The 975,338-nt window shown below is 46.2% G+C and overlaps 25 protein-coding genes and 3 long non-coding RNA genes across 60 annotated transcripts; 13 read left to right on the top strand and 15 right to left on the bottom strand.

Moving 5' to 3' along the window:
• The first annotated feature begins 6,220 nt into the window (after window positions 1-6,220).
• LOC135903732 (uncharacterized) lies at window positions 6,221-27,460 on the top strand. Of its 2 annotated transcripts, none has more exons than XM_070524719.1 (11): window positions 6,221-6,274; window positions 8,193-8,310; window positions 11,160-11,380; window positions 14,810-14,959; window positions 15,554-15,655; window positions 16,778-16,843; window positions 18,210-18,377; window positions 20,467-20,573; window positions 23,976-24,002; window positions 24,987-25,064; window positions 27,172-27,460. In XM_070524719.1, the coding sequence occupies exons 2-11, from the start codon at window positions 8,206-8,208 to the stop codon at window positions 27,303-27,305; spliced, it is 1,158 nt and encodes a 385-aa protein (XP_070380820.1). In that variant the 5' UTR covers window positions 6,221-6,274; window positions 8,193-8,205; the 3' UTR covers window positions 27,306-27,460. The 2 variants fall into 2 exon arrangements, with proteins under 2 accessions (XP_070380820.1, XP_070380819.1); XM_070524718.1 differs by lacking the exon at window positions 6,221-6,274 and adding an exon at window positions 7,072-7,106.
• A 5,628-nt stretch (window positions 27,461-33,088) lies between these two features.
• LOC135903747 (nucleoredoxin-like protein 2) lies at window positions 33,089-35,894 on the bottom strand. Of its 2 annotated transcripts, none has more exons than XM_065434133.1 (3): window positions 35,773-35,894; window positions 35,163-35,459; window positions 33,089-33,507 (listed from the first exon to the last, which is right to left on the bottom strand). In XM_065434133.1, the coding sequence occupies exons 2-3, from the start codon at window positions 35,447-35,449 to the stop codon at window positions 33,363-33,365; spliced, it is 432 nt and encodes a 143-aa protein (XP_065290205.1). In that variant the 5' UTR covers window positions 35,450-35,459; window positions 35,773-35,894; the 3' UTR covers window positions 33,089-33,362. The 2 variants fall into 2 exon arrangements, with proteins under 2 accessions (XP_065290205.1, XP_065290206.1); XM_065434134.1 differs by having other exon boundaries at window positions 35,196-35,459.
• A 1,202-nt stretch (window positions 35,895-37,096) lies between these two features.
• Window positions 37,097-46,227, top strand: LOC135903729 (uncharacterized). Its single transcript, XM_065434117.2, has 8 exons — window positions 37,097-37,322; window positions 38,622-38,768; window positions 39,154-39,186; window positions 39,951-40,085; window positions 40,654-40,760; window positions 42,102-42,128; window positions 44,277-44,384; window positions 45,746-46,227. The coding sequence occupies exons 1-8, from the start codon at window positions 37,153-37,155 to the stop codon at window positions 46,174-46,176; spliced, it is 1,158 nt and encodes a 385-aa protein (XP_065290189.1). The 5' UTR covers window positions 37,097-37,152; the 3' UTR covers window positions 46,177-46,227.
• A 1,327-nt stretch (window positions 46,228-47,554) lies between these two features.
• Window positions 47,555-54,465, bottom strand: LOC135903730 (nucleoredoxin-like protein 2). Its single transcript, XM_065434118.1, has 4 exons — window positions 54,325-54,465; window positions 54,152-54,232; window positions 50,519-50,622; window positions 47,555-48,056 (listed from the first exon to the last, which is right to left on the bottom strand). Exons 2-4 carry the CDS (start codon window positions 54,212-54,214, stop codon window positions 47,915-47,917), a joined length of 309 nt encoding a protein of 102 aa, XP_065290190.1. The 5' UTR covers window positions 54,215-54,232; window positions 54,325-54,465; the 3' UTR covers window positions 47,555-47,914.
• Window positions 54,466-57,106: 2,641 nt separating this feature from the next.
• LOC135903754 (inactive pancreatic lipase-related protein 1-like) lies at window positions 57,107-77,290 on the top strand. The gene is made up of 10 exons (XM_070524739.1): window positions 57,107-57,227; window positions 59,067-59,347; window positions 60,490-60,636; window positions 62,740-62,848; window positions 64,679-64,798; window positions 66,618-66,749; window positions 69,778-70,035; window positions 72,421-72,535; window positions 74,792-74,965; window positions 77,200-77,290. Exons 1-10 carry the CDS (start codon window positions 57,170-57,172, stop codon window positions 77,288-77,290), a joined length of 1,485 nt encoding a protein of 494 aa, XP_070380840.1. The 5' UTR covers window positions 57,107-57,169.
• Window positions 77,291-86,553: 9,263 nt separating this feature from the next.
• Window positions 86,554-119,391, top strand: LOC139049410 (pancreatic lipase-related protein 2-like). Of its 2 annotated transcripts, XM_070524709.1 has the most exons (11): window positions 86,554-86,591; window positions 87,123-87,240; window positions 93,837-94,114; window positions 101,938-102,084; window positions 104,015-104,123; window positions 105,402-105,521; window positions 107,661-107,792; window positions 111,608-111,868; window positions 113,639-113,759; window positions 116,321-116,500; window positions 119,126-119,391. In XM_070524709.1, exons 2-11 carry the CDS (start codon window positions 87,138-87,140, stop codon window positions 119,211-119,213), a joined length of 1,539 nt encoding a protein of 512 aa, XP_070380810.1. In that variant the 5' UTR covers window positions 86,554-86,591; window positions 87,123-87,137; the 3' UTR covers window positions 119,214-119,391. The 2 variants fall into 2 exon arrangements, with proteins under 2 accessions (XP_070380810.1, XP_070380811.1); XM_070524710.1 differs by lacking the exon at window positions 86,554-86,591 and having other exon boundaries at window positions 86,978-87,240; window positions 93,930-94,114.
• LOC139049412 (myb/SANT-like DNA-binding domain-containing protein 1) lies at window positions 96,066-98,256 on the top strand. Its single transcript, XM_070524712.1, has 3 exons — window positions 96,066-96,688; window positions 97,414-97,576; window positions 97,936-98,256. Exons 1-3 carry the CDS (start codon window positions 96,444-96,446, stop codon window positions 98,239-98,241), a joined length of 714 nt encoding a protein of 237 aa, XP_070380813.1. The 5' UTR covers window positions 96,066-96,443; the 3' UTR covers window positions 98,242-98,256.
• Window positions 97,591-100,246, bottom strand: LOC139049411 (uncharacterized). The gene is made up of 2 exons (XM_070524711.1): window positions 99,283-100,246; window positions 97,591-98,864 (listed from the first exon to the last, which is right to left on the bottom strand). The coding sequence occupies exons 1-2, from the start codon at window positions 99,957-99,959 to the stop codon at window positions 98,285-98,287; spliced, it is 1,257 nt and encodes a 418-aa protein (XP_070380812.1). The 5' UTR covers window positions 99,960-100,246; the 3' UTR covers window positions 97,591-98,284.
• Window positions 119,392-122,061: 2,670 nt separating the features above from the next.
• Window positions 122,062-138,150, bottom strand: LOC139046660 (pancreatic triacylglycerol lipase-like). Its single transcript, XM_065434131.1, has 10 exons — window positions 137,847-138,150; window positions 133,599-133,876; window positions 132,178-132,324; window positions 131,437-131,545; window positions 129,776-129,892; window positions 128,815-128,946; window positions 127,272-127,526; window positions 125,413-125,533; window positions 123,929-124,105; window positions 122,062-122,200 (listed from the first exon to the last, which is right to left on the bottom strand). Exons 1-10 carry the CDS (start codon window positions 137,944-137,946, stop codon window positions 122,113-122,115), a joined length of 1,524 nt encoding a protein of 507 aa, XP_065290203.1. The 5' UTR covers window positions 137,947-138,150; the 3' UTR covers window positions 122,062-122,112.
• Window positions 138,151-140,697: 2,547 nt separating this feature from the next.
• On the bottom strand, window positions 140,698-158,599 carry LOC135903746 (pancreatic triacylglycerol lipase-like). The gene is made up of 10 exons (XM_065434130.2): window positions 158,395-158,599; window positions 155,239-155,528; window positions 152,790-152,936; window positions 151,607-151,715; window positions 150,332-150,448; window positions 148,744-148,875; window positions 146,512-146,763; window positions 143,600-143,717; window positions 142,462-142,638; window positions 140,698-140,822 (listed from the first exon to the last, which is right to left on the bottom strand). Exons 1-10 carry the CDS (start codon window positions 158,507-158,509, stop codon window positions 140,729-140,731), a joined length of 1,551 nt encoding a protein of 516 aa, XP_065290202.2. The 5' UTR covers window positions 158,510-158,599; the 3' UTR covers window positions 140,698-140,728.
• Window positions 158,600-165,952: 7,353 nt separating this feature from the next.
• On the top strand, window positions 165,953-354,468 carry LOC135903724 (uncharacterized). Of its 4 annotated transcripts, XM_065434112.2 has the most exons (27): window positions 165,953-166,159; window positions 166,770-166,961; window positions 168,198-168,288; window positions 170,705-170,770; window positions 198,682-198,726; window positions 315,026-315,091; window positions 324,252-324,323; window positions 330,241-330,273; window positions 330,393-330,446; window positions 331,675-331,743; window positions 332,781-332,813; window positions 336,818-336,871; window positions 338,077-338,148; window positions 338,545-338,577; window positions 342,370-342,423; window positions 342,498-342,566; window positions 343,264-343,296; window positions 344,160-344,216; window positions 344,742-344,810; window positions 345,674-345,706; window positions 347,622-347,675; window positions 349,094-349,174; window positions 349,270-349,302; window positions 350,122-350,175; window positions 351,541-351,606; window positions 351,711-351,743; window positions 354,273-354,468. In XM_065434112.2, the coding sequence occupies exons 4-27, from the start codon at window positions 170,717-170,719 to the stop codon at window positions 354,288-354,290; spliced, it is 1,239 nt and encodes a 412-aa protein (XP_065290184.2). In that variant the 5' UTR covers window positions 165,953-166,159; window positions 166,770-166,961; window positions 168,198-168,288; window positions 170,705-170,716; the 3' UTR covers window positions 354,291-354,468. The 4 variants fall into 4 exon arrangements, with proteins under 4 accessions (XP_065290184.2, XP_065290183.2, XP_070380946.1 ...); XM_065434111.2 differs by lacking the exons at window positions 165,953-166,159; window positions 166,770-166,961; window positions 168,198-168,288; window positions 170,705-170,770; window positions 198,682-198,726 and adding exons at window positions 261,342-261,431; window positions 261,776-261,872; window positions 265,125-265,990; XM_070524845.1 differs by lacking the exons at window positions 165,953-166,159; window positions 166,770-166,961; window positions 168,198-168,288; ... (2 more) ...; window positions 315,026-315,091; window positions 324,252-324,323 and adding an exon at window positions 328,838-329,073.
• On the bottom strand, window positions 184,653-187,483 carry LOC139049697 (uncharacterized). The gene is made up of 3 exons (XR_011508505.1): window positions 187,266-187,483; window positions 186,374-186,482; window positions 184,653-186,191 (listed from the first exon to the last, which is right to left on the bottom strand). It is a non-coding gene; the product is annotated as an uncharacterized lncRNA (long non-coding RNA).
• LOC135903726 (uncharacterized) lies at window positions 192,653-219,540 on the bottom strand. The gene is made up of 6 exons (XM_065434114.2): window positions 219,285-219,540; window positions 210,225-210,539; window positions 200,190-200,277; window positions 197,492-197,642; window positions 195,085-195,164; window positions 192,653-192,862 (listed from the first exon to the last, which is right to left on the bottom strand). The coding sequence occupies exons 2-6, from the start codon at window positions 210,482-210,484 to the stop codon at window positions 192,746-192,748; spliced, it is 696 nt and encodes a 231-aa protein (XP_065290186.1). The 5' UTR covers window positions 210,485-210,539; window positions 219,285-219,540; the 3' UTR covers window positions 192,653-192,745.
• On the bottom strand, window positions 266,807-275,900 carry LOC135903721 (flavin-containing monooxygenase 5-like). Its single transcript, XM_065434106.2, has 2 exons — window positions 274,515-275,900; window positions 266,807-268,248 (listed from the first exon to the last, which is right to left on the bottom strand). The coding sequence occupies exons 1-2, from the start codon at window positions 275,115-275,117 to the stop codon at window positions 267,166-267,168; spliced, it is 1,686 nt and encodes a 561-aa protein (XP_065290178.2). The 5' UTR covers window positions 275,118-275,900; the 3' UTR covers window positions 266,807-267,165.
• Window positions 279,186-283,125, bottom strand: LOC135903745 (flavin-containing monooxygenase 5-like). The gene is made up of 2 exons (XM_065434129.2): window positions 282,515-283,125; window positions 279,186-281,913 (listed from the first exon to the last, which is right to left on the bottom strand). The coding sequence occupies exons 1-2, from the start codon at window positions 283,112-283,114 to the stop codon at window positions 281,038-281,040; spliced, it is 1,476 nt and encodes a 491-aa protein (XP_065290201.2). The 5' UTR covers window positions 283,115-283,125; the 3' UTR covers window positions 279,186-281,037.
• On the bottom strand, window positions 288,304-306,958 carry LOC135903722 (uncharacterized). Its single transcript, XM_070525576.1, has 6 exons — window positions 306,350-306,958; window positions 304,771-305,775; window positions 294,232-294,247; window positions 293,236-293,560; window positions 291,199-291,496; window positions 288,304-289,738 (listed from the first exon to the last, which is right to left on the bottom strand). Exons 1-6 carry the CDS (start codon window positions 306,956-306,958, stop codon window positions 288,770-288,772), a joined length of 3,222 nt encoding a protein of 1,073 aa, XP_070381677.1. The 3' UTR covers window positions 288,304-288,769.
• A 139-nt stretch (window positions 354,469-354,607) lies between the features above and the next one.
• LOC135903723 (transmembrane protease serine 9-like) lies at window positions 354,608-375,063 on the bottom strand. Its single transcript, XM_065434110.1, has 9 exons — window positions 374,973-375,063; window positions 374,067-374,257; window positions 368,129-368,459; window positions 364,392-364,502; window positions 363,246-363,477; window positions 360,443-360,566; window positions 358,509-358,671; window positions 356,521-356,666; window positions 354,608-355,484 (listed from the first exon to the last, which is right to left on the bottom strand). Exons 1-9 carry the CDS (start codon window positions 375,010-375,012, stop codon window positions 355,311-355,313), a joined length of 1,512 nt encoding a protein of 503 aa, XP_065290182.1. The 5' UTR covers window positions 375,013-375,063; the 3' UTR covers window positions 354,608-355,310.
• On the bottom strand, window positions 374,701-378,698 carry LOC135903727 (protein pygopus-like). The gene has a single exon (XM_065434116.1). It carries the CDS (start codon window positions 378,558-378,560, stop codon window positions 377,895-377,897), a length of 666 nt encoding a protein of 221 aa, XP_065290188.1. The 5' UTR covers window positions 378,561-378,698; the 3' UTR covers window positions 374,701-377,894.
• Window positions 378,699-379,248: 550 nt separating this feature from the next.
• On the top strand, window positions 379,249-412,329 carry wls (Wnt ligand secretion mediator). Its single transcript, XM_065434105.1, has 13 exons — window positions 379,249-379,454; window positions 381,337-381,648; window positions 383,251-383,381; window positions 386,574-386,729; window positions 396,273-396,409; window positions 396,500-396,540; window positions 397,430-397,557; window positions 403,592-403,689; window positions 403,751-403,814; window positions 405,508-405,651; window positions 405,730-405,813; window positions 406,716-406,866; window positions 409,633-412,329. Exons 1-13 carry the CDS (start codon window positions 379,271-379,273, stop codon window positions 409,752-409,754), a joined length of 1,752 nt encoding a protein of 583 aa, XP_065290177.1. The 5' UTR covers window positions 379,249-379,270; the 3' UTR covers window positions 409,755-412,329.
• Window positions 412,330-416,526: 4,197 nt separating this feature from the next.
• LOC135903719 (uncharacterized) lies at window positions 416,527-475,050 on the top strand. The gene is made up of 4 exons (XR_010564909.2): window positions 416,527-416,825; window positions 420,004-420,122; window positions 460,528-460,591; window positions 474,210-475,050. It is a non-coding gene; the product is annotated as an uncharacterized lncRNA (long non-coding RNA).
• A 916-nt stretch (window positions 475,051-475,966) lies between these two features.
• LOC135903718 (uncharacterized) lies at window positions 475,967-766,392 on the bottom strand. 19 transcript variants are annotated; one of them, XM_070525027.1, is made up of 11 exons: window positions 766,305-766,392; window positions 750,831-750,954; window positions 708,322-708,411; window positions 545,584-545,669; window positions 544,719-544,824; window positions 520,776-520,859; window positions 517,826-517,934; window positions 483,677-483,776; window positions 480,023-480,081; window positions 477,571-477,649; window positions 475,970-476,313 (listed from the first exon to the last, which is right to left on the bottom strand). In XM_070525027.1, exons 7-11 carry the CDS (start codon window positions 517,868-517,870, stop codon window positions 476,006-476,008), a joined length of 591 nt encoding a protein of 196 aa, XP_070381128.1. In that variant the 5' UTR covers window positions 517,871-517,934; window positions 520,776-520,859; window positions 544,719-544,824; window positions 545,584-545,669; window positions 708,322-708,411; window positions 750,831-750,954; window positions 766,305-766,392; the 3' UTR covers window positions 475,970-476,005. The 19 variants fall into 19 exon arrangements, 12 of the variants coding, with proteins under 12 accessions (XP_070381133.1, XP_070381134.1, XP_070381136.1 ...); XM_070525028.1 differs by lacking the exon at window positions 766,305-766,392 and adding an exon at window positions 764,313-764,520; XR_011508351.1 differs by lacking the exons at window positions 708,322-708,411; window positions 750,831-750,954; window positions 766,305-766,392 and adding exons at window positions 511,674-511,865; window positions 513,204-513,390; window positions 549,637-549,850 and having other exon boundaries at window positions 476,058-476,313; window positions 483,677-483,781.
• LOC139049506 (uncharacterized) lies at window positions 477,553-477,992 on the top strand. Its single transcript, XR_011508357.1, has 2 exons — window positions 477,553-477,692; window positions 477,798-477,992. It is a non-coding gene; the product is annotated as an uncharacterized lncRNA (long non-coding RNA).
• Window positions 561,180-565,872, top strand: LOC135903744 (nucleoredoxin-like protein 2). Its single transcript, XM_070525399.1, has 4 exons — window positions 561,180-561,310; window positions 562,780-563,017; window positions 563,588-563,691; window positions 565,665-565,872. The coding sequence occupies exons 1-4, from the start codon at window positions 561,213-561,215 to the stop codon at window positions 565,807-565,809; spliced, it is 585 nt and encodes a 194-aa protein (XP_070381500.1). The 5' UTR covers window positions 561,180-561,212; the 3' UTR covers window positions 565,810-565,872.
• An 18,715-nt stretch (window positions 766,393-785,107) lies between the features above and the next one.
• LOC135903717 (very long chain fatty acid elongase AAEL008004-like) lies at window positions 785,108-881,512 on the top strand. 2 transcript variants are annotated; one of them, XM_065434092.1, is made up of 8 exons: window positions 785,108-785,649; window positions 859,900-860,071; window positions 870,968-871,158; window positions 873,635-873,715; window positions 876,849-876,905; window positions 877,572-877,677; window positions 878,634-878,770; window positions 879,234-881,512. In XM_065434092.1, the coding sequence occupies exons 2-8, from the start codon at window positions 860,014-860,016 to the stop codon at window positions 879,651-879,653; spliced, it is 1,050 nt and encodes a 349-aa protein (XP_065290164.1). In that variant the 5' UTR covers window positions 785,108-785,649; window positions 859,900-860,013; the 3' UTR covers window positions 879,654-881,512. The 2 variants fall into 2 exon arrangements, with proteins under 2 accessions (XP_065290164.1, XP_065290163.1); XM_065434091.2 differs by lacking the exon at window positions 785,108-785,649 and adding an exon at window positions 823,204-823,316.
• A 13,214-nt stretch (window positions 881,513-894,726) lies between these two features.
• On the bottom strand, window positions 894,727-898,043 carry ND-B18 (NADH dehydrogenase (ubiquinone) B18 subunit). Its single transcript, XM_065434090.1, has 3 exons — window positions 897,836-898,043; window positions 897,178-897,346; window positions 894,727-894,930 (listed from the first exon to the last, which is right to left on the bottom strand). Exons 1-3 carry the CDS (start codon window positions 897,966-897,968, stop codon window positions 894,834-894,836), a joined length of 399 nt encoding a protein of 132 aa, XP_065290162.1. The 5' UTR covers window positions 897,969-898,043; the 3' UTR covers window positions 894,727-894,833.
• On the top strand, window positions 898,000-922,605 carry niki (nimA-like kinase). Of its 4 annotated transcripts, none has more exons than XM_065434086.1 (16): window positions 898,000-898,127; window positions 899,447-899,652; window positions 900,792-900,847; window positions 902,051-902,227; window positions 904,304-904,353; window positions 904,962-905,043; window positions 909,889-910,100; window positions 910,805-910,869; window positions 910,973-911,130; window positions 912,840-912,948; window positions 913,548-913,624; window positions 913,748-913,868; window positions 915,950-916,100; window positions 917,305-917,435; window positions 919,671-919,811; window positions 922,256-922,605. In XM_065434086.1, exons 2-16 carry the CDS (start codon window positions 899,517-899,519, stop codon window positions 922,417-922,419), a joined length of 1,830 nt encoding a protein of 609 aa, XP_065290158.1. In that variant the 5' UTR covers window positions 898,000-898,127; window positions 899,447-899,516; the 3' UTR covers window positions 922,420-922,605. The 4 variants fall into 4 exon arrangements, with proteins under 4 accessions (XP_065290158.1, XP_065290157.1, XP_065290156.1 ...); XM_065434085.1 differs by lacking the exon at window positions 898,000-898,127 and adding an exon at window positions 898,240-898,535 and having other exon boundaries at window positions 910,973-911,055; XM_065434084.1 differs by lacking the exon at window positions 898,000-898,127 and adding an exon at window positions 898,240-898,535.
• Window positions 922,606-922,901: 296 nt separating this feature from the next.
• Window positions 922,902-925,468, bottom strand: AlkB (alpha-ketoglutarate-dependent dioxygenase AlkB). Its single transcript, XM_065434089.1, has one exon. The coding sequence runs from the start codon at window positions 925,317-925,319 to the stop codon at window positions 924,417-924,419; it is 903 nt and encodes a 300-aa protein (XP_065290161.1). The 5' UTR covers window positions 925,320-925,468; the 3' UTR covers window positions 922,902-924,416.
• A 439-nt stretch (window positions 925,469-925,907) lies between these two features.
• On the top strand, window positions 925,908-960,092 carry LOC135903713 (uncharacterized). 5 transcript variants are annotated; one of them, XM_065434083.1, is made up of 15 exons: window positions 925,908-926,011; window positions 930,207-930,416; window positions 931,373-931,492; window positions 931,763-931,960; window positions 932,800-932,984; window positions 937,869-937,996; window positions 938,702-938,841; window positions 941,196-941,388; window positions 943,550-943,622; window positions 943,833-945,304; window positions 948,565-948,911; window positions 950,854-951,035; window positions 951,413-951,460; window positions 951,579-951,695; window positions 954,168-960,092. In XM_065434083.1, the coding sequence occupies exons 2-15, from the start codon at window positions 930,240-930,242 to the stop codon at window positions 954,244-954,246; spliced, it is 3,459 nt and encodes a 1,152-aa protein (XP_065290155.1). In that variant the 5' UTR covers window positions 925,908-926,011; window positions 930,207-930,239; the 3' UTR covers window positions 954,247-960,092. The 5 variants fall into 5 exon arrangements, with proteins under 5 accessions (XP_065290155.1, XP_065290151.1, XP_065290152.1 ...); XM_065434079.1 differs by having other exon boundaries at window positions 943,830-945,304; XM_065434080.1 differs by having other exon boundaries at window positions 925,934-926,011; window positions 930,210-930,416; window positions 943,830-945,304.
• The last annotated feature ends 15,246 nt before the right edge of the window (window positions 960,093-975,338 follow it).

The raw sequence follows: 975,338 nt of genomic DNA, 5'->3' as shown, positions 1-975,338 counted from the left end.
AAAAGAATTCGACCGCACTCAGAGTCTCTGACTGCTTATTATTTCCGCTTGTGAATTAAAGAAGTTTCAGTTAAAGCTACATCTGTGGCGTCCCGCTGGTCAGTTTCGTTTCGTTGAACGTTTTCACTGAACTTCTTTTGCGATTCTGTCAGCTGCCTCTTGCCAGTCAGTTCACGGCAGCGCTAACAGGAATGTTCGCTCGAACCACGGTTTAGAGCATGGTGATACAATAGCTCACGAGCGCAGCCACGCGTCTTTTATCTTTATCATATTTCGTGGGCTTTCTTCAGATTCAAGAATAAAGCACCACACAAGAGGTACGCTGCCACAAAAATATATATATATCCGTTGTTCCTGAACGCCCTCTACAACGTAAAGAAACGCACTTGGCCCTAAAGTGAATAAAATTTTTCATGATTCTCCTTCGTTATTTTCCGATTAAGTGGAATATAAAAATACTCCGAGGAGCGCCACCTGAGGGCAGGAAGCGGGACTGCAATAACTAGTTCGTCGGCGGTTCTGTGTCTATGCTGTACCATAGTCTTTCATCCAGGCCCTCCAGGTTTCGGTCGCGAAGAATGCGTTTCAAGACGATGCTGGCAAGGGGCGAATGTACTATAATCGGTCTCCGGTGCACCATTCTCGGATCTTGGATCGCACCCCTTCCTCTTTCCCGTTGGTGGAAGGGTGCACACTAAGACTTGCTGCAGTACGAATCGTAGTGCACTACTGTATTGTCTAGGCTAAGTGCCATCACTGAGTCGCCGTTTCAGACATTGTGCTCAATCTACTTAACGACCATAAAAGTGGAGGTGCCTCTCGCCAGGCGACGACGTCCGAGATGTGCAGGTTTGCTCAAAGCGTCCGTGCCAGCTTTCGTTAATGGTCGGTGGCCATCGTGTCTAATGCGTTGCGCTTATTTCCACTCGCATCCAACCGCACATCAGCGTCCAGGAAGAACCGTGAAACAGAGGCACTGTACTCTTTGATGACTATCCAAGAATGTAGTTCGTTAGTCGGTGTCTAAGGTCAAGTCCAGATGTGCACAACTGCTTTCTTTCCCAGCCACGTATGTGTTCTTGACACGTATGTACTTGGACTGCATTGTAGAAGCGGCCAGAAGGTCTTGCGTCTTGCCCTCTGTCGTATAGCGTTCTCTTAGTCAGAAGCACAACTGCTTCATGTTGCTTCATCTTTGCTTTTCCGCTTTTGTGTTGTCCAATCTTCCTTCGAAGCTTCCTATATCTTCGAAGGGGTGCCCTGCAGGCAGTGGTTGCAGTGCGCCACCTTGCTTTAGTTCTTCTAGTCGGTGTCTTGATTGCGTCGTGAATCTCGCTTTTTCTTCCAATTGTCTTGTCTTATTGTTTGTGGGGTCAGGCCCCACAGCGCTGAGGTGTTCGGGTGACAGTTCCACCTCTTGAATACGGCGCATTTCACTGGCTCACTCGACTTGACAATAGGGGTGTGTGAATAGTGATGTTTGAGACCGAATCGAATACGAATCGAATAGTGCCAGAAGCGAATCGAATATTGAATACTTTTGAATGCGTATATGCTTTCGAATGCATTTTAAATACGTATATTGAGTAGCCATTATCACAATTAATATAGAACGATGTTCACATCCCAGCATTTTTAAAGTCAGCAAGCTTCTGTTATTACGTATAAGTACGTTATGAAACATTAATTAAAAGCAGAAATGGAGCATTAAAAGCAAGCAAGTAGTTTCTTAACATGCACAGAACTATTCAGAGTGTGCGAATGATCGCTGTACAGCCTGTAAGGTATAACTTCCTAACTGACGTAGCCTGCTTCGATACGCAAGTTGTCAAACTTTGTCTATACACTGCCCTTGTGGTCATAATTTAAAGCATTTCTGCTCCAATTTTACGTTTACTTGAGCAAAGTTAACGTTGTGAAATATTCGCAAAATATTCCCACTTTATGAAGTGACTATTCGATTCGAAGAAGATACTTTATTTATTGGTTATTCGAAATTTTCGTATATTCGCACACCCCTACTTTTGCACAAGCGACCGTTCCTACGACAGTGAGTGAGCGATCTGAGTCCTCTTGGTTGTGTCTGTTGCTGCAGCTGCCTCTTCAATGTCTTCGAAACAAGTCTGCCACTGATATTGCTAAAGCGAGCCGTTAGGTCCCTTTCTTTCTGCCAGTTTCCCGTCAAGGTTCTCGTAGACAATCCTGTTTTGATCTTACTTGTGTGACCGCTGTCATAGATAACTATTGAGAAGGGGGCTGCTTCGGTGCTGCCTTCGTCACGGGGAGCTGCTCCGTCACCAGAGCATGTGCTCTGGCGACGAAGTCGACGCAGCAGCTCTCTAACTTCGTAATCAATTCTTTCGGGGGCTTGTACGTCCTAGCCACGAGTCGAATTAAAGGGAGGTTATGGCTCACCTGCTTCTGAAATTCGAATGCTTCATGGAAATTGGAGTGCCGCCTTTTCCTCGCACATTGACCGCTCTCGATGAAAATCAAATTTCGGAAAATGCTGAACCCCAATAGCTCTTTCAGCTGCACGTGTTATGGCACGAGAGCTTCGCAGTGTCCAAAACTTCAGATGCTGTGCCTGATGGTGGCGTGTTCGTACGCCGCTAAATGTTCCCTTCCACATCGCATACACTTTCATTTTCCACTTCAACACTCCTAATGCGAACGTATTAAAACACGACTCACCGATGAAGCCGTCGAACGTCAAACCATCCTCCTGCATGGCTGTTGCTTAACGTTATATATATATATATATATATATATATATATATATATATATATATATATATATATATATATATATATATATATATATATATATATATATATATATATATATATATATATATATATATATATATATATAATATATATATATATATATATATATATATATATATATATATATATATATATACTGGTCGAGTGGTCGAGACGATCGGTACCTATACGAAAACTTATGGTGTTTTTAACGAGATTTATCTTCTCAAAGTCTCAAGTAGCATTCTCCTGCATTACTAGAGGTATACATACGATAAAAGGGATTATCGTCCGAGTAACTGCTGACTTGTAAAAGTGAAAAGCAAAAAGAAAAAGGAGCTCCATATACGGAGATACGTGTCGCTTCCTTGTTGTCCACTGTATCTTGTTGGTCCGTTCTGTGCGATTTGGATGAGAGAAGCTGCTAGACGGATTTGTCTCACTGTGATAAGCACTTCCATGACTCTAGAAGGTGCTCGCAGCCGATTGCGTTCAAAGCAAGTTCGACGAAGTTATATTTGCAAGCCGTGGCGCGTTTGGCGAAGCACAAATGACGTCGTTATGGTGGCATTTTTTTTTTTACTGCAGTACAGAATTTGAAAAAAATACATATATATCTGTAGTAGATAGCGCACAACGAGGCGGGCTTTACTTTCACACCAAATAGAGATGCATTTTTGACTGAACTACAAGAAAAGCACTTATTAAAATCTTGCCTAATAAAAAAAAATCTGACTGATTTGTGGGTAACGAATAAATCGGACAATCCTTCGCCACTGCCATTTTTTCTTGCCATCTCGTCTCGCAAACGTTGCCACGTGTTGTTACCGTTCTTGCTCGTCTTTATCTTCTCGAAATTCGTTGTACCGAGAGCTCTCCGCTCCCGTCGCAACGTATGTCCACGTTCCGAGATCATGCTGGCCTTGCTATCTGCGCTCTCAACTGCGAAACACGTGCTTCCCGCCGCCGGCATCTCGAGGAAGTGAGCTTTGCACCGCGCTTTCAGAGCGATCGAATCTGTATACTGGAGGCGGAGGCGTGGACCGTGTCGAGGAGTCACTCGTGCGCGTATACACAGAGCGGAGTCGGGCCAGTACAGCCGTAGCCGCCGCGTACAGGAACATGCGTCAGATATACAATACTTACTACTGTATAGCATGCAAAAACGTTTACAATGTCATTATGCTATTATGTTCTTGTTTACCATTTATTGTTATTGCTCTACATATTGTATTTTCTAATGTATTAATGTTCTATGTTCTGTGCGTACTCATTTCATTATGCTGATGTTTATTTCTTTCCCGGTTCCATACTAATATGTTACTGTATTTCCCCTCTTACACTATGCCTTCTCGAAGGCCTGTAAGGTACATGTAAATAAATAAATAAATAAATATAGTACTAAGCTCGGCTATAGCGAAGAGTTTGCAAGAACCCGCACCACGTACACGCCACACGTACATGTGATCAACTGTCGTGAGAAGCAATTGCGCACATCGTCTCGCGACAGTAGACCGCACGAAGGGTGGAAGAACTCCCTCGTGCACGCTTCACTGCCTTCGATATGCAAGTTGCCCGGATTTGCATAGGTCTGCGAATTTTATTTGAATGCTTCGTCTTTGCGATGTATGCGCATTTTCAGGTTGGCACGTATACTATAGCCTGACTGTCTTCGTGTACGTGTTCGTGTTAGCATTTCTCATCAACATTTATGCATCTATTTCTTTTTCCCTCAGCTCTCCTCATCCTCAGTTTGAAATAAAAAAAATTATGTTGAGGGTGATGGTCTTCTACCACAGCTTCTCAACGCAGCTTCGAAACACATATCCTAAAAGGCAGTCAAAACTATGGATGAGTAAGCGTGCATCTCAGGAAAAAAAAAAAAAACTATCTTTCATCTTCTACTTTAACCAGCACAACGTCCTTCGCCTTCAGTACAATCGCTCCCCACAGAAAAAGGGCGCTGCTGGCCACCTAGGGGGCAGAAGAAGACTGGAGGACCTTAGGACTGTTTGAGTTGGAAGACGTAGATCGCGAGGACGCTGGTCTGAAGACAACTCCAGTAGCTCGATTAGGTAGTTCATTGATCGGGTACGTTTCAAGAAGTACGCCGACAGGTACCGTAATACTCAATTTTTTCAACAACTCTTAGTGCTTTAGTATTCATAACGATTGCTCGTTTATTAGGGATTTGGTTTAGAGAGAAGTTTGGCTGAGAAGCCAGGAGGAGTAGACGAGACCCACAATTAGAGCAGCTAGCCGGAAGCATAGCATGTAATTTCAGTAGATGCGCCGTGGTGATGCTTCTGGTGGCCATTGGTCTTGATATGTGAACGAACGAGCAAGTCGGCGGAATTTTTCGGCGCATATCGCATATTGTCGCTTGGGAAGCAGTCGTGTACTTTGAGGCGTCCGGGCGTCTGTGGCGGTCTGTGGGCGTCTGTAGGCGTCCGTAGGGAGGAGTAGTGTCCATGGTGCACGAAGATTTGAGTCCGTAAAGGAGAAAGAAAGGCAAGACTGCAGTACTGGTTTGCATGGTAGTATTGTAAGCGTACGTGACAAAAGGCGAGAAACCAGCTTAAACTGGATTGGTGGGATAAGACATAACGCCGAGTGGGCGAATAGAATGTTCTGTCATCCCATTTGTTTTGTTTTGAGGAGATGTGCAGGGGTGTATGCGGCGAACGACGTTGCACTGGCGCGGCGATACTGTTATAACGTCGGAGAGGAACACACGAACACGGTGACTCAGCAATGTCTCGGCGTGCTTCATAGCGCAGTAAGATGTTGTGAAGGATGAAAATGGCAACATCTTTTGCTGCATGGAAGTGATGAAGTTTCAGCATACCCGGAGGTGGTATTTCGAATACTGGCACTACATTTGCAATCTAAAAGAAATATTTATTAAAACATACGAATCGTCAAACCAACTCGTCTGTCTGTTTCTGATAGCCAGCTAATAATTGGCGAATACCTGACTGTTTATGTGTGCCATATTTACTTAAACAACAGAACGATCCCGGCATGAGAGCAAGTAAAAAAAAAACATAGTTGTCGGAGAAGCCACGCAAACTGTTTTCAGCACCATTAACCTCTACCGCTGCACTGCTCAACTCCGCGTGATCCCCACCAATTCTCCCCATTTGAGGTTCCAGACTCGCGAAAAAAAATTAAAAAGTGTGAAAAAAAGCGATAAAGAAGAACTAATACACGTCTCATTATCTTTTTCTTTCTTATGCGTGTTCTATGAGAATGAATGTTCCCGAAATCACTCATACTCTACCAGCTTTAAATTATTTAGCACGATTACAATTTTTTGTATTCATCTCCTTAACGCATGGATAAAATCTGCCCGATTGTTGACCAATCCTCCTGAGTGAGTAGGTACCAATGACTTTAACGTTATCATCACCAAGAAGAACGCATGCGCCATTCTCCACGAGGAAGGAAGACGGCGCCTGGGCGCTTCAGTATTCGGTATCGAAGCCTACTAGAAACCAAAGCTGTAAGTGGTTATCTGGATGTTTTACTCGGGCGTTTTACTCACGCATTCCTGCAGGTATGACTCGTGTGCACCACGGAACGTGAAGTGCTATTACACTGTATTCAAGTACCAACCGCGTACCATGCAGTCCACTGATAAAGGGAACCCTAATATGCGAGTGTCACTTTGCTGGCACTTGAGCGACCCTAGCTACCTCAACGCACTGCACATATGTGTCGAAAGGTGCCATCGCCACCAACGATAAGTTACATGCTGCAAAGCCGGGTGACCATACATCTGCCGGAAAGAAAATTTCGTACGCGCTCTTCGCTCACATGTTCCCTTTAACAGCAGAATTCATGTATACGTGCTAGAAATATGAAGAAATACATTCGTGAAGCTTGCGCACGCTGCCATTTCCGCCTTTGTTTGCGCGTCGCTGCCCTGTAAGGCCGTCTGTCACTCACCGCACACCAGCGGCACTACACAAGGGGCGTGTATGACGTCACCACAGCCGCCATAATGTTCTGCAGCTAGCACGGCTACAGTCTGCGCTTTACCCAGACTCGTTTCTGTCGATAAGCGCTGCGGAAGCAGTGAGCAAGACAGCAGTAATATGGGGTCCGTGACATCGAGTGAATACTCCCTTGCGGCAGCAGTCATCGTTGGTTTGTTCAGTAAGGACAGGCCTGCGGTGTCGCCATGTTTGGCAGTGTTAGGACTAATGGTTAGGCAAGCCCTCGGCGGATGCTCTGTGGTAGCAAGATGTTACGAACGGGCCAGATCCTCTATTACCAGGGAACCCCACATCATCAGCGTTCAGTGACCCGACGATGTCCTTCATAGACCCAGGGTATGTTCCGGACAGCCCGGCATAGCCACATCGCCTAGTTCATTTGTGCAGTTTGCGCAAGGGTTTCAATGACATTGTCTTGGAAGGGTGCAGCAGACAAGAGCCCCGGAAGGACGAGTATAATTTAGAATGGATACTAAGAGCTGACGAGCTACGAACAGATCCACAGACAGTCATAGGCATGGGCTCCTGGATGATCAATTCGCTATTCAACTACTTCAATTTCACACTCAGGCTTCCTCTGCGCTTTTATTTTCAATGCACATATGTGCCAGAGGACAAGTTGAAAGTTAAAAAACACACCTACACCGCCTAAGTGAACAGGTACATTTTTTTATATTCTTTTGCACGTCGACTATACTGTGCCAGGCGTTTTCAAGCTAGCTGACGTTAGACTGAGTGCAAGGGAGATACTAAAGACTTACTACATTAGTGTGCATTGTTTTGTGGCCTAATATCTTTTACGGCATATTGTAAAAAAAGTTTACACGTTTCAGTACTCGCGACATTAAACCCAATAACTGTTTTTACAAGCTGTGCGCATGGGCCTCGACGTAATGCTATAATCGCGCAGAAGCAGCACACTTCCTGTAGTCATAACCGAGGTTATATTATTATGATGAGTATACTGAATGTATAGCTGCGCTCCTAATCTTATTTAATAAAGCGGAACCTAATTGAGCGGAAAATCTTCGCAAATATGTCGCGCTTAGTTGGCGGAACCTGTGTGAGAAGAGATTAAGACGTTCCACCTATTACTCAACGAAGCGTATGTGGAACGATATCAGAAGTCATATACCAGTAACAGTGTCAAGGAGCTCGAAAGAAGCGAGGCAGAAGATGGCCGCGAAGACCCTCGACCAATTTAGTCAAATTGGTCTAATTTAGACCGATTGAGTATCAATTTAGGAAACTGCTCTAAATTGATACTCAGCGGCTTATTTTGATATGCTTAGTGTTTGCTCTAGTCAACGCTGGGCGCTGTGCTCAACATGGTAAAGTGGAAGAAGAACTTCAAGTCAAGGCTCATTTGAGAATATGGAGGTAACAGTCTTTTTTTTTCTTTTGGCATTTTTTCTTCGGCAGCCTCTCCATCGAGATGACGTCAAGAGCGCCGCAGCCACCGACAACCCATCCTGGACAACCGGTGCATCAAGTGGATTTCAAGCCACCTGTGCAGTCCCCGACCTTGCCCGAGTTTCCAGTTAGTACACTGATGTTATTGTTCGGTTTATCCACAGAGCTTCCTAAAAAATATCTAGCGTTTCTAAAAAAAATATCTAAATCTAGTGTTTGCGGCACCTGCAAGTGTGGAGGTTCACGCATGACATCTTTTTGTGTAATTATCGACGGCGGCGAAAAATCGAGTGTAGCAGTCATATAATTGATGTTGCAATAAAACGCAACCAATCGTCTCCACGCGCTGACTTGCACGCGGGAAACTCTTAACAGGTTCTACTCCGCGGCTGAGGCATGCACCCAAAGCCTAATGGTTAGAGCACCGTGCCGCTGCGCTAGGAGTCCTCGGTTCAAATTCCTCCCGTTGGAAATTCGGTTTGATTATTTTGATCTTTTATATCTGTCTAAATATAGATCTGTCTCCTTTGATTCCTTTCTACTCTTTCATATATATACATATATAATCAACGAGCGAAAGGATTATTAACCATAAGAAGCCAACAAACAATGGCACTACGGACAGCATAGGAGAAATCGCTTGTAGCTAACTGACGAACTGAAGAAACGATCAATTAATGAAAGTGGATGAAAAAAAAAAAACAACTGGCCGCAGATGGGATACGAACACCCGCCTTCGCATTACGCGGCGTGCGATGCTCCTGCCAATTGAGCTGCCGCGGCGCGCTTTGCTCATACACGTTCTCGGGTATTTAAGTTTGTGCACTAGAACCCTCGGAGTGTGAGCCAGCGCCGCCACTCACGGGCCTTGGCGGCGCATGTGGAACGAGGTCCTTCCTGCAGCAGGCGTCACGTCTACGTGAACTTTTTGGGTGAATGCAACTGCTATAATTTTATATGTACCGCGAACACTGGTTCCGAGGGCGCATAGCAAGCAGCCACATATCAGCCCGCATATTTACCGCGACTAGCATTCCTTGCCTACTTCAGGCATTTTGAACCTATCTAGCCTCTTACGCTGGTCCAGTGGCACACGTTTTCTGCAAGATTGGGTCCCGAGGTGTGTGGTCGTAGTCATGATGCATTCGTGGCCATTCCATTGTACTCATTACAGCTTCGTCGGGTGTCTTTCATCGTGCCCGTCGTCGTCACATCCTTCTCGCCGACGCTTTGAGCCAACTTGTCCAATAGGCTGGGCCTCAGTTACGTGCTTGCGATTCCATCCTGGTAGTTGGATCGTAGTGAATCCAGATACGGTCATAAGGATCTCCTGACGCTGTTGTCGTCACACCCTTTGTCGTGATGCCTTCCTGGTAGTTCCTTCCACGGCCCTCCATCATCGTCACTTAGGATTCGTCGTCGAATTCTCGTCGTGTGTTGTTTTATTCGGCGCCGTCTTTGTAATTATGCTTAACCAACTAGCCCACCAGCACGTGCTCAGTGACGTCATACAGTTGTCCCACCGTTTCGTGGTCGTTCCATTGCCCGTCATTCCAACTTCGTCATTCGATTCTCATCGTACCTTCGTCGTCACGTGATCTTGGCCACACAGTCGTCGTCGTGTATTCGTCGTCATACCGTCGTCGTGCCGCATTCGAGGTCGTTGTGACTTTATTATTCGCATCTCGCCACCCCGTCGTCATCGCACAATCGTAGTAATACCATTGTCGAAATGCCGTCGCCATTAGCCTTCGTGATAAAGTCGCCCGCACGCCATCATTGCCAGTACAGTCGTCGCCATTCCGTCGTCATCATGCTATCTTCGTGATACCGTTTCCGTCGTTCCTTCTTAGTAATTACATCGGCGTCACGGCGCCGTCGTTATATAGTCGTCGTCGTCATGGCCGGCATTGGCTATCCTCATGATCACGCCGACGTTAGCTATAGGGATTGCCAAAGCAACGTGGGCCGAAACTTGAGAATAGCTTATGCGCATGGTACCCCAAGCAACAAAAGTCTCACAAAGACTACTACAGATTCTAAATAACGGGGTCTACACGAATTCGTCGCGTCGCTACATTGCTTGAACGCTAATCGCATTAGCGCCGACAGACATCGTGAGATGCTTTCTGCCCGAATTTGAGACTGCACAATCTCCGGTATCGGCCCACAAAAGAGGCAAGAAGCTTACCCAATACGCGAAAGTGGTAGTAACTAGTTAAGGAAGACATTAGTCGTTCAAAACTCAAACCACTGGTGGTTTTTTATGCGGCGCTCTAGAGTCATTAATTCTGACCTAGTTGTGCAGCGCTCGCGTCGTGTCTTCAGGATGAATACCAAGGAAGCTTCGCGAGCCTTTTTGCCAGTGCTTGTTTTATGCTCGCGAAACATTTCACCCGGGCGCTTGTGTATGTGGAGCTGCAGCTCCTCTGTGCATACTTTCCCCGAGTCGCCTCAATAAATCCGCAGAAACCTGCATCAACTAGGCGTTGATACAGGTTCAGCAGGATGCAGGTTGATGCAGCAACACAGCTGCTTAGCAGGAACGATCATGTGTGTGCGCGTAATGTCCATGCCAGCAGCGGAAGCCCGAAGGCTACCCTGGCTCCATTCGTGCCAATTGAGAAGCGCTTGACGACGGGTCCACTAGGCCTCGTCGTCTTTGAGGCCGAACGCACTGGGTATGTTTGGAGGCCTTCTAGCGTATCCCAGGCTTGGCTGCGAATGCGCCTTCGATACCAGGACAGCGCGACAACGGCCTAAAGAACGAGCCACCGCTGCCCGTGTATTCGCTATCGCATTGATTTCAATCTTGTGTGATTCTTCACCGCGATAACTATATAAAGCGAATGAAAGTAATACAGTCTCAGACTTGCACGTTCACAGCAGTCTTGCTTTGAACAAAGACAGTGTTTTCTTTCACACTGACGCGTTGTATGCCGTATACGCCCCTTCATAACGCCGCACTGTGCGCAGGTCACGCGGTCTAGACGCGTGAAGGTGGCTCCCGTCGCGCCGTCCGCGACGGGAACTGCCACACTGCGAGTGCCGCAGGCGCCGTTTCCACGCCTGCCGTCGCTGAGGCCGGTTGCACCGTCAACGCCCATGAACCCGTTCCCTGCTAGAATGGCTCAAGAACGCATGGCTGCACTCGGCAAGGCGCAAGGTGCCGTCACAGCTGCGCAGGTGGAAGGAAGGCAAGTTCTTTTTTTTTTTTGACAGTTGTTTGACCGACAGCCATTTACGTTCGCCAGCTACATGGGCTACGAATACGAGGGGCGTAGTACAGCAAAGGGCTCTGGATTGCTTTTTAAACACCTGCGGTTCTTCAACATGCAACTTAAGCTGAAAATTATGACAGTTTCGCCACAAGGGCAAATCAATGAATGCGATAGCAACATGTTCGCAACATTTCGCAACATGTGAAATTTGACTGCAGCTCTATACGTGTTTTCATTTCGCGATATATTGACTGGCGCGGACAACCTGTCTGAGGCTGCACGTTACAAACGCAGCTTGTGTGGCGTGACAGCAGCTGCCCCAGATGGATTTCGCAGACGACGCACGCTGATGTGGCATCATCTCATAGCCTTTGTCACCGCAGAGATAGAGAGTGTGTGTGTGTGTGTGGTTGTGAACAGGAAGAGGCGCCGCAAATCCCGTCTTGTGCAACCCCACGTTTTCCTTCTCACGCGTTTGCCACACTCTCATCCTCCGCTTTTCTTCTGACGAAGCATCAGAAGAAAAGCGTAGCGCCGGGCACGGCGAGCTTTGCGGTGACGATGGCTACCAAATGGCGCCAGAGTAGTGCACGTCGCCTACATGGAAACGAAGAGCTGCATGAGCGGAGGTCTGTCGGCGGCGGCTGCTGTGAATCGCGCCCACGCGTCACGATTAACGAGGCAGTACCACCACATGCCGCTCCGTTGGCAACGTGCCGCGCGAGGCAGATTGTACGCGCCAGCCAGTATATCGTGAAATAAAAACACGCCTACAACTGCGCTCGCCTTTCGCTCAGGCAATATTGTAATCGCCGGTGACTTTTTTTTTCTTAGCGAAGCTGTATACCTCTACCGTCCAAGGAAATTTTCGTGTCATAAGCAGAAAACTCTCCATACGTGGGCCGATTCCAGAGATAATGCAATATCGGCCCCGCCCGCGACGGAGGGGAAGCAGGCGTTAAGCACTCCCCATACGTGGACCAAACCTGTCAATAGAGCAACGTCGGGCCGACCCGCGACGGAGGGGAAGCAGGCGTTAAGCACTCCCCATACGTGGTCCGACCCCGAAGTTAGTACAATGCCGGGCCGACCCGCGGTGGACGTGCAGTGCCCCATTAAGTGGCCCACATAAACAACTTCGCTGGTCATCCCTCTTTACAAAGTGGAAGGGCACTGAGATTTTTTTTTTATTTTGAAAACAATCAGCTCCCCTTTCACTTTAGTCTTAGTGCTTTGCCACATAACTGAGTTGCCAGAGGTGGTGCACCCTCTTCAGGCGACAAGCATGGGGCGATGTTTAAATCTTAGGAATAGAAATTAAATTCGCTTCTACGGCCTTCGGCGCCAAAATCACTATCTCATTGTAAGGCACGCCCGTAGTGAGAGACTGCGACTAATGTTCATCACGTGTAGTTCTTTAACGTGCACTGCATGCACTGCACACGAGCGCTTGACTTCCGCCCCCAATGAAATGCTGCCGCCGCTGCCGGGCTCGAACCAGCGACCTCCTACTCGGCAACGCAACCCAACGCCATAGCCACTAAGCTACCACGGGGGTAAATTGAAAGGGCAGAACCAAATTCATGCTATGAAACACGCCGTTATGCCGGCGATACGTTTATCAGCCTCGCTTCCGAAGGCAGTCACCTGCATCCCGGCAATAGACTGAATAAATGCTGATATTTACGAATGTGGTCAGCGGGAGCGAGTTGTCATTTTTTCAGGCAAAGGACAAACTGAGTTTCAAGGAACTAGGCTGTTCACAAACGCGTCTTAGTGTTTCAACCGTATAGCCAATAGCCTTTCAGTTTTCAATGTGGATGGTGTATCTGCAGTTTTCACATGTTGAAGTTGAATTCATCCTTGCCAAGTGATCAAGCACTATGAAAGAAAAACCAGGTTGCTTCCAAGAAGCTGAAATGGCTAGACACACATGGCACGCACAAAGGGGTCAATGAGATTAAATTATATTAAACGGGAAAAGGTATCTCTTACACGTCAACGTGACACCTACGAAAGCACGCATCACAAACAATCGTCCCTTAATAACAAATTTGGTGCTCTCACTCGTATTATTCACGCCTGCACATCGTACGGGTGCGGAAATATCTAAGTGGAGCACGGAAGCTGTGGCCAAAATACATCGTAGTGCCCTCTAGCAGTCACGGAATGGGGGGAACGGAGTAGAAGGGGGTAGGTTGCGATAAATTAACTCGCCCGTGCACAGGCAGACGCTCATAGCGACTTCAATTGGTTCACACCTCTCGATCTGTTTATTTGCCGGTGATTTGGAGCGCTGCTCGTAGGTTCTGCAGGAACACTCGCTAGCGTGATGACGCTGATAGCACAGCTGTTTCTGCGATTCGCACGCACTATACACGCCCCTGTCAGACAGGCGAATGTAGCTATGCTATCAGCGCCATCTGATTGCTTGGCGTTGAGCCCACTTACTCCGTGGTTGAGCCGCAGAACCACGAGTGCCACTCTCATGCGCGGGCAAAGACACAGATCGAGAGATATGAATTGGCTGTCAAGAGCCAGCCTGCACGCATGGGTTACAAATTACTTGCAGCACGATTACACGAATTAATTTTGCAAGTTTTCTAATGCATGAATAAATGTCATGCTCCCTTCTTTTGATATCGTCGTGTAGAGAAAAGATGCCGCCATTACTCGATCATGCATGTATCGTGCCACTCATGATGCAATCAGAGCTAAATTTAGCCCCCCGCTTGGCTTCCAGAGAGGCAAAGCTTGGCAGTAAGTTTGTTAATCTAAGCGGGAGTGATCGTGTTTGAGAGAGCTCACTTTACCGTAGCCGATATATTCCATCAAACTCAAACCTGTGCTCATCAGGAGTTATAAGGCTTACAAACGTAAATTTCTTTGCAGAAATTTATACTTGCTCAGCTATGGCGCCCCTCTTTCGATATATTGGGTCCAAAAACGGCGTGGACAGGCTTGGGCAGCAAGAGAGGCTTATGCCAATTCGCGCTCACTTCGATCCCTTGACTACGGCCGGTCCACTACGAATAGCAAGCGAGCACGATTGCAAGATTAGACCGCAGGACCGCCAGCAGGTGGCAGACTGGTTAAGTCTGTAAGCTTTGCAATACTTAAATAAACGTCACTCGTGCATTTGGTTACGTCATTTCTGTACCCCAGTGTCCACACACCGTCAGAAGCAGGTACAAAATGTTTCAAGTACGCCACTGTCGCTGTGTCCCCCGATACACAGCCTATCGGACTCTTTTTTTTTTGTCCTCAGCAGTGCGTTGAGACCCATGAAATAATCAGGAATCCAGGTTGACACTATATACTGCTACTCCCATGTCCTGGTTATCCCCGACCAGAACGAAATTTCTGCCGTTCCATCGACTTTAGCCGTTATCATTGCTGTTGCAGGAGGAACTTGGTCGCCATAAACCCACCGCTGCCGAAGGAGACCGGAAGCCGCCCTGCCGGACGCGGCGTGAAGACCGCTAGTCGCGAAGACTATGCAGCGACCGGCGAAGCCGACCTCGCAGGCATCGGTGCTCGGCGACTCCAACCAAAGTACGCACCTTCGTCTGAACTGTACAGAGCGCACCTCGAGACAAAACGACTGTCTTTCACCGGGAAATTTATCCGCGCTGGTCGTCTTGGTTACTGCAATCACTGTCGTGATTTTAGCTACCAAGTGGAGGCACTAGCCTCGTGACCAACTTCATTTTCCAATTCGAAGAAATCGGATACGACGAAATGCTCTCGTTATACAGGCGCTCAACCGATTTGAATAAGAAACGAAGCTCAATTCTCTCGACTGCAGGAAGCGAAGTTTTAATTTAGCGCGTAAATTTTTTAAGCAAATGTTGGGGACAATTTGCAACTTAAAAAAAAAACAAAAAACAAAAGAAAGGAAGCAGAAAGTTAAGAAACCCGTAATTCAGTGCCAAAAAAAAAACGCATTCAGTTTAATCTGATTCAGTTCTTCTCTTTAGTCTGACTATAAGTGCAAGCTGAAAGCAGCGCGTAAGATGTTAATGTGTTATCCGTACGAGGTTAGTACGCTCACTTGGGGTGGGGGAGGGGGACTTCGCGGGTCTTCGATACTTCATGTAAAGTTGTACTTCGCGCTTTGATTTGCCTATCGCTGCTTGAGCGTTGCAGGGCTCAACGCCCAGAAGAACCAGAGACGCTCTGGGAGCGCTGGTGGCCATTCGCATTCGCCATGTCTCCACCCGAGCGCGACGAGTTCGCCACCAAAGAGATGTAAGCGGTTACCACGCTGTTTGCTTACAAATAAACCTATTCTCTACCGAGTGTGTGAAGTAACTTGAACCGAGGATACTTAAAAAAATGACTGTGGCTTAGCTAAGGTTAAGCCCAGGATGCGAAGCATACTAGCCTTTATTTTAGTTGTTGAACCACTGTTTAGCCTGGTGAACTGCTGTTGCTTGGCTATATTTGGTTCGGCTAGACGAAGAAACAACTCATGCAGGCGAGCTCACGAGCTGAGACCCGGCTATGTAGCTACGCGGCCGCAAGCGAGCGCACGAGTTGAGCCTCCGCTTTTGCAGCTGTTATGACGTCATATGGTAGCTACGCGGCCGCGCGCGGCGCAGCAAGGAAGACCGTGGTTGTGCGGCTAGTATGCTTCGCATAAAAATGTTAAACCGCAGCAGGATGAAGCCAGCGACATGTTCAGTAAAGCATTGACGGGGGCTAGGTGGTGTACGTTCTTGATTACGTTTGGCTGAGTTTTAGACGCTTGATCCATCCGCGTCCTTGTTTGCTTCATCATATTTTGCCAGTGTAGAACTCAACGCAACGCAATCATCGACGACATATTGTTTGCCACCATGTGGTGCTTCTCGGAGTATTTTTTATTATATCCCGCGTAATTAGTTATATAACTGAGATGAATTATGAAAAGAAACAATGTTCACGTCCGGGCGCAGTGCATTTGGTCACGTTGTAGACGGAGCTTATTTATTTATTTATTTATTAGTTCAGAAACAACCGATATATTTTCTTGCGGCAACGTACCCGGGGTACTTTTGAAATATGAAATACAAAAAAAAAGATCATTGCGCTAATGCACTATTGTTTTGCAGTGCTCCCAGCCTTATCTCGTATTCCTCTCTTTTTTCTCTTGCTCTTCTCTGTATCAATGGTCCCTCGGTTGACTAACAATCTCTGTAAACAGTTGTCGAAAAAATAGGTGTCTCTGGAGTCAACATTTTGACCAAAGAAAGTTGGTCTTTACATTCACTGCGTTTTTCTTTCTTGAGTCCACAAAAATCACCGTTAAGAAGACACTCGCGTCCTGTAGCGTATAGTCTCTGCTGTGTTTATCATGAGCCAACTCATTTTGTCTTATCTCGCTCACAGCAACAAACGTCGGAGGGAGCGACTAAGAAAACTTCGAAAGTACGACGAAGGACGCGACTTTGAACAGTAAGTGCGGTTCAACGCTGTACATGCTTGCCTCGCACTCGTACGCAATTCAAGGATATCGGGCACCGTACAGCCACGGTCGAAAGATTGTGCAACAAAGGTGCGGTGTAAAAGCTGAACGTGTTCGATGGCAAAACACACGTTCTGGTTTGAATATTTGAAACAATGCGACATGCACGGGGCAGTGGAAGTACAAATCATCATGAGCTCTAACTTACCACAGATATAGTTTGGCTCATGTACGTGTGTGCGAGTGTTGAATGTTTTGAATACACAACGAACAAGTCTATTTCGCATCAAAGTATCAATCTCTGCGATCATTTGGCATATGACCAAGTATTGTAAGGATCAGTGGATTAGTATGTTTGAACGGCATTTTGAAATCGGATACGCATATTCGCTAAACACGGGCTTCTAAGATCGAATCGAATACCAATAAATTTTGACAAAGAAAAAAATGACACATCGGCACGAAAGGTGGAACAACATATTGTTTCCTTGAATGCAGGAGCCAATGCAAGGAATTAGTTTAAAGCGAGTAGCTTGCGAGTGTACAAAAGCGCAAGCTCAGCGGATTTTGCTTGACTTACACTGAGTGTCAACTACCCAGTGAGGCGCGAGCTTTGAGCTTTTCCAGTGACAGTTGGACTACAATAATTGCAACCGCCCTGTGTCTTTGGCTGCAAGCAAACATTCGTAGAAATTAATACTATATAAGCCACATCAACACATAGTTCAGCATGCATCTATGGGGAAAGTGACAAATAATTTACGTAACTGCTTCCGATATAAATGTGAAAACAACACAACTTTGTAAAGAACGAAAGACAAGGTATGAACAACTTTGGTGGCAGAGAAGTATTTGGGTATTCGTGGTACTGAATTTGGTTCAAAATTATTCTGCAGAAAAGACGTCCAACGCCGACGCTGGACGCCGACGACGGATTTCTTTAACGCTATCACGTTCATAAATGCATTTTCCAGTTTGTTATGTACAGTCAACAGCAAAAGATTGCGGTGTGCGGTTTCCTCTTCAAATGTGAATTCCTGCGCTGTTAAGGCAGGACACTTCGTATTTAATGAATCACTGTGTAGGTGGCGATGGCTACTACATGGTGGAACATTTCATTCGTGGCTGTGTGACCTCACTTCGCGAGAACTCAGCTTCTTGGCAGATCCTGCGTCCCGTAAACTTTTGCGGTTGACTGTACAAGCGGTCTCAGGAGGACGGACGTGCTTAAATGTGCGCTTGGCGCGCGTTGGACCGACACGGCCGGCTTCTGGCCCCGCGTTCCGAAGAAGCAAAGCGCGGCGATGTCTTCGAGCGTCGCCCAACGACAAACGCCATGCGTCATCTCCCACGCAGGTTCACCGACTCGAACTTGAACGATTCGAGCCAAGGCAGCATGGACGAACAAATCGCGGCTCCCGAAACTCCAGCCGGCCACTATTCCAAGGCGCACCCGTACTACAAGAAGCTCCGGCTGCCCAGCGGACGCCGGGTGGACATCACCAGGCGGAACTACTTCCTCAGGTGCTCACACGCATAGAAATAGTTTACCACAGAGTTTCTCAGTATAACACCTAGAGAGAAATCTGGCGCCACCCTCCATGGGAGTTTCTTAAGGGGTGCTGTGCCGTCATGACAATGACAGCATATGTGTCTGCGAGGCTTGCGATGGCTGGTATTGTAAGAGGCTTCGTCTAAAACGCGGATATGGCTACACAAATAACGGGTTCTTAGAGAAAAATCTGCATAAAATGTTTCCATTCACGCATATTACATCTTCCAGTGAAGTGTGCACTCACCTAAATACATAACCAAGCAAAGAAAACCAAGAACAGATGACAAACTGTTCCAAAGTGAGCACGAATCTTGCCGTCTGTCCTCCAAATTTAGCAGCCCGCTGACACGTTTTGCGTTTCATATAATTGTACATGCAATAACAAGTTCTCGTGGTTAAACAAAACATGTTTTTGTGTAATAATAAAGCTAAAATAGCTTTTTTACGTGCAGTTCTAGTATAATATGAATCATCGTGATAGACGGAACGGTGTTTGCCTGGCTCTCCGAGAACGATGCCAATCCGAAGTCACAGTATACCGGCATTCCCGTGCATAGCACAGCGCAGCAGTGGTATGCACGGTATTTCCCTCTAGGTAATATAGTGAGAAACTCTATGTAGTTTACGCACAAGTCGGGAGTTTCGCAGCTGCTTTTCATGGTGCGGTGGTGAAAGCCGGCATGCGGTGGCGTGCTCGGCGTCAAAGCTATACGCAACCTGGGTTGGTGTCGCAAGTTTTCGCCTTCAAACGCAGTTATCGTGATTATGACATAAAAGTAACCTGTGCACATCTCAAAAAAGTTTTTTTTTCACTGCTTTCTTTAGGCAGCAATTCCTAATTTTCGCTTCTCACGTCGCCATTTTATCGGCTTCGCGGCTAGGAGTTTGTATGTTTGCGCTACAGTAAAGAACAACCGGCAATATCCGCTCTGCGTAAAAGAACTGAAGCGGCCGGATGACCAATGCGTCAATGAGAACGCGCAGGAGGCCGTGGTGACGAATCACCGTAAGATCCGTCAACAAACACACGCACAGTACTTCCGAAGAGTGTGGTAAGCCAACGGTGCAGCTTCGCTGTCTATTTGATGTATCAGTCACTCAGAGATGCTCACATCTTTGGCTTAGAGAGGAAGCTGTAGCTCAGAGCCAACTACAATTCCCCTATTCAAATGCACCTAAAATGCACAAATTGTTTTCTGTGACCGCCATTGAAACAATTTGAATAATGTTTGTCGCATTTGAGAAAGGACGCTAAATTCTAGTAATTCTAGAAAGCAGAACTTTTATTCAGAGCTTTGAATATTTTTACAAAAATTTCGAAAAATTCAAGTAAGAAATAGAAGCCCGAAAGCTTACAAATTCATAAATCTGCGGGAAAAAAAGGAGATTGAGCACTGTAAACAACATCTTAAGAGCATCTCAAGCACACAAATGGGATATAATAATTTATAGTTTAAGTGTTAGAACGTTTACGGGGGCTTTGCAAACGTTTTTGAATATCGACGACATCCGTTCGGGCTTAGTTCATGTTTTTATTGGCCAAGATGGACTACCTTGTTTCAGTCTAAATGAGCCGCAGACAGGACTTGGCAAGTTTGGAGAACGTTTACTGAAGCAAGAACGGCCCACGCACAAATAAAAAGATATCAGAATCCGTGACGTCATGTTGGTGTAGCTATACTGGGGTTTCGGCACGAAATGGAAAAATAAAAGAACGCCGATCCTCGTTTTAGAAGATAAAGTTTCAAAAAATAGTTAGCCGGTGTAAACTGAATTAACTTTTAATGTAACTTTCACTGATCGGTTTTTGACCACTTGGCGTTCTTTAACGTGCACCTAAATCTAAGTGCAGGTGCGGATACCAGTGCAGTCTTCTGGTGTCCGTGCTCTCACGCCTGCCTGTCATAAACGCGAATCCCTAGCAAGTTGCTCAACCTTAAGTCGTTCTATATGCAGTAGTGGAAATTCCACCCCCCCCCCCCCCCCTTTTGGAGACGTAGCAATACGTCGTTTGTTTGAACGCAAAACTTTATCGTTTTGCTTGCCTTTGTGCCGCAGGAAGTGGCGAGACAAGAAGATCAAGACCTCGTACGAAACGCTCTTCTTGCTCGGTGCGCTCGTTGTCTTGATCTGCCTGGTTATATACGCCTACAAGGAGAACATGCGTGAGTGCCCCGTTGTGCTGCTACGCAGTGCTTTGTTTTCAACTAAATGTCGCCATAGGAGCTTAAGAATAACGGAGCTTTAGGCCTTTTCGTGAGCGATGCTCACAGTATGTTCGCGTACCTTGTTCAGGCTAGTCATGAGTATTCTGTTTTTTTCGTTGTGTAAAGCAATTATTTAAGTTTATCTTATTATTTCCGCACTGCGGGCTCAAGGTCCAATCGGGGTGGGCAATACAAATTAAAATAAGAACAGCGATCCACAACAAAACTTACAACAGCAATGTAGGCACAATAATGGTATCTCGGGGTCTAATGATCTGCTTCAGTAAAACTACTCCATTCACTTATTGTCCTCAGCAAAAAAAAGAAAAAAAGAAAAAGAAAGAAAGCCTGAACAGGTCAGTGCGTGAAAGATATAGAATTAATGAGTTTTGTGGCTGTTGTCGGAAAAGAACGTAATAGTTAAATGTTATGAATAAGGTGAAGGAAGTACAGCTAGTTTGTTACATTAAAGAAAGGAGATGAAGTCTAGCCTGAATTTTTGCCTTCGTAGTTGCAATCGCTGTGTGTAATGAGCTTGCATTGGCTCGGACTGCGGGCCTCACACGGTGATTTGTTAAGTTCGCACCTTACAGCCTTCCTTTGGATTGGTTCAAGGCTATGAACGTTACATTCAGTATACGGACCTCAAACAATGCAGGCGTATTCTAGTTTTGACCTAACACGTGAGGTGCAGCAGATAAGTTTAACGTTAGTGAAAGCGGTTTTAAGTTTCTGTTTGGGGACACAGTGCTCGAGTAAGGCAGATGGACACATTTTGCTTATAGGAAGTTTAGAAGTTAGCAGTCAATGTCACCGAGATATTTGTAGTAACTTACTCGTTGTAATGATGAAGATCTTGATGGGCATGCATATGAAAGTGGTATGAGTACCTTGAAGGTAGATGCATTTGCTAATGTTTAGTGCTATTGCCCATTGTTTACACTATTCATCTATCATCCCCAAAATTGTGTTGATCTCAGGGGGATGGTCAGCGCAAGCGATTTCTTAAAACACTACACAATTGCCAGCAAGTAATCTAATTCCTACTCAAGCAAAGGGCCTAGCATACTGCCCTGTGGTTAGCATACCTGATATGACCGGAAGACAGATATCTGCGCGTATTGTTTTCGATTACTTAGGTAAGCTGAAATCCAACAGAATATTCCGGAATACCTATGATTCTAAACTTCAAGGTTACTTGACGAACTCTGTCAAAGCCGTTACTGAAATTTAAGAAATAAGTTATCATGCCTTGTACATCGAGTGTTAATGAAAGAAAATGAAAAGTGCGACAAGTTGGGTCATGGTGGAGTATGATTTCCTAAATCCATGCTGAAAATTAGCACGGCGTCTTCTCCCAAAATTTTATTCCTACCAGTAGCCGTGATATGCTCAATAATTTTCCAGCATCACGAATTTAGTAAAATTGAACGGTAATTCCCTAATATAAGCCGGTCTCCCTCAGAAGACAACAAAGCACACAAAAATATAAACCACAAATTTTGCGAGGCACAGGGCATATTACCATAAAAGTCTGAGGCCGCAGTTATCGCCGACCCGCGGTACCTCTCTCACGTGGCATTTACAAAAATATTTGGGAGCTTCCGATTTTTGTCAGAAAAAAGGACCCCACAATATTTAGGTTGACTTTGACGCTGTTCTCGTTCCTTTATCGACATTCTTCATAAATTTCAAATTGAAGCTCCATCGATAAACCAAGATAATTAAATATAAACAAACTAAAATGACTTGTTTATGCCTATACAATGAACAAAAAAAGTACTCGCAGCTAGCCCCAACTACCACCACCAAAATACAGAGGGCGCCACTCGTGAGAGAAAAGACTGAGATGTAGACAAAATTGCTAGAATGAGAAGCATGCACAGCATAGCAGATTAACTCAAGCAGGGTATGTGACTATTTGCCACCTCCCCGTTTCGAATGGGATGCCAATAAATTATCATCATCGTCACCTCAGGTTTTCATTTCTTTGTTGACATTTAACTGAGAAAACCGGTATATGTGCGAGTACTCGTACAATTTTGCCTGAGCATATGTGTTGTCATTTAGTGCGTATTTAAAAACAATAACTCTGTAGTTCCTATCTAAATACACGGGAAATGAGACCTAGTTTTGCACGTCCTCCACTGCACCAAGGTTGACGAGGTTTGTTGCACTTAAAGAAATGAAAATCTACCGACTATGTAAACAAAATTTTGATTCAGGTCATCTGTGCAAAAAAGTAATTTTGAAAGAATCATGTTTGCAGCTCTCTTATTCAGTAGTAAGAAACGATATCACAATTCTGTAAATCGCACCTATTCAAAACCAAAAGCGAACAAAATCGGTATGTAATATGTACGACTGATTTGAGAATAGTACTTTTGCAATATCATCGTAAGCTATGTAACAATTTCACGTAAACTGTAAATTCACACATGCATTTGTTCGCTTAAGATGGTCTAACAGATAACAGTTCACAAATGTGCGACATCTGTCTCTTTTTTTTTTCTGGTGTAGAGCTGTAAATTTGTAAACCTCGTGGTTGAATTTCCTTTTAAATGTCTTCTGGTTTTATTATCAGACGGGTGACAATAACGAAGAAGAATCTGAATGCAGTTCATACCGGATTAACCGTCTCGCCCTAATTAAGGACCTCGGAATCCTTAAACCGTGAACAGAAACTTTGGGAGGTTATAACGAAGGGGATATGCATTTGTATGCCTTCAAAACCATGTTTATTCGGAGCTAAAAGGGACGACAAAGAAGCACACACAGACAGCGGCGCCTTACAACTGTATATTTACGAAAATCGCGCAAAACGTGAATGCCAAAGGGATATGGGCATGTGCAACAGGAAACACAAAACATTAAAGGCAGTTGAACACTGAAATGATAAGGCTCCAAATCCGTCACGCTAGGTAAAAGAAAAGAACACGTGACATTAGTACACGGATAATTGAGCCGCCACTATGGACCATGCAGCAGACAAGCAAACCAGTCACGTGACCAACATCTCCACGCACGAGTGCACGGATCTGTTTATAAGAAATGAATATTTCTAGCCACTTAGACACCAAAAGAAAAGTTTTGTGTTTCGTGTTTCCTGTTGCCCACGCGCATTTTATTTTGGTATTGACGTTCTGCGCAATAACGGTTGAGATGCGAGCAGGCGTTGTCGGTTGCGCTTCCTTGCTGCCCCTGTTTTCCTTTCCTGTTATTTTGTATTCGTGTGCTGAAAATTTTTCCTAAAGATGTATCACAACCAACCAACTCATTTTCATTTCCTTGCTTGTATGTGTATCACAACTATATTTTCTGTAAACTGTTTCTTGCATTCCTGATGTTTCCCGACTGCAGCATGGCTTTACAACATACTCAGCGGACGTGAGTACATACTTACTTCTGATCACAGTTGTAACGACAACTTTATGGGGGACATAAAAAATGAGAAGCTGCAGAACTTGTACGCATAACCAGCTGATAAATGTGTGCCGTCATTTGTAAGAATTGTCACTTTCAGCCATCAAACAACAAAAACTGTTAGGCGCTGCAACCGTTGTTCTTTTTATATATAATATACATGGGTTATGCAGAGGCTATATGATGTACCAAAATTGTACTTTCCAGATTTTAAAATGGCTGTAGTAGAAAACATTCACAAGTGATCCTGTCGCTAAGTGCTTGTTTTTGCTGGCTCATTCTTATTTCTGCTTTATCCTGCCATGGTTCTTAGTTCCTGAAAGCGTCGTGCTGCGAATAGACATTAGAGATAAGACAAGATGGCTTCACACAGTAGTAAGAAAAGGAAATGCAAATAAGTGAAGCTCATGCAACTAAGCGTTAAAATATGGTCCCTTACTTTACTGGAAAAAAAAAGGTAAAACTAGCTAAATTGTCGTGCAATCAGCCACTATAATGGGCACCGGATTTGTGTTCTGGTAAAGCAAAAATGAAACGTTTAATTTTTCAACCCTGAAAATTGACTCGCCGTGATCAAAAACATTCGGCACAAGCGAAGCCTTTGTTGTCAGGCCTCACAATTTTGAGGTTTGCGAATGCGAGTAACAGCATGTTTTGCAGTAAAACGTATGTTGAAAACATTTTCACACGATATTGAGCTAATTTCGTGCCTTCTGTATGCTACTTTTTGTACTTAAATTTAATTCTATGTCCTTCGTTTAGCGCTGTCTTAACCTACGTAGACGCCAGTAACGCATAGTGTTCAAGACTTCACACGAATAAATTTGTAACATTAGCGGTTTATTTATTTATTTACTTATTTTTAAAATTTATTTATTTATTTGGAACTAACTGTACAGCCAGCAATCTTGAGTGAGGCTTTGCTTGTGTTTGTATGCGTTCTTGCAGTGCGTGATGTGGCTCGAGGCACGAAGGATAAAAAGCGGGTGACCAACCCCATGCAACTGGACTTTCAGTGGAGGGCTGGTAAGTGGCTTGAAAAAAAAAAACGAAGAACCAATTGTAGACGCTATGAAGTAGTCAAGGTCGACGTATGCATGACGGTTCAAATGATTCAAAAATTAAATGTCGACTATATCTCTCTATTCTGAATTTTGCTGTCTTTTTCATAGTCAATATTCATTAATTTCGTAACTTATTCTTACCATATTTCACGAGCGATTACGTCTACCTTCTCCTCAGCGTCAACGCTGGTTGACCTTTTCTTGACAAGGGTGCCAGTATGGCCCTTCCCGGAGATAGTGCAGTCAGTGACAGAATGTGGTTAATTTGCGAATGTTTTTGCACTAATTACGCCTGTGCCCCCAATTTCACCTACTAATCGACTAGTTCTCGCTTCTTGTATTGTTTCGACCTGCATTTTGATACCTTTGTAACTCGGTACGACACTCTGTAGGCCCTAGAAGGTCGTTTTTTTTTCTTCTGGAAGTGGTTACAAGATACCCTGGTTTCAGATACGACAAACCCACGTCAAGTCAACAAATCAGTCGTCTTCATCGATACACGAAACGCACAGAATTGACCATCATGCCGTCGCTGAACCGAGTTGGAGAAATTTTACTGTGGGCAATGAAATTTGGTCTGTGAAATTTGTTGTCTCCACGTACTTATGTGGTGCTGGGTTCTCCAATGATCACAAACGTTCAAGGACCTATACCGAGGCCCTTTCGTAACACTACGGTAGTTGTTGCCGGCTCTTTCATGATAGGTTTAGATGTCACGTCGTCCGAAGATGGCTAGTGTAAATCGATGAGAGCTGGGCATATGTGAAGTGCTTCTTCTCATATTTATTGCACATTTAAACATAGCCTGTAACCGATATAACAATTCTATTCCTTCACCTCTATGAAAAAAATTAAATAATGCGAGAAATAATTACGCATAATAGAAACATTTAGCACTGTTTCTCTCATTATTACCACTAACTCATTTTAGGGCACTCGACTGTTCCTATTATTACTCTCGCAATGCAAGAGCGTTTCTCATGCTGTCATCCCTGTTATACTTTTCGTTGACGCTTTTTGGATCCTGATTCCCTACGAGCTGGTTCAGCTTTATCTCGTTGGAACGTTCCATTTTATTGTGGCTCCCATTGTTCGGGTCGTCTTCCTTCTTTTGGGTGTTTTTTCATGCACAGATTCCTGTCCTAATGGTACCACCCCTTTGCCTCGTTCCCGTGTTGAAAATGAGGCCATTCGAAGCCAACAGACAATGAAACCGTTAGTCTGTTGGCCTCTTGAGGTTAAGAGGAAGCTTTAGATTGGGCCATCACCAATTTCTCTATTCAATTACATGTAAAATACGAAGAGGCTTTTATGAGACAAACACTCGACCAATTTCATTGGCAGGCATTCTAGCAATTACAGGCAAAAACATTTTTATTTATGGTCTCAATTTTTTTACAGAAACCCATGAATTGGTAGGTTTCAAAATTTCGAATCACGAAACCCGTAACTCGGCAGTTATTTAAACTGCACCTGCTACCGCATCCCAAGCGGACAAGTTTGTTATATGAATTTGCAGCTTAGGTTAATTCTCATTAAATAAACGTTATTAAAACTGTCAGACGGCAAGATTTGAACACAGGCCGCTAGCGTAGAAGCCCGATATTGGAACCATTACGCCACAGAACCACGGAGGAGCAGAACACCTGCAATTACCAGCGATTATGTCTGCTTGCAGAGTCTTATTACCTTCCAAGTTAAAAAAAAGTAATATGTGCTTTGATATTTAGACCAATTCAGGCCCAGATAAAGCGTAATAAATGAAGCCACGGGAACGTCTGAAGCACGAATATCAGACGAATCCATGTACTACCCGTCATTCCCATGGTGGCTGAACAACCGCAGCGTCAGAGTTCTCTCTAGCAATTGCAGGGAACACTATGGTGCAGTGGAACTTAGGAATAAAACAAGATGGCGTACGTGACACCACGCGAGTACTTCCTATAGAGGCTAGAGCCAGAATTACCTCCGATGACTTTTAAAGGAAACTGTGTCCTCAACGACCCACCATCGTGACTCAGCCTTCGAGTCTCAAGGATGCTGGTAACCTGTTGCGATTGCTTCTGCAGGCACGACGGCGGAGCAGTACGACGATGACACTACGGATGATTTCGACGCCGAGACGACCAGCCCGTCCGAATATGGAATCGGGACGCAAGGGGTCGTGTTCGCCAAAGACGACATGAGGAGAAGGCTAGTGTGACGCACCCTCTCGGCGAATGGACCATGCGGTCAAACTGAAATTTATTTATTTATTTATTTATTTATTTATTTGTACCTCAAATACCCCATTTGGGGTTTTACATGAGGGGTGGGCATATTTACATAATATTTTCAATAAATGCCTTGAACGATGAATGACTGGAGTGGTGCACCGCTTCAGCAGGTAGATGATTCCAGTCTTTCGCTGTTTGAATGAAGAAAGAGTTAAGATGAGCGGAGGTGCGAGCTGTAGGGGGATAAACAGCCTTTGAATGGCCATGACGGGATGAAGTGCGATGCGCAGGCGTGATGTCGGTCTGATGAAGTAGTGAGTGATAAAATTTGTAAAAGAGGCACAGTCTTGCTGTTTTGCGGCGCTGCTCGAGGGTTGGAAGTTTCAGAGATGATTTAAGTTTAGTAACGCTAGTGTGGTAAGAGTAGTCAGAATGAATGAACCTTGCTGCACGATTTTGTATGGATTCTAGTGCTGTTGCCAGGTTAGATTGGTGTGGGTCCCACACTGAGCATGCGTATTCTAATTTGGGTCGAACGATTGTTAAGTATGCGAGTAGTTTTACTGAGTGCGGAACAAGACGTAGATTACGGCGCAGGTAGTTTAGTACACGATTGGCATCATTGCTAATGTTGCAAATGTGTGAGGACCAACTGAGGTTATTGGACAAGTTAACGCCTAGGTATTTATATGAAGTTACAGCACATATTTCCGAACCGGCGATAGTGTAATTAGCTGACATAAATGATTGGCGACGATGGAAAGTAAGTAGTGACGTTTTTTTGACGTTGAGGGACATTAGCCAATTATTACACCATGTTTCAATGACGTTAAGGTCGGACTGGAGGGCGCGAGAATCAGCGTCGTTAGTAATAGGACGATAGATTACACAGTCATCAGCAAATAAACGAATTTTGGAAGAACAACCTATAGGTAAGTCGTTAATGTATATTAAGAAGAGTAGTGGTCCCAGGACTGTGCCTTGTGGCACGCCAGAGATAACGGGTGATAAGGTAGACGAGCATTGGTTAGCGTAAACGAACTGTTGACGGTTAGTGAGAAAGTTGCGTATCCATTGGAGAACATGAGGGTTAAGATTAAGACATGATAGTTTTAGAAAGAGCCGTTCATGAGGAACCTTGTCAAAAGCTTTTTGGAAATCTAGGAAGAGGGCGTCTATGGGTATGTTTTGATCAATATGCGAGCTGATGTCATTGACGAATAGGACTAGCTGAGTCTCGCAGGACATGCCTTTCTGAAAACCGTGTTGATTTGGATTAAAAAAATTAGCGGATGTTAGGAAGTTTACAATATGAGAATAAATTATATGCTCCATTAGTTTAGAACAAACACTGATGAGGGAAATTGGACGGTAATTGTGGCACGATGATGATGATCCTTTTTTTGGTACTGGAATTATCTTACCTATTTTCCAGTCTTGCGGCACCACTCCAGATGATAATGATTGCTGAAAGATATGACACAAAAATACACTAGAGATGTGCGCGGTGTTCTTAAGCATTTTGGAATTGATGCCGTCGATGCCGGCTGAGGATGTTAATTTGAGGGATTCGATTAGCTTCGTTATACCATGTGCTTCGATTGTTATGTCAGGCATCGTTGGGTTGTTGAGGTAAGGACAGTCTGGGAGGTCAGTGTTAGGTTCAGAAGTGAACACGGAAGAGAAGACAGAGTTTAGTACTTCAGATACTTTATGGTCTGGAACACGGTTATTATCGTTATCACATAATAGTAATGGTTTACGGTTATTTGGGTTAATGTATTTCCAGAATTGTTTGGGATTGTTTTGCAGCAAGTTAGGGAGTGTAGTTGAGTAGAAGGTTCGTTTAGCTGTTGCGGCCAAGGAATCAAACTCTTTTTCAGTGACGTAATATTTTTCCCAGGCCGGAGCGGTATTGGAACGCTTGGCTTTACGAAACAATCTTTTCTTTTTATTATTTAGTCGTTTTAATGTGTTGTTGAACCATGGGGACGAAGGTCGCTCTGTTAAAATGATGGTTGGTATGTAAGTCGTAGTGAGTTCGATCATTTTATTTTTAAAAAGCGTCCAGTTGGCGTCTACTGTGCGCTTCGGGAAATCTATAATGAACCAGTTGTAAAACTCGGTTAGTGCGTTGTTGATGCTGATGTAATCACCTTTATCGTAGTGTTATTTTCTTTTTTGATTTTTTGCAATGAGGTAGCTGCCAGGATAATTCTGCATGTAGTACCGAGTGATCACTTAGTTCTGGTAGATGTGTTATAGAAGAAACACTGTCGGGATGGGATGTTAAGATAAGGTCGAGTATGTTAGAGCACTGTTCGTTTTTCCGCGTTGGGGTAGATACTAGCTGTGTCAAACCAAAGGTGAGGCATGTGTTAAGAAAATTACATTCAAGGTTATTTTTAGACAGTGTTATGGCTGGTTCGGACCATGTTATATCAGGAAAGTTAAAGTCACCTAAGAGGAGTAGTTGCGCATGATTAAATGACTTAGTAACAGTTTGCAGTGCCTCGTGGAAGTGAATAGTGAAGGAAGCATCTGCATCGGGGGGTCGATAGCAAACACCGATAATAGTTTGTAGGTATGAAGAACTGCACAATACGAATAAGATTTCTAGAGGTGAAGTGATATTGATGATGGAGCAACAAAGGCTACGATGGGCAGCTATCAGAACACCTCCTCCGCGTTTGCCTACACGATCTCGCCTAAAAATGTCAAAATCAGGAAGAAAAGAATTAAGCTCTGTGTTATCGACGGTAGAATTCAGCCACGTTTCTGTTAGTACAAGAAGCTTACAATCAGAGGAATCGATAAGGCTACAGAGTGCTTCGCGTTTGGGCAACAAGCTTCTAATGTTAGTATAAACGAATGATACAGGGATGCTATATGGTTTTGCGATAGCGCGTGATGGTAGCTATGAAGTTGAGGTAACTCTATTTGTAGTGTTATCATACTTGTAAGTTCTGTTATCCACGATTAGTTTATCGTACCGGAGTTTGAAAGATTTCTGTTGCGACTTGCCGAACTCGATTAGTTGTTTACGTGCATGCCGGGTGTTAGCTGAGTAGTCTTCCGATATGCTGTAGCTGGACCCTCTAAGTTGTTTAGCATTTGAAAGAATGTGTTGTTTTTAAATTAGCCCAATTTAAACGAGCTGCAGCCTATGCCCGCGCAATTTGGCCTGCAGCGACTTATTTGTTAGTTCGCTTATTAGAAACGGGGCTGCCGTTGAACAATTGTGTACTTGGAGCAGTATACATAAAAAAATATTTTTGTTCATCTTTCGTGACAATGGAATTTTCTGGTGGTTGATCTTGTTTTCATGCTATTTGAGATTATCGTCTATTCTTGAAATCAATATAGTCCCATAAAAGCTTCGTAAACTTCCTACGTGTACTGATGTAGTACAATCTGAAACCCTTTTTGATCGTAAAATTTCGCTGTAATAAAATAGTGAAATGGGAGACTACGCCTCCATGTGTGTTCTTTATCTTTGTTCTTGAAGCTGATTCAGTGCTACAGCAACTTATCTGCTGCTCTTATGTATAAGAAAGCGCACATTTTGTATCGGGGACTCTGGGTAGCGCACTTATGGTAGCGCACATTGCTGACTAAAATATTTTCCTCTGCAATCTCGGTATAGCTGCGTAATAATGGTAGCAGTCCCATCCATTACGACAGCGTAAACCTGCATTGCTAACAAGTACAACGTGCTTAACTTTAATAATAAATTGGTCGGCTTGTCTATGAATTGGCTATGACGTCATCCGAAGCTGTTGCCGGAATAGCGGGTTGGTGTTACGGCCTGGCTGCACTTGTTTTTTTTTTTTGGATACGTTGTTATGGGTACACCGGGCATCATTAACAGTCTCTATTAGTGAGTGTGATTATTTTTGCGATTATCTCCTTATTACATGGCGCAAAGAACAGTCGTCGAACATTTTATTCGCAGCGTACGTCTTTTATCCTAAACCAATAAAAGTACAAAACAATACTTTGGCACGCAATCGCGAAGTGATGTACTTTCGCTGGTACCGGCGCCACTGACCTTTACGGATCCAATACGCCGACTGATTCCAACGGCTCACCGTCGATCTCGTCCATTCTCATTCCGTGCAGTGTCGTTGGCGGCGCTCGTGAGGCAAGCATTCTCAGACGCCTGGTAAGATGTCAGGGCACTGTTTCTTCTGCCCGGCGGAAGTTGCTTCGCGGGCTGCTTCGAGCCACGTCACACCCGCATATATTTACAACACCGTCCGAGCAGTTCAAGCACAACGCTAAACAATGTTATGGCTGCCAATGTTGCACCCTTACCCGCCGCGGTTGCTCAGTGGCTATGGTGTTAGGCTGCTGAGCACGAGGTCGCGGGATCTAATACCGGCCACGGCGGCCGCATTTCGATAGGGGCGAAATGCGAAAACACCTGTGTACTTAGATTTAGGTGCACGTTAAAGAACCCCAGGTGGTCGAAATTACCGGAGTCCTCCACTACGGCGTGCCTCATAATCAGAAAGTGGTTTTGGCACGTAAAACCCCATAATCTAATGTTGCACCCTTCGGACGAAACTTCCAGCTTTTCTTCTACTTATTTTGATAACGTCAATTTATGTCTTTCTCATCTCGTGCACCTGAGAAGGCATTTCTGAGACGCATTCAGCGAAACGTTAAACCTTGTCATCGCTGTCAATGATTGGCCCTCAGGCGAAACCTACTTGTCTTTCTACTACGCCTGAATCTGTGCCTGCAGAAGTGTATGTGCGTCGTTAGTGGGGATCCAGTCACGTGATAGAGATACGAGGGCGAATCGGAAAGTATTTGCCCCCATTTTTTCAGCTAAATTGCGGCTGGAAATACGCAGTCGCCAGATCCATTCCCAGCGGTGGACCTTTTTTGTACCGGCCCGGCATTATCTGCCCATTATCTCCGCGGCATGGCGCTGTTGTCAGTTGTTGAAGATGGCGGTTGTGCTTCGCACGTCCACGGCGCACGAACGACGACGTGTGATTAGATTTCAATGGAGCAAGGGACGAACGCCCATCAGAATCCATAGGATGAGGTGTGAGGTGTGTATCATACTTGGCTACCACGGAAGCAGAGGAGCTGATAGCAGCGCATCCTTCTTTCCCTAACCACTTCTGCGCATGCGGCACACTCTCACACGAAGATATTAAAGATATGATCAACACACAACACACGGGTCCCGAAACGTCTCTGTGTGTTATTTTTTCACCTTGACTTGGTCAGTGGCCACAATTTCTTCATCAGAATTGAAGCTGTTTACTTATATCTGCTCTGTGCAATTACAACAGTAATCCGAGTCTCGTGCTCAGTCCAAAAATTCACGTAACATCAAGACGCAACCTGCAATTTTGGCTGCACTACTCGGTGCAGCCGCCTATGTATGAATCGCGTATGAGCTGCTCATGTACTGCGTGAATCGCGATGATTCGTTTACGTGCCGCCATTCAAACATTACATAAGTATGAAAGTTGACACGTTTGGTTACCGTAGTAACAACCGATGTCGCTCACAGAGGTTGAGTTCTTCATGGTTGGCTCAAAACACGCTGCGCCAGTTACGAACTTTGGCATGCACAACACCAGGCACTGAGCAGAAAAACAGTCGCGGTTACATAGTCTCCCCATATTTGATTTCTATAACTATAGCAAAGAACAGATTATCCTGCACAAAGGTAGCAGGAGTTATTTGCCGTCGTGTGGTCACCAAAAGCGCCTTTCATCAGTTATGTCTGTCATAATCTTGTAAATCAAGTTCGTAAATAACGACGGCTCTTTAATGCAGTCCCCTAACACTCTGGTAAGCACGTTATCGACACAGAAGTCGTCTCGAAGTAGTTTACGCAACACCCGCACTTCTGCATTGTGCACACAAGCGTGACTCTACGAATGATCCCGGAGGCAAAAGCACCCGGAAAAAAGAAATGATCTGTCTCTCTTATTCGATACACGTTCGTAGAGTATCTTGAAAGCTAGCCACAACACCTTTCGGCGTAACTGAGCCGGATTTTCTTGCCTTGGCTATTACGAGAAGGCTAGCCAATCGAGAAATGCCTGGTGTCCCTTGGTTGTGACGTCAACACGTGCATCAGGATTGACCACGCTGCCATCTTTCTTGACGACGACCAGAGCTGGAATGCCGGTGACGTCGTACTTGACCAACAGCTCCCTTAATTTACGAAGACAAACGAAAAAAAAAAACTGTGGATGAAGCTTCGATTGGGATCACCCTACTTCAACTGAAGGTGAACTAAAAGGACAAACGTAATTTAGGTTTTCGAAACTATACTAATTATCATTTCTAGGCTTAAAAAAATCAAGAAAGACATGCACCAGCCAATTTGCAACTAAGCAACTCGGTAATTAAAACAGATATAGTACTTCAGTGGCGTGCTTCTCAAGGTTTTAAGTGGACGAAATCAAGATCGAGTAACATAGTTGTCAGGTTCTTTGAACGTACGTAATGTCTTCTTTTCGTCAATATTTTATGTATAAGGGTATATACATAAAATTCATGTGTGTGTAAATGACAGCCGACAAACTGACAATTTTCGTAAATGGTCCCCTCTACTAGCGAATGACTATGCGGCCACAGTTCTTTTTTTTCTTTGCGTACTTCTGTCATTATCATTGAGTGCCATAATAAAATGAAATGGTTTTTGACGTATGGTGTAGCGCAACCCCGCTGCAAAACGGAATAAATGAAGAAAGAATTCACTTTCTGATCTGTCAGCCACCAAGCATTCCCACGACCGTCGATAACTTTTAATCTTGTTCCCAGTAGCTTAAAAAGCATGCGAAACACATTTTGGAAATTGTTCCACTCACTAAACAGAACTTAAGCGGAAGGAATGCCCTTGAGCGCCCGCCCTTTCTTCATTCGTGCTTCTTGTTACTGCATCTCTATGTCACTCTTAATATCATTGTACAAAAGTTTCACTAAGTGGAACGAAGAATGGAAATGTGTTCCATAAGCGGAACAATTTTCAAATGTTTTTCACTTGTATGACGCATTTCACCTAATTGTGATTATTTCCTATTAGCGTGTTCCTCTACGTGAAACACACTTGCAAAAATGTTCAACTTGCTTAGGGGAACTGACGTGGAATAATACTAATAGTGATGTATGCAAGGGATATGCGGTAGGCCTGATCCTTCCAGCGGTATCAAGAGTGGGGAACATATCTGCTTTGACTATATTTGAACCTTCTGTCATGAGTTCATTTCGTTGGGAGTATGCAAACCGATCGTCCGCCAACGTTATGACGAATTCGCAGAGTATATGGTAATAAAAGGCATGCGTGCAAATACACAAGTGAAACTAACAGGACAACACAACCGCGGACTATCCACTGAAAGGTTGCATAGTGACGAAAAAAAATCAGGAAGGTCCTATTTCAAGGCAACTGATTCTTGGCCCAGTTGGTATTTGATGAACCAAATATTTGCAACAAGGAGGACACGCGTAAATGAAGGACACATTGACGACGACGCGACCGACCGCGCAGTCGTCGTCGTGTCTTCCTTATCCACCGTGTCCTCGTTGCGGCAAACAAATTTTCGAGCAAGGCTGTGCGTGTGTTGGTTAGAACGACAGATAGCTGAGCTAGTGGGTAAGGATTCATTATGCAAAATAGAAGTGAGGCGTGCAGACAGGACACAAGAGTAGAGAAGTGGACAACACTTCTCTACTCCACTTCTCTACTCTTGTGTCCTGTCTGCACGCCTCACTTCTATTTTTGCGTGTGTTGGTGTTTGCAAGCCGGCCTCTAAGTGCCGCGATTCCTTGCCAACTTGCACAGCGTAAGAGCATACCATACTCACTGACGGAGGGGATCCCCGTACTCGACGGCGTACCAGTTGGCGTGGCTCTGACGCATGTGGCGCAGCATGGCGAAGATGGAGCTGTCCGACGAGACGAACACGACCTCGACCTTGTGGTTCTTGGTATGCCTGTAAGCATCGGCCAGGACCGGCGTGAACATGCGGCACGCGGGACACCAGCCGGCCGAGAAGTACAGCGCCAGCACCCGGACCTCGCTGAGCACGTCGTCGGCCGCGAGCAGGCTGCCGTCCTTGCGAAGCAGCGTCTTGCCACGGAAAAGCTCCATCGAAATTGTCCTGCGGGCGGTGCGATTAATTTCATCCGATGGATGTTCTGTACGCGCTTGGCACCAGTATTCTTGCACAACACGCACGCAAGCTGGTTACGCTCTCGAACACACGTTTTAACGAAGACATGTTTTTGAAGCCATAGTGCGAGGTATCACAAGTAATTTGGGACTCCCTGTTCACTGTAACTGATAGCTCATGACGACACCCTTCAAAGAATTGTCGCCGGCACCGCTCACGTTACAAAATAATGGAAGCAGACTAAAAATCCGCGATGCAACCCAGAGACCCAAATGTGCGTTCAACTCGATAAACTTCTTACCTAATGCAAGGTCCCGGAAAAGTCGGACAAAGGCAAAGCTTGCTTGCTCCTCTACTTCTTCGCCCTCACAAACATCGCCCGCGCATGTGAGACTATTCGCCGCACAGCGTAGAATACCTGACCCCGCTGGCACAAGCAACAATGAATGAATAAATATTGTGGCAGAAACTACCGAAGATGTTTGTCAAAGTCAGCGATGCCTTTCTTTTGTAACGCACCGCATATTCACTTCATGTCCCTGCCTCACTAAACCTTACGGGCACATCAGCACACATACTAAGCTGCAATCTCGCTGCTAACAGCACTGCCGAATGATACCACAACACAGAATATAATCTTGTCATCACAGCTACCCCAGTTGAAACTGCGTGGAAACACCATTATATCGAGTATCCTGGCTTCCACTTCGTTGCAAGGGCTACCCATAAAGCAGCCGAGATCGACGCGGCTTAGTGTCTTTTGCAGATGGGGCTTTATCGCTTTAATATGTCCACTAAAAAAAAGAAAACACGGGTTCCGATTATGTACACGGTGTATTTACACTGAGATGAAAAGCTCTTAACAAAATGGTGGACAGCTCGCGTGCAGAATGACAGCATCCTCTTCGCTATTTTCCCACCGACCGCTCTGTCCTTTAGCCTTCAGTAGACACGTAGCAATATTTAAGGCTTCATGCCCCATCTATCACCTTGGCACATTCATTCCGGAGGATTGATCAAGAATGGACACATACCATTACTATATGCGCCGTGTCGAACTTGCCTGTTCGGGCGCACACTCAGTGACAAATACCCAGACTGTCTATAGGCCAGCAGAGCAAGCAGCAAGTTGTATATACGGCATATACCCAGTGGGTCTTGTCTGCTCGGCAATACAGCTGCCAGCATATATACAGCGGTCCAAGCTAGTAGACAGCTTCAACTTGGGTCATTGGGTATGTCGCTATTTATTGTGCAAGATGTCCCGAGCAGAGCATATAAGTGGCTGAAGTAGCTAAGCAAAGCTACCGTTTCAAAACTTTTCTTTACAGAAGGGATGGCTCCATGTCCTTGATGTCTCGGGGTTCTTGGGTGGGGTTATGGAAGCGGTGGGACTATAGGTGCTGAGGTCCGGTTTGTGCAGCGATCCATATTGATAACAAACGGCGTTTCTGTGTTTCGAGACGCAGATGAAGCGGTAGGATAGGTAGAAGATACAAATAATCGCAGCAGAATTCCTGGGCAAATCATATTTAAATTCTTTAAAAAAAAAACGACATCGAGTGTTCTGGCATCTGCGTGTCATGGAATATATTTCTCGTGATCACAAGGCTGTTGGCAAAGAGATGAAGAAGAAGAGGATGCCCACCAGCCCTGACGGCTTTGAGCCAAGGTTCTTATAATGATACCCGCTCGTAGCCGTCAGCCTCAGCCGGACGCCACCAAGTGGACCGCGGAAGTGCCATATGCCAGCAGTCCTGACTGCCCAGCTGCCATATGGCAACAACGTCCGGCATACCCTCTTGTAACGCAGCCGCGTCCACTGGTACCTACGCCGAGGACACCCGCACGGTGAGCTTCACCCCGCGCTTAATTCGTTCCACATCGGTTCCTGCTGTAGCGAGAATCCGAGCCTTTCATGTTGGGTTCATTATCGAGCCAAGCTTGGCTGCCCCACAGTACCCAGGAGTTCCAGAAGAACTGTAGCACAGTGGCGTCTGGTCTCGCATTAAGATAGCCCAAGCTTGTTCCTGTATGCATCGCACGTCGTACAGTAACGCGTTACCACCGGGACAGCGCAACGCACTGGGAAGACGCTAAAGCACCGCGTTTGCGTTTGGCCGGATCTGGAACCTTATTGTTACACACAACACTTTTCCAAAGTAAGGAGAACATATTTAGATGGATGTCCCAGTTAATAGGTTGAACCTGTGTGCAACTAGAATATCCGTATCCGTGGCATATCACTTCGACATACTGTCAAGGTTGAGGCCAAGCTGAGTGTCAGGCCTTGCGTTGAACAGTACTTCTTTAAAGCTCTCCTCTCGAGGGTGAGCATTAGGGTTTTATACGCACGTTCAAAACTTAACTGTAAACCACTTTTTGTTCAGTTCCGCATAAAAAAACAAGGCTGATTAAATTATTCTGTTTGACGCACGGTAAAAATGAGCTGAAAGAAATAAAAAGCAAAACCTTAGGATAGATTTAAGAGCAGTAGACATATAGAGCGTTGCGGTTTGTATGTTTCTGGCTTTTTATGGGAGTAACGCCAACATGGGTCATTAAATATGCGCCGACTGATGTCTTGAACAGACAACATAGGGCACAGGGTATGTGACATTTGGTATGCGCACAAATAGACAACTTGCTGCTGGCTACTGTGCAGCACAGTAGACAGCTTGGTTCACTTGGTATGGGCCACCGTGTATGTGTCAGTGTGAAAGTTTCCTGAAAAGACAAATTTGACAGTGTGTATCTGATAGTGGCATGTGGCTATTCGCCAATCTCCCAGAATGGATTTCTCATGATGACACAGATTTTCTGCCATGCGTGTTCCCATGGAGAACTTTCTCAGGGATCCGGAAGCCCGTCAACGGTGCCGTTCGGGGGCGGAACGTCGTCGTTACGTTGCCACGAAGGATACATACCTCGAAGGGCATGTGCGGCGAAGAGCGGTACAACAGAGCAAGCTATCGCTCACAAAGATGATCAATTCGACATTGTTTCTCCCTGAATATTTCGCCCTTGCCATCAATGGACAGAACTGACTTACACAAGACGCGTACACCGATGTGTACGCCATGACAAAAGTGGTTATTTAGTTTTACAAGCACTGAAAATTATCTCGCGCCTCTGCTTTTCGCGGTGCAGGTACCCGCTACGCCTTGCTCCACCTGCTCGTTGCAACCCAGTCGCCATCGCTCCCCTCGTGTCACCTGATAAACCGGGAACACTGCTGGATCCATCTGTTGCGTACCCTTGCGGCAGCTATGACGCCTACCTAGAGGCGAAGATGAGGTGTGTACGCGTCATTTTAGGCGTGACACTCACTCACGCTTATGATTGGTTGCCTAACAATAAGCTTTCTGTTAATGCAAAATATTAGGGTAACTTACGTTTACGCAAGAACTCGTCGCCGTGACTCATGTAGCCACATTATAATAATTACTGTGGCCTCAAAGGTGTCTGCCTGTGGTTTCTGTGGTTTTGCTTGTGTTAACCTGGCAAAGTACACGTATCCTATGACGCTTTTGAGGGGTATAAGTACGGCTGTGAAAACCGTAAATAACTACGTTGTTTGACGTAAGCGCTGTGTGCCGTCTAGTTTGCGGTCTATTTCCGTGTCGCGTCTACGCTATAAACAAATTAGAAGACTAACATGGAATTTGTTCTTACTTTGCAGGCGACAACACAAGAAGAAGGGAGACGATTATGAGTACGTGTTAGCTTTGGTTTGCCTTCACTCTACTCACTCGCCTTCTCTCCCCAAGTCACAAGTAGTAACTTCCACGCAAATAACAGTTGACGGACGAACATTTTGAAAAGCAATTAGTGTAAATGCTGCAGACTACTCAGTGAAAGAGTCAGGCGAACTCGTTTTATTTACTGCCTTTGTGTCATGGTAATAAACGTTGTGAGGAAAGTAACGTAAAAGTAATAAATGCAGTTTAGTAATTGTTCAATTACTTTCGCGTGACAGCATGATCAATTACAATTTTGAATGAAGTAATGGCAACTAGTTTGATTTTTCTGCAACGTGTGCAAGAACATATATACATATACCTTTGGTACAGATGATTTTCTTTCGATAGTTTAAAATTTTCTATATTAGTGTCTCAAGTTAGTTTTTTCCTAATTGTGATATAGCAATCAGCATTTATATACTGTCACTGCCACTCCTATTCTTTTATAGATATCCTATCTGGAGATTCCAACTCAGTCGCTCACTACTATATCTCCCCCTGTTTGTTACGTTTTGCAACTCTCTAAAAAATCATAGAATGTCGCTCGATTCAATTTGCGTTGTCTATGAAAGTTAGACTAAACGTTTACTATGTACATACGCACCGGTTGTATTCGAAACATCGAAGTAAATCAGGCGTAAACGGTATGTGGGATTCTTTTCCTCGCGATCGCGTTAAATTTGCGCTGATCGTGAGAGGCGGCGCGTGCTGACTGCGACCGTGGGTGCCCACGCAGGTTCACGGACACCTCGTCCCTCGCCAGCCTAGAGGAACGAGAGCGCAAACAGCGACCGCGCAGCTACTTCTACAAGGGTCTCAAGCTGCCCAGCGGTCGCCTGGTGGACATCCGATACCGGAACAAGTACATCCGGTACTTAGCGAACTTGTTCCTTGGGGCAGTTGGTTCGTCGGTGAAGGTCCAACAAGCGCGTACCTAAAGACGGGCAGACCCACGGCGGTTGCATAATGGCTACGGCATTGCGCTTCTGAGCTTGAGGTCATGGGCTCGATTCCTGCCGCGGCGGCAGCACCTCGATGGAAAGGGCGGGGGGGGGGGGTGCGAAATCCAATAAAAGTCTCGCGCATTTAGATTTAGGTACATGTTAAAGAACTGCAGGCGGTCAAAATTAACCTGCAGTCCACTTGCAGCGTTACTTATAATCAGATCGTTGGTTTTGTCACGTAAGACGCCATAATTTCCCACATAGGGAGCAAGAATTGGTTTCAATCCAACATTGTGAGTCTTGTAGGCATGCATATATGCATATATCCTCCAGCAGACGCGCCAAGAAGTTAAGGCACGCAATAACACACAACAAAGAGTGTGGTTCTTTGTCTCGCCTTTCAGCCCAGTTTGTTGTGCGGTGCGTACAACGGGTCGATTGTGTCGATTACCGACTGGACCAAAGTACGCGAATCACGAAGTCTTTCCTTCTCAGCAAATGGGCGAGGAAGGAGGCCAGCGGTGACGCGTGCCTCATCTGCTGCATTCTAGTCTTGATGGTCCTGTTGCTGGCAATGCTGTACGCCTACGCATCAAACCAGAGTAAGTTGGTATAAGAAGCCCTATCGCATCACTTCGTCAACATCTGCTCGTCATTTGCGCCGAGCAGCATGCTTCTTGTTTTTTTTTTTTTTGTGCGACAACAGCGATCGCCTTTATCGCACGTGACTGCGATTAGTATTTAAACACATCTCGCAGAAATAGTCGTGTTCTGCAGGTTCAGGCGCTGCATTCCCCAAACCTCCAAACAATCTCGCATCGTTATCACTTTGAATCTCCTTAAGTTTCTGCCTGTCATCACTAACTCTGTCTGTCGATTTTGCGAGTGCAAACGTATTATATTTGCTGAAGAACGTTGCACTCATATTTCCCACGATTTGAACATGATGCCATTTTTTGCTGACACCAACGCGCTGAAATCGTTTTTTTTTTTCACGTGCAATCAAGTACCGAAATTCAGCGTGCTGTACTGTTAGTTTCCTGTCAATAAATTAGCTTTTGTTGCCATCAGAAGGTACTTGTCGAACATATAATTTGCTTTATGTGAATTAGGTTCTCATTTATATATTTGTGTTCGTTCGTCTATGTTAGCTGCTTCACTTATTTGATCGTGTTTGCCTTGTTTATGCTAATTCAAGGTTTTATTTTCCTCACTCCTGCTATAGCCCAATAACAGGGTTGCAGGATAAATAAATAAATAAATAAATAAAAAAATAAATAAGTAAATCGATCTAGTTCATGTCAAATTCTTTTTTTCATTTATTTCATTTATGTCCTCTTTCAGGTAGCAGATGTATTACTTAACGAGTGGAGTTAAAGACGTGTAAAACGATCAGATAACTACAGGAAAGTTAGAAAAAGGAATGTAACATGAATATACAGTTGCTACAGTTATGACTTGATGAGAGTGGCTTGTTGGGCTAGTTGGTACATGGTTATGCTAGGAGAATGCCAGCAAACTTGAGAGTAGGAAAAATCAAGAGGCAGACAAAGACAAAGAGACAGGAAGGTGACCAGCCACCTTCCTGTCTCTTTGTTTTTGTCTGCCTCTTGATTTTTCCTACTCTCAAGTTTGCTGGCATTCTCCTATCATAACAGTTATGACTGTTTCAACAGTTAGAACGAATATAAAAATATACAATAAAGGTACAAATACATTGAAACTTCAAAACACATTGAGCAATGATTGTGTATAGTCGATAACTTCCTGCAACAAGACCTATGAGCCTCGAGAATAAATTCCCGCAAGTAAATAGCTCGCCGGTAAATATTCCTGCAATCACAAATAATGAAACATGCCTTGTAGTAATTAGCCTTGTATTAAACGAAATTGAGCTCTTTGCAGCAGCGTAATAATTTCTTTCCACAATTCTTTTTTTGCAGAATGGTTCTTCAGCGCAATAGGCATTTGTAAGTATAACATCACTTGTGCTCGAACACGGAATTACTCCTTTTATTTAATAACCGTGCGAGTATTATAAATTCTATACGCCGATCGAACGAATACGCTTGCTGAAATCGAAATACTGAACTTAAGAATTTCCTTCGAATATACGAGTGGGGCCGAACGTACGAGATTACCATATTTACTGCAGACTGGTCACGTAGAGGGTAGGATGCATTTGCTGCTTCAAATTCCGGTCGTATAAGACAACCAGGAATTGCGAATATTTAAAATTTGTGAATATTCAAATACTGCTTCGGCGAAGGGGCGTCCATCGAAGCAGATGGCATTGCCAGACTTGGCTAGCGATGTGCGTGTAACGCCTGCCATCTTTCTTCTCGACAAGAAAAATTGTGTACACTGTCTTCTCTTTCTTTTTTTCACTGTGTCGGCTATAACTATGCGCCCGTTGACAAATAATGATCAGATGGAAGTCAGCATGGTGTTGGTTACTTCTATGTCCGTCTCTCGTTGTACGCGCTGTTATTAAGTGATCATGAGTAACAAGTTATCCCAAATTCCGCCCTAGCAACAATGCCCCAGGCCGATGTGCCTCGTCTTGTTCTGCAGTGTCCATTCTTATCTCTGACGTAGTGGGCAGTATAGATTATTGCGGTGAAGACACGCAGACCTACACAGACCGACGCCGCAAACGGTTCTTAGAATGTCTCATTAAGCGATTGCTGCAGAATGCCGGTGAGATACGATAAGAAGACTCTTCCTTCTCAGCGACAAGGTTGCGGAATGTGTGTTTTATTGTCACAGTGGTTCTCCTTGCTGCTCATGATGCTCTCTCTGCACTCTGTCGTCATACTCTGCACTGAATTTGTTGAGATTTATTGAATTAAAGAAAAGTTCAAATCCACCGACTGTAGAAGTAGAGTGGTTTGTTACAGTAAAAAAAAATTGTTCAGATCTACCGACTGTAGAAGTAGATTGTTTATGTGCGCCATCAGTATTATTATGTTGGAAACCACTGAATACGTGAATACTGGGGCATCAAGTTTACAACTCTGTGAACCGGAAACAAAATATGACAGGATTCCGTCAACTTCAGCTACGGTGAGCCATGTAAAGCGAACATCGATATATTTCACGTTGCTGTCAACTATGCCACTGATTCGTGAGATATTACTTTTTAGAAACCATCGTGAAAGCCCAAACAATTTCATGCAAGCTCTAAACTTGCATACTTATCCGCTTAACATCCTCTAATAGGTGCAGTGTACAGAACTGCGATATATATTTATTTCTCGCGCAGGGTTACGGATTCGTAAACTTCTTGCTTCGAATTTTTTAGGTACTTTACGATTTGTGGCAAATACTATAAAAGCTACGAGACCTACATTAATATTTTGGGATTGTATAAAAAAAAACTCTCACGCTGTAATTGTTCGTACGAGGGAATTGCAGCAAATCCGGATGACGGATTAGGGATCAGGATGACGGATTAGGGATGACGCCAAGCCACAGGAAAGAAGCACTTGCGAACTAGGAGCTTTGTGCATTCGCCTTCGGGTTCCTACAGTCGGTGAAATTCTGCAGTCTCTCTTGCATGCAGCCAATTTCATTCTTTGATTGACCAGTTGTACAACGACGCTAATTCTGAGTTTGACATGCCTTTGGATGGGGGAAATAGCATCTGGCTTCCTCTTAACGCGGGAACGATATTTATCCTAGAGGCTAGTAACATTTTGATTGAATCGCGTGCAAATATACGGCAGTGAACAAGTGCTAGCCGTCTTATTAACACACGCATATGTCGTATCAATAGGAATGTTGCCGGAAAAGTGCCAATATATATATATATATATATATATATATATATATATATATATATATATATATATATATATATATATATATATAGCAGTTTAGCATTATTGCAGGTTTTCTGGCGACATTCAGAAAGCTTTTCGATGATAAGTGACCTTTACCATTGGCTGGGCGCCTTCACTAATGAATGAGACGTCCACCATTGCGATTGGCTGAAATAGGCTCTTACGAACAATTATAGTGCAACAGCTTCTTGTTTTAAGGGGAAGAACAACGTTACGAAGGGAAAGGACGACGCTGTGCTCCACTCGCTTCCTTTTCTCCATGGTTGCCCGCAGTTAAGCCGAAGACGACGTCGTTGATGCCACTTCACCGTAGGTTCGCCGAAAGCACCATTCCCTTCACGGACACTGCCGAGGCCGCTGGTGAATCTCTCACCGTCGAAGGTTGGCCAAGCATATTCATTTGATTCGAATCCAGTCCGCGTGGCTGCAGCACAAACAAACTTAACGGGATTCTGTAATTTTGTTGTTTAGATACTCTCTACGCATCCCAATTTTATAAAGGTGTACGTTTTCAATTTGTTAAGCTAACTGGCGCTCTTCGCTCTAAATAATGGCGGCATTCAGGCCATTTGTGGCGTGACTGTGTGAAGCTGTGCGATGTGCTTGTGTGAGTTAAAAAGTCGCACTTTCGCCCTAAAGCCGAAGCATCGATTGCGATAGCAAATTAGTACACAGCTATACGAAGTAAAGATAGCAGTTTTATCGGCTGTATAAACTTGGAAACATTCGCTTATTAATTGAATGCACAAGCATGGTGTCAGCGCGCACGGGCCAACATGAACACATCACACTCGATGAGCGTGGACACTCGCTGTCGAAACGCCGGTATAAGCAAGTGCAGCAGCAGCAGCGAGCGAAGTGACCTCCGTGCGGTCTATCGCTTCAACGCAAGAGCGCCAACAACGCAGCGCGCACAGAGGTATCGGCCGTCTGCAGATCACTTCCAGGATACGGCGCGAGTGACCGGGGGTGGCCGTGCAAAGTACGCACTTGTTGGCGGAGTCGAAGCTGCTCCCCGCCCTCCCTTCCGCACTGCCTCCCCGATTGTCAGTTTCCCTTGCGATGTAAGTTTACCTACCCCATTGTCAGCCCCGATTGTCAGTTTCCCTTGAGCCCGGTCTCCAAACGCGCAGTTGCTGCCGCAGCAGTAAGTCTAGTAAGTTTCAGTTCTACTTCTGCCAACTTTAGGCCGGACAAAAAATGTGCAATCGTGTCTGGACAATACATTTACGTAATGCGAATGGAACCGGTTACCTTTAAGTTGTGAAAAATGCGCGAATATTGCGAAGGCTACCATGTTTAAAGTGCACGGCATAACCCAAAGGGCGCATTCGTATTGGGCTACAACTTCGCCAACACTGTCAGCAACTGCACAAGAAAACGTTGTCGGTGACCCTGTCACAATGGACTACCAACAAATGTTGGCCGACGTGTTCTCAAATAAAGCCCAAGACTTGCTGGCCAAGTAAGTGCTTGGCAAACGCACCCCCATATATATTGGACAACACGCACCGAAGCAGTTGCTTGTCCCACACAAAGTAGTGTGCCTTGATTGTTTTATCATATACCTTTATCTATTGATTTTTCTTCATAATTTAGTCTTCATTGTACTGCACGAACTACGCAGCACAACAGCGAGAAGTCTTAATTTATCGCAACGCAGTTTCCTGCGATTTAAAAAAAGAGCAGAGACTTCTTTACACTTGATGTGTTTTGAAAAAAGGTCATACTTATCCGTGCAGGCTCTACAGAGACTGTGTCGACTACCTCAACTGAAATGAGCGTCGACTCTAGTTACCATACCTCGATGAACGATGTCGCCGCTGAAGACTTTCTGCTGAGGTCACGTACAGCGAGAACAGAAGAATCCGGGAGCTTTAAAAAAGCATCGACACCACAGAGAACAAGTCGCACTCGGGCTAATAAGATCCACAGAGAGCATGCCAAAGGTGTTTCAACCCTAAAGGAAGTTCTCGCTACCGCAGCGTCTCACCATGGCAACAGCAAAGAGACATCGACACTGACAGCGTACCGCAGTCTACGCACCTCAAGTCCGGCCGCTTCGTCCGCAAGCAAAACCAGAACGAGTGTGACCAGCATGCTCGCCGGAAACTCTTCGGACCCTTCAAACAACACGACCATCGAGCCCAGGCAGCCGCACTTCGCCTATTGAACAACTTATTTTTGTTGTGATGTCAATTGATAAACTTCCGACACCTCTGAACGAAGACTGACCGGTTTTTCTATGGGACCTCCAGGAATAGAGCGCGCAAACGCACACGCGAAAGTGTGGTCGTCGCTACATTGCTCGTGCTTGGTTATTCTTTCTTCAAGCCTTCCCATAGGCTTTGAACGTCGCTAAGGCGAAGACGGTCACAGCAGCCTTACCTAACGTAACGCGCGGACGTAATGCATAAATAGGAACAGGCATCGAGCTGTACCGTTTCATCCATTTAACGCGGTTGTCGTCAGTGCTCCAGCTCGCAGCAAGCCCGTCAAAGCGCAGGTGTTAGTTGCATCAGTACTTCGTGAACACTTCCGCGATTCGATTGTTGTTTGCATGTTCTTTGCTGGCATATGACGGAGCTAATCATGCCCAATGACATAAGCGAGTGATTTCAGTGCTCAAATACCTATAGTGTAATGGCTTACGGCGACCCGTTACCCAGTGTGAGCTGGCCCGTTTGATTGAAGAAAAAAAAAGAATAACTAGATCTACGTATGTAAGTTGTCAGAACGTATTCCTTCCTTAAAACAAAATTTTTAAACACTCTTTTCACAAGTGCGAAATACAAGGTGAAGCGTTTTCTTGCGTACAATGTTGCTAGGTAGGGTTCACTAGACCTATTTAACCAGTAAAAGAATGAGAGACCGCTATGCGACAAGAACACACAAACTGTAGGCTGGGGTGCCAGAGCAAAAGTCAGCCAAAGATTAACTTAGTATTGAATATTTCCACGCAAACATGCATGGGTTACGTATTGCAACTGGTAAAAAAAAAAGTAGCAGCTATACGGAGTAAGGATGGTAGTTTTATCGGCCGTATAAACTTGTTGCTTACTAACCAAAATAAGCTAGTTGTCACACACGCACAAGCAAACGTGAACACATCTTGCTCGATGACCACGCACACTCGCTGTCCAAACGCTGGAGAGAGACAGCGCGGCAGAAGCAGCAAGCGAATTGACCTTCCTGCTGCCTCTCGCTTCAGCACGAACTCAGCGGCGACAACAGAGCGCACACGAAGCTTAGTGCCTTCGGTGCACCTAGACACTGTACTCATCGCAGATGAGTACAGCGCGAAGTCATCGCATATGAGTCTAGGGCGAACACTTGTGCATTATGACAATTTTGAAGCACCATGTTTACACACGGCGTTTCAAAATATCTCTGGGTAAAAAAAAAAAGTACTCGCCGAACACAAGTGCGTGCATGCGCGCATGGGGTTTCGCTGTACTTTCTGGAGAGATGTCCGTGAGCTCGTTTGCAAGCAAACGGAGCAGGCTGACTGGAGTAGCCAAGAGATTCTTCGTTTACAACATTGCAGCAAGAAGGGGTCAAGGGCTTCTATATCGAAATAATGTAACAAAGTAACAACCTACACTGATGAGGTTCAAAACAAGCGTAGTGATCATCGGTCGCTGTATTGTCTCCGCTTCCCGATGATGGCGCCACTTAGCACTCTACTTCAGACGCACTTAAAGCTCCTGTGCCCTGGAGGAGAAGGACGTTAGCGCAGAAGTCCACAGGCGAGAATAGGCGACGTGTGAGATTAATTTTTCAGTAGCAAGCAGTTCAGCTTTTTTCGCGTGCTCGAGGCCTTGTTTCCTACGGCTCTTGCCCCATAACCCAGCGCAGAGTCTTCAGATAGCGAGCGGCAAGGCGGGTCTCTGCGCACGGTAGATGGCGTCTCAGGGGCTGAGCCAATCGCGGAACGCCTGCACCCCCCGCTCCTGCACCAGCTTCTTGCCGTTGGGGCAGGCCACGGTTCCGTCAGGCTTCATCACCAGCAGCGTGGGGACGCCGGCTACCTTGAAGCGCTCTTCGAGTACGCTACATAACCGTGGACAGAGAAAAGAAAGAGGGATACGTGATCTTTCGGACCGGCTTAACACGTACACTTAGGGAATCTTTCAAATTGAAATAAACTGAGCGAAATAACGGCACGCAAGATGGAACAGAAAGATCAGTGGCGATTCAGCGGTAAATGCGAGAAAAATGCGTTAGCATTGCGTCGCGCCTCTTTCAGGTCCCGGATCCATCCATGATTTAAATCGCGCTCAGCTCATTCCAAAGTGTTGTACCGGAGCTCACTCGACGACACACGTCGTGCACCTTCGAGAAGTAGATGACCGTCAGTGGCACTATGTATATATATATATATATATATATATATATATATATATATATATATATATATATATATATATATATATATATATATATATATATATATATATACCAGAAAAAAAGCAGTTCTGGGTCCGGGTAAATATTCACAGTGAAGTAGACGCGCGTATGAAGCGGTTTATTGACGTTTCGGCCGGGGTCCGGCCTTCATCAGAATATATATATATATATATATATATATATATATATATATATATATATATATATATATATATATGCACGACTACCACGTGACCAGCTTTCCACACTAACACATACACTTGTAGAGCGAAGCCGTTTATGGCTAGGCTTCCGTGCATTTCTCGTGTGCGTGTGCAAAAACCGTGGGCCGATCCCAAAGATAGTACAGAAAGGGTGCAAGCGCAATGACACACACCCCTGTGCACTACAGGTAGCGGGTTTCGAGACCTGCAAGGCGCCCTTGAACTACCCTCGTCACACCGGGGACCTAAAGAGGTCCCAGGCACGACGGCAAGAACAGAGATTTTTATTCGAATGTTTAAAAATATTAAGGGTAAGGAGAAACCAAACGAAATAAGTGAAGTGCAAATGTAAACAGAAAATGACACAACTGTCAGATCATAGATCAAGTTATGGTGTCCATATGGCTAATGATGTACCACGTGGTGGTGGTGTGTCTCACGGGATAAGGAGATAACTTCGCTCCCGACCAGCTTTTTGAAAGGCTTAAGGCACGAGCATGAGCAAAGTCTGCGCATGATGGGCGCCATTCTTCGGGTAGCAGGAGCCCACGGCACCAAGAATGATGACGTCGACGGTCACCCGTTGATGCCGTTGTGCGAGGTGTTCACGCACGGGCTCATGCTTCAACATCTTTGCGTCGCGGGCTTCGGAGAGGGCGTCTAACCGGTTGTCAAATGGGCCGTAAACGTCGGTGACGACCGCCTCCTCACCGGGTGCCAAAACGAGGTCTGGGCGCAAGGTGGCGTTGCCGATGCGCCAGTTATCGTAGGCGATGGCTAAACGATCCCAGCACGCGGTGCGCAGTTTAAACGTGATCTCGAGTTGGTAACCGCGCCTTAGCACAAAAGGTCGACCCCCGTCGGCCATGTCGACATTCGCATCGCCGTCTCTTTGTCGGCGTTCCAAGCGCTTTGCGGATCTAGTTTCTTTTTGCTCTTCCGTGGGAGCGGTCCCGCCGAAATGTCACGCGTGTCTGGTTTCCTCCGGCTCCTCGGGGCCGGAGTTGTCCACGCGAGTGACAATAAACGTGTGTGCACACATTTGGTCACAATGAACACCGGTCACGACAATAAAGCACCTTTGTTCAAAATTCTGTGTCACCTCTGTGTCGTGCGCTAAGCAGCTTCGCTGGTCACCCACCTTTACAGAGTGGAGTGGCTGACGATTTTTTACCATTTTGACACTCCTAATGCTAACGCTTTGAAGGCAAACAGGTTAGCGCATGTCATGTCTTCCTTTCTCGTGTTGCGTTTCGTTTTTACGGCGAAGCTGTTAATGGGATTTCCTCAATAGCTTTCGGGTGCTGCGTGCGACGGTGTGACCTTGGTATGACGGTGTAGCCGATATCGAATTGAATATGATCAGCAGAGCCGCTCAGATCCCTACCATACAATTTTTCTCTCTACATTTTTGTGAATAACCTCCCACTTGAACGTACGTCGCGTGCATATATATTTCAGTGCCAGTGAACGTGACCCTCGTGAGTGTTAGTGTGTGTTGTACACAGCACAGGAAAAATAAGTGTACACCAACAAGTATTTCTTGGAAGCAGATTATCTTTTTCTTTACCTGGTGGTCCAAAATTTTCTTTTAATGTTACCGCATATCAACAAACTACAACATAACGGTATTACCAAGTTTACAAGTGAATGTAACTTGCATCCAAAAACAAATGTTGCATGACTGTGAGCACTATTGTGAAGCCCTGTGATATTATATGATTCACCTGTGCGCATAACCGTCTCTGAAGGCATGGTGCTCGTTGAAAGTTGCATTTGGGGCAAACGTAAAAAAAACCTATTTCGTGAATTCAACGATGCGAGCTACAATTAGCGTGATAAGCCTAACCGATGCACGTTCAGCGAAACTCCACTTGATGCCTTCCTCGGGGTTGCACTCACCTCTGAAGCGGATCGTCGAAAGGCAGACCGTACCAGTCACCGTGGGATGAGCGCATGTAGTTGAGCATGTCCTGCTTGGTCCGGTCGGAAGAAATGAACACCACCTAGTCCGAGAGACGAACAGTAAAGAAAAAGGGAAAAAAAAGCAGTAAAAAAAGGAGAAAAGGAGAAAAATTGCGATGAATCCCATTTCATGATGTCTGTCAAGGTTAATCCGATTAGCATTCGCACAGTGTAGCCGTACAGCTCGCCACGTTTTCAGCCGTGTAGTGCAGCCGGACTACGCGCTCGGGTTTCCTTCTGGGCACGGTGCGCCATTTAGCGGTGAGAGCGCGAAGTCCGAGGGATGTCCCCCTCCTTTCGCATCGCCTCAGAGATGCAAGACGCCCAGGTGTTGTGCAGAGCCAAAGAATTAATCATTCACTGCCCGCAGGCATTCGTGGAGTAGTCAATATGTACTTCGATTTTAGACTAAAAGATTCTTAGCGCAGAAAGCAAACAAAAAAAAAATCGCGAACAAGTAAAGTCGGCACGTGTTAATTCTGAACTGAGTTTGTTTATACGCATAAACCATATATATGCAAATTGCTAAAACAATTTACGCACAACCAATCTTGGTTGCTATTCAAGAATGCGTTTAGCATAGGTGGTTAATGGTGGCAATATGTTGCACGATGCTTTATGGGTGGCGCTCCCCTTACCATCGGGTCTTACCCGTAGTGACCTGGTACTTCAAGTGCCGCTTCCTCAAGGGCCAGTTCAGAAACCCGTGTAGCGTCTGTGACCAGAGACATAGCCTCTCAAACAACAGAGTCTGCTGCGTCTTCAAGCGGATGCAGCGTCTCAACGAGAGCGTCTCAAACGCTAGCTGTCACGAGGGAAGAATGCGAGAACGTTCTCCCTGCACCCAGGTACCAACATAGGGTGGTATCTTGCCATAGCGCTTTTTACCGCAGTGTTACGCTGTACTACCTTTGCTATATTGTCCCATAAAAACGGTTAGATAGTCACAAAAGTGATCGCGGTTAATTCCCATGCTAAACGCATTAATATCGCATTCATGGGATACCAAATCACCCAAACGAATAAAAACAGAAGTGAAATTTCGTATAATGTGCAGCGGGTAATTAATCCAGCATAGCGAAACGCAGACATGTTTGGAATTCCGACAGACAACGGCGCACCTGGATTGCGGTGGTGGTTGGGGACAACTGCTAATACCACACTTGTAGCGCGCATTTGCCCCCTTTTCTCGTAGCCTTCTCTTGGCTGACTGCGAATGCATGACACGAAAAAAAAAAAGCGCGCTCTTCACAGCGCATCACTGTAAAACATGACATCCCATGTCGCGTTTTTTCCTATCTAAATTTTTTGCTCGAGACACTGAACTAAGATTCTCTTGTTGCTGGGGAAGCGGTTTTCCGATTACTCTTTCGCTCTTCTCGTTGAAGAAGTATTTGACGGCAACTCACAAAGATGGGCAGATCGATTGCCACGGTAATATGAACGATAACATGTAGATTTATGCATGCCCATTTCGGCATCCTTACTGCTTTAAAATACCACTGCAGGATGCTTTCATTTAAAACAAAAAAAATGTTGTGTTTAATATTTCGAACTGGCTTATGAGGGTCACCATAGTGGATAGCTCTAAAACGACTTGTACGGTTTGGGGTTCATTTGAAACGCCCGCAGCAACTCGATACATTTCCTTCCGTTACACCTCACCGCTATCACGGGGTGCACTGTGGTAATCACCAATGTAACTGTTGTGCCCGGGGCGCAGAAAGGCGCAATGATTAGAATGGCAGGTGAGAACCACATCAAGCAGCAGAGAGTAACAAATATATGTCTTTTCTTGTATAGTAGAGGGCATTGAGGTACTGTTAAAATGCAGATATGATTGTCAGAAAACCCGGACTTATAGAAAATTTTCCCACTATGAACTATCGATGCATACACGGAAAAATATTAAACACGCTTATGCGTAAGGATGTTTGCCATATGCCACAAACCAAACACCCTTGAAAGTGTAAAGAGCGCAAAAAGCACATTGAAGGTTGCTTTTAAGAATGGATAATAATAAATGACTGATGGGTGATCGGCGGTGGAAAGGTAGCAAAACCACAGAATAAGAAGTCCATTACTTTTCTAATTACAACAATATACCCTAAGATCTGATGACTTGTTAATTCAAACTATATATGGAACGCAAGGGTCGAGCATCGAAGTAGTAGAAACGTAAAAAAAAAGAAAAAGAAAGCAAGCTCGGCTCTGACTGCTTGATTGTTTTCGTAATGACATACTAAATTACCATAGAGGGACGAGAATCAGATATCCCCCGCCCCACAATACACTCACTCAACAACACGCAGTTTACTGGCGAAAGCTGCAGACAGGAGCTTTCCCAAATTTACATATACTATGCAAAATGTTCCCAAGTCAATACAGGGACACATGCCCGTGGTGTGGTGCAATACCCACACTTTATCACATCAAATGGGAGTGCAATACAAATAAGGAATTCCACAAAATAGAAAATCCGAGTGCGGAGCAGTGGGAGAGCGTGCTCTCCAGCGGCGACCCTAGCCTCCAACGGAAGCTGGTGGATCATGCCCGACGAGCAGCGGCGCTCAGTGGTGCCCTGGAATAGGGGCGCCAACCATGCAGGCCGGAGATCTTCATCAACCAATAGAAGATCAAGACATCCGGCACGACCGCTGAATTACTCTTTCTAGAGTAATAAAGTTTACTTCCTCCTCCTTCATAGTGTTTTGTGTCTTGAAGCAACCGCTGGACTATTGCGAACGTCGTTATGCGAGTCTCTGGACTAATTTTTACCACCTGGCGTTGTATAACGTGCCCTTGATCTAAGCAGACAAGCACTGTTGCACTCCGCCCCCGTCAGAATGCATCCGCAGCAGCCTGCACTCGAACCCTTGACCTCGTGCACGGCAGCGGAACGCGATAAGCCAACGCGCGGCGAGTTCACTTGAAGGCGGACGCTCGTAAAATGCCAGCCTTCCATTCAACCGGTGAAGCAGGATTCGCGTGGAGCGATGTCGCACTGGTTTCGTTTGCAGCGAATTCAAAGTGTAAATTTCGAATAGCAAAATCTGGAATCTAACATCCACAGAACAGCAGCTATCGAACAGCAGAGACTGTTCGATACCTGCTCGAAATTACCGACACCTCAATAGGCTAACATTCTCCTCTTTCGGGCGATCCTATCGAAAGCGTTTTTATTTTGTTTATTTTTTTATTCATTTGTGTTTGTGTGTTTGTGTTTGTGTGTGAGAGAGATAGATACAGAAAGAGACGGGGAGAGAGAGAGAGAGAGAGAGAGAGAGAGAGATAGATAGATAGATAGATAGATAGATAGATAGATAGATAGATAGATAGATAGATAGATAGATAGATAGATAGATAGATAGATAGATAGATAGATAGATAGATAGATAGATAGATAGATAGATAGATAGATAGATAGATAGATAGATAGATGACGGGTCCTGGGGTCCTGAACACAGCACGTTTAGCCAGCGCCGCTTCACTGCCTGTTGGCTTCACGCGATTCACTAAATACCATAAGCCTATAGGCTTATCGTATTCGTATCGCACGCGTGCGCTTACCTCGATGGCCAGGTTATCCTCCTTCGCGTCCTTGTAGACGTTGGCCAGGACGGGCGTGAACATGCGGCACGGCGGACACCACTGCGCAGCGAAGTAGAGGCAGATCAGCTGCTTGTCGCGCAGCGCCGGCTCGGCCGGGAACGACTTGCCGTCCTTCTTGACCAAAGACTTGCCCTTGAATAGGTCGACCATGGCGCCGCGTGTGTTGGGCCGATTCCGCTTGGGCACTGCTCGACCAGTGGCTACGGCCAGGAACCGCCAAGCGGTTGCAGGGAGCGCCTCCAGCAGTCGTGAAGCGCCGCGATGAATTTGGATATTCGGAACGCCAGGCGAACGCGCCCTTGCCAGTGTTGCCCACGGAGTGTGTGGCTCGTACCCACTGCAATCGGCTATTGGGAATGGCCAAGAAATGGGGAGAATATTCCATCTAATAATCAGAAATAAATTCATTTTGAGGACTGCTATATACAGTAAACGCTGTTGAAAGGCGTGATTGCAATGTTAAAGTTAGAGGAATAAATAGCTATTAGAATGAATAGTCGTAAGTTGGCAAGTACAAAAATGAAAAAAAGAAGAATAATCTGGAATGAGGTACAAATCCAACAGGGCTTACGGTTTCACTCAACAAAAAATTACATCACCCGAACACGTATGCGTTTCGTAGACACTTTGAAAATTAATATCTCGAAACAGCTGCAGTCGTGAGAATTCGTTCTAAGTGGATACGCCTTGCGATCGCACTAGTTAAAATTCGTAGGTTAATATGCGTGCCATAGCATACCTAATTTTAAACGTTAATTAGCATAATTATGTTAATTATTCAGTTAAGCATTTTCATTCCTGGTAGGAATAATGGCCACCTCATCAAGTAATTTAGTTCAAGGGTTAGAACGGTGCTTTCTCCCACAGGCCATTATTATTTTTTTTTTAATTTGGCGCAGTAGAAAAAAAAGCACCATATATATGAAATTTACTCCTGTTGCAGGCTCCGATATGAGAAAATATTTAATAACTTTGACAAGGGCCCCATAATCACGGCACCTTTAATGACAATCACGATTATCATTGTTCTTGTTTTAGCACGTTGTAGAATAAGATGCCCGTGACGGGAATGCTGTTCCGTCTTTCTTAACTTTTAACCCGTAACCACTTCCCCCGGTGCAGGGTAGCAAACCGGGTGCGCGTCTGGTTAACCTCCCGGCCTTTCATTACCTCCCTTTCTCTCTCAATAGGCCAAGTGCAGCAAAGGCCTTGTAAATGCTAAACTAAAAAAAAATGTTATGTAAAACACCGCGCTATCGAGTTATGCAAATGAGGCTTGCACAGACGCCTTAGGCTTCATGATGTACACGCCACGCTCAAGAAACCAATGAAGTGCGGAAATGAATAGCATTTGAATCGAGTCGTTATGTTACACTGACTCCAAATTCGATGCTTTGTCTTCAGTGTGCAACACATTTTGTTCACATAATCCTTAGGCTAGAGCATAATTAAGCGTAGGGATAATCTTAAGGATTAGATGTCTGCTTCTCATGTGCGTTTTGGACTGGGAGCGTACTCGGAACCAGACCTTCCAGGCGCTACAAGTACACTGATAAGTTGGTTAAGTAGATAAACAGGTAAACTGATTCGAATTTCAGTTTTATTGACACAGCAGCACGAAAATTAAAGCTTCTGGTGTGATAGTTTCCTTAATACCGCTATATTCCCCAGTGCAAATGTTCCAGACTTTGGGCCAATTACGCCAGCGTCTGATGTGGCGAAAATTAGAAGTACTGTACGCAATTTTCTCGTCTTCCATCATTACATGCATCTGTTCGCCAACAGCGCCAAACGGCTCTGGTAATACCTGCAGCATTATTACGTGCAGAAAAGGTCCACACTATAAGTTGCAGAAAACACGAGTAGCAGTGCGCGAACAACTAAGTGCAAAATTAGAATAATGTAAACCACTATGCAGCCCTTGAAGACCTTTAGCACGTATCGGACGTGCTAGATTATCTTGTCATTCGCTCCTGTATTTGCTGCTGTAGCCAAGACAAGTCCCCAATCTTTGGCGCCAGTGACATGTTTAATGTGTACAGTACCTTTAACTCGTAGATGACACCCAAATGGTTATATATGCGTTATAACTGCAACATAGATTCGAAGATGTTGCAATAAAGCAGACGACATATGATGCATTTGGCCCCAAAGATCCATGAATAAAACGTAACCTGCAGATACGTGCGACGCTGGGATATGTGGTTCAACAGAGCTTGCGACGGCAAACGCTGTTTACTGTCATAAGTCCTAATCCATAGGCCTCCATTGCTTATCTTAGCTGTGATCAATTGTCCAATAATACAATGGGCGTCCCCTGTGAGAGCAACTGTGCAATAGACAGTGCAATGTTCAACTTTCCCGTATAAAGGCCATCCACATGCAGCTACTTGAACGTTCTGTATTCCACTCCTTTTCTACTTATCGCAAGTGATACGATCAGTATGACAAGCGGATCACGCCACTACACGCTGGTCAATGCAAGCATAAAGGTGCATTATCTCCTGCCTATCAGACATCAACGTCAATTGTCATATACCATGGTTTCCATCGTTCGATGCTCAGGTGACTCCCCCTTGAGCGGTAGTCACGTGTGAACGCGACAAATAATGCAGCAAACAGACTAATGTCTGTGGTTAGACCAGCGCCATGAATGCACGAATTGATAAGTCGAAACTTTCGCAGCCAATGGAGGTAAGAGGATGGCCCAGGAGGATGGCCTCGAACTTTCCTGTAACGGCGCCGCAATCGCAATTATCGGCCCTCGCGTGGCAAAGAGAGCACCGAGATAACGCTATCTTCGCCTATGCACCTCTCACACGGCTTATCGTCATAGAACAAAGGCAAAATCAGTGCACTTTATCATCTGTATAGATACGTTTTAATGCTTATAATTGCGAGGTAGCCTGGTCTCACGAATCCGCCTGCAATTAGCAAGACGTTCTGGAATTGGCAGCACAGCACCAGCACCGCAGTATGTGGTCGACTGCAACCGTCTTATTTTTTTGCTGCGTTCCGATTCTCATCGGCAAAGGTATGTTTGCAAGCAAAATGAATGTGAGCCTGCCCCTTTTGACATGAGTAAGAAGGTAGTCATATTTGAGGTGTAGTGCTTGGAAACTATGAACCAGAGGGTTTAGCGGGTGCTAGGTGGGGCATCGCTTCTTAGAGCTCCACGCTAAAATTGCTAGAGACATGCAAGCGCAACAACACGGACGACCGTAGGAGGGTATAAACTTGAAGTGCCCGACAGTTGTCGAACAAGAGCTGTCGTACGAGGCAGCGTTTTGAGGAATTTAAAGTACCCTTGTGCAAACGTTGGCTTCAGTGACATTCCTTATTCAAAGACTGTTGAGTACTAAAGGTAAATCTGGCGTTCTTGCGTTTGACAAGTATATTTGAACTGGGATAGCGAAGTTGGCACCGAGCCGAGGAAACTTGCTGCTGAGAAGCAGCAAGCTTGTTTTAATTCTCCTTCTTCGATTGTCCTTCGTGTTCGGTGCTTGTGACTCGTGTGCTCTTCTGTTCGACCGCTTTGAGAGATTTTGTCTCCCTGTGCACCAGTCACTTATAACGTTCGTGAGATTTTCGGAGCGCTAAAATGCGTATTGCCTTCTATCATTTTCGAAATGAACTCAGAGGCGATTAAGTAAAATATTAATTCGTGATGTAAAGACGGATACATGCGGAGCAGTGTGGAAGTGGTTTAAACGTATATTTTTCATCGTCCTTCGTGAAAATCGGCCCTCATTTTACCTAGACCCTTCTGTCGTCACATATTCAGATTCAGGGGCCGAATTCACGCGGCCTTTTTTTGCTAAATGCACTCTGCCATTGGGCGGCCACCTTCAATAAGATCATGTCCAACAACAGGTCTGAAAAAATTTTTTTCTCACGAACAATTCTAGCGTAAGACTTTTTTTTTTGTGGATACAGGCCCAGATTCTTCATTTTTGCATGTCTTTTTCTTTTCGAGGAGAAACAAAACGCTTGGACAGGAACAAAAAAGCTGCAACATTAACACATCAACGAAAAGAACCATGGAGGACATTTCGAATGGCGCGAGTTTAGGTGAAAATTTCCGATACAGCATCAAGACGCCCCCCTAGCTGCCGCATGATGGTACCACCACCTTCCTCCATGTTTAGGCAAATATAAACTGTTTTTGCAATATTGTGAAAACGTGAGGAACATGAGGTGAGGGTAATATTTTTACCACGTACATCGAGATGCTACCTTCAACTGTAACCGTCACATTTAAAGAAACAACGAGTTTATCACGTTCGTAACACACCATCATCATCAGCAGCAGCAGCCTGTTTTTATGTCCACTGCCCAGAACGAAGCCCTCTCCAAGCGATCCCCAATTACAATTGTCTTACGCTAGCTGATTCCGACGTGCACCCGCAAATTTCCTAACTTCATCACCCCGCTTAATTTTCTGCCGACCTCAACTTCACTTCCCTTGGCACCCATTCTGTAAATGTAATGGTCCACCGGTTATCTGCCCTACGCATTACATGGCCTGTCCAGCTCTATTTATTTCCCTTAATGTCAACTAGAATATCGTATGTCCCCGTTTGCTCTCTGATCCACGCCGCTCTCCTCCGGTCTCTTAACGTTACATCTAACATTTTTCGTTCCAACGCTATTTGCGTGGTCCTCAACTTGTTCTCGGGCTTCTTTGTTAAGCTCCAAGTTTCTGCCGCATATGTTACGAGCGGTATACAATACATAGTAGCACCGGTTCGTAACCCACACCAGTCGACAATAAGAACCGACACCTGAAAAGCGATTACGTCCCTGGACCGTCTTCGGGTCTCGGGAAGGAAATCTTTTTCGAACGTCCTGCGACGCCCATTTGTCACCGCAGCGCGCGCCGAAAGGCATTGCTATGGCGAGCTCGGTTGCATGGAGATGGGCGGCGCTTTCTACGATCCCGCGCACCGTCCCTTGAACCTGGTTCCGGCGGACCGGCACGTGGTGAACACCAGGTTCCTCCTGCACAACCGACGCATCGAGCCGGGCCACATGGTACTCCTGTGGAACTCCTCCGTGGAAACGATTAGCGCCGCGCCTTTCATGAGCTCCCGGGAGACTAAGTTCCTCGTGCACGGCTACCTGGACAGGCTGTCCGTCGCCGCCTGGTTGTCAGTTAGTGATTTCTCTTTTCCCTCTTTCCCTGTTGTGTTGTGGGCACTAAGCCGATACGCTCCTAATCCCGTTCCACATTCATTACTCAGTGAGTGAAACATGTTTACAAAATAAGTTGCACTTACTATTTGAAACTCATGGGAAACAAGATTAAGTGTGCGCATAAGCCAATAATAGAATAGTGGGCAGCTGACAGACAAATCAGGGCATAGAAGCGCAAATAACGACAGACCCGCCTTTGTCCGAGTCCGTGTTTGTCCAAGCTTCAACATCATGAACAAGCCAATCCTGCCTGCTACTCCAAACAAATGCGAAATGCGAAAACATCTGTGTACTTTGAATTAGGTGGACGTTAAAGAACCCCAGGTGGTCCAAATTTCCGGAGTCCCCCACTACGGCGTGCCTCATAATCAGAAAGTGGTTTTGGCACGTAAAACCCCGTAATCTTTTTTCTCTCCTAAGAGGCGTGCATTTCCGCCGTAAGATCACGTGTTTCTAGACTGACGTCGGCCAAGCGAGTAAAAGCTTCGGCCAGTTGGCAATGCACATCGAACGAGCGATGGCCTGACCATGTCGATGCTCCATTCTCGCAGACCAGTGCACATCAATACAATGACAGTGATACAATGATAAGTGCGCGGGCCATCAGTTGCATGCTAGCTCTAAAGAATGGGGACGGATGAAATCAATGATTGGACGACCGCTCGTCTGGTCGGGAAGCAGATTCATATTAGAAAGGCAGTTAACAGAACGCTGACAAAAATGGTGTTGTCAAGGTGTTTTTGGCCGGCGTTCTGTTAGCTGTCTGCCTAATTAATATGAAGGGCACGGAGAGGGGGAACGCTTCATTGTGCGCGTGTACGACCGGATTAATGCGAATTTTATATTACAACGTTTTTTTTTTCCTATTCACAAGTCGTAAGTGATTATACCAGCGCTAGTACGCGTCTGTTATCACGACGATCGGCTCGTTGTGATCGGTACGTGATAAGAAAGGAATGACAATGAGAGGAAGGAATTGATCCGCAATGCCGGTTTAGTACGTGTCGTCTGTAGTGCTTACACTAACGCAATGATTTCGATCTTTCTCTCGCGCGTGATTGGAAACTTAGCGGTCCCTCACACACCATGTTGGATTGCAGGATATGAAGGACGCCTACCTGAAGCAGGCAGACGTCAACGTGATCATCGTCGACTGGGCCAAGGCCAACGCTGGCATCTACGAACGCGCGTGCGCCAACGCCAGGATCGTCGGGGCCGAGCTCGCGCTCTTCATCCGCAAGCTGAGGGTGGGTGTCAGTTCTGAACGGAAATGTAATTTTGTATCGAGAGTGAGAGAGAAACTTCATTCATTGAGCATTTGGATTCACGAAGCAGTTTTCACGCCACATCCATTTGGAAGCTGTAGCCAATCATCATCATCATCATCATCATCATCATCATCATCATCAACAACAACAACAACAACAACAACAACAACAACAACAACAACAACCTGGTTACGCCCACTAGGGCAAAGGCCTCTCCCATACTTCTCCAACTACCCCGGTTATGTACTAATTGTGGCCATGCCGTCCCTGAAAACTTCTCAATCTCATCCGCCCACCGAACTTTCTTCCACCCCCTGCTTCGCTTCCCTTCTCTTGGAATCCAGTCAGTAACCCTTAATGACCATCGGTTATCTTCCCTCCTCAATACATGTCCTGCCCATGCCCATTTCTTTTTCTTGATTTCAACTAAGGTGTCATTAACTCGCGTTTGCTCCCTCACCGAATCTGCTCTTTTCTTATCCCTTAACGTTACACCCATCATTCTTCTTTCCATTCTTCTTACACCCATCATTCTTCTTTCCATCATTCTTCTTCCTCAATTTAAGTAGAACCCTTTTCGTAAGCCCCAAGTTTCTGTCCCGTAGGTGAGTACTGGTAAGACACAGCTATTATACACTTTTCTCTTGAGGGATAATAGCAACCAGGGATAATGGCAATGTTCATGATCTGAGAATGCCTACCAAATGCACCCCACTCCATTCTTATTCTTCTGATTATTTCAGTCTCATGATCCGAATCCACGGTCACTACCTGCCCCAACTAGATGTATTCCCTTACCACTTCAAGTGCCTCGCTATCTATAGTGTAAACTGCTGTCCTCTTCCGAGACTGTTAAACATTACTTTAGTTTTCTGCAGATTAATTTTCAGACCCACACTTCTGCTTTGTCTCTCCAAGTCAGTGAGCATGCATTGCAATTAGTCCCCTGAGTTACTAAGCAAGGCAATATCATCAGCGAATCGCAAGTTACTAAGGTATTCTCCATTAATTCTTATCTCCACTTTTTACCAATCCACGTCTCTGAATACCTCCTGTAAACATGCTGTGAATAGCATTGGTGAGATCGTATTTCCCTTTTGGTCACGCATGTTTTACAGACAGGTTGGCAAATTAAAAAAGTATTTCGTCCGCTATAGTATACTATAGGCACATGTTCTTGATGTGTTCAGATATAAGAAACGCGCCCCATGAGTCGAGCTCACGTATGCAGCTTTCTTATTTTACTTAGCAGAAAACTGCATTTGTCAAACATTCCAACTCTATAGCGAAACTGGTGCCAGATAGATGGTCCAATGTATTTACAGGCTATTGTAACCGGTGCTGTTGCAGAAGGCTAAACCGGTTGTTTTCTATCAAACTCTGTTTATAAACATAGAAAGGGCCTTATTTGTAGGAGCGCCCACGGCGCACTTGCGCCGTCGGCGTCGGCGTTGTCGTGATGCCATGCTATCGACAGCGCATGCGCGGTCCGTGTGTGGAGGATTTGGCAGGCTTCGAGAGACGTGCACTGCGTTTGATTACTACAATAGCGACGACTCCAAAGTGCACACACCTTCACGCTCCACTCAATCGGCTCGATTGTAGCCAGGGCGGACGTAATGTTCTTTCAGAGCTGCTGCCATGAGGGTCGTGCGCACAAACAATGGCGTTCCTACTGGGCAGCTGAGCGACACTTGTCTGAGCAGTAGGGACAGTAAAATGCAAGCTAAACTTAAATAATCCTTTCATTGGATGCTGAAAAACCGCCGTCGGTTTTCCTTCCGTCTCGTCTCGGCCACTGTCGAGGTGCGATGCCTCCAACGCTGCTGGCACCCTCCTAACCACGTCAGCGTTTGCAGACACCTTCAGCGCAAGGACTAACCTTGCTATAGCTCTTCAATGCGTCGTATTCGAGAAAACGAAGCATTGGAAATAAGGAAAAGGAAGCAAATTAAACAAAGGTTGAATCGAATCAAATTGAAACGGAGAACATTTTACATATACACTTTCCAGTAGCCCAGTATGTGGTCCTGCCCGCAGGCCGTTGCTTGATATGCAGCGATCTGATGCACTGATTTACAGGAGGCGTTCGGCGCCGACCCGAGGTCGATGCACATAATCGGCCACAGCTTGGGCGCCCACGTTGCCGGTTACGCGGGCGCCAACACCACCAACCTCGGGAGAATCACGGGTGAGTGACGAAGACGGCAAGTTCGACAATGATTGCCAAAGAAGATTCAAAATTATCGCAAATATTGCAAGTAACTGCAATTAAGGTAAATAATTGCAATATCACGCTTTCAAAAAAGAAAAATCACGCTCGTTCCTTTACATGCGAGTGAAAATTACATTCGGTGGCCTAGTTGGGGAATGCGATAAGACAAAGTCTAAAATGTAATTACATTCTGGGATCTTAAGCATCAAAACCGCAATTCTATTATGAGGTACGGCCGTAGTGGGGCAGTCCGGATTGGCTTTGACCACCTCGGGTTCATACGTGCACCTAAGTGCAGGAGTGCTTTCGCATTTCGCGCCCATCGTAATGCTGCGGATACTGCCGCTATTGAACTAGCGAATTCGAGCTCACCGGCGAAACGCCGTAGCCACTAAGCTGCCGTGGCGGAACGTAACGTTCTCTAAACGGCGCAGTGCGCGCGTGAATCGGGTGGTCATGCTCTCCCGTACTTTCTCCTATATGCTATTGCGCAGGTTCAAAGCCGGCTCGGATTGCTTCTCTTCAATTATCTTAATTACACTCTACGTTGTCGTAGGCATTACGACATGATGGCGATCATTAATAACCCCGATGATTGCGTAATCTTCAGGGAAATAATATGTGACACTGATATATCTTCTCTTCAATCCGACCTTAACGCTATTTCTACTTGGTGCCAATCATGGTCAATGGAATTAAATATCAAAAAATGTAAATTTATGCGCGTGTCCAGAACTTCTAACCAGCTTCCTTCTTACTGCGTTAATAATCACCCCTTAGACCCTGTTTCCTCCTACAAATATCTTGGTGTCCATATTACTAGAAACCTCTCGTGGTCCATGCACGCTTCTTACGTAATTAAAAATGCTAACCGCATGCTGGGATACCTAAAACGCAATTTTACTAAGGCACCGTCTTCCCTAAAATTAATGTTATACAAGTCACTAGTCCGCTCAAAACTAGAGTACGCCGGAGCAGTTTGGGATCCCTTTCAGAAACACCTAATTCACTCTTTAGAAATGGTACAAAATAACTCTGCTCGTTTCGTTTTTTCTAATTATAACCGAACTGCCAGCATTTCTGTAATGAAATTAAACCTTGATTTGCCATCTTTAGCCTCTCGCCGTAAAGGCCTTAGACTTTCACTTTTTCATAAGATATTTCATCATCCTTCACTTCGCGACGAACTAATCTCCCCTCCTCAATACATTTCATCAAGGTTAGATCACAATAACAAAGTTGGAATTACATTATGCCAAACCAATGTCATGTCTCATTCATTCCTTCCGCGAACATCTGCCGAGTGGAATCGCCTACCAGCCTGCACCGCTACTATTGTTGACCATCAGCACTTCACGGCAGTATTAGATAGCATTGTATAAACAGGAGCATTTCATTCGTGTTTTTGTACTACCAATTGTATTACTGTTCTTGTTTTGTATTACCGGAACACTGTATTACTGCACTGCCTGTACCGTATTTACTTTTATTGACCAGCACTCCAGGAACACTCAAATAACATTGTATAACCGAGAACCATGTATTTCTGTACTATTAACTATTTTGCTGCACTGTACTTTTTTTTTGTATTTGATGTAACCACTCCCCTCTTTAATGCCTCTGGCCCTGAGGGTACACGAAATAAATAAATAAATAAATTGCCGGGATGCTACCATACACTACCACAGCGATGACGACTCCCGATAATGAAGCTCCACAGTTGCTGTACTGCATGCCGCTGCATCTGCAAAACGACAAATCTTTAACTGTTGCACACAGTTCCACATTCTCGCTTCCTGTACGCAGCCCTGGATCCTGCTGAACCGAACTTCCAGAAGATGCCTCCCGAAGTACGCCTGGACCCCACAGACGCCGAGTTCGTGGACGCAATCCACACAGATTCTCATCCGTATCTCACCAAGTTGTGTAAGCATTTGCGTTTTTTTACAGCTCTGAATAGAACGGGATAAAAATATCGCGGTGCTCATACGTTGAGAACAGAATGGCCAAGCCAGGAATAGCCTGCAGGATGTAGACGCATGTGTGGTCGGAGGGGGTCGATAACCTGTGGTTGCCGATTGTTGCGATATTTTTACGCTGCGCCTGGCTTGAGTGGCGTGCCTCTATGCGACGCTCGATATTAGCTACAGCCGAATCGGTCCACATCGGTTGCGTAGGTGTGACATGATAAGGGTTCCTGTGGCGCGTGTACTGCTCAATATTTTTTACGAAGGAGTACTTAATGGATAGGCTTCCCACCACTAATTACTCACAGGAAAAAAAAAATCTGTAACGGAAGTTACGTTGAAGTCCTGTTGAAGGAGTACAGTTACAGAAAATTATGCAGCGATAACAGTGCTGTATATGGATCATGTTTCAGAACCACAAATAAAATAATATCGCTTATTCGCCATGCTGTTGGGTTTCGGTTGACCATAGGTGACGTTGGAGGCATGTAAAAAAATACGTGGTTTTACGTGCCAAAACAACGATCTGATTATGAGGCATGCCGTAGTGGGGGATTCCGGAAATTTGGAACACGTCGGGTTCTTTAACGTGCACCTAAATCTAAGTACAAAGGTGTTTTGGCATTGCATCCCCATCAAAATGCGGCCGCCGTGGCCGGGATTCGATCCCACGACCTCGTGCTTAGCAGCTGTATGCTTGTATACACCAACAAGTAGACAGCAGTAGTAGATTGTAACGCCACTTTAATTCACAAATAACCCCGAGATAAGAGAAGCACATCGATAGAAAAATATCGTATTATAGAAGCTCACACAATGCGGTCGCATTACAATTACTCCTGTGAATCATGAGGGTAAGTGAAGTATATTATTATTATTATTATTATTATTATTATTATTATTATTATTATTATTATTATTATTATTATTATTATTGCTTTGCTCCCTAGCTTTCTACATTCCGTCTTTATACACGCCATCATGGACTTTGCAAATTACTAAAAAGCTCAGCTCTCTGGCGTTCCCGATTCGCAGACGTAACGCATACAATGAAATTCTCTCCTTTGACAAGCACGAGACCGATTTGAATGAAATACATACCATCTTAAAGGTATTAACTGCTTTGGGTAGATTTGCGCAGTCTCCGGATCTTTTCAAACCATTAACTAAAATTGTAAAGTCAAAATAAATTTTTCGCTAAACAGTAATCGTTACGACTGTAACTTCACAACAAAATTGCAGTTTCATACATTGGTTTAAGCTCAATCACCATTATGTACATGGAGTTTTTTGTTGTTGTTGTCATTTGTTTTGTTTTTAAACTTGCGTAACTGAGCTAGCACCTTCACGTAAACTGTAAGATAGCATGAGAGGCAGTTTAAAAAATGCCATATTTATTCTTTTCAGGACTTACGAAGATTTATGTTTCGAGTTTCGATTAGCCCAATTATGAAATTTCTATTCTTTTTTTGCTTGCAACGGAGGTCAATAATTAATCACCAGCAAAAGTCAAATGTCTACTTGTGCAGTCATTATAATCAAGCTAGATCTTCTTTTCTTTTAGTGCCAAACTTTTCATTCAATTAGATTCGCAGTTGTCGCGGTATGAGAGAATCTCAGTGTTTTCACCCGTATTTGAATACCACCTATTAGAGAAACGGAAAGAAATTAAGGGGTGTGCATAACTGGATCGTTTGCTTTCTTAAGTGGCTGCAACTTTACATCCAGACTGTTTTCAGCTGCACCACCTTGCTGTCATCACCTTGACTCCCATGCAGGGCGCAGCGAAGGCATGGGAATGTGGGACCCCGTCGGCCACGTCGATTTCTACCCTAACGGCGGCGAGTACATGCCAGGCTGCGAGAGCGTGAACCGAGTCTGGAAGATATTCACTCACGGCCTCATCAAAGGTGTACCCATCAGCGAGAGCAGTTTGTGGGTAATTCGGCGGTGGCTCCGAAAAAAAAGAAAGAAACAAGCTATGGTGTTTGTCGTATGCGAACTAGAAAATATCGGAGACATTAACATTTGAATGAATGAATGTTTGATTTTTAATGGCGCAAGGGCCAAGTATGGCCAAAGAGCGCCATGTCCATGGTAATGGGTTCGCAATATACTTAATGAGTTCTATGGAGTTGGGGCGATGTGGCTGTAAAGGGGCTATAAAAACTAGTCGCTCTAAAGTACGTAAAATCTGTATAATAAGAATATGGCGATGGCGTATGACGTGTGCTATGAACATTAAGATGCATTTAAAAAGAATGATACGATGCGTAAAAATATATTAGGTTATAAGATCGGCTAGAGCACTACTGCCTCCTTAGAGCCCTTGAAACGCAAGGGTCTGGAGGCATGTGCTATGCAACACAATTATCGCAGCGGCATCCTCTGGAACGAGGGTGCTCTACGAATGTAATGGGCTTTTAACATGTAGGGCAACGTCATTTACGAAATTGAGGACTGCCTTGATTTTTAACATTTGAACATTTGAATTGTGGTGGAATCTTGATATTAATCTTCATAACGCTGCGCGGGAAACAGCTGAGCGCGAAAGAGTATCTCGTATACTGTTAACCTGTAGTAATTCGAAGTTATTCTAAAGAGTAAGAAAAATTCAGCAGATTCAACAAACACGTTGGAACCTATGATAACCGAAACTTTCATAAAGTGGTTAATTAATTTCTTTGTAGCTAAATGCGATGCGACCTTTATTTTCATTACATGCAACGTGTAACCCCCACGCATTGTATATGTCTGTGCACTGCGCTGGTCACAACTTAAATGTTATGCCATGTTTTTGGTTTTTTTTAATGCACTACACCTCTCATAAGCTGTGCCGAAATGCAAACATCAGTTCAAGCGGGTGCTTACTCTCAGAGGTCCGAAACTTAGCTTTCGCTATGTGCACCAGTGCACTTACGTTATAAGTAGACTTCTTGTCTCTTTTAAGGGTAAGTAAGTAAGGGTAAGCTAGAGCTGATCAGATACATGTGAAATGCAGAAATACTCTCATACAGAAGCTATATGCTTAGCTGATTTAAACTCAATTGCTTGCACTCGAAAGAAGAAGACAATTTAAATACTTCTACAGCAGCTTTTGCTAGAGACCCTCATTTTATAAAGAAATAAAGAAATCGAAAATTTTTTTTTTAATGAAAAGAAGTAAGTGCTAGGGGTTGAATTCCGCGATGGATAGTGACATCGCATTCAGCAATGAAGTGCAGGTTAGAGTAGAATTGTGAAGGATAAGACAATATGGTTGATCCCTCTCTCATGGGAATCTGTAGAACACGAAAGTTAAACGCGTCTTCAAGCTTCTCCAATCCATATTCGTTGTGGTTGATAAGAGCAAGTTCTCTTGATCGATTTTTTTTTTATAAAAGTGTACCGACACTTCTATACCACGTTTTTGTTACAGAAAGGATATGGTCGATTGTAGAATATATTTTTTTCGAAACCTACAGGAAACACAAGCAATACAGACATTCGTCTGTAATTGGAAACATCTTTTTGGCTTCCTTTCTTATATAAAGCCTCCACACGAGCTACTTGCATTTTGGAAGGGAAAATGCCCGTTGAATTATATAGTGTAAATATTTTTGTCAGCAGCTGAGAAATTTTATCGATTACATACTTGGCTCGGCTTACTTGCAGCTCCACAGCACCGCAGCTACAGCTGTTTTCCAGCCCCCCCCCCCCCCCCCCCCCCCAAAACCGCACAAACTTCAGATTCTACTGTTGCTAAAAAATGGTGTTTACATTATCTGGATCTGATATTGTGTAGCATGCGCCTGGCCCAGCGTCAAAGTCTCTGTACCCAACGTAGTCGTTAAAGACGCCCACCATAAGATCACCATTGGCTAATCCCCCACCAGTGAGAGTGAGTGAGTGAGTGAGCGAGCGAGCGAGTGAGTGAGTGAGTGAGTGAGAGTGAGTGAGTGAGAGTGAGTGAGTGAGTGAGTGAGTGAGTGAGTGAGTGAGTGAGTGAGTGAGCGAGTGGGTGAGTGAAAGAACTTTATTAGAGGTCCGGCGTGGACACGAACTCATCGCGCACCCGGCCAGTCCCACGTCGGGACCGGCAGGTCTAGCCCACCGGCCCGGTCGAAAAAAATTGCTTTCCTAGTGTGGGGCTGTACGCAGAAGCGAGTCCAACTCCTCCTTGCTGAATTTGGAGTATCCCGACCCGCACTCCCAGGGCATGTGTGCTAGAGTGGAGGTCGGCCCGCAGGACGGGCAGGCGTCGTCACGATATACGTTGGGTTAAACTTCGTGTAGAACGGCCAGACACTGATATGTTCCGGTCTGTACAAGTCTAAGAGAAACGGCTTGCGCCCTATTCAACTTGGGGTGAGGGGATGGAAATACTCTTCTAGACATCCCCCCCCCCCAGTAATATTTCTGTAACCGATTCCTCTTTCTCTCTCCCTCTCACAAGCGAATTCAGCTTGTTCTGTAATACACCTGTTTCTGTAGAGGAGGAAGAAAATAGATGAACGTAATACATTTCATTTGGCTTGTTAAGTTCTTTACCTAAAGCATTTCGAAACCGCTTAAACGCAATTGTGTCTACTTCGCTACGCCGTACGCATAAACTTCAGAAGTATTCGAACTTTTTTGTTAATTTCGCGTGATGGCTCGCGCGCCATTCATGGCTTTCGACAGCCTTTCATCTTTTTCCAGACGTTCGGAAATAAAATTTACTTTTTGTGCACTGCCGAGGAAGAACATACACACTCACACACACACACGCACACACACGCACACGCACATCATAAGGTCGATAACTATCACTATAAGTCGATAGCTCATTTTGGGTAACATTTTCCGACAAAAGAAAGGTGTATACCTGTATTCGAATGAGTACGTTGATCGCGTTAAGAATACAGCCTCTATTTTTCTTAATGCCGACGCGTCCCCCCCTTGCGTCGTCCGCACCAGGTGTCCGCGACGTCCTCAGCTGCAACCACCAGCGCGCCATCAAGTACATGCTGGAGTCGATCTCGAACCAGGACTGCCTGCCGCTCGCCTATGAGTGCCCTTCCATCGAGGCGTACGAATCGGGACAATGCTCCGATTGCGGCGCGGATGGCTCAAAGTGCGCAGCCATGGGTGAGCGCGCTGTGGAGTGGAAACGCTTCAAGAAGAACGAGCCGACGCGAATGTTCACCGTCACCAACGCTCACAGCAAGTTCTGCGGTAAGTGAACTCCCCTTGGTGGGCAGCTTGGCGAGTTAGGAATGATTTTGTGAAAGAGAGTGTGCGAATATTCGAAACTTAAAATACGACTCGATGAGTACTCATTCGATTCGGGAATCCATTATTTGAAATCGCGCAACATTAGTTTCTGTTCGAGTATAAGAGATGACAATGCTATGTTTAATATCCCTGATAACAAGTTCCAGGGGAGAGATGACGATGCAAGATAGGGCTGTTCCGAGCGACGAATCGTTCCTTTTTATTGTGCTGTTTATTCTTCTTGGATGCACCGACAAATGTCGTGTACGTGTGAACTTTTCATGCTCTTCGTTTCATAGTCTGGTGCGCACCATTTAGTTAAGTCATTCATCCCGTTTTCTTATCGTCACACACACACACACACACACACACACACACACACACACACACACACACACACACACACACACACACACACACACACACACACACACACACACACACATATATATATATATATATATATATATATATATATATATATATATATATATATATACACATACATACATATATACGCAGTCAAAATGAGGCCGCCGTGAAGGCGCATTACCTGTATAGTCTTTTTGTCTCTGCGCCTGAAATCATATCATTATGTGAAAATAAAAGAAGAGAGTTGAATTAATGCGGCTGTAGGAGCTCGACGGTGGTGTCACAGAGTAACCGTTTCCTGAGCGAGCACAGGGGGCAGACAACTAGCACTTAATAGTCATCAGACATTCAATAAGAATGTCTCGCTTTTAGGCCAGCCTATATACGAGTCTGTTGTCGCCCCTTTGGCGACTCAGTTTACTACTTAACCAGTCTCACCATATTTGCATCGTTCTTAAACTAGCTGGGGTGGTCTATTATTTTTTTCCTTCAACGAACACAACACTGTGCGGGAATCTGGTGACATGCTGTTCCCGCGTTTCCTTACTGTCGTTGTCATGGCGCGCCAGGTAACAGAAATATGTTGTTTCGCATTTACAGGCTTCTCGATTGTTTAGATGTCCAGTTGCGAACTGCATTGCACACATTTACCAAATTATGTACATAATCCTAATTTTGTTTTATCGAGAACTCCGCACAAGCGTTATATATATTGCTTTGTTTAAAAATGAAGACACCATTCGCTCTATACAATATCTGTCGGTAATTTTTCTCAAATATTGGATTGGATTCGAAGGTATCAGTATTCGAGATCCCTACTTAAAATGAATCTTACAAGTGTCAACACGCAAACTTAGGAACGTTCCCGTGAATGTAAAATACAAGCTGCTATGTGAAAATTTCCCCGGTGTATAGTTCGTGACACATATTCGGCGAGCGTAATTATATGTCCAAATATCACTGAAAGTGGCGATATCAAGAGAAAAGTTAAAGCAGTACGACTACGTAACGTCCAAAAACGGCGCGTGACCTCGAGTGACCTCGTCGAACATGCACAAACACCAATCCGCAAGATGGAACTGGGAGAGTGCTTGTGGCAAAACAAAAGAGGCTCACATCACACCCTACTCAGAAGTGTGCGCATATTCAGGCCTTGACGTCTCGGAACTGCTTTAACAAAGCACTTCTATATTTGGAAATAAGCGTTTGTCCTCTCCAACATGTTCGTGCGGTCACGACTACGAGGATGTACCACCTATACTCCTCGAATATCCGAAAAACACTGCCCAAAGACGGCCGCCGAGAACAAGAACTCCGTTCACGTGATTCACGTCGGAACTTTGTTTACTTGATTCAGAACCAACTTTTTTTTCACTTGCCAAAGTGTTAGACCCACGCCCACCAAAAGTACTACACCACAAATCATTCAAAGCACTGCAACGCTTCATTGAAGAGGCTGGCATCTCTGTCGAACATCGACTTTACCGCTTCTTGTGTAATGTTGTCGCATTCGTGCGTATTTGTTTCAGCAAGAACTTTGTTTCAACAACAACGCTTCGAGAGAACCTTTTACGCCAATTGTAGATAGATATTCTTCCGTTGTATTAGAATATTGCCTAATGCAAGAATTTATACGTTTATTTTTATTTTTACATCCCATTTTAACCAAGCAAAAAGGGGTATCCGTCGTTAGAAAACGGCGATAACTCCTGTATTTTTCACCCCAATAGAACAAAACTTGAAAAGTCTGGACACATTATTCAAGCACGCTCCCGTTCATCCTCAACTATTGAGTTCCTGCCTATGTTTGCGCGCTGTCCAGTCATCTTGTTTTTTTTTCTATATATACTTTGTCGTCTTGTATTACCCTTGACTGAGAGGGGATTAATGCTTGTAAGAAATAACGAGCTGATCTCGTTTAAACATTTATTTGCGTAAAATACTTACTTTCTGACCAGTCTCATTGCGTTTCAGCGTTCCAGTATGCAGTTACGCTAACTACTGGCAAAAAAGTACAATATGCCAACGGCAGGGGCGTCGTTTTCCTGCGAGAAGAAGGCCAAGACGCGAGCATTCACGTCAACAAAGAGTAAGAGTCATCATTTGCCACTATAAGCGGTGTTGCCAACTTTTTCTTGAGCGTGTTTTTAAATTGAGGCCAAGGAGCGTTAAATTTTCGCTAAATTCTGCTGGAATGCCACTAAAATTATCCCTAATACTTTTGAGTGAGTTTTAAACAATATAGGTTGTTTGGAGCACCCTAGTACTGGCTAACAAGGCGTAAAGCAGCTACCGCAACTTTTCACGTGCGGTGTCCGCACAGGTAAATAATAAACAAGTAAATTGACCACAACTTTTACGTTTTTAGAGCACGAAAAGGGACGGGAGACAGAAGTACGACGCAGACAGAGCGCTGAATTCCAATAATTGTTAAAAAAAAAAACACTTGTTGGAAGTTAGAGCTGTGTCCGTGTCGTACTTCTGTCTCTCATCCTTTTTCGTGCGCTAAAAACGTAACAGTTATGGAATACCAACATGCCCAAACCTACGCTCTTTAAATTGACCAGCAAGGTGTACACGACTTTTACTTTACCAATAGGATTATAAATCAGCGGACAATGACAGCTTGCGTTCCCTGTTGACCTTCAAACAGGAAGGTCAAAATTCCCGCCTGGTTTCATAAGAACACGGCAACCTTGTGCTGAATTGACAAAGCTTTTCGTTCGTAAGCTATATTTGCTAATGGCTGGCCGCCTTCACTATTATAATGTGCAGGATCAGGATTGGCTGGAATTTTCTCTTACGAAAAATTTTAGCATAAGAGCTTTTTGTGAATAGGGGCCCTGATTTTTCTAGCTCGAGTACACACTTGGTCCTGGTTATGTCTAAAATATTTCTGGTGTTCGGCGCTCGCGAAAGGAGAACGAAATTCTGCGACACGCGCAGAGTGCATGATGTTCTACAGCGAAGTTGCATATGGCTAGTCGATTTGTCCGCCCATCCGTCTGTCGCCTGTACGCCGAAAACTCCTCCGGTGCTACCCCATGCGCATGCGCAAAAAGAAAACAGAGAAAGAGAGGCGCGCGATTGGCTGCGCCAGTAATGACGTCGTTGCTCTCCGTCACAGCCGAGCGCGCGTGCAACAGTTTCTCTCCGGCTCTGAAATGGGTAGGCCTCGCGTCAAACGTACTCCCGAGGAGCAGGCAGCTTTCGATCAGCAACGCCGCGAGCAGAACCCGGGACGAGCTGCAGCCCAGGCACAAGAACAGGCTCGTGCAGCCGAGCGCAAGCAGTAACTGCGTACCGAGGATCCGGTAGCCTACCAAGCCCTCGTTGGTGATGAACCGTCGGGATTAACCCACTGATAAACACCGGGGCCGCACGTTAAAGCGTCTCTGGTTAACCATGGGCACGGAGTGCTTGTGCAGGCATTTTCAAAACAGCGAATACAGTCGCGTGCCGCACCGCACAGCCAATTTCGGTCGCCCACTTGTAGCTTTAGAACTATAAAGTGCGTACTAATAATTCAGTTCTGAGGCAACTATCTAAACTTACGGGTCGCTACAATGTTGCCGAGGTGTTCTGCCGTGTCTTTAAGAAATGCCGATGAACAGACAAGAAACGTGCTAAATCTAGCAACAAGATTGCTAAAATGGTAGCACTGATTACAAGCGAATCGAGGGCGAAGTAATTGAGTACGGAGGTATTGTCACTAGTTGAGAGGGTGCTTTATTGAAGCGCCCTGTAAGCAGTTTGCGGTCACTCAAAAGGCAGTGCACTATTGTTCGAAGCCAGATCAGAATGTCTCATAAGCTGTGCTGCAGAAAACAACTTATATATATATATATATATATATATATATATATATATATATATATATATATATATATATATATATATATATATATATATATATATATATATATATATATATATATATATATATATACACGTGATCAGCGTACGAAACTAGCACATAAACTATAAGCCCTTATGGATAGTATGTCGCAGTGTCTATGCAGAGGTGAGTAAGGACGTAGTAGCGCTGCCCGAGGCCTTAGACCTTAAGGATAATACGGGGAAGGTTAATGAATCTGAAAGGAAAGAGAGAGTGAATAGCAATGATAATAGAATACAATGAGTGAAATTACGTTAGGGAACAGCGAAATACGGGTGGATCGCTGGTGGAGCAAGAGCAGGGATTTTTAAAAAATATATCAATATTTGGGCAATAAATGTCTGTCGGGCGCTATGGACATATCTATGTAGTTATTTGTACAAATTATATAAAATATGTTAGGCTTCCGACGCGGAAGTCGACAATAAAACTGCCTTCCATATGCAGGCCAATCGATTTCCATCCACATCGAAACTACACATTCTTGGTTTCGTCGTCAACCCCAATAACCGAACACAGTAGGCTGTTCATGGAATACAGGACGACCCAATTACTGTTCAGCTACAACATTCCCATGATTCAAGTCTCCATTCGACCGATGACGTCACCATTTACGGAAAGGTAAGAGTAAAAAAAGTTAAATTATGGGGTTTTACGTGCCAAAACCACTTTCTGATTATGAGGCACGCCGTAGTGGAAGACTCCGGAAATTTCGACCACCTGGGGTTCTTTAACGTGCACCTAAATCTAAGTGCACGGGTGTTTTCGCATTTCGCCTCCATCGAAATGCGGCCGCCGTGCCCGGGATTCAATCCCGCGACCTCGTGCTCAGCAGCACAACACCATAGCCACTTAGAAAGGTAAGAGTAGCTATGTGTTATGGCAATGTCTTATCGAGATTATTTGAGGGTTTGTTAACAGAAACGTCTAATTGTATTCAAACGTAAACGAGCTCATGGACTTACGTAAACATTTCTCGCACGAGAAGTGCGTAATTGCGTGAAAATACGGTGAAATACATGACGTCACTAAAACGCCGTGACTTCCGCTCTTTGGGCGCAAGTTCACTTCCCGTAAAAGGAATGTTTAGTCGACAACAGGTCTACACTGCGTGGGCGTTGCCTTTTTATTTTACATTTACCGCTACAACCATTCATAAAAGATGATGACCTTACCTTTGGTTCCGGCTGCTATAGAGAAAGAGAGAGAGAATCTTCAACACAAAACCGTAGATGTTAGACTATAGCTGAAAGCTTGTCCTGCTACTGTATGTGTTAACAGACAAATATGATACACGCAGTTATCACACACGATTGCGCATACGGCATATAAATCCACAGACACTGCTCATATAGTCTCCTGCTTTGCGAAGAACCGTGTGAAGCTTTTTGAAAGAAGATAACCAGAACAGGGGGCAATGCAATGTTCAGCTCTTGCAGTGATACGTACGTGTCCCGAAAAGTAACAGCGCTTAACAAGGACATAGGCAAAGAAGGACACGACACTTTCCCTATGTCCTTGACTGCTTAGCGCTGTTACTTTTCGAAACATGAATTATCACCAACTCGCACAAGTTTCCCTTCTTGCAACGATAACACTGGGAATAATCTGCATAGTAGTCTGCTTTTGTCGTTTAAGATAACACGGGAAATTACGAAGTGCCTATAAGCGAAGTCTGGGCTCACTTCATCAATGCATGTTACGCCGACGCTTGTGTGGCGAAGGACGTTATCTCCGTACGTTGCATCCCGAGAGAACTTCCAGTGTGGTCGCAAGCCACGTATTGCTCCGCCCCGCCCCCTTTTTCTTTAATCAGTGACTTTCAGTAAGTTTTCTGCGAATCTTGTACAACAACGCGCAACCATGCAAGTATTTCTGAACTCGATGCTGCCACCAGTTCTGAACGAGCGTATTCAATAAGTCGCTCGATATCCAGCATCATTTGTATGTCGTACAGGATTGGTTGAGCACTGTCGCAGTACCTGTAAGGCACATGGTACCAGGAACAAGGTGTAGAAACTTTTGACAGACACCTATACGTACGATTCTGTGCGTATAATAATGAACCTTGATAAGTATTTTGCGACTAAAACGCAGGTGTGCGGAACCTATCAGCAAATTTTAAACTCAAAGTACTTATAGCAGTGTGGTACAACGCACTCATAAGTAATTCCCCGTCTGCAGGAAACTTCGATGTCACTCAATAAACTGATGGAGGGTTGCCAATATAATGTTCAGGCAGAAATATGCCTGGAAATTATTTGGAAAAGAATCTGTAAACACTTTTTTTCTTGCATAATCAAGGTATGATTAGAATTAATGAATGGTTTAAGGCCCGCAGTCTAAAAAAAGCCTGGAACAAGCATATCGAAGCGAGTGCATTGGATGGATAAGCTGTGGAACTGTTTTCCCAATCCCAAAGCCAAACTCTTCCAATTTGCAATTCCTTAAACACGAACTTTCATATCTCTATCTCTCTGCCTCGCTTTTCTATCTTAAAAAAAAGCTATTTAATAAACACAAGGGGTTTTCAACATCGTGAAGTTCATAAACTCCACGATCTCGTTTAGGAACTCAACGCAAAAAAAAAAGGAAGAAGCTGGTCACCGGCTGGCGCCAACATGACGGTATGCACTATGATGTCATCAACATTTCACGACAACGAGAATTATTGAATGAAGCTACCTGTTCGAGCAGTAACGCTTTGCATTTGCTTTGCAGCATCGAAATTATCCCACACCTTAGCACTCGCAACTTACATAGTATCCACTTTCTAGTTTTCATTATTGTTCTTGTGTTTGATTCGTCTATGTGAAGCACTCCTATTCTTGACATGCAGTTTTTGCCTCTTTCAGCGAAGCTCTAGAGAAAACATTCCGCAAGTGCTCGGCGTGGAACCCTGCAGGAATCGCAACACACATCCCTGTGGCATTAAATGATTGCTAGAGTCACTTTGCTGTCCATTATTCTGCAGAAGACATACTAAGTGCGCACGCACGTAAAGCGTAGAGCTTCTCGAGCATAACTCATACCCTGAAACTAAGACAATGGCTATAACCAGTCCGTGAATGTTAAACATAACAAAATGCACATCAAGTATATCCCTAAATGCTACGACGGAACGACATCTAGCATCGCTTATTCACACTCTACGCGCTGCCTTCACAAAGCATTTGAAGACAAGGTCTTCTCATCTGACGTCATACGGGTTTGGCGTATCTGGGATCCGGCTATTACTCTTAACAAAAGGGGCCAGTTCGTTACTTTCGAATGCCATAGCGAGTCGCAAAAGGTATCATAATATCGGCTTCAATTAGACAAAAAGCGAGCATTAGTCGCAGAGTAGGTAAAATTAACGGTATGGGCGTAATTAGCGCTAATATAGACAAAAATATAGCTACATTGCACCACAGACGGCACTGCTTTGGTGATCGGCCCAGCTGACTTCTTATAAAAAAAATTTAAATAAAATAAAGGCGTGTCAACCAAAATCAAGGTGACAGAAGACTGCGTCGACGTAAATGCGCGTAAAAAAAACGGAGCAATGAGAAATCTTGACACGAAAAAGAAATAGAGGGTCCGGGAAAGAAAACGTAACGTCTGACGTGGAAGAAATAAATTAATGCAAATAATGCAAAATATATCATGCAATTACGCAACATTGCATCATTTTAGTGCCCCCAATTTCAGTATATTATACGTACATATACCGCGTACTCCGACCTTGTCTTCTTTCGCGTCGACTTTGGTTGAGATACCTTTTTTGTTCGTACTTAATGAATTTTCTTAGTGGCCGCCCGTATTTACTAATATATCTCACATCACTATGAGCTGGCAGAGCTCTCATATGAACGGACCGTAAGAATTGTTTCATGAATGTGAGCCCTGTGTTCGCATTCACAAAACAAGCTACTACTCTAAAACTCTTCAAAAGAGTAGATGACAGTCTCTCGCGACGTCGGAAAAAAGCGAACACGACCGTCTAATGACAAACAGCACCTACGAACGAAAAGCTTTTTGAATGCGGCCCCGTGGTCCAGGGCCCGTATTCACAAAATAAAAGAAAAGATGTTGTGCTATAATTCTCCGTAAGAGTCATTCCAGTCAATTCAGCTGCTGGACACATTTTTAGCGAATGCAGCCTGCCAACGGCCGACATCACCTATGAACGAAGAGCTTTGTCAATTCGGCACGATAGGCCGAATAGACCAGAAAAGTCCCAGTAACCGCTGAACTCGAACATGTTTTCTGTGGACAAACAGCGATGACAAAAACTCATCCAGATCAATAAAACTGTTCTGTTAGCTTCTTTTTTCTGAGAGTCGAGTAGTTCTAGGGGAAAGATCTATGCAACGATATGTATTTTGTTCATGAAGACTTTTCATGTCTACGTTGCACAATTACCTTTTATGAGTAAGAAAATTATGGTAGTTTGCTTCGCAAACTGCCATCGCAGTAAACGTGAAAGAAGAACCTTCTGCTTATGAGCCTTCCTACAGCGCACTTGGTTTATAACACAGCTATTTTTTCGGCACCCGCTTTCTTTCTTTGTTTTGTTTTACTGTATGCTTCCGAAGTGTGCTTCCAATAAATGCGGAACATTCGTAAGGCTCCCCAGGCTCCGAAATCACTGCAGTTAACAGAGCAAAACAAGCGCGATGACGATCACATAGATCATACAATCGGTCATATCGCCCCTTTTCATTCGTTTTGTACCTTGTCAAAACCATAGCGGAAGTTAACTATAAATAACACGATATGCGCACCTCAGTCAGGACTCTGGATCACACCAATCCTGTGATGGCACTCACATGACGTTCCTACCATAGATAAGGGCTTGGGTGTCAGATTATTATTGTAAAACACACTGCACAGTCAGTTTTAAAAGTTATATAGCCGGCTGGAACAATGGTCACACATTCAGCAAATACTAAAGGCCGCACTGTGGTCAGCATTTGCACCGCTTCAAAAGCACATAGGCATCAACTTCCTTTTGAAGTACTACTGTATAAGAGCAGGCTGACACGGACGCTGCAGCAACCCTGCAGAGTTTCATTAACTATCTGGCAAAAACTGTGGGGGGCCCAAATTTTCAGGAACAGACGGTACGTCATCGTACGAACTTCTGACGTAAGTGAAACATCTTGTTCTTAAGCTTCTTACTGCTTCGGATGATTAGTTGATCCTACGTGATATGATGGGCACCAATTAAGGGTGCGTAGGACAGGAATAGGTACGTAGTAGAAGGAGAACTGACAGGAAATGACCTAAACTTAAAGAAATAGTGAAAAGAATTAATGGGATAATAGTGCACAATTCAATTATCAACATAAAATAAGTAATTTTCGAACTTCGTCCTTATGAATATAAAATATATTAACGAAGCGATGCGATTTTGTTGTTATTTACTTATGACGCCAGGAGTTATTAGAAAATTGGCACGATAGTTTCCTTGTATCACATATAAAATTAAATAGTCCATCATACACGTTCGGACGGCAAGAGCCTAAGACCGACGGCTCTTTATTGTGCTTACCCTTTCATTACTTCTCCCTCTTATTTACTAGATATGAAATACTTGAAGTTTCGCCACCAGTGAAAGGTACATACATTCTAAAGTCTTATCTAAGAAAAGCCCTTAAAAAGAACCCTGACCATACTGCAGAATACCATCAGACAAATCTATAATGAAAAGAATAAAAAATTAACGAAGCGATTTCGTGGGAAACAGACAAAAATGGTGAGAAATACAAAAAGATTATATAAAAGTATTTTCCTCTTTCTCCCACCGCTGTTAGTTTTCCTTACAATCAATACGCATATTTTCAACCTCGCTGCTCCTAATTGCCTGCCTCGACAGCTGTAATAAAAACATATTTGTGCCACCTCGACGATAACCATACATGTATTCCCTGGAGCATGTGCGCACGGTGGTGAATAATATGTGTAGCGTTCCTAGTTAAAGGACACAGTAGACTTAAAGCGTTGCTGTGGAACTGGCGTCCATCTCGTCTACATTTATTTTTCACTTCTCTCTTCTCTTCTTCTGTCCCCCCCGGTTCCCGCGCTTCTTCATCTTCTATTCGAAGGCTCATACCGCTTCACCCTTCCAGGTTTCTTTTGCTAACCCCTCCTGGGGTAATACTTGAAAACGTTTCCAATCGAAGCACATTCAACTGAGCCCCGTTCACCAATGTACCACACAGTCTTCAATATTCCTTTCTGAGTGGCTGTCTTTGTCACAGAGTAAGGACCATAAAATTTGGCACTGGATTCTCTTACTCCTTTCCTAACTAGGATGAGGTCGGTGACTTGAATGTCTGGGATAGCTGAGCAATGTCTCTTGTCAAAATTTTTTTTCATTCGTTTACGGTACCTCTCCTCCTGTGATTTTTGTTTCCTTTCCTCGACGATCTCGAGATTGTCTAACAGCCCCAGTTCAAGGTCCGCTTGAAGAATAGGGGTCTCTCCTGAAGAAGCGAACTGCGGGCTGCATCCCAAACCACTGGTGTAGGAGCGATTGTGATGTCTTACAGCTGCTTCTAAAGAGCATTTCCATCCACCAGGGAAACTATCGTACATCCTGATGTATTGCTTCACATCTCGTATAGCACGCTCTGCAAGCCCATTCGCCGCGGGATGGTATGGTGCACAGAATTTGATTGATATATTGTGGTCTCGAGCCCATCTTGCTAATTTTTCACTCTTGAACGCTGGTCCGTTGTCACATACGATTTTTCTGGTTGTCCTAAACATATCCCGTTTGAGGAGGGCGATGACACTATTCGCATCTTCTTGTCCTGCCCGTGCCGCGACCATCCTGGTGCACTCATCTATGGCCAGAAGAAAAGCTTGCGTTTTTCGGACTCCTTCTCGTTTCTTATTTAGCTCGGCAAAATCCAGGTGTATAACTTCAAAAGGCACGTTCGAGTGGCAAGGTATTATCATGGCGTCTGTAGGCTGCTTGTATTTCACTTTGTTGACTTGACAAATGTGGCATGAACGAACGTATTGATTGACGTCTTCTTTCATGTGAGGCCACGTAAATCTCTTGACTAGCTTGTTGTATGTGCGCCAAAATCCGTCGTGTCCTCCAGATTCTGGGCTATCGTGGTACAAATAAAGCACCTTGGGAACCAGCGTTGGCGGGACTTGATAGCGACCTGCCATAAAAATTAATTCTTCAGTGCCTTCCCACAATTTTACTTCATTGATTTCTTCCGATTGTTCTTTATTGGCCTGTATCATCAGTCGAGACAATGCATCTGCATCAGTCAAAAGGGGTCCAGGTCTGTGGGAGATGGTGAAATCAAACTGCTGCAAGTAGTTAACCCATCTGGCGATACGTCCCTTAGGTTGGGTCATATTCAAGAGATGAGTGAGTGCCTGGTGATCCGTGAACAAAGTAAACTTCGCACCTTCTAGGTACGTACGGAAGTACTGAATTGCTTTAAGGACAGCAAGAGCTTCCTTTTCAGTAGTGGTGTAGTTGACTTCAGGTGGCTTGAGGGTGTAGCTGTAGTAGCCTACTACATGTCGCTTTTCTCGGCCGGATGCTTCTGGACATTTCTGGTACAAGACTGCACCTGTTCCATAATGTGAGGCGTCGGTATTCAGTTCAAAGGGTAAAGTGAAATCTGGTATGCGTAGAATAGGGTCAGCAGAGATTCTGTGCACCAGATCACGGTAGACTCTCTCACATTCCTCATCCCACTCAAATGGAACTTCTTTCTGCGTTAGGCGCGTGAGGCATCTTGTTTTTATAGCAAAGTCTTTTATGAAAGGTCTGAAATGTCCTGCTAATCCCAAAAATACACGCAATGAGTGGACGTCATACGGTTTAACCAGTTGGGATATTCTCTCGACGGACTCTTGTTTCGTGCTTTTGGTAGTCCCATCAAATACTCTTCCAAGAAACACAACTTTTCTTTGAAAGAATGCACTTTTCTTAAAATTAACCTTGAGTTGTGCCAAGCTCAAGGCATTTAATACCTGAGAAAGGTGTTCCTGATGTTCAGCCTCTGTTTTGGAGAAGACGATAATATCGTCTATGTACACGTTACAAAAGACACCCAGAAAAGGCTTCAGGACTTCGTTCATAATCTTCTGGAACCATGCTGGCGAGTTTTTCCAGCCGAAAGGAAGCCGGTTATACTCGTACAGATCAAAGGGCGTGATAAAAGCAGTGTACATTTTTGTTTCTTCGGTTAGCGGGATCTGCCAGAAACCTTTGCACAAGTCAATGCGTGAAAAAATCCGGCAACCACCTGTCTCATCTATAATCGTGTCTATCTTCGGCATGGGAAATGGTATAAGGTCTGTTTGGCGATTGAGAACCCTGTAATCTGTGCACAGTCGGAAAGTTCCATCTTCCTTCGGCGCAATAGTTATGGGAGAAGCGAAGGGTGACACCGAAGGCCGGATTATATCGGCGTCTAGCATCTCCTGCAATTCTTTCTTCAACCATATCTTACGTTCTCGTGACATGTTATAAGGTGATTTTCGGATGACGGTCTTGTCAGTTAGTTCGAAAGGCACCTTGTGCGACTTCATCTCTTGTGGATAGCTTCCTACGCATACCAGTTCAGGGTAGGTCGTTGCAATATCTTCCGCGCACTTGACAATTCGCAGGTTATCTTTTCTATCTTGCTGTGTCTCTTCCCTTGATAGTCCTTCCACTAAAACTGCATCGTCCCAATATACGTTGATTTTTAGTTTCTTTATGTCTGGTCTGGATAGCAGAAAGTCGTACGTCACCCCCGTTATCACCAGTACGTCACTCTCTATTTCATGACCTTGGAACTCGATGTTTACTGAGGCCCACTGATTATGCATTGTCACTTTTCCATCGTACCCTTGCACCCGTAGTACTCTTCCACTATGCAGGTGACTTGAATCTACCAGCTTGGCATTTATTATAGACACAGAAGCACCGCTGTCAACCAAAGCCATCATATGTCTATTTCCCACTTTGACAGGAATGTGAAGTAAGCTAGAGCAAGTTAAATAAACAGTCTCAGTTGTGGTCATCGGGTCGGACTGATCACCCTTGTTTATTAGTTTTTTGTTGTCGGAGACTCTTGAGCGTCTGAAAGTATGGGGACAGGGTCGTTGTCGACGTTATTCACTCGACCTCTGGGAGCACGCCAACCCAAGCTCTCTGTACTGCCTGCAAGGCGGCTCGGTTCTCGCGGATTACGGCTTGACCAATCCGCGCCGGTCCGTCTGAAGCGACTGCTTGAGCCAGCGGTTATATTTTCGTCTGAAGTAGATGGTATGTCGTGAAGGCACTCCAAGAGCCCGTCTATAGTTTTAGGTGATCGTGCTTGCGCTATCTTCAGGACTTCCGCGGGCAATCCGTGCATTATTAGAGCTACTATGGCAGAAGGAGGAAGCATAGGCTCGGCCAGCTTTAAAAGGCGGCGTTTTTCAAAGAAATACTCCACGGGGGAGCCCTGCGTGAATTTGAAATTGAGCGCGGCGTCCCATCTTTGCACTGGGTTGCTTCGGAATGTCTTCAAGAATTTTTCCTTCCACTGGTGCCAAGAGTTGCCAACATCTTCAATAATGTGCAGATCGTACCACTTACGTGCAACACCTCTTAAATAACTACGCATGTTGGTAATTTTGTCCTCATTAGAGTGCCATTTGTTCTTCCCAGCGGCATATTCATAGAATTCAAGCCAACTTTCTGGGCTTGAAGACTTGCCGTCGAAAGTATCGGGTTCGACAAATTTAGTCGCCGGCTTCTCAGCGTTTAGAGAGCTTATAAGTGACGTCACCAGTTGGTTTTGTTGCGCCATCTGTTCTTGTTGTAGCTGAAGAGCTTTCAAAACGAGGCTCACCTCTTCTGTCGAAGACCGTGATGCAGTGTCCTTTCGACGCATGGGTTCAAGAACTAATTCGTCGAAGATCGCCAGACGCAAGTTCACTTTCACCGCACCCTTCCGACGTAGTTCAGCAATGTCTATGGAAGCCTTCTCTAAAACCAGGTTCACGAGGTCTGCCGAGTTGAGTTCGCGAGGTAGTTCCACCGCTGGTTCGTCTTGAGCTTGGTATCTCGAAAAGATGATCTTCTCTGCGGAGGTCTCCTCGAGGAAAAATGTCACCCACATGTTGGAGTCAGTTGTCGGCTGCGCCAAAATATTGTAGCGTTCCTAGTTAAAGGACACAGTAGACTTAAAGCGTTGCTGTGGAACTGGCGTCCATCTCGTCTACATTTATTTTTCACTTCTCTCTTCTCTTCTTCTGTCCCCCCCCCCCCCCCCCCGGTTCCCGCGCTTCTTCATCTTCTATTCGAAGGCTCATACCGCTTCAATATGCATGACCATCAGCAGCGTCACGCAACTGCTGGAGTCGCCATGTCCATATCCGTTGGAAGGAACGTAACCATTTTTGTCACGACGGCTCTGCATGAAGCGGCAACTTACTTTTGAATTTGTTCTGACTAGCGATGACAAGGAAAAAAAAAGGAACCTCGAATATAGTGCTGAATGCAAATTAATCTTCTTCTAACCGCAATGTAATAAGTCACTTATGTACGGAGGGTACCGCCAGGCATTTATATTTTTGGAGCTGCACTACTAGGTTTACCCGCCGGGGTAGCTTATCGGCTATGGTGCTGAGCTGCTCAGCTCGAGGTCGTAGGTTTGCTCCCAGATGCGGCGCTCACATTTCGGTACCGTGTTTCCATAAAAATATACAAGTTCGGGAGCCTTTTAAGTATTCAAATTTAGCCATTTTCAGGAGTAGTGTTTACATGTGTCCGCGGTCTCAAATGCCCTTTGCTTCTGTCAAGCAGTGTGCAGAATAATTATGTACATTAAAGGTATAACACATAAGCTCAACGTCGAACGTGGCTTTAAAGAAACTAGAAATTACCCAACACCAACCTTTTATGCTGCATACATTGCTTTACCCGGCCCCGCGTGGAACAACTCACTTTTGCGTAGACCCGATCCACACGACCAACCTGCCCTCGAAATATCTTTGAAATCATGATATATATGATGAGCGCATATGTGAGCGCAGTATGGTAGAATCACTCAATGGCTCAGGTTAGTCATTCAAATTCGCAAGGATAAGGGTGACCACCTCAGTAAACATCTTGTCGTTAGCCGAGAGCTAGCTTGCTTGACCGCATTCTTCCTTTATCGAGCCTGATAAGAGGATTTCAGGCCTCGCCTTACCTGGGCGAATACACGAGGAACGCGAAAATGCTCCCGTTTGACAATCCCTGAACAAACTAAAGACAACAATTGTTGGAACAATTCTTGCATTTCAGAGGACAATACTAGTTTCAACACCTGTAGGAGCATTCTTTATCATAGAAGAGCCCCATTTGCAGAAGTTGTTGAATAATTCCTTAATAACACTTCTTATATGTAACGGTAAAAAACAGAGCATTATTTTTTGTAAACCGTGGATTATTTCGATCAATTCTTCTGTTTAGAAGCATATAACACGTCTATGTGAGTCATTGACAGAATTGCCGTATCTGTTCTTTTCTTCAGTTGGAAGAGTTATTAACCTAGCTCATAAAATTTTTTTCTAGATACTGACCATTCGCGCATATTTTGCAAAACATCCAAGCGCATGAGTTTAAAAAGTTACCCCCCCCCCCTTCCAACTATCCCACGAATGTAACTTCGATTCAATGCAACACATTTTATTCAGATTAGTACGGCGGTTCCCGTGTAATTGAACAAGAAAACTAGTTCACCCCGAGCTATATCTGGCGCTTAATTTCACGTGTTCGTATAAGTTTCCTGACTGCTCACTTAGTGAAACTTCTTTCGCACTCGAACCATTTACATTTCTTGGGTTCATTACGCTGTCTGTGACTTCCTTTCACGTTTATACGCGCATGTTATCCTCCAAACTCATTTGTTCTACAAGCGAGGAATCAGGAAAGTATGAGGTCAATGCCGCAAAAATCAGGTGTTAGTGGAGAAAGTGAAATGATGAAACGCGGATTACTGTGCATGAGCGAATAAACGCGTGCAGAGTACCTGCTTGGCATAACTGTACGGCGAAGTAACAAAGCGGCTCCTATCTTATCAGCACGGTTCGCAGGATTTGAGGCCGCCACGTGCCCTTCTGTAGATAACGCGACGATAACTTGCGTCAGGTGAGAACAGTGCCCGTTAGACATCGTAAGGTCCCATTGTTTACACCATTACAGCAAACGCAGGGAGGACCAACTGATCCATGGTCTTGCGGTGTTGCTCTCAAGTTGTCGCCCGAGGTAACGATACCGTGCGTACAGGCACGTACCCGCTGAAAGGGCAATGACCTTTTTCTTCCAGAAGGCGTCTCTATATTCCGAGTCCGTGCTGAACGGGTTCATTATCAATGCGTGTCTAACGGTTCGCCGCTGCGAAGGGCAAGCAAGATCGGTCAGGAGTATCGCGAGTACATATGCAGAGTGCTGACACGTTAGCTGTTTTTCTCCGCTTCTTGTATCTCGCTGTTGTCTCGAGTGCTGCGTAGATTTCACGCGGACGCGTATCGCGTCGAGCATGAGAACATTACACGGCTCAAATGCATAGATATCGGCGTTGTTGTTGCTGCCGTGGAGCGATGTTTAAAGCGCGCTCGCCAAAATATTTCTCGCCTCAGTATATACACGAACTTTGACGAAGAGAGGTGTTGCTAGTTTCTGCCGGAACAGTTCAGTGAACTCCTCGGAAGGCTGTGCAACGGAGCTGGCGCGCAAAAAAATATTCATAGCTGTTGGTTACAGACTAACAACTCACGCTCGTAGTTCTTTTCGCAGTTTTGGAAACGCGTCATGCATCGGCTTCGAGGAGCCGCTCTGTGCGCACTGCTAGCGTTTGCTGCCACCCTACATCGCACGGTTGAAGAAAGCTCGTCTGAGCAACCTCAGGTCAAAGGTGAGTTTCAGACGCTCCCTGTACATCAGGGTCAATTTGCCAACTCCTTTATGCAGGAGTAACTTCTTACCTAATGTTCCACTGTATTCGACAGTCCTTGTACGCTGGCAGTCCATGTACTCTGCTTCCTTCCTCATAAGCGGGAACGTACAGTTGGCCACAAAAGTTTACGGGACATGGCATCTGCGAAAGATCAGTGGCCTAATTCGCAAAGCTTCTTTGTTCGTTGTATGTCTGTCTGTCTTTGTTCGTAAGTGCTCTTAGTCATTGGTTGCCCACCTTCACAAATAACGTGTCCTGCATTGCGATTGGCTGGAATACGCACTTACGAGCATTTCCTGCATGAGGGCTTTCTGTGCATACGGACCCCGAATTCCAGCGAAGCCTTGGTGGCACATAGCGTAAAATTCAAAAGCTTTACAGTGTATAGTGACTTTCGCGACTTATACGCAGTGATGTAATAAACTAGGAGGCCTTGAAGAGACACTAAAGATAAAAATAATTTGAGCTGTATGAATAAATAATTACGCTATTATGATAAAAATAAAGCCACTCTTACATTGAGAGGCGCTTGGTAAGCCAGAAAAAAATTCAACAATGAAAGACTGATGGCGAAACCGCCTTGAACTTTGCACACCACCTCTCCGTGACGTCACAGATTTGACGGAGTTTTCGTATCTTAAACAGCAAGAGGCAGACGGCGTAGACACGCGAAACACCACGAGAAAACGCACAGAAGTTTAGTAAAGGCATTATGCAAATGATGGTGTATATTTGTTGCACTTAACATATCTCATTGGCGTAATTACGTAGGTGACACAGCCGGGCACAGGGACAACAGTAGGGTAAGTACGGATGGCTATATGTAAATAAGTCGGTTATAGTTATGTGCATGCGTGTTGTGCTGTATGTGAGCTATTTGGAAACACAACAGCAACAGCAAGAGCCAAGGTCAGCAAAATCCGGAGGTGTTAAAAAAGAACTCTTAGAAAACCGCTAGTGCAATATGTTATCACCGCTATGTCACGTAAATAAAAAAATGAGATTTCCTGCAGCAGTGTTTCGAGCCTGTGGTCTTCCGTAATTCCAAAACTCATGTTGCTTCAGAAAGCTGCGTGTAAATCCATGAAGTCCCTTAAGTACGCCCAGCTGATTGAAGTACGCCCAGTTGTTGGAATGTCGACGCACTTGGTGTTGAAATCAGCGTTGATGTTTAGATGAGCTTTTTATACATTGTTACAGTTTTTTTTCTGTACCTTTATATTCATATGTATATATCTAGTGTTGTCAACAAGTACATATATTTCTGTTCATAGTAAACTACCAGTTTTCCTTTTCACTGAACAGTTGATTTGCTAGTTTTGTTTTTGATGTAGATAGGAGAGATAGGTGTTCTGTAAGTGCGTATGTAAATATTTTTGCGCCGAATGCAATTGCGACATTGCCTGTGCGCCGCAGGGCAAAGGCTGTGTTTATCCGACCATGAATTAGAGATAACAAAAACAGGAAAGCTCGGAACAATGGAGCTACAAATATGGAAACAGCATGTTTCCTTAACTGCTGGTAGTGCTTTTAGGAAGGCTAGTTGGCTGCTAGATTCTGGATGTATGTTATCACCACAAAATAAAATGAGACAAATAAAAAAACCTGATGTATGTGGTTTCTAGCTTTCATTGATTGCGAGAAAGCGTTTGATTCTGTCGAAACCTCAGCAGTCATGGTGGCATTACGGAATCAGGGTGTAGACGAGCCGTATGTAAAAATACTGAAAGATATCTATAGCAGCTCCACAGCCACCGTAGTCCTCCTTAAAGAAAGCAAAAAAAATCCCAATAAAGAAAGGCGTCAGGCAGGGACATACGATCTCTCCAATGCTATTCACAACGTGTTTACAGAAGGTATTCAGAGACCTGGATTGGGAAGAGTTGGGAACAAAAGTTAATGGAGAATACCTTAGTAACTTGCGATTCGCTGATGACATTGCCTTGCTTAGTAACTCAGGGGACCAATTGCAATATGTATGATCACTGACCTGGAGAGGCAAAACAGAAGAGTGGGTCTAAAAATTAATCTGCAGAAGACTAAATTAATGTTTAACAGTCTCGGAAGAGAACAGCAATTTACGATAGGTAGCGAGGCACTCGAAGTGGTAAGGGCATACATCTAATTAGGACAGGTAGTGACTGCGTATCCGGATCATGAGACTGAAATAATCAGAAGAATAAGAATGGGCCGGGGAGCGTTTGGCAGGCATTCTCAGATCATGAACAGCAGGTCGCCATTATCCCTCAAGAGAAAAGTGTATAATAGCTGTGTCTTACCAGTACTCACCCACGGGGTAGAAACCTGGAGACTTACGAAAAGGGTTCTACTTAAATTGAGGACGACGCAACGAGCTATGGAAAGAAGAATGATGGGTGTAACGTTAAGGGATAAGAAAAGAGCAGATTGGGTGAGGGAACAAACGCGAGATAATGACATCTTAGTTCAAATCAAGAAAAAGAAATGGGCATGGGCAGGACATGTAATGAGGAGGGAAGATAACCGATGGTCATTAAGGGTTACGGACTGTATTCCAAGGGAAGGGAAGCGTAGCAGGGGGCGGCAGAAAGTCAGGTGGGCGGATGAGATAAAGAAGTTTGCAGGGACGACATGGCCACAATTAGTACATGACCGGGGTTGTTGGAGAAGTATGGGAGATGCCTTTGCCCTGCAGTGGGCGTAACCAGGCTGATGAAAAAAAAATGTGGTTTCTGTTTCAGCCGTTGTGGTGCTTGGGTCTCCTAATTGTATCGCGTTTTATATTGCGCTGGTAAGGCGAACTTTTTTTTTTACTTTCAGCATTATGAATGAAATGTAAGGACAAGCACTCTACCAGAGGCTTAAAGCTCTCGCATAAAACGTTCGACTAAAGGTTCGGCATCACGCTTGTGCTGATGCGCGTTCACAGATGTTGGATGGTCCTCGCAAATTCTGTATTCGCTTCCAATGTAAATTCATTCGAAAAAAAAAATATATGCCTGTAACAAGAGGGCACAGATAACCGCGATAATGACTACGCTAATCAAAATGTCTGCTTAAACGATTGTGACAGTGATATGAATTCTGCGAATGAGAAGCTTCGAAAAATCGGCATTCGACATTCTGCGCAAAAATTTCAACAGATCCTCCTCTAGTCGCCACACACCATCGAAGCGCAATATCTTAAATGTGAATGAATCTTCTGTGGGCAACTTATGTTATGGAGACAAATTCACATAGCTTTTCGTTTTCAATTGCTATTTGCCATTTTCCGGCTACCTTACAATAGTATGTCGAGCATCACTATTGGCTAGTACTTTCTCTTACGAACCTTTCTAGCGTCGTAAGAACGTTTTGTTAATACGAGCTCCGATTTTACAGAGCCGCGTGGTTTCAGTGGAGCCGTGCCAGTGCTTGGCAATCGAAGGCGATGAAAGTATTTTGCTGAAGCCTCCAATGTGAAGAGAAAGAACTGAGTTTTCATAGAAAGTTTCTTACGCGGAATTAGGCCATGATTGTCGAAACGTGCTTATGTAAAACTGGCTAACGCAGACCAGGACATGCTAGTGCTAAGCTGAAACCGCACGCAGCGGCGGTCACAAATTCATGTAGTCGCCGTCTCATTTTTGTCCGTTTCGTTTCTCCTGAGAGTGTATTTGCAGTTTTCTCGTAAGGGTACCTCGTAATGTGTTTGGTGGAGCTTATTTCTAAGGCCACTGACCTATGTTTTACAGCTTGTGCTGTTATAACAACTCTCTAGGCGCCACTTGGGCCCAACACTACCGCCGTAAAGCTTGGTGCAGGAACTGTCTCATAACTATCGTAATTAAGTCACGCCAACAATTTTTTAACGTGTAGTATTGAAGAAAAGGAGGCAGTTTGTCTATTATAGATATTCAAACAAACATTGAAACTTTGCCATTCTATAATCAAGTGCTCAGGGAATTGGAACGAAAGAAAAGCCTTGGTTGTTCGAAGCTCATTATTCGCCTGCCGTTGCCATTCCTTTTAACAAGCTATACTGCACGAGACACTACAACTACAACTACGCTTAATGTGATATAGCTAACTCTGACACCACCACTACCATCATCATTATCCTGTCGCTGTCACTGCTGCACAAATTGGACGAAACAATTGCAGCTTTTATTTCCAACATAGAGGCTTTGCAAAACGTTACGCGAGATTTAGGGGAAGATTGCAGTAGGGCGTGTAAGATAACGACACGTCCGGTTAGAGACTGTCACGACGTTGTCCTCTTTCGACCCCATCTCGGCGCACCGTCGGTAGCACTTCACGCATACCTGTCTGAAAGTGGCACGGGGCATGATAGTCACACTATATAGATAAAAGGAATAGCACAACACACGAGCAATTGTTGGTCCGTTGTAATCGGATACGAAGACTAGAGCGTTTTCCCCGACATGGCCACAGCAGCATGACCTTGTAAGATAACGTAAATGTTGCCTGTTCCGAATGCAAGTTACATTGTCATTGGCGGAGGTATTGTAGGAACATATCTTGACATATGATAAGCGTTGTAGATTAGGAGAGCCTACTATATTAGGTAGAGCCGATATACAGAGGCAGGCGTACTCGAAGTAACCCAACAGACGTGGTGGTGTACTTCATCTTTCTTCGTCAGGGTCCAAGCTTGGATAGATAATTTATTTGACTGAAGGCAGAGAGGTCGGCCTGAGCTAACGCGCTCTAGCTTGCTATTCCGCGTTCCTCTTCCTGGCCATCCTGTTGTGTGCTCGTGCCCACTAGCCGATACTCATATTTTATGTATAGCCGTACTTGGTGCACCACGCTGCGTACGAAAAGCACAAAGTCCAAAAGTACAAGGTACAAGTACAAAGTACCCAAAAGTGCAAAGTCAGAAGCTTGCAAGCAGCTTCCTTTTATCAAGGCCATATTTTCACTCAGTGAAACTTGCGTCTACAAATACGCCAACGTAATGTCCCCGATTCATTCAAAGAGCTCCACTTGCCAAACGTTGGGTTCGCTATTTATTTTGTCAAAAAAAAAAACTCGCATGACTGTGTAATAGGAATGTTCATGCGCTAGGGGCTGTGGTGCGAGCCAGTCATTCTCGCTCCCGATATCGAACTCCCCGGACTGCTTGGGGGGTTGGAAGGTCCTGCTTTCTCCATATTTAATTGTAAAGGATATTTATACGGTTTAAGTTTAAACGACTACGCTTCACTCCAATGATCGAGTGCTCGCCAGCTTTCCAAGCATACACAGGCGCAACCGGGAACACAGCAGCTCACCGAGAGAGGCAGCACCGCCAAAGCTGCCCACGCCATGATATTATGACACCACATCTTTTACACGGCATGGCAATACTAGGATTCCCCGGACGCCATCGGGCGGTCTCGCCGCCCGTGATACGCGGAGCTCAACACCGTCTGCTGGTGTTACGGGGAGCGAGCTTTACGACACTTCATCGAACACTCCTCTCTCATCGGTGGACGCGGACGCGGCGTCACGTGCACTTTTACCAGGGGAAGAACCCTCTGGCTTAAACCCCTTAAATTTCGTAAAGTAGTGCCACGCTTTGAAGAATGCCGCCTCATCCTGGCGCGCTCTAACCGAGGCCGACGCCGTGTCGCTATTGGCCTAATAGCATCACGTGGGCACTCACGCCGTGCGTCAGCGCCATTTTTGCTCGAGAAGCGTATACGGAGTAGTGAGGAGCGCATGTTGGCGCTGTTGCTACGCTCGAGCAGTGTAGGCGGCGCCACGGTCGAGGAGGGGCGTGAAAGAGAGGAGAAACGAGGAGGAGTGAAGGCGGAGGAGGAGAGTGCCGCTATTTTAAGAAGTTTAAGGGGCTTTACCTCTGGCGCCTCTCTCGCACTCTTTCACCTAGCTCGCGGCGCATTGCGCCAACGGCGTGAAACTGAGCAACGCGGTAGGAAAAGCTAACGCTTTAAAAAAAAACGCAAAAATAAATTAAAGGCATGTAGGTTAAACATATGCAGGTCCTGTTGGCTACCCTGCACTGGAAGATAGGGATAAAAGGAAGAAAAAAGAGAAAGAAACGGAAGGAAATATTGTTAGGGTATCAAGCTCACTTGCAACAACGGGCCCGCAGTTTTCTATTGGTGCTTTTTTCGATGCTATTCTTTTTCGCGCTTCGTCATCAGTGTTCGGAGCGGTGCACTACCCCTACCCGCGTTATCAATGGGATAAGCCGACCATGAAGAGCGGATGATAAGAGTGGCATAGAGTCGAGCGGAAGACATCGCTGCAGAATTGCGGCCCAGAAAGTCACACATGCGCTCTTTGCCACCTGTACTGGACCGTCCAATAGTCTCGTAGGACTCTTGCCGAAAGCGCAGAGGCACGTAACGTCACAAAGCTGGCCAATGTTTTTTTCTTTTGCAGTTAACATTATTACAAGGGAAGCTCTGTTACGGATGGCAGATAACTACGTGGTGGGATGAAACCAGCCGGCATAGAAAGAGGTCGGAAATCGCTGGCGAAGGCCTTCGTCCTGCAGTGGCCATACACAGACTGATGATGATTACGATGATGACGATCCTTATTTATCATTTTTGCCCCCGCAGACAAGTCTTGGCGATGTTACGACGATCTGGGCTGCATCAGCGTCGGTGGCGTGTTCTACCACCCGCTGTACCGGCCCATGAACTTCTTTCCAGAGGAACGCAAGGTAATAAACACGGAGTTTCTGGTGTTCACCCGCCAGAACCCGACGCAGGAAGATTTCCTCACGTGGAACTCCACCGTGGAAGAGATCAGCCGGAGCCACTTCAACGCCAGCCTGCCGACCAAGATAATCACGCATGGTTGGCTTGATACCATTTTCTTCGGATCGTGGCTCAAGGTATGCGGTCGTTTTGACTTCACGGCCACCAGACGAGTGGCAGTCGCTTTGATTGGTACAAGAATAACCTTGTGCAATATTGGCTGCTTTCGCGGTTTCATTAGGTACACTCTAAAGAACAGTATTATAGACTGGTGTAGACTAACAAAGCATCTTTATGTTCCCGTTATGAGTGTACTTCAAGAAACATTAGTTATACATGTATTTTATCACAGGAATCAAGAGTCGCTAAAACGGTCTGGTCAACGGCCAAGCGTAGCGTGCACCAGCAAAAGTCTTCTTTCACTCCTTTTGCTGGCGCCCATATTTATCACTACAGAATGAATGAATGAATGAATGAATGAATGAATGAATGAATGAATGAATGAATGAATGAATGAATGAATGAATGAATGAATGAATGAATTATCTCTTTTCTCCCCGGTCAACAACGGAATAGATCCCAGACGAAAAGCTACAGTAAGGTAGCTTAAGAACGTCTTGGGCCTATAAAACTAGTAAGAAACATCCCACAGCAGGAGCACGCTGGTTCTGGCTATGCATTCGGTGCCGAAATAACCACATTTCAATCATCAAAAAACTCAAGATATGAGGCGAAACATTGGGGGATGAAAGGTGTCAGACAAAAGAACGCACGAGAGTAAAATAGCAAATTGGATACTATTATGTGTTCTTTTTCTTTCATTCAATTTTATTACTGTCAGGCCCATTACTGAGGCTATTACGGAAGTGAAAAAAAAACGTACTTAAATTGTAGGAATGAGCATGTTGTCCGAGACCAAATAAAAAGAAAAAGTAAAAAGACCTAGATACACAGATTATCAGCTTGACAACTGGGACACATTCAGATCTGAGGCGATACTAATGCGCATGGCTACCAAACACAACTAACCAGCTTGGCATTGTTCATAAATTGATACAAGACAAAAAACTACGGCACATTGTCACTGAACATAACGCCACTAGCACCAACCGAAAATTCGCTCAGTGTTGTGGCCTGCACAACGGGATCAGGCAGCCTGTTCCATTCCGCTACTGCATCAGGGAATAATTTTTAACAATTTATACAAAATTCTTAGAGTATTACTTGATGCTTTTCATAAAATATAGCTTAAGGTAACCTGCAGGCAAAGCATAAACATCACGGGAGGCATCAATTGAGGGAATAGGTGATATAAATTGTAGGCTAGTTTCGTAGACACAGCGCGCTACGCCGACGGACAGGCCTCCGCTGTAGTTAGCGTATACCATGAAAGGCAAATAACGAACGTAATCTCGATTCGGACGACGTCCTCTGAGATCGCAGAGCAGGCTGCAATAGCGATGGCCTTATTGGACGACAAGAGGACATCAATCTACAGTGACTCCATATCAGCTGTTAGGGCATTTGCCAAAGGAACCATATCCGAGCTGGCCCTATAGGGATACTAGGAAGCAAGGAGATCAAGCCACACACATTGATCTGGTTTCCAGCCCACATAGGACAGATCGAGGGTGCCCCGCCCAACCTCAACGAGTCGGCACACGGAGCTGCGCGAGGGATCATCAACCGCGTAGCTATCGGGCAGCGTGACGCTGGGGGTACTGACAATCGGGACTCTCCTTCCTCGTACACCGAAATTACCAAGCACTTTTACTTGGCTCGGAGGATCTACCCCCTCCAACTTTGCAAACTCAATAGACCTCAGGCTTTGACACTAAGGCGTCTACAGACGGGGGCATACCCAAACCCCCTACTTCTTCACAAGATGTACCCCGAAATTGCATTGTACACAAATGCATGTGCACTATGCAATGACTTAGCGAATTTACCTCACATGCTCTGGCGATGTCCCGCAACACTTTTTCACATTGGGATGCGGTCCTACACAGTCCCAACCTCGAAGAGCAGTGTCCAACGGGCCAGCGACGCGGCGGAGAGGCGTGAGAGCGGACCCTAAAGGACCCTAATACCCCTGTCACACGAGCACTTTAAAGGCATTTGAAGAAAAAGACATCTCACACAAAGGAGTTGCATCCGCAGACACACGCCAAAGTTTAATCTCTTTTTCAGAAGCGGTCTTTTCCGAAACCGGAGATCACCGATCTCTTTTACGGCTGGAAAGGCGTAGCCTCCAACGCAGTGGGCACCAGTAATTATCATGCAATAAAGAAACGAAGCAAAAGTGCATTTTTATTTCAAGTGTACACATCACAAAAAAGGGTTTTGTCTTTCGTTGAACCTTAAGTAGGCGCAGTTTTGCACTTTTTGCACGGCACTCTCGTAAGCAGTTCGAAAATATCACGTGACGCTAACAGACGATGCAAATTCGCGCCATTTTCTGCGACCATGGCTACGGCGAGCGGTACCGACGAACAGCCTCCGGCACGCCAAAGAAAACCGCGGGTACAGTGGTCGGAGAGAGACACCTGGGCGTTAATCAAGTTATGGGAAGACAACCTGCCCTCGCTGCGTGCGCAGAAGCACAACGGAGGCGTTTACGATGGCATTGCACAAGCATTGACGAGCATGGGTGTACCTCGCACAAAGGCGCAAGTGCACAGCAAGATAGAGAACCTGGGACAGACCTACAGGTAAGACAAAGCACAGCAGTAAGCTGTGAGCGCTAAATTTACCTTGAAGCGGCTTCAGGCTGTGGTCGCAAGCTGCAAGCTCTCGTTTGTGGTGTCGCGACCTCAGCATCGAACGTTGTTTCCGTAGTAGGCAGCGACGGAACCCTAATCTAGCGGACGGAGCCGTAGTAACGAAGGTTTTAAGGCAGAGACCCTTCATTTCAGCTAGCGTCGAATTTTGCAGGGCTGAACTGCGCCCTGCACACACGAAAGTCGACGACGCGCTAAAGGCTGTTTCTGCAATTCCTTTACAGTGCGAGTCGGTCTGAGTAAACGCAAATTCGCCTTCACATGCGGCGAAGAATGACAACCCGCGCAGGTCGTCAATAGCATGATTTCGTTCGTCACAAGATAACGGGAACCTTAACTTATGGACAGGCGCATTTCACATTATATTGTACGCCTTCTCACGGCAACATATAATACGAAGCAGGAAGTCGTCTGCATGTTTTCATTTCTGCAGATGTGACTACGGTTTGCATTTTTCTCGGACCATGCGCAAGCGTTGTTCTCAGACAAGAAAACATGAGAAACTTTAAATTTTTTCGAGTAAAAAGGGTTACCTTCGCTTCTCAGGCTTTCTGTACCATCAAGTCGCGTTTGTATCTATCGGCAAACGTTTTGCTCTGTGTATATCTTTACATTTTGAGTATATAAAATTTTAGTTCTTTCGTTTTCTTATCCAGGAGCTGCCTGAAACACATGACAACAGGGTCATCACCGCCGAGCTGGCCATTCTTCTCCGAAGTCCATAGGTTTCTAGGATCCCTGCCTGTTCACGATACATCTTTAATGGAAGAGGCTGGGTGCAGCGAGAGCACAACAAGCAGCACTGCCTCCGTCGAAGAAGTAAGAAATGCATAGTGGAGACTATATATGCTTTATTACAGTCAACTAAATTTCAAGACATAATGTAGCATCAGCTGTGCTGCCAAGCCCATAATCTGCACAACCCTGCAGTGTAGCGGACTGCTCTTGTTAATACTGTGGTTCATTTCTGCTTGTGCTCACGCGCTGTTCATTTTGCAAGCTTGGCAGTGCGCTGTTTGGAGAATAAAAAAAATGCAGACTCTAAAATAAAAAAACGTGAATACATACACGCAAGGAGAGGCAGCTCTCTTGCAAGTAAAAACCCTGAACTAATTGTTTACCGCTTCACACATCAACTAATGTGGTCAATGTATTTCGGATCCCTTCTTCAAACGCAGCTGATCTTCGACATGCTTGATTCCGGCTCTGCTTCTTGTGAAGACGTCGCCGAAGATTGTTCACCTTCCGAGTCGCCAGTACAACAGGTTGAATCCAGGAACCTCGCAAGTGGCAGTTCCGAATGTGCCCGCAGGAAGAGAAGGCAACCGGCTGGCGACTTTCAAGAAAGGATGCTTGAGGAGCAGCGACGGCAGAGAGAGCAGTTTGCTGATGCGCACAAAATGGAAATGGATCTCCGTAAAGAGGGGCTCAAGTTGCAAGAGAAACTTGTAGATGCAATGTTGAAGTTTTTTAGTAAAAACTGACATGGTGTTCCACAATTGTTGCTGATTCTTGGGACTCTTGCGTTCAGTTCCTTCGCTTGTAATATTCCACAAGTGCTGTCCTGATGGCGGATGCATTTCCAATTTCAGCTTCTGTTCTGCGTGATGGCTGTGGAAATGTAGCATTGGACTGCTGCACCTCACTTAACCACTGTGGGTGGACACTGTCGTTGAAGTGCTCGCAAATGTTATTGAGCACGCAGCATGCTCGTATAGCCAAACGGGCATTGCCAACAGAACACTCCATTCTTTTCGCAATGAAACGGAACCGGGCCTTTAGCCTTCCGAATGCGTTTTCAACTATCCTCCTTGCTCCAGATAAATGACAGTTGAAATTCCTTTCAGCTTCACTGATGACAGTTCGGTGTCCAAATGGCTTCATGAGGTTTGGGGTTAGTGGAAATGCTTGATCGCATAATATTATCGGTGGGACTGCTGTGGTACCCACTGCGGCAACAGGTGCTTTGAAAAGGGGACTGTTGACAATCTTCGACAGCCGTGAAACACCAAACACATGTGCGTCGTGGCAGCGTCCTGGGGCACCGACATTGCAGTATCTGAATCGATACTTGTGGTCGACCAATGCTAGTAGGATAATACTGTGCCTGCAAGAAAAAACAAAGTGCAAAGTGAATAAAGGTTAGTGCAGCATGGCACTGCTGAGTTCACTGCCTTTAGTTACTGTGATGCGATTTTACAGTTTGCTTTTATTAATAGCTGTGAGTGCAGCTCGGATTACATTATTTCACATAATGCCACAACCGGTCGCTGTTAGCGTACTCTACATCGTATAGGAGTTGCAGTCCTGCGGAGAACTCTTTTCGTCGTCGCATTAAAATTGTCGCTGCTAAACACTGCAAGACTGCGAACCAAATTACGCGTTTTCTTAAGAGCTGCTGGTAAAATTGAATAACATTTTACTTAGCAATAAAATATGGGTCAGTCAGTTACTTTTTTTTACTACTATAAAAATGGGCCCAAACAGAACACTTACATGAAATAAGTTAAATCGTGGCCACTTACCAACCCTTGTAGTTGTAGTAGTCGGTGGCGTACTTCTTTGGAGGCGAAATAGGGAAATGGCAGCCATCAAGGGCACCGACAGCTTGAGGGAAATCGCACACGGCTTCGAACTCTTGGATGTGCCTAGGCATTTCCTCTTCAGTAATCATTCTGATCCAGTCACTTTCGAGCACAGAGACAACAGCTGCGCAAAACTCTCTGTAAATGACGTTGACGGATGAGCGCCCAACGCCGAAGAGGTTTGCCACAGTTCTATCTTCGGCAGAAGAGCACAATTTGTAGAGGCCAATGGCGACACGCTTTTCCGCAGTGATCGGGTCACGCATGTTGGTAACTTGTTTTTCGAGCACATGGCGCAGACTTTCCACGAGAAACCGGAACGTTGAGGGGTTCACTCGAAACGACTGCTTGAAGTTGTGGCCACCGAGGTGAGGCACAGTCTCCTCGAACCACTTTTCGTGGCGGATGAAAGCCCACGTCGATCGGTTGCAGACTCTCGTGGGAAGCGCCAAGGCATAAAATGTACACCCGTTGAGTAGCAACTGCCGCTTAATACGGTCTTTGACTGCCTTTGCGGCGTCTGCTTCGCTCTCTGCAGCAAGAATCCTTGCCAAAATGCATGCTATTTCGACTTTTTCCTTCGTGTCCGTGCAGTCCCCCATATTCTCGACCTCCATGTTGACTCCGATGTAAACAGTGGCCCAAGGTTGCTAGACGAACATGTAAAATTTGCTACTTCTGCGAAGACTCTTGAAGCTACCTTATTAAATCTTCTTTAATTTAACCTTTTCGAATAAACTGTATCTAAATTCACTAAAACAAGCATATTATAGTACGTTTCTAATTTCTATATTGAAATACGTTGGTTTATTCTAACTGGTTTTGTTTCAGAATCTAGCGCCATGCTTTCCATAGCGTGTTCGGAAGGAAACGATAAAAGGAGATCGCCCGCGCCGTGTGTCTGCAGCGCAACTCCTTTTAATTAGAGGTCTTTCAACTCGGTAAAGGACCGCTTAGGTAAAAGAGTTTTTGCGTGCTTGTGTGACAGAGGTATTATAAAGTTTTTCATCCATCCGTCTGCTTGCCGTGGTTTGTTCTTACTCGGGGAACTCGTTGACGTAGAATATTCGTTCAGCTAGTTGGAAAGGCTGGAATGTTGCAATAGAAAATGAGGGTAAAACTTTCTTTTCTTGAGTGTGGTGCTCTAACTGCAGCGCCGACGCGTAAGCGTGATGTTACAAATTTCAATCCATTTTCTCGTGCTCGCCCCGTTTTGACGCAGGAAAAGTTCGCGAAGCTCTCACGACCGAGTCTTTAGTTCCATTGGAATTCGGTGGATCGGATTGGACAAACGTTCATAAAGGTCCTGCAGGACGCACGTCAGCGCGCAGTGGGCGTCTCCCACGCAGGGACCGATAGGGAGCATACCTGGCGGCCGCTGTGCGAGCCTGCTGGACGGCCCATCGCTGGTCTTGTAGGAGCTGGCTTCGTAGTGTCTTCTCCCACTTGTCGGAGGTAGAGTAGAGCGGAGCGTCTCTGCACTCCCAGACCACGTGTGCGAGTGTCGCCGTGAACCCGCACGAGGGGCACGCATCGTCGGGGTAGACGTCCGGGTAGATGATGTGTAACGTGGCGGGGTTCGGATAGGTATGTGTTTGTAACAAGCGTAACGTTAGCGCCTGCGGCCTGTTTAGTTTGGGGTGCGAGGGCGGAAAGAGATGTCGTCCCATGTAAAAGTGTTTAGTGATTTCGTTGTACGTTACTGAGGCGTCCCTGTTTGCCTCCAACTCATCGAGACGTGGCTGCCCGGGGGTGACGACGCGGTCGGTAAGCGCGCGCGCAGCGTCGTGGGATGTCTAGTTGAGGTTGGGTGGCATTATTGTTAACCAATCGAGTACACCCAAATAGGCATTGTAAAATGCAAGACGCCACAGTGAGCCGGTGCGGGAAAATCAAGGCGGCGTCGCCACGCATCTTTCATTCTTGCGCCTTCTGGCATTACCCTCTCACGCAAGCGTGGTCGTTTGAATACTGGAAAAACGTACTTTACTAATACAGCTCCAATTAATGCTCCTCTTTAGTGACATGTTTAACATTTGATTTATTTATTTATTTATTTATTTATTTATTTATTTATTTATTTATTTATTTATTTATTTATTTATTTATTTATTTATTTATTTTTCGTGCAAGTTTAGCGAGATTTGTCAGATACGGGAGGCCTCTCGGCATCTATTCAAAACTAGGGGTCAATGTAGGTTCCAGTTGATTATGTCTAGAATTCTGGCTAGAGTAAATCAATTAGTTCTCTTCGAGGGGCAGATATATTCTTGAAGCACTGGAATGCCGGTACTGAACATAGTTATCGAGCCTCCCCCTCCCCCCTCCCCAACGGGACTTGTACGAAGCAATTAGCTCTCTAGTTTCATATGTATTCGCAGGAGTTCTCCACGACCGAGCTAGGAACTTTCGCTGTTACCGTATTATCGCACTCGCACGTCCTGGCGCTTAGCTTCCAATTTATCATTAGTTGCTTCGTAAACAGTGGCCCTTATTCGTTATGTCAATTGTTTCCTTTATGCAACGTCAGCAGTGGGATAAAACTGTATGTGGTTATGGCAATTTCTCATTCATTGTTTCGTTTTTTCGCTAAAGGACATGAAAACAGCCTTCCTACTGGTCGGAGACTACAACATCATCATCGTCGATTGGCGAGGGGGCAACGGCCTTCCGTACACGCAGGCTACAGCCAACACGAGACTGGTGGGAGCCGAAATCGCCGTGTTCATCAAGAAACTTCAGGTCATGGGCGGAACGCATCCGTGTCTTCTGGAAAAGTTATTCAGATTGAATAAGTTTTTTTGCCGTTAGTAGCTCGGGTGCTCCTAACTGAATATCACGAGAAAAAAAAAGTAAATCGTATTTCTCGACAACCACTGCAGCAATTTCGATTATTTTGTCGCATTTAAATAAACAGTAGCTTTTAAAGGTATTTAAAGTACCATTTAAAAGACTGTAAGAAGTAGATTTGCGATTTAGGCTGTGAATGTTTTTACGAAAATTGCGCTAATTGCAAATTAAGAAAAGCACTCAAGGATCAAGTTTATAACTCAATAACTCAGTAACAATAAATGATATCACAATTCTGTAAACTGCACCCTATGATAAATTTAAAGGGGACAAAATGGATATACTGCACACCACTTTGAAGTATACCACAATTTTACGTAGCACTTTTGCGAAACACTCTTAAACATTCTAATACCATCGCGTAAGCTGTAAATTCGTTTGTAAGATTTCTCAGCTTTAGTTGCTTTAACAGATGCAGTTTACGTAACGGCGATATCTAATGTTGGTGTTCCGTAACATATTATTTAACATCCCGCTTCTATTCTTCTAATATTTCATAATTCGGCAATTTTAGTTAGTCATTCAATCTTTAAAGCGATATTCTGCTTCGTAGAATCAGTAGAGTCTAACGCTCTCTCTCAAATTCAACAAATGTTATTTAAATTGGTCACACGGTTGCTTCATAAAAGTTTTTTTTTCGTTTTACGTGTACTTGAATAGAGAAATTGGAGTTGTCCTCTAGCTAAATTTTCGTTTTACCAGCATTAATTCATCTAAAGCAACACATTTACCTAGCACAACCACCACCGTCATCATCATTTCTTCCTTTAATTCTTGTTGCATAACAGAGAAATAAAGTAGCCGAGGTACTGCCCCAATCTCTCCCCAGCAATTCTTGTGCAGAGAGTGCAGAGAACAGAATTACAGGGACATCTTTTCAACACGTCATTTCTATCGGGTGAACTTTAAGAGGCGGTGACCCTCTTCAGCCGTAGTGGATGGACTTTGCGAGCGTAATGAATGCGTCAAATCAAAGCCGGATTTCGCGCTGTCTCTGAGATAAAATCCAGGATGTGTACTCTACGATGATAAAGATCTCTCCATGACGAAAAGCTGTGAAGGCTAACTTCGATATCTCGCGTTCCGCTGATTAGGATAAGTTAAAATCAATAATTGTCATCCACCCGAATGTAGCACGAAGTTACGAAGCAAATCCCTGTGGGTTACTCAGAAAGAAAGCTTCGCAGTTGAGGGAAAAAATCGTCATGCTCCGGGAATCCGTGTTGGTTGCATTTGTGGCTTCCTACTACATTCGGGTGGATGACAATTTTTTTTTCCATGAGCTTTTCTTCACATTGCGGGATTCTGCCGAAATGATTTGCTGGATTAGTTAGTTATGTAGGGTTTCTCATTATAAGTGTTAGCTTAAACTAAATAATTATTTATGCGCTAAATTCAGGACATGATAACTTTATCAGCAGGATACAAGTAAACGCTTTCACTTACGGAAGTTTTCTTTGCAATCTACGTAGGCCTTTCCTAACGATGCATCTGCGAAGATACTTTGCATCCGTGCCAAAATGTATTCATGCATTCTTATTTTTGTTCATTCTATTTAGATTATGGAAATCAGGGCCCGATAAATTGTTATTTGTTCACTCGGGTGCCTGGCCACATCCCAGCGCTATTAATAATTAGCAATTACAGCACCAGAAAGTATTTTTTTTTTGTTCTTGGAACAAAACGATACCGCGTAAGTTCATCGTTTCACTATCTAGGTGCCTTCGGATAGCCCAGCACAATGTATACTTTGCAACTACAGCAGCAAAACGTTTTTTTTTTCTTTTCATCTTAAGCAAGGCTCTATGGTTCTATTCCACAGGCCCTCTTCGGCGCAAAACCCGAATCGTTCCACATTCTCGGCCACAGCCTGGGCGCCCACGTTGCCGGCTATGCCGGTGAACGAATACCTAGTCTCGGACGAATCACAGGCAAGAAAACATTTCTCTTGATTTTACCATGATCCTCCTTGAGAAGTCGTGAGCTCCAAGGCGACCAAAGCAACGTGAAAACAACGGCAAGCCACTAAATTTCAGACCTGACCGGAATCCGTAAGCCCGATTGCAGTACGCGAAGTCCATCAGGGTGACCTAGCAACGGTGAGTAGACAACATACTGAAAACAAACCCAGATGGGACTTCAAATGTGCACTGCCAGGACATCGACCTCTCCCGGCCCTTTAAAATTACTCCTTTACTTTGTCGTACGACTTCCTTCGATGCCAGCGAATTTCCTAATCTTATCAAGTCAACTTATCCTCTAGTGCCACAGACTGCATTTCAAGTCTTTTGGGACATATTCCGTTATTCTAGTGACCATAGTTCACTTGCACTGCATACTACGCGGTCTGCGCAACTCCACCTCCCCGTCCGCACCTCAACTGTTATTATTAACAGCGAGGCCTTGCACTGACGCGACGGGAACGTTGACTCAGCTAATGAGGACTTTGTATCAGGCTCCGTGCTGTTCTAATGCTTTTATCAACAACACACCCCGCCACCCTCCCTCTCTTCTTGTTTCTTTTTTTGTGTGTGTGTGTGTGTGGGCGATGTTCAGTAGGATTTGTTTCCGTGTTTCTGTTTTGTTTATTCTTTCTTTCTCGTTATTTTAAAACTTTCCAAATTCTCTTTTTTCGTTTAATGATACCATACTTATACTCAGATTCTATTTCACTTCATTTTCATTGCATATAGCGTAAGAGTTAAAAAACAATATGTAATTATTGACCAATTCTCCAAAGTAGATATGCTCTAGCAAGTACGCACTCTACTCGGCTACTGTACCCGTGTTTGTTTTCTTACTCGCGCTACCGTCTTCCTGACGAACAGATATCGAACACGCAGCCCGATTGCTGGAGAGATAGTGGTGGTCTAGTTGGTTGTCTACCCGCCGCGGTTGCTTAGTGGCTATGGTGTTAGGCTGCTGAGCACGAGGTCGCGGGATCGAATCCCGGCAACGGCGGCTGCATTTCGATGGGGGCGAAATGCGAAAACACCCGTGTACTTAGATTTAGGTGCACGTTAAAGAAGCCCAGGTGGTCGAAATTTCCGGAGTCCCTCCACTACGGCGTGCCTCATAAGCAGAAAGTGGTTCTGGCACGTAAAACCCCATAATTTAATTTAATTTTAGTTGGTTGTCTGTTTACGACAGTATTAGCTCGCTTCTGACTTGCCTACGCTGCAGCCGTGTTTCACCGTGTTTGACTGCAGGTCTGGACCCAGCCGAGCCGTACTTCCAGAAGATGCCCAAGGAAGTCCGCCTTGATCCTACAGACGCCGAGTTCGTAGATGTCGTCCATACCGACGGCGCCTCGTTTGTCCTGGACATACGTAAGCTGGGCGATAAGCAAGAGATGAAATAGCTTTGTCACGGCACGAGACAAAATTTATACATTTCAAATTTATGCATACTCAAAATGCCTCGAGTGGCCAGACGCGTGGCAATTTTTCATGTATTCGCTCGCTTCTTTGATCCTTGAAAAAAAAAAAACTTTTATGAAGCTTGTATGGAGCAAAAGAAAGCTGTATCGGAAGTTTCTCGCCTTTGTCTACGATTTCCACACTGACACTTTTCCTCTGGCTATATTTGAGAAGGTGACTAATTAATTAAGACTAATCATGCAATTAGGTGGAATGAAAAAAATAATATGAGTACATCCAAGCGACAGCAAACAATGCCCTGGTTTTGTCCAGCTACGTGGCATTTGCGTATATTTCGTATTTGACTCAGGTTGCATGGCGCATCGGGAAATATATCCGTACTCATCGAAATTTTCTAACCAATAACAGAATATTAGAAAATAAAGCTGTCGCTCTCGGTATTTCACTCAGTGGGGAGCCTGGGAAGTGAGTCAACTCACGACATTTATTTCCCTTAAGCCACATCACAGCCGTCAGAGTCCAGTAAAGCTGCAATACAGTCTCGAGACTGTATTGCACTATACTGTATACTGTACTGTATACAGTATAGTATACTGTATTACTGTATACTGTACTGTATACGGTATCTTATACTGTGTTACTGTATACTGTGTACAGTATAGTATACTGTATTACTATATACTGTATAGCAACGATGTACAGTGTACTGTACTGTATACTGTACAGTATTGTATACAGTACAGTATACTGTATATTGTATTGCACTATATTGCACTATACTGTTGTATAGTGCACGGATCCGTGCACTATACAACAGTACGGCGCAGCGTTATCAAGCTCCCGCGCTCGTTCGGATACAAAGCTATTCAAGAGAGTATCCTGTCATCAGGGGTCGCGCAGAACAGACACGCCGCGCTACAACCTCAAACCCGACGCATATTCAGTGTAGGTCTCCAAGCCTTGCGGAATCCTGCTTCGCCGTGGTGAAAAGGAAATGTAACGCTTCAGCTCTCATGCCCCTCACAACTCCCTTACGTGAGATATCGTATCTATCGCATTCCTTCACTGATTAACGGGAACGCTGCGGCGGCAGCCCGTCGTTTCCAATTTTAGCTGAAAACTGCTTCCCTCGAAGTTGGTATCCATAGTGTGGCAACTGTAATCGCATCCGTTATAGCATGACCGCTGTCGTCGACAGGACGGGGACAATGTAGCGTATCGAAAACTGGCAAAAAAAGGTACTTACTCTGGCAGTTCAGCAGTATCGACATGAACTGCACGTGTAGAAGAGGCCCGTGTGTGTTGGAGCGATATCCCTGTGAGATTACAGGCTCCTGCACCGTGCAGCACCAAGTTGCTGCGCGGGAAAGGGTGAACAACACAAAGGGGGGATTCTAAAATTCTGCAGTTTTACATGTCGTAGTTACGATTTGATTACAAGGCACCACGTAGTAAGGGGGGGGGGGTGTCTCCCGATTAATTTCAATAACCCGGAATTCGTCAAGGTGAACCTAAATCTACGTAAAGGGCCGATTTCCTTTCATGTAGTCCACACGAAATGTGGACGCGGCGGCCTGGATTGAAACCGCGACCTCCAGTTCAGAAGCACAGCGACATATTCGCTAAGCAGCTTTAGCGAGTGGAGGGCGCTTTCAGTCTTCAGTAAGCCCATGCAGTTACAGTGATTATAGTGTCCACAAGTCGACTATTTGCAACGTGTATTTACATTATATGTGGAAAATGTTCTTTGTGCTGATATTCGTGACTTACAATTGCTTTTTTTTTTTTTGCTAATACAGGCCCTTGCCTTTTTTGCAGTTTATGAATTAATTTGTCAGCCTTGGATGCGCGCACAGTTGGTGTTTTCTCTTGTTTCTATAATTCTTTGGATTTGCTCACTTTAAACCTTTCTCCTCCTTAAGTGCATCTGATTTAGCTTGTCTGGTTGAGTCCTATTCTCTGCCTTCATCTCCCTTCTCTCTCTCTCTCTCTCTCTTTCTTTCTTTTTTTCTTTCTTTCTTTCTTTCTCACTCACTTTTTCTTATCAACTGCGCCATTACATGACACACCGTTTCTTCATGTCACTAGTGAAAGGAGAAGGGCTCGGAATGTACGATCCCGCGGGTCACGTGGACTTCTACCCCAACGGAGGCATCAAGATGCCCGGATGCGAGTTCAGTACGAGAGTGTTCAAGTTCGTCACAGAAGGTCTCGTCAACGGTGAGCCTTGCCTCCAAATATAACCTGATAATTCCTTCTCTGGAGTCGTTTGGGGCAGCGAAGCTAGCGAATTCATGCGTAGCCCGAGATTCTATGAAATATTTAGGGAATATTGTAAGTAATAGGGCCCTCCACAAAACGCACAACGATATATAGGCCGAACAGGGCACTGAAATTACGCTCCGCTGTTGTTCGTTACACGAAAACTAAGATGGTTGCCGAAAGTTCTGCTTTACTAAGTCCGTATAAAGAACCTGTATAGGCAGCGGTTTGTCCTCGAACTACGTACAGTCTCATTCACTATGAGCTGCAACACGGTACTCATGGTTCAAGGGGCTCCAAAACTGCACGGCGGCGTGCAGTTTTGGAAAGAAAGCCTCAGTTTCGCTCGAAAGGCGAAGTACCGATTGCGATAGCAAATTTGTAGTCAGGTATGCGATCTAAGGATAGTAGTTGTACCGGCCATACAAACTTGCAAACATAGGCGTGCTAACTAAATTAACAGGCATGCAAATGCAAAATAAACAGTTGTTAAAAAAAACATCAGAAGTTACGGAAAAGGAAAAGAAAGAAATTGACTTGCTGTGCCAGCCCTTCGAAAGTGGATGTGCAGCGAAGCTGTTGCGAAGCCACCACTACAACTGTTGAGGGGGGTACGCAATGCTTTATTGATGGTTTGGATGCTTGTTCTGAGCTTGTTCATTATTGAAACGTATACGCTGTTCTGTATGCATGCTGTAAGCGAAATTCCAATGAATGTATGCACTGTTCGCTTCACTTTGCTGAGTCCTTGTAGCCTCTGCATTACGAGAGGGATGAGCCATTGTGTTTTTGCTTGCTTAAGTGGGTCTGAGCCATTGCTGATGACGATAATTTTTGTTCACTGACTAACACGAGAAATGCCGACCACCGAGAGGCTAACAGCATCGCTGTGAAAGCTAATGAAAGCTAGACAGAATAAATGCATGGTCTGTTAAAAGGAAAACATCACTGGTTGTAACGAAAAAGATCAAACTGCTACATGACTAGACTGCAAGAAAGACTAATTGGCAGGCCAGAAGCAAAAATAGCCGCTTGTCATGTATTAGACGATAAGAAGGGGAACCGAGGGACCCGGCTTTGTAGTAAGGGCACCGTCTTTGTAAGAGCGCTCGCAAATATTTGTTAGTCAGAACCACGGAGTTTATCTTACTCCGTGGTCAGAACCATATGAAACCAACAGATAATGAAAAAAAGGAAAGCATAGGGGAAATTATTTGTAGTTTTCAACTGAAGTATGAAAATGAGAAGATAAAGGGAAATAGAGGGGGAAAACTTGCTGACGGTGAGAGCCAAATCAATAACCTCCGTATTAGGCGCGTTGGACTACTAATTGTGATACAGCCACGGCAGTACCCACGTCTATGCATTCTTGGGTATTTGTGCATGTGCACAAGATCTAGTCTAACCCGCCATGGTTGGTTAGCGGCTATGGCGTTGCGCTGCTAAGCACGAGGTCGCGCGATCGAATACCTGCCACGGCGGCCGCATTTCGATGGGGGCGAAATGCGAAAACCCCCGTGTACGTAGATTCAAGTGGACGTTAAAGAACCACAGGTGTCCCACATTTATGGTGTCCCCTACTACGACGTGCCTCATAATCAGAAAGTGGTTTTGGCACGTAAAACCCAATAATTTAATTTACTACGGCGGGCCTCACAATCAGGTCGTGGTTTTGAAACGTAAAACCGCATAATTTTTAAGATCTAGTCCAAAAGAGTGTTAACCATCGCGACATTTCCGACCCAAAACCGACAACAAAGCTCGCATTACCGATTTTGTTTCTGCATTGCGTAAAAATCTCGGTCGCTGTTTTACTTCTGATAATTGTAATTTGCCATACTTTGTTCAGCATGGTGGAGAACAGTAACTTGTTTTTAACAGCCGGTTGTTGCGAAATATTTGGTTAGTTCTGATATTCGAAAATACTGAATAGTTCATTTTCGTATGCGTATACAATATTCCACACCAACGATTCGTATACGAAACTTCGAATATTCGCCCACCCTATAGTAAGTACATTAGCAAACCTAAAGCGATCTATACCCTGCCGGTAAATTCGCTGTTTTCCTTCAGCTGCACGGATACTAGACCAAAATTAAACGTATGGGTAAATTATTTACTTCACGTTAGCTTATATTGGAGTTTTATTGGAGTGTTCTTAAAATCCACTTCAAAAAGGTAGCGAGAACTTTATTGACTTTTCTGTCTCACTTCAGTGATACGCTTAAGAAAATATTGGCAACACTAAACTGTAATGGTTCATAACTTGCGATGGAAAACGAGACCTGTCGATAACAAACATAACTATCACTGATGCATTTTTAAGCCTTTTTTATTGCAATGGCAGTCGCGTAATCCGCAAGAGAGAGCCAATCTTTATAGTACGTGCCACATGGGGTCACTACACACACACACACACACACACACACACACACACACACACACACACACACACACACACACACACACACGCACACGCACGCACGCACGCACGCACACGCACACGCACGCACGCACGCACGCACACGCACAACACACACACACAAACACACACACACACACACACACACACATATATATATATATATATATATATATATATATATATATATATATATATATATATATATATATATATATATATATATATATATATATATATATATATATATATATATATATATGTCCATTTGGTGCGCCACTGCTGAAAGGCATGCATACAAAGAGCTTAGAAGTATGGTTGTTTAGGCTAGTTGGTTAGATACAGCAATGGGGGTACAGAACAGTCAGTGTCTTCCAGCGCTATCACCCACATTGATGCAAACAGCGACACAGGAAGCAACGACACGAACAACATAAACACCGTTGCTTCTCCGTGTCCGTGCTATAGCACACCTGTGTTTCAGTAACAGGATCCCCACCAACTTGTTCGTCCTGCCATTCTAACACCCGTTTTCTTGAACGATCATCGACCAGGAACTATTCCTCCGCGCCACTGTGCTGTAGAACTATTTGTTGGGCAAGTTGGTTCTGCATAGCTAAACAAGCAAATTAGCGCGAGATGGAAGGATTAATTAGTCAGCAGTCGAGGTAAGTAAGAGATGATTAGAGCACTCGTGGTAGAAAAGCAGGGGAGATAATGATAGGACCGGGCTCATTGCAAGTGTAAGTAACAGTACAGCATATTTAGTGATATACGTCTTGAATGCTAAAGTTAATATCGAAATCAGATAGGCAAAAGGCTAGGTAGAGATATGTGTAATAAAACCTGAATATGGTTAAAAGGGTAAACAAAAACCCGGGGCACTTCGCCGACCAAATAAAGATTTAAAAGAAAAGAAGACGTTTCGGCTCCCACACGGGAGCCTTTATTTGGTCGGCGAAGTGCCCCGGGTTTTTGTTTACCCTTTTAACCATGTTTCATCCCGACCAGACGGGCTTCCGTCAAACACTGAACTTCATAAAGCCTGAATAAATCAAGCAGGACTGTTTCGAAGGGGGATTCGAGTTGGAGGGCTGAGTGGAAGGACGTTCTAGAGTATGCTGGGGTATGGGACTATAGAATTACGGAAACGACAGAGCGTATTCAATAAGTGGCAACGGGCTTACGATAAGCGGCACTTTACGGTGTCATCATCATCATCATCATCATCATCATCATCATCATCAGCCTGGTTACGCCCACTGCAGGGCAAAGGCCTCTCCCATACTTCTCCAACTGCCCCGGTCATGTAAACGGTGTCACGTTTACAAAAAAAAATCGCTCTGCGCAGGTGCTCGCGCCATCGGCATTTGCCACCACCAGAGGGCGATCGACTACGTCATCGAGTCCATCACCGACGCGCACTGCCCGTCGCTGGCGTTCGCCTGCTCCTCGTACGAGATGTTCGAGAAGGGCCGCTGCTCGGACTGCGGCCGCGACGGCTCTAAGTGCGCGCGCATGGGCATGCACTCAGACGGCTGGAAGCGCTTCAAGAACGACAGCCGCTCGGTGCGCATGTTCACCGCGACGAACAGGGAGCCCCCGTTCTGCCGTGAGCACACGTGGAAGAGAGCGGGCTTAACTAGGCCTAACTCTTACCCTAGGCCTAGCGACCTCGTCATCCGCATTCAACGACTGTATACAGGCGCTGCATCCTATATATACTAAGCTTGAATACTATGTTCCTTAAAGCCTAACCAATAAGCTAGGCTTCTAGCTTTTAGAGCCACAAAACAGCTACCGCTAGACGAGGCTTCGTGGCACAAAAAGAGTAATAAAAAAGCACAGGCAGTGACGCCATTTTTGTGTTACAGATAGGCTTAACTCCTAATTCTTTCAACGGGCACTAAGCAAAATATCGGGCGCGGATGTATCGATAATGTGTGTTTCTGGAACAGCAGTCACGTCACTCTTATCGCCACTTTTATCGTGAGTAGCGACGCTATGGTGACGTTCGCCGCCAGTGGATGCCAATGGTTCAGTGTGACGTCACGTATTTCGTCAGCATCTAACCGTCAAAATACATGACGTACCTGGTAACAAAAATTACACTGCATTGTAAAGAAATCTCAACGGAGCATATTCTCAGAACTTTCTGTCCGCAAGAACCACCCAAATGCGAGAAAAACAGGGTGAAAATTCATGACGTCACGCTGACGTACCGGCGCTGCTATTTGCGCACGAAATTCAAGGCAGAAAATGTCGACCTCGGCTAATCTCGCTTTCCCGCCGGAGAAATCCAATGAGAGTTCTGAAAAAAAAAATTCGGTAGCCTGGGCTGATTTGTTGCTTTTAGAGACTACTTGTCTGAAAAGAAGGGCATAAATTCCCACGTAATACTTTCATCCATTTTTGTTTTATAGGTCGCAAAAGAGCATCAGAACTTCCATAGCACGAATGTTGCATAATCTCTCTCGCCTTCGTGTCTTTTATTTAGGCACGTTTTCACAGATGCTTTCATAAATAATACTTGTTTTGTACTTATTTGTTTACCACGCCACTAAGATGTTGTATACGATCGTAGTATATATAGATAAATAAATAAATAACTAAATAACACTGGATCTCACGCGCGATGCATGCACAGTATACAGACAGTTTAAAGCGCATCTACAATTAACAAAACGCGAGCATCTCAGTCATCCGCATTTCTTTTGCCATCAATCATTAAATCAATTATGGGGAACTCTGGTACCTTCTTATAAAACCATGAAAAGCTTGGTGATAACCTTCCCGTGCTTTTATCATAGTATACTGATGTTCGGTTGTTGCCTGTGCATATCATGACCCTTCGTGTTTCTTATTTTTTTTTCAGCTTTCTATGAAACAATCGATATAATCCTTATATCCATATTTCAAGAGACATCATGTGGACTCCTTCACTCATGTGACCCTCCTATATTTACTAGACTGTGCTTTTTGGTGCTCGTGCCCGTACACGACACAATCTTCTTGCACTTGTGTTTGTGGATGTATCTTATTTTTTGAAGTGTCCGTCGTTCTTTTTATTTTTATATTTTTCTTGCGTTACGAAAGTGGCACCGAACGTAAAGGCTTGACGTTCCAAAGCTCAGCAGGAGACTATAAGGGATGCCGCAGTGGAGGGTTCTAGATTAATTTGCCCACCTGCGGTTCTTTAACGTGCTTAAACCTAAGTAAATCAACGTTTTGGCATTCCGTTCCCATCGCAAACGAAGTCGTCGCTCTCAGGATTCCAACCCGTGACCTCGTACCCGGCAGCGCAACGACATAGCCACTTATACATACGGTGAAGTTTGACAACTGTTCAGAATAGTAACCACGGTTCTCCTACTTTACGCAGTATTCCACTTCCTGGTGAACGTCGAGATGTTCAACAATCCGGGCGCTTCCGCTGCAAGCGGTGACTTGATTCTCAATCTCGAAGGAACGAGGAACAGTTGCGATATGAAAGTCAACAGAGGGTACGTTATACTAATTCCCACATCGCACCTAGTGCTCATAGCACTTCTACACTGCTGGACGGCTTGAACATGCCAAACCTACTGTCCAATCTACTGCCCAAACAGAGAACAGCCACACTGCGACGGAGTACCGACACATGTTTTCGAAGCCCGCAGAAAGACGACCGCACATTTCCTGCACGTAAATGGATCATATTTATGAAGTACGAAATTGGGGACAACATTATAGAATATTTTAAATTTATACTAATGTTAGCGCGAACGGATCGCACGAATGCATTATGACGTCAGGATGCGTGCAGTTCCCGGGTATACGAACTGAAAATGGGTCGGGTAAAAAGGCATTGAACTTAGGCAGCTCTGGTCCTTCCCACTAGTTCATTTTTTGGGGGGGAGGGGGGGTGCAGGGGGGGAGAAGAAGACAAATCAGAAACATCATGTCTGTACTCTTCTAACGCATTACTTGTACGTCAGTGAAAGTACCAGCTGCTTAGCACCTGGGCCAGTGCGCATAGAAGTAATTTCCGACGAGTTTCCTGCTGGTGTTCCAGCTTCCAAGACGAGAGTATAAGTCGGGATGAAATGGTCAAGCGCCCTCACTCAAAGAGTCAATTTTTGTTCAAACGATGCGATCATCCTCACAATCATCAGCCTATTTTTTATGTCCGCTGCAGGACGAATTCGTCTCCCAGCGATCTCCAATCACCCCTGCCTTTCACGAGCAGATTCCAACTTGCGCCTGCAAATTTCCTAATTTCGTCACCCGACCTCATTTTCTGCCGTCTTCGAATGCGCTTCCCTTTCCTAGGCACCCATTTTCTAACTCTAATGGTCCACAAATAAGCTCGAGAACAAGTTAAAGACCGCGCAAAAGACGAAAGAATGAAAAATGTTAGGCAATTATATATATATATATATATATATACAAAAAAATAAAAATAAATAAAACGCAAGAAACCCACAAGAACGTGGTTGCGCTTCACATAAATTAGACTCATGGAACACTACATGTACTGGAATTGAATAAAAAACAAAACAAGTCCACTTGTCGAAACCTTGGCTCCCGCTTTTACCTTGTTCTCGTTTTGCTCATCGTCTTTCATGTACTGGTGAGATATAAATAATATTCTTCGGATCTCCGAGTAATAGATGGCTGGCTACAACGCCTTCCTTCTATCTATCTATCTATCTATCTATCTATCTATCTATCTATCTATCTATCTATCTATCTATCTATCTATCTATCTATCTATCTATCTATCTATCTATCTATCTATCTATCTATCTATCTATCTATCTATCTATCTATCTATCTATCTATCTATCTATCTATCTATCTATCTATCTATCTATCTATCTATCTATCTATCTATCTATCTATCTATCTATCTATCCTATCTATCTATCTATCTATCTATCTATCTATCTATCTATCTATCTATCTATCTATCTATCTATCTATCTATCTATCTATCTATCTATCTATCTATCTATCTATCTATCTATCTATCTCTTTCCAGCGTCAACCAACTACTACATGTTTTTTTCTCTCTCTCTCTGCGCGAAAAAGAATTTTAGTGAATCACCAGAATGCGTAGAAGGTCATATGCTTGTGAAGCGTACTCGCCTTTCTGATAACATGTTGCCTTTTTTTTTTTACCTACGCTCGTATTTCGAATAAGATAGTTAATTGGGGTTGTCAGCATTTGTGCTGGTTTTCTTGTCTCACATTTTCTGCAGCACTGCCACATGTTTTATGAGCGCATCACCAATTCGTCCTGTTTTCCCCCTTTAATGAGGCTCAACTCTTTCAAGTGTTTCTTAAATATCCCACGCTTACAAACAACTGCGCTTGAATATTGCAAGCATGAAGCCTAGTCACGTCGATGTATTCACAAGATTTTAGAAATGGTTTTAGGCGCAAAAATAAAGCGCAGGCAACAGAATAAAAGACACGGACAGGCGTACAAACAGTGTGACAGGGCGGGCAGTGCGCCTGTCCGTGTCTTTTATTCTGTTGTCCATGTCTTATTTTTGCGCCAGGACCATTTCTAAAAGCCATGTGTCAACTAGCCCCGCAGCAGACGTTAATAAATTCACAGGATCCGTCCGGAAACTCCTTACTCTGCATACATCGAATTCTGCAAACAAACGCACGTCATAAAGTCGTTTTCGAGAAATGGGGCCCCTATTATAGCTTGCGTTGCATCAGTCAGACGCTTTGGAAGGGCCTAAAGTGGGAGGAACATACGTGCGCGTGCGCTCTGTGACTCCGATAACAATACAAGTGTTCACAGAGACGTTCACTACACTGTTTCTCACTTGTGTTTTTTGTTATTAGAAAATTACGTTTTTTTTTCTGTTTCTCAAGAGATTATACCATCGACATCTTCGAGTTATTCAGCTCAATAATTAGTATTAGCTATCTGACTAAGGCAATCTGAAAGATAACTGTAGAGATTAAAAAAGAAACTATAACGATAGCACAGCTGATCACACATGTCGAACGGACGAGCTGATAGTTTACTGCTAACCCCTCAGCTGAATTTTCTTTTTTTCAGCACTGTCACGCTGTACCCGAAGGGTAAGTACAGCTTCGTGGCTAAGACGCCGGTACACGTCGGAGACATCAAGAAAGCATTCATCACGTACAAGAGCAACAGTCTACTCAGCATTTTCTCAGCCAAGATGCACCTGTGGAAAGTCAAAATCATGTCCATGAACAAGCCAACGAGCAGGCAGTGAGTATTGCGAACTCGTCGGTATATCACCTACTCGTCCAGCATGTATAGCGGTCGTGGCTGGGCTACAGCACCGACAGACAGATGCACGGTATGCACGCTGTTCGCACCATGGTTCAATCACTATACCATGCAAACCAGCGTGTTGTTGAAAAGCTGGCACTGCATTTGATCATTTTTATTGCCATTTGCATTCTTAGTTTATTTCAAATTTATGTAATTAAAAGAAACTTCTTTGAAATTTCTCCGCGGCTGGGCGTAATTAAAAGCACGTCATTGAGGTTCCGCAAGTACAGCAGCCTGAACATTTAGCGTTGCGCCACGAATGAGCAGCGAGGGAATGACTGTGTGTTAGCACGCGCCGACCCGTCACCGCTGCAATCTCGGAGGCCACGCTAAAGGAGGGAGGAGTTGACGAGCGTGCTGCTAGATGGCGCGGTCGGTCAAGAGGGAAGCGCGAGAGAAGAGCCGGAATGCAGTGCGTGGCTCATACGTGACGCGTTTCGGCAATGATGACAATACGGTGTGTCACTCACTACACGGCAATCATCGTGAGATGGGCTCTATCGGGAATGTTTCAAGAAACACTTCTCATTGTACTCACTTTTCGCTGTTTTCTCACATGTGCCCTTATTGCTGGGATCTACTACTTGGCATGGCACGGAGTAAGAAGAATAAAAACGACTTATTGTGTCGTAAAATACAGGCACTGGAGTCATATCTTGTGAGGACGCGTTTCACCCGCTTAATTAATGTATCATCGCCCGTCTCGATCAATGATAGAAGGAATCGAAAATGAAATGGAACTTTGCGAAATACGGATGGCCCGAATTTAGTGCACATGGCGTCTCGTGCGGTAGTTCTGTCGGTTCCAACGTGGTCCTGGCAAAGACGCCAACAGCTTCCCGACGACGTCTCCACGACATTGAACCAGGTTTCCCATGACAAAGAATATGATACAGCGACGTCATCCTAGCCGCGATGGTTGAGGACCAGCGCTGCGAGATAAGACGTCACGCATAAGACATGTCTATTGACTCTTTTCATCCGAGTCCATCATAGCATCCGTCTCGCAGAGTGGCCACTCCCGGCCACAGCGGGGACGTGGTTTCGAGCGAGCAAATCACAAGGAACAAACAGAATAAAATAAAAAAAATTCCTGTGATAATCGGTCCCTAGGCCTAACTTCGCACGGAATGTCGCATCGATAAGGGAGCGTGGTATAAATGGTTTCTCATTGTTACATCCACGCCGGTTCCTTTGCGCATATATTTTATCGCGAAGGTAAATTTCGAGACACGTTGTTGAATACCATCACTGCATTTCGTAGACTTGTCTCATCTAGCGTAGAAGCAGAAGTACACGTTTTTTGATAAGATGCCGCGCGAAAGATATGTTACATTGTATCTTCGGAAATAACCGTCGCACCGTCATGCTTATTAAAGCTCTCGGTGCGGTCGTATTCGGGGTGAGCATTTCGGCTATCTGCAGAAAGACACCGTCACCGTTCTTTTTACGTGTAAAATTACTCTTTCAGTCCGCCTATAGGAGCAGGCCATGTCCATTCATGATTTATTCTCAAAGAAACAGACGAGTAAATAATTCTGGGATTTTCGGTGCTAATTAAGACCACTATCAGATTATGAGGCACACCGTAGTAGTGGACTCCGAAATAATTTTGACCACGTGGGGTTCTTTATTTGGCACCTAGTGGAACCTAGTGGACGGTAGACGGGCGCTTTTGCATTTCACACTCATCAAAATGCGGTCGCCGCGGCGGCGGCGATTTGATTCCGCACCCTCGTGCTTAGCACCTCAACGCCAAAGTCACATAAGCAACGACGGTGGAGAAACAGACGAGTAGTTCAAAGCACGGCGCTAAGCAAACCCATCACCAAATCCACCTTACGTGCTAAATTACTACAAAATCACAGATGACTCTGTACCATTATGAATCTGACAAGCAATATAGCTAACAGAATTCAACAGCTGAAGGGTAGAGATTGGAAGGCAGTACGGTACGTACAAGTCAGTTCCGAGTCTTGCTTGCAGTACCTTTCTTAATAATTGAATTCCGTCACTTACCAAATGGACCAGATTCCCTTCCTTTCGACAGCAGCACTGGTGCGGTGTTCAATGAAAATGAAATGTCACATAAAGCGCGCACTGGCTTCCGACTCAGGCGCATGCGCTATCCGTTGACTGCGAGCGATCCCGTGTGGCCCAGAGAGTTTCTCACTACAGTTTCTCACTATTTGGTGTGGCGTGTAATACTTGTTCAAACGCTGCCGACCATCGGTGCGAAGAAACTGGAGCCACATAGTGTAGAGCAGAATTTGCATTGGTGCAAGTAGGTAGCAGCATATATTGCCGGGTACTGCGGGAGCGCGCGTAAAGAACAAAAGAACAGCCATAGGATCAACCGCGATAGTGCTCAGCTTGTTCTTATCGCTATGCTTGAGGCCAGTGGCCGCTCTCCGTGACTTTGTCGTTATCTGCCCCGTCATCAAACCTGCAGCCCCGCGCGGGAAGCGCAGACGGCTGCGATCGAGATTAAGCGCGCTTGCTCTAAACGGGTGTGCGAAAGTAAGATCATCGTAATCTTCTTCTTTTTTTTTCTCACAGGCAAAGAACAGAACGAACGATGGTTTTCTGCTCCACAGCTCTGGGCGGACTGACTTCCGGGAGGCTAACAGCCCTGTCGCCGTGCTGAGATTCCAATAATTTATTGAAACGCAATTCTCTATGCATTTTCTCCTGCTGCCCATCGCTGTTCGTCTTATGAGAGCGGTTCACCCAGTTCAACCATCACTGCAGCACTCGTCACATTAACATGGACCTCCTGTTCGACGACAGTCAATAAATGCGGCAGTATCGTCCGTTTGTTTATGCTTACTGTAGCATTCTTTCGACACCACCTCGCTTTTTGAAGCAGAACCACAAAGCTGACTCCATGTGCGACAAACGCTGGGCGCACAATTGTGCTCGCCGAGATAGTGCATCGAAAATGAAAGCACTGATAAAAGTAATTGTATTTATTAACATGCTCAAGGTGTTCTAGAAGAAACTATTTGGAAAGTAGATGGCTGGATGTTTGCGCTAGTTGTGTGTTGTCACGTAGCGAGTTCACTTCTTTCATTGTTTTTCACGATATTTTACATAAGGCATATTTTTTCGAGTGGTTGGAAAGGCTTCCTACAAGTGTGCTAGGCACAACACAGTTAACGGTCATTCTCTTATCCGACGTTCCTGCATAGAGAGTTCTCGGACGGAGTCGCACGTTCTTTAAACTTGAAGAAATCGCCGACCAGTTTCCAATTCTTAATCCATGCCGATGCTGTACGATTTACGCGATCGTGAAGATGTAAGGAATGTGGTGAAACTAAGTTTTCTGCGGGCAACAATGATTCGCCACTAAAGGTGCTGTACTGCGACGACATCTTCAAATGGAACGAGCAAGGAGAACACAGGACACGCGGTGTCCTTGGAACATGTGCACTGGCTCGTTCCTCTAGTAAGTGGTGCCGGGTTGCAGGATGGATCGTTACCAACTTTTCCAACTCGCAGTCCTAAATATATTAATGTTTCATCATCTTCAGCTCCCTATACGTCGAACGCAAAATGAAGGCTATTCTTTGTGATTTGAAGTTATGCGTATTGCTTCAGCTGAATCTTCTTTATTAAAGGTGAAAAAGTTGAGAACATTAGCCACAGGTAGGGCCGACTATCCTAAAATCATAGGTAGAAAAAGAAAGCTCGTGAAAGTGCAGAAGCCTTTAAATACCTACAAGAAATAGAAAAACATTAATAGAGCAAGTCCATAGATCACAGTGAAAGAAGGACAGGTTATGGTAACAAGAAAAGCACGACAGTATAAGAAATTTGAGATATCAGATACCTAGCGTTAACAAAGAATTTATCAATTCACTGTCTACGTGAAAATCTCGCGGTGCTGCCAACCTCTGTTTGTTGAGGCACGGCCAGGGTCCAAGTATTTTTTGTACAGATAAAGGGTGCCTATTTGAGGCCTTCAGATGACTGCGGAACATCTCTCTCTCTCATTTTCAATCACAAAAGACTCCGCAACCTCTGCTAATCCTCTGCGATTTTAGATTAGATTTAGCTTCCCATGACGTCCAATGTTTTAATCTCCAAGAACCTCGCTTATCTCTGCTACGTTTTTAGATTCTTTTACTTGATGTTGTTCAAGAAGGCGGAGTGTAGGCCTCCTGGAGAAGTTTTCGCATTACTCCAGCAGACGCTATTTCTGATTGAGTTACTGAGATAAAAGCATATGTCTAAGCGCCCATTTCAGTTCACTTCGTTCTACGTTGTCTTCGGCAGCCTAACATGAAGGCGTGTCTAACCGAGCTACTGCTTAGAACTGCAACTGTTCTAAGCAAAAAGACAGAAAAGCAACGATATCCAAGTTTTGTATTTGCCTCATAGAATATTGAGAGCGGGAGCTCCTGGGTGCTTATGAGTTGCCTATGAGTTGCTACTGAGTTGCTACTGGGCGTCCTCTGGTGCATGTGAAGCGGGCGTCGGGCAGAATTTGATATGCACTGTGGAAACACTTGTCCCAAACACGTCAGATGAACCTGTAGCATTTACGCTGCACCTGCGTCGCACACATCATTAAGTTTATGCACTCTTGGTTGGTGGCGCGTTTGCCTTCAATGTGTTAGACGGAGAGGGAAAGGGATATTGCCACAGTGATCGCCACAGTGTTTTGGTAGCATGCCAGTTTTAGAGAGAGGCTGAATTCTCAGCGCATAGCTTGTGCCAACTGAATGTCCGCTCTGTAGTTTCGCACTGCCCGTACAGGTTGCGCATTAACGAACGCTCCGCGTTTTTAAACAGTGGAATAATCGCGACACTGACATTCCAATTCGCGGAAGCATAGAATGCAAACCATGCAATGCATAGCTTATGGTCCCATTGTTGTGACAAGTGCCGCTTCTTGCTTGCCAGTGGCCCTGTCTGAAAGCATCGGCTGTCGGTCCGTCAACGTGATGTCACGTCCTTGAACAAACCCCATCCCTCCTCCCTTACACATCTCCCCCCTTTAGCCATATCTAAGAGGCCTTTGTGTAGAGGTGTCCTAAAACGTTTTCAGAGGCTAGGAACACATTAATAAAAAAATACTGAAAACAAATTACGTTCATGATCAGGGCAACCAGGCTGAAACACAAATGTGCGCAGCGTGAATGTGCACACGAGCACATAGTGAAATATTAGTTTGCACAATGCGTGCTTGAAGTGCGAAGAAACTCCGTGTGCTCAGTGCTGTGGTAACCGCCTTATGAAAATTTATGCGGAAACTTACGTGTGCAGCGGCCGTATTTTGTAAGAGTTCTTATTTTTTTTCAATTCTTTATGCCCAATTTCATTGGCTAGCCCTAAGCCTTGCTCAGTTATATTACAGGATCAGCCACTCAGCCGGGCGAATGATGAAAAATGAACTTGAGTGGGCAAAATCGTCATCCACCTGACAGCAGCACGATGCTACAACGGAACAACTACAAAGCTACAACATTGCTTTCAAGATGTCACTTTTATTCCTGTATTGCCGTCACTCTGTTTGTCTTTTTTTGAGTCTTGCGAAAGCGTTAGCACGGAATCAAATGAGCACCTTCTCCAGGCGGAATGCCAGCTTTGTCGTGGTAGCAGAAGGCCAACGTCTTATTCTTCTTTTCACTGCAAGGGGACAACAACAAAGCTTAGGAACCAGCACAATGTAGGACAATTAACCTTGAAATTGTACTCAAATGTCACTCGAAACCAAGAACCTCACATGAACGAATGTTTCATCTACTGCTATAGGCTCACCTCTCCAGCTTTCATTAAACTCTTATCTATATATCTATCTTTATATATATATATATATATATATATATATATATATATATATATATATATATATATATATATATATATATATATGTAATGAACAAGCAGATTGCACGACTAATATGATGATGATGCTCCCGTTACAGTAAAGCAACGCAAATGGTTGGACTGCTCAGAATTGTTGCTTGGACTACATGCTTATCTGGAATAAAGGGTCGTCAATTTGCTGTTCAGCTTCTTTTCGAAGAAAGCCTGGCTGGTACCGCTGCAGTGCTGCTTTTCATTATTTTTTTGGAGCGGGCTTTCTGGTCATTTAAGATCATATAACATGAACGTTGGGATGCAGAAACTGTTATAGTTTTAGAAAAGACAGCCCCATGCACAATTTAGCGCAAGAATCTATCCTATCTCCCTTTCTGACCACTCATAATCTTGAAAACGGCTAATCGAGTTATGCCCATGTAAATGCGTGGCACATGCTCTTCCTACAATTATATTTTTTTTTTATTCCAAAAACGCTATGACATACATCTGCAAGAACTGTGTCTGCAGAGAGTTGGAAGATTCAATTATATTGTTTTAAAATAACTACAGCCTGTACAGTACATCTGTAGAGGACGTACAGGAAAAATTGATTTGCTATATTAAGGCACAGTACTCCGTATGATGTCTTATAGACGGTCTTGCATAGAAAAATATTTTCAACAGTAAAACAAAGGATGTGTTCCGATTCTGGCGAGCGTTTCAGACAGTCTACGCTCAACGCTAAGAAGACAGCTTCGAGCCCAATTCCTGGAATGCATCTAGAAGAAGTATCAACAAATTCCAGACGTCTGCAAGAAAAAGAAAGATAAGCATATATTATAGCCGTACTTGTACACTTTGTGTGTTCGAAATTTATGAAAACACAACTTATCTTACATAAGCGAACAGTAAAGCGTGACTACAGTTTCCTGCGCCTAGGCTACCTTCCTGTCAAGTTTTGAAGCATTCTGCCCTGCCACCATCTTGTATAGACGGCCAAATAAAATTAAACTATGGGGTTTTACGTGCCAAAACCATGATATGATTATCAGGCACGCCGTGGCAGGGAATTCCGTACTAATGTTGATCACCTGGGGTTCTTTAGCGCACACCTAAACTCTAAGTACACAGGTGCTTTTGCATTTCGCCCCTATTGAAAAGCAGCCGCCGTGGCCGGGATTTCATCCCGCAACCTAGTGCTTAGCAGCGCGGCACCAAAGTCACTAAGCTACCAGGGCGGGTGACAGCAAAGTAGCCTGCATAGTTTTTTTACTTCAATGCTGTCTTCGCGAACATGCTTCTTTTTGATTTCTTTCTTTTTTACTGGCTGCGTCAGAGTTGGAACAGGGCCGCTTTAGCTGTCTGTTTAGCCGTCTACGAAGAGCATTGTAACACGGCGAAAAGTGCTCCATACGATGTCTTATATGCAGTTATACATAAGGAAGAAAAATTTTCTACGTTGAGACAAAGTACTCCGCACGACATCTTATAGACAGCGATTTTCACACGGACAGGTAAGCAAACAGAAGGCCGACGTATCCAGCGCCTTACTCCCTCAGCACGCGGTCGTTCATGGACAACACTCGGACTCTCCACAGCTGCAGGTTGGTCCGGAAGAACAGGTACCGGTTGCTCTCGTACGAGAAAGAGGCCCGAATGATTTTGCCCACATTCTTGTCGGTCGTCACGAGAAACGGGTGCTGCGCCCTCGGGTACAGCGTCAGCGGCCTGCGCGTGGAAAAATAGTCCTTCGTCGTAGAACCCGACACGCAGCTGTGAAGTTTGAACGGGAATACCAAACGGTAAATCTCGGGGCCAACATTTTCACCCCGAACCCCGGACTTGCTTCATCAGTGATTTGTGTTCAATAGCGATCACAAATCACAGTGATCATAGTAAATAGTGATCAATATCAGTGACCAAGTTTACAACTTTAAATTCAAGAGGGGGCTGACAGATGAAGTAAGCACACTTTCGTATAGAAGTGATATAAACAGGACTAAGGTGCCTCAGAAAAGCTGGTCTGCGTTTCGACTGGTGGACCTATTTTTGTCAAAGGCTGCTTTAACTCGCCATGAATGACAAGGCCGAATTTGGCGAAGATATGTCTACCTATCGAAACATAGGCCAGCCTTTCTGGGACACTTTATTCCTGTGTATGTAAGCTTACAATTCTATTACCCAGGAATAAAAGCAAACTCAATAACCTGTCCCTACTTTTAGAAACAAAAAAAGGATAAAAGTCACGTAATATATGCCATTCTCAAATATACCACTCATTCATGAGTGAAGCCTTCGCAAAACCCTTGTAGACATAGTTGTAAATGCAGGTAAGCTGAGAACCCATGTATCAAATTTGTCCACTTTGAATGCTCTGACAGTTGTACTTAATTAAAATAAATAAATGAATCAAAAGAATTATGATGAAACTAATAAAAATAACAACACTGCAACAGAATTTTTATCCATTAATGCAAGAGTCTTTCGCATGCTACACGGATCGTAGGTCCAAACACACACCTCTGTTTAAGTCCATTCCTTTATTTTTTGCTGCAATGCTTAGAGTAACGAAGAAGTTCGCGTGTTCTTTAGCCCTCTTCCTCCACAACAGCTCATGTATAACGAAACAGATACAGCTTTAAAAACTGCAACATGGGCTTTTGGTGCCGACTTGCAGATTCGTAAATTTAGAACTTCCCTTTCTTTCGAACTTACTGTTTTCGACATTTTTAGCAAAAAGTAAAATGTCTTAAGTCGCAATTTTCCGTCGTACTGTTGCAATAATTTAACGTTCTCTCTCAAATGCTGCAAAGTTCATTCAAATTCGCAGACCGGTTGCCTTCTGAGAACATTTCCGCAATTTCCGTGCATTTGAATAAGTAAATAAAAAGTCGGCCCTGTGCTACAGATTCCTCTTTATAAGCTTTGTTTAACCTAATGCCCCTGCTGCCTCTTCCCTAAGGTGACGCTGTTTTATAGGCGTGTCAACTTGGGCAATGAGGCTCTGGTAAGACTACGAGCACTGGTACACATACTTTTTGTTGATCTGAATGTCGGCGCTCCTGGATTCGCCGTGTAGGGTGAGAGTGAAATAACCTGTCGCTGAGACGGTCTGATCATCCTTGTACAGCTCAATTATCAGAGAATACTGGAAAGCTGAAAAAAATCAAAATAAATCAACAATTATTCAGTTTATTCACTCAATAATTGGCCACATGGTAGTCGTAGCAAAATAAGCATGGTTGAACTATATAAAGGCTATAGCAGCGAGGTTAAGACCGCAGAAGCTTTATGTTTTATACAGCCGACGAAGAAAGAAAGAAAGCCTAAAGCAACTTCGATTTTTCTTCTGACAAACAATGCAGGTATCATAATGCATCACAACCAAGCATCATAATGAAGAATTCGCACCTTAAAATGGGAAGTCTTCCCACACGTAAGGTCAGCTGCTCCAAAATCATAGGCATAAAAAGCAAACACAACAACAACAACAACACAAACAAATGGTAATGAATTTACAATATGCTGTCAAAAGTGTCAGAACACTGACAAAATGGCAACACATTCGGTGGTAACCTAAGAATTCAGCACAAGCCCCATACACAAAACCCCACTGCAATTTGCTCTCTTCACCACCGTGCTCCAAAACATAGTTTCAGAGAGACGCCGATATTCGAAGAAGTTCGTCCTTCCAGCGTGACGTTACCGGCTGGCGGGTCTAAGTGAAACCTCATTATAACGAACTTGAAGGGGGAGCCGGAATCAATTCGTTTTATCGAATATTACATGTACTGAAATGCCAATCCCTATGGGGACTGCATGAATATTTTTATTTACTTCTTTATATTCATTACATCGTTACACTGTATTGTGTTTTGCTATATAACGAAGTTTGGATGCATGCAAATTCTTTTCTACTTGTACAGCAGCTTTTTCGCCATGGCATTTCTATATAGACTGTTATCGATCGCAGTTGGGCACGACGTGCCTTGTTGAAAACCGCGTAGGATCTGGACAAAAATCTGGACGAGACATCGCGCTCAGGCTCATTTAAATACGCTACTAATTGTTCATTCTTGATTATGGAGTAATAGAAGTGGAACAACGTCAGGAGAGACACTTTTTTCTGCTCAGTCGTTTTTTTTCTTTTTCTTTTTCAGACTGTTTGACGGTTTTTAGACCATAACACGTTAACGACACCAATCGTTAAACTCACCACTCGTCCACTGTTCGATAAATCTAGCAAGGTATACAGAGAACTGCTAAGAACAACATTGTAGAGTGAACAGACACACGCACAACAAAGAAGACTCCGACAAGAAAAAGTGCTTCATTATTTGTCGTTTTTTGCCTTTATCGATGTATCATGATTATCCAAGGGTTATGTAAATACACTGTGTGGGTGACATTATCGCTGTATGCTTCTGAAATTAAGCATTTGCTAGCGAGCGCTTGTCCTTGTTGTCTTTCTTCCTGCATGTGTCCGTTTTCTCATGCGCCAATCTCGGAGTGAAATGGTCAAGACAATAACAATAATAATCTTAATGGGCTTTACAAAACTCGTGGTTCATAATGATGCAGAGGCGTCAAGCACATGTGCCGCTGCAGCGAACGTTTAGACTAGGGGACATGTCTACCTGTTGGGAAATTGCCGGCATGGATGCACAAGACATTATTTCCAAAAGTTGTATCAGTTCGTCCGTTTTAGTTCTTGCACAGCAATAATAATGGTCTATGCGGACACAGTGTCGAGCAACACAGCCCTGAATATAACCATATCATCATCATCACTCAGATCGGGTCACATTAAAACAGGAAGACAGGGGCAGCCATGGCGTGCCTGTCAGTTTTTTGCACTGCATACCATTCGCAAAAGGCTGAAATTCAGACTCACCACAGTACGGGTACACGCTCATGGTCTGCAGGTACATGCGCACCGACGTGTTGCTCCGGGGTTTCCATTGGTCCGCGTAGAACCCCATGCGCGCGCAGCGGGAGCCGTCATGGCCACAGTCCGAGCACTGACCTCGCTTGTACATGTGGTACGAGGGGCAGACGAAGGCCATCCACTTGCAACTCCGGTCGCTCACCGTCTCCAGGTAGTAGGTCACGGCACGCTCGTGGTTGCACACGACCGCCGAGCGCATGGCTACGGGCAGCAGACGGGACAGTGCTTCGTAGGGATGCTGAAGACTGGCATTACATCAGGGCACATTCGCGGAGTAAATTTCCGAAACTATTTCGTGAATCCCTCTGCGAATTAGGGTCGATTGCTCGCTCTTCCTGTTTGCTTTCTATGCTTTGCACAACTCTAAATTTACGTGTTCGCGCTCGTTATAGCAACTGAATTATTTTCCACGATAGCGTGAAAATTCCTCCAATGCCCGTGGAAAGCCCCCATTCTCAACTCTTGTGGATTGCCTTCCTACCAAAAGATATTTTCGAAGTGCGATCTATGCGCATCAGTAGTAGCCTATCAAGGTTCATTGCAGGACAAAAATCTGTACCAGTGATTTCGCGTTAGCGGGCAGAAGAGGCAGTAATGGCGGCCTGTTAAAGTGGCAAACTTCAGCGACGAGGGAAGGGGAACAAATTTAAAAGTATCAGATGATAAGGTGATGTTGTGAGATGAATAATCTGGCCGGCACAGGGTGGTATCCGCTGAAGATTTCGATTACGAAACTATACAAAGGCACGAGACCCTCGCTTATTGCATAGCGAGGGTCTCGACTTCGGCAGCCCTAGTGCCATAGGGCGTGGTCTCCGAGAATAGAACGATGCGACCTCGAAGTTCATGCACGGGACAGCACAGGATATAGGCTAATTGTAGCCTACATAGGCTAATTTCCTGCTCTTAGGTTCACATACTTCATGACGGCTGCATGGGGTTGAAAGAATGTTGCAGGTCCGCTGCCAACGCCTGTGAGGGGGCGCTGGCTGACACTTTCACAGCTAGACCCAGTGCACGTACACTAATGCACAACAGAGCGGACGGCAGGTCAGGCACCACGGTTGCCCAATAAAGAAGCAATACACTCGCAGAGAGACACAGGTTTCACTCCCAACTGTTGTGCTTTCATCCATTTTCATTTCAATTTTCTTTATTACTTCTACATTTCAAAGAACGAGAACCGTCAATTTTCCTATATGCTTCCGCTGGTTTCATTGTCTGCTGGCTTCATGCAGAGTTATAAATGATTGTTTAAGTAAACATCTATGCTGCAGGGCAAGCTTCACGAGAACAAACAAAAACAAAAACAGAAAACAATAAGGAGGAGTTAGATTTTTGAGCTACAGCCAGAGATCGTGGTGACGCTGGAAGTCTTCCTCACTGGCGAAATGCATGCGTCGGAGCCGCATTCAAGTTTGCGCGATTAGCTGCGAAGTGGCTGATCCACAGAGTCAACTTGGTGGCATGGAAGGCTCATCTCCCTCACCTTGCATGAGGCCCTTGCTGAAGGTGGACGATATGCTCGTTCCGAAGGAACATCCAGGCATTTTACTTCCGCCGTTTGGGTAGAAATCCAGGTGTCCCGTAGGTTCGTACATCCCGAGGCCTTCCCCCTTTACTGAGCATGGGTCACAAAGTCAATGTTATGGCAAGTTGCGTGGGTCTCACGGTTAACGAACTTGAATCATATATTGGAGGTTATATGAGAAGCGAAACAGAGCTGTTGGGCAATATTCAACCTCGCAAAAGAATACGAATAAAAGGCGGCTTTGAGTAAGCCTAGAATGACCACAGCAGCGAGTCGTGAAAATATGAGTACCTGTCAGTAGTATTATAGGCTTAGTTTTGCAGGCTTAAACTAAAAGCACATGTAAGAAGGTAGGTATCACTTCGCAGCTGCCCTTCTATGCCATGACGCTTTGGGGAGTATCTCGCATATTCGCCGTATTTGTGTACATGTCTTCTTTCATTTACTGTGTAAGCGTATTAGTTTTACAAACGGTCAACTACGTATGGAGCAACAAGCAAATTCAGACCAACTGTTGCCTGGGAGCATTGGTCCGCGATGTACCTTATGGCATCACTTTCCCCGTGAAAAACGCGATGAAACATGTGAACTAAAGGAAATTTTACTCTCACGATTCACAGCATGAGAACCCTACTTTTTCGCTTTGACGCAAGTATCCTAATGATTGAGCATTGACAGCAGTGACGCACATCCCTCAAGATAAGTCTTGCTCCCCCCCCCCTCTCTCTTTCTGGGTAAGTCATAGTATGTTAAACACAGCCTCCGAGATCGTGAAACGCGCCCGTGGCGAGCGCAATCTCTGAGGCTGTGGTCAAGCAGCTGTCACGAAGCTTAGTTCTGGTAAGAGAGAATTTGGCGCGCGCCTATATGGTTACAAATGAGTTCTGGCTCGCATTTCTGCGACGAAAGCGCAACTTGCCCAGATCGAGAACTGTCCCTCCGTCGGTGTGGAGAATGTCCACGAAGCTCGCGTCAGTCGGGTCCAGGCGGACGAAAGCAGGCATGTGCTGGAAGTACGGGTCGGCTGGATCCAAACCTGAAAGTATTCCAATACGTATGGTTGTTTACGTCAACAACCTACCTTGCATTTCATGTTTTTTTTTTATTACATAGATGTTGCTGAATAAGAAGCTGCACATTTATCAAGGCATTTCCTTACTAGGAATACAAACTCAGCAAGTTGGTAACGATGCGTACAGTAACAGCCCTACTTGGAACAGGCGCTGTGCTTTGCTTTATGTGCACCGTAAACTACAATTCTCGAAAATAGAAACAGAAGGAAGCTCTTCACGTATAATCGCGCGCAGAACACAGCATACAAAAACACTTAAACGTTTATAAAGGTATCTTACGAGACTGCAAACTCGGAATGAAGCTATAGACAAAAGATAAAACACGACTGGTATGTGTGTTCCGTCACCCCTTAATCACTGTTCCACTCTGCTGATGACAGGTTCGGCTTCATGTAAGAATAATACTTAATGCCGTGAAGCTACATTTGCAAGCAATAGTTTAATTGGGACCTAGATTTCTTAGTATCGAATTTCTACCTCAGGTTGGACTGAGATTTCGAAATGTACAACCCAATTTACGTGTATACACTAGAAAGTGCGGAGTAGTAGTTAGCCATAGTTACACATGGTGAAAACAGCCAATGTGTGACTAGCATTCCAAGAACGACAAGAATGTCTGGGCAAAGATGTGTTACCTATAAAATAAAATTATGGGATTTAACATCCCAAGGCCACACTCAAACTATAAAAAAACATAATTGTCTGGAGCTCCACATTAATTTATTCCACCTGCGATTCTTTTACCATCATTTAAATTGAAGCACACATGTTCTCATTGCTTCCGCTACCATTACGATGCGGCCACCGGGACCGGCAATCGAACCCTCGACCTGAAGTTCAGCAGCGGAATGCCTTAGTCAGTGAGCTAGCATGGCGAGAGCCCGATATGCTTTGATTCTTTCCAATTTCAGCGTGATGAAATGATCGCGCAAGTTTGTATATAATATGTCTATTTTCACGAACGCGTAGACGGTATGTAGAGGTTGGTACAATGTCTCAAGCGTTATGCACAGACAATAGGCAAGACATTAAAAAAAATTTAATTAAATTATGGGGTATTACGTGCCGAAAGCACTTTCTGATTATGAGGCACGCCGTAGTGGAGGACTCCGGAAATTTTGACCACCTGGGGTTCTTTAACGTGCACCTAAATCTAAGCACTCGGGTGTTTTCGCATTTCGCCCCCATCGAAATGCGGCCGCCGTGGCCGGGATTCGATCCCGCGACCTCGTGCTCAGCAGCCCAACACTATAGCCACTGAGCAACCACGGCGGGTGTAGGCAAGACATGATCGTCGGGCACTGCTACAGCATGTAAAGCACACTTCGCTAATGGTCTCCCTTCAATCATTTCCCTCCAATGCACTCTGCTGTGAACAGCACAGCCACTGAGCAGCCGTGGGTGGTCGGTCCACCTCCTCTGCAAATGTAGGCCAGTTTCTCGGTGGCCCATCAACCTGGTGGATGCTTTACAACAAACTAAGCGCTCGTTTAAAAAAGGCACTAACCGGTTATTCGTCCAAGCCCGGGTATTCTCTCTCCCGCGTAGCCGGCGACGTGGGCTCCCAGGCTATGACCCATGATGTGGAAAGTTGACACGTTGGCTTTGAACACTTTCTGTGGGCAGATAACAAAGTCAAAAGTGGTCATTGCGAAATGAGTGCTAGAGGAAATAGAACTAAAGGAGTCCCTGCATGTTTTTTCTTTTGTAATAGGAATATTTGAATCCCACATGTCATTAAAAAATTGTGTAACACATTCTTGCATAAGTATCGTGTTTTTGCAATTGTAAATATTACTTCTGTGACTTCAGCAATTCAACATACGTTGTGACCAGTTTAACTTAACGTCGTCTTAACAATGCTCTCGTTGAGTGGATTGGTAGATGTTTAGAGGGTCATACCAACAAAAAATGAGAAGGACGAAGTAGCGCACGGGACCCATTCTCACTTACAACTAATGTTTAATGAGCCTCGAATGTCAAAACGAAACATTCACCCAGGCTGTCAGACATGCTCACCGCAAAGGTAAGCACCTACCAAATGCCTTCAAAGAAGCTTATCTATCCTATCCAACTCAGTTCTCCTAAGCGAAACATGAATAAACGCTAGAATTACCGTGATCTGCTGTTTTACAGTTAAGCCTTTATTACATTTACGAACTTATCTCAAAAGTCTTTCTCATTCATTGACTGCCTTACTGAGATTACCTTTATTGGAAAGTACACGACAGGCTTACTTAACACTCACCTGAAGCTTCTCAATCATAACGGCTATCTCAGCTCCTACAAGCCGTGTATTGGCTGTGGCTTGCGCATAAGGCAGTCCATTTCCGCCTCGCCAGTCAACGGTGATGACGTTGTAGTCGCCAGCCAATAACAAAGCATTCTTCATTTTCTGGGAAGAAAAAGGTAGCTAAACTTGGGAAACTTGTTTTTCCAAGCGGAACTGAAGCTTAGTTTCAAGCTATGCCCCTTGCAATGTAATCATTTTTACGGAATGTTCTAGAATCCGGAGGTAATGCATTCAATAATGTTCAGCTCTCTGGTCGGCGCGAGTGACTGTTAGCAGGTGACGACAGGTGGAGTAGAGGAATGCGACGTTGTTGGTATATTTTAGGGTTTGAGGCTTTGATAGCATCACGGTGCCTTCTGCAATGATTTCCCACTGCACCAATAATACAGGCACGCTTAGGTGACTGAAGACTTTTGAGAAATTTTTTGTCGACAAAACGGATTAACGACACCTGTTTGCGTCGTCTGCACCATATATTGTTGCTTCTTTACTAGTTTTTGAAGGATGACTAAAACGAAGCAAACAATAAAGCATGTCTCCCGACAGCTTGAAGTTGAAAATAAACGAAGACAGCATTAGCTTTCCAAATTATATCAAAATCCTGCAAGCTTACATGGCTTACTTCCACTATCGCACGTTCACATTTCTAGTCGCCATGAACATTCACCGTCTTCATTGTATATCTAGTTTCTTTCTACAAACCATATCTGCCCTTAGCTGTCAAAAAGTGCATCATATTACCCGTCTAACACCTTTAAAAGCACGTTTGACTTTGTAAAAGCATGGTCCAGGTCTAGTTTTGTGCTACAAACCATCTAGACCCTTATCTAACGAAGCGTTCATGAGCTTACCCGACTAACACTTTTAAGAGCTTGTTTGATTTTGTAAAAGCATAGTTCCTGCTTTCTGCAAGATCTTCATGCTCCCCTTTCGTCAACAAGATTGTATTGCTCCTAAACGTGTTTCTTTGGCTGTAATATGCAATAGTTTTCATTTGTGTCAATCCACAATTCTGTTATACTGCTCTAATGGCATTTAGAACACACGTAAAAGGTGCGGAAAAAAGATGAAAGCCGGAGTAAAGGCACGTTAAAACACACGTGGGCGCCAACTGCCAGCTTTCTAATATTTTCTTCAAGACAACAATTATATACACTGCATACAGTTTACAGTTTTACAGTATTATACTGATGCAACGCTCCCCCCCCCCTCCTCTTTCTACACAAATGCGCCTGCAAGAGCGCGCATTGGATGAGAGAGGTTCAAATAAATTATGATGACGATGATTAGAATGGTGATGTTGCTGATTCTACTGAGAGAGAGAGCAAACAAAAGTCTTCGGAAAGTTATAGTACAATGCCAAGGCTTCATCTCACCGTCATCCATTGCCCGAAGTACACCGCGTCCAGCCAGCCGTGCGTGATGACCTTCGTGGGATTGCTGGCGTTAAAAGGCAGCTTCAAGTAGTCACTGATGGGCGATGACCACATGAGCAGATGCTCCTTGATCGGGTTCTTGCGCGAGAAGAAGGCGAACATGGTGTTGATGAGAGCTCGCTTGTCGGGAAAGAAGTTGACGGGTCGGTACAGTGCGTGGAAGAATCCTTCCGACTCGAAGCATCCCAACTCCTTGTAGCACTTCTTCACTTGCACACCTGCACAAAGCACACGTAAAGTCTTTGTCCCCGGTCGCCTGCTGAGTTTGTCATGCCACGAACTCCAAACTAGTTCGAATGGCAAGCGTCGATTCAATACTGCGTCTTGCCCATGAATGGCACAGCACACAATGCCAATGGTACCCAACATTGGATCACACTGGCAATATAGGAAATCCTAGTAGGTCCGCAAGCAACGACAGTCTCCGGCCGGACGTGCGGCGATTTGCAGCCATGTTCTCTGAAAGAAGCAGCTAACTTCACTAGCTGAAATTAGGGTGGGCGGGAATTGCCGCCCAAATTATACTAAAATCTCTTAAGAAAAACGAAAAGCTGTCAGCAACCCGACAGTAGCTTCGAGCTCGTATGGGTTTCGAGGAAAGCTTCGAAACGGAAGAAAAATTTATCCTGGTCTGGGAATCTAACCCCAAACCGACGCCTTTCTAGCGGTGGTCGATCTGTCATTTGAGCTAACCAGGAGGTCAGCAGATCTTAGAGTGAGGCCAAATTAGTCGACAACTAGAAGCGAAAGGACACAGAATATGGCAAATCAGTTCTGCGGGAACCAGCAAGGTGGAGAAAGTTTCATGGAAGGAAGAAAAAATTTTACGAAAGGTGTGACTCTCGGGTGGGTGAAAATTTTTTTATTCTTGCGAATTTCCGGTGAACTGAACTGTAATACTGAACTGTAGATTATATAAACCAACCATTGCGAAACCTCTTGTCTGCTGAAGTGCTTAACCACAGGCGATCATGTGTTTCCAACGTGACCCAACAATTAGTGGCATTGGCATACGAGGAGGTACATCTAGTTTACTTTGGGACATAGTGGCAACAGAGGGACACAGTTTCGCAATGAGTGAAGCTGAAAATTCCTCAATGGTCCACTCATGTCCCTCATATTTTAGTCTTTCTTATTTGACTTTTTCTTGTCGCAAGAGTCACATCCCTTCATGATCGGAAAAGCAATCTATACTGTGATTTCAACGCTTTTGTTACAGGACGTAGCGGCCACGCGGCGTCCGTCCTTGAAAGGATGTCACTACCCATAATTCCAGACCCGATGTCGAGGCTTTCAAAGAATGATGCCGATTAATGACCGAGCAATGAAATTTGTGCAAATTCTACGTCAACAACCACAAAAACAAGAAGAGACTTAACAATGGCATGGAGACTTAGACTAGAGCGGTAATCTCATGTACACCAAATTAATAAATACACTGAATAAATGTATTGTTACAGACTCTTGATTAGTGGTATCACAGGTAAAAATTGGGCCTAATAATGGCCAGATCTAAAGCAGTGATTTTGCTTGCCACTTTCCCCACTCCTTTGCGATTAATAATGCCTAACAGAGTGTTATCTAAGCGTAAGTTAATGCATAAGCAATAAGCAGGCTTGTACGTAACTAATTTCGTATAATTCATAATCATCATCAGCCTGGTTACGCTCACTGCAGGGCAAAGGCCTCTCCCATACTTCTCAAACTACCCCGGTTTCATATAATTAGTTACTTGTAATTAATTATATTCACATTCAAAGACAAATCATGAAAATTTTTAAAGCTGGTCTAGTAAACCAAGTAGACCATATTTTAAAAATTTCAAGATTTGTCTTTTTTATGCTTCACCCATGCTCCTTACGCGCATGCGCGGTCGCCTTTTTTTGTGCGTGCTTACATTTGTTTCCTTTCAATATTTTTTTTTCACTTGTGAGCAAGCATCTTGTCCTGTTGTCTTCTCTTCGTTTTTCGTCCTTCAAGTGCTAAAACAGTAGTCAAGATGCAGGTAAGCTAAACCAACTAGCCCAGCTGTCCATTCTGCTACATGTTTGGCAGTTCTGTAATTTTTCGATTACTTTCTTGCTCAGTAATGCTCATCACTTGCATCTAACCAGTTAAATTTCTGACGATAAACTATATGAAATGCAGCTTCAAGCGCTTGAACTTGGCAGGAACAACAGCAGAACTCCAGGTGTCAGGTCATGAAGCAGCCTCGCAGATGCGCATGTTTAGACAGGCCAACACGGCCCCTCATTGTTTCTTCCCTCATCTTAACGCTTCACCAAATGTTTCTCGAATAACTGAACCGTCACTGCTATGACTCGATAATGACGACCCCTTCAGGCGTCGATGCCAGGCATTCACCTAAAATTTCCAGCATTTCACTGGCCCTGTCGGCAGCACCTTCTCTGAGCCGTAGCAACATAAAAGCGCAGCGCCTCATAGAGAATCCATGCACGAGCATCGTGGCATTGTTAATCTTGAGTGCAAGATATTAGCGCGTTCCAATACCGCCCTTCTTTCTAGCGCGCACATCGAGCCAGTTTTCAACGTCGCTGCTGACGTCTTGACAACAAAACGAGGGTAAATGACCAACTAAATGTTTGAAAAGTAATTGTTAGGGAAGATAACGTGTGAAGCGATGCAGAGGCCGAAGTGAAATAGCCAGGCTAGTTCCTGTTTGGAATATTTGTGCAGTGTTAATAAACGTTGGGAGGGAAGTGACCTATGAGTGATTGATTACTTTTTATTATTCTTCAATTGCTTTGTTGGTATAGTAATTTGTCACTGTAATCAACTACATTTTTGAAAGAAGAAATATATAATTGTAATTGGTTACTTTCTTTTCTGTAACGTGTATAAGTCTGACGATAGTGCGCAAGTTAGTCTTAGCTAAATGTAAGCGTGTGTGTTACCTGTGCCCAATTCGTGCGCACACGCAGTATTTTGGCTATGCTTCTTCCTGTAAAATTGGTAGCATCAGTGAACGTGAGCCCCATGGGGCTAGCGTGAGTCCCATGGAATTTCGTCGCAAGCACTTATGCAGAGAAATGGGAAAAGAATGGCGAGAATTGCGAGATTACCCCCCCCCCCCTGCTTCCCCACGATAAGGAGAAATTACGCTATTTCACTCCTATATTCAAGATTATGCGATACCATTCAACCTGTATCCATGGCACTTGATTTTAACCTCAAAGCATATGACCTTATACGAGGTTTGATCCAGAAATAAGGTTCCCAAAGAGCTCCAGGCACACGGGAAGGTCCAAGGCCAAATCCGGCAACACTCTTGCGCGCGACTGTTCCCCCACTCTCGATTCTCCCCGGCCGCGCTTCGCTGCGCCGCTCATTTTTGACTCAGCAGCCGTCCGATATGGAGGTTCCCATTGTTGATCCCGCCAAGTGCGAGATCGGTTCCGTAATTAGCTTTTTGCTCGCCAAAGGGACTCCACCCGTGGATATTCATCGTCAGTTGACAGAGGTGTACGGCGACAAGTGTATGTTCGTTCAACACGTCTGAAAGTGGTGCAGGGAGTTTAGTGCCGGTCGGAAGGAAGCCCACAACGAAGAACTGAGTGTAAGACCATCAGTTTCAGATGCGACCGTCAGTTTCAAATGCGGTTATCTAGATAGTCTAACGCAAAGTGCTTCAAAACAGGAGGATCACCGTCCGTAAACTTGTTGCTCGGGTTCCTGGGAGTTCTTACGGTACAGTGGAAAAAGCTTTGACTGAAAAATTGGGGTATCACAGGCGTTGTGCTCGATGGGAACCGCGGCTATTGACATCAGACCGCAAGGAGAAACGCCTTGACTGTGCTCGCCAGTTTCTTCAAAAAAGTCAAGAAGATAAGGAAGGATTGTTGGACTCCATTGTTACGGGAGACAAAACGTGGGTGTTTCATTTCACTCCCGAAATGAAACAAAAATCCAAGCAGTGGCATCACCCAGAGTCACCAGTCGCAAAGAAGTCTAAACAAACTCCTTCTGCGGGCAAAGTCATGGCCAGTGTTTTTTGGTATCGTAAGGGGATACTGCTGATCGATTTCATGGAACGTGGGACAACAATCAACTCAAAAATTGACGGGAACCTTATTTCTGGATCAACCCTCATATAACCACGTCAGTAACACACAATTTATTCGCTGATATGAAATTATGACATTTTCTTTCCCATGCCGGTATACTCACGTTCTTCTTCGCTGTCGTATGTATTGCTTGAAGTTGAGATGCACACACCAAAAACGAACGCGCTCAGCACAAAAACTAGAGTTTTTCGAATATTTCCCATTATTATGCGCGCTGGCTTAAGAGGCCAAGATTCAATGGGCTCCAGTCAATAAAAAAATATATATAACAGTCTTTTAGCTCTATGAATTCATGGTAGAAACTATGTTGATAAGGTGATTAAAATTTCCGTGATGGCCCTCGACAAATATTTGATGCGTCGTTCCCTGGCTTTTTTGCCAGGTACGCGGTGCCAGCAGTAACGTGTGAGATCATTATCTTCTGTGATTGATCAGCTTCTTTTTGGCGGGGTATATGCAAATGACAGGGCGAGAGAGAAAGTTGTCAACCCTCTTAACACCTGTCTCGTCAACGTGAAGCATCTGAGCCTTGGAACTGTTCCAACTACATCAAACGCCACATCATTGTTTAGAGTTTTGGAAGAAGTGAAATTGACAATAACTTTAAACACGCTCTAACACCTGTGCGCAGCGTAGGCGGCAGCATCTTCAGCGGAGACAATTGGATATCGTATATATTGTCCTTGTGCCAGATATTTTCTTTATCTTGTATGTAAACAGCTGCCTAGCTCCATTTACAGTCAAAAAAGCACAGAGGAAGAGCACCGGCTAATAGAACAGTCATTATAATACCAGAAAGGCTGCCGCCTCTGCTGCAGATGCTCACGCAGCTGTTTTCATGCGTCACTGTAATTGATTATGAGCAACGAAGTTTCATCGTTTGTGGACACGAAAGATTCGGCTTACTCAGAGAGCTATGTGTCTGCGCAATAACTAATTGAGATGTTTACATTTCTCCATAATAATTTATTCCAAACCGATCAGACATTCTTCAAAAGCTGTGGGAGCAAATGTGAGGCTCAAGAAAAGCCCGGAAATTTCACTAGGACTGTAACGAATGAAAAGATAGTTCGCGTATCAAATTGAAGAGCGACTGACAGCTTATATCACTGGCAACCAAACACCAGCTGACGCCTGCAAAAATGAATGCGATGGTTTTGGCACATCAAAATCTTCACGCACCTTGAGCGCATGGGACGCTATATATAGTGTGTTGTCATCCACATTACCGAAGGTAGAGCGATGGCGAATAATCATACCCGAGAAAGCCGTTCAGCTGGAACACGAGCGAGATTTAGCTGTCAAGTGGGAGGACGTCCATGTTTGCCAGGAAATCGCCTGACTGGTGATATCACAGCCTAATTTACCCCTCAACACGGTATATGCTATAGAAAAAGACTGAGAGGTCAAAACTGAATAGATTAATGCAGTAGGATAAAAATAAAATTATAAAACGCGCCCCCTATGCCGTTTGACATACCTTTCGTAAGATGGTAAAAAGGAAGTATCACGCTAAATAAAAAATGAGGTGACCTCATTTGAAAAGTAACGCAATCGGCCACTAACCTAATTCATCCTGACAACAATTCATTAAAACGAGTCCGAATTGATGATGAGAATAAAGTTGAGTTACATTTAAACGATAGCCAAATGAATTCGGGGTAAACCCACAAGGTGGGGGCCGGTGCGAACGTTGAGGCAGAAATGGTTGCTTTTTGGATTGTTGCAAACGCCTGCTGATGTCTCATGCTTCGCTAACTGCAGCTTATTGCAGCGTTGTCACCAAGTGCCTGTCTCAGCCAAGTCTCAGTGCCCATCGCGCTCTTTTCCAAATGGTCGACACAGCACGACACTCTCAATGCAGTTTCCACGTACCTAAATAGAACTGCTTTACATACATAGGAACATTACTTTTTAAGTACACATAACCGTAAATCTGTGGATCCAGTAAAATATTCGCTTATGTGGCACAGCGCTCCGCATACCTCTACAAGTTATCCGGAGCGTAGCTTTACGCACCTCTACCAGGAATTATGTTTAGGTATGCGCAACGTGGTCCTACATACTTAAACATAGTTCCAGCTATATGTGCCGGTTCCGGGTAACAGGTAGAGGTATGCGGAACACTGTTCCAGATAAGTGGATACTTCACTAAAACACGTACAAATTTACCGTTGTGTGCACTTAAAAAGTAAAATTTATATATGCCGAATGCAGGTCAATTTACGTAACTGAAAAATATAACTAAAGGCCACGAACGCAAAATTTCCGTTTGTGTTTAAAGCTTGAATGGAATTCTGGGATTTCAGCTTCCGGAACGTCGACTTCATTGTGAGGTATGCCGTAGAAGGAGACTCTGTGTTATATTTAGACTCCCTGGGGATGTTAACGTGCACCTAAATCTAAGTACACGAGCGTTTTGACATTTCGCTCCTATCAGAGTGTGGTAGCTGCAGCCTGCAGCGCGATTCCATAGCCACCGAGCTACAGCAGTGTGTAGTACTCTCACAGATACAGGCGCCTCAACCAATAAGGAGGACAAATACATCCGGAGGTCCATCCTTCCGTGTATTTTTGTTGTCCTCCGGCGTTTTGTTTCCCGCGCAAACATCTGCGTTTGCAGTACTCGTGTCCTTGGTCCTACTGCACGGAACTACTCAAATAAAGTAGACGGTATACGTGTTTTATCTCGTAGAGATACCTATGCCCATGACCACCTCCTCCCCACGTCTTCCCTGTTTTGTTTTTTTTCTGTCTCGGCAATGTTTTATTGTACCTTGGTTACCTCCACCATTGACCAGTTAAGGTGACACGAGCAGTGTAGGCGTAGTGCCACATGCGAGACTAGAGCCGTACTAGCGCACTATTGATACAGACGCCGCCGGCTACTGTTGGAAAAATTTCACTACATAACCGGCTATTGACAGTCGAACAAGTGAGCAGTGGTGTTTTGCAGCCACAATAACTTGATCTTTATTCCTTTAATTAAAGTTTGCAAGGAGTCAGCTTCACTTCTTCGCCAGAAGGTATCCCCGTTTTATTGTAGTAGCAAAACGTTTTCATCTTGCTCCTCCTTTCACTGGGAAAAAGAAAGTAACAGTCTGTTTGATCTTCTGAATGTCACCACTGCAAAAAGTTTCCAGGTTGCCCGGGCCCAGTCAAGCTGTCAAAATACAGTTTTTTGCCCGGGTACCCTTACCAGAAATGTCTATTTTTCTCGGGAAAATAAAAAAATGAAATGAAATTAAATTAAATTAAACAACAAACCCTGGCCATTAGGGTGAAACGTCCCAAAGCACGGTCTCACTTTTTTTTTACAAGTGTTTGGATTTCTCTATCTTCGTGCTCAAGAGAGACATCCGTCATGAACTTACAATGCAATTCCTGGTTCTAGCGAATTCAACGGTGTGTCAGAGACTATGGCAAACTTTTGGTTTCTCAAGACTGCAACTTGTTAACGTGAGTTCTACAAGTGCACTGTTCAAAGTTTCATGCCCGCACGAGAAAACTGAAGGAGCAGGCCAAATTTACGGACATTTAATCGCACGGAGATGAGTTCCTTTTGATGTAAAAAGAATGTTAGCGCAAGCCTTATACTCGGTGTACATCATACAAATGTTTGCGAAGAGCGTTATTGGGTAGTATGTGCATGTCTGCGAGTGTACGAGCTGCTGTGTGTTTACGTGATGACTGTGTGCTATAACTATTACAGAGAACCTGCAGTAGCATGTCAAGCAAGGAGACATCTACGGCTTTTTATTATAGCTTGCATCGCTCTCTCTCTCTCTCTCGTTCTTTTACCATAAGAGTACCATATTTGTTCGAATACAGTCGATCTTTTCTTTTTTTCGGAAATGTTACCGAAAATGAGATATCGACCTATATTCATAAAGAAAGAATATCAACCAATATTTGTGAACAAGGCTATCGAAATTACCAAGCCAACTAAGTTTCTCCGTCGCGTACTCTCCATAAAGCCCGTCTGAATATTAAAAGAATAAAGATCAAAAATTTAAAGCGCAGACGGGCTTTAAAAGATGTTGCGCATCCGAAGAGGACGACTTCTTTGGCGGTCGGGGCATTCACTCGTTTGGGGCGGTTGGGGCGCTTGGGCATTCAATGCAGTTCGGGGCATTCACTAGCAAAATGTGGCAGTCGATCTCTCGTTCCCTAAGTACACACATAAAATTTGCGAAACTTCCCTCATGTAGAGGGTATCCCCATCTTAGTATTGTACCCTATAAATCATAAACTGATGCGTTTGAATACAGTTTTTTCCCCTTTAACCAGTGAATATTGAAACACGGTGTCTGGTGCCATTTGCTCTCTTCCGCTGGATGATTTTTTTGTTTAAACTTGAATGTTGCTCATCTATTTGGTTGTTTATGTTTGTCCCTCTCTTGCTGCCTATATTTGCACTTTTTGGATGCTAGTCATATGTAGACCTACATTCATGATCAACCTTTTCTCGAGTAAATACGGTACATATTTTTATTGTGGTGCCGCTATTCGCCCGCACCGAATTCTTTTCTATCGAGCGACGGTGCTCACACCTACACGGATGGCACACAACACGCGTACACTCATGCTTCGGATGTTCGGAGCGTGAACCCCGCTATCGTGAGTCGCAACCTCGTATATGGAACCGCGATGCGATACCAGAACCAGCCAATTGAGGGTTTGTTAATTAGCGGCGCTCCAAACACGCGTATACTCACTGCGTTCTCACGGGTTCGTTCATCGGCAACACCTCGACATGCCTGAGCAGCATGTTGCTGCGAAAGAAAAAGAAACGGCTGCTAGTGTAGCGGAAGGAGGCCGCTTGCAGATCGCCGATGTAGGTATCGGTCTTCACGACGAACTCGTTCTTCACGGCACCGAAGAGTCGCAGCGGCCTGTGCGCACATAAGGCAAGATGGTCTGCGATCAGGTGCAGCGTCGTGGGAAACAGTGCGACATACACAAGGCGAAGGAGAGAAGAAGTACTTGCCGACAGAAAGCTCAGTAACCACACACAACCCCAAAAGAAGAAGCACGTACAAATACTGAAAGTTAGCGTGCAAGGGGAATAATTCATTTTTCAAGCCTGTGCGATACTGGAAAAACAAGAACCGGAAGAAAGAAACGAAAACTGCGGTTATTGCTCTGCCTGTCAGCAAGTATGCTATGTCAGATCGCCCAGCCTTAAAAGTTACAGATAGCATACAGAGTGCAATTGGCTATGGAACGGCGGTTAGTCATGCAAAATCGGCGCAAACAGTGCACTCAACCTTGTGCCATTCAACGAGGCAACCATAAATCGCTCTTTCAGCTTAACTGCAGGATACTGCATGTTAAAATTCCGCACGGAGGTGTGGAAAACGCGAGAATAAAAGTGCATCCTCAGGTGAGTGCATGAAATTAGATTTTCTTTCTTTTTTTCAATCCTAGAGGACTGCAAATAGCGTGCACAGAAGTGTCGCGCATACTGCTGAGATTTCTGTGAGGTTGGTAGACTCAGGGTGCCACATTTTCGTGACACGGAAAGAGAAACGCTGCCTTGGCAAATATAGGTCAAGTATGCCAGGCTCACTCCACCTGTGTCAACACAACCACCAATACGGCCACCACCACCACCACCTGGAGGTCTGGTCCATTTGTTACCAGTTGTTGGCACTGCACTTGTCTGTTTTATAAAGCATGGGCAAGAAGCATGCATCGTGTGCAGCAATGCCGGCAGACTTCGTACGAACTTAGCGAGAAGGGCAAAATTTTTTTTAGATACGTTAATGTGAGAAGGCCTCAAGTTATTAATGTAACAGCCGATTATTCATGCAAAAGCAAACATGATTTGAAAATAATATTGTCTATACGTACTCCTTATTAATCTTGATCACGGCTCTTCCCCTGGTACCATCCAAGATGAGGACGAAGTACCCAGTGGCAAAGATTTGCTCTGTTCTCCACAACACGATGTTCACGAAGAAGGGGAATGCTGCACCAAATCAAATTATAGGGCTGCGTCACTCGACACAAAGCTAAAAAAAACTCCTGACACTATCCATCTCACCATGACTGTTGACGTTAATACTATTAGCGTTCAAGCAACGTATTGTCACGCACACGTGCAAGAAACGTACCCCGTACTGTCCCTGCTAAAACACGTCATGTATGAGCCCGCGTCTTGCAGCGTGTGGATGGATGTTATGAGCGCCCCTTTGGAACGGGGCAGTGGGTTGCGCCACCAAGCTCTTGTTATTATACTGCCTAATGTCCTACCTAGGTTGAAAAACAACAAAAAAACTCAGTGAACTACCACAACCAATTTTTCTGATCCCCTATTGCGAACTGTGCTTTTGTACGTCTCCGTTTTTTGTCGTTTCCATACTTTTCTTCCACCAATCCTCCAATCGCCCCTTACTAATCTCTATTGCGGACATCTCTACTCTTGTGTCCTGTCTTCACGCCTCACTTCTTTTTTGCATAATGAATCCTTACCAACTAGCTCAGCTTTCTGTCGTTCTAAGCTTCATTTCTAGTACTCTGAGGTGTATCAATCAGAGGTTAATGGAACATAAAAGGTCGTTAACTGGTGGATCGCCTTCTAATCTTTCGCTACATTGCCGATATTGTAACTGCACGCCAGAGTTAGATGAATGCGCGATATTGTACAGGCATAAGAATGAAGATACGCGTCTTATGGTAGAGGCATGGCATATCTATAATGGTGGAAGTGCGTGCGTGAGTCAGCCTTCGATTACTTTACATAAGGAAGAGATTAAGTGCCTTAACAGTTATCTCTCACGTAGACCAGCACGTGTACCCGATCGACACGTGGTGTTACCATTCCTGAGCATGCGCAGATGAGTTTTGTGTCTTCTTTCATTTTTCGCCTCAGTGCTCCCTTCAGTTGATAGTCGGCGTTCGTGTCGTCCACTTCTCTACTCTTGTGTCCTGTCTGCACGCCTCACTTTTTTTTTGCATAAAGATCCCATGGGTGCTGCCATGTTTGACCATGTGGTGACGCGTCCATTGCTTGCCTCAACTGCCTCCGTTGCCTCCTTGCTTACCATGGATGCGTATGACGGCGGTCCGGCTTAGCAAACCTTTGTTTCGGGGGACGTCGTAGGCGGTGGCTGGACGAATGAGGCGAAACTTTGACCTCAACTTCGGAGAGCATGCAATAGAGCTTTCGGAGCTGATTAAGCTGTCCAAACGGCGCGAGAAGCGTATATCGTGATTGTTCTAAAAGCGAGGCTAAATACGTATTCCAAGCTATCCAAACTTTCCGCTCATGAATTGAATCAGGATCAGTGTGTTTTGCTCATCATTCTGTATTTGACAAATATTTTTGAAGCAGCGCTTGTCACGTTTCTTACTCAATGAAGTCCATCGGAGCAGTCACTATCGGATTATCTTCTGCCCAATCGCTCATGTTCCGTTCCGATATATTTCTTACTTCTGCGCACAAGGCATGAAACGTAGCTATATTGTACATTGTAATACCTTGTAGCAAAGATGTATTATCTGCAGTAACTCACTTACTCTTGTGGACCGTCACGAAACATTTAGCTTCGACCATACATTGTGCGCATATAGTGCGCATACATTCAAGTGTGCGCCCATTCACTTATTCTTGACATGTTGGCGATGAAGCCGGCCTTGGTTTCCGTGCCAGTTGGGGTAGATGTGTAGACACTCTGCGCGAAAGTTACTATGACAGGAAGCGGCGCGACTTCCTTTGTTATTGTTTAACAAGCGGTACTCACTCTTGCCGACGTTCCGGGGCTGAAGCCGTTTCTCTGAAGGTTAGCGATACAACACTGGCAGATGACAAAATTTCTGCAACCTCGACGAAAACCGTACATTTCAAAGTGCCGGTAACACGTACGGACAGTTGGAGCAGCGGTCCGCGAACTTGGCCACACAGGTTCATTCCATTCCTTGCAGCCGACTACTGCACGCGTCTTCAACCCCGTGATCAATACAGCATAATTGGAGCGGAGAGCATGAGCGAAAACTCAGTTTCGTTTCCTACAGCTGATCGCACACAAGCAAGGCAGAAGCGGTAATGATTTCGTATTCGTGCGCTGTCGCTGAGGCCACGCATGGTGCAACGCCGAAAGCGCCATCTCGTTTCTCAAGAACAAAGTGCTCCGTGAAAAGTGTTAATATCTGTACATATATGCACATGTCAAGGTCACCATCAAGGTCGCATAAATGGCTAGACAAGAACGTACAAAATGCAAGAAAAGGGGGGGGGGGGTAGCCTAGGAATGCTGTCGCTTTAAAACCAAACAAGGCACAAAAAATACAGATGTTCACAAGAAGTGACCAATAGTGGTCGAGCGAGGGATATATCAGGCTGGTGAAGACAAGGGTACAAGTGCACTTGTCAAGAGGTCCTTTTTCCCGGAAGACAAGCAAGGGCAACAAGTTGACTCGACACGAAGCAAACTGCCCGTTGTAAGGGAAACAACTGCAGTTGCTGGCTTGGCGAGACAAAGTTCTCTTATCAGAACAATGGCTCCAGCCTGAGACCTCTCTTGTTCGACTACTGCTAATCACTTCAACAGGCGTTCGAACTCTCCAACAAGATACCTAAAGACAGCGTAAACGCACACACAGAAAAAAAAACCCTAAGAAATGCTTTTGGCACAGAGGAAATTCGCTAGCGCTCTTGCGTTCAACTAAAGTCACGTACATATCCGAGATTTCGGTCGACAATTCAGTGTAGGGCTAGCACGTCGTCTGCTGGAGAGCAAACACGCCAACTCACGGCCGCTTACCGCAGAAGGGCGCCTCGGCCATGGTGTGCAGGTACATCTGGACCGAAGTGTTGTCCACGGGCCTCCAGGAGTCCGCGTGCATGCCCATGCGCGCGCACAGGCGCCCGTTGTTGCCGCAGTCTGAGCAGCGACCACTGCGGAACGTCTCGAACGAGATGCACGCGAAGGCCAGCGAGGTGCACTCGCGCTCTGTGATGCTGTCCAGGAAGTAATCGATGGCGCGCTCGTGGTTGCACACCACCGACCGGGCAGCTGTGCATGTGCACGTCGTCGCCGGTGCGTCACCAGAGTCAAGAGGTTAGACAGGTTTGTCCTGACTAGGGTAGTCATGCGTGTGGTTTGTTACAGAGAGAGAGAAAGGCAAAGGAAAGACAGGGAGGTTAACCAGAGATTATCTCCGGTTGGCCACCCTGTACTGGGGGAGGGGCAAGGGGATGCGATAGGTGAGAGAGAGAAGGATTTCTTTAAAAAAGGAAGGAAAAAAAACCTAACCACATACGCGCACGTACACACGAATTGTTTCTGTGGGCACTGTCACGCAGACCGCAAAGACGTTCCTAGTTTTACACAGTGTAGTCCTCTCAGCAACCCTAGACAAGCTGGACAAGCACCCAATGACAGAAAACAAGATCCCTGGAAGCTGGCCTACGCGAACATCAGCGCGATCTGCTATGAAGGCGCTGCTGCGGTACTTAAAAGACACAGGACATTCTGACAGATTGTAACTGTACACTGCGTGACGTAGGATTGTACGGTGGTTTGCTACAACGTAGAACAGTGGTGTGTAGGCTACCAGTGATCCGAGTATTGCAACACGAACGATCAATAACGCCCTTCGTTCCTAGCAAAGTCCGAAGTATCTCAGTAGCAGCACGAGAGTAATCGATTGATCGATCGAACGATCAACTTGTTGTTTGCACAGGTTCGACGTTCCAAGGCAGCGCATTTACAAAGGACGCCGTAATGGAGGGCTCCTGATTAATTGTTCCATCTGGGGCTTTATCTTTTTGATGTCCGCGCAAAGCGAATTACGCGAGCTTTCTTTTTGTCTTTTCTTTTTACATTACACGTACATTAAAATGTAGCCGCGGGGGCTGTGAATACGACCTTGTATTTAGCAGAAGGTTGCCACTGAGATAACACGTCGAGTGAAGGCTGATTGGGACACTGTCATTCGCTTCTACTTCTCCACTGTGTGCTGTGACGTTACATTATCGTAGTTCGACCATTATGTTCAAAGTGTAAGAGGAAAACATACGTAAGGAGGTGCCTCGTTTCAAAGAGTAGCGAACAATATTTCTTAATGTATACCTGCAAGTTCTCATATAGTACTTTCGTATTAGAACGATGAGCAAAACGTGAACAAGGTGAATGCAGGAGCCAACGTTTCGACAAATGGACTTGTCTTCTTCAAGGCCTTGAAGAAGGCAAGTCCACTTGTCGAAACGTTGGCTCCTGCATTCACCTTGTTCACGTTTTGCTCATCGTCTTGAATTGCCATCTCCCGCATTCCCCGTCTTTTCTCTGCATTTCGTATTAGAAAGAATACTTCTCGGAGAGAGTACGCCTTTGAGAATACTGGAGGAGATGACTGGCATATAGCACCATGATAGCATGAAACATGGTTCTCCTAACCACGTTCGCACAGAAGTTGCTAATATAGTGCACGCAACTAATGCCATGTCGGAGTCTGCAAGTGATGTTACGTTCTAGCCGTTATTTTAAAGGTAAGTGCATTGTCAGAACATTGTTGTTTCAGTTTCGGAGAAGCCAGGTGTGGCCCGATGAGCCTTTCCTGGGGCACGCAGCAAAATAGAAGAAAAAAATACGAGGCAGTACTGAACAGTGTACATTCACTTTAACGGCGACAATATGAAGAAAATGAGCACCTTTCTCCTTCTCCTCACTGATTCACTGCGCGCGCTAGCCTGCTACTCCGCTGTATAGCTCGGTGTATTCTTTTTGTACTTCCCAACATAGCCAGAGGAGAAATATTTGGACACTGACCTATTCAGAATGCAAAGTAATGACTCGGTCAGTGATCCAATTCTTCGGCTCAACATGATTTTACCTGAACAGACAGTCAGACTCGTAAATACATCATTTCCTAAGAAGCTCTTAAAAGGGTAATGAGCTAAAAGTCCTGCCATCAACCACCCACGTGGATCCCCCTTTGCTAACCCTCGGTCCATGCACACATGAGGATGAAAAGTACAGACTTGGCACGCTGACCTTCAATGGCACCCTTGGTCAGCGTAATCAATATCCGAGAGTTCGTCGAGCAGCCGGGCATCTTAATGCCGCCGTTGGGGTAAAAGTCAAGGTGCCCGGCCGGCTGGTACATGCCCAGCCCTTCGGCTTTGTCTGAAGGAGAGACATTGCGACACATGATTGGAACCATGCTGCGGGGACAAACCGTCGCAGTCTTCAGCGATCCCTTGGCTGACGCAATGCCTAGAATCGTAGGCTTGGAGATAGGCCCCGTTCCACGACTAAAATAGAAACTGCGCTTTAATAACACTCATAGGCAATTCCCGCCTTGTTGTTTGAGAAACATATCTCTGCACCAGCACATTTCAGTATAGTGAGAACAAATGAGCGGAGAAAAAAAGGGGGTTTACTATCCAGTTTGCTACCCTACATGTGGGAAGGTGGCTGGTATTGATAAAAGAGATAGGAGTGGAGTCAATCACGTGCCTCTTACACAAGGCACAGTGTGTCTAGAGCAGGGAACTCGACGAATACGTATGTTTAAGGAGTGAAGAAAAATAAGGGACGAGAACGGCAAAACAAGAATAAAAAAAACACATGCCAAACGCTGAAACAATTTCATATACGAGTGTAAGAAACTTAAAAGCTGTAAGGTTATACGGTTTGTCAGCAACATAAAGTTAGCATTGCTACTAAGGCTAGGGCTTGTAAAGTGCGTGACAACTTCAGCTGACGGATGAAGCTGCTTTCCAATCCCAGAGATAAAACGCAAGATATTATTACACAAAATAATATCTAAAGGTTAGAGGTAAGCTAGAGGACGATGTAGGATTGGAGAAGAAGGATTCTAAAATAGATCTGTTCGGGCATGAAAGAAATTTAGGTCACATGAATTTCCGATTACGACAAGCTGACACCTGTCAGCAGCAGGATACAAAGGGGCAGTCTCTAAGTATCTATTTATCCATCTATCCAGAAGGCGACACATCAAGTCGTGGAAAGTTATTCAAATACGAGCATAAGGTTGTTTGAACTGGTGACGGCAGCGTAACTAAAATACTAGCCAAACGGTATTAGACAAGGCAATGTGTAATCAAAGCCTTTATTCTGCATGTTTCACCTTATCCCCACAATCCAACACATTTTCCAGCACACATAACCATCATTAAAAGTGAAGTTCGTAAAGAATAATAAACACATTACACTAGCGACAAAGCATGAAGTGTGCCTTAGCCGGCTGAGATTCTGATTTGACCCGTATGAGAACTCGTAATACCCATGCGGGCCCCCAGGCTTCCACATCAGCATCTGAGATGTGAATTTGATGCGCTAGCCCTATGGGCGTGCCCTGGCACTATACATCAAGCCCGTTTACACGACCTTTGTACAAAGGGCCTTGGTTCTGTCCACCATACTGATGTCCTCCAGCCTTGGTTTAATAGGCTGGAGCTCGCCCTTGTTCACTAAACGTGTCGCGTAAAACAAACTTTGTCATGTGTATGTCTAATTGTTTTTGCTATTTCGGAACTATTAAGCTTTCTGACTTGATCTGATATTTTCGTTTGATTAGACACAGTTAGATAAAGGTGTGCAGTTTTTTTCATCTCACATATGTCGAACACCGATGCGCCGTCTGTGTGTAGAACGTCGACCAGCCGAGCGTCAGTCGGGTCCAGGCGTACTTCCTTCGGCATGTGCTGGAAGTAGGGATCGGATGGATCCAGACCTGAAATTGTCAGATTTCGTGTCCTTAAGGCACTCTGAATGGTGTTCCATCATCGAAGATCTTACGCATGCTATAGGACAATAAGATATGACACGTTCCCGCTGTTGTACATGCTGTCATTTAGTGAAAGCGGGGAGACACTGTTCCCCGCGACTGCGTGTGGTTAGTGATCTGGCAGCGCGTGCTAATCTTCTCCTTGAGATGGAACACGTCTGAGAGACCATTAAACGTGTGGCTCCTCATCTGGCCATCTCGCTCTTCCTTCCTGGCCACAACACCCACGACATAAGGACAGTTGACATCCGATCACAGGACTATGAAAACAATCTGCATTTGGTGGAGGAGCAACGCTCAGTGCGCCGTCAGGCCAGTGTACAGAAGTATAGCTTCAAGATGCTTAAGGCAATGACAAATTTGTTGAGCATGTAGGCTATCAATGAGAGCTTGCGTAACTAAGTCGAAAGAAAGAAGTCATTACACACAAAGGTGTTCATTGGGTATGTCACTGCGCAAACTATACAATGGTTAAGAGGTTTCGCAGAAACCGAATGGCTGAACTTTTCAGAACATTCGAATAGAGCACCATTTACTGCACCAGATAATTTAGTCATGCAAGTGGCATCATCACTAAGAGACAGTCATGACAAACACTAAACATGTGTACACTTATAAAGTATCCTTTAAAAGCTCTATTTCCATTAGTTTTGTGACAATACATTGATTATTAGAACAGAAAATGAATGTCCAAACTTCATTTATTTAATTTCGCTAGGTGATTTATCAATAAAACTGAAATTCTTTATTCTTTAGTATCCCTTTAAGCCCCCAGCAGGACTAAGCTTATCCCTAAGGTATCCGGCGACAACCTCCCTGGTCTGGACGTATTCATAACTTCCCTATGTGCCCAAACTTTTGACTGATCTAATCGTTCCATCCAACTGGCTGTCGTCGTCACTGCACTGCCTTGGGACATCTGCTGCCACTGCTTCACCTTCCAATCAAGTTTCATGGCTGACCACCAAGCTTCGAAGATTAGTGCTGCCACGATGCAGCAGTGACTTTCTGTTTTCAACGATGTCACCATATGCCACCGTGAGCGTGTCTGCCAAATTTCAAGACAACGGTTGAGAAAAAAATTAACACGACGACAAAGCTTGCCTGTGATCCGTCCCAGCCCCGGAAGCCTCTCGCCAGCGTATCCGGCCACGTGGGAGCCGAGGCTGTGACCCAGGATGTGGAATGTTTCCCGCTTCGCCCCAAATGCTTTCTGTGACGTGGTTAACGAAGGACAGGCGGGAGAAAGAGAGAGTGAAGAACGTAAGTGGCCACTGAATTGCATCCACTAGTGGTATCGTTTTAAAATTGTGGTTTTTTGGTCGTGTTGGTTCGATGTCATGAAACATCTCAGCAACATAACACATGGACGGGCAGAAAAGAACGACAGAGGAGCGCACTACAGCTCGCCCTGTCGTCTCTTTTTGTTTTTTAATCTGTGTTTTTATGATTTAATTTGTCATCACAACTCGAAGAACAGACATGGGCAGTCCACCGAGCCCACGATGTGACCGAGAGGCTAAGCCTTTCAGTCCCGACGTGGAAGCGGCCCGCTTCGGCTTAGGAATCTAGCGTCACTTGAAGGACCTGAATAACGTTTTTCATACCATACCGTATACCGTATTAACCTGAATTTTATGCCCTCGGCACCTTTTCAGTAGACCTGGTGCCTTCACACAAGGTGAACGGGCATAGAGTCAAACTGTCTCCATATTTATTGATAGTAGGTTTGATTCAGCTTAATATTGGCCGGACGAAATAATTACGATCCTGTTATGAATCATCAGTCGGCTTTTATTGCATATCGCGCTCTGGTTCATGCATGGTCTCCGAAACCATACTCCTGATTCCATAGGAAGGCGCAATTAGGCCTTTGGTGACTGCACTTCTTATAACGGTATCCGTGAAATCGGTTCGTGTTGCATTTTCATTTGTATTTGCATAAACATACAAATCAATGCAATCTGAGGGTCATACTGATACATATTCTGTGGATCTTAACTACGTTGTGGGTAAAGACGAATGCTAGCATTGTACGGAAAGGTAGAAAGACAAGTTGAACGAGAAGGACCACTCACTTGCTGCTGGGATTTACTGGAAGATCATTTCACTGCGAACACGATTGCGCACATGCTGACAAAATAAGAATAAAGGCTGGAAAAAGCGGGAAAATAAAAGCTAAAGGTGGGGCCAGTAGCCTTTCCGTACTGCAGTAGCACTGCCCTTTGCCCAATATGTCATGCCAAATAACCCCAGGAATTCACTATTCTGCGAAATATATATTCACCTCCAACTTGTTGACCAGCAGAGCAATCTCGGCGCCGACCACCCTCGTGTTGGCTGTCGCCTGAGTGTAGGGCAGGGCGTTGCCGCCTAGCCAGTCAACTATGATGACGTTGAAGTCTCCCACCATGAGAAAGGCCGTCGTCATTTTCTGGAAATTACACTTACTCAGTACAGGCAAAAACGAGGTGCCGTTTGTGGGCACCACACAGTAAGTCGAGTTACACCTGCGTGTGGGCCTCTACGCACGAGATTTTAATGACGTACCCCTCTTATTTCAGTCAAAACGTTCACAAATAAGCAAGCACACACCCTCGAATTCCTACCAAAAAAAAAAGGTGCTGAAACTTAAAGGGATCACACAACGACCCTTCCGAGGTTTGATGTAAATTGCATTTTCTTAAGTATAATACAACCCACGGGAATTTTTCAGCGGTCCCAACGGGCCCCCCCTATACATTAATAAAACAGAAGACTTCAGTGAATCCTTCAGCGCCAAAATAATTTACCGCAACAGCAGCATCCTCTCACAACAGAGACTGTCATTTTGTATGCTTGCTATCAGCTATCTTGTTGCTCAAATAGCTGTAATCACCCATTACAGGGGAGCGGCCAAGAAGCCCATGCATGGTTGTGGTTACGATGGTCGGTGGGATGTGGTTGAATAGCTCTGCATGAATTTAAATACACTGTTTAATTGGAAAACTGTACATTTTGTGATATTAGAGAAAAGAAATGTTGTTAATCATTCTGGAACTTTCTTGCGATGAACAAAAGCTTGTATTAAACATTGAAAAATTAACTTCTGGGCTTTTACATGCAAGAACCATGGTCTGATTATGAAACACACCTTATCGGGGGACTACAGTTTAATTTTGATCATCTGGGGTAATTTAAATGTGCGCTAAGTGCACGCTACGCAAGCGTTTTTGCATTCTGCCCCTACAGGAATGCGACCAACGCGAGTGGGAAAAGCCTTGCGTCTGTACCTTATATAATATTTGTATACATTGTGTTGCAGATTACGATATGGCATTACAAATACATACTCGAACTTCAGCACGCTCAGACTCCCCTGATTTAAGCAGACTCATTTAACAGAGTTCCTATGTACAGGTTTATGAAACAATTCACAGATTTGTGTCCATAGCCCTATGATACTTTATTTTTTTGACGTGGTGCATTTCTTTTGTTATCTGAAATTACCTCATCCCGACAATGCAGTTCACACCACGTTTACTTTGTATGCTTCATGATTGTGATGCCGTGGAAGCATTGGACCTTGTTTTCCGCCAACCGCCTAATTCCTAGCACGTCCCTGATTCTGTGCACGTGCTATGTGTGAGACTGATCATCAACATGGTCATGTACACCTTGTCTGTGCAGTCAACCATGACGAGAAAGAATTTCTCCATCTTCCCAAGACCAACTACTACACGATGCACACAATGGCATCCTTGTCCGCTTCCTTTTGTACTTCCTTTTGCGACCTCTGAAACCATGCGCACTCATCACCGCCCTCTTGATGTATTAATACACCTGATGTATTACAACTCAGGTGTTTTACTCTTGTAATGAGGCCGTTGAATGGTGGGCTGAATTTATAAGCACATTAGTGTGCTTTAGAGAGATCCATGAGTCGACATATTTTATGCAGGTAATATGTAGTGATTTATTGTTTGGCTAAGCAGAAAAGCCACACGCTCACTGGCAACCCCCCTGGGAGTCTAATTTTCGTTCTATATAATGTCGGTTTGTTAAAAGCTTGGATTCTACGAAGTGTGGGAGGTGTCGATGAAGTTTCTTGAATTCAGTGGCACATACACAAAATAGTGTCGGTGGCGGCCATAATTTTTTCTACATTTCTTCGCTTACGGCGATGATGAAACTAACGACGAGGAGGAGGCCTGACGTTTACGTTGTCGATGACGACAAAGGTGGTCGTCAGCGATACGGAATGGACGGACAAAACAAATCCAGTTTTGAGCTTTAACTGTTGTCAAAGTAAAACTTTTTAACGGCTATTTGAAGGGCGCAAATTGACACTTGTACATAGAAAAGGATAGACAAGTCAAGCATCACCGCTCACTGGTACATCTGGTAATGGCAATCGTCTCGTCTGTCCTCCTCTGTGGTTGTGAGTCGATTTGCACCCTTCTTCTCATAGCTATGTGTCGCCAGCTATTAGCCCAACAATATATTACCCAACGACTCTCATGTACCAGTCTTAGGGTGCACTTTAAATAAAGCCTGGTGGCCAAAAATAATCCTCAGTCGCCCACTTCAGAATGTTAAACTCTTTAATTCAATTTATTTCAATTTTGTCAGACTTTAGAAACAGAGGAACATTAGGAATACATTGGCTATAGGAAACGCGTATTTTTTTCCAGAAAATGTTTCCCATTCGAAAATAATTTTTGAAACGTAAGGCACGTTTGCGCACACACCCTTACCTTCAACCAAGCGCCGAAGAACACCGTGTCCACCCAGCCGTGTATCAGGACCTTGGTCGGCCTGCTGGCCTTGAAAGTAGTTGAACTAGCGACCTCTGCCGGCGTCGAGGACCACTTTAGGAGCTCGCCGCGCATGGAGTTCTCCCGCGAGTAGAGGATGAACCGTGTATCGATGTGTTCCCTCTCCTCCGGATAGAAGTTGATGGGCCGGTAGATCTCGTGGAAGAACGGCCCGGCCATCTTGAAGCATCCGAGCTCCTTGAAGCACTTCTGCTCGGGCTGTCCAGTTCCTGAGAGCATAGAGTTTCTCACTACATTACCTAGAGGGAAATCTGGCGCTGCTGCGCTGTGGTATGCATGGGAATGCCGGTATATTGTGACTTCGGATTGGCATCGTTCTCGGAGGGCTAGGCAAGCACCATTCCGTCTGTCACAATGATCCATTTTCTACTAAAACAGCACGTAAAAAGCTGTTTTAGCTTTCTTATTACACAAAAACATGTTTTGTTTAACTATGAAAACTTGTTATTGAATGTACAGTTATATGATACGTAAAAAGTATCAGCGGGCCGGTAAAGTTGTAGGACAGACGACAAAATTCGTGCTCGCTTTGAAAGAGTTTTTCGTCTGTTCTTGCTTTTCTTTACTTAGTCATGCATTGTAGGTGATTAAAGATGTAATATGCACGAATGGAAACATTTTATAAAGATTTTACTTTAAGAACGCGTTATTTGTGCAGCCATATCCACGTTTTAGATGAAGCCTCTTACAACACCAGCCAACACGAACCTCGCAGATACATCTACCGTAATTCCCATGACGGCACAGCGCCCCTTAAGAAACTCCCATAGACGGTGGCTCCAGATTTCCCTCTAGGTGTTATAGTGAGAAACTCTATGCCTGAGAGTTGACAGCATATAATGTTTCTAGAAATGGACACCCCATATTCTGGAACATTCTTCCAACCAACGATCCACCTCGACTCGAGGAAATCGGTAACGGCGCCGGCTTTCGACAAAAGCAGTCACTGCATTTCAATGGACTCGCCACAGCAATTCTAAAGAAGCGCAGCGACATCTTCAGCCGAAGGACAGCACTGTGTACAACCCGGTGGTGTGAAAGGAAGAGCTTAGAGTAGCGGATCGTTTGATAATATGTGTTTTAGAGCAAGCTAAGTGTTACCAAATTAGTAAAAACGCTTATACAATGACCCTTCCCCCCACATAAAGGAGACCCTGTTACAGCAAGAAATGCCTCGGTAAGGTTTTTCTTTTTTTGGTACCTGCTGCGGGGCCTTTGGAGGCATTACAGCAAGCGGGATATAAGCAACGAAAACAAATTGACATTCAATTCAAATACACAGAGCGTGGTAAAAATCATGACTTGACATAATGTATACAGTTTCTGGCAGAAAAACATTCCACTACCTTGTTTTCCGAGGAAGAAATGAATAGCGATAAGGGTCACACTTAAATAGAATTTGTCAATTTTTAAGCGATAGTTCCTTCTCTAAAATACTCAAATGAAATAGGCGACAAATAAAGAGGGGCGACAACGATGCCTTGATGTTCCCGCATCAGTATGCCATGTACGTCATAGATTTTGACGACGCCCCCTAGAGCCTGTAGTGAATGTTATATCGGCATAGACTGACTACACTGCCTTTTAAAGGAGCCGCAGACTTAACACCATGCACCGATAGACCACCGTCTACGCAAGTTTTGAACACTAGACGGTACAGTTTGCCCCTGAAATCAATGTTATGTAAGTCTGAGAAGCGGTACGCATTTGTTACGACGCAAGCATTAGCCAAGAATGCATGCGCTTTTACAAAAAATTTGAGCCCTTGGGAACTTGACCAAACAATAACCGTCAGCTATCTTGCTTTCGTTTCATTTGCTTTCTTTACCGCTGCGCTAAGGCTACTTGCAAATCACGTCGAATGGCGTTCCTACGTTTCAGCGTGGCATAGTGCACCTGACAGGAAAGCATCGGGCAAGCAGTGCTAAGATATATAGATGGCGTTTATTTTTAGCGCACAGACAAATCCCAAGAAGAGCAATTTCTGTTTGCTCGCGTTTTCCTTTTTTTTAACCGCGTAGGCAACTGATGAACGGCAGAGCCCACGGTCGCCGCTTCTACAAAATGGTTATGGCTAAAATATGCGATTCAGAGCGGAAATTTCGTGGGCTACGTGGTTAAAGATGCTTAAGAAATATCCGGAAAGAAGTTTCCTTATCGCTGGGTATTTAATTATCCACTATTTTCTGCACTGTTTCAAAAATTAGGAGGACGCTTCAGCTTTGCCTTTAAGAGTGGAATGCGATTACATTCAAAGATCCCTGGTTGCTTCTCACACTTCCCGGCAACTGCAGCTTATGTAACCGTAATTTTTACCGGGGAAAACTGGTGACGACTGCTATGCGCGAAGGCGAGCTTTCTGGTAGAAACGCGGCCTCTTCCGTGGGGCGCAATACAGCAGAGGCGAGCGCCATCTAAAGGTGCTGCAAGGAACCGGGCATGCCGTTCCGTGGCTTCCGAGATTTGCGCGCGCGGGCGCGCACAAATCTCGGATGCTGTGGCTAGTCTATGAATGATAAAAACGCTGTAAAAGGGGTCTGTGTTACAGTTTCCGTATAACAGAATTATGTTTTCTTGTATATTCAAATTAGAATCCGACGCTATCATGTCTGTAGGTTGTGTGTAAGTCGTGCTTTATGGTTTTTTTTTACGTATATTACTTTAAAAAATTCAATTATTTTGGTAACTTTTTTGCGCTACATGGAGGGTTTGCGTGGTTGGTTTTGCATGACTCGGAATTTCTGCCCTAACGACAGTCGATGCGGGATGCCGACTCCAGATTTTGTGTGACAGGGGGCGCTTAACGCTACCGCGTCAATACTTGAAATGTTAGCAAGACCACGAAGATTGGTTCGACGTGCGAATAGCTACGCCTGTGTAATTTCGACGGCAAAGTTAATTAATATTCAAGCAAATAAATAAACAAGCCTGTTGCCGTGTTACCTCGTGCCGTAAGCACTCTTTCTTAAACACCAGTTATCTCTATAGATGTTCCTTCTTTCCCTTCGATTCCCTAACATTATCCAAAATGTGATTATTATAAATGCACTCTATAGCAAAACGAAAAAAACTTACTCGACTTGTTACTGATGGCAGACGCTGCAACAGTCCAAAACAGCGTCTTTATCAATGTGGCAAGGCTATTCCTCATGACGTGGAAAGGTAAATCATTACCCGGATAACAGGTCATAATACGCGAGACGCTTTGTAACACGATATGCCACTCATGTAAAACTTATGGTGGTCATTGTAACGACTAATCAACTATAGCATTCGCACAACTTTATCTTTTCTCTCGAAATACTAGAATATGCGTTGAGGCAGAAAGCGAAGACAAAACAACAAAAATAGAAGAAAGCTATCCACCTGTACGTAAGGCACATGGATGGCAACCTATATTTGGCAGCATCGATTGTCAGACAGCTTTCCATCATTTACAGAAGTCTTTACCAAATCAATGAAAATGCAATAAAGCTAACTGACAGCTCGCTAGCCAGGTTGCTTTGAGTACAAACAGGTGCCGTTAAAAAAAAATTCGTTTATAACTTCTACAGCCGCCCTTCCTTGTTTGTTGCTGGCATGCTTATATATTCCGTCTTTTTTTTCAGATTAAATATTTTTCCATTGTTTAAGACCCGTTGCTTTGGTGTGGCATCTCTCAACAATTACACGCAAGAAAAACTTCGCTGCTCAGCTTGTACCTGTCATATTCTTGATGTCTACTTTCCACTTGCACGGTACCAGCATCAACGAAAAAATAATGATGAAGTAGACTTGGAGGTTTTCAGGATGTCAAGCAGAACATGCTGATGCCTGTCTATAACAACTCGTATAAGTCAGCTGTTAATGCTTATCGTGTATTCACGAGCGAGCGGCCAATCACGCGGTCAGTTGCAGGCTTCTTCCATGCTCGGAAAACCCCGTTTATGTAGCATGTATCGAACAACAGAAAGCTCTATCGCGAGCTTTTCATGTTGCTCTACAATTTTCTCATTCACACTATTCATCTAACTATAATGTTATCTAATGATCTAATTGGGTGGAATGAAAAAAATTATATCAGTATCTCCAAGCGACGCAATACAACGTTACCTTGATTCTGTCCAGCCACGTGGCATTTGCATAATTTTAATGTTTCTTTCAAGTTACGTGGGACACCCTGTATACTGTTCGAACTACTCGATTCGAAGTTATTCAACCTGAATTACTATTAGATTCGATGCTGAAGTTCACTGTTTACCTAGCCCTAATGTAAGAGCATGTATTGAAAAAGTTGCAGAGCATGTTGAGAAACACCCACTATGAAGTCGTGTGGATGGCACCTGGGGCTAGTATGGATTTGGCCTACAGTGTGACCAATTTTGCCGTTGGCAAGGCGTCCAAAGAATAAGTAAATTGTAATGTAGTTGGTGGTGTTTCCGGATATATCTAAGGACATATAATTATTTTCATGCATTTGTGGGAGGCGGCGCGAAGAGGCAGCCGCCATAGCCACCGATTTATTTAGGCCGGCCAGCCATGGTGCCGCGGAATCTAGGGATACCGCAACCTCTCAGGTTGAGCTCACTAGTGTGTTCTCTTCACGCGCTACTTGCACGTCAGTCATCATCTTCGGCATCGGCTCTGGAGGCGATATTCTTGCCGCTACAGGGCCACCCTCCAAGTGCAGAGCACGACTGAAAGATGTGCAAAAGGAGGTGCGTTGTCTTGTGCTTTGCAACTCGGCAACTAGAGTTAAGGCCGGTTTTTGCCGCGAGCCGAGAGTTCAAGCCGTTGATGGGAACAACGCTGAAGACGGTGTCGTTGAACGGCGTGTTATGGTGACAAGGGTGTTGGTGTTGTCGTTGGTTGTGACAGTGGCATTTGTTCGTATAGTGCTGGGTTCCGCAACCCGGAAGAGATGTACCAGGCAGCGCCGGCAGGGTTCCGTGAACGAGGCGCAGCCACTACGATGCCGTAGCGTGAAATCACGACCTGCCGCAGGTTCTCGTAGATGACTGGGCCTGTAGCAGTGCAGGAGCTCCGAAAGAGGACCTTCTGTCAGCTCGCGACTCGCGTGGAGCTAGCGCAAGTGTTGGTCGTAAGTTAGCGCAGTTAAGTAAGTTAGCGTAAGTTAAGTCTCAAGCTGAAGGAACGAGATGGCGACGCTGCTCCTGCAAAGCTTCGGTAGGCCACACAACCGCAGAAGTTGCGAGCACAGAGCATCGGAAGGCTCGCCTGCTGCTGCATGCGACGAAATCTGGAATGCCCATGGCATTCCAGATTCCAGAATCAATACTGGTCAACTGGTGAACTCTAGAATGTGCCGCAATCGTCTACGAGCGTGCCTACAAACTGACACAACGGGTCCTTCTTTCTAGAAAAAACGAGAGCATGCACGATACACACGTGATCTAATATCGCTGTATCGTGATCTGATAGTACACTTACCGGTGCAACCCACGTCATTATTTCTACTCGGCACGAGCCGTGCCCTTTCTCTTTACTTTTTCCTCTTTGCTCTTGGCGTGCCTTTATAAGCAAGCGCAATAAAGTACGCAGGCAGTTTTTCGCCCTTCACCATGTCAGCCTGGTCAATGCTTCGCACACGTCCACAACGCACGGAACGTTACATGGTGTCAGAAGTGGCCGCCCAGTGCAACACTTTCCAGCGGGAGCAGGACCTCGGGCGCACCCAGGAATAGACATGTATGTGCTGAAGCCACCGGGACCACTACTCATGACAGGTGATATGGGCAAGAATTGGCAACGATTTAAGCAGATGCTGGAGCTCTACTTCACGGTAACAAAGCCGCATGACAAACCCCTGAGCAAGGCAGCAAAGACAGCAGTACTACCGAGCTTGGCAGGGGAGGACGCACTAGAAGTTTTCAACAACTTCTCCTTCAGCGAAAGTGAAAGCAAAGAAGACTACGAGACCGTCGTAGTCAAGTTTGACGCATACTGGGCTGCTCAAACAAAGTGTACGAGCGGCATCTGTTCCGGAAGCGGATGCAGACAGCTGGGGAGAGTTTTGAACAGTTCTCACGAGACGTGAGGATGCAAGCCCAATCGTGCAATTTGGGTGAGCTAACAGACTCCATGATTCGCGACCAAATTGTGATCGGCATTAGCAATGACAGCCTCCGGTCCAAACTCCTGCAAGTCAACGACCTCACGCTGGCTAAAGCCGAAAAAATATGCAAGGCATCAGAGGCAGCTGTTTTGCAATGCGAAGCACGGACGGATAAAGTAAACCAAGTAGATCCAGTCAATGTCGCTCGGAGCTCAACCAAGCATCCAAAAACATTCACATGCTCACGTTGTGGCAGAGAACACAGGCCACGCAACTGCCCAGCTTACGGCAAAACTTGCAGAATCTGTAACGCAAGGAATCACTCTGCTGTTTGCTGCAGAAGAGTGGCGCGTGTAGATGAGCTCCAGGATGACTGTGATGGCAACGACTTTGAAATTTTGGATGTGTGTACTAGTAATATACGGCATGAACGTGATTGGATGGTGATAGCGAGCCTTGGCGGCGACGAACTCAAATTCAAAGTCGACACGGGATCTCAAACTAACGTCATACCGTATTCAGCCTACAGGAAGCTGCGGCCAATGCCACCTGTTAAATGCAGCAACACCACTTTGCGGTCATACGATGGGGTCATCATCAAACACCTAAGTGTCATCACCCAAGAAGCAGTCATGGGTGACAGACGCCAGCGTCTCCAAGAAAGGAAGGCAGGCACTGCTCGGGCTCAAGGCAAGCGAATTGCTCAGGCTAGTTACCAGGACAGTCGACGCAGTGGCAGCAAGCAACTCCGAACAAGTAGTGCAGGAATTCGGCGAGCTATTCAAAGGTACCGGCTGCGTACAGCGACACTACAAGATGGTCCTGTCTGCGGATGCTGTCCCAGTGGTTCAAGCTGCCCGACGAGTTCCCTTGGCCCTAAAGGAACCACTTCGCAACGATCTGAAGCAAATGGAGCAAGCGGGCATCGTGAAAAAGGTCAACGAACCGACTGAATGGGTAATCCCATTGGTAATAGTCAAGAAAAAAGATGGTAAGTCGAGGGTTTGCACGGATCCCAGGATAATCAACGCTAGCATAAAACGGGAGCATTACGAAATGCCAAGGCGTGAGGACATAGAAGCGGAACTGGCCGGTGCAAAGGTGTTCAGTCGACATGACGCGAAGGCTGGTTTTCATCATTCCTCTCGATGGAGAAATGTCAAGAATCTGCACTTTCGCAACTCCTTTCGGAAGGTATAGGTTCTTGCGGATGCCCTTTGGAATTGCGTCAGAAGTATTTCAAAAGACTCTGAGCGAAATATTCGATTCCTCACCGGCCGTTCATGTGTATGTAGATGGCATTTTGATTTGGGGAATATTGCAGGAACATGACCACCGGTTGAGATCAGTACTCGAAGCTACTAGGCAAACTGGTCTTAAGCTAAACGCAGAGAAGTGCAAGGTTGGTGTTCACGAAATCGAATTTCTGGGTGATATTATCTCGAAAGACGGCATAAAGCCCAACCAACGGCTAATCGAATGCATGAAACAGATGTCCATTCCGGCCAACAAACAGGGAGTGCAGCGTCTTCTGGGTGTAGCCAATTATTTTTCCAAGTACCTTCCCTCCTTGTCTCAAAGGACGCCTTCTTTGCGCAGCCTAATCAAGCATGATGCAGTATTTGTATGGACACCAACCTACACGCATGAATGGCACAGTATCTGCGACAGCCTTGGCCAGCAGCCACTGCTAGCTGTCTTTGACCCACAGAAACGAAAGTGACGTCAGATGCACCAATGAATGGTTTGGGTTCAGCTCTCATGCAGCGTCACGGAAGTGAATGGCGTCCTGGGGCGTACGCATCAAGAGTGCTGACTGACGCGGAACAGCGTTATTCAGATAGAAAAGGAAGCATTAGCAGTGACTATCGGCTGCTAATGCTTCCCGGCTGCTAATGCTTTATCGGCTGCAGTGCTATCGGACACCAGCGACTGATATAAAGGAACTATAGTGTAGTTACGATCTGTGAAGCAAGGCAAGCTAGCACTCAGTGGAGCGTTCAGCTGTCCCAAACAGTGCTGCACCATACGTTGCCATGTACACTCACTGGTTTTATTCAGCCAGCGAAGCATGTGCCAGTGCAAGGCAACCCAGAGCTAAAACATAAGTCCAATCTATAGCCTCATCGATTTAAAATAGGATTCATGACATGTACGGCGCTCCCCACCATAAAAGCTGCATGTGAAAACAAATTGTGCAAGCTTTTTAACATTGACGTAATAGTTCTGCGCAAACCCGCAAGGTGGATCCAGCGAAGTAATTATTAAAGAGAAAATCGCACATCCACCCGTTCGTAGCAATTGCTACAAAGGAAACTCGTATGGGTTCCAACTAAAGAAAAAGCCTCGTAGTTGAAGAAAAACTTGTGCTGGTCCGGGACTTGAACCCGGGACTACCGCCTTTCCGGGGCAGCCGCTCTACCATCTGAGCTAACCAGGCGGCTAGCAGATGGCTGGGGGAAGTCGAATTTGTCAACAACTCGAAGCAAAGGCAAGAGTTTGACGTAATAGTTCTGCGGAAACCTGCAAGATGGAGAGAAGTAATTATTAAAGAGAAAATCAGACATCCACTTGTTCATAGCAATTCCTACAAAGAAAACCAGGACTCGATGGGAACCAAAGGTCAGTGGGTTGCCTCGCATTGGGCGCCCACGGGAAGACTACAAATGAAGCTATGCAGGGTGATATGGGCTGGACTAGTTTTAAAGTGAGGGAAGCTCGCAGCAAAATTGAGTATGAAGAACGCCTGAGGAATATGGAAGAAAGTAAATGGGCTGGGAGAGTGTTGAGGTATCTGTACAGGAAGAACATTGATTCACAGTGGCGGAAAAGAACTAGGACGCTTACTAGCAAGTGTGCAGCCTGTATGGTGGGCAACACAGCAACAAAGAAGGTCAAGCGGAAAGTCAGAGAGGCTGAAATAATCTCCTGGGTGGCGGCAATGAAAAAGAAACCTGCAATGAGTAACTATACTTAGGAGGAAAAAGGAAATCAGGAAAAAAACCATCTTCGATAACTCAAAGGGAAGCTCATTACTTTTTGAAGCGAGATTGGGATGCCTTAGAACACGCACCTATAAGGCGAGATATAGGAAGGAACAAGATCAAAGCATGTGCTTGCTGCGGTAAAGCTAGGGAGAGTATGGAGCATGTTTTATTAGAATGTGAAGACGTCTACCCAACGGGCGATTTAGGCACCACTGGCGTCCTTGAAGCCCTTGGGTTCAGCGGGAGCAGTGGAAAAGTAAACATGTCATTAGTAAGAGGCGATGGGAGGATTGGTGGACGAAAAGTAGGGAAACGACAAAAACATAGAGAAATACAAAAGGACAGTTAGCAATAGGGGATCAGAAAATTTGGGTGTGGGGGTATATAGTGTTTATTTTCTTATTTTTTATTGTTTAACTTAGGTAGGACATTAAGCAGTACAATAGCAAGAGCTTGGTGGCGCAACCCGCCGCCACCGTTCCAAGGGGGACGCTCATAACATCCATCCATCCGTGTTCTTGACCCGAAAGAGCGTTCAGTTCGTGAAGAAACCACCGAGTGTGATGGTTAGGACCGCGCCGCTTAGTAGGAAAAAAACGTATTCATAAACACTTCATTCCTTCGCCAAAAGGTAGAGCTACAATCATCGAACCCGTGTTCTTGGCCCGAAATAGCGTTGATTCTTGAAGATACCACTAAGTGTGACGATTAGGACCGCGCCGTTTTGTTAGGACAAAAAGTATTGATAAACACTTTATTTCGTCGCCAAAAGGTAGCGCCACAATCATCAAACCCGTGTTCTTGACCCGAAAGAGCGTTCAGTTCTTGAAAAAACTTCTAGGTGTGACGATTAGGACCGCGTCGTTTTGTAGAAAAAAAGTGTTGATAAACACTTTATTTTTGCGCCAAAAGATGGCGCCACAATCATCAAACCCGTGTTCTTGGCCCAAAATAGCGTTCAGTTCTTGAAGAAACAACTAAATGTGACGATTAGGACCGCGTCGTTTTGTAGAAAAAAAGTGTTGATAAACACTTTATTTCTACGCCAAAAGGTAGCGCCACAATTATTAAACCCATGTTCTTGGCCCGAAACAGCGTTGATTCTTGAAGATACCACTAAGCCACTAAGTGTGTTGATTATGACCGCGCCGTTTTGTTAGAAGGAAAAGTATTGATAAACACTTTATTTCGTCGCCAAAAGGTAGCGCTAATATGATCGAATCCGCGTTCTTGACATGAAAGAGTGTTGAGTTCTTTAGGAAGGCACTGTGTGATGGTTAGGAAAGCGCCGTTATTCTTCGAAAATGTATCGATAAACACTTTATTTCTGCATCAAGAGGTAGCGCTATAATCATCAAACCCGTGTTCTTGAAGCGAGAGTGTTCAGTTCTTGAAAAAAACGTATAGGTGTGTGGATCTGTATTTCCAACCTACATAACAATAAAGCTAAGTGATGCAATTATGTTTATAAAAAAAATATGTTTTTGGCATTTTCTTTTTTGGTGACTTTATCTTCATTTGGTCGCTTCGTTTGTTGTGCCCCACTCCCTTAACGGGCGGCGCTTTCGCTCTCATCGCTTCGGCCGCCATCCGCTTCGTCTGCTCCTGACGGTTTCCGTGGACGTGCGCGTTTTTTCGTTTGCTTTGTAGTTGAAAACTTTCTTTCTGTGCCTGCGAACGTTCCAGCCATGTCGGAAAAATTGAGGAAACGGCACAAGACGTGATGCGCGGGTGTATGGCATGGCCACTCGATGATCAACAGCAGGGCGAAATTTTTCCGTTTGCCAGCGGATGAAAGGTAAGCACACTTTTTGTGCAGTCGATCGCTATGAAGAAACACGCGCGAAGCTTATCAGAACAGCTATAGGACGAAACAAAATACCTTCCGCGGTTGTTTTCAAGTGACTATCTTTTTTTCTTTTGGTGCGGCGCATTTTTCTGTGGTGCTGTAAGAAACTGAAACTACTTGTTGACCGTTGCACATATGGGCCCATTGATGCTAGCTGACACACAGACGGAAATTTCGCTTCGGTATGTTCGGAGTTGCTCTGCATTTTTTACACGAGTAGAATACTTACAATTTATATTTGCCGATGGTATTTGAATGCTTGTTGCACAAAGTGGTTACGGCATCCCGGTGACCAATTTTTTGTGACATTACCACATTTAAATGGTCATGAACGCGGCAGAAGCTAACACACAAACACACATTATGAGCAGGCAGTTTGCATTTTGAATTACAAGAAGCTCGGGTTAGCTATGTGACGACATAAATTCGCTTTAGTTTTCAACCTGCGCCTAGAGGGACAGAATTTTTTCGTCGCTTGAATCATATTACTCTCAACTTTGGTTTCACATTTATAGGTGTTCTTTAATCATGAACAAGTGGTATTCTGCCTGTTTTTCAGATGTGACATATGGCGAAATTACGCCAAATGGGGAGTCCTGGCGATGCTGAGATGTACATACCACGGCTACCGCCTCTGCTCGATCGGGCCACTTCACAGAAAACCAGGGTCCTCGCCGACCCTGCCATACGAGGCTGTTGTGGTAGGCTATGCCGACTGTTGCAGTGGGAGAGCGGTCCCTGATCGATGAAGGTAAGGAAAACAAGTTATTAATGGTTGCAAATCTGACCTTCTGTAGTTCGCTATTTTCGTGCAGAAACCACTTGACAGGGCACCGCGCAATCCATGAGCACGGCGAGCTAGCTCTGTCTTTTCCAGGCCGTCTGCTACGGCGACGCGTACCAATGGGTGACTTTACGCAGCGAAATTTGCTCCACATGCTGCAAGAAACCGCGTGTTTATCGGTTTCTCTTTATCGTTTGCTCGTCTGAGGTGCGCGATGTGAAGGCTAAGCTAAATAGCCGAACAGTTTTTGCTGACAATGAGCGAATTCACGTTCGTAAAAAGTCGCGACGCGCTTGACGCTACAGCATTCAATACGACGAAGACGGTTCTTGCCGCGCGCTGTCGTGTTCTCCTTAAGCTTGGTTTGCCGCTTTATAGCAGAAATTCTTCCGGAGCAAAAAATTGCAATACTTACTTGTCCAGCAGCCTCAAACTATTGGAAGTTAGTTTTCCTCGTACGGGTATATTGCAGAAAAGTAAAGCCAAAATAAATAAAACGCTCAATTAATTAGCTAATCCCTAACAAGATGAATCAAAAATTATCATCTATCAAGAAAACTAGCTCTAAAATACTGATGCCTAGTATTCCCAGCCAGCAATTGAGAAACCATGGCAATGCTGAACATGTTACATGACTATATAGCAGCACTAAAACTTGCAACTTATTAAACTTTGGAGGCATATATCTGCTTGAAAGCCTGCAACCAAATTTAATAAAAACTGACCTGCATGGATTAAAAGTGCTATTTTACGAAAGCAGTTGTTTCTTTATCACATGCACTCGAAATTTGGTAATAAACGGGCTTTTCATATCGCGCATACTGAAAATATTTTGCGCCGAAAAACAACACACACAAGAAAGATAACGACACCACGGGCACTTTCTTTATTTCGTCTTTCTTGTTTGTGTTGTTTTTTGGCTCAAAATCTTTTCAGTGTGCAAGATCACCAACTAGCCCAGCAGTTAACTCTTCTAAAGTATTTTTCATATCATGTTTCCATAAATTGAAGCCATGTCATACCACATGCATTTGTGGCTGCTGGAATTTGCTTTACAGTGGACCATGACACTCAAGCATAAGCAGGACGCTGCGCTTTCCCTATGTGCCTGTCTCTAGTGTTCGTTTACACAGTGTACAACTAGGCGAAAATTTGCCAACTAGACTGTAACAATATGTTCTGGTGATGTTTCTGTCTTTACAGGTTCTACACCGCCGCAGCGAGACCAAAAGCGAAAAATATACTCACCAGAGACTGCAGGCGTCATCTACCAACTGAGAAAGGATACACAAAGGTATCAAAAGTCAGCAAAGTTAAAGAGCTGCTGAAAGATTACGATGAGAGGAGCACTATAGAAGTTTATTTATCATGTGAGCCCAGAGTCTACCAATTCTTGCAGTGGCAGGTGACACTCCATTATCGCAGAAGGAAGAGAAGGACATGGAGAAATGTTTTCAGGAGCATATTGGTGTGATTTTGCGATAATCTTGCGGTGTGTCCACTGTACTGATCAATAAGATAAATAACAGTCCACTAAAAGAAATCTTTTGCTGTAATGAGTGCCACATAGACTTGCTGCAGCAGTTCCGCTATGTGACAGCTTATACTGTGCATAGATGACTTCAATCCGGATCTTAGAAAATAGCGTGAGAAAGTTCACAGCGAAAGAAAAGCTCCAGCAGCTTGAAAGCTACGAAACAGTTTCTTACTGATGTTATATTCTCTTTGTAATTTTAATAGTTCTGAAGGCGGTCTCCTGATTAGCCTAGCTTTACAAATATTTTGGCGTATTTCAAAATTTACATAATGTCGTGCCGTGCATTCATTGTGCACATTGCTCCCACACGTGCGCCCGCCTCTTTAAAGATCATTACATAACTACCATACATGGATCTTGGAATGCTGGAATATTCTTGACCTTGCTTCAGTAAAGTAGTGCCAGTACTAATGTTGCTCGACACTCTTCACTTCAGTGGTTTCATTAATATGGCAAAAGTGGGAGGGGGCGGGTTGAAGCAAAGAAAGCATGCTGTGCCAGAAACGAGTGTTCTAGAAAAGATGAACTACCTTGACCTCCTTATTCTGTTGACACCGAAATTCGCATGATGGATGACCCCTAGCCAATGATGAAACTCGTAACGCAGCTCTAAGTTCTGTTATTGCTTCAAACAAGTCTCAAGAAACTGTGCCTATAGGCTCTATTAAAGAAAGCGCATAATGTACATTAAGTGTATTAGAGGAAGGTCTTGAAAACCATTCTATAAAGATAATTGTTCTGAGCAGGTCACTCTGATGCATTGAATGCAGAAGATTTGCATTGCTTTTAAAAGGTATTTCTCAATGTCCCAAAGCTATGCGTTCAATAATACCGTTGTGCATCACTCTGTCCTTGCCCAACCTCTACTGCCAATCAACCGCCGATTGACACATGCTTCTCCTGCATTTACTTTTTCTTAACAAAAAATCTTGGTGCTATTTGTTGTTATTGTCTTGGAACTGTTCCACTTATGCTAGATGATGATAGAACAAACGAAGTGCATTAGAAACTTTGAGAAACACGTGCAATATGCTTGCAAGGAATTTCATATTGATACCTAGTTTGCAATGTTACTGATTTAGTGAAGCTCTGGTGGTCTTACATGTTGTATTGTGAAACAAAACCACATATGAAAAAAAAATACTATAGACACTTTCAGTATAATTTGCTGAATATTTATTGGTGCATTAGCCCAATGAGAGCTATGCAGGAAATTGACTAGGTATAGCATACATTTTGGACTAGCAAATATACCAGTTGTATGGAACAAAAAAAAAGGAAGCTTTTTTACTGGTATGTGAAAAATGTGAATCTGCTCCTCCTGATAATCTTCTTATTCATGCATAACTGTTGCAACAAGAATTGCTTTGGTAGAGTTGTGTTGTGCACAGCAAACAAACATGGCCTCTGTAGCAATCTTCTGTTTATGAGAAATTGTAGGAAGCTGTCTTGTGTATGTATGACCGTAGTACAGAATGTGCGCATTTGTACTGACTAAAGAGATACTCAGCTCATAAAATTGTGCTGTAAATTGAATCCCTTGCTGTGCGATAGGTTGCTAACAAAAACAGTTAATAAACCAGTTTTCTGCATACCAGTATGTTTTGCCGAAACAAAATAGCTGCGTGGCAAGGCATGCTGGCTGGTGCATCTTGAACAGAAAAGGATAAATATTCACACGGATGCGTTGCACATGTGTTGTGAGTAAAAAAAATAAACATGGAAGGTGAAGGTTGTTGAAAACATGATCTGAATGTGGGAAACAATCTGAAAAAATAAATGCCAGCTGTGATGGTTTCCGTTGGCGCCCGCAAAGGAAGTCGTGTGCTCATTGAGTGCACAGCCTACAAGCGGGATGGCATTTTGCACTCTCGCATCAACAAAATCATTGCCCTTGAAGCACGCTCAATTTTTCTTTGTTTTTTACTGTTGGAGTTTGGCCTACCAATCACCAATGGTGAAATTGGCACTCGTTACACCATTTCTGTTTACCCTGGAGGGGGGATACCAACTGACATAGCTGCACTTTTGCTCCTTAAATATCTGACTTTGCCTGGGTACATGGTGGAGAACTTCCTTTGATCATTGTGTGTGTGTGTTTGTCCCTAGGCTAGTCGGTATGTATGTTTGTGTTGATGGCACTGTCCACCAATTTTCCTCTTGTTGCTTCTAGGATGTTGCTGGCATGGGGAAATGGCGTGGACGATTGTCGTCAGTTGGTCCATGGCCTACGGCGGAGGTGAGTATGATATGTTCCTCTGTCACACTGGTATCTTCCATTCTCGTCAATTTTTACAAGCATCAGACATTTGGAGAGCACTCAGGTACGCTTTATTAGCAGTTATTTAACCTTAAAACTGGTACTGACTTGCACCATGGCATCTGTTTTCAAGGTTTCTAGTGTCCTTGTCCCACCAACTAGCCCATCAATTCATGCTCAGCCAATTATTCAAAGGATTTAGCGAGTTCTGTAGGTGTTGGTCAGCGTCATATTATGCGAGAGAAATTCTTCAGACAGATCCCACATGTGGGCACACATTTTGCAGTGGTGTCATAGTATATCTGTAGGAGGTGGATAATTTGTTACCACAGGCAGCATACGCTAACACGATGTACCATATACAGCACAATCACCTATGGTATATCATACCCGCTCGCATCTAATGTGTGCGCCAGTACATTCACAGATTATGGCCCTTTTGAAGGTGGGTACTCAGGTGTCTGTGTTGCTGCAGCTTCTACATTGCTTATGCATGGTTGCCACTTTCACTAAGAAAGGTGGTGTTTGTCGTCATCATTGACTGTCTCCTGGAATATGAAGCCCAGTCATCTACTGAAAGTCATCAACTGAATTTATTTGCGTTTGTTTGCTGCACATTTCTTATACGAAACGGTGCCGTTGGATGCCTGGCTTTGTCATAAAGGCAAGATTTCCCATCATTGTTACATTTGCCAGCACTTCACAAGCCAGTACTAAAGTGTGTGTATTGGTGGGGGTTAGTTAGTACTTGTATATACCCTGCTTTGCTGCTACCAACTGCATATATACAATTTATTGCTCTGACGGAACCCTTACATGAACATAGGCTTGCTATAAATATCCGCAGCATGGACATGTGGTGTGCTTCACGCTTTCATACAGACTACAAACTACACATGCTACAGCAATGTCTTCCTTCAGTCCTAAATAAATGCAAACACAGTAGTACATGTCAGAACCTCAATTGCGAGCACTTTTGTGAAAATGCTGTAATGGTTGTTTGATGTATGTAGTTTATATTTGTGTATGTTTCTTATGCTTAAGTTTCACATAGTAGTTTCTTAATTTCATTCTTTATTGATGCTTACTTTATTAGCAGCACAGTTACATTACTATATCGGCTTTTGTTTGCATTTGCTTCTTGCTTGGTTGCTGTGCCTGCCTTGTAACGGCTACCTGGGCCTTTATCAAGCTGTCTATACAGCTTTTATCTCAGGTAGCCATCCAGTGCTGTCTGGTGAATATAATGAATGAATGAATGAATGAATGTGTATGCTATGGTGAGTGTGCTCATTGCCATATATTTATTTATTTATTTATTTCGGATACTTTCCTGGCCCGAAGGCATTATAGAAAGGAGTGGTAAGTGAAAAAAAAAAGTACATAATTATACAATGATAGGTATTACAAAATGGCAGAAAATACAGCAGTCTTGAAATTTCCAACGTCAGAAATGGCAGCGATGGAGGGAGGAAGGTCGTTCCAGTCGGCGCTGGTTTTAGGAATAAAAGGACCATGACACATCTTTGTTCTAAGATATGGAATACCAACTTTAAACATGTGATCGAAACGGGATGAAATGTATGAAGGGCGAGTAATAAGATGATCCCTTAATAGTGGGTTGTAGTGATACAGCCTGTGGAAAAGACAGTCTAAAACATTTACGGCGCAATGAAAGCTCTGGTAATGTAAGTATGTTTTCATGGAAATAATGCTGGCGTAACTGGAATAGTTAGATAAGATGAAACGTGCTGCGCGATTCTGGATGGATTCTAGTGTGTTTATCAGTGTGATTTGATGGGGATCTCATACGGCGGATGCATATTCTAGCTTTGGTCGCCCTAATGTTTTGTAGAGGGTAAGCTTCATCGGTATAGATGCAGCAGAGAAATTTCGAAGCAAGTATCCAAGAACCCGGTTAGCGTTATTAGTGACGTGTTTGATGTGCGTATTTATTTATTTATTTTATTTATTTATTTACAAAATACTGCAGACCAGATCGGTCCAAGCAGGAGAGGGTACATACATTTGTTAGTAAGCACTATGCCTTAGGATCAGCAACAATGGGGATTTACACAAAAAATATAATAACAAAACTAAACAGGGTTACAAAGCAAATACAATTTGTGAGAGTGCGTGCCCCAAACACAGGTACATAGACAAAAAAGCACACTATGCACAGTTAATAAGTAATCATCATTTCTAGCCATACACATAGATACTTATATACAGGCTCTCAAGAAGTTGAAGAAAGGAGAGGTGAGTCAAGAGGCAGGGAATTCCAGTCGGATATTGTTTTAGGGAAAAATGAATGTTTGAAGAAATTCGTGCGGGCAAATATTGGCTTGATGTTATGGCTATGTTTGTGTCGTGAGGGTCTGGTTGTGTCCCTTTCGAAGTAATCCTGTGGCTGAATGCCTAGTTTTTGAAAATACAAAGAGTGAAAAAAGCGCAGCCGGGCAGCCTTTCTTCTTTCAGCCAATGGCTCAAGGGCTGCCTGATTTAACATGGCGGACGGAGAGTCCCTTCGCTTATAGCGGTTATATATAAACCTTACTGCTAATCTCTGGATTTTTTCTAGTTTATCTATGTTGATTGTGGAGTGTGGGTCCCATACTATGCTGGCGTATTCAAGAGTAGGTCTAACAATTGATTTGTAAGCTTGAAGTCTAAGTGCGCTTGAAGAATTGCCTAATTTATATTTTAAGAAACCTAGCTTTTTCCTTGCAGCGGAGCAGATGTTGGAGATATGGGATGACCATTTAAGATCAGATGTTAAAGTCACGCCCAGGTATCTGTATTCTTCCACTTGACTAATTATGTTGTCCCCAATGCCATACGTAAATTTCATTTTGTTGATCTTATTCGTAGCACATAAATAAATGGTTTTATCGTAATTAATTGTCATATCCCACTTGTTACACCAGTCTGCAAGGAGCTGTAAGTTCGAATTTAGGACAAGTTGATCGGATACAGAATGAATGCTTTTGAAGATAATGCAGTCATCGGCGAATAACCTGGCCGAAGTGCTTAGTTCCAGAATACCTAACAGGTCGTTAATATATATATTAAATAAAACAGGCCCCAAGACTGAGCCCTGAGGAACACCAGAGTGAACATCTAAAAAGCGGGAGCAGTTGCCATCAATTTCCACATATTGTTTTCTATTTTGTAAATATGACATAACCCAAGCGATGATACAGGAAGGGATACCCATTTCTTTCATTTTGGTTATTAATTTGGAGTGAGGAACCCTATCAAACGCCTTGGAGAAATCCATAAAAATTATATCTACCTGACCACCACTGTCGAGAGTTTTTGTTAGATTATGTACGGTATCAATTAGTTGTGTAGTTGTGTAGTAGCCATGTTGCCTGTTGCTAATTATTTTATTCGCGTCTAAAAAGCTGTTAAGGTATTTGAGTATAATATGCTCTATTAGTTTGCAAGGAATAGAGGTGAGAGATATAGGGCGGTAATTATTGATTTCCGATGGATTTCCTTTCTTTAATACGGGTACAACACGAGCAACACGCCAGTCATGGGGTACGGCGCCTGACTCTACAGATTTTTGAAAGATTACGACAAGAAATCTGGCCAGAATTTCTGCATACCTTTTTAAGAATGCTGCGGGAATGTTATCAGGACCGGCTGATTTTTTTGGATCCAATCGCAATAGAAGTTCGGTAACACCTTCCAAAGAGATGGTAATGGTGCTTGCGCCATCACTAACTGACGTGTTATCAATCCTTGCATCAGGTCTGGAAAATACGCTTTGGAAATGGAGGGTGAAGCTGTCTGCCATTTCCTTTTTGTCCGTGACAACTTCCCCATTGACCGTTACTTGGTCTAACTTTTTATTGTCCTTATTCGAGAGGTACTGCCAGAATTTTCGAGGATTTTCCGTTGCAAAACGACCAAGTGTCTCCGAAAAATACCTGTCTCTTGCTTTTTGCAGTCCGTGCTTGAGGGAGGCGTTTAATTCTGTAATTAGTGACGCATTTTTATTCTTTTTCTTCCTGCAACGCTTGATCTTCCGTTTTAATTGTGTTAGTTCTCGGGTTAACCAAGGGTTTGTTCTCCCTAGTTTCTTTACTTTTTCCGGTACAAAGTTTCTTATGCAGTAATCGCAGAGGTATTTAAACCTCGCCCACAACGCATTTACGTCGTCCTCACAAAACGATAAGAGGGCATCTTGCAGAAAATGCATAATGCGTGGGTTGTCTGCTGCGTCAAAATGCTTTACAGTTTGTAATTTTGGCGTGGACGTTCCCAGTTGGCGAGGGAACATGCAGTTAAAGTAGACCAGTTTGTGATCAGAAATGCCCTCGTAATCTTCAGTAATGCAATTTTTTATGCCTGCGGAACATAAAATGAGGTCTAGAATTGAGGAAGCTGAACTAGTTACGCGTGTAGGAGAGTGTACAGTCTGGACTAGATTATACGCTAACAATATATCAAGTAATACTTCTGAACTATGCGCATCGGGGGGACTAAACTTCATGGAGCCCCAATCAATGTGGGGAAGATTAAAGTCACCTGCAATTATAATATTCTGATGTAAGTACTTTTCTAGGTAATCATATAATTCCAGTAGATATACTGGTACCGCCCCAGGAGGCCTATAGATACCAACAATAGTTATTTGGTTACCTGAGAACATCAGCCTACAGGAAACGCTTTCATGAAAGGTGGAAACATCGGGCAAAAGGACAGAAGACAATCCAGCCTTAACGAGAATGGCAATTCCGCCGCCCCTCGTGGTGCGGTCCTTTCTGTAGCATGTGTATGAAGGTGGTTCGGCGCAGCTATCAGGAATGTCGGCATGAAGCCAAGTTTCAGATATAATCGCCACGTGTGGATCATAGGAGAGTAATAACTGTTCGAGCCGGTCTTGCTTGTTGCACAAACTTTGCGCATTCAAACATATTAGTCGAAGTGATTTTTCCACAACGCGTGCGGTGGTATCTGTTCGTCAATCTTGGGACGTGTGGGCTGCTTTGCGCAGCAATACCCTGCAGTTGTTCTGCTCGTCCCACGCATAAATGTTACCATTTACATGCAGTTTGTTGTAGACGAGCTTTATTTTATCACCGGGGCGTTTTTCGCTCTTATAGGATTGCCAAAGCAGTTTCCTTATTTTTGCAGTTGCCTGTGAGTAGTCTTCAGATATTGACACTCCGGAATCTTTCAGTTTGTGGCCATTTGTAAGTACGGCTATTTTTTCGTTGTAATTGTAGAGCCGAAGAATAACAGGCCTTGGTTGATTATAGCGTTTTTTGCCAATTCTGTGTATACGTTCCAGAGAATCAATATTCACTCCTAGCTTGTCCCTGCAAATGTCTTGAAGAAGCTTTCTTTCAAGATCGGACCGGGTTTCACTAGCATCTTCCTTTATTCCGAAGACTACTAAGTTATTCCTACGGCTGCGGTCCTCAAAATCTATCAGTTGTTCTCCCTGTGCAGCCACAACATTCTGTAAGTGCTGTACTGTTTCCTCGAGCTTAAGTATCTTTTCTTCGTTTGCCTTGGATATCGCGAGAACTTCGTCTAGTTTGGACAGCTTTTCGTTAATTTCAGTAAGAGTAGCGTCGCGCTCTGAATCGGCAAGTTTCAGACTCTTTAATTCTACCAAGAATGCAGCGCCAAATAAAACAACAGATGAAGGAAGGAGGCACGAGACACATAGGCGCACTAACAACTGAGTGTTTTATTTCTTGACATGGGAATATATAGCTGCTGTCAAGGATCAAAACAACAAGAAGAAACAGGGCCGTCATCTGCATCGCGCAAGGAAGCCACAATACAGAATAACTTCCAAGTGTCGCTCCCAAGATGCGCCCACGGCCGTGTTTCTTCTTGTTGTTTTGATCCTTGACAGCAGCTATATATTCCCATCTCAAGAAATAAAGCACTCAGTTGTTAGTGCGCCTACGTGTCTCATGTCTCCTTCATTCGTCTGTTGTTTTATTTGGCGCCTTCTTTGTAATCATGCATAACCAACTTGCCCACCAGCATGTGCTCAGTAATTTATGGGGTTTTACGTGCCACAACTACTTTCTGATTATGAGACATGCCGTAGTGGAGGACTCTAAAAATTTGGCCACCTGGGGTTCTTTAACGTGCACCTAAATCTAAGTACACGGGTGTCTTCACATTTCATCTCCATCGAAATGCAGCAGCCATGGTCGGGATTCGATCCCGCGACCTCGGGCTCTGCAGCCCAACACCATAGCCACTGAGCAACCACGGCAGGTTTATACTTGTATTACTCTAGGTATCGGTTGGGATTGAGCCTACAATCAACTGTCTTTCACGTGTGAAGTTTCTAGGCAATACATTGCTGTCCTCATGCCTTGACAATGTATGACCTCAGCAACATGATATGTTTTATTTTCTGTGGAACAAGAAAGATCTGATCACTTTTGCGGGTTGTCGTTTCTTACAGGCTAATGATGCACAAAGTACAAGTGCCACTGTACGTTTAAGATTACTGGTAGACATAAGCTTTATTTATCTCTTAGAAACTACAATTGGAGCACATTCTTATCAAAAATGCCTGCAAATTCCATCTATGATTCATATGTTCAAGTTTACTCTGGATTAATGAATTCTGGTAAAAGATAAGTGCCATTGAGGCAACGGAAGCAACAGTGCCCTTGGATTAGGTTGCACACGTTATTAGATATAGTAGAAAGCAAATTTGCTAGAGCATGTAATTATACTTTGCAAAATGCATTTTACATAAGCTCTGAGCAGCTGCTTTGCTTGGTGCCGTAAAACGACACCATCAAGTTCACACGTTTAAGGAATCGCATTCTAATTCATATAACATTGCTTTTGGTTAATGAACTCACTGGTCGTAATTGTGTTACATTATCTGACCTAATAAGTAATAATTTTTGATCAAGGTTTATAACAGTAGTAGACCAAATTGACACATTTTTCACCTCTGCTTCAGAGAGCATGGGTGCTCCCAACCGAACCACTGTTTTATTGTAGTCAACGCTTGGTTAGACTTTTCTACCACAGCACATGCTCAGAGGATCATCTTTCCAGTATTCTGTTGCTATAAAACTCGACTTATCATCATCATGCAGTATTTTGTTCAGCTTCAATGACCGGAGATCTCCAGGTCCAGATGTTATCTCTGCTGACATATTGCACAGTAGCTTTGAGTACCTGAAGACTGTACTGCTGACTATTGTTAATACTATTATGAATGCACAACTTGTACCAGATTGCTTGAAAATGGCAAGTGTGCTTCCTGTATAAAGACATGGAGGAAGAAGGGTTGTGCAGCACTATACCAATATTTATCTACGTTCAATCATTGCAGTAATTACTGAAAAGCACCTTTCATTGGTGACAATTGTGGTTTCGGGTATCAGAGTCAGATCTTTTAAATGAATACGGCTTTGTCAGAAGTCGAGGCAACACGGCTTCCTTTAGAGGACTTATCAGGCTTATCGAATTGTGCCATGGACTACGATGAAACTGTTCCTGCCCTTTTGGTAGCCACTTGAAACGAATTTTGAAAAGGTGGTAAATTGAAAAGGTAGCCACTTGAAAGGAAAAGAATTTGATTCATTTCACGAATTTGTATCATCTTAGAAGCTACATAATTACAGATTCCGAACATAGTTCCAGTGTATGTTAAGATGTTGCATAACTAACCTGACACAGGTAGTTTCTTTTGTTTCAATAAACAGTAAAACAATTGGTTTAGAATGAGGAGTTCACCAAGCCTCAATTTGAATGTCACTTATATTTAACCTATATGTGAGTCACCTTAGTAATCTCTTAAGCTTCGTGTATTGGGTTGAAGTCAATAATATACACTTGGCTTTTGGCTCCTGTTGCAGTCCTGTAAGACAATAATGAAGAACATAGCATCCTGGTGTGTTATACCATAACCTGAATGGCATCGCTGTCATTAGATCAATGTGCTCAAATGCTGTGAAAGGCTACTTTTGCTCTTCTGCTGTATTCTATAAATGGCACACGAAGTGATCTGTTTCGAGTGATGCGTGAAGTTGACTGTTACAAATGAGTCGTTTATTATTTTAATGGCAGCTCTTATGAGCAATGCTAGCGAGGTTACAAGACAAGCCACGCAGTTGTTTATTTTTTTTATTTGTACCAGATACCCCTAAAGGCTGTGGGTATTACATGGGGGGGTACAGGCAATTGATAAAAGATACAATACCACAAATTCACTAAAAAATTTTTTTAGCTCACGTCATGCAACATTAAAATGTAAGTACCAAATACTTGTAATTCTGACAAGCACAAAGAAAACGAAAAGAAGCAACATGAACAAGGCAGTAGTCAAAAATTATACCAATATACGTCTTCCAAACAGCATAAAATGAAATGAAACAAGATCTACATTATAAGAAATGCAAAGTAAGAAGAAACAGTTCAAACATTAGATAATATATGCATCATGTTAAGCAGTGGTTGAGGCAGACAACAGATTGCAAAACTTATCGAGATCAGTGGCAGTAACAACACGTGGAGGCAGAGCATTCCAGTCAGTTATGGTGCGTGGTATGAAAGAATGTACATAGTTATATGTGCGACATGACAAGAGCTGAACCTTAAACAGGTGGTTGCATTGGTCAAAGATGGAAGAAGGCAAAAGAAAAAAGTCATTATGAAGTGTTGAGTGATGATGCAGCTTATGAAAAAGTGATAAACATGCAACTTTTTGGCTGGTATGCTGGTATGATGTGAGTAATTAGAGTAAATAAAACAAACTGTGTGCTTCTGCAATATTTCAATGTTATTTATTAAATGTGCTTGATGAGGGTCCCAAATAGCTGAAGCATATTCAATTTTAGGTCTAATTAGTGTGCAGAAGGCCCGTAATTAGAGATGAGGAGGAGAATGCTTCAAGTTATGCTTTAGGAGACCTAAGCAGATGCAAGAATATGGTTAATATGATGGGTCCATGTTAGGTCTGAATGAAAGAGAAGACCGAGGTACTTGTATGTAGTTACCTATTCGACTGTAGCATTATTTAGGGTACATATAAGCAGTTTCAGTTCGAGACTAACAGTTAATAAAAGACAGAAATTTTGATTTCAATAGGTTCAGTTGCATGAGCTAGGCAGAGCACCATGCTGCTACTGAATCGAGGTGACATTGTAGGGTTAAGTGATCATCGTTAGAACGAATTTGGCAGAAAATTACAATCATCAGCGAAAATTCTGATTTGGTAAGAAATGTAGTTAGGTAAATCGTTAATAAATATTAGAAAAAGCTAAAGGCCAAGCACGCTCCCTTGGGAGACGCCGGAGTGTACTTGGAAAAAGGATGAATTATGGTTATTAACAGTGGTGAACTGATACCTGGAAGAAACAAAATCTTTAACCCATGCAATGAACGGGTGCTTCAAACAAACTCATATACAGACTGGAATGAGCTTGTATACAAAGACATCTGCTCTGTATCAAACAAAGAAACATGCACACCAACATTATTAGCTGTGTAGTTCTGTTATGGCATTTTCGTTATCACGCTAGCGATATTAGAACGTGTATATGTCGCGCATGCTCTTGTTTTTTTTTCTAGAAAGACTGACCCGTTGTGTCAGCCTAAAATGCTAGAATTCACCAGTGGTCCAGTATTGATTCTGAAAAGTGCAATGACACATGCATACTGAGTGTTTGAATTGTGAAATTTCCGAGTGCAAATGAATGTGAACAACTGAGATAAACGACCACTGAATATAAAATATTTTATTGCTAAACACAGTGAAACTTGGTGAAACAGTGAAAAAGGTGCTCCCTCACAACAGCTCTCGCCATCTGAACCATTGCATCATTATGTATCTTATCGTCCCACATAACCTGCGTCCATCGGTGCTGATCGCCAGCATACGCCGGCCGTAGCATCGAACCTCTACTCGGTCCGTGAGTCTGCACCTCATCTCAGAGGCAGCTGTGTGACGACTCTTACCGGGGTATTTATTCACTGGGCCAAGCGTTTGTGCTTCTGGCTATTCTACAGCACACCACTCTCCTTTCTTGAACTTTCCCGCAAGCTGTGTGCTTTTCGTTCGAGTGCACCTCACTCATCACCGATTTTGAGGCTCTCCACCATCTCCACTAGGTGCAAATTTCACTCTCGCAACCATGGTGACGCCTGAAGCACAACCTTTGTAATGCCTTCACCGACCATCGCAACCTTTATGCTATCGCCATTCGAGATTTCACCGTATGCAGCAGCAGGCAAGCCTTCCGATGCTGTGTGCTTGCAACTTCCACCGTTGTGTGGTCTCTCGAAAAAGGAAAGAAGAATGGATGGAAGGATGGAGGCTGAACCTATTGATTTGGTTGGCAGCACATGCCACATAGCCTTGACTGGTACTGTATTTTGTAGTTAGTAGAAAGTGAAATTTTCACTCTTGCCTTGATTTTAGCCACCAGTCAGATAACCTCCATTTCATTATTTCTACCCACTTAATGTTTTTTCCTCCACTGTACCTAAACCCAAATGCTTTAGAAAAGTCCACCACATTGCTTTGAACTGCAGGGTTCAGCCCTTCACAGAAAAGTATCAGCTGTTCAGCTGTTTCCTCTTCCTCTCTACACGCACCACATAGCATGTCTATCCCTACGTACTTGACTTGGTACGTCTTATCTTAGTCCACAATAGTCCTGTTCTGGCTTCAAACAAAGCGCTTTCCCTAGAATTACCATATATATTTTCTTTGGCGATGTCCTGCTTGGAAGTTCTGTATGTTCCCAGCGCTGATTTCGTTTTCATCCCTGTTTTCCACAGACCCCTCTGTTTTTTTAAACCTTTTTCTTAACCATGTTTCAAGGCTTGCTTTCATCCTGTTGTCCATACATTTGCGTGACAATTTTCTGGTTCGCTTCCTCCAATTTTTGTCAACATGCTCATGTACAAGTAACTGAAAACATTCCTTGCCTACTGCTTTCCCACCATTTCTCTCAATTGCTCCTCAATATATTTCTTTCTGCTAGCTTTCCTGCCCTCTATTGATGTCCATTCCATGTCACTCTGCACCCCCTGATTTGGTTTATTTCCGTGTGCTCCCAAAGCAAGCCTACCTGGCCCTTGCTGCTTAATTTCCAACCTTGCTCGAACCTCATGCACAGGAACGCATTGCTGAAAGTCAGACTAGGAACCATCACCCTTTCCAAATCCCTCTCACCACCTCGTACCTATTGTAATTATGCAGTGCCCTATTTTTCATTACAGCTGCATACCTGCCACCTTTAGTCTTTCATGTTCCAATAGGTACTCAGCCCCATTGTTTATCCACACACCAAGATATTTGTACTTATCCGTTGCCCCCGGCGTCACCTCCTGTATCCTATGCTTGCCGCCCTGGTTATGATTTAAAATTATGACTACCAATTTTTCATTACTAAACTTTAAACCTAACCTATACTGCACATGTCCATCAATCCCTACAGATCTTCTTTGTTGTCTGCCATAAATACAATGTCGTACGTGTACATTAGTCCTGATAATGACTGTTCAATCCTCCTTGCTTGAAAAAAGAAAGGTTGAAACCAAGTCCACTCCTCTCTAATTTTATCTCTAATCCTTGTAGGTACAACACGAACAACAAAGGTGACAGAGGGCACCCTTGCCTAAGCTCCCACTGTATCTCTATAGGCTAAGATACCTTTTTTCCCATTTTATAAGCACCTTGTCACTTTTATAGATATCTTTCAAAGGGATTAGTTACTCTGTCTTCCACATCTAGTGTGCTCAGTATGTCCCACAAGGCCTCTCAATATCCTTGACTGTCATAGGCTCCCTTGATATCCACAAATGCTAGCCATAGGGGCCTGTACTCCTTTTCTGCTATTTTTATGCACTGCATCAATGAGAACAGGTTGTTCTCTAACCTCCTTTGTTTCTGCAACCCATTTGGTAGTTCCCCCAGCACCTGCTCACCCTCCTCCCAAGCCTGCAGTCTGTCCTTTACAATCTGCACCACTAGCCTGTAATCCACTGGCGCCACTGTTATAAGACAGTAGTTGTTCAGTTTCATTTCATTTATTCAACTTTAAGGGCCCGAAGACATTACATAAGGGGGGGGGGGCTTGCATCAGAGCTACACAGCTTCATAAGAAAGTAACATAAGAAATTGCACATTGATGGTAATAGGCATGAAAAAGAGAAAATTACAAAAAGAAGAACAACGAACATATAAACAGTAGCAACGAGGCAATAAATAAATATCAATAAGACAAGTGTGGTATTTAGGTGGTTACGTTGGCATTATCAAAATCATTTAGTTTTTTGCAAAATGTTTTGCGGTCGCTGCAGGAAACAATATTATCCGTTGGTGCGTTACAAAGTGTTAGGCATAGGGGAAGAATGAGCTGCCCATCGCCGTCGTCGGTCACTTTATCGCCGTCAAGGGGTGAGTATGAGATAAAACGGGATGATGTTCTGAACGGGCATTTTAAGAGGAAGTGTCCTGACTGGGTGAAGTAAAAAAAAGTGTGAAGACGGCAAAGACAAGAAGTTACACGCCGTGAAGCAAGCAATGGAAGAGACAGTTTGTTTTAAGGTGGTTACACTGATATGGGGGGGGGGGGGGGGGGTCTTGAATACTGTGACATAATGAAGTGAGTAGTGCAGTTTTCTACGGCTTCTAAGTCATCGGTGAGATAAGCTTCCGAGGGATGCCAGATGGATGATGCGTACTCAAGTTTGGGTAGCACATACGTTAAATATGCTAATTTTATTTCGGCTTTGTTCCCCTTTCTCTTGTATATCATGTTCATCCTGCTTAGTCTCCACCAATCAGGAACTTTACTGTCCGTTATCATTTTGCTCACTAGCTCAATTAATGTTTGCTTAAATTTTGGGCCCAATGTCTTTATTAACATAATTGGGATGCTAACAGGTCCTGTCGACATGCTACTAGGAACCCTCTTCTCTGCCGTTTCCCACACACTTTGTTCAAGGGGAGCCACTGCTCTATCCACGTGTTATAGTATACATGTAATATTTCATTGTTCGTACGAAGTGTTGCAGGAGGAGTGCCACCATCTGGTTTCTTCAGCTCGAGAAACTTCTACGTCCACAACTTGAGTGACCAACAATTGTGCTGCGTCCACGCAAGCTGCGAGCTGCCAGACCGTCCTTTTTGGAGCTCACACTTCTACAGGCTTGGGTATTACGAGAACCTGCAGCAGGTATTGATTTCGTACTACGGCATCACTGTGGCTGCGCCTTGTTCACAACCTATGCTGCTGATGCTGCCTGGTGCATCTCTCCCAGGTTGCAAAACCCGACATACCAATGACACTAGCAACATCACTGCCACCAAGCACGCTGTTCGACGACACTGTATTCAGCATTGTTCCCCTCTACGGCCTGAACTCTCTGCACGCGCCAACAATTGGCCAATACACCTTAACTTTGCTTGCCGAGTTGCAACTAGAGAAGGGAAACTACCTTGCGCAGTGGCTTGAAAATAAGCAGCGGCAGCACATGGAACTTACCTAGGTGGACGCCAGATGGCGCTGCTAAAACAGGAAGCGGAAGTGTTTTTTTTAAGCGAAATATTCAATATGGTCGCGTCTCGCCGGTCGTGTACCCTTGTATCCGCTCGCATGCGCCGTGCTCGCCCTGCCGGCTATGTGGCATGCCTCGACTGCAGCATAGCCGGTGCGTTCTAATTGCCAGGAGACCAAAGAGCCTCTACTGACGCCCATACAAACAGTCACAAGTGAGTAAACAGAATGTGTGACTTTATTGGCAGAAGACGAGCAGTGTACCTTCTCGTGCAATATCAGAAATGAAATTTGCATATCAGGATACGCTGGCATCATTGACGCCGGTCTCTACTGACGCCCACTGAGCCTCTACTGACGCCCATACAAACAGCCACAAGTGAGTAAACAGAATGTGCGACTTTACTGGCAGAAGACAAGCAGTGTACATTCTCGTGCAATAGCAGAAATGAAATTTGCATATCGGGATACGCTGGCATCATTGACGCGAGCTCGTAAACGGCTCACCGTCGTCGTCGCACATGGCGGTCTGGTAACGAGTGACAACCAGCGGCACAAGCAGATTGGGCAGAGCGTCCCACCTTTGCAGCGGCAGTCACCGTTAAAGGTGAGCAACTTGCATTGCGATGCTATCGGGTGACGCAGGCATCTGCTGCTGCAGCCAACACAGCGACACGGACTACCCAGCATTTTAGCATTGACTCCTTCCCAATCTGCACGTTTCTTTTCTTTGGGGGGCTGCTAATGTGTGGCTCACACTTGGTGTCGCACATTGTCTCAATATGGACAAGTCGCTTTCATCAGCCACTTTTGCGGGATGTGCTATCAACTTCATACATGTCGGACCATGTAAGCACGTATGCTGGTCTCAGTCTTGAGTAAATCATGGCCGAAGTAGGCCACAAGCACAATCTGCCCATCGTTGCAGCAGAAAAGAACGAATGGGGAGCACCAGTCATGGTGTGTGTATAGTGGGAGTCTATGTTGCTGTGCGGACTGCAGGAGCAAATGCTTACCTCGAGAAACTGCTTACCAATGCAAATGACCAAGCCCCCACGTCCGAGAAACATAACACGGTTACCACAACCAAGTGCAGCAACAAAACCAGATTCTGCAATCAATCACTTCAATGTAGCTCGCGCAAAGACCCAGGCTATGGAGGAAGAAGAGCAATCATCAACGAGACTAGGAATATGGAAAATGAGAAAGCTTGCATTCAAGAGAGAAGCCACTCTGCTCTGCAAGCATTGAAGGCTTTAAAATCAAGAAAAGTAATATAGTACATAGCACACGGTGTGTAGGTTAATGCAAGGCCCATCCCGATGCTGCATCAGCTATTTCAGGAGAGGAATTGTGCATGACAACATACTCTAGAAGATACTGCTACAGATATGTTAGGCTACTAGACAATGACTGGTATTAAGCATCAGTGAAGAATCGGTTGACTATGTTTGGATGAGGATGAATGATCTCTAAGGAGAATGGGCAATGAAAAAGCTTGCATTTATGGATGAAAAGTGACACTTGGCACAAATGGAGTCTGCATGGCCAGGAAGCTGATTAAGGGCAAACTGATGGAACTCTTTTGGCCAGCGTCGTCTGTGCTTGGTCAGAAGTTGCAGGTGCATCTGAAGACGAAGAATTTCTAGAAAGTTCTTTTTGAGTTACCTGGATGACTCAGCCAAATGTCCGTGCTGGTGGAATGGTGGCTGAAGCTCTTTTCCGTCTTGGCACAGTCCTCTGCAGACTTGATATCTCATCCAAATTCTTCTGCATGCGCTTCTTTGTTCGTGGTGTAAAAGCCTTGCAAATTCAGCTCCAGCCCCTTCCTGTTGGTGTAGATAGGAGCTCCTGTGATGACCAAGATGTGCTTGGCATAGACTCTGTTGGGGCAGAACGATGACACGAGATACAGCACAGATTAGCCAAACTCATGTGTGTTTTCTTTTATGTTCAAACCAATTATACTGAACCATAAATATGAAAAACATTCATATCTGTTGCAAATAGCCAGCCAATACAGCATATATCAAGCACATTTATTTCTGAAACCTGTGTTGTTTACCTTGTAATAGCAGGCAACGTCCACACAGCCTTGTTTTAGCAGGCAGCAGATTCCATTTAGTGCGTAGAGCGTGTTGCTTTATAGTGGTGCCGTCCTCATTACTGCATGTCTGGAACAGAAATTTTGACTGAATCAGAAATGGAAAAAGCACGATTTTGCAATATGAAATGCAAAAAGGTGTGACATATATACTGTAATGGTTTGCGACTACAGAATACATGCAAATGTATACTGTTTGTTCTAGGGTGCTTAAGCAGCATGTTAAATAAATATTGCTATTGTCCATAACATTGATGTCTGCCTAACTACAATGCATGTCAACAGCTTAAGTGTCATTAAGATCACAAATGAGAACATTTGTGCGTTCATTATACACTAGAAGAGATCACAATGCTGGTTCCATAAATTAGAACTAATTAATGCATTATTTTCTGCACGAACGTGATGCACCGCTTCACCACTGCAAAAATAAATGCCCTACGGTAAACCAAACTGAACAGCAAGAACATTTGGAACCAACAAGTACGAAATATGGGTGAATTATCATGCTTGCAACTGCTTAATACATTAAATTCTGTACTTTCACTTCATTTTACCAAATGATTATTCGGTTTTGTGGACGAAATAAGTTGCCGGCGGACTCCCAAAAAAGTTTTATATGTAAATTGATAACGCTACTCAGTCACCTATGAGCACGGCTACAATAAGATGAAAAATGAGACGCGCGTTCCGATATCGCTCTTTCTTTCCTGATCGTGTGTGTGTATAACGGCAACTGAGATCCTGACTGCCCATATGTAATGCAGCATCTAGCTCCTTAACTTGTCCCCGCCTGTAAGTCAATGAGACGGATATTATATAACGATTCAAGCAGCGGTGTTAAACGACTCACCGTTATTCCCGTTGTCAGCCGCAGCAAAATCCAGCTCCCGTTGCGATGCAGACGTGTTCCTAATGGCTCACGACCGAAACCCAACTTTCGGGCTTACATGTCCGTTTGCAAACACGTCACTTCACCCCAAGTTAAATAACGCGAGACATCGAAGCGCAATAAACTAGTTTTAGAAACAAAGACGCAACCAGTCTGAGTGTACGAACGAATGAATCCGTGCCACCGTGCACTCGAAAATACCGGTAAAAATTTTAAATCCAGGCCAGAGGTCACGTGAAAGATCGATGATGCTGAACGCTATTTGCGTTTAAGAACAAAGAAACAATAAACTTGCTAATAAATAGTGCAATATCTAATTGGCAATGATAATTTTGCCCGCTTTTTTATGTAATAAAAATGCTTCCGTAATTATAAGAGAAAGATTGTATAATAAAATTGCGCTTTTTACGGCGCCTCTAGCGGGAAATGTTGGAACTAACGTAAGCATCCCAAAGTGATTTTACTATGCTGGTTTTGTTAGCAGCAGCGTGCCCTCTGTGGCCATTTGTTGAACTTGAGAGAGTGTACGGGGCCTGCAGCACAAGACAATGCACCCCCTTTGCCCATCCTCTTCTATGGCACATCTTTCAATCGTGCTTCGCTCCAGGATGGGGGACCTGTAACGGCGCGACTATTGCATCCAGAGCCGATAAAGAAGACGACTGACATGCATGTAGCGCATGAAGAGAACACGCTAGCATGCTCAACCTGAGCGGCCACGGTACCACGGATCCCGCAGCACCAAGGCTGGCCGGCCTGAATAAATTGTGGCTACGACGGCTGCCTCTTCATACAAGTACACAAATTGTGACTTTAGATATCCGGGAACTGCCCCAACTACATTCCATTAATACGCTGGTATTCCGAGAGTAATTTGATAGGATGAAACGAGCCGCACTATTCTGGACGGATTCAATTGTTGAAAGTTTAGTCTTCTTTTGGGGGTCCTAGATAGAGCTTGAGCATTCTAATTTAGTACAAACAAACTTTCTATATACATATAGTTTTACTGATGGTGATCGGGAAAAATTACGCCGTAAGTAATTACCCAGCATATGCGGTTGGCGTTGTTTAGCAACATTGTCGACAATAAACTTCTCAAATACAATTAGATGAAAAGTATCAACGAGACAATCGTACAGCAACATGAAAAACTCCGGATACAGCTTTCTATTGCTCAATACGTGCTACGTCATAAATATTTTTCCGAGCGTGAAAGGAGCCCGCGAATACGCGCAAAGTGCTTCGAGTGGCCAGTTGCGCGGCAATTTTGCGTATAAATTCACTATCTTCTTTCCCGCTTGAAAAAAAAAAAAAGCTTATGTAGCACGTATTGATCAACAGAAAGCAGTATCGGTAGGTTTCCACGTTGCTCTAGAATTTTCTCGTTGATATACTTTTCATTTAATAATATTTGAGCTGATTAAGACTACTGTAATTAGGCGGAATGCAAAAAAAGTCTGAGAATCTCCAAGCGAAGGCAAACATCCTTACCTTGGTTGTGTCCAACTACATGGCATTTACATATGTTTAAATTTTGGTGCATGTTAGTTGGGATACCTTGTATATACAAGCGGTGCTTTCAGAAAATAAAAATAAATTGTTGGAACTTCAGCGCTCTGTTCTGCTTCTGTACCCTTTGTCAGTGTTCTTTCTCTCGCAGTCATGCTAGACTGATGAACTGCAACGTCCTTACGTAGATACTGTAAATAAACCCATATTCCTCGTTCTCGATGAGAAGCAGTCCTTCCCTTCAACAACGTCCTCAGCGTGGATAAGTTGGACGACGGCATTAGCCAGCTACCATCTATTTCATGCCCGACTCCAACCTTTACAACGGACAAGGCCAGTCAGATCGTCTGTGCGATACCTGCAGTGCAACCACTGCGCCAGCCGGAGATTGCCAGTGCTTGGCACGGTTCCTGCTGTGCGTCGCCTGACTTCTCGGTTACGCTTGACGTTACCAGTTGAATTATTAAATACACCCCTTTACAAAAGGAACGTCCTTGCTGCAGGTGTTCGTTGCAAATACGCGATGTCATATGCAGTATGAGCAATGCACCAACTCAAGCTGTCTTTTATTTTTCTTTCTCAGTGCCACATACGAAAATACGATATTCACTCACTCTACCAAACGCACTTCGTAACAAAGCAGTTATATATATATATATATATATATATATATATATATATATATATATATATATATATATATATATATATATATATATGTATAAACGCTCAGCACACGTAGAAAGAAATAACTGCTTTTGCACCGCATCTAACTGTGCCTGACATAACTTATGCAGTCACAATATATATATATATATATATATATATATATATATATATATATATATATATATATATATATATATATATATATGTGTGTGTGTGTGTGTGTGTGTGTGTGTGTGTGTGTGTAACGCAAATTGTACGTCCGACTGCTGAGAGTTCGCAGAAGTCTGCAGGGATGGTACTTTTCTTATTTGATTGCCTTGGTTAACGGCAATATTACCGTATAATTATCAGAATTTTTAATTATTCGGTGAACCTCATTCATGAAAAAAAAAAAAGAAAATCCAGGTCGTAACCCTGTGTGTTACGCAACCAGGCAAACACTGCTTTTAAAAGGAAGCTTTAGCTCTGGAAAAGCTCCGATTTCCGTATTCGAAACGTTGGACCGCTTTGAGCAAGACTTTTCGCATTTGCGAAAGAAAGGTGAATGCAAACAACTCTAGCAGTCAGAATTTTCATTTATGACCTCGTACGCGTTAGGAAAATTGCAAAAAATCGGCAAGTCTTTGCAAAATTGAAGCATGAACCTTACAAATCAGTAACTCTTCACCGAAAAAAATGATAATGCAGTTCTCCAAACTGCACTTCTTAGGGCAACTAAAAGGAACAAATTTGATATATGAATTTATAGCTTACGTGTAACTGCTAGAATACTTACGACGATGTTGCAAAAGTCCTGCTCGCAAATTAGTGGTATTCTTGAGAACGGTGTATGATGCCTAAGTTTTGTCTGCTTAAGAGGTATTATTAGGCGAATTCAATAAACTTTCATATCTTCATTTGTGTCTGAGTTAACAGATGAAAATTTTAGTGACAAGAAATAAGGGGGGGGGGGGGTGACCTGCGGGATTTGGCTTCGTGTTGGTCGCTGTCATACGAAGTGACATACTATTCGTACTTGGTGTTCAGTTACTTTCTTTTCTTTATTTGTCTTGCGATTTTCAACATTTGTAAAAAAAATATTGGTGACCTTAATAAAAGAGATCTGTTTTCGGCGGCCACTATAGTCTTCTCTTCCTTTTATACGTAACAAAAAACCTCATCAAATTTAATGCAGTGGATGCTGAGAAAAACGATTTCTCCGTTGCCATGTATTTAGATAGGAGCTCCCGAGCTAAACATTCCTCATAAATTTACCTTGGCCAAAATGTATCTTTACATTTTCTTCTCCCCGCGTCCAAAGTTATGTCAGGCACCACACGAACTACATACTCGCATATAACTGTTGTATATTAGTGAGCAGTAACAACAATATTTCCCAAGAGCGGGAGATGCATGGCTGTGTATCCGTAGTACCGTTCACAAAGCGATAATGACTTTCCCCATCAAGTGGGACGCGCGTGTCCAGCAAAATTATATCCTTTTGCGCTGACAGACACATTTCGTGAGTATCATCTGTACAAGTTTGCTTTCTACTGTAAGCACACACATTCACGAGCACCAAGTACTACCAAGCAAACAGATAAGCACACTCTCTTACCTATCGCACAAAGTACACATGTCGCTCAAGTACAACAGCTGCTTAGTATTGTAAACGCACTGGAAACTCCCTCCCGACTTCTTTCCCGTTCTTCCGTATTGTTACATAGGCAATAACTAGTGCAGTATCCTTAGTGGCCGTTCAACGAAAGCCAGGTTTTTCTGCCTCAATCTGGCACTGTCATGTGCATGGAACTATCGCAGTTGCCAGACTTTCGCGTGCTCGTTTCCGCGTGCTTATAATGTAGCCAACTGATCTTTATGTTTTTGTCTGGAGCCTGTTCTTTGCAAACACTTTTGCAAACATGTTTTAGTTTGGAACCTGTTGTTTGCAAGGCATTCCGAGCAACAGAATGCTGTACACGCATACTGGTGTCAGTGGCAGCTTTTACAGGTCGCTGAGAAGTGTGATAGAACGCCTGTGTATTATGCTGAACCGTTTAGCGCAGACTGGCATGAGGTAACGACATAGCGAATACAGGAGGTATGCATTGACGTCATCGATGTCGCAATAATATTGTAAAGCCAGCCAGGCAAAAAGAAAAGGTGAGCATCGTCTAGATCCGCTTATCTCCAACAGCACAAGGTAAGCTGTGAGTAGGACTTGAAAATGGCGTACCTATATAGACTTCGCTTGAATATTCCCTATAGCCTCAGAAGTGGGGGCATTCAAACGACGAAGCTCGCTCTTCCTCCTTCCTTCACCCCGCCCCTACCTTGAATTTCTTTCTTTAGGCTCACTTACTCAGCCTAAAGGGTCGTCGTTATTAGTTACTGCTGCGAATTAGCGAGAACATGGCCTCTGTGTAGCCACAAAATAGGCTAAAGAAAACAACGGGAAAAAAGAAAATATAGAGGAAACCACAAAAGAAGTCTTAAGAAGCAAAATTAAAGGGAAAAGTAGCGTGCAGCGACCTGCAAGAGGCTTGCATGTAATCCTCGCTCAATATACGCAGGGCTAGAGGGGCGGTCCGGTGTCGTAACAGGTATAAAAAAAAAAAATTGGCCAAGATGCACCGTATTATGTTGAGGTTCATAGCAGGCACTCCTGTGTTCAAACCATAACAGGACATAATGTCCAAAAGGACAGCATAGCTACTTGCTTAAAACTGGTGCGAACACATTTATTTCGGTTAAATACGATTTCATTTCGGGATAGCGGACTTCTAGCAGCCAAACTCTCCCTACTTTCGCAGTTAATGAACAACAACATCCGCGTATATTCTGCCTTTCTAGAGTTCAAATGACGTCTGCGTCACCGCTGACGACACCATAAAGTCTGAAATGAGTGCATTCTCATCCGCGAGAGCGACCCTTTTTGATGAGTGACATCCCTATTTCACCTTGCGTAAATCCAAGTTCATATCATTATCTTTTCGAGCAATCTAACGCTGTTTTTAATACACCCATGAACAGCAGCGATAAAACTTAACACTGTGCATAATTTTCCGCGGTATCACTGAAACATCTGTTCCTCGCGCAATGCGGCAAATATATATATATATATATATATATATATATATATATATATATATATATATATATATATATATATATATATATATATATATATATATATATATATGTAAAAGAAATAAAGAAAGGCGAAGCGCGGCTACAAAATGTCCATTCTTTCTTTTCTTCGTCTTGCTTGGCTCAGCCCATCACGTGTCCAGCTGGGCTATTTCGTCCCTAATGTTGCTCTTCGCACGCTCCTCGTATTTCTTCCGGAAGGGCTCCGTCGAGAAGATGTTGGGGATCTGCAGGAAGGACCGCAGAACCTGCGAAAGACATGACGCGAAGGCACTTATCGCGCGCACGTGCAATCATTATTAGGTTGGTGTGCATAAGAGTAGGAAGTTTCGAGACGAATCGAATGGGAATGGAGTAGCGCCAGAAACGAATCGAATCGGATATTGAGCACTTTCCGTATAGTTGTCGAACGGTGAGGAGCCGTTCTTTTCCCCTAATGGAAAACGATGTCCCCTTTCCGGTACATTCACGACGTTAGCAAGTTTCTTTCATTACACTGCATGTTATGATGCATTGTTTATCAATGTCACGAATAGAGCGTTGACAGCAAACAATCAGTTTATTCGCATATTCAGGACTCATTGCCGAGTGCGAATTGGCGGTATAGCCGGAAGAGTCTCGCTTTACGATCGGTCTAACATGTTTCACTACGTAAGTTCTCGTGTTTTATGTCCACGATATCCGCAGGGATGAAATTCACTGCACTTTTGTTCCACTTCTACGCTTGATCGCGATCGCGAAATCGAAATATTGGAAAATTATTCGAAAAATGTTCGGCATTCACGAATACGGACCACTCGATTCGGTCTTTGAATCGATTATGACAATACTCGATTAGTTATTCGATAGTTTCGAATATTCGGGCACCCATAGCGTTTAGTAATGTGGCTGCGTAGTTGGCACACTGAAGTGAAGCGTAGCTATACATCGTCTAAGCGGAGGGTTCGATTTATCTGCAGCTTCTTGTCCGTGGTTTTGTTGTTTCACCTCCCGGAGAGAACTGACAAAAGCAAGTAGCGCACACGAGTGCATGCACCGTCAATGGACTGGATGGTGATGATGATGATGATGATGATGATGATGATCTCTATCGACGTCCCCTTTCAAACGAGGCGGCGACAAATAGTCACCAAGCCTGCTGGAGCTAATCAGGTATCATAGAAGAATCCACTTTATTTCCAACACACAAGTCGGGGGTTCTTCAGGCAAAATATTGTCACAAGCGGTGTGACATTATCTAGGAGACCTACATACACCAAGAAGTAGTGAATGTCACAAAAATTCAAACTTCAGTCAAGAGTCTTTTTTAACCAAGTGCGTCGGGCTTCCGAAATCATTCGTTATACACGCCACTTCGTTGTAAAGGTAGTGCACCGCACCACTGAAAATAGAAGCGGGACATAATTATTCCTTCGTTGTACAGGTCATTTCGTTCTATAGGCGCTCGTTGCAGAGGCGTTCGACTGCATTACAAATAGATACACGCATTACGAGAAATAAGTGAAGTTCACACGAAAAAGGGTAACCCATACATGTGCACCTTTCAACTCATAAGAACGAAAGAAAAACAAGTGAAACATTCGTTGATGAAAACTAAGACACACTAATACATTGGATACTTAAACAGGCACATCAGAACTAACAAGTTTGGTAACAGTCAACAAAGGTAACAGAAATGCTCATTGTCCCATCAGGAAATTTCCTACTTCGGTATTAACCTGCCGTGGTTGCTCAGTGGCTATGGTGTTGGGCCGCTGAGCATGAGGTCGCGGGATCGAATCCCGGCCACGGCGGCCGCATTTCGATGGGGGCGAAATGCGAAAACACCCGTGTACTTACTTAGATTTAGGTGCATGTTAAAAGACACCAGGTGGTCGAAATTTCCAGAGTCCTCCATAACGGCGTGCCTCATAATCAGAAAGTGGTTTTGGCACGTAAAACACCCTAATTTAATTTTAATTTAATTACTTCAATAATAAACATGCTGAGTGGGGCATCGAAATCAATGCGAGTTTAAAATTAAAGACATTGGACACAACAGTGTGTTCTGTGTTAGCGCTATTTACTGCCGAATATATGCAAACTTTAACTCACTTTTAGCCCCATTATTACAGCGTAAAATTTGGTTTACAAGAAACGCAGCTTTGGGGTGTCTTACGGTGCTATTTGTGAGTTTTGAAACCTCGATAACCGTGTACCTGGTAAATGTCGATTGCTAACCATTAATTATCAATGACTAATTGCTCAGATTGCAAAAGAAAATATTGACTAAGGTTCCGAAATGATAGCAATGGAAATGTTGGTAACGCTCACAGTGATCCGTTCATTCTGCTACAAGGGCGCCATTTTGCTACAGGATCGTTATGGAGCATAGGCCAGATATTCTGACGTCCTTCGATATCGGCTCATTTTGTCCTGGTTCGCAACGTGAACGTGCTGAGCGAAGTTGCGTACATTGCCTCTGACTTACCTTTGACCGAAGGCTCTTGTAGACGGCATCGGGAACAAAACTGTACTCCAGCCGCACCTTTTCCGTGTAGTCTTTGTATTCTGCAAGAAGCGAAAGAGAGATAGGAAAGAAATCTGGAAGTTCACTACAGAATCACAAGAAAATACTTGCAGAGCCTTACATGACCCTAGTGTATACTGAAGCATTTTGAAATGGTTGCGTAAAAAACTGACAATGACCACATAAAAGATACTAAAATTGAAAAAACTCCCCCCTCATGCCATTTCCACAAGTTTTCACGTCTTTTAATGTTATCACCTTCGCCTTTACTTGGGTTGATTGTTGTGTTTCATTTGAAATGTTCGTAGTATTTTGTGCCCCTTTTTCGTCACTCGTGTTGACTTTGTTTTAACCACGCTTTGTAGGTAGTATCGCGCTTTTTCATTCCTTCATTTATCCCCTACACTTCGGTTATTTTCAATAGACATGTACTGTCTTTGTTTCTTTTATCAGCTCATTTTTAATTTTTTCTTTTTTTTGCGTAGCATAGACTGGTTCACGTTTTTTTCCCTGATGTTTTTTCAGTGCAAGCAGTGTTACAGGTACTCTGCAGAATTCTTTCTTATAGTACGTGCACGATGGTACCTGTACCTATAGTACCTTATAGTACCTGCACGAGCGACGATGTGGTCACGTGCCTGGGTTCTTGCTTAATTGTCTGTGCTTTGATGACCATAATTTAACAGTTAACTGTTAAATTAGTGTAGACTGCCAAGTGGCAGTCTACGCTCGTGGTATATTCGTGTGTTCCTTCAGCTTATCCGCGTTTTTTTCGCAGTTTTAACCTTCCTTCAAGTACGAACCAACCAGCCAGCAAGCAAGCCCTACTAAAGTAATTTACGAAAGTGAATCGCTTATCCCATTCTTGCTCTTAATCTGTCTGGTTAATGACAAAGACCGTGGATACGCTGTGCTATCGCCATCGAACATCCGCAACACGGACAACGCGACATAAATTTCTCATCGTAATAATTTCTTATCGAGCAGAAGAATGTCCTTACATCGCATAATGCGCGTTGATGCAGCTAGGTGTACATACTTTCAGAATCCTAAGCGCCAACAGAAGCTATAAAATAGCCTAGGTTAGTTCACCCAGCTCGATAGCATCAACGTACTTGCTCACAATTCAAGCTACATATTTATATATTCGGGGCTTGACTATTTATGGGAATGCGATAGCCCGTTAGCGAGCGAATAGGAAGAGTGAGTGCGTAGGTGAGTGGCTTGAGTGTAAGATCTTAAGAGGAAGCTTTAGCTCGGGCCCAACTCCGACGCGGCCTATTCAAATACATGTAAAACGCAAAAACGTTTTTATGAGATAACCCCTGCACCGATATTGATGAAATTTGTTGCATTTGAAAGAGAAAGTTAAATTCTAGTGACTGTTGGAAGCGAAATTTCGATTTAGGACTTGAATTTTCTTAAATCGATTTTCAAATGTTTGACCGTTTGAAAAAAATAGAAGCACAAAGTTTACAAATTCATAGCTCTGCATCAAGAACTGATATCACGGTTCTGTAAACGGCATCCATTAGATCATTCAAAGCGGACAAATTCAATATGTCATTTTACATCTTACGTGAATTTGTTACGTTGGTTACAATGGTTTTGCAAAAGTTGTATTTCCCTATGATTAAATTTTTTCATATTCATGTGTAACATATCAATTTTGTCCGCTTTAGATGTACTATTAGATGCAATTCACAGAATTGTATTATCATTTTTAGTCGTTGAGTTACAGAGTTGTAAACTTGATAGTTTCGTTTTCTGAAAATTTTCGATTTTTGCCAATTTTTAATAAAAAATTGACGACTTTACTCAAAAATTCGAAACCAACAGTCACTAGATTTTAAGTTTGTTTTTTAAATGCAACAAACCTCGTCAAATTTGGTGCAGTGGTTGGCGAGAAAAACGAATTCTCCTTTTACATGTATTTAGATAGAAGCACTCGAGCTAAAGCTTCCTCTTAAAAGTACGAGGAAGCGAGTGTGGATGCCGTCAGCATAAATTAAAACGTACGTGAACAGGAAAGTAATTACATCGAAGTATTAATTACATGAAACGTAATTATGCGGAAGTAACGCTTCATTACATGGAAGTGCGTCGTGCAATGGCTCTGCAGCCGGTTCCTAAACCCTGAGTATACTACAAAGTGTACGTTTTTGGAGCCTGAACTAAGCAACTGTTACAAGTTCAGGCGAAGCTGGAAACGGAAAAACGCGTTGTCATAGTTTCGAAATTGTTCACATTTCAATTCACGCTGATGTAGTGCGAGTGAGTGAGTGAGTGAGTGAGTGAGTGAGTGAGTGAGCGAGCGAGCGAGCGAGCACACGTGATGTAGTGTGCGAGGCACGCGAAGTTGACTCACCGGTGGGGCTGCTCCCCAGTACGCACATATCAAAGTCGAGAAAGAAGTGCTTGTCCTCTCGACCGTACATGCCTTCTTGCTTGTGTTCCTCCGTGCTGTGAAGCTTTGTCAGCTGGATCAACTCCGTCACCGACAGGTACAGCTCGGAGTCCTGCGGGTGCGTGCGCGGAGGCAGCGACATAAGACGCGTGCTCATCCTTTGTTCGCTGCGTCATTGAATATAGAGAAAAGGACATAGCATAGAAAAGGGCGAATTTAGTTACATTTTAAAGCAGGCAAATACGTAGATCCATGGCCTCCGAGATCGCGCAAAAGGTGCGAGCTATCTCTGAGACCACGATAGACCCACGGAGTTTCCTATACTAATGTTAGCAGCGACAACTCTGGCGCAGCGGTCAGTCACCTACGATGAGATTGATGATAGTGTACGGATTTGTCTGGTCTTCGTAGTTGTGAATATACGGACGTCCTTGCGGCTGTGTCTACTACGCGATGTCTACCTTTACTGCCCTAAATTCAGAAGCAATATATCGTTCTTTTTAAATCGCAGAAGGCAATCAAATATATGTTTACTCTCCGCACCCGAATAATCTTGCATATCAAATATTGCAAATCACAGCTCCCGGGGTACCATTTTGTACATAATCAAATTTCGCAATAGCTGCATACTGAGCCAATCAGCTGGCAAGATGGCGAATTCGACAATAATGCGGAATTTGTCAATATCAAGAGTAGTACTCTTGGGGACACGAATGCCAGAGTTCCCTTCACTAATATTTATGGCGATATCAATTATGTGGACACTCCAGGCGAATTTCCGTCGTCGTCATCACCGTGGGGCTCCGCATATATTTGGGTACGTGTACGCTATGTGCTTATCCATGCTGTATATGCGGGTTATTAATGCGATGGCAAATATGTGGACACGCCAAGCGCATTTTGCCCGTCGTCGTCGGCATCGCCGGTGGGCAAAATGTGTATATGTTGTTATATGTTGTTATATGTTGTCCGCATATGTTGTTATATGCATGCTATATGCTTATCCCTGTCGTATATGCGGGTTATGTTGCCACACTATTAAATCACTAAAGTCCTATAGTCCTTGGCTGAGACATTCCTCAGAATTTTGAGAATGGCAGCCCACAAACTTTCACAGCGCATGTCTTTTATTTATATCCTTCTTTTTTCAGATTATGGAGTATCAGAAGTGCAAAACAATATCGGTGCCCAAACTGGTAAGTAAGGTTATTTTTATTTTTCCTGGACTCTTTACAGGAAGCGTAGTGGCACCTCTGCTATGTCATTACAGGCCCTACACGGCGTGTTAAAGCTTTTAAGCGTGCCAGAAATTTTGGCGCACCCGCCTATGTCACGTTCTTGTTAGTCTGTCCCACGTACAGTTATATACATGGTATATACACCATCCGAGAAGTTAAACCCAAGGCTAAACCTTGCTGTCAACGTTAGTGCTTCACCGTTCGGGCGTAACTGCCAATTTTTGTACGAAACTCTATGAATAGACCTACCGGTTGAGCATCAGCGCAGCATGCCGAACTTGCACATAGTAGGGTGGTGGTTCTTGATCAGGATTTTATGTATGCTTCATCGAAACTAGCGATTGCGCCGTCCTCTATGGGTGCCGTCACGCTCCACAGCCTGTTCGAAGGCGCCGTGTGATGGAAACGCAAATCTTGACAAGGCACCGCGTCAAGTGCCAGTGCTTGGCTACATTAATGTATCGCTGTAGTACACGGCGACGCGCATGCGTAATTGTGAAACTCTCGTATCACCGGCTAATGCCGGCAAATGAGCACCGTATAACGCCAGATGCATGCATGGTCTCTATCAAACACTTCCTATATGACGGTCGAACTCCACTTCATTGAATGCCGCTACTATGCAAAATATGATCGGTATGACGAAAGGGACAGCATGGCCTGTGTTTACACTTGTATTGTGAACGTCACTACAACGGAGGATTTTACGGCGAATTTACCTGTTTAGCGAAATAATCCACGCGTCCCGTCGTTTTGCATTGGCAACATATGCAAGTCTAGTCAATTAACACTCACGAGGCCTCGGCTCCCTTGACTCCAGCAGGAACTTTGAATAAAGGTTCTCTGTTTCCCTTTCTCGCGTGCCGATATACTAAACCTATTCATTGCGTCACAGCCGGGATTTGCAGCGCCCTCTCGCCTTGTTCTATAAACGTTCGGCGTCCCCCTCGACAATTTTAAATAAGCGGTGGTCAATAGCTCCTTGAATATGTGAGTGCAGAAAACAAAACCCGATTCTTTGAAGCAGTCATCTTAGTATGGTAAGAATAAAGTTTGATACGTATAGTATGTTTCAGAAAATTGTTTTGCCTTGCTTAGTGTTCCAAGGGACGCGACTTTTATAACGCAGTGACTTGCATAACGAAGGACATTCCGGGTCGCGCTTCGTTGTAAAGGCGTTCGACCGTATATATCCTTTTCGCTGCGCGTTCATTAGTTAAGCCACAACAGGCGGATGTGACGAATGCGGTGGCGCGCTGATATCGTGGTCTTTCCATCCACGTCGTGTAATTTTCGAGCGCATCGACGTCGCTTCAGCGAGGCGTCGCGCCAAACGTGACGTCACGCAGGTGTGAAAGCGTCGCGGAAGGTTATTGGCCAAGAGCGCAGTTCCAGGGGACTGCGAAACTGAAGTCACGCACCGTGGGTATTCGGGCTTCCTCGGCGAACCGCCGGAAGGCGTCGATGCACCGCTCCTCGTTATCCTGGGACTTGGGGTCGTACTCGAGGCTGCAGAGTGGGAGAGATACGTGTGCATTCGTATGCAGTCAGTGACGCCTCGACTAAAGAAACATCGCCGCTCAAGCAGGTGTTGTAGTGAGGTTCTAAAGAAAACAAGTAAATCCCGGGGCAGATCGGAAATAGAGGCGTTGGACGTCGTATCGAGAACAAATGAGTACATAAAAAGAGTTCAATGGTTTCCTCGCACCTAAATAAGCCGCACGTCGGGCTATAGGCCATTCCAAAAAACTCAATGCCCTTCCACTCTGTGAAGAAGGATGACCAGCGAAGCTATGTATGTGGGCCCCTTAATGGCGAACTGCACCTCCGCCGCGGATCGGCCCGGCATTGCACTATCTTCGGGATCGGCCCACGTATGGGGAGTTTTTTTTTTTTTTGCTTACCACGCCAACGACACGAAAATTTCCTTGGATGGTAGGTGTATACAGCTTCGCTGTAATAAGATAGGAGTAAGCGTTTGTAAACGTCACTACCAGCCATAAGCGGTAGGTTGCTTTGCAGCGGTAAAGACTGTGAACCGGCTGAGCTCGAGATCATTTTCTGAGTCAGGGAACCTCGGACCGTGGCAACATGCGTCGCTGGCATGGGATTCTGTTCCTGGCATAGTACAGTTCTTTTCTTTTATACAATGTGATTAAAGAGGTGTTGGTGCCTTTAGGCGGTTATAATAACTCGTTTTCTCATAGAACAAGTATATACTAAGTATGACATAACAAGCCGGCACTTATCAAAAGAAAGGTAACAACGAAAAAGCCAGTCAGGTCACCTGAGTTCACTGTAACAGTTAACCATACAAATCCCGCCAAAAAAAAAAACACATTTGTGCATAATGTCATCTCTCATAAATGTAGAAGAGACAAGTCACAACACATTAGAACGAAAAGCCAAACGCATCCGCCTGAGCAGGGGCGTAGCCAGGGGGGGGGGGGGGGGGGGGGGGCTTATGGGGCTTCAGCCCCCCCCCGAAATTTTTTCGTGATGTCCATGCACCGTTGACCAAAGCGACCCCCGGCGCCGGAAATCACTCTGGATTTTGTCTAGAATGTCTTTTTGACGCTCGAAAAGACATTTAACCGCGAAGATTGCAAACTCGGGCTGAATTTCGTGGCAACGCCCATACACCGGGAGTCACATATCGGCAAGCAGTCCCATCCGAGCACAAAGTTTCAAGGGCGCTTTGATGGTGAGTGGGCTCGCCGCGGCATCTCACTGAGGCCACGGAATCTATGGAGCGCATGGATATCAATTGCAAAACTTTATGCGTATAAATCTCATAAGCTCTTGATGTGAAAGGTGCACTGACATTTCCAAAGTTGTGCTTTAGATTTTCAATTGCGGAACTTTGTGGGTTTAATGTTGTTATAAACATTTGACGCCAAAGGTCTATTGATTTTTCTAAAGTCTTACATCGTAACATACAACGAGACAAGCCAAATCAACACACTAGCAGACAAGTTGACAAAGCAGGCAGCGAGGTCCAATGAGACGAAGCATTGGGGTGGTTCATTTGTGCCGTCATGTCACATAAAAAATATCAAATTTTTTTTTAACCTACGCCAGAACATCCATGTCAAGACACTAAAGCCAGCCAAAGTAACTACGTTCTTATTAATTTTTTCTACTTTGACTTTTATTCGCGAGGACACATTGAGCCTCTTCAATTTTTTTTTGTTCTCGCTACCCTACCCGCGGGCTGCCAGAGCCAGCCAGAGCGCATACGTTTTTCTCGTATGGCCCCGACCACCGTGCGGTGCACTTCGGTGGCGTTCGGTTTGCTCTGGCCGAGTGGATTTTCACCGGACAGAGTTTTGGACGCTTTCTGGCTAGCAGACGAGAAAAAAAAAACAATGGTCGCTCGCCGCCATCACTGTGGGGACTCGAAGGATTGCACCGCATTCCTTGAGAGGAACCTTTCCGGAAAGTCTTGTTTCGCCGCTCTAGGATACTGAGCAGTATGCGTGCAGTATGGTTCTCAGTGGGCCAAGCGTCTCATGTTTTCTTCTGTATTAATTCCGTAGCCCCATTAGGTGCCCGAAGTAGGCATTAGATTCTGGCCAACATACTTTCCTATGCTTTTTTTTTTTTCATTTCGGTGCCTCCGCCTCACAGGAAGAAAATACATTGTTGCGGCGCAGCGAATTGTCGCATGGTGAAAGTTCGATTTTGATACTTCTATTGCGGAAAGTAATGGGCGGCGGGACGCTTCAGTTGCCGGATACGTTTATTATATTATTGCGAAAGCAATTATATGGACACTTTAGGCGCATTCCTGCCATCGCCCTCATGTTTCGTATAAAGTCCAAGGGTGATAACATCGTGACCACGCGCTGCATGCTGTATGTGCGAGTGAAAGCGTAGGAGGGGAGGTTGAATAGGTGAGCCGACGATGGTGGCTCAGTCTTGTGTGTGCAAAGGAGAAAAGCGGGGAGCAAGCGCGTCGCCTTCCGTCGCGCGCAATACATCGAGTGGAGTGGATGGAATGGAGCCGGAATCTAGGATTCTGTGAACCTATGATTGTGCAGCATGTTTATTTGCCTTGTTTGACGCATTATATACAGTTACTTCTTCTTACATAAGTAGACTCATTGGAGACTTATACGTACACTTAAATATCTTGTTGCGAGGTTTTGTGTATACATGCAGTGAACTTTGTTTCCAGTGACACTTTTTTGTCCTTTATCAAGCAGTATTTTCGCATTTGCATATCCCATTGTATCTTTGCATTTCTAATGTACGAGGGCGAGTCAAATGGAAGTGAGCCTACCCTAACCACGCAATAATGGTTCGGTTCGTTATCTGCGAGGCATGCGCGTAGGAGAATGGCATGTCTCATTTACAAAAGTGACACGCAGGTGTGAAGATAAATGTTCTTTAATGCTCTCATACACTGGGTTGAATATGGTTGCGTCACATAAGGGACACTTCAAAAGTTGAACAGCTCGGTGTCGCGAAGTTTTTGACAGCTGAAGGTGTTTCCAAAACAGAAATTAATCACCATATGACTGCCGTGTACGTTGAACACTGCATTTCATTGACCACTGTGAAGCGTTGGAGCAAACGGCTCAAAGGACGTTGCAAAGACATTCCAAGATCGGGCCAAAACCATCGTGCAATCACCCCCCCCCCCCCCCCCCCACAATTTTAAAGGTTCATGAGCTGCTGAAACAATAACAGAGGAAAAGCATCGATGAACTGGCAGACCGTCTGAACATCAGTCACGGTTCGGTTCACGCCATAATTCATGAGCTTCTCGGTTATCGGCTCTTTGGTGCGCAATGGATCCCCAAGATTTTTATCCATCGCGAGAAGACGGAGAAGTTTCGCGCTGCCTTGACTCATCAGATCGGGTATCACAATGAGCATGACGACTTCTTGTTTGCAACTGTGATCGGGGACGAACCTTGGTGCCACTACTACGAGCCTGAAACACGACGGCAAAGCTTACAGTGGAAACATTCGAATTTACCACGCCCAAAGAACGTAAAGACCATCATTTCCGCTGGAAAGGTGTTGTTGACTTTTTTTTTTCGATCGACAGGGTCCATTACTGATATAACTTGTTAAATCTTGAGAGGCTATCAATTGTTTCCGATATTGTGAAACGCCAGAACGGCAGCGTGTCGCAATCAAGAACGAACAACGTGGAAAATTGACGAATGGGGTCTACTTGTTCCACGACAATGCATGTCCCCACGTCGCTTATGTGGTTAATATAAAACGGGCAAAGTTCAAGTGGGAAACGCTGGAACATCCACCATACAGCTCAGACCTGTCACCTTGCGACTTCTACATTTTGGGGCAACCGAAAAAACAGCACAAGGGAACCAGATACAGACTTTTTGAAGCAGCAACCCAAGGAGTTTTATGAGACGGGAATCACGCAACTCGTTAGTCAATAGAACAAATGTCTAAATTCTCATGAAGACTACTTTTAAATAAAGTACCCCGTTGTTGGCTCATTCATTTGACTTGCCCTCATATATCTTGCAGAACTCCTGCTTTTTATACGTCCTCTCTGTCGCGACTATAACTTCGGTGCAATTACTCACGATACACGACAAGGGACAGCTACTCCTGCGTAACACATTGGAACAAACGACAGCGTCATTGAGATTTTTAACTGGCCATTGCATATGTACAAGAATGTAAGCACGGTTCTTGAATGACAAAGTTTCATTAACATATTTGTCCTCAACTTGTTCAGTTCATTGCCTTTTAATTTTTCATATCAGTGGCATGCACTGCTTTCCTGGTTTCGAACTGATATAGTTCTAAAGTTCGTGTGATATTTTCTTTACTTAATAAATAGACAAAAAACATGGAAGCATTGACGTCAGTTATGTTGGGCACAATTTTTGGCACATACGAGTATAATATTTTATGAAAAAATACATATTTTACTTGTATTTACAGTGCGTAGCTTTCAAGAATTCGTTTGCAGCATCTTTGGCAATGACAATGCAGTTATTATTCATGTATTTGATCCCTCGATAAATTGTTTAAGAGGAAGCTTTAGCTCGGGCCCAATCCGGCGCGGCCTATTCAAATACTTGTAAAACGCAGAAACGCTTTTCCGAGATAATCCTGCTAATCGCTTTTATTGAAATCGGTTGCATTTGAGAGAGAAAGTTAAATCCTAGTGTCTGTTGGAAACAGAACTTCGATTTAGGGCCTGAATTTTGTTTAAAATATTTTGGAAAATTCGAAAGTTTGAAAAAATAGAAGCACGACGTTTACAAACTAATAGCTATGCATGAAGAACAGATATTGTGGTTCTGTAAACGGCATTTATTATAACAGTCAAAGCGGACAAGTTTGGTGTGTCAATTTGTATCTTAAGTGAATTGGTTACGTTGTGTACAAGGGTTCTGCAAAAGCCGTATTTCCACAAAACTAAATTTTTTTGAGATTTATGTGTAGCATATCTATTTTGTCCGCTGTAGATGTACGCTGTAGATTAGATGCAATTCACAGAATTGTGATGTCATTTTTCATTGTTGAGTCACGGAGCTTTAAACTTGATAGTTTCGTTTTCTGAAAATTTTCAGTTTTGGCCAATTTTTAATAAATAATTGACCACCTAAATGAAAAATTCGAAGCCAGTAGTCACTAGAATTAAACTTTTTCTTTTAAATGCAATAAGCCTCCTCAAATTCGGTCAAGTGGTTGCAGGGAAAAACGAATTCCCCTTCTACATGTACTTAAGTAGGAGCACCCGAGCTGCAACGTGCAGCTACATGTGTGTACATATATACATACATATATATATATATATATATATATATATATATATATATATATATATATATATATATATATACCGTATGAACGCGTGTAAGGGCCGCACCCGTGTATGGGCCGCACCCCCAACTTCCCGAAGCAAATATTTAAAAAAAAATATCCGTGTAAGGGCCGCACCCCGTACTTTCCACGACCCACGTGTGATTAGCCTTCAAAATGCGCGCGCACGGAAGCTTCCAGATGCCGCCCACGGATGGCGCCGATGTCGCTGGTCATCATCATCATCATATTTTCTTTCTGCCGCGAGCTTCCGCAATCCATATCGTCATCGGTATCATCAGCCCTGGCCACCATGCTGGCCACCCCGGCTTTGTTTTGCGACTGTCGAAGGCACGCGAGTTGTAGCAGCGTTGTTGGCGTGGGCGCACGCTGTTGTTGCGGCTCTCGTGTGTGCTCTGCTTTATTTTTCACGAATTGCCATCGAGCGTTGCCATTCTAGCACGATGGGCAAACATATCAATAGCTACACGGCAGGCTTTAAATTGAAGGTAGTGGAGTTTGCCCTCGACCATGGCAAGCGTGCGGCGGGTAGAAAATTTGACGTGGACGAGAAGTGCGTCCGAAGGTGGTGCAACCAGAAGGATGCGTTGAAGACCACCAGCTCCAAAAGGCGTGCTTTTCGAGGCAAGCCATGCAAATATCCTGAGCTCGAAGAAGAGCTGTTCCGCTACGCAATGGAAGTGCGGAACAATGGATATGCTCTGACGACGGACATGCTGCGCGTGAAGACGCAAGCTTTGGCGCGTGCGAGAAGCATACCCCGCGAGGAGTTCAAAGGTAGCGTCGGCTGGTTGCGGAGATTTTTAAAGAGGAAGGGCCTATCCTTTCGGCGAAGGACCACGCTGTGCCAGAGGCTGCCCCCCGACTACACCGACAAGGTGCTGAACTTTCAAAGGTACGTGATCGGGATGCGCCATGAGCACAACTACATGTTGTCGGAAATAGCAAACGCCGAACAGACCCCCGTGTGGTTCGACTGTCCTGAGAACTGCACAGTTGAGCTTAAAGGAAAGAAGAGCGTTTCTGTGCGGACAACTGGCGCGGAGCGCCAACGGTGCACAGTTATGCTGTGCGTCACTGCAGACGAGCGGAAGCTGCCCCCGTATGTGATTTTGAAAAGGAAGAGGATTCCGAATGAGGCTTTCCCCAAGGGAATTGTAGTTCGAGCCCAAGAAAAGGGCTGGATGGATGATGAGCTCGTCCTCGATTGGATCAAGAGCGTTTGGCAGAATCGCCCAGGCGCGATGTTGGCCAAACGATCGCTGCTCGTCTTGGATAGCTTCCGCGGTCATTTGACGGATAGAGTAAAAAAACAACTGGGCAGTATCCGCACAGACATGGCCGTTATTCCGGGCGGCCTCACCGGCGTGCTGCAACCACTGGACGTGAGCATTAACCGGCCTTTTAAGGTTGAGTTCCGGAGGCAATACTCGGAATGGATTGCAAACGGCGATCACGATGAGACTCCGACCGGGCGGCTCAAGAGGGCACCGCTCGCGACTGTGCTGGGCTGGATTTTGACCGCGTGGAATTCGGTGTCTACGGACATTGTATCCCGCAGCTTCAAAGTGACCGGGATTTCCAACGATTTGGACGGAACTGAAGACGACGACTTGTGGGGTGATGAGCCAGAAGAATGCAGCACCAGCTCGGAGTCTGAGGACTCCGCGAGTGATGATGACTGATTGTAAATAGTGATGATTGATGAGGATTATTGTAAATAAACGCGCATTCACTTATTGGTCTGTTTTTACTTGAAAAAAAAATTTTTTTTCGTATGTCGCGTGTATGGGCCGCACCCCGAAAATAGGCCCTCGAATTTGTAAAAAAAAGTGCGGCCCTTACACGCGTTTATACGGTACATATATATATATATATATATATATATATATATATATATATATATATATATATATATATATATATATATATATATACATATATATATATATATATATATATATATATATATATATATATATATATATATATATATATATATATATATATATATATATATATATATATATATATATATATATATATATGTGTTGGGTCAGTGGCGTAGCCCCCCCCGAACAAAATTTCTGGCTACGCCACTGCGCCTGAGTGACAATTTATAGGCGCCCTGCGCATCCTCCGGCATGTCGGCAGGTTCACTCGCTCCCTCTTTTCTTCTTTCTGTTCCCCGCTTTATATTCCCGCTTTTCCTTCCTTCACTGTGAGGTAGCAAATCTATCTATCTATCTATCTATCTATCTATCTATCTATCTATCTATCTATCTATCTATCTATCTATCTATCTATCTATCTATCTATCTATCTATCTATCTATCTATCTATCTATCTGTCTGTCTGTCTGTCTGTCTGTCTGTCTGTCTATCTATCTATCTATCTATCTATCTATCTATCTATCTATCTATCTATCTATCTATCTATCTATCTATCTATCTATCTATCTATCTATCTATCTATCTATCTATCTATCACACGAACGAACACGCACGAATTATTCAGTCGATTGCAAGATAAGATCGCGCTCAAAAAGCTTTAGTCAAGCGACAATAAGTTGACGAGACGAGTGACCGAGGAGCGTCACTTGTATGGGATTCTTTACCTTTTTTACTCGAAAACATGCTTGACGTATGTCTTGGGCAGGAGAGCCAATGCTTAGACTAAGGTGACGTGTCGAAACGTCGAACCCAGCTTGAGAGATTCCTTGTTAGACCACCACTATTGATCCATTCGAATTTCCATCTTCCTGTGAACGTACCTCTGTGTTGTTTGGATTTCGACATTTCACTGTGCGGCAATCTGCTGTCATGCACGCGGGAATTTTCAAACGAGTTTACAACTTAGAAAAGGGCAACTGCATGGCATCCCATATTGCGCGCGCAGGTCTCACAATCTCGGAGGACGTAGCAAGTGGCTCCTCTTAAAATAAGTATCGAGAGATGGCGCTACCATCTCGTGCGATGTTTCACGCTGGTATAGCGTTTTAATTATTTTTTTCGTTCTTCGTTTGCTCCATCTCCGTGACCCTCCTCCTCTATGAACTTCGGCCAGACAAAATATATATCAAATTACGCCTGGCTAGGGTGGCCTAGAATAATACTCTAGCCAGGCCGTTCGGCTCTTCGACTCTCCCGTCTATATATATATATATATATATATATATATATATATATATATATATATATATATATATATATATATATATATATATATATACGCTCTATATTTCTATCGCCGTGTAGCCAAATTGTACCAAATGCCGCTGTCCGTTTTCGGTTGTGACCTCTAGCTGAGTTCGTAGTGGTTAAAGATGACCTCAATCCGCTGATCCGTAGAACCGCCGCGAAAATGGGTTTAATAACTTCACACCAGAACGTTGCGGCTGCAATGAAATGCCTGAAGAAAAATTTCACTAATCACACCGTGGAAGAATATCCAGAAGTACTGGAATATCCAGAAGTACTGGAAAAAGTACAGAAGTACTGGAACATGTCTGCGATGTGACGCGACCTCATGTCGACAGAAAAGGGCTAAGAAAAAGCAAATATGAAATACGGATTTTAACACGAACTCAAAATAAGCACGACGTGGCCTTCTTTAAGTACAAAAGAAAGCCTGACCAGCTTTCTCGCGCGCAGACGAATTTTACGTTTTCCGGCGAGCTTCCAAGCTGCCTTGGCTGTTAGGGCGCCATCTTGTCTCAACAACAAAAAATCCTGCATTGTTCTTGACTTCAACTTTGTCTTCACGAAGCTGTTTTCTTTGTCGGCTCCGTCACAGTTGGAAAAAAAGACTTAAAGGGACGGACACTAAAGAGAAAAATGATTTCTTCGGCATCAGTAAACTACCTTTCTACGACACCAAAAACACCACTCTTACCACGATAAGACGCTTGGTAAACCAGAAAAAGCGCAAGAACGAAAGACGGGTGGCGACGCCTCCTTGAAGCTCCCACACCTGGTCGCTGTGACCTCATGGATCTTGATAGCATCTTCTAGGGCCTACTTAACTATATAGCGATACAGGTTGACTACATTGTGTTCTAAAGGAACCAAATATTACATATCGCAAGTTTTGGGAAACCTTACTGAGCCAATGCGGCCCAAATGCGAAAACATACTTTGGAATCCCTGACGTCACACTGACGTCGTCGGGGTTTCGGCGCGAAATTCAAATACTGATACTTGAACCTTCATTTCCTGATCTAATAATCAAACTATTGTTTTGAAATGACTGCCTGCAGGGTTCTCAAACAATGCTTTATTAGTCTCAACTGATTTGTTGTTTCGCTTTAGTGTCCCTTCAAGATGGCCGCTGTCCGCTTTGCTTACTACAATACTGGCCTTCTACAGCGAGTATTGGAACGCAGCGATGGGATGCTATTTTTCACATCGTCATAATTCCGTCACGTTGTCGAATCGCACCACGTTCGCGTTTTGGACCAATCAGAGAAAAGCCGTGGCAGGCCTGTGCGCCAGTCAGTATAGACAAGACGGTGAAATCGGCTGTTTCGGAATTCTAAAGTTGTACCCGACTATCGAAAGCACCCATAGTCTGGTGGTGATTATGATGCTGCTGCTGATGCTGCGTATGATGATGATGATGACGATTGCACTCACTACTGGAAGAAGAGCGCCAGTGCGACGGCCCTCGGGTTGCTCAGGTGATCGGCGTACTCTGCCACCAGCTCGGCCATCTGGTTCAGGTGGTCGAGGTCGTGGTGGTGCCGCGAGGGGTCTCCGTACCGCTGCCGAATCAGGCGCCACCAGGAGTCCCGCGTGCCCTGGCTGCAGCTGCCTGCCTCTGCCTCGTCGCCGGTCGTCACTCTCACCCACAGCTCGTGCGCGCGACACTTGTCGTCGTTTTCGGCGGCCGCCATCACGGTTGGCTCATCGAGACGTCGCGCACTGTCGCGACACCCTCGCTCGAAGAACCTGCAAATAAAGTATTGCTTGAATTAGTTACTCAAACAATCAACCGGCTGTTTTCTTTTCTTTTCCTCTCGCATTGCGCTTGAAACTCTAGAAACCTCACTCACTTTCCTCCGACACACTGGCATTAGAGATAAGTGTAACCAGCTTTGGATGTACCTGATTGTTCGTGTTGTGAGTGTGGTGCGTTCGGTGTCGTGTCATGTTATACGTCATTGCGTTCATCTGGAACAGCAGGCTATGCCGAGGTTATCTCTCTAGGTTTCATTAACGAGCGCCTCTCTCTCTCTCTCTCTCAAAATCTGCTACGAAGTACTAAAGGATTAGCAGTGACAAAAATAAAGACGCACGAGATTAACAAGCTATATAGTGATAAAAATAACAAATGCTCCACCGAGGAGGGAACTTTTGCAGCAACAGTGACGGTGGAATTACACGAACCAATTTTTTTTTCTCTCTCTCTCTCATTGAACATGACCTCCGCGTCCAGAATTCGGTGCCACAAACTCGCTTCTCGGCGGCAGAAGACGATAAACGCAGCGCCAGCGCAGCTGGAACGCCGGTGGTTGTGGCTTGGGTGATCTTGCTTTACGTACTAATCGATCATTCGTTCATCTGGCCGTTGTTTTCACTCACTTGCATCTCCTGAGGAAATTTTAACTTTTGCGTTTGCGAAGCATCACAACTCAACCTCGTGGGCGCGTAATTAAGGTGATGTCTCAGTGTTTACAAACATATGCGTCCTGGACGGCTTCTGGTTTTACCACTCTCATAGCCTGCTAAATTTAGCCAGCAAAATAAAGACAAGAGCGAGTTGCAGGCGTGCGGTAACACAGAAACCAGCAAATTTTCAACGCTTTCCTCCTGTACATACTTTATCTAATCTTATAAGTCAAGTTTGCCGTTATTTATATGAAAATTATAAGCACATAATAGTCGTGAGGCATTAGGAGCGTATGTTTTGTCTGAAAACGTAGAAAGAAACTTTTTGTAGATCCGAACAACTTACAAGCACGCTTTTTCTTCCGATACAGTAGGCTGATAAGACACGTGACCCGAAGCTTTTTGGGGCCGCGCGCACGCTGCTATCAACTGCGCGTACGAAACTGTCGCGGGACCGCGGTGACTGACGTCACGGATTTACCGGTTGACGGCCGATGTCTGCGTGACGCGGGCACCTTTGGCACGCAGTTAATCCCGTGATCAGACCGTAGAAACGTCGGGATCTGAAGTGCAAATAGTTTTTTTCTGAAATCATGTCTCTATATTCAGAATGTACAAATCAACATAACACTCTACCTAAAAGAACCACTATACCTCGAAACGCAAGTGCAGAGCAAAAGTAAGCTGTTTACCTGAAATATCTGCATGGAGTGTTGACTACCAAATAATTGGCGTGGTCTGGTTGCGTCGCAGAGACGCAGAACGTCATGTGTGGATAAGCTGAAGTATTGAAAAAGTTACTTAATCATACCTTAACTCTCAAGGAATGCGGGAGCGACACCGCACTGGAAGGCTCCAGATTGGTCTGAGGAGGAGGAAAAACTTTATTTGCTCTAATTGGGTAGAAATTAGCGGTGGCAGATGTGGTCGGCCATCTTCACGGTCTTCTTCCCCATCTGCTGGTCTGAACCTTCTCAGATTATTTTAGGATGTGCATAAATCTTCGATAAAGCAGCGTCTTTGCCTAACGACGTGGTACCGGTGCGTTCACGCTGGCTGATAGTCGAACCTGGCTACCTCATTCTCCTCAGAACAACGCCATAACCACCGTGCCATCTGCAGTGTCTGAGTAGGTATTAGTTACTGTTGTGCCATTACCACAAGCCCGGATTCCGAATCTGCAAGATGCAGAATCTATCCTGCGAGCGCCCTAATTCTCCCTTCCCGAGTCAAGATGCTGAGCCGTCAGGCAGCGGTGTCCTGCGGGAGAAGCATCGGCAGGCGACGTGTTTAGACGTGTCAGCGTGTGCCAGACAGCCCGGCGCCGCACCTCCTTTTGCATGGAGGTCTCCGCGCGCGCGAACTTTGAACCGGGTGGCCAGCGCGGTCGCTGGTTGGACCCCTCGGACGACCGTCGTGTGCTGACTTTGTATTGGGCCGTTTGAGTGACAATGGTTCTCGGGGATTATAAAGCGGCGAGGAGGCCGCTTCGAAAACAGGATCCGCCGACCCACCGGGAGACAGTGTCGCTCCCGACTGGGGTGAGATGTGTCACGCGTTTTCGCCGGACGTCGCCGTGCGAGAACAGTCGCGTTTGTTGTGAGCACTCGGCCCCAGTGCCGACCCGTTCATGTCCTGTATGATAACCTGTATATAATGTATAAAGTCCCTTTTGTTATTCTCATCGACGCCAGGCTCGGAGTCTTCGCTACCAACGCTCTGTCACGAAACGGGTGACGAGCGCTACGGGACCACAAAGCCGTAATCGTGGAACAGCGGTGCAAGTTCGTAACACTGGATGGCAGCTACGGGATTGACCGGCATCAGCTACCTCGGCGCGGTGAGTGCCTGAAGTTTACCTCAAACACCAGACTTTCTCTGACACAGGTTATAGTAGCTTAGGGAAGGATTTGGTGTTGCATTGTGATAACCTTGTGTGTTTCAAGCCTAGTAAGAGTGTTTTGAAAACCAGGGGATGCTGAGGGGGTAAACAGGGCAGTGTGTGATATACTTGCATATGTCTTACTAGTAGTGTTATAGTAGCGTACGGCAGGTATATTCAAAAAGGGTAAACAGCAGGAGGACAGTGTGAACGATGGAGAAGTACAAGGTGAAGGAACTTCTCGAAATTTGTGAGGAGTTGGGCATTGAGTTGGGCTCAACCAAAAGAAAGAATGCGATCCTTGAGGTCATGAGGACTGGGGACGTAACGGCTGAGGAAGCCGCAGAGGCCTGGGCGGATATAAATGAACGTCGGGAAAGGGAGGAAAGGAAAGAAAAGGAACGTCGCGAGGAGGAAAAGAGGGAGAAGGAACGTTGCGTGGAGGAAAGGAGAGAGATTCGTGAGCACGAGCTTAAAATGAAAGAGTTGGAGACCCGAAATAGCTCGCCAGCGCCTAGTCTCACTTCTAACGGTCCAAGAATACGCGATCAACTTCCACCCTTTGTCGCCGGAGAGGATATGGCCAAATACCTCGTGAAATTTGAGCACGTGTGCGAACGGAATAGCATTGAGCGATCCCTTTGGGCACAGAATCTGTTAGCGTTGCTTCCTGGGGAGGCATCAGACGTAATAACTTGCTTATCGAAAGAGGCGTTTGAGAGCTACAGTGATGTGAAGGAAGCGCTACTGCGGAAGTACAAATTGTCGCCCGAAGCTTTCCGGCAGAGGTTCCGGTATGCAAAAAAGGGCAAGGAGTCGAATGTTGACTTCGCGTTTCGTCTAAAAGCCGACCTGTTGGAATGGCTGAAGGGCGAAGAGGTATACGACGACCGCGACAAAATCGTCGAATGCATCGCGTTGGAGCAGTTCTACCGTTGCATTGATGAGGATGTCAGGCTCTGGCTGCAAGATAGGCTAAAGGAGGTTAAGCTAAACAAGGCAGCAGAGTTAGCGGAAGAGTATTACACCCGCCGCAGCTTGCACAGCAAGGCAGTGCGCGTAGAAAAAGCTGATAGAAGAGATGGGTTTTCCGGGAAGCCCGACGAACGGAAGCAAATCACGCGTCGCGAGTTTCGGGACGACGAATCCCTTACCAAAGAAACTGTAAGGGAAGGACAGAATGCATCTCAGAATGATGACGATGGTCTGAAACAGCGAAACGAAATGACGCGTTCTTTTGAAAAACGGAAACCGTTAACCTGCTACAATTGCAAAAAGCAAGGGCACATTGCTGCAAGCTGCCCAGAGAGAATTGCTTTTGCAACGATACAGGAAACTCACAAAAACATACGTCTATTGGAGCCCTATGTGCAGAAAATTAAGGTAAACGGCAAGAAGTGCCGAGCACTGCGGGACTCTGCAGCAACTATGGACGTTGTTCACCCGTCTTTCGTCTCCTCGAGTGATTTTACGGGAGAGCGCGTTAGGATACGGCAAGTGGCCGAGAAGGAGAGTGTCTGTTTACCGATCGCAACGGTTATCATTGAAGGAGAGTTTGGGAAACTTAACACCGAAGCCGCTGTGTCAGCCGCCCTCCCGGAGCAATTTTCCTACCTCTTCTCAAATAGCTCGGAGCAGCTGCTGAGGGATCAGGGCAAATCATTCTTTGCCGACGTGGCGTACATGGCCCCCACGCGATCCAAAGCGCGCCCGCTGTCGAGGGAACTTGACTTAGCGTCGGTGAGCGAAAGGCGGTGCGGCACACGGACTGATCCAGGTAACTTGAGTGGCGAGCAGTCACGGGAGAGGCAGAGCTCGGAGGCTGGCCTAGACGAGCGGGTCCTGGAAGTGAGTGGGAGTGACGCGTGCAGTGCTAGCCGCGATACAGACGCGACGCCGCAATTAGGCGACGCGGGCTCCACACTCGCTCCGGTTTCCGCCAGCTGGCAGGAGCAGGCTGCAGTTGAAAGGGAGACTCGGATTCGCGAGCAACAGGAAGATTGTTCACTAGCCGATCTGAGGAAATGCGTCAAACGGGGAGTGGAAAAAAAGAGGGTTTCATTTGGCAAGGAATCTGGCTTATTGTACCGCCGCTACACGGATAAGCAGGGTCGCAAATATAAGCAGCTTCGAATTCCGCGAAAATATCGCCGAGAAAAATGAATGACCTCATTTGCTTCCTCAGTAGTATGTTTTCGGTCCAAAGCGATTTCAAGGGGACCATTCCATTTGTAATTATTATTGCTGATTAATAATTGTTTCTATTTTGTTGAGTTGTTAATTTGAAAACTGGTTGTTTCAGCCTTGTGTACTAGATCGTACACCTGCCTCTTGTTGCAGCGGGAGAAAAAGGGGGATAGCAATTTAGTTAGGTTGATTTGGATTATGGCCTTGTCTGGTGTTTGACGGGAGACAGAGGGCACTTGTTCGTGTTGGGTGTTGCCTTTTGCCGGTCGGTTTTGCAAGCTGCAGAACGACCAACCGGGACCAGTGGCGAGAAGCAAGGTCTTAGGAACGACCCGAGCGGAGCTGGTCGAGGTACCTTGGCGACAACGTGGTGAGCAGAGCTCCTGTCCTGGCGAGTCGGACCTGGGCACGTGAAGTTACCTGGCGTCCCGACACTGGACGTGAACTTGGACGAGCCTGACGAACGTGCGCGCCTGGCATCCGAGCCACGTGGAGGCAGCTCGTCTTCCCGGCGCCTTATCTGAGGGCGGGGATGCTGTTGTGCCATTACCACAAGCCCGGATTCCGAATCTGCAAGATGCAGAATTTATCCTGCGAGCGCCCAAATTCTCCCTTGAAAAGGCAAGATGCTGAGCCGTCAGGCAGCGGTGTCCTGCGGGAGAAGCCTCGGCGAGCAGCGTGTTCGGACGTGTCAGCGTGTGCCAGACAGCCCGGCGCCGCACCTCCCTTTGCCTGGAGGTCACCGCGCGCGCGAACTTTGAACCGGGTGGCCAGCGCGGTCGCTGGTTGGACCCCTCGGACGACCGTCGTGTGCTGACTTTGTATTGGGCCGTTTGAGTGACAATGGTTCCTCGGGGATTATAAAAGCAGCGACGCGCTGCCTGAAAAACAGGATCCGCCGACCCACCGGGAGACAGTGTCGCTCCCGACTGGGGTGAGAGGTGTCGCGCGTTTTCGCCGGACGTCGCCGTGCGAGAACAGTCGCGTTTGTTGTGAGCACTCGGCCCCAGTGCCGACCCGTTCATGTCCTGTATGATAACCTGTATATAATGTATAAAGTCCCTTTTGTTATTCTCATCGACGCCAGGCTCGGAGTCTTCGCTACCAACGCTCTGTCACGAAACGGGTGACGAGCGCTACGGGACCACAAAGCCGTAATCGGGGTGCAGCGGTGCAAAGTCCGTAACATTACTCACAAACGCACTTAGGTAAACCTAAGCGCGTTTGTGAGATATATGTGCGGATCATGATATGCGGCGAATCGAAAACGTTAGGTGGGTTCATCGCGACAATCGGTAGAGATGCTTTTTAGTAATTATGATGTGCAAGTGTCACTTGGTAGAGTCTCGTTGCCGTAAGTCAAGTCAAGTTTATTTCCAACAACACCGAGTCGGAAGCACTCACTGAGCCGTATACTATGCTTAGGTGTCTCTCAACATCGGTTAGGTTGTTTTTGTGATTCTTCCAGCTGCGCTAAGCATAATTTAGATCGCTGATAGTGTATTGAAGGCCTTGTTGGCATCGTAGCAGACTATAGTCCTACTACACAACAGAAGATAAAAACCGTGACAGGAGAGATAAGATGAACTACCGCTGCAAACGCACGTGAAGACAAGATAAGAAGACGCAGCTTGTGTGTTCTTCCACGGGCATCTTCCACAGACTGTGTATGTGGCGGAGACCCTTGTCGCTGAAAGTTTCACCAGCTCTAGATGCTTTAGGGTAAAAAATGTCATAGCAAACGTTCTCTTTATTTTTATTTTCATTCGTAGCTAGAGTCTGTACCAATATTGCGCACCAGTATTCCTTCATTTTACCTTGTTTTTGCGTCCGAGCAAGAAGCGCACGTTCCTAATTACCAGCAACCTCAACTTAATGACATAAAAATGGTGACTTCGTAAATTAAAAAAGAAAAGATTACAATAATGCCCGGAACGACAGCGTTCCTTCGTCAGTGACCTCATACTAACGGGCACACTTCACGTCATTGCTTTTTGCTGCCTCCAATAAAAACTAATTACGGCAGCCAAACATTAAAATTCACCGGAGCTACAATGTAAGATATCGCTATAATAGTAATGCAAAGCTTCCTCTCTGCATTTATCCTTCATCTCTCTCTCTCTCGTTCCGACTCGTCCACTCATTCCTGAAAAATTAAACTAATCCATTCCATAATAACCAGCAGTTTGCTTCTTTTTTTTCTTCCTTAACACGACCTATAACTGTCTTGTTGTATTACATATTCAGGCATGTACATAGTCTTATTTTGTGAAAACTTGTTAAAAATTCTTGTTTCAGATATTTCCAATCGAAATTGCTTTCAAGGTGTTAGAATCATTCGGGTACCTTTAACAATTTCGTTGGGTCCCGGAAAGTGTCTAAAGTGTACATGTATATATACTGTTCAAGAAAGTTTCTAATAAACTTCGAACTTCGATCTAGGATTAAGTTGACGAACGTCAAACCTACTGCGCTTTGATGCGTGTCAGTCGGATTCCAGCCATAACTCTCCGATAGCGGCTCTGCTTAAGTTCATTGAAGCGTTCTGAAGGTTTCGCTTCAAGTAACTACGGTGTATATATATATGTTATTATTATTTTTTTTGCGACGCATTCGGTTTATTTACATTCTTTCGTCCTTATGTTACAAAATATTTACCTTTTAATTTTTTCCATTTATTTTTGTTTCGTGCGCTTTTCATTAACTTCCAGAGGCCAATCCCCCTCGCCTGTGTCAGCCATTATTTGAGTCAACAAAAACAACAGCATCGACAACAACAAATGTGCTGCGCGTCTGGCTGCATTTTAACCCTACACACGGGAAACCTAGAATTCATGTGCGCAATTTTCAGAGCAGCGAGAAAAGAGCAAGCTGCAGCGCTTTGTTCCTCGCATGAAGTGTTCTTTTCTCTGCTCTGTATACCATGACTGTTGTTTCGTACAGTCAACGCAAACCGTCTTACTTCTATAACCTTCCGAACTGTCGATAACGGCCCAAGCTGCAGCAGAGTAGCGATCCATATGTCTCGGCCTTTGTCGCCGCCTCCACTCAACTAAAAATGCGCCAAACGTGGCACGCGCACGAAAGACCTAACAAGCGGCCGCTTGATGCACAAGGCACAGTGCCCAAATACTTCGCAATCGTTATTCGATATTTGTGGCTCCGCAATGATTTCTCTCCTGCGCCCCGTACAACACCGCCTAGGGGATGTACAAAAAAAATTCCTACTTGAAGTACTATAGTGCAGCACAAACTAGGACACGGGAACGCGTAAACACCGTGTCTGCGCGTGTGTGGACGCTGCGACTGCGCGTCCGTGGGTTCTCCTAACGCCCTCGTCTCGTTTGCGTTACACCAGCATCCAACGAACCCGCATCGCAACCTCCTACTTGTCACGATATAGCCAAGGTCGCTCACCTACCAACCGCGCGGGATCCTGTACCCCTCTGTGCGCCTTCTCGTAAAGGATCGTGGAGCCCATCTTTGCGTCGTTTCATACGTAGTTCGAAATAGTCAACGCACGCACCAGAAAGAGGGACAACGCCGCGCATAGCAACGTGTTCCGTCTGTCCTCAGCATGCTGCACGGATAGTACGACAGAAAGCTCAGCTAGTTGGTAAGGATTCATTATGCAAAATAGAAGTGAGGCGTGCTATTTGCATAACGGATAGTACCTCGCGACTCGACCGCGCTGTTTTTGTGCGCGCGTCACCTTATCTACGCGGACTTTTCTCGGCGTCTCTTCAGGCCACAGGCTACAGAGGGGGCGCAGAAATCACGCGCCCCGCCCCCCTCCTATAGGCCTCTCGATCGCCCCCTTCGCGGGAAAACAAAATGCGCAAAATACCCGCATGCACGCAGGCGGTTGGCTTCAACAGGGCGGAAAAGCCTGACAGGTTATTGCCGTAATCCCAGCTGCGTTATAGCCACGCGCGTGCGAAGATTGCTTTGGTTGTATTTTTTTGTCCCTCCCATTTTTTCTGCGCGTGTCTATCGGTGCGGAGAAGGCGGCTTACCAGTTTCTCCAAAGGGCGTCCCCCGATAACGGTGCTGCTGGACTCCCCGCTCAGATGGCTGGCATGCTGGCTTGCGCCGCCGTGTCGCCGCAGTTGTCGTCACCGCACGCTCGATGATTGCTCGCTGGCTGACTCCGACGGTGTAATGGGCACCCCCTAGTTGCCCAACCCGGCGACCACTGGTCGGGACTTCGATCGGGAATCGAGGCGCCCGGAGGGAGGGGAGACGACTTCTCGGGCGGCCGGGGTGGTTGCCAGACGAGTTAGCGCGCATTCGGCGGCGCACGGACGTGGCTGTCGCGCGGGGGTTTTGAACATGGGTATGAACGTTTAACGTTGGACGGGGACTCTGCCGCTGCAGAGAGATAGCGGCTTGCGAGTCCCTCGGCTGCTCCGTTCTTCGTGTTCTACGGCAACAAGTAAAAAAAAAGATAAAGTATAATAATAAACAGATGGCTGTTTCGTACGAAGGGCGAAGCATTGCCAGAGATAGAAAAGTATTCGAGCATTACACGAAGTAAGGATCGCACGCAGGTTGATTGGCAGTTGCGTCACACGTGATTAGGAGCGCCGGCAACGGGGAGCGCGCGTTCTTGTCCCGCAACGAGCGTTCCGTGCTGCCGCTCCCTTCGCGATTATTCAAAAGACTAGCGCAAAATAGCAGGGACAAAGACAGAGAAGACGACAGGACGAGCGCTGATCCTGTCGTCGTCCTGTCCTCTTCTCTGTCTTTGACCCTGCTATTTTGCGCTGGTCTTTTGAATAATGATGACACACCAACTAGCCCAGCTTTCTGCCTTGATCGCTCCCTTCGCCGTTTCAAGGTAGAGCCGCGCCTCTGAAATTCAACGCCTCACGTGATCTCCAACACTGTGCGCCCGAGGAGACAGGCATAGAGGAAGGAGTTCCTTTCCTTCCTTCGTGGCTTCACAGCGTCATCCCCTCGGCTCGGCCTCGCATTCTCGCCCGTGCACCCGCCGTGAATGTCGGACACATGTTCCTCAAGATGAGCGGTGAATTTGCCTACGCGGAATCTCAGCACGTGTTACCGAAAACTGATTCTTCCGCTCGCTATATGTGTGATACAGCGCGCTCCTGTTGGTGCGTTAAATTTCAGCGTTGGTAGCAGCGCAAGACGTATTCGCTAGCGTTGATAACTGCTGTTTCTACAAACGAATAATGAGTTCACGCCGGGATGTTGAAAAAAGAATATCCGTGTTTCCGATTGTTGCATGTTAGGATGTTCTCGGCTGCCATACACTTGGCACACCGACGAGCGCTTGCTGCCGGTTTGCGCTTCTCTAATAGGAGCTTGCATAACGAAGAATAAACAGCCTAACAGACGCTAGCATATAGAAAAGTCGGCGATCATGAAGGCTATACTCAGTTTCATACATCAGCTGCAACGCTGTGGAAGCTACGTAAGTGGTGCGCTCTCAAAATTTTATAACTCCGCGCGTTCTGTCTATGCTTCGCTAGGCGCCAACGGTGATTGCTCGCGCGAGCATGCACGTGAGGCTGCCGCAACGGGATGCAAATAAAAAATTGCGAAACGCAAATTGATGTAGAACAACGTGTTAGCAGCCAAATGAGCGCACGCTTTGTCTGCTTGTAAGGGTAAATTCTTATTTTCATTCAGAACTGACCTTATATAAAGAACATCTTCACAAAAAGCGGTCAAAAGACACCGAACTATTTCTAAGCGCGAACGCGGCCACTGCAAGAAGTATCTCTAGCCTCCACAGCGTTGCGCCTGATGTATGAAACGGAGTATTGCTACAGGTTTGGGCGGTAGCGTTCCAAGGGCCTCATTTCGTAATATTTCTTTTCATTTATCATTTTTCGTACGCTTCATCATTAGCCTGCACGTAGCGGCATCCCCGCTATTCCTGTAATGTGTCCTCGCATATGGGACAGAAATGGGGGAAAAAATGCTTATAAAAGGCAGCCCCACGTAATATGCCGGCGATGACTGCTAGATTACAAAAGAAAAAAAAAACGCTTGTTTGCTGAGCTTGGGCTCTACATCAAAAAATTTCAAGTTGCCAAAACTAATCCGTAGCACTCAGTTGTGTTGTCTCTCATAGCCACTATTTTCTATATGACTTTCACTGAGCGCGTTTTCTTAAAAAATTATCGAAGTGCTTCAACTACTGTAAGCACAGTGCTTGTCTGAGTTCATCCAATCTTAATATACACCGCTTTTGATTGCCCCATCTCTTCCGCATTCTCGAGAGGATCCTGGCCCTCTTGCCCTCACGAAGACTTCTAGCTATACATTTCCAGAAGTTGTCGCTCACCAAGACTGCCTTTCATCAAGTCCTGAACCAGCAGCGAGACCTTCATCGCCCTCGTGGGATTTCCAAGAGCCCCAGGTGCGCCTTACTAGGCCTAGGATAGCAAAGAAGACCGGAGTCAAAGACCATTTTCAGAGGTGAAAATTGTTTCAGCATGCTTAGTTGGCGTAAAAGGCCGGCAGATCCCAAGCCCTGTGAAAATCAAGATTATGCGAAGCAGTGTGCGGGGAGCCTACAAAGCTAACGAAACGACCATGAGGGCACTAAGACGTAGGCGGATGTTTCATGACCTACATGACACGCATGTCATGACATTCATGCCATGACCTATCATATATGGTCGCCATGCACTCTTGTAATACTATGCCAGTTTTGCTACATATCAAGTTAACACAACGACCATGAGAGCACCAAGACGTACGCGGCTAGATAGATACTGTCAAAATGGAAAATGTTGGCCAAGAAATGCTTCGCATTAAAAAAAAAATGGGAAGAACCATTCATATGGTGGCGGATTAGCCAGCGAAGTTGTCGATCGTAAACTGAGAAACTATGGCCAAACTCGGCGTCCAGAAACATTCTCTTGAATTTGGAATTCTCCCTTGTGCAAATCGAAGGAGGTGGCTATTCACGTGTCCTTACTTTCTTCTCCTCTATTCGGTGTTCGCGCTGCCTTCTCTTTTGTTCACTTTACGGACGTCAGCCAGCCCAGAAAGCCCTCCCCCCCTACGAAACCACGCATACGGTTCATTCATACAGGCCCGTCATGTAAACAGCTTCATTGTAAGAGCAGCGAGAGCGTTACTGAAGATCAAGTCAACCCTGCCACCTCTTTTAATCTCGGTATGCACCTTTACTATTGCGATCAGCTAGTGTTATATCTGTTCTTCTCTACTCGTCTCTTTATTACTTTTCCCAGCGCAGGGTTGTAAACCGGATGTACGTCTGGTTAAGCTCCTGCGTTTCCTTACCATAGTACGTGTTCGAGCTTTCAGCGAAAGTGGGAATTACTATTGCGTGCTTCACCTCACACCTACTCATTTTGCAGTGAAGCTAGCTTTCAAGGCGCCACACACGTGCAGACATTTTGTCAAGGCGATATGCGCACAGAACAGAATAATATGCGAATAATGAATACCTTCTTCCGCAAGCGGGTTAGCCGAAAGTGGACGTGGAGGAGCCCGAATGACGAGACTAGATATGAAATAGACTTTATACTCTGCGCTAACCTTGGCATCATACAAGATGTGGACGTGCTCGGCAAGGTGCGCTGCAGTGACCATTAGGATGGTAAGAACTCGAATTAGCCTAGACTTGAGGAAGGAACGGAAGAAATTGGTACATAAGAAGCGGATCAATGAGTTAGCGGTAAGAGGGAAAATGGAGGAATTCCGGATCAAGCTACAGACAGGTACTCGGCTTTAACTCAGGAAGATGACCTTAGTGTTGAAACAATGAACGACAATCTTATGGGCATCATTAAGGAGTGTGCAATAGAAGTCGGTGGTAACTCCGTTAGACAGGACACAGGTAACCTATCGCAGCAGATGAAAGATCTGATCAATAAACGCCGATGTATGAAAGCTTCTAACCTGGCAGAACTTTCGAAGTTAATCAACAAGCGTAAGACAGGTGACATAAGGAAGTATAATATGGGTAGAATTGAACATGCTCTCAGGAACGGAGGAAGCCTAAAAGCAGTGAAGAAAAAGCTAGGAATTGGCAAGAATCAGATGTATGCGTTAAGAGACAAAGCCGGCAATATCATTACTAATATGGATGAGATAGTTCAAGTGGCTGAGGAGCTCTATAGAGATTTATACAGTACCAGTCGCACCCACGACGATAATGGAAGAGAGAAAAGTCTATAGGAATTTGACATCCCACAAGTAAAGCCGGAAGAAGTAAAGAAAGCCTTGGGAGCTACGCAAATGGGAAGGCAGCTGGGGAGGATCACGTAACAGCAGATTTGTTGAAGGATGGTGGGCAGATTGTTCTAGAAAAACTGGCCACCCTGTATACGCAATGCCTCATGACCTCGAGCGTACCGGAATCTTGGAAGAACGCTAACATAATCCTAATCCATAAGAAAGGGGACGCCAAGGAGTTGAAAAATTATAGACCGATCAGCTTACTATCCGTTGCCTACAAAGTATTTACTAAGGTAATCGCAAATAGAATCAGGAACACCATAGACTTCTGTCAACCAAAGGACTAGGCAGGATTCCGTAAAGGCTACTCAACAATAGACCATATTCACACTTCTTTGATGCAGCTATGCTTTCGCTGCTTTTATCGACTCTTATAAATATTTAAGTTTAACAAAAGCGGGACGCTAGAGTCGGCTTGCAGGTTTTATAATGTTGTGCCGTGCAAGTTTTGCTTGCTATGCGTATATCCGATAACGCTAAGGTTGGCTAAGGTCGAGGAATAAATGCCTGTGCCAGGGCGAAGCTGAGTACGTTTGGCCTTGCAATACTTCTCAACGATTGTTCGCTGCACAATATATTTAGTTGTTGATGTATCACTGAAGAAAGAAAGACAGCTTACCTCTAGAGTATTTTCAGGATGTTGGAGGTAGACAATTTATGATAATGACGCTGAAATCCTTTCTTTACCGTCCATGCCACCGTGACCGCGATAGGAAATAGGGCAGCCTATCTCGGATAAATATTAGTAACTAACAACGGTATGACGTCAACAGATAATAAAGCCAACATTGTCTTTTTGCTTCATGTGACTGTTGAATCAAACTACTGTGACATTCAGGTGCACAAGGGTGCCGCCATTGGAAAACCTGCGACCATATTCCAGGGCTAAACTTTATCTGTAGGAATAGCGTGAAAAATCCTTACTCTACATAACTAAAGCTTCTTGGTAACGTCGAGCTAGCTCAGTACCTGACTATACCACCGTTGTTAGGGCCAAGCTTAAGAGCTACCTGCCTGTAATTATGACCAATAAGTTTGACGAACTGTGCAGATTGACGGGAATTTGGTGGGAAGGCTATGCGGTAAATAAAAAAAAAGAATTATGAGATACTGGCTGTCTGCGACGACCGCCATGCTTCGAAACGTTAACAGGGCATACGTACACTTTGCCTCCTCATCGTAATCGATTTGTTCGCATGGACAAATGTGCGTCGCCTCGCATCCGCTTTCTTTTGCTTGTGACGTCAATAACTGTTTTCGTTTTTCTTCCGCCTCTATATGTATAGCATCATTACTCGAACCGGAAGTCCGCGCAGGTCCACGTAACTCTTCAGTCAACCATCGGAATTGCAAATGGATTCTCGAAGACCATTTTAGAGTTGCTGTTTTCATCCTGCCTAATTGATTTGTTTTGTTGTCGCAAGCTTCAAGGCAAAACGCGTTCCGTGACCGAAATACCATTCTCAATAGGCCTCTTTGTCCGGCGATGACCGCCCGGTTGTCAGTGTCGGATTCTGGCTTCGGTGAACCCTATAATACCAAAGATAGTAGGACGGGGTCATGACGGAAGCTGCCTTGTGGGATTAGCTGACATTGGGCAACCTCGACATGAACAAATGCACGTATCAAATTCACTTTCTCGTTCTTTCTTTTTCTTTCTTAGTTCTCTGTTTTTGTTTGCCCTTTAGTTATTTCTATTGCTCTCGTTGTAGGCAAGAATATGAGAGGGTACCATGCTTTCTTCGGCCCATGAAAATGTATAGCCTGTTTATTGTTCTCCCTCACACACACACACACACACACACACACACACACACACACACACACACACACACACACACACACACACACACACACACACACACACGCACACGCACACGCACACACGCACGCACGCACACAGACACACACACACACACGCACACACGCACGCGCACACACACACATATTATATACTGTAGGTACCAGCCGTGTATATATATATATATATATATATATATATATATATATATATATATATATATATATATATATATATATATATATATATATATATATATGTACACACTAGGGCGAGAGATGCGGCCCCGGGCAGAGCCTACGAAAGCAAGATTTACAAAGCGCTCTTGCACAATTGCAGCTACCTGCCAAGAGTAGATTGGTTAATTCCTTCCCGCGCGAATGAACGGCGCATCGCTGTCTGCCATGACCGAAATACCGTTCGTAATGGGCGCGTCTTTTGTCGGGCGCTAGCCGACGGGTCACGTGCGCCAAAGGGAATCTTGTAGCTAGGTCGAGTCCTAATAGCAAAGATAATAGGCTAGCAAGAAAAGTCACGACGCGAGGGGCTTCGCATGATTGGCTATATAGGCTCGGTTGCGAGCGAGCGGGAAGCGAATGAGAGAAACTGAACGAATGGAAACAGTAAGTAGCCAATCGCGGTGGTGGGAGGGGGGGGGGATAATCGAAAGCCGCGAAATCGATTTCGGCTGAGGCAACTGTTCATCCGGAAACGGAAACCCCGCTCCAGAGCGACTCTTTTGAACTCGAGACCCGTCCATGAACCAATGACGATTCTGAGTCGGGGGTCGTGAAGCCGAAACGTCAAGGAGGCGCCTCACTCGGTGTTCCGTGCCTCGCTGCTCGTATTGGTCATCAGCCACTTTCAGACGAGAGTGGTTGTTAAGCTTTTCCGGTGTGCAGTTTGGCGAATCGATTTCCATTCTTCGCCGCTAACCGCTGTATTCGCTATAAGACAATTTGAAACAGAGGTAATTTGCGGAACTATATAGCCTGCAGCCCGCCAATTTTCAGTAGTCACGTCAGGAAATGCGCTTCGGTCAGTTTGCCTTGCTGTGGTTGGCCCTAACTCAATGCTAACCTAACAAGTTTGTACCATTGCGTTTGCCGTGTCACTCACGAAATGATCGAGCAGGCGTGGGGATAATGACAAGAGAGATGCAAGATTGTCGGGATTTCAGCTTCCTTGGGATTTATCAAATTGACAAGAACTTCCCCGACTTCCGCTTATGCTATTATCCCGCAAGAAAAGTACAAGCCCTTGCAGTTTGTTTTGACTTCCATGAACGTCCTATGTGTATGCACATACTCCATTTGTAATGATGTTTGCTTTACGATTGCGGCAATGGATGCTTTCGGGAACTGTGTTTTGTTCTATAAACTTATAACACATATATTGCGGGGTACACGGTTGTGTTAACAAATTTACCGGGGTGGGACAACGATTTTGCAAAGCTCGATCACTGATTTGAATAAGTCATAAACTGAGATACCTTTATGCAGGCTTTGCGTGGTTTGACTGCTCCTTCAGTCATACATTCATTCATACCGCAATCCGTGTTTGGTGTGAGCAGGAACGGGTTAAAACATTTGGCGGACAAGAGCAGTGTAAAATTACATACAGTATGACAGGCTTATGTATACGTGCATACAGCCTCCATCGCGGCTGTGTCCAAGCGCTGTGGTCTTCTGTTCTAAAGAAAATAAAGTACTAAAGAACTCGTAAAGAAAGAGAACGTTCGAGGCATGGTACAAGAATGATGCGGCTTTCCTTAGTTCTTGAGCTTTAGCACTAACCCGCAAACTATAAATCTGCCCTCGAATAGGTGGTAACCAAATCCACGCCACAGCGGTGGCGCTCGCTCTGGATTTTTGTAAAAACTCCAATTTTAAATGCTACACTTTTGCTGTTTGCATGCGGCGGAAGAAATTGCGGGAGCCGGAAACACCGTCACAGACGTCTGGTTATGGACGCCACATATACGAGCGTTTTTCTTCAAAAGCACAACGCCCCAGGAGGCTGGTGCGGACAAAAATACTAGTTAGAACACGGTGGCTGTGGCCGAACTATATCCCAATGCTCTCTAACAACCGTAAGGCTGCACGGCTGCTGGAAGGCATTGGGATTAAACTTTCATAATCGCCGGCCTTGCGGGCAAGCGTAATCCAATTGCCTGCTTCCCGTTGAGGCTGCTGGAGGGCATTGGGATGGAGTTCAGCCACGACTCCCCCTGTTCCGACTGTTTCTTCTTTCACCTGCACTTTTCTTACCCTTAGAATGAGCGAACTTTTATTTTTACGTTGTTTCACGTGAAAATTCGACGTTAACCTTTTCTCGCTTTCAACTTGTTTCTATTTTGATTTCGTGTTTTTTTTTTCTTCCGCTCTCTCACTCCCAGGGCCTCTCGATTCGCCATCCCTCTCCGCACGCAGAGCAACATGTCGGCGATTATAGACACGCTGGGAGAAGCGTCTGCTTTTCATTAAAAAAAAGCTTTTCTCTCTGTCTTTCTGAACTTCCGTTGTCATAGTCAGGTGTAATTTTGGTTTTGTTGCTCCATACTCACTTTTTTTTGTCATGTGCTGACCATAACACTAACGCGGAATTCCCTCCAAAGTGTCTTTATTCGTTTAGCTTTCGCAAGTATTAAAAATGGAAAAGAAATATTAAATAAATAAATAAAATAAAGTGAACATATAGAAGAAAGTAGACCTTTCTGAGTGACCAGTAGATCAGTGAGAGACTAGTTTCCGTGCGGCTGTCCCTTTATAAGTCTGTTTGCACCAGCTTTCTGCAATAGGAATGTGTGTGATGCGCTGTTTAATTTATAAATGACACGAAAAACTGCCTTGCTAATTTTCTTTTCTTTTTCTCATGATGATATAACTAAGGTAATTGCTTTCTTCTTTAATATATTTACCAAAATTGATGCCGTAGCTTCAAAAATTTAAAGTGCTTTATTATGAATGTTTATAAATTCACTATTATTATCCCTTTAACATCATCTCTCCAATAAAAATTTAGTTCATAATACCACCCGCCGCAATGGGTTGCGCCATACGCTACACCAGTCAGCTCATTATACACTAGGCATTTGAACATCATTATGGGTGCATAAAAGGCGCTTGGTTTCTGCCATGGCGAACACTCTCACAGAGGGCAATATCGAATCACTAGAGGACAAGTGAAGTTTTCTTTCTTTAAAGTTGCCGGTTTTTGTGGCAAGTAAATGTCGATAGCTGCGACAGACTACACAATAACTGCTTCGAATAAACTTTAATGGTAATTTGAACGCTCAACTCGCTCTTACTTACTCCTTTCTGCATGCTTATACACTCTTACAAAAGTTTACACTTTTTGGGGCTTATGTTGTTCCACAACAATAATCGTCACCTGCCTTGCTTGCGTTTTCTTTCTTGAAAATTCGCGCTCGCTACTTTTCTGTCGCTAATACTGTGTCACGCTGATAAAGCGCAAGCGGTTCGTGACTTGGAAGTAACGGGATCGCAGCGTTAAAGAAAATCTGGGCAAGACAGATGACGATTATCGTTGTGGGACAAGATACGACCCAAAGGGTGTTTGCTTATCCAAGAGTATAGCCGTCAAACTTTCGTGTCAAATATTTATATGTGTGGCAGGTAGTCAGTGCACTTTTCCAGTGGTGACCTATCTCATCATCTCAGGTGTAACTGGAACTTACCGTAGTGGATGAATCTTCTATGATGAATATTCGGTGGGGACGGTGTTTTAGTAGTGTATGTTCACTCAGAAGACGATCATCTATAGTTTCCTAAATCCGTTGGTCATAGATTGCCTTTGTGCTTCAAACTGAGGACAGTGGGCAGTGGCTGCGAGGAGAACATTCATCATCCATGCAGCAATTTACCCGATGGTCTATTAGGCCACAATCGCATGTATTATTCTATGTGCCGACGCCGACTATGTCTTTCAGACGATCGCCGTGTCTGTACACATGTGCGCGAGAGTGCACGCGGGCGTGTACCCCGAGCAGTTGTGCAGGGGCGGCGTTTTGGACACCTTGTAACGCGGCCGATGTGGCTTGGGCTAGGGCCTTCGGTACTACCTTGCACTTGCATTGCACTGACACGTGAAACTAACACAGGTTTCGGCGCCATTGATGCGTTCAAACAAAGCTTCGCTGTAAAGAGATTCTGAGATTATGCGTTTGACCTGCCGCAATTTATTATTTCTTTCTTCTTCTCCCTCCCCCTCTAGTGTAGGGCAACCGACCCGTCGCAACCTAGTTGACTATCCTGCCTTTACATCTCTCTCTCTCTCTCTCTCTCTCTCTCTCTCTAGTTTCTTAGAGTGAAAATTTTTAAAAGTATACTGGCGCCTAAAGAACACGATCCGCAGTACGGAACTCCGGTCTAACGCCACTATATAGCAGGACGGAGAAGGACTGCAGCACAGCGGCGACCCGTTTGACCGCTGCCATCAGCTTTCCTCCGGAGGCTAAGCTTCCTTGTCGTCGTGGATTACGCGGCTTTGAAGAGTGTGACACGTATGGGCATTTCCTAGGCGTTTATTTGGGAGCCCCATTCGCGGGACGCTCCTGCGATTCCTCGCAACGACGACGCCTCAACGACAGCTCGACTTCGGACGCGTCACTCTCGTCAGACGCTCGGGGCCCTTCCGGGGGGGCCCTCCGCTATAGTGGTTTTCGAGAACGGGCGAGAAGCAACGCCGGTGGTACCGTAGAGGGAGTGTTTCTTTTCTTTTGTCCGCGTTAACTAAACTCAAACATGTAGGGCGCATGTGTCACGCGATTTTCTTTCTTTCGTTCTTTTTGTATCTTTTTTATCTGGGTGCCCAACGTATTATGCAGCAGCGTTATCCCGCGGTTGTTGGCTGTTAAATGTGCAAAACAAGTTGCGTACGTCTCAGGAACTCAACTCATCATCGGTGCAGCGTTCATATATATATAGAAGTGGTAAAGGGAATGCCGACAGGTTAACAAGGCTGAGCTTAGTTGACTACAGAGCACTGGGCAGATAGAAAATGGTCTAGAAGGTTAGGGGAAGGAGATCAGTAATGTCGCATGCACACACGCAGAAGCGTTCATTATTCAGTTCGTTAGAGGTGGTCATATAGGCTCGTGCGTTTCGAGAAACACAGAACCGCTTTTGTGGCTGTGCTCATATATAGCAGACGCACGGGGCCACGGTCCCAGGATCTTCTGTTCAGTAAAATACGTGTGATCTGATTTTCCAGCAGTTGTCTCCAGCCTCGGTATGTTAGCAAACAACACTCATGGTATGGTCTGTTCGTGCTTGTTTCCTGCGGGCGCTGCGAAGAGCACAATATGAACACCTTAGAACCTGCGCATTTTTTGGAGAGATGGGGTCATCGCTTTGATTAAGCATAGCTTGTTAATTTCTGTCACTTTCTTTATAGGGTCATCGCTTTATAGTTCTAGTGTATGGCAACGATAAAATCATATTATATTTATGTATTACCTATATATTAATTATACTTAAAGAGCACCATGCAATCTTGCGCTTGAGGAAGGTGACGTGCTTGGATTATAGACGCCATGGCCGGCTTCTGCATTGATGAGCGGCGCTTAAAGGGTGGTGCATACATACGATGACCCAAGTTGGCTCGAAACAGGTCAATTCAAGAGTGACACACACCCAGTGACATATACCCAATGACATATAGACAGTGAGTGAAGTTGGTCTGACGGTTAGATTCGAACCCAGTGCCCTCAGCACGGCAGGGTGATGTTCTAACCATTACGGCGTAAACTTGGGTGAGTCGGTGCATGATCTACCGTTAGACCATGGTCTGCCCAGTGACCCAAGTAGGTGTGAAAGAAGTCAGCGGAGGACAAACGGACAGACAGACACACCACGAACTGGGTGAAGTTCCGAAGGAATGCTAATCACATTAAAAGAACATTGCTTATCTGTCCAGAATGAAGCTTAAACCTAACTTGTCTGAGGAGGTTGTGGAACAGGCATCTGGCCTCGCAAAACGGCAGCAACAAGAGCAACGGCTACAAATTTCTTCGGCTACAACAGTGATCTAACGTACGCCTAGCCAGCTGCGAAATGCCAATGGGAGAGGCCTTCAGCCTGCGACGTCACTTTGCTGTAGTTACAGTGATTCCGCGACCGCATTTTTCCAACACACGCCGCACCTTCGCTGACAGCCAACTCCTTCCGTTGCGAGACAGCTGCGAGGCATGTAGTTGAAGCAAGGGAAAGAAACGGAAACCAAATCGACAAAAATGCCTTGCTTCAAGCAGCCGCATAGAACCAGTCGTCTCGAAGGCGCAGCTCGCATTGTACGTGATCGTCAAAACAAAAAAAAAAAGCGGCCCTAATCGGCACTGTAGCAAACTTCTGTAGATAGGAAAATCAGGACGGATTTTTGTTTTTATTATTTAAAAAAGATAGTTTTTTTCTGTTTTTTTTTCTTTTACAAAAATTACTAAAGGGAACCCTGGCGCTATTGTGTGTGGGTGCTTGAAGCATGGTGGTTCAGCCGCTACGGTAATGATGGTTGCTGCATGCGTTTGCCTAAAGCTTGTCCTTCTGGCTTCAGAAAGCGTTGTGACTTTTCAGGCCCATCGTTCTCGACGAAATATTGCGCTATAAGTACGATTTGCAATCATTGTGCATGTGTGAGGGATCTTGTTGCCTTCTGAATTTAGAGAGATAATGTTGCTTAGAAGTTTAGCTCAGTAAAGGCAGTTAAATTATAAGAAACAAATCCACACGAACGTACTATGGAGGCACCAAGCTTGGGAAACTGATAAATCCAAGTACTAACAGTCCTTCTCGCGGTTTAACTGAACAATCTCAGCAGTGGAGTTCCCTCTGATAATTTTAGTGGGAAACTCTACAGTCACAATGATTTAAGTATAGCAGAAAAAAATAATTAGTTCTCATGCCAAAAGCAACAATCTGATTATGAAGCACGTCTTGCGGGGTGCACCGGATTAATTTTGACCGCCTACGTTTCTTTATGTATATACAAAGCACAGATAAACCTAAGCACACGACGAGCGCTTACTCTAAGCGCATGTGCAAGAGCAGCAGTACTAGAAATACAAGACGAGAGAAATTGGACGCAACGTCCTTTGATTGCTCGTAACGCTCTTCGCCCTAAACGCCCGCTTTCTGTCAATGCTCGGACGGCACCCGACCGGGCGATAGAAGACTTCTGCCGAACGCGCTATAAAGCCAGCCCGCCCGAAGCCGGGACACGGTATCATTAAGTTTCTTTCGGAAAGCGGCTGCACGTACACGACCTGCCTCTTGGCACATGAGTTTGATTTGACGAGGGGCCGGCTTGCAGTAAAAAACTACGGAAAGCACGATGCATTGGGGCGGAAGGGGTTGTGGGGGGGAGGGGGAAGGGCAGAGCAGGAGGGAGAACGGCGAGGGTAACGCGGCGACCTGAGCAGACGGGGCCAGGGCGAAAACAAACCGAAACAAAGGAACAGGAAACTAAGGGAAATAGGCGGGAAAACACGTGCAGCAAATCCAATCACAAAGCGTTCTCTCCGATTCGATCCCCTTCCAACGCTGTTTTTTGTTTTGTTGTTGTTTTGTTTTTTGCCGGCACGTAAACGATTGTCCAGGACGACCCCTTTCATTTCCGCGTGCGCGTTTTATTACAGCGGCTCGCCTCCTCCGAGTAAGCCCTTCGGCGCACGCCCCGAGGTTGGAGCGTAACTTGCACGACGCTCGGTGTGTCCGGAGATCGAAGTATGTGGCGGGGCGGAGACGCCGATCGGTGAAACGGGCCGCTTAGGCAGTGCGGTGGAACAGAGTTAGCGGTGGATGTTCCCGTTTTTCTTTTTCTTTTTTTTTCTCTTTTCTGTGGGGTATGCGATTGGAAGATTAGGCTGTCAAAAATTCGTCCTCTTGTAAAGCGAGCATGTAAACCTCGCAGTGCGACGTTGTCGTTTGCTGTCTCCACTGCCGATTGTTTCGGGAGGTTCCACAAGCAATACAGGGGGGCTATGTAGCATGCTGTAGTGGAGGTCCTTTAACGTACACATAACGAGCGATTTTTTTTTATTTCGCCCTGATCGGCATAATTTTTAAGACGTTAAAACCCATTATCAAGTTTTGTTTCGTCAATCATCTTCCGCTTTTTTGACCAGAGAGGACGCTGACGGTCAACCGGCGGTATATATATATCGGCGGAAATGATTTCCAACAGGACGAGGTACATGTCTATGCTGCAGAAAAAGAAATCGGAGACGACTCTGCATTTGTGATGGAAGGCCAACATATTCACCCAGCCAGAGCCGTTGACGACTTTTCTGAAGCGCTAACTGATCAGCGGTCGAGACAAGCAAGGTAAGTTAAGAATACTGTCGAGCGTCTTACAAAGAACGCCACTACAGCGAAACAACATGTACAACGAAAGATTTCTTGCATCCTTGCCAAATTCCTATCTTTCATATGTACTGTGAACCCCTGTATATCGAAGACCACCCGGCGAAGACATACCCACAGTGCGTTCTCACTACCCCCCCCCCCCCCCTTTTCTGGCTACGCCCCTACTCATGGTAGCCGAACGCACTGCAGATCCGGAGTTTCATCTAGTAATTTGGTAGGAAACTTTATGGCGCTACCATATTTTGAAGAAGGGTGCCATTACACATCAACGTTACTGGCATCATCATCATCATCAGTTTCACATGCTGGCCACTAGAGAGTAGGCAGCAGGTTTCGAGGGGAGGGGGAGGTTTTAAGAAAGAAGGAAAGGAAGCGCGCGGCGCTTGCTCTTGCAAATTGGACAGCCCGGCGGGCGGCCATTGTGTCGCTCTTTTTAACGACGACCGCAGTAGTCGACGGCGGCGCCCTTCTATTGTGTCTGGTCGCGTACGCCACTGCGGCCTGAGACAAGAGAAGAAGATGAGCGACGAAGGCAAGAAAGTGAAGAGCGAGAGAGAGAGAAACAGAGCGAATGTAGTCTGGTTCCTGCTTGTTCGTCTGCCCGCCTGTGTGTGTGTTCTTTTTACTTCTTTTTGCTCCGTTCTCGAAATTGTAGGTCGCCCATCCCCGGTCCGCTCGCTTCTCTGCCTTGGCCATCCGTATCGTCTCTTCCGGACACGGCACGCAGTATGCACTACGCGTGGTTCCGCAGTGGTCTGTCTGGCCGTTCTTCCGACTCACAGTTGTCGTCGAGGGGCGAGGGGGGCTACGTAAAAACAAAACGGCTGGACGCCGCCGGAGAGAACGAACAAAACTCAAAGGAAAGAAGGAAGGAAATACAGAAAGAACCAGGGGAATTTAAACACGAATGAATGAAAGAACAAAAGAAAGTCAGCTGGAAATAAAAGAAAGAAAAGAACCGAGAAGGAAAACAAGATACGGAGACAGAAGGAAAGGGCGTCGAAGAAAGTCGACCACCCCTCGCACGAACGGGGTTTCCGAGAAGGGTAGGTACGGGATGTCGGTGTGCGGCTGGTCGTTACGGTTGCGACGAGCATCTCTTTTGCATGAAGCGCGACGTTTTGGCGCAGCTCTCACGCCGGCGCGGCCTATGTGCGACGCATATCGCTACCGTAACGAGCCCAGAGTGCGTCCTGTCCTACTCTCCTGCTTGAGAAGGGCGAACGCCTGTCCCGGTTCGGGCAGCAGTGGGGGCAGGGTGCGAGCTGGTTCCTTGTCGCCTGCACGGTTCAAGAGGTGTGCGCGAAACGGCAGTTTTGAGGGTGGGCTTCGTGTTCACAACGGTCGCGCTGCTGCGGAGCGTAAAGGACGAGAGAATTGTTGCACGTAGGCGTTGAAGGTAGCCCTGGACAAGATTTAGGCGCACTTGGCCCGCATTGGCATTTTTTCACATGTCATCGTGTTAAATCTACGGCCATAGAAACTAGTCTGTTTCTTTTTTTTCTTCTTTTTTTGTGAAAGAAAAGCAGCACTTAAACGATCCTTCGTAAATTGATTGACGACATTGTGTCTTTTCTTAACGAAGGAAGCTGCACAAGAAACACGGAATTTCAATGCACCACGAGGCAGCTAGCAAGCCGGCTTAGTCGGTGAATAAGCTTCAGGACACAGATGAGCTCATCTATCTATCTATCTATCTATCTATCTATCTATCTATCTATCTATCTATCTATCTATCTATCTATCTATCTATCTATCTATCTATCTATCTATCTATCTATCTATCTATCTATCTATCTATCTATCTATCTATCTATCTATCTATCTATCTATCTATCTATCTATCTATCTATCTATCTATCTATCTATCTATCTATCTATCTATCTATCTATCTATCTATCTATCTATCTATCTATCTATCTATCTATCTATCTATCTATCTATCTATCTATCTATCTATCTATCTATCTATCTATCTATCTATCTATCTATCTATCTATCTATCTATCTATCTATCTATCTATCTATCTATCTATCTATCTATCTATCTATCTATCTATCTATCTATCTATCTATCTATCTATCTATCTATCTATCTATCTATCTATCTATCTATCTATCTATCTATCTATCTATCTATCTATCTATCTATCTATCTATCTATCTATCTATCTATCTATCTATCTATCTATCTATCTATCTATCTATCTATCTATCTATCTATCTATCTATCTATCTAATCTATCTTTTTTAAATCACGTTTAGTGCATGCGATAATGCGCCAAAAAGTTCACGCGCAGCATGAGGGAGGTGACCAAGACGACTCAGCTCTTCTTCATTATTGTGGCCATCTGTGCTTCCGCATCGGAGACCTTGTCGTTAGCCACATCCTATCAGATCCGCGGTCATTATCCGCAGCATTTGCGAAGGCCTACACTCCGTCATTGTCGAATAGCTGACAACAATGCGTGCGCTGTCTTCGGCTGCGTCGGTACCACGGATCAGCTGTATAGTGTGACTGTCAGTTTGATTCACACAGGCGATTGCCGTCCATCGCGTCAGCGTGATTGAACAACCGAGTTTTGTCTGCAGAGAAGGAGACAGCGACCTCACCATTCGTCGGGGCAGTATGCTATGAAGGCGCGTTTAATTACGACATACCTGCCTGTAGGATTAGCCTTTACCTCACGATGTTTCCACCGGAGCTGATGGAAAGAGCCGGTGGAAACATCGTGCATGAAACTTTCTCTTTATCTCTCCCGTCTTTCTATGTCCCCCATCTTGCCTCCTTTGTTTAGGGTAGCCAATCGCACTTCTTTTCCGGTTAGCTTTCTTTCCTTCTCTTCATATTCTATATCCCATGCATCACGTGGGAAATATGCCGATATCGTTGTTGTAAATGCTCATTTTCATGTTTAGGGTAATGCAGCATTTCAGTTTAAAAGAAAAAAAAAACATCGGGCAGGCTGTATCGAGGACACAGCCACCTTGGGGTACGTAAAACGCCTTGTGCAAACCACGCCAGTACGTTTCGATGGGGATAAGTGCAAACACGTCTAGGTACCGTGCATTTGGTGCGCGTTAAGTAATCTCAGGTGGCAAAAATAATTCCGTAGTTCCTTGACCTGCACCTTACAATCAGATCGTCGTTTTTGGTACGTAAAACCCCAGAATATTCCTTTCTTTTTTTTTTGCAAGTGCTATTCTTTTCTTTGTCATACGCTTTGTGCACTTCCTTTATTTCAGTTGGTTGCTTTTCTGCTGACTAGTATGACGTTGCTTATGTTGTACAAATGATTGTTTAGTAATTACTAAATGCATAATTTTTTGTTTAGTACTGCTAACTGCTTGTACAGTATCTAAAGTCATTTTTTTCATTAGACCAATCACTGGTCGTTTAGGCTATCGGTTCGAATATATCCGTATAAGCTTGTCATTATCATGCAATAAACATTTCTTTGGTTGAGCAACAAAAATATTCTCCTTATCTACGGAAAACATGGTGACATGTCTGAAGCTTGGCATCGCTTAAGAAGAAAACGAAAAAATAAAGAGAAAACCAGGGAGATTGTGTTTAGAGATCCCTGCCGCAATCTGCACTTGACGAAGGAACGGAGAAAACGAAACCATGTTGTCTGCTCCTAGCAACAAACTTTATCTCGTTCTTTATTATTTCTTTTGACAGACTGCTCCTGCCGCGTAGCATGGTCAACCAGCGTCAACGTTCAGCTATACGGCTTAACGCCGTGAGGAGACGGAAACGCTCGGCTAGTCGCGAAGCGGGTCACTGTTTATTACCTTTTGTCCTGCGCATTCTTCTTTTTTTTCGTGGCGAGCACCTTGTCTCTAACGTGTCCACCTCTCCGTGTTTTGTACTTGTTCTTGAGTTTCTTGTGCTTCAGTCCGTCCGTGCTTTACTGTTTGGAGCGCGGGCTTTCCGGTGAGCAAGCCTAGCCGCCGTCGCACACGTTGTCCCTTTCGCTTCGCCCGGACGTGTTGTCTCGGCTTGACCTGTGGACGGTCTTCTTTTGTCGGTCAGGCAGCGACCACCGGGAGTCCGAAGGAACTGCTGCCTCCCATTTTGCCGGCCTCAACTGCTGCAGGTGGTTGTTCGTACCGCGTGGCGCCCCGTCGTTGGCCTCTTATATTTCAAAGCCATCGCTTCGGGAGACAAAGACGCTCCGGTTGGACCCGTGTGCCTTCTGACAATCGGGGCAGGGGACACACAGAAAGCGTCCAGATGTTTGAAGAACAATACAAAGCAAAACCACACAAACAATCTTTAGGATAGGAAGAGGAGAAAGGATGGCTGTTCGCCTGGATTTAAAGGGGCAGGAGAGCCCGAATCTCACTCGGTATAAGCATGTCCCGTTTCGTGGGGCCATGGGGTATGCTAGCTCAAAACGGAACGTTGCAATCCAAGTCATACTAATCCAATCCAATGCGGCCATAGCGACTGCCAAGTCGCGTCAAAACTTGTGGTGGGTATATGGTGTGTGAACAAACGAATGTGTGTAAGATGCAGGAAGGGATGTCCCCTCCCGAAGGGAATGGGGGTACATATTGTGTGGGTATCTTTGTGAGGGTGTAATATTCTTGACAGACGTCAAATAGCTCCATATTGTGGGGTTCCGCCATGTTTTCTTGCTTCGGCCAGTCAAAGAGCACTTGAGCCAAACAGAGCAGGCAAGTCGTCGAATTTTGCACGAGGAGAAACATGACAGCATTGTCGAAAACCAAGTCACCTTGAACCGTTTGAGGACCCACTGTGCTGTCGATCACAATTGTTTAGCCTTTACCGAAGTAGCAAGCGAAGTGCTTGTTTTATATTGCGATCAACTATTTCCTCTACACCTGCTGTTTCAAACTATGTGACTTGTACCACCCCCTGGCCGCTAATTTTGGAAGACGAGGAGGTCGGCTTCCTCTGTTCCCCTTCTTAATTCGTTTTTGTCCCGTTTCGTTCTGTTTGTGTCCTCTGTGAGTAAATAGTAATGGAAGGTGTAATAATGACAGAAGCAAGGGTTGAAGTGGAGACTTAAACGCCTGAAGTCTTTTACCTGAGCAGCCGTGAACATGTTCTTGGCCACACCAAGAGAAAGTCAAGCTTCCGTGTGTTGGCTTGCCTGCGTAGGCTATAGAAGCACTCCTCAACCCGTTACATTCTTGGCAGTAGCGTTTGAAGCGCAGTGAACAGCGAAACGACGTAAGTGAGCATGCGTGCACGCAGGTTTGGTCCATGTTTATGCATGCGAATTTTCTGTGAACAGGACTTCTAGTATCCGAGTGTCCGCGTGTGTCGTCATGTCTCTTGTGTCGTTCATTGCCGCTGCGGGGATGTCACGCAGGCAGCTAAGCCTACTCATTGGGGAGCAAACATTGCAAGCTGTCATGTCAGGCGTTGGTGAAGTGACGTCGTTTCACGCCCTTCGGCAGCTGAGTTAGCACAGCCGTTTTGATGCATGAATGCCGGACGCACGCCAATGTCGACTCTTTTCAGAGCCTTCTGCTATACAGCACATGCGTAGTAAGAGGTTTCGTGTGGGTGATCGCGAACACGCAATCAGTATGTGGCGTGCCAATATGCGTGCTACCTCGACCGCAAGCACAATACCTTGCTGCTTCAATCGCAGCTGTTCTAGCAGACGACGTTGACAAGAAACAATGCGTTAACTGATGGTTCCTAGCACCCAATTTACCTAATAGCTCAATACGGTTACCTAACACGTTATACCTGACAGCTGTTTACGGACACCGGTTTGCCGTGCCCTGATGACACGCAGCTTAAAGCAAGAGTCCGAAGCTTGTCTTTTATTTTTATAGTTCATGCCCAACTTGCTTTTGTTTTCTAACTTAGCAACGAGGAAGTCTGTTTACATATGTCCTAGGACAAAGTAGGTGACTCAGTATCTATGAAACTGCTTTAACAATGCAGGTGCTAATTGGCGCAAGACACTGAAATTCGCATTAGGCGAGTGTAGCAATATAATAAGCACTATAAACAGTTGCTAATCAATAACTACAGCTATTGATAAACACCTTGTACGACTGATACTCCCACCAGTGGGTTTGTAAATCTGTAGAAACCGTGTTACTCATTGTTGAGCTTCGAATGTGACACTCATGACGGGGTCTTATTTGTACGTGCCCGGGAACATTTGTTTTGTACGTGAACATTAGAACTGATGCAACTGTGTTTTTTTAATGCGTTAGCATTCTTAGGGTACTTAACGCAAATTCCGGGGGCTATGTACTATCTATGTATATTTGTATCTATTTTTCCGCCTACCTGGATCACTGGGCAGTCAGATGTGGAATGGGTAGCGCATCGGAGTTGCTGTGCTGAAGGAACAGGGTTCGAAACCAACCATCCGACCAACTTGGATCGTTGAGTATGTGTCAATGTGCACATACGTGCCGCTCTTCAACGAACCTCTTGAACACCGACATGGGTCACCTCAGATTCGGGACTCGTTAGTTATACCTCTATTCAGAGAGACTCATTGAGACCGACATGGAGCACTGGTTATGTGCTGCCAGTAGTTACATACCACTCTTCAACGAACGTCTTTGACGCTGACTTGGGTCCCTGTAGGTAATCGACAATGGGAATGTTTCTCCCATGTTGAGCGGAATCTAGCCCACGTCACAATGGTTTCTCAAGGACAGCAACGCAACGCCTTAGCAGGGTGCGCCACAAATGCAATTTGTGTGCCGCTTTTCAATGAACGCCTTTCACGACAACACTTTAACGAGCTGTGCCATGAATGCACTACGTATGTGTCACTCTTCGATGACCCTATCGCCAACTTTAGTCACTGAGTATGAGCCGCTGAGTGTGCGGCAAGCGAGGCAATAATCCTCATCGTTCCCAAGCCCCGGCGTGCCACGCTTCTCGTCTCGGAGGCCATGCAACCGCGGAATTCTGGGCATCGCCACTAGAGCGCGCAGCGTGTCCAGAATGAAGCGCAAGGGAGGAGCCCGGCTGCCGCATGACACGTTTCCCAGCGTTCGCACGCACCGGCGCGCCATGCATCTCGAAGGACACGTGCATGCTTCGCGGCGATGACGCTAGATGGCGCCGAGTATCGTTAGGTTCTTAGGAAAGCACGAAGGAGAAATCGGCACACGCCTCCTGCATAGCTTGTTTTGACTGTGGCAATACGTTGTGTCGCTATATTGATTCAGTGCTAAACAAATCACAATCGACAGCCATCGTGAGTCGTCTATCTTCTTCCTCTATCATTTTCATCGATTTGAGCACAATTCTCACGTCCGAGATGATAAGTAGCCGGCTTCACCTACATGCACGAAGTTAAGAATTCCATGTGGTCAAAATTAATTCGAAGTTGCGTCTCTGATCATAGCCCCATGAAGCGCTGTTTTGGGCCTTCAAACCACATGGACCCATCGGGCTAAAGGCGGCAACATCTCATTATGTGCAGCTAAAAATAATTAAGTCCTTGGCTTCATGTAAGAAACGACCACGTGATGCCCGAAATTGAAGTATGAAGACCTCCACAACTTCCAGAAGTTGCCTGCATTTGTAGTTATTTGAATACAGCGCGACAGTCGAAAGAAGAACGGCCAGTAAATAATGGACGAGGCAAGCGCTGTACTTGGTCCAGATAACCCATCAGGACCGAGGAAGCGGCCACGAATGTGCTTCGAGCGAGCTGTGCCGCTTTCGGAAAAGCCCTACTTATTGTTAACCTCTTCAATAAAAAAAGAGGCAGCTTCTTACAGGACGTTAGCTATACATAACAGTCAGCAAGAGGCGGACGCTTCCTTCGTCCCGCCACACGCAGCAATGAACTTTATCTTCGTTATCGGATTAAAAAGCTTCGGCCGCTGTGCCAGAGACAGGCTATACAACGAAGCCCGACGCATCCATCGTCGGTGCCACCGCTATGCCAAGGCGTCAAGGGGTCAGTCGCGGTCCGCCGCATCTCCTTGCCCCTTCATCATTTCCCTTCGCTTATTCCGCACCGCGCTTACCCTATATCCATGGCCAAACGTGTTTCTTGTGTACAGTATAGTGAACAAAAAGATACGATATTTTTTCATGTGTTGTTTTAAAAGTGATAGAATCCTAATATCATTAATATGTAAGCAAACTCCGAGGTGACTATAAAGGAACGTGTTTGCGTGCCACAGAGACACCCGACGCATCCATCGTCTCGGTTCCACCGCTGTACGCGAAGGCGTGAATGGGTCAGTACAGAGACGGCCGGTGCTGCAGGGTTAATGAGAATCGCCGCCTTTCGCCGGGCTATTGCCACCGCATCTGCTTGCCTCTTCATCATTTCCCTTCACCCTTATCCGCGCCGCGATTACCCAATATCGGCGACCAGAAAGCCTTTCCGCTGCCGACGTATGCGTCAAGCGGTCGAACACGCCGGGACCTTTAAGGGAGCCGAGCGGAACGATGCAGCATACGGTGTCGAGGCCTGGGCTGGCAGACAAAAAAGCTTGTTCTTTCCTCGTTGCAGACGGCGATCGGCCGGGGCTTCGTGTTCCTCTTGTCCCGGCATCTCTTCTTTCTGTCTTCTTTCTTCTCTTGGAGATGTTTCGTTGCGCACGATTTTATGCGTGCACGATCGTTCGCGTCTAAACTGCCGCCCTATGCGTGCTGTGCCGGTATACGATTACCGAGGACGATGTGCTAAGGATGAAAGCGCAGCGGCTCGGGCACGGCGGATCTTCGAGGCAGTGAGAAAATGGCCGCGGGAAAGAGACGTGCAGAATTCGCATCTGCGATAAGGCTGACGAAGACCCTGTGAAATAGGCGGCTCAGTGTGATTGGCATTGAGCTGAGCCACTTATTAACGGAAGCATTCACACGACTGCTTCATCTGCAGGCGACTTTATTATAGAAGAGAAACGACGCCGTCGTGTTAAGCGGATTGTGAGGATGCGGTGCCATTGTAAGTCATATCGCGAGGTGATTGTGGCGGGGATGATTGGTCTATAGGTCGTATTTCATTATTTTTTTTGTTTGCAAGGGCGTATAACGCGAAGAAATAAGCGAGACAAACGAACACGAGGGATTGTGTGTGACCGAGAGACAAGAGATTGTGGCCTCCCCGTCGAAAGTAGGCAGTGTGCGCTAGAACCTCATTACATCAAACTAAAGGAAAGCAAACGCACATACACGTTGAAAAATTGCAATAATAACTAGTGTTTTGTAGGTTTTACTCAAAGCAGAGTAGCTCCAAACATTAATCTCAACGCTAAGTATGGACAGCTGGGCTAGTTGGTTGTAATTGATATTATGAAACATCGTTCCAGCGCACAATTTAACACGGACGAGAAGAGAAGGACAACACGTTCGTGTTGTCCTTCTCTTCTCGTCCGTGTTCAATTGTGCGCTGGAATGACGTTTCATTAATCTCAACCCACAGCATACGGCTAGGAAATGTGGCAAATCACTTACCAGACCCTGTTCGCCTAATAGTATTCATGATTACTTTCAGAAAAAAAAAAAGAAGGAATGGAAACCCAACGCAAGCGCGATCCCGGATCTACACATACTTATAGCCCGAACTCAGACGTTGTAGGTTACTAATCTCAATATGCGTAGTCAGGAGCTAATAGTTTCATTATTATTTTATTATTATTTCAGTTACTCTCAGTGCGCAAGGGCATTAAAGTGGGTACAGTGTTGGTACAAAAAATAATAAAGAACAAACAAATACAAGGATAAATTAGGAGTGCAGCTTGATTAGGAGCACACTTCCAGCCTCCCTGCTAATACACTGTTAGCTAATACACCATAAAAATGTTCATTGCTACTGGTCGTTACAATATCAGCGGTAAGATTGTTCCACTCTTCCGACATGCGAGGCAGGAATGACTGAATAGATGACTTAGTAATAAATGCGTCAATACCTACCTTACATTAACACGATCAACGCGTGATGAAATGTGGTTCGGCGGAGGAATGAGATTCGAGGAGTAGCCTTATTCATTTTCATTGTGCTTTATTTAGGTTCTCGAGAGAAGGCCGAGGTGGCTTGGCGACGCAATCACGATAGAGGACAGTTTTACGTTGACATCCATTATTGTGCATTGGTAAACCTGGATTGTGGCATACGTAAGGTCAGCTTCGTGTAGCACTGTGCCGACTTATCCAATCGCGTTTTTCTGTGCATGGACCTAGACGTCTGCGCAGGTGTGCGCGTGGACATTCTGTTTTGGGAATTTGCGTTGAGTGCCACGGGAAGACTTCTCGTGCTCATATTAAGCTTTTATTACTGTTATTCAACATTTCGTGTGAAGTGACTGTAAGTGTTGGTCAACGCTGTGTAAGGTTACGTTTTCCTTTCATTTGAATGATAAATATGTAGATGTTACAATCGGGCAAAAGACAATGTATTCAATGCCGTTGCAAGAGAAAACGAGGTAGATCTGAGCATAGGGGACAAGACAGTAGGAAGGAAGATTGGTTACCTTATTCGGATGTTGCGGGAAATGTTGGCAACTATTTGGTGGCTAGTTCTCCCGCTAACTCTGAATTTCACAATGGTTAGAGGATGATAACATGATGTGACATTAGTACAGCCCCACAATAAGCAAGAAAATATTTTAAAAAATGAAGTGTGACAAACTTGTTTTGCAATAGAGTCAACAGGAAAAGTGCAATCCGGTTAACTCGATTACGCGCATTCAAGACTGACTCCTGTCTATACGGCAATGCAGTTTCAGCTAATGGTGGTGCATAGCAATCACGCACTGTTCAGGGAATACAGAATGCTCGAGAAAGTTGTGCTGACAACGGATATCAGCGCAGATATCTGTATTCATTTACCGCGCGTCGGGACCGCGTAATCGGCACTGCAATACTAATCTACAGATTAGGCCCCTTCGTGGCGCGTATTCAGGCGCAAGGGTTTCTGTCGTCTCTGGTCTCTGATAGCGACCGAATCTGGCATTCTGGAACGCGCTTCCCGGATCTGTAACAGTGCCTACTGTGCGTGCACGCGGTCACGCACATCTACAGCAGTGCCTTTTGATGACCCGGGCGGAATAGGAAGTAATACCCGAGAGTCCCATTTGCACTGGTTCGTTTCTTTCGTTGCCGCCCCGGTGTGTGTACAATGCAACGCGACACGAGGCCGCTTCTGATAGCCTACGGAAATTGAAACCATCGGGATCAAATCGTGCTTACGACAAGCACGCGACACATGTACGTGTTGGGGGTTATTTGGGCGAGTGGGCTTCCGCGGGGCCAAGCGACCCGCAGTAAACTGATTCCGCGCCACCGCCGCCGATCTGACCGCGTTGCTTCGATCCACGAGCGACGACAACAGGTGGCCTCCCCTGCGAGGCGTCCGCGTGAACCGGCGCCCTCTTTCCCACGGGTTTTGCACCTCGAAGGAAGGCACGCTATATGGCCCCTCGCTGGCGCTCGATTCTTTTATCGCGGCTCTTTCCCGGCATACTACCGCATTGGCGCGATCTTAACGCTTTCTCATTACTGTTCGCAGAGGCATAACTGCCAGTCTCTGTATAGCCGTGGTGCGCGGAAAGTAGATCATTCCACTTGTTGCCATTCGGGTTCGTGGGAAATTTTGGGAAGCAACAGGTAAAGTAGTCGGGACATTTTGTTATAGTACAGTTATCAAGCGAACAAGCACGTACTGGTGTGTGTGTCTGTGTGTGTGTGTGCGCGCGCGCGCGCGCGTGTGTGTGTGTGTGTGTGTGTGTGTGCGTGCGTGCGTGCGTGTGTGTTTGTGAAACGTTAATGATCGTGTACTTTTCTTCTCTTATGAGTGCTCGAATGACATTAGCTTTTGCGGTGTTGCCGACGGCAAAAAAAAAAAAAGACGGCTAATATTGACAAGAGCAACCCGACAAGCTTTTTCGTAATGTCTTAGCCGAGGACCGATGGATCACTGCACTGTACGATTCAAGTAGCTTTCAGTTCATCACGGGCGGAAGCCCTTTTCTTTCTTTCATTTTCTTTTGTTTAATCTTCGGGTACGTAACACGATGAAATTCGTGTGGCATACGCGTTTCCGCCGTTTAGAAATACAATCACCTTACTACAAAATGTGTCTTACTTATCTAAAGCAAAAAAAAAATGCTTTTGGAAGTTAAGGTCCGTTCAGACTTCAGTGCGATTTCCCCTCCTTTTCTGGAAGATTGACAATGAAAGGAAGCATGTGAGACATGCATATGCAGCAGGGCACTTACATTCGCGCGAACGCGGTACCCCTTCCGCGCTCATCCAAAGCCAATCGGCGTGCTACACAAAAGGTGCTCCAGAGAACACCTTCGGCCGCCCCCGTCGGAAAGAAGAGTTACGTGTGCCCGTGTATACACACACGCATACACAACCGCGCACTGCAGCCCTTCAAGAGATTATCTCAGACGGGGCTCACGGCGGTCTCGGCAGTGCGTGCTTGCTTCCTTCCTTCCTGGTTGAGACCTTCGGCAGCTGCGCGGTGAAATCCGGTTGCGTCTAAATTAAGGCGGCCCCCCTCTCCGGTCGCATCGTGCTCTCGCCGAGGAAGCAGCGTCGTGGGTCCGTGACTGACGTCGTTGTGCGCGGCCATTGGGCACGCCGCGTAAGATGTCGCCGGCCGGCGCAATGTAGACGCAGGCAGAGGATATCGCAGCGTATAGATGTACAACATCTTCCGAGCTCGTTGATACTCGGAGCGCGCTACTGGAAGGGAAGTGCGAGGGTTTGCGGTGAAACTTCAGGTGCGCGCTCCAACCAGTGCTCTATCTGCATCTCCTCTCTCTCTCTCTCTTTTCGTTCCTATACATCCCTTTAGCCAATGCAGCGTAGCAAACCAGACCTGCTGTTTTGGAATTTGCACTCTTTCGTTCCTTTGCAGCCCCTATTCTCTCATTGCTGTGCAGAGTGGCAAACCGAAAACTCGCATAGAGTTATAACCTCCCTGCCTTCCCCCTTCTCTACACACACAAGCCACAAAGCTTAACTGTCGAAACAGCAGAAAAAGACGCCATTCAATATGCCGCCGCTATAACACGGCGGAAGTCATTCTTTGATATCATTGCATCCTGCGAAGGTAGCTCAGAATTTCGCAACGAACCTCTTAAATCATCCTACGCGGAAACACCTTCGCCGCAGCATCACTAATTCTTGCTACTTCTCCTCTTTTTTTTCCTTGGTGTATTTAACGCACTATTTTGAGTTACCTGTGCATTTCTAAAGCATAATTACACTAATAATTTTCTTGCCAGAGTTACAACCATATTTCAGCACCTTCTAGTGCCGTATTTTTTTTTTCGTTGTACATTGCTTCGCTCGTAATAGCTGTGTCGTCAGCTGCCCCGTCACAAATCCACAACCCCTGCACGGGCCCTGAAGACAGGTCGTGACCGAGGTTGAGATTAGGTGCGGGTGCGCTAAACGCAGGTGCGACAGCGCCTACGCTCAAGCCGTACGCCGCACCACATGGCTGACGCACGCGTGCGTTCATGCGAGAAATTGTGCATGTGGCACGGATGTGCACAAATTTTGGTATACGCTACTCGTGCGGCCCCAGTGTACACCGAAATTAGTGCACCTGTGTGCGGCACCTGAAGTTCTTTCCCACAACCGCACTATGTGCGGTTTGAGCGTAAGCCGGCGCTTGAGAGAATGGTCTTGTCCATACTCTTTTCCTCTCGCACAAGTGCTTATGGAGTGCTATTCTGGACAAGCCAAATTCCGCCGCATTGTCGAATCCGCCACCTTGTCGGCTCTGATTGGTCCAGAGGGCTGCTGCGGCCTCCCTGATTAGCTCTAAATGCCACCACTGCAGAATTCGACAATAAGGTGGAATTTGGCTATGCACAGAAAGGGAACCCTTAATATCATTCCCGTTTAGATCGAGAACACTTAATGTCGACCTTCGTCACCAACTATTGACGATGCTCGCGCAGGGTCTGTTCACTTGACTTGCGATTGTGAACGTCCGGCAAGCATGCGATAACAACTGGCAGGGGCCGCTATCTCCGTGGTTCATTCAGCCATTCCCGCAGTCCCCGGCAAGATGGCTACCACCTCCCATAACGAAACGCCGAAACATGAGAAGCGCGCAATGCGTGCACAACGAAGCGCTTCCTCTCCGCGACGTAATAAAAAACTGCGCGCAAAGTCCGCCCGTCAACGTGTCCTGCGCCGGAAAGATTTCGGCCGTCACTCCGCACCGAGCATAGGGGCAGCAGCAGCAGCATCGGCGTGCAGTTTGCGACAGCCGTCCAACCCGCCCCGCAAGCGCGTCGCTTGACTTCTTCCTCCCGTTCGATCTTCGTTTCCTCCGCACGTGTTGAAAACTACGCTCCCCTGGACGGGACGTCCCGTTTGCGGATAGCAATAGGGGCTTGTTGGTACGGCATATCTTATTTTGTTAAATAGCGCAAGCTTGACAAGGACAACAGAAGGCACATCAACAGAAGGCACAAGCGCTGTGTGTGTCAGATGTGCCTTCTGTTGTCCGTGTCAAGCTTGCGCTATAACAAAATAAGATGTCCCGTTTGCGCCCCGGCGACCGCCTCTGTCTCTGCCTCGGCGTGTCCGCGGGGGTCAGCGCAGTAGTGGCGTCGTCGCGTCACAAGGCGGCGGGAGGGGTAAGTGGGGCCCCAGTCCGGGCGCATCGGCGACGCGCGGTCCGCTTTGTTCGGCCCCCTTTTGTTTTGCTTCCAGCGACGCGCCCACTTCGCGGGGGAACGAGCTTCCGCGCTCGCATGCTCTGCTGGTGAGGCGCACGGAACACGCGGATCGCTGGAGCGGAACGTTCGGGAGACGCTGTAAAGCGAGTGTACGATGCGGCTGCGCGTGGAATATTTTTCTCGTGCAATACAAAGAAGCAATAAAGCAATACGCTCACGGCTCTGGACTAGTTTGTATCGCTGGTCGTAATTTGTGTGACTAGACTTTAGGGGGATGCTGGGTGTTCGGCAGCCGCGGTCTCGCATCCAGGGCCTGGTGTAAGTTAAAAAGCGTCAGAAACGATAGTTGCATTGTTGATAGGCTTCGTAGCGGGTAGCTACGTTGCGATATCAACAAATACTTTCGTCTTTTGCTCTTGCTTTTTGTATATTATATACTTGTTGTGTCGTTTGCTTGCTGCGTTTAGCTGTACATTCTTGCCATCATTTTAGAAAGTGTTCCGATGCTCGGAGCGCTTTGTGCTTGATATTCAGGTGTGCCGGCTCTGAAAGGCTCTCGTGTCGTTTCTCTTGGCTTAGGTATAAAGATACGTATTTAGAAGTGCCGCAGACAAAGATGTGGAAATTTTAATCAATCAATCAAAAAATAAAAACAATAACGACCCCAGTAGCCAGGTGCAATGAGCCGTGAGAAAAACGAAGGCAAACAATGTTCAACAATAGCAACGTCCGCGACAGGTGAATGTATGTAATGTATTCTCTGCAAATATGCAGTGTAATCTGCAACAGTAATGTGTTTTAGTTTAAGGCAAGGATGTAGCGAGCAGAATCACACCAGAAAATTATTGGGGCTCGCCATTCACGGACCGCTCAAATCGGAAAATGTGAATTCACACCTGTGCGGTTTTAATATCATCTCACTAACGTCTGCGTTTGTTTCTTGTAAACGGCACCGGCTTCGCCTTCAAATCATCCAGCACACTGAATCAGATGAGTTCGGATGAAAATCGCGTAGTCAAAGAAAAAAGAATAACCGCTGAGGCATTTTATCTCCACATAAAGTATGACAGCATACTTTAGCCAGAAAACGCGAAGAAAAACACTGTATTCGAACACATTTCTAGCGTTTAACAGTAATTATTCGTGCTTCACGTCGTGAACCCATGTCGCCTTAGCGGAGGGTCCCGAATAATTTTGACTATTCACGTTTTCCTAAGCGTCCACCCTCGGTATACGACGATTCTCGTATAGCGATTTTGTTATATGTACTAACCAAGTGAAAATCAGTGGCCATCGACAGCAAACGGCGACACCTATACTCTCTATATATTTTTTTCAGCGCAGAGATGGCTACTGATCGGGCTGCCAGCGTTATGGAGCGAAGCAACATAAACGCTTGAGTGCAGTGGGGTCGTGCGGGGGGCCCAGGAGCCTGCGTGCTCCAAACTCCTCAGTCTCACAATAAAGGTTTTATGATGATGATGAGAGAAAAAGACATTCCTCTCTAGAAATGAGGTCGATACGCCGCAGTAAATCGAACCTGCGACCACGTGCTCAGTAGTGCATAATGCCGTATCCGTGACTTAGCTACCTCCGCGATTTCTGTCATCATCATTTCACTCGGCACTTGAAATATTCGCAATACATGTGCACGTCCTCAAAGACACGCTCGACTTCCTTCGGGCACCTAAAAACCGCGCTTCGAAAGGATCGCTCTCCGTAGCTGCCTGTTCCACCACGAGAGGCCCTCGAAATTACCTGCATCCAAAGCGTGCGTCGCCGCTCACTTTGCTGGCATGTACATTTTCCCACAGGGTAGCGTATCTATATACACGTGTACAGCTGAGATCCTCAACACGTGGACAGCCGGCCGCGGTCACGTGAGACGGAGCGCGCGAACTCTTTTGTTCTTTCCTCCTCTCCCTCTAAACGCTCCACGAACAGGCTGCGTTGCGAAATTTGGCCGCATCATTTGGTGCGCGTGTATCTCGATGCCACGGTTCCTGAGCGTCCGAGACGCTCGGTTATTATGGCATGCGCGGCGTGGATTCGGGCTCCCCCCCCCCCCCCTTAAAAGGAGAAGGCGTGCGTGAGAAACAACTTTTTTTTCGTTTTCTTTCTTTTCTTTTTTTTCGGGCAAAAATGTTTCATTACGGCGCGGACCGGTCAACGGTGTCCGTCCGTCCGGGCATCTGGGGCGGCTGCATAGCCTTGGCCGACCTCGTATCATGCACGTCCATCAAGCTTCAACGCGGGGAACGCGGGCGGCCTCCAACCCGCCGAAAAAGAACAGGGGCGCGCGGGCGTTAAAGAGCAAGGGGACGGGCACTCGTTTGACACGAACAAAAAATGCGCGTGTGCTGTAATATGACGCTGGAGCATACAGAGAGAGAGAGAGAAAGAGAGAGAGAGAGAGAGAGCAGGAGAGAACGCCAAGGTACAACAAGCTATAGGAGTCACACGTCAATGGAGACCAGCGCGATGCGGTTCTGCAGTTGTTCTACACTCTCCGACGTCGCAGAGGGGACTGCTATAGGGGCCCAATCTGTCGCCCCCAAACTAGGCCACATCTAAAGCGTGTATCTGGTTTAAGTGCAAGGCGTGCAAGGCCTAGCTATCCTTGGCTGCTCAGTCGAAGAAATTGGTAGGTGACGGGCGTAAAATGCAGGTCTTAGTTATCGAATTTCATCAAACATGATCGATTGATTGAGATTTAAAGACCCGAAGCGGTTCACTCCTATCAAAAAAACCAATATGCACCGTATACCTGTTTATAATAATGCCATATAATCGTATGGTAGTTCCGTATATGTAGGGGGGTCACATGTATACTAGTTTTTACGTGAGGCACTCGTGTATGTTTCTGAGAGATGATCGGATGTGGGGCTGAAGATTCTTATTTTATTTGTAGAGAAGCTATGAGAGAGGAGTACGCCGGTATAGTTTTGAGCACCTGGGTTTTGTTAACGTGCCTCGTAATGCTTGATAAACGGGTGTCTCATGGATACTGTGCCCGTCGGAGAGCGGTTGCCGCGGAAGAAAAACTGATCCCGCTCACTTGCTCCGAGCAGGGCTGAACACCATAACCGTTCAGGCATTTTAATAGGGTTGGCGCGTCCTCAAACTTCAGTTCATCGTAAATGTGGCATAATAGTATAGCATAGGCATAATAGTATAGTATAGGCGTAATAGTACAGGCATAGTAGCCAAGCGTATGGACCCTCGGAGAGTCTGTGAACGGATTTGCAAGCATATATCAGCCCGGGTCGACGTCCGATAGGCTGCAGGAGTTCCTGGAACAGATTGAGACAAGGATGAATTCTGTGAACGTGTCATATCTAACTGTTTTCTATTGCCGACTGCTTTGAGAAATTTTCGACTAAGCTGACGTAACTGATCAAAGCGTTGGTCCCGGATGGTTTGTGATGCATGTGTGTACGATGGTAGAAATGCACTATGCCTTGTCTGTTTATTTCTGTTTGCCTTTGCACGCTGCACCTTCAGGCTTCATATAGAAGATATCTTCAATGTGCAGTGCAGAAAAAAAGTACAGATGTCGGGTCGTAACTCTTCCCAGTAAGTCATGGCAAAGGACAACGATAAAGTGAAAATTTTCTTTAGCCACGTAATGTGTGGAAACAGTACCTATCGCATTAGGCTTAAGACATCGACCGCGCCTTTTCTAATTTCGAACGCTTTGGTGGCGGACATTATTCGACTCTAAACTCATTCAGCCTAGTCCTGTGAGGACAAAACGTATGAAAAAAAGAAAAACGTTGAACTAACAACACGTAACCAGAGTGCGCGTGGTTTACCACTGGACGCTGATTCTGGCGAACTCGAAAAAAAAAAAAGGAAGAAGAAGAAGACCACGGAGTGCAGGCGTGCTTCGTGTCGGCTCCTCTATTTTCCTATGTTTTTGGCGGATTATCGAGCTTCTCTTGGTAATTCTTCTTACCAGCGATCGGCGGACTCTTCAGGACTCCCCCGACACCAAGTTTCGCCAGGTGGGCCCATCTTCTGGCCGATAAGCAGCGCCTTTTGTCCCGCCACGCAGGCGGGGCGAGCTAAGCCTATCTCCACGTAGGCTACTATTGCCCGGCCGCCGCGGCGGCGGGGCGTGCCAAGCCTACCGTGCCGCCGGACCTCATTGGAGCTCCCAGACTCCGACGGCAAGGTGCCAGGCCTTTCCTGACGTTCAATGGAAGTTGTACAGGTCGAAGGAACAGATATTAGGCCGGAAGATTTCGGCAAGGGAGCGGGGTGGTGCGATGTCAAGAGGAAGAAACAGGCCGACGGTGCGACCGAGTCGGCGCATAACCAGCATGTGCACATGCAGCCACGGACGGTAGCCACATCGACTACGGGAGTCACCACAGCGCAGTACAAAAGGAAGTACGCCCGTCAAGTGCAGCAGGTTGCCATGGCAAGCCGCATGCCACAGTTACCGCCGGACGATTACAAAATCGTCGTACGCCCTCGAGGCGGCTTCAACGTGCGCGATTACGGCACGGATCGCATCTACTGCTGCCTACGTAACGCGGCGGGTGTTGGCAGAGAAGCGGCCGGCGAAGATAGCATCTGCCTCAACGTTAAACAGAACGTGGTGGTGCTCAGCACGCCGTCTGAAGACAGAGCCAAACGCTACGGAGCCATTAGCAAGCTGTGCATCGGAGACCGAGAGTTCGAGGCGAATAGCTATCAAGCCGCCCCGGAGAACACTTCCAAGGGCCTGATTAGGAACATTTCCAAGAGCGAGAGCCCGGCAGACATCATCGCTAATCTAGTGACGCAGCGCAACCCCGGAGTGCTGCACGCGAAACGCATGAGCAACACCGACAACATAATCGTTTTGTTCGACGGATTCCACGTACCGAGATACGTATATTACGGACCTATGCTCGTCAGATGCTCCCTCTACAGGAAGCAGATTGACGTGTGCTACGAGTGCGGCAGGCTGGGACACCGCGCCGACGTGTGCCCCAATCCCAACGACAAGATTTGCCGTGGATGCGGACGCAACAATCCGTCACCTGACCATCAATGCGAGCCGCGGTGTCGACTGTGCGGCAAGGGACACTTCACGGGAGACCGCAGGTGCAAGGCGAGGTACAAGACCCCATACGTAGTCAAGCGTCGCCAACTAGAGCGAAAAAGACTAGAAGAGGAAGAAGCAGCCACAGCGTACGGCAGCGGTTACAACAGCAGCAGCGACTGTAATGGCAACGACAGCTACTACCTCAATTTTCCAAAGATAGACTGCCATTCAGTCACCGACAACCGAAGAGGACGCTCGACTAGCCGCGGCGGGAAGGGCCGTGCGGGAACATCCCGATCTCGATCCCGCTCTCGCAACCGAGCACAGAGGCCGGGAAGTACGTCGATGACGCGCGGTGGCGGCGGTCTGGGCACCGCAGCTGTGGGCCACATCAACCAACAAAGTCAGCAGCAGCAGCCATGGCAGCAGCAAGTTCACAAGAGCACTGCGCAACAGGTGAGCTGGGCGGCTGTCGCCGCTTCTCCCGGCGGCGGAGGCGCTTCGGCGGGCCGCTCTGGCGGGCCCGCTGTTGGCGGCGGCGGTGGGAACGAGCTCGAGCGAGCGATAGAGCGAGTCCTAAAACAACGTCTAGAGCCATTAGAATTGATAATTGCAGAGCTTAAACGCGAAAATGCGCTCCTTAGAGAGGAGAATATCAAATTGAAAGGCGAGGCTCCACAACCGCAGCAACCATCGCAACGTCAAACGACGATGCCGCCGACCTCAGCGCCTCGATCACCGACTCCATCACGGCCTGAGCCGGCCGGGATGGACACGGACAACGAGGGCAGCTCGAGGGAGACGGCGGATGAACGCGATGATCGACCAGTTACCGCGAAAAGGATCGCACTAGATCCCGCAAGACCCGACAGCAAACAGGGATGCGGCCGTTATGAGAAACTACAGAAACGTGTGGACAATATTGAGAAGAGCCTCGAGGAACGTTTTACAACACAGACGGCTCTTATGAACGAAATGTTCAATACCGCGCTAGCTAAGCTCTCTGACCAAATAACACAAATGTTCGCTGCGCACTTGGTGCGCATAGACGACATAGAAACGAGGCTGTCGCCAGCTGCAGGCAGACCAATCAGAACAATGAGCAAGCCATACGCTAGACAGCAACAACACAATCAGCAGCAGCAAAACACGCTCACAGACGTAGAGACGCAACCGCAGCTGCAACCGCAGCAGCAACCAAGTCGCCTCGATAGTGACGGGTTAAATTAAATACAGGCATCACCATGGCTACACACGCAACGAAGCACACTAACACTGGGAAACAACAATACACAATCTGGCAGTGGAACTGCCGGGGCTACAGGAGGAAGCGGGGGAATCTCCAGCAATTCATACGCAGCCGCGAGACAAAACCAGACGTGATCCTTTTACAGGAGACAAACCATCCGGTTAAACTAGCTGGCTACAAAGCCATAGACGCGACCGCGACGGAGAGCAGGCAAAGAAGGAAACGGGCTACACCCCGCGTGGCGGGCGGCGCTGGGCCGGGGGCGATGATGCCGCGCCGGCCGTCTCCCCCGCCACGCCCGTTGCCGGTCGCCGCCGTGCTCGTTCGGCGTAATGTCACTGTGGCGCAGCGAGAACTTGCCTGCGTAAATATCCCTCACGTGTTCGTAGAATTAATCCCTAAGAGCGGCCGAGGACTATTCGTCCTTAACGTGTATAGTAAACCCACACTGCAGCACAGATTCGGGGACCTACTGCGGGCCGCGCGCGCGGCTTCCGGCGGCGAGCCTCTACTTGTTACGGGCGACTTTAACGCGCCCCACGGAGCCTGGGGCTACACCCGAGAAACACCCAAGGGCAAACACCTTTGGGAAGACTCGCAAGACCAAAGGCTTGCACTGATCGCGAATCCCGCCGATCCTACACGCAGAGGGAACAGCGTGAGTGCCGATACGTTACCAGACCTTGCGTTTGTTTCAAATGTAACAACAGCGCACTGGCAAAACACGCAGGAAGATTTGGGGAGCGACCATGCGCTGATTGAGATAACGATAGGCACGGGCCCGAGCGGTCGTGGTACTTACCCTGAGGGCAAAGGTCGTAAGCTCAAGCTCGTGAAGTGGGACACGTTCCGCAAGAAACGAAAAGAAGCGGGGCGAGGCGATAAGCCGATTACGGACATAGACGAGTGGACCGAGATGCTCAGAAGGGACGTAGGTGCAGCAACGAGCGAGGTTCCGCCCGAGGCGAACCTCGAAATAATTGACAGCAGGCTCCTACACATGTGGGAAGCAAAGCGAGCCCTCCTAAAGAGATGGAAATGCCAAAGACATAATAAGGCGTTGCGCAAACGCATAGCGCAGTTAGACAGAGACATCGAAGAACACGCACTTCAGGTATGCAGGGCACAATGGGAAGAGACGTGCAACGGCCTCGAGAGGCAGATGACCGGGGCGAGCGCTTGGCGCCTTTTTAGACACCTATTAGATCCGGAGGAGACTCGGGCCGCTCAAGGCCACAAGACTCGTAGACTCCTAAGAGATTATAAAGGCGATAACTTCCTTGACGCCATACGTGACCGTTACTTTAAGAAAGCCGAAAGCATCCAGTACGCTGAGTACGACGGCGTCACAAACAAGAAACTGGACGCGGAATTTAGCGAATCGGAAATTCGGTTAGTCCTGGTTGAACTCAACACTCGATCGGCGCCCGGCCCGGACCGGGTTACCAACAAGACTCTCCGAAACCTAGACGACGAGTCAATCTCCCGACTCGCGGCCTACGTCAATGAGTGCTGGCGAGAGGGTTCCCTTCCCGAAGCGTGGAAACGGGCCCGCGTTATCATGATTCCTAAACCTGGCAAGCAAGTTACGCTCGATAATCTAAGACCGATTTCGCTTACGTCTTGCGTCGGCAAAGTCATGGAACACGCAGTTCTCACCCGCGTGACCGACTTTCTCGAAGATCATGACGCGTTCCCGCACACCATGCTAGGATTCCGCCGCAACCTCTCCGCACAGGACGTATTGCTTCAACTTAAACACCAGATCGTAGACGACACTACCAGCTCCACTAAGGCAATTCTAGGCTTAGATATTAAAAAGGCCTTTGACAGTGTTAAGCACGAAGCGATCTTAAAAACAATTAGAACATTAGGACTAGGCCAAAGAATGTATAATTACGTTAGAGACTTCCTCACGGGCAGGCGCGCATGCGTCGTCGTCGGTGACGAGGAATCACCGGAATTTCAGACGGGTCCGTGCGGCACGCCGCAAGGATCCGTCATATCACCATTACTCTTTAATTTAGTTCTACTTGGTCTACCCGAGAAATTAACAGAAATAGAAGGATTACATCACAGTCTCTACGCGGATGACATCACCCTCTGGGTTCCCGGAGGGGGATGTGACGGTCACGTTGAGCGAACGCTACAGGCAGGAGTAGATGCGGTTCAGAATTACTTGCGTGGAACGGGCCTCGAGTGCTCGGCTACCAAGTCCGAACTCTTACTCTACAAACCCACAAGGAGAGGTCGTAAAACCCTGCGCGAACAGGAACGGGAATATTCCAAAATACGCATTACATTGGCAGATGGTACTCCCGTACCGCACGTAGAGAAAATTAGAATCCTAGGGTTACACCTGCAGGCAAACGGCCATAACGGAGAGACGGTGCGAATACTTCGTCGTTCGGTAGATGACACCATCCGACTCTTGCGTCGCATCACGAACAGACGCAATGGTATGCGTGAAGAGTGCGCGATCCGTCTCGTGCAGGCGTACGCGATAAGCCGCATAACGTATGTTGCCCCCTACCTGAGGTGGATCGGGTCCGAAAAAAACAAAGTCGAATGCATGATCCGAAAGGCTTTCAAGAGGGCGGTCGGCGTTCCACTCAACGCGAGCACCGACAAGTTTCTAGAGCTCGGAGTTCACAACTCTCTCAACGAGTTAATCGAGGCGCACGACATTGCGCAATACGAACGATTATCCAGGTCAAAGGCAGGTCGATGCATCCTCGAGTCGCTCAGCATCGCGTACCACACTCAGCATGGAGAAAAGATGGCGGTTCCCGCCTCTGTTCGCGACCGCCTGATCATCCCGCCGCTTCCCAAGAACATGCACCCGACGCACCACGCCGGGAGACGCAACAAACGAGCAAGCGACCTTGAGAAGAAGTTTGGTAACAGCAACGAGGCGGTGTACGTAGACGCGGCGCGATATGGAGGAGGGAGAAGCGCGCACGCGATAGCGGTTGTAGACCGCTCGGGTAGGTGCCTCGCGAGCGCCACGGTGACCACGGGACACACGGAAGCGGCCGAAGAAGCCGCGATAGCCCTAGCGCTCGTCGCGGTGCCGAACGCTGCGATCGTGATCAGCGACTCGCAGGCGGCAATCCGCGGCTTCGCGCGCGGTCGTGTCTCGCGGGAAGCGGCCCGCATACTCCAAATTTCTGACGACGGCGACTCGTCATCGCCCTCGCAACCCCAAAATTCTACGGTCTTCCTCCTCTGGACCCCGGCACACACCGATGTTCCGCTAGTGGGAAACGAGGCGGCCCACGCCACGGCTCGAGGTCTCACACGCCGAGCCGCTGCTGATTATGTGGCCGCCTCCGCCCCCGAGAGCGGGGCATCGGATCTGCCGGATCGGGACACTACAACAGAAACACAGCAACAAGAAACACACTGGGCGTGGGGCGATCGCCTAACCACGTTCAGAGACCTCGCCCAACACTACAGACTCGAAAGACGCAGATTCCCGCCACCACACGATAAACTGAACAGGAACGAGGCCGTGACGTTACGCTTGCTCCAGACACACACCTACCCTAGCCCCGCTATCTTACACCACTGCTATCCGCGTTTGTACCCAACAGACGCGTGTAAAACATGCGGACGCAGAGCAACGCTGCGACACATGCTCTGGGAGTGTACCGGCAACAACGGTAATCAAAGCAGCTCCGTTGGCGACGCGTCCATAATCGCGGCTGTTGCCAGAGTAGAAGGCTCGAGCTCCGTTCTTCCCGACGCCGCCCCGGATGCGGGAGCCGCCGGGGACCTTCTCCGTAGGCGTCGCCGCCGCTGGGAGGCGGCTATCAGAAGTTCAGAGCTGGCAGACCAGCTCTGGGCCGTCCGGCAAGCCGAAGGTGCCGCTCGAGTCCAAGAACTTCGAGCCGTCACCTGAGGCCACCACATCAAGAACTGCCGGACTATTCTATACTAAAGTTTCTTCTTCTTCTTCTTCTCTGTCCTGACTTCTCGGGTGGTCTCGGCAGCCAGCCCACGAGCGCGCCAAATCGTTCTTGCACGCATGAAGACGAGGAAGGCATGCACGGTTATTCTTCGTTGGCCGGAATCCTGTAAAACATCGGTGGATTGTTACGTTGCCACAAACAAAAGCGAATCACGTAATAAGGGACAACCAGTAGTAGCAGGACATGTCCACGATTCTCCAACAACATTTGCGGGGGTTTAGCTTGGATTATTCATTCTCAGTTCCCGAAAAAAAAAAAGACACTTAAAGGCTTCTGGCCACTCACCTAGTCAAAAGTTAATACACGTTTAGGTATTGTGAAGGGTTGATGTTTGGCATTGACGTCTTGTTATGGGGAATAAGCAACGCGTGTAGGTTTCGAAACGTCAATTAGCTTTTGTCTTGGTCGGTGACCCCAAAAACCCTTGTATTTTTTTCTAACAAGCGCTACCTCACCAAACGAGTTTTCATCGAACTTTGTTTTGTTCGTCCGACCTGCGGGAAACTCCAATTTCAGTGACACTATGCGGAACAGCTGTAAACATTTCGGAGCAGCTGCAGTCTTTAACGTCTTCAAGGTTTTCCGCAGCCACGCACTTAGTCTCAGCAAGACTGCAAATCAACGAAGCGTACAACCTCAGTTTAGTGCCACTCTTTCGACATTGAATAGGCCCTGTAGAGATGACGAGTCATTAGTCGGAACTCCAACATTGGACAGGGGCCTGTTATTTATCCGCTTCTTTCCAATCGTGTCAGATCCGTGTTTACACGCCTGTGATACGCCTTTGATAAATATAAGGTGTGTGGAAAATTATAGCGGCAGTCCTTCATAAGTAAAACTCACAAAAAAGGATATTGGTACCTCTGTCCACGAATGTGCCCTGGTCTGCGCCTCCAATAATGCTGAAGAAAAGAAAGGCGTTCACACCCATGTTTACTCTTAGTCCAAAACGTCGGTGTACACGTTGTTCGCGAGCACCCCCGTGTCCACATTGTTACCATTAGTGTAAAGGAAAGTGGGGCGAAGTTTGTCATGGTCTTCAGTTGCAAGCGCCCCCTTGTTGATTGCATATTTTAAGTCGTGCAGCGTAGCCTCGTGTATTTTTTCAGTGCCAGCCCAGTGACATCCAAACCGGGGATCACTGCGAGGGCGCATGTTTCCCAGTAGGTAATCACAGTTTATGGGGTACGGTTAGGGTCACGTCAACTATCCTTCATAGTACGTCATGCGGAAGCCAAGGAGCGAATACGGAGTGGCAACAGCGCTCAGCGAAAGTTCTCAATGCTCTAGCAAGAGAAGGAATAAAACGACTGGGAGTGTAGTGTGGCTGTGGTGTACCACTGGCTCCGATGCATGGCGGAGTGACTGGGCAAGAAAAAGAAATGCAGGACAAAAAATACGTTTAGAAATACCTATCTACATTCTCCTCTCCATCAGCGCCTTTCTTTCTGCAGGTCTTCGTCTTACATTCCGCGTCTTTTGTCCTAATGTCCCTTACTGTGTTGTGTGTATCAGATCTGCACTCCACCTTTATTGTTCGCAGGTTAAACAAACGCAGGTCTTAAGTGGGGTAAAATAAGGCAGCAGAGCAATAAATGGGGCTAATTGGTTAACGGTAACTTTGAGAACACGCCGATTTGAAATCACAACAGGCGTAATCGAGACAGATAGGTTTGTCCTGAAAACCTGTGTGCCTGTTTTTATTATTAGCGTTGAGCTTTCAAGTCATCGCGTCACCAGAATTAACGGAGGCAGACAGAGGACAGGTACTATCCTGTGTTGCCTTCTTTTGTCCCGTCTAAGGTGTGCGCTTGTTAACTCTGCAAGTATGACTCAAGTAACCCAGCACCGGGTTAAATTGCAGTACTTTTACGGTGCATCGTTAACGTCGACAATGTTTCAAACGTTCTAGCTTGCAATAGTGCACTCCGGAGTGATTGGATCAAACTTCCGCGTGAGTCACGCCAGCCCATCATCGGCTTCAGCGAAAGCGGATGCCAAGGCAATTCGCTTCTCAACGCGCCTGTCATTGATGTATTGACCTGAGACCGGACGGAAATATAGCGATGACAGATTCAGCAAGCTGGACAAACAAAAGCACGTTCACTTTAAACGATGCCTTTTGCAGAGGCTTCTTGGACGGAAGCAGTGGCTGCTGTCCAAGGATAGAATGCAGGTCAAGCGAAAGGTCGGTCAACGCCGGTAGGTAGGCCTGCGGGAATCGCGGCTTATTCGGAAGAAGGAAGCGCCTCACCGGCCGTAATAACCAAACTGAAACGTTCCGCTTCAGTCATCCGTCCAAACAAAAAAACACCCGAACCCTTCGTCCAATAAACATAAACGTCGGAGTAGGAAGATTGTTGGGAAGCAGCCTAGGTGGTCGCCGAGGCCGAATTGTTGGGCAGAAAAAAAAAGAAGAAAGGTATTGCCCTTTATTTCGACCGCTTCTTGCTCGAGACACCGGATGACAAGAGAGAAAGAAAAAGTGAAGAGAAGACAAACCATTAGTCTCTGTGTGCACTCTAGCGGTCCTTGGCACGCAGCGCAGAGCAAAAATGGCGACCGCATAGGCGCGCGTGGTCTGCAACAACAAACGTTCACGTCGTCTGCAGCAACCGGCCCCGGCTCATTCGGAAGAGGACGGTGTAATTGGACGAGCAAACCGCGATGCGTCGACGCGCGTTCATGCGCCCCGCGGCGGCCGGCGAATGATGTCAAAACAAAGAAGCAAAATGAAGAAAAAGAAAAGAAGAAGAAACGCAACCGGGGTGGCGGGAAGAATCGGCGGGAGGGTTGGTCATGCCGCCTTTCGAAGCGGAAGTCGGGGAAAGCCTGTGGCAGGTACGCATTGCTTCGGCACGATCGCGTTCTCCCCCCTAACAGCCCGGCCGCGCCGGCTTCCATCAGTCGAGAGAAACTGAAAGGCGAACGATAGGAGAGGCGAAAGCATCGCACTCTTTAAGAGGACAGCGTGTAATCAGGCACCCAAATGAGCGCGCGTCGGTGGGAAAGCAAACGCCGGGCTTCGAAAGGAGGTGTATCCAGCGGGGTACAGTTGGGCTGATGTCTGGGACCTCGTTTGATATAATAACTCCCCTTCAATTCTCGCAACTACATAACCATATAACTGTACAAAACGTTCTTGAGATCGACTGCACAATTTATACGCAGTGGTTTTCTTTCAGGCGGAAATAGGCGTACACGTTTGAAGAGAGCCCAACCAGCTATGTCGTAGTCATTTATTTACGTTCCGCTGACACCGGAGACGGCGTTGACATACAGGTGGGTAATTAATGTTCGTCTTGATTATACAGGATTGGACTTATCAGCGCTTGTGGTAGGGAGTGATTGAGACTAAATCCGGATTGATTGCGCATCTGACTCAGACGAGACAGAACAGTAATGACGCTTGTCGTAGATGCGGGGTTGGTGTGCCGGGCGCCATTACACAATCGCCGTCTGAGTGCCCATGTTTGCTGTACAAAATGTGGGGTGCACTGAGCACCTTCTAATTATGCCAGCGGACAGTTGAGTTGGCTACTGGCATTGCGAGTACAATGGAAAGGCGCATGCAGGGCAGGACACGCGAAAGGTTATGCGTACAGTTGAAACTCGGTTTAACGAAGTGATGACCGCGCTCGAATTTCGTTAAACCAGGAAGTTTGCAAATTCCAGAAAGGAAGCTTTCGGTCCTTCGAAATCCAGAATTGTAACTTAGCGTTGTTGCATACTCCAGGGTAGCGTATCGTACTGCTGCCGAGAAGTACCGGCGCCTGCCTATCGAAGCTCGACCGACGTTACTTATTGGGTAGCGTGGCGTTGTCGGCGGGCTGCAGGCATCCGGTAGACCATGGCGACCGAGCAAGGGCGAGACGATTTGCTTGTGCGAAACTTGCACGGTTTATTCAAAGGTAGTTGAAAGAAAATAAGAAAAGCATGAAGTATCTTAAAGTACATTTCGGAGCCCCTAAATAGGCTCTCTACAAGAGTGGGCGGGATCTTGCTTCCGTCGATGTCACGTGACAGGCACAGAGAGAGGGCCCCTCCTCCTGCATTACCGAGCAAGGAAAGGAGAAGTCAACCCTCATTTCGACGAATCCTGGTAGAAGGCCCTTTGTGCGCAAGGTGCCTGACGTTGACCCTCGCAGGAGAAGTCAACCCTCTTTTCGACGAATCCTGGTAGAAGATCGGGCGAAATTCCTGTCGCGACGTGGTGTCAGACGCCAACGCTAACAGCGTCACGCAAAAGCTACCCCGGCATCGTATTTGCCGCCACTCCAGCATCTGTTGCACAAACCATAAAATAACAAAAGCAACCACCGCCGCTCCTGCCGAGGTGGTGTTGAGTCCGGAGTTCCGCGCATGGGCGCGGCGCGCAGCCTCGTCAAAATAAAGCTAGGGCCGGGACTAGGGCGCCTAGATGCTTTAACGCGTTAGCTTTAGTGTGCACGCTCGAAGAAACGCCAGTCTGTGTCAAAATTAGAAAGAAATCACTGCTTTTTTTACTCATTTATTTCAGGAAAAACTTCGTTAAATCGAGTTCGGCCGAGTTGGTTTCGTTAATTCGAGTTGATGACAACACTGAACCCTATGGGTTCAATGTTGGGCCCATCAGCCACCGTGAGACGTCGCTGGCTGGCTCCTGAGCGCCCCGGCAGCCGCCGTTCCCGCGCTCTACACAAGGGTGTCGCCGACTGTATGTGGCTATAAGTTCAACTGACTCGTACAGCTTGCACAGACGAATGTCAAGCGATGTGGACACACGGCACAACTTACGTAAGCGTGTCGAACTAAGTGACGTCCCAGAACGATGAAGAATGATTACTTCAGTCGAAGAGAACTCATTGCAGTGATAAGAATGCTTCTGTTACAAATTTTTGCCACCCTCAGTTTATCTTGCAAAAGCAAGGAAGACTGACAAATTGATAGAAAGGGATGGATGGACGGACGAACAGCTGGGTGGGTGGGTGGGGCGGTCAGTCGTACACGAAAAAGCAAGGACGCACGAATAACATGTGTCGGCTCAGTGTCTATTGCGTTCTGCAACAAGCACGTGATTTCTGGTTCGATTACCGGAGGTCGCATTTGGGTGAGGGCTAAATTCGAAAGCGCTCGCATGCGCATACATTTAGGTCCTCGTTAAAGAACTCCACTGGGTCAAAATGAATCCGAACGCTAAGTCAAAGGAGCATGCGCTTCAAGTGAAACAGTATAGATTAGCTGCATGCTTCTCGAAAATACAGAAGACCTCTCAGCAGTTCGCGGCGCTGATGCGTTGGTCGGTGGTGTCTTTATCCGGCCACACCTAAAGTAATTTGGGCAATGACAGTGTACATGACAATGGTGTATACATGAGCAGTGTACCTTTGCTCTACAGAGACGATACAGTGTATCGCGAATACACGCGCGACAAGAGTTCTCGAAACCAATTTCGCGTCAACGACGGAAGCTGCCCTCACACGGCATCGCGACAGAGATTCGTCGCGCGAAGCTTACGCAACACTTTCGTGCCTGTCACCATCCGCTGTCCGCAGGTGACGCGACATCGCGAGATTCTTTGCTGTACTCGTTTGTATCACCTTCCGAGACCGTCAGTCAAGTCAGACGTGGTTAGGACATACTGCATGCTTGTTGCCAGCGTTTTCAATCCATAATGGATAAATCGATCTAAACTTTCGTGTAGTTAATTGGTGAAGTTTTTCGTTTGCTTCTACAGGATTCTTGCAGCATTCTGTTCGCATATTGTTTCTTAAATATCCCGTTATGTTTTCTTTCATTTATCGTAACGTCTTTCCCATGTAATTGACTAATGAACATTTAGTGTAACTAAAGACGAAAAAAAGCATAAAAACGACACTCATCTTTGTGATTGGTTGCAAATGGCACATTTAGAAAAGAGAGAGAGAAAATAATGCAGAGAAAGGCAGGGAGGTTAACCAGAGGTAGTTCCGGTTGGCTACCCTGCGCAGGGGGAAGGGTTAAGAGGGAGAAAAAGAGAAACAGAGTAGAGTGGGGAGATAGAAAGGGAGAGAAGCACAAACAAAGCGCGTACACTACAGAGCGGTAGGAGGCGGCATTGGCACATTTAAGCTTCCCATGTAACTAGCACGCTGTACTCGAGTGAGGCTTGTTGATAGTTTACAACAATACGAGCGTCAGAATGGTGTCGCCTTTTAGCTACTGTTATTTTTATTAGCAAGAAGAAAAAGAAAGCAAGAACATCAGCCCGAGGAGTTCGTGTCCTATACGACTGGCTCCCAACCTGCCGTTCCTGTTATCATCGTCAAAAGGAAACCACCAATCATAGCAGTTTCGTCGCTAGATCACAAAGACATGGGCGTATACAGCTTTGTTCTTTAGGCGGGACCTTCTTCGCGTAGGGCGAAGAAAAAAAATGGTTTGAACCGGCGTAAATACAATAGAAATTGAATATCGAACTTCGATTCGCGCTCTTTCCAAATACGCGACCCTGAACAATAATCTCTGCCAAGACAATTCAACCCCTCGACAAAAGGCGTCTTTCTTTTTCTATAGGGGAGGATCATCGACTTAGAAGAAATGGCCTCCACCCGAAACCTTACATTGTCACCCGCATCAAAGAGGCCCTCGCGACCACACCAAGTTCGCCTGGAAAGAAAGAGTAACGGGACGCTGCTAGGAGGGTTATTCTTTCCAGCGAAAACCGAGACAACGAAGAAGCGACCATCGCAGACAACCCTCCCTTTCGGACGCTACCCCCCCTTCTTTAAAAGAAGTCCCGTTGGACCAGTTTCCATCACCCGAGTTTGAGAGGCAACGCGAAAGCAGCAAGAAAGGTTCGAGAAGCCCGTACCTCTTCTCTCCTGGCAGCGGCAACACCTTCGCTCTTCTTCCTCGGCGAAAGGGAAAAAGGTGAGAGCGCGGGTGGACGGGGGGTGAGGGAGGTCGGAAAAACGAAGATGAAGATGACCGACCGCCACGACGTCCTTCCCCTCCGTGGTCCCGGCCGGCCAGAGAGTGACCGCTACCCGGTGTTTGCGCACGGTCGGTCAGTCTGCTCAGCTGGGATCCGCGTGCTCGCGTGTGTGTCCGTCCGACGACGACGCCGGCTGTGACGACGACGTCGACGTCGACTCGACGACCGTTATATAAAGAACGTCGTGAAAGGCGTTCGGCGCGCGCGTGCGACTCGCTCACATTTCCGCCTGTCGATTGGAGAAGCGAGACGCGTTCTTTCATCTTCCCGTACGTGTCGCCCTGTTGTACGGCGTGGCCGAGTGATGAGGAGGCGCTTGGATTCTGCGCCGTCGGCGACGATGGTGGCATCTTCGACCGGACTCCTTGTGCTGGCGTCTCCGTGGGTGATCTGCGCCGCTTTCGTCCTTCTGTCGGCGCTGCCTGCGGAAGCTCAGCAGGGAAGAGTGAGTGCTGTTTTGGTGAAGCGTTCCTGCTGGAATGCCACTGTTGCTTGCCGACTTGAGATTTGTATTCCAGCGCGTCTTTATTTCCTTCGTTCTCGAATTCACGCACCGCTGTGCGGTACGATGTGTACTTGTGTTGAAGAGACAATACGGAAAGAAACACGAAATACCGCGTAGCTAAATTATAATTTATAAAGTTCTGGTTATAAATGTTCAAGTTAGCCAGTGACATTTGCTCCGAGCAACAATAGCGTGGCAGCCACTGAACAAGCAGCCTAGTCCGCATCACCCTGATTTTTAGACATGTTAACGTGTCCAAAGTGAAACTACTTTGGTGTACGTTGGGTATTTCCTGCTGTCTTGTTTTTTTTTCGTGTTCTTTTTCGTTTTCTTTCTCTGGGCAACTATTCTTGTTGTGTACATGACGTTTCGGCAAAGCAAGAAAAGAAAATATGTCGTAATAGCAATGCTTCTCCTAACAAAGCGGCTTCATATGGGCAGAAGGAATATATTGTCATAAAAGATAACGTTATCCCCCACTACGTGAGCTCGTGTGAGGAGCCTGCGACAACGACTCACTGCAGTTCATGAAAACGCACAGACCCTGCTAGAGTCTGTTCCTTGGCGAAATTAACTAGGTACTTTCTTTCACAGCCACAAACAACGTCACTGTTGGTTATGTCTTGCGTCAACTTGTCATTTAAAGTTGCGAAAGATGGCAAAATAACGCCATTTCCTTGACAAGTGCGAGATAATCATAACTATATATAGTCTTTGAAACTGGCGACTCGCCTGCTGAAGAAAAGAAAGAAACAATTTGTAATTGAGGCCATATGAATCAGTGACTCTATTTATTTTTCGGGTCTCGGAAGACAGTATACAAATAATGGACATTGTTTCATTGAAGCTGTCAGCCATACGAGTGTTATAGCGAAGTGTTACCGTAAGCACACGCGTGCGAGAAGGGGCCCGAATAGATATAGACGAAAGCTGTACAGCACAGTTTCTATAGTCTATACACTCTTGCAGTTACATACGTTGCAGTGGGTATCCTTAGTTCATCGAAGGCAATCCGTAAGCACTTCCTATGCCCGATAGGTGGACACAAACTTGCAGCTGAAGTATACAAACACCGACGAGGGGCGCCTTGTTCTGTGAAAAAAGAAACGCTTACACTACGTAGGTGCCACCCGATTCGCTATGTAGAGCAGGGGGGTAGCAGCGAATAGGGGCAAATGCTTCGCTGCCATTTCACATGCGAGGGAAGCGTTTTGCTGCGCGCTTCTCAGCGAACCGCTAATCAGGTAGACTGAGACTCCAACGGCAACGAGTAATGTGGACAGCTTCCCCACGGTAATGCAGTTCTTCGCCGAGGACGGGCGGCCGTTCTCGCCGTTTCTGCGCCTCAGCGGAGCTCGCATCCTGTCCTGGAATCCCAGGATTGCGTCGCGAGCTCCTTTCCAGGAGTGCGGTCCTTCCAGCCTGTACTGGTAGTTGAGGACAGGAGACGTCACGAGGGCGTAGTACACCTTCGGGTCCGTGAGGAGCAGCTTGAAGTAGTTGGGCTTAACGCCGATGATTTTTGCGAGTTCTTCGACGTAGGCAATCTTGTCTATCATCAAGGAGTGTCTGGACGTTGGGACGTAGAATGATTTCATCTTCTGTTGCGTGGCTGCCACGTCGGCTTCCATGGCCTCCCTGGAAGGCAGCTTGACTTTACCTGAGAAAACTCGTGCCATGTAGCGAGCCTGCATCTCGAACGCCTGCAGGAGGTTGGCGTTGCCGTCGACGAAACCCAGGAACGCGACGTTGGGGTTCGCCGGTGGAATCATCATCTTGTAAAGCAGAAGTCGTTCTCCGTCTCTTGAGAGGGCGTCGGTCTGGAAGGGCAAACCGGTCGTAAAGCCCGTGGCGAAAACGACGGCATCCACGTCTTCTTCGACGTAGTTCATGACGAGCCCGTTTTCCGTGAATCTTTGCGGCGGTCCACGAATTTTCACCGTGCCGTCCAGGATTTTGCCGTCGATGTACTGGTTGATGACCAGGGCCTGGCTCAGCGTGTCGTGACTGGGTTGGACGCCGAGGGCCTTGTGGTCCCACGCGTCGTTGACCACTCTTGCTACGAAGCGGCCATACCAGGATAGGGGAAGCCAGCTGAACAGCCAGAGTCGAGTTTGGTTGTACAGGTACGCGTCTATGGGGATGGACTTGTAGTGGCATGGCAGGACCCAGTTGATTCGTCTCGTGCTCACGAACACCTGCGTTTGAGCGCACAAGAAAATGTCAGTACAGTTACTTGCCTAGTCCGATGGATTCGTGTGGGAATTCGATACGTGGCAAGCAAGTCGGAATCAGCTAGCGCAGGACAGAGCTAATTGTATAGATTGCTGGGAGGCCTTGGACCTGCACTGGACATAAAAATAGGTCGGTGATGATGATGATTGTGATGAAGTACACCCCTTTAACATATGGCGCGAGGGATTGTGTAAAAATGGCGTACTGCTGTAATTGAGCGTAAGCTTTACCGAAAGTTACTGCTACTGAGGAAATCGAAATAGACAAACTTTGTACGATGAAACGTTCGTACACTCCTCGCCCCAGCAACTTTTCGACATGCCTGTGTTAATTTGACCAAAATGAAATGTGGAAGGTCATGAACTTGTTGTTCCTGGGATTCACTGCGCTGGTACATTTACAGACAGTTCTGCGAGCGGTATCTCTGATATCAGAATCTGTCCTGCCCCAAAGCACCTTACCGCTAACACCGACACATTAACGCACAGCATTTAATTCAGAGAAACCCTTGATAGCAGGCGCACTTGCCACTTTTCGTAATGCAGTTTTTACCCTTCATTATCAAAGAGGGACCGATCTGCACTTTAACAAGTATTTTTCCTTGTTGATGACAGGTCATTTGAAATTGCGTGTCATTGTTTCTGCTGTGATGCATGAGAAAGTTAAAAGTAAAAAACCCGTCTCACACTCCGGAGACCCTGGTTCGATTCTCACCAAACCCATATTGCAAGTTGTTTTTTATGCGAAGCATATTACGAGGGCTCAACCCAGCTCCTCAGGCGCGGCGGTGACCATGAAATCACGTGACACCGTGACGTCACGACAGAGGAGAAGTGGCTTTGGCTCAACTCTTGCAAGACGGGCTGGGTGGGAATAGAACCAGGGTCTCCGGAGTGTGGGACGGAGACGCTACCACTGAGCCACGAGTACAACGCTTCAAAGCGGTACAAAAGCGCCTCTAGTGAATGCGGTGTTGCCTTAGAAACGCGCTGTTTCTAAGGCGTGCGTCTCTTGCTCAGGCGCACATTTCGTTGCCGCGCCGAACGCTGCTTTGCTCGACGCTCACCGCGTCCAATGCGGGGCGCGTAGTCGCTGCCCTGTAGCCCATTGTCTTACACCCCTTGGCGGGTCGACGGGAACGCTGTCGCGTTCCACTCTTGAAGGCGAAGAAGTCATGCATGAGTTGTTTCTTCGTCTAGCCGAACCAAATATAGCCAAGCAACAGCAGTTCACCAGGCTAAACAGTGGTTCAACAACTAAAATAAAGGCTAGTATGCTTCGCATCCTGGGCTTAACCTTACCTAAGCCACAGCCATTTTTATTCATGAAGTGCCTCCCGGTATTTATCGCTCACGGCCAACGCCACTGACGCCGACGCCGACGACACCGGCTTTTCTGCGACACGAGTTTCTTAACGCTGTCGCGTTAAAATAAATTCTGAGGCTTTGCGTGCCTAACACGCGAGATTGAGGCACACCGTACTGGAGAGACTCCAAAATAATTCTGACCATCTTGGGTTCTTTACCGTGCACCTAACACTAAGCACTAAGCAATCGTACGCGAGCGTTTTTTTTTTTTTTTCATTTTGCCCCCCACAGAAATGCGACCGCCGCGCGTCCGGAATCGCACCCGCGACGTCGGCAGCCCAGCGCCATAGCCACTGAGCTCCGTGCCGGGTGCGACGCATACTACAGTGCGAAAAAAAAAAGGCTCGCGCAAAAGAAAACAGAATGCAAGTTCTGGGATCACGCTTCATTCCGACGAATGCCTGTGAACGTGAATGCGGCAGCAGTGTCTGTGCGAACAAAGACGAGTGTGGGGGAGGGGGGGGGGCAAGGTAAAAGCGTGGCTGCCTCTTCGCGGGAGGTGCGATTTCGTAACGGGCTCCATCGCCATCGTTGTTGCTGTGCTTGTGCAGCAAGCCCATTTGTGCGTGCTCCGACACGTGCTTCACTGGCGTTTCCGCGAACGGGCTACCGCAGCTGCACAATGCAAAGCACGCGCCGCAAACGTGCGTGACGGTGTCCAGACTGTCGCTGATGTGCGGGCGCACGAAGAAGCAAAAGGCGCTGTCATCCTTAATTATGTGCGAACGGCTACTTTTTATATTAACTCTCCAAAGCACAAACGCCATTAGACGTGAGAGACAACTAGAACGACTTGGTCACCTTTATTTCTGGGCGGGGAAAGCAGATGTTTATGGAGACTGAAATTATAATTTCTAAGACTGAGTAAATTATAATTACTATAGTAGTTATATAGTTTAATGTCTTGGTTTAGCATCTTGCAAGAGCGCTGCTATAGATTTTGTGTTAAGTTTCCCGCCATTAGATTAGCATTTGAGCTGTCAAACTCGGCGTGTAAAAAATGATGCCATGGTTTTTTGTGGGGCTAAAATACAACCGCTCATTCCTACGTTTCCCACAATCGTCTCGTCAGAACCTTTAACAGACCACAGGCTATTGCTAGCGCGCACTAGCACTTGTGAAAAAAGAAACAAGATTTAAATTGTGCCAGAAGCTGTTTCTCAGCCATCTACCAATTTTTGTCTCACCGATGAGATGCGATCTGAAATATTCTGTCCGTTTTCCAGTCGCACCTTTCTTTTCTCGCATCCTTAGAACCGTACATTCCGTAATAGATGACTCATTTCCTTTTACCTTTCATTACTTGTGAAGCTAAAAACTTTTCATGGCAAAGTCTTCCGTAGCGAAGACCTCCTTGCCTTTTCCCGCCATCTTTTATGTTTCTCACGGCTCGTCTCTCATTAATCAATTCCCATGAGTCTCATGAGCTGACTGCTCCGAAACCGCTTTGGTATGGCCTAGTAGTTTATTTTCTTCTGGAAACGCTTGTGAAGGTCACTCAATAGCTCGCACTGCAACTTGACTTGTAAGGGTGATGTTGGAATCTGGCTACCGGGCACAGGACATTTGCCGTTCCTCAGCTTTCTTTCTTTTTTTTTTTCAGGCTCTCTTGCTGTTATCGTACAAATTGCGGGAGAAACCTTACGCCAACAGACGCGGTATACTTTTGCCGTCATCGTCGCTACGTATAAATATTTGCGTTATTTGAATGAACTTCTCAGGCAAAGTTTAATCCTGTGAATCGCCTAACATTGAAATACGTGCTAGGCTGAGTTGGATACCTCCAAATTTTCATTTAAGCACCGGAAACTTATCGCAAAGCTGACAGTAGCAGAATCCTTGAGTGTTGTGACAGTTGGTGTATCATGTTGTGTCGTTGAGCAGATTAAGGGCGGAAGGAAACGTTGTGGACGGAACTATTCATTACACTTACAACTAAAGTGTAATGAATAGTTTCGAAGGAAACGGGGGCGGCGCGCATGCGGAGACACAAGGTAAATACAAGGCTCATACAGATTTTCACATAAGAGTTCCCGAAAAAAAAACTAACGCCCACTAAAATAGCCTATTTATTTATCCGTCAGCGCTACTGACGGGACACTAACGCAAATGGCTAATCGTGCGCTTATCTGACCAACTTCGGTGATTTCCCTCACCAGTCTGTCGTTGGACTTGCCGACAATCGTTGCATTGTAGTATAGACTAGTAGCATTTTTGACGCGCTGGCGCGATTTGCTATATTAACTAAATTACGAGGGCGAATCAGCAAGTCTATGCCCCTATTTTTTTAGCCAAATTATGACTGTAAATGCGAAGTCAACATATCCATTCCCAGCGGTGGATATTTCTTGTACCGGCCCGGCCTTATTTTTATTTATTTATTTATTTAAAATACCTTACAGGCCCCATGGGGACATTGTGTAAGGGGGGTTACAGAGTAAGCAGCCTTCTAAGGTGGTAAACAAGAGATACACCTCAATACAGGGCTCACCAACATTTGAAACATGAAACAAACAACTGAAGCAATGAAAGGCCACAAAGGCACACTTAAGGAAATAACTTGAGTAAAACTTAACGTAAGACATTAATACTAGAAAGTAAAGTACACAAAAAATGAACATATTAGGGAGTACAATTCTTGAAGTGATATTCAGGGAAAAAGACGCAAAAAAGCAATAATATATACAGGGCATACAAGTGAACACACGACACAGCATAACAGAGCAATTCACAAGAGCGAGATAGCAATGCATCAAAAAAAAATTATCACAAGAAGTTCGAAGCAGATTGCCAAGTGTTAGAAACAAGATAAAGTGATTTGTAAGTGCTATTATGAAAAATGCTCGTGTAGAAGATGACGAAATTTTTCTTGATCTGACTGGGAAGCAATGTGATCAGGCAGATTGTTCCACAAGCGAATGGCCGTAGGGAGTGCGGAAAAGTTAAAAGCATGTGTCGTACCGTACATGCGCGCAAAACTTAAGTGGTTATTTAATCGACGAGACGTGCTCAAGGTGGTCTGGATATGTAGTGTGGACTGTGTGGCATTATAAACATATTTGTGAAACAAGGATAACAGAGCGATATTACGGCGAATAACTAAAGACTGTATGGAATGATCGAGTTCCATTTGCGTTACGCTGGAGTGATGGCTATAGTTACGTGAAATGAAACGGGCAGCTCGGTTCTGGACTGATTCAAGCATGTCGATTAAGTATGTAGGATGTGGGGACCAAATGGATGATGCATACTCGAGCTGTGGACGAACAAATGTCTGATAGGCCAATTTGCGGATGTTTGAAGGTGAATTACCCAGATTACGACGTAGGTAACCTAAAGTCCTTGAAGCCTTTGCGCAAACGGCTGCAATATGGTCTGTCCAGGAGAGGTTTTCGGTTAGGTGAACACCCAAATATTTGTACGATACTGTATGTAACAATTCTTTATTATTGACGTTGTATAAAAAATGTGAGTTGTCACGCTTACGACTAAAAGAAATTACCTTACATTTTGATACATTTAAAGCCATTAACCAGGTGTTACACCAATTATGAATTAGGCTAAGGTCATTTTGAAGGGCCAGGTGATCATCAGTACTGTTAATTGATCTGTAAATAATGCAGTCATCAGCGAAAATACGTAAGCGAGAAGAAACATTAAGTGGCAAGTCATTTAAGTAAATTAGGAAGAGTAAAGGGCCCAAAACGCTGCCCTGAGGCACACCAGAAGTAACGTAAGTAGGAGACGAGGCAATATTATTAACTACTGTGAATTGTTGACGATTCGAAAGAAAATTACGAAGCCATGTTAAAGTGAAGGAGTCAATTCGAAGTGCAGTTAATTTAGCAATAAGGCGACAATGAGCTACACGATCAAATGCTTTGGAAAAGTCAAGGAAAATGCAATCGGTCTGCTGGTTATTGTTCATGTTAAGGTGCAGGTCAGTCGTGAGTTCGAGTAACTGTGTCTCACATGATAATCCTTTCCTGAAACCATGTTGATGGCGAAAAAAGAAATTATTGGACTCTAGGTGATTATAAATATGAGAAGCAATTATATGTTCGAGCATCTTGCAGCAAATGCAGGTCAATGAAATTGGGCGGTAATTTTCCGGGGAGTGTTTATTCCCAGCTTTAAATATGGGTATGATTTTGGCCATTTTCCAGTCATTGGGCAGCTGTCCCGATGACAAAGACTGCTTGAATATATGGTACAGGATGTTACTGGATATAGAAATGGTACTTTTTAATATCTTGGAACTAATATTCTGCCGGTAGCTCCGCGGCAAGGCGCTGCTGTCAGTTGTTGAAGATGGCGGTTGTGCTTCACACGTCCACGGCGTACGAGCAACGAAGTGTGATTCGTTTTCTATCGAGGAAGGGACAAACGCCCATCGAAATTCACAGTGAAATGCAGCCGTGCACTTATGGAGAAAGGTGTTCCGCGTTTTCGGTCCGCTGAAGAAGTTCCTGGTAGGGCACGCGTGCGGATTCACGTGCGACGATGAAGCGAAGACAGCAGCCCAACGGTGGTTCCAGAGTCAGCCGAACAAATTCTACCACAGGGGCATCTCAAACTTATCGCTGCAATGGGACGAATATTAGAACCGGTGTGGGGACTATACAGAAAAAAGTGTAAGGTACGTAGAATAGTAGGTATATTTGTAATTACCTCTTTGTACCTAATTTTGGCTAATAAAAAATGGGGGCAAAGACTTTCTGGTTCGCCCTCGTGTAAATTAATTTTTTTTTCTGTAGAAACTTACTCTCCATGGCCAGAAATCAAAATAATGAGCAGCCCTAATTTGCCTTGATGTGGAACAGTTCTTGGGGCATCACAGGGTAAATAATACGGATTCTTACCTGTCTCGCTACGCTGCTCAGGTTCACAGCGACGTCCAGAGCAGAGTTCGCGAATCCCACGACGACCACGGTCTTATCCCTAAACGAGTCGTCGGCGTACTTGTACTCGCGCGAGTGCATCACACGTCCTCGGAAGAGCTCTCGGCCAGGAATGTCCGGGACCGAGGGCGATCCGTGATGACCGGTGCAGACCAGGACGCCGTCGAAGACGTCCTCCCACTCCCGACCGGTCTTCGAGTCGCGAATCCTCAGCGTGCCGTCCCTGTCGAGCCTGAGCACGTCGTGGTTGAATCGAATCTTCGGGGTCACTCCGAAGTGGTCTGCGTAGCTGCGGATGTACCTGAGGGTCTGCCAGTGGGGCATGAACACTGGCGCGTCCTTGTCCGGCGGGAAGTCGCTGTAGCACGACATCTCCTTGCTCGTGTTGGCCACGGTGAAGCGCATCACGGTACCGGTGCCGGACTCGGGCGTCTCGTCCCGGTACCACCACAGCCCGCCGCAGTCGGAGGCCTTCTCGAAGCACACCACGTCCAGCCCTTCTTCGAGGCATGCCTTGACGGCCGTGATCCCGCAGCAGCCGGCGCCTACCACGGCGACCCTCATCTCGCGCGCGCTACGCAGTCGTTTGACCAACGCGGACTAGAAGCGGTGCGAGACATTCTTCGCGAGGCAGAGCGGGTTGTTGCGTCACTGCCTGAGGATGTGCACGATTAGATAACTTTCGGAAGCCTATACTGCGCTCATTCTTTCCTTACGACTTGTTTATCATCTGCAGGACTGTGTACACTCGAGTTACGGGCGATTACGGGTGAAGCCTGCTGCCTGTTGCAAGATCGTCTGTCACATGCTAGGAACTGGAAATAAACGCACAATCGAGAAGTGTTGAGTGGGCACTAATGTGCTCTGCCAGCCCATAAATGGAGATCGAGGCTACGCGGCTTGCGATAAGGCGGCGTTGGACGCCTGACTTCAGGGTGTCGCCGTCCCTACACGACACTCGAAAGCAGAGTCAGACCGAAAGGGCGTACTTGGTGACAGTGGAGGATAAGGTCCCGAAAGCATCGCACTTGATGCAGTATTAAAGAGGTGTCGATACTGCCTTATCGCGCACAATTTCTAAGGGGAAGCTTTCTTTGCCTCCTCTTTCGACTTTTCCACTGCTGCTGCTGTCTGGCATGCCGCGTCTGTGGTTGGTTGAGAGCGTGTGTAATGTACACGGCAGGGTCGCGGGAGAGGAGTCAATGCGACCTGTCTAACGAGAGCTTTCTGGACGTTGCCACAATGTCCACTGGAACTCCCTGGCCGTCAACACACTACCCTCTGGGCGGCTGTAATTAGGCGTGAGCGCCCCGCAAAAGCACTGCAGAAGCTGCAGAGCTTACCTTTTTGCTCACGCGCAACAGTCCTGAGAAATAATAGACAGAATGGTAGACCAGGTAGAGAGAGGAGACAGAGAATGGATAAAGTCAACGTCGTCACCCAACGGGTGATAACAACGTTGCCACTCTTGGTTCCTTGTATAAATGGGAGAATCGCGTGATAGGGGAAGGACGCTGTCAGAAGGCATGGCTCGTTCGGGGTGTCATATATAAAACGCTATTACTAGACAGGGCTAAAGTGGGGCACGAACTGCAACAATTTTAATTATATGTATGCTATGCGGAACGTCTCTGCCATTTATGACGCATAAACATCCGAACACTGTCCGTCCGAACAACTGACGAAGGACGTGCAGACGAAGAGCTGCATTAAAGCGCCGCTGTGTCAAAACGACACTGCGCAAGCAGCCGTACAGAAATCCAACATTTCAGCCACGATGCGATGGGCTGTGTGATGTAGTGACAGTGCTATCCTCCTCGCAGACTACGAACAATGGACACAATTACGCCTCGAGCAAACGGTTCTCACTGTGCTTTGTGTTTACCACTAGACAAACACAAGTGATGTGCGCAAACCATCACCTCATGACTGTCGTGTGCCGTCAACATCACCGTCAAATAATGTCCAGTCAACGCAAACAGCAGAGAAAACTTCGCCTGCATCGATTCCCATAGTGCGTGGGATCCGCATTTTTTAAATTTTTAATTTAGCAAATTTTATGGACATCGAGTCTTTCATGTACACAATCCCTCAGTCTTCCCCAAACGATTGGCCGAATAAAGTCGAAGTTACGCGTTTTTACGTTTTCATGTTATTAACCAAGTGAAAAGGGGTTGCCATCACCAGCAAACGGCGATGACTCTGCTATCTGTATTCACCTCAGTAAAAAAAAAAAAACACCCATTATTTGCGACATCTACTAAACTTACTGTTCTCCACCTGTGTAGAGTGCAAAGTAAAACTAACGAATCTTTCATTACAAACCAACGGCGTGTCGTATATGCCATGTATGCTTTCTGATATATGGTTGCGGTTTATGCACTATTAACAAATTCATTTAGCATGCAACTTAGCAAACAGTATTGTACTTCTTAAAGTCGAGTGAAAGCAGTCACTTGTTCTTGTTTTCGCAAAAACCGGGACGGAGGTGCCTTGAAACGACTCAGGTATTATGGCAGCTAAATACGGTTTGGTTATTGAAATAGCGTCGGCCAAGCAAGGCAGTCCAGAAGGAAAAGCCTTAACATATTGTCAATCAGCGCGGCGCTTCCATACCCAGCAGTGACGCCACACAGTGCCGTGTGCAGTTCATCAGTTTGCTCCGCGCTTTGCTCTTCACGCTTACGCTGCAACAGTTCATCATAATCATCATCATCATCATCATCATCATCATCATCATCATCATAATTTTGTGTCCACTGTAGGGCGAAGGCGTCCCCCGTCGACCTCCAATTACCCCTGTCTTTGCGCTAGCTGATTCCAACTTGCACCTTGAAATTTCCTAATTTCATCACCCCACCTAGCTTTCTGCCGTCCTCGCCTGCCCTTCCCTTCCTTTGGCGCCCACTCTGTAACTCTAATGGTCTACGAGTTATCTACCCCACGAATTAAATGACCTGCCCAGCTCCATATTTTTCTCTTAAAGTCATCTAGTTATCTGCAACAGTCAACTGCAACAGTTATCTCCATGTAACTCCAATTTGGCTTTACCTAATGATGCAACGAGGGAAAGAGAAAAGAAACTGTCGATGCACGTTCAATTTGCCACCCTACGCAGAGGAAAGGGGGTTAAAGGTAAAAAAAAAAGACTAAGAGTGTCGTTTCATCCGTAGGTGCACATCGGAACAGTCGCTTACTGAGGTCCCTCGACTGCTAGAAGTGCAGTAATGCACGCATCACACCCTGGGCTTGTGAGATACGTGACCACTGTGCAAACACTTTTGTGACCGTAAATTATGGTGAGCCCAGGTGACCTAAGGTGGTGCAGGTTGTCACAGTGGGAACAAATGCAGAGTTGTTCGGTAGACTCCTCGCACTTGCAACAGTCGCACGAAGTTGTCTCAATCATCCCAAATTTTACGAAGAACAAGAGAGCCCATGACGAATCGTAAAAGAAAGAAACCCTTAGGACTGAACACAGAAAAATTATATGTTATAAGTTTGAGAGGTACCTCTAAGGAATACTTTTCTCCGTGAAAAATGTCCGTAAATGAAGTCTCGGATTAGGAAATAAAACTAAATAAAGGCCACAGAAGCAACAGCAGCACATCAAGTTAGTTACCCGTTAGTTAGTTAGTTACATCAGCAAGTTACCCTATCCTCCCCGTTATATTTGCACACATCACATTGCAATCCCTGTTCGTGTGCCCCTGTGCAATACGCTTGTTCAATTAAATACCTTGGGGTCTTTTTTGACAGTGATTTATCCTGGAACTCTCATTTCGCATATATTTGTCAAAAACTTCGCGCAGTGTCTTGTGTTTTGTATAACATAAAATTTTACATGCCATTGTCTGTCCGAAAGCTTGTAGTACATGCCTTATGCTACAGTGTAATCCGGTATGGGATATCTACATATGGTCATGGCGCTCAACATTTGGTAAGCCGGGTCAACTCCGTCCTTCGTGGCATTCTGAAGCATGTCGCTTATGATGTCTCCCCCAAATCTGATGTGTTCAAAACTTTGTCTTTACCTGATTTCAATTCTTTGCTGCTTGAAACTGTTATCTTAAAACATTTTTGGTTAAGTCAGTATAAAATTCCTTATGTGCCTGTCCGTTCCCTGAGACCAAAGAATCCTTACATTACACCCCGCTGTAAGACGAGATATGGTCGAAGACTTCGTAACTATTATGTCCCAGCAATGTTTAATCTACTTCCTCAAAGCATACAAGATGTCAAAACAAAATATGGTCTTAGAAAGGCTCTTAGACACATGAATGCGTGATTGGAAGCCTGTCATGTGAGTGTGTGTGTGTTTTTTTTTTCACTGTTGTTTAATAACTAGTTACTGATGGCTCTGTCGCTGTCTGCCAGGCACTGCCGTTCAAGCCCACTGTGGCTTTGGCAGGCCCGATTCTTGCACTGTATGTTTCTGAAGTCATCAATAAAGTATTATTATTATTAACCATCAGGGTCTACGAGAGTTTTCCAAATCTTGCAATGGCTTCGCATATACTGTACTCCAAGAACAAAGACATAAGAGGGAAAAGGTGTGATGAGCCGTCAGGCCCTCAGTTTCACTAAAGAGGCTAAGCATGAGGAAAACAGACAATGACGCCACAAAGAACGTAGGAGTAAATGATTGTTTTATTGTAATATTAAAAAATATATTAGGTAAAATGGAAATGAAAGCGCACGAAAATAGAACTTGCCGCAGTTAGGAACTCAAACCCCACGCATTACACACAATGGGTGCGCTGCTTTACCAATTACGCTATCCAGGCGGACATCATCCAGTCAAATTTTTTTGCTATTTGTCTATGTGCACAAGATTAGACTTGGAAGTGTTAGCCAACGCCGCTTCCGGTCACGTCAGTGGATGGGGAACACCTTTTTAACAGCAGGCAACTGGCCAGTAAACTCTCGTATGTACTACTTCGTGGCGGCAAGGCTGCTAGATTGGACGCCCTCGCTGGGCACTTATTTGTTAGTTAAACATACTGTTCGTTAAACATCACGGGAATGTAGGAGCAGTCAAGCTGCCGTGATGCAGCTTTTACCCTGCCATCCCTAACGCTTATGTAAATCAGTGTACTTACGTGTGTAAATAAACTTCGAAACTTCAGTTCTGTATCGGGAGAACAGAGAATCATGCCAAAGGAAGCACAACGCATGCTGATTGTTTTAGGACGGAGTCTTGTTCTAATTCAAAGTTCATTTCTCTTGTTGATGTTGTTCGTTTTGTCTTGTTTATTGCTTTCCTTCTAGCTCCAACATTGAAATAGGGGGCTCTATTCGAAAGGCCAAACTTTTCATTTTGGTCGAAATTAATTAACAATGAGGACAACCAAAGACAATGCAATGGAGGATAGTTGAAGACTACCCTGTATTGTGCGCCTTTGATGGAGACGGATGCGGTGGAGGTGTTTGCATTATTTATTTAGGCAGCGCTCTCGGATTGGGTCCACCGGTTCAACCGAGAAGTGATCGTTCGCAAAATGGCAAATTATTCACAGATGGATGCCAGTCTGACGACTTAGTGGCGCGTACCAAATGTATCCGTTAAATACATATAATCCACAGTTCCATTAACAGGCTAATGTGCTTGAGATATACCTATGAGCCGGCATCGTTACTTCAGTTCATATGTAAGAGTGCATTTTTGTCGTTGTTATTGTTACGTAGAACGGAGGTGCGCTTAGCTGCACTACATTGTCAATCGGCATACAGTGTTTATACGTGTAAGCCCGTTCGCTGGTACTTTCATTCGCCGCACGCATACGCTTTGTATATGTATCCACAAATATGTCCCCGAACACGCTGACAGAGACACCAGGCAGCAGCCACTCCGAACTCGGGAGCGTAGGCAAAGAAAGTTTCGCTTTAGAAAAAGCGATAGCGGCTACCGAACACACGAAGATAGCGCTCGCATGTGTCGCCCTTCTCGTCTCTCTGTGTATCGTATTGCTTGTTCTGCTAGACACAGGTATAACAATAAAAAATTTTTGAAAGAACGGTCTGACTGCGCGGATGAAGCAATGCAGACAAAAGGAAAGAAGATTAGCGTGAGAACGACAAATGTGCTTCGAGTGTTATTGCACAAGTAAAGAAGCGCATTACGCCATATCGGCTGCAAGCTTTTCGCACTCTAAGGCCATCCGCAGTAATCGAACGGGATCGCTCACAGGGCATGGTGGTGGTCGCTTGGCCGAATCTCATCTAGCTGTAAAAACAGCGTCGGTGCCCATGTCCTACTTATTGTCTGCCTTGTTTTTCTAACTCTCAATTAAAGTCAGCGTACAGTCGCATTGATAGCCGGCCGCCATGAGAACATATCATGCGAAGCTCCCGTTTTGCGCGCACATTTAACACGCCAACCAACAGGAGAGTCATTACCGTTTGTGCCGTTCGCACCGCCTCTTTTCCTTGTATATGCGTCTTTGTGTGCCCTGGTTTATTATTGTAATAGCAATTATTTCTTCTAGTCACCGTTTTTCCAACGTAATAATGGGGCTCTCATTCTTTCCTCGAATCCCATGATCGCATTCCTAGCTCCGCTCCAAGAATGAGGGCCCTCTAGCCTGTACTGGTAGGCGAGGACAGGAGAGGTCACTAGCGTATAGTATAGCTTTGGATCCGTGAAGAGGAGTTTCAGGTAGTTGGGCTTAACACCGATAACCTTCGCAAGGTCCTCGACGTAGGCGACTTTGTCGATCATCAGCGAGTGTCTCGGCGTAGGGACGAAGCAGGACTTGATCTTATCTTGCGTAGTGGTGACCTCAGCTTCCATAGCCTCTCTGGAAGGCAGGTTCACTTGGCCCGAAAACACTTGTGCCATGTACCTAGCCTGCATCTCGAACGCCGGCGTGATGCTGCCATTGGCATCCACAAAGCCTAGAAACGCTACGTTGGGGTTCGCTGGAGGAATCATCATCTTGTAGAGCAAGAGTCGCTCTCCGTCTCTGGGCAGGGTGTCTGTGGGAAACGGCAGAGCAGGTGTGAAGCCGGTGGCGAAGACCACCGCGTCGACGTCTTCCTCGAAGTCGTTCATGACGAGCCCTCTCTCGGTGAAACGTTGCGGTGGGCCGCGAATCTTGACGGTCCCGTCAAGAAGCTTCCCGTCAATGTACTGGTTGACGACCAGACCTTGAGTCATGATGTCGTGGTCGGCTTCGAGACCAAGCTTTTTTGGGTCCCAGGCATTCTTTATCATTCCGAGAAGGAAACGACCGAAGCTCGCCAGAGACATCCAGCTAAAGAGCCAAAGTCTCAACTGGTTCAGTACGTACACGTCTGTGGGCACGGACTTGTGGTGACTCGGTATGACCCAGTTGATTCTCCTTGTGCTCAGGAAGACCTGCGTGGATCGACAGGAAATGTAGCGCTTAATACCCCGAGACTAGGAAAGTGCGCGTGGCTTTTGTACATTAGTAAACTTGCTGCAAGTATATAGCCATCGCTTCGGATCTTAATAAATTATTTTCAGAGAGACTGAATGATGCAGATAACAGGAAAGCAAGGTAGGTTAAGTGGGATTGCTACCGGCATGCTCTCGAGCACATTAGGATAGCGAACTATTCGGAGATTTATGACGACATTCAGAAAGAAAGGGTTATCAACGAATCTTTGTCTGAGCCGTCGGCACTACGGCACGTTGTCAAATGGCGCTTTGTGGAAAAGACAAAAGAAGAGTGAATAATAATCTAATGTACTCGATCGGCGCTGGCAGCTGCCAGCAACCAAGTAGTGGTCAAGCTACTCGATATATGTGGACGTGGAATCGAGCACAGCAAAAAGAAGCACAATTATATGAACATTTTTCAGAGGACAGAGACATGCGAGACAGGCTCAAAGTGGCGATGTCGTATCAAGAATGGGCACAAGGATTACAAGAAAGACCGTAAGCAAGGAAAACCCGCAATTGTTCCGTCAGCCGTTTGATACTATCAGTTTCTTACCTGCCGTGTCACACTACTGAGGTTCACGGCTATGTCCAGAGCCGAGTTGCCAAACCCCACAACGACTGCGGTTTTGTCTCTAAATGAATCATCGGCGTACTTGAAGTCGCGCGAGTGCATCACACGTCCTCGAAAGAGCTCGCGTCCTGCAATGTCCGGAACGGAGGGCGATCCGTGATGGCCCGTGCAGACCAGGACGCCGTCGAAGACGTCCTCCCACTCTCGACCGGTCTTCGAGTCTCGGATCTCGAGGGTCCCTCTGTCGAGCCTGAGTACTTCGTGGCTAAAGCGAATCTTCGGGATCACATCGAAGTGCTCCGCGTAGCTTCGGATGTACTTGAGGGTCTGCCAGTGTGTCAGGAACGGCGGCGCGTCCTTTTCCGGCGGGAAGTCGCTGTATGAGGACATCTCCTTGCTACTGTTGGCGACCGTGAATCGCATCACGGTGCCGGCTCCGGCCTCGGGCGTCTCTTCTCGGTACCACCACAGCCCGCCGCAGTCGGAGGCCTTCTCGAAGCAGACCACGTCCAGCCCTTCCTCGAGGCACGCTTTGACGGCAGTAATGCCGCAGCAGCCGGCGCCTATCACCGCTACTCTCATGGCCTGCAAGGCGCTGCATGAACCTTGAATGCGGGGAATGGACGAACACCGTGTATATATGTATATGTTTGTGCGAAAAACAAATGATAGGACCAAGAGTCAACGGCCTCTCCCATCGGCAGCTGGGGACGTGGTCCGCTTTATAAATAAGACACGTGTAATATAGCAGGTGTGCGCGGTAAACAGCGGACATACGGATGAGTTCTCAGGAGAGCAGCACCGGCATTGATAGTGGATGGAGAATCGTGCTAATACTGCATTTTCCCCACTCGCTTGACTTCAAAGACATATCTGTTTGAGCGATCCATTTCGCAATAGCGAGAAATAGCGCGTGCTTATCTATGGCTTGCCCGATAAAGGATTATCCTGGACAGATGCCTCCTCTTTCGAACGTCCGCTTTTTAAGTGCAAACAGCAATGAAAAAAGAACTTAGTTGGATCCCTTTGTTTGAACGGCGAAGCAGAATACGCCGTAAGTTGTTTTAGTGAATAAGTTAGGCCGTACCTTTCTAGGACCGCTTAATCTTTATTTCCGCCAACCATTGTCGCTTGTTTCCGCCAACCATTGTCGCTAGGTATTCTCTACTTGCGGGTGCGGTGTACCGCAACAATATTGATGTGTTTTGCGGCGATTTGCCCCCTGCAATAGTGACTTAATGTCACTGCGAGTCGTACATGAATAAGTATAAAATAATACAACTGTGAATGCATGTCTCTTTTCTGTTAGCTGCCCACAGGCCAGTGTGTGGTGACATTCCTCGGCACATGTGCCGAGTCATGCACATGGTCCCGTACTGCCAGCTTTCGGGTCATAGTTCAGCAAACGATACGGTATTGTGAGAGCAAGGAATGCGCCGTAGCGGGAAAAATTGTAGTGATGAGGAGGGACGCTATAGTAGGCCATCCTCTCCAGCGCTTTCTAGTGGGTCAATCATTCCCTTTTCCCCCATCCCCAGTGTAGGGTAGCAAACCGGATGCTCTTCTGGTTGACTTCCCTGCCTTTCCTATCCTTGTCTCTCTCTCTCTCTCTCTCTCTCTCTCTCTCTCTCTCTCTCTCTCTCCAGTGCTTTTGCTCAGGGAATGCCACTCGTGCTGGGAGTCCGTGCCTTGCTCTAACAGTCGGTCCCAGACGCCGGTGACTAGTAAACTAAATGGGAAAGTCCTCAACGCAGTCCCTGGAACGTAATCCCTGGACGCAGCAGTCCCTGGAACTTTCTTAGCAGCTCGTATATAAATACACGAGAACGGAGAAATTGTTTTTCACGGCAATCACTGCGTCGATCTTGATGAAGTTTGTTACGCTTAAAAGGAGAAGTTCACATATAGTGACTGTATAAGCAGAATGTTATTTAGGCTGTAATTTATTTTTATAGAAACATTCTTGGAAATTGCAGAATCGAAATAAACTCGATTAACGTGTTTCCAACTCTGTAACTCGGTAATAAATAATCGTATCACAATTTTGCGAACTTCACTTCTCAATATAGATAATGTGGAAAAAAATCAGGTAGTATATAGCACCTTGAAATATAGCACGAATTTTTTAGTTGGACATTTGCCAAGACCTCGTAAACATCGTAAAAGTGTACATAAGCTATATATTTATGTACAAACTCGTCCGCTGTAGGCGCTCTAACATATTCAGCTTATAAAACTGCAGTATCTATGTTTGGTGTAGACTTACGGATTTGTATACCTCTTGCTTCGAATTCGTGTTTACACGTACGAATTTTCGAGAATTTTTGTGCAAGAGAAATGTTGGTGTTCAGCTAAAATTCTGCTTTCTTGAGTCACTAGAATTTCACTTTCTCCCCTAACTGCGGCAATCTTTTTAATAATTTGTCCCGTGGCTGTCTCATAAAATCATTATTTGGGTTTTACATATGGAGCTCCTTACAGAGTCAGAGTTCGCCCGGAGCCAACGCTTCCTATTAAGGCGCAGCTTCAGCACAAAAGCTGATATTCAACTGCATCTGTAAATAGGAAAGGCTATGGTTTTCCTCGGCAGTCAGTGAAACGAGTTAAATTATACTCGCTCTACTGGGAATCTCTCACACTGAAATATAGCACGGTAACTGCAGTAATACAGTAATATACAGTATAATACAGTAGTACAGTAAGAGAGAGTCAACCTTTGTTATTGAGAATTGCTTTTGATTATATAGGGCTCGCAACATACTAAAAGAACTCTCAATGCGACCGCGCTTGCCGTGAGCAAGTTTCTGCTTAGATACTTGCGCTTTGCATTTCTTGTCCGCCGTAAAGAGGTGAGAAGCAGGATGTACACCCGTGAGAAAACGCATACGGACCAGGGATTGCGCGATAAAACCCATTTCCCCCTCTGTCTGTGAATACAACTTGAAAGTAAAGACTGAAGTCCAAACTTGGTATTACGAATTTTATAGTGCACTCATCAGTTTCCGTTTGTGCGCGTTAATTACGAAGAAATTATGTTTCTTGTTTTTTTTACCTACCCTGTGGTCCGTATACTTTTGCTCACGGGTGTACGCGTGATTCATGTCCAGGTATTATTGTCCCGATTTAAGGCAAATGTTCGTAATGCAAAAGTGATTAAAAGTTCTTAAACTTATTCAGTGTGGTCTTTGCCTGTATGAGAACAAACTGAAGTAAATCTTTACCAATGAAAAATTAACTAGACTTACTTACCAAGCGTCTTACAGTAAGGATCATGTTTTTTGGCGTTGCAGAAGGGTAAGTTACTAAGCACATGAAATATTTTTCTCTTCAGTGTAATTTAAAACTAGATAAATACTGCAGCTTCAAAGATTACCATGCACGTATTGTAGAACTAGAGAAAGGTGTCGCCACTATAAAACATATGTAGACGATGAGTTCAGTATTATTTTATGATGCGTACCTAGCAAAGTAACATGAATATATACGCGAGGAATAAATAGGGGAATGCAAATAAACATTTTCTTGTTCTGCTTTACGCCGCAAATGGGGTAGCACGAACAATACGTATAGATAGATAGATTTATTTCTCTCTAAACAAAGTACAGAAATGAGAGAAGACGGAAGGGAAAAAGCTGCCAAATGCAGCTTGAGGACCCATTATGCCCCACAGAGCAGCAGTGGGGTGAAAAGCAAAGGCAATGCGACAGTTCGCAAAGTATATACAACAGAGTTCAAAATCACAATACCCGTAATCTATTGCTTAATCGAAATTTTACACGTAATCTAATACGTTATTGTGATTTTACACAATTAACGCAATCACACAATTTCTCGCCAATTCCCATTATACAATTCTAACGCCAACATAGAACAAAAATATAGATAAATAGAATTCATTCAAGCACCTTCCAATGCATTGTCAAACAGTTACACAGGTGAGCTATTCGGTCGACGGCTCGAAAAGATTTATCAATTCCATGAAAGTTTGTGTAGAAAGCAACCTAACAAAAAAACGATTATCTTCGAGAACATTTAGGTACCTTTGCACATTGTAGGACAAAGATTGTGTGCGGTATTTGGTGCGACTTAATGGTAGGGTCCATGATAGAGTGACGTACATCCATATGTAGGTTCATGGCGTACTAGCTGAAGCATGTATATATACTGTGGCGAGAAAAGCATGCGTTACCTTGAAGAAGACAAGTCCACTTGTCGCAACGTTGGCTCCTTCATTCACCTTGTTCACGTTTTATATATACTGTGGCGAGGAAAGCATACGTCGCCTTGAAGAAGACAAGTACACTTGTCGAAACGTTGGCTCCTGCATTCACCTTGTTCACGTTTTGCTCATCGTAGCTGAAGCGTTGTTAGCATAAGGTTATTGTTCGTTGCTATAGCAGTTTTCTACGTGCAAAGTAGTTTGAACACATACAAGGTAGTTATTCTTAAAGTATCGAACTGCCTGAAATATTGTCTGGTGCGAGCATTCCACGGAACATTAGCTATCAGTCTTATTGCACGCTTTTGTGCAATAAGAAAGCGCTGTATATTGTGCTGTGTCGTCGTACCCCAAACTGTGTGGCAATAAGTAATCACTGGCGCTATATATGAATTATAAATGAGGAGTTTAACCTGTGTGGGAAGGGTTAACCTATGTTTACTTAACACGCTATTTAACCTGTTCATTTTAGCACGAATATTTTGAATGTGTAGGTCCCAACTGAGCATCTCAGAGAATACAATACCAAGAGATTTTATACTGGGTACAATATCAATCTTGTCATTACCTAATAATAGTTCGATATCACCACTTCCTACTTTATTTTTTGTCCTATATACCACAGCCTTTGTCTTGTTCGTATTAACTTTAAGACAATTTTTATTACGCCAGTGACGCAAATTTTCCAAAAATTGGTTGCCACGGAGGGATAACTCAGCTTGTGTGTTTCCTGTGGCGAGGATTGTAATATCATCAGCGTAAGCTACGAGATGAACCGGAAAGGGGGTATGAAAAATGGCATTTATGTACACTAAAAACAACAAAGGCCCTAAAATGCTTCCCTGAGGTACACCAGACAAGACTGGCTCAACATCTGATGAGGTTTCATTTAAACACGCCATTTGTTTACGGTACTTTAGGTAAGACTGTATTAAAGCAAGACTGATGGCCCTGATGCCATAGTGACAGACTTTCTGAAATAATAGAAAGTGGTCAATTAGATCAAATGCTTTGGATGCGTCTATATCTAAACCGAGAACAAGAAGCTTTTCTTCAAAGGCGGCAATTATAATTTCTCTTTGTTTAGTCAATGCCATCTCAGTGGATCTCTGTTTTCTAAATCCGAACTGGTAGTCAGAAAGAACAGAATACTTACTTAGAAAGTTAGCCAACCTGTAATTAATATTTTTTTCTAGTGCTTTAGACGGTACTGGAATCGTTGAGCATGCGCGACAAACACAAGTAGAGAAATAGGTGCGCCAACAAGACAAGTACACAACTCGGCACAGGGAACTTTACAATGAAGCAGAGAATGGTGATACGAACAAAGACAAAGCGCGGACCACGTGGCTCGTATGTTCGACGTATTTCACGCTGCATCTGAGCGTATTCGTCAACCTGGATAATGCAGTAATCAAGGAGGAGGAGGAGGAAAGAAAAAAGTAGAAGGCAGGGAAGTTAGTCAGAATGACGTTCTGTAATCAAAGCTGCAGTCAGTTACATGTGCCTGCTGCTTCAACTGATGCCCACATCAACGACCACAATTCAGACATATCGTGTTTTCCTTCTTCTTTCTTTTTTACAGTGAAGCTGTTAAGGGCTACTTTCCCCACTATCGTGTCCGCGTGTAGAAAAAAAAAATCCTTGAAGATAGGGCAATGCCGGGCCGACCCGCGGCGGAGGTGACGCATTTGTTAAGCACTCCCCATATATACGTGGGCCGATCCCGAAGATAGTACAATACCGGGCCGACCCGCGGCGGAAGCGAAGCAGGCGTAAACAGTCCGCATACGTGAGCCGGTCCCGAAGATTGTGAAATGCCGGGCCGACCGGCGGCGGAGGTGCAGTTTGCCATTAAGGGGCCCGCATACACAGCTTCGCTGGTCATCTTTCACAGAGTGGAAGGGCACTGAGTTTTTTTTTCCGTATACGTCGCGAAGCAGGCATGTTTTTGTCTTTGTACGAATACACACACTTCTCAAAAGGGCACGTTGCCGTTTTTCACTGTCTGCTGCACTTCAAAACGCTCCGAGGTACCACGCTCCCAGGTATGTCGCTGCTGCCACAAACGCGACCATCCCGGCGGTGAAGTGGTGCTTATAGAACGGCCTCTTCCGGTCCGCTTCAGGACGAGTCAGCGGTGCGCGCATGCGGTCCTTGTATCCCAATATGGCATCGCGAGCTCCACCCCAAGAGTGAGGTCCCCGTAGCCTGTACTTATAATTCAGCAGTGGCGATGTAATCAGCGTCCAGTATAACTTGGGGTCCGTGATCAAGAGTTTAAAAAAGCTAGGCCTCACGCCGATGATGCCAGCTAGGTCGTCGACGTAGCGCACCCGGTCTATCATCAGAGCATGCCTGGTCGTGGGGATGAAGGCGGAGGATATCTTGTTTTGCGTCGCTTCTACGTCAGCCTTCATCGCTTCCCTGGACGGGAGGCGCAGTTTGCCGGACAGCACCAGGGCCATGTAGCGGCCTTGCATCTCGAAGGCCTGCAGCATGTTGGAGCTGGCGTCGATGAAGCCCAAGAACGCCACGTTAGGGTTATCCGGAGGAACGATCATCTTGTACAGGAGGAACCTCTCTCCGTTCCGCGGCAACGCGTCCGTCGGGAAAGGCAAGTCTGCCTTGAAGCCCGTGGCGAAGACGACGGTGTCCACTTCCTCTTCGACGCCGTCCATGACCACGCCTGTTTCGGTGAATCGTTCGGGCGCGCCTCGGGGTTTGACGGTGCCGTCCAGCAACTTGCCCTGGATGTAGTTGTTGACGACGAGACCCTGAGTGAGGATGTCGTGGCTTGGTTCGAGGCCGAACATTTTGTGGTCCCAGGTTTCGTTGGCGACGGCGGTGAGAAAGCGCGAGTAGTAGGAGCGGGGCAGCCAGCTGTACAGCCACAGTCTCAGCTGTTTGAAGGCGTACTCGTCTAATGGAGTTCCTCGGTAGTGGTTCGGGAGTATCCAGTTCACCCTCCTGGTGCTCAGAAAGACCTGCAGACAGAGAGCAACGATGTATTGAGTACTCAGTACCTAACGAAAAACGTGTTTGTGTTCTGCCAACTGTTAAGCTATGGTTCTGGTTCTTATATCAGCTCGGAGCACCAGCGCTTCCTGAATATGCAAATATGTTCATTATATAAAGAACTTTTTTTTTCAAATCGTGTAATCAGTGGACTGTTCCTCACCAAATTCAATTCATAAATGTATTGTTATGGTAACATGGAACGTTAAAATTGAATTCTGTGGTTTTGCGTACCAAAACTAAAGTATGATTTGAGGCATGCCGTAGGGGGGTGGGGGTGGGGGGCTCCGGATACATTTGGACCTCCTCGGGTTTTTAACGTGCACCTAATGCACGTTAAAGAACGATCACAAGGTCACAAGATCATAAAGGGGGAGCGCTTATTTTTCGCTCGGATATAACTGATTGTACCATATCAACAGCAACAACAACTACAGCAATGACCACAACAGCGACGACGACGAAGCAGCTGACCAGCAATTCTCGTGGCTCTGAACTCATTCACTGCGGCAACAGTTGCTTTCCCAACCAAACTTATACTTGAATTTGGGCAGAGCTCGCGGAATTCAGTGCTATCTCCCCGAACTATGTACAACGACGAAAAAGATGACGACATTGAATGCAGAGAACGACGCCTGCGGTGTGATGATGACTACAATGGCGTAACGTGGACACAATGATGATGACGACGACGATGACGAATCGATGACCCTTTCTATAGAGTAGTGGATTGGACAGGGCAAACCATTGTATCGAGCTCTCCAGCGCCGTCGCAGTAAAACGTTGCATGTGGTATCTGTATCTTATGCAAAGTAAACGAACCCGCCGATGTGGCTTAGCGGCTGGGCTGTTGCGCTGCTAAGCACGAGGTCGAGGGATCAAATCCCGGCCGACGCGGCCGCGTTCCGATGGGGGGCGAAATGCAAAAAGCGTGTCCCGTGCATTAGGAACACGTTAAAGATTCCACGCTGATCAAAACGGATCCGGAGTCCCCCATTTCGACGTGCCTCATAATCAAATCGTGGGTTTGGCGCGTAAAGCCCCGGAATTCAATTCGAAGTAAACAATGCATTGGCACAAAGAGGCCACGAAATTCTGTTAGGTTACGAGGGTGCATATACTGTAGATCGCTTCTTCTGGACTCGTTGACATGTTTAAATTTGCGTTCTTTTTTGTAGGCTTGTATGTTTGTGTTTGTAATGTGCGTGCGTGCGATATAAGGAACAGGGTAGCTCCAATTTCTCCACCGTGTCTTAAGTAAACAGGCTCTAATGTAGCCTACCCTCCCACTTATCTACAGTTATAAAAATCAAGCCACAATAACAGCACAAGGCACAAAGGTGCGCGCCACAGCGCAAAGGAATGTACGGATGCATAGAGTAAGCCCTGTCCCGAGCTCTCAGCTGACGTGGCCGCAGTAAAAACTAACCTGCCGCGCAACGGAGGCCAGGTTGACCGCCACATCGATCGCGGAGTTGGCGCAGCCCACGACGACCGCGTTCTTGTCCCGGACCCTCTCGTCGACGTCCTTGTAGTCGCGGGAGTGCATCACCCGTCCGCGGAACAGCTCCCGACCCGGGACGTCAGGCATCAGCGGAGTCCCGTGGTGTCCGCAGCACACCAGCACGGCGTCGAAGGTCCCTTCCCACTCGCGGTCCGCCGCTGTGTCGCGGATCCTGACTGTGCCGTCCTTGTCGAGTCTGAGCACCTCGTGGTTGAACCGTATCCTGAGAGTATAACGATCGCAGCGCTGGGTTTGAAACCACGAAACACCTATATAATATATATATATATATATATATATATATATATATATATATATATATATATATATATATATATATATATATATATATATATATATATATATATATATATATATATATATTCCCAATTCCACCCGAAAGTCGAAGCACCCATTGCGGTAGCAAATTAGTAGATAGCTGTACGAAGTAAGGATAGTAGTTTTATCGGCCGTACAAACTTGTAATCTTTCACTTGCTAACTAAATTAACAATGATAGAATATGTAAGCGTGACTCAACAAGGGCGTAGAAACAGACACACAGAGACTACTACTACTACTACTACTACTGCTGCTGCTGCTGCTGCTGCTGCAACTACTACTATTATTGATGATGATGATGATGATGATGATGATAAACGGGCTGCAGCAGTCCTACGCGATGGAGTCGTGAAGCATGACTGTGTGTGTGCGAGAGCACGAGGAGGTGTGAAAGGGAGCTGTTCTGACGCCGCAACACCGTAAGAAAAATTTATCTATTCCGTATGCGATCACACCTCCGAAGGATTAGAAACAGGCCCCTATCAGGCTGCCAGCACTAGCAGTCTATGTGAAGGTTGATACAATGAAACACGTCAAGGTGTCAAACCGAACAAATAACGTATCAAGAACAATGGGCCTTTTGAACAAGTGAGAACTTTGCTTCCAAAATGGTTTAAGTGCCAGTTGTATTTACGTCATGATTTTCTTTAGATTAAGCCATTGTATTTTAGTTCCGGGCACCAAAGGCAAGCAGCTTCTTCTCCAGAAGAAGGCCATCAGGTTTATAGAAAGTGTAGGTTACTGTGGTCACACATAACCTTATTTTCTTAGCAACAAAATTTTGACTGTCTATCATGCATTCCATGAACGTCTTGCAACATGAATATTTAAAATCACAAAAGACGACAATGCAGCATTTCTGGAAATGTACAGACGTTCAGAGTGTGGTTATAAATTGAGGCACGCAGGTTACATACAGACAAAAACTAGAACTATGCCATGAAGGCAATACATTATTAAGCTGTAGAACATTTGAACCTACAACCAGAGATAGTTGAAAAAGCCTACAGTTTGTGCTGTTACCTGCCGTACAGCCTGGAGAGATGAAGCCCAGTCAGGCGGCATCAAGTCGCCTTGAACTTCATTCCTTGGCAGAAGTGTTTGAGCTGATTTCAGTGGACATATATTGTCTGCTACTTTGTATCTTTTAAAATCTGTCAAACTAAACTATCCTATCCTATCTAAACTATGGGCATGTGTTCGCATGCGTTTTAGCAACTGCATTCAGCAGTGAAGCATTTCAACACGCGTGTGTGCGTGCGTTTCAAGCTTATTCCAACGTTAAGGTGTATACGCAACGTGCATGTAAGGTGTTTGCAACCACCTTGATCTTGCAATTTGTGACCGTCCCAAACTGAGTTCACATAGATGCATGCATTCAGCTGCATTTGCAGAATGAACACAGATATAATTCTTCTAACGTAGTACAGTAATAATACCCTACCTGTTTACACTCTCTTTAAGTTATAAGTTGAGGCAGCGCGATTGATATTAGCGTTTCGGTTATTTACCACAATATTTCTTCCAGAGTTAATAGGGTATATCGACGATAGTGTCTCCTCTGAACTCGTTTGATGCTTGCCATCAAAGGTGCAACACCAACTAATCTGTGAAGCCCTACCTCGGCGTGACGCCGAAGTGGTCCGCGTAGCTTCTGATGTAACGGAGCGTCTGCCAGTGCGTCATGAACAGCGGCACCTCCCTGTCCGGCGGGAAGTCGCTGTAGCAGGACATCTCCTTGCTGGTGTTGGCCACGGTGAATCGCATCACGGTACCGGTGCCGGTCTCGGGCGTCTCCTCTCGGTACCACCACAGCCCGCCACAGTTTGACGCCTTCTCGAAGCACACCACGTCCAGTCCTTCTTCGAGGCATGCCTTGACGGCCGTAATGCCGCAGCAGCCGGCGCCGATCACCGCAACCCGCATTTTGGGGAAAGTCTGCGACTCTGTGGAAGAAAGCAAACCGAAATATTTCTATCTGCCTCTCTGTTTGTAGGCGGATGAATAAGTTAGACAGCTCGTAGGTAGTTGTGCTTTGAAGCCAGTACAACAGCACCATAACCAAGACAAGATAAGCGCTCGTACTGTGTATTTTCTTTCTTTTTTTGTTAGCTGCGACACTATGGATATATTATTTACTGAAGAGCCCGACGATATCAAAATCGCAATCCTCCCTCCCCCCCCCCCCACACTCACATGCACACGCGCACGCGCACACGCACAAAAAAAGAAGAAGCGCTGCACGAGATAACAATATAAGGAACTTCACACAAAGGTGCAAATGTATGCAAATGCGTAATGCAGAGTTGGCGCGTGACCTGTGACAATTAACAAGTAGCCAACATTCATGTTCAAATAGTTCCGTTCAAATCAAAGTGCCTTGGTGTGCACATGTGATCGCGCTTCAGACGATAAATTCTTCCTTGTTTTCTTCTTTTTTTAATAGACCAAGAAACTCACGACTCTGTGGCCTAGTTATAGCGATCAGATAGGGAAATCTGGAATTGAAGGAAATGTCAACAACTGTCCGTGATAAGATCCGTCTGTTGTTAAAGAAGGCGCAGACTTCAGAAATAGTTTTTTTTTTTCATTTGTACGTAGTGCGAGTCATTCTCACCCAAGTAAGAGATGTCCTGGTAAGAAAAACAAGGCACACGGATATGATAAAATGACTGTAGCGACGCGACTATCGCCTCCAAAGGAGGCGAAGGAGATGGGCTCACGTGCAGGTAGCGCGACAATAGAAGGTGCTAGCGCGCTGGACTTGAGCGACCGCGGAGTCGGATGCCCCTGAGATCACGCTGCACCATGGCTGGCAGGCCTAAATAAAGCGTGGCCACGGCGGGTACCTCTTCGCGCCGCCTTCCACAAATTGGTGACCCGGACGACCGAATCCAGCCATCCCGCGTGACAACCAAATAAAGATCGTCGAGACAAGATGGCAAGAGACAAGAGGACCAGTGATAAGAGATTACAGAGATGGTGATGGTATATACACGAGCGTTCATGTTTGCACTTCGGCCTCGTCTGAACGGGGCCGCCGTTGTCGGCAATAAAACCCGCAAACTCGTCTCCAGCAACACAACATCGTAGCCTCTTCACAACGCGATGGATCGTAGACGTGCCACTGTGGGTTAAAAAATGCCTAATGTATATAACAGCGCGTTAAAACAAGGGACCAAGAACTATATATATTCATCTTTTCATCTCACCGGTAATTCGCTGACACCGCACCACCACTTGCATGGCGCTTTCTGGCCATATCTGGCCCTTGCGCCACTAAACACCAGATATCATCATCACGCATTTGAAACCTCGAATTGAGTTCCGAAGTTTCGCGTGCCAAAAGCACGATTTGATTTTGACGCACGCCTAAGTGAGGGACTCTGGATTAATTTAAACCACCAGTTTGCTACAGACAAGAACATACCCAAGTCCAGATTTTATTAACAGGATCTATCCGGAGAGGGAAACTCAAACCAACTGTAGTAGGTGAAATGGCATCATTACTCTTGACCACATGCTTTGGCAGTGCCCCGCGGTCTTCACAGACTGTGACAAGGAACAAGAATGGTGGCGGCAAATGCTACACAGTGAATCACTCTCTGACCAATTACGGGCAGTCCAGAAGGCCCGCGATGTGGCTGAAGAGCTCGGCCTGACAGTCCCAACGTGGGAGCGGCCCGCCTCAACGTAGGGTTGACCTTCAGGACCCAATAAAATTCTCCATACCATACCATACCATACCATACCATACCATACCATACCATACCATACCATACCAGGGGATCTTTAACGTGGCCCCGAATGCGCAGGACACACTTGAAACCTTCTACGCCTAACTTATGTTGCAGCTATAGTGGGTGTCTTGCGGTCTAATTTTGCAACCGTGCTCATTCCCTAATTGTAATGGGCCCACTGTGGTCAGAGGTGGTTGGCGTCAATTGGCATATATCACTCTGTCTTGTCGCCCAAGCCTCTGCAGGCCATTTCAGGGTCCTGGGTGTCGAACGTGGAGGCGCCGTAACCAAGCAAGCGGGAAATTTCTGCATACATTTGCATACTTGTAGGCCTCATTGATCAGCACTGGTTTGATGGAGGGCGCCTACCATGGCTGAGGAGGAACGAGCTCTCTCAAACGCGATCACTTCCGCTCGGATCGACAACCGTACTGCCGAGCTATGCCTCTCTGAACGGCGCGCAAGAACAAGATTAACCTTCTTGTTTTTTTTCTTTTTTACCGCTCTCTTTCATTCTCTCTCTAAACTTTTTTCTCCCCACTCCCCTTACCCTGTGCAGTGCTGTTGAGGTGCCCTCCCTTGAGAGACAGTTACGGCACTGCACTTTTCTCTTCCTTTCATCTTCAAAATCACTACTACTACTACGGCGAGCAAGAGGCTAAATGTGGCTCGGACCGTGGCATGCGTGGTGCGACCACAACAGCGTCGTCTGAGCGCGCGACACATGCATGGTCGAGTAAGGGCTTCTTTCCACTACGCAGCAATACAAAAGTGAGTTGTGTGAGTAGTATGATTGCGAAAATATCAACAATTATGCTATATAACACGTTTTCGCTATACATGCAGTATAAAGCAAGCGACCCTCTCGAAGAAACTTTGCAGTCGTTTCGCGGAAGAAAGAAATGTTCCAGGCACGTACCCAGAATATTTTTTCGGGGGGGGGGGGGGGGCCACCACCTCCTCCATCATCATCATCATCATCATCATCATCATCATGCTTTATGTCCACTGCAGGACGAAGGCCTCTCCCTGCGATCTCCATTTACCCCTGTCCTGCGCCAACCGATTCCAACTTGCGCCCGCGAATTTCCTAATTTCATCACTCCACTTAGTATTTTGTCGTCCTCGATTGCGTTTTCCTTCTCTTGGTAGCTATTCTGTAACCCTAATTGTCCAACGGTTATCTAACCGGCGCATTACATGACCTGCCCAGCTACATTTTTTCCTCTTGATGTCAATTAGAATATCGTCTATACCCGTTCGCTCTCTGATCCAAACCGCTCTCTTTCTCTCTCTTAACGTTATAGCTAGCAATCCTCGTTCGATCGCTCTTTGCGCGGTCCTTAACTTATTCTCAAGTCTCTGCCCCATATGTCAGCACTGGCAAATTGCACTGATTGCACACCTTAGTTTTCAATAATAATGGTAAGCTTCCAGTCAGGAGCTGGCAATGTCTGCCGTATGCGATCCAACCTATTTTTATTCTTCTGTGAATTTCCTTCTCATGATCAGGGTTCCCTGTGATTAATTGACCTAGGTAAACCTACTCCTTCGCAGTCTCTAGTGGCCGACTGGCGATCCTGATCTCTTGTTCCTTTGCCCGGCTATTTATCATTATCTTCATCTTCTGCATATTCAACCCCACTCTTACACTCTCTCTGTTAAGGTCTCCAATCATTTGTTGTAACTTGTCTGCATTGTTGTACAATGGAACAATGTCATCGGCAAACCGAAGGCTGCTGAGATATTTGTCGTCGATCTTTACTCCTAAGCCTTCCCAGTTTAATAGTTTGAATTCTTCTAAGCACGCAGTGAATAGCTTTGGAGAAATTATGTCTCCCTGTCTGACCCCTCTCCCTATAGGTATCTCCCTGCCTTTCTTGTGTAGAATTAAGGTAGCTGTAGAACCTCTGTAGATATTCTTACGCGAAGGACAAGTCAGTAAGACGAGAAACTATTTACAGATTATATTTACAACAACGGTTGCAGCGCTGACCGGTTAGATTCACAGTGCGAGCCCAGTTCGTTCTTCCTCCTCTTTTCTGGAGTGATGGCACCCACGCACCTCGTTCAAACAAACAAATACCACACACACGTAGCAACATTTTTCAAGCTTTTTAAGTAAGCGTTCTGTAGTCCTTGATTACGTAGTGCCTCTATGACTGCTGGTATCTCTACTGAATAAAATGCATTTTCGCAATCTATATAAGCCACATAGAGAGGCTTATTGTACTCTGCAGATTTCGCGATAACCTGATTGATGACATGGATGTGATCCATTGTAAGGTATCTCTTCCTGAGCCAGCCTGTTCCCTTGGTTGACAAAATCCAGTGTTGCCCTTAATCTATAGGATATTATTTTGGTAAATATCTTATATAATACTGGGAACAAGCTAATGGTCCTATAATTTTGCAATTCTTTAACATCTCCTTTTTTGTGGATTAGTATAATGTCTGCATTCTTCCAGTTTTCTGGGACCCTTGCAGTCGAAAGACACTTCGTATAAAGAGCCGCCAGTTTTCTGAGCATTATGTCTCCTCCATCTTTGATTAAATCGACTGTTATTCCATCTTCTCCCCCCGCTCTTCATCGTTTCATGTCTTGCAGGGCCCTTCTGACATCGCTAGTTATAGGAGAGTTTCTGTATCCTGTTCATTACTGTTTCTAAGTGAGGTATCGTGACTCCTCTGGGTACTGTATACAGGACAGCTTAGAATTTTTCCGCTGTTTTTACTATATCTTCGAGATTGCTTATGATATTATCCTTCTTATCTTTTAGTGCATGCATCATGGTTTGTCCTATGTCAGGTTTCCTTTTTACTGATTTCAGGCTGCGTTCATTTTTATACGGCTTCTTCAGTCTTTCTCATGTTATTGTTTCGAATATCAGTTATTTTCGCCTTGTGGTTCAGTTTTGACAGTTCTGCGAATTGCGTAGCGCTGTGCGGCCGCCATTCCCATACAACCGCGTAGAGCGCAGGACTCTGCGATTCTAGACGTACTGCGCTCACCGCGAAAGGTTAGAAAAACACCCACATGAGCACAGCAGAGAAGTGGCTACGTGAGGCGGTTCGACCGATAACTGTAGAAGCGTCATTCAAACAAGTAATTATTCTACACTTCCGGCGCGGCGTTTTCTCTACTTCCTTTTTAAACAAAAAGACGTTGATCCATAAATATTCTCATAAACAAAGGTTACCTTTTCTTTTTATTCGCTGTTGCTTGCAGTTTGGTTCTTGCCTTGGCTCTCTCCCTTAGTAGATCGCTTAATTTCTCAACTCCTTGCGATTTTTGTTTCCAATTGCCAACTTTGCACGAAAACTGCTATACAATTACGGAAAAACAGACGAGATAACGGGCGACCGTCATCTTGCATATGGGTTTAAGGGTTATTGCAGGGTTTCATGATGGACGCTCTTATTTCCATCTTATCTAACCCACATCACGTGTATATGGTTCCGGGCATCTGTCAGCGTCGCGGCGAGCCGTAACTCAAGGAAATAATGAAGCAAAGGGAAAAGTTAAACGCAATTGGCGTTTCCTCCGGCCGCAACTCGTTCCATGAGAGTACAGACCAGCTGAGTAACAGCCGCATCCCTCTCCTGGTCCCAGGATCAGCCTAAACAAAGAAGGTTGAACTAACAAAAGCAATAGCTATGCGCGTCACGATTGAATAGATGGTGACAACTGAACGCATCTCGAGTTAATCGTGCGGGTGCGGAATCTATGAGAAAACTGTCCTTCACATTACAAGAGATGCCGATAACTACCGCCATCTAAAAGGAGTGAAAAAGGCAGCATAATGCTGACCGATGAACAGCTGCCAAGTCTCAACATCGATCTGGCGGCGCTTTAGGAATATGTGAGGAGTGGTGGCGTGGGTGGGGAGTGGGGGGGGGGGGGGAGTATGCCATTTGATTTCGGGGGGGGCCCGGGCCCCCCCGGGCCCCCCCCTGGGTACGTGCCTGAAATGTTCTATTCTATCCAGTACTCACGGTCGAACCTCGTTACGTAGTTTTCACTTCGCTTGAACAAACGTGCCGACCGGGCGGTCCTTTGGTGTAGTTCGCCTGAACCTAGGCTATCCGACTTGAGGAATGTCGGTGCATGTGTTGCTATATGCCGAGGCTGACGGTCTGCAAATCTCGCCGCTTGGAAGGAAAGGACGTCGACCTTCCTGCTTGTGTTTCCGCCCAGGCAACTGTTCGCGCTTGCGTTTCTCCCGCCATTCGGCTGCGTACACGGATGTTAATGGGGGCAATACACTCCGGCGACGTTACGTTGGCGAAAGCACTATCCTCTACAGTCCGGCGGCAGCTGGCGCCTGCGCGACCGGCGGCATTCAGCGCGTTCGGACGTCGTCCGGCGCCGAATGCAACCGACTGCATTTCGTGCCGACCGCGCCGAGCAAGTTAGTGTTCCTGTTTCAGGAACACTAGAGCAAGTTGGAGTTACTGTATGTGCTACCGCAGGTAGCACATACAGTAACTCTAACTTGCTCTAGTATAGCTGTATGTGCTACCGCAGGTAGCTGTATGTGCTAGGTAGCTGTATGTGCTAGGTAGCTGTATGTGCTAGGTAGCTGCATGTGCTACCGCAGGTAGCACATACAGCTACCTACGGTAGCATATACAGTGACTCTAGAGCAAGTTAGCGCCTAGCGCCCTCTCTTGTCGAGGTAGAGACTCGCTACTCAGCATGCTGAGCCAGAACGAGGTGGCCTCTTCGCAAGAAAGCGTGCCCGACCTGTGCGGCTCCGAAATCGAAAAGTTTCTGGACGCCGTCCAGCAAACACATTGTATCTGCGGCACCAAAACAATGGACTACTAATATGCGGAGCGGAAAAACAACGCGTGGGAGCAGATGCGCATGTACTCCGGCCTCTCAACAGGAGCGTCAATGTCACGCACGTGTGCGTATACGTCTCCGGACATGCTATGCACTCAGCGCCTGTTTGTTTGTCTTGTTTTCCCTGTTTCAGTCGAAGAGTGCCTGAAACTATGGAAGCAGCTGAGGGACCGCTATACTCGTGAACTGAAAGCTATTGAAGCGACGAAAAAGGAGTCTGGGGGCTGGGGCAGGGCAGGATTCAGCAGAGAGGAGAGGAAATAGTGCTGACACCGCGCAAGGGTTGTGGCCAACGCATTTCCTCCTCTCCCTTCTTCTTTCGGATGTTTCATTAATTATACGGGCATCAGGTTAATCAAATTAGATGGTTTAACGTCCCGAAACCACACTGTGGGTTACGAGGGACACCTTAGTGAAGATCTCCGGACTACGACCACCTGCAGCGTTTCTTTAACGTGCACATAAACCTAGGTACGCGAGCGTTCTCGTAGTTCGCCTCCACCGAAATTCGGCCGCCCCTTGTGGAAATCGAGCCACCGACCTCGTGCTCCGCAGCATAGAACACCGTAGCTACGAGGACCAAATTGTTGTACTATATTTTGGCATTTCCGCTGCAGGAAACGAGGTGAATGCGCGTATTTTGTGCTTTTGTCGCTTCGCTGTTTACGGCCCGAATATCTGAAAGCGAAATACATATAGTGTCCTCTTTTTCTGAATTTCCGTTTGTAGTAACGCCCGAAAATCCTTTCGCACCTTACGCTGTCTCAGGGTGAAATCCGGCGTATCTCAGTACGTGCCTTTGGTTAAGAATGCGAATCAGCTTATATGTCATCAATAGTGGCAGGACGAGGAATGTCGCTGAAGCCTATTACGTTTCGTCAATGGGACTTGTCTTTCTCCTTTATCGAAACGTTGGCTCCTGCAGCGACATCCTTTGTTCTATACCACTGTATACGCCACTTCTAGCCTCCACCTTCCCGTGAACTTCCCTCTTGTGTTGGACATTTAAGACCGCTTGTAAAACGATCTGTTGCAGAGGCAAGCAGTAATTGTGCACCTGAATGAATACGGCCTCGTGGTTTTTTTTTTCTCTTCTGCAGTGTTCAAGCTGTAATACTTATCTGTGTAGAACTTAGTTTGCAAAACATAGGTGGCGTGATAAACTGGTATCGCATTTGCAGAAAACCACACCTGAAACCGGGGTTAACCCTGTTGCTCGCTCAGGCACGCACATCGAATGAGAAGCTCGTAATCTCCACACTCCGCGCATTCACGACAGCCCGCTATTCTATTGGATGAGAAAACCTTGAGAGGAGATCGCTTTCCGCCACAGCGCATCACATCACAACGCCGCGGGCTTCAGCAACGAACATTCCGCGTCAGCGTTGCTTTTTTGGAACGTTGAGCAGAGTGGCAAAACACAAGCGTTATGTGCTTTGTTCATGCTTGTGTCCGTCTGCATAGCGTCGCGTGCGTGTTTCTTTAAGCCGTCAAACTTATTTGCACGTCTTTTCGAAGTGCTCGAGGAAACGTTTTATGCTTCTCGCGGCTTCGCCAGGCGATAGCGAAGGCATGCAGGTCGTCTGAAGAATCTGGGCGCAATGAAAGCAAGTAATAAGCGACGCCGACTAGAAAAGAGATTGCGAGAAAGACGTTTCGGCACCTCCCACGGCAGCATTGTTCTCGGGAGCCTTTATTTGTTGGGAACAAGGCTCACGTACTCGGTAGCCGAAACGTCATCACTTCAATTTCTTCAGTGGTCGGCATGCTTTATCGCGTATTTTCCTGATATTTCCCGACCAGAGTGGCTTCAATCAAAAGCTCGACTTCACTTGGTTGTAATGTTATAGAATTCGGCGCGCCACCTAAAGTTCTCACCCTTCTTTCTTTTCTTTAAGGTGTCTCCGGGAAAAATATTTCCCAAGTTTATTCCGGGCGTTTTCCTCAGTGATAAAGTGGCCGCAAGGGCACTTGCGTTAAATTAAAAAAGGGCCATTCGTAATTACGGTGGTTTTGACGTAAACAAATGTTTCGTGATGATTCTCCCCCTTCTACCCCTCGCCCCCCCCCCCCCCCCCTCCCCACAGAAATATATATTGACTTCCCCCGTAAGCATTCTAGAATTTTAGGAAAGCTCATGAATAACTGCACTTGTCCTTAAAATTATGTTACTGTGTTTAAATTTATTAATTAGAAATACGCTAGTTTTTATTCATAAATTATATCGCTGTGTGTCCTAATGCAAGAAAGAAGCGATTCATCGTTTGTTCCGTTTCATAACGTTGCTGCGTCACACCAGCCAAGCGTCGTTTCAAGTCATCGCTCTGTGAAAATCCGCAAGTTCGTCGCGTCAGCCACCGTTTTGTGGTCATACTGTTAATCAAGAGCAATCTCCACATGCAGTGCAATAAAATTTGCAACGAGCCTAGTACAAAGGTTCAAACACTGTGAAACGGCAAAGAGTGGTCGCATAATCGGGAAACAAGATATCTCACTCTGAACGTGGTGACGCCAATGTAGCGCAAATTAACCGAACACAAAGAACAGAAGACCAGGTGCCTCCGGCGTTCTGTTCTTTGTGTCTGTTTAACGTGTGCTAAAATGGCTTCAGTAAGTATCAAGCGACTTGCCCAAGAAAGAAATCGTGCGGGAAATATCCACAATTATCGTGAACGTGAGCGAGTAGCCGAACGCTTGAAGAAAAGAATTCGCTTTGTCAAAGAAATCGTGCGCGTTACGACACGTGGTTTGCTTCAGTGAGGACATTTAAGTTGTGTTTGTTGTTTCGTCGCGTGTTTCCGTGTATGCATCAACCAGCACATGTGTAACGGTTGGATCTGTGGACACCACGTGTGTCTCAAACATCCATGACCGTCGGCGTCAGTTAAGGAGGTAGTGGCGTTTGGCAGAGAACGCGTCCCACTAACTCTGCAGCGGAGATGATGTCCTAAAGGTGAAACCGGCCGACATAGCTTCCGCCAACCGTCTCAGCTTGGCCTTGGCCTTTGTACCCGCCGCAGATCACTTACGCCATACGACGCGTAGGCCAAGCCGCGCGGACAGAGCTACTATAGGACGCATCGGCACGCTAGGATATAAGACGCGTGCTCACTTAGCGCGCGCTTAATTGCGTTACCTCCAACTTTGGACGAGCGGGAAGACTGCGCGCATGAAGTCAACATTTTTCTCGAATCACCCTCGCACGCTTTCGCCTTGCAACCCCAGCACATGCACGGCGTACCTTGGACTTCACATGGAACATCACGGCGACGGCGGAAATTCGCCTGGAGTGTCCGTATATATAGTAGCTACCGCAATGAAAGTTATCTTGAGTTACCAATCTTGAGTTACCACTGTGGACGCTTTCGTTGTCTCAATCCGTGTACACGCCTGAATTATCCTATGCAGTTTTACTTTATCAATTGTAGTAGCCGATGGGACGATAACCTGGGTTACTATATGAGGGAATGCAAATATTGTGGGAAAGTGTTAGTAACTATAAGAGCGATTACATTTTCTGTACATGGTTGTACGCAATCTGACGCGATGCTACTCTGCCATTCGTTGTGGCTACTGTTGCCACCACTCGTGAATGTTTTTGTGTCTCTTCAAGGTAAACTCACGGAACTCATGCCGTGGCACTGCCGAATTTTATTAGGCAGCATTCAATAGCGTCCCTGTACAGAGTCAGCGTTGCAAATCGGTTACCTCCATTCCAACACTCTGGAAGCATATGAAAGTCAACGACTTTGTAAAACAACAACCGTCCTTACGAAAGTACGAAAGGAAAAATGTAGAACTGCACACGTCGTTCCCATCGCAACAGATTGTCGTCAGCAGACGTTTCTGTCTGACCGTAGTTCACACAACTACCTTCCTTGTCAATGGTTGCCAAGCCTTTTGTGTGGCGCGTGACTGAAATGGACAGAATGCCTTGTTCTGGAGCTTCTATTTTGCTTCCGTTGATGTCATCTTTGTCGCATAACTTCATCACCGGCGCACATCACAACCTATCCAAACCTATGAAACAAAGGACCACGTTGACGCTTTCTTAATTGCATCCAAACGATGTTATTTATTTTTGTTTTCTTCATTTTCCCTTTTTTTTCACAACTTTAGCTTACGCGCGAACTCAAAAAGAAAAATTGATTGTGACGTCCATCGCCGTTGAGAGTACTGACTGCCTCCGCCATTCGGCCCAACAGCAGCTTAGGGAGGGTATTCTGTAAGAGTCCACCTAGTGGACTGTCCATTTCGGCCGCTGATGATTGGCTAGGGCCTCTCGTCTTCTCCTCTCTCGTACAGCTGCATCCAATCAGCAGCGGCCGAAATGGACAGTCCACTGGGTGGACTCTTACAGAATACCCCCGCCCCCTGGTAATCCGCGAAGTGGCCCAGATACCTTTTACACATACAGTAGCTGTAACGCAGGTAGCCACACCATTACAAGGCCGTTAACATCTCGCGATGGAGCAAATTAAATAACCTAAGGATTATCAATTGCATAAGTGCAATGCTTCCAGCCTAACTGCAAATGTGTTCAGTTCATTGATTGATTCTAAAGCACCAGTGCGCCTGCGCACCAGATGACTGCGCTAAACAGCGGGAACTCTGAAGTGAGCATGACGGCCAGACAGAGCACCACTATGAGGAGCACAACCGTGACGAGGGTGATCTGTAGGCGCTTGCGATCAGAGCGAACCAGTATTGCGGGTGGCTTGAGCGGCGCCTTCATCCGGGTCTCGTACCCCAATATGGCGTCTCTCGCTCCTGGCCAGGCATGCGGGCCTTCGAGGCGGTACTTGTAGTTAAGCGTGGGAGCCCGGACCGCGGCGAAGAACAGCCACGGGTCAGTGTAGAGCATGCGACGGAAGTTAGGCCTAACGCCTATCGTGGTCGCGAGGTCCCCTATGTAGGTGACCGGGTCGACCATCATCGCGTGACGAGGCGAAGGCACGAAGAATCTCTGGTCGTTCTTCATTTTCATCACGAGTTCGGCGAGCATGGTGTTCGACGTAGGCAGCGTCAGCTTGTCGGTGAAGACCTGGACGGCGTAGCGGGCCTGCATCTCGGAAATCATCAACACGCACGCGTTGACGTCAACGAACCCGATGAATGCGACGCGAGGGTATTCGGGGGGGAAATATTCGGTGATAGAGCAAGGGAAAGTTCTTGTCTCTAGTAAGCACGCTCGAGGCGAAAGGTACTTCGTTCTTGTACCCGTGGCGAAGATCACTAGGTCCGCAGGCTCCTCGGCGTTGTCCATGATGACGCCATGCTCCGTGAAGGCTTCGATCTCTCCGCGGAACTTGACTTGTCCGCTCAGCACCTTCTCCGGCAAAGTGCTGTTGATGACCACGTACTGAGCCAGTAATTGGTGCTGCGGCTCGAGGCCCAGGGCCTTATGGTTGAAGGCACTGTTCGCGATTGACTGCATGAACCACGAGCTCAGTCTCGTCGGTAGGTACTCGTACATGAACATGTGCAGCTGGTTCGAGAAGACGACGTCGATGGGAACGCCACCGTGGTGACGTGGCACGACCCAGTTGGCTCTTCGTATGCTGAGAAAGACCTGCCAAGAATAAATAGCATTATTTGTCAGAGAAAAGAATTGGCGAAACGATTATATAGGGTAGTGATGGTCAAGTGGCAACATTTAGCTTTTGTTCGCCGGTGCCTAGCACTGCGCTATAGTATGACTAAGCGTCAGCCCCTTCCCGCTCAGCCAAATAGTGCTCGTAAATAATTTCGCAGCTGTGGTGAATAAAAATTTTGTCGCGGAAAATTTTGTAACTCAAGTGACTGGCAACCTAAATGAACATTCATTAACTTGATAAAGCTTATTCGCACGGACACTGCTGTTCTGACATCGATAAATGCAGTATTATAATAATAATTTTAATTGAGTATTATTATTTCTCTTTGTTGAAGTAAGAAAGCGTGGAATTATATAGATCTCTGCATGGCAGTCATGTCTGCCGATGTTCTCATTATTTGGTTCAGTTCAAAACGACACTCACCCTCAAACACGAATTCTGTGACAGCTTGCTGAAAAACCCTGGCTACATGGCTACGACTCTTACATAGATACATGACCTCCATGCTGCCTAAAGTTATCCCTACAGATAAATTCAAAGGTTCCTTACCACTTCAGCGACGTCGGCCACGTCAACGGCGATGTCAACTGCCGAGTTGCCGAACCCGACAATCACCACCCTCTTTCCGCGAATGCTTTCGTCGGTGTACTTGTATTCTCTCGAGTGCATTACCCGGCCCTTGAACTTGCTCCTTCCCGCAATCACAGGCACCGACGGTATCGCGTGGTGTCCTGTGCAGATCATCACCCTGTCGAAGCTCTCTTCGAACTCCTCGCCTGTCTCCAAATTGCGCACCCTCAACGTCAGGTCTTCGCTCAGGTCGACGACCTTGTGCCTGAAACGGATTCGAGGCGTCACCCTGAAGTGGTCCGCATAGTCCCGGATGTACTGGAGCATTCTCTTGTGCCCCAGGAAGATCGGCCAGTCCTTGTTCGGCGGAAAGTCGCTGTAGACGCACATCTCCTTGCTGGTATTGCAGACCGTGAACCGCATCACTGTGCCGGCGTCGAAGACATCCTCGTGTTCTTCGTCGCGGTACCACCACAGACCTCCGGAGTTCGAGGCCGCTTCGAAGCACACGACGTCGAGGTTCTCTTCGAGGCACGCCTTGACGGCGGTGATGCCCGCGCATCCGGCCCCGATGACTGCGACCCTCATCGCAGAACCCTGGCAAGCCAACGCGCCTGACGACAGGCCTAGGAAGCTAGTCTTAAGGACATCGAACTTTGGCGTCCCTTATATAGAGACAACGGCTTACTCCACGCAAGTGGCAAGCTTAACGAAGTCGCTCGCAAAGGTGCTTTTCTATTTTTTCGTGACACTAGATTTCAGTGTATCAATTATAACACCGGTTGTTTAAAGGTATCCTACAGCCGCAGAAGGACGATAGCAAGTGTAACGTGCTCCTTCCCAAGAAACCTGGTGGCGGGCCTAAGACCTTTCAAGGCATGGGATTGCCAACTCAATGAGCCACAGGTGTTGTTGTCAAGGCGTCGCAAACACGTCTTTTTCGACGGCCTGCTCACAGACGATAGGAGATGCAGCGCACTCGTCCACAAGAAGCTTGTCGACAGGCCCTTCAGATCTGGGATTCGGCAAGTAGAATACTGAACTGCCAAAAGATGAAAACTTCGCTGTGCGAATATCTTCAACGGAGAGCACCAGGACCTAACGTGAACGATTCCACGAGAAACCGGTGCAGAAGCTATTCCTTGGGAGTTTTTACCTAATTGCTGCCGCTTCTGTACGTACTCTTGCCGAGGGACACACTTTGGACGTCTCGCTTGTCGTCTACGTGAGATGGAACAGCAGGGGCGCACAGGAAACCCGCAGCAGTGTACGGGGAAAGGTGGTCTCGCAGACACTGCAGTTATAATCCCCGCGTTCTATCGCAAAGCTTGAACGAGCGGGCGCTGTCGCCGACAAGAAAAAAGAAGGGCGTATCCGTTCTTCTTTTCCTTGTTTACCTGTTCTCTCCTGGAGTGAGCCAAATTTATTTTTTTTCCTTGCGTCCCCTCGGTGTCGAAGCTGCAGGTTTCACATGGAGGAAGCTCGTTGCCATTCGTCTCATGTTTCTTTCACGCGCAGAGCAGGTCCGAGGCGCCATGACAGAGTAGTTTTGCGGGAATGTATTCGGCGAACGGGCAGAATCTGCATCCACTCGAGCGTTGATGCCACTGGAACCGATTCGCAACGCTAGCGGCCTCGTGTTCTTGTCGACCTTCAGGTGGATCCCTACAATTTCGTTTTTGTTCGCTTGCTTTCCGTCGTCCCCATCGTTCGCTGTCCAGGAAGCGATCAACCGGCAATAACGTCACAGCCTGTTGAACACCAACGGTTGCTACCCTTTGAGAGGAATACGTTTGGGGGAGGGGGGGGGGGGGGCAAGTGTGCCGGTTCTCTTGATTGATGCACCCTCTGCTGGGGAACTCATTTAATGAGTCGCACTTTTCTCCAAAGTTCGAAAAATGCGAAAATGCGAGAAGCTTCCATAACTACATGAAAGAAGTTTCCGTAACTTTCCTTGTGTTTCTTTCCCGAGAAATATAACAATGATCAATCTTCCAGAAGCACTTATACGTAGTGACTTAGTTCAAGAAACGTCCTGGTCGTTCCGTACAAAGTCGCTACTCCTTTTCCGGTACGATTGGATATGCTGGTGACGTCACTAACATGTAGGTCGCTGATTTGGTTTTCGGCCCTCCTGCCTTTGTCATGTATGCAAAGCACTACATAAAACTTGGCTTTCATTTATTCGCATATTTCATCTCATTTTCCAGGATGCGCACGAATACTTTTACGTCGAGCGGCATATGCGCAGAACTCCGTCCAGAAAACCTCGTGCTGCCGTAGCGCTGAATGGTCTTTTCTTAGGCACGTTTTAAGAATGGCTGTCCTGATTCCGTTTCATATATAAAGGTCGCGCGTTCGTGTTTTTTTTTTACTTGCTCTCTTTGTATGGTAGAATACGCGGGCTACAGGGACAGCGACGAACGGATAAAGAAAGGAGGGGAGAGGGGCGTGCATGATTGTCCCTCATAGAATGCCGCGTAAGATCGTCGGCAGAAACACTTGCCAGACACTTTAGTAGCAACCAAATAACTCCTACCTCAAGATCCCTTTCCCTTGTGCGAAGCTCGCACGTACGACGCCCTTGCATAGCATTCACGACACTTTCGCCCCCCCCCCCCCTTTTCAAGGAAGGAAACAACGTCAAACTCCAAGCAGCATATGCGAATAGTTTCGTACGCAAATCTGGTGTTCTTTCTCTGCTGAACGTCGGCTGTCTTTCTGAGAATAATGTCTACGAGAACCACACCCTGGCTGCGGCACCGATATGAGAGATCGATTTGCTATGCAACAAGCCGGCGAAAGCAAGCGACGGGCTAGCTCATCCGTAGCAGCCTTGACTCATTCAACGCCAAGTGTGGCATCGAGTCTCGCGTTCCCGTTACAAGTACCGCGAGTAAGCTAGCTGCCGGGGTAATCGCCAGCCACGCTTTGTATGTGGCGCCTTCGTCGTGACGACCCTTTTGTGACTTGGCTATGACTCCGCACGGCTCACGAAAGACTCGTTTCTTCCCTCTCCCCCTATCTGTCTCTATACGTCCTTATATACGTGCAGCACAGTAGTTGAGCGTAGGCAAAACAGAAAAAGTGTGATTGGGGGGAGGGGGTATTTTGAATGCACAAAGTAATCGACTTGAGGCGTCTATTCAAAGGCTCATGGACGCATACAGTGCCTCGTGCTTCTCGGGATTTAAGTGACGTTTCGAAAAGGCAAGCCAGCTCGGATAAACTGCCACAAGGCTGCATCCACTTACGCTACGATGTCTCCCAGTGTAACAAAAGCATTTCCTTGAAATTTGGTATTAGTCCGTGACCCGGTCGCACTCTTGTGTTGTGTGCGGTTTGTGTCCACGACCCTCAAGTTTACGACTCGAGTGATTAAAGTGTGCAGTGTTCCTATCTCTCTTTCTTTGTGCTGACTACACGGAGCCACAGGTTCTTTCAAGCTGTGACAGCACTGCAGTGAACTTGACTGACCGAGCGTATACAACGTTAAGCTGCCGGCATGTGCTAAACCTCCCCGCGGAGCTTCAATGTGAGACGTCAGGCTCAAGCGGGCGGAGAATAATTAGCATCCACCGGAACGACGCAGGAGCCGCCGCCGTGCGACCCGGTAGGGTAAAAGTTGTTCGACTGCGTTCCAACGCCTCGATGTGGGTCGTCGCGGGCATAACCTTGCGTCCTCTGCTGTGAGACAGGGAGCTAATTGCCGATAATTGTAAATTATGCGTATGCGGGTGCAACCCGAGACGGGGCTAACCCATCCGCTGGCGGCCGTGTTTCAACGCTTCGGGGTTGCGCGTTGTCATTGTCTGATCTTTAATTGCCACCGCGCGGTGAATGCTTTCGCTTTGTTTGCTAGGTAGCCTTTGCAACACTGGTATTTCGTCGTCGTTAATGTACGGTCAGCCGTTCATCGAGGCCCGATCACTTTGTGTCGCTTGCATTGGTGGTGGGATACTGTCGCAGGACCTACTCCCACACGGTGGCCTGTTTGTATTGTCCGTAGCGTGAGACGCGTATTGATAAGAGTGCATAGACAGGAGCAGCCAGGTGTACTTTCACCGATTAAGAACTCTATCCGTTCGTCAAATAATTACGCCCCATTGGAGTAGATGTGGGACGCGTTCTCATCTCCACAGGTTCAACAAACAGGTCTGAATGGCCTTACTGTAAGCCTGCGACAGCTGCACACAGTGCGACCGTCATGCTTCTTGTGCCTTCTGCTGCATCGGAGTCGCCACGACCCGATCCGTTAATCATGTGCCACCAAGACCTCGTCTACTGTCGCACTCCCATGCCAGACCGCCGAAGCAAATCGCACGCACCGTCAGCCTTTGCCCTTTCGACCTGTGCCGCACTGGCGCACTCCTGGATTGCAAAATTCTGTACACACGTGTATATAGTGCGCACAGTTTTCTAACAACATCCTATTTTGTACGTAGTTTCTAGCCAAGTTGAGCCAAGTTGCCTGGCAACTTCATTTACAGTTTTGTCTAGTGTATATTATATAGGCTTGAAACAGGTTGCCCTCCCTCATAAGTGCAACAAGTCGCTGCGTCATCGAGGCCATTCATTTCCTATGATGTATTCAGTGGCCAGGTAGATTGTGGAATGGGGTCTTGTGGCAAGTTCCCAGAGAACGGTGAATAATGTTTCCGAGATTCGGACGTAGTACATGATCCCTTCTCTACGATCACGGACTGGCGAAATTTAATTTCGGCGTCCTATAGTAAACGTCGAATTTATTATGCAGGCGCTCGATGGTCCGATCGACAGCTCCATGAGAGCTCTGGACACTCAGCACGCGTTGTCGCGTTTGTAAAGGGACGATTTATCTAGTCGGTAAACAAGCGGCCGAATCCACGCCCCAGTAACGACTTTCTCTGGATAACAGAGCCAGAACTCGAAGAATATGCTTTTGCTGATCGCATACAGCGAAATCGATTCAGAGGACGGAAACGACGTCATAGACGCCATGTTTTAGGCGCCACCGCCTGTTGAGGGTGCTGCCTGGGCATGCTTAGCCTTAAAATGGAGCTTAAAAGTGGGTTGGTTCAAACAAGACATAAAATAATTTTCTATCTGACTGATAACGCGTAGCGGCGAGTTGACGGGATGCTCTAAGTTTACGTTGGTTTCGCGCATAAGCTTTGCCCGATAACTACGCCAAAGTGTTGTGTGTTAGGTTTGTTTGTAATCTTATTTACAATGCAAAAATTACTTGCACTGTGGTCAACAATTCATGTGCGGAGAAAGGCGAGCATACCCTTTAACAAACGTTTTTATTTCTTTTTTTTAAATGTAGACGCAGGAGTAGCTAAACGCTTGCGATATGTAGTCCTGTACAATCATGCGTTAAATGACGCCCTTATGCTTTGTATTGTGGACGGGGCTAGAAGTGAGCTGTACTGTACGTTTGGACCGTGCGTGAATTTAGTATACGTAGAGGACTCTTTGCACCAGTAGGTGAGGACTAGGAACTCTGAATGCCATTTAGTTTGCGGCTCTGACCGAAGTCCAGGAAACTCTCCATTACAGTGATGTTATGCTTATTAGTTTCGTTATAGCACTGTTAAGCTATTGTTTTATTTTATTATTATTTATTTATTTTCTTCCTATATATGCCATAGAGAAACGGAGCTGTCGAGGTGCCCTATACCAGAATGTTTCCTCAGGAGCTCATGAATTAAATATTGCTTTTATGCCGATTCCGTCTCACAACCGTACGCGGTCGCAAAGACATTGGTCATCGCTTGGCATAGATTTCACTTTCAGAAGATTCCCAGTCGTATTGGTACGACTGGAAATGAGGCAGCCAACCGGCTGGCGACTGGTGCTCAATCCTCGAATGTGATGACTCATCTGCAACACTTCCAATCAAGCCAGAAGCGTTATACGTAAGCCTTGGTTGGACGCTATCTGAAGATATGGGCTTCAAGGAGCAAAATTTGCTGTATAGAGTCGACCATACTCTACGGTTTGCTGTGAACATAAATATTGACCGTACATTAGATACCATTCTGCACCGTTTACCACTGGACGTGGCCTGCACACCTCGCTTTTTAACGCCAAACAAACAAAAAAGCAAGCAAACAAACAAACAAACAAACAAACAAACAAACAAAAAGAACCCTTAGCTACGCCTGCTGCGACACTCCAGACGCCTGTGTGAGGAACTTGTTGTTATTCTGCCCGCGGCATGACGAACAGTGAATTCATTTTCGAGATAAGTTGATCCACTTGCACAGTGGTGAATTCTCCATTACAAAAGTATTGGCCCATGGTCATGCCCTGCTAAAGAGAGGGGTGCCTTGACAACCCTACGGTATTTTGTGGCAGACAGCAGTATGATTAATGCTATGTTAATTGCAGATTTTTTATTAACTCTACATGAATGGAATGTTTAATGGATGGACTACTTTTATTTCTCGCTTGGGCGGTCACGCGAACACGTGGCCCGGGTTACTTGAAAACGACATTCGTGTGTTATGCTTACAGCAGTGTTTTTATTGCACAGTGCACAGTTTTTTCTCTTGTTTGCAGTTATTTCTTTTAGACTACGTATATTTGTGCGTTTGTGAATATGTGTGCGTATATCTCGACTGTGTATTGGAGTAGCCTGCTCTAACGTCGCCTATATGCTTTCCCATCGGTGTGCTGTTCTTAAACAACGACAGCAAAAACGTATATAACGGAACGTGATAATGCTGCGCTCTCACTATACTCAACAACCGGTACCCCATCTTGTATGCCAACGTCTCTCGGCGTTTACTCGTGTCAATAAACGAAACGAAAAAATTGCGAACCGCGCACAACCGCGAAACAACACTTTGAGTGCATGGTGCATGACCTATAGCGTCAATTCGCGCGGCCGTCCCATTTCCAAAGGTCTTTGCAATGTGTCAGTCAGAGGCGAGAGAGCCCGCGCGCAGTTCCGAGCCGGCACGTCAATTACAGTCGCACACACGTTTGACGTCAATTACAATCGAAGCGCGCGCAAGCGCGACCTGGCGGGCTCCTGTGACGCATTACGGCGGCGATAATTTGCGAGTGCCTGGCTCCACTGACAGCACTAAGCGGGAACCGCCGATTGACGGTGGGCAATAACAACGAGGCTTGCGGTTTTCGAAAGTAGTGCAGCCGCGGCCGGCGGCGTTTGCCGCCGTGTAGGATGTTGGCGAATGGCCTGGATGACTGACGGGCAAAACGCAGCGCTCACTGTCAGTAGGCCAACCTCTCCGAGGAGTCCTAAAGGCTTATGAGGCGCCACTGGTCTAAATTGATCGGCGTTCTTTCTTACTTCTTTATTTTACGTTCTCCCCCGCTCCCCCTCCTTTTTTCTTTCTCAATTGATCGTCCTCTGCTTTCTTCCTGAAGTAAATTTCAGAAGGCATCCTGTTGGTTGTACCTTGTGGTGCGACGGGTATCACCAATAGGTATGAAATTTCGCTAAGTGCTAGATTGCGCATATTATGAACGCATTCCTAACAGGTAAAATCAAACACCGACATTTGAAGTCCACGTGACTAAAGAAGAAGATATCAAACCAGATAGCAGAAAATATAAGATATAAGCGATCAAAGCAGATGTGGATCGCCATATGACCGCTAACGTTTTTGTCTCCCTGACTGTTGAAAGTGTGCATTGTTGAGATCAAAGTTACGAAACAAAATGACGTTTATTACTGACGGTACCGATGCTCGATGAACAAAGAAATGCCGTGTTGGAGAGATTAGCATGATTGCAGCCGGATAAGTGGTGCTAGTCATGTGAGTTGGTCAACAAGGTCTAGTTTTTCTGTTTGTTCTTTCCCCTGCTACAACGGGGCATTTTCATGCAGATGGATATTGGAATGAGCAATCACATATCTTGATTACCAGGCAGGTGCATCTAACGAAAAAGAGATATCTGGTACCCCATACGCCAGTTGACATTTTACTATCAATGAACATTTTCAGAAGTTTCGTTCGTGATTGTGCACCCCCTAATTGATTGATGACTTGTTTTGTTGATTTCGAGAAGGCCACAGCACATCACAATAATTGCTGCACCAATCGCTTAAGCTACAGGAGAAAATGTTCTGCGAGTGTTAGTGCTGGGCCGAATGTGATGCAAATCTCATTGACTTAGCGTTGCTACATCTCGTGTCGTAAGGAATAAGTTGCATGAGCACCGCGTACGGTTCTTATTTTAAAGATGTGTTAATTGTAGATTATATTTTTTTGATAATCTTGCTCTTCCAACCCACTTCGTTATCGCTTCACCATCTCTGAATATGCGATTGCAGAACGTCGGGAGATGTTGCGGCCAGCATTTCCATTGTAATTAAGACCAAGAAGTCAATGAACAGCAAACCGATAACACCTTCCCACTGTATCTGTCTCATGTATACAAATATATAGCCTTCATTTTGACCTTGATTTGCGAAGCATCGTTTGCCTTTTAACTACGTAATCATTATCGTAGAAGAAGCGTTTAAATAAACTAAGGGCACCCTTTTCTGTTTTTTTCTATCTCCTTTTTTTCGTTCTGTTATTGTTGTTGTTTTGCGGGAAAGGCAACACCTTGCAGAAGGTCAAGCTCTAGTTTGCGCGCTTCCGCAGCTAGTAGATGTTGACTGCTTTTGTTCAAGCCTCTTCTCCGCACTCGCAGGTTCCTATTGGACCCAAGGGCCGCGTCATCAAGGACTGCGAGTGGAGGTATAGGCACGCAAACGTGGTAAGTACGCCACCTGTTTCCCTCTTTCCGCTACAGCGATCAACACGAATCATTGCATTTGTGCACGGACGATTCAGATGTGTCACTTCACATGTATCGCTTCCACTCGCGGTAAAGGCCCGATCTTGTGTGTAGTTTCGTTTTCTTGAGGAGAGGAGGAGACAAAGGAGAGGAAAGACAGGGAGGTTAGCCAGTGTAAGTACCGGCTGGCTACCCTGTGCTGGGGAAAGGGGTAAAGGGAATAAAAGGAGAAAGAAGAAGAGGGGAAAAAAGAAAAAAAAATTCGTTTTCTTGAGGTGGAGCTGTTTGTTCCCTTTGTGCCTTTAACTGTGGCCTCGGTTCTCAGCAGCAGATTTTATGGGCGCTTAGCTGACTTAGAGTTATTTTGATGTGCACTATATCCCGCTTATGTCGTAAGCTTTCCGAGGTACCGTTTGTAATGTGTTGTTGTTGCTGTTTGTTGTTTACGAACTGCAACAGTGAAGTCTGGCTACTTAAGAGCCCGCTATCCCAGAATCGTAGCTCAACAACACAAAAAGCACTGGAGGCGAGTACAATATAAATATATTGAAAAAATGAAATTGGTCATCGCTTATAAAGTAAACACACTACATGCACTCTACAAACATAGCAAGAACTTGGCATAAAGCTGCAAGTTTATGCAAATCATTGTTAATGGAGAGTCGCCGCATGAAATCTGTCACAATCGCGAGTGTACTCTCTGTTCATGTCGAAATAGTTCGAAGCAAAGTGCATAAAAAGTCACGAGGAAAGCGTATCATGATAACAAACTAATGAAAAAAAGAACAACGCACCAAAGCACGCAGATTGTCAGTGACACGACGAAGTCATCATGGCGTTACCATGAGGCAAAAATTACGTCACCCAAGTAGCACTATTCACAAGAAACTACAATGAGGTCACTGCGCGTATAGAGTCGTCAACAGTTTGAGAAGTAGCTAGGAACCGCGCGACGTTTGATGCAACGGAAAATATCATTATCGACGTGTACAGGAGTAAACAAAAACGACAATGCGGATTTGAAAAAAAAAGACACTGGTATAGTCTATAGCGAACCCAGGTGATATTCTAGTGAAATTAAAAGAAAAATGTGGAGAGGCGGAGTTGGGCAGGTCGTATAATGCGCAACGGAGATAACCGGTTGTCTACTAAAATGGCACAGTGGTGTATTTATAGTGCTGCGTTAACCACGGCACAGGATGAAACCGCAGGTTCGAATCCCTGCCTTATCGGCCGCATTCTAGTGGCATCTGTACACCGAACCTTCGGTGCATGCTGTTCCTCAATACGTGCTGCGTAAAAGTGTTTTTCAGAGCGTGAAAGAAGCCCGCGAATACACGCAAGGTGCTTCGACCGGCCAATTTTGCGCGCATTTGCGGACTGCTTTCACGCTCGAAAAAACACTTTTATGTAGCACGTATTGAGCAACAGGAATCTGTATTGGGAGATCATCATCATCATCATCATCATCATCATCATCATCATCATCATCATCATCATCATCATCATCATCATCATCATTCGTGTCGCTTTACAATTGTCTCATTGACACTTTTCATCTAATCATAACACTTGAGAAGTTGGATTAACTGATTATTACTACTCATCTAACTAGGCGGAATGAGACAAATAATCTGAATACCTCCAAGCGACGGAAAACAACATTACCTTGGTTCTGTCCAACTACGTGGCGGTCGCATATTTTTAAACTCTGGCTAAAGTTAGCTGGGACACCCCGTATATATAGCCGACGGGACCCCGGAACTTTCTCCGCTCATGTCTGGCCCAAATTTTCTTAGCTCTGAGCCGTATATCTTCACTCCGAGACAAAGCAGTAACTAAAGGCATTAACAGATATCCGTATAAAGGCGTCACGTTGTGTATATATTGCAGAAATGCGCAACGCTGGGCCAGTTGGTTAAGCAACCAAGAACTAAGATTAAGAACGAAGGAGGTTAAAACAGCGGAAAAAACGTCGACGTACGTGAGAAGACACACACACCATAGGCGCTGCTGACTGGCAATTCAAGGTTTATTGTGGTGGAACAATATAAGCAACACGGGGGGCGGGAAAACAACCGACACGTGATCACCAAGCCGTGGTCGCGCGATAAGCACGTATCACTTTACTATGCGACCAAGGCTTGCTGATCACGTGTCGGTTGCTCCCCCCCCCCTTCCTTCCTTATATTGTTCCACCCCAATAAACATTCACTTGCCAGTCAATGCCTGTGGTATGTGTTTCTGCTTCTGTGCGTCGTCGTTTTTTGCACTGTTTTAACCTCTTTTTTTATTACCATATTTTTTTATCATGGATATATATATATATATATATATATATATATATATATATATATATATATATATATACTTCAACTCAACAGCACAAACAACCAGATAGTGTCCCGTTTCAGTTTCCCTACAACGTGCCAGGCCACCCTTCGCTATTGTATTCTTTCCCGCTGCGTTCCGTTTTCTGTGCCGACGTTTCGGCCCCCCTATAGATCTGTTCTCGGCGGCACTGAGGCGGGTCGCTAAATGGGCCGCGCGCCACAGCGCCATTAGCGAAACCCACAAACACGCACGCGCACACTCGCTCACGGTCTGCCAACAATGGCGGCGCCATTTTGCCCAGACCTACCGCTATGCCAGCGCAATTAAGGCCCTGCCGCGGTTGTTGTCGCCGCGAGATGCATGATTGCCCTGCCGCGAGCTCTTCCTAAATCGCAACAGACTGCACCACATTGCTGCGCAGGGTATGGCTAGCCTAAGGGGCGCCGAAACTTCGGCGTTAGAATGCAGAAAAACCTCGTGTTCGATGCCGGCCTGCACGGCAGGAAGTTGAACGCAACCGAGGAGTGTATCACCTTGATATTTGCGACTGTGCAGCCATCGTTTCCATCCCCCCTTCCCTTCTGTCAGAAATGCTCAACAGGGAACCGTTCTTTAAGTTGCCCAAAGGGCTAGTGAAACTTTGTCCCGTGCGTTGTTAAATGCAGTAACTTCGGTGACGAAAGCAATACTAAAGGAGTCGTAAATGAAGTAAGTGTCAGTGGGAGGAGAGTGATAAAAATGTTTTCATGTTTTTTTTTTAATTTCCGCGATTACTACGTTAAAAACAACATGCGCAGAAATGGACTCGTTTTGCAAAGTGTAAGCATTGCTTGCTTATAATTACAAGATAACTAGGTCGTACCAGTTATTGTGTAGTTCACTGTGCGAACGGAAGTGGCTGCTTCCAGCTCAAGCATTACTCACGAAAGTTAGCAAGAACCGTAAAACGTATTTCACAAATGTAGGTTCGTGATCTCCGTAAACTGTTATAAGCGGATATATATTGTTGATGTCATGGAAAAGGAATATTCCAACAGCACCTTTTAGGTGGAGCATGTGCCGTCCCAAATTGTTTCTCACATTGCGGTGGCGAAGATTGCTGAGCACGAGGTCGAAGGTTCGATTCCGATCGCAGCTGGCGCATTCTGATGGAGGCGGAATGCAAAACGCTCGTGCATCGCACTTTCGGTGTACTTATCACTCGTATCACTTAAAATTAAAGAAGGGAGTTTCCCACGGCGAGTCTTGTAGCCCATACGTTATTCGGTACGCTAAAGGCAATCAATCAAATAATCACTCGATCAGCTTTTCTCGTTTTCTTCTTTTGCGTAAGGCACGAAGTTTGACGAGCCAACATGGTGATCGTCAGAGTTTCCTACAAAAAAACACTATGGGCAGCTATGACAGTAGTGTCTGCGGGTGCTGCGAGTGAGGGCAGTTCAGCAAGCATGAATGATTGGCAGCGCGTAGTTCGCCTAAACATCGTCCTTCTGGCTTCGTACGGCTTTGCGACTTTGCAAATTGATCGTCTTCAGCCAGATATTGTGTAATGGCCGCAATCATTTTCAATTGATAAGCACGTGCAGCCAGGCGGCCTTGTTGCCTTGCTGTGCTTCTACCGAGTGCGTGGACATGTAAAAGTGTAATGCGTAATAAATAAGATCAGAAGAACGTTTGAAGCCACAAGCACAGAGATTATACAAATCAACTAGCTACCCATCATTCATATGGTGTCCGTACGACCATCGTTTCCTTTAGTAATTTTCGTAGGAACCTCTGTGCCTAAAGGCCCTGGAAGTGCTGATCCGACCACCAAAACGCAGGAGTCTCTGGCTATGTGGCAATGCTTGCGGGGAAAAAAAAAATCTAGACCAGAACTTAGCACCGCTAACTCTCTAGGCATATACGCGATAGCAAACTTAAGATGTCGTGATTGTGACGCCTCGACAGCTGTGCGCGCGCGTGTGTGTCACCGTCGACCTCGCACATTCTCACTTATCGTAGTGACATTTCTATACCTCGTATCTCTTACAAGCTTGCGACTTTGTACACACTCCGACGTGCTCACGTACGCTGCACACACCTCGAGAGTTTTTCGGTTAGATAACTCAGAAGTGAGTGAAGTATATTATATATATATAAAATGCTATAAGGAAATCCGTGAAGATGACGGTATCGAACCAGCGTCTTCCAGCACAGCAGCGCTATGCTAACTATTGGGACACTATCGTAAATGTTGCATTTCTCTCGTGCAGTACTCGCCTTTTGAGACGCACGGCGCCTGGATCTCCTGCCAGTTTCTCACATTTTCCCCTCCTGACAGCTAGCGCTTTGTGAGATGGTGCGTTATGGAGCACACTGTGGGCCCGCCCATATCTTTGTCAGAGAAACGTGATACATCAAAACTGGGTGAGGTCCACATGATAACGCATTAAGAAAAAAAGTGCAGTGGATTAGAAAAGTTGAAAGCGTGTGCGCGGGCCTCAGCCGACCCCGAAAAAAAAAAGAAAAAAAAAGAAGAGAAGCTCCAGTGGCCGAACTTAGCGCACTCGTTTTTAAAAGTCAAAGCAGGGCGAGGGCGCTCGCCGCGACGTAACGCGTCTCGTGCTATACGAACCCAGAAGCCACCGGGAAGCGAGCTGCCCGCGCCTTTGTTCTTCTCCACACCTTAAAGGAGACAAACGTAACCCAAGAAAGAAAGGCGAGGGATGAAAGAACCGTTTAGAAGCGTTCTCGGAGGGGTTATGTCCTAAATGGAAGAAACGAAAACTAAACGAAACGAAAGGAGGCAGGAAGGAAACATTAGAAAGCGCAAGCCTCGGCACTGCTATAGCGTCGTTCGGGTAAACACGCCCGTTCTTTTCGACACCTTCAGGCCTCGGCTATATGCGTAGCAACGGTGTCCCTTCTTGCGAGAAGGCGAGCGACTGTCCAACGCCTCTATATATAGAGCAATTCACCCGGTGGAGCGATGCGCCCGAGAAAAGACAGTGGGAGGGCGTCGACGTGGAGATGGACACCGGAGTATAGTCGCGGAGGGGGGGAGTGGGGCAAATGTGAAGCGACGAGCGTGGCTCTTTGAGCCGCCGCCGCCGCCGCCGGCTTGAATGCGTAAGCGCGAGAGATGGTCAACAACGCCTCGCCGCTGCTGCCCAGCCGCCTGCATCGACGCTTTTTTCTTCGCCCTGCTTTGTGTCGCCACACTATATTTAGTGGGACAGAGCGCGACCGCGCATGCACTGCTCCGCTTAATACTGTGCAGTGCTGTTGGAGGTTCGGAGCTGACGTCAGCCGTGCGAGAGAGGAAGCGTTCGAATGCTTCATTTCGGCGCGTAGGCTTCAGAACTAGATCTAATCGAATCAGTTGCGAAAAGGCGCTCTTATGTCGGCTCTTCTTGTGGTGAATAAACGTTCTCGAGGAAAGCGCACTTTACTATCGGCCCTGTAACGTACTGTGACTACGTTTTGGAATGGAACGATGAATTTATTACCCTCCGCTTTGAAACCGGGGTAGGAGTTATATATCGCCAAGGCTCGTTATTTTAAACCTTTACGCTGCCTTTACTGTAGGCCTCACGAGTTAGGTACGTTTTATTATCTATCAGTCATTGCCCAAACTTATATTGCCGTCGTACCACGTTATCATCGATTCCTACGTTTCTTTGTGTTAATAGCAAATTTGAGACGTATGCTTGTACTGTGTCGAGACACTTTGTACTTTTGTTACCCCCCTTACTCAATGCCCTGTCAGGGGCCTGTAAGGTATCTTAAACAAAAAATAATAAAATCAATCAGTCAACAGGTTCATTTTATGAACTTATCTAGTGCGTCGCTGCAGTGTAATTATAAATATCACATTACTTTTCGAGGAGGCACAAATTAATCGCTTGCCGTGTGTTCGAGTGACCTGCACTGACGACTGCTCGCAGCGCAAAGCAGCTAACATTCGGCACAAACGCTGTCGAAAATCGCCACTTCGAAGTGCAAGTGTCTGCATGCGCACGTCTCTCGACGCTTGAGAAATGTTGCACGGAATTAGGGGGAGACAGTGTAGGCAGTTTTCAACACACTACCGCCGAACCGTAGACCTGTCTTTCTTTCCCACCGAGCTCGCCACCTCTCATTTTCAAATTCGCCACGCCCCTCCCATGTACACTATACCTAACGCCGCGAGTATGCCTGACAATCTAACGTCCTTATGACGGCGAGTATCACCAGCATTCAGTGTAATATGCAGAATCGGGGGCGAACACACGGCACCAGATCCGGGTTATTGTCGTCACATACTGCGGCTCCTCAATTCCGTGCACTGTAACGATAGTTACGGTCCGTATCAACCAGTCAGTAGTCAGAATCCAGGCACGTCTCAGAGATATGACGATGGCTTGTCCGTCGTTCGCCTGTAATCCTTGCGCGATTCTTGCATTCAGTCGGCACGATTCGCGAGGGTATTGGTGACGTACGACGCGCAACCATTTATTCTAGTTTTCATTCCTGGCCGGCTGGACTCACGCGGTAGCCTTTCCTGCAGTGGACCGAGTTGATGAAACGGGATACATCGGGCTCCTGGCTGACTTTTGTTTTCGCGGTATCTTTGTTTCTTTTTCCCAGCAGAACTTGTTCCGTAAGCTCGTCAGTTCTGTCGTGTGCATGCAGCCGACGCGTGGCTCTCGAGAGCCGACAGGCGGAAAAGACAAATGCGACAGGCAACAACGGCTGTGGACGGGTCGTCGCTGCACGTCCAAGCTGAGCGTGCACCGATCTGCCACCGACCCCCGCAAAGCCTGTCGGCCTGTGCACTGTTTAGTCGATCTACGTGTCTCGTTCTAGATTCTTTCTTTCACCCATTGATTGTTTTCTTTCTGTCTTTCATTGTCTCATTCATTATTTCCTTCTTTGTATATTGATTTATTTCATTCATTCAATATTTCTCTCATTCGTTCTCTCTCATTAGGTCATTGATTCTTTCTTCCTTTCTTTCTACCTTTCTTTCTATCCCTCTTTCTTTCTTTCTTTCTTTCTTTCTTTCTTTCTTTCTTTCTTTCTTTCTTTCTTTCTTTCTTTCTATCCCTCTTTCTTGCTTTCTTTCTATCCCTCTTGCTTTCTTTGTTTCTTACTTTCTTTCCTTCTTTCTTTCTTTCTTGAAATGCGTTGCTGCGACGGTTGTCTTTACGGAACCGGTCGCAGAGGAGCAATCCTTCTGAGACCAGAACGGCGACGAGCGCTTGCAAAGAGTTTCGAAAGAGCAGAGCCTTATTTTCCTCTATGCAAAACCGAGTCTGGTTCTTACGCGAACACAGTACAGTAACGTATTAGCTTCCCCGGCACGATTAAAAGGACTACTGCGCCCTGCTGGGCGATACTGTGTCTTGCCGATCGTTCTCCTGAACATTTCGACGCGAGGCGGAAGCGGTGTGTCCGCGAGGCGCATGCCAGCCAAGATTATCTCCGCCTCGCAACCACACTAATTTTAGTTTTGCTTGTCAGCGTACCACGCTGCACCGTCTGCGCTTACCGTTAAAAGTTACGCGCGTTAACCTTGTGTGGTAGCGAAGGGGTTCGCAGTTGTTCCTGACCAAGCTAGCACCCTGTTGTCATTCACATATACCAAATGCGAAAAGTAAATATTGACATGTATGCTTTCGTAGCTTTTCGCGCGGCATTATGGCACGGTATGGTTATGGTATATGGTTATGGTATACCGTACTACCGTACATGGTATATGGTTATGGTATGGTTATGGCTTATGGTTATGGTAGACCGTACTACCGTGTGGGTTTCAATAACTCAAGATGATTGCGTCAGCTATTCGTCAGTTGCACTGCCCGCTAAAGGGACGACCTTTTGGAAGGCACGGGTTTATAGCGTTGCTGTCTACAACTTATGTGTTTTATTTTTTTGCGCATGCATGCATGACTTGAATTAGGTTTGTTCTTAATTATTTATCAGTGTGGTTTTATTCAAGTCTTTCAATTGCGAGTAGCGTCGTTGTCCGTCCTCTTCTAAACACCAATATGAATCTGTGCCAACTATAGCCCAAATATAAGTTCCTCGCTAGCTTGCAACTGAAGTGATCGTTTAGACCTAATTCGTAACTATTCCCAATTTGCGAACGAAAGATGCGGTTGGTATAGTCACAGGCAATCAGCCTCCTTCTCGCAAGGCCTATAGTGGCATATACTATTTTGTGTACTACTTAGACCTTTGATAATTCATATGAGAGTCATAGTGAACGAGCGCCTTAACTAAACGTGAGTGTTTGCTTCCCAATGCTGCCCCTACGGGCTTCTATATAGGGCACCGGCGTAGTGGACGACTGGCCGCGTTCATTTTAACCCCGTCAGGATCTCTATCCTAATTTTCAGTCTTAATACACGGAAAATTATCGAATTCCGTCTATGTCAAAATGCAGCTGTCCTGGCCACGGATCGAACCTGCGACCTTGGGCTCAGCAACGGAACGCCGAGGCCGTAGAGCCAGCGGCAAGTCTACGGACGCTTTAGTTGGAATTACTTGTCATGCGTCCCTTCGAGCGATACGAACATCTCTCAAATGATGATGATGATGAAGCCTCAGTTAATGGCACAAACCCACTGTGGGGTATAGGCCACGAATCGGGTGGTAATATGATTCAATACATAAAATAAAATAAATTGGTTAATAAATAAATAACACACGAAACAAAAAGGAAAATAAATAAACCTTGCGTTGTTAGGAATGTTAAAAAGAAAAAAAAAGCAATAAATGCTGCGGCTGTCAGACACTTTATCTACTTCTCTCTTTTTTTCTTTTTCTTCCTCTGCAGACCGATGACGTCCTGTCTTGCAAGAAATGCGTCAAGGACTACGAACTCCGTTTTCCCCCTAGAAGACTGGACGTAAGTCACTCTTTTCTTATATTCCTACGCTGCCTGTATATACGCTATGTATACACGGCGTCCTTGCTGGATTGCGCGTGCGCAGAATAAAAAGAAAGCGTAATAAAAAGAAAGCGAAAGAAAGGTTATTTTTGTGTTAGCGTGCCTTTTATACTTCTACAATGTCGAGAAATGTCCCACACATTGTGGAATGCGTGATAATTAACCTGCCGACAGCAGTGGCCTCTCCCGAAAGAGTAGGCAGGCGTTGTGCCCCTCTCGGTGGCAGTTGTCAGCTTGCTCACTCCCTGTTTCCTTTGTGTGCGCTTGTATGTTTCCATATAATAATAATAATAATAATAATAATAATAATAATAATAATAATAATAATAATAATAATAATAATAATAATAATAATAATAATAATGATGATGATGATCGGCCTGCCATTAATTGTCTTTTTTTGCGCAGACTGTCTTTCCTATCAATTGCAGTTGATATGCAATAAAGACTGGTTATTAGTCAGCGCTGTGTCTAGTCTGCACGCAATGTCCCGTCTTGCGGCGTTTGATTTCCTTTAAAAAAAAAAAAACATGCATCAGTCAGCCTATTTCAGCATACCCATCCAATAAACAGAGCTATATCAGTGTGTAGTTCGCTCACGGAGACGATATCATAATCGCGAACGACTGGGTGTATTCCTGTTGAATGTGTATTCGGGGACGCAAAGTTAAGCACTCGCCACCAGAACTAGCAAAGCTTTTCCGGTCGTAAGTGTTCTTTACCATTGGCAAGGCGGCTTCGCTAATGAAACGTCCAGCATCAGGATTGGCTGAAATGTTCTCTTACGAACATTTATATCGCAAGACGTTTTTTTGACTATGGGCCCTGAAGAATACATGAACGGTGGCTCATGGACAATGCGTTTCGTAAGCCGCTGTTGCAGTATCTGCTCGAAAACGGGCCTCCATGTTTACACGTAATTTCATCCCCAGGTTAGGCCTCGTGACAAGCCAGGAGAATGAAAAATAAAAACAGATATAATTTTTTGTTGATGAGCAAAGTTTCCGGCGCGTGTCGAAGCCACGTGACTCAACGTAGGCGCTCAGTTCATTGTAACTTCCTATACGCGTTGCTGCAGTGGAGGAGCGAACAGCGAAAGACTGGAATCACCTACCTGCTGAAGCGGTGCACCACTCCAGTCATTCATCGTTCAAGGCATTCATTGAAAATTTGACCTAAATATGCCCAACCCTAATGTAGAAGCCTAAATCGGGTATTTGAGGTATGAATGAATAAATTTAAGAAAATACGGGCCCAGTTTCGTATGCGCGCCGCATGAGTCACGCGTATAAGACGCTCGTAGTGAAACCGCCATCCGTATATACGCCGAGAATAAGGTTGGTCAGGGATTTTGTCCCCTTGTGACATTTTTTGCCAAGTTAAACGAGCTCTGCCGATGCTCATGTTTGCGTCACACTTAGTGACTGACTGAAAATACGGGCTGGGGTACAAGTCGTTCGACAATATGAAATATTAATGTTCTCCGACGTTACTAAAGGTGCGTTATCTTTCTGCCTTATATAACGACGCCTTTCACGTCCCTGCTCGGACGTTTCCCGTAATTGGCTGCGACTACTGCAGTGAAATATGCGTCATATACGAAAGCGTTTCCCGACACACAACGTCAAGGGCACATTGCGCAAATAAAAACGGACCGAAAATAAAAAAAGGGAAAGGAAAACGGGAGCAACACGGAGGTGAACTTGCCGTCTCCAAATTCTTGATTGCGTTGACAATTGAAAGGCAGCAGCTGATCAACCCACTGTGTAAAAATTCAATCGGTAACGCGAGCGGTAAACGAAAAATCGTTGCCGATGGCGATTTGGGAAAGCACAATAATACATACCAAATGCATCTTTGCTATAGGTAAACACGTTCAGGTTCGCGAACCACACCAGATAAGGCGAACAGCGAAGGAGGCGGCATAGACAATCACATGATGCAAGTGATGCACAAGTCTGAGCTGTCCTTCGTCTTCTATAGAGCCGTTTGCAAGGCACAACAACCTAACTGGCCTAACAATGCGATTTGACGTTCCGGTCGATGTGGCGATTCTCAATAGCTACGTGCATGCGACAGCGTGTAAGCTTTAACGTTGCATTGTGTGGTAATGTGAACGTGGTTAGTATAGTCTGCGATGGTGATTGCAATAAAATGACTCATGCATAGCTATTTATAGGCTGAGCGTGCGCTGGAGCGCCTTATCAATAAACAAACTCTCCCTGCGAAAGGTTTTTATGAATTATTCAAAACGCGATGACGCACGCCCTGTGTTATTCACGTCTTGTGTCGCTATATTGCGTTCGCGTTAAAGCATGCATGTGCGATGGGACAATGGACCAAATCCATGCTACGCACTGATGCCCCAGTGATTTATAGACAACTTGGATTGTAGCTAAAAATTATGGGGTTTAATGTGCCAAAACCACTTTCTGATTATGAGGCACGCCGTAGTGGAGGACTCCGGAAATTTGGACTACCCGGGGTTCTTTAACGTGCACCTAAATCTAAGTACACGGGTGTTTTCGCATTTCGCCCCCATCGAAATGCGGCCGCCGCGGCCGGGATTCGATCCCGCGACCTCGTGCTCAGCAGCCCAACACCATAGCCACTGAGCAACCGCGGTGGGTTTGGATTGTAGTTATGGCGCCACTTGGTTGTTTTTTAACGCACTTCTTCAGAATGCCACCACAACGAAAGAATATCTGAAGTAGGCAACTGTCACGTTATCGTGAGCTTGGTAACTAATCCAAACCCACACGGATTCGAGACTATACGCCCGTGTGTTCGTACGACAGGAACACCTGTCATGACGCCGTTTCGATACACACTCGTACGTACACAGACAAGTGGCATCATTAGTATTTTTTTTCCCTATATGGCAACAAAATATTACATTTGCTAAACTGAAGCACCTGAACCCTTTTCGGTACGCAGAATCCTAACGTATGTAGCTTTATTTGCCCACGGAAGGTCAACATACGCCGTCACGTACGATCCGTGACTAAATTAATTTTTCTTGTTTTTTATTTATCTCTCTTTTGCCAACCTCTTTGTTTAAGCAATTATGTTCATCGCAGATGTCGTCAATATTACATGAATTTATAATGAACCTTGTAATGAACTGCAGCTTATGTAAGCGTAACGTTTACCGGAAAACGCTGGCTGCGAACGCTATGCACCAAGGCGAGGTTTCTGGTAGAAACGCGGCCTCTTGTGTGGGCCGATCTCCTGTTATTGTTTCGCACTTTTCATATTTTAGTCTGAGAACTAACATAAAGGGCATGCGCTGTGAGTGTTTTTTTCTTTTTTTTTCATCACATTTGTTTGTGGGCTGCCGTTCTCAAAAGCCCAAGGAATAACTTTGTAAAGAATGAAAGACAAGGTATGAGCAACTTTGATGGTAGAGAAGTGGTTGGGTATGCGTGGTCCGGAATAACCATGACGTCGTTAAGCCATTCTTCTGGGAAGGAAAAGGCTGTGGCTTAGCTAAGGTTAAGCCCAGGATGCGAAGCATACTAGCCTTTATTTTAACGCGACAGCGTTAAGGAGCTCGTGTCGCAAAAAAGCCGGTGTCGTCGGCGTCGGCTCAGGCGTGCGGCGCTTGCTCAGGCGCACATTTCATTGTCGCGCCGAACGCTGCGTTGCTCGACGCTCACCGCGTCCGATGCGGGGCGCGTAGTCGCTGCGCCGTAGCAAAGCCACCTAGAAACAGTCTCTGTAGCACGCCTCAACCTTCGCTTCTCATTCCAACGAGCAGCTCTGTCTCCAGGAGGCATCTCACCTCGTGAGTGTCTAGCAGAGGCAAGCGCAGCTGCTTATATACCGCCGCGACGCCGCGAGCGACGGCGCGAGTTGGAGCCCCGTTTCTCCTCTGTCGTGACGTCACGGTGCCACGTGGTATTGAAGGCGACACCGCCGCGCCTGAGGAGCTGGTTTGAGCTCTAGTAATATGCTTCGCATAAAAATAAAGCACTTTTTGCCGAGGCGACGTCTGACGCCGGATTTTCGGCGACACGGGCTCTTTAACGCTTTCGCGTTAATACATACTTTAGGCAGAACGTTTAGAAAGTGGATAGAAGCGTGCCTGTATCAACGCTGTAGCTGACGCCCGACGCGTCCGGCCAAGCTTTGTCCACGGCCATCCGCGTACCACGAAGCGCGCGCGCTCCTGCAAGTTCTAGCGCGCCGGTGCCTAGTTGGGCCAGACGCTGGAACCACGTGTCTCAAGATGAGCCAATGAGCGTTGAATTCGATGCCGCGAAATCGAAGCGTGCCCCAACGAAAACCGCTTCCTCCGCCCGGCTAACTTCCTCCAGCACTGACTGCTGTTGGCAAGCGGAGTTTCAGGCCTGGACACTTCTTTTTTTTTTTTCTTCAGGAAACACTGACACTTTTCTAAACTATAGACCCGCAAGTGAGGAACGAGTGCACTTACCAGTTCGTCAAACGAGACCGCGTCTGTCGAACCGACAGCCACGACTGCCTCTTTCCTGCTTGGCCAGTCGTTGCTCACGCTTTGGGCAAGGCCACGTATAGTACAGGTTCTGACGGAAAACCACTTCGACAAGCGCACCGTACGGGACAATCATGTCGCAACATCTACTGCCACGCCTCCGGCTTTCATTATCGCCAGACGCCGTACCTTAACCGCTCATCTGCATTCCTGTAAGACGCATGAGTGCGAGCGAACAAACAAAGCAAGAAGGTAAGCCCAGAAATTGCTACACATAAATGCAGTCAGTCAACAAGGACCGTCAATGCTTGCTGGCTGCTTCTGCTGGCGCGGCGCCAATGAGGAGCGAGACTTGAAAATTCAGATAGAGACTAGCAAAGAGTGCTTGCTGTTCGAAGCGATTTGCATTTCACCAATTTGTATCCCCTTCCTCAGTTCGATCTTATGCTTTAGTGCTAATGCATACTGGAATCTCCGCTTTCATTTTTTTCAAATCTAAAACTGGTGCAGATGATTCTTTTTATTAGCGTACGCGTAACGATCTGCTCTAACGGCTCAGTGAGGTCGGAGTAATCGTTGAAGGACTTGACAAATTAATCAACGAGAGAGAGTGAGGAGCAATTAGTATTTAATTAATGCTGGAGATGTTTGCCTGGCTGACCGATGACGGGCTACTGCAGTTGTTGGGTGAAAGATGTGATGTACACGGCACATCATACAAACGCACAAGGGGCAAAAACGATTTAAATTATCGGCTTTTACGAGCCAAAACCACTTTCTGATTATGATGCACGCCGTAGTCGAGAGACTCCGGAAATTTGGAGCACCTGGGGTTCTTTAACGCGCGCCTCAATCTAAGTACACGGGTGTTTTCGCATTTCGCCCCATCGAAATGCGGCCGCCATGGCCGGGATTTGATCCCGCGACCTCGTGCTTAGCAGCCCAACAACGTAGCCCCTAAGCAACCACGACGAGTACGCACAAGGGGCACATTCTTATTATTATTTGATATGAAGGCGTACATGCGCACGCACAGAGGGAAATGGAGAAGGAACAAGCTGGCAACTGCCACCAGGAGGAGCACAATGCCTGCCTATACCCTTTAGGAAGAAGGGGATAGAAAGGGAAGTTGAAGATAAGAAGAAGGGAAGCGAAGAAGAAACAGCGAGAGGACATGCTACAAAGACGAAAGTAAAGCGTGTCATATAGTGAACAAGTAGAAAAAGAACATACTGGCAAGAACAACAACAAAAAAAAAAGACGGCACATACCTATAGGCACGCACAAACAGAAACCGAATGCATATGTTGATTGTGGCTATAAGCATCGCCCAACAGTCGGTACTGCCTAACTTTCTTGTACGCTTTCTTTATGGCACCGCTTCTTTTTTTTTCTTCATTCTGAATCCTTTCGTTGCAGGTCGTCAAGATGCGCCAGACGTGTGTGAAACCCGTGAGTACGCGCACCACGTTTAGTTATTTGAAAGGAACACGGAATTCGCGCTTAAGCCCGTGGATGTCACGTGAGCGTTTTTTCTTTCCCATTTGCTCTCACTCGTTTTCCACGTCTAGTACACGCCGAAGGAAGCAGCCATCATCCTGTGCAACGCATTCCACAGACCTACGGTAAGTTTGTAAGCAGAGCGTGCTGATGCACGTTTCAATACCTAAGCGCGTACCGAGACAGAAGCGATGAGGTGAGTATTTTTGTCGCCATTGCTCAAGTGTGCAACCCTCATCGAAAAAAAAATCGTTCGAAAGAAGATGAGCGATTACTGCGAAACTCGAGAAGAAAGTTGCGACAGGGTGCAGCGGAGCAAGGCGCCGTCTCGTTTGACGACATCGAATGCTTGCTTGTTATTCTGTTTCCACGTCCTATGGAAAGTCCTGTGTTGCTGAACACTGCGTGTACTACAAGCAAAGAGGGAACCAAGTGCAATATAGCCACACATGCCGAAATAATGTCGGAGAGCACGGAACCTAGACAGGTCCATCGTAGAAGGCTGCTGCGTAACAAGACTTGGAGTATTAGTGGAGAGAAGCTACAGTGACAGGCAATCGCTGTTCGTTAACGTACTGGTCAAAGCGGGAAGTCCATTGCGTAGTACAACATTGAAAGTATAAGCGTTAATGCTTTGAATTTTCCAATGTGCGAATATAACGGAATGGAATTAAGGGAGAGGGGTGAGGGCCAAGTAGCCCGTCACGCACACTCGTGATTAAGTTGTATATTCAGGGCGATATCGAAATAACTGCTGTTTGTGTCCATCGCCTACAATGACCTCGCTAAGCAAATACGTGCCCTCTACATGTCTTGCAGAAAATGCGATGGCAACGAAATGTTTGACCACTAGTACGGTTAAGCAGAACATGACTTCCTTGTTGTTGTAGTTGGAATACTAATTTAATAAACAGTGTGATCATAGAAAAATACTAAGCCATAGAGTGGATGGCTACCTCAAACACTAAAAAAAAAAAGAAAAATACCAGTGACTTAGGAACGTCAAAGAGAGAAAGGCAGAAAGCAAAAAATATCCGATTATTAAAACATTGATAAATAATTCAAGCGTAGCATGATAAACATTTCTTGTTAATGCTGCACGTGTGTTCCGGCTCATCGATGAAAGCGCCGTTATTAATTTTTTGCATCGAAGCTTGCGCTTGACTATGGTTTTGATGGTGTTATTTGCGCGTTAAGTAGCAAAGCTTGTTCTTTTCTTCTTTTTTTTTTCTGGCCACACTTAACTTCTAAAAATGTTTCACTGGGAAGTCTTTCTAAAGATTTAGAATGCGTAGCACAAATTACGTGTCTTATTGGTTGCATATTTCTGGGTATTTTTTTCCTTCATTGTAGGAAAAACGGACAGAGTGTATTCGTTGCGTCGAAGATTACGACCTTCCTGAAAACGCGACGAAAATTCAGGTACGTGATAAATGCTCTGCAGAATTTGCTTTTCGTTGCGAGCACGTAATCCCGTTCTTAAAAGCCTCCGAAGAAACGAAATTCCCGTACATGCGGGGCGACTTGTGCCAGATGCCCCACTCCCTTCCCTCCCCTCAGCCTACGCCTCTGCTGCATCAAGTGTGCTTGTTCCTTTCAGGCCAGAAGGCATTCGACTGTTGCTTCACTTGCTGCATAAGAAAGAACAACCTGACCTGAACTGAAAAAGATAAAGAAAAGAATCTGTCAGGGTCATATTTTCTTTATGCGAGCAAGATGTAGCCCGTAGGCACAGCGTCCCGGCGTGATCTCGTAAAGCCGGGTTTCGACGAACGCTAAGAATAGAAATGCTGAATCAGGATGAACTCATATGCCGGGTTGGCGCAAATGATATCCCCGATTTCCTTGTCGCATTAAGCCAGACCAATAAAATGAAATAGCTATTATTTTGCACGATTGGTCAGACGAAAGTGAACCAAGGGTCTGGACTGTCAGAGCCGTGGCCCTAGCTATACAACGCGCTACAACAATAAGTGAACCAAGGGTCTGGAACCCCTAGGTTCCACTTATTGTTCTAGCGCGTTGCATAGCTAGGGCCACGACTCTGACAGTCCTTATCTCATGTGGTCGCATGCAAGAGTTTATTGTTCAATTGCCTGGCAGCTCCTAACTGCTCGTAGTACGCGACACCCGCACTTTGTAGGATGTCACCGCCATGGCCAGTAGTGGCGCTGGCTGACACTCCCAGGGGCTGGGATAGAAATACACGTACAAAAAGCAAAATGCGTCTTTTTTTTCTTCCTCTTTACCCCATTGAACAACTTATAGCTTATGTAGAAGCCAGCGACAAATACAACCGTATCCACCAACCGTATCCAAATGAATGAGTGAATTAATTAATTAATAAGTGAATAATCTAATCTATACAAGCAACAATTAATTTAGGAACGTGTCTTAGACGTTTCTTTTTTCTTATTATTCACGTCAACGTCATTTTCGTCTTTCTTTGTTTTTTTCAGCAACGGGAACTCGATTGGAAGTGCACGCCACACGTGAGTCCATGTCCTTTCCAAATTATTTGCAAGCAAGTGAAATAATTTCGTACGCGCAAGAGCTCGCACAATTCCGAAAAAGTATTCAAGAACTCGTGTCTGTCTTCTTTTTTCTTTCTTTCTCTCTTCCTTTAGTATAATTATTTTATCTTTACTTATTGCCCAGCTTATTCTGGCGTATCCGCCCAATTAGGTCAAAGCCCACACTGGAATCACTGGAAGTGAAAGAATTCCTCCTTCGTACTCGTTCACATCGCGAAATTTGTTGCCCAAAAATCGACCAGCGCTTTTGTCAACGTCTGTGTTCGGCTTTGGCTAATACGAGCGCGGCCATGTTCTTTTCTTTTTTTTTACGTGTGCGCACTTTTATGTAATGTATACCCGCATATCTGGCCACAACATGGCATTCAGTGACAATCGAATGTCGGGTTCCCGAATTGGCTCGCAACAAAAAGTGTTTGCATCGTATTCTAAACGCGACGAATGTTCACACACGCCTCTTGAGATAATCGAAATAACAGGTCTAGGATCTCGGGACAGACACATCCACAGCGCCAATTGTTGCTGTCCACTCACCGCATGTATAGCTTCGACCAAATTTCTTGCATCTCCAGAATTTGCAAAAGCGTACCGCATCCAAACAGGTTAAGAAGTTTTCAATTATTCAGCGAGTTCTGGCAAGTTTACAGAATGTAGATTCACTTCGTCAACTCCCCACAATAACTTCAGATACGAGAACGTGAACTATTTCATGTCCAGCATACACGTAATGTGCCCGTACGACCGCTTGAAACATGTGCCAGACGCAAAAAATTGTCAAAAGCAACAACGACAGAAATGAACCCACAACACGACCGCATACTATCGCCGAGAGCAGAGACCTAGACGCCTACCTTTCACAACACTTTGCGCATGGTATTCACGTTTGAAGCAAAGGTACTAATCAGACGTGTTCGGGAACGTGTGTAACACCTTTAAACGTCGCTATCTTTATCAGGGAAGCTTTTGATGCGCTATCTTGGCGTGTGCATCGATCTGTCCGCGCATCGCCTGAAGGGAATAGACGCTGCAGCGAAATAACGAGCACACGAGACCCGTTGGAAACGCATTGTCTTCGGGGGCATCGACAAGGGATTTTCCGAAGGTTGCTTGGCTTCTGCGCTCTTGGCCGCACGTTTTCACGGCCGATCCGTTTACGACCGATATTTTACGATCGTATTTCCTTTAAAACACCGACCGGTTCGAAACCGATGGGCTTCTCGAGCGCTCACGTGAACTTGCACCGATTGCTTAAAAGACATTGCGCGACATAAAAAAAACGACACGGACGTGAGAGAAGACGACACACCAAGCGCAAACTTTCAACTAAGTTTATTGTGCCACTGCGTCATCTTATACACGGCAGGCTACGGAGATCGCGCATGCGCTTACAAGGAAATGAAGTGCGAAGTCATGTAACATGGTTACGTGTCATGTCACAGTAAACTTAGTTGAAAGTTTGCGCTTGGTGTGTCGTCTTCTCTCACGTCCGTGTCGTTTTTATGTCGCGCAATATCTTTTAAGCAATGGATTACCAACTCGCCCGGAATGCTGCTCTCATTGCACCGATCTTTTCTGTTTTATTTGGACCGTACTGTCGATGTGGCTGCCCCATTTCATTGCAAAAAAAAAAAAAAATATGAGTTGAAAATTTGTTTGGATATCGCACATCCCCACTAAGTCGAAACACTATTCGCGCATCAAGAAACATTTCAACAGCTCCTTCACTTTCATTTCTGTTACAAGCCGTGGTACGGTAGTGTGGTGGCTTTGGTGTCGCGCTGCCAAGTCCGAGGTAGCGGGATCGAATCCCGGCCGCGGCGGCCGCATTACGATGAACTGCAAAAGCGTCTGCGTACAATGAGTGCATTGGGTGCACGGTGAAGAACCCCAGGTCGTCGAAATTAACGCGGAGACCTCCACTACGGCGTATATCGTAATTATACCCGGGCTTTCGCACGTAAAATCCCACAATTCAATGTGTATTTTTTAAAATTTATTCTTATGCAGAATATATTTGCACAATCAACAATGAGGCATTGAGTAGGGGAATAATAATTAGTAATTGGTTTGCTGTACTATACGCAACCAAATGCTTACTCCAGCATATCAAAAATCTTAGTGAAGTTTCCCGCTTTTAAATCGGGATTTTGAGGTGTCAAACTGAGCGTGAATCAAAACTGTTACGTTAGGCTTTCTGGGGATATCAAGGGATGTAATTTATTCTGCGCCATGTGCATGCAAAGCTTTTGTTGTTGTTTTCTTTGTTTTCGTGTTTGTATTCTTTAATTTTCTGTTTTTTCTTATGTGGTGGCTGCGAAGGTGCTCCGACGATAAGCGCTGTGATAGGAAGTTCGCGCGTTGTGAATATATCGCACTCTGACTGTGCTTATAGTGTAGCAGGCTGTGACGGATTTATGGGACGCTTTATTCCTTTATTTTTTTCTATGTTTTATACTTTATGTATTTCTTTTCTTTTAGGTTTATTTTAGGGGGATCAAAATTATTGAACAAAATTTATTCACTCTCTAATGGTAACGGCTACCCCTATTCACGTAGTATAATTATGATAATAACAAAAACATTGCAGTATACAAAGAAAAGTCACAGGATCGTAAAATGAAGAGCGGATATAACTAAATAGAATACGTAGGCTACGCATGCAGTCCCTGATGAACTGCAAAAAACAGGGACAAAAGGAGAGGGCATGTTGCCCAGAACACTACGCTAAGTTATGACGTGTACTGAATTCTGAGCACGCGTATACGAGTATGCAGTGTTGTGAGAGATAAGCAGAGGCATAGATGAGTAAAATGCACTTATAGTACAGTGTACCAATGGATACGCTACAATCAGAAGCGGGCTTCGTCGCATAAAACACACAAAGATCACAAAGATGTGAATAACACGCATATTAGACAAGTCCTGTTATGCACATCTTTGTGTGTCTTTGGAGCCTGTCTTTCCTTTATCTGACCATCTAATAAACAGCAAAAACAGGCCGGTTTCGATGGCGTCGAATAAAATGTTTGCAATGAGTTGTACAGGATCTATACGTGAGGTCGGTAGTTTGAGTCCGCCACCCAACGTATTACTCCATCGCCGTTTTGCTATACCCAGTTCAACGACTTAACCCCGACGATGAGGAAGGTCGCTGTTTACTTCGTCCCAAAAATTTCAAATTTCCAAGGTCCCGTATCGATCTCTTTGTCGCTAAATACCGAGCAGTAATTAACGAGACGAAGGTCACGTAGCGTGGTGTGGTTATGGAACAAGCGAGCCGAATTCGAGAGTTTACGCTACGTCACCGCTAATGCGTCCGGTGCGCTGGCGCTGATGTCTCGTTCACAGATTATATAAATTCACTTTGTGCGGCAGACAAAACCTTCGCTTTCGCATGCAGTAATGATGAGCTTATATATATTCGGACGCTTTGCTTCGTGTTTTCCGCGCTATAGGCCGCCTACGATAACGCACACAGCGCACTCTTTTTTTTTTTTGCGATAAAGGCTTGCCGTTAAGGCATAATTCTTGGAGCGTATATGTGTATCATATGTGTGCTGTGAGGCCTGTGTTGTGTATGAAATGAACACAGCGCACTCAACACCGTGCACGTTTGGCAGGTAACTGTACAACATGCTTAAAAAGCAGTATTAATAAACGTGATTTCTTTGGCATAGTACTATTGAGGAAGTCCTGAACGAACTTGTTGGGGAACAATACAAGCGAGTAGCTGGTTGCTTTTCATTTGACTCACTGCGATCGTTGACATAAATTCGCGTTGATATGAAGTATAATTAAAATTCTTACTTAGCTTGTAGGTTAGCCAACCAGGTGCAACCTGGTTAGCCTACCTGTCTATCCTTCTCTCTCTCTCTCTCTCTCTTATTTAGCGAACAAGAAATGAAACCCGAAAAATGCAAATGCCAACGTATCTAACGCATCTGATATTGTCTCTGTTTCAGCAATCACCGGCCACACTGCTGCTTCAGGAGTGCCGCTTCCGACTTGCAAAAAACGTACGCTCCTTTTAACGTGCGACCACTTCGCATAGCTACCAACTGCAGCGCTTCCCATAGGCTACGCATTCGGGCACAGTCTGCCGCGTGAGCCCTGGTAGCTGCAAAGTTAAAATAAGTTTGCCTGAGACCTGAGTAAGACACCTGAGTACTAGAGATGTGGGCAAACTTACAGTTTAAAAGATTTGAGTGAGAGACGTGATGCTGGTATATCGGCCTGGAACAGACTATATATGGTTAGTTGATTTTGAGAACTCGCTGACATTAAAAGCACCACACCAACAACAGGCGCACAGGTTTACAGGGCAAAGCACGACTAAGAGCGGTTTATTTTTCCATTCGTTTTCATATTCATCGCGGTAAAAGGTTAGCGTGGTAAGAAAGTGATTAGACACCACCCTCCCTTACACCACACCATTCTTTTGCGCACCGGAGGTCAAATCATTTTTCATAGTTGATAAACAGATGCACCTAGTGCACCTAGTGAAGCCATGACCACCGATTTAGAAATCACTCTTGTCGTAGTCCACTCACTTTAAGTCAGCGTGTTTTCAATATCAACACGAACCAATTACCCCCTTTTATTGGCCTGTTATCTACGGTCAGTACGCTAAAGAGGAATGCAATCCCTGTTTTAATATCATCAGAGCAAGTCACGGCCTTACCGGCTGTCCAAAAGATGCTCTGTTAATACTATGACATCTAGATTAGGCTCAGTGATCACGATATCGCTGCTGTGGATACGCACCAAAGGCGACAGACGAATCCACAGATAAAGATAACGCTTAAGTGGAACTTGAAAACACAAGCATCGCATAGCTACCGCGTAGTCTTCCACTTAATGGAGGCGCTGAATGTTTGGAAATTGAATATACGTGTTTCTGCTTTCAGAGAGAATACTATATCCTGCGTGACACACACAAACGCAAAAAAACATGTGAGAATCAAACCTCATTACTAATTTAAATGCCCATTGACATGGCGCCTGCTGAGCCGATTAGCTTTGCGTAAGATGCTGCAATTTTGCATTCGCCTCATATAACACACCAGTTCTGCAAACATTAAATTATACCGTTTTCTTTTTTGTCGTGTATTTTAGAACATGTCATATTACGATATCTCTGCTCCCGAAAAAAAAAAAGAGTAAAGTGTATCTCGTCGCGACGTTGTATCGAAATTTGTTCTCGCGAGCCTTTGCTTCGCAGCGCGAGAACCTGACCGAGTGCGAGAGATGCGTCAACGAGACCAACATCGCGGAGAATGCCACCTTCGCTGAGGTGAGCACTGGCGAAGGCGCCAGCACATGTGTGTGTGTGTATATATATATATGTGTGTGTGTGTGTGTGTGTGTGTGTGTGTGTGTGTGTGTGTGTGTGTGTGTGTGTGTGTGTGTGTGTGTGTGTGTGTGTGTGTGTGTGTGTGTGTGTGTGTGTGTGTGTGTGTGTGTGTGTGTGTGTGTGTGTGTGTGTGTGTGTGTGTGTGTGTGTGTGTGTGTGTGTGTGTGTGTGTGTGTGTGTGTGTGTGTGTGTGTGTGTGTGTGTGTGTGTGTGTGTGTGTGTGTGTGTGTGTGTGTGTGTGTGTGTGTGTGTGTGTGTGTGTGTGTGTGTGTGTGTGTTCGTTCCTCTCCTCGGATGTGGCTGCAAATTTCAGTTTCATTGTTTTTTCCATTTCAGTACAAAAAAGTGGAAGCTGACTGCATGCCCAGAGTGAGTATATATCTTCTGATCATCTCACTGCTTTTCCTCAGGAAAAGCTTTCGCTCGGCGTCAACTCTGATTTCTCTGTTCATACAGACGTAAAACGCAGATATGTTTTGTATGTATACCCCGCGACTGAGTTGAAAGAAATGTGTTGGATTTGGGAGAGAAAGTTAAATTCTAGTGATTGTAGGAAACCAAACTTTGATTTAGGACTGAATTTATTTACGAATGTTTCCGAAGTTTGGTACACTAAAAGTAATTGAAGCGTGAAGTTTATAAGGTCTTAACAGTGCAGCGCTAGAGTATCTAAAGCGGATAAATTTGATAATTAAATTTACAGCTTACTTAAATTGTTAGTGCTTACTAAGATTTTGCAAAATTCCTGCTCACGAATAGGAGGCATATTTAAGAGATGCGTACAATGCGTTCATGTAGTCCACTTTAGGTGTATTACTAAGTGCGTTTAATGAATTGTGATAGCCCTTTCCATTGTTGTTTTATAGAGTTGTAAGCTGTATTGTCCTTTCTTTTTCTTAGTTTTGGGATTTTCTACAAGTTTTATTAACACATGTCGATAGCCTAAATAAAACGTCTACTTGCTACAGTCTAATTACAGATTACAATTTTTTTCTTTTAATTTAACAAAACCTCATCAAATCTGGTGGAGTCGTGCCGAAAAACAATTTCTCTGTTTCCGCGTATTTTAGATAGCAGCCCCCCAGCCTAATCTTTGCTCTTAAAAAAAAAGCGAGAGGCTTGCGCGTTTATTGAGGCAACCAGGGTGAAAAGTCAGCTCAATGGCCGCCTATTCTGTCCGCACCGTACGAACGCAAGTACACACAAGCTATCCGCGTCTTGAGCCACGTGACGTACTAGTCACGTGGTTTGAGTTTATTGGCTCATGCAATGCGATCGCATTGCTCGCGAGCCAAGACTAAAGAAGAAACTAATTTTCCGACTGAAATCTTGGTCTCGTAGGGTGCAACAGCAGCGGTAACTACAGACAGACATACAATGGTGAAACATTCGCATACGTATCTTCAATGTAAGTATACTATAGAAACATAACTGAAGCATAACTTCGAGGCAGCCTAGTTGGAACAGATCAATTTTTAAACAAAATGATTTTTTTTGCGCTATACTAACAGGGACAAAGAAAAGGAGCAACACAAGGACGAGCGCTTCTATAGAAAGCCACACGTAGAAACTCTTCATAACACGAAGGAATTGTTGAGATTAAGAAAAAATGACTAACCAAACGAACTGATATCTAACGCAATACAAAGCAAATTCAAGGCGGAATATTTTATTTAACATTAATGGTAAACTGTAATTTACAAAGGCGTAGACTGGTATGCCCGTACGTCTTGTGAGCGGTTCATTTTTGGTTCACGCGGTTCACGTGGCGTTGAAACCTGGCTGACTTCACCGTACGTTTCACCACTTCTTGACTAAGGTGTTCGACCTACTCGACCTGCCGTCGAGTCTGTTCCGACTCCTGGCGACACCATATATAGATGTGTTTGATTTCCAGTGAGTCCAGTCAAGCACATATTCTTTAGGCTCACTGAGGCACTTGCCCGTGGCCTGAAGAATTACACGAATATTTTGATTTAGCGGCCTCGTTCTCTTTCTTATAATCGTCTTCATTTCCACGTAATTAGTAGCAGGCATGATATATATGAGTGAAAAAATATCCTGCTAGATAACATATTTATTAGTAACTTTTTTACCTAGCCTCATTTAATATTCAGTGATTGGTTCGTTTAGCCATGCATGAAACTGTCAAAATTACATAGCAGCGAAATTCCAAGGCATCATTTTTTTTTAATTATGCCACATCAAATTAAACCTGCGCGTGACCAGCAGAAAAACAGTGTTATTGAAAAGCTGTATCTTGGTTAACGGGCTATAGCATTTCTGTTATATCCGGGGAGGCGCAACCTCGAGATTGCCTGGGCTGCTCTGGTTGGAAAGAAAAGAAACGATGCCAACGCTTCCTGGTTTTCCTTCTTCGTCTCTATCTCTGGAAAATTCTTTGCTGTTTAAAGCAAGCAAAGGACACGACACGTAAGTAGCAGAAAGCGTTGGCAGAATTTTTTTTTTTTCTCAGCCAGAGCAGCCCATGCAATCTCGAGCTCGCGCCTCGCCGCAGACTGGTGACGTCACCGCATCGCCGAGCATTCCTCTTCACCGCAATCTATATGTTAGGTCGGCTCATGCACAATGTTTCTGCTAGTATCCCATCCCGCAGGATCTTTTACTTTCTCTCCGTCAGCCAGCTTAGTGGTAAGGATCCTCCGCACTCCGTTGTTATCAGCCCGCCTCTTCAATAGTACGAACTAGTATCCCATCCCGCAGGGTCTTTTACTTTCTCTCCATCAGCCAGCTTAGTGGTAAGGATCCTCCGCACTCCGTTGTTATCAGCCCGCCTCTTCAATAGTACGAACTAGTATCCCATCCCGCAGGGTCTTTTACTTTCTCTCCATCAGCCAGCTTAGTGGTAAGGATCCTCCGCACTCCGTTGTTATCAGCCCGCCTCTTCAATAGTACGAACTAGTATCCCATCCCGCAGGGTCTTTTACTTTCTCTCCATCAGCCAGCTTAGTGGTAAGGATCCTTCGCACTCCGTTGTTATCAGCCCGCCTCTTCAATAGTACGAACGCGAGAGATTAGCATTAAAAAAATTATTACGCGAGCGGAGACCGCGGCTCACATGAGTGTCGTTTCTCTGTCGAAGCTCTCGAAGGAGAGCGGTTAGTGATACGTGACGAGATAAAGCCTCTGACGCACGAGGTCTCCGTGCCGAGGCTTCAAGGTTGTCTGCGCCCGGAGAACGGACACTGTACGGCAGGAGAGAGAACGTTACAGCCAAGGGGCATGATAGAAATCGCCTTAAAACGCGAGCGAATAATTCCCCTTTCTCGAGACGCTCGTCGCAAATAATTTCACCCAACAATTAAGTAAAATGAAGTGTAAAAGAAGATAATTGCCGAATAAATGTATTTCCACTTCGACAGAGGGTGAAATGCGTTCTCGGACGAAAAAAAAAAATATGAGGACATTCGACGCACGAGACCGAACACTCAGTGGTTACAATAACTGCTAAAGAAAGACAATGCGTTGAGTTTTTCATTGAGCAACCCTAAAGGGCACCATAAACGCATTCGTAATTGTGAGAAGAAATGTATGCAACATGAAGAACAAATCAGTTGGACCCCCCCCCCCCCCGAAAAAGAAAGAAAGGAGCTTTCTGGGTAATCATTAACAATGCACCGCTTGAATACTCTGCAGTCTAATTAAAGTCATTTGCGATAAAATATTCACTCAAAGCAGCCGGTGTATATGTAACCATCAAGTCTGCTTCTCGCACATCACTCGCTTTCGAGTAACGGCTCATTCACTTGTGGATTTTTTCAAAATATGTCTTTAATGTAAACAGTCACCTACAGGAGCCAGAAACCTAAATATCGCAATGGTTGGAGTGATATACGCATATGGTCTTAAAGAAATTATTTCTTACTCAACAAAACAACATATCGATAGTGGACTGTGTAACTCGTGAACTAACTTTGAACTAAACCATGAATGACTGTACCGAACTAAGATAATGACGTAATGACGGGACGAGCGACCACGTCCGTGCCAGAAGTCGGTCGCTCCTTTCCCGTCCCGGGCCGTTTCCGCTTGCGATACCTTTATGTTAAGTTTCGCACCAACTATCCGAATAACACGTTATATAGTATAAGCTTCAAGTTCGTGGCTGCGTTGTAAGCGCCTGCACCTCTTTCCTTGCAGACCTACCCGAAGGACCGCATCAGGCGACTCTGCAAGTGGAGATTCATCGAAGAAGTAAATAGAAACACGGCGAGTGCTTTGTTGCGCAATGTCACGATCTTTCGCTTTCTGTTTTCGCATCGACGCAGGAGGAAGTCCACCGGTGCGAAGAGTGCGTGGACAACTACACACTGCCGGCCGTGTACGAGTACGAAGATGTAAGCATTGCAGCTTAACAACGCTTATAGGTTCGTGATTAAAAATTCGTAGCGCACTAATAAGGCGTCACAGCGGAGTGGGCACAGCATTGCAACGAAGAATGACGTGCACTTGTCCCGTCCTGCTCACTGCGGCAGTGCCTTCGATAGCGCATCACGAATGTGTCTAGTAAGCGTTGCATAATGGCCGCTTTCGGAGGTTCTAAACAGAGCTTGCTAAAATAAGATTCAAACTCGCCTCCGTGCTCGGAATTCAGTGAATTTGATAAATGGCCCATGAGGCTGCGGATGAGATCAGTTTAAACAAACGAAGGACATACATTCTAAGCGAAGTTTGCAGGCGACTGCAATACGAATGTGAGCAGTAAGAAATTGATGTCAGGGAAGGGAAGGAAAAAATGAATTTAGACGATTGATTGATTGATTGATTGATTGATTGATTGATTGATTGATTGATTGATTGATTGATTGATATTCGATTTATCTTTTCTGTGTTGCTGTAAATGGGTTGCTTAGAGGTAGTAAATAAATCGGCTACCTATTTTTCTCATTTCTAGCGCACATGTAATCGTGAGCTCGGAAAGCATATCGTGTTGCTTCAGTACTTCGCTGTAGGCCTAACGCAAACACTTAGTGCCCTTTATATAAAACTCCTTCACTCTAAATGACTGCTTTCTGTTTTCTTTATTTCACTCAGGTGTGGAACATGAGGAAGAAGTGCATGCCTCGGGTAAGAGCTATTGGTGACGCGTCTCGTTACGTTTTTGGCGAGCACAACTTACTCTGAAGAAACGTACGAACTTTATGTAGCTTATCCTGTCTGCCCACTATAATAATAATCTATCCAGTGGGCATTTACTTTCTTTAGCAATGCCCTGCACCTGCTTTCAGGCTAGGAACAACACGCGTATATCAGCGTGATATGTGTGTAGCGTTCCTGTGAGGAAAGTAGCGAAAGCAATGCCTTTAACAAGGAAACTGGGCAAAAGATTGACGACCATTACTCTTGAATGTCAAGAGAAGACCCAACGTGTGTAAAGTGTTTTTGATTGCATTTCTGTGACGACGTTTAAATTTGTGCGAATGATATCGCATACGCAATGTCATCTTTAACCAGTGCGAATAGGTGCACAAAACATAAGAGAGAATAGCTATGCAAGACCTATTATTCGCAGATAATTGATATGATCGAAAATTATGCGCTGAAAGCGCTGGTGCGTTTCTACGGCTCGCTATCTGGTATGACTATTTGTGTTGCACTAAATGATGAAGGTTTTATTGTTTCCATGCGTACTATGACCTTCTCTCCTGATCTTTCTGTTCCCGTTCCCCAATGCAGGACAGCCAACCAGGCTTAGTCTGGTTTACACCTCTGTCGTTTCTCTCTCTCTCTCCTTACGCGCAACAGACATTGCTTTTGATAATCTGAATATCCCAAGTTTGTTCCTTTGCCTAATTTGCCTAATACGCTGGTGGCCAGCCATCGAGACCAACCGTAGCAGAGGAAACGACTAAGTTGAACGAAGCTTGCACTGCAGTCACATCGATATATCTAGCGCTTTTAAGGTGCCCTCCTCTCGATTTTTATTTCAGCCCTCAAGAAAAGAGCTGCTTCGAAAGACATGCGATTGGTACTATAAGTACCAGGATGTAAGTCTTTCTTACTGTTCTTATTAGGACCAGCCGTTGCAGAATTGTAGTTACGAAAAACAACAAATAGAAAAACCGATGACGAAAATTAAAAGTACTGTCAATAATCTATAAGATAATTGCAAAACTAACACATAAAGTTCGCTGATTATAGAGACAAAAAAGAGGCTAAAAAGGTTACAGTTACAATACCAACACAAGCATGAACACGTCCTGGGAATATAAAGGAAAATAAAAAATTGCGTCTAAATTGTCGTTCACAAAAAATTTATGAAGTCACTTTCTACGATCAAATCTCGTAGGGCCTTGAGAGGTAGTCTTAGTTGGGGCACGACAAAGACGCAAACACATTTTGCACCGAGCACGTTTTGCATTTTAGCTGTGTACAAAAGTGTTCAGACGGCTGGTTTCAGCGTTTTCTTCGGAAGGCGAGGAATGGAGGTGGGGCGAATCTGTTTTGTGATAGTGACAATGTCTTGTACATCATGTTGACTTCCGTGTTTGCATTCCTTTTTTTGTTTTTAGATTGAGAAGGCCCAATGTGAAGCTTGTGTTGAGAAGTCTAACCTACACGAAGATGCATCCTACGCATACGTAAGTATGCATAAAACTGCATTCGGTTAATACGGAAGTTATGGGTACACATTTTGGATCGCACGAACGTTACCTCTCGCAAAGGCGAATACGCCACATCGTCTCCAAGCGTAGGGACCTAGTGTACTTATTAAAGGTTCGCTGTCATGGCGTGAAGGTATGAAAAGATAAGGAAGCTTGTACCTTTAATCTGTGAACGTTTCCCATCAGAGCTTATCTTAAAAAGAGTAATAAACCTGCTGGCGTTTCTTTTTTCTCTCTTCTGATGTTTGTTTTTGATTTGGACAAGTTTTGGCATTTTTGAACATAACTACCTCGTGCATTAACGTGCTGGAACGACTTTTGAGGTAAGGTCGTTGAGATGCACGGTTCTTATTCTTTCACAGAGAAATTACTCAGTGTCCTCTTTATTGGTATACCACTTCCCAATGCAGCGTATATTTTGTTTGTTTTGTATACTGGCTGTAGCAGGTTCTCTTCTTTCTTGGCATCGTATACTTAATTTCTTATTTCTGGCTCCTTGTTTATTGAGACGATATTTCTACACAATCCCCTGCTGGAAATTCCCACACTCACCATTATGTGTTCCGTGTCTTTCGATATTCCTGCATAGCGCCCTTTACCCAATGTTATACAGAGGGAATCTGACAAGTGGGCGAATGAAAGAAAGCAACAAATTTAAGTTTTATGTGCTTCCTTTTAGCATAAAACACGTTTGGGCACTAACATTGCAAAATTATGTCTCGTAAACACAGCTTCGGCCTTCCTCTCTCTGCGCGTGCTAGCGATTCACCGGCAACTCTGTAATTATTGTTATCAATGTCCTTATCCTGTCTTATCTCATGTTTGGCATTGACTTACAGGAGGCACAAGTCCGCAGCATCTGCATGCCAAGGGTGAGTTTTCCGTTGCATTTTATCGTGCCTGTAATCAACGCTCGTCTCTAGTCATTAAACGCGTACGAGAGGGAAAAAAAGAAAAAAAAAGAGGTATAAGCATGGAGCACATCTTGCCGTCTTGCCTCGATTCTTACATGGGCGAGATGGGAGCACGGTATCTCTGATCAACACTTCCGGGTGTCGCCGCCGGCACTTATCGCAGCGTTCGACGTCGATTGCAACGCCGATTACGCTATTATCCTCATAACTTGACCGAGGAGAGCTCTTGGAAGCCTCTCAAAGCTCCCTAGGCACTAACTAATGCCTACCTTCTGCGGCACATCTGCTCGTTCTCTCACAGTCATTTGGAAGAGTCGTGTGCATCTAGGTTTCACGCCGATTATCGAGCCTGGTAGGTAGCGGGTTGCATCCAGGGTTCCGTGTTGCGGAGGCGATTACCTCTGGAATAAAGAAAGAAAGGTGTGATGAGGTTTCATCGCGTGCGGCGAGCCGCGAAGGAACGATGTCCTCGCGTCGATGAACGGCAGCAGAGCATCTCGAAACGTAGGTCACCGCCGCAGAAAAGTGGTAGTTCTTGTTCTTTTTGACGTATGTGCATGTATAGAGAACAGTTCGTCGCTCGAATTTGTGCACGCCAAATTAGATCAAAGCAAATAAGCGCGCTAGCAAAAAAAAAATAATAATAAGAGCATTTTGAAAGTAGTTTGTGTTTTGTTAGTTTGTTAGGTAATTTGTAACGTCTGAGCACAAAGATCTACGTCGTTTACGAAAGCTGCCGTTCAGGTTTTAGGCCGCCTACGCAAGGGAAACGGGCGTCATGGCTGAAGGGCCAGCTAACACTCCTGTCCCCTGAAACCGTGATGACGATAAGCTTTAACATGAACTCGGCGTGCGTGGGACGAATCAAAAGTCAAGCTGTCAAGTCCGACACGACCGCGTTTCCATGCATCTTGCCAAGCAGGTTGAAGGCGTGTCGACAGAACTCACCTCGACGATTGCTCGGCCCGACCCGCTAGCATTTGCTTTACCCCGGCGACCAGATTTCGATCGACAATCCGACTCGACCCGCCTTTATCGTGTTCATGCGAGCGTAGCTGTAATCAAGACCAGATGAGAATAATCAGAATGAAAGTTTTGATGAAAACCATCGACGATGATTGTCGATGTAAGCGAATAGCCCAAACGAACGAATGAGCGAACAAGAGAGAGAACGAGACAGCGGGAAAGAAAGCCAACGAGCGACAAAGAGAGTAGACGAGCGTTTTCCTTCCCGAGTGTGACCACCAACTACGAAAACGGCCGAGAGAGCCAAAATGAGCAAATACGTTTGGACAGCAGCCTAGTCTTTAAAAATAGCGGGAATGGGGTGAGCGCGTAAAGCACATGTCGCGCCGAAGTGTCATTTTGCATGTTTTGCACTCTGCAGCTAAGTTTACATGAAGCCGACTTGTCGAATTCATGTGAACGCTAGCGGGTCGGGTCGAGTAAGTGTCGAGGCGATTTCGGTCAATCCGCCTGCAAGGACCGAGTTGAATTTCCTACCCGTTTCATGAAGTACAAGTTGACGCGGTTGGGTATATGTGGGTCAGCTCGACTTCCAACTCGACCCGCTCACGTCGAGTTCGTATATACGCAGCTAATGACAGGAAATTTCAGAAAGACGTGCACAGATCTCTTCGGAATTCCGCAGTGCGACAGTGTAGCTCACGTGCATTGCGCGCGTGAGGCTGACTGGCAGTCTATTTTCCGCACAGACAGTGTTCCGCAGGCCTCATCTGCTGTTGCTGTCAAGTACCTGAGCATTAGATGACTGCGACCTAATGAACGCACGCGTGGAGGCTTTGCTCTGATTACCTATAGCGGTGTCGTTACGATCACTTCGATACTTATCTTTATGTGTTATCGATTGCAGAAACCTCCGAGAGAAAGAGTGAAGGATGCTTGCCCGCGGAGATTCAAACAACCGGTAAGATTCGATTCGGTGTATGAAGAGCATGTGCTTTCATGATAGGAGTACAACCATGATAGGAGGAAAGAGGAGAATTCATTACAGAAAAGGCAAAGATATCGACCTGAGCTAGTACGTATATGCTCTGGCATGCTACTCTGCTCAGAGGAAAGAGGAAAGGGGGCAAAAGAAAGTTGGAATTTCGCTTGCAAGGCGAAGCATTGATTGCGGTAGTAAATTAGTGCATAACTGTACAAAGTAAGGATGGTAGTTTTATCGGCCGTGTAAACTTGGTAACATTCTCTTACTAACTGAATTAACAACCATGGTGTCAGCGCGCGCGACCAAACATGAACACATCCCACTCGATTATCGCGGACACTCGCCGTCAAAACGCTGGTGTGAGCAAGCGCGGCAGCAGCAGCGAGCGAAGTGACCTTCGTGCGGTCTATCGCTTCAACGCAGGAGCGGTGAGAACAACAGCACGCACAATGGTATGGGTCGTCTGCAGATCACTTTCGGGATACGGCGCGCGCGACCGTGCAAAGTACACGCTTGTTCGCGAGGTCGAGGCCGCCTTCCCTCCCTCCCCCGCTGCGTCCCCGCTTGCCTCCACATATGGCGCGTGAGATTGAGCCACGATCGTCAGTTCCCCTTGCGCGCGGTCGCGAAACGCGCAGTTGCTGCCGTAGCACAACGCCGCTCCCCCCCCCCTCTCTTTCCTCTTTCCTTCCCTCCCATCCATTGCCCCAAGGCCTTTCGCGTGACGGAAAACAACGCCGCCCCCACCTTCCTCTCTCCCTCCCTCCCTCCCTCCCTTCCATCGCCCCACCGCCTTTCGCGCGACGGAAAACGACGCGTTTGCTCTCGGCTTTCTTCGTTCGCGCGCGCCGGTTTGAGCCGCGATCCTCGGTTTCCCTCGCGCGATTTCACTCGCACGTATAGCATACGACACGCGGTGGCCGTGTTATCGCCCTTGGACTTTATACGGGACGTCACGGCGACGGCGACGGCAAAAATGCGCTTGGATGTCCATATAAAACTGCTATCGCAATAAGTGATCACAGACAAATTCTATTTGAACTGAAATGGCCACGCTTTCTGTGCAGAAGGCATTGCCTAAGCGCACCTTCAAATGCTCATGAGTCATGAATGCAAGCAAAGGCGAGAGCCCAGCCATTATGAACAGCGAGTCCCTCTTGAGCGGAGAAGGGAATGGCGGTAAAGTCAGGAAAGTGAAATGCATTTTTGCTTGTATACTAATTGTCGTACGGTGCACGAGGGCACTCCTACCGTACCCGCGCAGTGATGCTCGCCCCATTCAGAGTATTATCTGCGCCTCGGTAATGAAACACTCGTAGCCGTTCTTGAATTAGGCAGAAGAAGATTACAGGAATCTTATTTTTCCTTCAATTTGACTGTTTTTCTTTCTTCAGGAGGATATCGAACGATGCAGAAAGTGTGCCGAGGAGTACATGAACGATGACAACGCGGCCAACGAGGTGCATTCGCTAAACGTAAGAAGCTTCGTCAGAGCGTCGCACGAAGTAAAATAATGTTGTATGCGCTTGAGTATAATGGTATTGTTCTTCTCATGTCTTGTTGATTTCAGGTACCACAGCTGTATCGTAAATGCCTGTCCGGGGTAAGGATGTTTTATTCTCGGAGGAAACCGTACGCGCTTGTTCTTGAAAGAAAAACGCGTGTTCCCCAACGTCAAATAATTTCTGGCAGGTTGCATAAACTTGCAATGCAATATACTTCATTTGCAATGAGCCACTTGTATGTGTCACGTTTTCGCTAATCTGCGAGTTGTGTGTGAATATTAATTACAACGTAAACATTGGCATTTTGATGAGTTGTGCAAGATTGTTTTAACACTTTCTAGTATTTTTATTTCTAACTTGTGTAAGTAAGTTAGACGCCTTGGTAGTACTGTGATATGTTTCTTTGGTGATATCCTACATTGTATGTTTGATACCTTGGATGTTACCGCCTTTGTCAAACAATTTGACTGTTCAGCCATACTGCATGGAACTTCATCATTTAAACCTTAAAGTTATAAACGAATGGTCAGTCTACTGCAAGGCCTGTTATGTACGGTATACAAAAAGCAGTGCGGCCGGATTATCATCATGAGCCTTATGTGTGTCCTCTTTTCAAAATGAAGGCCCGTTATCTCCAATTACTCCTGTCCTGCTCAACATTTTTTTTCTTAATCACAACTAGAATATCAGCTACCCCCGTTTACTGTCCAATGCACACCGCTGCCTTCCTGCCTGAAATAATGAACTTGAATTGTAGCACTTTCTATCCGAAAACACCTGCAAGCTACGCAAGAAAACCTTTAAATTATTAGTTAGTAGGCGTTAAGGTATTAAATTTAGAAAACTTGTTGGTGTGCTAATGATTTACCAATCTGCGCACGACCACCTAAACTGTATGTTACTGCTCTTGTTTCCAGAACAACCTGAAGTACCGCCTTCTTGAAGAGTGCCAACAGAAGATACAGGAACCGGTGAGCATGTCACAGCTTTATAACGCATCCTTAGCAAACCTATACGTCATGTATATGAAGACATTGTACAGTAGTTGCGTACATGCCTTGTGAATATTACTTTATTTTGTGTAAACGAAAGACGCCAAATTTTCTTTTAATTTTACATGACTAAAAAAAGCCAAAATTGTATGTATTTTTGCGAAGAGACAGAAAAGATAAGAGGCAACAAAATGTCAAGAATGGGACGAATTGGTACTCCCAGTTGTCACTTCGTACATTGCAATCTCGGCCCATTGATGCCTCTCGAAATGGCCCACGTATACCAAACCCACAGTATCCAATAACCTCTTGTCGTTACGAAACAATTGCCGAAAAAGAACACTTAAAATAAGCCTTGGGATAAAATCCGATACAAGAATGCCGATATTTCTCAATGATCAAAATTGAAAATGCCAAATCGTGTTGCGGTTGCTTGCTCCGTCTCGTGATAGTCCTATCTGTCATGTACCGGTGTCAAAATAAACACGCCTTTGGTGATCACTTTGTCGATCCTCCTTTCGGTGTAGAGTTTCTATGGCCATAGAGAAACCCATCATTGCAGTGATCTGCTCTAAAAGCCTTAGTAACCTTCCTTACTATAGGTTGTATTGTACTGATGTATAACAGATAAATCAACATGTCCTTGTTCTTCTTTACATGACAGTGATGTATCAACGTATTAAAACTTAGCGTGCCCTTCTGTATGCGTGTGTGCTTTCTACAGTTCGATTTAATTGATCGATTGGCTTGTGTTTAATTGCATAATCTGCGGAGTGTGCCAATTTATGTCTTTTTATTTATTGGCTATTTAGTCACATTTTTGAGATGTGCTTTCTTGCCGAATCCTTTTTCACATCCCCTCACGTTGTCGTTCTTCGATCACAGAGCAATTTTTAAGGCGAAAGCCTTAGATGGCGTAGGGGTCGAAAATTTGACTGTCCGGCGTCATGGCACCAAAGCTAGGGGTGGAACCCTCGATCTTTGGTGTTAATTAAGGCGAAGTTAATTAAGCCATAATTGATTAAGGTATAGTTAATTAAGGCATTTGAACCCACGGCCTTTGCTAATAGAAAACAAGTAATAGGAAGCGACAATGCATTCGCCTAATGTCTCTTGAGCTCGCAGGCATCCGCCTTCTTACTCTTCAGCGCATGCTATAGCGACGGTCATATTTTTTTTGTTTACTTACGGTGAAGCCAGCGACACAATGTTTGCCAACACATCCAACTTCTCCAGGTCACTCAATAACTTACTCACTCACGCAGGCTCAGAATTTTGTAGTCTAGCTTGCTCCGGGACGAAAACCAACTGAGATATGCTATGTTCTATGTTTGCATCCTTCAGGAAGTGGCGAAGAAGTGCAAGGATTGCATCGTGAACACATACCGTTGGAGGATACCCGAGCATGTGGTAAGATGCAGTGACCATGTCTACCTGCGTTTTCTTGCCATGCGTCCACGTATTTGTGTAGACACCTGTTAAAACAAATGCTTGCCGTCAATCTCTCTCCATAGGCACGAGAGGCGAGAAAACGTTGTCTTCTTGAGGTAAGTTCCAACAACGCCCATCACATTTTGCTCATATTTCTTACTTCCTTTTTTTTTTAAAGTCATATTACTTTTTGCACAGAGTTGCAGCTTCGACGAGTCTTCTATCTATTACAGTACTATATATTCAATTTACTCGAATATATATATCGGCCTCGGCTAAAATTACAGGCCAGAAGATTCTTTCCCGGAATGCAATGTGATACAGAAAGCGTAACAGCGAACCTAACCTAACAATTCTCCACTGTAAGAGATAATTTTTCTTGCGTCACGATGACTCATTGTGGTTGTCTGACCATAGATTGTGGTCGTCGGATGCCATGTCTCTTATGGCGAGACTTCATCCTCGAATTGAAGCCGATCCGATAGTTCCGTATTCAGTATTTTCAAGTGACATATCGGCTCGAATTCGAGGTAAACAAAACGCATGCCCTTTTTGTTAGTAGGCTTACCTCGGCTTACCACTGTCGTGGTTCTGTCACATTTGCTTAGGCCAGCCTTGCGTCTGCTTCGATCTAACTACATATGCAGTTCCTTCTTTCCGATTCGCTCTTGTCTCTCCTTAGCTCACCCGCACTAGCCCTTCGCCTTTTTTTTTCCTTTCCGATGTAACTTTCGTCTCTTCCCGACACGTGTCGTGAGCACCTCAGTTTTCCGTTTGAACTTTAGGTTAGATGTCCACGACTTTGATCGTCTTTAGAATGTGGCCTTTGTGACCCTTATCGTTTCTCGTCAGCATACGGCCCATCCATGTAAACATATGACCTCTTCGGCTGTTGCGTCACTTTATACATAAGAATGACGTCTTGAGGGAAACAGACGCCAGTGAAAAAGGCAACCTAAAGTCAAATGTACTTTAGAGCTTGCACCGTTATTATGCACATTTGAAGCTGACAATAGCCAACGAACACTCTGCTTGCATGCATGCGCGGTACCTGTTGGAACAAGTGAAAGAATATACCACAAAAAAAGGTCTTATGAAGCAAATATGTACGTTCACTCCAAAGAAAGAACTACGTTGTCAATGATCTGACGGGACAAATAGTTACCCTTACTGCTGTATCATCCTTTAAGACAGAATTGCTGGTGTATCTGGATCGAGTCGGCATTCAGCAACCCTAATCACGTCAATGTGCATGAAATCGATATTTATATGGTGTGCCTCTCGATTGTGAGATGACATCTGTAGTGCTCTCCTGCTTTGAATTGTAAATGCTCCATTTCTATTGTACTTATGATATTTTTTAAATTTTCCTTTGTGTTTGTAACCTTGTAGTACCTTATGAGTGTATAATAACCCCTCCCCCTTATGTAATGCCCTCTGGGTCTTTTGGGTATTGAAATATTTTTTTTTTATTAGAGGAGCGGCCAGTTCTTTAGAATCTCGAAGCATTCAACTACTCGCATTTCATCCGTAGAAGTGTGCGGAGTTGAACGAGAAAAAAAAGCAGATAAACCAGGGGCCACGCCCACTCGCTTATATCCTTTCGGAGAGCAGAAAACATATGCACGCCTGTTTGTTAGGGTAGTGTGTCTCAAGATGTGGGCCGCTAAAACGCAGGGTCCGCGGGATAGTTGCGCGGGGTACGTGAAGATTATACCCTTCGCGACGAAGCAATGACCGACGTCATGTATATCGAAAGAACGATCGCAGCGTTTATGACAACTTGTCTGTGTAAGGTCGCACAGACACTGGTATGTAGGGCGCTTACGCTTGCTGCCATACTCTGCTTGTTCGAGACATGCTGCATCTGAGCATTCTGTGCGAAATGCACTGGTTGGCGTTGTCCGCGCTTCCTGTTCGCTGAGGGAAGCAGCCAATGCAGTACGCTGCAGGGCTTTGGTGGTGCACCCTTTCGCCTCGCAGTCTCAAGATTATTTCCTCGACCATTTGGCATTCACTCTTAAGTCCAAGCCACGACTTTACTTGGTGAAGTCCGCCACAAGATAAAGCCCTGACGTGATCGTGCCCACGATGCTCATTACAGTTCCTTCGGCGTGTTCACGTCAACTCATTCGTCAAGTTCGCGTCAAGTAGCCAAGTCGTGGCTTCAAGTTAAGGCGCATTTCTGAATTCGGGGGTAAGATCGCCTATAGCGTCTTACCGTTGCGGCGGAAACAATGTTTCCACGCCGCAACCACAATTAACGTTACTTGCATCGTATTAGGTGGCCGAGCCAGCTGAAAAAGTGGGCTTTTTCGGGCCGATTCGTTCTCGACCGTAACGACAAGAAAACAGCACCGGATGGGGGATGGAACAAACAACAGCACTGTATAAAACCACGGCACGTAAACCTCGCCTCAAATGAAAGAAAAACTATATAGCTTGCGTACGTGTTGCTGAACAGAGGTCAGCCATCAGATTTTTCGAGGCAAGAAAAAGTACACCAAAGGTATGACAAGCAGCAAGTAGCACCACTCTTTATTACCACCGACATTTACGTGACATCTTAGGAAGTTTCAGAAGAAGATGTGCTCAATAATTTCTTACGTTACTGTCTTTTTGATGTTCTCTCCGCTATTTTTCAGGGTTTCCAGGAAAATTAGGACCAGTATTCTTCATCATATCGACAAATAGGATGAAAAACTCACGCAGTTGACGGACCGTCAGGGGCCTAGTTATGCCATATTGTTTCTATATGACTGTTCAATAAAAATGTGTTAATAGCCAAAGAGTGCAATTCCCCCAATAAACATATTCCGTGCAGCTTGTTCATACTCGATACCTACAGGGAGTTGTCGCTTACTTTCGAGTGTAGATGTAACAGTTTTTACCACACCGTAATAACGGATTCGTGAGGCGTGTGAAAACTCGCTAAGAAAGCGCTGCCTCCGAGATCGCACCAGCGCATTTGCGATCTCGGAATCCACGAGAGAGTTTAGGTGATGCGCAGCCTTCATAAAAAAAATATTGCGCTCGTAGCGAGACCTTGTGACGTTGCTTTTATCCAGAACTTAGGAAATATCCTGTTGTGTTGCATGACTTTTATGTGCATCGAAAGTACCTGTAATATCTCTTTTTCAACACTTCTGTGCCTGCGGATTAACGCACGGACCACCCACATTGTAATAAATCTTATTTGCGCCTTGGTTGGAAGCACTCTCGCTATGTCGGGCATGCGACGCTAAGGCTTCTCACATGTTCTCCTTGATGCTAACAGAAAATTTTTTTTCAAGATTTTACCACAGTAACATTACCGTTATGCCCAAAGGTGCCACATATTCGTGCACAAGGCAGTAGTGGTTACTTGTAGCGATATGCTAAAACGTTTCACTACTTCCTTGCCTCTGTGTTGAATATGTTTGTTGACTGCGCAGTGCTAAAACTGACAGAATCTGTGCTTAAATTTAGAAAATTGGGAAATGATGACTTGTGGTGTCAGTATATTGCAAATCACTCTGTGCACCCTGTCTTTTCTTTTTCTTTTTTTCTTTTTTGCACTGCTTAAGTTTTTTTCTTCTATCAAGTGAATCATTTAGGTGGTACTCGTGCTGTTAAAAACGGGTACTATCCGTTGTTTGGTACCGATTCCTGCTCCCCTCACGCCGTTCAAGATTCCGCTGACGTCAGGAGCGCGTGACGTTTCCCGACATGACGTCACGTATCCAGGTGTAGTGTGGCGTCACTTTGGTGTAGATGCCTGGGTGTCGTGGCTCCCCGCATCGGAGTCCACCCGAGATGACACCGGCCAATTGCCATCTGCCTCCTTCCTTGACCACCAAAGGACCACCGCTGTCACCCTGTACAACACGACGGCAGCAGAAAGAAATAAAAAAAGAAGATTGATTTGATATAATATTTTTCTTAATTTCGGCATCGTCAGTGTTCAGGCACTTCGGAGACAAAACACAAGCACAAAATTGAATGTGATTATGATAACAAAAATAGTGCATTGCGCCTATATAAATTCCGTAAAGAAACATAGAAATGTTCAAGTATATCTACATATTTGCTGCCACAAGCAAGAAGAATAGTGCAGTGGGGGAGCAAAAGTTAATAGACACCACGGCACCAAAAAAGTTTAATTCATTTTGGTACATCCGTGCAACGTGGCATTGTTTCAATGCACTGCATTGGTTGAAAAGCGCACATAGGCTGCACCTATTTATGTTATAGTATGTTATACTACATGACTAGGCTGCGAAGAAAATATGAATTGCGCCGCCTATCTGGTCTGCCGATTTCATTTTACCCGCCTGTACATAACTTATTGAAATGTAGATGTATTGCTCGGTAAAAAGAGCATCTCTTGTTTTTTTTTTTTTCTGGGGGCTACGTACGACTGTTCAGCTGTTACTGCTGCTATTAACGTCAGAACAAAAAGCCGAGTGGTTCTACACCTTCACAACGTTTCTCTTTCGCTTTTCATTGCTGCATTGCCCTTGGTCGATTTGATGTGTTGCAATTGCTCTATTATTATGTACTGGTAGTGGCTTACGTTGAGTTCTTTCTACGCTAAACCCTAAACGGAGCTTTACCTCAAGAAAAAGAAGAACAACTTGTTGACCTTCGTTTCTGGCTACGGAGAGTGCACTTGGACAAAAAGAAAACAGTTAAATGTAATACGAGTAAAAACTCCGTTTGAATAGTAATGAATTCATGAGTATTTTGTTTGTCGAACTACAACAAACTGAAAACTCGCTCCAGCGTGTCAAAAACTCTACTATAGGCTATGTACTAATTTTCCACTGCCTAAATCAGTATTTCATGGTATCGAACGGGCGTAGAAAAATATATACGTTGGCCATTACAGGGTTGAAAGAACAGAGTGCTTACGTGGCACGAGTCGTGTCGGCCGTCCTCGTAGCCGGCGCAGTACATCAGCTGGTTGATGACGCACGTGCCGTTGTAGTAGGTGGCGCACTCGTCCACCGGAAGCACCAGCACGGCGGCCTGCTTCAGCACGGGGCTCATCTCGGCCTCTTGCGAGGGTTTCGGGCGGCGACAGCAAGAAAACCACTGAGTGCTTTGCGGCAGTATCGAGGGGAGCGCTTACTCTTGCCGGCACGCTCGCGAACAGAGTGCTTTGAAAAACTTGAGTGCTCGAGCCGATGAGCAGGCGGGCAATGACCTCACTTTTCTATATCTCTTTCGCTTTTGACCAAATGAACACTTGCACGCTCGCGCATATATGCCTTTTGTGTACAAAATAGGCGAGCTCAAAAAAATACACGCGAAAACATGCGCTCGCGTGTGTAGAGCTCTCGTTCAGTTGGACGGCCTACGGAACAGCAGGAATAAAGCGAGATATGGTTAGGTAGTGCTTTTTATTGACGAGCTCACGAATTTAGTCATGTTTCTCAATGCTCGCGCTCGTACAATGGTTATAATGGTATGACATGGATTGAATGCAGCGAACACGTTTTGAGCGTGAAATAGCTCTCGTGAGATAGCACGCACGCACACACACACACACACACACACACACGCGCGCGCGCATGCGCACGCACGCACGCACACACGCACGCAAAACAAGATTCGAAAACGGTAATTACCTAGGCTAAAGATGTCTTCATGCCTTCTCAACGCTCAGGATTGTTTGCGGCGTTGCAATTGCGATATATGACACTGAAGAAACGAGGTTATTTGCGCTTAGTTTTCAATCTATATGTTCCACGCAAGGCTAACTTCACTGTTAAAAGGTCGATGATCCATTAGAGCTGAAAACATGGCACGTTTCGGGCAAGAACAAACGGGTAAGGAACATTACCGTTGACTGCTGCATTCTCCTGCGGCAACAGCATTTGAGGTATACAAACTTATTTCTTTACAAGTACTTCGCGCTTTTGTCGAACCAGGGCTCAAGAAGCATTACAAAAGGGCGCTGCAGTTGCCTTGACGTTAGGGCGCACTACTTGCACAAAATAAACATTGCGCTCCCCTCCCCCATTTTTTTAAAATTTAATGTCTACCCCCTCGATGCTCCATGAGTTGACGAGATTTGTTCGACTTCAGGAAGTATGAGAGAAAGTGGAAGGGGGTAATGCCGGCTTCTGTACCGAAGTGGTCACTACATGCTTCTTTAACGTTATTATTTTAGTATTTAATCCCTGAACTATTCGCCATGAAGCACTTTTCTACATCTTGATGGCACCGTAGTGCATAAGTCTTTCTCCGGTGTTTTCACCATTTAAAGGATCGCTGATGAGTCAGTTAAGCGCATTCGGTTGATCTGCGCTGCCTCGACTCCTCCTCCTCTTCCAAGGTCAAAGAGAGTCTAGCGCAGAACCGCTCTAACGGCACATTCGACAGGTCGCTTTCCAGCGCTCCACGAGTGCTCTCTCAGTGTATAGTTCTCACTCGGCTGACTGAAATCGAGCGCTCGGAACGCATTCGTATGGCTCGCTGAGAGCGGTTGAAGGCTCTCTGACCTTCGAGCTGAGGGCGCGACCGAGATCCTACCGAATCTCAGTCACCTGGCTGCTCCGATTTTTCTTGGGAGCAGCATATAACGTTCGGTTGGGGCTTGCTTTCTCTGGCTCCAATCTCGACATGCATGCTACAGTATCGCTGCAAATCGGGTTGGAGCGCAGTAGTGACCAGTCTAATGTACCACAAGAAAAGTAATGCAAAAGGATAGAAAAGTTGGGCGAGTTGGTACGGTAACATGATCTCGGATTATAGCGCGAAGTGACTGTAGCGCAAAGTGTCTGCTTCTATAGTCTCTGTCCGTGTCACTTCGCGCTACAATCCAAGGTCATGGTACCGTAAGAACGCGGATATAAGGTTTGGTCAAAAAAGTCATGTGCGGCAGAGCCTCTTACCGCGGGTCGCGCCCCAGCCTGTGACGTAACACGTCGTGTTGTCGGCGAGCTCGGGCAGCTCCTGCAAACAGATCGGCTGCACCTGTCCATTGAGCGTAACGGGCGCGTTCAGCTTGAGCAGCGCGATGTCGTGATCCTTTCGGTTTTCCACCAGCACAGGTTTCTAGAAGAATGTGGGAAAGACGACGAACTTTTAGCGTCTTATCAGTCACAAGAAAACCGTATACTTGCTTCGAAGAGTGCTTGTCTTTCTTCACTGTAATCAGTTTTCACCTGCTCCATGACACACCCTGACCATGTATGCCAGAGAAATGCTTCGCTCGAGATTATCACAAAAGTACGGCAAGATCAACTCATTAAAGTCACTGTCAGCAAGTCAACTCAAGATGTCTTTTACGCAACATTAAAACAATGGAAACTCGCAGAAGAGTGCTCGATTAACATTTCTTTATGATAGCTTATCAGAAAAAAAAAAACTCAAGCTTCCAGAGTGCATTAAGCCTCTTCCAGTCAAAAGCACTCGTAACGTTCATGGGCCTTCACTTGCTCCATTTTTTTTGCCAAAATTAAAAGTTTTAAATACAGTTTTTCCCTCGAATAGTGCAAGAATGGAATTTGCTACTGTCATCTACTTTTTCTTCGCGTGATTTTACTGGTGCACCGAGAACGTCTATTTACTTGCTAAAGTTGTATGTTCTTGCTCTTTTCAGTGTATGAGAATGCATTATTTCACATCTTGCTTGGCCAAACATTCACCTGCAGTATTTTGAAATAAATAAATAAATAATACTTCACACGCGAGTGACAAATGAAAGGGAACAATCATGCATGTACACATGACGAAAATATCAAGATGCGCCACAACGACTTACAAGGTAAAATATATCGCCGGCAATGCCCACGGTACAAGTGCTCTTTAATATACACGTTCAAACAAATTATATTTGTCGAATGAGAACTTATAAGCGGCCACGTTAAGTATGTACATGCACAACCTGGCCAGGTTTGCCAGGCTAACCCCACCTTTAGCAACATCATCACCACTGCCACCACCAACCAACACATGCGAATTTCTCCGTTTTACCGAATGCGATTGAGAAGTACAATCTGAAAAGGCGTTCGCGCGCAAAAGGGAACACAACGAATTGAATAGATCACACAAGTGCTCGTGTTGTCCACTTGCTTTGTCCGTGTACTGTGTTGCTTTTGAACGTTAATCAACGCCAACGCCATATAACCATTCTCATCGGCTGCAATATGTCTTGCCAACAAAGCCAAACTTCTTCGCTCGGGCAGGATACCGAAGTATCAAGCTCACCTTACAACCTACTTTTTGGTAAGACGTGATACAGCACTCCGTGAGTTGGTAAACAAGTGGTACCTTGATGAAAGGATGGGTGTAAGGAAGCTTCATTAACAAAATTTCCCCCATCGCCGACATCACGAGTTTCGCAATGAATTTATCTACTCGTCACCATCATGACCTTAAGATCACCTCCTTTCTATCCTCACACTAATATATTCAAATAGAGCTTTCATATATTTTTTCCTTGCTCCCTTGTTAGTTCGACCTCGTTAACCAATTTAACTCGTTCATTGCCACTGCCTAAGTTTATTGAAAAATATAACTATTTTTAACGTTTTGACTCTTCTTGTCTGCGTTCATGATTTGTTTTGTTTGCGTTGGACTTTCATAAGATCTGTATTGTTTAATTCTCTTTTTTTTTTTTGGGGGGGGGGAATGTACCTAATGCGTTTTCGTTCGTGTATCACATCTTCCTCTATTTCAACTTTTTCAATGTTTGTTCCCCTGGCAACTCCTACTACAGCACATTAGGGCTCCTTTATGTTACAATAAAACATTGCTTATTTAATCTATTTATTAATTAAACTCGTCAGAAGAGGGCAAAACCGACATGAACCTGCGTACTCACAACGGCCATCTGATAACCAGGATGAATGAAGATGGACTCTACATAGCGCAGCTGCTGCGTAGCTTCGTCCTCGAAGAGGTAGTACTTTCCCACGTACACTATCCAGTCCGACGGCTCTCCCCACCTGGAATCGCGCAAAACGATTTGCGCGTTAGCTGACGCAAAATGAAAAGAATTCCTCGCGGCTCAAACAACGCGATTTGGGGCGAAGACTCGCGCCTCTCTTTTATTCGGTTTACGCCCTCTTTCTTTATGTCGCGCTGTTATATTTTGAATCGTGCAGAACCAACTAGCCAGGCCTTCTAGCTTTCAAATTTACAGTTCTTCGTAACATTTTGCTTCGCTGCCGCGCGATATCGGTGCTGCTTGAACGACGTGTTTCTGCAGCTCGTTTTATACTCGGAGCTCATCGCGCTGCAAGCTTAGGCGTTTCGAGAGGCGAGCTGCCACCCGTGAATACCAACCCCTCTCCCTTTTGTTACTATATATCAGAAGACACAGCGCAAATACAAAAAAAAATGAGTTCTGCTACACGGACCCAATTTTCCGACCATCATCGTCATCAGCAGTAGCCTATTTTAAAGTACACTGCAGAACGAAGGCCTCTTCCTGTGATCTCCAATTACCCCTGTCTTGCGCTAGCTGATTCCAACTTGCGCCTGCAAATTTCCTCATTTAATCGCCCCACCTAGTTTTCTGCCGTCATCTACTGCGCTTTCCTTCTTTATTTAGCACCCTTTCTGTACCTGTAATGGTCCAGCAGTTATCTACCCCACGCATTACATGGCCTGCCCAGCTCCATTTATTCCTCTTAACGTTAGCTGGAATATCGGCTTACCCGCCGTGGTGGCTTACCGGCTATGGTGTTACGCTCCTAAACACGAGCTTGCGGGATCGAATCCCGGCCGCGGCGGCCGCATTTTGGTGGGGGCGAAATGTAAGAACGCCCATGTGCCGTGCATTGGGGACACGGTAAAGATTCGCAGGTGGTCAAAATTAATTCGTAGTCCCCGTACTTCATAATCAAATCGTAGTTTCGGCACGTAAAACCCCAGAATTCAATTCAGAATATCGGCTATCGCCGTTTGGCCTCTGGTACACACCGCTCTCTTCCTTTCTCTTGACGTTACGCCTAACAGTTTTCGTTCCGTCGCTCTTTGCGCGGTCTTTAATTTCGTCTCGAGCTTCTTTGTTGACCCCCACGTTTCTGCACCATATCTTACCACCACTAGAATGTAATGATTGTATACTTTTCTTCTCAACTACAGTGGGAAGCTTTCAGTTAGGATTTGGTAATACCTGCCGTATCCACTCTAACACATCTTTATTCTTATTCAAATTTCCTCTTCATGGTCAGGGTCAACTGTGAGTAATTGACTTAGATAAACGTACTCCTGTATAGACTCCACAGGCTGACTGGCGATCCTGAATTATTGTTCCCTTGCCAGGCTATTGAACATTATCTTAGTCTTCTGTATATTATTATTCAACCCCACTCTTACACTTTCTCGCTTAATGCCCTCAATCCTTTGTTGTAATTAATCCCCAGTGTTGCTGAACAGGACAATATCTTCTGCAAACCGAAGGTTGCTCACTCCTAAGCCTTCTCAGCCTAATAGCTCGAACACGTCTTCTAAGCATGCAGTGAATAGTATTACAGAGATTGTGTCACCTTGCCTGGCCTTTTTCTTGATAGGTAACTTTCTACTTCTCTTGCGGAGAACCAAGATAGCTGTGGAATCTTTGTAGATATTTTCAAACATATTCACGTGCGTCCTGCAGGACCTTTATTAAAGGTTTTCCAATCCAATTCACCAACGCCTCCTGTGCTCCTTAATTACGCAATGCCTCTATGACTGCTGGTATCTATACTGGATGAATTGCCTATATATGAAAGCCAAATAGAGAAGTTTATTGTACTCCGCAGATTTCTCGATTACCTGATTGATGACATGGATGTGATCCAGTGTAGAATATCCCTTCCTGAAGCCAGCCGGTTCTCTTGGTCGATTGAAGTCAAGTGTTTCCCTGATTACATCGGAAATTATTTTGATGAATCGTTGAATCAGGTTGAACCACGGCCTCCCGATCGATCTGGGAGGCCGTGCTTCATCTCAAGCTGAATATTCCGCGAGGCGGATCGTTCAACGGGAAAACGCATCGCCACTTTGAGATGAAGGGTGCGAGCTTCCAACCAGGAATAAGTCTTTGGTGCAATGCTTAACTGGCATTCCCTCGCACATTGCACAGTACTGTCTGAGGTTCGTAGCTTTCCCAAAGATAATTTGACGCACTGATCAGATTATGAATGTTATTTGTGGAGAAAGAATACGTACACTTTTCACGGAGGTCTGACTTAACTGGCTTCCATGACCTTCGTCAACTTTATCTGCACACCTAAAGCCGGCTGAAATTTCGCACCTCGCTCGAAAGTGACATCGTTCGGACTTCTGCATAGGCATTCTGTATGCTTCTTTTTTTTTGGAAGGGGGGGGGGGACAGTGATATTTTACCCTGTACTGCGCGTGCGTAAACGCTACCAGATTTTATTTAGGCTCACACTTCCCTGATAAAATACCAGTTGCACGTGTAGCCATCGTGTGTGTCCCCTTCTTCTCTTATGCTCCTTCTCTGTGCGCTACAGTTCAAAATGGTCAACCTATACCAACTCGCCCAGTTTTGCTGTTTTGCTGAAGTGAATCTATCTCCAGGAGAAGCGTTTATCCTGCTGTGAAGGTTGTAAAATGTCACGATATTTATGACGTCAACAGTTTTGCCACAAGAAAGAGGAACTCGCACCCACGTGCGGAAACAGTGGGCCGCCGATACGAGCCACTGCCTGTCGACGAGAGTGGCGCCGCATTTGTGTCCGTGCACAGGGTCCTCGGCCAGCTTGAGCGATGCCTGCCACGGCCAGCTCTCGGGTTTCGCCTTGCTCCCGCCAACGATGTACGCGTCCTCGTCGCCGTGGAAGCGGAATGGGTCTGCCAGCGGTTGGCCACAGGTCTCCGACCCGTTGCCACTAACCTCAGGACCTGACGAGAGCGGACGGGCGCATAATTATCGAACAAAAGCGATGTCGACCACTGGACTGTAGCCACGAAGCTACAAAAGCTTTATATATATGAGCTACGATATCGAATACTCACTTTGTTATGCGCAATGCCGAGTGCTGTTACGCGCAACGTTAGGATGCTGTTGATAAGGAATTTTCGTACCCTTGTGTTTATCATTTATTCTTGTATTGTTTCATATATACCCACTCCTGCCCAAGGCCTGACACTCAAGCCGGCAGTATGTACTAAATAATAAAAATAAATAAATAAAATAAACAAATAAATAAACGGATACAGATTTTCTCAGAAAGAGAAACCCGTGTGTGTTTTTCTTGAACAGCGAAGCTCTCTTTTTGAGATACCCGTATGAGTTCCCTTCCTATAACTTAGTGCTACAGCCGAGTGAACGACAAATCTTTCGCTTTCGTGAACCTTACTCCAGCTTGCGGGCTTCCACATAATTGATCTGCCATACTTGGCTCATAATTAGCGCCAATTATAGCTTCTTGCCGGCAGACACGATGTAGGGCGTTGGGCTTTTCACTTCTGATAAAATTTCTTGGTTGCAATGCCATATTAGAGTCTACTTTGATCTCTACCTTACTAGATGGCGTGACGCAAGTTTTGAACTGCAGATGTTGGCGTCGATATTAGTTCTGAAATAAATAGCTTTGCTTACTTGTTTACCGAGCTCGAGCTGCATTAAACTTCGACCAAATGCATTCTACGTAACTCATCAAAATGAGTGGAAGTGGTTAGTGAAAGAAAAAGAATGTAACCCACCTGCCTGAAGCACAACGTTACAAACAGCGTGTGTCGCTCTACATTAGTACATCGCTGTGCCAAAGCTACCTAATAGCAGTATTATTGTCACAAGAACGTCGGCCACTTACCGCAGTTCTCTTCGTCTGTACCGTCACCACAGTCGTCGTTCCGGTCGCACCTTTTGCGCTCGGCCACGCATTGGCCATTACGGCAGCGTAGTTCTTCCTCCTTGCAATGTTCTACAGTGTATCCGGAAGAGAAACAGAGGTTTACAGCCCAATGGATAATTTGCAAAGATATTCTACGCAAGCGCGAGAAAGGTAGTTTGCAACCGAAATACTGTCGTCTATAGCGACTGGTAGAACAAAGTATTGCTCCCGTTCAACAGCTTCTAGAATTTGGCGGTAGTAAAGGCTGTTGAATTTCCTCTCGGTGGCTAGGTGCTGGTTGTCGGGAAACCACGAGTAGATTTATTTTCTTTTATGAATTCTTCGAAAGCCTTTGGGCTCGCGATTCTTCCTAGGGAGGAACTCAGATGAATAAAAGTAGTCCGGACGTTGGTTTTTTGTTATAGAACAGCTGTGCATGGCAGCCAACTATAATTTGCCTATAGGAAAGTATACTCTGTCGACCCTCTTCTCGTGAATGTAAAAAAGATGGTGCCTTATTCACTTATTATTTGACGCATAACAAGTAAGGAGCAGAAATAAAGGACGCTTTAAAACAAGTTAAATCGCTAAAAGAGACTTGCTCCAGTGCACGTAACAACACCGAGATTGGGGCGCTATAACGTAAAACTATTCCAAACTTTTCTATTCCAATTCTGCTATCAGCCCTCCGCGATTGGTCGAAAGCATTTTTCGACCACCCCCCACTTCACCTGTCTGTCACGCGACGTCACGAAAACCGCAATACCTCCCCATCTGATATGATGCGTGCACACTGATTATGCATGATTTGACAGAAAAAAGAAAAACAGTTATTTCTGATTCGACCCCTTTTCGCCATTAGCCCTCGGCTATTGGTAAAATGTTTTCGGGCTGCACCCACTTCACCTGCCTGTCACGCGACGTCACAAAACCGCACGAACTCACCGCGTCAAAGTGACGTGTACGTGATAAAGATGCATTAATATGCCGAACAAAACTGAATTTTTTTCGGAATAGCCGCAGGCTGCCCCGTTCCGAAAGGAATAAAAGATAGCTGCCGCCGATCGCTGAGACGCTGGCTACTCGCACCTGCTGGAGAGCATGGGTGTATTTGCGTATAATAAAGCTTCTTGCGTGACCGTGTAACGTTTTTAAGCACTTTCGACACGTTTACTACCTCATTCTGCCAACTCTTCTTTGCTGAGGGTCAATTTTAGCGTCATTCTTAAGCTTCCGTTGCATGCCGCCGCGATTTTCCACCAGCCACCACAAGCTAAGTAAGGGAAAGCCGACCAATCGCAGACGCCGGCACCACCCCCTTCATCCGGTTATCGGTTTTCAGTGCACTAGCTCTGCCCTAGTGAATCCCTCGCCACTTGAGCGTTCTCCTCGCCTCTTGTCAGCCAATTAGATACAACAAGCCGCTCAGTGTAGGCAATGTTATTCGTTTTTCAAGCAAACAAAAGGGACCTCCTATGAACGAGGAGAGCGTTTGATTGGTCTGTTCAGACAACCCTATGGGTGACCGCCCGGTGCTTGCGTCAAATTTGACGTCAGGAAATTGGAATAGAAACATATTGGAATAGTTTTACGTTATAGGGCCCGGGGTTTGTTTTCCAACCAGATCTTCTAGTGAGTGGTTTGGCCACTGCACGGAAGAGGGCGCGCACTATTTTGCAAGTTGCCTATTGCCAAACAACAATTCCGGCATAACTCATCCACGATGACTGTCCAAGCATGCGAACAGCCGGAACACGTCACGCATGATGCGTGCCGGGATCCTCTTTCCCGCTTCCCGCCGGAAACGCTACGTCTTCTGGCGGCGCCGCCATGAAGCCCGCGCATACTCAGTGGCACACAGACAGTGACCCGAATTCGGCGTCAGAGAGGTTCATTGAAGAGCGGCGCATATACCACGTGACACATACCCAAAAGCGGCACATATCTAGACGAACGGACAACGTTTTTGATTGTACCACCTTTGGTATCAGCCCACATTTTTGGTGGTACAGTTAGAAAGCCCAAAGAGAACTGGTCTAACAACGCCAAGAACGCTATTTTCATTAGAAGATCTGCGGATCTCACGCGTTGTGGGATCCGCACGGAGCGCGAAGGATATGTCCGTTGGAAATCGGCAAGGAAAGATTGCGGCGTTCTTTTCTTGGTGTCAGGTTAAAGGGAAGCTGAAGAGTCTGTCGAATTCAATAAGACGCTCATATACGGATGCGGGAACCTTATAAACCATGTCGGTAAAATTTGGGTTTTTGTTTTTCAATTAGGAGCGACGTAATCGTCGGTTGAAATTGCGCTGTAGCTCCGCCCCCCTTTGAGTGAGCGAGCGGAGCGGAAACCGGAAACCGTGGTGTTGTGACGTCAACTCTGCTTCGTTCCTTCGCAGCGTCCGCGACCGTGCCTGACCGCGCTTGTTTCTGCGTGCGTGCCATCGTGTATCTGCTTCGATCGACCCTGCATTCCTTTGTTGGTGCGTCTGCGTGTATGTAGAGTGGTAGTCAACGTGCGTGGTAGTCAACGTGAGTGGTAATCAACGTGAGTGGTAGTCAACGTGAGTGGTAGTCAACAGATGAAGGTCGCTACACGTACCGCATGAACCGGGAAGCTTTTCGCGCGTTTAAACCGTCTTTGTAGATTGCCGACAGCTTTGGACAGCGCACAAATGCCGACGATCGCATCCCCGCTTACGTTCCACGAGGAGGCATGCAGGAACACAACACTACAGTTGTTTGACCGGAAACTAGCTCACTAGATCACCGAAAGATCGCCGAGATCACTAGATCGCTTTGGAAAAAACACACTCACTAAAGAGCATTTCCAACACGAGGAGATCACAAGGCTTTGCTTTCGTTCGCGTCTAAAGCACTGCTCGCACCAGCATCGTTTGCTTCTTCGAGAGGCCGGCTCTTCGCAATCGGCTCGTACATGTAGGGAGTAACGCCGAACTCCTCAGAAAGACGCAGTCTCTCTAAATTTTCCATTACCGTCTCAGAAAACAGCACCAAACTACCTGGCACCGCGCTTCATGTGTAGCGGCAGCGGTCGGCAGCGGCAGAGTTGACGTCACGACGCAGAGTTGACGTCACAGGCGGAAACGAGACGCACGAGCTGGGCGTGTCCGCTGCTGCACTTTTCGTCAAAATAAAATATATTTGCGCTTTCTTTCGCTCAATTTGGATACGATATTCGAATTCGGAGGGTTGAAAACCATTATGTACAGATGTTCACTCATTTTTTCTGGAAAACCTTTCAGCTTCCCTTTAAATAGCGCACGCTATGAACTAAGCATAACATTGCTTCTGTTTGAGTCTTTGACTTTCAAGAAAGGCTGAAGAGTTAGCTCCAAGGCTATAGCTGTGCGAGTGGCCAGACGCCGGCTGCGGCAGTCATCCTGCTTTTGGCGAGCGCAGTCGCTCGAAAGCTCTTCTGTTCACGGGACCGCCCCCACTAGTGATTTATGCATCGCTGTCCGACGTAGGCAAACAATCGGTAGATATGTTTGTGTGACGAGCCCAACTGCCTTCGTTTCTCAGCACGTTCCATTCGTCGTGTGTATTTCGGCTAGCCAGTGCACGTTTCATCTTTGCAATTTCTGCGGTGTCGTCGTTTCCCTCGCTGCCAAGAGCACCGCCACGACAATGTGTATCACTCGCTCATTCCCTTCTTCGTTCGCCGTTCACTCACCCGCTGAAACCTTCACTCACCTGTGACGGGAGCGTCGGTGAGGTAGTATCGCGCGACGAACCCTAGTCCCGCTGTGCCCTGCCTTCCGGAGGTGAACACGAGCGTGGCTGGAGTGTTGGCCGGAAGCGCGTAGTCGCGCGGCAGCCAGGGCCCGCACCAGCGAGCCAGAAGCGTAGCGGACCCGTGGTCTTCGAGGGCCGAGCCCAGCGCGACCGGGTTCTGCTGCTTCTCGGCCAACTGCTGCTGCTGCTCAGGCTGAGGTCGCCACTCGCCGGCGTACAGGGCCACCCGGTCACGGACGCAGTCCAGGGAGTCTTGCAGCGAGAACTCCTCGAACGCCAAATTGATTACCTGAGGCGGCAGAAGGTCAATATCAGGGCGCTAGCTCTATACTCTCGTTTTAACGCGATAGCGTTAAGGAGCTCGTGTCGCAGAAAAGCCGGTGTCGTCGGCGTCGGGTGTCGGCGTCGGCGGCGTTGACCGTGAGCGATAAATCACGGCAGGCGCTTCATAAATAAAAAGCAACTTCCAAGATTGGCCCGGTGGGAATCGAACCCAGGTCTCCGGAGTGTGAGACGGAGACGCTACCACTCAGCCACGAGTTCGATGCTTCCAAGCGGTGCAAACGCGCCTCTAGTGAATGCGGTGTTGCCTTCGAAACGAGCCGTGGAAAGTTATACTGCGGTGTATATCGGTAATTATGAACATGTAACGTACAGAAGTCACAATTACACGAGTTGCGAAGTGCGTTTCCGCTGCATTTCTTCTGCGCTTTCCGCACACGCAGAGCCATCTTGCGGCAAACACAGAAGACCCCCTCCTCTCAATGTACGGCGCTGCCCCGACAGGAGGCGCACCGCGCGCGCATTGGGACCGCTGCCAGGCGCGTCGCAGGACTCCCTCTCCCCTGACGACGCTTCGCCGTGCATCCGGTTTAGATTACTATCTATCTCTCTGCCCGTGCCGATCACGACGTTTGGCTGGCGTAGATCGTTTTTGAATTTGATATACACGTGCAATAACAGCATCTCTAGTCCCGGGGCCGGCAACTATATTTCCTGGAGAGGGGGGGGGGGGGGGGGCACGAGAAACTAAGACTATTTTGAAGGACCGGACCGAACTAAATTCTGTGCTACTTTTATTGTTTTGGCTCCTCCTCCCGGTAGAAATATGTTGCGGTGAGATTATGGAAATATGAATCGGTACATTGAAAACGCCAACGGAGCCATTTCAACAACAAGGAAAACGGTTATTTAAGATTACTACCTTAACAGAGAGAGCGGAAGAGTGGAGTTGAAGATTAATATGCAGAAGACAAAGATAATGATGAATAGTCTGGCAAAGGAACAAGAGTTCAGGATCGCCAGTCAGCCTCTAGAGTCTGTGAAGGGGTAAGTTTGCCTAGGTCTATTAATCACAGGGAGCCCTGATCATGAGAAGGAAATTCGCAGGAGAATAAAAATGGGTTGAATCGCATAGGGCAGACATTGTCAGCACCTGACTGGAAGCTTACCATTATCATTAAAAAGGAAGGTGTACAATGAGTGCATTTTACCAGTGCTGCCATATGGGGCAGAGACTTGGAGACTGGCAAAGAAGCTTGAGAACAAATTAAGCACCGCGCAAAGAGCCATGGAACGAAGATTGCTAAGCATAACGTTAAGAGAGAGAAAGAGAGCGGTTTGGATCAGAGAGAAAACGGGTATAGACGATAGTGTAATTGACATCAAGAGAAAAAAAATGGAGCTGGGCAGGTCATGCTATGCGCCGGTTAGATAACCGTTGGACCATTAGGGTTAAAGAATGAGTACCACGAGAAAGGAAACGCAGTCGAGGACACAGAAAACTAGGTGGAGCGATGAAATTTGGAAATTCGCGGGCGCTAGTTGGCATCGATTGGCGCAGCGCAGGGGTAATTGGAGATCGCAGGGAGACGCCTTCGTATTGCAGTGGACATAAAACAGGCTGATGATGATGATGGTGATGATGATGATGATGATGAAAGAAAAAATGATGAAAAGTGTGAACTACAAAGAAATCAAATGATACAAAAGCGATATGCCCGCAGCTGTGGTCCCTTGCACAGCAAAAACCACAGCAAGGTTATGTATGTATGTATGTATGTATGTATGTATGTATGTATGTATGTATGTATGTATGTATGTATGTATGTATGTATGTATGTATGTATGTATGTATGTATGTAAGTAAATGTCGAAGGCGATTCAAGCTTTAGTTGACATCGATCAAATGCAATATATTCCTGAGAGAGTTGGGATTGAGAATGGAGCCCGGAATACATGGAGCGTTTTTGAGGCGATTTTCGCCTCACGGCGCCGATTTGACGCCCGGCGTCGCGAAAAACGCCCGCCGCCGCCGATCAGGACCGGCTAGATTTTGACGCGGCGCGCACGCGTCTGACGCTACCGGAAGTACCTGTCGGAGTCACTTCCGCCTGTTTTCGGCGGGAGCGGCCAGCCGTCTCACCGTTCCTCGCCGTCCCTTGAACACTTCGCGCGCGTGCGCTGGACAGCACTATGGCTACGTCAGCGAAAGCATCACGCGTGGAGTTTAACGACAAACTACAGACATATTAGTGGGGTATTTATTGAATAATTTATTAATTATAACACAAGCAAACAACATCTAAGCATTGTTCGTTCATTTAGTGGTAGCCAAAACATTTTTGCCTTGTCTGGCCACACTGCGGCGGCGTTCGCTGCTCGTACACCTCATGTAGCCTGGCCGGCGTCCCGCCAGCGCGTTTATTTTTTGGCGCGCGATAATCGCAGGAGAAAAACGCCCCATGTAGCCCCCGCTTTTAACGCGTCATCCCTCGCTTGAGGCGAGTAGGAAGGGCGTAGGACTCCTTAAAATTCTTAACTGCGCTGTTTTCGAAATCGGCCCACATTTTCAGTCTGCAATGTCTCCTGGATCGGCCCGGTACAGAAACTAGAAATGCACATACCCAGTACGAAAATGTGGGAATAACTCGCCAAAAAACCACTGTCTTCAAATTTTTTTTCTCCATGTCCACTTTGCTCTGGCACTGCTCGTCTCTGTTGAAGCGTGATGCGGCATCACGGCAATAAGGGACGTATTGCCGTGAAGCTGCATTCGGTGGACCTTTTCTCGTTTTACTCCATGGTACATCTTCACTGCAATGCGTTACGCATTGCCGTGAAGTTGTACCAGCAGAATTCCCCTATCATTCCCAATTCGCACTGCTAGCACTGCTAGGAATGAGTGTGATCATTGCAGAAGTTTACTTTTTTCGCAGCTTGCCCAGAAAAGCGCATTAATCGCGAGCAGATGTGCAAAAAAGGTGGGCTGTTGTGCCCACCGATAATTCGCAGAAAGGTATGATAAATCGTAATCGACGGGTGATGTCTAACGCCGCATCATGCAATCTTCCTACACCCTTTCGCCGCACTCCGCTTCGAAACATACGATAACCTTACATTTATCGGGGCCCACCTTTGTCAGGTACTTGAAAAACTTCCGCCTATTTTCGATGAGTAGCACTCGCCTTTTTACTGGTTTGACATTCGCACTAGCGATGGATCTGCCTCCATTGTCTTCAATGCGACGCACTGAATGCTTTTTTTTTTAGAGAGATAGAGAGACAGAGAAAGCGCCACATTTGCTATTTCTTTATTGTATGAGGCTGCGATAGTGCAGAAAAGGTCACGCGAATTCGTTGCAACGTTTCTGCGCAATAATGCGTCTACGGTCTACACGTATGGCGACCAGGGCACAACCGAGGAGGACGTTGTGGACATACGAGCTAGCAACGGTTGGTGCATGCAAACGCCGGCAAACTGAACGAGTTACCGCGTACGCCGCGGTTAAACCACACCAGTTTGTTTTGCACCAGCGCGTACATTAACTTTCACCGCGTTAATTGGCCCTCCGCGTAAAAGATTCAGGCAATTGCTCCGCACGCTCAGAAAATTTTCAGTGGCGAGTTAGCGGTAAGTGCGAGAGAAATGCGCTCGCATTCAGTGGCAACTCTTTAAGAATTTCCGGATCCAAGAATTAGACTTCGTTCACCACATTGCAAAGTTTTTTTTTTTTTTTTTTCAGGAGTTCCTTCGACACATGCCCTGCATCTTCTAGGACCGAAGTGGAACTGACTGTAGTCGGGAGAAGACCACCATCTGTTGCATCGTATTCATTCATTCATTCATTCATTCATTCATTCATTCATTCATTCATTCAATCAATCAATCAACTTTATTTCCCTTGATATAAGTTGCGTGACAAGGGAAATATTTACCTTGCCATGCAACTGGCCGCTCGCGGCGCTTTGTGCGTATTCAGAGGGTTCTTTCACGCTCTGAAAAACACTTTTATATGGCGTGCACATATTGCGGAATAGAAACCTATGTCGGGAGTTCTTTTCAGGTTGGCATCTAATTAATTACTTGAGAAGTTGATTCATTAACACGAATTATGTAATTAGCCGGAATTCAAAAGATAATTCGAGTATCCCCAAGCGACGGCAAACATTACATTGGTTCTGTCCGGCTAGGTGGCATTTGCATATATTTAAGTCTTTGTGCATGATAGTTGGGACAGCCTGCATATCGCAATTCCACAGGCGATACCTAACACCATATTAACGCTTCCTGCACCTTGTCTAAGCACTCCACTTCGAAACATCCGATAGCCTCATATTCTATATACAATATACTCACGTTTTCTATATACAATAGACTCCCTTTAAGATGAACTCGAAGGGACCATGAAAATTTGTTCGTATTATAAGAAGTTCGTCTTAACAGAAGTGCCCTCCAAAAAATAATTGGCAGCATGACCAGGTGTATCCAAATATCTTATTTCAACGCGGTAAATGAAGTAGACTTATAACGGGAGAGAATGACATAAAAAGCATTTATACAAACTGTCTTCAAGTGGTACTCTTGCTTGGTTTCATCCAGTCTGTGCAATGCTCGTGCAAACGCGCAATGCTCCTAGGGACGGCAAGAGAACGCAACCGATGGTTGGCGAGGCGGCAGAGAGAAAGGATGGCGTCTGTGACCGGTGGCGCAGTCGCGATGGAGCCTGAAGGACCCCTATGATGATGCGAAGCTTCATACGAACCATCTTTTTTCGTTTGTTTATTTATTTTTTTGCTATATTTTCACCGGATCCAAAGAACTTGTTCATATATGGACAAGAAGTGGAATTGAGGGGCCCGATATTTTTTATATATATATATACATATATATATAGTGTATTTCACATAACTTGAGCCAAGAATTTAAACATGAAAAGCGCGTCTAAAGTGAATTGAATCGAAGGCACACTATATGCAATAGCCTATAGTAACTCAGACAATTTTTTTATTTTCCCCATAACGCATTAATTAATTCGGTTTAATTACCCAACCTTTCAATTACTGGCTGAGCACCCAAAGTATGATACGAGATTTGTAGAGCACTTTCAGGAACCACCAATCGAGTTGTTTCCTTTACGATACGTCTCACGTGGTCCTTTTTCTTGGGTTGCAAAAAAAGCCAGCAAAATATGAAAAAAGAAACACGACGGAACGTTTACGCAGTGGTATTGTGCTGCTCTCAAGGGTGCGTTCGGTGAACAAGGTCGGCTGCATTGTGACTGGTGACCGGGAAGGGCCAGGACGTTCTTTATCTCATCGGCAGCGCTCAGCCAGCAAAATGCATTTTCGCCGTCTTCCATGGTTAAATTGAAATAACAGGAATCAAATCAATGGAATTCTACAGATGTATAACTGAATTTCTGCTGAATTCACTCCCATGCCATTATGCACATGTGTGCATCAAGTCATACGATGCTACAACGTTGTTTTTCTCACCACAAGGTGGTCGAAAATAATCACAAATTAATTAATTAAACTACTGCAGTGTGCCTCATAATAATACGAGCTTGGCACGCAAAACCCCAGAATTTAATTTTCTTTTTCTCGCCACTTACCTTGCCTGGCAGTGTGCGCAATGTCCACATACAGAATACGCCGGCAGGATACTTCGCAATTCCATCAAAGTTTGGGCTCAGGATGTACGTAGGGTCATTGTCAATGATATCAGGCCCGAGGGCACCCTTGCATGCTCTATCAGCATCAGAAATTGCAGGAAGGTTCAAACTGCGAGAAAACACTGGGCCAGCTAAAAAAGAAGCAGGTGGGACATATTACGCAAGTTTTTCTTTCATTTTCATGAATGCATGAAAAAAACAACTAAATTGTGATACTGTCTGCATACAAACCAAGGCTAACTATCTATACAGATGCCAATTTCGACAAACAATTAGCATGGTGTATGAGGATCACACAGTTCCACAGCATTGAAATTAGGACTGGTCTGTCTGCCAGCAATAGATGACTACCATCATTTCTGGAGTTCAGTGCTCGTTTCAACAGAGCTATATAATTAACTGTTAATGATTAATCATGTAAGACTAACAAGACCCTCATAAAGCTTGAGAAGCATGGTTGTACAACGTGTACAAACTACACCAGCCAGCCTCAGTTGCTTCGTAAGGCTATAAGTACATAAAATATTGACAGCAGCATTGTCACTGCTGCAGCCAACAAAGAACTCACACAAGATGACGCTGTTCATTTTAATATATATTCACAAGCCCAACATGCTGACTGTACATGGGAGTCCGAGATCATGCTTGAAACATACATGTCCATACAAATCATAACAGAAACAACTACTGCCATGCGACATGAAAATGTACATCATCAACGCAATCATGCAAGTTACGCTTTCAATCTCTTTACACTTAGTGCACTAGCCTCTTTGCACATAACAGCCTTCGTTTCTGCATCATTCTTAATAATTTTCATCGAAGGAAGAATCAAATATCACCTACCAGAACAAAGAACTGCGACGGCTAATGCGAGGAGTTTCATCGCTGAAACTAGGCAGCTTCAATGCACCTCTTGTAAAAGAGAGCATGCCGCTGCCACACTTATCTTATCATGGTCGAAATTCATTGTCTGACAGAGGTAATGGAACGCGGAGTTGAGTGATAACTGAGATAAGAAACAATGCTTGTAAATAATCGGGCCAATTAGACTGCTATGCAACATCCACTGCAATGAACGTCATCAAGAGCAGTTAGAGGCCTTCGTCAGGGGGTTAAGAAAACATTTGTGGAACAGATTTTGCATGACAAGGTTGGTTAGCTGAAATGGGCTATGTCGTCCTACATGCTTACTTCTCGAGCTCGCACTGTTTCCATCACAATATTTACATAATTTCATTACTGTGCTATCTTACAGGATTAAAAAATGTAATTATTGTTGAAGTTATGAAGCAAAATGAAAAAAATGTGTAGATGTTATAAATATATACCCATGACACAAGAGATGACATGATTGCTAATAAATGGCACACATGTTCTGCTACAGCGCTCAGCTTATACATGGCAAAGATATCTGACACAAGAGTGCAGCGAAAATAACAGTATAAAAACAACAAGCACGTGCAAATGATCCATGAGAAATGCGAATTGCAGGTCAGAGACTTGCAACACAGGAACTCGGGCAGCAACAACTGTTTCACTAATGGTCGCCCCAGTTTCATCATGTTCATCGAGGTATAGTTGAACCTTGTTTTAAGTAATTACATCCAACACAAAAAATACATTTTCATAAGCATACATATTCGCCCCGTGCCGATATCAGGATAAACATTGTAGATTTAATGTGTTACATCCAATAATTAATTGTATATGTGTTCGTTACACTGGGATTCAACTGTGTTTGGCACTCCTCGGCATATGTGTTCCAAAATTTTTCCCAAATCAGCAACTCCCCCCACCACCCCTGCTGTTTTCAGTAAAGAAATACTTCTCAGAATGCTTAACTGCATGTGATTATTGTAATAGGCAGTGTACTAGATGGCACATGACCATTTTCAGCACTCGTGAATGATAACTGTTGTGCTTTGTGCTAATAAGCGTATATCAACAGGCACTTCATCAGAGTACCAGCCATGACACCAATGGTGAAAATGTATTGCAGCATTCTTCTTGTCATCAGACAACTATGCAATCATAGCCACGATGTGAAAGCCATGGCTGCCTACATTGTAGTAAGAACATTTTCAAGCTTGCTTAACAAGCAGTGGCCATACACAATTTTGCATGCAAACATGAATGCATGACTTTAATTGACAAGTGCTGTTGAGTTATCACTGTTGTCTACTATGTTTTGTTTTTCATAATCACTGCTGATAGCAGCTTCTTGACATCATGTCTTGGTAGTAGCAACTGAGGTTTCAGTTACCCATGTAAGTTACCCATACCCATTACATTGGCTATGATGACATACGTAAATGGTCTTGCGTTGTGCAAATTTTACTGTTTTAATGTCAAGAAAAAGTGAAATTTTCTCAGGCAAGCCTTTTTTAAAATTTCATGCAAAGAAATGTACCTGAAAGTTGCTGCAGCCAATGTACTGTGCTGTGAGCTTTATTTATGTGAATCATGATATGCAAATTAAAATTTATGCGGTAGGTACAATAGCACCCCCAATACGCTGTGCACCCTTAGCTCTTGTACTTTCCTTGAAATGTGTCAAAATGAAATCAGTTATAAAGATATTAAAGACACCAAAAATTGATTCTGCCACTAGATAAGATTATGGGAGAAAAAAAATATCTTGTACAAGTCCCTAGCCATAACATTCACTCCGGGCGGAGGATTCTTTTTTTGGCCACTGTTTATCACTTATGGTAGGAAAACATGTATAAATACCATGCCATCATGAACCACTGCACACAGATTTTAGTCAAACACATTATGTTCTTTATCAGCAAAAAAAAAAAAGACCATTACCACAAAAGGTACCTTAAGAGGAAGCTTTAGCTTGGGTGCTCCTATGTAAATACATGTAAAAGGAGAATTCATCTTTCTCGTCAACCACTGCACCAAATTTGACAAGGTTTGTTGCATTTAAAAGAAAAGCTTAAAATTTAGTGACTGTTGGTTTTGAATGTTTATTTAGGTCGTCAATTTTAAAAATCCAAAATTCACAGGAAACGAAACTATCAAGTTTACAACCCCGTAACTTAGCAATGAAAAGAGATACCACAATACTGTGAGTTGCATGTAATGGTACATCTGAAGCAGGCAAAATTGATATGTTACACATGAATCTCGAAAAAATGAGTAGTATGTAAATACAGCTTTTGCAGAACCCTTATTCACAGCGTAACAAATTCCTGTAAGACATATGATGACATATCAAATTTGTCTACTTTCAATGATCTCATGGATGCCGTCTACAAAACTGCGCTATCTGTTCTTGATCAACAGCTATTAATTTGTACACTTCGTGCTTCTATATATATCAAACTTTCGAATTTCTGAAACTCCTTTTAACAAAATTCAGGCCCTAAATCGAAAATCCACTTCCAACAGTCACTAGAATTTAACTTTCTCTCTCAAATGCAACAAATTTAATCAAGATCGGTTCAGGGGTTATCTCGAAAAAACGTTTTTGCGTTTTACAAGTATTTGAGCAGGCCGCGTCGGAGTTGGGCCCGAGCTAAAGCTTCCTCTTAAGTGAGCCTGCGGCTTTCAGTGTTGGTGTTATCGGGCATGACGAGTGCTGCACCTATTTAAAAGCAAAATACATTTGTAGTTGCAGACATGCAGCACATGACAGCTATGACTCTCTCTTAAGTCTCTGGCTTTGCTAGAGAGAGGACTTCACGATTTTAAGAATTAGTGTTCTTCATCGCACGAGTAACCAGCGTTCATCTCGCACAACACAAACGCACCACCTCACGGCTTGAACTTGACGAGTGGTATGCTCTTGGTCGAGAGGCAGCGGTCGCACACCCACTCAGCGTAGATCTCCTGCGTCAGCAGGTAGAACGCAGCGTCCGAGAGGCCCGTGCAGATGCGGTGGAACCAAAAGTTGCACCCGCTCTCGCACAGGATCCCCTGTTCGTTTTCGTGCACCTCCTTGTGGCAGACGCCGCAGGGATATATGGGCGGCGCGTTCGGGTTCTGCGGGTTGAACACCATCGGCTGATCGGGAGGGTAGATCTTACCCGAGGACATGGGCATCGGCTTCGGGTGCATCGCCGCCGACGGTGGCATTACGGGCCCACCCGAAGGCGGCATCTGGGGTTGCGAGACGTTCGGAGGCTGGTGCAGCATGGCGTGCTGCGGCGGTGGCCGCCGGTGCAGGTGGCTTTGTTGCTGCGACGTGACGGAGTCGTCGAAGGGGTTCGAGGCGACGATCGTCTCCCCGTAGCCCGTCATCGGGGGCGGTGGCACCAAGTCCGGAATCGAAGGGCTTGCCTGAGCCGCCGGTGTGCGACGCTTCTTGGTGGACGGGCTCTCGGGCTGCAGCTTCATGTCGCCCGGTCCACCTCCAACGCCGCCCGAGCCGTCGAGGTCGGCGTCCTTGAATTTGTTCGCTCCCTTGCGCTCCCGAGGCATTCTGAGGCTCTTTGCTTTGCAGATCTCGTCCGCCGGGTTCAACGCATCGTAGCAAGATGTGAAAAGCGTCTAACGATCGAAGGGGCAAACAACACCGGTTGACACTGCTAGACACGTGATCAAGTACCACGTGATGCTAAACAAGGAAGACGTTTGGACTTGGCTTGGAACAGTACGAGCTGTTCAGTAGTCTCATATATGGCATAAAGAAAGAAATGTCTTTCTCTATACCATGGTGTCGCATAAACAACAAGCACGTTTTTAATATACAACAATAATACTGCTTATATTACGATAAAGTTGTAAATATAAAATAATAGGTGGTGTCCAAAAACCGAAACCCGACGTCTATGACGTGTTATCAACTTTCAAAATCGCGTCCGTCGTATTCAACCAGCGAAAGCATAGCCTTAAAGATCCGTATTTTAAATTCAAAGCGCGCCACGTTGTTGGACGTGGATCTAGACTTCACGTGTAGGTGGTATCCAAATCCACACCAAGTATTGACGTTTTATAAATAAACCACATAATTAATATGTAAAACGCCGATGCATTGAAAACAAAGTGTGGCTGATGTAAATGCACCAATGTGGCCAATAAGAATGTTTGTAATCTTAGAGGCTATACATTAATCTCTTTAGTTTAAGTATTGCTCACTGTATGACGACACTTGTCTTAATGATGGGTGTGTGTGCGCTATTGGCCCATGCATGCCCATCTCTGTGGTGCTTGGAGCGCGCGGCCTTGTCTACGGTGTCCGCGCTCGCTTAGTCCGTCAGTACGTCAAAATGGCTGGGAGCATTCTCGAAAACCTAAGCGGTCGCAAGCTCGCCTGCATAGTGGCGATTGTGCTTATACTTCAGGTGGTCTGCTTCCTGATCGGCGGCCTGATAGGTGAGGACTTTCTTTTGATGCTTGCTCGCACTTGGCGTTGACTTCTCACCGACGTCGGACGTGATGGAATGGACAATTTAATATTTTTTCTATTTCTCCGGCAAGCTTTTGCGGTGTCCTGCTCGCAATGAAGTTCCAAGCGTCCTGTCTGGTAGGACCATGAATGAAAAGTTCGGAGGCATCATTTTATAATTTGAAGAAATCACTTTTCGCTCGTAGAGTGCTGAAAACAAAAATTCTCCAAAATGAACTGCTATTTTTTGAGTATTCAAGCACGAAACTAGCAGTATTATGAGAGCTTACGTTAGCTGTGTGAAAATAGCACAACTCGTCTTGCTTGAGCAGACGTAGTTGCGCGGTAGGGTCGTGCCAGCGAAAAGCCAAGCTCACTGGCGCAGAATGACAGCCCGAGCTTTGGCGAGAAGTGCTGATGCCCAGGGTTTGTATTGCGGTGCTGTGAATTTCTTTATGCTCGCTTCGAGCTTCGAAATGGGCGCAAGTAGGGTCAACTTCTGTGCCCCGGGGACAATTCTCGTCAAATTCGAGCTGCGAACTGTGTCCCATGACATTCGCGTGTAAAGCATGCACACATGCGCGGGAGCTAGTAGCATGGAGGAAAGGGAGACGCTTCCCCTCCAAAGTAAAACCTCCTCCTTTTCGCTTCTCTGTCTGTTGACCCCTCTCCACTCCAGCCGTCGTCAATGACGCCTCAAAGAGAGCCGCCGAGTGTAATACCTGTACCCAGCCCTTCGCTCCATACCTTCGCCGTGTGTGGTTTGAGAGAAGACGATCACCGCGTGTGGCCTCGGCAGTTGACGCCTCTTTCTGGCGCCTCGGTTATTTATTTAATTTTTTATTCGTTCCCATCGGACGTCGTTCTTCCGGCGCGTTTCAGTTGTCGCTGAAATGACTTCACAGGTTTTCGCATTGGGAGCAGGGTGGCGGGAAGGATTGTCTGCTTTTCAATGTCAGCAGAAATGAATTCGCCTATGTACCGGCCTTGGACTCTGGTATATAGAAAATGTCATGTATGCACTACAGAATTATATGGAATTTGTACCGGTAGACAACCACAGTTCAACTGGAACGAACTGTCTTAATATTCATTGCTGTTAAAAAATAATGGCTGCAAAATAACTGCACCGAAATGACCTTCGCTGCCATAAGCCAGCCTGTTAGTGTACAGCTACTGCATACTAAAAATGGTAAACACTGCCATAAAAGTGTGGCTGCCGGACTCGCAGCTTGATTAGTTTTTTTATGAGCCTTTTGAGAGGAACTGTGATGACGGTGTGGCTGTTCTGATCGCCACGCCGAGCACGTTGGGCATGCTGGAATGGTGGCCTGAAGAGACACAGATGGGGGACTGAGGCTGAGAGAGGGTTTATTTAGAGTGCGGCGCTTTAAATAGGCTCAGCGTCACTGTCACAATGCCCCCTGAAGACGAATAAGTTTCAGTCTCAAAACCGAAACCCCGATGTACCACCATCCCCCTCTTTTTAGAAAATAATTCTGGGAAGAAGCAATGTTATACACTGGTTAAGGGTGTATGTGATAAAATAGTAATTCTCTTTTTTTTTCACTGGAAAGTAGGGGAAGAAACATCATTTTATATCTATTAATGGTATACGTTACTTTGGCATTGCAATTCCCTACTCTCAGTCTTGATGTAACAGATGTAACCTCGATGTAACAGAACTATCACATGATTTCTTCAGGGATGTCGGTCATGTTGGAAGCTCTGTGTTGTGTCATAACGAGGTGGCCGTAGAAGTGTAAAAGCCAGCGTACACTTTCTTTTTATTGATTGTGTCTGTGTGCTTATTTCTTCAAAATACGCTTCAACCTAATTTGTTTCACTGTTCTGCAACATTCCCGGCAGCTCCAGCCCCGTCCAATGCTGACCAGATTCTTGCAACCATATGCAAGAAGGATACCTTGCTTCCCATGGGCACCTTTGATGACACCTGGCACATACCACGTGGGCATGGCGGCCAGCCCACAAACTGCAATGTCATCCATGAGCTCTCAGATACATCCAGAATGGATCCAAATCTGACAGCTAACCACATCGTCTTTGCATTCCAAGCTCCAGGACCACGATCAGATGAGGACCTCGACTATTCACGGTGGATGCAAAACCTTATAGGCATCCTTCAGCTGGACATTATCCACAGTGACTCCCATCCAATGAGTAAGCTCACTTTTTCCCAACTCTTCTCAAACTAATGCAAATTAACTAAGATATTGTGGATATTATTTTACTAAGTAGTCCTGGCAGCAAAAGCATATAGGCTACAGCAGCGAATGCCAAACTGCAGACAGGCCTTGAAAAAGACAAGTCCACTTGTCAAAACATTGGCTCCCGCTTTGACCTTGTTCTTGTTTTTCTCATCGTCTTGAATTTCCATCTCTCGCCTTCCCTGTGTTTTCCCAAGGCAGGTTGCAGTCACACATTCCATCAGGCTAAGGGTGCAGAATTAATATTAGTGGCTTCTTTCACTAAATATGTCTCAAATTCATGTTCAACAAAGGTTTTCTTTTCCTGAACATGCTAAGCCTGATCTATTGCAAGTGGTATCGTATGTAATCTGTACAGTGAAGTGACCCAATATGTATTGAGAGATTTTGGTAGTCCCAAGCATTTCATTATAAAGGCGTTTGGCTGGCAATGTCTGCTGTCTTGAGCAACTTTGAAATTTTTTGTGTAGTGTTCATTGGTTAAGGTCACCTATCCAGATGTTTAATTATTCAACAAAATGGTATATATTATTTGAAATGTTACAGAGCACATCAAGACATACCTGATGCAGTTGTCTTATGTGGTTCTTTTTCTTGAGCTTGTGAAAAGTATTTTAAATCCCTGAGGAAGACTGATAATCATGACCATATAAAGCCAACAGGCAGTTAAGCCTAGGAAAGCATAGGTGTTATTATCTGCTATGGTTGAAATGTAGGATGTTGGTTATGCTGGTGTATTTATTTACCCATTAAATACTAGCATAACATTTCTTGTCCAAGTTGTTTGGAGCCCCCAATATAACAACAAATTCATTAGAACTAATGACAGATTCCACTGCTTGAATATTTCTTTACTGCACAGTTCAGAACACATTAAATTGGTCTGGTGCAAATGACATGTTTCCTCTGCACATTCATCTGTTCATTGTTGAGTCTCCAACAAAATGTGCAGAATAGAAAAAACTACATGCTCTTGGTTCATCAAAGAACTATATAACTGCTCCCAGTGACAGGTGAGGTTCATCTTCAGACAAGTTGCACAGCTCTTGAATTGATTCAGTGCAGAATCTATATCACATTTACATACTTTTTCTTGACCAGCCTAACCACATTCAAAAGCATTTGACTGTTATTTAAGCCAAGTGTGTTTGCAAATTATCAGCCCTACGAAACGCGCAACAGGGAACATGACAAGGGAACGATTTCCTCAAGTCTGAAGAGTTATTATAAAGCATTGTTAACATGCATGATGGTTTTTCAGGTTTTGTGTTGAATATACCTTGTCCTGACATATTCCTGTAGCAGGCATCACTCCTGCGATATCTGAATGCTGAGACAGCAGTGTGTTTAAATAAATCTACAGAGTTTGTCTTGTATAACTAGCAATTTATAAAGTTAGCACTAACATTTTTAAAACCATTTTGCTCATGTAAATGACACTGGTGGCACATTTACACTCCTAGTGAGCAAGTAGGTTGCAAACTTGTGCTATCCTGGTCCTTATACTTCACTTGTTGTACCCTTTCTTATTTCCATATTCAAAAAAAAAAAAAAGCTGCGAACCCGCTGCTTAGCCTTGAGGTGAAGCTTGGCTACAGGAATAAACACGACCCTCCAGACAAGTGGACGCTTGCGGCAAAGTCTGTTGAGGAACGTTATTTGCAGTGCAATGTAAATAACACCCAGGTATGTTTGCTTGTGCATGTATGCGTGCGGTGTGTTTTTGTGTGCGTGTGAACACGTCTTCTTATTTTGTTTTCTTTGTGTTTTGGTGTGTGATTTTTGTCCAGGAGGAGATTATAGAGCGAAAGTGTAATTTTGCCTACATCCGTTTTTAGGCTTAAAGGGTCCCTGAAACACTTTTCTAATAGAATTGCCTCACTATAAAGGATGTCATCTCAGGAATCTCCGGCTGCAAAAATTTTTCTAATCCTTCAAGTACCCTTCAAATTTATGGTCCACATCTAAGTGTTCAGCTGGGGGTTTCGCTGTCTGGAGAAATTGCCTTCGAAGAAACCGAAATTCTGGCTACCGAGACCAACCAACAAAAGTGACTGTTGTTGGAGTCATGGTACATACAAAACCTGGGTCTCTACCGACTGGGAAAACAGGGGATTCTCGGGGAATTTGTGCTTCTATCAGGGAAAATTAGCTGTAATTTTATTGAAAGGGAACGAAAGTCACGGTAATGCTGGCTCGAGTAACAGGAATCATAAGGAATCGTCTTTGACGCTGTGTGGTCTGCTGGAGTTGCCAGTGTTGTGGTGCCAGATATGCACCGCCGCCATTTTTATTACGTCGCCGCCTTGAACCTGCGTTCTCGCACGCAGATCCACTGGCAGCCCTAGCCACCATCGTGGCAACGCTAGGCCTAGCTGCTTCTACATTCGCTATTAAGTTTCTTTCCGTTCTGTGTAGTGTTTCTCATTGAAAGAATTTGCCGCTGTCAGCAATGGCACCCACTCCGCCTTTGTGATCCTCGCAAATGGCTTCGAAGCTTGGAGAGCGTGGTGCATTGCATATAGTATTGGTTCTCGAAAGTCAGTTTTGCCTCAATACAACAGTATTACGTGGTGAAGCATACGCGAAAGTGTTGCGGCGAAGCATAATAAGCGTGGGAGGGGGCAATTGTCACAGGACACGGTATATATGCATTCCTTAACTATACACGCGTGCACCCACCATCTCCTGTCACAATACGAGCACCGATATGCCTAATAAGTGTACTGGCAGGCCTTCAGAGCTTTTCCGGATATGCCTGTTGCGATTTTGGACCTAAAGGGCAGCAAAGGACATGCATTCATTTTTTAGAACTGCCCAATTTTCAGACGTTGACTGTGCAGCTGACCAAAAGCATCCTTCAGATGGTCCGTGCTGCAAAAACGGGGTGGAAGGAGGACGAGGACTGAAAGGACCTATGCATTGCGTAATGATCGGATAGGATGCGTGCCGCCGCTTCTTTGAAGGAACTTGAGCTCTAATAACAAAGCGTTGGCTGACGCCGAGATGCAGATGCCCCTCATCGAAACCAAAATAAGCTCTTCAAAGCAACGAAACGGAGCACTGAGGCGTTGTGCATTGGCTGAGAGTATGTCAGGATAGTTGAGGTTGGCTTACCAGCTGTTGAGAAATAATCTCACTTGTGACAAAGTTCGGGCCTCACACCATGCAATGAGTTTGCTATCTGTTAATAGAAATAGCTCATATTCGAAAATGTTTGCTTCTGTATTCATCTCCTGTTTATTCATATTTGAGAATGTTTGACTCTCTTTGCAATGGATTTTACCATATTTTTTTAATATATTATATTTGCTGTGCATTTTACTTACCCATCTCTTCTGTTTCCTTTCTGATTAAAGTAAACACTACTCCTTGCTATTCAAACTGGATTAAGTTGCTTTTTTATTTTTTAACATGCTTACTAGAGAGGGATAGCATCGAGCGATATGGTGTCAGCCCGTCTTGACATAAAATTAAGTTCTGTACTGTCACTCAGGAAATTTTGCAAAAGGCACTCAGGGAAAACCTGGAAAACTCGGGGAATTTGGAAATGTCAACTTAATAGACGCCCTGAAAACACCAGAAACAGCTTAAATTAGTATTCCAAAGGAAACCTGCCGTCAGTTTATATTCAGAGTTTAAGCGCAGCTAAGAAGAAAGGGCCATCCTGCCACCCTTATGTAGCCAAGAAGAATCCAAGTCCCCCCTCCTTTCTCCCCCCCATAACAGCAACACAAAAGCAATGTCAGAGCATTCCCCACACAGTGACCCCTCTCCCCCCCCTTAACATTTGGAAGACATTGACCATAAAATTTCTTCAAAGGAACCGAACTTCTTGCAACTGAGACCAATCAACTAAGACAACAGTGTCAACTGTTCCAAAGGAGACCTGCCGTCAGGTTATTTTGACAGCGTAAGCACAGTCCACACCCAGCCTACCACCTTTAAGTAGCCAAGAAGAATGAAACAATCCCTCTTCCCCCCCAATCTCCTCCACCTCCTCCATCACCTTGACCATGAAAGCTTAAAAGTTGCGCCTCAACATCCCTGTTGTCACTCTCCCTGAAGAAAGAACCAACTTGACTCCGAGACATAGGCAAAATAAACTTATTTTTTGGTTGTACCCACTTGAAAGTCATAATCCAACCAGACGGGCAATTCTGTCAAAATGTTTAGCTTCTGGAAATATTTGGTGTTGAATTGTAATGAGAGAGAAAGAGAGAAAGAAAAGTTTATTCCAGGCGGCCCCTAGCCTGGGGCTAATTCTATTGAGGTGGTGTTTCTAAATGTTGACAACCATGTGTACACAACGTACCAGTGAATTTGGAAGGAAGCACAGCCATGTTGGTAGCTCGGTTGCCATACTAGTTCTTTGCGGGCAATCAATGTTTTCAGGTCGGTGTAACGACTACTGCTCACGTGGTTGTTCTTCTTTCTTTTTTTTCTTTTTTCTTTAGGGCCTTTTAAAAACTGAGTATCTCTTCTACATTTCCTCGTTGCCCTAGTCGAGGAGTTAGGACCAAAAACTTCGCTGAAATGATGGCTATCAATGGAGAGTGTGTTCTTGTGTGATGCCTGCTTGTTGCATTCATAATTGCTGTGTGCTTCCCTATCTGCACTTTGAACATAACCATGATTTAACTTGGCAATCTACAGACACAACAGTGCCTTGTCTATCTCGGCTATGCTGAAATGGTGGCCTAACATTTTTCTAAAGTGGGAAATTAGAATTCCATGACAATTAAAGCACTAGTTTTCTGATAATTTTGAAACATTAGGAGAGTGTTGAGCTCATAGTGTCATAGAGGTTGGCTGACTTCACTTCACGAACCTCAAGATTTCCTCGATTCTTTTCACACTCTGTGGTTCTCTTCTTAGGTTCCTGATGGCCATGCATACAACTGTGATGTCCTGAGCCTCTTTGAACTAGGCAGCCTCCACCATGACTATTATCTCTTGAATTTGCGGCTGCCGATAGATGAAAACAATCCCGGCAACAAAGAGCTCAAGGAAGTCAGGGACGTTTGGCTTGTGGTGAGTAGCTGTTGTCCTCTTTTGCTAATTTTTCTAAGTTTATGGGGTGCATGGCCTGCTACACATGGGCAATAAGAAGGAAAACCTTTAAACTGTGTTGGTTAGAACTAATATTCAAGCACATTTACCACAAAGCACTTGAGACCTGCAATTTCCTGCGATATACAGGTCACAGTGTACAACATGCACTGGAGCTGGATAAACACTTTTAGCAAAAGAGAAAATTTATTCCTGTGACTGCTAAATGTCTGAGAATTGCAGATGTTTAGTGCATGCAAGATAGATATTGTCGCATAGTAGGGGTGGTGAAAAAAACAGCAGAAAAGCTGTCTATAGCTTAACCAACTTTTTTATTAGGCGAATCTGTGCCCATAAGAGCAAGTCACACCCAAAACACGATGATATTGGCTAACATAGTCGGCGATCAGCGAAACTCTAATCTGCTAGTCAAGCGCGTCAGCTTTTATACACAAGTCTTCGAAATTTTCAGAGTAAACACTGGTGTCTGTGTGCCTTCCAGAAAGTATACTATGCAGTTCGCGTCACACATACAGTCACATTACACAAGCTTTGGTGATGACAGACAACACATAGAACCATTTATAACATCCCACTAAGTTCCAATCATGGAGGCGCATCTTGTGCCTGAGCGATAACTTGTTAGTGATAAGCTGTTAGTGGGTTAAATGTAGTCCTCAAGAAAAGGATGAATAGTAAGTGCACATGTCAACGCCCCCTTCTTAAAAAGTGTCATCCCGATGCTACAGACACAAGCGCAAGAAACTAGAGCACATGCAGTGAAGAGAAATAACAAAGAATCAAAGTCCCAGGGTAAGCATTGGTAGAAGGGCTTAAGGTACACAACGTGGACCACATCAGGCCGTGAGCGGTGCCGCTGTGATTGTGATATGCCGTCTGGCATGGCCTCGTAGTCCAGTGTGTCAATACGTTGGATGGTTTTGTAGGATGCAAAATAGCATTGCAAAAACTTCCTGCTAAGTCCTCATCGGCGTATTGGAGTCCAAACCCAAGCACAGTCCTTGGGCTGGTACTCAATGTAGCATCGTCGAATATTGTAGTGTCGGCTGTCGGTCCTCTACTGATTCTTGGTCTTCAGGCAAGCGAGGTGTCGAGCTTCTTCGACGCACTAGAGATTGGCGGTGATGTCGAGATTCTCTTCGTTGGTGACGTGCGGCAGCATGGTGCTGAGAGCCGTCATCAGGTTTCTGCCCTAAACCAGCTTTAACGGCGCAATCTGCTTGTTTCTTGCACCGCGATGTTGTAAGTGAAGGTTACATACGGCAGGTTGTCATCCTACGTCTTGTGTTCAACATAGGATGTGTATTGCTAACATGTCAGTGAGTGTCTTGTTCAGATGTTTCATTAGGCCAAATGTCTACGGGTGGTAGGCAGTGGTTCTCCGGTAACTTGTCAGGCTATACTGCAGTATGGTTTGAGCAAGCTCAGCTGTGAAAGCCATTCCTCTATCAGTAATGAGGACTTTTGGCGCATCATGTCGGGGTAGGATGTTCTCGACGAAAAATTTTGCTTCTTCGCTACACTACCTTTGGTCATTTCGGCATAGTCAGTAAGGTAGTCGGTGGCCACAACGATCCACTTGTTTGCAGATGTTGACGTCAGAAAGAGTCCGAACAAATCTATCCTGATCTGCTGAATAGGTCTTCAAGGAGGGTTAAATAGCTGTAGTAAATCTGCTGGCCTTGTCAGTAGTATCTTGCGCCACTGGCAGTCATGGCATGTCTTGACGCAGCGGCAACATCAGCAGTCAGGCACGGCTAATAGTACTGCTCTTGTATTCTTGCGAATGAGTGTATGGGAAAACCCAAGGTGCCTGGCTGTCTAATCGTTGTGCAGGGGGTGCAAGACATCTGGCCGGAGTGCTGCTCTTACAACAAGACGGCAGTTTCTGCTGACTGGGGAGAAGTTCTTGTTTATGAGGACCTCTTTGTACAAGCAAAACAAAGATAGTTCATGCCAAAATACCCTAGGGACAACGTCGGTCTTGCCTTCTAAGTACTCCACAAGGCTTTGTAACTCTGAGTCTACTTGTTGCTGTTCGGCGAAGCCGTCTACATCGTCTTGTGGTGGTGGGTCAGTAGGGGCCTGCGACAGGCACTCCACGTCGGAATGCTTTCTCCCACGTTTAAACTCCACAGTGATGTCGAATTCCTAGAGTCTGAGACTCCATGGGGCTAGGCGACCTGAAGGATCCTTTAAATTTGTTAGCCAACACATGGTCTGGTAGTCACTTACCACTTTGAAGTGTCTGCCATATATGTAAGGCCAAAATTTTGCCATAGCCCAAGTGATCGCAAGGCACTCTTTCTCAGTTGTAGAATAATTCGCTTCCACTTTCGACAATGACCGGCTAGCTTAAGCAATTACGCTTTCAACTACATCCTTCCGATGAACTAGCACAGCACCGAGGCCTACATTACTTGCGTTGGTGCGGATTTCTGTCTTGGCGTCTTCATTGAAGTGTGAAAGCACTGGTGGTGACAGCAGCCGTTGTTTCAGCACCTCAAATGTGTCGTCCTGCCGTGTTTCCCATTTAAAGTTGACATCGGCCTTTGTGAGATGAGTTAAGGGTTCCACAATTCTTGAAAAGTCTTTTACAAAGCAATTGTAATAGGCACACAGGGCAAGAAATCTGTGCACTGCCTTCTTGTCGACAAGCCGTGTGAACTTAGCGATGGCAGCTATCTTCTGTGGGTCAGGAAGGATTTTAGACTTACCATGTGATGCTCTACCAATTGAGCTACCACGGTGCCATTTTCCCATCCACTTTCTGGGTTATTTATGTGTTACTACTAGAGCTAACCCTCGGAATTTTAGTCAGCGCTACCACTCGGATATGGAACATCCTTTCTGCCGCAGGCGTCACGAGTGTATGATCTATTGGGTGAAGGTAACTGGTCAATAAATCCACACATGCTACCTGAAGGTATCAGTGCTGCCAGATTCAAGACCCTCATTATGTAATGAACGAGAAGAATGGGGATTAACTGAGGGGCCTGATTTTTAGTAATCATGTCCTAAGAAGCCAACGAACAGACACCAAGGACAACACAGGGAAAATTACTTGTACTTAATAATTGAATTAAACAAATTATAAATTAATCTAAATGAAAGTGGAGGGTCACACGCGCAATGTGAAGATGTGGGATCGTTCCCCACCTGCGCAAGTTGTTTCTTCATCCACTTTCATTTCCATTAATTTATCATTTCTTTAATTCACTTAGGAAGCACAAATAATTTATCCTGTGTTGTCCTTGGTGTCTTTCTTGGTTGGCTTCTTATGGTCTAGCTATCGACGCTTTTTACAGTGAAGCTGTTAGCCTCTAGTTGGCCAAGATTTTTCGTGTGCATCAGCAAAAAAAAAAAAAAAAAAGAGGACTACATATCTTCTTTGGAATCACGCATATAACATACAGCACAGTATTCATTTCAATAAAGAAAAGCACTACATGCGTCCAAACCGCATAATGGATGATAAGGTGCCTGTGAACAATGTGAGCCACTTTCCTTTTCCTTGCGTGTGTTTCCCGGTAAAGATTACGGTTGCATAAGCTGCTGCGGTGGGAAAGGGGCAGCAGCAACATACAAATCAGTGAGTGATGTCACCAAACCTAATATATAAAAGGCAGACCTGCCCAGCAACTCAATAAGTTCATTATGCAAAAAAGAAATGAGGCGTGCAGACAGGACACAAGAGTAGAGAAGTGGACAACATGAACACTATGACGTCAAATATGACGTCATTGGTTTCGCCTCACTTCTTTTTTGCATAATGAATCCTTATGAACTAGCTCAGCTTTCTGTCGTTCTAAGCTTCAGTAAGTTCATTGCAAGACCACTATATGTAGACCATGCAAAGTTAAGACTCCCAAAGAGCAACATCAATACGATGAGCGTCGAAGAATGCAAAATTGTAATGCTTAACAATAGTGTTGTGCTTAGACTAGGCAGAACAATAATACATTTCATATCCCCATCGACGACATTTGAGTGGTTTTCTAACAGCTTCGCTGACCATCCACTTTCGCAGGGTCCGGATGGAGAGTCAATAGTTTTTGGAGCTACTCATCGATAGCCCTACATTAGACTGCTACTGATGCTAAAAGATCGGAGGCTTTCGTGAGAAACCGTGTTCTCGAAATACAACGCTTGACTTTGGGGTTTTCTTGGAGGCACTTCACAGACAATGACAATCCACCAGGTTTGCTCATGTATGGAGCAGCGGCCCTATCATTGACGTGCAAGTCTCTCTGGTGGACCAGTCCTTCATTGTTGTCACAGCCTCATTTGCAATGGCGTGTGAGGATTTGTTCTGCTCCTTCACCCGAGGCCCTTTCTAGCGTGATCCGTGAAGAGATATCCGCTTGCTCCGCCATAGTAGTGGCACCCCCTGTGCCTCTGCACAAGCCACCGCTTGAAGTTAACATGCTCTGGACGCCTCCTCCGATTACTCTGAGTAACGGCTTAAATTACGAGGTTTCGTCTGAGTGCTTCGTAGAACATGCCATCTTCTAACGGACCACTGACAGCGTTTGAGTTGCATCATCTGGAGATTTATTGGTTGAGGCTTGTCCAACACTGCATTTGCAAGTGAAGTCATGACCTTGGAGGAAGGACAACAAATTCCCAACACGTCTGGTGTGCTGCTGTTACAAGTGTTTCTCAACAGTGACAGACTATTTCGTGTAGGAGGCTGACTGCAGCAGCTTTAATGACCAAGAGGAATTGAAGCATCCAATCTTGCTTCCTGCAGATTGCTGATTCACTGACCTCTTTGTTGATGCAATGCATGTACGACTCCTACATGGAGGAGTTCAGCCCACCCTCATAGACTTTGCTTAGACTCGGTAAGGACTCTGGCAGAGTGTTCAAGCAGATTCTACGGTTATTATGCTATGCTTTGCAATTGGTGTTTGCCGAATCTTTGATGACGTCGAAAAGCAGTCTTTGTATTATCGGAGAAAACTTTTGAGCTGTTGCTTACTCATGGGAAGGCTTGGATCTGTTTCGAAGACTGGGTTCGTAACTATGTTCGTCGAGGCAGTTACAGCAGAATAGGAGAGGACAAACGCATGCGGGTTTCCACATTTTCCTTGAGGTGCGCGATCGTCGTGCCCATGTTGACGTGCTTGAACTCCTGGCTGAAGTTCGTCAGCATCACTTTTGCTTTTCCTTCATGCAGTCAAGCTATCCCTCTTGTGACGCAAATTTCGCAATCGAGCAGTCGAAGTTGATCGCCCTCTGTGCACCTTCCATGTCTGCGGGTGTTTTGGTGCTGATTGAAATGGCAATGTTGGAGCGAGGTAGGGTGCTCACTTGATCTTCGAGCACACTTAAGGCGTGGTGACTACGAGAGCTCTCTGGCGGTATCGCTTGATCTTCGGACAGCGTTATCTACTTCAGGTCGATGATCGTGTCGTGTTGGTTCAGGAAGTCCATGCGAGAGTGACGTTTCGTGAACACTGTTGGAGGATAACGAAGGTGACAGGGTAGACCTGGCCATGAACAATAATGCTTGCCATGCAGATTCCAGTCGGCTTTATTAGGTGTCCTGCAGCTGTCCTGGATTTGAGGACCTTTCCATGTAGTCTTAACTTTCTCCACCTGGGCAGTGATGGTTCCACTCATGATGGAGTAGTCGGCTCCTGTATCCACTAAGGTAGTGACTGCATGGTCATCAAGAAGCACGTCGAGGTTGGTGGTTCCTTGTCTTGCGTTGCAGTTAGGTCTTGGAGTGGGATCATGGCTGCATCTTTTGACCTGTGGCTGGAACATTGTTTCGGCAGGTTTTCTTTTGTTGGCATATTCTTTGCCTCTAGGTTTCGTTGGGATGACGACATCTCGTTGATATGTCGTCGAGATAGTCTTTTCGCCATCTTAGTCATCAGCAGAGGATCTACGTCAGTTGGGCGAACAGCAACCGCACTTCCATCGGTTGCTGCCTTTAGTTTTCTGGGTATGGGCTGACGAACCGGCCCCAGGCTGGGCCAGTGTATGGTTGGCGCTGCGGCGACAGGTGGCAGACTGGTGATGGCGAATGGGACAGTCGTTCAGGGCTCCACTGAGTGGTGTTAAGATAAATGGCGATATCGCGTAGGCATTCACGTTGCTGCGGGCATGGAATGTTGATGGCAAACCCTCATCCCATTTCGAGGAATGGGCACCGGCAGTAGATGCGGCCTGCTTCTCCGCCTCTCCGTGCCAAACGTTGGTCTTCCTTGGAATACTCCGCTGGGCGATGGTCGGGCATGCTGGCAGCAGCGGTGGTATACAATGGAATTGCAACACTATGGAGCCCTGGCACGGGTGCGGAGGGGGACCATGACTGGTACCGACGGCGGCATATGTCATCGCTTCTGGCTCGGGTTGTGGTGATTGTACTTGAGGAACTCTAAGTGATCGCTGTAGTTCCTCCTTGGCCATGTCAGTGACCAAGGCCACCTGAGGTTGCGACCTAGGCAAGATCTTGCACAGTTCTTTACGCTCAATGGCCCTTATGGTCTCTTGGAGGTTGGCAAAGCACAGTGCTTGGATGGTGCACTACAGCGGGAGCACTTGGCGGTTATATTACCTAATGCGTATTTCCAAAGTTTTCTCAATCGCCGTTGCCTCTGTCAAGAACTTGGCTATGATCTTCGGTGGGTTGCTAATCAGTTTGACAAAAATTTCTTGCTTGACGCCCCGCTTCAGGAATCTTACTTTTTTCTCTTCTTACATTTTTGGGTAGGCGTGTTGGTAAATATGGGTCATTTCTTCCGTGAGAATGCGATGGTCTCATTGGGGAGCTGCACTCGAGTTTCTTGTTGAGCTTGGGCTCACTCTTTGTGCACAGCACTTGTGAATGTGTGGAGGAAGTCAATGCAGAACAGGTTCCACGTTAAGGTGGTTCCTCAATTCTCAAACCATGTCCTGGCGGTGTCTTCCAATGAGAAAACGACATGGCGCAGCTTGTCGTCGCTGTTCCAGTTGTTAAATGTAGCAACCCTTGCGTAAGTCTCCAGCCAGCTTTCTGGGTCCTCAAATGTTGATCCGCGGCACGTCGGTGGCTTCCTGGGCTGCTACAGCCCAATCGGTGTTGGTGTCACAGGGGCTGCCATTCTACCTGCTGTCGTGGCTGTGCGCTTCCTTGTCTTTTCAGGTAGAAGTCTCTGGTAGTACTCCGCTAACAGTCCTTGCTGCTTATGGCTAGCTCTCTGGTCCTTGGCGACATTGACATTGTCCTCGGGTGTCGAGCTTGGATCACGGCTTTGCGGGGGTGTTTGGTATATGAATCCTCTGCCACTTCCACCAGATGTCACATAGTGGTGATGGTGAAAAAAACACAGCAGCAAAACTGTCAATAGCTTGACTAACTTTTTATTGGGCGAACCTGTGTCCACAAAAGCAACTTACACTCAAATCACAATGTTAGCGTTGAACACAGTCGGCAATTGGCAAAAATATAATCTGCCGATCAAGTGCGTCGGCTTTTATACTTTAGTCATTGAAGTTTCCAGAGTATAATTGCTGGTGCCTACGTGTCTTCAAGAAAATACTACACAATTTGCGTCGCACAAACAATCAGATTACAAAAGCTTCAGTGACAACAGTCAACGCATAGAACCATCAATAACATTCCTTTAAGTTCCAATCACACAGGCGCGTCTTGTGCTGAGCGATAACTAAGTTGTTAGCGGGTGAAATGCAGTCTTCGAGAAAATGATGAATAGCTACACCTGGCAGTATGGTTCTTCAGCAAAGTTTATTGTAAGGTGTAAAAAAAATTTTTTCCCACTTATTGCTCGTAGCATTTTTTCTTTTATACTTCCATCCAGATTATTTGTCATGAGAAATGTTGTTGGTACATTCTGTTCAATTGGTCCTCGTGAAATACCATTTATCAGAAGTATAGTGTATGATGTTGCCTTTCAGAGTTGTTGCTTTTCACTTTGTCAAAGCTTCAGAGAAAAGCTGCTGTCTTTACTCAGTGCTGCAGTCTGGTGACTATGGTGTTGTGCTGCTGAGCACGAAGTCGGAGCTCTGGTACCAGCCCGTCACCACGTTTAGGTGGCATGATGCTTCAACTGCAGTGAGCTAAAGCGCTAGGCACCACCATGATCACTACCACGTACAAAATCGTGATCAAACACACTTAATCCAACGTGGCTTTGGTGTGTTCGACTGCATTGTTGGCACTTCCATAATACTGCCTGTCCAATAAGCTTGGTGGCATGGAAAATGACGCTGTTATTGCAGACATTGGCAAAGACGTCAACAGTGATGAGTAAATTCTGCATACACTCGTCCTTTCACTTTATTTTATGACGCCAGTTAACAGTAACAATGAATAAAGCGCCCTGCGGATATCCGCCTTTATGCATCGTTTTCTGTTTGTGGCATCACTCGGTGTTATGATCGCATTATATATTTTTCTTTTTCTGAGAATCTGAAAGTCCCCCATCACATTATATTTGTGGTCGCTTTATTTACGTGTAGTAGAACCTCGTTCATACGTTTGGAAAAAAAAACGCGAAAAAGAACGTATTAACTGGGAAAACATACGTTTCGAGGTAACTAAAAAAATTGACACTCCACAATTGACATCTACATAATGCGAAGCGTTGCGCAGGTGCCGGCGCGCATGCAGCTGGTGGGGCTCCGGCAGCCTGAGACGCGTTTTGTTGTTTTTCTATTGCGTGGTGCTTTAAGGGGGCGATGGAAAACTGAAATGAAATCGAGCTGGTGAGTGACGCTGCATGCTGCTGTAGCAAAACGCGATGCCCACATCGTGCCGCCTACAGCTGGGAATGGCAGCCTGTTTCGGTCATCGCCTATTAACAGCGTGCACTACACTTCCGGTGGCACCACGTGTTGTGAAACAGATAGACGAAGATAGTTATCGCAAATAGGACTGACGGGAATAGCTGCGAATGCCGCATGTGGTGACCCTGAACAGATTTGCTGTTACCGAAATGAGAAATGGAATGTGCGCCGGTGTTCTCGTGCGAGACGGGTGGGTGAGTGTTGCAATGAAGCTGCTGCGGCAGGCAGCTATAAACTGTTCTTGAAGGCGCGCCTTGTGCATTTTCTTGTCTACGTGGGATCTAGCGGCAGGAAAACGTGTTATACGATCGCATTTGGGTGTCATACTGAATGTTGGTGCCGGAAAATTGTGTTTTCCGGGAACGTATAAACCAGTAAAAATGAGTTTAACTCTATTGGGTCATTTTTTATGTTCTCGATTGCAAATGTTGGCACCGGGACAACGTATCTAATGGGAACATATCAATGAGGTTTTACTTAAATAGTAAATACGGTACTTTATCTGATGAAAGTGACGCTTTATTGAAAAACAGTCACTAAAGGTTTCTACTCCTCACTCGAGAATAAATGGCAAGGAAGACCCTGAAAGAAAATGTGCACTGGACAGCAGTTACTGCTGCTGTTTTAAAGCCATAATGTTGCAAGAACTTTTGAGAGTTTGAGCTCTTTCAACTCTACATTAACTCTGTTGGTGTTGTGCAGCTTATCCACCAAAATGGCGGCTTCACAAAGGTGTGGGTCTCCCTCAAGACATTCTTCTTTCCTGTTGTGCTGGCCACACTGATCTGGTTTTGGCGACGCATCAGAATGCTGGCACGTCCGCCACACCTCATAGAAGGGCAAGTTTCAAGCTTCTGAACCTTAGCACGATTCTTGCAGAGTGAGCATCTGTGGTAGGCGTTACATTTTTTGTCCCTTCTTTCTTTCAGCTTGCTGCTTTCCCTGGGGATCGCTCTGACTCTACTCAACTGTGAGTGCTTGCAACTTGTTGCAGTGTTGTAACAGTGATGGGGCACTTGATGCAGAATTGAACATTTTACTCTGGCTTTTGATTGAGACGCAAGACAATTAAATACTTGCCATGAAATATTTTCCTAATTCCAGCAAGCAGCCATAAGGTTCAACGTATTTTGTATTCCTCAAAAGTGAAATATCACTAGACAGGCTGGTAAAATTCCCTATGCATTCGTGAGAGGATTTGTGAATGTCATTATATCCCATCGAGACTGACATACGAGATGTTGCAGACGTAGAGATGCATAAGATTGTTGCAAACATTGTTGCTTAAATTAGATTCTCAAATGATAAGACTTCCTTAGGCTGGCACTATTCTGAAGCTTGTTTAGCTTATCTAGAGGCCTTTACATGCTCCAAACAAAATTTTTACAATTATGTGGTTGTCAGTCTGTCTGTAGGGTATCATGGCAAAGCACTTGTTTACGCAGCGAACCACCTTGCCTGTTTGTTGCATTAGAACAGAAAAAAAACCACACTCATACAAGAGCTTGCCCTTGCCACCTGCAGTCGTTTGGGTTAAGCACTAGATGGGTGTTTGATTGTCTGTTGGGTGGAAGATCTAAGTGAAGATTACACTGCAGAGTTAATAGCTTCCAGTCAAAAAGGTTTGTTGCCAACACTGTATAAAAGCTAATTTACCTCACTATGGGGACTCGTGTGCTTAGAGAGGCTACTTAAAGCTGCCTCATTCAGAGACCAGCTGTATGTATCAGATGGTGCTTGACTTTTTTTACAAAGTACATATTCGATAAACACAACTGAATATGGTCTTGGGCCATATTGCTGCTTCTATCAAGACAGACTGTTGAAAATTTTTGTACATATGTTTTTTCCGGTTCCAGTGCCCCTTGAGTTCCTTACTCTTTGGTTCAACCTGCCGTTCATGTTACTCTTGAGTGACATCAGACAGGGAATCTTCTACGCGACACTGCTAAGCTTCTGGCTCATTTTTTGCGGAGAGCACCTTATGGTGAGCAGGCTGTTCTTTTACTTCTGTACAAATTTATATACGTGCTATAGTTTGTTTTTAAAGCAGTACGTTAGGCATTATGCATGCTGTGGCAGCCAAAGTCACTAACATTACCCCCCCCCCCCCCCCCCCGTTAGTATATTACAACTTTGCAACATTGCAGTCAAAGCTATGGAGTTGCGATGCATGTCTAAGAGCGCTACTGGATGTAATTTCAAGAGGGATGGTTGTCTTTCTGGTGCTAAAACTATTTTTCTTTCCTTATCTGTAAAAGTTGATGAAAATAAATCTACTGATTCTCGTGTTAGTGTTTGTTCCAAACTTATAGAGAGTGTCTGCATGCAGAAGTGAACGTGCAGGGAACATGGAGACAGCCATTCCTCGTGCCTCAAGATGAAATCGCTGTCATTTGCTTACTGTCAATTAGGCTCAGCACCATTGAATTGAACAGGCTTTTGACTTCTCTAAACTTGCCTTGACTGCAACAGTTTTATTGTTAAAGCCCTCTCTTCTCCGAGATAGTAGTATGAGCATTTTGACAATGGGAAGGCCTGGTGCAGATGCTTCGCTGTGTAAACATCTCAAAAGTAGTGGGATGGGACATTAAAATCTGCAAGATACGTAATAACTTGCTTTCCGCTGTTTAGTGCTTTACTTTGCTCCTAACAATAGGAAAAAGGCCAAAATCATGAGTTTCTTACAAACATTTTTACTCATTTTGGCACTATAGCCACTGCAGTGGCTACCATGGATTTAAGGTTTCTTAAAGGGGTCCTGAACCACCCCTGGTCTTGGTGAAGAAACAGTCTGCAGATATCATACGTAGCTGGTAAACGTCTCAATCAAATTTTGCACTCATGCTTAGCACATATAGCTCGCAAGCGGAGCTTGAAGTCACATTTTTCTCAAACGCTCTTTTTTTCAACAGAAGCCTGCTCCTCAATGTTTTCTGGATGCTTTCTTTTCATAATATAGTGGATTTCCATGCACTTCCCACGACTGAAGACCACAAAAGAATTCCGCAGCTTGATTGGATTGTGCTCGTACTTTTGCCATTTCGTCTGCAACTTCGCTACCATAATAGTGCCTTTGACACAGCTTCTTGCAGATAACCGCGACTTCTCTGCCTGGTCGCCAGTTTGCGATGCCGCATTCACAATGCTGCATCACCTTCTATGTCACCCGAGATGTCTATGTCACACGGATACCAGTAGCATCGGCATTGGCACCGTTCTTGTGCAACGAAAGGCTGGCTTCGATGGAAACGTCATTGCCTTCGCCAGCTATGTACTCACGAAAGTGGGAACCAACTACTCTGTTACGGAAAAAGAATGCTTGGCTATCATTTGGGCCATCACTATATTCCATCCTTACCTCTACACCTGCCCATTCGACGTCTTAACTGACCACCATGCTCTGCTGACTGTCATCCCTGAAAGATTGTTCAGGTCGCCTCGCTCAATGGGTGCTCTGCCTCCTAGCATACAATATTCGAGTCCTGTCCCCGCTCTGGCCATAAATATTCGGACGTGGATGTCCTGTCTCGCTTCCCTGTGTCAGGCCAGCCCAACTATCCAAATGTACCAATATGCAAGTCCTCCCTTACTACCACGAACATGTTTTCGGAGCAGCAGAAGGATGGATTGTTTCTATGCTGGCTTTTCTGTCACATCCATCAGTCTCTTCTCCTGGCCGTACATTGGGTCGCCAAACATACCACTTCTCTTTTTGTGGTAGGCTCCTATACCGCCACAACTATACCTCACCGACAGCCACAAATGGTTACTCGTGGTCCCTCAACGTCTATGTTCGGACATGGATGCAGCATTTCACGGTGACTTGCAATGTGCACATGCAGGAGTGCTAAAAACCTACGCATGCCCGCGACTCCGTTATTACTAGCGCAGGATGCACTGATTCATCAGGATGTCTGCTCCGGCCTCGCTTGCCAATGCTGTGAGAATACCACTCGTCCCTCAGCAGCTCCACTGCAACCATTGCCTTACCTAGGACGAGCGAGCCTTTGACCGCGCCGGAGTTGATCTTTACGGGCCCCTTATGAGTACTTCAGATGGCAACCGTTGGGTGATAGTGGCGATAGACCATCTTACACGCTACGCGGAAACGTTGCCTCTGCCCAATGCCTCTGCCCAGTGCCTCTGCCCAATGCATCTGCGTGTGATGTTGCCTGGTTCCTCTGCATAACATCATACTTCACCATGGAGCCGCCATAAAACTGCTGAGCAACAGAGGCTGTGTCTTTCCCTCTGACGTTATAGAAGCCCTACTCAAGGAATGCCAGATAATTCACCGTATCACTACTGCATACCACCTACAAACTAATAGGATGACTGAGCGCTTTAACAGCACTCTTGGCAACATGCTAGCCATGTACATCGCATCTAACCAGATGAATTGGGAACGTGTCCTACCCTTCGTGATGTATGCTTATAATACCGCCTCACAGGCCACTAAAGGGTTTTCCCCATTCTTTCTTCTTTATGGATGCAAGCCTTCCTGCACAATGGATACCATCCTTCGATATCGTCCTGACACAACGGGGTCTACTACCCTGTCCGAAGCTGCTGCACACACGGAAGACTGCCGAAAGCTCGCCCACACATTTACTTCAGAAGGCCAGCAGCGACAGAAGCAGTGTCGGGATATCCCTTCCTCTCCTGCACCATATGCCCTTGACTCACTAGTCTGGCTTTGGGTTCCTGCTGCCAGTCTGGGACTTTCACCGAAACTTGTTTCCAGTGCCTCCTGTGAACTATATGATAGAATCCTTTGAGCCAGCTTCAGATAAGCACTGCCGAAGCTGTGAAATCGTGCACATTCAGAGGCTAAAGCCTTACTTCGGCCCACCTGTGCTATCCTGCCCATAGGTCACCGGAACAGCTCTTCTTCCCTGGGGAGATAATTGCACTGGAGAAGAACGAGCAGTAGGCACTGCTTCGAGGAAGATGATGACGAGTTTGGTCAAAGCTGTGTGCCTGAATTGCCTGAGCTGTGTGACTTTTTGCTGTAAGCTGTGCGACTCTCTGAGAGCTTTATTTATTACTCCAGAACAGCGCTCGACACTTTGAATGCTTTATTGCATGTCTAAGGCTTGTCTCAAGTCTTAATTGTGTTTCTTCTCCAGTCGAGCTTCCCGCTCTTCATCTGTCTCTGTCGCTAATTTGGTACGCTTTTTCTTCAGTGCTTCTTCCCAGCAAGCTATGTTTGCAGGGTGGTCAGACTCGGCCTGGCGTCTGCGGTGAAGAGTTCATGCACTTGCACCGGCGCGTGGTTCATCCATTGCGAGACTGAGCGACCAAGTGTGGACGAAGCAGCTGTTAAGCCTTCGTATAGTCATGTGGTACACAGTGGCGAGGCTCGTGCGAGCGCAGCTGCGATGCCTCTCCGCAGTGGATCATGTAACGTGACTTCACACTTTCACATTTGCGCACCAGCAGCTGAAGGTCAAATGCACGCCGAGATCGACCTTGGGAGTTGTACTTCAAGAAGTAGAGCTTTCGCTCTAAAAGTGGTTCAGGGCCTCTTTAACACAAACCACAGATATTAAGAGTCGATGATAACCGTTGCAGGAACGTAAAAAAAAACTTGGGAGGCACAAGCCAATGCCCTGTTTCAAAAAGGGATACAGTCGCCGACCGTTTATTCGGACCTCACGGGGACTGCGGAAATGTCCGGATAAACAGGTGTCCGAAAAAGCACATTAAGAAAAAAAAAGAAATCCTTCATTTCCGCGCACTTATTCGGGCTCGGCAGTAGGCTTGAAGAAGTCGTGAATGCGCCGTGGCATGCTGTTCCGTTTAGGCACAATCAGATAAGCCTGAATCTCGGAGAAGGTCATACGGTCACTATAGGCGGCTGAAAGCACAGTCACTGCTTGTACACGCTCCGCATGCGACGGCAGCATAGCACATGGTGCGTCATCTTCCGACTCGAAGTCATCGTCCAGCGGCGCAGCAGAAACCTGATGAATGATCTCGCCATCGTCAAGTTCTGCGCATGCCAGTACAGCAGTATCAGCACCTGTGAAACTGTCAAATGAGATGGTGTCCGGAATCGCAATGCAACCACTGCGCAGGTCTTGGCAGAACATTTTCGGCATTAGTAAGGAGCACATCGAAAGGCAACAAATCCTAGGCCTCCCAGCACCCGCTTGCTGGCATTCCCCCACGCAGTCTGCGCGGGCACTGTCGGCGCCATTAGACAATTGACGCACTGTTTCCGTATGCCGCGTTGCATCACCGCAACCTCGACACAGCACACAATGCAAACACCACCACACCGTCGTGCCGACACCAGTTGCACAAACGAAAAAGGTGGCCTACTCGCAGTGTCGTGCACGAAGAAAGAAACAATTCAGCTGCTGGATTGTGTTGACATGGCTTACTAAGCTGAGACCGAAACTGCTGTAGCTACGAACGAGGCAGAAACGATGATGAGCGGGGATTTGCAGTAGCGCCACTTCGTGGGGCAGCAAGGAGGCTCCATTCAAAACAAAAATGGTGTTCAGCAAATCAAACCATGCACCGGTCAGAGTCAGTGCATGGTGCTATCAATCGAGTTGGCTCAAGGAGTGTCAGAAAAATCAGACGAGAGGTTGCAAGGTGTCCAAACTTTTGGCACTTGTTATACATTATGGTCTATGGGGTGCCACGAAGCAGACCGAATAATCGAGCATGTCCGAATTTTTGGAGTCCGAAAAATCATTCGGCGACTATACGCATAAAACTTATCTGATCATGGCATGAAGCTTGCCTGTAGTACTTGGCAATCTGATGTAACAGCAGAAGCTCTGTCCTGTTCGCTTTGCCTTCGGTGCCATACGAAGTCATCACTGGGTGTAGCTTGCCTACAGATGACATGTGACTCGGTACTGCGATGTAATACTGAGTCTCCGAAACCATCGTACACTACTTGAAGAAATTTTTGATGCATTAGATAACGCTGATATATCATAAGCATTAGACGTGATCCGATTCAGAGCACCATAGAAACCAGCTGAATCTACCATTTCCCAGAGGTGTCACCTGTCTAAGCATTCAGTAAAACCTACTCTACTATTACTAGTGTCGTAGTTTTCGCTAGATAAAGCTCCTAATATCACTTGATTCACACAATTTTTATTCCTTTGCTTCAACAAGAGTGAGAGGGAGGAAGAACTGCTTAAATTTGCCAATGGAGAGATGAAGCATACGGTCTTCGTTTCAGATTTGCTGTCTCTGCATGCCATTCCAGAACTTTCTTTATTAGAAATGCTGAGACATTGTCCACTACGCTGTGTTTTATTTTTAATTAATTTTACTGCAGTAGTGTATACAGTGACTTGAAGACATTGCGTTAAATCAATCTCCTGTCTTTCTTTTATGCAAATGTATGTTGTCTGCATGTTTGTGTCTGATCCATGACCTGCTTTGCTTATGTGTACATCTTTTTCAATGCCTTCCATGTTTGCTTTTCATGCTCATCTTGAAGGAGGGCCGCAGGGTAGGTTATGCATTTGACTGGTAGGTTATATCTCTATGCACGCATATGCAAGGCTACAGGGTTGTGTGGCCACAAAGGCTTGAGAGATTAATTGTAGCATTCTTGCAGCATATTCTACTAATCATTTCAGAGTGCTTCAGCCATGCTTAAAAGGCTGTGTAATATAACTAGGCTTAACTGCAAGCATGAGTCAGCTCAAATGATGATAATGAAGCCAGGCCATCCTAAGGCTGTTTTCTGCACTTACTGTACTGCACAACCTTAGTGGCACTGCCAGAGTACAGCTTAATACTTGAATATGCCATTAAAATTGAAGAAAGGCATGTCGCTGAAAAATTAAAACTGCTTGCCTTATCGTAAGGAGGCTCATTGTTCAGAAGTACAGAAAGTTAGGCTAGTGTGTATGGGTTCATTTCTTGCGCAATGACACCACAAAAAGACGTGTGCGGTGTGTGTGTCTTTTCTGTAGCATCATTGCGCGAGAAATGACCACTCATTCTTTACTGTACTAACTGCAACCTTTGTATTGCAGGATGACGTGGAGCGCAACAGGTTGCGGTCATATTGGAAGCACCTTAGTGCCGTGATAACAGGCTGCGTCTGCCTCTTTATCTTTGATCTGTGTGAAAGGTAGGCAAACACTATATAAACCTTTTAGTGGCTGAGAAGGGCTAACATTTTTCTGTTCCAGGGGGATTCAGATGAAGAATCCTTTCTACAGCATCTGGGCAACTCATGTTGGCAGCAATCTTGCAGTATCCTTTGGGAATGTTTGATTATATGAGGATATTTCAGTGCCCAATCTTGCTGCTTATTTAACACACAGCAGTGTGCAGCGATCTCCTTTGTGTGTTTGTAGTTCACAAGATGATAAACTGAGTACAATAAAATATTGTTAATTTGACCCTCATTAATTCGAAAAATCTGATCATTTGGGCTCGTCTTGAGGTCACGGCAGGCATATGCAATATTTAATGCAATGAAACTCTTGTTAATTCGGACGTATTTAGCTGCACATCGGTTAATTTGGACAACTCGGAGCTCGGCAAGCACGGAGCGCCATAAATGTGCGATGCAAAAGAGCAAAAACAGCATTAATCCCACCTATACAAAGCGGCGGAGTTTGCAACGCCATAGTCATCATTGAAAATTGTACGTAAATGACAGCAACGTGTTGCCCCGCTCCCGACTTCAACTGAGGCTGTAGCTGCTTTGGCCCTTCTACACTGCTACTGCGGCACAATAGAGGGCACCGGCCTATCACTTGTGGATCGTTTAGTCTATGTTGCGGACTCGGTGTTTAAGCATGCGGCTGCCAATATGAAGCAGGCTACACTGCTGCAGTACTTTCAGCCAAATAGATAAATACTTTGTGTGAAGCTTCAAGTGAGTATTTACTGCACCACGATTGATTCGCAGAAGTTTTTGACGTTTATATTTATGTGACTTTGTATATCGAATTCTGGCTATATAGAACTATTGCGCAATCACCGCACTGTTTGATATGTCGAGTTTCTACTGTAATTAGCTTTGCTCCGAGTCAATCATATAAAAGCTATTAAATTTTTAATTATAAATTTGGGAGCTGAGTTGCAAAGCATGTATTGTAGCAGGTATGTTTCTGAATATATGAAGAGTACAACTTGTCATTTTAATGTGTTTATCTATAAATCTTAGACAAAGTTATAAAATTCGAAAGTTGCAGCATTGCAGGTGTGAATATATCTTTATGATTTTAATACTTCAAAATGTTGTCATGTCCTATAACACTATATTATAGTGGTTATGCACTCTGACTCTACCGTTCAAGCAAATAGCAGATAGACAGTGCCGTTTCTAAAAGTTGGGACTTGCAATAAGTCGTTTTTCAGAAAAATGAAAAAAACTTTGCGTCCAATAATATACATTGCAAGCTACTAGATTGGGTAGCTTTCTTCTGGAGTAATATTGAACAATTGTTTTTGACAGGAAAGCAAGCCAGAAAGAGGCTCTTTTGAACGAGATTGAAGTGGCGTATCTTCGATTTATGGGTGCTGTATAAATATAGCATGTTTTTTTCCTCAATGACACGTCCTTTTGAGCTAGATGTTTCTCAGTAAACTAGCCATGATATGTAGATATAACAGAAGTGATATTTTTTTTCACCAGGGCCCGTCTTGGGATCGTATTACAAGATTTGACTGTACTGTATATGAAAGTGTGTTGCCTTCTTATTTCTTTTCTTTCTTCATTTTTTCTAAATTTTTGTTCCCCAAGACCCATTTCTCGTTATTGTATTACAACATTTGACTGTACTTTATTCTGTTTTGTAATTGCGTGTTCAGCTTGATTCCACGAAGTTGTGTTCCCCCCCCCCCCCCTTTTTTTTAACTGTGGTGTCAATGTAGTATCCTCGAAATTCTTGCCTGTGAAACTGGAATGAAACCTTGACTCCTGGTATCCTCACAGCTGGCATTCATCATAGCCGGTGGGGTTTCAGCTGGAGTTTACTTCCTCTTCCTTTCCTACCTGCTTTATCGTGTGCTTCGTAACATTAGCTTCAAGAGGAGTGCACTCCCAAGTATGAGTCAGGCACGCCGGATGTACTATGAGGTTGGTTTTCTCATGAGGTGACACAAGTTGCAGGATTGTGGTTCCCATCTGTGATTGTGTTTGGAACTTTTCTTGCAGGGCATTATATACAGGTTCAAGTTCCTGCTCCTTGCCACTCAGATCTGTGCCGCCCTCACCGTTATTGCCTACATTATTGGACAGGTCTGTGCATATATTGTTAAAGCCACTCTTTATCGCTCAGTAAAAATTCGCTCATTCTTGAGGACAATTATACAGTAAGAACTTTTAATGAATTCACATCTGACGCGAAACTACCTTTATTATATGTAATATTCCTTATAAGCAGATATTTATTACACTGTCTGAAATGGTCTATATCTGTCTTCACTGTAGTGAGCTTCAGCTGCACACCCTTATAAAATTAGCAAGTTCGCAGACACTTAGCTGTGTGGCATGCTTTCATTGTTAAAATACACTGCAGACTACTTTGATGACAAACTTTAAGGGATCATTTGTCTTTCTTTAACAACCAAGCGTTAACTAGGACCAACCATGTTCATCATTCGCCTACAAATTTTCTATAGTTTAAGCGATGGTTAGACGCACTGGTGCCACCAGCTTAACTGGACGTGGCCAACGTGCTCTGACGCGCTGGGTGTCTAATGACACTTGCTCACCCAGACAATCTGACAGCAATGAGAAGATACCGAACTGAGGGAGCGGGAGGCTGAAGCAGTGCGGCACCATTACCTCTGGGTTACTTATTAACTGGGATGAAGGTCAGGTGCATGCAAAACAAGCTTCGCTTACCCCCATTTTCTGGTAGGGGAAGGGTTGGTCTTCTTTTTTTCTTTCTCTCCTAGAACACTTAATAATTCACTTTACCTTAAACGTATATGCTCCCGAAGTTAGTTCTTCCTCTAATGTTATCTAGGACATTGCCAGCTGGCATTTCTTCTTCGACTGGTACTGCACTGAATTATGATTGAGCAAGGACAGTTACATTATTTTACGCATCTGCAAGATGACAGCAGTGTACATTGCAAGACTTGTCACTGTGTTTAGGAGGTAACTGCTTCATGTTCTCCCTCCAACTGTCCCAGGTGAGCGAGGGTCGCTGGAAGTGGGATGATGACATCGACCTGGAATTTACGTCGGCTTTTTTCACGGGGGTCTATGGCATGTGGAACCTTTACGTCTTCATGCTGCTTGTCCTGTACGCACCATCTCACAAGTATTACCCCACACCCGCTGGTGAGTAAACCTCCTTCATTTGTCCTGTCCCCCCAATTTCTCTAAAGAATCTATTTCGTGATAAGCTACTCCCACTTTTCTTAAAAGTTATGCATTCGTTCGTTTTCTTGCACCTAAGATCCTTGGTATGTTGCCCATTTTTAAAAACTAGAATCTTTAACTTGCACAACACCTGTTAGAGCAAGGGAACATAATCATGGCCCTGCCCCCAGTTGTCGGCACACCCAACATTGGGCTGTGGGTTTGAAGATGGAACAGTTTATGAAAAAAGCCATGGCAAACACACATTGGCAGCAAACATGCAATAGCAGGTTGAGCTTTATCATGTCGCTGTCCCTTAGAAGTGCTACAAATTCTAGTTTGTACATTTAAAGCTCTATATAATAAACATGAACATAATAGTTTGTTTAGGCCAGCCAGCCATGGTTCAAAGGGATCTCGGGAGTGGCCGACCTCCTAGTGCAAAGTACGATTGAAACATGCACAAAAGGCAAGCGTTGTCTTGTGCGTTGCAACTCGGCAAGCAGAGTTAAGGCATATTAGCCGGTTTTTGGCGCATGCCACGAGTTCAGGCCATTGAAGGGAACATTGCTAAAAACAACGACGTCGAAAGGCGTCCAACGGTGGCAGTGGCGTTGGTAGTGGCAGTGGCAGTTGTTGGTAGCGTTGGGTTCCGCAATCCGAGAGAGATGTACCAGGCAGCACTGGCAGTGTCGGTTGTGAGCAAGGCGCAGCCCCTGTGAGGCCATAGTGCGAAGCCACAACCTTTCGCAGGTTGTCGTAGATGCACGGGTCTGGTAGAAGTTGGAGCTTTGAAAGAAAACTGTCTGGCAGCTCGGGACATGCGTGGAGATAGCATGAGTGCTGGTTACTCAAGTTGTTGGTGTAAAAGTGATTCTTGAGCTGAATAAACCAAATGGCAGAGCTGCTCCTGCAAAACTTTGGTAGGCCATGCATTCGTGGAAGGTGCGAGCACAGAACATCGTTAGGTTAGCCTGCTGCTTGTGGTGAAATCTCAAGTGCTGATAGCATCAGGGTTAGGGCGGTCGCTGAAGCCGTAGCAAAGGTTGTGCTTGTGGCCTACGAGAGTGAAACTTGCGCTTAGTGGAGCTGATGGGAGAGCCTCTGAATGGGTGATGAGTGAGGCGCCCCCGAATGGAAAACGAACTTTCAGGAACGTCTATGGAAGGAAAGTGACAGGCCATAGAGTAGCCAAAAGCGCTTGTGTTTGGCCCAGTGAATTCCTTGGAAAGAGTGGTCACGCAGCTGCCTGTGAGCTGGGACCAAGTAGAGGTTTGAGCCTGGGGTCAGCGCATGCTGACGACCGGTACTGGTGGACGCAGGTGATATAGGATGGCAAGACGCAGAATGACGCGATGGTTCAGATGGCGAGAGCTGTTGCGACAGAGGGCATGCTACAGGAGAGTGAGCGCTCGAGGTGATGTAGCGAGCAAGGACGGCTGCTCGCAAGTTCTCGTAGAAGTCAGGGCCAGGGATGTTGACCGGAGCCTGGGACCTTGTTGAGAAGGAAGTGGCTGTCCAACTGGATGAACCAGATGTTCATCATGTCAACGTAGAATTCTCGGGCGCCGTACAACCGTGGAACATCTGCCGGACCGCTTGAGGCCACGACACTCGTGTTGGTAGAGTCGGTGTGCTGATGCTGGCATGGCTGGGCTGACTTGTCCACGGTCGCCATTTTATGGCAGGTGGCATAAAGAGATAGGCGCTGTAGTCACGGTTTATTTAGGCCGGCAAGTCATGGTGCAGGGGGCTCTCAGGAGCAGCCTACAGCACAGCCATTCAGGTTTAGTACGATAGCATGCTCGATTTTACGCTACATGCCCGTAAGCCGTCTTCTTCACCGGTTCTGGAGTAAATAGTCAAGCCACTGTAAAGTAAATCCTAAATAATTATCACTGATATTGGCATGCAATGAACTATGAAGGTGAATCTTCAAGTCTTTGCCCCTATTTTTTAATTTTTCTTAGCCAAATTATGGCTGTAAATGCAAAGTCAACATATCCATTCCCAGCAGTGGACCTTTCTTGAACCAGTTTGGCCTTATCTGCTGGTAGCTCCGTGGCATGACGCTGCTGTCAGTTGAAGGTGGCGGTTGAGCTTCGCACATCCACGACATACGAGCAACAAAGTATGATTCATTTTCTGTGGAGCAAGGAAAGAGTGCCCATCAAAATCCATAGGGAAATGCAGCCCATGTATGGGGAAAGATGTCTCACATTGAGAAATGTGAGGTGGTGGTGTTGACAGTTCGCAAAAGGCCGTGAAGACTTGCATGAGAATGAGTGGTCGGGGAAGCCACTCGCGTCGCTGACTGACAACAGGAGCATCTCAGATTTAGTGCTGCGATCGGATAAATGGTCTGAACCGGTGTGGAGACTATGTGGAAAAAAATAGTGTGAGGTATGCAGAATAGTATGTATACTTATAATTACCTGTATGTACCTTATTTTGTGTAATAAAAAATAGAGGCAAGGAGTTTCTGATTCACCCACGTATATGCTTATAATAGATATTGGATCTAACGAAGGTATTTTTGATTTCGAATGCGACTTCATTAAAACAAGACTCAACTGTATGACTGGCATGTTCTCGCATTATATGCAAGTTTTCTGTAGCAGAGCTTTTGCTTAAACCTGTAATTTTGTCTTTAATCTTTCTTTGTGCACACGGTGAAGTTCCTTCATGGATTCTTTTAGAAGTGTCTAGAAAGAGTGCATGCCTTACTTTGCTACTTCGATCCAGATCACTCCACAAGCCAGGAAGAAATCGAATTCAGCCGGCTTACCACGACAGAGCCTGTGCCCACGGAGCCTACAGAGTCATCATCACTGACAGAGTTCGCTAAAAAGGCAGCCTTGGATTAGTTTATCTCGGTTATGCAACTAATCAGTCCTCCAGTTTTTTTTTTTTATCTTTCGCTTTTTAGGACAATCAAGGTTTATTGGCCCAACACTTGCAAGACCAGCCATATGAACAGGTATTTTCTCCCAGTATTGCTGTAAAGCAGTACTTCCCAAACTTTGCTGCCTGGAAGCTTGCTCAAATTGACAATACCAAAAAACAGTAATGCAGCATGTGTTTGTGTCAGCATGGCTGCAGACAATCTGCTCGGATAAAAATCTACAAACGGCAACAACTTCCAGCAGCAAAATTTTTGCTGATGACATGTGTGAGTTCAGTAGTCAGAGCACAGTTTCTCAACTCAAAATTAAAGTCCAGGTGCTACCATTCTCACTTACGACTCTGCGTTCGAGTACAGCCTCTGCTCGTCCTCATTGGAGCCAATGCACTAAAGTCAAAAGGGAACACGTACTTTGCAGTGTTTACAGTTTCTGCTTGTAGAAACGTACTCTTTCCAGAGTTTTGAAAAACTGCCATTAGCTTGTTATTGTAATTGTTGGCAGTCCATGAAGCTCTTTAGTTGCGTTGGTGACCGCTTGGCTAAATATGACATGGCTCCCCTTAGTCACAAGTTTGGGAAGCACTGAGGCAGGACCAGTGTGAATAATCATTCAATACTCTGCTGACAGCCTTGCAGGCATTTTGCTCGTAACTGATTGCAGTAGTTATGTTAGGTCTGTTCATGTTCTTTTTGGAGTCTCTGGGTTGTTTCACATTTTTGTTCAGCTAGCTTCTATACAGCTAGACTTTGTAGAGACTTTTCACTATGTAGTTCAGTCCATACTTGCCTATGCTTCATGGTTTACTTTGTACTTCTTTTGAATGTTCGAGACGATTTCATTTTTTTTTCTTCTATACGACATTGTCTTGATTTGTCACAGCTGTTTCAAGGCTCCCTTTGTGTGTCGCATTGTGTGTGAAAGTCCCTTTTTTTTTTAAGTTTGGTGAACTGTGTTATTGTCATTGCCATGTTTTTGTTATTCAAAATGGGCATTTACTTGTATGTATTGTCCCCTGGTGCACTACAAAGTCTCAATGGCTTTAATAGCTCTGTTTTGTAGATGCGTAATTATGATGGTTCAGGAGACTCCCCATTTCCTTTGTTGGTATGTTCACTTCACACATCTAACTGTGGCAGCTGTTTATATATGTATACTCTATTTTGCAGTGGTATCTACAAAGCAGTGTGGTCTATGTGGATTGGTTTGCTTTTACTTCCACTGCTAATAGCACATAGCACTTTTTCATGACTGCACCTGCAATAAATAAGTTAGTTGGTCTATTGCTACTTAAATTATATTTTTGCACAAACTGGGTTCTTTATTATTTTTTCCCTGTGTGCTTTTGTCATGTCAATGAAAGTTTTGGGGCCAGTGAAGTGTTGTGTCAGGGTATGGTTCTGGCAGTAAAAGCGAGTTCCCGGCTTTTGGAAGAACAGCTTTAAATGGTGTGCGCAAGTGACAACTTTTTTGTCAGCAACCTTTATGAAAACTGTGATTTTTGTTTTCTTCTAGCTTGCTAAAAATTGCTAAAATAGGTTGTGCATCAGTGGTTAGTGTGTCATCTTTACTGCACATATTTGCTTGTCTAGCCGTGTGCCAAAGGTATTGTGTGTACTTGCAAGAGCAAAGTTCAGCTCTTACATTCCTTAACTGGATGCATTTGTGAGGAAAGTGCTTAAGTGACATGAACAAAGATAACATTTGAATGAGTCAAGTTCTGGTGACTGCTGGGAGCAAATTTTTTCATGTTTGAAACTTTTTTTCATAAATTAGTAACTCTAGCTCTGCAAGAAAGTGAGCATTGCACTTCTGTAAATAGAATCTAGAAGAGCCTTTTAAGCAGGCAAAGTTATATTAACTTATTCCTTGTGCAAAAAGGAGTAGTTCCACACTACTTTTGTCCCTTATTCTCTAAGTAGTCGTGTGCATGTACGAATTTTATTTGCCTTATATACTCTAGTAGATGAAGCTTCCTGAACTGTAAATGTAATTTTCTTAGTTCTGGGTCCACAAGTGCGAGTATGGTTACATTTATAAAAATCTACAGGTTTTTTTTTTTTGTTAGCTTTTGTATGATGACCTAAACTGAGTCTTCTCAGAACAGCTGCTAGAATAGTAATCTTTCCAATGCAAAAACACATCCATATACTTTTAGCTATTTCATAAGTGCATTTCCACGTCTTGCATGTATTTCAATGGATATGGCAAGAGCTAAAACTTTCTCTTAGAAGTGTTTCATAGCATTAGAATGTCTGCACGTCGTCTTGTGGCATGAGCTGTGCTATTATTGGAGTGCAATGGCATGTGTTTAAAACTTAGTTATGTGGTGCGCATTTTTCTACGTGCAACTGCACTCTATTTCTTTCACACTTTTTGTTACCTTACATAACAAAGCAGTGTGAACTTGGTGTGTTATGTAACTGGCACTTTTCTAGGCATTTAAGTTTTGATATATTGCTTCACATTGCAGAACCTGGAATGGAACTGTCTTTGCTAATGTGAGCCAGTTTTGCAAAATAAACGGTTTCCTGTCGAACAGTGCTTTTACATATCTCTATATTCAAGTGTTGGTCATGTGAATATTGTGAATTTATGTTAAAGAGAGGGTGTACTTTGTTCCCAGTTCCAATAAAAATGGGCTGCACTGGGATTGTGAGACAGAAATGAACCTTGCTGATACGATTGTATTCTTGAAAAGCACACAATTGCTGTTCTGATATTACTAACCTAAAGTGCCAAAATTTAGTCTTCCAAGGTCAATAAAGTGTAGAACGGACTGTAACGATCGAAGTATAGGAAAGGCTTAAAATGAGGCAGGAAGAGGGCAGTGTAAATTAGTGATCAAATGCTGCTGGAGGATATTCAAGGCAAGATTCAAGAAGTGTAGATTGGCAGACAGAACAGTTGGTGGGCCATTAAGATAACTGGATTGGCGCTAAGGAAAACAGGCATTGTAGAGATTAGATAGATTAGTTAAGTAAGGAAATTGCACAGGTGGTATGGCAATTGAGCAGTTAATGCAGTTCATGCAGGACAGGCTAAATTGAAATTCTTAGCAGAGAGTTTTGCCTGCACTGAACCCATATGGACCTGAGGACAGTAGGGTACGTACTGCTGATGAGGGTATCTGTGGAACTTGGAAAAGCTGTCTTGGAGTAGACGTGTCCATACGATTGATTTGAATGAAATTTGTTACAATCAGAAAGGAAGCCCAGTGATGGATGGGAGCATATATGCACCTAATCTATGAACAGTACATACCTTTATCCCATCACAACCGAGTCAACTTCCAACATGGTTGCGGCAGGTGCGCTTGCTTACATTAGTTCTTTAGTTATGTAACAAATCCATCCATATCCCTTTGCGCTTGTTCTCTTGTGGACACCCATGTATGTAACATTGTGGAGTAGGTACTGCATTGTTTCATTCCTGCTGTATCCTGTGCGAGAGCATCTACAGGCTGGTCGTTGTTGACAACACTGGCGCACAAGGTGGAAGTAGCATACACTGTAGTGCCAGGCTGTGACATGCACACAAGCTGCTGAGGTAACTGCGAAGGTTGGCACCAAACCAAGCTGTTACACTAAGCATGTTAATGGCAGCAAGGAAGGCCTGCTGTAATTGCAATGAAGTATCTAATTGCCCACAATAAAATGACGATTCATGCGGCAGCAGACCCAAACAGTGCTGGCAGCATGCTACTATGGTTACGAATGGCGCTAGCTAACAAACACTCTGGGGCTAAATTAGTCAAACACCTTCATAATGAAGTGTTTCAGACCTCAAAAATCCTTTGTTATACAGGTCATTTCGTTGTAAAGATTGCACACCGTAACGCTAACAATAGAGCAGGCTGAACACGTTCAACAATGGAATTTTCTTTAAATGGGAATTCAAGATAGACGTGTGAAATAAATTGCTATTTTTGGCACATATTCCATCTGGCCGAATGTGCCTCTACAGCCGATCTTGTCACACCGATACTCATGGCATGCTCCACAGCCAAACGCAGGAGTGACGCCAGGTAAAGATGCAGCTCATTTAATTCAGCAATCGCGTTCCTTGCCATAAAAATTATTACTTCGTTCACGGGCTCATCACTGTTGTCATCATTGACGTTTGCGTCCGTTCCGCCCTAGAAGGCTTTGAAGACGCCTTCGGACCTCTGGTTATGATAACGACTTTACGTCGCCACCAATGACAACCAATCCGTCAGCCGCCGCACTCACTGCTGTGCTACAAGAAGCTGCGTAAGAGTTAAGTGATTCCTGAGGCAGTAATATAAAGCATAACTGTAACACTAGCTGGCAGCGGCATGTTTGTGAATTGCGTCGTTAATGCAGAGTGGAGCTGAGTAGCGTCTGCGGAGGGCATGCAGAGTGGCACCACTATGTGGCGTTTGTTATACAGCAACAAATCAGCCCTCAGTACGCGTAAATTTCTTCATTGTACAGACGAATTTGTTGCACTGGTCTTTGTAGAGGCATTTGCAGTACGAATGAAAGATGGAAATTAGGCTGGGATAATAATCAACCCTTCGTAATAAAGGTGACTTCGTTGTAAAAACACTTGTTGCAGAGGCATCAATTCATCTGTACACATACATAAAAACCCAAAAATGTGGACAAGGGATCGAAAGCGCCACCAGCGCTTGTCTTCATCGTTCTTTCGGTCTTTCTATGTCCTTCTATGTACGCGCTGTAAGTGATGTTTACTGTAGCTTATTTGGTAAAGCACTGCACGCATACTTCTGGGATATATGGGTTCAGTGGACACCTTTGGCTTTTTGTCCACTTTTATTTCCCTAACTTGTTATTTCTGCATTTCAGTTAAATATAACAAATAACTTCACCTATAGCGTGTTCTCTGGCTTCATTGCTACTTCGTATATATCGGTTTAAACTCATTTTGTTTTTCTCCTAATTGTAGCGTCCCTCTGAAGGGGTGTATGGTGCTGCAGTGTTCCACCCAGCTTCTTCAATGAACACAATACACATATGTCTTACACCTGCTGACTTTAAGCTCCTACTATGCTTCGTTACGATAAACTTTCCGTTGAAACTGGCAATACGTGTGTCAAGCAAGACAGAAGGCAGGAAGTGGCCAACATTGGTAAAGCAACATATGTCGCTCAAGGTGATGTTTCGACAAGGGGATCTACGCAAGATGTTCGAAGCCTACTCGATAGGGTGTGAAAAGGACACGTGTGGGAGAATGCCGTCAGTGGTTCTGTTACAGAAAAAAATTGCCTACTTGAGCAGTTAATGTGGTGGTAGAGTAGTTTCTCCCTTCCTAGCCACGTCCCTCTTTTTCTGCCCCGCTCGTACTGACCTCCAGTCTTCGCACCTTTTAGGCACGTTAGCATTGTGGGAAAGCCTACACTGGAGTGCATTTATCTTTCTTTTTCTCTTCTTTAGTTTTAGTGTGCTGTTTGAGAATATCCGACATTTGTTGGTGCCAGTTTTGGCCAGGCTTTGCTTTATATATGTGCTGTCCCAGAAATCGAGCTTCTATGCGAAGATGAACGGTTGATCATTAAGCTGCGGTAGCAAACATTAAAGCATGCGAAAGAAGTTCCACGCCCAAGTATTAAACACTCGAATACGTGGTGCAATAAAGGCAACAAATGCAGGCAGTCATGCTCCTGGCACCGCTAAATATCGCTCAATATCTTCGCTGGAAGAAAATTCTTATGGAGATGTCCAAGTACAACCACTGGCACAACCTTGTCCAATATAAAAGGGAACACGTCATCTGTGTTTGAGCCACGGTTCCTGCAAACGTGCAAGTTAGCTAGAAGCTTGCTCACTGCTATTTATGTTGCCTTCCTGTTGAATTGAACCCTGCTCGTGGAACTTTTCCTCATTACAAGCACACACATGGAAAATTACCTGTTTCTAATACATATCCGGTGCGGCCTTTTACATTGGACGATGTTTACTATTGTTATTATTTTACTACCTCATCTTTGACCTACAAACCATGAAATGCGGCTTTATCCGTCATCTGCATATCTTTATGGTGCAAGTATATTAGTTATTTGGCTTACAAGCTATGCCGTTGGTGGTTAAATGTGTGTAGTAGGTTTGTTAAGGGATATCGTTCGTACAAGGCAAAGCTTTTGACATTAGTCTTCTTTTTTTTTTATGTAAACCGTATTGCATGCTACGTATACGTAATCGCTTCAGTGCACGGTAACATTTGCGATGAAGTATGCTGGAAGCTTCTGCTTCTACCATAGCGATCGTCCGAAAAAAAAAGAACTAGCACTAAGCTTTGAGGAGGAGTATGATAAATGGGTATAGTTCTCTTTTCTACTGTTTTTCTCTGCTGTTTTGCCATACTAGTGGTCAGAGCCTCCTGTATTTTGCTCTGCTCAGATGTGGCTTTCACTGCAACTACTTTAATACTGATGCGGAAATGTTAAGCAGTCAGAGACTTGGAGCGCTGTCTAATCCTTTATTCGTTGGCTGCGAGGTCAAGAGTGGCGTCGTGGTCACCTTCTTGCATATATATATTGTTATATATCCGGCATATTGGTCAATCATGCGGTCACAGTGCATCACCAGGGGTGTCGCTTTTCAGTTACAAAAATGCGTCAATTCAGTGGCCACCGGTGGCGCAAAAAAAAAAAAAAACAGCTAGCAGCCACGCAACGCGTTCCAATCGCTTAGCGCTGTACGCCTTGACTGAAGAGGATAGCCGAGGGCCACGAAAGAAGACGGCATCTATTCAGCGTACGATTTGCAGCGTCGGACATCGGTGCCTCACAATTTTCTTGATAGGAGCTACGAAGCGCTGACTGCAAACGCGTCGACGAACTGCACGCTGCATCGCACCGTAGATGATGACGATAGCAGGAAAGACCGCAATGAAACAAAGAAACAGATGGCGACGATAACCCGTAGGCGCGGTAACTGTGCTCGGCGGTTCGGTCCGGTCGCCTAGGTAACGGCCGCGCATGCTCAACGCCGCGCGATAGCGGCAGAACGTCGTCGGGGCCCGGCCGCTAACGACGTGGATGCAAGTGCGGTAAGTGGCTCTGATATTACTTTTTGTGCTAATAAGTGGAAAATTGGGTTCGCAAGCACAGTCCCGCCATTTCGGCCACCTACGGCGCATTATAATTTCGCTTAAACAAGCTGTTGTCGAACTCGGTTAACTGTTGTTGAGCTTGGTAAAACTTCGCGGGACCGTATCCCGGTCACGGCGGCCGCATTTCGATGGGGGGAGGGGGGGGGGGGGGCGAAATGCTGGAGTACCCGTTTACTTTGATGTAGGTGCACGTAAAAAAGAGAGAGAGAGAATGGTGGTCCAAGTTATTCCGGAGTCCCTCCACTACGGCGTCCCTTATATTCAAATAGTGCTTTTGGCACGTAAAACGCCGTAACTTTAATTAAATTTTTTAAATCTTAATTACCGATATTTCAAAAAGTCTTGCTAAAACTAATAATTGCCTTGCCGTAAAAGATATACAGATTCTTTTCAACCTTTTGGCATTGCCTCATTAGCGCGCCATACAATAGCAGACGCGTGTGTTCTGCGGAAGTCGCAGGATTTTAAAGCCACGCTAATTGCCTTGGTACTTCAAAAGTTTGTACCTAAGTCATGTTAACTAACGAAATTTAGGAAACTACCTTGACTGGCGCTGGCTTAATGTGTCTTCCTTCGAGAGCATTCGGTATTTGCTCCTCAAAGCCAATGCTTGCTGTAAAGCTAAGCCGCTTTGGATGTGGCTTCGTTCGAAATAATTGTGTACGTTGTGTGCCCCTTTTATGGCGATTTTAACATGTGGCCTCAATTCCACACCTGTGATGTCAACCCCGACAGCGAGAAGTGTTCGCTGAATTTTGACGCGGTGTCACCGCGCCACCATGACGCGACGTTTATTACGCGATTACTTCAACGTTTACTTCCCGTCTAGTGTGCAGCTAAGAGCGCACAAAGCGAAACGCGGTTAGCCTTACACTTGTAGCAACGGACGTTTCGGAATGTTCCTATCGGAGCCGCACCATATATATACTTAATATATATGCTGGCCGCCATGTTTATCTGCGGCGAGTTTGATGGAACCAGGCACCAAAACGGTGCTTGGTCGTTTACATTGTTCCGTTGTCGTAAGTATTAATTATTCCAAATATGCTTGCGTCTGTCGCAGCTCTGTGAATTTCCACGCGCATTGCTTGTCGCGCTCTTTGCCGTCGCCCGCTTCTACCGAAGTGCGTACCCTCTTATCAGATTATCGCTGTAACGCCAGACGCACTTGCTGCCGCCTTCGGAATTTCGTGAACGTCATCGTCAATTCGATGCCGCGATACCATCATGTTCAGTACGAGCTGCGGCGCGCTAGCCCTGTGCACAGCGCCCGCCGGGTCGAGGTTGGTGGTCATGCTAGCGTGCGACTAGCGTGACGGTGCTGATAAAGAAAAGTGGAGAGGGTTTCGCCTTTCCAGCGATGCGCGTACCCCGTGCCTTACGCTGGCTCGCCGATCAACTATCGCTCAAAAGGGAAAGAGAGAAAAAAAGAAAGGAAAAAGAAGTGCCATGAATGTGCCGATTGCACGAACGCACTGTGGGAATCGATGTAAGCGAAAGTTTCTGTGCTGTCTGCTTTGACTGGCGATAATTGGCGGGGATGTCGACGGCGACTGTTTAATTTCTTCGACGTTAAGTGCAACACGAGAGTGGCGAGTTGATGTCAAACGTTACGTTGCGTGCACTATTGGTGTTTGTCTTGCGTAGTACACGGAACGCGCAGGGGAAGGTAATTGCTTGAGGCGTTGTTGTGTGTGCGCCATACTTCATAACCTCTGAGAGGGTTGAGCGTTTTCATTGCCCCACCCGACGCATCGCGTCGTGGCAGAAGCGTTTAACTTGAATAGGAAGCTGTACGTGCCAAAACCACAATCGGATTATGAGGTGCGCCGTTCTGGCGGACTCCGGGCAAATTTTGACACTGTGGTGTTTAACGTGTCCCTAGATAAGTACACGAGCGCCTTATTTTTTTATTTTTTTGCCCCCATCAAGATGCGGCTGCCGCGGTAGGGATTAAGCTCGCGACCTCGTGCAATGCCATCGAAAGTGTGGTTCGACGTGTGACCGCTTCCAGGCCCTACGATGCGCTTTAATGCGGCTCTGCGTCTGTACGCCCTGCTTAAGTTGTCCGTTTGGCATATTTGCATGTTTATTTTTCCGAAATAGCAGAAACATACCGTACCGTACGTTGAACATAAATTTATCCCGTTTGCCCGCAACCGCGTCGCGTATATAGTAGTGTTTCCTCGCTTTCTCATGTCACCTTTTCCCATTGTGCACATTTGCACAATACCGTGTGCACATTCGATGTTGTGCAAAGGTCCAAACGAGTTTTTTGTGTCGCATTTCTTCTCTGCGGTGCTCCTGTCATCTAAACACACTCTGAACCCCCCCCCCCCCTTCGCCGCGTGTCAAGACAGTAGCAGTAGTGGGAAAGCCGAAGAGGCAAAGAAAGCTTCCATTTAAAAAAGACAAAACAAAAAAAACACTGAGGTCTAAGTACGTTAACAAGCCTGACTTCTCCACAACGTGGCTGCATGCATAAGATTTCAGGCAGCAATATGAAGTATTATAACACTCTCCGTAAAACTTAATTGTTGCATGAATTGTCGTACTTTACGGTGTAGCTAGACTGCGCTTTAATCTCCGGTAATGGCGCATTCGACTGGTCATTACAAGATGTGTTACGAATGTCGTGCAAGATACCTTTCAAGTTGAATTACGAGAATAAGCTGCTAAATCTGATACATGAATAATTTTGCTTCATCGCCGACATTTTTTTCCTGTTTAAACTTCAAAGCGCGACATTTATTGTAGCGCTGCCATAGTACGTTGAAGCGAGTAGTCGAACATATAAACACAAGTGTGCGCTGATGCGTTAAGATTTGATAACTTTATATGTCTTCCTACGAAACGTCGAGCTTCAACCGATACAAGCTGTCAAAGCTGTAGCAGATTTTTTTTTTTTTCTGATCGACTGCAGGACTCGACTCCCTCTTGTACTTCTCATACTATGTGCGTGATGTGGCCTGTCTTCCTCTTCTCTCTCTCTCTCTCTTTTTTGCTCTTCATGCGCGTAAGCCTGGTTGGTGTCCCTTTAAGGAAACAACTGCCAGCCGGCTTTTCTTTGTGTCAATATATGTGTGGTGCCTATATATACTTGTACAATTAACAGGGCTCCCATGCTTGTGTGTGCCGTGCGACACCAGCGCCACTCCTCCTCCTGGCGGAGAGCCGCGTCACCGTCTATCAGCACGCTTGCACAAAACCGCCGACAGCCGCCCGCATAATCAAGTAAGTTGGAATGGCAATGTTTGTCGTTTTCCCGAATGCTTGCTATTATTTGCGGCAGCGTTGTTGCTTCGCGTTCTAGCTGCGGTCATGACAGTTTGCTCATGACGACGAGAAGATCGCTGCAACGTCCACGTGTCCTGAGTGACGTATTGAGTGCCGGCTGCTTTACGCGCCCTATGCACATTGTGCTTTCTCGTATTCGTCTGACTGCGCGCTCTGGCTCTTTGGACTTTTGCGTCTTAACCAGAAACATTCCTGTAGCAGCAAATCGAAGCAGTTGGGCGCCTTAGCGCAAGCAAGGCGGATCCACTTGGGACGAATTTTCAAGACGACACCAGTCTCGAGCTATTAATTCCCGAACTTTGCGGAGGAATGCGTTGGCCTTCCAGTCACTTTCTTAACAAAACGTCGTTTTATGCGTCGAAGCCCAAGATTAGCTAGAACGCCAATGCGGGAATGCGCCAAAGCTCGGGAATTAATATCTCGAAACGGGAGGTATTCTGTAAGAGTCCACTATAGTAAACATGTCCATTTCGTCTGCTGCTGAAGTGCTGATCCGCAGCCCAGCCAATCAGAACTTCAACAGCAGATGAAATGGACATGTCCACTAGGTGGACTCTTACAGAGTACCTCCTCAGTTTATGAACTGTGATACGGCTGTCACCATATTTGTTACGGGGACGGGGTTTCGGCTACCTTCAACAACGTCTGCCTAGAGCTTGACCCTGGTTGACCATCGGAGAGGGTCCGGTAGGGAAGGCGAGATGATGTAAAAAATAAGGGAAGTTAAATACATGGTTACGGGTGAGCGGTGCGCTCCAAGACGAAAAAATATATACACATACGTTCATCGCGCGTGCTCCTGCGCGCAAGGCCAGAGAAGATCTGCATGTGGCGTCTCGCTGGCCTCATACCTTACACCATCTGGGCAACGTCATTCTCTCTCGCCCCCCTGGTGGAGGGCCTTGTCAGTACACTGGTCAGCCCACGCAGAGGAATTTGGAGAGAAACCACTCACTGGGGTAGAGGGGGTGAGCACAGGTCACGTCGGGTCAACTCACACAGAGGAATTCGGAGAGAAACCGCTCGCTGGCGTAGGGGTGATGAATGGAGGACAGAGAAGAGTTGGAATTGCACTGGTGCATAATACCGTCGCACCCACCCGATGGACAAGTCATTTATGTTGACAAGCGTGACGCTTGGGCACGTCGTGTCTCGGGCGCTTGGCATCCGTTCCATTCAGCGCCGCACACAGTGAACCGTAACAGACTGCCCCGCCGCCGAAGTAGATCCCGATGGGATGAGGATGACGCAGCTCGGTGCTTGTATTCGTCGTCGGTTGTCGCATATCTCTCTGGAGCACGAAAGACTGCGAGCGTTTTCCCGAACGCTTCCTGTCCACGCAACAATTTGTCCATAAAGAACGCAGATATGAAGGCGGCATATGTGCTAGCCCGCTCTGTGAGCGGAAGCTGTTAGTAGCCTCGAACTAGATCCAGGTTAGAAATGAACCGGACGCTACTAACTTTCTCGATGCGCTCTTTCAGGTTTAGTATACGATTAATCTGAGCTTTAGTGATCGCGTTTAGTCTACGGTAATCTACGCAAAAATGCGGAACCTTGCTCGGTACCTCAGCTAAGATCAAAGGCGAGGTGTAATCGCTCTAAATTTAAAATAATACGCTCGATCACATCTTAAGTCGACATTTTCTCCATCTCCGCATCCATAATCTCACGCTGGCGCGGTGACAGTCGATAAGCCTTTGAACGTATACCCGTACAGGCTCCGAAGAAGTGAGCTCGATGTTGCGTGTAAAAACCGATGTCCTTCCTGGCCTATCTACAAGTAAGTCCTGAAACTCGTACAGGATTTCCTGCAACTCCGTCATTTGTTCAGGCTCCAGCTGCGCTTTAGAGGCTATAGTTCCCCAATTAGTTGTTCCTTAGCCTCTCCGTTAGCGACTGAAACGAGCCCCGGAAGCTCTACCGGAATTTCTTCGGGAACTTTTACCGTCATGCATATAACTGCTTCCCGTTTCATGTAAAGCTTGAGCATATTACAGTGATAAACCTGCCGTATCTTCCGCTTTCTAGGCACGCTTATAACGCAGTTCGTGTCAGACAATTTATGAGTCACGTACGTTTGCGGGACCTTTTTCCGCTGCACCTCGAGGTTGTTTTTCTGCGATTGCTGCAGCATCATTACTTTAATTATTGCCGACTTCAAATCGACGGTTCCTGCACCGTCTGGTCGTAATACACCTTGGACGTATGCTGGCCGGGCTTTAGCCATGGCCTCTTCTGAGAACTTCTGCGCCCTTCTTAAGCGTAGCTTAACTACGTACTCGACCGCAACTGGGTCTTAATTCCCATAATTCGCAGGTCCCATAATTCGCAGATCCCATAATTCGCAGAGCATGCGCGCGCAGCGGCTCTGCTGGCGAAAAACCGGTTGCTTCTTGCGGCGCAGTCCTCAGCGCAAACATGGTGGCAGGCAAGCGCCGCTACCAGTCAGTCTTCCTTTTGAAGTATAACGCCCTTAACGCGCAGTCCTTGTGTTTCACATGGTACTTGTCGAAAAGGACGGGGCGGTTACGCACCAATTCGATGTCGATGTCGATGTATTTCCGATGTCGCGACGCATTCGTTGACTGGGATATGACGAGCGCGTCGGGCTTGGCCGCCGTCTTTCGTATTGCCGAGTCGCGCTCCGATTGGTTCGCGGAGAGGGAATCCGGCGGCAGCGGCCGCAAAAAGCGGACCTCACCGCCGCCGAACTGGGTTCCGCGCCGCTATAGACGCCGAATGTCTCAGTGTGAACGCGCCATTTAATAGAGTGTAGCTGCTCTACGGAATGTAGGACTGCGCATGGTACACTGAGCTATGAATGAGCCTTATACCCACATCATTCTAGGAAGGTCGTGGTTAGGGCACTCGCAAACACGGTGCCTTGGTCGGAGTGTACTTCGGCGGGAAAACCAACTCACTCATATACCGAGAGGAGCGCGTTAACGATTTCCACCGAACTATAAGTTCTTTAAGTGGGATCGCTTCGGGGAATTTAGTAACGGGAAAATCGCTGTCAAATTATGACGGCATCCCGAGGCTGTTACTGGAAGTGGGCCTACTGGGCCGACTACGAGCCGGCGAAAGGGCTCAGTGATGATCGGCACTAGTTTCATCAGTGCTTTTGCATTTTCACCCGGTTTCCCCACGCACTGACATGTGTCGCAAGTCCTTCCAAATTGCTCTGCGTTGCGGAAACGACTTGACCCCTGCATTAGTCGATCGTTAGATTTCTTGGCACATAAGTGACCAGCCCAAAAGTTAGCTTCTGTACGACAAGCGCAATAGATCCTGTCGATAAGCCTGAGGCTCGACCAGTTGGTCAAATGTGGTAGCCCTGCGATATACATAATTCCTGTACAGCAGGCCGCCTCTCTCATAGAAATTCACGTTTTTCCATGCCACACCTTCGTTTAGGTTGCCTTAGACGTTTTGCAGGTCGGGGTCCTTGTTTTGCTTGGACTGCAAGGCTGAACTGCCTATCACTAACAACCGCTATAGGCCTTCTGACAAAGGCGCTACAAACAAATCTGGCGACTGCTCTTCCAATAACTCGGCTGCTGCCACTACTGGGACCTCTGACTGCACGGATCCAAACTCCTGCGATTCCAACGCGGGGACATTCTCAATTTCCGCTTTCTGAGGTTACGAACAGCCATCCATCTAAGTTAGTGCCGTTCTCGCGACTGCTTTTGTAGTTAACTCGCGAGCTTTCGCTATCATAGTGCCATCACGCTAGTCTCCCCTAACATTACCCCTTTCTCGCGCATAGTCTGATCTGACCTATTTGAGAACAGGTTAGGGTATTTCGGAGGAAGCGGAGACGATATGGCAACTTCCGTCTGAAGTGTGTCGAAAGGACCTTTAATAGATGCCTTTACGATTGGAAGAGATGCTCTGTGAGCTTTTACAGATTGCTTAATCCAGGCGCATTCACCCGTGAGCATCTCAGGTTCCACATAAGAGCTGTGAACCATGTCCATAGTAGCCGCCGAGTCACCCAGTATGTGACATGCTTTTCCATTTACCTGAAGGGCGTGCATGTGTGGTTCGAGCAGTTTCGTGTTCTCGTCATTGCGACCGACCGATAAAAACACTTCCTTTGCCTTGCTACATTGTGCAGCAATGTGCCCTGGTTTGTGACAGTTGTAGCAAAGAAAGGGTTTCCTCGCTTCCAACTTCTTATGCTGCTCTGCCTTAACTTCCGGGGCCCCAGACCTTCCGACCATGAAGTATTACATTTTGAGGTATACCCTCAATCGTAGGCTTGTGCTTTCCATTTTTCGGCCTGGTCTTCGGCCTGCCAAGCTTGCGATTGGGATAGCCTTTTCAACCGTCGCTGACTTGGCGAGCCGGACGCGTTACAAGTTTCTCTGCTGGTTCAACGCCTCAGGCTGTCGTGCTAACTTCTGGCCTATCTTGAACCCAGTACCTCATGTTCTCAGGTGGCCGGTTATAACACTATTAATCTGCAAAGCACTGAACAACCTTTGCGTGATGACCATAGGCATTTTGTTCCTTGAGCCATTCCTCCATGTATGACATAAGCTTATACGCAAACTCTGTATAGGACTCATTCTTAGCCTTTTCCATTTTGCGGAACTTCCGTCGGAATGCCTCCGATGACAGACTATACTTCCTCAGCAAACTGTACTTTACCTTACCATAATCCTCAGCTTCCTCTCTGGTTAAGCGAGCTATTGCGTCTGTTGCCTCGCCCGGTAACAGTGTGAGCAGATGCTATGGCCACGATTCGTGGGAGAAGCCTTGCTTCTCGTACGTCCGCTCGAAGGTCACCAAGAACAAACCAACGTCCTCTGCGAGCTTAAAGGGTTGCATTAGCTCTTAGTCATCTATAACGATACGCGCTCTCCTGCACCGTTTCCTTCGCTCTTCTGCCCTGCCGCTAAAGTGCGTTCCATTTCAAGCTCGAGTCGCTTCAAGTGCGTGTTCCCTTTCCTCACGCTCTCGCTCTTTCTGTTCATTACGTTCCCGTTCTTCGCGCTCTTCTGCCTGACTTTTTGCAGTCTCCCTCTCTCTAATGATCTCCAGGCATTCCGTAAGCTCATCATCCTCAGCCTCTCGAGTAAGAATATCCTCAATGAGGTCTGATTTTTCGGAGTGCGTCAGTGACATCCATGTACAACTCCTTCGCCAGCTCCAACAACTCCAGTTTACGCAATGACTTCAAGTTCGCGGCTATTTTCAGTGCTGCCCTCTCTACTGTACACAACTATCTTGCCGGAACCTAACTAGGCCACAACAATAGCTCGAATTACCCATTCTGTTTTAACCCTTCAACAAAACCTAGCAAAACTCAGCAGAGGAGGTCCCACACTCACCACCTTGCATCCAAGAATCTGGCGTAGACCATCGCAAACGCTGCATTTAGTTGCGACTTAGTAGACGACGCTCGTAGATCCGAATCCTTTCCCTGCTTACCACTTGTCTGCAACGGCTGTCACCTGTTGTTACGGGGACGGGGTTTCGGCGACCTTCAACAGCGCCTGCTTGGAGCTCGAACCAGGTTGACTATCGGACAGGGTCAATTCTGATGGTCAAGTCTAGATGATGTAAAAGCAAATAACATAAGTTTAATACATTGTTACGGTTGAGACATGACAAAAAGTACAGAAACGTTCGGTGTCCGTGCTTCTGCTTGCAAGGGCAGAGATCTGCACGTGGCCCCTCGCTGACCTTCTTATACCCTACACCATCCTTGCAACTTCATTCTCTCGTGCTCTCAGGTAGAGGGCCTTGTCAGCACACTGGTCAGCCCACACAGGAATACGGAGAGAAACCACTCACTGGCATAGAGGTGGTGAACGGAGTACAGAGAGTAGGATTCGCACTAATGCATAATCCCGTCGCACCCACCCGACAGACAAGGCTTTTCATGTTGACGAACGTGACGATTAGGCACACCGTGTCTCAGGCGCTTGGCATCAGTTCCATTCATCGCCGCACGCAGTGAACCGTAACAACTAGAATTGTGCTATCTGCCGCAGACAACGTTTAAAAATTTTTTAGTGTTCGCTGAAACACGCGGTATATTGCTCCACTATGGGTACGGCTTGCTGTTGAATTGACACCACGTACTTACTCGTCTCTTCATTAAAGATCATAATTTCCGATTTCTCTGTGCTAAACTTGAGGCCTAGATTTGTCGCTGCGTTGCCACAGACATTCACAAGTGTCTGTGAATCTCTTTTATTTTCCGCTAGTAGCACTATGTCGTCCGCATACATCATTCCAGGGAGGTTCCATTTCACCATTTGTCCATTACGCACGTCGGATAAATCATACCCTATTTCGCTGTTTTCCAGTGGACTTTCAATGCCCTTAACATAAAGGGCAAACAGCAATGAAGACAGAGGACATCCTTGCTTCATTCCTTGGTGAATTCGCACCACTTCATTACCTTTTCGACCTTCCCATACAACTTCTACACGGTTATCTCTATATATCTCCCTCAGAAGCTCCACGAAATGGTCCTCTTCGCTATCATGCTTAAGGATATCCCACAACAGTTACTTGTCTTTGTTGTCATAGGCTCCTTTAATATCCAGACATGCTATCGACAACGGTTTATTCTGAACTACTGAAATCTGTATGCACTGTGCACCGAGTTTGTACAAGTATATTATCCTCTAAGCTTTTGCCTGGCCTGAACCCATTCTGGAGTTCCCTCAGCACATCATTATTATCCATTTCGACAGTTCCAATTTTATGGCTTGCATTGCCTTTCAATATCACCGACGTTACTGTAACTGGCCTGTGCAAACTGTTATCGTTATCACCTTTGCCGTTGAATATGAGGTTCTTGCTTTCACGCCGTCTAACCGGAATTTTCTTCCTTCTAATCACCTGCTCTATGGCATTCGTCAGCATTACCTTGCTCTTTGGACTGTGGTTATTGTTTAGCTGTATTGGGATTTCATCGGGTCCTGCTGCCATGTTATTAGGGACATTTTCTTCTGCCTTTTTTTAAAGATAAAAGCTTTCTGTGCTATATTTTGATATCTCAGGCTTTTGTGTTGCTGCTGGATGTGTGTGAGTCTGAACTACGTGTTCTTTCGTGCCTAACTTATCCCTAATAGTGTGGCTAAATTGAGAGCGCGAACTACTAGGCAAAGGCACAAGAAAAGACAGGACACGGCGGTACTCGCAGTTTTATTCGAAAGGTTAGACATTAAAAAGCCGACATGTCCTACTTCATCAAACGTCATAAAAAGAGCAAAAAAAAATAGAACCAGCACACACACAACAAACACACGTAAAAAAGAAACAACGGACCGATGACATATCTTTGTGTTTTTTTTCTTTTTTTGTCTTGCTTTTTATGACGTTTAATGACGTTACAATGAATTTACAAACGTGACTATGTAAATAGTAAGACCTGGTGAAAAACTAATGCTCGGCGGCGCTCACAGCACAAAACACCTACAACAAACAAAACCAAAAGACAAAAACGAAAAACCTTACACCGCCAAAACTAATCCTTTTTTTTTTGTAAGGCATATTCCAGAAAATTGACTGCTTCTGTAAGAAATGAGACAGATGGCGTGCTGATACATTTGTTGCCATTTTTTTGTATGTGGAACGCTTCAAAAATCTTCCTTTCAGTCTGATCCCTTGAATAGAACGGGGATGTTGTGTTATTAAAAATTGGTTTGCAAGGGTTGTTTCTTCCGCCTTTCTTTTTTTCCTATGCATCTGTCACAGTGCAGGGCTAAAGTGTGTCCTGCCTTATTATTTGCATGCCACTGGTCTTCTCGTGCCCTTTCATTGAAACGCCTGCCCAATTGAGCAATATAAATGCTGTCACATGTCAAGGGAATCGAATACACTGCCCCGCAAACACAATCTGTGAATTATGCGAGCACAAGTTAGAAACTAGTTTCAATCAACAAGTTAGGCGCTTCCTCTCGGCTGGTTACCCTCAGAGTTTAATCACTGGCGCCTGAGAAAGTCTTTTGCAAAAACTTAAAGGTAGAAAGCACCAGAAGGAGGGTATTAAGAAAGAAAAACTGCAGGTCATGCCCTATATTCCTCGAGTTTCACACATCAAAAAAGTAGCAAGCCGCTACGGGGTCGAGGTCGTTTTTTCGGCTCCATGCAAGCTCAGTAGAGTGTGCCCCATGGTGACAGGCAAGAAAAAGAGTAGGCCACAGTGTCCAACCACGCACGAAAGGCACTACACAGACTGTGTTTGTGGAGTAGTGTATTCGGTTCCCTTGACATGTGACAACATTTATATTGGGCAAACGGGCAGGTGTTTCAATGAAAGGGCACGGAGACACCAGTGGCATGTAAAGAACAAGGCAGGAGGCACTTTGGCCCTGCACTGTGACAGATGCAGAGGAAAACAAGAGGGCGGAAGAAACAACCCTTGCAAACAAATTTATAATTACATAACGTTCCTGTTCTATTCGTGGGATCAGACTGAAAGGGAGATTGTCAAAGCGTTCCACATAAAAAAAATGGCGACAGATGTATCAGCACACAATGACCTTACTGAGTATACTACCTCACACAACATGGGGTGTGACAGGAAGTGTATAGTAAATGTTTACAAGAGCCTCATTCTATCACGGTTAGGCTATGGTGCCATAGTATACAACTCTATGGCCCCGAGCGCACTGAAGATGCTGGATCCCGTCCACCACCTGGGTATCCATCTGGCTACAGGCGCATTCAGAACTAAGCGTCATTGAAAGCTTATATGTAGAAACGAAAAAGTGGTCACTCCATCTGCAGAGATCATACATCAGCTTTACATATTTCCTTAAAGTGCACTCTAATCTTGAACATCCGTGTTTTCAAACTAATAACGATTAGACATGCACTGCACTTTTCCATAATGGACCCTCTATGAGACAGCCTTTTCACTTCGTGTGAGGGAGCCTAGCGGTGAAATGGATGTCCCACTCTTCGAACACCGCTTAATGCCTAGAGCAAAGAAGCTACCGCCTTGGGATTGGCAGGTGATAGAAGGTGATGTATCTTTTGTCAGAGTTACAAAATACGCACCAGAGCTCGAAATTCGAATGCACTTCGATGAACTCCAATCGAAGTATTGCTGTTCGGAATTCTACACCGATGCATCAAAATCGCATGTTGGCGTGTCTTACGTGGCTGTCGGTTTCTCTTTCTCTGAAGCAGGTGTACTGAAGCCCCATACAACCATCTTTACTGCAGAAGCCTATGCAGTACTGTCTGCAGTTAAACACACAAATAAATTAAATCTAGAGAAAGCGATAACATTCACAGACACGTTAAGTGTTGTAAAAGCACTAATGTCCTTCAGAAAACACAAAAATAATGTTTTCATTGAGCTTTACTGTTTCTTGTGCAGTATTTAATCGTCTCGTAGGCATGTGACAATATGCTGGGTCCCTGGTCATAGATGCATCGAAGGTGCTGGCGGACCAAATGGCCACATCAATTCCACCCCAAGCTGATAATTTCACCAATGCTATTCCTGCCACAGACCTCAAGCCTTTTTTGCGGACGAAACTGCGAAGCCACTGGCAACGCATGTGGGACAATGAAACAAATAATAAGCTTCACTTGATTAAGCCAAAGTTAGGTTTCTGGCCCTCCTTACAAAAACAAGACGGACTAATGTCCTATTCTGTCGACTCAGAATAGGACACACATATGGTACTCGCAATTTTCTGCTTACTGGCAACGAACCTCCTACCTGTGGTAGATCTGGTGCGAGGCTCACCGTCCTCCACGTCCTTGTGGAGTGTCGGGAAACCGAAAGAGAAAGAAGGAAACATTTTCCTCTAGCATACCGGTATTGTCTCCCTCTACATCCCGGTATGTTTCTTGGTAAAGAACCCCTTTTTACTGTCCTAGGTTTCTTTAAAGACGTGGTCTTGCATGTTAATAGCCCAATAATATCGTAGCTTATCCTCTCTCCAGAGGATGCTGCTCTGATAGTACTTGCACAGCACACGCCTAAAGGTCTTTGCGCTTCAAGGGCTCTGCAGTAGTGCTTTTTCGAAATTTTATCCTATGACCAATTTTAGCACATTGAAATTCTTTCACAATGAATCTTTCGCGTCCTTGGCACGCTTCATCGTCATTGTCATAGTTTTATTACATGTAACTCTTACGGACTTTAGAGTGACCGTCTTTTAGGCCCCTTTACAGCCCTGTCACAGCCATTGCTCGTAATTTATCGCTTCACTTTGATCTCATTATCATTGGCGTTGCGCTCTTTGGCCCTTGCGCCATAAAACATTGTATTCATCAAATGTATCAGCCATCTTCGTGTTTGCTTCCAGAAGAAGTCATTTTTCTGTAATATGTCTTATAAAATATGATTCGTTTTGGCGGTCTAAGGTGTTTTTTTGTCTTTTGGTTTTGTTTGTTGTAGGTGTTTTGTGCTGTGAGTGCCGCTGAGCGCTAGTTTTTCACCAGGTGTCACTCTTTCCATAGTCACGTTTGTAAATTCAACAGTAGCCGTCACACCCCCCACCTTACCATGGTTGTTCTCATTCAGCCATATTTTGAGCCTTCATCCCTTCATGACCTCATTTCCACATTTGTTGATCGGTTGGTATTCCCCGTTTGTCGTTATGTTTTTCTCTTTGCCTTTTTTTTGCTTTCTTCAAACAATTTTATGCACGAATCCTTCGTCTTTACACTGGTTATTTGTCAAGTGCCATATCCATTTCCTTCACATACTCGCGGTCTCTTCCTGTTTTTCTTCCAGTTTTTTTTCTTTATTTTATGTGTTTTTATTGTATCTCTCCCTCTTATATGATGCTGTAAAAATGGCTCATGGTTATTTCGGTGATCGCTTGTCGCAATCTTGGATACACTGTTACCCAGCAGATAATCTTTTACGTTTTTATGTTTACCGGCACATGTGAAAGTGACAATGCGGATACGTGCACAGGTTTCCGAATGAAATATATGTATGTTGCTTGCTTTCCAAAAATAAACAGTTGGCAGTCTGCTCTCGTGATGTGGTGTGTGTTTCCTTTCTGTATCCTCGTTTTTTCGCGCAGTTATAAGAAACGTCTAAAGCTGTGAACCAACTAGCCAGCAAGAACGTCCTACTTCCATACTGCGGCTCGACCATTTTTCACTTTTGATCCTAATAACATGTGGGATGTACCGCAATGCGTCGTCTCGTTCGTAGATCCTTATCCGTCTTCATCACGTGTAACCGTTTTCAAAAATTTAATTGGAGCTCCGAATGCTCTTATATGGTTCCAGAATCTCTTTGGAGTGTCTTTGTCTCTATTGCAGATGTTATGCACCCAACGTTCATTTGCGCATTTAATTTTATCTTTCTCGAGCTCGCTAGCCGCCCTTTTTTCTCGGTATTTGTTCCGTTTCAAAAACCACCTCTTCGCGTGATCCCAACTTTCTGTCTTTTCGATGGTCCCTGACGCCTGCTTACGCTCTTGTATAGTTTTATTTCCTTGTTCCACCACTTACGTAGGTTTTTCTTTCCAACCCAACAATCTTTTTTGCTGTGTCTGCCTTGCTTCCTGCTGCATAACGTCCAACAGTTCCGTAAATTCCCAGACTGCTGTAGGCAAAATCTCCATTTTCTTCTCTGTTTTCTTTTCGATCTCTATTATTTGCTCTTCATTCCTTTTTAGAAATTCTATTGCTATTGGTTCGTGTTTTCATTACTATATATCTCATAATTCAATGTTAAGCATCTGTGATCGCTACCCAGACTATTTGTTCCAGAGAGAGAGAAAGGCAAAGGAAAGAAATAGGTTAGCCATAGATTATCTCCGGTTGGCTACCCTCTACCGGGGGAGGGGCAAATGGATGCGATAATTGTCAGAGAGATAAAGATGAAATATAAAAAAGAACGAAGAACAAGAAACCAAACACAGGCACATACATACAATACAGAAGTGTTTCTGTGCACACTGTCCCGCAGTCTCCGAAGGCATTCCTAGGAATACAGGGTGTTTCAGCGAATACATTAAAAATTTTTTAAAGGTTGCCTGTGGCAGACATCACAATTCTAGTTTGAGCCGGTCTAGTCGAAGCGGCGGACAATACTTGCTCAAAAAATTGAGATGCAAAGTAGACTAATTGATAAAAATTCACTAATGACGTTTTCAACTAATTACATTATGGCCAACATTGCAATATACAAAGTCTAGCTGCGGAGTTCGCAAGGCGGACCCAGTTGGAACGAATTTTCAAGATGACACCAGTTTTGAGATACAAATTCCAGAACTTTGCGGAGAAATGCGTTGGCATTCCAATTAATTTGTTAACAAAACGTCGTTTCATGCACTGATGCACACAAGCAACTGGACCAGCTCAGGAAATAGAATTGTGATATCTGCCACAAGCAAATTTTAAAGGTTTTTGAAAGTGTTCGCTGAAACACCCTGTACAGTGTCACACAGGGTCAACGTCCCATCCTACGTCACACAGTGTGCAGTCACAATTTGTAACGAAGTTCTGTGTCATTTAAATAGCGCAGCAGTGCCTTCATTGGGGCTCGCGCTGATGTTCGCGTAGGCCAGTTTCCAAGGATGTCGTTTTCCGGTGTTGGTCACTTGTCTATTTGGTCTAGTGTGGCTGAGAGGGCTGCTCTCTGCGGGGATGAAATGAGGGCACTCACAAATAGTGCGCTACTGTTTCGTTGCACCCGCAGAAATCGCAAAGTTTGCTATTGGCCGTTCCGATAAGAATGGAGTACGCAATCGAATATGCCACTCCAAGCCATAGACGGATTAGAAGGGTGCAGTCACGTCGACTCAGGGTGTCTGCCAACCGGGAAAACCTAGAATTATCCGTTATTATGCATAGCCTGGAAATACTCAGGAAGAACTCGGGGAATTTGTGCTTATGACGTAACAGTTCTGCGGAAACCCGCAAGGTGGAGAGAAGTAATTAATAAAGGGAAACTCAGGCATTATCCCCGTTCGTAGCAATTGCTACAAAGGAAACCCATACGGTTTCCTCGAAAGAAAAGCCTCGAAGTTGAAGAAAAATTCGTCCTGGTCCTGGATCCGAACCTGGGACCATCGCCTTTTCGGGGCAGCCGCTCTACCATCTCAGCTAACCAGACGGCTAGCAGATGGCAGGGCGAAGTCGAATTCGTCGACAACTCGAAGTAAAGGCAAGAGTTTTGACGTGATAGTTCTGCGGAAACCCGCAAGGTGGAGAGAAGTAATTAATTACTATTTCTGTATTACCAATTGCTTCTCTCCACCTTGCGGGTGCGTAAAGCTTGTTCCCGAAAGTCAGCTCCGCCTCACTACAGTAATGTTAGGCGGTGAAGCACACGCGGAGTATTGCTGTGAAGGTTAACAAGCATGGGAAGTGCCAATTGTCACGGAACAATTATACACGCGTGTACCTGCCGTCCCCTGTCATCTTCAGAGCTTTTTCAGACGTGCCTGTGGCTATCTGAGCCCTTCAGGGCAGTAAAAGACATGCATTCATTTTCTTTTTGACTGACCGGTTTTTGGTACCTTGACCGTAGAACTGACCAAGAGGATGCTTCGAATATTCCAAGGGGAGAAGGCGCGGCGGAAGGAGGACGAGAACAGAAAGGACCGACGTGTTGAGGAATTAATGGGAAAGGAAATGTGCCGCCGCTTCTTTGAAGGAGCTTGAGCTCAAAAAACAACTTGTTGGCTGATGCCGAGGTGCAGGCGTCCCTCATCGAAACCAAAATAAACTCTTTAAAGCAATAAAACGCAACACTGAGGCATTGTGCGCAGGCTGAGAGTATGTCAGGACATTAGAGGTTGACTTACCAACCGTTGAGAGAGAATCTCACTTGTGATAAAGTCGAGGCCTCATACCAATGATCTTGCTATCAGTTGACAGAAATAGCTCCCGTTCGAAAATATTTGCTTCCGTATGCATCTCCTTTTTATTTGCATTTGAAAATGTTCGACACGATTTGCAATGGTTTTTACATTTTTTAAAAAGATATTTTATTCGCTGTTCATTTTACTAGCCCTGCCCTTCTGTTTTCTTCTTTAATGAAATAAACACGATTCCTTACTATTCAAACTGGATTAAGTCGTTTTTTTTATTTTTAACGTGCTTACTAGAGAGTGACGGCACCAGGCGACACGGTGTCAACCCGTCTTGACGTAAAACAAGGTTTTGTGTCACTCGGGGAATTTTGCAAAGGTACTCAGGGAAAACCTGGAAAACTCAGGGAATGTAAATACCTACTTGTTAGACACACTGAAAAGGTTCTTTGCGTATACCTCACTATAGAACATACAGTGCCTTCATTGCGCGTTTGTTTACCCAGTAATCCGTAATTGTTGAAGATACGTTGTTGCTTTGCGTAAAGTCGCATTTCACCGTCTCCACGTTGAAGGCCAGCTACAGTGGCGTAGCCAGAAATTTCGTTAATGGGGGGCGCTCACGTTGCAGTTCGGTCTCCTAAGGAGGAAGCTTTAGCTCAGGTGCTCCTATCTAAATGCATGTAGAACGAGAATTAGTTTTTCTTGGCAACCACTGCACCAAATTTGACGAGATTTGTTGCATTTAAAAGAATAACTTAAATTCTAGTGACTGTTCGTGTCGAAACTTAGCAAAGTGGAATACTATGGTAAATATGTGTGGGTTAAATAAAGCCTTTGCGAAGAATTCCCTAAACAAGTGCTAGAAAGTGTCACGCGGCCGTTTTAAACTACGCCCCCCCCCCCCACTGTGTGTTAATACATACCTTAGATTCTGTAGAAATTGAGGTCGTCCTAATTACATTGTGTTGCGAAGTGTTTACATTTCTGGCTTAATTAGGAACATTACAAATAAGTATCGTAGTCTTTTTTTTCCTGGCGTTATATTACTTTTCTTTCGGTGTCCTCGATGAACTAAACGAGCCACCTTGTTCACGTTTGGTGAATGCAAGGATCAGGTAATGGGGGATGTGCAGGCAAAATTCAAGATGAATGGGATATCTGCTGCTTTTGTAATTAGCAAGTGCTCCCGAAAGTTAACAGTGAGCCTTACGAGCGACGAACGCATTATCTAGTTTCCCTGGCAAAATTACAAATGCCACCAAAATCAAATTTAGCGAAAATTGGGGCAACACTACGGCGAATCTCTGTTCGATGTTAAATGCGTGTGAACTGCAGCCTTTACAAAAAAAAGGAACTGGTCAAGTGTTTAAAAGTTTCACACAGCCATTTTCAGCAATATTTACGAATACCCGGAGGTATGTTGCACCAAGTTTATATTTTACGTAAATGAAAGCCATGTTAAGTTCTTTCTTTGGCGAAACTTCAGCGTTCCTGGCTTAAGTGTGGTTTTTACTTTTGTTTCTTGACTATATGGAGTTTCTTCTCTCTATACCGCTTTTTATAAAGGCTTTAAAAGCCGCCTTGCATGAAATAAAGCTTCAGTTCGTAGTTGGCGTTCCATCATGTGTCTTTCTATTTATGTGCCTACTAATTGAATAAGGCCCTTTATTGCAACTAATTTCTTAGCCCTAATTTTTTCTCTTTTATTTATGCGTCATACGTTGTTCGCAGCAGGTTTCGTTAATGTCCTCGGGGAAATAACAAAAGGTAATCGTTTGTGTTAGTTTGATATTGGGAGTAGATAATGCGTGATGAGAAAGCGAACTTTTAAGTTTGTGGCCTAGCACGGCCTTTGTAGTAAATGACGCGTGAAAGCGATACAGAGCGTTGTATCTCTGTTTTACAAACATATCAGAATTTGTCATTTCTCTGAGACAACTTCGAACGCAAATGAGATCAAATACAGGTGTATAGTGAAAATGGGGGAGGACCATGCACACATCGTCCTGAAGAAGTGAAGTGTGCGTGGATGAATGGGTAACTGCCTTCGTTAAAATTCCTTAACGAGCGCTAGACAGTACTATATGCGACCAATGTTCCGAACGGACCAAGCCATTATTAAGTTACATAGAGGCATCAATTGAAGGTACGCGCTTTAATTACAGCAAACATATATTCTGTCGCGTAAATCCGCTGCATCTTTTTTTTTTCTAAATTGAAGCGACTTGCGGGGACTCAGCACGCTTAAACGATGATTTTTGTATCCTGGGGGTGAGAAACTATAATGTTTCCCTAAAAGTTCACTTTATTACAGCGACACTGCTAAGGCGACAGACGAAAAAAAAATAAGAACGAAAAAACATGCTGTATGCCAGTTTTCATGGTTTCATGAAAAAAATGAATGACTCAAGAAGTCCATAATTGTATGAAATGTGGTTATTCTTAAATGTATTAGGAAGGCAACTTTTGAAATGGCTGCGTTGGTGAGTGGTTAAATAAATATGAGTAAAACCTCGTTTCCGGCTTCTTTAGAAGTGTTATATGAGCCGCCTAAAAACTTTCCCTCCTCTGTAGGAAGACCATAAATGGCAGAGATATCATATTTAGAGTGAGTGCGAAGCCCTTCTATGGGATCCGCATTCTATGGGTGACGAGTACCGAAAGTTTGAAGCGCTTGGGTAATACTTTGCTTTAAAAATTACTGAATACTCGTCTCTTTGGTGAAGTATGCAAGACAGGGTGTTTGCATTTCATTGAAGTACGAAGCACGTCGTGCGACTAACGATAAACATGCCGACTAATTTGCAGCCTAATTTGAGCTTTCGTAGAAAGTTGACCTATACAAGCGTTCGAATGTGTCCTATACTACCGTTATACACATACTTTCCCAAAGTCCTAAAACAACTGCACGAGATAACAACTTCAAATTCGCTGAAAACAGTGGGAGTACACATGTGAAGTGTAATGGGTGTCGAAACTTTCGAGTTTCTAGTTTAAATAGACACGTTTCAAAGAATCGCTGAACCCTTGGTTCTTCCTGATTTTGATGTGTCATGCCAGGTCTGCGGTTTGTTTCTCCGGTGTCCCTGCTGAACTAGACGGAGCACGTTGTTTATCTTTCATGAAAATAACGGAAATGTTATGTCTATTACGTAGACAAAGTTTAAAACGTGTGGGTTAACTGCGGTATTTGCAATAATATATCTGTGGAAGTGCTCTCGAGGGTTCTTAGTATTAAGTGTTTTACGGGAGCAACAAAATTGATCCCGCTGCCATAGCATAAGTACGTGTGCCACTAAGATGAAACTTAAGGGTAGTTGCCTTTTCCAAGCTCTTCAAGTTTATTCATCAAAGATGTCAGTTTTAGGAAGAATTGTATACAAGATTAGTACTACACAGGGAGCCCCAAAGTAAGAAACTGTCAGGGGGACTCCCATACATGAACAAAATGAAAAAAAAGGAGCTATAGATGAAGCATTGGTTACAGCGACTTTACAGACAAGTTGAAAAATAAGGAACAGTGCGAAAAACAAGAAAATATAAGCTGTTTATGAAGACAAAATATTACATAGAAAACTTCTGTAATAAACAAGCAATGCAAGTTTACAATACAATATGGATAGGAGTAATGTAACATGTAGTGTTATAGCTACGTCAACTATTACAATCACAAAAGTCAGTTGCTAGGATGACGAGAGTTACTGCATAATATATTCCTTAACTTGGTTCTTGAATATATGCTCTGTGGGGGATGATTTAATGGTATGTGGAATAGAATTTCACAGTTTGATTTTCGCATATGTGGTAGTACGCTTACCATAGTTTGTGCGCACTTTAGGTAAAAGACGATGATCGAGTTCAGAGAGCCTAGTAATCTTAGTATTTACAAAAGTTTCAATGACGAAGCCATCTATATGTGCAATATTACGAAATAACTTATGTGTCACGATTGTTAACTTAAACTGGATAGAAAATGACTGATAGTCATGAGACGAAGCGTTTGATTCTACAGGCGTTGAAGTTGTCTGAGGCGTGCGAGGTATGTGTTACCCCAGGCTGAAACGCAGTAAGATAAATGGTTGCGAATGTGTGCATGATAAAGGGAATGGATAATGTGCGACTGAAAATCTGCGCGGGTTTTGATTATGGCGCGTATTCCAAAAGAAAGCTTACAGACAAGCGACTGCGCATGAAGATTGAATTTCAGGTGCCTTTCTAAAACTGCGCCAAGAAACATTGTGCTACCAGATATTGGTATTAAGTTGTGAAGATACACAGATATAGATTTCAAAATTAGTGTCGGGAAGGAATGAAAAACTATAAAAACTGTTTTTAGCGGATTGATGCACAGCATGTCCTTTCGACACCACGAAGTTACGTTATGCAGATCAACATTAACGTTTCGCTGTCGCTCGTCCACATTATTAGCGCAAGTAAAAATAGTCGTGTCGTCTGCATATAGTATACATCCGGTAGTGGTCAGAACATTAGGTAGGTAGTTAATAAATAGTAGAAACAGCAGCGGGCCAAGGATCGAGCCCTGAGGAACGCCTTGATATACGTTCTTAGCAGATGAGAGTTCGCCGTCAATCTGAACAACGTGAGTACGACTGGTTCATCATCATCATCATCAGCCTGGTTACGCCCACTGCAGGGCAAAGGCCTCTCCCATATTTCTCCAACAACCCCGGTCATGTACTAATTGTGGCCATGCCGTCCCTGCAAACTTCTTAATCTCATCCGCCCACCTAACTTTCTGTCGTCCCCTGCTACGCTTCCCTTCCCTTGGAATCCAGTCCGTAACCCTTAATGACCATCGGTTATCTTCCCTCCTCATTACATGTCCTGCCCATGCCCATTTCTTTTTCTTGATTTCAACTAAGATGTCATTAACTCGCGTTTGTTCCCTCACCCAATCTGCTCTTTTCTTATCCCTTAACGTTACACCTATCATTCTTCTTTCCATAGCTCGTTGCGTCGTCCTCAATTTGAGTAGAACCCTTTTCGTAAGCCTCCAGGTTTCTGCCCCGTAGGTGAGTACTGGTAAGACACAGCTATTATACACTTTTCTCTTGAGGGATAATGGCAACCTGCTGTTCATGATCTGAGAATGCCTGCCAAACGCACCCCAGCCCATTCTTATTCTTCTGATTATTTCTGTCTCATGATCCGGATCCGTAGTCACTACCTGCCCTAAGTAGATGTATTCCCTTGCGACTTCCAGTGCCTCGCTGCCTATTGTAAACTGCTGTTCTCTTCCGAGACTGTTAAACATTACTTTAGTTTTCTGCAGATTAATTTTTAGACCCACTCTTCTGCTTTGCCTCTCCAGGTCAGTGAGCATGCATTGCAGTTGGTCCCCTGAGTTACTAAGCAAGGCAATATCATCAGCGAATCGCAAGTTACTAAGGTATTCGCCATTAACTTTTATCCCCATTTCTTCCCAATCCAGGTCTCTGAATACCTCCTGTAAACACGCTGTGAATAGCATTGGAGAGATCGTATCTCCCTGCCTGACGCCTTTCTTTATTGGGATTTTGTTGCTTTCTTTATGGAGGACTATGGCGGCTGTGGAGCCGCTATAGATATTTTTCTGTATTTTTACATATGGCTCGTCTACACCCTGATTCTGTAATGCCTCCATGACTGCTGAGGTTTCGACAGAATCAAATGCTTTCTCGTAATCAATGAAAGCTATATATAATGGTTGGTTATATTCCGCACATTTCTCTATCACCTGATTGATAGTGTGAATATGATCTATTGTTGAGTAGCCTTTACGGAATCCTGCCTGGTCCTTTGCTTGACAGAAGTCCAAGGTGTTCCTGATTCTATTTGCGATTACCTTAGTAAATAGTTTGTAGGCAACGGACAGTAAGCTGATTGGTCTATAATTTTTCAAGTCTTTGGCGTCCCCTTTCTTATGAATTAGGATTATGTCAGCATTTTTCCAAGATTCCGGTACGCTCGACGTTATGAGGCATTGCGTATACAGGGTGGCCAGTTTCTCTAGAACAATCTGCCCACCATCCTTCAACAAATCTGCTGTTACCTGATCCTCCCCAGCTGCCTTCCCCCTTTGCATATCTACCAAGGCTTTCTTTACTTCTTCCGGCGTTACCTGTGGGATTTCGAATTACTCTAGACTATTTTCTCTTCCATTATCGTCGTGGGTGGCACTGGTACTGTACAAATCTCTATAGAACTCCTCAGCCACTTGTACTATCTCATCCATATTAGTAATGATATTGCCGGCTTTGTCTCTTAACGCATACATCTGATTCTTGCCAATTCCTAGTTTCTTCTTCACTGCTTTTAGGCTTCCTCCGTTCCTGAGAGCATGTTCAATTCTATCCATATTATACTTCCTTATGTCAGCTGTCTTACGCTTGTTGATTAACTTCGAAAGTTCTGCCAGTTCTATTCTAGCTGTAGGGTTAGAGGCTTTCATACATTGGCGTTTCTTGATCAGATCTTTCGTCTCCTGCGATAGTTTACTGGTATCCTGCCTAACGGAGTTACCACCGACTTCCATTGCACACTCCTTAATGATGTCCACAAGATTGTCGTTCATTGCTTCAACACTAAGGTCCTCTTCCTGAGTTAAAGCCGAATACCTGTTCTGTAGCTTGATCTGGAATTGCTCTATTTTCACCCTAACCGCTAACTCATTGATCGGCTTCTTATGTACCAGTTTCTTCCTTTCCCTTCTCAGGTCTAGGCTAATTCGAGTTCTTACCATCCTGTGGTCACTGCAGCGCACCTTGCCGAGCACGTCCACATCTTTTATGATGCCAGGGTTAGCGCAGAGTATGAAGTCTATTTCATTTCTAGTCTCGCCGTTCGGGCCCCTCCACGTCCACTTTCGGCTATCCCGTTTGCGGAAGAAGGTATTCATTATCCTCATATTATTCTGTTCCGCAAACTCTACCAATAACTTCCCCCTGATATTCCTAGTGCCTATGCCATATTCCCCCACTGCTTTGTCTCCAGCCTGCTTTTTGCCTACCTTGGCATTAAAGTCACCCATTAGTATAGTGTATTTAGTTTTCACTGTACCCATCGCCGATTCCACGTCTTCATAGAAGCTTTCGACTTCCTGGTGATCATGACTGGATGTAGGGGCGCAGACCTGTACAATCTTCATTTTGTACCTCTTATTAAGTTTCACAACAAGACCTGCCACCCTCTCGTTAATGCTATAGAATTCCTGTATGTTACCAGCTATATTCTTATTTATCAGGAATCCGACGTCCAGTTCCCTTCTCTCTGCTAAGCCCCGGTAGCACAGGACGTGCCCGCTTTTTAGCACTGTATATGCTTCTTTTGGCCTCCTAACTTCGCTGAGCCCTATTATATCCCATTTACTGCCCTCTAATTCCTCCAATAGCACTGCTAGACTCGTCTCACTAGATAACGTTCTAGCGTTAAACGTTGCCAGGTTCATATTCCAATGGCGGCCTGTCCGGAGCCAGTGATTCTTAGCACCCTCTGCAGCGTCGCAGGTCTGACCGCCGCCGTGGTCAGTTGCTTCGCAGCTGCTGGGGACTGAGGGCCGGGGTTTGGATGTGTTGTTCATATAGGAGGTTGTGGCCAAGTACTGCACCAGGGTGGCCAATCCTGCTCTGGTGAGGGAGTGCGTTACCGGTTCTGGTCACCGGGATCAGGCCACACTCCAGGCCTGTTTATGCAATTTTATCAACACGCGGATTTTTTTTTTAATCCGGTGGAAAATTGCCGGCACCGGGATTCGAACCACGGACCTCTTGCACGCGAGGCGGGTGTTCTACCTCTACGCCACCGCTGCAATCACGACTGGTTAGGTAGCCAGAAATAAACTGAAGTGGTGGGCCACTTATGCTGTAAGATTCAAGTTTATGTATTAGAATAGTGTGATTAATGGTGTCAAAAGCTTTTGTTAAATCTATAAATACACTTCCAACCTGCAAGCCTTGGTCGATTGCCTTCTTGACTTTATCGTTGAAGGTTAGAAGCGCAAGCTCGATTGAGCAACCCTGCCGAAAACCATACGGTTTAGTAGGTGATAGTAGAACTAGTCGTGTAGTGGTACATGAACTAGTCGTTCAATTATTTTCCTGAAAAATGAAAGAATACAAATAGGCCTGTAGTTATTCAGAAGTTCACGATTGCCTTTTTTGTAAGCAGGTGTTATTTTACCAACTTTCAGAGAACTGGGAAATATGCCTGCAATAAACATTTTGTTAACAATACCTGCTATGATAGGAGACAGTTCATAAGAAACTAACTTGATACGAGATAGGTCAACAGAGTCTAGGCCAGGTCCAGTAGACCTAAGCGAAGATATGGCATGAAGAACTTCCTTTGCACTCGTAGGTCGCAAGTAGAAAGAATAAAGATGACGAGGCAATGTCGGTAATGGGGGATCTGATTACTCACTGAAGGCATTCGCGATATCGGCTGGATGGCAGTGTGTTTGTGTCTCAGTTTTTTATTTTTGTTAAATGCTCCCGACATTTATTATATAAGAATTCGTTGATGACCTGCCAGCTGCGCCACGTATTATTGCCATTATTCAATATCTTGTTCTGAAAGTAATCTCGTTTGACACATTTAAGTGCGGCTGCAAGTGTGTTAGAATATTTCTTGAAACGAGATTTAAGTTCACAGTTAAATGGCTGACAAATTACCCTTTCGTGGAGCCGATTTTTCTTCAACATACATCGAAGTAGTGACCTCGTGAACCAAGGTTTTCGAGGGGAACTAAAAAAAAAAGGAGTTATGATTGATGTAGTAGTGCATTCATGAATGCAGCGAGTGACTTCAGCCAAAAACAACTGATAAGCCTCTTCAGGGCAAGATTCACATAGTGCGGTGGTCCAGTCATTTAACTGTATCATAGAGATAAATTTTTGAGAGTCAACATATACTTTCTCTTTCTTTTCTGTCGATTTATAATTTTCTGCACCTAAAGTCAGGAATATAGAGTAGTGGTCGGTTATGTTGTGCTCGATGACTCCTGCTGTATAATCTATAGTAAAGTTGGTTAATATGTGATCAATTAACGTATTAGATCCTGCCATGTCACATCTAGTTGGAGAAGTAATTAAAGAAGCAAGGTCGTAGCTGAGAGAACACCTGAGATAAGCAGAACATGATTGAATATTAGCATCGATAATGTTTACGTTGATGTCTCCGCAGATAATGACATTATTGTTTTCATTCGTAAGAGTGTGCTACAACTTTTCAAACTGTAGACAAAACTCAGGAGTATGACGATGATGGTGAACGATAAATGCACGCTAACACTGTGTTCCGGCCGTCAATTGAAAAAGCACTTCGATCAAATTCTAACCATGTAGGCTCGCAGAGCAAATTAGGAAAGGTAAGATCATTGCGGCGTTTGTATGGCAATGACGATTTAATAAATATTGCACATCCGCAGCCACGTGGCGTAGCACGATGGCAGTCGCAAATGCAAGCCTGCAGAAGGCAGCAACACAGACATTTTTCGGTCTTCACGCGCAAGACGCCAAAAAAACTTGTGCTTTTGTTGTTTATACGCGAAAAGCAATGACAGGTTATCCAGTATGCATCAATGGCCAGCCTATGCCCTACGAGAGCAATAATCGATTTTTAGGTGTAAGTATTAACCAGGACCTCTACTGGAGCCCTCATGTTGCCCTCTGCTTCTCTTTCATCGCCTGCAAAACATGAGATCGTCAGTGGGCTCCATACTACAGCTGTATCTAGCACTTTTTATCGAATTTCCACGCATTATCTCTTCCTCGTGCTTTCTAAATCTTGAAAGTCCAATCTGTGACGACTGCAGAGCGTGTCAGCACGCGGACTACGTGTTTGCCTCAGCCATACGCGGAGTGCATCAACAGCCCGTAGCGCCCTCCCTTGGGCGGTGCCTAGACCCCGGTTAGCGCGTGCCTGCATGAGAAGAAAATAAAGGCAGCGCCTGGCCGTGGCACCAGAAACCACGGTTACGGTTCGCAGTTTCCAGTGAGTGCTTTTATTTCGCCTCACCTGGCGTGCACCAAGGGTCTCGCGCGGGGCGTAGACTCCCGCTTAAATCCAAATGAAACCCTGGACAAGCTCTCCGCAGCAGGCGTCATTGCTATTTACCGTTGCAGTCGGCTGGTTAATAACGAGAGGATTCCGACGGAATCAGTAATTGAAACGTTTGTGGGCACATCATGTCCGTCAGTGATAAAGGTGTGGTCTCTTGTGTTCCGTGTAGAACCACTCGCGTCGCGTCCAATCCTATGTCAGAGTTGTTGGAGATTCGGGCACAGCGCAGGAGGATGCAAGTCGAGCTTGCGTTGCCGCACCTGTGGAGATGGTCATCCTTCAAATGAATGCTCTGCACAATCTCAGAAGTGCTGCCTATGTGGGGGAACACACCCAGCAGACTATTTTAACGGTTCAGCTCGCGCTCAGGAAATACAAATTCCTGAAATAATCGACCGCCGTCAATGCTCCCGAATAGAGGCAATTGCAGTCATTAAAGACAGGGCCTTCGGGTACTCTGGTGTTACAGCGCACAACACTCCAAGCATGGCTCTCAATGTCTCGGAAGCTATTAACTATGCTGGGGAAAAAGCAACGGCTAAAACTGTGTATAAATTGATATCCAGCCTATCAGATTGCTTAGCGCAAATAATTTCCAGTCATATGATACAAATAATGCAGGCCACTAAGACACCGATGCAGTCCTCAGTATTTAACGCCACGCCTCGAATGCCTAGCAATGAGGTAGATACACGCCTTCCACAGTTGTAGGTCAGTCGACAGACACTATTCCGCTAATCGAACCAGGCGAGGGTGAGCCCTCTTCTTCAGGCACCGTTAGTGTCACAGATATGCAACTTCACATTCGAGCTCCCAACCGCATATGGTATCCCCAATTTCTACAGTTATGAAAACAAAATCGAAAGAATAGTCAACCATCTCCTATGATTAAAGAAAGCATTCTATAGGCGGCAGTTGCCGCTGCTGTGCGATCAGCACCATTGGACAGTTGAATGTACTGCAGTGGAACTGCCGCTCTTATATATTCTCAGCTTTAATAGGTTTACTTGCCTGTCTAATTAACTTCACCCGGATGTCATACTTCTTCAAGAAACTTGGCTTTCACCACAGAAAAATTTTCATTTGAAATAAGAAATACGGAAACGATCAGAAAGCTTGAAATGAGCGTATAAGCCAAACATGACGACTCCTCAGAAGAATCGCCAAGGCAGTCATGAGGGAGGCTTACCTATTAAGGATAGTACAGTCCTCCGCGATCAGCAAGATCACATACTCAACACCCTACCTTAAACTAACAAGGGCCAAGAAAAACAATATAGAAATCATCATTAAGAAAAGGGTTAAAACAACCCTAAACCTTCCACCATGCACAACTACGCAGAGGATACTAAACTTGGGCATTTCAGATACCCTAGAAGAGTTGATCGAAGCCACACTAGTCTCCCAGCAACAGAGACTAGACAAGCAAAACCGGTCTGAAGATTCTAGAGAAACTAGGACACAAAACCCACAACAAAGTAAGAAACACGGGAGTAATTCCGTCACAAATCAGAGACAGGAATACGCATACCACCATACCCGAAGAACGTGCATCCCAGTCACCTCCAGGATAGGAGGAAAGACAGGGTTAAAACAATACAAAAATCGCTAGATAAAAAGCAAGGGGTGTTCTACACGGATGAAGCAGAATATGAAAGTAGGCCAGGTTTCGTCTCAGTGACGACAGAGGCTAACGGTAAAAATTCGGAGCTGCAATGCCACACAAAACAGAGTGGAGGTTCTAGAGGAGGTGGCCATAGCACTGCTTTGACTCAAAAAGGGGGTCAAAATCAGTGTCAGATTCCAAAACAGCCATCATGAATTATACTGCAGGGAGCACATCCAATAAGGCGCTCAACATGCTGAAAAAAGGACCAATTCTAGAAGAATTATTAAACCTTATATAGACTCCTGCCCACGAATCCTTGCCCGGCAACGAGAAAGCGCACGCATTGGCCCGAGAGCTTATTTACCGGTACACCAATGCAGCCTCTCGAGCCATGGGAAGCCTCAACAAAAAGAAGGGATAAACACTTATAGCGAAATTCTCACATGTTATAGAATGGGAAGGAAAACACTGCCAGATGCGCATAAGAAACTAAATAAGCAAGAAGAGGTAACATGGAGGCAACTCCAAGCGGGGGTGATCTGCAACCCCTACATTCTGAAGAGAGGGCACGGTAACACTGATAACATGAATTGCAAACACTGCGAGGCAAAGGCGGACATGAACCACATTAATATGGACATGTCCTATAGATACAATAAACCAGATAGGGATAGACAATCCTGGGAGACTTTAATAACCATAAACTTACAGCGCAAACACCTCAGACGAACCACAAAAGGAAGATACGACACACACTGGCGCTGTCTAACAATTTCCTTTTGTGGTTCGTCTGAGGTGTCTGCGCTGTAAGTTTAAGCTCAGAATTATGTACCAACTAGGCCCAAATGAATTTTTGCTACTTTAATAACCAGCTCGATGGAAGATGATCAAAGAGAAGTCATCGGCATCGCCCTCGACACCGCTAAGCTCCAAGGAGCATCAGCCAGCTGAAAAGGGAGGAGCAAGCCGAAGAGATAGGAAGACTCTTGACTCCTCGCACTCTAAAAAAAAAAGGGTGAAAAAGGGTAGGGAGGTTAGTCCTTTTGTGGACTAACTGATTTGCCACAACCACTAGTCCTTTTTGGGGACTAGATGACATGAACTGTTACTCCTTCAAGTACTAACAGTTGCCATTTTCCGATGCTCCTCAAGGGAGTAACGGTACTTATTCCCGATGCTCCGCAAAGGTGGATATAATGAAATTAGGCATTTATACCCTAATAAAAAATTACTCAGCTGTAAAAGAAAACATGCCCGAAAGTAGGATTCGAACTCAAGTCCTCTCGCTCATAAGTCAGGTACTCTAACCACTTCACCACGACGGTTTTTTTTCTTTATTGCATGGAATTATCGGTAGTGTCAAACCAATGCAGTTACATTACATATAAACATACATGAGAAATAAATTCACACATAATATGCAGTCCAATGACAGCTCAAAATTCTGGCAAACAAACACAAGCGTCCAGACGCGAAATCCATTCAGGTACGGGATCATATGTAGCCATTACACTACGGGCTCGAGCAGTCTCTTCTCGGAAGATAGACCTTGTCGAGCGAGGTGGCTCGGCATGTCTGTCGATCATTTGATTTCTCCATAATGAATAAAGTCTTAATAACATAAACAAATCGTATGGTGTATTACTGGCTGTCTTTTTGAAAGGAAGGAACCGAATACCATAATATGTGAAAGTCTTTTTTGAGAGTTCTTTGTAAAATGTCCCAAAAATGAAATGCATCACGACAAAGTGTAAAGCAATGTTCTATTGTCTCGGGTTGATTGCAATGTCTACAATTTGTATTCCAGGGTACATAGTCATTTTTCCTGAAGCCACGTTTTGACTGGCATTGTGGAGGTGTGCAGCTTAAAGAAAAACGTTTTCGCTGCTGGCGCCATGCACATTCTACGTCTCAATTTCTTGTGCAAGTATTGTCCGCCTCTTCGAGTTGACGAGCTCATGCACAAGAGTTGTAATATCTGCCACAGGCAACATTTGAAGATTTTTGAAAGTGTTCGCTGAAACACCTTGCATATTATAGAACATTAGGCCCATTGCGCTTACGTCAAACGTAGTAAAATTGAGAGGCTTCTTCACCTTCGTATCATGAAACTTATGGATGATGATTCCATTCTTCGTCCCTGTAAGATTGGTTTCAGGTCCGGCTGCTCCATCTGGCATGCCCACGTCGACTTAGAAAGCCGAATACAACTAGCTCGACGTCATAAGCAATACGCTGCCTTAGTGACGCTCGATATCGTTGAAGCATACGACACTGTGGAGCACATTGTATTGATCAATCGGTTATTATCCTGTCGTGTTCCTGGGTATATAGTAGCGTGGATTCAGTCATTCTTAGGTGAAAGAGAATTCTATTGCTACGAAAGCGGCTTTTCTTCTTCTAAGTACAAACAAACGAGAGGCGTACCGCAAGACTCAGTACTTTCCCCGGTGCTTTCTAATATTCTCATAAGCACACTGCCTTGTCATCAACAAGTAACTACTTATGTTTATGCAGACGATATTGCGTTTTTCGCATCTGCAAACGACATCCACACGCTATACCAACGACTTCAAACTTACCTTCGTGCTCTGGAGAGGTGGTTAGATGTTAATCACTTTTTACTAAATGCCAGCAAATGTGCTATTCTCGTTTTTTCGATACATGACACAGTGCACATCTCATTGTCTTAGCACCTTCAAGACATACCACAGGTAGAGTCTGTTAAATACCTTGGAGTGACTTATAACACCTCTCTCAACTAGCGCCCACAAATAGATCATGTGACTGGAAAAGGTACCCGTGCAATTGGCATATTGCTTAGGCTGAGCAATCGTCTAATACGGTTGAGAAGGTATGCACTCCTAATGATATATCGTGTGTACGTTCCTTCTGTATTAGAATTTGGTTGCGTGCTCGTCTCTGAAGCTCCAGCTTATAAGTATTGTCGTCTAATCCTCTTAGAAAGAGAAGCATTACGTTTGTGTTTCGGTCTTCTTAAATTTGTTGCAAATTCTGTTCTTTATCTAGAATCCCGTGTTCCTTCTCTTTCGTGCAGGTTCCGGCTTTTGACAGTCCATGCAGACGTTCTTGAGAATTTATGAATCACCGCTGCCGACCATTCCAAAACAATATTTATTTCACAGCCTGCGCTGTTTTTCGGTGTCATCTCGGGCCGATTACATACTGCGCAAATTACATTCGTTCAAAAATTACTTTAATTTTTGGACGTGCGCATGTGAGATGTATTTCCGATTCCTGAAAGGGCTGCCACCACGGATATATAATTCGATAACATTTTTCCTAATAATGCAAAACTACTTCCACATCGTATTCTAGATGGTATATTACAAGATCATCTGAAAAACCTTCAGACAAATATCATAACTGAGACAGATGCTTCACAATGTGAACAAAAGTCAGGTGTAGGAATATTTTCCCCAATTCTGGGACATTTTCTCTTCGGCTGCCAGATTTCATACCGATCTTCCTAGCCGAGTTACTGGCAGTGGTGCTGGTATTACGCAAATTAGGACCATCAATTGCGCCAGGCGTGATAATCACTGATACATTACTGATTCATTATCACTATGTTCATCCCTTACTGCTTCTCGTGATTCTCGCGTAATGAGAACGTTTCATTCATTGGTACCCTTGTACTTGAGAAGCGTGCGTCTGATTTGGGTGCCTGGCCGTAAAGGACTAATTATAAATCAAATTGCAGATTGTCTAGCCTAGGCATTGATAAGTAGGCCGATTCTCTCTTATTGACCTTTGACTGCTCAGGTCACTGCTGCTGGATTTCGCGGGAGTGTCATTATGCCGGCAGTATCAGGCACCGCAATTACCCACTGTGTGGATTACGGACCGACAACTATACGCTTGGCTCAGCGATTTTTACCAAACGCGAAAAATTGAAGTGTCCATCACGAGGCTGCGCTGCCATTTACTTACGTTGACCTTCTATGTACGCAGGTCTTGTCTGGTCCCTTCACCATAATGCTCATTCTGCGGCGAGGCGGAGACAATATACCATTTTTTGTTGTCTTGCAGGTGTTTTTCTGTTATAAGAAAACGATTACTGGAAATTCCGCTTCGCAATATTGGCCTATATTCTAAGCTCCAACGTTCAAGTTGGTAATTCCCTTGTTTTTAGACACTTAATTTAACCACCCCATTCATGCGCCATCCCCCACTGTGGTTATGCGCCACAGCCACTCCGGAGAACAACAGTTATACCGGTGTCGATTCGAGTCAGCAGTCTCCTTCGCGCCTGAGGCATAAGCCTCGGACGAACACTATGACTGATCCGCCCGAATCCTCCACTGAACAGGACTCACGTCTGCAGGAAGTCTCGTCGGTGCAGCTTCGCCTCCCATCCTTCTGGTCCCAGAACACGCAAGTGTGGTTTCATCAGATCGAGGCGCAACACTGCCTCTACCGTAGCACCGCGGAAACGACGCGCTACTACCACGTCGCCTCAATCCTTCCTCCTGATGTTGCCAGCGATCTCTCGGACGTTCTCTCCGCCAGCACGGGTGCTACACCATATCAGCCTATACCCCTGTCGCATGCGTCGCACTGAACTATGAATTCCTTTGTGTAGTCTGGCCCGCGAAGCACAGGACGAGAAACCAATAGCGTTTTCAAACCTTAGAAAGCGTTATCTTCGTGCTTATCTCAGTGCACGTTACTCGGTGCTTGTTTTCGGATGGCGTCCCTTAAAGGACTTGCTATTTGCGAGTAATTCGGAATGCATCGTTGATAGTACCCGACAAGTCCCAAAAATGAGCGAATGTCTGTTTTCGTGGGCGGATGTGAAAAATCTCCAATCGTAGCTATTTTCAGCTCGGCCGGCCGTCTCGTGCCCTGACCGACAACATGGCCCAGATAAGTAACCTGCGATCTGCAAACCTACACTTTCCCGCTTTTATCCTTAACCCGGCTTCACTCACGTTGGAACACCTTTTTTTAGGTGCGATACGCGCTGTTCCAAGCTGTCCGAAAAAATTGCTACATCATCAAGATATGGCAAGGCGAACACCTCCAAGTGTTTTAGGACAACATCCATTAACTTAGAGGAGCTATAAACTGCGCGTTCTTCAGCTCGAAGCTGAGGGCGAGAGGGCGAGAAGTGCCTACAGGTGAGATAAATGCGGCATAGCGAGTGGCACTTTCTGAAAGTTAAACTTGTCATTATCCCCGCACGAGATCTATAGTTGAAAGGTATTTAGCAGCGCTAGCTCTTTCATTTCGTTTCTCAATGTTGGGTATCGGGTACAGCTGATCCCTAGTGATTGCATTTAACTTCCTGTAGTCAACACACGGACGAGGACCCTTATTAGAGGTTTCTACAATTTTTAGCGGTGATGTGTAGTCACTTTCAGCGAGCTCAATATCTCTCAACTCCAGCATGTGCTCTATCTCTGCCTCCATAATTTCTCTATGTTGTGCAGACACCCTGAAAGGCTTTGGTCTTACGGGTGCGGTTGATGTCAGCTCTATTTCATGCGTTATTAGTTCGGTTCTAGCTGGTTGATCGCTGAATCTATCGAGAAATTCTCCTAACATCCCTTTTAGCTCATCTAGCTGCTCGGGTCTAAGAGCGTGCGAACTTACCGAATGTTTTACCACTTCTTCTAGGCTGATTTCAGAGTTGGAGGTCGCCTTATACTAATTAAACTCGGTACTAGTGTCATCCTGCTCCTTGATGCTAAAGCTAACGACTCCTCTCCACTCTACGTACGGCTTCATCAAATTGCAGTGGTATACCCTCACCTCCTTCCTGCGACCGGGCATTATAAGAGCAGAGTTAGTATCTGAAAGTTTGTGCAACACTTTAACGGGTCCGTCCCAGTGAACTTAAAGCTTGTTCTTTCTTGAAGGTTTGAGGATCATTACCTGGTCTCCTGTGTTAAACGTACGAAGCCTCGCATTCTTGTCGTAATAGAACTTGGCGTTCTTTTGAGCTACTCCCATGCTTTCTCCTACTAGTTCCTGGGTTGCACTTAGCCGTTCCAGCAAATTTAGCACGTATTCTACCACTGTTGGACTCTCTCCTCTTTCCTCCCACGTCTCTCTTAACATTCTCAGTGGAGAACGGAGTGTCCTCCCAAACATTAGTCCTGCTGGCGAGAACCCTGTAGCCTCATGACGAACTGTTCGCAAAGCAAACAAAGTGGCCCGAAGACAATTCTACCAGTCCTCCTTGTGCTCGTAACAGAGCGCCCGCAAAACTCGCTTAAGCACTGGATGTCGCTGAAAGGCTTGGCCTGACAGTGCCGACGTGGGTGCGGGCCGCCTTGGCTTGAGAAGTCGAGCCTCCGGACCTCATTACAATAAAAGTTTTCACACACACACTGAATGCCACCTCTTTACACTATTTGACTGAGGGTGATAGGCGGAACTGAACGACTAACTGATCTAAAATCCTGCCCTTTCGGTCCATGTAGTGCCAATACAACAATCCTCCTCTCTCATGTATCGTCACGTTGCGCCTAGCAATGCCTTCTTTATCTGTGTGATGTAATTTAGCTAAGCTGTCATCACATTTTTGCTCGGCTGCCAGTGACTCTTTGTCCACACGTAAGAGCTGATCAAAGTTCTTTGAGGCCGGTGATAGTAACGACCCTGTCTCGCTTGCGATTGCGTCAGCTGGCGCTTCTTGCAGGCGTGAACTTTGACACCCTAGTGATGCGCTCTCCTTGAGCTGGTCAGCTGGCAGTGTTTCCGCAACCGTTTTCTCGTCTCTCGAGCCTAGCTCGGATTCTGTTACTGAAGTTACCTCTTTTACAGGACACAGGACGTCGTCTACAGCAGCTGAGTTGACCGGAATTCGAGAAGCAGTTCGCTGCATACTGCAACAGAGTCTCGAGAAGTGGACAGTGTTCTGTGATTCAAAACCAGCACTGCAACTCATCAGCAATTATATGAATGAGAGAACCGCATATAATCCTGTGGTTTATGACATCATGTCTCTGCTTGCTGAGGCGTCTCATTCCGGCCACACCATCGTGCTGCAGTGGATTCCTGGCCATTGTGGAATAGCTGGAAACGAACAGGCTGACGCGGAAGCAAGAAAGGCGCACACTGACGGAACCATTATAAAAATTCATTTTTCCCGGTATGACATCAACACCTTGCTCCATACCACCATTAAAACTTCTACGGCGCGACATTGGGACAACCCCGAACATCGATAAGAGCGCCTATATAGACTTGACGCTGGATTACAATTCCGGCTTCCACTTCGGTAGCGGAGAAGCCAGGAAACAGTCATTCATCGATTACGGCTGGGTGTGGCATACACCCACCGATACCTTCACAAGATTGGACAAGCACGGGACCCTGAATGTAGCGTCTGTCACACTCACGAGACAATAGCCCACGTACTTTGCGTGTGCCCTCAATATGCGGCCGAACGAAGAAAACTCACATCTACTGTTGACAGCTTGGACTCCCGCCCCTTTTCAGAAGAAAAGCTTTTGGGCGCGTGGAGGAGTGTTGACTGTGCCCAACGTGCCATAAAATCACTTGTGAACTTTTTAAGTGAGACTGGTTTAGACGATCGCCTCTAGAAGCTGTGAGACGTGTAGTCAGTGCGAAATGTGTTTGCGCAAAAACTTTTTGTGGCAAGATTACTTTTTGTATGGACAAGATTAATCTTAGTGTATTGCGTCTCCAGTGCGCATCCGCATATTGGACAACGTGTACATAGTATCTCATTGTACCATATCATAATCATCCGCCACCTGCCTTTCCCTGTATTTCCCACATCCCCATTCCCCAGTGAGGAGTAGCAGGCTAGAGACACGCTCTCCAGGCCGACCTCTCCTCCTTTCTCTACATTAAAATCTACTCCTCCTCCTTACTTCTTTTGCTACTTCCGCTGTAGCAGCTTTTGCATTTTCAGCCGAAAGCGACGCGATTTTACGAGCTTGGCCTCGCGTCAACGCCTGTACTGCGCCCTCTCCCAGTTTAAGCCCTTTGTCACGCAGTAACTGATCCGACCGAATCGAAAAAAATGTAAGGGTACTGCAGCGACAAAAATTTGGAAACTGCCGCCCCGGTCACTAGCTGCCCGAACAGTCCACTGTTTGACTTTGGCCATGGGCAAACACACGCTGTGTTCTTCTACAACCTGTTTGATCCATGCTACTTCTCCGGTGAAGTAATCTACCGTCACGTAAGACGGATGGACAATGTCGATAGTGGTGGCACTGTCTCGCAGCACCCGGCATGGTTTGCCATCAACTTGCAGGTCGTGAAGATATATGGGCTTAAAAGTTCCATATTCTCGTCTTTTTCATCCACGTAGGAGAAAACTACGCTAGGCTTCCCGAAGTTTACAGCGATGCCTCCTAGTTTGTGGCACATATAGCAGCGGGTTGGTCTAAAAGATTCGATTTTTTTTTCTGTTCTTTTTGTACGGTTTCTTCGTTTGACTTCTCCTCGTTCTTTTCTTAGAACTTTTCCTCCACGTCTACAGGCTCCGGTATTCTAGTCTGCGAACTCTTTTTGAACGGAAATGGTTTCCGCAGTCCACTTCGACCGTCCCAATTTCCGTCCTCGGCGTTCAGCTTTCTACACGTTGCGTACTGTGCGGCTAGTTTAGCCGCCATTTCCAAAGTGTTTACGGTTCCCCTGTCTTGAACCCACAGCTTCACAGATGGTGGGATGCTTTTGTAAAAGTGCTCTAGACACATACATTCAATAATAATTCCTCTACTCTCATACGCTTCCGCGCTTTTCAACCACTCGACTAGGCTGGCCTTTAAGCTATATGCAGACTCCGGGTATCCCTCGCTATCCTTCTTGCCTGTGCTTCTAATAGAAACTTTTGCCGAAAAGGTTCGCCTGAAAGGCAGTACTTTTTCAAAAGACTAGCCTTAACCTTCGCATAATCATATGCATGTTGCGCACTGAGTCTGGCGATTACTTCCGCAGCCTCACACGGCAGCATAGACAACAACAGCTGTGGCCATGTACTCGGACTGAAAGTCACCTTCTCGCAAGTCCTTTCAAAATTTCCGCGGAACAAGCCTATGTCGTTCCCGACCTCAAAAGGTTTTAACAGCCTGTCCATGCGGTATGATTCTGCCTCACGTGTTCGTCCCAGAGCCCCTTCATTTCCTTAAGACAACTCCAGACGCTTGCTTTCAAGCTCAAGTTGCATTTTTCTTGATTCATGATCTTTCTCGCTTTCCTCTCTGTCCCGTTCTTCTCTCTCTGTGTCCCGTTTCTTTCTTTTCCTAAAAAGTTCTAACCCAAATTCATTGTCCTCTTTACTGGCCTGTTTGGAAATCAGCTGCAATAATTCCGATTTTAGCATTTCCTTGCGTACCTCCAGGCCAGGTTCCTCACCAACAATCAACAATTCGTCTCTCAGCAGTGGTCTTAACTCCATGATTGCTGCTTTACTGCCGTGGTCCTGCTGGCTAAACATACCTAGGTAAACACAACTAGCTAACAATCAACAATCCAGCTTCCCTGCTGTTCTAAACTGAACAACCACAAGATGAAGCCTAGTGAGTCAAAGCAAGAACCAAGCACTCATCGCAGCCACAGCACCACGTCGCAAAGCCCATCTCACCGCTGTAGCCAGTTGTAAGAGTTGGGGTCGAGCATGAAATAGATGGTAGCTGGCCCATGCCGTCGTCCAACTCATCCACGCTGAGGACGTTGTTGAAGGGTAGGACTTGTACTCATCGAGAACGACGAATATGGGATTTATTTACTGTATCTACATGAGAACGTTACAGTTCATCAGTCTGGCCTGACTGAAACAGAATGCAGACTGAAGAGCCGACAATGTCTGCTTATAAACACTGTCCTCCCTAGATCCCTAGGTGAGGGAAAACGGCGTTCAACCTTCTACCGATTCGGAGCGTCCATAGTCATCGTAGCCGACCCGCCTTTGAGGGGGAGGGTTTACAGACTCACTTCCACACAAGTTTCACTGACCACACCGAAATGAGAGGGTTTTCCGAGACACGGGTCTTGGCCTGAGCAGGCGCCTCTTGATGCCAGAGTTGAACCCGCAGACTGTGGCCGCCGCGTCTGTCCATTGACTGACGACTTCAAAGGCCCGTGAGACGGCGCCGCAGAACATCTTTTTCCAGGAGTTCCCCCGCTGTAAACATTGCCGAGATTGTAACTGTACGCCAGAGTTAGATGAATGCGCGATATTCTACAGGCATAAGAATGAAGATACGCGTCTTACGGGAGGCATGGCATATGTATAATAGTGGAAGTGCGTGCGTGAATCAGCCTTCGATTACTTTACATAAGGAAGAGATTAAGTGCCTTAACAGTTAGCTCTCACGTAGACCGGCACGTGTACCCGATTGACACGTGGTGTTACCATTCCTGAGCATGCGCAGATGAGTTTTCTGACTTTTCTTTTTTCACCTCAGTGCTTCCTTCAGTTGATAGTCGGCGTTCGTGTTGTCCGCTTCTCTACTTTTGTGTCCTGTCTGCATGCCTCACTTCTATTTTGCATAAGGAAACTTTTACACTGTCAGATGCCGAACTTTTAAATCTCCTACGTCGGGGACACTGTGAAGAAAAGCGTGCTTTCAAGCCCTTTCTCGATCTCATTAAGTGAATCCGCCGCTTCTTTGGGGGATATAATAGCAGAATGGGACCATACGGACTGTTGAACAGATTTTTTGTTTCGTAAAAACCTAAAAAGTGCCTATCTTCTTTCTGGTTTCGACAAAGTTGAACGTAGCGCATTTTTTTTTTGTTCGAGTTTAGCTATCGCCACAGTTCTTTTGAACACAGCTGCATAGAAATTATAGTCCATCCAATTTTCCGGTGATTGATTATGTTGGAGACCTTTCCACGCTGCTTTTCTTCATCTATAATCCCGTGTGCAAGCTTCACTCCACCAGGATGAGATTGACGGCGAGGTGCCAGACATAACCGCAAACTCAGCGGGCTGAATAGCAGAATTTAAAAGCGATACCACTGAGTCAGCTCTCCATTGCTCATCAGAAGTGGTCAGCGCTGATAAACCTGTATCTATAGCAGATTTATAAGTTTTATAATTAATGAGCCGTCTTTGCCATACATAGGAGCCTGACGTGAAAGCAATATTTCAAAAGTAATGGGTAAGTGATCTCCCTGCAATCTCCCTGCGGTAAGTGATCTCCCAGGGAGATACGATCTCTCCAATGCTATTCACAGCGTGTTTACTGGAGGTATTCAGAGAACTGGATTGGGAGGAATTGAGGATAAGAGTTAATGGAGAATACCCTACTAACTTGTGATTCGCTGATGATATTGCCTTGCTTAGTAACTCAGGGGACCAATTGCAATGCATGCTCACTGACATGGAGAGGCAAAGCAGAAGGGTGGGTCTAAAAATTAATATGCAGAAAACTAAAGTAATGTTTAACAGTCTCGGGAAGAGAAAAGCAGTTTACGATAGGTAGCGAGGCACTGGAAGTGGTAAGGGAATACATGTACTTAGGGCAGGTAGTGACTGCGGATCCGGATCATGAGACTGAAATAATCAGAAGAATAAGAATGGGCTGGGGTGCGTTTGGCAGGCATTCTCAGATCATGAACAGCAGGTTTGCCATTATCCCTCAAGAGAAAAGTGTATAATAGCTGTGTCTTACCAGTACTCACCTACGGGGCAGAAACCTGGAAGCTTACGAAAAGGGTTCTACTTAAATTGAGGACGACGCAACAAGCTATGGCAAGAAGAATGATGGGTGTAACGTTAAGGGATAAGAAAAGAGCAGATTGGGTGAGGGAACAAACGCGAGTTAAAGACATCTTAGTTGAAATCAAGAAAAAGAAATGGGCATGGGCAGGACATGTAATGAGGAGGGAAGATAACCGATGGTCATTAAGGATTACGGACTGGATCCCAAGGGAAGGGAAGTGTAGCAGGGGGCGGCAGAAAGTTAGGTGGGCGGATGAGATTAAGAAGTTTGCAGGGACAACGTGGCCACAATCAGTATATGACCGGGGTAGTTGGAGAAGTATGGGAGAGGCCTTTTCCCTGCAGTGGGCGTAACCAGGCTGATGATGATAATGAAGTGATCGCTACTTGTTCCTTTGTCAAAGGTGTCCCAAGATGAAATAGACATATCAGCAGAAGAGAAAGTCAGGTCTAATCAAGAAGAGAACCGCCCGCGTAGAAAAGTAATTCGACCTGAATTATGACATTGAAAATTGTTGTCATGCATCCAATTCCACAACCACTTTCTACAAGTATCCTTTTTAAGTCCCCAAGAAGAATGATGCGAATTAGAGTGCCAGGGGCATTGCATTAGAACAGTTTGAACAGCGAGTCCAGGTGATCCGTGCACTTGACTCCGTTCGGGCAATACGCATTAGCCACTGTAAACGCAGCACAACCAGGCAGCAAGAAATCTAATCCTAAAATTTCCCAGTCTGGACACACATGTTCATGAGTGAGTCACCTTATGGTACATTTTTGATGAGTGTAATGCTAGCAGGCCGCCGCCTCTACCTGGACGATCTAAACGAAATGTTCGAAAATTATTAATAGTAAATCTTTGATCAGAAGAAAGCCATGATTCTTGAAGTAAAGTAACATCTGGAATGAGTTTGTGTACTAGATAAAGAAGGTCAACGTAACCGGAGTATATAGAGCGGCAATTCGATTGAACTTTTGATGAAGCTATGGCGATCCCAAAATGGATGACTCCACAGCAGAACGCAACGCATACTGCTCGTGGTGATCACTCTTCTTTCCTTTTTTTTTCCGGCATAGATTTGTGAGAATCAGTGGGTGAAAGTGGGGAACACATACGTCTATTGCTGATGGTCCCAAGCCTCATGTGCTCAAATGAATGACTAGGTCCTGCAGATACTGATAGTGGAGAACACATGGAGCTATCAGGCTCAATTTCTGCCTGACTATCACAGTTTGTTTCGTTTGAATGTTGCGCAGTAATACTAGCTGAACGGGTGGGGGCTGCAGCAGCAAAGTGCGATTGGAGGAGGCAGTTGAATTTGGCAGTCATGATCTCAGTTAGGCCTTTGGCAAAAGTGGTAAAAGGTCGCTCCATAACTAATGGGATTGCCTTGTTAGTAGCTGCGGCTACTGCGGCCGAAACTGTGGCTTCTAGTGATGTGGACTGGCGGGATGCAGCGGCTGCGTAACCGACTTCACGCTCTTTAATCGCTGCTATCGCTTCCGCGCGTCAACTATGATGTTTCTCCGCGATCTCAAGCACCTGCATTTCAAGGGCTCGCGCCGTGCAGGTAGCATCCGTAGCACCATGAGAGCCATCGCATAAGCGACACCTCGGAGCATCTGCATCGCAGGCTGAGGTGGAGTGAGAGCCGTCACAATTACAGCATTTCACTGAAGATCTGCAGGCATAAGCACTGCGCCCAAATATCCAACAGTTTCGGCATTGCAGCGCTTTAGGAGTCAAGGCCTCCAAGTACGGCCAAACCTTCACTTCAGACGGGCGCCTTAAACCCGCGAACGAGACGATAACGCTCTCAGTTGGAACTCGGTTATCACCTACTGAACTAATGCATATGTAAGCCGAAACAACACCAGCGGGAGAGAGCATAATCAGGAAGGCCTCAGGAGTGATATCGGTGGGGACCCCCCGAACAATGCCCTTCACGCATGCGAGATGTGGAGGCACGAAAGCATGAACCGCAGTGCTAGCGAATCTCGCGCAGTTAAGCAAATCATGGAGGCACTGGACATAAGCTGACTAACACAGAATGCCATTCTTGCCGAAACGCCTAACCTCCGAGATGTCAATGAAGTGTTCGGTTACACCGCACCGCTCCTCCTGGAAAATTTCGGATGCGGTCAACCGAATGAATCCAACATCTGCGGAAACGATCGCCACGGGCAAGGTGTTGATTGCAAAGAAAACTCTCCGGGGGCACCGACTCAGTGGGACGACTAGCCGACCAGGGCGAGCCCTGGCCGGGACTGGAGACCGGCATTTACGGTCCCTGGAAAAAAAACGCACCTATATAAGAAACCAAGCACTACAAGCAGGTAAAGTGTGGCCAATCCCATTTCGGGATACGAGACAAGAGGATCACTTGGAAGCCTGGCCGTGGATTTGGAACCGTCCGAGCCCTGTTGAATACGTCCGTCTACAGACTTCTGTGAACAAAACTACTCAACCTTCGTTTTCTCACTATTTTCCTGCGTTCCACGGGACGCGTAATAGTTATACTAATGTCCTAGTTGAGCTAAAAGGTGCACATGATGTATTTTTGGTTTTAAAAAATGAGGAGATTGTGGGTGATGTGTCGACAAATGTTACAGTGCTCACTAGAAATTCGGTGGTCGTTCCTTTTCGTATACTTTTCGGAAGCTTCCGAAAAGACGCGCACTAGTGCGCGTCTTGGTGCAAACAGATCCTGCAAGAAAACTAGGGGGGCTCATTGAGCGTGCTTGTATAATTCTACATCGTTGAACTGCGGATGTATTCGGGTGTCAAAACTACGTCTAGTGCGTGCATAACTTCATGCAATAATCACACAAACAGAAGAAATGGAAACTTTTCTCGTGAAGCACGTAAAAGTACAGCGACCTGCCATTATAAGACTGTTAAAAAGACGCATGCACCTGCTGCTGTTTCTTTTTTTTCTTTTCAAATGTCGAACATGATTCTATTTTCTTGGCATCGCATGTAGCAGTACTCTTTGTTGCTCGTGTGAAGAAAATGCAATCGTGTACACCTCCGCAACAACTCGCTTCCCCGATGAGAGTTGTTCAAATCCAGACGCCCGGGGTGAGATAATGTACCCGAAAGGCTGCCGAGTGCACAGCCGAAATGTCTTACTTGCACCCGGAGCGGGTGCAAAAGTGGTGCTGCATGCTGCTCCCGACATCTCGGGAACTGTCCTTTAAGCTCCTCCACCTCTGCAGGTGTGCATGGCGCGGGGTCTTCGAGCTGTGTTCGTGGCAGTCCCGGCTCCGCCAGCCCATCCAGGTATGTGTGACGTTGTTCGTCCCGCTGCACGAGCGGCTTGCACGCTCCGCAAAGAGTTTAGTGATAGTGAAAATGAATGCCGCCACTCATGGACTCACGGGGATCGCTTACAGTGCACGGTAGTTCCTTTGTGGTAGAACTGGCCGGGATACTGTGGCGAAGCAATTCGCTGGTTGACTGGGCAGCTAGCGGTCTATTGCAGAAAATGGAGAGAATTCGTGCAGAACGTATTTGTGAAGATCGATCACTGCCTTTGGGATCGGCTAACGAAAAAGCTGAGATAGGTTAGACAACGGAGAAAGAAAACATGTTGGGCAATGCTATTCGCTTTAAATAAGAGTTACTAAGCAGACGAGTACAAATATCGGTGTTATGCAAATTGCTGTACACTACTATCTCCAGAGCGCCGCACCGCCAGCTCGACTTGGAGGGGGCTTGGGTCCCGCCTTGCAGCTTACACTGTATCGTTGGCGTTGCAGTGGTAAACGATCAGAAGCCATTTGTGAAACATTGCTTTTCGAGAACTGCACGAAAGCTCCCGAAGAACGAATGTCTACTGTACGACTAGCTTTGCAAGATCGACAAATTGTTGCCAAGAAAACATCACTGGTTGTAGCGTCAAATACGAAACCACTGCACGACTAGACTACTATAAACAATAAATAACAGAATTTAATAATAATAATAATAATAATAATAATAATAATAATGGCTTCTCATGTAGGCTTCCACCGCAAAACCTAAAACAACGCTTGAATAACTATTTAACTTTTGATAACGAATCGCTACTGAATGTTCACAACCTTCGCGAAATGCGAAGGTTGTGGGTTCGGTTCCCACCTGCGGCAAGTTCTTTTTTCATCCACTTTCATTTCCGTTAATTCATAGTTTCTTTATTTCACTTAGTAAGCACAAGTAATTTCCCCTATGGTCTCCTTGGTGTCAGTGTTTGTTGGCTTCTTATGATACTGAATGTTTGGCAATTTATTGTTATTCAAAAATGTACCGATTATTTCATGTAAAATATTCGACCACCACTAATAAATTCTCTCCTTAAAAAGGAAATGTGCAGGCAGGTGTGCTGCTTATCGTTTCACAGGCCGCTTGCGCGGTGCATTTCCCTTCGCGCTAGCGTAGTGAATGTCGCGCACTTAGTCATGAAGGTGGCCCACTTTGCGGTACTTCAATACCGCTGTCGTGAATGCATAATGCGCATTGTGCAAGTCGTCCGGATCGGCAGAACGGGTTACATAAGCGATGGCGGTCTACGAAAAGAAAAAAAATATTCTGCAAGTCACTGCAGCAGTATTTGCAGGAACTGGCCAGCATGCTTATATTTAATAATATACGAATAATTTCATACTGAAGTTATGCCGCGTGATAACCCGAGGGAATTGAAAAAAAAAAGCAAAGCAAGCGACAGCTGTGTGGTCCATGGCTGCGAAGGGCGAGCGATTTGGGAATGCTTTCCTCTCCAACTGTTTCTGGATAATTCAGTCGGGATGAATGTGCACCCTTTGTATGCCAGTCTCGTTTTTTCTAAATATGAGCAAAAAAAAAAAATCTGTTTGGTCCCAGATGTCCCGGGCACTTCATAAAGAAATTTCTATATAACCCGACAAGTACAAGATACGCCGCCGGAAATAAAATTGGCGAACAGTGGCAACTGTCATTTAACGAACACCACCAGCATACAGGCGGATATGTTATATAACTAACACCCGGAGTGATCCACGGAGCTGTACTGAACGTTTAATTTCAACCGGTGCAAGAGTGCGCAGAGCCGACTACGGGTGTGGGCCCCGGCACCACCACACGTCCTCCTAGCCAGCTGAAGCACGTGAGGGCATCAGTGTTGCTCTCGTTTCATAGGTGGCTTTTGTGGTACGAGCACCGTCAGTCAAACAGTGCCGCGATAGGTAAAATGAACCCCTGCACAGCGACTCATGAACGTACCCAGTAGTTGTATCTGACGGCTTCTTTGTTGTGATTTGTAGTCGGCAAATGAATGCATTTTCGCTAGCGACATGCAGCTCTTTCATGGTGAACGAATAACAGCGCGAAAAGCCAAGGCGTGTGTTTGTCGCCGCCTTGTCTTTTCGCGCTGTTTTTTCGTCCACGGTGAAGGAATTGCATGGCGCTAGCGCAAAAGCCGGGGTCGTCCCGATAAATGGAGGATGCATGAAAAAGAACGTTAAGGGCACCCTGCCCGACTTGGGTACCCCCGGGGATGCGAGAGGAGACTTTGTGCGAAAAAGCACAAAGAATCCCCTATCCCCCGCCCCGTCCGGGTGGCGGACCACGCCGAAACCCTTCTGCAGCTCGTCGCTGTCTGACGCCAGGAATCGAACGTAGGCCGTTGCGAGTGCGAGCTCGACACTCTATCCACTCGGCTAACGGAGCGGCACGATTACCGCTTTACGAAAGGCGACCAGGTGGGTGACGCGAACGCCGCTATCGCCCAGATCGCGCGGGTGAGGAGGTCGGCGAGGGGGTCAGCGCCGGCGCGCTACGTGCGTTCGTTCATCGTCGATGGGGACACGGCCGCGTTATCTGCGTTAAACGACGGACGTACTCGCAGCAAGAACCGGGGCGGCTTGCGCATGTGCGTCCGGCCGTTCCGTTTCCGCTGCGCTTTGTCGGCTATACGCATGTACGATAAAGCACGTCCGCTTTTGGTGTCATCTGTGGGCAAACAGAATAACCAGTCGTGGCCGGTGGGCAAGCGCTGCTAGATTTGGCTCCCTCTTCGCTCGCGCAACGGGCGATGCCTGCAGCGCGCAGTCTGCAGCCAACAAATCGAGCTTGATGCGCGAGCACGGTCGTGATTTGCTTTGTCAATAGAATAACGCCAAAAGGGGACGTGGTTTCTTTAGCTGTTGGTTGATGGCGCTGTAGGCAACCGCCGCAGAGCGCAGGCCACGCGCTCGTATGTTCCCTTTCGCAAAGGACATATGGCGGTTGAGCAAGAGTTCGTCAATGAAGACAGACACTTCGTCCCGCACAGGAGAGGTTTTTAAACACAGGCAGGACACATTTCTTCGTGCCCTATAGATGCACAGCAGTTGTGCGTCTGAGATGCGAGATGGAAAGAAATATTCAGCCTGCACACCATGGCGTTATGGGCACATGTGTTGTGCTACACGTCCCTGGAAGTTTCCTGCTACTGTTCCGCCGATTGCGTGTTTGATAGTTCAATGAATGTCGTAGTTGCGCGGTGGGCTGCAATATGATCGAACTGGCCGGCAACGGTATCGTGCGAATATCAGCCCGCGATGGTGTCTTCATCATCGTAATGCAATGCGTTACGTAATCGAAGGCAACCTGTGAAAATGCGTCGAACTGACGGCTTGGCTCCACAGCCTGCTTATGTGAAGAAGACGACGCACCGAGTAACGACGTGGCTTAACACGACGCAACTCAGCTGTCTGTATGTCATGTAGGTGGATGGCAAGAGACTTACGCTATGCATTGTACAGTACTTGGACGATACGGCACTCTGATATGAAAGCATCGTAAATGCCCCCCTATGCTTTCAACCGACCATCAGTTGACGCTATGATCCATGGTATATCAAGGATGGATAATTGTACCCTAATGTGCGGTCACAGTGGTCAAGCATGGACTAGTTAGAACTGCAGGATGAACAGAGGAGTTACCTTCTGAGAGAGTCGTTGCACTCGTATGCCTGCAGGACTGCCTGTCCCCACGTGTGCTTTAGCGGTATATTGCCCCCGAGAATGCAAGAACCTGTGGCAGTTGTTACGGATACGGAAACTTGTAGGTTAGAAAATAGTTTGCACGCAACGGACAGTAAGGTAATCGGTCTTTAATTTGTCAAGTCCTTGGTGTCCCCTTTCTTATGGATTAAGATTATGTTAGCGTTTTTCCAAGATTCCAGTACGCTCGAAGTCATGAGGCATTGCGTATACAGGGTGGCCAGTTTTTCTAGGACAATCTGCCCACCATCCTTCAACAAATCTGCTGTTACCTGATCCTCCTGTCTTTGCATAGCTTCCAAGGCTTTCTTTACTTCTTCCGGCGTTACTTGTGGGATTTCAAATTCCTCTAGACTATTCTCTCTTCCATTATCGTCGTGGGTGCCACTGGTGCTGTATAAATCTCTATAGAACTCCTCAGCAACTTGAACAATCTCATCCATATTAGTAATCGTATTGCCGGCTTTGTCTTTTAACGCATACATCTGATTCTTGCCTACTCCTAGTTTCTTCTTCACTGCTTTTAGGCTTCCTCCGTTTCTAAGACACGTTCAATTCTATTCACATTATACTTCCTTATGTCAGCTGTCGTATGCTTGTTCATTAACTTGGAAAGTTCTCGTCTCTCCCCTAAGCCCCGGTAGCACAAGACGTGCCCTCTCTTTAGCACTGTATATGCTTCTTTTGGCCTCCTAGCTTCACTGAGCCCTATTATATCCCATTTACTGCCCTCTAGTTCCTCTAGTAGCACTGCTAGACTCGCCTCACTAGATAACGTTCTAGCGTTAAACGTTGCCAAGCTCGTATTCCAATGGCGGCCTGTCCGGAGCCAGGGATTCTTAGCGCCCTCTGGTGCGTCGCAGGTCTGACCGCCGCCGTGGTCAGATGTTTCGCAGCTGCTGGGGACTGAGGTCCGGGGTTTGATTGTGTTCATATAGGAGGTTGTGGCCAAGTACTGCACCAGTGTGGCCAAACCTGCTCTGGTGAGGGAGCGCGCGTTACCGGTTCTGGTCACACTCCAGGCCTGTTTGTGCAATTTTATCAACACGCGGATTCTTTTTTTTTTAATCCGGTGGAAAATTGCGCGGCACCGGGATTCGAACCACAAACCTCTTGCACGCGGGGCGGGTATTCTACCTCTACGCCACCGCTGCACCCCCTTCTCCTCCGCAAGTCTAGGCTAATTCGAGATCTTACCATCCTATGGTCACTGCATCGCTCCTTGCCGAGCACGTCCACATTTTATATTATTAGGTTATATTAACATTAGGTTCTTACTGAATAGGTGGCAATTATTTAATATTCGAAAATTTACCGAATATTCAGCGTGATATATTCGGCCACTCCTAATAAAATTATAGTTTAAAAGGAAATGTGCATGGGAGTGTACTGCTTATTGTGTCGAGGGCGGCGAGCGCGGTGCGTTTCCCTTCACGCTATAGCGTATAGTGAATGCCGAGCAGTTAACCATGAAGGTCGCTAACTGTGCGGTACTCGAATTTCGCTGGCGTGAAGCCGCGGGGCGCATCGTGAAAGTCGTCCCAATCGGCACGTAAGAGATGGCGATCTAAGGAAAGAACAAAAAAATTATGTAAGGCGCTACAGCAGTATTTGCATGAAAATGGCCAGCATAGTTATATTTAATAATATAAGGATAATTTCACACAGAAGTTATGCCACGTGATAGATGACCCAAGCGAATTGGGGGGAAAAAAAAGGCAAAGCCGGCGACAGCCGTGTGGTCCATGACTACGAAGGGCGAGTGATTTAGGAATGCTTTCCTCTCCAACTGTTTCATGTTTCAAGATCATTCGACGGGGATGAATGCCCACCCTTTGTTTGCCACTCCGGTCTTTTCTGAATATGAGCCAAAATAAGTGTTACCTGCGTTATAACCTCTTTCCCGAGCACTACATAAAGAAATTTGAAAATAACTGTACAAATACAAGCTACTGTCAAAAAAAAAAGAGAGAGAGAGAATATGGCGAACAGTGGCGATTGCCATTTCAAGAACACTACCAGCATACAGGTGGATACATAACTAACACGCGGGGTGACCCTCGGCGCTGTACAAAACGTTGAAATTCAACCGGTGCTCTTGAATGTTCTTCACGTGTTTATTTTTTGGTACGTGCACCGTGAGTGAAAGTGCGTCGCGGTAAGTAAAAAAATGAACTGCGATTGATAGCACAGCCACTAGATGAACATTGCCAGCACTTCTATCTGAAGGGTTATTTGTTGTGAACGAATGCCTACCTTTGCGCTAGCGACATGCAACTCTTTCATGGTGAACGAATGACAGCGCGAAAAGACTAGGCGTGTGTTTGTCGCCGCCTTGTCTTTTCGCGCTGTTTTTTTCGTCCACCGTGAAGGAGTTGCATGGCGCTAGCGCAAAAGCCGGGGTCGTCCCGATAAATGGAGGATGCATGAAAAAAAGAATTAAGGGCACCCTGCCCGACTTGGGTACCCCCGGGGATGCGAGAGGAGACTTTGTGCGAAAAAGCACAAAGAATCCCCTATCCCCCGCCCCGTCCGAGTGGCGGACCACGCCGAAACCCTTCTGCAGCTCGTCGCTGTCTTACGCCAGGGATCGAACGTGGGCCCTTGCGAGTGCGAGCTCGACACTCTATCCACTCGGCTAACGGAGCGGCACGATTATCGCCTTACGAAAGGCGACCAGATGGGTGACGCGAACGCCGCTATCGCCCAGATCGCGCGGGTGAGGAGGTGGGCGAGGGGGCCAGCGCCGGCGCGCTACGTGCGTTCGTTCATCGTCGATGGGAACACGGCCGCGTTATCTGCGTTAAACGGCGGACGGTTAAACTCGCAGCAAGAAAGGGGGCAGTTTCCGCATCTGCGAGCCGCCTTTGCGTTACCGCTGCGCTCTATCGGCTATACATGCACACTGACTGTCGTCCCTTGTTAAAGGGAATATACGCGAGCGCGTGGCCTGCGCTCTGTGGCGGTAGTGTTCCTGCATATGCTCCCGCAGGGAGCAGAGTTGCGCATAGGTCCGCCGTCGTGATCCAGCTCTGCAGCGAAGCCACTCCTCGTGCGCGCAGGAGCCAAATGCCGCGCAGTGTTCCGCCTTTTTCTCTAGTGGTCGCGAGCTGCAAGCGCCAATTGTTCGCAGGCGCTTAGCAAAGGGCACTTCTTAATACAGGCTACGCTCGAACGAGTCATTCGTGCAGTCGGAGGGGGTGGGCTTCCAACCAACCGAAACTTTGTATGTACCTATGTAAACACGCATATACAAACACACACATGAACGTACAAATAGGGGGTAGGACCGCCTTCGATTCCCCAAAATAAAATATTCCCGTGGCTCTAACAGCTCCAAAGTTCGCTCGCAAACGCGCAGTACGTTGCCAGAAAACGCGGTGCAATGATTTTCAGCATGCATATGAAGTTGTCTTATCACTGTCAGAAAGCAAGAAATGTTTTAAAGAGTGTTTAAAACTTCACACACGTAAGGTGGACACTTAGCGCATTTTGGCTGCCGAAACCAGCCGATTAGTGACCGTCGCAAAGAGAGCTATCGTGCCTGCAATTATGTCAGTGACCGTTAACAGACCGTCATTTATCACTAACCATCGTTCACAACAGCTGCATGTTTTCGATACATGCGGTGCAGACACAGATTTAAGCGCATTTCAAATTTCACATGCGCACATTTTAAGCAAAGCTTACTTTTACGATTCATTCATACCGCAGACTAATCAGCTATATGGTAGCAGCAAATCTGCAAGTAGAAAAAGATTGAAGATACAAGAGCTTCTAGATCAAATTTATTTCATACAAGGGAATGCATGAACGGCTGCTGGCAACAGGCCAAGTGTGCTGGTTCTTGGAACCTTGGGGGCAGAATTCAAAGAAACTGGAAAGGCAACAAGCTATTAAGAGTAACAACAGGTTATTTTTTATTGCACTAATCACATCAAGATGGCAAACATGCAGAGTAATTATTCACACAGTGCAGACTGGAATCTGACAATACATTTTTCTTGATCTCTTACCACTCGGAGAAAAGCCAGTAGTTGAAGACACTGTATCAAATCAATGAAATCACTGAAGCAGGTTTTGGCCAAAAAGCCAGGTTACAAAGCGTTGTGACCTATCGCATCAGAGGCAAGGAAATTTTACGTCATTGAACAGTGCATTCACTCCACTCCCGCCCACAGGAAACAGCATTCACCAAAGCACAACGTAGATTTCTAGCGTGTTTAAATGAACGACAAGTTTTTGTTCCACTGGCTGATACATGATGCTCACAAGCTAGCACACATACAATTGCGGCTTAGCTTCTATGGCAGCAATTAGTTAAAATAAATAAGCCTGTGCACTTGAAGAGAATAAATTGACTAGAATCAATTTTACTGTTCTCAAAACTTCACACAGAGAAGGAATATATTACAATTATCACAGCTCGAGAGCTAAATATGCAAATGCCAACTCAGCACCCGTTTTATCCTTGTTCCCTTGTGTGCTTTTTGCAAAGATGTCCTAGCTCTTCAGAAATTGCGGTTGACGAGAGAGGTACATATTATTCATTTCAATTTTAAACTCTGAAGGGTGCATTCAAAGTCAAGAAGCCCAGACTTGTTAACAACAACACTCTCACTATAGTATCAGTGTGTCTCCAGCTAGTTTGCTTGGCTGAAGCATTTACTCCTATGGCTGACTTCCGTGCGGTTTGTGCAGTGTGGTGCGCTGCACCCCGTCATACTGGAATACAAGTGCCAGTACGATGTGTTTCGTATCACTTCACCAAGGTCCTTGACTTCACATCGTCGAATACCGTACCTGAAACCCGCAGCTGCTCCTCTCAACGCACGATCGACGGTCCGCTGATTGCAATGGCGATGGCAATGACGGAAACGACGAGTTCGCATGAGTCGGCGATGCGCCCGTAAAGTTGGCTTCGCAGCGGCGCGGATCATTTGACATCATTTTTCGCGCTTGGCCAATAGCGGCGCGAGCGGCGCCGGAAAAGGTATGCGCAACTCTGCTCCCTGCGGGAGCATATACAGGAACACTATGTGGCGGCTGCTTACAGCGCCATCAACCAACAGCTTGAGAAAGCGCGTCCGCTTTCGGCGTCATCTATTGGCAAATGAAATAACGAGTTATTTATTAAATACGCCGGCGGACAAGCGCTGAGAAATACTGAAAGATATCTTTAGCGGCTCCACCAGCCACCGTAGTCCTCCATAAAGAAAGCATCAAAATCCCAGTAAAAAAAAATCGTCAGGCAGTGAGATACGATCTCTGCAATGCTATTCACAACGCGTTTACAGGAGGTATTCAGAGACCTGTATTGGGAAGAATACCTCAGTAACTTGCGATTCGCTGATGATATTGCCTTGCTTAGTAACTCAGGGGACCAATTGCAATGCATGCAATGCATGCTGAAGGGAGAGGCAAAGCAGAAGGGTGGGTCTAAAAATTTATGTGCAGAAAACTAAAGTAATGTTTAACAGTCTAAAAAAAAAAGATGAGCAGTTTACGATAGTTAACGAGGCACTGGAAGTAGTAAGGGAATACATCTGCTTAAGGCAGGTAGTCAGCGCGGATCCGGATCAGGAGACTGGAACAATCAGAAGAATAAGGATGGGCTGGGGTGCCTTTGGCAGGCATTCTCAGATCATGAACAGCAGGTAGCCATTATCCCTCAAGAGAAAAGTGTATCACGGCTGTGTCTTACCAGTACTCACGTACGGGGCAGAAACCTGGAGGCTTACGAAAGCGGTTCTACTCAAGAGGAAGCTTTAGCTCGGGCCCAACTCCGACGCGGCCTATTCAAATACATGTAAAACGCAAAAACGTTTTTATGAGATAACCCCTGGACCAATTTTGATGAAATTTGTTGCATTTGGAAGAGAAAGGTAAATTCTAGAGACTGTTGGAAGCGGAATTTCGATTTAGGGCTTCAATTTTCTTAAAACGATTTTCAAATATTTGACCGTTTGAAAAAAACAGAAGCACGAAGTTTACAAATTCATAGCTCTGCATCTAGAACTGATATCGCGGTTCTGTAAACGGCATCCATTAGATCATTCAAAGCGGACAAATTCAATATGTCATTTTACATCTTACGTGAATTTGTTACGTTGGTTACAACGGTTTTGGAAAAGTTGTATATCCCTATCATTAAATTGTTTTTATATTCATGTGTAACATATCAATTTTGTCCGCTTTAGATGTACTGTTAGATGCAATTCACAGAATTGTATTGTCATTTTTAGTGGTTAAGTTACAGCGTTGTAAACTTGATAGTTTCGTTTTTTGAAAGTTTTCGATTTTTGCCAAATTTTAATAAAACATTGACAACCTAACTCAAAAATTCGAAACCAACAGTCTCTATATTTTAGGTTTGTCTTTTATATGCAACAAACCTCGTCAAATTTTGTGCAGTGGTTGCCGAGAAAAACGAATTCTCCTTTTACATGTATTTAGATAGGAGCACTCGAGCTAAAGCTTCCTCTTAAATTGAGGACGACGCAACGAGCTGTGGAAAGAAGAATGATGGGTGTGACGTTAAGGGATAAGAAAAGAGCAGATTGGGTGAGGGAACAAACGCGAGTTAAAGACATCTTAGTTTAAATCAAGAAAGAGAAATGGGCAGGACATGTAATGAGGAGAGAAGATTATGAGGGAAGCGTAGCAGGTGGCGGCAGTAAGTTAGATGGGCGGATGAGATAAAGAAGTTTGCAGGGTCAACATGGCCACAATTAGTACATGACCGGGGTAGTTGGAGAAATATGGGAGAGGCCTTTGCCCTGCAGTGGTCGTAACCAGGCTGATGATGATGATGGACAAGCGCTACTAGATTACGCTCTCTCCGCTCGCGCAACGGGAGATGCCTGCAGCGCGTCGTCGGCCGCAAATAAATCGAGTGTGGTGCGCGAGCACTGTCGTCATTTGGTTTGCCAATAGATGACGCCAAAAGCGGACGTGGTTTCTTTATCTGTTGGTTGATGGCGCTGTAGGCAGCTGCCACAGAGCGCAGGCGACGCGTTCGTATGTTCCCTTACATAAAGCACGACAGTGTACGAATGGCGATTGGGCATGAGTTCGTCAATGAAGAAAGACACTGCAGCCAGCACAGGAGAGGTTTTTAAACTGCGACAGGACACATTTCTTCGTGCCCCTATAGATGCACAGGAGCTGTGCGTCTGAGATGCGAAATAGAAAGAAGTAGTCAGCCTGCACCATGGCGTTGTGTTCACATGTCTTGTGCTACACGTCACTGGAAGTTCGCTGCTACTGTTTCGCTCAAATGCCTGTTCGACACGTAGATGAATGTCGTAGTTACGCCATGGGCTGCAAGATTGCCCAGTTTGCCATATTGCAGCCCATGCGAATGTCGGCCCGCGATGGTGCCTTCATCACCGTAATGCAATGCGTTACGTAATCGAGCGCAACGGGTGAAAATGCGTCCAACTGACGGCTCCAGAGCGTGCTTATGCGAAGAAGACGCACCGAGTCACGACGTGGCTTAACACGTTGCAACTCAGCTGTCTGTATGCAGGAGGTGGATAGCAAGATACTTACGCCATGAATTGTACAGTACTTCTATGATACTGCACTCTGATATGAAAGCATTGTAAAAGCCCTCGTGTGCTTTCAACCGGCAATGAGTTGCGGCTATTCATCATCATCATCAGCCTGGTTACGCCCACGGCAGGGCAAAGGCCTCTCCCATACTTCTCCAACAACATCTCCAATCCCAACTTCTCCAACAACTATTAGCCGCAATATATTAGGGATGGGTAATTGTATCCTAATGTGCGGTCACAGCGGTCAAGCATGGGTTATGGGAACTGCAGAATTCAAACCATCAGAGTGCTGCGGGGTGAACGGGTGAATCACGATCTCGGGAAGTCGTTGCACTCGTGCACCTGCGGGACTGCCTGTCCCCACCTGTGCTTTAGCGGTATGAGGGTGCAACGACCTGTGGTGCTTCTTACGGATACTGAAACTTGTAGCTCGAATGGGATGCCAGTGGATCGGCGCACAGAAAAATGTTGAGATACCTTAGAGAACGGGAAAGAAAACAAGTCGGACAATGCTGGTCGCATGAAATAAAATACTTAGAAGGCACTGCTGCCTCGAGATCCTCACACCACCAGCTGGACTTCGAGACGCGAAGGGTCGCGCGTTGCAGCTGACATTGTACAGTTTGCATCACAGTGGCAGACGATCGGAAGCCGTTTGTGAAACACCACTTTTCGTTTTTAGAACATGAGAAAGAGTAGAAGTGGGCGAATAACAAAAATCTGCGAATTCGAATAGTCAAACGCAGGTGTATTTATTCGTGTGTTATTGGGTACCACGGCGAGTCTGTCTAGGGCAAAAAAGAAAAAAAAAAACGGCTAAGTAATTTAGGCACCGGTGATCAATTTTAAACAAAAAAATCGCAGATTCCTCATGTAGAAGAATGCGCAATACCTCAGAAGAACGAAGCACTGGTTGTATACATATATAGCGTCAAATATAGAAGTGCTGCATGACTGGGCGGCCAGAAACACTAAATTAACAGAATACAAGCAAAACAATAGCGGCTTGTTGTCTAGGCTTCTACCGCAAAACCTAAAAGACAGCTTGAATAACAATTTTCCTTCACTTTTGATAACGTGCGATGCTTTAACATAAGGTTGTTTGAAAATAGTTCGTAATTCTATAATATGCGAAAATTGGAAACCAAAATAACTGTTAGCTCCGTTATAAAGTATTGCCCGGGCACTTCCATCTAGAAATGTTTAAATAAAGCGACAAATACAAGATGCCGCAAAAAAAAAAAAAAGAATTGAACAGTTGCAACTGCCATTCAAAGAACACTACCAGCATAAAGGCGGATATTTAACTACCACGCGGAGTGACCCACGGCGCTGTCCAAAATGTTTGATTTTAAACGGTGCAGGAGTGCAGCCGTGTTTTGCACGCGTAGCTTTATTGGTACGTGCACCCCCAGGTGCACGCGCTAGGTAAAATGTACAGCGATTCACGATTATGGCCGGTCGTTGTATCTTAAGGCTTCTTTGTTCTTGTTTATACGATTACCATTGCGCTAGCGACATGCAACTCTTTCATGGTGGACGAATAACAGCGCGAAAAGACAAGGCGTGTGTTTGTCGCCGGCTTGTCTTTTCGCGCTGTTTTTTCGTCCACCGTGAAGGAGTTGCATGGCGCTAGCGCAAAAGCCGGGGTCGTTTCGATAAATGGAGGATGCATGAAAAAAAGGAATTAAGGGCACCCTGCCCGACTTGGGTACCCCCGGGGATGCGAGAGGAGACTTTGTGCGAAAAAGCACAAAGAATCCCCTATCCCCCGCCCCGTCCGAGTGGCGGACCACGCCGTAACCCTTCTGCAGCTCGTCGCTGTCTTACGCCGGGAATCGAACGTGGGCCCTTGCGAGTGCGAGCTCGACACTCTATCCACTCGGCTAACGGAGCGGCACGATTATCGCTTTACGAAAGGCGACCAGGTGGGTGCCGCGAACGCCGGTATCGCCCAGCTGAGGAGGCCAGCGCCGGCGCGCGACAGGTGTTCGTTCATGGAAGGTGGAAGCGTTATCTGCGTTAAACGGTGGACGCTCGTTTTGCGCCTATCGGCTATACATGGACGAATGGCGGTCGAGCAAGACTTCATGAAAGAGAAACTGGAACCAGCACTGGAGAAGACAGCAGCAGTGCGTCGAAGATCGTTGTGTTCTATTGCAGCGTAACGTGCGATAGAAGTAGTTAGCTCGCACCATTGCGTTACGTGGTCTTGTGCTACTGTGCCGCCGAATATATGTTGATGGCGCAATTGTCAATATCGTAATGCATCGCATTTGTTATCCAACGGAACTTGTGGAAATGCGCTTGTTGGCTATATTGTACGATGTAACTGCGCAGAATTCCTGCCGGATTTCCTGCCTTCGCTCCAGACAGCCGGCTTGAAGCAGAGGGCGTGGTGACGGAACCAGAGTCCACGACGGCCCCGCAATGTGGCACCGAGCGCCGGCTGCGTATGCTAGGGGATGTAGTGTCTCTGTAACTGCCACTGTGGCTAATTGGTGTAGTGACAGTGTCTCTTTAGTCTCTCTTCAATAGTGTCTTTTTAACTGCCACTGTAGTGACAGTGGCTCTTCAATAGTGTCTTTTTAACTGCCACTGTAGTGACGGTGTCTCTCTTCAATAGTGTCTTTTTAACTGCCACTGTAGTGACGGTGTCTCTTCAATAGTGTCTTTTTAACTGCCACTGTAGTGACGGTGTCTCTTCAATAGTGTCTTTTTAACTGCCACTGTAGTGATAGTGGCTCTGTAGTCTCTCTTCAATTGCGTCTTTTTAACTGCCACTGTAGTGATAGTGGCTGTTTAGTCTCTCTTCAATAGTGGCTTTTTAACTGCCACTGTAGTGATAGTGGCTCTTTAGTCTCTCTTCAATTGCCACTGTAGTGACGGTGTCTCTTGAATAGTGGCTTTTTAACTGCCACTGTAGTGACGGTGTCTCTTGAATAGTGGCTTTTTAACTGCCACTAGTGACGGTGTCCCTTCAATAGTGTCTTTTTAACTGCCACTGTAGTGACGGTGTCTCCTCAATAGTGTCTTTTTAACTGCCACTGTAGTGATAGTGGCTCTTTAGTCTCTTCAATAGTGTCTTTTTTGATTGCCACTGTAGTGACGGTGTCGCTTTAGTCTCTTCAATAAACTGCCACTGTAGTGACGGTGTCCCTTCAATAGTGTCTTTTTAACTGCCACTGTAGTGACGGTGTCTCTTTCGTCTCTCTTCAATTGCCACTGTAGTGACGGTGTCTCTCTTCAATTGCCACTGTAGTGACGGTGTCGCTTTAGTCTCTTCAATAGTGTCTTTTTAACTGCCACTGTAGTGACGGTGTCTCCTCAATAGTGTATTTTTAACTGCCACTGTAGTGATAGTGGCTCTTTAGCTCTCTTCAATTGCCACTGTAATGACGGTGGCTCTTTAGTCTCTTCAATAGTGTCTTTTTAACTGCCACTGTAGTTACGGTGTCTCTTCAATAGTGTCTTTTTGATTGCCACTGTAGTGACGGTGTCGCTTTAGTCTCTTCAATAGTGTCTTTTTAACTGCCACTGTAGTGACGGTGTCTCTTCAATAGTGTCTTTTTAACTGCCACTGTAGTGACTGTCTCTTCAATAGTGTCTTTTTAACTGCCACTGTAGTGACTGTCTCTTCAATAGTGTCTTTTTAACTGCCACTGTAGTGACTGTCTCTTCAATAGTGTCTTTTTAACTGCCACTGTAGTGACGGTGTCTCTTTGGTCTCTCTTCAATTGCCACTGTAGTGACAGTGGTCTTCGATAGTCTCTCAACTGCCACTGTCCCTTTAGTCTAACTGCCACTGTGGCTAATTAGTGAAGTGACTGTCTTTTTTTCGTCTCTCTCTCTCTCTCTCTGCCACTGTAGTGACAGTGGCTCTTCTTCAATGGTGTCTCTTTAGTCTCTCTTTAACTGCCACTGTGGCTAATTAGTGTCTTTTTAACTGCCACTGTAGTGACAGTCGAACTGCCACTGTGGCTAGTTACTGTCTCTTTAATGGTGACTTTTTAACTGCCACTAGTGACGGTCTCTCTTCAGTCTCTCTATAATGGTGCCTTAACAGCCACTGTAGTGACAGTCTCTGTTTAGCCGCCACTGTGGCTAATTAAAGCGGTGTAGTGACAGTCGCTAATTCACTGTTGCGGTGTAGTGACGGACAGTAGGAAATTGACGCTAAGGCGGTGCAACAACTGGAAGTGCTCATTGCGTGCGCCAAGGCTTTTATGCTTGTTTGCGCCGCATAGAAGGCTTTGTTTCATTGCTTTATTATCGTCCGGGAGAATTCTGGCGGTTATGGGCATCGTAGACCAAATCATGCGCAACTCTTGGAAGTACTCCCTGGGACAGAACCTGTTTTCACGAATGTGTCCAATATGTGCGGAGCAGCCCTCGTGGTGGATGAAGTTTTCATCTTGCCATCTCCGGCATACTGTAATCTCCTCTGGAAAGACACGCATGAGCAAAGAATCGAAGTCATTCGATGCAGGGTATATAATCTGTTCGCACTACGAAACGGCATTGTGTGTTAAGCAATGCGTGCGATTTTGGTTTGCCGGGTATGAAGGCTTCAGCGTTCTAGGTTCAGCGTGAGAGGACCTGTGTGTAATTTTGCCCCCCCCCCCCCCCTTCATGGTACACATCTGCCTCTGTAATGTAAGTTCACACCCTTTGAGTCCTATGTTGCCGCATAACAATAAACGTGATCTGTCCTATCCGCATTTCCTTTCGTTAACGCTGCGAGCCCGGTACTTCCCAGTAACGAACTACATGCGTGTTATCAGGAAAGTAGCTGGCTGTGTCGGAACTTTGGACCTCAGTGTCATTCAGGAGCCAGGATGCAAACAGCTATACTCCATTGGCCAGCGTCGATTCATCTACATCTGAAGTGAAGCAATGAAGGGGGCTAGTTGGTGAACGTTCATGGTTATGTTGCGCTCAGTTTTACACAGACGATATTAAGGAAGGACAGGACGTGGACGGACGTAGTGCTACGTCCGTCCACGTCCTGTCCTTCCTTAATATCGTCTGTGTAAAACTGAGCGCAATATAACCATGAACATCTGAAGTGGTCGTGCGTATTTGTTGTCATGGGGGTTAATGACATGTGTAGCTACGGAAAACATAGCGAAGGTTTCGTGTGGTGTATATGTGACCCGTAATTGGCTACGTATAAGGCGTTAGGATGTTGAGTTGCACAGCAAGCCGGACATGACAGTGTTCCATCGAAATGCACATAACTGCAATGGCTGCTAGTTTCATGCAATCGTTGACCTATATCTTAATTAATGTAACCACGACTGCTTTCATTAATTCTTCGCTGTTCCTTACACAATCAAAAAGAACCATACTACTCAGGGCGCTTCTAAACGTTATCCGTCATATCTCGCAAAGGCTGAGTGGTTGCATCACAACGCGAAAAATTAGCGCTGTGCATTTGGAACTGCATCCACGTCATTTTCCTTTCATTACAGGCCGTCGCAGAAGATGTACACCACCCGACAGGCCTGCAATGCGATTGCACCACTGCGGAATACATTCGCGCGCTACCACTTGATGTTTGCAAATCGGGGCACGATGCGTCCCGGACACTGAACTAGCGCAGATTTTTCCATGTGCGGCATTTCATTTTTCTTAGCGCTCTTGCACGAAGGCATCGCGCAAGCCGCCCGTGAACTGTGACGAACAAGGCTACACACACCTGGATTGGCCGGTAGGAGAACGTCTGCTGGCGCCGGGACTGACGGGACGCCGGCTTGAGGATCCAAAGCCACGCACACCTGCGCAAGTTGCCAGCCTTAGCCTTTCTGCGCAAATACTTAGGTGCACTTATTGAGCTGCAAATTTCACACAGCGCTGACATCGACTGTTTATTCCACGGAGACTAAGAAAAAAAAATGCCGAGCCCGTGTCCATGTGTCTTTGCAGACGTGATACTCGTACGTGGGAGGTGCTGACAAGATCAAGCAACAGCGCACCCAAGCAAGCCCTGTCCTGCCCCCGAGGAGCACCAATGTTCACGCAGGACTTACAACAGTTCGCCGTGACTTTATATAGAGCGGCCATAACTGGTGGAATTATTCGGAAGGCACTCATGTACATTTAATAAAGGAATGAAACAAAGCTTTCCATGCGGTATTCAATTTCTGCCACGTTGAATGAATAGCACATAGTACGGCATCTCGATGTCGAAAAGGCGCGTAGGGTTTGCATATCTCTTTATAAGAGTTTATTTACCTCCACAGTGTCATCCGCGGTAACGTCTAGAAAACCTCGACCGGCTTCAGTAAGCCACCTCATGTGTCATACTCTTTCCGCCGTACCTGCGATTGCTACACCTAAACGTACCTCTGAGAATTGAATGCCCCTGTAAAACCGCACTTCGCTATCCCTGGCAGCACTGCCCAAGGGTGCATGTATCGTGTCGCAGTTCGCATTGGAATTCGAGCTAGAGGTAAGAACTACCACAGGGCCTTGCATCCTCGAAGTGACAAGCAGCATTGCAAGCATGTAAGTGCAACGACCCTCTACGAATGTTATTATTGTTACTATCGCGCTTTGATAGCTCCAACTCTGCAGTTCCAACACCGCTTGCTTATGGTTACGCCACCTGTCGGCCTACATTAAAGTATTATTTGGGAAGAAAAAAGAAACCGACTGTCGATATTCATCCGTGATGCATACCATGGCTCATAACCACAACTGGCAGTAAGTTCCACGTATTTGGAATGCTTTCATGTGAGAGGGCCATATCATCCAAGTACTGTACACACTTATGTATACGGGTGCCAGTGTATTCGTTTTAAGAGGGCGTCCACGTCGCTTATGGTCCCCCGGTTCTGCTCTCGGTGCTGGCTCCGTCACCACGCCCTTACCCGGTGCGTCGTCTCAGTTGGACGGATTTTCATTGATTGCATCCGATCCTGAACGCCATGCACGACGATGATAAAGACGCGATGTCGATGTGGGTCGCTTGCGTCCATAGTGAGCAGACTCCATTTGCCCGCTACGCCCCTACAAATCGCAATAGCGCGGCGTAACTACGATGCTGCGTACCTAACATGCACTCGGCGAAAAATTGGCAGGAAACTTCCACTGCTGGGTAGCAGGTGTCCACATCACGCCATGGTGCAGGATATTTCTTTCCCTGCCACATTATGTGCTTACAGAAAAAAAAAAAGCATCTTGTACGCACTACAGCTGTGCATATACTGGGCCCGAAACGATGAGCAAAACGAGAACAAGGTGGATGCGGGAGTGCTCCAGCTTGTACCTTCTCGTTTTGCCCATCGTCTGGATTTTTCAGCTCCTGTCTTCCCGTGTTTTTTATAGGGCCCGAAGAAATTTAACCTGTTCCTCTTCCTTCATTGACGAACTCTTGCTTAACCGCCATTCGTACACGTGTAGCCGATAAAGCACAGCGGAAACGAAAAGGCGGCTCGCACATGCGCGAACTGTCCCGTTCCTTGCTGCGAGTGTAACGCAGATAACGCGGGCGTGCTCCCACCTTCCATGACCGAACACCAGTCGCGCCCCCTCGCCCACCTCCTCACCCGCGCAATCTGGGCGATGGCGGCGTTCACGTCACCCATATATGGTCGCCTTTCGTAAAGCCATAACCGTGCCGCTCCGTTACCCGAGTGGATAGTGTGTCGAGCTCGCAAGGGCCCACGTGCTATTCCTGGTGTCAGACAGCGACGAGCTGCAGAGCAGAAGGGTTTCGGCGTGGTCCGCCACTCGGACGGGGCGGGGGATAGGGGATTCTTTGTGCTTTTTCGCACAAAGTCTCCTCTCGTGTCCCCGGGGGTACCCAAGTCGGGCAGGGTGCCCTTAATATTCTTTTTCATGCATCCTCCATTTATCGGGACGACCCCGGCTTTTGCGCTAGCGCCATGCAACTCCTTCACAGTGGACGAAAAAACAGCGCGAAAGGACAAGAAGGCGACATGCACACTCCTTGTCTTTTCGCGCTGTTATTCGTTCACCATGAAAGAGTTGCATGTCGCTAGCGCAAAGGTATTCGTTCAGTATCAATCGGAAGAAATAAGCCTTCAGATAGAACTACTGGCTCAAGAATCGCTGTGCGGTAGTTTTTTTTTTTTTTTAACCTAGCGCAACGCACTACATAACGTGAAGAACACGGCTGCACTCGCCTGCTTCAGTTGTCCAGGAGGACGTCTGGTGGCGCCGGGACTCGCACGGTAGTCGGCTCCTGCGCAGGTTGAGATCATTTTGTACAGCTCCCTGGGTCACTGCGGGTGTTAGTTAAATGCCCGCTTAAGTGCTAGTAGTGTTTGTGAAGTGGCAGTTCACCAAACTAATCTTCTCTTTGGCGGGGTATGCCGTCCACCTCTGGTTATTTAGAAATTTCTGTGTGGAGTGCGTGGCCAATATGTTATATAACGCAGCAAACAAATTTATTTTGGCTCACATTCAGAAAAGGGGGAGAGTGCCGTACAAAGGGTTTTGCTTGGGTGGTCATAAGCTCAGTATGAAATTATGCTTAAATTATTAGACACAATCGTGCTGGCCAGTTTCCTGCAGATACTGCTGCAGCGACTTATAGAATGTTTAGTTTTTTTTTTCTATATCGCTGTCTCTTGCATACCGATCGGGACGACTTGTACGATGCGCCGCGCGCGTGCACGCTAGCGACGTTGAAGTAGCACCGCAAAGGCAGCCACGTTCGTGGCCAACTGTGCGGTATTCAATTCGCTAGCGCGAAGGAAAACGCGACGGGCAAGCCGCCCGCGATAACTGACTCGGAGGGCTCCACGCACCTTGGATGGATGGATGTTATGAACGTCCCCTTTATAACGGGGCGGTGGGTTGCGCCACCAAGCTCTTGCTATCTTGCCTAATGTCCTACCTAGGTTAAACAATGAAAAAAAGAAAAAGAAACACTGTGAACTACCACTCTCAAATTTTCTGATATCCTATTGCGAACTGTGCTTTTGTACGTCTCCGTCTTTTGTCGTTTCCCTACTTTTCTTCCACCAATCCTTCGATCGCCATCGCCCATTGCGGACATGTTTGCTTTACCACTGCTCCTGCTGAACCGAAGGGCTTCAAGGAGGCCAGTGGTGCCTAAATCGACCGCTGGGTAGACGTCTTTACATTCTAATAAAACATGCTCCGTCGTTTCCATAGCTTTACCGCAGCAAGCACATGCTTCTTCTTCCTTCTTATACCTCGCTTTATAGGTGCGTGTTCTAAGGCATCCCGATCTCGCTTCGAAAAGTAATGAGCTTCCCTTTGAGTTATCATAAATTGTTTTTCCTGATTTCGTTTTTTCCTCTTAAGTAGTTACTCATGGCAGGTTTCTTTTCCATTGCCGCCACCCATGAGATTATTTCAGCATCTCTGACTTTCCGCTTGACGATCTTTGTTGCTGTGTTGCCCACCCTACAGGCCGCATAATTGCTGGTAAGCTTCCTAGTTCTTTTCCTCCACTGTGAATCAATGTTTTTCCTGTACAGATACCTGAACGCTCTCCCAGCCCATTTACTTTCTTCCATATTCCTCAGCCGTTCTTCATAATCAATTTTACTGCGAGCTTCCCTCACTTCAAAACTAGTTCAGCCCACGTCACCCTGCACAGGTTCATTTGTAGTCTTCCCGTGCGCGCCCAATACGAGGCGACCCACTGACCTTTGGTTCCCGTCGAGTCTTGATCGTACCCCTGATTTAAAGCAAACAACCGCATTTCCAAAAAGTAAGTCATGGAACCATTACACCTTTCCACGTACCTCGGAGGACCTCGTACCTATTGTATCCCCATAGCGGTATGTGCTTCATTATGGGTGCATTTCTCTTCCCCTTCACTGTTATTTTCTCCTGTGTTTCCATATATCTATTGCCTTCGTTTATTCATGTACCGATATATTTATTTTCTGTTACCCGAGGTATTTCCTGGCCCAGTATCTCCACTGTCTGTTCACTGTTTTCATTGAATACGATAACCCCTGGTTTTCTAACACTAAATTTCAAATCTAAATTGTTGCCTTCCTGCCCAAAGATATTAGCCAGACGTTGCAAATCACTTTGCTTGTTAGCTAGCAACACAATGTCGTCCGCATAAAATAAACCTGAGAGCTGTTGCTCTATTTCTGTACCCGCCTGTTTGTATGAGAGATTAAGCCCGATATTACTTCCTTCTAGCGACTTCTCCATCCTCACCATGTACATCATAAACAGAAGCGGGGATAAAGGGCACCCGTGCCTCAGTCACTTGTTGATATGAACTTTCTCCTCGCTCCTCATCCCTTCCCATTCAACACAAACGGTATTTTATTCGTAAATCTCTCTCAACATAACATTAACATTATTTTTAAGCATCAGCACGGTTTTCGCAAGGGCTACTCATGCGACACCCAACTTGCCGGATTTATTAACGACATACACGCACTAATAGACGCCGGGTTCCAAGTTCACGCAATATTTTTAGATTTTTCTGAGGCATTTGACCGTGTTCTACACCATAGGTCGTTACTTAAACTTTCACAGCTTAACATTCACCCTACTATAATTGCATGGATCACCGATTTACTCTCATCTAGAATTCAGTTTACATCAGTTAACAATTCCAACTCACATTATGCTGATGTTACGTCTGGAGTTCCACAAGGCAGCGTACTTGGACCTTTACTTTTTCTAATTTACATTGATGATTTACCCAGTTGCGTGTCATCCAAAATCAGACTATTTGCAGACGATTGTGTAGTTTATCGATGTATTACAAGTAACACTGATGGCCACTTACTACAAACTGACCTGGACGCAATAAGTGCATGGTTAATTGGTTAATGCCATCAAATATTTCCAAAACTAAACATGTCTTTCACCAACAGGCCACGAATTCCAACCATCGACTACTCCCTTGATAACAACGCTGTGGAACTCGCAATTACTTACAAGTACCTTGGCAATAATCTTCAGTCTAACTTATCATGGAATAATCATATTAATCTCACCATTGCCTCTTCAAACCGTACTCTCGGACTTATGAAACATAACTTAAAAGAAGCCCCAATTCATGTTAAAAAACTAGCATACACTACATTAATCCATCCTAAACTAGAATACGGGTCTGCCATCTGGGATCCCGAACAAACTGATATCAGTAACATCGAATCCTTGCAGAACCGTGCTGCGCGATTTCTATCTTCAGGTTATTCACGTTACACCAGCGTCACCTCGTTCACAAATAAAGCCGAGTTGGACAACTTGGCACTTCGCCGTAAAATTTCTCGCCTAGCACTTTTCCATAAGCTTTATCACCATCCATCACTTAACGATGATTTCTTTCAGTCACCACCAGTTATTTTTCCACACCGTGACCATCCATACAAAGTAAAACGCATTAACTGCCAGTCATCCCATTATGCATATTCGTTCTTACCACGCACAATAACTGAATGGAGCGCCTTACCATCAGTGATTGCCACGGAACCAGACTTGACTAAGTTTCAACATTTAATTCGTTCACGACTTGTCGACTAATTTTATTATTTTTTGGGACTTTTACAGTGTTTTCGATGTTTGTTGGTGTTTTTCATTGCAGTGGCCCTATGTTCTCCTAATATGTATTTATGTTTTCTCTGTAATAATTGTGACCTAATTATCTTGTGTATTACCTATGTTTCACTGTTACATTATCTTGTTTTTAGTATGCACAAACTATGATCAGTGCCTGTGATCGCCCCCCCCCCCATGTTCTACATTCGTAATGAGGGCCTTTGGGGGTTTTTTGAATAATAATAATAATAATAATAATAATAATAATAATAATAATAAAAAGCTGTAACCTTGTTGTCTTGTTGAACTGGCGAGGAGGATACCTGGTGGCGCCGACACGGAACACAGCTCCAGTTCCCGCGATGCCACAAGCAGCACACCTTCCTGCACCTGTCCTTTTAAATAAGCGAATAACTTTATTAACGGTGCGTGAGTATTCTACAATAAATATGCGGTAAGTTTTCAAATAATAATAAATAACCAAATGCATAGTATCAACCTACTGCTAAACGACCGCGCATAATCGAAAGAAAATGGGTATTCAACCCTTGCTTCATGTTTTTGCAGCGGAAGCCTGCCTGGCACGCTGTTTTTTGCTTGTATCCTCTCATTTAGTGGTTTTGGCACACTAGTCATGTTACAGTTTTACATTTGACGCTACAATTAGTGATGTTTTCTTTACAACAGGCCCTTTCGACAGCATTTTTCAGCAACAATTCATTTGACGTTCTTGCAAAGCTGGTCGTACAGTAGACGTTGTGTCTGTGGGAGCTTATGTAAAGCTCTTTAAATGAAGAATGGGCGATATTGTGTTTTAAATTGATCATTTGTACTTCGTGTAGTTTTTCTTTTTTTTTTGGCGCTAGTCAGTGCGCCGTCTTAAGAGAAAGCTTTACCTCAGACCCAACTCCGACGCGGCCTATTCAAATACATGTGAAACGCAAAAAAACGTTTTTCTGAGATAACCCCTGGACAGATTTTAATGAAATGTGTTGCATTTGAGAGAGAAAGGTAAGTTCTAGTGACTGTTGGAAGCGGAATTTCGATTTAAGGCCTGAATTTTGTTTAAAAAGTTTTTCAAATATTCGACCGTCTGAAAAAAATAGAAGCGCGAAGTTTACAAATTCATAGCTCTGCATCAAAACACATATCGCGGTTATGTAAACACAGTCTATGAGATAATTCAAAGCGAACAAATTCAATATGTCATTTTACATCTTACGTGACTTTGGTACGTTGGGTACAAGGGTTCTGCAAAAGCTGTGTTTCCTTACTACAAATTTTTTTTTATATCCATGTGTAACACATAAATTTTGTCCGCTTTAAATGTACTATCAGTTGCAATTCCCAAAATTGTATAATCATTTTTCGTTGTTGAGTTATAGAGTTGTAAGCTTGATAGTTTCGTTTCTAGAAAATTTTCGATCTTTGCCAATTTTTAATAAAGAATTGACGACCTAACTCGAAAATTCGAAACCGACAGTCAATAGATTTTAACTTCCTTTAATTGCAACAAACTTCGTCAAATTTGGTGCAGTGGTTGCCGAGAAAAACGAATTCTCCTTTTACATGTATTTAGATAGGAGCACTCGAGCTACAGCTTCCTCTTAACAAGTAATGGAGCAACACATACGTCTGCATTTGACTATTCGTATTCAGAAATTCTGATATTCGATCGCCTCTAATTTCTCATACTCTTGTAAGAAAAAGTGATGCTTCACAAATGGCCCCGGTCGTTTGCCACTCACTGCAATGCAAACGACACAGTTTAAACTGCAACGCACGACCCTCACTCTCTCCAAGTCGAGCTGGTAGTCCGACGCTCTCGAGATAACAGTGTAAAGCAACTGACATATACCCATACCCGTGCTTGTAGTCATCTGTTCTGTAACTTTTATTTAGTGCGGATAGGGAACGTCCGACTAGTTTTCGTTCCCGCTATCTAACCTATCTCAACGGTTTCGTGGACCGATCCCAAAGGCAGTAATCGATCTCAAGATCCTTCACACTTTCGCTGAAGCAAGAATCGAACCCGTGTCACACGGGCTACTCGTGCACGGCGTGTCCAGAGGGAAGCGAGACAGGAGCTTGGCTACAATACTTGGATAATCGTCACAAATAAGTTCGGAACGAATTTTCTTTTTCTGCAATAGCCCGCTAGCTGCCCAGAGAGCCAGCGATTTGGTTCGCAAAGGTAGGCGACGGATAGCACGAGAGTATCCCACTCAGTTCGACCCGGTGTTACGATCGGCCAGCAGGTGTTTACGACCTTTTAGCCTCTCCTGCGCTACTCTGACGAATCGCTTTGTGAAGCCAACAATGCGTCAACCTCGGACAAAATTGCGGCGCCCGGAAGGCGAGACACATTTGACGGATCGAGTGTTCACTGTCACCGTCACGGACCAATAGGAAGAAGGTACTCCTGGAAAAGGGTGTTCTACGCCGTCCCGTCACGGATCCCGGTGACCACACCGGTCGTTTGACAGACGCTTCAGGTAGCTGCGGGATCATCCCGGGAACCAATACGCGCCAGCTTGAGTCAAGCGTGGCAATCCCCGTCTACTAACCCACCTCCTTTTTGAAGTCCAGTGAACAAAGGTGCGGGAGTGTGAACCCTCGTCCCGAAAGGCGGGTGCTTCGACTACTTTGAAAGCTCCGACTGGACGAAAGTATGACGGCTGATTTCATTGGCTTAGGGAACCAGGGAGGACGGAAGGGCTTTAAGCGGACTTTTTCTGCTCCTCAGTGTGCTTCAATTCAGTCATGCAAGACTGAATTGAAGAATCGATGCTTCTATGTCTGAATTTGAGGTTATGTTTCCAGGACATTCAAGGATAGATTCTAAGAACGAGACTGAGCACACGAATAACGCCTTGTTGCAAGCGCTGCTTCAGCAGCAGACCACGCTGTATGAGCAACAGCGACTGATTCTCGAAGCAGTTAGCGACTCACTAAGAGCACAAAAACCACATCAAGAGGAGTTCAAGCCCGATAGTTTCGATGGGGTGTCCAATGCCGCTAACTTGTGGCTCAGATTTTATGAATACGCATGTGCGCAAAACCACTGGACGCCATTGGACGACAAAGTGTGTAACATGCGCCATTTTTTATCTGGCAACGCCAGGAAATGGTGGGACATGCGAATCGCAAGTCAATGCCGTGATTCATGGCACAAGTGGAAAGATAGTTGTCTTTTTACTTTTGAGCGAAATCCGGTTGACAGATGGGACGACGCAATAGCCTTCAGATACAGAGAAGGGGCAGTCATGGATTATTTTTTCGAGAAGAGGAGTTTACTCTATATTGCCGACCTTAATCTACCGGACTCTGCAATCCTTCCCCTGATAATTCAAGGCATGACTAACGAATCGCACAGAGAGGTTTCTGTACACCGTCCAAACTCCACGGATGACTTACTTGCTTGCCTTAAGTATGTGTCCAGCGATTTCCTGATTGATGGTCCCCTCAAAAGGCATTGTATTCTACCACTAAGCATTGACGCACATGGCGAAACGGTAGAATATTTTAATACCAAGTCCGAGCAATGTGAAACGATGGAAAATGTATACCTTCTAAAGTCAAATCTCTTATTTGTTAAAATGATGGTAAATGGAAAAAGTATGGACTCCCTGGTTGATACTGGAGCATCCGTAAGCCTGGTAAATCAAGCTTACGTCCAACCGCGCAAGGTGTATGAAGGAAGAATAGTTAATGTTCAAAGCTATGATGGAAAAACTAGAAGGTTGCAACACTGAGCAGAAGTAGAAGTTGAATTTGGTGGACATCACCTGAAAGTGGATGCCCTTGTCATGCAGGGTGTTGACTTCCTGTTTATATTATCTAGACCTGATATGAAGCGATTGAAGATGAATATTTCTTGGAGAGACGAAGTGACTATTGACGGATCATTTAAGCCTAATTTGTATGGAATTGAAAATTCACATCGAAGAGTTAGAAATGCTGATAAGATACTGACAAATTTTCCCGAACTTATTTGTGTTGAGACGTACCCGCCAGCAGCAGATGTCTTCGAGGTACCGTTCAAGCTTCGTGACGTCACAGTAGTGCGTAAAAAGCCGTACGGTCTCTCCCACGAGAAAAAGACCTGGCTAAAATAAAGGCCGAACTGCAGCAAATGCTAAATGCCGGTATTATAAGGACATCAACATCCACTTTCGCGTCACCAATAGTACCGAAAGACGATGGCTCATTTCGCCTGTGCACAGATTACCGGCAGATAAATGGCCAGACTGATTTGTTTCCTTTTCCCATGCCCCGAATAGACGAGATCATCAATGAAACTGGTGGACCAAATTTTTTCTCTCGGATCGACCTCTGTAAAGGATACTGGCAGGTGCCACTACAAGAAGATTACAAGCAGTACACTGCTTTTGTAACACCTTTCAATGTGTACGAGTACAACCGCTTACCATTCGGTTGGAATAATTCTGGAGCTTGGTTTCAGAAAATGATTAATGGCATTCTTGATGAGTTCCTGGGAAAGTTTTGTAACGTATACACTAACGACATCATCATATACTCACGTACAAGAGATGAACATGAAAAACACCTTTCGTGCGTGTTATAAGCCCTGAGCAAGTTAAAGATTAACAAGAACAAGAGTGAATTTTTTCAGACGAATGTTGTCTTTCTAGGAAGAGTTTTTGATGGCAAAACTAAAACAACAAAAGAGGAGTCTATACAAAGGACGAAGAAGCTCGTCAAGCCATATGACCTACACTCACTCCTTGTTTTCCTCGGACTCGCCGCTCATTTTCGTGCGTTCATTAAGGACTACGCTGCAACGACACGATGCGCCTCACGAAGCTGACGCAAAAGGATGTGCCATTTATGTGGAGTGAAGAGTGCAAGAAAGCGTACGAGTACCTTGTTGAAGCTACATCGTCGGATCCTGTGCTTGTGCTACCTGACTTAACAAGCCTTTCGAGCTGTGCACGGACGCTTCCCAGTATGGTACAGGGGCCGTTCTATATCAACGAGACACAAAGGAACAGCAAGGACGCCAACTCAACGTAATTGGCTATTATTCTTCTACGTTCTCAAAAGCTCAAGAACATTATACGACCACAGAAAAAGAGGCTCTGGCTGTTGTGATGGCACTCCGGTATTTCAGAAGCTACATAGAGGGTCGTCATTTCCGGCTTTTCACTGACAACCGAGCGTTAACCTACTTCTTGGGATTAACCCAGCCTAAGGGCAGGGTGGCGCGTTGGATCAGTGAAATACAACAGTTCACTTTCGATGTAAGCCATCGACCTGGTGATAAGCTTCCTGACGCAGATGCTCTCTCCAGGCTTCACATCACAGAAGTGAGAACATCTGACCATGAACACGTTTACAGCTTGTGGGAAGGCACCGAAGACCTGACTTGCAATAATGGCAAATTTTGCGTGCCAGGAACATTGGTGAAAAAGGTTTTGAAGCTGTACCATGACAACCCAGAGTCAAGAGGGCATGATGGATTCTGGAAAACTTATTGCAAGATAAACAGTCGATTCATCTGGAAAAATATGAAGAAAGATGTCAAGAACTACGTGCAAACCTGTCACCAGTGCCAAATTAACAAGGCCAAGTATCGTCCAAGAGGGAATCAAATGGTCATCGCTAATCATTCCCAAGTACCATTTGAAGTAATTCATCTAGATTTTGCCGAAATAAAAAAGCGAGGAGAGGGAGTCAGTGAGACTCAAGCATTCCTTGTCGCAATAGATGACTGCACACGCATGGCAGCTGCAAAGCCAGAAAAGGAAGACGCAAATTCTGTTTTGACGTTACTGGAGCGGAATATGTTCAAGAACACCAAGGTAGTGGTCTCCGACAACGGGCCAGCTTTCCGCAGTAAGAAGCTTCAAGAATGGGTCTGTGACAAAGGAATTGCCCTGAGATTCGCCGCACCCTACCATCCAGAAGGAAACGCCCTAGCTGAGAGGCTCATTGGGGACTTGAAAACATTCATCGCAATTTACCATGATTTCCGTGGAGGATGGAAGTGTGCCTTGGCAGCAGCAGTCAGGCACCACAACCATTCCCATACCATGGGATTAGGATGTACGCCTACCTTTACTGCATCAGGCGAAACAACATGGCTACCGGCAGACTACGACCTTGGAATCATCGGGAAAGTAGATCTGCAGGAAAGTCGCAAGACAGAGGAGGAGCTTGCACGCTACAGATCAACCATGAAGAGACACTCCGATCTGCGACATAGCTCGAAGATGCCTGTAATAGAGCCTGGCGATAGTTTAAGTCCGGAGGAGTTTAGATGGACCGAAGTCAAGATTTTCTGGGCCCTACACAGTGATGAAGACCATCAAGCAACAAGGAATTTTGAAATCGCTGCACTATTTGGGACCGGAAGGAAAAACTGAAATAGCAACAGTGGGAAATGTCATACCCTATCATCCCAGGAGGGATGAAAACCGAGGTCCGGGAGGATGTGATGTTGCGGCGAAGAAGAAGACGGAAGAGAAGAACAGGGGAGGAGGAGGAAGAAGTGATCAAGATGGATACCTGTAAATAAATGAGTGTATTTTAACTCATACTTTATAATACACGTGTTTAAGAAGCCGCTAGTGGGGCTGCTTTTAGATGATGGAGAGGCAGGATCGGACCAATCAATAGTTGGAAAACTAAAATCGCCAAACAGAAGGACAGCACTGTTAGGATATGTTTTTGTTAACGTATTTAGGCTTCATGAAGTGAAGGCGTGAAAGAACTCTCTGTACTAGGAGACCGATAGCAAATACAGATCAGAATGTGCGGGTGTGTAGCAACGCATCGAATCCAAATCATTTCCAGTTGTGAAGAGAGGTTTACAAGTGAACAATGCAGGTTACGCTTAGTGGCGATTAATACACCCCCACCACGTGAGTTATCGGGTCTATCTTTCCGAAAAATGTCAAAATGCGATAAGTAAGGCAGAATTTCGGTATCATCGATTGATGTGTTAAGCCATGTTTCTGTTGGTAGTAAGACATCACAAGAAGATGAGCCTATTAGACTGCACAGTGAATCACGCTTGGAAACAACACTTCGAATGTTAGCGAGCAGGAATGATAAAGGCTGACAGTTCTGTGGATGCGGTGTACAATTTGGTCTCAATGATGGCTACAGGCGTTCTTCAATGACCTGGTTAGTAGTGTGGCCAAGAGTTCACCAGTTTTGAGATAAATTTACCTAGAAAATACCGTTTGCGTTGAATGGGAAGGAATGAGGAGCGAGGAGAAAGTTCATATCAACAAGGGACTGAGGCAGGGGTGCCCTTTATCCCCGCTTCTGTTTATGATGTACACGGATGGAGAAGTCGCTAGAAGGAAGTAATATCGGGCTTAGTCTCTCATACAAACAGGCGGGTACAGAAATAGAGCAGCAGCTCCCGTGTTTATTTTATGCGGACAACATTGTGTTGCTAGCTAACAAGCAAAGTAATTTGCAACGTCTGGCTAATATCTGTGGACAGGAAGGCAACAATTTAGGTTTGAAATTTAGTGTTAGAAAATCAGGTGTTATGGCATTCAATGAAAACAGCTAACAGACTCTGGAGATACAGGGCCAAGAAATAGCTCGGGTAACAGAATAGAAATACCTTGGTATGTGGATAAACGAAGGCAATGGATATATGGAAACACAGAAAAAAAACAACAGTGAAGGGGCAAAGAAATGCAGCCATAATGAAGCAAAGAGCGCTATGGGGATACAATAGGTACGAGGTCCTTCGAGGCATGTGGAAAGGTGTAATGTTTCGAGGACTTACTTTTGGAAATGCGGTTGTTTGCTTTAAATCAGGGGAACCAAAGGTCAGTGGGTCGCATCGCATTGGGCGCTCACGGGAAGACTACAAATGAAGCTGTGCAGGGTGATATGGGCTGGACTAGTTTTGAAGTGAGGGAAGCTCGCAGTAAAATTGAGTATGAAGAACGGCTGAGGAATATGGAAGAAAGTAAATGGGCTGGGAGCGTGTTCAGGTATCTGTACAGGAAAAACATTGATTCACAGTGGAGGAAAAGAACTAGGAAGCTTACCAGCAAGTATGCGGCCTGTAGGGTGGGCAACACAACAACAAAGAAGGTCAAGCGGAAAGTCAGAGAGGCTGAAATAATCTCACGGGTGGCGGCAATGGAAAAGAAACCTGCCATGAGTAAGTACTTAAGAGGAAAAAACGAAATCAGGAAAGAAACTATTTATGACAACTGAAAGGGAAGCTCATTACTTTTCGAAGCGAGATCGGGATGCCTTAGTACACGCACCTATAAAGCGAGATATAAGAAGGAAGAAGAAGCATGTGCTTGCTGAGGTAAAGGTAGGGAGAGTATGGAGCAGGTTTTGTTAGAATGTGAAGACGTCTACCCAGCGGTTGATGTACGAGCCACTGCTCTCCTTGAAGCCCTTGGGTTCAACGAGAGCAGTGGAAAAGTAAACATGGCCGCAATAGGTATTAGTAAGAGGCAATTGGAGGATTGGTGGAAGTAGGGAGACGTACAAAAGCACAGTTCGCAATAGGGGATCAGAAAATTTGGTTGTGGTAGTTCATAGTGCTTTTTTTTTCTTTTTTATTGTTTAATCTAGGTAGGTCATTAGGCAGTATAATAGCAAGAGCTTGGTGGCGCAACCCACCGCCCCGTTTCACAGGGCCATCCATCCATCCATACACCCATCGAAGACCGAGCGGCAGCTCTGTGGAATTTCGACAAAGAACGGTCATGAAATTCTGAGTAACAAATCGAGTGCTAGGAACAGTATTGCGCAGATCCCACGCACTGTGTAATTCGACGTTATGCGAAACATTCTGCAGGCTATGCACCATTGTTTGAGGTTTGGCTAAGAATAAGAAGAAAAAACAGCGCTAGACACTATTCGGTATATTAATGCTAAGAATGTCAGCGGAATCGAACTTTTTCTTTAGTACTTGTCGAACAAAGATAATCATATCACGATAATTACTTATTTACATGTCGTGCTTTTTAATGCATTCTCTCCTTCAATCAAATTATTACCGGTTAGCTAATCATATCGCGGTAATTATTTATAAGTCGTGCTTTTTAATGCATTCTCTCCAAATGATTATAACCGTTTACGGTATTTTTGTGATCTTATGATTTACTTTATATTTAGGCAACCTAGTTCTCTCTCATTCCCTCAACTTTTCCACCCATTCACTGACCCATCCAACCAAGTGTTAGGTAGCGTAAAGAGCATTGATCAAAGAATAGCGAGGTCTAGGATTGCTCTTAACTTGAATAGAGAAAGAACAAAAGTAGTCTAGTAGAAGCAGGACAACCAAGATGCAGCAAGGGTAAAAGCAGACGACTTGAGACTGGTGCTCGCCAAGAAAAATATGCAGCTTCAGAAGAGCAAGATGAATCTAACATTGAAGAAATGACCGAAGCCTAACCAGGCTTATTTCAGAAGCAGCCATTAAAGTGGCAGGTGAGGCACCACGGACACCAGAAGGTAAGCTCTGCCAAGTAACAAAGCATAAAATAAAGAAACGACAAAACATGGAAGTGTCGTACTCAACACATTAGATAGAATCCGCTGACAGTCAAATCTCATAAACAAGAAGAAAGTAAGCCATATTCGATAAGATAACGTCCAAAAAATTGAGGAAGCAGTAAAAAATTGCCGCAGCGTGAGATCTGTAAGAATACTTGGCATAGCACAGGACAAGATGCGAGCAAGGAAATAAACCAGGGTAGTGCCATCCGCAATTTTGGTGATATACTCGTATTAAAAGCACCAGATGAATTCTACACGGACCTGTACAGTAGCTAGAGTAGCCACAGAAGCTTCATTGTAAGCAGTGATCCACCGGATACAGTGGCTCCTTCCATAATTAGCGATGACGTTATATGGGCCTTGTAAGGCATGTCCCGGGAAAATACGGCAAGGGACGATGGAATAAGAGTCGATTTAATCTAAGATGAAGGCGATATTACGCTTGGAAACCCTGCGGGTATCTATACTGCCAATAATAATGATAATAATAATAATAATAATAATAATAATAATAATGTCAACAATAATGGTTGCTTGCTGGGCTGGTTGGTTCGGTATAACTTGCGTAACAGAGCGAAACATGAGGAAGGGACGACGATAGAAACCGAGTGATAAGTAACAACAGTAACAACTGTTTGTTACTGTTGATGCTATACGTATGTATAACTACCAAACGCCAGCAAGAAAGGAAAAGAACAATCAGCATGAGTGGCACAAGGTGATACCACCATGCTTCCTAATCAGCAACCATCTAAAAATCTTAGCTCTTTTTTGCTCAATGTAAGTGAGGGCAAGCTTACACACCCCTCTTCTGCACGAGCAATCTTGACCGCCTCGATAATCTCTCTGACGCATTAAACATTAAACTAACCCGCAAGAAGGGACGTTACAGGTTTGAAGAATTCTATGGCAATTAGCTTACATAAAATATCCACCAAGATAATTTCCAATGGAATCATGGCACCACGTGACTTCAATCAACTAACAGGCTGACTTTAGGAGAAAATATTCTACAATGCATCATGTCTATGTCAATAACTGGGAAATCTGGTATACAATGAGCCCCTCGGTATGGCATTCATTGATTACGAAAACTCATTTGATTCAGTAGACACACCAGCAGTAATGGAAGCATCCTGTAACCAAGTAGTTTAGGCGGCACACATATCTTGAGAAATACCGTACAAAAATTCCACAGCTACCTTGTCTCACCACGATCATCATCACCATCAGCCTGATTATGTACACTGCAGGGCGAAGACATGTCCCTTTGATCTCCAATTAACCCTATCCTGTTCCGACCGATTTTAACTAGCGCCTGTGAATTTAATTTTATCCACCCACCTAGCTGCCATCCTCGACTGCACTTCCCTTCTCTTGGCGCCCATTCTCTAACCCTAATGTTCCACCGATTATCTAACCTACGCATTACATGACCTGCCCAGCTACACTTTTTGTCTGTCACAATAAGAATAAGACTCTTCCCGTTTGCTGTCTGATACACACGAGTCTTCCCGTCTCTTAACGTTACGCCTAACATTCCTTGCAACACTGAAGTTTTGCCCTTATTCTATTGGACATTATCTTGAATATTTTATATAATACTGGAAGTAAGCAAATATCTCTACAACTCAGTTCTTTAACGTCTCCCTTTTTGTGGATTAGTATAACGTTTTCAGATTTTGATCAAGTAAAAAAAAAGGTAGTTTTCGTCCATTTATTTCTTCTACATTGGCGCTTATATTCGTTTTCTGGATTTTCGTTTGTACTCATCTAGATCACGAGCATGCATTGGCAACGGTGAAATGTCGTCGGTACCGTTTGCCTAGCCGAGTTCACGGCCGCCTGCACATGAGAAAGAGAGAGAGAGAGAGAGAACAACTTTATTGTTTGCTCGGGATGGAGTCAAGGGAAGGGGAACAGGTGGGAGGTCCTCTTCTGTCTTCTTCCGCCTTTAGGCAGCAACCAGGAGCCCTTGGACCCTGGCTGCGTCTTCAGCCATCTGGACGAATCGGACTTGCACTTCCGGATCGGAGCTATGCAGCGCTGTCTCCCACTGCTACAAAGACGTGATTTCCAAAGAGCGATATTTCTAGCGTACGTGACTACGTTTGCGGGGGCACGACCAAACCATGTGCTGAAGGTCTGCCCTGCCCTTGCAGATTTTGCATTCGGCTATATACAGCCCTGGGTAACAGCGGCTGTAGGCTACAAGGTTAGGGAAGGTGTTGGTCTGGAGCAAACGCCATGCCACCGATTGCCACTTAGTCATGTGCTGCATGATACTTGGCCCTCACGTTTATGATTAAGGATGTCCTGATAGGACACCAGCCTGTCCCGCCCTGACCAGCGAAACCAGAGAGCGTCAGCAGTGCAACGGTCGGCGTCGACTCGGTTGGTTAGACCTCGAGCCGCGTCGTGCGCGTTCTCGTTCCCCCGAGAGGCCGGAGTCGGCCGGCGCCCAGACGAATTCGACCCCCCGGACTCAGTTGCCACGAAAACCGGCCAGGAGGATGTTGGGTGCTTCGGACGACACACGTCACCTTGCGAAATTTAGGAAGGCCGACTTGAGTCGCTCACAAAGAATTTGTATTTGGAGGATGCCGTCATTGTCAGGGCAACGGCCGCTCCCTCCCCAACTCCCCAATAGTGTCGGATGCGATTGAATCACGCTGTTGATTTGCTATTGCTATGGCCATGGCGTCGCGATCGTCATTATCAGCGGAGTCCGCATAGACCACTTCTTCAGACCTCTCGAATCTTTTCTGCATTGTCTGTGCTCTTATCCGTCTCCGTTCCGCGTTATATACCAGTGCGTGTTCTTGAAGTGGTGGAACGTAGATGCTTGTCCTGATCTCAGCTGGGATGTCCGATTTGGCCCCGGATTGGGATTCGCGATTGGTATTCGTGCTGCCCTGTCCGGCTCTTGGATAGCCTTTCCAGTTGAGCGGTGCTGTGAGCTTCGATGAGCTCGTCTAGGTTTATTGTGCAGCCCAAGTGCTTCGAACCGTTCATTCGAGGCTGTGACGGGTATGCCTAGTGCCTGTTTGAAGGCGTTCCTGATCATGACGTCTATTTTGTTCTGTTCGTCCCTCCTGTGATTCAGGAACGGGGCGACGTAGACCAGGCGGCTCAGGACGAATGCCTCAACTAGTCCAATAAGGTGGCCGACTTGCATCCCGTGGTGCCGGTTGGCGATCCGCGAGATGAGACGGGTCGTCTGATATACGCTTTTATTGAGTGCCCTTATGGTTTCGGTGTTGTACCCGTTAGCCTGGATTCGCAGGCTAAGGACCCTGATGCTGGGTACTATGAGAATGAGCTGCCTCCCAGTGGTGTAAAGTTGGATTGGTGGTGTTATTGTTGGTGACTTGCATCCCCTTCGGGCTGTTTGATAGAGCAGGAGCTCTGATTTTTGCGGAGAGGAACCCAAGCCTTTCAGCTTGACGTACGCCTCCACCGCGTCTATGTCTCTCTGCAGGAGTTCTTGTATGTGTCCGTCGCTGCCCCCCGCCACCCCGAGGGTAACCTCGTCCGCATAGAGACAATGATGGAGGCCCTCTATGTTTCCTAATATTTCAAGGGGACCAAGCATGGCGACGTTGAAGAGGAAGGGCGAAAGGACCGAGCCTTGCGGCGTGCCCCTGCTCCCCAACTCTAATTCGGCTGACTCAATCCCCCCGATCGTTAGGACGGCCGTCCGGTTCGTCAAAAATGCTTTAACGTAGTATTGCCCTGGTGTCCAGAGAAGAACAGCCGTATCCGTCGATAATGTGATGTTTGAGCCTCAGCATCACGTCCCGAGTCGATAACTTGGATCTCAATCCAATCATGGTACGAGGAAAAAAGCCCCCTCTCATCTATGTGCCTGTTGAGTGTTCAGCACTACTTGCTCCATTAGCTTTCACAGGCACGAGGTAAGTGAGATGGGCCGCAAGTTCTCCAAATGTAATTTTTTCGCGGTTTCGGGATCATTACAATCTTGCAGGTCTTCCATTGTCTGTGGATGGCGCCTACCCTCCAACATTGATTCATGTATTCGTTGAGTGCCTCAACAGAGCCCTCGTCTAGGTTTTTCAGTATTTTATTACTAATACCGTCCAGTCCCTGGGAAGATATGGTACGGAGATGCTGTATGGCTCCCCTCACTTCCGCCGTTGTTAGCGGGAGGTCGAGCGTTTCGTTTGCAGCTTTCGCGTAGGGTTTAAGTTCCTCTAGCCGAGTTCACGGCTACCTGCACGCGAGAGATTCCGAACTACAAGGCCGGAACCGTTTGGAAATTGTTCTGTATTGAGTTACCATCTATAGCGGATAAATCAAACAAGTTTTTAGGCACGTAGGGCCCTCTGGGCTGTACTTGTCGGCGATAAGGTAGCCTCGCTGCCTACAGAATTATCTCACTGAGCTGTGTCGAATGCTCGGTTGCAATAGTCGGAAGCTCGAATCCTTCTATAAGACGTTCTTTTAATTTGACAATGGTGAGCTTGAAATTCACCTTCTCCAGTGCACAACATCTGCAGGCTTGGAGTGACGCCTGACACCGGCAAAAGATGCCGAGAGCGAGTGGGGCTATACTAATCCAGGTACAACCAAATTAGGAAGGCCCACTAAGCTTCAACAAAGACACTCCCTCAAAAGAACAGGCATTCACCGCCCTGTGCAGTTTTCAGGCTTGGAGTGACGCCTGACACCGGCAAAAGATGCCGAGAGCGAGTGGGGCTATACTAATCCAGGTACAACCAAATTAGGAAGGCCCACTAAGCTTCAACAAAGACACTCCCTCAAAAGAACAGGCATTCGCCGCCCTGTGCAGTATTCGGCCACTACATCCCGAATGATTCCTCCAATTAACCCATGGCCCTCAGTCCCCTGCAGATGCGGAGCACCTGACCAAGGCTGCGGTGAGACCTGTAACGCAGCAAAGGGTGCCTAGAAACTATGGGTCTGGACAGGCGCCAATGGCAACTGACCCTGTCAAACTTTAATTGCCGAACTCTCGAGTGAGGCTAGCTTAGCAGGACTCTTTGAGGAACTATCAGACATTGTTTGGGGTATCATCGGCATTAGTGAGTGTCACGATCCACCCGGATTCGTGAACAAGGGAGGGGTCGAGGCACCCTCCGTTAGACGGACGCTCCGCGGGGTGGTGGTGCTGAACGATGACTGACTGCCGAGCAGCCTTGCTCGTCAGTGTTTATTGCGGTGCGGTGACCAATGTTGCCTGCCGAGCATGGCAGGCCACCAGCCTAGCGACGAACGAACATTATGCCTGAGGGGGCGTCACATGCTTGCTACACGCCCTTACCCCTAGTTTGTTTGTTAAATAAAAAGCAAACGTCCATGTACAAAATACGAGGCTCTGCCTCCACCCTAGCTGGGTCGACTGTGCCTGCTATCCAGGCGAGTAACGGTCTGGTGGCCTCCGCCATCGCGTACTCCGCCTGGGCACCGGTGTTGATGGGTTGGGTGTGGAAACGCTGGGTGCTGCCTGAGCCAGCCTCGCTCCATCCGGAGGGTCCGTAGTGGTCGGCCTTGTGAGTGGTGCCGGGCTCGATACTGGTCCAACGGGTGCCGCACCGCTGGCTATGGTTGCCGCATCCGAGGTGGGTGGTGCTCCGCTGGAAGAGACTGGTGCTGCCGCTAGTCCTCCTGCGGGCTGGAACTCAGAAGTGGCAGTCGAGGGTGCTGGCCAGGCCCCGAGGCGAGGCCTGACATGGTCGGCGTGTCTGTGCCACATGGCCCCATCTGGGATGCAGAGGAGCAGCGATGAGGCGCTGGCAGGAGAAACCTGTCCAGAAGACCAGGGTGGGCCAGGATGTAAGTTCCTGGTGAAAACTGGAGCTCCCGACTCTGGCAAAGGCCCGGGACGGCACCCTTGGTCAGCAGCCAGCTTCTTTTTCAGCTGCTTCAAGAGCACTGCGGATCGGAGGTCCGGATTCAAGACGTCCAAGAATGTCTTGACCATCCGACCCAGCAGGAGCTCACAGGGGGCACGGCCAGTGACATCGTGAGGCGTGGTCCGGTACTTAAACAGTATCCGGAAAATCTGCGTCCGGAAATCCCCAGTCTGGCTCTTCTTGAGCTTGTCTTTGATGGTTTGCACCACCTGCTCGGCTGCACCATTTGAAGCAGGGTGGTACGGCGGAACAATTATCCGGCGGATACCGTTCTTCGTCAGCCAGGCCAGGTACTCTGTGCTGGCGAAGGTAGGACCATTGTCGGACACGATGACATCCGGCAACCCCTGGGCGGCGAAGACCTGTCTTAGCGCTGCAATGGTCGCACCTGCTGATAGAGTGGTGACAGGTAGAACCTCCACCCACTTTGAAAAGGTGTCCACTACCACCAGGAAGTAATGGCCCTTGAACGGTCCCCCAAAATCCACATGTAGGTGGGACCAGGGTCTCTGTGGGAAAGGCCAGGGGGTGCTTTCCACATGACGCGAAGCTCGCTGATGCTCCTCGCAGATTTGGCAGCTCTGCACCACATGCAGGCTGGCTTCCGGGTACTCTGGCAGACGAATGCCCAGTGCATGAATCCAGTTTCGGCCGAGCAGTGTCGGCGACAACCCCTTCGTTAAGTAAAGGGGAAAGGTTGCCTCCCTGTCGCCAAAACGAACGCTGACCTGTGCCTGACCCTGAACCTGGGAGAGTTGCCCGGAGGAGCTGCGCAGCATCACGCCCGAAGCCTCGACGGACACGCCGGGGAAAGCCGGATAGACGGACGCTCCGCAGCGTGGTGGTGCTGAACGATGACTGACCGCCGAGCAACATTGCTCGTCGGTGTTTATTGCGGTGCGGTGACCAATGTTGCCTGCCGAACTTGGCAGGCCACCAAGCCTAGCGGCGAACGAACATTATGTCTGAGGGGGCGTCACATGCTTGCTACAGTGAGATTAGAAGAACTGGAGAGGCTTATACATTGCTGAATAACGGACATGTCCTCTGCTATAGAGGTCTCCCGGATAAGAAGCAATACTAGGTAAGGTTCGTAATCGATAAGCACATAGCGGGCAACATTGACGAATCCTACAGCATTAATGAGAGGATAGCTGTAGTCGTAATCAAACTGAATAAGAGGTATAGATTAAACGTAGTATAAGCCTACGCTGCAACATCCAATCCAGTCACGATGATGAAGTAGATTTATGAAGATTTTGAATTAGCGATGAGAAAAGTGCAAACTCGGTATACTGTAGTAATGGCGACTTCAATGCAAAAGTGAGGAAAAAGGCTGGTGAACAAGCAATTGGCAACTACGGCGTCGATTCTAGGAACGCTAGAGGAGGGATGCTAGTAGAAGTCGCAGAAAGGAATAAGCTTCGAATAATGAACACCTTTTTCAGGAAGCATAGCAACAAAGTGCACGTGGAAAAGCACTAATGGTGAAACTAGAAATTAAAATGATTTCATACTTTCTGCTGATCCCAGCGTAGTGCAGGATGTAGAAGTGATAGGGTAAAGTGCAGTGATCATAGGTTAGCGAGGGCTAGGATTCACCTCAATTTGAATAGAGAAAGAGTAAAATTGGTCAACAAGAAATAGGTCAACCTACAGGCAGTAAGGGTGAAAGCAGACAAATTCAGGTTTGTACTTGCAAACAACGATGCAGGCTTAGAACAGAGATGAAAATGACATAGCGGTAATGAATGATACCGTGACTGGGCTGACTTCAGAGGCAGCAAATGAAGTGGGAGGCAAGGAAAGGCGGCAACCAGTAGGCAAGTTCTCCCAAGTAACTAAGGACCCATAAAATAAACGACGATGAAAGTGTCCAACTCAAGCGTCAGCAAGGCGAAAATAAGTGACGTTAGAAACTATAACATGAGTAAGACTTAAGAAGCCGTAAAAAATGGACACAACCTGAAATCAGTGAAGAGAAAGCTTTTAATAGGACAAATCAAGATGTATGCACTGAAAGATAAGCAGGGTAATATCAGCAATCTCGAAGTTATAGTAAATGCAGCGGAAGAATTCTATAGTGACGTGTACAGTACCCAGAGGACTCAGCGGAACTCCATTCGCAACAATAATGAACATGATCCAGAAACTCATATAACTAGAGATGAGGTCAGAAGGGCGTTGCAAGACTTGAAATGAGGAACAGCGGCAGGGGAAGATGAAATAACAGTCGATTTAACCAAAGATGGAGGACTTACAATGGTTGGAAAACGGGCGGCTCTTTATGCGAAGTGTCTATCGACTGCAAGGGTCCCAGAAAACTGGAAGAATGAAAACATTATACTACTCCACATAAAGGGAGACGTTAAAGAATTGAATTATAGGCCCGTTAGTTTACTCCCATTATTATAAAAATATTTACCAAAATTATCTCCAATCGAATTTGTTCGGATAAACTTGGCGTACAAACAACCGGCACACAATTTGAACGTGTACACAGGTTGGGTGAGTTCGCCGAGGACAAACGCAGACCAATAATAGCAAAGCTAGGCTTCTTTAAACATAAACAAGTCATCCTAGCAACTGCGCACAAACTTGACGGATCTGCATTCTCGATTCCAGAAGACCTTTCGCCCTCGACGCGGCTTGCTAAGAGGAAGTTGGTTGAATTTGCCAAAACGCAAAACAAAGCATTCAAGCTGTCAATAGACAACCTACGTATTGACAATAATAATCAGTTGCGTAATCATACAAGGTCATTTCATCTCAAAGATAGCTAGAAAACGGTACTTGTAGAGACGTGCCGCAAATAACCCAATCGATTTCATCAGTACAGTCGATATCCTTATCTTTCACTAAGATTAAAAGCCTACTCCCAAAGCGCGATCTGGTGTCTTCTTTCATCGAAGACAGTCATTCAGACATTATCGTTTTGACAGAGACTTGGCTACGACCCGAAATAACCAACAACGAAATTTTTCATGATTGCCCTGTGTGCAACGTATATAGGCATGACCGCACCGAAAAAAGAGGAGGTGGCGTCTTAGTAGCTGTTAATCGAAATATTTCACCGCATATCATAGACACTAACTCAGCCCTTGAAATTATCTGGGTTGTATGCTCATCCTTATCTGTCAAATTATTAATTGGTTCTTGCTATCGTCCTCCTGATTATGACCAATCGTTTGTGGAAGAATTACGTTACAGTATTGACAATGCAACAAAACAGTATTCTGCTGACAATATCTACATATTCGGCGACTAACTTTCCGAACATTGATTGGCCGCCGCTATCATCCCCTTGTCACAAGTCGGCTGAATTCATTAACTTAACCTTAGATTTAAACTCATTTCAACTTGTCAGAGAGCCCACTCGAGGAACTAATTTATAAACCTGATTTTCACTAACGCTCCTGAAACAGTCGGTCCAATTTCTTTTCTAGATGGTTTTAGTGACCATAAAGTGCTTCAGTCACAAATCAACGTGCCTTTAAAATTTACGGGAGGCACGGGGAAACAGATTCGCGATTATAATAAGGCTAACTATGCTAAAATGATTACTGACCTGGATGCGTTCTTTAATGAAACCTTCTTGCCGTCCTTCCAAAATCGTAACATTGATAACTGAGTACTATTTAAAAACACCATTTCAGCTTTGATTGGCAAGTACGTTCCTCTAGTCAAAATAACGAATGATAAATCTAAGCCTTGGTTTAATAAATATATTCGTACTCTACGTAACAGAAAAAAAAACACTTATACAAACGTGCTAAGGAATCGCGCGATTCTAATTTATGGGCTGAATATAAAAAGTGTTCAATATAAAAATAATATAAAATGCGCAGTTCAAGAAGAACTGCGCTTAAGTAACATCGGCTAAATACAAGTACTACTCCCGCGACCTACCTTCATTACTAGCGTCTGATCCTAGAAAGTTTTGGCGAACCATTGCTCCAGACAGCACTATCCATCACATATCGCTATAAAAAGATGACCAAATCGAGCTGTCAGATCAAGAGAGCGCATATCAATCCAATAGGTTCTTTTCATTTGTGTTTACTGTTGATCATTAAAAAATGCCCATTATTTCTGATCATGAAATTCGATACATGGAGCCCATTGCCATCACAATTCAAGGAATCTCATGCCTCATTACTAACCTTAAATTATGTTCTTCTGCTGGTCCCGACAACATATGTTCTAAGATCTTGAAGAATACATTGTCTATCTCTAGCAAAATATTATATCACATTTTTTCACAATCTTTATCAACAGGCCATCTCCCACTTGACTGGAAAGTTGGAAAACTAATTGCAGTGTTTAAAAGTGGTAACAGAAATATGGCGGAGAACTACCGCCCTATCTCGCTCACTTGCATATGTTGCAAAATGCTTGAGCAATTATTGCGCCGAACCACCTCGAGTTTAATAACTTTTTTTTAATAATCAGCATGGGTTCCGAAAATCTTTTTCGTGTGATACGCAGTTACTGGAATTCACCACTGACTTGCATTTAACATGGATAAAAACCTTTAAGCTGATCGCATCTTTCTTTACTCAGAAGCATTTCATCGCGTTGCTTCTTTTTTTTTTATTGCGATGAAGGCTTGCCCTTAAGGCATAATTCTTGGAGCGTATATGTGTATTATATGTGTGCTGCGAGGCCTGTGTTGTGTATAAATTGAAGCAGTGTTTTGTGAAATCTGTTGTCATGTATCCAGTGGTCATAGCTGGTTCTCACACTGTAGCGGAGGCCGGCTTGCAGTAGGAGACGCGAGCGTTCAGATTGTAAACCCGTACATGTCCATATTAGGTGGTATGCATCTGATTCCACCACAGGAACGGAGCAGTATGGACACGTAGAACCCAGTGGTAAATGCGACCAGTTCCACCTTGAGACAACAGCTGGTGTAAGGGCCACCCCGGCCCGAAGCCTCCTAAGCACAGCTTCCTCCGCCCTAGTAAGGCGCGTTGCTCACTGCCGCCTCATAGCTAAGCTATCTGCTCTTAGACTAGACTCTCTAACGCTATCTTGGTTTCTTAACTTTATCTTTTCGCAAGGAGTTTACAGTCGTCAATAATGTTGCTTCATTTTCCGATGTCACATCCGGTGTAACGCAGGGCAGGGTGCTAGGCCCTTTGCTTTTTCAAAAATTTATATTAATGACCTTCCTTCTAATATTCCCTCTTGCATGCGACTATTCGCTGACGACTGCATCGTGTACCGCACAATTGAAAGTCATGATGACCATTTGATCCTCCGAAAGGACCTTAACCTCGTTTATGCCTGGTGTGATAACTGGTTCATGACGTTGAACTTGAATAAGTGCAAAACGATTTCCTTTACTCGTAAACAGTCACTTTCTTTAACTTCACGTATTCTATAGGCAACGTTTCACTGCCCCTTGCGGTGTCATATAAGTGCTTAGGCTTGCATCTTACATCAGACCTTTCATGGAAATTGCATATCACCAACATATGTGCTAAAGCGTCACAAACGCTGGATTACTTACGTCAAAATTTGCGTCATTGCTCAGCTCATACACGCAAATCGGCATATTTAACCTTCGTCCGCCCACAGCTTGAATTTCCTTCACCCATCTGGTCGCCTCATCAAAAGTATTTAATCTCAATGCTGGAAGCCGTACAAAATAGGGCCGCTCGATCCATTTCATGTAACTATAACCGCCATTCCAGTATAACAAAAATTAAGCTAGGCATTTCACTCCAGACGTTAAGTATTCGTCGTTCTGTTGCTCTTTTATGCTTAATGCACAAATATATTCGCAGCGTAAAATCCCCACTGTCACTTGCAAAACCATTACGTACATCCAGGCGCCTTCATAATCACCTCAGCATCAAATGCATATTTGGCAAAACTAAAGCTTTCAATTCCTCGGCTTTGCCACAAGCCATCGCACTTTGGAACGATCTTCCAGATGCCATTGTTTCAATCACCAACCGCGAACATTTCCGTGAGCGCTTATATACACACATTTCACAAACTGAGACTGTATAATGATGCATTTTTTTGTTCCGCTTACTGTTACTTTTCTTTGTTCTTGTTCATGCTCATCCCGTATACGGGATGAGCATCGTATACGGGATGTATAATCCTCCATCACTCAATGCTCCGACCGGAGCATGTGATGTACCTTTAAATAAAAATAAAATAAGGGCAACAGTGGACTTCAGTCAACCAAGGGAACAGGCTGGCTTCAGGAAGGGATACTCAACAATGGATCACATCTATGTCATTAATCAGGTTATCGAGAAATCCGCAGAGTACAATAAGCCTCTCTATATGGCTTTCATAGATTACAAAAAGGCATTTATTCAGTAGAGATACAAGCAGTCAGAGGCATTACGTAATCAAGGAGTACAGACAGCTTACGTAAATACGTTGGAAAATATCTACAGAGGTTCCACAGCTACCTTAATTCTACACAAGAAAAGCAAGGAGATACCTACAAAAAAAAAAGGGTCAGACAGGAACACAATCTCTCCAATGCTATTAACTGCGTGCTTGGAAGTATTCAACCTATTAAACTGGCAAGACTTAGGAGTAAGGATCGACGGCGAATATACCAGCAACCTTCAGTTTGCTATGCCATTGTTCTGTTCAGCAACAATGCAGACGAATTACAACAAATGACTGAGGACCTTAAGAGAGAGAGTGTGAGAGTGGGGTTGAACATTGATATGCAGAAGACGGAGGTAATGATGAATAGCCGGGAAAGGGAACAAAAGTTCAAGATCGCAAGCCTGCCTGCAGAGTCTGTGAAGGAGCACGTTTATCTAGGTCAATTAATCACAGGGAACCCTTATCATGAGAAGGAAATTCATAGAATAAAAATAGGTTGGATCGCATACGGCAGACAGTGTCAGCTCCTTACTGAAAGCTTACTGTTATCACTGAAAAGGAAGGTATACAATCAGTGCATTTTACTGGTGCTGACATATGGGGCAGAGACTTGGTGAATGACAAAGGAGCTTGAGAAAAAGTTAAGGACCGCACACAGAGCGATGGAACAAAGAGTGCTAGGCATAACTTTAAGAGACAGAAAGAAAGCGGTTTGGATCAGAGAGAAAACGTGTATAGACGATATTGTTATTCACATTAAAAGAAAACAATGACACTGGGCACACCATTAGGGTTACAGAATCGGTACCAAGAGAAGGAAAACGCAGTCGAGGACGGCAGAAGACAAGGTGGAGCGATGAAATTAGGAAATTCGCGGGCGCTAGTTAGAATAGGTTGGCGCAGGACAGGGGTAATTGGAGATCGCAGGAAGAGGCCGTGTTGTGGACATAAAGCAGGCTGCTGCTGACGATGATAATGTTGGCATTCTTCCAGTTATCAGGTTCCTTTGAAGTCGTGAGAGATTTCGTATAAAGGGCCGCCAGCTTCACTAGCATGATTTCGCCTCCATCTTTGATTAAATCGATTGTTATTCGAATCATCTTCTGCTACCGCTTTTCCCCGTTTCATGTCTTGCAAGGATCTCCTAACTTCATCGCTATTTATAGAAGGAGCCTCATCATCATCATCATCAGCCTGGTTAAGCCCACTGCAGGGCAAAGGCCTCTCCCATATTTCTCCAACAACCCCGGTCATGTACTAATTGTGGCCATGCCGTCTTTGCGAACTTCTTAAACTCATCCGCCCACCTAACTTTCTGCCGTCCCCTGCTACGCTTCCCTTCCCTTGTAATCCAGTCCGTAACCCTTAATGACCATCGGTTATCTTCCCTCCTCATTACATGTCCTGCCCATGCCCATTTCTTTTTCTTGATTTCAACTAAGATGTCATTAACTCGCGTTTGTTCCCTCACCCAATCTGCTTTCTTATCCCTTAACGTTACACCTATCATTCTTCTTTCCATAGCTCGTTGCGTCGTCCTCAATTTGAGTAGAACCCTTTTCGTAAGCCTCCAGGTTTCTGCCCCGTAGGTGAGTACTGGTAAGACACAGCTGTTATACACTTTTCTCTTGAGAGATAATGGCAACCTGCTGTTCATGATCTGAGAATGCCTGCCAAACGCACCCCAGCCCACTCTTATTCTTCTGATTATTTCCGTCTCATGATCCGGATCCGCAGTCACTACCTGCCCTAAGTAGATGTATTCCCTTACGACTTCCAGTGCCTCGCTGCCTATTGTATATTGTTGTTCTCTTCCGAGACTGTTAAACATTACTTTAGTTTTCTGTAGATTAATTTTTAGACCCACTCTTCTGCTTTGCCTCTCCAGGTCAGTGAGCATGCATTGCAATTGGTCCCCAGAGTTACTAAGCAAGGCAATATCATCAGCGAATCGCAAGTTACTAAGGTATTCTCCATTAACTTTTATCCCCATTTCTTCCCAATCCAGGTCTCTGAATACCTCCTGTAAGCACGCGGTGAATAGCATTGGCGAGATCGTATCTCCCTGCCTGACGCCTTTCTTTATTGGGATTTTGTTGCTTTCTTTATGGAGGACTACGGTGGCTGTGGAGCCGCTATAGATAGCTTTCAGTGTTTTTACATACGGCTCGTCTACACCCCGATTCCGTAATGCCTCCATGACTGCTGAGGTTTCGACAGAATCAAATGCTTTCTCGTAATAAATGAAAGCTATATATAAGGGTTGGTTATATTCCGCACATTTCTCTATCACTTGATTGATAGTGTGAATATGATCTATTGTTGAGTAGCCTTTACGAAATCCTGCCTGGTCCTTTGCTTGACAGAAGTCTAAGGTGTTCCCGATTCTATTTGCGATTACCTTAGTAAATAGTTTGTAAATAGATGCAGAGGTGGCGTAGAGGTAGAACACCCGCCTCGCGTGCAAGAGGTCCGTGGTTCGAATCCCGGTGCCGGCAATTTTCCACCGGATGAAAAAAATATCCGCGTGTTGATAAAATTGCATAAACAGGGCTGCAGTGTGGCCTGATCCCGGTGACCAGAACCGGCAACGCACTCCCTCACCAGAGCAGGATTGGCCACCCTGGTGCAGTACTTGGCCACAACCTCCTATGTGAACAACACAATCAGAAGGAGCCGCTATTACTTTCTTTGCTACTTTGAATGGAGGTATCCTATCTCCTCTGGGTACTGTAAAGGTCAGTATAGTATCCTTCGGCTGCTTTTACTATACCTTCGAGATTGCTGATATTACCTTGCTTATCTTTCAGTGCATACATCTTGATTTGTCCTATTCCAAGTTTCCTTCTCACTGATTTCAAGCTGCGTCCATTTTTTATGGCTTCTTCAGTCTTTCTCACGTTATAGTTTTGAATCTCACTTATTTTCACCTTGTTGGTAAGTTTTGACAGTTCCACGAATTCTGTCGTATCACTTGAATTAGCAAGGAATGAAAGTGTCCGTTTCTTTATTAGGTCCTCTCTTACTTGGAAGATCTTGCCTACCGGTTGCCTTGGCGCCTTGCCTCCCACTTCAATTGCTGCCTCTGAAGCCAGCCTAGTTACGGCTTCATTCATTATCTGTATGTCATCTTCATTTCTCTTTTCTAAGGCTGCAAATTTATTTACAAGTACCAGCCTAAAAATTTGTCTGCTTTTACCGTTCCTGTCTTTAGGCTGACCTGTTTCTTGCTGACCAACTTTACTCTGTCTCACTTCAAATTGACGTGAATCCTAGTCCTCACTAACCTATGATCAATGCACTTTACCCTACCTATTACCTCTGCATCCTGCACTATGCTGAGGTCGGCAGAAAGTATGAAATCAATTTCATTTCTTGTTTCATTCACCATTAGAAATTTTTCAGGTCCACTTTCTGTTGCTACGCTTCATAAAAAAAGTTCATTATTCGAAGCTTATTCCTTTCTGCGTATTCTACCAGCATCTCTCCTCTAGCGTTCCTAGAATCGACGCCGTAGTTGCCAATTGCTTGTTCACCAGCCTGCTTTTTCCCCACTTTTGCATTGAAGTCGCCCATTACTACAGTATACTGAGTTTGCACTTTTGTCATCGCTAATTCAACATCTTCATAAAACTGGTCTATTTTATTATCATCATGACGATGTTGGAGCGTAGGCTTGTACTACCCTTAATCTATACCACTTAAGTTTGATTACGACTACTGCTACCCGTTCATTAATGCTGTAGAATCCGTCAATGTTGCCCGCTATCCTTATGGATTAGCAATAGTACCCCGTATTGCTTCTTATCATGGGAGACCTTTATAGCAGAGGACACGGCCGTTAGTCAGCACTGTATAAGCCTCACCAGTTCTAATTTCACTAAGGCCAATGATATCCCAAACAATGTCCGATAGTTCCTTAAAGCCGTCAAGCAAGGAAACCCATCTCTGCAGTGCTATTCAGTGCTTGCTCAAAAGAAGTATTTAAGTTATTAGAGGAAGCCTTATGAGTGGGGATAAATGGGGAACATCTTAGCAACCTCCGCTTTGCAGATCACATCATCCTGTTCAGCAACATTAGAGATGAATTGCAACAAACTACTGACCTCGTTAACCAAGAAAATATAAGAGTAGGGTTGAATAATATGTAGCTGACAAAGGTAATATTAAATAGCCTGGAAAGACAACAAAAATTCATGATCGCAAGTCAAAGCCTAGAGGCTGTGTAGGAGTACGTTTATCTAGAGCAATTACTCAAAAGGGCCCATGATCATGAGAGGGAAATTTACGGAATAAGAATGGGCCAGATTGCGTACGGCAGCAATTGCCAAATCCTGACGGGGAGCTTATCAATGTCGTTGGAAATACAAGTGTGTCATTATTGAATTCCATTTATAATTACAGTAATGGCGTATAAAATAGGAGCTAGGCCCGTTTTTTTCTTATATCGGTGAAACAAACTTAGTCTATCAAGCTTTTTTTTTGAACGCTAACGGCATAATTTTGGAAGGAGATCTTAACGCTTTGTTTCACTGGTGCTTGCAATGCAAAATAGCTTTTAATCCCTCAAAAACGCAGTACAATGTGCCTCATCCCAACGGCATGCGTCATTCGTTCATACTACAGCAACAACGATATAACTTTGCTTTCGGCAATGTCTTGTTTTCGTGAGTATGAAGGCGTTCACCTAACACGCGATCTTGCATGAAATACGCATGTCACTTCGATCATCGCCAGCACGAATCGCATGCTGGAGTACATAAAACGAAAACTGAAAAGGCGACATCGATATTGGACACTTATACCAAATTTCTATGGATGTTATTAGATGTGTTCAAAACGCGCATCACATTTTATTCTTCATGACTATAAGCATCCATCCCGCGTAACACTAATGAAAAATAAGTTGTCGATCACATACCTTTCATGACACAGAAAGCGTTACACGAGCATAGTGACAGACATGTTCATGATTCCGCCAACAACCATTTCTTCACGCATAAATCGCCCAAGCAAGCGCGAAGTGCACCCCCCCCCCCCTGCCGCACTTCAGCATTATAATTCGTGCCATCCCGCAATATCATCCGAGTAGAATCGGCTACCATTCATTTTGGTAATTAACGATCTACAAGATTTTGAGAAAAGTTTTTTTTATTCTTTACCATTGAATAATGGTACTTGTCGAGTGTACTTGATGGCTGGATTGCGTAGTTCGTGTTCCACAAACGTTGTTTCGCACTACTGTACTATTTGTTGGTTGTATTTCTTTTTGCATTTGCGCGCCAATTGAATCAATCTTCTTCAAACCGCCCAATAGTGTTTTTGCGTGTGCTGTTTATCATGTACAAATAATATGTTCGTGGCAATAATTGTTTGAATAATAGGATATATTAAAAAATGCAAAGTCATCTGGCAACATTGGTCTCATCCGCCATCTTCCCTGATATGCTGTGGCAAACCGCCTGCAAGTTGAGCGGCCTCTACTGCGACTCGGCTACCCTCACCGTGCGACTATATTCAGGACTCCATAATGTGTAACACCTGCCTTGAAATTTCACGACAACTAGCGTGCATATATGCACGTCTGCTATGTGCGTATCTCATCTCCGCTTCTTCAATTTATACTTTTGCAAATGGGAAGGTCTAGAGCCTCAGAGGTTACATGCAGCAGCTTATTGTTCCGGGATTCTGAAGGGGAATCGGCAGCACCACAAGAACCAACGCTTTTCGCGTCACATTCTGTCCTGTAACTGTGCCTGATTTTTCATCAGCGTCTCGCATTTCTTGCTTAGGTTTTCAGCGCAGCTTTCCTATATCTTGTAATTCTCTTTGTACGCCAGCGCTATTACACGGTCTTGCCTCTACCTGTCTCTTATTTAGTTTAATTTACACTGACCTACAATTGCAGGTGATTTATTATCATTTATTTCCCATCGGTCTGCAGAGCCTTCGGAGCCTAATAGATTTCGTTCACACAGGCCAGTAACGCTGTTTGTTCTTTCACCATTCTTCTTTTCAGAACGTGACTTAAGATTTTGTAGCATTATTGTATGCGCACTTGTATCGCTATGACCGTATACGCAAGAACAGATATACTGACTTCTTCTAAATGCGCTTTCTACTCGCCATGCTATCGTTAAAGATTTAAATTTGTCTTTATGCGACCCCTTAGCCCACGCTTTTATGCTATCTAGCATTTTAAACATAAGCCTGTCTTTACACCAGTCGTGTTAGTGCACTCTTCTAGCCAGCCATCAATCCAGACGTGAAAATGCCTGTATATTGCCTCCGGTTACAGCATATTTGTTATCTGGCTAACGTTGCAACGGCAAAACATTAAACCAAAGTACATTTTGTGGACGGCACTAATCAACGTACACTGCATGTTTGTTGCTAAATGGGAGCGCTCTTCGTAGTAAAGCATTCGCGCACAAATTTTGCTTAAAGTGAGGGTTTGCAGTGTTTGCAGTGATATGTTTCAAGCCACGTTTTCGGGCATTATACTTACTGGTTTCGTCCACAGTAAATCTGAAGTCGGTGTCGTCTGTGGTGACGTCACTCAAAACATGTTGATTCGACTCCTAGCGAACGGATGGCACCATCTGCCCCGGCTGCGATGAACTGCGTGTTTTCGCCATATCCATGTCGATCACCGTACGTGGGCTTGCTCTTGTACTCTGGTGTCCTCCTTTGCAATGCGCTGCATCCCCCAAAAAGGTACGAAATGTGACCCATGGTATACGAAGCAGGAAGACGAAGTAGTGATTCTTCTAAGGTTACACCTGTCACAGCAGAGAAACATCATTGTCATCATTTTCTGAATATAGAGTGATCACGTAAGCACGCAGCTGGTGCTGAGGCATTAATGTCAGCGATCAAGGTGGCCCGCATGAAGGGGAAGATGGTATTTTTTGGTTATCGAATTATTCTGAAATTCACCATTTCAGTTTCTCCGTCAGGGTGTCCTAAAAACTCACAATACACCCAAAGTAGTATAATACATGGGCCCTTTTTAGTATCGTTACATGTTGCCGGCCTAGTTGGTTCATACTTAATACTTAATCAGGCGCAGAAGATTGTGAAGACCCCCTACTCCCCCCCCCCATTACAGGAATTAACGGTCTTGATAATAGACAGCCAGCTTAATTATTATAGTCAATGTGCCAGCGCGTGCAAACATATCAGCGCACCACAATCGGATCACGCAGGTAAAACTGTCAAAATGGATGCTTATTCTAGCAAACAGTAACGACAACCAGAAATAACCAAAACATCTGTCACTGGAGCTTTAGTGCAAGTAATACGGACGCGTGCTGCAAGGCATGCTAACAATACTGTCGTGTACGTCAGCTGGCCAAGTAGTGCCCTTGTCTGCTCACTGCATCTCTTGCTATTCAGCATCTGTCCTACCTCTGCGTCGACATTGCAATGGCGGTCGTCAAACAACAACGTCTTTGCAGCAACGAATTTCGTTCTCTTCTGGTAAATATTCTTGCGGAAGAGGAAGAAGTGTAGCTGCCGAGGCAAATCAGGCACTAGAATGCCGGCGTTTCTCCTCCACGAGGAAAATGACATTAGAAATTACAGTGCGACAGCTTGGTCTACCATTGAACACTCCGGTTCTGCTGTCTTTCGGAGCGTCTGTGCTTGGGCACTCACACAGGAATGTTTGCTTCGCCTTAGAAAAATTTCTTATTGAATCAAACCGATTTCATTGATGACCATATTATTTTATTCATTCCTCCTCTATTGCCTCATTGATATATTCAAGATACTTATTTTTTTTTTCTCCTCTACGTAGCATGACAATCTACTGAACCATTTCGATTTTCCCTCGCCTAAATTCATTTAACAAAATTTTAGATTTTTACCTCCTTTTCTGAACGCATAAGCAAAGTCTGCCCGACTCTTGGCCAATCCCCGCGAGTGGGTAAGCGCCAAACTCATCCAGGACATCATCATCATCATCATCACTAGAGCGGCTATCGAGGAAACTTTCTACGGCGTCGAAGACAACATCAGCAGCGATCACTGATACCGATGAGCGGCGCGACAGCACCAAGCGCTGTCGTTCAACCGCCGCCGTGGCGGAGGGGCAAGGCAGCAACGGCGATGTGCAAGCGTGGCAAGGGCCGCCATTACCGCAGCATGGCTTCGGAACCGACGAGCCCGTGAGGCAGCCTGGAGCCGCCAGGGTCTCTCACATGTGACCACCAACACCGGTCCTGGAAGCGGCGAGGAAAGCAGGGAACATGGCGGACGAAGCAAGCCGTGCGAAAAAGGTCAGAGTGGAAGATCACATTGACCACATGATGAGAAAACATCGACCTACTCCCTTAGCGTAGAAGAGGGCATTGAATGTGATGAGGAGGCAGATCCTTTCACTCTTGTGACGTTAGAGGGAGGATCGAGGGAATTCCTGCGGTATTCCGACCGATTGAAGAAGTGAAAACATTTTGGAAAGTGAACCCAAATATTGTAGCCTCAAAAATCGTTGCGCTAGCAAAGGAGAAAGTAGGTTCTTTCCCAGTGAACAAAGAGAGAAGTTTCTAAGTCACTGAGTTCACTCGCCTCAGCCAAGTGTTTGTTGTCATGTGTACAAGTGGCTGGCGTATACTAGTGAAGCTATTTATTCCGGAGTCATACATACGATATGTTGGCAAAATCAGAAACGTACCTCTAGAAGATACACAGTTAACAGAATATTTAAGATAGGCAGGAATGACATCAGCCACACGTCAGACCCGTTACATACGTCAAGAAGATGGCACCGTGGAATCGCACCCCATTAGAAGTGTAATTTTCCAATTTCGCTATGACCGACCAATCCCTGAGCGAGTGTACCTTGGCTTCACTAGCCATCCAGTCGAGCAATATCTGGGGCCAACCAGACGCTGCTAGAACTGCTAGAGATTTGGTAACTTAGCGAAAAACTGCCGAGGAACAAGGCGCTGCCAAATATGTGCAGAAGACCATCATCACAAAGACTGCAAGTTTATAAGACAACCTAAGTGCGCGAATTGCGACAGGCCCCACACTGCATCATTTTCTGGATGCCTGCAGAACAAAGCGGCCTCTCTTCAATACCAACACGACATTATCCATGGCCGCACACAACAGTGTGGTTACCAGTGCTAGCATATGGGGCAAAGTCTATAACATACTCTACTAACTAATACTCCTACTACTATCTACTAACTACTAACAACTACTAACATATAGGCAGGCGCCCTATCCCGTTCTCTTCTCTTGTGTGTGTCCGTTTATTTGGCGTCTTCATATTTTATAGAGTCTTGGAGAGTGACACAGAGGCTTGAGAAGTTACGGACCGCGCAAAGAGCGATGGAACGAAGAATGCTAGGCATAACGTTAAGAGACAGAGAGCGGTTCGGATTAGAGAGCAAACGGCCGTAGCCGATATTCTAATTGACATTAAGAGAGAAAAATGGAGCTGGGCAGGTCACGTGATGCGCCGGTTAGATAACCGTCGGACCATTAGGGTTACAGAATGGATACCAAGAGAAGGGAAACGCAGTCGAGGACGGCAGAAGACTAGGTGGAGCGATGAAACTAAGAATTTCGCGGGCGCTGGTTTGAATCGGTTGGCGCAGGACAAAGGGTAATTGGAGATCGCGGGAAAAGGCCTTCGTCTTGCAGTGGACATAAAATAGAGTGATGATGATGATGAAAGAATAAGCTCAAAACAAGCATACGAACCATCACTAAAGTATTGGATACCCCCCTCAGCAAATGTAGTGGTGGTTCTGCAACAGCTTCGTTGGATACCCAGGCTGATATGGACCAATATTACTTGATAAAGGTCGGATCAAGTTCGATAAAACTAATAACGACCAACGAGGGTTGATAAGGGTTTATACTTTTCGGATCATGTTTCATAACATTGATAATTACAATGGGCTGCGTGAAGATGAGCAAGTGGCACAATGCTTACGCATACTTATACAACGCCCAGGGTAGTTTCTGCGTGAATTTTTGTTTCTTCTTAATGTCAACTATAATATCGGCTATCCTTGTTTGCTCACTAATCCACGGCGCTCTCTTCCCGTCTCTTAACGCTACATCTAACATTTTTAGTTCCATCGCTCTTTGCGCGGTAATTAAGTTGTTCTTGAGCTTCTTTGTTAACCTCCAAGTTCCTGTCCCATATGTTAGCACAGGTAGAATGCAATGGTTGTACACTTCTCCTTTCAGTGTGAGTGGTAAGCTCGATGGCAATATTTGGTAACGCATTCTGTATGTGCCCCAACCCATTTTTATTCTTCTATGAATTTCCTTCTCATGATCAGACTCCCCTGCGATTAATTGACCTAGGTAAACGTACTCCTTAGGACTACAGGCTGACTGGCGGTCCTTAATTCTTGTTCACTTATCAGACTATTCAACATTACCTTTGTCGTCTGCACATTAATCTTACACCCCACTCTCACAGTCTCTGTTAAGGTCCTTAATCACTTGTTGTAATTCACCTGAACTGTTGCTCAAGAAGACAATGTCATCTACAAACCTAAAGTTTCTGAGATGGTCGCCGTTGATCCTCACGCCTAAGCCTTTCCAGTTTAATAGCTTGAATACTTCTAAGCATGCAGTGAATATTATTGGAGAGATTATGTCTCCTTGTTTCATCCCTTTCTTGATAGCTAACCTCTTGATAGGCATTTACTTATGTATATTCTAATTAGTTGAATCGGTTACATGAATAGCCTCAAATAAATATTTATTGATGAACTGTGAAGACAATGACATAGAGGCAGCTGCATTAGATCAGAAACGCAGCGGTGCAGTTGTTGGCATCTGATCACGGTCACAGTCCACAAGATAAAACCGTAGAAAGATTCACAAACGAAAGTTTAAAAACTACTGAAAGCAGCGATAACCGGGCACTTATATCGACGGTGATGACTGCTGTCTTACATTTACTAATACTGTAGTTCCTGCACTTACACTTCCCCAAACAGGAATAAAATTCTTGCCGGGGATAAAGAATAAAAATGCTTACCTTTATGGGTTTACAAAGGGTGTTCGGTTGTACCACAGCTAAAACGTTCACGTTTAAGGAGCAAGACCAAATCGTTGGTGTGGACCAACGAAGGTATCCTGTTTTCCTACTTTTTCTGGCAAGAATGATTACAGCTGCGCCAAAGAACACGAACCGCTCATCGAGAAAACATTCGAAGCTTTCGCTGTCCAATTGTCCTGGCGGATATTTTGTTGGTGCCAAGGCTGTCATAATTATTGTACAGTATCAACCAGCTTTTTCTCGTCGCACGCCTAGATGAAGCTCGTTATCCTGTGCTATGCATAGATCATTTCTATTGGTAGAAAGGCAGAGAGGTCGGCCTGAGTATGGCGCCACCAGCCTTCTGCTCTACGCTGGGGAAGGGGTTTAGGGGAATAATAAAGATGATATCATGCGAAGAGGAAGGAGGGTGGTGTCATAGGGAACACGACGCTGATGACAGCTGCAGAGAATACTTTTCTGTGCAACGTGCTGTGGTAAAATTTTTTGAGTGTCACCCATTGGACAAACACTGAAATTTTTAGAGTACGCTATACTGGGGCCGGTCAAGCTGCTACGAGCAGCTTTATTTTCCACTTTCCCTCTGCAATACTGTGCTTTTGTGGAAACAAACCATACATACATGCATACAAATTGGCACACTGTAATGGTAAACAAGCAGAAACACCATAGAATATAATTAATAAAGTCCCTGCCATCTTGCCCGAGTTTCATGTCCTCTAAGAATGAAAGAACCAAACATTCTTGTGAAGGAAGGAATTAAAGCAATACTTATCTGACAAAGATGGCGAGCACGATCGGCAATCGTCAAATGCCTTGGGCGCTTCAAGCCAGTTCGGGAGTCGTTCATGCGCTACCGCAGACGAACCGAATGCACTCAGAGCGACCTTCGACACCTCAACAAGGTGACTACCTCTGGAGCGCTCCGGAAAGACAACCCGAATGTGCATTAAGAGCGGATCCAGGGGGGATGTGCATGCTGGGCCTATAAACGTTTTAGTGCCACCTTTTATCGTACATGGTATGAATCTAGTGCCCATATTGAATTTTGACGGCCTAAAAATGTATTTTCACTTCTTTTGTGCAACGCTAACTTCGTAATAATGCCATAACCCGCTCGGGTGCTTGGCTGAAGAAAGGCTGCTAGTACAAGAAATACTTTGCCAGCGTAAATGTTCTTAATAGCACTGCAGCAAACTAAAGCATCGCTGTGAGAAGGGCTAAAAATGCTCTACGCGACGATAAACTTGAAGGCGACATCATCGAGAACTTTGGTAAGGACATATTTTTACAAAGATCAGTAGCGAAAGGTGTTCTCTTTTTTTCGGCATTTCTACCTGGCGCACAAGTTCGCGGGATCAAATCCCGGTAACGGAGCCCGCATTTCAATTAGGACGAAATGCAAAAACACCCCTGTATTTAATTTAACTGCATGTTAAAGAAGCCCAGGTGGTCAAAATTAATCCTGACTTGCCTACTAGATCATTGTTTTGGTACGTGAAACCACATAATATATTGCATGTCTAAGCGCAATTAAATTGCTTTTATTGCATTATATTGCACGAGCTTGCGAACACAATTTTCAGCTTATTAGTAGGAAATATAATGTCCCTGCCACTTACCGCACTCGAAGCCACGTCGTCCGCGCAGCCAGGACCCGACAGCATTCTGCCACTTTCACACGGCACTGCTCATGACCAGCCGTTTCCAAGGCGACCGAGCAGAGTTAACCTGCATATAGCCATACACCGTCATTTTTCTACCAGAGCGGTCGTCGTTTCTAAAGTCGTTATCACCTGTCGTAAACGCCGCACTTTGTACAATTCATCGACGCTTTCACGCTATCAGCAATATTCGTAGTTCGCAAGAAGACGTACTTCAAACTTGCAATGTTACACTGAATATCTGCTGGCTTCAATTGCCGCGCTCTGCTTCGGTCAATGTAAGCGCTATCGTGTCGACCACTTACTCTCGCCATTTCTGTCTGACCTTGGCGAGAAAAAAGAAACCAACATTTCACTTCGGGTAAATTGAATCCTCGGCGTACTCAACATGACACCATATCATTTGAGTGCTTAGTATTGGCACAGGTACCATAGTATAGCTGCACACGACCGCAGTAACATAACACTTGTACCATGTTTGAATGGATTTTGAACGTCGCATTGCGTCAGAATTTTTTTATGGCTGTGCTTTACTTGCCTCTCCCCCCATTTAGCCAGTGCGGTCCGCTTGTCTTGCACGATTATCGGACATAATGCAAATCGATGCGTACGTGCCTTTCAAAACCAGTTTTGCCACTAGGGGCACCTTATACGACGCGTTAAAGAGAAAAAAAAACGAAATCAGGAAAGAAACAATTGATAACTCAAAGGGAAGCTCATTACTTTTCCAAGCGAGATCACGGTGCCTTAGAACACTCACCTATAAAGCGAGATATGAGAAGGAACAAGAAGCATGTGCTTGCTGCGGTAAGGATAGGGAAACGATGGAGCATGTTTTACTAGAATGTGAAGATATCTGCCCAGCGGTCGATTTAGGCACCAATGGAATCGTTGAATTACTAGGGTTCAGCTAGAACAGGGGGAAAGTAAACATGGCCGCAATAGAGATTAGTAAGAGGCGATGGGAAGATTGGTGGCAATAGGGAAACGACAAATATAGCAATATGTTGTCAAGACTGGCAGATGACGCTAAATGCAGAAAAAACTGTCTGCATGCAGTCACGAGAAAGAAAGCCCATACCATGCCAAATTCCCATACCAAATTGAGCGAAGAGAACTACAAATGGTAGAACAATACAAGCATTTAGGTATAATTATTTCTTCCGATCTAATGCAGCCATTTGGGATCCGACTCAGTCGTCATTAGTTTCTTCTCTTGAAAGTATTCAAAACCGCAGTGCACGCTTTATATTATCTAATTATTCTCGCTATGCAAGTATTTCTTCAATGAAACGAACTCTTAACTTACCTGATCTTTCGTCACGCCGCAAATATTCCCGTCTCTCCCTTTTTCACAAAGTTTTTCACTTGAACCCCCTTTTAAAAGAGACCCTTCTTACCCCTCCGTCATATATTTCTGCCCGCACTGACCACAGCCTTAAAATCGGGGTGCCATTGTGCCGTACTAACCGGTACAGTGACTCATTCATCCCCAGGACAAGCACGGACTGGAATCGCCTTCCCGCCTCAATCGCACTCATCACCGACCCTACTAACTTCAAAACCGCCGTTCAGAATGCCTTTTGTTAATATCTTTTGTAAATTTTTTGTTAATACTTGTTTGTATTTTTTATTTTTTACTGCATTACTTCTTGTTTTGACTCCACTCCTTTCTGTAACGCCTTCGGGCCTTGAAAGTACGCGAAATAAATAAATAAATAAATAAACACGTGTCATACGTGGCAACAAAATCACTCTCAGCGCTTTTTCCCCTCGACCGGTCCCTCAAATACGCTTCACCCAACACCAAACTACTCGCGTACACGTCACTCATTCGCTCCGTTATAGAATACGGCGCCACAGGCTGGTTTCCATACACTAAATGTGCCATAGCTAAGTTAGAGAACGTACTAAGAAAAGCAGTCAGATTCATTTATAATAAATACCGTCGTCATGATTCCCCAACTGAACTTCTACGCTTAGCCGGACTCCCAACAATTAGTGATCTTGCTAGATATCTCCGACTAAAATTCCTGTTTATTCTCCAGAGCAATGCCCTAAATATAGACAAAAAGAAGTTTTTAGTACACTCTAACGCTAGAATTTCAAGAACTAAACGCAATAAACAATTATCTGAGTATAGGTTTAACAATGACACCTTCAGATATTCATACTTCCTACAAGCTATCAGAGAATGGAATACGTTACCACAAGAGGTTGTCCATCGTACAACCCTCAATTCTTTTTTTGTCTAAGCTGTCTAACCTTATCTTTGTTGCTACATGATGAAATGTGGTTTTTACATTATGTTCTATTGCCACCATGAATTTGCATTGTCTATATCGCAGTACGTGTGTATGAATAAACTTGTTTTTAAACCAAAGCCAAGGCCTCTTGTAAACGATTAGCGTTAAAGCTTGTGTGAATGATTTTCCCTTTTATGAATGATTTTCCCTTTTATGAATGTACCCTTTCTTGCCAAAGCCTTCGTTAAGGCTAGCAGTATGTACCAAATAAAATAAATAAATAAAACGGAGACGTACAAAAATAAAGTTCATGATAGAGGGTTAGAAAATTTGGCTATCGGAATTCATCTTGCGTTTCTTTTTCTTGTTTAACCTAGGTAGGACATTAGGCAGTATTATAGCAAGAGCTTGGTGGCGCAACCTACCGCCCCATTCCAACGGAGTCGCTCATACCACCCACCCACCCATCTATCCTTTGCGCCCGGATCTTCGCCCTATAGCGACAACGTGCTACTGCCCAGTGCACCATGACCTGTACTGTACTGCCCAGTGCACCATGACCTGTACTGTGCAGGCATTACAATGTCACTGACATTAAGTTATTTCGCCAAGGGTAAATGCACCGTTCAAACCACCCGTGAAACGTGAACGAGGCTGCCCACCTCCCGATGGCCTGTCTAGAAGGACGTATGGTGGCGCTGGAAACTGACACGGAATGCAGCTCGGGGATCTCACAGCAGGCACACCTGCAAAAATTGGAGTTATTACAGTGCAGCCCACGTGATGCTCGAAGCAGCATACACCATCGAGCTCCCGCTTTTCACGCGCGTGGGGGCCAACATCCGGCGCGGTTGACGGTGGGTGTAAGTACCTCGGCCTCCGGAGGGACGAAGACAATGCGAATCCGTCTCTTGGACACGGTGTCTCCTCTCGCTTTATCCCAGTCTTCTGGGTTTCAGATACCTACCGATGACTTCTTTACTTGTAAAGCGGCAATTCTACCGTTAGCGCGCTCATGGGCAATCTGCACGATGCGATTTACCCGCGCGCAAATTTTCCATCTGCTAAAACCATTGCGCACAGTCCATTTGCTACGCAGCAATCGGCTGCGCAATGCAAATTCTTTTGGCAGCAGTGGCAGAGTTTCATCTAGATTAGAATCCGTCGTGCAAGCTACCACAGTGTGCGTTTTCAAAACTTGCGTTGCGTCATAGCATTTCATCGACCATTTACAAGTTAGCTAATTAGATTCTGGTGTCTTACGTGCCAAAACGACGATTCGGTTATGAGGCACGGCGTAGTGGAATATTCGGAATTAATTTCGAACACCAGCTGATGTTTAACGTTCCCCGCATGCAAGGGCCACAGGCGTTTTTGCATCCTGCCACCATCTAAATGCGCCAACCGCGGCCGGGATTTGATCCTGCGACGTCGTTCTTGGCAGCGCGACACCATAGCCGCTAAACCACCGCGCCTGTAAGTTAACACAAGGCGCCGATTTTGAAATTTGCAACGAAACACCCATTACGGCACGAGCAGTGTTGTCCACTCTTAAAGGGAACGCTGCAATGTTTTGTTTTCGATTTGCTTGCGCTCAAGCTACAAGTGCCGGCTGAAGTCATGTCAGCGCAATTACAATTATATGACGAGCAATCACAAGTTTACCGGCTCGTCTGCCCGGCATCACGCCCGGCGTACACACCTATCTGCGTACGGCGCACGGCCTCGGTTTTTATTTGTAAATAATCTAGCATGTTGTTGAATTTAAGGTTCGCGTTCATTGTTTGCCGGGTTTGTTTGAAAATGTGGAATATGAAACAAGGCACCTGAACACATCTCTCGAGTGATAACGCAACCCCCATATCGAAAAAAAAAAAGTCAGAGGGAATTTAAGTACAAAAGGTAATGCACCAGCAAGGTAATCCAAGATGTGCGCTAACAGGTTTGACGAGTCGCTCTGTATATCGCTGCTATTTCGTATCTTTTCTTGCGCCTACAGACTTTCAAGTCAATCATAACAGGCACATCTACTTTTAACAACTATTTCAATCCTTTGCACTGCAGAGCGCATCACGTATTCATGAAATATATTTAAACATAATAATACTCATAATACTCATAATACCTCTCGTAGGAAGTGAACGGCTAAAGCCTACTCTTCCTCCTCTTATTACGAGCCTTCGTTAGACATATTGGTCATATAATATTCATCAGTAGTCATTATGAGCGTTTTCAGTCGTTTTCAAGCATTTTTAGTAATTTCTAATCAAGTATGGTCATTACAAGCCGTCGTTAGACATATTGGTCATTTCGTAGTCATCAGTAGTGATTACAAGTTATTAGTAGTCATTTTGTCATTACTGCTAATTACTAGACATTTCTAATCAATTGTGCTAAATACAAGACGTCGTAAGACATAATGGGCATTTCGGAGTCATTAGTATTCATTACTAGTCATTAATAGTCATTAATCATTACTTGTCATTATTAACCTCTACCAATCACTATTATAACGTTATCATTCACTAACTGTCACTATCAATCATTTTTCTTTAATCTGTCTACATGCGGCTTGATCGGCTGGCGAGATCTGCCGACTAACATTAATAACACCTGTTATACTTCCTCTAGAATGGCAGGAGAACTTTGTAAACGAGCAAAAAGCTAGGCTGTAGGAATTTTAATTTCACCACAACCAACCTAAAATCGCTAGCAGTTCGACGAAAACCGAAGCATGCGGAGGCGCCGAAGCAGTTGACTACTTGAGCAGATCCAACGTTGCACGTCAGTACGTGGCATGGAATGCGTACCCTGCTCTCTCCTTCAACCATCTCAGGATCAATTTTTCTCGCGAGATACGTCCTCAGGGACACATATTAGCACAAAATTAAACTCTGGAATGAATCTTTCTTAAGAGAAATGAAAAATTAAAATCTGGAGAATCGCGTGCCAAAACGAAGATCTGATTATGTAGCACACAGTAGTGGGCGACTCCGGATAATTTTGACCGCATGGCGTTTTTTTTTTTTTAACGGGCATTCAATGCACGGTACCAGGGCGTTCTCCCATTTCGTCCCCATTGAAATGCGGCCGCCGCGGCCGGAATTCCACACCGCGCCCTCGGGCTCAGAAGGGCAATGGCAAAGCCACTATACGCCACCACGACGGGCCGCGTAAGGTTCTTTAACGTAGTCCTTAATCTAAGAGAAGAAACGGCAACAATTTATTTATAAAATCTCAAAACACTTAAACTTATTTCTCCCCTCGAAATAGCCAGGACCCGTTTTCCCAACAGCTCTTAAGCGTGCGGTATAGCTTATGCCGCATCCCCGCGCAGCACGCACTCCCTCTCTCGAGTCAAATTTTGTGCACGACGTTCGCCCACGAATGTCTGCTGACGGGCGCAGGGTATGCCAATAACTGTGCGTTCCGCGGACCGCCTATCATTCCGTCGGGATAACACAGTCGACCGATTATTTAACTGAAAGCGCGCTATAGCATCGACCGGCCGGCCCGTCAGTCTTCCAACCGCGCGAAGCGACGAGACCGGCAACAGTAGCGCATGGGCACTAAATACACTGGAAGCGCAAGTTCCGTGTGCTAGCCTCCTTTCCATACCAGCATGACACAGCCCCTGGCACGACTAACTCGGTGCAAGCCGCCCGGCTTATCGGAGATCACGGCTCTCCCCGAAATCTCGGTGCGCATACGCTGCTCTTGATCTCGTCGCTTCGCGCGGTTCGACGGCGCCGACCGGCCGGCGAGTCGCCGCACGTGCGGTACTGTTAATTAACCGGTCGACTGTACATTCTAAGGCAAGCCTGAGGCTGCTATCGAATTGGCGACAACGTTCACAAAGTTCGAATGCAGCAAAAGCACGCCGTGCCTGAGCGAATGATCTGATAAAGAGCGATATTTCTGTAGAAGCGATAACAGGTAAACGGAGAAACAATGTACGGTGCGTGGTCATTATGATAGCTGTGAGAAATGCGAATTTGCGCGAATTATTAGAAAACAAAACAGTATAATCGAATGAACAACATATTCCTGTTTTATTTCATTAAGCTCGCCGCAGATAAACACTCCGGCCAGCATATTATATCAAGCGCTTCTGGTAAGGGTATTTCGAAACGTCCGTTGCTCCAAGATCAGACTAACCGTGCTTTCAATTGTTAGCTTAGACATGATTTCACGTGGGAATAAAGTTGAAGGAATCGCCGAATAAACAACGTGTCATGATGCCACCGCGACCTGAAGGCATGTCATCACGACTAGCGAACCAAAACTGAGCGTACAAGTCCAGCTCTCGCGGCATATCAGGGCGGTGGCATTCAAGCCTCATGTCAGACCACCGTAAGTGCAGCTGTAATCACAATTATTTCTAACAATGAAGCCACACCTACAGCGGCCACAACTGAATGCTTTGGAAGGAAGACGCATTAAGCTAGCGCCACTGAAAGCATTCGAGCCATAAATGCCCAGCACCGTGCGCATAAGAGGTAGAAATGCTCGTTAGGCGTGTGCGCGGCTTAAACATGGCCTAACATATGGCAGCGCTGTGTTATAACTATACTATTTCCAGGAGCCCCAACACAAGTCGTAAATATAACGACCTCGCTAAATTGCAATTGTAGGTGTCAGGAGAAACCACTGTAGGCACTAATAAAAACGTACTCAACTACATATTAGTTTCCAAAAATTCGTTGGTCTACAGGTTCACATGCAAACCTTGAATGCCGGAAGGCAAGTCTCGCATTAAAATATTCCGACTTCGGAACAACACAAGCGTGCTATTATTTCGCGCTAACGGGAGAATGGCATCTGCTAGAAACGACAACGTATGTGTTCTGGCCGGGCTTTCATTAGTTTCGACAAAAATTAAACGGGAGCGTTTTTTGAGGTTTTCCAAACGAAATTAGATTGTGGCGTTCTTTTCCAGCAACGTACTAGTTACTCTTCTTATCACTGAACTAGAGTAACCACGCTCGCAACACAATTTTCAGCTTACTAGCGCGAAAAAATAATATCCGTGCCGCTTACCGCACTCCCAGACGCGTCGACCGCAGCCAGGTCCCGACAGCGTTCTGCCGCGGTAACGTCTACGCCAGCCTGGCGCATGCGGGACCGTTTCCTAGGCAACCGAGGAGAGTTAACCCGAGCAGCGCAGGTCTCATCACGCTTCGTTGTTCTTCCGTCGGGGCCTTCCTTTCGGCTATCGTTATCATCTATCGCACACGCTGCATCGTGCAAGTCATCGACGCGTTCGCACTATCAGCTCTGCCTAGGTTCGCATGAAAATTTCCAGACGTCGATGGCGGACGCAATTCAAACCAAAGAAGACGGCTGCATTGGAACTCGTGTATACTGGCCTATGGCTGCTGCTCGGGTGAAGCCGGCGGCTGCCATATTGGAGGGGGGGGGGGGGGGGGCAAGAAGCGGCCTGCCGAGAGCTTCGCGGCGCTGTTCGCCGACTTTTCCAGCGGTTTTGAATTGCTTAACGGGTTTTCAAGTTCTAATGCAACACTTCGGGCGCTGAAGTGAGCCATATTGGATGTCTCCGGATCGCAGACACTGGGGAATTCTTTTCCATTTTATCGGCATGAATATGCAGCTACCGCCAAGCATAAGAACATTCGCGCACTTATTAGCCTTTATTCGCCTTCTTTAATGCAGCGTAATAATTGATCAATCATGAAAGGTGTCAGAACAAAAGCAATTAACTGAAAACATAGCATGAGAAAGACCAGTGCATGCAACAGGCGTAAGTATTCGTTATCTTCATAATCATCCGGCGTTGCCGGTGCTTTAGCATCCTCACAGCATTGAGAGTCTCGGAACTTTGGTGGCGGTCGCTTTCTTTGAGGCATAACTATAAAATTTTCCTTTAATTTAGAGCAAGGCAGTGCTAATCTCCTACTTTATTTAAACTAGAAGAACAACACTAACATGTCAACTGCTTGTACGTCAACTTACCTAAAAACACCCGAGCACGCTAGCACATTTTGGGATCCGCACGGCACTGCCCACGACATGATACGACGACCCGAAACACATAAGATGAGGCGACTGGCTTGCTTTTGTCCCCCGAAAGATGGCGACGTGGCGGCTTCACCTGACGGGCGCTCCATCCACTCCTGCAGTTTTTCTTTAACCTCCTTGATTCAAACTTGCAAGTTTACACTGAATAGCTGCGGCTTCATTCACTGCACTTTCCTGTCGCCTAAAGTGTACGGTGCTCAGCAACATTTTAATGCGACAGTTGCACCATGAATTGCAGAGGCATCTGCACATATAAATGCATGATATGATTAAATGTTCGCATATGCGGGGGTTCTGTATGCATATATCCGAGGCGTTCTGCGTGAAGCTATAACGAAAACTAGGAAACACTGTGTGTAATTCACTTGAGCAGACAAAGAAAGGAAACGATTTAAGTAGCAATTTTCTTGTGTTTCTATAAAAACCATTGTTCTCAGTTAATTAAATATTATAAAATAGTATAACAAACCCGCTCTCGACTGGTACGTACTACTGCGATTGCATTACGTCACGACTCTCCATCCGATTATGTCAGTTGGAGATCAGCTTCTGATAGCTTGACTATTGTAAACGATGATTTTGTCTTTCATTATTTTGTGTCCAAGTTATAACATGTGCGTGAAATGCACGGCGATTCCGCTTACTTTTTACCTATTATATTGAATTACCCGCCGTGGTTGCTCAGTAGCTATGGTGTTGGGCTTCTGAACACGAAGTCGCGGGATTGAATCCCGGCCACGGCGGCCGCATTTCGATGGGGGCGAAATGCGAAAACACCCGTGTACTTAGATATAGGTGCACGTTAATGAACCCCAGGTGGTCCAAATTTTCGGAGTCCACTATGGCGTGCCTCATAATCAGAAAGTGGTTTTGGCACGTAAAACGCAAAAATTGAATTATGAGGTTTTCCGTGTCAAAACAATATCTGCTTATGAGGTACGCTATAGTGGAGGGCTTGGGATTATTTCTGACCACCACTGGATCTCTAACGTGCGCCCACGGGTGATTTTGTGTTTCGCCCCCTTAGAAATGCGGCCGCCGTGGCCGGGATTCGATCCCGCGGCCTCTTGCTTAACAGCGCACTATCATAGCCGCGAAGCCACCTCAGCGGACTATTATTACATTAACATTGTGCTTACTGCAAAATCTGCTTACTATAATAAAAGAATTCGGAAGGCGATTCATCGTCCACTTGAAGCCTATGGAATACATTGTCTTCCTTGGCGAGTTGACGTTGACAATCGGGTACATGAATCGTACGCTTTATTGTGAAAGCCGCGTTGGGAGAGAAAACGTTTGATCGACGTCAACGAGAGGTTGTATCACCTTTCAACTTCTTGTCACCATTTATCGTCATTGTAATCATCATATTCATCAGATTCCCAGTGACCCCTGTAAGACGCATCCAGAGGCACAGCCCCAGCAACTACAATGGCCCATGCGAAATGTTGTCACATACCTATTAAAACCAAGGGGACATACCCTGTGGCGAATACCCAGTGCCACTTGTTTACATTGCACGATCTCATGGATTGACTCACGCAAGAGACTAGAAACAAAATAAAAAGAGATATACCCGATAGGGAAAAGTGGTGGTAACTAGTCAAGAAAGACATTGCATTTATTGTTTCCGTAGCATTACAGGTCATGAGAACGTACGGCTGGCTAATGGCAGAATACACTGCATGACAATAGACCTACCACCCATGCATTGTTCAGCAGTATCGTGAACGTGCTCTAAGAAATTAAACAGATAGTGGATGCATTGTACGGGAAAAAAATTTGGTATGGCATGATTAGAGACAACAGCACACACAACAAAATCATTTTTTACGTACATCGTAAACGGCATGGTGATTTAAGCCCGTATTCTATGCAGATGTCATCATGATCATCAGCAGCCTGTTTTATGTCCACTGCAGGACGAAGGCCTTTCTCCGCGATCGCAAATTACCCCTGTCTTACACTAGCCGATTCCAACTTGCGCTTGCAAATTTCGTAATTTCATCAACCCACCTAGTTCACTGCCGCACTTGCCTGCGCGTCCCTCCCAATGGCACCTATTCTGTAGTTCTAATCATCCACCAGTTATCTACCCTACGCATTACATGGCCTTCCCAGCTCCTTCTTTAAATCCGTAATGATTTCTATGTCACCAACGAGACTCCTGCCCGTCCGTCACGTAAGACGAATGCAATGGGTCATACCTATGTAACGCAGAGGCTACAAGCTCAAAGTGAAGCGTACACTGCATACATTCATGGCTAGACCTGAAGGGGGCATTTGACAACGTGGCACACGAGGCGATTCTTCGGATTAGTAAAGGCAAGGCGCAGAAGACCAGGACTCAAGAAGAACACAAACGACAGGACCGGCAAAAGTATGCTTGAGTCGGCTTGAGTATGCAAAATACTCAAGTCCGAGTGGCGCTGGTCCTGTCGTTGGTGTTGCTCTTGAGTCCTGGTCTTCTGTGCCTTGCCTTTACTAATTCAAGCATGAACCAACTGGCCCAAGCAAGAGTTTTACTTGATCCTTCGGAATCAGCAACAGAGGATGCGGGGAGAGAACACACAATTACGTTGTTGATTTTCTTCACCTCACAACCATCACCAGTATCGGGGATATAGCCTCTCTCAGCATCACACTCGGAAGCAAAGGCACTCCCCAAGGCGCGCTTAGCCCCGCGATTCCCTTCAGCATGGCGCTCCTAGGTTTCCCGGGGCGGCTGGGGGGCATACCGAACCTACGCTATGCACTATACGCAGATGATGTGACCCTATGGACGGGTACAGACTCGCTCGGCGGCTTGCAAAACACCCTGCAACTTGCAGCGAACACGGTAAACCAATGTGCAAAGGAGAGCGGACTTGTCTGCTTACCTCAGAAGAGAGCTTCTTCTGGTCCGGCACCGTCGCACCCAGAAGGATGAAAATAGCATACAGATCGTCCTCGACGGACAGGTTATAAAGCCCTGCAAAACCTTCAGAAACCTTGGACTCCTCATGCAAACTGATGCAAAATGCGACCAGGTGCTCCAACGCCTCACCAGGATTACGCAGCAGGTTTACACATAATTCGTACGGTAACATACATCGAGGAATGATGGAGAACGACACCATCCGCCTCGTTAGAGCCTCCATCCTTTCTAATGTCAACTATGGAGCGCCGTAAGTGGTACTGATGAAACTCGACAAAGACAATCTAAACACACGCATTCGAAAAGTCACAAAGCAAGCCCTTGGACTCCCTATGAGCACGTCCATAGGCAACCTTCCGCGTATGGGTCTCCATAGTACGGTTGAAGACTTCTCCAGTCAGAAAATGCGCCTGGCTATGACCAGAACAGGACATAAGGTTCCTTGACAAATCTAGTTGAACTACCTTACAGATGCGAAACCACCCAGACTGCTCCCTGAGTACTGGCGACGTCACGTCATGATCCATCCCCTACCGAAAAATATATACCCTGCCCACCGCGAAGGGCGGTGCCAAGCAAGATCCAAAGCCCTGGGCAGGACTTACGGGTCTCTCCAGGAGGTGGTCTACACAGATACAGCCGCATACCGTGGCAAAAGAGCCAAAGCAGTCATGGTGACGACAAAGACGAATCTCCTCGTCAGCGCCACCATGCCAGATGCAACAACACAGGAAGCAGAGGAACTAGCCGTAGCATCAGCCCTAACACAAGCTACGACAACAGTCACAACTGATTCCGGGGAAGTGTGCAGGAGCTTTACATCGGGCTGGGTGGCACCAAAGACTCAACGCATACTAACAGCGAAGCTTCCAGAAATAAATGTTTAACTATTGTGGACCCCAGCTCATGCCTGCTTGGAGGGCAACCAACTCTCCCACTCCAAGGCCTTAGAACTTATTGACCAGGCCTTGAAGGACACAGAACAGCTCACTAGACTGACCACCATACCAAGAAATCACTCAACATTACAGACTCCACCGTCGAACACTCACCACCCCCATATCCGCAGCCCACGATGACGTAAGAGACAACAATCAGTTATTGCAAATCAACACGTTCTCCCACCCAAGGAGGCTTCATCTAATGTTCCCTACTTAATATGACGAAGTTAAATAGAACGAACAGCTAAGAACACTCCGGCAGATTGTCATAGATTGCAAGACAAGATACAGACTTGCCTCCTATACCCCCTACCACCAATCCCCCCACCCCCAAGGGCAATGGGAGACGCCGCTGTCCGGCTCCCGCCTGTCGGACCAGATCATGCTGGGTAAGAAGGAGGTCGCAGCCAAGACAGTGCATGGATTCTGGTGAAGAGGGAACCACTCCTGAATTCGAGCCATCCTTATGCTCATTAAAGATGTTTTCTCTCGCTCTGTTCATTGAATTCATCCATACAACAGACATAACAGCATACGTTTCAATAAAAAAAAACGAGCTCAAAACAAACGTACGAACCATCAATGAAGCATTGGTTAAACCCTTTAGCAAACATAGTGGCGGTTTTGCAACTTCGCTGCACACCCAGGTTGATAAGGACCGGTAAGATTTTATAAGGATCGGATCATGTTCGATAACACTGATACCGGCCGATGAGGGTTGATAAGAGTTTATGCTTTTCGGATCAAGTTTCATAGCATTGATAATGTGACCGGGCTCCATGGGTATGAGCAAGTGGTACAATGCTTAGGCATACTTAGACAACCCCGAGAGGAGCTTAAGGCGTTAATTCTTTGCTCTTAATGTCAACAAGAATATCGGCTATCTCCATTTGCTCTCTGTTCCACGCCACTCTCTTCCCGTCTCTTCACGTTACGCCTAACATCCTGACATCACTCTTTGCGCGGTCCTTAAATTCTTCTCGAGCTTCTTTGTTAACCTGCAAGTTTCTGCCCCATATGTTAGCGCCGGTAGAATGCAATGCTAGTACACCTAACCTTCCAACGATAGTCGTAAGCTCTCAGTCAGGATTTTGTAATGCCTCCTCTATGCACTTCAACCCATAGGCGGAACGTTCATTTTTCCGGAGGGGGCTGGGGCCCGACCAGCTTCCCGAACCATATATATATATATATATATATATATATATATATATATATATATATATATATATATATATATATATATATATATATATATATATATATGGGAGACGCCGCTGTCCGGCTCCCGCCTGTCGGACCAGATCATGCTGGGTAAGAAGGAGGTCGCAGCCAAGACAGTGCATGGATTCTGGTGAAGAGGGAACCACTCCTGAATTCGAGCCATCCTTATGCTCATTAAAGATGTTTTCTCTCGCTCTGTTCATTGAATTCATCCATACAACAGACATAACAGCATACGTTTCAATAAAAAAAAAAAGAGCTCAAAACAAACGTACGAACCATCAATGAAGCATTGGTCCCCAACGATAGTCGTAAGCTCTCAGTCAGGATTTTGTAATGCCTCCTCTATGCACTTCAACCCATAGGCGGAACGTTCATTTTTCCGGAGGGGGCTGGGGCCCGACCAGCTTCCCGAACCATATATATATATACAGTGAAAGCTCGCTAATTCGAACTTCAATAATTCAAATTTATGGATAATTCGAACTGCACTATTTGGTCCGGCCAAGCTCCACAGAAGTATATGTATAAAAAAGTTCGTTAATTCGAACGCGAGAAGGTTCCCTCACGGATAATCCGAACTACGCTCGCCTGACACACGGCCAGAGAAGCGCGCCTACTGCCTACACACAAGGCTGTATTGCCTCCGAAACGGAGAGAACGGCGAGAGAAGGCAAAATCGGAAAAAAAAATCTAACCGACGCGGGGTCAGCCAGAAGGCAGCGGCGGCTGCCGCCTCTCCGTTCTACGTAACCTCCGAGACTTCTTGCTTGTTGCGAATCTCGGAGGCTTTGCAAATCTTGTACAGCTGCTAATGTTGTGTGGAGATGGCACGGCAAGCTCCAAAACACAGCGAATCAAGTACGTCGCAGCTGCGCTTGTAATCAAGAACCAACGAATGAGGGCCTTCGCCACCTCCACATGTTCAGCGTCTTTGTCTCGGCAGTCTTCATCGGTTGTGCACCTCTGTTTTCAGCTTAGGAGGTATCGGCCGTCGCGATTCATTGTGATGGTGTTAAGCCTCGGCTAACGTTCGTTTCGGTGGACATCGGTGGTGTGGCACAGTCGGACCCAGAGTTTCGACTTGAAGAGGGCGTGTGCCCGCGGCACACGCCATCACTTTCTGACCCGCCAAATTTCTGACATGCCCTACTGCTTCCAAATCGCAGTGTACTGTTGTCCTCCTTCACTTTCGTTAGTTCGAACTTTCGTTAATTCGAACTGAAGCGGCTTCCCCTTGCGGTTCGAATTAACGAGCTTTTACTGTATATATATATATACAGTGAAAGCTCGTTAATTCGAACTTCAATAATTCGAATTTATGGATAATTCGAACTGTACGATTTGCTCGGCCAAGCTCCACAGAAGTCTATGCATAAAAAAGTCCGTTAATTCGAACGCCAGAAGGTTCCCTCACGGATAATTCGAACTACACTCGCCTGGCACACGGCCAGAGAAACGCGCCTACTGCCTACACACAAGGCTGTATTGCCTCCGAAACGGAGAGAACGGCGAGAGAAGGCAAAATCGGAAAAAAATCTAACCGACGCGGGGTCAGCCAGTAACCTCCGAGACTTCTTGGCCGTTGCGAATCTCGGAGGCTTTGCAAATCTTGTACAGCTGCTAATGTTGTGCGGAGATGGCACTGCAAGGTCCAAAACAAAGCGAATCAAGTACGTCGCAGCTGCGCTTGCAATCAAGAACCAACGAATCAGGGCTTTCGCCACCTTCACATGTTCAGCGTCTTTGTCTAGGCAGTCTTCATCGGTTGTGCACCTCTGTTTTCAGTGTAGGAGGTATCGGCCGTCGCGATTCATTGCGATGGTGTTAAGCCTCGGCTAACGTTCGTTTCGGTGGACATCGGTGGTGTGGCACAGTCGGACCCAGAGCTTCGACTTGAAGATGGCGTGTGCCGCGGGCACACGCCATCATTTTCTGACACGCCAAATTTCTGGCATGCCCTACTGCTTCCAAATCGCAGTGTACTGTTGCCCTCCTTCACTTTCGTTAGTTCGAACTTTCGTTAATTCGAACTGAAGCGGCTTCCCCTTGAGGTTCGAATTAACGAGCTTTTACTGTATATGCATGTGCGTGCGTGTGTGCGTGCGTGTTTTGCACTTAAGGAAAGTTCGTGTGACCTTGAAGAATTGTTCACTGAAGGGATGACCTTATGTGAGAATTTACAAGACCTTCATAGTAGGCGATAGTTCAATTTCATAGCCCGATTCCTCTCCCACCAAGAATCTGGCGTCTCTCAGTGGTGTAATTTTCTTTCGTGTAATTGTCGTATACTTCGCAAACGCTAACACTGCTTCGCCTTTCCGGCGAAACTGCAGCCTCTCTCTCTTTTTTTTCTCTTTTTCTTTGAGTCCGAGTATAAGCGTTCGTGCCCATGACTGCTGTTGATTCTGATTTCAAGTGAATCCGGCTTGGCCTTGCTTCGGTTACTGAGTGAATTTTACAGGGCGCCCCAACCATCATGCACCAAGACTTTTTAAAAAAAAAAGCAGTTGCGTTACCCGAAGAAAACTTAGTGCATATTGTTTCCAGTATAGTGGAGTTGCTGCCAGTAATTCTTTCGTTACTGAGATTTAATTCGACAATTGCAATTAATTATCTCATTCAAGAAGCACTGTCCTAATTATGAAAGTGTCAATGAGGCATTTGTAGGCATCCCCAAAGGACATGATTGCTGTGTTTTCAGTGACGTATTAATTGCGTATAATTTTTTTCCGACTGGGAAACAAACCTCACGAAAAATAAAGAAATACCGGTTGACTATACGCTCCGACCTGCATCATGAGCAGCGCCCTCAAATAAGCTGATTTAAAGCAACTGCATTACCTGTCGCAAGCCCGAAGAGAGAGTGCATCCCCTTGATAATAGCACGGACGGAGCACCAACAGCAGTCTTCGCGGCTTTGCAGCTATTCCTTCCTCCCTGCGTCACACTTATTACCCGTCTCTCAAGGCAGGCCGAGTGATCAGACAGACTACAAAAGCGCCTTGATAACGGGGCCGAAGCGTCGCTCTGACCACGCACGAAACGCGAAAAGCAATGCAATAGGTATAGCATGTTTAAAAATCCCGTCTTTGCTCGCACCGCATCGACAGAGTATGCGCGCAGCTATATTTCGCGCCAGAAATTTGCTTCGGACCAAAGCCAAGTTAAGTTAAAGTGACTGTTTTAGTTTTCATGAGAATGCATACGTGCTGCAAAAACAGGTTCATGGCGTGAAATAGAAGCCAAATAAACAGAGCGGGAAGCAACCAACGTGTCCAGATAAGGCAAAACCGATGCGTTCAAGAAAGTAACCACTTCTATATGAACCGAATCGGCAACCTGCACGAAAAACCCGCCGTGGTTGCTCAGTGGCTATGGTGTTGGGCTGCTGAGCACGAGGTGGCGGGATCGAATCCCGGCCACGGCGGCCGCATTTCGATGGGGGCGAAATGCGAAAACACCCGTGTGCTTAGATTTAGGTGCACGTTAAAGAACCCCAGGCGGTCAAAATTTCCGGAGTCCTCCACTACGGCGTGCCTCATAATCAGAAAGTGGTTTTGGCACGTAAAACCCCAAATATTAATTATTAACCTACACGAAAAAAAAAACCACATTTCGGTGAGCCCTTATTTATGAATTCGTAAGCGCCATTGAACACCAGCTGCTGCCTAAATGACGTCTGCGCGCCGACCCGATGCTGCATCCCGGGCACAAGAACAAGCTTGTGGAGCCCAGCGTAAGTAGCCAACTGCGTACCGAGGATCCGGCAGCCGTCCAAGCCGTCGTTTAATGAACCGTCGGGATTAACCCAGTGATAAACACCGGGGCCGCACGTCTCAGCTTCGCTGGTTAACCATCTGTACGGAGTGCTTGGGCGGTCTCTTTCTTTTTGTTGTTATTTCCTTCATTTCACACTGGCCAACTCAGAAGGAGCCTGTTCGAGGGCGCTGTTTTATGATGCAGGTGGGAGCACAGTGATGTGGTATTCGTGAGAGAGTGTACAAGCGTGATTGAACGAGAACGCAGAAAGATACAGAGGGAAGTGCTGTCTGTGTATTCGCCATATATTACAGGGTTTATTTATCAATCGGAAATAATTAGTACGCAATTAGTACGTCGCTGAAGATGCCGCGGTCAGATGCCCCGTGGCTGTGGGTACAAAAGCTCATTGACACTTTGACAATCATGATAGTACGTCTCGAGTTGGATAATTAATTACAATTACCTAATTAAATATCGAGGCACTAGGTTTACTTCGAGTAACGCATTACCTTTTTTATCTTTGCGTATGATAGTTAATTGGGACACCCTGTATATATTTATGATATCTACATGCAAATGACGATGTTTTCATCCCTAATAAATGTTGTAAATTATTAGAAGTGTCTTTTAATGAGTAGTTAGCATGGTTAATTGGAAAGAGAAGCGATATTTAGAGACATATCATTCACGTGCACTTCATACGCCGTTGATAAATGACTGCCGAAGGAGTCACTAAAGTCTACAGATTTTTTTCTTCGGGGCCAGAAAGACACGCATAGCGTTTTGAAGCGAGAATAGACATCAATATATTCATTCTTTAGGCATAAGCTATCCATACCTTTCGAAATAATTGTTAATTGGCTACTTCCTTTTCCTTAAATATATATAATGAATTTTGTCCTGTGTATATATCTAAATATATTATGCAAGTGCATGGCGTTTACAGTGAAAATTTAAAACAATGTTGAAGTGAGAAAATACGGATGATACGGATACGCTGGTACTTCTAATGCGCTTGCCCTATTATTGTCAGGATATGGAGAAACAAAGCAAAGTATGGATTAAAATCCGTGCACGCCTGCGCCTAAAATGATGCAGTAAGCTGTTAGCCACAATAAAATTTGAAGTGAAAAGGTCGAGGCAAGTGAAAAGAAACCTCAAATGGCGTGGGTGACAAAACTCTGGCAATGACACGTTAGATGGGAGGGCAGGCTTGGGCATCGCCGGGGGAGGGGGGGGGGACGTGGCTCCGCCTTTCACTCCCGGAAAATTTCGGAGGGGGCTCGGGCCCCGGAGCTCGAGTATCAGCCCGCGCTTGGCGTCGTATGCGTTCTTCGCGGAGCACTAAACTGTTCTGCCGAGCAGCTCGGCCTCCTTAGACCCCAGCGCAGCGTGCTGCGTCATGGCGCACCGCCTCCTCGGTTTCGTAACTCGTCTCTCTCTCTCTCTCTCTCTCTCTCTCTCTCTCTCTAAATCACGAGGATGCACGAGACTAGGGCTCCGACCATGGCTCGTGCATTGCAGCTCAAAGTGAACGAGACAGTACACGCAATCCTAGATAAGCCTCTCGCCATTGAACTCACGCACACGTAAGTAATGGTAAATTCGGATGGTCGATCGGGTGCGAGGCACTCTAGATCCGAGTCACAGAAAGCGCACGCCACACGAACGACGAGTCAATTTCGAGAGCCTCGCGAGAACATGAAACGAAGGCCGAGAAGATGTGTCGATGATATGCCCGACTGAAGGCCGCCTCATTACGCAGCATTACAGCATCCCGGCGAGCGAGAGCGCAAGCCGGACAGAAAATGGTAGACAACGAAAGCGACTGCCGTAGTGACCGTCGCTTGTGAGACAGTGCTACGCCAAAGCAAAAATAAATAAGTAAAGAACTAAATTATGGGGTTTTACGTGCCAAAACCACTTTCTGATTATGAGGCACGCCGTAGTGGACTCCGGAAATTTCGACCACCTGGGGTTCCTTAACGTGCACCTAAATCTAAGTACACACGTGTTTTCGCATTTCTCCCACATCGAATGCGGCCGCCGTGGGCGTGATTCGATCCCGCGACCTCCGTGCTCAGCAGCCCAACACCATAGCCACTAAGACACCCCGTACGCCAGAGCAGTAAGTTTTCAGTACAATGATAGGATGCTGGAACTACTCGTCTGTCGACTGAAATGAATCACTGAATGTGCCACTAACAGACTCAAACGTTACCGCGACGACGGTCGAGCCAACACCGTCGAAACCGCACTGACAGAAGCTGCATACCCCTTGGGCGACCGACTGTACAGTGTCGATCACACTTGTCTAGAGTGGCCCGAAGGCTGCTCCGCACTGCGCCTGCGACGCCTAGCGACAAGCCCTGGGTTCGAGATGTGTTGGCCGATAGCGCCACGCACGTGGACGCCGCGGCATTCGCGGGCAGCCAAGATACAGGCCGCAGCATTCTAGCCGTGTCACGCTCGCAGCTCAGCTGGCAGTGCTCGTCCAGTGATAAAAAGCCGGTGCTCGCGACCCGCAAATCACGCAGGCCTGTATCTTGGCCACCCGCGAATGCCGCAGCGTCCACGCGCCTGGCGCTATCGGCCAACACATCTCGAACGGACGACGAAGTTACTCAGTGCTAGAACGCACCTGTGCCAGCTAGCCAGTTTTTCGTCAAATTTTCATCAGTCTCTGGAGCGCTTTCCGCGTCCTGGCTTGAGGTGATGGACGCGGAACGTTCCGCAGGCTCGTGCAGCCAGAAGTCTGCAACTGCAAGCTCTTCTATGAGTCAAGGCACCTGGTCAACCACCAGTGAACGCCCCAGAGAGACTCTTACTCCTGTGGCCATGGATGCAGAGCCTATTGCCGGCCCGTCTGGCCAGATCACTACATTGACAAGCTCCTCAAGGAAACGAGGCACCTGGTCCAGCACCAGTGAAGACACAGAGGTCTACTCAATCACAGGTGACGACTCATCCGATGACAGCTTCGTGTCGGTGAGGAGCCGAAGGGCTAAAAGGAGGCTTATCAAGGCGTCGTCACCAGCGAGTACGTCAACCATGCAGGCAGGCAGTGAACGCTGGCCGCACACCATCCTCTTCATGCCAGTGGATTCTTCCGTCAACCTTCGAGTACTGAACAGGCAAGCTCTCTCTGTTTTTCTTGAGGGAAAGGCGCCAAACGAAATCAAGGAAGTCCGGCTGAACACACGAAAGAATGTTCTAGCTGTCGACACAACCCGTGGAACCACGCTGGAGACGCTACGACAGATCACAGAATTGGGGAACATAAAAGTACGACCGATCATACCTATGGATGGGGCCTGCACTGCAGGCGTGATCTACGACGTTGACTTGGCTATTTCGAACTCGGACCTGCCAATTCTAATCAAACCGGCATACGAAGGAGTGGTCATCACGCACGTATGCCGACTCGGCAACAGCCGTTGTGTGAAGATTGTGTTCAAGGGGGATTCCATCCCTTCACACGTGAAGGTCGGTCACTTCCGACATGTCGTACGACGGTTTGTCCCAAAGCCGCTTCAATGCCACAAGTGCTTCAAGATCGGGCATGTTAAGGGCGCCGGCGCAAACTCCCCAATGTGCCCCCGGTGCGCGGAGTCACACACTGTAGATGTCTGCCGTGCAACAAACTTTAGTTGTGGCAACTGTAAAGGCACCCATGAAGCAACGTCTAAAGAATGCCCAAGACTCAAAAAAGAGTTCGAAGTTCTGAAGCAAATGGTCAGGGATAACTCAACCCATAGAGAAGCCTCAGAAAAGATCCGGCGTCGACGTCGTCATCGACGAAAACGCTCAAGACAGGGTGGAGTTCGGGCGCCGCTTGTGCCAACGCCATCATCCTCAAATAGAATGCCCGAGAGCACAAGGAGACCTCAGACGGGAAACGCTGCCCCCGTGGAAGAGTGGCCGACGCTTGCAAGCTCTCAGTCTTCTAAGGAGCCTCCACGCTTGACGTTCCCATCGAAGCCCGCTTCTGTTGGTGAGGCTTCAACAGTCGACTGCCAAATGATCCCGGTGCTGCGATCTATTGTGAATGTCATCAGGGCCATGCTTACAAGCATTGACACTCCATCTGCTCGAAGTGGGCTACAAGTGCTCGACGCGCTGAGCCCCGTCCTAGCAAGCCTTGAGTGAAGCCATGACTGACAATCACCAGTCATTTCGTAAGGGGGTCAGAGAAGCGTCGATCCTTCAGTGGAACGCGAGAGGTCTAAGATCTCGCATCGCCGATTTTCGTCAATTTGTTCTCACTAACCGATTTCCAATCATTGTCATCTGTGAACCAAGATTATCCCATCCAATAAGACTATCCGGCTATGAGACAACATTCTCATCAAGCGACATCAAAAGCAGCAAGGTCGTCGTGTTTATTTGCCGTGAACTTACTTACGTCGTCCAACCGGTGCAACCTCATGACGACAATCAGTATGTGTGCATGACTGTTAAAAATAAGAATGTCACCTTTGCACTCTTGGGGGTGTATCTGTCTCCATCAAGCCGATTTGACACCAAAAGGCTAGAAGACATCTTAAAAACACAACCTGGTCCATGGATTATCACCGGGGACTTCAATGCACACCATACCATTTGGGGAAGCTCTAAGGTTAACGCGACGGGAAGACGACTAGCTTCCTTAGCTTCCAACAACGGTCTCTACCTGCTGAATGACGCGAGTCCAACATTTCTGCGGGGAATAACGTACAGCAGCTGCCTCGATTTGACTTTCGTCTCCCACCGCCTCGCCACACATGTTAAGTGGTTTTTGGACATTGAAACGCACGGAAGTGACCACATCCCCACTTACCTCAAGATCACGGGAATGTCTAACACGTATACGTCCACCACGATACGAAGAATAGATTGGACTGTCTTTAAATCCCACATTGAGGACGCTTGTCACAAAGGCCTCTCTTGTGGACTTCAACAAGCTATCAAGGAAACGGCACAGACAGCCACGCGCACACTCACGTGTTCTTCAAGGTATTCTGAATTCGACCTGGAATTGGAGCGGCTTCGTGTGATTCGCCGTCGTGCCGAAAGAAGATATCGACGCACTAAGTCAATTCAGGATCTAAGAACAGCCAGGCGAATGCAAAAGAAGATACAACGCCGCATGGACAAACTAGAGGCTCAGCGGTGGTCGAAATTTTGTGCGTCGCTAGATCCCCGCAAACCGCTATCTCAAATATGGAGAACTGTGCGTGGTCTACGTTCTGTTCCGGAACAGCGTTTCCCGTTTAAGGCCCTAGCACTATTCCAGCGCCGACAAGACATTGATGTGGCGGAAGACTTCTGTGCTATGGTTGCGGGCCAGCCAACTCGTACAGGTTCGCTTACATTGAACCGTATTCCAGATTCACGAGATTCACGCATGGATCTGCTTTTCACGACGCAAGAGCTTGACGCGGCGCTCGCCCTATGTAATCGGTCGTCGTCGCCTGGTCCGGATGGCATATCTTACCGCATGCTATGTCACCTTGGTGAACGGGCACGAAGAACACTCCTTAATATCTATAACGAGTCGTGGCAGGAGGGCAACGTTCCCCAAGATTGGAAGATCAGCCGCCTGGTGCCGCTTCTTAAGCCTGGCAAGTCTCCCTTAGAGATTACTTCATACCGACCAATTGCGCTGGCAAGTTGCGTTGGGAAGGTAATGGAGCGAATGATCCTCGCCAGACTTGAGTGGTACCTTGAACACTACGAAATCTACCCGGACGCCATGGCTGGTTTTCGACATCACCGATGTTCTATCGACAACGTTATCGATCTGGTAACCTATGTTCAACACCAAAAGACGTGTAAGAGGTTATCTGTCGCAATGTTCTTAGACATAAAGGGAGCCTACGACAACGTTCTTCATGACGCCATACTTGAAGCATTGGAATCGGTGGGCCTAGGCGGTCCATTATATCGTTGGACTCGCAGTTATTTACATAGGCGGTCTCTCTTTCTTAACACTGAAGCTGGCCCAACCTCGCAATACTATACGCAGCATGGAGTTCCACAAGGCGGTGTCTTGAGTCCCACACTTTTCAACCTTGTACTCATTGGTCTCGTGGAACGACTTCCGAGCACAGTTAAAATATCAATGTATGCCGATGACATCTGCGTCTGGGCATCTGGTGTGACACGGCCGCAAGTACGCGCCAGGCTTCAAAAAGCTGCCACGTCAACATAGGCATACTTAAATGAACAAGGCCTCAAGATCTCGCCAGAAAAATGCGCATTGGTCGCGTTTAGCCGAAAGCCAATGAGATCATACGATGTCTCTATCGACGGTCAAAGCATACCTTATGTCAGGACGCACCGATTCTTAGGCGTAATAATTGATCGTGACCTCTGCTGGAGTCCTCATGTGGCCTACCTAAAGAAGCGCCTGACAGATATCTCTAATGCGTTTAAGTTTCTTGGAGGAAATGTCTGGGGTACTTCAGTAAATGCAATGATGCAGCTGTACAGGACGCTCTTTCTTGGGTACTTGCGATACAGCTTGCCTGTGCTGACCAACACCTGCAGAAGTAATATCCGCACACTCGAAAGCGTCCAGGCCCAGGCACTTAGAGTGTGTCTTGGATTGCCGCGGTGTTCGTCAACGGCTGAAACAATTGCCATTGCACACGATTTCCCAGCCAAGACCCATATAGTCATGGAAGCGCTCAGAGCACACGTAAGACACCTTGCTCGAGCCCCTGCCCATCATCTAGCCTCACTGCCAGAGGATCGACCACGTGCTTCCTTTTGCGAAACAGTCCTGCCTTATCGTGCATACCTTCCATCAGGTTATACAGCTCCAGCGAAAGTTCCGTTTCCACCATGGTGCTTGGCTCGAGCAAATGTTCGACTAATGGTACCAGGAATACGAACAAAGGCCCAACTCTCGTCTCCAGCACTCAAGCAGCTTTCGCTGCTCTTGCTGTATGAGACTTACAACGAGCATCATCATCTTTATACTGACGCTTCAACCACAGTGAACGGGTCTGCAGGATCGGCGATCTTTCCTGCAAAACCTTCCACAATTAAGATTCGACTATCTCACCAGACTACATCGACTGCCGCGGAGCTTGCTGCTATTCGTTGTGCACTTCGTGTAATTTCTGAAGAACTACCCAGGAAATGGAGCGTGTTCACTGACTCCAAGGCTGCTCTTCATTGTTTGGTTTCTGCCCTACGCCGAGGACCCCACGAACAACTAGTTATGGAAATCAGACTGCTGCTTCACCACCTCGTCGAGCAAGGACACGACATCACGTTGCAGTGGATTCCAAGCCACTGTGGCATAATGGGCAATGAACTTGCCGACGCAGCAGCACGATCTGCACACAAGGAGGGCTTACAAGACTCCATTCCATTCTCAAGAACAGACGCTGCAACGAAAATTCGTGTGCTTGCAAATGAAGCCATCAAAACTTTATGGAACACACCCAGCTTAAAGCATACACGTCTACACCGACTGGACCCATCCCTTCGACTTCGACCTCCGCCTGGACTCTCTCGACTCGAAACAGCAGTACTTTGCCGACTGTGGCTTGGTGTCGCCTATACAAGATCCTTCGCCTTCCGAGTCGGTATGGATGACAGCGCGGCTTGCAGACACTGCGGCGGCGAAGAGACTATCGAACACGTGCTTTGCCACTGTCCTCTATACAGCGCGCACCGGCTGTCACTAGCGACCGCGTTGGCGCGCCTTGACGACAGGCCACTTTCAGAACAGTCAGTTTTGGAATGCCGACGTGAACTGTCGTCGCAGCAAAAGTCGGTCAAGGCTCTGTTGACTTTTCTACGTGACAGTGGCCTATTAGAAAGACTATAATGACCCCATTTCGTCCCTTCTCATATTTTTTTTTCTCATGCTTTCATTTTTGTCACGCTCTTTCCGTCTTTATTTCCCCTTTCCCTTCCCCTAGTGCAGGGTAGCAAACCGGACGTTTTAAGTCTGGTTAACCTCCCTGCCTTCCTTTCATTTGCATCTCTCTCTCTCCCACATCTCGAACCCGGTGCTTGTCGCTAGGCGTCGCAGGCGCAGTGCGAAGCAGCCTTCGGGGCACTCTAGACAAGTGTGATCGACACTGTACTCAGCGTGACCTTATTCGACCACCCGAACGAAGTTTCGGAGCGATCCGAAACGACTACCCGAATGTGCCTTTAGCTTAAACGGATAAAGCGGTTATGTGCTGGGTTAAGAAACATTTTATTGGCACCCTTATCGTGCATATTATGAGGCTAGTGGCCATACTGAATTTACAGGACTAAAAACGTATTTCGGTTTGTTTTGTGCCACTAATTTCGTCTATAACGCTATAACCCGCTCGGGTACTTCGTTGAAGAAAAGCTGTTAGTACAACAAATACTTTGCCAGTGTAAATGTGTCAGTGTAAATATGCCAGTGTAAAACAGCATAGCAGCAGACTAGAGCATCGCTGTGAGAAGAGCTCAATCTGCTCTACGCCACGATGCACTTGAAGGTGACATCGAGAAACTTTGGTCAGGAAATTTTTTAGAGCGCAGCTCTTTGGCGTCCGTTCCTGGGTTTCGCGTCGTCGTCGGCGTTGTCGTCGTCGGCGTCGGCCTCGTAACCAGCTCGCCGACGAATCTGCTGCTCCGCCGCCGCGCATGCGCGCTGTCGGCTCTCCGGGCGAGGGAGGATGATGGAAGGGAGGAGGAGAGACTGTCGAGGAGGGCTGGCTACACAAATGGCTCTTTGGCGACCGTTCCTGAGTTTCGCGTCGTCGTCGGCGTTATCGTCGGCCTCGTAACCAGCTCCGCCCCCCTTTCATCCCCCCAGCGCTAGCAGCGACCGACTGATACCGCTTTCGTGAGTCCGCTACCGCACTCACGAAAGACGTCGTGCGCTTCCTGCAACTCGCATTAACCGTCCATCGATCCACACCGATGTTAGTAGTGGGGGACTTTAATGTTGACATAAAGACAAACAGCAATTTCCTAAGACTTATGCGGGAGAACATCCCGTTACTCTCACTCGTAACGCGTCCCACGGCTGTGACAACCTTGCGAGGCACTTGTATAGATCTCGTCTTTGAGAATCAAGCATTGGTGTACCAAGTCGAACATATATCAGTCTATTTCTCCGACCACAAAGCTTCCTTCATGACTGTCAAGAACTGTTAGTGGAGTCTTTGTTAAAGGAATACGTGTGAAAAATAAAAAAAAAATTATGTGATAGCGCATACATGTGTTGTTCTATTTCTTTGCCTCAATCTATCGAAAAGGTGAAACAGCTTATTTGCTGCGCTCAAATTTCGCATTAGGAAGTAACGTAATCGTCGGTAATTTTTTTACCAAGATCAGTAGCGAAAAGGTTTTTTTTTTTCAGCATTTATACTCACCGTGGCTGCTTAGTGCCTTTGGTGATACGCTGCTAAGCACGAGCTCGCGGGATCAAATCACGGCCACGGCGGCGGCTTTTCGATGAGGGCGAAATGCAAAGACACCCGTGTACTTATATTTATGTGCACGTTAAAGAACTCCAGGTGGTCAAACTTAATCCGGAGTACCCCACTACGGAGCGCCTCATAATCAAATCATGGTTTTGGCAAGTAAAACATTAATTTCCCTTAGAAATGCCAGAAAATTAAGTTCTTTCAATATATTTGACAATCTAATAGTGAGGACCTAGATACCATGCCTCTGCTCGCGAACAAAATTTTCAGCTTATTAGTACCAAAAATAATATCCGCGCCACTTACCGAACTTCCAGCCACATCGACCGCAGCCAAGCCCCGACAGCATTCTGCCACTCTCACCCGGCATGGCGCAAGAATTGCCGTTTATAGGCGACCGACCACAGTTAACCTGCATAGCATAAGCCACGTCATCATTTCACTTTCAGCGCGGTCGCCGTTTGCGATATCGTTACCGCCTATCGTAAATACCGCACTGCGTATAATTCATCGACGCTTTCACACTATCAGCAATGCTCGTAGTTAGCAAGGCGTTCTTGAAATCTTACATTGAATATCTGCTGGCTTCAATCGCCGCGCCCTACTTCGCTCAATGTGCGCGCTATTGTGTCGGCCACTTATTGTCGCCATTTGTGTCTCGCCTGGGCGAGGAAGAAGACGCCAACATTTATCTTCGCGTAACTTGAATCCTCGGCGTACTCACGATGACACCATATCATTTCAGAGTGCTTAGTATTGGTACAGGTACTATAATACTGCTGCACGCGACCACAGTTCTGAATGCACTTGCACCATGTTTGACTTGATCTTGAACGTCCAATGGCATCAGAATATTTTTTTTTTATTGCTAAGCTTTCTTTGCCTCTCCCCCATTTAACCAGTGTTGTCTGCTCGCCTTGCACAATTGTCGGACATAGTGCAAACCGACGCGGCCGCACCTGTCATGCCCAGTTTCGCCACTAGGGGCGCCCCATATATGGCGCGTTCGTGCCCGAATCTTTGCCCCATAGCGACGATGTGCTACTGCTCAGTACACCATGACTCACCTGTACTGTGCAGGCATTACAATGTCACTGGCGTGAAGTTATTTCACCGAGGGTAAATGCAACGCTCAAACCGCCCGCGAAATGTGAAGAACGAGGCTGCCCACCTCCCCATGGCCTGGTTATAGGATGACGTAGGGTGGCGCCGGAAACAGACACGGAATGCAGCTCGGGGATCCCACAGCAGGCACACCTGCAGAAATTTGAGATATTACGGTGCAGTTCCCGTGATGCTCGAAGCAGCACACAACATCGAGCTCCGTCTTTTCACGCGTGTGGGCACCAACATACCGCGTGGGTCGCTTCGGGTAAACGTACCTCGGCCTCCGGAGAGACGAGGACAATGAGAATATATGTCTCTTGGACACACTGCCTCACCTCGCTTTACCCCAGGCTTCTGAGTTTCAGATAGCTATTGACCTCTTGTGTTTTGCTTGTGCAACGGCGATTCTACTATTAGCGCGCTCACGGGCGACCTGCACGATGCGGTTCACCCGCGCGCAAATTTTTCCACAGCTAATACTATTCCGCGCAGTCCATTTGCTACGCAGAGATTGGCTACGCAATTAAAGTTTTTTTGGCAGTAGTGGGAGAGTTTGCTCTAGATTAGAATCCGTCGTGCAAGCCAGCACAGTATGCGTTTTCAAAACTTGCACTGCGACATATATCGTCTCGTCAACCTTTGACAAGTTCGCTAATTGCACTAGATTGCATTAATCAATGCGATCAGTTGCATTAGAGAATCGTTCAAAACCTCGATTCGGCTATGAGGCACGGCGCAGTGGGGTATTCCGGATTAATTTCGAACACCGGGTCATCTTTAACGTTCCCCGAATGCAAGGGCCACAGGCGTTTTTTGCATTCCGTGCCGGCCACCGCGGCCGGGATTTGATCCCATGATAATCCCACCATAGTCACTAAGCCACTGCGGCGGGTAAGTTACGTAAACAAAGAGCGACAGAGTTCAAATTTAGAGCGAAACACACATTACGGCACGAAAAATGCGGTTTACTATTCAAAGAAACACCCCAATGTGCGTTTTTTTTTTGCGCTTAAGCGGCAAGTGGCGGTTAGACAGTTACGGCACTGCACTTCTCTCTTCCCTTCATCCAAAAAAATCACTACACACACGGCAAGTGGCGGCTGAAGTCATGTCCGAGCACTCCTGCAAAGACGGGAGAATACACGCTGAGCGCAAGGAAAACCGCGCACGGTTTATTGCACTTATCTGCTCGGCATTACCGCCTGCATATTCTCCGATCTACGTACGGCGCACCAGCTTCAGTTCTTATTTGCAAACAATCTCACATGTTGAATTTAAATTTCGCGATAATTGTTTTCCGGCTGTGTTTGAAAAGGGGGGAAATGAAACAAGGCACCTGAACACGTCGATTGAGTGGGAACGTAACCCATCTATTAAGAAAAAGTCACATGTAATTTAAGTACAAAGAGTAACCCACTATGCAGCAAGGTAATTTAAGACGTACGCTAACATGTTTGACGAGATGCTCTCTGTATCGCTGCTATTTCGCATCCTTTCTTGCAGCTGGAGAAATTCAACTCAGTGATAGCAGGCACGTCTACTTGCAATACCTATTGCAATCCTTTGCATTGCAGAGCGCATAACCTATTCGTGAAATATATTTCAACCTGTTCATTAAAAATTCATCCAAAAGAAAAATCGGCTGGCGAGAGCTCCAGACTTGCATTATCAACACGTGCTGTTATACTTCCTCTACAACGTTTTACGTAACGCCCCTAAACAAGCGAAAAGTTAGGGCGTAGCAATTTTAATTTGTCTCCAAAAACAACCATACCAACCGAAAATCCATAAGAGTACGACAAGAACCGAAGCACTCGGGGGCGCGGAAACAGTTCACTACTTAAGCAGATCCTACGTTGCACGTCAGTACGTGACATGAAATGCATATACTGCCTCTTTCAAACCTTTTCAGGATCGTTTTCTCGCGCAAGATACGCTCCCAAGGGCAGATATTCGTGCAAATTTAAACTCGAGTGAATTGTTTTTAGGAGAAATGGAAAATTAAAATCTGGGGTATTGCGTGCCAAAACGAAGATCTGATTATGTGACACGCCGTAGTGGCCGACTCCGGAACCATATTTACAACACGGGGTTCTTTAACGCCCATCCAATGCACGGTACCCGGGCGATGTCACATTTTCCCCCACTGAAATGCGGCCGCTGCGGCCGGAATTCGATCCCACGCCTTCGGGCTTAGAAGGGCAACGCCGGACCCATAACACCACCACGACGGGCCGCATAGCGTTCTTTAACGTACACCTTACTCTAAGAGCATAATTAGCAAAAATTTCTTTATAAAATCGCAAAACATTTTTCTGTGCTGTATGCATACTGCATTACGTGTTACATTTAGGCACAAAAATTCACTAAACTTACTTCTGCCTTCAAAATAGCCACGATCTGTTTTTTTCCAAGAGCTCTTAAACTCGTGGTACTTTATTCAGCGTCGTCGCGCAGCACCCACTCCCGAGGAGTCTTTCTTGCGTCAAATTCTGTGCCCGACGTTCGTCGACGAATGTGTGCCGACGGGCGCTGCTACGCGGCGCAGGGATGCGCATTACGCGGACCGCTTTTCATTTCGCCGTGACAGAAACAATTGACCGATTCTTTAACAGAAAGCGCGCTATAGCATCGACTGGCCGGCCGGTCAGCGTCTTCAAACCGCGCGAAGCTACGGGACCCGCAACAGTATAGCGCATGCGCACCGAATAGACTCAACGGGGAGGGTAATTCCGTCTGCTATAGGTTCCGTCTGCTAGGCTCTTTCCATGCCAGCATGACAGGCGCCGCCACGAATCACTCTGTGCAAGCTCCCCGGCTTAACGGAGATAAGGGCGCGGTTAGAAAGGCCTGCAGGCCAGTCGCCGCTCGCGCTGTACTGTTAATTAATCGGTCAACTGCAGATGCAATATTATAAGACAACCCTGCGTTGCTATCGAATTGGCGACAATGTTCGCAGAGTTCGAATGTGCCCGAAGCACGCCGTGCCTGAGCGAATTATCTAAGAGCGACGTTTCTGTAGAAGCGATAACCGGTCAAGCGCAAACGATGGTGAAAGTATGCACTGCGCGCATAGCGATTCTAATAGGTGCGAGAATTAATGCTTAGCCTAACAGAACAACATAATCGAGTGAACAACATATTCATGCTTTGTTTCATTAGGTCGCCGCAGATACACTCCTGTCAGTGTAACATATCAAGCGCCTCTGATAAGAACATCCCGAAATGACTGTTGCTTCAAGATCAAAGCTAACGGCGTTTTCAATTGAGAGCTTAGACATGACGCCACGTGGGAATTAAGTTGAAGGAATCACGGAATAATCAACGTGTCATGGTGGCACCGCGACCTGAAAGCATGTCATCACGACCAGAGAGCCAGAATTGAGCACAACAGTCGAGCTCTCGCGGCTTATCACGGCGGTGGCATTCAAGCATGACAAATCGCCATAAGTACAGCCGCCATCAGAATTGTAACAATGAACGTCCAAAAGTGAATGCTTTTAAGAAGGACGCATTAAGCTAGCACCATTAAAAGCATTGAATCCAGAAATGTCCAGCACCGCCCGCAGAAGAAGCAGAACAGCGCTAAAAGCGCGTCTTCGCGTTAAATATGGCAAAACATATCAGAGCGCTGTATTCGAATTATGCTATTTCAACTAGCCCCAATGCAAGCCGTAAATATGACGACAGCGCTAAAGTGTAATTGCAGTTGTCAGCATAAACCACTGTAGGCACTAACAAAACAGACTCAATTATTTATATCAGTTTCCAAAAATTCGCTGGTTTATACCCGTTTACATGCAAACTTTGTATGCCGGAAGGCCAAGTGTCGCATTAAAATCTTCCGACTTCCGGACAACACACGCGTGCTATTATTTCGCGCTAACGGGAGAATGACATCTGCTGGAAACGACAACGTATGTGTTATGGCCGGGCTATCATTAGTTTAAGCAAGATTAAACGAAAGCGTTTTTTTTAGGTTTTGCAAACGAAATTAGATTGTGGCGTTCTTTTCAAGCAACGTACAATTACTCTTCTTATCACCAAACTAGAGTAACCGCGCTCGTAACACAATTTTCAGCTTACTAGCGCGAAGAATAAGATCCGTGCCGCTTACCGCATTCCCAGACACGTCGACCGCAGCCAGGCCCCGACAGCGTTCTGCCGCGGTAACGTCTATGCCTGCCTGGCGCATGCGAGACCGTTTCCTAGGCAACCGAGGAGAGTTAACCCGAGCAGCGCAGGTCTCGTCAGGCTTCGTTGTTCTTCCGTCGGGGCCTTCCTTTCGGCTATCGTTATCATCTATCACACACGCTGCATCGTGCAAGTCATCGACGCGCTCGCACTATCAGCTCTGCCTAGGTTCGCATGAAAATTTCCAGACGTCGATGTCGGACGCTATTGAAGCTAGAAACCTTGCAATGAGTAGCTGCCGGCTTCATTCGCTGCACTCTCTTGTCCCCTAAATATACGCTGCTCGGCGACTTTTTAATGCGACACTTGCATCATAGATTACGCAGGCATCTGCACATATAGAGGCATACGAGACGATTAAATGTTCGCATATGCGGACGTTCTACATGCATATATCCGAGGCATTCTGCGTAAAGCTATTACGAAAACTTGGAAAAACTGTCTAAATTACCTTATCAAACAAAGAAAAAAACGATTTAAGTTGTAGTTTTCTTTTGTTTTTATGAAAAACACTTTGTTCTCACGTACTTAAATATTATAAAATAGCATAATAAACCCGCTCTTGACTGGTACTGCTTGTGCTATTGCATTGCGTCGCAAGTCTTGATACGATTAGCTGATTTGGAAATCACTTTGTGATAGGTTGATCGTATTGCACACGATCATTGTGTCCTTCATTATTTTGTCCTTCATTATTTTGCCAGAGTTAACTCGGGCAGCGCAGGTCTCCTCACGCTTCGTTGTTCTTCCGTCGGGGCCTTCCTTTCGGCTATCGTTATCATCTATCGCGCACGCTGCAGCTTGCAAGTCATCGACGCGTTCGCACTATCAGCTCTGCCTAGGTTCGCATGAAAATTTCCAGACGTCGATGTCGGACGCTGTTCAAGCTAGCAACCTTGCAATGAGTAGCTGCCCGGCTTCATTCGCTGCACTCTCTTGTCCCCTAAAATATACGCTGCTCGGCGACTTTTTAATGCGACACTGGCATCATAGATTACGCAAGCATCTGCACATACAAAAGCATACGAGACGATTAAATGCTCGCATATGCGGACGTTCTACATGCACATATCCGAGGCATTCTGCGTCAAGCTATTACGGAAGCTTGGAAAAACTGTCTAAATTACCTTAGCAAACAAATAAAAAAACGATTTAAGTTGTAGTTTTCTTGTGTTTTTATGAAAAACACTTCGTTCTCACGTACTTAAATATTATAAAATAGTATATAAACCCGCTCTTGACTGGTACAGCTTGTGCTATTGCATTACGTCACAACTCTTGATACGATTAGCTGATTTGGAGATCACTTTGTGATGGCTTGATCGTATTGCACACGATCATTGTGTCCTTCACTATTTTGTGTCCAAATTGCAATATGCGTGTTTGAAATTTCCGGTGCTTCAGCTTGTTGAATATCTATTGAAATACTAAATTGAGTTATGGAGGTTTTAAGTGCCAAAACACGACTTGATTATGTGGCACGCCATAGTGGGGGACTCCGGATAAATTCTGACCACCACGCGATCTTATAAAGTGCCCCGAATTCACGGGACGGGTGCTTTTGCATTTCGCCCCTACAGAAACGCGGCCGCCTCGTCCAGGTTTCGATCCCGCGACCTAATGCTTAGCAGTGCAACATTATAGCCGCCAGGCCACCGCGGTGGGTTATTATAACATTAACATCTTACTTACTGTAAAAGCTGTTTATTAATAAAAAAAAGTTGGAAGGCGATTCAACGTCTATAGTCGAAGTGGATGGAAAACATTGTCTTCCTTGGCGAGCTGACGGTGAAAATTGGGTGCATGAATCGTATGATTTATTGTCATAGCCGCGCTGGGAGCGAAATCTTTTGATCAACATCAACTAGATGTTGAGTCACCTTTCAACTTCTTGTCACCATTTATAATCGACGTCATTATAGTCACCATCATGTTCATCAGATTCCCAGTGATCCCAGTAACACATACCCAGTGACACAGCCCGAGTAACTACAGCAGCCCATACGGAATGTCGCCACATACCCAGTAACACCAGGTACTTTGCCAGGCGCGCCCTTCGTACTTTCTCCGGCGGGCTATTCTCTTCACCTCCAGGCGCCTTCCTCGTTCGCTTGCGTTCGCTTGCTTCGTGGCCTCAGACAGAGACCACCGATTTGAAGAGCTGGGTAGGTATACGCTTGCACGTAAAAATGAAACAGCAGTGTTCAGCGACTTCGCCGGCCGTGAATTCGTTTACTGAGACAGCAGCGACTTCTCGGGATCCCTTCAATGTCCCCCCCCCCCTCCCCCCCCCGGAATTTGTACAAAAGTCCTCCAATCCTATACTTCGACAATGGCGAGCTACTGGCCTTGAAATGACTTTCGCATGCACGAAACTTCTCTATGAGTAAGGACTTATGTTGATTTATTCATTTATTTATTTACCTATGTACTCCCAAGGCCACTGTGGCGTTATAGAAAGGAGCTGTGCAGTAATTAGCGTTGGAGGGTTGCATGTGTAAGCCTTGACCAGATTGATCTAGGTTTCTGTTGATGCGGTAATGATTCCATTCCAACGATGTCTTCGTTACGAATGAACGAAAGTACAAGCTGTTGAGGCAGCTTGATACTAATGGGTTCTAAGACAACGCAACAGGAATGGCGTGCTTCAGATCATGGTAGGCGAAAAAATTAAATTTTATGAAAAGGACAAAGACGGTCAATTGTTCTGCGAGAACGATCAGGGAGGTATTATTCCTTCAATTGGCCATTTGATGATTTCGCACCAATTAAACGTTTAATTATCTGAACCAGTGAGAATGAGTGCTTATATTTTATACACCCAAGGTGTGTCACCTCTTCAGTCTCGGTAGCCATTGTCGTTTGCTGCTTCTCCGGGCTGGTTCGCCAGCTTGAGCTGGTGCTCCGAAACCGGGACCGCGAGCATGGCACATCACGATTCCTGACGGTCACCTTCTGCGCTTATGTCTTCTGTGCTTCTTTCTGCGTCTTCATTTCATTGATTGTTGGATTCTGCAAGCTTAGGACACCCCATCACCAAGTGGCGAAAGTTGTCCGGTGCCCCGCAGGAGCGGCAAGGGTATGGGAATCTGGTTGGGCGCACTCTATTCAATATAGTGTTCCGTACATAGGAATCTGTTTGGAGACGCCGCAGAGCGCCTCTCTCTTTTCTGGTTAGCCTGGGGTGCGGTAAGAAAGTATGCTCTTCTTTCCAAATCATAATAACGCAGGATATGCGCATACTTCTTGGAAGATTAGGGGGATGCTCCATTGGACATACACTGAAAGTACAGAAGAATAGTTACAGCGATATCAATGTTTAGCATTGCGCTAGAACTCCTTGGCCGGTGTTCGAACTGTACGCGGTTTGCAACATGTTGGCATGACGGAGCACGCGAGGCCAGTGCAGTTAGGCATTGGCAGAAGGAACATCGCCCTGGCAGCTACCGCGGAATCCCACAACGCCGGCGTAAGGTAAAACAAGACCATGCGTTGTCGTGATCAGGCTCGAGTGTCGCCATGTGGTGTTCCAGGTGTCGAATCTCGATGGTGCATTGCATGAGACGGTCGGGAAACCGGCGGCGTTGGTGAGTAGCCAGTGAAATGTTAGCGCGCATGCGCCGTCGATAGCAGGACGGAACGACGTCGCCGATAGCGCCGCCAACGGCGATCGCGCCTCGAGCCTAATAGTGAGGTCCGTTCGGCCGCTGGGCTCTATGGGAGTGTCCTCGTTTAATGTAACTTGTTTCTCGGTGCTTCCAAGCCCTTTATACGAGCATGCATTACTTGCATCCTCAAGTGATTCACTTGAGTGGTTACCAATACAATTAGCGATGTTTGTTGATCCCTTTAAAAACGAAATAGAAAGACAATTAAAGGCATGAAGATTAACGACATGGTCGTACGGTTGGCTACTCTGTATGGGGAAAAAGGGATGAGGATGGATTAAAAGAAAAAAAGAAGAAGGGAAAAGGATAGAGAGAGCTCACGCACACAGTGGTGGACGCAGGGTGTCTTTTCAAGTCAGCTGATTTTAGAAAAGTCATTAGAGCACCTTTAAAAACAAGCACGAGTGACAGTGCGACGGCTGACCCTCCGTACATTATCCTAGCTCTGTCAACGATTTCCCGGCGTTCCTCGGCCGTGGTCTCCTGTATACAGGGCCTCGGCCGCGGCGGGCACAGCGGCTTTGCCGCCTTCGTGAAGTGGTTGCCGACATGCGCCTAGGCGAGCTGCAAGCATACGTATATGCCAATTAAGGTAACGCTGCACTTCAGTGCTTTTCTTAAATGTCTCATTAATTAAACTTGGGGATTTCGTTGCATTCACACATTCATTCGTTCATTCGGCGCACCGCTGAAGGCCTTTTTCACATTTGCGCAATGCGTGGGAGGTGGGGCAGTGACGAACAAACATTACGCAGACAGGTGTGCAGGTGTTACAATTTTGTCACGCTTTAGATTATTGATACGATATTAAAAATGAGTAGTAGAACAATGCAGCCATGCGGAACTGGCAATTCATGCAGGAATGGTGATTGGCTATCCACAACCTTCCCACAAATCAGGCGCTGTTGTGCAGCAGGTGCTTTTGTTCCAGTTTCAAGTTCTCGCCCACGCTGTACGTATTTTCTTTCCATCCATTGGCAGATAACTAGCGATATTTTCTGGCTTGCACTTATCTTTCTCGTCCTACCCTTATAGCTTCCTCGCGTGTTATCTGCGTCCAGTCTAGGCGTGGCGTCTTTCGATTACGAAGCGAACTTACCTTACATTTTGCCCTGCTACTCTCTCATAGCTGAATAATTAGCAGGGAATATAATCATCACTTATTAACAGGGGCGTAGCCAGGGGGGGGGGGCTTATGGGGCTTCAGCCCCCCCCCCCGAAATTTTTTCGTGCTGTCCATGCACCGCTGACAAAAGCGACCCCCGGCGCCGGAAATCACTCTGGATTTTGTCTAGAATGTCTTTTTGACGCTCGAAATGACATTTAACCGCGAAGATTGCGAACTCGGGCTGGATTTCGTGGCAACGCCTATACACCGGCAGTCACATAACGCCAAGCAGTCCCATCCGAGCACAAAGTTTCAAGGGCGCTTTGATGGTGAGCGGGCTCGCCGCGGCATCTCACTGAGGCCAAGGAATCTATGGAGCGCATGGATATCAATTGCGAAACTTTATGGGTATAAATCTCATAAGCTCTTGATGTGAAACGTGCATTGACATTTCCAAAGTTGTGCTTTAAATTTTCAATTGCGGAACTTTGTTGGTTTAATGTTGTTATAAACATTTGACGCCAAAGGTCCATTGACTTTTCTAAAGTCTTACATCGGAACATACAACGGGACAAGCCAAATCAACACACTAGCAGACGAGTTGACAAAGCACGCAGCGAGGTCCAATGAGACGATGTGTTGGGGTGGTTCATTTGTGCCGTCATGTCACACAAAAAAATATCAACATTTTTTTTTAACCTACGCCAGAACATCCATGTCAAGACACCAAAGCCAGCCAAAGTAACTACGTTCTTATTTATTTTTTCTACTTTGACTTTTATTCGCCGAGAACACATTGAGCCTCTTCAATTTTTTTTTTGTTCTCGCTACCCTACCCGCGGGCTGCCAGAGCGAGCCAGAGCGCATATGTTTTTCTCGTACGGCCCCGACCACAACGCGGTGCACTTCGGCGGGCGTTCGGTTAACTCTAGCCGAGCGGATTTTCACCTGACAGAGTTTTGGAAGCTTTCTGGCTAGCAGACGAGAAAAAAAAAAAACAATGGTCGCTCGCCGCCATCACTGTGGGGACTCGAAGGATTGCACCGCGTTCCTTGAGCGGAACCTTTCCGGAAAGTCTTGTTTCGCCGCTGTAGGATACTGAGCAATATGCGTATGGTTCTCAGTGGGCCAATCGTCTCATGTTTTCTTCGGTATTAATTCTGTAGCCCCATTAGGTGCCCGATGTAGGCATTCGATTCTGGCCAACATACTTTCCTATGCGTTTTTTTTTCCCATTTCGATGCCTCCGCCTCACAGAAAAAAAATGCATTGTTGCGGCGCAGCGAATCGTCCCATGGTGAAAGTTCGATTTTGATACTTCTTTTGCGGAACGTAATGGGCGACGGGACGCTTTAGTTGCCGGATACGTTTATTATATTATTGCGAAAGCAATTATATGGACACTCCAGGCGCATTCCTGCCGTCGCCGTCGCCCTCATGTTTCGTATAAAGTCCAAGGGTGATAAAATCGTGACCACGCGCTGCATGCTGTATGTGCGAATGAAAGCGTAGAGGGGGAGGTGGAATGGGTGAGCCGGTGGAATGGGTGCGCAAAAGAGCAAAGCGGGGAGCAAGCGCGCCGCCTTCCGTCGCACGCAATACATCGGGGGGGGGGGGGGGGGGAGTGAATGGAATGGGGGCGGAATCTAGGATTCTGTGAATCTATGATTGTGCAACATGTTTATTTGCCTTGTTTGACGCATTACATACAGTTACTTTTTCTTACATACATAGACTCATTGGAGACTTATACGTGTACTTTAATATCTTGTTGCGATGTTTTGTGTATATATGCAGTGAACGATGTTTCCAGTGACACTTTTTTGTCCTTTATCAAGCCGTATTTTCACATTTGTATATCCCATTGTATCTTTGCATTTCTAATGTACGAGGGCGAGTCAAATGAAATTGCGCCTACCCTAACCACGCAATAATGGTTCGGTTCATTATCTGCGAGGCATGCGCGTAGGAGAACGGCATGTCTCATTTACAAAAGTGACACGCAGGTGTGAAGATAAATGTTCTTTAATGCTCTCATACACTGGGTTGAATATGGTTGCGTCACATAATGGACACTTCAAAAGTTGAACAGCTCGGTGTCGCGAAGTTTTTGACAGCTAAAGGTGTTTCCGAAACAGAAATTAATCGCCGTATGGCTGCCGTTTACGTTGAACACGGCATTTCATTGACCACTGTGAAGCGTTGGAGCAAACGGTTTAAAGGACGTTGTAAAGACGTTCCAAGACCGGGCCAAAACCATCGTGCAATCACCCCCCACACAATTTCAAAGGTTCATGAGCTGATGAAACAAGAACGGAGGATAAGCATCGGTGAACTGGCAGACCGTCTGAACATCAGTCACGGTTCGGTTCACGCCTTAATTAATGAGCTTCTCGGTTATCGGCTCTTTGGTGCGCAATGGATCCCCAAGATTTTGATCCATAGCGAGAAGACGGAGTAGTTTCGCGCTGCCTTCACTCATCTGATCGGGTATCACAATGAGGATGACGACTCCATGTTTGCAATTGTGATCGGGGACGAACCTTGGTGCCACTACTACGAGCCTGAAACACGACGGCAAAGCTTACAGTGGAAACATTCGAATTTACCACGCCCAAAGAACGCAAAGGCCATCATTCCCGCTGGAAAGGTGTTGTTGACTTTTCTTTCGGTCGTCAGGGTCCATTACTGATAGAATTTGCTAAATCTTGAGAGGCTATCAATTGTTTCCGATATTGTGAAACGCCAGAACGGCAGTGTGTCGCAATCAAGAACGAACAACGTGGAAAATTGACGAATGGGGTCATCTTGTTCCACGACAATGCCTGTCCCCACGTCCCTTATGTGGTTAATACAAAACTGGCAAAGATCAAGCGGGAAACGCTGCAGCATCCGCCATACAGCTCAGACCTGTCACCTTGCGACTTCTACATTTTGGGGCAACCGAAAAAACAGCTCAAGGGAACCAGATACAGACGTTTTGAAGCAGCAACCCAAGGAGCTTTATAAGACGGGAATCACGCGACTCGTTAGTCAATGGGACAAATGTCTAAATTCTCATGAAGACTACTTTTAAAAGAAGTACCCCGTTGTTGGCTCACATTTATTTGACTTGCCCTCGTATATCTTGCAGAATTCCTGATTTTATACGTGCCCTCTGCTGCAACTGATTTCGGTGCAATTACTGATGATACACGACCGGTGACAGCTGCTTCTGCGTAATACATTAAAACAAATTACAGCGTCATTGAGATTTTTCACTGGCCATTGCATATATACAAGAATGTAAGCACGGTTCTTGCATGACAAAGTTTCATTAACATATTTGTCCTCAACTTGTTCAATTCATTGCCTTTTAATTTTTCATATCAGTGGCATGCACTGCTTTCCTGGTTTCGAACTGATATAGTTCTAAAGTTCGTGTGATATTTTCTTTACTTAAATAGACAAAAATATGGAAGCATTGATATCAGTTATTTTGGGCAATATTTTTGGCACATACGAGTATATTCTTTTATGAAAAAATACATATTTTATTGTTTTGACTGTGCGTAGCGTTCAAGAATTCGTTTGCAGCATCTTTGGCAATGACAATGCAGTTATTCATGGATTTGATCCCTTGACAAATTGTTTAAGAGGAAGCTTTAGCTCGGGCCCATTCCGACGCAGCCTATTCAAATAGTTGAAAAACGCAGAAACCCTTTTCTTAGATAATCCTGCTAATCGCTTTTATTGAAATTCGTTGCATTTGAGAGAGAAAGTTAAATCCTAGTTCTGTTGTAAACACAACTTCGATTTAGGGCCTGAATGTTGTTTAAAATATTTTGAAAAATTCGAAAGCTTGAAAATATAGAAGCACGACGTTTACAAACTAATAGCTATGCATGAATAACAGACATTGTGGTTCTGTAAACGGCATCTATTATAACAGTCAAAGCGGGCAAGTTTGCTATGTCAATTTGTATCTTACGTGAATTGGTTACGTTGTGTACAAGGGTTCTGCACAAGCCGTATTTCCACAATACTAAATTTTTTTGAGATTAATGTGTAACATATCCATTTTGTCCGTTGTAGATGTACTATTAGATGCAATTCACAGAATTGGGATATCATTTTTCATTGTTGAGTCACGGAGTTTTAAACTTGATAGCTTCGTTTTCTGAAAATTTTCGATTTGGCCACTTTTTAATAAATAATTGACCACCTAAATAAAAAATTTGAAAGCAGTAGTCACTAGAATTAAACTTTTTCTTTTAAATGCAACAACAAAATTTCTGGATACGCCTCTGGCCCCATGTATATATATATATATATATATATATATATATATATATATATATATATATATATATATATATATATATATATATATATATATATATATATATGGCCTCTGGCCTCTGGCCCCATGTATATATATATATATATATATATATATATATATATATATATATATATATATATATATATATATATGGGGCCAGTGGCGTAGCCCCCCCCGAACAAACCAGGTGGCTAGCAGATGGCAGGGCAAAGTCGAATTTGTCGACAACACGAAGCAAAGGCAAGAGTTTGACGCAGTAGTTCTGCGGAAACCCGCAAGGTCCTTGCGGGTTTCCGCATCTGTTAGCCGCCTGGTTAGCTCATATGGGAGAGCGGCTGCCCCGGAAAGGCGGTGGTCCCGGGTTCGAGTCCCGGACCAGGACGAATTTTTCTTCAACTCTGAGGCTTTTCTTTCGAAAAACTCGTTTGGGTTTCCTTTGTAGCAATTGCTACGAACGGGTGGATGTCTGATTTTCCCTTGATTAATTACTTCTCTCCACCTTACGGGTTTCCGCAGAACTACTACGTCAATCATCACTTATCTTCACTACGGTGGGTATTCGGTCATGCGCACGCTTTCCGTCACCACGTGTTTCGGTGCGCGGAACAACAACGTAATAGCGCACAAGGTTTTATCACTCGCGGTGACACAACCTCCTACATGGACAAGGATGTGCGCCAGCATAGCGAGGCAGTTAATTATTATGGTGACGATGATGATGACGTTCGACATCCATGGCTGTTGCCCACTAAGGGGGATAGGCCAAGAATCGGGTGGCAGGAGCTAATGTAAGGAAGGATGAGGAGAAGCGAAAGTAATTAAACACCAAAGGAAAGAACGAAAGAAATAGAACACGGTATGCGAGTGAACAGTCATACTAACAAAGAAAATTATGAAAGATTTAGTAATCAAGAGGAAAATATAGACCCCGTTAATAAAGCATTTGGAAAAACAAGCTCGGCGAAATTAATAAAAAAAACATAGAAGCAATATAGAGCTACAAAAAGAAGATAGCAAGGTGATCGCTTTATTTCACATTTAAAAAAATCGAACCCTACGTAACAAACATCCATGCGACTGCACAGCCTAGCGTCGATGTTCCAAATGGTAGTATTATCAGAATAATCATATTCCAATCTTTCAAAGTGGAGCTTCTAGTAACGTCTTTCCTGTGTTTGAATATCGTCGGCATCAGAAGTGCTCCATTGGAGTGATTCAATATTACTACAAGTATGGCGTAGAGGGGACATCGTTAGACCAGTTCTGTTTAAATAAAAAACAATCATTTGCACGATAGGATATATCCCAACTTGTGTATGAACCTTCCAACTGCCGAGACGGACACCCTCTGGTTGTTCAGCAAAAAATTAAAAACATTTAATTATGGGGTTCTGAGGTAGGTGCCAAAACCACTTTCTGATTATGAGGCACGCCGTAGTGGGGGACTCTGGAAATTCCAACCACCTGGGGTTCTTTAACGTGCACCTAAATCAAAGTACATGGGTGTTCTTGCATTTCGCCCTCATCGAAATGCGGTCGCCGTGGCCGAAATTCGATCCCGCGACCTCGTGCTCAGCAGCCTAGCACCATAGCCATTGAGCAACCACCACGGGTTTCAGCAAAAATGAAGGTGTTGAATATCTGGAGATGTAACCAGCACCAGTTAAAAGTATTGCCCGGCGAAAACGCGGGTCACACCCACTATAGAGGATTGCCTTAGGAACAGGTGGTTTATTCGGCGTTATAATTAGAAATAATATTTCAGGACTGCGACACATAGTGTGGATAACGTTGAAAGGCTAGATTACCTGTTCAAATGACAGTAATGATGGCAGAAACAACGAATAATAACTAAATAAAAGCACAAGAAACAGAGAGAAAAGAGATTCAAGTTTAACAGGGCATTCCGTTAGTCTCGATAAGAACCTCCTGGACGGCGGAGCAACCATGCCTTGTGGCTGAATGCCAGAGTCGAGGCCCCAGACGAAAGAATAAACGGGTTCCGTTAAATCCAGGCCAATGCTTCGAAGAAGTAGTTCCAACATTTTTTTTCTTGCAGCAGTGAGATTAGAAAGAAAGAAAGAAAGAAAGAAAGAAAGATAGATAGATAGATAGATAGATAGATAGATAGATAGATAGATAGATAGATAGATAGATAGATAGATAGATAGATAGATAGATAGATAGATAGATAGGAAAGGCAGGGAAGTCAACCAGACGAGCGTCCGGTTTGCTACCCTACACTGGGGGTGAGGGAAAGGGGGAACAGAAAGAAGGAAAGAGTAATGAAGTGATGACTTTGTGCAGTGAAGCACCGTCACACCAAAGTGGAGTTCCAACAGTGAAGCGATGACAAAGTGGTGGTTGTTGTTGCCACCTCGGCACCGCGGCAAGGTGCAATGAGAAGAAGAGGAAGTAGAAGAAGATGGAAGGAGCGCTGGGCGTGCACTGAGCTCAGCTGCGCTTGGAGATTTCACCACGTCGATTTCTTGAGCAGGTCAGTCACGTAAATCTGCTGGTAGCGAAGCGAAAAGAAAGAAAGAAAGAAAAAAAAGCGCGTTTAAGTTGCCGTAGATGTCGCCCAAGTTGTGACGATCAGGAAGCTTTAAGCCTCAACGTGCTTCGTGCGTGTGCCTGCCAACGATGGCAATCTCAAGTAACATTCAGAGCTTATGGGTAGACTCGATTTTTGTACCTCTGATTAAAGGCTACCTGACGTGCACATTGGCATCAGCGGGCATGGCGTTATGCTGTTGGCGGCGAGATCTTGAATTCGGTTCCCGCTTCCGGCGTCTCTATTCAGATTCGGAATGACGACGGAAGAAACGAAAAACATCAACTCCCGAGTATTCGACAAAAAATTTGGGCATGCCCAGAACCTCACGTGGCTTAGGCAAACCTAGAGCATTTCGTTACGCCTCCACCCACGTAGCCCTTGGTTAGCTTTGAGACGTGCAATTCTCTTGTACTGAGACGTACAATGTCTCCAAGAAAAAAAAAAGGAAAGAAAAGCGCCAGCAACATGACAAATAAAAAGACAGCGACAAAAGGCGCTGTCTGTCGTTTGTCCTGTACTTGGTGCGCTGTTTGTCGGAATATTGCTTAACCAACTATAGTCCGGCTTCGCACTTACGTACAATCACCTATCTCTCCCCGTCTTTCGCGCTAAACGCTTGCGGCGCTCGGTTTCTGAGGTTGTCCTCGAAAGTTAACCGGAACAACTCGGCTTTGCTTTCTTCAGCGTTGCATTACGTGCCCGTGCAGGCGAGCAAGTGTGCAGCTGCGGCCAGATACGTCAGTCCCACAAAGCCTAAACGCCATTCCACATTGAGAAAAGTTACAGCACCCTTTATTTATGGTCGTGTAGAGTAAAATCGTGCAAACAAATTTTCGCACCAGTAGAAATAGTACAGCAATTCATTAATAATTATTTTCCTGGCCTGCCCACAAAACGAATGCGGCTGCAGCGTATCAAGAATGTTATTATGGGCTTTTCGTTAAGTTCCTCGCGCAGAAACGTGAGTAAAGAGTCTCCCTCAGCATAGCAAGAACGTCCAGATTGGGCTTTGCAGTCAAAAAAAGAAAGATTCATCAGAATGGGACTATGTTGGGCCGTAAGTCATCTGAATGCCACCCTACCGCCTTTTATTCCATGTCTGCCCCGCAGAACGAGCGGCTTCGACTCAGGTACTGCCTGTGCACATCTCTATACGCCCCCCTCTCTCTGCATTCTCTACCTTCCCCTTCTCAATTAACACGGCAAGCTGGGCGAGATTGTGATTGAACATGTTCCTATGCGCGCTCCTATCGTGTACTTCCTCTCGTCTTTCGTCCGGGTTGCGCTGCCCACCCATCGGAACATGTTCCCCTTCTCCCTTCCCCCAGCGTAAGGTAGCCAACGAGATTCTTGACTGGTTAGCATCCCTGCCTTCCTTATCTCTCTCTCTCTCTCTCTCTGCCCCGCAGCCGACTCCCTCCCTCCCTCTCTAGCTCTTTCCGCTGTGCCTGCGTGCCGATGGAGCTGTTCCGGGGGAAGTCGCTGCTCAAGAGGGACGGTACGACCATCTCGGCCGACGGGGTGCTGCGCAACAAGCGGCTCGTGTGCATCTACTTCGCGGCACAGTGGTGCCCGCCGTGCCGCACCTTCACGCCGCTGCTGGCCGACGCCTACCGGAGGGCCAAGGACGACGGACTGGCCATCGAAGTACGCGCGTCGCTTATCGCGAACACCTCGGGGGATCTTCTATTTAAATGCGGCCAGCAAGCATACGGAGCTAAAAGACCTATCGGCTATCGTCAAAGCCGTCGATGTTTGATTCTTTTGATTGCGTTTACTACAACGACATGCAGTGGAAAATTATCTTGTAGCAATTACTCAGGTAGTTATGCAAATTAGACTAATTTGCTTTCTAACCAAACGAGCCTTGCGATTGATTTCAATGCAAGGTGAAGCGTACCATCCGAAGAACTTGTAACGGCTTCCAGAATTGCGAAGACTCGACGCTGCTAATTTCTACAGCGCGTTGATTCGCGGCCGATATTACACAGAAAAGCAAAGCTGAACAGCCTATATTAAGAGCGCATCTTCCACGCCCTTAGTCTGCCACTCTTGCGCCTCGCTGGTTGACGCGATCTCGCTCGCTTCATGCTTGCCCGACGGTCAGACGCAACCAGTGACGTCACTCAGGGTCGCCTACTACTTCGGCTGTCTAGTTGGTTCAGTTCAAGACACGGCAGCGAAGAAAAAGCCGAAGGTCTCCCTTCCTATACGCAGGTAGTCTTCGTGTCATCGGATAAAAGCTCTGAAGACATGCTCGCCTATGTGCGGAGCGACCACGAAGACTGGCCTATGCTTCCCTACGGCGACGGGCTGCAGTCGTGAGTGGTGCAGGGGAGTTGTTATGCGGGGAGCGCTTTCCGACACGCTTCCGGTCGAACGCTTCGATTCGCACGTGCGGCTTTCTGAGACATCGCAAATTTACGGCGAATGTGGTTGACGACGTTAATCTGTGTAACATGTAGGTTAAAGGGGCACTAAAGAGAAAAGCAAGTTCAGCTGTATTAGTAAATTACGCTTATACAACAAACGAATAAGCGAACAAACAAACAAGCAAACGCTCTTACCGTGACAGGAGACATCGTAAGCACACACAAAAAAAAAGGGGGGGGGGGGGGGGGGGAGAACGAAACAATGTTGGCGACGCCGCATTGAAATTCCGGCACCAGATGGCCCCACCGCTAGATTTTTACAGCCTATGATTGGGCCGGGTTAAGACTTTAAGGACGATAAATACCTGAAGGAAATGTCTTTTATCTAAATGTGCGATATACACGGAGAATGAGCACGTTCAACGAAAGGAAGATTTATAGTTCTGCGGAAACTTGTGCAGCAGTAGGATGAAACAGCAGACGGAACACTGGAAGCAAGCTTCATCCCAGTCCGCCTTTGACTTCGTTCGCACGTTGTATACGAGCAGTTTTGGTCAGATGTGAAACCCAAGTGTACAATACATCTGCTCTAAACTGAAAATGGGACACCACTGTAGCCCGGGGATATTGCTCGGGATATAGTTCTGTCTCCTCTGAGCGTGCTTTCAAAAGAACGCGGTTCGCGCGCTAAACTGATTCTTGGTCATGTGCTCCTGCTCTAATCCAACAAATAAGGCTCGCTGTCTGTCATTCACCACTGACCAAACATTTAGCCAGAAACACCGTACACATGCAATACCGAAATTCAACGAGAATTTTTTTTTCTTATTTGTGGCCTGTAGGCAACACTCATAAATAAAATGGTCAAGCTCTTATCGATAAAGACGGACTGCATTGTATTTTACAGAAGAATAGAACTGCACTCAGCAAATTTAAGAAGTATTGATAACGGAGCCGATACATCCCTGTGGCCGTCACCGGCGTCACCCTGACGTTGATCACAGGTCACAATAATTTATGCGCGACTTGTAGTCACCGAGGAAACGCCTAAGAGGGATCATGTGCGCACGATCTGCAAGCTCAGCACTAAAATTAGGCACTTTTTATTCCCTCATTTTGATTTGTATCCAAACCTGCCCTGTTACGCTGCAATGGGAACTGCAGGCTTTGCAAAGCACGCAGCTTGTATCCGAGCTACCTGTATACCTGGCAAGTAGCTGTCACAGCAATCAGCGATTTGTTTCCCGACAGCGCACTACTGCTGCAGCATGAAACATTGTAGGAGCGCAGCTCCAGCAAATCTTCGACCATGATTATCATTTAATTTTTCTGCTAGGCGCTATCAGCTATCGACATTTCTATAACGTGTCTCGCATCTGCACCTAACGATAATGGCTTTGGACACGCCTTGGATTGCTTAGAGTCTCCTAAAGATATTGTTATAGAAAAGTAATGTTGTAGTTACAACCACATGAAGAAAACAGACATTGATAAGCAGAGGAAGCATATAGGAAATTATACTGTTACGTTTAATTGACACGTAGAAGTACTAAGAAAGAGGGAAATGAAATTGGATGAAAAGACCACTTGCTACAGGGGGGAGCCGAAACTCCAATCTCCGCATCACAAATGCGGTACACTACCAATTAAGCCGCCCCGGCCGCCGCCCTCCCATCCGCACATATTTTCGGTATTCCTGTATGCGTTCACAATAAGCATTGGGGAGTGTCAGCCAATGCCGCTCACGGCAACAAATGGCGTCGCGTAGCACACGTGATCTCAGTAGCAGGCAACTGCCCGAATAAACTCTCGTATGCTACCCCTCGTGACACCAGCTGGGGCTGCCAAAGTCGAGGCAGCGTTGGTTGAAGTACAACTACCCGAATACCCACGCAAACCTGTACGCTTGTGTTTTCTGGCAGCGTTCTCAAGGCCCGGTACAAGGTCTCCGGCATACCGACGTTGGTCGTGGTCAGTGCGGACGGATCACTGGTGTGCGCCAACGGCAGGCCCGACGTCCAGATCAAGGGCTGCCAGGCGTTCAAGGACTGGATGAGTTGCATATGAACGTGCGAGGATGGAAGGCGAACGCTAGCGTCACGTCAAATAAATGTCGTGGCTTCTGTTTTCTTTTTTTTAAATAGAATTCGAGCGCATCAGCCAGGGAAACGAATGACGCATACTGTGTGGCGATGTTCTCGTTCTTTTTTTCTTTGTTCGTTCCACTACTATACTACCACCACTATAGTATGCAAATGCTGAGGGGTATATGCAATGCTTTATTTATTTAGAGTAATGATAGTAATGGTAATTTTGACAGCACGCCACCGCTGGTCGTATTTCAGTTTTTACTTTTTTTCCCCTTTGCCGCACCTCGTATTCACGCTGCACCTCGGGAGTCCCAACTATGAGTCCCAACAACCACTGTCAAAATTACTGCAGTTCAGTTAAGCGTGGATGCCATTTTTTTACATTGTCAAGTTCCTCCATATTTTCGAACATGCCACCTTGTCAGTTCCAAGTGACTCGCACTACTGTGGCGTCTCGCATCTGCTCAAAACGCCAACATGGAGGAATTTAGCTCAACGGCACAGAATTTGACAATGTCGAAAAAAGGCCTAATGGTTTGGATTGAGAATTGTTACCGGGTTTTCTGGTGGCACATAGAAATTAAAAGGGATCGCAATGTTCCTTTGCACGTTTACGTCACCGTCACTACAACCTTTTGGTTGTAGATTGTTGGTACAGTGCTGGCTGCGATTGTATTGTCGACAATTTATCCTCAACTAGGCCAGGCGACTGCACCCAGTCACGTGGTCGAGGTTGGCAGTTCACCTATTTTGATGTGCGCTGCGTAGCGTATGACCTTCCTTTTGCACCGAATTTATTAGGTCAGACCAGTCTGCGAGGTGATAGCAAAAAGTTTCGGGACTGGCTCTGTTCTGAAGGAAGTAATTTGTTTATGTACATTCAAACAATTTCACCTTTGAAATAGTTCCCTTTCGCAGCAATACAGTGCTTCCAGCACTCCTACCATGTTTCAAATATGTCCTCGAGGTCTTCCTTCCGGAAGGAGTCGAGCACCCTTCTGCGATTCGAGCTCGATTTGAGCAATGGGATTTGGGAAGACGGCGAATCGCATTGCAGATGTAGAATAAAGGAAGTATCGTAAGACTACCGAGACCGGAATATGGACGCTTACTATTCCCGTGCAGCTGAAAACTCTGTAAAACCCGACCGACAGATGGAACGCTCACGAAAGCCCGCTGTTGTGTCCACAAAACATTTAGTGACCACCACAGTAGGGCGATATTGTCGGTAGAACTGCACGCACGTGATTTCAAAAAAACCCGCGCACACTAGATCCACCGCGTATTTGTTCAAGAAGCAGACAACAGATGGCAGCACACACGGCGCTGTTGCCTATTGATTCACGCCAACTCTCGTTATGGCTATAAACACCGAAACTTAAGGCAAAATTATTACTTTTTCCTTATGTCGCTGTCGTACATATTTAATATATAAACACGAGCTATACGCCCAGAAGCATTTTATTGGCTTCCTTATTGTGCCTATAAATATATTTCCTTATTGGTGCCAAAATATTGCATTTTCAAGGACTGAAAATACTCCTTTCCGTGTTTTGCAATAGACTCGTCATGTTTAAGATGCTATCCGCCAGCTAGCTGGGGAACTTGGCAGAAGGCCCAGACGATTGTTAAACGACCACTTTTCCGGTGTAAAGGCAGTTACTAACAGCTTTGCAGCAAACCAGGGTATCGCTGTGAGAAGGGCTCGAAATCCTCTACGCGACGATGTACACTAACTGTGCGCTCAATTAAGGTTTCTAGTCAGCATCGCCGAGTCTTTTGAATGCTCCGTCGTAAATCTGACCTGGAATGTGGTGCTCATGCTGTACGTTCAGAAAATGCTCGCGGCTATCGGCAACGAACCTCTTACGGGCTTTAAAGAACTTTCAAAGGTTCTGACCGGCGAACTGCGGTCCACTGAACTTCCCGAAGCTCGTGTGCCGCTAATTTCTGTGCATGTTGAGCGTGTTCCCCTTCTGCATAGAAACTAATGTACTAAGTGAAAAAAGGCACTAGAAACCCGTACACTGTGGCATGGTGCTTCTTTGTGACTCCTTTCAAAACTTTTCCCGTGATGTCTAGCCACACGATTTGAAATAAATCTTATAACCTACACAAAATTTCGCACTACGTTTTATCGAGCAAATAAAATGAATTTCACGGAACCGGGATTCAGTAGGGTCTGTCTTTTTTTTAGAAAATCGTAAATGATCCTCAGATGCAGAGCATAAATTCTTATTCAGCCTATACATGCCTAAAGAACAGCTTATGTTGTATCTAGGTGGTTTAAATGGTAGCTTTAGTGCCTGTTATAGGCGCCTAAAACAGAACTATATAGTGTCTAACAATCCGGTCTCTCGTTACGACAAAACCGCTTTGTTATAAGTGTGTCGCGGCGCCGGAAGCAGTGCACGCAAACAATATTATTGGATATGGCGTACCAGTGCGCTTCGCGTATGATTGACACAGGAATCAATCTCGAAGGATGTGTATTAGCAGCGACACTAGCGTAGACTCAATCACCAAGGAATTAGTGTTATATAGCGCTAGCAGATAAAGCTTTTGTTTGAGCGTCACAGCCCTTTCTGGTTTCTGCGCCGCGAGTCTTACGTAATGCAACTAAGTTCTTGAGTTCGATACAGCGGGCACAAGCTAACTTGCTCGTTCGACAGCACTGGCACTGTCACAATAAAGCAGACGTCTGCAGCAAATCAGTAAGTTGTTGGCGTCCGTGGCGACTTCCGATTTTTAGGAATGCTCAAATGAAGCACTACATTTTATGTAAATAGCCCAACGCCGTAAAATCAGAAGCTCAATCGAGCTCAGGCAGTCACATTAGGAATGATTCAAACTAAATCTTATCCCACACCTTTTGTGCTTAACAAAATTGACCGGGATTTTCCCGCGGAATGTAAAAGTTGTGGACAAACTCCGTGTCTATTTGATCATATGTTCTGGCTGTGCCCCAACCAAAGGGCTTCGGATCTCAACAGTGAGGAGGACTGGAGTCGGCGCATATCCAGCGAAGTCTTCCAAGATCAACTCCTGGCCGTCCGGAGAGCTCACGACATCGGGAAAGCCTTTGGCCTACCGGTGCCTACGTGGGCGGAGCCACCGACTTAGCCTGGGGGCTTGTGCCCTCGGACCTTAGTTTCTCTGGACTAAAATAAAGTTCGTGCCATGCCATGCCATGCCGTAAATTACACATTCGTCCTGTCAGGATCCTATCATGATCCGTCGATGAATCGCGGACGAGTTCACGATTTCAGTCACTAGCGAGCTGGGCTAACAGGCATTTCTTGATACTTTTCGACGTACAGCAAAGGCAAAGCAAGAAATATAGGATTTATGTGGAGCACACACACGGCAACTCGAACAGTCTTCAACGGAACCGCATGTGAGCACCCTGTTCTCTGATAAAACACGTCGTCGTCATCATTGATTGCTGACAGCGACACATGCATGTAAATCAGCTAGACTGTAACTGAGCAAAACGGAGGGTCACAGAAAGATGGAGGCTTCAAGTCATTAACAGTGCATAGAAGAACGAATGTCGCTGCAGCCAAAGTTTCGACAAGGGGACTCGCCCTGACGAAGGCAAGTCCACTCGATACGTTGGCTCCGGCAAGATTTCCCTGTTCGACGGTTGTTTATCACTAGATATTGGAACTGTATAAATATTGGAATATAACACGCTCTTTAGTGCTGGTCTTCACATCATAATGTCTAGATTTCTGTGCATTCTATTTTTTTTTTTCGAACTAAACTTACCTGCGAGATGTGACACATCGAACGATTCTGTCGCTGCTGTCCTCGGAAAGCCTCCGTAGGACGCTTCTTGTGTTATGTATGAAGGGTGGAATTAAATGGTATTGGTCATGTCTCCGCGCATGATTCGTCATTTCGACTGTTCCTTCGTTAACATGCAACCAGCAGTGGCGAGGCGGCTCCTGCATGCAGTCGCGATCTTACGATGATAATGTTTTTTCCGTGTGTACTTCTCTCCTGAATACTGCATTCAAGTGTCCTTGCAATCTGCATGTGAGCCCACTTTCCGGGTGAATGTCCGCTATAGCAATAAGTCCTGCCGCTTCTTTTAGTAGTATGCAGTGTGTTAGTACTTGTGTGCGGCTTCTTTTGTCGGGAAGTGCAGTAGACGGAAACACCGCCAGTTAAACATACTCGCACATCTAACCTGCGACAGTGTGAAGGGGTCAGTGACGGCAGAAAATATGACAATCGCTGAGGTCAGGCACCTAATACAATTTGTATGTGGCGATTTACTGGCACTTCGCATGCCGCTTTGACTCTCTTTTCGTCTACAGCAGTACAGTAAATACCGTTGTGTAGGTGATAACTCAAGTGGTTCTGATCTATTGGCTCGTGCTATGTATGGTCGGCTAACTCGACCCATCGCGGTCAGTTTCGTTTGTTCGTTGTCGTCGCGCGGAAGGTGCTCTCGCACCGTGATAAAGAATGTTTCCTAACAGTAACGGACAGCCAGTTTCTTTTTGTTTTCTGTCTGTTTCACACAATCTGTGAAATATATATATATTTTTTTTTCAATAAAGCTTTTTCCCTTCGTGTCTACATCTCTAGACTTCCTCTTGTCAATTATCGTCATCGCATCACTGGAGTCGTCATCACCGGACACAACTTTGTTTACTTTCGTCGTCGTCTTGAGCAGCACTCGCGTCATGAGACGTTTCTACCTGAATCAGAACGATATATTTCCTCGCTAAATTCTATATCTTGTTATTTCCTTTTCCTTTGATCGTATCGGAATTTCATTAGTGCTTACTTTAAAACTTGACTAATTATCTTTCTAACTCATCCCAATTGTGGCGAATCCCCAATCACCTTCGCGCCACAGTCTGCCAGAAAGTCTAATTGGTGCCTTTGAGGCGCCGCTACGCTGTGAAATATGGTACGAGCCACTCATAAAGGCAAGCCAACTCCAACCAACCGTGATCAACCTGCGCCACCCCGTGGACGGGGAAAACGTGAAACGGGAATCGACGGAAACTAGGGCCGCGTGCCGCCGCGCCTAGCAGTGCAAGACGACCACGAGTTGTGGAGGAAGTTCATTACAATTCGGCCAGCGATTCCAAGGCTGCCACCACACGCCCGTGCCACTCTTATTGAGAATCGGAAACGAGGAACATCGCACCGCGCGAGCATGCCAAATGTATACGCTGGCAGGCCGGCTGTGTTTTTTTTTTCCCGGTCCCATGCACTCCGCAGGAGGCATTCTCTCACACATAACAGAATACCGTACGCCCCTGGCGAACTTATATTTTGCTTACCGACGACTATTCGTAGAACTGCAGCCATACCCTCAGCGCATGGTGGCACAACCTTAGTGAGCCTTCAGTGGTTTCTTTTGCCTTTTGTTGAGCAGGGCATTGCACTGTTTATACCGGACACGCTTCTATCACACAGCATCGGTCGAAAGAATGCAGGCTTTCGCTTTGAGGACGATATGCAAGGACAGTATAGGTGAGGACAGAATATGTAAGTGCTAGAGCCCTTACTCATATTGCCCACGTTAGCATCCCGAGTAGTTAATGGCTAATGTTTTCAAAAGCACGAAGAGGTGCTTCGTGGAAGTTGTTCACCAGTTCTAGGAAGCCGTAACATTTAAAGTGTAGTTGTTTGAGCTACAAGCAGAGTTCTGAAAAAGAAACCTGCACATTTATGAATACACGACGGACGACACCTCGTGCGAAAAGAGAAAGCCATCGTTTCTTTGCATCAGTTCATCCTAGTTGCCGGTGTTTCCTAGCAGGTCGCTTCAAATAGGCGTTGGACGAAATATGCATTGAACAAGACCCGAGCGCCGGACAATGCAGAGGTGTGATAAACGGTTATGGAATAAATAATATGCATTGCATTCTATACGTGGCTGTCAATATTTCGGCGAATGTCGGCGGGATGTCCGTGTCTTTGATAGCACGCAAAAAAATAAGGTTGATGAGAAGGGGTGGGGTGGGGGTAGTGGGGGAGGGGCTGCAAAATAGTTTGGTCTCTTCATGAAAATCTTCGCGCACGCCGGTGAGCATGACCTCAGCAGCTGAACGTACGTCAAAGCAATGTCATCGGATGTCGCCCCTCCATTCCTCCGGGGTCCACCTGCGCCTTGACTCTTGGGAAATAGACCTTACATGGTTGCAAGACCTCTCAAGGCATTGGTTCTACTGGTGACTCCCTCGTCACGATCGGCGCTGGCGACCCCCCCCCCCCACCCCCGTCACCCTCACGTTTGCCAATAACCATGCCTGTCTCGGTATCACGTATTGACGTATTTCCTCGCGGAGACTGCCCCAATGGAATGCTGCTCAGGTTCCGTGACACGATAAGAAACCGGTGCATAAAGCACAACGTTGCCGGTGATCATCCAGAATGAAGAATTGTTTTTTTTACTCTACTTTCACGGAGCAGAACCATAGTGGGTGTTTAACCGAACACTTTCAAAAATTTGTAAAGATTGCCTGTGCCGGATATAACAATTCTAGTCTATGAGCTGGTCTACTCGACGAGGCACACGTTACTTGCACAAAAAGTTGAAATGCATAATTGACTAATTAACAACTTCATTAATTATGTTCGGGCTAATTACACTATGGCACATATTGTAATTTAGAAATTCTAGCCGGGGAGCTCGCGAGGCGGATCCACTTAAAACGAATTCTCGGGATGATATCAGTTTCGAGATATTAATTCCTGAACTTCACGGAGACATGCACTGGCGTTCCAGTTACTTCGTGCTTCAATGCATAAAACGACGTTTTGTTAAGAAAGTAAGTGGAACGACAGCGCATTCTTTACAGCAAGATTTACGGCGAATGTCTCGTAAATGGTGTCATCCACACAATTATGTTCAAGTGGATATGTGCCTTGCAGTGTCACGCACTAGCATTTGTAAACTGCAATATGTGACATAATGTAATTTGTTAAGAAACTTAATTAGGAAATTCTTGTTAAATTGTCAATTATGCACTTCAATTTCTTGTGCCAGTAATGTTCGCCTCTTCGTGTAGACCAGCTCATGGACTGGTATTGTGCTGTCTGACACAGGCAATGTTTTTGTGAATGCCTGAGAATGTTCGCTAAAACACCCTGTATTACTAGAACTGGTACAGCGCAACATACCAGATAAAGGAACAGAGCGCTGTATGTTGTTTCATGTTGTATGTTGCGCTGTACCAGTTCTAGAATGCAATACCAACTCGCCCAAATCCTCAACCCTGTATTACACTATTGTTCTGAAAATTATATTTTTTCTGTCACGTCAGGCTTTACCTGTTTCTGCTACCGTCCGCTTCACCTATTTTTGGCACCATAAACAATCGTGACATCCCGTGTTCACGATTTTTGTTTTAGTACGGTGAAGCGCAATGGACGGGACTACGTGAGGCAAGACAGGCGAGACAAGTGCTACTCACAAACGTGAATGTTTACTTAAAATTTTAGCTCCAGCACGACAATTCGCGCATGCACCCAGGACAGCCCGAAGCCAGCAACACAAGAATGTGTGACGCCGAATGTGTGACAGAGGTTCAGCAGCAAGGCATCGGAGGAGCGAGCTGAGGCATATCCATCGACATCGAGCAACTATCTTACTATGCCCCACACGACAAGCTGCTTCAAGCTGTGAGCAAACTCGCTGACCATTCCGGCACCTTTGTCTTTCAGAACCAATGCGACGTGTCCAAAGAACCATTCCTCGAGCTGCCAAGACGTTATCTTGGCACTACGTCAATTTCCTTCGAAAACAACTTGTACAGCGTGTCGCGAGCAAAAGTTTGGAGACCACGGCATCAGCAAAATAATAATAATAATAATAATATTATACATTCAGGCGCAGCTCCGCGGCCTGGAATAAATTTAACACATAATATTGGTCAAACACGCACACGCAGACGTGCGGCCTTGCTTTCAGCCGGAATTCCCAGTCTGCGAAAAAAAAAAAGAAAAGGAATCGCGGCCCCTTTGGTCCAGAAGCTTTTGCTCGCCACTGTACATTCAGAAGCAGAGTTTCTGCATAGGCTCTTGGGTAGCTCCTGTCCTCTGAAAGTTTCCTCGCAAGCTTTGACTGTCAACAGAAACGTCAGCTCAACGCAACCGAACTAGGCGCAGTAGAGGTATTTAGATACGTAGACGATTTTTTGGTCACTTTAAATTCAGCCGCACAGACGCGTTCAACCTTGGCGACCATGTCGGTCGTAGAAGTTCTTAACAAGTGTTATTCTCCGCTGAAGTTCACGTTTGAGCTCCATCAGGCCCATCCCATTCAGTTCTTAGGGCATAATTTTTAATCAAAGTGACCACCTATGCTGGACTTACATGCCAAAATCCAAGAAAGCCCCATTCTACCCTTCGATTCCTCACATTCGAAACTGATTAAAAGATGAAACATTAAAAGAGGAATCGGAAAATCATGCTACAGGTCGGCTCCTCTAAAGCCCTGCCCACACAGGATATAACGGAAAGCTTCGGTAACCTAGTATCAAGGTTGCAGCAGGCTCGTTTCCCATGTACACTCCTTCAAGTTGCCGCAGAAACGCTGCTTAATCAGCTGCGCAAGGAACCCGCAGCGGACGTTGCAGGTATACCCCGGAGAAGAAGCGTGTGACGAGGTTGTGCCATATGTACACAAGGTTTCGCAAAACTTAAGGAAAGTCGCAGAGAAGAATAGTGTTTATCTGGTGTTTTCTGCGCCGTGCAAGTTGGCACAACTGTGCAAACGCATCACGGGAAGTCAAGTAAAAAAAAAAGAAGAAGAAAACTATACGACGAAAGACGAGTATGTCTCATGCGCTACTTCTGTCGTGAACAGAACTTAAGGTGCGGTCGTGTTTGCTTGGGACAGCCTGACCAGTGCCTTAGCGACAGGCTGCGACAGCACTTCAGGTGTTTGAAATCAGGAGAAGGGTGGAATCTTGCTTTACACTGTAAAAGTTGCAGTTGCTGTACGCGGTTGAAGAATGCGGAAGCTGTAGACCGTGAAGAAAAAGATTAGGAGGTGAGGTTTTGGGAGCGTTGTTAATCGAAAATTCTGGATTTGATATGTGCGGTAGCGTGGCTTCGGTAACAATTTTAAACAAAGAAGCGCGATCCACGGGCAGCCACAGCTAAGCTCGTTTATTCACTTCTGTTTCGTATTTTTTTTATGCCTCTTTTGCCAGTTGTGCGCAGTTGACAGTGTGCACAGGATTTCCATTTATCACGTTTATCCACGGGTTGTTTGCAATTTTCGCCGTATCGCCTTGTTATTGCGCCTGGCCCTTTTTTGTTGTTGTTGTTGCTGGTTTAAGGGTGTCATGGACGCATGCGCCCATTGTCCTGCAGCAGCGGAATTTTCCTATAAACGTTCACGGTTTTCAGTAGCGCTTGTCGTGTCTGTCTCGCCTTACTTTGCCCAGTCTATTGCGCTTCACCGTACTCAAAATATGCATCACCAACTGGCCCAAAATTCCAGTCTTTCGCGTTCACGAGGCCGCTACAACTTTCCCAGTTCGAGTACATCATCTTCAATGACGCGGCCGCGAAGCTGCAAAAACTGTATTGCAATTGTACACTATAGCGAGCTCCAACAGCGGTTTAGATGTCACGTTATTGCAAGTCGCATACCTTCACGCCTCAGTTTGCCAGAAACACTAACTCATGTGTATAAGACAGCGCTGTCAGCGTTCTGTGAAATATCGTAGATGGAGCACTACCACGCGCTGCGAATTTCTGTGACTTGCGTTAGGCTGTTACTTCAAGGGAAATAGGTCTTTAAGGCCTTAACGCTACTTCGCAACCTTAGAAACCTGATAGTTTGGCCAAAGCTGTGCAAACCGCTGTGTTGAAAGCGCACGCTGACATATCAGGAAGGGAAGAGCAGCAGCAGTGTATAGCGCTGCTGTCTGTCCACATCGTTTGCGGCGTGCGTACATTGATTAACTGCGCACCGAGTTACGTTCTGTCTATGGGCCCCCGTCATGCTCAAGGATGCCGGGCCACTAAGCAAGTTTTCTTCACTGCTGCGCTCGGTGGGAATCGCTTAACGATGTTGCGCAACATGCAGGGGCGGGAACGTTTTTGCAAGACTTACTTGCGCATGCGTAAATAAGTCGCGCATGCGGCGAACGACAAGTGGCATAACGGGCGAAAAAGAAAAAAAAAATGCGCACTCCACAAAAGGGACATAACGTGGAGAAAACGTACGTACAAGGGGCATATATAAAAAGCGAATTGCAATTTCGGGGTCCTAATTCCGGATATAAAAACAAATTGTAGTGTAGGTTTTAGGCTAGGAAAGGAGGAACTGAAATTCACTAAGTGAGCATCTCAGCGACTCGAAAGCCAACGTTACAGAGGCAAATGAGCGGCAGTCGAACCCGCGATTTCCCGATCAGCCGCAGCAGAACCCCACAGCCACCGCGATGAATCAGTAACGTATGCAGTCGGCGAGCAAAAGTCTGAAGACCGTAGATCGAGCGGAAAGGTTTGTCTTCTCTGCAGTCCAGACACACTGGCTGAAATAAAGCGGCACACATTGTTACAGTAAGACACGCCTGTTCGACCGAAGCAATACATTCAGACTATTCCACATTGAACGGCTGTGATAGAAGAAATTTTGCTTTTTTTTTTTTTTGCTCGTGCCGTGGTCTCCACACTATAGCTCCAGACTGTACACCACGAGGGCATCGTTCCAGGGGAGGTATTCTGTAAGAGTCCACCTAGCGGACTGTCCATTTCAGCCGCTGCTGATTGGATGAAGCCGTACGAGTGAGGAGGAGACGAGCGGCCCCAGCCAATCAGGAGCGGCCGAAATGGACAGTCCACTAGGTGGACTCTTACAGAATACCTCCCCAGCCGTTCAGCTTTTCTGGCTACGAGTCGATATCTTTCGCGGAGCGAGCCTCATTAGAAAACAAGCGAAGGGGAAACTACTTGTGAAAACTCACGCCGACGTCTGCGATCAGCTGTTTGCCTGACCCCAAAGGGTAACGGCAGCGAACCGCGTATTAATTGAGACGATCCGATCCGGAAAGTTTGGTTGCAACGCCGTGCACCTCCCGATCGGGGCCTCGATTATGCGGCGAGAGCGAAGCCGCATCACACGCAGCGCGAACTCTGGCGCGGAGACGACAACACGTGTGGAAGCGCTTCCTTCCCTCCTGCGTAGCAGAACTCGTGTGTAAAGCACGGGGACAAAACATGTGCGCGCGCGGTACACGACTCCAGCAACGAGTCACGGAATGTGTCTGAAGGGAAAAAAAAGTAGCATCGTGCGCAGAGAATTTGCACACTAAAATAGAACTTAGCTCAACTGAGAGAGCACACTGAGTCGTATTTTTTTAGAAACTAAGAAACGATCTATCGTTGTGAAATTTAATTAATCCAATTTGAGACAAGAAAACAACATTCTGGCTTCATGGAAAAAAGAAATTAAAGGATACCAGCGACGCCATTCGAAAGACGCATTTCAGCTGTCGCCTGTATGATTATATCTAGAAGCTGTGAGACGTGTAGTCAGTGCGAAATGTGTTTTGCGCAAAAACTTTTTGCGGCAAGATTACTTTTTGTATGGACAAGATTACTCTTAGTGTATTGCGTCTCCAGTGCGCATCCGCATATTGGACAACGTGTATATAGTATCTCATTGTACCATAACATAATCACCCGCCACCTTCCTTTCCCTGTATTTCCCACTTCCCCTTTCCCCAGTGAGGAGTAGCAGGCTAGAGACACGCTGTCCAGGCCGACCTCTCCTCCTTTCTCTTCATTAAAATCTACTCCTCCTCCTCCTTGCAGTTCGTTCGAACTCAGAAATGTGCCTTAAAATTGTGTCGATAAGCTTCACATCGACGATAGGCGTTTTTTTTTTTTCTATGACATCGCGTCTTCCAAAGTTAAGGATCGGATGAGCACCACCGTTGAGGCATGCGCATGCGAGGACGGAAATTTTTCTCGATACAGCTCTCTCCGCTACGTGATGCCTAAATGATACTAACTTATCAAGTTCCGCTCCCAAAAGGCCGCCATCGTTTTTGAACTTTAATGAGGCGTTCACTAACATATGAAAGCGCAGTCCTAAAGCCCATTCAACTGCACAGCTATACCAGTGACCAGGAAACTGATGTCTTACTGACGGAAACGTGGTTGAACCTCCGATGTAAATCATAATGAAGTTGCTTCGTCTGTCGCAAACTTTACGTATGTCGTATCGACAGGCACGACTGAAGGTGTGTGCGTGTGCGTGCGTGCGTGCGTGCGTGCGTGCGTGTGTGTCTGTGTGTGTGTGTGTGTGTTTGTGTGTGTGTGTGTGTGTGTGTGTGTGTGTGTGTGTGTGTGTGTGTGTGTGTGTGTGTGTGTGTGTGTGTGTGTGTGTGTGTGTGTGTGTGTGTGTGTGTGTGTGTGTGTGTGTGCATGTGTGTGTGGGGGGGATGCAGGGGGATTAATTAAAATTAAATTATGGGGCTTTACGTGCCAAAACCACTTTCTGATTATGAGGCACTGCAGGGGGAGTATGCAGGGGGAGTTACTGCTGTTAGGAAGACATTATCATCACGATATGCCACGACGATAACCATGAAAGTATAAGGGCGTGTATTCACAAAAATCGGCTAAAAAACGCTTTTGTGACAGACCTCTTCATATGCGTCCAACTTTCAGTAATGTGCTGTCCCATATCGAAGCGTAGCAAACATAAAAACACAAGCTCCCCAAGGCACCACTTTTTCTGTTCGCAAATTCTAATTATACCCCCCAGACCAACTGCAGTATATGTTTTCAGTATTAGCAGGGACCTTTTTTACTGAGGATAAATAATTTTTTTTTGAAGTAGCAGAAGATTTCAGCTTTCAGCGGGTGATATCGGGTCCCGCCAGCGGCGATAACATACTCGACTTACTTCGTCACCCGGACGACATTTCAGTCATTACCGCGATAGCTTGCTTCAGCGACCAATGCATCCTACACGTTGTGCTTGCCTGCCACTGAGTAAGAAATCACCGACCCAAAAACTAACCACGAACTACCGGTGAGGTAACTACGAGGCTAAAAAAAAGGAGAATTTGAGGTTTCTTGCCGGAATTTTGACCCCACCTTCTTTCATGCTCAGTCATCGCAAAATGGGACCTATTCAAAAATACGATGTTAAAGATAAGTAGACATACCAACTACAGTCGCGAAATCAGATTATTGCAACCCTTGGTCCAGTAAACGTGTACAAATTGTTCCCAAATGTAAAAACAAATACGCCTATAGAGGAAAGCCAAACCAAGCAATGACACTGCAACGTGGGATAGGTGTCAGGTGAGCGTAAATCTGCATCTCCTTGAAGTGGGTGAAGTCAAAGGAATATTTTGTGGCCACGCGGATCAAGACATGCACCGCCTATTGCTGGAATGTCCACGATATGATACTGTCTGACACGCACATTAATAGCGATGACCGCGGGACCGTAAGCATTAGAAAGATACTAGGCCCATGGCTAGCAGACACACTAAAAGGCAAGTGCTACTGGCCCTTCAGAAACTTACGGAAGGGAGTAATATTGTTGAAAATTATTGGTTCCAGTTTGCACTACTTTCTGGGCCCATAGCTACTGGAATTTCTGCGACCTGATTTAGTGTTTTCTGTATTTAGTATGAGAGCTGATTAGAGTATCTATATACGACAGATACACAGGGTGCCCCAATTATTATGCACCAAGATCTTAAAATACGCAAATGCCACGCATCTGTACAAAACCAAGGCAACGTTGTTTGCCGCCGCTTGGAGATACTCAGATTATTATTTTTTTCATACAAGCTGATTAGATTATTAGTCCTAATTAATCAACTTCTCAAATATTACAACTAGATAAAAAGTGTCAATGATAAAATTGTAGACCGACTCAAAAAACTCCCGATACAGCTTTGTGTTGCTAGATATGTGCTACATAAAAGTGTTTTCCCAAGCGTCAAAGAAGCCCGCGAATACACGCAATATTGTCGCGCGACTGGGCGTTCGAGGCACTTTGCGTGTATTTGCGGGCTTCTTTCATATATATGCATATATTACCTGTGAACATGGCTCCCGTGTGGGAGTCAGAACGCCTTCTTTCCTTTTAAATTTCGTTTTGGTCGGCGTAGTGTGCCCGGTTTAGTCTAGCTTTTCACTATATATACATATATAGTTAAAAAAACGAGCGTTTCTTCAACTACCTATGCACCGGAGCTTCGGAACTTTTCCTTATATAAAGTGTCAAGAGCAGAATATGACATTTGTTGTGGTGTGCCTTTATCGTATGTGACTTGACTTTCCATTCTAATGCGTCTTACGTGACCTTCATTTGTGAGTTCTCTTCTAGATTCACGTGAGATGATTTTGTGTTCAAATTTGTTTTTCGTGTGATTCGTGCGGTGATCTTTTTCAGTGCATTTAGGTCTCGTAACTGACCTTCTCGTTTATTGATACCTTTCTTCTGTTCACTGTGGGCTTGTTATTTCACAAAGACGGCTGCATCGCATCAAAGTCAGCCTTGCACACTAGTCTTTGTGCTGTGAGAAAATTAGCGACTGCACGTGCCGATCGTGCGATACGTGAGCGTAACTTACTCCGTTAGCTACAATAATTTCAATTTTCTATCCGCTTTGTGCTTCAAGCCGGTCAGAAATAAAGCATTTTGCGTCGTTCTAAACAAACGAGGTGGTCCCATCGAAACGGAAGCGCAACGCTTTATCGACTTTCTGTCGCAGTGTGTTGGTGAGTCAGCAACCTTTCTTTGCGATAACGCTAAACATGAAGTCACCTGAAGATAAGACAGCCGTGCAAAAAAAGAAAATAAATCTCAAACACTCATATCATATGCACACTTAATGCGCGTATAATTTCATGACTATCGCTTAGCAGTTACGCAACTAGACTTTTCAGTGCCTTAGCCCTCTTTTTATTATATGGTTCGGATCCCACTACGAAGAAATCATTTTGCCTCACAAGTGAATTGTGACACTTTATTGCTTTGGTTAAAAGTATAAGCGAGAATGTAATTAAATAGAGATCATGTGTGACGTACGTGGTAGTCGTTAGACGCAGGAAGGACATAAAATTGATTTACCGGCGCTATTTATTATGACGTTCTTATCTTGAAGGAACGTAGCGGCCATTGTATGCTTCAGTAAAGTAAGGAACATAGTAAATTTGTCCTTGAAATCATTTGAATTTTTTTTTCATCACTCTCATGCGTGCGTAAACATGCCAAGATAGCTTTGGGCTTAAATGTGACGTTTTTTTAAATGTTGCTGCGATAAAAAATAACGGCTTGTGAAGCAACTTTGCGACCACGCTAACGCGCTGTCACTCACACTGACATAGCTTATTTACTCTACAGTGCTATTTTCTCTTCCTTATTTTTCGCGCTGTTACCTAAGTTATTTGCTGAACTTATCTGCTGGCCTCGGCGCGGCCTAGATCAAGGCCATCAATTTGCAGGATATTAAATGAGGTTGTCACACGCACACAACTTATTTTAAACGATTTCGACGTCACCGAAAAAAAAAAAGAAGTGTGTACAAGCGGTGACCTAGAGTGTGCAATGACAGTTAACACATTAACGTTTTTTTCTTTATTTCAGACCAGTGCAAGATTAGCAGGAAATGCCGCATTCTGAGCTGTTCAACTCCAATGCCAACCAAGCAGGCAGAACGAAAGCGGCACACACACAAAAAAAAAACCACTAACGAGGTACCAAAACAGCCTTTGCGGCTGAGTGCCAGTCCCCCGCTGAATGACAATTTTCGATTCTGTCGCGCAAATGATAACATTTTTATGCCCGTCTAGTGAAAAAGAAAAGAAGAAAAAATGAACCTGCGGCAATACGTTATCGGTCAACTGCAATCAGCGAGTTTCATCAGGAAAAAATCAGTTGAAATCGCCAGCACCGAAGCGTCGCCAGGTGCGGTGCTGTCATCTACAGCTACATCTCGCGGCGAATGAAGGGTGGGCCACTGACGAGGCAGTCTTGCTAACTTGTTGACGAAGTACAGACCTTACCGTCCATTACCCTTCCAGCTGCCGTCGGTACAACAGCAGCTTTCAGACAACAGCTCGAAGTCAAGGGCGGACGATGCAGACGTACGCATGGGCTTCCCGACTGACCCTCAAGAAAGAGGGTCCACAGCTTGAGAACGCGATCGCTCATGCATGCTGCAGAGCGAAGCGCGGTAATGACGGGAGAATCCAGTAGCTCCGCGATGCGCATGTCCTTCGAGATGTCTCTCTCTCTCTCTCTCTCTCTCTCTCTCTCTCTTGGTCTGGCGGTATGGTTGCTATTTTCGCCGTTACGGTAGTGTCGGTCATTCGGTCCGTGATGGATGCAAGGTCGAATATGGCTACGTGGTCGCCATGTGTTATCAACGAAATAGAATTCCAATTGTAACAGCGCGACTTGGATGACTATGTATAAGTTAAACAGCAGACAAGGGCAACTGTTTACTTTCAGCTGGGAACATTTTTTACGAATGAAAAATATACGCAGTTTGCCGAACGACAACAAAAAAACGAAAGAATAAGCAAGAAGTGAAGCGTAGACCAAATACCAAAGAAATAATAATAATATTTGGGGTTTTACGTGCCAAAACCACTTTCTGATTATGAGGCACGCCGTAGTGGAGGACTCCGGAAATTTTGACCACCTGGGGTTCTTTAACGTGCACCTAAATCTAAGCACACGGGTGTTTTCGCATTTCGCCCCCATCGAAATGCGGCCGCCGTGGCCGGGATTCGATCCCGCGACCTCGTGCTCAGCAGCCCAACACCATAGCCACTGAGCAACCACGGCGGGTACCAAAGAAAGTAATTATCCAGATCGAAAGCACATGTCGGAATCCATGTAAAGCGAAGTTTTCCTGAAGTGGTTAATGAAATACTATAAATTTGCGCGTTCCGTGACTGCGTCTTTGGCGTAAAGGAAACTGGCACGCGCATGCGTCTACAGCGTACCCATGCTAATTAAGCAACGTTACAAATCTTATATAGGGTCATGTTCGTTCTTAATTAAAATGTACCGGCCGCTTCTCGGCCAGCCCCCCGTTGTGGGCATCTGCTACAGTATGGAAATCATAATAATCATCAACATGTTGCAATCCTCACTAAGAGCTAGTATAGGCGTTGTCACGCACTGATCTCTGCTGTAGGCGCGATATGTATCTCCCGCTTCCATGCCAATCACCCATTGTTGGCACGTCCCATAACACCGCCTGCTTCTTGGCCAACCCCTATAGCTATCGTTACGGGTATGTGTCATTGTATGAAAACAATCATCGCCATGAAAACGCGGCGATCATCTCAGGGTTACAGTTCGCGTTGGCACAATATGGACTTCCCGGTTCTTGTTCAATCCCCCGTTGTGGGTATGGGAATCGTCAACACCCGGAGACCACAGCAAAAAGCTGCTTGATGTTGACACGACAGAAATTCACCTGCGGTTGTGGCCTAATTTCTTACGTAATGATAATAAAAAACCTGAAACCGTTGATTACGTGTTCTTACATTGTTGGTCAGCCGTTTTTCATTGCGATGTGCTTGAGCAAACCACTAAAACATAACTGCCACTGAACGAGTACGGTATACGATTCTTACCAGTTCATAAGACAGACGGCGTTCGTAACGATCTTATAATGCTCTCGGGCCCTCCACTGTTTGTGGAAGACCCGCATGCAAGTTCATCATGCAGATATCAACGGCTTATTTGTACGTGACAATTTCAGTGAGGGTGCTGTTCGTGTTAGAGAGGTGTTCAGGAATCAACTCGATCCGCCAGAGTGGATTATCCTGCTTGATGAATTGCTAGTGCTCAGGAAGATTACGTGTCAGCCACAGAAAGGCTGATGCATTATAACGGTAAGTAATTGTTGGTTCAATAAAAAAAAACGTACAATAAAGAACGAAAAGGCGGTTGTGACCATGCTGTCACATTTCAAATCACGTAGAATCAACCAGCCGAACCTTTGACGTTATCAACAGAAAGAACGCGCTTAGTATCGTGAACGGCACTGCCGACAGGACAAGGCGGAACACAAGAGCTTTCCTAGAAAACAAAAAAAAAGTAGCTGAAATTTCTATCTTCACGACGAAAGTTATGTGAGCGTTTATGCTTCTGTGATCCGACGAAAATGGTACGCGCAAACTGGAGAAGGTCGAAAAGCCCATCGCTAGGGCAGCTTTCAACATGGCTAGAAGAAGATGAAGTTTACTCTTTCTTTCAAAATAGAAAGAAAGAAAGAAAGAGAGAGAAAAAGAAAGAAAGAAAGAAAGAAGGAAAGAAAGAAAGAAAGAAAGAAAGAAAGAAAGAAAGAAAGAAAGAAAGAAAGAAAGAAAGAAAGAAAGAAAGAAAGAAAGAAAGAAAGAAAGAAAGAAAGAAAGAAAGAAAGAAAGAAAGAATTGCGAATGAACTGCAGAAGCTAGTGTTTTATGTCGCTTGGTAACTGTCTTGCTCATTAGACCAGCGGCATGTTTTTGGAATTTACTCTACTGCGCTTGCTATAGTCGACTCCGGCGGCAAGACACGAGAATGGCACTACCTTCAGCATACTTGCCCCCCTATTCAATGACGTCCCTCCAACTCGACTCAAGACGGATGGGATGGACGGATGCTATGAGCGGCCTCTTTGAAACGAGGCGATGGTTGCGCCACCAAGTTCTTATTTCGCCTAATGCCTCGCCTATCTTCCTTTTTTTTTAACAGACAAAATTTCTCAGCATCAAACCTTTCGAACTATTATTGAGAACTTTGTTTTTTTTAACGCCTCCGTTGTTTGTGGTCTGTGCACTTTTCTGCCGCCAAACCTCCAATAATCTTTCATCGGTCTCTATTGCGGAGATGCTTACTTTCCCCCTGCTATGCTTGAACCCAAGGGCTTGAAGGAGGCCAGCGGAGCCTAAGCTGACAGCCGAAAAGACATCTTCACATTCTATTAAAGCATCTCCAATCGTTTCCGTACTTTACTGCACAAGCACATGCGTCTTCTTGCTTGGTGTAGCTCGCTTTATAACTACGCGTTATAAGCCGCCATGGTCTCGCTTCAAGTAGTAAAGGGCTTGCCTCTGAGTTAACATAAATAGTTTTTTTCCTGACGTCGTTTTTCCTCTTAAGTAGTTACTCACAGCAGGCTTCTTTTCCATTGCCACCACCCGCGAGATTGTCTCAGCCTCTCTACCTTTTTACTTTGTGCTTGACGTTCTTTGTTGCCAACTATACCGGTCGCGTACTTGTTAGTAAGCTTCCTACTTCTTTTCCTCCACAATCTGACGCAACTACAGTTGAAGTTACGTAAGCCTGCAGTGACTGAAGTCGTAGCTAGAGATTGGCTAGCACACGCGACCGGGCTTCAACACAGCGCCTTCCGGAACGAAACGTGCCTGGAAAAATACATTCTCGAATGGCCAAATTGGAGGCCTTTTTTTTTTCATCTGCGGCTAATATACATGCTGTAAAAGGCAAGCGATGTAAAAGCTTTTACGCGTTCGTACATTGTTATCACTCACATCCTGTCAGCAACTGCAAAGTAAATTCATTCAAATGGGCGGTTCGAACTACAACGCATTCAAAGGGGCTGCTAGCTACACGTCTATGCTGCCTATCACCGTGCTGACTCAGGCGACAGCAATCCCCGCGTCCATGAACCGGGCGCAAATTATGGTCTCGCCCTGGCCCAACACTTGTTTTCCTGCGAGCTGAAATGCAATGGCACGTGGCCATTAGCGAACTTGATTAAGGATTTTTCGAAGATGGCAACATTGGAGAAAGGGACTCTGAGTCGTTTTGCCGTACAGCATTAGCAGTTTTTTTTTTACAGTACAGAAAGCCAACAAGGACACCGGTCTTTCCAACAAGTACAACATCATCAAACCTTTAGGATAAACACGCGGCTACTACGGCGCCCTTGGCGGTACAGCTGCCACGTGCCTATTAGCGAACTTGACTATAAGGCTTTTTCGAACATGAATCTGAGTCTGCAGCCGTACAGCATTAGCAGTTTCTTTTTTACAGTGCAGAAAGTCAACAAGGACACCGGTCTTGCAAGAGGTATCAAATCATAAAACCTTTAGGGTTAAACACGTGGCTACTACGGCGCCCTTGGCGGTACAGCTGCAGTGGTCGAAGCTCGACATCCGTACATTTGCCGGTGTACGACGGAGAATTAAAAAAAAAAAATAACTACGCCATCGCGTGCCTCCGAACGTTTGACAACTTCGGCAAACCGCGTGCGTACGTGCTCTATCCATCTCAATCTAAATGTTCTCGAGAATAGCAACAAAACTGTTTTCTGAAGTATTTCGCTAACTTGTTCTTGCTTTTTTTGCTCCGAAACTTCATCTGCTAGAACTCCCTGTCCTGTCCAACGATGCTGGTTGAAAATATATGTCGTTAGGATGGGCATGGCAGTGCGCAGAAGGCTCGGACGAAGAAGGGACACGTGAACAATACACTTACATGATGAACCAACCAGCCAGAACCGACGTTTTATTGCAAGATATACACGTATAGTTTATTTGTTTGGCTAAACACCCTGCTTTCATCGACGGGGTTCGTCGCAACTTTCCGAACTTCGACGTCGCTAAAATGTCGCCAATGGTTCATTCAAGTCGCCAAAAAGGACGCCGGCCGCTAAACAGACAAGAAAGTCGCTAAATTTAACGACAAAATCGCTAAAATGGCGACACTGCTACAGATTGCTGAATTATAGAAAGTGAAGCTGTCTGTGTGTTTTCAAAGATGGTTGGTTTAGATGGCCCCCCGAAAAAAACGGGATGATGCAAGAGGCGGAAGGCTAAACTTGTTTGCTCACCGGCGACAGCCCTCCTCTTCAACGCAAGTATGCAAGGCGCGTCCCGAACACCGCGAAGTACTTATAAGTACTTATAGAGCTTATAGAAGTGCTTATATAGTGCTTATACAGTGCTTATAGTGCTTATAAGTACTTGTGCTTATAATAGTGTTTATAAGTACTTATAGTGCTTATAATAGTGCTTATATAGAGCTCATAAGTACTTACAGTGCTTATATAGTGCTTATAGTGCTTATAAGTATTTATAGTGCTTATAATAGTACTTATATAGTGCTTATAAGTACTTGTAGTGCTGTCGGCCGAGCGTCATCTGCTACAACATGTAGCGGCGAGTCCCGAAGGACATTCCTAGCTGCCTAAGCAGGTAATATGGGGTAAGAAAAAAAGCACGCTTACGTGGCCGCTGTTTTGAAAGACAACTTGGTCTCAGCTGTTGTTTTGTTGGATTTTTCCATGTGCTGACGACGGTGCCAGCTTTGAAAAATTGGGGTGGGGTGGGGTGGGGGAATGGCTTATTCTGACCCGACCCTCTTCGGACGACTATACGAAGCATCTTTCAGCTCAAGAATTACAAGAACACTAAACTGAAGCCTTTCAAATTACAAGAACACGAGACTGAAGCCTTTCAAAATACCACGGTAATAAAAGAAACCGCACTCACCGACTTCGGTTCGATTTCATGGTTAAAAAAAAAAGGAACAATGAAGAAACTTTAATAAGCTAGCCACATCGGCCTCCTTAATTAGCGCGGCCTATAAAACCAGACATCTTTAAACGTGGCTTGGTCAAAACAGCGCGCTCAAATTACACTGAGCAACTCCTATCTCATTAATTGTCACATTTTTTTTAATCACCTGCACAAAGATAGTATTAATGTCGGAAAAAATTGGAGGGCGCTTAAGCTTCGCCTTCAAGAGTGGAACGCGACAGCGTTCCCGTCGACCCGTCAATGGGCTACGGCACAGCGACTACGCGCCCCGCATCGGACGCGGTGAGCGTCAAGCAACGCAGCGTTCGGCCAAAGCCACCTAGAAAAAAATGTAAGGCCTCCGCACGCCGGTGTGACGTCACGCTAGTCGGATGGGCCGGACAGTCGACGCCGTCGGCGTCTCCGCGCCTAGGTTCGTTGCGCTTGCAGTGTCTCTTTGCGCGTCGCGGATACTATGGCATGAGAAAATTAGTGCTGTCCTTAAAGTGACAGCAACCTATAAATTCAGATGCTTCGTTTCCAAAGCAAGACACGTATAGCTGACGCAAAAAATAAGGGGAAGCCGCTGGTTCATCGCAGTCAACCCCACCATAGAAAGCAGCATTCTTTCATACCTCCCTTAGATTACTTGATAGGCAACATTTTTGTTTTTTGCGTGTATCGCAACACGACCTGCCTTATTGTGCTTGTGATGTTTGGGCGGGACTAAGACAAGCAAACTGCATGCTGCTTAGTCACTCAACTTTAGACGGAACGAAAGAAAGAGGAAAACTGCATATTGAAGACACAGAATATACTTTATTCACAAATGATAAGAACTGCATTCAGAAACAAGCATTTTATATCTTCCATATACAATTATCATTCTCACTCTTGCATTGCGTAAAACAGTCCTCGCTAGACATACGAATATCGACGAATACGAATATCGACGTTAATTTTATTGTGAAAAGTTTCTCATTATAGGGTCACGTACAACTAATTCTCAAATAGAATAAGCTTCCGTCTTTGTTGTACCATTTCTTGTGGTTATTTTATTTCCACCCGCCTTGTTTGCAGGCCTTATTGGTCTTCATAAAATACTGAGATAATGGTGGAACGTAAGTAAAAAACGAGAGGCCTACTCTCAGTCCTAAAGGAAAACATGCAATTAATGGATTGCGGTAGCATGGATAGTTCGAATCATAAACAGGTAGCACAGTGCACTCAAATAACATTTGAATTGGCCAAAATGCAGGGTCTAAATTTTGATAATGTAGGCAAATAAGTCCTAGCTACGCCACAGGTTTCTTTTTGCGAGGGTTCTGTCAGCACAAACATACGCAGATGTTCAACAAAACAGAGCTTCATGAATAAAAAATAATGAGAAACATCTCAGGCCTTCAAGGTCTGCAATTTTCGGTCGTTCTTGGCGTTGCGTAATTTGTCGTTTTCTGTGCGGCACAAGTTGTTCAACAGTGTATTCGCTGCAGCACTTACAACATGCCCCATTACCTCCTGTGCAGGATGACCGAAATCACACACATCGACATCCTCAAAGTCATGAAGGATAGCGAACACAAGGCCGACAAGAGTATGTTTCTGCCTAGGAAGGCTGAAAAATCGTACGGCATATTCTAGTGTCCTGAGCTTGTCCAATATAATTTCAGTAAAGAGTACAGCATTAACTACAACTGCTCGTGGAAACTTCAGGCCACCCGTTGTCATCTTCGTGATTAATGCATTCTCAGGGTCATCTAGATCGACGTCTTGCATCACAAGGCTTTCACTGCAAGATGCGCATGTCAGCTTTTTTGGAGCTGCATGGGCACAATAGCCAGCAACATAGGTTAGTGCCGGTAGCCTTGAAGTTTTTTTCTCAATGTCGGAGTCGGTCACAGTGACTTGAAACTGGCCGTTTCCTGAATGTACACTTGTCTCCAACGTGTTCGCGCTCGGTGGTAGTAGAATGTCCAAATCTGGCAGGTCCAGAACCTTCTGCAAACGCAATTTGTTTTCAGATTCATATATCTGCCTTATAGACACGTGGTAATTGGCACCAGACAATTGCCGGTACTTTCCAAAGCGATCCTCTAAGCTATCAGTTTGAAATTTGCCCAAAAGAACATACACGAAATGAAGCTCTTTGAGACAGTATATGGCAAGTTCGTGCAAGGCATGGGTAGTGTGGCTGAAAGCTATGTGCGGTTCACGTGTCAAGCGGCCATTGTCATGTTCGAGGCTTCTCCAGTGATCAAGCTATTGAACTATTCTCTCTAAGAATTCTAGTTGAGGACATGACGATGAAACTATTGGACCTTGCAATTGATCTCGCAACCGCTGTCCTTTTCTTGGCGTCTTGACGTTAACAATGTTCCACCAAGTCAAAATTGTGTCGACATATTGAGAGGTTTCCTTTGCATGCTGGAACGTTGCAACACTGAGAGCAGCAACAGTAGATGAGTTAAAAATATTTAAGGCAAGTTTAACGTTCTGCCGTTCCATGTTTGAGGGGTTCAGTGCCTTCAAAGTGAGCGTTGGTGCTAGCTTCAAGAGCTCATGCTTTTCAGCTTCGTGCAGCTGGCATAATACCTTGAAAGATGCTGTAAGTATCTTTGGTTCAGCCTCATCACTCTTCGGTTCAGGAAAGTACATGCATTTGCCAATGTTTCTTTGATTCAGCCAGTTAGTTCTTATACACTTTAGTATGTGAACTGGGTCCACCACAAAAAACAGGGGTCGTGATGGGTCAGCAGGATGCTGGTAAACAATGCTGACACTTGCCGGCTTAGCGAAGTAGGACATGGCTTTTCTGTTTATGGAGTTATTGTCCGAGATCACTGCGATTATTCTAAAACCAGATGCCTCTAGATCGAGAACAATCTTTCGAAGGAAGTCGTGCAGCGCCTTAGCATCGATTTGTTCCACAGGAAGGATGTGTACAACATCCTTGTTTGAAGAAAGGCTCTGTATCATAAATACGTGGGCTGTTTTTGCTGCAGTCGATGAATTTACCGCAGCACCAGTAACCAACCCAGCCTTGTTATAAAAAAATGATTGAAGGTGAATCTCATCAATCATTAACGTTACAGTCTTTTCATGCTCTTTATATGTGCTTACAATACGCTTTGCATAGGAACGAAAGCTACATTCTTGCTGCTTCGTTTCAGGGCGGACCTCGTACGATGAACACAGTCTTCTGATCGTATCAGGATGCGGCATCTTAAGCTTCATCGAACTTCTCAGGAATCTATATGCATGATGTGAAATTGTGAACAAAAGGCTAGCACAAACCAATAAATCGGGGGGACATCGGCCAGCATCATTCAAAACAAGATCAACTTGACTCTTCAAGAATTTAAGCACTTCCAAATGCCATTCTTGCCACTCGCATGCGAAATGTTTTCCACTTACTTCCTCTAGCAATGTCGAAACCAATGTCAGTAGATGACGGGCCTTTTCAGAACGCTCAGTGCTGATATCCTTACGTGTCTGTTCGATCATGTGTAACACACTCTTCAAATCTCTCAAATCGCACAGCTTTTCAGGAACTAAAACATCACCACACTTCCTCACACCCGTTTCACCAAAAAATACTTCGACGCGCAGGTCTGTGGACACGATCACCGAAGTACGGACTGCAGGAGCAGATTGAAGTGACAAGTCCAAAAAGAAAACCTTGGAGCCCTTGTTCAAAACTGTCCAGAAGTCCGAACACCGAAAGCTTGGCAAGGACTTGAGCAAGTCCGCAAAGCTACCAACCACCTTTTTGGCGTCCTCTTGTGCTTGGGTTTGCTGAGAAAGCATTATTGCTTTTTGCAAATATGTGGCTTCCAAGCGCGCTCTTTTGGCAGCCGGCGCTTCTCGAACGCACACTTGCGGACGCGATAAATAGGCAGGGCAATTGGGAAACAAGCTCGGAACTGCATTTTCTTCAGACGGATGTTTTTCATGGCAACTTCGACCACTTTTCCTGTCTTGACATCCGTGTAAGATGTCGTCTTCACGTAATCCGATGGCAAGAAATGCTTTTCACGGAGCTGAAATAAAAAAAAACAGGATGTTACACGTATGAAGCTCGACGAAAATGTTGAATATACAAGCGCGTCGACAGGTGCAGAGACCCATCTATTGTGCACGCGTGCACGAATGCATTGCGCACTATGCTGACGAAACCCATTCGTATGGAAACCCAGAATAACAATAGAGAGAAGAAATACTTACCATTGTGTACTTCGTTGGCGAGAAGTCCTTCCGAGGAACTGCTCTCGTCCATGCTTCCAGAGTGGCTCGGTCAGATGGGAACTTGTGCACTCGGACACTTTGTCCTCCGTCATAATTGGACTTGCAGTTTGGTGCGCAACAACAGCCAGGCATCGCTGCGCTTCCGTGTACGACGAACCACGCACAATCGAAGAAAAGCAATCGCGTTTACGGTGCAGCATGCCCCACCAAAATCACCAAGCAAATGCTCCACGCGTTGCCGCTCTAGCGTTGCAGCCACGGAGAAAATTTCTTTTCAGAACGCGCGCCGCGTTCTAGAAACGCAGCGCTCCCCCATCCACCGCTACCATCCGACTCTCGTGACGTATTGACAGGGGAGAGGAGGTGATGCGGAGGCCTTACATTTTTTTCTAGGTGGCTTTGGTTCGGCGCGGCAACGAAATGTGCGCCTGAGCAAGCGACGCACGAAACAGCTCGTTTCTAAGGCGACACCGCATTCACTAGAGACGCTTTTGTACCGCTTTGAAGCATCGAACTCGTGACTGAGCAATAAAGAAAAAAAAACTCGTGGCTGAGTGGTAGTGTCTCCGTCTCACACTCCGGAGACCCTGGTTCGATTCCCACCCCGTCCATCTTGCAAGTTGTTTTTTATTCATGAAATGCATGCTGGGATTTCTCGCTCACGGCCAACGCCGCCGACGCCGACGTCGACGACACCGGCTTTTCTGCGACACGAGCTCCTTAACGCTATCGCGTTAATACACCTGTCCCTTATAGTTTCGATTGTTGCGTGCATTTGTACGATTGCTGTGTAGCCTGTACAGAGGTGCTATAACGTAAAGCTATTCCAAATTTTTTTTATTTCAGTTCTGCAATAAACCCTCCACGATTGGTAAAAAAATATTCGAGTCACCACCCACTCGAACTGTATGTCACGCGACGTCACGAAAACTGTGATATGCGCCCACTGATCATGCATGATTAGACCGTACGAAAGAAAAGTAGTAATTTCTGATCCGGCACCTTTTTTACCAATAGTGCGAAAGGTGCCGTTTGATCGATTGCTATTGGTCAAACGTTTTCGGGCTACGCCCACTTTACCTGTCTGTCACGCGACGTCACAAAACCACGACAACTCACCACGTCAAAGTGACGTGTACTCGTTAAAGACGCATTAATATGACGAACAAATCTGAAACATTTTCTGAATAGCCGGAGTCTACCCCGTTCCAAAACGAATAGAAGATGGCTGCCGCTTATCGCTGTGGCACTGGCTACTCGGAGCTGCCGGGGAGCATGGATTTATTTGCGTTTAACACAAGATTTTGCGTGGCAGTATAACGTTATCGAGACCTCTCGATACGTATACGACATCGCTCTGCCAACTCGACTTTGCTGAGGATCCGTTTTTTACGGCATTTTTAACCTTCCGTTGCTTGCCGCCGCGATTTTCGACCAGGCAGCGCAAGCTAAGTGAGGGGAACGGACCAATCCCCAACGCCGGCACCACCCTCCTCATCCGGCTATCTACTTTCACTGCGCTGGCTCGGCCCCGTCGAAACCATCTCCATTCGAACGTAGTCCCTGCCTCTTCTCAGCCAATTTGATAAGAAAAACGGCTCAATGTAGGCAATATAATATTCGCTTTGAAAGCAAAAGAAGGTGACATCCTACAAACCAGAGGAGAGTTTGATTGGGCTTTTCAAACAACGCTGCGGCTTAACACCCGATGCCCGGGTCAGTGGTTATGTAAATTTGACGACAGGGGATTGGAATAAAAACAGATTGGAATAGTTTTACGTTATAGTGCCCCAGGGTGATCATTTTTAAGTTCTACGGCATTTCTAAAAATCGCCTGTGGCAGATATACCATAACTCTTGTCCTTGGGATGGAATATGCGAACAAGCGGACATCACTAGCACGAGAATTCAAAACAAATATTCAACCAAATAAGGATGAACTAATTAGCCTTCTAATTAATTACTTGCAAGAAGTGTCCCCTTGAAACGTATTTCCAGGATGAAACTAGTTTTGAGATATTATTTCCAGAAGTATGGAACGAAAAACATGGGCGTTCTAGTTATCTTTGTGCTTCAATGCACAAAAGAGCGTTTTTGTTAACGCAGTCAAACAGTGCACTTGTACGGCAAGTTTGACGGCGCATACCTCTAAACTGGCGTCATTCTGGAAATTAATTCTAAGTGGAGACGCCGAGCAAACCCACCGGCTACAATTTCGTAAATTGAAATATCTGCGTAAAATAATTAATTAAAAAGATAATTAGATGTTTTTTAATTCGTTGTATATGCGTTTCGATTTTTCGCGAATATTAATGTCCGCCTCTTGGAATAATCCAGCTCAGGGAGTGGAATTATGTTATCTGCAACAAACTATTTTTTAACAATTCCATAAAAATTAAGGATGATCACCCAGTATAGCAAGTCGCGAGCGACGTCTTACACCGGACACACACTTCTCTAGTTTTGACATATAGTTCGATATAGCTGCACATTATGAATGTATGTACGTGTTGTATGTTTATTTTGTACAAAGTTGGATGTGTCTAATGTACAGATTTTACTTTTCGTTTTGACAAAGGGATCTTGTGGTTATGATATTAATGTTGTGACATTATGTCGTTAGCTCGTCGTAGCTTTCACCGTCGACACCGTGATACTCGTGATGAAAAGTAAATTAAATAAAACAAATCAAACACGAGCAAACTGAAATTCAAGTTATAATGAACTTCAGGAGGCTATACGTTTTCTTCAGCCAGTTTGCCACTCTGAAATGCTTGTGAAAGGAAGCGTGCAAGAAAGTAGCTTTAAAAAATAATTTCCCTAAAATATACAAAATAAAATCCACAAACCTAAAGTTCGGATCTTCAGAAAAAAAAACTGAAGGCTAAGCTAGGAGCAGCGAAGGTAAGAAAACAAAAAGAGCGCACACAAGTGAAATCACAACTACGTTTTCTGACATCGCAACGTCGACTGAGTGCAGAAGGAAGCAATCATGTAAACTCGTGGAAGGTGAAACGAAGTTTACTTATCTCGTGTATCAATTCAATGAAAGCAAGACGAAAGATGGTGCACTGACGACCTTGAGAGGACCTGGACAGTAGAGAACAGCGCACAATGTCCCTGATGCAAGATGACTGAAGGCGTAAACCCTCCCACCGGAACTGAAGCAAGAAAACAAGTAGCGCAGCAGGTCCGACACCCAGCCAGGACTGGTCCAGTGACTTGCCCCCTCCATCCCAAAGCACATATACTAAACCACGTGATCAGTGAGACTCTGAAGATCCGCACGTTAACACTGCCCTGGATAACGTCGGCATTCTTCGGACAAGCGCGTCGACGGCTGCTTATAGCGTGACACGTGGCTTCAGCACGGAAGCCACGTGAATGCGCAACTCAAGCTCCGGCGAAATATTCCAAGCTGATTTACCGGTGCAAGGCTTTTGCGCCTCACACTGCCTGTTCCTCCAGTGTTGGCACTTGGGTAAGCGGCGTCTTTTATTCCGTTGGACCCATTCCAAATGTCCTGCAGAGCAGCATCCTTTATTGCGTCATTGTATACGGCAGCATACCATCCTCCCCGAAACTGGTTCTGTTTCGTGTGCACTGAGGCTATCATGATTTGAACCACAAGAATACTGAGCCGCACTATTTAAATTCGTACAAACGGTGTGCCGTCATTTCGTGTTCATGACTATATCACTACTCGTGTCCTTTCTTTATCACTCGCCCCTCCATGCCGTGAACGATCAAACGTCACTCTTGTAGTCGAGATTTGTGCCACATATTCCATGTCGTTAACTGTCTTCATTTCTTCCCTTGCTTTCTTGTTCTTTTTTTTCTTTTTTATCTGGAATAGTCCATCATTTTACCGCTTTTTGCAACAGTTCCACGATGTTGCTATTAAGGCTGTTCCGTATTAGGATCCAAAAGATTCAATCTCGATGCAAACAAGACCGAAACAGGGCCCGCATTCAAGGAAGCGTACGTACGCCAGAACTATCTCTAAGAGAAAACCAGGCCAGCCAATCATGATGGCGGACATGTCATTAGCGAAGGCAGCCGGCCAATGGGAGACAGCACTTGTGAACGAAATGCTTCTCGAATTCGGCGCCACAGTTTTAGGCTTGCCTGTTTTTTCAACAGTTTTATGCAGCAAGCTGGCACAATTCTTGCGGTTCGCAAACTACATGAAACTGCGCACCAATGACAACGAAATGTGGATGAACTGGCGCGACAAGAAATATCAATAACGTTACTGATAAACGCAGTGTAACTTGCTTTTCATTTAGAGTCGTGCAAGTACAGTACCTCTACATTGCTGTTAGCGCAGAGGCCGAACCAATCCACAGACGTCACGCTTACTCCCGAACGAAAAGCAGTCAGGTATTGAGAAAGCCAGCGTTCCCCGCGTGAGCCAAAAATAAGAGGAAAAAAGAAACAAGGAAGTTAATTTGTCCTCAGTTACCGGACATTCACATGCCCACTTCTTGTACTCTGTCACGCTGCTTGGCCGAGTTCAAACCGTTCGTACGTTACTTATCACTCATCAAAAGCCCAAATAGCCTCCATATGAACCTGAAGCTACTTCATTTAGTAGAAACACTTCTGCGCAGCTTCCACGAACCGTTGCTGTCAAAAGCGAATGGTATTATAGAACCGGGAACGTATGATAACCCCCTTCCTCCCCTGCCCTCCAGTACAGCTTAACCCCTACATTACGCGCGTAAACGCGCCTGACCTGCTGGTAGTATAACACCGTATAGTACGGTCGTTCCAGCCGCGTACGGCGACTATAGCCAGCTTAACTCACGGCGTCTTTTACAGCACGTGGGGCTACCCAGGTCGCGTTCGTTTACCTTTGTAACCCACTTTGGTTGCCAAGAGAAGGGAAGCGCAATCGAGGACGGCAGAAGACTAGGTGGGGGGCGATGAAATAAGGAAATTCGCGGGCGCTAGTTGGAATCGGTTGGCGCAGGACAGGGGTATTTGGAGATCGCAGGGAGAGGCCTTCGCCCTGCAGTGGACGTAAAATAAGCTGATGATGAGGATGATGGCGATGATTGCAAACTGCCGACCCATGAACCACGAAGTCTCGCCTGCGTCTGGGACGCACCAATCACTACATTCAGTTCAGGTCTTTCCTCCAACGCCCTTTCTAGTCTTTGTCGCTCGAAGATAAACTTGGGGATAAGAAAAAAAAAACTTTGGCACGATCTTCAACGCTTTCGATGGGCCCCGCGTCCACTGACATACGCGGAATCAGCTTACGGGGTCGACAGCGCGCTGGCACAAAACACCGGCGCGGCACACCGGCACATTTTGAATTTTGTTTAGCTGCTTCGTTGTAAGTATAGAACGCTGTGGGAAGAAACAAAACTGGTTTCCGGACGCGGAGGGGCTCCTATCATTTACGTTTATGGTTTCAAAAACGAGCAGCGCGCCCTTTTCGTTGACGTCAGCCGGTGCGTATTTTTACAATTATAGGGTCACCACTCGGCGACCTCGAGCATCTCAGTGGACTTGAGCCTTCGCCGTCGTCCTACGCCCCGGTCAATACACCCCGGTCTAATCGTGCCTTTCATCGATGCGCGCTTATGTTGAGCCCGCCCCGGTGTGTGGCTGAGCTAAAAATTGCGTATCGTTTATCAACCCCTCCCGCAAACATGTTTTGTGGCTGCGTTTGGCGCTAGATATATATAACCACCGAAAGGCTCGAAACGGTGAAAACTATGGCGGTGCCCAGGCTGGACTTGACAGGCTGGACAGCGTGGGGCGCCGGATGTGAACTACAGAGACTTAATTTTTTTTCATCAAGAAAAAATAGGCCTAATTTAAAGATTAAATGACAAAAAGGGCGCAAGGCCCTTGCACTCTGGCACTATGTTTTTCCTATGAATAAACCACCAGTTGATATTCAGCGTGTGTTGTTCTGTCTTCCTTTGGGCGTGTATTTAGTGCTCATCTTTTTTTTTTCATAATGCTGCTCAATAATCTAGCCCAACTTCCCCTGTATAATGGCTTGGCAGTGTTTTCTACGGAAATATTATTAATAGCACGTGTGTTATATTTAGTCCAATTAAATTAAAGCACAACGATGAGAAGAGAACAAACAGTGAATGCCCTTCAATTATTTTAATTCTTGTCGTTTTACAGGTTTGCGTTTCATTTTGCCTCAAGCGGCTTCACAGTGTGCAGCAAATCTTGTGAGCCTGTACGTTCTGAAAAAACGCGGTAGGTGGAGTGTTGTATGTATGTATGTATGTATGTATGTATGTATGTATGTATGTATGTATGTATGTATGTATGTATGTATGTATGTATGTATGTATGTATGTATGTATGTATGTATGTATGTATGTATGTATGTATGTATGTATGTATGTATGTATGTATGTATGTATGTATGTATGTATGTTGACGTCATGTGTAGTCGTCCAGAAAAAAAAAACGCGTTATCGTGTCGGCATCTCTGATTCATAAAGCAACGCTTAGGGCATGGTGTTTCTAACGAAGGCCGAACACTCCAAGAAATACATTCATCTGCACCGATTAAGGTTCATAAATTTGAGCCGACGTGTCTACGGCACCAACTGTTTTATACTGACTGCCATAAGATGCGAGACGGTTCACCTGCCAAGTGAGTGTTTCAAAAGGACGGTACGTTAATTGGGCACGTTGGTATTCCGTACTGAAACTATTGACAGCGGCACACGGCACGAACTACGCAAGAAAGATACACGGACAAGCGCTGTGACAAGGGCTACAAAAAGAGCAGGCCTGCTCTTTTTGTAGCCCTTGTCACAGCGCTTGTCCGTGTATCCTTCTTGCGGCCCTTAAACATTACCCTAAATAACCCGGGTTATTTAGGGTAATGTTTAAGGGCCGAAAGGAGCCCAAAGAACTAGTAATACGCTTCGAAAGCACGGTACGTTGGACACGTTGGTATTCCATACTGAAACTAGTGGCAGCGCCCCACGACACGAACTACACAAGTGAGTGTTTGTTCAGTGCATAAAAACACGCAAATAGAAATGCATTGTTTTATGCTAGATGTCCGTTTCAGTGTTATTTAACGAGTCTATAAATCTGACACGGGAGTAGCAAATGGTGTGAGACTAATTTTGGATGTTCAACCCTTGCATATAAGTACTTCTAACTGCAATTCAAATGTTTTTCTCCAGGCCAAAAAAAAATGTACGCGTTATCCAGAGAGATTTCTGTCATGCTAATCCGCATGATTAGGGTGAAAAATGATGGCTGTTTCAGTTTTTTAACGAGTATAAAAATTTTACACCGGGGTAGCAAATCTTGTGAGACTACTTTTGAATGTTCTAACCTCGCATACAAGTACTGCTAACTGCAATTCAAATTATTTTCACCAGACCAAAATAAATATGCGAATGGTAGCCAAGCGAGCTGCCTGTCATGCTAATCCGCATGATTAAGGGGGAAAATGAAATGAAATAAAATAAAATAATAGAACTTCAGCGTATTACTTTCTGACTTAACAATCACGTATAAGATCGCTACATTTTCAACGATGTGGAAGCCAAAAGGTGCAAATAATGCGGCCCTCTTGCATTAGTCTGATTACCGCTATTATCCACGTTGTCATTCTCGAACGTCGCAATTAAGAGTTACAAAACTAGTAAAAAAAAGCAGGATTCTTTCACTCAAGTTGAAAAAAAATTAATCTTACGCTACAGCTGCTCCGAGAAAGCGATGATAGTTAATTATGCAGTCCATTAGCATAACCAATACGCAGATTCAGCCTTGTTAGGCAACGGAATCGGTTAGTGCTCAGATTGTGCAATTGACAGTTGCTTTTAAGGCGCTTGCTGTCCGTTGTCCTTCTTTCAAATATCCTTATAGCTTACCGATGATATTCGTCTCAATAGTTGATGAGCCGTTTACCTAACTTGTTCAGAGATAACAAATTAGCATGACGCAAGGAATAACTGCCTCATCATTTAGTATCACGGTCACTAAGGGTTAACAACAGTTAAATGCTTTTTAATAGATATATTCGCTCTGAGGCCTGTCCGGAGGCTACGTTTAAAAGAGTGTCTTTGTCTTGTTGCTTATTCACTGCCTCTCCAATTTCGTTCGTTGCAATTTTCTCTATATCCTCTTCATTTGGCCTATCTTGTTACGTCTTGACTCCACGATCAGTCCCCATCGGTTTCTTGCCCATATATACATGCGAAGCTGAATTAAACGCCCAAGTCTTCCATCGTGACCATTTGCTGTAATGTCCACGACCTAAGAACATTCCTCGGATGCGGTCGTTGCTTACATTAATCGACACAGTGATCTCACCATCTTTAGTTCAGCTACTCGCACCTTTTGTTTACTAGACTTTACAGTGGAATCACTTAGGTTCCTCGTAGCCATTGCGGGTTGTACCACTATATTGTAAAGCTGTTCTTTTTACAGTGAAGCTGTATATGGCTAGCCGTTTCGTCCGTCCGTTTGTCGGTCGCCTGTACGCCGCAAATTCCTCGTGCGCAACCCCACGCACGTGCACGAAAGAGAGAGAGAGAAAGAGACGCACGCGATTAGCCAACAGTACACAGATAGCACAATACCTGTTTACTCCGATCCATGACGTCACGCTACGTGGCCCGAAATTTCCATTGACAAGGCTCGCGTGATGAAAGCGGTGAATCAGTGTCGCATACTCGGGAGCGTCCCCATTAGATTCTATGGCAGTCGGTCTAGCTCAGTGGCGTAGCAACAGGGGGGGCCGGGGGGCCGTGGGCCCCGGGTGCAAGGAGCCAGTAGGGGGGGGGGGGAGGGGGGTGTCATATACGTCTGAAGACACCCGGAACTTGTTGATATCCTCGCCTTCCTCGTCTACAACCGGGGTAGGGGGGGGGGGTGTGCAGAAGACCTATGGGCCCCGGGTGCCAGACGACCTAGCTACGCCACTGGTCCAGCTAACGTGAGGTCATAAATCAGAGTGAAAAGGCCCCGTGCTACCTAGGTGGTGTTGGATTAACTACACCAGTAGTGACGTCGTTGCTCTCCGTCGCAGCCGAGCGCGCGCGCAGAAGTTTCTCTCCGGCTCCCACATGAGTAGGCTACGCGTCATACGTACTCCTTAGGAGCAGGCAGCTTTCCATCAGAAACGCCGCGAGCAGAACCGGGAACGAGCTCGTCAACGCCGCGCCGATGCTGCAGCCCGGGCACAAGAACAGGTTCGTGCAGCCGAGCGCAAGCAGCAACCACGTAACGAGGATCCGGAAGCCTACCAAGCCGTCGTTTAATAAACCATCGGAATTAACCCGATTGTACACACCGGGGCCGCACGTTTCGGCTTCGCTAGTTAACCATCTGTACGGAGCGCTTGGGCGGTGATTTTTTTTTTAAAGCAAAGCTTTCTTTGCATCTTTTCCCGACTGTCCGGGTGCTGCTGCTGTTGTGGTCTTGCTGGCGCGTGCTGTTGGGTTTCTTGTAATACCAAGAGATGGCGCTCGCCTCCCACTCATGCTCGCGCGTGCTGCTGGGTTTCTTGTAATTCTTGTAACAGCACCAGATATGGCGTTCGCCTACGTCCGTGGCCTACGTGCACCTCGGCCGGCGTCGCCGCGGCAGCGTTTCACAGCTGGCGTCTCAGCAGAGTGCTGGCTGCGTATGCACAAGGAGCACGTAAACACGCGCCACCAAATGGCTCCAAAGCGTGTGTTCAGTGTCGAGTACACCTAGACCCAAAGAAGCGTCGCGCGGGACAGGAGCGCCTTCGCTGGTGGTGCAGACCACCAATGTATGCATACAATGTATACATACTGTTGCGGCTTAGGATGGCGTTAGGGCAAGGAATCCACCAAGCCCATCGATTGCTGCGTCAGGTTGTAAGAATGAATGAAAAGGGGTTTATTGGCTGAGTTACAGCCCTCCAGCTACGAAAGCCCACTCCATGCGGGAGCAAGTTCAACGGCCGAGTTCACATCAGGACCCTCTGTCCCACTGTTCGAAAAGCCTCCGCTTTTAATGCCGTCGTCTTCCCTAGGTGAGTCGACTAGGGAATCTGAAGACTGTCCAGCAGCAAATCACAATCGTCGAATCCGTTGCGATACCTCGCCCACGCTCTCAACACTCCGCTGTAACCTGACCTCCGAAGCCAGATGGTATGGAATATGCGGCATGATAGCAACCTGCGAATCCAAGGTCGCCGTCGTTGTTTGGTAGCATTGGATGGGGCCTTCCTTTCACCCTTAGTTCAGGCTGTCAGGTAATTGAGGGATTGGTGGCCTTTTGTGGCCCCGTTCAGAGTCGGTGTCCACGTTGCACTGATGCCTCGATAGGCGCTGATCGATGGGCGGGAGTTTGTCTCGTGGCAAATGTCAAATTAACGCCTTTGCGGTGTTGGAACGTAACAATACAAGTCTAATAATTACTTGAATTGCGTACCGCCCCATAATTCAGTTAAAATTTAACACTTCTGCCACGATGCGACGTGACATGTGAGGCAATGATAATGCTCAATCCTCTCGGAGATTATGAACAACGTCGCACAACGAACGTCTCCAGCAAACACGCCTCCGTGCAAATGGCCTCACCGGCGCTGTTCTTGTTGTCTATGCGCCCCTAACACAGACTTTCAGAACGCTGTATGCATTCTAAGGTTGAATCGCGAGCGTGATTTACGCTCTTCGTGATCCACCTTTGTCTCTATCCTTTCGCCACGTGGAGGAAGGAAATAAACAGAAGGAATTATTGGGTCAAGCAGTCAGCCTTGGCAAACGAATTCTCCTAGAAGCCATTATGTTCTCTTTTTTCCCCTTGCAATGTCGACCCAGCATGTGACCTCTGACACTCAGCGTACTCGCCGAGAGTGTTTGGTTCCATTCCGGTAGTTCTTAATCGATGCGCACCTAACTCGGCTGCCCTGTCGTAGCTCTGCCTGCAGATCGTGAACGCTAAAGCATGCCGCGCGCTCTGACGTGACGATCACGTGCTGCAGTGATACGTGTGGCCACATTTGGCTTCAGTCGTATTGCACAATTCTCCCTCCTAGTTCTTTCATGCCTCCATGTTTTATCCCTTTCCAGGGTAGCCAGCTCCCAGTTATGGTAGGCTACTGGGGTAGCCAACAAGAACTACGTCTGCTTAAACTTCTTGCCCTTGTTATACGTTCTTTATCTCTCTAAGATTATTCGTCGCTGTGTTAACCGTGACCTGTCAATGCGTTAAACAGGAAATGGCCTTGTACCGTCTTTCTGTGGAGCCTTATACATTCGAAGCATTCCTCTCCAACGACGCAGCAGCGAACGTGTGTCCTTGCCTCTCTGTAGATTTCCTTGATCAGCTGGGCATACTAATACATGTCGAACTTCCTCTACGGAGCCTCGATAATTACCCCCGTGACACTGCGCGACAACTTTCCCCCTGGTCAATGACGACATATAAACTGAAATTCTCGTTGTCCTTTTGACGTTACTCACAGTATAAGAAGGTACTCCCTTCGCCGCTTATCTTTTTCCACGACAATAAAAAGAAATGAGAAAATAATGATGCCACACAAGCGCCGAGAGGGGTATTTTCCATAGAAAACACTCTCCGACCACCGACCACACACACGAGCAGAGCAAACTATTGTTCCAATTCAGCGTATTACAGTCACCCAACCTCCACACACGTACGCCGCTATACTCCGCGACACTTTAGCGGTTGGTAAGTGCTCGGCAGCAATACATTCTCGATCGGTGGGAAGGACAGGCGTGGGGAAACTACGACACACGGCCTCCGAGATTGCGGTCGCGAAGAAGCGCCGGTGCGATCACGGAGGCCACGTACGACGACATAAGATTTTTATAATGATTTTCGGAAAGCCTTCGTGCCAGCGCATGCTCCCTGGGGAAAGGGAGATCCGCGCTTAAGGAGACAAATGCAGCGTGTAGATCTGCTGCCTTGCAGGGTAGCCGACTTGCAGAATTTAGCAAATGGTCCATTGTCATCAATCTTGCGTGCACAAAATTTTCTCAACGTGCAAGGTTCCGCGGGCTTTGCAAGCAGCTGGTGTCCAAACCCACGCCCCAGCAACGTCTCTCTCGGGGCAACAGAAGCAGACCTCGAACGTTATGCTTTTGCTGGGTGCACGTGTGGGACGTGATTGTGGGAGCCGGAAGCACGTCATGGGCGCCATGTTCTAGACAGAACTACTATTATCATATGCATCGCCCACTCGCTGCTGTCAGGCTCGGGAATCGCACCAACACCCAACCTTGCGCTCGGCAAGAGAATGCTTTGGTCGACGAATCAGGATGGCGTGCATAACGAAACGTGCTTTGATCCATAGGCTCATCATACCTTTTACCGATCGAATGATTTACTCTATTTGAAAAGTTAGGGTATGGTAGGGAAATAGCGTCAAATTGCCACAGATGTCCTTAAGTGCAAAGCCGAGAAAAGAAAAGGCAGACGTACACTTGCGAACAAAAGTTTGGGGAGCACGGCAGCAACCTAACCGCAGCGCCTTAACGCAGAATTGCGTCAGCACATTGAACACGTCGAACGTCGCGCATCTAAACCATACCAACTGATCTGAATAGCCTTGCGCAGGTTGTGAGTATACACCTTCCAGCAATATGAGACAGAGCGAAAGAAATGGGTTATATAAAGCTTTAATGGCTAAACACACATTCCAAGCCCAAAAGTGCCCAATGCCGCTAAACGTCGGAGGGTGAGCTACCTGCTCTGTACGTTCACATGTAACATTCGAATTCACACAGCACGAGTAATAGTTGCATGAAACCAAATTCGGTGTTTCCACTCACATTACTCACGACTGCACATGCCTGACATATAGGCACCGCGTACTGGCCAGATGGTGTTGCGGCTGTTTCAGCGATTTAAAGTGGACGGAAGCATCAACCGGTCAGCAATCGATATAAGCATGAGTTGTTTAGAGTATTGGTGAAAAAAGAAGCAAGGAAGAGACTGATAAAACCGGATCCGTTAGAGACAAGGGCAGCGGTACAAGGTAGATACATAAGTTTTGAAGAAGAGAAAAACGATCAAAGAGATGTACACAAATATGGTCCATTGAAAAAGCATGTATAGCACACCCGAATAACTCAAGCATGCCAGCTGGCTATTTGTCACCGCCATCTTTCAAAGGAGATGCCAATATATCACCATTAACATCATCATCGTCGTCGTCCTACAAGATCTGCCGACGCGAGCCGCCTGGACCACGACGGAAATGAGACGACATTCGGAACGGCAACACACGCGCGTCCGTTTGTGAGTGAGCGATTTATTTCGATAAATTTGCATATGACGGCAACTATTGTGTCGCCGGCATCTCCGCGTAAAGCAAATCGTCCAATGATCGAAGGACTGTGTCAAGAAGTGATACGAAAGTTCCAGCAATAAATTACACTTAGTAAACATGCTTATACAGTCGGTATAGAAAAAAAGAAAGAGTACTGCGACGAAGCGACACATTCTTCACTTTCTGCAATTAAACACGAGTGAATCAATCAATTCAACCGAATATTACAAAGTGCCATGGCTTGCCTAAACTTGATAAGCGAAAGCTTGGCCGATCTGTGCCAGCGTTGCAAAGCATAATGTATGGACCTTAGCCATCATATCGTGCAGTCACGGACGGCATGCACGCTTCCACTATACATTCGCAAAACGTGAGAACTTTTGTTCCTAGTGAAGAGCATTTATTTGTTGCGACGCTTTTTCAACATCGTCTTTCTTTAGGCCCCTGGTGACTGCGAAAATGCCGGTGGTGATGTGTGTGACGCGGCCCCTTGAATTACCGCATCCTCTACATTTCTCAGAGCGCAAGGGTTGCTAGACGGCATGGTGGATGCTTCTCCTGCATGCTTCCGCCGTTCGCTAGGCTATGTGGTCTGGCGTTGCTGCCAGTGCGGAGAGCTTGAGAGCCCGGTGCATGCAATCGATTTGAGCCAAGAGGGACTCAACACAGGGCCGCCTTGCTGCTGGCTCTTGTCGAACTGAATGTAAGCGATATCCCGGCCATCGACTTTCAAAAAGCGTTTCGCAATGGAGGCGTCAACGGGCGCAACGAGAAGTTGACAACGGCCAAGCCTATAGGCCGATATAAGTAACGGGCCTTATACTTGAAGTCCGCGATTAGTGCGACGGGTATTGACACGGCGAAGGCCTTTTAATGCTGCAGGCGTTCGGGGATGTACGACCTCGCCCTTCGGCGGCGGAAAAAGGTCGACGAATCGTTTGCAATGCTCACGTAACTCGCGTGATCCCCTTAACTCATGCGACTGGAGGGACACCTTACTTAATCGCGTCCTGTTCGTACACATTTTGAGGCTCCGAAAGGCTGGGATGAGCTATACGGGGCGCCGCGCGTGACAAATTTTTTAAAGGCACCTCTTTTGGTGCTCGCTATAAGACTCGCCGCAACGCGCGGTGACATCTGAAATCGTGACTTGACTGTCGGGAGCCGGCGAGCGCGACGCATCTGTGAAAATGCGGCCGTCGACACAACTCCGAGGCTGGTTGCGCGGTCGAGGTCGTCGAAGTGTCCCGTGAGTTATGCGGTAAACCTGGACTGCAAGGAGTTGAACGGACTGCGTATCACACAGCATAAAGAACATACACAGGTCGCACATTACACAGACGTAACGAATTCACCGCGAAAGAAAAACGCCGCCAAGAGAGGTGCGGAAGAAAATTGTGCGCTGTGATGAGGTTAGAAAGTTTGGCGAGTTTTTCGCTAGGGCTTCTGTTGAACTGGACAGTGCTCATCACTCCTTTCTTCAAACCCTCTTTTTTTTTCCTGTCATTATCCTGTCAATTCCCACTGCAGGGTAGAAGGCCAGAGCAAGCTGTTTCGCGTTTACACCACTATACCTTTACTGCAATTAAATTATCGATCCCGCTCTCACACCGGTATACGTGTTTAGGTTGTACTTTCACCACGAAACACTTGAGCGCTGGAGAAGACTGTAAACGAATATCTTAGCATTTATAACCTCACTGCGCGTCAGACAATGATTTCTAACCAGCGCACTGGCCCTGCTTTGTTTGTTCTTGCCGCGTTTTGTTTGGTCGATGAACCGATTATAAGCCAGCAGTGTATGTTGTCAAACCATCATCACCGTTTCTAATGCCGGGCATGCTTTCTTATTTTCTGCATTCGACTGTCCGTGTGTAACCGATAGTTCCAGGCGTGTCGCAAGCATCGCCTGCAGACGGACAGGGATCTACGTACGCTATACTGAAGTGCTCGTTATCTTGCTCGATATACACTGATCCGAATTCAAATGTCCACACTGAACACTTTTTCTCCTGACCTCGCTTTTTTTTCTTTCTCGTGCAGGTTGGCCATGCTGCGTATGAGAATATTGTTACGGTGAAGTGAAGGAAGACGTTGAGTTGGACTAGAGAAAGACGAAGTCTGGCGGTTGCCTGAACGCCATATCCATCATTTGTAAATATAAGTTATTTTACACTCGTGGGCCTGCTTTCTTCCCGCAACATTTTGGTGGAGGTGCCGGGGTACCACCACGGAACTTCGCAGCGGACGTCATCTACCTGCTGCCACAATGGCAAATCAACCGACACAAGCGACAACGCCTCGGCAGCCCGTGCCCACGGTCATCCTCACTCACCCACGGGACCCGGGAACATTTTGTGGCACGGACAACGTCGACGTCGAGGACTGGCTTACGATGTACGAGCGAGTGTGCGACAACAACAGGTGGGATCCTACAATGATGCTTGCAAACGTAATATTTTATCTGAAGGGAACTGCGAAGCAATGGTATGACACACATGAAGCTGACCTAACGAGCTGGGATGTTTGCAAAGAAAAAATGCGAGACCTGTTCGGCAGACCTGTCGGTCGTCAGCTGGCAGCTAAAAAAGAACTTGCGTGCCGCGCTCAGACGTCCACAGAATCCTATGTCGTGTACATACAGGATGTGCTGGCCCTCTGTCGCAAGGCTGATGACAACATGACCGAGGCAGACAAGATTGGCCATATATTGAAAGGTATTGTAGACGATGCCTTCAATCTCTTGATGTGTAAGGATTGTGCCACTGTGGATGCAATTATTAAGGAGTGCCGGCGCTTCGAACAAGCGAAGGGCCGCCGCGTCACTCAAACTTTCGACCGGTTGCCCAATACCGCCGCGACATCTTCTTGCGAAGACCCGCCGCGGTTCGTTCAGCCCGCAGGACCGGAAGAAATAACGCGCATCGTTCGCCGTGAGCTTGAGGCCATGGCCCCGGCTCCCGTTCGTTCAGACTGTCGGGAAAGCGTACCCGCTATCTCCCTTATACAAGCCGTCGTTCGGGAGGAAATAGCAAGTTTGGGCATTCCATCTCTCTGCTCAGTCCGCCATACCAACACCTACCAAATTTCTCCGACCGCTCGCTCCCGGACGCAAAGCTTTCCACCACTCCGTCGCAACCCAGCTGAATGGCGCACAACGGATGATAAACCCATCTGTTTTAATTGTTCCGGTATTGGACACATCGCCCGTCATTGCCGCAACCACTGGTCGTCGCCTCCTCGGTGGTCGGCTCCGAGTCACTACAGCCAAGTACCCGACAATCGCACTTTCTCGCCCAATACGCCGACTAGGAACATCAACGCCGACAGTGCTCCACCAAGATCCAGCCGATCCCCGTCTCCGCAAGGTCGTAGGTCCCGTTCGCCTCTCGTTCACCGCTCTTCGTCCCCTTCTGCAACCGGTCGCTTCGCTTCGGGAAACTAGGCGGTGCAGCTCCCGGAGGTGAAGCTGCAACTCCGACCCGGCCCACAAATCCTCTATTGACCCTGCCTACATGTGGAAACCTGCTGGACATTGAAGTCGATGGCGTTCCTGTTAGATCTCTCGTTGATACAGGAGCGCAGCTTTCAGTTATGAGCGCTGCTCTCCGCCGCCGGCTCAAAAAGGTTCTGACCCCCGCCGTACCGTGCACCGTGCGAGTCGCCGATGGGAGTACGTCACCTGTCCTTGGAATGTGCACAGCACGTGTGACCATTGGGGGCCATTATACCGTTGTTCTATTTATCGTCCTTGAACACTGCCCACACGACCTAATTCTCGGCCTCGACTTCCTTTCGAAACACTCTGCCCAAATTGACTGCTCCGCAGGTGTTGTACAGTTGGACCTGCCGCTTCCTGCCGACGCAACCACTTGTGCTCCACACCGCTTATGTGCTGCTGAATTTGCAAGGCTGTCTCCACAGGCTGCTACAAATGTCCTGCTGACGCCCTGTCCTCCCGTACCTGATGGCGAGTACGTCCTGTCGCCGCTTACTGACGTGGTTTTGTCGCGTAATATTGCCCTACCGAGCACCTTAATTCGGATCCGCGAAAACTGCGCTCGCGTGCCCATCCTCAATTTTGGGTTCTCGTCACATGTTTTGCCACACGGTATCGCCATAGCGCATATCACTCCTTTGGAAGAATTTCAGATTTCTTTTTTGACCTCTGAATCCTTCCTCAGTACGAACGGACCTTTGTCATCCACTCCTTCGTACTCGACGCCTGCGGACGATGTTTCTAAGATGATCGCCCCCGACCTTCCTTCCGAGCAAACAACAGCTCTTCGTCATCTCCTGTCATCTTATCGGGACATCTTTGATTTGAACGACCGTCCACTTGGCCAGAGATCTGTTGTCACGCATCGCATCAACACCGGTGACGCCAGCCCCATTCATAGGCGGCCATATCGTGTCTCGGCAACAGAAAGGGCCATCATACAGAAAGAAGTAGACAGGATGATGGACAAGGACATCATTGAACCCTCCAGTAGCCCGTGGGCATCACCGGTTGTCTTAGTAAAGAAAAAAGATAACTCGTGGCGCTTCTGCGTTGACTACCGTCACCTCAACCGGATAACAAAGAAGGATGTTTATCCCTTGCCTCGCATTGATGACGCTCTTGACTGCCTTCACGGATCCCAATACTTTTCATCAATTGACCTCCGCTCCGGCTATTGGCAGATTAGCGTCGATGAGATGGACCGCCTTTGTCACACCGGACGGTCTGTACCAATTTAAAGTCATGCCCTTTGGATTATGCAATGCGCCAGCTACATTCGAGCGCATGATGGACTCTCTCTTGCGCGGCTTGAAGTGGTCTACATGCCTGTGTTACCTCGACGATGTGATTGTGTTTTCGCCGAACTTTGAGAGCCACCTGCGGCGCCTCACAACCATACTCTCCGTGTTTCGCAGGGCTGGCCTTCAGCTAAACTCCTCCAAGTGCCATTTCGGTCGCCGTGAAATTAACATGCTTGGTCATCTCGTCAACGCCGCCGGAATCCAACCTGATCCACAGAAAGTTCACGCCGTGCGAAATTTTCCTGTACCTTGTTCAACGAACGATGTCCGTAGTTTTCTGGGCTTATGCTCTTATTTTCGGCGATTTGTGAAAAATTTTGCGGACATCGCTCACCCTCTCACTGACCTTCTTAAGAAAGACGCCTCTTTCTCTTGGGGACCGCTACAGGAGAAAGCCTTCTCTACCCTGATTGAGCGGCTTACCACTTCCCCGATTCTCTCCCACTTTGAACCTTCTGCGCCCACTGAAGTACGAACTGACGCGAGTGGTCATGGCATCGGCGCTGTCCTCGCTCAGCGTCAACAGGGCCAAGACCGTGTCATCGCTTACGCTAGCCGCCGCCTTTCCACGCCCGAGCGAAATTACTCCATTACTGAGAGAGAATGTCTCGCGCTCGTATGGGCGGTCGCGAAATTTCGCCCGTACCTTTTCGGTCGGAGCTTCTGCGTTGTCACCGACCATCACGCCCTCTGCTGGCTCTCCTCTTTGAAGGACCCAACTGGACGACTTGCACGTTGGGCATTGCGCCTACAAGAATATACATTTTCTATTATATATAAGTCAGGACGCCTGCATAAAGACGCTGACTGCCTGTCCCGCAATCCCGTGGATCAACCGGACGATACCGATGCAGACTCGGACATCAGTATTCTGTCCCTCTCCGGCTTCCTCCACATTGGCGACGAGCAGCGCAAGGATCCTGTTCTTCGAACACTTATGGACCGCCTAAGCTCCTCGCCCAATGACCCGTCCCTTCGGATGTTCACCTTGCGCGATGGAACTTTATACCGTCGTAGCGTTCGTCCTGACGGCCCGGAGCTCCTCCTAGTCGTCCCCAAGCACCTTCGACTCACCGTGCTCCAGCAACTTCATGACGCTCCTACTGCTGGACATCTGGGCGTCACTCGTACTTACGACCACCTGCGGCGCCGCTTCTTCTGGCCTGGCATTTATCGCTCTGTGCGCCGTTATGTCGCTTCTTGCGACCTGTGTCAGCGCCGGAAGACGCCTGCTATGCCTCCCGCTGGTTTGCTTCAACCCATTGATATACCTACAGAGCCCTTCTTCCGTGTGGGCCTCGACCTCCTTGGTCCGTTTCCAATTTCCATCAAAGGAAACAAATGGATTGCTGTAGCAACCGATTATGCCACTAGATATGCCATCGCACGAGCCCTGCCAACCAGCTGCGCTACAGATGTCGCCGACTTCTTACTAAAAGACGTCATCCTGCACCACGGCGCCCCTCGCCAGTTGCTGACGGATCGCGGCCGCTACTTTCTATCGAAGGTCGTTGATGATCTGCTCCGCTCCTGTTCTACAGAACATCGGATTGCTACCGCGTACCACCCTCAAACGAACGGCCTCACCGAGCGACTCAACCGCACACTCACTGAAATGCTCGCCATGTACGTCTCCAACGATCACCGCGACTGGGACGTCGCTTTACCATACGTCACTTTCGCATACAACTCGTCCCGTCACGACACTGCCGGATTTTCACCATTTTTCCTTTTGTACGGCCGCGACCCCACCTTGCCTTTTGACACGTTGCTACCTTCCGCAGTACAGTCACCCAGCACTGCTTACGCTCGCGAGGCTATTGACTTAGCCGCCCAGGCCCGAGATGTCGCCCGTCATCGCCTCACAGTCTCGCAAGCTTCTCAAAAGCGACGCTACGACCTTCGGCACCGAGACCACCATTTTTCACCTGGTTCCCTTGTCCTTCTCTGGACGCCTTCACGTCGTGTCGGCTTGTCGGAAAAATTACTGTCCCGTTTTTCTGGTCCGTACCAGATCTTACGCCAACTGTCCGACGTGACCTACGAGATCGCCCCACTCGGTCAGCCTTCCGTGCCTCCCAACTTAACCAGTGATGTTGTTCACGTCACCAGGCTCAAGCCCTATGTCCCCCCAATAAGTGAGGCTGTTTAACTTGCACCGGGACGGAGCTCCCCCACCGGGAGGGTGATGTTACGGTGAAGTGAAGGAAGACGTTGAGTTGGACTAGAGAAAGACGAAGTCTGGCGGTTGCCTGAACGCCATATCCATCATTTGTAAATATAAGTTATTTTACACTCGTGGGCCTGCTTTCTTCCCGCAACAATATCTAAACGAATGTGCGAAGGGCCTCCTCATGCAAGAATTGTAGCAATGGCATATAAAAGCAGCGATCCATAAGCCCTGAGCCCCTATGCACAACGTCCTATGGTCCTAAACTTGAAGACCTCGTCATCTGTCCAAAGCGTTCTGCTCCGTAACCTACAACGGACCTTCACCACTTCCTACAACTCTTCCCATGAAGAGGGACCACACGATATAGAACGTTCTCAAAGATGAGCTTGTATTTTCGCAACGTCTGCTATCGCACAGACGCTTTCAGACGCGATGGCATCTTCTCACCGAATCGCGCTTTGTTTGTGGGACAGCCACAGTATACACTTGGTTTCAAAGATTCAGCAGCCGGTTTCAGTTGCAAGCCCATTCGTGATGCGGCGTCCAACCCTCTGTCCTTACACTTCGAGGAGACATCAAACAAAAGTCAACTCAAAGAAATGTCTAATGTCGTGTGTCGTTAACTTCGGCGAGAAATGCCTGCCAGTAGTGAAATGAAAGAGGTGTCGCCCAAGGTCGGACCATGCCACGTTACAGAAAGAAATAACTGAAGAAAGGGGCAACGAATGAAAGGGGCGTACAGCCAGCACGACGTCATGCTGAATAAGGTAAATGTGTCCGGTGGCACAACGCTATCCTGTGCCCACGCCCCCAGCGGGGTACTTCAAACGTCGGACGAACTGTGCCTTCTGTAGGCGCCGGACCCGCGGCAACAACTCAGCGTCCCGGAACCACGTGTCACTTGAATGGCAACAACTGAACCTCTCTTGAAACACCGCGTACCGTCATCGCCAAATGCGCTTCGTTCTTCTTTCCTTGTTTTTTTTAATTTTTTCTTTAGGGAGGGGGGGGGGGGGATATGGAATGCACATTAGCGTTAGGAAGCACCAGAAAAGTTTCACAGGCAGTATATTCCTCACAGGGAGGAAATTTCTGTGCTGTCACAGTTAGTTGTAGGAAAACGATCAGTGGGATAAATAGGAGCGGTTGTTCACATTGCCTAATGAACCATCGCATAAACGTTTCCTATGTGACGATCTCAGCGGTGTTTATCTACAGTGTGCGCACGTTGAAAACAAAGCGTTTCGTAAAGGATGACGTAAGCTGTGCGAACTCGAAGCAACATTTCGTAACATTTAACGTCGGCGCTTCACGTCGTGTGCGCACCCTCAAAAAACATTTCGTAACGGGTAGCCTCGGCCCTGCATGCAATGAGCACCCACTCCGACAAACACTTCTCGAAATACAGGCTCGGCTCCCCACAGTAGAGGGTGTGACAGCTGGATGATGAGTCGGCCGCACAAAAGCAACGCAAGCTTCCCACGACAAGCTGCATTGAAGGAAAACAAGTTGCTTAGCTTATATTTTAAAGCGAAGCTTTCTTTGCTGCAGACCCTCGCGCATTTTCCTGACTGCGCCTGCTGCGTGCCGTAACGCTAACATTTGAAAAAAAAAAAGATGAATTACGTGCCCGACGGTGGCATCGAACCCCAGTCCCCAGCACAGCAACCCGGTGGTCTAATCATTCATTTCTTTTTTTCTTTTTGTTACATGGTATTTATTACACCAAGAATAATATATATGGTATAAATGCACAAGCCGTAGCCAACACATCACATAACCAATGGATCATGATGTGGGCTCCAAGCAGCACAGAAAATTGAGAAGTCCTGCACTTGAAAGAGTGCCAAAGACAGGCAACTGATCAAGAGGTGGTACGATAGGAGCGCGGCTGAAACTCGGTTAGGTGATACATATGTCCTTCAAGTGTCCAGTCGTTTGACCATAATGAAATTTCGACGAAACGATGGGCTCAGCACATCGGTCCAACCTGCGTGCCTTCCATAGGCTATTTACTCCGATTAGAAATAACGCATCAAATTGAACGTATACTTCATGGGGGTTCTGTCCTTCAATTCTCGGATGGTGTGCTGATTCAAAATAGGATCTTCTTAAGAGTCCTTTGAAACACATCGCAAAATAATTTTGCATCCTAATTAACAACTTATGAAGCAATGTGCTATAGTTTCAGGTACAACACAAAGCGGGCAATTCACAGTAGATACCAAAATGCCTTTCTTAGGCAGCTAAGATTTCACAGGCAGCAGCAGCATTTCATTGCGAAATTTAAACAAAAATGTTTTTGTACATGATGATAAAGACATCTTGTGAACTCGCTGAAGTACGCCATGCCCTGGCAGACCAGGTAATTTAGAACGGTAAAGGGGACGTGGGAAATTCAGGGATATTAAACCATTATACAGTTGTTTTCTCGACTGGCTGCTCGAGGCACTTTGCATGTATACGCGGGTTTCATTACGCTCGGAAAAACATTTTTATGCAGCCCGTATTAAGCAAAACAAAGCTGCGTCGGGAGTTTTTTATGTTGCTCCACAATTTTCTCATTGACGCTTTTAATCTCATTACAATAATTGAGAAGTTCCCTAATTAATTAAGACTAATTATATAACTAGGTGGAATGCAAAAAATAATCTGAGTATCTCCAATCGACGGTAAACAATATCACCCTGGTTCTGTCCAGATACGTAGCATTTGCATATTTTTAAAGCTCGGCTGAAGTTAATTGAAACACCCTGTATTGTTTACTAATAACGGGCGCTTGGGCTCGACTGAACACTTACTGTCATTGCTGACCTACGCACAAGTGTTTGTTAATCGTTCTGACGTCCACGGCAAGAAATTTAAAATGTTCGAAGTTCCGTGGACCTGTGAATAGTTGCAGAGTCTATCAGGTGAAAAGGGCTAACTCGAGGTCTTTTCGTAATTTTGCGACAAAATGTACGAGAGCATTCCCGCTCGTGTAATGGTAATAATAAAACAATAACATTGCTGTTATACAGTCAAAGACAGCCAAACCTTGTTGCATGAATTCTTAGGGATTGACTAACTTAGTAGCGATATGAACAGTCAAGTTCATAACAGTTCACAACAGAAATCGCATAGCGCATCGAAACATAAATTCATCTCACATAAATACCAAAAAGACAGCTCACAAAACAAGTCACATGAAACACGTTTGAATGTAAAGTCAGTTCAAATAAATAAAGGAAATAACCCAACAGACTCACATAAGACACTCTCATTGATGCACTAAATACAAATTTAAAAAGGAACACACAAAGTCAGGTCACGGAAATTCACGTAGATTCGGGTACAGAAAGGAATACACACTGCACTGAATATTTCCCAACAATATTGCTCCTTTGCAAAACATCATGAATAAAATTAATCCGGACTGCGGGGTTTCAGTCTATTGTAGTAAGTGTGGGGGTTTGCTCGATTTAGAACACATGCTGTAGCGCTGTAGCGCTGCTTGGCGTTGGCCGGTGATGGTTCTCGAGGTGAACAGTGGGGGCAGCGGATGCTGCACAGTGAAGTGCTGGCGGACCAACTCAGGGCTGTCCAGAGGGACCGTGTGACGGCAGAGGGGCTCGGCCTCTCTGTACCGACGTGAGAGCGGCCCACATCAGTCCCAGACTGATCCCTCAGGACCTAAATAAAGTTCTTCATACCATACCATACTAGTGTTCGCCTTCGTAACAGGACTGTTCGAAATAAGCCTCGGTTCTTTCTACTCCTTAAGGGCTGTATTCGCGCGCCAGCATCGCCTCTTTACTGAGTAAATAAAAAAAACACTAACAAACAGACAAGTGTTACATAGTTTCTATGTTTAAAAGCATCCGGACCTCAAAAACACAGGTCGCCTTGACGCTACTGTATCCGCTGTATACTACGCGACCTCGTCTCTCAGGAATCTTCTTCCCATAAGCAAACGTTTTGGCAGAATCACGGGGTCCGGTTGGGGGTATATTTGACGTCGTTCAAGCGGCCCTAATCGATGCCCGTTACGGCAGCTATCCCGAGGAAAGAGCCGAGCTAAAAATGCCCATGGTAACCGCCCCCATGTTCCTACGGCAGCGTGGTGACACGCACGCGTATTCCTGGCCGACTGCGGCTTGTCGCACGAAAAGGCGGCAAGCAATCGATTGAACGCAAAGCGGCTTAAAAAGCTTGGGCTCCAGGTCGCCAACACGTTAGAATCTGCTGTGCGCGAAACTGTGCTCCCTCTCTCTCTCCCCTCATCCCCATACCCCCTTCCAACAGTACAGGGTAGCAAACCGGCCGAGCGTCTGGTTAACCTCCTTGCCTTTCCTCTCTCTCTCTCTCTCTCTCTCTCTCTCTCTCTGAGAAGCGATGCTTTAAAGGAGCAGCGAATTAAATGTATGAATTATGGGGGTTTAACGTGCCAAAACCACGATTTCATTATGAGGCACGCCGTATAGTGGGGGAGGGGGGGGGACTCGGGATTAATTTTTGAACACCAGGGGATCTTTAACGTGCCCCCAGTGCACAGGACACGAGCATGTTGAGTGGTAATGCTTACTATACTTTGTTGCATAACTTGTCCAATTTCGTTCCTCCTGCTTAATCTACGGACTGTAGTATGCACTAATTCAATAAATTAAAATTTTGCATGTCGTCCCCATCGAAATTTGATCTTGCGACCACGTGTTTGGAGCGCAACACCATTTGTCGCTACGCCACCACTTCGGGTTAATTAAATCTAAGACAACCAACGGCGACGCAACACAATTGAGTTAACATATCGTCGTACGCTACGTTTAATACCTTATGTTTACGTTCGTGCACCGCAAAAGTTAGAACATTAATGAATTTTTTTAAATATATTTATGCACTACATCGTTCACAAAACATGCAGAAATGAAAACAAATCGCACTGATGTATAGTGCGAGACGTAGTATATGCAGCTATCTTGCGAAGACGCAGGCGATGTACGACGCTCGTCGAGCTAAGCGTGGTGACGACAGGTGACAGCAAAAAGTGCGACATATATCTGGCAACATTAAACGGTGCCTTTGTGTGACAGTGCACGGCACATTTCCTCTTTGGAGCATTGGCCAAGAATGAACGCATACCCGGTGGCACACACGCGATGCAAGGAAGTGGTCGAATTGTTGAGTTGTTGAGCACTTTTGCTGTCCAACTTCCGCGAGCTCAGCCGCCAACTGCATCCAGTCTTATCTTATTGTGTGTCCTCTATGTCTCGTCAATCTTCCCTCTTCCTTCGCCACACAAATTATCGACGTTAGGAGTCTGTCGCGCGCTGTAGACAGTTGCGGTGTGGTCAGCAGGCTTTCGGCTTTCCACTCTCCTTTCAACCAACCTCTCTCTCTCTGTATCGCCCGATGTCCATTTGTAAATCTTTGGAGGCCAATGCTCCGAAAGAACATCCACGTTGAAGACCTTACTCGCGGTATTAATGTGCCTGCGGTCTACGGGGCTTCACGACAGACTCTAAGAGTTCCGCCCCCTACCGCTCTGTAGTGTACGCGCTTCGTTCGCGCTTGTCTCCCTTTTTTTCCACTCTTTCTCTTTTTATCCCCCTTAACCCTTCCCTCTGTGCAGGGTAGCCAACCGGAACTACCTCTGGTTAACCTCCCTGCCTTTCTCTGCATCATTTTCTCTCTCTGTTGAACAATCTATATACGCCTTATTTTCACGTACTTATAATGCTGGACATCTATAGCATCACTCCGGCTTGTCTTCGTACGTCAGGCGTTACGTCGGGTAATCTTAACTGAAGAAAAAAAAAGCAGTACACGATTTAACGATAAGTGCGAGAGATATGCATTAGCACTACGGCGCACCTCCTTGAAGACCCAGATGTACGATTTAAACCGCGTTAACCATAGTGGAAAGGGTCGTTGAGGAGCTCACTCGACACACGTGCCCACGTTTGTGTATGTGCACGAGATGTTTGATCTTACTGTTAACATAATTTTAAAATCAGCCGTGCACAATTCTACTTCTTGAGCTCCATTATTGTCAGAAGGAGACATATTTGCACAAAAAAAACGAAGGCGAATATTTGACTATAACTAACTTTTAAATGAATTATTTTGTACCGCATATTGCAATTCACAATCTGTAGTCGATCACTTTTAAAGCCATATCCAGTTGGAACGAATACCGAGGATGACACCACTTTCAAGATTTGCGTTCTCAAATTTTGCAACAAGTGCATTGGTGTTCCAGTAACTTGTGAGCTTTAATGCATTTAGGTGAGACAACAGTTCGTTTTTGCTATAAGTCTGACTGCGGTTATTTCAAAACTGGTGCTAGTTTCAAAATTCGTTCCAAGTGGATGCGCCTTATGAAATCACTGGCTTGAATTCGTGCATTGCAGTACGAGCGCTTAAGTAATTCGCTGAAATTTAATTAGCGAAATATTCTTATTTAGTGAAGTGTGTGTGTGTGTGTGTGTGTGTGTGTGTGTGTGTGTGTGTGTGTGTGTGTGTGTGTGTGTGTGTGTGTGTGTGTGTGTGTGTGTGTGTGTTTGTGTGTGTGTGTGTGTGTGTGACACTGTGTTACCTTCCACAAGTTGCCGCTCTTCTGTCTTCCCCCTTCTCTATTGCCCTTCCCACCCCCGCCGCCCTATTCGAATTTCCCTCTTTCCCGCTACAACGGCTGCACGTGCACTGGTGCTGCGCCACGACCGTTTTTCTCCACTCTCCGCCCCACTTCTCCTCCGACCTATGTCTCCCTCCTCCTCTTTATTCCTCTTTTCTTTCGATCATTTCCTTCTTTTTTTCACTGGTCTCCTTGCCCTACATACATCAGACTCCGCCTTCCTTCTGCCATGCATCGTTGCCGATAAGGCCGCTATAAAGCTGTCAAAGCGCGGAGAAAAGGTCAATTACTGTCCTTTCGGTTTGATGCATCTGAGAACGACCGGGCACCCGGTCTGCTCTCTTCTTAACTAGCGCCTAACTGCCATTTTCTTATAAACCCTGATGAAGATCGGTCCACCAGTCGAAACTGTTGAAACTAAATATACTTGTTCTGTTTACTTTGCAGCATCGCTCAAGTTCTTTACGTTTGAAAGGTAGCCTGAAGAATTTCTCTTTGCCTATTATATATATATACACCGCGCGATCCCCTTCGCACACATCTACTTCTTTATTAAAAAGCGTGTCTCTTGGTGCATTTCGAATTCAGCCTCCTCACCCTCCCCTTCATGCTATAGCCCGATGTTCTCCTCATTAGGCCAGAAACGCATGCACAGCACGAGAGGTCGATAACCTCAAGCGTCCTCCGCTCGGCCGAGTAAGCTGGGATAAAAGCAGATTTAATGAGCCTCGTAGCTTTCGAGGGCGATTGATGACGCCAGCTGAGAGCCACTCCAGAGTCGCATCCTGTAAGAGAGTCCCCCGTCGAATACACTGACCACCCGCCGTGGTTGCTTAGTAGATATGGTGTTAGTCTGCTAAGCACGAGGTGGCGGAATCGAATCCCGGCCACGGCGGCAGCATTTCGATGGGGGCGAAATGCGAAAACACCCGTATACTTAGATTTAGCTGCACGTTAAAGAACCCCAGGTGGTCCCAATTTACGGAGTCCCCTACTACGGCGTGCCTGATAATCAGATCGGTCTCGTGAAAATTTGTATAAAAAACTAAGAAACAGCTTTCAACACTAGACTACTTACCCGTTACAAAAAAACTTCCAACTCACTTTCTACACAGCTGACAAGCGCGAAGAGGTACTATAACGACAAAAAAATTATAGTATGGCGTAATAATACCAGGAAAAAGTGGGGAAATAGTTAACACCATTTTAAACAGTAAGTCTCACAGTTCTCAGAACGTTATTTCGAGAATCAATCACAATGCCATTGTGTAGATTACTCCCCTTGATATTGCAAATGCCTTTTGTGATGCTTTCTTCAATAACACTTCTGATTCCACCTCCTGCTGTATATTATAGCAAGTCTTTTAACCATTTACCTCCTTCATTTTTATTTTTTCCAACAGCTGATGAAGTAACTTTAATAATTAGGACACTTAGAGCCACTAGTGCTGGCCTCGATAATATTAACGCTTACTACATTAAAATTATTGCACAACATATCGCTAACGTTCTCTCAGCTATAACTAACCTGATTTTGAAAACCGGTGTTTTCCCACGTGAAGTCAAACGCGGTCGAGACATTCCTGTTTGCAAGAAAAAGGTGATTGCACGCTCACACAGAGTTAGACCCATTTGCGTTCCTCCATTCTTAATAAAGTTATTGAAAAACTTATCGAAAGCGTCTCATAAAATATTTAGATAAATTTAATATTTTTCCCCATATCAGTCTGGCTTTCGTTCTGGCTTTTCAACTAATCTAGCACTTATATATATTACTGATTATCTCGAAAAGGCGATTGATTAAGGTAAATTTGCAGCTTCGATATTCGTTGACCTATCCAAGGCGTTCGACGTAATTATTAACACAATTCCTTGTGCTAAACTTCAAGCCATTGGAATAACTGATCCGCCTCTACTTCTAATCCGCTGTCACAAGATAGAAAACAAGTCGCTAACATTTCTGGGTACTACTCCGAAGAAGCTACTTCTAACACTGGTGTACCACAGGGGTCCATATTAAGTCCCCTATTTTTCCTCATTTATATTAATGATCTGCCTAGTTGCCTCTCCTCATCGAAGTGAATTTTTGTACGCTGACGACACTACTATATTTCTTTCTAACAATTGTGTAACAACGCTAACAAGTAAGCTAAACGAAGATCTCGTGAAAATTGCCGCATGGTGTGAAACTAATAAGCTGCAGATGAACCATAATAAGACCAAGTTTGTCGTCGTCGCCTCGCATCAGCGACCACCTGAACTCCTTCAGTCTATTTCCATCAACAATCACCTAATCACTGCAGTTGATCATTGCACATATGTTGGTGCGGAATTCGATCGCCGTCTTAAATTTCACCTTCACATAGCTAATGTAAAAAAGAAAATGACACACAGAGTACGCGTTTTAATCAAAGCCACGACCATACTCCTCATTTTCTACTCTCACGTCACCGTATTATGCTTTTGTTCATCTCATATTAACTGTAATATTAAATCACGGGGAAACACTTATAACAGTCACTTCATTGCAGGTCATTCAGAATCGAACTATTCACCTAGTAACATTTTCACTTCGTAGCATTAGCGAAAATCAGCGGTTCCGTGCACGTAATATTTTGAATGTGACTGATCTTGTTAAATGTAACCTGGCCATATTTATTTTTAGAGCATTAAACAATGATATTGCAGTAATCATCATACCAAGGACATCCCTTACAAATATAAACAACACCAGAATTGCAGGGAATATGGGCTTCATTTTACCCTTCATTCGCACCGATAATGTGTTCTTTGGAACACATTACCATGTTCTTTAAGATTGGTCAAAGCTAACAGATTTCATACAGAACTTAAGCACTTTCTTTTAGCTTCCTTCGACTTTCCTATTTGAGTGTAGTATGCGTTCTATTTTTTTTTAATTTGAACCTTTTTTCTATATCTGTCTCCAGCATTTTTTTTTCTTAAGCTCCCGTTGTAGTTTCAACTTTTGTTGACTAATCCGAAGCCTTGTTATTCTTTAATGCATTCATCTGCTGCTTTTCTGTTCATTTATGCCTTGTCTCCTATAAACTGTTATAATAAATTTTACATGTTGCCATTGTAGTTTGTATTATTAATTCTACTCATCATGCACAGGAGGTCCCATTACAGTTACGGGATCTCCTTCTGTATGTACTTATCATGTAATTATCGCCATTTTTGTCATAAATAAACTGATTCTGATTCTGATACCTCAGTAGAAATAGACTATACTATCTGGGTGTACTTTTTAATAGCGGATGACGTTCTTTATTTGACAAGATTAGCTACGCCTAATTTACTTGTAAACGCTGTGAGCACTAAGTTTTCAACGTGCCGCAGCGCCTTTTTCCTTGGTATAAAACTGCGACCGGCATATAAAGCATCTAATTGCAACCGTAGGATACTGCAGTTGCCGTGGTCCCATCTTGGATGTGCTAAATAAAGATAGTAGGGGAAAGAACTTACTTTAAATTCTGGGGTTTCACACTTCAAAACTAGGTTATGATAATGAGGAACGCCGTAGTGGGGAGGGGGGGGGGGGGTATTCTGTAATAACTCTGACCACTTGTTTTTTTTTTTGGGGGGGGGGGGTGCATTTACTGCATGGTACACAAATATTTTGCATTTCGCCCACATCGGAACGCAGCCAGTGCGGCCGGGGTCGATAGCAAGGGCATCTTTTGTACGAGTGTTAGGCTCCTTTGTCTTGTAAATGATTACCTCATTTTGTAATCCCCGTTTCTTCCTCTGTAGTGTTTGCGTGGTGTTTATTGTCCACCAGTTATGATGATGATATTCGGTGTTTTGTGGGACAAGGGCCAATGAAGGCCGAAGGGCGCCAAGAAATGATATGGTGAAGTCGATGGTGTAGTCAGCGACAAATGGCAGATTTAACATGGCTGTATTCTGGCCTAAAATATTCACAGCACAGTGCGTAAAATACACTATACATGTATTTAAATATGATAATGACATTTTAGGCGTGGTGTGAACATGTGATGTACGTTGCGAAATGATTGCAAGACACAAATGTTAATATTTTCGGCTATCACTAATGCCTCGCTCGGGCCCTCTAGCAGTTACGCCTAACGCGTAAAGGTAAGATACTAGCCAAATATTTTACATGTGACACCGGTGTTCAAACTCCCTGACAAACAAATGCCTTCGTATAAGTACACACTAGCAAATCTCACGAATGAGTATACGGGAAAGAGCACAAACAACGTGAAGTTGGACTCGACGATGGGAAACTTCTGGGCTGGTGCATTACGTGTGACACTGACATTCAATCTTCCTGACAAACAATCGTCTTCGACTGAGTTTGGACAAGAAAATGTCACCAGTGAGTACGTGAAAGAGCACGGACGAAGTGAACTTGAACTTGAAGTGATGTAAAGCTTTTGGGGTAAGGCATAAAGCCAACGCAGAGAAATCCAGCTCTATACCCACAACTTTATACAGTGCAGCTGGCCACTCGCTCAGGTGTTCGGTAGCTCAGTGAAAAGGAGCAAGGAAAAGTCGAGACTATACTAGTCAGATTCCTAGGAGGTCATACCCTGCTGCTTTTCATGGCTTCTCGAATGAGACGTGCAAAGACTGAAGCGAAGGTGGTCATATTAGGTCATGAATAAACGCATGAGAGCATGGCCGGCAGATAGCGCCAACCCGATGCACTATCAATAGCTTCGATTGCGACGCGATAGCATGACGCGACGGGGCAAACTCAAGGACGGCCGTTTCTCCGTGCGCCCCTGTCAATTTACTGCAGATCTCTCAAGCAACATCCCGTATGCAGTGCGAGTATAGCGGCTCTATTGAGATTCACCGCTGCGAGTAACAGCTGGTGACATAAAGGTTGAGGTGCGCAGAAGTATTTCTGTACGGTTCATTGCACTTCTCGGCGCACACTAAGAAGGTTCTAGAGGGTTGGGTACATACCATTATTCCCACAGTGTGATTCCAGGAGTCGCTTCTGTCGCTTTAAGAAACACAAGCTCTTACTAGGCATTTTCTGGTGTTTTGTGTGTGCCACCCAAAGTGACCGCTTGAAGTTTAAATAAAGAGATATGATCACGAACTTTGTAGAAACACTAAGGCGCAACGCAATGTTGCGCTGAAAAACTTATTGCCAGTGATTCGGATCCTACTAGGCAATAGTATGGACGAGCGGTTAAAGTGTGCTTAAAGAGACACTCAAGCGAAACAATAGATCAGTTAGGCAAATAAAGCATTGTGTGAGAACGCTGAAGGCAGTCATTTCAAAATAATAGTTTGATTGTTATATGAGAAAATGAAGGTCGAATTATCAGCATTAGAATTTCGCGCCAAAAACCCGATGCCGGTACGTCATTGTGACGTCAGGGATTCCAAAGTTGGCTGAGTAAAGGTTCCCAAAACTGGCCATGTTTAATATTTGGTTCCTTTAGAACACAATGTAGTCAGTCTGTACCCTGCATAAGTAAGTAGGCCCTTGAAGTTGCCATCAAAATCCATGACGTCACAGCGACCAGGTGCGGGAACTTCAGGGAGGCGTCGCCACCCATCTTTCGTTCTTGCACTTTTTTGGATCACCAAGCGCCTTATTGTGGTGAGAATGGTGTTTTTAGTGTCGTAGAAATGTAATTTAATGATACAGAAGAAATCCTGTTTCTCTTTAGGGCGGACACCTGCAAGGCTGGCACTCTTTTCAGCGTCTGTTCTTAGCTTGCAAAAAATCCCCGCCCAGGCACTCCGTACAGATAGTTAACCAGCGAAGCTGAAACGTGCGGCCCCGGTATTTATCACTGAGTTAACCCCGACGGTTTATTAAACGACGGCTTAATTGGTAGGCTGCCGGATCCTTGGTACGCAGTTGCTGCTTGCGCTCAGCTGCACTAGCCTGTTCTTATGCCCGGCTGCAGCTTCGGGACGGCGTATACGAAGCTCGTTCCCAGTTCTTCTCGCGGCATTGCTGATCAAAAGCTGCCTGCTCCTCAGGAGTACGTATGCCACGTGGCTTACTGCTTTCGGAACCGGAGAGAAAATGCTGCGCGCGCGCTCGGCTGCGATGGAGCGAAACGACCTCATTACTGGCGACAGACGGATGGACGGACGGAAGGATCAGCTAGCCAATACAGCTTCGCTGTAAAAATTAGTGGACTGGCCTGAAGGATGAAACACAGCCCGCGATAGCAATACTTAACATTGCATTGCTAATATGCGGACGGCGTTCGTACTATACGTGGTGCGACATGCCGGCGCGACGCTGCACGCAAGGCAACTCCTGCTGCATGTGCAGGAGAAACAGCGGCCTGGCGTTTAGCAGGCATCTCACAACGCTGGCGTGCAGAGAAGGGTCGTTACTGGCGTCGCAGGTGGTGCACCTGGATGGTGCGCGAGACCGTTCCTCAGCTCCCTGTGAAATATTAGTGAACGTTAGCTTGACGTTTACCGTTCACAGCAGCGCATACACAGATCGTGTCAGTGGGAACGCTAGTGCGCATATATAGACCGCATGCGCACAACGATCACACCAGCACACGAAGGCAGAACGCTGCCTTTGCTCTGACGCCGAGGCAATTGACCGTAGCGTTGACCATACCCTATGACGTCGACGGCGCGCGCACTCTGCTCCATCGCTTTTGCAGCCAAGCGCACTCCACGTTTTTGGAGACCCTCTAACATAGAAATGCTTGCTAGCTCAACCCACCTAGAGTAGATAGGGCGCTAACACAGTGTCGGTGTACAGGCATTTATTAAACGAAGTTTGTAAGGCCTCGCTAAGATTTCGTGATGTCACTGTAAATGCCTCTAAGTTGCAGCTATCTGGTTGCCGGATTCGCCTCGCGTTTCTACAAGTGCCAAATTTCGAACCGTGATTAGCTAGTGAAGTTTTACGGAGGATCCAGATGAAATACACAGCAGGAATCGTGAAGCCGCTCGGAAGAAAGTTCTCAAGCTTACTCGCGCACGTTCGACCTCGTGCCAAAAGAATGCATCCTTCGTCTTCATAAACAGCCAGAAACTTCAAACAGATTGTTCAGCATTAAAGTTCGTTGTCCTGGTACCTAATTTCATTCTTTTATCGGAGGAACGTTTCTGGATAGAACTAGGCTGACCTGGCCATTCAAGCCATCCGCGAGACTGCGGGAAATTTCAGCCCCATTGCTTTTATGCGAAGCATATTACGAGAGCTCAACCCAGCTCCTCAGGCGCGGCGGTGTCGCCTTCAATACCACGTGATACCGTGACGTCACGACAGAGGAGAAACGGGGCTCCAACTCGCGCCGTCGCTCGCGGCGGTATTTAAGCAGCTGCGCTTGCCTCTGCTAGACACTCACGAGGTGAGATGCCTCCTGGAGACAGAGCTGCTCGTTGGAATGAGAAGCGAAGGTTGCGGCGTGCTACAGAGACTGATTTTCTAGGTGGCCTTGGCTCAACTCTTGCAAGAAGGGCTGGGTGGGAATCGAACCATGGTCTCCGGAGTGTGAGACGGAGACGCTACCACTGAGCCACGAGTACGATGCTTCAAAGCGGTACAAAAGCGCCTCTAATGAATGCGGTGTTGCCTTAGAAACGAGCTGTTTCTAAGGCTCAGGCGTGCGTCGCTTGCTCAGGCGCACATTTCGTTGCCGCGCCGAACGCTGCGTTGCTCGACGCTCACCGCATCCAATGCGGGGCGCGTAGTCGCTGCGCCGTAGCCCATTGTCTTACACTCCTTGGCGGGTCGACGGGAACGCTGTCGCGTTCCACTCTTGAAGGCGAAGCAGAGTAACGCATGAGTTGTTTCTTCGTCTAGCAGAACCAAATATAGCCAAGCAACAGCAGTTCACCAGGCTAAACAGTGGTTCAACAACTAAAATAAAGGCTAGTATGCTTCGCATCCTGGTCTTAACCTTAGCTAAGCCACAGCCATTTTTTGCTTCCACAGTGACAATGCACGTTTTACTGAGCAATTAGCAGCTATTGAGCGTTATGTGGGGTCGACTCATTGGAAGAGGACCGCTTACTAATGCTATCTCTTTATTTCAAGCCCGACAATTAGACTGCTATGGCATATATGGTGAGCGTTCCCATTCTGCAACTTGGAAAACATAATTCCATATAAAGCCCTTGTTATTTCGCAGCGAGATGTTGCATTTAAACAAGACGCAGGCACCGCGCTAGCGTTGACGAGAATAAATCTCGAATAAGCGTCACTGTAGTCAGTTGCAGCAACATCATCTGTTTGCCAAATCATTCCTGCTGACAAACACAAACAGTCCGTAGAGCAGGAGGAGGAAAGAAAACATTGCGCGACGCGAATAACAACCTTCCTTTTATGCGTGTCGAGAACTGTGGTAAAATATATTCAGAGCGCACTGCTATGCGGTGTATTAACGCCCCACGTATCCTGTAGCAGAGTGACGGCATTCTATTATGTCTGAGATGCGCCGCAAGTAAAAGTACGCGAGCCCCTGTTTATACGGCCGTTGCTTATCCCTAACCTATGACGCACTCAGCGTCTCTACATGACGCTGTTTTTTTTTTTTCTCGCACATACAAATGGACCGAGTAACAGCTGTTTTCCGTCCCTCAACCTGTATATAGGCCCCAAGCAAGTAACGTTATTAGCGTAGACCACTCAATTCATCCGCACGCTATCTGTATATTGCTCGAACACGATAACTAAGAGAGTAAGCTGGCCTTCCGTAATTCTGACTCCACTTCAATCCCAGTTAAGAGGACACCAACACCATACGACGTCCAGCGCGTTTCTGAGGCAAATTACTGGCCTCAGTCCCGCAAACTTTATCGCCGCCTTCGTTTATTTTTATCTGGAGCTTTGAGCATACCACATAACATCCAAGAAAGCAATGCAAACCTTTTCATATAATTGGACTTGGCGTCGCTTTTACTTAACACTATCGCCATCTTACTGGCCATGCGGACAGCCCAGACTCTGACAACTTCACCGGAGGCTATCGACCATGGTCCTTCGTGCGCGACCGCTGTACTTGTGACAGAGACGATCAATCGCTAACCTACTCGCAGGCCTCAGTAACCGACACCTCTCTAAATATATCCCGCATGGTCCATAGTAAAAGTATGGTTTACGGCCAAAATATTCAGTGTGTCAGGCCATGAAAGCCATTGTGGCCTTTTTTTAGAGAAGCAAACTGCATATGCAACAGCAATAAGTGTTTCCAGTACATTTTTTTTTATTCATGCGCATCTACTTTTCTCTTCTTATCATCTTCACTTTCTCCTCCCTTTGTTCCTCTTCCCATTAACCCAACACTGGGTAGCAGGCTACAACAGATTAACACCGGTCTAACAAGGAATATCGCTAGAACCAACGTTTCCACTATATAGAAGGCTTATATTCATCAGAGCAGCCGTCGTTGTCCTCACCAAGGCAAGTCATGTAGTAGAAAGGTTGACTCCAGCGGTATTCCTTGTTCGGCTGCTGTTAAATCACTTGAAGCTTTCATCTTTGCAAAGACTCTTCTCTGGTTTGTTGGCTAGAACACATTAGTCCACGCCAACCTCTATACTGTCCTCATATAATAAGTATATCCATCTCTCCCTCTCAAGCAAAAAAAACAAAAAAACAAAGTGCCTATGACGGTCAAAAGCGTACGAGCACTAAAGAATGTTTACGCCATCTGGGGGTATATTGTCCCCAAACAATGATTGTTATTTCATCTGTCTTACTCGCGTTTCCCTTCTTGAAAACTCTACGCTCGCTGCATTCCTGTCAAGAATGTCAAGTCACGCTGACAACACGCATGCTGTTCGTGACCTGGAAGTACCGGGTGCGCAACGTCAAAGGAAGAAAAAGGGACGCAGTATAGATGGCGATCATCGTCTGTGGACAAGATAAGCCCCCAAAGGGTGCAAACTTTCCTTAGACTGAACAAGGGAGGGGTGGAGCTCGAGCTGGAGCTAAAGTCTCGACAAAAAAGGAACTTGTCCTCGTCAAGTCATGCTTTCGCCCTGATGAAGACAAATCTCCTTGTCCAAGCACTGGCTTCTGGCACTGGGCTCTCTCGTTCCCTTACTCTTGGATCACTTAACTCTCCATCCTCCTGCACACAACTCGTCTCGTTTAAAACACTACATCGCCTCAGAAGTTTTGGGTGCGATCACGTGATGGTGAACCAGATTGGCAAGGCTGCTTAAACGCAATGACAACAGCCAATTAACTACGTCGTGCCACGACTTCAAACGACCACTTCTGAAATCTCTGGAGTAGCTGTTTCTCACAAATGTCCTCCGAGCCCTTCCTCCCACCAATCAAGCACTTTCTTTTTGTCACCTTCCGGGTGTGAAACCTTCCTCAATTATGCTCTGAAACTTCTTTTCACAAGCTCGTCTCCTCCTGGTTACGATTATATCGCCATTCCCTAGATGGTTATGCTCTCTTCTCATAACGCGCCAGAAACATCTCAACTTTCCTTCTTGGACGCGACGTGAGCGTCCTTGAGCGCTCCTCGGATGGAGGCAGCGGTTCCGAGGCAGATCTTCCCTTTTCCGTCTTCGTTCAAAATAAAACAATCTTGAAAGTCTGCGCTCGTGTGCCTTAGCCTCCTCTTCGTCTTCGTGTTCTGCGCAAAAAGCTGCAGTCGTTCCCCACACATCCATCTCAATGTGCTGATGTGAAACGCAGCGGTCCTCTGAAGGTTGTATTTCACCGAAAGTAGCTAGGTGGCGCGCTTACCCTAGTAATAGGATAGGAATAGTAATATTAATAGGAACAGAACTAGGAAGCTTACCAGCAAGTATGCGGCCTGTAGGGTGGGCAATACAGCAACAAGGAACGTCAAGCGGAAAGTCAGAGAGGCTGAAATGATCTCACGTATGGCGGCAATGGAAAAGAAACCTGCCATGAGTAACTACTTAAGAGGAAAAAATGAAATCAGGAAAGAAACAGTTTATAACTCAAAGGGAAGCTCATTACTTTTCGAAGCGAGATCGGGATGCCTTAGAACACGCACCTATAAAGCGAGATGCAAAAAGGAAGAAGAAGCATGTGCTTGCCGCGGTAAAGCTAGCCAAAAGATGGAGCATGTTTTATTAGCATGTGAAGACATCTGCCCAGCGGCAGATTTAGGAACCACTGGCCTCCTTAAGGCCCTGGGTTCAGCGAGAGCAGGGGAAAAGTAAACAGGTCCGCAATAGAGATTGGTAAGAGGCGATCGGAAAATTGGTGGATGAAAAGGAGAAAAACGACAAAAAACGGAGACGCACAAAAGCAAAGTTCGCAATAATAATATATGGGGTTTTACGTGCCAAAACCACTTTCTGATTATGAGGCACGCCGTAGTGGGGGACTCCGGAAATTTTGACTACCTGGGGTTCTTTAACGTGCACCTAAATCTAAGTACACGGGTGTTTTCGCATTTCACCCCCATCGAAATGCGGCCGCCGTGGCCGGGATTCGATCCCGCGACCTCGTGCTCAGCAGCCCAACACCATAGCCACTGAGCAACCACGGCGGGTAAAGTTCGCAATAGGGGTCAGATAATTTGGTTGTGGGAGTTCATAGTGTTTTTTTTTTCTTTCTTAACTTAGGTAGGACATTAGGCACTATAATAGCAAGAGCTTGGTGGCGCAACCCACCACCCCTTTCCAAAGTGCACGCTCATAACATCCATCCATGTTAAGCGGAAAACAACTCGTTACAACACAACAACATAACAAGTTGTTAAGCGGACAACTGACGCAAGGTGTGCAGACGCAAAACCGCACGTGCTCGAACTGGGCAAAGTAAACGTTCAGAGCAGGCCACTCGAATTTTGGGGGTAAGCCAAGTCAATTTTGGAGGTGGGGGGGGGGGGGGGGGGTCGGCTTTTAACATAGGTCAACTCATTTTTCGAATTGGGCAAAAACTCAATTTTCAAATTGAGCAAAGTCAATTTTGGGAGTGAGTTACCGAAATTTTGAGGGTAGACCAAGTCAATTTTGGGAGTGGGCCAGGTCGGTTCTGAACAAGGGTCAACTCAATTTTCAAGTTGGGCAAAGTCAATTTTGAGGGTGAGTTACCAAAATTTTGAGGGTGGGTGAAGTCAATTTTGGAAGTGGAGGTCGGTTTTCATCGTGGGTCAACTCAATTTTCAAGTTGGACAAAGTCCTCCTAATTTTAGGGCAGGGCCAAGTCAATTTTAAGAGTGGGCCAGGTTGGTTTTGAAGATGGGCCAACTCAATTTTCGTATTGGGCAATGTTAATTTGTTGGTGTGTGGGCCACGGCGTCCGTCGGACGTCGGATTTTGCAGTGCGAGCCAAGCAGGTCCAGTGCCGGGAACGTGACGACATCGCTTGGTCACGTGGGTTTTGATACCATCTTCATGGAGCACATAGTGCTTTCGCATTGAAACGATCGCAGACATAGAGTTAGGCACGCGTAAAAAAAATCCCAAGTTGCCAAAACGAAGTGCCCCGCTGTCATGTGTCTCATAATGAGATTGTGCGTTTGGCCCGTGAAGCCCCATAATTAAAGTTTATCGCTTCTGCTACGAAGCGATGCGCCAGGGAGCAATGACAGCGCTAACCTTATTGCTGGTTATGAACAATGGCGCACAACAACGCCTCAAGCAAAACACGTCTAGTTGCGTGTTCTGTGAACTACGCAGAAAAACAAAAGTGGCGTACGTAAGGTAACATTTAACATCAACTTATCGCTCCCGTATTGCACCAAATACCGAAGAACTTAAACATTCGCCGCAAACACCGCTGCCAATAATCATGAATCAACGCAAACAGTACAAAAAAACATCGCTTGCATTGACTGCCCGAGTGCGTGGTATCCGCATATTTTTATTTTCCTTTGTTGCGTCGGTTTCTTGGCTGCATCTTCTAATATTAGGCTTCTAGGTAGCTATTTCTAACGTTTTTTCAGTAAAGAAGACGCTTTAGCTCGGGACCTACACCGATTCCCTCATTCAAATGCACGTGAAAGGCGGAGCTGCTCTTCTTAGACAACTGCTGAACCGACCTAAATGAAATTTGTTGCATTTATGAAAGTTGACATTCTACCAACACGAAGCACAATTTTGGCGATGGCCTCATACTTTTAAATAAGTAATCGAAATAGGTAAGGCTTATCAAAATTGTGCGGAAACCACCAACGATGACCGTCAATGTAAGCGAATACCTCGAACGAACAAACTTTTTTTTTCCCAGTTCGACGAACGAACATCGACCAATCACTAAAACGGGCGCGAGAACAAAAGAAATCTATTCTATTAAAAAAAAAGAACTCGAAGCTGGAACTTCATATATCCATAGCGCTGCATAAAACCAGGTATTGCAGTTCCCTAAGGTGCATACTTTAGAACAAAGAGGACTAATTCGACAGGTTAATTTGTAGCTTAGCGAGAGAGATTCTATAACAAGACGACCCCGGAAACATTGTTACAACGTTTACGAGGATATTTGAAAAGTCCTAACTCACAAATTAGAAATATACTTCAAAGCAATCTATAACGCATTAAGTTTGTGCGCTATATACGCCTATAGCTCATTACGTGCGGTTTAGAGAACTGTGATATCGTTCTTTACTAGAACGATATCACAGATACTAGGGCTAGAGTTGTAAACTCAACGCATCACTTTTTTTTCTTCTAATTTTCAACGATTTTCGTAAATATAATTGATGGGCACAATCGAACATCTGTTTCCTAGAGTCAGTGCACTTAAACACTTCTGTTTCCGTTAAGTGCAACAAGCGCCTTCGAATATGGTGCAACAGACATTGACCAACATGATTTATACGTCACCGTGTGTTATACGTCACCGTATGCGTCACTGAACAATATTGGATATTCTGAACAAACAGCGCCGACAACAGGACTACGGGCATACAACAACACGGGCACCGTGCTGTCGTCTCACCGCATGCCCCGTTATCCGCGCAGGTTGTTCAGAATGACGATGTTCAAACCAATTAGTCCACATCAGCGCTCTTGTTCATAATGTGATCTGCTGCCTGGTTGATCTTTAATGTCCCAAAGCATAGAACATGGTAGAAGACACGCCGTAATGTAAAGCTTCGGATTAGTTTTGAACATACTGGATTTCTTAAAACGTTCATTCAATATTGTCACTACACGAGCTCTTTTTTTTTGCATTTTGTTCCTACTGGGATGAGGCCACAGCAGCTGGGAATTGAACCCGTAACCTCGTGTTGAGCAGCAAAACACCTTAGTCATTGAGTCTTCGCGGCGGGAAACAAAGCCAGATAAACAGTAACTTCATAAGGTCTGGCGCGAGCTTGTTTGTACAATACCTTCATGGTGTTCTTATTTTCGCGTTCGTTCGTGTTTTTTTCTACCGCCGTTTCACCATGAACAGAAAGTGTTTTATAAAATAGATCACAAGGAATGCTGCCGACGCGTGTGTAGGATAGGGGACCCGGCTATGCGCATGCGCACGTGACCGAGATATCAACACCCGTGTCGTATTCGGACACGCGCTAAAAAAACGTTGAATCCGCGTACTGGTGCCCCCTGAATGAAATGCGCACGGTTGACAGAAACAGTAATCTTCCGGATCTGGCGGCTCAGACCGTATAAAATACCCCCCCCCCCCCCCCTCTCTCTTCTACCTACAAAACAAGATACAACAAGTTCTTGTATTTCGCGCTGCGTACGTTATTTTTACCATGAATTACCAACTAGCTGAAGCAACCACCCTCGTTCACAACGGAGAACTCTGGACAAAACGCGCATTCGAATGAACGCGGTGTTTTGCTTACGTGTGCGCGCCCTTCAAGGCGTCTGAACGTCATTGTTTACAGATGGCGTGGCAGACGACGAAAACATGTTTAGCATATGCGCGCCTTTCGCGCTGCTAGAGAATCGCCGCGAATGTGGTGGCGAGAATAAAAGAGCGGCTCACGAAAAGAAACGAAGAAAGAAAGAAGAAAAAGAACGAACACTCCTGTCTAACGTTAAGCTTTCATTGCCAATGTTGTCGACGCACCGTAAGTGCAGTAAAAGACTCGCTTAAGTGGCATAAAGAAGAGTCAAAAGCGAAGGTCGATCTCGCCCGCGGGCTGAAAGAAGATAACAAATAAGAATTAGGCTAAAGAAGCCGTTATTATGTCGCCGTCAGTAACTGCCATGGCCGAGCCGGTTTTCCTGCAGCGACAGTTTGCATTACGAACGTTATGCTACGCAATTGGGAAATACGCCGCCCCCTTGATTTCTTCATTCAAAATAAAAACGAAACGAACAGAGCGCTCCGCACTGGATTTCCTAATGTGTATGCCGCGAACAGCATCGCGAACGTTGTGAGCCTCCCGAGAGCGGCAAAGTGCATAGTTAAACCACGCTCTGGCTTCAGCATAGAAAGGACAGTGTGTGCCTCGGATATACCAGACGTTTTATCGTAGAGTTGACAGCATTATTTTGTAAGAATCGCATGCGGCGTAGCACAATTGCTGGATTACCGGGAAAGGGCGTGGATTACTTGTCAGATTCAAAACTTCGTTTCAATTGGATGTGCCTTGAGAACCCACGCGCTTCCTTTCGTGAATTTGAATATGTGGCTTAAAGTAATTAGACCAAATGTTTAGTAATGATAATTTGTTAATTTATCAATCTTGCATTTTGCTTTCTTGGGCATGCAATGTCCACCTATTCGTGTGATAGAGCTTAGTGAGATTTGTGTTGTACGCCACGGGTAATTATTAAAAATTGTTATTTACTTATTTATTTATTTACCTCTAAAATAAACGGCTGGTACATTCAAATCAATTTCAAAGTAAAGGGCTATCCGGTATGACATGTCTTGAATCCATAGGCTTCACTTCTCAAACGATATACGAAAAATACTGACATGTACACACGGAACATATACACAGACATCCCCTACATACTGGCAAATGCTTATTACAGAGCTTGAGATACGGCAAATCTGAAATTAACAGATGCCGTCAACCTAACGCAGAAGTGGCGTTCAGCGCATGAGCAGGTTCACAAACACTGTTTCTATCTTCGCCGCTTCTTAAACTGTGCTGTCCGCTGATTTGTACGCCCATGCATTGCAACAGCAATTTCGTTTCTTTTTTATTTTTTTTCTGCCTTTTCCTCTCTGTCATCTTTCTAACCCCTATCCCCCATCCCCAGTGTAGGGTAGCAAACCGGAGACTCATATCTGGTTAACCTCCCTGCCTTTCCTCTTCATTCTCTCTCTCTCTCTCTCTCTCAAGAGATAGCGGTGCGTCCACTCTTTGAACAAGCGTCCGTCGAAGCAAGTAAACTTGAGTGAGATTGTCCGTTCTTGACAAGTCCCTCCTAATACCTGACCAGACGGTGACCCGTCAGACTCCCGATTACATTCAACAAGTTCGCCGCAACGTTTGCAGCGATTAAAAAAAAGTACTGGAGGGTCCGTTGTTCGAAACCCTATAGGCTTTAAATGTAGCACTGTGTAACAATTGCGAACGTCCGAGCAGCCCCCGACGAAAAGTTCTCGCCGTTGCTTCAGTCGTCGGCATCCGCGCTAAAGAGGGACAGAGAAAAGGAGACATGAGTGACAGCAGTGGGCTCGAATTTCATCGGCGTACGCAGCAGCGACTATAAATAGAATGCTTTTCACGGGCCCGCGCTTGATATAGCGTTGGTGTAAAATGTTTGCGCATTGGATATATTATGACCGACATTGCTCGATCAGCAGATGAAATCCATGATATCGGCTACGTCAGCGAAGCCAGCTGCCTGAGGAGTGTTATGCTTTCAGTGCACGAGTGTCGGAAATATCTCATCCCATCGGTGTCCACCTCCCCGTCCAAGTGGAAGGCGGAAGATTCTAAACACATCGGCGACATTATCGGCTGTTGTTATCAGCTCAGGTCGGGTGCAGTGCAAGGATTTCAGATATCACCTCGCTATTCACTTTCTTAGTTTTCTTTTCTTCTATGTGATGACTGGATATCAAAGAAGGGAGAGATACGGGCCCCAATGAGTTGGAAAACATTGTCATATCCGTGCCTCGATCAGCAGACTTCACAAACTCCACGGAATAGTTTGCTAACAATTCTTAGGTCCAGGGCACTTGTGAAGCCTGATCTCACAATAGATGGGAAAAACAACCTCAGCGTCGAGGGAACTCAAGAAAATATTTTCAGCGCCTTCTTTGGAAAGAAAGATCGGTGCATTGATTTCAATCTCTGATGTCAGACCAGACGCACAACGAGGCTCGTTTTCGGTGTTTTGAACTTCGAATACAACAAAATTGTTTAAGCGTCTTTTCTTTTCTCTTGGGGCTGGTGATATTTGAGCATAAATGGGCAGAGAAGTCCAGAGTTCTTTTTCCGTGTCAACGCACTGTACATTGCATAGGCGTTTGTCGTCTTCTATAGTATCGGTGCACCTAGTAGTCGCGGGCCTACATTCACAGCCTGTATGTATATAGGAGTAGAAAATTCAATCGATCGATCGGCTGATTGAATAATAAATTATTTGTCGGTTTAATGCACACAGCATTATTTGCCTACTTCAGCCGTTTTCAGCCGATCTGTCTATCGCCCAATTCATTCATTCATTCATTCATTCATTCATTCATTCATTCATTCATTCATTCATTCATTCATTCATTCACAAAACTTTATGAGAGTCTTTAACCGAGGCGGGCCGCGTCCCCGTCGGCTATCTACCACTTTCAAATGTTTCGTTTGTTATCACGTTGAATTGTTCTTGCAAGATGTACCCCACCCCTTATGCAACAACCCTGATAAAGGGGCCTTTAAAGAAATAACCTGACCTGACCTGACTGACCTGGCACCGTCAGGGCGAGCCTTATGGCGCCATCGTATACCCTCTGGACAGCCCGTAGTTGATCTTGATATGAAGAGCTTGATATCATCCTGTGCCAGTAAAGCCATTTTTCTTCGGGGTCCAGCCAGTGGCCAAAGTTCTGTACTTGCTTTAGCCACTAGATGTGTGCTCCTAGTCGTGATGCCATCATTCCAGCTTCCTGATCTTACTCTCGGCATGCCGTCGTATTCGCGCCTTCGACCCCGACACAGTGGTCCAAGTTTTCTAATAGCTTGGACCACTAGGTATGTGTGTGTGGACGTGAAGCCATCGTGGCTGCTGCATCGCCGTCGCTCCAGCTTTTCCAGCCGACTCTGGTCACGCCGTGGTCATCCCGGCATCGCTTCACACAGTGGGCGTCGTGCCGTCGTCGTCTCGCTGCCGTGTTATCATTATCAGCACTTCAGTGACGTCATCACACACTTTCGTCATGCTGTTGTCATAGCGCCTTCGTCGTTCGATCGAAGTCGATCTTTCCTCGACGTTATTTGTAATCATATGTGTGGTCATTCAAACGGCAATGTGCTGCCCTTGTCACGCCGTCATCCTCGTCGTACAGTCGCTATATCATGCATCCGTTGTCTGAAACGCTGTCGCCGTGCCGTAGGAGCCGCGGCATCGTAGTCATACAGGTTTCAGGATAAACTCATGGTTACGACATATTCATCACACACACGTTGTCATCCAATTCTCCTTGCGCCGTTGTTACGGTACTGTCGTCTTACAGTCGCCGTCATGCACGCGTTGTCATACCGTTGTCGTGACGACGGTATGTGGTTGTGGTTGTTGTGGTTACTACAAGGTTGTTGTGGTTGTGGTTGTTACAGTTGTGGTTCTTACATTGTCACCATTGTAACTTCTACGTCCGACTCCTGCCGTGCTGTTGCCGACACGTCACTGTCGGCCGTGATACAGGTTTTGTGATACAGCCATCGTCCCGCCATTGTCATGACACACTCTTTTTTTTTTATTGAGATGAATATTAGGAGAGGTTGGCGCCTTTATGGTGGCACCGGCTACTCCTTGTCACTTGGCAAAGGAAACAAGTTTGCGTAAAAAGGGAGAATAGCGACACGAAAGATGGCACTCAGTAGAACACTGGATGAATAAAAATTATAGTCCAACAGTACATGAGTCGCAAAGTTCTGTGCATAAGTCCAGTACACGTACGTATATATAAAGTCAGATATTTAGAACAGTCATAACACTCAACACATGTAATGCACTGCAAGTACAGAACAGAAATATACATATTGCATAAAAGTTGCGATCGCCTCATAAACCAATTATGAATCACGAACAACGTTTATGTTACTCATTTAGCGCATTCGGATCATCTGATGCCTAATATTTTCCCAAAATGTTGGTCTCCTCTAAAAACTTTTTCAGAGCAAGAAGCGCTCTTTTTTGAAGGCCCGCAGTTGGCCATGGGCCAAGTATTTTTTTTTAGAGTGAAAGGTCTTCTGTCTAATATCAACAAATTTGCTTGCAGTGCCCTTCTTTGTGGATTGTATTTAGTGCACTCGAGGAGAAGATGATGCACATCTTCGTCTGTATGGCCACAAGAACACTGAGGACTAGAGACACGTTTTACCCTGTACAGGAAGTGTTTAGTGAATGCAGTACCAAGACGCAGGCGGTGTACCAATGTTTCAAAATTTCTGTTGTCTCTTAGATTTCCCGGCATTGTTAAGTTTATACATGGGTCTATAAAGTATAACTCAGAGTTTTTAGTTTGCTGATCAAACCAGGTAGTTTTGCTGAGGCGACAAGAAATCTGTCTCAGGAGCAGACGGACTTCACTACGCAATAGAGGAAGATTGGTTGTCTCCACGTTATTGTGCGCCCGATTCGCAGCTGCGTCCGCTGCAGTATTTCCAGGAATATTGCAGTGCCCAGGTATCCACTGGAATGCAATTACGTGGTTCAATGCGCTTGCTTTTGTAAGTTCTTTGAGTGTCTCATACAATAGCAAAGTGTTCAAAGTGTTTTTCTTATTGCTCTGTAGTAATGTGAGAGCGGCTTGCGAATCGCTAAAGATTACCCATTTTTGCGAATGTTCTTTTGATGCTATGAACCGCAAAGCACACAGGATTGCAAACAGTTCTGCCACGGTGGAAGATGTCTCTCGGGATAATTTAAATGTTTGCTCTAGCGCTAAATGTGGAATGACGAATGCTGAAGTCGAGTAATTTTTATGACACAAACCATCTGTATAAACGTGTATGTACTGGGGATATAAGGAGTAAATTTGGAAGACTGCCAGTTGTTGGGCGGCTACTATGAACATGTCTCTCTTACATATAATCCCGTCAACCGATAATTCTATTTTAGGACATGTTAACATCCAGGGAGGGTAACAAACATCCACTTTGCATATTTCAAATCTTGGTAATAATGCTTTATGTTCTCGAACAACATCGTGAATTTTGCTTTTGTTTCTTTCGGTAAGCGCGAGGTTTAATGGATGATTCTCGTGTTGGGTTAAGATGCGATAAATATGTCGGCATGTTTCGACCGTTCGTATGACTGGAAATGGCGGGTGACGAGCTTCAGCAATTACTAAAGAACTCGAGGTAGCCTGCGGAACCCCAAGACACACTCGCAGCCCTCTTGCCAGTAAACGTTGAAGACGTTCCTCAGAAGATTGCGATAAACCATGGAGAATAGGAGCCGAGTAAGCAATTTTTTGTTTTATGAGTGCGTTATGAACTTGTAGTAGCGAAGAGACTGATCCCCCCCACGTTGTACCTGCGAGTCGCCGAAGTACGTTTATTACTGCATTGGTCTGCTTTTCAATTGCGCGGATGTGTGAAGCCCATGTTAGCTGGCGGTCAAGAATAATTCCAAGAAATTTATGCTCTTTCACAAACATCAAGGTTTGTCCATTAAGCGTAAGTTGGAAATTATTCAGCTGTCGTCTAGTAAAGGGAAGTACGGCTGTCTTTGCGTATGAAAGACTCATGCCTCTTTCTTTTAAAAAGGTGTCGATACTATCAAGTCCCTCTTGCAGCGTTGTTTGAATGTCTTGTATATGAGATCCAGAGGCCCATATGCAGATGTCATCTGCGTACAGCGAATACTGTAGACCAGACGGGAGCTTTAGTGGCAAGGCTGCCATGACGCAGTTGAATAAAAACGGACTGAGAACACTGACCTGCGGAACGCCCTGTGTGATGCTGTGATAATTACTCGCGCCTTCAATTGTTTCCATAAATATTTTTCTGTCTTTCAAGAAATTTGATACCCATCGTAGTGCTCGACCGTGTAGGCCAAGCTCTAACATACCAGCAAGGATGTGTATGTGACTTACAGTGTCGAATGCTCTTTGAATGTCTAAAAATACTGCTACTGTCACATTTCCGCAACTTCGTTCATGTTCGACGCATGTGGCAATATCTAATACTGAATCCATTGTACACCGATTTTGTCGAAAACCGGTCATGTAATTGGAAAACATATTTGTGTGTTCACACCACCACTGCAGTCGACAGTCTATCATCTTCTCCATTAGTTTGGAAAAACAGCTTGTGAGGCTGACGGGTCGGTAGGAGTCAAGACTAAGAGGAGTCTTTCCTGGTTTTAGTACTGGAATTATCCGGGCTAATTTCCATGAATCTGGCAGAGTCTCTCTTATCCAGATGTCATTAAATATCTCCAAAAGAGCCATTCTTCCTACAGGACCTAGGTTCTTTAACATCGTATACGTGACACCATCTGGGCCTGCGGTTGTCTTTGTACGGCATGACGAAAGAGCACATGTCAATTCATTTAGACTAAACTCACAGTCAAGTTGAGGATGTTGTGACGTAAAGCACGCACGAACTTTCTGTTCTGCTAGTGTTATCGAACTTGTAAATTGTAGGCAAGTGAACGGAATTCCTGGTCTGGATATAAGTTGGCAGAATTCGTCAGCAACAGATGTTTCCGGAGTGCTTCGAGCTACGGCAAGGGCTCGGAAGGGATGGCTCTGGGTAACTGGACCAGTAAAAGATCGGACAACTGACCATATTCTGGGAACTGGAGTAAAGGGAGACAACGACGCGCAGTATTCTCGCCACCTACTCGTACCTAATTTTTGTAAGCGTCTGCGTGAAGTTGACCGAACTTTCTGTGCCATCTTGTAGTCATCCAGCTTTCCACTGCGGCGGTAAGCCCGTTCTGCTCGTCTTCTAATTGCTCTTAGATATTCATATTCCCCGTCGACTGCAGCGTATTCATTTGGAACAATGACTTGCTTTGTGCAGATCTCGTAAGACTCACACAAGATATTTGCAAAACTTTGAAAGCTCGTATTTTCGCCCAATGAGTTACTCAAGTGGTGACGAAAACTTTGCCAATTAGTATATTTTGAGTAGCGCCGGGTCCCCTCAATCCGTATGAGGCGATGTTTTACCAGGATTGGAAAATGATCACTACCGTGAGTTTCTATGTCCGTTGACCATTCAACGCCATCAAGAAGGTCTTGTGGGCAGAGCGTGACATCTATACAGCTTGAGTAACGAAACCCCCGCAAGAACGTTGGAGAGTTGTCATTTAACACGATAAGATTACTTTTTTCTGCGGCAGACTCTATTATGCTTCCACGGGAATCGTTATATTCACTGCCCCAGATTACGTTATGTGCGTTGAAGTCCCCACAAACCAGCACATGTGAGTTTGCGATACCAAACACATTCACCAAGCTGTCTACTGATATTTTGCAAGAACATTGTAGATAAAGACTGATCACTGTGACGCTTGTATTTCTGAAAGATATCTTGCATGCTATGAACTCCGGTATATTTAAATCGCTCGACTGTATTAAATAGGACGGCAGGTCCTTTCTCACACATAACATCGCTCTGCTATTTCCAGCGATGCGCGATGATTTATATATAACATAGTTTGAAAGACGAAAGTCATCTCTTACGCCTGCCTCCTGTATACATAAAACAGGAAAGTTATGTTGAGCTAGTAGTTTGCGAAAATCAGCTGACTTGTTTCGAAGGCTATTAGCATTCCACTGAAATACGAAAACATTGTTGTAACGATTATTCATTGTAAGCCTGCCGTGGGGCTGTTGGTGGTTGTGGAAGCACCAACGATTCCATAGAAAGCAGTGCTTTTACCTCTGGTAGGTTGTTTGCTTGTGGAATGGCACTTAGAATTGCACGCAGAGCTGTGAATAGCATGGGCAGGATCATCTGGGCTACGGGTAAAGACGCGTAATCACCAAACGACGCTGAAGCTCCATGCGCGCTCGAAGCAGGTCGCTGAAGAATTGACTGAGATGGTCGCTGGGATGACTGGTGTGGTTGAGGCGAATGCTGAGGTAGTCGCTCACATGTTAACTGAGGTTGCTGTGTCGATGGCTGAGGGCGTTGCTGAGAAGGTCGGCGAATTTCACTCGAAGCCTGGGCAAGGTGAGTAGCATTCTCTGAAGGTGGATCGTGTCGCTCGCTGTCAGAACGTTGTCGACCTGAGTGCTTTAGGGTTGCAGAATAGCTCATATGGACCCCTTGCTCCTTTTCCATGTTAGGAGTTGGAGGCGCACATCTTACAGCATCAAGGTTGGGTGGGGGCGCATTACGAGGAGGCAGCCTTCCATATTTTAACTCATGTCTGCGTAACCTTGAGGCAGCTCTGCTCTGAGGGCACCCGGAGTAGGAAGCTGTATGGTTTCCGCCACAGTTGGCACACTTTGACTGACACACAGACTTGCACTCTGAATGGTTGTGGTCTTCTGAGCATATATTGCAGCGACGCTGACTGCGGCAGTTCTTCGATAGATGTCCAAATCTCTGGCAGTTGTAGCATCTTAGAGCAGGGCCATGATATTCTTCTACGGGGTGGCTCGTGAAACCTAAATGCACTCGTTGCGGCATTGGTTTGTCTTCTCTGAAATGGAGGATGACGGTTCTCAGAGGGCGTGATTCTACCGCTCCGTCTTCTTGGCGATTGTAGCGCGCCTGACGACAGGCAGATGTCACTCCAAAATCCTTCAGGAAGTCAACCAGTTGTTCTTCCGTATACTCAATTGGCACATGGCGTATCTTGCCAACATTCTTGGTATAAGACGCCGGAATGAATGGCTTGACTTCCAAACCAGCAACTTCGCTCATCGACAGTAGATGTCTTGCAGACGAGACTGAAGTGACGTTGACAGAGAAACTTCCATCTATATTCACGCGGAAAGACTGCACTTTTTCTTTTGCCGCAGAGACAATTTCCGACGCAGCGCGGTTTGGATTCACTTGCCAGAAGTTGCGTCCTTCCTGTGATGGTCGAAAAACAACTGGAATTCCCTCAGGCCGCTTCTTTTTATACGTTACCAAGGAGAACGGCGTTTCATCGCAGTCTATATCTTCATCGTCACTTAGATCATAGGTAGATGTTTTGTCGTCGTCAACCCGTGGTTTCTTGGCTTCACTTTCGCTGGCCTCAGCCATATTCACTGAAGGTGCGCTGGTAGGTAGGGCGGCGTTGAAAACTAGCGTCGCCGGCTTGATGACATTGGGCGCTTGTTGTGGCACTTCCGAATGCGGCGTCGATTCTGCTGCACTCATGCGCCTAGGAACGCGCTGTCGGACATATGGCTCGTGCCGGTGTTCTTTGCTGCCTACCGCCGTGGTAGGCGTAGATGCGCTGCGGAGCGCAGCCAAACCACGCGATATTGTGCGTGATCTTTAGCACACAGGAATCCCACGGGATGTCTGTTCTCCCTGGACAACAGTGAAGTCTCAACACAGCACTGATTCTTCGAAGAAAACAGAAAATATCTCACCGAAGAAGCAGCGGCCACTTCATCTGATTGTCCTCTTGACGTCTTTGTCACGTTGTCGTCGTTATACCGTGTTCATAAATTAAGAATCGATATCTCATTGTCGTCGTGCCGTGGTTGTCACGAAGTTGTCATCATCTCGTTGTCCTCACGTCTTCTTTGTGACGTTGTCATAGTTATATAACATCGTCAGAATTTAAGAATCGACATGTGACTGTCGTCGTCATACGCCAGTGTCGTACCATCCATATCACTTCTTGCTTCGTCCCTCCATTGCCACTGCGTCGGCTTCATACAGTCGGCGCCATGCTTCCAGGCGCATGGACGACCTCGACAAGCGAGAGCCATGGCAAAGTAGAACATATGAGTGCGTGTCATATAATTGATGTAACGAAAGACTCGGAATTACCACGACGTGTATTAAATAAACGTGGGTTCAGGAATATGGTTTGTCATTACATCGCTTGATTGCTATTCCTGTTACCATCTAGTCATCGCGAAACGAGTTCTGACGTAATTCTTTATTTCGGCGATATTATAAGCGTAGTCAACTTTCACCTTTGCCCATTCTGCAGGAACAGTTAACTGCCACATGATGATAAACAGGACGTCAGAGCAAGAAAGCTACTTTATAAAGAAAAGTAACTAGAAACCATCACGCTGTAATCTTTTTCTATACGTCATCGGACAATGATACGAAAATAAGCCTATCTACAAAAGAAAAAGAAGAAACAACAACATTGTAAGAGTTAATTAGGACCCTTTCTACCTTGTAAAGACCAATCGGTTCAGTCAGCATCATCACCATCAGCCTGGTTACGCCCAATGCAGGGCAAAGGCCTCTCCCATACTTCTCCGACTACCTCGGTCATGTACTAATTGTGGCCATGTTGTCCCTGCAAACTTCTTAATCTCATCCGCCCACCTAACTTTCTGTCGTCCCCTGCTACGCTTCCCTTCCCTTGGAATCCAGTCTGTAACCCTTAATGACCATCGGTTATCTTCCCTCCTCATTACGTGTCCTACCTATGCCCATTTCTTTTTCTTGATTTCAACTAAGATGTCATTAACTCGCGTTTGTTCCCTCACCCAATCTGCTCTTTTTTATCCCTTAACGTTACACCTATCATTCTTCTTTCCATAGCTCGTTGCGTCGTCCTCAATTTAAGTAGAACCCTTTTCGTAAGCCTTCATGTTTCTGCCCCGTACGTGAGTACTGGCAAGACACAGCTGCTATACACTTTTCTCTTTAGGGATAATGGCAACCTGCTGTTCATGATCTGAGAATGTCTGCCAAACGCACCCCAACCCATTCTTATTCTACTGATTATTTCACTCTCATGATCCGGATTAGCAGTTACTACCTGCCCTAAGTAGATGTATTCCCTTACCACTTCCAGTGCCTCGCTAGCTATCGTAAACTGCTTTTCTCTTCCGATACTGTTAAACATTACTTCAGTTTTCTGCAGATTATTTTTAAACCCACTCTTCTGCTTTGCCTCTCCAGGTCAGTGAGCATGCATTGCCATTGGTCCCCTGAATTACTAAGCAAGGCAGTATCGTCAGCGAATCGCAAGTTACTAAGGTATTCTCCATTAACTTCTATACCCAATTCTTCCCAATACAGGTCTCGGTTCAGTAATAAGCATGATATATGGCCTCTAACTGCAAGTATTACAATCAGGCAGGTGTATTTATTTATTTATTTATTTATTTATTTATTTATTTATTTATTTATTTATTTATTTATTTATTTAAGACTCGCACCAGTCCGAGGACAAAGTGGTGGGCGTAACAAAAACAATTCATAAGGAAAATTGAAAGATTACACAAAAAGTGGAAGTAGTCAAGATGCGGTTCATCGTTAGAGTGCCTCATAGTGAGTTTTGTAAAAAGACTGTGCAACGCAAGGAATAACTAGACTAGTACATTTGTATGCAGTGTGATATTGCCCAGTTGAAAATGACAACAGAGGTTGTGTTCAGTACTACAGAAATTTCTGTTGTACAACAGGATTTTTCTGTAGTAACTACAGATTCCTGATGGAGCGACAGACTTTTCTGATGTACAACAGACATTTGTTGTTGCTACTACAGAAGTACAGTCTGTCGTATGTCTGTTGTTACAACAGAAAGCTGAAGCTCTACAACAGATTTTTGTAGTACTACAGAAATTTCTGTTGTACAACAGGATTTTTCTGTAGTAACTACAGATTCCTGATGGAGCGACAGACTTTTCTGATGTACAACAGACATTTGTTGTTGCTACTACAGAAGTACAGTCTGTCGTATGTCTGTTGTTACAACAGAAAGCTGAAGCTCTACAACAGATTTTTGTAGTACTACAGAAAAAATTGTCATCACTACAGGCACCCTGTTGTCCCAACAGAAATGTTCCTGAAGTAACCCGAAAAACTTCTGTAGTGCTACAGAGAGCTGTTGAAATACTACAGAAACCTATTGTGGCAACAGGCCCCCAATTGTCACAAGAGAAGTGTTCCTGAAGTAATGCGACCAACTTCTGTTGTACTACAGAAAAATGTTGTTGTACGACAGAAGCCTATCATTGCAACAGGCTCCCAGTTGTCATAACAGAAGTGTTCCTTAAGTAATGGACAAACTTCTGTTGTACTACAGAGAACTGTTCCACAACGGAAACTTATCGCCGCAACATGTACCCAATTATGATAACAGAAGTGCACTGAAATTGTGTGATGCGACAAGCTTCTGTAGTGCCCGGTTGAAAAAGACAAAAGGAATTCCTGTCGCAACTACAGAAATTCTGTTGTACGACAGAAGTTGTTGACATTTCTTAATTGGGAGACATTTCTGACATTACGACAGAAATTCTGATTTCGCAACAGAAGCATTTTGTCGCGACAACACGAGTTCTGAAGTCGGAACAACAGCATTATATCCTGACAGCGACTCCGACGTTACGACACCAATTCTGACGTCGCAGCAGAAACATTCGGTCGCGACGGCCAAGAGTTCCGAAGTCGCAACAGAAGCGCTTTCCGTCGCGGTCCTTTAAAATTTTATGTTTTCGCATCGGTGGTGTATACTGTACTTTTCTCTTGCGCGGTATTCAATCGCGCTTCTCTGAAGCCGGCAATGCTGATGGCACCGACACCGGTAATAAAGTAGACGTGGCGAATAGTTATAATTGTGCCGTGACGACGCGGCACCAGCAACGCCCTACCGGCCTCCTCAAAATCGGCCGCTGATCAAAATCATACCATCTGCGGGAATGGCTGCGTATCCATTTTTTTTTGGTAAGATGTGGCACACAGGCCTGTGGACTTACATGTGCTGTTACACTGACACATTAGTTAATTTCCCGGGAATATTTCACAAGCTTATGCGAAGCGGAAAAGAAGATTTGGGTTGTTCCACAAAGTTGCGTGAAAAGCTGTCTCGCTCGGGTCTCATTAATCTGGTACAGTGCTGCCGTGAGAAGCCAGTATGCTGTCAGAAAGAACTCTCATCCACGAATGTTCATGTAGCTATTTTGCATTGAACACACGAATTATATGCGCGCTCAAAAGTGTAAAGAACGAGAGACAACTGTCGAAACTAGCAGTAATAACCCTAAAAGTCAATGTTGTCTATTTCTGAATTGCTTATTTAATAAGGATATCGTACATCAAAATCGATGTTCTAGCACTGCAAGATGTACCTGTCGATGGTACGTACACTCTTGCTCTTCTAGAGATGCGGCACTTGACGGGGTGGAGTGATAGCGGATCTTGGCTCTCAAAATGCAAATGTAAACATCAGCGCATCGGCACGTCGTACTGTTCATATGGCCAAAACGTACACTCGAAAAGCATGTCAGGGGTGGTGCAGTGGTAAGATGCCGGGCTCGGAATCGTGAGGTCGCATGTTCGAATCCTAGGCGAAGACGTTTTTTTTTAAAAAATGTTTTCTTTTATGTTTTTCTTTTTTGTACTAACAAATCTACATAACCTTACGGACGTCTCTGTCAATTTTTAATTAAATATTGATCAAGAACTACACAACTTTCTACTACAGGACGTCACACTACAGACAACAGAACTACAGGCAACAGAACTACAGACAACAGAACTACAGGCAACAGAACTACAGGCAACACAACTACAGGCAACAGAACTACAGGCAACAGAACTACAGAAACAACGTCCCAAAATACGACAGACTCTTAAAATTTCCTGTTGTGTTTTTCAACTGGGTGACGGCCATCATAAATAATTTTATCCGGTGATGCTACGTAAGGCGCATGTTTTTCAAAGTCACGGTTGTTGTTGTCATAAAATGCTTTATCTGGAAACACGTTCCACTCGTCGATGATCCGAGTCCCCGATGTAGGGCATATCAGATCGCAATCTTTCTTTCAGTTCGCGCGATCAAACGGATAAATGCTACGAAGCACGGCTACGAAGCACGTGATTCGTTTTAAATTTTTTTTTTCGTGGACCCTACAAAACACTCCGTTCCGCTTGATGCTTGGACAGACATCAAGAAGAAAGGGTCCTGGGCTTTGCATAACTGTTGGTCGCGTATTTGTGTTGGCGTAGTGAGAAGGTGAGCAAGGTTAAGCAGCCTCAAAGCCGCCAACAGACGCTTGAGTTCGATGCATAATAAATAGCGTTTCGGCTCAAATGCGCAGCGCGCAGGAGAAAGATCGTTGAGGGCACGCGTTTGATCTCGGCGCCGTTGCACATTTGCTTGCGCAAAGCGATGTCTTTTATGTCGCCTCACGACAGTTCAGACCAACAACAATGTTTTCCCCCTCTGGGTTGCAAGCAGTGGCTTAGCCATGAGGTGGCACATCAGGCACGTGACCTCCCTCCCCCCTCCCATCTCCAACCCCCGAAATTTGTGTTAACTTGCGGACAACTTTCGGTGGCTATGTGTAGAAAGCTACGGAGGCAAAGTAAGCACAAAGAAGAGCGCTTTTGAAAAGTGTTTTCATCCGCGTTTTCATCCACGTTAGTTTAAGCTGGGGAAGAGAAAACATAAACACCTTATGAGAGAGAGACAAATAAGACAAAACATGCCACTGAGTGTGAAAGTTTACTCATTTTGCGGCTTTTCCCTTCCGCGTCTGGGCAAACAAGAAAGCGTCGCACGCCGAAGCTGCGTCGATTCAGCGTCTGTTCCGAGCAACAAAAAACACTGTCAAATGTTGCCGGACTGCTTGGAGCGGTAACACGTGTGCAGCAGCTACGCCTCCGTAGTTTCCCCTTCGCGCCACAGAAAGCTGTCCGCGAGTATAGTAAGGGTTCTGCCTAGTACTCCCTAGGCGCTCCTCATTCGCCCCCTCTCCGGTGAAGTGCATGCTCCGCCCCGTTTCCCCGAAAAAAAAAAATCTCTTTACGCCACGTTTCAAACCAGGGGTAAAATTCATAAAGCTTTTCATTCGCGTTAATGGCCATTGGCTAGCTGCCTTCGCTAACGATCTGTCCAACGTCGGGATCGGCTGCAGCTTTAGATTACGAGCAATTTTAGCGTAAGAACGTTTTGTGAATGCGGGTCCATATTGCCATCAAGCGGAAAGCAAAGTTAGAGAGAGAGAGAGAGAGAGAGAGAGAGAGGAGATAAAGGCAGGGAGGTTAGCCGGAAGACGAATATCCAGTCTGCTACCTTGCACTGGGGAAAGGGTAAGGGGAGACAAAGATTTTTTTTAAAAGTACACACGCATGAAAAGAGTGGCAGAGAGGGAAAAGAAAAGCACAGAAGCAAAATTAACTATGCAAATGTCGTATTCGGCTTCCACTATGCATGCACACACAAATGAGCGGGCGAGCAGCTTTCGTGATGATTGCCTCGATAAGAGTGAGCTGACGCCGTCCCGATAAATTCATCACGGAATCATTTTGAGCCTTGGAGGAGGAGCAGTTATCTGACGAGAGCCTTCTGTTTGTGCCAAAGGGCGCATGCAATGTTGCTGGTTTGAGAGAGAAGGGGATGGACGTTAGTGACACCGGAGACCCGGAAACTATTTTGTTTACGCGACCGCTGGGGTGGCAAGGCCAAAGGAAAGTGGACGATTTGCAAATTACGCTCGATCGAGATTTTATGGTCGAGCGTGGCTTCCTTTTAATGATGTGGGAAGAAATGCCGCGTGGCATTTTGTTCCGGGAAATTTCTGCGCATGCATGCTTGGCAGCATGAACGGCACTCGATCTTCCTTCAGTCGATCCTTCCTGTTAACCTTTCTGTTTCCTTGTACCAGGCTTAACTATGGTTCGGAATGATCAGATGCATCATGTGCGATGTGTCGTAGTCGGCGGGCGGGTGAGCGGACGGACGAACCGATTGACCGACCGACCGTGGCATATTTTTTTTTTCTTTTCCTTCGTCTCTTTGAGAATACCGGCTAAATGTCCATTACGTCTTTTATAGCGTACAGTACTCACTGCGCTCTCGTCGTCATACGGGGCAACTGCAAAGAGAGAAAGTCAAAAGAAGTCAAGGTCTTCGAAGCTCTATGGTGCTGATTCAACTGGCGGTCAGTCACCTTGCGGAGACGCTAGTCGTGACTACGTATACGCGAGTTACAGTGGAAAGACGCGCTTGCATCGGACGCAGTCATGATCAATTATTTAGCTCGGCGCTTGCCCACCTCCCCCTCCCCCCCCCCCCTTTTTTTTTCGCAAGATGCATTCGCTCTAATTGATTCCCTAGAGGCACTGACGCAAGTAGTCGTTCCTGGCACGCACTTTAGCAAACTGGCGCCGATGCATTGAGTGCCATTGATACGCGACCCTGAACTGAAGCGAAACAACAATCAACAAACACGTCAAAAGAACTCGCGGTACCCAAGAACGGGTGCGAGAATCTTGTCCGGCATCACGTGATCCCCGCGGGCGACAGCGCTCTCACCCCGGCAATTTATTCTCGGGGCCTAAAGACGCACGCCGGGGGAATCACCACAGAATGAATACGGGGTGTAACACGGCACAACGCCGAACAGCCAGCGAACACAGAGAGTGGCATAACAATCAACCTTTCGAGACGAGTTTAAGCCGCCGCAGAGAATTCAACGACGGCACCCCGCGTGCACACGGACACGCCGATTGCTTTAAACGACCGGATGTGGACGTGCGATTGCGATCTGCAGCCTGCGGGTTGGAACCGGAATAAATCGATGATGACGCACGGCCAGGTATATATATGTACGGGGCGTCCCTGCTGTCCTGGTTCCTTTTTTGGCAAAACGTATAGAGAATCGAAAAGTACTGACGCAACGCCTAGATGTTGTGCTTACTTATGCGTTGCGTAATTTATCGAGCCTGGAGTCCCGGATAGCGTGCGCTGCGTACAACATTCGTAGAGGGTAGAAAAGGAGAGCAGAGGGAAAGCAGAGGTTCTACGAGACAACCAACAACACTTTGGATCATGTCTGTTCCTGTCCTAGTTCTTTTCTTGGGCCGCGTTCTTGTATAGCGACATCTGTTAACTCCTTCACGCAACAGGCAATATTGTCCATCGAAAATCCAATTTCACCACATTTCCTGCATCATCGGTGTCATGAAAAGCGTAAAGCTGCAGAACGGATGCAATTTTTTTTTCTCCAGTTTTTAGTTTATTTTGTCAGGCTTCTATAATGCGGACTCCATGACAGAACTCTCGTCAGGATCGCGAGATATGACGAGATCAACTATTTCATGTCTAGCATGCTTGGAAAGGAACTATCCAGCCAGTTGAAAGATACTCATGAACATAAAACAATGAAATAAATGAACCCGCTATATGACGACGTACTCATACCGAAAGCAAACGTCCAGCCGCGTACTTTCCATTTCGTTTCACGAGAACACTTTACATGAATTATTCGAACTTTCAGCACGAATCCAATCAGAAGTACTTCCATATGCATGGGAGACATTTTAAATATCAGTGCTTTTTCAGTGCCTACCAAACGTGCCCATTCTTATTCTTGGCAGGCATTCTCAGATCATGAACAGCAGGTTACCATTAGCCTTCAAGAGAAGAGTGTATAACAGCTGTGTCTTACCAGTACTTACGTACGGGGTAGAAACCTGGAGGCTTACGAAAAGGGTTCTTAGATTGAGGACGACGCAACGAGCTATGGAAAGAAGAACGATAGGGGTAACGTTAAGGAATAAGAAAAGAGAAGATTGGGTGAGAGAACAAACGCGAGATAATGACATCTTCATTGAAATCAAGAAAAAGAAATGGGCATGGGCAGGACATGTAATGAGGAGGGAAGATAACCGATGGTCATTAAGGGTTAAGGACTGGATTCCAAGGGAAAGGAAGCATAGCAGGGGACGGCAGAAAGTTAGGTGGGCGGATGAGATTAAGAAGTTTTCAGGGACAACATGGCCACAATTAGCACATGACCGGGGTAGTTGGAGAAGTATGGGAGAGGCCTTTGCCCTGCGGTGGGCGTAACCAGGCTGATGATGACGATGATGATGATGATTTTTTTCATTAGTGTTTTGGTTTTGACGCACAATCTTGGCTTGGTCAATTGTGCCCTCATCACCTAAAGGATTAAGGACACTTTGTCCAGCATTTGTGGAATTTCTTCCTCGTGTCAGGATGACGTTCGTCATCATCATGCCTTCTTGGAAGAATAGGAGAAATAATTTGGCATGGACGTTACAAGTGGAGACTACTAGCAAGAGTAAAAAACAGATCATGAATCAATCAACATAAAGCGTAGGCGCCCGTACACTTTCCCCTGTGCAGCTTAAGTGTTTGCACTGCTGCTTTCCGGCAATCCATTTATAAAAGCACGACAAAAGCGTTGCGATCGGCTTACCTCATCCCAAAAGTGGCTGGCGGGGAAAGGAAGTCATTCGAGTCAAACATCTTTCTTTCTTGTTGTTGTTGACGCCGTTGTACAGCCGAGTATCCCACAGAAGCGGTGCTACGTGTATGCGTACTATCTCATATCGATCTTATTTGCGGTTGTAACAAATAATGTGCTAGCGCGAAGCATTTCCAGGTGCTGTATACAGGCGATCCGATGCCGCGGAAGAGATTGCGCGCAGTGCAACCAGATGGCCGGCGATAATCCGTAGGAGAAACACCGTCCACCGCGGCAAATTATACGGCAGGGAGTTATTTACGCGACCGTTCGAGTACGTCAGAAGGGACGGTCACTTGGACAATATGACGGCTCCCGCATCGAGAACGTGCTATTGACCGGCAGCTGATCGCAAATCAAACCGTACAAAAGGGACTAGAATGCCAGCATCGCAACCATTACTGTGAGTGTGTGGGCCCACGACGTCATCGAAGCCCATTTTGACCCGATCGGCGTCGTATGCTTTTCACAGATCTGCCAGCTGCGTTTGCCGATCGCTTATCTTCAACACTGAGTGAGTCTTAAGGTGCGCTCTGCCACGATACAGCGCGAACAGTGAAATTAAAAGGGGCCTCTACGAACCGCGTCGAGCTGCTTTCTTAAATATAAAGAAATGTAATTATGTGGTTTTACGTGCCAAAACCACGATCTGATTATCAGGCACGCCGCGATGGGAGACACCGGAATAATTCTGATCAACTGGGCTCATTTAAGGGGTACCCAAAGCACGGCACAGCAGCGTTTCTGCATTCCGCGTCCATCGCAACGCGGCCACCGCGGCCGGCTTCGGACCCGCAACCTCTAGGTCAGCAGTGCAATGCCATGGCCAACGAACTACCTATGCGAGTGCAGACTTTCGCATTAGGGGTTCTTCCCCATGAGAAATAAAGACTGTTTCAATGAACAGCAGCATGCGCTAGGCGTCACGACGCGTGTCTAATGTATGTCTGAACCTACATGGCGGGGTGGGCTAAAGCCTTGGGGGTAAGTCCACAGAAATTGTCACCTTTGTGAAAACACGGAAAAACGCAGCAAGAACTAAGATATCGGCACAAATATTGCAGTAAAACAAGAAAGTATTCCGTATAAGTAAGACAATATCTTCACCAGAAAATGAAAATTTGAAGTGATCAGCAGAGGGCGAATAAGGGTAGCATACGTCTAGAGCTAGATGACTTGCCCTTCACAGGGCACTAACAAGGAGAAGGTCCCTTTGCTTGACAAACTTGTGGCAGCCGCTTTTCCTTTCTTTTTGTTTCTTCTTTTTTTTTCAAGTGACTTAATTATCTGAGTGAGCTAACAATGGAAGCCTTAGCGAGAAACCTACGTTTTGACAAAGGGATTTGTCGTCGTCAGGGCACTGACGAAGACACATCCCCTTCTAGAAACGTTTGGTCCAAGCCAAGGCTTCCCTGCCTAGCCTGCTCAGGTAAGTAAACTTACCTGGAAAGAAACTCAACAGCTACCGCAAGTTTCTCAAGCATGGACATAATACCCGTGCAGGCGTTGTTTCACCAAATCATTGTCGATTCGGGCCATCGCCTGGTTTATTCCTTTTGTTGGCAGTGAACGCTTTTCAAACGTCCATTAGTATGTTGCTACAAGAGCACTGCCACAGCGTCCACCCAGGAGTTGTTCTGGCTCAAACATCCAAGACTTCAGAACGAAATAGAACGGTCGTCATGGTCGTCCATGCTTTTGTTGTTGTTGTTGTTGTTGTTGTTGTTGTTGTTGTTGTTGTTGTTGTTGTTGTTGTTGTTGTTGTTGTTGTTGTTGTTGTTGTTGTTGTTGTTGTTGAAGTAAGTGCAAACCAACTACCTCAGCAAGCAATAACGCATATTATTCTTGACCACCTTGCGTATAACGTGCTTCAGAACCTTTGACCACCCTAGACACTTCGCCCGGAACCCTACCCACCACCTAGCAAGTCTCCCAGTAGATAGGCCCCACACGACATTCAGTGCGACTGTCTTCGCGCACCGTGACTCTTTCAGGTCAGGTTACACACCTGCGGCAAGGCCTTCTATTCCTCCATGGTGTATGCGCCGTACTCAAGTGAACCTTACAGTCCCAGGACTTCAGAAAAAGTCGGACTTGCCATCATCAGCGCTCAAGCAACTAACTTTATTTCTCTTGTACGAGAAATACAGCGACTGCACACACGTCTACACTGATGGATCAACTACATCAACCAGTTCCGGCGGCGCTGTAGTTATACCAGCAATGAGAATAACCAAGCGGTTCAACACTTCCCATGTCACTACGTCTACAGGTGCAGAGCTCGCGGCTCTCCGCGACGCGCTTGAAGTGATAAATACTGAAAGTCCTAGAAAATGGGCAGTCTTCTGCGATTCCAGGCCGGCCTTGCAATGTGTGCATTCATTTCTCCGACATGGAACTCACGATCAGCTCACGTGCGAAATCGCGGAACTTGTCCATCACTTAGGAGAAAAAGGCCATGATATCTCTTTTCAGTGGATACCAGGTCATTGCGGTATCATTGGTAATGAAGACGCCGATAAAGCAGCTCGGACGTCAAACCAAGAAGACCGCTGCGTCCCCATTCCGCTCTCAAGGACCGACGCCGCGAGACAACTTGACATTCTGGCACGCACGATCTCCTTAGCAGAGTGGAATAATGTACATACAAGACGCACAAGACTGCACCGACTAAACCCATCACTTCAACTCAGACCTCCAGCCGGTGTGCACCGGCGTGAAGCGTCTCTTCTGTGTCGGTTATGGCTTGGAGTGGCCTTCACGAATGCCTACTCAGCACTAATTGGAATGGCTGATAGTCCTGCATGTGATGTTTGCGCATGCGAGGAGAACATTGACCACATATTGTGCCATTGTCCTCAATTTCAAGCCCAAAGACAGTATTTGTCCGACACATTGAGGAAACTAGACGATCGTCCTCTGAGTGAACAGACAATATTAGAGCACCGTCCCGACCGATCATCGGCTCAGAAGGCAGTGAAGGCACTTTTGTGTTTTCTCAGAACTTCTGGTTTGCTCGAGCGACTTTAACTGAAGTGCTGTCCGTACGCGTACCTACACCTTCTCTCTCCCTTCTTTCTCTTCCCCTTCTCCCTTCCCCCAGTGTAGGGTAGCCAACCAGACTATTGACTGGTTAACATCCCTGCCTTCCTGTATTCTTCTCTCTCTCTCTTGACCACCCTATCGCAAAGCGGCCTTCCCTTCTTTTGGTAGTCGAGCCCACGACTTCGCGGCCCGCTCAGCTGATAGAACGTCACAGGCGCCACACGGTCGGCCGCAGTGGATGCCAGAATTACCAATCATAGCTTTATAAGGCGGATCTTTGAAGCGAGCATCTCTACGGCAGCTCTGCATGTAATTTCCGACGTTGTCAAGTGGGTTACGCCACCGCTATTAAGAAAAAGAAAAGTTCAGATATGGAGAGAATAAAATAAAGGTGCTGTTTAGAGGAATCTGTGTGGGAAATCCTCGGACCATTATGCCCGTTGCGACACCGCCTTTCACGCCAGCCCGCTGGGCTTTGATAACAGCAAGAAGAGAAAAAAAACGGCACAAGGTCGTCGATATTACGGAACGCCCGGTGCATTCACGGGTGCCGCCGATTGCGTTGATCATGCCACCCTGTGTGCATTGCGCCCTCCCGAACGGGATTTCCCCCGTCTGTATAATCCTAAGCAATTTCTGCAGGATAAACATTTGGTACCACCGCTTGGCGCCACGCTGTGAGCCAAGTAACGTTACTAACTGCGTGTAAGAGCTCGTGTCCACATTGTGTACAATTGATTTTGAGTTCTTATTAAAAAGAAGCAAGGTAGAGGGTCAGTACTATACAGAGCTACATCCTCATCAAAGTTCACATTATCTCATTTACAATATCCAAGTACAATGTGTCTTCAGTGTTGAAAAGCGCTAAGCACGCGTTCGAGCCCGACTGTGTCGATTCCCTCCATAACGAACCTGCGATCTGCTTTGTAGTGACAGCTCGCATTTCTTTTTTCGGTTACACAATAAAGGAACATCCGGCGGCTTCATCATGTGGTGCACAAGCGGTGCATATTTAAGCGGTAAACCCACGGGACGGGAGACGATGCAGGACATTCGGAATCCTGCGTCCTTTTCCTTCGAAAACGCGATTGTGCGTCTCATTTCTGCAGAGTGTTGTGCGCATACTGCAGGCAGATTTGTATTCTGCGAGTGCGTTGCCTGCAGTGCCCGCGACACGTGTTGCCATTGTGCGAGACCCACTTTGTGGAATGCGAATGGCTCTTGTAAAAACCACTGTACTACGTGCATTTCTCTTGTGATGCGGAGACCTCGCATGATTTCAGCACGCGCGCGCAGTGAGAACTTTCTTTGTGCAAATTGTAGTGGTGGCCACCCAGCTAGTTATAATAGCAAGCGTCCTACGCGGGCAGCGGCAATGGAGCGAAAGAAAGCATCTGCCTTGGGACCAAAGTGCAAAGGACGAGAAGAATAAGACGGAAAGTCGCAGAGAGTCAGACTACATCATGGGAAGCTGAAAGAGAGATACTGAATGCCCAAGCCTGAAGCCTACATCAGGGATCCAGGACAGAGTGGTGACATCGCACAGCGGACCGTCTAAAGCAGCCAAATCATTGAACAGAGGCCATGTGTACGAGAAGACTGCCGAACAAGCGGAACAACGAAGTTATGTGTCTGAACTGCAGCGACTCCGTTCGCGTTGCTGTGAAATAACAACACCACAGGGGGACTGTCAACAGGTACTACGTGCTCCCTTCAAGGCCCTGCGATCACACATAGAGAAGACGCCGGCGAGTTCAATGAAGGACATGCCAGAAGTAGCCCTGGCTCTTGAATCGCTGATTCTAAGCTCCGCTTCCTCTTAAAACCCCTAGTAACGCAGACGCGGTCAGGACACAATGTTCACTACCTCATCCAAATGTGCCGCTTGTTATGCAATGGAACTGTGCGGGTCTTGCGTGTCATTTACCTTCACTGACGCTTTTCGCATGTAACATGGATGCGCCAATATTGGCCCTGTCCGAGGCTGGCCTTCCAAGTTCCAGATTAACTGCTGGTTATGTCGTACATGGAAACCAAAGTATTCCGACATTTCCGAACGGAAGCGCCACGCTAGATGTCAGACGTGGAACACCACATTTCGCCCTAGCAACTCATAACCTTTGCAGCAGTGCTTTGAAGGTCACTGCTGTGCAACTGCCGTTGGGGAAACCGAAGCCTAAGCGTGGCGTCCGCATAGCGAGCTCTCGTCAGAAGGTCTCGATGGAAGAAATCATAAGAGAACTGCGCAGCCGCTGCCCTGCTCCGATGATTATATGCGGGGACCTTAACGCGCACCATACTCTCTGTCGTGACAAGGTGATTGATGCTCGCGGGAAACCAATTGCCAGTGCTTTAGATACTGAAATACTCCGTGTAGCGAATGACAGCCAACGTTTTTCCGACCACCGGCCTCTTGCAGTGTCATTTACTGGACATAACACTCCGCCGCCATTCTTGCATCATCAACGACGACTAAAGATAGCATGGGCAGCGATCATTTTCCTGTCCTGTCTTCGTCAACATTGCTGGATTCCAAACCATCAGCCGAAGATCCTGTTCTGTGACGCATTGGGGATACGTACAGGGACGGTCTAAATGTATCTTCTGGAGATATGCTCCGTAGCAGGAGATAGCTACCGTTCAGCTGAAGCTACCCGACCACTTTCCGGCTCCGGACAAAGCTAAAGAAGCTATGCGCTGTCCGTAGAAGAGCGGAAGGAAGGCTGATGAGGATGAAGGGCGACCCACCAATGATGAAATATATAACAGAATTACCGCAGTGATTCGTCGTTACACAGGGAAACTAAGAAGAAATTAATGGGCAGCATTTTGTGCAAGTCTCTCGGTCTTCACGGTAGTGCCAAGGATATAGTGGGTCGTTATAATAACTACTGGAAAGGTCCGACCAATCAAGCCATTTGAAGCCCTAGCGCTGAAGTTAGGCAAGTCTCTCGCTTGTCCTGCCAATGCCTTTGCTCAAGTATACTTTTCCGGCAGGTTCGTCTTGGCGACACCTTGAGCAATGAAATTGGTATATTTCGCGGTGTACCCCAGTGGAATGTTTTATCTCCCTTATTATGTAACATCACCGTGGCGAGTCCCCCAAGAATACTAAACCAGCGAGTACACGTGAAGATATATGTATATGCCGAAAAAATCTGCATATGGGTATCAGGCTGTATATATACACTTAGTCGCCTCGCACGAATACCCCAGAGAGCAGTAAATGCCATTCAGAGCCACTTGACAACGCTTGGCTTATGACTATCAGCAGGGGAATCATCATTCGTACTATTTCTAGGGATTGCAAGAAAGTTTACACACTTGAAGTTGAATTTGATCGGGTACCAGATTCAACAAGTCACCAACTTCCAATTTCTTCGCATTACCAGCACGTTGTGGCGTCATCGCCACAAACGCTTCATGCGCTCAAGCGAGTCGCTGGCATACGCTGGGGCGACCACCCGACGTCGATGCCACGGCTACATACAGCGTTGGTTACAAGTAGCATTCTATAATAGCTACCTCTGATTCCGCCCTCAGATGGCCAATACGAGCGCTTAGAAGCCATACAAAGAAAAGTCTTCGGCTGTGCTTGGGAGTCCCTCACCCGGCATCGAACAAGAAAGTGCTCTACGAAGCAAAGTCACGCCCTCTGCGACCTTACGCTTTCCACACTCTCATGACACAGCTACTATGTTTGAGTGAGCCTTCGTCCGGCAAAGCCCTCATAAGACCTGTAACAGGCCGCGCTCACATTTTATGGAGCGCTGAACACGTTTCGAGTCTTAGGATCGCGCTGCTCGCGACAGAGAGAAAAGGTAGAAAATAGTGCGTCTAGTTGTGTTCTTTGATTGCTGCGCGTGTTGCTCAGGTGTTGTTGGTTAGACGTCCACTGACTGAGTATGTGCATACCACGTATTGAGTTCTCTGAACGCCATGCTGCAGCTAGCGTTGAAATGTTCTGGCATCTCGTGTTCGGTTTCACGGGACGGTCCATTGCATCGTGTTGTTGGCGGTGTTTCTGAACCTTGATGTTCCTGGAAATTACTGCTACGCCAGCATAGGTGGGGTGTAATCCGTCCCGAAGAAGGGCAGCGTCGGGACCCTCGTGTATTTCTGCCTGATCAATGCCATCTACGTTTTCATGAGAACGTCCAATGTTTTGGAGAAAGAGCATTATTTTTACGTGTCCCTTGTACGCGCGAGCTGGCGGTGTATATGATTGGTGAATAAGTGGCCTGTGCATGTTTGCGATGCTAGGAAGTGCTGTTGTCAGGGTGAAGTTCGTGTTTGTTCTGTTAGTCTGTACGTCGTCTATCAGTGTCTTCATGGCCTCTATTGTACCATCAGCCGTCTTCCTCTTTTTACCCCCCTTAACCCTTCCCCCCGTGCAGGGTAGCCAACAGGACCTACCTCTGGTTAACCTCCCTGCCTTCCTCTGTATTCTCTCTCTCTCTTATCAAATAGTTAGTTCCTTTAACGAAACTTGTTGCTGAGCTAGTTGCTTCACGACCTAAAAACAAATGTTACGGCACTAAGCAGACGAGGACCAAGTGAGACACAAACGACACATACAGGAGCCAACTTCCAACTGTTTATTCACGAGAAATCATGCAGTCTTATGAAATTCCGTGATTTCTGGCGAATAAGCAGTTGCAAGTTGGCATCCGTATATGTCGTTCGTGTCTTACCTCGTCCTAGTCTGCTTAGCACCGTAACCTTTGTTTTTAAGTCATTAGTTCCGCAGTGAATAATAAAAATGCGCGATACCCCGCGGAGCAGCGCCAATGAGATCTTGAACGTATTGGACGTCAGAGCCCTGACAAGATCGAGTCGCGTTGCCGAAACACTGGCTTCAGCGAAATTTTTTTGTTCCAGCACTGCTAATCACTTCAAGCATCCATCTTCCTGTGGACTTCTGTCAGAGTTGCAAGCATGATACTTTTGTTATGTTACAATTTCCAATAAAAGTAATTCAAAATCTGTGGCGCAATCTTTATATTTACTCGCTACAGTATACTAGACTTAAACATTTCCCTTTGAATGCAAAGAGCGCCATTAAAATAATCGTTGCGGAGAAAAGCTATTCATTCGTTCCCATGTATTTCGATGAGAATTTCCAAGCAAAGTTTTCTCTGTAGTGGACCATTCTTCGAAGTTATGTTAGGTGGCACACTTTCTTTGCTGATGACTACGGCGATAGTAGTTCCCAACTAAATGCCACCTGCAAACCGCGACGATTTCAAACCATCTGTCACGTTTCGGCCTAAATTTGCAAAGTCGAGTTCAGCATTAATTTATGCCTTCACCGCCCCTGCCACAGCCTCCGAAGCGTTACATAAAGTTTTCTTTAAATTTACACTTTTGTTTCTTAAAATGTATGATGCTGTCTGTTGCATGCTGCCAATGATTGCCCTAAAGCATACCGTTCGAGGCCGTTGTTGGCACATATCGGCACGGCAATGCCCAGCGTCAAAACAGCATCCGAGGTCATTACAGGCTTAGAAAGTCCCATCTCACAAAATATGTGGGTATCCCGCTATTGCAGAAGCGCAATTTAGGAATACAGCTATAGACATTCTTTCAGTGTTCCAGTAATGTTTGCCTGAGTGAGTGAACGTGTAAGAAAGTGAGAAAAAGAAAACTTAATGAACTAGCAAGTGCACGAGTAACTTTGGCCTTCGACGACTTTCATCGAGATGCATTAGTTGTCGCAACAGCCCTCAGGATATTCCCACTTAGGCCAAATGCTTCGCGCATGAGAAAATACCCCAAGGCAGTGAAATAATTCCCCTGCTAGTGGTCCACGTGTCGCTAATTGTAACGCCACCCTCACCAGATAATTGCCGTCATTTTATCTTAGCGCAGCTGATTCGCTACATGCGATTGTGACTCTAAACTTGCAAGCTGCGTTCCGATAATTTGTGCGCACTTAAAACAACATCATCGGAGGTTATCAGGCGGTACATCAGAGCCTTCGCAACAACTCAATTAGCGCTCCAGCTCCACTTGCCGAAACAAGCGCTCGTATACGCCCCACTAAATAAGGACTTACGGGCATCACGCCGTCTTTGTTCTTTGTTTTCCCAACGAACAGGTACTCTTTATGTGACAATGACACTGCCGGAATGGTGGACGTAAAAACGTAGCAAAGTGGACGAGCTGTGAGCACAATTTAGGGGGCACCGCATGATGTCTTGCTCTTGTAAATCTTCGCAAACATCAAGCGCAATCACTGTAATGCTTTCAACCTTTACTGGCGCAGTGAGTTAGTAGTACCACTTTTATGTCGTTCTGTTCTTGTAAGTTTTCCATGCAGTCGCGGTGCGGATGTGCTGGTAATTTCTGCGCTGACTGTAGATTCACGTATCGCCGATATAACGAGCTTTCTGGCGATGAATAGAGCACGGCTGCGCTATGCATGACATAACACATGTTTTATTCCTTCCATGCCTTTTCTTTCCATCTTTACTTTCTTTTTCCTCCTTTTCTTTAAGTTCGTATAATTCCAGCCCCTTCGGGGGCATATTTCGGCACGCTCACATCACTAAAGAAAGAACAACATTAGTACCGCTTGTAGCGTACGCGACGCTGTGCGAAGCTAAAAACTCCTTAGGTCTTCACAGTCGCTCCGCCAGTCCTTGCGCGTTTAGGACGACAAAAAGAGAGAGAGAGAGAGAGAGAGAGAGAGAGAGAGAGAAAGACACAGTTTCGCCAGAAAGGCGAAGCATCGATTGCGATAGTAAATTAGCAGACAGTCTTACGAAGCAAGGATAGCACTTTTATCGGCCATATCAACTTGTAGAGATTCGCTTGCTAACTACATTAACAAGCATGGCGTCCGCGCGCTCAGCAAACATGAGCACATCACACAGGATGACCGCGGATAGTCGCTGTCGAAACGCTGGCGCGAGCAAGCACGGCAGCAGTAGTGAGCGAAGTAACCTTCGTGCTGTCTATCGCTTCAACGCAAGCTGAGCGCCGAGAACACACAGCACGCAGAAAGGTACGAGCCGCTGAGTCGCTACTCTGCCCCCAACGCAGATCGCTCTCAATTACGGCCGCGCGACAGCGCGCAGCCGCCATATAGGCAGTTGCAGCCGGAGTAGAAGCTCCCCCCGCCCCTCCCTCCTCTTCACCCAGGGCCTCGCAAAGTTGGGTGCCTCGCGTGCGACGGAAGACGGCGCGCGCTTCCTCCCCGCTCTCCTCCCTTTCACGCGGGCGAGTTTAAGCCGCGATCGCCGTTTTCACTAGCACATACAGCGTAGGGCGCGCGGTGACGCTGCTATCGTCCTTGGACTTTATACGGAACATCACGGCAACGACGACGCCGACGGCAGAAATGCGCCTAGAGTGCCCATATAATTGATATCGCAATAAAAAGCAGATACCAGAGAAAAGACGGCGTGCGAGAACAGATGGAAAGACTATGAACGCGAAAGCGAGATGCTGACGCGAAACGCGTCGAAAGCGGCAGCCTGAAGTTCATGAACCGTCCGCAAATACTCACAGCATCCCATTCATGTAAAACCTTAGGGTCGCTCTCTAGCCAAAGACTTCGGTCCGGGTGTGGAGCGTGTGAGAGGTTCCGTGTTGCCTCATCAACAAATACTCATCGCCATGCGAATACTTGTCAAGCATTTATGAAACCTACACGTTAATATTACGTTGTCTCCTCTTCACGGCAAATGACAGAGTGCGACGAAGTATGTGTGCATATATGTGCGTTTGCGTGTGCGTGTGCGTGCGCCTTTACGTGTGTATGCGTATATGCGAGTATGCGTGCGAGTGTGTATATGTGCATATGTGCGTTTGTTTGCGTTTGCGCATATACAAGCGTTTGAGTGTGTGTAATGTGCGTTTGTTTGTGTGTGTGCGTGTGGAATACGTCGGACGACCCCTCCTTCAGCATCATTCACATTACGCCGTTGATTCCGCAAAATTTGCTTCGTCGCTGTGAAACAGGTCATGGAAGTGATCTCGATGCCCTGCATTCGGTAATTCTTAATTATGAAAAACGACGTAAAAGAAAAACACGCGCCGCCTTTGTATACTATCCGGCCTTGCACGCGGTAGGCCCCTCGTCTTGCGCAATGACATAGATAAAAAAGGAACCCGCCGACGCCTGCCTACCCGAATACCTGCCGCAAGAAGTGCGCCTTCGGCAATTTCCTGCCACGTGAGAGATAAGCGGAAGAAAGTGCCCTGCGACGTAGGACGAACTAAACTTCCACACCATTCGTACTCACTCACGAGTGCAACGACTCATGCATTCCCTCCACGCTCATTTCACAGGCGTGAGACGCAGCGTTAGTGAGAGTGCGAGGGGGCGCGAGTGTGAATGGAATTAAATGTTGGTTAACGTGGGTACGAACGAGACTCAGTGACGGTATGTTTGAGCGTATGCGTGCACCTGATTGGCTGTATGTATATGAGTGCCGTTGAATGGGCGTGGAGGCAGCGTCAGCGGGTGCCGGTAAGTGGGAATGAAAGGCGACTACGAACGTGAGTGGGGGTTGGTGAGTTGATAGCCGGCGAAAATATAGGTGAGTTGATATGAGTGAGCATCCTCTTATTCTGCCGACCTATGCGCAGTTCTTTTCGGTGCTGGTGAGCGTGAGCACTATGAGAGGGAGTCCTGGCAACTCTTCGTGTGAGGTGTAACGACTTGTAAACAGATGAAGCTCCATCTCCTCCAGTTCTAGATACACCCACGGTAGACTGACTTTTATTGTGTACAGGCACAGTGAACGTGCCCAAAGGAACTCGTTCCCGGGCTAGTTGGTACAGACGTTTACATAGCTGTCTAGAGCGCTCTAACAGTGTGCTTCTGAGCAAGCAATGTAGCAAGCAGCCAGCCTAGTATGTTAGTCCCAAAGATTTCAATATTAGGCCTCAGCGGTACATATTTTTGCACTATGACTTGTCTGCCTCCGCGCTTCTAAGCCACTAAGCGAGAAGATCGTCCACAATTTTGTTGCAGTCGGCCTTTAACATTTTTGTCCAGTCTTCCTCTGTCTTTCACACGCTATCTACAGCCCAATTGAAAATCAAATACTAGAAGCATCAGACTTGCCGAGCCCGACTATACAGTCGTGTCCTTCCCATGAAATTTCTGGCAGGGAAAACGTGTGGAAGACTAGGCCGGGTTACGACCTGTGCTTGCGCTACAGTGAGCCGTGGTTTTGCCACACGAGGCCCGCTAGAGACCCAGGAGTGCTGACTTTCAGCGCAAAGTGGCGGACAGCGGCGGACAATCTTTTCGCTAAGGTACTAGAGCCAGAGTGCGAGACCAATTAGCCTAACAGTCAGTCCATCCAAGATACAGGAGTCACCTGAACATGGGGAAAATCACTTTCCGCAGACTGTCTTTCTGTAAACTTTCCACGACATCGATAAAGGGAGCAGTACTCGGAATTCCCCGGTGATCGCCAACTAAGCGACTCACCGGACCGAACGATGTTTCGCTTGGGTGATCTGAAGAGAGCCGGCGTATTCAGCGTTGCATGGCCGATTGCCGTTTATATAGAACGGCAAGCAAAATTATTGTCTGCTCGGGCTTTTTCCAAGACTTGCGAGTCACAGAATTTGTTCAAATTTAAACGAACACGACATTTTTTATCCGCCTGGGTCATTGCGCATATTAAAGCGGAAGTCAAATTATGGGCAAGCACAGGGGCCAGTTTCATGCAGTTGTTGCAGCGGGTGAAACGCATTGTCCTTGAGACATTCCTCAAGAACTATGGGGTTTTACGTGCCAAAACCACGATATGATTATGAGACACGCAAGAGCCATCGCTCAAAGTCCATCAAGTTGATCAGTTGTTAACTTCACGACTCTGAGCGCATTTTCGAAGAAGGTCTTTGTTCACTGTTTACGAAGTGACACATTGCTTTCTCGGCGCCAGAGATGGTTCGTTATTAGCCGAGAAGGAGGAGAAATATTTACCGAACATCTTATTCTCAGTGATGACGTCAATGTAACGTCGCATGTTTCCTTTCTTTTTTGTGTTTTCTTGCGTGTTTCGCTCTTCCGTCGCGCACGAAAGAACGGCAGGTGTAGCCACTTTCCCTGTGCACTCGAGTGCAGTGCAATCCTTGGTTACCAGGAAATATTAACGAACAGCTTCGGGACGATGCCACGAACCGTAACCTAACCGCTGGTGCGGAAATTTTAAGAAGTCGTCGCATCCGCATTTCAATTTCGCGGCGTGTTCTTTCATCCAGTGTAGTCTGCAAAAAAATTGTCGATATTGCATGCCATTATTATATCAGAAATAATCCATCCATCCATCCATCCATCCATCCATTCATTCATTCATTCATTCATTCATCCATCCATCCATCTATCCGTCCGTCCGTCCGTCCGTCCATCCATCCATCCATCCATCCATCCATCCATCCATTCATTCATTCATTCATTCATTCATTCATTCATTCATTCATTCATTCATTCATTCATTCATTCATTCATTCATCCATCCATTCATCCATCCGTCCGTCCATCCGTCCATCCGTCCGTCCGTCCATCCATCCATCCATCCATCCATCCATCCATCCATCCATCCATCCATCCATCCATCCATCCATCCATCCAGTCAACGAAATCAACATTAAATAACAACAATACTTCCCGAAATTCACCTTTTCGAGTTCATATGGAGTCATACAGCCCTCGCTCACAAGGCCAGCAGCGTTGAGAATTACTGTTCTTTTTATTTTGTGTATGTAGCAAATGTTCTTGCTCTCTGATGCACTGACAATGTACTACTAGTTGCTAACTTTGGTACGTGATTAGCGCTGCCTGAGCAAAGGAAGCTTCGAAACAACATTTCGACAACGGGAACTGTCTACGTCAGGGCGACGAGGAATGCGAAGGCAAGGTCCCTATAGAAAAAAGTTAGCTCTTGGTTGAGGCGTGCTTCATTCCAGCCCTCCCTCCCTCTCTCTCTCTCTCTCTCTCTCTCTCTATCTATCTCTCTCTCTCTCTCTTTCTCTCTCTTAGCCGGGCGAATATTCCGTTTCATACATAGCAGGCAAAGCTGCGGAAGCATACGCGAGTTTGCGGTCATTGAAGTATCACTCCGCGCGCATCGCACTGCAGTTGCTTTTGATGTGAGACGTTTCCTAGGGAATAACTAGAAGTTTATTTATTTACCACATAAGTACACTGATGTACATAAGGAGCGAGTGTGGCAGGATAAAAGCTGCATAACGGCAGCTTCGCTGGCCCCACCTCCCCGTGAACCACAGGCAGCAACATGACATCATATTCATTATACATACTTGGCTAGGGCAACCTAAATAAACGTACATAGAGCAAGAGCAGGAATGTCACAAAATTGAAACGGTAAAGAAATATTTCTTAAGTGACACACAAAAAGTCAACATTCACAACATTATTTGAAGTAGTGTATTTTTAGACACATGACTTATGCTTTCATCAGTTAGTTTGTATTTGTTAAGTGTTGAGGGAAGACAGTACGAGAGTGTCTGAAATCCGTAATTAGTGCGTGGGTGCGGAGCTGCCTAGTGTTCAGTGTATTGATTGAGGCGAAAAGCTGGATTATGTTGCAAGTTTGCGATGTTTCAGATATGAGTAGTACCCTTAATCATCTCACATTTAGAAGAACATATAAGTTTATATTCCTGAAGATCTACTCGTAAAAGTTTAAATTTCAGGAATACATATCGCGCATGTGCACTGTAAGGCAGGTCTGAAATAGCACGTAAAGCATTCTTCTGGAGTGACTAAGTTACCTAACGATCTCTTAGTACTATTCGACCAAACAAGGTGAGAAGGAGGTGAAAAGCAAATAGGGCGTTATAAATCGTAAGTTTCTATAAACCAAAAGTTGTTTTTTTCTGCACCATATATCGCAACCACTACTTGTGCACGTAAGGTGACGTCACATTACGCGTTATTTGCGCACCTTCTGTTTCCGGTAAGCAACGCACTACGTTTTGATCGCGAGCGCAAGCGGTGCGCTGCGGCCGTTGCCCGTAGCAACGTGTCACTCCGCACGTTCGGTGGCCAATATAGCGTCAGACCTGCGACGCCTTCCACGTAATCAAATACGCCATATCTTGCGACATAGCAATCTTAAACTTACTGTTACATCGAATTACGTGACGCATACCTATACGTAGCTTTCGCGTGCGACGAACTATACGGGCAGTGCGAGAAGCCTCTCTAGCGTTCGTAGCGTTGCCTGCTAAGTATGAAACGGAGTATGTAGTAAGATTTGATGTGGCACGTCCTCAACCGCGTGGCCAAAAGTGCATGTCGGACTACCGGCGCGACCAATATTGCGCAGAAAGTGTTGTGTGAAGACGGCAGCGAGAGCCGCTTCAATTATGGTTCATTCGAGTGGTCGTTCTCGAGCGCTCTAGGGCGATCTCGCAGTGTCTGTTATGTTCCGCCGATAGAAATCGAGCACTCGGAACACAATCGTCAGGTTCTTTCAGAACGCCGCACTCTATCACTCAGGGGCGCTGCCGTATACCTTCAACCTGCAGGTGCGCGACCTAGATCCGACAGATACTCGATCACGTGACTACTCCGACTGCTCTGGGAGCTGCAGCTACACGTTCGACTGGGGCAAGCATTTTTCTGGCTCCCGCCCAACAACAGGGCTCCGCATTCTTTGCAAACCGAGTTGGAGAACGGTAGGAACCAGTCGACTGTAGCATCGGCGTTCTCCATTTGTTCATGCGACTTCACTGACGTCTGCGAAGTAGGTGACTGCAGAGACCTGACCGCCTAGTCACTAAGCAAACCACTCACTTGCCTTGGTTCCTCGAAGCCGAGAGTAGTTATTTATGCGGCAGCGTTCATTGCCGATTAACGCTTGTTGCTTTCACGGCGGTCGCTCTCAGCATGCAAATGCGTCACGCACGTCCTCGGCCAGCGAGAGCCAGGGTCTCGCCAGTAGGCCATGCATGCCTTCGTGCGGCTCGAGAAGTCGAAGTGAAAGCGCGGCGAATCACTGCAGCTGCTTCTATTACGGGCTTCATCGCAAAGCGTTTTCGCAGCATGGGGCAGTCTTCCGCGGCCGTGTGCAGTGTCTGCATTTCCATCAGGCTTTAAATCAAGAAAGCTCGAGCTCATAGTTCAACGGGGCGTCGAAATACACCGCACCGTTCTTCGCGGTCACCTTGCCCCAAGGCCATTATACGGCTGGAAACGGCCCCTCAGAGGCCGAGCAGTACAGCCCTGGTAACGCAAAGAGCCCACACGCTGTTTTACTACATTATACGGGTTAAGGGCGAGACCCGAGCGCGTGTAGCATTTCCTATCCGTCGTATAGGAGTGCTCGCACCTGCCAGACATCCAACGCGCTTCCAACGGCATTGCAAAAGATTCCAACGGTCCAAGCAGCCACCTTAAGGACATATGGCGTTTGCCATGGTTTTACGTTCCAATGCGTTTTGTGCGACCTGTTTTCTTACATGGAGTGAATTTACATTTCAGCTCGCCGCGGTTGCTCAGTGGCTATGGTGTTAGGCTGCTGAGCACTAGGTCACGGGATCGAATGCCGGCCACGGCGGCCGCATTTCGATAGGGGCGATATGTGAAAACACCCGCGTACTTAGATTTAGGTGCACGTTAAAGAACCCCAGGTGGTCGAAATTTCCGTAGTCCTCCACTACGGCCTGCCTCATAATCGGAAAGTGGTTTTGGCACGTAAAACCCAATATTTTTTTAACTTTACATTTCAGTGCCTTTTATTTGACCATCATTGCGAGCTGTCTTTCGCGCATTTGCACGGGCTGACTTTGCGTATATACGCCGCTGTGCTCTACGATCTCAGCTAGGAACTTCGACAAGATCACTCGCACGGCATCCCTGCGAGTGCCCAGCATTCAAACGACTAGAGACTCTGCTGTGCGCCCCACAATCTGACGCAGCTGAGGGCTACGAATGCATTGCTGAAAATTCTTACGGACAACAAACCTGCTCAAGCGAATTTAGCACTGACAAACATGCTAAATCTTCACCTACGCTGTCAACAGCAGTTAATGTGTGCACGTGCTCTGTTTCTCTCTCTCTCTTACCATTTCTTCTTATTTTTCTACGTTTCCCTCCCCCAGCCCTCAGTGTAGGGTAGCAAACCGGGTTATTTTTTTCTCGTTGTCCTCCCTGCCTGTCTTTCGTCTATCTCTGGTTTTAGCGGCCCTTAGCGCACTTATGTCACATTTTCTTATTTGTTACCTTTCTTTTGTTGAGTGCCGGCGTGTTTGATTTTTTAGCATGTAACCGTTATATGTGAAAAGAAATGACCGGTGCCATTTAAAGCGCGTCAACATCTCGTACATATCAAGTAATAAAACAATATTGTAGATTGTCACAATGCACCTTGGTATTCAGAACGGTTGCAAGGCTCCGCTGAGACGTCCCATTCTAAGAGATTTTTCAAAAAAGGTTTAGCGTTGCGCACGAACTTCTCGGACAGTGTTCTAAATACAGGCGGGTGTGCCAAAATTTTTGCCCACGTTAATAGCTTTAACACGCCACGTATTGTCTTTGATGACACCGCACAGGCGCCTCTATACGCTGCCCGTAATGAGCAGCGTCAGTAAAATTAAAGCCACTTTCAGGTTTGAGCACCGATATTGTTTTGCACTTTTTAATATTTAATGGACTCAGAAGATTATTTAAAAGCAAAAGCAGGCGCCGTGAAAGTTGCGTTTTATTACATTTGTTTGCGGGCGCGCGGCCATTCCCGAAATTCTGAAGAATAAGTTAGTCAAGAAGGAAAGACATGGTACGAGCAACTTTAACGATTGAATAGTGTGGCAATACAACCCGCATATGCGGCACGGATAAGCAAATAGCGTGCACGTACCTGAATATATGCGGAGCCCCACGGTGATGACGACGGCAAAATATTTGCTTGGAATGTCCACGCAATTGCTATCGCAAAAAAAAAGAAAGAACGAAAATCGAGTAGTTGGCAGCGCGAACGGTGCAATATTCGCCTTTTCTTTCTTTCTTCCTTTTTTTTTTTCACGAAACGGCAGCGGCCAGAGTTCGCTCGCTTTTCCGCCGGTGACGCCAGTGGAACGTGGAGGGGTGCCTCCTGACTCTCAAAATACGATAAACGCTCGTAGTTCGACGCGCTGTCTGATATCAGGGCCACCGAGTGTAACAGGATGTAAACAGAATTTAAATTAATATTCGTCAAGGGTTGGGTAGGTGGGGGGGGGGCAACGCACCGTGCCAATAACATTGCGTCACGATGTTACTCAAACCCCGAGCCGTTTACTCAGACCATGCACGGCCCGTCAAGCCACCAGCTGCCACGTTCCCGTGGTTGCGCACGCACACGCTGCACGTGGCATAACACGTGCATAACGTGGCATGTGCCGCACGCTGGCATAACAGACGTTCAGGTCGGGGTAACCGCCGCCTCGAACCAGATTGAGCCAGAACTGAACGCGTTGAAGGCGTTGAACGCATTGTTGCGCTTCTTGGAGGACAAGTGGACTGAGTGGAAGACTGTGAGAAGTGTAGCGCGCTGCATCGCACTCACGTAGGATTTTCTACTCCTTTCGCGACTCCTTCTGTCATCTTTAGTTCTATTTAACCCCCCCCCCCCCCCTTCCGCCTTTACTCCAGCACAGAGAGTAGCCAGCCGGTCTATGCACTGGCCAACCTCCGTGCCCGGGCCTCTCTTCCTATCTCGTATATTATCTTGTGTGCCTTCCTAGGAATCGCGCGCCGAACTTTCCACGTGCTCATATTCTTACACATTCTTCGAACAAAGTATATCGTGGGAGCCAACGTTTCGACAAGGGGACTCGTCCTCGCCGTCTTGAAGAAGACAAACCCAAACAAACTCCGTTGCCGGAACGTTGGCTCTCGCGGCATACCTTGTTCGACCACTGTTAAACACGTCGTGTCTACATCATCCTGCCAACTTCTGTCTTGTTTACACTGTTTTTGTTGTTTGTTTGTTCGTTGTGTTTAAGTGCAATTTGTGCTTTCGTGTTTTTTTCGTGTTTTTTTTTTCTTGTGCACCTAGCAACGAGGGGCAGTCGTCATGCCACCCAAACGTGTTAACTTCTCATGTACGTTCAGGTTGTTAAATAAAACAAGATCTCTTCATCAAACCCTGCTAACGTGCTTCCACAGACTACCAGCCGTTAGGCACACTGGATCCTATTCTTTCTGTAAATTTATGCGTCGGCAGAGCAAGTTTACGTGAAATAGCAGTCGTAACGATTGTGAAACCTTCCAGCTCTTAGCGCGTCCACTGACACACAATGCCGGAACGCTATCATCCTCGCGACGTCCTGACAACAGTAAAAAAACTGGAGGACGCTTAAGCTTCGCCTTCAAGAGTGGAACGCGACAGCGTTCCCGTCGACCCGACAAGGGATGTAAGACAATGGGCTACGGCGCAGCGACTACGCGCCCCGCATCGGACGCGGTGAGCGTCGAGCAACGCAGCGTTCGGCGCGGCAACGAAATGTGCGCCTGAGCAAGCGACGCACTCCTGAGCCTTAGAAACAGCTCGTTTCTAAGGCAACACCGCATTCACTAGAGGCGCGTTTGTACCGCTTTGAAGCATCGTCATATGTAAGAAACCTGAAACTATTGACCACATCTTCTTGGATTGCCATGACTCAGTTTTTTTGTGGGATGTTCTCAAACGGACTCTGAAGAAAGACCTGCCGTTAAGTCCTTTCGGCATTCGGTTCTTACCGTGTGCAGACACCGGGGGAGTGCCGGCTGACTTGATGATGCTTTTGTGTATGAGCAGCGTGTGGAAAACGCGTTTGGATGTCAGGAATGCCCGCGTAGATGAAAGGTCTGCGAGGGAACACCTAAATGAAAGTCTTACACACACGCGTGATGCCCTCAAGCACATGATTGAACCCCCAGAGTGGTTTCAGGAGCTTGACACTCTGGTGTCTGTGATATCCTCTTTGAGTGCCTTTTAAATATGTAGTCTCTCGAAGTGATGTAATATTATTTTGCTGCACCAAGTGACCTACTTTGTACGCGTTTGATTGGTGTTGAAATCAAGGTAATAAAGAAAAAAAAACTCGTGGCTCAGTGGTAGCGCCTCCGTCTCACACTCCGGAGACCCTGGTTCGATTCCCACCCAGCCCATCTTGCAAGTTGTTTTTTTATTCATAAAGTGCCTGCTGGGATTTATCGCTCACGGCCAACGCCGCCGACGCCGACGACACCGGCTTTTCTGCGACACGAGCTCCTTAACGCTGTCGCGTTAATATGAATGTAAAATGTCACAAAAAACGATTGTGCAGAAACCATCGACGATAACTGACAATGCAAGTGAATAGAACGAACGAGCGAGCGAGTGAACGAACGAACGAACGTTTTCCTTGCCCGAGTCCGAGCACCGACAGTTGACCCCCGACCAACCACGAAAACAGGCGAAAGAGGCAAGCAAACCTATTCGCTGCAAAAGTAAACGGAAAATGTAAAGTAAATGATACAGAGTCGATTCACTTAAGCCCTCCATTAAGGTCGTCAGGCTAGTTAACGTGTCTTGGTGGAACGAGTAAATTGCCTTCGGCGGCCCTGTGCATACGCTTCTTTTACTTTATATTTTTTTTTATTTCTTCTTTAGGACAAACAGGTGCGCATTCATGACCGATCTTTTTTCACGAGTTGGCTTATTGAGTTGCAAGTTCGACCGAGCACTGAGGGTCAGCCTCAAGGACTTCAAAGGAAAAATGGCTGTGGCTTAGGTAAGGTTAAGCCCAGGATGCGAAGCATACTAGCCTTTATTTTAGTTGTTGAACCACTGTTTAGCCTGGTGAACTGCTGTTGCTTGGCTATATTTGGTTCGGCTAGACGAAGAAACAACTCATGCATTACTTCTTCGCCTTCAAGAGTGGAACGCGACAGCGTTCCCGTCGACCCGCCAAGGGGTGTAAGACAATGGGCTACAGGGCAGCGACTACGCGCCCCGCATTGGACGCGGTGAGCGTCGAGCAAAGCAGCGTTCGGCGCGGCAACGAAATGTGCGCCTGAGCAAGAGACGCACGCCTTAGAAACAGCGCGTTTCTAAGGCAACACCGCATTCACTAGAGGCGCTTTTGTACCGCTTTGAAGCGTTGTACTCGTGGCTCAGTGGTAGCGTCTCCGTCCCACACTCCGGAGACCCTGGTTCGATTCCCACCCAGCCCGTCTTGCAAGAGTTGAGCCAAAGCCACTTCTCCTCTGTCGTGACGTCACGGTGTCACGTGATTTCATGGTCACCGCCGCGCCTGAGGAGCTGGGTTGAGCCCTCGTAATATGCTTCGCATAAAAAAAATGCCCATGGGGCGTTCCAACGAAACGCCCGTATGCGACGCTCTCCTATGCACCGGCAGTAAGCACCGTCGAAAAACCACAGTAAACGGCTACCGAGTCGAGATGCGCGCAAACACACACTGCAAACACGCGCGGCCTTAATTACTCGCGTCTTCGCGGCTCCAGCGTCGCGAAGACGGGTGTCAGCGACGCTTTGTCCCGGGCAGAACCGCTGCAACGCGCCGGCAATGTGTCCTCGTACGCGCGTGCATCGAATTCATCACTAAGCATACGCAACGGATGCCTGCGCGTTCCGCTCGTACGCACGTTCGGTTTGTGCACTCAGCCAGCGTGCGGCTGCCTACTTGCGCAAGCGCGACCGCCGGAAAGAGATGGCTCGGGCACATTGACTCTGGCGTGAATACGCAGAGCAACGCAAAACACGATGCGTCGACCATAACAACATTCAGGAGGAATCGGCAGATGAGAAGAAAAAAAAAAGGAAACGGTGGCTCTTCTCCGAGTGCGGCTGTCACGCGAGTGTGTGGCGCCACGCGCATGTGCTCAGTTTCATACAACGCTGCGGGAGCCAAGCAAGTAGTTCGGTCGGTCGTCAAAGTGTATCACTCCGCGCCGTTCGTCGTATGGTTGGTCTCGTGGTTGGAGCTGCCGCCCCCGGGGTGCCAATGAAAAACCCGAAAAGAAAGGCAACAAAATGCAAAATGATATAACACAGCGCATTAAAAGCCATGTGACAGAGTTTCCTCACTTTTAAAGATTGAAACGTTTTCTCTTCTGTTACTGAGCCAACATAAAGAACACGTTCACAATTGCTAACAAAAGAAACACAAAACCGTTTCTTAATTGTTGCCAATCCAGATACTTTAAGAAGCCTTGCTAGCCTCCACAGTGTTGCACGCTGTGGGTGAATCGCACTATAGTTTCATCAGCGCAGCGTCGTGGGCAGATGGAGAGAGTAGCTAGAACGTGAGTTAACTGAAGCAGCAAACACTCCAATTCAGTAGTCAAATGTGTCAGAACTGCTTCCGTAACAGACTGTGTATATAATGGAACTGGCTGTCTTAAACAGTCATGCTCGCGCGCCATTTTCGACGGAGCGTCATGCTCTGATTTCCTTACGCAATGAGGTGCGCATAAAGATAAGCATATCATTTGAAACAAACAGTTTATAGTCACCGCCGTGTGTCGTGATTATTGTGTCAGTCTTTATCCTCATAGCGCTACTGAGTAGCCAACTACCCATATTGACGCAGTTAATAAACAACAACAATACTCATGAAAGGGAGATGTTGTCATCCGCCCGACCGTATAGCACGAAGCTATAAAGGAAACCCACACAGGTTTCTCAGAAAGAAAGCTGGGCAGTTTAACAAAAAGTCGCCCTGGTCCGCTATTCAAACCCAGGACCAAAGCCTCACCATCTCTTGGTCGTTCTACCATCTGAACTTGCCAAGAGGCTGTAGGATCGCAGAGCAAAGGCGAATTAATCGACAACTCGTAGCACCCGGCCACTGAGTATGGCAAATGGGGGACGTATTCTGCGACACTCACTTCGGCAATCATATCAGCTTCGCGTGACGCAGTGCTCCACGAGCCAGTCAGCTCATCCGATTTTGCCCAGCCAGCCAATCAGCGCGCGCCTGACGGCCGAGGCGATATAAAAGAGAGCTTTAGTATAGCGTAAGGCAGCAAACGCAAAGAGTTAGCGTTAGCGTTAGCGTTGCGTGCACCACACTGCGCATGCGCCATACGTAAACGCTGCTGGAGCTCTTACGTACGTACGCTATTTTCAGGATTTAGCGTTGAACGCTAACGCACGCAAGGGGAGCCTTACGTACGGCAAGATGGCGGCGCTAGTCGAAGTCAGTGCAGCCCGCTTCGGATCTACGAGTCGTCTGCCTGCACTGCTAGGCTCTATCCTTCCCCACTAATGCTCGTGTTCGCCTTAGATTTGTGTGATGATGCTTCGGCAGCGGCGCACAGGTGACAAATGGGCGTTGTTTGCGATATACGTCCTCGATTAGCCGAGCAGTAGGCTTAACTAGCGGGTTTGCTCATAGAGTTAGTAGAACAACTCTATGGCTTTGCTAAATGTGTTTGGTGTATCCGCCTCGAGATGGCGCCCAAGTGCATTTCGCTCGTTCGCTTGTTGTACAGCCGCATGTCAAGCCGATGCATGTCACGTTTTCCGCGGCAAAACACAGTAGTGTGGTCAGTGCTGTGGTCACAATGCGTGTGCGTTTTACCAACGACGACGACATGAACCTCGTGAAGGAGGTTTTCGCCTTGAACCCATTCGGACGGACGTCAAGGTGGGCGTCCGTTGCAAAAAATTGGAAAAAAGTGGGAAATCCGCTTTCTCGAAGCGAAATTGCCGGGCAAAACGTCCCCTCCGTAATAGCTTCGATGATGAGTGGATCTTGAGGACACGTAGAACCTGCGCGGTCGCTCTCGTTCCCGAAGCATGAGGGCGTCTATGTCATCCCAACTTAAAAAGGACACGTAATATGGGTCCCACAGAACATTCGATCGCGGCTTGCCAAGAATAATGGCTGTGTTTCGCGACTCTCGACAAAACAACGCTCAAACCAAACACCTACATGCGTAATTAACGCAGCGACTGTGGTTTTCGATAAGTTTGACTTAGGGACAGACTTTCGGATTCGGCATTGGATAAGCTCGACATTTCGTGTGGATTTGGCTTTCCAGTACTTTGTGTCGTTACATCTAGATGGCGCTGTATTTGCTTGCGTTAACGTTAACGCTTTTTTCCGTTCCGCTATTCTAAAACACTACCTTGTGCCGCGCAGTGCAGTCTTTCTTTGCGTTAGCGTTGCGTCGCACGCTAACGCTAACGCAAGGATTTTACGCTATACTAAAACTCTCTAATATCGCCGAAAGTGATCGCCGCAGAATACGTCCCCAGCTTTGCGGAAGCCTGCAAGGAGGAGGAAAGTAAGTTTTTCTTTAACTGCAACGCTTTCTTGCTGAAGAATTCCGTGCGGAGTTTCCTATGTAGCTTCGTGCTACACTCAGGTGGACGACAGCTTTCCTCTTTCACGAACTTTCCCCCACCTTGCTGGATTCCGCAGAACCGACTTGCCACAGTCATCTAGGAGGCTATGGCACAACAATGCACATTTTTTATCAGCACCGAAGAATATTCGAGTAGGTAGTCTCGCGCTTTACACAAACCCCGGATCACCGACTTCTACACCTCCCGCGGTGGCTCTCAGTGGCTGTGGCGATGTGTTGGCGAGTACGAGAGGTCGGGGGTTGAATTCCCGGCGGCAGCGACGGTGACCGCATTCAGATGGAAGCAGAATACGAAAGCACTCGTGTAACGTGTTTTGGGGGCGCATTAAAAGAAGCCCAAGTGCTCAGAATTAAGCCGCAGTCCTCCACCATACGGCGTCCCTCACAGCCCATTGTGCATTGAGCGCTTCGCGGACGTTGAAGCCCACAATTTAGTTCACTGACTCCGAAGTCAGTAATGAGAAGAGCCAAGTACAAGAAAGCGAGAGCGGCATACAAAAAGCAGTTGAGGAAGCGTCCGTGCGGTCTGCTCATAAATTTTCATGCTCGTAAGTCGAGGCCAAACACAATTACCACCCTGCAACACACGCGTTCAGCCTGTGCGAGCGGATAACCGCAGGAGTCATGTTCGAACCATAGTCAGACTCATAAAAATCATGTTGACGCCTCTTCGTGGCGTAAACATGTCTCAGCTGGCATATCATTCATTTCTTATGCGAAAGGAAGCCGATTTACATGCTTTAGAAGGCACGTACCAAAGGGCGGGTTACCTCAAATCAGCTACGAAAAAAAAAATCGCAATAAGAACACGTACAACGCCCCGCTCCCTTCAGCCTGTTATTGTAGCACGTTACTCAACTCTACAGCTACCAGCTAGTACGAGTCTCGAGAAGATATGACGCGAGAAAGTGGATGGCAGCGCCGCTAATCGACAAAAGCGGCCACTGCGCTTCAATCACATTTCACGGCAAATCCAGAGCAAACATTTTGTAAGACCAGACAACACCGTCGTAGCCACTCGAGCCCACCGGAGCAAAGGTGTGCTTCTCAAGCGACTTGCCGTCGTTGGAATCGCCGAAGAGCGTCGTTGAAGCGCAGTGTCTACCTCAACCGAGGGAGAGACTGCGTCTCAGAATCGGATCGGTCGCCCGATTCAAAGGCAATAGCCGCGTCGACCTCGAGTCGAAAGAGAGCCTAAACTGTAGGCACGTTTTACAGCGAAGCTATTTATATAGCTAGGCGAAACTAGAGTCCGTCTGCCCTGCGCCTGTGTACAGAAAACTATCATCATCAGCAATCACTCGAACGTCGCCGTCGTCTTCCACAGCTAGCTCGTTGGTGTCCCTCGGCGCAACCGCGCGAACGCCCTCGTGCCACTGCTCCCGGGTTCGTCGTCTTCGTCTCCTTCACAGCTGGCTCCGTAGTCGCTCGTCATTCCAGCGTAGAACTTCACCAGGCCACCCGCCTTGGGTAAAGAAAGAACTCCTTCTAACTGATTCGCATTATTAAATGTCTGTTCTCCTTCTCTCTTCTGTCGTCGAAATGGGGAGGCCGCGTTTACAGGGGTATGCGCCATATATAGTCGAAGAATCGCAAGCGGCAATGGCGGGCGGATGCTGCTATAACCTCACCGCCGAGCAAACTCGAGAGACATCGAAGCAAGCGACAACGGCGGACTGCGGGCATACCGTCACTGACGTCGTTCTCTCCGTCCCAGTCGAACGTGTGTAGAAAAGACGTAACGAAAAGATAGGCGGACACTTAACCTGCGCCTTTCCAGCTTACCATTATCATTAAAAAGCAAGGTGTACAATCAGTGCATTATATCGTACTAACATATGGGGCAGAAACTTGGAGACTGACAAAGAAGCCCGAAAACAAGGACCGCGCAATGAGCGATGGAACGACGGATGTTAGGCGTAACGCTAAGAGACAGGAAAAGAGCGGTTGGGATCAGACAGCAAACGGGGATACCCGATACTCTAATGGAGATTATTAGAAAAAATGGAGCAGCGCAGGTCATGTAATGCGTGTATTAGATAACCGGCGGAACGTTATGGTTACAAAATGGATGTAAAGAGAAAGGAAGCGCAGTCGAGGACGGCAGAAGACTAGGTGGGGTGATGAAATTAAGGAATTCGTAGGCGCTAGTTGTAATCGGTTGGCGCAGGATAGGGGCAAACGGAGATCGCAGGGAAAGGCCTCATACAGCAGTGGACATAAAATAGGATCATCATCAACATCACCACCACCACCACCACCATCATCATAATTGTGATCATGATGATGATGATGTAGGCGATGATGATGAAACGCCGGGGCCGCACGTTTCAGCTACGCTGGTTAACCATCTGTACGGAGTGCATGGGCGGTGATTTCCTTTTTAATACGGCGTTTACTACACTGCCACCAGAATGAGCTGTAAGTAGCACGGTGACACCGACAAACACGACAATGGCCCGAGGACGGCGTTACAATGGTAAACACATACACGTCATACCCGGCCAATTCGTCGGGCTTAGCGCCGGAAGGTTGGTTACTAAGACCGTTGGAAACCTGAAAATACGCAGGAAGCTTGTCGTATTTTCTCGGCACAACAAGAGAACGAAAATCAAATATAGTTTCGACGCAAGTGTGTTTCGCTCTTGAGGACAAACAGCGCGGCGACTGCATGAGGTTGTGCCATCGTGCCAGAAGCTTGGCTACTAGCCGAACCACTCACATACTGTCTCTGGTGGCCAACGCTTGTATAGCCAACCTCCAGTCAGGCCAGCCATCCAGTCCGCAACCTTACACCGGTTACGAGACGCAACACAAACCGCGTAGAACCGACGGGATCAGAAGAGCTTCGGCCAAAACTATACTGACAATGATGCGGGTAGACAACCTCACTTGAAGTCAGCTCCTGAGCACCGACTCGAACACTGATTACGGACAATCGATTGTTTATAGAATGGTTCTCCATGCCACACCACCGACGAGGCCCGGTGTGCTAGTCAATCTCTCTTCTGCGTAAGCGCGAGCACACCGGCGACAAGGTCCCGGCGAAAGTTTTCTCAGGCCCCCCCAAGGCGTATAAAACTGCTCGAGAAACGTATTTCGAGGCGATCGAACGCAGTCAATTGAGACAGGCGAGCAGGAAACAACGCCACATGTACTGCAGCGACGTGAAAGCAGCATAGCAAATGGCCATGCAGTGTATCTTTTCGCGCACTGCGCCGTTCTTTGGCGCAGGAAAAAAAAAATTAACGAATGAAAAGAGAACGAGCCGGCCATGACCGACTGCGCGGATCTCGAGACGAGCACGAAGTGGGTCGTGCGCATTGGTCCACATTCGCGCGTAAATTAGCGGCTGGAAGCAGCACGCGATTGGGAAGGAATAATAAGAAGAAGAAAATGAGAATTTTATCGACAGTCCGCGCAGATGCCGGCAGCATGTCAGTGCGAGGAAGTGGTGCCGTAACAGATTTGTGTCGAGGTTGGCGCTGAGAAAGTGAGGAACTAGATTTCACGTATGATACAGCATTTGTTTTTCAAGGTTAATTTTAACACTCGATAGGCTCTCTAAAACAGACGCCCTTTTAGCTGCTTTGTCTTATTATAAACCTCCTTTTGGCTACATGAAGTTTATGTTTATATGTAAACACTAACGTAGTCAAAATGTCTCTTCCTTTACGTCGATTCGTGGTTCACAAGCTTCCGTGATGTCAGAGCAAGAAAGTGGTGCCGTAATACACTATGTGTGTCTACGTTGACGCTGAGAAATTGAGAGGCGAGATTTCAGACCTGATAGCCTGTATTATATATTTTTATTGTGCTGGCGAACATTTACAACGTTAGTTATAACAGTCGCTAAACTTTCTGAAGAAGTCTTGTAGACTGCTTTGTCTTTTATATAAACTTGCCTACGGATATGTAAGGTTTGTTGCTATACGTAAACGTAGTCGAAATGTCTCTTTCAATAAGTATATTTGGGGTCCATAAGGCTACGAGTAAATTGTTTGCGAAAAGTTTATCGCCACTTGTCAACAAGGACTGTAACTTCAGAATAGTTGCTAGCCGGGCTTGTTGGTACGAACACATTCTTCAGCACACAGCGCGAATAACGGGACAAAATGACTGTGAGCCCATAAACCCACAAGGAGCACATAGGCTATCTTTTCACTTCAAAGGAAAGCATCCACAGACTTCCTCTGGACGATTTCAGCGTGTTTTAAATGCGCAAGCATTTCTATGCCTACCCAACAAGAGAACCCGTCCGTCCGTCCGTCCGTCCGTCCCTCCGTCCGTCCGTCCGTCCGTCCGTCCAGGCGTCTCTCGGTGCGTCCGTCCGTCTGTCACGTAAGACGAATCGCTATTAAGAATGTAATGCATAAAACGGAATAAATTCGAAATGAAGAACGTTGGCGGTGGTCAATTAGCAGTCAATGAGTTCATAAAGATGATAAGGAATGATAAGCGGTTATGGGTCTTCACGGTTGATAATGGTTCGACGCGGTTGGATGGATGGATTCTGGGGTTTTACGAGCCAAGACCACGATCTGATCACGAAACACGCCGTGGTAGGCGACTCCGGATTTATTTTGACAACCAGGGGATGTGCCCCCAATGCACGGGACACGAACGCTTTTGCATTTCGCTGCCATCGAAATGTGGCCGTCGCAGCCGGGATTCGCGCCCACGACCTTGTGCTTAGCGGCACAAAACAAGCACCAACGCGGATGGATAACGTGCTAAAGAGCAATACGGGCTTATAATGATCGCAGTAATTCAGATGAGGTGATAACCGACAAGGGTTGATAAGGGTAGGATCAGGTCCGATGAGCTTGATAAGGACAGGTGTTCATAAGGGTCGGATAATGCCAGATAATGCTGATAAGGATTGGATCGACTGCAATAACGGTGATACCGCCCGATAAGTGTTGATAGCACTCGGATAGTGTCCGATAAGGTTGATAACCGATAAACGTTGATAAGGGTCTGATCTATTCCGACAAGGTTGACAACAACCGATAAGGGTTAACACTGGTCTGATCAAGTTTCATAACATTGATAATGACACCGGGCTGCGTGGAAATGAGCAAGTGGGACAATGCTTACGCATACTTGAACAACTCCCAGAGGAGTTCGTGCGTGATTATTTTTTCATAGAAGTCTCGCAAGAAGGCATGAACATATCGATATATGGCGACAGAACCACTAAGGAATGTAAAAAAGCAAGAAGCGCGCGCTTTGACTTTTAGCACCTCCTAAATCTAATCTAATCTTACCTGAGATGGAAGCACGAGACAATCAGCTTCGACAATCAGGCATTCGATTGTGGCCAACATGCTTTCCTTTGCGTTTCTTAAATTTCGGTGCCCCCGCCTCACAAAAGAAGGAAGGAGATTTTTGCGGCCAATTGTAACATGGTGCAAGTTCGATTTTGTTACTTCTTCTTTTGCAGAAAGTAACTGGCCACGGGACTCTTCACTTGCCGGATTCTCTTATTATTGCGATAACAAATATATGGACACTCCAGGAGCATTCCTGTCGTCGCCATCGCCATCATGTCCCGTATAAAGTTCAAGTGCGATAACATCAACACCATGCGCCGCGTGCTGTATGTGCGAATGAAAACCTAAGGGGGGATGGGGGGGTGGGGGGGGGTGAGCTGGCGATGATGGCTCAGTTTTGTGTGCGCAAGGGAGAAAAGCGAGGAGGAAGCTGGCCGCCTTCCGTCGCGCACTATGCATCGGGGAGAGGGGGCGTGCGGGCCTTAAAATTCTGTGATTGTGAATCTGTGATTGCGCAACATGTTTATTTACCTTGTTTGATGTATTATATACAGTGACTTTTGCTTAGATACGCAGATTTATTGGAGACTTATACGTATACTGAAATATCTTTTTGCGATGTTTTGTGCATACCATACATGCAGGAAACTTTCTTTCCAGTGACACTTTTTCGCCCTTTATCAAGCTGTACCTTCGCATTTCTAATGTATATTTGGCAGAGCTCCTGCTTTTGATATGTGCTCTCCGTTGCGATTGAGTTTCGTTGCAATTATTCACAATACACGACCGGTACCAGCTGTTCCTGCGCAATACATTGGAACGAAGAAAGCGTCATTGAGATATTTTTCTGCCCGTTGCATATGTACAAAAATGTAAACAAGGACTCTTTAATGACAAAGTTTCATTAAAATTATTGGTCCCCAACTTGTCCATTTCATGGCATTTACGTTTTTCATATCAGCGGCTTGCAGTGCTTTGCTGGTTTCGAACTGATATAGCTCTAAAGTTCGTGTGACATTTTCTTTACTTATGAAATAGACAAAAAAATGTGGAAGCATTCATACCGTCTTTTTCTGGCAAAGTTTTTGGGGCACAAGAATACATTATTTTATGAGAAAACACATATTTTACTTGTCTTGACAGTGCATAGCGTTCAAGAATTAGTTTGCAGCATCTTTAGCAATGTCAGTGCTGTTATTATTCATGTATTTAATCCCTCGACAAATTCTACAAGTAGGAGGCCGAGCTGCAAAGTGACCCCCCCGCCCGAACGAAATTTCTGGCTGTGCCACTGTATAGTACCTGTGTCTTAGTAAACCTATGTCTTAGTGCCTGTGTCTTAGTGGCGTGTCAATTTTTAGCGCTGCAATAATGGCATAAATGTCGACGACCTCTTGGGTAATTTGACGCCGTCCACTGCAATACCTGCACTCTTAGCGTGCAAAATTTGCTACTTCATCTCGTCGCAAAAAGAGAGAGAGAGAGAGAAGAGAAGAGAGGCGTAGGAGGAACCGTCGGACCCGTGTAGGTAAAAGATAACATTCAGTGTTTCAAAGCTTCGTGCTCAGCCTAAGAGGAAAATCAAGAGTCAAGGCTATTGGGCAAGGCAATCCCAACACGTGCGGCACTATAGCGGTGGTTGGCGCAAGTGCCTGCGGACACGAATATGTTTACGCTGACACTTATCATCGAGGATGACCAGCGGCAGACTCCGAAACGCTTACGAACAAAAACTAAAAGAAGAAGAGGCTTAACTGATGACACTGTATGGTGAAAACCCTACCGAGGTAGGCTTCCCACGCGTATGTTTCTAAGCTTGGCAGAAAGTGCCAGGGCCCAAAGCCCCTATCCCCGGCCCTAGGCGCACTGAAATGCGAAGACGCCGTTTTGTTTTTCGGTTTATGTGTGTTTACTTTCTTAGGTCTTACTTCTTTCGTCCTTTCTTTCCCGTTCTTGCTTAATTCGCATCTCTCATTATATCTTCGTTCTAACGGCTTTCATTGGCGCACCAATGTTCCCGAGGTTACACTGGTGCGCGTTCAGTGCATAACCTACTTGCTTCGCGTGGATGACGGTGTTGTGACGCAACTTCGTGCCTCGCAGGCACGTGTAGCCTTGGTAGAGAGAGAGAGAGAGGAAAGAAAGTTTGCAGATGTTACGAGGTCGATCCCGTCGACAAGGTCGTTAGTTGCCACGCTGTCTGTCTCAAACCGCGAAAACCGGCCCACCATCTGTTTAATCGTCAGGCAACACGAACCAACTAGTGAAGGACGCAGTGCTTGCTAGGTAGCCTCGATAGCAGCACTTCACTCCGTACGGAGGCGCTCCTATCGAGGCACCCCGCTTAAGTAAAGCGCCTCTTATACGCGGAATGATGACAGTTGTGGCGTATATAAAGATGCAGTGGAACTAACGTCTCTCTCTCTCTCTTTCTTTCTCTCTCTCTCTCTCTCTCTCTCTCTCTCTCTCTCTCTCTCTCTCTCTCTTTTCTCTTCCTTTTTTTTCCAGCGAAGCTGTTTAGGACTAGTTCTCCCAAGATCGTGTCCGTGTGTAGACACAAAACTCCCCATACGTGGGCCGATCCCGAAGACAGTGCATGCCGGGCCGAGCCGCGGCGGAGGTGCAGTTCGCCATTAAGGGGCCCACATACACAGCTTCACTGGTCATCCTTCTTCACAGAGTGAAAGGCCGCTGTTTTTTTTTTCACAGTCTTCACGACCGATTGCCACATCGTGCATTTTTCCTAAAGTGTGCTTCGTTCCTTCTTGACGACTCAGTCGTACGTATTACGAAAGTAAGTGCATAAATAAATTAAATTGTGACACTAGTGTCCCGAAACAGCACGTTGAGCTAGGAGAGAAGTCTTAGTTATGGACTCCGGATTAATTTTGACAACCTGGTGTTCTTTAACGTGCGCTTAAAGTTAAAAGCACACGCGCATTTCTGCATTTTGACCCCATTAAAATGTGGCTGCTGCCGCCAGTTATCGAAGCCGGGACCTCGTACTGAGCAGCACGAAAGCACATCCAACGAGCTGCTGTGTGTGTGTGTGTGTGTGTGTGTGTGTGTGTGTGTGTGTGTGTGTGTGTGTGTGTGTGTGTGTGTGTGTGTGTGTGTGTGTGTGTGTTTGAGTGTGAGTGTGTGAGTGTGTGAGTGTGAGTGTGAGTGTGTGAGTGTGAGTGTGTGTGTGTGTGTGTGTGTGTGTGAGTGTGAGTGTGTGTGTGTGTGTGTGTGTGTGTGTGTGTGTGTGTGTGTGTGTGTGTGTGTGTGTGTGTGTGTGTGTGTGTGTGTGTGTGTGTGTGTGTGCGCACGTGCACACGAGTTGGCGTCCCCCACCTCGTGCGCCGCAGGTGGAGCTATTCACTGCTTGACTCTTCCCGAAAGTGTAGCGGGAGCCTGGCACGGTTTCAGGTAACGCAGGTCCCGAGCAAAGCTGTTTTTCAGCACTGAAACGTCGCCCCCTTCCGCCTATTGTGACGGCGCTTGCAAGCCAGCAAGGCAATACCGCAGAGAGAAGTAAGCCCTCGGACAATTGGAGCCCAAGGAGCGACCCTCTGCGCCGGGTGTGACACAATCGCACGGGCTCCTACCATTGGCCGAAAATGACGACACCTGAGCGGGCTCGTCGATTGGCCGAAATGGCGTCACCTGAGCGGGCTCGCCGACTGGCCGAACGTGACGCGACTTCGAGACACCGAAGTGTTTAAAAGCCAGAGACCGGGAGCAGCAAGAGAGCATTCCTTCACTCATCTCTTTCGAGCTTCTTGCCACGGGCCGCAGCGTCCGAGTTGCTGCTGGTCCGTAATGAATTTGTGACTGTTAATTTCTTTGTACTCACTGTAAATAATGTAAATAAACCTCCAGTTTTCATCTCAACGTCCTCCTCAACCTCGGCCAACTCCCGCACCCAACGCCAAGGTCCAATATCTGGGGGACAGCAATTGGGATTGTGCTCCAGATCCAACAGTGTGTGTGAATAAAACCAACATTTGGACATGGCACAAGTTTCGTCTGGCTTTCTTGCCCCGTCGTATGGACTGCCAGTTTTTCTGGGTGTATACACACAAAATTATATGTTCTAGATGATGTTCTCGCTGGCATTTTTCAAGAAAGCTTTCGCAAGTTATCTCAGATGCAAGAAGTTTGCTTTACCCTCGTCCTCTGTCCTCAAATTGTACGGTTCAGACTCGGACTCGGACCTAAAGAAGAACTTACCAATGTCTATAGGCGTGGAACATCTTACTGTCAATAGAGTGACAATGGATGTTCACGCTTAAGGAAGTACCGGAAACCGTGCCGTGACATAGCGGTGGCGTCGAGCCTGTGGCGTTGTTCCAAAACGGGAGGGTTGCACAAATCGGAAAGTCCTGTCCACGTCTGTGAACACGGACAACGATAAACAGCTACCAAACGGCTCGTGCAGTCCAATTTCAATGCGCATCAAGAAGAGTGCAAGCGTGTCGAAATTTGCCCTTATGTACAGTCACTCAAAAAAAAAAAGGTTTACGGACAAAGAGATCTGACGCAAAGCTGAATATCTCCTCAGTCTCAAAACACAGCCTGGTATTCCCATTTTTAGCCTTTTGTGGCATACGCGAACAACATTGTGATGCACAATTTTACTGGCTGCTTTTAAAGGCTGCTCGTATATTTTGAATTTACTGAGATGCCGTGGTCCGTAAGCTTTTTTGGTAGAGTGTACACATGCACCTGCTGGGTGGAATTTCTTCCAAGTTGTTGCCTTGACAATGCGAAATCCGGCGAAACCTACGTGTACGATTTATTAACGCGCGGAACTTCTAGAAGCGGCCACTCCTTCGATTCAGTTCGTATAATACGCATTTATATGTCCGCAGATTCTACGCGAAGAATAACTCCGGACCTCTTTGTGTTCGATGAACCAAGCGCATCTCAAAGGCGACCATCAGTGACGCGCGACACGCCCAACAATATAAGCACGTCTCTACGCGCACTTTTTTTTGTCAAAAGAAAAGTGTAGTGAGTGCACCAAGGCCAGCTCTTGAAACAGCTCAGCCATGCGTTACGCACAATCGTGCGCTTCAACTTGTTGCTACTCGACTGCGCAGAAAGGCCAAACGCGTTGAGTTTCCCTCCTGCAGCGGAGGATGCGAGCTATGAAAAAAACGTAACTGCCAGTTAACTTTCTTAGCGTTAACAAGAGACTCAAGAAAGCCTGAGCCATGCCACAGACGTTTAACCCAATTCCAATTCGCGCCACCATTCCGCAGAAATAAACAGCAAGGCGTATCCCCCAGACAGCGTTCGCGCCTGACGTCATGAGTGACGTCACAAAGCTCGCGGCGAAGGTTACGGATACAACCCAAAGCTGTTTGCATAGAAAAACAGCCGCGCGCGACGAATGACGACGAGCACGCCATCTGTCTGATGCACGCCTTTACACACGCCGTGCGTGCTGGGAATGCGCTCAAGCAAATCTCTGCGGTAGAAGAGCCGGCGTACGCTCTCTGAAGTGTTGATCTAAGACCGCCGGCTTTCACACGCTTTTTTTATCCCCATCTTTGTTCGCGCGCACGTTTCTACCACGGCGGCGTCGCCCCGGTCACGTGACAAGGACGCAAACGGTCGCGGCAAGGCTTTTCTTGTATCCTGCGCGCGAGCAGCTTTGTGAGGACTGGGGAAAGTACAGATCGTTCTCACGCCATGTTGCGTGAATGCGTCGTTCTTGATACAGCTCATCTGCATGCGGACATCGTGGCCTGAACGGTGGCAGCGACAAGTTTTAGTACACGCGCACCACACCTGCACAGTGATCGGCGATTCAAACGCGATAGCCAGAGAGCATGGCTGCCGGCGCCTGTTGCGCGAACGGTGGACGTTGGGTACACCGAACTAATGCATCGCGGTATACGATGAAAGCGACAGCCTTATTTGATGCATTGTGACTGAATTTCGTCCACCACACCTCCGTAGAAATGCTCGTGTACGGCCAACCCAATACAACCCCGAAGCACCAATCGTTACGAAATATTTGCGTCAGCCACCGGCACCGTTCTCACGCATTTAAAGTCTACTAGTCTTGAACGAACTATGCTAAGCGTGCGACAGCCTCACGTATGAGGCCGCCGCGGGCGTGGCTCAACACAGCGATCACTGCGGTTGGTAAACCAGCGTTGGTAAACCAAAATATAAGCTTAGTGTTTCGGCATCAATTGCCTTTTTTTTCCTGTAAAGCAGTGACATCAAAAAGGGATCGCATCAACTGAATGAGGTGGTTTGTGAGGACACAATTTCCGTAATGCGCCGGGCGAGTGCGTCGTAAAGGACGGGACGAACAATACCGAACAAAATTTAGAAGTCGGTTTACATTTGATTTCGGCTTGTATAAAGTCTGAATCACTTAATATTGTCTATATAGTAGCCAATCTGCCGATTTGCTCACCATACCTCGCGGGGAAAAAAAACCCACTCTGGCTTGCTCTGTAACGAGACCAGCATGGTAACGCCGCATGCTCGGGTCATACGCTATAAAACAAGAACAAAAAAGGAAAATCTACGACCCAGCATCTACCACTGCTCGGACGCTCGCCCAGTGCGCAGACGGACCCGGCCACTCGACAAGTGGGGTTTACACTGTACGGTATGCTGTTATTGCTAACCAAAAGTACTTTATTCACGTGCGGAAACCGCATCTAACAAACGAAGTGGGCGCGCAGTGTATCTACAGATAATTTTAATGCTTCTCATTCTAAACTGCAGAACCTATTCCGCAGCAGAACGGTACAGACGGTGCTACAATCATCTGGTATCCAGTCTGGCTATATTGCACGATAACCTTAGTAAGCTCAGTTGTAAAGGCCGTTCCTCTGTCGGTTCCTCTGTCGGTGATGAGGACTTGTAGCGCACCGCGTCGCAGCAGGATGTTCTCTGCGAAGAATTTCGCTGCTTCTGCCGCACTACCTCTGGGAAGGGCTTTCGTTTCGGCGTAGCTGGTAAGGTAGTCGGTGGCCACGACGAGCCCCACGTTTCCTGATGCTGACGTCGGAAAGGGCCCCAACAAGTTCATCCCGATGTGCGTGACACGGTCGGTGAGGAGGCTCGATCGGCTGTGGCAATCCCGCTGGCCCTGTCGGTGGCGTCTTGCGTAGCTGGCATTCTAGGCACGTCCTGACGTAATGGGCGACGTCGGGGTTCAGCTAGACGTGGCCAGCAATACTCCTCCTCAATCTTCGAGAGCGTACGGGAGAACCCGAGGTGGCCTGCAGCTGGGCCACCATGAAGGCCGTGCAGAGCCTCTGGCATCAGTGCTGAAGGCAAAGCGAGGAGGCACTGGGCACGCACTGGCGAGGTTTTTCTTTACTAGGACGTCGCTCCTGAATGGAAACGAAGACAATCCTCGCTTACGTGCCCTTGGGACAAAGTCGGTATTCCCTTCCAAAACTCAACAAGGCTTTTTAGTACCGTGTCTGCTTGCCGCTGTTCGGCGAAGTCGTCGGCACCTACTGTCCCTAGGAAAGAGTCGTCGCCCTGGTCGTCTTGCGGAGGCGGGTCCATAGGAGCGCTGAAGAGGCTCAGCAAGTATGTGCCGAGATTACGACCCGTAAGCTTTAATTGTTGCAGGATACCGAAGGTCGCAAGGCCAGTCCGGTCATGAGCGGTAGCTCTTTCCTTGCAGATTCCGGTCGGCGTTACGAGGTGTAAGGCGAGTCTGAGGCAAATAAATTGACACCCTGCACCAGCCGATATCTCTCTCAAATGCGCCCAAGGCGAGAACCGCTATGTAAATCGACGACTGCTACAGGCGGTGTCCTGGCTACGGTACAGTCACCTCGAACCCCTCGCCGCCAACGTAGGTGTGTCGTTAAGTGTGCGCGTGTGGGTTGCTCAGGAACAGCAGATTGTGCAGTACCTATCACCATCGTCTTCACCTTCCCTCAAGCTCTCTCCCCAGAGTGGAGTAGCAGGCTAGAGCCAAATCACTCAGGCCGACCGCTCCACCTTTCTCCCATTAATGTTCCGTTCTATGTGCCACAGATCACGCCTTGAGCTGCGACGTAGTTCTTGAACCATGTACTACGTCGAATACGTCGTGGCTGAACCATGCGACGTATCTGAGAAAACACGTTGTGCAATATTGGCCTGTTTTGTCTGTGAAATCTTTAAAAAAATTAAATTATGGGGTTTTACGGGCCAAAACCACTTTCTGATTATGAGGCACGCCGTAGTGGAGGACTCCGGAAATTTCGACCACCTGGGGTTCTTTAACGTGCACCTAAAGCTAAGTACACGGGTGTTTTCGCATTTCGCCCCCATCGAAATGCGGCCGCCGTGGCCGGGATTCGATCCCGCGACCTCGTGCTCAGCAGCCCAACACCATAGCCACTGAGCAACCACGGCGGGTGTGAAATCCTTTAAGTCAGTGCATACATCTGAAGTAGTATACACTAGACGAGCTGCCAGCAAAACCCCTCGGAAGAGAGAGAGAGCTAGCCTCCCTATCTCTCTGTTCCCCTCGCAGTGCGATATTTATACACCACTGCATAGCGTAAAACGCGAATAATATTACTGGCATCGTGGGGAGAACATTGCTGTTTTTGCCCTGATGCCGAAAGACCACGGCCTCTGAAGCGGTCCATGCTCGAAGCGTCTCCGACCACCAACTGCCGGTGACTGTAGTTTCGTCTGCATGGAAGCGACCGGGCCGGATCTCTTAGGTTGTCGGGCCGACACATCCCGGTCCATCAGCGTTTACCTTAGCCCATTTCTGGTAGGTCTGCAGACTGTCCCTACACAGCGTCTCGTCAAGAGTGGAGACACAGAGAGTCAATGTTACTTGATAGGGTGCAGTTGCAGTAACACAAATCTCGCATATACATTTGCAAGCTTTTTGTTGAGTCACCGTCATTGAGCATAGCTATAGCAATGACGGTGGCTCAACGTTTCGTACTTTGCGTTTGACTCCGCACATTTACAAGGGTTTCAGAATCGTTTGAAATGTACAATGCGACTCGAGTACAACTGCGACCAAAAATGACACCAAGGCGAGACAGCTCCTGTGGAAGGCTGTCGTCATGCTAGAAGACCCAATGGCGAAGAACCTGTAGGACACCTTCCGTGCCAGTGTTCGTCCATCCAAAATCAAAGGCCTGCCCTGCGCGTCGCATTAAACCCGCTAGACAGAACTTTCTCGTTGGATCTCCGAACTATCATCTCGCATACACAGCTGCAGAAACAAAAGCGCTGCTACAATTTCTCAAGCGGCCTAAGCGACCGTCTGGGATAAACGCTGAGTATTTCTACTACGACGGGAACACTAACCTTAATCTTTCTCTCCTTATCATATTATTTTAATTACCTTTTCCCTTTCCCCATTGCAGGGTAGCCAACCAGGCTCAGTTCTAGTCACACGTATCCTTCTCTCCCTCTCTCCCAAGATGGCGCGCTGGCATCGAGTTGCCATAATCTGGCCGAAATAGCAGTGCCAGCCTGCGTCGAATCAAAACGAAGCAGCGTGCGAGAAAGCATTTTCTTTTTTCTTTTATGGCTACCAACCATCCCTTGATCCGAGCCTACCACCACGTTTACACGTAACTCGCCAATCAGGTCGGAGTGGGACACCCTATACTTAGAGCAAGTTGGTTGCTCCAGCACGGCAGGTTGTTGTTTACGACGTTCGAAAAAGCCAACTCTATTCATTCTCATAATCATAAATTGCTTGCCTGCCTTCTACGTCGTTGCGAAAGCGGACACAGGACGCGCAGTCCGCCGTTTTCGATAACATGAACACGTGTTCGATGCTGTGAAAGTGCCTGCGATAAACACGGCGCAACGAAATGTTTCTCAACATTCGAGCGCGGCATGAATATCATTACTATAGGTTAGCGCTGTAAGTTGCAGCTCTCAAGTAGGCGGTTGGAATTTGCCTTAATGGGCCTAGTACACGTCAGAACGTGGCAACATGTATTCGCAGGTCTATCGGGGAGGAAGTGTTTTGTTTACGCGTGTGGCGAACAGGGAAGGTGCTGCTACGTGGAAGCCACTTGTCGCGCGTCACTGTCAACTAAACGGCGACGTGCCGGACGACAGCCTGCAATTAATCGACCAGGGGGAAAATAAATGCAGCTTAGAAACGACCCTGCTGCTCCCTTCGCGCCGTCTGAACACGCGTCGGCGATTCTGTCCCGTTAATTTTGACGTCCGCACAAGGTTCTTCGATTATGACATCGTCCAAGGATGAAGTGCCCTGAGGCCGTATGACGGAGCAACAGCAACAGTCAGCGGCTGCTGAAGACGCCATCTGCGCAGGCGGTCAAGCAGCAACCACATGGGACGTATCTGACGCGTATTATAGGCGCGGGCGTGCGCACCGCTCCTGAGCGTCTATATATTACGACACGCGCTCAGCACACCGTGTAATCCCGGCCAAAGCGTACGACGCATTGAAACATGGCGAACAATGCAGGCGAAGGAAAAATTGAAGCAAATGGGACGTGTTGGATTTAAGCGCACGACGGTACAAAGTAGGGTCAGATGTGCCACGTTCGTAGAACTCTTGATGTGGGTTCAGTTGAATATCGCTACTCTACGTTGCAATTGTTTAGTTAAATATGCCGGAAACAAACTTTTCGCCGGCTTCTGCACGATGTAAAGGTTGCCAAGTGAATAAAGGATGATAGCGTGCGGTGAAATAAAAGTGTTCCGGCAGTAAGGCACTTTTTCCCCAATTATACTTCGAGAACGTAAGAAGCGTAACGGATTGAGTTAGTTCGTGACTTTCCACGGTGTTTAGTTACCAAGCGAATGCCGGACAAAAGGCAAAGAATGCGACGAGGACGACGCCTGTCCTCATCGTGTTCTTTATCTCTTCTTCAGGACTTGCTTGGTTACGGAAGTTCCCACACTAAAATAAAATCATGCGACTTCAGCGATTCACGGCTTTCCACATATTTACTGCGACAGCGGCGCACTTTCAAGCCGGACATTCCGAAGAACAACTTCCTTCCAACGCACACAACGCCGTCTTCGTCCACTGCAGTATTAACTAAGTTACCTCCGAAATACATGAACTGAACCCATCATTCTCAGACTGTGCGTGACACACAGATTCCTCATCAAAGGTGTTGCGTGGTAGTCCAGTGGGTGGCACGTGGTTAGAACAGTTAGTTAGAACTGTAGTTAAAGAACCTGGGAAATGGGAAACAGTACAGCAAATATGAAGAGCAAAAGATCAACACTAAAAAACTGTCAAACTTCCAATTGAACTGAAGACAACAGAGTAGAGTGACCTTCTTTTTTTTTAAAGATAAACGCAAATCACAAATACATTTAGAAACCGGTGTTAACAAGCTGTTCTGTTCCTATTTACAACAATGTTCAGCAAGTGCTTGAAGTTTCCTTGGAGCAAATGTGCTTTATATGCCTATGAAATAAAGCTTGAAGAATGGAAAAGATATTCAAGACCAATGTCTTAGTTTTCAGGTCTAATGGAAAATTGAAGGGAATGGCGTTTAAGGTCAGACCAAATGAATATGTTTATCCTGTTGCCATCCTAGAAGAAACAAGCAGAATTTCGTTGAAGCAAATAATTCGCTAAGGGAGGAGCGAGAAGACATACGAGATCCTTGAGAGTTGCACCTTCACTCTGACTTATCTCGCCTACGTGGGGAATAGCAGCCCTTCCAGCTTTCCTCGAGAGAATACACGATGTGAAGGGTGATAATTAGTCTCTCGATGCTGACACGTCAGAAACCCTGACGGCACGCGGTAAGGAGAAAAAACAGAGCCGAATGTAGCGCCTAAGGTCGTCGGTCTTTTCCTCGATGCGAGTGAAATATTCCCAGCGCGCCGCCAACCTGCGTCAGCTCTTGTCGCTATCAGTGGCATGCGTTCCCCGCCACTGTATGCCTTTCAATGTACATGTACAACCAGCCATTTTCGAGCAAAAGTTTCCCCACCACCGCACAAATTACTGAGCAACGCAGAAAAGTTGAGGGTTAACTGAATTCTAGGCACCGCGCCTTTTATCCTGTCACCCATCCATATACGCCTCCGTCCGTCCGTCCATCCGTCCATCCGTCCGTCCATCCATCCATCCATAGATCTCACCATCCGTCCTCCCATCTATAACTACATCAACCAATCAGTTCATTCATTCATTCATTCATTCATTCATTCATTCATTCATTCATTCATTCATTCATTCATTCATTCATTCATTCATTCATTCATTGCGTCTCATGTGTTTCTGCTGGCTTTTTATCCGTTTTCCAATGTACCGACTAGCCCGGCCAGTTCACCGCTTTCTAATTCATTCGGTCGTTCGTTCATTCGGAAAGCTGTGTAGGCGTAAGACGTACAGTCGCGGACAGAATATTATGGACCATGAAATCTAAGAAAAAGCGGAATATCTCCGCAACCTCACAACGCAATCTGGTATTTGCATTTTGGACCTCGACTAGAATATGCAAACAACGTTGTCGTGGGCAGTTTTACTGGTTACTGCTACAGGCTGCTCGGGAATTGAACGTTTTCGGAGATCCCGTGGTCCATTTTATTCTGTCTGCGACTGTACAGTGAATTGAGCCAACGCACGCCACAATAAAGGGAGCGCTGTAATGAAATGGTGCGTGGTCGCGACAACAAACTTCGATTTGTCGAGATGCACGAAGGAAAGTGATTCCAGCCATGGTTAGTCTTCAGTCCAGGTTCAAGATTGGATTGGATTTAAGATTTAATTCTAGACTGAAGCTGTGGACTGAAGATCAGTACGGCGCTCTTGAACCTCAACTGCGAATTCGTGATGGCGTGTGGTGTTTAATGGCGCAAGGCACGGACATGACCAAAGAGCGCCATGACACGTAATGATGTTTTCAATTAATTCTGAATGAATTGGAAAATTGAGTGCTAGTGGCAGGTGACACATGGCTTTAAAAAGGCCTAAATTTCGTCGCTGTAAATGGCGTAAAATATATAGCTTTTAAAATAACGACAATGATTAGTGCGAGCGTAGAGAAATAAAATTTCACTAAGAAGGGATGACGCAATAAAATATATCGGTGTTGTAGCAACAATTCTCTAAGAAGGCCATTAAGGGTAAGGGCTGATACTTTCATTTCTTGATCAGTGAGTAGCGATCCATCAAGAAAAAAAAATTTGCAAGCATGCCGCGAAGTTAGCGAGTCTGGCGTACGACAATGGAAGTTCCAAGTTATTTAGTCTTGACGTTAGAAGTTTTAGAGCACTGCCGGTATTAAACAGAGATTGTACGTTTACATTCTGGCCGGTAGCTGATTGATATATTGATTTTTTTTATTCATTCATATATCGCAATAAAATTGCACGGGAAATATCGGCAAGAGATCTACCACCGATCGCTCTACGGCGATTAAACTTGTGTGAATGAATGAATGAATGAATGAATGAATGAATGAATGAATGAATGAATGAATGAATGAATGAATGAATGAAATGACGGCGCGAGGAGGCAATCAACCCTTACAGCAATAAACAAGTACGCTAACGCACGCCCCCACATCACCCATAAGCTTCTTTCAACATTTGGCTTTTTAGTGACATCCACATATTTCCAGGTATACATCATTTAAATAAAGAACGACGACGTATGTATTTCTTTATTTAAGAGAGAGAGAGAGCCGGGAACCATTCATTATTTTCCTAGAACAGACGTTAAAACCGCCCGTGACGCATTCTCCAGTGACATTTTTTTCTGCCACCTCGAGCTCTCCGCAGACATTCTCACAGGCTCCATCAAAATGAGGAGATGTCCGCCTGTGTCGTTATGCGCGTTCGTTTACCGCTTCGGCCACCCATCCCTCACTGTCTGGCTCACAGACGCAGGACGCATCGGCGACCATTACGGTCCAACGATCCTCCCAACGAGCTGTTCGGGATCCCTCTTCGCTTTATTTTGCCGCCGTGTTTCTGTCCCCCCCCCCCTCCCCCAATGTGGTGTTACCCGCTACCGGGGCACTTACCGTGTACCGACCGCGTGCCCAGCAATCGCCAACAGGAAACGTTTGTAGCGGGTCCCCCTATCACGAGTGTTCGACCGTAATTCTTTCCGTGATTCGCGCGAGGTTTCCGCACGATGCCACACAACCTTTCCTCGTCACTTTGACAAGGCCGACCAGCAATACCCTCGCTGTAGCGACATGCGGCAGCGGGGGGAAAAAAAAAAGGACGATTCCCATTAGCGGGTGACCGCTAAACGCGCACCCCGGCTTAATGGGCGACGCATTGACACGTAGTGGGGAAAAAAAAGAAGAAAAACAATAAGTTCGACTGTACGGCACTTGGCACTTATCCTCTTGGCGCGAACGGGCGCGAACTTCAAACGCGGAAGGATGCGCCGGAAAGCCGTATAAATAGCCGGCGGAGGATCACCTACGATAAGGCCGCACGCCCGCACGCCTTCTTCCTAATACCGTGCACTGCGGTGGAGGCTGCAGCGGGGCGCCAGGTAACCAGGGATGAAGTTTCACGAGAACTGTTCGCACTTGACAGTGGTTTCACTACATTCCAATTGTTCGTTTGTTTTCAATATTAGCGTTGTTGTTCTCGTGGGTGTTCATCATTATTGATATACGCGTGAAAACAATGAGCTATCTTAAGAACCGCTAAGGTATTAGGAGCGCCCATCGTTAAAGGATGTACGTGTTAACGAACGCGGCACTCGAGATTCGGATGTGGCTTAAGAAATCAGTAAACACCGGCTTCAAAAAGCAGAGAACTTTTGTAGTGGAAGGCACTTTACATGGTAGGTGATCAACAAGTTTGCTCCCCACTCTATGTTCACGAGGCCCTGGTTCGACACCCGCCGTCGCAGGTCTTCCTCGAGTAACAACAGGTACAAGCGTCCCGTATCATAGCGCTGGGCTTTCTACGTCGACGAGCTGCTCGAAGGAGTGAGTTGGTTCCACTTCCAAGGCAGAACTAGTTTTGAAACACTGTGAGCACAGCCCCTTGAACAGTGCATATAGTGAGTTCAGCCAACGCCGCCTAGATAGCACAATGCATGTGCGCCCTGCTTGATGACGTCATGCCACTATGCTCGAAATTTCCATTGACAAGGCTGGCGTACGTGACGAAGGCCGTGAGGTCACAATCACCGCGGCGTACTCGGAAGCATCTCCACTTGATTCTATGGCAGTCGGGACAGGTATCGTGACGTCATAGACCGAAGTGCACAGGCTCTGTGCTACGTAGGTCGGTGGCGTTGGCTCTACCCAGTCAGCAAAGCCCTGTGAGCTCAACGATTTGAGTAGAACACTTTCAGCATACCCCTGTGAGCACAATCGATTGATGAGAACGTGTTAAGCACAGTCCAGTGAATACAACCTGGTAAACTAGGCCAACCCAGAGCAAAAAACACAGCGAGAACAAGCTTGTGAGAACAACTCCTTGGGCACAACGCTTTCACCACAGCCCAGTCAACACAACCCGGCGAGAAAAACCCTTTGAGCACAACTCCTTGATCACAACGCTTTCAACACAACCAAATGAATAAAACTCGGTGAACACAGCCCGGCGAGCACCACCCGGTGAGCACAACCCGGTGAACACAACACAGTGAACAAAAACCTGTGAGTACGACCCGGCGAGTACAACCCGGCAAGTACGTACAACCCTGTGAGAACAACTCCCTGGGAAGAACGCATTCACCACAACCCCGTTCAGGACACCCAATGAGGACAACCCTCTGAGCACACACTGAGGACAACTCTGTGAGAACACTTTCCTGAACAGAACGCTTTCAACACAACCCAGTGAGCACAACACGATGATAACAACCCGGTGATGACAACCCAGTCAGCATAAGCCTATGAGCACTGTGAGCAAGTCCTCTTTGACGGGAACGCCATCCCCCCGAGCCAGCGAAAACAGTCCAGAAAGTATCCCTGTGAGCCCTACATTGCGACCGCCATGTGACTACGCCGTCCATCGTCACCGACATTGCAATTTATGGACGTAAACATAGCTCATCAATGATTATTGCTGGACACACAGGCACAATCCCATCGATGTGTAGTTCCGTTCAATCGCCAACTGGCAGGTTCAAGCTCTAGCCGGCTTCAGCAGCACTGCACTGTTTTACGCGCACATAATGTGCCTCCTACTTAGCGCGACGACCTACGATACGGGGAAAGATTTCTCGTTTAACCGCGCGCATTCGTGCGGCTGGTTCCAGGCAGGCGTCGCGCAACCTTTAAAAATGACCCCTACGCGTGAACGTGGAGGGCGTTAGTCCGCGGGTTCTTTCTGGTTGGTTTTCCTGCAATGTCGAAGTTGTCAGAGACACGACACCACGTAGGTCAGAAACCAGAAGATGACAGGTGAAGCCGATACATTTTTTTTTTAACGCGTGGAGACGGATCTTTCAGCGCTGCACAACACAAGCTGAGGTAGTTATTGTCTCAACAGCGTCGACTACCTCTTGAACACGATGAAACGACACCAAAGACGAACACTAATAAAACAAATTCTGACGACCAGATTTGTCTGCGGACCCGCCGTGGTTGCTCAGTGGCTATAGTGTTGGGCTGCTGAGCACGAGGTCGCGGGATCGAATCCCGGCCACGGCGGCCGCATTTCGATGGGGGCGAAATGCGAAAACACCCGTGTGCTTAGATTTAGGTGCACGTTAAAGAACCCCAGGTGGTCAAAATTTCCGGAGTCCTCCACTACGGCGTGCCTCATAATCAGAAAGTGGTTCTGGCACGTAAAACCCCAAATATTATTATTTGTCTGCGTACACGTAGGCACGACCAGCTTTTTCCGCAGAAATGCCGCGCAATGTGTGTCTTTTTTTTTTCTCGTGCTTTGTCTAAGGCTCCTACAATACCTGAACATCGAAACACAGGCCTTGGTACAAGCGTCTGAAGCGTTACTGCGTTTTTTTAAATGTTTTGATAGCAATTGTATGAACACGCCGTCGCCGTGATGTTCCATATAAAGCCGAAGCACGATAAGATCTTATCGCGTCCCGCGCGCCATGTGCTGTGGGTGAGAGAGAAAGACGTGTGAGTGTGAGCCGCGAAGGACGCTGAAGATGCGTGCAGTCTTCTTGCGCGCCCGATGTTGAAGGTCACGTGATCAAGAGCGCGCTAGAGGAGAAAAGGCCGCGTCGCCTCCTCTAGTCCGGTAATGGCTGCGAATGGCTGTCTGCGCGACCGAGCGCACGTTTAATGGTCGACTGGATCGAGTTATCGCCTTTGACAACGTGACATTTTCCTTGTGCGTTCAGGGAAACTACTTTCTCACTCCTTTCCATTCAACCCATCATCTTCCATAAATGTAGAGTAGTCAATCCCACGAATTTCAGTTTAATCTACCTGTAGTACTCTTAATCCAGTTTCACAGAAATCCCGCTAAGTGAAACTTTTTTAAAAGATATGTTCTAAATTCAGATTGAATCATTATTGCGCAGTGCTAAAGGCTAATACAGGTGTCTGGAGGTTGAGACTATGATTAACAGGCTAAGAAGCGTAGTTCCGGACCGCCAGTGATGGATGAATACGGTGGAGCCTTCGTAGCACTTCAGAACTAATTTCGTTTCACTAAACTCACTTCCACAAAATTCATTCGGATAATTCCTATTCAAAGACTGATGGACGATATATATATATATATATATATATATATATATATATATATATATATATATATATATATATATATATATATATATATATATATATATAATGAAGAACAGGAGTACGACGTACGTTGAATTGGCACAGTATATTTCACTGACATTTCGGCTGGTGGGCCAGCCTTTATCAAAGTCACTTCGGCACTTTGACAAAGGCTGGTCCACCAGCCGAAACGTCAGTGAAATATACTGTGCTTATTCAACATACGTCGCACTCTTTTTCTTCATTTTACTATCGGTTCCAGCGTGATTTTCTCAGCCACAACCAATATATATATATATATATATATATATATATATATATATACGCACACAAAAGAACGCGGAAGTGTGACAGTCGTTTAACTATGTCACTTGACACGGAGTATCCGCAGTTCAAGGCGAATGACTGACTTACTCCAAGACCACACAATTTGCGTCCACGGGAGCGCAATAATTCACATTCGACGAGGCGTTGAGTGTTCCCGAAAGCAAAGGCGGTCCTTCGCCACACCAGGGGCACAAGGAAAGCGTGTACGCAGCGAACGGAAACGGAAGGAAAGCTGCGGAAGCACTTCCTCTGCGTCCCCGGGCTCTGTCTACCTTTCCGCCCCGTAACAGGTCGGGGTATCGCTTTTTGTTTTTGTTTTCGCTCTTCAGCGACCCAAAACACACATACACACACATGGCGAAAGGAGAGAGCGTACAATAGACACAAGAGAAAGGCAGCAGGTGTTGCGGCTCTGTAGAAGTCCTCCACGGTTCTCGCTTTTGCGAACCCGTTTTCTGAAAGAGACACGTGAGAAACGGGCACAGACCGCCGCATTCCGACCTGGTTTCTCTGTTTAAGGTTGCAAAAGCGACTGCTTCGGGGGACGGTATATATACATGATGGATGAGAGAATTTAGGGCCAGGAGAGGGAAGGGCGGGGGGGGGGGGGGGGATGTCTTCGCTTCAGTCCTCAAAAAATGCCTAGGTTACACGTGTGCGGGGATTCCTCATTTGCCATGCGAATCGATTAGGCATTTCTCTACAAATGTGCGGATTAAATGCGAATTCAATAGTTTTTGCTATTGAAGTCATATCTTTGCCAGAAACATTGCTGTGCTTTATTAAGGCCCACACACGGAAACCAGGGGCGTAGCCAGGGGGGGGGGCTTATGGGGCTTCAGCCCCCCCCCCGAAATTTTTTCGTGCTGTCCATGCACCGCCGACCAAAGCGACCCCCGGCGCCGGAAATCACTCTGGATTTTATCTATAATGTCTTTTTGACGCTCGAAAAGACATTTAACCGCGAAGATTGCAAACTCGGGCTGGATTTCGTGGCAACGCCCATACACCGGGAGTCACATAACGCCAAGCAGTCCCATCCAAGCACAAAGTTTCAAGGGCGCTTTGATGGTGAGCGGGCTCGCCGCGGCATCGCACTGAGGCCACCGAATCTATGGAGCGCATGGATATCAATTGCGAAACTTTATGGGTATATATCTCATAAGCTCTTGATGTGAAAGGTGCATTGACGTTTCCAAAGTTGTGCTTTAGATTTTCAATTGCGGAACTTTGTGGGTTTAATGTTGTTATAAACATTTGACGCCAAAGGTCTATTGACTTTTCTAAAGTCTTACATCGGAACATACAACGAGACAAGCCAAATCAACACACTAGCAGACGAGTTGACAAAGCAGGCAGCGAGGTCCAATGAGACGAAGCGTTGGGGTGGTTCATTTGTGCCGTCATGTCACATTAAAAATGTCAACATTTTTTTAAACCTACGCCAGAACATCCATGCCAAGACACTAAAGCCAGCCAAAGTAACTACGTTCTTATTTATTTTTTTACTTTGACTTTTATTCGCGAGGACACATTGAGCCTCTTCAATTTTTATTTTCGCTACCCTACCCGCGGGCTGCCAGAGCCAGCCAGAGCGCATACGTTTTTCTCGTATGGCCCCGACCACCGTGCGGTGCACTTCGGTGCGCGTTCGGTTTGCTCTGGCCGAGTGGATTTTCACCGGACAGAGTTTTGGACGCTTTCTGGCTAGCAGACGAGAAAAAAAAATGGTCGCTCGCCGCCATCACTGTGGGGACTCGAAGGATTGCACCGCACTCCTTGAGCGGAACCTTTCCGGAAAGTCTTGTTTCGCCGCTGTAGGATATTGAGCAGTATGCGTATGGTTCTCAGTGGACCAAGCGTCTCATGTTTTCTTCGGTATTCCTTCCGTAGCCCCACTAGGTTCCCTAAGTAGGCATTAGATTCTGTCCAACATACTTTCCTATGCGTTTTTTTTTTCATTTCGGTGCCTCCGCCTCACAGAAAAAAAAAAAATACATTGTTGCGGCGCAGCGAATTGTCGCATGGTGAAAGTTCGATTTTGATACTTCTTCTGCGGAAAGTAATGGGCGACGGGACGCTTCAATTGCCGGATACGTTTATTATTTTATTGCGAAAGCAATTATATGGACACTCCAGGCGCATTCCTGCCATCGCCCTCACGTTTCGTACAAAGTCCAAGGGTGATAACATCGTGACCGCGCGCTGCATGCTGTATGTGCGAGTGAAAGCGTAGGAGGGGAGGTGGAATGGGTGAGCCGACGATGGTGGCTCAGTCTTGTGTGCGCAAAGGAGAAAAGCGGGGAGCAAGCGCGCTGCCTTCCGTCGCGCGCAATACATCGGGGGGAATCGATGGAATGGGGGCGGAATCTAGGATTCTGTGAATCTATGATTGTGCAACATGTTTATTTGCCTTGTTGGACGCATTATATACAGTTACTTCTTCTTACATACATAGACTCATTGGAGACTTATAACGTATACTTAAATATCTTGTTGCGAGGTTTTGTGTATACATGCAGTGAACTTTGTTTCCAGGGACACTTTGTTGTCCTTTATCAAGCCGTATTTTCGCATTTGTATATCCCATGGTATCTTTGCATTTCTAATGTACGAGGGCGAGTCAAATGAAAGTGAGCCTACCCTAACCGCGCAATAATGGTTCGGTTCATTATCTGCGAGGCATGTGCGTAGGAGAACGGCATGTCTCATTTACAAAAGTGACACGCAGGTGTGAAGATAAATGTTCTTTAATGCTCTCATACACTGGGTTGAATATGGTTGCGTCACATAATGGGCACTTCAAAAGTTGAACAGCTCGGTGTCGCGAAGTTTTTGACAGCTGAAGGTGTTTCGAAAACAGAAATTAGTCACCATATGACTGCCGTGTACGTTGAACACTGCATTTCATTGACCACTGTGAAGCGTTGGAGCAAACGGTTCAAAAGACGTTGCAAAAACATTCCAAGACCGGGCCAAAAGCATCGTGCATACACCCCCACACAATTTCAAAGGTTCATGAGCTGCTGAAACAAGAACGGAGGATAAGCATCGATGAACTACTGGCAGACCGTCTGAACATCAGTCACGGTTCGGTTCACGCCATAATTCATGAGCTTCTCGGTTATCGGCTCTTTGGTGCGCGATGGATCCCCAAGATTTTTATCCATCGCGAGAAGACGGAGAAGTTTCGCGCTGCCTTGACTCATCTGATCGGGTATCACAATGAGCATGACGACTTATTGTTTGCAACTGTGATCGGGGACGAACCTTGGTGCCACTACTACGAGCCTGAAACACGACGGCAAAGCTTACAGTGGAAACATTCGAATTTACCACGCCCAAAGAACGTAAAGGCCGTCATGGAAAGGTGTTGTTGACTTTTTTTTTTCGATCGACAGGGTCCATTACTGATAGAATTTGCTAAATCTTGAGAGGCTATCAATTGTTTCCGATATTGTGAAACGCCAGAACGGCAGCGTGTCGCAACCAAGAACGAACAACATGGAAAATTGACGAATAGGGTCATCTTGTTCCACGACAATGCCTGTCCCCACGTCGCTTATGTGGTTAATATAAAACTGGGAAAGTTTAAGTGGGAAACGCTGCAACATCCGCAATAGAGCTCAGACCTGTCACCTTGCGACTTCTACATTTTGGGGCAACCGAAAAAACAGCTCAAGAAAACCAGATACAGACTTTTTGAAGCAGCAACCCAAGGAGTTTTATAAGACGGGAATCGCGCAACTCGTTAGTCAATAAGACAAATGTCTAAATTCTCATGAAGACTACTTTTAAATAAAGTAGCCCGTCGTTGGCTCATTCACTTGACTTGCCCTCATATATCTTGCAGAACTCCTGCTTTTTATACGTGCTCTCTGTCGCGACTATAACTTCGGTGCAATTACTCACGATACACGACAAGGGACAGCTACTCCTGCGTAATACATTGGAACAAACAACAGCGTCATTGAGATTTTTCACTGGCCATTGCATATATACAAGAATGTCAGCACGGTTCTTGAATGACAAAGTTTCATTAACATATTTGTCCTCAACTTGTTCAGTTCATTGCCTTTTAATTTTTCATATCAGCGGTATGCACTGCTTTCCTGGTTTCGAACTGATATAGTTCTAAAGTTCGTGTGATATTTTCTTTACTTAATAAATACACAAACAACATGGAAGCATTGACGTCAGTTATGTTGGGCACAATTTTTGGCACATACGAGTATAATATTTTATGAAAAAATACATATTTTACTTGTATTTACAGAGCGTAGCTTTCAAGAATTCGTTTGCAGCATCTTTGGCAATGACAATGCAGTTATTATGCAGTTATTATTCATATAGTTGATCCCTCGATAAATTGTTTAAGAGGAAGCTTTAGCTCGGGCCCGATCCGACGCGGCCTATTCAAATACTTGTAAACCGCAGACACGCTTTTCTGAGATAATCCTGCTAATCGCTTTTATTGAAATTGGTTGCAGGTAAATCCTAGTGTCTGTTGGAAACAGAACTTTGATTTAGGGCCTGAATTTTGTTTAAAATATTTTGGAAAATTCGAAAGTTTGAAAAAATAGAAGCACGACGTTTACAAGCTAACAGCTATGCATGAAGAACAGATATTGTGGTTCTGTAAACGGCATTTATTATAACAGTAAAAGCGGACAAGTTTGCTGTGTCAATTTGTATCTTACGTGAATTGGTTGCGTTGGGTAGAAGGGTTCTGCAAAAGCCGTATTTCCGCAATACTAAATTTTTTGAGATTTATGTGTACCATATCTATTTTTTCCGCTGTAGATGTACTATTAGATGCAATTCACAGAATTGTGATATCATTTTTAATTGTTGAGTCACGGTGTTTTAAACTTGATAGTTTCGTTTTCTGAAAATTTTCAATTTTGGCCAATTTTTAATAAATAATTGACCACCTAAATGAAAAATTCGAAGCCAGTAGTCACTAGAAATAAATTATTCCTTTTAAATGCAAAAAACCTCCTCAAATTTGGTGAAGTGGTTGCAGGGAAAAACGAATTCCGCTTCTACATGTACTTAAATAGGAGCACCCGAGCTAAAGCTTCCTCTTAAGGAGGAGGCTATATATATATATATATATATATATATATATCTTGGGCCAGTGGCGTAGCCCCCCCCGAACAAAATTTCTGGCTACGCCACTGACGGAAACGTAGGACACTGATGATTGTCGACAAATAGTATCGAGGCTTTACTGACAGCTTGCCATGATTTTTAAAAGCCATGGCAAGGCAACTGGGAGGACAGCAAGCGCAGGAAGGAAGGACCTACCATTTGCTTTGTGCAGCATGAAAAATGACTGCTGAACTGTCTGGCGCGAGCTTAACGTCCGAAATCGACACTTTGATTTTGATAGACACTGCTAAGTACGCTTCTGGCTTAGTACGGTCCACATGGAGGAGGCTTCTTCTTGTTCTTAGATTACGCTCTTCTTGCAGTTGATTAACATTGGTCGAACAAGAAATGTAGCTGGAGCCAACGTTTCGACAAAAGGACTAGTCTTCGTCAGGGCATGAGCCGTTTCCCTAACGAAATGTTGGCTCAAGCGGCATTTCTAGCCCGACCACTCTTAATCACTTCAAGCCCCCATCTTCCTGTGAACATCTGCCTCTTTTTTTTTTAAATCCTTCTTAAAAGGCAAATTTTAAGTTCCACTCCCACCGAAATTCGGCACTTGAGATCAAACCACGGACTCCAGCCTTCAATGCTCAAGTCGTTTGATTTGCCACGACTAGGTGTTAAGACAAAGACGTTTTACAGTTTTATTTATTTGTTTTATTGCTTCGTTACACCGCCTTCTGTCCGCCGTGAACGCCGAATGTTTTTACCAGGAATAGAAATGACATGCGCACGCCAGGCCTACACTCCAGAAGCCTGACGAATGGGTAGGGATAATGCCCCAAACCACACATTGCTTGTTTATGTCAATGTCACTTTCTTGGCATCCCCATGAATTAGCATGAACATACTTTCTCACGAAACTATCGTAGTTGAAGCCCTGCCAATTGTGGGTTTAGGTGCAAGCGGAACGTCGGCTCTGACCACCTCCCAAGACACTCGGAATTTTTTTTTTCTCTCTCTCTCTGTCATCTTTCTAACCCCTATCCCCCATCCCCAGTGTAGGGTAGCAAACCGGAGACTCATATCTGGTTAACCTCCCTGCCTTTCCTCTTCATTCTCTCTCTCTCTCTGAAAGCTCGTCGACGTTGTAGATTGATGCAACCATGTGATGACTGGTATCGCATTATCCATATAAACTATTTTTCGGTAAAGGAAGTTTGGATGAGCGCGGGGGGGAGGGGGGAGGGGGGAGGGGGGAGGGGGGGAGGGGGGGCCTGTAATCTATTTGCTTATCCTATGTATGACCGCCCTAAAGATGGCAACAGATTTTTCCAGAAAAGTGTCCTACGTGTTACGGGGTGCCGGCGTTTATGCAAATATCAACACACCAGGAAGAACCAATAAATGTAAAACGGCTAGACTCTCGGTAACCTCGAAGTGCATATAACCAACATGAGTACTAAATGCATTCTGCATGCTCAGCGGCGAGAGTAACGCAACTCCCGCGTTGTAATCTCGCTGATAACGAGATTGCCTTAAACGTGATTCGCGTTTTGATGTCCTTTAATGTAGTGAGACGGAAAAGCGTCATCCAACCAACTGTAGATCGCGAAGCTACAAAGGAAACCCCTGCGGGTTTCTCAGAAAAACAAAAACTGCAGAAAGGAATCGGCTTGGTCCGGGGATCGAACCCCGGACCAAAGCCTTTCCGTGGCGTCTGATTCGCGATGGAGATCATCTAGAGACTTGGTGGGAAAAAGGCAGAGATGGCGATGGGGTCGTCAGAGGCGTGCGTAACTTTACAAGATACAATTGGGAGATGCAGAATGTCGGATTTAGTTATGTACATGCATACGATTTGCGATTAATAAATACGATGAATGAATCACATGGCAAGCGGTGTAGTTCGCACTACTGCATGGTTGACTGCAACCCGGTCCGTGAAGCCCGAAGTGTGTCAGTCATCGTTCGCGAAGCCATCCGGTTGTGCATACGTGCAGTTAAGAGGACAGCGGCTTTCGGACACTGCCGACCGTTCAAAGCAACGTGGACGCTGAAGTCAACCGCATCCCACGGGGTGTCTTCGCCCAAAATACGCGATGCCTCTGTACACGCGTTATCGAAAGTGCGTAACCATGGGAGGCGATCATCTTGAAAGACATTAAGAAGCATCCCTGCATACACGTACCGCTCTTCCTTTGCAAATAACTAACGAAATCAAGAATTCACCGCATTTGTCGATCACAGATTGCATTTAGTTAACGCAGTCTGTATAACTATTTGTCGTCACCCCGACTGAGAGAGGATGTCATTGGCGATCATAATCGCCACACTGCTTGGATATCGGACGACTGTTGTTTCCATACACGCGTATGAGCCCCAAGCTCGGCATCAAAATGTTCAAGGTTCCCTTTTACTCTCTCGCGCACAACTCCGCACGCCCCCTGCCGGCGATAATGGATTCGAGTAATGGAATAGGTCAGCGCCTTTACGGCACGTGCACGTGCCCCCGTCGGAGGAAAGTCAGTTTCCTGCACCCAAATTATCTCACCCACTCGTCCCATACACCCCGTTGCGCTTCACTCATTATCTTTGCTTCGCTGGTCACGGACACTGCCAAAATTAGTGATTCAAGGCTCGCGCTGAAGCAGAGCCGCTCGTTACTCTAACTTTCCTCAAGAACTCCAGCGGCAATCAAACTCTCCAAACAACCCCTTATTTTTTTTACGCGGCATCCACTAAATCGCCTGTTGGCACCTGAAACGCGTGCATTCCCTTTCACTTCCCGTTCGGGCGGGCCAGAATAAAGCCAGCATCGTGGAAACAGCAACTACGACGGCACAAATCGCTCACAACAAGGTCAAAGCATGTTAAAGCGGACGTTCTCACCTGCTTTGTTTTCCTTTACGTCCGGACTGCGAGAACAGGCAAAGCCAGCGCCGTAGGAAGGGCGGCTATACAAAAATCAAACCGCTCGTTTGTTAACAAGCTCATTGCTAAGTATCAATTCACTGGTGTCATCTTCTTTTCTTGTCCCGAAGATCAGCCAGTGCAAGTCCATGTAACATGCCATTCTTAGCGCAAACCCGTAACAGTTAAACCTCAGTATACCGAAGCTGATGGAACCCGAGAATTCTTTCGTTCAATCGAGAACTTCCGTTAAATCGCAGATAACGCTTAACACACTCATGCGAATAACATTATATTCATTCAAGACCAAAAGAAAAAAACATTTCTGTCTGAGTGCGCACTCATCACACATGACGCTGTCAGCGAGCCCGTTGAGCGTTTGAGTCTCTTCACGGGAGCGGCAAGGTGGTAATAAACCTACTCAACAGGTCAATGAGATTCTGTCGTATTGCGTGCCCTTATATACGCTATACATCCAGTTATATTCGTTTAGTTGCTTCCAGGTTTTCAGCGCATTAAGATATATGGGAATGCGTGTCGGGTAATTGAGAGCATTTCGTTGAATCGAGAGTTCCGTGAAATCGGGTTTCGTTAAATCGAGGATTGACTGCAAGCCTTCTTATACTCCTACCTCTGAAGCTACACGCGCGCTGAGGCGGCTTAGGGACTATAACGTTCGTCCTCTGGTTTCGAGGTCGTGAACTCGGCTCGCGTGTTTCTTTGGCCGTGGACGCCACATTTGTTTAGTTCGTAAGCTAACCTTTACGACAATTTATACTGCCCGCAAACACACGAGCCTTGCTTCGTGTAAAAGACGGATACTTGGCTTTTGCTGTTAATAACTGACCTTTGCCTGCCGAGGTGGCTCAGTCGCTGTAGCGTGGCGTTGATGAGCTCGATGTCACTCGTCCGATTCCCGGCCGCAATCACCACTTTCCTACGAGGACAAGATGCAAAAAAAAAAGAAAACGCTCATGTACTTAGGTTAGGTTAGGGAACACGTTAGGGAATTCCAGGTGGTCAAAATTAACCCAGAACTTTCCACAATATACGGCTTCCCCCATAACCCCCTGGGCAGTTAGGGTGCGTCTAAATGCACAATTAAAAAAATCTATATACATGCGCGGCATTTTGAAATCTAAGTGAAGAGAAGCTTTCGCGAAGCGGTTAATCAAATGATATGAAACAGCTACGTCTGCAAAGCGTTTTGCAGCATAGCGATAGCGTGCCTTGCCGACAAATCGACGCGAAATTAAGCCCCCATCACGTGACCCGCGTAATCCACGCGGGTCACGTGATTACACTGTCTGCGGGATTACACTGTTACACGTGATTAATCACGTGTAATCGTGTAATAATGTGTAATAATAATAACGTGTAAATATTAACGTGTAAAAACGTGTAATAAACACGTGTAATCACGTTACACGTGATTACACTGATTACACTGTCTATCCGCGGGCCGCGGATTACACTGTCTGCGGGATCGACCCACTTTTCAACACGCGCAGCCCAGTTTAACAACGCACAATCTCCATAGTTGGCTACCCCCAGCCTAGGGTAGCAAACCGGTCACTCGCCATGGTTGACCTCCCTGCCTCTCTCTCTCTCTCTCTCTCTCTCTCTCTCTCTCTCTCTCTCTCTCTCTCTCTCCATGATCGGACCATCCTACTCGGCAAGAAGCCGACCGAGCTGATGCGCACCAAACTACGAGAAAGAAGGCGCAGAAAGCTTCGCTTTTAGACAGGAACCACGCGCTTGAAGGCGCACCTTTCTTGCACTGAAAATATCTGGCTACCGTTCTGTTGTTTCACTCCAACACATTCATTCGGTTCATTCGGAAGGATTATCCAAGGAAGGCCACACACCCAGTGGAACACGCCCGATGGCTAAATGGTAGAAAATCAAATAAAAAATAAATGCGCTGCTGAGTATGAAGCGCAATTCGGCCAAGAGGTCGGTGCGCTCTAGAGATACATTCAGGGCCTATACAAGCCCATTTGCTGGTACTTGCCTTCGGAACAAATACCTAAACTTCGCCTATAAATTCATAAATGCATCCGCCAAGAAGCTGACGACCCACGCCAAACCTCGAAGAAGGGCCAAACAAAGCGTCACTTTAAAATTTCATCTCAATTCAAATCATTTCACTTCAGTTTTGTTTTCCAGAAAAAACAGACATTTCTGGTAGGTATACCTTGGCAAAAAGTTGTCTTTTGACAGCTTGACTGGGCCCGGGCAACCTAAAGTTAGCATGTATTGTACCTAAAGTAGCATGCATTGAATTGGCATGTAGTGGCCCTCGTTAGGAGGTGGGGAGGCTTAAGATGAAAAGTATAAGCAGTGCGGCAACAACAACAACTATATACCACCCGCAAGGGCAACACTGGGTTCCAGTAGCAGTAGCAATAAACTTTATTGAGAGCGAAAGAATTCGAGTCTTGTTCCAGCGGAACGGAACCCTTATAGCCCAGGGAACATGTGGCCTTGGCTGTGGAGCGGGTCCGATTCCCCAACTCTCACTATTCGTTGTGGCTATGGAGCTGAGCAGAGCGGCTTCCCAGTGAAACAGGGCGGGGTTGGGGGAAGGGACGAAGCGACAGGATGATGATTGCAGCCCCACGTAGTGCGACATAGGTTAGCGTATTAGCCGCAAAAGAGGCATTCGGTTCTTTTCTTCTTTTTTTTTTTTTTCACTGTGTGGTGTAGTCCCTGGTGTAGTTTAATGCTTGAATGTTTGCACGTGTTTGTCTTCAGGCTACGGTGAAAACATTCAAATGCCGATTCTCTTTAGGCACCGCGTCGCGGTGGCCACTGCGTATCAATCTTAAATAATTTGCTTCAAGGGCGAAACTTCCTCCTTCAGGTACGCGGAACAAGAACTATGTGCACTCTTTCTAGCCTTTCGATCGCGTCAGGTTGTGACGTACGTTCGCCCACATTAAAGCAGATGTTATTGGGCTCTCTATAAGTTATGTGCGCGGGCATCGTGAAAGCTTACTTGTTTTGACACGATAATATATTTCCTTGTCCTTGGCTTTGTACGGAAGGAAAAACTCGTGAGGCACGAGGCGCCCTCGCGCCGTCCGTGTTTGGGAACACGTCCTCCATGCCACAGATCGACGCCGAAGGTGGGACGTACACGTTAGCCGGCCGCATCCGAAGGCCGGGGCGACCGAAGGAAGCAAGGAAGGAAAAAGTGGAGAAGGAAAGGCTGGGAGGTTAAGCAGTTTAGCTCAACCGGTTTGCTACCCTACACATGGGAGCGGGACGGGACGATGAAAGATGGGGAGGAGAGAGAGAGAGAGCACACAGCACAGCACACACATCGTCAGTTACAGTCTGTCACTCTTGCGTGGTACGCGTGACATCACTGTTACAGCCGCTTGTCCAAGCCCGCCTCTTTCAAGAGAAGCGCTATCCTGCGAAGCCATCGTATGCGTGCAATGTGGCGGAGCACTTCGAGGCACCCTGTACTCCAGGGCCTCCACCCTCTCTACCTCCAAATTAAAGACCAAAAACGACAAGAAAGAAAGAGCAGTTAGTCTCCTCCGTGGTTTCCTTGGCTTCGTTCTCCGTTGGCTTCGTGTATAGCCGCAAACTTTAATTTGCATATAAACACGACAACTCGGCTCGCAAACACGCGCCATATCCTCTGCGGCGCGGTCGACACAGCACGGTGACGCACGTGGCCAGTGCCGCGGCCGATCGCTTCCTCGTCGATGATCCTCGCACGCGCCGCGCGCGTGTCGACCACGCAGCCGCCGGCCCACTGGGCGGCCTGCCAATCGGAAGTGGCGGCGACGCTACTTGTCGCCGGAGACGCACGCCCCGTGATCTCGACACCGCCGCCGGCACATCACCGCCTGCGCTGCGCTATCAATCTATAAGCCGGTGATAACAACACTCCCATTCAGTTGCTAGCGATTCTAAACCCCCCCCCTTAAGACAACGACCCAGGGGGTTATTGTACTTGGAATGGCCATCGACGTCTGCGACCTCTGGAGACTCTTGAAATACGGCAGTGTTGCCGGATTGTGCCCGCTCTGTTAGAAACCTTCCTTTCTCTTATCCTGAGATATATAGTTCGACGACATCTCGTCTGATTGGGAAAAGGCATGTTCGAACGAATGAAATAGTGAAAACGGTCACCAAAACCAAAAACAAAATATTGTTTGCTGTGAACAAGGTTTTGCTACGGAAACAGAAATGCCTTAGAAGTATTTAACCTACCCTTTGTGGTCGGCGTTTTCGCTATTTCATTCGTTGTCATATTTTGGGCCTGCAGTGAATAAAGCATTTTTTTTTCGTGAAAGGATGTCTGGTGGTTTAATTCGGGAATAAGTCGATGGTGAGGGAATAGAAAAAAATAGTGATGCTACGATACCGGCTGCATGCTGTTACGTTTCGCCTACGACGCGCGGTATAGCCGGCGCGGATGCAACGGACGCCGGGGCTTCGTTCAAAGCGGCGGACATTTTGGCCCGTTCGGATCTGCCGCAAAGCCTCCCCGCCAAGCGCGTCCAGGCGTGTTTCAGTGCCACGTGTCTTCGTGTGTGCGTGTGTGTGTGTGTGCCCACGCTTGTCAAAGCGCGGCAGCCGGGGAGAGGAGCTCCCCAAGTGTGAAGCGAGGAGGTCTGACCGGCGCCGGCCCGGCTGATGCGTCACTACACTCGTCTCAACATGTCTCTCAGCTCGTCCGTGCCCCGCCGTCACGTGGTCTCATCCCGTGACCTTCCTTCTTGCCCGCGACGCCAAGAGTATAAAAGCAGCTGCCCCCGGACGCCAGGAGAGAGGCTCCGATTTCTTCTGTTGAATAACGTACTCTACCGTCTCTCCACTTCGGTCGACCTGACCGGCCGCTCTTTTGCGATGCTAGAATAAACAAATTGTTCTGTTAGCAGTCGACTCATGCTTTGCCAGGACCTTCGGATGCTTCCAGTTGTGCCCCAGGCCGCCAGGCCAACGCTACCCTTGGGGCTTGCGACCCATTTGCAACAACTCGTGCCAGCGGTGCGACTGCAATAACGGGTGTCAGCGCTGAGGTTCCAATAATGCGCATCCTTAGCTCCTTCTTCCTTATTCCGCATCCTCATTCACGGACTCATTAAGTGTTGTAAAAGCACTAATGTCCTTAAAAAACACAAATATAATGTTTTTATTTAGCTTTACTCTTTCTTGTGCAATATTTATTCGTCTCGTAGATATGTGACAATATGATGGGTCCCTGGTCATAGATGCATCGAAGGTAATGTGCTGGCCGACCAAACGGCCACATCAATTACACCTCAAGCTGGTAATTCCACCACTGCTATTCCTGCCACAGACCTCAAGCCTTTTTTGCGAACGAAACTGCGAAGTTACTGGCAACGCATGTGGGACAATGAAACAAATAATAAGCTACATTTGATTAAGCCGAGGATAGGTTTCTGGCCCTCCGTTACAAAAACAAGACGGACCGATGCCCTATTCTGTCGACTCAGAATAGGACATACATATGGTACTCACAATTTTCTGCTTAGAGGCCACGAACCTGTAGAAGATGCTGTGAAAGGCTCACCGTCCTCCACATCCTCGTGGAGTGTCGGGAAGCCGAAAGAGAGAGAAGGATACATTTTCCTCTAGCATACTGGTATTGGTCTCCCTCTCCATCCCGGTATGTTTATTGGTAAAGAAACTCCTTTTTACCACCAAAGCTGTCCTAGGTTTCTTGAAATATGTGGTCTAGCATGTTAATAGCCCAAAGGTTTCGTAGCGCATCCCCTCTCCAGAGGATGCTGCTGTGATAATAGTCGTTGTATAGCACGCGCCTTCAGGTCCTTGCACTTTAAGGGCTCTGTTATGGTAGTAGTGCTCTTAGGAATTTTTAGCCTGTGACACAATTTTAGTACATTGCAATTCTTTCACAATGTATCTTTCGCGTCCTTGGCAGGCTTCATAATCATTATCATAGTTTATTACATGTATCTGTTACGCACTTTACAGCGACCGTCTTTTAGACCCCTTTACAGCCCTGTCCCATCCCTTGTTCCTAATTCATAGCTTCACAATGAACACATTCACATTGGCCTGGCGCTCTTTGGTCATACTTGGCCCTTGCGACACAAAACATCATCGTCATGCTTAGCTCTATCATAACATGGTATTTTTTTAACCTAACCTGGCCTTATAATCCATGCCATAAAATCAACGTAGAAAGGGCACTGATCCCATTAGAACTGAGAATGACGTAGACGCAACGTAGCGTCCATGTTATTCCCGGAGCTCCTCTAGTCGTTACACTTACATAGCCTAATTTAATCTAATCTTGGAATTCATGGTAGACAACCATCGTAGAAAGGGAACTAACCAAAAGAACAGAGAATGACGTAGGCACAATACTATGCTAATCTCGGGTGTTCTTGTGGTTAGTGTTCCTTCTACGCTGACGGCCTGCTATGGACTCTGTTCGAGACTCCATGCCTCCCGAGCGCAACGTGAAAGCGACCACGTGACCCTTGTGACCTTTGCCTACAGAGGAACGACGCAGTAATCTCAGGAGTTGACAATCGGGGCCTCCAGCACAGACTCACACTGCTCTTTGCAGACAGGACAGTCACAGGAGAGGTGGCGGCAGCTAGGTGTAATGCCCTTTATCATACCTTTGTCTTGACCTTATCTTATCGCAGTTTGATCTTGGCGTTCTGCGCTGGAGGCACCACAGACTCCTTAGTTTCGGCTGCGCGCGCACCTGTTTGCGATTGGTCACCTGTTCATTAAGCTGTGTTTCTAAAATTAGATCTTGCCTCGCCCACAGCACGAGGCGGAAAAAGCTGGAAAGCTACACGACGCGTTTCGCCGCCTTTCGAACACTTTGCGCGTTCACCTTTACTGCCGCCGACAAGACTCAAGTGCGCAATAACTGCGAGGACGCTTCAATAACTTCCTTCAGCAACTATCCGTGTAACAAGCACATTGAAGGCCGCGATAAACAGCGAGCCGGAAGAGTGACCAGCTTTACACGTGCGCAGCGAGTACAGCACAGAGCAGCCTGCCAATTAAGCGACGATGTTAAGAAGTGAAGCGGTTTGGACGAGTCGGTACATACTGACTTCATATACGCAGCAGACTTCTCTTTTCATTCCCTCCTCCCGAAAGAGTCGGCAGGCGTTGTGCCCCTCTCGATGGCAATTGTCGGCTTGCTCTCTCCCTGTTTCCTTTGTGTGCTTGTATGTTTCCAGATCTAATAATAATAATAATAATAATAATAATAATAATAATAATAATAATAATAATAATAATAATAATAATAATAATAATAATAATAATGAACGAAAGATACAGACAGGGACACGTAGCGCTACGAGTGTCTCTTTTTCTCTCACTCTCTCTTCCTTGATTATCGCGCGCTATATACTTTGGGACGGAAGTTTAGTCTTCTGAACAACAAGGTTAGAATTCATGCGTGAATGCGTTTGATGGCGTGCTTGCGCGTTATTCGTCTTGAACGAGCACCGAAGCGAGTTTGAAAGCGTTGGAAGAGGAATCCGGAAAACACGGGGCGTTTGACGAGCAGGATAAAATTTGAGAAGTAGAAAGCTGCAGAACCGTACAATAGGGTCGCTTCGTAATTGGCAATATATTTCGCGTCAGACTCCATGAACGTGCGGATGTTCCCAGAGATATTGCATGAAGTATATCTCGCTTGGCTGATGTCGCAAACGGTGAAGAACGACCACATGTTCAAAAAATCGTCGTCCGCGCTCTATAAGAAATTCAGAGCGCTCAAATAAAATTAAATAAAATGTCAAACGTGACGAAATGAGAAAAAATCGTTGAAGGTCTCGTACCCATTTATGACGTCGTCAGACAAGACAAGACAAGACAAGACAAGACAAGACAAGACAAGACAAGACAAGACAAGACAAGACAGACAGACAGACAGACAGACAGACAGACAGACAGACAGACAGACAGACAGACAGACAGACAGACAGACAGACAGACAGACAGACAGACAGACAGACAGACAGACAGACAGACAGACAGACAGACAGACAGACAGACAGACAGACAGACAGACAGACAGACAGACAGACAGACAGACAGACAGACAGACAGACAGACAGACAGACAGACAGACAGACAGACAGACAGACAGACAGACAGACAGACAGACAGACAGACAGACAGACAGACAGACAGACAGACAGACAGACAGACAGACAGACAGACAGACAGACAGACAGACAGACAGACAGACAGACAGACAGACAGACAGACAGACAGACAGACAGACAGACAGACAGACAGACAGACAGACAGACAGACAGACAGACAGACAGACAGACAGACAGACAGACAGACAGACAGACAGACAGACAGGACAAGATAAGACAAGGCAAGACAGGACAGGACAGGATAGAACAGGACAGGACAGGCAGACCTGAAGTAGTCAAAGAATGCTACCCACATTAAAAATAGCAGTATTTGATTTCTGAACCAAACTAGATTGCCGCCGAAGCTGCGGCCGCTGAGTGTCATAGGAACAGTGAAAGTAGTCACAAACAGGTGGGCAAGTGTATGGCACTGAAATGTGCATAACCCGTTGAAGCAGAATATACTTCGTGAGCATGCACCACAAGGCAGGAAAATGTTTAGCGATAGATGGAAGCTATGAGAGTCTCCTTTTAAATGGGGCGGTCGGTTGCGCCACCAAGCTATATTTCTTATTTTGCCTATGTATTACCTGTCTTTTAAGAGACTAGAATTCCTAGCATCAAACTTTCTGAAGCATTATTGGGAACTTTGTTTTTGTACGTCTCTCTTATTTGTAGTCTCCCTGCTTACCTCTCACCAAACTTCCAGACGCATATTACTAATCTCTGTTTGCGGACATGTTTAATTTCCCCCTGCTAGCCCTGAATCTAAGGGCTTCAATGAGACCAGCGAAGCCCGAATAGACAGTTCGGTAGATATATTAACATTCTAAGGGGATGGTCCTGCGTTTCCCTAGCTTTACCGCAGCAAACACATGCTCCTACTTCATTGGTGTGCCTCGCTTTATAACTACGCGTTCTAAGGAATTCTGATCGCGCTTCAATCTCGCTTCGCCGAGAGACGGCACACAGTGCGATGACCGACCACAGCATCTAAACCCTAAGCCTTCAGACACAGCCAGCTCTCGCGCGACAGCACGTATGTTTAAAAAAAGCGTTCGGCCACGAACATAATCTTTCGAGTACAAAAACAGGCGAAAGAAACAAAGAAGGCTATTCGATTTATAACGGCAGAAAGAGCCGAAGAAACGGATTTGGTTATTTAAAACGAACAATGCGCTTGAAGATCATGCTTGTTACAGTAAGGATATTTAGGTGGCATTTGTTGTTTCGTTGCGTAATTCCGTATAGAGTGCAGATCGGCACACCTGTATAGAAGCAGTACAGATGTCTGTACGTGTACTCTGTCTCGTTATATAAGCGCTGTCCCTTGTCGAGCCATGTCGCACGATGACGTAGTTTTTGTGAGACGAACGTCTGCCGGAGACCCCGAGAGAAACCGCTTCTGTGAAAAAAAATTCCTCACGATGAATGTCCGAGTTAATCCAATTAGCATTGAAGCAATACGCAGCGACACGCCGTGTTGCCACCGCCGAAATGCGCCACATATCAGGCGTGCACGCAGCGTGAATCCTCTCTCGTGCTCCCGTCTGGACACGCTGCGCCATCTAGGGGCGCCACCGCAAAGTCCGCGCGTGGCACGAGCCCGGCCATTGCCGTGAGAAGTCGCTGGCTGGTTCCGGAGCCGCCCGGCGGACGCCGTTCGCGCGCTCTACACAAGAGTGACGCCGACTGTACATTGAAGAGCGGCCCATAACCAGCGTCAAGTACCTGCGGTGGTCCCAGGTTGGTCCGACGGTCGGTTTCGAACCCAGTTTCCTCAGCAACCCGATGCTATCGCTCCCCATTAGACAGTGGAAAGCCCAGTGACAAAAATTTGCCGGAAAGCGGTTAGGGACGTAGCTATGACGTAGCATCATAGAAATTCTAATGGCATTTTAAAAAAAGAAAGAAAGAAACGGCAAGCTGCCAGCAGCTTGCGGCACGCAGTGTGCGTGCCTGAGGGCCATTTCCTTTCGAGAAGCAGGGAATACCGCTTCCTCGGCGAGCGCGCCAAAGAAGCTGCAGACCGCCGAACCGTTTAGCAGCACTCTCAACGTAATCGGGTGAATGTCAATTTCTGTCCGCGGAATTATTAGGCCCGTGCCGACTTATTAAAGCCCGCGGGACGAATAAAAACACAGAGAAATAAAAAAGTAGAATAATAAACCTGCGAGTGGATGCTGCAATTACAGGCATGTCAGGCATGTCTGTGCGTCATTGCGAAGCAGACGGTATCTGTTTAAAATTTATGGCATCGAAATGGGGGTCTCCAGGTCTGTGATTTCCACACATTATGCAACGGCTGCAATACTGGAACGCGCGGAGAACGATAGCGCGCACTGAAACGACTAGCTACTATTCAACCTAGGTGTTCTGAAATCGTGTCACGAATGCTTCGACAGAAAAGTCATTTCAATAGCCCGGGAAATCCGTGCTCCACGCGACTGGTATAGGGCTTGCGTTGAACGACGTACCGACAGCGGGCTTAGACAGCTACGTCGTTGGGCTGCCCCACGAAGTTACTGCCGCTTAGCCTTTTTATGGAATATCTTGAGCAGCAGGCCTTAGCTTACGAGTCGCTTGTAGCATTCGAGGCTTAATACATGGCCTACGAGATCACAATGCCTCGGCGCGGCGCTGCGATCTCGCAGGCCACAGTTAGACCGGCCATACTTTCTCGGTGGAAGCACTTTAACATTGAGATAACCCTGCATACTCACATCCCTGAGAGAGAGAGAGAGAGAGTAGAATTCAAAAAGGCCGGGATGTTAACCAGTCAATAGTCTGGTTGGCTGCCCTACACTGGGGGATGGGAGAAGGAGAAGAGAAAGAAGGGAGAGACAAGGTGTAGATACGTGTACGGATAGCACTTCAGTTAAAGTCCCCTCATGTGAATTATGTGAAAAAACGCCTGACAGGAATTTGCCATATGTTTAAGTTCCTTGCAGGAAAGAACTGGGGAGTACCAATACACTCTATGCTGCAACTGTACAGGGTCCTCTTTATTGGATTCCTACGGTACAGCCTACCGGTCATGTCCAACACCTGCAGAACAAACCTGAATATAATTCAAAGCATCCAAGCCCAAGCCCTCAAGATATGTCTCGGTCTACCGCGGAGTGCGTCAACGATTGAGGTTATTGCAGTCGCTCAAGATTTCACTATTAAAACGCACATTATCATTGAAACAATGCGTGTGCACATACGACACTTCGCGTGGACCCCTACCCACCACCTAGCAAGTATTCCAGTAGATAGGCCCCACACGAAATTCAGTGCGACTGTCTTCGCGCACCGTGCCTCTTTCAAGTCAGGTTACACACCTGCGGCAAGGCCTTCCATTTTTCCATGGTGTATGCACCGTACTCAAGTGAACCTTACAATCCCAGGATTTCAGAAAAAGTCGGATTTGCCATCATCAGCGCCCAAGCAACTAACTTTACTTCTCTTGTACGAGAAATGCAGTGACTGCACACACGTCTGCACTGATGGATCAACTACATCAAGCAGTTCCAGCGGCGCCCTAGTTATACCAGCAATGAGAATCACCAAGCGGTTCAAGACTTGCCATGTCACTACGTCTACAGCTGCAGAGCTCGCGGCTTTCCGCGACGCGCTTCAAGTGATAAATGCTGAAAGTCCTAGAAAATGGGCAGTCTTTTGCGATTCAAGGCCGGCCTTGCAATGTGTGCAGTCGTTTCTCCGACATGGAACTCACAATCCGCTCACGTGCGAAATCGCGGAACTTGTGCATCACTTAATAGAAAAAGGCCATGATATCTCTTTTCAGTGGATACCAGGTCATTGCGGTATCATTGGAAATGATGACGCCAGTAAGGCAGCTCGGACGTCAAACCAAGACCGCTGCGTCCCCATTCCTCTCCCAAGGAACGGCGCCGCGAGGCAACTTGGCATTCTAGCACGCACGATCCACTTGGCAGAGTGCAACACCGCACATACAAGGCGCACAAGGCTCACATCCCTGAAGTGCGCGAAAAGAAATATGGGTGCCTGCACGACTTGCACTATGGGTGCGCCTACCTGCACACTGTGGATGTACCTGCACAGCTCGCAATATGAGTGCACCTGCAAACTTACCACACATAGGTCGGCATGCTCATGAGCGATGAGTTTGAGGGGGACGACGTGATTAAAAGCAGGAGCGAGAGCAAGGTAACGTGAGCACAAACGAAAGTCAGTGAGGGTGGTCTTGAGCGGACGTCAGGAAGCTTCCCTCACCATCGCCGCAACGAACTCGCGGCCCTTCAACGAGCTGAGCCTCGCTCACTGCACACTATGCGCTCACATTCCACGCGCTGAGGGACTGCGGCGAACACCGTCTATTTCGCACTTAGTTAAAGCGCGCCTCTAAAAGGCGCAAGCGACGTGCTGTCAGCTTGGCCGAAAAAAATGGAGGCGATGGCAATTGGACGCACCGCCACGCTACGGTATGTAAACGGTATGCTACGCTCAGAGCGACGAGCGAGAACTGTCGGGGAAGCGAGAGAAATTGAAATGAAAATACAGGCTTCTTTCGTGCTTTCTTTTTCTTCATTGATCGTTTGCCTTATTACTTTTTTTCTAACAAAACGACAATTCGAGTCCCTTGGTTTTTCTCTGTCCTTATCGTCGTGCGACATTGTACGTCACGGTGTGTGTACGACACTGCCTGACATTCTATAGTGGCAGACCGTGCTTGACAGCGTTTTAACTTGTCTCAGATAGTTCCTCCTTGCCACTTTCTTTTTTGCCTCTAATAGAATGAGCACATTACCCACTTAAAGCTGGGAACTGTGCGTACACGCCGAAATGAATTCAGCTGATGTTGTATTCTATTCTGGTTCGCAGCCATATATCCCCTCGGCATCCTACGCCGAACTCTCTTGCCAAGTTAACCAGCAAAAACAAGGAAATCACATTGCCGCAAGGTCCAACTGACTTCGCGATGAACGCGTACGTGCGGCTTTAGAGGAAAGTTCAACGTTCAATAAAAAACTGAAAAAAATACATACAAAATGCGTAAAATATCCGCAAGACCCAGAGATAGCATGTTCCCAAGGCGAGCCATTATACGTAGAACGAGCCCGGTTGATTATCAAGCCGGACATAAATAAGTAAAGCGTGAAATATGATCGGGTACTCCTGCAAATATTTATTTTTTTTCTTCACGAAAGATTCGTTATTTCAATGGAGGGCAAGAGGCGATAACAAAAACTTTAGACTAGTTCGTCGTGTAAAACAGAATTGCTTAGAAAGGTGTTTCTTTTTCACTAGAAGCAGTCATGATTAGAGCAAATTGCCTTATCAGATGAGGTCTATGTGACGTCAAGCAATGTTTTCCTTCAGAAACATACGTACAAAATTTGCTCACTGCATCATATCTGCTGTGTGAACTTTATCTCTGTGCTTGTTTCTTTACTGTTTTCTGTGCATACACCTACGTGCAATCATTTATAGTATACTTTAAGGTATTCTCTTTATTCTGCAAATGATAATCGCTTCTTCGTTCCTTTGTATTGTACTACTATGCCTCGCATTTCTCGTTTAATCATCTGTTGCGCAGTTTGCTATACGCGCCTCGTAATACAGCGACCTGGGCCTCTAAAAGGCTGCACAGCTATCGGCTAGCGTGAAGCCACCCAGAAGAACCCGGCAGAGAAAGCGAACCGGGTTCGGACATATTGCTAAACTTTCCCGTGAGACCAAGCTACGACTGACGTCAATCCCCTTTTTGTATGCCATACCTGCCGCAGAGGTGGAACGGGATTCTTCGATCGTTCCGTCTCTGCATGCATGCCAGTGCGGTATGCGTAAGTTCTGTACGTGGCAGTGGAACACGATAGCCCACGCAGAGGTGCCACTGAACCGCTGCGACTCCAAGCAGCCGCCGAGCCCTCGAACGAGCACCCACTTTACAATGCAGTCGAGTCTGGGAAGCTACAGTTAAACGACGAGGTATAAACCGCTGCGTTAACTACACCTCTTTCGCAAGCGCGCGTATCAAGTACAAGTACTTAACAATTCATTGCGCTTTACGTCGCAACCTCTTATCTGTAGGCAAGAAGCGCTCTTGTAGCCAAAGTTTCACGGCGCTAAGTTTCTGAGGAAAGCAAGAGACAGGACCGAGCGAGAAATCGCAGAACTTTTTTTTTCTTTTAAATTAAAAGATCGGCGGACAACTGCGTCAGCAAGCAATCCATATTTTTGAATGACGCTGAGATCGAGTTTCTTGAAGGTTTTGTTTAGGTCTTAAGTGTTTCACCTCCTTTTAATGGCATGACATGACATGGCATGGCATGGCAAGAACTTTATTTTGGTCCAGAGAAACTAGGGCCCGATGGCAAAAGCCCCCAGGCTAAGTCGGTGGCTCCGCCCACGTAGGCACCGGTAGGCCAAAGGCTTTACCGACGTCGTGAGGTCTCCGGACGGCCAGGAGTTGATTTTGGAGGACTTCGCTGGATATATGCGGCGACTCCAGTCCTCCTCACTGTTCAGATCCGAAGCCCTTTGGTTTGGGCATAGCCAGAACATATGATCAAATAGACACGGAGTGTGGCCACAACTTTTACATTCCGCGGGAACATCCTGGTCAATTTTGTTAAGCACGAAAGGTGTGGTATAAGATTGAGTTTGAATCATTGTTAATGTGACTGCCTGAGCTCGGTTCAGCTTCTGATGGGGGGGGGGGGGGGGGGGGACCCCTGCCGTCCCTATAGTGTGATGTGATATCGTGAGGAGAAGGAAAAGAGATAAGTAGAAGGCAGGGAGGTTAACCACAATAACGTCCGGTTGGCTACCCTACACCGGGGAAATGGGAAAGGGAGAAAACAAAGATAACAGGGAGAGAGAGGAGGGAAGGAAAGAAGGAAATTACGGTGAGTTCATTGACGTGTGTGGTCTTACAGAAATTGCATTATTAGTACTAAGTGGGCCTTTGTAGGAGCCGCAGTCATCCTGGAGCAGTTCCTGATCTGATGCGCGGCATGTGAGATCTCGCTCAGCAGAGTGAGCATGCTCGTTAGGGTTGCAGCCATTGGGGCTGACCATGTGGCCCTGATGAGCCGGAAACTCGACTAGATGTGAGCTATCCAGTTGCTCGTAATTATGAGTATTAAGATTGTGTATAAGTAACTTGTGTGCTCCCATTGATACGAAGCCGGCTGAGTAGTTCCTTATAGCTGAACGGGAATCGGAGAAAATCGTGGAGCTTCTCCTCATTGCAATTGCAAGTGCTATGCTTGCTTCTTTGGCGACATGAATTGAGGTCGTTCTTAGTGACGACGCGCTTATTAATTTACCGTTCTCATCGACCACAGCAATAGTGTAGCGGTTGCCTGATCCATAACTAGTTGAATCGACATAAAGAGCTGAGCGTTGTTGTTGGTGCAGTTTGCCCAGAATGCATTTGGTCCTGGCGTCCCTTCTGCCCTTGTTGTGGACAGGATGGATATTTCTAGGTATGGGGTCAACAAGTAATAGTGTGTCCACCTGCTTGGGTAGTTTGAACTTAGAGACGTCTCCTCCTCGAGGCAGTATTCCGACTTCATCTAGAATTTCGCACCCTGGCTTAGTGTTGGAGAGTCTTGCAATTTGTGACATCAAATGCGCCTCAATGAGCTCATCTATAGTGTTATGAAGTCCTAACTTGTTGAGGAGTTTGCTACTCGTTCCGTGCGGGAGTCCCAGAGCCCTTTTGAGTCCGGAGCGTATAAGTGTGCTTAGCTTAGCCTTCTCTCATTTCCCCCCGTTCAGGTATGATGCAATGTACGTAACATGACTGATGAAGAACGCCTGATATGCTCTGATAAGATTGTCCTCCTTGAGGCCTGCATTTCGATTTTGACACCCTGCCCAGGAGCCTTAATGTACTGTTGGCCGGCCCTGTGAGACGGTTTAGGGCCGTGGCATTAGAGCTCCTTGCGTCAATGAGAAGACCAAGAATTTTAATTGTGTCTACTCTGGGTATGACCCGTCCGGTGTTGTTTATGATTTTAATCGGCGGAGTTTCTAAAGGCGCAAGGTTCCTAACACCTTGTCTCTGCTGTCTAAAAAGCAGCAGCTCAGATTTACTTGGTGATAGCCTGAGTCCGGTGCCCTTAAGGAAAGATGCTATGTTGTTTACAGCTGCCTGTAGTGTCTGCTCTAGTGCTGCGAGTGACCCCCTGGGGACCTACACTGTGATATCGTCAGCGTATATGACGTGCTCCAAGCTCGGCATTTTGGACAATTCCTTCACAGAAGCATGCTTAACCCTAGTGTGTGGACACCTTGTTCTGTGCGCGTGTTCCTTGTTTTCATTGTATTTTTTTCTGCATGGTGACTTCGCCGTAGCCCTAAGCATTGAGATGCGTGGTGATACTAAATGTATCGATAAACATATCTTGTTCTTACTGTTTCTGTGGACTTGGCGATGCGTTACTGAACGTTTGCGGCTATCTTGTTCTTGGCTGGTCATGTGTGACCATATATGTGTTAACTGCGGCGTTACATGGCAAGCCTTTTGCGCATAAATAGGCCGCTTTCGGCGCAAATAAAACCAGTTGTTATAAGTCAGTGCTTGTGATGTCGTTTGTGTTTCTTTTTCTCCGTCCCAGCCGCGCTGTGCCTTTTGAATAGCCATGAACTAACTTGCCCAAATCACAGTTATACTCAGATTATATTTTTTTTGCATTCCGCCCAATTACGTAATTATTCTTAATTAATCAATCAATTTCGCAATTTAGTATATTAAAAGTGTCAATGAGAAAATTGTACAGCAACACGAAAGAACTCCCTATACAGCTTTTTGTTGCTCAGTGCGTGCTACATAAAAGTGTTTTCTCTGAGTGTGAAAGAAACTCGCGAATACACGCGGCCAGACGCGCGGCAATTTTAGAAGTTAGATCGCAGCGGTATTCCGGCAGTAGAGCGTCCGCCTCGTATGCGCGAGGCACTGAGTTCAAACGCCGGTGCCACCTGAAACCCACGGGCTTTCTTCTAGTTGGTAGAGATGTTCCCTGGCCTGGTGCTTGGCTCTCGTTAGGGCTCACAACTCGAATAGGGGGACCGATGGATGTTTGACGAGTTGTCTCTGGGCGATTGGTTGTCCAACCACAGACGTTGAAGAGCATCCGCCGCGGCAGCGGGAGGCAAGTGGTGCCGCCGGGCGCCTGCTGGAAAAATAGGTACAATGCGCTCCCGGACCTTGTGCTCAGCCATTGTGGGACCCTAGCGCTTGAAAAGGTGTGTTTGTCTTCCACCGCGAAGGCGCTCCCACCTCAATACGTGCATTCGGGGCGCCTCATGGCAAATGACCGCCAGGGGAGCGCGCCCTTCCATATTTTTGCGCTCACGAGGGTCTCGACGGGAATTTGGGGCGCAGGTTCCTTTCTCGGCGGCGGTGGGAATCGGACCCACAACCTACCGCAGCCGAGGCGGGCGCTCTAAAAAATCTATGTATGTATGTATGTATGTATGTATGTATGTATGTATGTATGTATGTATGTATGTATGTATGTATGTATGTATGTATGTATGTATGTATGTATGTATGTATGTATGTATGTATGTATGTATGTATGTATGTATGTATGTGTCTTCTAAGCTCGCCTATCCACTCTCTACCAGTACCTCGTGACCAGCTTCATACACACACGTTTGTTCACTTCGATACTCCTAATGATAACGTGCTAATAATAATAATAAAGCACGCCAAGTGGTTCGATGTGCGGAGTATTACACATTCAGAAGCTTCACTGGAGACAGAGTTCCGACAATACCTGCGGCCATTTGCATATTGGCCAGCCTCTGTGTAGAGGGCTACGGTCGGCGACAACGTATGAATTACAAACAAGCTCCTCCCACAAACACGCAGTGCACGTGCCCTTCGCCCCAGAAAGAGAGCCGAGCGAGGTGGAGTCCGCTCACAGCCTAATGACTTTGTTCCGCTAAAGTAAATGCTAATCTAGTTGCAAAATAAAAGCTCGTTGTTTCAAGGCTGCATTACAACCTCTGGCTGAGCACTGATATCAGGATCACCCACAATATTTGCCCTGGACGTTCAGGTTTCATCCAGAAACGTGCGACACAAAGAGAGATCTGTATTGAAAAAAAAAACGAGTTTTATACACGCGAAACCGCATGACCTAGGGTAAACAGGCGCACTTCTAATCGCCCGGTGCATCTACGCAAATTGCGGACAGCGTGCACATAACTTTTTATTCGTAGGTTGTCACCGACTGCAGAACGGTACTGCTGAGAGCTCTTCAGCGCCGTCTACAGCAAAAGTGCAGCTGTTTCCGTTGCTTCTGAGCATGTGGCACCAAGCGGGTGGGCCGTGCTAGTCATGTGTCCAAGCATCGTTCCTGCACCTAATATGGGGTTTTACATGCCCAAACCACTTTCTGAATATGAGGCACGCCGTAGTGGAGAACTCCGGAAATTTCGACTACGTGCACCTAAAGCTAAGTACCAAGACCACGTTCTTTAACGTGCACCTAAATCTAAGTCAACCGTTGTTTCCGCATTTCGGCCCCATCGGAATGCGGCCGCCGTGGCCGGGATCCGATCCCCCGACCTCGTGCTCAGCAGCCCAACACCATAGCCACAGAGCAACCACGACGGGTGCACTTCGTGTCTCGTTTCTTTTGCTAACCTCTACCGACAGCGCAGCTGCTTAGTGACGTCATATTGTCTTGGGTCAGCTTATGTGGTGCCTAGTTCGGACCGCACATCCTGCACCATTTCCGAGCCCTTAACTGCCATGAACGCCTCATCAGCCCCGGTTTACTGCAGCGTTTGACTAAACGTTGTGCGCTACATAGTTCTTACCCATACAAAAACCTTTATAGAAAGTCTATAGACAGTCTATAGAGAGTCTATAGATGTAGATCTATAGACGGCCTATAGACTTTCTATAAAAAATTTGTAAGGGTAGTTCACTCCAGTGACTCACGACGCGTGCGCGTGGTGAGTTCTCAGCTCGAGTTCTCAGCTCTCAAAGTTCTCAGCTCGAGAACTTTGTGCAGGAGCAAAAGCCACAATTGCGTTTCGCAAATACCAGGGGGAAAAAATTAAATTCTGTCATTTTACGTGCCAAAACCACCATCTGATTATGAGGCACACCGTAGTGGGGTACTACGAATTAATTTAGACCCCGTGGGGTCCCTCGAAGTGCGCCCAATGCACGGGCGTTATAGCATTTCGACCCCCCCGCCCCCAGCGAAACGCGGAGGCCGCGTGTGGGATTCGATCCCGTGACCTCGGACTCAGCAGCGAAAAGCCATCTTCAACACGCCACCCCGGCGTTTCGCAAATAACTGGAAAAAAGGATCATCCTAAACTACTCACCAATCAGAAAGAAGCAAGTGACGTCGTCAGATATATGTAAGAGAGACTGCAGAGGACCCTTCCTCTCTGCTGCGAATGACGTCACCATGCACAGAAGATCCAGACTGCTGCGGAACGAGAAGAAACGGCTCTAAATCATGGACACAGCAGCAATATGTAAATGAGGGGACCTGAACTTTGTGGACAGCATGTGTTGCGTTTCGATGCACCGTTCTCTAAAACTATAAAGGAGATTGAGAGAGAGAGATGAAGAGGAAAGGGAGGGAGGTTTTACATGGAGGTCACATTAGTCTGCGGTTTAGTTTAGTTTACACGGACAGATATCAGGAACGTTTGTTGCATAATTTTACATCGAAGCCTTCCTCGCGAATCTTCCCAGACTTTCCTGACCGTGTCTGCTGGGTCCTGGTGCTGTTTCGCCGAATAGGCCGGACTTTAAAAAAGAAGAAGAAAAAGAAAACTGAATTACGTGCTCGATGGTAGGATCGAACATCGCTCCCCCGGCACAGCCTGCCCGGTGCTCTAACCAACACGCCACAATATGTTTCCTTATTTATTCGCATTAGGCCACGGTCACACGTGCACATGTCCAACGTGCCCAACGCGAGCTACAGCTCTTTCACATGAACTGTGCGTGCGCCGCATTGCTGAGCACAGATGCTCGAGAGCGCATGCGCGCGTCCCGGTTAATTACGCCAGATGCAGACACGAAATGCGCAACAATTTTATAGCATTTCATGAAGTGCTTCGGAAAAGCTTCGCCTCACGTTGATTCCAAGATGCGCGTTGGATATGCATCGTTTATTTTTCGTTGCTTCGCTCACAGTTTCTTTTTTTCCTTTGCCTGAACATTCTTTAATTCACCTATGGTAGAGAGCAAAGTTTCATTCTGAATGACTCGCCGTTCGAAGGCTGTTTATACCGAGACTCGAGCGCGGCGGCGCTAAACCTTTCAATCGCTTTCAATGCCTTCGGGCGAAACTGCCACTTATGGACGCAGAAAGTTGGGCTAGTTGGTGTCGATGCAATTACCTAGAACACACAGCACCCATAACCGAGGAGCAACCATGCAAAAAGGATGGCGAAGAGGCTGCTTTGTTCACAGTAAATGAATTTAGCGTCGATTTTTTTTTCATTATTATCTTTTCTTTCCTTCTAAATTTCACGTACACATCTCGTTATCGTCCGCCCCCCTCCCACCGTCTCCAAAACGTTTTCCTCGTTTCTTCCTCGCCCTCTCACGCGCACACCCATCTAACGCATGTCACCTTCACCGGCCACATAATAAATCTAGCATAAGCGTTCGCTTTGCGTGCGCCATTCACGCCCGCCCTGTAGAAAAAGCTGCCTCCTCTTCGGCCACCTTGACCGCACGCGCAGCGCACACCTCTGAGAAAGAAAGAAAGAAATCGCACCGACTGGAACCGCCAGCCACGCGATGGCGTCACGGTTGCACGGTGGCGTCCAGTATGCGTGCGCGAGTACGGCATGTCCTGTACACGGTTTTAACGCGAAAGCATTAAGAGGAAGCTTTAAACGTTAACAAAGATAGGAGAGAGAGAGCAAGGACAGGAAAGGCAGGGAGGTCAACCAGAAGAGTATCCGGTTTGCTACCCTACACTGGGGGTGGGGGAAAGGGGAATAGAAAAAGGAGAAAGGGAGAGAGTGAGCACTGAGTGCGTGTGGGCGGGACACTATGCACAGGGACACTATAAACGGTCGCTTAAACCGGTGTACCTCAAGTAGTGCAGTAATGCACGATTTGCGTTTCGTGCCAGTGACGGGTGTGGCCACGGTGCGAGTATCTTTGACTCGGTGAAAGGTCGTAAGTCTAGTCGGTGCAAAGTTTCCTGCAGAGAGAGGCGTTGTACATCGTAGCGGGGGCAGGTACGCAATAGGTGCTCGAAACGAAACAAAGATAGGAGAACCCATTAAGCTCGGGTGTTCCTATCTAAATGCAATGCAAAAGGAGACTGCGTCTTTCTCGGCAACCCCTGCACCAAATTTGACGAGGTTTGTTGCACTTAAAAGAAAAACTTAAAATCTAGTGACTGTTGGTTTCTAATTTATGATTTAGATCGTCAATATTTTATTAAAGATTGGCGAAAATTTTTTTAAGAAAACGAAACTATCAAGTTTACAACTCTGTAACTCAGCAATGAAGAATGATATCACAATTCCGTAAATTGCATCTAATAGTACCTCTAAAGCGTATCAAATTGACCTGTTACACATAAATCGTAAAAAATTTACTAATATGGAAATACGGCTTTTGCAGAACCCTTATACACAACGTACCAAACTCACGTAAGATATTAATTGACATATCAAATTTGTCCGCTTTGAACGATCTAATGGTTGCCGTTTACAGAACTGCGATATCTGTTCTTGATGCAGAGCTATTAATTTGTAAACTTCGTGCTTCTGTATTTTCGAACGTCCAAATTTTTGAAATTTATTTTCACAATATTCAGGCCCTGAATCGAAATTCCGCTTCCAATAGTCACTACAATTTAACTTTCTCTCTCAAATGCAACAAATTTCATTAAAATCGGTCCAGGGTTACCTGAGCAAAGCGTTTTTGCGTTTTACATGTTTTTGAATAGGCCGCGTTGGAGTTGGGCCCGAGCTCAAGCTTTCTCTTAAAGAGCCCCGTATCACAGAAAAAAATCCGGTGTCGGCGTCCGCGGAGTTGTCCATGAGCGGCAATTCCCGTATATATGTACTTAGGTATGTGTATATGCCACGCCTCGCTATACGACATGCGTTATATGTGGGTTATACTGACACACCATTCTATCGCTAAAGTTGCTCGTAGACCTTGTCTTACATTCTGGAGAAAGTTTTTTTTCTTCCGAATTTTGAGAATATAATATTTGGGGTTTTACGTGCCAAAACCACTTTCTGATTATGAGGCACGCCGTAGTGGAGGACTCCGGAAATTTTGACCACCTGGGGTTCTTTAACGTGCACCTAAATCTAAGCACACGGGTGTTTTCGCATTTCGCCCCCATCGAAATGCGGCCGCCGTGGCCGGGATTCGATCCCGCGACCTCGTGCTCACCAGCCCAAGGAATTTTTGAGAATGACAGCTGACAAATTATACATGTCACGAAACGAAACACCTACAGCGCATGCCTCTTGTGTTAAATCATCTCAGACTTAAATATTAAAAGAGCGAAACAGTAACAGACACCTGAAAATGATGCAATTTTCTTGGCGGGGATTTGCACAACTTCCGGGATCGGCCAACGCAACAGGCCGGGTTTCTACCAGAAAACTCACCTTCGTGCGTATAGCGTTCACCGCCAGCGTTTCCCGGTAAAAAATTACGGTTGCATAACATTACGGTTGCGTAAACATTACGGTTGCGTAAAGATTTCGGTTACATAAGCTGCAGTTGGCGGGAAGCGTGTGAAGCAGTCGGGGATCTTTGAATGCTGTCGCGTTCCACTCTTAAAGGCGAAGCTTAAGCGTCCTCTAAGTTTTCTTTAAAGCGAAAGCTTTACTGGCCGCGACCTTGCGATTTCGCCGTGGCGGTGCTCCGAGGAGGCACATAATGTCACAACGCGCGCCTCGCCGCGGATATTTCTCTCTCTCTCTATCTCGCTCCCTAGTCACTACTACTGCGCCACTAGTAGCACCGATCCACAGGTGTTCCGCCGCTGCGCAGCGCATAGAGTTTCCTACAAAATTACTAGAGGGAACTCCGGCGCTAGTGTCTACGTGAGCTACAATGGGAGCGGTTGTCCCAGCATGGGAATTATGGGAAGTACATGGATTTGCCTAAACTTCGTCTTTTTGACTTCAAACGGCTTTCTGACTTTGTAAACTCGTCATTTTCAACAGTTTATTGCGTAATAAATAATTAAATAAACATCATTAAAATTGCCCGACGGCAGGATTCGAACACAGGGACTCTAGTACAGAAGCCTGATATTGAAACCATTAAGCCACGAATGCATGTATCGACAAGCGAATGAAACGCACTTATGAACTTATCGCGGGCATGCCAGTGCTTTGAGACGCTTGGCGCGTTTCGATTTGGGCACATAGACAAGCTTAATCGTTGCAATTAATAGCAATTGTACGCGTTCCCTGCGTCTTCTGCACTTCGAAGAATACAGATTGCGCTGAAATATACGACAATAAGATTTATATAGCGTAATATACAAAGCCACAAGAACGTTTGAATCCATAAGCACGAAGATCAGACAAATCCATGTACTTCCCATCATTCCCATGGTAGGACAACGACTGCAGCGCCAGAGTTCCCTCTAGTAATTTTGTAGGAAACTCTATGGCGCAGCGCCGCGCCTCTCCGGCACCGCCGTTTGGTATGCCGTCACGCCGCGTTCCTCGTCGTTGCGCTCGTCTCCGCTCGCTTCGCCAGCTGTGTCGCATGCCTGATAACATGTCGGAGGATTGGAAAGGAGAGCTCGCGTGCGCCGCAACCACAGTTGAGGTGGCAGTATGGACGGCGACCAGGCACGTACCCAGGGGGGGGGGCCCGGGGGGGCCCGGGCCCCCCCCCCCCCCCGAAATCAAGTGGCATACCCCCCCCCCCCCTCCCCACCCACGCCACCACTCCTCACACATTCCTAAAGCGCCGCCAGATTAATGTTGAGACTTGGCAGCTGTTCATCGGTCAGCCTTATGCTGCCTTTTTCACTCCTTTTAGATGGCGGTAGTTATCGGCATTTCTTGTAATATGAAGGACAGTTTTCTCATAGATTCCGCACCCGTGCGATTAACTCGAGATGCGCTCAGTTGTCACCATCTATTCAACCGTCACGCGCATAGCTGTTGCTTTTGTTAGTTCAACCTTCTCTGTTTAGGCTGATTCTGGGACCAGGAGAGGGATGCGGCTGTTACTCAGCTGGTCTGTACTCTCATGGAACGAGTTGCGGCCGGAGAAAACACCAATGGCGTTTAACTTTTTCCTTTGCTTCATTATTTCCTTGAGTTACGGCTCGCCGCGACGCTCACAGATGCCCGGAACCATATACACGTGATATGGGTTAGATAAGGTGGGAAATAAAATGATGTGAAAGAGCGTCCATCATGAAACCCTGCAATAACCCTTAAACCCATAAGCAAGATGACTGTCGCCAGTTACCTCGTCTGTTTTTCCTTAATTGTATAGCACTTTTCGTGCAAAATTGGAAACCGGAAACAAAACTCGCAAGGAGTTGAGAAATTAAGCGATCTACTAAGGGAGAGAGCCAACACAACAACCAAACTGCAAGCAAAAGCGAATAATAAAAATGTTAACCGTTGTTTATGAGAATATTTATGGATCAACATCTTTTTATTTAAGAAGGAAGCAGAGAAAACGCCGCCGGAAGTGGAGAATAATTACTTGCTTTGAATGACGCTTCTACAGTTATCGGTCGAACCACCTCACGTTGCCACTTCTCTGCTGTGCTTATGTGGGTGTTTTTCTAACCTTTCTCTGTGAGCGCAGTACGTCTAAAATCGCAGAGTCCTGCGCTCTACGTGGTTGTATGGGACTGGCGGCCGCACAGCGTTACGCAATTCGCGGAACTGTCAAAACTGATCCACAAGGCGAAAATAACTGATATTCGAAACTATAACATGGGAAAGACTGAAGAAGCCGTAAAAAAAATGAACGCAGCCTGAAATCAGTAAAAAAGAAACCTGGCATACAACAAACCATGATGTATGCACTAAAAGATAAGAGGGATAATATCATAAGCAATCTCGAAGATACAGTAAAAGCAGTGGAAAAATTCTAAGCTGACCTGTATACAGTACCCAGAGGAGTCACGATACCTCACTTAGATACAGTAATGAACAGGATACAGAAACTCTCCTATAACTAGCGATGAGGTCAGAAGGGCGCTGCAAGACATGAAACGATGAAGAGCGGGAGGAGAAGGTGGAATAACAGTCCATTTAATCAAAGATGGAGGAGAAATAATGCTTAGAAAACTGGCGGCTCTTTATACGAAGCGTATATCGACTGCAAGGGTCCCAGAAAACTGGAAGAATGCAGACATTATACTAATCCACAAAAAAAGGAGACGTTAAAGCATTGAAAAATTATAGGACCATTAGCTTGCTCCCAGTATTATATAAGATATTTACCAAAATAATCTCCAATAGAATAAGGGCAACACTGGATTTTGTCAACCAAGGGAAATGGCTGACTTCAGGAAGAGATACCTTACAATGGATCACATCCATGTCATCGATCAGGTTATCGCGAAATCTGCAGAGTACAATAAGCCTCTCTATGTGGCTTATATAGATTACGAAAATGCATTTGATTCAGTAGAGATACTAGCAGTCTAGAGGCACTACGTAATCAAGGAGTACAGAACGCTTACGTAAAAAGCTTGAAAAATATTTCTACATGCGTGTGGTATTTGTTTGTTTGAACGAGGTGCGTGGGCGCCATCACTCCAGAAAAGAGGAGGAAGAATGAACTGGGCTCGCGCTGTGAATCTAACCGGTCAGCTCTGCAACCGTTGTTGTAAATATAATCTGTAAATAGTTTCTCGTCTTACTGGCTCGTCCTTCGCGTAAGAATATGTAAAGAGGTTCTACAGCTACCTTAATTCTACACAAGAAAAGCAGGGAGATACCTATAGGGAAATGGGTCTGACAGGGAGACACAATTTCTCCAAAGCTATTCACTGCGTGCTTAGAAGAAGTCAAGCTATTAAACTGGGAAGGCTTAGGAGTAAAGATCGACGGCAAATATCTCAGCAACCTTCGGTTTGCCGATGACATTGTTCTATTCAACAACAATGCAGACAAGTTACAACAAATGATTGGAGACCTTAACAGAGAGAGTGTAAGAGTGGGGTTGAATATTATTATGCAGAAGATGACGATAATGATAAATAGCCGGGCAAAGGAACAAGAGATCAGGATCGCCAGTCGGCCACTAGAGACTGTGAAGGAGTGCGTGTACCTAGGTCAATTAATAATAGGGAACTTTGATCATGAGAAGGAAATTCACAGAAGAATAAAAATAGGTTGGATCGCATACGGCAGACATTACCAGCTCCTGACTGGAAGCTTACCATTATTATTGAAAAGTAAGGTGTGCAATCAGTGCATTTTGCCAGTGCTGACATATGGGGCAGAGACTTGAGAATGAGTTAAGGACCGCGCCAAGAACGATCGAACGAAGATTGCTAGGCATAACGTTAAGAGAGAGAAAGAGAGCGGTTTGGATCAGAGAGCGAACGGGTATAGACGATATTCTAATTGACATCGAGAGGACAAACTGTGGCTGGGCAGGTCATGCAATGCGCCGATTAGATAACCGTTGAACCATTAGGGTTACAGAATGGGTACCAAGAGAAGGAAAACGCAATCGAGGACGACAAAACACTCAGTGGAGCGATGAAATTAGGAAATTCGCGGGCGCGAGTTGGAATCGGTTGGCGCAGGCCAGGGGTAAACGGAGATCGCAGGGAGAGGCCTTCGTCCTGCAGTGGACATAAAACAGGATGATGATGATGATGATGATGATGATGATGATGATGATGATGATGATGATGATGATGATGATGATGATGATGATGATGATGATGATGATGGAGGTGGTGGGCCCCCCCCCCGAAAAAAAATCCTGGGTACGTGCCTGACGGCGACAATTCTGACAAGCAGGAGGAGGCCTGGAATCAACATCGGAACGAGATGAAGAGGAAACGAATTGCCCACGAAACAGACGAACAGCGCGCCGAACGACTGCCTAAACGCCGCAACATAGCTAGACAACCGGACTAACCTGGACTTGCAATCAAGATTAACCAAGGCTAACCATGCCATGCCTTAGATTTCGCTACGTATATCCTCGCATAGCCGAGCAAAGCCACGGCCAAGCTTTTTTTTTTTTTTTCTGAGAGCTTTTCTAGGCGATTCCTCCCGTACTTGGCTGACCATGACGGCGGCTACCGCTGCTTCGGCTGCCTTGCTTAAAGGGGACAGGACTAACTATCCTGCTGCCGAATAGCTTACACGCAGAAAAGTAGCAATGAAAGAAACGCTCGCCCGAAGGGGTCGGGGGGGGGGGGGGGGGAGGGGTGTCATATACGTCTGAAAGACACCCGGAAATTGTCGATATCCTCGCCTTCCACGACTACGCCTGGGGGGGGGGGGTGCAGAGGGGGGAGAAGGCCTATAGGCCCCGGGTGACAGACGACCTAGCTACGCCACTGGCTGCGAATCTGCGAAGGAGATGCGTTTACGAGAGCCCCACCGAGGCGGCCTTGAGGTGGGTCGACGACCTTGTAACGAAGGGCGACAATTCGAATTGGTTAGCTCTTGGCTGCGCCTCTTCCGTCACCCACGCGATTAGCACGCTGGCTCCGTCGATTTGACGACGGGACACGTACGGAGCTCACCAACTCGCGGTGGAATGATCCGGCGAGAAGGGCGGCACAGGCGTGAAGGGAGCTTTCCGCGGACCGCCCAAGGTTGCGCCGCGGTGAGAATAGACCACCTCTGCGCTGACGTTCGGAAACCCGTGCGATTCAGCACGCGGCTGGCGGCAGGTTGCGCAGCGTGACAGGAGACGGGCGCTGGTGCTGTGCTACCTCCAGCGCTGCGCGGTCCCGTGGCAACACTGACGACAGTGGCAACAGTGAACCTGGCACTGCGTGGAAGTCCACTTATCGAACCGAATTGCCAAAGCTTTTTTTTTTTTTCGTCCCTAAGCGTACTTTAGCGCCAGGCCGCATTCCCTAATCATACGTCCGGCATAGGGATTGGCTGGCATTCGCTCTTGCGAACAATTCTATCGTAAGAGCTTTCTTCGTGAATAGGAGCTGTGACGTTTAGAAATGTGCACGGTTGGCTACGAGGGACGCCGTAGTGGTGGATCTCCGGATTAGTTTCGATCGCCTCAGATTATCTTTCACCTGCGCGCGAAGCACGGTAGACGAGTGTTTCCGCCCTTATCGGAATGCGGTGGCCTGGAACCGAACCCGCAACCTCGTGCTTAGATAGGAGGTCGGTTTTCAGTGTTATTCATGGGAAACTCTAAACAACATACACTCACGGGAACGAAGCCTACCGGACAATCTCGCACCCTCTGTCCGCTTCCTTTCTGTCAGACCGTGTAGCTTCGCGCTTCCCATGTTGCAGTATACAGTATTGCCTTCATTATGGCCATTGGAGAGAGACAAAATGAAAGAAGGAAGAGTAAGGAGGTTAATCACGAGAAATGTGTTTTGATTTGCACATAACCTACACTAGGAGTGGGGCAGGAGAGGTTATAATGATGAGGAAGAACGACAGAGTACACACACACACACACACACACACACACACACACACACACACACACACACACACACACACACACACACACACACAGTCTGCAATGTGAACATTTTGAGAGATTGTCACACAGTCTGTTTTTAGAAAACGTAGTAGCAACTGCTCTTCGATGCTGTTGCCAGAGGACAGCGCCCCAGGATGTTATGATACTCCTCAGGCAGTCGATCGAAATACCTTACTGTGAATTAGTGTCCAAAGGATTGTGCGTATTCTGTGTTCGCGGGAATATGTTTACAATTGCGTTTGCGCAGTGATTTGGTTTACCTGAAGCTCACACGGCCAAGATCGATGCGTGGTGATACAGTGAACATACAGTTTCGCGGTTAGCGTCTTATGTGCGCACAACGCACCGTTTGCGCAGGGACGCGCATTAGAGAACTAGCTTTAACACCGCAGAAGAAAAACAAACAAACATTGGGATCTTTCTTTCACATTTCTTCACTTCGAATACCTGCTGCAGCTTTCGTGCTTGTGACATCAGATAATTAATAGCTCGAGAACTCAGTTTGCCGTGCGCTGCTTTGGGAATATTATCCTGATTTTTATTTCTGTATATAAATATAAATGTGTTATAAACCGAACATAAATGTGTTACGTCAAGAAAGAAATATGGCTTAGAAAAGCGTCAAACGCATCGGATGCAAAAGGAAAGTCGGCTTCTGTCTCACTGCTGAATCGCCCATCGAGAGTAGCGAGATACTAAATAGGGTTCCTCCGTGATTTAGGCTGTACACGCCTCGGCACTCAGTACAACGTGGGTTCGAAGTATACTCGAGTTTTATACAGAGTGAATCCCAATGAGATTGCACTTTCCGGCTTGGTCACTCGCCTCGCGTGCTCTGTGCTTTCTGGGTAGACCGTCACTATACGTGAACACAAACGAACGGAGCCCTTACATTGAGCCTATGAGATAGAGCCGGCGTCTCCGCGTCTTCAATGAGTGTTACACAATGTCCTCCGAGACTCGGAAGGGTCTGCGCGCCGCCCCCGATCTCGGAGGTTATTGTGAACAACACGCGGTCGCTGTAGGGCCTGCGACGCACTTTCAGGAGGAACGTAACTACTTTCTCGTCTTCCCGAGTGGCGGAGGCCGTTTGAAAGAAGCAGGAAAGGTTAAAGCGATATCGGCGGCCGGGGTTCACTATACGCCGTCGCCGATTTGTATGCGGCACGCTCTCCATAAGCTCGAGTTCGTTTTCCTCCAGAAACCGCAGCTGCGTGCCACGATGTTGTTAACGCAAAGACGAAATAAATATAACAAAAGAGAGAAATAAAAAAAGAGTGGGTTTCGTCTGCCTTATTTCGCGCCGTCTCCGCGTCCTTCTTTTAGACTCCCTCATGCTTCGGCCGTCGAGAGTCTCCAAGAATCGGAGAGATATTCTAAAGAGGAACAAAAAAAAAGAAGAGGACTGCGCGGAAAGCCAAGCGATCTCGAGGAGGAATATGCTACTCAGGCGACGATAGCTTTGCTGCGGCTTACGTGCGGTCAGCGCGGTGTGCCTCGTAATGACGTCTTTGGAAGTAGCGGAAAGAGCCGGGAGAAAAGGGGGGGAGGGGGAGGGGGGATGGAAGTGCGGGAAGTCTGGGTCCATTCCAGTCCTGGAGCGCTGCTGCTGCTGCTTTCCGTTGTGAGGTGCGTGCCACCGGAGGAAGTTATGGCTTTCGCGGTATCCGGTTATACTACACCCGATTAATGGGTCTTTCGCACGAACTCCCGCTAGTTAGTGGGCAGGGTGCAACCTTTCTATATATATATTGCGCGTGTGTGACGGACACCCATCGCAACGGAAAGATGGTGTTGCCCCCGCTGTCCTTTACGACAGTCTTGACACGCACGCAGAGACGAGACGCGACCTACAGCGATCGAGGCGCATTTCACTCTTGTTAGCGTAGACAGACTATAGATTGTCCATAGACCTTCACCGGATTACTTTCCTTTCTTACGGACCTTCGACAACATCCCATTCCGTCATGTCGTACACATTTATTACGCGACTTGCTTCTTTCTTTTTTTTGCCGTTTCTGTCTAGTGACACACACACACACACTTCTCTAGGCAAGTCATAGTATTGAGACCCAATACAGTTTTCGAAAAGTGGGGGCATACTCCGACCACTCATTGGCCACCGGAGGTAATTTTAGCCACTGCATGAAAATTATACGAAGACGTGAATTAACATCTATAGCTTAAAGGACATTCTGAGCAAGTCATCATCATCATTACTTGGCTACCGTTAGCTAAAGACTGAGTGTTTTGGGCGCGACCTGGCGACATTGTCTAACAAAACGTTACCAGCACCGCTGCGTATCAAATGCGGCTCCGTTTACCTGCAGTGTGCTTCGGCAAGGAGCTCGACACGAGCTCTTTGCCAAAGGAATCATGTGAGACGTGGCATGTTCCGTCACTAACTAATGGCGAAAGTATTGATTTCCCTTTCTCGTGATGCCTGCAGCCAATGTTTAATTTGTGCTTGTGCTTCGAGCCAGTAATTGAATTTTATCTGTAGAAAAAATTTGCCAGAGACTGCTTACGTTTGGGAATGCGAAAGCAATATGCCGTTTGGAGACCTCGGAAAGCCATGAACGCGCTCATTTTATACACTCATGACGTGGCGCCACCTCCTCCCCATTGGCTGCACCGTAGCGTGCCCAATGACGCATGCACTAGGCCATACCTTTAGTCAGCCAGAACCGTAGAGCCGCCGTGGTGTCTTAGAATTGGACTGTTTACATTTCTAGGAGAGACGTTACAACTTCGCCTAATGAGTTACCTTCAAGAAATAGTTATGTCATCATCTGTCAGAGATCCACCAACGGGCTCCTTGGGGCTTCTTGAAGGAGGTTGTTGAAGCCTTCCACTTTCGAAAGGCTGGCTTTACTATGGGTGACTTTCCCCTGCCTCCCGTAAATACACTTCTGCTGCACTCATAGACACATTGTTCCCTGTTCCCCGTTATCTTGCGCCTTATTTGGAATGTTACTGCCTAGACGCACTAAGCGTGCCCAGGGAATGACCATTCCTCCCGGAATCAAAACTTTTTGTGTCAAAACCTGGTTGAAGAAAAGGGGGTTGTTTCGTGCCGTGGTCGACAAACTGCCGTATGTGCCCACATGCTGAAACAATTGTGACCGCTGTTTTGTAGATTGTAAGGATGCTGTGTTCTTCTGGAACATTCTCCAGAGAACATTTATGAGAGATTTAGGTATCACACCATGCGCAATTCGGTTCCTAGTTACATTTTAAAGGTCCCATGTCACCCACCATATAACATGTTCACGCTACTTGGTCTACATATAGCTTTTGGCGCAGTAGAATGTGTGACGGGTACGCTGAACCAAAGCACTCTGTCGGTTTTTCTTTAAATCTTTTTTTTTTCTTTCCAGGAATATGCTGCCTACGTTAGTAGTGTGTACGCTGCACAGGGAACAGTGCCGGAGTGGATGCCTTTATTGGACGCTTGCCCGTGCTTGCCAGACCCCTGAATGTGCTTTCAGTCACTTAACATTCTGTAGCGCTTTGTTTGTCCCGTGTTGCGGAAAATTCTGCTCTCGAGTAATAATTCAAAAAGAAAAGAGCCACCATGGCATCGGGGAAGCCCGGGTTCGCTTGCCACCCATAACGAAATTTATCATTTTTTATGTTTCAAAGCCATTAATTTTACCTTGTTTGCAAGAACCTCCCGGAGAAACCTGACGTCAATCCAAACATTTTTCTTTAGGTGTTTATAGTCTTTGCGCCGTCGGTCACTTTTGGTACCATCGTTCGCACCGACGGGTTTTCGCGTAATGGGGCATATAATGCGTCTGCATTGAAAATAGTGCACAGATACGCAACACATCTTGAGATGTATATGAAGCTACAAGCTCTCCTGAAGCGGTTAACTGAACGGTGCAAAGCTGTTCATCTTTTGCAACGCGTTTTGCAGCATAGGGATTACGTGTCCGACCGAATTTTTATCTCACGAATTACTAACGCTTCGTTCTTCGCTATGAAAAAAATATTGCGATGAAAAAAATATTACCGCTTTGTCTCCAATCCACAACAGATCACCCAAGACGGTCGTCCCTGAAACACTCGTATATATTGAGCATGTTATTGAAGTGAGCAGGAAAAAAAAAGAGATCATTTTGTGCATTTGCCTTACGGCAAGCCCACCGAATTAAAAAAAAAAACTCTAAACACAGGCCGAGTAAAGTCCTGTAACTTCACTCTTTAGCGATCGCGCAGTTTTACTTAAACTTCCCCGCAGAACATGTCAGTTTGGATACGCACGCTTAACCATATACACTGTGTCTAACTCGAGCGCACGTCAAAACAGGACCGACAACCTTTCCGTCCGAAGGGAACGGCAGCGTACCATTTCCTGCGGCAACGAATGTGTCGTGCCGCCGCGTTGTGCGATGCATCGACTGCAAGGGTGATTAGATTGAAACACAAAGGCCCCGACCCGACCGCCGTTCAAAGCCAGCGCGACGCGTCCTGGATACACGCTTGACTTGGGACCCGCCCACCCGCTCCCAACACCCCTTTCCTTTTCGTTCAATAAACTGTTACTCTGTTTTGAGACGCGCATTTCGCCTCGACGAGACAATTTACCCGCCGTGGTTACTCAGTGGCTATGGTGTTGGGCTGCTGAGCACGAGGTCGCGGGATCGAATCCCGGCCACGGCGGCCGCATTTCGATGGGGACGAAATGCGAAAACACCCGTGTGCTTAGATTTAGGTGCACGTTAAAGAACCCCAGGTGGTCGAAATTTCCGGTGTCCTCCACTACGGCGTGCCTCATAATCAGAGTGTGCATGTTTTGGCACGTAAAACCCCAAATATTATTATTATCGACGAGACAAGGTGTGGAGAAGTGGCGTCTAATACACTTCAGTCGTGTTAGTGCTGCTGAACATTACCTTTGTCAAAATCGTGCACCGATACTCAATTGAACCTCAACGAAAACTCTGTTGAAAAAAATGTAAAATCAACGGAATTTTCACGTCTTAAAACACAGGCTTACAAGATGATCAGTGTATTAAATGATCAGTCTATCGCTGCCGCGTATTCCTTTGCCGCATTCATGCGAGTCGTTCAATAGCGCGTCAAAAGAGAGTCTATTGAGGGTGAGATAAAGACAGCAGATACAGAAAAGAATCTCTGCAAATCAAATAAGACAGAGGTTCATAGGGGAAAAGAAGACTTGAAGGGATCAGTGCACTCCTGTTAAGTGTCCGCTTGCCAAAATCCTGCATCATATTGAAGTGCATCTCAACAAGAACAGGGCGGAGAGAGAGAGAGAGAGAAAGGCAAAGGAAAGACAGGGAGGTTAACCAGAGATTATCTCCGGTTGGCTACCCTGTACTGGGGGAGGGGAAAGGGGATGCGATAGGTGAGAGGGAGAAGGATTAAAAAAAAGAAACTACACACACACACACGCACGCACACACAAACTGTTTCTGTGGGCACTGTCACGCAGCCCTCAAAGGCGTTCCTACTGCGATGCTGTGCACCGTACAATCCTCAGTCACACAGTGAAGTCACAATCTGTCAGAAAGTCCAGTGTCTTTTAAATACCGCAGCAGCGCCTTCATAGCCGATCGCGCTGATGTTCGCGTAGGCCAGTGTCCAAGGATCTTGTTTTCTGACAGTGGGCGCTTGTCCAGTTTGTCTAGGGTGGCTGAGAGGACTGCTCTTTGCGGATTGAAACGAGAGCACTCACAAAGAAGGTGCGCGATTGTTTCATTGCACCCGCAGAAGTCACAAAGTGGGTTGTTGGACATTCCGATAAGAAAGGAGTACGCATTTGAAAAGGCTACTCCAAGCCATAGACGAACTAGAAGGGTACAGTCGCGTCGTGGAAGCTCGGGCGGAATACGGAGTTGTAAAGTAGGGTCCAGGGTATGAAGTCGGGCACTTGTGAAATCGGATGAATTCCACTGAGCTAATGTCAGGTCGTTTGCCAGTACGGCAAGTTTTTTCGCTGCGTCGGCTCTCGAAAGAGGAATGGCAACGCACCTGACGCCGTCATGGGCAGATCGGGCAGCTGCGTCTGCTCGATCATTGCCGTGTATGCCACAGTGACTAGGCAACAGGGCGGAGGGCAACAAAAAGCCCTATTAGACAATGTAGACAATCAAAACAATACAGACGTCCACAGTTTAGATGCAGACCAGGAGGGATCGACAGTGGTCAAACAAGGAACGTCTCGGGAGCCTACGTTTCGACAATGACACCGCAAGAACCTGCCAGACAAAATCCCCCTTGTCTCCCCTTTCTATTCCTTGAGTACCTGAACACGCCGTTTTACAGCGAAGCTGTTAAGGAGAGTTCGTCAGCGGCTTTCCTGCGACGGTGAAGGCCAGCGCGCGACGACGTGCGCGGTCAATATCAAAGGTGCATGCGACGCAACGTGCGTTGGAGCCCCCAGGTTGCTGTGAAAGTTAATGACAAACTCTATAAAATTAAACGTTATCTTGCGCATATATAACTCAACTGTACAACTTGTACATGCTGTTTTCTTAACCAGTAATTCGTTATTTCTTTGTTTCTGACGCCGTGATTACACAGCCTCCGCGCTGGAGGTCAGCTGGGAGTTCGTACGGCTGCAGCGGTGAAGGCTGTTCGCGTTAAGGCCCCTGGGGACCTTGGAGTGCGTTGTCCCTCAACGACGCCTGCGTGGGTGCACCCGAAGCAGCCGCATGATCGGGGCGTCGGTGATGAATCGTCATAAGAATTACCACCAAAACAGACTTTCGGTATATTTCCAAATAGTGCGAGACGTCGCATTATACAGATTTCGCTGCCTCTCATGCTTCAGTTGCTCAGATTGGCATACGTGTGCAAATGATGTCTTTTTTTTTTCCTTCTATGATTTCGACTTCCACAACCCGCTTATTCTCCTCCCCGCGGTTGGCGGTGGGGAAGACTGCGCTGCATAAGCGCCGTCGAGGAAAGCAGTTGTTGTCCTAAGAGAAGACAAGTCACAACATTAACCACGAAGGCTTCTTTTTTTTGTTACACCATACCTTGCAACGGAAAGCAGCAGCAGTCCAGGAATGGAATGGAGCCAGTCTGCGGCCCTTATCTCAATGTTTCCATCCACCCTCCCGACCAACCAATGTCGATGAAAATTTCCGCAGTGACTTTTGTAATGCGAGGCTGTCTGTCCCAATAAAGTCCATGAGCGCGTCACAATGTGCGTTAAGAATGACCACTATCCATGTCCGATCTCTGCACAGCGGAGCCAAGGCCACAAGAAGCGTGACAAGGTTGCAGCATCGGTGCGCAGCCGCAACCGCAACCGAACATGTTGCCCTCGTAACGAAAGTATTTATGCCGCCTCTCCGCCTTTATAAGGGGCTCATTAAGAGAGAGACAGCGACGGTGAAAAACGTTCTGAGTAGGCAGCGTTCCAATCGACTTGGAGTTTCAGATTCTTTACGACGAATATCGGTGTTACGTAACAGCTAGGAAGCGGTATTTTATAATAATCAGAATGGGATTTATTATTGTTTATATGCGGTTATTAAAGATAGTTACATATAGAAGGTGGTTCCTAGAATCAGATACAGGAGAAGGAAAGAAAAGGAGAAATCAGAGATGTTAACCAGAAGTACGTCTACTTGGCTGCCCTGCACGGGAAAGGCAGAATAGGCAATACACAAAATACACGTACCGCCTCTGTAAATAGCTTTCAGAATCTCTTCCTTCCGCCAGCGTTAGGCCGGTGGGAGATATTGAGTCTTTCTCTGAAGCGATCGCATTGTAGAACAGTAGCTACGCGCACGACCACTGCAAGAATACGCAGTTCAAACGCTAGCAGAACCACCGGGCCTGAGCAACACCATCAAGTTGACCTGATTGACCGGGTGGGTAGTGCCGTACTTCATCGGGTGTGAGTTCGCAGTGCTCCTTCTCTCCCCCATTCTCCCTCTTTGCTGTTCCCTTTCCCTCGAGTAGGGTAGCAAACAAGACCCCTACCTGACTGACCTCCTCCTACCCTCTTTCTATTTGCCTTGCGTCTTCCTTTTTCTACAATCTGCGTATCTCATTAGACAGTTTTACAGCTTGTCCGCAAACGTATTGCACTTTGTGGAGTACCTGGTTTACCGGTGCAGAGAGAGAGAGAGAGAGAGAAAGGCAAAGGAAAGACAGGGAGGTTAACCAGAGATTATCTCCGGTTGGCTACCCTGCTCTGGGGGAAGGGAAAGGGGATGCAATAGGTGAGAAAGAAAGAAGGATAAAAAAAAGGAAAAAGAAAAAAAACCTAAGCACACACACGCACGTACACACGAACTATTTCTGTGGGCACTGTCACGCAACCCGCAAAGGCATTCCTAGTCTTACGCAGTGTCACCGTACAGTCCTGCGCCACACAGTGTACTGTCACAATTTGTCATAAAGTCCCGTGTCTTTCAAGTATCGCAGCAGCGCCTTCATAGCGGATCGCGCTGATGTTCGCGTAGGCCAGGTTCCAAGGATCTTGTCTTCTGTCATTGGGCGCTTGTCCAGTTTGTCTAAGGTGGCTGAGAGGACAGTTCTTTGTAGGTTAAAACGAGAGCACTGACAAAGAAGATGCTCGATCGTTTCGTTGCACCCGCAGAAGTCACACAGTGGGCTGTTGGCCATTCCGATAAGGAAAGAGTAGGTATTTGAAAATGCTACTCCAAGCCATAGACGGATAAGAAGGGTGCAGTCACGTCGTGGAAGCTCAGACGGAATATGGAGCTGTAAATTAGGGTCCAGAGTATGGAGGCGTGCACTTGTGAAATCGGATGAATTCCACTGGGCTAATGTCAGGTCACGCGCAAGTGTGGCAAGTTTTTTCGCTGCGTCGGCTCTCGAAAGAGGAATGGCAACGCAGTTGACGCCGTCATGGGCAGATCGGGCAGCTGCGTCTGCTCGATCATTGCCATGTATGCCACAGTGACTAGGCAACCACTGATATATTATATCGTGTCCTTCGTCAACTAGTCGATGGTGGACTTCTCTGATCTCTGCGGCGAGCTGCTCATGTGATCCATGGCGCAGTGCTGAGAGTACACTCTGTAGGGCTGCCTTGGAATCACAGAAGATTGACCATGCCTGGGATTGTTCCTCCTTAATAAAATGAAGAGCCGCACGCAGGGCTACGAGTTCAGCAGCTGTCGTTGATGATACATGTGACGTCTTTAGCTGTATCTTGACGGATCTTCTTGGTATCAGCACAGCGGCAGCTGCGCTTGCAGATGTAACTGAACCGTCGATGTAAACGCGTACGCGGCCACTGTGCACCTCATGTAAATGTTCTAACGTGGCCTGCTTAAGGGCAGACGAGGACATGTTGGCTTTCTTCATGATTCCTGGGATGGTGAGGCGTATGTTAGGTCTGTGGAGGCACCATAAAGGTAAGGATGGTCTTGCTGCAGGCATGTAGTTCGATGGCAATGAGGGGCGATTGGCATCAATTAAACGACTGAAAGTTGTGTGTGGCCTTTCTGTGGGTAGAGCGGCAAGATGGTGAGAAGGTAATCGGGAAACGTGCCGAATATGCGCCCTGAGAGCGTCGGTCGCCAAGTACGTTGATATTGGGTGATCTCGAGCTATGACGATCGTTGCCGCTGTAGACGCACACCTCGGAAGACCGAGACACGTCCTTAGGGCCTGAGCTTGTAGTCCCTGGAGTACACGCAGGTTTGTTTTGCAGGTGTTGCCAATCACAGGGAGGCTGTATCTTGCGAAGCCGAGGAACAAGGCGTTATACAGCTGCAGCATTGACCGCACCGAAGTGCCCCATGACTTTCCGCCGAGAAATTTGAGGAGATGTATTATTGTCAATAATCTCTTCTTCAGGTATGAAACATGCGGGCTCCATGATAGGTCTCGGTCAATAATTACCCCTAAAAAGCGGTGTTTTCGTGCATTTGCTACTGCTTGCCCATTGACCTTTACACTGTAACGCTTCATTTCCTTCCGAGTGAACGTAACAAGGCAGCATTTCTCTGAAGACAGCTCTAAGTTCTGTTTTCGCAAGTACAGAGATGTTATCGTAGCTGCCTTTGGCAGCCGTGCTCGTACCTGCAGCCGTGTTACGGCAGACGCCCAAATGCAGATATCGTCGGCATATATTGATACCTGAACTGTGTTGGGCAAGGATCGGACTAGGCCAACGAGCACTAGGTTGAAAAGCGTCGGGCTTAACACTCCGCCTTGTGGTACTCCACGGCACGTTTGGTGTTGAGTCGTGGCGCCATCCTCGGTCATCACGAAGAAATGCCTGTCGGTCAAATAACTGCACAGCCACTGAAAAGTGCGGCCACCGATTCCGGCTTCAGTAAGAGCATTTATAATGGCATAATGTGCTATATTATCATAGGCGCCTTTTATGTCTAGGAATAATGCAGCAGTGAGTCGTTTCCGGCGTTTTTGATGCTGAACGAATGTAACCAAATCGATGGCATTATCTATGGATGAGCGCCCACGCCGGAAGCCAGCCATAGCATCTGGGTACACGTTGTAACTTTCCAGGTACCATTCCAGGCGAGTCAAAATCATTCGTTCCATTATTTTCCCTATGCAGCTGGCCAGAGCGATGGGGCGGTACGATGACAAGTTTAACGGTGATTTGCCAGGTTTGAGAAGTGGAACCAAGCGGCTGCATTTCCAGTCACGTGGAACCAAACCGTTGCGCCAAGACTCGTTGTAATGGTTTAGTAGCATGAGTCGTGCTGTCTGCCCAAGATTGGCGAGCGCCGCATAGGTAACCCCGTCCGGGCCAGGTGACGAAGAGCGCCTGCAAGTCGCCAGTGCCGCTTCAAGCTCCTCCAGCGAAAAAATTACATCCATGTGGGAATCCCGTGGCACAGGAGTAGCACATGGTGTAATTGCGCGTTGGAACTGCAAGCTGGAAAGTCTTGAGCAAAATTCTTCAGCAATGTCAATTTCGCTGCGACCTTGGTGCAAAGCGAGGGCTTTGAAAGGGACACGCAGTTGTGGTGATACGCGAAGCCCACGCACGGTTCTCCATATTTGAGATAATCGCTGACGTGGATCCAAGGACTCACAGAAACGTTTCCATCTTTGAGATTGTAGTACATCGATGCGACGTTGAATCTTCTTTTGCATCCGCCTTGCCTCTCGGAGATCATGGATGGATTTAGTTCTCCTGTATCTTCGTTCAGCCCGCCGGCGAATTGCTCGTAGTCGCTGCAGTTCTGCTTCAAATTCTGCATATTTCGGGAAAGGCTGGAAACTACGCGTAGCCTCTTGCATGGCTTTTTGAATTTCGTGTTCCGGACTTGAAGGGTTCCCTTGCTGACATACTCCCTCCATGTGCGACCGAAACGCCGACCAGTCAATTCGCCGGAGCGTCATGGAGGAGTATTTCGGTAGTCCCTTGATCTTCAGGTACGTCGGAATATGGTCGCTTCCATGTGTTTCAATGTCTGTAAACCATTGCACGTTTCTTTCAAGAAGCCGAGAAACCAGGGTCAAGTCTAGGCAGCTGCTGTAGGTAGGCCCGCGTACATATGTCGGACTACCATCGTTGAGGCAGTAAAGGTCGTGCTGTGTGGCAAAGGATGCTATTCGCCTTCCCCTGGAGTCCATCTTCAGGCTCCCCCAAAGCGGATGGTGAGCATTAAAATCTCCTGTGAGAATCGTAGGGCCGGGTGTCGCTGATAGCACGTCGTGTAGTCGTTTAGAGTCGAAGCCACTTGAAGGAGCAATGTACACAGCAACGAGTGTGAACGTAAGCTTATTCGATTTCACGATTAAACAAACGTATTGGTTGTCGTCGTGAGGCGGAACTGGGTGCAACACGTAAGTCAGATCACTTCTAATATATACAATTACCTTGCTTATATCACCACAGGTAGAGGACATGAAGGCCTCATAGCCAGAAATACGTATAACATTCTGCACGTTCGGTTCACAAATTACAAGGATGGGAAAACGGTTTTCGAAGACAAAATGTCTAAAATCTGAAATTCTTGATTTGAGACCACGGGCATTCCACTGCAGTAAAGATGCTTTCTTGACTTCCTTGTGGAAGGGCAGCGAGGGGCGGGCCATGGTGCTATGCGATGCTTTCAAGTACTGGAGTCAGCGCGTCCAATACTTGCAGTGCGCTACGAGCAGCTGGAATGTCCATGTTCGTCAGTAGCAGACGCATGACATTCGTGAGCAAATTGAGCATGGCAATCACTTGTGAGTCCTTGTCTTGCATTTGGTCAACTGTAGTGACATTTGACTGTAAATGGCGAGTCATTTGCTGTGGCTCTGGCGCGTGGCATGTTCTCGGCAGTGCCGGCCACGCATCACTTGATGAAGCACGGCCACTTCTTTCGTTGACATTCGTGCTCTTACTCGAGACAGATGGAACAGCAGGTGGCGTCACCGGACGAGACATTTCCCTTGAACCGGAAGAGGGTTTCATGGACTTTCGTTTCCGGGAGCGATGTCGCCTTATCGCTTCAGAAGCATCTCTGTGTGACGATCCGTCTCTGGCCATTTTTCTCAAGATTTTCTGCTCTTTCTTTAGGCGTGGACAGTCTTTTGAGGACGCAGCGTGCGATCCTTGACAATTTGGGCACTTGAGCTCTGTTGCACGGCAAGTGTCGGTGTCGTGGTGTTCGGAACATCGTGGGCATATCGTTGTATTTCGGCAGACAGCACTCACATGTCCAATTCTTTGACACCTTCTGCACTGAAGTGGTTTTGGTACGAAAGGTCGTACCACATGACGAAAGTGGCCGACCTTTACATGTGATGGTAGGCAGTCACCTTTAAAGACGAGCCTTACACAGGTCGACTTGCCAAGGCGCCGAGCTTGTAGTAAGGCAACACCATCTGTCGCAGGTTTGATTAAAATTGGCAGGTCGCTGTCGTTAATGGATGTGTCAATGTCATAAACAACACCGGCCGTTGTTTCGATGTCTTGCGGAATGAGGTAGTGGACATTAATGTTGCCCAGGAGCTTTACTACCATCAAAGCATTGATTGCGCTTCGGTTGTGGACGTCAATAGCCAGGATGTTCTTTCGAGTATTAATTCTGATCTCTTTGATTTCTCCTGGGACAAGAGCCTCCAGAGAAACGGAAATCGCTTGTCGATTAAGGCGGTTGAGGTTGTCGGCAGGTGCGTCCGGCACAAAAAGAATTGTGTGCGCCGATGGCCTACGCTGTGGAATGACGGTAGACTTACTTGACGAAGACCGTCCGCTGATGATTCTTCTCTTGGCCTTCCGGTGTACCACTCTTTCGAAGCCTTCGTCATCTGAGGCGTCATCGCTTGAGTAGGAGTACAGCGCAGTGTCCTCGCTGTCAGCTTGACTCGGTGGGCAATTTCTCTTCCTCGGGCCGGTACCTGACGAAGCAGTCACGTCGCGTCGGCATTCTGCCGACTCCACTTCCATTGCCGTGGCAATGAGAGCGGCGTCTCCCAGTAAAACACGGGAAAAAGCCGAAAACACTGCAGCGCGAAGGAATAGTGGTCTCTACGAGAATCACTTCGTCTTCCTCCCCCCGGTGCAGTAAAATTGCAGTAACCAACCACATTCCACTTAGTGGAAAGCCGCGGGGCCTAGGCAAACGTTAACATGAAGCTACGTTTTTTTTTTTCATTTTCTCTCGACAACAACTCCGATGTAAAATGCAGACGCGCCTAACGCGCTGCAGTCGGGCAAGATGTCGCAAACGGGGCGTTGTTGCTGCAGTTCCCGTCACCGGTAACACGCGGTATTCCGTGCAGATTAATATACTCTCCTTCCCTCCCGACTCTCTCTCTCTCTCTCTCTTTGTTTCATTTTGAGTGATCCCTCCATCTACTGCTCGTCTACTGCAATGCGTAGCCAGCCGGTTTTGCACCGCCTTCACTCGCGTGCTTCCAATTGCAATTGAAATCAGTTAAGATAATTTAAATCCGCGAGCCCCATTGGCTGGCTCCTTTCGGCGAGCTCGAGCAAAGCCGACTAGGCGCACGGATTTCAATGGTCTTCGGTTTCAGAGGGTTATGGAAACCGACCTCGTGAAAGTGGTATTGCGCTGGCTTAACTCCTCGTATTCCTCACTCTTCTTTCCCCTTCGTCCTGAGTGAAAGAGCACAATCCGATGCGAGATATTGGACATGTAGATAGGAGACAGCACAAATAAAAAGGGGCGGCATGAATCAGGGGCACGGAGTGGATCGATATTTAGTAATGACAGACAGACAGGCAGACAGCATCGCCATTACGTGCCTGCCCGTGAACGCAGAGACCCACACCAGGCGACCCACGCGACAGTCTCAGGGATCCTCCCACAACCGTCAGAGAGTAAACGACCGACCAAAGGCGCCAAACCACTTGGAGGACTAGAAGAAAAACTTCGCTTCAGTAGTAAGGATACTGAGGTATTATTTGTCGTTTCATTGCGCAATTCCGTAGCACTCGGAGACGACAACCGCGGCACAACTGTGTAAGAGCAGTGGAGAGCCTATTCGTTATGTATACACGCGTGTGCTGTCCTACGTGGAGCTGTTCGGAGGGACACGCTCAAAGAAAGGTTGCGAGAACTCGCCAGGACGACTTCGTTTTAAAAAAAAAGAAAGAAAGAAGCTCACTTTTGCGTTGTAGAAGGCATCTCCTCCGCAACAGCACATTGCCGTTCCCGCACGAAGCGATGCTTCAAGTTCTTGCAAGGGACGCGCCTGCACCTCGCGGCATTCCTGGTCATAAAGGCTGCACCTGCAGTAACGAATGAAAATTTTGTAAAAATTTTCGCGCGGCGTTTTGACATAAATAGGATCAGAAATGCGCTGCGACGGCCTGCCTATAAATACTCCCAAAGTTGTTTGTATCGCCACTGCGATTCTAATCGCTACAGAGGTGCTCGCGACCTTAAAGTCGGACTGCCCGCATGGCGAAGCACGTGAGAAGCATTTCAACGACGAGGTCAGTCGCCCCACTCACGCAGAGTGCTTATTAATCGGCCGGCGAAAAAGCAAGCTAAACGACCCGTTCATCAGCAGCACACGTGCGATTAAAGCGAAGTTTTTCTATTGCCTACCTAGCGCCCACACATCTCTAGTCTTCAGCACATTTGGACATGTTGTGCGGTCTATTGGGACACCTTCTCGGAAAGCCCCTCGTGCGCGTTTGTACACAGCATATCGAGAAGATCCAACGCACCAGAACACAATTTACACATGAACTGGCACTCTTTGGGCTTAGATGCCCTTGCGCCAATAAAATGCAATCATCATCATCATCATCATCATCATCATCCAGAACATGATTACCGCGGCTAATCGTGTACGGCCTCCGTCCATGCTTCTACAGCATGCAAAGGCAGCGCGCTAAGAGCGCAATATGCGCTGAAGAATCGGTCATTTCCTGCACTTCGGTTCATTCCAATTCTGCGAACAAAGCGGGAGAATGAAGTGATATTCGCTCGGCGATGACACGTCGAGGAGGAAGAGTTTTCTCTCATCGAGCTGCACACTTAAGGGCACTCGTTTGTATCACGACTAACACGCTGGCTTACTTCTAAAGGCCAACTGCAACGAAATTCGGACCGCGTATAAGCCGACAGTGTTTATCCAAATATACGTGGACCTTCTCGTTTTTTTTTTCGATGTTACCCTGATTGAGCTATCGAGTTACATTCCTTCTCATCGCGGGCGCGACGCCCCCAGCCGCAGAGTCGACGTCAATCGCAGAAGCACGTCTACTTACATGGCAGTGTTGTGACGTCACTCACCGCGACACGTGCTTCGAGAATTACTCAAGGCAACATCGGTTATTTGTGTAATCCGTTGCTTAAATAGACGAACTTAAGTTTAGATAAATGATAAAACGCACAAACCGAATGTCTCCGTGTTCTTGTTCTAATGCGCGCGGTAGCAAGAGGGAGATGAACTTCCGTTTCGCCTGCTTGTTCCCACGTCGTGCAGTCGTGCCCGAAGACAACGAAACTAAATCATTTTGTACCGTGTTCCGGCCCCGCCATGATGCTCTTTCATCACCTTGCGTCTGGCTCGGTGCGCGTGACTGTGGCGCTGACTTTACCGCTAATCAGGTGTTCTCGTGCAGAGCGCGCAGAATCGTCCTCTGCATGCGCTAGACGAGACAAACGCAACAACTCGAGCGCGAGATCGTCACCGGAAGCGCGCCACTCAGCACAAGGTAGTCTGGATAGTCTGTAGACTATCCAGACTACCGTCAAGAAATGCCGCGCGTCCGACGCACTCGACGCCACCGCGGACGACGTTGTTTGGGGTGCCGAGGACCCCAGCGACCACCGCAAGAACATCGTCCGCGCGAAGCGTTAGCACTAGAATTGTCAAACTGGAAAAGGGTGTGTGTGTGTGTGTGAATATATATATATATATATATATATATATATATATATATATATATATATATATATTGTAAGCACTATTAACGTACTTCGTCGTTTTCATTTGTACATAGCCATCATCATCTTCCCTCTTCTTCGACTTCTTCGCGCGTGAGCTGCGGGCGCTGCCTTTTTGGAATAAACAGCGCTGGGCAACTTGATCGGTCTCGGTATTATAAAGTGGTGGAGGTACGTCAAGATCCCGACGTCCTCTCGCGTTCCCGTCCTCCCTGGAGCTCCGTTCCGGTCGCCGCCTGCACCCAGCTACCCCTACAACAATGGACACTTCCAACCCCGGCCCTTCCGGCGCCTCTAACCCTACCACAGAGACGACCCCGCCTGCGGCGCCCTCTTGGACTGTGACGAGCCCTCAGCGCGATCCCCCTGTCTTCGCAGGACTCCGCGGTGATGACGTAGACGATTGGATCGACCACTACGACCGCGTGAGTTCTTGCAACAAGTGGAATGACACCCAGAAATTGAGGCACGTCGCCTTCTACTTGACCGGTGTTGCAAAGACGTGGTATTTCAACCATGAATCCGACATCGCGGATTGGTCCACGTTTACCTCGAAGCTGCGGCAAATCTTCGCTTCCTCGTCTGGCCGTGCAGAAGTCGCCAAACAGAAGCTGGGAACGCGGCGCCAACTTGCCCAAGAGTCTTACACCTCATACATAGAGGATGTCTTGGCTCTGTGCCGCCGTGCGAATCCTAGCATGACGGAAGCCGAACGCGTTCGCCACATCTTAAAAGGCATTGGGCCTGTCGCATTCAACGCCTTAATCGTGCAAAATCCGGCTTCTGTCCAAGACATCACTTCAACGTGTCAACGCCTCGACGAGCTGCAGTCTATTCGTCTTCCACATGACAGCAGCGATCCTCAGGTTCCCCATTCTCCAGATCTACCTGCTCTTATCCGCACCATCATCCGCGAAGAGCTTCACCTACAAGACCTCAGCCGTCCACCTGCTGCCTGCGCCCCATCCCCCACCTTCGACTTGCGCGAGGTCGTAAAGCAGGAGTTGACAGCGATGACCACACCCACGACGCATCTTGCTCCGGTAGCGCGCTCCACACCTACCTACGCGGATGTTGTTTCGCTACCCACCCCTACCGTGCCTTCCGTGCCTTCCGTGCCTACTGGCGTTTCCTATGACCATTTGGCTTCGATGGGACCCAGAGCACTTGCTGCGCCATCGTACCCTCAGTGGCGTCCACCTCGTCCGGTTTGTTTTTACTGCGGTATACGCGGCCATATATCCCGCTTCTGCCGCCGGCGCCAGCAGGATGAAAGGCGAGGCTATGCTGAGCATGAAAGAGACCGCACTCGCCGATCAGCCGACTACTATCCCGGACCGTACTCGTCCCCGCCACAGCGTTCTCCGTCTCCACCAGCTGCTCCCAATCTGCCTCATAGTTCCCGTTCGGCCAGACGTCGTTCTCCATCCCCTTACCGGCGCTCTACATCACCGCTTCGCCCCACTTCCCATTTTGTCGACCAGCACTCGGAAAACTAACTGTTGCAGTTTTTGGAGGGGAAACTGCTTCTTATCGGTCTTCAAAAATTCCTCCTGTTCGCCCGGCCAACATGCTTTCTGTGACTGTCGAAGGTGTTCCCGCGTCAGCTCTCATCGATACCGGTGCCGCCGTTTCTGTTCTGCGGAGTGATCTGTGTTCGCGGCTCCGTAAAGTAAAAACGCCTTATCTTGGACCTATTTTGCGTGGTGCTAATAATGCATTCATTCACCCTGACGGACAGTGTACTGCTCGTGTTCTCATCGACGGCATACGCCACCACATCGAGTTTCTCATCCTTCCAACGTGTATCCATGAAATTATACTGGGTTGGGACTTCCTACATTCTGCTTCAGCCGTCATTTCATGTAGAGAGGAAGTTGTCCACATCACGGATACAGAGCTTGAACCTGTTGCGGACTCTTCACTTTCATGCGTGAACTTGACCATCGCTGCCGACTACGTCCTGCGTCCTGGTCACGAAGACGTTGTAGCCGTAACTTCCAGTCAAATCGCCGACGGAGACGCCCTAGTCGCCCCTTCTTCCCGCTGTACTTCTCGCGGAATTCTCATTGCCACCTGTCTCGTCCGGTTTTCACGCGGCTGCGCCCTTCTGTCTGCTTGCAACACGACCCCAGATCCTGTGATGTTGCCCAAAGGGATGACTGTGGCAACCCTCGCCGACACTCAACCTATCTCTCTAGTCACGCTTTGCCCTTCTTCATCGCCAGCCCCAACCTCAGGTTTGGATGATTCTTTCCCTCCTCCAGCTGTTCTTGGTTCTGACCTAACAGCCGCGCAGTCTGAAGCCCTAATGGTGGTCTTGGCAAAACACAAAGCCTGTTTCGACAGCTGTTCCCCTGTGTTGAGCCAAACTCCTGCGGCTACACACCACATCGAAACCGATGGTTCCGCTATTATACGACGACGCCCCTATCGTGTATCGCCGTCGGAACGAAAGGTCATTGAACAACAGGTTGCTGACATGCTTGCGCGGAAGATAATACGACCTTCATCTAGCCCATGGGCGTCTCCCGTGGTCCTGGTAAAGAAAAAAGATGGCTCAGTTCGCTTTTGCGTGGATTATCGAGCGCTCAATAAGATTACACGCAAGGACGTATATCCAATCCCTCGAATTGACGACGCTTTGGACACACTACAAGGGGCGGAGTATTTCTCCAGCCTTGATCTTCGGTCAGGATATTGGCAAATTCCGATGAACGAGACTGACAAAGAAAAGACCGCATTCGCTACACCGGATGGCCTTTATGAATTTAACGTGATGCCTTTTGGCCTTTGTAATGCTCCTGCCACATTTGAACGCATGATAGACAACGTACTTCGTGGTCTAAAATGGAAGACATGCCTCTGTTATCTGGACGATATTGTCATCTTTTCGTCTGACTTCAGCCAACATCTTCATCGATTAGACGAAGTTCTCAAGTGCCTTGCGAATGCTGGTCTCCAAATCAATACAAAAAAATGCAAATTTGCAAGCAAAACAATAAAAGTATTGGGTCACGTCGTCTCAAAAGCTGGCATCCAGCCTGACCCCGAAAAGATTAGTGCCGTTCTTCAGTTTCCTCGCCCCCAGCAACAGAAAGATCTACGTAGTTTCCTCGGCTTGGCGTCATATTTTCGTAGATTTATACGCAACTTCGCAGCAATAGCAGCTCCTCTACACAAGCTACTGGTTACCGGTGCCTCTTTCACGTGGACTAGCGACTGCGAGTCGGCTTTTCAAGCTCTCAAGCGGCATCTTACTTCCGGACCAGTGCTTCGCCACTTCGATAATCGTGCCCCCACCATACTCCATACTGACGCAAGCGCACAAGGTATTGGCGCAGTACTTCTGCAACGTAATACAGAATCTAAAGAGCAAGTCATAGCATATGCCAGCCGAACACTTTCTCCAGCTGAGCGGAACTACACCATTACAGAGCAAGAGTGCCTGGCTATCGTTTGGTCGATTCAGAAATTTCGCCCATACCTTTACGGCCGCCACTTCACCATCGTCACTGACCATCATGCTCTGTGTTGGCTGTCATCAATGAAAAACATGTCAGGACGCTTAGGACGCTGGATACTGCGCTTGCAGGAATATGACTTCACTATAACATACAAGTCTGGAAAACGCCATCATGATGCAGACGCATTGTCTCGCTGCCCACTCTCACTCTCTCCCGGTAACGCGCCGTCGTCTTCCCAACCACGTCGTTCCGATGATACGCTTGCCTCCCACCAACTCTCGATAACGCCCCTGGACCAAGTTACGCTTTCATCACGCTCTGATTTCGTCTCGCTTCAGCGGGCCGACTCCTACTGTCGAGCTCTCATGGATCGCCTTAGTGGGTTCACCGAACCACCCAACAGCCGCTTGCGACGCCAACTTCGACAATTCCGCCTTCAAGGTGGCGTGCTACACCACTACGTTTACCACCCAACAGGTCACCGGTGGGTCCCAGTTCTACCTCGCTGCCTTCGCTTGCGGGTATTAGAGGCACTTCACGACGATGTATCGGCTGGCCACTTAGGCTTCCACAAGACTTACGACCGCATAAAGACCCGCTGCTTCTGGCCTGGCCTATCAACAACGGTGGCCAAATACATTGCCTCTTGTGCGTCATGCCAGCACCGCAAACGCTCGACATCCCCTCCTGCCGGTTTACTACAACCTCTCCCTTGCCCGGACGCACCTTTTGAATTTGTTGGCATTGATTTATATGGTCCCTTGCCGTTGACACCCTCCGGTCACCGTTGGATTGTCACTTCGGTCGACCATTTAACAAGATATGCCGAGACTGCCCCTCTGCGATCCGGCACCGCTTCTGAGGTCGCCGACTTTTTCTTGCGCGCCATCGTCTTGCGCCACGGGGCTCCTCGCGTTCTTCTCAGTGACCGTGGCAAGGCGTTCATTTCACAAGTTCTCGAGGAAGTTCTTCGAGCCACTAATACCGTCCACAAATCTACTTCTACTTATCATCCGCAAACAAATGGCCTTACTGAGCGCTTCCACCGTACGCTGTCTGACATGATTGCCATGTACATCCGTCCTGACCACACTGACTGGGATAAAATTCTTCCTTTTGTGACATTCGCATATAATACTGCTATTCAACGGACTACCGGCTACAGCCCTTTCTTCCTTGTGTATGGACGATCTCCTTCCACCATATTCGACAGAGAACTATTTTTCGCACCTTCTTCGCCTAACGCGTCGCTTCCAGAAGATTTTGCTGCCCGAGTTGCACATTGCCGTCAAATCGCCCAGCAAAGCACAGAAGCTACCCAAGCTGAGCGCAAGCGTTACTGCGACAACAAACGCCGTGACCTACGTTTTCACCCAGGAGACCAAGTCCTGCTTTGGACTCCAGTCCGCACCCCAGGCCTCTGTGAGAAGTTCCTTCCACGCTACATTGGTCCATACACCGTTGTGCAGCAAACATCTGCAGTGAACTATCTCGTCCGCCCAGTACACTCCGTCACTGACCGGCGCCGCCGGAATGCCGAAATCGTTCACGTGTCGCGGATGAAGCCCTTCACTCCCCGTTTAGATAATCTCTAATCTGCGGCCAGGCTGGCCGCTTCCATGACGGGGGGAAGTTAGTGTAAGCACTATTAACGTACTTCGTCGTTTTCATTTGTACATAGCCATCATCATCTTCCCTCTTCTTCGACTTCTTCGCGCGTGAGCTGCGGGCGCTGCCTTTTTGGAATAAACAGCGCTGGGCAACTTGATCGGTCTCGGTATTATAATATATATATATATATATAGCGGGAAAAGAACGCCGCCTCACCGCTCGCCGGAAGAGACCGTAGTAGATATTTCGCTCAATAAAGTCACTCAAACAAGCAAGAGACTCATAGCCTAGAACGCATGTCTCCTCGGCCTGGCTTACCAGCTAAGGCAGTACCTGCGGACGCTGAAATATCTCAGAGGTTTATGGCACAATGCTGGGCTAGTTGGATTTCAAATACCTGATGCATTTCCAGCGCTTCGGAGGAAACGAAAAAAAAGGAAGACAGCAAACAGAGAACAGGACAGCGAGGTCCTCGCTGTCCTGTTCTCTTCTGCTCTGTCATTATTCTTTTTTTTTCTGTTTCTTCCGAAGTTTTGGAAGTGCATCAGTAATCTCGGAATCGGAATGCTGAGACTTACGTCAAAGAGACAATCGCCCGATGCACGATGCACGAGTCGTCTACTTAGGAGATTTTTAGAGGCTGCTGCAGACCAGACCTGCAGCTTTGCCAAAATTTCTTCAGTGGTAGCATATACCTACGTGGTAGTACATACTTAAGCAAAGTGAAATTTCGTTGCAGTTGTCCTTTAAGGCTATGAAAGAAATCTCAGTTTCGCCCGAAAGGCGAAGCATCGATTGCGATCGCAAATTAGTATACAGCTATACGAAGTAAGGATGCTAGCTTTATCAGCCGTACAAGCATGTAAACATTCGCTTACTAAATTAACAAGCATGGTGTCACGCGCACACAGGTAGGCATGAACACACCTCACTCGATGGCCGCGGTAACTCGCTTTCAAAACGCTGGGGTGAGGAAGTGCGGCAGCAGCAGCGAGCGAATTGACCTTCGTGTTGCCTTTCGCTTCAACGCGAACTAAAAGCGTCGAAAGCACAGTGCGTACCAAGCTACCAGTACTCGGCGAACTTTGTCCACATCGCAGATCGCTTTCAAGATAAGGCGACCGCGCGGCCTCGCCGTATATGCAGCAACCGCCGGAATTGCGCGCGCCCTCCCCCCGGCGGGGCTTCCTACCCGCTTTCTTCTCCTGTCAAGGCAGAAAGCTGGGCTAGTTGGTGTGTCATCATTATTCAAAAGACTAGCGCAAAACACTACACTATACACTATACACTATACACTATACACGTCATACACTATCAAATTAATTACACATAAATTGCTCTCGCACTAAATTTTTTTAATAATGCACTATATATGTATTTCTTAATCTGCGCGGTAAATGTGATTGCACAAACAAAAACTGAAGCACAAATGTCTTTTACACATAGTCATTGTATAATGTACACATTATCTTGTTTATTTGTCTTTTGTACATCGTACTTGCTTGTTTTCCAGTTATATTTGTTTTTTTGTTTTTTTTTTTGTACATCGTATCATCGTGGAACCCGAACGCACTTAGGAGCAAGAGCCCCTGTCAGGCCGAATGGCCTTTAGCTCTTGTTTCCTCTTTCTGTATTGAAGAAAGGAAATAAACTTCAAACTTCAAACTTCAAAATAGCAGGGACAAAGACAGAGAAGACGACAGGACGAGCGCTTCTTCTCCTGCGTGCGCGGGACCGATGCGCGATCCTCGGGTGGCCAATCCCCCATCGTGGGTAGGAGCCACACGTGCCACAGGCTACAACAACAACAACAACAACAACGACCTCGAACAAGCGTTCGAGGTCACTCGCGCGTACAGCATGCGGCGCGCGGCGACGATGTTATCGTGCTCGGACTTCCCTGGGGACGTCACAGCGACGCCGACGGTATAGAAATGCGTCTGGAGTGTCCATATAATCGCTATCGCAATAAAAGTTGATCTGGGACAAAAGAAGCCATAGTCTTAAAATATATAGTACTAATTATGACCACCTACAGCTCGCCTCAAAGTATCTGACAGGACAGTTTGACAGCGACATAGCTATGCAATGAAAGAGTTCGGCTAGTTGGTATTTTGACAGGGGGACCAACCTGCACAACCGGCACAACCGAAAGGAAGCCGAACACGTACGCAACTGTGTTCGTCTTCGTTTCCGTTGTGCCGTCCCGTTGCGCGCTATATACATATATCAAGGTGCTCCTCATAGCTATGCAAGTTTACGTAATGCTGTTTTCCTGTCATCTGTCGCAGCTTTCGTCGCGTTCGCTTGTCACAAGAGGTCGTCAAGATACAATACCTCATTTGTCCTCATCAACGATTCGTTCTTGCCCCTTAAGAGTGAGGGTATTTATCCGCGGGACAAGCCAACGCAACTGGAAAATCCTATATGCCCTGCACCATAATCATGTTTCTTCCTATGTGATTTACATAAAAACAGCAACCTCTGTACAGTTGTTGAGGTGTTAAAACGTTTAGTGCAATATCGTTTCGTCAGACCACGCAAAAAACAGAACCAGCAAAGCCCGGAGCTCAGTGGAAGCGAGAACAGATCGAGTTGGTGTGTCACGTCACTGGACATGACATTATAACATTGAACAATTAGCATTAAAGCAATGTAGTGACGCACCATATATTACCACTGCAGGCACACGAAGTGGCAATCTCATTGCCAATTGGCGACGGGGCCAAAGCATCGCCACAAATAAACGCTTCCTTCCTCTTATTCGCTGCGGACCACAGTGTCAAATGAATTGATACATCGACACAGTAAATCTTGTAATCGCTGCACCCCAGTTGAATCTCCGCAGTATATATCAATATAGTATCCTGGATGCAATTTCTTTGCGCTGGTTAACCGTCAAGCGGCCGTGGTCAACGCGGAGGTGTCGGTTAAGAATGGGGTGCAACCGCTTTAATGTGTTTGGACACATACCCGTTGTGTAACCTTGGCACTGCCATTCTAGGGGGTTGGACCAACACCACCTAGATAGCACAAGGCCTGTGCACTCCTATCCATGACGTCATGCTACCTGGCCCGACTGCCATAGAATCTAATGGGGATGCTCCCGAGTAAGCAACAGTGACTTTGACGTCGCCGCTTTCGTCACGCCAGCCTTGGCAATAGAAATTTCGGGCCAAGTAGCATGACGTCATGGAGCGTAGTGAACAGGCCTCGTGCTATCTAGGTGGTGTTGGTTGGACACGAGCTCGCGCTATCGCGCTCAACATCAGCTGCAACACGCAAGCCGTAGCTACAGCAACGCTCTCCAGAAAAAAACAAGAAGAAAGGGTGTCGCCATTTGAACAATGCGCATACCCCCACCCCCTCTCACCCTGCTTTCCGTCGCTTGCTTTCTTCGCGGAGTGATAACACACTGGCCCACCGAGCAGCTATCGCTCCATCACGGATAAAGAAACATGGAAAAAAGAAAACAAGAACAGTTACGAAGCTAGGGCAACGTGCGCCATGACGAAGCACGCTGCTAAGCGCTTACGGGCTGCTCCGCGGACCACTCTACTATCGCTCCGCGAAGGAAGCAGGCAGCCCAAAGCACGGGGGCAGGGGCATTTCTGGAATTTCTGAAAAAACGCTCGCGTACCGTGCATTGGGTGCATGTTAAGTAATTCCAGGTGGTCAAAATTATTCCGGGGGTCCGAGAAAGTGTGCCTGCACTGCCTATTGGTAGTGCAGGCACACAGCAGGGATCGGTTATATCGCCTATGCTCTTTAACCTGGCCCTGAGTGGTCTTCCTAGCAAATTGCAAAGAACCGAAGGACTTAACCACACAATCTATGCAGACGACATCACGCTATGGATAAACGATGGCAGTGATGGATCGATTGAACAGAGATTACAAGGAGATGTTGAAGCAGTCGAGAAATATCTATAAGGCACCGGTCTAACATGCTCGGTTGAAAATTCTGAACTGTTACTGTAGTACATACCAACGCCAAAGGGGAGACCTCCCAAGAACTACAACACACAAACCTATAAAGACATACAACTCGTGACCCAAGATAAACAACCCATACCAAAAGTCGAGAGGATAAGGGTGTTGGGAATGATCATAGAAGCCAAGGGCACCAACGGAGAAACTATTCGCAAAATCGATGCCAAAATTTCTAAGACGATGCGATTGATCAAGAGAATCACCAACAGGCACGAGGGAATGAAAGAAGCAAGCATCATGAGAATCATCCAGGCGTTCGTCATAAGTCAGATCACGTATGTGGCGGCATACCACAGATGGTGCGCCGCAGAAAAGAAGAAGCTAGACGGCCTGATTAGGAACATATAAAAACAGGCGATTGGACTCATGCTAAGCACGAACACGGCAAAACTCCTAGAGCTGGGACTGCACAACACGCTAGAGGAGCTAATAGAAGCGCAACGTATAACGCAATACGAACCCCTCTCCAAGACGACGGCGAGCAGACACATCCTAGATAAATTAGGGATCCGCTACCACATACAACACGGAGACAAACGGGACATACCCAACGAAATAAGGGCCAAACTCACGGTACCCCCCTTGCCCAAGAATATGCATCCTGTACACCGCGAGGACAGGAGAAAAAGCAGGGCAAAGAACACGGCGAAGGACTACGGAAGGAACAAGGACGCGGTCTTTGTAGACGCTGCAGGTTGCAAACACAAACGCAGCTTTGTCGCAGCAGTACTTAAATACAACAAAAAATGCTGCACAAGCTTGACTATAAACACGACACCCATCGAAACGGCGGAGGAAGCGGCTGCAGCTTAAGCCATAGCACAAACCAACGCATACTATATAATCACCGATTCCCAGACGGCAGTACGCAACTTCGCGAGCGGCCGGATCTCAGCTGAGGCGCTAAACATACTCAGAAAAGGCAAAACAACAAGGGAAGACAGATGCGTCCAAATCCTCTGGATACCAGCCCACACCACCGACTCAATGGGAGAGGACAACCCTAACGCGGCGGCACACAACGTAGCTCGAGGACTGACTTTCCAAGCTGCGACGAACGTAGACCCCTCGACAGGGCCCTCAGAAGTATGGTTCAACGACATCACCAACCATTACAGGATACAAAGGTACACTTATCCACCACCCCATCCACAACTCACTAGACTGCAAGCTGTCCGGTGGCGACAACTACAAACCAAATCATACAAGAGCCCGATACGCTACGATACGCTATTTATCCAGACATATACACAACAGACAGATGCAAAGTGTGTGACACCAGAGCCACGCTAGAACACATGCTATGGGAATACCAGGTGCTAATACAGGACAATGCGAGCCAAGCCTCCATTGACAGCCTCCGCGCGCGATGGCAGGCCGCGCTGCTCAGCTCGAACCTGGAAGACCAACTCTGGGCAGTCCAGCGGGCCAAGGAAGCCGCCTAGAGGCAAGAACCCTTGGCCGTAACCTCGGTGGGTGCCCCAGCCCACTAACTCGCCGGACGCGAATCGTTCGGATTCTAAATAAAGTTTTCTCACTCACTTACTCACTCACTCACTCACTCACTCACTCACTCACTCACTCACTCACTCACTCACTCACTCACTCACTCACTCACTCACTCACTCACTCACTCACTCACTCACTCACTCACTCACTCACCCAGCCACCCACTACGGCGCGCACCTCTTAATCAGTACGTTGTTTTGACACGTAAAAGCCCAGAATTTAATTAGAGCAACACACGACTTGTCCATTTCCTGTTAGCCTTAGCTGTTAGCCTCTAGTTGGTCGAAATTTTTCGCGGCACGGCCTCATGGACAGAAATACCTTCAGCAATTTTTTTAAAAAATTAACTAAAACATTCAGCGGTTAAAGCAAAAAGTGCATGCATTCTTTGGTATCACGCGTACAATATACAGCACAGCATTCGTTTCAATAAAGAACAAGCACAACACAAGCATGCAAACCACATCATCGATAAGGCGCTCCTGAGAACAATGCGAAGCACGTAACGCTCGTTGCATACGTTTTCCGGTGGAAATTAATCTTTTGCGACGTAGGAAGTGACGTCACTAGCCTTTCATATATAAAATAACCAGCCTATAGCAACTGACTTCACTGTTGTAGCACTGCTATGAGTAGGCAACGCATAGCTAGGAATACCGAGAAGCAGCGTGAATCCGGGGAGCGGCAGAGGGAAATGAAACGGCAATACGACTATAGCGGCGGCGTGCTGCGAAACTTTTCGTTAGAACCATTACTCTAAAGCCATAAAGCATTACGCAACCCCCTCAGTAGCTATAGTAGTGGTTTTCAACAGTTTCGTTGGGCATCCACTTAAGCAGGGCCGGGATAGCGAGTGAATTCTATCTATCTATCTATCTATCTATCTATCTATCTATCTATCTATCTATCTATCTATCTATCTATCTATCTATCTATCTATCTATCTATCTATCTATCTATCTATCTATCTATCTATCTATCTATCTATCTCCTTTTTTCTTTTTTGCTAAGTTTTCCCCTTTCAACCATTAATACTGATAGCAAGTTGCCGAGCCTTCCTGTGCTGCTGAAGTTCGGAGCGTAACGCCAACTCGGACGTGAACTCACCCGAGTCGAGCGCGAGGTAGAGCCCGGAGGCAAGGTCGCGCCGAGTCCCCCGGAATGCTTTCTTTCGGTCGCAGGCGAGGCCGCCGTGGGCCTCCGCAGCGTGGCCTTGAACGCGTTTAAGCAACAACGCCTAAACACGCACCGCTGACACACTTTCGCTTTCTGCACCTTCCGCTACCGACCGATCCCGCGACGACGAGAACCGAGCCCGTAGCGACGAGCGATAGGCGACCGAAAGGTTGCACACCGGCAGGACGTGGTGTCAGGCACGTTTGGTACACCGCGAGCTTCCGGATCAACGCGCAGACGAAACGGGACAGAATTTTACAAATAAAAGGCAATAAGATCGCTGGAAGCTCGGCCAGTTGCGGCTCAAGAGCTAGAGGGGACCTTAATCGAGAGTCAACTAGATGAAAAAGCACGGGGTGATATTTTCTTCGTTTGCCTTTTTGAAGCGACCGGTGGCAGGAAATGACTGGCAAAAGAAAGCAATACTCTCTTATCTGCCCGTTTACGTGCGGACAACAATACATGAAATTCTGTGGTCTTGCGTTCCGAAACCACGACATGATTAGACAGTTTCAGTCGGGCGTCCGCGCCGCAGCCCGCGGAGGCGACAGTGCGCTTGCGCAGTAGGCAGGAGCACGCACGCACGGTCTCTTTCGTGCGACCGCCGCTTTTCAAAAGCTGCGTCATATAGAAAGAAATTTGGCTGCGTTGAGTCCGCTGCAGGGTGTGAGGGACGTCCTCGCGTGTCCACGAGAGCGCCTGTTTAGATGTGGCTCTTGCCGAAGATACGAGACTAACGGCTTGTGGTTTGACTTCTTGGGGGGCCGATATTGGCTACACAGTTTCAGGAGGGGGCATATATGGCGGCGCTGATTAGCACACATACCGGCTCCTGCACGTGCAAGTCAGCAAAACGTGCGCGCGCGCTTCGCAACGTAAGCACAAACTCGCGCGCTGCGTACGTGGGTGGTTGCGGACGTCCAGCTAAAACTCTCTATTGTGAGGCACGCCGTAGTGGGGGCCTGCTACTCTGCGTAGGGAAAAGGGAAAGGGAGAGAGTGTGCCTGACGATGGTATATCGTAGAGTGAACTATAGGTACACGTGCGAGAAGAAAGGGAGTTAACCGAGGGGCCCGATTTTTATTAATCATAACATAAGAAGCCAACAAGCAAAGACACCAAGGACAACGCAGGGAAAATTGTACTTGCTAACTGAAATAAATTATAAATTAATGGAATTGAAAGTGGATGAAAAAAATGACTTGCCGCAGGTGGGGAACGATCCCACGTCTTCGCATTGCGCGTGAGATGCTCTTAGCAACTGAGCTACCGCGGCGCCGTCTTCCTGTCTGCTTTCTGGGGCATTTATGTGTTACTACTAGAACTAACCCTGGGAGTGTTAGCCAGCGCCACCACTCACAAACCGTGGCGGCGGACGTAGAACATCTTTTCTGCCGCAGGCGTCACGAGTACGTGATCTTTTTGGGTGAACGCAACTGGTCAATAAACCCACACGCGCTACTTGAAGGCATCAATGTTGTCGGATTCGAGACCCTCGCTATCTAATAAACGAGAAGAAAGGGGCTTAACCGAGGGGCCCGAGTTTTATTAATCATATCAACATGATATCATATCTATAGGATGCGAAAGTAAGCGGCTGCAGCCACATGAAGGCGCAGAAACCCCTTAAATATCGTGCAAAAAGAAAAAAAAAGAAACTGACCAGTCTGCCCCACGCGTTGCCGTGAATGCGGGCTTCAATGCCAAGGGTTCGTGTTCAGAAAATCGTTCTGATGTAACTACCGTCCCTGCCGACGTAATCAACTCGTTAAACGCCGTTCTCTGTCACCAGCGGCGGATGCCCAGGCAGTGGCCAATGAGAAAACGTTCTCGCGAAAGAGGAGTTTTGTGCATACGGGTCCACGTTTTTTTTTTCTTTTTGTTAACTTTCTAAGAAGTGATTGCATTATATTTAAGACTTACCGAGCGGGCTCATTTCGTTGCACTTGCGTGGTATGCACAAAACCGACGTGTGGCCTAAGAGAATTTCCCGGTTTCTGTTGTTTTTCACCTGTAACATAAAGAAAAACGACACGTGGAGAAGGCTGTTGCTCGCAATCCTGTACGACGACCAAAAAATAATAATAATAATAAACCTAAAAGAAAACAGTATAATATAGCCTAAAGTACCTTTTACTGCAGGGCATCCCTTCCCGTTAATGAAAGACCAACGGTATCTTTAAACATTGCCAAAGGTTCAACTCAACCAAAACAGAGGTAACAGCGAAATTTTTCTAATTATAAATGCGAACTTGACGAACCTGAAAACCCCATTTCGATTTGTCGACTCCCGAAGCTAAGCGTATCATAGAGTGAAAAACAAAAATTTAAATAAACTTAGTACTGTGGCTTTCGAATGACGCCCACTGAGTAGAGTTCAATGCCATACGGGGCAGCTACTGACTAATTTTTTTTTTTAGTAGTGCAAAGGAAGGGTTTTAACCAGTGCCAGATCTGCGAAATCCCGCATATGAAATGTTATGGCACGCGTCCAAATCCAAATGAGTCCTGCGTAAATGTAGGAGGAGGAATACGTTTCATAAGCATTCTTTCAACATAAGGTCTTCTTAGGGACGAAGTATCCGGTTTCAACAGTTTTCACAGAGTTCCAGTGCATTCTTTAAACTCGGGGTCTGTTTGGAATTTCGATTAAACAATACTTGCGAAGATGCTAGAGGCGTAGTGCCGCTTTCAGTGAATTAATCAGTTCCCGTAGAATTACTATCCATTGTCAGCGATACTAGTGATATGCAACGCTGTTTACAATAAAGGTACACCGAATAAGCAGCCCCAGGTCAATGACCTAAGCGGCTTCGCTGCAATGAGACATAACACGTGACATAGCAGCGCCAGGTTGCACAGCAAAACGCGTAACACAGGAACTCCAAACGAGTGCTTAGAGAAGCAATACTCAAGGTTGCTCTTCACTTGAACAGCACTTTGCACTGTCGTCACATTGTGCACCGGCAGGCAGGCGTGATCTTACAAGTGACCGTATAATATCACAATCAACCCCGAGGTTAAAGGCGGCCGTGACGTCATAAGGAACCGTGACGTTACAGGGATGTTTCGATACGTATAGAGCTTAGTGCAGCAAAAGAATGTATCATATAACCTAATCTTTAACCACAGTGGGATAACGATAAATACGTGTGGACAATTCCCTTATTCCTTACCACGCTTCATTTAAACAACACGCGTGTAACAGGACACTCTGACGCGCGCGTATCTTTCTGAAATCAAGAATTGTAGGGGAACGCACATATCAGGCATCTTTCCCGTCGCAGAGCTCTGACCCGGTCAGGAAGGTTCGGTTAAGTTAGGTTACAGAGCATTTCAGTGACAGCAGACGAACTCCCAGTGGGTGACGTAGACACCACGGTGCGCCAACTTCGAAGCCAAGGTGCTCCCCAAGTACGTTTACCAGCACGTCCACACATAGATTCACTGCAGGTCAGGTTAGGTTGGGTACCCACCTTGCGTTGATATTTCAAGAAAACTATATCTACTTCATTTGAGTTTGAAAGGGAAATGTTAGAATTCCAGAAAGAACTTTTTTTTTAAAGCTACAAGACGTACTCTCTGAATTAAGCAAGCCATACAAGTTTCCTTTATAGCCGCGGAAGCTATCTTAAGACGAATACTTTTAATCCCGTTAAGCTGCATCATTGATGCGTTTCGCCTTTTGGACTTCTTCAGTGCTTCGGTAGAGTTGCAGCTGGAACAGAACATGGAACACGAGACAGGCTGTGCACGTTCTCAAAAGCCGCCCCACCAAACGAGCACGATAAGTTATCATGGGCAGATGTCATTATGCGCGCGCCACGATGCATATCTGAGCTGGGAAAGCAGCAACACCCGGCCACCAACGGTCTGATTGAACGTTGTTGTTGTTGTTGTTGTTGTTGTTGTTGTTGTTGTTGTTGTTGTTGTTGTTGTTGTTGTTGTTGTTGTTGTTGTTGTTGTTGTTGTTGTTGTTGTTGTTGTTGTTGTTGTTGTTGTTCGAATGCCGCTAAAGACGAGACGGAAAAAACCTGCGTTAGTGCGGCACCATCGAGGCCCGACGCTGGCTCTCGGCTAATCGTGTTGAAATCTTAGGGGAATTTCCCTAGACGCAGATGTTCGAAGAGCGCGACCAGAAGCACAGTTCCCCCAGCGGGTTTATCTACAAAAAACACGGCGATTATATAAAAGTCGCTGCGCTCCACATCCAAATTCATGAGCTTTTTTTTTTTTTTGCTGAAAATGGTAGTATTTGCATCGCTTAACACGGTCCGCAACGTCCGATTTGAAATACGCAGGTTGTAGGTTCACGCTGCACGCTGAAATCTCTCTATGGAATTCACTATACACACAGAGAAAGAAAGTAGGACACATTACTCACTCGCTTTTCAGTCGAGTGACTTCTCAAATAAAGGAGACAGTTCTTCATTACAGAGTTGAAGATTTTTTTATTTATTTATTTATTTATTTATTTATTTTAGACAGGTTGTAAGGTAATATACTGTGCGCTGGAATCTCTCTACGGAATTCACTGCAAAGGCACAAAAGAAAAACAGGAGCGCTCGAAATTTGCTTTGCCTTGTCCGTCCGTTCTTTTACGCTGACGACGGCCTTTCTGGTCATCGACTACACTGAACGACGGTTTTTGTCGTCGTTAGGTCCCATCGTCATTGCCAGCTTCGCCATAACTACAGCGCGAAAAAGAACAAAAAACAGCATCCATAACCGCCTCTACCGAGATTTGAAATCATGTCAGCGAAACTATCAGTGGCGTAGCTAGTCGTCTGGCACCCAGGGCCCTTAGGCCTTCTGTCACCCCCTCCCCCCCGCGCCAGGGTGTGGTCAGGAAAATTTCCGAGGAGGTGTGGGGGGTGATGTTTCAACACCAGCCCAGCCGCTTTAGATACCGCACATGTACCCCCCCCCCTCCCCCCCGCGGGCCCCGTTCCCGCCTTTCGCTTTCGTTCTCAGAGATCGCGAATGTAGAAGGTATACAGGCTGTTTTATTTTCTGCACCAAATAACAGGCTGCTGCACTTATAACTTGTGATAGGCGCATTTGCACATCTGCTGTCAGACTGTAAAGCTTGCCAGCCAATACAGATGCGGAATCCTGGAAAATATGGCGCAGAAGTAGCAAACATATTTTAATAAAGTTTTAATTAGCGATGTTAGAGGCAATACAGCATTCACAGAATTGAAGCCCGACAGTCATATGTTGCCCAACAACAACAACTTCACAATAAATCGCCGTGGGTATAACGGCGTGCAGTATGTTGGCTGTGGGCAGCCCTGAACCCAAACGAAAATTAAATAGCCCATCAGTGACGCTGACATCCCCACCCTATTAGAAAACGCCACCTGCTTCCTCACTGTGCGGGTCCCAGTGCTATGGCAATTACCAGTTCTCTTCATTTCGATCCATAAAGCCTGTCTTTATTTGCTGCTTCTGGCAAACGTGATTATCCGAGCTTCGGTCGAGCCACAAGGTTGGGAACGGAACAGAGCACGCTTCGCGTCGATTCCTGGCGTCGTCATGCGAGAGAGAGAGAGAGAGAGAGAGAGAGAGAGAGACGCCATCAAACCAGTGCCAGCGGAAGCATGCGCAACTGTTGGCCCGCACTCCCAATGGAGGGAATGGAGAGATGACGTCACTGGTGCACTACTTCATATTTCTTTCGGTATACTGCCATACCGGGCCCCTCGCAGTGCCGCAGTACTGCAGGCTCTAGCGCCCAAGACGAACTTTGTTTGGAGAAGAAGTTTTTGTTCAATTAATAGTATGACTTTGAGTCCTTAATTCCTGAATTGCAATGTCTCCTCTATAATTGCTAATTAAGTAATTATTTAAGACAGCCTTGTTAATTATCTGCCACATTTTGCACGACACCGAGTTCGTATCGGTCACAAAGACACATCACCTGATAGAATATCGGGGAAATATTCTCACAAAATCCACCTTTCTGTAAAATTTCGTGCAGCTAAAACAAGACACTGTATTTGTGACATGAAGTCAAACAACAACAACAAAATGATAAAGAGGCGGTTAGCTAGCACTAGGAGACATCGTCCTTATTAAACACCGCGAAAGTGATACGAAAATAACACAAACGATGCAAAACTGATAAATGGAACACTGTATGCACACTGACGATGCACAAACCATGATGGGCGCACTGCACATGAAACTTTGTGCTAAGGCGAGTATATCTTAGCGACCACCTTGCGAATTAATATTTTTTATCCCGCACATTCGCGCAATTATTAAGTAGGATGTTGATAAAGCTGCAGCCGACCATTGAGCGCTGCTACACATCTGATACATCGGGTACGCGAGCTCGAACTGCTGGTTACCGGAGCATTCTTTACCATTCACGTCCAGTCAAGCCGGCGGAAAGAGGGGGGGTTTTCAGACGTATAACATATAATAGACAAATAAATAAGTATGACACTCCCCTCCCTAACTGGTATCTGGCAACCGTGGCACACGGCTGCTGCAGGCGGAAGTCCGTAAATTCGAGGAAGTTTCAGGCGAGAAATAATTATCAGTCACATGACCTGTTGCAATTAGGTTTCCAGGTGCACTGATGTGAACAGTCAAATCCACAGGTGAGACTATTCAAATGAACTGCTGGAAAGCTACGTTTCAGCTATGTCCACAAGTCAGTGGGCACAGCAGATGTTCTGCGATCGCATTCGTCAGGTATACTATAATTTATGTTTTCGTTGCTTTCATATTACGTTTTTTTTCTTTTCTTGCAGGATCTTTAAGAGAGGTAACCACGTTTGCACTACCTTTCGCACATTTCATTTCTTCACATCTTATAATAATATTTGGGGTTTTACGTGCCAAAACCACTTTCTGATTATGAGGCACGCCGTAGTGGAGGACTCCGGAAATTTTGACCACCTGGGGTTCTTTAACGTGCACCTAAATCTAAGCACACGGGTGTTTTCGCATTTCGCCCCCATCGAAATGCGGCCGCCGTGGCCGGGATTCGATCCCGCGACCTCGTGCTCAGCAGCCCAACACCATAGCCACTGAGCAACCACGGCGGGTATTCTTCACATCTTCGCGGAAGCAACAAAGTTAAAGCTCTCAGCGAGGACGGAAATGTTCTGCGGGGCATTTCTTGTTTTGTTATTTATTTATTTATTTATTTATTTATTTATTTATTTATTTATTTATTTATTTATTTATTTATTATGCGACTGGCTCTTACGTCCTTGTGTGTTACCCTGTATTGTCATTACCGATCCACCCTTTTGTTGCCTCCTGACGACGTCCTCTTTGAAGACGCTTTACCGTAAGTTAAAACAAAACAAAAAGCAAAAAAGCCGTTGAAGCTTTTTCTTTTTTCACAACAAAATATCTACAAAAATCAATATATGTAAGGTAAACGCCGGATATGTGCGTGTTGACAAAATAAAGAAAAGATTGCCGGGGGCACAAGGCCCCTCATCCTGTTTTTCAATCTACTTCGGGCCATGAGGCTACAGTTTTTGAATGCAACTTCTGCAGAACGTTTTCCAGCGCCTTATCCATATGAAATAGGAAAGAAAATCAATTTTAAAAAGTAAGAATCCAACGTCAACTGCACACTTTTCGAACACGTGAGGGAACTACGCCTTAGTTCCAGAGCATTCGAAACCTTCAGACGCTTGACGTCATTCCGGTCCAACCGATAGTTGTACCTTATAAACTCCGGGAAAGTCCCGACCTCTGTTGTTGTTATTCCAGAGCATAAGTGGCTCTACGCATGATCTCTTAAACAGGCCGATTTTGTAACACGTCTTACAAAATCCAGGACACGACGACACAAGGACAAATATAACTCCCAGTTTCATTGTCAAGGCGGTGCGATTTAGATATACCTGTGAGGCGTCATTATATGTTCAGGTTTTATGTAGGGTTGTCATTTCTTTTTTCTTACGCAGAACAGCGGTGCGTATACTCACCAATTTATATAGGCCCGTTCGCTGGTACTTTGAATCGGCGCAAATATAAACTTTGTATCATCATTATCGTCATCATGATCACCATAAGCCTATTACTTGGGTCCTCTGTAGCAAGAAGGCCTCTGGCTCCCAGCGATCTCCAATTAACCTCGTCTTGCACTAGCTGATGCCAAGTTATTGCGCCGGCAATTTTCCTAATTTCATCACCCCACCTAATTTTCTGCAGTCCTAGAGTCTGCTTCCCTTCCCTTGACACCCATTCTGTAACTCGAATGGCCCCCCGGTTATCTGTCCTACTCATTATATGGCCAACCCAGCTCTATTTCTTTCTCTTAATTTCAACTGGAATATCAGCTATCCCCGTTTGCTCTCTGCATGATCCACACCGCTCTCTTCCTGTCTCTTAACGTTACGCCTAACATTTTTCTTTCCCACGCGCTCCTTAATTTGTTCTCTAGCTTCTTTGTTAACCGTGAAGTTTATGCTCCATATATTATCATTAGTAGAATGCAATGACTGTACACTTTTCTGTTCACCGACAGTGTTAAGCTTCTAGTCAGGATTCGGTGATGCCTGCCCTATCCATATATATATATATATATATATATATATATATATATATATATATATATATATATATATATATATATATATATATATATATCCATATGTATATATATCCTTCGCCAGGTGAGTGAGTGAGTGAGTGAAGAAACATTTATTTTAGGTCCGGCGAGGACGCGAACTCGTCGCGCACCCGGCTAGTCCCACGTACCCGGCTAGTCCCTGATTGGTGCTTTTTCCGACGGGGGTGATGTCACAGTCAGTAATGTGGAAAGAAGACGACGCTGATGGTGGCCATAGAGACGACGAAGAAGTGTTTAACAGTATCGATGCTCTACGCTCGTTGGCTCAGCCATTAAAAGCCACTTGTAAATAGACGAACGCTTCTTCCTTCCCGTAACATCATCATAAAAAGCCGACAATGACACCAAGTAAAACATAGGGGAACTTACTTGTACTTACTAAGTTAATTAAAGAATTCAAAAATTAATGGAAATTGAAGTGGATGAAAAACAACTTGCCGCAGGTGGGGAACGATCCCACGTCTTCGCATTACGCGTGCGATACTCTAACCAATTGACCTACCGCGGCGCCGTTTTCCCATCCACTTTCTTGGGTATTTATGTTTTACTACTCGAACTAATCCTGGGAGTGTCAGCCACCGCCACCACTCACAAACATCGGCGGCGGATGTGAGAAATCCTTCCTGCCGCAGGCGTCACGAGTACGTGATCTTTTTTTGAGTGTAGCCCACTGTTCAATAAACCCATCGCACGCGTAATTCGAACAGGTGGGATCGTTCCCCACCTGCGGCACGTTGTTTTTTGCATCCACTTTCATTTCCATTTATTTATCATTTATTTAATTCAATTAGTAAGTACAAGTAATTTCCCCTATGTTGTCTTTTTCAGTGCCATTGTGTGTTGGCCTCTATGATATGATTAATAAAAATCGGGCCCATGGGTTAACCCCCTTTCTTCTCGTTCATATATATATATATATATATATATATATATATATATATATATATATATATAGATAGATAGATAGATAGATAGATAGATAGATAGATAGATAGATAGATAGATAGATAGATAGATAGATAGATAGATAGATAGATAGATAGATAGATAGATAGATAGATAGATAGATAGATAGATAGATAGATAGATAGATAGATAGATAGATAGATAGATAGATAGATAGATAGATAGATAGATAGATAGATAGATAGATAGATAGATAGATAGATAGATAGATAGATAGATAGATAGATAGATAACCACCAAGATACTAAGCGAACCCAGCAGCAGCCAGGCCAAGCCCCGAGAGGGCAGGCAAAGAAAGCTCCGATTTATAATGTGGGGCCCGATCACGAAGGTGGTGCAGTAAAAAAAAAATATTAAAAATATGGGCAGTTCCCGTAGGTGTGCGCGACTAGCTATGTGCTGCTCTTCAACGAATTTCTTTGACGCCAACTTGGGTCACTCACTGCGTATTACAACAAAGGACACCGCGCCCTGCACTCCGCATCACTTCGCAACACGTCGCTGAACCAATTGACCGTTCGCTGCAGGTAGCACAGTGTTACACGATTCGTAATGACCGTTCTCTACCAAACCGTGAATGCTTAGTAATACGCAGATGCCAACTGGAGTCGAATCCGCTTAATTTTTTGAAAATTTTTTTATATAACGTTAGCTCGACGTTTACTGTCCGTTCAGCTCAGACCAAGTGCGGATACACACACGCACCAGCGCCACAGGAACGGCAGTGTGCTGACGGCATGCGCCCTCACACAACGGTCCCACCAGCAGCGGAAGGCGGAACTGCCTCCACGCGCACCGAGCTGACTGAGGGGAGCGCTGACCGTGCACGGCACGTTCACTTCGCTTCCGTCGTTTTCGCCACCGAATGCTGAATAGAAGACAAGCCCAAGACTGGCGTCGCATACAAACTAATTCATACCCACGCCTAAACCGCTTACACAAGAAGCACCCGACATATTACACCGACACCTGCCTGTGGTGCGGCGCAAAACCCACGTTGGCCCACATAACGTGGGAATGTGCGGCTCGGCCAAGCAACGTCAGTTCACCTTTTCTAAGCGTCACAGACTTCGTACGGCAGTGGGAGGCACTACTCGCAAGCGAGGATCAGGGGAGTCAGTTGGCCCTCCTGGACCAAGCTCAGCGAGCCGCAAGAGCCAGTGGAACCCTGGACTGAGGGCCCCACTTAGACCTGCCATAACTCCGATTAAGTGAGCAATAAAGTTTTTTATGCGAAGCATACTAGCCGCACAACCACGCTCTTCCTTGCTGCGCCGCGCGCGGCCGCGTAGCTACCATATGACGTCATAACAGCTGCAAAAGCGGAGGCTCAACTCGTGCGCTCGCTTGCGGCCGCGTAGCTACATAGCCGGGTCTCAGCTCGTGCGCTCGCCTGCATGAGTTGTTTCTTCGTCTAGCCGAACCAAATATAGCCAAGCAACAGCAGTTCACCAGGCTAAACAGTGGTTCAACAACTAAAATAAAGGCTAGCATGCTTCGTATCCTGGGCTTAACCTTAGCTAAGCCACAGCCATTTTTTTTACTCTCTCTCTCACTGCGTCTCTGGAGACCCTCGAACCCTTAGCGCGCGAGCGACGCAAGCGGCGTCAATGACGGGACAGCACGACGACGACAACGACGACGACGACGACGAAAAATGAAAGACTTCCGTAAGTTGCGAAATCGCGTTGTCGTCGTTCAGCGGTGCAGTTCCGGACCGACTGCCGCAGGAATATCACGACGTCATTTTGAGCACGAATCTTGTTTTCCGTAGTCTGAGTGTCCGTTACGAAGGTATCAGTTTAGAAGGCACACGCCGTCAGTGAATTGCTTTGGCACTGCTGCAAGTGCGTTCTGATTAGCGCGACTAATGAAGCGATATTTCTGTAAGCGTGAGTAGTTAGCCAGTGCCACGGCGGAGAGCATGCATGATAGCAACTAGCTATAGCCACTGAGCTGATGCTGGCACCGATCGCGGCAGTAGAACTAACAAATCATAGTGAAATAGTGCAAATTGTTACCGAAGAAACTAAGCTGGTTGGGCGAAATTTACTGCCGTTTGTTCCAAGAGAAAAACATGTATCACGCTTAGCAAAATATGTGGCTTAGTAGCCTGCAGCACTCTCGTATAATAAGTCTTGCGCCATCGCATTTCACATTGATGAACTTGTGTCTAGCATTTGTATAACGCATACCAACGCAAGTCAAAAGCATTTAGTGCATAAGCGCCTGCAGCACATGCATGCGTGTATTGGTTGGATAAATTTTCCCTTTTTTTTCTTGTTTTCAAACATTTGCGCACGTTTCGAAACGCAACCTGTTAGACTGCCATACAGTGCCGTACAGCAATAATTTTTTCGCGAACCTCTGCATGTGACGTAAGCCTTCGTTTGTATAACAGTTATACAATGCGGCTGACGCTATTGAGGTCTGCTGATGAAACAATGGGGTACAATTATAGAGCGTGCGCTTTCTTTTCGTAAACATTACATTGGGACTGGAAAGAAAGTTTGACATTGCCTCATTTTCTGATTTTATTTTTTATTTTTTATTATTGTTTGCCATACGTGCAGATTAATGATTTTTTTTACAAGTTCGCCCGATGGTTGGGAAGAAACCATAGAAAACTTTCTACACCACTGCCAAGGGGGATATTCTCGGGCGACCGCTTCCGAGGATACGATCATTTTCGCAAGATGTCACGTGACTCGATCGGCACCGCGGACGCATCGAAGTATGCGGCCGACACCGGCACTTGTGAGACGACAGCGAACTTGGCACGTCGTCGCTCGTCGTGCGTATACGTCGACGCCTCCCGGTGCCAAATCCCGACGAAATCTCACGAAAGCGATCGCATCCCCGAAAATTGGGATACCGCGGGCCAGTCATTCGAGGATGAAAAGCTTGCCCTCCGCGCTGTTCTAAAGCCAGCTAGTCGGAACGCCTGTCTTGTTGAACGAAATCTTGGGACTATAGTGTCGCGCGTCACAGCTGCAGATGGCCGCAAGAGTGCTACTGCCGTTTCTCAAGGAAACCGGACTGATGATGACAGTAATCTAAAGAATGAAATGGCGCTCACACCGTACTAAAGCGACCGTCTGCGATAGCACTGATAATTTTCTTTACGTCGGCATCTCCAGGGGACATAAACACTTGACTTTCTGTTCTTCTCTCAATATGTTCCTCTCCTTTCCCTTCCCCCAAGCGCAGAGTAGACAACAGGGGGTCTTGCACGAACATCTAATAATGAAAATAATAACGAATTCCACTCTTCACAATTGAAGAGTGGAATTGTCTGCCAGCGTCTGTTGTTGATTGTGCAAATGTAGATTCCCTTGTGAAAGCTTTGTCATTGCACTTGATGTAAACCTCTCCTGCTAGGGCAGCATTGCTGCCTGCAGCATGTTGAAATAAATAAATAAATAAATAAATAAATAAATAAATAAATAAATAAATAAATAAATAAATAAATAAATAAATAAATAAATAAATAAAAACGCGTTCTTGTGCGGATTAGGCGTTGTCTATGAAACCTTTAAGAACGCGTTCTTAAATTAGTTATTATTTCGTTATTAAATGTTCTTGCAAGCACCCTTCTGTTTACTCTGCACTTGGGAGAAGGGAAAAGAGAGAAAAATATTGAGAGAAGAACAGAAAGCCAAGTGTTTGTGTGCATTGCAGATGCCGACGTAAGGAAAATTATCAGCGCTGTCACAAACGGTCGCCCACTATAGTCCTTATGAAATGTTCGTGCAAGCCGCCCCTGGACTCAGCCCTGGCTAACCCCGCTACCTTTCATTTGTTCGCTCCTTCTCATTGCACAAAGAGTAAACCAATTCACAATGACACATTGCGTCAGATATTTATCAGCGCCACCCGAAGCACAATACAATGACAGCGATATCCCGCGCGATATCGCCTGCAGCAAACATACGCAGTGGCGTACGGCTGTGCATCAGTGCAGGGCTTAAGCTGGACTGGTCTGCCTTCGCTTGCAACCACTCCGAATCATATGGATGAAAGTAGTCACTACATCGTAGAGTAGCTCTTGAAAATGGGCACCCCTGGCTCAAGAAAGGGGTCCTTGTGGGTCGTTCACATTCTTGAGCAATACCAAGATAACGAATTCATGTAGTGCTCCTTGTCCGGTGAGAATGACGCTGCATGCTGCATTTCATTTTAGTTTTGAAGGTGTGACACGAGCTAATCTCACAGCGAAGCTGTTAAGGGGAAATCCGCAACGGTTTTCGTGCGGTGGCATGGTCGGTACTGGATGGCAGTCAACGTATACTGCCAGCAACGCAGCCTACGCAACGATCAGGGCGTCTGAACCCCACGCTGGCGTATACGAATATATTATACATTTGTGTTCCGCATTTGTCATGGACAAATGCGGACTTGGGTCGACATACCCCAAGTTCATCAAAGAGGAGTGGGACTCGCTTTTGCGTAGCCCCGCTCTAGAAAAGCAAATCCCGGCCGTCCGGCGTGCCCGCGACCGGGCCGGTGGGCTAGACCTGCCGGTCCCGACGTGGGACTAGCCGGGTGCGCGACGAGTTCGCGTCCTCGCCGGACCTACAATAAAGTTTATTCACTCACTCACTCACTCATTTGTCATGGACATGTGGCGCATGAAGAAATATTTCAGAGAATACGTTATCTTTGATAACGCGAGAGTCCGAGAATGTGTCTCGGCTCGTTCCTAAGCGCATCTTTAACGGCGACCTGATTATCGTCTCTGATAAGTGACAACGTGCATTGTTCATTAGGCTGATTAGTGATTGAGCTCTGAACGGCGATCATCCAGTGCAAAAACTAGCAGAGCGCTACTCAGCAGTTCGACAGATATCAACGGGGAGGGGGGTCTTGATTGCACAAATCAAAGGCCTTCGCGAATCTCAAGGACCTCAAACGCAATAGCGGCATTTGTTTACATCGCTGAAGAAAGATCTTCCACACAAACCTCACAAATGCTGCCGCCGACAATCGAGGGCATCGGACGCAACGTGTTGATTGTTTACGTGTACTCTGCAAATCACAAACTACCATCGCTGGTTCACGGACGCAAAAATAGCACTTCAACTCCTCTCATGATTTTTTTTTCACGGTGACCATGGCGGTGACCATGACCATTTTTTTTTCACGGTGACTATGGGAAGTGCCAAGAAAACCGGATAATTATAACGAGACGGACAGAGGCTACACTTAACTACGTCATACAAGCCAATGGCAATGCAATGTTGCGCACAACGTCGAGTCAGTGACTCTCTATCGGTGACAAGTGCTTTGGTATAAAACCAATCCAGATTTTGTCAGACACGATATCGCATGTTTCTGAAATTGTCTCACGTATTGGAATGAGCCGATCGCGAATCGAGTTCGACCGCGAATCGATCGCGAATCGAGTTCGAGTTCGATCGCGAGGAGCTCCAAGGGCGGCAGCGTTAAACGTTATGCCCCGTGGACGGTGTGATCGCGCCACCATAATAAACCACCGAGCGCACCATTCCAGTGCCTAATGTTCCTACCCCCCCCCCCGTTTTTTTTGTTTCTTTTTTTTTAGCGGTGCCAGACGGTTTCTACGATATCGATACAGCTGTTCCTCAAGAAAAATGAGCGTGATGCCGCTCTCTTGTCGGCCGAAAAACGAAGTGAGATAGAGAGAATGAGATAAACGATTCAACGTTTGTTATGCTCGTTAATTGGGTGGCAAAAACAACGCGAGGAAGATGCCTCCTCCTCCTCCTTCTCCTCCCCCATCGCGCCCCCTGCCCGAAGGCCGTGCACCCCGATGGGCGTACGGCGGCGATGAACAGGTGAGATGGGCCGCGTCGCCCCCACTCGCTTCGGAAAGCTCGTTCCTGGGGGAGCCGGAGGGGACGAGAAAGTAGAGACGAACGACCCTGGAGTGGACGTCGTCGATGAATGTGCACTTCGGTTGCAGCCGGTTTCGCGCCAGAGCGTGTCGAGAACGGGCTGCCAGCTGAACCCGGGGAAGTCGTCACCTATTTTCTACAAAATTAAATAAAAAAAGGACTGGTTGTTGAAATCACTAAATCTTTAGCGTCTTGCCTGACTGTCTCATTAAACCTCTACAGAAGTACTTTGTCTCTCGACGTTGTCTCAGTTCAAAGAATGCATTACCAGTCGAATTACTTCCCTGTCTCCAAGGTTCAGATAAGTTCTGATAAACCGCGGCATGTGTCAATGTCGTGCATGAAAAATAAGAAACAATAATGTCTGACCACCACCGCGAGCCATTCTGGCACCCAAACGACGTCAAATTGCTCGAACGGTTTTCTCGCAGTGCGGCCGTCATCCTTTTGGGTTATTCATGATTATACATTAACGATATCCTTTCTCTCTTCTTTTTTCTTTCTTTATTCACAGCATGCGGTGACATCTCTCAGAGTCAAATACGTCCTCCTTGAAGAATCCTGACGCTATATTATCGCAGAACGATAATATCAGCGTTTCCAGCGCCTCCTGTTGGCGATCTCATCGATTATCATCGATTCCTCTCCTTTATGTTAAACTGCAAATTTGAGCCGTACGTTGTACACTGACAAGTCACTTTGTACTTTTTGTTACCCCCCTCACTCAATGCCCTGTCAAGGGGCGTGTAAGGTATGTTCAATTAATTAATTAAATAATTAATCTATCGGCGACTCGCGTCCCTAAAACAGCTGGTCGCCACGTTAACTCAGTCTTTACAGAGTTCCCCGGTAAAACGGTGGTCGCGGGTGCAACATCCTGACCAAAACGGCCGCACGCTGAGCAGGCCGGGGCCTTATGGCTCCAGGATGGCCCAGGCGTGGTAATTAAACCAGGGTTACCTGTGAGATTACAGGGCGTAAGCAAGCTCCAGGTGGACGTGCAGTGTCAAGTATGGATGGCAGACAGGTAACGCTACGCGGCCTTCGTTCTGACTACTGCTGCTCTTTCCCACCAAGACACGCAAAAACATTTCTGGAGAGGGCAGCGCGATACGACAGCACGGGAACGTGGTGAACATGCCGTACAATAAATTCCGAACAGTCGCGTCGACAAGGTCGGAAAGGTCAGCAATACGCACCATGCATCAACCTCCCCCCCCCCCCTTTTTTTTTATGCGTTGCATATTGCAATCACTCAGTTCAGCCCATGGGCGCGGCCGCGTAGGTACCATTGAGGGTATGAGCCATTGTTCATTGCTGCGCGTCTCATATGTGGGTCTATTCTCTTTTAAGTTTGCTATGTTTGTTATTAAGTTGCTTCTATTTTTATGCGTTGCATATTGCGATCACTCAGTTCAGCCCTTGGGCGCGGCCGGGCAGCCACCATTGACCTTTAGCGCAACCACGTGACGTGACGTCACGACAGCCGGAGGAAAAGCTTGGCCTTAACTCGCGCAATATGCAACGCATTCTTGGCTTAACCAAGCTAAGCCTGGCCTTTTTTTTTTTTCGCAGGCCGCCTCATGTATAACTCGGTGTACCCATTAGCAACACGTGAAGAAGTGCCACAAGCAAGCAACCTTCATACCACCTTGAATGAGCCCCACGTTCGAAACATGAGCACGTAACAACCGCACGTTATCAAAAAGCTTCGATGCGAAACAAACGAGAAGACGGGAAACCGAGGGGCCCGATTTTTGTTAGCCACGACCACATGAAGTCAAGAAAAGCATAGGGGAAATTATTTGTAGTTCTTTAACTGAAGCGGTAAAAATGATAAGCGAAAGGGAGATGAAAGCGGACGAAAAAAAAAAAAACTACTTGCGGGCGGCGGGAGACGAACCCACAGCCTACGCATAACGCGCGCGTTGCCCTCCAAGTCGTGGCACGTTGTGGGTTCGGCACCCATCGGCCACAAGTTGCTTTGCCACCCACTTTCATTTCACCTTTCGCTCATCGTATCTACATACACTTCAATTAAAAACTGCGAATGATCTCCGCTATGTTTTTCCTCGGCCACGTTATCTGATGATAGAGTCTAGGGCAATGCATTTACACACGTCACTCGGTGAATTCAATGCCGCACTACATGTGGGGTAACTTCAGCGATGGAGTTTCCTATTAAAATCTCTTGAGGGAAATCTAGCGCTGAGATCGATCACCTGCCACGGGAATGACGGGCTGTACATGGGTTTGTCTTAACTTCTTATTTGCAGGCTTCAGACATTCTTGAGGTGTTTCCTTTTAACGCGACAGAGTTAAGGAGCTCGTGTTGCAGAAAAGCCGGTGTCGTCGGTGTCGGCGTCGTTGGCCGTGAGCGATAAATCCCAGCAGGCACTTCATGAATAAAAAACACCTTGCAAGATGGGCTGGGTGGGAAACGAACCAGGGTCTCCGGAGTGTGAGACGGAGACGCTACCACTCAGCCACGAGTTCGATGCTTCAAAGCGGTACAAAAGCGCCTCTAGTGAATGCGGTGTTGCCTTAGAAGCGAGCTGTTTCTAAGGCTCAGCCGTGCGTCGCTTGCTCAGGCGCACATTTCGTTGCCGCGCCGAACGCGGCGTTGCTCGACGCTCACCGCGTCCGATGCGGGGCGCGTAGTCGCTGCGCCGTAGCCCATTGTCTCACACCCATTGGCGGGTCGACGGGAACGCTGTCGCGTTCCACTCTTGAAGGCGAAGCTTAAGCGTCCTCCAATTTTTTATTTATTTATTGCGCTCTATATTTATAGATTTTCACGCTACATATATATATTTTTTTCTAAAAGCATCTTGCCGCTAAGTGCCTGCGCACATGCACATTCATTGCGAATTGCTGCGTTTATAAGTCAACAGAAGTTGTTGCTGGGCGAGTTGGTTGAGATCTAAGTAATACATTGTCGGGCTAACAGGAAAATAAATACTTAGGACGGCAAGTAACAAGCTGAACTACATTTCTAACGTTCAGACACTCAAACACTCAACTACATTTCTAGAACAGTGGGCCCCTGAATTCTTTACCACGTCTGAGAAAAACAATTCAGCGCTCGACCTATTGTTTCTTACTTGCCCTCCTACTCACGGCGACCGACTGTATGTCTATGCTCTTTTCTTTCTTTATTTCTACTTTGTTACCACTTTACCTCCCCCTCCCCTCTCTCCCCAGCGTAGGGTAGCAAACCGGACGTTCCCCTCTGGTTAACCTCCCTGCCTTTCCTCTGTCTCTCTCTCTCTTGCCCTCATAGGTCCTTATTTTCTTGTTAGCGCAACAATGAACTCGATATCGATATCGTTCCAAGGCACAAAAATCAGCAACACCCGTCATTCATGCAGGTTGGTAATTGAATCACCATGCTTGCAGCTTCCGCAGACACTAGCACCACAGTTCCTTCCGATAATTTTTTCCCGAAAACTCTATGGCATTAGAAACGGTAGCTATTTGTGGCAAATCATTTGTTAAGTGTTACGTCGTCTGTTCCAGAATCAGGGCTCTCATTTCCGAAGCTGTTGACAAGCTAGTGATGTTCTTGGTGGCAACCAAACCACCAGCCGCGGCTTTGATAGCGAAATCATTATTAGCAAAGGTGGCCGTCCAGTGGCAGCAAAAGCATTTACGCACGAACAACATTTGCAATTTTCAAGTCCCACTATATTCTACCTGACCAGCCGCAGAAACCGAATACGCTTTGTTCGGCCAATATCAGATCCTTCCCGACCACCCCTGCGCATCGATGATGCTCGGGAAGTGCGTCAAAGCGAAGTATCGCTTCGAAGCATTCAACATCTGAACTGCGCAAGGATCCGTCCATCTTTTCTCATCACCGGCAGCTCCATCACGGGCAAAAAGAAGCCATTGCTCGGCACACAGCCGCTCCGTGCGCAGAGAAAGCACAAACCGCCACCGCGTTCGCTACGTCACACACGACGCAAAAGCCAACCCGCTCGCTCTCTTTCTCCCCCCTTCGTGACGTCATTGGGCGAGCAGCGCCATCTAGGGACGAATTCGCGCACCGTTTCTCGCCCTCGCTCTCTACGACTCTCCTCCAGAGCGCCCGCGCACCGGCCGGAGTTTAAATAGCCGCGCGTCCCAGTTCTGGGCGAAGACGCGCTCGCACGAAAGTTGCGACCACGTCGCAAACGATTCCCAACTCCGTCCACTCCCACGGGAGCTAATTTTTTTTTTATTTTTTGTGTTTGTTTTATTTTTCTTTGGTACCCCAGAGTTCGATTCCTGGTGTGGTGCGCGTGATAGCTCCGCCAACATCATCCGACCAACATCTGTTCTTCTCCGGGGCCCACCGCCCCCAGGGGAGCGCTCGGAGCCTTTGTGTGCGCGCTACGTTCGACTCTTCGACATCGCCTACACCTTCGCCGTCTCCGTACCTACGTGTCCGACGGCAACTCTCTTCGGGCGACGATCTGTTTGTGCGCTGTGTGAACCGGCGGCAGTTCGGCGACGGACTAGCGGACGCGAGAGGCGAGGACTTACTCGTTTCTTCGTCCAGACTACTCCTGTGCCCACCGGTGCCTTCCTGCCTGGACGTACGTGTTCGGTTGGCTACCGAAGACGCCGAGCTTATCGGCCAGCTAGGGAATTCCTCCTCACCCCCGCGTTACCCCGTGAAGGAGTCGACGCGGCCGGGTTTTAAAAAAAAGAAAGAAAGGCACTAACTGCTGTAAAAAGTGAAGGCCAAGAAAAAAAAAAAGACAGATTCTCGAATTCCTCGTCTATCTCCCCTCCTCAGCGAGGCTTGCTGCTTCTTAGTCATTGTGCAACGCGTCAATAATCATCCTCGAAAGACAGATAGAGTAACGAGGAAGAGGCGCCGGCTCCTCGCCTCTTAGTATCCCAAAAATTCCAGAACCTGAGAAACGGGTCTTCTGGAAGAAGCGCCCGCAGTTCTTGAGCAACGCCTACCTCCTTCTAAGTAGCGGCAGCGGCATCGGGTTATCTACGCTCACTCCCTCTATCTAAAACTGATCAGAGGAGAAAAACGAGAGTAGGGTCAACCTCGTGTCCGTGTTTTCTTTATGTAAGCTTGCTCGCACGAAAGAAGAAAAAAGAAAGGGTCTTCGGTTACCGCGAGCCAATCGCGAGCTTCTGTGCCGCCTGCGTAGTCTGCACCGTGGAGACCAGTGTGATTGGAATAACTACACTCTACGGAGAAGCACAGTGAACGTGAGCTGTCTTTCCTCCATTTCATCGCAAGAACCTGTGCCCCTTCTCGCGAAAGCTCGCCGAGAGGATAGGGGGGCGACAAAGTTGAGAGCCAATCAGGCTTCAACCACCGAGAGTACCACCGGAACAGCAGCGCAACCGAGCATTCTTTCTTTGTCATACTCCCGGCGGCTGCAAAGCACAAGTGGGGGCCCGAGAAGCAAAGGCAGGCAGGAGAGAAGACACGGGACTTCGTTTAACCGCCTCACGCCTCGATAGCGTGAAAGAAAAAGCGCTGAGGTCGAAGCGACGACGAGTCGACTTTTTCCCTCGCCCGTCCGAGCATCCTCTCCCAAACTCGCGGTCGATTTGAGCTTCGTGTTTGTTTTTCTTCTCCTTCCTCCGGCCTTCTGACTTCCTTCTCCCCGCTTCGTCGAAGCCATCTTCTTTCGTTCCCTCTGCGTTCTGTTTGCCGACGTCGACCGTGCGGGATTCCATCGCGTCAAGCCAACTCCGTCGCCTTTCCGCAAGAGCCGGACTCGACGGGGATCCGACGGGGAGGACCTCCTCTTCTCCTTCGCAACCTAGTCGACGACGACGCGCCACTGACTTCCGACTCTCGGTGAGTGGTAACACGACCCACTGACTCTTATTTGCATGTGGGTTTCCTCGCGAGTGCCGGCACGCGTTCTTAATCTCCCCTATACCTGGCGGTCCGCGATAGAAAAAAAAAAAATATGTGGCCGGACAATGCATCAGCGCGGTTTATTTCGGGCGGGTTGACCCTTTGGAATGCGAAGCATATTCTTTGTCTCATTCTTGGAACTTTGCGGTGCGTAGGCCGGTTCTTGTCCGACCCGTCGCCTTAAGAAAAAAATTAAAACAACGCGTGACAGACGTGGTAATGGAACCTGTGCCGTCGAGCACGGCAGCCGGGTGATGTAGCCATTGGACGACGATCGCTCTTTTGTTCTTTTTTTTTTAAATCTCTCGTTCCAAAACCAAGCAGTTCTTTGAAATACTCGGCGCATGCGCCCCGTACCACCTTGTCGCCTTCTTTCCTTGTGGCAGCTCGCGCTTTGAGGCGTCGTGTTAAACTGCACTGCCTCCGGGACTGCCCCACCATGCCCAGCACTTTCCTCGTAGCTACCCACGCTACGCATAAATTGCGCAACTTTGTACGGTCTTCACGATCGGCCAATTTATTTCAAGCTCTAACATTTCTTCGCGGAAGCACAAATGCCATCGTCGATTGTATAACACGTAGCTAGGGTCACTGATGACGTCTAATCCGTATTTATTTCGCTTGCTACGCGTGTCCACTACCTGGTACCTGTGTACCAACAGTCCCCGTGGCGTAGGCTCGCGTCGAACGGATGGCGTGGAAATCATGCCAGTGCTGCCGTATACCATCGTCTACAACGTGCTTGTAGTCGTGCTTCTGTCACCACACGCACGTACCCTCGCGACACACACACAAACTACTCAACTTGCGGGAACAAGCTGGTCCACCTGGTATCGTTTTGCAGAACCCCAAATAGTGCTGGATAGTCAGGTGCCCGCGAAGTCCTTCGCATAACAAAGATTCCCACAGTGCGTGAAATCTGTACAATTTTTTCGTTATTATTTATTCGCTACATGTAAAGAGACCCGCACTACATGCCTGACCTAGTCTCGATCGAAACAATGCAACATTTCTCTTGGGGACTGTGGGAATCCTGATTGACCTTCGCCGATAGACATGTTCAAAGTTTCTATTACCACGAGCCGACAAAGCTACCAATTGATAAGGACTTTTTTTTTGTTCGTTTTCATCTTCGTGTACTCTTGGTACTCGCGTGATCGATCCAGCAAGGAAGGGGCTCCCTGCCACCTCTGGACCCTTCTTGGTACTTCCGGATACGACTTAAGAGCGCGTCACTATGCGGTCATTTCCGTATTTTCTAGGCCGCTTTGTCCCTTTCGTTGTGCGAAAATGCGGCACTACGGACGCCCCTCTGCTCACGTGTGAACGGGCAGTGGCAGTTTGATTCTTATCGTCAGACGACTCTTAGGGAAGGCTACTTTTTAAGCGCCGAGTTATTGTTGCGCTGGAGATTGAATAGTATATACAATAGCCTGCGTAATATCAAAAAGAGGGGGAAAAACAAAACAAAAAACAAGCAGTAAATATGTCTAGCAAGACAGGACAAAAACAAGCGAATCCTACTCATCAGATCGTGGTTTTGGCACGTAAAACCCCATAATTTGACTTAAATTTCGACCATATGTAAGCGTATGTGAATGTTGTCAAGGTGGGCTCTGTATGTCTGTGTAAGGTCCTCCTTTAGAGAAATATTAATTAAAGCTTAAGCTAGCCGAGCGGCCCCGATGTGGAAGGGGGCCGTTTCGACTAAAACGATGCATGGTCCGCGCTTTCGATGTTCCGAGCGCAATGCATCACTCGCGGAAAAGGTGCGGAGTACGGCCGCAGTGCGCGATCAATGCACGCGTATTTTCAGGCGCGTCAAACACAGCTGCAACGCTCTCGCCGCATTCGTCATCGTAGCCTACGCTCACCGCCTGCACTGTCCGGCACGCGCTGCTGTTTCCACGAAAGCCTCGGCGCAGTTTCTTGGCTCACTGAACTCGAGCGAAAGTCTAGGAATAGAGAAGCTCCGAGGTTGAAACACCACGTTCGTAGCGCTAAAACACGGGGCAACATCAGAAGAGGCACAAGAAAACGTAACCTGCGTAGGTACTTCTTCCTTTTTTTTTTACCCCTATAATACGACATAGTTAGAAATTGACTCCGGTTTCCGTAAGCTTTCACTCCCATTTCAATGCTGCAAAGTAACTGCCACTCATTCGAGAAGGTGCATCCCGCTTTGCAAGGAAGACGTTGAGATTTCCGAGGTCTCGTAAGCGCCCGAACCATGTCATGGTGTGTAGAGTAAGCGGTCTCAATGGATCCAAGCAGTAAACCGAATACATCTGCGCCGCGCAAAACAGGCTCAAAGTCTAACATATGGTGGGCGGACGGAAAAGTACGCAGTATTTTTTTTATATATATAATGCAAGAACATACGAAATGTAAATGCCTCTCAACAAGATAATGAAATTTAGAGTCGCAAGAAAAAAAAATGCACACAAAGCAAACTGGTTTCATATAGCGACGGATAGGTTTCAACATTATCGGCACCACAGCCATCTTTTTTGTTTTCATTTTTCTTTAATGCATCGCTCGCGGAAAAGGTGCGGAGTACGGCCGCAGTGCGCGATCAAAGCACGCGTATTTTCAGGCGCGTCAAACACAGCTGCAACGCTCTCGCCGCATTCGTCATCGTAGCCTACGCTCACCGCCTGCACTGTCCGGACCGTGCTGCTGTTTCCACGAAAGCCTCGGCGCAGTTTCTTGGCTCACTGAACTCGAGCGAAAGTCTAGGAATAGAGAAGCTCCGAGGTTGAAACACCTCGTTCGTAGCGCTAAAACACGGGGCAACATCAGAAGAGGCACAAGAAAACGTAACCTGCGTAGGTACTTCTTCCTTTTTTTTTTACCCCTATAATACGACATAGTTAGAAATTGTCGTTCCACAAGAGGAAATCACTCGAAAAAGGTCAAAGAATTCGCCTGCAGAACCGATTGCTTCAGTAATTCATTTTTTCCTCGAACTATTCGAGAATGGAACCGTCTCAGTGCACACATTGTCGAGAAACCCACCATGCAGTCATTCTTAAGTGCTTTATAATTCCATCAGCCTTCAATCTTCAGCAACACTTATCATCTCGCGACATATGCTATGGTTCTCCCGCAAAATGCTTCGATAAGTGATGCATTACAGCAGTTTGACATACCGAACGACGCGCATGTGCAGCTTGAATTGACCATGTTCTGATTTTTTTCTTTCCTTGTCAACCGCTCTGTCAATATATCATTGTACAATTTTTATATCTGTAGCACGGGTTTGTATGCAAGCGACGTGCAAAGAATTGGTCTTTCGCTACTTTTCAGTGCGTAGTGCGAGCCTTGTGTAATGCGTTGTTGTCTTGTTATTTTTGATCATTTTTTCATATGTACTGTCCACTCCTGCCTACGGCCTTCTCTGAAGGCTGGCAGTATTTCTCAAATAAATAAATAAATAATGCAAGAACATACGAAATGTAAATGCCTCTCAACAAGATAATGAAATTTAGACGTTAGGATGGATAGTTGGGCGTGTTGGTTAAGCATGATTTCTGAAGTGAAGGCGCTAAAATGACGGTGGACAAAGAAGAAACACACACACACACAGGGCGTGTGTGTTTCTTCTTTGTCCACCGTCATTTTAGCGCCTTCACTTCAGAAATCATGCTTAACCAACACGCCCAACTATCCATCCTAACGTCGTATATTTCTTGTGCATCGGGCTCATCACTATGTGTTTCTTGGCGCCCTGTGTGTGTGTGTGTTTCTTCTTTGTCCACCGTCATTTTAGCGCCTTCACTTCAGAAATCATGAAATTTAGAGTCACAAGAAAAAAAAATGCACACAAAGCAAACTGGTTTCATATAGCGACGGATAGGTTTCAACATTATCGGCACCACAGCCATCTTTTTTGTTTTCATTTTTCTTTAATGCATCGCTCGCGGAAAAGGTGCGGAGTACGGCCGCAGTGCGCGATCAAAGCACTCGTATTTTCAGGCGCGTCAAACACAGCTGCAACGCTCTCGCCGCATTCGTCATCGTAGCCTACGCTCACCGCCTGCACTGTCCGGCACGCGCTGCCGTTTCCACGAAAGCCTCGGCGCAGTTTCTTGGCTCACTGAACTCGAGCGGAAGTCTAGGAATAGAGAAGCTCCGAGGTTGAAACACCTCGTTCGTAGCGCTAAAACACGGGGCAGCATCAGAAGAGGCACAAGAAAACGTAACCTGCGTAGGTACTTTTTTTTTAACCCCTATAATACGACATAGTTAGAAATTGACTCCGGTTTCCATCAGTTTTCACTCCCATTTCAATGCTGCAAAGTAACTGCCACTCATTCGAGAAGGTGCATCATGCTTTGCAAGGAATACGTTGAGATTTCCGAAGTCTCGTAAACGCCCGAACCATACCATGGTGTGTAGAGTAAGCGTTCTCAATGGATCCAAGCAGTAAACCGAATACATCTGCGCCGCGCAAAACAGGCTCAAAGTCTAACATATGGTGGGCGGACGGAAAAGTACGCAGTATTTTTTTTATATATATAATGCAAGAACATACGAAATGTAAATGCCTCTCAACAAGATAATGAAATTTAGAGTCACAAGAAAAAAAAATGCACACCAAGCAAGCTGGTTTCATATAGCGACGGATAGGTTTCAACATTATCGGCACCACAGCCATCTTTTTTGTTTTCATTTTTCTTTAATGCATCGCTCGCGGAAAAGGTGCGGAGTACAGCCGCAGTGCGCGATCAAAGCACGCGTATTTTCAGGCGCGTCAAACACAGCTGCAACGCTCTCGCCGCATTCGTCATCGTAGCCTACGCTCACCGCCTGCACTGTCCGGACCGTGCTGCTGTTTCCACGAAAGCCTCGGCGCAGTTTCTTGGCTCACTGAACTCGAGCGAAAGTCTAGGAATAGAGAAGCTCCGAGGTTGAAACACCACGTTCGTAGCGCTAAAACACGGGGCAACATCAGAAGAGGCACGAGAAAACGTAACCTGCGTAGGTACTTCTTCCTTTTTTTTTTTTTTTTACCCCTATAATACGACATAGTTAGAAATTGACTCCGGTTTCCGTAAGCTCCAAGCGACAGGCTTGCCCAAAACCTTCGGGACGTTTAACTGAATTGCTAAGCCTCGGGCAAATTATCTTTAGGCGGTGCGTTGACGCAACGTTTCTTCCAGCGCGCGTCGAATCAAAGGTTTCCGTTCGCTCGCGAACATGCCAGTGTTTGCGAACGTGCTCGGAATGTTCGACGCGGTTGTACTCACGTGTCCGTACTGGAGCGTGACGACGGCACGGCGAACTTTTTTTTTTTTTTCACGAGACCACCGGCGCAACGTATACATACGTATATGTATAAGCAATCGCAGCGCCGGGAACGACAAGTATATAGCTTCGGCGCGTATCTCAACGTTCGACGGAGTCTCGAGCGATGCAATTCCTGCAGCATTGGGCCTTGAGGTGTAGTACGTTCGCGACTCGAACGCGGGTCAAACTCCACGCACCGCGCGGAAGGTTAACGTCATAAGCGTTAACGTCGTGGTGCGTAATCGATTTCGAAGGCGACTCACTTTCGGGGAATGGCCCTCGGCACCCTATAGACGCGGGACGCCGCGCCTGGTCGCCGAAGGCGACCCCGCAGATTCATCGGACCGTGCTCCAGCTAAACGGTACGGCATTCGGGTCAGTGTTGACGTTGGTCTATATATGCCGATTAGTAAGCAGTCCTCACACATTCGTCCTTGTCGATTTCACCGGGAATCGTGCGTGCTGCAGCAGAAACTGTCCACTCAAGCTGGATCGAATTGAAGTGCTATCGTCCGAAGGTCGAAGCGTCAGACATCGTATTGACCGGCGTTGCTTAAATATTCCAGCTTGGAAAGTTTCGCCCAGAGGTCGAAGCGATTGTGTTAGGCAATGCGCAGTTGTCTCGAATGGATCGAGGTCTGTGTGTGTGTGGTGGATCTATACGCGCATTGTCGAAACGATCAGGAAACGCGCGCCCGCTATCGTTGTACAACTTGATAGCCCGTCACCTATGCGATCACCTCGCCCATGTTTTCACACCATAACGACTACGTGAACCGTTCGAGCGGGAGAAGTGACGGAGTCAATCTGCAGGGCCAACCCATAAAACTGCACGCAAGCTCATACTTATTCATTCGCTCACGCCCCTGGCCGACTCACTCTTGTTGCTGTAAAACAGTCAAAGGAGACCAGAGATATTTATTTATTTATTATTATCGCGTCGATGACGATTTGTTTCAAGGCGGCACTTCACTGGGAGCTTGGCGCCTTCGGTCAAGGTTAACGCGAGGAGCCTCGAATTGTGGTCCTCGTGTGTTCGATGCTCGCGATATCCCGACACCCCGCGTGCCCGTCCACCGAGTTCATCGATGTTCGTATAGACTATGCTCTCCTGCGTTTCGTCCTTGCTATGTCGTTGTGTTCCACCCTGCGTTACAAGACACTGACGGTCAGTTCAGCCGCAGAGTTTCATACGAAGGAGTCTTTTTATCAGCGAGACAATCTGAAGTGTGTCCGGTCCTCCTCCGAAGGCTGCGCGCGAGAACTCGCTCAAGTTTCCGAGCGTCGCAATATTCAAATTCAAGTTTATTTACCAGACAATATGCTGGAAGGTCCGCTGGGCTAAAAGCCGTAAAAACGGCTTGACGGGGCCCAGGTAACCGATACGTGGCAGCGGCTATACAAGGTGCGGAGGAAAAGGACTAAGATACACTGTTACAAAGGCAAAAACGAAAAAGATGCAGAATACACTGCGTAATATAACATTCATAAATCACACAAATACACTTGAAACACAATGCACATGAAAATGCATATGCAAATTTCGACACATAGTACCGCATATTTACACTCACACTGACACATTGCGACGCGATCGCACCGTGCCGTAGTTCAGCGGTGCCACGACGGTTCCGCAAAAACTACATACGCTGTACATTGCTTTTGATCACAATAAATAAATAAATAAATAAATAAATAAATAAATAAATAAATAAATAAATAAAAAATAAATAAATAAATAAATAAATAAATAAATAAATAAATAAATAAATAAATAAATAAATAAATAAAGGAGGACGTACCGCGGCGAACGTGCGTACACTCCCACCCAGGGCGTCCTCCGCGCGGTCGCCCCAGCCAACCGTGACACTTAAGGGCTGGGAATTTAAAGAGATAACAAATTCGCGTCGCCAGAAGAGCTAGAGCGTGCAAACGAGGAAGGGACGTCATATACGGCACGCGTTACAAGGACGCGAGTGCTCCTCGACTGTCTACCCGCGTGCGCGCGTTGTTTTTTCTCGCAGCATTTCGCTTCGGAACCCCAGCGCCTCCTGTACACCGGTGTGACGTCACAGATTTTTCTTTTTAAATCGTACTTAGGCCGTTGTGGCTTAAGTAAAAGATTCTCGAAACTTGCTAAGCTCAGTGTTTGGCTACCTGGCTACCTTAAAATACAATGCAGTCCGTCTACACCAAAAAAGAAGAAAGCTAAGCCCGAAAAGGCGCTGTCAAAATCTATGACGTCACAGCGAGCTGGTGCGAGAACTTCAATGTGGCGTCGCCACCAGCCTTTTATTTTTCCGTTCTTTCTGACCTTTCTTCTTTTTATTTTACTTTTTTAGTGTTGCGGAAGGGTAATTTACTGACACAGCTACAATTGTTTTCTTCTCGAGATCCCTTTAAAGAGCAACTAAGGAGCAAAGTTAAATAAGTTTAGGCCGGCAAAGTATACTCATTTAAAACATAATTGCCGTGCATTTGGCAAGGACAAAAAAAGAAAGGCCCAACGTCCCTCACTCGAATTTCGCGCCGGAGCCTCAGACGCCAGAACAGTAGACGGTGACATCACGGATTTCAAAGCACTGTCTCATATTTTGTGCCATGTTATAGCGCAGGGAAGATTTCTGTGTAACCTTTTTCTCTATAATTCGATGTAGTGGCAAATCAGTTCCGCGGAAGCACGCAAGGTATAGAGAAAGGTTCACGAAAAAGAGTAAATTGTCATCCACCCAACTGTATACACTAAGCTACACTAAATTCGCCTGGGTTTCCTTTGCAACTTCGTGCTGCACAGGCGGGCGGATGACATTTTTTTTTCCTTCCGCAATGCGGTGTAGTCATCTGAGTCGCCGTACCTTCGAAAGTAAAAAAAAAATAAACAAACAAATAAAAATAAACAGAAGACTAACCTTGCTCAGTTGTTCATATACGCGTGCGTTACCCTTCATCTCTGACGGAAGGACAAGGAAGACACAGGAAGACGTACCCGTTTCTACAGTCATTGTAGCCACGTGCGGAGATACGCGCCTGTTCCGAGCAATGCGGAACATACTTCCGCGAGCGCGCTCCTGCACCCGGCAGCAGTCCCGGAAGAGAGAAAAAGCCGCACGGCGCGGCCTAGTCGTGAAGTCTAGAATCGCTTCCTCACGATGACGTATACGATGCGTGTGACCTGCACACTGACCGTGTACGCACACGTTGCCCCATTCAGTCGGCCTCCTTAAGCCTTAGCCGAAGCCTTAGCCGCCGCCCTGTATTCACGGCATCGTTAGCCGCCCGGACGTAAACGCCGCCGGTCGTACGAGCGTTTTTTTCTCTTCGATGAAGCCGGTTTTCGGGGCACATAGGTTGGGGCCGGCGATGGAGTTTGGCAAATCGTTCTCTGAACGCCCTGCCCGTTTCGGCGATCGTTAGAACGGCTCAGGTACACGTGTAGACGGTCAGCGAATGACAACAGGAAAGTGGTTGGCCGTCGAAGGAGAATGATATAGAAAGGAGGACGGCACCTGTTGTTCCCGATATAGTCTTTTCCAGGACCCCAAGTTCCTGACAGGGGGTCGTGTAACGTAGATATAGTACGGCCCGTTTCTCCAGTGAACCCAATAAGGCGATTTCGAATAGAGTCAGGGCAACAATTGGCTTCAGCCGATCCGGAGGACCAGGTCGTCGCCTTAGAAAGGGATATTCAACAACGACCATTCTCAGCGCCACCAATCGGGCAACTGAGAAGTCTGCAGAATATAACCAACCTGTATTCGTGCCTTTCATGCTCGGATTACTAGAAGGTGTTCGCTGTGTTCTGCAGGCACGGCTCGTGTGCAAATGTCGTCCCAGGTGGGAGAGCCCCTTCAAGCGTTGCCGCGTTTTGTTCTCCCCTCTTACGTGCGAAGATGAACACTTGAATAAAGTACTCAATTAAATTCAGTAGAAGCGCCAGCAGTTACGGCAGCGCTGCACAGTCAACGAGTGGAGAAAGCATTCGCGAATGTCACGGGCAATATCTTCAGAAATTACAATTAAAGTCAACAGAACTGCAATATTTGTTTAACTTTATCGGGGGGGGGGGGGTAATTGTCAATGTGACACGTTCCAGATCTAATCGTAAAGAATACTACTATCTGCGGACGTCCACGTCACATTCCAACTGTAGCGTGGTGGCGACAATAAGCTGTCCTCTTTAACGGTGGCCCATGCCGTACGTACGACCCTTACAATTTTTTATAGAAAGTCTATAGACAGTCTATAGACTGTCTATAGACTTTCTATAAAAAAATTGTAAGGGGAGGCTCTGCCAGCACCCCGTCGCCAGTTAAACTCATCGACGACACGCGGACCACTATACCGAGACAGCGCCACAACGGAAGGAAAATGGCCGGCCGCCAGTGACGAACAGGGGATAGCCGTTCGCAATCCAGAGCGTCCTGCCGGCTTCGTCGAGGTCCTCGCATTCACACGCACGTATACAGGTGCCTTACATATTCGCGACACCGCGGCGGCACCCTCGCCTACCTCGCAACGTGACTCAACTACGGCGATACAGAAGCGGCACGAAAATGGCTGCCGCCCAGCGTGGTATGGGGAAAGGGTATCGTTGACCACGTGCGGGAGCCTCCCTTCCCTGCCCGGCGGTACTCTCGCTCGCTTGTCAGATACATACATATATATAATGTCCGGTTCCCTGCGGCACCGGCAGCCGTCGCGTCCGCATGGGGGAGCGCTTGTTTCCGCGAAAAGGCAACCTGCTGCCTGCCTGACTGCCCGCTTGAATACGCATCGCCGGTACTTAGCGCTCGCGGTTCCTCCACAGAGCGGCTGCCTGGAAAGAGCAGGCGACCAAAAAAATATATATATGTAGGCCAGCTTCGAAGGCGACGACCTCATCAGATAACGGTGTGCTGCTGCTGCTGTTGCTGCTTGGCTGCTGCTGCTCTCGCCGTTACTCGGGAGGCGAGCTGCCAGTGGCGATGGTGGTCTACACGCGTATAGGAAACCGTCCCCGAGACGGGCCTCAGCGCAGAACGGCTCGCCTTGAGAGACTCGCGGGGGTATGGCGCCGGCATGCGTGGGCGCATCTTGCCGCGCCATTTCCCTGTTCATTTAAACAATTTTAATTAGGGGCCCTTCTCTGTCCTCTCGGCGGCATACTAATTGCGGACGCTTCCCAGCCCCTCCGTGGCCTGAGACACGCTAGAAAAAGAAAAGAAAGAGTAACAGAAGGACGAGTATATTGCGGACGAGCGTAGGACCACATGACAAGCTAAGGGCGCTCAGTAATGAGACCATTCTTTTAAATACCGAGGCAAGATTGTCCTGGTCAGCGCGCGGCCTCGTATGCAAGAGTATATAGTAATTACTTTTGCATACGAGGCAAACGCTGGATTTGTAGCCCTGCCTAACTGTGTTCTGCTGACCAAAGTGTGTTGAAAGACATACGCCGGTCGGTGCAAGAGCTGGCAGGTATGCGTAATGTTCACGTTCGAAAATCGCAAATGAAATACATCTTCGAGAACAGCGGGAGCAAATTGAGCGGCGGTGCGGTTTTCCCCTCGATAGCCATAAGTACAGGCAGTTACGCGATTGTGTCACATTGTGCAAAGCTGAATCTGAAAATATAGCCCGCGAGACGATACTCTCGAGCAAAGCTCCCACAGAAAGCGTGGCTGCACAATCAGTCGCGAGGAGGAAACGACTGCAGTAGCAGGATAAACTGCAAAACGAAAAATAAACGACTCGGAAAGAAGATGGAAGCGATGTATGCTAACGACACTATGCGAACGACCAGCAATGCGAAGTTGTTTTCACTAAAACACTCGGGTGCGGCATCATCTCGTTTACGACAACGCCCTCTCTCTCTCTCTCTCGGTCGCTCGTTGGTTCGTTCGTTCGTTCGTTCGTTCGTTCGTTCGTTCGTTCGTTCGTTCGTTCGTTCGTTCGTTCGTTCGTTCGTTCGTTCGTTCGTTCGTTCGTTCGTTTTTAGCAAGGCCACGACGCCTTGTGCATGGCAATGTCCATCTACTGAAATGAACCTGGACTGCTTGTGTACAGAAGACCTGTAATTACATGAAAGGTTGGTTGATGCGGCTCTCGTAATAGATTGCGTTTCTGTCGGCAACGCTTCTTCGTTCGCACGCCGCTCGCCCGCAACGACACCTGCAGCGAAGCCATCACTGACACAATTTGCGCGCAGTTGCTGACACAATTCTCTCGTTTTAACGAAGAAGCGCGCATAACGAAGTGAGGCGTAGAAGAGCGCGACGGCTGCGCGGTCTTCTCAACGAAAGCGATAACTCAGTTCGAGCCTTTGAACAAGCATGACAGCTAGCTGTTCGTGCCGTGATCGCGACACAATCGTGCGTAGACGCAGCGAGCGACGAAGTGAAACTCCTTTGTGAAAACCGAAGCTCTACGGTTCTGTGTGTGTGTCTGACATTCTACAAATCTGTCACTCATACCGCTCTACTTTTTTTTTTTTCTGAGTAGTACAGATCTGAATGAGACCTTGTAAATAACATATGTATGTATGTGTGTCGGTAGGTGGGTTTGGCGTTTGTGTGGCTATGATCGTTCTTTATATTGCATTTCTCAGCCGACACCTGCAGTGCCGTGCCGGCAACTCTCAATCGAGCATATCATTAAGGTCATTCTAACCGCGAAGTCACAGACACGCACACGTTTTCACGTCACTGTTTCGCTAGGGCGACGAATGATTCTTTTGTAGTAAGGTCTTGAACATTGCTGACAAACTGTCAGCGAAAGATGGAGGAGGAAAAAAAGGGGAGGTGACGAAACCCTTGTCTGCAGAGTCGCTTCTTATAATGCGACTACAAAATTTTCATATTTAGAAAACACGTTTAGCACTCCTCATCTAGGAACTGCTGAAGTGAATAAAGCGAAGTTTATGCAAATGTCTATGCCGAGTGATTTTCTAAGGAGCCTAAACGTACACTTCAAATGCCATAAGTATATGCGAAAAAATGGACAAAAACAAAAATGAAGGAACCTTGGTAGGGCAGAGGCTGTCTATTGTCAAATGACCACAAACTTCCTCCTCTCGAAAGGGGGTAAAAAAGAAAGACATTATTGAAATGAAAATAAATTTAAGATATTTAGTCACAATGTAATGGTTGACGCCTACTACTTTTCTTGTAACAGTAATAAGAATTTTAAAAAAATTATTGTGAGAATTTCATTTCAACACATCGCGTAGAAATATTGCAGTGCAAAAGATATTGTTTACGTGCGGCGCTTTCAGTGAAAATTACACGGTATGCTTTTCACGTATCGCCCCCCTCCCCTCCACTTGGGCTCTGTAAGGTATCTTTATATAAAATACAATAAAATGTTATGTTTAGTATGCGAGCAACATCAGCGGCCACATTGTGCCTCGATGGCCGGTATGCAAATGACAAAGGCTCTTTCGAGTAGCGTGCGACATGGGAGCGGGTTTCAATCGCGTCGCCTGTCTTGCGCAACGTTCGCTGCTTATGGTCTGCCGTCGCGGTCACGTGGAAACGTGTAAATCAAGAGAGTATGCCCCGTATTGTTGCATGCCCGCCTGCTTATCAATGCTTACGTGCTGCGTTGTCGTTATACATTGTACCAATGAACACGTGACACATTTGTTTGTTTATCTACTGCCCGACGCAGTTTAAAACATCAAAACGTTCGAAGTCTGCATCGCAATTCCGACATTCGTCCCCTGGTGTTTGTAATCTATACACTCGGCAATCGGAGAAAATCCATGGTGTTTATAATCTAATTAATACTCGGCAATCGGACAAATTGTGTGCATAGCGAATGGTTAGCACGTCCTAAGGTACCTAAGAAAATAAGATCCGCGATGGTTGCTCAGCGGCTATGGTGTTGGGCTGCTGAGCACGAGGTCGCGGGATCGAATCCCGGCCACGGCGGCCGCATGTCGATGGGGGCGAAATGCGAAAACACCCGTGTACTTAGATTTAGGTGCACGTTAAAGATCCCCAGGTGATCGAAATTTCCGGAGTCCTCCACTACGGCGTGACTCATAATCAGAAAGTGGTTTTGGCACGTTAAACCCCATAATTTAAAAAAAAAGAAAATAAGAACCGTCTGCAGTAAAACACGTTGTGAGGCTGGCTAGTTGGTGCATAGCTTTCAATAGATGAAGCGCCAATAGTGACGGCACACAGGAAGGAACAGAGACAGGACAAGGCGCTTCCTGTCTGTGCTCCTTCCTGTGTGCCGTCGCTATTGGCGCTTCATCTATTGAAAGAACCCTGTAGCTAAAAAAAAAAAAATCCTGTCTAGGGAAACCTGTGTCTTTTTTTTACTAACTTTTGAAGCAAGCACTACGAAGTTTCCTTGAAGAACGCATGTCCCTCGGAGAAGCGCAAGGTGTGTGGTCGCGACCGATGTCGTCTGGACCGCGCGATCGTGCGACCAGACGACATGCGTAGGCGTAGACGGCTCCCAAAGTGAGTACCCATTCAAGAAAGTCCGTGCGGCGGCGCAAAGTTTCGCAATCGGCCGAAGTCGCAAACAAACAAACAAACACACGCGCGCGCACAAACACGTGACTACGAAAACAGGTCAGATCGGAAGGCTGGCCGTGGCCTGGTCTCTCCCCCCTCACCTTCAAACTCCCGCGCATACTTGTTGTTGTTGTTATTGGGTCTTTTTTTTTTTCGGAGGAGGAGAACGTCGACGTGCGGCTCCCGCGGTGTTATTTCGAACTGCGTCCTTGGTCACTCTCGTTTCTCTACTCACCATTCAATGGCCGCTTGCTCGATTGTTTCGGCTGTGTAGCTGGCCTACTTGGTTCCAAACGGCATTGGGCATCGCCTTGATATCGCCTTCCGAGCTCTGGAGTTTGCGAGTCATTATGTCGATGCCTGTTGGCGCGCGTGGTTTTTAGGCTGTTTTACCGAAGCTTTACAAGTTGGTTATCTTCTTATTGATTCATTTCGCTTTCCCTCTCTCTCTCTCTCTCTCTCTCTCTCTCTCTCTCTCTCTCTCTCCACAGCGGCGCTGTTTTCATTTTCAATCGCTTCGACGATTGGGAAGATGCGCGTCTGACAGCCGCAATAAGTAGTGGTGACACAGACAAGAAAAAAACAGAAACAAACTGTGCAGGTCTTGTGTGGGGGAAATAATTTCCAGAAGAGAGCAGCTCTGATGTGCGTTCCGCGGGTAGCCCATATCCGTAGGAAAATGTCACGTTTGTTGTTCGTGCATAACCTTTTAGCACATGAACTAAACATTTCGCATCCCACAATACATAAACAGCTACCGTCTAGACGAACACACCACACCGGAAGTCATTTACTGGAACCAATTTTTGCAAGAACTGAAACCTTAAAACGCAGTTTTTTCCCGAGGACCGTTTCCGACTGGAACTGTCTTCCGGGGCCATTTTCAAGTCCCCTAATTTTGTTAAAGTTCTAGAAGAGCACTTGTTTGAGTGAATGAGTGCTGTATATGTGCGTATACGTGTATATATGTAAAGATATGTATATGTGTATGCATATTTTTCTGCTTGTTTATTAGCGGCAATCTCTTAAACTGCCTCTTGTTTTAAGCGCCTCTTTTCTTTTTTTCCTTTTTATGTCACAGTGTATTTCCATGCCTTGTATAGCCCCTCCTGCATGGGCCATAAACGTTGGCCTGCAGTATTCTGAAATAAATAAACAAATGAATAAATATAGAATAACAGGCACAGCAAAGGTTGCCACAAAGGGTGCACGAAGTTTTGCGAACGCAGGCTCAGTTCCTGTGGCCCTGCCAAGCAAGTGTAGCAGCCGGAGGCTGCTACAAGATCGAACCGGCTTTTGTTAGTCACTGTAGATGGACAAAGCTGACCCTATACTTTTCGGGCAGCCAGCGTTTCAGGTCAGCTGACGGTCAGCCGGGGTCAGGTTAGTAGCCAAATCGACGACGCAAGTTCACAGAAGCCGATCTCACGAATCTTGCGACGGGGAGACGTTGAAGGCTCATAAAAAAATCAGCCGGCTCTATAATTGCAAAAAAAATAAAGAAAAGTAAACAAGGAACCAGGAAAGGAGAGAGCTAGACGAAGAGTACAGCAAAGGGCACTGAATCACGCAATCATGCATGAAAATGCAATGACGCTCGTCTGCCTTGCTTGACGTGCGCGTCTACCTTGCTTGACGTTCCTCTCGTGACTCGCCGTGCAGTTTCCGGACACCATCAAATCCTGTAATCTTTTTTTTTTCTTCATAATTTTACTGAGGTCCAACCAATCGACGAACCAGGAGGAGGCTCTGTGGTGTAGAGTGCAGTTGTGGAAGGGAGTCGCTATCTGCCACCCACAGTGGTGGCGTATATACAGTGGCTTTGGCGTTGCGCTGCCAGGCCCGAAGGAACGGGATCCGAATCCCGGCCGCATTTCCAAGGAGCCGAAATGCTAGACCGGGCCTGTGTGCATTGTACGGATGCACGGTGAAGAATCTCGCGCGGTCAAAATCAATCCGGAGTCGCCGCACTAAGGCGTGCCTCGTAATCGAATCGCGATTTTTGCACGTCGGAGAAAACTCCTTAGAATGTTATTATTATCATTATTATTGGACCATCTGTCAAATGTCAGTCGCTTTTTTTTTTTTTTTGCGTGCACGTTTCCGCCTCGACTCATGCATCGCGAGGCGCGCAGTATATGCGTCACAACACTCATCGCAGGCGCGCAGTTAGGCGATGAGTTAACGGCTGGGCAGCTGTGTGCAGGCACAACTCTTTTTCCTAGAACGAGCAAGCAAGATCGTTGGGAAACGAAGCACTGGAGGAGCGTGCCGAGAGTGATGAACGCGCTTTTGACAACGCTGCCGACGCAGAGGGTGAGGGATAAAAAAAAAAGGATGAGGGAAGACAGACAGGTGAACCATTCGGTCGAGAGGCCTGTCTCTCTGTTATTTGTGTTTTTTTTCTTTTTTTTTTCGAGCTTGCGAGTTTAATCGATAGATGCCGCAGGTATAGAGCGCCTCGTCGTTGCCGTTTGCGCCGACCTTTATCGCCATCGCGTCCCATTAAATTTAACTGTTTCGCGATGATTTTTAGTGCAACTACTGAAATTTTGGCGCTGTCTTTAAATGACAACGTTACTGTCTTCTATATCCCCGATATTGTTTGCTATATGACCTTTTATTGAACTGATATGGGAGGTCCGGTCTGCAGTTTCTAACGTTAGGATAGTAGAACTTGTTGTTGGGCGAGTTGGTAGATATTAGCGAACATTGTTTAACTGCGCGAACAAACGAACCACAATGACAGAGAGGGACAAGGACGGGCGCAGACTTGCAACTAAAGTTTATTCCACAATGTACACATATAAGTACTCAGCCGACATGCACCACTGCGCGTGCGCGAAAAAAAAAAACGCAAAGGTAAAAGAAAAGTAAAACCTTGTATAAGCGAAACGCGACCTACCTACGCTCGTCAATAAACCTCATCTCACTGTTATGTAAATAAACTGAGGTGTCACTGACATATTGTTGCCCCTTCTTTCTGATTTCTGCGCCCGTCCTTGTCCCTCTCTGTCTTTGTGGTTCGTTTGTTCGCGCAGTTAAACAATGTTCCCTAACGTTAGGACATGATTATACATATTCTCCGACGTGCAACTACTGTTGTATCCACGCTAAAACAAATTGATTGATTGATTGATTGATTGATTGATTGATTGATTGATTGATTGATTGATTGATTGATTGATTGATTGATTGATTGATTGATTGATTGATTGATTGATTGATTGATTGATTACTGTCACTGTGCGTGCATCCGGAAGAGGTTTTCGCATGAAAAAGAGCCAATCGTGTCCACTCAGCGTCCAAGCGATCCGCTTGTATGACTTTTCATAAATTGTGCCGATCGCACGTAGCCAACTGCATGCGGTAGTACAGACTGTTTCCTTACTTGTCACACATCGAATCTAGCCAAGCGTTACTTCGGACAGACATTTCCGTGTTTTACAGTCAAGGTCTCAGTTACACATTGCAAATCCAACTATTAGGAATAGTAATCTCGCCCTTACGGAAATGCAGCCTTCGCGGCAGAGCGTGTAACCCACGACTTCGGGCTCAGGAGTACAACGCCACTCTACGTAACCACTAAACCAACGCTACCGGTGCATCTAGTATTATGCGTTCTGACAATTCAAGGCCGTTCCTCCGTCAGGCGCTTTTTTTTTTTTTCCGACGCGTATTCGGCGCGACGTCGATTTGACAGGTCAAGACATCGCAAGGCGCGCGGTTGCGCCAGCATTTCCGCGAATACATGAGCGTAACCGCATAAGAAATTGGCACGGAGAAAGAACGCAAGAAAGGGGGGGCGATTAAGAAAAGAAATAAATAAAAGGCGGTTAGGCGACGTATATTAGGCGCTGATACTTCGGCTTTCTTTCAGTGCACGTTTCTTTTACACTAATTACGCAAGAAGTGGCGCCGCTTTAAGCGCGGTCTGCGCACCTGCGAGACCATTCACTTGTCCAGGTGACGTCGGCCGAAAGCTCGTCTAAGCGACAGCTTCACACGGCCGCCGCAGCCGAGCGAAGCCTTTTTATTGCTGGAACTGCGCCAAACGATTATTCGTCGGTAAAAGCGGCGAGCGAATTAGGCGGTCGCCGCAAGGAGGTAGTATATAGCACTCGACGACTTCTCGCGGTGTACACAGCTGAATGTGCACCTCCGAAGCGACGTTCTCTCGTTAACTGCGACAGCGCTGCGGAATTCAGAACTGCAGCTCGCTGCGTCCGAAGATCCTTTTCGTTACACCGTCGCAGCCTACGGGCCTCGTTTTCCCCAATCTCGTGGCCAACATAAACGGAACTTTTCGTGGTAACAGACGAAACGATAAGACGAGTGATACATACGGGAGTGCACGACACGACCTCTGCCTCGAAGTGTCATCTCAGTCTTTCGTGTCTACCGACTAAATGTTTAAGAAAGAAAGAAAGAAAGAAAGAAAGAAAGAAAGAAAGAAAGAAAGAAAGAAAGCGCGAACGATTCTGGTGCACGAGGTATTGGCCTCGAGCTCCACCACTGGAAAAGCTGGCGCCACCGTCGGCGTGACGTGCTAGGAGGGATCACGTGGACATAGCGGCCGCGTCGGCTGCTTCGAGCGCGGCGAAGCGAGCTGAAAACGAGAGTTTAAATTCCCTCGTACGCTGCGGTCCTCATTTAGTGGCGAGATTTTCCCGCTTCGAGTGTCTCCTTTACAACGCTTGAAAGCACTACAATAGGTAGTGGCTGCCTTTGAAGGCGCACAACATGGTAGGCTACTGCTCGGTGCCGCAATGCCGGACGCACGCAACGGAGCACAGTGTCAGCCTTATTCACACGTAGCCGCAGGACAAGAAGCTGTGGGAAGCTTGGCTCGCGAAACATAAAACCGGCAAACAGTCATCGGCTACAACTCGGGTATGCAGCAAGCACAGACGCGAGGAAGATTTCTACTACGGCGCCCGGTCTGCGATGTTCTGAAAACGCGCACTGAGACGCTCGCCCGAGTCCGCTGCCCGACTAATGTCATGACGGTTTGGTCTATGAACTTGTCGATGCTATAGATACTGGCAAGTTCAGTGGAGTGGAAAGGCAGCGGTAAGAAGCACATTTAAAAAAAGCATATGGCATATGGTCATGTTTGTGTTATGAATTAATGCACTGGATTACAAAAAAGGAGCAGCGGGGAATCGCACGCTGAGAACACCGATAAACATACAGTGCGACGCAACTCGAGAAATAGTATTGAAAGGTAAAAGAATTTAGAAGAAAAAAAAGATTGAATCGTCGCGACGTCACATCACAGTCTCCGTAGGCGTCGAAGTCTCTACAATGAAATTATTTTTGAACAGCTGTGATAGCGCCCACGCAACAATGGTTGCTTGTATACTGTCAAGTGCTCATATTCTGCGGCCTAAAGCTCATGGCACGGTGCGAAAACGCGCGCGCGGTGAAAGGGAAACAGTGCGCGGACAAGCATGCAGACGCGCATGCTTGTCCGCGCAGTCGGTCGCTTCGAATCTGCGCGATCGCTGCATTGAGGCTTAATTCTATTACGCTCCATTTAGTTATACAAACACTATAATAACATATTTCAGATAGTTTGCTCTCAGCGTTTACCTACCTTTCACGCAAGAAGCCGGTTCGGGAGACTCCATCGCGGCGACCGCGCGCAGTGGCGTTCACTGTACGTATTCGGTAAAGAGATGGCGTCTGTAAACGATTGTGTGCGTTCAGTTTGCCCAAGATTATTATTTAGACAGTAAGAAACTTCTCTCGTTTCTAAAGTACTTACAGAAATGTCCGGGAGAGCTCGCGCGTGCTGTTTTCAGTGAGCGCTGACAGCAAAACCTATGAGGAGCGTGCCACGTGATCCCTCATACTACGCCAGCGAGGCGCTTCGGATAGATGGCGACTCCGTAACTCCTCGCCGCCAATACGGCGACCGTGCGGAAGCCGTGACCTCGGGACATCCGCCGTGTGGACCTGGGGAAGCACAGAACGCGAGGCAGCAACAGGAGCGGCAGCGTTTGAGTACCGCGGCCAGGATGGGCGCGCAGAAAAAGAAAAGAAAGAAGAACAAACAGACGAGGTAGAATCCTATCTGTCGCGACAATCGCGTGCATTAGCACACAATGAGCGGTGCACAGTCGACGAGGAGCCGTGCGGTGGAGCACGCCTCGCCGAGAGATTCCCTCCCCCCCCCCCCCCTCCGTAACTCCTCCGTCTCGTCGAAACCCTCCCTTTGAACGAGATTCCGCGTGTCATCCCGTTTGTGCCCCCCACGTACCTCTCTGTCTCGACACGAGGGACACACATTCGTAAATGGATCTTGCGCTGGAATTGTACTTAAGAGAGAAATTCCGGCCAATCCTGATGCCGGACATATTGTCAGCGAAGGCGTCCGGCGAACGAAAAAGATTCAATTACGAACGAAAAGCCTCGCGAACTCGAGCCCCTGATGATTAGACTAGGGAGAGCACTGAAAATGGCGCGGAAGACCTTCACAAATGTTCATCCAGGCAGCTAATCCTCCATAGATGTTTTGCTATCAAGTCTACACAATCTCTGGGAGCAAGCCTACGGACAGGTGGACTCATAGTTCTTGCCGACAACTGTCGCTGCACTTCCTACAAACGACACCTTTGGAAGTCCGTGGATCACAATTAGTTCAAAGGAAGTAGACCTGTTAACAATCTTACAACGAAGCTGTTGAAAGGAGCTCCACTACGCTTTTTGTGAGGCGGTGGCTCGCCGCAGAGTAGCTTGCACGTGAAGTCGCGGACGCAGCTTCTTACCGTGGATGGTCCTCCAACATGGCGGCCATAGGATGATTAATTGAATCAATCTCGCAGACGATTTAGTCTCACACTTCACAGCGTTCAAATACAAGCCCTCTCAGCAACTGCGTATTTTGCTTTATTATAAGGCCTTGCAGCGGAAGCTTTGAGAAGTGCACTGGAGGTTCGCAACTATATGTTCGAGACTGGGCGGACTACTTGCCGACGCGGAAGGGCACGCGGCGTAGGAATGCGTTCATAACGCGAACTCGACACTGTCCGCGTGGCACGTGAGCACTACCTTCGGCGGGGACATCATGGTCAACGCCAACTCGTTGTTTCGCTGTTTCGCAACTCTGACGTAACGTTATACACCTACCTTCGCGCGCACAATTGGAGAAACAATGTAACAAGAACAAAAGCTCACCACATTTCGAACAAGCCTCACAAACCAGCCGGAATTACCCCTCGTCCGTTACCGCTGCTGCAAGGGTGCGCGCGTTCGCGTGCGGATAAACAACGCGGGCATTTTTCACGTTTTTTTCCCCAACTGTCCTCATCCGCGTTTTAAGCCAGAGTTGTCCTGTTCGGTGCAGTGCAGGCAGCGAGCGAGTTTAGTTGAGGTCAGAACAAAGAAGAGGCCCGACCACTGCGTCAGTACTTGTTGATAATCTCGGTAGTTCGCATTACCAAACCAGTAACTGTTTAACCACGTCCTGAACGTTTAAAGGACGCTTGTCCAATAGGCTCACCATGTTGGGCGCGGTCGTTCGAATCGGGCGCTACTTTGCGGCGCGCAGGGCAAGCCGTTCGCCATTGCTACAACCGCGCGGCGCTGATGAATCTGCGACGCGTGCTGCAGTTGTCATTCGAATTAGTTAATGGAATGTAGAACCGATATGTGCTGTAATTTCTTTCTTATCTGCTGCCGTCCCCAAGAAGCACGCGTCCAAGCAAGCAGACATCGGTACCGAATAATACGACAAATCGAACTAAATATTGAGAACTGATCTATTCTTGACCACGGCCCGTAACAGACGGCTAAGACAGAACGCGCAAGAAAAGGATAACGCGTGCGAGACGAAAACGGCACAATGTCCAATAGCCAGTACCTGATGTAGTGAGTTCCCTGATGTCTTCTATCTGCGTGGTCGTCTGTTTTTACATTTCCCAAGAATAAAGGTGTCTGAACACTAAACAAAGCTCTCTAGCGGAATTCCAGGAGAAGATCTGGTGTCGTCTGCTTACTGTTCTTCGCAGTATAGCGAAGAGACGTCGCCTCAGATGTCCCCGCCGCGGATGAACACATTGGGAGCACTACTCTCTTGGGAGCTCGTTCTCCCGATTGGTTGATTCGAAGTACATACTGACGGCGTTTCACCGGTTTTTGAGCAGTGATACGACGCACGGTGACAGACTCTCGGGATCGAGAGCGCGCTGCACGCAATTCCCAGCTCACCGCGCGCGGCTACAGCGTTCGCGTGGAAGCGATGCATATACATCTATGCATAACATCGCCTTTTCGCCGACTCGCTCACGCACGGCGCGGCCCAGCTTTTCAGTCTTCCGTGATGAAGTGCGCAAGTTCGTGCCCGGCTGCGGCCGTGCGTGATTGTTTGCGGGCCGCTGAATTGTTAGATCATTTGTCTGCGCACGAGGTAAAAGTAAGAGCCGGGGTGGAAACGTGGCATGACAACGCAAACCGGGCATTCTGCGCAGTAAAGAGGAACGTCGTTGATGACAAAGACGACGCTGTCTCGCTATACTGCGAGTTGTCACTTTCGAAGTAATAACAGGTTCAGGCTGACAATGAAGACGTTCCAGACCCACGCGGTGTGACGTTTTTGCACCGTTAAGGGAGGGTCGCTACCTACCCCTAAAAAAATGCGGAGAGAGAGAGAGAGAGAGAGAGAGAGAGAGAGGAGACGGGGGAGGGGGCATCAATAGTACCTACTGCATGAAAAATACGACGAAATGGAAGCAAACAATGTTGCGATATGCCGAATACAAACTTTGCATGGTTAAAGCTTTAGGAAATGCTTTATATAAAATTTGGTACGCCTTTAAAATATCCATGATGGTGTCGCAAACAATCTATTCATAAAGTATATCGATAACTTATTAAAAACCGGAAAAACGTCTAGATGACAAAATGTGTGATGCTGTACCTTTGCCAAACCGCAGAGAAATATTCAATGCACGCACTCTAGCAGTCAGTTCTGAACCTGTGCTTTTTCTATATTATGTGTAAACGAAAGGATCGACGGTTCTGACTCGCAATTTTGGATAACAAGACGGTGACAAGTTGAAGGAACTAGGAATGAGTCCACTGGCGACGATACAGTTGTCTGCTACATGATTGAATGTTGAGCGCATTTGCGAAGCAACTCATAACCGTGCCGATTTAATCCGAACAGAAAAACCGGCAAATGTCGTGCGGGTAGGGTGGTAAAACCGGCAGCCAGTACCGCGATGGAAAAATCGGCTGTGCCGTTAGAAAACCGGCCAGGTTGCAGCGCTAGTTAAAGGGGGTGAAAAAGCTGTTCTTATTTCTGACCACCTGATGTCCACCGAAATATCTCACACCAGATCGAGTTGGTCAGCGATAGCTATTAAAGTTCATTTCATGCGCAATTCGTGTCGTCTGCCGCAGCTATCATCACGATTGCTTGCCACGAAAAGTCGCAAAAAAAAAACCCTCATTCGTGCCCATCAAACATTCGATCTTACGCCTGAAGTGTGAGGTCGTTAGCCGTGGGACAGGCCAGGCACGCTTAAATGTACAAACATTTATACTGTGTTTCCTATATATTAGCTGCTATTTTGCGCTCACTGCACTTACAATCAAAATATACACAGCAGCGAGTCATTTATTGGCACAGATGCGAAAGTCCTGCAGTAAGCTTAATACTCGACACCTGCCCGTACACTTTCTTCTTTTAACTTTCTGACTGCCATGCAAAAAGCTCGCAAAGGCTATAAGCATATAGTCAGCCTTAAGAAGCACCCTTCCCAGGGGAATACTGACAATTCCATCCGCCCCCCAACCACCCCGTCATCCCACAATGATCCGAGCTTCCCACAAACACGAATGTGTCGTATCCAGGCAGTAATGTCGTTGCTTCACTGATACACGCATCGGTGGGTGGACCAGGCCCGCATTTATCCGAAACGAGCCAGAGACCGCCACACTGCTGGATTGGCCGCGCCTCAAAAGTCGAAATAAAGAGGACGCCTCAGTCCGTGGACGACGAAAAAGCTACGAAGGACTGACGCATTATGCATACGGCGGTGACATTGTCCCGAGAACCTTCCTTTACGTGACGTCACGACAGCTGGCCATCAACACCACTCACTCACGACAAGGCCATACGAAACAAACAACGATATCGCGTGTCCATCTTTTGGAGTGCTACCTCACTTCGACGTCACGAGCGTGCGGCGGTGTAATGATTTATAAGACACACGGAGAACCTAGTCCGAGACCGCGACGACTTTCGGTTTTTATTAATCGCGTGACATTACGTCATTTATTGCGAGACCTACGCTGCCTTCGCAAGTAATATTTATGCAAAGATCCTGACGTCCCGCAACCTTCACGTCCAACAACGTCATATCATCGTACCGTATCGTACGAAAGCCTATATGACTCATTTCATCATACGGGACTGTTATTACATAGAGTATTTGGGGCGCACGGGCTTGTTCTATACGGGTGCTTCGTAAATAATATGAACGCGCCAACCGTACCCGGTGCCCCGCTTTGATTTCACGGGCCGCCGGCCTGTTGAGATGACGTCACGCCACGTGACGCGGAAGCCCGGAAGTTATCTAGGTGTCGGTCGGTAAGCGCGGCAGGTTGTACCTGGAGCCATGAGAGAGAGAGAGAGAGAGATGCAAATGAGAGAAAGGCAGGGAGGTTAACCAGAGTTAAAACCTCCGCTTTGCTACCCTGTACTAGGGGAAAGGGAAGGGTAAGTAAAGACGGAAAGAAGAGCGTGAAAAAAATGAAAGCGTGAGAACAAAAACTATAATGACCCCATTCCGGAGCCATGAGATTTCTTACTAAAGTTACTAGAGCGAACTCGGGTGTTGCGATTATGCATAACTTCGGCTGGAATTATTATTAGTGTATGAACTTGTCTGATCTTCGTATCTGTGGCTGCGGACGTCGTTGTGGATTTATTTATACTACGCTTTCGCTGCTTTTGTTAGCGAAAATTTCGAAGCAGTCCTATCTTGCTAAACACTAAAGGCGATAAGATGCTGCGAACAAGCGTAACCAAAGAGAGCTATCGCGTTTATAAAGCAACGGTTTGTCGAACATTATGAGCTTGCAAAGTCGCAAAGTCATCTGAAGCCAGAAGTACGAAGTATAGGCAAAATCCGTGTACGAGAGCGAACTAGAAAGTCTTTGCCCCTATATTTTATCAGCCAAAGTGAGGTATATACAGGCAATTATAAATATACGTACTAATTCAACGTAATTTACACTATTTTTCCACACCGTCCCGTCACCAGTTCAGACCCATTTGTCCCATCGCAGCACCAAATTTGAGATGCCCCTCTAGTATAATTCGCCCGGCTGACTGTGGAACCACCGTCGGACTGCTGTATTGGCTTCATCGCTGCACGTGAATCGCTGTCCTGGCAGGAGCTTCTTCAGCGGACGGAAAACGTGGAAATAACTAGTGTCGATTACCGGACTGTATGGTTGGTGGTACAGACTCTCCCAGTAGTTGTCGTCAGTCAGCGATGCACGCGGCCTCCCCGAACGTTCGCTCATTGCCATGCAAGTCTTCACGGCCTTTTGCGAACTCACAACACCACCGCCTCACACTTCTCAAGGCGAGACACCTTTCCCCATACGTGGGCTGCATTTCCCCGTGGATTTCGACGGGCGTTTGTCCCTTCCTCCATAGAAAACTAATCACACTTCGTTGCTCGTACGCCGTGGACGTGTGAAGCACAACCGCCATCTTCAACAACTGACAGCAGCGCGGTGCCGCGGAGCTACCGGCAGGTAAGGCCGGGCCGGTCCAACAAAGGTCCACCGCTGGGAATAGGTATGTTGACTTCGCATTTACAGCCTTAATTTGGCTTTAAAAAAATAGGTGCAAAGAATTTCTGATTCGCCCTCGTATACTAACAATCATTCTCGTCCTGACTGAACCGCCATGCTTGCAGTTCCTATAGACACTGGCTCCAGAGGTCACTTTTTTTTATTCTTTCTTTCTTTCTTGGTAGGAAACTCTGTGGTAGGAAACTCTGTGACCAGAGCTAAGAAATGGGCGCTTTGTTTTTCTTTTTTCCCAACCATTGCCGTCTTGCCCGCAGTTTCCGCAGTACGCGTCACAAGATCTCCTCGTGGAACTCCACGCAGGGTAATAACAAAGTAAGGAAGATAAAAAAAGGAGACCTAATAAAATTCCCGTATTTACCGGAAGAGGAACAAATGAAATATGGCCCGCACCGTTCGCATCGAAGCGACGACTCATCCGTCGCTTGCGGATGAGAAAACAACGAGATTAGGATCGCGCAAGGGTGAGGTCGCCGCGGTTTTCTCAGATGCGCGGCTTGCGAAGGAAGGAGTACGGGGAAACAAGCGGTTTCGGCAGGTTGTCAATAAGGCTCGCTCGCGGACGAATACGTTGGACCGGCGGTACGTGGCAGCGGCGACGAAAGGAAAGAGGAAGGCACGCGGGTAGAAAAGTGCGCAGATACGATCCAGCGGCACGATTTGCATGGACGTCCGCAACGGGGACGTCCGCCTGCCTGTGTGTACTTACACCGCCGATCGGTCTCTTCTCGAACGCTCATTCCTTTCCGTCTACCGGACGCGGTGGTGGATCGAGAAACAATCGGCACTCTCCGGGGACCGAACAGGTGTCCGCATCGCCAATCGAACACGCGCCGTCTCATCCTCATTTGCATATGTGGTGCGAAGGTCGATATTTACATGCCGAAGGCCGCTTCCTCTTCTACGGTTCCACTCTTCCTTTCTCCATCTCTTCCCTCCTCGATATTTTCTCCTTTTCTTTTCTCTCTCTCTCTCTCTCTTCTTCAACGCGGACACATCTGTCTTTATCAGCCGCACTATTCTGTGTGCAGCTTCACGCGAAGATGACTAAGAGGAAATCCGGCGCTATTATCCGTTCGTACGGCGTCTAGCACGGCATTTAAATCTTACTCTATAAGGAGTGCTGCATACACCCTTTGGGATTGTCATGCAGCGCCCTGTGGTTTACTGTTTTGCGGCCGAGGCTGGAACGCTCGAAAGGACCACGCTTTCTCTGCACTTCCTCGCCGTCGGCGAATACGAAAACATGAACAGGAATCCCGGATGCAAACAGAGAAACCCCGGTCGACACAGCAGGAGGAATATCCGATTATTGTTTCGAGGAAAAACAACGTGTCTCTTCATACGTGTAAATACGACAATGCGTCTTTTTCTTTTCTGGTTCCGCATTCTTGTTAAATTATTTGCGACGCTTAGAAGGAGACACCCGAGATGGTTGTTAATTGCGCGCACGTGTTTAGAGACAGACGCGGAAGCCCAAGGTTATAGTAAGCAGAACGCAGAATAAACTGCCGATCGTGTGTATAGAGACGACGGCTTGTCTCGAGACTTTTCATTTATGGGCTTACTAAAACTCCGGCTGGAGCTATTTCGCTCAACCTCAATATGTACTCTAATAAAGTGACATCACGTCTGTACTAAGATATATATATATATATATATATATATATATATATATATATATATATATATATATCTATATATATATATATATATATATATATATATATATATATATATGATAGCGCAGTTGCTAGACGACTGTGATAGCCACTGTCGATTGACGGCCAACATTTACTTTGTTTCGCTATGTGCTTACGTTTCTCATCAAACGCATGATGATGATGATCATCAGCATCACCACCACCACAGCAGCAGCGGCAGCCGGCAAGTCCGCCTTTTTAATATTTAAGTAGTTTCCGACACGTCAGTTTACGCGAGCTAATATGCGCGCTTAAATAAGCTAATAACGAGTGAGTCACAAACGCCTTCGTATGCAAATAAATTACGATGATGAAAGCGTTTTTCATTCGTCATTGTTTTAAAAAGTTTACTACAAAGGTAAAGTAATGAGGGAGGGCCTCTGAGCCTAATGGCCTAATGAATTCAGGCAAAACATTGCCTCCGTGATCATAGAGTTCTGCGTTTATTTTATCTCTCTCTCTCTCTCTCTCTCTCTCTCTCTCTGCGCTTCTTGGTTTACCAAAGCGCCGCAAGATATCGCCACTAGCGCTGCTGTTCCCGTCTACGTCTTCCATAGCGTACGACACGCTAATACCAATCGTTTATCTTCGCGGGTCACCGTGGGCCAAGCACAGCTGCTGTGAAGAGTCTCGTTACAGCCGAATCAAATCGCAGGGCTGACGCCTTTGTGCGATCATTAAACTCTTCTTTCGAGTTCGCATCGTTATATGTGAACAGAACGGAAACCGCTTACGCTACCTTCGGTTCGCCTCGAGGAAGTGACGTCATGCAACCCGTGCGACGTCAGCGCAAACCTGCGCTCCTTGCAAACAGCCGAAAAAAAGCTCGCCGCCGGACTTCCATGCGCGGGCATGCGAGCGGCATTAACTCATTGTGGCGTCTCGCCGAACGAATAAGCCTCTTTCTTTTTATTTATTTACGTTCTCCCCTATCGCGCGGCGTGCGACACAGCGTACGACCCAGTTCGCTTGGCGGTAAACATGGCTTCCTGGTTTCACGTTGTTACGACAGATGGCCTCAATAAAGCTAAGACTCCTCTCGGAACACCCCAGGCGAAATATAATGGATCAAAAAGAAAAGGAGATCGCCTGCAGGAAAGGATCATAAACAAAAAGAAGCCGCGATAAGGCGACGGTGGCGGCCTCTGGCGATTGAAGGCGATGATTACGCGTCCACGTACCTTAGCCGATGATAGTGTCCAAGCTACAAAGGGACGCGAGAAGTCGAACACAGAAATAGGCTTAACGCGCGTGTAGCTATTGTGAATGTCTCTGAGAGTTTGTGCGCCGAAAAAAAAAAGATTATTTATTAGCCGCACGAAAAAATAAACAAACCTGTTCATTTCAGTATTTCGCGCTTATGAGTACCAGCGCTGATGACTTCTGCGATTGACGTCACGTATATGTCTCTTATTGTCACGTATATGTCACGTATATGTCACGTATATGTCTCGATTGACGTCACGTATATGTATTCTTCTTGCGCAGAAAGACTATATAAATGTCGGCCGAATGAGTTCCCACCTGTTGTGAAATTAAATTATCCTCCTTCTTTATATATACCACCTGTCCTTTTTGTTTCCTCTGCTTTTTTATTTCTTTCGCTTCAAACGTCATTTATAAAAATAGCCGGAGACAGTCAGCGCTGTTTCACCTTTTGATGTGACATCTGGAAGGTCTAGAAGTTGGATGCAGAGGAGGCGACAACACGAACCGGACGGATGACACCCTGATCCAAATTTATTGCCGATCATTACGTCACGTGCTACGCACTCAGACTGACGACTACTTACAGTGTCTGCCGCGCCGTGAAAAAAAAAAACTGTGTGTGTTCTGAAATGTCAATTAGCTTTTTCACTTGATTAGCAACCGGAAGCCTTTTTTTTTTCTTTCGCATCTTCGTTTTATTTTAGTTCCCCGCTTTTCTTCACTCTATCGTTCGATAGTCTCTCGTTGTCCCGGACTCAGCGGAGCGCCCCGGTGAGTCCTTCAGTAGCAACGGGCAAGGCCACGGAGATTAGAGGGTGAGAGTGAGGAAAAAAAAAAAGAATGACTCCGGTCTCGCCAACAACGCTTCTCATATACGGAGCTGGCTTTCGCTTTCTCTCCGCTGGCGTTCTTGACCCAGAACGTTGGTGCGACGCTAACGCTTTAGTATTTTCGTTTCTTTCTTTCCTTCGCTCTTTCTCTCTCGCAGTATCAGGAACACTCTGCACAGACCGACGTCTATATCGTCGAGCATTTATTTATCGCGAAGCCCTGGACCATGTGCCCCTGTGCATGCTATGCATGCATATGCATGCTACACGCATATCTAATAAGCAACACGTGCATGCTCGCGCAGATCTCAATTCGCGAGCCTTCCACGGAATGCGGTTCGCTCACCTGGCAGGTAAAGAGTACGCGGAATCTCTCTCTTTCTCTACATTACACACACACACACACACACACACACACACACACACACACACACACACACACACACACACACACACACACACACACACACACACACACACACACACACACACACACACACACACACACACACACACACACACACACATATATATATATAGCATAGCACATAGCACATTGGTTCCAAGGCATTTTGTGCTAATTAAGGCGCTAAGGACGTGTCGTATAGTGCGGGTTAAGTACGACCGCGGCTGCACGTACGTATCACTCACGCCAAGCGGCGAATAGGGCCAACATGCAGCGTGAAACATCTTCGCATCGTCTTTTTTCAGCCGCCCGCCTGCGACGGTGAAAGCGAGAGCAGTTAGCATTCGGTCTACAATTGTCTACGCGCGGTCAAGGCTCGACGAGATGGCGTCGATAATAGTCAGGGTGCAGGCCTCCGAGATCGCCAATGGCGACAGACGCGACGCCAAGTGCACTTTCTATTTCTTTCTTCTGTTTTCAAGAACACACCTCGGCCTTGCTGCGGAGGGCAAGCAGAACCGACCGTGCATGCAAGTTCGTATATAACGTTAACGCCGGTGTGGCTCTCGCCCAAATCACCGACCAGACAGCCATCGCGATCTCTTAATCAAAACAAGGACATTTGTCTGCGGCGAGCGGGGATCAGATGGACGCGAGCGATTTAGCGTGTGAACTGGCGAAGCGAAAGTTGTTTCGGGCCCAACATGGCCGGTCGATCGATCTTGCCTTTCAAGGCCTCCAGCCACGATAGAAGACTAACGTAGTATGCACTACTTACACTACACGCCACAAGGCTGCATGCGGTACACACTTCATCTCCCGAAGTGAATGGCTGCATATCGGACAGCGCCGCCAGTAGCCGCGTAGCAGACGACCGAGCGTGTCGGAGCGAGTGCCGAAACGTCACGCTGTCCAGCTCCCACGTGAACACATTCTGCTTCACGACGCGCGCGCGCGCAAACACACACACACACACACACACACACACACACACACACACACCTCCCGAAAAAACACTAACTGGTTTCTAAATCATGGAGGCTGTGACACGTTTTCTCAAAATCGCTTCCGGTGTATGCCGCCCGCGAATACATAGCCTTCGAAATGTTTGTTACTCAGAGGCAACAGCCGCTGTGGCGTAGAATTGGACACCCACTTATTATTTAAGGCCCATATTTACGCTCGAGCCGCACGACCGCACGCGTGCGGCAGGCGGGCTGCGTGGCTCCAGCGTAAACCGGCCCTCAGTGCGCTCTGAAGCTTGCGAGTATTCTTTCTATAGGGTTTTAAGATCCCGCGGATCCTTCATTTCACGCTTTTTTTTTTTCGTTAAAGACAAACTACTATATATGTCAGCACCAACAGCACACGCGCTTGCCCGCGCATTGCGACAGCAGCTATCGGAAGCGCCGGCGACGTGCTACGTGCGCAGAGTGTCTCACGGTATTTATATCTCTACGCGACGTGCCACCGACGCACCTGCGGACAACGCATGAAACTTGCTTTGACGGCATTTCGGTCATCCCCACCCACCGTCACCCCGCCCTTATAGATATCATTGTGCACAGCTGAAATAGCGAGCAGCGCTATTCTCATGACTGTCACGCAGGAGGCTTCAAGCGGCATCCCCACTTTTCTGCAGAGTAGGACGGGGACGTGGTCGATGTGGTTTAATTAAACGCCGCAAAAGCAGCGGGATTAAGTAGGGTACGCTCTCACGCCAACAAGCGCCGACCTCGTGCGACTTTCTATCTGAGGTCTCGCATAAGCTGTTGCCGCCCGCGTGCGGTACTATACATTAACGACGTTGATCTACATATTCGTGCTCGGAGCACGTGAACAATCAAGTTACGCGGGGCGGACAGATCGATTCCGCCAGGTACTCGCGGTGTTGTACGTGTGCGACCGTGAAATTCCTGGATACAGGTGCCAAGCCCATACGTGCAAACAAGTCTTTGCGTATGGGAGTCGTGGTCTGGCGTTGGCAACCGTTTGTTACTATATATCGGGGCCTTGTTGTAAAGAACGGCTTCCTTACCGCTACCCCCTACCCCCACTTCAAATATTGTGAGAGCGTAGAATCGACCTGCTTTTTCTAACGATCCAACATCAGAACTATAGACTCGGTCTGAGGTAAAAACGTGGCCAAAGAATGGACACGCGAAAATAGGACCGATATAGCCCTTCTTTGTCCGTTCTTACGCTCACCCTTGTGTATAGTTTCGGAATTAGCCATCTAGTAAAAGTCAAAGCTTCAGTGCAACAGCTTATAGCATAATAATTTTTTTTCTTTGAGAACGCGGGCCAAACATGCTTAAAGCAATTATCGCACCCTTTTATATGTGTATAACAGGTGTTATACATGTGTGTGTTCGCATGGAAGAACTCAGGCTCGCACTTCTAAAAGGTGTTAAACTTCGATCTGAAATACTTCGAGGGAAAATCTACAGCTTCTACGGCGATGATATATTAGTGTACTCAAGAATAAGATAACACCGCGATACACAGCTATATCAAACGTTCAGGGCGCACTATAGTAAGCCGAGCCGATTTCAAGATCGACATATAAGAATAGCCGAAGACCTCAGGTCTTCCGACCATGCAAGCCACGCTTTCTTCAGAAAACCACATTAGGGTTCGCTCTTGCGTGGTGGGAGGACACGTACGTCAACCCTTGCAAGAAACGGAAGCGGCTAATTCCACGACATCCAACGACCTGACAGCAGAGACTCCGAGACCAACGCTCAGAAACGGAACGCTCGATCGCGTCTCAACGAATCGTTTTATACCACTATCATTTCGCGTCCGCCACTAATCTGCATGCGTGCGCGCGCGAACATGCGAGCACGGCATTCAAAACTTATCGTTCGCAACGCCGCGCGGGGCTTCCCGTCGGCATCTCCTCGAATACGAAACTGCGCAAACGTACGAACAACCGGAAACGCCGATACATACCACTTAAGACAAACCTTCAGGGTGCACGCGCTGGACATGATACCGTAAGAGCGAGCATGCGTGAGACGAGATTGTTAAAGCGACATTAGCCCGCGAAGAGCATTGTACACCCACGTGTTCTCATATACGGCGCGAGCCGTGGTATCTAATCAGGTCAGCCGCAAGACACCGCCCATGAAGGAGCGATTAGCAGTGACGGCCGAGCGGATCGAGTTCAAGGCTCTTTTTCTTAAGGTCTTCAACGAGCTCGTGCGACTCGCACGTGATAACTGCCTCGAGAACTGCATTTAGCTCTAAACGCGCGATCCTCGATTCAGATCACGTCGCGACTTTGCATTTAACGCAAATTCCTAGACCGAGTGATTCGCGGAGTTTGCTTTAACAATAACAGATCTCGAAGGCTGTGCTTTCCTTGGCGGTATGCACCGGAAGCGATCGCGGAGCCGCAAAACACGTCATTGACGCCATGTCCGGAAGGCCGCCTATCGCTAGCCCGATTCTCTTTCTATGCTCTTAAACGCATGTCATGTCCAGTGTTTAAATTATGGTTACATGATTATAACGCCCCAAAGCAACACTGGGGCTGCGTGAGAAGTATAGTATTCTGTTAGTAAGTGTAGCAAGTATTATTTCCCGTCCGGGGTTCTTTATTATCGCGCATCTAAATCGAAGTACACGAGACTTGTTTGTTCAGGAGACTTGTACACGAGACTTGCATGTTCTCGTGAGACGTACGAAAGTTAAGCATACTTAATCCGCTAAAAGAGTGATCGAATATTTGTTCAAAGCTGTTTCCGTTGCATCGGAACATGCGATCCATTATTGACAAACGAAGGCGAAACTTAAATTTTTTGAATCTAGCGAGAGAGGAAAGACAAAACTCGCGGATTTTCAAATTGCCTTTTCGCATTCCGGCCAATTTCGGCGCCAGGAAAAGTTCTCGAAACCTGCCAAGTTCAGTTCAGCCAAGAACACAATGTAGCCAATTCGTGGGGAAACAAGCAACAGCGCGTCGAAAACAAAGACAAAGCAAGACAAGACGCAAGAGCTTGTGTCGTGTCTAGCTACGTCTTCCTTCATCTTCGTTTTCAGTGCGCTGCTGCTTATTTTGCCACGGATCCATACCGACTCGCACAGTTTTCCATGCTCTTCGATGTAGCCAATCATTACCGATTAACCATCAAAGCAGCAGACGACGCAAAATATTTGTGACGTCATGGCGAGCTGTTGCGGGAACTTCACTGCGGCGGCGCCACCAGTCTCTCGTTTTTACGTCTTTTCTGACTTGCCCAGCCTCATCTCACGGTAACTAATTTGTATTTGTTTTGTTTTACAGCGACACTGTTAGCCCCTGGGTGGTCGGCTTCTTCTAACAAAAAATTATTATCGGCAGCAATGGCTCATACCCCACTAAACAAGCAAAAATGTAATGGCTTATCTCCCTCATAATGCAGAGGCTGCAAGCACTCAGCAATGTGAAGCGAACAGTGCTGACATTCTTTGGAATCGTGCATGAAACATGCAGAACAGCATACGTGTCAATAATGAACAAGCTAAAAAAAAAGCCATCCGACCCACATAACTGATGATAAGGCGCTCGTGATAGCAATACGAAGCACGCAGCGCCCTCCGCAAACGTTTCCCGGTAAATGTTACTGCTGCGCAAGCTTCCGCGGTGACGTCAGCTTTCGACGTGGAGTGTTACGGCCCTATGCTTTCATGTATAAAATAAGCAGCCTATAGCAACTGATTTCTACGTTGTTGCAACTCCGCTATGGGCAACGGCGTGCCGTAGAAATTACGATTACTCCATGCAATTCCTACCGCTGCTTTAACATAGCACTACTACCATTACCACGAAACCGTAAAGCATTGCATACCACCATCAGCAGTTGTAGTGGTGGTTTTCAACAGCTTCGCTGCAGTCATCCGCCTTCACAGAGTGGAATAGCGCATGATTTTTTTTTTCTTTCTAAGAAGGGTAATTTACTTATAGAGCTATACATGCTTATCTCTACAGTGTTACTTTAAGGGCCGTTTCGTGGATAGTTTTGCTGAGTGTGTGATCTGGCCACCTTGCAAAAGTACCCGCATTCGAAGGCGAACCCATAAAACCACAGAGCGCCGTGAAAGTTACACGAAGCGTGACGATAAGGTCGGCACAAGCGCCGCAGACACAGTCACCGCACACGGACCACGACTTCGTATATACGTGTATATAGATTGATAAAGGGCATTCCCTTCAGGGCGCTGTGATATCGCTCTCCGAAGCCATAGGCCATCGTTTATATTACGTTAGTTATTTCGATATCGCGCACTGCTCGTCGCTATGCTAGTATACAGCCAGCGTGAAAAGCATACGGAACGTGGGATCTTCGAAAAGGTCGAATTATTAGAGCAGTTTCTAACTGTAATCAGAAAGGCCGCACGTCACTATCACGATTAAAGCGCGACAGATACAGCACGCGACTTCAGGCTAAAGTACAACGTCTTGTTAGTCTTCTCGCTCTCTGCATGCGTCGATCCGCATTATGCGATAGCAGTATAGATCGCCAAGCAGCTGGATTTCTAAAATGGTGAGACTTCAAAAACACGACATTCAATTATCCAAAAGGGCACGTCATTCGTCTGCACGTCGCAGCGCGGTAGGCGTTTAACTTCAGGAGGTTTTCGTATCACTTTGTCATCCTTAGCACAATGCAGAATGCCTTTTTTTTTTCCTCCTTTGTAATCTCCGCTTTGAAAGCGCACTGCTATAGGCAACTGTGAACAGAATCTGCGAGATGGCATTCAGAAAAAGAACGACACAAGCGCGCAACGATCAAAGCAGCGGGAAATGAAGTTTAACCTTTTTTTTTTTTTTTGCGCCTGTATACGTAGTGTACAGTCAACCGCAAAAGTTTACGGGATGCAGGATCTGCCAAGAAGCTGAATTCTCGCGAAGCGTGGTCCCACAGCCTCGAATTAAATGTTGCAACACGTAGTAGCCTTCGCCACCTACGCAGTGATTCATAAAATACGAAGCGACATGCCTCAGCAGTGCAGGAATTCCCATATGAAAAGGAACCCGCATACCGCAAACTTTTGCTGTTGACTGTATACCTTCGGCAGAACCTCCGATTCACCTTCTAGTCATTAAACATGGTGCCGCGACTTCTCCCGAGTTCCGTATACTTGCCGATCTGTATAGCCCGCGGTCCGTATACATATATGCTAATAAGGAAGTTATTCCGCGCTGAGCGGATGTGCACGCGATGTATTTGCTTCCTTGAAGAGGTTTTCGATGTGTGGACAGCGAGGCACAAGTACGTCGGGGGGGGGGGGGGGGGGGGGAGGTATTCTGTAAGAGTCCACCTAGTGGACCATTTCGGCATTTCGGACCACCATTTCGGCCGCTGCTGATTGGATGCAGCTGTACGAGCGCGGAGGAGACGAGCGGCCCTATAGCCAATCAGCAACGGCCGAAATGGTGGTCCGAAATGCCGAAATGGTCCACTAGGTGGACTCTTACAGAATACCCCCCGCCCCCCCTGACGTACTTGTGCCTCGCTGTCCACACATCGAAAACTTCTTCAAGGAAGCAAATACATCGCGCGCAGATCCGCTCAGCGCGAAACGACTTCCTTATTAGCATATATGTATACGGACCGCGGGCTATATAGATCGGCAAGTATACGGAACTCTGGAGAAGTCGCGGCACCAGGTTTAATGACTAGAAGGCAAATCGGAGGTTCAGCCGAAGGTATACAGTCAACAGCAAAAGTTTACGGTATGCGGTTTCCTTTTCAAATGTGAATTCCTGCACTGCTGAGGCATGTCACTTCGTATGTCACTTCCACTAGGTGGACTCTTACAGAGTACCCCCCCCCCCCCCTGAAGCACGCGCTCCTACAAGACGCGAGCCGCGTGTACGTGAGTTCGACCAGTGGTGCATCGCGTCGCATTTCTAGCTCATCGAATGCACGTAAACGGCTGCAATGCGCTAGGAAGGCGAATGACATTAACGCGCTATGGGAGAAGGCTAGTTGAGACGTGTAAGTTGTCTATTAACTTAACGTCATCATCCTTCGGTCGCCAAACAACTTATTGCCCTGACGACGCGATGGCTGGCAACGTCCAGAGCTTAATCGAAATCAGGCATTCTATAATCCTACGATATCGATGAACCAACATTATTTGGCATGCGGCCACATCGCTACCTGTACAGTGCGTTGTGACCGCATACGAAAGAAACGGAAGAGCATCAGCATCTAACAAAAGCCGTAAATAAAGAAGAAGAAAAAATGTGCAGAAATGTGTTTTTGTATATTGAGCAGGTGTGCGTGACAAGCGAAAGGAACAGGGATTATGACGTCATCAGCAACCCACGTACGTGTTATACAATCGTACGTGGCTATAGTTTATGTGGCGCACGTTAAAACGACGATGACACCATTTGTATACTTCGACGAAGAAATGTTAAAACTCGAAATAAATTGGCCGATCACGAAGTCTGCACAACGTCGCGCAATTTCTACGTATATAGCGTAATTAAGCTGCCACGAGGAAAGGAACTGGGCCAAGTGGGCCGGTCCCGGAGACATATAGTTCAGTCTATAACACGGCGCCTCAAAGCGCGAGCTGCCACAATTAAAGGAAGACGACAACAAGGCCTCACAGAGTGCACACGCCGACGTAGTGCAATCCAGCACGCAAGGCTCGAGCAGTCGCAAAGGAACGAAGACGACAAAGTGGCACGGGGCGCGCGAGCTAAGTGTTTCAAAGAGAGAGAGAGAGAGAGAGACAGATACACGTTATTTCGTAACGACTCTTAGTGCGAGTCGTCATCGCTGCTGGAGTCCCGAGTCCCCAGCTGGTCTTAACGGTGAGTCAATTTGTGTGGACTCATTGATGTGCTTGATGCTGGCATTGGCCATAGTGTAAGGTGCAGCTCTCGCATTGGCGCGGTCCAGCTCGTCCCAGGTGTAGGGAAGGATGAGGGGGATGTTCGAGTGATTTAAAAGAGCGTGGAGAAGGAGAGTGCTCCGGGGCATTCCCAGTAGTGGAGTGTCTCAAGGAGCTCGCTGGCCTTTGGAACGACGGAAGCATGCGTGCGACCGTGGCCCATTTTTGTTAATGCGTTAGGAGGGTGGAAAAAAAAAAGGTGTGCGCGAAAAGTGTATACGCGCCTCAGGGGGCTCATTCGACACACGTCCTGCGTCTTCGAGGAACGAAATATAATTGACGGTGGTATACGGAGCACGCCACCGTCAGTCGATGTATACAGTGAGCGCCTGAAGAACTCCTTGCAATGTGGTGAACGCGGTTTAAGTCATGCTTCCGGAACCTCACAGAGGTGCGACGTAATGATATAACGCCTTCCTCTCGCATGTACTGCTAAATCACCGCTGAATGTTTCTCCGTCTTTATCGCCTTGTTTATCATTACGCAGACAATTCACAATACAGGCATATGAATAAGTCATGCGCACACTGGTGCAAATGTGTCTAGATTTTTTTTTTTATTCCTTCAGCACGTCAAATGGTTAGAGCACGCGGCTGTAGCGCTCGGCGACAAAGGTTCGATTCCCGCGTTCCTCACACATTATTTTGTTTTCTTTAAAGCGAGGCGAGACATGAACCTACCTACCTACCGCGAAGTGCCAAGAATGAGTTAAAGAATGCTTCGCATTTAAAAAAATGAAAAAAAAATGAAGGAAGGAATTTCATAAGGATATTGCTGATGAGCCGATATTCGTCACTGCGCACTATAAAACACAGGGCGCCAACTATAGACCGGTGAATACGATACAACCAGCAAAACGTGCTTGAAAAGAAAAAAAAAATGCCATTGCGCTGCAAAGATACAACGCCCGAACAGTGCGACGGAATAAACAGGACGAAGAAGAGAATACGCACAACCTGAACGCGTGACGTCATGGTTTCCTCATCCTTTTCCGCATGTGCGCTTCGGTGAATGCACTGTACACAGCGCGCTCCATCTGCGTATCCATCCATCTGCCGTGCGCATTCATCCATCCATGCGTATCCATCTGCGCATGCGCATAGTGGGCCTCTAGCGTATCGCAAACGCTAAAGCACCGTTTTCAGCAAGATTTTCTGTTTTCTATTCCTTCTTTCTCTCTTCCTTTCATCACAGCTTCTAAGCGAGACATTTTGCTAGTGGTGTCTCACGTTCCTTTTTTGGGGGGTTACCAAAATAAGGCCCGCTGCGATTAACCTCGACCATCGAAGCCAGCGCCCAACGGCCGTTTCTTCCTCTCCTTCTTTCTCTCATTCTTTCTTTCATTACCGTTCACCTATACGCGCAGCTCGGCCGACCGAGGGTGGTGTTGCAACGATGGCCGCGCGCGCGAATTGAGGAAGTCACGCAGAGAAAGAACTGAGAGCGCCGGCGGTTCCACTTCCGGGTCCGTTTATTTCGCCCTCTCCACTCTTTCTTGCTGCATTCATTTTCTTCGCGCCTGCAACTCCTTCCAGCACTTCGCATCTTAGTCCGCAATGCCTTCGGTCAGAAAAATGAGTCATAAGATCAACTCGGCGGACTCAGTCTCACGTCTCCATCTTCTATTACTATTACTAATAGGAAAGCAATGTATTACTCATGAACGGAAAATCCGGCGGCGTGGCAGGAGACGTAGAAAAAGTCGTGCGGTCACAGAGAGGCGCTCGTGCCACTGCTGGCGCGTTCGTAGTCGTTTCCTTCCACAGCTCGCTCCAATGCCGCTCATCATGCCAGCGCTCCCATGCATACTGCATGCATACATTCTCCATGCGTACATGCATGCACGATGCGGCCAGGGAGTTACAACTACCGGTCCCAACGTGGGAGTAGCCCGCTCTATGGGACCTTGCGCCCCGTAGCTCGCAGGACCTTTCATTAATGTTATTCCATTCACCCATCCATCCATCCATGCATACTGCCCCTTCCTCTGCGAAGGCGTTGACGGCACTGGCCCCACTGCCAGTAGGTGCAGTGATTTCAGTGAGTTCTGTCGTGCGCTCCGATGGACAAACCTTCTAACTTCCAGTCAGTAGCTACGCCCGGCTCCTTTAGACGTCCACCCAAGTACGCGAACGAGGCCGAGGCACGTGATGTGATAAAAGATACACAGCAACGTGAAAACAATACCCTTACGTTTCGGAAAATTAGTCGTCATCTGGAAGACGTCGCAATGCTTTGGCATTCATCCGCGTAGGGATACCCAAGTGCCCTTGACTTTTTGTTTATCTGGGCCATTTGTACGTTCTTGGCATCAAGCGGTAAGGGCTAGGGGCGTGTATTACTCCTGGCTATGTGTCATATCCGCTGCGACCTGTGATTACACGCTCGTGGACAAACGTACGATAACGCGCAGGCGCCCACACAGAAAGAACTCGGACGCTCTGTAACGGTAACTATACATACAGCTCGGTTCATACAGCATTCTTTCGACGCTTCCCAGGCGCGCAGTCTCACGCCGTCGGTGCATCCGTGTCCCGTATTGTGATATAGAGGTGCTGTAACCACGTGCGGTATCCGTATCGTGCGCTATCTTTGAATCGTTAACTGAATGGAACACACTTAAGGTCGTATTATAGCGGTATCCGTATCATGCGGTATCTTTGAATCGTGAACTGAGTGGAACACACTTAAGGTCGTATTAGAGCGCAATCATCTCGCACTGAAAAATGGATGCGGTCAGTCGCCGGGCGACAAAACGCCGAGAAAGCGCGCTTTTCCATGTGGTTGGCGCTTAACTACGAAGGTAACGCTGGCAGCCCCTTTCCTAAAGTGACTGCTCATCTCAGACTGAACTCTATTTTCGAGCGTTCACGTACTCTCAGATATACTGCACTTTCGCTGTGAATGGACCAAAAGGGGGGGGCAAACGTACTTGTTTGGACAATCAGTTATACTCCCGCAAAAAAAAAAAGGCGTTGTCAGAACTCCATATAACTTTTCAGCTTAAAACGTTTTGTGCGCAATCAAACAGGGACAAAGAATAGGAGCAACACAAGGACGAGCGCTTTGGTAGGGTAGGGTAGGGTAGGGTAGGGTAGGGTAGGGTAGGGTAGGGTAGGGTAGGGTAGGGTAGGGTATTTGTGTATTTTTCGTCCCTGTTTGTTTGCGCACAAAAAAGTTTTAAGATGAATCTGTTCCAACTAGGCCGACTCGCAGTTAGCTTTTCAGTACACGCTCTTGCCAGTAATGTGACAGTCGAACCGAAACTATATACAGTTGGTGTAAGCCAATCAGGAACGCGGGCGCTCACTCTCAAGCGGCCAAAGCACGCCCAGAAGCTTCACGAGCACCTCATTAACGTAAGAGAGAGCATAAATTGGAATTCGATTACGTCATCGCTTCAACAGTTTCAGAGAACGGAGCCAAATACAGGCAAAACATTGCCAATTATCTCAAAGCAGTGTTGTCGCGGTGTCGTCGATAGCCTTCGTGCACCATTATACCTTGGAAGTGTATATTACGATACCCAATACCGCAAAGGAGTCACTCAGTATGTAACGTGAGCCGTATGTAGTTCATGGCTGATTGTTGACAAAGTGAGAATTCTAGAAAGCGAGCTTGCCGATGCAACGTGTGTATATATATATATATATATATATATATATATATATATATATATATATATATATATATATATATATATATATATATATATATATATATATATATATATACACGCTAAAGTTAATCTTTGTTGCGGCTAAAGCCCGGTCATTGCTTTAGAAAAGGCGCGATGGACAGGGACGTTCGCCGTTCCAAGTTGTCGATATCGTGCACGCTGAGCTTTATGCTGGTGACGTCGATGACGATGTGGGACCACCTTGGTCCGCGGAGTTCGGGTCTCCGGAAGGTCACGAATTTTTATTCGGCGGCGCACAGGGTTGCAAAGAAGCCGCGCACACCTTTCGTTTGCGTCCTGTTTAGTTTTAGCGTTAACGTTTAAGCGTAATTATTTTATTAGACAGCCGCATTTCCCGGGCAAGGTCACAGCGCGCAATAATTCCGGACTCGCGACAACTTACACTTTCGGCGAGATACGCCGTCGACAAGACCTTAAGCGTGCAGAGAGCCCATAAAGAGTAAGCTTATAGTGAGCGAACGTTAAGAAGCGCTGCGCGCGGTACAGTAATAAAATGGTCCGGCTCCAGGAAGCAAGCGCAGGCGGGACCAGCCTAACGGCGCGTAACTATATAGGTGATGATTAGGTGCGTAGTTTTCCTACACGAAGAGCACCCGTTCTCGAGGCTCTTATAACGTCGCAGGGAAACGTGGAATTCTCCGAGCTTCTCCGCGCGCCTCGTAATGCCAACACAAGAGACGATTTATGTCTCCCGAAGACGTGCCGTGTATGAAGTTGCTGACTTGCTTCCCCGTTTCGGCTGCATCGCATTCATCGCATGGATGTAGGCGAACAGGCCCGCTACGTAAACATTCGTTCCCGGTTAATTCCGTGCACTGCATGCTCCGGAGTGACGGGAACCGCGACCGGACGACTCCGCGGAGAGCCGCAGGCGTTGCTCAGCGCGCTTCGCTGCACCGAAGTTCGAGCGACGTGCTTCTCTGTACCGCATCTCTCTGTCACAGAAAGGCTTAGCGACAGTTTTAAGTCGTGTCTAATCTTGGTATGCGCGTAAAGCGAGTACGCCATCCTTCAAAAGAGGCGCGAATGCGGAACTGTACACACTGCTTTCTTTCGCGCGGCATAACCGGCACGCAATTTCGCGCTCTGTCAACCGCCGCTTACAGCATGGCGAGCGAAGTTAAAGCGAAGTATACAGCTGCGCCTACAGTTGCGCGTGTCCCGTATATTTTCGTCCTTGAGCAGCGACGGTAACTCCTCTTTGCGGCTCACGTAACACGCGCGTTGCCAGTATTCGTTGCACAGACGCCAGTTCTGCACGTTCTATGCAAACCTGCTTCTTTACGCAGCGCGACTATATATAGCGAAAGCCGTATGCACAAGTAGCTGTTTTCGTGAAGCTTCGCGGGCCGCACGAGTCATCGGGTAAACTGCGAGGCACCGCGGAAAACATGGTTAGCGTGACTGCGCGAGCCATCCAGGGACTTTGCGCGAATCCGATGTTCGAATCGCGCTGTCGGACTGAGCTTCGCCTAGTGTAAACGATGATCAGTTGGATGGAGCGCGCACTGTGTGGACATGGTGATTTAGCTCGACCCTCTTACGAAGGTTGTAAAGGCAAATGCGTCAAAGAAAGAAACGAAGCCCAATTTGCTGAATCGGCAATCTTTCCGATGCTTAATATTCATTAAGCATCGGAAAGATTGCCGATTCAGCTGTTGGAACCAGCTTATGTTCAACTGCTGGGAGCTTGTTGGACGCAGTTGTTGGCACGACTATACTCGCCACCCACGTCCAAGTAATGGAAACTTGGACGTGGCTGCTGGCAACGACTAGTCGCACGATGGGTTTGCTTGGAAACTTGACGGACGCTGTTGGTACAGCTATAGACGCAGGATTGTTCGACAGGGAATTTATTGGGCGTGCTTGTTAGTACTATATAGGGTTGTACGCTGGGTTTGCGGGGAAATGGTGGACACGCGGTTATTCGCAAAAGTACGATCGGGGTGCTGTATAAACTCGTCGCAACCCGCAACGTGAATTTTGTCGGATATACTGTTGTCGGTTCAGGTCGCACGACTCGCTTGCTGGGAACTTGCTGGACGCGCGGTTGTTGGTATACCACTAATCGTATACGACGGCTCGGGTGGTCCTCCCGCACGTGTGTCGGGCTATACAAACGCGCTCTAGTCGGGACGGCGGTTCGACGCCACAAACGAAGACTCGAACGCGCTGCTCGCGCCCTATATCGCTCGACGCGCGCTATCACTGCGGCCTCGACCGGACCGCAGCGAGTTCCAGTAAACTCTGTCGTCGAGTCAGGTTTTTAACGCGACAGCGTTCAGGAGCTCGTGTCGCAGAAAAGCCGGTGTCGTCGGCGTCGGTGTCGGCGTCGTCGGCGTTGGCCGTGAGCGATAAATCCCAGCAGGCACTTCATGAATAAAAAACAACTTGCAACATGGGCTGGGTGGGAATCGAACCAGGGTCTCCGCAGTGTGAGACGGAGACTCTACCACTCAGCCACGAGTTCGATGCTTCAAAGCGGTACAAAAGCGTCTCTAGTGAATGCGGTGTTGCCTTAGAAACGAGCTGTTTCTAAGGCTCAGGCGTGCGTCGCTTGCTCAGGCGCACATTTCGTTGCCGCGCCGAACGCGGCGCTGCTCGACGCTCACCGCGTCCGATACGGGGCGCGTAGTCGCTGCGCCGTAGCCCACTGTCTTACACCCCTTGGCGCGTCGACGGGAACGCTGTCGCGTTCCACTCTTGAAGGCGAAGCTTAAGCGTCCTCCAATTTTTGTGCGAGCGCAACCTGCAATGCGCGACTCACCACTCGCGCCGGAGGATACCCCGAGGCGTATATACGTGGTCACGACCTTTTCGGGCGAATTCAGAAAGCTGCACTGCCGTTTTCGCAGTAACGAAACGTCGAGCTGGGCGACCTTTCGTGACACGTGGGGAAACGTTGCTATATAGATCACACCTGCGGTTCCGGCGCACGCTAGCTACTTGTGCCATCGTTCGCTGCAACAGCAGTTCAGGGCTGAGATATATATACGGGGCTGCAATATAACCTATCATGTGTAAACGCAGCCTAGTCGGGGCACAACTTACGCGGCGGATTCAGATCGACTGCGCCCGTGCTCACGTGTATAACGGGAATCGGTCTGCTGGCTAACCTCGCTGTCTCTTCTATACGTCCACGTCCCCTTTCCCCCCCCTCTCTCTCTCTCTCTCTCTCTCTCTCTCATTGTTCTGTGAATACATCCATATGCCATTTCACTTTTGTTCTTCGTCACTCGACAGGCATCGTAATCTTCGCCGAAGCTCTCGCGTCCTCATGAAACGCGTCTATGGCGGCTATTTATACCCCTTCGCTGACCGATCGTAATCCCGCCAACTTCTTCCGGTATACGCGTGCAGGTTTCCGCATGACCAGGCCGGGAAACGACGCGGCATCGGTGCGGGCGCGGGCTTTAAATAAGATCGCCCATAATGTATGCAACCACTTGTGTAAGGGCGAGGAGTGAAGTGCTACCCGTGCAGAGGCGCGTCCCTTCTGTACCCGCGGCGGCACATGCAAATGTAACACTGCATGTATGTGAGTGATGGCTTGTCCGTTTAGGTAAAAAAACGTCCCTTTGCTCGCTCGCTCGACCCTGCCTCTCGTGCCCTAGCTCGCTGTAACACCGCTGTGCAAAAAAGCCATGGGAGAAGCGCAGCGTAGGGGCACTCGGGTATACCGCGCGCCAGCAAATTGCTTTCAGGAAGGCGCGCGCGTGAATACCGAAAAAAGAACATAAATGCCGCGCTGCTGCTGCCGTAGCAATTAAAGCCCCGTATAAATATAGGCTGCGGCGAAAGTGAACACTGAAATATACAGTGTGAGCACGACCGGCGTTCCGCGATCGCGCTGGGTCTCGGCGTTGGCTGAAAAAAACATAATAAAGAGCGTGACCTGGCGGTGCACCATCTATGTTAGTATTCGAGAACCAACCAAAAATAGATATGGGCGACCTCTTGGCATTCCAAAGACTGCCATTAAGTTGACTTGCCTTCCTATAGACTCCTACGTTCGTCTGCGTCGAGACTAAAGACGGTCTATATACTATGTGCACAAAAGTTCGTTGGTAAGTCTAATCAATTTTTGCGCATGCGTGGCGCACAGGTATTGAAACAGTCGCAACGAAGCCAAGAAATACATACCGGAAAATGACTTTCTTTAAACTGATATAAACTCTACTACTAATAATAATAAGCAATAATCGCCGCCATGACCGCCAGCGGCGCTGGCTAACACTCCCACGGCTAGATCCATTACACGTATACGCGGATGCCCAAGAAGGTCGCCGGGAGCACGGCCGCCACTGTTGTTCGACGGTAGTGCACCGCACGCGTAATGCGGAGGTTGTGGGTTCGGCTCCCACGGGCAGCAAGCTGTCTTTTCGACCACTTTCACACCACGTTTCCTTATTTCTTCGCTCCAATCGGTAGCGATAAATAATTTCCCCTGTGCCGTTGGCTTCCACGTCACTCTAGCAAAAAATTAAAGCCACTTCATCGGTTCTCGTTATTCTTCATACACAGATTTCGAAGCAGTTGTTTGCAGCTGGGCAACGCGAAGTCTATAGGGCTGTTAACCCTGTAAACATCATGTGGACTTACATGTGCAGACATACTGCATAGATTGATTCTGCAGGGAATTCGGCAGGGAGAGCGTCCGTGACCCGCCTCCCTTAGGGCCGATTTACGCTCGAGCCGCCCATCGCCGCAAGCCGCACCGCACGCGTGCGGTCGCGCGAAAGATTGCACGTATAAAACACTTGTGCACAAATTTCGGTTTACAATGTGTAAGGTATACGCTGTGTACACAATGTAAACGGTAATTGGTGCACAAGTGCTGGATACGTGCAATTTTTCGCGCAACCGCAAGCGTGCGGTGCGGCTTGCGGCGATGGGCGGCTCGAGCGTAAATCGGCCTTTACGAGGTCAAGGCAGGGGTCGCAGTAACGTACAGACCGGGTCCGGCATGCCTCAGAAGTTGACCTTGCTACTATACGGCCGCTCGCAAAGGCATTCGCGCCGTTCGTCGCTCTGCGTGCAGTGAGTTATTGACCACAGACGATTCGGAGTGCTTACAGCAGTGGCCGAAGACGAGCGAAAATCGGGTTAAATCACCGCGCAAGGTTTTCCGTAGTGGTTTCTCGGCCGCGGAAGGAGCACGGTGGGCCAAAGTGAAGAACCATTTGCATATTCGTGTTGTGATCCGCATTCCGTCAAGAGTTTCACAACCAACATGGTATTCAAAATATTTAACCATCTCTGGCACTGGCTTCATTTCCCTAAAGAAAAAGCTCAAATACTTTATGACGTCAAGATACAGCGCAGAAACAAGAAAAGCACAAAGGTATGAACTGGACATAAAAAACGCTGTTGCTCCGTGCCTGTCTTGCTCCGCGCTGTACCGTATAGGTTGGGCTGTACTCTGTACACCGACTCGCCGAAAAATCTACATTCCGCTTAAGTATAACCTCGCCGCTTGTGGGAAAGCAGCCTACTCAAGCGCTGCAACACCACGTGTAGGCACTATACTACGCATTGCACCGGATGCGGGATTTATAGAGAAGATCAAAATATAGACATCTACAAAGCGCGCACACGTAACCGCTACGCGCTTCTAAGGAACATGCGATATGCACTGACGTCATCCAGGCTGTCATAATGTCGTGTCGCCAGCGCTACGAAGAGCTACGGGTTATATCGGTTGGCTTATCTCCAGCTGCACAGTGCACGGAAGGTGTGAATACGACAACAATACGGCGTATGTGACGTCACGAGGCTACTGCGCAGTACAACAGCTTCCGCAGGCCTTTTCCACGGTGGTCGCGTCCTTTATTCTGAGGTGTATACGTCGTCTCTATCTCGTACGCTTTACATAAATGCGAGGAAGGAACAGAGTATAAACAGACACGGAGGCCTAACGCGTGACGTATTAGGTGGTGGTCGTAGCCAAGCCCCGTGACTGCGAGGAACCCTGAGACGTCGTTCCACTGAGTCTCACGACGATACCGGAGAACACGTAGGGCTGGAAACGAGTAAGCCATTCGAGTTCGTGCAGGAAACCGCGGGAGCACGCAGAAGGAACTCGTTCGTCGACGCTATTCGATATGTGCATAGGGAATGTGGGCGAAATTTCCGAAAAGCGGGTCGGTTATTTTTCTCTCTCTCTTCTTGTTTCTCCCCCTAACACACGCACACGCGGAAAGGCAATCATTCAACGCGACGAGGCGTCCGCAACTCATGCAGACCTGCCAACGACTCGCCGATGAAATCGTCACGCTCGCACGGCTCAAGCGGGGAAACGAACGAACGAACGAACGAACGAACGAACGAACGAACGAACGAACGAACGAACGAACGAACGAACGAACGAACGAACGAACGAACGAACGAACGAACGAACGAACGAACGAGCGAGCGAGCGAACGAACGAACGAACGAACGAACCCTCCCCCCCCCCCCCCACACACACACAGCCTGGTAGTACACTTCTTAACCATACGTCAACGTCACCACGATACCGAAACCGAGCGGCGTATATACCCCTTTTGTGCACCTGCTAAAGTAATGCTAAAGTAGTGATAAAGAAATCACTAAATAAAAAAGTGAGCCGGAGGCGAACCGTGAGTAGCGGACGCGCGGTATAGCAGGCGCCCGAGAAAAAAAGCGACTCCTTATATACGGCATCCCAGCGTGGAAGCGAAAAAACCGTTCTGGGCCTCTTCTTCTTTCGAGGTATTGCGCGCGTCCTTTGTATAGCAGCCCACAAGCACGAGCGTGGTGAACTCGGAACGAGGAAATCTATGGGGGAAAACGTCCGAAAAAGAAAGATGAAATAGACGAACCAGAAAGGGAAGGGAGAGCGCACAATACGGTCGCATATAGACGAAGGGGCCCGGGGGACCGTAATATACGTACGGTACCGTTACAGTTCTTCCGCCGTCCGGGGAAGAAGACAGCACCTTCCTCTACGTCGTTCTTGTTTTTCGACTCTTTCTTTTTTTCTTTTTTTTTTTGCCTGCCCATACGAAAGCGTCTGCAGAAATAAGTACGCACACGCGCGACGAAGAGAGTCAATGAAGAAGCGATGAAAAAGAAGGAATGGCCTTGTCGTCGGTCCATCTCCAGTAGTGCGGTCTGTCGAAGCCTGTGGCTTCTGGAAGCACTGCGCCGGTGGTTGGCCAACCTGTTGGTCAGTGGCCGCGCTTGGATTGACTTCTCGAAAAGTCGTGGACATAAGTGCGCGGGGGGCCAAAAGTGGAAACGATGACAGCCGGTTTTTCACTATCCGCATATATATATATACCACAATGGAGGCTATAACGGTAAGGAGGAAGTGAAAGTATACGACCGCCAGCTCTTTCACTCAATTCTAGTATCAGAAGCATTTTTACGAGGACGCAGGGAACGGACCAGAACGTCATACCCAAGGCTAACGATTTTAAAGATGTCGATCTTAAAGGAGCCATATTTTCTACTTGTATTTCTTCTTCTTCTTCTTTCCTGTTATTTATTTATTTATTTATTTATTTTCTTTAAATGAGAATACAAACACTAGAAAAAATACTGGCTAAAATCAAAACTCCCTAAATAGTTTACTGTAGTAGTTGTGTTCACGAAATAGTTTCGCTTTCAGTACCCAGAACGGGGACCCGTCATGACGTCACTATACGTCGACTCGCTGCGTTCCTGCAATCGCTCCAGCTGGATCGTAAAAAAGAAAAAAAAAAGAAAAAAAACCGCGCTGCAATTCTGTTTGTCATTTTTTATTGCTATTAGCAACGTCGTCCTCCCCAGTCTTATCGCTGCTTGACGTCGGCACATCTTGCCCTGCGTTGTGACGTCTCGATAGTGTCGATGACGTCAGGTGCGGCGCTTCCAAGTCCTGCGCTTCGGCGCAAGCTACGATGCCTTGCGGAAAAGACGTGCTCTACACGTTCGCGAAACGAGGAGTATCGTCGAAGGACCGGACGGCTTCAGTCTGACCGCGCCGGCACTGTTCCCCATATACTGTATACCTGCTGCACCGTGGCATGGTAACTTTTGAAGAGCACTGCACCCTCATTTGTTCACCGCATCTATACGGCCCGGTGTTGGCACACCGCTCCACAACTCCTGGGAATAAGCATTACTGTACTGCTGGCCTTGTTTTGAGGAGTATATACGCACATTACCCAGCGGGTTATTGGAAGAAGTTACCTGTTTGATACTACCGCTACTGGTGCATTTACTGCGATGCTTGCACATAACGTGGAAATAAGACCGCTAACCTTGCATAAGCGTGGCACGTGCGCAGTTAGTGCGCCGCGCACTTTCCGATTTTCGCTAACTATTCCGCTTCTTGCTCGTCGCCCTAATTTTTTACTCGTACCTCGTTAACTTCACGCGCTTCACGTATACGCTCGCTGCCGCACAGCGCGCCTTGTTTCGAGCGCACAGTGACCTTGACTCGAGCACCCTGTGTCTATAGTTATGTCGCGTGTCGCACACTAATTTCATGCAGCACCGCAAGTACTGAAGGCTTGCGGCCGTGCCAAGGCTCTTGGGAGACGCGACGACGTATACTTCAGCGGCTTTACGAAAAGCATGTAATGCAAAGGAACGCAGTACTTTCCATTATAGTGCACAGACGGACAGCTTTTCGTATAGTGAGTGCAATATGGCGGTCATTTTTCGCACGCTTGACGAGTGCAAACCAGGCTATCATGTAAACCCTAACCTAGCGCCGAACATTCAGTTAGCGACAAATGGTTCGCACCTGAATATGACTACGAGTATATGCTGTTTTAGCGTACTCCGGGACTACTGGGTATTGTTGCTGAGGGTATAGAGTATATGACTCCCAAAGGGGAGAGCCATACACAATAGCTCTACTGAGGGTCAGAGAAGGTCCCCTGGCGACGGACAGTGCAACTGTCGCGGCAAATTTAGGCACACTCCCGAACTATTCCGCGACAGAATATGAGTCGTGGTCCCTGCGTGTTGGTTGACCCGCGGTCCCGAGAACTGGCCGAATTTAATGATGCTCGGCTTCGGTGCATTTGACCGGTTCATTCAACGGCTGCAATGCAACGGTTGACCGGTGCATTCGACGTAAGCTTCGTTTATGTGAACTCGCCGCGAGCTGGTCGACCCGGAAACCGGGCTGACCCAAACCGACCCGACCGACTTTACATGCATTTCGCCAAGCGGGTCGAGCCGAGCCGAGCCAACGCGCGCCGACGTTCCTTCGGCCCATGGACCCCGCCATGAATTGGACGACCGGACACTTCACGAATCAGTCCGACGAACCTACCAAGTCGACAGTCTTCGTAGAATTCGCGTAACCGTACCTATTGGGCGACTAACCTATACTGACAATACTGTGACATACTTTGACTATATCCTTACGAAGACACCGTGCTTCCTTGGTTATAGGCCAGAACGGGTTGCTTCTTCGCCTATATGGAACGAAGGTTCGCATAGGAAGGGCGTGACTGGGCCACTTTATCCCGCGCTCCTTAAGAAAAGAAAAAAAGACGCGATGCAAGGAAGGAAGTGAACTTCAGGACGGCGGCGGCAGCCATGCGTGATGGCGATAACGAGCTCGCGCCAGACGCCAAGCGAAGCGTGCTCCAGTTGCGTGCGGATGGCAGCCATATCTGAAGGCTGCGGCCAGGAACCGTGGAAGGTGGCGGTGGTGGTGGTGGTTGCGTGCGCGCGCGTTCTCGATTTGTGACAGGCCGTCGGTTTGAAGGCAGAGGGCGAGGGAGACGGTTTAAGAGATGCTGGAGGCGTGTCGCCAGGCATCTAGTATAGGAAAGAGCGCGAGGGCCAATTGCTACATATTATATCCGGAGTCAGTGGGTCATAGCGGAAGTGCTGACGGCAGCCTACGTTGAAGTGCACACGTCGACAGGTAGCCGCGGCCTTGTGTGTGCGTCCATGCGCGCGGGCAGACACACGTCCTCCTTTAGCCTCTGGTCCTGCTGCTCCATGCGCTGCTTCAAGCGAGAAGGCAGGAAAGTGAAATTCAAATTATAACGGCTCACTAAAGAATAACATCCGGTGACCGGTGCAGGACAGAGTTATCCGAGCCGGAGACCGGCGATGTTTGCCTGACTGCACTTGAAGCAAAACAAAACGGCGTTAGTGACTATAAGTGTGGACGCAAGAGGGCAAAGGGGTTGATGGCAAAGGAACAGACGAGGGGCTGTTGTTTCACGTCTGCTAGACGTTTGTTCGAAACCTAACCCAACGTACCCTAACCTGGTTCAGCCCACTGCGCGCTGTACTTAAGAGCCCCGCTACACAGAATTCTTCCGCAAGACGGGAAAAGTCTGCACATCTGGGCTGCGAGCTTGCATGTCCTTCACCAAGCACCCCGTCCGAACACAAAGCCATGACACACGCTGGATACCACAGCAGCATATCGCTTCCTCTTGAATCAATGAAGATGCCGAGAAGATTATTCCAGCGCAAGCAAGCCCTCGCCTGTTCTTCTTGGCTCAGCACTCATTGGCATGCAGTCGCCGAACACCGACCAGCACGGAATCGAAACCACCTCGGCACCGCGTATCGGCGCGCATTACTGGGTCACCAGCCGTCGCCTGCCACTTTGTATCTTCCGCCCAGTCCACTTTCCGCTCGTACAGGCGCGCACACACACGCTCGCTGGAAAGACCGTTCGTGCGTGCATTCTTGGTTCTCAACACAGGCGCAGCCCTGAACTCCTTTGCCTGCCTGCGTTTTCCCTCTCCCTCGTTTACGCGGCCGACAAAACGTGGAGTCCATCCCGATAAGGCTCGTATATACGTCCATCTGGGCCTCACCTGACAGCGAAAGCCATTTGCCCATTCGCGGCACGGCGCTCCGGAGCTGCCCGGCGCCCTGAAGCCCTACAGCAATAAGCGCACACCGCCGCCGTTGCTGCTTTAAATACATCCCACTCGATTTGGCAATCTCCCGCCCTGTGGGTACCCGCAAGCGCGGTTAAGCCTCGAGCCAGCAGCTAGTCGTCGGGGCTCTGTTACATTATGCACTTAAACGCTCTTGTTCCGTCGGCTTCCCGCCAGCCTGACGGCGGTAGCGTTCTTCGCCGAGCAGCAGCAACAGCAGCAGAAGCGGGAACCCCGCGTACTCACTTCCCGGTTAGGAAAACAAGTATAACGCGACCGTGCGAAGCCGGTTAGGGTGAATGCCGCGCGCGCGCAATGTGCCGGTGTCGAGCAGCTCGGCTGCGGCAGGTAAAAGACGCGCCCGTTTGCGCCTCCCTCTTTCGCTTGCTTTGGCGTCGGTTGCGTCGCCTTTGCGGAAACGCCCGCAGCAGTGGCGGCGACGTCAACGGCGGCTGGGGACGGCTGTAATAGCGAGCGCGGCCTGCTTTGTACGCGTCGCCGTACTTTCGGCGCGATGGAAAGAAAAAAAAAAAAAAGAGTCCCGCGCCGCGTAGCGATTACAGAGCCTGCGCTGCCGGTCGGGTGAGCGGGCGGCGGTTGTGTTATTTCGGAAGCAGGAAAGAAGACAGGTCGGCCGTTTGCGCGGCTGTCTGTGTACACATCGTGTGGGCAACATGATGGTGGAAGCGTGGACGCGTAGAGACACCAGAATCCTTGGAGAGAGGACGCGAGGGGCCAGACACGCTGGCTGAGTGGTGCCGGTGATGTAAAGGTCGGCCTATAAAGGTGCTGCCTTTGAACTCTTAGGAAGCAAGGGAGCAATGTCAACTCATCTGTGGGCGTAGCCTGCACGTCCCATATTTCAAATGGGACGCTAGAGATAAATACTGACTTCAGCTGCTTAAGCTCTTACCGCGGCAGGACGGTTGCGAAGCCGGAAGACACAAGGGAGAAGTGGCGCCGCCACCGTTAAGTTCCCGCAACAGCTCGCGGTGGTGACGACACAGACTTTAAGTCACGCTTCTGCGATACAGCAATGGGCAGAACTATACTCTGAAAGGAGGCTTCATAAAGCCAGAAAAGACTCGAGGACAAAAGACGACTACAGCGGCGCCGACCGCAGACGTAAGACCACGTCGCGACGTCGTGGATTTGGACGGCGTCTATACTCCGGCCTATAAGTTAACTGTGCTTATAGGTAAAGAAGGTCTACGTTGCTTTCCAAAGGGACCAATTTCTCACCCTGACAAGTTTCGGAAAGCATTTCCTGTACGCACAAAAGGGCCCAAATACGAGAGAATGCGTGGAAATCTTACGTATATCGAACACTATAACGTTCCGCGGTTCTCAGATTTCAGCCAGAAGCCTGCGCGAGTCGTATTCCGTTTTCTGTGCTTTTATATGTCGTGATGATTACTTTCGCTTTGTAAACGGGATGCCATAAAGATGCGTGTGTGTCTTCGAACAAAGGATCACTTGGGGGTTGGCATCCGTGTTGATTGAGTGTGCTCCGTCCGCGTCTTTAGTGACGTCAAGCGCTTTCGCCTAAAGAAAAATAATATTGGGCATTCACTTTCTCTGCTATTAATAGTCGACCTTTCACCGCTAAACGAGCGGGAATAGACTTTCTAAATTGATACTTCAGTGTTGTTAATCCTGTAGTATCCTTTTAGGAACCTTTAAGCGCACTTCATGGTTCCCGTGCACCTTTTACATGGTGCACAAGCAGCACGGTCGGCTTTCAAAGCTAGCGAGAAAAGACATTGCGTGCGCTGAGATCATTGCCTTGCGCGCCATGTACGCCTGCCTTCGGCTAGCACGCTAGAAAGCGGGAAGTACGCGGCGGTGCTTATCGCGTGATACTTTGGCGGCCTCTTTAGGTTTTTTCTCGATCATTTATACTTTTTGTCCTCGGAAATACTTGGGCCTAAATTTTCGCCCTCGAGGCGTACCATCGACAAAATTTCACCCTGCGTTAATTTTGCCGTAGCGCGTGCACTTTCGACGTGTCTATTAAAGCGCTTAAGTCTGGTGTCGTCTCTGCGCCCCCGGCTGTGGCAGTGGCTTTGGCGACCTGTAACTGAGCACCTCGCGAAAACACTCGTCTAGCCAGATGGGGGCACGTTAAAGAACGTCAAGCAAACAGATTTATTCCGCTGTATATACACTACGGAGCACAATACTCTAGCACATGCTATTGTTGAAAGTTTTGATAATCAGGGACAACATGTCCGATTGCTCGAAAAAAAGGAAAGCGACCAGCCTAGCGTCACAATTAAGCAGGCCGTGACATGCGTAGCGCTGATTACGCGATCCTAAAGGGCGAGCACTAATTCCGCGCTCTGCTTGTACTTGGGTACGTCGAAAGAATGTATGGTGGATCGGAAGATGGACGCTCAGAACATTATTACATCACGTGACGTCACATTCTAATGTATGACGTCATTTAGCCCCCTCGACGCAACTGTGACGCGCCGCGAAGCAACAGCTCCGCAAGGCCTGAGCAGCGACGCCACGCGGTTGAGGATGAGCGTGACCTACAGGTGCTGGGACCTACAAAAAGCGTATTGACGACATAAGTGGTGACGCTGCAACGTACGTGACGTCATAAGAAAGAGTCCCCTCTTTTGCCGCTGCGACGCCACGTCACAGCACAGCGACGCTGTAAGGCCCGAGCGGCGAGATCACGCAATGGTGGGTGTGACGTGACTGTGCCACGCGAAGAGAGCGCAGACTCTCTCGAGGGTCCGCTAGAAGCGTCATGCAACGGAAGTGCTCCCGTCATCCGACCGGTGCTCCGCGCGCCATCCTCGACGAAGTGCCGCGCCGGTATACGAGTCGCCCGTGCGCTCGGGGCTCTAGGTCAAGTTCACAGCAGCGGCGGCGGCCTGCTGTCGACCGTCTCTCGCACGCACACAACACGTGAGCCTACACACCTCGCAGAGGAGGAGGAAAAGAGATCCGACCTGCCGGATCTTTTTATACGGCCACGGGCGACGCAGACCCGGTTCCTGCTCGGTAGCAGCACGCCTCTTATTTTGTTCGTGTCTTCATCGGCGTCTCCCCTCTCTTATCCGCTTCGTTTTCCTCGGCAGCCACAGACTGGGCCACTGAGCGCGCGATGACTAACAGAGAGTCGGCGTACTGCCTTGACTCACTAAACTCGTGCAGCGGCGTCCAAGAGCGCGCGCCGCGAATTAACTGTGTTCTTCCGCGGCGACGACGACGACGACGTGTGCTTCTGGCAACGCCAAGCTGACGGCAAGCAAACAACCAAGCAACCAGATGGCTTCGTGCTACAGCGAATTGCTTCGATCATAAACGTTTGCCTTTGAGCAGTAAGAAATACGCAATCGAAGAAGCGCTGGTCTCTCGCACCTCGTGTGTATATGCATGCGCTCAGTCGGTTTCATCCCCGCGGAATTTGAACCAGCGACCTCGAGCTTTGCGGCACAACACCGTAACCACTAAGCCACCGCGGCGGGTAACGTCGGAGTAAGTATAAACACTGTCACAAAGTAATGAGACTGACAGCTCGCAAATGCGTGCGGTGGGAGGAGAGGGACAGAGGTTAGCGTTGCACTGAGCTTAATTTAGATTGCGCCACGAAGGTGGCGCTAAGTTCCGTTCAGACGCTGCGCACTACTTTGTTGCGCGCACCTGCGCACGGCCGAACGTCGGACAGCTGCACCGTTTTGACGAGGCGCACAGGATGTGGAATAACTACGAAACCCGGCGGCTGATCGCGCCATCTACCCCCCTCTCCCACTCTCTCCCATCCGCACTCCGTTTTGTTGCCTCTATATAAACTTCTTCACTCATCCCTCTATCGCTTCCTCTCCCGCGTACGCACGCGCGTTCGTGTGCCTGCGTGCGAAGCGCGCGCCCGAAAAAAAAGCGGGGCATTCCCGGCCCGGTGGCCCACATTCCAAGCCGCCGCCTTGGAGAAGGTGGGCCAGCAGACGTCGGTGTTCGCCGAGGCCAGAAGAACAACATCAACAAGTACGACGACTTAGTACGCGCATGTGCGTACGTGTGTGTGTGTGTGTGTGTGTGTGTGTGTACCCGAGCGTAGCCCAGATATAAAAGCCGTTACTGAAGCGAGCGCCTGGCTAACGGCTACCCTCCTCAACAACAACCGCCCCCCCCCCCCTCCCATCAGGCGCACGAACTTCGCCTTCGTAGTACCTTTCCGCCATCACCTTACGCGCGCCGCCCGGAGACTCGAGCGCATTCCCCTCTATTCTGTTCCGTGCAGTGTTACGGAAACAGGAGTGGCTGTATACGAAACGGTCTCAACCGTTACAAGTGCTCCGCTGGCATGCGTACGTGGCTTTCTCACAACTACGTCCTCGCTCCTCCACCCCCTCCCCCCTCCCACACACCATTTTTTTTTGTTGTTGTTGTTGTTATCCTTGGGTCTCCCGCGCGCACTTCGTGACTGTCGTGTCGCTTTCTAAGTTCTTAGTCAACATGCCTGCAACGACGTCATCATGGCGGCGACTTTGGTGAGCCGCAAGAGAGCTCGGAAACCTGTCCTATTTCACTGATCTCAAACATCCCGGCAAAAGCTACTGCCGCGATGCCCAAACGCAACCCCTGTGACCACTTTGCTGGCTGGAAAGCAAGCTTATCTACACACTCAAAGAAGTCACAGTCTCGGATAAAGGCGTCAGGACGTGGGCGCACTACTTTGCGTCGCGCAGGTAGGGAGGAGAGCGTACCTGTGTGCTTCGGCACCTCACGGGTTTCGTAGTGCCACAGAGTTTCCTAAAAGAAAAAAAAAGATACCAGAGGGAACTCTGTCGCTAGCGTCTACGGGAGCTGCAAATATGGCGATTTAGCCATAGCTACGTTACTGGATTAGCTTAACTAGATGGGAATGATGCCTGATACACGGATTTGCCTAAGCTTAGTCCTTCTGGCTTCAAACGGCTTTGTGACTTTGCAAACTGCTCATTTTCAACAAAGCATTGCTTCATAAATGCAACAATTCGCTGTGATTAGGCATCTACGCGGAATCTCGTCGCCTTCCGCATTTAGAAGAATACAGAATTGCTTCGAAATTCTGGCAATTATAAAGCCGGATAAAGAAGCGTATAGCGACAAAAGCCGCGTGAACTCGTCGGAAGCCACAAGCACGAATACCGAACAAATCCGCGAACACTTCCCACAGTTCCCCGTGGCAGCCGAATGACTGCAGCGCCAGGGTTTCCTCTAGTGCGCTAGTACAGAATACTGTGCGCGTAGTGCATAGCCTCAGAGATCGGGCGCCACCCGCCGCTCGATCTCGGAGGCCACGTATAGTTCGTGTGCTGCACGCAACTTTGCCCGGACGAGAACGTACGGGCGCTCAATTGGGGAAGCGCACGCGTTGGAGCGGGGAGCGAACGGCGCGCGGACTTTTCCGGGTCACGGTCTCCGTACGTGGCGGCGTCGGTGGGCGCGAACTTTGATGCGCGTATGAATGCGGACGCGCCGAAGCGCAAACGCCGGCGCTCTCGAGCAGCGTCGAGTGGTTCGCGCGCGCCGTTGTGCAGTGCGCCAACCGGGAAGCGTTTAGCGAAGCCTACGCAGCGCGCTGATCATCGCCCGGCCCCCGACCGCAGCAATTTCGGACGCTCTGCCAATGACCCGCGAAACATGCCAGTCTCGATCGCCTACTGCGGGACACGCTATAGTTCTGTGTAAGCCGCTTCAACCGCATGACCCGCCGTGGTTGCTCAGTGGCTATGGTGTTGGGCTGCTGAGCACGAGGTCGCGGGATCGAATCCCGGCCACGGCGGCCGCATTTCGATGGGGGCGAAATGCGAAAACACCCGTGTGCTTAGATTTAGGTGCACGTTAAAGAACCCCAGGTGGTCAAAATTTCCGGAGTCCTCCACTACGGCGTGCCTCATAATCAGAAAGTGGTTTTGGCACGTAAAACCCCAAATATTATTATTATCAACCGCATGTCTAGGTAATAGTAGTAGTAGTAGAGTTTCCCTTACAGATGTATTTCTTTAACATGCGGGGTGTCGATTATTTGTTTTTAAGCTGCACTCTTAAAAAAAACACACAGGTAGTGAAATGTTAGCAACCGCGGCAGTTAATACGTCGGAAGGACATTTACTAACATTTTACAACCTATCTACCAACATAAGTGAGGCAAAATATAGATGAGCTATAGTTTCTTTCATTATGTTCAATCAAGAGTTACGCGCTACGTAACCGTCCACGCATGCGCGGAGCAGTACGCTGAAGATGTTGATCGCTCTAACTTTCATTATATATCCTAATACATAGCTGCTGCACCGATACCCGGACGCACTTCCTAAGGTAGGGCTATTAAATACTCCTTAAATCGCTCATAACGTACGGGACGCGTAGTACCTCCAACCCTGACGTGCACCTAAATCTAAAACACATCAGCGTTGCAGATCTCTACCTTCGACCAGTTAACGATTTCATCAGTTTTGAAACCAAGCGCTTCGGGAAGGCGGAGATCCGCTGCTTTCCTACTCTTTGGATACCTTCGCATTCCAACGCAATATGCGGGACTCGAGTCGCCTGCGGACGTTTTCCACAGCGCACACAAGTAACACCCAGTTACGAATATTCGTACTTGTATACGCCCTTGTTCTCAGGCCGCCGTCTATGTAAAACTCCCTGGCGCTTTTTGCATCCTCTATTTCGCATTCAATCAGCTGTCTTTCAAGTAAAAAAGCGGTGTCGCAGCGCCATCTGGTCGATGCACGGTACCTATAGAGCGTGAAGCAGGCGTGAAAATCGGTGCAAATTGCTGCCTTCCGTCGCGGAGGCATATAGAAGACGCCGTCGACGGCGACGCGCGAAGATTTACGACTGGCGAGTTATATACATATATATATATATATATATATATATATATATATATATATATATATATATATACCGCTCATTTCTGCGCCCGGCAAATATTGCGGGCAAGGCGCCAAGCGCTGCGTGTTGCGGACGAACTGAATGCGGAACTTCGCCGATATTATCTCACCGCCACGCGTCTGTGACGAAGCCGAACCACTCTCTCTCAGCAAAGATCGACTAAACAAGAAAAAAGAAGAAGAAAGTAAAAGATGGAACATGCCATCCAAGCGCGCGACAGTAGAAAGAAAGAAAGAAGCAAAGAGGAATGTCAAAAGGAGCGATGGCACCATGCTGTCGTCAGTCCATATACCGTGACAGCCCCTCTATGCCAATTGTGAAACGCCGTGCGTACACCGCGAAGAAAGAGCGAATCTTTACTGTCATTCAGAAAGAGCGAACACATTCGCTCCCCTCCCCAGCTTCCTTGCGAAGCCACGTGATGTGTTCAGCTGGAGAGAGGACTTCTGGAGGTGAGAGGGGGCGAACGGACGCATACATAGCTCAACAACCTCTCAATATTGAGAGGGTGTTGCATAGCTTCGAGTTTTCTCTTCATGCGTATGCTCTTTGACATACTACCGCTACAGCGCCAGAACGAAAGCGTGGTTTATTTATTTATTTATTTATTTATTTATTTATTTATTTATTTATTTATTTATTTATTTATTTATTGCCTGAACTGCTCCGCATAAACTGGAAGCTGTCTGCGAACGATCGTTCTGCGAGCGAGAAGCCTGAAAAATTAGCTTCGCCTTGATTTTTACAGTTTGTAAATCCGTTCGCTTTAATTACGCTTGATCTCGCTCGCGCACGCCACAGTCATCTTGACGAGCACAATGGGTGCGATTTCGCTTGAAAATGCCGGTAGTACTAGCAGCACTTGCGTCGCCGGTGAGAAAGTTTGGAACGATTTGTTTCGAAACAGCTCCCAGTTGTAACTAACTGCCCTCATCCCCTCTGTTGTCAATTGCGACATATTTTCTAGTTCCTATAGCGCAGAAAACTTGATACAAAACGAACACGACGCTTGCGTGTGCGTCGATTCGTGTCCGTTCTTTTTCTCAAATCTTTGCGCTACGCACTAGAAAATAAATCTCGCTTCTATTCCCAACAAAACCTTCACAAGCTTTGGTTGAAATTCGGTGTTTAGAAGGACCATGCGATCACTTTTTGTGTGGTCATTGTTCGTATACTGCCTTCTAATCGTCAATGGCTAATCGAGCGAGTTTCGCGGAAATACACCAGGTAGAAGGAGATTTATAAAATGAAAGTTATCCTCAGTATAGTTCATAGCATTACGCTAGATGGTTTCTCTACGAAACAGGAAGTTCTTTTTTTTTTCTTTTGCTGCGCAGCCTTATTTCCGAACAATCCGCAGTCGTTTCCTTTGTAACTTCGTTCTCTACATCGTCGATGGACGGAAACTTTCTTTTTTTTTTCTGTTTTCTCAGTACGAATTGTCGCTGTCCGAGCTAGAGTTGGGACTGTTGGACGTAGAGCTGTGTGCTTTTGACTGAATACCTGGCACGGTGTGCTTGATGGCCACTAGACAATGCAGCACAGTCGGGCTGCAGCTCGCGTGGAATAGTCCATCTGGCGTGATCGGACATCCGTTAACGATTTGGGAGATACAAGGTGCTGCAGAGACGCTTAAACCCTTTCTAATCCGAATTTTTTCGACGAAGCGAAAGAATATCATATCAAGTGGATACGAATTACAAAAGATGGGGGAAAATAACAATCCCACTGCAGTTTTTGGCAACGAATCGGAGGCATTTGTCGTGAACTACCGAAAACCCAATATGCTGTGAGCATTTCTTTTTAAAGTTCTGCATGAAGTTTTACGTGCTTTAAAGCCACGATTTGATTATGAAGCACGCTGTATGGTGGGGCACTCCGGATAAATTTTGACCACCAGGGAATCTTTAACCTGCCCTCGAAACAAAAACACGGGGCTCGGGCATTCTTTGCATTTCGCCTCCATAGAAATGCGGCCGGGATATGATCCCGCGACTTCGTGCTTAAATTAGCCACCGCGGCAGTTGTGTTGTATACAAGGATCGCTCTTCTTCTTCAGACTTCTCAACTAGCACTCGTAATGGTGTAAAATGTAACCACACAATATTTGAAGACCATTCTGGAGCCACCCAAAGCAGTTTACCTGCATCAGGCAGCAGGCTACGAAAATAAAGAGCGGATACCTATAGACATGGACACGTGCGCAATATTAGCGAAAGCCACATTTCTCTGCCGCGCAAAGTCGACAAATTATGGGTTTTCTTTTTTATTATTTTTTTTTACATAGCTGACACTCACATTGCTGAGCATAGCTTTGTTGTTTGTTTTTCTCGACGGTCGTATATATTTCCCGCAATGATTCCTGCTGGAATGGTTGAACCAGAAAGGGTTATTCGATCTTCCTATATAGGACAGGCGTCACACCGGTTTATGATAGCCGGTGCTGCCCACTACTATGCGTGCACACACCAGCTACGCGATCACTATACCTACACACCGGTTGCCGAGCATGCGCACATAACACATGCCAGGAGCGATGGCGGCAGCGTACAGAGCTATGATATAAACATTGCGCCATAACAAACTGATGAGTTTATGGGAAATAGGAAGCAGCTCCGTGACGTGGTGTGTGAGGTGACAGCTAGGCGCGAGTCCAAGTTGTGCTGGACATATGTCACGCTCACTTGTGACGGAAACCTTGACGCAGCTAATTAACGCTCTACACTCGAACGACGGGCAACGAGTCTCAGAGAGGCTCGACAAGCATGTTTTTTTTTTTCTTTCTAAGAGCAGCATACACAAAGTGGCGAAAGAGCAGGCGCTTCAATTTTCGAGCTGATAAAAAAGTAAACGAAGGATAAAGAGGTGTTTACGTAAGAAATAATGTCTGTAATATCCGCCTCGTGAACAGCGTGACGGCGCGATAGCTATTAGGCATTTGGCAGTGCACAAAAGCAAGTAGTTTCGATGGTCGTTCGACCTTACAAAGCACATGCTAGTTTTCTGTGTAAAGTCATACAGATGTTATTGGCATTCTGTTGATAGTTCTAACTATTTCTTCTGTTTTTAATATACGGTACTGTTGGAAGCACATTGTAATGATTGTATTGTCACTTCGCACTGTACTGTCACCTGGCGTGCCTAGCAACGTCTATGCGACTTAGCAGGGCGGCTGACAGGGCAAGTTCGTGATCCATAATCCTAAGTGCGCAGCGCTAGGGTTAAACGTGGACCAGACAAGCGTCGTCTGCTAGGGCGACACTGGTGTGAACGCGTTCGTATTCCGCCATGCTGGCGTTTTGAGTCGCTCACAGACGGCGCAGTCAACCTTGCCAGCCAACCAGAGCTCACAAGATGGCGAATTCGACAAAAAAAAAATGGCGTAATTCTACAGTGCATGGCGGCCGCGGCATGTTTTCGGCTCCACGACCACTTTCGGTGCGCGCAGCCCGCAATAGCGTAGCTTTCGAGATCTGTTTTTCGTTACTCAGACACACCCTTTATGCAGCGCTTGGTGCGTGTGACTCCCTTCTTCGCTGTTGTGTTTCGTGAAGTTAGGCTGCTTAAGACCACGCCCACATATGGCGGCAGGTACTGACGTCATCGTGGCCGCCATATATCCAGCACGGTGAAGATCTGCGCCTTATCTCGATCGATTAGCTCATACACAGCGGTGCAGTGAAAGCCGCGAACAGGACAACAAAATCATGAGCGTTAGGTCACGCGAATCGTGTCGGTGCCCAGCCGAGTGCGTAGATTTGAAACACCCGCGCTTCCCTTGGTTCATCAAGACGGTTCGGTACACCAACACTTCCTTCAGGACATGCGCGCGTTCATTTCGGCCAGCCGGCCAGAGGAATCCTGCAGGGCCTTCTTCTTTGAGAGAACCCTCTTAGCACCTGCGAAGTGGCTGCCGTATCCACCTCTAACAATGGCAACAGCTGCCGAGATTGCTCCGAGACGCTCGCAACCGACTCCTCCTTTTGTCTAACGGTTCATCCTTGCCTCGTGGGTCGTTACGCTCGCCCAGCTTGTTCTCCTCCCGTCCTTCTTTCCTCGTACGACAGAGTCGCACAGCTGCGCCCGTGTGTCTGCAGCCTTGGCCGCGTACGCTGACAAGGCCTGTTTTGCATGCAGGCGTATGCAGCTGGTGAACGCGGCGACTGAAGAAATGCATAGCGTACGTCCAAGGCGGCATGAGAGACATGTGATGGGGTTTATGAGGTTCATACTCTTATGTTGCGATAACTGCAACAGCGGGGATCGGAATGCTCAACACCCGGGAGGCAATGCACGGCTTTGGAAGAACAAAGTACAGTAATCATCGTCATCATCACCATCATGATCATCATCATCATGCTATTTCTATGTCCACTGCGTGACGAACGCTCTCCCAACGATCTCCAATTACCCCTGTCTTGCTAACTAGCTGATTCCAACTTGCACCTGCAAATTTACTCATTTCATTACTCCACTTAATTCTCTGCACTCCTCGACTGCGCTTCCCTTCAGTCGGCACCCATTCTGTAACTATAACAGTCCACCGGTTATCTGCACCACGCATTACATGACCTGCCCAGCTCCATTCTTTTTTCTTTTCTCTCTAAATCTCAACTAGAATATCGGCTATATCCCCGTTTGCTCTCTGATCCGCCCCGCTTTCTATGGCTCTTCACGTTACGCTTAACCTTTTTCGTACCATTGTTCTCGAGCTTCTTTTGTCAACCTCCAAGTTTCCGCCTCGTACGTTAGCAGGGGTAGAATGCAATGACTGTACACTTTTCTTTTCAACGACAGTGGTAAGGCTCCCAGTCAGGATTTGTTAATGCCTTCCTTACAACGTAGTAGACTGCGGTTACGTTTCTGCAGTCTGCTTGAGCATTTCTTGCACTTCGTCCCGAAAGAAATGCGGCCGCCGCGGCCGAGAACGAACCCGGGACCTCGAGCTCAGCGACGTAACGCCGTGCCACTGTAAGCTACCGCGGCGGATAGACTCCGAAGTAATGTTTCCCATTAAAAAAGCCTACGCGGAAAAGCAAACAGATTCATCCCCGGAACGTATGCTTGGAAAGATAATAACCATCAATTACATGCGTTGAATCGGGTACATTCGCGCGCGTTTATATTGTCACTGGCGGGTGTGGTTAGCCGTATGTGACGGCGCGCTACATCGTTGAAGCGAGCTTCGCGGCGTTCGCGAATCACAACAGCGAGTATCTGGAAGAAGACAGCTGGCGGCTGCAGTCGCCTGCCCGCAGGAACAGACGGAGAACATACGGAGACGCAGGAAACAGGCGTCTCGCGACCGCTCAGCGTGAACACAACTGCTCGTCTGATCCTCAAGACGCAACAATAGCGCTTCAGATATTCTCTTTTCGTAAACGAATACATCGTCAACAAGCCACTTTGCTGCAGGTTAGAATATTGCGTTCCTTAATATTCGGCCTCTTAATAATGTGCCTGCTTTTCTCGTTATATTATCCCTCCTTCATTTCTATACTTGCCGCTGTTGATGTTGTTGTGCGCTTAATTATTGGAATATTATCGACGTGCATGTAATGATCGAATGGTACCTACCTGCTGGCCTTTATTTTACTGCTGTTGTAGAGTAAGCGGGAATTCTCGGCCTCTTCGCCGGTGATTGACTGAAAATAAACAAATAAATAAAAAAGTAAGAATTCTTCCAGACAGGCCCAGCGCAATGCACGCGGGAGTTTCCCACGCGGGTGAATGCAACGCCTCATTGAACAATCGCACTGACACGGACACTTGTTTAAGATTACAAGCAGTCACGTTGGTTTGACAACGACGTGTAGTGGCTGGATACATTGTATGTGACTCGCACGTGCAGGTGCGGACAAAAGTAAGTGGAACACGAGAGCTGTGGCCAAACTGCACCCCAGGCGTGGCCTCGGAGGTAAGGTATAGAAGTTGTATCAGGCATGTGCGCAGGCTGGCGTTCATTGCCAGTTCACACCTTTCGATCTCTCTCTCTTCACCCGAGGAATGGAGCGTCGTTCGCAGCTTTTGCTGCTAACAGTCGCTGATGCGATGTCGCTCGTAGCATAGCTACGCCCGTCGGCTGTGTCCCAGAGGCGCGCGTGCAAACTACGGAAACAGCTGTGCTATCAGCGACATCACGCTGACGAGTTTTCAGTCGCAGATGCTACGAACGACCTCCGGTCCACGGGTAAAGAGAGGGACCGAAATGTGTGAAGTGGCAATGAATGCCGCCCGGCACACATGCGTGATCCAATTGCTATAGCCCTGAGGCTGCAATGGGGTGCAGTTCCGCCACAGCTCCCGTGTTCCAGTTACTTTTGTCCGCACCTCTACACACAGCATGGCGTAGTTTCGTCGACCCATGTACGCATGAAGCACAGACGTGCGCAAACAGGGTGGCAGGTGGGCCATGGCCTCTCCTCGCAGGTCGGCGGAAGGGGGAGGGCGGTACGCAAATCGACGAGTGGACGGATGGATGGGAGAGGGGTCTTTGCGAGACAGTTTGACCCCTATAATGCAGGTCCCTGCGCGCGCATTATGCTGGGAAGGCCGTATGTAGTGACACTCTGACCTATGGTAAACGCACCCGTTAGAGCAGGCAAGGCTTCCCCGATATCGGTTTTCAAACGTTGTCGCCTTATTCGCAGATGGTTGTCACAGCTTTACGAACGTTAGCCTGCGTTCTCGCCAGCACTGCGAAGAACGGCACATTTATTTAACTCTCTCGCTCTCTTATTATTTTCTTTCGTCCACATTTACCGTTGTTCCGTCATTCATTCATTCATTCATTCATTCATTCATTCATTACATTTCATTTCACTGCGGACACGAAAGACTCGGCACTATTTTCTGCCGCGCACCTGTGACTGCACGCCGCCTCCGCACGCTCCCCGAGCGTTCGCAGCGCTGCACGCAACTAGCGAGACGAACGTGCATACTGTCGGCGTCGCGTTGTCAGCGGCAACGGCTCGTCGCAGGCAGCGCGCGTAGAAGCAGCAACCGCCGTTTGACGCAAGGGTTAGTGTGTCGTGCCGGCGTTTGCCAGACGGCATGGCGCGCGGCAGCGTCACACCGAGCACCGCTGCGCCGTTTCTTTCTTTTTTTTTTTTTTCGGGGTCGCCCGAGGTCGCCGTGCCACGCCGAATCCGACCGGCATAGCCGAAGACGACGACGGCTACCCCCCCCCCCCCCCCCACACGCTTCTCAAGTTCTCATCTTACCCATTCTTGTTTTTTCGTTCTCACCCTCTTTCTCTTCCTCTCCCCCACCACCGGTTTGGAGGAAGTAGCGCGGAAGCAAGCACGGAAACGTGCGAAATATGCCGCTCTTAGGAAGCGTCTCGCTGAAGAGGGGAGGCGAAAAAGACTGTTTTGAGTGAGTGAGTGAGTGAGTGAGTGAGTGAGTGAGTGAGTGAGTGAGTGAGTGAGTGAGTGAGTGAGTGAGTGAGTGAGTGAGTGAGTGAGTGAGTGAGTGAGTGAGTGAGTGAGTGAGTGAGCCAGCGGACGTGCAATCAATGAGTGAGTTGATAAGCGAGTGATTGGGCGAGAGAGCCGTACAACTTCGTGCATCACCGGAATTAGTGAGCGAGCGAGTGAAAGCGAGTGAACGGTCTAAATATTGAGTGGGTGAGCGAGTGAATGGGCCAGCGAGCCCGCTTTGGGTACGACAGTGGGGTAGCATGGTTAGCAAGCGCGTCTGTTCGTGCAGATTGAGTGGGTTAGTGGAAGATCGTGTTTGTGAGTGAGCCAGCGATTCTACACGCCCACGTAATATTTCTATTAAGGACTACTAATTTACAGGGACAACGAATCCCAGTCCTTCAGAGAGTCTGTGACACAACCACACCCACCGTGGCCTCCGAGATCAACACAACGTGAGATCACGGAGGCCATGCGCGCACCCATCGTGATTCCCTGCCCGCGCAAGAAGTTCAGTGACATGCGATCCTGCAGATCTTTCTCACTGCTATGAATGGAGGAACTGGTCGTTGACTCATCCGCTGACCTTCTACTGTGTTTTTATTCTTTGTCTTTCTTTTTTTTTATAAAAGCTTTCATCGCAATAACTTACCAGCCGGTTGATCAGCAGATGCTACGTGAGCGGAATAAGAACCCAAGCGAAATCATTTTAAAGATTCTGCGTGCGTTCCTGCTGATTTCATTTCCTCTACGTCGCCGGGCAGCTTTTTCGAAGAATTTAGTGTGAGCATTAATACGCTGACGATCGATGAACCCGACTAAGCAAACCGGCGCGTCTTAGTTCTACTGGCAGTCAAGCATACGCTGTACGCATCGCAAGGAGAATGTACCTCGATGCACTATGCTACAGCTTCGAAAGTCTAATCTCTCAGTGTACCTGTACAGACTAGTGCAAACGCTTAAGGACAAGAGTTGTCGCTAAATTTTTTTTTTTTTTCTCAGCCTAGGCTGAAATCAAGTGCACTGCTCACGGGCACCTGCTTGATCACCGCCATGTTTTAATATAATTTAACGTTGCACAGCCGTGCTAGAAGAAATCAATTTCTTTTTTCCATATGACCGTGGTATCGCAGACTTTTGCACTCGATTGTACATGGCTGCATGGGCTCTACAATTTCTGATAACAGAGAGCTCCGCAGTGTGGAAGTACTTGCAAAGATGAAAAAAATTATGCAAATCCACCGCTCATATTGGAATATATGTGAAGCGAAGCCTTGGTGCAGCTGGTAATTAAATGAAATACATCCGACGGCGATGCGCACAATTGTGTTTACTTTCATCCTATGCAGTTCTTAACCTTGTGCAATGTTTACGCACACGAAAATCACAAGTTTAATATCCTGCAATTTTTTATACTTATGCGCTACGTCATTCACAAGCTATGTTGAAATGGGAGTGAGGAGAGGTGGGAGGGGCGGGTATGTAAGGAGAGATTCGCTTTAAAAAAGACCGTAGTCAATAAGTTGCGCTAAGCCGGATACATTGAACACAACGAGTAATGAGAAGAAGGATCAGAACTATGGTGTGCCAGCGAGCTTTACACATACATATTACGACGTACGAACTTATCGTACACATGTAGAGCTTGAACACTGCAAATGAAAGTCTATCTGAGCAAAAAAAAAAAAAATGGACAAAGGCAGATTGCGTACATACTCAGTGCGGTATACTGAACAGTGGTACCGCACTTTGACAGCTTACACACATATACACACACAAAAAAAAATAACGTGGGCGTGTGCGAATATTCGAAATATCGAATAACGAAGTGAATAGTATCCTATTGGATTCTGTCTACGAATCGAAGTCACTATTCGTAAATGCTAATATTTTTCGAACACTTTTCGAATACTTCAAAGTGTCGACTGCGCCCAAATAAGCATAAAACTGGAGCAAAAGTGCGGTAAATTTTCACTCCCGCGGTCGTATAATAGACATAAAACATGAGAACTTTCAGGGTGAAGCAGGCTACGTCACTTAGGTAACCGTACTTTGCAGGCTCTAAAGTGATCATTTGCACTCTCTGAAGTCCTGTGCATGCTAAGAAACTACTTGTGTGCTCCTAGCGCTTCATTTGTGCTTTTAACAAACAACTCTTTCTAGCGTGCTATGTAATGGCAGAAACTTGCTAACTTAAAGAATACTGGGATGTGAACATCGTTCTATATTAATTGTGATAACGGCTATTCATTATTCGAAAACTACCCGAAAAGTATTCGATTCGACTCGCTTCTGGCACTATTCGATTCGCATCCGATTCGGTCTCAAAAATCGCTATTCGCACACACGTGCAAAGACGCGATACGCATGCAATGAGAAACTTGTAATGGCAGGCGAACGTAGCTTAGCACAGCTCCTCCTTCGCTGTCTTGTGCGACCTCCGCTGTCGACTAGGTAGGTTGCCTGCTATGGTGACGTGGTCAAAGGACAAAAGGACTCCCTCGGCGTTAGCAGTTTAAGATGTTTTCGCTAACATATGGAACTGGAAGCTGAAGAACGTGACTAGGTACCCAAAATAATCACTTTGGTGGCAAGGTTTCGGTTTCCTTTTTTTTTTTTTTGAGGCCTTCCCGGGGGTCACATTTTTTATGGAGCCCGGCCTGTAAAACATTTACTTCTACTACTACCATTTTCTTAAGTCAGCCATTTATTCGATTCAAAACTGTTGAATAGCTGAGTTCCCTTATATTGTATAGTAAACGAGGACGAACTTGCCTCTGCAGCTTTGCTAGTTAGGTTGAGTTTCTTTAATCATAATCCAATATCCTTTGCCATTTGAAAAAAAAAAAGCACATTATGTTGATGATTACAAAACCAGCACCTTCTCCTTATTCCTACATTGTGTCGAAAGCTCAAGTACATGGGATGATTGATCGATGTCGGCTTGAAAGTTCAAAGCAATAAATAATTTGATGGCGAAACAAAACGTGAGATATTCAGTTCAGAAAAAAAAAAAGAAATACATATATTTCTAGTGTTTTTTTTTTTTCTTAGACGTGCTTCTAATTTGACCTTTCAGGTTTTCACGTTAGCGCGCCAGATATACTATGCCAAGCTCGCAACTATCCTTATTAAATAAATATCTCGTTTCTTCGAATAAGTTAGCACGGCAACAATCAACAAATCATTCTTTTCTGTTTGTTTCCTCAACAAAAGATGACGTGAGTTAAACATTCAATCATTTTGAAAACTCAGCTCTGTGCCTTAGTATTGACACGTGTATTTATATTTATCGGGCGACCAGGTTTCACCGCCTAACAAATCTTATCGCGCAGCGCGGGACGCGCTTGCATGTATCCGAAGTTTCTGGAAAGTTATCGATGCTTCTATCCGCGTGTCTGTTGTCGCCGAACCTTGTGTTATCAGATTTCATCGCGTGACATGAATGGTGTAGAACTTTGTGGAAGACACACGGGTCCCATCAGGTAATCTGGAACATTCGACGACTGATCTATAAAAGCCGACGCGCTTGACCCGCTGATCAGATTTTCGACGATCGCCGACTGTGTTCGCCGCTTTCGTTGTGCTATAAGTGTAGCCTGTTTTGTGGGCACAGGTTCGCCCAATAAAAGCTAGTTTTGTATTCCACCATACTGCTTCTTTCTTCGCCGTCACTACCACGTGACAGTATATTGTTCTGCGCAGCATTTCCTTTTGCTTGTTCAGGCCAAAGCCCTGTCTCTCGTAAAAACAACACCACTTCACAATCATTGTTGTACAGGGCCAACTGTTCTGTATTGTTGCGCAACTAGCGTTCTTGCAGAGTTGAAAATTGTGTGCACTGCCTGCGAATAGGAAATGTTTGAAACGTGGCGACCGTGACGTATTTCTGGCTCCACAATTACTTCCAGCACCTGCACTCCGCAAAAACATAGACTTCGAGATCCGTTTTTGTTACTCAAACGCCACGATCCCTGGGGCATAGATTTGAACACCAGCTACTGTCGCCGAATGGATACTCCCACCTTGTTCTTTGTTTTTTTTTTTAAACCTTGCCACGGTTTTATTCAAAGCTATTTTGTTTTCACGACGGTTAGCGGTTTAGTGCGACGGCTGGCTGGAAACACAAGCTACGTTGTGTTTGGGATATATAGCCCCCAAAACAATTAACGCCCTTTGGGGCGTATCTTTTTATCCCAGAAAGGTAATCGTCATCTGTTACAACCATAGAGTTTCTCACTCTATGGTTACAACGAAGCTGTGTATGGCTAGGGCATTTCCGTCGTCTCCGAACAAACCGCGAACTAGCTCTCACGTTTGTCGTCGTCGTCTGCTTCCTCAACTGGCTCCGTTGCCACTCATCATTCCAGCGTATAATTTCATTTCTCTTCTGTCGTCGTAATGGGAAGGTCGCATTAAATTCTTTTTTTTTAAATTTACAGTGGTATAAACCATTGCTTAAGGGGCTATGAGTCATTCATTGTCTTGCGTGAGGGTTGCATTTAATAACAGAAGTGTTACGAGAATGCATGTGCGTGCTCATTGTCACGATGACCGCCGATCTGGAGAGCAAATATGTTCGCACCTTTGTTCAAAATTCTGTGACGCCTCTGTCTCGGGTGCTAAACAGCTTCGCTGGTCATCCAACTTCACCGAGTGGAATGGCTCATAATTATTTCTTGTTTGTCTTTCCTTTCAGTTCACGAACGGCATGCGTGTTATCAGCGTCGCGTACCGTTCTTAACAGGAAAGTAGCGAGAACAGAAGTTTCAAGAAATGAAACGCAACAAAGACAGACGACACTTGTCGTCGTGTGACAAAGACGCGGCCCAGATGGTGCAAACTATTTTTAAAGTGTAGGTCCGCACATGCGGTGTCCAAACCCACGTCTCAGCGACGGTTGCCTCTGAGAGTCGGAAGCGAATCTCGGAGGCTATGCTTTCGCTAGCTGCATGCACCGGAACTAATTTAGGAGCCGAAGACGCGTCGCGGTTGTTATGCGTGTGTTTGATAACACACATGGCAACCGACGACGCAGGGTAGCGTCGAATCGCAGAGATGTCTTCCAAATGCGTTCCTTTGTCGGCTGGAAGATGTTTTCTTGGCAGGCAACGTAAACTGTATTCGATGCTAGCTGCAGTTGGAAGTTGAAACACGTCCTTAGTCGTCATATTCTATTCCTGCCTGCTGTGTTCCTCTTCTTCTCTTCCTTGACAGTCTCGGTATCCTGCTTCATCTTCGTCTGCTTCCGGTTCCGATCATGGAATCTTGTACACCAGATTTTGCTATTATTATTATTATTATTATTATTATTATTATTATTATTATTATTATTATTATTATTATTATTATTTGGGGGAAGGCAGGCTTCTGTACACTCAGACTGCGGTAGATAGCGCAATTATGTCATATCGAACGGACCATGCTGGAATAGACGGACAACACTTCCAGACAAATCGCAGTGTGCGCGTTAGCTAATTAGCGAAAGTTTTTGCTGATTGACTCCCTAATTATATTGGTATTGCACATGTCCCAAATGCGTAACTGAAGCGGAACAGTAATGGAGGCGTAGCGTTTTAGCGGAAATCTTGTACGAGGTATACGCACTGGATTAAAAAAAAGTAATAATAATGAAGATTGGTGGGGAAGTATATTGCTGGTCCAACCGACACTTAACAGCGCTTCATTTTTTCGCGGTGCTGAAAGATGTTACATACGGTACGAGGTTAACGGCACGCTAGAACGTACTAAAAAAGTAAGTAAATCGTAAATAAATATAAAGGTCGCCAGCACAAGTGCTTTTTGTCACGACCTATGCAACCATGCCAAGTACCCCGAGGGGGAATATACTTTATAAAAGCGATCCGACAGTTTAATCTCCCCGAAAAAGAAAATGAAATAAGGAAAGAAAAAAGGAATAGAAGAAAAACTCAGAAAAACGGCCGATTAAGTAGGCGGCATCTGCGATGTCTGTATAACGCGACATTTCACCGAGCTTACGTCTCTGCTAGTTCGGATCCAGTGCGCAAGTACGAAATATGAAACAAATATCGTCTAACATGATATGTCTTCTCTCACTCTTACGCAATCACGTGAACAGCACGACTGTGCGATTGCAGAAAGACTGATGCACGACGCTGTGTTCCATGTCTTTAGTAGTCGCAGACAGTTCTTTTCTTTAAGGAACGAAATAGGACTTACGTTAGGACGTATTCTGCGATTGTTTTATTCCTGAAGCTTGCATTTACAGTATCTGCAATTTTATGTGAAAGAAGTGCAACTGGCTCCATTTAAAGGCAGCAATAATTCCTAAATACCTTCTATTAAGAGAGAGAGAGAGAGCTTAGTATCGTCTGTTCAGTGTTTACGTTTGACAGTTCATTTAAGTTCAAATAGTGCCAATTTCCACGACCCTACTTCATCGGAAAATATTCCATAGTGGTTAACACGAATTAAGGTATTTAAATTTGACCGAATGCTCAGCTGGGAAAGTTACTCGTGACATATCAACATGTCGGGTTCGAATCCATGCATCATGAATAACTTGCTTACAAAACAAACTCGGTATGCCGCTCTCACATTGTTAACGACTGCACAGTTTGGAAGCATGCGCGAAATGCGACAACTGTGTGCTACATAAATGCGTCGGCCTTCACCCGCGAATCGCGCCCCCTGACAATATAGCCCGCAAGCGTGGTCTAAAGATGTCTTCACCTAAAGCACAGAGGAACGATAAGGAAGTGCTCCTGTGAGGGGCTGAGAACGCATAAAAAGAGAAAAATGTCATCGCGGAATAAGTTGTCTATTCGCAGAGAGCAACGTTAACGCGTTGGAAGCTATCTCTTTCTTCTCGTAACTGCACTTCTAAGTGCCCTCTACCACATTACACACCTCGTTAAGCCAGTATTTCCTCTTCCCCGTATCGTTAATAGTTTCCTTACTAGCAGCCGTGTTGTCGCCTTTCTCGAAATGAACCTCATCTCCGAAGTGCCATTTTCCATTTTGTTTTATTGTTTTTATGAGGCAGTAGCCGTAATGACCGTAGATCCCGCAACGAGAACGTCCCACGCGCCCGAAGTCAAGCTATGCAAACACACGCACGAAAAAGAAAATATAGAAAACGCAATCCGCGCTTCTGTCGTCTCTTTTGTTTCCCCGTGTCATGTGCTCGCACACACACACAAACACGACGCAGCGGTCTCTCTTGATCGATTTGTAACTGAATTAGGATGATTCATATTGGCCGACAGCGCGTTGTCGTCTGTTGCCGTCACCGAATTGATTTTCGTGTCCCTACCGTCCCGTTGTGCCGCCAACACAAGCCAGGTGCGTGCGCGTTTGAGCGCTAAGCGCGGCAGGCGGCGGCCTGTCTGCGCAGTTAGAGAAGCAAAAGAGGAAGAAGAGAAAGCAAAAAAAGAAAATAAAGAAAAGAAACAATCGAGATAAGAACAAAATAAAGACCGCGCCGACGGCGGTAGCGAGCCCGGCCACCGGCACGCCCGCCTCTTCTCCCATTGCCGGCCGCGCCTCGCTTCTGCCGCTGCGGCCGTTCAGGTGTCGTCTGCTGCAACGGGTCTCTCTTCTGTTTCTCCCAACCGTTCCCAGGTGGCGGCGCCGCTCGGTCACGTGACCCGACACTCGTGAAGTGCCACCCGGTCTCTCCCGAGATCCACCTCTGACACTGTGGACTGTGCGTCGGCTATCCAGTGTCGCCCCAAAATGTACCACCTGCTCAGCGAAATCCGGGATTTTTACAACAAAACCTTGGAGAGCGGAGGTAAGCCCGTTTCCGTGACCTTTTCCATTCATTCGCGCGCATCCCTCGGCACGGGGCACCGCGACCGCCTAGGCCTAATGCCGGTTTCTCTGGCCCTGCCTACGGAAACCAAAACACGAACCAAACAACAACAACAAAAAAAAGTGCGGACCGCGAAACTTACGGCCAAGCGAGCACCCTCCTCCCGTCCCTCCCTCCACGCCCGCTGATCTCGACGCGTGCAAACGACGTCCTTGCAGGACGCTTCTTTAAAGAGCCGGGCGGCCAGGGGGCTTGGGAGTGGAGGGGTACCCGAAACTGTAGTAGTCGCTTTGGTTCGATTTTGACGAGGCAGAGAACAAATAAGCGTGCGCGACGTGTGTTTCGCTGCTAACTTCGAGAAGAACGCGGACAGCCGGTACTCGTACCAGCCACCATACAAACAAGCCCGTATTCGTACGTTTAACCTCGCACTGTAGCGAGCTTCGCGATGCGCTAAGAGGAGGATTGCGCGGTGCTCGGAATAAATCCTGCCGCCGCTGCTGCTGCTGCCGGGAGCGTCATCCGCGCCGCGGTCACCGAAGGTTGCGCTGAGCTCCCGTCTCTCGCGGCAAGCAACCGCCCCTTAGGGCTGGCTCCGCGGTAGGCCGCGCTGTGCATGGCGTGTGTGTGTTTATTCCCGCAAAACATGGGAGGGTTTGAGTCCGGGCTCCGCTATTTTTCGATGCCCGGGCCTGCCTCGCTTTAGCAGCACCGTGGTTTCCGATGCTCTCGCGTGTGTGCCGCGCCGACCCCGCAGGACGGGCCCGCTCGCTCGCTCGCTTCGATACACATCCAGGTTACGTAAGTAGCGGGCGTCGTCGCCAAAAGGCCGAACTCGCCACCCCCTCCTGGTCGGGTCGTGGTTCGAGTGTTGTGGTGCCGTCTCAATTCGCGTTAAGTGGACGTATCCTCTTACCCGCTTAACCCTAAGTAGCTCGGTCGATCTCTTACGGAGGGCGGATGGCACCCTTGTCTTTCTTTTTTTTTTTCATCTCCCGCTCGTTCTTTCCCTCGAGTTTGCGAGCGGGGCACGAGAGGAATCCGTGACCTCGTTTAGTATGCCCTCGAATGCTGCAGATTCCTTGTTCGTTTCACCTTCTTTAATATATATATATATATATATATATATATATATATATATATATATATATATATATATATATATATATATATATTCTTTGCCGTGTTCCGCCTTTCCTCCTGCTGGGTTAGCTCGCCGATCTCTGCAGCGCCAGATGACTGAGCATTGGTAGCGTATACGCCTTTTATTCCTGCAGCACCGTTAACGTCGTTTTAAGGGAACGGCGCCACCGCCAACGACGGTCCTTCTGTTTCGGCCGCTTCCTTACCGCGTCCAGCGCGTAGCTTCGCGCGAAAGCGCCATTCATTCTCGAAAGCTGTGGCTACTTGACACCACCGCGAGCGGGCTATGCAATGCGTGCTGCGGTATGTTTGTCGTCGCTGCGTCCGGTGTGAGCACTTCGGCGGTGTGCAGCTGCTTGTGGCGGCGTTTGTGCGTGCAGGTGGGTTGGGTCCAAGTGCGGCGTCGAGTCCGTGCGAACTCGGCGGCGATTTGCGTCGCCCACTACGGCACGCTCGCAAGAGAGCGCACATTGTGTAAGACGCTGTCTCTCGCGGATCATGCAGCATTTAACGTGGTAGCTCGATGTGTGGAAGAAGATCGTGCATATATTGAGAGGTGCCGCGCTTCCAGAAAGTCAAGGGCGGCGCGTTAGGCGTTTGGCCAGCTTTTCAATGGATAAGGGAACAATCTCACGCCCCCCTCGTTATAGCTCTTGTCCGTAGCCGATGTTTTCCCTCCTTGTTCAGGTTTGAGATAAGAATTCTGCTAGCGCGTGGCTGTTGAATCGTTACTATTGAGCTCTCGTGAGATAACGGCAGCTTGGGTATGCATTAATCGTTGGTGCCAGTCTGAGTGATCCCTCTCTCCGTATTGTAAATCGGAAATCAAAAATTGCACTCGTTCCAAACGTTTTGCGAATATCGTCGCGCCGTAAAAAAAAGAGAACGAAAAGGCCGGATCCGTGCCTGTGGGCCCGTTTCGCTGCAGCGCTTGTTAGTCACCGCTAACTTTGTCGGCGAGTGAAGCCGGCCGCTTTGAGTGTGACGCAAGTCGTTTGAGAGACACACACGTCGTGTGCTGCGGAACTGGCATTTTGCGCCGAGGGAGCTGGCTGGCTCGCTTCGGAGCAGGTGAACATCCGCTTTGCCGGCTGCGGTTTGCAGTTTTTCATTTTTTCGTTTTCGTTTTACGATTGCGCTTTGTCGCAAAACCTCTACCTTTGCGTCACCTCGGCAGGGTTAGCGCTTGGTAACCGCGCACGTGCTTGGTGAAAAGCTTCGATGCGTGTTTCGCGTGGTTGCTATTTTGGTGATTTCGCCACGCGCGATTATCGCAGACGCGGCGGCGGGGCGAGCTGCCAAAACCTCTTCGCGCTTTGCAACTTTTCGATGTTTGGAGAAATCGCTCTTGCGGCGGCGTGGACGGGGGAACCAATAACAACGCCGGCTACCACACACGCGTCACGACGGCCTGCCGGCGTAATTTTCGTCTTCGTTGGTGAAACGGCGGAAGCGGATACACGGTGCTAGAATGAAAGGAGCAACGCTGCTTCCTTCATTGTTGTGCGTCCGTCTGTGCAGTTAGTCAAGACTATCCAAAATGCCATTTCTGTTCATTCGTTTCGATAGATTAATGAGCTCAAGGCACGAAAAACGTTCTATGGTTTGCTTCACTTTACCGACAATGATTCAAGCATTTAGCTAGGTGCTCGTAAATGCGAAAATCGCAGTCGACGCGATCGGTGCACTTGAAACGGGAATGCGAAGTCCGCATGTGCGGATACCGCATCTCCGGGGGAAAAATATACGCTATACAAAATTCATACATACGCGGTATTTCGCGGCGGTGGCGGCAGCAGCAGTTTTGCCTAATACAGATGCGCCTTCAGCGAATTCGCCATACAACGAACGCACTTACCCGCTTGCCTCCCGTTCGCTTCGTTTTGCAAAATCCGGTCACGAGTGTTTGCGTCTACCAGCCCGGCGAACGTAATAAACATGAACTTCGAAATCGCGCGTGTATCGTTCACATGTGGCTCACCGGGTCACGCTCCCTGTCTACGCGCCTGCTTTTTCGAAACATTGGCTGCACCCCGAGACATTTCCTTGGTCGAGCACCGCAGCTCACTAGCGAGAATTACGCCACTTAGACCAACTATAAGCCGATAACAAGTTCCCCGTGCGTCGGTCTGAAAACAGCTCTAAGGAGAGTTCAACTAAGCGCTCGGAGCACCCTGAAATCCTGAAGATCTTGTTCTGGACGTTGACGCGTCATATTCGCTTCGCTTACTGCATTCGGATGCTCAAGTTTTCAGGAGTCCTAAAAGAATTATGTACTCACGTGTCATTTACGACCTTCCTTATCCTTTTCTCTTATTTTTTCGTTAAATAAAGGCCCTCAGCCCCTCATATCATAGAAAACTAGTAAGCCTCAGAGCGCCCTGAATAGTAATTATAGTAGCTTTTCTGCGAAGCAGTTTCGATTTCGTTTGTCAGGTATGTGTGTCATGACGTGATTCAGGTGGTCACGTGGCAGCAGGGCATCGTGAAGTTTTGGCGCCTCCGGCTCGCTATGTCGTCTGCTAAATATTTAAAAAAAATTGTATTGCATGCGACTTTGTTTCATGTCCCCATGATTGCCTTTCGTATTCAGGTTTATATTGTGACACTCCACGGTACTTATTACCGTAGCCCAGCTATGTCGTCCCGAAACTTAATACAGCTTTGTGCCAACAGCAACATCGCGTATTGCGCCGTTTTTCCTCCTGAAAGCATCCCGCGGCAGGAGTGACAACCGCACGTCAAACAGGCACGCAGACGAGACGACTACCGATGCAGAAGTGAATCTCGAAACGATTCTTTTTTGTTGTTTATGTTGCTTAAACAGACGCCGTGGTAATAGCACGTGTACGAAAAACATACCAGCGTCAATTCGTTCCGAGCTGTGCTTTTCTTTTTTTATTGCTCTTACAAAAGCTGCTATGTGTGCACACGGACGTTGTTGGACCGAGTGAAGCGAGTTCCACTTTGCCATGCCGCTAGTCTGCAAACGACCCCGACCCAAAACGACGCAGGCTTTGAAGTGAAGCCGAGTTTGCCCGTCAGGTATCGGTTATACCACATGTGCCGGGATGCTGCTCTGGACGCGGACGAATTCCGCCATCTTGTTGACTTCGTCATCTTGTGAGCACTGATTGGCCGAGAGGGCTGCTACGGCCTCTGATTGGCTCCAAGTGCCACCATTACATAATTTGACAATATGGCGGAATGTGACAACGTCCAGAGCAGCACCCTGGCTCAGTGAAAAAGTGCCGTCAGGTTACCGTGGACGTACATTAAAGTGAAAGACGCGAACGGGACTAGCTGCGACGGTGGAGACATCTTGCGGGGGCGCCATGTCTCCTAAAAGCGCTCGAAACTGTGACTGTTTCACTAAACGGTCGATAAAGGGGATAAAGTGGGGGCGGAATGCAAAAAAAAAGACGCTCGTGTACCGTGCCTTGGATGCGCGTTAAAAAGAATACTAAACATGAAAGTAAGTGTTAGTAAGCTGCACTTCTACATTAGCCAATTAATAGTTATTAATGTAGTTAATAAGGAGTAGTTATTTATCGCTAAAGATGGACTACATTGCTTTCTAAGGAGTCAAAGGCTGAACTTCGCGAACTTCGAAAACGTTCCCCGTGGCCGTGTAGCACGGCCGCAACTCCATTGCCGTGAACCTCCATTGAGGAGTTCCATGCTCAGCGGAGTTCGCGGGTGCCCGCGCGACAGGGGTACGAAAATTCGCAATGTCACACTGACGTACCGGCGCAGAATTTAAGAAATCGAGTTTGGCGTTGGTGGTCTCCTCCAGTAATAAGTCTCAAACCGCGAAGTTAGCGAAAATAGCCTTGACGGAACACTACGTCAGCCCAGCGACTGGTTTAGTGTTGCTCTTAACGCCGTAATTTGTATTCACAGTCGTGCCATGCGGGAATGTTTATGACGCATTCTAATTGAGCGCCGCGACACGAGGTGTCGCCACTATAGAGCTGCTGCTCCACCCGTTCACTTCTTTCGGTGCACCTCTACGCTGCGGCAAATATCTCGAAAGGTCGTTCTTTTTGCCTGCATTGTAGACAAGTAGTATCGAAGTGCATTGGTTCTTTTCACCTGCATTACAGACAAGTAATATCGAAGTACCTTTGGCAGGTCGTGTCATACACGCAGAAATGTATTCGTTATTGATACAGCGTGTTTCATTTCTCACGCTGCGCACCCGATACATTATCGGGAATGCCATGTGCGTTTAAGCGTACCACGGCACTCCTAGAAGGAAAGTAGCGGGCCGCATAGTTTTACGGAAAGGTAAATCGCATCTCATTAGATAACGGCATTACCGTGGAAACGAGCCACACAGAGCGTTATCCCCCTTACAAAAGTAGTTATTGGAAGCATGCTGTCTTATGATTTCATTTTATTGTATTCGGTTGATGTTCTGTCGAATTTTATTTGATTCAATAGATATTCTACTGTATTTCGACAGAATGTCTATTCAACGCAACGTAATTCGGCAATGAGTCTTGTATGACGACTTTCGTAAGGGAGGGCGCTGTGTCTTGTTCCTACGGTCGTCCCTTGGTTAATGCGATGTGATTTAAAACTATTATAAGCAAGTCCAGTTAGTCCGAATTTACGTTCCGGTTGCAGAAAGGAAATGCGCGCAAGGTTGACCATTATCGTTGTCCCACAGAACTGGCACCCTGATATGTGCAAGAAAGTATTGGTGTATATTTTCACGTGACGTCACGACGAACATGGCGGCCACGATGAAATCAGTGCACCATATTATCATAATTTGCTTTCTTTTTGACGGTGGCGTTTTTTTTTTTTCGGATTATTACTAATGATTTGCCGCTCTGCCCATGACGCGTCTTCAGGTTTCTTGTTTACGCAGCTTCTCGATCCCATTTTTGGCGATGACGTCAATGCAAATCAGCCAGGCGTGTTCAGTATTCCAGCACGCGAACGCGACCTTTTTTATTGCCAGTTCTGCCCAGCGGTCACAAGGAAAAACGTCGGGCATTGAGCTGCCTGTAAAGCGAGCCCCTTGCATACTAAGTGCGGCTCCATCCAGTTCAGTTGAGCGCGCCCAGTATTGCTGCATGCTACCACGTTACTGAAGGCAATATCACGCTCGACGTGCTGTACTTTCCGTTAGCGATGGCAAAATAATCGTTTTTCTTTTAATGCTTGCAACCGGGGACAAACTTTTCCACAAGCTTTGAAATGGTCAGTCAGATATCCTTCTCAGGAAACAAAAAAATAAGGATCCAAAGAGAGACGTGAGTGATTCTGCGGTAAAATGATATTTAATTACTCCGTAATCTCGTGAGTACTGACTAGACTATGTACGACGCATCGCCACCGAGATTACTTCAGCAAAGTATGCAGTGCCTTGGCATAAAATTGTGCAACTCTGACGTATTTATCGGCAGTCCATAATGCGCGACTAAAATGGCTACATTCTTGGTACATTGGTACTGCTGGGTACATTGATGTCTAGTTAAAGGGGCATTAAAGAGAACAAGTTTTATGTTTAATTATTTAAATCATTTAATTATTTATTAGTAACGGAACTCCTTGCACGTGCAGAGCTACCAACTTTGGCTGTTCGCGGAAAAATGGCCAGGCTTAAGTATCTTTGCCAGCTGTATCACAATAGATCCAATTTGGATTCCAGGTTGCCGCCCGGTAGAGGATTGTCAAGTACTAACCATCCCTTTGCAGTTATGTCCTACGTGCCAAGAATCGACGTTTACAAATATTCGTTTCTGCCTAAAACAATTATAGAATGGAATAATCTTGACCGACGCGTATTTGATAACGTTTGTTCACTAGAAACTTTTGAAAGAGTTGTAACTGTGCTGTATTGATTGAATGCACCCTTCCCACCCTGTAACAGCCTGGAAGGACTAACAGTATTGGAAATAAATAAATAAATAAATAAATAAATAAATAAATAAATAAATAAATAAATAAATAAACAAACAAACTTCTTCAATGCCAATAACGTCACTCTTACTAGTACGGAAAAAAAAAAAAAAACAGCAGACGGGTGGCGATGTGGCGTCCCTTTGGACCCTGTAGTTAACTTTTTGGCCTACAAGATGTACTACATTGTGTTCTGAAAGTTCCCAAGGCTGAGCTTACGGACTACAAGGTCAGACTACATTGTGTTCTGAAGGTTGCCAAGGCCGAACGTGAGTTTCCACAATTTCTACCGCGCCACAACGGCCCAAATGCGAGGAAATTATCCGAAATTTGTGACGTCGCCCTGACACATACAGTCGCTGGTGATCAGGGGCAAAACAACGTACGAGACTGAGTGCAAGAACTTCGAATTTCAGTTTCGAACACCCATCTAGCCCAGATGTGTTATGTTGATCATCGAGCCACTTTCCCACACGTATCGCTGTGCGAAATAAAACTCTAGTTTGAAAATGGGCAGCGAATCGGCTGGGTTAATTACTACTGTTCGCCGTGTTTATTTTCTTTTAACCCTTTCGTTTCTCATTGTGCACAGACGTTCTGCCATATTTTTCTAGACTTACGGTCCTTTTCCGCTGATTCATATAGGGCAGGCGAAAAGCATATTGAACTGCTCCGATGTACCTCTGAGCACAGCCTCCGAGATCTTCGCCCGGAACGCGTCAGCCTCCGTTATCTCTCTCCGTTATCTCTCCCCGTTACCAGTTATCTCTCTCGCGCCCGCGCGTATTTGAAGTTGTCAGCACATGCGATGTCGCTAATGCTAGTCAAGCGCTACACTGGTGCCGCAGTTTCTGCGAAGAGCTCATCTTATCGGCCCCAAAGCACGTTTCCAGCGTTTTTCATTCGAATGGTTGTTTCGATGAATGCCTCCCGCTGCGCTTGATCGTTCGGCCATTTCAGCTTGAGCCTCCTGGCTCTGAAAAAGTTCTCTCACTCTGCCTTGCATGCTCAGTATCGGACGGGGACAATTCCCGCGGCTCCAAACTGCCCCTCCATTGCGGGCGCGCCAAACTGTCCGTTTAGCCGTTTGCTGTCGTCACTGCAGACGTGCACCTGATGTGTGTCTTGCCACGAGCAGCACCTGTATGTTCGACGTGTACACGAGGACAGTTATTTATACATATGTCAGCTTTTAGCAGAGGTGGGAATGCCCTGTCTATCCCGCCGTGCGCCACTGTCATTAACACGAACGTTGCTAATTGCACGTGAACTAGCAAGGCGCCATCGGTGCTGCCGTAGCTCCTGCATGGCACCTCAATCGCTGATGGTGTGTGGGATCCTGTCTGTACGGGATCCCGTAGGTGCCTGGAATTTCGCTGGTATTGGGCATACTGTGCGATACCGTACGTGTAGGGGGATCGCGTAGGTGTCCGGGATCCTGCTAGTGCGACGACTCCGTTGGTATACGTGTAATATAGTACTACGCATGAGCTCGCTTTAGTGCCGTATACCGATTTACTCGATCGTAACTGCTGGCCGACTATTTCCACGGACAGACCGAAACGCTCGAAAGCGCGTTTCACCTTATTCGCGTTGACAATTAACTTCCTTTTTTTTTGTAATCGACGGTGGTAATTAACGAGAAGCTGTTCCCGCGCCAGTAGCGGTTCCCGTCGCCCATGTGAATCTCTCGTGATACGAGGGCGTCACTGCGCAAAGACAAAGCGTGCACTACTCCCGCGCGGATGAGGTACTGCTCGACCTCCTCCTTCCAGCTAGCCTCGACTTTGACCTCCGGCCGGTTCCGCTTTCATCCGCGAACCAGAAAAAGAAAAGCAGCCGCGCGACTATAAATGATGAGAGCAAAAAAAGCGGATTCGTAGACGCGTCGCACACATGACGAAGGTCGCGCCTTTTGCCGCACTGGCGACCAAAACCTCGCGGCTTCGTTATCAAAGTAACGGGATCCTCCTCGGCGCAGCAGCAGAAGTGCCCCGGCACTTGTGTTGCGTTTCCTTACTGCAACGTCGATACGGGATAAGGTAATGTGCGGTGCGTTTGTGAAAGGCCGCCGGTATCTCGACGGCTGCAGCTGACACGCGTGGTGGTCTGCTGATCCGAGCGTCTGCTCGTGGTGTGAAACAGCCTCCCGCCTAGACACTGCCCGTACGACGACGGCGCAGTCACGTGGCAGCGCGTTACCGGAAAGTGTTACCGCATCGGGCGAGCCCGATGTTGTAGCCGGCGCCATTATTTCTCTTCGCTGGTGACTGTGATCACTGGCTTGCAGCCATCCTTAGCACATCTGTTTTGTCTGGAAACTTCGTTCGTGTGATCTTTTTGCTCATCTCACCTGTTTTGCGGTACCTCATGCGCCGTTCAAGAGGCCGAGATATATTGGAACTGCAGACTGGTAGTTTCCATGAGGAAACATTGTGTTTACACGTGTGGAAAGTTGAGGCTGCCGATACATGATCACGGAAGCTTTAGCAGGAGCACCTCTGGCAAGAAAGGAGTCGTGGTTGATTTTCCTGTGCATTACCGTGTGTTTCACTGGAGTTGTGGTCTCTACATCAGAGTTTCTTATACATTCATTGGAGCATGCAGTGCAGCACAGTATTTGAGCATGATAGTGTTGCTTCCACTATGAACAAAACATGTAACACAGGACAATCTATGACACATTTCAGTAAGCTGGCCAGTGCATCTGCAGTCATGTTGTGGCCAATTAAAGCTGCATCATGGTCATGAAAACAGACCACAGTGTCATTTGTCACCAGTCAATGAAGAAGTAACATTCCTCTGAAAGCAGTCAAAGGTCAGCTGAGAAGAGTCATATAGCTAAGCCCTGTAACTACCATTACTAACCAGAGGGTAATAATTCTCGCTGATGACTATTTTACCTTGTGGAACTACTCAGTAACCTAGTGCCAGTTATGCTGGCATATAGAGCTCAGTGTTAGAACGATGCTGCCATATGTGTAGTTGGCAAACACACAATGCAAACATGGACAGAGCCGTTGCTCACGCCACCATCGGCTGTTCTCATTTGAGGAAAATTGTTGCCCAACTCGGCAAACATTTCCCTAGTGTCACGTCATGTCTCATGCAAACATTGCTTCAGAATGTGCAACGTGTGAAAAAGTTGGATGAGAGTTTGTGTTGTAGTTACAGTGAGCAATACCTAGGCATGCGAAAACTAGCTATAAAAGGACATTATGAAATGCACAACTGATGTGTGACTCCTGATGTTAATTTTGCATCAGGTACAGGCAGTTAATTTTGTCAATAAGTAGTCTAAAAGCCTTGCTTTTTATCTAGCTTTCTTCACTTGGCTACATATTTCACTTAATGCTAGTATCTGGAAGACTGTTAAGCGTGCTGTTCTATTTCTGCCCAGTCGTATAGAGTAACGACTTGTTCACTATAGCAGCTTCAGTTTATGAATTAATCATGGTGCGCTGTTGTTTTTTGTGGAAATTCACACGGACATAAATCGTGGCACTTGCACATGGCTACAATGTAGGCATCAGTAGAGTGAAGAATGGGGTTACCTGGCACAGCAGCATAACTACACTTGCTAATGTATGAAAAAAAAAAGCTAAAACCAAAGAGCACATACATACACAATCAGCACATGGCTGTGCTTCTCATGTGCATGACTGCACAGTCATTACAGTGTAGCCATTCTCAGTACTTACGCACTCAGAAGTAACATTAGTCAGTGCATTCTGCCAGGGTTTTGCGCTAACGTTAGTGCATCTTAGCTGTTGTTGGCCTCTTCTCATCTGTCTATTCCATCCTTTTCTGTTTCAGACTCAAGGGTGCAGGAATGGCTCTTCATGCAGAGCCCATGGCCGACACTGACGATCTGCCTGTCGTACGCCTACTTTGTCAAGGTGCTGGGCCCATCCCTGATGAAGAACCGGGAGCCGATGCAGTTGCGTTGGGTCATGGTCGGGTACAACTTCTTCATGGTTGCTGTCAGCCTGGCCATATTCCTTCTGGTTAGTGGGCCAACCGTTGTGCAATTCCCGACAGACTGCCTTAAAACAGTGCTATGAAAAGCCTGCAAGACTTTAGTTGTCGGTTGCTGATGTACAAACCACAGTAAAAAAAAAAATCTTTGACTCTGTGGTACCGTTACAAAGTGAACTAGCAGATGTGAGCATCGCAGTTGGGGATTTGCTATGCTGCATCTTGTCGTATCGAGACATTTTAAGTTAAGTGAGGAGATGGCGTGCTGGACAGGGCAGAGTCGTAATGTGAGATGTGAGACAATCAACAAGGCTACCTACCTCACCTGTTCCTCTCTGACCACCCTGGGCCAAGATGTAGTGGTTCTACTCCAGCTCTTTTCCTTTTTTCGGCAGTGATCCAAGCAGCAGTTCGCCTCTGTTACCAGGATCAGCCAGTCCTGAGCAGTAAATGAGAAAGGAATATAATGAAGTGAAGGGAATCGCTGAATTATACCAGCTTTAACTTTACATACACGGTTAGCACTATCTCACCTGCACGGTTATGGAACAAAGATGTTAAGGGGTCCAATGCCTACACAACACAAATCAGCTTAGTAATATTGTTTTTTTATGATAAGCACGAACACAAGCACAGAAAACTTTTGTTATGTTTTGTTATCTACAATGTATGAAATGCAATTATTTTCAGTATTTTTTAAACTCTTTAGAGAAGAGTGATATTTATACCGATACCATATTACTGTGATGACATTACATAGACAAGAGTTTTGGCAACAGTGACATTTTGTTGCGATATGCTCAGCCATAATCTATGATGTCAATGTCCCATGCAACTGTTCTTGTGGAAAAGTAGGCGAAATTTGCTGTCGACATTATTCTAAATGAAACCTTTCTTGCCAATACATAATTGTTTATGCATAACAATTACAATCAAGCACACTTATATAAGAAGCAAGCTGCACCAACTGTTGGTTTTTCTTGGGAATTTCACAGTGCTGTGAAAAGCCTGCAAGACTTTTGTTGTCAGTTGCTAATGTACAAACAATACCACAGTATAAAAAAAAACACGCACACACGCACAACCACTTCAGCTCGGTGGCCAATATGGTTCGCGGAAATTAGTGCACGATGTGCCTTTGTCTTTAATGTATACATAACATTCCTGAAGTTCTTTCACATCTCCTGCAGAACGTATAGGTTATCATAAAGTCAGAACCCCAGGTCTTGTACAAAGCTTTTGATAATAATGACTAAAAACACAGTAAATGATGCCTCTTGTTAGCTTGGTTTCTGCATGCCTCTGTCGTGATAGTCCCTTTACTACCCACCACCAGTAGAAATCTGTTGCATTGTTGTATTTAGAACAAAATAATACTTCATAAAGTAGATAACCAGTGACAGTAAATAGGTAAACCTGCCGTGGTAGCTTAGTGGCTATGGTGTTGCGCTGTTAACACGAGGTCGCGGGATCGAATCCCGGCCACGGCGGCCGCATTTCGATGGAGATAAAGTACGAAAACACCCGTGCACTTAGATTTAGATTTAGGTGCACATTAAAGAACCCTAAGTGATCCAAATTATTCTGGTGTCCCCCACTACGGTGGGCCTCATAATCAGGTCATGGTTTTGGCATGTAAAACCCCATAATTTTTTTATATAGATAGCCTGCGGAAGTTGGTGTGAAATTGAAAATAATTTTTAAATATTAGAATGCCGACACTGTCAAGTTTACGATGTTATAAGTTTTCAAATTTTGCCACCAGAATAAAAGATAATGGTCTGTAAAAGAGACTAAATACTTATTGTTGCTCACTTAGCATGTAGCGAAGTATGTACACAAATAATTTTAAAAGAAACTCAAGATAAGACTCATGAAAAATTGTCAAAAGGGTACATTTTCTGCCCTTTTGTTCAAGAGCCTTTGTCCTTTTTGTTTGTGCTGTGGGCTTGCGCAGATGAGCTTTATTTACATTAGTGAAGTTGTGTAAAGTAGGTATGAAAAGTATAAAACAGGACATTTCTTTCTTTACTCTCTCAGTCCAAACATGTGCAATTGTGTGAGCTACATTTTCGTTCATACTGTAGCAAAGGCATGTAATGGAAAAATAAGGTCATTCTATATAAGGCCGGTCCAATGTGTGAAGATATGCCACATAATTTTTTTTTTTTTTTTAAATGTCGGGACCCCTCCCCAACACTGACTGTTCTTTTCTGAGCACACCTAGTTGAAGGATGGCAGAGGAATAAATTAGGAGGATGACGCTAAATAAGTCTAGGGGTGGGTTTGGTTGATGCTGGACAACGTTAATTGGAGATAGTTGGAAGAATCTATCATCCTGCAGTGTACTTAGGGAGCTGCCGGTGGTGATGAGGCAAGGCTGCGTTCAAGTTTGTGCATGAGCATCTAATTACTGAGACTGCTTTGTTGTGTACTTCCAATTAAGGACACTGATGTTTGTGATGCCGCCCTTTGTGACATGCCTTTTTTCGTCATTCTTTGCAGCTGGGCATTTACGGCTGGTTTGGCCACTACAACTGGAAGTGCCAGCCCGTTGACTACACAGAGAGTAGGGAAGCAATATTGGTGAGCATTGAGACTTCCGCATGACAGCTTTTTTGTTTTATTTTCCAGGCAACAATATGTGATAGCGATTTATTCTGATAATGTTTGTTTAAGGCTGACAGGTCCTCTTATGACGAGTGAACCCAATGGTTTTTATATATGTAGTGTAGTCATAGCTATAACATAGCGGTAGCATTGTGTGCTGTGTCGTCTCCAGGTTGAATCAAGCAAGGTGTTTGTTTGCCTATGAAAGCACACAGGTCAAAACTTCTCTCTGAATGCCTGATATGTCCATCCACAAGAGAGTTCAGTGGACCGAATTACCACTACATGCAGGCGATTTATTGGAAGAAGCATGCAACGGGCTGCCATGTTTACTAAACAGTGGTTTGGGTTCCAGGTGGAACATACAAAAGGAAGGACACACACGTCCTTCGTTTCGTATGTTAAATCTAGTGCCCAAGAAAATGACGTTTAGTAAGCTCCACCAACTTGCCTAAGATGTTCTATTATGCTGTCATGTTCTATTGTGCTTGTATGAACCTCTAAGGAAACTGTGACGGCATTACTTGCTTTCTTGAATGAAACTAATCATTGCAATTTAGGCAGCGTGAACTCTGTGGGAGTCCCTGGTGCCCATGAAATGGCTCCCAAAGTCATGCTGGCCATTTCAAAGCTCCTCACTCGTTTATTAGTCAAAAGCTATTGGCTACAATAGAAAGACTTCAATTAGTGGCCAACAGCGCACCTGTAACTTGAGTCTTAAGTGATAAACTTTTATAGAGGCTAGATAGCTTAACGCAATTACCATTAAATTAGTAATAAAAGCAAAAAAGTTAACCCTGTGACTCTTGTTCTCTACTAGCTTGGGCCACTTTGTATGTACTGGGCTGTCTTGCTGAGCAGACATGCGCCACTGTGTACGTGGCCAAACAGGCAACTTGCTTCTGGCCACTGTCAGGCCTAGTAGCCAAACTGGCTCCCTGGATAAGTGCCAGCGGCTATGTACCACCGAGTATGCGCCCGAACAGAAAACTTTGACGCTGCATATGTGACATTGATATGTGCCCATTTTTTGGCCAATCCCCTAAAGGGGATGTGCCAAGATGACACAAAGGTGGTGTAGTCTTGAGTATACTAAAGCAGTAATGCCCCATGCACAACAGAGACCTTCGCGTCAAGCGCCGCCACTTGATGGGGAGCCATTGCAATGAATTTGCAGCCAGGATTCTAGGGATGTGGTGCACCAGAATAGGGCAATGTATCGTCCGGCAACCAAAATGTGCTTCTTTTTTGTGATGACGGCCGGAGTTGCTGAAGCACACCAGTGTACTGTAGCGCAATCTGTCACTGCAACCTGGAGTCGCTGCTGGCAAGAAGAAAAAGAATGGTGCAACACAGGGCCTCTTTGATTAGCAGTTATGGTTGTTGCGGAGGTCATGGTGTACATGCAGAGCTCGCCGATTGCTTGCTGTGGTTTTGCACACATTCGTTATGTGCACAGCAAGCGTTGGGTTTGTAAATGTCTTTCCCGTATGTGTCTATGTGCATTGAGGTTCCTGCATAACAATCAGAACAACCCCAGGCTGCTTCAAATCGGGCACATTGATAACATAGGCTGTATTCTTGCCCTTCGGCACCCATTTATGGGGCTCGGTGTCCAAATGATAGCAACTGCGCTTGTCGAAGAGCAGTATTTTTTTTCTTCAGTGAAACCTGGCTACCGCTTCTCTGGCTCATGCAACATGTAAAGAACCCCGTCCAACCCACCAGGTGCAGTGCAGGTGCTCCTTCCAGGCTTCTCACCCTCGCGTGTTTCGGAATACTAAAAACATGTGCGTGCTTACCAAACGGAACGAGTAGACGAGTGTTGCTCTTCTGCAACTGAAACACTAAGCAGACAATTGGGAACACTACACGATCTGTGGCTAGAGACGTTCAAGCTTAGGCGGCGTTATTGATGTATCCTAATAGTTCGTATTATTTATTTTTAAAAAATTATAATAACTTCAAATGTGTTTTTTTAGAGCGTTTTAGTTTATAAACGCAGAAAGTTTTGCACATGTCCAAATTGCGCACGCTAGGCACACTGGCCGATCGCAGCGCCACACTGGTGGCATCATGACAGAAGCGTCCCCGGTTCTTCCATTGTTTTGCTGTACAAGTGACTCTGTCCCATTCCAGCACACCATACTAGCGATTGTTTGAAGTTCCAGCTGGGGTGAAGTGATAACAAGATATACTGTCAAGGTATAATTTGGCTTTGTGGTTGGCAACGAGATTGCCAATTCGTGCGTCTGCGGTGGCAATATGGTGTGTCACTATAGCATATACATTGGTTTAATGCTATAATTGCTTTACCGTCAACATTCATTGTGAGATGGGTTCAGCTGGAATTTTTGAAAGCTAGCACATTGCCGAGAACCTTCTCATTTTATGTTGATTTGAAGAATGGCAATAGCTTTTTTCATGGTCTTTTCGCACAAGCTTTTGTTTGATTTTAGATTGAGGCTCGGTACTAGATTCTTCTTTAGTATAGTGGTGGCATTCATTTCAGTGAAAAAAAGGCGATCCTGTGTACATATGCTCATTTCAATCTTGCATCTCTGCCTGCTCTTCCTGGTCTAGTAAAAGGACCTTTACTTTTGCAAACCCATGTCCCTTTACTGTAAGCCTGTGACACTTCAATATGATGTGGAAATACTGTCTTACAATTGAGCAAAATTAAACATGTAAACCGCCGCTAAGGGCAATAAAAACAGTGCTAAACGACAGGACGAGTGAAGGGACACAGACAACAGCACTAACAACCGGTGTCTTTAGGATAACGGTGGAGCATATATATGCTGACTGAAAGAATTAAGACACTGGTTGTTAGTCAACTCCTCCTGTCTTAGTGTCCTCTAAACTCCTCCTCCTGTCCTCTAAACTCCTCCTGTCTTAGTGTCAGCACTAAACGACTCCTGTCGTTTAGTGCTGTTTTTATTGCTCGTAATCATGAACCAACCAGCCCAAATGCATACTCTTCCGCTGCTAAGGATTAGTGTATCTTCATTGTTGTTTAAGGTTGTAGCTCACTTGGCACTGTGGAGTTAGGTGGCTTTAGTATCTGAAGTGCTATTTCATTTAGGGTTTCTTTTTCTCCATATTTCAGATGACTCATCTTTCCTGGTGGTACTACATTTCAAAATTTGTTGAGTTCGTTGACACAGTGAGTACATTTTCATAAGTCAAGCTCTTCAAGATAAGTTTCACTAGGTTTAATTGGCGACATTTTCCCAAGCATTTGCAAAATCGTAATACATTGCAGCTAAACACTTCTATGAAACAATTTACTTGGAGAACTTATGTGTAGACGGCGTATGCCTGTACAGTTCAAAAACATATTACTGTCCTGTTAAACCACCCAGCAGACGTAACAAGCAAAACTACCTAATGGTCTTGTGCACTTTCGTGCTGCTTATCAGTGATAACTGCTGTCACCGTGCAAACAATACTTTTACAAAATACTTAATAAATCTTGACTGCCCATCATAAGTAAACCACTAAGAAAATGGACCGTATGAAAAAGGACACAAGCATTTTTTTTTTAATGGACAGGGGAAAGGGGGGAGGGAATTGTTTTGTGATCTGTACTCTACTGTTAACACAATGTTATTAACATCCACCATGCTGCATCCCTGAATTTAACTGTATGCAGCCAGGCTACTAACAAAATTGAAGTTATCCACAATTTAGTTTTATGTTTTATCATGGATCTTGTGGCTTTAATAAAACTTTTGAAAACGGCCGTGCATGTTCAGCTAATAAATCAATTTTGGGAAGGTGCTCTGCCCGGAAGGCTTGCAGTGTGTAATTGTTTGCTTGTGCCCTGCAGATATTCTTTGTGCTACGAAAGAAGTTCACGCACATCTCAACACTGCACGTCATACACCATGGTATGATGCCCATGAGTGTGTGGTGGGGTGTCAAGTTTACACCAGGTGAGCATGCTGTTTCAACTTTCAGTGCACAGCATCGACTCGGAATGTGTCCTCCATTTCATGCATGGCAAGCGACACTCTGAAGACTGTCAGAAAGGGCAGTAAGACTCGTGCTTGTCATAGACCAGCTGTCCCAGCCGAATGTAGCCAAGAATTTTAGAATAATGAAGGGTTTTATGCAGACCTTATTATGTTTATGGGCATTGTTCATGCTAGTTACGAGCTCATTTTTTCATTTTGCAATAATGTTTACAAAGTGAGTGGACAGTTGGCTATCTTTTAATTAACTTTACCCAGTCATTGCGACATCATTGCAAAAGTTGAGGAGGATATCGAGAAATCATTAACAATAGCGTTTAAAGTAACTTGGTAAATGTGTGGTCCTTTTTTTCCAATGGAAAAACAGTGTGAAATTTAAAAAAAAGAGCATGTGACAACACATCTACGCACTTGGGATTGTCAGTTGTCAGGAGGCTGTTGATGGTACTTTCGCCCATGTGCTTATTTATTAATTATATCTAAAATCTTTATCTAGCCTCTTCCATGTGTAGGACGAGCTGGTTTCTTGCACACATTTCTGTTAAAATGAGTTGAGGAAGAACTCAGTTCATTGGCGATACTTTATCTTTTTGCAATATTCATTTTCATGCTGACAATAAATTTCATTTCTTTTCTTGAAGTAGTGCTGTTGAAATAGTACATAAAAGAATGCTTAAAATACTTCTAGATTGTTTTTCATGAAAGATTCAGCAGGAAAGAACATTATTGGTCAGAATTCAGTATAGTAGTGTGGCACAGAAGGGGTTTAAAAACAAAAGGCCCACGCAAGAAACTAGTCACTGCAGTTCTCGGTATTTGAGCTTCATTTTGGCCCCAATATCATCAGCCTTGTTGGTAGTTTTGCTCACGAGCAACTTTTTTTTTCTTCTAAGGTTGCCATCTTCTTCTTCCCACAGGTGGCCACAGCACTTTCTTTGCCTTTGTAAACAGCTTTGTGCACATCCTGATGTACTTCTACTATGGACTGGCAGCAGTGGGTCCCCACATGTCCAAGTACCTTTGGTGGAAGCAGCATATGACAACCATTCAGATGGTACGCCCTCTGCCAGTCTGTTTGTGCCAAGAAGTGTTTGGCACTCTCTGGTCTCTGTGTTGCTTCTCTTGCATGGATGCTGAAAAGCAGTGTGACACTTTCCCACTTCTTGCCTTGCACACACACTTGGGTGATGTACCCAGTTTTAACTGAAGTAGCATCAGCATTCCAGATGAGGCCATATTAAAAGGAAAAATTATCTCTGCCACTTGTAGACAACCGGTGCTAAACGTGCGTATACTACTCTACTCCTTAATCAACTTGGGCTTGATAGGCGAGAGCAATCGGCCACAATATTTTGGGGTCCCATCCGACTGTGACAGTGTATGTTCCAGAGCTTATTGAAAATATGAGCAGAGTCCATCATGATGAAGATGCATAATGCTTTGATTCCTGCGTGCATACTTCAGTGCTATACCTAGCCCAGTGCCTCACACCTGTGTTCCACCTTGCTTACCTACAGGTGCAGTTCATTGCCATCTTCGTGCACTCATTCCAACTCCTGTTCCGGCCCGACTGCAACTACCCTCGCGGCTTCATGTGGTGGATCGGCTTCCACGCCATCATGTTCTGGTTCCTTTTCTGGGACTTCTACAAGAACACCTACTTCGCCAAGAGGCTCAAGAGTGCTGCCACCGGCAGGGGTCGCTCAAAGGCGGTTGCCAACGGCCGCACCAACGGCGCAGCGCCCGTCACCACAGACGCCAACGGCAAGGTCAACGGAAAGCTCAACGGAGAGGCCACTGCCAAGAACGGAACGAACGGCTTTGTCAAGCACACGGCCAATGGCCGGCAAAAGAACGGTGGCTTCTTGGACGGCTACTGCCACATCAATGGCCTGCACGACTGGGAGAACGAGGAGCGCGACAAGAAGCAGGAGTGATACGTGCGAAGCCCTGCCGCACAAGCACACAGCGTTTGCCCCCTTACCTTCGCCCACCCCACACTCCATTGGCTGCATTCCCCCACCTCTCCCAACTTCACCCTCACATGCACACATCCTGCTGCTGTTTCGACTGTCACGTCGTAAAAAAAATCAAAAAAGCACCCAAGAAGAGAGAAGCTGGATGAGGAGGTGATGAGGCAGAGCGATGGTGTGCCTTTTCTTCTTCTTTTTTTTTTTTTTGAAAGACACTGGCCGCTTTTAGAGACACACTGTGCCACAGAAAGGCCCCGTTCCCTCTGCATGCAGTGACGTTGTGTACCTCTTGTGGAAACAATAGGTGGCTGTCGCACGCACTCAACTACTTCTGTTGCTCCTTGTTTTAGCATGTCCGACACCTTTTCTTTCTTTTTTTTTCCCCGTTCCATTTCTTGTGTGAAAATACCAGTCTCGTATCACCCGGTAGAGTGTGCGCTGTTGAATTTTTTGTTTTGTCTCGTCGTTCCAGAAAACTAAATGAGCTCACAACTTCAGCAGTGCTTGTCCCCACCCCTTACCCCAGCTACAAAATTCAGAGCCATTCCAACGTGTGCGCCGCATGTTTTGTCAACACCCTAGGCTTCTTGTGTGAAAAAAAAGAAACCCGAGTTTCTTTGTTTTTTTTTTTCTGCTGCACTTGACAGGAACTCTAGCAAGCCAGAACACAAGTGAATAAAAAAGGCAGGTGATCTGTGCATCAGCTGCAGGACCATGCCACTCGTGCAAATAAGCTCTTGTAGCTGTCATTCTGCGTTGTCCTTAAAGGTAGCTTGTAGCTTGCTCTCCTTCAGGTTAACTCTGGCAGGGCATCCAGCACCTGTCGTTAGCGTAGTCTTCTTGCCCTACCCACGTGACGGATGACAAGCTTTGCCTAGGCTAGTGTGTAGAACTGTGGCAATCCCCAGCACTCAGGAAGAAAAAAAAAAAGGATGAAGCCAGCCTCCTATCCCCCCCTTCCGTCCCCATGCCCGCCGAGATGCACCTTCGCAGGAGCGAAAGGGCCACATGTTCTGGCTCTGCGCATACAACTGAAGCAGAAAAAAAAAATGTAACAAGGCCTTTGAGAACAAGATCATCGTGTCATCTCTGCAACGAGACCCTACCCACTCCCCTCTGCAAGGTCTCCGTCTTGTCGTCCGCGCCTTCGTTGTGTTTTCTTAAGTGCGTGATGCGGTGTGCATGGTGTGAAATACACATATATTTTTTTTTTATTTGTCTGGTTGCGTACAACTCCCCGTCGGTGCACTCACTTGCACGACGGCCGAGGGGCAAGTGTCCTTCCTGTTACTTTCTCGCTCTCTTCAACGATCGTCTCTGTGCGTGCGGACGGCAGGAAAACGATTTGTGCAGTGCAGACTTGTATCTCACTCGCGCTCTTCGACAGGAAGAGGGACTTGCTGCGAGCTGAGAAAAACAAAAAACTACTCGAGGGGAAGGGGGTGCAGGTGAAAAATGGGTAGGGGCCCTCGAGACGTACGGCACTCTGCCGGTGCGCTTACTCCCCAAGCCCCCACACCCCTGCTGTGCTGCGGTGTTGTGAGTGCGCGTCAGCGTGGCACACAGTTGTCGTTTCCTGCGTCAGATGTGCGTGTGTGTTCGTCGTGTTTGGTTCTTCGCCAAATGGTTCGCATTTTTTTTTATGCCGTCGCACATGCTTCGGAGCTGTTTCGTCCTCAACTCGCCGCCAGAAGGACCAAAGGTGCGACGCTTCGTTGTTGGGAGTCATCGGAGAACAACTTCTTGTGTGGGACTTAACTCTCTCCGCACACATCTCCTGCTGTCTCACTCTCTCTGCCAAGAAATGACTGACTTACATGTGGTGTCATGTGTCTGCGTGTACTTAACGAGAGAATCGAGAGTAGGCGTGATGGGACACTCTAGGGCGAGGCCACGGAACCCCTAGCACTGCTTGGGGAAGCCTGTGTGCCTCCGAATTGTGCCCATATCAGTTTTTTTTTTTTCTGCACACGACAACTGCTTTCACTGAGTTAGTTCTATTGCCCTCCCTGCCCCCCTTTCCCCTACCTCTCTTTATTTGTTCATTCTACAAGTTTGATTGTGTGTAGCTTCTAGCACTAATTTTATATGTGCGTAACTGTCAGGTGTAACACATTGGCCAGCGCACTGATGCCACTGGCGCTAACATTGGACAGGGGTTTGTGCAACTGCATAAGCAGTGTGTGTGTGTATGTGAAAGATGCAAATGCTGAAAAAAAAATGAGAAAGGAGGTAAAAAAAGAACTTGCCTGCTCTACATACACACACACCTGCAAGTGGAAATGGGGGAGTGAGCGTTGCAGTCTTGTCTATATTAGATTCATCTTTTTTTTCTTTTTTTTTACTTTAGCAAATGAATAGTTTTGTACACAGTGTATAAACAAAATGGAAGGAGCCAAGGCTTTGGAGTTACTATGCATCACAGTGCATTCCTGTATGCATTCGAGTGAGCGAAACTGCTGCAATCAAAACTTGGCTGCAACTGTTTTGTTGTTTATCATTTTTTGAGAGAGAACACATTGAGAGATGGGACCTCTAGGAATGTTCTAAGGGTTGGGGAGGGGGAATAACAATATGCTGGGCCAAAACTGTTTTTCTCAGCAGTGCTTGTCAAGCTTCGGCCTTCTATACCATTCCAACTATGTTGGTTTCTGGTTGTAGACTGTTGATGCCCTGCGTGCAAGGGAAACTGACGGTTGCTTCATTTTTTGTAAAGCAGTATGGTTGATTGCAGCTCTTAGGTGGTCGGAGGTAGACCATGACCATTAGCGTACTTTGCAGCATGGTTTTAAAGCCGCTTGCCTACATAGACTGTTTAGGTGATGCAGTAGTGCGCGGTATAAAGAACTGGGGCCCCTGCTTCGGCATGCTCTGGGTATGCAAGGCTGTTACAAAAGCAGAATGTTGCAATAGCAAAGCAGGGGGGGGCTGACCTGGCCAACCTACCCCCACCCCCCTACCCCACCCCCCCTTTTTTTCTTGAGAGAGATTAAACTGTTTTTGATAACCTTGGTGTTTGGTGTGATTTCTAATGAACTGGTTGGTGCAGGCAGTGGTATAAACTTGGTACTCTGTGGTAACAATAGTATACAACCACTATTAGTATAAATGCTGGTGAACACTGCAGTCTACTATCACAGAGAACACTCAATTATTGCTGAATCCTAAAGTGATCAATAAAACTTGTAAGGCAGTGTTACACAATGAAAATGTGTATCTGCAGGCGTTTAGTGATTCGTAGGGCTATGAGAGATGCCCTAATGAAGGGCTGGCAATTGACTGAGAACTTGGGTTTCTATAACGTACATGCAGCAGCCTGCAGCTGCCACGGTCGGGAGTCGAACCTGTGGCCTTTCGTACAGCAGCAGAATGCCACAGCCACCGAGACAAAAAAATTTGGCATTCCTCCTAGGTGTGGACCTTTCTGTACTTGAACCCACAGGTTTATAGTAACATTGCAAAAGAGGACCAATTCTAGTGCACACGCCCACAAAGGGTATAACCATTTGCCGAGAATGGGGAATCGCTGGAAGTACAAGCATTTGCTTAAACTTCGCCCTTCTTGCATCTATGACAAATTCGCAATGCGAGAATGACTGATTTCGTTACGACTTGCAGCAATACAATTTGGCCGATTTCGGATTGCCACAGAATTAGGTGGCGATTCAGCAGGAAATGTGTTGGCACCACTTCGCACCTCCTTGAGGTGCCGGATCTACGATTTCAACTATGTTCACCACATTGCAAAGTACTGTTCAGGAGCTCGCTCGGCATACACCCTGCTTCTTTGAGGAGAAAAGTGCAACGGGCGGCCCGGAGCAGATCAGTCAGTTGCACCACACACACATGCTCTTCTAAGCTCTCCCATCCCCTCTCTACCACAAGACCGGCTTCACACGCACCTTTTTCCACTTTGACATTTATAATGCTAACATATAAAAAAAATTCGAAATATCAAAAATGAGTTACCCGCAGTGACGTTCTAAGTTTAGTGGAACACTTTCATGTTACTCTCAACGTTAGACAATCAGATGAACTATTTCTTAATGCTAAATGCAACACATACACCAATAAAAAAGCTGCAACAAATCAAAACACCAATTCTTGTGGTGGTTGAGCACGCACACTACCAGATTCCCCTGGAGTACACCAGACTCCCACTAAGACAAACTCCAAGGGGCCATGATAATATGCTAGTCTTTTCAAATGCAAGTGTTAAAAGAGTTTGAAACGCTAACTTGGTAATAAGTGTGATCACAATTCTGCAAACAGTACCTAATAAAGCATGTAAAGCAGACAAAATTCATGCATCATACACCACCCTGGAATGCAACATTCGTTTGCAAGCAGGATGCAAAACCATCGTAAACATTGTAACAAGATTTCGTACATCAAATTTGTCTGCTTTAGATGCTATAATGGATGCAGTTTACAGAAATGTGAAACCTATTTCTGGTGCAGTTACGAATTTGTAAACTTCGTGCTTCCATATTTTGTAACATATTTGAGGTCCTAAATCAAAATTCTGCATGCTATAGCTGGTAGAAATTATTTTTCTCTCTTAAGTGCCACAACTTTCGTTCAAATTGGTCTGGCAGTTCTCGTAAAAGCATTTGCGTGTTTTACATGTCGGTTGGCCTCAAGCTAAAGTTTCCTCTTAACCAAATTAGCTGTTTGTGTTAAGCAGAATCCTTTTGCATTGGACATTAAAAAAAATAATAAATCAGTTCACACACCGTTTCTCATATGCAAAAGTTTGGCTTTGCCGGCTCGTTTTAACGGGCGTATACCGTAACATTGTAGTACGTCTAACTATAATGGCCTTAATCTGCAGTAGGGAAACACTAGTGCTGCTTCAAGAGCAACATCGAGCTTACACATATTAACTTCACTATGTATTGCCACAAAGGACTAGGTGAACCAACATCTCGCAGTGCTGCAAGAGTTTGATTTGGCGTCATCTCAAACATGTGGCACACACAAATGGTCTTTTTGAGCACTTCAGAAGTACTAGAAAGATCAGGTGAGGCAGCAACTATGCTTCATTGTGAACATCATCATCAGCCTGGCTACGCCCACTGCAGGGCAAAGGCTTCTCCCATACATCTCCAACTACCCCGGTGATGTCCTAATTGTGGCCATGTTGTCCCTGCAAACTTATTAATCCCATCCGTCCACATAACTTTCTGCCACCCCCTGCTACACTTCCATTCTCTTGGAATCTAGTCTGTAACCCTTAATGACCACCGGTTATCTTCCCTCCTCATTACATGGCCTGCCCATGCCCATTTCTTTTTTTTTATTTCAACTAAGATGTCATTACCTTCCATTTGTTCCCTCACCCAATATGCTCTTTTCTTATCCCTTAACGTTACACCTATCATTCTTCTTTCCATAGCTCGTTGCATCGTCCTCAATTTAAGTAGAACCCTTTTCGTAAGCTTCCAGGTTTCTGCCCCGTACTTGAGTACTGGTACGACCCAGCTGTTATACACTTTTCTCTTGAGGGATAATGGCAACCTGCTGTTCATGATCTGAGAATGCCTGCCAAACGCACCCCAGCCCATTCTTATTCTTCTGATTATTTCAGTCTCATGATCCGCTATCACTACCTGCCATAAGTAGATGTTTTCCCTTACCACTTCCAGTGCCTCGCTACCTATCGTAAACTGCTGTTCTCTTCCGAGACTGTTAAACATTACTTTAGTTTTCTGCAGATTAATTTTTTGACCCACCCTTCTGCTTTGCCTTTCCAGGTCAGTGAGCATGCATAGCAATTGGTCCCCTGAGTTACTAAGCAAGGCAATATCATCAGCGAATCGCAAGTTACTAAGGTATTCTCCAGAAGGAAGGGGGTTAACCGAGGGGCCCGATTTTTATTACTCATATCATAAGAAGCCAACAAACACTGACACCAAGGACAACATAGGGGAAATTAGTTGTGCTTAGTAGCACAACTAATTTCCCCTATGTTGTCTATGGTGTCAGTGTTTGTTGGCTTCTTATGATATAAGGTATTCTCCATTATCTCTTATCCCCAATGCTTCCCAATCCAGGTCTCTGAATACCTCCTGTAAACACGCTCGTAGATCGTACCTCCCTGCCTGACACCTTTCTTTATTGGGATTTTGTTGCTTTCTTTATGGAGGGCTACGGTGGCTGTGGAACCGCTATAGATATCTTTCAGTACCTTTACATATGGCTCGTCTACACCTCGATTCCTTAATGCCTGCATGACTGCTGAGGTCTCGACTGAACCAAATGCTTTCTCATAATCAATGAAAGGTATATATAAGGGTTGTTTATATTTCGCACATTTCTCTATCACCTGATTGATAGTGTGAATATGGTCTATTGTTGAGTAGCCTTTACGGAATCCTGCCTGGTCTTTTGATTGACAGAAGTCTAACGTGTTCCTAATTCTATTTGCGATTCCCTCTTTTAATAGTTTGTAGGCAACTGACAGTAAACTGATCGGTCTATAATTTTTCAATTCTTTGGCATCCCCTTTCTTATGGATTAGGATTATGTTAGCGTTTTTCCAAGATTCCGGTACGCTCGAGGTCATGAGGCATTGCGTATACAGGGTGGCCAGTTTCTTTAGAACAATCTGCCCACCATCCTTCAACAAATCTGTTGTTACCTGATCCTCCCCAGCTGCCTTACCCCTTTGCCTAGCTCCCAAGGCTTTCTTTGCTTCTTCCGGCGTTAGCTGTGGGATTTCGAATTCCTCTAGACTATTCTCTCTTCCGTTATCGTTGTGGGTGCCACTGGTACTGTATAAATCTCTATAGAACTCCTCAGCCACTTGAACCACTGGTACTGTATAAATCTCTATAGAACTCCTCAGCCACTTGAACTATCACATCCATATTAGTAATGATATTGCCGGCTTTGTCTCTTAACGCATACATCCGAGTCTTGCCTATTCCTAGTTTCTTCTTCACTGCTTGTAGGCTTCCTCCGTTCCTGAGAGCATGTTCAATTCTATCCATATTATAGTTCCTTATGTCAGATGTCTTACGCTTGTTGATTAACTTGGAGAGTTCTGCCAGTTCTATTCTAGCTGTAGGGTTGGAGGCTTTCATAGATTGGCGTTTTTTAATCAGATCTTTCGTCTCCTGTGACAGCTTACCGGTATCCCGTCTAACGAAGTTACCACCGACTTCTACTGCACACTCCTTAATGATGCCCATAAGATTGTGGTTCATTGCTTTGTCTCTTAACGCATACATCTGAGTCTTGCCTATTCCTAGTTTCTTCTTCACTGCTTTTAGGCTTCCTCCGTTCCTGAGAGCATGTTCAATTCTATCCATATTATAGTTCCTTATGTCAGATGTCTTACGCTTGTTGATTAACTTGGAGAGTTCTGCCAGTTCAATTCTAGCTATAGGGTTGGAGGCTTTCATAGATTGGTGTTTCTTAATCAGATCTTTCGTCTCCTGCGATAGCTTACCGGTATCCTGTCGAACGAAGTTACCACTGACTTCTACTGCACACTCCTTAATGATGCCCATAAGATGGTGGTTCATTGCTTCAACACTAAGGTCCTCTTCCAGAGTTAAAGCCGAATAACTGTTCTCTAGCTTGATCCGGAATTCCTCTATTTTCCCTCTTACCGCTAACTCATTGATCGGCTTCTTACGTACCAGTTTCTTCCATTCCCTCCTCAAGTCTAGGCTAATTCGAGATAATACCATCCTATGGTCACTGCAGCACACGTTGCCGAGCACATCCACATCTTGTATGATGCCAGGGTTAGTGCAGAGTACGAAGTCTATTTCATTTATAGTCTTGCCATTCGGGTTCCTCCACGTCCACTTTCAGTTATCCTGCTTGCGGAAGAAGGTATCATTATCTGCAAATTAATACGCTCTGTAAACTCTACTAATAACTCTCCCCTGCTATTCCTATTCCCCACTGACTTGTCTCCAGTGAGCATGAATGGGCTCAAATGGCAATAGTTGGGCTTAATTATCACTATTATACACACCTATACCCGTAATGTAGCTATAAGCCTGTAACAGCTATTAATCCAGCCAGGGTTCTCAAAAACAGCCACTCGAATGTGCGACTTCATTAGTAGGACTTGCACGAGCTCTATGCCATAATGTAGTCCGTTTTTCTTTTCTCCCCCCACCTTTTCTTTTGCTATATAATTTCAAGAATGTAGCAGAAGGCAGCTTGTTCATGATGCGAATAAAGGCATGGGAATAGATCATGAAATTAACCTTGGCTGGTAAATTACATGCACATCTGAAATACCAGAAATGTTCCGTCTTACTGTGAGCAGAGTCTTGGTATGCCAGAAAATCTGCAAAAATGGAAGATGGCCTTCAAGTCTCTGTACTAGCGCCTCGCAATATCGTGAGATTTCGACAGCATCTTCTCAAGACTACTTAAGGCAAGACACATGTTCTAGACCAAAAAAAATTTAAGAATGTTATTCTTCGAGGTATGGTGCTGACAACTTCTACATATATCTAATTTTATGTGCTTATTTCGAATATGGAGTCCATTTTTGTTTATCTCCACTCTAATATTCTGCAAGCTTCTTTAATTTTCTGCAATGAATTCTCGGCAAAATATCAGATCCTCAGATTTGTTAAACATGGAATCAATGGCTTCTGTGTGATCCAAGAAATGCAGCAAGACCAACCTTATTGATTTGTCTACCCTAGAAGAAGAGTTGCGAGATTTTGAAGTTGAAACTTGAGAGTGTTCTTCTGGTGCTTAACTGTGAAGTCTTGCAGCTCTTACCGTAATCATATTCAATATAAACACGTAACATTAGATATATGTAAACGTTCTCAGCACCAATACCTTAAAGAATAAAGATTCTTCTTTAGAATTTTGGTCTAAGGCCCATGTCTGTCCTTAGAGGTAAGCTGCAGCGAAATTTTGAACCACTAAGAAACCTAGTTTCAAGATAGTGTAGACATAGGAGCCGTTAAGCAGAATTTTTCACTTCAAATAAGAGTGGAAACATTAAGAAGAGCTTGCACAAATAGCCATTCTTTTTACACCAAAACTAAAAGACAGAAATGCCACCTTTGAGATTAGGTTGCGCCGATAGTACACCGAAAAATCTTGGAGGTGGCATGCTGGGACTTGCACCATAGCCACTAACAACAAGGTGCTCCAGTCTTCTGCTTCGGTGCCGCTTAGAACGTGCCAATGAAAAATGCACTTACCAGCCCCACGCTTTTCCAAGATTGCTTCAGTGGTATATACTAACTCACTTATTCATTTATAACAGATTAATTAAGTCAGACCTTGAACAACGAATTATCATACATAACAAAGTAAACCTCAAATATTTCTGATCAATATCGGCACGTAACGTGTAAGTACTTATAACAAATACCGAATGTAACAAAGGTGATTTCATAATGGATGCTGCTTTGTTGCATGTCTACTGACATAGGTGTATTATGTTACGCTGTAAGGAACCAAAGCCTCAATTCAGTGGATCTTAAAGGGCCCCTCACCAGGTCACATAGCAAACTTTGGTCACATGGTGGAAGTTGTTGGGTGCCGTCTAAGAATGTTCGACCACAGGAGTTTTTCAAATTAATTCGTTAATAACACAGATAGAAATATTTGAAGTGCAGCGAATCCGTGATTTCAGGAGGCGAGCATTACCGCCAACAATTCCTTCCCTGCGTGCGACGGGATGCATCATGGGTCCTGCCTTCTTTGTTCTGTGTTTTTGCTGAGTGGCGCAACTTCCAGTGTAGAGCTGTTGCACTTGTCTGATTTCACACAGCGGACGATTTCGCGCTATGCACGAGAACACCTGATTAAAGGTAAAAGCCAGTGCCACAATTACGAGCACAGAGTCAGATGCAAGAGGATGAAAGAGCATGACTGTGGTGCCGGAACATTGCCGAAAATGACAGTTTCAACCTCTACGCACACGAGTGCATGACGTGGGAACAAGCAGACAAAATGGAAGTACATCTCTCTTGCTAAAGTACAAAGTAAAACAAAAACATGCAGACATTCGGTTCGTATGTGCTACTATTTCTCTTCACTTCAATTTGCCTATTGAAGCAACTGATTACACAAATAACTGACGTTGCCTTGAATAACTCTTGAAGTTACATGTCACCGTGTTTAACGTTATGGCACCGCCATGCAGATAGGCTTACTTGACCGACTGACTTCAGCTTTCTGGCTGGGAGTGCAGTGCTGCGAGAAGGGCAAACGGCATTTGCTTTGAAATTTAAGCTCCTTCCAAGGTGTGTAGGGATGTAACACTTAGCCGACACGATCGTTAACACACAATCTATGCACTGCACTAGTCAGCTCAAAATGGCCAGACCTAGTGAAGGGCCTTTAAAGAATGTTTTCTGAATGAAAATGTGTCCAAACATATGAATATGCTTTGGAATAAATGAAGACATGCTAACATACAAGCAAGGCAATTCAGGCACAAAATTCAAGAAGAGAGACTTTGCCCTTGCTTTTTTATTTCCTGTTAATAATGACCCTCTCCCGACAAACAAATGCAAACCACAATTTCAAAACATACTTCACTAGATTAAACTCTTTACAGGAGCACTGACATACATTTTCAAAGTTACAAAATCTCTACCACAGATTTCTCACTGGGAAACGGCCACATGGAGAGAGTCTGAAGGTTGAGAAACATTTTGACAGTGAAGTCATCTCGCAATGCTGAACCGGACGTCATCAGTCTCATGATCACGCCATTACACAGGGCAAAATTTGCAGACATTGTGTAGCAATAAAGCTAGGTACAACAGTGTTGCTCTTAAAAACATTTGTAAAAAAAAAAGTGCTTTGCTTGTTTCTTCAGGCAGTGCTTGCATGTGGCAGTCACAACAATCACAGGAATGGAGCAAGCAATGTGTCGTGACGCCATGAGGCATTCACCTCTTTGGTAACATAGCCAAAATATTTTATTTACTTTTTCCATATTCGCAGGGCCCGAAGGCATTACAAAAATGAATGAATTAAACTATGTTTATTACACATTAAAATGCGCCGAGGGCACTGCAGTGGCAAGGGAGGGGGTATTGTTGAAGAAAGGAAAGGGTGAGGCTGCCTCCATTTTATTCACGAACGTCCGGGAGGCAGCCAAGTGGGGGCCGCATGACTTACAAGAGAGGAGTGGAGTTTACTGGTGACAGCTTCTTTGAAGTTTGTGGCGTCAGAGATGGCAGAGATGACTTTCCAAAGTTTAAATGTTTTCTGCCGTCATTTAACAGAAAGTGATACTAATGAAAAAATGTCCTATCAGTACATTCCTAATCCTTCAAAGCCCAAAGAGCATTCCACATGAAGAAAAATATAAAATAACTTGTCTACTATTATTTCTTGCCATGAAGATTACACTTATACAAAAAGAAGACTGCCATAATGTGAATGCTCTATAGCGATGATCACACCAGGAATGGCTTCTGGGAAGTTCTAAACATACTCCATTGGTGTGACCTTAACATGGAGACTGACTTGCCTACACTGGGCATGATGAGCTGTCCAACTTGTTCTGGTGCGATTTACCCATGCAGCCACAAGGACCGCTGTCCACTAATGTCCACTAATACATTGCTGAAAAGTGAAGCCGTATCTTCAGCAATATTGTGCCTATAATTATGAAATCCAACCAAGAGATATGCGCAGCCACTGCAACCATCCGCCAATAGAATAGATCTTCCTGCATCATTTCTTATGTTATCTAGCATGCAGAAGTTCACTTTTATGAGAAAACTGAATGTTATTGATACAAGTGATTAGAGAGACTAACAAAGCACCATGCAATAAAACAACAAGGTTCTCTTGTGAAAGCAAAGAAGCTTTGAGACAGTCAACAATTAAACTCAACCATGAACTCGTGAATAATTTTCTTTCCTGGAATGAAAAGCAACATTCCGACTAGTAGCCACTGCTGCTACAGATTTTTTTTTTTTTTCAGCACTTTCTATGCCAACTTCACATTAATGTGCACGAAAGGCACTATGGGAGTTGCTGAAGGAGCAAAAGATGTTCCTACCGCATGCAATGGGGCAGTTGTATAGATTTATTGCTGTCTGCTATTAGGAGTAATACAGACGAATAATGGCACAGAGTGATGATGAAGATCGAAAGCTACAGCAAAGCAAGAGAAAGAATAATAAAATGGTGGTTACCTGTGCTGTCAATCATGCTTCACACATACATGTAATTTTGAGTGCTACATGATTCTGCTGAATAGATAAACATGCACAAATGGTGTACTCAAAAGTAGACGCTAATGCGTCTAAGGTAGACGCTAAAAAAAAAAAAAGTATTTGGGTGTCACAACTACTAACAATTTATCATGGAATCTACACATTAATATCTGTTCTTCGGCCTTGTGTAAATTACATTTCTTGCGACATAAACTTAAGAATTCCCTACCTAACATAAAACTGCTTGCTTACTATTCATTGTTTAAACCGAAACTTGAATTTGCATGTGTTGTTCGGGACTCGTTTACTAAACAAAATATGAAATGTCTCGGCAGGGTACAAAAGAAAGCTGTGCGATTCATATATTCTAAATTCTCTCAATATGACTCCCCCTCACAAGTAATGCATGATAATGGCATTGAAATCCTTGAGCAGCGAAGGGAAAACTTGAGAATTCGATTTCTTACCATGCTTTTTAATGAAGATTTATCGATTAATCCTGCATACTACATGTCTACTTCAACGTCTAGGGTTACTCGACACCATCATCCAAATTCACCAACACCTTATTTTGCACGTATAGATGTATTCAAGTATTCTTTTTTTCCCAGAACCATAACAGACTGGAATAACTCGTTGTTGCCTGTTTCAATTGATGCTTTGCATTACTCTTGTGTCTTACCACACTGCTTGATTGATTGATGCATTCTATTATTGTGTTTTACCACCCTGCTTGGACTTGAACTAGGTCTGTTGTATGAATAAATAAAAAAATACAAATGTCCAGAGTGACACACTACTGTTTGGAATATCTCTTATTTGTACTGCTCCAAAAAAAAATGCCGTAGTTTTTCCTGGAACATGAACCATTGATAGCAAGAGAGTATTAACACAATTACATGAAGTAAGGTTTGTAGTTCTTTAAGTTGTATAAATTGTAGCAAACATTCACTAAACAGGCATAGTGTGATGAGCTACAAACATGAAGAGGGCCACTATCTTGTTCGCATTCGGGAATCCAACGTTTGGTTTCATCTCATGCGATTGTCCCAGGCCATGTCGATATCGCGCCCTAGGCCAATCTAAGCCAATCGCGTGAGGCGAAACCAAATGTTGGCTTTTTGAACACATACATTATAGCAGCCCAGACCTCTCTTGATAATTGCAAGCACTCGCTGTTGCAATGCGATCGTTTTGTGCTGCTGCTCACTTCACCAGTTCAAATTCGCTGTGTCTTCAACACTCAGATCAGGCAACCTCCAACACTAGAAGAACTTGTAACTGTGCTACTTGGTAATCCTATCTTGGTAACAACTTCAGAACACAAAACTTCAGCACTTCAAAACTAGGCGTGTGGGAAGACAGGCCTGCATGAAGCCTGCACGCTTGTACTTCACCCTGGCATACGCAGCAGATGACCTCCAACATGTGGCGCGCTGGTTGCGTGTGCGTTTGGCCACGCGAGCAGGGCTAGACCACACTTCTCTTCTAGCATGCCCTTGGGGCAGTGCAGGCTCAATCACGTGACCTCCAACGTTGGGCATTCATGAAGCCACCACCCTTCCCGACTCATCTTTGGATGCTTGCCCTAGCACCCACAGCACATCACATACAGCGGGCAGTCCATTCATTCGCCTTACATTTTAACTCTACATGGAACATGGTGATGACAACACCAAAAATGTGCCTGGAATGTCTGTGTAATTACTATCGCAATAAAATAAGTGTGGATACGCCTTATGCACATAAAGAGCTGGGGCAGTATTTTTGAATGATCTATTTCACTTTCTGTTCTTTCCACCCTTTGTCATTGGCTCAGATGTCACTGCGCATATCGCTGGGATCGGCCACTTGGCATGACGTGCAATAGCAAAAGAAAGGAAAATAAGGAGGAAAGTTGCACAGTACGTGGCCCGACTTCATATTTTCGCAGTGGCAGCAACCAATGCTGTCCCATATTTACATCATTTCCACACTCAACAAAAAGTTCTGATCTAGCTAAAGGCGACGCTTTAGACATTATGGATCAATGATCTACAATGTTTAATGTTTGTATTTAGTGCACCATTAACTGTATCGACAGTGTGTCAACAGTTAAGTATCGAGCAATGAGTCGGAAGTTTGCAGGCTGCAAAGAGATTATATATTTCCATAAATCCTGGGCATCCAGCCAGGGATTCACATTTGCAGCCTGCACAGGTAAGTGCAACCAGCACACTGGTCTACTCTTTGCAAAAATGTGGTAAATAAAGTCACATACAGGGTGCCCAAGTTATCACACAGGTTTAAAAGAAAGAAAGACAATTCAGCCTATGTGACTAAGACCAAGTACATGTTGTTCAGAGTACAACTGAGAAACCACCAGTAAACTTATAGTCAATGTCATACAATTGGTTAAAAGTGATTAATAAAGGAAATAGTTGTTTAATCCAAATGTGGAACCGATAAGAAAGAGGAAAATGACAGTTGGCAAAAAGACAACTTTCTGCAGGTGGGAGCCAAACCCAAAACCTCCATATTACGCATGCTATGCTTTACCAAATAAGCTACAGCAGTGGTCATCCACTTTCCTGGTTATTTGTGAAAGTCTACGAGATTCAGTCAGAACCACTCATGGCCCTGGCAGCAGGTGTGGAACATCTTTTATCAGCCGGTATCAAGTAGCATGTGAGCTTAGGAGCCAGCAAGCGGCCAATGAACCTTTGTATACACACTACTCGTTTGAAATGCAAGAAAGCAGCCACAGTCCTAAAACTGCGTTCGTCCAAAACAATTATTAGCAGACTGTTTCAAAGCATACGAGGTGACAGTCAATATCAAGCCAACACACTATTTGGCTTTGGACAAAGGCACCACAGTAACTTTGGCTTATCTTCTCCTTTTATTATGTAACAAAACACTATGCGTTGTACAGATTCTCAAGCATTGGGGCGCATCCCATACATGAGCCAACATGTGTTCCAACTCACTCACGCAACAGTTCGGTCTTTTTCTTGGAGAGGCGCTCCTCTCTCGCCCTGAGTCTCCGTTCTCGTTCATACTCTTTGTAGCGTATCATGTAGCTGAAAGAACAAAGGCAGACGCATGTTCCACATCATTGCAACCAAAAAAACACTATGCACCCTGTCAGCAACATGCTGTCTGGGAGTGGGCTGGCAGTTGGGTGATGATGAACATTGTTTTGTTGCTAGTTTCAGTTTTGGTTTGATAAGTGCAGGTGGCACTGTTTGTCTTGTCTTGGCAAGTGAACAAGCAGAGTACTCCTTAGCACCTAAGGTCTGAATTCAGCCGCAGTGTACACTAGGATGTGATAAAAACTGCACAATATTATATCTGGCCAAAACACTGTGCCTGGACAAACGAAGAGAGGAGAGCAAGAAATGCGCCAGACTTTACCACTAAGTGGTGTCAAGACAAGGGCAGCGACTAAATGGCATCACATTTCATGGCTAGGCTCCGGTAGAACAACATTCCGCACCAACCAGTGCCAACTAGCCCAGCTTATTTTTAACGGTTATGTTATGGCACATAGGCAAACAAATTTTCAAATATGAACTGAATAGCTAGTATTTGCTATTCAATTTGTATAATTACGAGAATTTGATATTTAAAATAAATTAATTTCAAAAAATTAATTTCTGGGTTTTATGTGTCAACACCACGATCCGATTATGAGGCACACTGTAGTAGGGGACTCCAGATTAATTTTGGCCCCCTGGTGTTCTTTAACGTGCAGCCAATGCATAGTACACGAGCGATCTTGCATTCTGCCCCGATCGGAATGTGGCCGTGCCAGTCAGCATTAAACCTGCGCCCTCAAGCTCGGGAGTGCAATGCCACATCCAATGGGCTACCCCAGTAGCAGATTGGTCATGAATTATGATGCATTGGCAATAAATATGTCAAAGTTACGTCATTTTATTTCAAGGTTCTGCGGACTCCAATGAATATATTAAGATGGTGGGATCATCTTTTCTGAATTTTCCAATGAGTCACTGTAATTACAAAGTCAAAATTTTGTTGTCAGGACTTTTCTTTTTTTTTTTAATTATGGGGTTTAACGTGCCAAAACCACTTTCTGATTATGAGGCCCGCCGTAGTGGAGGACTCCGGAAATTTGGACCACCTGGGGTTCTTTAACGTGCACCTAAATCTAAGTACACGGGTGTTTTCGCATTTCGCCCCCATCGAAATGCGGCCACCGCGGCCAAGATTCGATCCCGCAACCTCGTGCTCAGCAGCCCAACACCATAGCCACTGAGCAACCACGGCGGGTCTTTGTCAGGACTAACACCTAACAAATATATGCTTATAACAACCATAGGATATATTTTTTTTTGTGTCAGATGTGCCTTCATTATAACGAGGTTTGACTAAAAGAATTTCCATTTAGTGAGCAGACACCCATGACACTATTTTAAAGTAGAAAGTGTGAAGCCCCGGTACAATACATATGCCAAGTTATTGGCAACAGGCACTCAAACAAAGCAAAAACTTTTTTCCCAACTGCTGTCAAAATGCAGTGTGTCAAATTTCCCATCAAACATGGTAGTACCTAGAGTTATTGGCACAGGCTATCCTCTAGTGTGGTGGTCCCATGTAGCAATAATGTGCAGTCTGAAGTAAACTGGAGTCACATTGGCTTAATTTACCAGAAGCTGAATGTCTGTAGCTTTTCATTGCCACTACTAAACAGAGGTGTAGAAAATGATTCGCGTACACAAATGTGTACAGCATCCGTCATGGCTGTCTAGAGTAAGGGAGCGGTGTGCTTCTCAGACCCTTGGCGCTGCCTACCATAGCAAGTTGGAATGACGTAGTTGCTTCAGAGAATCCTTTGCCAGGTGGAAAGGGCTTCACCACTCCCAGTTATAGCCATACCCCTTGCAGAGCTCCCATTTTTTTATGATTCTACCCAATGACAGGCTGGACGGGTGCACATTTTTTTGACGCATGGCAAGTGGCTGCATTGTCATTGTCATGTCAAGACAGCCTCCGATAAAGAACCATCTTGCCGCTTGCGAATACATGGTTTGCCCATCATCAGGCAGAATCACCAGAAAGGGGGAGCTGCGCAAAGCACATGGATTTGACAGCAAGTTGTGAAGACCTGTTTGGGTGGCAGCTCATGCTCAGAAGCAGCTATGCCATTGCAGCTCCCTCCAGTAGGCGGCGCTAAACGTCTGCTCCTCCGCTCTTCAGAGCTATGACGGGGGCTATACATTCGTGACTAAAGGGGATATGACTGGATATATGTGCACGCTATAACTTTGCCCAGTGAGATTGAAAAATGAAGGAATAACACTTACTCGTCATACATGCAGCTGGCATACTCATGTTTTTCGTGGCCACAGGTAGTCACAAAGGGAAACCTGTGATTCATGCATGCGCGAAGCTCTATTAACTTGTGTGCACAAAAGTCTCGATTTTCCGGCGGCAGTTTTGCCGATTCCATTTCCACGTCGGTGGCCACCATCTCTGAATATCAGAAGAATGAAGAGACAATGAATGCTGAGCAGCAAGAGAGAGAAATAGAGCGATAAACACTACCGTTTTATGCGTCAACATACATGCCACATGAAGCTGCTTGGTCAGAACAGTTCATGAAAAGGGGCCATGAAGGCTTGCAGCCGTAACGGACATAATGATCCTCACTTAACACGCATTTAGATATTGCTTTAAGTTTCAATTAAATTCGTTTTTTTAACTGGACAGCTTAGGGTCATTTCTCATTATTTGCGTTTGTGTCCCGTGTTCCATGCCTCAATTGCTTTTCTGCATTCAGCGCAGTATTGGAAGCAACGCATGTGCCCAGGAACAGCCAGACAGACGGACACGCAAGCCACGCAGGACGCAGACGGCATTATTTTTAGTCAGTTTAGGCATGTAACAAATGAGACAATGCAGTCAAATTACGCAGACCGTTACAGTTATAATTAAAAAGGGAGCAGAGGCTGATCGACCTACCCCGGGGCTTTCGACCATTCGGAAACCCAAGCATCGGATCGTGCCTGGGCCGGAAGACCTTCTTCTGCGGTTCCAATACTTGCACCAAAGGATTACCGTTGACAGTGGTCATCGTGCCGTAGTACTGGCCCATGATTACCGGTTCTGTTTATCCCAGAATTTCCTAATCGAGTCCTGTCCTCTTGAAGCTTTGCTTTGCCCTTCGCCCTGGCAGGCCGGCAGTGCCTACGGCCGCGTAGATTGGATTCGTGTGGTCTGCTCCCACCATTCGCGACAAAAACAAAACCAAAAGGTGATGTAACAAAAATGTGTCCAAAATATTTATTAGCAATATTTAAACAAGTAACAGCGTTGCCTAGTTAGATAATAGGAAAAGCTACAGTACTTACTTTAACATCATCATTATCAAATTTCACCGTGACGTGCGCAAAGGCGCCAAGCTTAAAAACTGGGTCAACTGGGTCTTCAGTTGTTTCTATTTACGTATCCGAGTTTGAAGTAGTGTGGTTCTTTATTCTATGGCAGTGTGTTGTCGTCTAGTAGTTTGACATTTGGGCACTAAACTGGTGGGGTGACTATTCTTTAGTGAGGCTTTGTTCGCTGTCCATTTGCCACCAGCAGTGAACTAAGTAGTTGCATCAGCCTTGCTGAAAATGGACAGATACGAGAAGATTGAAGTGGTCGGAAGAGGCGCGTTTGGGTACGAGGGCGTTAATTTATTTTGGTCGCTATGTATAACAGAGCGTGGATCGCGATTAGTACGGCACAATAACTTTGCTGTGTCGGCCGCTAACAGCCTGCAACCATATGCTCAAAGCACAGTAGGCTGAACGAACGAACGAATGAATGTGTGGTGTTTATTGGCGCAAGGGCCAGGTATTGCCAAAGAGCGCCATGGTGCTGAACGAATGCTTACCTGGGTTATCGAAACGTACGAAATGGATAAGAGTGGCCACATCTGAATTCGTTTGAACTAGCTGAGGCATAAAAAGTTCGTTTATGAAGCTGATAAGAGCGAAAAGCAGCAGGCTGCTCAAACCTGTTGAGATGCCTGTGATTCTCCTCTAACGTGAACAATCATTTTAATCCACGCCAAAAGTTACTGAAATGTAACAGAAATGTTACAGAAAGGCATGCATTCTCTAAAATTATGTGCAAACAAACTATATATGCAAGACCAATCGAGTGGTCGCTAAATCTTGTTTTGTACTGTAATACTGATACAGTGCCAAGAGTTTCTGTGTTATTGTAAACACAGTGAGGTCAAGTAGTATAGCAGCATAGCAGTGCACTGAATGAATTCAGTTGACTGATGCCACCGATGCATAGATAAGCTTATCATATGCCCCGCCCTCATTGCACTCTACGTGCCGCATTTAAAAATTAAGGGGACGGATAATTTTCTTTTGATAATAGCGTACCCACTAAGTGAACGAAAGCATGGCCAAAGCATTCGCATATTTACTTTTGATCAATACCCGAGACTGCAGTTACATATCATCAAGTTTAGGAAGGGAAGTGTCACACAAATCGCGTTATACACGTAAAATATAATATTAGTGCCACTCAATCCGACAGCACTCTCTACAGCCTTTCTGTATGGTCCTGCAGGGTTGTAACGCTGTACTCCGAGAAGTCCACCGGACGGAAAGTGGTCATCAAGCACATTCCTGTGCAGCAGATGTCCAAAGAGGAGAAGGAAGGGTCCCTGAATGAGGCCAAAGTGCTAGCAATGCTGCACCATCCCAACATCATTGCCTATTACGACAGCTTCCTCGAGGAAAAGAGCTTGGCCATTGTCATGGAGTATGCCCCAGGTTCGTGACGCACGGCACTGCACAAGGCTGCAGTGCAGGTAATACAAAGTAGCGAATGTGCGTGTGCTTTTTGGGACCATGCCTGAAGCCTGCAATATATTAATTACCTAGATATGTGGCCAAACTGCAGTTCTAAGGCAATGAAATTAAAATGGATTAAAGTACATGAATGAAAATTAATGATTCAAACGACATAAATCTCAGAGCAGGTTAGCACCGATAGTCTTATGCATTAATATATAGAAAAGATTATTTCAATACTATATCTTCATGCACCATCTAAAGACCTCCACAGAAAACGAAGTAATCACACTGCACCCGAAAATATCAAAGACCCTTTCCAAACAGTGCATTTTAACCACAGCAGGCGTGCATACAAACACATAAGTGTGCCAATTTGTGGACATAACATATGTAGTGCACAAAATACTCTAATGAATGAACCAGCACTGTTAATAGTAACAGAGGAATGCAAAAGGTCAGAGTGAAGCACAGAACATATGACATGTTGAGGAGGGGCTAATTATCGAACAAGAGGTTTGTCATTTCATGAGCAAGCAATTGTACAAGAATCGACATTTAGGCAAGCTCGTACTGGTTGAACGTTTTGAAAGGGCAGCGCAAGATGACAAAGACAGAAGGCAGGAAACACACAGGACAGCGCTGAACTCACAACTAACTTTATTAGAAAGCATATACACACACTTAAGTACTACAACCTGTACCCGCATGCTCTCTCATCAATGGCGTCATATCAGTGCACAGACAAATCCTGTAACAGCAAAACCCTGTAATGTAATGCTACACTATGAAGCAATTTAAAAATCAAAATTCACTGTCTTGCAGAATTAATGAAGGCATGCTTACACAACGCGATCCTTTATTCCTGATATGGCAGGCCTCAGTATTCTCCCTCATAGTCTGTTTGCTACGCGTGGAATAATGAGTGATAATGACGGCGTCGATGGGAGAGCACGTGGGTATGGGTTGTAGTGCATAAATTTGTGTATGCCTTCTAATAAAGTTAATTCTAAGTTCAATGCTGTCCTGCATGTCTCCTGCCTTCTGTCATTGTCTGTCGTCCTGTGCTGCCCCTTCAAGATGTTCAAGCAATCATAACAAGAGTCCTTATATTGCAGGTGGAAACTTGTATGATTACCTAAAGCAAAGAGGCCGTGCCCTGCTTTCTGAGAGGGTAATGTATGATGCTCATGACTCACAGAAATTTCTCCATCTTCCAACATTTGCACGAAATAACAAGCATTTACATTTCCAGCACGACAATGCTTTTTTTTCCTTTTTGTTTTAATTCAGACATTTAACTAGAACATAAGTGATCTAGGACTAGAGCGAGAAGAACACAGGACATGACGCTAGACTTCGACTGAATCTTTACTACGCTGAACCATAAAAGTCAATACATGTGCAGAACCCAGACATAGAGAAGCAATTCCGTTTGTTTTTTCTGCCTTTTTTTTCGTTTTTTTTTTCGTCCCCCCCCACCCCCAGAAGTTATTGAAACAAGTTGATAAGCAAATTATATTCCAAATAAGCATACCTTTCTTTTTTTTGGGGGGGGGGGGGGAAGAGCCAGTGACGGGCAAGTACTCATCTATGGGGCAGAAACCTGGAGGCTTACGAAAAGGGTTCTACTTAAATTGAGGACAACGCAACGAGCTATCCAAAGAAGAATGATGGGTGTAACGTTAAGGGATAAGAAAAGAGCAGATTGGGTGAGGGAGCAAACGCAAGTTAATGACATCTTAGTTGAAATCAAGAAAAAGAAATGGGCATGGGCAGGACATGTAATGAGGAGGGAAGACAACTGATGGCCATTAAGGGTAACGGACTGGATTCCAAGAGAATGGAAGCGTAGCAGGGGGTGGCAGAAAGTTATGTGGACGGATGGGATTAATAAGTTTGCAGGGACAACATGGCCACAATTAGGACATGACCGGGGTAGTTGGAGATGTATGGGAGAGGCCTTTGCCCTGCAGTGGGCGTAACCAGGCTGATGATGATGATGATGATGATGATGAGTGATGGGCTGCTTACACACTTATCACCTGCTTTTTTGGTACAAAATGCTTCGAATATCACCCTATCAGCTTGTCTCTGGAGCTGTCCTAGCACACAAACACTGTGAAACTACAGGCTGCATGAGCACCTGCGGCAGCGGTCAGCCAGGTTGCCACCAGCCGTTAAGCACTGACCGCTGCCCGGTGTTCTCTCGGGCGATCATTGAGACAACAGCACACGACCAGTATAACACTTCTCACGTGAACACGTATTTTAACCCTACGTCCTTTTAGCGCTAATTAAATATGTCTGAATTCTGGAGTATGCACCAACTTACCCAACTTTCATGTCGAAATTCCTTTCTTTGTTCTTTTATCAGGAAGTGCTGAGCTACTTTGCGCAAGTATTGCTCGCCTTAGAGCATGTTCACTCCAGAAAAATCCTGCACAGGGACCTGAAGACTCAGAACCTGCTTCTGAACCAATGCCGCAGCATCGTCAAAGTCGGCGACTTTGGCATCTCGAAGATTCTGAGCAGCAAAAGCAAGGCAGAAAGCGTAAGCTTTACGAATAGTATAACAAGTATAACATTGCTGATAAGTTCAAAGAAGAAAATAAAACAAAGAGAGCGATAGAAAAATTGTGTGGAAACAACTGACAATAACTGCCAATGTAAGCGAGTAGCCAAACACTTCTGAAAGGCTATAGGCTTTATTAAAGGAATGATGCATTAAAGGCGCATACTTATTAGAGTGAGGATATTTAGGTTGTGTTTGTTGTTTCATTGCGTAGTTTTGCAGAGAACAGATTCATTAACCAACACGTCTGTAGTGGTAGTAGTATACATGGCTATATGTATAAGCCAATTTGTCATGATATGTGTTGCCTTCAGCTGCGCCAGCATTGGCGTGGAAGGTGACTGCCATGCTCTTCTTCCGGAGCCTGAAGCCGCCACAGGATGAGAGGGCAGCGAGAGAAGGGTGTCCTTTCTGAGCACTCCCCCAAAGCGTGTAAACTTTCAGATGCCCCAAAGCTCACGCACAACAGCATGTGTGCCCCAAACAGCTATAACAGTTAGCACTCGGCGATGAACGTGCCTGGCAAACTAGTTGCATGAGAGCACACACCCTTTGCATCGGCTGTGAAAGTTTGACCACCAACAGAGAAAATGAGCCAAGGAAATTCACCTTAAAGCCCACTGTCCAAGAAAACACGTGATCCGGATCATATAATTTGAAAGGCTTGCTGAATATGTTCTTCACCGTGAGCACATGGAATGAAATAAATCATATGAAGCAGAAATATGTCAATGGCATTTTAATTTCACTAATTAATTGACTCATTGATTGATTGATTGAATAATTGATTGACTGGTTGATTGATTGATTCCTGAAAATGTCCATGAACAGCTGGAGCTAGGCCTCGGTGATGGTGCACTTGTTTAATGAAAGAATTATTAAAAATAAATTAGAACAGAAAAAAAGAACAGGAAAATGGGAGAACCAGTAGCAAAATAAAGTGTAACATAATCTCCAATAAAACACTAAGCACAAATCAGTCATAGGGCAAGCATAGAAGTTAAACATTCTAACATCCAAATTAAAGGTGGTTTATTAAGTTAAAGCATGTGTTAAGAGGCTTTATTTCTCCCAAATGATCTTTTAAAATTTTTGCTGTCTTTTGTTATCTTTTACTATTTATGCATTAAGTTGTGACATGATAGCAAGGGAAAAAATTTTCTTGTAACATGGATCAACCTGACATATATATTACCGACAACACAGGATTACAGTATCTGCCTTGATTGTCACAAAAAGTACACTTGTATGGGAAAACAAAGCTAAAAGTTAGCAGGGCTAAAGCACCGACCGCAAGGAACAAGTTGCTGATGGATTTTCTGGCCAGTGTCATCATGAAGAGCCATGTGACACAGGCGACCATGCTTGCACAACATCAAAGTCTGCCCATGAAATATCACAGTGCCAATGTCCAAAGTGGCAAGCAATTAAGCATGACAGCTAATCGACGTCACTCAACACTGAAACTGCATTAAAAACTTGTACCTTGTGCTTCAGCCTTATTTCAACTAAAAGACAAAAAGTAAGACTCAATCATTGCTGCAAAAAGATGTGAAAGACAAGCATTGTGCAATGTTTTAAATTTGACATTCTATAACATTGAAGCACACTGCTTCAGTGTGCTCACTTTAAGGCACAGACTTCTTAATAAATCCAAACAAGAGAGAAGTTCAAGCGGTGGTGGAGGATCAAAGTGATCAACTGTGGCCGAAGAAGGAATGTCGCTGGAGCCAACGTTTCAACAAGGAGACTTGTCAGCAGCATTTAATATGTGTACCTACATAAAATGTATGTATCCTCAATGTGTGTTCATTTACATACCCTCAAAGGGAGAGGAGGATGATGTGAACAAGCCAGTGCTTAATAACTTCCTAAAACCCGCTAACTGCAGAATCACTATCTCATGAGCGCTTCGTCCTCATGTCAACATGCACCACATCTGTTGGTCACCATTTTACAAGTTGCCATACTATATCAATAGCAAAACCTCCCTTGAAAAATTAATTAATCCCTCTAATGGGAGGTTCTGATTTGAATCATTTTCTCTCATTTCAGCTGGTAGGCACTCCAAACAACCTCTCACCAGAGGTATTTGTAGGCAAACCGTAAGTTCTCTCTCATTATGTTTCTATATGACACAGGTCACGGCTTTCATTAAAGGGACAATAAAGAAAATCCAACCGAGCTGTATTGGTAAATCATCTTTCTAGACTAGCAGCAGAGCCACTCTTACACTCATATAGGTTTGATAAGCCAGTAAAGATGCAAGAACGAATGGCAAGCAGTGCTACTACTGTGAAGTTTTCCGCTTCAGCAAGTAACATGACGTCATAGATTTTGACGGCGTCTGCCTATGCCTAGCTCATCGGTAAAGATTTACTACTTTGTATTCTAAAAGAGCCAAAGACTGAGCTTAAGCAAGCTTCGAAATGTTTTACTGCTCTACAACAGCCAAATAGTAGAAAATACTTGGAAATCTATGATGCCAGACTGGACATACCTGGACAAAAGTTTCAGCACAAAATTTAAAGCAATGAAAAGGTTGGCTTTCTTTTTTCTAGCAATTTATCAATTACTAAAAGATTGAAAAAAAAATGTGGCGTTTTGAAAGAACACTTTATCAATCTGCACTGATTTTGCATTTCTCTTTATAGTGTGCCTTTGACACATGGTTTCACACTTCACAATGTGGCCATGTATAAATTTATTTCAGCTACAACCACAAGAGTGATATCTGGGCACTCGGCTGTATTCTGTATGAACTACTGACACTGAGAAGTCCCTTTGAAGGCAATGTGAGTCTGTCATTTTGCTGCACACTGCTAAATGCAGTTTGAAATATTCTGTTTCTTCTTGAGATCAGTGGCACGAATTCAGCGAAAAAAACATAAACAAGAGAAATTATCTGCTTTTAATTGCAAGGCCACAATATTCAGGTATTTAGTGGACTTCATTGTGGAATTGATTTTGTCTGTGTGTTATCAAATGCCTCTTTGTTGCTGCCATTTATTTATTTATTTATCTATTTATTTATTTATTTTAATGTCCAAAAGCAACACAGGGGCTTTGAGTAAGAGAAGTGCCATAGTGGATGGCTCCAGATTAACCTTGCTCATTCAGATTTTTTTTTAGCATTAGATATTGCAGTTTCTGTGGTTTCTCTAGTTTATTTTTCCTTTTTGTATGTCGACAAATATGTGCTGCAGGACTAGCATGGTGAGAAGTAGTTGTGAGTGCAAGAATAAATCATCGGTTGAAAGTCATCCCCTGGTTCCTGTTCTTGTGGGGTTTTTTTGTTTTCTTCTTTTTGTATTCACACTGCTGTCAATTATGAATCACGATAGATTAATTCATTGTGAATCAGTATCAGTGTTCATTATAATAATAATTATATATGAATGTACATTTGCAGTTCCTAACCTCAGCTCAAATGGTGCTGTTCAGAGCTGCAGTATGTAGCAAATACAAGGGTTCACAACTGGTCTTTCAAAAAATTATATATATATATATATATATATATGTAGTAGGCAAAGAGGGTTTCTTCAGGCTACCTTTCAAACGTAAAGAACTTGAGTGGTGCTACAAGGTAAACAGAACAAGTATTTAATTTCGACAGTTTCGATCGGTGGACCGATCTTCGTCAGGGTTTACAAAAAAATGGCAGTTCGGCCGTGGTAGGGAAGACACCAGACCGGGTACCCGGTCGTTCTTACATACATCAATCCGAGAGTAACAGTTGTGACAGTGACTGATTTTCGGCGCCTTGGCAGATTTACAGCGGCCTTTGGCAGCTATGCAGGGCAAGAGGAAGGCGGAGTCACATGTATCTAGAGCAAGGAGGTGTGTGAGGAGGAAAAAAAGAAAAAAAAGGAAAAAGGAAGAGAGAAAGAAAACGGAAAGGAAAAGAAAAAAGCACTCAGGAGGAGGGAGACGTAAGACGGAGAGGGAGGGGGGCGGGAAGTAGCGGCAGCTAGGTTCCCGTGCACCCGAGGCAAGGAGGGAGAAAGCGGTCGCTCCGCAGCTCCAGTGCGTGGGCTGCCGTTGTAGCGGGAGCGGGTGGCGGGGGGCACAATAGAGAAGGGGCCCAGAAGGAAGACAGAAGAGCGGCAACTTGTAGAAAGAAACACAGTGTCACAGTACAAATATACAAGGCACGGCCCGTTCCGGCAGCTTTGTGGTCCAGCTACGGTGCGAAAAAAAGAAAAAAATAGTTCCAAAAAAGAATATATGCATGGGATTCGCAAAGCAAGTGCGCCCATGGGCTTAGATTTAGGGAGTCGAGTTAAATAGCCTCCTTGTGGTCCAATTTTTGAACGTTTAACAGACAACTGACATCAAGTCAGCACGTGCGTATTTCAGGAAGGGCAATAGGTCACTCCGAATGACCACTTCAGTGGCAGGGTCCAGGGAACTGAATTTATTGGTTTTCCACTCGCCCCCTTGAGGCGCATGCGGAGGGGTGAGCAAGCAGTGAATAGCCAGCGTCTCAATTTTAGAGTACATAGAATGTATTCGCGTTTCCCACGCGCTTTCACGGCATATCCCGGAGGCACGTCATCCGCCCCGGACTCTCATTAATTCCTTTAGTGTACGTTCCAAATTTATGGATGAAAAAAGATTCTCTCTGCTCGCGTGCACGGGTGTGTTGGAAACCAGATTGCAAGAGCACAACGCTCACGCGTTCAAAGGAGTGATCTGGCAGCCGAACGTGCCTGGAGAAGGGTAAATTGGGGAGGCTTTTCACATGCGCGCGGTGATTGTTAAACCGCAGGCGAAAAGGGGTCTCTGTTTGGCCAATATATTCCTGCTTACACACCTCGCATCGAATTTTGTACACGACGTTACTGGAATCACAGTCAAGATTTTCGGTAATTTTATATACGAAGGGCGAGTTCGATGCTTCAGCCGTGTCTGCTGTTGTCATGTGACGGCATACCTTGCAACGAGGTTTCCCACACGGTCGACAGCCCTTGGGCGTGTTTGACTTCTGTGTCCTCGCCCTGACTAACAAATCCCTTAAATTTTTGTTTCTTCTATACACAACCCGAGGCGGCTGCTTGAAGATAGTAGCGAGTCGGATGCTCTGTTTCATGATATTAAAATGGCGGGTGAGAATGGCATTGACCCGCGGAGCACCGGCGGTGTATGTGAGGACCAAGTTTGGATCTGATTGTGTATTAGTATTGCTAACCTTTTCTCCCATTATCTGTGCTCGATCTAAGCTGCGGGCGCGTTCAATGGCATCGTCTACTATTTTCGGAGGATATTTTTGGCGTATGAGAGCAGATTTCAGTTCCTCCGCGTGTCGCTCAAATTGCGCAGATTCGGAACATGCTCTTCTGTATCTGTGGGCCTGGGAGTAGGGAATGCCTGTTTTGCAGTGATGGGGGTGGCTACTATAAAAATGCAGATATTGCTGACGATCTGTCGGCTTTTTGTATAGGGACGTGGAAATGCGACCGCCACTCAGTGACAGAGTGACGTCGAGGAAGTGAATACTATTTTGGGAGAAGTTGTGCGTAAAGCAGATTGACGGGTGCAGAGAATTGAAATTGGAAATGAAGTTTAAGAGACTTTGTTCATTGTCGGCCCACACAAAGAAAATGTCATCCAGGAATCGCTTATAAAATATTGGTTTTATGGCCGAGTTATATATATATATATATATATATATATATATATATATATATATATATATATATATATATATATATATATATATATCAAAGCTCTTGGACATTGGTAAAAACAGAACAAACTTTCTCGAGGTGTTGCAATTGGATTAATAAATCTGTAAAGATAAAGTGCAAATTATTTATATTTATATCGTTTTTCCAATACATGTGTTCATCTTGCATTTATGAATGCATTGCTACGTGTTGCCAAAGAAACCAATAAGGGACACAGACCTAGTCAAGCCGATTTTATGGCTTTTTGTCTGTGCCCCTGTCATCTTTACGTTGTACAGATACAAAGTTCAAGTTCAACTTAGCATTTCAGATATGTGGTGGAAGATTAGTTTACGACAGAATGTGTTACAACAGTTTTTGCTACAATGCTGGCAATGGTTGCAGTACTGCTCACCCTAGTGTTGTTTGTTCAGCCTCTTTCTTCAATGCTATTACATGGCAAGCCTTTCTTGCATGTCTTAATTTAGCTTTGACAGAGCGTTCTTGTAAATTTTCCCGCCAGCCCTAGAGCCATAATAACACCTCTCTCTTTCTGCATTCCATTTTTAATTGCAACGAACTGCCTACTGATAATAGTTAATTGTGACTCTACCGATGCATTCATAGACAGCACTACACGATTTGGAATTCTACGTAGTGTGAAATTTCTCGTAACCAATTTTCTGCCTTTTCTAGTAAATCACATAATGCATTAGTCATCGAATCAAAGTGTTTTGTTGGACAGTAAACTTCAAGTATTCTGTATAAACAATTGTGTAAGTAGTCTGTCCCTATGTACATGTATATTTGTAAATTGCAGTTAAATTTGAAGCTTTTCTCAAGGTAACCTTTTCTAGAGTTGTTTTCATTACTATGACAAGTCTTTGAGTGCAGTAAATTTACGTCCTTGAATGATTATGCGTTACTCCATGCATTGTTCTGATTGTATACACTCCTGCAAAGTCGTGAATATGGCCCGCATTTCTTGAAAAGAAATTTTAAAAATATATAGTGAGCATCTGAGTAAGGCCCCTTTTCCAATGCCATACATCTATAGTCGGCTCCTATTAAGTTGAGCCTCACGGAATCGCAAAAGTTGGACAAATTGTTCAAAAGGTCGAATTAACAAACGACAGTAAAATGAACAAATTTAAATATATCTTATTATTTGAGGCAGCCTGCAATGTCTTCCTGTTTAGTGCTCGTGAAGCAAGACTCTACCAGCATGCAGCAATGATTACCACCTTGTTTAAAATGTTGCCTCGGCATTGAACTGAAAGCAAAGCTAAAGTTGGGAATGTTCTGAACATAAAAGCATAAAAGTAAAGAACAAGTAATGTAAAACACCTTTGCACCTATGGAAGCAATAGCACCACCTGCTGAATTTCTCCTTTTTCAAGCCTTAGTAGCTACTGCGCACATCTGGGACGCCGGCGTCAGTCGATTTAACCAAAGCGACATGATTTCGCATTCAAACTAAATAATTTTTTCTTCCATAGTAATGTATGTTTCTTTGCCTGTACTTTATAGTGCATGCCCGGGTCCCTCAGGCACATAGTACAGGGTTGCAAAGCGGCACCATTAAATCCTCCGAACCCTTACCACACCAACGAGCTTTGGGAGAGAGCCTTGGCCAGCTCTGACCTCGAGGATCAGCAACGGCTGATTGTGAGGGCCCAGGACGCGGCCCGAGCTCAAGGCATTCTGGAATGAGGGTGCCTCTCCAAAGCTGCATTTACCTAATAAAAATGTTTATTCTCTCTTTCTCGAATTAAATACAAAGTCAAATTAACGACGGTAGACTGTACTTTCAAGTCTGTCAGCAGTAGGGGGAGAAAAATTTAGTTTCTCTGACGTCTACAGCTTCATGAGCACCCACAATGCATTTCTCATCACAATTCCCTGTCATTTACATTGTTCAGTTACTTTATTTGCACTAACCTGCCCCAACTACTGTTGTCACACATATAGCACATTCCAAGCCTGGTGAGAAAGATCATGCGAGGATCCTATGAGCCCGTGAGTGACCACTACAGCGAACAGATTCACCTTCTGCTTGAGCAACTGCTGCAGAAGGAGCCATCGCAGCGGCCATCTGTCAACCAGCTCATGGCACAACCCATTTTGCTGCCTGTAATCTGCAACCTCTACCTCACCATCGGCTCACTACCCTGCGTCGCACAGTACGTGCTTGTCAGGAATGATTTATTGCAATTTATCTGGAATAGTTTGAGTGGGTACACATATATAAAATGGTTCATTGCTGCTTATCCGCTTGAATGTCACGTCTGTAGCCATCTCAACATAAATCGAAACTCTTAATTTACCAACCGCTACGTTCAAATGGCACCCTCAGCACAATGAACGCCCATCGTGCCACCACTATCTTTGAGGGTGTTGCGAGAAAGCTCACCGTCTGTCAACAGAGTGCACATGGTCTGGGGTGGCACAGTTCGATATATCCATTTTACGTCTGACCTTGTTCAAAATAAAAAATTAAAGATGCATGCGATTTTCGAGGTGATATAACAAGTGTTCGCAATAATTCTTTATATCCGTGTTCGATATATTGAGGTTTGACTGTATACACTCACTGCTGTGATTTTTTAACCAAACAAGCAGTTTCAGTCACAAATAAAACTTCTCTAAAGTGGTTGCACGAGCAAAGGAACTTGCATGAAAAGAGTAAATATGCAACACAGTGTGCAAAAAAAAAAATCTGTAACATGAATATCATCTGGCCTTCCTAAGCATGCCCCTTGTTTCCTTCTGAACTGGTACATTTTGATTTGCTCACTACAGATGATAACAGATGTGAGATCTCCACAAAGAACCACTCTAAGAAACATATGAGACCTATATTTTTCACTTGTTCTTTCACCTACAGGAAAGACCGTTTGTCTTCAACACTGTCTTTGGCTAGTGTCGGTCAACAGTCTCGTGCCAGCTCAGGTAAGATTTGTGCTGCTTCTGCGGCTATTCAATACTTTGTTGTTTATGACAGTCCATTCAGGAAGTCTACAGACACTGCTGCTAATGCCCGCCAATTTTGCAGGAGATTTGTCAACATCACTGCTTGCCTGGGAGAGTAACAGTGCAGCACCTGTTAAGCTGGAAGTACCGGATGGACATGGCTGCGTTAGTGATGTGGCCGTTGGAGTGGATTCTGTTGTAGCCGTCACATCATATGGCAGTGCCATCGTTTGGAAAGTGGTATTGTTGGAACTCGTTGGTCTACAGTAGGGCAAAATTTTTGAAACCATGTAAAACATGTAACAGTGTTGTAAAAGGTTATAGGCACTACCCTAGCAAAAATTCTAATGCTGATTTATATTAGTCTAGTACAATTATCAGTTTCTTGGCTCCGACAGAAATTTATATTCAGTGCATATTATTCTATTATTCTATAGGTAAACTTAGGCCCATATTCATAAAGCTTCTCTTATACATAATAGCATTTCCTAATTTGCCAGCATTCGGGTAACCTACACTCGTGATGGCGATCGCTGTGATAACAACATTTGGCCCAACAATAGGTTATCATGGGCAGCTTTTGCATATTGGATGTTTGTGAATATGGGCCTAGGTAAACGAAGCGCTGTACATTAGATGTCGTCATTTTTGACAGCGCTGCTTCATTTTCTGTAACTACAACAAACACGGCAAAGTTTTATTGTCTTAAAGTCATTATATTTCTTGTTTATCAGACCCCTTAGTCTCTGACATGTCATTTTCACTTCTGTGTTTCATTTTCATGGTGCTGCCTTGCCTTCAGCATTCTGCGGCAACAAACCAAAGTCTTAACACTTCAAAAGTGTGGATTAGCTGACTGATCCTGGAGTTGTTTAAAAATGGCTATGCATGCACGGAACTTCTGATCTTCTGCTGTGGTATACTTTCCATGCACAGCACATAATGAGGAAGAGGAAAGCGCTCCCGTATGTGTCTTCACATGCCTAATTCAGTTTAGACTGATAAGGTATTCTTTCAGGACTCTATATTTCTCATTTTCACATTACAAGTGATTACTAGCACACAAAATTAAAGCCAAACTTCCATTTTTAAAAATCTTGCACCACAATCCCAGCTAGCACCTTTACGTCAGAGCGACATCATCGATTTCAAACTATACCCCCTCATAATTGGGATGTTAAATGTTCTCAACACTTGCTACGTCTAGTCTTTGGCTCCTTTAGAGTACTGCTTACCGATAAAAAATTAGCTGCACCCAAGAAGACAGATGACGCCGCCAAGCTCAATGACGTCACAGCAAGCTGGTGCGGAAACTTTACTGCAGCGTTGCCACCAATCCTTTGTTTTTAAGTCCTTTCTGACTCGTGAAGCCGCCCCCTATGGGAAGATGGGCTTTCTTGGTGTTGTGGGAGCTTAATTTACTAATAAAGATCAGCTCAATGTTTTCCTTAGCATGTCTTCAAAGCAGGAGCTAGTAGCTAAGGGATGGGCAAGGGTGAGCTCAGACTCCTAGCAGGAGTCTGTGCTCCTGCACACAGGACAAACTAGCTCGGATACAGACTCTAGTCCTAGAAGAAGTTTTGTGCAGCGCTCATTGTCATTGCCTACACTGAAGTTCAATCATTTCAAAATTCTTCTATTACTTATAAAATGGAACAGATTTTATTTCTTCTTGTGTAAGTGTGTATTATCTGTTTGATTATTGAATAAAAAAGACAAATAGATAAGAATATATTCATTCGTTGTAATGAAGTCGTACTCAAAATGAAGATACTATTTTAAAACATCGAATATTCATTATCAGCATATATTTTCGATATCAGCTATTTATCGATATCAGCATTATCAACTGATATCGACAACAAACATTTTAGATTTAATTTGTTATATTCGATAAATAGCCAGTTTCCATCATTCTTTTGCTGCTCTGCCCTCTCCTTTCAATTTAGCCAAGTCCGTCAAGAGAGAAGACTTGCGAAGCAAAGATCCTAAAGGACTACCTCAGTGACCATATAACCCATGCTGGTTGTGGAGCTGACTTCATCATTTTGCTGTCAGGTGAATAAGTATCTGAAAGGAGTGCTTTGCTCATTTGCATTTTACATTTAAGAAAGCTGGCTTGTCTTATTTTCTCACAAATACAAGCTTCTTGTGGGTGACTTTTGTTACTTCGAAGGAGATGATCATATCACATGGTAGGATGTTAACATGACAAAATGAACAATATAACGATATCATTTATGCTTGCTGTAGCATATCGTGTAATGGGCTTATTTATTTGTGTTATTAATTAGGGCTACACTGCTGTCATGGGAATGACCATGACTGCTAATGGGAATAGACCAGGTGAGCAGACTGATTGATTAATTGAATGATCTGATTGGTATGTTTGTTTATTTATTTATTTAGTTTAGCATCTTAAAGCAACACAGAGGTATGAAGAGATGGCGTGGTAGAGCTCTGTAAATTAAATTGTGGCCAGATGTGATTTTACAACATGTATTGAAAGCACACTACACTTTCTGCATTCTGTGCCCATAGGAATGTAGCTGCCACAGCTGGCAATCGATCACATGTCCTCATGCTCTGCTGCATTAGTTGTTATATGTTAGTGAAGTATTCAGCGTAATGATCTTGTTATTACTGACTTCTTGCAGAACGTAAGATACTTCTGTCTTGCGGACGTGGGCAATCAGGCAGCCTCGGTCACGGCGGCCATTTTCACAGTGCAAATGTAAGTTTTACTCCAACCTGCACATCGTGATTTTCTCAATGTGCCAATCAAGTGCTTGTGCTGCATGTTTCCTACACTGAAGCAATCCTAAGGGCTATCGAATATTCTGTTTTTACTCTGCAGAAACCCAAGATAGTGCAAGCTTTGCTAGGCCACGAGATAACACATGTGGCCTGCGCAGCATCGCATGTTCTTGCCATCGATGAAAATCATGACATCTTTGCCTGGGGAGATGCCAGCCATGGTGGGCCTTGCAGCACTTCTGTTCCTACAGATCACAGCACCTTCAACTTGTCGCTTCTTAGCACTATGGCTCCACTGCAAAAATTCTATAAAACAGAAACTACGCTTTACTACAAGCATATGTGGACTCCAGTGGTAATAACGAAGCCTGATTTTTAATGCTAGAGACCATTATTCTCATAATACAGCTTTAACTGTGTCTTGCACAACCACTGCAGCACTTCCAAAGTATTATGAAATCACAAATGACGATGGTCACAAGTCTCACATTGAAGTTGCTTGCCTAAACCTGCTGAATTGCATTCCCATGGTGTGCATACACATTACATCTTACAGCATGGAAAAAAAATCTGTGCTCACTCATGAAAAGGACACAAGTCACTGTGAAGTTATGACGCATAACCAATAAAGCAGGTCATAGTTATGTTGCTGGAATCTGAAATTGAACTTAGTAGCTGGAAGGCTACTGTTTCACATCTTTAATGTTGTAATTAGAGAGAAGTCACTACACATTTCTGAAGATTGTTCACTTTTTGTTTTATGCAGCTGCATTCACATTAGGCTCTGCACTCTATGAGGCTTCACTGAGTATCAGCAGAACTACTGCATCGACAGCACTGTTCAAATGAAAGCACCAGGCCCTTAGTGTTAGAAAAACAATACTCCCACAAAGGTGATAATTTACTCTTACAAACGGTGCACCCTTTTCCGTGTAATTTTGTTGTACAACAATAATTGTTACGATCTTTCAGTAAACTTCCATTCGTCAAAGCCCTGGGCCTGCGTGCTTTCCTGTCAGGAGCACTGTTGGACACTCAGACCAATGCCTCCTTTATTTGATTCTTTCATTTGACTCTGCACTCGCTGCTTCCCAGTAAAAAATACTATGTCATACTGATATGTGCATGCCATTCGTGACTTAAAAGTGCCGGGTGCGCAGCATTAAAAAGGGCCCCTCACCAGGTCTGGCCATTTTGAGCTAACAAGCGCAGAGCATACAATGCGCACTAACGATCATGTTTGCAAAAAAATTGCATCGCTATGCACCATAGAAAGGTCTGAAATTTCAATTCGAACACCGTTTTCCCTTTCCCTCGCAGCAACCACACTCCAAGCCGGATGGTAACATAGTCGTGTCCCTGCGCCTACATAGTCGTGTCTACAGTATGACGTCGCTCGTAGTGACACACGTGACTTCGAGAATTATTCAAGGCAACATCTGTTACTTGTGTGATCTGTTGCTTGAATTGACGAATTGAAGTTTAGAGAAATAATAAAACACACAAAGGGAATGTCTGCGTGTTCTTTGTTTTACTTTGCACCGAAGCAAGAGAGATGTACTTCCACTTTGTCTGCTTGTTCCCACGGTCTGTAGTCACGTGCGCAGGTGCCGAAACTATGCCACTTTCTACCATGTTCAAGCATGTGATCATGCTCTGCGATCTGCTTGTTCTGTTTCAGTATTTGTGTAGCACTGAATTATACCGCTAGTTATGTGTCCTTGTGCACAGCACGCAAAATCGTGCGCTGCGTGAAATGAGACATCACAGCAGCTCGCGCGTAACGCCGTCATCAGAAGTGCGCAGCACCAGAAAAAAAAAGAAAGCGAGGAGAAAAAAAAATGAAGGCGGGGCGCCCGTGACATATGTGTCATGCGATTCACGAGGTCCGGTATGGGGGAATGCGGGGAAGGACCTTCGCTTGCAGAAGCTATACAAGGTGAGTAGGGAGAGTGTCTCACTGTGCAGTGGAGCTCGCCTTTTGAAATCATGGGTTTGTGGCACTGAGATATTTTTATCTCGGCTATTAATGAGCCGACTTGAAAAATTTTTGCAGCAGAACACTCCCTAGAGGGCACGTAACAACTTTCAGCGTATAAGCAAAATTTGCTATGGGGCCTGGTGAGGGGCCCTTTAAAGAAAGGAAGATGACAAGATAGATGACAACTACTGTTTGGGAACAAGATAGTTCTAAAAGTGTGCAAATTTTTCTTGTGGAGTGTACCAGTCCACGTCAGGTCTGGTTTATGCCCTGCATTCAGATATTTGCCCTGTAGTTTAACAAGGCACACTTCTTGCACAGGAATGCTGGGGATTGACTTTTCCACTTCAACGGATCTTCCTGTAAAAGTGGAGCTACCTGGTGGCGTTCGTCCCACGCACTGTTTCTGCACAATGGACAGCAGCTACCTGGTCACAGATGCAGGTGAACTTTGGGCCTGTGGAAGCAACAGGTGGGCTGTCGTCTTTGCTTTGAAAGGTTTGCAGAAGTGCTGTGGCAAGGCGATACATGCTAAAACTTGACTCTTTGTTTTTTGTCCATACCACAATGATTGCACTTCTGCTGCTGTTATGTAGACACAGTTGCCACTTAAATATGTATGAAACATTTCCATATCTCATACAAATTGCAGCTTCCAAAAGCTAACATACATGATACTGCGCACAATGAATTCATGCCCAAAAGTGCCTGAATTAGTATTGCACAACATATGAGATGTTCACTACAGAAAAGTACCTTTAAACTGCCTAGCAAATAACGGATGTTGTATTATTGTCACTTATTTGATATTGTTCATACTATTGATGTTCATGCTTAGTCAGCTACTGTAGTAGTCACTGTACTACTGCTGTGTTGTTATTCTGAAGTTGTAATTAGCTGCCAATGCTATCTTCTTGTTGTTTGTTTGTTTAATGGAAGAGTGGGCTTAGATCAGGTGTTTCTAATGCCTTTAGGCTGCTCTTTCTCAATTCCCTAAGATAATGTACCAGTAACCGAATCAATAAATCATTTTTATTTACATATTTAAGCGACACATGGGTGACTGATTTGGGTAGCATGTGTTGCATTTAGAAAAGTAGAAGAGGGAAGCAGATCTTTAATTTAGGCATTTTTTTAATGAAAAGCACCGAAGTTTCATTGTTTAAACAAAATATAAGCACCATGCTTATAATTCTATAACCTATTGAGCATCTACACTGAAAAATCGAATAGAAAAATTGAAGATGGAAATCATGCAAGCTCACAGTTTACAGAAAATTTTTGCTTTGTTTACATGAGCTTTGCAAAAGTCATATATTGATTAATCATTTGAATACCTTGTAGGCATGTATAATACACCAATTTTATCAATAATTACCTATTGTATTATCCACTGGAACAGCACATTCAGTCACAGGTGCAAATTAAAATTTAGTGATGTACTTGCAATGAACCACGAAGTACAGCACGTTGTCCATACAGCGTTATCATTTAGCAGAAAAATATAATATTTTATTTAAATTTTTTTAAAGCATTTTCGATTAACATTTCTGTAGTCACAAATTAGTGTTACTGTATATTTATCGAGTGTGTATCTGGTATCACTGGTGCTATCTATTTTTAGCTTGTCTCCTTGTCGCATATTTTCACCATTGCAACACTTCGTTTTGTTGCAGGAATAAGAAGCTAGGCATCAACGACAGCAGAAAACACATAGGAGAATTCACTGAAGTTCCTCGGCGGCTGTTTGCAGGTCATCATGTGATTCACGTGACTGGCAATGAAAACACCACCATGATACTAACTGGTGAGAGGATGTAGTTCTCAAAGCCTTTTCACAGAAAGACAATGTGGTGGGGGTGAATATCGCATAAGTGGGGCGTTTTTATGCAGGTACCTTAAACCTCTAAGAGGATGCTTTTCCTAATGTGCTCCTATTCGAATTCATAATAATTGAGAATTGCTTTGTTTGGCACCCACTCTACTAACTCTTGTAAGGTTTGTTGCATTTAACAGAACACTTGTGATTGTGCTGCCGCCGCCGCCTGTAAACTCTACTCTGCAGCTCTACATTTGCGTAACTCTACATTTGCGTAAAGTGCATCTATTAAATGCCTAAAGTGGACACAGTTGGCATGTTACACAAATGTACGCTAATTTGTGAGGAGGGTTCTTTCAGAACTCACATAAACAATGTAATAATTTTATAAATGTCATGGGGTTTAATAAGTCCCAAAACTGCACAGAATCAGCTAAATTGGCAGGTTTGTGGTTTGAAATAACAACGGCACCACTGTTTCCAAGAACAGACAGTCTCCAGTTTCTTAAAGAAGAAAAGCACACACAAAAAAGAGGTGTGGTGATGCGCACATATTTGGAAATTCATATAGAACCAGTACCACTACCCACCAATGTGCAAGATCGTCCACACTTTGGCCAAAGTGCCAATTTTGAACTGCATATTCGCAGTGAAGGCAGCATCCTTGTCCTATGTTTACGTCATTTTCTCACTTACAAAACTTCTCTTCTGGGTAGAAGGGTCACTTTGGACAAATTGGAGTTTAAAAGGACACTAGAGCAAAAAATAAGTCAGGCAGTTTTAGTACTCTTTTTCGATACCAGAAACGACCACTTCTACCATGAGATGACGGTTAATAAGCCATAAAACATGCAAAAAATGAAAGACGGGTGGCGATGCCACGTTGAAGTTGCCGCATCAGCTCACTGTCACATCACGGATTTTGAAAGCATCTGCTCGGGCCTAGTGAACTTTTCATTTGCAAAGATGAGTATGAGGAACCAAAGACTGAATGTGACAGGTTTTGGGAACTTCTTACAGTGCACTTACACACACAGTACACACAGTATGCAAACATTTTTGCATTCCACCTACTGGTGGGTACTGGCGCTGGAGTGTTGGCACAAAACCAAAGGAACGGTAGTTTGGCTTTTGTTTCCTTTCGTAGTAATATGTTGTTTTTTACTTAAGATTTATGTATCACCTCCCCTTACACTATGCCCCTCTTGGGTTCTGTAAGGTATCTCTGTAAGGTACTAAAAAAAAAAATTCACCGCCCTTTTACTAATGTGAAAAGGGGTGCCAGCAAAACTCGGGATCCGCGACTCTTCATTGTCGTAACGCCTTGGCTGCGTGCTCCCTCACGGTGAGGCCAGCACGTGAATGACGAGCCCTTTCTCAAGCGAGTTCCCAGCAGCGTTTATGAAACACCGCCTGTTCTTCGGCCGAACCCACGACGTGTGCCCTGCTCCCGCTGCCGTTCCTTTAATGCAGCCTACTCTTTGGCAGAATGAACCAAACACAGCCTCCCCATCTGACTGCCGGCCTGAACTGGCAGGAAACGGCGGGTGCGAGGCAAGCGAACACGCAATCACACCCTTTCCCTCCTCCGAGGGAAAAGGGGACGCCTGTGGTTGGCTCGCACCTTGCGCTACGTCTGCTTCTTCATGCATATAAAACTCCACTTTAAAGGGTGCGTATGATGAACTGACACTGGCTAGATCTGTTGGTATGGTGGTTCTCACAACCTGGAGGTCGGTGGTTCAAATCCGCAGCCCAGCAAGCAATTTTTATTTTTGCACAGCTTGAGTGTTTTCGTACGGCGACAGCGATGCCAACACGAGTGAGGCAATACAAGCTTCGCTTGAAAAAAAAAAAAAGAAAAATCTAATATCAACCTCTTGCTACGAATTAATGGAAAATAGACATTTGATAGAATACTTTGTCATTCTAAACTGATTTAGCATTCTTATTTAGTGTCCCTTTAAAGACAGTTGGATCCAACAACAGTATGTTTTTGAAAAACTGATGTGTACAAGCCTGACTTGTCTACACATTCCATTATGTGCAATGCCAGTAATGAGGTCAGCTCATCCACAGTGCTGTGAACATTTGGAACGGTTTCTTATTTTCCAGCCAAAAGACAATGTGAGAGATAGCACCCTAATTCTGTCACACTGATCTAGTAACACTTGTTCTGCAAACAAAATAACTGAAATGGTTACTTTTCCAAATGCTCTGCAGACGTTGGCATGGTCTTCCTTCTGGGACTGCAACAGTACTCTGCTGCTACCAGCGATGGTGCAACTTCCAGGATGGTTTCTCTTGGAGCACAGGCAACACACGTGGGCTGTGCTGGAGACCTGTTTGTAGCTGTGCTCAAAGGTCAGTTTGTGTCATTTTTTCTGGCCAACACATGCACGTTCAACCACCTACACTTCACATCCTACACAGTATTCCTACTCCAAATGCTAAGGTATACAGTCACATCAATAAACAAGGTCATGAAACAATCAACAATAGATAAGGATGCATGGTACCGTCAGCTTCAAAAGATAGATTTAACTGCAGCTACGCTTTAAAGACAGCCTCTGGCCACGCTCATAGTGAACTTTTTAACTTTTTACACCATCTATATTCAGTATTCACATGATGTGCTTAGTCTATCTTTGTTTCCCTGTTTATCAATCACGAATTTATGCTTTAATGCCCCATACCAATACTAGCTGGGCCTACGAAATACACCAAAGTGAAAAGCTCTAGATCAGTTTTGACCACCTGCATGGGTTTCTTAATGTACAGATAAATCAAAGTTCCATAACTGTTTTTGCATTTCACCAGCATTGGAATGCGGTTGCCACAGCCAGGAGTCGGACCTGTGACTTTGTGCTCAGAAGCACGATGCCACAGTCACTAAGCCACCATGGCAGGCACAGTTGGCGTCAAAAGTTTATGGATCACGGGCTATAAGAAAATGTTGAATTTCTAAGCAGTTTGCGACTGCAGCCAGTAAAACCGTACAACACTATGTTGTTTGCATTCACTGGTACTGACTGAAAATCGGAGTATCGCACGGTGTACTCAGGAACTGGAAATATTCAGCTTTTTCCCAAATCCTCTGGTTTGTAAGCTTTTGACAACAACCGTACGTAAATAGTCCACACATCCTCACTGGGCTAGCAGAAGGGCACAGTAAGTGAACAGACCATGTGCCTGGGCAACACACCCTAGCATCTAACATTCAATGCAGATACTTACCTTGCAAAAAACATCACTTCTGCAGTTATTCAAATACAGGTTTCCTACAGCTTTTTCTCAAATCCCGAGATCTGTAAACTTATGATACAGACTGTACGTACCTTGGTGGACTAACAGACGGGCAAAGTAAGTGAATAAAGCATACAAACACAGACCCTAGCTTCCAACATTCAACGCAGATTCTTGGCTGTCACTTCTCCAGTCTTTAAACTACAGGTTGTCTAAAGCATGGCAGTTTGGGCGAGCTGGTATGTCATGACTTTTTTCATGACTTCATTGCTTGATAACGATAATGAAGGTGAGCTTGCACATGCATGACCCAGACCTATGATAGCCTTTGCGTATCTCAGACTGCTGCCACAGGCTGTCTGAATATGTATTTTCACATGATTACTTTCAGTTTTGTTGCTTGGCTTTGTGTAATCTCTTCATGTCACATGGTTCGCCGAGTGTATAAGTAGCCTTCTGTGTCACGAAATAAACCACCATTTGGAAGTTAGAGCTCACTCTGTTCTCCGTTCCTTTTCATTACCCCTACCACCTTCCTTTTTGCTGTTTCTGAGCTGCGCTATAAGCCTAAAAAAATACAGGTTGTCTATGGCTGCAATGCCTCGCACTGTCAACATGTTTTCCAAATGGCATACATATCCTAGGTTCATATCAGGTATAATTGCTCTCTCCTAGAGGCAAAAAATATGGTCGTATCTCAAACACAAGTTCAACACACTGCAATCAACATGGATAACTGCTTCAAATGGAATTCTTGAATCTATATGTGACACACATGGCAAGGATATAAGCAGCAGCACTTAACTTCTGTGGTTTTACACCGGGCCAGAACAGAGTCAATCGTATCCCTAGCCCCATTGTTATCTATTTTAACCCGATAGTGCCCCCTGCCGTAGAAAATCAGGTGTCGGTATCCGGCGCCGGCGACCCCATGATCAAAAATTTCCATATATGTCTAGGTATATGTATATGCCACATTTTGCTATACGGCATGCTGTATATGCGGGTTATATTGCAACACAATTCTATCACTAAATTTACTCATACCTTATCTTAGATTCTTGACAAAGTTTTTTGGCGTGGCTGAGCATTACCTTCGGGATCGGCCCACGCAAGAGGGTGCATTTCTACCAGAAAGCTCGCCTCCGTGCATAGCGTTCATCACCACCTTTTCCCGGTAAACATTAGGGTTACATATAAGCTGCAGTTGCTAGGAAGCATGAGAAGCAGTCACAGATCTTTGAATGCTATTGTGTTCCGCTCTTGAAGACAAAGCTTAAGCATCCTCCAAATTTTTTAAAATATTACTTTCTTTTCTCACAAGCTGTTCCTTACCAATTTATTAGTAATTAACTTATCTGCATCCCTAGTTGAACCTTTTTTTTTTCTTTTAAAGGAACCTGACATCCCTTATTTGAGCACAGCTGATCACTTCCTCTCCAGGTTCCTGTGAATATATCTGTCTTGTTTGGATCTTTGCACATAGTGTCAGATATTGTTGTCAAGGTTCACTCTAAAGATGCAGTGCTGTTGTGACACAGTTGTGCTTTTGTCATTTGCAGGCACAAAACTCGTGCAGTGGAAACACCTGAAGCCAGACAACAAACCAGAAGAGATATATCCGGCGCCACAGTTACCAGATGACGCCAAAGTTGTTGCTCTTGCCTGTTCTCCTGCTATCATTGCAGCAGTAGTTGTCAAGGGGCACTTGTCAAAGAAATGCTGATTGTGTTTTAATATGCATATTCAGAACGGTGGGCAATAAGGTGAAGTAAACTTCATATTTGTTTAGCGACTGCAAAGATGGCAATGCCTTACGTGTGCTCACGTTTCCTGTATTTTTTTTCTTCAGTGAAGTACAATTTCCCAATAAAACACACATGCTCATTGTGTGGTCACGAATTTTCACACATCTACAAATATTGTTTTCATTATTATACCTGCTTGATCCATGTTTCCACTACATGGTGCATTAATTAAACTGATTCGATAACCAAGCCAATGCTGCTCACTGAAAATAGAGCTGCTTTCTCTCTGCATTCATGGTAGTTTATGGTAATATACTGCCAGTAAAAAGCAACAGAAGTGAATATAGTTCAGGTTTCAAAATAAATTTTTCTAGGTGACTCTTTTGCATTGCCCTGCAGTTTTGAAACTAATGCCGACAGCTTTGCAAACACTTGCTCACTATACATCAATGCCTTAAGGTGTTATTAACATGCCTTTATTGCCCTTTATGCCATAGCTGAAATAAAGAGGAGAGACAGCATGCATTGGACTCAGTTGACGCGCATGCCACATAAATACAACAGCCAAGAGGGTTGTAGTTCGAGTGATCACACAGGCATATTTGTGAAGGACTAAACTTTACATTCAACAATATAAGTTCTCACTTTCTAAAAGGATGGTCGACATAATGACACAAGTTTGCCACAATGTAGCTAGCAGGAAACTATGTCTCTACCTAACAAATCTGTAGGTTGGCCTCAACTACACTCGACCACAAAAACTCTGCAAATTACGTGTCTTGCCTGAAGGGACCCCTTTCCAACTTTACTAAATGGACTTCAATGACTGTTGGCCAGGTGACATTGGAGATCAATTCACAGGTGCTCACCTTATCATAGATGTGCAAATGTACATTAGGTAATGCGCACCTGCGTCAAAATTTCAGACTGCATAAAAAACCTAGTTCTGGATAGCAGAGACTTAAAGCAGCCTCTGAGCAAGGTTGTACATCTGGAGTAAGAATGGATGCGTCATGAAAAGTTCGCAATAACAGATGTTTCTTGTATGGAAACTGAATAAAACGCCGCCATCACCAGTTGACAAAAGTGACGCACGACCTAGGGTGTTGAGAACCAGCATGGCTCATACCTCCGATATTAGGTAGCACCTGTGGAGAGCTGAATAATCTTGGGAACAGTGTGCTGGGACTTATTTCATATCCGTTAACTACCATGGTGCACAAATCATCTGCTTAGATGCCATTTGAAGGCTTATAATAAAAGAATTAGCCAATTACCAGACCTGTAGTGCTGCCAAGATTTCTTCAATAGTTTATTCTACTAATTGAGAGCCAATTTAGCAAAAGTAAAACTTTGTTGCAGTTGTCCTTTAACGTTGCAGGGCAACTGACAAATCTGCAAATACTGAGGACCAGAAAGTCAAAGGCAGTGCTCAAAGGCACTGCAACTGCTCAGTATGGAATTCAATACTGATAGATGCCACCGGAGTAACCCTGGCCATTCATCTCTTCCATATCCTGGAACACCCCTGCACCTAGCTCTGTTTACTTTAAATAGGTTTTGCACATGGCACCCATCATGTTTGAAATGCTTGCATCATGCACATATGAACATGAACTGGAACATGTAGTTCCACATTTTAGCGTGACAGCAAGCATTCTGTCCACATCGGAACAACTTTCATATGCATGTGTATGGAAGTTTCACGCACAACTAAAGCCACACTGTTGTGTTTTGCATAAGCCGGTTCAAGTGCTTGTGCATACACATTGGCATCACCATGATCTTCTTAACATTCAGCAAGTTTCATATGCATTATTCCGGGTACTTAACGGTCTTGCAACTTGAGCTCTTTGCAGCAGCAGATGCTGCCATGTACCATATGACTTTGCATCTGACGAGGCGCGGGCCCTAAGCCAGAAAAGTGGTGCAGTATATTGAAAACCTAAATTTGGCTACAGCCAAACGGGGACCATCAGCTTCTTGCGAACACCTGCCTCACGTTTAGATTGATTCTGTGATCAGACAAGTACTCAGCCTCGGCGCTCCATTCACCACCTGCTTTGTCACCACCGCACGTCTCCGCAACGCAGCTCCACGGCGCGTTATCCTCGCGCGGTAGCACCAGCGGTACGGCATGGTAGGCCACTCTGGATTCGCCCGTCATCACGACGACGTCGCCACTCTTCAGAAACATGGCCGTCGGCTTGACGTCTTTGGTCGCCCCACCGATGAGGAACACGGCAGTCTGTCCGAAGCTCACGGAGAACAGAGGCGAATCGAGGTCGAGCTCGGAACGGTCGACGTGACCGCTTAGCGTCGAGTTCATGGCGTAGTAGTTGACGATCGCGGCCTCGGGCTCGAATGCCGGGTACCCGAGCAAGGTAGCGAGTTTCTTGGTCAGCGCCCCGAGACAGCTGGGAAAAGCGGTCGCGCTTTCGAGGTCGTACACCTTGGAGTCCCAGTCGTGGTGCAGGCCCAGCGTGACCCACCGGAGGTTCTTGTAAAACTCGTCGCGTTTCAGCGATGCGGGAAATGCGTCCGGCGGCTTCAGCGCTTTCAGATTGGTGCAGTTTGGTGGTTTCGGATACGAACGCAGCGTTCGACTCACCCACTGGCGTTGTCCGCGAGGCGTGAAAGGATTGGGTATTACTACGAGACCCCGATTAGCAGGCACGGAGTAGCATACCAGCTCGGAGTCGTTGACGAGACCGACCTCGCTGCAATCCGGCGTCGTCTGCAACTGCGCGTGCACTTCGACGGGAAATTCCTCCGGCCTCTCAAAATCGATTACCTTAGACAAATCCGGCCGCACGGCTTTCCTCTTGTAGTACTTGAAGTCCTTCTTCAAGAGATCGCCGCAGTCATCAGAGTACATGTTACTACAATACACTACTTTTAATGATTCGCCTGATGTGCGCCACACGCAACTTGAGCATGGTCAAGTTGATCGAGTGCGGCGAGATGAATCAAAATGTGCCTCTGGTCGTTGGTCAGTTACAAATTACTGACGTCACTTGTTCACAAGAGTTGCAAGATCGTTACTATCACTCGTAGGCTGAAGTACGGGGCAGTAAGCAATCAAACAGCATTCTTTATGTTGACATAAAGAGAAGCTTTGAACACCCGCTTTTTCAACTTAGGCGCTACAGTAGTTCATTAACTTGCGTCTTATTATAAAACCATTGCAATAAACAAATTTCGTCAACTTTTAGTGACGTCATACTTTTCAAATTGTTCAAAACATTTAAAATCGAACGCAACGTACGTACACGATTGATGGACAGATAGCACTACCCTCTTCAGCCGAAGTGAGCAACAAGCTCTAAGGTGCGTGTTACAAAAACAAAAAGCCAGATTTTATATTTTATTGTTCATTTAAATAAACAATTGCTAGGGAACACTTTTTTGTAACATTGAAAACACTTAGCGAGAAATAACGCTGGCGGCACGTTCGCAGAACACCCGCTCGCGTCGCTGCGCTCGTCTCGTCTCGCCTTGATGTTTACTTTTCCCTTTCTCCACACATCCAGCATGGATGGTGTCGCTGGCCGACGAGCATCCTGTTAGGTAAGATCTTTCGACATCTCTCGCGCGCCTCGCGTCAAACCGTCTTCGCCGATCCTTGGCGGACCGAAGAGGACGATACCCGAATCACCGCCACCGTGATCTTGCGGCTCGTCCGACGGCCCCATCCCCGGAATCGCAGCATCCGCACCGCCTCGAGTCGGTCTCCGTTCACCACATTTTTTTTTTCTCTCTCCGCTCCTCTCCGCTGGCTGCTCCGAGCGGGTCGCGGAACCTCCGAAAGCTACGGTAAAACTCCTCATCGATTGAGCGCTCTCTCGAGATGGGGGGAAATTCTGGTTTCTCACAGCACACAACCGAGAGCCGTGGTGTGCGGTGCAGTAGCTAAGCGCTTCGTCAACACCTCGCTCGCTCGTCGCGGCGGCTCGATTTCGCGCTGCTCTCAGAGTAGGAAATGCCGCCTTCTCATTTTTATTTTCTCTTCAAACGAGGGCTGGAATGCTTGTGAGCACGGGCGAGACCTCGCTGTGCGCTGAAAAATGCTGGGAGAAAACAAGAACGCGGTAAGAAGAAGAAAAACCGGGACGAGGAGGGAGAAAAAAAATGCACGCTTCTCTCTTCTTTCTTTTTTTCATTTCGTCTCTCGCTGGGGACCGTTCCTAACACGTTTTCTCCTTTTTCTCGCCTATGGCCTCGTTTCTCAGCAAACGCGCGTTGAAATGGATATGAAATGACTATAATTGGACATGCGTGAAAAAATATCCTTTCGCCATAACCAGCTGTTCTCGCAATCCCTGTACGGAAAGCGGTTCAACTCGCGAGGGAGCACTTTCGGCCAGCGAACGTGGCGAAAAAGCGAGGTCGGATACCCGGCCCACGATTTGGCGAAATCGGTTTGTTGTGGCGGGCGCCGACGCGGTTTGTTCTCGGAACGAGTCCAATTAGTCGGTCGTTTCGCTGGTCGATGGCGTAAATTTTCGTGGCAAACGGACGGCATTCAGAAAGCGTCGTTCACACGGAGTATTAACTGCGTTTTTCGGCGCGTGCGATGTAGCACGGCTTCCGAGCGACCGTAACCGCACAGCGGGATCGTATTGCTGCTCCGTTTCTCGGCGCCGTTCGTCGATCGAACCCGTTGTGCGAGTTGAACGCCGAAGCAGGCGTTGCACACGCTTTCCTCAATGATCTAGGCAACGGCGGCGATCGCACGCGGTAGCCTAGGCCTGCTGATGAATGCATGAAGCTGGAGAAATTGCTCGTCGGTAGCCAAGCGTTGCATTAGATCACCGCCCGTCGTCGCCGAGAACTCCGTAATTTAAAGCGTGACTCAACTCATTTCCGGCTCCTTCTCGGAATATATTTCGCGTATGCATCTCCCCATCACGTTTCTGTGTCTTTTTTTCTTCCGTCCCGGAGCGACGACCCTTCCGCGTTATCGGCCTCATTGCGTCTTATCAACCGCACCCTACGGTGTTATCGTCATGAATAAGTCGAGCCTGACGTCATAAACACACCTCGTTCAGACAGAGCACAACGGTCACCGTTGGTCAATGCGCTTTAGCTTGTCTGGAAACTTCCTTGTGGTGTCGGAAACTTCAGAGAATACGGTGCGAGAGAGCAACAAAGTTCTACAATTACTATATTAAGCTGCAGTTTGGTGACATTGTGTATAACTTACATGAGAAGTTCTGGAAATATTCAAACGAATGTCTTACAGATAGCTTTCTTAGCACCCCTCTGTGTACTCATTGCCAGATTGCAAAGAGTGTCCTGTCCTACCATCATTATTGCTGGAGTTGTACGACTACCAACAATACCTTGATAATGTTGGGTCCTCTGTGTTCCATTGCTCTGACTGCAACTTAAGCAGTGTTCTCCAATCTGCTAATATGTCTTGCTCTGGCAGCCAGTGTTTTATATATAAATTAAAACATAAGGCCACCGGTGCACAGTTTACTGCCAACACATCTGAAACACTTTGAAATGCTTGAAGATTGTTGAAGTTTGCCACTGTTACTTGTACATGCTCAACAAAATGGAGTCACTCCTTGTGGCTGAAATGCCTTGCAGGCTTCGTCTGAAAAAAAAAAAGAAAACTTATCTCACATTATGTGGCACAGCTGTGTTCCTGACAGACCGTTAAGTGCTTTTCGAGAGTGACATCTGCTTAACTGCAACAAACACTCGGGCCAGTCTCTGCAGAAACTGTGACTACGTGTGTTGCTGAAGGGGCCTCGAAAATCAGTTACACTTGTATTAGTGGTTGAAGGACCTCTCTTGAACATTGACATTAATGGCCTTGATGTCCTATTTAGAATTTATGATAGTGCAAGAGTGAAACCAGGGCAAGTCAGAACGCTGTGCAAGCATAAGAAAATCAACATTTTTATTGTTAATTTTTGACTTGATCCCATATTTCATGGTGCTCTTCACTGCATTAATTTTCATTGCTGCTGCCTATCACTTGTGAGCAATTTAAAGTCATGTTGGGGCATTGACATTTAGGAAAAAAACATTTGTTAATGCTAAATAGTGAACCAATTTTTGCCAACACACCACTTACACTTTGACAGCTTGCCGGAATATAATGATGAAAACGCGTAATCAACATTGTGCAAGATTTTCTTTTTTACGCGTGCTGGTTCTTGTAATAACTTCCTGCCTGCACCATATATAAAGCACAAGTAGACTCTGTTGCTGTTCGCTTTCATTTTTTAAACTGTTCTGTGAGGTTGCCACAACATAATTAAAACACAAGAGCACTAAACAACAAAAATGGGGTTTCGGGTTCTTGTGATCCACAATAATAATAATATTTGGGGTTTTACGTGCCAAAACCACTTTCTGATTATGAGGCACGCCGTAGTGGAGGACTCCGGAAATTTTGACCACCTGGGGTTCTTTAACGTGCACCTAAATCTAAGCACACGGGTGTTTTCGCATTTCGCCCCCATCGAAATGCGGCCGCCGTGACCGGGATTCGATCCCGCGACCTCGTGCTCAGCAGCCCAACACCATAGCCACTGAGCAACCACGGCGGGTGTGATCCACAAGCCAGAGAAGCCAAATTATAAGGCAAAGTGGAAGGACTGCGCCAGAAAAATAACACTCCACCTTTATCAAAATCCTACATAAAGCGCCTGAGAAAACAGTGGATAACAACTGATAGAGTGATGTGACCAGCTAATCAAAAATGGGCAAGAGTGAAAAGTTGTTTGAAGAATGGCAGAGAGTTTGGCGTCATAATGGGATCGAGAGCAGTGACCCCATGTAAGAATGAGATATTGCTAACTGAAGCAGTAAAAAAAATTAAGTAATTCAAAAAGGCCACTTAATGGATTGCTTTTCATACCACCCAGGGCAGTAACAGCTAGCTGATATGTGTGTCTTCTTGCTTTGATGTAACCGCTGTGTCTACGTTAGGCAAGACCACTTTTGAATGAGCCACAGAAGTGTGTAGAATGGCACTTTGAGGCAAAGCATTCTTATGGGAAACACTTAACAGTGCTTTGACCCGCCATGGTTGTTTAGTGGCTATGGTGTTGGGCTGCTAAGCATGAGATCATGGGATCGAATCCCGTCCACCGGCCGCACTTCGATTGGGGCGAAATGCGAAAACACCTGTGTACTTAGATCGAGGTGCATGTTAAGGAATCCCAGGTGGACCAAATCATTCCATAGTCTCCCACTACAGCGTGCCTCATAATCAGATCATGGTTTTGCCACTTAAACCCCATATTTATTTTCTCTAACAGTGCTAGTAATCTTGACATTAAGAAAGTGGGGGAGTGTGCGAGCATCATTCAAACGAGCCTTTACACGCTGTAAACTAGAGGCTTGTGCAATACCAGTCATTAATGCCCCTTAAAGGCCAGGGGGGAAGATGTCGTAACCGTTACTGTTGTGGCATTATGGCTACTACTGTAACATTACAGCTATCACTGTAAGACGGGGCACAGCTGGCGAAAAAAGACGTTCAGGCTCCCGTGCTGCACTCTTCGCTTAAGCTTGCTTGGTACTCAGTCCCTAGCCTTACTGTAGCACTGACACACTGTCTCATTGCGACAGTTATTGCTGTGCCATAACAGCTATCGCTTTAAAATGGCGGCACATCTGATAGAAAAAGACAGTTTGTTTCAGGCTCCTGTTCTGTGCTCTTTGTGTCAGCTCACTTTGTACTTGGTCCCTAGCTGAATTGTAGCCCTGACACGCTGTCTCTCTCATTGGTCCCCTAAAGCAGGGTCCCAGTGGTGGCAGGGCATGGCACGCCATGGCAGCCATAAGCGGGCCAACCACGTCAGCAGCAGCGGTCGCCGACGGAAGTGCGCCCTGCTGCAGCGGCTCATCACGCTGCCCAGAGCCGACCCCCGTGGTGACACCAGTCATGCCAGCCCCCATTAGAGCAGGCGGGGGCCACGGTGACCAGAGGCTCGTCTCAGCAGCCAGGGTAACACTTAGTCCGCTGCCACATGTATTGCCATGGTGTATGGCCACTGCATGCACTGCCTTGAAAGCAAACCGAAATTGTTGCTGAAAACAATGTATTGAGTGTGAGTGTATGGGTGAAAGCAGCACAGTGAACCCTCTGTAAAAACCTGAAAGTTGGCTTCTGTGCCTAGCGCATGAATGTGAGCTAGTTGGTTGTAATCTATGTTTCATACTTTGCAGGCAACACTGCAGAGGCTGTGTGGATAATAGTGCTGTCTGAGAAATGTATCACTCTGCACTTTTTGTAATGAACTGGCCTCTGATCTGCAATATCTACAGAATAGCTTCTTGATATATTAGTACATTTAACATATGGAGTTAATGTTACGTCAAAGTGTGTATTGTTTGTGTGCCTTCAGTTTCCAGTAAATAATGCACTGGGTTTTGGTAGCAAATGCAGGTAGTGCACTGTTGAAGCTTTGCAATAAGTGATATGAATGTTGCTCCGCTCGTCAGGCTACGCTTTAAAAGGTTCAAAGCTGTTGTATAGTCCATGTTACAATTGCTTTGCACATTGTGACTGTAATGTTTGAAACGAACTTTGCACCAAATTATGCAGCACATTCTGATTTCTTCCAGTTGTGCATCACGTGCTATCTTTTTGTCGCAGAATGTAGACAATGTGAAAAGTTGTTCTAGTCTCTGCAGTGTTGCCAGATATGTATGAAATGAACTATAGTCGTGGTAAACTGTTGGCTGAATTGCAAAACCAGAGGCAACATGAAGCATATGACTGGTCTTTCAATGGTTCAGATGCCCCCTGAGCACTTTTTGCTCAATCGCACCTTCCATAGGGTAACAAAGCTCAGTGGCAAGGCAAAGTTCTATGTGTTGTAGTTTTCAAAGCACAGACACCCCAATGTTGCTGTGGGATATGAAACCCCATGACTCAATAAATATTCCCTCTTTCTCCAGGATGGAGACTTCAAGAAGATTCGTCGACTGCTGCAGAAACACAGGGTCAATGTCAACGCCCGTGATCCATCTACAGGGAACACTGCTCTCATGGTGGCATCTTTGGTCCAAGACCCTGATGTAAGTGTCCAGGTCATCATGTATCTTTTTTTCTGAGAAGATGCCTTTCGACATTATATAGCCCATATATTAACAGCTGAAAGGATATTCTTGCTGCCCATATGAGTTTCTAGCAAAGACATGTCCTTACCCGTTATCTCGAGCTTTATCTACCTTCTGGACAGTCAACCACAACATCTAAATGCATCGAACGCCACAAAGAAAGCTTGCTTCTCTATTTTGCTTCTCTGACCTCACAGCCGGGACTTGTTCTTGCGCCCGTTCTCGCAGGCCATGAGTGAGCTGCTGCAGCACGGGGCTGACCCGACGCTGCACAGCTACACAGGTCAGAACTGCCTCGACTCCCTGCCGGCCTCCCTGGTGCACCTGGTGCTTGGCTTTCCCGACTACCTGCTCAAGGAGAGCCCCCACCGAAGCAATGAGGAGCGACGGCTCCTGCTCGCCGCGTGGAGCGGCCAGCGGGACGAGGTGAGGGCACATACTCACCTTGAAGAAAGCACTTGCACCTGAAGAAATGTGTGCTCGTGAATGCGTGCATGAAGTGACTTTCCCTATCAAGGGAAAAGAAAGGCAGATGAAGGTAATTAGGGATCACGGGAAGTGATGAGGTTCAGAAACTTTCAAGAAGGTTTCAATTGAAGCAGGGCAGGGGCAATTTCAGATTCCTGCCAGAGGAGGTATCTCACAGTAGGCTTGTGTCAAGACCATCAGACCTGAAATATAGCAGCGGAGAAAAGTTCATTTACGTCCTGAAATTCATTTCGCAGTAGGCTTCCTCTGAGATGAACTGTGCTAAGCTGAATTCCGATAAACTGGGACGTTTGGAGACCATTACTTCGTTTCCATTCACTGCACTTCTGGTAAGCTAAACTTCTTGTAAGACGGACAAATCCCCAGTGTCTTTCCATTTGCTATAAAGTGAACTTGCTGTACTTAAATTTACAGACTTTCAAAGATGAACCAGTGTTCACTTTTTTCTCACATCAATTCAATTTATATAGCATACATGAACGGAAATCGTTTGTTAGAATTTGTCAAAGCACGCTGGGCCTCCAAAAACTGGTTGTTTTTGTAGTCATTATTGTCTAAGTTTCCAAAAACAAGCCTAAGCACTGTCTAAACAGTATAAGTGCTGTTTCTCGCTGCATTTACATAAATTGCAATCTCCTAAGCTTTTCTGCCTAGTGTTCTGTGTTGTATCCATCAAGGTGCGCTTGCTGTAATTGCGCAGGAGAGCTTGTGTCCTCTGGCTGAATGCCCAAGCTCCTCATTTTAACAAACACACTCCGTGCCTTTTCTCCGGCTAGGTCCAACACCTTTTGTCCCAGACAGGGAATGGGGGCCTCGACATCAACTGCACCAATGCAGAAGGTTCTACACCTCTGGTGCTCGTGTGTCGGGACCTGGCCACTTTTCAGGAACTTGCCTCTGCGGGCGTGCTACGCTCGTATGACCCCCTAGGCGTGATTCGGGTCCTTCTCGACCATGGCATGTGAGTAGAACAGCTGTTATCTGTTCAGGAAACAAGACAGACAGTAATTTCAGTGTATTCGTGGGAAAATGTGTCAGCAGAAGTAGGGGCAGACTATGTTCCTTAGTAGTAACTCACTATAATCAAAACCTAAACAATTGGAAATTCTGGCTAATCCAAATGTACCTTAAAATGTCAGTTGGCTGACCTATGTTTTTTCAGCGCATTTTGAAGTTTCTATTCTAGATAAATGATGTAGACAACATTTCTAAATAACTATAGCATGCAGAAGTAGACTTCGGTAAGGCATGTGGTGTGGTATATAAGGATTTAATGTTTCAAAGCAACAAATAGACTGCAAGAGACTTTAAAAAAAAATTAGTTGAGGACATGGATGGTTTGATGGAACTTGGAAGATGGTGTTGATAATGTGGTGGTTACCTCTCCTGATAATTAGGGGTGTGCAAATACAGTCAAATCCTGTTACTAAGAACCCCACATTAACGAATTTCTCAAATTTACAAATATTTTAAATATCCCCACCAGATTGCCTATATTTTCAATGTAAAAATATTTCAGAACTACGAATTCCAATACAGCGCATGTTTCAGAATACCGCACATAGCTTATTTTCCCCTTTATAACCGAGGAACATCAGTATTGTGAATTCGGCTAAAAGTAACAGCGCCGCAACTCTCGCATGAAACAGAAACCGCGAGTGAAGTAGCTATCACCACTCACCACGATATCTAGTGCCAACTGCTTCACCACAAACTTCACGACAAAGGTTTGGCGATGTTCGCGCGAAATCCAACGCTGAATGCAGCTTGCGACAGCACCAGGAAGAAGCGAAAGCAGTTTTTGCTGCAGGAAAAATGGGACATATTCCAGAAAATCAACACAGGGAGAAAGCAAATTGACATGTGCAGACAGCATGGCATTGCCCCATCGACTGTCACGACCATTCTTAAAGACATAGACAAGATTGTCAAGCTTCACTGGGAATTGTAACTCACTCCTATGAGGAAATGCACATTCGCTTGGAGTTTCTGCCGCCAAACAACATGTCCTTGCTGCAAACCCTAGACCAGGGCATTATAAAGAGTATGAAAGCAGAATTTCGTAAGTGCTTTGTGCAGTGGTTGATTATCAACTTCCGCCTAAAGCAGCAGACTTCAATCAATATTGGTCAGCCAGCGGAAATGCTCACAGGTACTTGGTGGAACTTGGAGGCGTCCACTATTAGCAACTGCTGGCGAAAAGCAGGGCTTGTCAAAGTGCTTGTGCAGCTTGAAGATGACCTGGAGGTGACCGACAACAACCCAGAAGATCTGTGGACCGAGGTTGCAGAACTGCTGCCTGCCGTCTCTTCCTTCGACAACTACGTATGTCGCACAGCGACGAACCTGACAACAGAAGAGATTGTTAACTGCGTACGCGACGTCTCCAGTGACGATGATGACCCGAAGGAAGACGACTGTGGGTCGCCGAATAGAGAAGATGAGATTGTGTCGAACATTGATGTTTTAGTGCACATGAACAAAGTCCACACTTTCATCACTCGTTGCAATGATGTTCCCGATTAGGTATTGCGCAAAGTGGAAGGTGTAGACGCATTCCTAATCGGTCATGTGTGCTGTGTGTGCCAGAAGGTAATCACTGATTTCTTCAAGCAAAGCAGCTTTGAAGTGAGTGGAACATTTTTATTTGAGAGTATGCTTGTCTACACACGCGTCTACTGCCAAGGTACGTCATTTTCATTCTTAGGTTTGTCCACTGGCTTATAACCTAAAGTTTTTCATTACAACAATATTTCAATATAACGAATTATTTTCAGTGGTCCTGTGTGATTAGTTATATTGAGATTTGACTGTACTCGAATACTGCGAATTTCGAATCATATATCTAATTTTCAACTCCCGAATATTCGATTTTTCAAATATTGGTACCTTCAGTGAACGACCTGGCCGTTCGTGGTCAGTACCTTGATGCACACAGTGTTCCCACAGTGCGCAATCTCTGTCGGTACACGATTTGACCAGATCAATCGAAACGATTAATGCTACGGGAACAGAAGAAATAAAAGTAGCGCTTGTGGAAAGCACGGAAACGTGTGCAAAGATCAGGCCGATAAGCCACTGGAAGGCACGAGAGTTCAGTTTTCACACACGCAGATTTGCGCATTTCAGACATTTCTGCCCACATGCGAGCGCACAGACAAGCTAGGCATGCATGCTCGCAGTACTTGCTGGCTGGTTGACTATGGACCCAAATGCTTCTTCAATGGTCGCCAATCTAACCTGCATGTGTGATCGCATCACTGATGAGCCACCCGTAGGAGCATATTAGCAACAAGTTTTTCGCTACGGTTTGCAGCCCATTATCACATCGGCTGGCAGTAAATTTTCGTCACAGCCACCCTGCCCAGCCCATTAGGCCTGATCGGAGCTGCATAGTCAGATGTTGGCAACTGTTACAGTTACTGAATCTATGCAGATCTATTCACAGCGGTCGCATGGCCCTCATAAAGCTGAAATATTGCCTCGCCAATGAAAGCAATAATAATATTTGGGGTTTTACGTGCCAAAACCACTTTCTGATTATGAGGCACGCCGTTGTGGAGGACTCCGGAAATTTTGACCACCTGGGGTTCTTTAACGTGCACCTAAATCTAAGCACACGGGTGTTTTCGCATTTCGCCCCCATCGAAATGCGGCCGCCGTGGCCGGGATTCGATCCCGCGACCTCGTGCTCAGCAGCCCAACACCATAGCCACTGAGCAACCACGGCGGGTCAATGAAAGCAAGTGCACGGGATGACCATTGCATGTTCATGGCTACCATCATTGCAAAATACCATACGGTGGCCCCTCATTCCAAAAGCCGTTCTTAGGCGCACAACAGTCTTTTTTTGTAGCTTCAAGCGACCCATCACAGGACTAGCTTTAGATTTACATGGTGGGCTCAAATTTACATAGCGGGCTGTCTGCAGCTGGGGGTCAGCGCACTGACCCCCTGCTGCAGACGCATTCATACAGATGGCAGATGGACACGGATGAAAGTAAAGGCAGGGGGGTGAGAGAGTGCGAACTTGCCATGGGCCTCACGATTTGAAAACTCTTTACCGTTGGCACCAATCGCAGTCGACGTGTGCTGTGGAAATGACCATGTGGAGTAGTGCCATGTGACGTGACACATTCCTTCTTTCTATCTGTCACGCAGATTGGCCATAATTAAAGAGCTGATGATAACCCACAGAAACCACCTGCGATAAAGATGAAAAAAACTCTCCTGTTTACTAGAAGAAAACATGAATGTAATACTTTCTAAACAATAGAAGATTGCCATTAAGCACAGTATGACCCACTGAGAACCCCATTACTGTCTAGGACAACTTCGCTATTTCTTCAGCTTCAGAGGAAAAACAGCACTTAACTCTATTTTACAGACATTCTATTTTTAAAAGATATTTTCCTGATCTTTGTATACGAACTGAGCGGCTATCATGGTTGGCATACTGATTTGGTGTTCCCTTTAAGAAGAGTAGAGGATACCATACATCTCGATTCAAGTGTACCTAAGTTACCGATACTTAGTACCTAAGTTACTGATAGTTAGCAAGATTCTTGTTAGGTAATGTGACTAGTCTCCTGGGCATGTGCAGCGCTGTGTTTTTTGCCCAAAATTTGAAACCATAAACATTTGTGTTTCTGCGACAAGAGGCGAGCATTGCAAAAGCATTAAAAGATTTAGCAAAGTGACAAAATGAAAATGTAGAACGCTACTCTCTGTATCATTCCCAAGAAATCAGCTTGATGAAGGTGTTGAGGTGTGTGCGGCTCTTGAGAACTCTGCGACATTTACCCTTTGTATCACATTTTATTTTGCTGGATGGCTTGGCCTCACCTTTCTCATTGTTCATTTCGTGCAAATTTTCTTATACAGTGAAAGCTCGTTAATTCGAACTTCAATCATTCAAATTTATGGATAATTCGAACTGTACGATTTGGTCCGGCCAAGCTCCACAGAAGTCTATGTATAAAAAAGCCTGTTAATTCGAATGCAAGAAGGTTCCGCCACGGATAATTCAAACTTACGCGCCGCCTGGCACACAGCCAGAGAAATGCACCTACTGCCTACACACAAGGCTGCATCGCCTCCGGAACGGAGAGAACGGCGAGAGAAGGCAAAATCTGAAAAAATCAAACCGGCGCGGAGTTGGCCAGAAGGCAGCGGCGGCTCCCACCTCTCCGTTCTACGTAACCTCCGAAACTTCTTGCCCGTTGCGAGTTTCGGGGGCTTTACAAATCTTGTGCAGCTGCTAATGTTGTGCGGCAAATGGCGCGACAAGCACCAAAACACAGCGAATCATGTGCGTCACAGCTGCGCTTGCAATCAAAAACTGAAGAATCGGGGCCTTTGCCACATTCACATGTTCAGCGTCTTTGTCTCGGCAGTTTTCATTGGTTGTGCACGTCTGTTTTCTAATTAGGAGGTATCGGCCGTCGCGATTCTTTGTGATGGTGTTAAGCCTCGGCTAACGCTCGTTTCGGTGGACATCGGTGGTGTGGCACAGTCGGACCCAGAGCTTCGACTTGAGGATGGCGTGTGCCCGCTGCACACGCCATCACATTCTGACAAGCCAAATTTCTGACATGCCCTACTGCTTCCAAATCGCAGTGTACTGTTGTTCTCCTTCACGTTCATTAGTTCGAACTTTGGTTGATTCGAACTGAAGTGGCTTCCCCTTGCGGTTCGAATTAACGAGCATTTACTGTATTCAATATTTGATTTGAAATTTATTTGGTATTTGCACACCCCTACTGATAATCCATGTCAGACTGAGAAATTCAGTTATCTATAACCTTTGCCAATCCGGTTCTTGTTCTCCACCAAATGTGTGCAGACTCATTCACCGTGACGTCAACCATCAGGACCGGCAGGGCAGAACTGCCCTGCACTATGCCTCCCACACGTGCTGTGAGCACACGGCACCCGTCATTTCCCTCCTTCTTCAGAACGAGGCAAAAGTTGGTAAGGGCACAACACGGACTTTTTTTCTTGTTTGTCCACAGCCTCCCGAGGCTCTGGTACGTACATTTGATCGTACACCCCAAACAAATGTGTCATTGTCGCTAATGAAGATAATGACATTTAAAAAGCATCACATAGAACTCGAGATGCTTCTCAAGCACATTTGATTAAACCTGTGCGGCAAAGTCAGTTAGTGTCCACTGTCAGAAAAACGCGGTAGATTGATGTCAGAGTGGTATGTGGTCATGTAGCAAGTTATGTCGCCCTGCTAGTGATGAAAAACAGTGAGCTGCACCTCACATTTATGATATATGAACTAGCACATTTCATTAAAAATAGCACTCATTAATTCTGCTTGTGGAACAGTTGGAGCTCTAGGCACTGATCTGTTCACTAAAAATTTTGTAAAGCCTGCTGATCAATTAACTTTGTGGCTAATCATTAGCTATAATCAGAAATAAGGTTCCTCCTAATCTCGAAAGGCTGCATGTATCACTCTCATGACACTTAGCGGCCATGTACTGTGCCATATACCAAATTCCATGTCTTCTTCACCGAAAACGGTCCAAAGCCTGTGGCTAATTATAACTCTCAAAAATAATGCTTCTCCTTATCTCAGAGGGCTGCATTTATTTCACTTACGATGCTTAGCAACCATGCATTGTAAGGTTCTAAGCAATGCGCCTCTTCTCCTGTACTTTGCAGACATCAAGGACAAGCACGGCTTCTCGCCACTTCATTTTGCGAGTCAAGCTGGCTCGGTGGATGCCATACAGCTTCTCCTAGACGCTGGGGCTGATCCGAGTGCCACAGGCCTTGGAGGCATTGCACCACTTCACCTTGCTGTAAGTCAAATCGCTTTCATTTTTGCATGCAAGGAGCCAGCCCGCTTATCATCACTGTCAGCCCATTTTACATCCTCTGCAGGGCAAAGGCCTTGCACAGCAATCTTCACTTACGCCTGTCTTGCATCAGCCGATTCTATACTATGCCTCAAATTTCCAAATCTCACCCACACTGCTTTGCCATTTTCGAGTGAGTTTTGTCTTCGTTTGGCACGCATTGTGTTAGTACTCTCATAAACCACTAGTTCCAGTGATCATGCAGAAAATGACATCAACGGTTTCGCTGGCAATTTGCTTGCAAAAATTATGCTCAGGAATTCTGATTTACATGTAAGATGAAAACAAGATTCGAAATGGAAAATTATGAATGATATTGTTGCATTCGCGATTGCCTAAGAAAATTTTAAAATTTATTTGTTGTTGAGCATCCACCTTTCGACATTTGAGCACTGGCTGCTGCTTTGACATTGAGATTGATAAGCTGACCTAGGGCCGTATTTCCTGAAGTCTCATTTCATTTTCCATTGTTTTCACCCTTCATCATTTGCTCGAACATGAGTCGCATGATGTTGCTTCACTGTTATTCCTGAAATCAGCCCCTCAGTACGCTGCGTGATAAGAAAAGAATGGAAAATGAGGTTTAACATTACAGAATATGGGCCCTGCTGCTAGTTGTGGTGTGTGTCAGTTTCGTCATTTAACACTGAACACCCGGTGTAGTATCCCAATGGCACTGTACTTCTGAGCTCGAGGTCGCTGGTTCGATCCCAGCTGTGATGGCCACATGTCAATGGGGGCAAAGTGCAAAAATGTTGTTTGCAGTAGAGCCCTTTTGAACTGGTTTTCTAGGGACTTCAAAGTAAAGCCTCAAGAGTGAAGAAGGCCCCAAATCACCAAAGCAACATCAGAAACAGCTCCGAATTGTTGCCAGTACAGTTATTAGGCACCTTGGAACTTGTACTGTGACCAGAGATGCTGCATGTATAATTAAGAAATGTGTACATGTTCCGTGACAGTGGCCCCTTTCCACTACGATTCACCGCAACACTTTGCATATGCTTCGTCGTATAAAACAATTGTATTGCGGCGAAGCTAACTTTGGGGAACTGGCAATAACTACAATCGCACTGACACATGCATATTGGAACTGACAATCGCATACTTCTGGCATATTGAGGTGAGGCCACGGGTGGGATTGCACAGGCTTAACCATAAGTACACATTTATCGTCTTCTCAGCAACATATATGAGCGAATTTGCCTCTGCACTGCTAAATTTCTGTGACTGCAACATTCAAATGCAATGTAAGATGCAGGAGCATTACAGAGTGGCGACGTATCAAATGGAAACATAATACATAAGAGTCAATGGACTTTAGGTCATGACTGCGAAAACATGACATAGCAGTCAGGAAAACACAATAGCAAGGAATGTGTCGGCGAGGTTCCACTGTACTTAGATTTAGGTGCACATTAAAGAACCCCAGGTGGTGAAATTAGGAGAACCCCACTACAGTGTGCCTCATTAACAGTAAAAAGAAGAGAGAGGGGGTACTTATTTAAACAAGTTGAAGGCAAATTGAATAAATTATGATACTGAATTGAATGCAGATAGAGTAATGACGAGGCTGAATCAAATGTGAGCCCTGTAGCGATGTCAATAAATCAGATACAGGTCAAACAGTTCTGAATGTGACGTATACCTTGTGAATAGTTGTACTAATGATTGCAATTCTGGTTCATCAATCACGTTTTAGAAAGGAATTGTTTGTTTTCAATCCAGGTTTTTATAATCATTGCATCATTGCAGGTTATTTGAAACCATTTGAAATAGCATCCAAAATTTCAAATAACAGGTATTTAAGTTAAAAGCGGAATCATATATACTAACAGTATAATCAATTCACTGTATTATGCACACCTGCATAATGTGAAAGTCAAAATGTGAGTGTTCATTGCATCAATGTTGCATCTACATTACAGCAACGCTGGCGTTGTGACTGAAACTGCTTGAAAACGTAAGCTGAAATGCTGTAAGTGCAATGTCAGCACTAAAACTACAGCATGCGTATGCACTGAAAATTGTAGGAGATGTTGTTGGTGATGATGTTGCATGGGCAGAAATACAAGTGTGGGAGTTAATTAGATGCATTGTGGGAAATTTATAAAGTTCAGTTTTATTGCTGATCGTAGCCATTGCCTACTGTTCAGGTGAGATTGCGTTGTGAGTTGGTCATACTAACAACAACAACAAATTGGATTGTTTATCTGTCAACTTTTTATACTCACATGCCCTTGTGAAATGATCCCTGGTTCCTACAAGAGCTGACAGCCAGTGTGGCTCGGTATTTGCAGGCATCAGCGGGCAAGATAGCTGCAGTGCGGCTACTCCTGGAGCGTGGCGCTGACGTTCTGAGCTTTGCCCAGGATGGCAAGTCACCCCTCTGCTGTGCGGGCAGCACTGATGTCTACAGTGTGCTGAGGAGAGCCGTCGAGAGCGCCCTCTGTGAGAGAGCAGACAAGCTTCGGCTCACACCTCTGGAGCACGGTGAGCACGTTTTCATGCCAGGCATTAGGAAACTGGGAGCTGGAATGGTGGAAAAACTAATACATGCCTTTGAGTCCCCTCAAGGACTCAAACCACCATAGGCACGTTTGAAATGGCTCTGAAGGCCTGCCAGTACAATTATATGTAGGCGCTTGCAGTGTGACAGGAGATGGCGGGTGCACGCGTTCATAATTAACAAATACATACTCTGTTCGGTAACAATCCCCTCTTTTGATTTTTTTTTAATGCTTCACCGCGTAACACTGCTGTATTGCAGCGAAGCTGACTATGGGATCCGGTATTAGAGACTTTTAGCTCAGCGGGTTTACGTTTCGCTCTGCTCGCGATCTCCACCGTTGCGCCAGCGGAGCAGCTCGCGAAAAAAGAATTTAGCCCAGCGAATCACTCACCCGCTCGAGCGGGGTAAAGAGCGGGGCGCTCTGCTGCCCCACCTAGTGGTCCGAATAGGAGTTACTGAGAAATGAAATTGAATTACGCTTGCTTTTATTATGCAAGAAATGTTGAACAAAGATATGTTACATGTTCTCAATGCATTATTTGTTAATAATGTACTGAGTACTAATGTACGGGTCAGCGCGGCAGTCGCCGTCTTCGATGCAGAACTGCCGGCGTTCATGTTCGCGGCTGCCGTCTTGCATTTCCCATACACGCCCGCGCGCCCTTACGCACGCTCGCGCGCTGCGTATACCCTCCGCTAGGGAGTGCTTTCCAGCGGGCGTAAACGCTGCTCCGTAAAACCGCTGGCCGCCTCAGCGTGGTGCACATGCGCAGTCGCGTCTCCACTCGGCCGCTCCGCTCCGCTGGCCGTAAACCCGCTGGGCTAAAACTCTCTATTATGCAACGCTTGACCCTTAACGTTCTTTCTGCGCTTTGAAGCCATCGGTGAGGATAAAAAAGACGAAGTCAGTGCCTGCTGACAGCGGCGAATTCTTTGGGTGAAAAGCAGGAAACTTGGTAGTGAACTCTGAAGCAGCTAGGCCTAGCGTTGTCGCAATGGCTATGGCTGCCAGCGAGTTGGCGTGTGGGAGAGCTGATTTGACACTGCGAGATATTTAAAATGCGGCGGTGGCTTCGATTAATGCCGTTTCAGATCTGTATTCATAGCAAAAAGTGGACGGCGAAAGTCGGATGGCGAAGAGCTTCAGTCTCAGAAAAAAAAAAGAAAAGAAACCTTTGCCGTCCAATTTTCTGGAAGCCAGTGTGACACATTGGCTCTGTAGAGTTAGGGTAATGGCGGTGCCGCGAACGCTGTCAAATTGTTGGGCATGTCAGAAAAAATTGGTCATTGGCCATAAATGCTCAAGATAAATACAGCTGTGGTACATGATAAAATACATAGGTCTGTGAACCACTTTAAAGGTTACCTGTTGAACCCAAGTTGCTTGCACAGAGGAAATATGATTGGTGTTTTATTATATTTATGTCTTTATCAGGTAGCTCAATAGTTCAGACCACAGTAAGTATTTGTTCTTGTTGCTTTCTAGTTAGTTTTTATGCCTTTATACTGCAGAAAAGATTTGCGCACCACTGCTTAAAATGTTATAACTTATTAAAGTAAAACCCTTCTAATATATCTTCCACGGGACCGCAAGACAAGAACATATAATACTCGGAAAACATTATGCGAGTATGCTGCTAAATATTAAAACTAAGATACTATGCACGAATAATCAGGGGTCCGAAATATCGGATTCAGCAGATGAGTCACTTGTTCTACAAGCTGAAAAAGGTGTCTCGTATTCTCGGATGATAACTTCTGGGGACACCTCCGTTTTTGCAAGTGCCAGGCGCATTCGTGTGTACAAGTAATGGCAATCTTTGCTCAGTGCCAGCATCACTGTCACTCATCAATGCGTTTGGTGCTATGAAACTGATAGTAGATGGGACCAGGCTTCAGCGACATTATACCTGGGAAATGTATGAACGAGTACTGTATAAGCGGTGTTCCAGTGTATGTAACTTAGATTAATATATGCCAATGTTTTACTTGCCTGTATGTTTATGCCTTATGTAGATACAGTGGCAAGTTGGCTCACATGGCCACAGTGTGAATTTAATGGAGTTGTAACCATGCAGCTGTGAGATGTTATTCATAAAGAAAAACTGCATCGACGTAAACTTTGCTCTTTTGTAATTGCAGAAAAACGAAAACTGGGTCAACTCATCTTGCAGTCAAGGAACGTAACTGCACCAGGAGAACAGAGCTCACCAGGGTAAGAACTTTTCCTGTCTTGTTTGAACCCTTAGGCTGTTATAAAGCCTGAGCCTTTTCCAACACTTGATTTTCTGTGGTATAAGAATGCTTACAGGGGCATTGAGTTTGGTCAGACGTTTCTGCCAGTGATGCTCTAGTGACTCGAGCATTATGATGTAACTGCCCGAGTCTCTCATGCCCTGACAAAAGCTTGGCTCTCTTGCAGCAGTTCTACTGCCAAGGAGGAAGGCTCCAGCAGTAGCGACAAGGAGCCGAGCGAGCCAGAGGCGGAGGCAGTGCTGAAGACGAAAGCTAGCAGCAGCTCACACTCCGTCCTCCGTGGAGGAGACCCATCGCTGTCTGCGTTTCGTCGCTACCAGCCACCAAACCTGCCTTCCCATCACATTCCGGGCTGGCGGCAGAAGTCGTCTCACGGCGGCTCCCACTTCATCCCCGTGCGACCGCGCGACAATTCGTCCGATGACGAGCTACGACACGGATGGTGTGCTGAAGGCACGCTCGAAAACAACAGCTATCATCGGCAAAAGACAATGCCTTCAAACACACCCTTGGAGCTTCCCTTAGATCCACACTCTGCTGCGTCCGTTGTTGTCGAGGCCAAGAACGGCATAAACTCTGCGTCAGAAAGTGAAAAAAAGGTTGAGGAGAATATCCTAGAGGCGCGGACAGAGAGTCCACTTGCAGAGTCGGCTCGAACGGCAGCTTGGGTCTTTGGGGGCAGCACTGAAAATGTGGTGCTGAAGGAGATGTATGCAAAAGTGCGCCCCAAGCATCGAGGAGGACCAGGAGGAGGAGTTGGTGGCAGCAGCGGTGGAGGAGGTGGTGGCGGCGGTGCTAATGGTGACAGCTGTGACTCTGAATCTGGAGATGACGAGCTCAAGCAATCTGCATCACGGAAGCGACCCTCTGCAGCAGCGCAGAGGCGGAAAAAGACGCAGCACTACGCCAAGAATTATCACCTCAGCCGACTCAAACTGCGGCCCGAACTGGCAGGCCGTAGCATACCAGACGTGGCAGCCACTGTGCCACCAAAAACCATTTCCGCAGGGCGGCAGCAGTCGGACGTGTCGCTGGGGGCTGCGGAGGATGCCGCCCAGCAGAAGGTACCTGCCACATCGTCCGCATTGGCAACGGCAGCGGCACCTGTGCAGCCCAAGTTTTCGCTGATCACGAAGAGCAAGGAAGGCAGCCACCTGCGACCCAATGGATCGCGCATGCCAGTGCCAAGCACCAGGGGACTTATGAGCAAGTTCTTGCCGCCTTGGGTGACACGTGATGACGTGTCATCACACCTGTCGTCCGCATCTTGGGTCTACTTGCCTTCCCTTTCACCAGAGGAAGGCGGAGACGAGCCTCGGTTGTCGCTGCCACGAAAGGAAGAGATCCCCGAAGTGGCCAAGCCCAGCGAGCCTGCGGCAACGACGTCATCCACAACGGCAGCAAAATCAGTTCGTCCCGAGGGAACACACACGTTGACCTGTGGCAAGCGGGGGAGCAGTGGTGGGACAGAGGGTTCTGCATTCCACACGGTCAGCGCCAAGGGGAAAGGTTCGGCGGCTTGTCAGCACGCGCCACCAGAGCAGCCACGTGCGCTCGTGCCGCCGCTGCCCAAGAACCTCAGCGACATCCCTGCATTTCCCTCGGGACCCCCATTTCCCTGGATCAAGGGAAAGCTCATTGGTATGTTCTCTGTCTGGGGTGATGGATTCACCAGGTTAACTCTGTTCTCTGGAAAGTAGCCCGTATGTTGGGGTACAGTACGAACGTAGAAGTACAGTGCATTTTGAATCAATACACCATCTAGTCCCACTTGCCTCTCTTTACGTTGCCTTTCCGACTTCATGCTACAGTTAAATGAATGGCAGTTTCATAATTTTATAGACAGAAACTATGACACATGACAAATTGTGTTGTTTCCTTCTATCGTATTTGTCTTGGTGTATTCTTGGTTAATTAAATATATTGCCCATGTGTTCCTCTGTCAACTTGCATAAAGTAATCCCACGACATAGCATGATGATGGTCTGTGAAATATTTAGGGCCTTTTTACAATTATGTAGAAGAATAAAAGCGCACATAAATCTTGTAAATCGGTGCCCATAAGCTGTTCACTCTATAATTTCTTCTGTGATCTTATTGACTCTGGCAGTTTGATCAATGCTATCAGGCACTTGCATCTTAGCTGTGTGGGAAACTACTTACGGCATTCTATATGTTGTCTACGGTTGGCTTTTTTCCATTGCTCAGATGCTTGGTAATAATAAAGCATAGCATACATGAAAAATAATCTTGCTTTACAGTCAACGTCCGATTTTCCAGACACCTGATTATTTGGACATGCCAAGTAATTTGGACTCCTTCACAGCACTGTCAGGCACCCCATGGAGCTAATGTATAAAACGACTGAAGTTTCAGATGCTCAAACCCTTCGCCACCCAAGGTTTTGGACTTTTTACCCCTAACCGCAGGTCCAAAATGGCATCCATCGCTGCCATTTTGATTATCTCGCAGCCTTGAACCCTCACTCTCGCACGCCGATCTGCTAGTCATAGCCAACCACAGCACTGTGGGCACTGTATCATATTGAAACCTCAAACCAGTGCTCTTGGCAGCCATAGCCAGCCGTAGCTATGGCCATAGCCTTTTGTGTTTATCCACATGTTTTTTAGTCAGCTTTGTGATAGGCTGTGTGATCGTGTTGTGCTGCTGTGCGCTCTCTTCGACGTTCGCTTTGAAGCTTCCCACTGTTTGGTGCTGTGCTTTTCATTGAGTGGATTTGCCGCTTACAACGATGGCACCAACTACTCCTTCGGCATCTTCGCCCATGGCTACGAAGCGTTCAAATCCCTCCCGTTGGCTGACGATGGAAAAGAGAGCTGCCATCATCAAGCAAGTTGAAAACGGCCGGTCACAAGCTGACGTGGGCAAGGAGTTTGGAATCTCTAAGCAAATGGCTTTGGATTTCACGAAAATGGATGGATTTCATGAAAATGGATGGATTTCAAATGGATTTCACGAAAAACAAGTTGCAAATCTTGGAAGTGGCCAGAAGGTGAACCGGGACTCAAAAAGAAGAATGCAAGTCAGGGTGTTTACCCATAGCTTGAGGTAGTGCTCCTCGTGTGGCTAAATACCATGACTGCAAAGCAAATCCCGGTCTCGGGTTACGTCTTCAAATGAACATTGAGGACTTCAAGTTCAGTGGTGGGTGGCTCAGAAATTTCAACAATCGCAATGACCTGAAGTTCAAGAAGATGTGCAGGGAAAGTGGCCCTGTCGACGATTCAGGTGTCGTGAAGTGTCGGAATATAAAGCTGCAGTCTTTGTTGCAGCTTTTTGCGCCTGAGAACATTTTCAACGGTGATGAAACTGGATTGATCTATAAAATACTCCTAGAGAAAACGCTTCCATTTTCTGGTGACCCCTGCCATGGTGGCAAACAGAGCAAAGAGTGGCTGACCGTCCTTGTCGGCAGCAACATGCCAGGCAGCGAGAAGCTTTCGATGTTCGTCATGGGGAAATCAAAGAATCCAAGGGCTTTTAAGGGGGCAACCCTACCTGTTCAGTACGAGGCCAACAAGAAGGCCTGGATAACAAAGCAGTTATTTGAAGTGTACATTTGCAAGTGGGACAGAAGGTTCAAACAGCAGAATCGAAAAGCTCTGCTGTTTGTGGACAACTGGGCTGCGCATGGCCACATCAAAGACCTAAAGGCTCTACAGGTGAAATTTCTGCCACCAAACACCACGTCAGTCCTGCAGCCGATGGACCAAGGCGTGATCCACAACCTGAAGCTTCTGTACAGGTCGTGAGCTCAACTGCATGGTACTGTGCTCAGACAGCGGCAAAAGTTACACCGTTGACTTTAGGTATGCTGTCGGCATGCTTGCAGACAGACACGTGGACGACGGTTACACAAGAGACGCTTCACAATTGCTTTCGCCACGCTGGCTTCATACTTGGCACTGAGACAGCTGACTCGCCCGGAGAGAATGACAGCATGTGTGATCAATCTCCTTCCATGGACTTTATGTTCGACGACCTGCACCGTACAAGCATTTTTCAATTCCAACCGGGATAACGTTTGAAGGATACACCGACAAAGGTCTCAAACTCTGTGTGGAGTTAATCAGTGATGAAATTGTCCGTCAAGTTGTGGTGGATTTGGACGACTCCAACACCGAGAATGAAGACAGCGCCTGCACAGCCGACGAGCTCCGAGTTGGCGTAAGCACCGATGATGCTGTCATCAGTGGACAGTGATGATATGACCCTGGCTGAACTTGAAGCAAACATGATTGCATACAAGTGGAACACCATGCAAAAGAGGATCAATGATTTTTTTGCGCCGCTAAGGCAGTAACAGGCAGCGTTGACCTGCCTCAATATAGCATCGGCGACATTAACGGTACCCACTGTCAGATATTTATTTTTTATCTTTATTAATGGTTCTTTTCAGAGCCACTTCAATGATGAATTGGCAGAGTTGCGCAAGTCCGATACTCCGTCCTTGACCGTCTTCATCCGAGAAATACCTATAAAATGGTGCGTTTTCTGCATGCATTCAATTTTTCGGACATTTTCGAGCTTCCTTGGGAGTCTGAAAAAAACGGACATTGACTGTGATATAGCTCTGTTCTTAATATAACATATATGGCCGATACCCTTTTCCTTTTTGCATTTGCTTTCCCCACTTACTTAATTTGTAAGTGCACTTACTACTGCCATTGCACTTCCATTATTGCCTACTAAAGGAAGCGCTAGTCTTTGTTCAATAAGAAGCGTGAACTATGCGTGCTGGATCTTGTTATCTACATTTTACATCTAATATGCACAAACTGCACACGCACGCTAAATGAAAATCATTAGCCAACTGCCTTGCAGGAAAGCTATATTTAGAGGCAGTAACCAGGGCCTATTGTGATATGCTGTGCTTGCAGGCAAAGGGGCATTCGGCCTGGTATGGTGTGGCCTGCGCAAGTCCGGTGGGGAGCTGGTGGCCGTCAAGCAGTTTCAGCTGGGTGGGACCGACGTGCTGTCGGCCGTTCAGCTAGAGGTCGACATTCTGCAGTCACTCAAGCACCCCAACATCGTTGGCTTCCTCGGTGTGCAGCAGGAAGAGGCACTCGTCAACCTGTTCCTCGAGTTTGTCTCCGGCGGCAGCCTCGCTGCCAACCTGGCCCAATTTGGGGCCTTCCCCGAGACAGTGGTGCGTCGATACGGACGGCAGCTCCTCCAGGCTCTAGCCTACCTGCACCAGCGAAATGTCATCCATCGAGACATCAAGGTACACCTGCCTTCTTTTCTTACATAGGGTGAACAGTTTATTTTTTCTTTTTTTTTTGCGATCACTTCCAGTGATGTTGCGTTCTGCACATGCGACGACTGGTTGGTTCAGCAGAAGCCTTCGTTACTTTGGCCGACTAGGATACCGAGGCAAAGTTGCTATGACAGCGTTGCTCTTTGGACCCCAGCGCTCCTTTGCGAAAAAACATGCGATTTCCATCACACTTTCTCCAACGCAGCTGGTGTGGCTGGGGCCTCTCATAAGTCTTCGTCGTTCAATCTAAACTAGCCACCAGCTATCCCGACTAACTGTAGTGTCATGCATCTCGGTGCATCTTGAATCGAATGTTAAGGAAGTTTGCCGCTAGCATTTATAGAATGTGTCGGGTCGAGAGTAGCAGTACATGTATTTTTCAGTTGTGTCGTCTACCTGCTTCATCAGTCGCATAGATGCATATCGCAACTGCACAGGTTGTGCAATTATTGTCCGTGGAACTACCGTTCGCAGAGCTATCCATCGTGTGAATACACCAATAGTTGTCAATTGCATTGAAGCATCACGCCAGGTCTTACAAAAGAGAGGTTACCATCACGGGTGATGCTTGTGAACACAGTCCTGAGTGTCTTGCTTGAGCCTGGACAGTTCTTTCCTTCCAAGTTCCTTGTAGCTGTCTTCTCTTGTACAATGGTAGCGGTATCAGGCAGTGTCTTGCATGTGATCCGTGATGACGTGTGTTGGCAGCTTGGAAAAGGAGGAGCGTGAGCTGCAGTTGAGGAGGATGCAGACATGTGGCATCCTTACAATGCTCTCACCTCAGCACTGCAGCAGCACAGTCAAGCGTCTATACAGGGTGTTTCACATAACTTGTGCCAAGGGTTTAAAAAAAGTGGTTAGCCGCAGCTAAATAAAACTGACGGCGTATGGTTTGCCGTCATGTGGCACTCCTTGGAGTATTTTTTATATTCCGCTTAATTACTTAAATAAATAAAATGAATTATGCAAAATATTTAATGTTCACTTTAGGGCCAAGTGTGTTTCGTTATCTTGTAGAGGGTGTTCAGAAACGACCAATCCAATTTTTTTGTGACAACGTACATGCTGCTTGGAAATTTTTTGTGCTGTTTAAAGAAAGCCTGCGAAATATGAAGGAACACCACGTGACTACGCTCGTGCGCTGTCGTATTGCGGCACTCTGAACTAGGCGTCAAGCCTATCGCTTATCAAGAACGACGGTGCTTCCTTTCCATGTGCCACTGCCACAAATGCTGACGCACTGTGTAGCCGATAGCGAGAGCCGTGGCTGCTCACTTCGCCATGGTTCGTGCGCATGGTTCTTTCGTGCGAACGGCGATTGAGAGTGCTGCAATATGATGGCACACGAGCACAGTCACATGGTTCTATTTCATATTTCGTGGGCTTTCGTTAAACGCCGAAAGAAACCATCACACAGCGTGTGTGTTGCCACAAAAAATTGGATCGGTTGTTTCTGAACCCCCTCTACAATGCAATGAAATGCGCTTGGCCCTAAAGTGAATATAAAAATGCTGCATGATTCATCTTAGTCAATTAACTAATTAAGCGGAATATAAGAAATGCCAGGAGCACCACATGATGGCAAACCATATGCCGTTGGTTTCATTCAGCTACGACTAACCACATTTTTTAAATATCCTTGGCACAAGTCATGTGAAGCACCCTCTATATAACAAGCATGGATATAACAAATTATCATATGTGATGAAGTAACTCTGAAATGTTTCTCGCTGATGGAGTGTAACAAATATATCTTATAATGAATATTGGATATAATAAAGGTATTTTCAGGTTGGATGCGACTTAGCGATAATGAGCTCTCTTTTCTTTGTGAGCCGTAGAAAAATGCCAGTGAACTCAGAATGGCTGTCAAGCCTCTAACCAATGCCTATTTCTCTCACTTTGACAGGGTAATAATGTTATGGTCTGTCCTGGAACGGGCACCATCAAGCTTATCGACTTTGGGTGCGCCACGTTTGAGCCTTCGTCAGCAGACTGTGAGGGACTGGTGGCCAGTGCCAGAGGCACGCCCTACTGGATGGCGCCGGAGGTCATCTGCCAGGAAGAATGCTCGCACAAGTCAGACGTCTGGTACGTTCGTGCACCTCTCTTGCAGGATTGCTGCTGCCATGAAAAACACACCTCTGCATTATTTTAAATGCAATGCTCGCATGCTACTTCCATTTCCAGCTGCACCTGAGAGTAAGTCATGAGCTTGCTTGTGCTTTGCAGGAAAAAAAAGAAACATATTGGTGGTATCCTCTTAAAACTTGCACATTTTCTTTTTTTTAGGATATTTCTGCCTGATCTTACCTGCATGTTCTTCATCCTTACGCACCTTCATCCTCATTTGTTCCCATTTCCTGTTTGTAAATTGTTTTTAAGTGGAGGAGCTTTCAACCATTATGCCATGATGTACATTGTAAATTTGCAAGTCACTGGTTGACATCCTGTGTCCTCTGTTTCAGGAGTGTCGGTTGCACTGTGATCGAGATGTTCCAGACAAAGCCTCCTTGGTGAGTAAACAAACTACGAAAGTACATCGCATGACACCACTAAATGACCTTGCTTGGTGAAAACTTTTACTTGTTGGGGGCTAGAGCTGCAGTTCTTAACACAAGCTGCGATTTCCAGGTACGAGCTTTCTCCCCTGGCTGCAGCCTTTGCCATTGGACAGGGTACGAGTGACCCAAAATTTCCGGACCAGATCAGTCCCGATGCCCGAGACTTCATTCTCACCTGCCTTAAGAGGTAAGTTCTGATTTGTTCATTGTATTGCTGAAAACATGTCACATACGAGGAACGTGCAGAGGTGCATATTATGTTGGGCATAAACGATTCCATACTGTTGACAGCTAGCGACAGAACTATGAAGTACAGTAAAACCTCGGTAATTTGGATTTCATTGGACTGAAAAAAAAAATGGCTGAATTAATCTAGTGTCTAATTATCGAGGGTATCAAGAAAGCAATAAACAAGTGCTCACTATGTCAACACAATTTTATTTACTGAATCGGTAAATCCTGTTTCTGTTTTGCACAAAAGCAGTGCGGAAGCTGCAGTTCTCGTCATCTTATGACTGATTAGCACTCTCAACAGCGAAGGCTTCACAACTTTCTTCGCTATGAGGCCAAGGCGAGCATCATCATCCAAGACACGCTTTTCACTACCGCACACACATCACGATTATTTATTAATTTTTTTTGCTCCTTAGCTGTTTGCCAACAGATTGTCGGTGCATTGCAATGTAGCCAGCGTTCTTCATCCTCAACAGCTTCCTCCGTGTTTGTGACATTGCATGAGCAGCCATTGCAATGAGTTAAAACGAAACCGTTGTTTGCTGCAACCGCTACCAACGAAACCGCGGTCACAAATGACACTACCATGGATGGTAACTATGCAGTTATGAAGGCACGCAGCCAATGCGGTGTTAAGCATGGCAGTATGCGCAAGAATAAAGGCTGTAGAAACACAAATAGGCATGAAGTTTTTCGGCATTCCTGACGTACACGTACAAGTTTCGCTGATGACTACGGTGATGCAGGCACTGCCGCTTCGTTTCGCTTGGAGGCTAGCATTGTTTCTGCTATCTTGCGTTGCGCATTTGCAGCTTTCCGCATTTACCGAGCCCCGAGAGTTGCCCGAGTGAAGTGTTCCGCGCCCAAATGTGTGCGAATTAATGAGAATTTGCACCATTAAGTTATGCATATACCTGCCGGGACCAGAGGACGAGTCTGAATTCGATTTTCCGAATCAACACGGTTCATACTGTGACTACAAATTTCATAGTATGTTGTTTGCTGCTTTCCTGCATTTGCTTTTGTACTGTGCGTGATTTCGTATGCAGTCAAACCTTGATGTAATGAACTATTTTAATTTCCCAATTTTCATTCTATTGAAAACCATGTACCTTTCTTTTTTCCGTGATTTAACAAAGTAATTTCGTGACACAGTTTTGATTTATCAAAGTTTTCGGTCACTTCAAGCATTTACTTGGAGCCCGTATGGCTGGTAAATTTAGCAAAATGATATAGAAATGTCAGCCAAGGTAAGAATTATTTGCAAGCATCCTTTTGGCATAAAAAGTTTAAGCAGCAAACGCTGCCAAAGCGCACGCACCGAGACACGGTGTGCAGTAAACAACTTGCAAAAGCCACGAGGCAGGCAGCAGCTAGGAGCACTCGGAGAAACACGAGAGCTGGCGATTCCTTTGGCACAGGGAAGCTGGGGAGGGCGGTCACATGATCAAGCATGCATGAAGGTAGGTGGAGCAGGAGACGCACACCTATCTGCCCCTTGCGCAGTCTCCTCCTCTACGCTTGCTGTGGCTGCACATAGTTGTCTATACTCGGACCATGTGCCATATCTTGGCAGTAATCTGCAGCAAGTGTAAAGGTCAAGCCAAGATGGTTCACGCCTTGACGTGCATCGTGTTCTTGCGCATCTAGCGTTGGTGATTGCGTAATCTGAAATTTTCGAGACACGGTGTGAAGCTCCTCCTTGTGCTGTGGCAGCAGGTGCTCGTGGTCGTCGAGTGATATCTGTTCATGTTTGCCAGTGTCTGCGACTCTGATAAAGCTAAGAACCTTACTTGGCTTAGTTCTTTCTTTGCTATTGCCATTAATGCTACGCCTTTCTGGTGAAACTGTGACTCCCCCCCCCTCCCTCAGAATGAATGTCCATGTCCTTTTACACTTTTGTTTCTGTGGGTGCCAACTGACGATGGCTGTCAGCACTAAGCGCGTTCTGTCATGGCATCCAAGATTTACAGCACTGCACTGGTGTGCACAACTAAGCGATTATGGTTCAACCTCCCTGTAATTTGTTGATAAGTGCTTCCAGAAAAGATGCTATCCACCAGGAATGTTCTGGGAAATTGTGTGAAATTAATTTTACTGCTGAAACTTTAAAACCTAGAATTAACAAAATTTCTCGGTGCAAGTACAACTTCGGTAATATAACTTTGACTGTATTGTTGTTATTCCCTTATTTTCTTAAGCAAATACTGCATTAAATTTATTTTCCCTGGCTCATGTCTTGCTTACTTCACTATAGTTATTCATGCATTATTGAAATTGTATATGTTTATCGTTACTGTTCATTACCTACAACTAGTTCACTTTGGGCTAAGTTCTGTAGACTATCATAAGCTATGCGGTCACCCAATTTTTGTTCTCCCATGCAGCTTCTAGAGTGCTGAAACATCAATAAATAACATTTCAGGTGCCCCGGTGAGCGACCAACGGCGGAGGAACTGCTAACGCACCGCTTTCTTCAGACTGGAGCCATAGAGGACCTCTAACAGAAGGGTGAAACACATCCAAGGCTTCACTTCCAGCCTTACGGAGTCTTTGGGACACTTTGCAACTTTATCCACCGGGCAGGACACAATCGCTTTTCTTTTTGCCTGAAAACATCATCTGCACTCACCGTAGCTGCACTCACTGTCCACAAACATCAGGACATTGTCAAATAGCGCAGCTGTGCCGTGGAGGCATCGGTGTTTGCACTATTCCGGACGGTGCGTGTGGAGTTGCATTTGGCAGGTCAAGAGTAGAAGCCGGTCGCCTGCCCAAACAGAGAGAGTGTGTGTGTGAGAGAGGGGGAGGCTGTTAGACCTTAATGTAACTTGTACCTGTTGCCAATGGCATGTTATCGACGTAGAGCTCACATATGGTTTAGTTATCTTTTTTTCCCCCCTATTCTCGGTGCACTGGTAACCCAAATAACACTTTTTGCTCAGGTAAACGGCAGCCTCTGCTATCTCAATGGCCAAAACGAACCTGGAAAGCTCCCATTGCATCGAGTCAAACAGTGATGTTCCGAAAAAAAAAAAAAGTTGTAATTTAGGTTTGTTGTTTGAGTGTTTTACAAATTTAGTATTGTTCCTTTTTTTTATGTATACAGAGACAAGCATATATATTTATTTCTATTTAAGAGATCTTTTCTTTGAAGCTGAAACGAATGTACATATGTGTTAAAAGCTGGCTGCTCTCTCCTTTCTTCGTGTTGTCTAGTTAACTGCTGTTGATGCATAGGCTCTGCTGTAAACAAGGATGCTTCAGGTTTATTGAAGTAACCACCGCTTGTTACTGCAGGCAGCAACTTCCAGAAGGAAATATTTGGTTTATTGAAGGAAACCTAACAATGCAAGATTGGCAGGATGGTTTTTCAGCTCACAATATACTTCAGTTGTTTGCTCACCACATGCACAAACACTAAACGCATTAACAAAGGACAGAGAGTACCTAGTTAGGCAGCCATTTTGTTGCAGATATGAACTTTCAACAAAGTACATTTGTGTACATGCTGACCCCTGCTCATCGAATGTCATGTGCAATCTTGTCTCTGAACAATCGTGCTCTCAAAACCTTTACCTGAAAATAGACTTGTTACTCATGCTGCTACACCTTCGATTCACTATGGCACACTTGATAATTAGCTGCCATAAAAACCCGTTCGCAACATGGAATTTCTGTACTGTTTCTAGTGCCTAACTGTTAATGGTGGAAGTGTGCTGGTCTTAGCTAACATGATAAGGTATCCCTAGGCTAGCACAATACACATACCTGGGCCTAGGACTGGTTTCCACAAAGTTTTCAAGCCAATCATTAAGTCTGATTGCCATAATATCCAGAATCACTGCCTCATTACATTGGAGAACACAGCTAATTAAGAAGAGCAGGGAGAGTATATTGGTGTATAGCCAAATGTGTGAAAAATGACCAAGACTGAACAATGACTGATATGCTTCAGTGGCATGGAGCTATTTCAGTGGGTCAGCAGATCATCAAGTCTAAAGCTGATGGGCAGTGACTCTGAATATTCTGGTAGTTAGCTTGGCTTTTTTATTTTGAGTGCTTAGTAGCTTGTAGTGGAGTGCTAATGGAAAACACAGAACCAACTACAAAGATAGCTAAAAGAATTTAACAGCTTGTGCATTGTGTGAGATTAACAATCACTGTCAATAGATTGAATAAGGGGGCATTGAAGGGTGTGCTATTTCCTTTACTGTCGATATAAAAAGAGCTTAGTCTTGAAATTTCTCTTTCTTGCAACCAATAGCTCATATGTAGTGCACTACTTCCAGAGACTTAACATAATATTGGTATGTTTGCTGCATAACTACTAGCAAAAGGTTAGAAGGATGATCGCTCTATTCATACATATACCTTGACTCAGTGCTTCTCCTCCGCTCTGCTAAATGGAGGGCAGTGCCATCTCTCAAATGATGAAGTAGTCACAGTGTGCTTCTATAAATCTCGTCAGCAGTTACAGAATTCTACGAGTGATTTCATAATGGCACACTTTTAGCATTTGTTCAGAGGCACTGGGGTGGAGGAGCGTTGCTGAAGCAACTCCTCATCACGGGAATTGCCAAAGGGCAGTCTTAAAGTGCACTGACCACTTGTGAAAGGGTGTTTTTCAAGCAGCTCCTCAATCAACATGGAAATCACTGAGGAGGGGTTTTGGAAGTGCAGTAACCACTCAATGAAAGATGTTTTCCTAGCAACTTGTCACAGGAATCGCAAGCAGCATTCTTGAAGCACAGTAACCACTCAGTTAAACAGTGGCATTTCCCTTTGCATGCTGAAGTCGAGTAGGAGTGTCGAGACACGTTTCTGACGAGTGGTGAAACCCTGAGAGAACTGACTAGGCTTAGGGTTATGAACAAGAAAAGGGCCTCAGTCCAATGCCACCATTTTCTGACAAGACAAACTTGTCACATTCAGAGCAGCAGGGGTCATCATTGGCACTGGCCTCGTGTGTGCTTCTCACTACATCTATGGAAGAAGGTGCCCTCTTGCGGTGCATGAGTGGAAAAAGTTATAAGCTGTGGTAGTGCTTGTGGTATTTGTGGGTGGCATAAAGGCTTCTTGTCACTGGAAGAATTGAGGTATCAAAGGGAGTTCTTTTTTTTTTTCTCCAGACACTTCTAGCATCAAAAACACAAAGAGGGTACAGACGTCTTTATAGAAAGAAAAGGACGGTTTAGGTTCTTATGATTAATGGCAAGTTGACAACAAACAAGTTTGGAGGAAACAATGTTCTAGGCCCATTACTCCCTCCCCCCCCCCCCCCCCCCCCCCCACTAAGATAAGCCTAGATTAATGCACAGGCTGTTGCATCAGACAGGACCATTGATCTTGAGTTGCATTCAGGTTTTTAAGGCATGCTAACATCAAAGTTGTGCTTGTCATCCTCAAGCAGCTTCAGCAGAAGTTTACATGTTGCAGAAGCAAAAGATGCTGCGAAGTTTTTTTTTCCATGCTGCTGGTACAGGAGTAAGATATACATTACACTCGGAATGATGTTATCAGCACTGTCGTACACAGACCGACCGTAATGAGAGTCAGTGAAAAGGGTTGTTCCCTGTAAATAACGCAACACGAGCAAAATAAAAATTATCTTCTGCGAGACTACCACTGCTATTGTTGCAAGCAGCGCTGACATGAGAGCTAGAGGCTGGAGTTGCACTGGCTCGCTACCAGCTTATACTTTTCGTGACTGAAGCTATTTAATGTGGGATGGACATGCTGACAAGTGCTGCAAAAATACTCGCTTTTTTCCCCCCCCCTATTTTCCAGACTTCGAATTTACACACACAAGTACAGCAGATTAATCGCAGGAAGTTTCATGGTAGAAGACGGTGTCATATCCCAAGTGATAAGAAGTGAAACAGACTTCTCCCTAGGTGCGTGCGTGCGTGCGTGCGTGTGTGTGCGTGTGTGTGTATCTATATATATATATATATATATATATATATATATATATATATATATATATATATATATATATATATATATAAACACACGAAAACTTATACGCTTGTGACTGCATATTTCCGTAGGCTCTGGTCTGGTTATATGACATGAAATAGCCATACTCTGACCACACAGTTCTAAACAGTGCAATAAAACATGTAGCTTTAGACTGTCCAGTCATGAAAGGACCTTTAAGCACTTACCGCTCCCGGTTTTCCCATATAATTATTTATTTTTATTTGTTGGACATATTTTGTGACGTGTGCTTTCCTTCTTCAATGCACGAAATTATTGACTCTATGGTTGTTGGGTAAACAAGACCATTAGCTGGAGGTCGAAGATGCTCCGCTGTCACACACATTGTTGCAAGCTTGCTGATTAGCCACAGGGTGTAAAGCATTCAGGGCCAAAGCATTGAGCATTGTCACAAACTGGGCAATGTCTCTTATTTTCAATAAAATTCAATCTTCTATTCCAATAAAAAGGCTGCTGAAGGTTGTTAGAAATTATCTGGACATCTATAATCTCTTGATTATCTCTGACTTGCAACAGTAGAAGGAATCATGGAGCATAACTTTCAGGTCGCTCTTGTTTCCAAGATTTATGGATATGAACAAATGCTGCAGCTCATGCCACATGAAAATTTGCCCATGAAATGGTGCTCATCTGCAGCATAGAAAAGAATATGCCTTTATTTTCTCTAAGGGTTAAGAAAGCTTAAACACAACGAGGAAGAATCATCACAAGTGATCATTCACACAGTACTCAGTGATAGCAACGATCCCATATTCACTCATCAGCTATACTTATCCCCCTGCTCTTAACCCCTCGATTGACACGAAAGCTGATGCTTCATGTCTGAAATGAGAATGCTGACATAAGGTTCTATCGAAGACCGGTAGGGTCCAGATTCATGTTGACTTCTCGCTTTAGACATAACACGAAACAGAGGGAATTTAGCCTCATACATATTGTCAGTGAATGCCTTAGCATGCATTTTGCCCACCATGCTCAGTGTTTCTATAAAGAATGCTCGTAAATGACTTGTCCCTAGATTTATCAGGTGGTAAAGAGACACCGTTGTGGAGGGCTGCAGATTAATTTTGACTGCCTGATGCTCTTTAATGCACACCTATTTGTAATAAGTATGCAAGCATTTTTGCCTCAATTCAAACGCAACTGTCACAGCCAGAAAACGGACCTGTGACCTTGCACTCTGCAGTAGAATACTGTAGCCACATAGCAATCGTGGCAGGTAGGCGTAAATGAATGATTTGAACCCACGTTAGCTCCCAACTGCTTCGGAAACAGGCATACACCCTGTCTGCCTGCCTGCCTGCCTACCGGAAAGATGAGGAGGGGACAGTTGTATGCACCAAAACTGTACATCACCAAAATGACATAAAAATACCTTGCAAAGACAAATTTATTTGTTTGACACTGAAGCTTGCATCTCTTGCAACATATACAACAATTCCCCGACATGCATTGCTTGACCTCAATATCCCTTTGATGTATGATCACTTTGTTTTCATGAAAGATTTTAAAAGGGGTCTTGGACATTCTTGTATTCTTGTGAAACACTGCCATAGCATGTGTACTAGGAGCTTCCTTGTGCGTGCATGCAGTCAGCTGTTAAACTCCCTGGTAATGAAACCAGTGCAAGTCGAGCCTCAGTGCATCTGATGTATGAAATCTTCCATACCAAGTTTGTGTTGTAATGCATGTACGTATTCTCCTGCCTGCCGCCATTTAGAGCAGGCCTCGTCATTTGTTGCTCCTACACCCCGTATACGTCTCAGCAGCTAAGGCAGGTGTGCGCGATCAAATAAAGTGCGTGCAAGTCAAGCATGCACATGCGGACACCGTGTGATGGTGAAAAAAAGTTTTGCGTGGGGCTCTGTACATATGTAAACACGACTCCCCTTTGTGTGATAACGCCCCATAGTCTAACCAGAAAGTTAGCAGCAAAAGTGCGGTGAGAACTGATTTTTGGTGCCGACGTTCTGAAGACTGGGTGTGGATTGAGAACCCGCTCCCGCATGGAGACAACAGCGAGTCCGCGCTTGCGAGAAAAGTCGTCGGTGGATGTTGCAAGCAGTTGTTTGGGAATTGTTGTTGTGCTAAAGGAAAGGTCTATGTTTGAGCTGAAGACTGTGCATTGCTTGCGTTTGTCACGGAAATGTCTATATACATATAAAGGAGGGGGATTGGGGAGGGATTGAAACTTATTTTGTCACTGCTGCATCCATGCAGATCTGCAAGCAACAAATACTCGTCTTTCTGCCATTGGCTCTTGGAACAAATTGGCGCTCTGCGCTGCCTACAATGTAAGAAAAAAATTATTAGTTCACGTTATCAAATAAAGAAGTCTAGTATGCTACTGATGTGCTCTGTCTGCTTTCTGCATGTGACTTGGTGGCAGGGAAACTTGCCACTGAAGAAGATGTGTAGCTGCGCCAGCAAGCAATTCCCGAGGACGTGGTCCGCTGGATGCTACTGTCCGATTAGGGTTAGAGGTCCACACCAAGAGAGTGCCCATTCACAGATAGCGTTAATTTGAGGTGGTTTGGAGAGATGGCATGACCAAGTAGGATCTATAGCAAAGCCCAATAAACTTGGTCAAACCTACATTCTCTTTAATTTCAAGGTACCTTTATTTAGTTGTCTTTTTCATTCTATATGTTATCCGCGGTTGACTATAGTTTACCAATTGTAAGTGGGACATGTTACATCATGGGAGTTGGCACAGAGTTTAGTACCACGAAAGCTACAGTGAGATCTGGTAATAGGTTATCTTTGTGTTGCCAGCATGCGGAAAGGACAGTGCATACCAGTTCATTCACTCTTTAGCACACATGATAAAGATTGGCAGTATGGATATGGATTTGCCTTGCCTCATCACTACCAACTTTGGGTGATAGACATTCTCAAAGTTCATTTTTATTACAAATTTATCGTGAGGTGCTGATTTAATTTCAACTAACCTCTAATTTCTGCCATTGAATGGTTTTCAGAACATTAGAAACAGAATTTCTTAGGAAGGAAAAATTATGCATGGCGAGCGTTGCTTACAAAGCGTCATCTAGATTCAATGAAACGCTGAAGTGTTACGACTTATAGAACTTGCACAATGACATTAACTGATTGCGCAAGTAATGCACCTAAATAAAAAAATGTGGCTAGCAAGTAACGCAATTGTACAAGAAATAAATAGACGCTGCAGTGTGCTTTTCAATATGTTTGTCCATGATTGTGAAACATTCCATGTATCGAGATTTCACCACACCGCCAGATTCCTACAGCCATCTTAGTAGGAAACAGTTTGAGCTGGTACTGCATATTTAGTATTGTCGTCAATCTTGTACTATGTTTACATCGGTTTCTTGATTACAGATGTTCTGTTAGTAAATGCGAGGCTTCTGACACTTTAGGAGAAAGCCGACTCACATTTTGGAAGTTGCATCAACTCTAGCACACATTTCCCGTACGTACAAGGCTGACACATATATGATACTATAGTAGGTCTTGAAATGGCAGACCTGGCATCAACATTTTTGTAATGTCATAACCATGGGAGAAATAAATAAACTAAGTGCAATGCTACTACCCTAACCTAGCCTAACACAGGAGGGCAAATTAAATTGTTGACTAGGAGGGCGAATTAAATCGTGGATCCAACCTTCGCAAGCCAACTCTGCGAGACCATTACCCTTCTTTGCTTTTTCCCTTGCAGTGTCCAACACATGACCTCTGAGACTCAGTATATTGGCCGACAATGTTTGGTTCTTTGCAGCCTTTAATTGATGCGCACTTGTCTGGCTGCCCTGCTGCAGCTCTGCCTGCAGAGTGGGAGCACTACACACTCCGACGTGACAAACATCTGTTGGGCCGACTCGTTTTGCTTCAACTGTGTTGTGCTATGCTACCTCAAGATTTTTCCTTCCTCCATGCTCATGACAAATAACCAAAATTTGCTGACGTTGTGCAACGATGAGGCTATGCATGATAAAGGAATAAATAACAGTGCTGTATGTGTTTCTTCTGGATGTGCTCTTGTGTGGCAGTTAGATACTGTGATTGCAGGAGCAGACCGAAGCAGTGTACCACGATGGCATGGTGGATCAACCTCCTGGGCACCAAAACTGAAATTAGGACCGAATTCGTAAAGCTATGCATTTGTAAGAACTGTTTGCCATTGGCCAAATGCCTCGACTAATATGTGCAGCATCACGTTTGGCTGGCATGTGCTCTAACAATTCCAGCATGAAAACATTTTTGTGAAACTAGTTGAACCTCAACATGAATTTTGATGTAACGAATTTTCAGATATAACAGAATTTGTCAAATTTGGTTGATCATGCTTTATAAAGTATTCTCCTACTAATGTAATATAATGAAACTGAAAATGCAGAACCTGATATGGCATCCATTATAGGGAAGCAAATTTTTATTTGGAGGTGACTCAAAATTTCTGTTATGGTAGCAAAAATATCAAATACAGTCGCCAACTAATTTTACAGATGCATCATTTTCCTAACCTGCAGGTTTATTTGGTGTTCAAAGATATGTATTTGTAAAGCAGCCAAATTTTTCTTTTTAGCATACTTGAGAAAGAAATAATGATAAAAATTAAGTCCTCAGTTGCAGCTAGTGCAATTTAGCATGCATGGCTTGTCTGGTGACCTTTCCTTTGCTGCGTCACCTGCCTATAATTCTAGTACTACAACAGAGGAAGGTTGTGTTGCAAGGTAATGCGACTTTGGAACACTACTTATTATGAGTCGGAGAAACTTCCATAAATATGTTCTCCGAGTAGTGACTGTCATGCACCTCCATGCACCTTCTCAGTATGGTGGCGCCATCTAGTTCAGGCGTCTGTGAACATACTATCTTTTCACGCACCATAAGTTTTAATTCAAAATTTTACAAATAGCCATCCAATTTTTCGGAAAAGTACCCGAAATGAACATTACACATGGTCCATACGTACGTGCTACGTGTAAATGCTCGTTTTTGCATCATTAGTATTTCACCACAGCTGTTGACAGGGGAGGACGTTTATATCCCTCAGATCAGCTGAATGCGCTGGTTACCATCACTGGAAAACACTTTCAACTGCTGCTTCAGAGTGAAGCAAGCAAGAAGCGACGACAGCTTTATGGATCTGGTATCTTTTCTCCAGCTTACCAAGCTGAACCTTATTGTTGGCTGCCCTGAACGCAAAAGAGCACTTACGAATAGAATCGTAAAATTCTATGCGCTCGGCTCCATTTCTACCCCCCGTATGCAGAAATGCAACTTAAGTCGAAGCACATGCTTGACTTGATTTAGATGACGCCTGGCGTTAACGTGCCCCAAGACGCTCACTGCGTTTCCTTCGGCGCGTTCCCGATAGGCGTCACTCGGATTGCAGTCTCAGCTAGAACACGAAACGGGACGCGACGCGGGAGCGAATGAAGGTGCTAAAACTGAATTGTGCCTTGAGAATCTTGCTACAAACACTCACCCCCCCCCTCCTTTTTTTTTGTATGTCATTGACCTTCAGTTTCAGTTACGTGCAATTTCTCTGTGATATGTGTTCAGAAGAAGTCCTAGTTCGTGAATACAATGCGCAATAAATGTCGTTTTGGCAACCTGTATTTGGTTGCCGAGGTTCGCGACTGTTTCTGTTGTGCTCCTCCATTAGTTGGAGCTGGCCGTCGTGAGCTCGGACATTGTATGAGAATCACGAGTTTCCTCCCTATCGAGTGCAGCGCGATAATCAATCGCTCTCAAGAGCTGAAACTCCTTGTACAACTTTATTCACTATAGACCTGTAGGTCCTGACTTGTGCTTTTAACTTAATGGCGCTGAAACACGCGCCGTGAGCTCAAGTAAATGCAGCCTCTTTCACGTGCGGTGAACCCATAAGCGCTGCCTGCAGCCAGCCCAGCCCAGCGCAGTGGGCGCACCGCACATTGGATGGATGGATGTTGTGAGCGTCCCCTTGGGATTGGGGCGGTGGGTTGCACCACCAAGCTCTTGCTATTATACTGCCTAATGTCCTACCTAGGTTAAACAATAAAAAAAAAAACACACACACACACTATGAACACCCACAACCAAAGTTTCTGATCCCCTATTGCGAACTGTGCTTTTGTACGTCTCCATTTTTTGTCGTTTCCCTACTTTTCATCCACCAACCCTCCAAGCGCCTCTTACTAATCCCTATTGCGGACATGTTTACTTTTCCACTGCTCTCGCTGAACCCAAGGGCTTCAAGGAGGCCAGTGGTGCCTAAATCGACCACTGGGGAGACGGCTTCACATTATAATAAAACATGCTCCATAGTTTCCCTAGCTTTACCACAGCAAGCACATGCTTCTTCTTCCTTCTTATATCTCACTTTATAGGTGCTTGTTCTAAGGCATCCTGATCTCGCTTTGAAAAGTAATGAGCTTCCCTTTGAGTTATCATAAATTGATTCTTTCTTGTTTTCGTTTTTTCCTCTTAAGTAGTTACTCATGGCAGGCTTCTTTTCCATTGCCGCCACCAATGAGATTATTTCGGCCTCTCTGACTCTCCGCTTGACATTCCTTGTTGCTGTGTTGCCCACCCTACAGGCCGCATACTTGCTGGTAAGCTTCCTAGTTCTTTTCCTCCACTGTGAATCAATGTTTTTCCTGTACAGATACCTCAACACTCTCCCAGCCCATTTATTTTCTTCTATGTTCTTTCATACTCAATTTTACTGCGAGCTTCCCTCATTTTCATTTAAAAACTAGCCCAGCCCATATCACCCTGCACAGCTTCACTTGTAGTCTTCCTGTGAGCGCCCAATGTGAGGTGACCCACTCACCTTTGGTTCACATCGAGTCCTGATATTTGTACCCCTAATTGAAAGCAAACAACCGCATTTCCAAAAATAAGTCCTGGAACCATTACACCTTTCCACATACCTCAAAGGACCTCGTACCTATTGTATCCCCATAGCGCTCTGTGCTTCATTATGGCTGCCATTTCTCTTCCCCTTCACTGCTTTTGTGTTTTCCTGTTTTTCCATATATCTATTGCCTTCGTTTATCCATATACCAAGGTATTTATATTCTGTTACCCGAGGTATTTCCTGGCTCTTTATTGCCACTGTCTGTTCACTGTTTTCAGTGAATACCATAACACCTGATTTTCTAAAACCAACTTTCAAACCTAAATTGTTGCCTTCCTGTCCACAGATATTAGCCAGACATTGCAAATCACTTTGCTTATTAGCTAGCAACACAATATTGTCTGCATAAAATGAACCTGGAAGCTGTTGCTCTACTAATGTACCCGCCTGTTTGTATGAGATTAAAACCGATATTACTTACTTCTAGCGCCCTCTCCATCCTCACCATGTACATCATAAACAGCAGCGGGGATAAAGGGCACCCCTGCCTCAGTCGCTTGTTGATATGAACTTTCTCCTGGCTTCTCATCCCTTCCCATTAAACGCAAACGGTATTACCGCTTGCCTGTATATTACCGCATTATTATTATAAATGCAGCCTGTATATTACCGATGTAATGGTCAACAGTCTATACGAGTGAATTCTATCTTTCTCCCCCTTACCTTTATAAATTAAATTCATTCTACTTTGTCGCCAACTGTCTGGTATTCGTCTATCTTTTAAAGTTTTTTCCACTGCTTTCACCAGGGCTTCCTTACTTTTTGGTCCTAGTTCATTAATCAGCCTAACGAGAACCTCGTCTAGCCCTGTGGCTGTGCCCTTAGGAATTTTTTCTTCGGCTTTCTTCCAGTTGAAATTTGTCAGCACCAGCTCCCTTTCCACCTGGGTCTCTTTAATGCTCTTTTTTTCTTCAAATACAACCTCGTCATTGCCTTGGAAAGATTCAGCTGTTATTTTTCGGACATAATTTATTGCCACTTCTCCTTCCAGTCTGTTTTCATCTTCATCTAGGATATGTTGTTGTGTGGTTGTTGACTTCCTGCCTAAGAATTTTATGTGGTTACAAAATATTCTTGGTGTGGCCTTCTTTTTCTCGCGTATTTATGACAACCAACGTTCACTTTCATTTTTTAATTTTGCTTGCACCACTATTTGAACCATAGACTTTTCTCCCGGTATATTTCCCATTTACTGGCTATTTCATCCTGCGGCAACAGCTGCGCCTTCTTTGCCTGCCTGTGCTCTCGGGATGCTTTCTGTCGTTCGGCGATTGCTTTTCGTATCTCCCTGTTCCACTAGCTTTTCGGTTTCTTTCTTCCTTTCCAATGAACATGTTGTTTTTCTTTCCGTATTTCTGTTGTTATTACACTTAGAAGCTCACTATATTCCCACTCTTTATTTGGCCATTTGCCGGGTTCTTCTCGACTCTAGTGACTATATTTGTTATTTGTTCAGCGTTCAAATTTGGACTGGCCATTTTGCACTCCTTGCTCTCTTTCCCAACTACATATCCCATTTTCAAAATGATGCGTTTATGGTCACTCTCTATGCTGCTATACCTTTCCTCATCAATTAATTACCATTTCTCTCTACTTATCATGAATTACTTCTGTCATCAGACAGTAATCAATGGTTGATTGGCAGTTTCCCACTTCCCACGTGATATGCCCTTCAGACTTAGGCCCTGTATTTACGATAATGAGGTTATGTTGCTCATGAAGGTCTAGCATTGACTTCCCGTTGTTGTCGGTATAGCCATCTAAATCCTGTATGTGGGCATTCATGTCACATAATAGGATAATTTTAGCACCATTCCCGAAATCCATAATACCAGCGCTTATGCAATCCACTACCTCTTTATTTTTCTCTGTGCAATTATTTCCGGTCCACAAATACGTAACGCCCAGCCAAGTTTTTTTCCCAATCATTGTACCTGATAAAGATGCTCTTGACATTTTGAATTAACTATTTTCCATTTCGCTCTCTGATGGATGAGTATTCAGGCTCCCCCACCCTTTCTTTCTGACTTAGTTCTGTTGCACCCTTCCCAAACATAATTCTCAATCACTGGCGGCTCTTCCGAGTCTCGAAGGTGCGCTTCTGTAACCGCATACACCCCTATTTGTTCTCTATTTAACCGCTCCTCAATCTCTGCCCACTTTTCCTGCACTACCGAGAGCAGCGCCACCTGCGCAAGACATGAATCGGAGGAGCGTCGCTCGCACCTAGAGACACTCTCCTCCTCCGCTTTCATTTCTCCTCGTTTCTCTCTTTCACGCTCCCTCCTCGACCGTGGCGCCCCCTACACTGCTCGAGCGTAGCAACGGCGCCAACATGCGCTCCTCGCCACTCCGTAGACGCTTCTCGAGCAAAAATGGCGCTGATGCACGGCGCGAGGGCCCAGGTGATGCTATTAGACCAATAGCGACGCGGCGTCGGCCAGAGCGCGCAAGGAGGAGGCGGCATTCTTCAAAGCGTACCGCTACTTTACGAAGTTAAAGGGCTTTAGTTGGCGTCACCTAACAACTTCTAGCCGCCATAGCGGCGCCTTTGCGGTTGCCTCTTTTCTCGGTTGAAGGTTTTCCTCTAAAGTTGTTATACTAACTCTAAAGGCACGGTAGCATGCAAGAAAGAATTTGCCTCGCTCCATGCGTGGTATAGTGTCTCTATAGTGTTCTAGACTGCACCGCCACCTACAGGCTTCGGACACCGCGTGACATGCCACTCCACTTTTCTTACATGATCCGCATGCGCAGTGCGGCGAACATGGCGGTCGGGAACAACGCTGCCGCCACGCCGACTCGACACTGAGCCGTAACTTTGGTTACGGACTCCCGATGAAGCCGCGGTGGTTGGGCCTGCAATCTAGGCCTTAACCGCCTCCGTGTGCAGCTGTGACAATGTGCCGACGAGCGCGTCGTCAATATGGTCGCATCAGTACACCTCATCGGTGAAGCGTGAGATTACACGCACGGGACGGGCCAGGTTGACGACCGCAGCGGCGGAGTTCGGGTGTGCGTGCGGCACCCTCCGTGTCCGAAAAAAAAAAAAAAATCGGTCGGCGACTGTGTTCGGCAAGAGCAACTCCAAATGGCGCACATTCGCGTTTTAGACGTGCGCGTTTTAGCCAGCGGCCCGGTGTGGCGCTGGACGGCATCTGGCAAGTTAACACGCCGATCCAGTTTGATCGCCCCGGTATCGCACGGTTGCGTACTGGCGACGGTACAAAATGCGCGTGTACGTAATTTACTGTTTCAGTGCATCGGCACGGCAAGACGCCGACAGGCCATTAAAATCCGCCGGAGACCCTTTGCTGACCCATCACAGGCACCACGCTTGCGTTTCTTTCGTACAGACGTGATCACGATCCCACCGGCCCCTTCCCTCCGATATATCAGCATAGTTGCTAATATAGGATATAACGAAGACATTTTCGCGTAGGTTGCCGTTTTGTTATAGCTGTACAATAGTCAATTATTTAGGGCACACCTACGCTTGCCGGTGTTGAAGGTCTTCTTAGCGGAATCCACACGAGTTTGGCGTATCTGGGATTATTGTAAACACTTCCAGTAAAAAAAAAACCATTTACGCGTCTTCAGAGCGTCGTAGCGAGCCAGAAAACGAGACTAAAAGCGAGAATTAGTCGCAGAGTAGGTAGGCGTAATGAGCGCCAATATAGTCGAAAGTTAACCATATTGCATTATGCCCCTGTAAAGGGTGCACCGCCGCAGATACAGTTATGTTGAGGCAAAGCCGACATACGGCACACTTTTGGGGAATAGAGCTATATAGAAACTCTCTCCCCACACACACACACACACACACACACACACACACACCCACCCACACCCACACCCACACACACACACACACACACACACACACACACACACACACACACACACACACACACAAACGCGCGCGCGCGCTCTAAAAAAAGTTTACACGCTTTCGGGCTTGTCCCGACTCAATAATCATCTGCCTTGCTTGCGTTTCTTCTCTAGAAAACTCTGCGCTCGCTAGTTTGCTATCGAGAATGCTGTGTCAAGCCGATAACGCGCAAGCCGTTCGTGCCTAGGAAGTACCGGGCTCGCATCGTTAACGTAAATGCTAGCAAGACAGATGACGATTATTGTTTGGGGTGTTATGATTGGGGGTTCAATCCCATCGCTCGTGATCCGTTGTCAAGATTGGAGTCGGGCATGGATTAGAAGGTAGCTGGCCCATGCCGTCGTCCAACTTATCCACGCTGAGGACGTTGTTGAAAGGAACAAGTGCTTCTCATCGAGAACGAGGAATATGGGTTTATTTGCAGTATTTATATCAATCTAACTTGACTGTTTGAGAAAGTACATCAGTCTAACATGACTGCTTGAGAGAGAGTGTCCTGAGCAGCCGCACAACAGCGGTTTTTAAACACTCGGCGCTACCCAGGTGACGGAAAACGGCCGTCTAAGCACCGTAGGCGAGTTGACCAGGCACCGCAGGGGAGAACGAGGCACCGTAGGGGCATTTATTCCCCGAACTGCAGCGCGCCCACCGGCCGCCCATTGTCTGGCGTCTTGGTCGGCGCGTGGGAAGGGGTGTCAGTTGAAGTTCCCGCGGCTCAGTAACAATAGTTGGTCCGCCGAGCCCGTTTAGTTACAATGGCGACTTCGTCAAACTCGGCTCCAACGACGGAGAGTCGAGGACGCACGTATTGTTGTTCACACACAGTCGACTTAGTCACGCCGTGGCTAAAGGTGTGCGGCGACGCTCCCGGAATGTTGCCGCCATAGTCGCAACTGGGTGGCAAAACTTGCACTGCAGCTGGCCGTTCTTAACAGGGGACAAATACAACCCAAAGGGTGTAAACTTTTTTCTAAAGTGTAGTTTGCGCTTGCTGCGGCGGTGCCCACAAGCGAGAATTAAAATTAAATTTTGGGGTTTTACGAGCCAAAACCACTTTCTGATTATGAGGCACGCCGTGGAGGGGGGGGGGTCTCCGGAAATTTCGAACACCTGGGTTCTTTAATGTGCACCTACATACAAGTACACGGGTGTTTTCGAATTTCGCCCCCATGGAAATGCGGACGCCGTGGCGGAGATACGCAAGCGAGAATTAGTCGCAAAGTAAAATTAATACAAGCGTACCTAGTGAGTAAGTAAAATTAACGGTACGATCGTAATTAGTGCCAATATAGGAGAAAATAATCACGTAGCACCATAGACCTCACGCTCTCTGGGATTGGCCCACCTGGCCTCTTGGATGTTTAAGACAAGGCCGACGTAATTGCCCGTGAAATACGATACGAAATGAGTGAATAACGAACATGAAAGCAGAGAGAGAATAAGGAGGTATGATCAACATTTTATTGTGATGGCAACTATAGGGACACTCCAGGAGCATTTTTGCTGTTGTCGTGACAAACCGCATAACGTCCAAGGGGGATAACGCCGTCGCAGCGCACCGTAAGCTGTATGTGCGAGTGATCCCGACTCAATCTCGCGCGCGCAAGGGAGGAAAGCGGGCAGGAAGCGCCGTCCTCCGGTCGCGCGCTTGATGCTGTGTGGGGGGGGGGGGGCAGCGTTGTACAACCAACTCGGTGGCGCGCGCCTTACTTACAACCGATCTGCGTTGGGGTAGACTCTATAGAGAGCTTTAGTTTAGGGGACGCAGGGCGTTGGGCCCCCTAGCGCTTGGGTGCGTTTGCGTACGCAAGCAGAAACACGTTATAGGTTAGCGGCCCCAAACGCAAGCCACAGTGAGGTCGCATGCGCTCGCAGTGCCATTAACGACTGAGCTTTGCTGCGTTATCATTTTTTTAAACATGAAATCAAGCATATGAAGTAAAGCACATAACACCATCCTTATTAAAAGCAGTTAATAGAGAGGATTAGAGTGTCCGGTAATCGGGTAAACGCAGGCTGGGGCGGAGCCATGAACGGGAGCGGCCTGCATGGTGCAGCGACCTGGTGGCGCAAAGCTCAAACACACAAAAACAGCTAATATTGTAGTAACCGAGTGTATTTTACTCTGCTGTGGGCATAAATTTTTGGCAGCAACACAATTACGCCAGTGCCGAAAATGTACACCAACAGCGAAGCATAATAGACTTGGTTACAGCAATATTAGCTGCATTTGTCCGTTTGTGCTTTGCGCCGCCAGGTGGATGCACCATGCAGGACGTTCCCGTTTATGGCTCCACCCCAACTGCGTTTACCCGAATGGTAGTGACTACAGTGACGGGGCCCGGTACTTTAACATATGCACTACAGTGACGGGGCCCGGCACTTTAACATATTCACTACAGTGACGGGGCCCGGCGCTTTAACCTCAGCCCTGCAGTGACGGGGCCCGTCTCCTTAACCACAGACAGGACCGGCACTTTACGTCAACACTGTAGCGACGTCAATGGCCGCACTTCTTTCAAACATTCTATGCAAACAACTTCGAGCACTTCACGGCAGGCAGTGAACTTTATTAAGGTCCTAAGGAGCGACTCCGAAACCCCCTTAAGAGGTAGGGGGCCGCCGCGAGCCGTTCCGACGTTGGGACGGGCAGGCCGTGCCTGACCGCCTCCTCCCACTCTTCTTCCGTGGTGAGATGACCGTGGTCCCGTAACGAGGGACACCGCCAGAGCATGTGTTCTAAAGTGCAGAATGGATCTCCGCAATCCGGACACCTGCCCCGCACGGACGCGGCGTTAGGTTGCCCTAGCTGTGATCCACCACGGCCGCCGCAAACCGGTCGGACGAACCGTAATGGGCGACGTCGACGAACGCGACCGATCGTAGATCGTCGGCGACGGATCCGAGGAGTGCGGCCGCTCGGGCCCGGCGTGTGCCTACATTGCGTTGCGCGTGCACGTTGCGCGGGAACGGCGAGACCGTGACGGCCTCCCGCGACCACGCGTCGAGCACGCACCGCCTTTCCCTGACGGGTTAAAGTCCAGCGCCTCCAGGATCCGCCTCCCCGCAGGAGCTCGAGGAAGCGAGCCTGACAACCTGGACTAACTTCTGTGACCCAAGCTCATCGAAGGTGTTGTGGACCCCCAGCTGCATGAGCTTCTCGGTGCTGGCGCCTATGGGGATGCCAAGCACTTCACGGACCGTGGTATTTTATTCCAGTACTGTCCACAACACCACGTGAATTTCACGATGTCAGCAACTTCCGTGCAGTAATGGAATACATTGATTGCACACATACGGATCGAACGACCGCAATGGGTACTTGTCCATGAATGTGCAATCTTTTGCGTATGCACTGTAACACCTATGATGATTATAATAAAGAAAGAAAGTTCACTCTAATGGAAGGGGAACGGTAAAAACACATTAAAAAAGGCACGGCACATGTTTCTGCTTGTGTAGCACCAGACAATGAATATTCTACTGAATTAAGAAAAAGAAGCAGCGGGTAATTGCTCGCTTAGAAGACCGATAAACATGCAGTTCGATGAACTTTGAGAAATAATGATATTGAAGCTTCCAAGACTTTAGAAGAAAAGAAAAAGAAAATTAAGACTGAATCATCGCGACGGAACATATCTCAAGTCGCTGTAGGAGTCGAAGACCCTAGCTATAACGAAATTATTTTTGAACAGCTCCGATAGTGTCCATGCAACAATGGTTGCTTGCGTACTGTCAAATGTTCATATGCTGCGGCATAAAGCTCACGGTACGGTGCGAAAACGTGCTCGGAGCGAAAGCGATCGACATGCATGCAGACGCGAAGTCTGTCACCGCGAACCCGTGCGATCGCTGCATTGCAGCTTCATTCTGTTATGCTATATTTAGTTACACAGACAGCCATCCCACTATAAGAACATATTTCACATAGTTTTCTCAGCGATTGCTTACGTTTCACGCAAACCGGTTCGGTGGAATCGATTGCGGCGACCGCTTGCAGTGTCCCAGCTTACTGTACGTAGTAGGCAAAGAGATAGCGTTTGTAAACAATTCTGTGCTTTCTGTTTGTCCAACATGATTATTTTAAAGGTAAAATACTGCCATTTCGAGAGTACTTGCAACATTGTTCAGGAGGGCTGCCGCGTAGTATGTTTATTTAGCCTTTATTTAACGCCGACGCATGTGAGGCGCTTCCAACAGATGGCGACTCCGTAAATCGTCCTCGCCATAGAGTTTGCTACAAGAATTTTGTAGGAAACTCTATGGTCCTCGCCCCCAATACCGACATCTTTATAGTGACGGCCCCGTCGGTGTAGTGTTGTTGTTAAAGCGACGGGCCCCGTCACCGTAGTGTGGATGTTAAAGTACCGGGCCCCGTCACTGTAGTCACTACCTATACGAATACCGGACACGCTAAACCTCTCTAATTTATATAAAAACGACGTCTGTCGACACTTGGCGAAATATTTTAGATTATCTACCCGTTAGCTACTCGTAAGTTCTCCTACACCGCGAGTCACGTGGGTAACATGACCACTTAGGGGCATCGATGTTTTCGGCCGTCCAAACAACCCAAGGACGCAAGTAGACGTTACGGTCCGCGCATGCGCAGTACCATCGCCCCTAGTTCTTGCATACGCAAGCCGCTTGCGACCCCTAAACTAAAACTCTCTATTAAGTGCGCCGACGGCTCATACCTTTGTGCGTGCTGCGTTCTCGCCGCTCAGTTAACGTTGGAGCGACATAGCACCAAGATCACTTCGCTCGCGGCTGCTGCCGCGCTTTCTCCACGCCATCTTTATGATAGTGTCTGCAGCCATCGAGTGTTATGCGTTCACGTTTATCTGTGCGCGCTGACACCATGCTTGTTAATTTAGTAAGCGAATGTTTGCAAGTTTATGCAGCCGATAAATCGTACTATCCTTATTTCGTATAGCTCTACCAACTTTCTGTCGTTATGAGTCAATCATTATCATAGAATCATTTGAATCACCACGTAAGTCGACCTTTCATTAACGTCAACTTGCGATGACCCCTTTCTTTTATTTCTCTAGAGTATAGAAAGTCTGCACCTCAGAAAATGAAAAAGAAAGACGAGCCTATCAACACAGTTGCATATAAAAAAACAGCTTGAACAAAATTGTTCGCCTTTATTTCTGGCTATGGATACCCCATATGGCAATAGTGAAAAGGGGAAGAGAATTTGCGGTAATAAATACGTTTCAACCACAGTGACTATGGACAAGCAAGCATGCACGCACGCAAGCACACAAATGTTATTTGGGCAAAAACTTCATTAGCAGCATTTATGATTTGGTTTTCGGAACTATTCCCAACTTCGTCAGAGCGTATCAAAGTGCAACTATAAGCTAAGAGTCGTTTTCCTTGCTTCAATCACAACTTTAAAGTACCAAACTCTGAGCAGCAGTATTGATACGTTGATAATTACAGGATTGAAGTACTAATCACCTACATTCACTCAACTTAGTATTTGCCTATGGTGTGCCTTACGTTCATTCACGCACACAGAGTTCTAGGTTAGGTCCCGATGGGAGAAAATGTTACACTTGAACCTCGATATAACGAACATGGACAGAACGAATGATCGAATTTCTTACCAATATCAGCGCATAAGGAATATGTGCTTCTAATCGTCACATATAAATGTAAATCTAGAATGTTTACCAATAGCTGCAAGTAAAAAATGTTTAAAACGAATATCGGATATAATGAGCGTTTACCTGTCGGATGCGACTTCCGTAGAACGAGATTCGACTGCATTACAAGAAGAAAAACATTACCCAATAAAAAAAATTGAAAATAATTATAGAGTTTTACGTGCCAAAACCACGATCTGATTATGAGGCACGCCATAGTGATCCAAGTACCACGGGTGTTTTAACATTTCGCCATTATCGAATAAAAAGGGGGAGGGGAATCAGTGGATGGGAACTAGCGAGATTTGGAGTCAACACATTCAGTGAGCTCTTGGGAACAGTTGCCTTTACTTCCTATGGAAGTCTGCAAGCAAATATGCTTGTTTGAAGATACAGCAACGTAAATATACTCATACCAGTTTTGAATATAATTTTTATTTTTGTAGGCATCTCCAAGCAATAGTAGAGAGTTTTAGTTTGTTCGGTATTCAATAAATGCAGGCAGACTAGGCGTTTTACCGGACGGGCGGAGTCGCAAACGCGAACGCCACACGGTGCAGCCACCTGGTGGCACAGAGCTCATTCAGCAAAACATAACTAATATTAACTAAGTGCATTTTACTTTGCTGCTGGCACAAATTTTCGGCCGCAACACGCTTGCACCGCTGCCGAAAACTTGCCCCAGCAGCGATAGAATACACTTCGTTACTGCAATATTAGCTGTCTAAGGGAGCTCTGCGCCACCAGATGGCTGCATCGTGCAAGGCGTTCACGTTTGCGCCTCCGCTCATCCGGCGAAACGCTCAGTCCGTTTGTGTTTACCCGAAAACTGGACGCTCCAAAGCTCTTTAGTGTTTTCACCACATGAGCTGGGGGCACAAGCTGGAGTCACCACTGCCTCAAATTAGGTGCCACTTTAAAAGGGCACATAGTGACGAAAAGGGACTACCATGATGCACAGAGACGAAATGATGAGGTATTTGACCTCTTGCAACTAAGATGTTTCAATGAGTTCGAGGGGGGTGAGAAGCTTTAGCTCAAGCATGCTTTCTTCAGATGAAATGCAGACAATGCTTTCACAATCGTAGGCAATAAAAATGCACAAGTACATAGATTACGCCCAACAGTTGGCGGAATTTGATATTTGGATGC

This window comes from Dermacentor albipictus, chromosome 9 (genome assembly GCF_038994185.2).
Source record: "Dermacentor albipictus isolate Rhodes 1998 colony chromosome 9, USDA_Dalb.pri_finalv2, whole genome shotgun sequence".
Classification (NCBI taxonomy): domain Eukaryota; kingdom Metazoa; phylum Arthropoda; class Arachnida; order Ixodida; family Ixodidae; genus Dermacentor; species Dermacentor albipictus.
This window is presented reverse-complemented; position numbering and strand designations above follow the sequence as displayed.

Excerpts from the sequence above, each read along its gene's own strand:
- LOC135903732 (XM_070524718.1), top strand. The coding sequence starts at position 7,087 with ATGTCCTTCATAGACCCAGG. Across the intron at positions 7,107-8,192 it reads ATGTCCTTCATAGACCCAGG|CCTCTCCATCGAGATGACGT; the intron begins GTATGTTCCGGA and ends TTTCTTCGGCAG. Across the intron at positions 16,844-18,209 it reads GAAGGACGCGACTTTGAACA|GTTCACCGACTCGAACTTGA; the intron begins GTAAGTGCGGTT and ends TCTCCCACGCAG.
- LOC135903747 (XM_065434133.1), bottom strand. The coding sequence starts at position 35,449 with ATGGAGCTTTTCCGTGGCAAGACGCTGCTTCGCAAGGACGGCAGCCTG. Across the intron at positions 33,508-35,162 it reads TACGGGGATCCCCTCCGTCA|GGAGCTGTTGGTCAAGTACG; the intron begins GTGAGTATGGTA and ends TCGTAAATTAAG.
- LOC135903729 (XM_065434117.2), top strand. The coding sequence starts at position 37,153 with ATGATACCCGCTCGTAGCCGTCAGCCTCAGCCGGACGCCACCAAGTGG. Across the intron at positions 39,187-39,950 it reads AAGAAGGGAGACGATTATGA|GTTCACGGACACCTCGTCCC; the intron begins GTACGTGTTAGC and ends GTGCCCACGCAG. Across the intron at positions 42,129-44,276 it reads CTTCAGCGCAATAGGCATTT|TTAAGCCGAAGACGACGTCG; the intron begins GTAAGTATAACA and ends GGTTGCCCGCAG.
- LOC135903730 (XM_065434118.1), bottom strand. The coding sequence starts at position 54,214 with ATGTTCACGCCCGTCCTGGCCAACGTCTACAAGGACGCGAAGGAGGAT. Across the intron at positions 50,623-54,151 it reads AGGATAACCTGGCCATCGAG|GTGGTGTTCATTTCTTCCGA; the intron begins GTAAGCGCACGC and ends CTCTCGGACTAG. Across the intron at positions 48,057-50,518 it reads TTCGACGATCCGCTTCAGAG|CGTACTCGAAGAGCGCTTCA; the intron begins GTGAGTGCAACC and ends ACGGTTATGTAG.
- LOC135903754 (XM_070524739.1), top strand. The coding sequence starts at position 57,170 with ATGTGGTCGACTGCAACCGTCTTATTTTTTTGCTGCGTTCCGATTCTC. Across the intron at positions 62,849-64,678 it reads CAACCTCGGGAGAATCACGG|CCCTGGATCCTGCTGAACCG; the intron begins GTGAGTGACGAA and ends TCCTGTACGCAG. Across the intron at positions 64,799-66,617 it reads TCCGTATCTCACCAAGTTGT|GGCGCAGCGAAGGCATGGGA; the intron begins GTAAGCATTTGC and ends ACTCCCATGCAG.
- LOC139049410 (XM_070524709.1), top strand. The coding sequence starts at position 87,138 with ATGCATCGGCTTCGAGGAGCCGCTCTGTGCGCACTGCTAGCGTTTGCT. Across the intron at positions 94,115-101,937 it reads TCTTCGGATCGTGGCTCAAG|GACATGAAAACAGCCTTCCT; the intron begins GTATGCGGTCGT and ends TTTTCGCTAAAG. Across the intron at positions 104,124-105,401 it reads TAGTCTCGGACGAATCACAG|GTCTGGACCCAGCCGAGCCG; the intron begins GCAAGAAAACAT and ends GTTTGACTGCAG.
- LOC139049412 (XM_070524712.1), top strand. The coding sequence starts at position 96,444 with ATGGCTACGGCGAGCGGTACCGACGAACAGCCTCCGGCACGCCAAAGA. Across the intron at positions 96,689-97,413 it reads AACCTGGGACAGACCTACAG|GAGCTGCCTGAAACACATGA; the intron begins GTAAGACAAAGC and ends TTTCTTATCCAG. Across the intron at positions 97,577-97,935 it reads GCACTGCCTCCGTCGAAGAA|CTGATCTTCGACATGCTTGA; the intron begins GTAAGAAATGCA and ends CTTCAAACGCAG.
- LOC139049411 (XM_070524711.1), bottom strand. The coding sequence starts at position 99,959 with ATGGAGGTCGAGAATATGGGGGACTGCACGGACACGAAGGAAAAAGTC. Across the intron at positions 98,865-99,282 it reads TACTACAACTACAAGGGTTG|GCACAGTATTATCCTACTAG; the intron begins GTAAGTGGCCAC and ends TTTTTCTTGCAG.
- LOC139046660 (XM_065434131.1), bottom strand. The coding sequence starts at position 137,946 with ATGGGAAATATTCGAAAAACTCTAGTTTTTGTGCTGAGCGCGTTCGTT. Across the intron at positions 128,947-129,775 it reads AGGGACAGTTCTCGATCTGG|TAAAGGGGGAAGGCCTCGGG; the intron begins GCAAGTTGCGCT and ends ACCCATGCTCAG. Across the intron at positions 122,201-123,928 it reads AACGACCGCGTGCTGAGGGA|TGAAAAGAAGAATAAGACGT; the intron begins GTAAGGCGCTGG and ends GTCCCCTTGCAG.
- LOC135903746 (XM_065434130.2), bottom strand. The coding sequence starts at position 158,509 with ATGACCTGTTATCCGGGTAATGATTTACCTTTCCACGTCATGAGGAAT. Across the intron at positions 155,529-158,394 it reads TGCCATCAGTAACAAGTCGA|GAACTGGACAGCCCGAGCAG; the intron begins GTAAGTTTTTTT and ends CTATGCTCTCAG. Across the intron at positions 143,718-146,511 it reads GGCCGAGGCGCCCTTCTGCG|CATTCCCCTTCTTCGTGAAC; the intron begins GTAAGCGGCCGT and ends GATTTGGTGCAG.
- LOC135903726 (XM_065434114.2), bottom strand. The coding sequence starts at position 210,484 with ATGGCGGCCGCCGAAAACGACGACAAGTGTCGCGCGCACGAGCTGTGG. Across the intron at positions 200,278-210,224 it reads CTGGCGCTCTTCTTCCAGTA|CCTCGAGTACGACCCCAAGT; the intron begins GTGAGTGCAATC and ends CCCACTCTGCAG. Across the intron at positions 195,165-197,491 it reads ACTGGGGAGCAGCCCCACCG|AATACAAAGACTACACGGAA; the intron begins GTGAGTCAACTT and ends CGCTTCTTGCAG.
- LOC135903724 (XM_065434111.2), top strand. The coding sequence starts at position 265,850 with ATGAGGAGGCGCTTGGATTCTGCGCCGTCGGCGACGATGGTGGCATCT. Across the intron at positions 265,991-315,025 it reads CGGAAGCTCAGCAGGGAAGA|GTTCCTATTGGACCCAAGGG; the intron begins GTGAGTGCTGTT and ends CCGCACTCGCAG. Across the intron at positions 338,578-342,369 it reads AAGCTGACTGCATGCCCAGA|ACCTACCCGAAGGACCGCAT; the intron begins GTGAGTATATAT and ends CTTTCCTTGCAG.
- LOC135903721 (XM_065434106.2), bottom strand. The coding sequence starts at position 275,117 with ATGAGGGTCGCCGTGGTAGGCGCCGGCTGCTGCGGGATCACGGCCGTC. Across the intron at positions 268,249-274,514 it reads TGAGCAGCGTAGCGAGACAG|GTGTTCGTGAGCACGAGACG; the intron begins GTAAGAATCCGT and ends GCTCAAACGCAG.
- LOC135903745 (XM_065434129.2), bottom strand. The coding sequence starts at position 283,114 with ATGAGAGTAGCGGTGATAGGCGCCGGCTGCTGCGGCATTACTGCCGTC. Across the intron at positions 281,914-282,514 it reads TCAGTAGTGTGACACGGCAG|GTCTTCCTGAGCACAAGGAG; the intron begins GTAAGAAACTGA and ends CGATCCACGCAG.
- LOC135903722 (XM_070525576.1), bottom strand. The coding sequence starts at position 306,958 with ATGAGGGTCGCAGTCATCGGGGCCGGATGCGCGGGCATCACCGCCGTC. Across the intron at positions 305,776-306,349 it reads TGGCCGACGTCGCTGAAGTG|GTCTTTCTCAGCATACGAAG; the intron begins GTAAGGAACCTT and ends TATTCTTGGCAG. Across the intron at positions 289,739-291,198 it reads TGGCCTCCGTTGCGCGGCAG|GTCTTTCTGAGCACCAGGAG; the intron begins GTTAGTTTTTAC and ends CTCTGTCTGCAG.
- LOC135903723 (XM_065434110.1), bottom strand. The coding sequence starts at position 375,012 with ATGAAACTCCTCGCATTAGCCGTCGCAGTTCTTTGTTCTG. Across the intron at positions 368,460-374,066 it reads TGCGCACACTGCCAGGCAAG|GTAATCAATTTGGCGTTCGA; the intron begins GTAAGTGGCGAG and ends CTGCCGCCTCAG. Across the intron at positions 358,672-360,442 it reads CTGGTTATCAGATGGCCGTT|AAACCTGTGCTGGTGGAAAA; the intron begins GTGAGTACGCAG and ends ACATTCTTCTAG.
- LOC135903727 (XM_065434116.1), bottom strand. The coding sequence starts at position 378,560 with ATGCCTCGGGAGCGCAAGGGAGCGAACAAATTCAAGGACGCCGACCTC.
- wls (XM_065434105.1), top strand. The coding sequence starts at position 379,271 with ATGCCCATCTCTGTGGTGCTTGGAGCGCGCGGCCTTGTCTACGGTGTC. Across the intron at positions 383,382-386,573 it reads GCAATGTAAATAACACCCAG|GTTCCTGATGGCCATGCATA; the intron begins GTATGTTTGCTT and ends TTCTCTTCTTAG. Across the intron at positions 386,730-396,272 it reads TCAGGGACGTTTGGCTTGTG|CTTATCCACCAAAATGGCGG; the intron begins GTGAGTAGCTGT and ends GGTGTTGTGCAG.
- LOC135903718 (XM_070525027.1), bottom strand. The coding sequence starts at position 517,870 with ATGCTGTCGGGTCCTGGCTGCGCGGACGACGTGGCTTCGAGTGCG. Across the intron at positions 483,777-517,825 it reads ACGACGTGGCTTCGAGTGCG|GTGCAGGAAGGTGTGCTGCT; the intron begins GTAAGTGGCAGG and ends TTAAAAGGACAG. Across the intron at positions 476,314-477,570 it reads TCTCCTACCGGCCAATCCAG|AGGAGATTACAGTATGCCGG; the intron begins GTGTGTGTAGCC and ends GTGTCTTTCCAG.
- LOC135903744 (XM_070525399.1), top strand. The coding sequence starts at position 561,213 with ATGAGAAGAAGAGGAAGTAGAAGAAGATGGAAGGAGCGCTGGGCGTGC. Across the intron at positions 561,311-562,779 it reads CACGTCGATTTCTTGAGCAG|CCGACTCCCTCCCTCCCTCT; the intron begins GTCAGTCACGTA and ends TCTGCCCCGCAG. Across the intron at positions 563,018-563,587 it reads ACGACGGACTGGCCATCGAA|GTAGTCTTCGTGTCATCGGA; the intron begins GTACGCGCGTCG and ends TCCTATACGCAG.
- LOC135903717 (XM_065434092.1), top strand. The coding sequence starts at position 860,014 with ATGTACCACCTGCTCAGCGAAATCCGGGATTTTTACAACAAAACCTTG. Across the intron at positions 871,159-873,634 it reads GCCTGGCCATATTCCTTCTG|CTGGGCATTTACGGCTGGTT; the intron begins GTTAGTGGGCCA and ends CATTCTTTGCAG. Across the intron at positions 873,716-876,848 it reads AGAGTAGGGAAGCAATATTG|ATGACTCATCTTTCCTGGTG; the intron begins GTGAGCATTGAG and ends TCCATATTTCAG.
- ND-B18 (XM_065434090.1), bottom strand. The coding sequence starts at position 897,968 with ATGGGCCAGTACTACGGCACGATGACCACTGTCAACGGTAATCCTTTG. Across the intron at positions 897,347-897,835 it reads GAATGGTCGAAAGCCCCGGG|AGATGGTGGCCACCGACGTG; the intron begins GTAGGTCGATCA and ends TCTGATATTCAG. Across the intron at positions 894,931-897,177 it reads GCCAGCTGCATGTATGACGA|CTACATGATACGCTACAAAG; the intron begins GTAAGTGTTATT and ends TTGTTCTTTCAG.
- niki (XM_065434084.1), top strand. The coding sequence starts at position 898,489 with ATGGACAGATACGAGAAGATTGAAGTGGTCGGAAGAGGCGCGTTTGG. Across the intron at positions 916,101-917,304 it reads TGGGCCTGTGGAAGCAACAG|GAATAAGAAGCTAGGCATCA; the intron begins GTGGGCTGTCGT and ends GTTTTGTTGCAG. Across the intron at positions 919,812-922,255 it reads GTTTGTAGCTGTGCTCAAAG|GCACAAAACTCGTGCAGTGG; the intron begins GTCAGTTTGTGT and ends TGTCATTTGCAG.
- AlkB (XM_065434089.1), bottom strand. The coding sequence starts at position 925,319 with ATGTACTCTGATGACTGCGGCGATCTCTTGAAGAAGGACTTCAAGTAC.
- LOC135903713 (XM_065434079.1), top strand. The coding sequence starts at position 930,240 with ATGGCAGCCATAAGCGGGCCAACCACGTCAGCAGCAGCGGTCGCCGAC. Across the intron at positions 951,036-951,412 it reads TCGCACAAGTCAGACGTCTG|GAGTGTCGGTTGCACTGTGA; the intron begins GTACGTTCGTGC and ends CCTCTGTTTCAG. Across the intron at positions 951,461-951,578 it reads TTCCAGACAAAGCCTCCTTG|GTACGAGCTTTCTCCCCTGG; the intron begins GTGAGTAAACAA and ends TGCGATTTCCAG.